Genomic DNA, 1,153,433 nt, shown 5'->3' with positions numbered 1-1,153,433 from the left:
AACTGGAAAAGTGTTTGATATGAGTAACAGGGAGCTGGGAGAGTGTTTGATACAATTAACAGGGAACTGGGAAATGTTTGGTAACTGTAACAGGGAACGGAGAGTGTTCAATATCAGAGAACAGGGAGAGTGTTTGATATCAGTAACAGGGAATGGAGACTGTTCGATATCAGTAACAGGGAACTGGGGGAGTGTTCGATAACAGTAACAGGGAACTGGGACTGTGTTCGATATAAGTGACAGAAAAATGGAAGAATGTTCGATATCAGTAACAGGAAACTGGATGATTGTACAATATCACTAACAGGGAATGGAGACTGTTCGATATCAGAATCAGGGAACTGATGGAGTGTTTGATAGGAATAGCCGAGAACTGTGAGACTGCACGAATTCAGTAACAGGGAACTGGGAGAGTGTTCGATATCACTACCAGCGAACGGAGCCTGTTCGAGATCAGTAACAGGGAACTGAGAGAGTGTTTGAAATGAGCAGCAGCAAACTGGATGATTGTACAATATCACTAGCAGGGAACTGGGAGAGTGTTCGATATCACTAACAGGAAACAGAGTATGTTCGATATCAGGGAACTGGAAGAGTGTTCGATATCAGTAACAGGGAATAGGGAGAGAGTTCGATATCAGTGATAGGAAACTGGGAGAGTGTTTGATATCAGTAACAGGAAACTGGGAGAGTGTTCGATATCAGTAACAGGGAACGGGGAGAGTGTTCGATATCAGTGATAGGGAACTGGGAGAGTGTTCGATATCAATGATAGGGAAATGGGAGAGTCTTTTATATCACTAACAGAGAACTGGGAGAGTGTTCGATATCAGTGATAGGGAACTGGGAGAGTGTTATATATAAGTAACAGAGAACTGGGAGAGTGCTCGATATCAGTAACAGGGAACTGGGAGAGTGTTTGAAATGAGTAATAGCAAACAGGGAGAATGTTCGATATCAGTAACAGGGAGCAGGGAGAGTATTTGATATGAGTAACAGGGAACCAAGAGCGTTCGATATCTGGGAACTGGGAGAGTGTTCGATATCAGTAACAGGGAACTGGGAGAGTGTTCGATATCAGTGATAGGGAACTGGGAGAGTGTTTCATATCAGTGACAGAGAACTGGAAGCGTGTTTGATATCAGTAACAGGGAACTGGGAGAGTGTTCGATAACAGTAACAGGGAATTGGGAGAGTGTTCGATATCACTAACAGAGAACGGAGTCTATTCGATATCAGTTGCAGGGAGCTGGAAAAGTGTTTGATATGAGTAACAGGGAACTGGGAGAGTGTTTGATATCAGTATCAGGGAACTATGAGAGTGTTCGATATCAGTAACAGGGAACCGAGTCTTTTCGATATCAGTAACAGGGAACTGAGGAAGTGTTTGATAGGAATAACAGAGAATTGTGAGACTGCTCGAATTCAGTAACAGGAAACTGGGAGAGTGTTCGATATCACTACTAGGGAACGGAGCCTGTTCCAGATCAGTAACAGGGAACTGAGAGAGATTTTGAAATCAGCAACAGCAAACTGGGAGATTTTTCGATATCAGTAACAGGGAACTATGAGAGTGTTCGATATCAGTAACAGGGAAGCGAGTCTTTTCGATACCATTAACAGGGAACGGGGAGAGTGTTTGATATCAGTGATAGGGAACTGGGAGAGTGTTTATATCAGTAACAGCGAATTGGGAGAGTGTTTGATATCAGTAACAGGGAACTGGGAGACTGTTTGATATCATTAACAGAGAACTAGAACATTGTTCGATAACATTTACAGGGAATTGGGAAAGTGTTCGATATCAGTAACACAGAACGGAGTCTATTCGATATCAGTTACAGGGAGTTGGAAGAGTGTTTGATATGAGTAACAGGGAACTGTGAGAGTGTTCGATATCAGTGATACGCAACTGGGAGTGTGTTTGATATCAGTAACAGGGAACTGGGACAGTGTTTGATCTCAGTAACAGGGAACCGGGAGAGTGTTCAATATCAGTAACAGGGAACGGGGAGAGTGTTCGATATCAGTGATAGGGAACTGGGAGAGTGTTTGATATCAGTAACAGGGAACTGGGATAGTGTTTGATATCAGTAACAGGGAACTGGGAGAGTGTTCGATATCATTACAAGGGAACAGAGCCTGTTCGAGATGAGTAACTGGGAACTGACAGAGTGATTGAAATGAGCAACAGCAAACTGGGAGAGTGTTCGATATCACTAACAGGGAATGGAGACTGGTCGATATCAGTAACAGGGAACTGAGGAAGTGTTTGATTGGAATAACAGAGAACTGTGAGACTGCTCGAATTCAGTCACAGGAAACAGGGAGAGTGTTCGATATCAGTAACAGGGAACTGGGAGAGTGTTCGATATCATTACAAGGTAACGGAGAATGTTTGATATCAATAACAGGGAACTGAGAGAGTGTTTGAAATGAGTAACAGTAAACAGGGAGAATGTTTTATATCAGTAACAGGGAACAGGGAGAGTGCTTGAACAAAGAGTGTTCGATATCCGGGAAATGGGAGAGTGTTCGATATCAGTAACAGGGAACTGGAAGATTGTTCGATAACAGTAACAGGGAATTCGGCGAGTGTTCGATATCACTAACAGAGAACGGAGTCTATTCGATATCAGTTGCAGGGAGCTGGAAAAGAGTTTGATATGAGTAACAGGGAACTGGGAGAGTGTTCGATATCAGTAATAGGGAACTGGAAGTTTGTTCGATATCAGTAACAGGGAATTGGGCGAGAGTTCAATAACAGTGATAGGATACTGGGAGAGTGTTCGATATCAGTGACAGGGAACTGGGAGAATGTTCGATATCAGTGATAGCGAACTGGGAGAGTGTTTGATATCAGTAACAGGGAACTGGGAGAGTGTTTGATATCAGTAACAGGGAACTGGGAGAGTGTTCGATATCAGTAACAAGGAACTGGGAGAGTGTTCGATATCAGTGAAAGGGAACTGGGAGAGTGTTTGATATCGGTAACAGGGAACTGGGTGAGTGTTCGATATCAGTAACAGTGAACTGGGAGAGTACTTGATATCAGTAACAGGGAACTGGGAGAGTGCTCGATATCAGCAACAGGGAACTGGGAGAGTGTTTGATATCATTACAAGGGAACGGAGCCTGTTCGATATCAGTAACAGGGAAGTGAGAGAGTGTTTGAAATGAGTAACAGCAAACAGGGCGAATGTTCGATATCAGTAACAGGAAACAGGGAGAGTATTTGATAGGAGTAACAGGGAACCAAGTGTGTTCGATATCCAGGAACTGGGAGAGTGTTCGATATCAGTAACAGGGAACTGGGACAGTGTTCGATATCAGTGATAGGGAACTGGGAGAGTGTTTTATATCAGTGACAGAGAACTGGGAGAGTGTTTGATATCAGTAACAGGGAACTGGGAGAGTGTTCGATATCAGTAACGGAACTGGAAGATCAGTCGATAACAGTAACAGGGAATTGGGAGAGTGTTCTATATCACTCACAGAGAACGGAGTCTATTCGATATCAGACGCAGGGAACTGGAAAAGTGTTTGATATGAATAACAGGGAACTGGGAGAGTGTTTGATACAATTATCAGGGAGCTGGGAAATGTTTGGTAACTGTAACAGGGAACGGAGAGTGTTCAATATCAGGGAACAGGGAGAGTGTTTGATATCAGTAACAGGGAATGGATACTGTTCGATATCAGTAACAGGGAACAGGGGGAGTGTTCGATATCAGTAACAGGGAACTGGGACTGTGTTCGATATAAGTGACAGAAAAATGGAAGAATGTTCGATATCAGTAACAGGAAACTGGGAGAGTGCTCGATATCAGTAACAGGAAACTGGATGATTGTACAATATCACTAACAGGGAACTGGGAGAGTGTTCGATATCCTAACAGGGAATTGAGACTGTTCGATATCAGTAACTGGGAACTGATGGAGTGTTTGATAGGAATAGCAGAGAACTGTGAGACTGCACGAATTCAGTAACAGGGAACTGGAAGAGTGTTCGATATCAGTGATAGGGAACTGGGAGAGTGTTTCATATCAGTGACAGAGAACTGGGAGCGTGTTTCATATCAGTAACAGGGAACTGGGAGAGTGTTCGATAACAGCAACAGGGAATTGGGAGAGTGTTCGATATCGCTAACAGAGAACGGAGTCTATTCGATATCAGTTGCAGGGAGCTGGAAAAGTGTTTGATATGAGTAACAGGGAACTGGGAAATGTTTGGTAACTGTAACAGGGAACGGACAGTGTTCAATATCAGAGAACAGGGAGAGTTTTTGATATCAGTAACAGGGAATGGAGACTGTTCGATATCAGTAACAGGGAACTGGGGGAGTGTTCGATATCAGTAACAGGGAACTGGGACTGTGTTCGATATAAGTGACAAAAAAATGGAAGAATGTTCGATAACAGTAACAGGAAACTGGGAGAGTGCTCGATATCAGTAACAGGAAACTGGATGATTGTACAATATCACTAACAGGGAATGGAGACTGTTCGATATCAGTAACAGGGAACTGATGGAGTTTTTGATGGGAATAGCAGAGAACTGTGAGACTGCACGAATTCAGTAACAGGGAACTGGGAGAGTGTTCGATATCACTACCAGCGAACGGAGCCTGTTCGAGATCATTAACAGGGAAATGAGAGAGTGTTTCAAATGAGCAACAGCAAACTGCATAATTGTACGATATCACTAACAGGGAACTGGGAGAGTGTTAGATATCATTAACAGGAAACAGAGTATGTTCGATATCAGGGAACTGGAAGAGTGTTCGATGTCAGTAACAGGGAATAGGGAGAGAGTTCGATATCAGCGATAAGAAACTGGGAGATTGTTCGATATCAGAGACAGCCAACTGGGAGAGTGTTCGATACCTCTATCAGCGAATGGAGACTGTCCGATATCAGTATCAGGGAACTGAGGAAGTGTTTGATAGGAATAACAGAGAACTGTGAGACTGCTCGAATTCAGTAACAGGAAACTGGGAGAGTGTTCGATATCAGTAACAAGGAACTGGGAGAGTGTTCGATATCAGTGAAAGGGAACTGGGAGAGTGTTTGATATCAGTAACAGGGAACTGGGTGAGTGTTCGATATCAGTGATAGGGAAATGGGAGAGTGTTTTATATCACTAACAGAGAACTGGGAGAGTGTTCGATATCAGTGATAGGGAACTGGGAGAGTGTTTTATATCAGTAACAGTGAACTGGGAGAGTACTTGATATCAGTAACAGGGAACTGGGAGAGTGTTCGATATCAGTGATAGGGAACTGGGAGAGTGTTTCATATCAGTGACAGAGAACTGGAAGCGTGTTTGATATCAGTAACAGGGAACTGGGAGAGTGTTCGATAACAGTAACAGGGAATTGGGAGAGTGTTCGATATCACTAACAGAGAACGGAGTCTATTCGATATCAGTTGCAGGGAGCTGGAAAAGTGTTTGATATGAGTAACAGGGAACTGGGAGAGTGTTTGATATCAGTATCAGGGAACTATGAGAGTGTTCGATATCAGTAACAGGGAACCGAGTCTTTTCGATATCAGTAACAGGGAACTGAGGAAGTGTTTGATAGGAATAACAGAGAATTGTGAGACTGCTCGAATTCAGTAACAGGAAACTGGGAGAGTGTTCGATATCACTACCAGGGAACGGAGCCTGTTCCAGATCAGTAACAGGGAACTGAGAGAGATTTTGAAATGAGCAACAGCAAACTGGGAGATTTTTCGATATCAGTAACAGGGAAGCGAGTCTTTTCGATACCATTAACAGGGAACGGGGAGAGTGTTTGATATCAGTGATAGGGAACTGGGAGAGTGTTTATATCAGTAACAGCGAATTGGGAGAGTGTTTGATATCAGTAACAGGGAACTGGGAGACTGTTTGATATCATTAACAGAGAACTAGAACATTGTTCGATAACATTTACAGGGAATTGGGAAAGTGTTCGATATCAGTAACACAGAACGGAGTCTATTCGATATCAGTTACAGGGAGTTGGAAGAGTGTTTGATATGAGTAACAGGGAACTGTGAGAGTGTTCGATATCAGTGATACGCAACTGGGAGTGTGTTTGATATCAGTAACAGGGAACTGGGACAGTGTTTGATCTCAGTAACAGGGAACCGGGAGAGTGTTCAATATCAGTAACAGGGAACGGGGAGAGTGTTCGATATCAGTGATAGGGAACTGGGAGAGTGTTTGATATCAGTAACAGGGAACTGGGATAGTGTTTGATATCAGTAACAGGGAACTGGGAGAGTGTTCGATATCATTACAAGGGAACGGAGCCTGTTCGAGATCAGGAACAGGGAACTGAGAGAGTGATTGAAATGAGCAACAGCAAACTGGGAGAGTGTTCGATATCACTAACAGGGAATGGAGACTGTTCGATATCAGTAACAGGGAACTGAGGAAGTGTTTGATTGGAATAACAGAGAACTGTGAGACTGCTCGAATTCAGTCACAGGAAACTGGGAGAGTGTTCGATATCAGTAACGGAACTGGGAGAGTGTTCGAAATGAGTAACAGTAAACATTGAGAATGTTTTATATCAGTAACAGGGAACAGGGAGAGTGCTTGAACCAAGAGTGTTCGATATCCGGGAAATGGGAGAGTGTTCGATATCAGTAACAGGGAACTGGGAGAGTGTTCCATATCAGTGATAGGGAACTGGGAGAGTGTTTTATATCAGTGACAGAGAACTGGGAGAGTGTTTGATATCAGTAACAGGGAACTGGGAGAGTGTTCGATATCTGTAACAGGGAACTGGAAGATTGCTCGATAACAGTAACAGGGAATTGGGAGAGTGTTTGATATCACTAACAGAGAACGGAGTCTATTCGATATCAGTTGCAGGGAGCTGGAAAAGTGTTTGATATGAGTAACAGGGAACTGGGAGAGTGTTCGATATCAGTAATAGGGAACTGGAAGTTTGTTCGATATCAGTAACAGGGAACTGGGCGAGAGTTCAATAACAGTGTTAGGATACTGGGAGAGTCTTCGATATCAGTGACAGGGAACTGGGAGAGTGTTCGATATCAGTGCTAGCGAACTGGGAGAGTGTTTGATATCAGTAACAGGGAACTGGGAGAGTGTTTGATATCAGTAACAGGAACTGGGCGAGTGTTCGATATCAGTAACAAGGAACTGGGAGAGTGTTCGATATCAGTGAAAGGGAACTGGGAGAGTGTTTGATATCAGTAACAGGGAACTGGGTGAGTGTTTGATATCAGTGATAGGGAAATGGGAGAGTGTTTTATATCACTAACAGAGAACTGGGAGAGTGTTCGATATCAGTGATAGGGAACTGGGAGAGTGTTTTATATCAGTAACAGTGAACTGGGAGAGTACTTGATATCAGTAACAGGGAACTGGGAGAGTGTTCGATATCAGTGATAGGGAACTGGGAGAGTGTTTCATATCAGTGACAGAGAACTGGAAGCGTGTTTGATATCAGTAACAGGGAACTGGGAGAGTGCTCGATATCAGTAACAGGGAACTGGGAGAGTGTTTGATATCATTACAAGGGAACGGAGCCTGTTCGATATCAGTAACAGGGAAGTGAGAGAGTGTCTGAAATGAGTAACAGCAAACAGGGCGAATGTTCGATATCAGTAACAGGAAACAGGGAGAGTATTTGATAGGAGTAACAGGGAACCAAGTGTGTTCGATATCCAGGAACTGGGAGAGTGTTCGATATCAGTAACAGGGAACTGGGACAGTGTTCGATATCAGTGATAGGGAACTGGGAGAGTGTTTTATATCAGTGACAGAGAACTGGGAGAGTGTTTGATATCAGTAACAGGGAACTGGGAGAGTGTTCGATATCAGTAACGGAACTGGAAGATCAGTCGATAACAGTAACAGGGAATTGGGAGAGTGTTCTATATCACTCACAGAGAACGGAGTCTATTCGATATCAGACGCAGGGAACTGGAAAAGTGTTTGATATGAATAACAGGGAACTGGGAGAGTGTTTGATACAATTATCAGGGAGCTGGGAAATGTTTGGTAACTGTAACAGGGAACGGAGAGTGTTCAATATCAGGGAACAGGGAGAGTGTTTGATATCAGTAACAGGGAATGGAGACTGTTCGATATCAGTAACAGGGAATGGATACTGTTCGATATCAGTAACAGGGAACAGGGGGAGTGTTCGATATCAGTAACAGGGAACTGGGACTGTGTTCGATATCAGTGATAGGCAACTGGGAGTGTGTTTGATATCAGTAACAGGGAACTGGGACAGTGTTTGATCTCAGTAACAGGGAACCGGGAGAGTGTTCAATATCAGTAACAGGGAACGGGGAGAGTGTTCGATATCAGTGATAGGCAACTGGGAGTGTGTTTGATATCAGTAACAGGGAACTGGGACAGTGTTTGATCTCAGTAACAGGGAACCGGGAGAGTGTTCAATATCAGTAACAGGGAACGGGGAGAGTGTTCGATATCAGTGACAGGGAACTGGGAGAGTGTTTGATATCAGTAACAGGAAACTGGGAGGGTGTTTGATATCAGTAACAGGGAACTGGGAGAGTGTTCGATATCAGTAACAAGGAACTGGGAGAGTGTTCGATATCAGTGAAAGGGAACTGGGAGAGTGTTTGATATCAGTAACAGGGAACTGGGAGAGTGTTCGATATCAGTGATAGGGAACTGGGAGAGTGTTTTATATCAGTAACAGTGAACTGGGAGAGTACTTGATATCAGTAACAGGGAACTGGGAGAGTGCTCGATATCAGTAACAGGGAACTGGGAGAGTGTTCGATATCATTACAAGGGAACGGAGCCTGTTCGATATCAGTAACAGGGAAGTGAGAGAGTGTTTGAAATGAGTAACAGCAAACAGGGCGAATGTTCGATATCAGTAACAGGGAACAGGGAGAGTATTTGATATGAGTAACAGGGAACGAAGAGTGTTCGATATCCTGGAACTGGGAGAGTGTTCGATATCAGTAACAGGGAACTGGGACAGTGTTCGATATCAGTGATAGGCAACTGGGAGTGTGTTTGATATCAGTAACAGGGAACTGGGACAGTGTTTGATCTCAGTAACAGGGAACCGGGAGAGTGTTCAATATCAGTAACAGGGAACGGGGAGAGTGTTCGATATCAGTGATAGGGAACTGGGAGAGTGTTTGATATCAGTAACAGGGAACTGGGATAGTGTTTGATATCAGTAACAGGGAACTGGGAGAGTGTTCGATATCATTACAAGGGAACAGAGCCTGTTCGAGATGAGTAACAGGGAACTGAGAGAGTGATTGAAATGAGCAACAGCAAACTGTGAGAGTGTTCGATATCACTAACAGGGAATGGAGACTGGTCGATATCAGTAACAGGGAACTGAGGAAGTGTTTGATTGGAATAACAGAGAACTGTGAGACTGCTCGAATTCAGTCACAGGAAACAGGGAGAGTGTTCGATATCAGTAACAGGGAACTGGGAGAGTGTTCGATATCATTACAAGGGAACGGAGAATGTTTGATATCAGTAACAGGGAACTGAGAGAGTGTTTGAAATGAGTAACAGTAAACAGGGAGAATGTTTTATATCAGTAACAGGGAACAGGGAGAGTGCTTGAACAAAGAGTGTTCGATATCCGGGAAATGGGAGAGTGTTCGATATCAGTAACAGGGAACTGGAAGATTGTTCGATAACAGTAACAGGGAATTCGGAGAGTGTTCGATATCACTAACAGAGAACGGAGTCTATTCGATATCAGTTGCAGGGAGCTGGAAAAGAGTTTGATATGAGTAACAGGGAACTGGGAGAGTGTTCGATATCAGTAATAGGGAACTGGAAGTTTGTTCGATATCAGTAACAGGGAATTGGGCGAGAGTTCAATAACAGTGATAGGATACTGGGAGAGTGTTCGATATCAGTGACAGGGAACTGGGAGAATGTTCGATATCAGTGATAGCGAACTGGGAGAGTGTTTGATATCAGTAACAGGGAACTGGGAGAGTGTTCGATATCAGTAACAAGGAACTGGGAGAGTGTTCGATATCAGTGAAAGGGAACTGGGAGAGTGTTTGATATCGGTAACAGGGAACTGGGTGAGTGTTCGATATCAGTAACAGTGAACTGGGAGAGTACTTGATATCAGTAACAGGGAACTGGGAGAGTGCTCGATATCAGTAACAGGGAACTGGGAGAGTGTTTGATATCATTACAAGGGAACGGAGCCTGTTCGATATCAGTAACAGGGAAGTGAGAGAGTGTTTGAAATGAGTAACAGCAAACAGGGCGAATGTTCGATATCAGTAACAGGAAACAGGGAGAGTATTTGATAGGAGTAACAGGGAACCAAGTGTGTTCGATATCCAGGAACTGGGTGAGTGTTCGATATCAGTAACAGGGAACTGGGACAGTGTTCGATATCAGTGATAGGGAACTGGGAGAGTGTTTTATATCAGTGACAGAGAACTGGGAGAGTGTTTGATATCAGTAACAGGGAACTGGGAGAGTGTTCGATAACAGTAACAGGGAATTGGGAGAGTGTTCGATATCACTAACAGAGAACGGAGTCTATTCGATATCAGTTGCAGGGAGCTGGAAAAGTGTTTGATATGAGTAACAGGGAACTGGGAGAGTGTTTGATATCAGTATCAGGGAACTATGAGAGTGTTCGATATCAGTAACAGGGAACCGAGTCTTTTCGATATCAGTAACAGGGAACTGAGGAAGTGTTTGATAGGAATAACAGAGAATTGTGAGACTGCTCGAATTCAGTAACAGGAAACTGGGAGAGTGTTCGATATCACTACCAGGGAACGGAGCCTGTTCCAGATCAGTAACAGGGAACTGAGAGAGATTTTGAAATGAGCAACAGCAAACTGGGAGATTTTTCGATATCAGTAACAGGGAACTATGAGAGTGTTCGATATCAGTAACAGGGAAGCGAGTCTTTTCGATACCATTAACAGGGAACGGGGAGAGTGTTTGATATCAGTGATAGGGAACTGGGAGAGTGTTTATATCAGTAACAGCGAATTGGGAGAGTGTTTGATATCAGTAACAGGGAACTGGGAGACTGTTTGATATCATTAACAGAGAACTAGAACATTGTTCGATAACATTTACAGGGAATTGGGAAAGTGTTCGATATCAGTAACACAGAACGGAGTCTATTCGATATCAGTTACAGGGAGTTGGAAGAGTGTTTGATATGAGTAACAGGGAACTGTGAGAGTGTTCGATATCAGTGATACGCAACTGGGAGTGTGTTTGATATCAGTAACAGGGAACTGGGACAGTGTTTGATCTCAGTAACAGGGAACCGGGAGAGTGTTCAATATCAGTAACAGGGAACGGGGAGAGTGTTCGATATCAGTGATAGGGAACTGGGAGAGTGTTTGATATCAGTAACAGGGAACTGGGATAGTGTTTGATATCAGTAACAGGGAACTGGGAGAGTGTTCGATATCATTACAAGGGAACAGAGCCTGTTCGAGATGAGTAACTGGGAACTGAGAGAGTGATTGAAATGAGCAACAGCAAACTGGGAGAGTGTTCGATATCACTAACAGGGAATGGAGACTGGTCGATATCAGTAAAAGGGAACTGAGGAAGTGTTTGATTGGAATAACAGAGAACTGTGAGACTGCTCGAATTCAGTCACAGGAAACAGGGAGAGTGTTCGATATCAGTAACAGGGAACTGGGAGAGTGTTCGATATCATTACAAGGGAACGGAGAATGTTTGATATCAGTAACAGGAAACTGAGAGAGTGTTTGAAATGAGTAACAGTAAACAGGGAGAATGTTTTATATCGGTAACAGGGAACAGGGAGAGTGCTTGAACAAAGAGTGTTCGATATCCGGGAAATGGGAGAGTGTTCGATATCAGTAACAGGGAACTGGAAGATTGTTCGATAACAGTAACAGGGAATTCGGAGAGTGTTCGATATCACTAACAGAGAACGGAGTCTATTCGATATCAGTTGCAGGGAGCTGGAAAAGAGTTTGATATGAGTAACAGGGAACTGGGAGAGTGTTCGATATCAGTAATAGGGAACTGGAAGTTTGTTCGATATCAGTAACAGGGAATTGGGCGAGAGTTCAATAACAGTGATAGGATACTGGGAGAGTGTTCGATATCAGTGACAGGGAACTGGGAGAATGTTCGATATCAGTGATAGCGAACTGGGAGAGTGTTTGATATCAGTAACAGGGAACTGGGAGAGTGTTTGATATCAGTAACAGGGAACTGGGAGAGTGTTCGATATCAGTAACAAGGAACTGGGAGAGTGTTCGATATCAGTGAAAGGGAACTGGGAGAGTGTTTGATATCGGTAACAGGGAACTGGGTGAGTGTTCGATATCAGTAACAGTGAACTGGGAGAGTACTTGATATCAGTAACAGGGAACTGGGAGAGTGCTCGATATCAGTAACTGGGAACTGGGAGAGTGTTTGATATCATTACAAGGGAACGGAGCCTGTTCGATATCAGTAACAGGGAAGTGAGAGAGTGTTTGAAATGAGTAACAGCAAACAGGGCCAATGTTCGATATCAGTAACAGGAAACAGGGAGAGTATTTGATAGGAGTAACAGGGAACCAAGTGTGTTCGATATCCAGGAACTGGGAGAGTGTTCGATATCAGTAACAGGGAACTGGGACAGTGTTCGATATCAGTGATAGGGAACTGGGAGAGTGTTTTATATCAGTGACAGAGAACTGGGAGAGTGTTTGATATCAGTAACAGGGAACTGGGAGAGTGTTCGATATCAGTAACGGAACTGGAAGATCAGTCGATAACAGTAACAGGGAATTGGGAGAGTGTTCTATATCACTCACAGAGAACGGAGTCTATTCGATATCAGACGCAGGGAACTGGAAAAGTGTTTGATATGAATAACAGGGAACTGGGAGAGTGTTTGATACAATTATCAGGGAGCTGGGAAATGTTTGGTATCTGTAACAGGGAACGGAGAGTGTTCAATATCAGGGAACAGGGAGAGTGTTTGATATCAGTAACAGGGAATGGAGACTGTTCGATATCAGTAACAGGGAATGGATACTGTTCGATATCAGTAACAGGGAACAGGGGGAGTGTTCGATATCAGTAACAGGGAACTGGGTCTGTGTTCGATATAAGTGACAGAAAAATGGAAGAATGTTCGATATCAGTAACAGGAAACTGGGAGAGTGCTCGATATCAGTAACAGGAAACTGGATGATTGTACAATATCACTAACAGGGAACTGGGAGAGTGTTCGAAATCAGTGACAGGGAACTGGGAGAGTGTTCGATATCCTAACAGGGAATTGAGACTGTTCGATATCAGTAACTGGGAACTGATGGAGTGTTTGATAGGAATAGCAGAGAACTGTGAGACTGCACGAATTCAGTAACAGGGAACTGGAAGAGTGTTCGATATCAGTGATAGGGAACTGGGAGAGTGTTTCATATCAGTAACAGGGAACTGGGAGAGTGTTCGATAACAGTAACAGGGAATTGGGAGAGTGTTCGATATCGCTAACAGAGAACGGAGTCTATTCGATATCAGTTGCAGGGAGCTGGAAAAGTGTTTGATATGAGTAACAGGGAACTGGGAGAGTGTTTGATACAATTAACAGGGAACTGGGAAATGTTTGGTAACTGTAACAGGGAACGGACAGTGTTCAATATCAGAGAACAGGGAGAGTTTTTGATATCAGTAACAGGGAATGGAGACTGTTCGATATCAGTAACAGGGAACTGGGGGAGTGTTCGATATCAGTAACAGGGAACTGGGACTGTGTTCGATATAAGTGACAAAAAAATGGAAGAATGTTCGATAACAGTAACAGGAAACTGGGAGAGTGCTCGATATCAGTAACAGGAAACTGGATGATTGTACAATATCACTAACAGGGAACTGGGAGAGTGTTAGATATCATTAACAGGAAACAGAGTATGTTCGATATCAGGGAACTGGAAGAGTGTTCGATGTCAGTAACAGGGAATAGGGAGAGAGTTCGATATCAGTGATAAGAAACTGGGAGAGTGTTCGATATCAGAGACAGGCAACTGGGAGAGTGTTCGATACCTCTATCAGCGAATGGAGACTGTCCGATATCAGTATCAGGGAACTGAGGAAGTGTTTGATAGGAATAACAGAGAACTGTGAGACTGCTCGAATTCAGTAACAGGAAACTGGGAGAGTGTTCGATATCACTACCAGGGAACGGAGCCTGTTCGAGATCAGTAACAGGGAACTGAGAGAGAGTTTGAAATGAGCAACAGCAAACTGGGAGATTTTTCGATATCAGTAACAGGGAACGGGGAGAGTGTTCGATATCAGTGATAGGGAACTGGGAGAGTGTTTATATTAGTAACAGTGAATTGGGAGAGTGTTTGATATCAGTAACAGGGAACTGGGAGACGGTTTGATATCATTAACAGAGAACTAGAACATTGTTCGATAACACTTACAGGGAATTGGGAAAGTGTTCGATATCAGTAACAGAGAACGGAGTCTATTCGATATCAGTTACAGGGAGTTGGAAGAGTGTTTGATATGAGTAACAGGGAACTGTGAGAGTGTTCGATATCAGTGATAGGCAACTGGGAGAGTGTTTGATATCAGTAACAAGGAACTGGGATAGTGTTTGATATCAGTAACAGGGAACTGGGATAGTGTTTGATATCAGTAACAGGGAACTGGGAGAGTGTTCGATATCATTACAAGGGAACGGAGCCTGTTCGAGATGAGGAACAGGGAACTGAGAGAGTGATTGAAATGAGCAACAGCAAACTGGGAGAGTGTTCGATATCACTAACAGGGAATGGAGACTGTTCGATATCAGTTACAGGGAACTGAGGAAGTGTTTGATTGGAATAACAGAGAACTGTGACACTGCTCGAATTCAGTCACAGGAAACTGGGAGAGTGTTCAATATCAGTAACAGGGAACTGGGAGAGTTTTCGATATCATTACAAGGGAACGGAGAATGTTCGATATCAGTAACAGGGAACTGAGAGAGTGTTTGAAATGAGTAACAGGGAACTGAGAGAGTGATTGAAATGAGTAACAGTAAATAGGGAGAATGTTTTATATCAGTAACAGGGAACAGGGAGAGTGCTTGAACCAAGAGTGTTCGATATCCGGGAAATGGGAGAGTGTTCGATATCAGTAACAGGGAACTGGGAGAGTGTTTGATATCAGTAACAGGGAACTGAGAGAGTGTTTGATATCAGTAACAGGGAACTGGGAGAGTGTTTGATGTCAGTAACAGGGAACTGGGTGAGTGTTCGATATCAGTGATAGGGAAATGGGAGAGTGTTTTATATCACTAACAGAGAACTGGGAGAGTGTTCGATATCAGTGATAGGGAACTGGGAGAGTGTTTTATATCAGTAACAGTGAACTGGGAGAGTACTTGATATCAGTAACAGGGAACTGGGCGAGTGCTCGATATCAGTAACAGGGAACTGGGAGAGTGTTCGATATCATTACAAGGGAACGGAGCCTGTTCGATATCAGTAACAGGGAAGTGAGAGAGTGTTTGAAATGAGTAACAGCAAACAGGGCGAATGTTTGATATCAGTAACAGGAAACTGAGAGAGTGTTTGAAATGAGTAACAGTAAACAGGGAGAATGTTTTATATCGGTAACAGGGAACAGGGAGAGTGCTTGAACAAAGAGTGTTCGATATCCGGGAAATGGGAGAGTGTTCGATATCAGTAACAGGGAACTGGAAGATTGTTCGATAACAGTAACAGGGAATTCGGAGAGTGTTCGATATCACTAACAGAGAACGGAGTCTATTCGATATCAGTTGCAGGGAGCTGGAAAAGAGTTTGATATGAGTAACAGGGAACTGGGAGAGTGTTCGATATCAGTAATAGGGAACTGGAAGTTTGTTCGATATCAGTAACAGGGAATTGGGCGAGAGTTCAATAACAGTGATAGGATATTGGGAGAGTGTTCGATATCAGTGACAGGGAACTGGGAGAATGTTCGATATCAGTGATAGCGAACTGGGAGAGTGTTTGATATCAGTAACAGGGAACTGGGAGAGTGTTTGATATCAGTAACAGGGAACTGGGAGAGTGTTCGATATCAGTAACAAGGAACTGGGAGAGTGTTCGATATCAGTGAAAGGGAACTGGGAGAGTGTTTGATATCGGTAACAGGGAACTGGGTGAGTGTTCGATATCAGTAACAGTGAACTGGGAGAGTACTTGATATCAGTAACAGGGAACTGGGAGAGTGCTCGATATCAGTAACTGGGAACTGGGAGAGTGTTTGATATCATTACAAGGGAACGGAGCCTGTTCGATATCAGTAACAGGGAAGTGAGAGAGTGTTTGAAATGAGTAACAGCAAACAGGGCGAATGTTCGATATCAGTAACAGGAAACAGGGAGAGTATTTGATAGGAGTAACAGGGAACCAAGTGTGTTCGATATCCAGGAACTGGGAGAGTGTTCGATATCAGTAACAGGGAACTGGGACAGTGTTCGATATCAGTGATAGGGAACTGGGAGAGTGTTTTATATCAGTGACAGAGAACTGGGAGAGTGTTTGATATCAGTAACAGGGAACTGGGAGAGTGTTCGATATCAGTAACGGAACTGGAAGATCAGTCGATAACAGTAACAGGGAATTGGGAGAGTGTTCTATATCACTCACAGAGAACGGAGTCTATTCGATATCAGACGCAGGGAACTGGAAAAGTGTTTGATATGAATAACAGGGAACTGGGAGAGTGTTTGATACAATTATCAGGGAGCTGGGAAATGTTTGGTATCTGTAACAGGGAACGGAGAGTGTTCAATATCAGGGAACAGGGAGAGTGTTTGATATCAGTAACAGGGAATGGAGACTGTTCGATATCAGTAACAGGGAATGGATACTGTTCGATATCAGTAACAGGGAACAGGGGGAGTGTTCGATATCAGTAACAGGGAACTGGGTCTGTGTTCGATATAAGTGACAGAAAAATGGAAGAATGTTCGATATCAGTAACAGGAAACTGGGAGAGTGCTCGATATCAGTAACAGGAAACTGGATGATTGTACAATATCACTAACAGGGAACTGGGAGAGTGTTCGAAATCAGTGACAGGGAACTGGGAGAGTGTTCGATATCCTAACAGGGAATTGAGACTGTTCGATATCAGTAACTGGGAACTGATGGAGTGTTTGATAGGAATAGCAGAGAACTGTGAGACTGCACGAATTCAGTAACAGGGAACTGGAAGAGTGTTCGATATCAGTGATAGGGAACTGGGAGAGTGTTTCATATCAGTAACAGGGAACTGGGAGAGTGTTCGATAACAGTAACAGGGAATTGGGAGAGTGTTCGATATCGCTAACAGAGAACGGAGTCTATTCGATATCAGTTGCAGGGAGCTGGAAAAGTGTTTGATATGAGTAACAGGGAACTGGGAGAGTGTTTGATACAATTAACAGGGAACTGGGAAATGTTTGGTAACTGTAACAGGGAACGGACAGTGTTCAATATCAGAGAACAGGGAGAGTTTTTGATATCAGTAACAGGGAATGGAGACTGTTCGATATCAGTAACAGGGAACTGGGGGAGTGTTCGATATCAGTAACAGGGAACTGGGACTGTGTTCGATATAAGTGACAAAAAAATGGAAGAATGTTCGATAACAGTAACAGGAAACTGGGAGAGTGCTCGATATCAGTAACAGGAAACTGGATGATTGTACAATATCACTAACAGGGAACTGGGAGAGTGTTAGATATCATTAACAGGAAACAGAGTATGTTCGATATCAGGGAACTGGAAGAGTGTTCGATGTCAGTAACAGGGAATAGGGAGAGAGTTCGATATCAGTGATAAGAAACTGGGAGAGTGTTCGATATCAGAGACAGGCAACTGGGAGAGTGTTCGATACCTCTATCAGCGAATGGAGACTGTCCGATATCAGTATCAGGGAACTGAGGAAGTGTTTGATAGGAATAACAGAGAACTGTGAGACTGCTCGAATTCAGTAACAGGAAACTGGGAGAGTGTTCGATATCACTACCAGGGAACGGAGCCTGTTCGAGATCAGTAACAGGGAACTGAGAGAGAGTTTGAAATGAGCAACAGCAAACTGGGAGATTTTTCGATATCAGTAACAGGGAACGGGGAGAGTGTTCGATATCAGTGATAGGGAACTGGGAGAGTGTTTATATTAGTAACAGTGAATTGGGAGAGTGTTTGATATCAGTAACAGGGAACTGGGAGACGGTTTGATATCATTAACAGAGAACTAGAACATTGTTCGATAACACTTACAGGGAATTGGGAAAGTGTTCGATATCAGTAACAGAGAACGGAGTCTATTCGATATCAGTTACAGGGAGTTGGAAGAGTGTTTGATATGAGTAACAGGGAACTGTGAGAGTGTTCGATATCAGTGATAGGCAACTGGGAGAGTGTTTGATATCAGTAACAAGGAACTGGGATAGTGTTTGATATCAGTAACAGGGAACTGGGATAGTGTTTGATATCAGTAACAGGGAACTGGGAGAGTGTTCGATATCATTACAAGGGAACGGAGCCTGTTCGAGATGAGGAACAGGGAACTGAGAGAGTGATTGAAATGAGCAACAGCAAACTGGGAGAGTGTTCGATATCACTAACAGGGAATGGAGACTGTTCGATATCAGTTACAGGGAACTGAAGAAGTGTTTGATTGGAATAACAGAGAACTGTGACACTGCTCGAATTCAGTCACAGGAAACTGGGAGAGTGTTCAATATCAGTAACAGGGAACTGGGAGAGTTTTCGATATCATTACAAGGGAACGGAGAATGTTCGATATCAGTAACAGGGAACTGAGAGAGTGTTTGAAATGAGTAACAGGGAACTGAGAGAGTGATTGAAATGAGTAACAGTAAATAGGGAGAATGTTTTATATCAGTAACAGGGAACAGGGAGAGTGCTTGAACCAAGAGTGTTCGATATCCGGGAAATGGGAGAGTGTTCGATATCAGTAACAGGGAACTGGGAGAGTGTTTGATATCAGTAACAGGGAACTGAGAGAGTGTTTGATATCAGTAACAGGGAACTGGGAGAGTGTTTGATGTCAGTAACAGGGAACTGGGTGAGTGTTCGATATCAGTGATAGGGAAATGGGAGAGTGTTTTATATCACTAACAGAGAACTGGGAGAGTGTTCGATATCAGTGATAGGGAACTGGGAGAGTGTTTTATATCAGTAACAGTGAACTGGGAGAGTACTTGATATCAGTAACAGGGAACTGGGCGAGTGCTCGATATCAGTAACAGGGAACTGGGAGAGTGTTCGATATCATTACAAGGGAACGGAGCCTGTTCGATATCAGTAACAGGGAAGTGAGAGAGTGTTTGAAATGAGTAACAGCAAACAGGGCGAATGTTCGATATCAGTAACAGGAAACAGGCAGAGTATTTGATAGGAGTAACAGGGAACCAAGTGTGTTCGATATCCAGGAACTGGGAGAGTGTTCGATATCAGTAACAGGGAACTGGGACAGTGTTCGATATCAGTGATAGGGAACTGGGAGAGTGTTTTATATCAGTGACAGAGAACTGGGAGAGTGTTTGATATCAGTAACAGGGAACTGGGAGAGTGTTCGATATCTGTAACGGAACTGGAAGATCAGTCGATAACAGTAACAGGGAATTGGGAGAGTGTTCGATATCACTAACAGAGAACGGAGTCTATTCGATATCAGTTGCAGGGAACTGGAAAAGTGTTTGATATGAGTAACAGGGAACTGGGAGAGTGTTTGATACAATTAACAGGGAACTGGGAAATGTTTGGTAACTGTAACAGGGAACGGAGAGTGTTCAATATCAGAGAACAGGGAGAGTGTTTGATATCAGTAACTGGGAATGGAGACTGTTCGATATCAGTAACAGGGAACTGGGGGAGTGTTCGATATCGGTAACAGGGAACTGGGACTGTGTTCGATATAAGTGACAGAAAAATGGAAGAATGTTCAATATCAGTAACAGGAAACTGGGAGAGTGCTCGATATCAGTAACAGGAAACTGGATGATTGTACAATATCACTAACAGGGAATGGAGACTGTTCGATATCAGAATCAGGGAACTGATGGAGTGTTTGATAGGAATAGCAGAGAACTGTGAGACTGCACGAATTCAGTAACAGGGAACTGGGACAGTGTTCGATATCACTACCAGCGAACGGAGCCTGTTCGAGATCAGTAACAGGGAACTGAGAGAGTGTTTGAAATGAGCAGCAGCAAACTGGATGATTGTACAATATCACTAGCAGGGAACTGGGAGAGTGTTCGATATCACTAACAGGAAACAGAGTATGTTCGATATCAGGGAACTGGAAGAGTGTTCGATATCAGTAACAGGGAATAGGGAGAGAGTTCGATATCAGTGATAGGAAACTGGGAGAGTGTTTGATATCAGTAACAGGAAACTGGGAGAGTGTTCGATATCAGTAACAGGGAACGGGGAGAGTGTTCGATATCAGTGATAGGGAACTGGGAGAGTGTTCGATATCAGTAACAGGAAACTGGGAGAGTGTTCGATATCAGTGAAAGGGAACTGGGAGAGTGTTTAATATCAGTAACAGGGAACTGGGTGAGTGTTCGATATCAATGATAGGGAAATGGGAGAGTCTTTTATATCACTAACAGAGAACTGGGAGAGTGTTCGATATCAGTGATAGGGAACTGGGAGAGTGTTATTTATAAGTAACAGAGAACTGGGAGAGTGCTCGATATCAGTAACAGGGAACTGGGAGAGTGTTTGAAATGAGTAATAGCAAACTGGGAGCGTGTTTGATATCAATAACAGGGAACTGGGAGAGTGTTCGATAACAGTAACAGGGAATTGGGAGAGTGTTCGATATCACTAACAGAGAACGGAGTCTATTCGATATCAGTTGCAGGGAGCTGGAAAAGTGTTTGATATGAATAACAGGGAACTGGGAGAGTGTTTGATATCAGTATCAGGGAACTATGAGAGTGTTCGATATCAGTAACAGGGAACCGAGTCTTTTCGATATCAGTAACAGGGAACTGAGGAAGTGTTTGATAGGAATAACAGAGAATTGTGAGACTGCTCGAATTCAGTAACAGGAAACTGGGAGAGTGTTCGATATCACTACCAGGGAACGGAGCCTGTTCCAGATCAGTAACAGGGAACTGAGAGAGATTTTGAAATGAGCAACAGCAAACTGGGAGATTTTTCGATATCAGTAACAGGGAACTATGAGAGTGTTCGATATCAGTAACAGGGAAGCGAGTCTTCTCGATACCAGTAACAGGGAACGGGGAGAGTGTTTGATATCAGTGATAGGGAACTGGGAGAGTGTTTATATCAGTAACAGCGAATTGGGAGAGCGTTTGATATCAGTAACAGGGAACTGGGAGACTGTTTGATATCATTAACAGAGAACTAGAACATTGTTCGATAACATTTACAGGGAATTGGGAAAGTGTTCGATATCAGTAACACAGAACGGAGTCTATTCGATATCAGTTACAGGGAGTTGGAAGAGTGTTTGATATGAGTAAAAGGGAACTGTGAGAGTGTTCGATATCAGTGATAGGCAACTGGGAGTGTGTTTGATATCAGTAACAGGGAACTGGGACAGTGTTTGATCTCAGTAACAGGGAACCGGGAGAGTGTTCAATATCAGTAACAGGGAACGGGGAGAGTGTTCGATATCAGTGACAGGGAACTGGGAGAGTGTTTGATATCAGTAACAGGAAACTGGGTGAGTGTTTGATATCAGTAACAGGGAACTGGGAGAGTGTTCGATATCAGTAACAAGGAACTGGGAGAGTGTTCGATATCAGTGAAAGGGAACTGGGAGAGTGTTTGATATCAGTAACAGGGAACTGGGAGAGTGTTCGATATCAGTGATAGGGAACTGGGAGAGTGTTTTATATCAGTAACAGTGAACTGGGAGAGTACTTGATATCAGTAACAGGGAACTGGGAGAGTGCTCGATATCAGTAACAGGGAACTGGGAGAGTGTTCGATATCATTACAAGGGAACGGAGCCTGTTCGATATCAGTAACAGGGAAGTGAGAGAGTGTTTGAAATGAGTAACAGCAAACAGGGCGAATGTTCGATATCAGTAACAGGGAACAGGGAGAGTATTTGATATGAGTAACAGGAACGAAGAGTGTTCGATATCCTGGAACTGGGAGAGTGTTCGATATCAGTAACAGGGAACTGTGACAGTGTTCGATATCAGTGATAGGCAACTGGGAGTGTGTTTGATATCAGTAACAGGGAACTGGGACAGTGTTTGATCTCAGTAACAGGGAACCGGGAGAGTGTTCAATATCAGTAACAGGGAACGGGGAGAGTGTTCGATATCAGTGATAGGGAACTGGGAGAGTGTTTGATATCAGTAACAGGGAACTGGGATAGTGTTTGATATCAGCAACAGGGAACTGGGAGAGTGTTCGATATCATTACAAGGGAACAGAGCCTGTTCGAGATGAGTAACTGGGAACTGAGAGAGTGATTGAAATGAGCAACAGCAAACTGGGAGAGTGTTCGATATCACTAACAGGGAATGGAGACTGGTCGATATCAGTAACAGGGAACTGAGGAAGTGTTTGATTGGAATAACAGAGAACTGTGAGACTGCTCGAATTCAGTCACAGGAAACAGGGAGAGTGTTCGATATCAGTAACAGGGAACTGGGAGAGTGTTCGATATCATTACAAGGGAACGGAGAATGTTTGATATCAGTAACAGGGAACTGAGAGAGTGTTTGAAATGAGTAACAGTAAACAGGGAGAATGTTTTATATCAGTAACAGGGAACAGGGAGTGTGCTTGAACAAAGAGTGTTCGATATCCGGGAAATGGGAGAGTGTTCGATATCAGTAACAGGGAACTGGAAGATTGTTCGATAACAGTAACAGGGAATTCGGAGAGTGTTCGATATCACTAACAGAGAACGGAGTCTATTCGATATCAGTTGCAGGGAGCTGGAAAAGAGTTTGATATGAGTAACAGGGAACTGGGAGAGTCTTCAATATCAGTAATAGGGAACTGGAAGTTTGTTCGATATCAGTAACAGGGAATTGGGCGAGAGTTCAATAACAGTGATAGGATACTGGGAGAGTGTTCGATATCAGTGACAGGGAACTGGGAGAATGTTCGATATCAGTGATAGCGAACTGGGAGAGTGTTTGATATCAGTAACAGGGAACTGGGAGAGTGTTTGATATCAGTAACAGGGAACTGGGAGAGTGTTCGATATCAGTAACAAGGAACTGGGAGAGTGTTCGATATCAGTGAAAGGGAACTGGGAGAGTGTTTGATATCATTACAAGGGAACGGAGCCTGTTCGATATCAGTAACAGGTAAGTGAGAGAGTGTTTGAAATGAGTAACAGCAAACAGGGCGAATGTTCGATATCAGTAACAGGAAACAGGGAGAGTATTTGATAGGAGTAACAGGGAACCAAGTGTGTTCGATATCCAGGAACTGGGAGAGTGTTCGATATCAGTAACAGGGAACTGGGACAGTGTTCGATATCAGTGATAGGGAACTGGGAGAGTGTTTTATATCAGTGACAGAGAACTGGGAGAGTGTTTGATATCAGTAACAGGGAACTGGGAGAGTGTTCGATATCAGTAACGGAACTGGAAGATCAGTCGATAACAGTAACAGGGAATTGCGAGAGTGTTCTATATCACTCACAGAGAACGGAGTCTATTCGATATCAGACGCAGGGAACTGGAAAAGTGTTTGATATGAATAACAGGGAACTGGGAGAGTGTTTGATACAATTATCAGGGAGCTGGGAAATGTTTGGTAACTGTAACAGGGAACGGAGAGTGTTCAATATCAGGGAACAGGGAGAGTGTTTGATATCAGTAATAGGGAATGGAGACTGTTCGATATCAGTAACAGGGAATGGATACTGTTCGATATCAGTAACAGGGAACGGGGGAGTGTTCGATATCAGTAACAGGGAACTGGGACTGTGTTCGATATAAGTGACAGAAAAATGGAAGAATGTTCGATATCAGTAACAGGAAACTGGGAGAGTGCTCGATATCAGTAACAGGAAACTGGATGATTGTACAATATCACTAACAGGGAACTGGGAGAGTGTTCGAAATCAGTGACAGGGAACTGGGAGAGTGTTCGATATCCTAACAGGGAATTGAGACTGTTCGATATCAGTAACTGGGAACTGATGGAGTGTTTGATAGGAATAGCAGAGAACTGTGAGACTGCACGAATTCAGTAACAGGGAACTGGAAGATTGTTCGATATCAGTGATAGGGAACTGGGAGAGTGTTTCATATCAGTGACAGAGAACTGGGAGCGTGTTTCATATCAGTAACAGGGAACTGGGAGAGTGTTCGATAACAGTAACAGGGAATTGGGAGAGTGTTCGATATCGCTAACAGAGAACGGAGTCTATTCGATATCAGTTGCAGGGAGCTGGAAAAGTGTTTGATATGAGTAACAGGGAACTGGGAGAGTGTTTGATACAATTAACAGGGAACTGGGAAATGTTTGGTAACTGTAACAGGGAACGGACAGTGTTCAATATCAGAGAACAGGGAGAGTTTTTGATATCAGTAACAGGGAATGGAGACTGTTCGATATCAGTAACAGGGAACTGGGGGAGTGTTCGATATCAGTAACAGGGAACTGGGACTGTGTTCGATATAAGTGACAAAAAAATGGAAGAATGTTCGATAACAGTAACAGGAAACTGGGAGAGTGCTCGATATCAGTAACAGGAAACTGGATGATTGTACAATATCACTAACAGGGAATGGAGACTGTTCGATATCAGTAACAGGGAACTGATGGAGTTTTTGATGGGAATAGCAGAGAACTGTGAGACTGCACGAATTCAGTAACAGGGAACTGGGAGAGTGTTCGATATCACTACCAGCGAACGGAGCCTGTTCGAGATCATTAACAGGGAAATGAGAGAGTGTTTGAAATGAGCAACAGCAAACTGCATAATTGTACGATATCACTAACAGGGAACTGGGAGAGTGTTAGATATCATTAACAGGAAACAGAGTATGTTCGATATCAGGGAACTGGAAGAGTGTTCGATGTCAGTAACAGGGAATAGGGAGAGAGTTCGATATCAGTGATAAGAAACTGGGAGAGTGTTCGAGATCAGAGACAGGCAACTGGGAGAGTGTTCGATACCTCTATCAGCGAATGGAGACTGTCCGATATCAGTATCAGGGAACTGAGGAAGTGTTTGATAGGAATAACAGAGAACTGTGAGACTGCTCGAATTCAGTAACAGGAAACTGGGAGAGTGTTCGATATCACTACCAGGGAACGGAGCCTGTTCGAGATCAGTAACAGGGAACTGAGAGAGAGTTTGAAACGAGCAACAGTAAACTGGGAGATTTTTCGATATCAGTAACAGGGAACTATGAGAGTGCTCGATATCAGTAACAGGGAAGCGAGTCTTTTCGATATCAGTAACAGGGAACGGGGAGAGTGTTCGATATCAGTGATAGGGAACTGGGAGAGTGTTTATATCAGTAACAGAGAATTGGGAGAGTGTTTGCTATCAGTAACAGGGAACTGGGAGACTGTTTGATATCATTAACAGAGAACTAGAACATTGTTCTATACCACTTACATGGAATTGGGAAAGTGTTCGATATCAGTAACAGAGAACGGAGTCTATTCGATATCAGTTACACGGAGTTGGAAGAGTGTTTGATATGAGTAACAGGGAACTGTGAGAGTGTTCGATATCAGTGATAGGCAACTGGGAGAGTGTTTGATATCAGTAACAGGGAACTGGGATAGTGTTTGATATCAGTAACAGGGAACCGGGAGAGTGTTCGATATCAGTAACAGAGAACGGGGAGAGTGTTCGATATCAGTGATAGGGAACTGGGAGAGTGTTTGATATCAGTAACAGGGAACTGGGATAGTGTTTGATATCAGTAACAGGGAACTGGGAGAGTGTTCGATATCATTACAAGGGAACGGAGCCTGCTCGAGATCAGGAACAGGGAACTGAGAGAGTGATTGAAATGAGCAACAGCAAACTGGGAGAGTGTTCGATATCACTAACAGGGAATGGAGACTGTTCGATATCAGTAACAGGGAACTGAGGAAGTGTTTGATTGGAATAACAGAGAACTGTGAGACTGCTCTAATTCAGTCACAGGAAACTGGGAGAGTGTTCGATATCAGTAACGGAACTGGGAGAGTGTTCGAAATGAGTAACAGTAAACAGTGAGAATGTTTTATATCAGTAACAGGGAACAGGGAGAGTGCTTGAACCAAGAGTGTTCGATATCCGGGAAATGGGAGAGTGTTCGATATCAGTAACAGGGAACTGGGAGAGTGTTCCATATCAGTGATAGGGAACTGGGAGAGTGTTCGATATCAGTAACAGGGAACTGGGAGAGTGTTCCATATCAGTGATAGGGAACTGGGAGAGTGTTTTATATCAGTGACAGAGAACTGGGAGAGTGTTTGATATCAGTTACAGGGAACTGGGAGAGTGTTCGATATCTGTAACAGGGAACTGGAAGATTGTACGATAACAGTAACAGGGAATTGGGAGAGTGTTCGATATCACTAACAGAGAACGGAGTCTATTCGATATCAGTTGCAGGGAGCTGGAAAAGTGTTTGATATGAGTAACAGGGAACTGGGAGAGTGTTCGATATCAGTAATAGGGAACTGGAAGTTTGTTCGATATCAGTAACAGGGAATTGGGCGAGAGTTCAATAACAGTGTTAGGATACTGGGAGAGTCTTCGATATCAGTGACAGGGAACTGGGAGAGTGTTCGATATCAGTGATAGCGAACTGGCAGAGTGTTTGATATCAGTAACAGGGAACTGGGAGAGTGTTTGATATCAGTAACAGAACTGGGCGAGTGTTCGATATCAGTAACAAGGAACTGGGAGAGTGTTCGATATCAGTGAAAGGGAACTGGGAGAGTGTTTGATATCAGTAACAGGGAACTGGGTGAGTGTTCGATATCAGTGATAGAGAAATGGGAGAGTGTTTTATATCACTAACAGAGAACTGGGAGAGTGTTCGATATCAGTGATAGGGAACTGGGAGAGTGTTTTATATCAGTAACAGTGAACTGGGAGAGTACTTGATATCAGTAACAGGGAACTGGGAGAGTGCTCGATATCAGTAACAGGGAACTGGGAGAGTGTTCGATATCATTACAAGGGAACGGAGCCTGTTCGATATCAGTAACAGTGAAGTGAGAGAGTGTTTGAAATGAGTAACAGCAAACAGGGCGAATGTTCGATATCAGTAACAGGAAACAGGGAGAGTATTTGATAGGAGTAACAGGGAACCAAGTGTGTTCGATTCAGGAACTGGGAGAGTGTTCGATATCAGCTACAGGGAACTGGGATAGTGTTCGATATCAGTAATGGAACTGGAAGATCAGTCGATATCAGTAACAGGGAATGGAGACTATTCGATATCAGTAACATGGAACTGGGGGAGTGTTCGATATCAGTAACAGGGAACTGGGACTGTGTTCGATATAAGTGACAGAAAAATGGAAGAATGTTCGATATCAGTAACAGGAAACTGGGAGAGTGCTCGATATCAGTAACAGGAAACTGGATGATTGTACAATATCACTAACAGGGAACTGGGAGAGTGTTCGAAATCAGTGACAGGGAACTGGGAGAGTGTTCGATATCCTAACAGGGAATTGAGACTGTTCGATATCAGTAACTGGGAACTGATGAAGTGTTTGATAGGAATAGCAGAGAACTGTGAGACTGCACGAATTCAGTAACAGGGAACTGGGAGAGTGTTCGATATCACTACCAGCGAACGGAGCCTGTTCGAGATCACTAACAGGGAAATGAGAGAGTGTTTGAAATGAGCAACAGCAAACTGGATAATTGTACGATATCACTAACAGGGAACTGGGAGAGTGTTAGATATCATTAACAGGAAACAGAGTATATTCGATATCAGGGAACTGGAAGAGTGTTCGATGTCAGTAACAGGGAACAGGGAGAGAGTTCGATATCAGTGATAAGAAACTGGGAGAGTGTTCGATATCAGAGACAGGCAACTGGGAGAGTGTTCGATACCTCTATCAGCGAATGGAGACTGTCCGATATCAGTATCAGGGAACTGAGGAAGTGTTTGATAGGAATAACAGAGAACTGTGAGACTGCTCGAATTCAGTAACAGGAAACTGGGAGAGTGTTCGATATCACTACCAGGGAACGGAGCCTGTTCGAGATCAGTAACAGGGAACTGAGAGAGAGTTTGAAATGAGCAACAGCAAACTGGGAGAGTGTTCGATATCAGTAACAGGGAACCGAGTCTTTTCGATATCAGTAACAGGGAACAGGGAGAATGTTCGATATCAGTGATAGGGAACTGGGAGAGTGTTTAAATCAGTAACAGAGAATTGAGAGAGTGTTTGATATCAGTAACAGTGAACTGGGAGACTGTTTGATATCATTAACAGAGAACTGGAACATTGTTCGATAACACTTACAGGGAATTGGGAGAGTGTTCGATATCAGTAACAGAGAAAGGAGTCTATTCGATATCAGTTGCAGGGAGTTGGAAGAGTGTTTGATATGAGTAACAGGGAACTGTGAGAGTGTTCGATATCAGTGATAGGGAACTGGGAGAGTGTTTGATATCAGTAACAGGGAACTGGGAGAGTGTTTGATATCAGTAACAGGGAACCGGGAGAGAGTTCGATATCAGTAACAGGAAACGGGAAGAGTGTTCGATATCAGTGATAGGGAAATGGGAGAGTGTTTTATATCACTAACAGAGAACTGGGAGAGTGCTCGATATCAGTAACAGGGAACTGGGAGAGTGTTCGATATCATTACAAGGGAACGGAGCCTGTTCGATATCAGTAACAGGGAACTGAGAGAATGTTTGAAATGAGTAATAGCAAACAGGGAGAATGTTCGATATCAGTAACAGGGAACAGGGAGAGTATTTGATATGAGTAACAGGGAACCAAGAGCGTTCGATATCCGGGAACTGGGAGAGTGTTCGATATCACTAACAGAGAACGGAGTCTATTCGATATCAGTTGCAGGGAGCTGGAAAAGTGTTTGATATGAGTAACAGGGAACTGGGGGAGTGTTGGATACTATTAACAGGGATCTTGGAAATGTTTGGTAACTGTAACAGGGAACGGGGAGTGTTCAATATCAGAGAACAGGGAGAGTGTTTGATATCAGTAAGGGGAACTGAGGGAGTGTTCGATATCAGTAACAGGGAACTGGGACTGTGTTCGATATAAGTGACAGAAAAATGGAAGAATGTTCGATTTCAGTAACAGGAAACTGGGAGATTGCTCGATATCAGTAACAGGAAACTGGATGATTGTAGAATATCACTGACAGGGAATGGAGACTGTTCGATATCAGTAACAGGGAACTGGGAGAGTGTTTGATATCAGTAACAGGGAACCGGGAGAGTGTTCAATATCAGTGACAGGGAACGGGGAGAGTGTTCGATATCAGTTACAGAAAAATGGGAGAATGTTCGATATCAGTAACAGGAAATTGGGTGAGTTTTCGATATCAGTAACAGGAAACTGGATGACTGTACGATATCACTAACAGGGAACTGGGAGAGTGTTCGATATCACAAACAGGAAACAGCGTATGCTCGATATCAGGGATCTGGAAGAGTGTTCGATATCAGTAATAGGGAATTGGGAGAGAGTTCCATATCAGTGATAGGAAATTGGGAGAGTGTTCGATATTAGTGACAGGGAACTGGGAGAGTGTTCGATATCACTAACAGGGAATGGAGACTGTTCGATATCAGTAACGGAACTGAGGGTGGGTTTGATAGGAATAACAGAGAACTGTGAGACTGCTCGAATTCAGTAACAGGGAACTAGGAGAGTGTTCGATATCATTACAAGGGAACGGAGCCTGATCCATATCAGTAACAGGGAACTGAGAGAGTGTTTGAAATGACTAACAGCAAACAGGGAGAATGTTCGATATCAGTAACAGGGAACAGGGAGAGTGTTTAGTATCAGTAACAGGAAACTGGATGATTGTACGATATCACTAACAGGGAATTGGGAGACTGTTCGATATCACTAACAGGAAACAGAGTGTGTTCGATATCAGGGAACTGGAAGTGTGTTCGATATCAGTAACAGGGAACTGGGACTGTGTTCGATGTAAGTGACAGAAAAATGGAAGAATGTTCGATATCAGTAACAGGGAACTGGGAGAGTGCTCGATATCAGTAACAGGGAACTGGGAGAGTGTTTGATAACTGTAACAGGGAACTGGGAGAGTGCTCAATATCAGTAACAGGGAACTGGGAGAGTGTTCGATATCAGTAACAGCGAACTGGGAGAGTGTTTGATATCAGCAACATGGAACTGGGAGAGTGTTCGATATCACTAACAGAGAACGGAGTTTGTTCGATATCAGTAACGGAACGGGGAGAGTGTTCAATATCAGTGATAGAGAACGGGGAGAGTGTTTATATCAGTAACAGAGAATTGGGAGAGAGTTTGATATCAGTAACAGGGAACTGGGAGACTGTTTAATATCATTAACAGTGAACTAGAACATTGTTCGATAACACTTACAGGGAATTGGGAAAGTGTTCGATATCAGTAACATAGAACGGAGTCTATTCGATATTAGTTACAGGGAGTTGGAAGAGTGTTTGATATGAGTAACAGGGAACTGTGAGAGTGTTCGATATCAGTAACAGGGAACCGGGAGAGTTTTCGATATCAGTAACAGGGAACGGGGAGAGTGTTCGATATCAGTGATAAGGAACTGGGAGAGTGTTTGATATCAGTAACAGGGAACTGGGATAGTGTTTGATATCAATAACAGGGAACTGGGAGAGTGTTCGATATCATTACAAGGGAACGGAGCCTGTTCGAGATCAGGAACAGGGAACTGAGAGAGTGATTGAAATGAGCAACAGCAAACTGGGAGAGTGTTCGATATCACTAAAAGGGAATGGAGACTGTTCGATATCAGTTACAGGGAACTGAGGAAGTGTTTGATTGGAATAACAGAGAACTGTGAGACTGCTCGAATTCAGTCACAGGAAACTGGGAGAGTGTTCGATATCAGTAACAGGGAACTGGGAGAGTGTTCGATATCATTACAAGGGAACGGAGAATGTTTTATATCAGTAACAGGGAACAGGGAGAGTGCTTGATAGGAGTAACAGGGAACCAAGAGTGTTCGATATCCGGGAAATGGGAGAGTGTTCGATATCAGTAACAGGGAACTGGGAGAGTGTTCCATATCAGTGATAGGGAAATGGGAGAGTGTTTTATATCAGTGACAGAGAACTGGGAGAGTGTTTGATATCAGTAACAGGGAACTGGGAGAGTGCTCGACATTAGTAACAGGGAACTGGAAGATTGTTCGATAACAGTAACAGGGAATTGGTAGAGTGTTCGATATCACTAACAGAGAACGGAGTCTATTCGATATCAGTTGCAGGGAGCTGGAAAAGTGTTTGATATGAGTAACAGGGAACTGGGAGAGTGTTCGATATCAGTAATAGGGAACTGGAAGTTTGTTCGATATCAGTAACAGGGAATTGGGCGAGAGTTCAATAACAGTGATAGGATACTGGGAGAGTGTTCGATATCAGTGACAGGGAACTGGGACAGTGTTCGATATCAGTGATAGCGAACTGGGAGAGTGTTTGATATCAGTAACAGGGAACTGGGAGAGTGTTCGATATCAGTAACAAGGAACTGGGAGAGTGTTCGATATCAGTGAAAGGGAAATGGGAGAGTGTTCGATATCAGTAACAAGGAACTGGGAGAGTGTTCGATATCAGTGAAAGGGAACTGGGAGAGTGTTTGATATCAGTAACAGGGAACTGGGTGAGTGCTCGATATCAGTGATAGGGAAATGGGAGAGTGTTTTATATCACTAACAGAGAACTGGGAGAGTGTTCGATATCAGTGATAGGGAACTGGGAGAGTGTTTTATATCAGTAACAGTGAACTAGGAGAGTACTTGATATCAGTAACAGGGAACTGGGAGAGTGTTCGATATCATTACAAGGGAACGGAGCCTGTTCGATATCAGTAACAGGGAAGTGAGAGAGTGTTTGAAATGAGTAACAGCAAACAGGGCGAATGTTCGATATCAGTAACAGGGAACAGGGAGAGTATTTGATATGAGAAACAGGGAACCAAGAGTATTCGATATCCTGGAACTGGGAGAGTGTTCGATATCAGTAACAGGGAACTGGGACAGTGTTCGATGTCAGTGATAGGGAACTGGGAGAGTGTTTTATATCAGTGACAGAGAACTGGGAGAGTGTTTGATATCAGTAACAGGGAACTGGGAGAGTGTTCGATATCAGTAACGGAACTGCAAGATCAGTCGATAACAGTAACAGGGAATTGGGAGAGTGTTCGATATCACTAACAGAGAACGGAGTGTATTCGATATCAGTTGCAGGGAGCTGGAAAAGTGTTTGATATGAGTAACAGGGAACTGGGAGAGTGTTTGCTACAATTATCAGGGAACTGGGAAATGTTTGGGAACTGTAACAGGGAACGGAGAGTGTTCAATGTCAGGGAACAGGGAGAGTGTTTGATGTCAGTAACAGGGAATGGAGACTGTTCGAGATCAGTAACAGGGAATTGAGAGAGAGTTTGAAATGAGCAACAGCAAACTGGGAGATTTTTCGATATCAGTAACAGGGAACTATGAGATTGTTCGATATCAGTAACAGGGAACGGGGAGAGTGTTCGATATCAGTGATAGGGAACTGGGAGAGTGTTTATATCAGTAACAGAGAATTGGGAGAGTGTTTGATATCAGTAACAGTGAACTGGGAGACTGTTTGATATCATTAACAGAGAACTGGAACATTGTTCGATAACACTTACAGGGAATTGGGAGAGTGTTCGATATCAGTAACAGGGAATTGGAAGATTGTTCGATAACAGTAACAGGGAATTAGGAGAGTGTTCGATGCCAGTAACAGAGAATGGAGTCTATTCGATATCAGTTACAGGGAGTTGGAAGAGTGTTTGATATGAGTAACAGGGAACTGTGAGAGTGTTCGATATCAGTGATAGGGAAATGGGAGAGTGTTTTATATCACTAACAGAGAACTGGGAGAGTGCTCGATATCAGTAACAGGGAACTGGGAGAGTGTTCGATATCATTACAAGGGAACGGAGCCTGTTCGATATCAGTAACAGGGAACTGAGAGAGTGTTTGAAATAAGTAATAGCAAACAGGGGGAATGTTCGATATCAGTAACAGAGAACAGAGAGAGTATTTGATATGAGTAACAGGGAACCAAGAGCGTTCGATATCTGGGAACTGGGAGAGTGTTCGATATCAGTTGCAGGGAGCTGGAAAAGTGTTTGATGTGAGTAACAGGGAACTGGGAGAGTGGTGGATACTATTAACAAGGATCTTGGAAATGTTTGGTAACTGTAACAGAGAACGGAGAGTGTTCAATATCAGGGAACGGAGAGTGTTCGATATCAGTAACAGGGAACTGGGACTGTGTTCGATATAAGTGACAGAAAAATGGAAGAATGTTCGATATCAGTAATAGGAAACTGGGAGATTGCTCGATATCAGTAACAGGAAACTGGATGATTGTACAATATCAGTAACAGGGAATGGAGTCTGTTCGATATCAGTAACAGGGAACTGGGAGAGTGTTTGATATCAGTAACAGGGAACCGGGAGAGTGTTCAATATCAGTAACAGGGAACGGGGAGAGTGTTCGATATCAGTGACAGGGAACTGGGATTGTGATCGATATAAGTGACAGAAAAATGGGAGAATGTTCGATATCAGTAACAGGAAAATGGGTGAGTTTTCGATATCAGTAACAGGAAACTGGATGATTGTACGATATCACTAACAGGGAACTGGGAGAGTGTTCGATATCACAAACAGGAAACAGCGTATGTTCGATATCAGGGATCTGGAAGAGTGTTCGATATCAGTAATAGGGAATTGGGAGAGAGTTCCATATCAGTGATAGGAAATTGGGAGAGTGTTCGATATAAGTGACAGGGAACTGGGAGAGTGTTCGATATCACTAACAGGGAATGGAGACTGTGCGATATCAGTAACAGGGAACTGAGGGAGGGTTTGATAGGAATAACAGAGAACTGTGAGACTGCTCGAATTCAGTAACAGGGAACTAGGAGAGTGTTCGATATCATTACAACGGAACGGAGCCTGTTCCATATCAGTAACAGGGAACTGAGAGAGTGTTTGAAATGACTAACAGCAAACAGGGAGAATGTTCGATATCAGTAACAGGGAACAGGGAGAGTGTTTAGTATCAGTAACAGGGAACTGGGAGAGTGTTCGATATCAGTAACAGGGAACTGGGAGAGTGCTCGATATCAGTGATAGGGAACAGGGAGTGTGTTTGATATCACTAACACAGAACTGGGGAGTGCTCGATATCAGTGATAGGGAACTGGGAGAGTGTTTTATATCAGTAACAGAGAACTGGGAGAGTGTTTGATATCAGTAACAGGGAACTGGGAGAGTGTTCGATATCAGTAACAGGGAACTGGAAGATTGTTTTTTAACAGTAACAGGGAATTGGGAGAGTGTTCGATATCAGTAACAGAGAACTGAGTCTGTTCGATATCAGTTACAGGGAGCTGGAAGAGTGTTTGATATGAATAACAGGGAACTGGGAGAGTGTTTGATACAATTTACAGTGAACTGGGAAATGTTTGGTAACTGTAACAGGGAACGGACAGTGTTCAATATCAGAGAACAGGGAGAGTGTTTGATATCAGTAACAGGGAATGGAGATTGTTCGATATCAGTAACAGTGAACTGGGGGACTGTTCGATATCAGTAACAGGGAACTGGGACTGTGTTCGATATAAGTGACAGAAAAATGGAAGAATGTTCGATATCAGTATCAGGAAACTGGGAGCGTGCTCGATATCAGTAACAGGAAACTGGATGATTGTACAATATCACTAACAGGGAATGGAGACTGTTCAATATGAGTAACAGGGAACTGATGGAGTTTTTGATAGGAATAGCAGAGAACTGTGAGACTGCACGAATTCAGTAACAGGGAACTGGGAGAGTGTTCGATATCACTACCAGCGAACGGAGCCTGTTCGATATCAGTAACAGGGAACGGGAGGAGTGTTCAACATCAGTAACAGGGAACTGGGATTGTGTTCGATATCAGTGACAGAAAAATGGGAGAATGTTCGATATCAGTAACAGGAAATTGGGTGAGATTTCCATATCAGTAACAGGAAACTGGATGATTGTACGATATCACTAACAGGGAATTGGGAGACTATTCGATATCACTAACAGGAAACAGAGTGTGTTCGATATCAGGGAACTGGAAGTGTGTTCGATATCAGTAACAGGGGACTGGGACTGTGTTCGATGTAAGTGACAGAAAAATGGAAGAATGTTCGATATCAGTAACAGGGAACTGGGAGAGTGTTTGATATCAGTAACAGGGAACCGGGAGAGTGTTCAATATCAGTAACAGGGAACGGGGAGAGAGTTCGATATCAGTGACAGGGAACTGGGATTGTGATCGATATAAGTGACAGAAAAATGGGAGAATGTTCGATATCAGTAACAGGAAATTGGGTGAGTTTTCGATATCAGTAACAGGAAACTGGATGATTGTATGATATCACTAACAGGGAACTGGGAGAGTGTTCGATATCACAAACAGGAAACAGCGTATGTTCGATATCAGGGATCTGGAAGAGTGTTCGATATCAGTAATAGGGAATTGGGAGAGAGTTCCATATCAGTGATAGGAAATTGGGAGAGTGTTCGATATAAGTGACAGGGAACTGGGAGAGTGTTCGATATCACTAACAGGGAATGGAGACTGTGCGATATCAGTAACAGGGAACTGAGGGAGGGTTTGATAGGAATAACAGAGAACTGTGAGACTGCTCGAATTCAGTAACAGGGAACTAGGAGAGTGTTCGATATCATTACAACGGAACGGAGCCTGTTCCATATCAGTAACAGGGAACTGAGAGAGTGTTTGAAATGACTAACAGCAAACAGGGAGAATGTTCGATATCAGTAACAGGGAACAGGGAGAGTGTTTAGTATCAGTAACAGGGAACTGGGAGAGTGTTCGATATCAGTAACAGGGAACTGGGAGAGTGCTCGATATCAGTGATAGGGAACAGGGAGTGTGTTTGATATCACTAACACAGAACTGGGGAGTGCTCGATATCAGTGATAGGGAACTGGGAGAGTGTTTTATATCAGTAACAGAGAACTGGGAGAGTGTTTGATATCAGTAACAGGGAACTGGGAGAGTGTTCGATATCAGTAACAGGGAACTGGAAGATTGTGTTTTAACAGTAACAGGGAATTGGGAGAGTGTTCGATATCAGTAACAGAGAACTGAGTCTATTCGATATCAGTTACAGGGAGCTGGAAGAGTGTTTGATATGAATAACAGGGAACTGGGAGAGTGTTTGATACAATTTACAGGGAACTGGGAAATGTTTGGTAACTGTAACAGGGAACGGAGAGTGTTCAATATCAGAGAACAGGGAGAGTGTTTGATATCAGTAACAGGGAATGGAGACTGTTCGATATCAGTAACAGGGAACTGGGGGACTGTTCGATATCAGTAACAGGGAACTGGGACTGTGTTCGATATAAGTGACAGAAAAATGGAAGAATGTTCGATATCAGTAACAGGAAACTGGGAGAGTGCTCGATATCAGTAACAGGAAACTGGATGATTATACAATATCACTAACAGGGAATGGAGACTGTTCGATATCAGTAACAGGGAACTGATGGAGTTTTTGATAGGAATAGCAGAGAACTGTGAGACTGCACGAATTCAGTAACAGGGAACTGGGAGAGTGTTCGATATCACTACCAGCGAACGGAGCCTGTTCGAGATCACTAACAGGGAAATGAGAGAGTGTTTGAAATGAGCAACAGCAAACTGGATAATTGCACGATATCACTAACAGGGAACTGGGAGAGTGTCAGATATCATTAACAGGAAACAGAGTATGTTCGATATCAGGGAACTGGAAGAGTGTTCGATGTCAGTAACAGGGAATAGGGAGAGAGTTCGATATCAGTGATAAGAAACTGGGAGAGTGTTCGATATCAGTGACAGGCAACTGGGAGAGTGTTCGATATCACTACCAGGGAACGGAGCCTGTTCGAGATCAGTAACAGGGAACTGAGAGAGAGTTTGAAATGAGCAACAGCAAACTGGGAGATTTTTCGATATCAGTAACAAGGAACTATGAGAATGTTCGATATCAGTAACAGGGAAGCGAGTCTTTTCGATATCAGTAACAGGGAACGTGGAGAGTGTTCGATATCAGTGATAGGGAACTGGGAGAGTGTTTATATCAGTAACAGAGAATTGGGAGAGTGTTTGATATCAGTAACAGGGAACTGGGACTCTGTTTGATATCATTAACAGAGAACTAGAACATTGTTCGATACCACTTACAGGGAATTGGGAAAGTGTTCGATATCAGTAACACAGAACGGAGTCTATTCGATATCAGTTACAGGGAGTTGGAAGAGTGTTTGATATGAGTAACAGGGAACTGTGAGAGTGTTCGATATCAGTGATAGGCAACTGGGAGAGTGTTTGATATCAGTAACAGGGAACTGGGATAGTGTTTGTTATCAGTAACAGGGAACCGGGAGAGTGTTCGATATCAGTAACAGGGAACCGGGAGAGTGTTCGATATCAGTGATAGGGAACTGGGAGAGTGTTTGATATCAGTAACAGGGAACTGGGATAGTGTTTGATATCAGTAACAGGGAACTGGGAGAGCGTTCGATATCATTACAAGGGAACGGAGCCTGCTCGAGATCAGGAACAGGGAACTGAGAGAGTGATTGAAATGAGCAACAGCAAACTGGGAGAGTGTTCGATATCACTAACAGGGAATGGAGACTGTTCGATATCAGTAACAGGGAACTGAGGAAGTGTTTGTTTGGAATAACAGAGAACTGTGAGACTGCTCGAATTCAGTCACAGGAAACTGGGAGAGTGTTCGATATCATTACATGGGAACGGAGAATGTTCGATATCAGTAATAGGGAACTGGAAGTTTGTTCGATATCAGTAACAGGGAATTGGGCGAGAGTTCAATAACAGTGATAGGATACTGGGAGAGTGTTCGATATCAGTGACAGGGAAATTGGAGAGTGTTCGATATCAGTGATAGTGAACTGGGAGAGTGTTTGATATCAGTAACAGGGAACTGGGAGAGTGTTTGATATCAGTAACAGGGAACTGGGAGAGTGTTCGATATCAGTAACAAGGAACTGGGAGAGTGTTCGATATCAGTGAAAGGGAACTGGGAGAGTGTTTGATATCAGTAACAGGGAACTGGGTGAGTGTTCGATATCAGTGATTGGGAAATGGGAGAGTGTTTTATATCACTAACAGAGAACTGGGAGAGTGTTCGATATCAGTGATAGGGAACTGGGAGAGTGTTTTATATCAGTAACAGTGAACTGGGAGAGTACTTGATATCAGTAACAGGGAACTGGGAGAGTGCTCGATATCAGTAACAGGGAACTGGGAGAGTGTTCGATATCATTACAAGGGAACGGAGCCTGTTCGATATCAGTAACAGGGAAGTGAGAGAGTGTTTGAAATGAGTAACAGCAAACAGGGCGAATGTTCGATATCAGTAACAGGAAACAGGGAGAGTATATGATAGGAGTAACAGGGAACCAAGAGTGTTCGATATCCAGGAACTGGGACAGTGTTCGATATCAGTGATAGGGAACTGGGAGAGTGTTTTATATCAGTGACAGAGAACTGGGAGAGTGTTTTATATCAGTGACAGAGAACTGGGAGAGTGTTCGATATCAGTAACAGGGAACTAGGAGAGTGTTCGATATCATTACAATGGAACGGCGCCTGTTCCATATCAGTAAAACGGAACTGAGAGAGTGTTTGAAATGACTAACAGCAAACAGGGAGAATGTTCGATATCAGTAACAGGGAACAGGGAGAGTGTTTAGTATCAGTAACAGGGAACTAGGAGAGTGTTTGATATCAGTAACAGGGAACTGGGAGAGTGTTCGATATCAGTAACAGGGAACTGGGAGAGTGCTCGATATCAGTGATAGGGAACAGGGAGAGTGTTTGATATCACTAACAGAGAACTGGGGAGTGTTCGATATCAGTGATAGGGAACTGGGAGAGTGTTTCATATCAGTGACAGAGAACTGGGAGCGTGTTCGATATCAGTAACAGGGACTGGAAGATTGTTTTTTAACAGTAACAGGGAATTGGGAGAGTGTTCGATATCAGTAACAGAGAACTGAGTCTATTCGATATGAGTTTCAGGGAGCTGGAAGAGTGTTTGATATGAATAACAGGGAACTGGGAGAGTGTTTGATACAATTTACAGGGAACTGGGAAATGTTTGTTAACTTTAACAGGGAACGGAGTGTGTTCGATGTCAGGGAACAGGGAGAGTGTTTGATATCAGTAATGGGGAATGGAGACTGTTCGATATCAGTAACAGGGAACGGGAGGAGTGTTCAACATCAGTAACAGGGAACTGGGATTGTGTTCGATATCAGTGACAGAAAAATGGGAGAATGTTCGATATCAGTAACAGGAAATTGGGTGAGATTTCCATATCAGTAACAGGAAACTGGATGATTGTACGATATCACTAACAGGGAATTGGGAGACTATTCGATATCACTAACAGGAAACAGAGTGTGTTCGATATCAGGGAACTGGAAGTGTGTTCGATATCAGTAACAGGGAACTGGGACTGTGTTCGATGTAAGTGACAGAAAAATGGAAGAATGTTCGATATCAGTAACAGGGAACTGGGAGAGTGTTTGATATCAGTAACAGGGAACCGGGAGAGTGTTCAATATCAGTAACAGGGAACGGGGAGAGAGTTCGATATCAGTGACAGGGAACTGGGATTGTGATCGATATAAGTGACAGAAAAATGGGAGAATGTTCGATATCAGTAACAGGAAATTGGGTGAGTTTTCGATATCAGTAACAGGAAACTGGATGATTGTACGATATCACTAACAGGGAACTGGGAGAGTGTTCGATATCACAAACAGGAAACAGCGTATGTTCGATATCAGGGATCTGGAAGAGTGTTCGATATCAGTAATAGGGAATTGGGAGAGAGTTCCATATCAGTGATAGGAAATTGGGAGAGTGTTCGATATAAGTGACAGGGAACTGGGAGAGTGTTCGATATCACTAACAGGGAATGGAGACTGTGCGATATCAGTAACAGGGAACTGAGGGAGGGTTTGATAGGAATAACAGAGAACTGTGAGACTGCTCGAATTCAGTAACAGGGAACTAGGAGAGTGTTCGATATCATTACAACGGAACGGAGCCTGTTCCATATCAGTAACAGGGAACTGAGAGAGTGTTTGAAATGACTAACAGCAAACAGGGAGAATGTTCGATATCAGTAACAGGGAACAGGGAGAGTGTTTAGTATCAGTAACAGGGAACTGGGAGAGTGTTCGATATCAGTAACAGGGAACTGGGAGAGTGCTCGATATCAGTGATAGGGAACAGGGAGTGTGTTTGATATCACTAACACAGAACTGGGAAGTGCTCGATATCAGTGATAGGGAACTGGGAGAGTGTTTTATATCAGTAACAGAGAACTGGGAGAGTGTTTGATATCAGTAACAGGGAACTGGGAGAGTGTTCGATATCAGTAACAGGGAACTGGAAGATTGTGTTTTAACAGTAACAGGGAATTGGGAGAGTGTTCGATATCAGTAACAGAGAACTGAGTCTATTCGATATCAGTTACAGGGAGCTGGAAGAGTGTTTGATATGAATAACAGGGAACTGGGAGAGTGTTTGATACAATTTACAGGGAACTGGGAAATGTTTGGTAACTGTAACAGGGAACGGAGAGTGTTCAATATCAGAGAACAGGGAGAGTGTTTGATATCAGTAACAGGGAATGGAGACTGTTCGATATCAGTAACAGGGAACTGGGGGACTGTTCGATATCAGTAACAGGGAACTGGGACTGTGTTCGATATAAGTGACAGAAAAATGGAAGAATGTTCGATATCAGTAACAGGAAACTGGGAGAGTGCTCGATATCAGTAACAGGAAACTGGATGATTATACAATATCACTAACAGGGAATGGAGACTGTTCGATATCAGTAACAGGGAACTGATGGAGTTTTTGATAGGAATAGCAGAGAACTGTGAGACTGCACGAATTCAGTAACAGGGAACTGGGAGAGTGTTCGATATCACTACCAGCGAACGGAGCCTGTTCGAGATCACTAACAGGGAAATGAGAGAGTGTTTGAAATGAGCAACAGCAAACTGGATAATTGCACGATATCACTAACAGGGAACTGGGAGAGTGTCAGATATCATTAACAGGAAACAGAGTATGTTCGATATCAGGGAACTGGAAGAGTGTTCGATGTCAGTAACAGGGAATAGGGAGAGAGTTCGATATCAGTGATAAGAAACTGGGAGAGTGTTCGATATCAGTGACAGGCAACTGGGAGAGTGTTCGATATCACTACCAGGGAACGGAGCCTGTTCGAGATCAGTAACAGGGAACTGAGAGAGAGTTTGAAATGAGCAACAGCAAACTGGGAGATTTTTCGATATCAGTAACAAGGAACTATGAGAATGTTCGATATCAGTAACAGGGAAGCGAGTCTTTTCGATATCAGTAACAGGGAACGTGGAGAGTGTTCGATATCAGTGATAGGGAACTGGGAGAGTGTTTATATCAGTAACAGAGAATTGGGAGAGTGTTTGATATCAGTAACAGGGAACTGGGACTCTGTTTGATATCATTAACAGAGAACTAGAACATTGTTCGATACCACTTACAGGGAATTGGGAAAGTGTTCGATATCAGTAACACAGAACGGAGTCTATTCGATATCAGTTACAGGGAGTTGGAAGAGTGTTTGATATGAGTAACAGGGAACTGTGAGAGTGTTCGATATCAGTGATAGGCAACTGGGAGAGTGTTTGATATCAGTAACAGGGAACTGGGATAGTGTTTGTTATCAGTAACAGGGAACCGGGAGAGTGTTCGATATCAGTAACAGGGAACCGGGAGAGTGTTCGATATCAGTGATAGGGAACTGGGAGAGTGTTTGATATCAGTAACAGGGAACTGGGATAGTGTTTGATATCAGTAACAGGGAACTGGGAGAGCGTTCGATATCATTACAAGGGAACGGAGCCTGCTCGAGATCAGGAACAGGGAACTGAGAGAGTGATTGAAATGAGCAACAGCAAACTGGGAGAGTGTTCGATATCACTAACAGGGAATGGAGACTGTTCGATATCAGTAACAGGGAACTGAGGAAGTGTTTGTTTGGAATAACAGAGAACTGTGAGACTGCTCGAATTCAGTCACAGGAAACTGGGAGAGTGTTCGATATCATTACATGGGAACGGAGAATGTTCGATATCAGTAGTAGGGAACTGGAAGTTTGTTCGATATCAGTAACAGGGAATTGGGCGAGAGTTCAATAACAGTGATAGGATACTGGGAGAGTGTTCGATATCAGTGACAGGGAAATTGGAGAGTGTTCGATATCAGTGATAGTGAACTGGGAGAGTGTTTGATATCAGTAACAGGGAACTGGGAGAGTGTTTGATATCAGTAACAGGGAACTGGGAGAGTGTTCGATATCAGTAACAAGGAACTGGGAGAGTGTTCGATATCAGCGAAAGGGAACTGGGAGAGTGTTTGATATCAGTAACAGGGAACTGGGTGAGTGTTCGATATCAGTGATTGGGAAATGGGAGAGTGTTTTATATCACTAACAGAGAACTGGGAGAGTGTTCGATATCAGTGATAGGGAACTGGCAGAGTGTTTTATATCAGTAACAGTGAACTGGGAGAGTACTTGATATCAGTAACAGGGAACTGGGAGAGTGCTCGATATCAGTAACAGGGAACTGGGAGAGTGTTCGATATCATTACAAGGGAACGGAGCCTGTTCGATATCAGTAACAGGGAAGTGAGAGAGTGTTTGAAATGAGTAACAGCAAACAGGGCGAATGTTCGATATCAGTAACAGGAAACAGGGAGAGTATATGATAGGAGTAACAGGGAACCAAGAGTGTTCGATATCCAGGAACTGGGACAGTGTTCGATATCAGTGATAGGGAACTGGGAGAGTGTTTTATATCAGTGACAGAGAACTGGGAGAGTGTTTTATATCAGTGACAGAGAACTGGGAGAGTGTTCGATATCAGTAACAGGGAACTAGGAGAGTGTTCGATATCATTACAATGGAACGGCGCCTGTTCCATATCAGTAACAGGGAACTGAGAGAGTGTTTGAAATGACTAACAGCAAACAGGGAGAATGTTCGATATCAGTAACAGGGAACAGGGAGAGTGTTTAGTATCAGTAACAGGGAACTAGGAGAGTGTTTGATATCAGTAACAGGGCACTGGGAGAGTGTTCGATATCAGTAACAGGTAACTGGGAGAGTGCTCGATATCAGTGATAGGGAACAGGGAGAGTGTTTGATATCACTAACAGAGAACTGGGGAGTGTTCGATATCAGTGATAGGGAACTGGGAGAGTGTTTCATATCAGTGACAGAGAACTGGGAGCGTGTTCGATATCAGTAACAGGGACTGGAAGATTGTTTTTTAACAGTAACAGGGAATTGGGAGAGTGTTCGATATCAGTAACAGAGAACTGAGTCTATTCGATATGAGTTTCAGGGAGCTGGAAGAGTGTTTGATATGAATAACAGGGAACTGGGAGAGTGGTTGATACAATTTACAGGGAACTGGGAAATGTTTGTTAACTTTAACAGGGAACGGAGTGTGTTCGATGTCAGGGAACAGGGAGAGTGTTTGATATCAGTAATGGGGAATGGAGACTGTTCGATATCAGTAACAGGGAACGGGAGGAGTGTTCAACATCAGTAACAGGGAACTGGGATTGTGTTCGATATCAGTGACAGAAAAATGGGAGAATGTTCGATATCAGTAACAGGAAATTGGGTGAGATTTCCATATCAGTAACAGGAAACTGGATGATTGTACGATATCACTAACAGGGAATTGGGAGACTATTCGATATCACTAACAGGAAACAGAGTGTGTTCGATATCAGGGAACTGGAAGAATGTTCGATATCAGTAACAGGGAACTGGGAGAGTGTTTGATATCAGTGACAGGGAACTGGGAGAGTGCTCGATATCAGTAACAGGGAACTGGGAGAGTGTTTGATAACTGTAACAGGGAACTGGGAGAGTGCTCAATATCAGTAACAGGGAACTGGGAGAGTGTTCGATATCAGTAACAGCGAACTGGGAGAGTGTTTGACATCAGCAACATGGAACTGGGAGAGTGTTCGATATCACTAACAGAGAACGGAGTTTGTTCGATATCAGTAACGGAACGGGGAGAGTGTTCGATATCAGTGATAGGGAACTGGGAGAGTGTTTATATCAGTAACAGAGAATTGGGAGAGTGTTTGATATCAGTAACAGGGAACTGGGAGACTGTTTGATATCATTAACAGTGAACTAGAACATTGTTCGATAACACTTACAGGCAATTGGGAAAGTGTTCGATATCAGTATCATAGAACGGAGTCTATTCGATATTAGTTACAGGGAGTTGGAAGAGTGTTTGATATGAGTAACAGGGAACTGTGAGAGTGTTCGATATCAGTGATAGGGAACTGGGAAAGTGTTTGATATAAGTAACAGGGAACTGGGATAGTGTTTGATATCAGTAACAGGGAACCGGGAGAGTGTTCGATATCAGTAACAGGGAACGGGGAGAGTGTTCGATATCAGTGATAGGGAACTGGGAGAGTGTTCGATATCATTACAAGGGAACGGAGCCTGTTCGAGATCAGGAACAGGGAACTGAGAGAGTGATTGAAATGAGCAACAGCAAACTGGGAGAGTGTTCGATATCACTAACAGGGAATGGAGACTGTTCGATAGCAGTAACAGGGAACTAAGGAAGTGTTTGATTGGAATAACAGAGAACTGTGTGACTGCTCGAATTCAGTCACAGGAAACAGGGAGAGTATTCGATATCAGTCACAGGAAACTGGGAGAGTGTTCGATATCAGTAACAGGGAACTGAGAGAGTGTTTGAAATGAGTAACAGTAAACAGGGAGAATGTTTTATATCAGTAACAGGGAACAGGGAGAGTGCTTGATAGGAGTAACAGGGACCCAAGAGTGTTCGATATCCGGGAAATGGGAGAGTGTTCGATATCAGTAACAGGGAACTGGAGGTTTGTTCGATATCAGTAACAGGGAATTGGACGAGAGTTCAATAACAGTGTTAGGATACTGGGAGAGTGTTCCATATCAGTGATAGGGAACTGGGAGAGTGTTTTATATCAGTGACAGAGAACTGGGAGAGTGTTTGATATCAGTGACAGAGAACTGGGAGAGTGTTTGATATCAGTAACAGGGAACTGGGAGAGTGTTCGATATCAGTAACAGGGAACTGGAAGATTGTTCGATAACAGTAACAGGGAATTGGGAGAGTGTTCGATATCACTAACAGAGAACGGAGTCTATTCGATATCAGTTGCAGGGAGCTGGAAAAGTGTTTGATATGATTAACAGGGAACTGGGAGAGTGTTCGATATCAGTAATAGGGAACTGGAGGTTTGTTCGATATCAGTAACAGGGAATTGGACGAGAGTTCAATAACAGTGTTAGGATACTGGGAGAGTGTTCGATATCAGTGACAGGGAACTGGGAGAGTGTTCGATATCAGTGATAGCGAACTGGGAGAGGGTTTGATATCAGTAACAGGGAACTGGGAGAGTGTTCGATATCAGTAACAAGGAACTGGGAGAGTGTTCGATATCAGTGAAAGGGAACTGGAAGAGTGTTTGATATCAGTAACAGAGAACTGGGAGAGTGTTCGATATCAGTGATAGGGAACTGGGAGAGTGTTTTATATCAGTAACAGTGAACTGGGAGAGTACTTGATATCAGTAACAGGGAACTGGGAGAGTGCTCGATATCAGTAACAGGGAACTGGGAGAGTGTTCGATATCATTACAAGGGAACGGAGCCTGTTCGATATCAGTAACAGGGAAGTGAGAGAGTGTTTGAAATGAGTAACAGCAAACACGGCGAATGTTCGATATCAGTAACAGGGAACAGGGAGAGTATTTGATATGAGTAACAGGGAACCAAGAGTGTTCGATATCCTGGAACTGGGAGAGTGTTCGATATCAGTAACAGGGAACTGGGACAGTGTTCGATATCAGTGATAGGGAACTGGGAGAGTGTTTTATATCAGTGACAGAGAACTGGGAGAGTGTTTGATATCAGTAACAGGGAACTGGGAGAGTGTCCGATATCAGTAACGGAACTGGAAGATCAGTCGATAACAGTAACAGGGAATTGGGAGAGTGTTTGATATCACTAACAGAGAACGGAGTCTATTCGATATCAGTTGCAGGGAACTGGAAAAGTGTTTGATATGAGTAACAGGGAACTGGGAGAGTGTTTGCTACAATTATCAGGGAACTGGGGAATGTTTGGTAACTGTAACAGGGAACGGAGAGTGTTCAATATCAGGGAACAGGGAGAGTGTTTGATATGAGTAACAGGGAATGCAGACTGTTCGATATCAGTAACAGGGAACTGGGGGAGTGTTCGATATGAGTAACAGGGAACTGGGACTGTGTTCGATATAAGTGACAGAAAAATGGAAGAATGTTCGATATCAGTAACAGGAAACTGGGAGAGTGCTCGATATCAGTAACAGGAAACTGGATGATTGTACAATATCACTAACAGGGAACTGGGAGAGTGTTCGAAATCAGTGACAGGGAACTGGGAGAGTGTTCGATATCCTAACAGGGAATTGAGACTGTTCGATATCAGTAACTGGGAACTGATGGATTGTTTGATAGGAATAGCAGAGAACTGTGAGACTGCACGAATTCAGTAACAGGGAACTGGAAGAGTGTTCGATATCACAACCAGCGAACGGAGCCTGTTCGAGATCAGTAACAGGGAACTGAGAGAGTGTTTGAAATGAGCAACAGCAAACTGGATGATTGTACAATATCACTAACAGGGAACTGGGAGAGTGTTCGATATCACTAACAGGAAACAGAGTATGTTTGATATCAGGGAACTGGAAGAGTGTTCGATATCAGTAACAGCGAATAGCGAGAGAGTTTGATATCAGTGATGAGAAACTGGGAGACTGTTCGATATCAGTGACAGGGAACTGGGAGAGTGTTCGATACCTCTATCAGGGAATGGAGACTGTTCGATATCTGTATCAGGGAACTGAGGAAGTGTTTGATAGGAATAACAGAGAACTGTGAGACTGCTCAAATTCAGTAACAGTAAACTGGGAGAGTGTTCGATATCACTAACAAGGAACGGAGCCTGTTCGAGATCAGTAACAGGGAATTGAGAGAGAGTTTGAAATGAGCAACAGCAAACTGGGAGATTTTTCGATATCAGTAACAGGGAACTATGACAGTGTTCGATATCAGTAACAGGGAACGGGGAGAGTGTTCGATATCAGTGATAGGGAACTGGGAGAGTGTTTATATCAGTAACAGAGAATTGGGAGAGTGTTTGATATCAGTAACAGTGAACTGGGAGACTGTTTGATATCATTAACAGAGAACTGGAACATTGTTCGATAACACTTACAGGGAATGGGAGAGTGTTCGATATCAGTAACAGGGAACTGGAAGATTGTTCGATAACAGTAACAGGGAATTAGGAGACTGTTCGATGCCAGTAACAGAGAACCGAGTCTATTCGATATCAGTTACAGGGAGTTGGAAGAGTGTTTGATATGAGTAACAGGGAACTGTGAGAGTGTTCGATATCAGTGATAGGGAAATGGGAGAGTGTTTTATATCACTAACAGAGAACTGGGAGAGTGTTCGATATCAGTGATAGGGAACTGGGAGAGTGTTCTATATCAGTAACAGAGAACTGGGAGCCTGTTCGATATCAGTAACAGGGAACTGAGAGAGTGTTTGAAATGAGTAACAGTAAACAGGGAGAATGTTTTATATCAGTAACAGGGAACAGGGAGAGTGCTTGATAGGAGTAACAGGGAACCAAGAGTGTTCGATATCCGGGAAATGGGAGAGTGTTCGATATCACTAACAGGGAACTGGGAGAGTGTTCCATATCAGTGATAGGGAACTGGGAGAGTGTTTTATATCAGTGACAGAGAACTGGGAGAGTGTTTGATATCAGTAACAGGGAACTGGGAGAGTGTTCGATATCAGTAACAGGGAACTGGAAGATTGTTCGATAACAGTAACAGGGAATTGGGAGAGTGTTCAATATCACTAACAGAGAACGGAGTCTATTCGGTATCAGTTGCAGGGAGCTGGAAAAGTGTTTGATATGAGTAACAGGGAACTGGGAGCGTGTTCGTTATCAGTAATAGGGAACTGGAAGTTTGTTCGATTTCAGTAACGGGGTATTGGGCGAGAGTTCAATAACAGTGATAGGATACTGGGAGAGTGTTCGATATCAGTGACAGGGAACTGGGAGAGTGTTCGATATCAGTGATAGCGAACTGGGAGAGTGTTTGATATCAGTAACAGGAAACTGGGAGAGTGTTTGATATCAGTAACAGGGAACTGGGAGAGTGTTCGATATCAGTAACAAGGAACTGGGAGAGTGTTCGATATCAGTGAAAGGGAACTGGGAGAGTGTTTGGTATCAGTAACAGGGAACTGGGTGAGTGTTCGATATCAGTGATAGGGAAATGGGAGAGTGTTTTATATCACTAACAGAGAACTGGGAGAGTGTTCGATATCAGTGATAGGGAACTGGGAGAGTGTTTTATATCAGTAACAGTGAACTGGGAGAGTACTTGATATCAGTAACAGGGAACTCGGAGAGTGCTCGATATCAGTAACAGGGAACTGGGAGAGTGTTCGATATCATTACAAGGGAACGGAGCCTGTTCGATATCAGTAACAGGGAAGTGAGAGAGTGTTTGAAATGAGTAACAGCAAACAGGGTGAATGTTCGATATCAGTAACAGGGAACAGGGAAAGTATTTGATATGAGTAACAGGGAACCAAGAGCGTTCGATATCCGGGAACTGGGAGAGTGTTTGATATCAGTTGCAGGGAGCTGGAAAAGTGTTTGATATGAGTAACAGGGAACTGGGAGAGTGTTGGATACTACTAACAGGGATCTTGGAAATGTTTGGTAACTGTAACAGAGAACGGAGAGCGTTCAATATCAGGGAACAGGGAGAGTGTTTGATGTCAGTAACAGGGAATGGAGACTGTTCGATATCAGTGATAGGGAACAGGGAGAGTGTTCGATATCAGTAACAGGGAACTGGGACTGTGTTCGATATAAGTGACAGAAAAATGGAAGAATGTTCGATATCAGTAACATGAAGCTGGGAGATTGCTCGATATCAATAACAGGAAACTGGATGATTGTACAATATCACTAACAGGGAACTGGGAGAGTGTTCGAAATCAGTGACAGGGAACTGGGAGAGTGTTTGATATCAGTAACAGGGAACCGGGAGAGTGTTCAATATCAGTAACAGGGAACGGGGAGAGTGTTCGATATCAGTGACAGGGAACTGGGATTGTGATCGATATAAGTGACAGAAAAATGGGAGAATGTTCGATATCAGTAACAGGAAATTGGGTGAGTTTTCGATATCAGTAACAGGAAACTGGATGATTGTACGATATCACTAACAGGGAACTGGGAGAGTGTTCGATATCACAAACAGGAAACAGCGTATGTTCGATATCAGGGATCTGGAAGAGTGTTCGATATCAGTAATAGGGAATTGGGAGAGAGTTCCATATCAGTGATAGGAAATTGGGAGAGTGTTCGATATAAGTGACAGGGAACTGGGAGAGTGTTCGATATCACTAACAGGGAATGGAGACTGTTCGATATCAGTAACAGGGAACTGAGGGAGGGTTTGATAGGAATAACAGAGAACTGTGAGACTGCTCGAATTCAGTAACAGGGAACTAGGAGAGTGTTCGATATCATTACAACGGAACGGAGCCTGTTCCATATCAGTAACAGGGAACTGAGAGAGTGTTTGAAATGACTAACAGCAAACAGGGAGAATGTTCGATATCAGTAACAGGGAACAGGGAGAGTGTTTAGTATCAGAAACAGGGAACTGGGAGAGTGTTCGATATCAGTAACAGGGAACTGGGAGAGTGCTCGATATCAGTGATAGGAAACTGGGAGAGTGTTTGATGTCACTAACAGAGAACTGGGGAGTGTTCGATATCAGTGATAGGGAACTGGGAGAGTGTTTTATATCAGTAACAGAGAACTGGGAGAGTGTTTGATATCAGTAACAGGGAACTGGGAGAGTGTTCGATATCAGTAACAGGGAACTGGAAGATTGTTTTTTAAAAGTAACAGGGAATTGGGAGAGTGTTCGATATCAGTAACAGAGAACGGAGTCTATTCGATATCAGTTGCAGGGAACTGGAAAAGTGTTTGATATGAGTAACAGGGAACTGGGAGAGTGTTTGATACAATTAACAGGGAACTGGGGAATGTTTGGTAACTGTAACAGGGAACGGAGAGTGTTCAATATCAGGGAACAGGGAGAGTGTTTGATATCAGTAACAGGGAATGGAGACTGTTCGATATCAGTAACAGGGAACTGGGACTGTGTTCGATATAAGTGACAGAAAAATGGAAGAATGTTCGATATCAGTAACAGGAAACTGGGAGAGTGCTCGATATCAGTAACAGGAAACTGGATGATTGTACAATATCACTAACAGGGAACTGGGAGAGTGTTCGAAATCAGTGACTGGGAACTGGGAGAGTGTTCGATATCCTAACAGGGAATTGAGACTGTTCGATATCAGTAACTGGGAACTGATGGATTGTTTGATAGGGATAGCAGAGAACTGTGAGACTGCACGAATTCAGTAACAGGGAACTGGAAGAGTGTTCGATATCACAACCAGCGAACGGAGCCTGTTCGAGATCAGTAACAGGGAACTGAGAGAGTGTTTGAAATGAGCAACAGCAAACTGGATGATTGTACAATATCACTAACAGGGAACTGGGAGAGTGTTCGATATCACTAACAGGAAACAGAGTATGTTTGATATCAGGGAACTGGAAGAGTGTTCGATATCAGTAACAGCGAATAGCGAGAGAGTTTGATATCAGTGATGAGAAACTGGGAGACTGTTCGATATCAGTGACAGGGAACTGGGAGAGTGTTCGATACCTCTATCAGGGAATGGAGACTGTTCGATATCTGTATCAGGGAACTGAGGAAGTGTTTGATAGGAATAACAGAGAACTGTGAGACTGCTCGAATTCAGTAACAGTAAACTGGGAGAGTGTCCGATATCACTAACAAGGAACGGAGCCTGTTCGAGATCAGTAACAGGGAATTGAGAGAGAGTTTGAAATGAGCAACAGCAAACTGGGAGATTTTTCGATATCAGTAACAGGGAACTATGACAGTGTTCGATATCAGTAACAGGGAACGGGGAGAGTGTTCGATATCAGGGATAGGGAACTGGGAGAGTGTTTATATCAGTAACAGAGAATTGGGAGAGTGTTTGATATCAGTAACAGTGAACTGGGAGACTGTTTGATATCATTAACAGAGAACTGGAACATTGTTCGATAACACTTACAGGGAATTGGGAGAGTGTTCGATATCAGTAACAGGGAACTGGAAGATTGTTCGATAACAGTAACAGGGAATTAGGAGACTGTTCGATGCCAGTAACAGAGAACCGAGTCTATTCGATATCAGTTACAGGGAGTTGGAAGAGTGTTTGATATGAGTAACAGGGAACTGTGAGAGTGTTCGATATCAGTGATAGGGAAATGGGAGAGTGTTTTATATCACTAACAGAGAACTGGGAGAGTGTTCGATATCAGTGATAGGGAACTGGGAGAGTGTTCTATATCAGTAACAGGGAACTGAGAGAGTGTTTGAAATGAGTAACAGTAAACAGGGAGAATGTTTTATATCAGTAACAGGGAACAGGGAGAGTGCTTGATAGGAGTAACAGGGAACCAAGAGTGTTCGATATCCGGGAAATGGGAGAGTGTTCGATATCACTAACAGGGAACTGGGAGAGTGTTCCATATCAGTGATAGGGAACTGGGAGAGTGTTTTATATCAGTGACAGAGAACTGGGAGAGTGTTTGATATCAGTAACAGGGAACTGGGAGAGTGTTCGATATCAGTAACAGGGAACTGGAAGATTGTTCGATAACAGTAACAGGGAATTGGGAGAGTGTTCAATATCACTAACAGAGAACGGAGTCTATTCGGTATCAGTTGCAGGGAGCTGGAAAAGTGTTTGATATGAGTAACAGGGAACTGGGAGCGTGTTCGTTATCAGTAATAGGGAACTGGAAGTTTGTTCGATTTCAGTAACGGTGTATTGGGCGAGAGTTCAATAACAGTGATAGGATACTGGGAGAGTGTTCGATATCAGTGACAGGGAACTGGGAGAGTGTTCGATATCAGTGATAGCGAACTGGGAGAGTGTTTGATATCAGTAACAGGAAACTGGGAGAGTGTTTGATATCAGTAACAGGGAACTGGGAGAGTGTTCGATATCAGTAACAAGGAACTGGGAGAGTGTTCGATATCAGTGAAAGGGAACTGGGAGAGTGTTTGGTATCAGTAACATGGAACTGGGTGAGTGTTCGATATCAGTGATAGGGAAATGGGAGAGTGTTTTATATCACTAACAGAGAACTGGGAGAGTGTTCGATATCAGTGATAGGGAACTGGGAGAGTGTTTTATATCAGTAACAGTGAACTGGGAGAGTACTTGATATCAGTAACAGGGAACTCGGAGAGTGCTCGATATCAGTAACAGGGAACTGGGAGAGTGTTCGATATCATTACAAGGGAACGGAGCCTGTTCGATATCAGTAACAGGGAAGTGAGAGAGTGTTTGAAATGAGTAACAGCAAACAGGGTGAATGTTCGATATCAGTAACAGGGAACAGGGAAAGTATTTGATATGAGTAACAGGGAACCAAGAGCGTTCGATATCCGGGAACTGGGAGAGTGTTTGATATCAGTTGCAGGGAGCTGGAAAAGTGTTTGATATGAGTAACAGGGAACTGGGAGAGTGTTGGATACTACTAACAGGGATCTTGGAAATGTTTGGTAACTGTAACAGAGAACGGAGAGCGTTCAATATCAGGGAACAGGGAGAGTGTTTGATATCAGTAACAGGGAATGGAGACTGTTCGATATCAGTGATAGGGAACAGGGAGAGTGTTCGATATCAGTAACAGGGAACTGGGACTGTGTTCGATATAAGTGACAGAAAAATGGAAGAATGTTCGATATCAGTAACATGAAACTGGGAGATTGCTCGATATCAATAACAGGAAACTGGATGATTGTACAATATCACTAACAGGGAACTGGGAGAGTGTTCGAAATCAGTGACAGGGAACTGGGAGAGTGTTTGATATCAGTAACAGGGAACCGGGAGAGTGTTCAATATCAGTAACAGGGAACGGGGAGAGTGTTCGATATCAGTGACAGGGAACTGGGATTGTGATCGATATAAGTGACAGAAAAATGGGAGAATGTTCGATATCAGTAACAGGAAATTGGGTGAGTTTTCGATATCAGTAACAGGAAACTGGATGATTGTACGATATCACTAACAGGGAACTGGGAGAGTGTTCGATATCACAAACAGGAAACAGCGTATGTTCGATATCAGGGATCTGGAAGAGTGTTCGATATCAGTAATAGGGAATTGGGAGAGAGTTCCATATCAGTGATAGGAAATTGGGAGAGTGTTCGATATAAGTGACAGGGAACTGGGAGAGTGTTCGATATCACTAACAGGGAATGGAGACTGTTCGATATCAGTAACAGGGAACTGAGGGAGGGTTTGATAGGAATAACAGAGAACTGTTAGACTGCTCGAATTCAGTAACAGGGAACTAGGAGAGTGTTCGATATCATTACAACGGAACGGAGCCTGTTCCATATCAGTAACAGGGAACTGAGAGAGTGTTTGAAATGACTAACAGCAAACAGGGAGAATGTTCGATATCAGTAACAGGGAACAGGGAGAGTGTTTAGTATCAGAAACAGAGAAATGGGAGAGTGTTCGATATCAGTAACAGGGAACTGGGAGAGTGCTCGATATCAGTGATAGGAAACTGGGAGAGTGTTTGATGTCACTAACGGAGAACTGGGGAGTGTTCGATATCAGTGATAGGGAACTGGGAGAGTGTTTTATATCAGTAACAGAGAACTGGGAGAGTGTTTGATATCAGTAACAGGGAACTGGGAGAGTGTTCGATATCAGTAACAGGGAACTGGAAGATTGTTTTTTAACAGTAACAGGGAATTGGGAGAGTGTTCGATATCAGTAACAGAGAACGGAGTCTATTCGATATCAGTTGCAGGGAACTGGAAAAGTGTTTGATATGAGTAACAGGGAACTGGGAGAGTGTTTGATACAATTAACAGGGAACTGGGGAATGTTTGGTAACTGTAACAGGGAACGGAGAGTGTTCAATATCAGGGAACAGGGAGAGTGTTTGATATCAGTAACAGGGAATGGAGACTGTTCGATATCAGTAACAGGGAACTGGGACTGTGTTCGATATAAGTGACAGAAAAATGGAAGAATGTTCGATATCAGTAACAGGAAACTGGGAGAGTGCTCGATATCAGTAACAGGAAACTGGATGATTGTACAATATCACTAACAGGGAACTGGGAGAGTGTTCGAAATCAGTGACTGGGAACTGGGAGAGTGTTCGATATCCTAACAGGGAATTGAGACTGTTCGATATCAGTAACTGGGAACTGATGGATTGTTTGATAGGGATAGCAGAGAACTGTGAGACTGCACGAATTCAGTAACAGGGAACTGGAAGAGTGTTCGATATCACAACCAGCGAACGGAGCCTGTTCGAGATCAGTAACAGGGAACTGAGAGAGTGTTTGAAATGAGCAACAGCAAACTGGATGATTGTACAATATCACTAACAGGGAACTGGGAGAGTGTTCGATATCACTAACAGGAAACAGAGTATGTTCGATATCAGGGAACTGGAAGAGTGTTCGATATCAGTAACAGGGAATAGCGAGAGAGTTTGATATCAGTGATGAGAAACTGGGAGACTGTTCGATATCAGTGACAGGGAACTGGGAGAGTGTTCGATACCTGTATCAGGGAATGGAGACTGTTCGATATCAGTATCAGGGAACTGAGGAAGTGTTTGATAGGAATAACAGAGAACTGTGAGCCTGCTCGAATTCAGTAACAGTAAACTGGGAGAGTGTTCGATATCACTAACAAGGAATGGAGCCTGTTCGAGATCAGTAACAGGGAATTGAGAGAGAGTTTGAAATGAGCAACAGCAAACTGGGAGATTTTTCGATATCAGTAACGGGGAACTATGAGAGTGTTCGATATCAGTAACAGGGAACCGAGTCTTTTCGATATCAGTAACAGGGAACGGGGAGAGTGTTCGATATCATTTATAGGGAACTGGGAGAGTGTTTATATCAGTAACAGAGAATTGGGAGAGTGTTTGATATCAGTAACAGTGAACTGGGAGACTGTTTGATATCATTAACAGAGAACTGGAACATTGTTCGATAACACTTACAGGGAATTGGGAGAGTGTTCGATATCAGTAACAGGGAACTGGAAGATTGTTCGATAACAGTAACAGGGAATTAGGAGAGTGTTCGATGCCTGTAACAGAGAACCGAGTCTATTCGATATCAGTTACAGGGAGTTGGAAGAGTGTTTGATATGAGTAACAGGGAACTGTGAGAGTGTTCGATATCAGTGATAGGGAAATGGGAGAGTGTTTTATATCACTAACAGAGAACTGGGAGAGCGTTCGATATCAGTGATAGGGAACTGGGAGAGTGTTCTATATCAGTAACAGAGAACTGGGAGCCTGTTCGATATCAGTAACAGGGAACTGAGAGAGTGTTTGAAATGAGTAACAGTAAACAGGGAGAATGTTTTATATCAGTAACAGGGAACTGAGAGAGTGTTTGAAATAAGTAATAGCAAACAGGGAGAATGTTCGATATCAGTAACAGGGAACAGGGAAAGTATTTGATATGAGTAACAGGGAACCAAGAGCGTTCGATATCCGGGAACTGGGAGAGTGTTTGATATCAGTTGCAGGGAGCTGGAAAAGTGTTTGATATGAGTAACAGGGAACTGGGAGAGTGTTGGATACTATTAACAGGGATCTTGGAAATGTTTGGTAACTGTAACAGAGAACGGAGAGCGTTCAATATCAGGGAACATGGAGAGTGTTTCATATCAGTAACAGGGAATGGAGACTGTTCGATATCAGTGATAGGGAACAGGGAGAGTGTTCGATATCAGTAACAGGGAACTGGGACTGTGTTCGATATAAGTGACAGAAAAATGGAAGAATGTTCGATATCAGTAACATGAAACTGGGAGATTGCTCGATATCAGTAACAGGAAACTGGATGATTGTACAATATCACTAACAGGGAACTGGGAGAGTGTTCGAAATCAGTGACAGGGAACTGGGAGAGTGTATGATATCAGTAACAGGGAACCGGGAGAGTGTTCAATATCAGTAACAGGGATCGGGGAGAGTGTTCGATATCAGTGACAGGGAACTGGGATTGTGATCGATATAAGTGACAGAAAAATGGGAGAATGTTCGATATCAGTAACAGGAAATTGGGTGAGTTTTCGATATCAGTAACAGGAAACTGGATGATTGTACGATATCACTAACAGGGAACTGGGAGAGTGTTCGATATCACAAACAGGAAACAGCGTATGTTCGATATCAGGGATCTGGAAGAGTGTTCGATATCAGTAATAGGGAATTGGGAGAGAGTTCCATATCAGTGATAGGAAATTGGGAGAGTGTTCGATATAAGTGACAGGGAACTGGGAGAGTGTTCGATATCACTAACAGGGAATGGAGACTGTTCGATATCAGTAACAGGGAACTGAGGGAGGGTTTGATAGGAATAACAGAGAACTGTGAGACTGCTCGAATTCAGTAACAGTGAACTAGGAGAGTGTTCGATATCATTACAACGGAACGGAGCCTGTTCCATATCAGTAACAGGGAACTGAGAGAGTGTTTGAAATGACTAACAGCAAACAGGGAGAATGTTCGATATCAGTAACAGGGAACAGGGAGAGTGTTTAGTATCAGAAATAGGGAACTGGGAGAGTGTTCGATATCAGTAACAGGGAACTGGGAGAGTGCTCGATATCAGTGATAGGGAACTGGGAGAGTGTTTGATATCACTAACAGAGAACTGGGGAGTGTTCGATATCAGTGATAGGGAACTGGGAGAGTGTTTTATATCAGTAACAGAGAACTGGGAGAGTGTTTGATATCAGTAACAGGGAACTGGGAGAGTGTTCGATATCAGTAACAGGGAACTGGAAGATTGTTTTTTAACAGTAACAGGGAAATGGGAGAGTGTTCGATATCACTAACAGGGAATGGAGACTGTTCGATAGCAGTAACAGGGAACTGAGGAAGTGTTTGATTGGAATAACAGAGAACTGTGAGACTGCTCGAATTCAGTCACAGGAAACTGGGAGAGTATTCGATATCAGTCACAGGAAACTGGGAGAGTGTTCGATATCAGTAACAGGGAACTGAGAGAGTGTTTGAAATGAGTAACAGTAAACAGGGAGAATGTTTTATATCAGTAACAGGGAACAGGGAGAGTGCTTGATAGGAGTAACAGGGACCCAAGAGTGTTCGATATCCGGGAAATGGGAGAGTGTTCGATATCAGTAACAGGGAACTGGGAGAGTGTTCCATATCAGTGATAGGGAACTGGGAGAGTGTTTTATATCAGTGACAGAGAACTGGGAGAGTGTTTGATATCAGTAACAGGGAACTGGGAGAGTGTTCGATATCAGTAACAGGGAAATGGAAGATTGTTCGATAACAGTAACAGGGAATTGGGAGAGTGTTCGATATCACTAACAGAGAACGGAGTCTGTTCGATATCAGTTGCAGGGAGCTGGAAAAGTGTTTGATATGATTAACAGGGAACTGGGAGAGTGTTCGATATCAGTAATAGGGAACTGGAGGTTTGTTCGATATCAGTAACAGGGAATTGGGCGAGAGTTCAATAACAGTGATAGGATACTGGGAGAGTGTTCGATATCAGTGACAGGGAACTGGGAGAGTGTTCGATATCAGTGATAGCGAACTGGGAGAGTGTTTGATATCAGTAACAGGGAACTGGGAGAGTGTTCGATATCAGTAACAAGGAACTGGGAGAGTGTTCGATATCAGTGAAAGGGAACTGGAAGAGTGTTTGATATCAGTAACAGGGAACTGGTTGAGTGTTCGATATCAGTGATAGGGAAATGGGAGAGTGTTTTATATCACTAACAGAGAACTGGGAGAGTGTTCGATATCAGTGATAGGGAACTGGGAGAGTGTTTTATATCAGTAACAGTGAACTGGGAGACTACTTGATATCAGTAACAGGGAACTGGGAGAGTGCTCGATATCAGTAACAGGGAACTGGGAGAGTGTTCGATATCATTACAAGGGAACGGAGCCTGTTCGATATCAGTAACAGGGAAGTGAGAGAGTGTTTGAAATGAGTAACAGCAAACACGGCGAATGTTCGATATCAGTAACAGGGAACAGGGAGAGTATTTGATATGAGTAACAGGGAACCAAGAGTGTTCGATATCCTGGAACTGGGAGAGTGTTCGTTATCAGTAACAGGGAACTGGGACAGTGTTCGATATCAGTGATAGGGAACTGGGAGAGTGTTTTATATCAGTGACAGAGAACTGGGAGAGTGTTTGATATCAGTAACAGGGAAATGGGAGAGTGTTCGATATCAGTAACGGAACTGGAAGATCAGTCGATAACAGTAACAGGGAATTGGGAGAGTGTTTGATATCACTAACAGAGAACGGAGTCTATTCGATATCAGTTGCAGGGAACTGGAAAAGTGTTTGATATGAGTAACAGGGAACTGGGAGAGTGTTTGCTACAATTATCAGGGAACTGGGGAATGTTTGGTAACTGTAACAGGGAACGGAGAGTGTTCAATATCAGGGAGCAGGGAGAGTGTTTGATATGAGTAACAGGGAATGGAGACTGTTCGATATCAGTAACAGGGAACTGGGGGAGTGTTCGATATGAGTAACAGGGAACTGGGACTGTGTTCGATATAAGTGACAGAAAAATGGAAGAATGTTCGATATCAGTAACAGGAAACTGGGAGAGTACTCGATATCAGTAACAGGAAACTGAATGATTGTACAATATCACTAACAGGGAACTGGGAGAGTGTTCGAAATCAGTGACAGGGAACTGGGAGAGTGTTCGATATCCTAACAGGGAATTGAGACTGTTCGATATCAGTAACTGGGAACTGATGGATTGTTTGATAGGAATAGCAGAGAACTGTGAGACTGCACGAATTCAGTAACAGGGAACTGGAAGAGTGTTCGATATCACAACCAGCGAACGGAGCCTGTTCGAGATCTGTAACAGGGAACTGAGAGAGTGTTTGAAATGAGCAACAGCAAACTGGATGATTGTACAATATCACTAACAGGGAACTGGGAGAGTGTTCAATATCACTAACAGGAAACAGAGTATGTTTGATATCAGGGAACTGGAAGAGTGTTCGATATCAGTAACAGCGAATAGCGAGAGAGTTTGATATCAGTGATGAGAAACTGGGAGAGTGTTCGATATCAGTGACAGGGAACTGGGAGAGTGTTCGATACCTCTATCAGGGAATGGAGACTGTTCGATATCTGTATCAGGGAACTGAGGAAGTGTTTGATAGGAATAACAGAGAACTGTGAGACTGCTCGAATTCAGTAACAGTAAACTGGGAGAGTGCTCGATATCACTAACAAGGAACGGAGCCTGTTCGAGATCAGTAACAGGGAATTGAGAGAGAGTTTGAAATGAGCAACAGCAAACTGGGAGATTTTTCGATATCAGTAACAGGGAACTATGACAGTGTTCGATATCAGTAACAGGGAACCGAGTCTTTTCGATATCAGTAACAGGGAACGGGGAGAGTGTTCGATATCAGTGATAGGGAACTGGGAGAGTGTTTATATCAGTAACAGAGAATTGGGAGAGTGTTTGATATCAGTAACAGTGAACTGGGAGACTGTTTGATATCATTAACAGAGAACTGGAACATTGTTCGATAACACTTACAGGGAATTGGGAGAGTGTTCGATATCAGTAACAGGGAACTGGAAGAATGTTCGATAACAGTAACAGGGAATTAGGAGAGTGTTCGATGCCAGTAACAGAGAACCGAGTCTATTCGATATCAGTTACAGGGAGTTGGAAGAGTGTTTGATATGACTAACAGGGAACTGTGAGAGTGTTCGATATCAGTGATAGGGAAATGGGAGAGTGTTTTATATCACTAACAGAGAACTGGGAGAGTGTTCGATATCAGTGATAGGGAACTGGGAGAGTGTTCTATATCAGTAACAGAGAACTGGGAGCCTGTTCGATATCAGTAACAGGGAACTGAGAGAGTGTTTGAAATGAGTAACAGTAAACAGGGAGAATGTTTTATATCAGTAACAGGGAACAGGGAGAGTGCTTGATAGGAGTAACAGGGAACCAAGAGTGTTCGATATCCGGGAAATGGGAGAGTGTTCGATATCACTAACAGGGAACTGGGAGAGTGTTCCATATCAGTGATAGGGAACTGGGAGAGTGTTTTATATCAGTGACAGAGAACTGGGAGAGTGTTTGATATCAGTAACAGGGAACTGGGAGAGTGTTCGATATCAGTAACAGGGAACTGGAAGATTGTTCGATAACAGTAACAGGGAATTGGGAGAGTGTTCAATATCACTAACAGAGAACGGAGTCTATTCGATATCAGTTGCAGGGAGCTGGAAAAGTGTTTGATATGAGTAACAGGGAACTGGGAGAGTGTTCGATATCAGTAATAGGGAACTGGAAGTTTGTTCGATTTCAGTAACAGGGAATTGGGCGAGAGTTCAATAACAGTGATAGGATACTGGTAGAGTGTTCGATATCAGTGACAGGGAACTGGGAGAGTGTTCGATATCAGTGATAGCGAACTGGGAGAGTGTTTGATATCAGTAACAGGAAACTGGGAGAGTGTTTGATATCAGTAACAGGGAACTGGGAGAGTGTTCGATATCAGTAACAAGGAACTGGGAGAGTGTTCGATATCAGTGAAAGGGAACTGGGAGAGTGTTTGATATCAGTAACAGGGAACTGGGTGAGTGTTCGATATCAGTGATAGGGAAATGGGAGAGTGTTTTATATCACTAACAGAGAACTGGGAGAGTGTTCGATATCAGTGATAGGGAAATGGGAGAGTGTTTTATATCACTAACAGAGAACTGGGAGAGTGTTCGATATCAGTGATAGGGAACTGGGAGAGTGTTTTATATCAGTAACAGTGAACTGGGAGAGTACTTGATATCAGTAACAGGGAACTCGGAGAGTGCTCGATATCAGTAACAGGGAACTGGGAGAGTGTTCGATATCATTACAAGGGAACGGAGCCTGTTCGATATCAGTAACAGGGAAGTGAGAGAGTGTTTGAAATGAGTAACAGCAAACAGGGTGAATGTTCGATATCAGTAACAGGGAACAGGGAGAGTATTTGATATGAGTAACAGGGAACCAAGCGTGTTCGATGTCCTGGAACTGGGAGAGTGTTCGATATCAGTAACAGGGAACTGGGACAGTGTTCGATATCAGTGATAGGGAACTGGGAGAGTGTTTTATATCAGTGACAGAGAACTGGGAGAGTGTTTGATATCAGTAACAGGGAACTGGGAGAGTGTTCGATATCAGTAACGGAACTGGAAGATCAGTCGATAACAGTAACAGGGAATTGGGAGAGTGTTCGATATCACTAACAGAGAACGGAGTCTATTCGATATCAGTTGCAGGGAACTGGAAAAGTGTTTGATATGAGTAACAGGGAACTGGGAGAGTGTTTGATACAATTAACAGGGAACTGGGGAATGTTTGGTAACTGTAACAGGGAACGGAGAGTGTTCAATATCAGGGAACAGGGAGAGTGTTTGATATCAGTAACAGGGAATGGAGACTGTTCGATATCAATAACAGGGAACTGGGACTGTGTTCGATATAAGTGACAGAAAAATGGAAGAATGTTCGATATCAGTAACAGGAAACTGGGAGAGTGCTCGATATCAGTAACAGGAAACTGGATGATTGTACAATATCACTAACAGGGAACTGGGAGAGTGTTCGAAATCAGTGACTGGGAACTGGGAGAGTGTTCGATATCCTAACAGGGAATTGAGACTGTCCGATATCAGTAACTGGGAACTGATGGATTGTTTGATAGGAATAGCAGAGAACTGTGAGACTGCACGAATTCAGTAACAGGGAACTGGAAGAGTGTTCGATATCACAACCAGCGAACGGAGCCTGTTCGAGATCGGTAACAGGGAACTGAGAGAGTGTTTGAAATGAGCAACAGCAAACTGGATGATTGTACAATATCACTAACAGGGAACTGGGAGAGTGTTCGATATCACTAACAGGAAACAGAGTATGTTCGATATCAGGGAACTGGAAGAGTGTTCGATATCAGTAACAGGGAATAGCGAGAGAGTTTGATATCAGTGATGAGAAACTGGGAGACTGTTCGATATCAGTGACAGGGAACTGGGAGAGTGTTCGATACCTCTATCAGGGAATGGAGACTGTTCGATATCAGTATCAGGGAACTGAGGAAGTGTTTGATAGGAATAACAGAGAACTGTGAGACTGCTCGAATTCAGTAACAGTAAACTGGGAGAGTGTTCGATATCACTAACAAGGAACGGAGCCTGTTCGAGATCAGTAACAGGGAATTGAGAGAGAGTTTGAAATGAGCAACAGCCAACTGGGAGATTTTTCGATATCAGTAACAGGGAACTATGAGAGTGTTCGATATCAGTAACAGGGAACCGAGTCTTTTCGATATCAGTAACAGGGAACGGGGAGAGTGTTCGATATCATTTATAGGGAACTGGGAGAGTGTTTATATCAGTAACAGAGAATTGGGAGAGTGTTTGATATCAGTAACAGTGAACTGGGAGACTGTTTGATATCATTAACAGAGAACTGGAACATTGTTCAATAACACTTACAGGGAATTGGGAGAGTGTTCGATATCAGTAACAGGGAACTGGAAGATTGTTCGTTAACAGTAACAGGGAATTAGGAGAGTGTTCGATGCCAGTAACAGAGATTGGAGTCTATTCGATATCAGTTACAGGGAGTTGGAAGAGTGTTTGATATGAGTAACAGGGAACTGTGAGAGTGTTCGATATCAGTGATAGGGAAATGGGAGAGTGTTTTATATCACTAACAGAGAACTGGGAGAGTGTTCGATATCAGTGATAGGGAACTGGGAGAGTGTTCTATATCAGTAACAGAGAACTGGGAGAGTGCTCGATATCAGTAACAGGGAACTGGGAGAGTGTTCGATATCATTACAAGGGAACGGAACCTGTTCGATATCAGTAACAGGGAACTGAGAGAGTGTTTGAAATAAGTAATAGCAAACAGGGAGAATGTTCGATATCAGTAACAGGGAACAGGGAAAGTATTTGATATGAGTAACAGGGAACCAAGAGCGTTCGATATCCGGGAACTGGGAGAGTGTTTGATATCAGTTGCAGGGAGCTGGAAAAGTGTTTGATATGAGTAACAGGGAACTGGGAGAGTGTTGGATACTATTAACAGGGATCTTGGAAATGTTTGGTAACTGTAACAGAGAACGGAGAGCGTTCAATATCAGGGAACAGGGAGAGTGTTTGATATCAGTAACAGGGAATGGAGACTGTTCGATATCAGTGATAGGGAACAGGGAGAGTGTTCGATATCAGTAACAGGGAACTGGGACTGTGTTCGATATAAGTGACAGAAAAATGGAAGAATGTTCGATATCAGTAACAGGAAACTGGGAGAGTGCTCGATATCAGTAACAGGAAACTGGATGATTGTACAATATCACTAACAGGGAACTGGGAGAGTGTTCGAAATCAGTGACAGGGAACTGGGAGAGTGTTTGCTATCAGTAACAGGGAACCGGGAGAGTGTTCAATATCAGTAACAGGGAACGGGGAGAGTGTTCGATATCAGTGACAGGGAACTGGGATTGTGATCGATATAAGTGACAGAAAAATGGGAGAATGTTCGATATCAGTAACAGGAAATTGGGTGAGTTTTCGATATCAGTAACAGGAAACTGGATTATTGTACGATATCACTAACAGGGAACTGGGAGAGTGTTCGATATCACAAACAGGAAACAGCGTATGATCGATATCAGGGATCTGGAAGAGTGTTCGATATCAGTAATAGGGAATTGGGAGAGAGTTCCATATCAGTGATAGGAAATTGGGAGAGTGTTCGATATAAGTGACAGGGAACTGGGAGAGTGTTCGATATCACTAACAGGGAATGGAGACTGTTCGATATCAGAAACAGGGAACTGAGGGAGGGTTTGATAGGAATAACAGAGAACTGTGAGACTGCTCGAATTCAGTAACAGGGAACTAGGAGAGTGTTCGATATCATTACAACGGAACGGAGCCTGTTCCATATCAGTAACAGGGAACTGAGAGAGTGTTTGAAATGACTAACAGCAAACAGGGAGAATGTTCGATATCAGTAACAGGGAACAGGGAGAGTGTTTAGTATCAGAAACAGGGAACTGGGAGAGTGTTCGATATCAGTAACAGGGAACTGGGAGAGTGCTCGATATCAGTGATAGGGAACTGGGAGAGTGTTTGATATCACTAACAGAGAACTGGGGAGTGTTCGATATCAGTGATAGGGAACTGGGAGAGTGTTTTATATCAGTAACAGAGAACTGGGAGAGTGTTTGATATCAGTAACAGGGAACTGGGAGAGTGTTCGATATCAGTAACAGGGAACTGGAAGATTGTTTTTTAACAGTAACAGGGAAATGGGAGAGTGTTCGATATCAGTAACAGAGAACTGAGTCTATTCGATATCAGTTACAGGGAGCTGGAAGAGTGTTTGATATGAATAACAGGGAACTGGGAGAGTGTTTGATACAACTTACAGGGAACTGGGAAATGTTTGGTAACTTTAACAGGGAACGGAGTGTGTTCGATGTCAGGGAACAGGGAGAGTGTTTGATATCAGTAATGGGGAATGCAGACTGTTCGATATCACTAACAGAGAACGGAGTCTATTCGATATCAGTTGCAGGGAGCTGGAAAAGTGTTTGATATGAGTAACAGGGAACTGGGAGAGGGTTCGATATCAGTAATAGAGAACTGGAAGTTTGTTCGATATCAGTAACAGGGAATTGGGCGAGAGTTCAATAACAGTGATCGGATTCTGGGAGAGTGTTCGATATCAGTGACAGGGAACTGGGAGAGTGTTCGATATCAGTGATAGCGAACTGGGAGAGTGTTTGATATCAGTAACAGGAAACTGGGAGAGTGTTTGCTATCAGTAACAGGGAACTGGGAGAGTGTTCGATATCAGTAACAAGGAACTGGGAGAGTGTTCGATATCAATGAAAGGGAACTGGGAGAGTGTTTGATATCAGTAACAGGGAACTGGGTGAGTGTTCGATATCAGTGTTAGGGAAATGGGAGAGTGTTTTATATCACTAACAGAGAACTGGGAGAGTGTTCGATATCAGTGATAGGGAACTGGGAGAGTGTTTTATATCAGTAACAGTGAACTGGGAGAGTACTTGATATCAGTAACAGGGAACTGGGAGAGTGCTCGATATCAGTAACAGGGAACTGGGAGAGTGTTCGATATCATTACAAGGGAACGGAGCCTGTTCTATATCAGTAACAGGGAAGTGAGAGAGTGTTTGAAATGAGTAACAGCAAACAGGGCGAATGTTCGATATCAGTAACAGGGAACAGGGAGAGTATTTGATATGAGTTACAGGGAACCAAGAGTGTTCGATATCCTGGAACTGGGAGAGTGTTCGATATCAGTAACAGGGAACTGGGACAGTGTTCGATATCAGTGATAGGGAACTGGGAGAGTGTTTTATATCAGTGACAGAGAACTGGGAGAGTGTTTGATATCAGTAACAGGGAACTGGGAGAGTGTTCGATATCAGTAACGGAACTGGAAGATCAGTCGATAACAGTAACAGGGAATTGGGAGAGTGTTCGACATCACTAACAGAGAACGGAGTCTATTCGATATCAGTTGCAGGGAACTGGAAAAGTGTTTGATATAAGTAACAGGGAACTGGGAGAGTGTTTGATACAATTAACAGGGAACTGGGGAATGTTTGGTAACTGTAACAGGGAACGGAGAGTGTTCAATATCAGGGAACATGGAGAGAGTTTGATATCTGTAACAGGGAATGGAGACTGTTCGATATCAGTAACAGGGAACTGGGGGAGTGTTCGATATCAGTAACAGGAAACTGGATGATTGTACAATATCACTAACAGGGAACTGGGAGAGTGTTCGAAATCAGTGACAGGGAACTGGGAGAGTGTTCGATATCCTAACAGGGAATTGAGACTGTTCGATATCAGTAACTGGGAACTGATGGAGTGTTTGATAGGAATAGCAGAGAACTGTGAGACTGCACGAATTCAGTAACAGGGAACTGGGAGAGTGTTCGATGTCACAACCAGCGAACGGAGCCTGTTCGAGATCAGTAACAGGGAACTGAGATAGTGTTTGAAATGAGCAACAGCAAACTGGATGATTGTACAATATCACTAACAGGGAACTGGGAGAGTGTTCGATATCACTAACAGGAAACAGAGTATGTTCGATATCAGGGAACTGGAAGAGTGTTCGATATCAGTAACAGGGAATAGCGAGAGAGTTTGATATCAGTGATGAGAAACTGGGAGAGTGTTCGATGTCAGTGACAGGGAACTGGGAGAGTGTTCGATACATCTATCAGGGAATGGAGACTGTTCGATATCTGTATCAGGGAACTGAGGAAGTGTTTGATAGGAATAACAGAGAACTGTGAGACTGCTCGAATTCAGTAACAGTAAACTGGGAGAGTGTTCGATATCACTAACAAGGAACGGAGCCTGTTCGAGATCAGTAACAGGGAATTGAGAGAGAGTTTGAAATGAGCAACAGCAAACTGGGAGATTTTTCGATATCAGTAACAGGGAAGTATGAGAGTGTTCGATATCAGTAACAGGGAACCGAGTCTTTTCGATATCAGTAACAGGGAACGGGGAGAGTGTTCGATATCAGTGATAGGGAACTGGGAGAGTGTTTATATCTGTAACAGAGAATTGGGAGAGTGTTTGATATCAGTAACAGTGAACTGGGAGACTGTTTGATATCATTAACAGAGAACTGGAACATTGTTCGATAACACTTACAGGGAATTGGGAGAGTGTTCGATATCAGTAACAGGGAACTGGAAGATTGTTCGATAACAGTAACAGGGAATTAGGAGAGTGTTCGATGCCAGTAACAGAGAATGGAGTCTATTCGATATCAGTTACAGGGAGTTGGAAGAGTGTTTGATATGAGTAACAGGGAACTGTGAGAGTGTTCGATATCAGTGATAGGGAAATGGGAGAGTGTTTTATATCACTAACAGAGAACTGGGAGAGTGTTCGATATCAGTGATAGGGAACTGGGAGAGTGTTCTATATCAGTAACAGAGAACTGGGAGAGTGCTCGATATCAGTAACAGGGAACTGGCAGAGTGTTCGATATCATTACAAGGGAACGGAGCCTGTTCGATATCAGTAACAGGGAACTAGGAGAGTCCTCGATATCAGTGATAGGGAACAGGGAGAGTGTTTGATATCACTAACAGAGAACTGGGGAGTGTTCGATATCAGTGATAGGGAACTGGGAGAGTGTTTTATATCAGTAACAGAGAACTGGGAGAGTGTTTGATATCAGTAACAGGGAACTGGGAGAGTGTTCGATATCAGTAACAGGGAACTGGAAGATTGTTTTTTAACAGTAACAGGGAATTGGGAGAGTGTTCGATATCAGTAACAGAGAACTGAGTCTATTCGATATCAGTTACAGCGAGCTGGAAGAGTGTTTGATATGAATAACAGGGAACTGGGAGAGTGTTTGATACAACTTACAGGGAACTGGGAAATGTTTGGTAACTTTAACAGGGAACGGAGTGTGTTCGATGTCAGGGAACAGGGAGAGTGTTTGATATCAGTAATGGGGAATGGAGACTGTTCGATATCACTAACAGAGAACGGAGTCTATTCGATATCAGTTGCAGGGAGCTGGAAAAGTGTTTGATATGAGTAACAGGGAACTGGGAGAGGGTTCGATATCAGTAATAGAGAACTGGAAGTTTGTTCGATATCAGTAACAGGGAATTGGGCGAGAGTTCAATAACAGTGATAGGATACTGGGAGAGTGTTCGATATCAGTGACAGGGAACTGGGAGAGTGTTCGATATCAGTGATAGCGAACTGGGAGAGTGTTTGATATCAGTAACAGGAAACTGGGAGAGTGTTTGCTATCAGTAACAGGGAACTGGGAGAGTGTTCGATATCAGTAACAAGGAACTGGGAGAGTGTTCGATATCAATGAAAGGGAACTGGGAGAGTGTTTGATATCAGTAACAGGGAACTGGGTGAGTGTTCGATATCAGCGTTAGGGAAATGGGAGAGTGTTTTATATCACTAACAGAGAACTGGGAGAGTGTTCGATATCAGTGATAGGGAACTGGGAGAGTGTTTTATATCAGTAACAGTGAACTGGGAGAGTACTTGATATCAGTAACAGGGAACTCGGAGAGTGCTCGATATCAGTAACAGGGAACTGGGAGAGTGTTCGTTATCATTACAAGGGAACGGAGCCTGTTCGATATCAGTAACAGGGAAGTGAGAGAGTGTTTGAAATGAGTAACAGCAAACAGGGCGAATGTTCGATATCAGTAACAGGGAACAGGGAGAGTATTTGATATGAGTAACAGGGAACCAAGAGTGTTCGATATCCTGGAACTGGGAGAGTGTTCGATATCAGTAACAGGGAACTGGGACAGTGTTCGATATCAGTGATAGGGAACTGGGAGAGTGTTTTATATCAGTGACAGAGAACTGGGAGAGTGTTTGATATCAGTAACAGGGAACTTGGAGAGTGCTCGATATCAGTGATAGGGAACTGGGAGAGTGTTTGATATCAGTAACAGAGAACTGGGAGAGTGTTTGATATCAGTAACAGGGAACTGGGAGAGTGTTCGATATCAGTAACAGGGAACTGGAAGATTGTTTTTTTACAGTAACAGGGAAATGGGAGAGTGTTCGATATCAGTAACAGAGAACTGAGTCTATTCGATATCAGTTACAGGGAGCTGGAAGAGTGTTTGATATGAATAACAGGGAACTGGGAGAGTGTTTGATACAACTTACAGGGAACTGGGAAATGTTTGGTAACTTTAACAGGGAACGGAGTGTGTTCGATGTCAGGGAACAGGGAGAGTGTTTGATATCAGTAATGGGGAATGCAGACTGTTCGATATCACTAACAGAGAACGGAGTCTATTCGATATCAGTTGCAGGGAGCTGGAAAAGTGTTTGATATGAGTAACAGGGAACTGGGAGAGGGTTCGATATCAGTAATAGAGAACTGGAAGTTTGTTCGATATCAGTAACAGGGAATTGGGCGAGAGTTCAATAACAGTGATCGGATACTGGGAGAGTGTTCGATATCAGTGATAGGGAACTGGGAGTGTGTTTATATCAGTAACAGAGAATTGGGAGAGTGTTTGATATCAGTAACAGTGAACTGGGAGACTGTTTGATATCATTAACAGAGAACTGGAACATTGTTCGATAACACTTACAGGGAATTGGGAGAGTGTTCGATATCAGTAACAGGGAACTGGAAGATTGTTCGATAACAGTAACAGGGAATTAGGAGAGTGTTCGATGCCAGTAACAGAGAATGGAGTCTATTCGATATCAGTTACAGGGAGTTGGAAGAGTGTTTGATATGAGTAACAGGGAACTGAGAGAGTGTTCGATATCAGTGATAGGGAAATGGGAGAGTGTTTTATATCACTAACAGAGAACTGGGAGAGTGTTCGATATCAGTGATAGGGAACTGGGAGAGTGTTCTATATCAGTAACAGAGAACTGGGAGAGTGCTCGATATCAGTAACAGGGAACTGGGAGAGTGTTCGATATCATTACAAGGGAACGGAGCCTGTTCGATATCAGTAACAGGGAACTGAGAGAGTGTTTGAAATAAGTAATAGCAAACAGGGAGAATGTTCGATATCAGTAACAGGGAACAGGGAGAGTATTTGATATGAGTAACAGGGAACCAAGAGCGTTCGATATCCGGGAACTGGGAGAGTGTTTCATATCAGTTGCAGGGAGCTTGAAAAGTGTTTGATATGAGTAACAGGGAACTGGGAGAGTGTTGGATACTATTAACAGGGATCTTGGAAATGTTTGGTAACTGTAACAGGGAACGGAGAGTGTTCAATATCAGGGAACAGGGAGAGTGTTTGATATCAGTAACAGGGAACTGGGACTGTGTTCGATATAAGTGACAGAAAAATGGAAGAATGTTCGATATCAGTAACATGAAACTGGGAGATTGCTCGATATCAGTAACAGGAAACTGGATGATTGTACAATATCACTGACAGGGAATGGAGACTGTTCGATATCAGTAACAGGGAAAAGGGAGAGTGTTTGATATCAGTAATGGGGAATGGAGACTGTTGGATATCAGTAACAGGGAACGGGGGGAGTGTTCAACATCAGTAACAGGGAACTGGGATTGTGTTCGATATCAGTGACAGAAAAATGGGAGAATGTTCGATATCAGTAACAGGAAATTGGGTGAGATTTCCATATCAGTAACAGGAAACTGGATGATTGTACGATATCACTAACAGGGAATTGGGAGACTGTTCGATTTCACTAACAGGAAACAGAGTGTGTTCGATATCAGGGAACTGGAAGAGTGTTCGATATCAGTAACAGGGAACTGGGACTGTGTTCAATGTACGTGACAGAAAAATGGAAGAATGTTCGATATCAGTAGCAGGGAACTGGGAGAGTGTTTGATATCAGTGACAGGGAACTGGGAGATTGCTCGATATCAGTAACAGGGAACTGGGAGAGTGTTCGATAACTGTAACAGGGAACAGGGAGAGTGCTCAATATCAGTAACAGGGAACTGGGAGAGTGTTCGATATCAGTAACAGCGAACTGGGAGAGTGTTTGATATCAGCAACATGGAACTGGGAGAGTGTTCGATATCACTAACAGGGAACGGAGTTTGTTCGATATCAGTAACAGGGAACTGGGAGATTGTTAGATGTCAGTAACAAGAAAATGTGAGTGTGCTTGATATTAGTAATAAGGAACTGGGAGAGCACTTGATATCATAACAGGGGTCTGAGAGTGTGGGATATCATTAACAAGGAACTGGGACAGTGTTCGATATCAGTTACAGGGAACTGGGAGAGTGTTTTATATCAGTAACAGGAAACTGGGAGAGAGTTTGATATCAGTAACAGGGAACAAGAGTGTTCGATATCAGTAACAGCGAATTGGGAGAGTGTTTGATATCAGTAACGGGGAAGTGGCTGAGTGTTCGATATCAGTAACAGGGAACGCAGAGTGTTTGATATCAGTAACAGGGAACCGGGAGAGTGTTCGATATCAGTAACAGGGAACGGGGAGAGTGTTCGATATCAGTGATAGGGAACTGGGAGAGTGTTTGATATCAGTAACAGGGAACTGGGAGAGTGTTCGATATCATTACAAGGGAACGGAGCCTGTTCCAGATGAGGAACAGGGAACTGAGAGAGTGATTGAAATGAGCAACAACAAACTGGGAGAGTGTACGATATCACTAACAGGGAATGGATACTGTTCGATATCAGTAACAGGGAACTGAGGAAGTGTTTGATTGGAATAACAGAGAACTGTGAGACTGCTCGAATTCAGTCACAGGAAACTGGGAGAGTGTTCGATATCAGTAACAGGGAACTGAGAGAGTGTTTGAAATGAGTAACAGTAAACAGGGAGAATGTTTTATCTCAGTAACACTCACAGTGTTTGCTGTCAGAAACAAGAAACTCAGAAGGATGTTTGGTATCAGTAACAGGGAACGGAGAGTGTTTGATATCATTTGCAGGGAACCGGGAAAGAGTTCAGTATCAATAACAGGGAATTGGGAGAGTGTTCCATTTCAGTAACAGAGAACTAGGAGAGTGTTCCATATCAGTAACAGGGAACTGGGAGAGTGACCGATAACAGTAACAGGGAACTGGGAGTGTGTTCGATATCAATAACAGGGAACTGGGAGAGTGTTCGATATCAGTAACAGCGAACTGAGAGACTGTTTGATGCCAGTAGCGGCGAAATGGTTGAGTGTTCGATATCACTAACGGGGAACGGAGACTGTTCGATACCAGTAACAGGGAACTACGAGATTGTTTGATATCAGTAACAAGAAACTGTGAGTGTGCTTCATATTAGTAACAGGGAACTGGGAGAGCACTTGATATCGTAACAGGGGTCTGTGAGTGTGGGTTATCATTAACAGTGAACTCGGAGAGTTTCGATATTAGTAGCCGGGAACTGGGAGAGTGTTCGATATCAGTAACAGGGAACGCAGAGTGTTTGATATCAGTAACAAGAAACTCTGAAGAGTATTTGGTATCAGTAACAGGGAACGGAGAGTGTTGGATATCATTTGCAGGGAACTGGGAGAGAGTTCGGTATCATTAACAGAGAACTCGGAGAGTGTTGCATATCAGTAACAGGGAACTGGGAGACTGACCGATAAGAGTAACAGGGAACTGGGAGAGTGTTCGATATCAGTGACAGGGAACTGGGAGAGTGTTTGATATCAGTGACAGGGATCTGGGAGCGTTTTTGATATCAGTAACAGGGGTCTGTGAGTGTAAGTTATCATTAACAGGGAACTGGGAGAGTGTTTGATATTCGTAACAGAGAACTAGGAGAGTGTTTAATATCAGTTACAGGGAATTGGGAGAGTGTTCGATATCAGTAACACGCAACTGGGAGAGTGTTTGATATCCCTAACAGGGAACGGAGACTGTTCGGTATCAATAACAGGGAACTGGTATAGTGTTTGATATCAGCAACAGAGAACTAGTAGAGTCTTCCATATCAGTGACAGAGAACTCGGAGAATGTTCGATATCAGTAACATGGAACGAGAGTGTTCGATATCTGTAACAGGGAAATGGTAGAGTGCTAGATATCAGTAACAGGGAACTGGGAGATTGTTCGATATCAGTAACATGGAACAAGAGTGTTCGATATCTGTAACAGGGAAATGGTAGAGTGCTAGATATCAGTAACAGGGAACTGGGAGTGTGTTCGATATCAGTAACAGTGAACTGGGAGAGTGTTCGATATCAGTAACAGGGAACTGGGAGATTGTTTGATATCAGTAACAAGAAACTGTGAGTGTGCTTGATATTAGTAACAAGGAACTGGAAGAGCACGATATCGTAAAAGGGGTCTGTGAGTGTGGGATATCATTAACAGGGAACTGGGACAGTGCTCGATATCAGTTACAGGGAACTGGGAGAGTGTTCGATATCAATAACAGGGAACTGGGAGAGTGCTTGCTATCAGCGACAGGGAACTAGGAGAGTGTTTGATATAAGTAACGGGGAACTGGGTGAGTGTTCGATATCACTAACAGGGAACGGAGACTGTTCGATATCAGTAACAGGGAACTGGGAGATTGTTTGATATCAGTAACAAGAAACTTTGAGTGTGCTTGATATTAGTAAAAAGGAACTGGGAGAGCACTTGATATCGTAACAGGGTCTGTGAGTGTGGGATATCATTAACAGGGAGCTGGGACAGTGTTCGATATCAGTAGCAGTGAACAGGGAGAGTGTTGGATATCAGTAACAGTGAACTGGGAGAGTGTTTGATATCAGTAATGGGGAAATGGGTGAGTGTTCAATATCACTAGCAGGGAACGGAGACTGTTCGATATCAGTAACAGGGAACTGGGAGATTGTTTGATATCAGTAACAAGAAACTTTGAGTGTGCTTGATATTAGTAAAAAGGAACTGGGAGAGCACTTGATATCGTAACAGGGTTCTGTGAGTGTGGAATATCATTAACAGGGAGCTGGGACAGTGTTCGATATCAGTAGCAGGGAACAGGGAGAGTGTTTGATATCAGTAACAGGGAACGAAGAGTGTTTCATATCAGTAACAAGAAACTCTGAAGAGTGTTTGGTATCAGTAACAGGGAACGGAAAGTGTTCGATATCATTTGCAGGGAACTGGGAGAGAGTTCGGTATCAATAACAGGGAACTGGGAGAGTGTTTGATATCCGTAATAGGGGTCTGTGAGTGTGAGATATCGTTAACAGGGAACTGGGACAGTTTTGGATATCAGTAACAGGGAACTGGGAGAGTGTTCGATATCAGTAACAGGGAACTGGGAGTGCGTTTGATATCAGTGACAGGCAACTGGGAGAATGTTCGATATTAGTAACATGGAAGGAGAGTGTTCGATATCAGTACCAGGGAACTGGGAGAGTGTTCGATAGCAGTAACAGGGAAGTGGGAGAGTGCTTGATATCAGAGACAGAGAACCTGGAGAATGTTCGATATCATAACATGGAACGAGAGTGTTCGATATCTGTAACAGGGAACTGGGAGAGTGCTCGATATCAGTTACAGGGAACTGGGAGAGTGTTCGATATCAGTAACAGCGAACTGGGAGAGTGTTTTATAACAGTAACGGGGAACTGGGTGAGTGTTCGATATCACTAACAGGGAACGGAGACTGTTCGATACCAGTAACAGGGAACTGGGAGATTGTTTGATATCAGTAACAAGAAACTGTGAGTGCGCTTGATATTAGTAAAAAGGAACTGGGAGAGCACTTGATATCGTAACAGGGGTCTGTGAGTGTGGGATATCATTAACAGGGAGCTGGGACAGTGTTCGATATCAGTAGCAGGGAACAGGGAGAGTGTTTGATATCAGTAACAGGGAACGAAGAGTGTTTCATATCAGTAACAAGAAACTCTGAAGAGTGTTTGGTATCAGTAACAGGGAACGGAAACTGTTCGATATCATTTGCAGGGAACTGGGAGAGAGTTCGGTATCAATAACAGGGAACTGGGAGAGTGTTCGATATCAGTAACAGGAAACTGGGAGAGTGCTTGATATCAGTGACAGGGAACTGGGAGAATGTTCGATATCATAACATGGAACGAGAGTGTTTGATATCTGTAACAGGGAACTGGGAGAGTGCTCGATATCAATTACAGGGAACTGGGAGAGTGTTCGATATCAGTAACAGCGAACTGGGGAGGTGTTTGATATCACTAACAGGGAACGGATTCTGTTCGATATCAGTAACAGGGAACTGGGAGAGTGTTCAATATCAGTAACAGGGAACTGGGAGTGCACTTGATATCGTAACAGGGGTCTGTGAGTGTGGGTTATCATTAACAGTGAACTCGGAGAGTTTCGATATTAGTAGCCGGGAACTGGGAGAGTGTTCAATATCAGTAACAGGGAACGCAGAGTGTTTGATATCAGTAACAAGAAACTCAGAAGAGTGTTTGGTATCAGTAACAGGGAACGGAGAGTGTTGGATATCATTTGCAGGGAACTGGGAGAGAGTTCGGTATCATTAACAGAGAACTCGGAGAGTGTTCCATATCAGTAACAGGGAACTGGGAGAGTGACCGATAAGAGTAACGGGGAACTGGGAGAGTGTTCGATATCAGTGACAGGGAACTGGGAGAGTGTTTGATAAAAGTGACAGGGATCTGGGAGCGTTTTTGATATCAGTAACAGGGGTCTGTGAGTGTAAGTTATCATTAACAGGGAACTGGGAGAGTGTTTGATATTCGTGACAGAGAACTAGGAGAGTGTTTAATATCAGTTACAGGGAATTGGGAGAGTGTTCGATATCAGTAACACGAAACTGGGAGAGTGTTTGATATCACTAACAGGGAACGGAGACTGTTCGGTATCAGTAACAGGGAACTGGTATAGTGTTTGATATCAGCAACAGAGAACTAGTAGAGTGTTCCATATCAGTAACAGGGAACTGGGAGAGTGTTTGATATCAGTAGACAGAAACTGTGAGTGTGCTTGATATTAGTAACATGGAACTGGGAGAGCACTTGATTATGTAACAGGGGTCTGTGAGTGTGGGATATCATTGACAGGGAAATGGGAAAGTGTTCGATATCAGTAGCAGGGAACTGGGAGAGTGTTTGATATCAGTAACAGGGAACTGGGAGATTGTTTGATATCAGTAGCCAGAAACTGTGAGTGTGCTTGATATTAGCAACAAGGAACTGGGAGAGCACTTGATATCGTAACAGGTGTCTGTGAGTGTGGGATATCATTAACACGGAACTGGGACAGTGTTCGATATCAGTAGCAGGGAACTGGGAGAGTGTTTGATATCAGTAACAGGGAACGCAAAGTGTTTGCTATGACTAACAAGAAACTCTGAAGAGTGTTTGGTATCAGTAACAGGGAACGGAGTGTGTTCGATATCATTTGCAGGGAACTGGGAGTGAGATCAGTATCAGAAACAGGGAACTGGGAGAGTGACAGATAAGAGTAACAGGGAATTGGGAGAGTGTTCGATATCAGTGACACGGAACTGGGAGAGTGTTTGATGTCTGTGACAGGGAACTGGGAGAGTTTTTGATATCACTAACAGGGGTCTGTGAATGTGAGATATCATTAACAGGGAACTGGGAGAGTTTCGATATCAGTAGCAGGGAACTGGGAGAGTGTTCGATAACAGTAACGGGGAACAGAGAGTGTTCGATATCAGGGAACAGTGAGAGTGTTCGACATCAGTAACAGTGAACTCGGTCTGTGTTCGATATCAGTGACAGGGAAATGGGAGAGTGTTCGATAACAGTAACAGACAACTGGGAGATTGATCGATATCAGTAACAGGGAACTGGGGGGTGTGTTCGATATCACTAACAGGGAACGGACTCTGTTCGATATCAGTAACAGGGAACTGGGAGAGTGTTCGATATCAGTAGCAGGGAACCGGGGGAGAGTTTGATATCGGTAACAGGTACTGGGAGAGTGTTTTATATCATTAGCGCGGAATGGTGGAGTGTTCGCTATCACTAACAGGGAACATGGAGAGAGTTTTATTTGAGTAACAGGGAATTGGCAGAGTGTTTGATTTCAGTAACACGGAATTGGGGAGTATTCGTTAACAGTAACAGGGAACTTGGAGAGTGTTTTATTTAAGTATCAGGGAATAGGCAGAGTGTTTGATTTCAGTAACAGCGAACTAGGAGAGTTTTTGATACCAGTAAAAGGGAACTGGGAGAGTGTTCGATATCAGTAAGAAGAAACTGTGAGTGTGCTTGATATTAGTAAAAAGGAACTGGGAGAGCACTTGATATCGTAACAGGTGTCTGTGAGTGTTGGATATCATTAACAGGGAACTGGGACAGTGTTCGATATCAGTCACAGGGAACAGGGAGAGTGTTTGATATCAGTAACATGGAGCGAGAGTGTTCGATATCTGTAACAGGGAACTGGGAGAGTGTTCGACATCAGTAACAGTGAACTCGGTCTGTGTTCGATATCAGTGACAGGGAAATGGGAGAGTGTTCGATAACAGTAACAGACAACTGGGAGATTGATCGATATCAGTAACAGGGAACTGGGGGGTGTGTTCGATACCACTAACAGGGAACGGACTCTGTTCGATATCAGTAACAGGGAACTTGGAGAGTGTCTTATTTGAGTATCAGGGAATAGGCAGAGTGTTCGATTTCAGTAACGGCGAACTAGGAGAGTTTTTGATATCAGTAACAGGGAACTGGGAGATGGTTCGATATCAGTAAGAAGAAACTGTGAGTGTGCTTGATATTAGTAAAAAGGAACTCGGAGAGCACTTGATATTGTAACAGGGGTCTGTGAGTGTGGGATATCATTAACAGGGAACTGGGACAGTGTTCGATATCAGTCGCAGGGAACAGGGAGAGTGTTTCATATCAGTAAGATGGAACGAGAGTGTTCGATATCTGTAACAGGGAAGTGGGAGAGTGACCGATAACCGTAACAGGGAACTGGGAGAGTGTTCGATATCACTAACAGGTAACTGGGAGAGTGTTTGATATCAGTGACAGGGAACTGGGAGAATGTTTGATATCAGTAACAGAGAACTAGGAGAGTGTTTAATATCAGTAACAGGGAACTGGGAGAGTGCTCGATATCAGTAACGGGGAACTGGGAGAGTGTTCGATATCACTAACAGGGAACGGAGACTGTTCGATATCAGTAACAGGGAACTGTGAGATTGTTTGATATCAGTAACAAGAAACTGTGAGTGTGCTTGTTATTAGTAACATGGAACTGGGTGAGCACTTGATTATGTAACAGGGGTCTGTGAGTGTGGGATATCATTGACAGGGAACTGGGAAAGTGTTCGATATCAGTAGCAGGGAACTGGGAGAGTGTTTGATATCAGTAACAGGGAACTGGGAGATTGTTTGATATCAGTAGCCAGAAACTGTGAGTGTGCTTGATATTAGTAACAAGGAACTGGGAGAGCACTTGATATCGTAACAGGTGTCTGTGAGTGTGGGATATCATTAACACGGAACTGGGACAGTGTTCAATATCAGTAGCAGGGAACTGGGAGAGTGTTTGATATCAGTAACAGGGAACGCAAAGTGTTTGCTATGACTAACAAGAAACTCTGAAGAGTGTTTGGTATCAGTAACAGGGAACGGAGTGTGTTCGATATCATTTGCAGGGAACTGGGAGTGAGATCAGTATCAGAAACAGGGAACTGGCAGAGTGACGGATAAGAGTAACAGGGAGCTGGGGGAGTGTTCGATATCAGTGACAGGGAACTGGGAGAGTTTTTGATATCACTAACAGGGGTCTGTGAGTGTGGGATATCATTGACAGGGAACTGGGAAAGTGTTCGATATCAGTAGCAGGGAACTGGGAGAGTGTTCGATATCAGTAACAGCGAACTGGGAGAGTGTTTGATATCAGTAACAAGGAACTGGGAAATTGTTCGATATCAGTAGCAGGGAACCGGGGGAGAGTTTGATATCGGTAACAGGTACTGGGAGAGTGTTTTATATCAGTAGCGCGGAACTGGTGGAGTGTTCGCTATCACTAACAGGGAACATGGAGAGAGTTTTATTTGAGTAACAGGGAATTGGCAGAGTGTTTGATTTCAGTAACACGGAATTGGGGAGTATTCGTTATCAGTAACAGGGAACTTGGAGAGTGTTTTATTTGAGTATCAGGGAATAGGCAGAGTGTTTGATTTCAGTAACAGCGAACTAGGAGAGTTTTTGATATCAGTAAAAGGGAACTGGGAGAGTGTTCGATATCAGTAAGAAGAAACTGTGAGTGTGTCTGATATTAGTAAAAAGGAACTGGGAGAGCACTTGATATCGTAACAGGTGTCTGTGAGTGTTGGATATCATTAACAGGGAACTGGGACAGTGTTCGATATCAGTCGCAGGGAACAGGGAGAGTGTTTGATATCAGTAACATGGAGCGAGAGTGTTCGATATCTGTAACAGGGAACTGGGAGAGTGACCGACAACCGTAACAGGGAACTGGGAGAGTGTTCGATATCACTAACAGGTAACTGGGAGAGTGTTTGATATCACTGACAGGGAACTGGGAGAATGTTTGATATCAGTAAGATGGAACGAGAGTGTTCGATATCTGTACAGGGATCTGGGAGATTGTCTGATATCAGTAACAGAGAACTAGGAGAGTGTTTAATATCAGTAACGGGGAACTGGGAGAGTGTTCGATATCACTAGCAGGGAACGGAGACTGTTCGATATCAGTAACAGGGAACTGTGAGATTGTTTGATATCAGTAACAAGAAACTGTGAGTGTGCTTGATATTAGTAACATGGAACTGGGAGAGCACTTGATATGTAACAGGGGTCTGTGAGTGTGGGACATCATTAACAGGGAACTGGGAAAGTGTTCGATATCAGTAGCAGGGAACTGGGAGAGTGTTTGATATCAGTAACAGGGAACTGGGAGATTGTTTGATATCAGTAGTCAGCAACTGTGAGTGTGCTTGATATTAGCAACAAGGAACTGGGAGAGCATTTGATATCGTAACAGGTGTCTGTGAGTGTGGGATATCATTAACACGGAACTGGGACAGTGTTCGATATCAGTAGCAGGGAACGCAAAGTGTTTGCTATGACTAACAAGAAACTCTGAAGAGTGTTTGGTATCAGTAACAGGGAACGGAGAGTGTTCGATATCATTTGCAGGGAACTGGGAGACACTTCGGTATCAGAAACAGGGAACTGGCAGAGTGACAGATAAGAGTAACAGGGAACTGGGAGAGTGTTCGATATCAGTGACAGGGAACTGGAAGAGTTTTTGATATCACTAACAGGGGTCTGTGATTGTGAGATATCATTAACAGGGAACAGGGAGAGTGTTCGATAACAGTAACGGGGAACAGAGAGTGTTCGAATTCAGGGAACAGTGAGAGTGTTCGCCATCAGTAACAGTGAACTCGGTCTGTGTTCGATATCAGTAACAGGGAAATGGGAGAATGTTCGATAACAGTAAAAGGGAACTGCGAGTGTTCAGTATCAGTAACAGAAAACTGGAAGAGGGTTCCATATCACTAACAGGGATTGGAGACTGTTCGATTTCAGTAACAGGAAACTGGGAGAGTGTTTGATATGAGTAACAGGGAATTAGGAGAGTGTGTGATATCCGTAACAGGGAACTGGGAGACTGTTCGAAATCAATAACAGGGAACTGAGAAAGTGAGCGATATCAGGAATAGCGAATGGAGAGTGTTCGATATCAGGGAACTGGGAGAGTGTTTGATATCTGTAACAGGGAACTGGGAGAGTGCTCGATATCAGTAACAGGGAACTGGGAGAGTGTTCGATATCAGTAACAGCGAACTGAGAGAGTGTTTGATATCGGTAACAGGTACTGGGAGAGTGTTTTATATCAGTAGCGTGGAACTGTTGGAGTGTTCGCTATCACTAACAGGGAACATGGAGAGAGTTTTATTTGAGTAACAGGGAATTGGCAGAGTGTTTGATTTCAGTAACACGGAATTGGGGAGTATTCGTTATCAGTAACAGGGAACTTGGAGAGTGTTTTATTTGAGTATCAGGGATTAGGCAGAGTGTTTGATTTCAGTAACAGCGAACTAGGAGAGTTTTTGATATCAGTAAAAGGGAACTGGGAGAGTGTTCGATATCAGTAAGAAGAAACTGTGAGTGTGCTTGATATTAGTAAAAAGGAACTGGGAGAGCACTTGATATCGTAACAGGTGTCTGTGAGTGTTGGATATCATTAACAGGGAACTGGGACAGTGTTCGATATCAGTCGCAGGGAACAGGGAGAGTGTTTGATATCAGTAACATGGAGCGAGAGTGTTCGATATCTGTAACAGGGAACTGGGAGAGTGACCGATAACCGTAACAGGGAACTGGGAGAGTGTTCGATATCACTAACAGGTAACTGGGAGAGTGTTTGATATCAGTGACAGGGAACTGGGAGAATGTTTGATATCAGTAAGATGGAACGAGAGTGTTCGATATCTGTACAGTGATCTGGGAGATTGTTTGATATCAGTAACAGAGAACTAGGAGAGTGTTTAATATCAGTAACAGGGAACTGGGAGAGTGTTCGATATCAGTAACGGGGAACTGGTAGAGTGTTCGATATCACTAACAGGGAACGGAGACTGTTCGATATCAGTAACAGGGAACTGTGAGATTGTTTGATATCAGTAACAAGAAACTGTGAGTGTGCTTGATATTAGTAACATGGAACTGGGAGAGCACTTGATTATGTAACAGGGGTCTGTGAGTGTGGGACATCATTAACACGGAACTGGGACAGTGTTCGATATCAGTAGCAGGGAACTGGGAGAGTGTTTGATGTCAGTGACAGGGAACTGGGAGAGTTTTTGATATCACTAATAGGGGTCTGTGAGTGTGAGATATCATTAACAGGGAACTGGGAGAGTTTCGATATCAGTAGCAGGGAACTGAGAGAGTGTTCGATAACAGTAACGGGGAACAGAGAGTGTTCGATATCAGGGAACAGTGAGAGTGTTCAACATAAGTAACAGTGAACTCGCTCTGTGTTCGATATCAGTGACAGGGAAATGGGAGAGTGTTCGATAACAGTAACAGACAACTGGGAGATTGATCGATATCAGTAACAGGGAACTGGGGGGTGTGTTCGATATCACTAACAGGGAACGGACTCTGTTCAATATCAGTAACAGGGAACTTGGAGAGTGTCTTATTTGAGTATCAGGGAATAGGCAGAGTGTTCGATTTCAGTAACGGCGAACTAGGAGAGTTTTTGATATCAGTAACAGGGAACTGGGAGATGGTTCGATATCAGTAAGAAGAAACTGTGAGTGTGCTTGATATTAGTAAAAAGGAACTCGGAGAGCACTTGATATTGTAACAGGGGTCTGTGAGTGTGGGATATCATTAACAGGGAACTGGGACAGTTTTCGATATCAGTCGCAGGGAACAGGGAGAGTGTTTGATATCAGTAAGATGGAACGAGAGTGTTCGATATTTGTAACAGGGAAGTGGGAGAGTGACCGATAACCGTAACAGGGAACTGGGAGAGTGTTCGATATCACTAACAGGTAACTGGGAGAGTGTTTGATATCAGTGACAGGGAACTGGGAGAGTGTTCGATATCAGTAACAAGGAACTGGGAGAGTGTTCGATATCAGTAACGGGGAACTGGGAGAGTGTTCGATATCACTAACAGGGAACGGAGACTGTTCGATATCAGTAACAGGGAACTGTGAGATTGTTTGATATCAGTAACAAGAAACTGTGAGTGTGCTTGATGTTAGTAACATGGAACTGGGAGAGCACTTGATTATGTAACAGGGGTCTGTGAGTGTGGGATATCATTGACAGGGAACTGGGAAAGTGTTCGATATCAGTAGCAGGGAACTGGGAGAGTGTTTGATATCAGTAATAGGGAACTGGGAGATTGTTTGATATCAGTAGCCAGAAACTGTGAGTGTGCTTGATATTAGTAACAAGGAACTGGTAGAGCACTTGATATCGTAACAGGTGTCTGTGAGTGTGGGATATCATTAACACGGAACTGGGACAGTGTTCGATATCAGTAGCAGGGAACTGGGAGAGTGTTTGATATCAGTAACAGGGAACGCAATGTGTTTGCTATGACTAACAAGAAACTCTGAAGAGTGTTTGGTATCAGTAACAGGGAACGGACAGTGTTCGATATCATTTGCAGGGAACTGGGAGACAGTTCGGTATCAGAAACAGGGAACTGGCAGAGTGACCGATAAGAGTAACAGGGAACTGGGAGAGTGTTCGATATCAGTGACAGGGAACTGGGAGAGTTTTTGATATCACTAACAGGGGTCTGTGAGTGTGAGATATCATTAACAGGGAACAGGGAGAGTTTCGATATCAGTAGCAGGGAACTGGGAGAGTGTTCGATAACAGTAACGGGGAACAGAGAGTGTTCGATATCAGGGAACAGTGAGAGTGTTCGACATCAGTAACAGTGAACTCGGTCTGTGTTCGATATCAGTAACAGGGAAATGGGAGAGTGTTCGATAACAGTAAAAGGGAACTGCGAGTGTTCAGTATCAGTAACAGAAAACTGGGAGAGGGTTCCATATCACTAACAGGAATTGGAGTTTGTTCGATTTCAGTAACAGGAAACTGGGAGAGTGTTTGATATCATTAACAGGGAAGTAGGAGAGTGTGTGATATCCGTAACAGGGAACTGGGAGACTGTTCGAAATCAGTAACAGGGAACTGGGAAAGTGAGCGATATCAGGAATAGCGAATGGAGAGTGTTCGATATCAGGGAACTGGGAGAGTGTTTGATATCTGTAACAGGGAACTGGGACAGTGTTCGATATCAGTAACAGGGAACTGGGAGAGTGTTCAATATCAGTAACAGCGAACTGGGAGAGTGTTTGATATCAATAACAAGGAACTGGGAAAGTGTTCGATATCACTAACAGGGAACGGAGACTTCGATATCAGTATCAGGGAATTGGGAGATTGTTAGATATCAGGAACAAGAAACTGTGAGTGAGCTTGATATTAGTAACAAGGAACTGGGAGAGCAGTTGATATCGTAACAGGGGTCTGTGAGTGTGGGATATCATTAACACGGAACTGGGACAGTGTTCGATATCAGTAGCAGGGAACTGGGAGAGTTTTGGTATTAGTAGCAGGGAACTGGGAGAGTGTTCGATATCAGTAACAGGGAACGCAGAGTGCTTGCTATGACTAACAAGAAACTCTGAAGAGTGTTTGGTATCGGTAACAGGGAACGGAGTGTGTTCGATATCATTTGCAGGGAACTGGGAGTGAGATCAGTATCAGAAACAGGGAACTGGGAGAGTGACAGATAAGAGTAACAGGGAACTGGGAGAGTGTTCGATATCAGTGACAGGGAACTGGGAGAGTGTTTGATGTCAGTGACAGGGAACTGGGAGAGTTTTTGATATCACTAATAGGGGTCTGTGAGTGTGAGATATCATTAACAGGGAACTGGGAGAGTTTCGATATCAGTAGCAGGGAACTGAGAGAGTGTTCGATAACAGTAACGGGGAACAGAGAGTGTTCGATATCAGGGAACAGTGAGAGTGTTCGACATCAGTAACAGTGAACTCGGTCTGTGTTCGATATCAGTGACAGGGAAATGGGAGAGTGTTCGATAACAGTAAGAGACAACTGGGAGATTGATCGATATCAGTAACAGGGAACTGGGGGGTGTGTTCGATATCACTAACAGGGAACGGACTCTGTTCGATATCAGTAACAGGGAACTTGGAGAGTGTCTTATTTGAGTATCAGGGAATAGGCAGAGTGTTCGATTTCAGTAACGGCGAACTAGGAGAGTTTTTGATATCAGTAACAGGGAACTGGGAGATGGTTCGATATCAGTAAGAAGAAACAGTGAGTGTGCTTGATATTAGTAAAAAGGAACTCGGAGAGCACTTAATATCGTAACAGGGGTCTGTGAGTGTGGGATATCATTAACAGGGAACTGGGACAGTGTTCGATATCAGTCGCAGGGAACAGGGAGAGTGTTTGATATCAGTAAGATGGAACGAGAGTGTTCGATATCTGTAACAGGGAAGTGGGAGAGTGACCTATAACCGTAACAGGGAACTGGGAGAGTGTTCGATATCAGTAACAGCGAACTGGGTCTGTGTTGGATATAAGTGACAGGGAAATGGGAGAGTGTTCGATAACAGTAACAGAGACCTGGGAGATTGATCGATATTAGTAACAGGGAACTGGGGGGGTGTTCGATATCACGAACAGGGAACGGACTCAGTTCGATATCAGTAACAGGGAACTGGGAGAGTGTTCGATATCAGTAGCAGGGAACCGGGGGAGAGTTTGATATCGGTAACAGGTACTGGGAGAGTGTTTTATATCAGTAGCGCTTAACTGGTGGAGTGTTCGCTATTAGTAACAGGGAACATGGAGAGAGTTTTATTTGAGAACAGGGAATTGGCAGAGTGTTTGATTTCAGTAACATGGAACTGGGAGAGTGTTTGATAACAGTAAAAGGGAACTGGGAGAGTGCTCGATATCAGTAACAGGGAACTGGGAGAGTGTTCGATATCAGTAACAGGGAACTGGGAGAGTGCTCGATATCAGTAACAGGGAACTGGGAGAGTGTTCGATATCAGTAACAGGGAACGGAGACTGTTCGATATCAGTAACAGGGAATTGGCAGATTGTTAGATATCAGTAACAAGAAACTGTGAGTGTGCTTGATATTAGTAACAAGGAACTGGGAGAGCACTTGATATCGTAACAGGGGTCTGTGAGTGTGGGATATGATTAACAGGGACCTGGGACAGTGTTCGATATCAGTAACGGAACTAGGAGTGTGTTCGAAATCACTAACAGGGAACGGAGACTGTTCGACATCAGTAACAGGAAACTGGGGATTGTTTGATATCAATAACAGGGAACTGTAAGAGTGCTTGATATCAGTGTCAGGGAATTGGGAGAATGTTCGATATCATAACATGGAACGAGAGTGTTCGATATCTGTAACAGAGAACTGGAAGAGTGCTCGATATCAGTAACAGGGAACTGGGAGAGTGTTCGATATCAGTAACAGCGAACTGGGAGAGTGTTTGATATCAGTAACAAGGAACGGAGACTGTTCTATATCAGTAACAGGGAACTGTGAGATTGTTTGATATCAGTAACAAGAAACTGTGAATGTGCTTGATATTAGTAACAAGGAACAGGGAGAGCACTTGATATTGTAACAGGGGTCTGTGAGTGTGGGATATCATTAACACGGAACTGGGAGAGTGTTCAATATCAGTAAAAGGGAACTGGGAGATTGTTAGATATCAGTAACAAGAAACGGTGAATGTGCTTGATATTAGTAACAAAGAACTGGGAGAGCACTTGATATCGTAAAAGGGGTCTGTGAGTGTGGGATATCATTAACAGGGAACTGGGAGAGATTTGATATTAGTAGCAGGGAACTGGGAGAGTGTTCGATATCATTTGCAGGGAACTGGGACAGAGTTAGGTATCATTAACAGAGAACAAGGAGAGTGTTCCATATCAGCAACAGGGAACTGGGAGAGTGACCGATAAGAGTATCAGGGAACTGGGATATTGCTCGATATCCGTGACATGGAACTGGGAGAGTGTTTGATATCAGTGACAGGAAACTGGGAGAGATTTTGATATCAGAAACAAGGGCCTGTGAGTGTGAGATATCATTAACACGGAACTGGGAGTGTTTCGATATCAGTAACAGCGAACTGGGAGAGTGTGTGATATCAGTAACAGGGAACTGGGAGAATGTTCGATATCAGTAGCAGGGAACTGAGGGAGTGTTTGATATCAGTAACAGTGAACTGGGAGATTGTTTGATATCAGTAGCCAGGAACTGTGAGTGTGCTTGATATTAGTAACAAGGAACTGGGAGAGCACTTGATATCATAACAGGGGTCTGTGAGTGTGGGATATCATTAACACGGAACTGGGAGAGTGGTCGATATCAGTAGCAGGGAACTGGGAGAGTGTTCGATATCAGTAACAGTGAACTGGGAGAGTGTTTGATATCAGTAACAGGGAACTGGGAGAGTGTTCGATATCACTAAAGGAATGGAGACTGTTCCATATCAGTAACAGGGACTTGGGAGATTGTTAGATATCAGTAACAAGAAACTGTGAGTTTGCTTGATATTAGTAACAAGGAACTGGGAGAGCACTTGATATCGTAACAGGGGTCTGTGAGTGTGGGATATCATTAACAGGGAACTGGGAGAGATTCGATATTAGTAGCAAGGAACTGGGAGAGTGTTCAATATCAGTAACAGGGAACGCAGAGTGTTTGCTATCAGTAACAAGAAACTCTGAAGAGTGTTTGGTATCAGTAAAAGGGAACAGAGAGTGTTCGATATCATTTGCAGGGAACTGGGAGAGTGTTCGATATCCGTGACATGGAACTGGGAGAGTGTTTGATATCAGTGACAGGGAACTGGGAGAGATTTTGATATCAGAAACAAGGATCTGTGAGTGTGAGATATCATTAACACGGAACTGGGAGTGTTTCGATATCAGTAACAGCGAACGGGGAGAGTGTGTGATATCAGTAACAGGGAACTGGGAGATTGTTTGATATCAGTAACAAGAAACTGTGAGTGTGCTTGATATTAGTAACAAGGAACAGGGAGAGCACATGATATCGTAACAGGGGTCTGTGAGTGTGGGATATCATTAACAGGGAACTGGGAGAGTGGTCGATATCAGTAACAGCGAACTGGGAGAGTGTTTGATATCAGTAACAGGGAACTGGGAGAGTGTTCGATATCACTAACGGAATGGAAACTGTTCGATATCAGTAAAAGGGACCTGGGAGATTGTTAGATATCGTAACAGGGGACTCTGAGTGTGGGATATCATTAACCGGGAACTGGGAAAGTGTTCGATATCAGTAGCAGGGAACTGGGAGAGTGTTCGATATCAGTAATAGTGAACTGGGAGAGTGTTCCATATCAGTAACAGGGAACTGGGAGAGTGACCGATAACAGTAACAGGGAACTGGGAGAGTGCTCGATATCAATAACAGGGAACTGGGAGAGTGTTTGATATCAGTGACAGGGAACTGGGAGAATGCTCGATATCAGTAACATGGAACGAGAGTGTTCGATATCTGTAACAGGGAATTTGGAGAGTGCTCGATATCAGTAACAGGGAACTGGGAGAGTGTTCGATATCTGTAACAGCGAACTGGGAGAGTGTTTGATATCAGTAACGGGGAACTGGGTGAGTGTTCGATATCACTAACAGGGAACGGAGACTGTTCGATATCAGTAACAGGGAACTGGGAGATTGTTTGATATCAGTAATAAGAAACCGTGAGTGGGCTTGATATTAGTATTAAGGAACTGGGAGAGCACTTGATTATGAAACAGGGGTCTGTGAGTGTGGGATATCATTAACAGGGAATTGTGAGATTGTTTGATATCAGTAACAAGAAACGGTGAGTGTGCTTGATGTTAGTAACAAAGAACTGGGAGAGCACTTGATATCGTTACAGGGTCTGTAAGTGTGAGATATCATTAACAGGGAACTGGGAGAGTTTCAATATCAGTAGCAGGGAACTGGGAGAGTGTTCGATAACAGTAACGGGGAACAAGAGTGTTTGATATCGAGGAACAGTGAGAGTGTACCATATCAATAACAATGAACTGGGTCTGTGTTCGATATCAGTGACAGGAAAATGGGAGAGTGTTCGACAACTGTAACCGAGAACTGGGAGATTGATCGATATCAGTAACAGGGAACTGGGAGAGTGTTCGATATCAGTAGCAGGGAACCGGGCGAGAGTTTGATATCCATAACAGGTACTGGGAGAGTGTTTTATATGAGCAGCACGGAACTGGTGGAGTGTTCGTTATCATAACAGGGAACTTGGAGAGTGTTTTATTTGAGTAACAGGGAATTGGCAGAGTGTTTGATATCAGTAACAGGGAATTGGGGAGTGTTCGTTATCAGTAACAAGGAACTGGGAGAGTGTTTGATAACAGTAACAGAGAACTGGGATTGTATTTGATAACAGTAACATGGAACTGGGAGAGTGATCGATATCAGTAGCAGGGAACCGGGCGAGAGTTTGATATCCGTAACAGATACTGGGAGAGTGTTTTATATGAGTAGCGCGGAACTGGTGGAGTGTTCGTTATCAGTAACAGGGAACTGGGAGAGTGTTCGATATCAGTAACAGGGAACTGGGAGAGTGTTTGATAAAAGTGACAGGGAACTGGGAGAATGTTGGATGTCAGTAACAAGAAACTGTGAGTGTGCTTGATAATAGTAACAAGGAACTGGGAGAGCATTTGATATCGCAACAGGTGTCTGTGAGTGTGGGATATCATTAACAGGGAACTGGGAGAGTGACCGGTAACAGTAACAGCGAACTGGGAGAGTGTTGGATATCAGTAACAGGGAACTGGGAGAGTGTTTGATACAGTGACAGGGAACTGGGAGAACTGTTCGATATCATAACATGCAACGAGAGTGTTCGATATTTATAACAGGAAACTGGGAAGTGCTCGATATCAGTAACAGGGAACTGGGAGTGTGTTCGATATCAGTAACAAGAAATTGTGAGTGTGCTTGATATTAGTAACAAGGAACTGGGAGAGCGCTTGATATCGTAACAGCAGTCTGTGAGTATGGGATATCATTAACCGGAAACTGGGATAGTGCTCGATATCAGTAGCAGGGAACTGGGAGAGTGTTTGATACCAGTAACAGGGAACTGGGAGATTGTTTGATATCAGTAACAAGAAACTGTGAGTGTACTTGATATTAATAACAAGGAACTGGGAGAGCACTTGATATTGTAAGAGGGGTCTGTGACTGTGGGATATCATTAACAGGGAACTGGGAGTGTTTCGATATTAATAGCAGGGAACTGGGAGAGTGTTCGATATCAGTAACAGCGAACGGAGAGTGTTCGATATCATTTGCAGGGAACTGGGAGAGAGTTCGGTATCATGAACAGAGAACTAGAAGAGTGTTCCATATCAGTAACAGTGAACTGGGAGAGTGACCGATAAGAGTAACAGGGAACGGGAAGAGTGTTCGATATCAGTGACGGGGAACTGGGAGAGTGTTTGATATCAGTGACATGGAACTGGGAGAGTGTTTGATATCAGTGACAGGGAACTGGGAGAGATTTTGATATCAGAAACAAGGATCTGTGAGTGTGAGATATCATTAACACGGAACTGGGAGTGTTTCGATATCAGTAACAGCGAACTGGGAGAGTGTGTGATATCAGTAACAGGGAACTGGGAGATTGTTTGATATCAGTAACAAGAAACTGTGAGTGTGCTTGATATTAGTAACAAGGAACAGGGAGAGCACATGATATCGTAACAGGGGTCTGTGAGTGTGGGATATCATTAACAGGGAACTGGGAGAGTGGTCGATATCAGTAGCAGGGAACTGGGAGAGTGTTCGATATCAGTAACAGCGAACTGGGAGAGTGTTTGATATCAGTAACAGGGAACTGGGAGAGTGTTCGATATCACTAACGGAATGGAAACTGTTCGATATCAGTAAAAGGGACCTGGGAGATTGTTAGATATCGTAACAGGGGTCTGTGAGTGTGGGATATCATTAACCGGGAACTGGGAAAGTGTTCGATATCAGTAGCAGGAAACTGGGAGAGTGTTCGATATCAGTAATAGTGAACTGGGAGAGTGTTCCATATCAGTAACAGGGAACTGGGAGAGTGACCGATAACAGTAACAGGGAACTGGGAGAGTGCTCGATATCAATAACAGGGAACTGGGAGAGTGTTTGATATCAGTGACAGGGAACTGGGAGAATGCTCGATATCAGTAACATGGAACGAGAGTGTTCGATATCTGTAACAGGGAATTGGGAGAGTGCTCGATATCAGTAACAGGGAACTGGGAGAGTGTTCGATATCTGTAACAGCGAACTGGGAGAGTGTTTGATATCAGTAACGGGGAACTGGGTGAGTGTTCGATATCACTAACAGGGAACGGAAACTGTTCGATTCCAGTAACAGGGAACTGGGAGATTGTTTGATATCAGTAACAAGAAACTGTGAGTGGGCTTGATATTAGTAATAAGGAACTGGGAGAGCACTTGATTGTGTAACAGGGGTCTGTGAGTGTGGGATATCATTAACAGGGAACTGTGAGATTGTTTGATATCAGTAACAAGAAATGGTGAGTGTGTTTGATGTTAGTAACAAAGAACTGGGAGAGCACTTGATATCGTAACAGGGTCTGTAAATGTGAGATATCATTAACAGGGAACTGGGAGAGTTTCAATATCAGTAGCAGGGAACTGGGAGAGTGTTCGATAACAGTAACGGGGAACAGAGAGTGTTCGATATCGGGGAACAGTGAGAGTGTACGATATCAGTAACAACGAACTGGGTCTGTGTTCGATATCAGTGACAGGAAAATGGGAGAGTGTTCGATAACTGTATCCGAGAACTGGGAGATTGATCGATATCAGTAACAGGGAACTGGGAGAGTGTTCGATATCAGTAGCAGGGAACCGGGCGAGAGTTTGATATCCATAACAGGTACTGGGAGAGTGTTTTATATGAGCAGCACGGAACTGTTGGAGTGTTCGTTATCATAACAGGGAACTTGGAGAGTGTTTTATTTGAGTAACAGGGAATTGGCAGAGTGTTTGATTTCAGTAACAGGGAATTGGGGAGTGTTCGTTATCAGTAACAAGGAACTGGGAGAGTGTTTGATAACAGTAACAGAGAACTGGGATTGTATTTGATAACAGTAACATGGAACTGGGAGAGTGTTCGATATCAGTAAAAGGGAACTGGGAGAGTGTTCGATAAAAGTGACAGGGAACTGGGAGAATGTTGGATATCAGTAACAAGAAACTGTGAGTGTGCTTGATATTAGTAACAAGGAACTGGGAGAGCATTTGATATCGCAACAGGTGTCTGTGAGTGTGGGATATCATTAACAGGGAACTGGGAGAGTGACCGGTAACAATAACAGGGAACTGTGAGAGTGTTGGATATCAGTAACAGGGAACTGGGACAGTGTTTGATACAGTGACAGGGAACTGGGAGAATGTTCGATATCATAACATGGAACGAGAGTGTTCGATATCTATAACAGGAAACTGGGAAGTGCTCGATATCAGTAACAGGGAACTGGGAGTGTGTTCGATATCAGTAACAAGAAATTGTGAGTGTGCTTGATATTAGTAACAAGGAACTGGGAGAGCGCTTGATATCGTAACAGCAGTCTGTGAGTATGGGATATCATTAACCGGAAACTGGGATAGTGCTCGATATCAGTAGCAGGGAACTGGGAGAGTGTTTGATACCAGTAACAGGGAACTGGGAGATTGTTTCATATCAGTAACACGAAACTGTGAGTGTGCTTGATATTAATAACAAGGAACTGGGAGAGCACTTGATATTGTAAGAGGGGTCTGTGACTGTGGGATATCATTAACAGGGAAATGGGAGTGTTTCGATATTAATAGCAGGGAACTGGGAGAGTGTTCGATATCAGTAACAGGGAACAGAAAGTTTTCGATATCATTTGCAGGGAACTGGGAGAGAGTTCGGTATCATTAACAGAGAACTAGGAGAGTGTTCCATATCAGTAACAGTGAACTGGGAGAGTGACCGATAAGAGTAACAGGGAACGGGGAGAGTGTTCGATATCAGTGACGGGGAACTGGGAGAGTGTTTGATATCAGTCACAGGGAACTGGGAGAGATTTTGATATCAGTAACAAGGGTCTGTGAGTGTGAGATATCATTAACAGGGAACTGGGAGAGTTTAGATATCAGTAACAGCGAACTGGGAGAGTGTTTGATATCAGTAACAGGGAACTGGGAAATTGTTTGATATCAGTAACAAGTAACGGTGAGTGTGCTTGATGTTAGTAACAAGGAACTGGGAGAGCACATGATATCGTAACAGGGGTCTGTCAGTGTGAGATATCATTAACAGGGAACTGGGAGAGTTTGAATATCAGTAGCAGGGAACTGGGAGAGTGTATCATAACAGTAACGGGGAACACAGTGTGTTCGATATCAGGGAACAGTGAGAGTGTACGATATCAGTAACAACGAACTGGGTCTGTGTTCGATATCAGTGACAGGGAAATGGTAGAGTGTTCGATAACTGTATCAGAGAACTGGGAGATTGATCGATATCAGTAACAGGGAACTGGGAGAGTGCTCGATATCAGTAGCAGGGAACCAGGCGAGAGTTTGATATCCGTAACAGGTACTGGGAGAGTGTTTTGTATGAGTAGCACGGAACTGGTGGAGTGTTCGTTATCAGTAACAGGGAACTTGGAGAGTGTTTTATTTGAGCAACAGGGAATTGGCAGAGTGTTTGAATTCAGTAACAGGGAATTGGGGAGTGTTCGTTATCAGTAACAGGGAACTGGGAGAGAGCTTGATAACAGTAACAGAGAACTGGGATTGTATTTGATAACAGTAACATGGAACTGGGAGAGTGTTTGATATCAGTAACAGGGAACTGGGAGAGTGTTCGATATCAGTAACAAGAAATTGTGAGTGTGCTTGATATTAGTAACAAGGAACAGGGAGAGCACATGATATCGTAACAGGGGTCTGTGAGTGTGGGATATCATTAACAGGGAACTGGGAGAGTGGTCGATATCAGTAGCAGGGAACTGGGAGAGTGTTCGATATCAGTAACAGCGAACTGGGAGAGTGTTTGATATCAGTAACAGGGAACTGGGAGAGTGTTCGATATCACTAACGGAATGGAAACTGTTCGATATCAGTAAAAGGGACCTGGGAGATTGTTAGATATCGTAACAGGGGTCTGTGAGTGTGGGATATCATTAACCGGGAACTGGGAAAGTGTTCGATATCAGTAGCAGGAAACTGGGAGAGTGTTCGATATCAGTAATAGTGAACTGGGAGAGTGTTCCATATCAGTAACAGGGAACTGGGAGAGTGACCGATAACAGTAACAGGGAACTGGGAGAGTGCTCGATATCAATAACAGGGAACTGGGAGAGTGTTTGATATCAGTGACAGGGAACTGGGAGAATGCTCGATATCAGTAACATGGAACGAGAGTGTTCGATATCTGTAACAGGGAATTGGGAGAGTGCTCGATATCAGTAACAGGGAACTGGGAGAGTGTTCGATATCTGTAACAGCGAACTGGGAGAGTGTTTGATATCAGTAACGGGGAACTGGGTGAGTGTTCGATATCACTAACAGGGAACGGAAACTGTTCGATTCCAGTAACAGGGAACTGGGAGATTGTTTGATATCAGTAACAAGAAACTGTGAGTGGGCTTGATATTAGTAATAAGGAACTGGGAGAGCACTTGATTGTGTAACAGGGGTCTGTGAGTGTGGGATATCATTAACAGGGAACTGTGAGATTGTTTGATATCAGTAACAAGAAATGGTGAGTGTGTTTGATGTTAGTAACAAAGAACTGGGAGAGCACTTGATATCGTAACAGGGTCTGTAAATGTGAGATATCATTAACAGGGAACTGGGAGAGTTTCAATATCAGTAGCAGGGAACTGGGAGAGTGTTCGATAACAGTAACGGGGAACAGAGAGTGTTCGATATCGGGGAACAGTGAGAGTGTACGATATCAGTAACAACGAACTGGGTCTGTGTTCGATATCAGTGACAGGAAAATGGGAGAGTGTTCGATAACTGTATCCGAGAACTGGGAGATTGATCGATATCAGTAACAGGGAACTGGGAGAGTGTTCGATATCAGTAGCAGGGAACCGGGCGAGAGTTTGATATCCATAACAGGTACTGGGAGAGTGTTTTATATGAGCAGCACGGAACTGTTGGAGTGTTCGTTATCATAACAGGGAACTTGGAGAGTGTTTTATTTGAGTAACAGGGAATTGGCAGAGTGTTTGATTTCAGTAACAGGGAATTGGGGAGTGTTCGTTATCAGTAACAAGGAACTGGGAGAGTGTTTGATAACAGTAACAGAGAACTGGGATTGTATTTGATAACAGTAACATGGAACTGGGAGAGTGTTCGATATCAGTAAAAGGGAACTGGGAGAGTGTTCGATAAAAGTGACAGGGAACTGGGAGAATGTTGGATATCAGTAACAAGAAACTGTGAGTGTGCTTGATATTAGTAACAAGGAACTGGGAGAGCATTTGATATCGCAACAGGTGTCTGTGAGTGTGGGATATCATTAACAGGGAACTGGGAGAGTGACCGGTAACAATAACAGGGAACTGTGAGAGTGTTGGATATCAGTAACAGGGAACTGGGACAGTGTTTGATACAGTGACAGGGAACTGGGAGAATGTTCGATATCATAACATGGAACGAGAGTGTTCGATATCTATAACAGGAAACTGGGAAGTGCTCGATATCAGTAACAGGGAACTGGGAGTGTGTTCGATATCAGTAACAAGAAATTGTGAGTGTGCTTGATATTAGTAACAAGGAACTGGGAGAGCGCTTGATATCGTAACAGCAGTCTGTGAGTATGGGATATCATTAACCGGAAACTGGGATAGTGCTCGATATCAGTAGCAGGGAACTGGGAGAGTGTTTGATACCAGTAACAGGGAACTGGGAGATTGTTTCATATCAGTAACACGAAACTGTGAGTGTGCTTGATATTAATAACAAGGAACTGGGAGAGCACTTGATATTGTAAGAGGGGTCTGTGACTGTGGGATATCATTAACAGGGAAATGGGAGTGTTTCGATATTAATAGCAGGGAACTGGGAGAGTGTTCGATATCAGTAACAGGGAACAGAAAGTTTTCGATATCATTTGCAGGGAACTGGGAGAGAGTTCGGTATCATTAACAGAGAACTAGGAGAGTGTTCCATATCAGTAACAGTGAACTGGGAGAGTGACCGATAAGAGTAACAGGGAACGGGGAGAGTGTTCGATATCAGTGACGGGGAACTGGGAGAGTGTTTGATATCAGTCACAGGGAACTGGGAGAGATTTTGATATCAGTAACAAGGGTCTGTGAGTGTGAGATATCATTAACAGGGAACTGGGAGAGTTTAGATATCAGTAACAGCGAACTGGGAGAGTGTTTGATATCAGTAACAGGGAACTGGGAAATTGTTTGATATCAGTAACAAGTAACGGTGAGTGTGCTTGATGTTAGTAACAAGGAACTGGGAGAGCACATGATATCGTAACAGGGGTCTGTCAGTGTGAGATATCATTAACAGGGAACTGGGAGAGTTTGAATATCAGTAGCAGGGAACTGGGAGAGTGTATCATAACAGTAACGGGGAACACAGTGTGTTCGATATCAGGGAACAGTGAGAGTGTACGATATCAGTAACAACGAACTGGGTCTGTGTTCGATATCAGTGACAGGGAAATGGTAGAGTGTTCGATAACTGTATCAGAGAACTGGGAGATTGATCGATATCAGTAACAGGGAACTGGGAGAGTGCTCGATATCAGTAGCAGGGAACCAGGCGAGAGTTTGATATCCGTAACAGGTACTGGGAGAGTGTTTTGTATGAGTAGCACGGAACTGGTGGAGTGTTCGTTATCAGTAACAGGGAACTTGGAGAGTGTTTTATTTGAGCAACAGGGAATTGGCAGAGTGTTTGAATTCAGTAACAGGGAATTGAGGAGTGTTCGTTATCAGTAACAGGGAACTGGGAGAGAGCTTGATAACAGTAACAGAGAACTGGGATTGTATTTGATAACAGTAACATGGAACTGGGAGAGTGTTTGATATCAGTAACAGGGAACTGGGAGAGTGTTCGATATCAGTAACAAGAAATTGTGAGTGTGCTTGATATTAGTAACAAGGAACTGGGAGAGCACTTGATATCGTAACAGGGGTCTGTGAGTGTGGGATATCATTAACAGGGAACTGGGACAGTGTTCGATATTAGTAGCAGGGAACTGGGAGAATGTGCGAAATCAGTAACAGCGAACTGGGAGAGTGTTTGGTATCAGTAACAGGAAACTGTGAGTGTGCTTGATATTAGTAACAAGGAACTGGGAGAGCACTTGATATCGTAACAGGGGTCTGTGAGTGTGGGATATCATTAACCGGGAGCTGGGAAAGTGTTCGATATCAGTAACAGCGAACTGGGAGAGTGTTTGATATCAGTAACAGGGAACTGGGAGATTGTTTGATATCAGTAACAAGTAACGGTGAGTGTGCTTCTTATTAGTAACAAGGAACTGGGAGTGCACATGATTATGTAACAGGGGTCTGTGAGTGTGGGATATCATTAACAGGGAACTGTGAGATTGTTTGATATCAGTAACAAGAAATGGTGAGTGTGCTTGATGTTAGTAACAAAGAACTGGGAGAGCACTTGATATCGTAACAGGGGTCTGTAAGTGTGAGATATCATTAACAGGGAACTGAGAGAGTTTCAATATCAGTAGCAGGGAACTGGGAGAGTGTTCGATATCAGTGACAGGAAAATGGGAGAGTGTTCGATAACTGTATCCGAGAACTGGGAGATTGATCGATATCAGTAACAGGGAACTGGGAGAGTGTTCGCTTTCAGTAGCAGGGAACCGGGCGAGAGTTTGATATCCATAACAGGTACTGGGAGAGTGTTTTATATGTGCAGCACGGAACTGGTGGAGTGTTCGTTATCATAACAGGGAACTTGGAGACTGTGTTATTTGAGTAACAGGGAATTGGCAGAGTGTTTGATTTCAGTAACAGGGAATTGGGGAGTGTTCGTTATAAGTAACAGACAACTGGGATTGTATTTGATAACAGTAACATGGAACTGGGAGAGTGATATCAGTGGAAGGGAACTGCGAGTGTTCAATATCAGTAACAGGGAACTGGGATAGTGTTCGATAACTGTATCCGAGAACTGGGAGATTGATCGATATCAGTAACAGGGAACTGGGAGAGGGTTCGATATCAGTAGAAGGGAACTGGGAGAATGTTGTTTATCAGTAACAAGAAACTGTGAGTGTGCTTGATATTAGTAACAAGGAACTGGGAGAGCACTTGATTATGTAACAGGGGCTTTGAGTGTGGGATATCATTAACAGGGAACTGGGACAGTGTTCGATATCAGTAATGGGGAACAGAGAGTGTTCAATATCAGGGAACAGTGAGAGTGTTCGATATCAGTAGCAGGGAACCGGGCGAGAGTTTGATATCCGTAACAGGTACTAGGAGAGTGTTTGATATCAGTAACAGGGAACTGGGAGAGTGTTTGATATCAGTGACAGGGAACTGGGAGAATGTTGGATATCATAACATGGAACGAGAGTGTTCGATATCTATAACAGGGAACTGGGAGAGTGCTCGATATCAGTAACAGGGAACTAGGAGAGTGTTCGATATCAGTAAGAGCGAACTGGGAGAGTGTTTGATATCAGTAACAGGGAACTGGGAGAGTGTTCGTTATCAGTAACAAGAAATTGTGAGTTTGCTTGATATTAGTAACATGGAACTGGGAGAGCACTTGATATCGTAACAGGGGTCTGTGAGTGTGGGACATCATTAACAGGGAACTGGGACAGTGTTCGATATTAGTAGCAGGGAACTGGGAGAGTGTGCGAAATCAGTAACAGCGAACTGGGAGAGTGTTTGATATCAGTAACAGGGAAATGGGAGAGTGACCGATAACAGTAACAGGGAACTGGGCGAGTGTTCGATATCAATAACAGGGAACTGTGAGAGTGTTTGATATCAGTGACAGGGAACTCGGAGAATGCTCGATATCAGTAACATGGAACGAGAGTGTTCGATATCTGTAACAGGGAACTGGGAGAGTGCTTGATATCAGTAACAGGGAACTGGGAGAGTGTTCAATATCTGTAACAGCGAACTGGGAGAGTGTTTGATATCAATAACGGGGAACTGGGTGAGTGTTCGATATCACTAACAGGGAACGGAGACAGTTCGATTCCAGTAACAGGGAACTGGGAGATTGTTTGATATCAGTAACAAGAAACTGTGAGTGGGCTTGATATTAGTAATTATGAACTGGGAGAGCACTTGATTATGTAACAGGGGTCTGTGAGTGTGGGATATCATTAACAGGGAACTGTGAGATTGTTTGATATCAGTAACAAGAAACGGTGAGTGTGCTTGATATTAGTAACAAGGAACTGGGAGAGCACTTGATATCGTAACAGGGGTCTGTAAGTGTGAGATATCATTAACAGGGAACTGGGAGAGTTTCAATATCAGTAGCAGGGAACTGGGAGAGTGTTCGATAACAGTAACGGGGAACAAGAGTGTTCGATATCAGGGAACAGTGAGAGTGTACGATATCAGTAACATCGAACTGGGCCTGTGTTCGATATCAGTCACAGGAAAATGGGAGAGTGTTCGATAACTGTAACAGAGAACTGGGAGATTGATCGATATCAGTAACAGGGAACTGCGAGCGTTCAATATCAGTAACAGCGAACTGGGAGAGTACTTGATAGCAGTAACGGGTAAATGGGTGAGTGTTCGATATCACTAACAGGGAACGGAGACTGTTCAATATCAGTAACAGGGAACTGGGAGATTGTTTGATATCAGTAACAAGAAACTGAGTGTGCTTGATATTAGTCGCAAGGAACTGGGAGAGCACTTGATATCGTAACGGGGTCTGTGAGTGTGGGATATCATTAACAGAGAATTGGGAGATTGATCGATATCAGTAACAGGGAACTGGGAGAGTGATCGATATCACTAACAGGGAACGGAGACTGCTCGATATCAGTAACAGGGAACTGGGAGATTGTTTTATATCAGTAACAAGAAATTGTGAGTGTGCTTCATATAAGTAACAAGGAACTGGGAGAGCACATGATATCGTAACAGGGGTCTGTGAGTGTGGGATATCATTAACAGGGAACTGGGACAGTGTTCGATATCTGTAGCAGGGAACTGGGAGAGTGTGCGAAATCAGTAACAGCGAACTGGGAGAGTGTTTGATATCAGTAACAGGGACCTGTGAGATTGTTTGATATCAGTAACAAGAAACTGTGAGTGTGCTTGATATTAGTAACAAGGAACTCGGTGAGCACTTGATATTGTAACAGGGGCCTGTGAGTGTGGGATATCATTAACCGGGAGCTGGGAAAGTGTTCGATAACAGTAACAGCGAACTGGGAGATTGATCGATATCAGTAACAGGGAACTGGGGGGGTGTTCGATATCACTAACAGGGAATGGACTCTGTTCAATATCAGTAACAGGGAACTGGGAGAGTGTTCGATATCAGTAGCAGGGAACCGGGGGAGAGTTTGATATCCGTAACAGGTACTGGGAGAGTGTTTTATATCAGTCGCGCGGAACTGTTGGAGTGTTCGTTATCAGTAACAGGGAATTTGGAAAGTGTTTTATAAGAGTAACAGGGAATTGGCAGAGTGTTTGATTTCAGTAACAGGGAATTGGGAGAGTGTTTGATAACAGTAACAGAGAACTGGGATTGTATTTGATAACTGTAACATGGAACTGGGAGAGTGTTCAATATCAGTAACAGGGAACTGGGAGTTTGTTGGATATCAGTAACAGGGAACTGGGAAAGGGTTCAATATAACTAACAGTGAATGGAGACTGTTTGATATCAGTAACGGAACTGGGAGTGTGTTTGATATCACTAACAGGGAATGGAGACTGTTCGATATCAGTAACAGGGAACTGGGAGATTGTTTGATATCAGTAACAGGGAACTAGTAGAGTGTTCCATATCAGTTAAAGGGAACTGGGAGAGTGACCGATAACTGTAACAGGGAACTCGGAGAGTGTCTGATATCAGTGACATGGAATTGGGAGAATGTTCGATATCAGTAACATGGAACAAGAGTGTTCGATATCTGTAATAGGGAACTGGGAGAGTGCTCGATTTCAGTAACAGGGAACTGGGAGAGTGTTTGATATCAGTAACGAGTAAAGGGGTGAGTGTTCGATATCACTAACAGGGAACGGAGACTGTTCGATATCAGTAACAGGGAACTGGGAGATCGTTTGATATCAGTAACAAGAAACTGTGAGTGTGCTTGATATTAGTAACAAGGAACTGGGAGAGCACTTGATATCGTAACGGGTGTGTGCGTGTGGAATATCATTAACAGGGAACTGGGAGAGTTTCGATTATCAGTAGCAGGGAACTGGGAGAGTGTTCGTTATCAGTAACAGGGAACGCAGACTGCTATCAGTAACAAGAAACTCTGAAGAATGTTTGGTATCAGTAACAGGGAACTGTGAGTGTTCGATATCATTTGCAGGGAACAGGGAGAGAGTTCGGTATCATGAACAGAGAACTAGGAGAGTGTTCCATATCAGTAACAGAGAACTGGGAGAGTGACCGATAAGAGTAACAGGGAACTGGGAGAGTGTTCAATATCAGTGACAGGGATCTGGGAGAGTGTTTGATATCAGTGACAGGGAACTGGGAGAGTTTTTGATATCAGTAACAAGGGTATGTGAGTGTGAGATATCATTAACAGGGAACTGGGAGAGTGTTTGATATCAGTGACAGGGAACTGGGAGAATGCTCGATATCAGTAATATGGAACGAGAGTGTTCGATATCTGTAACAGGGAATTGGGAGAGTGCTCGATATCTGTAACAGGGAACTGGGAGAGTGTTCGATATCTGTAACAGCGAACTGGGAGAGTGTTTGATATCAGTAATGGGGAACTGGATGAGTGTTCGATATCACTAACAGGGAACGGAGACTGTTCGATTCCAGTAACAGGGAACTGAGAGATTGCTTGATATCAGTAACAAGAAACTGTGAGTGGGCTTGATATTAGTAATAAGGAACTGGGAGAGCACTTGATTGTGTAACAGGGGTCTGTGAGTGTGGGATATCATTAACAGGGAACTGTGAGATTGTTTGATATCAGTAACAAGAAATGGTGAGTGTGCTTGATGTTAGTAACAAAGAACTGGGAGAGCACTTGATATCGTAACAGGGGTCTGTAAGTGTGAGATATCATTAATAGGGAACTGGGAGAGTTTCAATATCAGTAGCAGGGAACTGGGAGAGTGTTCGATATCAGTAACAGGGAACTGGCAGATTGTTTGATATCAGTAACAGGGAACCGGGAGAGTGCTCGATATCAGTAGCAGGGAACCGGGTGAGAGTTTGATATCCATAACAGGTACTGGGAGAGTGTTTTATATGAGCAGCACGGAACTGGTGGAGTGTTCGTTATCATAACAGGAAACTTGGAGACTGTGTTATTTGAGTAACAGGGAATTGGCAGAGTGTTTGATTTCAGTAACAGGGAATTGGGGAGTGTTCGTTATAAGTAACAGACAACTGGGATTGTATTTGATAACAGTAACATGGAACTGGGAGAGTGATATCAGTGGAAGGGAACTGCGAGTGTTCAATATCAGTAACAGGGAACTGGGAGAGTGTTCGATAACTGTATCCGAGAACTGGGAGATTGATCGATATCAGTAACAAGGAACTGGAAGAGGGTTCGATATCAGTAGAAGGGAACTGGGAGAATGTTGTTTATCAGTAACAAGAAACTGTGAGTGTGCTTGATATTAGTAACAAGGAACTGGGAGAGCACTTGATTATGTAACAGGGGCTTTGAGTGTGGGATATCATTAACAGGGAACTGGGACAGTGTTCGATATCAGTAATGGGGAACAGAGAGTGTTCAATATCAGGGAACAGTGAGAGTGTTCGATATCAGTAGCAGGGAACCGGGCGAGAGTTTGATATCCGTAACAGGTACTGGGAGAGTGTTTTATATGAGTAGCGCGGAACTGGTGGAGTGTTCGTTATCAGTAACAGGGAACTGGGAGAGTGTTCTATATCAGTAGAAGGGAACTGCGAGTATTCGATATCAGTAACAGGGAACTGGGAGAGTGTTTGATAAAAGTGACAGGGAACTGGGAGAATGTTTGATATCAGTAACAAGAAACTGTGAGTGTGCTTGATATTAGTAACAAGGAACTGGGAGAGCATTTGATATCGTAACAGGTGTCTGTGAGTGTGGGATATCATTAACAGGGAAATGGGAGAGTGACCGGTAACAGTAACAGGGAACTGGGAGAGTGCTCGATATCAGTAACAGGGAACTGGGAGAGTGTTCGATATCAGTAACGGGGAACTGGGAGAGTTTTCGATATCACTTACCGGGAACGGAGACTGTTCCATACCAGTAACAGGGAACTGGGAGATTGTTTGATTTCAGTAACAAGAAACTGTGAGTGTGCTTGATATTAGTAACAAGGATCTGGGAGAGCACTTGATATCGTAACAGGGGTCTGTGAGGGTGGGATATCATTAACAGGGAACTGGGAGAGTGACCGGTAACAGTAACAGGGAACTGGGAGAGTGCTCGATATCAGTAACAGGGAACTGGGAGAGTGTTCGATATCACTAACAGGGAACGGAGAGAGTTCGATATCAGTAACAGGGAACTGGGAGATTGTTTGATATCAGTAACAAGAAACTTTGAGTGTACTTGATATTAGTAACAAGGACCTGGGAGAGCACTTGATATCGTAACAGGGGTCTGTGAGTGTGGGATATCATTAACACGGAACTCGGACAGTGTTCGATATCAGTAGCAGGGAGCTGGGAGAGTGTTCGATATCAGTAACAGGGAACGCAGAGTGTTTGATATCAGTAACTAGAAACTCTGAAGAGTGCTTGGTATCAGTAACAGGGAACGGAGACTGTTTGATATCAGTAACAGAGAATTAGTTGAGTGTTCCATATCAGTAACAGGGAACTGGTAGAGTGACCGATAACAGTAACAGGGTACTGGGAGAGTGTTCGATATCAGTAATGGGGAACTGCGAGAGTGTTTGATATCGGTGACAGGGAACTGGGAGAATGTTCGATATCAGTAACGTAGAACGAGAGTGTTTGATATCTGCAACAGGGAGCTGGGAGAGTGTTTTATATCAGTAACGGGGAACTGAGTGAGTATTCGATATCAGTAACAGGTTACTGGGAGAGTGTTCGATACCAGTAAAATGGAACTGGGAGACTGTTTGATATCAGTAACAAGAAACTGTGAGTGTGCTTGATATTAGTAACAAGGAACTGGGAGTGCATTTGATATCGTAACAGGTGTCTGTGAGTGTGGGATATCATTAACAGGGAAATGGGAGAGTGACCGGTCACAGTAACGAGGAACTGGGAGAGTGCTCGATATCAGTAACAGGGAACTGGGAGAGTGTTCGATATCAGTAACTGGGAACTGGGAGAGTTTTCAATATCACTTACCGGGAACGGAGACTGTTCCATACCAGTAACAGGGAACTGGGAGATTGTTTGATTTCAGTAACAAGAAACTGTGAGTGTGCTTGATATTAGTAACAAGGAACTGGGAGTGCATTTGATATCGTAACAGGTGTCTGTGAGTGTGGGATATCATTAACAGGGAAATGGGAGAGTGACCGGTCACAGTAACGAGGAACTGGGAGAGTGCTCGATATCAGTAACAGGGAACTGGGAGAGTGTTCGATATCAGTAATGGGGAACTGGGAGAGTTTTCAATATCACTTACCGGGAACGGAGACTGTTCCATACCAGTAACAGGGAACTGGGAGATTGTTTGATTTCAGTAACAAGAAACTGTGAGTGTGCTTGTTATTAGTAACAAGGATCTGGGAGAGCACTTGATATCGTAACAGGGTTCTGTGAGTGTGGGATATCATTAACAGGGAACTGGGACAGAGTTCGATATCAGTAGCACGGAACAGGGAGAGTGTTTGATATCAGTAACAGGGAACGTAAGAGTGTTTGATATCAGTAACAAGAAACTCTGAAGAGTGTTTGGTATCAGTAACAGGGAACGGAGAGTGTTCGATATCATTTGCAGGGTACTAGGAGAGAGTTCGGTATCAATAACAGGGAACTGGGGAAGTGTTTGATATCAGTAAAAGAGAACTAGGAGAGTGTTTCATATCAGTAACAGGGAACGGAGAGTGTTCGATATCATTTGCAGGGTACTGGGAGAGAGTTCGGTATCAATAACAGGGAACTGGGGAAGTGTTTGATATCAGTGACAGAGAACTAGGAGAGTGTTCCATATCAGTAAAAAGGAACTGGGAGAGTGGCCGATAACAGTAACAGGGAACTGGGGGAGTGTTTGATATCAGTAACAGGGAACTCGGAGAGTGTTTGATATCAGTAACAGGGAACTGGGAGATTGTTCGATACCAGTAATGTGGAACAGAGAGTGTTCAATATCAGGGAACAGTGAGAGTGTTTGATATCAGTAACAGGGAACAGTGAGAGTGTTCGATATCAGTAGCGGGGAAGCAGGCGAGAGTTTGATATCCGTAACAGGTACTGGGAGAGTGTTTTATATGAGTAGCGCGGAACTGGTGGAGTGTTCGTTATCATAACAGGGAACTTGGAGAGTGTTTTATTTGTGTAACAGGGAATTGGCAGAGTATTTGATTTCAGTAACAGGGAATTGGGGAGTGTCCGTTATCAGTAACAGGGAACTGGGAAAGTGTTCGAAATCAGTAGAAGGGAACTGCGAGTGCTCTATATCAGTAGAAGGGAACTGGGAGAGTGTTTGATAAAAGTGACAGGGAACTGGGAGAATGTTGGTTATCAGTAACAAGAAACTGTGAGTGTGCTTGATATTAGTAACAAAGAACTGGGAGAGCATTTGATATCGTAACAGGTGTCTGTGAGTGTGGGATATCTTTAACAGGGAACTGGGAGAGTGACTGGTAACAGTAACAGGGAACTGGGAGAGTGTTCGATATCACTAACAGGGAATGGAGAGTGTTCGATATCAGTAACAGGGAACTGGGAGATTGTTTGATATCAGTAACAAGAAACTTGGAGTGTGCTTGATATTAGTAACAACGAACTGGGAGAGCACTTGATATCGTAACAGGGGTCTGTGAGTGTGGGATATCATTAACGCGGAACTGGGACAGTGTACGATAACAGGGAATGCAGAGTGTTTGATATCAGTAACTAGAAACTCTGAAGACTGCTTGGTATCAATAACAGGGAACGGAGAGTGTTTGATATCAGTAACAGAGAACTAGGAGAGTGTTCCATATCAGTAACAGGGAACTGGGAGAGTGTTTGATAAAAGTGACAGGGAACTGGGAGAATGTTGGATATCAGTAACAAGAAACTGTGAGTGTGCTTGATATTAGTAACAAGGAACTGGGAGAGCATTTGATATCGTAACAGGTGTCTGTGAGTGTGGGATATCATTAACAGGGAAATGGGAGAGTGACCGGTAACAGTAACAGGGAACTGGGAGAGTGCTCGATATCAGTAACAGGGAACTGGGAGAGTGTTCGATATCAGTAACGGGGAACTGGGAGAGTTTTCGATATCACTTACCGGGAACGGAGACTGTTCCATACCATTAACAGGGAACTGGGAGATTGTTTGATTTCAGTAACAAGAAACTGTGAGTGTGCTTGATATTAGTAACAAGGATCTGGGAGAGCACTTGATATCGTAACAGGGTTCTGTGAGTGTGGGATATCATTAACAGGGAACTGGGAGAGTGCTCATATCAGTAACAGGGAACTGGGAGAGTGTTCGATATCAGTAAAAGCGAGCTGGGAGTGTGTTTGATATCAGTAACAGGGAACTGGGAGAGTGTTCGATATCAGTAACAAGAAATTGTGAGTGTTCTTGATATTAGTAACAGGGAACTGGGAGAGCACTTGATGTCGTAACAGGGGTCTGTGAGTGTGGGATATCATTAACAGGGAACTGGGACAGTGTTCGATATCAGTAACGGAACTGGGAGAGTGTTTGCTCTCACTAACAGGGAACAGAGACTGCTCGATATTTGTAACAGGGAACTGTGAGATTGTTTGATATCAGTAACAAGAAACTGTGAGTGTGCTTGATATTAGTAACAAGGAACTGGGAGAGCACTTGATATCGTAACAGAGGTCTGTGAGCATGGGATATCATTAACAGGGAAATGGGAGGGTGACCGGTAACAGTAACAGGGAACTGGGAGAGTGTTCGATATCAGTAACAGCGAACTGGGAGAGTGTTTGATATCAGTAACAGGGAACGGAGAGTGTTCGATATCATTTGCAGGGAACTGGGAGAGAGTTCGTTATCAATAACAGGGAACTGGGAGACTGTTTGATATCAGTGACAAGGAACTGGGAGAATGTTCGATATCAGTAACATGGAACGAGAGTGTTCGATATCTGTAACAGGGAACTGGGAGAGTGCTCGATATCAGTAACAGGGATCTGGGAGAGGGTTCGATATCAGTAACAGCGAACTGGGAGAGTGTTTGATATCAGTAACGGGTCAAAGGTTGAGTGTTTGATATCACTAACAGGGAACGGAGACTGTTCGATATCAGTAACAGGGAACTGTGAGATTGTTTGATATCAGTAACAAGAAACTGTGAGTGTGCTTGATATTAGTAACAAGGAACTGTGAGAGCACTTGATATCGTAACATGGGTCTGTGAGTGTGGGATATCATTAACAGGGAACTGGGAGAGTTTCGGTATCAGTAGCAGGGAACTGGCAGAGTGTTCGATATCAGTAACAGGCAACGCAGACTGTTTGCTATCAGTAACAAGAAACTCTGAAGAGTGTTTGGTATCAGTAACAGGGAACGGAGAGTGTTCGATATCATTTGCAGGGAACTGGGAGAGAGTTCGGTATCATGAACAGAGAACTAGGAGAGTGTTCCATATCAGTAACAGGGAACTGGGAGAGTGACCGATAAGGGTAACAGGGAACTGGGAGCTTGTTTGATATCAGTAACAAGAAACTGTGAGTGTGCTTGATATTAGTAACAAGGAATTGGGAGAGCACTTGTTATCGTAACAGGGGTTCTGTGAGTGTGAGATATCATTAACAGGGAACTGGGAGAGTTTCGATATCAGTAGCAGGGAACTGGGAAAGTGTTCGATAACAGTAACGGGGAACAGAGAGTGTTCGATATCAGGGAACAGTGAGAGTGTTCGATATCAGTAACAACGAACTGGGTCTGTGTTCGATATCAGTGACAAAAATGGGAGAGTGTTCGATAACAGTAACAGAGAACTGGGAGATTGATCGATATCAGTAGCAGGGAACCGGGGGGAGAGTTTGATATCCGTAACAGGTACTGGGAGTATGTTTTATATCAGTAGCGCGGAACTGGTGGAGTGTTCGTTATCAGTAACAGGGAATTTGGAGAGTGTTTTATTTGAGTAACAGGGAATTGGCAGAGTTTTTGATTTCAGTAACAGGGAATTGGGGAGTGTTCGTTATCAGTAACAGGGATTGGGAGAGTGTTTGATAACAGTAACAGAGAACCGGGATTGTACTTGGTAACAGTAACTTGGAACTGGGAGAGTGTTCGATATCAGTCGAAGGGAACTGTGAGTGTCCAATATCAGTAACAGGGAACTGGGAGATTGTTGGATATCAGTAACAGCGAACTGGGAGAGGGTTCAATATAACTAACACGGAATGGAGACTATTGGATATCAGTAACAGGGAACTGGGAGATTGTTTGATATAGTAACAGGGAACTGGGAGACTGTGTGATATCCGTAACAGGGAACTAGGAGACTGTTCGAAATCAGTAACAGGGTACTGGGAAAGTGTATGATATCAGGAACAGGGAATGGAGAGTGTTCGATATCAGGGAACTGGGAGAGTGTTTGATATCAGTAACAGGGAACTGGGAGAGTGTTTGATATCAGTGACAGGGAACTGGGAGAATGTTCGATATCAGTAACAAGAAATTGTGAGTGTGCTTGATATTAGTAACAAGGAACTGGGGGAGCACTTGATCTCGTAACAGGTGTCTGTGAGTGTGGGATATCATTAACAGGGAACTGGGAGAGTGACCGATAACAGTAACGGGGAACTGGGAGAGTGTTTGATATCAGTGACAGGGAACTGGGAGAATGTTTGATATCATAACATGGAACGAGAGTGTTCGATATCTGTAACTGGGAACTGGGAGAGTGCTCGATATCAGTAACCGCGAACTGGGAGAGTGTTTGATATCAGTAACAAGGAATTGGGAGAGCGCTTGATATTGTAACAGGGGTCTGTGAGTGTGGGATATCATTAACAGGGAACTGGGACAGTGTTCGATATCATTAACGGAACAGGGAGAGTGTTCGATATCACTAACTGGGAGCGGAGACTGTTCTATATCAGTAACAGGGTACTGGGAGATTGTTTTATATCAGTAACAAGAAACTGTGAGTGTGCTTGATATTAGTAACAAGGAACTGGGAGAGCACTTGATATCGTAACAGGGGTCTGTGAGTGTGGGATATCATTAACAGGGAACTGGGACAGTGCTCGATATCAGTAGCAGGGAACTGGGAGAGTGATCGATATCAGTAACAGGGAACGCAGAGTGTTTGATATCAGTAACAAGAAACTCTGAAGAGTGTTTGGTATCAGTAACAGGGAACGGAGAGTGTTCGATATCATTTGCAGGGAACTGGGAGAGAGTTCGGTATCAATAATAGGGAACAGGGAGAGTGTTTGATATCACTAACAGAGAACTAAGAGAGTGTTCCATATCAGTAACGGGGAACTGGGAGAGTGACCGATAACAGTAACAGGGAACTGGGAGAGTGTTCGATATCAGTAACAGGGAACTGGGAGAGTGTTTGATATCGGTGACAGGGAACTGGAAGAATGTTCGATATCAGTAACATGGAACGAGAGTTTTTGATATCTGTAACAGGGAACTGGGAGAGTGCTCGATATCAGTAACAGGGAACTGGGAGAGTGTTCGATATCAGTAACAGCGAACTGGGAGAGTGTTTGATATCAGTAACGGGGAACTGGGTGAGTGTTCGATATCACTAACAGGGAACGGAGTCTGTTCAATTCCAGTAGCAGGGAACTGGGAGATTGTTTGATATCAGTAACAGAGAACTAGGAGAGTGTTTAATATCAGTAACAGGAAACTGGGAGATTGTTCGATATCAGTAACAGCGAACTGGGTGAGTGCTTGATGTCAGTAACGGGGAACTGGGAGAGTGTTCGATTTCAGTTACAGGGAACGGAGACTGCTCGATATCAGTAACAGGGAACTGAGAGATTGTTTGATATCAGTAACAAGAAACTGTGAGTGTGCTTGCTATTAGTAACAAGGAACTGTGAGAGCACTTGATATCGTAACAGGGGTCTGTGAGTGTGGGATATCATTAACAGGGAACTGGGAGAGTTTCGATATCAGTAGCAGGGAACTGGGAGAGTGTTCGATATCAGTAACAGGGAACTGGCAGATTGTTTGATATCAGTAACAAGAAACTGTGAGTGTGCGTGATATTAGTAACATGAACTGGGAGAGCACTTGGTTTCGTAACAGGGATCTGTGAGTGTGGGATATCATTAACATGGAACTGGGACAGTGCTCAATATCAGTAGCAGGGAACTGGGAGAATGTTCGATATCAGTAACAGGGAACGCAGAGTGTTTGATATCAGTAACAAGAAACTCTGAAGAGTGGTTGGTATCAGTAAAAGGGAACGGAGAGTGTTCGATATCATTTGCAGGGAACTGTGAGAGAGTTCGGTATCAATAACAGGGAACTGGGCGAGTGTTTAATATCAGTAACAGAGAACTAGGAGAGTGTTCCATATCAGTAAAAGGGAACTGGGAGAGTGTTTGATATCAGTGACAGGGAACTGGGAGAATGTTCGATATCAGTAACATGGAACGAGGATGTACGATATCTGTAACAGGGAACTGGGGGAGTGTTCGATATTAGTAACAGCGATCTGGGGGAGTGATATCAGTAACGGGGAACTGGGTGAGTGTTCGATATCACTAACAGGGAACGGAGACTGTTCGATTCCAGTAACAGGGAACTGGGAGATTGTTTGATATCAGTAACAAGAAACTGTGAGTGTGCTTGATATTAGTAACAAGGAACTGGGAGAGAACTTGATATCGTAACAGGGTTCTGTGAGTGTGGGATATCATTAACAGGGAACTGGGACAGTGTTTGATGTCAGTAGCAGTGAACAGGGAGAGTGTTTGATATCAGTAGCAGGGAACGCAGAGTGTTTGATATCAGTAACAAGAGACTCTGAAGAGTGGTATCTGTAACAGGGAACGGAGAGTGTTCGATATCATTTGCAAGGAACTGGGAGAGAGTTCTGTATCAAGAACAGGGAACTGGGACAGTATTTGATATCAGTAACAGAGAACTAGGAGAGTGTTCCATATCAGTAAAAGGGAACTGGGAGAGTTTCGATATCAGTAGCAGGGTACTGGGAGAGTGTTCGATATCAGTAACAGGGAACGCAGAGTGTTTGCTATGACTAACAAGAAACTCTGAAGAGTGTTTGGTATCAGTAGCATGGAACGGAGAGTGTTCGCTATCATTTGCAGGGAACTGTGTGAGAGTTCGGTATCAGTAACAGGGAACTGGGAGAGTGTTTGATATCAGTAACAGAGAACTAGGAGAGTGTTTAATATCAGTAACAGGGAACTGGGAGAGTGTTCGATATCAGTAACAGCGAACTGGGTGAGTGTTTGATATCATTAACGGGGAACTGGGAGAGTGTTCGATATCACTTACAGGGAACGGAGACTGTTCGATATCAGTAACGGAACTGGGAGATTGTTTGATTTCAGTAACAAGAAACTGTGAGTGTGCTTGATATTAGTAACAAGGAACTGGGAGAGCACTTGATATCGTAACAGGGGTCTGTGAATGTGGGATATCATTAACAGGGAACTGGGAGAGTTTCGATATCAGTAGCAGGGAACTGGGAGAGCGTTCGATTTCAGTAACAGGGAACGTAAAGTGTTTGCTATCAGTAACAAGAAACTCTGAAGTGTGTTTGGTATCAGTAACAGGGAACGGAGAGTGTTCGATATCATTTGCAGGGAACTGGGAGAGTGTTTGATATCAGTAACAAGAAACTGTGAGTGTGCTTGATATTAGTAACATGAACTGGGAGAGCACTTGATATCGTAACAGGGGTCTGTGAGTGTGGGATATCATTAACAGGGAACTAGGAGAGTGTTCCATATCAGTAACAGGGAACTGGGAGAGTGACCGATAAGAGTAACAGCGAACTGGGAGAGTGTTCTATATCAGTGACAGGGAACTGGGAGAGTTTTTGATATCAGTGACAAGGTACTGGGAGAGTTTTTGATATCAGTAACAGGGGTCTGTGAGTGTGAGATACCATGAACCGGGAACTGGAAGAATATTTTATATCAGAAATGGGAAACTGTGTGAGTGTTTGCTAACAGTAACATGGATCTGTGAGTGTCATTCTCATCAGGTACAGCGAACTGGTAGAGTGCTTGATATCTTTAACTGCAAATGGAAGAGTACTTGAAATAATTAACAGGAAATTAGGGGAGAGTTTGATCACAGTAATAGGGAATTGGGAGAATGTTCGATATCAGTAAGAGAACTAGCAGAGTGCTTTATATCCATAACAGGGAACTGGGTGAGTGACTGTCAGTAAATGGAATCTAGGAGAGCTTTTGATCTCCGTAATGGGAGCTTGGAGATTGTTTGAAATAAGTGAGAGGAAATTGGGAGATCGTTCGATATCAGTAACCGGGAGAGTTTTTTATATCAGTAATGGCAAACTGGGAGAGGGTTTGTAGTTTGCAGCAGAGACATGGGAGTGAGTTCAGTCTTAGTAACACAGAAGATGGAGAGTATTTGCAGGGAACTGATTGAGTGTGCAATCTCAGTAACAGAGAACTGGTAGAGTCTTTGATCTCAGTTATGGAATTTGGAGAGTGTATGATATCAGTAACAAGGAACTGGGAGAGGGCTTGATATTGTAACAGGGGTCTGTGAGTGAGGGATATCATTAACAGGTATCTGGGACAGTGTTCGATATCAGTAACGGAACTGGGAGAGTGTTCGATATCACTAACAGGGAACGTAGACTGTTCGATATCAGTAACAGGAAACTGGGAGATTCTTAGATACCAGTAACAAGAAACTGTGAGTGTGCTTGATATTAGTAACAAGGAACTGGGAGAGCACTTGATATCGTAACAGGGGTCTGTGAGTGTGGGATATCATGAACAGGGAACTGGGACAGTGTTCGATATCAGTAACGGAACTGGGAGAGTGTTCGATATCACTAACAGGGAACGGAGACTGTTCGATATCAGTAACAGGGAACTGTGAGATTGTTTGATATCAGTAACAAGAAACTGTGAGTGTGCTTGATATTAGTAACAAGGAACTGGGAGAGCACTTGATATCGTAACAGGGGTCTGTGAGTGTGGGATATCATTAACAGGGAACTGGGAGAGTTTGAATATCAGTAGCAGGAAACTGGGAGAGTGTTTGATATCAGTAACAGGGAACGCAGAGTGTTTGCTATGAGTAACAAGAAACTCTGAAGAGTGTTTGGTATCAGTAACAGGGAACGGAGAGTGTTCGATATCATTTGCAGGGAACTGTGTGAGAGTTCGGTATCAGTAACAGGGAACTGGTAGAGTGTTTGATATCAGTAGCAGAGATCTAGGAGAGTGTTTAATATCAGTAACAGGGAACTGGGAGAGTGTTCGATATCAGTAACAGCGAACTGGGTGAGTGTTTGAATTCAGTAACGGGGAACTGCGAGAGTGTTTGATATCACTTACAGGGAACGGAGACTGTTCGATATCAGTAACAAGGAACTGGGAGATTGTTTGATATCAGTAACAAGAAACTGTGAGTGTGCTTGATATTAGTAACAAGGAACTGGGAGAGCACTTGATATTGTAACAGGGGTCTGTGAGTGTGGGATATCATTAACAGGGAACTGGGACAGTTTTGATATCAGTAGCAGGGAACTGGGACAGTGTTCGATATCAGTAACAGGGAAAGCAAAGTGTTTGCTATCAGTAACAAGAACCTCTGAAGATTGTTTGGTATCAGTAACAGGGAACGGAGAGTGTTCGATATCATTTGCAGGGAACTGGGAGAGTGTTTGATATCAGTAACGGGGAACTGGGAGATTGTTCGATATCACTAGCAGAGAACAGAGACTGTTCGATATCAGTAACAGGGAACTGGCAGATTGTTTGATATCAGTAACAAGAAACTGTGAGTGTGCTTGATATTAGTAACAAGGAACTGGGAGAGCACTTGGTATCGTAACAGGGGTCTGTGAGTGTGGGGTATCATTAACAGGGGACTGGGACAATGTTCGATATCAGTAACGGAACTGGGAGAGTGTTCGATATCACTAACAGGGAACGGAGATTGTTCGATATCAGTAACAGGGAACTGTGAGATTGTTTGATATCAGTAACAAGAAATTGTGAGTGTGCTTGATATTAGTAACAAGGAACTGGGAGAGCACTTGATATCGTAACAGGGGTCTGTGAGTGTGGGATATCATTAACAGGGAACTGGGAGAGTTTCGATATCAGTAGCAGGGAACTGGGACAGTGTTCGATATCAGTAACAGGGAAAGCAAAGTGTTTGCTATCAGTAACAAGAAACTCTGAAGATTGTTTAGTATCAGTAACAGGGAACGGAGAGTGTTCGATATCATTTGCAGGGAACTGGGAGAGTGTTTGATATCAGTAACGGGGAACTGGGAGATTGTTCGATATCACTAGCAGGGAACAGAGACTGTTCGATATCAGTAACAGGGAACCGGCAGATTGTTTGATATCAGTAACAAGAAACTGTGAGTGTGCTTGATATTAGTAACAAGGAACTGGGAGAGCACTTGATATCGTAACAGGGGTCTGTGAGTGTGGGATATCATTAACAGGGAACTAGGAGAGTGTTCCATATCAGTAACAGGGAACTGGGAGAATGACCGATAAGAGTAACAGCGAACTGGGAGAGTGTTCTATATCAGTGACAGGGAACTGGGAGAGTGTTTAATATCAGTGACAGGGAACTGGGAGAGTTTTTGATATCAGTAACAGGGGTCTGTGAGTGTGAGATACCATTAACAGGGAACTGGGAGAATATTTTATATCAGTAATGGGAAATTGTGCGAGTGTTTGCTAACAGTAACATGGATCTGTGAGTGTCTTTCTCATCAGCCACAGCGAACTGGTAGAGTGCTTGATATCTTCAACTGCAAAATGGGAGAGTACTTGAAATAATTAACAGGAAATTAGGGGAGAGTTTGATCTCAGTAACAGGGAATTGGGAGAATGTTCGATATCAGTAAGAGAATTAGGAGAGTGTTTTATATCCATAACAGGGAACTGGGTGAGTGACTGTCAGTAAATGGAATCTAGGAGAGCTTTTGATCTCCGTAATGGGAGCTTGGAGAGTGTTTGATATCAGTGAGAGGAAATTGGGAGATCGTTTGATATCAGTAACCAGGAGAGTTTTTTATATCAGTAATGGCAAACTGGGAGAGTGTTTGTAGTTTGCAGCAGAGACATGGGAGTGAGTTCAGTCTTAGTAACACAGAAGATGGAGAGTATTTGCTGGGAACTGATTGAGTGTGCAATCTCAGTAACAGAGAACTGGTAGAGTTTTTGATCTCAGTTATGGAATTTACAGAGTGTTTGATATCTGTAACAGGGAAGTTTCATTGTTTTGCAGCAGCAGTACAGCGGAATACATAAAATACTGTAAGTCACAATAGGAGTTATTTGAAAATAAATAGTGGTATAATAGAGCAAAGTATTGATGTAGTCTTCAAGGGTTCATGTACCATTCATCAACAGTAGCTCGTTACTTTGCTCTTTTATATCTGTTAAGTAACTGTTATATATTATATGTCTGGTAAATATTTGTGACTGAAAATTTTATAAGGTTTTGATATCGGTAATTTTGCGCTATGAGTTTTTTAGGTGTCTGAGCTGTACATGTGTCGTATTTCAGTGGAGCTATGGGTTGTTCGATATCAGTAAGATGAGCTCTGTTTATTTACTCTGTGCTTTGAGTGAGTTTGTTGTCAGTGACAGTGCGAGTTTTAGCTTCCACGTATTCTGCATCAGTAAGAAGTAGCTGGAGGTATCTTGAAATTCAAAGAAAGCAATACCAAGTGTCAGATTTCAAGGAGGTTGTAGTATATTAGAGATTAGTAACACTGCTGTGGGTTTGTTAGCTTTCAGGAGCAGGGATCTTTAATGTGCTTTTGTATCAATAAACTGAAGCTGGAGGTGTGTCTGGTGTGAGCAAGAGAAAGCGGCTGGTTTGTTTGATGTCAGGATGATGAAGCTCAGAATGAGATGTGTATCAGTAACAGAGAGAAGTAAATGTTTTAGTTTTCAGTTTCAGGGAGCTGGGTGGGCGTTAGCTCTAGCAACCAGCGAGCTATGCATTTATTAGCTTTTAGGAACTGCATACGGCAGGCTTTAGGTATCAGCAACAAGCAGCAGGTCTTGTGTTAGATGTCAGTAACAGCAAACCAGTAATCTGTGAATTCAATAACGGGGGCTTGCATTATGTTAGATATTGGTAATAGGCAGCTGGGAATGAACCGTAATCAAAATCAGCAACACAGAGCTGGAGGTGTGCTGGATATTATTGACCAGGTACTGTATGCTTGTTAGATATCAGGCGTAGAATTATCTGTTAGACCAGTAACAAGAGCATTAATATCAGTGACAGAAAACTGGGTGTGTCAGTTATCAGATACAAGAAACAGGGTGACTGCTGTGTATTACAGAAAGTTGGGGCTATGTAATATGAGGAAGAAAAAGCTGGTGTGCGTTAGAAATCAGTACCAGCTGTGAATGTGTTAATTATCACAAGTGAAGCTCATACGGTTAGGTCCTGTAACAGTGTTACAGTGTGTTAGATATCACTATTGGTGTGCTATCAGTATTTCAGACATTAGTATCAGAATCATGTGGGTGTATTTTTTGTATGAGTAATCAAGTCAAGTTTATTGTCATTTTGACCATAAGCTGCTGGTACAGTACACAGTAAAAACGAAACTACGTTCCTCCAGGACCATGCTGCTACATGAAACAACACAAAACTACACTAGACTATATGAGACAACACAAGGCTACACTGGACTACGTAAAACAACATAAAAATAACTGCACTTGACCACAGACCTGCAGAGGACTAAATAAAGTGCACAAAACAGTGCAGGGCAGTACAATAATTAATAAACAAGACAATAGGCACAGTAGAGGACAAATTACAATATAATGATAAATGATATAGATGTCAGTCTAGACTCTGAGTATTGAGGAGTCTGATGGCTTGGGGGAAGAAACTGTTGCACAGTCTGGTCGTGAGAGCCCAAATGTTTCGGTACCTTTTGCCAGATGGCAGGAAGGAGAAAAGTTTGTGTGAGGGGTGCGCGGGGTCCTTCACAATACTGCTAGCTTTGCGGGTGCAGCGTGTGGTGTAAGTGTCTGTAATAGCAGGAAGAGAGACCCCGATGATCTTCCAGCTGACCTCACTATCCGCTGCAAGGTCTTGCGATCTGAGATGGTGCAATTCCCAAACCAGGCAGTGATGCAGCTGCTCAGGATGGTCTCGATACATCCTCTGTGGAATGTGATGAGGATGGGGGTGGGAGATGGACTTTTCTCAGCCTTCGCAGAAAGTAGAGATGCTGCTGGGTGGAGCTGAGCTTTGTAAGAGATAAGGAAGAAGAAAGTGTGAGAATGTTATATATTACCAAGAAGAAGCCAAGTTCCCTTTTACAACATTTAAAGGGAATTTAGAGTATTGCAGATGCCTGAGAGTGTGTGGAAATGTGTAACATGCAGATGAGGATTTTTAATATCAGTTAAGGAATTTGAAAGACTGAAATGCAGGTAGAAAGGGCCTCTGAGTGAATTAGCTATGAGAAAACAAACAGAGTCTTTGATATCAGTGACAGGGAACTTTGAGTGTCAATATCACTGGAACTGGGAGTTTGATAAAAAATTAGTTGCAGGAGGCTGTAAGTGTTTTATACAAGTATCATGGAGTTTTGAGTGCATGTGATATCAACAAAAGGGAGTTGTTTGTGTTTAATATCAGCAACTAGGAGCTGTGAGTGTTTAATAACAGTAACAGGAATCTGTGACAGTCCAGTATCAGTAATGGGGAGCTGTGAGTGTTTGATATCAGTAACAGGGAGGATGGTGAGATTTAACTATTAGTAATTCGGATCTGGGAGTGTGTTATATATCAGTAAAAGGTACATGGATGAGTTTTGAATATCCACACCAAGTAACTGGGAGTTATTTCTAAAGTCAGTAACAGAGAGCTGTGAGTTTCCAATAACAGTACCAGAGAACTGCGAGTGTTTGATGTTAGTAGCAGAGATCTGAAAGTGTTTCATATCAATCACAGGGAGCTGTAAGTATTCCACATAAGCAAAAGAGATCTGAGAGCATTTGATATCAGTAACTGGGAGTGTGTTAGAAATTAGTTACAGGAGACCAGATGAGTGTTTTATATAAGAGTGTTTTATCTAGGTATATTCAGCCTACTCAGGAAAAGGGTATTTTAGATTGAGTGGTGGAAATAAGCCAGATCTTACTAGGGAGTTTAATGTAAAGGAACCCTTGGGAGGTAGTAATCATATTATGATTGAATTCATCCTGCAGTTTGAGAGGTAGAAGTATTACTCACATGCATCAGTATCAAAATGAAATAAAGGGAATTACAGAGAGGAGCTTTCCCGGTTGGATCGGAGGAGGCTATGATCACACAAAGGTTGGGGGTGTTATGGATAGTCTGGAGGTTGTCAAAGGTTACAGCAGGACATTGATAGGATGCAAAACTGGGCTGAGAAGCGGCAGATGGAGTTGAACCCAGATAGATGTGAGGTGGTTCATTTTGGTAGGTCAAATATGATGACTGAATATAGTATTAATGGTAAGACTCTTGGCAGTGTGGAGGATCAGAGGGATCTTGGAGTCCAAGTCCATAAGACACTCAAAGCTGCTGTGCAGGTTGACTTTGTGGTTAAGAAGGCATATGGTGTATTGGCCTTCATCAATCGTGGGATTGAGTTTAGGAGCCAAGAGGTAATGTTGCAGCTATATAGGACCCTGGTCAGACCCCACTTGGAGTACTGTGCTCAGTTCTGGTCCCCTCACTACAGGAAGGATGTGGAAACCATAGAAAGGGTGCAGAGGAGATTTACAAGGATGTTGCCTGGATTGGGAAGCATGCCTTATGGGAATAGATTGAATGTACTTGGCCTTTTTTCCTTGGAGTGATGAAGGATGAGAGGTGACCTGATAGAGGTGTATAAGATGATTAGAGGCATTGATCATGTGGATAGTCAGAGGCTTTTTCCCAGGGCTGAAATGGCTAGCATGAGAGGGGACAGTTTTAAGGTGTTTGGAAGTAGGTACAGAGGAGACGTCAGGGTAAGTTTTTTTACATAGAGAGTGGTGAGTGTGTGGAATGGGCTGCCGGCGACAGTGGTGGAGGCGGATTTGAAAAACTCCTGGACAGGCACGTGGAACTCAGAAAATTAGAGGGCTATGGTAACTTCTAAGGTAAGGACATGTTTGGCACAGCTTTGTGGGCCGAAGGGCCTGAATTGTGCTGTAGGTTTTCTATGTTTCTCTGTTTCTATGATATTGGTGGGGTTGACAGCAGAACAGAGACGGCTGAAATTTATGGGAATAGTTCACAAGGCGCAGGATAGATATATCCTACAGAAATAGTAGTTCTCAAGTAGGCAACCATGGCTGACAAAGGAGGTTAAGGACTACATAAAAGCCAAGGAAAGGGCATATAAGGTAGCAAAATCGAGTGGGAAGTTGGATGATTGGGAAGCTTTTAAAACCCAACAAAAGGCAACTAAAAAAGCTATAAGAAGAAAAAAGATAAAATATGAGGGCAAACTGCCCCATAATATAAAGAAGAATACTAAAAGTTTTTTCAGTTATATATAAAGTAAAAGGGGGGTTAGAGTTGATATTGGACCACTGGAAAATGATGCTGGTGAGATAGTAATGGGGGATAAAGATATGGCAGATGAAATTAATGGGTACTTTGCATCAGTCTTCACTCTGGAAGATGCTGCCAGTGTGCCAGAGGTCCGTAGGTCATAATTGTCAGGGAGCAGGAGTGAGTGCCATTGCTATTACAAAGGAAAAAGTGCTAGGCAAACTCAAAGGTCTTAAAGTGGATAAGTCGCCTGGACCAGATAGACTACATTCCAGAGTCCTAAGAGAGGTCGCTGAAGAGATAACAGATACATTGGTCATGATCTTTCAAGAATCATTTGATTCTGGCATGGTTCTAGAGGACTGGAAGATTGCAAATGTCACTCCACTCTTTAAGAAGGGCGGAAAACGAAAGAAAGGAAATTATAAGCCATTTGGCCTAACCTCAGTGGCTGGGAAAGTGTTGGAGTCTATTATTAAGGATAAGGTTAAGGATAGTCATTGGAGACTAATGATAAAATAAGTCAGAGTTAGCATGGTTTCTGCAAAGGGAAACCTTCCCTGGCAAATCTGTTAGAGTATTTTGAGGAATTAACAAGCAGGGTGGACAAAGGAGAGGCAATAGATGTTATTTACTTGGATTTTCAGAAGGCATTTGATAAGGTGCCACACATGAGGCTGCTTAACAAGATAAAATCCTGTGGTGTTACAGTAAAGGTATGGATAGTGGAATGACTGACAGGCAGGAGGCAGTGAGTGTGAATAAAGGGAGCCTTTTCTAGTTGGCTGCCGATGACTAGTGGTACTCCACAGAGGTCAGTATTGGGACCACTACGTTTCACATTGTTTATCAGTGACTTGGATAATGGAATTGATGACTTTGTGGCAAAGTTTGCGGATGATACAAAGATAGCTGGAGGGGTAGGTAGTGCTGAGGAAGCAACGTGATTGCAGCAGGACTTTGACAAATTGGACAAATGGGCAAAAAAAGTGGCAGATGGAATACAGTGTTGGGAAGTGCATGATAATGCATTTTGGTAAAAGGAACAATAGTGCAGATTATTAACTAAATGGGGAGAAAATTCAAATATCAGAGGTGCAAAGGGACAGGAGTCTTCATGCAAGACTCCCAGAAGGTTGATTCTGTGATAAAGAAAGCAATTGCAATGTTGGCATTTACTTCTGCAGCTGGATCCTGGACTTTCTATCGGATTGCCAACAGGTGGTAAGGATGGGCTCCCTCACCTCTGCCTCTCTGACTCTCAGCACAGGTGCCCCCCAGAGTTGTGTCCTGAGTCCCCTCCACTACTCCCTTTACATCCACGACTGTGCTGCCATGTACAGCTCCAATCTGCTGACCAAATTCACAGATGGCACGACATTGATCGGCCTTATTTCTAGTGGCAAAGAGACAGCCTACAGAGGAGAGGTTGACACCCTGACACAATGGTGCCAAGGTAACAACCTCTCCCTCAATGTCCAAAAAAACAAGAGAGCTGATTGTGGATTACAGGAGGAATGGAGACAGGCTTGCCCTGATCAACATCAATGCGACTGCAGTTGAGAGGGTGAGTAGTTTCAAGTTCCTCGGTATACACATCACCACTGATCTCACCTGGACAGTACACACTGGCTGTGTGGCAAAAAAAAAGCACAACAGTGTCTCTTCCACCTCGGGCAACTGAGGAAGTTTGACATGAGTCCCCAGATCCTCAAGACCTTCTACAGGGGCACCATTGAGAGCATCCTGACTGAGTGAATCACTGCCCCTGGTACGGGAACTACACCAACCTTGATCGCTGGGCATCACAGGGAGTGGTACGGTCAGCCCAGCGCATCTGTGGATGTGATCTTCCCTCCAGTGAGGACACTTACAGCAGTAGGTGCAGAAAGAAGACCTGGAAGGTCACTGGGGATACCAGTCACCCCAACCATGATCTGTTTCAGCTGCTTCCATCTGGCAAATGATTCCACAGCATTAAAGCCAGGACCAACAGGCTATGGGACAGCTTCTTCCTACAAGCCATTACACTTATCAATTCACATGTCTGTACATTGCGATGGAGTCATAACACAAATGATTTTACTCCCTCACATTGTGAGTTGGATGGAAGATTTAAATAAATTCAAATTCAAATAAATTTAAATAAATTCAAATATTTCAAGGAAGATAGAATATAAAAGCAAGGAGATAATGCTGATCCTTCACAAAACACTAGTCAGGCCACACGAAGTATTGTCAACAGTTTTGGGCCCCATATCTCAGAAAGGATGTGTTGTCATTGGAGAGAATCCAGAGGAGATTCACGAGGATGATTCGGGAATGAAAGAGTTAACATATGAGGAGTGTTTGGCAGCTGTGGTCCTGTACTCACTGGAATTTAGAAGAATGCGGAGGAGATCTCATTGAAACCTACCGAATGTTGAAAGGACTAGATAAGGTGGATGGTGGGGATATCCAGAACTAGAGGACACAGCCTCAAAATTGATGGGGCAACCTTTTAGAACAGAGGTAAGGAGGAATTTTTTTAGTCAGAGAGTAGTGAATCTGTGGAACGCTCTGCCAGAGAGTGCGGTGGAGGCCAAGTCTGTGGGTATATTTATGTGGAAATTGAATATTTCCTGCTTGGTCAGGGTGTCAAGGATATGGCGAGAAAGTGGGTGTATGGGGTGGAGTGGGAAGCGGGATCAGCTGTGATGAAGTGGCGGAGCAGACCCTGGACTGACGGGTCTAATTCTGCTCCTGTGTTTTATGGTCTAAGCATCATGGAGCTTAATATCAGTGAAAGGGAGCTGTGAGTGATTAATCACATTAGCAGGGAGATGTGGGTGTTCGATATCAGTAACAGGGATCTGTGAGAGTTCCCTGTACAGGTGCTTTGTGATTGCTTGATATTAAAAATAATGATCAGTTACTGTTCAATATCAGTAACAAAGAGTAGCGAGTGTCCGTTATCAATAACAGGGAGTTTGGAATGAGTTTGATATCAGTAACAAGGAGCTGAGAGTGTGTTAGAAATTAGATACAGGGAGCTGGGAGAGTATTTTATATAGGCATCATGGAGTTTGCAGTACGATTGTTATCAGTAAGCGGGAGCTGTGAGTGATTAATATCAGTAACCGGGAGCTGTGACTTTCCAATGTCAGCAAAAGGGAGCTGTGAGTGTTCGATGTAAATAACAGTGATCTGAGTGTTCTGAGTGTTTGATGTCATTAGGCAGAGAGTTGTGAATGTTCTACATAAGTAACAAAGATCTGAGAGTGTTTGATATCCATAACAGGGAGTTTGGAATAGGGTTGATATCAGTAGGGAGCAGGGAGTGTGTTTGAAATTAGTTACAGAGAGCTGGGAGAGTGTTCTATATAAGCATCAATGATTTGGACTGTGTTTGATATCAGCAAAAGGGAGCTGTGAGTATTCGGAATCAGTAACAGTGAGACGTGATATTTCATTATCAGTAGCAGGAGTTGTGAGTGTCCAATATCAATAACAGGGATCTGTGGCAGTTCTATACCAGTAAGAGGGATCTGTGAGTGTTGAAATCAGTAACAGTGAGTTGTGCATTTTCTATATCAGTAAAAGGGAGCTGTGAGTGTTTGATATAAGTAACAGAGATCTATGAGAGTTCAATATCAGTAACAGGAAGCTGTGAGTGTTCAAATCAGTAACGGGAGACCAAGTGTTTCATATCAGTTACAGGGAGTTTGGAATAGGTTTGATATCTGTAACAAGGTGTTCAATATCAGTAGCTGGGAGTTATTAGTGTTCAATATCAGTTACAGGGAGGTTGGTGAGTTTTAGCTATCAGTAACAGGGATCTGGTAGCACGTTATAAATCTATAAATGGGATCTAAGAGTTTTGGATACCCATAAGGAGTAGCTGGGTGCTGTTTCTCAAGGCAATAACAGGGAGCTGTAAGTATATGATATCAGTAACAGGGATCTGAGAGTGTTTGATATCAGTAGCAGGAATCTCTGTGTGTTCGATATCAGTAACAGGGAGGTTCGTGGTATCAGTAAGTGATCTGGGAGTGTGTAATATATCAGTAGAAGGGATCTCAGAGAGTTTTGGATATCCTCAACAAGTAACTGTGAGGTGATTCTTGTCAGTAATTGGAAGCTGTGAGTTTCCAATATCAGTAACAGTGACCTGTGAGTATTCATTGTAAGTAACAGATATCTGAAAGTGGTTCACATCAGTAACGGGGAGTTTGGAATAAATTTGGTATCAGTAACAAGGAGCTGGGAGTGTGTTAGAAATTAGTTACAGGGAGCTGGGACAGTATTTTATATCAGTATCATGGTGTTTGGAGTGTGTTTGATGTCAGTAAAAGGGAGCTGTGAGTGTTTAATGTCATTAGCAGTGAGATGTGAGTGTTTGATATCATTATACAGAGATGTGTGAGAGTTTGATATCAGTTACAGGAATTTGTGTGAGTTTGATTTCAGTAATAGGGATCTGTGACATTTCTAGATAAGTCACAGGCATCTGAGAGTGTTCGATATCAGTAACCAGGGGTTGTGAGATTTCGGTATCAGTAACAGGGGGTTGTGACATTTCTAGATAAGTCAGAGGCATCTGAAGGTGTTCGATATCAGTAACCAGGGGTTGTGAGATTTTGTTATCAGTAACAGGGTCACTTTAATCAGGGAGCTTGGAATAGTTTTGATATCAGTAACAAGGAGCTGGGAATTTGGTAGAAATTAGTTACAGGGAGTCGGGAGAGTGTTTTATATCAGTAGCATGGTGTTTGCAGTGCAATTGATATCAGAAAAAGGGAGCTGCGAGTGTTCAATATCAGTAACATTGAGTTGTGAATGTTTGATATCAGTAACTGGGAATTGTGAGTTGTCTATCAGTAACAGGGATCTGTGAGAGTTCAATTATCAGTAACAAAGAGCTGGGAGTGTGTAAGAAATTACTCACAGAGAGCCGGGAGAGTGTTTTATATAAGTAACATGGCGTGGTGTGAGTTTGATTTTAGTAACAGGTTTCTGTGAGTGTTCAATTTCAGTAATAGTGAGATGTGAAATTTCATTTTCAGTAGTAGGAGTTGTAAGTTTCCAATATCAATAACAGGAAGTACTGAGTGTTCAATATCAGTAACAGGGTTCCGTGAGAGTTTGTTTTCAGCTTCAAGGATTTATGAATATTCAATATCAGTAATAGGGATATGTGACAGTTCTATATCAATAAGAGGGATCTGTGAGTGTTGAAATCAGTAACAGTGAGTTGTGCATTCTTGATATCAGTAAAAGGGATGTGTGAGTGTTGGATATCAGTAACAGGGATTGGTGTGTGTTTGATATCATAAACGGAGCGATGATAGTTTGCAATCAGTAACAGGGAGCTGTGAATTTTTGATATCAGTTACAGGGAGTTTGAAATGGATTTGACTTTAGTAATAAGGAGCTGGGAATTCGATTGAAATTAGTTATAGGGAGCTAGGAGAGTGTTTCATATCAATATCATGGTGTTTAGAGTGTGCTTGATATCAGCATGTGTTGGGCACATGGCCAAGTGGTTAAGGCGTTCGTCTAGTGATTTGAAGGTCTCTGGTTGGAGCCTCAGCGGTGGCAGTGTGTTTGTGTCCTTGAGCAAGGCACTTAACCACATGTTGCTCTAGTGTCCGTGTGAAGAGTAGCGCCCCACACAGACATCCAATCTGAGCCTTGTAAGGCATGAAAATGTCCGACGCAGGCCTCTCATGCTCTGAGTCGACGTTCCCTCTCCTTCCTCCCCCGATATCAGCAAGAGTGAACTCCGAGTTTTCAATATCAGTAACATTGAGCTGTAAGTGTTTGATATCAGTAACAGGGAATTGTGAGTTGTCTATCAGTACCAGGGACCTGTGAGAGCTGGGAGTGTGTAAGAAATTACTTATAGGGAGCTGGAGAGTGTTTAACAACTCTCTGTTCCTGTTATCAAACACCCACACCTTCCTACTAATGACATTAATCACTCACAGCTCCCTTTCGTTGACATCAAACAAACTCCAAACTCTGATACTTATACAAAACACTCACAGCTTCCTGCAACTAATTTCTATCAGACTCCCAGTTCCTTGTTGCTGATATCAATCCCATTCCAAACTCCTTGTTACAGAAATCAGAAGCTCACAGCTCCCTGTTACTGATATGAAACACTTACAGATCCTAGTTATAAAGTAAAAAATGGACAGCTACCACAAAGTATCCAAAGGTCATTTAAAATGAGAGAAATTCAACATGATTTGAGAAGAACATGTATATTTCAAAATCAAAGGATAAAAACAAATGTAAAAAATCATTGTATTTCAGTCAGAGGGGTGAATCTATGAAATAGTTGTAGTGAGAATTTAAAAACGTGCACCTCAACAAGTTTAAAAAATTATTTAAAAATAATTTAATGAACAAATATAAAATACTTGATTTAAAATGAATGGGAGTCATGTAAATAAATGATACTTGGAATTGGATTTTGTTAAAAGATTATGAAATTTTTTGTTTTCATGTGACAATTGACACCAAGTATGTTGTTGTATAAGTAAGAGGGGTAGGCATAATAAGCTGTAGCTTCAGCCTACACCTTTTTGATCTGTTTTAAAGAATATCTATTCTTTTTTGTTGTAATTTTGGCTAATGAATTCATCATTGAAAATGATGCTCTTTGATATGTTTGTACTGACTGAAATAAATTTCATTCATTCATTCATTCATAGTTCTGATATCAAACTCCAAAACTCTTTGTTATTGATACCAAACACTCAAGACTCCTTGTTACTGATATCGAACTCCTCAGCTCCCTGTTAGGGATATTGAACATTCACAGCTCCCAGTTATTGATATCAAACACTTACAGACCTCTTTTACTGATATCAAAATCTCTCAGCTCCCTATCACTGATACTGAACATTCACCGCTCCGTTACTGATGTCAAACACTCACAGTTCTCTGATACAGATAACTACCACTCACATAGTTACCAATCATAGTTACTGATATCAAACAATCATATCTTCCTGTTACTGATATCAAACACTTCCAGCTTCTTGTTACTGATATCAAGACATATCCCAAACTCACTATCAATAATATCAAGCACCCACAACTCCCTGATTTTGATATCAAGCACCCACAGCTCCCTGATTTTGATATCAAGCACCCACAGCTCCAAGCTGCTGATGAAAAACTCACAAGTTGCTATAGTTGATATCAAACGCACTCCAAACACCCTGATATTTATATAATACTCTCTCACAGCTCTCTACCAGTAATTTCTAACTCACATCAAGCTCTTCACTATTGAAATTAAACATATTCCAAACACCCTGTTACTGATACCAGACACTCAGTACTCCCTTTCCTATCCAGCCCCGAAGAATGGTCTTGGGCCAAAACAGTGACTGTTTACTCTTTTCTATAGATGCTGACTGGCCTGCTGACTTCCTCCAGCATTTTGTGTGTGTTGCCATGTCACTGACAAAGAACACGCACAGATCCCTGTCACTGATATCAAAAACTCACAGATCCCTGTGACTGACATCGAAAGCTCACAGATCCCTGTCACTGATATGAAACACTCTCAGATACCAGTCACTGATATAGAACACTCACAGATCCTTGTCGCTGATATTCAACATTCACAGATCCGTTACTCAGTTCGACCATTCACACATACCTGTAGCTGATATCAAACAATCAGAGATCCCTGTAACCAATATCGAACTCTCACAGATCCCTGTCGCTGATAGAACACTCACAGATCCCTGTCAATGATATCAAACACTCACAGATCCCTGTCCATGAAATCAAGCACTGACAGATCCCTGTCCATGAAATCAAGCACTCACAGATCCCTGTCACTGATTATTAGATTATGAAGGCACACAGTCGTCTTTTATTGTCATTTAGTAACGCATGCATTAAGAAATGATACAATATTTCCTCCAGTGTGATATCACAAAACACAGGACAAACCAAGACTGACAAAACTAACAAAACCACATAATTATAACATATATTTACAACAGTGCAACAATACCATAACTTGATGAAGAACAGTCCATGGCACAGTAAAAATTTCAAAGTCTCTCAAATGTCCCACATCTCACAAACTTCGAGCCTCCGATCAGCCCTCCAACACCGAGTACAGAGCACCATCGCTATGCAAACGATTCGACCTCAATCTCGGTCGCCAGCAGCAGGCAAAGCCGGGGATTTTGGGGCCTTCCCGCTGGAAGATTTCTCGATCGCGCAGTAACAACGGCAGCGAACTGACGTTTCAGAAATTTCTCCACATGTTCCTCTGTGCTTTCACGTCTGTCTCCATTAAATCAGAATTGTTCACGGCCCCTATTTAATGGATACGATATCATTTTCACCAGAGGGCTGCGAGTGCGGCGCACTGCTATCTCCTCCTCCCGCCAGGTTTCAAACATTAACAGATCATTGTCCCTGATATCGAAAACTCAACTATCCCTGTGACTGATATCGAAAACTCACAGATCATGGTCACTGATATCAAACAATCACAGATCCCTGTGACCGATATCGAACACTCACAGAACCCTGTAACTGATATCGAACACTCACAGATCCCGGTCACTGATATCGAACACTCACAGACTCCTATCACTAATAGAAAACTCACAGATCCATGTCACTGATATCGAACATTCACAGATTTGTTCCTGATATCGAACACTCACAGATCCCTGTCAGTGATATCGAACACTCACAGATCCCTGCCCCTAATATCGAACACTCAGAGATTGATGTCGCTGATATCGAAAACTCACAAAGCCTTGTCGCTGCTATGAAACACTCAGATCACTGATAGCTAACACTCACTGATCCCTGTCATTGATATCGAACACTCACTGATCCCTGTCGCTCATATTGAACACTCACAAATCCCTGTCGCTGATAATGACTATTCACAGTTCCGTTATTGATTTCGAACACTTACACATTCCTGTCGCTGATCTCAGACAATCACAGATCCCTCTCACTGATATCGAACTTTGTGTGTCAATGCAAGGAGCATTTGTAACAAGGTGGATGAATTAAAAGTGCAGATTGTTATTAATGAATATGATATAGTTGGGATCACAGAGGCATGGCTCCAGGGTGACCAAGGATGGGAGCTCAACATTCAGGGATATTCAATATTCAGGAGGGATAGACATGAAAGAAAAGGAGGCGGGATAGCATTGCTGGTCAGAGAGGAGATTAACGCAATAGAAAGAAAGGACATTAGCCAGGAGGATGTGGAATCGATATGGGTAGAGTTGCATAACACTAAGGGGCAGAAGACGCTGGTGGGAGTTGTGTACAGGCCACCTAACAGTAGTAGTGAGGTTGGGGATGGCATTAAACAGGAAATTAGAAATGCGTGCAATAAAGGAACAGCAGTTATAATGGGTGACTTCAATCTACATATAGATTGGGTGAACCAAATTGGTAAAGGTGCTGAGGAAGAGGCTTTCTTGGAATGTATGTGGGATTGCTTTTTGAACCAACATGTCGAGGAACCAACTAGAGAGCAGGCTATTCTGGACTGGGTTTTGAGCAATGAGGAAGGGTTAATTAGCAATCTTGTCGTGAGAGGCCCCTTGGGTAAGAGTGACCATAATATGGTAGAGTTCTTCATTAAGATGGAGAGTGACATAGTTAATTCAGAAACAAAGGTTCTGAACTGAAAGAAGGGTAACTTTGAAGGTATGAGACGTGAATTAGCTAAGATAGACTGGCAAATGATACTTAAAGGGTTGACGGTGGATATGCAATGGCAAGCATTTAAAGATTGCATGGATGAACTACAACAAATGTTCATCCCTTTTTGGCAAACGAATAAATCAGGGAAGGTAGTGCGCCCGCGGCTGACAAGGGAAATTAGGGATAGTATCAATTCCAAAGTAGAAGCATACAAATTAGCCAGAAAAAGTGGCTTACCTGAGGACTGGGAGAAATTCAGAGTCCAGCAGAGGAGGACAAAGGGCTTAATTAGGAAAGGGAAAAAAGATTATGAGAGAAAACTGGCAGGGAACATAAAAACTGACTGCAAAAGGTTTTATAGATATGTGAAAAGAAAAAGATTGGTTAAGGCAAATGTAGGTCCCCTACAGACAGAAACAGGTGAATTGATCATGGGGAACAAGGACATGGCAGACCAATTGAATAACTACTTTGGTTCTGTCTTCACTAAGGAGGACATAAATAATCATCCGGAAATAGTAGGAGACAGAGGGTCTAGTGAGATGGAGGAACTGAGGGAAATACGTGTTAGTGGGGAAGTGGTGTTAGGTAAATTGAAGGGATTAAAGGCAGATAAATCCCCAGGGCCAGATGGTCTGCATTCCAGAGTGCTTAAGGAAGAAGCCCAAGAAATAATGGATGCAGTAGTGTTAATTTTTCAAAACTCTTTAGATTCTGGACTAGTTCCTGAGGATTGGAGGGTGGCTAATGTAACCCCGCTTTTTAAAAAAGGAGGGAGAGAGAAACCGGGGAATTATAGACCGGTTAGCCTAACGTCGGTGGTGAGGAAAATGCTCGAGTCAGTTATCAAAGATGTGATAACAGCACATTTGGAAACCGGTGAAATCAATGGACAAAGTCAGCATGGATTTGTGAAAGGAAAATCATGTCTGATGAATCTCACAGAATTTTTTGAAGATGTAACTAGTAGTGTGGATAGGGGAGAACCAGTGGATGTGGTATATTTGGATTTTCAAAAGGCTTTTGACATGGTCCCACACAGGAGATTAGTGTGCAAACTTAAAGCACACGGTATTGGGGGTAAGGTATTGATGTGGATAGAGAATTGGTTGGCAGACAGGAAGCAAAGAGTGGGAATAAACGGGACCTTTTCAGAATGGCAGGCAGTGACTAGTGGAGTACCACAAGGCTCAGTGCTGGGACCCCAGTTGTTTACAATATATATTAATGACTTAGATGAAGGAATTAAATGCAGCATCTCCAAGTTTGTGGTTGACACAAAGCTGGGCTGCAGTGTTAGCTGTGAGGAGGATGCTAAGAGGATGCAGGGTGACTTGGATAGGTTAGGTGAGTGGGCAAATTCATGGCAGATGCAATTTAATGTGGATAAATGTGAGGTTATCCACTTTGGTGGCAAAAACAGGAAAACAGATTATTATCTGAATGGTGGCCGATTAGGAAAAAGGGAGGTGCAACGAGACCTGGGTGTCATTATACACCAGTCATTGAAAGTGGGCATGCAGGTACAGCAGGCGGTGAAAAAGGCGAATGGTATGCTGGCATTCATAGCAAGAGAATTCGAGTACAGGAGCAGGGAGGTACTACTGCAGTTGTACAAGGCCTTGGTGCGACCACACCTGGAGTATTGTGTGCAGTTTCAGTCCCCTAATCTGAGGAAAGACATCCTTGCCATAGAGGGAGTACAAAGAAGGTTCACCAGATTGATTCCTGGGATGGCAAGACTTTCATATGGTGAGGGACTGGATCGACTAGACTTATACTCGTTGGAATTTGGAAGATTGAGGGGGGATCTTATTGAAACATATAAAATCCTAAAGCGATTGGACAGGCTAGATGCAGGAAGATTGTTCTGGATGTTGGGGAAGTCCAGAACGAGGCTCACAGTCTGAGGATAAAGGGGAAGCCTTTTAGGACCGAGATTAGGAAAAACTTCTTCACACAGAGAGTGGTGAATCTGTGGAATTCTCTGCCACAGGAAACAGTTGAGGCCAGTACATTGGCTATATTTAAGAGGGATTTAGATATGACCCTTGAGGCTAAAGGGATCGGGGGTATGGAGGGAAGGCTGGTACAGGGTTCTGAGTTGGATGATCAGCCATTGTCATACTGAATGGCGGTGCAGGCTCGAAGGGCCGAATGGCCTACTCCTGTACCTATTTTCTATGTTTCTATGTTTCTATGAATGCCCACAGGTGCCGGTCACTGATATCGAACACTCACAGTATGTTGCCCTTAAGGCATTTATTTGACTTTGTCGGGTCTATGCTTTAAATGATTTGTTGTAACTATTTTCTAGTTCAAGTTGAAGGTTGATAATTATGTTACAGTATAACGAAGGTAAATTCGTTGTCTATAGCATATCGCGGCATGTGATGACGTCGCCTCCGGTTTCGCTGCATCATATGTGTAACCTCCAGTTCAGGAAGGTGTAAAGGCGGGTGCCCTGGGTGCAGCATGATCGCGAAGAGCTCTGTGTCTACCCACAAAGAAACATTATAGAAGCAACGCCGTAAATTCCTTTGAAAGTATTTGAAGTAAAAATATTAATACGGTTTCTGTTAAGGAAGAAGTGGTTCGGGTGGCGCGTATGCCAGCTTTTCAATTTCAAACGCAGGGTGGGCTCGGGCCCGAAGGCGGTTGGACGGGACCCGCCCTTCGTTCCCTACTCGGGGCAGCTGGAGACACTCGCTAAAAGAAGAGAGCAGGCGTGGTCTCCAGAACGAAACAGACGCTGTATATGTTTGTACTTTTTCATCAACAGTTTTCACCATACGATGTTAATGGTGGGAGAGTGAGCAGTAAATGGTTAACCTTACTACAACTCTGTCTTCATTGGCTCCGGTTTAACTTGGTGTTTAGTCAGAGTTTCAACACACTGCACGAGAACACTACAGTGAAAAGGAGAAATCATTAGACGTTTCGACAAATGGTACGATGGGTTCGCGATCAAGCATCGTCGCTTGCACTCAGCGCCAAGAGCAGTAGAAAATTCACAGATCCCTGTCATAGATATTGAACACTCAGAGTTTCCTGTCAGTATTATCGAACACTTACAGATCCCTGTTACTGATATCGAACACTCACAGACCCCTACCACTGATAGAACACTCACAAATCACTGTCACTCATAGAACCCTCACAGATCCCATTCACTGATATCAAACACTCACAGATCCATCACTGATTTTGAAAACTCTCAGATTCCTGTCACTGATAGTGACACAAAGATCACTGTCGCAGATATCGAACACACACAGACTCCTGTCACTGATGTCAAACAGTCGCTGATTTTGAAAACTCACAAATTTCTGTCACTAACATCAGAGATCCCTGTCAGAGACATCAAACACTCAAAGATCCTTGTCACTGATATTGACCACTCACAGATCCCAGTACTGTAATTAATATTGAACACTCACAGATCCCTGTCACTGATATCGAACACTCACAGATCCATCACTGATTTTGAAAACTCTCAGATTCCTGTCACTGATAGTGACACAAAGATCACTGTCGCAGATATCGAACACACACAGACTCCTGTCACTGATGTCAAACAGTCGCTGATTTTGAAAACTCACAAATTTCTGTCACTAACATCAGAGATCCCTGTCAGAGACATCAAACACTCAAAGATCCTTGTCACTGATATTGACCACTCACAGATCCCAGTACTGTAATTAATATTGAACACTCACAGATCCCTGTCACTGATATCGAACACTCACAGATCCCTGTCACTGATATCGAACACTCATAGATCCCTGTCACTGATATCGAACGCTCACAGATCCCTGTCACTGATATCGAACACTCACAGATCCCTGTCACTGATATCAAACACTCACAGACCCCTCTCATGGATATCGAACACTCACAGATCCCTCTCATGGATATCGAACACTCACAGATCCCTGTCACTGATATCGAACACTCATAGATCTGCAACTGATTTCAAAAACTCACAGATCCCTGTTGCTGATATCAAATATTCACAGATCCCTGTCACTGATATTGAACACTCATAGTTACCAGTCAGAGATATCAAACACTCACAGATCACTGTCACTGATATCGAAGACTCACAGACCTCTGTCACAGAAATATCGAAAACTCACAGATTCCTTTCACTGATATCGAACACTCAGAGATCCCTGTCAGAGATATCTAACACTCAGAGATCCCTGTCACTGATATCGAAGGGTCACTGATCCCTGTCGCTGATATTGAACACTCATAGTTCCCTGTCACGGATATCGATCACACAAAGATCACTGTCGCAGATATCGAACACTCACAGACTCCTGTCACTGATGTCAAACAGTCACTGATTTTGAAAACTCACAGATTTCTGTCACTAACATCGAACACTCAGAGATCCCTGTAAGGGAGTTCAAGCACTCAAAGATCCTCGTCACTGATATTGACCACTCACAGATCCCTGTCGCTGATATTGAACACTCACAGACCCCTCTCATGGTTATCGAACACTTACAGACCATTTACACTATCATAACACTCACAGATCACTGTCACTGATATTGAAAACTCACAGATCCTTGTCACTGATATCAAACACTCATAGACCTGCAACTGATTTCAAAAAGTCACAGATCCCTGTAGCTGATATCGAATATTTACAAATCCCTGTCGCTGATATCGAACACTCATAGTTACCTGTCAGAGATATCAAACACTCACAAATCACTGTCACTGATATCGAAGACTCACTGATCACTGTCGCAGATATCGAACACCCACAGTTCCCTGTCGCAGATTTTGACCATACACAGATCTGTTAGTGATTTCGATCATTCACCCATTCTTGTAGCTGATATCAAACAATCACAGATCCCTGTCACCGATATCGAACACAAAACAGATACGTGTCACTGATATCGAACACGCACAAATCCCAGCCATTGATATCAAACACTCACAGATTCCAGTCACGGATAGAACTCTCATAGTTCACTGTCACTGATGTCGATCACTCACAGATCCCTGCCTCTGATATCGAACTCTCACAGATCCCTGTTGCATATATATCGAAAACTCACAGATTCCTTTCACTGATATCGAACACTCAGAGATCCCTGTCACTGATATCGAAGGGTCACTGATCCCTGTCGCTGATATTGAACACTCATAGTTCCCTGTCACGGATATCGATCACACAAAGATCACTGTCGCAGATATCGAACACTCACAGACTCTTGTCACTGATGTCAAACAGTCAATGATTTTGAAAACTCACAGATTTCTGTCACTAACATCGAACACTCAGAGATCCCTGTCAGAGAGTTCAAACACTCAAAGATCCTTGTAACTGATATAGAAAACTCACAGAACCCTGTCACTGATATTGAAAAATCACAGATCCCGGTACTATAATTGATATCGAACACCCACAGATTCTTGTCACGGATATCAAACACACAGAGATTCCTGTCAGAGATATCAAATACTCACAGATCCGTGTCACTGATACAGAACACTCACAGATCCTTGTCACTGATATCGAACACTCACAAGTCCTGGTAATTGATATCAAACACTCACAGACCCATTTCACTGACAACGAACACTCACAGTTTCCTGTCACGGATATCAAACACACAGAGATCCCTGTCAGAGGTATCAAACATGCACAGATCTCTCTCACTGATATCGAACACTCACAGATCCCTGTCACTAATATCAAACACTCACAGACCCATTTCACTGACATCAAACACTCACAAATCACTGTCACTGAAATCAATCACTCACAGACCTCCGTCACTGATATCGAACATTCAAAAATCTTGATAATTGATATGCAACACTCATAGACTCGTGTCACTGATACCGAATACACACTGATCCCAGTAGTTGATTTTGAACACTCACAGTTTCCTGTCTCTGATGGAACACTCATAGATCACTGTCACTGTTATCAAACACTCACTGATACCTGTCGCTGATATTGAACACTCACAGGTCCCTGTCAACGATAGGGATCACTCACAGATCCCTTTCACTGTTATCAAGCACAAACTGATCTGACACAGATATCGAACACTCACAGATCGCTGTCACTGATATCAAACACTCACAAATCCCCGTAGTTGATTTTGAACACTCACAGTTTCCTGTCTCTGATAGAACACTCATAGATCACTGTCACTGACATCAAACATTCACAGATACCTGTCACCGATATCGAACATTCACAGATCCCTGTCGCTGATATCCTACACTCACAGACACCTGTCGCTGATATCTAGCACTCACAGTTCCCTGTCACTGATATCGAACACTCACATACCCCTGTTAATTATAGGGATCAGTCACAGATCCCTTTCACTGTTATGAAGCACACACTGATCTGTCAATGATATAGAACACTCACAGATCCCGTACACCGATATCAAACACTCACAGATCCCTGTCGCTGATATCGTGCACTCACAGACCCCTGTGGCTGATATCTAGCACTCACAGTTCCCTGTCACTGATATAGAACACTCACAGATCCCTGTCACTGATATCGAACACTCACATACCCCTGTCACTGATACCTAAAACTCACAGACTCGGTCACTGATATTGGAAACTCACAGTTTCCTGTCTCTGATAGAACACTCACAGATCCCTGTCGCATAAATATCGAAAACTCAGATTCCTTTCACTGATATCGAACACTCAGAGATCCCTGTCAGAGATATCTAACACTCACAGATCCCTGTCACTGATATCTAACATTCACAGATCCCTGTCACTGATATTGAACACTCACAATTCTTGGTAATTGATAACAAACACTCATAGACCCCTCTCACTGATATCAAAAACTCTCAGTCCCCATTCACTGATAGAACACTCATAGATCCCTGTCACTGATATCGAACGTTCACATATCCCTGTCAATGATATCGAACACTCAGAGATCCATGTCACTGGTAACGAACTCTCACAGATCCCTGTCAATGGTATGGAACACTTACAGATCCCTGTCACTGTAATCGAAAACTGACAGATTCCTGTTGCTGATAGGAAGCACGTGCAGATTCCTGTCACTGGTATGTAACACTCACAGATCCCTGTCACTGATATCGAACACTCACAGATCGCTGTCACTGATATCAAACACTCACAAAGCCTAGTAGTTGATTTTGAACACTCACAGTTTCCTGTCTCTGATAGAACCCTCATAGGTCACTGTTACTGATATCAAACACTCACGGAAACCTGTCACAAATATCGAACATTCACAGATACCTGTTGCTGATATCGAACACTCACAGATCCCTGTCTCTGATACTGAATATTCACAAATACGTTACTCATTTTGAACACTTACACATTGCTGTAGCTAATATCAAGGAACCACAGATACCTGTCACCGATATCGAACACTCACAGATCGCTGTCACTGATATCAAACACTCACAGATCAGTCACTGATTTCAAAGACTCACAGGTTCCTGTACTGATATCGAACACTCACTGATCCGTGTCAGAGATATCAAACACTGAAAGTTTCCTGTCACTGATATCGAACACTCACTGATCCCTATCACTGATAATGAACACTCACAAATCCCGGTAATTGACTTCGAACTCTCACAGATCCCTGTCACTGATATCAATAACTCACAGACCTCCGTCGCTGATATCAAACACTCACAGATCCCTGTCACTGATATTGAACACTCACAATTCCTGATAATTGATATCGAACACTCACAGACCACTCTCACTGATATCAAAACCTCTCAGTCCCCATTCACTGATAGAGCACTCAGAGATCACTGTCACTGATATCGAACGCTCACATATCCTTGTCAATGATATTGAACATTTACAGATCCCCGTCACTGTAATCGAAAACTGACAGATCTATGTCGCTGACATTGAAATCTCACAGATCCCTTTCACGGATATGAAACACTCACATATCCCTGTCACTTTTATTGCCCATTCACAGATCCATTACTGATTTCGAAAACACACAGATCCCTGTCACTGATACCGAACACTCACAGATCCACCACTGATTTTGAAGATTCACAGATTCCTTTACTGATATCAAACACTCACAGATCCTTGTCAGAGATATCAAACACTGTAAGCTTCCTGTCACTGATATTAAACGTTCAAAAATCCTGGTAATTGATATCGAACACTCACAGATCCATGTCACTGATATTGAACACCAACAGACAATAGTCACTGATATCAAAAACTCACAGATCCTTCTCACTGAGATCGAACACTCACAGATCCCTGTCACTGATATTGAACGCGCACATATCCCTGTCAATGATATCGAACACTCAGAGATCCATGTCACTGGTAACGAACTCTCACAGATCTCTGTCAATGATATGGAACACTTACACATTCCTGTCACTGTAATTGAAAACTCACAGATCCCTGTCGCTGATTTGAAACACCTACAGATTCCAGTCACTAATATCGAAAACACAGATCCCTGTCACTGATATGAAACACTTACATATTCCTGTCACTGATATCAAAAACTCACAGATCCCTATAGCTGATATGAAGCACTTGCAGATTCCTGTCATTGATATGTAACACTCACAGATCCCTGTCGCTGATATCGAACACTCACAAATCCTAGTAGACGTCAACTGTACCTCTTCCTAGAGATGCTGCCTGGCCTGCTGCGTTCACCAGCAACTTTGACAAATCCTAGTTGTTGATTTTGAACACTCACGGTTTCCTGTCTCTGATAGAACACTCATAGATCACTGTTACTGAGATCAAACACTCACTGAAACCTGTCACAAATATTGAACATTCACAGATACCTGTCAATGATATGGAACACTCACAGATCCCTGTCACTGTAATCGAACAAAAACTGATCCCGGTTACTGATATCAACGACTCACAGATACATGCCACTGATGTCAAACACTCAGAGATCTATGTCGCTGATATTGAAATCTCACAGATCCCTGACAGTGATATGAAACACTCACAGATCCCGTTCGCTGATATTGACTATTCACAGATCCGTTACTGATTTCGAAAACACACAGATCCCTGTCACTGATATCAAACACTCACAGATCCGTCACTGATTTTGAAGACTCACAGATTCCTATACTGATATCGAACACTCACAGATCCTTGTCAGAGATATCAAACACTGAAAGTTTCCTGTCACTGTTATCAAACATTCGAAAATCCTGGTAATTGATATCGAACACTTACAGACTCCTGTCACTGATATCGAACACTCACAGACCCATTGCTAATATCGAACACCAACAAAAAATAGTCACTGATATTGAAAACTCACGGATCCTTCTCACTGAAATTGATCACTCACAGATCCTTCTCACTGACATCGAACACACACAGATCCCTGTCAATGACATCGAACACTCAGAGATCCATGTCACTGGCAACGAACTTTCACAGATCCCTGTCAATGATATGGAACACTCACAGATCCCTGTCACTGTAATCGAAAACTCACAGATCCATGTCGCTGATATGAAACACTTACAGATTCCTGTCGCTGATATCAAAAACTCAGATCCCTGTCGCTGATATGAAACACTTGCAGATTCCTGTCACTGATATCTAACACCCACAGATCTCCATCGCTAATATAGACTATTCACAGATATGTTACTGATTTCAAACACTCACATATTCCTGCTGCTAATATGAAAGAACCACAGATTCCTGCCACAAATATCGTACACTAACAGATCCCTGTCACAGATATTGAAGACTCACAGATTCCTGTCACTGATATCAAACACACACAAATCCTAGTAGCTGATTTTGAACACTCAGTTTCCTGTCCCTGACAGAACACTCATAAATCACTGTCACTGATATCAAACACTCACTGATACCTGTCACTGATATCAAACACTCACTGATACCTGTCGCTGATATCAAACATTCACAGATCCCTGTCGCTGATAACAAACACTCACAGATTCCTGTTACTGACTTCAAAGACTCACAAATCCCAGTAGTTGATTTTGAACACTCACAGTTTCCTGTCGCTGATAGAACACTCATAGATCACTGTCACTGATATCAAACACTCACTGATAGCCGTCACTGATATCAAACACCCACAGATCCCTGTCGCTGATGTCGAACGCTCACAGATCTCTGTCGCTGATATTGACTGTTCACAGATACTTTACTGATTTCGACCACTCACACATTCCTGTAGTTAATATTAAAGAACCTCAGATTCTTCTCACTGATATCATACACTAACAGATCATTGTCACTGATATTGAACACTCATAGATCACTGTCACTGATATCAAGCACTCACTGATACCTTTCACTGATATCGAACATTCACAGATCCCTGTTGCTGATCTAGCACACCCACAGACACCTGGCACTGATATCAAACACTCACAGACTCCTGTCGCTGATATCGAGCACTCATAGATCTATGTCACTGATACCGAAGACTCACAAATCCCAGTAATTGATTTTGAACACTCACAGTTTCCTGTCTCTGATAGAAGACTCATAGATCACTGCCATAGATATCGAACTCTCACAGATCCCTGTCACTGATATCAAACACTCACAGATCCATCACTGATTTCAAAGACTCATAGATTCCTGTACTGATATCGAACACTCACTGATCCCTGCTACAGATAATGAACACTCACAAATCCCAGTAATTGACTTTGAACACTCACAGATCCCTGTCACTGATATCAATCACTCACAGACCTCCGTCACTGATATCGAACATTCAAAAATCCTGATATTTGATATCGAACACTCACAGACTCCTGTCACTGATATCGAACACCAACAGACAATAGTCACTGATATCAAAAACTCACAGATCCCTCTCACCTATATCGAACTCTTACAGATCCCTGTCACTGATATCAAACACCCACAGGTCCGTCACTGATTTCGGAGACTCACAGATTCCTGTACTGATATCGAACACTCACAGATCCTTGTCAGAGATATAAAACACTGAAAGTTTCCTGTTACTGACATCGAACACTCACTGCTCCCTGTCACTGATAATGAACACTCACAAATCCCAGTAATTGACTTCGAACACTCACAGATCCCTGTCACTGATATCAATAACTCACAGACATCCGTCACTGATATTGAACATTCAAAAAACCTGATAATTCATATACAACACTCAATGACTCCTGTCACTGATATCGAATATTCACAGATCCCTGTCACTGATATCGATAACTCACAATTCCTGGTAATTGATATCAAACACTCACAGACCCCTCTCACTGATATCGAAAGCTCACAGTCCCCATTCACTGATAGAGCACTCAGAGATCACTGTCACTGATATTGAACACTCATAGATCACTGTCACTGATATCAAGCACTCACTGATACCTTTCACTGATATCGAACATTCACAGATCCCTGTTGCTGATCTAGCACACCCACAGACACCTGGCACTGATATCAAACACTCACAGACTCCTGTCGCTGATATCGAGCACTCATAGATCTATGTCACTGATACCGAAGACTCACAAATCCCAGTAATTGATTTTGAACACTCACAGTTTCCTGTCTCTGATAGAAGACTCATAGATCACTGCCATAGACATCGAACTCTCACAGATCCCTGTCACTGATATCAAACACTCACAGATCCATCACTGATTTCAAAGACTCATAGATTCCTGTACTGATATCGAACACTCACTGATCCCTGCTACAGATAATGAACACTCACAAATCCCAGTAATTGACTTTGAACACTCACAGATCCCTGTCACTGATATCAATCACTCACAGACCTCCGTCACTGATATCGAACATTCAAAAATCCTGATATTTGATATCGAACACTCACAGACTCCTGTCACTGATATCGAACACCAACAGACAATAGTCACTGATATCAAAAACTCACAGATCCCTCTCACCTATATCGAACTCTTACAGATCCCTGTCACTGATATCAAACACCCACAGGTCCGTCACTGATTTCGGAGACTCACAGATTCCTGTACTGATATCGAACACTCACAGATCCTTGTCAGAGATATAAAACACTGAAAGTTTCCTGTTACTGACATCGAACACTCACTGCTCCCTGTCACTGATAATGAACACTCACAAATCCCAGTAATTGACTTCGAACACTCACAGATCCCTGTCACTGATATCAATAACTCACAGACATCTGTCACTGATATTGAACATTCAAAAAACCTGATAATTCATATACAACACTCAATGACTCCTGTCACTGATATCGAATATTCACAGATCCCTGTCACTGATATCGATAACTCACAATTCCTGGTAATTGATATCAAACACTCACAGACCCCTCTCACTGATATCGAAAGCTCACAGTCCCCATTCACTGATAGAGCACTCAGAGATCACTGTCACTGATATTGAACGCTCACATATCCCTGTCAATGTTATCGAACACTCAGAGATCCATGTCACTGGTAACGAACTCTCACAGATCCCTGTCAATGATATGGAACACTTGCACATTCCTGTCACTGATATCAAAAACTGACAGATCCCTGTCACTGATATGAAGCACTTGCAGATTCCTGTCACTGATATGTAACACACACAGATCCCTGTCGCTGATATCGAACACTCACAGATCCCTGTCTCCGATACTGACTATTCACAGATACGTTACTCATTTCGAACACTCACACATTGCTGTAGCTAATATCAAAGAACCACAGATACCTGTCACCGATATCGAACACTCACAGATCCATCACTGTTTTCCAAGACCCACAGATTCCTGTACTGATATCGAACACTCACAGTTCCTTGTCAGAGATATCAAACGCTCAAAGATTCCTGACACTGATATGGAACACTAACAGATACCTGTCGCTGATATTGAACAGTCACAGATCCCTGTTGGTTATATCAAACACTCATAGTTCTCATCACTGATATTGAACACTCACAGACCCCTCTCACTGATATCGAAAACTCACAAATCCTGGTAATTGATATCGAACACTTACAGACCCCTCTTACTGTTATTGAAAACTCACATTCCCCTTCACTGATAGAACACTCACAGATCACTGTCAGTGATATCGAGTACTCACAGACGCCTGTCACTAATATCGAACACCAACAGCCAATAGTCACTGATGTCGAAAAATCACATTTCCCTCTCACTGAAATGGAACACTCACAGATTCCTGTCACTGATATCAAACGCTCACAGATCCCTGTCAAATTATATCAAACACTCAGAGATCCATGTCACTGGTATCGAACACTCAACAATCCCTGTTGTAGACATCGAACTCTCACAGATCCCTGTCAAAGATATGCAACACTCACAGATACCTGTCACTAATATCAAAAATTCACAGACTCTGTCACTCATATTGGAAACTCAGTTTCCCATCTCTGATAGAACACTCATAGATTACTGACACTGATATTAAACACTCACAGACCCCCGTCGCTGATATCGAACATTCACAGATCCCTGTTACCGATGTCGAGCACTCAAAAATCCTGGTATTTGATATCGAACACTCACAGAACCCTCTCACTGATATCGAACTCTCACAGTCCCCATTCACTGATGGAACACTCACAGATCCCTGTCAATGCTATGGAACACACACAGACCCTTGTCGCTGATATCAAATGCTCACAGATCCCTGTCAATGATATCAAACACTCATATATCCCTGTTATAGATATCGAACACACACAGATCTGTCACTGATATGGAACACTCACAGATCCCTGTCACGAATATCAAACACTCACAGATCCGTCACTGATTTCGAAGACTCACAGATTCCTGTACTGAAATCGAACACTCACAGATCCTAGTTAAGAGATATGAAACACTCAAAGATTCCTGACACTGATATCGAAAACTCACTGATCCTTGCAACTAATAATGAACACTCACAAATCCCGGTAATTGACTTTGAACACTCACAGATTACTGTCACTGATAGAACAGGCACAGATCACTGTCAGTGATATCCAAAACTCACAGATCCCTGTCACTGATATCGATCACTCACAGATCCCTGTCGCTGATATCAAACACTCACAAACCCTGTCACAGATATCGAACACTCACAGATTCCTGTCACTGATATCAAACACTCACAGATCTCTGTCACTCATATTGAAAACTCACATGTCCTTGTCAATGATATCAAACACTCAGAGATCCTTGTCACTGGTATCGAACGTGCATAGCTCCCTGTCGCAGATATCAAACTCTCACAGATCCCTATCAATAATATGGAACACTCACAGATCCCTGTCACTGTAATCGACCACAAACTGATTCCGGTTACTGATATTGAAGACTCACAGAAGCACGCCGCTGATGTCGAACACTCAGAGACCTATGTTGCTGATATCGAAATCTCACAAGTTCCTGTAGCTGATATGAAACACTCACAGAATCCAGTCACTGATATCTAACACTCAGAGAACTCTGTCTCTGATATCGAACACTCACAGATCCCTGTCACTGATATTGACCATTCACAGATCCGTTACTGATTTTAAAAACACAAATATCCCTGTCACTGATATCAAACACTCACAGATCCTTGTCAGAGATATCAAACACTGAAAGTTTTCTGTCACTGATATCGAACATTCAAAAATCCTGTAATTGATATCGAACACTCACAGACTCTTGTCACTGATATCGAACACTCACAGATCCCTGTCACTGATATTGAACACTTACAATCCCTGGTAATTGATATCGAACAGTCACAGACCACTCTCACTGATATCGAAAGCTCACAGTCCCCATTCAATGAGCGAACACTCAGAGATCACTGTCACTGATATCGAATCCTCTAGACCCCTGTCACTAATATTGAACACCAACAGAAAATAGTCACTGATATCGAAAACTCACTGATCCCTTTAACTGAAATCGAACACTCATAGATCCCTGTCAATGATATCGAACGCTCAGAGATCCATGTCACTGGTAACAAACTCTCACAGATCTCTGTCAATGATATCGAACACTCATCGATCTCTGCCCCTGATATCGAAAACTCACAGATCCCTGTCGCTGCTGTGAAACACTTACAGATTCCTGTCACTGATATCTAACGTTCACAGATCCCTGTCGCTGATATTAACTATTCACAGATACGTTACAGCTTTCGAACATTCACACATTCGTGTTGCTAATATCAAAGAACCACAGTTTCCTGTTACTGATATCGAACACTAACAGATCCCTGTCACTGATATCAAACACTCACAAATCCTAGTAGTTGATTTTGAATGCTCACAGTTTCCTCTCTCTGATAGAACACTCATAGATCACTGTCACTGATGTCAAACACTCATGATACCTGGCGCTGATATCGAACATTCACAGATCCCTGTCACTGATATGAAGCAATTACAGATTCCTTTCTCTGTTATCTAACACTCACAGATCCCTGCCTCTGATATCGAACACTCACAGATCCCTATCGCTGACATGGACTATTCACAGATACGTTACTGATTTTGAACTCTCACACATTCCTGTAGCTAATAACAAAGAACCACAGAATCCTGTCACCGATATCGAACGCTAACAGATCTTTGTCACAGATATCGAACACTCACAGATCTTTGTCACTGATATCAAACACTCACAAATCCCAGTAGTTGATTTTGAACACTCACATTTTTTGTCTCTGATAGAACACTCATAGATCACTGTCACTGTAATCGAACACTCACAGATCTCTATCACTGATACCAAACACTCACAGACCCCTGTCTCTGATATCTAGCCCTCACATTTCCCTGTCACTGATATCGAACACTCACAGAACACTGTAACTGATATCGAACACTCACAGGTCCCTGTTACTGATATCAAACTCTCACAGATCTCTGTCAATAACATAGATCACTCAAAGAACGATGTTGCAGATTCGAACTCTCACTGATCCTTCTCAATGATATGGAAAAATCACAGATCCCTGTCACTGATATCAAACACACACATATCCCGTCCCTGATATTGAGCACTCACAGATCCCTGTCGATGATATTGAACATTCACAAATCCTTTACTGATTTTGAACATTCACACGTTCCTGTAACTAATATCAAAGAACCACAGATTCCTGTCCCCGATGTTGAACACTAATGGATCGCTGTCACTGATATAAAACACTCAAAAATCCCAGTAGTTGATTTTGAACACTCACAGTTTCCTGTCTCTGATAGAAAACACTATCACTGATATCAAACACTCACTGATACCTGTCACTGATATCGAACATTCATAGATCCTTGTCACTGATATCAAACAAACACAGATCCCTGTCGCTGATATCGAACACTCACAGATCCCTGTCAATGATATCAATCACTCACAGACCCCTGTCACCGATATCAAACACACACAGATCCATGTCGCTGATACCAAACACTCACAGATCCTTGTTACAGATATCGAACTCTCACAGATCCCTGTCACTGATATCAAACACTCACAGATCTCTGTCACTGATATTGAAAACTCACATGTCCTTGTCAATGATATCGAACACTCAGAGATACCTGTCATTGGTATCGAACACTCACAGATCCCTGTCATTGATATGGGACACTCACAGATCCCTGTCACTGTAATTGAACACAAACAGAACCGGGTTACTGATATCGAACACTCACAGATCCCTGCCCCTGATGTCGAACACTCAGAGATCTATGTCGCTGATATTGAAATCTCACAGATCCCTGTCGCTAATATGTAACACTCACAGATTCCAGTCACTGATATCTAACACTCACAGATCCCTGTCTCTGATATCGAACATTCACAGAACCCTGTCGCTGATATTGACCATTCACAGATCCATTACCGATTTTGAAAACACACTGATTCCTGTCACTGATATCGAACATTCACAGATCCCTCTCACTGATATCAAAATCTCACAAATCCCTGTCACTGATATCAAACACTCACAGATACGTCACTAATTTCGAAGACTCGCAGATTCCTGTACTGATATTGAAAACTCACAGATCCTTGTCGGAGATATGAAACACTGAAAGATTCCTGTCACTAATATCAAACACTCACTGATCCCTGTCGCTGATAATGAACACACACAAATCCCGGTAACTGACTTCAAACACTCATAGATTCCTGTCACTGATAGAAAACTCATAAATCACTGTCAGTGATAGCAAACACACACAGATCCCTGTCCCTGATATCAAACAATGATAGTTCCCCATCACTGATATCGAAAACTCACAGACCTCTGTCAGTGATATCGAACACGCAAAACTCCTGGTAACTGATATCGAACACTCACCGATCCCTCTCACTGATATCGAAAGCTCACAGTCCCCATTCAATGAGCGAACACTCAGAGATCACTGTCACTGATATCGAATACTCATAGACCCCTATCATTAAAATCGAACACCTACAGACAATCGTCACTGATATTGAAAACTCACTGAAATCAAACACTCACAGATCGCTATCAGTTATATCGAAAGCTCACAGATCCCTTTCAATGACATCGAACACTCGGAGATCAATGTCACTGGTATCGAATACTCACAGATCCCTGTCGCTGAAATAAAACACTTGCAGATTCCTGTCGCTGATATCGAAAAGTCACAGATTCCTGTCACTGATATGAAACAATTACAGATTCTTTTCTCTGATATCTAACACTCACAGATCCTTGCCTCTGATATCGAACACTCACAGATCCCTATCTCTGTCATAGACTATTCACAGATACGTTACTGATTTTGAACTCTCACACATTCCTGTAGCTAATAACAAAGAACCACAGAATCCTGTCACCGATATCGAACACTAACAGATCCTTGTCACTGATATCAAACACTCACAAATCCCAGTAGTTGATTTTGAACACTCACATAAAATTGTCTCTGATAGAACACTCGTAGATCACTGTCACTGATATCAAACACCCACTGATACCTATCGCTGATATCGGACATTCACAGATCCCTGTTGCAGATATCGTACACTCACAGATCCCTGTTGCAGATATCGTACACTCACAGATCCCTGTTGCTGATACCTAGCACTCACATTTCCCTGTCACTGATATCGAAAGCTCACAGTCCCCATTCAATGAGCGAACACTCAGAGATCACTGTCACTGATATCGAATACTCACAGACCCCGTCATTAAAATCGAACACCAACAGACAGTCATCACTGATATCAAAGACTCACAGATCCCTCTCATTGAAATTGAACGCTTACAGATCCCTGTCACTGATATGGAATGCTCACATATCTCTGTCAATGTTATCAAACACCCAGAGATCCATGTCACTGGTAATGAACTCTCACAGATCCCTGTCACTGTAATCAAAAACTCACAGATCCCTGTTGCTGAAATGAGACACTTACAGCTTCCTGTCATTGATATCGAAAACTCACAGATCCCTCTCACTGAAATCGAACACTCACAGATCACTGTCAGTTAGATCGAAAGCTCACAGATCCCTTTCAATGATATCGAACACTCAGAGATCAATGTCACTGGTATCGAACACTCACAGATTCCTATCGCTGACATAGACTATTCACAGATATGTTACTGATTTTGAGCTCTCACACATTCCTGTAGCGAATAACAAAGAACCACAGAATCCTGTCACCAATATCGAACACTAACAGATCTCTGTCACAGATATTGAACACTCACAGATTCTTGTCACTGATATCAAACACTCACAAATCCCAGTAGTTGATTTTGAACACTCACATTTTCTTGTCTCTGATAGAACACTCATAGATCACTGTCACTGATATCAAACACTCATTGATACCTATCGCTGATATCGAATATTGACAGATCGCTGTCGCAGATATCGTACACTCACAGACCCCTGTCTCTGATATCTAGCACTCACATTTCCCTGTCACTGATATCGAACACTCACAGAACACTGCAATGATATCGAACACTCACAGATCCCAGTTACTGACATCAAACTCTTACAGACCTCTGCCAATGATATGAATCACTCAAAGAACTCTGTTGCAGATTCAAACTCTCACTGACCATTGTCAACGATATGGAACACTCACAAATCCCTGTTACTGATATCAAACACTCACAAACTGCTGTCGCTGATCTCTAGGATACACAGTTCCCTGTCACTGATATCGAACACTCACAGATCCCTGTTACTGATACCAAACTCTCACAGATCCCTGTCAATGATATGGATCACTCACATATCTCTTTCACTGATATCAAACAGTCACAGGTCCCTGTTACTGATATCGAACACACATGGATCTGTCACTGATATAGAATACTCACAGATCCCAGTCACCGATATCGAACACTCACAGATCCCTCTCACTGATATCGAACTCTCACAGATCCGTCACTGATTTCGAAGACTCACAGAATCCTGTACTGATATCGAACACTCACAGATCCTTGTCAGAGATATCAAACACTCGAAGATTCTGGACACTGATATCAAACACTCACTGATCCCTGCAACTGATAATGAACACTCACAAATCCCAGTAATTGACTTCGAACACTCACAGATCCCTGTCACTGATATCAAACACTCACAAATCCCAGTAGTTGATTTTGAACACTCACAGTTTCATGTCTCTGATCACTTTCACTCATATCACTCACTGATACATTTCACTGATATCAAACTCTCACAGTTCCCTGTCACCGATATCGAACACTCACAGATCTGTCACTGATATTGAACACTCACAGATCCCTGTCGCTGATATCGAACACTCACAGATTCCTGTCACAAATATCGAACATTCAGAGATCCCTGTCAGATTATCAAACACTCAAAGAATTCTTTTCACTGATATCGAACTCTCACATCTCCCTGCAACAGATCCCTGTCGCTGATATCAAAAACTCACAGAACCCTGTCGCTGACATTGACCATTCACAGATCAGTTACCGATTTTGAAAACACACTAATTCCTGTCATTGATATCGAACACTCACAGATCCCTCTCACTGATATCGAACATTCACAGATCTCTGTCACTGATATCGAAAAATGATAGTTCCCCATCACTGATACCGAAAACTCACAGACCTCTGTCACTGATATCGAATATGCAAAAATCCTGGTAACTGATATCGAACACTCACCGATCTCTGTCAGTGATATTGAACACTCACAATTCCCGGTAATTGATATCGAACACTCACAGACCCCTCTCACTGATATTGAAAGCTCACAGTCCCCATTCAATGAGCGAACACTCAGAGATCACCGTCACTGATATCGAATACTCACAGACCCGTCATTAAAATCGAACACCAACAGACAATCTTCACTGATTTCAAAAACTCACAGATCCCTCTCACTGAAATCGAACACTCATAGGTCCCTGTCACTGATATCGAACGCTCACATATCTCTGTCAATGATATCGAACGCTCAGAGATCCATGTCACTGGTAACAAACTCTCACAGATCCCTGTCACTGTAATCGAAAACTCACAGATCCCTGTCGCTGATATGAGACTCTTACAAACTCCTGTCACTGATAGCAAACACTCACAGATCCCTGTCACTGTAATCGAAAACTCATAGATCCCTGTCGCTGATATGAAACACTTGCAGATTCCTGTCACTGATATCCAACACTCACAGATCCCTGTCACTGGTATTGACTATTCACCAATATGTTACTGATTTCAAACACTCACACATTCCTGTAGCTAATATGAAAGAACCACAGATTCCTGTCACCGATATCGTACACTCACAGATCCCTGTCACTGATATCAAAAACTCACAAAGCCTAGTAGTTGATTTTGAACACTCACAGTTTCCTGTTTCTGACAGAACACTCATAGATCACTGTTACAGATATCAAACAATCACTGATACCGATCACAGATATCGAACACTCACAGATCCCTGTCGCAGATATTGACTATTCACAGATATGTTACTCATTTCGAACTCTCACATATTGCTGTCACTAATATCAAAGAACCACAAATCCCTGTCACCAATATCGAACACTAACAGATCACTGTCACTGATATAGAACATTCACAGATCCATCACTGATTTCCAAGACTCACAGATTTCTATCACTGATATCAAAAACTCACAGATCCCTGTCGCTGATATGAAACACTTGCTGATTCTTGATACTGATATCTAACATCCACAGATCCCTGTCATTGATATCAAACACTCACAAATCCTAGTAGTTGATTTTGAACACTCACAGTTTTATGTCTCTGATAGAACACTCATAGATCACTGTCACTGATATCAAACACTCACTGATACATGTCACTGACATCGAACACTCACAGATCCCTGTCGCTGATATTGACTAATCACAGATACGTTACTCATTTCGAGCACTCACACATCGCTGTAGCTAATATCAAAGAACCACAGATCCCTGTCACCGATATCAAACACTAACAGATCTCTGTCACTGATATAGAAAATTCACAGATCCCTTTCAATGATATTGAACACTCACAGATCCGGGCCCCTGATGTCGAACACTCACAGATCCCTGTCACTGATATCGAACACTCACAAATCCCAGTAGTTGATTTTGAACACTCACATATTCCTGTCTCTGATAGAACACTCATAGATCACTGTCACTGATATCAAACACTCACAGATACCTGTCGCAGATATCGAACACTCACAGATCCCTGTTGCTGATATCGTACACTCACAGACACTTGTCACTGATATCGAACACTCACAAATCCTGGTAATTGATATCGAACACTCACAGATCCCTGTCACTTATATCGAACACCAACAGATAATAGTTACTGATATCGAGAACTCACAGATCTCACTCACTGAAATCGAACACTCACAGATCACTGTCAGTTATATTGAAAGCTCACAGATACCTTTCAATGATATCGAACACTCAGAGATCAATGTCACTGGTATCGAACACTCACAGATCCCTGTTGCAGATATTGAACTCTCATATATCCCTGTCAATGATATTGAACAATCACAGATCCCTGGCACTGATATCAAACAATCACAGATCCCTGGCACTGATATCAAACAATCACAGATCCCTGTCACTGATATAAAACACTTACAGATTCCTGTCGCTGATATCGAAAACTCACAGATTCTTGTTGCTGATATGAAACAATTACAGATTCCTTTCTCTGATATCGAACACTCACAGATCCCTATCACTGATACCAAACACTCACAGACCCCTGTCTCTGATATCTAGCCCTCACATTTCCCTGTCACTGATATCAAACACTCACAGGTCACTGTTACTGATATCAAGCTCTTACAGATCCTTGTCAGAGATATCAAACAATCAAAGGTTCCTGACATTGATATCGAACACTCACTGATCCCTGCAACCAATAATGATCACTCACAAATCCCGGTAATTGACTTCGAACACTCACAGATCTCTATCGCTGATATCGAACACTCACCGATTCCTGTCACTAATATCGAACATTCAGAGATCCCTGTCAGAGACATGAGACACTCAAAGAATTCTTTTCACTGATATCGAACTCTCACATCTCCATGCAACAGATCCCTGTCGCTGATATCAAAAACTCACAGAACCCTGTCGCTGATGTTGACCATTCACAGATCCGTTACCGATTTTGAAAACACACTAGTTCACGTCATTGATATCGAACACTCACAGATCCCTCTCACTGATATCGAACTCTCACAGATCCCTGTCACTGATATCAAACACACACAGATCCGTGACTAATTTCGAAGACTCACAGATTCCTGTCCTGATATCAAACACTCACAGATCCTTGTCACAGATATGAAACACTGAAAGATTCCTGTCACTGATATAGAACACTCTCTCATCCCTGTCGCTAACAATGAACACACACAAATCCCGGTAACTGACTTTGAACACTCACAGATTCCTGTCACTGAAAGAAAACTCATAAATCACTGTCAGTGATAGTGAACACTCACAGATCCCTGTCGCTGATATCAAACAATGATAGTTCCCCATCACTGATATCGAAAACTCACAGACCTCTGTCACTGATATCGAACACGCAAAAATCCTGGTAACTTATATCGAACACTCACCGATCCCTGTCAGTGATTTTGAACACTCACAATTCCTGGTAATTGATATCGAACACTCACAGACCCCTCTCACTGATATTGAAAGCTCACAGTCCCCATTCAATGAGCGAACACTCAGAGATCACTGTCACTGATGTCGAATACTCACAGACCCCTGTCATTAAAATCGAACACCAACGACAATCGTCACTGATGTCAAAAACTCACAGATCCCTCTCACTGAAATTGAACACTTACAGATCCCTGTCACTGATATTGAACGCTCACATATCTCTGTCAATGTTATCGAACACTCAGAGATCCATGTCACTGGTAACGAACTCTCACAGATCCCTGTCAATGGTATCGTACACTCAGAGTTCCCTGTTATCGATATTGAACACTCACAGACCCCTCTCACCAATATCGAACACTAACAGATACCTGTTGTTTATATCGTACACTCACAGCCACCTGTCGCTGATATCTAGCATTCACAGATCCCTGTCTCTGGTATCGAACACTCACATACCCTTGTCATAGATATTGAACACTCACAGATCCATGTCACTGATATCGAACACTCACAACTCCTGGTGGTTGATATCGAACACTCACAGACCCCTCTCACTGATATCGAACTCTCACAGTCCCCATTCACTGATGCAACACTCACAGATCCCTGTCACTGATATCCAACACTCACAGATCCCTGTCACTGATATCCAATACTCACAGATCCTTGTTTACAGATTTCATACTCTCACAGATTCCAGTCAATGATATGGAAAATTCACTGATCCCTGTCACTGATATTGAAAACTCACAGATCCCTGCTAATAATATCGAACTCTTACAGATCCCTGTCAATGATATGGAACACTCACTGATCCCTGTCACTGATATCGAGCAATCACAGACACCTGTCACTGATACCAAACACTTGTTACATACACCTGTTAGGGTGCATTCTCCAGGTACCTTATAAGGTAACTGTAGCCTTCAGCCAGGAGCAGATAGGTGGTTACTAACCTTCACCAAGTGTTTCGACTCTTAACCATGAATCTCTCCAGTCGGTGGGCCGACAGTGGTGGTCAAATCACTGCCCGTCGCTCCTGGCTTCCAGCTCCCCTCCTCTCGCCTACTCCAAATCCAACAAGAGGCTCGTTCTGCCTCTTCCCCCATCCTAAGAGCTGCTTGTTTTTTGCTCCTTTTGTCCAGGCCCAGATATGACAACAACCACCATGCTGATTTGGCTGGGAAACCTCTGCATCCGATCTCCACAGGGAACAACCATGCCTGTCATCCCTTGTCTTTACACTCCTGCAGTAAGGGCTGGTACTTCAAGGTCTTTCTCTCGTGGGCTACTTCCCATCCCTCCTCCCACGGCACGGTCAACTCAACCAGAATTATTTTCTTGTCTTCCGTTGACAACAGTACAATATCCGGGCGTAGGGTTGTGTGCCCCACATCCGGGAACTGCAACCTCATTCCCACATCGACCCTCATCTAATTGACAGGGATCTGTGAGAGTTTGATATCTGTGACAGGTATCTGTGAGTGTTTGATATCAGTGACAGTGGTATGTGAGTGTTCGGTATCAGTGACAGTGGACTGTGAGTGCTAGGTATCAGCGACAGGTGTCTGTGAGTGTACAATATCAGCGACAGGGATCTCCGAATGTTTGATATCAGCGACAGGTATCAGTGAATGTTTGATATCAGTGATGGTGATCTATGACTGTTCCATCAGAGCCAGAAAATTATCAGTGTTCAAAATCAGCTACTGGGATTTGTGAGTATTTGATATCTGAGACAGGGATCTGTGAGTGTTCGATATCAGTGACAGGAATCTGTGGTACTTTGATATTAGCTACAGGAATGTGTGAGAGTTCAAAATCCGTAACGTATCTGTGAATATTCAATATCACTGACAGGGATCTGTGAGAGTTTGATATCAATGGCAGGGAAATATGAGTGCTAGATATCAGCGACAGGTATCACTGAGTGTAGGATATCAATGACAGTGATCTATGAGTGTTCTATCAGAGACAGGAAATTGTGAGTGTTCGCAATCAACTACAGGGATTTGTGAGTGTTCGATATCAGTGACAGAGTTCTGTTAGTATTCGATATCAGTGACAGGAATCTGTGTTTCTTTGATATTAGCTACGGGAGTGTGTGAGTGTTCAAAATCCGTAACGTATCTGTGAATAGTCAATATCAGTGACAGGGATCTGTGAGAGTTCGATATCAATGGCAGGTAACTGTGAGCGCTAGATATCAGCGACAGGTATCACTGAGTGTAGGATTTCAATCACAGTGATCTATGAGTGTTCTATCAGAGACAGGAAATTGTGAGTGTTCAAAATCAACTACAGGGATTTGTGAGTGTTCGATATCAGTGACAGGGTTCTGTTAGTATTCGATATCAGTGACAGGAATCTGTGGTTCTTTGATACTAGCTACAGGAGTGTGTGAGTGTTCGAAGTCAGTAACAGATCTGTGAATGTTCAATATCAGTGACAGGGATCTGTGAGTTTTTGATATCAGCGACAGGGATCTGTTGCAGGGAGCTGTGAGAGTTCGATATCAGTGAAAAGAATTCTTTGAGTGTTTGATATCTCTGACAGGGATCTCTGAATGTTCGATATTAGTGGCAGGAATCTGTGAGTGTTCAATATCAGTGACAGATCTGTGAGTGCTTGATATCAGAGACAGGGATCTATGAGAGTTTGATATCAGTGAATGGGATCTGTGAGTGTTCAATATCAATGACAGGGTTCTATGAGTTTTCAATATCAGTGAAAGAGATCTGTGAGTGTTTGATCTCAGTGACAGGGGTTTGTAAGTGTTCCATATATTTGACAGGGATCTGTGAGTGTTCGATATCAGTGACAGGGATCTATGAGGGTTCTATCATAGACAGGAAACTGTGAGTGTTCAAAATCAACTACGGGAATTTGGGAGTGTTTGATATCAGTGACAGCGATCTGTGAGTGTTTGCTATCAGTTACAGGGAGCTGTTAGCGTTCAGCATCGGTGACAGGAATCTGTGGTTCATTGAAAATAGCTACAGGAATGTGTGAGTGTTCGAAATCAGTAACGTATCTGTGAATAGTCCATGCCAGCGATAGGGATCTGTGAGTGTTAGATATCAGTGACAGGATTCTGTAAGTGTTTCATATCAGCGACAGGAATGTGTGAGTGTTCGATATCAGTGACAGGGATCTGTGAGTGTTCGATATCAGTTACAGGGGTCTGTGAGTATTCTATATCAATTACCAGGATTTGTCAGTGTTCGATATCAGTGACAAGGATCTGTGAGTGTTTGATATCAATGACAGTAGTCTGTGAGTGTTTGATATCAATTACATTAAAGAGCTCTGTCAGTGTTCAATATCAGTGACAGAGATCTGTTAGGGTTCGATATCGGTGACGGGCATCTGTGGTTCTTTGATATCAGCTACAGGAATGTGTGAGTGATCGAAAGCAGTAACGTCTCTGTGAATAGTCAATATCAACGACAGGTACCTGTGAGTGTTAGATATCCGTGATAGGAATCTGTAAGTGTTTCATATCAGCAACAGGGATCTATCAGTTTTTGATATCAGTGACAGGAATCTGAAAGGGTTTCATATCAGCGACAGGGATCTGTGAGTGTTCGATATCAGTGACAGGGATCTATGAGGGTTCTATCATAGACAGGAAACTGTGAGTGTTCAAAATCAACTACGGGAATTTGGGAGTGTTTGATATCAGTGACAGCGATCTGTGAGTGTTTGCTATCAGTTACAGGGAGCTGTTAGCGTTCAGCATCGGTGACAGGAATCTGTGGTTCATTGAAAATAGCTACAGGAATGTGTGAGTGTTCGAAATCAGTAACGTATCTGTGAATAGTCCATGCCAGCGATAGGGATCTGTGAGTGTTAGATATCAGTGACAGGATTCTGTAAGTGTTTCATATTAGCGACAGGAATGTGTGAGTGTTCGATATCAGTGACAGGGATCTGTGAGTGTTCGATATCAGTTACAGGGGTCTGTGAGTATTCTATATCAATTACCAGGATTTGTCAGTGTTCGATATCAGTGACAAGGATCTGTGAGTGTTTGATATCAATGACAGTAGTCTGTGAGTGTTTGATATCAATTACATTAAAGAGCTCTGTCAGTGTTCAATATCAGTGACAGAGATCTGTTAGGGTTCGATATCGGTGACGGGCATCTGTGGTTCTTTGATATCAGCTACAGGAATGTGTGAGTGATCGAAAGCAGTAACGTCTCTGTGAATAGTCAATATCAACGACAGGTACCTGTGAGTGTTAGATATCCGTGATAGGAATCTGTAAGTGTTTCATATCAGCAACAGGGATCTATCAGTTTTTGATATCAGTGACAGGAATCTGAAAGGGTTTCATATCAGCGACAGGGATCTGTGAGTTTTCGATATCGGGGCAAGGATCGGTGAGTGTCCAATATCATTAACAAGGACCTTTGAGTTTTCGATATCTGCAACAGGGATCTGTGAGTCTTCGATATCAGTGACATTGATCTGTCAGTGTTCCATCAGTGAATAGGGACTGTGAGTGTTCGATATCAGTGACAGAGGTCTGTGAGTGTTCGATATCAGTGACAAGGATCTGTGAGTGTTCGATATCATTGACAGCGTTCTGTTAGTATTCAATATCAGTGACAGGAATCTGTGTTTCTTTGATATTAGCTACAGCAGTGTGTGAGTGTTCAAAATCCATAACGTATCTGTGAATATTCAATATCAGTGACAGGAATCTGTGAGAGTTCGATATCAATGGCAGGGAACTGTGAGTGCTAGATATTAGCGACAGGTATCACTGAGTGTAGGATATCAATGACAGTTATCTATGAGTGTTCTATCAGAGACAGGAAATTGTGAGTGCTCAAAATCAACTACAGGGATTTGTGAGTGTTTGATGTCAGTGACAGGGTTCTGTTACTATTCAATATCAGTGACAGGAATCTGTGGTTCTTTGATCTTAGCTACAAGAGTGTGTGAGAGTTCAAAATCAGTAACAGATCTGTGAATGTTCAACATCAGCAACAGGGATCTGTGAGTTTTTGATTTCAGCGACAGGGATCTGTTGCAGGGAGATGTGAGAGTTTGATATCAGTGAAAAAAATTCTTTGAGTGTTTGATATCTCTGACAGGGATCTCTGAATGTTTGATATTAGTGACAGAAATCTGTGAGTGTTCGATATCAGCGACAGGGATCTGTGAGTGTTTGATATCAGTGAATGGGATCTGTGAGTGTTCTATCAGTGAATGGGCACTGTGAGTGCTCGATATCAGTGACATGAATCTATGGTTCTTTGATATTAGCTACAGGAATGTGTGAGTGTTCGATATCAGTAACGTATCTGTGAATAGTCGATATCAGTGACAGGGATCTGTGAGTGTTCGATATCAGCGACAGATCTGTGTGTGTTTGATAACAGTGACAGGGATTTGTGAGAGTTTGAAATCAGTGACAGGGATCTATGAGTTTTCAATATCAGGGACAGAGATCTGTGAGTGTCCAATTACTGTGACAGGGATCTGTGAGAGTTTAATATCAGTAAGAGGGATCTGTGAGTGTTTGATATCAGTGACAGAGATCTGTGAGTGTTCGATATCAGTGAGAGTAGTCTGTGAGTGTACTATATCAATTACATAATAGGGCTCTGTCAGTTTTCAATATCAGTGTCAGAGATCTGTGAGTGTTCGATATCTGTAACAAGGATCTGTGAGTGTTCGATATTAGTGACAGGTATCTGTGAGTGTTTAATATCAGTGACAGTGATCTATGAGTGTTCTATCAGAGACAGGAAACTGTGAGTTTTCAATATCAGTGACAGAGATCTGTGAGTGTTTGTTATCAGTGATAGGGATCTGTGAGTGTTCGATTACAGTGACAGGGAACTGTGAGTGTTCCATATCATTGACAGGGATCTGTGAGAGATCGATATCTGCAATAGGGATCTGTGAGTGTTCGATATCGGTGACCAGGAACTATGAGTGCTATATATCAGTGACAGGGATCTCTGAGTGTTTAATACCAATGACAGGGATCTGTGAGCGTTCGATATCAGTGACAGGGAACTGTGAGTATTCGATTTCAGTGATAAGGATCTGTGGGTTTTCGATATCCATGACAATTGTCTGTTGGTGTTCGATATTACCAACAGGGATCTGTGAGTATTCGATATCACTGACAGTGTTCGATATCAGTGGCATGAATCTGTAGTTCTTTGATATTAGCTACAGGGGTCTGTGAGTGTTCAATACAAGCAACAGGGACCTGTGAGTGTTCGATATCAGCAACAGAGATCTGTGAGTGTTCGATATCAGTGACAGATCTGTGAGTGTTCGATATCAGTGACAGGGATCTGTGAGTGGTCAATGTCACTGACGGTGATCTATGAGTTTTCTGTCAGTGATAGGAATCTGTGAGTGTTCGAAGTCAATTACTGGGATTTGGGAGTGTTCGTTATCAGTGACAGGGATCAGTGAGTATTTGATATTAGTGACAGGAATCTTTGAGTGTTTGATATCTCTGACAAGGATCTGTGAGTGTTTGATATCAGTACAGGAATCTGTGAGTCTTCGAAATCAGTGACGGATCTTTGAGTGTTCAATATCAGTGACACGGATCTTTGTGTATTCAAAATCAATAGTGGATCTGTGAGTGTTCAGTATCAGTGACAGGTATCTGTGAGTGTTCGACAGCTGTGACAGGCATTTGTGAGTGTTCTATCAGTGTCAGGAGACTGTGAGTATTCTATAGAAGTGACAGATCTGTGAGTGTTCGATATCAGTAACCGTGATCTGTGCATGATCGATTACAGCGACAGGGATCTGCGAGTGTTCCATATCATTGACGGGGATCTGTGGGATTTCGATATCACCGACAAGGATCTGTGAGTGTTCTGTACCAGTGACACGGATCTCTGAGTGTTCGATATCTTTGACAGGGATCAGTGAGCGTTTGATATCAGCAACAGGGATCTGTGAGCATTCGATATCTGTGACAGGGATCTGTGAGTGCTCGATATCGGTGACAGCGATCTGTTTTACGTAACTGGCAACAATGAATATCAATCGAGTCAGGTTATATAAAAACAACCACGCATTTATTAGACACGGATAAACAATAAAAAAAACGAAAACCTTAACCAGAAATTAACCGCTATGCAGCCGTTCAACAAATCATCACTCAGCACTGGTTCTTAAAGTGTTAAATGTGAAAACAGTTCTTAAAGTGGAAAGTCGGATATAGCTCTTAAAATGGTAAATTCGAAAGTCCAACAGATTTGTACGTTCAATTGGGAGAGACTTCTCTGGAGAAGGATTTCTTCATAGACACGACTTTCCTGTTGGTTCTGTCCAAAGGATTTATGATGCAGGAAATAAACAGTTTAAAACTACTGACCTTAATTTCTTTTAGAGAGAGCAAACCTTTGCATGAACTTCCCTGTTCTTTTGGCAAGAGTTATCTTTGATGCAGGTCGCTACTTCTTCAACGAAGACCCAATAAGGTCAATCCTTTGTTAAACTGCTGAACGATACCAACTTCCCTTAATCCTTCGGGTCCCGTACTTCGACAAAGCATTCACTCTCCCATACTACTGGAAAAAGATACATCAACACATCTAGCAAATATTGCCAATTCAGCACTATTGTGCCTTGCAACAGAACATAACACTCGGTTTTAAAAATGAAAATGAGTCATGAAAACAAATACACAATAGAAACGGAGACAGACTAATATTCCAGCTGGAAAACTAAAAACTAAAAGCTAACTGCGTCATATGAGGTCTTCCCTTATATACGTGTGGCGAACATGTCATCACGTGATCTCACATCGGCAGGAAAATTACATCAGGTGACCTCCAAAAGACCATTACATCATTCTCACAAAAAAAGTCACAGATCTCCTTGAGGTATGTAACATCTGTGAGTGTTCGATATATGTGACCGGGGTCTGTGACCTGCTAAGTCATTCCCCAACAAAAGAGAAACATCATTCACAGGTAAACTGGATTGTAGTCCTACTTTAACAACCCCTGTAACTAATCCTGTCTTTAAATTTACTCTATGTAAAAGTACTGGCATAAGGGCACTCTCAACTCCTCTTATATAATTTTCCTCACAATGTCAGACTCATCACTAAACATTAGCACACTGTCTAATATTAGTGATTGAGAAGCTCCAGTATCTCTAAGTATTCTTATTGGTACTGAATTGGATCCTTCTTTCAAGGATACAAATCCTTCTGTTATAAAGTTTTCATATCCCCTCTTAACTTGGTCAGACTCTGACACATCTTCATTAGTATTTCCTAAAACCTGTGAATTTACAGGTGTTTCAATATGCTGCACACAAGCATCTGGGACGGCTTCTTTCTCTTTCTTTTTCAATTGAAAACAATTAGCTACTACATGTCCAGGTTTCTTACAATAATTACAAATAGTACCAAAATGTCTTTCCTTCACATGTCTCCCTTCATCCTTACTTTTCTCACTAACTTCAAGTTTAGTTTCTGGTTTACCTTGACTCTCTGTGCTATTTTTCCTTTTAAAGATTCTACCTGGAGGAAATTTATTCTTATGAATTAAAGCATATTCATCAGCTAATTTAGCAGTCTCCTGCAACATAGCAGTGTCCCTTTCATTTAAGTATGTTCTCACTTCAACAGGAATGCTCCTTTTAAATTCCTCCTGCAAAATCAACTCTTTTAATTTATTATACTCCCCATTCACATTTTTAGAGGAAACCCATCTCTCAAAACACACAGATTTCTCATAGGCAAATTCCACATAAGTTTTTTTCCACCGATTGTTCAAAATTCTGAATCTTTCTCTATATGCCTCCAGAACCAACTCATATGCCTTTAATATATGCTGTTTAACAATATCATAATCCAGTGCTTGCTCAGCATTTAAAGCTGTATAAACTTGTTGTGCTTCGCCTTTAATTACACTTTCTAACATCACTGGCCATTGCTCTTTCGGCCACTTTAAGCTCAGAGCAACAATTTCGAAATGCTGGAAATATTTGTCCACTTCAGCTTCATTAAATGGAGGAGCCAAAATGACCTCACGACTAGCAATATACTGTTTCGTAGAACCAGAAGACTGATTCCCGGACTTTAATTTCTCCATCTCTAGCCCAAATTTCCTCTGGTTTTCAGCTTCTTTTTCTTTAAATTCCCTTATTTTATGGGCCTCTCTAGCCTTGAATTCCTTCTGTTTATTTACTGCTTCTAACCAACTTCTTTCCAAATCAGCTTCTAATTGCTTTAACTTTATTTGTTCAAGATGTAACTGCATTTCCAGATTACTCATTGGAAATCTATCTAACACCTTATCATCAAACATTTTCAAAGTAATATAATGTTCAGCGATTTTTCATAGTATTAAAGCCTTTGTGGTATTCTTCGTAACTCCTTTAATATCCAACCTCCTAGCAATCTCCAATACCTCAGGTTTTCTCGCATTCACTAAAGATCCCGAGTCAGGTGTGTCCATAAACTCGTCAATATTCATTGTTGCCGAATGCCACTCACACACCAATCAAACTAAAAAAAATCGGGTATTTTCCTTTTCCAAATCAGAACGGCAATTACCAGCACGTAAACTCAAAATCGGAACATATCCCATGAGCCCCCACAAATTATGTTACGTAACCGGCAACAATGAATATCAATCGAGTCAGGTTATATAAAAACAACCAAACATTTATTCAACATGGATAAACAATAAAAAAAAAACGAAAACCTTAACCGGAAGTTGACCGCTATGCAGCCGTTCAACAAATCATCACTTGGCACTGGTTCTTAAAGCGTTAAATGCGAAAACAGTTCTTAAAGTGGTAAAGTCAGATATAGCTCTTAAAATGGTAAATTCGAAAGTCCAATGGATTTATACGTTCAATTGGGAGAGACTTCTCTAGAGAAGGATTTCTTCACAGACACGACTTTCCTGTTGGTTCTGTCCAAAGGATTCACGATGCAGGAAATAAACAGTTTAAAACAACTGACCTTAATTTCTTTTAGAGAGAGCAAACCTTTGCATGAACTTCCCTGTTCTTTTGGCAAGAGTTATCTTTGATGCAGGTCGCTACTTCTTCAACGAAGACTCAATAAGGTTGATCCTTTGTTAAACTGCCGAACGATACCAACTTTCCTTAATCCTTCGGGTCCCGTACTTCGATAAAGCCTTCACTCTCCCATACTACTGGGAAAAGGTACATCAACACATATAGCAAATATTGCCAGTCCAGCACTATTCTACCTTGCAACAGAACGTAACACTCCATTTTAAAAATGAAACTGCGACATAAAAACAAATACGTAACAGAAACGGAGACAGACTAACGTTCCAGCTGGAAAACTAAAAACTAAAAACTAACTGCATCATCTGAGGTCTCCCTTCTATACCCGTGGTGCACATGTCATCACATGACCTCACATCAGCGGAACAATTACATCAGGTGACCTCCAAAAGCCCATTACATCATTCTCAAAAAAAAACAAGATCTCGAGGTATGTAACAGTTTGATATCAGTGACAGGGATCTGTGAGTGTTTGATATCAGTAACAGGGATCTCTGAGTGTTCGATATCAGTGACTTGGATCTGTTAGTGTTTGATGCCGGTGAGAGGAATCTGTGGTTCTTTGATATTATCTACAGGAATGTGTGAGTGTTCGAAAGCGGTAATTTATCTGTGAATGGTCAATATCAGCGACAGGGATCTGTGAGTTTTCGATATCAGAGGCAGGGAGCGGTGAGTGTTTGATATCATTTACAGGGATCTGTAAGAGTTCGCTATCTGCAGCAAGGATCTGTGAGTGTTCGATAGGAGTGACATGGATCTCTGAGTGTTCAATATCATTGACAGGGACGTATGAGCATTTGACATCAGTGACAGAGGTCTGTGAGTGTTCATTATCTGTGACAGGGATCTGTGAGCATTTGATATCAGTGACCTGCATCTGTGAGCGTTCGATTTCAGTGAGTGGGATCTGTGAGTTTTCGGTATCAGTGAATATTGTCTGTTGCTTTTCGATATTCATGACAGGGGTCTGTGAGTATTCGATGTCACTGACAGTGATCTCTGTGTGTTCTACCAGTGAATGGGGACTATGAGTTTTCTACATCAGTGAGAGAGGTCTGTGAGTGTTTGAAATCAATTACTAGGATTTGTGAGTGCTCAATATCAGTGACAGAGATCTGTGAGTGTTCGATATCAGTGAGAGGGGTCTGTGAGTGTTCGATATCAGTGATGGGAACTACAAGTGTTTGATAACAGCAACAGTGACCTGTGAGTGTTCTATCAGTGACAGGAAACTGTTACTTTCGAAGGCAATTACCGAGATTTGCGAGTGATCATTATCAGTTGCAGGGATCAATGAGTGTTCGATATCAGTGTCAGGAATCTTTGAGCGTGTGACATTTCTGACTAGGATCTGTGAGTGTTCGATATCAGTACAGGAATCTGTGAGTCTTCGAAATCAGTGACGGATCTCTGAGTGTTTAATATTCGTGACAGGGATCTGTGAGTGTTCGATATCAGCACAAGAATCGGTGAGACTTCGAAATCAGTGATGGATCTGTGAGTGTTCAATATCAGTGATAGGAATCTGTGAGTGTTCAATATCAGAGGCAGGGATCTATGAGTATTCTGTATCAGTGACAGATCTGTGTGTGTTCAATATCTGTAACAGGGATGTATGAGTGTTTGATATCTGTGACAGGGATCTGTGAGTGATCCATATCAGTGACAGAGATCTGTGAGTGTTCGATATCAGTAACAGGGGCCTGTGAGCATTCGCTATCAGTGACAGGCATCTGTGAGTGTTCGATATCAGTACAGGAATCTGTGAGTCTTTGAAATCAGTGATGGATTTGTGAGTGTTTGAGATTAGTGACAGGGATCTGTGATTGTTCAATATCAATGACAGGGATCTGTGAGTGCTTGATATCTGTAACAGGGATCTATGAGTGTTTGATATCAGTGACAGGGATCTGTGAGTGTTCGATATCATTGACAGGTGTCTCTGATTGTTCGATACCAGTGTCAGGGATCTGTGAGTGATCCATATCATTGACAGGGATCTGTGAGAGTTTGTTATCATTTACAGGGATCTGTGAGTTTTCAATATCATTGATAGAGATCTGTGAGTGTTTGATATCTGTGACAGGGATCTGTGAGTGTTTGATATCAGTGTCAGGGATCTGTGAGTGTTCCATATCATTGACAGTGATCTCTGAGTGTTTCATATCATTGACAGGGATCTGTGAGAGTTCGATATCAGTGACAGAGTTCTGTGAGTGTTCGATATCAGCAACAAGCACCTGTGAGTGTTCGCTATCAGTGACAGGGATCTGCGAGTGTTCAAAGTTAATCATCGGGATTTGTGAGTGTTCATTATTAGTTGCAGGAATCAGTGAGTGTTCGATATCAGTGACAGGAAACTTTCAGTGTTTGATATCCCTGACAAGGATCTGTGAGTGCTCGATATCAGTACAGGAACCTGTGAGTCTTCGAAATCAGTGACGGTTGTTTGAGAGTTTGATATCAGTGACAGGTGTCTGTGATTGTTCGATATCAGTGACAGGAATCAGTGAGTGTTCCATATCATTGACAGGGATCTGTGAGAGTTCACCATCATTAACAGGGATCTGAGAGTTTTCAATATCATTGACAGAGATCTGTGAGTGTTTGATATCAGTGACAGGGATATGTGAGTGTTCGATTACCGTGACAGGGATCAGTGAGTGTTCCATATCATTGACAGGGATCTGTGAGTATTTGATATCAGTAATAGGGATCTGTGAGTGTTGAATCAGTGAATGGGGACTGTGAGTGTTCGATATCAACTACCAGGACTTGTGAGTGTTTGATATCAGTGACAGTGATCTGTGAGTGTTCAATATCTGTGACAGGGGTATCTGAGTGTTCGATACCAGAGACACGGAACTGTTAGTGCTAGATATCAGCGAAAGGTGTCTGTGAGTGTACGATATCAGAGACAGGGATCTGTGAATGTTCAATATCAGTGACAGAGATCTCTAAGTGTTCGATATCAGCGACAGGGATCTGAGAGTGTTCGATATCAGGACAGGAATCTGTGAGTCTTCGAAATCAGTGATGGATCCGTGAGTGTTCGATATCAGTGAGACGGAACTGTGAGTTTTCGATATCAGTGACTATTGTCTGTTGGTGTTCGATATTAGTGACCGGTGTCTGTGAGTATTCTGTATCAGTGACAGATCTGTGTGTGTTCGATATCTGTAACAGGGATCTATGAGTGTTTGATATCAGTGACAGGGATCTGTGAGTGATCCATATCATTGACAGGGATGTGTGAGAGTTTGATATCAGTAACAGTGATCTGTGAGTGTTCAATATTGGTGAGAACAGTCTGTGAGTGTTCGATATCAGTAACAGGTGTCTGTGAGTGTACGATATCAATGACAGGGATCTGTGAGTGTTCGATATTAGTGACAGGGATCTGAGAGTGTTCTACATCAGTGAGAGGAATCTGTGATTGTTCGATATCTGAGACAGGGGTCTGTGAGTGTTTGATATCAGTGACAGAGGTCTGTGAGTGTTCGATATCAGTGACAGGGATCTGTGAGTCTTCGAAGCCAATTACTGAGATTTGTGAGAGATCATTATCAGTTGCAGAGATCAGTGAGTGATCGACATCAGTGTCAGGAATCTTGAGTGTTTGGTATTTCTGACAAGGATCTCTGTGCGTTCGATATCAGTACAGGAATCTGTGAGTCTTTGAAATCAGTGACGGATCTGTGAGTGTTCGATATCAGTGAAAGGAATCTGCGAGTGTTCAATATCAGTGAGAGGGATCTGTCAGTCTTCTATATCAGAGAGTGGGATCTGTGAGTGTTCGATATCAGGGGCAGGGATCTGTGAGTATTCTGTATCAGTGACAGATCTGTGTGTGTTTGATATTTGTAACAGGGATCTATGAGCGTTTGATATCAGTGACAGTGATCTGTGAGTGATCCATATCATTGACAGTGATCTCTGAGTGTTTCATATCATTGACAGGGATCTGTGAGAGTTCGATATCACTAACAGGGATATCTGAGTTTTCAATATCAGTAACAGGGATCAGTGAGTGTTCCATATCAGCAGCGAGCATCTGTGAGTGTTCGCTATCAGTGACAGGGATCTGTGAGTTTTCGACATCACTTACAGTGATCAGTGAATGTTCTATCAATGACAGGAATCTGTGAGCGTTCAAAGTTAATTACCGCTATTTGTGAGTTCCCATTATTAGTTGCAGGGATCAATGAGTGTTCGATATCAGTGACAGGAATCTTTCAGTGTTTACTATCTCTGATAAGGATCTTTGAGTGTTCAATATCAGTACAGGAATCTGTGAGTCTTCGAAATCAGTGACAGATCTGTGAGAGTTCGATTTCAGTGACAGGGATCTGTGAGTGTTTGATATCAGTGAGAGGGATCTGTGAGTTTTGCATATCTCTAACAGGGATCTATGAGTGTTTGATATCAGTGACAGGGATCTGTGAGTGATCCGTATCATTGACAAGGATCTGTGAGAGCTCAATATCTGCGACAGGGATCTGTGAGTATTCGAATTCACTGACGGGGATCTGTGAGTGTTGCATCAGTGAATAGGGACGTGAGATTTCGATATCAGTGAGAGGGGTCTGTGAGTGTTCGATATCAACTACCAGAATTTGTGAGTTTTCAATATCACTTACAGTGATCTGTAAAAGCTCTATCAGTGACAGGAATCTGTGAGTGTTCAAAGTTAATTACCGGGATTTGTGAGTGTTCATTATTAGTTGCAGGGATCAGCGAGTGTTCGATATCAGTGACAGGAATCTTTCAGCGTTTAATATTTCTGACAAGGATCTGTGAGTGTTCGATATCAGTACAGGAATCTATGAGTCTTCGAAATCAGTGACGAATCTGCGAGAGTTCGATATCAGTGACAGGGTTCTGTGAGTGTTTGATATCAGTGAGAGGGATCTGTCAATGTTCGATATCTGTAACAGGGATCTATGAGTGTTTCATATCAGTGACAGGGATCTGTGAGTGATCCATATCATTGACAGTGATCTCTGAGTGTTTCACATCAGTGACAGGGATCTGTGAGTTTTTCGATATCACTTACAGTGATCTGTGAATGTTCTATCAGTGACGGATCTGTGAGAGTTCGATATCAGTGACAGGGATCTATGAGTGTTTCATATCAGTGACAGGGATCTGTGAGTGATCCATAACATTGACAGGGATCTGTGAGAGTTCGATATCTTTAACAGGGATCTGTGAGTGTTCAATATAAGCAACAAGCATCTGTGAGTGTTCGCTATCAGTGACAGGGATCTATGAGTTTTTCGATATCACTTACAGTGATCTGTGAATGTTCTATCGGTGACAGGAATCTGCGAGCGTTCAAAGTTAATTACTGCTATTTGTGAGTGTTCATTATTAGTTGCAGGGATCAGTGAGTGTTCGATATCAGTGACAGGAATCTTTCACTGTTTAATATCTCTGACAAGGATCTTTGAGTGTTCGATATCAGTACAGGAATCTGTGAGTCTTCGAAATCAGTGAGAGGTATCTGTGAGTTTTGCATATCTTTAACAGGGATCTATGAGTGTTTGATATCAGTGACAGGGATCTGTGAGTGATCCATGTCATTGACAGTGATCTCTGAGTGTTTCATATCATTGACAGGGATCTGTGAGAGTTCGATATCACTAACCGGGATCCCTGAGTTTTCAATATCAGTGACAGAGATCTGTGAGAGTTCAATATCAGTGACAGGGATCTGTGAGTGTTTGATATCAGTGACAAGGATCTGTGAGCTTTTGATATCAGTGACAAGGAACGTTTAGCGTTCTGTCAGTGACCAGAACCTGTGGGTGTTCCATATCATTGACAGGGATCTGTGAGTGTTCGATATCAGTGACAGAGATCTGTGAGTGTTCGATATCTGCAACAGGGATCTGTGAGTGTTTGATATCAGTGACAGGGGCTTGTGAGTGTTCTATATCAGTGATGGGAACTACGAGTGTTTAATATCAGCGACAGGGATCTGTGAGTGTTCGCTATCAGTGACAGGGATCTCTGAGTTTTCGATATCACCTACAGTGATCTGTGAGTGTCCTATCAGTGACAGGAATCTTTTAGTGTTTGAAGTCAATTACTGGGATTTGTGAGTGTTCATTATTTGTTGCAGGGATCAGTGAGTGTTCGATATCAGTGACAGGAATCTTTCAGTGTTTGAAAGCTCTGACAAGGATCTTTGAGTGTTCGATATCAATACAGGAACCTGTGAGTCTTTGAAATCAGTGACTGATCTGTGAGTGTTTGATATCAGTGACAGCGATCTGTGAGTGTTCGATATCGGTGACAGGTATCTGTCGTTCCTTGATATTAGCTACAGCAATGTGTAAGTGTTCAAAATGAGTAACGTATTCGTGAATATTCAGTATCAGAGACAGGGATCTGTGAGTGTTCGATATCTGCAACAAGGATCTGTGAGTGTTCGATATCAATGATGGGAACTACGAGTGTTTAATATCGGCAACAGGGATCTGTGAGTGTTCGCTATCAGTGACAGGGATCTCTGAGTTTTCGATATCACCTACAGTGATCAGTGAGTGTTCGATATCAGTGACTGGAATCTTTCAGTGTTTGAAAGCTCTGACAAGGAGGTACTGTCCGGGTGTCCAGGTGTGAAACAGCTCTAACTCAAGAATGGTATAGGTGGCGCCATGATAAGGTGCTTCTGGCTCTTGCTGACACACTAGAGTGGGAGAGATCCAAGAAGAGGATGGCTGGCACAGATTTGAGGAAGGCCATCACCTTCATCAGAGAGGGAGCCGGGCCTTTCGTGACCAAACAACAAAAGCCCAATCTGCTGCTAACGGCCAGGATATGGATCACTCACAGATCCCCGTGCAGATATTGAACTCTCACAGATCCCTGTCAATGATATGGAGCTCTCACAGATTCCTGTTACTGATATCAAATACTAATAGATCTCTGACACTGATATTGAAAAATCATAGATCCCTGTCAATGATAACGTGCACTAACAGATCCCTGCCCCGATATTGAATTCTCACAGATCTGTGTCGCCGATATGAAACACTTACGGATTCCTGTTCCTTAAATCTAACACTCGCAGACCCCTGTTACTGATAACGAACACTCACAGACCCCTGTCACTGATAACGAACACTCACAGACCCCTGTCACTGATAACGAACACTCACAGACCCCTGTTACTGATATTGAACACTGACAGATCCCTTTCACTGATATCAAAAACTCACAGATCCCTGTCACTGATATCACTCACAGACATCTGTCACTGATATCAAACACTCACAAATCCCAGTAGTTGATTTTGAACACTCACAGTTTCCTGTCTCTGATAGAACACTTATATATCACTGTCACTGATATCAAACACTCACTAATACCTGTCGCTGATATCAAAAATTCACAGATCCCTGTCGCTGATATCAGACATCACAGACACTAGTCACTGATATCTGGCGCTCACAGTTCCCTTTCACTGATATCGAACACTCACAGATCCCTGTCAATGATATGGAACACTCACAGATTCCTGTCACTGTAATCAATCACTCTCAGATCCTTGTCACTGATATTGAAAACTCACAGATCCCTGTCACTGATATCGAACACTCACAGATCCCTATTACTGATATCAATCTCTTCCAGATCCCTGTCAATGATATGGATCCCTTTCACTGTTATCAAGCATACACAGATCTGTCACTAATATAGAACACTCACAGATCCCTGCCCCGATATCGAAAACTCGAAGATCCCTGTCGGTGACATGAAACACTTACAGGTTCCTGTCACTGATACCTAACACTCACAGATCCCTGTCACTGATATCGAAAACTCACAGATCCCTGTCACTGACATTTACTATTCGCAGATACGTTACTGATTTTGAATACTCACACATTCCTGTAGCTAATGTCAAAGAATCATAGATCCCTGTCACCGATATCGAACACTAACAGATCCCTGTCACTGATCAAACACTCGCAGATCCCTGTCACTGATATCAAACACTCACAGATCCGTGTCACTGATATCGAACACTCACAGATCCCTGTCACTGATATCAAACACTCACAAATCCCAGTAGGTGATGTTCAACACTCACATTTTCCTGTCTCTGATAGAACACTCAAAGATCACAGTCACTGATATCAAACACTCACTGATACCTGTCGATGATATCGAAAATTTACACAAACACCTTCGCTTATATCGAACACTCACCTACCACTGTCACTGATACCGAACACTCACAGATACCTGTCACTGATATCGAATACTCACAGATCCCATTTACTGATATTAAACTCTCACAGATCCCGGTCAATGATATGGAACGCTCGCCGATCTCTTTCCCTTGTGTCAAACACACGTAGATCTGTCACTGATATTGAACACTCACATATCCCTGTCACTGCTATAAGGCACTGACAGACCACTGTCGCTGATATCAAGCACTCACAGTTCGCTGTCACTGATATCGAACTCTCACAGGTTCCTGGCACCGATTTCGAACACTCCTAGATTCATGTCACAGATATCAAACATTCACAGATCCCTGTTACAGATATCAAACACACACAGATCCCTGTTGCTGATATTGAACATACACAGATCCGTTGCTGATTGCGAACACTCACACATTACTGTAGCGGATATCAAACAGTCACAGATCCCTGACACTGATATCGAACACTAACAGATCACTGTTACTGTTATCGAACATTCACAGATCCTGGTCACTGATTTTGAACACTCACGGATTCCTGTCACTAATATCAAAAGCTCAGAGATCCCTGTCAGAGAAATCCAACACACAAAGAATTCTTTTCACTGATATCAAGCACTCTCAGATCCCTGCAACTGATATCTAACACTCACAGATCCCTGTCGCTGATATTGACTGTTCACAGTTACGTTACTGATTTTGAACATTCACACATTCCTGCAGATAATATCAAAGAACCACGGATGCCTGTCACCAATATCGAACACTCACAGATCCCTGTCACTGTTATCAAACGCACACAGATCTGTCATTGATATAGAACACTCAGATCCCTGTCACCAATATCGAACACTCACAGCTCCCTGTCGCAGATATCGAATAATTACAGATCCCAGTTGCTGATATTGAACATTCACAGATCTGTCACTCATTTCGAACACTCGCACATTCCTATAGCTAATATCAAAGAACGACAGATTCCTGTCCCCGATACCAAACACTAAAGATCCCTGTCACTGATATCTAACACTCACAGATCCCTGTCACTGATATCGAACACTTACAGATCGCAGTCACTGATATCATACACTCACAAATCCCAATAGTTGATTTTGAACAATCACAGCTTCCTGTCTATGATAGAACACTCATAGATCACTGTCACTGATATCAAACACTCACTGATACCTGTCACTGATATCTAACACTCACAGAGCCCTGTCACTGATATCAAACACTCACAGATGCCTGTCACTGATATTGAACGCTCACAGTTTCCGGTCTCTGATGGAGCACCCATAGATCCTTGCCCCTGATATCAAAACCACACACAACCCTGTCGTTAATATGAAACACTTACAGATTCCTGTCACAGATATTGAAAACTCACCAATCACGGTCACTGATATCAAACACTCACAGATCCCAGTCACTGATATCATACACTCACAAATCCCAATCATTGATTTTGAACACTCACAGCTTCCTGTCTCTGAGAGAACCTCATAAATCACTGTCACTGATATCAAACACTCACTGATACCTGTCACTGATAATAACACTCACAGATCCCTGTTACTGATATCAAACTCTCACAGATCCCTGTCCATGATACGGATCACTAACAGATCCCTGTCACTGTTATCAAACACACACAGATCTGTCACTGATATCAAACACTCACAGATCACCGTCGCTGATATTGACTATTTACAGATACGTTACCGATTTTGAACACTCACTCATTCCTGTAGCTAATATCAATGAACCACAGATTCCTGGCACCGATGTAGAACACTAACAGATCCCTGTCACTGATATCAAACACTCACAAATCCCAGTAGTTGATTTTGAACACTCACAATTTCCTGTCTCTGATAGAACACTCATAGATCACTGTCACTGATATTAAACACTCACTGATCCCTGCCGCTAATATCGTACACTCACAGATCCCTGTCGCTGATAATGAACACTCACAGATCCGTTACAGATTTCGAACACTCACACATTCCATATCCCTAATATCAAAAACTTAGAGATCCCTGTCAGAGATATCAAGCAGTCAAAGAATTCTTTTCACTGATATCGAACACTCACTGATCCCTGTCGCAGATAGCGAACGCTCACAGATCCCTTTCACTGATATCGAAAGCTCACAGCTCCCTGTCACTGATATCGAACACTCACAGATCCCTGTCGCAGATATCGAACGCTCACAGCTCCCTGTCACTGATATTGAACTCTCACAGATCCCTGTCAATGATACGGATCACTAACAGATCCCTGTCATTGTTATCAAACACACACAGATCTATCACTGATATAGAACACTCACAGATCCCTGTCGCTGATATCGAACACTCACAGATCACTGTCGCTGATATTGACTATTTACAGATATGTTACCGATTTCGAACACTCACACATTCCTGTAGCTAATATCAATGAACCACAGATTCCTGGCACCGATATCGTACACTAACAGATCCCTGTCACTGATATCAAAAGCTCACAAATCCCATAGTTGATTTTGAGCACTCATGATTTCCTGTCTCTGTTAGAACACTCATAGATCACTGTCACTGATATCAAACACTCACAGATCCCTGTCGCTGATGTGGTCACTCACAGTCACCTGTCGCTGATATCTAACACTCACATACCCCTGTCACTGATATTGAACATTTACAGATTCCTGTCGCTGATATCGAAAACTCACAGATCCCTGTCGCTCATATGAAACACTTACAGATTCCAGTCACTGATATCTAACACCCACAGATCCCTGTCGCTGATATCGAAGACACACAAATCTCTGTCGCTGATATTAACTATTCACAGATACGTTACTCAATTCGAGCACTCACACATTGCTGTAGCTAATACCAAAGAACTGCAGATTCCCGCCAACGATATCGTACACTAACAGATCCCTGCTGCAGATATCAAACTCTCACAGATCTTCATCAATGATATGGAACACTGGCAGATCCCTGACACTGTAATCAAACACTCACAGACCCCTGTCACTGATATCAAACACTCACAGATCTCTTTCAATGATATTGAAAACTAACATATCCCTGTCAGTGATATTCAGATCCCATTTTACAGATATCAAACTCTCACAGATCCCTGTCAGAGATATCAAACACTCACAGATGCCTGTCACTGATATCGAACGCTCACAGTTTCCGGTCTCTGATGGAGCACCCATAGATCCTTGCCCCTGATATCGAAACCGCACACAACCCTGTCGCTAATATGAAACACTTACAGATTCCTGTCACAGATATTGAAAACTCACCAATCACGGTCACTGATATCAAACACTCACAGATCCCAGTCACTGATATCATACACTCACAAATCCCAATCATTGATTTTGAACACTCACAGCTTCCTGTCTCTGAGAGAACCTCATAAATCACTGTCACTGATATCAAACACTCACTGATACCTGTCACTGATAATAACACTCACAGATCCCTGTCGCTGATATCGAACACTCACCAATCCCTGTCACTGATATCGAACACTCACAGATCCCTGTTACTGATATCAAACTCTCACAGATCCCTGTCAATGATATGGATCACTAACAGATCCCTGTCACTATTATCAAACACACACAGATCTGTCACTGATATCAAACACTCACAGATCACTGTCGCTGATATTGACTATTTACAGATACGTTACCGATTTAGAACACTCACACATTCCTGTAGCTAATATCAATGAACCACAGATTCCTGGCACCGATGTAGAACACTAACAGATCCCCATCACTGATATCAAAAACTCAGAAATCCCAGTAGTTGATCTTGAGCACTCATGGTTTCCTGTCTCTGTTAGAACACTCATAGATCACTGTCACTGATATCAAGCACTCACAGATCCCTGTTGCTGATATAGTCACTCACAGTTATCTGTCGCTGATATCTAACACTCACATACCCCTGTCACTGATATCGAACACTCACAGATCCCTGTCAGTGATGTCAAACACTCACAGATCTCTGTCACACATATTGAAAAATTGCAGATCCCTGTCAATGATATGGAATACGAACAGATACTTGACTCTGATATCGAAAACTCACAGATCACTGTCGCTGATCTGAAACATTTACAGATTCCTGTCGCTGATATCAAAAACTCACAAATCTCCGTCGCTGATATTATCTATTCACAGATACGTTACACATTTTGAGCACTCACACATTGCTGTAGCTAATATCAAATAACTGCAGATTACTGTCAACGATGTCAAACACTAACAGATCCCTGCTGCAGATATCAAACTCTCACAGATCTCTATCAATGATATGGAACACTGGCAGATCCCTGACACTGTAATCAAACACTCACAGACCCCTGTCACTGATATCAGACACTCACAGATCTCTTTCAATGATATTGAAAACTCACATATCCCTGTCAGTGATATTGAACTCTCACAGATCCCATTTACAGATATCAAACTCTCACAGATCCCTGTCAATGATATGGATCACGCACAGAACACTTTCCCTGATATCAAACACACACAGATCTGTCACTGATAAAGAACACTCACAGATCCCTGTCACTGATATCAAACACTCACAAATCCCCGTAGTTGATTTTGAACACTCACAGTTTCCTGTCTCTGATAGAACACTCATAGATCACTGTCACTGATATTAAACACTCACTGATCCCTGCCGCTAATATCGCACACTCACAGATCCCTGTCGCTGATAATGAACACTCACAGATCCGTTACAGATTTCTCACACTCACACATTCCATATCACTAATATCAAAAACTTAGAGATCCCTATCAGAGATATCAAAGAGTCAAAGAATTCTTTTCACTGATATCGAACACTCACTGATCCCTGTCACTGATATCGAAAGCTCACAGATCCCTGTCACTGATATCGAACACTCACAGATCCCTGTCGCAGATATTGAACGCTCACAGATCCCTTTCGCTGATATCGAAAGCTCACAGATCCCTGTCACTGATGTAGAACACTAACAGATCCCTGTCACTGATATCAAAAACTCAGAAAACCCAGTAGTTGATTTTGAGCACTCACTGTTTCCTGTCTCTGTTAGAACACTCATAGATCACTGTCACTGATATCAAACACTCACTGATACCTGTCACTGATATCTAACACTCACAGAGCCCTGTCACTGATATCTAACACTCACAGAGCCCTGTCACTGATATCTAACACTCACATACCCCTGTCACTGATATCAAACACTCACAGATCCCTGTCAGCGATGTCAAACACTCACAGATCTCTGTCACAGATATTGAAAAATCGCAGATCCCTGTCAATGATATGGAACACGAACAGAGACCTGACTCTGATATCGAAAACTCACAGATCACTGTCGCTGATCTGAAACATTTACAGATTCCTGTCACTGATATCTAACACCCACAGATCCCTAACGCTGATATTGAAGATACACAAATCTCTGTCACTGATATTATCTATTCACAGATACGTTACACATTTTGAGCACTCACACATTGCTGTAGCTAACATCAAAGAACTGCAGATTACTGTCAACGATGTCGAACACTAACAGATCCCTACTGCAGATATCAAACTCTCACAGATCTCTATCAATGATATGGAACACTGGCAGATCCCTGACACTGTAATCGAACACTCACAGATGCCTGTCACTGTTATCAAAAACTCTCAAGTCCCAGTCACTGTCGCTGCTATCGAACACTTACAGATCCCTGTCGCAGATATCGAACACTCACAGATCACTGTCACCGATATCGAACACTCACAGATCCTTTTCACTGATATTGAAAACTCACAGATCCCTGTTGCTGATATTGAACATTGAAGGATCCGTTACTGATTTCGAGCACTGACACATTCCTGTAGCAGATACCAAACAATCACAGATCCCTGTCACCGATATCGAACACTAACAAATCCCTGTCATTGCTATTGAACAATCACAGATCTCAGTCACTGATATCGAACACTCACAGATTCCTGTCACTAATATCGAACATTCAGAGATCCCTGTCAGAGATATCAAACACTCAAAGAATTCTTTTCACTGATATCAAACTCACACAGATCCCTGTTACTGACATCACAGTCTCACAGATCCCTGTCAATTATATGGATCATGCACAGATCCCTGTCACTGTTATCAAACACACAAAGATCTGTCACTGATATAGAACACTCACAGATCCCTGTCACTGATTTTGAACATTCGCAGATCCGTTGCTGATTTTGAATACTTACACATTCCTGTAGCTAGTTTCAAAGAACCACAGATTCCTGTCACCAATATTAAATGCTAAGAGATCCCCGTCACTGATATCGAACACACACAGATCCCTGTCGCTGATATTGAACTCTCACAGATCCCTGTCAATGATACGGATCACTAACAGATCCCTGTCATTGTTATCAAACACACACAGATCTATCACTGATATAGAACACTCACAGATCCCTGTCGCTGATATCGAACACTCACAGATCACTGTCGCTGATATTGACTATTTACAGATATGTTACCGATTTCGAACACTCACACATTCCTGTAGCTAATATCAATGAACCACAGATTCCTGGCACCGATATCGTACACTAACAGATCCCTGTCACTGATATCAAAAGCTCACAAATCCCATAGTTGATTTTGAGCACTCATGATTTCCTGTCTCTGTTAGAACACTCATAGATCACTGTCACTGATATCAAACACTCACAGATCCCTGTCGCTGATGTGGTCACTCACAGTCACCTGTCGCTGATATCTAACACTCACATACCCCTGTCACTGATATTGAACATTTACAGATTCCTGTCGCTGATATCGAAAACTCACAGATCCCTGTCGCTCATATGAAACACTTACAGATTCCAGTCACTGATATCTAACACCCACAGATCCCTGTCGCTGATATCGAAGACACACAAATCTCTGTCGCTGATATTAACTATTCACAGATACGTTACTCAATTCGAGCACTCACACATTGCTGTAGCTAATACCAAAGAACTGCAGATTCCCGCCAACGATATCGTACACTAACAGATCCCTGCTGCAGATATCAAACTCTCACAGATCTTCATCAATGATATGGAACACTGGCAGATCCCTGACACTGTAATCAAACACTCACAGACCCCTGTCACTGATATCAAACACTCACAGATCTCTTTCAATGATATTGAAAACTAACATATCCCTGTCAGTGATATTCAACACTCACAGATCCCATTTACAGATATCAAACTCTCACAGATCCCTGTCAATGATATGGATCACGCACAGAACCCTTTCCCTGATATCAAACACTCACAGATCCCTGTCACTGATATCGAACACTCACAGATGCCTGTCACTGTTATCAAAAACTCTCAAGTCCCAGTAGATGATTTTAGAAACATAGAAAATAGGTGCAGGAGTAGGCCATTCGGCCCTTCGAGCCTGACCCGCCATTTATTATGATCATGGCTGATCATCCAACTCAGAACACCGCCCCAGCCTTCCCTCCATACCCCCGATCCCCGTAGCCACAAGGCCATATCTAACTCCCTCTTAAATATAGCCAATGAACTGGCCTCAACTGTTTCCTGTGGCAGAGAATTCCACAGATTCACCACTCTCTGAGTGAAGAAGTTTTTCCTAATCTCGGTCCTAAAAAGCTTCCCCTTTATCCTCAAACTGTGACCCCTTGTTCTGGACTTCCCCAACATCGGGAACAATCTTCCTGCATCTAGCCTGTCCAATCCCTTTAGGATTTTATATGTTTCAATCAGATCCCCCCTCAATCTTCTAAATTCCAACGAGTACAAGCCCAGTTCATCCAGTCTTTCTTCATATGAAAGTCCTGCCAACCCAGGAATCAATCTGGTGAACCTTCTTTGTACTCCCTCTATGGCAAGGATGTCTTTCCTCAGATTAGGGGACCAAAACTGCACACAATACTCCAGGTGTGGTCTCACCAAGGCCTTGTACAACTGCAGTAGTACATCCCTGCTCTTGTACTCGAATCCTCTCGCTATAAATGCTAGCATACCATTCGCCTTTTTCACTGCCTGCTGTACCTGCATGCCCACTTTCAATGACTGGTGTATAATAACACCCAGGTCTCGTTGCACCTCCCCTTTTCCTAATCGGCCACCATTCAGATAATAATCTGTTTTCCTATTTTTGCCACCAAAGTGGATAACTTCACATTTATCCACATTAAATTGCATCTGCCATGAATTTGCCCACTCACCCAACCTATCCAAGTCACTCTGCATCCTCTTAGCATCCTCCTCACAGCTAATGCTGCCACCCAGCTTCGTGTCATCCGCAAACTTGGAGATGCTGCATTTAATTCCCTCATCCAAGTCATTAAAATGTATTGTAAACAACTGGGGTCCCAGCACTGAGCCTTGCGGTACCCCACTAGTCACTGCCTGCCATTCTGAAAAGGTCCCATTTATTCCCACTCTTTGCTTCCTGTCTGCTAACAAATTCTCCATCCACATCAATACCCTACCCCCAATACCGTGTGCTTTAAGTTTGCACACTAATCTCCTGTGTGGGACCTTGTCAAAAGCCTTTTGAAAATCCAAATATACCACATCCACTGGTTCTTCCCTATCCACTCTACTAGTTACATTCTCAAAAGATTCTATGAGATTCGTCAGACATGATTTTCCTTTCACAAATACATGCCGACTTTGTCCGATGATTTCACCGCTTTCCAAATGTGCTGTTATCACATCTTTGATAACTGACTCCAGCAGTTTCCCCACCACCGACGTTAGGCTAACCGGTCTATAATTCCCCGGTTTCTTTCTCCCTCCTTTTTTAAAAAGTGGGGTTACATTAGCCACCCTCCAATCCTCAGGAACTAGTCCAGAATCTAACGAGTTTTGAAAAATTATCACTAATGCATCCACTATTTCTTGGGCTACTTCCTTAAGCACTCTAGGATGCAGACCATCTGGTCCTGGGGATTTATCTGCCTTCAATCCCTTCAATTTACCTAACACCACTTCCCTACTAACATGTATTTCGCTCAGTTCCTCCATCTCACTGGACCCTCTGTCCCCTACTATTTCTGGAAGATTATTTATGTCCTCCTTAGTGAAGACAGGACCAAGGTAGTTTTACAGTCAGTTTTTATGTTCCCTGCCAGTTTTCTCTCATAATCTTTTTTCCCCTTCCTAATTAAGCCCTTTGTCCTCCTCTGCTGATCTCTGAATTTCTCCCAGTCCTCAGGTGAGCCACTTTCTCTGGCTAATTTGTATGCTTCTTCTTTGGAATTGATACTATCCCTAATTTCTCTTGTCAGCCACGGGTGCACTACCTTCCTTGATTTATTCTTTTGCCAAACTGGGATGAACAATTGTTGTAGTTCATCCAAGCAACCTTTAAATGCTTGCCATTGCATATCCACCGTCAATCCTTTAAGTGTCATTTGCCAGTCTATCTTAGCTAATTCACGTCTCATACCTTCAAAGTTACCCTTCTTTAAGTTCAGAACCTTTGTTTCTGAATTAACTATGTCACTCTCCATCTTAATGAAGAATTCCACCATATTATGGTCACTCTTACTCAAGGGGCCTCTCATGACAAGATTGCTAATTAACCCTTCCTCATTGCTCAAAACCCAGTCCAGAATAGCCTGCTCTCTGGTTGGTTCCTCGACATGTTGGTTCAAAAAACCATCCCGCATACATTCCAAGAAATCCTCTTCCTCAGCACCCTTACCAATTTGGTTCACCCAATCTACATGTAGATTGAAGTCACCCATTATAACTGCTGTTCTTTTATTGCACACATTTCTAATTTCCTGTTTAATACCATCTCCGACCTCACTACTACTGTTAGGTGGCCTGTACCCAACTCCCACCAGCGTCTTCTGCCCCTTAGTGTTACGCAGCTCTACCCATATCGATTCCACATCTTCCCGGCTTATGTCCTTCCTTTCTATTGCGTTAATCTCTTCTTTAACCAGCAACGCCACCCCACCTCCCCTTCCTTCATGCCTATCCCTCCTGAATATTGAATATCCCTGAACGTTGAGCTCCCATCCCTGGTCACCCTGGAGCCAATTCTCTGTGATCCCAACTATACCATAATCATTAATAACAATCTGCACTTTCAATTCATCCACCTTATTACGTTTACTCCTTGCATTGACACACAAAGCCTTCAGGCGCTCTTTTACAACCTCTCTTAGCCCTTATACAATTATGTTGAAAAGTGGCCCTTTTTAATGCTTGCCTTGGATTTGTCGGCCTGCCACTTTTACTTTTCTCCATAGTACTTTTTGTTTCTACCCTCACTTTACACCCCTCTGTCTCTCTGCACTGGTTCCCATCCCCCTGTTGTGAACTAACCTCCTCACGCCTAGCCTCTTTAATTTGATTCCCACCCCCCAACCATTCTAGTTTAAAGTCACCTCAGTAGCTCTCGCTAATCTCCCTGCCAGGATATTGGTCCCCCTAGGATTCAAGTGTAACCCGTCCTTTTTGTACAGGTCACGCCTGCGCCAAAAGAGGTCCCAATGATCCAAAAACTTGAATCCCTGCCCCCTGCTCCAATCCCTCAGCCACGCATTTATCCTCCACCTCATCGCATTCCTACTCTCACTGTCGCGTGTCACAGGCAGTAATCCCGAGATTACTACCTTTGCGGTCCTTTTTCTCAACTCCCTTCCTAGCTCCCTATATTCTCCTTTCAGGGCCTCATCCCTTTTCCTATGCCATTGGTACCTATATGTACCACGACCTCTGGCTCCTCACCCTCCCACTTCAGGATATCTCGGACACGATCAGAAATATCCCGGACCCTGGCACCAGGGAGGCAAACTACCATCCGGGTCTCTGGACTGCGTCCACAGAATCGCCTATCTGACCCCCTTACTATCGAGTCCCCTATCACAACTGCCCTCCTCTTCCTTCCCCTACCCTTCTGAGCTACAGGGCCGGACTCTGTGCCGGAGACACGGCCACTGTCGCTTCCCCTGGGTAAGCTGTCCCCCCCAACAGTACTCAAACAGGAGTACCTATTGTTATGGGGCACAGCCACCGGGGTACTCTCTATTACCTGACTCTTCCGCTTCCCCCTCCTAACCGTGACCCACTTATCTGCGTCCCGTGGCCCCGGTGTGACCACCTGCCTGTAACTCCTCTCTATCAACTCCTCACTCTCCCTGACCAGACAAAGGTTATCGAGCTGCAGCTCCAGTTCCATAACGTGGTCCCTTAGGAGCTGCATCTCGATGCACTTGGCGCAGAGGTAGACGTCCGGGAGGCTTGGAGACTCCAGGGCCTCCCACATCCGACACCGAGAACAGCAAACTGCCCTCACACTCATACTGCCCCTCCCCTCAAATTACAACAGAAAATGAATGCCAAACCTTCCTCGCCTCGCCCGTTTCTGCCTAAGCCCGTTGAGCCGAAGCCCTTAAGTCTTCACTCTGCTCCCGGCTCACTCTGCTGCCCGCAAACTACACTGCCTGCTCTATGAGGCTGTGTTCCTTTTAAATCTGCCGCGCTGCACAGCCCGACGTCACACGCCTGCGCAGTCCCGCCTCTCAGAACACCGTTGGAGAAAAAAAAATAACGAAAATTTCAAAAATGTCTTTCTCGGCACCCCCACTCAGACACTCAGACTCCTTCTTCGAATCAAACCCGAAGCAGGATGTCTGCCCTTTTAAATCTGCCGTGCTGCACTGCCCGACGTCACACGCCTGCGCAGTCCTGCCTCTCAGAACACCGTTGGAGAAAAAAAAATAACGAAAATTTCAAAAATGTCTTTCTCGGCACTCCCACTCAGACTCTCAGACTCCTTCTTCGAATCAAACCCGAATACTCACAGTTTCCTGTCTCTAATGGAACACTCACAGATCCCTGTCACTGATATAGTACACTCACAGATCCCTGTCACTGATATAGTACACTCACAGATCCCTGTCACTGATATAGTACACTCACAGATCCCTGTCACTGATATAGTACACTCACAGATCCCTGTCACTGATATAGTACACTCATAGATCACTGTCACTGATATCAAACACTCACTGATACCTGTCACTGATATTGAACACTCACAGATCCCTGTCGCTGATAATGAACACTCACTGATACCTGTCACTGATATAGTACACTCACAGATCCCTGTCACTGATATCGAAAACTCACAGATCCCTGTTGCTGATATTGAACATTCAAAGACCTGTTACTGATTTCGACAATCACACATTCCTGTAACCGATATCAAACAATCGCAGATCCCTGTCACCGATATCGAACACTCACAGATTCCTGTTGCAGATATAGAACTCTCACAGCTCCCTGCAACTGATATCTAACCCTCACAGATCCCTGTCACCGATATCAAACACTCACTCTCACAGATCCCTGTTAATTATATGGAACCCTCACAGATCCCTGTCACTGATATCGAACACTCACAGATGCCTGTCTCTGTTATCAAAAACTCTCAAGTCCCAGTAGATGATTTTGAATACTCACAGTTTCCTGTCTCTGATGGGACACTCATAGATCACTATCATTGATATTAAACACTCACAGATCCCTGCCGCTGATATCGTGCACTCACAGATCCCTGTTGCTGATATTAAACATTCACAGATCCCTGTTACAGTTATCGAACACCGACAGATCTGTCACTGACATCGAACACTCACAGATCCCTGTTGCTGGTGTTGAACATTCACAGATCCATTACTGATTTCGAACTCTCACAGAATCCTGTAGCTGAATCAAACAGTCACAGATCCCTGTCACCGATATCGAACACTAACAGATCCCGGTCACTGATATCGAACACACACAGATTTTTGTCACTGATATTGAACACTCAGAGATCCCTGTTAGAGATATCAAACATCAAAGAATTCCTTTCACTGATATCTAACACTCACAGATCCCTGTCGCTGATATTGACTGTTCACAGTCATGTTACTGATTTCAAACACTCACACATTCCTGTAGCTAATATCAAAGAACCACAGATGGCTGTCACCGATATCGAACACTCACAGATCCCTGTCACTAATATCAAACTCTCACAGGTCTCTGTCACTGATATTGAAATCTCACAGATCCTTGTCAATGATATGGAACACTCACAGAACCCTGACACTGATATCGAACACTCATTCATTCCTGTTTATGATATCAAACACTCGCAGATCCGTTCCTGATATTAGACACTCACAGATCTCTATCACTGATATTGAACCCTCACAGAACTCATGGAGCTGATATCAAACACTCACAGATCCCTGTCACTGATATGGATACTCACAGACTTCTGTCACTGATATCGAACACTCACAGCACCTGTCACTAATATCGAACACTCACAGATCCCTGTCACTGATGTCGAACACTCACAGATCCCTATCATTTATATCGAACACTCACAGAACCCTGTCGCTGATGTCCAACATTCACAAATCCGTTGCGGATATCGAACACTCACAGATACCTGTCACTGATATCGAACACTCACAGATCGCTGTCACTAATATCGAACAATCACAGGACCATGCCTCTGATATCCAACATTCAGAATTCCGTTCCTGATATCGAGCACCTGTCACTGATATCAAACACTCACAGATCCCGGTGGCTGATATCAAACACACACAGATCCCTATCACTAATATCGAACACTCACCGATCACTGTCACTGATAGCGAACAATGACAGATCCCCATCACTGAAATTGAAATATCACATATCCCACTCAGGGATATCTTTCTCAGATATCGAGCACTCTCAAACCTCTGTCGCTGACATCGAACACTCACAAACAACTGTCACTGATAACGAACGCTCACAGACACATGTCACTGATATATAAAACTCACAGATCCCTGACACTGATATCGAACAATAACAGATCCCTATTACAGATATCAAACTCCCACAAACCCTTCACACTGATATCGAACACTCACAGATCCATGTCACTGATATTGAACACTCACAGAATCCTTTCACTGACATTGAACACTCACAGATCTCTGTCACTGATATTGAACACTCACAGATCCCCTGTTAGTGATATAGACATTCACATACCCCTGTCACTGATGTCATACACTCACCGATCCTTGTCACTGATATCGAACACTCACAGATCCCTGTTACTGATATCAAACACTCACAGATCCCTGTTACTGATATCGAACACTCACAGATACCTGTCACTGATATCAAACACTCACAGAACCCTGTCACTGATGTCAAACACTCACAAATCTCTGTCACTGATATTGAACACTCACAGGACCATGTCTCTGATATCCAACATTCACAATTTCGTTCCTGATATCGAACACTCACTGATCACTGTCACTGATATCAAACACTCACAGATACCTGTCACTGAAATTGAAACGTCACATATCCCACTGACGGATATCGAAAACTAACAGAATCCTTTCGCAGATATCGAGCACTCTCATGCCTCTGTCGCTGACATCGAACACTCACAAACAGCTGTCACTGATATCGAACGCTCACAGACACGTTACTGATATCTAAATCTCACAGATCCCTGACACTGATATCGTACACTCAAAGATCCCTCTCACTAATATCGAGCACTCACAGACCCCCTGTGAATGATATCAAACACTCACAGATCACTGTCACTGATATCAAGCACACACATAAGACTGTCACTGATATCGAACACTCACGGGACCATGTCTCTGATATCCAACATTGACAATTCTGTTCCTTATATCCAACACTCACAGATACCTGTCACTGATATCAAACACTCACAGATCTTCATCACTGATATCAAATACTCACAGATCCTTCTCGCTAATATTGAACACTTATAGATCTATGTCACAGATATTGAATACTCACAAATGCGTAGCTGATGTCAAACACTCACAGATCCCTGTAACAGAAATCAAAAACCCACAAATCCCTGTCGCTGATATCAAACACTCACAAATCCCTGTAGCTGTAATCGAACACACACAGATCCCTGTCACTATTATCGAACACTCACTGATCACTGTCACTGATATTGAACACTCACAGATCCCTGTCACTAATATCGAACACTCACTGATCACTGTCACTAATATCGAACACTCACTGATCACTGTCACTGATATCGAACAATCACAGATCCCTGTCACTGAAATTGAAATATCACATATCCCACTCACGGATATTGAACACTAACAGATTCCTTTCGCAGATATCGAGCACTCTCAAACCTCTGTCGCTGACATTGAACACTCACAAACAACTGTCACTGATATCGAACGCTCACAGACACATGTCACTGATATCTAAATCTCACAGATCCCTGACACTGATATCGAACAATAACAGATCCCTATTACAGATATTGAACTCCCACAGACCCTTCGCACTGATGTCAAACACTCACAGATCCATGTCACTGATATCGAACACTCACAGAATCCTTTCACTGATATTCAACATTCACAGATCCCTGTCACTGATATCGAACACTCACAGATCCCGGTCACTGATATCAAACACTCACAGAATCATGTCACTGACATTGAACACTCACAGATCCCTGTCACTGCTATCAAAAACTCACAAATCCCTGTTGTTTCAATCGAAAACTCACAGATCCATGTCACTGATATTGAACACTGACAGAACCCTGGCACTGATATCGAACACTCACTGATTCCTGTTGATCATATTGAACAATCGCAGATCCGTTCCTGATATCGAACACTCATAAATCTCTGTCACTGATATTGAACGCTCACAGAACCATGTCACCGATATCGAACACTCACAAACCACTGTCGGTGATATAGACATTCACATACCCCTGCAAATGATATTGTACACTAACAGTTCCCTGTCAATGATATCGAACACTCACAGATCTCTGTCACTGATATTGAACATACACAAATCACTGCGTTGATACCAAAAACTCACATATCACTGTCGCTGATATCAAAAACTAAAAGATCCCTGTTGCTGATATCAAACGCTCTCAGATTCCTGTCGTGCATATCAAACACTTACATAGCCGTCTTGGTGATATCGAACACTCAGATACACCTGTCACTGATATCAAACACTCACAGACCCCTGTCACTGATATCGAACACTCACAGGACCATGTCTCTGATTTCCAACATTCACAATTCCATTCCTGATGTTGAACACTCACAGATACCTGTCACTGATATCAAATACTCACAGATCTTTGTCACTGATATCAAATACTCACAGATCCCTTTCACTGATATTGAACACTTATAGATCCCTGACACTGGTATCGAACAATCACAGATCCCTATCACAAATATCAAACTCCCACAGACCCTTCACACTGATATCGAACACTCACAGATCCCTGTCACTGATATCGAACACTCACAGATCACTGTCATTGATATTCAACGTTCACAGATCCTTGTCACTGATGTCGAACACACACAGATCCCTGCCACTAATATCGAACACTCACAGGACCATGTCTCTGATTTCCAACATTCACAATTCCGTTCCTGATATACAACACTCACAGATACCTGTCACTGATATCAAACACTCACAAATCTTTGTCACTGATATCAAATACTCACAGATCCCTTTCGCTGATATTGCACACCTATAGATCTATGTCACAGATATTGAACACTCACAAATCCGTAACTGATATCAAAGACTCACAGATCCCTGTAACAGAAATTGAAAACTCACAAATCCCTGTCGCTGATATCGAACACTCACAGGTCCCTGTCACTAATATTGATCACTCATTGATCACTGTCACTGATATCAAACAATCACAGATCCCTGTCACTGCAATTGAAACGTCAGATATCCCACTCACCGACATCGAACACTAATAGATTCCTTTTGCAGATATCAAGTACTCTCAAACCTCTGTCACTGACATCGAACACTCATAAACAACTGTCACGGATATGGAACGCTCACAGACACATGTGACTGATATCTAAATCTCACAGATCCCTGACACTGGTATCGAACACTCACAGATCTCTATCACAGATATCAAACTCCCACAGACCCTTCACACTGATATCGAACTCTCACAGATCACTGTCACTGGTATCGAAGACCCACAGATCCCTGTTGCTGATATTGAACACTGACAGAACCCTGGCACTGATATCGAACACTCACTGATTCCTGTCGATCATATCGAACACTCACAGATCCCATTCGCTGATATCGAACACTTACATAGCCATCTCGGTGATATTGAACACTCACAGACCCCCCTGTGAATGATATCGAACACTCACAGATCCCTGTCGGTGATATGGACACTCACAGATCCCTGTCGCTGATATTGACACTCACAGATGCCTGTCACTGATATCGAACACTCACAGATCCTTGTCACTGATATCGAACACTCACAAACCCCCTGTGAATGATATCGAACACTCACAGCTCCCTGTCATTAATATCAAACACTTGTAGATACCTGTCACTGAACAAATACTCATTGATACCCGTTGCTGATATCAAGCACTCACAGATTCCTGTCACTGATATTGAACACTCTCAGACCCCTGTCACTCACATCGAACACTCACATCCCTCTGTACTGATATCGAACACTCAGAGACCCCTATCACTGACATTGAAGACTCACAGATCCCTGTCACTGATATAGACACTCACTGCCCCCTGAAACAGATGTCGGACGCTCACAGATCCCTGTCACTGATATCGAACACTCACAGATCCCTGTCACAGATAGCGAACACTCACAGATACCTGTCACTGATATGGAGCACTCACGGATCCTTGACTTTGATATAGAACACTTCAAGATCCCTGTCATTGTCAGAACACTCACAGAACCCTGTCATGGCTATCGAAAACTCACAGATCCCTGTCACTGATATCTAACACTCACAGATCCCTGTCACTGATATTGAAAACTCACAGATCCATGTCACTAATATTGAAGACCCACAGATCCCTGTCACTGATATTGAAAACTCACAGATCCATGTCACTAATATTGAAGACCCACAGATCCCTGTCACTGATATCGGACACTGACAGAACCCTGGCACTGATATCGGACACTGACAGAACCCTGGCACTGATATCGAACACTCACTGATTCCTGTCGATGATATCGAGTACTCGCAGATCTGTTCCTGATATCGAGAACTCTCAGATCCCTATCACTGATATTGATAGATCCCTGTCACTGATAACGAACAATCACAGATCCCTGTCACTGAAATTGAACACTCACAGATCCATTCCTGATATCAAACACTCACAGTTCTCTGTCATTGATATAGACACTCACAGATACCTGTCACTGATATCGATCACTCACAGAACCCTGTCACTGATATCAAACACTCACAGGTGCTTGTTACTGATATTGAACATTCACAGGTCCCTTTCACTGAAATGGAACACTCACTGATCCCTGTCACAGATGTCGAACACTCACAGATTCCTGTCGCTCATATTGAACACTCACATAGCCCTCTCGGTGATATCGAGCACTCACAGATCCCTGTAACTGATATCAAACACTCAGAGATCCCTGTCACCAATACCAAACATTCATAGATCCCTGTCACTTGTATCGAACACTCACTGACCAGTGTCATGGATTCCGAATAGTCACAGACCCCTGTCACTGATATCGAAATTCACAGATCCCCTGTCGATGATATCGAACGCTCACAGATCCCTGTCGGTGATATCGACACTCTCTGATCCCTGTCGCTGATATCAAACACACACGGATTCCTGTCGCTGATATCGAACACTCTCAGACCCCTGTCGCTGACTTCGAATACTCACAGTCCCCTGTACTGGTATCGAACACTCAGAGACCCCTTTCACTGATATTGAGAACTCACAGATCCCTGTCACTGGTATCAATCACTCACAGATCCGTCACTAATATCAAACACTCACAGATGCCTGTTACTGATATCGATCACTCACATATCCTTGTCGCTGATATCAAACACTCACAGATCCTTGTCACTGATATCGAACATTCACAGATCCCTGTCACTGATATCAAATACTCACAGATCCCTTTCACTGATATCGAACACACAACTCACTGTTAGGTGCTTTGAAGACTCACAGCTCCTTGTTTCTGATATTAAACTCTCACCACTCCTTTTTGCTGCTATGAAACGCACTCCAAACTGCATACTCATATTAATAACTCTCACAGATCCCTGTAACTAACTAATAACACATTTCCAGCTGCTTGTCACTGATATCAAACCCACTCCGAACTCCTCATTACCGATTTGAACACTCTGAATTCTGTTACTTATATCCAACACACTCCAAACTGTACTACTGATATCAAAAACTCACAGCATGCCAGACATTTCAAGCTTCCAGTCACCGTCTTAAGGAAGACCTCTCTGTTAGTTGATGGGGATATCCAAAACTTTCCTAGATCCCTTTTACTGATATATCACACTCACAACTCCCTATTACTGATATTAGACACTCACAACTCCCTTTTACTGATTTCAAACGCCCATAGATCCCTGTTGCTGATATTAAACACTCACAGTTCCTTTTTACTGACACCAAACACACTCCAAACTCAATGATACTTAAGTAAAACTCTCTCCCAGCTCCCCGCTAATAATTACTCACACATTCCCAGCTGCCTGTTACTGGTATCAGAGCCATTCCAATTTCCATTTCTGATTTTGGACTCTGACATCTTCCCCCACCCCCTTCCATGAGATGTCAGTAACAGGGAGCTGTGCGTGTTTGATATCAGTAATAAGGATTTGTGAGCATCCAGTATCAGTAATGGTATCAATTGACAGGAAGCTGTGTGTCTTTGAATTAGTAACAGGGTGGTTGGTGAGTTTTAGATATGAGTAATAGAGATTTGAGAGTGTGCTATATATCAGTAAAAGTGATCTAGGAGAGTTTTGGACATTAGTTAGATATCAGCAACAGGGAGATCCAAGAGTGACAGATATTACCAGGTCTCTGGTTGTGTTAGACATGAATAACAGGGTAATTCGATGATACTTAGGTTGGTATAGATGTGCAGTTGGTGAAGCAGCTGCATGAGATTGAGCAAGATCCTCCAGGTTCTATAATTTCATCCCAAATCCAAATAGTGTGTACAATTGGCCACTGTAATTTGCCCCAAGTATGCTGGTGAGGGCAAGAATCAGAGATAAGTTTCTTGGGAGATACTTGGAGGCCTGTCAGCGGCTGGTACAGACTCACTGGACCAAAGGCCTTGTTTCTGAGCTGTTTGAATCTGTGAGTTTTAGATCGTGGAGAAATGGGAGTTGGTTTGAGATGAGTATAAAGGAGCTGGCGACATGTTTGTGTATCTCTGAGTGTGTTGGGTGTCAATTACATTTGTTAGATGCATTGGGTAGCAGAAATTAACTCAGACTATGTTGGATTCAAAGTTTATTTATTATCATAATATGTATAAATCATACAACCTTGATATTAGTCTACCTACAAGCAGTCACAAAGCAGAACAACAGAAAGAACCTAATTAAAAATAGACCAACACCTAATGTGCAGAGAAAGATGAAAAATAACACAAATCATGCAAACAATAAAAGCAAGCAACAGCAGTCCAGACCAAATAGAATCCACAGACTCGAATCCCGGAGCAGGCCCACAGCCCCAGTCTCAGTTCACCAGATAGCGGACCAAATCATCGCAAAGCTCACAGGTGTAAAGTGCATAGCAGTCTAGCAGCCTCTGTGCCACAGAGAGGAGTGAACAACGCAGAAGAGCAAGCAGAATCGTTCCAAGTCGAGCCTCCGGTCCCAACACCCTGCCTTTCCAGTTCGTCTGGTCCGGTGCTTAAATTGTCCTAGCACTGATTGTGCCAGGCACTAAGACCTGGGCCCCATCACAGTGATACGCTCTGAGCCAAGCCCAAAGCTGTTCTGAACCTCTCAAAATCGGCTCGGTGCTTAATCGATCTAATCTTGCTCCCGATTCAGGTGAACGGGCACCGAAGCTCCTCCACCTCAACCTCTCTCCAGTTCTGATACCGTCCCGAACACGTTATGCTCCCACCTTGCAACATACCAGCACGGCTCATTTCTTGAGTCAACTTCACCCTCACTCAACTCTTCATTGTTTGCGGTGATAGCTTACCACAACTTACCTCAGACAAACTGTTGTTAATGGTGTTTTTAGTCGCATTTCTTGCCTTTTGAACAACCAGTAAGCTGTCACCTGACTTCAGTAGCACCATCTGACATGCCTGATATGAGGAACCTAGAGTTTTGAGCACTTAAGATATCAATAACTTACTTAGGAAAATGTTAGATATCAGTAGTGAGGCTGTGTGTTTTCATATCAGAACAAGAAATTAGTGTGTGTTAGATTTTAGCAACAGGGTGTAGTGAGTGTGCAAGATACTATAAAGTTGTGCAATGTGTCGGGTATCAGTAGAAGGGAGTTCCAGGTGTATTAGATATCAATAAGTGGGAGCTAAGGATATATTTCACAAACACAGAATTAGAAATTTGTTGCAGATTAGTAACAGTATGCTGTGAGCGTATGAGATATGAGTAAAAGTGAACGGGGAGTGCGTTAGATATCAGTGACAGCTGTGACTGGTAAATAATGGCAACATGGCATTAGAAGTGCGATAGATATCAATAGAGAAGCAAAAAGGAGCTGCGAGTGCATTGTGTCTGTAATGAAGCTCAGAGTGCTGTGAATATCAGTAACTGGCAGCTACCAGTGTGTTAGACATCAGTTATTGCAAGTTTCATTATATTATCAGTAGCAGGGAACTGTGAGCGTAGTAGATGCAATAACAGGGAGCTGTCAGTGTGTTTGGTCTCAAGAACAGCACTATAATTGGGAGATATCATTGCTGTAGGCCTGTCGGTTAGATATCAGTTGCAGAGATGTGAGTGTGTCGGATACCAGCATCACAGACTGCAAGTTGCTAGACATCAATAATAAGAAGCTGTGAGTATGTTAGGTATCAATAACGGTGAACTGTGAACGTGTTAGATTTCAGTAATAGAGACCTTTAATCATATTATATATCAGCAGCAAGAAACTGTGAGTGTATTAGATATCAGTAACAGGAAACTATGCCTGTATTTGATATCAATCACAGCGAGCAATGAACTGACAACATATTACATATCAAAGCGGAACTATGAGAGTGATAGATATTAGTAAAAGAGTTGTGAAAATGTTAGCAGAGAATTTACAGAGAATGTATTGGCAATTAGTAACAATCAGCTGTGAGTGTGTTCAGTAACAGAGATCTCTTAATTTGTTAGAAATTAGTCACAAGGATCTGAGAGTACATTGGGTATCAGGAATTAAACCATAGAATCATAGAACTGTTTCTGTGCTGTCCAGGTGCTTTCATTTCACCTTGTCTGTAATAACTGTCCATACACTAATTAAATGCAATGGATTCCAGTTAGTTAGGCCATCGGTTAATTCAGGTAGCCACAGATTTGAGACAACTCTTGAAGAACAAAAACAAATCCAAAAAATAGCCGAGGTTCTCTTCTTTTATTTGGAACAATATGCTGCTTCATTGGGCAGGAGACAGGTGCCGAACATTTTCTAACTGGCATCAGTTACATGCACGTTGACACAACACCATGCTTAAAGCTAACAGTTTTTAAATAGCGTCACTTGCCTGTTTGTGTTCTAAAAGCAGTGATTTTTCACACTGATAGTTGGTGAATAATAAGTTATAAGACAACCCACAGCTCTTTTACTCGCTGCAGTTTCAAGCGTTCAGGTTTGGAGATGCCAGATGTAACTCCAGAACATAAAAACTAATTGCAAGAAGAAGACAGGAGCCCAGGAGAATGGGTCTTAGTTTGATCTTTAAGCAAGATGCAGTAGCATGGTAGTGTCATGACTTATATAATTTACATATTTTTACATATAACCTGGAATGAATTATTTAAATAAACATGAATGCTTAATCAAACAATATATTTACAATATTACTCAAATACTACTGAAATATTAAATACACAACATGCTTCCCTGCTTAGCTATAGACTCCAACTCAAAAGAGAATGAATCTCAACTACATACTCACGATACTATATAATGCAATTACTATATAGACATCCATAGCATAGTATATTTTTAAACTGTTCCATTCAGGTCTAAAGATTTAATCTTTCTGGAGACTTCCATTCTCTTGTGGGATAACATCTTTCCTGACAAGGGGAATCACTAAGATTCCAGGGCTTCCTCCATGGTTGCTGTAAGATTTGACTCTGAAACTGCAGGAAGTGGATCGAACAACTCTGAACTCCTCCTTTTCTCTGCTTTTCTCTTTTGACTTACTTCATTCTTGCTCCTCTCTCAGTCCCACTTATTTCTCTCTCTTTATCCCACACTCAATGCCTTTCTTTTTTTCTCACATTCCTTCTCTCTTTCACACCTTTCTCTTTCTCACTCCATTCTTTCTCTCTATCTCTTCTCTCATTTTCAACTCTCTTTATCTTTTTTCTCATCTTCCTTTTTCTTCTTTCTAGGATGGGCATCTAGGTGCATTTAGTTCACTGGATTATTCTCTTACTAATCCTATTGCCCCCTTTACAATCGGATTTCTCCTCTTGGTTTCCTCACCCACAGCATTTTCTGATAGAAACATAGAAATATAGAAAATAGGTGCAAGAGTAGGCCATTCGGCCCTTCGAGCCTGCACCAACATTCAGTATGATCATGGCTGATCATCCAACTCAGAACCCTGTACCAGCCTTCCCTCCATACCCCCTGATCCCTTTAGCCACAAGGGCCATATCTAACTCCCTCTTAAATATAGCCAATGAACTGGCCTCAACTGTTTCCTGTGGCAGAGAATTCCACAGATTCACCACTCTCAGTGTGAAGAAGTTTTTCCTAATCTCGATCCTAAAAGGCTTCCTCTTTATCCTCAAACTGTGACCCCTCGTTCTGGACTTCCCCAACATCGGGAACAATCTTCCTGCATCTAGCCTGTCCAATCCCTTTAGGATTTTATGCGTTTCAATCAGATCCCCCCTCAATCTTCTAAATTCCAACGAGTATAAGCCTAGTTCATCCAGTCTTTCATCATATGAAAGTCCTGCCATCCCAGGAATCAATCTGGTGAACCTTCTTTGTACTCCCTCTATGACAAGGATGTCTTTCCTCAGATTAGGGGACCAAAACTGCACACAATACTCCAGGTGTGGTCGCACCAAGGCCTTGTACAACTGCAGTAGTACCTCCCTGCTCCTGTACTCGAATCCTCTCGCTATAAATGCCAGCATACCATTCACGTTTTTCACCGCCTGCAGTACCTGCATGCCCACTTTCAGTGACTGGTGTATAATGACACCCAGGTCTCGTTGCACCTCCCCTTTTCCTAATCAGCCACCATTCAGATAATAATCTGTTTTCCTGTTTTTGCCACCAAAGTGGATAACTTCACATTTATCCACATTAAATTGCATCTGCCATGAATTTGCCCACTCACCTAACCTATCCAAGTCACCCTGCATCCTCTTAGCATCCTCCTCACAGCTAACACTGCCGCCCAGCTTCGTGTCATCCGCAAACTTGGAGATGCTGCATTTAATTCCCTCATCCAAGTCATTAATATATATTGTAAACAACTGGGGTCCCAGCACTGAGCCTTGTGGTACCCCACTAGTCACTGCCTGCCATTCTGAAAAGGTCCCGTTTATTCCCACTCTTTGTCTCCTGTCTGCCAACCAATCCTCTACCCACATCAATACCTTACCCCCAATACCGTGTGCTTTAAGTTTGCACACTAATCTCCTGTGTGGGACCTTGTCAAAAGCCTTTTGAAAATCCAAATATATCACATCCACTGGTTCTCCCCTATCCACTCTACTAGTTACATCCTCAAAAAATTTTATGAGATTTGTCAGACATGATTTTCCTTTCACAAATCCATGCTGACTTTGTCCGATCATTTCACCGCTTTCCAAATGTGCTGTTATCACATCTTTGATAACTGACTCCAGCAGTTTCCCCACCACCGATGTTAGGTTAACCGGTCTATAATTCCCCGGTTTCTCTCTCCCTCCTTTTTTAAAAAGTGGGGTTACATTAGCCACCCTCCAATCCTCAGGAACTAGTCCAGAATCTAAAGAGTTTTGAAAAATTATCACTAATGCATCCACTATTTCTTGGGCTACTTCCTTAAGCACTCTGGGATGCAGACCATCTGGCCCTGGGGATTTTTCTGCCTTTAATCTCTTCAATTTTCTTAACACCACTTCCCTACTAACATGTATTTCCCTCAGTTCCTCCATCTCACTGGACCCTCTGTCCCCTACTATTTCCGGAAGATTATTTATGTCCTCCTTAGTGAAGACAGAACCAAAGTAATTATTCAATTGGTCTGCCATGTCCTTGCTCCCCATAACCAATTCACCTGTTTCTGTCTGTAGGAGACCTACATTTGTCTTAACCAATCTTTTTCTTTTCACATATCTATAAAAGCTTTTACAGTCAGTTTTTATGTTCCCTGCCAGTTTTCTCTCATAATCTTTTTTCCCTTTCCTAATTAAGCCCTTTGTCCTCCTCTGCTGAACTCTGAATTTCTCCCGGTCCTCAGGTGAGCCACTTTTTCTGGCTAATTTGTATGCTTCTTCTTTGGAATTGATACTATCCCTAATTTCTCTTGTCAGCCACGGGTGCACTACCTTCCTTGATTCATTCTTTTGCCAATTGTTGTAGTTCATCCATGTGATCTTTAAATGCTTGCCATTACATATCCACTGTCAACCCTTTAAGTGTCATTTGCCAGTCTGTCTTATCTAATTCACATCTCATACCTTCAAAGTTACCCTTCTTTAAGTTCAGAATCCTCTGTTTAGATATTTCCAATGACTACTTTCTTTTTAGACTTCTATTCATCCAGCTAGGCTTTGGTCTAATTCTACAAGCAGCTTCTTGTCTCCCACTTGAAATTCATGCAATAACCTTAATGTACACAGAGTGGGTACTGGTTCTTTATATTCACCAAAGGCAAATGTTTTTTGGAGTTACAAACATAACAGTGGCGATGAGGTACTTTTAAACCAAACCTGAGGTGACTACCGACCTGTGGAAGCACAGCAAGATGTTAGAGTTAAAAAAGCAGTACATCAAGTGTTCTTTGGAAGGGAAGACACAACAGAGTTTTTGAGAAAAGACAGAAAATGGAAGAATATATAGGTTCGTAAACAGAGAGTGCCAGATGATGATGATCATAAATGTAAGGGGTTTCTTCTTTTATGTTACGGCAAAGGCTAACAAAATGGCTTCTTTGTTATGTTATAATTAAAATGGCTTTTCTGTAATAATAACTGTGATATAAGGAGTTACCGCTCTCTCTCTCTCTCTCTCTCTCTCTCTCTCTCTCTCCCTCTCTCTCTCTCTGCTTGTTTCGGTTATATTATTGATAAGAGAGAGAACGAACCAATTGGGATAGATGTTATTCTTTCTTGTGTGTCTGTAAGCTATTGTTTTTCGCGGGCTTTGGGGTAGAAGGCGCGATGGGGACAGGGAGAGGAGACGCGATGCTGTAAGCTGGGCGGTGGAATGGACCCCGATTGGGAGTCCAAGGCCCAGGGTCTTCGGCGAGGAGACGAGATGAAGACAGACTCGTGTGGAGTGTCTGGCCGAACACCATGGTTGGTCCCAGGCGGTGGGTCGAGGTGGTCGGAGGGGATCGACTGGTGGAAAGAAGACTCCGTTAATTGAGCTCCAACTGTTGTGCACAAAGTGGTTGAACTTTGATAAGTTTGGCGCCTTTTACTTTCCTTTTATAATTTATCTCTATTAATTACATAGTTCCAGTAAGATCTATAAAGTGTAATCATTTAATCGCGTATGGCGTATTGTCTGTTATTTGGTGGGGTGGGGTACATCACACAGCATCCACACAAACTTGATTACCCAGTATGGCAGGGCCGAAGGCTGTCTCCCCTAGACGAAAGCGTGCTGACCGAGCCTGAGGCTTACCAGGGGGCTACATAAAAAAGAGAGCAGCAATAGCTGGCTACATTGGATGCATTTGAATACACAACAGATAACTGGATGTTGTATGCTGAGCAAATTGTGCGGTATTTTGAAGCAGATGAAATAGCCAATGAAAAGCGTGCCAATTGTGCAGAGTGGATTTAAAGACATACAGTTTGCTTTGAAGCCTAACTGCTCCAACCAAACCAGCCAAAATGAGCTTTGTTGATATCATCAAAGTAATGCAGGGACACTCTGAACCAAAAACATTGTTGATTGCAGATTGTTTTAGGTTTCATACACAGAACAAGAAGAAGAGGAGTCCATTTCAGTGTACATGGCTGAACTGGAGAAGTTGTCTAAGCATAGTCAGTTTGGTAATAGGCTTAAAGATTCACTGAGAGATCGGTTAGTTTGTGAAATCTTACTAAAAGCATTCAAGATAGCTCCCAACTGAAGCACAACTTGTATTTAAAAGAACAGTTGAAATAGCTGTATCAATGGAAACCACAGGCAGAGATGCAGTTAAGTAGCAGTCAGGAATGAAAATGAGCATGAAGAAAATTGCAATGTTTGAACAGAATCCAGCCTGGCCAAACAGATTATGTTACCATTGTGGCAGTTACTCACATACATCAGATCAATGAAGATTTAAAAGTGAAGCTTGCAGAAAATGCAACAAAGTAGGCCATATACAAAGAGCATGTCAGGCAAACAAAAATAAATAGACTCCACAAGGAAGAGAAAAAGATAAAAATCAAGTTGTAGTGTCAAAGAGAGATAATGATAAGACGGCAGAGGACTGGGTGGACTTGCAATATATTATGTGAAAACTAACAATAGACAAGCAATATGGCTTACACTAGAAGTGTACAGTAAATTAATTAAAATGTAATTGGACAATGGCTGGGCCGTTTCACTCATTCTGCAAAATGATTTGTAAATGCATTTTAAAGATACAGAACTGAAGCCTGAAGATATACATCTAAGAATGTATACTGGAAAAAAGATAACTTGTGTGGGAATGACATTTGTAACAGTGAAATACAATAACCAACAAGTCGCATTGGGCTCATAAGTGGTAAAAGCATGAGGGCCAGAATTGTGGGGTTGTGAGTGGCTGAGGGCAACCACAACTTGATTAGAAATCCCATCCTTGTCACCACTGTTATGTTTTGAAACTCTAAAAGATAAAAGCCAATTTCAAGAAAAAACGGGAGCCAGGAGAACGGGTCTTTATTTTAAGTCAGATGCACACTTATCTTGTGGTAGAGTCTTGACATATGTAATTCACATATTATACACATAACCCTAATGAATTATTTAAATGAACAAGAATGCTTAATCAAACAATACAGTTTCAATATTACTTAAATACTACTGCAATACTACAATCATCTTGAATGTCACAATTAAAATGAAGATTTGGAGGATGCAGTTGACAAAAGTACTGTTTGACAGCAACCCACGATCTGTACAAGGAGTCTATGCTGATTTTGTTCATTTACAGTTAATCAAAAGAACGCATCAGCATACACTGGATGAATTCTTCTGTCAATAACTATTAAGAACTAATTACACAGTTTTATAGTACTGTAATAGTTTTGGTAGTGTTCTAATTTAATCAGTATTTCATTTTAATACATGATTTTTTACTCAGTTAAATGGTAGTTTATCTTTTTCTATCTTTTTAACTATTTCCACGAAACTTCAGGAAATTGGGGCAGCCGCTTTATTAAGCCAAAATGTACTGGTCCCAATATGTCCAAATTAACTGGAATCCACTGCAGTAAAATTATTTCTACTATCTCTCCTGGCAGTTTGTTCCAGAAGTTCATCACCTTTTGTGTGAAAATCATACCTGACAAATCTCGTTAAAATTTCACCCCTCCGAAAACCAATCACCAAACACCAGGCCTCGAAATGCAGAAGCACCAATGGTGGGAGCCTGAACACTCAGCCTTGTACCCTGGTCACACTGATTCATGAACCCAGGGGTTATTGGAACTCATTCCTCCTTTCCACATGGAACTCTGAGCTCGGAACCCACCAACAACCCTCTGTCCTTGGGGAGGAGGGTCCTCGTTCATACTCTGCCAGTCTGACATCTGACCATGAATTTCCTACGTCTTTGAACGCAGAGTGGAGATCTCTGCGTTCCCCCACATCCCTGTTCCTAAAGCCCTAACCTGACCCTTAACCACCCTGTCTGTAGTCAAAACTATCGTTATGTACCTAAAAATTAATCAATTAAACAATTAAAAGACAACTAAATTTGAGCTGCCATTCAGACAGATTATTCCTGGCATAAGTTTATTGAGGAAGTAAAAAAGGGAAACAGATGGGAAAATGCAACGTTACAGAGAAAGTGTAGCATGGATAGATATTAAATAGCAAGAGCCACATTGAGGCAGATTGTATGAGAGCGCCTGAGCAGTCAGACATTCTGAGTGTAAGGTGTAACCCTGTGTGGGTATGTCTATCTGTCTCTCTGTCTGGCTGTAAGCATACAGTATCTGTGCGTATTGAACATAGAACAGTACCGCACAGGAACAGGTCCTTCATCTGACAATGTTGTACCGAACGAGCTAAGGAGTAAATCAAAAACACCAAACACTAATCCCTCCTAACTATACAATGTCCATATCCCTCCATTTTCCTTACATCCACGTGATTATCTAAATGCCTCTTAAAAGCCACCACTCTCTGAGTAAAAAAACTTACCCTCACATCCCCTTTGAACCTACCTCCTCTCACCTTCATTGTGAGCCCTCTGGTGTTAGACATTTCAACCCTGGGAAACAGATACCCCCCGTCTACTTTAGCTGTGCCTCTCATAATCTTATAAACTTTTATCAGATCTCCCCTCAGCCTCTGGCACTCCAGAGAAAACAACCCAAGTTTGTCCAGCCTCTCGTGATAGCACATACCTCTAAACCAGGAAGCATCCTGGTAAACCTCTTCTGCACTCTCTCCAATGCCTCAACATCCTTCCTATAGTGAGGCGACCAGAACTGTATGCAATACTACAGATGTGGCCTAACCAGAGTTTTATGAAGTTGCAAAGTAACCTCCTGACTTTTGAATTCATTGCCTCAACTAATAAAAACAAGCCTTCTTAACCACCCTGTTGACCTGCGTAGCCACTGTCGAGGATCTATGAACATGTGTATATCCATATAGACAAGTATATATCAACTGTGCAGCTGACTTTCCTCTCCAATGGTCTTGGATGCCTTTGCTTTTGGGACCACAACTCATTCTGTCAAATCCAAGTGGTAAATGAAAATCAACAAAAAACTAGATGCTGGAAATCTAAAATGAAAATTGAAAACACTGCAAGTTCTCAGCAGGTCGGGCTCCCTCTAAGGAAGAGAAACCGGATAAAAGAGCTGAAGGCATGTTAAGAATGAAGAAACTAAGTAGTGAGTGCAATAGGTTACAGGAACAACAAACTTGTGCTGTTTGCATATCACTAGCAGGGATCTGGGAACTTGTTAGATATCAATAATAAAGATTATAGTGACTTTATTTGTCACATGTACAGTACATCGAAACACAGTGAAATGCATTGCAATAGGGAGCTGCTGAGAGTGTGTTAGATATAAATAAAAGGTAGCTGGAGGTGTGTTAGATATATGGACAAAGATATCAATGTGTGATTGAATCACGGAGTTCCACAGCACAGAAAGAGCTCCTTCCGTCCAACTGGTCCAATGCTGATAAAAATAGCAGGAGCTAGAACTGTTTCAACAGTCAGTTGCAGAGAGCTTGGTGTGTTTTAGCATATAATTTCAAAGAGTTCGATATCAACATCAGGGCACTTCTAATCTGTTACGTATCAGGTATGCTGTAGGAACTGTGATAACATTAAAGATCAGGAGAGCGGAACCTTGAGTGTTTCGTACATAGGTAACATGGTGTGTTATACACATCTGCAGCACTCAACTGTGATTGTCTTAAATATCACTGGCAGGGGACTTACATTGTACTGAATATCAGTAACAGACAGCTTGTAATGTGCTACATGTTAAAGGCAGACAGCAGAAATGTTAGGTATTTCTCAGGGTTAATGTAGAGGTGATGGGCAGAGGCACTGAAATCTGGGCTAGATTACAATGAAAGAGCATAGAAAGGAACTGTGTGTTAGATATCAGGAACAGGCTGCATGTAAGTTTATCACTAACATGGGACTATGAAGTCAGTAACTGGGAGATGACTACATGATCCATAGATTTCAGTATTAGGTTAGATTAAATTAGATTATGAGGACACTCAGTCCTTGTTTATTGTCATTTAGAAATGCATGCATTAAAAAATAATACAATGCTCCTCCAGAATGATATCACAAGAAACACAGGACAAACCAAGACTAAAACTGACAAAACCACATAATTATAACATATAGTTACAACAATGCAAAGCAATACCGTAATTTGATAATGAGCAGACAATGAGCAGAGTAAAAAAAGAAGTCTCGAAGTTCCGATAGACTCATCATCTCACGCAGTTGGTAGAAGGGAGAAACTCTCCCTGCCATGAACCTCCAAGCGCTGACAACTTGCCGATGCAGCACCATTGGAAGCACCCGACCGCAGCCAACTCTGAGTCCATCCGAAAACTTCGAGCCTCTGACCAGCCCCTCCAATACAGCCTCTCCGAGTACCATCCTCTGCTAAGTGCTTCGACCCTGCCCCGGCCGCCGAGCAACAAGCAAAGCCGAGGACTCGGGGCCATCTCCTCCAGAGATTCTGGACCACACAGTAGCAGCAGCAGTGAAGCAGGCATTTCAGAAGTTTCACCAGATGTTCCTCCAGTTGCGTGCTCCATCAAATTAGGATTATTCATGGCACTCTACTTGATAAATAACAGACATCACCACCGGAGTGGCCACTGCGAGCTACGTCGCGCTGCCATCTTCTCCTCCCGACTATTAGGAGACTTGCAGTGTATTAAACATACATAATGGGGAGCCACACGTTTAAGATCAGTAATAGAGAAGAGTATGTGCTTTAGATCTCGGGTGCAGGCAGTGTAAATGTGTTAGATATTGCTATCAGGGACTAGGGAGCTTCAAGTGTATTAGGTATCATTAACAGGCAGCTTGTGGTACATTAGGTTTCATTAACAGGCAGCTTGTAGTACATTAGGTATCATAAACATGGGCCTGCAAGTTTTTTATAGATATCAGTAGGAATGAGCTTCTCTGGTATTAGATATCAGTAATGGGGAGCTTGTCATATATGAGATATTAGTAACATGTAGCTGGGAGAATGTTAGATGTCAGTAACAGGGAGCTTGTCACATGTTAGATATTTGTAACAGGCAGCTGAGATTTTGTTAGATCTTAGCAACAGGGAGCTCTCAGAGTGTTGATAATGATTGAGTGGGAGCTGTGAGTGCATTTGCTATCATTAAGGCATATTGTGTGTGCTGGGTATCAGTAACAGGAAACTGGCAGTGTGTTAGAGATATCAGTTACAGAGAGCTGTGTGTGTGTTGGACATTAGTGAAGGAGCTGTTAACATGTTATATACAATGGGAAGCTTGCAGTATGTTACAAATCAGTAACAGAAAGCTGAAAGTGTGTTGTAACAGGGAATTTGCGTGCTCAGGATTAGTAACAGGCAGCTATGATTCTGTTAGATATTAGCAACAGGGAGCTGTCTGCATGTTGGATATCATTAAGAGGAAGCTATGAGTGTATTAGATCTAACAAAGAGTAGTGTGTATGTTAGGTATCAGTAGCAGAAAGCTAGTATTCTGTCCTCTGGCACATAGCATCCTATGTGCGAAGACATTGTCTTTCTGGTTCCTATTAAATCCTACCACTCTCAGTTTAAACCTGTGCCTCTGATTCCTCAGCCCCCAAGAAAAAAGCAGAGTGCACTTACCCACCCATGACCCTCATAATGTTAAACATTTCTACAAGTTCATTGCTCGTCCTAATATGTTCCAAAAGACAGTGTCCGACCAAGTCTGCTCAACCTCACCCTATAAGCAAATCAATATCCTCGTAAATCATTTCCACACTATTTCTAGTTTAGTGGTATTTTCCCTACAACAGGGTGACATAATCTGAACGCAATATTCCAAGTGTAGTCTCACCAACATCTAGTACGTCTGCAAAGTAACATTCCCACTTATGTAATTCAAAGTGGAGAAAACAACAGATGGTGCTGAGAAACTCCAGACCACTCATGCACTGCTATTAAGTAGTGGAAAGAATGCACGTCACAAACTACCAACCAGCCCAACAGCCACCTCCTGCCCCATCAGAGGAAGAGCCAATGGGTCCCAAATTGCTCTTTAACAGCCACCTCAGAAACCACAAAACCTGAGTAGGAGTCATGGATCGTCAATCCAGAAGGAAAGTCTGAAAAGGAGAGATAGTAGTAATTGGAGCTGGGATATTATGCATGGGGAGACTGGGATGTGGTAGGTATCACAGACAGAAAGCTGGGATTATGCTAGAGAAAAGTTAGAGATGAAGGTTAGACAACGAGGGGTGATTTGTATCAGTAATGGAGGTAGCATTAGAAGGAGCTATAATGCACTAGGTAAAAGTGACGAGAAACTAGGGACATGTTAGAAGACTACCAAGGACCTGGAGAATAACTGATATCAGTAACTTGGATTCAGGAGTGTGTTCGACATGAGAAACAAAAAGCTAAAAGTTCATTAGAGATCAGTAACGTGGAGTTGGGTGTGTGTTAGTTATCAGTAACAGGGAGCTGGGAAATTGTTGGATGTCAGCAAGAGGAGGCTGGAAATATGTTACAAATCAGGAACAGGCAGCTGGAAGTGCAGATATCAGGAACAGGCAGCCAGGACTGTTTGATATCAGGAACAGGCAGCTGGGAGTGTTCAATATCAGGAACAGGCAGTTGGGAGCGTTAGATATCAGGAATAGTCGGCTGGGAGTGTAGATATCAGGCATAGGCAGCCGGGAGTGTCAGATATCAGTTACAGGCAGCTGGGAGTGTAGATATCAGGAACAGGCAGCCGGGAGTGTTAGATATCAGTTACAGGCAGCTGGGAGTGTTCAATAGCAGCAATAGGCAGCTGGTAGAGTTCAATATCAGTAACAGGCAGCTGGGAGTGTTAGATATCAGTTACAGGCAGCTGGGAGTGTTCGATATCAGTAACAGGCAACTGGGAGTGTTTGATATCAGTAACAGGCAGCTGGACATGTTAGATATCAGTTACAGGCAGCTGGTAGTGTTCAATATCAATAACAGGGAGTTGGGAGTGTTAGATATCAGTTACAAGCAGCTGGGAACGTTCGATATCAGGAACAGGCAGCTGGAAGTGTTAGATATTAATTATGGGCAGCTGGAGGTGTTAAAAAAAGCTGTTACAGGCAGCTGGGAGTGTTCGGTATCAGCAATAGGGAGCTTTGAGTGTGTTTGATATCAGTTATAGGCAGCTGGGAGTGTTCAATATCAGGAACGGGCAGCTGCGAGTGTTTGATATTAACTTCAGGCAGCTGGGAGTATTAGATATTAATTACAGACAGCTGGGAGTGTTAGATATCAGTTACAGGCAGCTGGGAGTGTTCAATATTAATAATAGGGAGCTTTGAGTGTGTTGAATATCCAGTTACAGGCAGCTGGGAGTGTTTGATATCAGGAACAGGCAGTTGGGCATGTTCGATATCAGTTACAGGCAGCTGGGAGTGTTAGATATCAGTTACAGGCAGTTGGGAGTGTTAGGTATCAGTTACAGGCAGCTGGGAGTGTTAGGTATCAGTTACAGGCAGCTGGGAGTGTTCAATACCAATAATAGGGAGCTTTGAGTGTGTTGAATATCAGTTACAGGCAGCTGGGAGTGTTTGATATCAGGAACAGGCAGTTGGGCATGTTCAATATCAGTTACAGGCAGCTGGGAGTGTTAGATATCAGTTACAGGCAGTTGGGAGTGTTAGGTATCAGTTACAGGCAGCTGGGAGTGTTAGGTATCAGTTACAGGCAGCTGGGAGTGTTCAATACCAATAATAGGGAGCTTTGAGTGTGTTGAATATCAGTTACAGACAGCTGGGAGTGTTTGATACCAGTTACAGGCAGCTGGGAGTGTTAGATATCAGTTACAGGCAGTTGGGAGTGTTAGATATCAGTTACAGACAACTGGGAGTGTTAGATATAAATTACAGGCAGCTCTGAGTGTTAGATATCAGTTACAGGCAGCTGGGAGTTTTCAATATCAGTTACAGGCAGCTGGGAGTGTTAGATATCAGTTACAGGCAGCTGGGAGTGTTCAATATCAGTAACACGGAGTTGGGAGTTTTCAATATCAGTTACAGGCAGCTGTGAGTGTTAGGTATCAGTTACAGGCAGTTGGGAGTGTTAGATATCAGTTACAGACAACTGGGAGCATTAGATATAAATTACAGGCAGCTCTGAGTGTTAGATATCAGTTACAGGCAGCTGGGAGTTTTCAATATCAGTTACAGGCAGCTGGGAGTGTTAGATATCAGTTACAGGCAGCTGGGAGTGTTCAATATCAGTAACACGGAGTTGGGAGTTTTCAATATCAGTTACAGGCAGCTGTGAGTGTTAGGTATCAGTTACAGGCAGCTGGGAGTGTTCAATATCAGTAACACGGAGTTGGGAGTGTTTGATATCAGTTACAGGCAGCTGGGAGTGTTGGATATCAGTTACAGGCAGCTGGGAGTGTTCGATATCAGGAACAGGCAGCTGGGAGTGTTCAATATTAATTATAGGCAGCTGGGAGTGTTCGATATTAATTATAGACAGCTGGGAGTGTTAGATATCAGTTACAGGCAGCTGGGTGTGTTAGATATTAGTAACAGGCAGCTGGGAGTGTTAGATATCTGTTACAGGAAGCTGGGAGTGTTAGATGTCAGTTACAGGCAGCTGGGAGTGTTAGATATCAGTTGCAGGCAGCTGGGAGTGTTAGGTATCAAGAATAGGCAGCTCTGAGTTTTAGATATCAGTTACAGGCAGCTGGGAGTGTTAGATATTAATTACAGGCAGCTGGGAGTGTTAGAGATCCGTTACAGGCAGCTGGGAGTGTTCAATATCAGTTACATGGAGTTGTGTGTCTGTTAGATATCAGTAACAGGGAGCTGTGACTGTTAGGTTCATTATAAGTAAGACTGGTTTCCTCCATCATTTCTGCTTCATAAAGTGTGCTAAAATCACCTGGGGGTGGCGCTGGTTAACATCTGCAAGTCAGCTGCTGTGGACAGAATGCCTGGTGTGGACATACAAAATTAGTTTGTGCTATGGCTTTTCTTTACACCTTCATCAAACTCAATGTGTCTGATCTTCTATCACTGAACGTCCATTTTGCCCCCATAAGTTGTGCTATCCTTCCCCTGGTCTGCCTCATTAAATTTAAACAGAAGCTGGACTCCTCTGACCTGGTGTCAGTGAGATTAACAGGATAGTGCTGGGGTTAGCAGCCTGACAGCAAGCTGTTCTTGGTATCAGAGATATTAATGAGATTCTTAAAGCTTGAAATGATATTTTAATAGGTGTTACTTAATTCCAGTGCACACTACACACATCAGGCCATGTATTTAAATTCGGTTAGTTATAGAAGTAATTAAAATTTAAAAACTTAAAGAGTAAACATGCAATTAACCTAGACAGATTTGATTAATTTAGATTTGAGGTACATTTACATATTTAAATATTTACATATTCGTTTTTGTGAAAAGCATATCCAGATTGTGAAAAGCATATCCAGATTTGTGTTTTCAATAAAATTTGTGAGTGTTGATGTTCTTCAATGACTTTGATCATTAAGGGATCCCCAAGAATCTTGTTGCCTGTTTACTTGTGAAAGCATTATACTCAATTTTAAAATTTGGTATTTTAATAGGAGTTATTTAATTCCAGTGCTTAATTTAAGTAACACCTATAAAAATGCAGGTGCTGGGGATGTGAAATGGGTATAGGAAAATGCTGGAAGTACTCAGGCAGCCCCTGTGGAAAGAGAAAGTTTTACATTGCGTAGAAGGTGAGGATAGGATGGATGAAAGGGTGTTGTCAGGGTTGCTTTGGGGATGAAATGTGATCAACAGATTGATAGCAAGTCTTTTTTTTGTAATTTATTTTTTATTGAAGTTCATCATCAAACGAACATTTCCATAAGATGTATTTCAGATACTGTACATATATATCATATAGTCATATTTACCACAAATCTCCACAAAGATTTATTGAGATATACACTTATGGAAAGGAGAGGAAAAAAAGAAAAATCAAAAGAAGAAAACTGTGTACAAAGTAGGGAGTGATCTTTTTTGTACAACATATTCATTGACTTGTGAGAATAAAACCAGGCCTATGAGGTGTTATGTAGTTAAAACATTTTTCCTACAAAAGAAATAATGTACAAGATTGTGAAGAGGACACCAGTGAGCAACGCTACCACAAGTGACATCCTACAGATGGACCATGAAACTGCTCCTTTCACCTCTTTTACATCATCTTATTCTTTTAAATGTGCTTCTGATACTGTTGGAGCCTGTGATCTACAGTTTGATGGTGTATTTTCAGGCCAATTGAGCGATAGGGTGCTTTGCTGTCTCTGAGAAGTTCCAAGATGCGAGCAGCCTCAAGCCCAAGAAGCTTAGAGATCATGATCGACTTAATTTCTTGCCAATTTAAAGCATTGCAGAAGATTGAAAACATCATGGTGTGTAAGTGTTAAGCACCATCTACCAGCCTCTTGCTCGATGCTCTCAGAGAAAGGTGTCTACGTGTGATGTTCTCTCTCTCTCTTTTTCCCTCTCACTCACTGCACCTGAGGGAATGTCCTTGTGTTTGAATAGTCTCTCTCTCCCTTGACACTGTCAAAGGATGGTACCAAAGTTCTGGATCTGTGGATTGTGGTTTGGACTGTAGATCCTGGTTGCTCCTTTTCCTGTTCCTATTTTGGGCAACTTTCAATCGGGGCGGCCTTCAGATAATGGACTCTGATCTGAACTTAATATGGACTCTTTCGATTTTGTGCTATATATTCTGTGTTTTCACCGGTTCTTTCTTGTTGCCATTTACGCAATTTTTTTGGGCAGTGGGAGGGTTGATGTCCTTGCTACCATTTGCGCAATTTGATTTGTTACGTGTGTGGGGCGGGGGGAAGTTGATGCTTTTCTTTGAACTGGTTCCATGTTTTTCTTTGTTTTGAGGCCATTAGTGGAGAAGACAAATCTCAGGGTACTGCGTACAATGCTTATAAAGAGTATTCACACCCCTCCTTGGAAGTTTTCATGTTTTATGTTTAATTGGGATCTCTTCTGGGGGAAGTATGACCTGTTCAAAATGGACAGGTTACACCTGAACCCGAAGGGGACCAATATGCTGGCGGGAAAGTTTAATAGAGCTGTTAGGGAGGGTTTAAACTAATTTGGCAGGGGGATGGGAACCGGAATGATAGAGCGGAGGAAGGGGAAAACAGAAATAAATCCAAGATAGTGAGCAGTAAAGATGCCAGAAAAGACAGGCAGGTGATGGGGCAAATTTGTAGCCATTGGGATGAGTTGCAGTGCAATAAAGTTGCAGTGAAATCAAAGCGAGAAGTATCAAATGCTGGTCTTAAGGTGTCGCAGCATAAGGAATAAGCTGGATGATCTTGTCGTACAGCTACAGATTGGCAGGTATGATATTGTGGCCATCACTGAGACATGGCTAAAGGATGCATGTCTCTAGGAGCTGAACGTCCAAGGATACACGGTGTATCGGAAGGATAGGAAGGTAGGCAGAGGGGGAGGCGTGGCTTTATTGGTAAGAAATTATATTAAATCATTAGAAAGAGGTGATATAGGATCGGAAGGTGCAAAATCTTTATGGGTTAAGCTAAGAAATCACAGGGGTAAAAGGACCCTGACGGCAGTTATTATAGGCCTCCAAACAGCTGCAGTGACGTGGACTACAAATTACAACAGGAAATAGAAAAGGCTTGTCAGAAGGGCAGTGAAATAATTGTGGGGGATTTTAACATGCGAGTGGATTGGGAAAATCAGGTCGGCACTGGATCTGAAGAAAGAGAATTTGTAGAATGTCTGCGAGATGGCTTTTTAGAACAGCTTGTTGTTGAGCCCACTAGGGGATCGGCTGTATCAGATTGGGTATTGTGTAATGAACCGGAGGTGATTAGAGAGATTGAGGTGAAGGAACCCTTAGGAGACAGTGATCATAACATGATTGAGTTCACTGTGAAATTTGAAAGAGAGAAGCCGAAATCTGATGTGTCGGTATTTCAGTGGAGTAAAGGAAATTACAGTGGCATGAGAGAGGAACTGGCCAAAGTTGACTGGAAAGGGACACTGGCTGGAGAGACAGCAGAGCAGCGGTGGCTGGAGTTTATGCGAGAAGTGAGGAAGGTGCAAGACAGGTATATTCCAAAAAAGAAGAAATTTTCGAATGGAAAAAGGATGCAACCGTGGTTGACAAGAGAAGTCAAAGCCAAATTTAAAGCAAAGGAGAGGGCATACAAGGAAGCAAAAATTATTGGGAAGACAGAGGATTGGGAAGTTTTTAAAAGTTTACAAGAGGAAACTAAGAAGGTCATTAAGAGGGAAAAGATTAACTATGAAAGGAAGCTAACAAATAATATCAAAGAGGATACTAAAAGCTTTTTCAAGTATCTAAAGAGTCAAAGACGGGTGAGAGTAGATATAGGACTGATAGAAAATGATGCTGGAGAAATTGTAATGGGAGATATGGAGATGGCGGAGGAACTGAATGAGTATTTTGCATCAGTCTTCACTAAGGAAGACATCAACAGTATACCGGATACTCAAGGGTGGCAGGGAAGAGAAGTATGCGCAGTCACAATTACGACAGAGAAAGTACTCAGGAAGCTGAATAGTCTAAAGGTAGATAAATCTCCTGGACCAGATGGAATGCACCCTCGTGTTCTGAAGGAAGTAGCTGTGGAGATTGCAGAGGCATTAGCGATGATCTTTCAAAAGTCGATAGATTCTGGCATGGTTCCAGAGGACTGGAAGATTGCAAATGTCACTCCGCTATTTAAGAAGGTGGCAAGGAAGCAAAAAGGAAATTATAGACCTGTTAGCTTGACATCAGTGGTTGGGAAGTTGTGGAGTCGATTGTCAAGGATGAGGTTACAGAGTACCTGGAGGCATATGAAAAGATAGGCAGAACTCAGCATGGATTCCTTAAAGGAAAATCCTGCCTGACAAACCCATTACAATTTTTTGAGGAAATTACAAGTAGGCTAGACAAGGGAGATGCAGTGGATGTTGTATATCTGGATTTTCAGAAGGCCTTTGACAAGGTGCCACACATGAGGCTACTTAACAAGATAAGAGCCCATGGAATTATGGGACAGTTACATACGTGGATAGAGCATTGGCTGATTGGCAGGAAACAGAGAGTGGGGATAAAGGGATCCTATTCTGGTTGGCTGCCGGTTACCAGTGGTGTTCCACAGGGGTCAGTGTTGGGGCCGCTTCTTTTTACGTTGTACATCAACGATTTGGACTATGGAATAGATGGCTTTGTGGCTAAGTTTGCTGATGATACGAAGGTAGGTGGAGGGGCTGGTAGTGCAGAGGAAACAGAGAGTCTGCAGAGAGACTTGGATAGATTAGAAGAATGGGCAAAGAAGTGGCAAATGAAATACAATGTTGGAAAGTGTATGGTTATGCACTTTGGCAGAAGAAATAAACTGGCAGACTATTATTTAAATAGGGAAAGAATTCAAAGTTCTGAGATGCAACGGGACTTGGGAGTCCTCATACAGGATACCCTTAAGGTTAATCTCCAGGTTGAGTCGCTGGTGAATAAGGCAAATGTAATGTTGGCATTCATTTCTAGAGGAATAGAGTATAGGAGAAGGGATGTGATGTTGAGGCTCTATAAGGTGCTGGTGAGACATCACTTGGAGTACAGTGGGCAGTTTTGGCCTCCTTATTTAAGAAAGGATGTGCTGACGTTGGAGAGGGTACAGAGAAGATTCACTAGAATGATTCCGGGAATGAGAGGGTTAACATATGAGGAACGTTTGTCCGCTCTTGGACTATATTCCTTGGAGTTTAGAAGAATGAGGGGAGACCTCATAGAAACATTTTGAATGTTGAAAGGCATGTACAGAGTGGATGTGGCAAAGTTGTTTCCCATGATGGGGGAGTCTAGTACGAGAGGGCATGACTTAAGGATTGAAGGGCGCCATTCAGAACAGAGATGTGAAGAAATTTTTTTAGCCAGAGGGTGGTGAATCTATGGAATTTGTTGCCACGGGAGGCAGTGGAGGCCAAGTCATTGGGTGTATTTAAGACAGAGATTGATCGGTATCTGAGTAGCCAGGGCATCAAAGGTTATGGTGAGAAGGCAGGGGAGTGGGAATAAATGGGAGAATGGATCAGCTCATGATAAAATGGTGGAGCAGATTCGATGGGCCGAATGTCTGACTTCTGCTCCTTTGTCTTATGGTCTTATGGTCTTATTGTTTTATAACATTGAATCACAGTGGATTTAATTTGGCTTTTTTGACACTGGTCAACAGAAAAGACTCTTTTGTGTCAAAGTCAAAAGAGATCTCTACAAAGTGATATAAATTAATTATAAATATAAAACATAAAATAATTGATTGCATAATTATTTATCCCCTTCAAGTCAGATTTTGTAGAAGCACCTTTAGCAGCAATTACAGCTTTGAGTCTGTGTGGATAGGTCCCTATCTGCTTTGCACATCTGGACACTGCAATTTTTCCCCATTCTTTTTTACAAAACTGCTCAATATTTGTCAGATTGCATGGGGATTGTGAGTGAGCAGCCCTTTTCAAGTCCAGCCACCAATTTTCAATTGGATTGAGGTCTGGACTGTGACTTGGTCACTCCAGGATATTAATTTTATTTTTTAAGCCATTTCTGTGTAGCTTTAGCTTTATGCTTGGGGTCATTGTCTTGCTGGAAAGCACATCTCTCCCAAGTCACAGTTCTCTTGCAAACTGCATCAGGTTTTCCTTGGATTTTGCTACATTCATGTTACTTTCTACTTCACAAGCCTTTCAGGACCTGCTGCAGCAAAGCATCCCCACTGTATGTTGTAGTCACCAACATGCTTCACAGTAGGGATGGTGTGTCTTTGATAATGTGCGGTTTTCGGCTTACGCCAAACATAGTGTTTAGTCTGATGGTCAAGAAGCTCAATTTTGGTTTCATCAGACCACAAAATCCTCCAGCTGACATCAGAGTCTCCCACATGCTTTCTGACAAACTATAGTGGAGATTTCATGTAAGCTTTTTTCAACTGTGGCTTTCTCTTTACTACTCTCCCACAAAGCTGCATCTGGGCGAAGCTTAGGAGAACGATGTCACCTAATAGCGACTCCTTTGCTCGTATCTTCGGAAACAGCTCTATTTCTATCTTTGATACCTATTTTTTTCCTTTTCAAGGTTCTTTTGAAGACCCTGACTTTGAGTTCCTCGCTGACTTCGGTTCTTTGTGGAAATGAGACCCTTACTCGGGGCCTAACGACCGTCTGCTTTTCGATATGCCAAGGATGCGGCCTGGAAGACTGGCGCACCTTCAGGGTGCTGGATTTTCATAGCTCTGGAGGCGGGCAGATTCAAGGCCAGTGCTGCCGCCTGATGCATTGTGGGAGATGGAAGATTGAAAGCAGTGAACTGGCTGCTGGCTGTGTGCCCAGAGACCCGAGTTCTTTGGGCACAGAGCTCGGAAGAAGCGATGCAACAGACTTTTAACACCATAAATCCGTGAGTTTCTTTGTTATGTCTCCCTTCTCATTGTGAAACAGGAACACCTCTTTTTCTCTTATTAGGAAGAGAGAGAGAGAGCCTGTGGTATGCCGAATACCAGATGAACAAGTAGTCTTTGGGGTACTGCAAGTCTGTGTCTTTATTGATGCTTTTCTGCACGTTTCAGTGCTCGGTGGGGGGTGCCGATGCTTTTTTGCTGGCAGGGGGATCATTGCTTTGCTGCTGCTTATGCGTGGTGGGGGGTGAGGGGGGCTTTCAGGTTCTAATATTTAACTGTCATTCACCCTTTGTGGAACTGCTCTGTTTTTGTGGATGCTTGTGAAGAATTAGAATTTCAGGATGAATATTGTATACATTTCTCTGACATTAAACGTACAAATTGAAACCTATTGGTGAAGTACCCGGGCAGCAGTAATTGTAAGCGCAGTCTCCCTTCTCAGCCACTGAAGCTTGTAAATCCCCTAGAGTTGCCATAGTCTCTTGGTGGCCTCTCTCACTAGCCCCTTTCTTGCATGGTCACTCAGTTTTTGAGGACGGCCTGCTCTAGGCAGACTTACAGCTGTGACATATTGTTTCTGTTTCTTGATGATTAACTTAACTGTTCTCCAAGGGATACTCAGTGACTTGGAAATTTTCTTGTATCCATCTCCTGACTTGGGCTTTTCAATAACCTTTTCGCAGAGTTGCTTGGAGTGTTCTTTTGTCTCCATGGTATAAATTTTGCCAGGATACTGACTCACGAGCAGCTGGACCTTCCAGATACCAGTGTACTTTTACTACAATCAATTGATGCACCTTGACTGCACACAGGTGATCTCCATTTAACTAATTATGTGACTTGTTAAACCAATTGGCTGAACCAGTGATGATTTGGTGTGTCATATTAAAGGGGGTGAATACTTATGCCATCAATTATTTTATTAATTATATTTCTAATTAATTTATATCACTTTGTAGAGACCTGTTTTGACTTTGACATGAAAGAGTCTCTTCTGCTGATCAGTGTCAAAAAAGCCAAATTAAATCCACTGTGATTCAATGTTGTAAAACAATAAAACATGAAAACTTCCAAGGGGGTGAATATTTTTCGTAGGTACTTTGAATCCTTTGAAATGCAAAGCTGTAGGACTGGTCTAGCAGTTCAAGCAATGAAGAGAGAAGAAGCTAAGTAGGTATCCCAGATGCATGACTTACATCACAAAATGTACAGTTCCAATAGAGACGTGGAAGGCAAGGTACCTCAAGTTGTAGAATTCAATACTGAGTCCAGAAGGCTGCCATGTACACAGCTTGAAGGTAGAAGTACTGTTCCTCAAGGTTGTGTTGGACCTCATTGTAACATAAGGCCTCAATGGATGATCCTTCCAGGGTAGGCTCACTAATATAAACAAAAGCAATTCTACAAATGCTGGAAATCAAGAGCAACACACACAAAATACTGGAAGAACTCAGCAGATCAGGCAGCATCTATGGAAATGAATATGCAGTTAACGTTTTGGGCCAAAATCCTTCTTTGTGACTGGACAAGAAGGGGGAAGATACCAGAATAAAAAGGTGGAAGGAGGACTACCCAGAAGGTAATAGATGGAGCTAGGTGAGTAGGAAAGCTAAGGGCAGGAGAAGAAGGAATCTGAAAAGAGAGGAGAGTGGACCATGAAAGGGAAGAAGGAGGGACACCAAGGGGAGGTGACAGGCAGGTGAGGAGAAGATGTAAGAGGCCAGGGTGGGGAATAGAAGAGGGAAGTGAGAGGGAACAAAAAGATTTACAGAAGGAGAAATCAGTAGTCATGTCATCAGGTTGGAGGTTACCTAAACAGAATATGAGGTATTATTCCTCCACCCTAAGAGTGGCCTCATCATGGCATAAGAGGAGGCCATGAACTGACATGTCAAATGGGGATGAAGATAAGAATTAAAATGGTTGGCCACCAGGAAATCCTCACTAAGTACAGACATTAAGCTCTTCTCTCGTCAGTAGTGCAACTCTTCGTCTTCTTTTGTATTCACCTCTGTCATGTCAGAGACTCCTAAACCTAGTCACTGACAGTTAGGCCAGAGTGGAAGTGGGATTAGAATTAAAGTGGCCACCTAATCTGCATTTTGTTTTTCCAGTAGAGAAGACACCACGTTAAACGTAGTACACTTCATTGGAAGAAGTTCGGGTCAATCACTGCATCACCTGGAAGGATTGAACAAGTCCTTGGAAAATGGGAAGAGGTGAAATGACAGTGATAACATCCTTTGTGTTTGTAAGGAGAGAATTTGTTAGTTGCTATGAAAGAGCAGGCCCAGGATTCAGTAAGGGACAGTCACTTTGAAATGTTGAAAGGGGAGAGGAATCATGGTGGTGTGACAACAGTAAAGAAAGATTATCCCTTGAATGTTGAAGAGGTGGAAGGTGAAGAATTCTACACTTTCTCTAGCTGGGATAAGGGTTGTTCGCAGGAGTGTGAGAAATAGAAGTCATGCAGCCAATATCTCTGTTCACAATGGTGGAGGGGAAGTCATGGTAGAGGATGAGGGAAGACATCTCACAGGTACATGTATGGAAAGTTTCATCAAACAGGGCAAATATAGTGGAGAATGGAATCAAACCCTTACAGAGGCATGAAGGAAGAAAGTATAGTCAAGTCACATAATATATACCAGACATACCCAAACCAAAAGCTGTGGATGAATCAGGAGATCCGTAGGCTGTTAAGGACTACATCTATGGCTTTCAAGACTGGATACAGCACTATACAAAGTCCAGGTATGACCTATGGAAGGCTATTTTAAGAGTGGAAACCCAATTCTGACCCAGGTTAGAGATGGAATCAGATACACATCAGATCCGACAGGGTTTGCAGGCCATTCCTTCCTGCAAGGCAAAACCTAACATCATGAATGGCTGTGATGCTTCACTCCCAGGTGAGCTCAACACCTTTTATTCATGCTTTGAAAGGGAGAATAAGACTACACCTGTGAGAATTCCCACAGCATCTGGTCACCATGTAATCTTTGTTTCAGAGGCCAACATCAGAACATCTTTCAAGGGGATTAACCCTTGCAAAGCATCAGGCCTTGATGGTGAACCTGGTAGGGTACTCGAAACCTGTGTAAGCCAACTGGCGGGAGTGTTCAAAAACATCTTCAATCTCTTCTTGCAGCAGTCAGAGGTTCCCAGCTGCTTCAAAATGTCAGCAATCATACCAGTGCCCAAGAAGAGCAGGGTGAGCTGTCTCAAGCTGGCCTTGGACCACCTGAACAATATTAATACCTACATCAGGCTGCTGTTTATCGATTACAGCTCAGTTTTCAACACCAACATACCCTCAATACTAATCAACAAGCTTCAAAACCTGGGCCTCTGTGCCTCTCTCTGCAACTGGATTTTTGACTTCCTCATCAGGATCAACAGTCAGTACAGATTGGAAATAGTATCTCCTCTTCGCTGACAATGAACACTGCCACACCTCAAGTATGTGTGCTTAGCCCACTGGTCCACTCTCTCCATACCCACGACTGTGCGGCTAGGCACAGCTCAAAGTATAAATTTCCTGATGACACAACTACTGATGCCATCATTTCAGGTGGTGAGGAGAGGGCGTAAAGAAGTGAGACAGATCAGCTGGTTGAGTGGTGATGAAACAACGTCCTTGCACTCAATATCAGTAAGACCAAGGAATTGATTGTGGGGTTCAGGAAGTGGAAATCAAGGAAACACACACCAGTCCTCACCAAGGGATCAGCAGTAGAAAGGGTGAGCAGTTTCAATTTCCTGGATGTCAACATCTATGAAGATCTATCCTGGGCCCAACATGTTGATGTAATTACAAAGAAAGCACAACAGCAGCGATATTTCATAGGAGTTTGAGGATACTCAGTATGTCAAAGCCTCTTGCAAACTTCTACAGACGTACCATGAAGGGCATTCTAACTGGTCACATCACCGTCTGGTATGGACGGGCCATGGCGCAGGATCAGAAAAAGCTGCAGAGAGTTGCAAACTCAGACAGCTCCATCATGAGCTAGCCTCTCCAGCATCGAGGACACCTTCAAAAGGCAATGCCTCAAAATTCAAAACAACACCACCTCTTCTTACTGCTACCATCAAGAAGTAGGTACAGGATCCTGAAGACATACACTCAATGTTTAGGATTGGAGTCTGTGGTTTTACTACAGATCGTTATAGCAAGTCTTTCCTCTGAAGTGAAAACAGAGATCCAGAGCGGGAAGGAAATAGCTGGAGACTGTGTGAATGTGTGGAAACTGCAGCAAAACTAATGACATTTTCAAGTTCTATATGAGTGTAGGAAGCAGCACCATTCTATCTGCTGAGATACTGGATAAAGAGTTGAGGTAATGGGCCCAAAAATTAACTAATCATTCTTTCTGCCTCATTAGTTCAAGCATTTTCTGATTTACCTTCTCTGGTATGTCAGCTGGTTGGTCTTGCATCCACATCCCTTTGTTATGAGATTGTGATTTCTTCCAATATCTCTCCAGACACTGAGTATGCTGTCTTTTGAATTGGTGAACTTAAAAAGATCCCATGGGATATCGTTGAAGATAAGATCTACTCTTCAAAGAAGATTATGGTTGATCTGATGATTAGTCTCAATTTCTCTCTCCTGTCTGTTCATTATAATCATTGATCCCTCAGTATTCCAAAGACTATCTCCCCTTTGACCAAATGACTCTTCATCTACCTCTTCCCAGGGTAAAGAATTCTGAAGAGGCATGACTGGGAGAAGAAATTCCTCCTTGTGGATGACAAGTAGGCCCTGCCTGATTACGAGAATCTCCAAGGAAGGGAAATATCCTCTTAGTACCTACCCAATCAAACTCTTCAGAATTTTACACTTAAGTGAGATTTCCTCTCGTTCTTCTAAACTCCAAAGTGTTAAGGCATCTGCTACTCAACTGTTGATAAAAAAAATAATTAAGTGAATCTTTATTATCTGTTCTGTCCATCACACTTCTCCCCCTCATCCAGGAGAAGGCACACTGGATCACAAATGCCTTTTGAGACTCTGCCATAGATTCAAATTTAAACTGAATTCATCTTTGCGATGAATTGATCCTGCATCTTTGAAATTACTCCCAGAACCTCCTGTTATCGCTGCACAACCATCATCCTTGCTAGTGTCCCTTTCCAATCAACCTTAGCCAGCTCCTCTCTCATGCCTCTGAAGTTACCTTTCTCCACTGCTATACCCAACACATCCCATTTTAGTTTCTCCATCTCAAACTGCAGGCTTAGGTCAAAGTTTAAAGTTCAAAGCACATTTATTATCAAAATATGTATACATTATATAACCCTAAGATTTGTGTCTTTATAGGCAGCCACAAAACAAAGAAACTCATTAAAAACAAGATCCACAAACATCCTACGTGCATAGAGAAAAAAAAGATATAAAAAGCAAATAAATAGCATTCAGAACTGAAGTCCAGGAAAGAAAGTCCTTCCACAGACATGAAGCCGCAGACCTTCAGTTCAGTTCAGAGCCAAGTAAAAGTTGTGGAGCAGCGAACTGAACCTGATGATTTCTGTCGTATCATGATCACTGTCTCCTAAGGGTTCCTTTACCTTAAGTTCTCTAATCAAATGTCGTTCATCACATAACACCCATTTCAGAATTGCCTTCTCCCTAGCTCAGTCAACTGCAAGTTGCTCTAAAAATCCATCTCATATGCATTCTACAAATTCCTTTTCTTGGAACGCAGCACCAACCTGATTTTTGCAATTTACCTGCATATGGAAATCTCCCATGACCATCATAACATTGTCCTCTTTACATGCCTTTTCTATCACTTGTTGTAATTTGTACCCCACATCCTGGCTACTGTTTGGAGACTTGTATATAATTCTGATTGGAGTCTTTTTACCCTTGCAGTTTCTCAACACTATCTCAAGGATTCTACATCTCCTGATCCTATGTCACTTCTTTCTCAGGACTCGATTTTACTTTTTCACCAACAGGCCCAATCCACGCCCTCTGCCCACCTGCCTGTCCTTTTGATACATGTGCACGTCACTGAAACGGGAGCAGACAGATGCCCATACATTGGAGGGTAATCAATGATTGATTGGAATGGCAGGAAAATTGCAGTTACAAACCTGAATGAGCTGAAAAAGTCATGGATTACATGCGGAACCAGTGCCATGGGCATACCAAACTGTTACTTCTGTTCTTTATAATATAAAAATATTCTTCATCACTGCTGACTAAGTATCTATTTGTCCGGTCAACTAGTGGAAGACTTCCCATGCATTTGGTTTTCTGTCACTGTGCGATGGGTTTTATCCAGTTTAAAGATGACACTCGGAGAATTCTCTCATTGACTGGGGTGCAGCTGTACTTGCTTGATGAAAAGACTCTATTAGGCTGGAAAAGAAAACAGTTCCATCTAAAGTGGAGTGAGTTAGTGCTGGGAACTTGCTACATTTACACTAAGCACCAGGAAACAAGGAATTCAAATAGAACTAAAAGTCCTTCACATCACCCTGCCTGTTTAATGTAGTATGTCTGTACTCAGCCTGAATAAAGTGGATATGGGGTAAGGTTGGACAAGCTCCCGGTGAATGTTTAGTTACTCTGGAAATTTGTCCCAGCAACTGTGAAGATTTTATTTCCAGGAATGACTGGGTTCATAGAACAAACAGCTGTTTTGATTAATTTACTTTTACAAATAAGCATCAAAAAATAAGTTTCAAGTGGAAATAAGAACAAGGATAAATAAAAATAGTGACTTTCAGGTCAAAGATAAGAACTGCTAGAAGACCAATGTGATTTAAGTCACAGGGGGAGGGATGGAGAGATCAAATGGAATTTCTGTGAAAGGGTGGAGACCACGAGAAATTAAATGACCAAGTATTATTAGTGTAAACTGATAGATTATCTTCTGTTTATTCAGACAGTTTAACAATGATTGACCAGACTTTACCAACCTCTCAGCTAGTACCACCACCACTTCTGTCATTCCATCTCTTTGGGTCTCCACCTTATCATAGACATTCCTTGTTTTCTCCATCCCTTCCCTATCTCTGCAACTTAAAACTTGTTTCATTTCTAACTCTCCCACGAATTAGTGAGCTGATCCAATAACTGTGCATCTCTCTTCATGGATGCTACCTGAACAGCTGAGTTTTCCTGTTATTTTCTGGAACTAGCGTTGACTTATCAGGCTGATGATCTTTAAGCAGAAGTGAAAAAGATGAGATAACACACAAAGTGCAAGAAGAACGCAGCAGGCCAGGCAACATCAATGGAAAAGAATAAACAGATTAGAGACAAAGCTGCTGCAAATTCCCTCCCTCAGCTCCATGTTTCATGTGCCATTACTCCACGAGCACACAGCACAACTTTAGCTGCCCTCTCTGTGCTCTCAGTGTACACACACTGAGAGTCACATGCTTATGCTTGCTTCACTGGCTTGTTATCACAGATGAAATCCTGCTGTGCACTGGAGGCTTGTTAACTGCAGAAACTCCAACAGTTGAACAATTTTGAATGGAGTGCTGCTGCCACCTGATACTTATCAAGGCACAGACTGAGGCCATTTGCTCTGCTAGTTCCCACTCTCCTATTTCTCTGTACCACTGCAGCTCATTCGCCATCAGCTCCCTTTTGATTCTTTTGCCGGTTACCTATACTGTACTACGAGAAAACTTACAGTAGCCAATTAACCAGTAACCCACAGCCTTCTTTGAGATGTGAGAAACACCCAGAGTGCCAGAGGAAATCCCACACAGTCACAGGGATGGGCCTTGAGCTCTCAGATCGTGATACTGACCTAACATTGGTCCTGCACATCAGTTGTACCGAACACAAGAAACCAGAGACACAATTCTAAAGGAGGCATATAAAAAGCAGAGATATTTGTGCAGAGGGCAGGCTGAGGAAATAGTTTAAATACACTCAGAGTCAGTGCAAGAGCAAGGAGTCATGATGAGCCATTATGAGACTTCGACTCTGCCACGACTGAAGCACTGTGTCTATTTCTGGACAACACACCGAGAAAAGTGCGAAGGCTTCGACAAGGGTGCAGAAGTAATTTGCCAAAGTCATTACAGATTTGAGGCATTTTAGCACTGTGTATATGTTGGAGAGGCTAGAGTTGTTTTCCATGGAAAAAGAGAATGTTTCAAGGGGATCTTCTTTGGGGGGGGGCGGGGTTAAAGCCTTGATGGATACAGGGTGAGCAGGGAGAAATTATTTCTATTGGCAGGAAGTCATAAAGCAGGGAACATAGAATGAATATGACTAGAGAAAAGGATGGAGAGTGGCATGAGAGAAACCCTTTTCAACACAGTGTGTGGTTGGAGTCTAGAATATCCTTCTGGGGTGAAGGGTGGAGACAGATTCAGTCATGGCATTCCAAAGTGATCTCGGTAATTATCTGTAAGAAAAGAGTGCACAGGGCTAGCAAAAGTGGTAGAGGCAGTATGGGGGATTGGTCAGATTGGTGTTGAATAGAGCCAGTACAGAATTAATGAGCCAAATGTGAACCTTCTAATCGATAACCATTCTGTGATCTGCCACCAGGCACTGAGACGTATTCTTTTGAATAAAATAGGGTAGTCTGCACAAGGCAGCATGGTAGCATAGTGGTCAGCACATCACTTTACAGTATGGGCGACCTGGGTTCAATTCCCATCGCTGCCTGTAAGGAGTTTGTACGTTCTCTCCGTGACTGCATGGGTTTCCTCCGGGTGCTCCAGTTTCCTCCCACAGTTTAAAGACGCACTAGTTGGCAGGTTAATTGGTCATTGTGAATTGTCCCGTGATCAGGCTAGTATGAAATCAGGGGATAGGGCTGGGTGGCACATCTCAAAGGGCCGGAGGAGCTATTCCACACGTATCTTAATAAACATTTTTAAAACTTTCTACACATGTGCTATTAAATGTATCCTGACTGGTTGCATCATGGTCTGATACAACAATCTGAATGCAGAGGAACAAAAGCTATAGCAGAGAGCAGAACACCACAGGCACATTCCTTCCCGACCCTGCTAGTATCTACATGAGGTGATGCCTCAAGTAGGCAACATCTCTGATCAAAGACTCCCACCATCCAGGCCATGGCATCTTCTTGCAACTACCATCCAGTCAGAGTTACTGAAGCCTGAAGCCCCACACCACCAGGTTCTAGAGTAGATACCTCCATTTAACAACTCGGTTCTTGAACCAAATGGCACAGACTTAATCACTACAATTTTGGAAAACAATGACCATTCAGATGGACTTTACTTCATATTTTCTTGTAGAAATGATGTATATGCTCTTCTTGTGAAAGCTGCCAAAACGATGTTGTGAACCAGTGCTGCTGCTGCAGGTAAGCTTTTCATTTCACCTGTGCATACGTGCACTTGGGCATATGGTAATAAATTCGACCGAGTCTTTGACTTCAACTATCCATTGTCCATTGCAGCTCATCTGGTCGGAACGGAAAGACCACACTGTCCAATAAAGAGACCTTTGCACACATCAGGAAGAGACTCCATGCATATGGATAGTGTTGGAGAATCTTACACCAGACTTTCTGCATGGGACAGGAACCCCACTGATCAAAGAACAGACAGTCTCACACTTGCCTTTTACTAGTGCTCCTGTAAGCCACCGTCATGGTTTAACTAGTTTCTGATCTACATTTCCCACACTATTTACCCAAGCATACCAAAGACATACGGGGTGGACCATTATAACTGAATAGAATTCATTAACGTAACAGAAGCACAATTATATTCTTAACGCAAGACAATTCATGCAGCAGTACATTATCATTGCCAGATGTGTAGCCACATACACAAGTAGGTCTCTCTACACAACACTTTCTCACTGAATTTCTGTCATCTGCAAAATAATTTTACTGCAACAGTGTATCCTGGTACTCCTTTGGATCCAAATAACACAATTACAGGCTTTTGTTTTGTGATACTGACAAGGATAACTAATGCCCACAGTGAGAACTGAAGCAAAACTCCAAGATCAAATTTGCAGAGGTAAGAGACTGTCGGTTTGGTTTCTTCTTGTCTATAGGTCCACGGTATATGAAGAGCATTTGATATCTCTGAGCCTGTACTCAATGGGGTCATGAGGATGAGGGGAGAATTATGATCCTTACTGAAATGCCTGGACAGACAGAGTGGACATAGAAAGCATTTTCCCATTTGTAGGAGTGTCTAGGATCTAAGGTTTGTCCCAGAATAAAGGGACTTACCTTTAAAACTGAGATGAATTTCTTCTCCAGAGGGTAGTGAATCTATAGAATTGACTACCACACAGGGTGCCCATGGCCAAGTCATTGTATGTATTTAAGGCAGAGGTGGTTAAGTTCATTATTGCTAAGATGGGGGGGTAAAAATTACAGGGGGAACAGGGTTGAAAAAAATCAGCCATGATTGAATGGTGGAGCAAACTTGATGGACTGAATAGCCTAATTCTGATGATCGTATGGTCTAGTGATAAGATAGAGAGTCAAGGAATTGGAAAACACCAAGGGTCAGGGGATAACTGAAGGCACAGGCACTAGGAAAATTAGTGCCACAGATAAGGAGAGATTTAGAGCTCATGGTTTTGGAATTCATGAAAGAGAACATGGTTATAGGTTATGATAGAGGAGGAGAAGGAAAATATGAAGAGGGACTTAATGTGGGTGGTGAAAAGTGGGGGATTGAGGTGATGGGTGAGAGGTGGTGGGACTGTCTACCAGGTTCAAATTTCAAAAACTTGTGCATTCAACCAATGTGTAAAAGACAACAAACTGCAAATACAAAAGAGAAAAATAAAATAAATAAGAAAGCAATAAATTTTGATAACATGAGATGAAGAGTCCTTGAAAGTGAGTCTGTAGGTTGTGGGAACATTTCAACAATGGGGCAAGAGGAGTTGAATGAAGTTATCCCATTTGGTTCAAGAGCCTGATGATTAAAGGGTCATAACTGTTCCTGAACTGGTGGTGTGAATCCCAAGGCTCCTGTACCACCTCCCCGATGGCAGCAGTGAGAAAAGAACATGACCTCAGTGGTAGGGGTCCTTGATGATGGATGCTGCTTTCTTTTTGTGACAATATTTTGTGTAGATGTGCTCGCTGGTGGGGAGAACTTTACTCGTGATGGACTGGGTTGTCTCCAGTACCTTTTGTAGGAATTTCCATTCAAGAGCATTGGTGTTTCCATAACAGGCTGTGATGCAGCCAGTCAATATACTCTTCACTGCACATCTACTGTATAGAAGTTTGTCAAAGTTTTAGATGTCATGCTGAATCTCCACAAACTCCTAAGAAAGTAAGGGCATGCTGTGCTTTCTTCGTAATTGCACACATGCTGGGCCCAAGGCAGGTCCTCCTAACTTATAACATCGAGGAATTAAAAGTTGCTGACCCTCTGCACCTCTGATCCTCCAATGAAGACTGGCTCATGGACCTCTGGTTTCCTCCTCCTGAAGTCGATACTCAGCTCTTCGGTCTTGCTGGCATGAGTAAGAGGTTATTGTTACGGCACCACTCAGCCAGATTTTCAGTCTACCTCCTAAACACTGATTCATCAACGCCTATGACTTGGCCTATGGCAGTTGTGTCATCAGCAAACTTGAATATAGCATTGCAGCCGTACTTAACCACATAGTCATCAGTGTAAAGGGAGTAGGGCAGGGGATTAAACACACAGCCTTGTGGCTCACCTGTGCTGATAGTGATTGTGCAGGAGATGTTTTTGCCAATCCGAACTGACTGTGAGGAAATCAAAGAGCCAATTGTATAAGGAGGTATTGAGGCAAAAGTCTTTTGATTAGTTTTGAGGGAATGATAGTATTCATTGCAGAGCTGTAGTCGATAAAGAGCATCCTGATGTATGCATCTTTGCTGTCCAGATGTTCCATAGTTGAGCGAAGAGCCAATGAGGTGGCATCTAGAATGTAGAACATAGAACATAGAATAGTACAGCACAGTACAGGCCCTTCGGCCCACAATGTTGTGCCAACCCTCAAATCCTGCCTCCCATATAAGCCCCCACCTTAAATTCCTCCATATACCTGTCCAGTAGTCTCTTAAACTTCACTAGTGTATCTGCCTCCACCACTGACTCAGGCAGCACATTCCACGCACCAACCACTCTCTGAGTAAAAAATCTTCTTCTAATAACCCCCTTGAACTTCCACTCCTTACCTTAAAGCCATGTCTTCTTGTATTGAGCAGTGGTACCCTGGGGAAGAGGCGCTGGCTATCCACTCTATCTATTCCTCTTATTATCTTGTATACCTCTATCATGTCTCCTCTCACCCTCCTTCTCTCCAAAGAGTAAAGCCCTAGCTCCCTTAATCTCTGATCATAATGCATACTCTCTAAACCAGGCAGCATCCTGGTAAATCTCCTCTGTACCCTTTCCAATGCTTCCACATCCTTCCTATAGTGAGGTGACCAGAACTGGACACGGTACTCCAATTGAGGCCTAACCAGAGTTTTATAGAGCTGCATCATTACATCTGCGATGGACCTGTTGTGCCTGTAGACAAGTTGAAGCTGATCTAAGTCACTTCCCAGGCAGGAGTTGATATGTTGCTTCATTAACCTCACAAAACCCTTCATCACTGTGGATGTAAGTGCTACTGGATGATAGTCATTGAGGCAGGTTGCCACCTTCTTCTTAGGCACCAATATAAGTGAAGCCTGTTTGAAGCAGGTGGGTACCTCAGATGCGAGAGTTTAAAGATCTCAGTGAATATTCCAGCTAGTTGATCAGCACTGGTCTTTAGTACTTGACCGGGTATTCTCTCTGGCAGGTAGAAACGTTGTCATGATATCTTGCCCAGGAGTTTAAGAGGAATTAAAGTTGTCAACCACATAGAATGTTGTACCTCTATACAAGGCCAAGCTTCCAGTTTTATAAAACACCCATAGGCCTCAAAGGTAAAATGTATGTTGTCATGTCAACCAGTGTTTCGGATAGATCAAGCAGGCTGTACACAAGCCTGCCACATAAAGGATCACCACGGACATGCTTCCTCTCTCTCAGCAGCTCTGCTAATCTTTCCAGTTAGCCAACTCCCCTTGGGAAGTTATGACTGATTCTGTTTCCACACCAAACTACTTTTGATATCATTACAGCTCACTTTTAAAATGAAAACATTCTGAGTTCTCTAGTCTTTCTTTTTGGCAGTTACCTAAAATCCATTTCCCAGGGTTGGCCATCCAGCCCGCGAAGGGACTTTTTCCTGGTTTCAAAGACTCCATTTAGATCCTGGCCTTTAACTTTCCTCGGGTGTATATGAGACTAAGGGGTGGTCCTCAAGAGGAGTATAAAATCTCAAAGGATGTAGATAGGGTGAATGTGCATAAATTTTTTCTCAGGCTGCCCAAGGAAGTGGTTGAGGCACATACACGAACAATATTAAAAGGCATTTGGACAGTCCATGAATTGGAAATATTCAGAGAGACGGGCTCAATACAGGCAAATCAGACTATCCTAGATGGGCACATTAGTCATCATGGACAAGTTGAGCCCAAAGGTCTGTTCCTGAGGTCTATCACTCCATGACTCTCCCAGGTCCAAGGACAGTCTGGCCATTTTGATCACTCCTCTTTGTGCCCTCTTCTGCGTCCAGACTGCAACAATGATACACAGTTTTACAGAATTATCCTAGAGAGTGTTATTTTCATTTCTATTTCCAAGGGGGAAGGATAAGTGACCGGAGACTTTAGTGTATCAGTTGGGGGCTTCAGGCAGATACGTCAGTTGGGGTAAGGTCTATAGTACCATTCCAGTCCTATCCCACTGCAAACTTCAGTAGCACTTGGCTTCAGGCAGAGTGAGTCCTTTCTTTGCGTGGCCAGTGCCCAATTTGGAATCAGGAGCCAAGCCATGCTTCAATATCAGGTGGGTGATAAATCGAGATTCAGCATGGCTGACCAGGGTGCAGCTGAGGCCTTTGACTCAGGTCATCACTTGTGGGCCCCAAACTGGGGAGATGAGCTAATAGTCAAAAGTAATAGGACAAGGAGCAAAGATTAAGGTAAGTTATTGATTTACCAGGATGACTGTCCATATATGCAATGTCCTGGGAAAATATAATTGCTTTGGGAGCATCCAATTACAGAACCTTCCAGAATAAACTTGCTTGCAATGCTCCAACAGGAAGTCATGTTGAGGCATGAGATGGCTCATATTTGGACATGAGTCAGCGAACTTCAGGGGTGATGCAAAGATACAAGTAGTTATTGCTGTATAATGCTGGAAGAAGTGTGGGCATGTTAAAGCATTGGACTAGCGACCTGAAGGTAGTGAGGGAACATGTTGTGTCCTTGAGCAAAGCACTTAATCACACATTGCTCTGCGACAACACTGGTGCTAAGCTGTATGGGTCCTAATGCCCTTCCCCTGGACAACATTCGTGTTATGGAGAGGGGAGACTTGCAGCATGGGCAACTGCTGGTCTTCCATACAACCTTGTCCAGGCCTGTGCCCTGGAGAGTGAAGACTTTCCAGGCGCAAATCCATGGTCTCACAAGACAAACAGATGCTGGAAGAAGCAGCAATTATATTTTGAGGAAAAAGAATTTGGAAATGCAGAAATTTTCTCAAATGTTCGCTACATTCTATGTACAATGGTACGAGGGAAAATTATGCTACATGCATAGTTGTCTTCCCTTGAATTTGTAACCTTAAGGAATGAAATGGCTGAAGATTAAAGTATGTTAAGGAAATTTGGTGGATGAATGGAGAGACGTTAATGAGACCAGGGTGAGAAACCTGGGGCCAGACTCTCCAGGAATGAAGTTTGGAAGTACATCTACCCCCCTTCCCACCCAGTGAGATGTGGAAATATAGTATTCTTCCCCCAAAAATGGCAATAGTTTCTAAATTAATTTTTAACTCTGATTCTGATATTGGAAGGGTGCACTTCAGCCAAGCTAGAAAGGAATGGTAAATACTGAGTGATAAAGCAGCCTGGTGAAGATGAGGTAAAAGGGACGCAAGAAGGTAAACGACTAGTGGAACACAACACACACAAAATGCTGGAGGAACTCAGCAGGTCAGGCAGCATCTATGGAAATGAATAAACAGCCAGCGCTTCAGGCTGAGACCCTTCTTCAGGACTGAGAAGGAAGGGGTAAGGTGCCAGAATAGAAAGGTGAGGGGAGGAGAGGGAGGGTGGGAGGGAAAGGTCAAGGGCTGGAGAAGAAGGAATCTGGTAGGAGAGGAGAGTGGGTCATAGGAGAAAGGGAAGGCAGAGGGGACCCAGGTGGAACTAATAGACATGTGAGGGGGCAAAAGGTCAGAGTGAGGAATAAAGGAAGGAGGGTGGAAAATTTTTACCAGTAGGGAAAATTGATATTCATGCCTTCTGGCTGGAAGCTATCCAGACAGAGTATAAGGTGTTCCTCTAAGCTGAGGGTGGCCTCATCTTTTCACAAGAGGAGATCCATGGACCAACATGTCAGAACAGGAATAGGAATGGGAATTAACATATTTGACCACTATGAAGTTCCACTTGTGACCAAGTTCTGCTCTGTGTTAACAAGGCAGCAGGTAGCAGGAAAGTTAAAGGAATGAGACTTCACAGGGTGACACATGATTAGTAAGTCCCAGCATTATCTCTCAAAAGGGAAATAAAATGCCAATCTATCCATGTTTACACTGCAAAGAAATTTCTCTTTATTTTATCTCCACAAACACTAATCAGAAATCTTACAACTGAGCCACTTGCTGTACATAAACATCCCAAAGTGACAACCTGATCTCATCACCACAACTGACAGAAGTTCATTAACCGCTGTAGTTTTATTATTCAGTTTTTTTCTAGTCTCTTTCTCACGCGATCTGCTCGCAAGCATCAGACTCCTCATCCTGATTATCAGGAGACACCAATTTCAAACAGACATCTTAATTGTGATGTCAACGAATTAATTAGAAGTGCTAATTAGCTAAAAGCAATCCAAATTAAATTATTGCCATAATAAGCACAGACAGTGAAATTGCTTTAATTTCTATAAGTGATCTGAATTGTGTCGGCTCAGTGCCATCTCAATGTACCGTCAGTACCTGCCCTCACACCCCCCCCAAACACACACACACACACACACACACACACACACACACACACACACACACACCACACACATGTACACACACACACACACACACACACACTCACTCACGCTCTCACACACACACACACACACACACACACACACACACACACACTCACACACACACACACTCCCATACCCCAACATTCACATGGATATTCACACATGTAATCACACACACACTCGGGCATGTACATTCACACAAACAAACCAACATAAACACAAACAAGAGAAAATCTGCAGATGCTGGAAGTCTAAGCAACACATACAAAATGCTGGAGGAACTCAGCAGGCCAGGCGCATCTATGGAAAGAGTACAGACGACACTTCAGGCCGAGACCCTTCATCAGGACCTAATGAAGGGTCTCGGCCCGAAGTGTTGACTCTACTCTTTTCCACAGATGCTGCCTGGCCTGCTGAGTTCCTCCAGCATTTTGTGTGTGTTGCAGTATATACACATATGAATATAACCATGTGATGCGGATATAGATACACTTAGACACCCTTGCTCTCACTCCTGAAATGCACACACACACAAGGTTATTTTATACATGTTCAAGTACATACATCCTCATAAATATGCAAGCTTCACATTGTCATAGGCACCCGCACACTGATTCAGACTTAAAGACCTTCACACCCCACCAACACAATTACATTGCCATACATAGAGGTACATTCACATAATTGCACATACACTTACATTGGCAGACACAGTGGCCACTTTATTAGATATACCTGTACGCCTGCTAGTTAATGCAAATATATAATCAGCCAATCATGTGGTAGCACCCAATATATAAAAACATACAGGCATGGTCAAGAGTTCAGTTGTTGATCAGACCAAACATCCGAATGGGGAAGAAATGTGATCTTCATGACTTTGACCATGGAATGATTGTTGGTGCCAGGCAGGGTGGTTTGAGTATCTCAGAAACTGCTGATCCCCTGGGATTTTCACACACTACAGTAACACACAGGAGTTTATGAGAATGGTGTGAAAAACATCCAGTGAGCAGCAGTTTTGTGGGTGAAAATGCTTTGTTAATGAAAGAGATCAGAGGAGAATGGCCAGACTGGATCAAGGGGACAGGAGAGCGGCAGTATCTCAACCACGAATCGCAACAGTGGTGTGCAGAAGAGCATCTGTGAATGCACAACACATCAAACCTTGAAGTGGATTTGCTACGGCAACAGAAGGCCAAGAAACTACACTCAGTGGCCACTTTAATAGGTAGCAAGCAAGATTTCATTGTATTTATGCACTTGTGCACATGACAATGAACTTGACTTCATGAGCTACCTAATAAAGTGCCCACTATGTTCTTCACTTCCTCGTGTACACTTCACATCCACATGAACATTTGTACATAATCAATGTAAGATTTTAATCAATAATGTGATTGCATTAATGTTTGTGTGTGTGTGTGTGTGTGTGTGTGTGTGTGTGTGTGTGTTTGTGAGTGTGTTTTCATGTGCCTGTGCAGACACCTGCATAGAAACTCATATATCCATAGACACACACGCACACAGATGCACACTTTCTGAAGTGCATGTATATACATATACATACTTTCACATTCTCATCCACACACAGACACACACACACACCAATACAAACTCAAGTCAAGTCGAGTTTATTGTTGTGCACAAGTGCACTGAGTTATAAGTGTAATGAAAGCTCTCTTGTGGCATCATCACAGGCAGGTAGCTAGGTACACACACTCAAATGCATATACAATTGCAAACTCATCCAGACATCTAGAGATATAAACTCACAAAACACACTCATCATCATTCACAAACTCTCTCTCACACATGCGCCTCTGTAAACACACCAGCACACACTCATGTAGTATCACAAACATAGCCAGACAGATACACACACTCAGCATCAAATGCAAACAGACTTACGTACACACACACATACACTCAAGCTCATACAGTCACACACACAAGTTACAGAGGATTAAAGAAGGCTTTGAGCACCCGCTTAATCTACTCTGTTTGCCTGGTTCAGTCTTGCCATGCCCAGTCGGAGCTACAAATGGTGTGGTGGGGAGGGATGTCTGGTGGCCAGCATCGTCTGAGCCAGGGAATGAAATGACCGAAAGTGACTGCGGGCCTTGGGGCGGGACCTGTTCCTGGGTTACATTCTGCCAATGGATATGGAGGATTTTGCAGACAGAGTGCTGGTGTTATCTCTCAAGGGTCTTCTTCGCATAGTCCAGAGCTCGCCATGTATCGGGGTAATTTCTACTGGTTTGACAACCACTTTCAAACACCCCTTTCCTCAGACACACATGCACTCACACACACAGACTTTCAACCACCCCTTTGTCATACATACGTTGATATACCTACATCCACAAAATCACACACACACATTCTCACTCCTCACCCATACATACATATACACACTGCAATCCACACACACACTGACACATATGCTCACATGCATAATCATATCCACCTTACATACCATCATATACACACACAAGCTCCATGTTCACAAATATGCCTTCACCTGAATACACAATCAACACAGACCCACACTCACAATCACTGGCACTCACACGTGCTCCTGCACACACACAGACAATTGCATATATTCATTTACACCTATCCACATGGAAAATTGTACCCACACACATCCAACACGTTTGCATATACATAAGCCTTCCATCAACTCAATACCCACTTGTCCAATGTGATGATTCTTGTGAATAAATTAATCTACAGGCAGAATTGAACACACTGTAGATGCATAATACACCACAGCCATGGCCATTTTGAATCAGGCCTTTCAGCCCATTGTTCCTATATCAACTCAAGGGAGATGTCACAGTGTCACTGCTCTGGAACATGCAGTGGTGGTGGATGTCTGTTCCATCCTAATCCCTTCTCTACTCCTCACACCATACACCCCATCTGTATTTCTGCCTACAGAAACTAACTGGCTTGAGAAACACTTGCACAGGCACTGGACTGTTCAGTTTCTAGTATCTGGGTGCTGGGATCGTTTCTATCCGGCTAATCATGAGAACTTCATGACCAGAGAGTGAGATGCAGCAGTGGTGTTGAGTCAGGTATACACTTTGGATCTGAGGGCATTTCCCCTCACACTACCTTGGCAGTCACTACCAGAGATCCAGGGCCCACAGACTGTTATGAAGACTCTGAATCACATCCAGAAAGTTCCCAGATCTCAGACCACCCTCACTCCTCGTCCTCCTTTGGCTAGCTCTGTACTACCATGACTTCACCCTCTGTCAGACAGGGCAACTTCACCAATGGCTCAGAGACTTAGCAGCTGCATGTTATATACAACAGCGGGCAAGCAGAATCTCCGTAAGAATTGTGGAAGGATAAAATGTAGACCTTTGGTTGAAAAAAGTTCACAAAAGTTCTGAGAATATAAATAATCAGTATTATCAACCTAGAAATTGTATCCATCGGAACCTAGTTCTCATATGCAAATTGTATACAGAAGTATTTTAACCCAGGGTAGTTTGGACTAATCACCATTTCTCTTTGAAATTGCATCCATCGGGATATTGAACCTTCTGTACGCAATTCCTCCTAATACATCTAATATTTCTCAGCATCACTCATACTTCTGATAATGTCACAAGTCACACAATGCACTGACCTAACTTAGGTATTTGATGCAAACCACTACCTCAGTATCCAAAAAAATTAGGAGACACAAGAAACTGCAGATGCTGGAATCTGGAGCAACAATCTGTCCAGATGCAGGGATTTGATCCACTGCATTCCTCCAGCAGATTTTTTGTTGCTTTGAAACAAAATCCAGGAATTATTACGCGAGGATTGCCAATGAGACATCAATCAAAGGATCTGCAGTGATCTGCACAAAGCATATACATGTTTAGAGTATTTGAAACACAGAGGAGAACACGTTAAGAGCAAGTGTAGACCACTCGACCACTTTGACCCACCTCACTATTCGATATCAGCATGACTTATCTTCTTCAGACTTTAACCCTTCTCCTGTGCCAGTTACAAATTGCCTCAATTATCTAATCTTTTACACATCAACTCCATTTTAACTCCCTCCAGTGGTCCAGCATCTACAACATTCGTGCTGGAATGTTCCACAGATCATCATCCTTTACGAGAATAAATTCCTAGGCATCATGTTTTAAAGGACAGCACCTCTTATATTGTAACCATGGCCCCTTGCTGCAAACTTTTCAGCTGGATGAAATATTTATTTATTTATTTATCGAGAACCAGTGCAGAATAGGTCCTTCCGTCCTTCAAGCCCTGCTGTCCAGCAGTCTCCTGATTTGTATTCCTAGCCTAATCACTGGACCAATTAACCTACCAACTGGACCTACACATAGGCCTTTGGGCCAACTGGACCTACACATAGGTCTTTGGGCCAACTGGACCTACACACAGGTCTTTGGACCAACTGGACCTACACACAGGTCTTTGGACCAACTGGACCTACAAATAGGTCTTTGGGCCAACTGGGCCTACACATAGGTCTTTGGGCCAACTGGACCTACACATAGGTCTTTGGACCAACTGGACCTGCACATAGGTCTTTGGACCAACTGGGCCTCCACATAGGTCTTTGAACCAACTGGACCTGCACATAGGTCTTTGGGCTGTGGGAGGAAAACAGAGTACCCAGATGAAACTAACACGGTCATGGGGAGAACATACACATTCCTTACAGGCAGCAGTGGGAATTGAACTCGAGTTACTGGTACTGTAAAATATTGTGCTAACCACTACACTACCATGCCACCCCAGATATTAATACTTTGTCCCTTGTGATGGCTCCTGAAGATCCTGTAATTTTCAATAAGATAACCCTTCAGTTTTCTAGATTCCAAAGAATACAGGTCTAATATTTATTATCTAAAAATGATAGGACAACCTTCTCATTCCGAGGATTAACCAAATTAATCTTTTCTGGTCTGTCTCCGATATGAGCATATCTTTCCACTGTACACAATATTCAGGTGAAGCTTCAGCACTTCCCTGTACAATACCTACCTGTTCACAAACTCCACCCTCCCGTCAATGAAGAAAAGATTGTCTTTTTTACTTACTTGCTTCATTTGCAAGCTAACTTCTCTAATTTGCAGTTTCTCATCACTTTTGTCTTTTTGAGTCCCCTTTCAACGTACATGATCTCACAGAGTACACTAAACTGCATTCTTTATACTTTTGCCCTCTCATTCAGCATATTCAATTGTAGAGTCCTGACATTGCAGTGTGTTCTTTGGACATCTGTAGACTTGGTTACGATACACTACCCCCTTCTCCTGTAAGTCATTAATACAAATAACTGAGGGGAAATCCTTGGGACACTCTTCTAGTTACATGTTCTCAACATGATTGTTAACTACTTTCCTTGACTTCCTGTGTAAGCCATGGATAGTTCAATTTTCTCATGCAATCCCTCTTTCTGAATGTATAAACTTTGTTGTGTTATGAAATAGCTTGTTAAATATCCACCACTGTTCATTTCTGACCTGTCCTTTGGCCTATTTTCCCAGTCCACTTTTTAATTGCCCTTACACATGTTGGCAACATTGTTTCTTGACCCCAGGTGTTCTCTCTCAAACCATATCTGGATATCTACCAAGCAATCATTACTACTTACTGGAAATTCTTTAATTACCAGATCTCTTATTAATCTTGCCACGCTACACACAACTAAATATGAAATTTTTGGTTGCTGGATAAGTACTGCTCTAAGAAACATTCCCAGACACATTTCACAAAATCCTCTTCCATGGTACCTTTACCCATTTGATTAATCTAATCACTTGATATTTGCAATTCTATCCTTACCTGTATTTGATATTTACCTGTTTATGCTTGGTCCTATTGGAGGGCAACACCTTTTGGTCAGAAGAATACTCTCACTCATGTCTTCACCCATTGGTATTCCTTATTTTTGTGTTAGAGCAAGGCCAAGTGGTTAAGGCGTTCGTCTAGTGATTTGAAGGGTGCTAGTTCAAGCCTTGGCTGAGGCAACGTGTTGTGTCCTTGAGCAAGGCACTTAACCACACAATGCTCTGCGACGACACAGGTGCCAAGCTGTCTGGGTCCTAATGCCCTTCCCTTGGACAACATTGGTGGTGTGGAGAGGGGAGACTTGCAGCATGGGCAACTGCTGGTCTTCCATACAGCCTTGCCCAGGCCTGCGCCCTGGAAACCTTCCAAGTCGCAAATCCATGGTCTCATGAGACTAACGGATGCCTATTCCTTATTTTCACCCAAACTTATTCCACATCAAAACTTGGAGTGTCCATTTTCCTCTGGAGCATCAAAGACCGAGAAGAGACCTGACAGAAATGTATAATATAACGAGAGGCATAGATAGATATACAGTCAGAGTTGTTTCCTTGGGTAGTAGCGTGGAATACTAGACAGCACAGTTTTTGGGGAGAAGAGCAAAGTTTAAAGGAGATGCAAGTTTTTGGCACAGACAGTGGGAGGTGCCCGGAATGGGTTTTGGAGATGGTAGTGGTGTTCAAGAGGCTTTTAGATAGGCACATGAATATGTAGGGAGGGAGGATTCGGATCATGGGCAGGTAGAAGGGTTTAATTTAACCTGGCATCATGGCCCTCACAGACACTGGGGACCTAAGGGCCCGTTCCCATGAAGTACTGATCTATGTTCTAGGCTCTATTTCACCGCACACCTACCATCCTTGATGAACCAATAGACCACCTCCTTCCTTGGCTTGCCTTCTCTTTTGAAACATCAACTACCCTGGAATATCTACATATCTTTGCAATTGCTGTTAATTTATTTCTGTTTATGCAGCCAACTCATATGTCTTGTAACATTTACTGCATGGATACAGATTAACCTTTGACATTTTACCTTTATTGCTTACTCTGGTTCCAATCTCTGCTGCACTCCGTTGCTGTACTTTTTTCCTCATCCTGTCATGCTTTGATTTTCATTTACCGCTTTGCACTCTCACGTCTTATTACATTTCCCCTTCATTATTTGAAAGCTTAGTCTCTAATCTAAATTGTGAGTTTCACTCTGGTCCCAGCATGTTTCAGATGAAGCCCATCCCAATGTTGTTGTTTCTTCATCCCCAATAAAATTACCAATGCCCCAAGAATCAGAACCCATTTGTCCCACAGCAATCTTCAAGCCAGCTGTTTACTTCTCTAATATTATTTATCCTCTACCAGTTTGAACACTTCCTCTTGTGGTTCTGATCTTCCATTTTGCTCAGATCTGTTCATATTCCTCAGTAGAACCTCCTATCTGGTCCTGCCTACTGTATATCATTACTGCTTGCAAATAGATCCTTCTCCTCCTGCTTCAACATCCAATATCCTCTCTAGCCCACAAGAGACATCTCTAACTCTGTACAGTGTGGTCAGCACGACTCTTGGGATCCTTTACCTACGCTGCAGGGAATGGTGTCTATTCCCCGAATAATACTATCTCCAATGACTGCTACATTTCTCTTTCAACTCCCAACTTGCATGTCTCCCTGTGCCATGGTGCTATGGAGAGTTGGCATATTGTCCAAACAGCAGACACATACTGTAACTTGTGCCTGTTCATAGAGCCGTAGAGTCATACACATTGGAAGCAGGTCGTCCATCCCAACTCATTCATGACAACAATGGACAAACATAAGAAACTGCAAAGAAGTATCCAGACATCCAAACATCTGAGAGGGCTGTGTCTTCTACTCTCCCAGACTGGTGTCTCTGAACTCTTCCACCACTCCCTGGGAGTAGGTTTGCTTACTTTCACAGATACCTGCTCTCTCTTCATCGTCTGAGTTTTTTTCTGCTTTCCCAGACTTGTGCTTTCCCTTTCCCAAGCATGTCTTTCCACCATCTCTCTCAGACACTCACTATATTGGAGTAGCTGGTCCGTAGTTGTTTTTCTTAGAGTCACAGATGCTGAGATGGGACCAGATAGAAGAGTACTAAAGTATGAGCAGACTAGATAAGGTTGATACCAGGAAACTCTTCCGCCAAAGCAGAGGAATATAAAGCTATAGTTTTAAGATTAGGCTTCTGAGGTTGACAAGGGATCTAAGGAAAAATTTGAGGAGTATGGTTGTAATCTGGAATGTACTGCCTGAATAGGTGGAGGCAGGTACTCTATCAACATTCGAGAACTAAAATCATCAAGGCTAGAAGGCTACAGACCAGGGGCAGGTAAACGGGATTAGTACAGCAACACACACAAAATGATGGAGGAACTCAGCAGGTCAGACAGCATCTATGGAAATGAACAAACAGTCAATGTTTTGGACCGAGACTCTTCATCAGGGCTAAGAAGGAAGGGGGAAGATGCCAGAATAAAAAGGCGGGGAGAAAGAAGGAGGCTAGTTGAAAGGTGATAGGTGAAGCCAGATGGGTGGGACAGGCCAAGGGCTGGAGAAGGAATCTGATAGGAAAGGAGAGTGGACCATAGGAGAAAGGGATGGAGGAGGGACACCAGGGGGAAATAATAGGCAGGTGAGCAGAGGTAAAAGGTCAGAGTGGACAATAGAGAAAGAGGGATTAACATAGAAAGGTGCAGAATGGTCAGCATGAATGTAATGGGCCTATTTCTGGGCTGAATGACTCTGTGAATCCAAGAATGAATTCCCTTGTATTTCTCAGAAATAGCATCATAGGATCCTTTAAGTCTGCCTTGAAAGAGAATAGGTGGTGTCTTAGTTTAAGGTGGGACCTGAGAGAGGGTAACCAACCATGTATCAAGCTCCCACCTTATATGTGAAACAGAGAAAGCAAAAATAAAGTCCAGTCTTAAAAATTTGACTAACTCCAAACTCTACGATTGCTGCGGTAGTTCAAAAATTATATGGATCCAATTAGCAGAAGTTTTGCTCCATGAACAAGGAACTTGGTGCTTCTGAATGTGGAGTCCAGCCATAATTGCAATTACCGCAGCAGCTTCCACACAACTAGGTACTCCAACCCAAAGATAATGTTGGCTATAATAGGGATGGCGTGATTGAGGGCAGCCGGAGCATGCAGACTGCCGCTCCGTGCCTTCATTTAGCGACTGAATCGCTACTCCTAATGAGTGATTGGCAGGTGTTTCCCCTTTAATGGTGAAGTTTCAGCCTTGCTGTTCCTTGTTCCACTATACACCGCTCCTGCTCGTAACACACAAAGGATGTAATGAGCCTTAGCAGCTGGGTCGCTCTCCACTCTACACCCTCTCATTATAAGGAGCTCAGCGCCAACACTTTAAGGGAATGTGGGCTTGTCTCCCATCCTTTCCTAGGTTACATTCTTTGCAAGCGATGTGGGGCAGGCACTGCATCAGGCATCTCATTAGCAGATGCAGATATGCATTGCCTCTCGAGGGCAAGCGTTCTAACGAGTGCGCAGTGTCTACTAGTTTTTGCCATCTGTGTTATTGAGGTCAATGCCTACCTTATTGCTAATGCAAAAACAGCTCATTGTAATGCTTTGCTATATCTGGGATGTGTTTTGTTATTCTCCCTTTACACTGGAAGGTACTGATATTTTCTTCAATTATCATGCCCACAAAAGCATCCCCTGCGCAAGCCCATTCTTGTGTGGGGACAAGATATTTTTAACCCCACGTGCACTGCAGGGACTCTGTATGGGTATTCGGGAAGTATCACCCAGATCCATCAGCTCCTTAGAGTCATAGAGCATTATATCATAGATACAAGCCTTTCGGCCCAACTAGTCTATGCTGAGCATGTGGTCCATTCAGGTAGTCCCAATTTCCTGTGTTTTGACCATATCCCTCCAAGTTCCACCTCTACATATACCTGTCCAAGTACTTCTTAAATACTACTATTGTCTCTGCTGCCCGTCATGCCACTGGTGTTTAGGGCAGCAATGAAGGTCCTCCATCTCTGGTGGCGTTCAGGGCTTCCTTCATCATGTCAGTTGATCAGTTTCTACTACTGTCAGTCATGCAAGTTCTGGGTGGAGACTCAGGAATACCATCACATTCAGATGTAGAAGAATTCTTCACTGCTGCTTCCATAACAATGTTGTTTCACCAGTCAGGATTGTTAGCCCTGAGCAGAATTTCCGAACCTGGAGGACCAGTGGAACACTCTTAGCCTGGTCTCTACCCCTTGATCTGTTTGGAATGGGTGACACTGCAAAGAGCCAAAGCATAAAGCCCTGACACCAGCCAACATAGTTCTCTGTGTCATCGAGGCCTGCAAGCCTCCAAACCATTGATAAGATTGTAGTCTTCTTGGAGGATCACAATTGCTCTTACCTCAAAAACATCCTCTGGTAGCTCATCACATTTACTTACCACCCTTTATTGAAAAAGTTACAGCTCAAGCCCCTTTTCGGGGGGATCTCACTGAAACCTATCAAATATTGAAAGGCCTAGACAGAGTGGATGTGAAGAGGATGCGTTCTATAGCGGGTGAGTCTAGGACCAGAGGGCACGGCCTCAGAATACAAGATAGTCCTTTTAAATCAGTGATGAGGAGGAATTTCTTTAGCCCAGAAGGTCGTGAATGTGTGGAATTCATTGCCACAAACAGCCAAGGAGGCCAAGTTATTGGGTATACTTAAAGCAGAGGTTGATAGGTTCTTGATTATTAAGGGCATCAAAAATTACAGGAGAAGGCAGAAGAATGGGGCTGAGAGGGATAATAAATGGAATGATGGAACATACTCAATGGGTTGAATGGCCTAATTCTGGTCTTATGGTCTCTAACACGTTCCCTCTCGCCCCAGAACTATGGTCCTTAGCTTTGGTCTCTCTTACCCAGTCTGGTGGATTACTGTAATCATCCACCTTATCTCTGCCCCTCATAATTTTAAACTCTTCTGTTAAGTCATCACCCATTTCCTCTATGTTTCACGGAATAAAGACCTGACCAGACCAAGCTCACTCTGTAACTCTGGCCCTCCAGGATATCGACATAAATCCTTTCCAGTTTAGCCACATCTTTTTTCTAACAGGGTGATGAAGACTATGTACAGTACTCCAAGCACGGCTTCACTAATGACTTCTACAAATGCTACATAATCCCCAACTCCTACACTCAATTCCCTGACTGATGCTGTGCATCACAAGTAATGTCATCCAGGACATGAATGATATTCATCTCAACCCAAGTAATATATCCAAATGCAAAGTGGTTCAATTATCTCCTCAAAGATAAGGTCTAAAGGTAGATAAGTCACCTGGACCTGATGGAGTACATCCCAGGGTTCTGAAGAAGGTAGCCAATGAGATTGTGGAGACATTAGTAATAATTTTTCAGCAATCACAAGATTCTGGCATGATCCCCAAGGACTGGAAAATTGAAAATATCACTCAATCTTCAAGAAAGGAGGAAGACATAAGAAAGGAAATTATAGGCCAGTTAGCCTGACCTCAGTGATTGGGAAGATGTTGCATTGATTGTTAAGGATGAAATCTCAGGGTACTTGGATGTATATGGCACACAGGCCAAGGTCAGCATGGTTTCCCCAAGGAAAAATCTTGCCTAACAATTCTGTTGGAATTCTTTGAAGAAAAAACAAGCTGGATAGACAAAGGAGAATCAGTGGATGTTGTGTACTTGGATTTTCAAGCCTTTGACAAGCAATCACACATGAGGTTACTTAACAAGGTAAAAGCTCATCATATTACAGGAAAGATTCTAGCATGGATAGAGGATTGGCTGATTGACAGGAGGCAAAGAGTGAGAATAAAGGGAGACTATTCCAATTGGTTGCTAGTGACTTAGTGGTGTTCTGCAGGGGTCAGTGTTGGGACCACTGCTCTTTTTACATTATATGTCAATGATCTGGATAATGGAATTGATTACTTTGTTGCAAAGCTTGCAGATGATGCGAAGATGGCCAAGTAATGTTGAGGAAACGGGGATACTGCAGAAGGACGCAGGTAGATTTGGAGAATGAGCAAAGAAGTGACAGATGCAATAAAGTACTGGGAAGTATATGGTAATGCACTTTGGTAGAAGGAACAAAAGCATAGACTATTTTCTGAATGGGCAGAAAGCTCAAAAATCTGAAGTGCAAACGGTCTTGGGGGTCCTCGTGCAGGATTTCTAAAAGGTTAATTTGCAGGTTGAGTTGGTGGTGACGAAGGCAAATATAATGTTGCCATCCACTTCAAGAGGACTAGAGTATAAAAGCAAGGATGTAATGCTGAGGCTTTATAAGGCATTGGTGAGGCCTCAGTTGGGCCTTTTATCCAAGAAAAGATGTGCTGACATTGGAGAGGGTTCAGAGGAGGTTCACAAGAATGATTCCTGGAATGAAAGGGTGATTGTACGAGGAGTATTTGGTGTCTCTGGGCTTGTACGCACTGGCATTTGGAAGAATGGTGGGGGGGGATCTCATTGAAACCTATTGAATGCTGAAAGGCCTACAGTGGATGTGGAGAGTATGTTTTCTATAAGGGGGGTCTAGGTCCAGAGGGCTCAGGCTCAGAATAGTGGGACATCCATTTAGAATGGAGATGAAGAGGTATTTCTTTAGCCAGAGGGTGGAGAATCTGTGGAATTCATTGCCACAGGTGGCTGTGGAGGCCAAGACTTTGGAGCATTTAAGGTGGAGGTTGAGAAGGTTCTTGATTAGTGAGGGTGTGAAAGGCTGTGGGGAGAAGGCAGGAAAATGGGGTTGAGAGGAAACATAGATCAGTCATGATGAAATGACCAGATTCAATCGGCCAATAGCTTAATTCTGCTTTTACTTCTTCTGTTCTTACAGGTTCTCTGGGAACTTGGACCCTGGTGGCTATGTTGAGTAATGCTTGAACTGAATTATTTTCAGCTTTGAAGAGGTGAAGTGCACTAAAAAGTTTGTCCTTTCAGATTGACAGGCAGTCTTTGCTTACCAGCAGGTGAATGTCAGCCTGGCTGATGCAGTGGTGATCAGTGTGGCTGAACTGCAACACAGTCTTCTTGCTTGCTACCCCAGGTTTGACTCAGCTCAGACCAAAAACCATCACGAGCAACATCTGGCAACATATAGCTCCACCTGCAGTACTTTAGCTCCTTCCCCTCAGCGGGAGACTGGGCTTCAAAGCTAAAAATAAACAAAAGAAGATCCTTTGAGTCGGGCCCTGGTCCTCTTTGTAATGGATACTTCATGTCAGCTGATTATAAGATGTTAAACTAATAAGTCTCCAGCCTACAGCATATAACTGTGAGGATTGGCTCAACAATGTTGTCACGGAGGCACTCCTCAAATAAAAACACCACAGAGTGAAATGAGTGAAGGAGTAGTTCTAAGCCCACCCCATTCCAAAAATATGGAAAGATGTAATTGCCCCAAAACCTACTGTATAAATGAGATTAAAACTAGTACACTCTACACTTTAGACTGCAACAAAATAGGAGCAGGAGAGGCAACACACTCAAAATGCTGGAGGAACTCAGCAGGCCAGGCAATATTCTATGGAAAAGATGCTCTCATCCGGCCAGGTCTATTCCATAGATGCTGCCTGCCCTGCTGAGTTCCTCCAACATTCTGTGTGTGTTGCCCAGATTTCCAGCATCTGCAGATTTCTTGTTTGCGATTGGACTACACTGCAAAGTCTCTGCCAGGGATGCCTACCATGAAGAAGTTTAAACCCCTCTCACTGCTCCCCCCCACCCCCCCGTGATCTCTGCTGCCCTCTGCCTCTTCAACCACGTGCTCATGCAGACCCGCTACCACAGCTAATTATCCTTCTTGGGAACATGGCTTCACCACCAGCTTGTACCACATGATTCGGACACTGAGGACCGCAGGTTCTCAAGTTCAATTGATTGCTTATCCCACCGCACTCTATGTGCAACACACATCAAAGTTGCTGGTGAATGCCACAGGCCAGGCTGCATCTCTAGGAAGAGGTACAGGCGACGTTTCAGGCCAAGACCCTTCATCAGGACTAACTGAAGGAAGAGTTAGTAAGAGATTTGAAAGTGGGAGAGGGAGGGGGAGATCCAAAATGATAGGAGAAGACAGGAGGGGGAGGGATGGAGCCAAGAGCTGGACAGGTGATTGGCAAAGGGGATATGAGAGGATCATGGGACAGGAGATCCGGGGAGAAAGATGGGGGGGGGAGAACCCAGAGGATGGGCAAGGGGTATAGTCAGAGGGAGAAAAAGAAGAGTTTGAGAAAGAATGCATGTATAAAAATAAATAACGGATGGGGTACGAGGAGGAGGTGGAGCATTAGCGGAAGTTAGAGAAGTCGATGTTCATGCCATCAGGTTGGAGGCTACCTAGACGGAATATAAGGTGTTGTTCCTCCAACCTGAGTGTGGCTTCATCTTTACAGTAGAGGAGGCCGTGGATAGACATGCCAGAATGGGAATGGGATGTGGAATTAAAATGTGTGGCCACTGGGAGATCCTGCTTTCTCTGGCGGACAGAGCATAGGTGTTCAGCAAAGCGGTCTCCCAGTCCGCGTCAGGTCTCACCAATATATAAAAGACCACATCAGGAGCACCGGACGCAGTATATTACCCCAGCCGACTCACAGGTGAAATGTCGCCTAACCTGGAAGGACTGTCTGGGGCCCTGACTGGTGGTAAGAGAGGAAGTTTAAGGGCATATGTAGCACTTGTTCCACTTACAAGGATAAGTGCAAGGAGGGAGATCAGTAGGGAGGGATGGGGGGGACAAATGGACAAGGGAGTTGCGTAGGGAGCGATCCCTGCGGAAAGCAAAGAGAGGGGAGGAGGGAAAGATGTGCTTAGTGGTGGGATCCCGTTGGAGGTGGTGGAAGTTACGGAGAATAATATATTGGACCCGAAGGCTGGTGGGGTGGTAGGTGAGGACCAGGAGAACCCTATTCCTAGTGGGGTGGCGGGAGGATGGAGTGAGAGCAGATGTGCGTGAAATGGGGGAGATGCGTTTGAGAGCAGAGTTGATAGTGGAGGAAGGGAAGCCCCTTTCTTTAAAAAGATGCTTTCTGCCATAAGGAGGTACTTCGTCCCTTTCCCTGTCACTTCCACCACTCACTCCGGGATTCTCTCTCCGCCGCCTGCAATAGGCCTGTCCGCTGGTTCTTCGACTTTCTCACGTCCTGCGAGGATCGGAAGATTGCCTGTCAACAGACAACAAAACCCGCTGTCTCCAACGCCAGCAGGCACAGACATTTACAGACCCTGACCTCAACGGTTCTAATGACCTTGAGCAGATTCAGAACCCCGACTCCACCGCCATCGGACACCTTCAAAGTGCCAACTGTGCAACCTCCAACTCCAGCCTTGACCTCCAGGCCGGGTCTTTACACGGTGCCGCTGGAACCCCCGAAACCCCTACCCCCACCACCACTTTGCAATCCCAAGTCTCTCAGGTCCCACCACCAGCTCTTGTGGCCTTGGAGACTCCATCTCCTTTCACCCCACCTTCCCTGAACGCTGCAACCCTCCCCTTTCCTCTGAACCTACCAGCCCCATCCCCCCATCTGATCCCAGCTCTCATTCTTGCCGGGTCTTCGTCATCCCCTCTAACTCTCCCTCTCTAACAGAGTATTCTGTCCTCGGTAAGGTCCTGGCCTTTGCTCCCCAATTTCGGTGAGTTCCGCACCCGCCATGATGTTGAGCTCTTCTTCCACTGCCTCTGTCTCCGTGCCTGCTTCAGCAAGAACTTTCCAGCCTGCACCGATGACCCTTTCTCCCATCTTTAACCCTCCTCCTCTTCCTGGGCACCCCACTCTGATCTGCCTGCTCTGGATCTTTTCATTGCCAATTGCCGACGGGACATCAGCCATCTCGACTTCACCTTTCCTCTCTCCAATTCCAACCCCAGTCCTTCCAATGCTCTAACTGAGGAAGGGTCTCGCCCGAAATGTCGACTATATGCGCTTCCATAGATGCTGCTTGGCCTGCTGAGTTCCTCCAGCATCTTGTGTACGCTTCTTGGATTTCCAGCATCTGCAGATGTTCTCTTGTTTGTGAGCAGCTGGAGAAGGCCATTTCCCCTTCAAGCTGACCCATCATTCAAACTGATCATAGATCCAATGGGCTCTCATTTCATCAATAAAAGATAAAACATCAAAGTAAATTTTATTATCAAGGTACATATATGTCACCATATACAACCCAGTTTATTTTCTTGAGGGCATACTCAGCAAATCTATAGAATAATAACTATACCAGAATCAATGAAAGACCACCCAACTAGGATGTTCAACCAGAGTGCAGAAGAGAACAAACTGTGCAAATGCAAAGAGAATAAACAATAATATAAAGAAATAAGGAATAAACATTGAGAACATGAGATGAAGAGCCCTTGAAAGTGAGTCCATTGGTTGTGAGAACATTTCTATGATGGGACAAGTGAAGTTGTTCCCTTTTGTTCAAAAGCCTGAACCTGGCGGTGCAAGTCCAGGTGCTCTTGCACCTTCTTTTTCATGGCAGCAGCGAGAAGAGAGTATGTCCTGGGTGGTGGGGATCCCTGATGATAGATGCTGCTTTCCTGTGACAGTGTTTCATGTAGATGTCCTGATGAAGGGTCTTGGCCCGAAATGTTGACTGTTTACTCTTTTCCATAGATGCTGCCTGTCCTGCTGAGTTCCTCCAGTATTTTGTGTGTGTTGCTTTCACATAGATGTGCTCAGTGGTGGGCAGGACTTGACACATAATGAATCACTGAGGGAGAGAAAATAAAAGCCTGATTTCTGTGGCTGAGCTTAAGGGTTGGGCCTTAAGGGTTGAGATAAAGCAGAATAAAGCCATGTGTTAGAATTAGATCATTAACTCAAGCAAGAACAGGAAGTTAAGAGAGAAAGTAAAAGAGAAAACATGGGAAAAGACTGCTCAGCAAGAGTCTGGGATGAACCAGTCAGAGACCAGAGAATAAAAATTACCCATGGAAACAGGGCTACTGAGTGAGAGCTGTACATTAGACTTCAGCAAGGAAGAAGATGGTGCAGATTCACGATGGAGATTCTGGAGGGAATAAACACTGTTAAATTGGATATATTAGAAGGGTTAGCTGAATTTATGATTGATGACTTTACTGATGCAGATCAGATGTTAAACTAAGTAAGGGAGACATTTGCCAATACCCTGACCAAAGCCTTACAAATACCTGTAGATTCAGGGTTGGTACCATACGACTGAAATTTACAAATATGTCAGCCTCGTTCAAAAAAATAGATCCAGAGATAAACCCAGCAATTAGTCAGGTTAAGTCAGTGGTGGGAAATATGTTAGATTCAATTATCAGGGGCAGGATTAGCAGTTCAAGTTTGGATTGTTCAAGAAAACCATGAGTAATTGACTTCATAAGAGTTTTTATTTTTAAGTCATCAAGGAGGCTGTAGAGGGAAATGAAATTATTGAGGTGTATGAGGACTTCCAAAGGACACTTGATAAAATGCCACGTAATAGATCAACCAGATTAAAAGCCAAGGAATAAAGAATATTGCTGTGGCATGGGTATAAAACTGTCTAAGAGGTAAGTAAGTATGATATGCAAAGCTGATTATCATACTGGGATGAAGAGTAGAGGTGAGCTCCCCTTTCATGTAAATAGTTAAAAGTACTGCTTTGAGTGTATTAATGACTTGGGTGCACACCATGCAGTTTCTAAGTTTTTACATGACCACAACACCAGGAGGCACTGTGAATTGTAAATAAGACAGTAATTGATTCCATGTGGTATAACCTGCCTGTAAAATGGGCAGAGAGAAGGCAAATGAAATTTAATGTAGATAAACAAGAACTGTTAATTTTTTAGGAAGAATATGAGAGACAATAGAAATAAAAAGGTGCTTCTCTAGAAGAGCAAGATATAGGATAAAATATTTATACTGTATGTCATTGAAAATTACATTTCAGTTGAGAAAGTGATTACAAAATATACATTATCCCATATTTGATAAATATAGACAGGCAATACAAGAACAAGGAAGTCATGTTGAACCTTTTTAAAGCTTTGGTTGGGCTGCATTGGTGCCCCGTTACAGGAAGGCACGGAGGTTTTGGAAAGAGTGCAGAAGAGGTGAAACAGGATGCTAGCTGGATTAGAAGGTAGGAAATCTAAGAAGAGGTTGGACAGACTTGCGTTGCTTTCTCTGGAGTGTAGAAATCTGAGTAGAAGTTTGATTATGAGAGACAGAGGTAGACAGTCAGAATCATTTTCCAAGGGTAGAAATGTCAAGTTTTAGAGGACATGTATTGAAGGTAAAAGGGGGAAGGTTTAATGCGCAGGGCAAGTTATTTTTACACAGATTGGTAGGTGAAAGAGCTGCCAAGAAGAATGGTTGACCCAGATACAATAATGTTGTAGCTAGCCACACAAATATGCAGGGAATAGAGAAATATGGATCATGGACAGGCAGAAGAGATTTCATCTGAACACCATCATGTTTAGCATAGACATTGTGGGCTGAAGGGCCTGATCCTGTTCTAAATTCTGTGTGCTCAGTCATTGTTTCAACCACAGCTGGAGTTTTGTGTCCATTTTCTGGGTACTTACACTTCAGGAACAATGTGAGAACTTTGGAGCTGGTGTGGGAGGGATTTTGCAAACTGATTCCAGGGTGAACTACTTTGGTTCTGCAGATAGAGAGGTTGGAATTGTTTTCCTTGGGACAGAGGAGTTTGTGAAAAGATCAAATAGAGGCATTAAAGGTTATGAAGGTTATGAATTGACAGACATTATTCCCTTCGGAGAGGTCAACAACTAAGGGGCAGTTTTAAGGTGATTAACAAAAGAAGCAAAAAATGACATAGCAAAAATTGCTTTGAGTGGTTGGGTTCTAGAGTGCCTTGCCAGGAGAAGCAGTGGATGCAGATTAATTGTGGTGTTCAACAGAGAGTTTGACTGGTATCTGAAAGGTAAGTGTCTTCAGGGTGTTGGAGAGTGGGGCTGACTGAATTGTTCCTTTATCAAGCTAGTACAGACCAAATACAACCCCACTTCACTAAAATACTTTCCTCATTTACCCAAATCTGACAGTAGCTGCACCCCTCATATCCCAGAGCAGGCCATGGACACATAACTGCCATGTAAACAACATACAGTACCTGCAAGCAAGCCCCTTCAATCAACAAAAGCAAAGAGTCCAGTTTGGAGATATTGTTTGTTAGGCAGAAATCTTTTCCTCCTCGCACAGACTGCTCAACATCCAAGGTCAGGAAAGTTCAAAATAAGGAACAAGCAGATAGACCAGTTCATCTATGTTTTGTTGATTGGGGAATTTCCAAACAGATTATTCTTTAATTTAAGGCAAGAATTCAATGCAATTTGGGTAGGTCAGGACGATCAGCAGGGACTCAGGTTTGGCTGCCTGCTGCAACACTGTATCCCACAACCCTGTGGCTGAGAGATTGAGGGGTGACCCGGATAGCTGTGTATAAAATAAATGGTGACGGTTATCGATAGGGGGAATGCAGGGTCTTTCTCACAGGAAAAAGGAATCTAAAACTAGAGGGGGAAAGATTTAAAGAGAATCTGAGGACAACATCTTCATACATAGGGCTGGTGCAACTATGGAATGGATTCCCTGATGAAGTGGTTGAGACAGCATTTAAAAGGCAGTTGAACAGGTATGTGGCTAGGAGGGGTTGAGAGGACAGGGGCCAAAAGCAGGAACATGGGATCATCTCAGTCAGTGTGAATGTGTGAATGAGCTAGGTGAAAGGGTCTGTTTCTGTGTTGTATTATTATGACTCCATCACCCAGTGACCGTCAGGATGAAAGGAATCTATTCAATGTTGTCTTTTATTCAACCCTCTCGATGAGAATCTGCCCCTGTCGTGCCTTAGCTGTGTAAAAGTCAACCATCATGGACTTGCACAGCATGGAAAGGTGCTTTTCAACCCATCAAGTCTGTGCTGACCATCAGGACCCATTAATTACACCAATCCTATCTTTATTTAATTTATTCTCCCCATGTTCCCATTCACCTATACACTGGAGGCAATTTACAGTGGTTAGCCAACCAATCAACCCATGGTCTTTAGGAGGTGGGAGGAAACCAAAGCAGTGGGACAAAGCCACACAGTCTCAGGGAGAACATGTAGACACCACAGTGCTCAGAACTGAACCCACAGTGCTATAGAGCACTGTTGGGTGAGGTCGCAAAGGAGTCTCTAACCTCTTCACTGTCGATTCTCTCTCTCTCTTGAGAGGAGATTTGGTAGAGGTATGCAAAATTATGAGGGGTACAGATAGGGTAAATGTAAGCAGGCTTTTTCCACTGAGGTAGGGTGGGACTACAACCAGAGGTCATGGGTTAGGGGTGAAAAGGGAGCATGAGGAGGAACCCCGTCACTCAGAGGGTTTTGAGAGTGCGGAACGAGCTACCAGTGCAAGTGGCATATGAAAACTTAGTTTCAACGTTTAGGAGGTTTGGATAGCTACTTGGATGATAAGGGCGTGGAGGGCCATGGTCCAGGTGCATGTCATTGGGAGTAAGCACGGGCTTGATGGGCTGAAGGGCATGTTTCTGTGCTGTACCTCTCTCTCTCTCTCTCTCTCTCTCTCTCTCTCTCTGTCTCTCTTTTCTCTCTCTGTCTCTCTCTCTCTGTCTCTCCAATCCCAACTTCACTTCATAATCCATGTGTTGCATTCATTCCATGTTAATTTCTCATTCAGATTTCAGTCCATGTCTGTGCCAAGGATTCCTCTTGATGTCAATACCAACTGTTAAGCCTCATCATGTCACTGATGTGGAATCACAGCAGCTGTTGGGACACCCTCTGATCTTGATGTATGATGGTTTTGATGCCAGAGGATTAACTGTTATAATAATTGTTATTGCAGATATGTTCAGGAATAATCTGCAGTTAATTATGATGCAAAGTTCCTTGTCCAATAAATTTAAACAGATGTAAAGCCTGCAATATAGCCATCAGTGTTGTCTGACTCTGCGTACTCTTGTAGGTATCGAAAGGCTGTCGAAGATCTGCTCTCCCTTTAATTATTGATTGTATTTTTGTTACAAGATAGTGCCCAGGATTTGTGTACCTTCCTTATCACCTCCGAAGTCCAAAGCAAATGTACAGTGTTTATTTTTAATGGTTCGAGGAAATACTTAAAAAACGAAGGGAGTGGAGTTAACGATAACTAAAGTGGCCAGAGATGGGACAGTCATATAACTTCAACAGTGCTGATTCAAGTCCACTGATGTGGGTTCAATTCCACCTCAGCTCATGTCAGTGCAGAGTTTACATATTCTCACTTAGAGATTTTACCCCTAAATGGTTGACAGTGTTGCCCCTAATGTGCTGGTGGAATTTGATGGGATGTTGTGGGGAATGTGGGGAGAATATGTAGGACTGGCATACATGTGTTTTTGAGGCACATCGGACAATGAGCTGAATGGTCTGTTTCTGTGCTGGATGCCTCTATTAAATCTTTGAGATGGCAGGGCAAAGCAAGAAATAAAGTTCATAGGTCACCAGATATCGGTGTGAGGAGCCTGCAGGTTTCATAAATAAGTCACTAGATATGGGTTTGAGGGGCCTGCAAGTTTCACAAGTCACCAGATAGGGGTGTGAGGGGCTTGCCGGTTTCATAAGTCACCAGATATGGGTGTGAGGGGCCTGTCAGTTTCATAAGTCACCAGATAGGGGTGTGAGGGATCTGCAGGTTTCATAAGTCACCAGATATGGGTGTGAGGGGCCTGCCGGTTTCATAAGTCACCAGGTAGGGGTGTGAGGGGTCTGCAGATTTCATAAGTCATCAGATATGGGTGTGAGGGGTCTGCAGGTTTCATAAGTCACCAGATAGGGGTGTGAGGGGCCTGCATGTTTCAGGAGGAGAAAAGTCTAAGGAAGGGAATGGCAGTTTTCTGGGGTTAATTAGAAAAAAGACTTGAAAGTATAAGTTGTGATTTAACAATCTGAGGCTGAAGGGTAGCTTGGACAAGAGAGGGTATAATGGAAAGTGAGAGCATTTGAGTCCAGAGGTGAGAACAGAATGGGGTTACAAAGCAAAGGATGAGATGAGAGATGGGCAGTTTGGGTGAAAGGAGAGCAGGATGGAGTTAGAGGAGAGCAGGATGGGTGAGAGGTGACTCTGAGAGGAGAGTGCAGAATGGGGTAAAAGGTGAGAGGTTACTGGGTAATCAATCTATACAAAGTTGAGTTTGTCATATGCAAATATATGTCTGCATGGGTACAATGAAAAACTTGCCAGAACACCAGAGACACAAAACATTGGATACATGACATTCATAGGAGAAACTGAAATTAAATATAAATTATATAAGAAAGTGCACAATTAGAGCCTGGGTTCAGGTTTGTGGGTTAGGCAGAGAAACAGGCTGGCACAGACCCTGTGGGATAAGCACCTGTTTCTGTGCTGTAGGACTCTAAAACTTTATAACTAGGACTTTTTAAAAAAATCCATTTTAGTACAAAGTGGTCATAGTAATGCTACACTGAAGTAATGATCAAGGCTGTGCAGGTTGGTTCAAGAACCAAATGGCTGTGGAGAAATAAGTGTTCCTGAAGCTGTAGGAAGGGTGACATGGCCCAGACCGTGGGGATCTTTGACAGATGCTGCTTTCCTCAGGCACTGCCTCATGTCAATACCTTTGAAGGTGGGGAGGGATGTGCCCATGATGATTTGGGGTTAAGTCCACTACATTCTGCAGCTTATGTTCCTGCACATTCGAATTGGGATACCAGACCAAGATATGTTACATAATAGTCTGACCAATGTAATTCAGTTCATGACATTGAACTAAATAAGAAGCTAATATCAGAAAGTTTGACCACTGAACTGTTATTCTCCTCCTAAATATGCAACTAGCTTCCTCTTGGAAAAGGAGAATTTTGTGGGTCTGAAGAGGAAGAGAAGGATTTAATGCTAAATTTAAAACACTTTATGGTCTGTTTTCCTGCTTCTGGCTTCTGATGGTGTTTCCTACATGTCCTGGGGAAGGAAACTCAAATAAAATTGTCCAATCTGGGTGACATGTGACTCTAGCCCCCCGGTAATGCCAGCCTTTAGGTTTGCTCAGGAGTCTCCAGGGTTTTTAAGCTATGCTCCAAGACACTGTGGTAATTAACCAGCATAAATTATTACAGCATTAGAAGTTTTCTTTTAGTTTGCTTTGAGCAGTTTTTTGCTTAATTTTGATGATGTTGGAGGTTAGAAAATGCCAAATTTGCTGAGATGATTCTAGCTGTTCTTCAGAATGGTTAGCTTGGTGTTGGAGTGACACCCTCTCCAGAGATACACCCGACTACAGTTAGTCCTGCTCCAGTATGCCGGGTACGTACTAGAGTGATGCATTGGTAGAGATGCTCTCTCACGGTTGCAGAGACCCTAACTCAATCCCAATGGCAGGTGCTACCTGGGTGGACTGTGTATATTCTCCAGTTTCCCTACAAGTTACAAAGATGTGGTAGTTGATGGTTGAATTGGCTGCTGCATTGTGTAGGTGGGTGGTTCTGGGATTGCTCATGCTGGCCTTGGTGGGCACAGTGTTCAAATACATAGTGAAGAGAACACACCCACCACCATAAATCTTGGAAGTGTTTCGGTTCTGCCACTTGATCTACTTATCGCTGAGCCTGGACATTTAGGGATTTCTGAGCATTTCATGAGGAAACCATCTCTTGCATTCTATCCTAGTTGGACTTGGCATAGATTCAGAATCCCCATTTGGAAGAGAAAGTTATTGCTTGCTATTGATTTAATTAATTACCAATTAACAATTGCTGTTAGCAAGTATGTGGTGTACGGGGAGGGGGTAGCACCTCTGGTGAAGGGGCTTGTCATGTCCATTCTGGGGCAGCTCACTCACCTTTGGTCCCCACTGGATTCTCAGCTCTCGCTGTGGCTCCAAGCAGCTGTTTATGTGTGACAGTGGCCACATCCTAGTACACCACTTCGACAGGTGGGATAAACCAGGCCAGGGCAGCCACCAGGCCTCATGCCCGGTGAGATGGGACATGCCTGCCCCAACATGCAAAGTCAGCTCAGGCAGATTGGGCAGATCTAACGGCCAGCGCAGCAGTTCTGCAACGCTTCGTGGAGAGTGGAGGGCATGACAAGGCACAGAAGATGCCAGGATCATCCACTGCAACCAAGGAAGATCCCAGTTGTTCAACCATTCATACCAATGGAAATGCACTTCTAATTTCGAGACAGTGGAACTGCCCCCAGTGTGACAGCTTCTCCACTTTAAAATATCTCTCGTAGTGGTTTCAAAACTGTCATTGGATACGATGGACAATCACGCTTCAACTATTCATTATTAAACTATTTAATTAAAATTTTTAAATAATTTTGATTTATTGTTTAAATTAACGACCTTCTGGTTTAAAATGATGCCACCGAATGAGTTTGACACTCATTAGTAGTTCAAAAAGCAAGAAGTTGACTAGAAACATTACTAATAACACCTTTCCCTGAAGTAAGTTGTGGTAAATTATCATTGCAAACAATGAAGAGTTTGAGCGAAGGTGAAGCGAATTTGAGGAATAACCCATGCTGGTAAGTTGCAGAATCGACGCAGACGGAGTGACCATTTCAGAGAGGAGGAGTCGAGTTTCAATGCCCGTATAACTGTCCCGGGAGCATGGTTAGATCACTCTGGGTGCCGAGCCAGTTTAGAGAAATTCAGAGTGGCTTTAGGCTGGGCAGCGAAATCTGGGCCAGGAGCAAGTCGCTGGTCGGCGTGGTCTAGGCCCAGAGCCTTTCGCTGTAGCGGTGCCCGGGCCCTAGTGTGAGGTACGATATGCTGTTTGGACAACTTAGTGCCTGCCCAGATAGACTGGAAAGGCAAGGTGTTGGGATCGAAGGTGAGAGCCGACTTTGCTCACTCTTCTGCAACGTTCACTCCTCTCTCCGTGGCACTGAGGCTATGAAGACTGCCCTGGCTGCTGTGCTCCATGTCCGCTAATATGATGAACTGATACCGAAGCCCGGGCCTAGTCCGGACTGCTGTGGGGTTTGGATCTAAGGACTCGGTTTGGTTCAGAATGCTGTTGCTTGCTTTTATTGTTTGTATGATTTGTGTTATTTTTCCCTTTCTCTGCACATCGGATGTTGGTCTTACTTTATTCTATGGGGTTCTTTCAGGATTCTTTATGGCAGCCTGTAAGCAAACAAATCTCAAGGTTGTATGGTTTATATATTTGATAATAAATGTACTTTGAACTTTGACATTGTTAAATTTATTTTTAACAATTTCACATTGAATTGTGAAATTATTTTCAGTCATTGTAATAGTTTTTAACTGACACATAAAAATTTTGCAAAATCTTGGGGACGTTGACAGATTGTGAAGGTTGGGCCTCAGTCGTGCTTTCTGTTCATAGGCACCACGACTGTCCCTTCACCCTCAGCCCCAGGATGCACAGGAGGACAGGCCAAAGCCAGCCCCAGCTGATCACTTCCGTGCTTCCTTCCCACAGAACTTCGAATGTACCTGGCTGCTCATGCTTCTGCTTTAGGGTGGCGCTGGTGAAGTTCAGCAACTACTTACCGGCAGTGAACAAGAGAAAAGAAATAACTAAATACTTTACTAATCACAAACGTGAGAAAATCTGCAGATGCCAGAAATCCGAGCAACACACACAAAATGGTGGAGGAACTGATCAGCCCAGGCAGCACCTATGGAAAAGAGTACAGTTGATGTTTTGGGCCGAAACCTTTCAGCAGGACTGGACACATTTTGGGTAAACAATGACCACAAACAATAACCCTTTGGACGTGGAGGTGATTCGATGCGGCAGACCCGAGGTGAGGCAGAGTCAACGCAAGCACAGCCCATCCCTGAGAGTGAGGGAAGACATGAGATTCGATTGATTTAAGTGTCAGGCCGAATTGGAAATGTCGGGTACAGGTTGATTCGAGGCGTAGGGGTCAATATCAAAGTGACTGAACCTGATGTTTGGATGATTTAAGCACCGGGCCAGATCGAAAAGGACAGGATGTTAGGGCCAGAGGCGAGGGACGGGCCGGATTGGCTCCTGCTCCGTGATGTTCACTCGGCTCTGTGCTAAACTGAAGCTGTGGCTACATGTCGGTGGACATACTCTCTTCCGTGGAACTCAGCTGTCTACGTTATTTGCTTCCTTTTATCGTTTGCAAGATTTAATTATTTTTCTGCACATTGGACGTTTGACGATTTTTATAAACGTCTTTTTTGGGGTGTCTTTGTGGCTGTCCGTAAGGAGATGGATCTCAAGGTTGTATAATGTATATATATTTTGATAATAAATGTGCTTTGAACTTTGAGCATTTTGTTCATGTGCTTCTGTCCTTTATCAATGTGCATCTATGTGATCAAGTTACATATACCTTGAAAGAGTTTGAGACGTCCTTGTCCCTGGACCCAGTGGTTGTCTAGTTCTTAAGCAGCCTCTCACAATTGAGGATGACTTACATCCACTGTGGAAGCTGAGAAGATCAATGTGAAAACTGCAGGTTCTTCTGGTGATGGGACGGGAGGGGTCTGACGGTGCAGGAGGACTGGTAATATGGGAGGTGGTGTCCTTCCACTGTCTACACAAGGATTTTTGTGTCATCCTAGTGCAGGTACTGAAAGATCTCAATAGAATTCTTGAGCTCAACAAACCAGGGTGAAGCCGCTTCATAAGCACTGACTAGATAATTCCCATTCCGTAGTTGAATAGAGGCTGATTAGTGTATGCATTGTCATGCATAAAAAAGATTTTAGAAATAAGAAGAGGACAGATTCTTGACTAATTGTATCATAAATACAAGAGTATTTGCTGTAAACCCTCTCAGACATTATAGACGTTGTGACATGAGATGTCATTAAAGGCAATTTGAAACACCCCTTAAACAAAACAATTAACTTTCCCCTTGACTATCCAAAAAAAAATGCAGAAAAGGCACTGATTTGATTAATTGAGAGGAGGGAGGTCCTCCCTGTCTAATTTCTCCCCTCAGCTTCTCAATTTCTTGAAGGCATTCACATTTGCTTTAAGCTTGACATAAATTATGATGCTGCAATGATGTGCCGCAGCTATTCTTTTTGCAAGCTGTGCATCTGATAATTCATGATTATCATTTACACAGGGTAAAAACATTTCAGCTGTCATTAAAGCATCTGGAGCTCTTCGCTCTCCTAAAGGACGCACTCATCAGTTTCCAGTGATGACTGCTTTGTAAGTTGGGATTCACCACCAGATTGATTGTAACATAAGCTCAGTCTAATAAAGCTCTAACATTAATATTGCACTGAAACATGGAAATTAAAAGAGTGTAGCTCAGGCAAAGGCAAGGCAGATGGAAGAATGAGCTGCATTATTAATATGCACTGTTAAGTCAGCAGGTGATGGAAAGTGGAACCAAGTCCCAAAGGCTCCATACTACCACAGTCCTGTCACTACTTGTTCTGAGTCCGGGTCCTCCCATCTATGGTAAGCTGGACTCTCAAAGCATCACTACAAAAATCTATACAGCCATTGAGAACAAGGTGGTGATAAGAAACTGTGTACTGCCATACTGCAGCAGATTGTTTGGGGTGATCTGCAGTTTGAGGCAAAATAAAGGAATTTTTCCACACCAGGACCCTCCATCCCTTCACCTGTAAAAAGTCAGGTGAGAAACGGAGAGAGGATTTCAAATGGGAGGCTGCCTCACCTGCTTCCCACTGAGTAATATCCTTCCCTGCTCTCCCCGAAAACCCAGGATACTGGTCCACACCAAAGTCATACGAACCCTCTCCTCCCAAGGTGCATATCCCTCAGCCTGCTGACAAGTGACCCTTTGAGAGAGGGAAGTAAAGAAAACCATAATTCTGGAGCAGGTGACTTATTCAACAAAAAACTGTCCTGGCCACCAATTATTCATCTACAATCAACGCCTGGAAAAGAATTTTCTGACGGTTTGTAAGGGAAAAGGAGACAACTCAGAAACTGTATTGCTTAGCTGAGTTACATACTAGAATCACAGTTTTGCACTGACCAAAGAATGTTAATATGGAGGGTATAATTCATGACTGTGTCAGGTTTGCACAGGCAGGCACTTTCCAGTCTCCACTCCGTCAACAGGGGTCATTTGTCACTTGTTTCCAGCTCGTCACCTGCAGCCTATTTAAACCCAGCTCTCAGTCACAATCCTTGTTCACTCATCATAGAAGCCAACCTCAACCAATTGTTTCTAGGCTTGATTTACCTTGTTGCTCATGGTGTTTAGTACCTGTTCTCTTTTGTTTTGTGGCCCCTTGTGGCTTATTACTTTGCAGTTTATTATAAAAGTTATCACTCCACTGCTCTGTCTTTGGGTTAAGCCTCCTCTACATCTCCTGACAGGATGAGTAAACCAGCAATTGACCCATTAGAGTTTGCTTGCCTAAAGAAACTTATCCATTAACATAAGCACATGATCCAGAAGCAGTAGGAAATCACTGACCATCTGCTTGCCACTCTCGGCCAACACTCTGTCTCGATTCAGCAACTCCTCAGCATACAACCTTCTCCCTCAGAGTTCCAGATTCCAGTGCCCAAATAGGATGCTGGATCCTCAACTCAATGCCACAACTTCCTGTCCCTAACATTAATATTGCATTGAAACATGGAAATTAAAAAAGTGTAGCTCAGGCAAAGGCAAGGCAGATTGCACAGGCAGGCACTTTCCAGTCTCCACCCAGGTAAGAGGAGTCAATTACCACCCGTTTCCAGCTCATCACCTGCAGCTTATCTAAAGCCATCTTTCATCCACAATCCTTGTTCACTTATCAAAGAAGCCAGTCTCAACTAATTGCTCTTAGCTTTCACTTCGAGATCCAGTCAGCTCTGTATTTTACGTACCAAACCAAAATTGCCTCCATCATCTCTCTACGGACAGGGTGAGCTCTGACCTAGACTGCCACTAACTGGGACAATATTGCCCCCATTGCAATGGATATGTGAATTTCACTGCCGAGGTGCATTGGGTTTTCAAAGGGAGGCAGCAGATCAGATATTTTGCCTACTTCAAGGCTCATGCTTGGTGCTAGATTACACCACAGAATTCAGGACCCTTGTGGCGGAGTATGGCCAGAAAGAGGAAGCTCTGTGGGCCATTGCCATCATGGCCTTAAAAGATGAGCTGTCTACCCAAGAGATGCCCACTGACCTCATCACCTTTACTCCTCTTATGGAACAATCCTCCAGATCATCAGCCAGAACCCCAGTTCCATTCCCAGAACTATTTCAGGCTACAGACCCTCACCATCAATGCTTCTGGAACCTAGTCAGTTTGGGAGAGCTCCCTTAACACCCTAGGAGTGTGGATGTTGGTGGAGAAACAACTTGTGAGCTTACTGTGAAGCACCCGATCTCCCATGCCTCAAAGGCCCACTGAATCCAGGAAAATGGCAGCACCAGGTAGAGACAAGGTGATTCCTATCTGGTAAGCTCCCCCCAGCCCGACTCACTCTCTCTGTGTTCCTCCACACCCTGACAACTCTACACAGACAGTGGACCCTGGATGGCAGGCAACTTTCTGCAGCAGATGCTATGTGTGCAACTTGGGCTCCCCACTGAGCCTGTCTCTCACCCCTTCTGCATCACAGCCATTGACAGATGTTCATTGGGGCCTGGACTGGTCAGACAGTGCACCTAGTGTATGCTCATGAGCATTATCCCTGATCGACTCACCCAACAACTCTCATTTTAGGTCACCCCAGACTCTCCACTCACATCCCTCACTTCACCTGGTTATTCATTTCACTGCTGAGTTGGGGACCCACCTGCCGGCAAGCTCAGCAAACTTCACCCCGTAAATCTGTGGAAACGGAGGAAACCCTTGACCTCACCGAACTCCCACAGGAATCCCATGACTTAACCATCACCTTCAGTAAAGGTGAAGCCAGCATCTAGCCTCCTGGCAGACCACCAGAGTGCATGATTGACCTCCTCCCAGGAACCACCCTCTCTGAGACCATCTGTTCTCCCTGTCCCCTCCTGAGGCCTAAACCATGTATGACTACATCACCGAAGTGCTACAACATGCTTCATTTGACCATGCCAATTCCTAGACGGTGCAGGATTCTTCTTTCTCAGAAAGAAAGATGGGGTTGTCGTCCCCGCATTGACTACCGTAGACGTAACAAAATCATCATTAAGAACCGGTACCCTCTCCTTTTAATGCATTGGAAATACTCCACAGGGCCCAAATCTTCACCAAACTGAATCTACAGGATGCATACAACCTAGTCTGCATCCACCGGGGGATGAGTGGAAAATGCCGTTCATAACACCAACTGACCACTACGAATACTTGGTAATGCTTTGGACATTCCAACAGTCCAGCCATTTGCCAAACTTCCATTAATGAGATCTTCTGAGACATGCTACACAAGTATGTGTTTGTCTACCTTAACAACATCCTCATTTTCTGCAAAGACTGCACAAGACCACGTCTCTCATGTCTGTTAAGTTTTTCAATGTCTCTTTGAAAACCAACTACACTGCATTTTGAAAAATGCCAGTTCCACACATTTCCTTCCTGAGTTCCGTCCTTTCACCCCAAGGCATAACCATGGGCCCAGAGAAAATGCGTGTCACCTTTGAATGGCTCCGACCCTACTCTCGCAAACAACTACAGTGCTTATTCGGCTTCTTCAGCTTCTACTGCCCATTTGTCATAAAATAGAACCAAACCACCACTCCTCTCACCTCCCTCATTAAGCCACCTGTCTCACGGACAACCTGGTCTGCTGCCAAGGCCTATGCTTTCAAAGATCTTAAGAGATGTTTCACCACCACTGCCAATCTCCACCATCTGAACCCTTCCGGACCTTTTGTGGTAGAGGTGGATGCATCTAACGTGAGTGCCAGGGCCATCCTCTCTCATCAAGGACAGGATGGGAAGGCACACCCTTATGCCTCCTTCTCGTGCAAATTCAACTTCACATAAAACCATGATGGAGTAGGAGACAGGGCAATGTTCCCTCCAATTTGCAATGACTAGTGTGCACAAAAATTTTGTGCTGTGCAATTATTTGCCTAGTGACAACAACATGTACACACTGAAGTAAGTGGAAGTAAACCCGAAGCTATTCTAAAGATAATAAACTATCAAGTCCAGTTTGTTGTTCTTTGTTTAAAAGAAATTAAATAATACACACCAATTAGTCTTATTTCTCATATTCTATATGACAGCATGTAATAATATCAATCTTTTCCTGCTATTAAAGTTGCTTGAAATGGGCAAAAAAAAAACTGTATCGGGTAATGAAGAATTTTCTCACCAGAGCTTTTGCACAACGTCCATATGTGACTTGCTTGCTAAATGATGCTTTATCAATCCACTTCTTCCCACTTGCAAATTCTCCAGCAACTTTTGCACTGCAGCAATACGCACAGAGATAACACCAGTTTCTGTATTGTACATTAATATTTCTCATAGCTGCATGTTCCTGACCTCATGAGTTTTCAGTGTACCAGTTTCTACTGTTTCATTAAGCCATTCTGCTTTAAATGAACCAGCAGTTATTTTGTGCTTCATGTTCTTTGCTTCTTTGGAAGTCAACATAGTGAACCAATAATATCTTCTATAAAAACAGTATAAATAAGCCAATTCTAAAACCTGCAGACAAATCATCACAAATTCTTTGTTGCCAACATCATCCGCCTCAGAAACCGGAAAAGAAAATGTGATTGTGTACGATCATGAAATATGCTTAATATGCCAACAAGGTAGAGGGTGACAATGTTTTGTGCGCAGGTGAAATTCCTTTGTGCACTAGTATCAGAAGATGACTGTGCGTGCACATGTGTACGCCTTAGAGGGAACATTTAGACAGGGAGAGTGGGCCTTGGTGGAGCGGAGACATTGGCGGATGGGAAACACCAAGCCCTTCCTCATCTGGACTGTCATCAGAACCTCATATTCATACAGTAGATCCACCAACTCAACCCATGTCCCTCTTCTTCGAGCAATTCAACTTCACCATCTCCTACCGACCCAACTCCAAGGACACAAAGGTGGATGCCCTATCACAATAGTTCAACCCTCAGCCTATCGTACCATCCTCTCAGATCCTTGCCCCGATCATGTAGGACTTTGAGAACTAAATCTGCCAGGCCCTATAACGCGACCCTACTCTGGCTGACACTCGTGAGAGTCACATGTAGGTACCTGCAGCCGTGTCTCTGAGGCACTTCTGAAGGCCCACTCCTCACTCCTTTCTAGCCATCCAGGCTCACGACACGCTCTGGGTTTTCTACAGTGCCAGTTCTGGAGGCCCACTATGATCACAGATTCAATATGCAGAGTCTAGTTCCTCCACCCAATGACCCCCTGGGCTCCTGCAGCCCTTACCAGTCCCTTGACGCCTGTGGTCCCACATTTCCATGGATTTCATCACGGGTTTGCCACCTTTTGATAGGGCCATGGTGATCGTGACAGCGGTGGTCCGGTTCTCCAAGGCAGCTCAATTCATTCCCCTCCCCAAACTTCGATCAGCCACTGAGACAACAGACCTAGCTCTCTAGCATGTAGTTCACTTCTATGGCTTCCCTCAGGACACTGTGCCAGACCCCGGGCCCACAATTCATCTTCTGCTTCTGATGGCTTTCTGCTCTGCCCTCCACACCACAGTGAGTTTGTCCTCTGGCTATCATCTACAGACCAATGGCCTGTCAGAAAGAGCCATTCAGCAAGTGGAGAGGTTTCTGCGATGCTTCACTACCTCTAACCCTTCCGCATGAAACTACTTTCTGTTCTGGTCTGAGCTAATCCATAATCTACAAATTGCTCTGCCAAAGGTATATCACCCTTTGAAGTGCCTCATGGCTACCATCCTCCATTGTTCCTCATGAGGAGCCAATGGTGGAGGTCCCGTCTGCCAGAACCCTGATTCACCACTGCCAGAATGCTTGGAAGAGAATATGGAGGACCATTCTAGCTGGCAATAGCACCTCCTGCTGTGTGGACAGCCATTATCAGCACCCAGCGAGACCACTCTGGCCGTGTCTGGATCTTCAACCGAGATCTGCTCCTATGTACTGCCTCTCACTGGCAAGCATCCCTCCAGTTCATTGGTCCCTTCAAGATTACCCATCACATCAATCCAGTCACCTACCATCTCCAGCTGCCATAGTCCCTGAGGATCACACCTACCTTCCCCATATCCTACCTCAAGCCCATTGTGTGGGGACCATTCAACCCACCTGAGTCTACACCTCCGGATCTAAGATTTCATGATGAAGACCCTGTGCCAGAACTGGAAAAGAGAGGCAATACTAGAGAAGATGGGAAAGGGATCATTTCTGATAGGGCAAAGCCGGGGTTGCCATGGAGATGAGAATAACGAGATCTGTTTTAGCGGGGTAGTGAAATGGGAGTAGTTGGAGAGTGACAGCAGTAAGTAATGTAAGAGATATGAAATTCAGAGCTGTGGGACAGGCAGTGTGAACTAATAGAGAGTGAATAACTTAGTCCATATCACAGTGAGTTATCCTGATCTATTCCAAGCCAAATAGTAAACAACAAGCTACCTGAAGTTGGAGTAAGGTATCTGAGTCCCGAAGTTTGTTATGCCCAGGCAGGAAATGAGCTGTTTTAGGTGCCCATTATAGCAATGCAGAAGGCAAAAGACAGATAAGCCTGTTCCTATCTGTTTATGAGAATGATCCCGTGAAGGAAAGCGTTAACATATGAGGCATCAAAAGTTACAGGGAGAAGGCAAGAGAATGACGTTGAGAGGGATAATTAATCAGCCATGATGGAATGGCCGGACAGACTCAGCGGGTCAAATGGCCGAATTCTGCTCCTATGTCTTATGGTCTTATGACCAAGTAAGAGTGAGACAGGTTGAAGAGTTAAAATGACAGGCAAGAGGAAGATCTGGGCTGCCCTTGCAGGTGCTCTGCAAAGCATTTGCCCAATCTGCATTTGGTTTCACCAAAGCAAACAATTAAACAGTGCGCAGGTGTAGGTCAATCGCTGCTTCACCCTGAAGGAGTGTTTGGGTGGAAAGGGAAGAGGTGTTGTATCTCCTGCTACTGCATGGGAAGGTGGCATAAGACATGGAGTCACAAACAAGAGGAAATCTGCACTTGCCGGAAATCCAAGCATCACACACACAATGCTGGAGGAACTCAGCAGGCCAGGCCCAGACAGCGGGCTGAAACACTGACTGTACTGTTTTCCGTAAGACATGGAGTATTCGGTAGAGGTGTAAAAATGGAATTCAACATTGCTTATTCGTCAGTGTTAACTTACTGTGATATGATTGTAACACCTATTCTAACAAACCAATGCCACTGCTGGCACTCTAGTACAGGTTGTTATCCCTGTATGACATGCCTTCTGGTCAATCCAATAGTAATGTTCTACAAGGTTGAAGGACTGTATTCCATCCTTTATTAGCAATTAGCCAAACATACCATCTTGAAGTGATGCAATTAAGTAGTTAACAAAAGATATGACACCCAGTGGTCCCCAGATCCAAAATGCCCTGAAAAAAATGAGAATGTGTAACTTATCCCCTTCGCTTTTACCGCCCCTCTACGTGACTAACTACCAAAATAAACATGAAAAACAAAATACAATACAAATTGTAAAACTTAATAAAATCAGGTGTTCTTAGCCTTGTATTGATTTTCTTGTGAGTTATTTAGTGAGGGGAAATGTTCAGCTTTGAAGTGCTAGTGCAGGCAGGATCATGTCACAAAATGCTGCGAGAGGTAGACGTAACTGTGAGCATCTGAAGGACTCAGAACGGGAATCAAGCCTCTCATGTTCCTATGTGTATTGCTTGTGCTCTGGGTTAGTAAGGCTGCCCCAACTCGTTCCCTTCTGTGCTCCTGATCCACAGGCAACCATTTACCTTTAGACCCAGGTTAGTTTCTCCTGAGATGTGACTGTTTATCTAATCTTAACAGTTACTGTATCAAGCAAACCTATCAGTCATAATTTGGGGATAAAATGTTACCTGGGACACAATCTGCTCCCTCTCCACACAGTTAACTTGGCGATACCTGTCCATGAGTTACACCAGCAGCCTTGTCCTGATCTGATGCTGCTACCTGCGGAGTGTCACCAGAATTTAGTTGGGAAAGAATGCCTGTCACCTTTTGATCAATATTCAACTAGCTGTAAATTGAATTGCACAATGTTAGTTCTTTAGCATTGGGTGATCCAGAATTAATTTAACCTGGAGTAAATGATATTAGGGATCATTTCCTGGTGAAAATCATGGCAAAACTGGGCCTAGCATGTAGTGCATATTTACTTCAATCATTGGGTAACTCATATTGAAATTTTCTGAGCATAAATTACAGTGCCATATCCATTAGAAAACAATCAAACAAAAAACTCAGTCATTGAGTTTGAATTTATAAAATATTTAAAAGGCCACAAGAGAGTTCTCCGGAGATGCTCCCATATTTGTGAGTACCCAGCTCCTGCTCTGATTCACAGAATACAGAGTGAAGAGCTCATCCTCAGATGAACACATTTATCAATTACCTCAATGGTACCTTTGTCCATGAGACAGTCCCTCGCCGCCAGCCTCGTGAGGAATGAGCCCACAGACCCCTTCCTTCCCATTCCTGAAGGTTTCGCTTCAAAAGCAGAGATGGAGGAAATAACCTTTAATTGCACATTTATTGAGGATCAATAAGTGAGTGATAAATCTCTGTACAGAAGGCGATGGTAGGGAGAGATGGAGGCGAATGAGTGAGTGAGTTAGTGAGCCTGAAGGAACAGTAGTCCGAGGTCATCTTGACACACCTAGTGACATAGTGATATTTTTCATGTCTTTCTCTATTGCATGCTATCTGTCACCTACTTCACAGACCCTTGGTTCCCCTCTATGCCTTCCCCAGTTACACACCTTCCTGCTGATTGATTATCATGCAAACTGTGCCTCAAGAGCTGAAATATATTCCTGTTGGTGCAGAGTAAAGTGGCAATAACTGTGATGGGCCAGGAGTGTTCCCGTAGGACCAGACCAGATCATCACTGAAAATATCTTTTCAAGTGGAAACTCCAGTGAGAAGCAACATTTTTACCAAACTCTGTTCACTGTTTCTGAATTATACACATGCTTTCTGAGGGCAGCAGAGATCAGTACCAGTGGATATCTGTTTAAGGTGAGTAGAGCGAAGTTAAGGAAGGATTAGACTGATCGTGGAGCAGGTTTATCGAGGTCAGCTCAACATTGTTAGCCCAAGGGCCCCAACTGTGCCGTATATTCTATGTTCTGGGTTCTGTGCTGCCTTTTACTCCGTAACATTCCCTCTTGATGGCAAGCATATTACATGGTTCTCTATCAAGCACCTTTTGGATATCCTTGTGCACCACATCAATTGCATTTCGCTCATCAACCCTCTGCTACCACGTCCAAACTAGTCTTCATTGGTTAAACACAATTTGCTTTTAAAAAAATCTAAGCTGGTTTTCTCTTGTCAATCCACACTTTTCCAAGTATCTGTTAATTCCGTATCTGAACATTCTTTCTAACAGACAGAAATTAGACTTGGCTTGTTATCGTCATGTCTACCGAGATACAGCGAAAAACTTTTGTCTGAGGGTCACCCAGGCAGATCAGCCTGTGCATTGAAGTAGTAAAACGTAAACAGAATGCTGAATGTAGAGTAGTAGATGCAAGTAAGCAAAAATTGTAAAGGCTACTTCAAGATAGATTGGGAGATCAAGAATTCAACCTTAGTATATGATAGTTCTGCACAGGAGTCTGATAACAATGAAATAGAAGCTGTCCTGATAATTATCATACACTCTTTTTTCTCTCCTCTTTCTGTCTCCTTCGCTCTTTCTCTCACTCTCTATCTATCTATAATATCAATCTAATATAGACAGATAGATCTTCCATATATATATATCTCCATTTCACTCAGTTTTTTTTTGTTCTCTTTCCTATTTTATCCCACTAACACTATCTTTCTATTTCTGATGAAGGAGTCCTGACGAAGGGTCTCGGCCCGAAACGTCGACTGTACCTCTTCCTATAGATGCTGCCTGGCCTGCTGCATTCACCAGCAATTTTTATGTGTGTTGCTTGAAATTCCAGCATCTGCAGATTTCATGTTTGCAGCCTGAAATGTTGACTGTTAACTCTTTTCCGTCGATGCTGTCTGACCTGCTGAGCTCCTCCAGCATTTTATGTGTGTTTCTATTTCTCTCTCTCTGTCTGTCTGTGTTCACAGAGTATTCCTTTTCTGTGAAAGACCCTGGGGGGCACCAGAGTATTTTTTTTCTGAGTTGTGGGCCACAAAGTGCCTCCTATGCAGCCACCTAGTCCTGTTAATGCAGGTCCATTTAACGACAGCCTTTGCTGGAACAGCAGGGTGCGCTTTGATGGACTGGAAATCTATTGTTACATTAGGTAAGAGTGTGTGGGGGTCTGTGCAGAGCAAATTCTGACGTTCTGTGGGCCATGCAATCAAAGTACATCAGTAACTATTAACACCAAGCAGTTACTGAGGACCTGTACTTCTAGGCCTATCAGGAGAGTTAGATTTGTACTTCAGATGAAGTGAGTATGGTGAAGGCAATTTCACAGAAAAGTCATTCAAGCAGGAGAATTTAGAATTCAGAGTTTATTTAACATCTTACGTCATCCCACAATGTGAGGAAGTAAAAATCTTTGCGTTATGACTGAATTGCATTGTACAGACATGTGAATTTAAAAGTCGAGTGGCTTGTAGGAAGAAGCTGTCCCATAGCCTGTTGGTCCTGACTTTAATGCTGCCATACCATTTGCCAGATGGAAGCAGCTGAAACAGTTTATGACTGGTGTCTTCGATGATCTTCCAGGCCTTCTTTCTGTGCCTGCTACTGTAAGCGTCCTAATGGAGGGAAGTTCACATCCATAGATGTGCTGGGCTGTCCGTACCACTCTCTGCAGTGCCCAGCAATCAAGGTTGGTGCAGTTCCCGTACAAGCCAGTGATACAGCCAGTCAGGATGCTCTCAATGGTGCCCCTGTAGAAAGTCTTGAGGATTTGGGGGTCCATGCCGAACTTTTTTAGTCGCCTGAGGTGGGAGAGACAATTTTGTGCTCTTTTTGGCCACACAGCCAGTGTTTACAGTCCAGGTGAGATCTTTGGTGATGTGTATACCGAGGAACTTGAAACTACTCACCCTCTCAACTGCAGACCCATTGACGTTGATTGGGCTGAGCCGGTCTCCGTTCTTCCTGTAATCCACAATCAGCTCTCTTGTTTTTTGGACATTGGGGAGAGGTTGTTATCTTAGTACCACTGTGCCAGGGTGTCAACCTCTTCTCTGTAGGCTGTCTCATTACTGTTAGAAATAAGGCCGATCAAAGTTGTGCCACCTGTGAATTTGATTAGCAGATTAGAGCTGTACGTGGCAGTACAGTCGTGGGTGTAAAGGGAGTAGAGGAGGGGACTCAGGACACAACCCTGGGGGGAACCTGGGTTGAGGGTCAGGGGAGCAGAGGTGAGGGAGCCCATCCTGACCACCTGTTGGAGATCCGATAGGAAGTCTAGGATCCAGCTGCACAAGGTGGGGTGCAGACCGAGGTCTCTGAGCTTCCTGTCAAGTCTGGAGGGAATTATGAATGCTGAACTGTAGTCCAGGAACAACATTCTAACATATGCATCCCTCTTCTCTAGACGTGTAGTGCTGTGGCTGTGGTGTCATCAGTAGACTGGTTCTGTCGGTCGGCGAATTATAGGGGAGAAGAAAGGCTGCAGGCGGCACTCACGTTAAACAGCATAGACATTAACATCCCAACGTACTGTTGACTGCTGGGATGTTATGGCACCATCAGCAGATGATTATACCATGGTAATTTGGAAGGCATATCACAAGAGTGTTCAAACAACAATCTTCTGAAGTGAAAGGAAGCAACACTACAACCAGTCTCCCCCTCAACTCTAAGCACTGGCTTAATATATATATGTGGCTTCACGTAGCACACTAGCAAGGAATAGTATGAAATCTTGTTTTATAAAAATAAATCTCCAGTGTTCAATGACTACCAGTGTTTAACTATGCTTCAGAGGGACTGCTTGTAAGCAGTTTGGAGTATTCACGTGCTGGAATGGATTCCATTCAAGTTGTGGTTGTCTCAACAATTCATGCACTCACAATGCAGGTCTTCCTGTTTTTACCACATACAAGCTCGATATGGCTTGTTGGTTGTTGTATTTCACAGATACGAGTGTCATTCCCACAGGAGTTCTCTTTGATCCAGTGTAAGTTCTTAGAAGGATATCTGCAGACTTCAGTTTAGTATCTCTGAAGTGCCGTTGAAACCCATTTTGTGGAATGACTGAAACAGCCGAACCAGTGTCCAATTCCGTTTTAATTAATTTATCATTCCCTTCTGGTGTAAGCCCTATTGCTTGTCTATTGTCAGTTTTCACAATGTAAATCTCAAGGCTACTCAGTCATGTGTCATTCTTATCAGTATCAGATTTTTCATCAACAGCATGCAGATTAGTGTTCTTTTTGAAACTGCAACTTGACTTTTTAGCTTTTTCTCTTCTCTGTGCAGTCCATTTATTGTTATTTGCCTGACATAATCTTTACATGTGCTCTACTGTGTTGCATTTTCTACAATAGTTCAATATTTCCAATTAATATCAGAGAAATGTGTACAATATACAACCTAAAATTCTTGTTCTTTGCAGACATCCAGGAAAACAGGAGAGTGCCCCAAAGAATGAGGGACAGTAAAAACTTTAGAACCATCAAGCACCCCTACCCCACCCTCCCACACTCAAGCAGCAACAAAGCAATGACCCTCCTCCTCCCCCTCCCCATTTACTTCAACAAAAAGTCCATCAGCACCCTCCACGCACCAAACAAGCAATAGCAAAACCTCCGAGAAAGACCATGATCTGCAGTACAACAAAAACTAATCATTCACCCAACAATTCGACATACCACAGACCCTCTCTCTTTCCCCAATAAGGGACAGAGAGGTGTCACCCTTTCACAGCAAGATAGGAGACATAAACAAAACTGATTTACAATGATAAGGTCTGCGGTAACGCTTTTTATTCCGAGCTCTCCAACTCGAGAATCACCAACAAACTCTCCCCACCAATGAGAGAGAGAGAGAGAGAGGCAATTTACAGAGTACAGAGCCCCCGGCAGCTGATGCACTGTTCCTGATGATCCATTTTCTCCTGCGATGCTTCAATCGGTGACATTGGCATGGAGCCAGCTTGTCCACAGGGTTGCAAAGCCTCAAACCCCTGAAGGCACTCTTCTCTTCCGGGCTGTGTCCTTGGGATATCAAAAGACATCCAGTTGTAAGCTCCCAGGAGCAGGTCACACCACCGCAAAAACCGAAGTCTGAGTGTAAAGCTAGGTCAGAGTCTCCGACAGAATCCTATCCACCTGAAAAGGAAAAAGAGAGACATCAAAAGTCAAAATTAAGTTGTTTCCGCAGATGAGTTTGAAGGAGTCACTGTTAAACGCCATTGCCTTTAAATCTGCATCGGTCTGGTGTATGCGAACCTTTCCACAACAGTAACACAATTAGTTTGGGGAGGGTAATTTCTGTCTACATAGTACAATTTCGTTCACGCTCATTTTCATTCCTGACTCTAACTCAATTGTGTCTCTGTCTGTGGTTTCCATTGATGCAGCGATTTCAACTGCTCTTTTACAGGTAACCCTCGCTTTTCGAACATTCGCTTTACGATACCTCGCTGTTACGAAAGACCTACATTAGTTACCTATTTTCGCTAACAGAAGGTGTCTTCACTTTTACAAAAAAAGGCAGCACGCGAAAAAAGCAGTGTGCAACAAAAGGCAGCGCGCGCCCCGAGCAGCCAAGCTCCTCCCCCGGAACTGCATTCTCGCCGGCATTGCTTAAACATGTGCTTGTGAGCAGCCGTTAGCAAGATGAGTTATAAGGTATCGGAAAAGCCTAAAAGAGCTCGTAAGGGTGTTACACTTAGCGTAAAACTAGACATAATTAAGCGTTTCGATCGTGGTGAACGAAGTAAGGACAAAGTGAGTTTGGCTTGTGGAAGTTGACGAAGATGATGTTGAAGAGGTTTTGGCATCCCATGACCAAGAGCTGATAGATGAAGAGCTGATGCAATTGGAAGATGAAAGGATAACAATTGAAACCAAATGCAGTAGCAAACGGACCAAAAGTGAAGTCGTCCAGGAACTAAACATGAAGCAACTGCATGAGATGATAGAAAAATGCGCGAGGATAAGCAGTCAAGCATACTGTCGTTTTTCAAGCCTTCCACATCAGCCACAGCAGACGACGAACCTTGACCTTCTACATCAAGGCAGGCAGACATAGAAGAAGATGACCTGCCTGCCCTGATGGAAACAGACGACGATAGGATGACACCCCAGTGTCCCACCACCCCAACTCCCAGGCTGTGGACCGATACATTGCCTCGGAGAATGTAGCGGTAGCCGGGATGCACCCAACACGTCTTTAAGAAAAAAGCTGAAATAAACAAGCTAATCATTTAGGTGCTGCCTGGCACGTAATTGTTGGCCCAGATCAGAGGCAACGCAATCGGCAATCGCCTCTGATCTGGGCCGACATTTCGTGCTGGTGGCACCTAATTAATTGGCTTGTTAATTTCTGCTTTTTTCTTAAAGATGTGTTGGGTGCGCTCCGGCCACCACTGGACTGCTGCATTCTTCACGGATCAGTATCGGTCGGCGGCCTGGAGGTTAGGAACCACTGCACCACCCCAACCTCCAACGACTCAACCTAACACGCCATCATCAGTGTGCTTGGCACTGTCTTCCTAATTCCAGTAACTGATACTACACTGTACTTAAATTATTTCTACTTTATATAGTCTGTGTATTTTTATGTGTTATTTGGTATGATTTGGCAGCTTCATAGCTTAAAGGTTACTGGAGAGAGTGTTTCTGCCAAGAGCGCTTCCGCGAGATTTTCGCTACCGAGAGCAGTGCAGCAGTGATTGTAGAAAAGTATTTCTACTTTATATAGGCTGTGTATTTATCATATCATTCCTGCTTTTACCTTATGTTACTGTAATTTTAGGTTTTATGTGTTATTTGGTATGATTTGGTAGGTTTTTTTTTGGGTCTGGGAACGCTCACAAATTTTTCCCATATAAATAAATGGTAATTGCTTCTTCACTTTACGACATTCCAGCTTATGAACCATTTCATAGGAATGCTCTACCTTCAGATGGCAGGTGAAACCTGTAAATGTAAGTTATGCTTCAGTTAGGAGCCCTTTTTGAATGCCTTCTTGTAAGATTCTACAAACTAAACAATCTCTCAGTGCATCATTAAGACCATTACTGAACTGACAATGTTCAGACAGTTTCTTCAATTCAGCCACATATGCTGAAATAGACTCCCTTTCTTTTTGATACTGCTTATGAAATCTAAAGCATTGTGCAATCAACAGTGATGTCAGTTCAAAAAGTTGCTGCATCACTTTCACAATATGTTTAAAGCTCATTTTGGATGGTTTGTTTGGAGCAGTTAAATTTTGAAACAAGTTGTATTATTTTAAACCCAATACACTCAGCAATATTAGTACTTGTTTCTCATTAGCTATTTTATTTGTTTCAAAATATTGTTCAATTAGCTCAGCATTTAAAAGCCAGTTATCTGTTGTGCAATGAAATGCATCAATCTTTCCAATGTAGTCAGCCATTTCTGATTTTTTTAATGATTCTTATCACCCTGTACTCACTGTTTATGAATGCAGAAATCTTCTGCTTACTGTCTTTATCTTAACCTGACTGTCTCTGCATGTGCTGGACCGCGTTTTTTACTCGTTATTCCTCATTACACTTAGTTTTTGTAAATAAAGAACTAACATTTTTAATAGACATGATCGAAAAATGGAGGGCTATGTAGGAGGGAAGAGTTGGATTGATCATGGAGTGTCTGAATGGTTGGCACAGCATTGTGGGCCAAAGGGGCTGTACTAAACTGTAATGTTTTATGTCCTATGTTCTATTCCTTTTTTCTTTCTTTCATGCTCTTTTTTTGCTTCTCCTTTGTCCTTTTTTTTTATTCCCATTCTCTCTTCCCTTTTATGCTTTATTTGTGGTTCTCTTTCTCTATTGCTTATGCTTCCTCTTGTTTGCTCTCATAAAAGGAACTTCTTAGGTTGCGAAAAAAGTCACATTAATGATCCATCCCCAGTTTGCCCTCAAAACAATAGTGAAAACCTTTCTGGATTTTTGTATGAAGATATTTCCATGTCACCTTTTGCATTGATTTCTCCTTCTTGGCATAGTGCAAGGTACAGTAAGCCCACTACCCCAGGGATTATTACAACACATCTAACACTCCACCTTGTGACTACCTGTAATCTAGAATTTATTCAACTCCAGATCTTTGACATCCTTACATTTCATCCCAATATTTCCCATTTGATTCCTTATTTTATTAGACTTTCTCTTATCACCATCCCTCTGACTCTTACTCTTTGGAAATCCCTTCAAGGCCACTCGCAAACCACTTGTTTTGGATAAGTCTCTCCCTCTCTGCAGAGATCCCTTCATTGTTTATCTCTTCAATGGTGCCTTTAGTACTTTACAACAGTAGCTAGACTTCAGACGTGTTGCGTTCTCCCAAACCTTCCTGTCTGCTACACTTTTCTCAATAAGTAAAATCAAGCTGCTGAAGGATTTCAGCAGATCAGACAACATCAGCGGAGGCAAAGGAATAGTCAGTGAGTTGGGTTGAGAGTCTGCATCTGAGACTGAAGAGAGGCGATAGCAAGTTTAAGGAAGTGAGGGGGAGGGCTGAGGCAGAAGTTGACAAGTAATAGGTGGATCCAGCTGAGGAGGGGCCACTGAGCAAATGGAGAGGGAGAGGTGGAGACAATGACAGAGTCTGTGAGGTAATGGGTGGAGACAACAGAGGGCTGCAGATTATTTAATCTGATAAGAAAGGACAATGGTTCGGGGAACCAGATAAGGAAGAGACGATATACAGATGGAAGCTGTGCAAAGAGGGGAGGGGATAGGGGACACAGTGAGTTGAGTGTGTGACTGATAGGTAGATGGAGCCAGGTAAGGGAGAGGAAAGAATCTGCATAGCAAGGTACTGGTGGGACATAGGGGAGTGGAGTTAGAAAGAAGGATTTGTGCAAGAGGACCTGGGAGGACCAGGAGGAAAGGGAAAGGAATGGCAGGAGAGAGACTGCAGGTTACTTGAAATTGGAGAGTTCAGGGTTGACACCACAGGGATGTGAACTGTCAAGGAGGAATATGAGGTGCTGTTCCTCTAGTTTGCGTTTGGCCTCACCAACCCTGTGAAGGAGGTTGAACACAGACAGGTCACTGTGGGAATGGGGAAGGCAGTTGAAATAGGTTGCGACCAGGAACTCAAGATGCCCTTACATATAAAGTGAAGGTGCTTGGCAAAGAATTCATGGGCCTGGTCTTGCCAATATAGCGGCCACATTGACAGCATTCAATGAAATAGATGAGGTTGAGGAGGTGCACATAAATCTCTGCCTCAACTGAAAGAGCTATTTGGATCCCTGGATGGTAGCCATGCAGACATTTGGCAGCTTAATGTTGGAACAATTGTTGCCTGTAGTCAGACATTAGACAATAGACAATAGACAATAGATACAGAAGTAGGCCATTTGGCCCTTCGTGCCAGCACCGCCATTCACTGTGATCATGGCTGATCATCCACACTCAGTACCCTGTTCCTGCCTTCTCCCCATATCCCTTGACTCCATTATCTTTAAGAGCTCTATCTAAATCTTTCTTGAAATAATCCAGAGAATTGGCCTCCACTGCCTTCTGAGGCAGAGCATTCCACAGATCCACAACCCTCTGTGTGAAAAAGAATTTCCTCAACTCCGTTCTAAATGGTCTACCCCTTATTCTTAAACTGTGGCCTCTGGTTCTGGACTCCCCCAACATTGGGAACATGTTTCCTGCCTCTAGCATGTCCAATCCCTTAATAATCTTATATGTTTCAATCAGATCCCCTCTCATCCTTCTAAATTCCAGTGTATACAAGCCCAGTCACTCCAATCTTTCAACATATGACATTCCCGCCATCCCTGGAATTAACCTAGTGAACCTACGCTGCACTCCCTCCATAGCAAGAATGTCCTTCTTCAAATTTGGAGACCGAGATTGCACACGATACTCCAGGTGGGGTCTCACCAGGGCCTTGTACAACTGCAGAAGGACATCTTTGCTCCTATACTCAATTCCCCTTGTTACGAAGGCCAACATGCTATTAGCTTTCTTCACTGACTGCTGTACCTGCATGTTTACTTTCAGTGACTGATGAACAAGGACACCCAGATCTCGTTGTACTTCCCCTTTTCCTAACCTGCCTTCCTGATCTTGCAACCAAAATGGATAACCTCACATCTATCCACATTAAACTGCATCTGCCATGCATCTGCCCACTCAGTCAACCTGTCCAAGTCACTCTGCATTCTTATAACATCCTCCTCACATTTCACACTGTCACCCAGCTTTGTGTCATCTGCAAATTTGCTAATGTTACTTTTAATCTCTTCATCTAAATTATTAATGTATATTGTAAATAGCTGCGGTCCCAGAACCGAGCCTTGCGGTACCCCATTAGTCACTGCCTGCCATTCTGAAAAGGACCCGTTAATCCCTACTCTTTGTTTCCTGTCTGCCAACTAATTTTCTATCCATGTCAGTACCTTACCCCCAATACCATGTGCTCTAATTTTGCCCACTAACCTCCTATGTGGGACCTTATCAAAGGCTTTCTGAAAGTCCAGGTACATGACATCTACTGGCTTTCCCATGTTCGTTTTCATAGTTTCATCCTCAAAAAATTCCGGAAGATTAGTCAAGCACGATTTCCCCTTTGTAAATCCACGCTGACTCAGACCTATCCTGCTACTGCTATCCAAATATGCCGCTATTTCATCTTTTATATTTGACTCCGGCATCTTCCCCACCACTGATGTCAGACTAACTGGTCAATAATTGCCTGTTTTCTCTCTCCCTCCTTTCTTAAAAAGTGGGATAACATTAGCTACCCTCCAATCCGCAGGAACTGATCCTGAATCTATAGAACATTGGAAAATGTTTACCAATGCGTCCACGATTTCTAGAACCACCTCCTTAAGTACCCTGGGATGCAGACCATCAGGCCCTGGAGAATTATCACCCTTCAGTCCCATCAGTTTACCCAACACCATTTTGTGCCTGATGCGAATTTCCTTCAGTTCCTCCATTACCCTAGGTCCTCTGGCCACTATTACATCTGGGAGATTGTGTCTTCCCTAGTGAAGACAGATCCAAAGTACCTGTTCAGCTCGTCAGCCGTTTCCTTGTTCCCCATGATAATTTCACCCTTTTCTGTCTTCAAGGGCCCAACTTTGGTCTTAACTAACTTTTTCCTCTTCACATACCTAAAGAAGCTTTCACTATCCTCCATTATATTCTTTATATTAGGTTGGGAATTGTGCATTGCTGGATACTTGGTAATTGTAATCTGAGCATGGGATGACGTCCTAAACCATTCAAACAGAATGATATAGAATATAGGGGAAAACTTCTAAGATCAGGGCACCTTTGAAGATCCTCAGGTGTTGTACAGCCAAAGAAATACTTTTGACCTCTGGCACTGACATGAAGTAGGTCAGGCATCACCCGTTAATGGTCCAGATGCCATTTTGTTTGATTAAGAGTCACCAACCTAAAACATGAAGTCTGCTTTGCTTCAGATGCTGCCTGACCTGTTGAGTAATTCCAGCAGTTTCACATTTTATTTCAGATATCTGTCATCTACAGTGTTTGGCTCCTCAGTCGCAGCAGTCAAATTTTACAGAGCAAGATCCCACAGGACTATCCAATTAATGATCAAAGTGGTTGGATTAAAGCTGTTAGTGAGGTCTAGGTTCTAAGCAAGTCTCCTCTTTGAAATGGTGCCATGGGACCCTTTTCTTTCCAGCTGTCAGGATGCATTGGCACAAAATACCATTCAAAGGTGACACTGCTGGTCCTCAAAGTCTATCTCATGACACCAGACCACTCTTCCTCTTACCTACCATATATGTTTCCTTGTATATTACAACGTTATGGTGTGTACCCCTCACTTGTCAACTCACCCAAACCTTACACACACTGTTGGTTTGGTTGAGCTGTCCTCCAACCTTGGCAATCCAATACACCATTATATATCTGACTGGATTATAAGAGTTTCTGGAGATGTTTCCCTCTTTTTAAATATGTGTTTTCATCTACAATCAGGGATATTTCATTTCCATGTCTCAATTTTAAAGTTAATCTCTTTGGAGTTGACCATTGTTGTACAGATTCAAGATAGGCACCATCCAGGTAGGAATATGTCTCTGGTCCCTTCATATTCCAGTATCCAAATCCTGGAATTTCTGTTATGGTAGCCTTGATGGTCAACTGTGGTTTGAAAGGACAGCTCAGCACAAACATATGGTGAGGAAAATAGATGTTGGTCTCGATGGCAGTGCTCACATCCGCAGAATGAAATAGAAAACTGCAAGTTGGAATATGAGAGGCTTGTAACTCCTCTGGTTGTGTCTACAGGTCTATCAGTGTACGAACAGCCTAGGGTGAGGTTTGCATAAGGTTTTCCCTCTTTGCTGTTGCACAGGCCATGCTAAATGAATAGTTTCTGAACCATTTACTGAATGGATGTGATTAATTGAGTTTTGAGGCAACTGGGACCATGATAATAATTGCAGGTTCTTTCTGATAATTTCTTTTAAAGATTTTTAATTAATTTATCTATTACTGAATAAATTCTAACAATCCAAAATGATGAGTATCAGCAATTTGTTCGCTGTTAATGGTGGGAAATTAAATTGCCCAGCTTTGCAATGTCCCACTTTGCTTGTGCCAATTCATTCCTCAAGAACAAAATTAGTTTGCATTTATATAGCCGCTTTCACATCTGATCATGGCCCAAATTGTTTCACAGCCAGGTATACCTTTTTCCAAAATGCAGATTCTAGTATGGGAATGATAGAGGCAGGAACCTTGTTTCCACTGGTAGGTGAGACTAGAGCTAGGGGACATAGCACCAAGATTCAAGGAGGTACTGCTGGGAAGAGAGGCAGATGGTGTTAAGGAAGCAGGGAGTCTCCAAGAGGACCTAGACAGATCAGGAGAATGGACAAAGAAGTAGCAGATAGAATATAGTGTAAGGAAGTCTATGTTCATGCATATCGGTGGAAGGAATATTTTTTAACGGGAAGAAACCAGAAATCAGAGGTGCAAAGGGACTTGAGCAGAATCCTTGTGATTAGCATACAGGTTGAGTCGGTGGAAAGGAAAGCAAATGCAATGTTATCATTCATTTTGAGATGACTAGAATATGAAAGCAAGGATGTAGTGCTGAGTCTTCATAGGGCATTGTTTAGGCAACACTTAGAGTATTGTGAGCAGTTATCTAAGAAAGGTTATGCTAGCTCATGCGAATGAACCCTGGAATGAAATGGTTAACATACAAGGAACTTTTGATGGCTCTGAGCCTATACTTGCTGGAATTTAGAGATTGAGGGAGGTTCTCACTGAAACCTTTTGAATTTTGAAAAATCCAGATAGAGTGGATGTGGAGATGATATTTCCTATAATGGGGAAAGTCTTAGGACCAGAGGGCACAGCCTCAAAATAGGAAGGTGTCCCTTTATAAAAGAGATGAGGGGGAATTTCTTTGGCCAGATGGTGGTGAATCTGTGGAATTCATTGCCAAGATGGCCGTAGAGGCCAAGTTATTTGGTGTATTTAAAGTGGAGGTTGATGGTTTCAAAGGTTATTGGGAGAAGGCAGGAGAATGCAGCAGACAGTGTTCATAGATCAACCATAATCAAATATCAGACCAGACTCAGTGGGTTGAGTGGCCTAGTTCTGCTTCTAGGTCTTATGGTGTTATGGTCTTACGGCAGAGCAGGCTTGACCTGCCAGATTGCCACTTCTGCTCCTATTTCTTATGTTGTTATGCTTCTGTGGGAAGCAGGACAGCCAATATACATACTTTCTTGGTAGTGAAATAGGTACCAGGATACTGCAGAGAAAAAGAACGAAGTAATATGGAATTAACATGCGACACGGGGCTTTAATTAAGAAGCCTAAGGAAACTGGTGTGCTCCTGATAATTTTATACATGCACCATGGAAAACATCCTATCCAGATGCTTCACGGCTTGCTCTAGCAACTGCTTTGCTCCCCGAGCTCAAGAAACTGCTGAGTGTTGTGAACGCAGCCCGGTCCATCATGCAAACCCAGCCTCCTCTCCATTGACTCCTTCTTTGCTTCCCATTGACTTGGGAAAGCAGCCAGCATACTCAAGGACATCAAGGACCCATCCCATCCTGGTCATTTATTCTTCTTCCATCTCCCGCTGGGCAGCAGGTACCTGAAGCATGTATCACGATAAGGGAAAAAGAGAGAGTGATATAAATGGAAAGAGAGAGACAAAGAGAGGCAAAGGGTGAATGAGAGAAAAAGAGAGAAGGATAGGAAAAGAGAATGAAATGTGAGACAGAGTGAGAAATAAAGAGAGAGGAAAAGGGGTCATTTTTGTAGCTTTACCATCTCTTGTCTGTCCCCTGTTTTTCAACCGTTTATTGAGGTAGAATATTACAGTACTGTAATAAAATAGATTCCTTTTCTTTCTGAGTTCTGAGTTCAGCGCATTTACAAATACTAATAGTCAAAAATTACTGAGTTATTTAAAAGCCCTTAGAAAGATGATGACTGACATGTTTATATTCTTGTGGCATTTCATTCTAATCTGGGGTTGACTTCAGTTTGAACAGAGATCAGGTACTGGGAAGTACATCTGCTCCCTCACCTCCATTTAGGGCCCCAAACAGTCCTTCCAGGTGAGGCAACACTTCACCTGTGAATCTACTAGGGTCATCTATTGTGTCCAGTGCCCCCAATGTGCCTCCTTTACAATGGTGAGACCCGTTGAAATTTGGGCGACCGCTTCGTCAAGCACCTCGGAACCATCCGCCACAAGCGGGACTGCCTGGTGGCCAAACATCTTAATTTCCATTCCACTCTGGTTCCCATGTATCGGTCCATGACTGCTACACCTTATATTCAGTAGGAGAGAGAGCAGCGCGCCTGCACATGCGCAAACCTCTGGTGAAAAATGATATTGTATCTGTTAAATAGGGGCCGTGGACAATTCTGATTTGATGGAGAGTGGACGTGAAAGCACAGAGGAACATTTGGAGAAATTTCTGAAACGCTCGTTTGCTGCCGTCATTACCATGTGGTCGGGAATCTTTCAGAGGGTAGGCCTCAAAATCCCTGGCTTTGCCTGCTGTTGGCGACTGAGGTTGAGGTTGAATCGTCGGACTCAGTACTCAGTGTCAGAGAGCTGATCGGAGCTCGAAGTTTTCAGATGACTCAGAGTCGGACTGTGGTCGACATGGCAGGGAGAGTTTTTCTTCCTTCTCCCATCTGCGTGAGATGTGGGACGTTTCAGAGACTTTGAACTTTTACTGTGCTCATGGACTTCTTCATCAAGTTATGGTATTGTTGCACTGTTGTAACTGTAAGACTATAAGACAAAGGAGCAGAAGTCGGCCATTCGGCCCATCGAGTCTGCTCCACCATTTTATCATGAGCTGATCCATTCTCCCATTTAGTCCCACTCCCCCGCCTTCTCACCATAACCTTTGATGCCCTGGCTACTCAGATACCTATCAATCTCTGCCTTAAATACACCCAATGACTTGGCCTCCACTGCTGCCCGTGGCAACAAATTCCATAGATTTACCACCCTCTGACTAAAAAAATTTCTTCGCATTTCTGTTCTGAATGGGCACCCATCAATCCTTAAGTCATGCCCTCTCGTACTAGACTCCCCGATCATGGGAAACAACTTTGTCACATCCACTCTGTCCACGCCTTTCAACATTCAAAATGTTTCTATGAGGTCAATCTTCTGAACTCCAAGGAATACAGTTCAAGAGCGGACAAACGTTCCTCATATGTTAACCCTCTCATTCCCGGAATCATTCTAGTGAATCTTCTCTGCACCCTCTCCAACATCAACACATCCTTTCTTAAATAAGGAGACCAAACCTGCCCACAGTACTCCAAGTGAGATCTCACCAGTGCCTTATAGAGTCTCAACATCACATCCCTGCTCCTATACTCTATTCCTCTAGAAATGAATGCCAACATTGCATTCGCCTTCTTCACCATCGACTCAACCTGGAGGTTAACCTGAAGGGCATCCTGTACAAGGACTCCCAAGTCCCGTTGCATCTCCGAACTTTGAATTCTTTCCCCATTTAAATAATAGTCTGCCCGTTTATTTCTTCTGCCAAAGTGCATAACCATACACTTTCCAACATTGTATTTCATTTACCACTTCTTTGCCCATTCTTCCAATCTATCCAAGTCTCTCTGCAGACTCTCCGTTTCCTCAGCACTACCGGCCCCTCCGCCTACCTTCGTATCATCAACAGACTTAGCCACAAAGCCATCTATTCCATAATCCAAATCGTTGATGTACAATGTAAAAAGAAGCAGCCCCAACACTGACCCCTGTGGAATACCACTGGTAACCGGCAGCCAACCAGAATAGGATCCCTTTATTCCCACTCTCTGTTTCCTGCCAATCAGCCAACGCTTTATCCACATATGTAACTTCCCGCAATTCCATGGGCTCTTATCTTGTTAAGTAGCCTCATGTGTGGCACCTTGCCAAAGGCCTTCTGAAAATCCAAATATACAACATCCACTGCATCTCCCTTGTCTAGCCTACTGGTAATTTCCTCAAAAAATTGTAATAGGTTTGTCAGGCAGGATTTTCTTTTAAGGAATCCATGCTGAGTTCTGCCTATCTTGTCATATGCCTCCAGGTACTCTGTCACCTCATCCTTGATAATCGACTCCAACAACTTCCCAACCACCGATGTCAAGCTAACAGGTCTATAATTTCCTTTTTGATTCCTTGCCCCCTTCTTAAATAGCGGAGTGACATTTGCAATCTTCCAGTCCTCTGGAACCATACCAGAATCTATCAACTTTTGAAAGATCATCGCTAATGCCTCTGCAATCTCCACAGCTACTTCCTTCAGAACATGAGGATGCATTCCATCTGGTCCGGGAGATTTATCTACCTTTAGACTATTCAGCTTCCTGTCGTAATTGTGACTGCGCACACTTCTCTTCCCTGCCACCCTTGAGTGTCCGGTATACTGCTGATGTCTTCCTCAGTGAAGACTGATGCAAAATACTCGTTCAGTTCCTCCGCCATCTCCCTATCTCCCACTACAATTTCTCCAGCATCATTTTCCATCGGTCCTATATCTACTCTCACCTGTCTTTTATTCCTTATATATTCGAAAAAGCTTTTAGTATCCTCTTTGATATTATTTGCTAGCTTCCTTTCATAGTTAATCTTTTCCCTCTTATTGACCTTCTTAGTTTCCTTTTGTAAGCTTTTAAAAACTTCCCAATCCTCTGTCTTCCCACTAAATTTTGCTTCCTTGTATGCCCTCTCCTTTGCTTTAACTTTGGCTTTGACTTCTCTTGTCAATCATGGTTGCATCCTTTTTCCATTCAAAAATTTCTTCTTTTTTGGAATATACCTGTCTTGCACCTTCCTCACTTCTCGCATAAACTCCAGCCACCGCTGCTCTGCTGTCTCTCCCGCCAGCGTCCCTTTCCAGTCAACTTTGGCCAGTTCCTCTCTCATGCCATTGTATCCTTTATTCCACTGACATACCGACACATCAGATGTCAGCTTCTCTTTTTCAAATTTCACAGTGAACTCAGTCATGTTATGATCACTGCCTCCTAAGGGTTCCTTCACCTCAATCTCTCTAATCACCTCCGGTTCATTACAAAATACCCAATCCAGTACAGCCGATCCTCTAGTGGGCTCAACAACAAGCTGTTCTAAAAAGCCATCTCGCAGACATTCTACAAATTCTCTCTCTTCAGATCCAGTGCCGACCTGATTTTCCCTATCCACTCGCATGTTAAAATCCCCCACAATTATCATAACACTGCCCTTCTGACAAACTTTTTCTATTTCCTGTTGTAATTTGTAGTCCACATCACTGCAGCTGTTTGGAGGCCTATAAATAACTGCCATCAGGGTCCTTTTACCCCTGTGATTTCTTAGCTCAACCTATAAAGTTTCTGTACCTTCCGATCCTATATCACCTCTTTCTAATGATTTAATGTCATTTCTTACCAATAAAGCCACGCCTCCTCCTCTGCCTACCTTCCTATCCTTCCGATACACCGTGTATCCTTGGACGTTCAGCTCCCAGAGACATGCATCCTTTAGCCACGTCTCAGTGATGGTCACAATATCATACCCGCCAATCTGTAGCTGTACGACAAGATCATCCACCTTATTCCTTATGCTGCGAGCATTTAAGTATAACACCTTTGGTACTTTGGTACCAAAAGTATTTGGTACTTTTCGCTTTGATTTCACTGCAACTTTATTGCACTGCAACTCATCCCAATGACTACAAATTTGCCCCATCACCTGCCTGTCTTTCCTGACATCTTTACTGCTCACTATCTTAGATTTATTTCTATTTTCCCCTTCCTCCGCTCTTTCATTCTGGTTCCCATCCCCCTGCTAAATTAATTTAAACCCTCCCTAACAGCTCTATTAAACTTTCCCGCCAGGATATTGGTCCCCTTCGGGTTCAGGTGTAACCTGTCCTTTTTGAACAGGTCATACTTCCCCCAGAAGAGATCCCAATTATCCAGGAATCTGAAGCCCTGCCCCCTGCACCAGTCTCTCAGCCACGCATTCATCCGCCTGATCCGACTATTCTTGCCCTCGCTAGCACGTGGCACAGGTAGCAATCCCGAGACTACTACCCTGGAGGTCCTGCTTCTCAGCTTCCTTCCTAACTCCCAGAAATCTCTCTTCAGGACCTCCTCCTATATGTTATAATTTCGTGGTTTTGTCAGTTTTTTTAGTCTTAGTCTGTCCTGTGTTTTGTGATATCATACGGAGGAAATATTGTATCGTTTCTTAATGCATGCATTACTAAATGACAATCAAAGAGGACTATGTGTCTTCATAATCTAAAAAAATATTCTGTCTGGGTAGCTTCCAACCTGATGGCAGATATACCGATTTCTCCTTCTGGCAGACAAATTCCATCGCCCTCATTCTGACCTTTTGCTTCTTGTTACCTGCTTATTACTTTCCGTTGGGTTCCCTCCACTTCCCCTCTCTCCTACAGTCCATTCTACTCTCCTACGAGGTTCTTTCTTCGCCAGCCCTTGACCTTTCCCACACACCTGGCTTCACCTATCACCTTCCAGCTGTCCTCATTCCCCTACCCACTACTTTTTAATTCTGGCATCTTCCCCCTTCCTTTCTGTTCCTGAAGAAGTGCCTCAGCCCAAAATATCGACTGTTTCTTCATTTCCATAGATGCTGCCTGACCTGCTGAGTACCTCCAGCATTTTGTGTGTGTTGCTTTGGATTTCCAGCATCTGCAGACTTTCTCATGTTTATACTGGGAAGATATTTTTAAAAAATTAAAATCGCACCTAAAAGGGGTGAAGAGCAAAGGTCATTATAAATGTGTCTTTCCATTATAAGCTGTTTCCCACCTGAAATGCTTTTAAAGTGCAGATATTGGAAGTTATGTTTGATCATGAAATCTAATCCAGGGCTTATGAATTTCTAACATTAAAAATTACTGTATATTAATCAGATGACACAAAAGAGAGGAAAAGAATTGTTTGTTTGATAAAGACAGCAAGGGAGGGAGAGTGGGAAAATTAATCATTGATCCAGTGAAAGTTGCAATTACAGTTGCGTATGGGTAAAAGGAGTTACTTAAAGGCAAGGCTCTCAGCCATGAGAATGCTGTGGTGGAGATGTGCGGTCTGGTCAGTCACCAGCAGGTGCATATTGAGACAGGTACTGCCATGAGAAAAGGTTGCCAGTCATTGGGAGATATGCCTCAAATGATCGCAACCGGTTGACTCCCCAGGGTGGTGGTAAATGTACATTGGGCTTAGTTACATTGTAAAAAGGTGAAGAAAAAGGGAAAGATATTTTGATGTCTTGTGAAGAACACACACCAGTTCTCACTGAGGACTTAGAGGTGGGAAAAAAGGGAGCAGCTTTAACCTCCTGGGTGTTGACATCTGAGGATCTGTTCTGGGCTCAAGATTCAGATAAGAATAACACAGAAGGTACATCAGTGGTCCTGCATCCTAGGAGTTTGAGGAGATTTGTAATGACGCCAAAGGCTTTTACAAATTTTTATATATGTACAGTGCAAAGCATTCTGACAGGTTGTATCACTGTCTGGTATCAAGATTCTAATGCACCGGATCACAAGAGGCTTCAGAAGGTAGTAGACTCAGACAGCTCCATCACAGGCACAACCCTCCTCATCATCGAGGACACCTTCAAGACCAGTACCTCAAGAAAGTAATATATCATTAAGGATCCCCACCATCTGGGATATGCCTTCCCCTCATCAATACCATCAAGGAGGAGGGACAGGAGCCCGAAGACCACTACTCAATGATTCAGAAACAGCGTTTTTCCCTCCGTCATCAGATTTCTGAACCATTCATGAACCCATGAATAACATCGCATTATACCTCCTTTCCTTTGCACTATTGATTTAATTTGTGCTTTATGGCAATTTTCTGTCTTTGCACTGGTGGTGCAAAACAAATTTCATGTCATATATAACAGCAAAAATAAACCTGATTCTCATTCTAATTCTCTCAATTACAAATTAAGATCATTCATTCTGGAATGAGGAATTCTGCTTTTTTGTCATTTACTAAAATTTTCAAGTCAAGAGTTCAGAACAGCAATGATTTACTGACCAACACATTAGAAATATAAATAGGGAGGGGAACACTTTGCCTTCCAAGGCTTCTTCAAGCGAGGCCTGGCAATCGAACATATTTGAAATGGTATCAGCTGTGTCATCAATGGTACAAGGATATGAAGACTACCCCTGTAATTCTGAGTAGATCCTTATCCCATTACCAGCAGGCCACTGGAGTACAAATCTAGTCTTGGACACAGACGCTGGGATCTGATAAAAATCAATCCCAATTACTAAATAAGAAAGAAAAAAAATTGCATTGATGTCACATCTTTCCTAACATCAGGGCATTCCAAAGCTTCTTATATCTAATGAAGTACCATTGAAAGGCAGTCTCCATTGTAAAGAAGGAAACACTGCAAACAATTATGGCAAGGTCCCACAATGGAAGTGTGATAATCATTCTTGACCATCGGGTCAAGAATGAAATGCAAACATTGACAAAGAATTTCACTGCTGTACTTTACAAATAAAGTCATCCTTTACCCTTAGTTTATCACATTGATTCTGGGATAGTGAGTTTGTCCTATGAGGAACAATTAAGGAGACTGGGCTTAATATCCAAAGTTTAGATGAACTAGAGGTCATCACAATTTCTTATGGGGTTTGGCTGGGTAGATGCAGGCACAGTACTTGTCTGGCTAGGATTTCCAGAATCAATGATTGTTGTCTTGGATGAAGGGGGTCAGCTGTTAAAGATAATTGAGAAAAAAAGATTTCACCCAGAGGGCAGTGGATATTTTGAATTTTCTGTCCAAAAGGATTGTGGAGTTTTAATAACTCAGTTCAAGACAGAGATTGATAACCTTTTGAATATTAAAGAAATGAAGGAGATTGGAGTTATTGAAGGTAAAAGATCAGCTGTGATTTCATTGAATGATGGGACAGTCACAATGGGCTGAATGGCCTGCTGTTTTTATTCCCATCGTAGAGCAGGGATAAGGAGATCTGATTTTGGCAAATACTTGGCAGTCTTTTGCCTTGTAAATTCTATTTCCTTGACACCAAATTTCTCAGAAGTGATGGGGATTAGGTATGGCTGCTACGCCCCTTGTAGTTTCAGTTGCCTAAACTGAGGTCACAGCAGAACTCACATTGAACTTGGCCTATTATCTCAAAGGTTCAAAGGTTCATTTATTATCAAAGCATGTATCCATATACAACTCTGAAATTTGTCTTTTCCAGATAGCCACAAAATAAAGAAGAACATGAAAATCATTCAGGGAGAAACAGCAACCCCCCCACCCCCCACGCACAAAAAAGAATGGTATCCCAATCATTAACCCCCCTAAAACCTCCCTCCCCCAACCCAAAACAGAACAGGAACACTAACCCCCCCAAAAAAAAACAATCTGTCCTCCACACAAAAAAATTGCTTGCTTCGTGGAATCTTCTCAGAGACAGCAAAGTGCTGGACCACTCAAATGATCTCCAAACTGTATATCACAGGCTCTAATAGCCCCAGAAACATATTTAAGGTGAAAAACAGACACCAAAGAAGCAAAAAAAGACATTTTTGTGAACTATCTAGAAGATGTTGACCAAGGCACTACCTTGACTGAATGTTTTCTTCACAACTTGGCACCTTCTGGATGTGTTGGCATCCCAAACAGAGCATGGCAAGATCCTCGATCTGCTGATCTATCCCAGGCCACCAGACAAAACTTCAAGCCAATGTTTTCATTTTGACCGCACTTGGATGACCAGCACATAGCTCCTTCAAAACTTTAGTTCTTAGCCTGGATGGTACAACAGCTCTCAATCCCTACATAAGGCGAGGGCAAGTTCATTCTGGTTCCTGTAAAAATGGAGGAAATGGAGCTTCTGCTGCACTTTCCAGCCATATTGGGTTGCCATGGGACCTGAGACAGTCTTCTGATTTCCCTTTGGATCATCTCTACCATAATAGGGATACTTTCGATTTGTGTTAGGAAGAATATGTCAAGAGGAGTCTCCACGTTTGTAAATTTTTCAGGTATTTCCTTTTCCAAGGGTAAATGGAACAATCTATCAGCATTTCCATGACTAGTTGTCCTCTTGAAGTTAATCTTGTAATTGTGTCCTCCAAGAAACAGAGCTCACCTCTGCATTCATGCTGTTGCTGTTAGTGGAATACTTTTCTGTAGATTGAAAATATACACCAATTGTTGATGATCAGTAATGAGGGTAAAGTCGCTCCTGTACAGGTACTGCTTGAAATGCTTTACACACCAAACCAGATTCACAGTCTCTCTGTTAATCTGTGCATAAGCTTTCTCTGCAACAGTAAGGGAACGTAAGGGAAGGCTATTGGGGAGACAATTCCATCAGTCATAACCTGTGACTTGACTGCATCTATATCATAAGGTGAGGCATCACAGTCAAGCTTCATTGGACGATGTGGATCATAATGTGTAGTACAGTGTCTGGCATCACCATTCCCTTTGTCTTTTAGAAAACCATTTCACCCTGCTTTGTCCCTTGCCATTTCTTCGCATCTATAGTAATGAGTACAACGGGTGGAGCACAGTAGCCAGAGCTGGCAGGAACCTGTGATAGTAATTGACAAATCCTTAAAAGTACCACAACTATGACATATCCTTTGGCTTTAGGGCATTCACCACTGCTTGAATATTTTTGGAACACTTGTGCAATCCTTGTGTGTTTATAAGTGATGCTTAGCTTAGAGAATTCACACTTGTCGCAATGTGCTCTGGGACTATAACCTTCAAATCTTTTTAACACTGTCTTGAGATTTTGGAGATGTTCCTTGTCTTCCTCACCAGTAACAATGATGTCATCCCGGTAACACTGAGTGCCTGGGCAGCCTCACAGCACCTGTTTAATAGCTTTCTGCTAGATTGCAAGTGCCGATGCTACACCAAAGATAAACCTATTATAGCAATAAAGCTCTTTGTAAGTGTTTATGATGAGAAATACTTTGGACTCTTTGACCATTTCTATCCATAGGGGGACCTCAGTAAAGTCCACTTTGCTTGAAGTGCTTCCCTCCAGAAAGGTTTGCAAAAATAGCCTCTACCCTAGGCAGAGGGTGTTGATCTACTTTCAGTACTGGGTTGATGCTGACCATAAGATCTCCACAGATCCTGGCAGACCCATTATTCTTGGCTACTGAGACTGCTGGCATTGCCCGTGGGCTCCAGTCAACCTTGGAAAGAATTCAACCTTCACGCAATCTAGCTCATTGGCTACTTTATCATGGGTGGTACGAGGAACAGGACAGGCTTTGTAAAGCATGGGTGAGGCATTTTCATTTAACACTATTTTACCATTGATAGGCTTGAGTTTTCCAATACCATCCCTGAACCCAGCTGTGGCATCATCCAGTGCCTGCCTTAATTCGCTTTCAGTTCACTCTAACGTAGGGGATGTGGTATACAGATAATGGCTGGATCTGCAATCATTATCATAGAGGATGTGGTATACAGATCGTGGCTGGATCTGCAATCATTATCATAGGGAACGTGGTATACAGATCGTGGATGGATCTGCAGTCACTAACATAGGGGATGTGGTATACAGATAGTGGATGGATCTGCAATCAAGTTGTGGTTGTCTCAGCCAATAAACCCCACAATGCTGGCTCTCCTGCTTTTAATACATACAAGCTCAATGTGGCTTGTTAGTTGTTGTATTTCACTGTTACAGAGGTCATTCCCATAGGGTTCACTTTTCTCAAGTATAACGTTCTTAGTTCGATATCTGCAGGCTTCAGTTCTGTATCTTTGAAATGCCATTTAAACTCATTTTGTGGAATGACTAAAACAGCCAAGCCAGTGCCCAATTCCATTTTAATTAATCTACCGTTTACTTCTGGTATAACCCATATTGCTTATCTATTGTTAGTTTCCAGGTTTCCACATTTTAACTCTCAAGGCTACTCAGTCTGTGTCACTCTCATCATCATCAGATTTTTCATCAACAGCATGCAGAATAGTGCTCTTTTCAAAACTGAAACTTGACTTTTAGCTTTTTCTCTTCTCTGTGCAGTCTATTTACCTTTGTCTTACTGACGTACTTTTTGTATGTGTCCTACTTTGTTGCATTTCCTATAAGTTTTGCCTTTAAACCTGCATTAGTCTGATGTATGTGAGCCCCTGCCACAATGGTAACACAATTTGTTCCACCAGGCAGGGTTCTGTTTAAACATTGCACACTCATTTTCATTCCTGATTGCAACTCAATTGTGACTCTGCCTGCTGCTTCCATTGATACAGCAATTTTAACTGCTGTCTTAAATGTGAGTTGTACTTCAGTTAGGAGTCACTTTTGACTGCTTTTTTGTAAGACTCCATGCATCATTAAGCCCATCATTGAAATGACAAAGCTCAGACATTTTCTTCAATTCAACCATGTAAGCTGATATGTACACCCTTTCCTTTTGATTCTGCTTAGGAAACCTAAAGTGTTCTGCAATCAACAGTTTTGGTTCTAAATTTCCTGCATTACTTTCGCAGTATCAGCAAAGCTCATTTTGGCTGGTTAAGTTGGAAAGGTTAAACTTCTAAACAAACGGCATGCTTTTCCCTCTATTGCATTCAGCAACACTGGCACTTGTTTTACTTTTTTTTGTAATTTATTTTTTATTGAATTTCATCATCAAACAAACATTTCCATAAGATGTATTTCAGATACAGTACATATATATCATATTTGTCACAAATCTCCACATAATATTTATCTGAGGTATTCACCTATAGAAAAGGAGAGGAAAGAAAGAACAATTGAAAGGAGAAAACTATGTACAGAGTAGGGAGTGATCTTTTTTTTACAACATGTTCATTGATTTGCGAGAATAAAATCAGGCCTATGAGGTGTTATGTAGTTAAACCGTTTTTTCCAACTTATGATTAACTAGCACTTGTTTGTCATCCGTTATTTCATCTGCTTCAGGTAATACTACTCAATTCCTTCAATATACATCATCCAGTTATCTGTTATGCAATTGAACACATCCATCTTTCCGATGCAGGGAGGTATTTCTGCTTTTTAAAAAATTTATTATTGTTATCATGTAGTACTCTCTTTTTATTAACCTGGGGCCATATTCATCATTTGTTAATTTCATCCATTTTCTGCCATTTTTGAACTCAAACGTCTCTCTTCCCTTCCAAAGAAAAACATGCTGTTCTTTTTTGAACTCTAACATATCTCACTCTCTCCCCATCTGAAGAAAAGCATGCTGCACTTCAATTTTTCAACTGGTAGGTAGTCATCTTGGGTTCATTTTAAAACTTCCTCATTGCCACTGTGATGTTTTGTATCTCCAGAAATTAATTAAGAGAAAAACACAGGAGCCAGGATGAAGTTGACTGCTTAGTTTTCCTTCAGGGCCGCGCTCACAAGTGACATAATGATGTATGCCATTCTTGTATTTCTTACATATAACCCAAAGTGAATTATGTAAACAAATAAAGAATGCTTAATCAAAGAGAATATTTACAATATTAAATGCATTACGTAATCATGCTCTTGTCTCTGAGACCATATACCTCCCCTCTGCACCAAACCAGCTCCATGCATCATATAACCACATATGACCGAAATATATCTGGTATCTCTTCCTGGTCATGTTCTAGCACCCAATTATCCCTGCCATCCCATTTATCTCCCTTATTGTATGCTCTTTCTCCCATCTCTCTTAGTTGCACCCTATCCCCTTGTCTATCCCATATCCTACTGCCTCAGCCACACCCTAGTTCTAACCATATCTCATTTCTATCCTATATCCCAGTGTTCAAACTGTATCTCCCTCCCATCACTAACCCTACCAAGGACCACACCTGCCTGGCAATGCAGGTCTCCAGCCCATATCTGCCTCTGACCCCAAATCTCACTGTCTAGACCATATCTCCACCCAGAGTATTGCTCCTCCCCTCAGCCAACCATTTACCTATCGAAATCACTTCCCTTCTCATTCTGCACTATCCAGTCATAACTCATCGCCCGTCCCATATCTCATCTCTTATCTGACCCTGGATGCAAAAACGAGTGAGGTGCCAAATGTGAACGGTCCTCAAAAAATTATTTTAAGATATTTCTGAGAAGCATCGATACAGCTGCATGTAGTACCCAGTTTATTCCCAATCTGAAGAGTAAGACATTCTGTACACACAGTATATACCAACTTTGAGAATCTGAGCATATTCTCCAGAGTTTCTCTCTCCTTCCCTCCCCCTCCATGTGTCTCCCTGACATGTGACCTATCACCTGATGAACGATATGACTCAGCCTGCAGCTGCCAGTCCCAAAAATAATGACAAAAACAATTAGCAATCCAAGCAGTAACCTCTTCTTAATTATCTCCTTAGAGTTTAATTAACTAGCTAAATTATCAGCAGTAATGCAGGCATTAATTATGTCAAATTACAGTGTAAAAATCATGAAGTGTGGAAAATGTCAATTCAGCTGTGTTCACCTGCAGAGTGCAGGCGGTGATGTAACAAATAAAAAGGACTGAAACAAAAAATCCTTCTTCCTCCGCCAGCAAGTGAACAGAATGCAGAGGGAAAGAAGCAGGGAAGTGGGGTGTGCGGAGAGGAAAGGAAATGTTGTGTTACTTCAGCTGCTAAGCTGTATCGGGTGAACTTCACAAAGCAAGGAGAAGTTAAAAATAGTGTCACAGCACAAGTCCACCCCAGTCTCTTCTGGAACCGAGGCACAAATGGAAGCTAGTCTGCAATCTGGAACATTGGCGAAAAGGAAAGGCGGATTGTGGGTGAGTGGGAGAGAAAGGTAGAACCACTCCCTCAACAGATGGACTCAGATACTGAATTATAAAATTATGAATATTAATACAAATCAGACAACTACGAGGTAATAATTTTGCTGCCCTACAGAAATAATTAGCATAATTTTGATAAATTACATGATGGAGCCTTTCAAAATTGAGGTAGATTTATCTTAATTAATATCTTGGACCTGTTCAAAAGGTAAATTGTTCCACTGGGGCAGACGCTAGCTCTATGTGCTTCTGTTTGACAACTTCAGACCTTTTTCATGTTTTTGTCAGATAAGAGCACTCCGTGCAAAGAGCAGGAGCTCTCCAGGTACACAATTAACTTGCCCGTACACAGGCAACAGCATCCCACCAGACACTCCTCAACTCCAACAACTGGGGCCCCCACCCAGCCTTCTGCTAAATCGCTCCAGTTTTACTCAGCCAGCATCCCTCCTTCAAACATCATCTCCTTTCGCAAAATTCATGGGATCCTTCTATGCCTCGATTGAGCCGCAAGGTGTGTTTAACAGTGAGGACCTGTTGCAAGTGGTGCATGGAACCCGAGGCAGTGGGTGAAGCTGATAGTACTAACCTGTCTTCTCTCCTCCAACCTGCTCTCAGTGTATGAACAATATTTGAACATCACAATCCACTACCACAGCCAGACACACAACAGACTTTGACGTTTCAAAGCACATTTGCTTGGTAGCAGAAAAATGAAAGCAATGGAAGGAAAGGGACTGCAGTAAAATTGCCAGCATTTAATCTCGTCCTTCTCTCAATACGACGCTACGTTCAACACCCTCAGTCGAGCGGTTTGGACCATCAAACCTAAAGGTGTCTTCATCTTCCAAGATTGTGCAGTCTGCAATCTTTTCCAAACAATTTTTTATAAAATTTTGCAGTTTAACATCTACCCAAATCACATTCATATGCTCCAGTCTTTACTCATTACTGTAAGAAGTTTGAAATGTTGTGAATATTGTCAAACGTGCTGCAGGTATTCATATTGTAGAGGCAAACAGTACAGATTTAGCCCCTTTGGCCAGCCATGACCATAGCAACCCTTAAGTACCTATCCAGACTAAACCCATTCACAGCACTTGGAAAGGAGCTTCCTTTGTTTTAGAGATTCATGTTCGTCTTGGTTGCTATGAGAGTCTCTGTCTCCACCTCCTTCTCCAGCAGTAAGTTCCAGATTCCAACCAGCCTTTAAATATCTTAACTGAGGAGAGATGGGATAGGTAGTTCCTTAATATAAAAGCTACTCCATCAGCCTGATGACTTCCACAAAACATTGCTTCCAGGAATCCCCCGAGAGTGATAGGAGTTACCACTTTTGAGTTATTGTAAGAGGTGACTGCGGAGATTTGAGCTGTTCTGTTGGTGGCAGGCACAAGACCCGTCTGGCTTATTATGGTTCAGTCAGTCTCTGCTTAAAGTGATGGAGAGTGGTTCAACAACAACTCATGCATCAATGTCCTGCTCACTCTCAGAGCCTTGGTCCAAACATGGGCTGAAATTCCAAAGTGAGGTGTGATGACTGGCCTTAACATCGAGGAATCATTTGACCAAATATGGCATCAAGACACCCTGGTAAAACAGAATCTAATAGTCATAAAGGGGAATCCATCCCACTGATTGGAATCCTACTTCACAAAGAAAGATGATTATGTTTGTTGGAGGTCAACCATAACTGTGCCAGGAGTTAATTTTTCATTCATTCAATGGATGAGGGCTTTGCAGGCTGAGCCAGCATTTCATTGCCCATTCCTTGTTGCCTCTGAGAAGACAGCGGCGATCTGCCTTTATGGACAGCTGCTGTTCTTGAGATGTAGATGTACCTACAATGCTGTTTTTCAGATCCAGTGATGGTGAAGTAGCAATGATATATTTCCGAAGCACAAGAAATTCTGCAGATGCTGGAAATCCAGAGCAACATACGCTAAGTGGTAGAGGTCAGGCAGCATCCAAGGGAAGGAATAAACAGTCCACATTTTAGGCCAAGACCCCTCATCAGGGCTGGAAAGAAAACGGGAAGAAGCCAGAATAAGAAGGTGCGGGGAGGGGAAGGAGTACAAGATAGAAGATGATAGATGAAGCCAGGTGAGTAGAGGGTGGAGGCATTGAGAAGCTGTGAGATGGTAGGTGGAAAAGGTAAAAGGCTGCAGAAGAAGGAGAGGAGAGAGGACCATGGGAGAAAGGGAAGGAGGAGGGTCCCCAGGGGGAGGTAATAGGCAGATGAGAAGAGAAGAGGTAAGAGGGGAGCCAGAGTAGGGAATGCAGAAGAGGGAAGGGGAAAGAGTAGAAGTTACCAGAAGTTAGCTAAATCGATATTCATTCCATCAGTTTAGAGGCTACCTTGATGGATTATAAAGTGTTGTTCCTCCACCTTGAGAGTGGAACTTACTGGCACTGATCTTGCTGTCCTCATCCATCTTGCTGGGTAAACTTTTACAATCAAATAGATGTTTGCAAATAATTCAGATGATCCTTTATATAAAGTACTTTACAACATGGTTTTATTCAGTTAAGGGCAGCTAAAGGAACATATTCACTTTACACTGGGAACATCCAATTAGTCTGTTTGAAGCAGGTAGACGTCTTTGTGATATGATGTTCTCTGACAAATCAATGGGTCCCCACTGGCACCCATCCCCATTTATTTCTCCTCCCTGACCCTGTCCATCCAAATCCCCCTTCCATTGGTTCTTCTCCTCACCTCCTTCATTTTATTCCATGCTCCATCATTGTCTCCTCTCAGTTTCCATCAACTTTAGTCCTTTGTCACTTCCACCCAGCCCCTTTTAGCTTCTGGCATCATCCCTACTCTCCTCCCTCCCTCGGCTGTCCATTATTCTCCTCCCCTTACCTGGATCCACCTATCACCCACCAGCCCTTGTTCGACTCACTTTTCTCTATATATTTATACTCACTGTTTCTCTTCATTCTTTCCAGGGTCTCTAGCTGAAACATTGTCCATTTCTCTCCACAGATTCCGTCTTACCCACTGAGTTCCTTCAGAATATTGCGTGTTGTGCTAGTTATTTCATTGCTTTCTTTGGTTAATGACAATTGAAGGAAACATATCCACTCTACATTGGAAACAACCATTTAGCCTGTTTGAAACTAATTTGCAAGGGGGATGGGACCCGGAGTGATAGAGCAGTGAAAGAAGTGCATGGAGTAAAGCCAGATCTAACATATAGAGAGGCTTTGAGGAAAGAGAAGCAGAATAAACAGTGTAAAGGTAGTAAGGCAGAAGGGCTGAAGTGTGTGTACCTCAATGCAAAAAGCATCAGGAACAAAGGTGATGAACTGAGAGCTTGGATACATACATAGAATTATGATGTAGTGGCCATTACAGAGACTTGGCTGGCAGCAGGGCAGGAATGGATTCTCAATATTCCTGGATTTCAGTGCTTTAAAAGGGATAGAGAGGGCAGAAAAAGGGGAGGAGGGGTGGCATTACTGGTCAGGGATACTATTACAGCTACAGAAAGGGTGGGTAATGTAGCAGAATCCTCTTTTGAGTCAGTATGGGTGGAAGTCAGGAACAGAAAGGGAGCAGTTACTCTATTGGGGGTATTCTATAGGCCCCCTGATAGCAGCAGAGATACAGAGGAGTAGATTAGGAGGCAGATTTTGGAAAGGTGCAAAAATAACAGGGTTGTTATCATGGGTGACTTTAACTTCCCTAATATTGATTGGCACCTGATTAGTTCCAAGGGTTTAGATGGGGCAGAGTGTGTTAAGTGTGTCCAGGACGGATTCCTGTCACGGTATGTGGACAGGCCGACTAGGAGGAATGCCATACTAGATCTAGTACTAGGTAATGAACCGGGTCAGGGCACAGATCTCTCAGTGGGTGAACATCTGGGAGACAGTGACCACCGCTCCCTGGCCTTTAGCATTATCATGGAAAAGGATAGAATTAGAGAGGACAGGAAAATTTTTAATTGGGGAAGGGCAAATTATGAGGCTATAAGGCTAGAACTTGTGGGTGTGAATTGGGATGATGTTTTTGCAGGGAAATGTACTATGGACATGTGGTCGATGTTTAGAGATCTCTTGCAGGATGTTAGGGGTAAATTTGTCCCAGTGAGGAGGATAAAGAATGGTAGGGTGAAGGAACCATGGGTGACAAGTGAGGTGGAAAATCTAGTCAGGTGGCAGAAGGCAGCGTAAATGAGGTTTAGGAAGCAAGGATCAGATAGGTCTATTGAGGAATATAGGGAAACAAGAAAGGAGCTTAAGAAGGGGCTGAGAAGAGCAAGAAGGGGGAATGAGAAGGCCTTGGCAAGTAGGGTAAAGGAAAACTCCAAGGCATTCTTCAATCATATGAAGAACAAAAGGATGACAGGAGTGAAGGTAGGACTGATTAGAGATAAAGGTGGGAAGATGTGCCTGGAGGCTGTGGAAGTGAGCGAGGTCCTCAATGAATACTTCTCTTCAGTATTCACCAATGAGAGGGAACTTGATGATGGTGATAACAATATGAGTGAGGTTGATGTTCTGGAGCATGTTGATATTAAGGGAGAGGAGGTGTTGGAGTTGTTAAAATACATTAGGACGGATAAGTCCCCGGAGTCTGATGGAATATTCCCCAGGCTGCTCCATGAGGCGAGGGAAGAGCCTCTGGCTAGGATCTTTATGTCCTCGTTGTCCACGGGAATGGTACCAGAGGATTAGAGGGAGGCAAATGTTGTCCTCTTGTTCAAAAAAGGTAGTAGGGATAGTCCGGGTAATTATAGACCAGTGGGCCTTATGTCTGTGGTGGGAAAGCTGTTGGAAAACATTCTTAGAGGTAGGATCTCTGGGCATTTAGAGAATCATGGTCTGATCAGGGACAGTCAGCATGGCTTTGTGAAGGACAGATCGTGTCTAACAAGCCTGATAGAGTTTGTTGAGGAGGTGACCAAGGCATATAGATGAGGGTAGTGCAGTGGATGTGATCTATATGGATTTTAGTAAGGCATTTGACAAGGTTCCACACGGTAGGCTTATTCAGAAAGTCAGAAATCATGGGACCCAGGGAAGTTTGGCCAGGTGAATTCAGAATTGGCTTGCTTGCAGAAGGCAGAGGGTCGTGGTGGAGGGAGTACACTTAGATTGGAGGATTGTGAGTAGTGGTGCCCCACAAGGATCTGTTCTGGGACCTCTACTTTTCGTGTTTTTTATTAACAACCTGGATGTGGGGGTAGAGGGGTGGGTTGGCAAGTTTGCAGACGACACAAAGGTTGGTGGTGTTGTAGATAGTGTAGAGGATTGTCGAAGATTGCATAGAGACATTGATAGGATGCAGAAGTGGGCTGAGAAGTGGCAGATGGAGTTCAACCCGAAGAAGTGTGAGGTGGTACACTTTGGAAGGACGAACTCCAAGGCAGAGTACAAAGTAAATGGCAGGATACTTGGTAGCGTGGAGGAGCAGAGGGATCTGGGGGTACATGTCCATAGGGTAGTTAAGAAAGCTTATAGGGTATTAGCTTTCATAAGTCGAGGGATAGAGTTTAAGAGTCGCGATGTAATGATGCAGCTCTATAAAACTCTGGTTAGGCCACAATTAGAGTACTGTGTCCAGTTCTGGTCACCTCACTATAGGAAGGATGTGGAAGCATTGGAAAGGGTACAAAGGAGATTTATCAGGATTCTGCCTGCTTTAGAGAGTATGCATTATGATCAGAGATTAAGGGAGCTAGGGCTTTACTCTTTGGAGAGAAGGAGGATGAGAGGAGACATGATAGAGGTGTACAAGATAATAAGAGGAATAGATAGAGTGGATAGCCAGCGCCTCTTCCCCAGGGCACCACTGCTCAATAGAAGAGGACATGGCTTTAAGGTAAGGGGTGGGAAGTTCAAGGGGGATATTAGAGGAAGGTTTTTTACTCAGAGAGTGGTTGATGCGTGGAATGCACTGCCTGAGTCAGTGGTGGAGGCAGATACACTAATGAAGTTTAAGAGACTACTAGACAGGTATATGGAGGAATTTAAGGTGGGGGGTTATATGGGAGGCAGAGTTTGAGGGTCAGCACAACATTGTGGGCCGAAGGGCCTGTAATGTGCTGTACTATTCTATGTTCTATGAAACAGTGGAGATCAAGGGTCTGGAAGGTGATAACTGAAGTGTCTTGGTGCATTGTTGCAGAACATCCTTCAAATGGTGTGAGCCACCATGACTGTGTTGATGATGGACTGAGTGAATCATTGTGATTGGATGCCTATCCCTTTGGCTCTCTTGGTTGATATCTCAGGTCCAACCACCTTCAGCTTCCTCATCAATGCTGAGTAGTGTGATCAGAAATGGGGACATGCACCAACGATTCCATAATTCTATTTGTAACTACTAAGTAAATGAAGCCCCCCATTTCTACAAGTAGCAAGATTCAGAAAATATTCAGGCATGCGCTGGTAAGTTGCAAGTAACCTTCACACCACAACAAGAGAGAATTTCCGTCCCTATCCTTGACATTCAGTGTGATTACAACACAGATTTCCCCCTGTCAACGTCCTGGGGTTACCATAGACAAGTAGGTTCACTGGAATGGTCACATAAATACCATTAACTACAAGAAAGGTTGAGTGGTTGTGCATCCGGTGATGACGGATTCACCTGCTGCTGACACCCAGAGACTTTTAGCCCATCTAGGAAGCAAAGTCAGAACTATGTCAGGAGTATGAGCACTCAAGAGAGTCAGCTCTATCCAGGACAAAATGCCTCTCCTGATTGATCTTCTGGATCAAGCAAGCATTTATTCTGCCTACCACCAGCACACAGAGGTTTCGATGTCACCATCTACAAGGTTCACTGCAGCCGCTCACCAAGTCTGCTCCAGCTTCTGAATCCACACACTTCCCGCACCAGGAAATGCAAGGACAACGGTTGGATGGGAACAACACTTACAGTCGCATACAAATCAAAAAACTGCAGATGTTGGAAATCTAAATTAAAAACAGAAAACCCTAGGAAATTCCCCTCTTCCCACCTTACTCCTCCCCTCTCCATCTCTCCACCCCTCCCTCCACCTCCCCGCCACATCTGACTCCTCCCTTTCCTTCCCTTCCCTGATTTAACCCAGCCAAGAGCTGTGCAGCAAAAGGCCATCAGCCCTCGTCCCTCCTCCTCCTCATTCCCCTCCAAGGTGCTTTACTCTCTCACAGAAGTGCCAGATCAAATATTCCTTGCCAACCTCAACCCCCGGCGCCTGGCCTCTCTCCACAAACTCCCAGAGAGTGCCGACTTTCCAGCCACAAATTCCTTCACTCTGAAATTCTGGATGAGCTGTGCAAGATCACTTGGCCAGACCTTTTTAATATGGCTCATCAGAAAAAGATAACCTCCATCTTCTTCCAGCTGAGTTTCGCTAAAGCCAGCTGCCTGAGCAAGGGGTTGGCTTGGGAAGAGTACAATAGTTTTTTACCTGGTCCAGACCCCTCATCTGTGTTCCTGTCCCTTCCTCATTTGTGCCTATGACAATTTAAGTGTTAATTAAAAATAATTCCTCCCTTATGCAAAGGCAGCAGGACAACAGACAAGTGGGACAGTGTTCTAAATTGGTAACATCGATAGAATGTTTCAAGTTTCATTGGTACAGCGCTCTGGGGAAATATACTTGGCATAGAAGAAAAAAACTGTTCACAGTTCCTTAATACCAGCCATTCAGTCAAGTAGAATTTTTAATAATATTGCAGTTCTGGAGCACCTGGCCCATAAATGACATCTCCCTTTTCAGGCACATGATGATAATGATGGCACAGCTAAGTGGTAAAAATAGACAGTTATAATTATTAGCCAATCCCAGCCCAGCTCCCCTCCCCCTCCCTAACCAGCAAGGTGGACTATTACACTGCACTCATCCTTCAGAACTACCGCTGGAACTAAACAAAGGCATCTCAAGTAGATGGAGTGCTGAACACCGCCGCATCCGATTCACTGGATCAGCAAAACATTCCAAATTGATCCTGTTATAGTTACCATTCCATAGATTTGCAGAGCACGCCCGCAAGAAAATGAATCTCTGGGTTGTATATGGTGGCATATATGTACTCTGATAAGAGATTTACTTTCAACTTTGAACAGAGGAGGGTGCCTGGAATGTACTGAAGGTGGCGGTGGTGGCAGATGCAACAGAGGCATTTAGAGGCTCTTAGATAAGCAAATGAATGTGCAGAGAATGCAGGAACTGGACATTGTGGAGGCAGGAGGGATTATTTTACTTTGACATATAGATAGTTTGGCACCACATCTCATTTCCGTGGCATGGTGTTCTATGTTCTAGGCTCCCTTCGGCCCATGATGTTTGTACTGGCCACTACCAATTTAATCTCATCCCATCTGTTTACATCTCTCCATTCCTTGCCTGCCTAAATGCTTCTTAAACAAGGTACAATATGGTTGGTTCACCTGGTGGTCATTTGACACATGCGAGGTCAATTCCCGGGATGGAGGGACTGTCATATGTTGAAAGATTAGAGCGACTGGGCTTGTATACACTGGAATTTAGAAGGATGAGCGGGGATCTGATTGAAACATATAAGATTATTAAGGGATTGGACAAGCTAGAGGCAGGAAATATGTTCCCGATGTTGGGGGAGTCCAGAACCAGAGGCCACAATTTGAGAATAAGGAGTAGGCCATTTAGAACGGAGTTGAGGAAAAACTTTTTCACCCAGAGAGTTGTGGATCTGTGGAATGCTCTGCCTCAGAAGGCAGTGGAGGCCAATTCTCTGGATGCTTTCAAGAAAGAGTTAGATAGAGCTCTTAAAAATAGTGGAGTCAAAGGATATGGAGAGAAGGCAGGAACAGGGTACTGATTGTGGATGATCAGACATGATCACAGTGAATGGTGGTGCTGGCTCCAAGGGCTGAATGGCCTACTCCTGCACCTATTGTCTATTGTCTATTGTCTATTGTCCATTGCCTATTGTCACTTGCTCATGTGCTGTCGAATTGCCTCTGAAACATTGTCATCATATCTGATTCCACCTCCTCCCCGGAAGCATGTTCATAACACCTGCCACTTTCCTTGTAAAGCTCCTTTAAACTTCCCCCTTTTCACATTAAAGCTATGCCCTTTTCTATTTGACAAACACCTCTCATGGCATTTAAATACTAATAGTGTATTCACTACTCCAATAGGAGAAGAGCAGCCAATTTAGAAACACAAGATCTCATAGGCAGCAAACCGATAGCGACCGGATAATCAGATTTCTTAGTTCAAATTTCTGTTGCTGCTGAGCGAGGAAAGTTTTCTGGCACAGAACAGGAAATTCTTCCTTCCTTTGCCAACTCTATTGCTGTTAATTTTGTGACTTCTTGCAAGAACCTCAGTTTACGGTGTCAACCAATGCTGCATCTCTAACAGTGCAGTGTGCCCTGAGCACTCTTCTCTATATTGCCTTATCTTGTTCCTGGTCCTGATGGTGTCTTCACGTGTTCTACCAAAGCAGTGAAAATGCATTGAGTGTGCTTTCCTCCCTGGAAGTAATGTGGACAAATCTACCCCCAACCAGAACATCAACAGTACAAACCAAATCTGTCTTGTTGAGAACTAAGCCTACAGGGGGTCCAAAACTAATTGACACATTCTGCCTGCCTGCTTATTTGGAGATCTGCTTGTCACTCCTCCTCATCTGGGTCTACCTACCTTACTCCGCCCTCATCCTCACCCTTTTATACTGGCCCCCACAATGACCTGTCAGTCCTTGGACACCTCCACTGCCAGGTAAAAGCCAAATGTAACTCTAGGAACAACTTCATATTCCACCTGGGTAGCATGAACATTGAATTCTCCGGTTTGAGGTCATCTACACCCTCTTTTTTCCTTTCTCTCTCCCCTGATCCACTCAGGTCTTCTCGCACTTCCCAATTTACCTTCCCCCCCCACCAGCCCAGATACTTCCCCCTACTCCACCTGCTCTGTCTGCCTATCAGCCACACACTCAACTCACTGAGCCTCTATCACCTTCCCTCTCCCCATTTCCACATCATTCTTCCCTTATCCGCTTCCTCTCATCACCTTCCATTCATATCGGGGGACATAATCTTGAACAAACCATTATGAGGAATCCCTGGATTTGAAGATCAGTCACCGTTAATGGCAAAGTATTTAAACAGGAGAGTTATGGATGCTCCCTCAATCCACATTATTCCCTTGGAGGTGACTCTGAAACATTATGCTGTTCTCTGAACATCCCGTTCTGTGCCAGGATTTGATGCTGTCAAGACCACCAGTTATTGCCCAACTCAAGGCATTATAGAGTAGATAGTCTGTGTCCTTCCCAGATTCAAAATGCTTCATTGTAGAGGGCATGCATTTAACATGAGAGGGGAAAGGTTTAAAGGAGATTTTCAGGGCATTTTTGTTTTACACAGAATAGTCAGTTGCTGCCAGGAATGATAGTGGAGGCAGAGAGAAGTGAGGCAGTTAAGAATCGCTACCTGGATGCATGAATATGCAGAGGATAGATGGATAAGGAACATGTGCGGCCAGAGTCTCTTACTTAGGCACATGAATATGCAGAGAATGGATGGATAAGAACCATGTAGGGGTAGAGGCTCTTAGAAATGCAGATGAATTTGCAGAGAATGGACGGATAAGAACCGCATGCCGGCGGAAGGCATTAGGTGTCATTAGGTTAACTAGTTTGACATAGCATTATGAGCCGAAGGGCGTACTCCTGCTGTACAGGAATAGAAGATACAACTTATTCTATGTTACATATTCTATGTTACATATTCCATGTTACATATTCTCTGTTACATATTCTATCCGTAATTGTTCTTGACCAAGGCTATTTTGGAGGACAATTGTTTAACCGCATTGCTACAGGTTTATGAGCATACGTCGCCACGTTAAGGACAGCAGCCTTTCCCACAGGTACAACATGATGACTTGATAGCTTCACATTCACCATTACCAACTCCAGTTTTGTTCCAGAGTTGTTAAATTTAACAACTTTATATATAAATTCACCAAATTCTGTTGCTGGATTTGAACTAATGCCTCTGGATAACTAGCCCAGTAACAACAACCAGTCCCTTAATATCACCAGACAAAGAATTCAGTCTGTGTTGTAGCTGGGGCTTGATTCCAGGTACTTGTTAAAGTCCAGTTGATCAGGGCCTTTTGCAGTCGGAACTTCTGGTGTAGCCCCATTAGATTTCAGTGTCCTGTGGTATTGTGTGGCATTTCTGTTCCATATTTTGTCCCAGTATTAAACAACACCACACCTAAGATTTGACATACAGTTACTGCAGGGCCAGAAACAGCAGGCTGTAGTCCAACATCTCCAATAAAGTTAGACATACCCTTGGAGCCCATATCTGACCATTACAGTCACATTATCTAATCACTGATCCATCACCTTCCAACAGCCAATGAAAAATAACACAACCCCTCAATGGATGATTAATTACTGTTATTTAGGCAGCTTATCATGAATAGATTTTATGAAGGAATTAAGAAAGGGATCAAAACAAAGAACAAACAATGAACAGCACAGGAACAAGCCCTTTGGCCAACCATGGTGCCAATTTAACTAATCTCATCTGCCTCTATTCCCTGCCTGCTCATATCTCTCCCAGAATGACTCATAAGCATAGCCATCATACCTGTTTCTATCACTTCCCTTTGTTGCACATTCCAGTGTCCCAGACACCCAACTTTTGTCACGTATATCTTATTTAAACTTACTCCCTCTCACCTTAAACCTGTGGCCTATAGACTTTGATATTTCCACCATGGGATAGGACTGACCATTGATGCTAACTAAGCCTCCACATGTGAACTAAGTTGGAAGCTCTTAAGGATGTTGCAAGCAATGATGTCATGGAGATCGTTCTGCTATTTGTGAGCAACGAAGCAAGTTAACAGGCCAAAGGATCTTTCACTTTTCAGCATTGGAGAGCTTGACTATAATTAGAGACCAGATAGTCATGGAGCATAGGAGGCTGAGAGGTAACTTCATAAGGGTATCTAAAACCAGGAGGAGCTCAGATAGAAGTGGATAATCACGGTCTTTTTCTCAGGGTAGAAGAGTCTAGAACTGGAAGACATAACTTTAAGGTGAAAAAGCAGCAAGAATTAAAAGTTCCTGAGGGAAACCTTTTCACTCACAGGGTGGAGGATACTAGGAATAGGCTCCAAAGGAAGCTGTAGAGGCAGGTACAATTAGGTTTAAAAAAATATTTGGACAGGTATGTGGATAAAAAGCGTTTGGAGTGATATGGGCCACATGCAAGCAAATGGGACGAGCTTGGATAGACATGTTGTTCACCATGGACAAGCTGCGCCAAAGGGCCAGATTTTGGGCTGCGTGGCTCTGCCTGTGTAGTCTCCCCCTGTTATAACCTTCTTGAGGACACTCTGTTTCCTGCTTTCACTGAAATGTGACTGTAATGCTTGTCTGGTTTGTGCAGTGTGTAAAAAGGATCAACATTATCCCCGTCCTTGGCTCAAGTTTCTCCTGGAACGTCTGTTGCCTTTGTTAGTGGTGACTGAGACAAATTTCAGGCACCTCTGCACTATGCGCCCCCCTTCATTGTCCTTGTTCATCTTGGTAGCAAGCCAAGACTCAAAGAACCCATGAATGTGTCTTTTCCCTGATGGTGAAGAGGCCTGAATAGTGAGGACATGGAGAGAATGCTTCCACTCGCAGCATAGTCTAGGATCCAAGGATGCAGCCTCGGAATAAAGCAACATCCCTTTAGCACTGAGATGACGCATAATTTACTGACTTTAATCTTGCAAAGCAGACATTGTTTTCAGTTACAGAATGGAGCATCAATATTTTGGGTGAGGGTGGTACAATATGTGGAGTCATATGTAAATTAGTTAGAGGGTGGTGAATCTGCGAGATCTTTGTCACAAATAGCTATGGAGGCCAAGTTATTGGGTGTACTTAATGCAGAATGCTGATGGGTTTTTGATTTCTAAAGGGGTCAAGTGTTACAAAAAGTAGGAGAATGGGGTAGAGAAAAAAGAAATGAGCTATGATTGAATGATAGAGCAGACTCAGTGGGGTGAATAAGCTAATTCTGCTCCTATATCTGATGATCTTATAATGGTTGAGGATGAAATATTGATTCCCCCCACCTCCACTAACATGAGGTTCACTAGCCCGAGCAGAGGTTTGCTGGATAACTCATCAATGTTAACATCGTAACAAAATGGGAAGCAGCTGTCTGTACTCACACTGCTCAGAAAACTCCTGCCCTGGAATTGGTTTGTGGATTTGAAACATAAACAGGAATTTCATCCATTTAATGTCAATCAAAATGAAGCAGGAAGGTCTTTGTGAGACAAAGCATCTTAGTAAATAAGTTTGATCATGTTAACTCTATTACTAATCATTAGAGCATCATCTGTTTCATTTCCCTGAGGTAGTTTATAAAGCTAACAAATTGTTAACGAGATTGACAAATTTTGGCCTAATTACCCGGAACAGTGAAAGCAAACAGTCAGATTGAAAACTGTTAAATTATACAGGAGAACATCTCAAAGTTCAGCTCAATAAAGGAACTCAGTCTGCAAAACACCTCCCTCAAAGTGAAATTTAAGCACTAAATAGTCCCATGTTCAACGACTATAAAGAGCTAATTTCTATAACAATTTACGCACGACTGCACACTTCGTACCACCCTCACCCAAAATATTGATGTTCATTCCATAACTGAAAACAAGGTCCGCGTTGCAAGATTAAAGTCAGTAAATTATGCCTGAATTATTCATGTGGTGTCTGTCTACATCTAATTGTCTCCATTGACCTCCTTGCAACAATGGGACTGCAGTCCCCAGACTCCCTACGTTCTACATAAATCATCATTCTCCTCATAGCGTGCCAGATCAGGTGGCTTACTGTAACTAAGTAACTCCCACAGGCCCCCTGAGAAGCAGAGGTACCTTATGGTGGAATGAGAAGGGATGGTTGCTCATATAGGCTCTATAACCATATCACAGATTCACCGTAATTTACAGCAGGAGAGTGGATCATTCAGCCACTGAATGCACACACACCAACTTATTGATCCAAATCCCACCAGAGCTCTCAGTCTGTGACCTTCTATCATTTTCTCATTCATTCATTTAGCCTGGTTTTATTCTGTTGAAACCTCCTGTATAAAGACATGCAGATTTGCATCTTTTGTGGACTTGGATATATTACCCTTGATCCTTTACCCATATCAGCTGGGGCTCCATCGCTGTGATGTCATATTACTAACAGCCCGCCAACTGTAAAATGTTTATTCCAACTTTGCTCCAGCAGCCTGGAGCCAGTATACTTCTCAATAATGCATGCTCAAATTCTGTTAGATAACTTCTTCCATCTCACATAATCAGGGGCCTTCTGTGCATTCATATAGACCATACATACTGGACAGCACTTATAAGGAGTCTCTGCGCACCTCCAGATCATTTCATCACATTGGGGTGATTTGCTAGCTTGTTATAGAGTCAGTCACTTGAGATGGAGACTGTGAGATCCTGAAAAGGAAGGGGAGAGTTGGAGATGGGGCAGGCAACAGTGAAAGGAGGGTGGTAACTGGCAATGAAATGAATGAAGTTTTTGAGTTCTGAATAAATTCAGGAAGTAGCACCATTGAGGTAGGGGAAGATGTAGAGGAAACAGCACTTGAGAAGGGCTAAAATAAAGACTGTCCCACCTATCCCAGAAACATGTGAGTTCCCACAGCTACACAGTTGACCTGGAGAAAGTGAAAACATTTTGAGAACAGTGGATAGAAGCAGGTGAATGAGTGTGTTGGTGGAATGGAACTGGTTAAGTGGAAGCAGCAAGGACCCTCAGATCCTCATGGTGTGGGATAGAGGTTTTGGAGATATTATGCATCCATGGTAAAAAATAGAATTAGTTGGGACCAAGAAATTGGAAATAATCACGGTGGTGAATGATATCAGAAATATCTATGGGAAGGGGCTGAACCGGGCAAGAAAGAATGGAGTCATGGTGAAAAGGTTCATCATCAGCGGGACAAAGGGAAGCTGAAACATTTGGTCTGTATGGACGGTCCTACATATGGATCAGGGATAGGAGTGAAGGTAGAGTGGAGGATGGAGGCTGTGTTGGGAACTCCAATGAAAATATCTGTTCTGGTGGGGAGGTAGGTAGACCTATCTGTGAGCTGACGTTCAGCCTCTGTAAGCTAGAGGTCAGTTCACCAAACCGGAACAGCGCTATCCAGGTTTCATGATGATGTCAGGATAGGTCCCGAGTGAAGTACAGAAGAGGGTAGCCTAGGGTGAGTAGAGAGAGTGGAAAGATTAAGATGATCCATGTTGTGTTGGCAGTTTATGATGAATAGTGAACATAAGAGACCAGAGGGAGGGTTTCAGCTCATTCCTATTTGAAGGCAATGGTAACAACGTGTTCTATCTTCTTCCCATCATTGCTGGCCATGCACTAGAGAGAAGTTGATCACAAATGGAGCACTGTCCGTGTATTCCAAAAGAACATATTCTTACCTGGTATTGATGTCCAGCTTCACCAAATGGCAGTCAATGCTTCTGTGGTCTTGTAATTCTCCAGAATGTAAGCATATGAATACGATGTGAACACGATTCACTGCTCTCGCATTGAGGACAATGAAGATGTACCACTGGATCTACCAGAGCTACCAGCAGGGGCTAGTGAGCTATTACCATCATAATATTCAATCCACATAGGTTTTGTGTGGAGCCTCTTTGCTCTGTAGATGACAATTCAAATTTTGTCCAGTTTGGAAATCTTGCTCCAGAAAGATCAGTTGTTCATCCATATTCTCCCTACAGAGGAATAAAACAACGTGATGGCTGGATCATAATGAACAGTTATTTGAGTTTTCAGGATGAACCATGAAATTTCTTCAAAAAGGACCTAGTGCTTGAGTTTGTCATTGAAACATTGGTTAAAGTTGATATCTGTACCCGGGTGGAAGCCCGAGATGAGTTTATTTGTTATATACACTAGGAAAGCACTGATCCTTTTTCATGAAATTACTTTTTTTCTGATCCATTTCCAGGTAAAAAGGTAAATTGTTTTGTCTCATTACAGTGATACAGTGAAAATCTTTAATTTGTATGCGATCCATACAGCTCATGTCATTAGTACATCAGGGTAGTAGAAGGAAAAAAAGCAATAACAGAATGCAGAATAAAGTGTGACAGTTACAGAAAAAGTGCAGTGCAGGCAGATAATAAGGTGCAAGGTCATGAGATAGATTGTGAGGTCAAGAGTCCACCTTATCACACAAGAGGTTCATTCAATAGTCTTCTAACAGCAGGATAGAACTGATCTTTGTGCCTGGTAGTATATACTTTCAGGAAATAGGTATCCTCTACCCGATACCGGAATGGGTAGAGTGTAGAGGAGACAACGTAAAGAGTAGGAGGGGTCTTTGATTATGCTGCCTATTTTTTACCGAGGCAGTGAGAAGTATAGACAGAGTCCTTGAGGGAAGGCTGATTTTTATGATGTGTTGAGCTGTGCCCATAAATCTGCTGTTCCTTGAAGTTTTTTGCAAAGCAGTTGCCATACCAAGCCCAGGCAGTTTCCTGGTAAACCTTTTTCTGCACCCTCTCCAAAACCTCAACATCCTCCCTATAGTGGGCAACCAAAACTGTATGCAATACTCCTGATATGGTCTAACCAGAGTTTTATAAAGTTGCAACATAACCTCTTGACTTTTGAACTCAATGCATCAACTAATGAAATCAAGCATTTCTTAATCCTTCTTAACCACCTTATTGACCAACGTAGCCGCTCTCAAGAACCTATGAACGTGGATCACTAGATCCAAGCGTTCATGGACTCATGGGCCATTCAGAAATCTGATGGCGAAGGGGGAGAAGACTGTCCGTAAAATGTTGAGTGTGTGTCTCCAGGCTTCTGTGCCTCCTCCTTGATGGTAGTAATGAGAAGAGGGCATGTCCTGGAGTGTGAGGTCCTTAATGAAAACACCCCACTTTTTAAAGATGTCCTCGATAATGGTCCTCGGTGATGGTAAAACATAGAACATAGAAAAGGTCCTTTGGTCTGTTGTGACGATGTTGTGTCAGACTATTAAAGCTAATGACATCTACCATATTCCCTTCTGCTGCACATGATTATATACATTTCCTACATACCTCTACCATTTCTGCTCCCACCACCACCTCCCTCTCCTCTTCAAATCACTTCTTTTGTTCATTGAAGGGATGTGGGCTTGAACCATCATTTCATTGCCCATTCCTAGTTGTGGTGAGCTGCTTCTTGAACCTCTGCAATTAGTTCAGGAGTTCTAGGATATTGACCCAGTGATGGTAAAGGAATGGTGATGTACTTCCGAGTCAGGATGATGTGTGGCTGCCCTTATCTTGCAGATACTGTGGAACTTGTTTGCAACTTTCCACCTCTTGAAGCCTGTGCTTGCTTCATTACTGCATCCATTCTTTAGGAAAAATTAAATATCTGCTCAAAATTCAATTTTGCTTCATGGTACAGCCTCCTTTGAGTATGCCCATTCAAAAATGATGGGAATCTCCAATCTTGTCCAGACCCATAGTGTTCAGAAATCCATGTCAAATGCTTGCCATTCCCAAGTCCCCTATCATCAGCTTCCTGGGAACACTGATGATCAGAACCTCACCAAGACCAGCCACATAAATACTGTAGCTCTGAGGTCAGATCAGAGGCTGCTTATCCTGCAAGAAGTGACTCACCTCCTGACATCCCAAGAGCCTTTCTACCATCTACATGTCCGTAGCACAATGAGTAAGCTCTGCTGCTTTGATGAGTACACCAACAATAATCCTCAAGAAACTCAAAAGCATCCAGGACAAAGCAGCCTGCTTGATTGACACCCTATCACTGGCACAAAATAAATGCAGTGTGTACCATCTACAGAGTAGACTTCACTTACTCACCTCGGCTACTCTGAAAGCACCTCCCAAATCCACAGGCTCTAACACCAAGGGCAAGACAGCTTGGAACTCCATCTCACTAGTATGATTGCTCCATTAACCAATCCTGCCATCACATTTTTAATCTCCCCCTCTATCTCACCTGCAAACTCTCGAGGGAGGCTGCCCGTCCTGCCTCTCCTGAATCATCTCAGTAGCTAAAACATCATTTCCTCACCCTTGTCCACATTCCATGCTGGATTTACACTTGCAACCACAGAAATACTTGTGCACTCCCCTGACTACTGAATCTCCAACAATGGTCGCTCTCTTTCTCTCATTTCTCCCAAACAGCTTGGCTTTGGCCCTGACTTTGTCTTTGACTTATGGGAACACTCCCCAACATCAGTCCAGGACCAAACATTGCTGGAAAACAATGTACCCTCAGGGTTTCCTGAACCATGTCCATATTCTTTTCCTCACCTCGCGAAGCCTTCAGTCCCTCCCTGCCTGCACTCTCTCTTGCCATGAAGTGGATGGTTCCTGACATGCACTCAGCATTCTCAGCTTCACAGATGAACCATAGTGATGTCATCTGCTGATCAAGCTTCAAACTTTGGGTTTCTAGAATGTTTATGAGATTTCTAATAAAGCCCAACTGTAAGCTTGAAGAACAGCCCCTCAACTTCCATTGAGGACATCATTTTAAATTCAGTTATTTCAGATAACCGATGTTCCTTGCCTCCATCGGGAACAGACAATTCTTTTTAAATCTTTTTATTGAATAAGTACACAGAAGGTAAACCATATAGGCACTAATACACTGTTAGAATATAATATATTACAGGAAATATTAATACAGAAAAAAAATTAATACAACAGTGCAATTTAAACATAAAATAACAAGGTAATATAATAGTATACTAATTTTTATATATATCAATAGAGAAAGAAAAAAAAAACCCAAAAAATCCCCCAAAAAAACCCACTGTGCAACTAAACTAAAAGCAAAGCAAAGCAATGGGCTAACTAGGAAACAAGTAGAGTTAGAGAACTTAAAATCACATCCTCAAACCCGACCTCCATTAAAAACAGTTAAAAAAAAACAGGAAGGGAATATAAGTATGGACAAAGAGAAAAAAAATTACATTAAATGAAAATGTTGAATAAAAGATCTCCAGGTCTGTTCGAATTTAACTGAAGAATCATAAAGATTACTTCTAATTTTCTCCAAATTTAAGCGTAATATCGTCTGGGAAAACCAAAAAAAGGTAGTTGGAGCATTAGTCTCTTTCCAATGTTGTAAGATACATCTTTTTGCCATTAAAGTAAGAAATGCAATCATCCTACGGGCTGAAGGAGAAAGATTACTGGAAATTTTAGGTAATCCAAAGATAGCAGTAATAGGATGAGGAGAGATATCTATATTCATTACCTTTGAGATAATATTAAAAATGTCTCTCCAAAAAGTTTCCAGAGTAGGACAGGACCAAAACATATGAGTTAAAGAGGCTATCTGCCCCTGACAACTATCACAAAAAGAATTAATATGAGAATAAAAATGAGCTCATTTATCTTTGGACATATGTGCTCTTTGGACAACGTTAAATTGAATTAGGGAATGTTTAGCACAGATAGAGGAAGTATTGACTAGTTGTAAAATCTGCACCCAGTCATCCGTGGAAATAATAAATCCCAATTCCTGTTCCCAATCTGACCTAATCTTATCAAATGGAGTTTTCCTAAGTTTCATTATAATATTATAAATAATAGCCGTTGCACCTTTCTGACGTGGATTAAGGTTAATTATAGTATCTAAAATATATGTAGGAGGGAGCATTGGAAAGGAAGAAAGTATAGTACTTAGGAAATTTCTAACTTGGAGATATCTAAAAAAATGTATTCTTGGTAAGCTATATTTATTAGATAATTGTTCCAAAGACATAAGGGAACCATCTAAAAATAAATCCAAAAACCGTTAAATACCCTTAGTCTTCCAAATTTGAAAAGCACGATCCATGAAAGAGGGAGGGAACAGACAATTCTGATGTGAGGTCACCCACATGTAAGATTAAAACAAATTTTCTCCCTTCACAAACTCTGTCTGGGAAGTGAGAAGCAATCAGAAGTACTGGAGGCAACTCATGCAAACTCAGACTCAGATTTATTGATCTCATGTAAATGGAAAAACAACACGATGAAATGCATTATTTGTGTAAACAACCATCACACCTAAGGGTGCGCTGGGGGCAGCCCACAGGTGTCACACACACAACACGGCACCAGCATCACATTCCCACAATGCTCAGTAGAACAGAGCAAAACAGGACCAGCAAAAAAACGACAGCTCAACAAGCTCCTTTCCTCCCAACGCCGAGCCTATGGAGTCACTTTCAAGGACTCCTCCACTCAGGTTCTTGATTTTTATTGTTTATTTATTTGTTATGATTTTAATTTTCTTTTTGTATTTGTATAGTTTGCTGTCTTTTGCACATTAGTTAGTTTTTCCATCTTTGTTTTGTGTGGTTTTTCATTGTGTTTTGTTGTATTCACTGTGAACGTCCACAAGAAAATAAATCTCATTGTACACTATGGTAACATATATGGACCGTGTAATAAATATAGTTTAAACTTTGAACTTTCAACTTTGAATCTCACCTTGTAGCAAATACACTACAACCCAAGCAGCATTCCGGCAAACCCCTGCTGAACCCTCTCATTCATTCTTCCAAAAGCCTCCACTTCCTTGCTATGTGGGTGAGCAAAACTGCACACTGTACTCCAAGTGCAGCTTAGCCAACGCTTCATACAACTGCAACACTGCTTCCTGACCCTTAGCGTTGAAGCCAAGCATTTCATATGCCTCCTTTACCCCCCTGTCTACTGAAGGACCATCAATCAGCTCACAGGAGTCTCACAGATACGCAGAGGGTGGAACGTATGGAATAAGATACCAGGAAAAGTGGTTGAGGCAGGTACAATAGTATAATTTAAGAAGCACTTCAGTAAGTGCATGGAGAGCAGATACTTAGAGGGATGTGGACTGAATGCAGGGAATTTCAATTGTCTGAGTGGGCACCATAGTCAGTATGGACTGGCTAGGCTGAAGGCCTTTATCCACACTCTATTGTTCTATCAGTCTATGACTCTATCTAGTGAATCATCGGTCATTTGGATCCATGCATTACCAAAGAAAAGGAAGCATTTCAAATTCTAGACAGATATTCTTTACGGAGATTGTGGTCGATTATTGTGCTCGACTGGCATCAGCACTAATAGGGTGCTGAGGTTTCCGGATCCCATTTTGGCACAACCACAGTTTAGGCCTGATGTACCCTGGGTTCCTTGGAGCAGAATGAAATTAGTTAGTTGTGCCCTGGTGTCTCACCTCTAGAAAAGGGAAAAGGAGCAGTTTCCACTTGTTATTAGCAGCTAAAGCTAGCAGGTCAGTGTCTCATACAATCCTTGCTCAACCCTGGCATGCTTAATGGAATAATTAACATTTATAAATAGTTTTGCTGAATCCATAATGAAATATTATTAGCTCAACTCTCATTCAGTGGGAAGAGATCGGCTTCACTCCTCTGATTCCGTAAGATTAGCAATGGCTTAGCTGATCAACAGTTACCTTTTACCACATCAGATGCTCACAGCTCAGGACCTGAGATAGAAGAGGAGCAAGAGCAGGAAGGTGGTAAGTAAGAAGGTAGGAGAAAAGAAAGAGAAGGAGAACAATGAAAGGAAATTGGAAAGAGAGGTCAGAGCAAGAAAAGGAGAAAAGTGAAAGGGGGAGATGAGAGAATCATTGAGTCATAGAGCACTATAGTACAAAAAATAGGCCCTTCAGCACATTTAGTCCATACCAAAGTGTTATTCTACCTGGATGTTTCGACACACACCTGGACCATAGCCCTCCCATCCATATACTTATCCAGACTTCTCTTAGATGTTGAAATCAAACCAGCATCCATCACTTCTGGCTCATAACCACACCACCCTCTGAGAGAAGAAGTTTCTCCTCCGATTTCATTTAAATATTTCACCTTTCACTCTTAACCTATGACCTCTAGTTCTAACCTCACTTACCTTCAGTGAAAAGAGCCTACTTACATTTACCCGACCTATACCTCCAATAATTTTGCATACCTCTATCAATCTACCCTCATTCTCCTATTCCCCAGCAAATAAAGACCAAAGGACCATAAGACATAGGAGCAGAATTGGGCCATTCACGTCTGCTCTGCCATTTCATCATGGCTGAATTATTATCCCTCTCAACACCATGCTCCTGCCTTCTTCCCGTAATCTTTGATGCCCTGTCTAACCAGGAACTTACCAACCTCCACTTTAATTATACTCAAAGACATGACCTCCACAGCACTCTGTGGAAATGAGTCCCACAAATTCGTCACCCTCTGGCTAACAAAATTCTTCATCATCCCTGTTCTAAATGGAACACTTACAGTACGCTGGATGAACTCAGCAGGTTGGGCAGCATCAGTGGAAACGATGAGTCGACGTTTCGGGCCGGAACCTTTCGCCAGGACTGAAGAATGAAGGAGGTGGAAGGATTTGAAGAATGTTGTAGGTTCAGTTGAAAGACCAGTAATTTGAAAGATAAAGGGGTGGGGAAGGGGAAGCATCGACATCATAGGTAGGAAAACAATGGGTAGTAGAAGCAGGCGAACCATGAGGGAGGTGATAGGCAGCTGGGAGAGGGGGTAGAGTGAAATAGTGATGGAGGAAGGGAGGGGGAGGGAATTACCAGAAGTTGGAGAATTCTATGTTCATACCAAGGGGCTGGAGACTACCTAGACGGTATATGAGGTGTTGCTCCTCCAACCTGAGTTTAGCCTCATTATGGCAGTAGAGAAGGCCATGTATGGACATGTGCAATAAAGGAACAGCAGTTATAATGGGTGACTTCAATCTACATGTAGATTGGGTGAACCAAATTGGTAAAGGTGCTGAGGAAGAGGATTTCTTGGAATGTATGCGGGATGGTTTTTTGAACCAACATGTCGAGGAACCAACCAGAGAGCAGGCTATTCTGGACTGGGTTTTGAGCAATGAGGAAGGGTTAATTAGCAATCTTGTCGTGAGAGGCCCCTTGGGTAAGAGTGACCATAATATGGTGGAATTCTTCATTAAGATGGAGAGTGACATAGTTAATTCAGAAACAAAGGTTCTGAACTTAAAGTGGGGTAACTTTGAAGGTATGAGACGTGAATTAGCTGAGATAGACTGGCAAATGACTCTTAAAGGATTGACGGTGGATATGCAATGGCAAGCATTTAAAGGTTGCATGGATGAACTACAACAATTGTTCATCCCAGTTTGGCAAAAGAATAAATCAAGGAAGGTAGTGCACTCATGGCTGACAAGAGAAATTAGGGATAGTATCAATTCTAAAGAAGAAGCATACAAATTAGCCAGAGAAAGTGGCTCACCTGAGGACTGGGAGAAATTCAGAGTTCAGCAGAGGAGGACAAAGGGCTTAATTAGGAAGGGGAAAAAAGATTATGAGAGAAAACTGGCAGGCAACATAAAAACGGACTGTAAAAGCTTTTATAGATATGTAAAAAGGAAAAGACTGGTAAAGACAAATGTAGGTCCCCTGCAGACAGAAACAGGTGAATTGATTATGGGGAACAAGGACATGGCAGACCAATTGAATAATTACTTTGGTTCTGTCTTCACTAAGGAGGACATAAATAATCTTCCAGAAATAGTAGGGGACAGAGGGTCCAGTGAGATGGAGGAACTGAACGAAATACATGTTAGTAGGGAAGTGGCGTTAGGTAAATTGAAGGGATTGAAGGCAGATAAATCCCCAGGGCCAGATGGTCTGCATCCCAGGGTGCTTAAGGAAGTAGCCCAAGAAATAGTGGATGCATTAGTGATAATTTTTCAAAACTCATTAGATTCTGGACTAGTTCCTGAGGATTGGAGGGTGGCTAATGTAACTCCACTTTTTAAAAAGGGAGGGAGAGAGAAACCGGGGAATTATAGACCGGTTAGCCTAACGTCGGTGGTGGGGATACTGCTGGAGTCAGTTATCAAGGATGTGATAACAGCACATTTGGAAAGCGGTGAAATGATCGGACAAAGTCAGCATGGATTTGTGAAAGGAAAATCATGTCTGACGAATCTCATAGAATTTTTTGAGGATGTAACTAGTAGAGTGGATAGGGGAGAACCAGTGGATGTGGTATATTTGGATTTTCAAAAGGCTTTTGACAAGGTCCCACACAGGAGATTAGTGTGCAAACTTAAAGCACACGGTATTGGGGGTAAGGTATTGGTGTGGGTGGAGAGTTGGTTAGCAGACAGGAAGCAAAGAGTGGGAATAAACGGGACCTTTTCAGAATGGCAGGCGGTGACTAGTGGGGTACCGCAAGGCTCAGTGCTGGGACCCCAGTTGTTTACAATATATATTAATGACTTGGATGAGGAAATTAAATGCAGCATCTCCAAGTTTGCGGATGACACGAAGCTGGGTGGCAGTGTTAGCTGTGAGGAGGATGCTAAGAGGATGCAGGGTGACTTGGATAGGTTGGGTGAATGGGCAAATTCATGGCAGATGCAATTTAATGTGGATAAATGTGAAGTTATCCACTTTGGTGGCAAAAATAGGAAAACAGATTATTATCTGCATGGTGGCCGATTAGGAAAAGGGGAGGTGCAACGAGACCTGGGTGTCATTATACACCAGTCATTGAAAGTGGGCATGCAGGTACAGCAGGCGGTGAAAAAGGCGAATGGTATGCTGGCATTTATAGCGAGAGGATTCGAGTACAGGAGCAGGGAGGTACTACTGCAGTTGTACAAGGCCTTGGTGAGACCACACCTGGAGTATTGTGTGCAGTTTTGGTCCCCTAATCTGAGGAAAGACATCCTTGCCATAGAGGGAGTACAAAGAAGGTTCACCAGATTGATTCCTGGGATGGCAGGACTTTCATATGAAGAAAGACTGGATGAACTGGGCTTGTACTCGTTGGAATTTAGAAGATTGAGGGGGGATCTGATTGAAACGTATAAGATCCTAAAGGGATTGGACAGGCTAGATGCAGGAAGATTGTTCCCGATGTTGGGGAAGTCCAGAACGAGGGGTCACAGTTTGAGGATAGAGGGGAAGCCTTTTAGGACCGAGATTAGGAAAAACTTCTTCACACAGAGGGTGGTGAATCTGTGGAATTCTCTGCCACAGGAAACTGTTGAGGCCAGTTCATTGGCTATATTTAAAAGGGAGTTAGATATGGCCCTTGTGGCTATGGGGGTTAGGGGGTATGGAGGGAAGGCTGGGGCGGTGTTCTGAGTTGGACGATCAGCCATGATCATAATAAATGGCGGTGCAGGCTCGAAGGGCCGAATGGCCTACTCCTGCACCTATTTTCTATGTTTCTATGTTTCTATGTCTGAATGGGAATGGGAAGCAGAGTTGAAGTGGGTGGCTACCAGGAGATCCTGTCTGTTGTTGCAGACAGAGTGGAGGTGCTCGACAAAGCGGTCCCCCAATCTGCGTCGGGTTTCACCGATGTAGAGGAGGCCGCACCGGGAGCACCGGATGCAATAGATGACCCCAACAGACTCACAAGTGAAGTGTTGCCTCACCTGGAAGGACTGTTTGGGGCCCTGAATGGTGGAAAGAGAGAAGGTGTAGGGACAGGTGTAGCACTTACGTTTACAGGGACAAGTGCTGGGTGGGAGATCTGTGCGGATAGACGTGCGGTTAAGGGAGTTGCAGAGGGACCGATCCCTGCGGAAAGTGGAGAGGGGTGGAGAGGGAAAGATGTGCTTAGTTGTGGGGTCCTGTTGAAGGTGGCGGAAATTGTGGAGGATAATGTGCTGGATCCGGAGGCTGGTGGGGTGGTAGGTAAGGGCAAGGGGAACTCTGTCCCTGTCCATGAATGGCCTAATTCTGCTCCTATGTCTTATGGTCCCTCCTTCTTCTACTACCTAATGTTTTCCTGCCTATGACATCGATGCTTCCCCTCCCCAAACCCTTAGTTTTTCAAATTACAGGTCTTTCAACTGAACCTACAAGCATTCTTCACATCCTTCCACCTCCTTCATTCTTCAGTCCTGATGAAGAGTCCCGGCCCAAAACGTCGACTCATCGTTTCCACTGATGCTGCCTGACCTGCTGAATTCATCCAGCGTACTGTAAGTGTTGCTTTGATCACAGCATCTGCAGGTTATTTTGTGTTTACTGTTCTAAATGGACGCCCCTCTATTCTGAGGTTGTGCCCTTAGTTCCTGGATTCCACCACTCTTGGAAACAACCTCTCCACATCCACTCTGTCCAGGCCTTTCAATATTCAATAGGCTTCAATGAGACTCCCCGCTTCATTCTTCTAAATTCCACTGAGTACAGGTCAAGAGCCATCAAAGTCTCCTCATACATTAACCCTTTAATTCCTATCATCATACTGGTGAACCTGCTCTGGACTGTCTCTAATGCCAGCACACCTTTTCTTATAAGGAGCCCAAAACTGCTCACAATACTCCTTGTGTTCTGGCCAATGCCTTATGAAGCCACAATATTACACCTTTGTTTTCATACTCTAGTCCACTTGAAATGAACGCTAACATTGCATTTGCCTTCCTTACTACCAACTCAACCTGCTATTAAGCTTTAGGGAATTCAAGTCCCTTTGCACCTCTGATTTGGATTTTCCCCTATTTAGATAATGGTCTATGCCTTTATTTTGACACTTTCTTATCCATTCTCCTAATCTGTTTGTCCAAGTCCTTTTGCAGATTCCCTGCTTCCTCAACACTGTCTGCCCCTTCTCCTATCTTTGTATCATCTGCAAATTTGACCACAAAGCCATCAATTCCATCATCCACATCACTGACATATAATGTGAAAAGAATGGGTTCCAACACAGACCACTGTGGAACACCACTAGTCACCAGCAACCAATCAAAAAATGATTCCTTCATTCCCACTTTTTGCCCCCTGCCAATCAGATAATCTTCTATTTATACCAGTCTCTCCTGTAATACGATAGGCTCTTATCTAGTCAAACAGCGTCATGTGCGATATCTTGTCAAAGGCCTTCTGAAAATCCAAGTAAACAACATCCATTGACTCTCTTTTGTCCACCTTGCCAATGTAAGGGGGTATCTTTTTTATATGTCACTGCATAGTCTAATTAAAATGGTTTCTTTATGTTATAATTGAAAGGGCTTCTTTGTTACGTTAACTGCTGAGAAAGTCCTCCCACTAGCAGTTTGTTTGGATCGCGTTACTGATAAGAAGATTTTACGAACCAATTGGGATAGTTGTTATGCTTTTGGTATGTCTGTAAGATATTGTATGCGCGGGGTTTGGGGGGAGAAGTCAGGAGAGAGAGACAGAGACAGAGGATGGACCAGGTGCTGTGAGTCCACTAACGGGGTCGGACCCCGAGCGGGGCATTTAGCGAGGAGAGGAGACGGAGACGGACTCGTGTGGTGCGTCTGGTCGACCACCGTTGTTGGTCCCAGGCGGCCAGTTGAGATGGTCCGAGGGGTCGCATGGTGAAGAAGATGGGTCCTGAGCTCCAACTGTTTGTGCACGAAGAGATTGAACTTTGATAAGTGTGGCACCTTTTATTTTCCTTTTATATTTTACTCTCTATTAATTATATAGTTCCAGTAATAGCTATAAACTGTAAATCATTTAATCATATCTGGTGTATTGTCTGTTATTTGGGCGGGCTGGGGCACATCACACAGCATCCACACAAATTGATTACCTAGTTTGGCGGGGCCGAGGGCCGTTTCTGTAGACGACAGCGAGCCGAGCAACCCCGAGGCTGGCCAGGGGGGCTACACCTATTATTTCCTCAAAGAATTCCAACAGCTTTGTCAGGCAAGGATTTCTCTTAAGGAAACCATGCTGACTTTGGCACATTTTATCATGTGCCTCTAAGTACTCCAAAACCTCAACCTTTCTAGTGGATTCCAACATCTTCCCAACCATTGAAGTCAGGCTAATTGGCCTATAATTTCCTTTCTCTGCCTCTCTCACTTCTTAAAGAGTGAAGTGACATTTGCAATTTTCCAGATCTCTGGAACCATTTTAACCTATTCGAACTTTCCCTGTAACTCAGGTTCTCAAGTCCCAGCAACATCCTTCTCTATACTTGTATTGATAATTTTCCTGTAAGTTGGTGCCCAGAACTGTATTCCAATACTCCAAATTTGGCCTCAGCAATGTCTTATACAATTCCAACATGACATTCCAACTTCTGTATTGAATGTTCTGATTGATGAAGGCAATGTGCCAAAAGCTCTCTTTACAAATCCTTCCACCTGTGACACAATTTTCAAGAAATTATAGATCTGTATTCATAGATCCTGTTGAGAAATTTATTAACTTTTCGGCAGCAGTATAATGAAATACATGATAAATAAATATAGAGAAAAAACTGAATTACAATAAACAAATATGTATGACTATTAAATAGTTAAGTTAAAATAAACAGTGCAAATAAAACAGAAATAAAAAAGTAGTGAGGTAGTGTTCATGGGTTCAATGTCCATTTAGAAATCAGATGGCAGAGGAGAAGAAGCTGTTCCTGAATCACTGAGTGTGTGCCTTCAGGCTTCTGTACCTCCTTCCCAGTAACAGTGTGATATGGGCTTGTCCTGGGTGGTGGGGGTCCTTAATGATGGACACCACCTTCCTAAGACATTGCTCCTTGAAGACGTTCAAATGTTAATAGATCCAAATCTTTATATATCCTTCCCATGGAATAACTTCCAATAATTTATCCACTACTGACATCAAGCTAACCAGCCTGTAGTTCCTTTGCTTATACTTAGAATTGTTTTTGAATAATGTTCCTCAAGGTAGCAAGCACCACTCTTCTGTAATTTGATATGGTTCTATAGACTCTGACTGCCTCCTAAGTAAACACAAATGCAAAAAACCCCGTTTAAGATCTACCACTTCTCTTTTGTCTCTTGTTATCCTTTTGCTCTTAATATATCTGTAGAAGCCCTTGGAATTCTCCTTCACCTTGTCTGCTGGAGCAACCTCATACCTTCTTTTAGCCCTCCTGATTTCCCTCTTAAGTGTTCTCTTCCATTTCTTATGTCCCTCCAATGTCTCATTTGTTCTTTGCTGTTTACACCCACACTGCACATTCTTCTTCCTAATCAGGGTCTCAATATTCCCCAAAAACCAAAGTTCCATAAACCTGTTAGTCTTGCCTTTCATTCAAACAGAAACTTACAAACTCTTGACTCTCGACATTTTACTTTAGAATGCTTCCTACTTACCAAACATCCATTTTCCAGGAAACAACCTACCCCAATCCACATCTGACAGATTCTTTCTGATGCCATCCAAAGAATTTCTAACTTAGAGTTTCAACCCAGGACCATTCCTATCCTTCTGAATAATTATCTTGAAACTAATGGAGTTGTGATCACTAGATGGAAAGTGTTCCTCTACGCACAATTCTACCACCTGCGCTGTCTCATTAAGATCCAGTATCATACACCTTTTCTATTCCTCTGTTCCACCTACACCCTCAGACGATGAACCCTCCAATCTATCCTGTCTGAACACTATCTTGACATTTTTCCTGACAAGCAATGCCATCCCATCCCCTTTAATAATTCCCCTCTGTCCCTCTGTCATGTCTAGATAATGCCCTGGTTAAGAGTTTTACTGCTGTGCTCTAGGTATTTCATTTTAACAGTTCTGTGAGAGCAACCTGCTCTGCTTTCAGCCTCTTTGGGTTTGAGCTGAGATAAGGGGTTTTGTCATTCAACTTAGGAATGTGGTGTCAGCCAATCAGGATGGTGGAATTGGGAGAAGATTCTAGAGAATGTTAGGCGGAGAGGTTTTTGTGATGGACACTGATGCGGGTCGAGGTCTTTTAGGCGGGAGCTGGGAGAGAACAGGAGGAGCTGAGGATGGCACCTCTGCTGCACAAGGTGCTTTGTGCAGATGAATGGCTTCAAGGAGGAAGGACCAATGCTCACGTGGGGGATCCTGTTTGTTTGAGATGGATTTTGAGTGACATTCGGAAGGTGGTATGTGCTTTCACACACACCGAGGGTCCAGCGTGTGAGTTAAAGACAACTTCAAGATGAACTCCAACTTATGTGCACATTTGACTGTTTAATTCTGATTGGCTGTTTCATCATGATGGACCTTTGGTTTTTTTTCTTTCTTTAATGTCTGTTTGGTTAAGTTAACGTTTTTAAATATACTTTCTTTATAATTGAATGCAGTGTTATTTCTTGCTGATGGGCAATTATATGGGAGCAGTAAGTTACACAGCATTCACATAAATCGGGGTTCGGGTGGGCGAGACATCCCAATCTCACGGGTTTGGTGGAACCCAGGTCATATCTACCCTAGGCATATGGAGTCTGAGAATGGTGGTTTTGTCACAACTGAGTCTGGTGTCTGTTAGCAAGGGCCTAAAGAGCCACATCTCTAGAGACAGCCAGTGAAAAGGGGTTTCACCTAAAGCAACAGAACCCCAGAACATGGAACTGCTCATCCTACCCCTCCTGCAACCAAGTCTCACTAATGGCTACAATGTTATAATTCCACTTGCTGCTCCATGCTCTAAGCTCATTAGCCTTACCTACAAAACTCTTGGCATTGAAGTAGATGCAACTAGACATTAGTCCCATCACACACAACTTTTTGGTTCCTATCTTTGTATGTAGTTTTAACATATACTTTCCCCACAACCAGACCACTAGCTGCCCTAGCACTCTTTATCCATTCCCTCCTAACTCAATTTTAAATCACCCAACAAACCTTCTGCAAAGATTTTGTTCCCCCTCCAGTTCGGATGCAAACAATCCCATTTCTACAGGTCCAACCTTCCCTGGAAGAGAACCCTGATTCTGGTACCTGGGAGGCAGCATACCATCCAGGATGTGTGCTCTGGTCCATGGAATCTCCTGTCTGATCCCCTAACCAATGAATCTTCTCTCATTACTGCTCTCCTCTTCTCCCTCCTTCCTTTCTGAGCCACAGACCAGACTCAGTGCCAGAGACCTGGTCACTGTGGCATTCTCCTAGTCAGTTATTCTCCCAAGAGTATCTAAAATGGTATACTTATTGAGGGGAACAGTACTACCGGCCTATGCCCTTTCCTGACATTTCCCAGCTACCTGCCTCCTGCAACTTAGCTGTGATTATCTCCTTGTAGCTCTTATCCGTCACCTCCCCTCCTCATTCTCCCAAATGGGTCATTCAGTTCCAGCTCCAAGGGTATGCACAGGGGAATAATGGAGAATATAGGAAACTAAAAAGGAAAAGAGGAGGTAGAAAGGTAAAAGAAAAGTGGAGGTGGAGGAGAAGGGGGAGGTAGGAAAAAGAAGGAGGTGATAAGAAGGGAGAGAGAGGAAGGCGAGAGGTAGTGCCATTCGGTGGAGGAGGTAGAGAAGAGGATAGAAGCAAATGGGAAGGTAAAGGTAAAATGAGAAGGTGAGGGGTTGAAGGAAGGAGAAAGAAGAAGAATGGTGGAGAAAGTAGGGGAAATGGCAAAGGGACAAGGTAAGCGGTAGAAGCAAGGGGAAGACTGAGAGGTGGAGAAAATGGAAGAGGAAAGGGGAGAAGTCATTAGGAGAAGGAGGATGGAGACTGGGGAAAGAATACTGAGTTTGAACAGATGGTCCCACACAGTCACACTGGCGGCTGAACTTCATCCTCCACTGGTGAGTTGGAGAGTGCCGTCTACAACACCACTGGGCAATGAGATCCCCTGCAAAGATTCACAAGGCCATAAACTGATTGTGTGTCTGATGAATGCAACACTATAACGAAACCTTGTGTGATTCCCTGCAGGAGGGAGACAAGATGCTCCCAGCCTCCCTGTTCTTTGCCTGGATAAAGGTCGACTGCCAAATCTGCCTCTAACTATGGAGCATGGAGTGAAGACCCACAGCCTGCTTATGACGGCATATTAACTTTAGTTTATTCAGGATTCAGAAGAGGTTAATTATGTCAATATTTATGTGTAAATCAGATTTTACTGAACTGGAATTAATAGTATAGTTTGGGATAATCATCACCCTGAGCCATGGGAATAAGGTTAACCCACAAGGTTCATTTACAGATTAGAGTGTTATAGCCCAGAGCGCTGTGTGTTCAATGTGTGTATAATGTGCAGTAGATTAAATCCTATGAGCTCAGTGCCTGCATACACTGGTATATGTCAAAGACAGGTACCCTGTCCGTCTGAATTCATTACTATACTGTGGTTCCAGTGCTGTATTCTGAACATAGACCATGAGAATTCTAGATTTCAGTTCATTTATTTTCAGAGATCTGGCCATTTTTCACAAGTTCACGATTTATTGCTCATCCCTAACTCCCATTGAGAGGTGTTGATGAGCTATGTTCTACAACCACCGCCGTCCTTCTGCTAAAAGAACTCTCACAGTGCTGTGGGAATGGAGTTCCAGGATTTATTAATGAAGTAGCAGAGATGTATCTCCAAGTCAGGTGGGCATGCGACTTGTGTGGAAATCTCCAGGTGGTGATCTTCTAATGTACCTTCTTCACTTGTCCTTCTTGGTGGTAAAAGTTGTGGGTTTGCAAGGTGCTGTCAGGGTAGCCTGGGCAAATAACTGCAGTGTATTTCGTACAGAGATGATACATACTGAAGGTGGTAGTAATGGTGGAGGTGGGAATATCAGTCGTTAGCTTCTTTGGCATCAGGTTTCTTAAGAGATGTTGGCATCCTGGTAAGTGGAGTTACCTTCTGATATAAAAATCAACAATAATTTTTTTTGTTGCCTTTGATTTCCAGATAAATTAAAATTAGTTCTAAAAAATCAAAATTCATTTCTTGCTCATTTGGAAGGGGATATTTCTGTTACATTGAAGATAACATGGTCGCCCCACTCCCCTCCACACGCAAACAAATGCAGATGGAAGAACAGCTTTGGAATGTCAGGAGTGGGTCAGTCGCCACAGTGCACACAACTTTAGACTTGCTACCATCACAGCAGTATTTGTGGTTGGGATTCTGGTCAATGATAACTCCCAGGATATTGACAATGGGGGCCTTGATGTTGGTAATGCCACTGAACGTCATCCTTAAGTGGTTGAGTTCCTCTTCTTATAAAAGATCATTGGTGGGCACTTTTGTGTAACAAATAGTAACTTATCATCTATCAGCCCACGTCTAAATGGTACCTGGGTCATGACTGGATTCATTTGTCAAGGAGTTGTGAATGGAATTGAATCATCCGTGAACATGCTCACTTCTGAAGTTATAGTCATAGGAAGGGTATTCATGCAGTAGCTGAAGATGCTTATGCCTGAGAAAACCTTGCACTAATGTACAGCAAATGAGATGATTGAGTTCCAACAATGATTACCATCTTCCTTTGTTCAAGCTATGACTCTAGCCACTGCAGTGATATCCCCTTGACAACCATTGGCTTCAGTTTAACCAGGGCTCTTTGATGCAACATTCGGTCAAATGTGGCTGTGACATCAAAGATCAGTCACTTTCATTTCACCTCTAAAATTCAGCTCTTTATTCCAAAATTAAACCAAGGCTGTGATGAAGACTAAAGGGATTTATGATACTGGAGTGCAGAGCATGCCACAATGTACTATACTTTATACTTTATTGTCGCCAAACAATTGATACTAGAACGCACAATCATCACAGCGATATTTGATTCTGCGCTTCACACTCCCTGGATTACAAATATTAACTGCTAAAAATATTAAAAATAGTAAAAAATTAGTAAATATTAAAAATTTAAATTATAAATCATAAACAGAAAATAGAAAAATGGAAACTAAGGTAGTGCAAAAAAACCAAGAGGCAGGTCCGGATATTTGAATGGTACGGCCCAGATCCGGGTCAGGATCCATTCAGCAGTCTTATCACCGTTGGAAAGAAGCTGTTCCCAAATCTGGCCGTATAAGTCTTCAAGCTCCTGAGCCTTCTCCCGGAGGGGAGAGGGAGGAAAAGTGTGTTGGCTGGGTGGGTCGTGTCCTTGATTATCCTGGCAGCACTGCTCCGACAGCGTGTGGTGTAAAGTGAGTCCAAGGACGGAAGATTGGTTTGTGTGATGTGCTGTGCCGTGTTCACGATCTTCTGCGGCTTCTTTTGGTCTTGGACAGGACAACTTCCATACCAGGTTGTGATGCATCCTAGAAGAATGCTTTCTATGGTGCATCTATAAAAGTTAGTGAGGGTTTTAGGGGACAGGCCAAATTTCTTTAGTTTTCTCAGGAAGTAAAGGCGCTGGTGGGCCTTCTTGACAGTGAACTCTGCTTGGATGGACCAAGTTAGGTCATTTGCAATATTGACCCTGAGGAACTTAAAGCTTTTGACCTGTTCCACTTGAGCACCACTGATGTAAGTTGGGTCGTGTGGTCCGCTACTCCTTCTGAAGTCAACAACCAATTCCTTCGTCTTGCTGACATTGAGGGACGGGTTATTGTCTTCACACCATGCCACCAGGTTCTTAATTTCCTCTCTGTACTCAAACTCATCATTACCTGAGATACGACCTACAATTGTTGTGTCATCCTCAAACTTATATATTGAGTCTGATGGAAATTTGGCTACACAATCATGGGTGTACAGTGAGTACAGCAGGGGGCTGAGTACACAGCCTTGTGGGGCACCGGTGCTCAGAGTGATTGTAGAGGAGAGCTTGTCCCCTATTTTCACAGCCTGGGTCCTGTCTGTGAGGAAGTTGAAGATCCAGCTGCAGATCTGAGTGCTAAGCCCAGGTTCCAGAGCTTAGGAATCAGTTTATTTGGAATGATGGTGGAGGAGCTTAGCAGGTTAAGCAGCATCTGTGGAGAAAGATGGACTCAAAATATCTACTGTCCATTTCTCTCTGTGGATGCTGCCTGACCTGTTGAATTCATCTTATGAATTAGTGAAGATTGTGATTGAAGGCTTGAGTTCAGAAACTCTAGTGAATTGGGCATCAGCAGGTATATTATTAGTAACACTTTCCATTACTCTGCTAATGATTGAGAGCAAATTATTTGATGACAATTGGCCACATTAGATTTGTCCTGCTTTTATTAACAGGACATCCCCAGGCAACTTTTGTCATTGTCAGATAGATTCCAGTAAGGTCAACAACTTGGCTAGAATGAGTTCTGAAGCACAAGTCCTCAGTACTACATCTAAAATGTTGTCTAGTCTCATAACCTTCCATGTATCCACGGACCTCAGCCACTTACTAATATCACACAGAGTGAACGAGATTGGCCGAGCCCAATTTCTGTGATGGTGGAGATCTCGAAGGAATCTGGAGTTTGCACTTCTGTCTGAACATGTAAAAATGTCAGCCATGTCTTTAACTCTCTCATGCTGTGCAGCAGCATCACTGAGCAGGGGCTGTTCGTGCAGCTCCCCCCTCCTCTCAGCTGATGAAACATCCATCACCAGATGTGGTGGGACTGCAGATCTTCAGACTGATTTGCTGGTTGTGATTTTGATCAGCTCTGACCACTGCATGCAGTTTTACCTGCTTAGCATGCAGTCAGCTTCAGCATCACTTCAGCTGGCACTTCATCAGTTTTAGGTGCACCTGCTACATCTCCAAGAATACCCTCTGGACTCCTGACTGGACTGGCGTTGAACACTTTGTTTGACAGTAATAGTAGAGCTAGGGGTTACAGGTCATGTGGTGACGTATATGTTCCACAGCACCTCATAGATGTCCAGTTTCAGCTGCTTGATATGTTCTCAGTCTGGATAGGATTATTGAATGTGGCAAATGCTCATCTATACATTTGGAAAGGCAACACTGATGGACTTTTTCCAGTGCCCTGTGAAGACAGTCGTAAGTTATCCAGTTGTCACAAGTGCGGGGATCATGCTGCCCTGGGAACCTTCAGATGTATTCCAGGTGTGTTACCTAGACCATCCTTATCCTTGGTCAACCAAAACCCTGCAGATCCACTGTAAGGACAAGCAAGCCAATGTTAGTTTCCTCTTCCAGGCTGATGTCCTCAGCACTGAGGTTGAGGTTGCACTTAGCCACACTGGATAGGTAGATTACCCTAATGCATAATAATCATCCTCCTGAGACAGGTTGCCTATTCGAAGCTCTGTCCTGGAAAAAGATGACCAGGTATATATTGGGATGATATTGAGAACCTTGCCTCCATGAGTTAGGAGCAGATGGGCCTTGTGTAAGCACCAGGAGGAATAGACCATCTTACAAACTACCCTCCCACCAGCCCCATCATCTGTCTTGTATTCGTGTCGGACAGTCAGGAACTTTCCTCACTGGCCTCATTAGCCACCCAGGAATCCATAAAATCAGAGCTACCCTTAATTCCAAGGAAGCACCTAGGAATGAAAAAATGTGTTCATAATATATAAAACAGTACAACAGAATACAGGAACAAGCTCTTTGGCCAACTATACCTGTGATGAACATGAGGCCAAATTAAATTAATTCCCTTTTGCTTGTTCACGATCCGTATCTCTCCAATCCTAGCCATTCGTGTGTTTGTCTAACAGCAGCTATTGTATCTGCTTCCTTCAATTCTCTTGGCAACAAGTTCCGTGAACCTATTACTCCCTCCTACACATCTACTTTAAACTTGCCCCTTCTCATCTAAATGTATGCTGCCTACTGCTTGGCATTTTTACCCTAGGAAAAAGATTCTGACTATTTACCATACCTATGCTTTCACAATTTTATAAACATCCATCAGTCTCCATTGCTCCAGAGAAAACAAGCCAGATTTGTCCATCCTCTCCTTACAGCTTAAGTCCTCTAATGCAGGCAACATTTTTCCAAAGAATCCACATCCTTGCTCCAATGGGGTTCAAGTATTCAAAGATTCAAAGTACATTTATTATCAAAGTATGTATGCAGTGTAAGACCCTGAAATTCGTCTTCCCCACAACACAGCCACGAAACAAAGAAATCCATGTTCAAAGAAGAACATTAAACCCCAACCCACAAGCAAAAGATCAAATTGTGTAAATGGCAACGAGAGAAATGAGCAAGAAATGTGAAATATAAAACACAAAATAAAAAAAGAGTCCTGGCATATTCACAAACAACAGGAATTCTGCAGATGTTGGAAATTCAAGCAACACACATCAAAGTTGCTGGTGAACGCAGCAGGCCAGGTAGCATCTGTAGGAAGAGGTACAGTCGACGTTTCAGGCCGAGACCCTTCGTCAGGACTAACTGAAGGAAGAGTGAGTAAGGGATTTGAAAGTTGGAGGCTACCTGATGGCATGAACATCGACTTCTCTAACTTCCGCTAAGGCCCCACCTCCCCCTCGTATCCCATCTGTTACTTATTTTTATGCACATATTCTTTCTCTCACTCTCCTTTTTCTCCCTCTGTCCCTCTAAATATACCTCTTGCCTATCCTCTGGGTTCTCCCCCCCCCCGTCTTTCTTCCCGGACCTCCTGTCCCATGACCCTCTCGTATCCCTTTTGCCAATCACCTGTCCAGCTCTTGGCTCCATCCCTCCCCCTCCTGTCTTCTCCTATCATTTTGGATCTCCGCCTCCCCCTCCAACTTTCAAATCCCTTTCTCACTCTTCCTTCAGTTAGTCCTGACGAAGGGTCTCGGCCTGAAACGTCGACTGCACCTCTTCCTACAGATGCTGCCTGGCCTGCTGCGTTCACCAGCAACTTTGATGTGTGTTGCCTGGCATATTCAGTTCAACTCAGTGTTCGTTATCTGCAGCCCGCCCCGATTCGGCATCGCCCAAAATAGCAACAAAAGAGGAGAGACCTGAAGCCAGAAACACATCATAACATGAACTACAGAGTCCAAACCACAAACTTCAGCACCATCCTTCGACAACATCAAGCGAGCAACAGGCTGGTAGACGGCGCTGAACACCTGCTCACCTTCCCCTCACTCCTCGAAGATTTCAATCTTCCTCGGCCCTTTGATCGGCAAGATCAACGAGAAATGGAGTCGATCATGGGTTCATGCCCCGTCTCCAGGCTTCTGGGCGTTGAAGCCGCATATTTCGCTCAAAGGCTCATGGAACCCTCTCGGAGATGGCAAATTACCAGATCACTCCATTGGCCCAAAAACACATCACCAAAATGTAGATCACAGGCTCCAACAGTAGCAGAACCACATTTGAAGGAAAAAGAAGACGTAAAAGAAGTGAACTGCCTGGAGGATGGCACCCATAGTCGCGTTGTTCACTGGCGCCATCTTCTTGTGGTGACCAGAAGTGCACATAATATTGTCCAATGTGTGGAGTTAATGTTCAAAATCATGTATATTTGATGTATGCCATCATTGTTTTAGCTCAATGTCCATATAACAGTGGAATAGTGAATATCCATGTGTATTTGAGACCCATGCGCTGCAAAAGAGCTCAATGTCACATCTGTTCAGTACCTGTCATCAATGATTTAACTCCAGTTCTTGTTTTACTCTCTGCATACCATGTTACAGCTCACAGCATGGGTGTTTCATGATGTGTGTTCACAGATGTCAGCATTTAATGGCTGTATATAAAATGCTTTGCCTAGAGCTTTGTATATTCAATGCATCTCACACATTTAAATTCAGATCTATGTGTGTTTGCTATCTGTATATTGTGCTTTCGCATGGCCACGTGTGTAAGGTCTGTGTACATTGTTAGAGAGATGGATATTCAGTTCTTGTGTAAGGTGCAGTAGCCTGGGCCTGATGGTGTTCTTTCCCTTGCATGCAACATCACTATTCAGAAACCAATGCTCAGTGCCTATACACAAAGTTATAGATCAATGTTGAGTATTTGAGCCCAGGGATAATTATGTTCAATGCCCAGGCAAACTGATATCCCTCATCCATATGACTACTTACAGCACTGAAATTCTGATTCAAGTCCTGAACACTGTACTGAAGCTTTAACGCAGAGTCGTAAGTATTCATTCTCTGTCAATAGTGTTATCTCTTAGAAACACGTGTCTTCGTACAGGGTTGTACGTATGTACCAACCAGTCTGGATTCAATGCTTAAATTTAATGTATAAAAACAGAACATACTGGACACAGCAGCTCAGGTAGCCTTTCACGGAGTTGTAGAGAGGTTTCTGACATTATGAGGCATTTGCTCTGCTAACCGCGCCAGTGTATTTCCTCATCTGTGGATGGAGATAAACAGAATTATCTTGTCAAATCAATGATTTTTCAGAACAACTGGGAGATCAAAGGTTAAATTTTATGTATTCTCTCTTGTGCTTCAAGGGTTAGTCTTTTGTTTTTATTTTTATTCTTTTTTTCTTTAATTAGGTTTCATTTGGGTTTCTTGCTTCGTGGCTATCTGTGAGCAAGCAAATCTCAAGGTTGTTTAATTTCTACATTCTTTGATAATAAGTGAATCTTGAATCACAATCACTTTAAGCTGCAGAGAAAGGGAGAAGCAAAGGGAAGATCTGTTACAGACTGGAGACCAAGAGAAACTATGAAATAACACTAATGTTAGCTCTAGGAAGGGAGGGTGAAAGTGTGCTTGGAGGAAGTGCAAATAACAGGATGAATCACCAAAAGAGGAGACAGAGAGGAAATAGAGGCAGGAAATGTGAGACACAAGACAGGGGCTGTCAGCTATTTGAAGTTGCTGAATTCATTGTTGAGTCCTCAACTTGGCCAATCATAAGATGAAGTGTTGTTCCTCAAATTTATGTCGAAAGCTAAAGATGGGGAGGCTGGATTAGATTCAGTATTTGTATAAATATATAATGGAGATGTTTTGTGTTCAGTGTCTAAAATAACACTCAAGCGTAGTCAGTCTCTGTATATCAATATCATACTACAGCAATGGACAGGTAATGCAATTTGGGAAGTCATCATGTGGTAGGACTTGTATAGTAAATGGCAGGGCACAAAGCAATGTTGTTCAGGTCCTTGGTCCCAGAAATTGACAACACTGATTGGCTGGGTGCCAAACAAGACATGACATGCTCTCCTTCATAGGTTGGACCATAGAATATCAGAGTTGGGATGTTACATTGCAATTTTATAAAACATTAGTTCAGCCTCACTTGGGGTACTGTGTGCAGTTTTGCTCATCACACTAAGTGCAGGAGAGGTTCAATCGGTAGTTGCCTGCATTGAAAGATTTTAGTTACAGGAAAGATTGGAACAAAGAAGGTTGAGGGGGTGACCTGATAGAATTATATAAGTCTATGAGAGGTCTAGAGAGGGTAGATGGTCAAAATTGTTTTTCCCTAATAGGGATCTCAAAAACAAAAGGGAATGCAAGAAGTTTTACAAGGGAACTGAGGGTTATGTTTGTTACACAGAGAATGGTTGATATCTGGAACACACTGCCAGAAGATCAGAACCAGAATAAGAATCAAGTTAATTACTACTGTCTTAAATAATATGAAATGTGTTGTTTTGTGGCAGCAGTACATTAGAAAGACTTAAAAATTATGATATTTTACCGAATAAATGAATAGTGTAAGGTAGTGCTCATGGATTTGTGTACTATTCACAAAATCTAACAGCCGAGCAGCTCCTCAGTCATTGGGTGTGATTGTTCAGACCTCCACCCTGATGAGAAGAGGGAATGTACTGATGGTGAGGTCCTCAGTGATAGATACCATCTTCTGGAGTCCTGTCTGTTGATGATGTCCTCAGTAGTGGGGAGAGTTGTAGCTGTGATGAAGCTGGCTGCATCTTGAAATGCTTTGCACTGGAGGCTCCATAGCAGGCTGGTATACAACCAGTCAGAAAGTTCCCCACTGTAATTGTAACCCACAGACATTTTCAAGAGTCTTTAGTGACTTACCAAATCTTCTCAAACCCCAAATAAAGCAGAGCTGCTGAATGCAACTTTTTCATGATTACATCAATGTGTTGGGCCCAGAATATATCTCTGGCGTTGCTGACAGCCAAAAGCTTAAAGCTGTTCACATAGAAACATAGAAACATAGAAAATAGGTGCAGGAGTAGGCCATTCGGCCCTTCGAGCCTGCACCACCATTTATTATGATCATGGCTGATCATCCAACTCAGAACCCTGCACCAGCCTTCCCTCCATACCCCCTGATCCCCGTAGCCACAAGGGCCATATCTAACTCCCTCTTAAATATAGTCAATGAACTGGCCTCAACTGTTCCCTGTGGCAGAGAATTCCACAGATTCACCACCCTCTGTGTGAAGAAGTTTTTCCTAATCTCGGTCCTAAAAGGCTTCTCCTTTATCCTCAAACTGTGACCCCTCGTTCTGGACTTCCCCAACATCCAGAACAATCTTCCTGCATCTAGCCTGTTCAATCCCTTTAGGATTTTATACATTTCAATCAGATCCCCCCTCAATCTTCTAAATTCCAACGAGTACAAGCCCAGTTCATCCAGTCTTTCTTCATATGAAAGTCCTGCCATCCCAGGAATCAATCTGGTGAACCTTCTTTGTACTCCCTCTATGGCAAGGATGTCTTTCCTCAGATTAGGGGACCAAAACTGCACACAATACTCCAGGTGTGGTCTCACCAAGGCCTTGTACAACTGCAGTAGTACCTCCCTGCTCCTGTACTCAAATCCTCTCGCTATAAATGCCAGCATACCATTCGCCTTTTTCACTGCCTGCTGTACCTGCATGCCCACTTTCAATGACCGGTGTATAATGACACCCAGGTCTCGTTGCATCTCCCCTTTTCCTAATCGGCCACCATTCAGATAATAATCTGTTTTCCTATTTTTGCCACCAAAGTGGATAACTTCACATTTATCCACATTAAATTGCATCTGCCATGAATTTGCCCACTCACCCAACCTATCCAAGTCACCCTGCATCCTCTTAGCATCCTCCTCACAGCTAACACTGCTGCCCAGCTTCGTGTCATCCGCAAACTTGGAGATGCTGCATTTAATTCCTCATCCAAGTCATTAATATATATTGTAAACAACTGGGGTCCCAGCACTGAGCCTTGCGGTACCCCACTAGTCACTGCCTGCCATTCTGAAAAGGTCCCATTTATTCCCACTCTTTGCTTCCTGTCTGCTAACCAATTCTCTATCCACATCAATACCTTACCCCCAATACCGTGTGCTTTAAGTTTGCATACTAATCTCCTGTGTGGGACCTTGTCAAAAGCCATTTGAAAATCCAAATATACCACATCCACTGGTTCTCCCCTATCCACTCTACTAGTTAGATCCTCAAAAAATTCTATGAGATTCGTCAGACATGATTTTCCTTTCACAAATCCATGCTGACTTTGTCCGATGATTTCACCACTTTCCAAATGTGCTGTTATCACATCTTTGATAACTGACTCCAGCAGTTTCCCCACCATCGACATTAGGCTAACCGGTCTATAATTCCCCGGTTTCTCTCTTCCTCCTTTTTTAAAACCATTTCCATCACTGCACCCTCAATGAGAGCTGGTATGTGTTTTTCCAACCTCCCCCTTCACGAAGCCCATAATCAAAACCTTAGTCTTGAGTTCATGGTCAATCTAGCTCACTCCCATACACCTCCTCCTTACTATCTGAGACTTTGTCAACAACAGTAGTTTCATGTCTGAGTTTATAGACATTGTCTGAGCTGTGCTTAGCCACACAGCCTTCAGTGCATACAGTTTAGAGTAATGGGATAAGCAGTGCATTGCGGAGGTGAACGTTGTTGTTTGTTCGTGAGGAGGAGATGCTATTACTGATCCACACTGACTGTAGTCTCCTGGTGAAGGAGTTGAGGATTTAGCTACAGAACGAGGTACAGAAGCCTTGGTTTAAAAGCTGGGTGATTAATACTGAAGGGTTTATGGTATTGAATGCCAACCTGTATCAATAAGCAGCAGCCTGACACATGGTTTGCTGTTGTCTCCAAAGCAGAGTGGTGAGATCCTGTACACTGTTGACCTGTTGCTGTGTTGGCAAATTGTAGGGCATCGGAGGGTGGCAGAATAAGATACAATCACTACTTTTGAGAGGTATCCAGGAAGCTACTTAAATAGGCTAGGCAGAGAAGTATGTGGACCTAATGTGGGAAAATGAGATTGATTTAGATGGGCAAAAAGTTCAGACCATAAGACCATAAGATATAGGAGCAGAATTAGGCCATTCAGCCCATCAAGTCTGTTCTGCCATTACATCATGGCTGATCCCAGATCCCACTGAACCCTATACACCTGCCTTCTCACCATCTACTTTGATGCCCTGACTGATCAGGAAACAGTCAACTTCCACCTTAAATAATTGCACGAACTTGGCCTCCACCGCAGCCTGTGGCAGAGTATTCCATAGATTAGCTACTCTCTGGCTAAAAAATTCCTCCTTACTTCTGTTCTGAAAGGTCACCCCTCAATTGTGCCCTCTAGTTTTGGATACTCCCACCATAGGAAACACCCTCTCCATATCCACCCTATCTAGTCCTTTCAACATTCAGTAGGTTTCAATGAGATCCCATGCATGCCTCTAAACTCCAGTGAGTTCAGGCCCAAAGCTGCCAAACACTCCTCAAATGCTAACTACTTCATTCCCAGAATCATCCTCATGAAGCTCCTCTGGACTTTCTCTAATGACAACACATGCTTTCTGAGATATGGGACCCAAAACTGTTGACAATACTCCTAGTGCAGCTTGACTAGTGTCTTATAAAGCCTCAGCATTATCTCCTTGCTTTTATATTCTATTCCCCTTGAAATAAATGCCAACACTGCATTTGCCTTTTTTACCACAGGCTCAACCTGTAAATTAACCTTCTGGGAGTCTTGCATGAGGACATGGGCATGTTCATTGAAGGGCAATTTCTGTGTACATATTTACAACTCTATGTCTCTGTCAGAGACATGTTCATTAAATTGCTCATGAAATATTCTCTTTCATAGGTGTACATAGGTATTCAAAGGAAGTTCAGTAGAAACTGCGATAACTCAGATCTATATGTATCCATTACCTTAATGAAACAACACATCACAGAGCTGAATGTATACCATGCCTATATAAAATACTGTGTCATAGACTTGTGGATGTTCAGCCTCTGTATAAAATCTAACAGCTCAAACTCACAGAACGTATGTAATCCTCAGGTTTAGAGGGTGGCATTAGTCTGGGGAAGATGGTCCCTGGCCCCGCCAAACCTGGGAAATCTGAGGTGCAAAACCTCTTGTTTGTGTGGATGCTGCGTGGTGTGTTACCTTGTTACAAATCAGTACCTTGAAATAATAGGCAGTACACCATATGCCATTAGATGATTTAGCTTTATAATTATTAATTTGACTTGAGGGTTAGTAAAGAAAAACAAATAGGAAAGGGCCCATTTTAATGAAACTGTCTAATGCACACATTGGAGCTCACAGTTTCCCTCCAGGTGATCCTCCATCGATTTCCCTCGGGCTTTGTCGACTCCCTGCCCCACACCAAGTCCACACCTTTCAGGCATCTTCTCTCTTCATTTTCCACCAAACAAAAGCCCTGGAACAACTCGCTCTTAGGCACACAATAAGAAAAGAACACTCCCTTCATTGGACGGCACACATTCCAAAGCCCATGTCACCTCTAGTCATAACCCAAGCACTGCTACTACAGAACAACAATTACACCAGGGCGTTACACGTAGAACAGTGGAACTCAGGCACAGACTCTCAGACCACAATGTTGTATTGAACTAATTAAACTAATCCCTTCTATCATCACCTATCACGGTCCGGTCCGTGGACACAGGACTCCAGGTCTTCCAGCTGTCCCTTGTTTGACTAAATCAAAGGCACCTGATTCCCATCTTTGGGCTTGCAATATAAGTAGCCTTGGGATTGTGTGTGTGGGCTGCTGGTTTATCTTGTCAGTATCTCTTGGAGCAGCCTGCTGATGGAAGGCTAGTTTCATGGAGCCTTGTTGCCACTTGTTGGAGTGGTCTTTGTGGTCTGGATTTGGCTGTTTCCTGGGCCAGCTGAGTGGCTGCCAGCCACTCTGAGCTAGGTAGGGATCCAGCTGCTTCTGTAGCCAGCTGAGGTTGCTGGCTGAACTGAGACTTGGAGTAACCCTGGATCAGAGATGGAACTGTCTGTTGTTCTTTGGTGTTTGTCTCTTCTTGTACTTGCCTCTGTGGGCTAAGTCAGGCTGTCTTGCTGTTGCACTGTGGGGGGTTGTGTCTTGTCTTGTCTTGTCCTTGCCTCCATGGGGTAAGTCAGGCAGTCTTGCCATTGCCCTGCAGGGGAGGTCATGTCTTCTCTTTGCCTCTGTTGGGTAAGTCTGGCTGTCCTACCATTACCCAACAGGTGGAGCTGTCCCACCTTGGTGTGGAGAAGTTGAGTCCTGGCTCTATGTCTATGTTCTGTCCTGTCTCAAGTTAGTGCTGTGTTAGAGATGAGTCCTGGCTTGTCGAAGGATAAGTCCTGACTCTATGTTGATGTTTGGTTCCCAGTTTGTGTCTGAGCTCCAAGAACTGAAGCCTTGAGGATCCCAAGCCAGGCTCCAAGAACCCAAGCCTCAAGGATCCCAAGCCCAAGACCCTAAGCCTCAAGGATCCCAAGCCAAGCTCAAGTCCCAAGACCACAAGCTCAAGACTCAAGACCCCAAGCCTTGAGGATCCCAAGCCTTGAGGATCCCAAGCCAAGCTCAAGACCCAAGACCCCAGCCTCAAGCCATGACATGTCCTTGCCTGGTTCTGGGGTCCGAGCCTGAGGCAAGACCCAGGTTCTGGGTCCTTGTCCAGTGCCGGGCTCAGAGTCCAAGCCTTGTCTTGTCTCCAACCTTGGGCCTCTAGACCCCAGCCAAGTCCTGTCCTGAAGCTTTGTCATGTCCTTGCCTGGTTCTGGGGTCTGAACCTGGGGCAAGACCCAGGTTCTGGGTCCTTGTCCAGTCCTGGGCTCGGAGTCCAAGCCTTGTCTCCTAGTCCATGGTTCCTAGTCCTGGTCCCGCTTTCCCTAGCCCAACTCTGCGTTCTTCTCCCAGCTCCTTGCCTGAATCCTGTCACATCCTTACTCTAGTCAAGTCCTGTTCCTTGTACTTCAGTGTCTGTGTCTTGCATTTGGGTCCATTCCCAGCACCCCCTGTGACAGAGCAAACAAGCCAACTATGGACCCAGCAACACAGACAGTGGAGATGAACTCTCGCCATCCAGGATTCCCTAGTACCGAAACCTCCCTCCCACCTGCCCGTGTTGTCCTTAGTCCTGGAGAGCCTATTTGGTCGCCTGGAGGTTCCCGTAGAAGGGGAGATACTGTCATGGTCCGGTCTGTAAAGTCTGCATTCCGGTTCACGATCCAGTCCGTGGATGTAGGACTCTGGGTCTTCCAGCTGTCCCTTGTTTGACTAAATCAAAGGCACCTGATTCCCATCTTTGGGCTTGCAATATAAGTAGCCTTGGGATTGAGTGTGGGCTGCTGGTTTGTCTCATCAGTCCCCCTTGGAGCAACCTGCTGATGGAAGACTAGTTTCATGGAGCCTTGTTGCCACTTGTTGGAGTGGTCTTTGTGGTCTGGATTTGGCTGTTTCCTGGGCCAGCTGAGTGGCTGCCAGCCACTCCGAGCTAGGTAGGGATCCAGCTGTTTCTCTAGCCAGCTGAGGTTGCTGGCTGAACTGAGACTTGGAGCTACCCCGGATCAGAGATGGAACTGTCTGTTGTTCTTTGGTGTTTGTCTCTTCTTGTCCTCGCCTCCATGGGGTAAGTCGGGCCATCTTGCTATTGTCCTGTGGGCGGGACATGTCTTGTCTTTGCCTCTGTTGGGTAAGTCTAGCCGTCCTGCATTACCCAACAGGTGGACCTGTCCCACCTTGGTGTGGAGAAGTTGAGTCCCGACTTGTCTTGGGATAAGTCCCGGCTCTGTCTATGTTCTGTCCTGTCTCGTGTTAGTGTCATGTTAAAGATGTGCCCCAGCTTGTCGAAGGATAAGTCCTGGCTCCAAGCCTCGAGGATCCCTCAGCCAAGCTCAAAACACAAGACCCCAAGCCTCGAGCCACGTCATGTCCTTGCCTGGTTCTGGGGTCTGAGCCTGAAGCAAGACCAAGGTTCTGGGTCTTTGTCCAGTCTCAGGCTCGGAGTCCGTGTCTTGTCTCCAAGCTTGGGCCTCTAGACCCCAGCCACGTCCTGTTCTGAAGCTTTGTCATGTCCTTGCCTGGTTCTGGGGTCCGAGCCAGAGCCAAGACTCAGGTTCTGGGTCCTTGTCCAGACTTGGGCTCAGAGTCCAAGCCTTGTCTCCTAGTCCATGGTTCCTAGTCCTGGTCCCGCTTTCCCTAGCCCAACTCTGCGTTCTTGTCCCTGCTCCTTGCCTGAATCCTGTCACGTCCCTACTCTAGTCAAGTCTTGTACCTTGTACTTCAGTGTCTGTGTCTCGCATTTGGGTCTGTTCCCAGCACCCTCTGTGACATCACCATGTCCATATGCTTCCATTCTCTGTATGTGCATGTCTCTCTTGAGCACCTTCATCTCATCCACCTCCTCTGGCAGTGCATTCCAGGCACTTGCCATTCTGTTTGTGGGGGGGGGGGGGGGGGAATCCCCACACATCTCCTTTGTACTTCTCCTCCCCACAGCTCCTCCCCCACTCAGATTTAATGCATTTTAATCCTGATAAAATATCATGGCTGTCTATCTCTATGCCTCTCATAATTGTCCCCATGCACATTGAATGTCAAAATAAAATGTTATGGCTCAGACCCATGTATTTTCCTTGCAGGTAAATTGTGCCATAACTATGTGAAATCAAATCCCATGTAATCAATTTCAGTATAAAATACTGTAACTCAGAACCGTGTGCATAAAGTGTTTATATACCAGTTGTTATTTACTGTTGTATACAATATAAATTAATGGTTTAGAGGAAAGAAGCAAATACGCTGAAGCCAGATCTGTGAATGGTTCAGAAGTGGGTGGGAAAAGCAATCTGTGAGGAGGGTAGACCATTTACAGAGAGATATTGATGGATTGTGTGAGTGTCCAAAAGAGGGTGAATGAAACATCATGTGGGAAAATGGGATGCCGTTCTGTTTGGAAGGATGATTTGAATGGAGAATGACATCATTACTTTTGTTGATGACATTACAATAGCAACAACAATGATGAAGCAGCATTCAGGGAGGAGGTAGAGTGCTGGTGAACTGCCATAATCTCAGTAACCAGAGTCTCAAGGTGGAAAAGACTAAAGAGATGATTGTGGCCTTCAGGGATGTGCAGACTGGCCACTCCCCAATGCATATCAACAGCCTGTCCCACAGACGGTGTTAGTAGCATCAAGTTTCTTTATGTGCACATTACTGAGGACCTTACCTGGTCTCTCAGCATCACCTCTTTAGCCAAGAGAGCACAGCAGCATCTCCATCTCCTGAGATGACTGAATCAAGCAAGGCTCCCCCTTCCCCATCCTCACCACATCCTACTGGAGTATCACTCTCTGGTACAGGAATGACAAGGGATCAGATTGCAAGACCCTGCAATAGATAGTGAGGATTACTGGAAATATCATTGGGGTCTCTCTCCCCTTCAATCAGGCCACATATCAGAAGCACTGTCAAGGACCTTTCCCATCCTTCCCACAATCTCTTTGACTTCCTGCCATCAGGCAGAAGGTGCTGCAGAATAAGAACCAGAACTGTCAGGCTGGGTAAAGGCTCCTTAGCACTCTGCTGCCACCCTGCACATATGTACACCCCATCTGAAAACTCTGCTGCTACACACCCCCACCCAACTTCCCAATGGCACTGGTCACTTTTCAACTTTTATTGCTGCTGTTTCACGTATTTATATGACTGTTTGTTTTATTATAAGAGTGCCAGTAACATTATACTGTCTTACCTAAACATGCATCTCACACCTTACGTCAACCTGTCAATCTTCAGACATGACAATCAAAGACTTGTGAGTGGACAGTGACTCATAACTAGATTTGCTGTGGGTGACTCTACGCACTGTGCACTATGTACAGTATTTTTCGCTTTGGCCCCAGAGAACTGATGCATGGTAGAACAACAATAAACTTGAACTTGACTGCAGAAGCATGAAACACATGAGGATTTAGAGATTTGAACTTAAAGCACTGGAAGCTAGCACGCAGGGGCTACAGGTAATAGAGAAGGCTCGTGGAATGATATCTCTAACTTTAAAGGAATTGGAGTAAAAGGAAGGGAAGTTTTACTACAAGCATATGCAGAACTGATGAGACTACAGCTAGAATACTGGTCCCAGACAGCACACCTTTACCATCTATGTCTTTCTGGAGCATAGACCCAATCAGTTTCCCTTCAACACTCTCCACTGGCAGAATTTGTTCGCATTCTTAACTAATAACAGCAGACAACAAAGTTTTTCGAAAGTGTTACTTCCTCAGAAACTTCTTTTGGCTATGATGGACCGTTTGAAGCTGAACCAAATATGATTTCAGACTACATGTATCACGTAGGAATTTGGAGAAACAAGAAATTAACTTTTATTGAATATAATGCATTTAATTGCATAACACTGCTGACGCTTTATAATCATTAAACTGGGCTAAAAATTATTTGTTGATAACTTTCATTTGTACTCAGTGTCTGAGGCTTCTCACTTAAGTGTCCAATAATAATCAGCCAGCATTGCTGGATTCCAGTTCCCCTGATGCCGTTTCTCCATGACCCAAAAGTCCTGGTGAAACCTTTCACCATGCTCGTCACTGACTGAGCCAAGATTTGCAGGGAAGAAGTCTAAATGGGAATGCAGAAAGTGACTCTTTAGTGACATGTTGTACTTCATGGTTTTGTATGCTTGAAGCAAATTGCCAACCAGCTGCATGTAGTTTGGTGCTCTGTAGTGACAAGAACATTTTCAGCAACATTTTGTATGCCTTCCATGCGATTTTGTCATTGATGACCTGTTTTATTTGTGGACCAACAATAATGCTTTCCATAATCTTGGCATCAGTCATCTGACTTGAACTATGAATTGAAATAACAAATATAGGTTTGTTTAAATGGAGCAGGATAGGGAAATTTCATGGTGATTTTCATGATCAGCAGTGCAAAATCCATAAGATACACTCAGAAGTAATCAGGAAGCAAAATCTTTGTTGTCCAGTGTTACCGTCAATTTATCCTACTTTCTACAGGTTTAAGGTGTAGTCAAGCAAATTCACACAGACCTCTCTTCGCCTGTCTCTTCGCTACTTAGAATGGTCCTTGTTTCAAAATTACTCTGGCACTCCTTCGCAAATAGTGAAACGATGTACTTGCATGTGCTGTTGACTATCACCCATGTAAATATCTGGGTTCCTATGTTGTCCTCATCAGCTACATCCGGATCAGTATGGAATCTCCAATAACTGCACTGGTGCTGCATTTGGTGCACATTATCACCTTTGCCAACAGCTTTCACCCCTCCCTCAAATTCACCTGGACTACTTCTGGCACTTCTCTGTCACTTCTGGATTCCTCCATCTCAGGAGAGAAGTAATCCACCTATATCTAGAATAAACCTGCAGACCCCACAGCTACCTTGACAACACCTCCTCCCACTCAGTCTCCCATAAGGACGCTGTCCCCCTCTCTCACTTTCTCCATCCCTGCCACATATGATCCCATGCTGGAGTTTTCAAACCGAGGATTTCTGAAATGTACTCGTTCTTCAGGACACAAGACTTTGTATGTGATGGAGCCATCACGTGCACGTCCTCCATATTCCACACATCTGCTCCTATGCCCCACCCTCAGAGGGCAGAAATAGAATTCCTTTGGTCCTCACCTTTCACTCTGCTAACTTTTGAATACAGTATAGCGTCCTTTGCTACTTCCACCAACTCTAACAGGATCATACCACCAGTCATGTCTTCCCGTCTTATCCTCCTTTCTGCTTCCACAAGGACCACTCCTTCCAAAAATACATGATCCACCCATCCCCATCCCCTTTCTGCTTTCCACAGGGACCACTCCTTCTACGAATCTATGGTCTGCCCATCCCTATCCTCTGCCACCGTCCATAGGAGGTGCAACACCTATGCCTACATCTCTGCCCTGCCACCATCTGGGGACATAAACAATCCTTCATGATGAGGCAGAGATTCAAGTATACCCACTCCAACCTTGCCTGATGTATTTAATGCTAGCAATGTGGCCTTCTATATTAGCGAGGCCAGGTGTAAATAAATGACCATTTTACAGAGCATATGTGCTCTGTTCAAAAGGGCTAGCTTGACCTCCCGGTTACATGTCATTTCAGAATCAGAATAAGATTTAAAATCGCCAACATATGTCATAAAATGTGTTGTTTTATGGCAGCAATACAGCACTTAGTAACAAAAAACTGTAAATTACAATAAGTATATATAAAAATAATTAAATAAGTGCTGCAATAGGAGAAGGAGGAATAGTGAGGGAGTGTTCATTGTCCATTCAGAAATCTGATAGTAGAGGGGAAGACGATGTTCCTAAAAAGTTGAGTGTGTGTCTTCATGCTCCAGTACCTTCTCCTCCATAGTAGCAATGAGAGGATGCATGCCCTGGGTGATGGGGGTCCTAAGTGATGGATGTCACCTTTTTAAGGCATTGTTTTTTGAAGGCACCCTGGATGCTGGTGAGGCTAGTGTCCATGGTGGAGTGGCTAAGTCTACAACTTCCTGCAGCCTTTTCTGATCCTGGGCAGTGGCCCCTCCATACCAAACGGTGATGCAATCAGTTAGTACTGCTCTCTATGGTACATCTGTAGAGACTTACAATTTTCTTTGGTGACATACCAATTCTCCACACACTCCTACTGGAATGTAGCCATTTTCATGCATTCTTCATGATTGCATTGATATGTTGGATCCTGGGTAAACCTTCAGAGACGCTGACACAAAGGAACTTGAAACTGCTCACTCTTTCCTCTTCTGATCTGTTGATGAGGACTGGAGGGTATTCCCTTGTCCTGCCCTTTCTGAAGTCCACAATCAGTTCCTTGGTCTTACTGACACTGAGGGTTGTTTGCTGCGACACCCACTGATCTACCTCTCTCCTATACGCCTCTTCACCACCATCTGAAATTCTGCCAACAATGGTCATGCGATAAGCAAATTTACAGATGGTGTTTGATGTATGCCTAGCCGCACAGTCGTGGGTTTAGAGAGAGTAGAGTAGAATACCTGGGCATAGCACACATCCTTAAGAAGCACCAGGAGCAAGACGAGGAGTATAGGAGCGAGAATGAACCGTTATTCCTGATCCACATGGGCTGTGGCCTCCTAGTGAGGAAGTTAGGAATCCTATTGCAGAGGGTGGTACAGAGGCCCAGGTAGTGTAGCTTTTTGATTAGAACTGAGGATATGATTGTGTCGAATGTAGAAATATAGTCAATAAACAGCAGCCAGACCTAAGTATTAATATCATTTAGGTGATTCAAGGTCGAGTGGAGAGCCAGTGAGATTGTATCTGTTGTAGATTTATTGTGGTGATGAGTAAATTGCAGTGGGTCCACGTCCTTGCTTAACCAGGAGCTGATTGTGGCCATGACCAACCTTTTAAAGTACTTCATCGCAGTAGATGTGAGTGCCACTGGGTGACAATCACTGAGGCAGCTCCCGCTGTTCTTCTTGGGCACTGATATGATTGTTGCCCTTCTGAAGCAGATGGGAAACTCTAACTATAGCAGTGAGGGATTGAAGATGTTCTTGAACACTCCCACTAGTTGGTTGGCACAGGTTTTCAAAGACCTACCAGGTACACCATCAGGCCTGACACCTTGCAATGGTTCACCCTCTTGAAAGATGTTCTGATGCCGGCTTCCGAGACAGCGATCACAGGGTCACCGGATGCTGAAGGGATGTGCATAGATGTAGTTTCATTCTCCCATTAAAGCATAAATAAGAGGTGTTGAACTTTCTTAGGAGTGAAGCATCACAGCCATTCATGATGTTAGGTTTCACATTTGAACTCCACTCTCCATTCCCACACTGACCTGTCTGCCTTTGAACTTCTCCACTGCCACACAGAGGTCAAATGCAAACCTGAAGAACAGCACCTCACATTCTGACCTGGGAAACTTACAACTTGAAGGTGTGAACATTTCAAGTAACCACAAGTAATCTTTTCCAATACCCACCAGTCCACCAGCATTCACTTTTTCCATCCCTCCCCTCCTCATTACCTAGACTCACCTCACACACACATCCATCTCCCTGGGTCTCTTCTCCCTTGGTTCAACCTTACTTATCCCCTTCCCATCTGGTTCCATTTGCCCATCACCCCTCTTTTATTTGGTTCCACCTATCACCTACCAGCCTCTGTCTCACTCCTTTCTCTCACTTGTAGAAGCTGGCCCTGTGATTCCCCTACACTCTCAGTCCTGATGAAAGATTTCGACCTGAAACGTCAATATCCTTTGCCTCCACAGATGCTGTTTGACTCACTGAATTGTTCCAGCAGTTTATATTTTGCTACGATTTTGGTCTTCTTGCCTCAGCAAAGATATAATATTGCTGGAGGCAGTTTGGAAAAAAAATCAGTGGGATGATCTTATGAAAAGAGGATGAACAGATCGGTGCACTCATTGGAGTTTAAAACCATGAGAGAGAATCTAATAGAAACACAAGATTATGGGGCCTAGGTTAGATAAAAGTTGGAGGGTTATGTCTCCTCAAAGGAGAGCCTAGAACCAGAAGGCATTGTCTCAGAATAGGGGGTGTCCATTTAACATTGTGATCAGGAAGAAGTTCTTCTCTCAAATAGTGTGAGCCTTTGGTATTCCTTACACCAGACGGCTTTGGAGGCCAGGTCCCTGAACAGACTCAAATCTAAGATCCATGGTTATTTAATCTAGAAAGGGGCAGGAGAGCAGGCAGTGAGAGTGAGATCAGCCTCAATTTTAATGACTGGTGTTACATACCCCGTAATTGGGTTGCTAAACCAGCAGAAATGGAACGCTTGTTGGAGTCTGTGATTACTAGGAACTAATAAAGTTTTATTAAAGAAATAAGTAATACAGTACTCTAATTGTAAGGATATAAATGTAACAGGTTGGCAATGATAATACACGCATATACACAGAAATAGGGTAATAAGAATCAACCAAGCTCTATTGCAGTCTAGTGGTAAAATGATCAGTTTTAAGTGAAGCAGAGTTCAGTTCAGTTAGTGCAGCTCGAAGTAATCACTGCTGTTGTACTGTTGGAGAGAGAGAGAGAGAGAGAGAATGGGAGATGCAATTGGTTTCAGGCAGACCTTTTTGATGCCTTCGCAGTTGGTTTCGGGCAGACCTTTTGATGTCTTCTAATCCCGCTGTGGTCACCGACTGTGACCCCTCCGTTCCGGATACGATCGTTCTTCCACGGTGAACCCGGCACCCAGGCAAAGGCGGACACACATCCCAGGTTCCCAATGATCGTACCTTTACACCTTGTGAGCCTCTGATCAGTTCCCGCGAACCAGTCCTCCAAACTCTCATCACTTGTGGGGGCACACTGCTCTTTCCAGGGTCTCGTGGCGTGTCTCGTGCCTTAGCAAACCTGCTCCTTTTATCCCCCTGTTGGGGTATCACCTGTCCATCAAACTTCAAACAGTTCAAGTTCAAAGCAACCTATCTGTCAATATCTGAATTGTGTTTCTTTCCCGTTAATCTCTCCCTTCTCTCTCATTAGCATTTTGAATGTTTCTCCATTGTCTTCTGTTATCTCTCTCATTAGCATCATCCGTCTGGTAGCTCTGCTTGGCATCACACATGATAACCCCACCCTTAAAAAGACTTTTACTGGGGTAAAAATTATGCGTTTGAATGCACATTATAAGATACACACTAATATACAGGTAGTGATCAGCTATTCGGCTAATACAGAGAACTTTAAGTTTTAACACCTTGACAGACAATCAACAACCACATTGTCCGTTCCTTTTATATGTTTAATCTTAATATCAAATTCCTGTAAAACCAGCCTCCAACTTAGTAAGTGTTTGTTTTTATCCTTCATTGTGGCCAAAAACACTAATGGGTTGTGATCAGTGTAAATTATCAGTGGTTTCCGTGCCGGACAAATATAAACCTCAAAATGTTGTAATACTAGTATGATTGCCAGTAATTCCTTCTCCACAGTGGAATAATTTCTCTGATGGACATTAAACTTCTTAGAAAAATAAGCCACTGGGTGTTCAATCTCCTCTTTGTCTGTCTGCAACAGCACCGCCCCTGCCGCTTCGTTGCTAGCATCTGTTGCTAGGGAGAAGGGGTTTGAAAAGTCAGGCACATTCAAGACAGGGTGGTGACACAGAATCGCCTTCAGACTCTCGAAGGCTTGTTGACAAAGATCGTTCCACACAAATTTCGCATTCTTCGGCAAGAGCTTAGTAAGAGGGAGGGTAATATCCGCAAAGGTTTTGCAAAACTTCCGATAGTACCCCACCATCCCCAAGAACCTTCTCAGGGCTCTCTTGTCTGTCGGGATGGGAACTTCAGAGATAGCCTGCACCTTAGCCTGCATCAGTGCCAGCTGCCCTGTCCTACTACATACCCCAGATAAGTGACCTTAACGTGGCCGAACTCACTTCTTGCGAGGTTCACTGTCAAGTTGGCTTCAGACAGCCATTTAAACAATTCGTCTACTGCCACAACGTGCTCCTCCCACGTGTCACTCCAGACCACTAAATCGTCAATATACGCTTCTGCGTTCTTTACCCTTTTTATCACAGAATTAATCATCCTTTGGAAAATCCCTGGGGCATTTTTCATGCCAAAAGGTAACTCATATAACCCGGATGGAGTGACAAATGCTGAGATTTCTCTAGCCCGGTTGGTTAAAGGAACGCACCAGTACCCTTTTAGCAAATCGATCCTTGTGATGTTCTTAGCTCTCCCCACTTTGTCGACGCAATCATCTACCCTTGGGATGGGGTGAGCATCAGTTTTTGTGATGGCGTTCACCTTTCTGTAATCTGTACAGAATCATATGCTCCCATCGGCTTTCGGGACAACCACACAGGGAGACGCCCATTCCGATTTGGATGGTCTAATAATACCTGTGGCTAGCATGTGTTCAATTTCTTTCTCCACTAGTTTGCCCTTCTCCAAATTCATCCTATAGGGGTGTTGCTTAATAGGCTGGTCTGATGTGACAACAACATCATGTACCGTCCCCTTGCATCGCCTCGGGACATCCGGACATACATCTGCATGCCGGTTAATTAGCTTTATCAGCGGCTCGCTCTGTTCGGGGGTTAAGTGAGAGATCTTATCAGCAAAGTTGGCCAAAACAATAGACTTCTCCAATCTAGTCGGCACCATATTTATCTTTTCAAGATGGGTTATCCCCTTATCATTTGGCACCCCAGACTCATTAATTTTCGTGATAACACCAACTAGATCTGCTTTCTGATTGTGGTAAGCTTTTAACATATTAACGTGTACTAATTGGGTTGGCTTACATCTGTCCGGCGTTTCGATAACATAATTCAAAGAGCCTATCTTTTTAATCACTTTGTACGGACCATGGAATCTCACCTGCAGGGTGTTGGTTACCACTGGAAACAGAACTAAGACCCTATCGCCCACTTGAAACACTTGTTCGCGGGCACGTCTATCATACCACTGTTTCATTTTAGTTTGGGAGTGTGGTAGATTTTCTTTGGCAAGGTCACAGATCCTTTCAAGCCTCTCACGAAATTTTAAAACATAGTCAATCACATTGACTTGTACTGCCGGACTGGACCATTGCTCTTTCAGTAAGGTCAGGGGTCCTCTGGGCCGATGACCAAAGACAAGCTCAAATGGGCTGAACCCCAATGACTCCTGAACCGTGTCCCTTACGGCAAATACCAGAAGAGGCAAGGCATCATCCCAGCCCCCAGCGTTCTCTTGACAATATATTTTAATCATGGTCTTTAATGTTGCGTGGAATCTTTCCAACGCCACTTGGGACTCTGGGTGGTACGCGGAGGCCAAAATCTGCTTTGCTCCCATCTCATCCAACATCTGGTGGAATGTGTGAGATGTGAAGACACTCCCCTGATCTGACTGGATTTCCCTGGGCAGCCCCAACGTAGTGAAAAATTTCACAAGCGCCTTTACCACTGTGGGAGCCTTGACGCTTGCCAGGGGCACAGCCTCCGGAAACCTGGTGGCGGTGCACATCATGATCATCACATACTCTCGCCCACTCACAGTTCTGGGCAGGAGACCGACAAAGTCCACAATTATTCGGGAAAAAGCTTCCCCGAAAGCGGGTATCGGTCGAAGGGGTGCTTTAGGCAGGACCTGGTTCGGCTTTCCTACCACCTGACAGGAATGACACCGTCTACAATATTTAATAATATCCTTCCGCATGTTCGGCCAGTAAAATTCTTTCATAAATCTATCGACTGTTTTCCTCACCTCAAAATGTCCACCAAGGGGTATCTTGTGGCCCAGGTTAAAAATCTCGTCCCTATAAATTTTTGGCATACCACCTGGTGTACCACCCCCCATTCCTCATCTGCTGGCATGGTACTTGGTCTCCACTTCCTCATCAGTACTCCCTCCTTCACATAATAGCCCACTGGTTCCCTTTTTATTTCTGCTCCGGAGAGAGCTGTCTCCGTCAAAACCATCAGCTCCTCGCCTCTTTCCTGTGCCTGTATAAATTCCTTCCTCGCTAATGATAAATCTACCTCAACTCTCTCACTTCCTTCGGCTCCACTATGCTCCTTCTTCTCACTTTCTAACCCCTCCTGGTACAAGGCTGGTAAAAACGACCCAGCTAAATCTACATTCGCCTCGGCAGCCTTTCTGGACATGCGCCAAGTTACTGCGCAAACGGGATAAACCTGTGAGTCCATGGGTGGGTCCTCAGTCCTGGCAGGCTTGCTTGTCAGCTTTACTGCTGGGTACACATCTCCACCTGCAAGGTCGTTACCGAGTAAGACCTCCACGTCTTCCATCGGTAACTCGGGCCTCACCCCTATCGTGACCGGTCCGGAGACAAGTCACTTCTTAGGTGTATCTGGTGCAAAGGTGCTGCTTCAGTCCCTTTCCCAATGCCTTTTATCACACTGACCTCCCCAGTCTCGGTCTCTGAACTAAAGTCTAACACCCTCCTTAAGATCAATGACTGACAAGCCCCAGTGTCTCTCCAGGTCCGTACTGGAACTGGGTTTGACCCCTCCTTCACTGACACCAATCTGGCCGAAATAAACTTCTCGCGCCCTTCCTGAACTCTATCAGACCTCTGTTCCCCTAGCGGTTTGTTTGCCGGCTCAATACAGCCAGTTGGAGTCGTCGTTTTTCCTTTCTCCGTCTCCTTCTTTGGGGCAAAACATCTGGACGCAATGTGGCCGGTTTTCCCACAATTATAGCATACGACCCTAGGAGACTTCCTACCAAACTACTTCCTGTCTTCCTTATCCTTCTCACTAGTCCCCGGCTTACTTTCTGGCTTTTCCAGCGGACTTTCTCCGCCCTCTCAACCACCCTTCTGGTAGCTCTTACTCGGGGTAAACTTTGCTTTGTGTGTACTCATCCGCTAACTTAGCAGTTGTGGCTAAGGTTTCTGCCTCTTTCTCATCTAGATAGGGCCTCATACCTTCAGGGACACAACCTTTAAATTGCTCAATCAGTATTAGCTGTAGCAGTCTGTCATCATTTCCAGTGACCCCTTTCGAGGTGCACCAACGCTCACAATACGTCTGCATCTCACGGGCAAACTCTAAATACGTGCAGCCCCACTGCTTCCTCACATTCCGGAACCTTTGCCGGTATGCCTCTGGGACCAACTCATAAATCCTGAGTATAGCCTCTTTCACTACGTCATACCTTTGGGCATCTTCTGCTGACAATGCCGAGTAAGCTTGTTGAGCCTTCCCTTTCAGCACGCTCTGAAGCAAAACAGTCCACTTATCCCTCGGCCAGTCCTGACTTGCAGCGACTTTTTCAAAATGTAGAAAGTACCAATCAACATCGGCCTCCTGAAATGGGGGAACCAACCTTACCTCCTGGGTCGCCCTGAACCCTCCACCTTGGTTCGGCATTTGGCCCCTCTCTAGTGCCATCCTTAACTTCTCAAGCTCAAACTCCCTTTCCTTCTCTCTCTCTTCCTGTTCTAACTGCTTCTCTTCTCGCTCTAGCTGCTTTACTCGGAACTCGTGCTCGAGTCTTAATTTTTCCGTCTGCAGCCGCACTGCTTCTCCACCAGGTTTGCTCGTAGACACCACCTCCAGCTTCCCGTGGGGAAACACACCCTTAGATACATAATGCTCAATGATAGCTCTGTGCATCTCTGCTCTCCTCATTGTCGGCTTCCCCTTAAAAAGATTCAACCGTTTTGCAACAGTCACCAATTCTGATTTCCTGGCATCCTCTAATGCCTCCAAGGTTGGTGCCTTTGGAAATTCCTCAATCTCCATTTCTGCTGTTTGCCCTCTTTTTTTCTTTTGGGAATTTTAACCCAATCAATTTACCCAGTCCCAAATTTTTGGTGTTCAAAATCCCGGACGAGATCCCCACTTATGTTACGTACCCCATAACTGGATTGCCAAAACAGCAGAAATGGAACGCACGTTGGAGTCTGCGATTACTAGGAAATAATAAAGTTTTATTAAAGAAATAAGTAATACAGTACTCTAATCGTAAGGATATAAATGTAACAGGTTAGCAATGATAATACACACATATACACAGAACTAGGGTAATAGGAATCAACCAAGTTCTATCGCAGTCTAGGGGTAAAATGATCAGTCTTAAGTGAAGCAGAGTTCAGTTCAGTTTAGTGCAGTTCGAAGTAATCGTTGCTGTTTTACCGTTGGGGAGAGAGAGAGAGAGAATGGGCGATGCAATAGGTTTCAGGCAGACCTTTTTAATGTCTTCGCAGTTGGTTTCGGGCAGACCTTTTGATGTCTTCGCAGTTGGTTTCGGGCAGACCTTTTGATGTCTTCTAATCCCGCTGTGGTCACCGACTGTGACCCCTTCGTTTCGGATATGATCGTTCTTCCACGGTGAACCCGGCACCCAGGCAAGTGCGGACACACACCCCAGGATTCCCACTGATCGTACCTTTACACCCTGTGAACCTCTGATCGGTTCCCGTGAACCGGTCCTCCAAACACCCACCACTTGTGGGGACACACTGCTCTTTCCAGGGTCTCGTGGCGTGTCTCGTGCCTTAGCAAACCTGCTCCTTTTATCCCCCTGCTGGGGTATCACCTGTCCATCAAACTTCAAACAGTTTAGGTTCAAAGCAACCAGTCTGTCAATATCTGAATTGTGTTTCTTTCCCGTTAATCTCTCTCTTCTCTCTCATTAGCATTTTGAATGTTTCTCCATTGTCTTCTCTTGTCTCTCTCATTAGCATCATCCGTCTGGTAGCTCTGCTTGGCGTCACACATGACACTGGCAAGAGCAGAATCAAAAGGCCAAATTATCTACCCTGGCCCTGATTTCTTATGATCTTACAGAGCATATAGAACCCAGTGTAGATGGAAGAACCTTGTTAAAGATTAGCGTAGTTTGTCAACTGTACATCAAAACATTGCAGCATACAGTGAAATCATTGTTTGCATCATTGACCAACACAGTCCAAGATGTGCTGGGGGCAGCCAGCAAGTGTTGTCAGACTCCCAGTGCCAACACAGCCTACCTACGCTTCGTAGCCTTAACTCGTACATCTTCGGAGCACCCAGAGGACACCCCCGTGGTCACAGGGAAAATGTACAAACTTCTTACAGACAGCGGCAGGAAGCGAACTCTGGACTTGCAGTTGGCACTGTAAATTGTTATGCCAATGCCTATACTACCACGCCATTCCTCACAAGCAACACATTAGCCTTTTCTGTTGACCACCATCTGCTCCACCTGTGGAAAAGACTTATCCTTATTGCACACTGGTGGATACAGGTCTCTGATGTGAAAAACAATCATCCTAACACCAAACGAATTTTGTATCCCATTGGTTGGCTCATGTTGGATCCCATATACTGTGATCCAAATGTCTGGATCATACAGAACATGCAAAATCCATGAAGGCAACATCTACCTCATCAAACTGCTCAAAAAAACTCAATCAAATTCATGAAACATGATCTCCCATCAACAAAGATATAGAAAATTATGAGGTGCATAGATCAGGTATACGCAAGCAGGCTTGGTCCACAGAGCTCGATCTCAACATTCAAGAGAAGTCTGGATACGTAATGGATGGTAGGGGTGTGGAGGGCTATGGTCCCAGTGCAGCTTGATGGAAGTAGGCAGTTTAAATGGCTTTGGCATGGACTAGATGGGCTGAAGGACCTGTTTTTGAGCTGTACTTCTCTATGACTTTATAACTCTAAAGTCATGCTATCTAATTAGTCCTTGTCTTTCTAAATGCAAAAATTCTGCTCTTTAGAATTCTGTCCAGAAGTTTTCCCACCACTGAAGTTAGACTCCCTGCCATTCCACGGGTTGTTCTTGTTGCTCATCTTTAATAAATGCACATCTGTCACCTTCCAGTCTTCAGATACCTCACCTGTGGAAAGCAGAGACACAACAATCTCTTCCAAGGCCAAGGCAGTTTCTTTCCTTGCTTCCCACAATATCCTAAAATATTCCTAGTCAGGCCCTGGAGATGTGGTCACCTTTATGAATTTCAAAATTGCTAACACTTCTTCCCCACTCTTGCAAATCTTGCATTCGTCTCAATTTTATTCTCCTGTAGTCCTATCAACTCCCCGAGTGACAGAAGACAGACTAGTGTTTAGCTCACTCCACCGTGAATTTTACTCGCCTCAGTGCTGAACTGGTTCCGCGGCTGCGGCCTGTAGCCATCGGGCTCCGCGGCTGCGGCCTGTAACTATCAGGCTCCACGGCTGCGGCCTGTGACTATCGGGCTCCCAGACTGGCTGCAGTGCTGAACTGGTTCCGTGCTTGTGGACTCTGCAGTTCATGTTCTGTGTACTATTTGTTTACTTTTTTATCGTTTGTACAATTTGTCCTTTTTGTTTGCACATTGGATGTTTCAATATCTTTGTGGTGTGGGGTTTATCATGGATTCTATTGAGTTTCTTTCTTTGTTTTGTGGCTGTCTGCAAGAAGATAAATCTCAAGATTGTATATGGTATCCATTGATAATGAATGTACTTTGAACTTTGAACTCGGAGATTCTGCCGCTCAACCATGCGTAAGGTGCAATTTATAGCGGTTAGTTGACTTATCAACCTGCACAGTTTTGTGATGTGGGAGAAAATCGGAACATCATGGCAGGAATTTTAGATATGTAGCTATGCCTCAAAGTGCCAGTGTTTTTAGCTCAGAGACGTATACACACACACACACACAAACACAGTGCTTTGGTTCAAAGATGCATGTCTATGTTTCATTGTACATATATGTAGTACTATAGCTGGGAGACACGTGTTTAGTGTGCATATATAGTGTTATAACTGGGAGATGTGTACTTCAGTGAAGATACAGTGTTAGTGTTGGGAGGTGTGTGCTCGTTATTCTCTGTGTCTCTTCACTCTGCACTTATCCTCAGCAGTATGTAACAGATTGCTCAGTGGTGTGTACACCCTAGTGCACCACATTAAATCCTTACCATCACATCTATTCACTGGAGCTCCAGACTCCCATTTACTGGTCTCTTAATCAGGCATTTGAAAATTGATATATTTAATTTTCATTATTTACTTTTTTACCCTTTATTGTTTGCTTTCACTGGCAGACTCCTGTTGACACCAATTTCATTACCCTTCCTGTCACCCCCACCCCCGCTCCCTGCTCCCCACTAACCCCTCTTGAACACCAGGAAGCTGTGGATTTGTTCGAGGACTGTCTTATGCCTGGCTAGTCAATAATTAAAAACAGGCAGCTTGTTTACCAGACAGGTGTTAATGAGCATACAGAATTTCTACTGGGATCATAATTACAGTAAGTGACTGTCACAGTTGTTCCATATTCTGACTGCAAACTGAGGTCACTCCTGCTTATTTTAACTCCTCATTTAAATAAAAATAACCATTATGAAAAGCAAAATCAAAAAGAGATTTAAAAAAGGCCAGTTACCTTACAGACTTTCTTCCAGCATTTAATAGCCTTTCATCCTTCTGAAAGAAATACTACCTTGTTATCCTCTACTCTCAAGTCCTGGATGGGGAAATCCATAGCCCCACTCTCTGCACCCTCCCTTTCCTTCAACTTTGATTTAGTGCCTTTCCTTTCAAAAGAGATCAACTATCAGACCATTTTCATCAATCTGCTCAGATTAAAATAAACTCTTGCCAAATTTCTCTCAACGCCTGAACACAGCATTGAAGAGCTCATTTCTCTTGGACCTAATCTGCCCTGGAGTTTAAAGACATGGGCTCCCTCTAGTGCTAGTCAATTAATTGTTCAGCTTGAAGGAATTATTCATGCAGAGCCAAGTCTGGGCTGAGTATTAGAAGCTTTGGAAAACAGAAAATGCCCAGTAATAAATAGTTGTAACAGTGATAGGCCCATGCATAGGCTTTATCTAGAGGAAGTTGTGTAGCAACCAGACCTCAGGCAGCCTAGCAGCTTAGCGGTTAGCGCTACACCGACGTGGGTTTTTCCAGATGCTTCAGTTTCCTCGCACATTCCACAGATACACGAGTTAGAGTTAGTAAATTGTGGGAATGCTACGTCGGCACTGGAAGAATGGCCACACCTGCGGGATGCTCCCAACACATCCTCAGACTGCTTCGGTTGTTGACGCAAACAACACATTTCACTGTATGATCTGATGTTCTGATGTACATGTGACAAGCTAATCTTAAAAATAATCTAATCTCACAGCTCTCTGAGATCACTTTGTTCCTCAAGTTCTGGCCTTGTTTCAGCTAACAATCTCAAGAAATCCCCCCTTGAATCTCATTACGCCACTCTCCCTTTCTATACTCCTTGATGCTTACTTCCTTACAAAGCCTGAAGCTCTTGAGTAACTTGGAGTTTATACTGTGCCCCTGTAAACCTGGTCGAGAATGCTTTGCTGCATTAAATGCATTGTATATCCTAGAATGTTCTTTCCACTGGCTCCAGAGTTGTCAACTAGAGGACACAGTTTTAAAGTAATTGGTGAAATTATTAATAGTGCAAGAACTTGTTATAGAGTAAAAAAGTTATAAAGCATGAAGCAGGTCCTTTGGTCCAATTCATCCGGGTGACGTGCAAGGTGTCTATCTAAGCTACCTTTGTCCCTGGTCCTTCTTAAACTCTCCTATCCATGAACTTATCCAAATGTTTTTTAAGCATTGTTATTGTATCTGGCTCAACCATTACCTCTGGCAGCTCGATCCATATAGGCACATCATCCTTTCCGTGAAGGAATTGCCCCTTTTAGATCCTTCCCTTCTCACTTTAAACCTATGCCATCTAGCTTTTGGTTACTTTTCCCTAGAAAAAGGACGTCTATCTATGCCCCTCATGATTTCATACACATCTACAGTATATGCTCGTCATCCAGTCTCCTATTCTACGAGGAGTAAAGTCTTAGCCCGTCCAGTTCCCTCCTGTAACCCAGGTCCTCGAGTCCTGACAGCATTCTCGTAAATCTTCCTGCACTCTGTTACACAGTTTCAGAAGGGCAGGATTATGCTTGACACCATACAAAGATGCAGGGCCTGTAATGCTGACTGGAAGCAGTGTCGTGGGGGAGATGGCAAAGGGGGTGGACCAAATTTGAGGACTCTTTCAATGAGTTGAATGTTTTTTCTCTTTCTGCTCTGAATCCATCTACATGAAATTTGGCTAGAGCAAAGGAAGTTCATCTCTCTTTGACTAAGCAGGTGAACAGATGTGGCTTTTGAGGTACATTTGATCTTTCCTTAATATCTGAAGACAAATCAAAGCATGATGTTAATCTGTGCCCACAGTTCGCATATCACTGCATTGTCTCTTTGTTATTAATTTGCACAGAGAGAGACAGGGCTGGGTAATGCTGGCCGGCAGATGGGGGAGGGCAATTAGTGACCACGGGAGGGTTAATGTTGCAAATTTAATTTCAGTGTTAATTAGCTGCCGCAGATAGTTAGCTTAAAGGGACAGGGGGAGTCTGCCTTTGCTGCCTTGGGCTGGATTGGTGCATTCATTCTCATGAGCAGCGCACCGCCCCTTTAACTGGATGATTACCTGCCAGAGTTAACCAGTTTGGAGCTCCATCACAAAGGGTAAATGAGAACTAAGGAGAAAGGCAAGGAGGAGAGATAAGGTGAAAGGCAGAGGGGGTTTCACGCTGATATTCAGTTTGACTATCTCCTAATGATTAACAGGAACAACAATAATGTTCCTTCAATGGACACTGTGTGTTGCCAGCCTGGATAGAAAAGGTTTGTATTCCTCGAGGTCTTCCTGATTTCAGGCTGGTCTGTGAAGTGTTGTCGTGGCTGTAGTTCAGACAGTGCTGCAGACAACCACATTTTTATTCAATAATTGAAATAAAAACTAGAGGTGCTTGAAATCTGATGGTGGGTCTTCAACCTAAACCATTAACTCTATCTTATTCCAAAGATGCAACCTGGCTTGCTGATAGTTTCCAGTGTTTTCTGCTTTTTTCAAAAAAAAAATGCGTTCAATTTTCAGGATCTGACAACGGCAGCATTTCTTGCCCAGCACAAACTGTCCTTGAGAAGTTAGCAGTAAGCTGTCATTTGAATGACTGCAGCACTTTCAGTGAAGGCATTCTGCATTGCGAGAGGGTTTAGGCCTAGCAACAATGGAGTATTGGCAACATGTAGGTCAGCTGTTCATTTCCCTCCACAGAAGCTGCCTGATCAACTGATTCCTCCAGCGTTTTGTTTGTGTTCCATACTCACAGCATCTGCAGCCTCCTTGTGCAGCGATATATTTCCAAGTCAGGGTGGTGCACAACTTGGAGAGGAAACTGCAGATGGCGGTGTTCCAGTGCACCCCTGCCTTATCAGTCTTGGTGGTAGAAATGGCGGGTTTGGAAGGTGCTCTCACAGTAACCTGGGCAAGTAACTGGAACAGTGCACTGAGTTTTGCACATGAATGTTCAACAAACATCAGTGTCATAACAATCAGATAACTATTTAAATGATATTTTTGTGGGGAGATATTGCGTGGACAACAGTGAGAGTTCCATGCTTCTAGGGAAAGGGACACGAGATGTCATTTTACATCTTACAGTTTAGGTTGTACAGTTCTGGTCACCAAATTATAGGAAAGTTGTCAATAAAATTGAGAGAGTACAGAGGAGGTTTACTAAAATGTTTCATCTCCTAAGTTACAGAGAAAGGTTGAACAAGTTAGGTCTTTATTCTTTGGAGCGTAGAAGGTTGAGGGGGGACTTAATAAAAGTGTTTAAAATTATGAGGGGGATTGACAGAGTTGACATGGATAGGCTTTTTCCATTGAGAATGGGGGAGATTCAAACAAGAGGACATGAGTTGAGAGTTAAAGGGCAAAAGTTTAGGGGTAACATGAGGGGAAACTTCTTTACTCAGAGAGTGGTAGCTGTGTGGAATGAGCTTCCAGCAAAAGTGGTTGAGGCATGTTCGATGTTGTCATTTAAAGTTAAATTGGATAGATATATGGACAGGAAAGGAATGGAGGGTTACGGGCTGAGTGCAGGTCGGTGGGTCTAGGTGAGAGTAAGAATTCGGCACGGACTAGAAGGGCCGAGATGGCCTGTTTCCGTGCTGTAATTGTTATATGATTATATCGGTCTGAGAGATAACTGAAGTCTTGTCTGGATATTTCATTTCAAAGAAAGTATCTCTGACCAAACAGCATTCACTCAAAACATTCACTGAAATAATAAACTTAGTCTCATAAAACTTTGGTTCCACACTGTTCCTCTTCCCAGCAAGACAGTTCTTTGGGTCTCAGTGCTGGACCTTGCTCTCAAAACCCGGACTTTGGTCACACAGGCCAGGCCCTTGTCCTCAGTGACCAGTTCTTAACTACAATGATTGGTTCTTACCTCCCAGTGATTGGTCCTTTCCTGCAGTGATTGGTTCATACCCTCAGTAATTGGTTCTTACCTCCCAGTTATTGGTCCTTTTCCTCAGTGATTGGTTCTTTCCCTCAATGATTGGTTCTTTCCCACCATGTAACACCAAGTACTCTAAAACCACATCCTTAACAATCGTCTCCAACATCTTCCCAACCACTGAGGTCAGACTAACTGGCCTATAATTTCCTTTCTTCTGCTTCTCTCCCTCCCTGAATAGTGGAGTGACTTTTGTAATTTTCCATTCCTCCAGAGCTATGTCAGAATCAAATGACTCTTGAAAGATCCTTACTAATGCCTCCACAATCTCTTCAGCCAGCTCTTTCAGAACCCTGGGGTGTACACCATCTGGTCCAGGTGACTTGCCTTCCTTCAGACCTTTCAGTTTCCCCAAGAACCATCTCCCTAGTAATGACAACTTCACATGCTTCTGCCACCTACACACTCGAACATCCACTATACTGCTAGTGTCTTCCACAGTGAAGACTGATGCAAAATACTTATTCAGTTTGTCTGCCATTTCCTCATTACTACTTCTCCAGCATCGTCTTCCAGTAGTCCAATATCCATTCTAGCCCCTCTTTTATATATCTGAAGAAGCTTTTGGTTTCTTCTTTAATATTATTGGCTGGCTTACCTACATATTCCACCTTTTCCTTCTTTATGACATTTTTTAGTTGCCTGCTGTTAGGTTTTAAAAGCTTCCCGATCCTCTGACTTCCCACTATCTTTGTTCTACTATATGCCTTCTCATTGTTTTCTCTTCTGGCTTCTCTGTATGGCCTGGCGTTCGGTATCAGATCACTGGCCAAATGATCAGGAATTATTCTTGGTACCTGTCCTTGGACAGTGGCTAGAGTTGGCTTCAAGTTCATGGCGTTGGCCCTAAACCTCATTATAGGCCTTGGGATGGTGACAGGTTTTAGCCCTCAGTGCTTGTCCTTGGCGCTGCCTAGTTATAGGTCTCAGTGGCTAGCCTTTGTCCTCAGTGCCTGACCTTTGATCTCAGTGTCAGTTTTTGACCTCAATGCCCAGTGTTTGCCCTGTGTCTAGTCCTTGGGCTCAGCACTCAGTTACTGGCAGCAGCTGGGGGTTTTGACAGCACTGGGTTATTCGTGTCAGTGACATAACTTACACCTCAATGTCTAACATCTGAGGTTCATGCCTGACCTTTTGCCCAAATGCTGACCTTTAATATCAGTCCCTGTACGATGGCTTTGTGATGAGCCATTGGCTTTAGTGCCAGATCATGGCTCATTGTCATTATTAGCATCAGGACTGATACACTGTGTAAAGACCAGTGCATTGAAGTCAGTGTCTGTAATTGGTGTCAGTACTGATCACTGGCCTCAGCGTCTGGGCACTTGTCGAGCCTTTACATTTTCTCCATGCCCAATGTTTGACCTTTATACCAGATCATTGAATTCAATGTCAAGTCTTTTGGCCTCAGCCAGCTCTCCTACGGGCTCTGTTTTTGGCTTCCTTGCCTGGACTCAGTGCCAAATCATTACTCATTGGGTCAGATGGTTACTCTAAGCGCTTGACCTTTGACATCAGTACCTGGTTTTTGGTCTTAGTGTCTGATTTTGGTCTCAGTACCAATTCATTGGCTTCAGTATTTTGCGATCAGCCTCAGTTGTAGGTCTTTAAATTAAGTGCCTGACGTTGCCCCATGTGACTGCCATTTGGCAACGGTCAAGTCCTCAGCATCAGTGTATCGCATGCATGCCTCCGAGTTAGAAGATTCTGGGGCATATCTTTGTTCCCAAAACCTGAGCATAAAAATGTAGGCTGCCTCATTGGGGTAGTGCTGATAGGATACCGAAATCGGACAGATGAAGGTTCTTGGCCTGGAATGTTGACTGTTTATTCCTCTCCATAGATGCTGCCTGACCTGCTGAGTCCCTCTAGCAGTTTTTGTGTGTTACCCTGGATGTCCAACCTGCAAAATCTCATGGTTATCAGATTTTCATTGTATCTCAGTACATAGAACAATAATAAACCCATTACCAAACCCTGCATCAGGACTTGTAGAAGGTTTCAGTCTGAAATGTCAACAGTTCCTTTCCTTCCATAGACGTAACTCGATCCATTAAGTTCCTCCACCAGACTGTTCAATGCTCATCACTGAAAACTGATTGCTATCTTGTTGTGAGTGCGGGAGCTTCCTATGCATTGACAGCTGTGTTACAATCATTGTAGCAGAATCCATCCTCCAGAAATACTTTGTTAGCTTGGGGACATAAAAGACACCATACAAAGGCACCCTTCTTACTAAACAAGGAGTGGCTTGAAGGTAAGTCGGAACCCACCAAGTTCTTTTGCTTTTCATGGGACACCAGCCTGCCCGAAGGGACAGGAGCAGGATTAGCTCGCCAAACCTGCAAGCCTGTTCCTCCAATCAGATCACAGCTCAGCCTCTGCCTTGACCTCATCCCTATATTTCTTGGGTATTCAAAAACTCATTGACCTCAATGTTGAATATGCTCAACCATAAGTATCAACAGCCCTTGGAGAAAGCAATTCCAAAGACTCACATCCCCGAGTAACAAGAATTCCCCTCATCCCATCCTAAACAACAGCTCTCTAGTTCAGGTCGCCTGATCAAAGAACACAGCCTTCCAGCACCTGTCCTGCCGTAGGACATAGAGCACAGCACTGTATCAGGCCCTTCGGCACACAGTGCTGTGCTGAACTAACTAAACTTGTAATCAAATACCCGACCAAACTAAAGCTATCTGGCTTCACAGAGTCCATATCCAGAGGAGTGGCCATGAGTTTGCTTCAAGCCAGTCAACTGGGCCGTGTTCAAGGACTCATCAAAGGATCTCATTGAATACGCCACAGTTGTCACGGACTTTATAAAAACGATCATAGATGAGTGTGTCCCCACAAAATCAAAGTCTTCCCCCAGCCAGAAGCCCTGGATGAACCATGAGATCCACAATCAGCTGAGGGCCAGATCAGTGGCATTCAGGTCTGACAACCAAGTAAGGTAGAAGAGGTCCACGTATGATCTCCAGAAAGCCATCTCACACGTGAGGTGGGAATTCTGGACCAAACTTGAATCACTGGAGGATGCTTGAAAGCCTGGCAGGGCTTGAATGCTGTTACCACTTACAAAATGAAACCAAGAGACATAGGAGACAACAAGGCTTCACTTCCAGATGAGCTCAATGCCTTTCGTGCTCACCTTGACTAACAAGAATTGGAGGCATCTTTATGAAGTCCCAGAGCCCACAATGACCTTGTAATGTCAGTCTCTGAGGCCAATGTGGATGCACCCACAGAGAGCATCTGGCCCAGATGGATTACCTGGCTGAGTACTAAAGACCCATGCTGATCAACCAACTAGTGTTCACAGAAATCTTTAACCTCTTGCTCAGCAGTCAGAGATACCCAGCCTCTTCAAGCAGGCTTCACTTACACTGGTGCCAAAGAAGAACATGGGAACCTGTATCGATGACTATCATCCAGTAGCACTTACATCCACAGCGATGAAGTGTTTTGTGAGATTGGTGATGAAACACATCAACTCTGCTTGAGAAGCGACTTGGATCTGCTCCAATGTGCCTACCATCACAACGGGTCCACAGCAGATGTCATTTCATTAGCTCTTCACCCAACCCTGGAACATCTAGACAGCAAAGATGCATACATCAGGAAGCTCTTCATCAACTACAGCTTGACGTTCAATACCATCATCCCCTCAAAACTAATCAATAAACTTCAAGACCTTGGCCTTAATACCTGCTTGTGTAACTGGATCCATGATTTCCACACCTGCAGACCCCAATCAGTTTGGATTGGCAAAAACATCTCCTTTACAATCTCCAGCAGCACAGGAGCACCCCCAAGGTTGTGTGCTTGGCCCCTGTTCTACTCATTCTATATTGATGGCAGTAAGACTAAGCACAGCCCCAATGCCATATTTAAGTTTGCCAACAACACCACTGCTGTTGGCCGAGTCAAAGGTGGTGACAAATCAGATTGAAAATCTGGCTGAGTGGTGACTCTCTCACTTAATCTCACCAAGACCAAGGAGCTGGTTGTTGACTTCAGGAGGAGGAAATCAGAGGTCTATGAGTCAGTTCACATCGAGGGATCAAAGGTGAAGAGGATCAACAATTTTAACCTCCTCAATGTTGTGATTTCAGAGGATCTGTCCTGGGCCCATAAAGCACGACAGCATTTCTACTTCCTTAGAAGATTGTGAAGATTCAGTATGATATCTAACACTTTGACAAACTTCTATAGATGTGTGGTGGAGAGTTTACTGACTGGTTGCATCACCTTCTGGTATGGAAACACCAATGGAAATTCCTACAAAACGTAGTGGTTATGGTTCAGTGCATTACGGGTAACATCCTCCCCTTGAATGAGCACATCTACACGGAGCTCTGACACAGGAAAGCAGCATCCATCATCAAGGACCACCATAACCCAGGCCCTTTTCTCTTCTCACTGCTGCACTCAGGAAGGTAGTACAGCAGCTCAGGACCCACACCACCAGGTTCAGGAACAGTTATTACCCCTCAGCCAGGGGGGTTAACTTCACTCAACTTCACTTGCTCCATCATTGAACTGTTCCGACAATCTAGTCTCACTTTCAAGGACTCTTCCTCTCATGTTCTTAATATTTATTATTTATTCTTTTTCTTTTTCATATTTGCACAGTTTGTTGTCATTTGTACATTGGTTGTTTGTCCATCCTGTTGGCTGTGGTCTCTCATTGATTCCATTATGTTTCTTGGATTTACTGTGTATGCCCGCAAGAAAATGAATCTCAGGGTTGTATGTATATAGTGGCACACATGTACTTTGGTAATAAATCCACTTTGGACTTTGAAGGTGCCTATCTAGGAGTGGCTTGAGTGCCTCTGTCACATTTGCCTCCAACACCACCCCAGGCAGCGCATTCCAAGCACCCACCACTCTGATTCAAAAACCTGCCCAATGCACTTCCTTTGAACTTAACCCCTCTCAGCTTAAACACATGGCCTCTGGTATTGGACATTTCTATCCTGGGAAAAAGATACTACCTGTCTACTCTATCTATGCCTCTCATAATCCTATAAACTCCTCAGCCTCCACTGTTTTAGGGAAAACAACCCAGGTTGTCCAAACTTTCCTTTTAATGCTTGTCCTCTAATCCAGGCAGCATGCTGGTAAACCTCTTCTGCAAATCCATGCATCTTAATCTTCTGCATGAGCTTCCTATGAGAGAACTTGTTAAACACCTTACTAAAATTCATGTAAACAACATCCACAGCTGTCTTTATCAATCACCTCCATCACCTCCTCAACAAATTTAGTCAAGTTAGTAAGACACGATTTGCCATGCACAGAGCCATGCTGACTGTCATTAATTAGGAAATGCTCATTAATCCCATTCCTAAGAATCCTCTCCAATAACTTCTGCATGACTGATGTGAGACTCACTGGTCTATAGTTTCCAGGATTATCCTTATTTCCCTTCCTGACTAATGGAATACCATTAGCACTCACTAGTCCTCCTGAGCCTGTGGCTAGAGAGGACAAGAAGATATTGGTCAAGGCTCCAGCAATCACATTGCTTGCTTCTCTTAATAACCTGGAGTATACTTCATCGAGGCCTGGGAACTTATTCACTTTAATGTTCTTTAAGAGACTCACTGCTACCCCCTTCTTTACACTGAAATGTCCTAGCGTATTAGCACACTCCACACTGATCTCCCTATCCTCAAAATCCTTCTCCTTGGCAAATACTGATGCAAAGTTCTGATTTAGGACTTCAAACACATCCTCTGCTTCCAAGCACATATTCCCTCATTTATCCTTGAGTGTTCCTACCCTTTCCCTTGTTATCCTTTGCTTTTGATGCATACATGGAATTCTTTGGGATTCTCTTCAATCCTACTTGCCAAGGCTTTTTCACGGCTCCTCCTGGCTCTTCCAGTTCTTTTCTTGAGTTCTTTCCTGTCTTCTCTAAAATACTCACAGGCTCTGACTGACTTTAGCTTCATAAAGACCATAAAGTATAGGAGCAGAATTAGGCCATTTGGCCCATCGAGTCTGTTCTGCACCTTACATACATTTCCTTTTTTTTTCAGTAAATTCACCACATCTTTTCCTGGGTTCCATTACCTTGCCATCCATGTCCTTCCTTCTGACTAGAATATTCCTGTCCTGTACTTGTGCATTTAATCTTTAAACATCCTCCACAAGTCAGATGTGGACTTGTTCAAAACCAACTGCTCCCAATTAACTCTCCCTCATTCCTGCCCAATATTCGTGTAATTTGCCTTGCTCCAATTTAATACTCCCCTGCAAGGTCCGTATTTGTCCTTATCACAGCTATCTTAAGGAGTCGTGTTCACTGTTCTCTGACTGTTCTCCCACTGAAAGACTCAGCCATCTATCCAGGTCGGCTGTGGCCCCTCTTCTTGCTGAACTGTCCACATATTGGCTTAAGAAACCCTCCTGGATGCAGCTGGCAAATTTTGCCCCCATCTAAAATTCTTGCACTTAAGAAGATCCCAGTCTATATTAAGAAACTTGAAGTCACCCACAACAACCCTATTATTTATACAACTCTCCCTAATCTGCTTGCATATCTGTTCCTCAATATGTTAATAACTATTGGGAGGGTGAAATTGGATTGTAGTATAATCCCATCAGAGTCATTATCCCTTCCTTATTTCTGAGTTCCACCCTTATAGACTTGGTGGATGAGCTGAGCCCTCCATTATGTCCCCTTTGAGTGCACATGTGATATTGCCCAAGGTTCTTCCACTTTGCTCACCCTGGTTAGATCATTGCCGTGACTATGCAACCAGCAAGTGCTGTGCCCTTCTCCCCTGCTGCAATGTCTCAAAGGGTTTGATCACCTCTCTGTCTGGATGCTTTGTGGTTGGCAGACATAGATCACTGTCTCCATCTGGTGGTGAGACTTGGATTCAGCAGAGTCTAAAACTGGCCAGAAATTGAAGCAGATATTATGCCCCCTGGAAGTGTTGTTTTAATTTCCTTCACCCCCTCCCCCCGCAATTGATCTTCATTGACAACAGTCACTCCCAGCCGACACATCCACTCATTGATAAAGGAACAATCCAGCCCATAAACCTTCTCATCCCCTTTCCAATTATACAAATCCAGCTGTTACTAATTTAACAAATTGTTTATGTTAGTTTTCCCCAAAGCAGCACCCTCCTACTTCACACCATTGCCAAAATATTCATGTCACAACAACTATCATAAGCACATTAGGAGAAAGGTGTACTGTTTTTACCAAAAATATAAGTTCTTTCAGCTTAAAGAGTTCAAGAAGGGAATTCATTAGTCCTCTGTGTTAAAATCCTGTGTCTGGAAAGTCTGTGACCACAGCTTGGGTTTACATCACCACAGGAAAGAGGCAGAATGGTGGAAACATCTGCAGGCGAGTAGGACCAGTCTATAACCATCAATAAATTCATGATTGATCCAGGAGTCTCCAGGAATTAGGATTAATCCCCTGGAGAATTAAAATAAGTGTGTTTGTCAGTTTCTTTGAACACCTTAATTTATCACTTATAGTGAAAATTGGAATTGTGAGAGGGCATTGAATGAAAACCAGCAGGAATATATCTGAATCAAGCTGGCAACACCAAGCGTCCACTCCCAGACAATGTAGCTACAAGCATTGCATAGTGTGGGCATTCTCCCTCTATTATCTAGGTAATAATTTTTTGCTTACTTCAGGACTTCATTCAGTGGACCCTCCAAATTAAAAACACTCCATCTTGTTTCTTACAAATTTGGGTTAGTTTCCTCCAAGGTAATTCTACACAAGTTTTACCAGTATGTCACCAATTGTACACAACTTTCATGCAAGGCGTCCTTCTAATTTTGCTTCAATGTAGAATATATTTGACAGAAGACTGATTCATGAAATTCCCGTCATGTTCACTTTGTTCAGCTCTGAGTCTTACTAAGAGGAAAGAAAATCAAAGTTCTTGATAGCTTTAGTTCAGAGAAGCCAGGAAAGGAAGGATTATCTTGTGAACATGTACCTAGGCTCTTCAGATCCATTGTGTAATTTTAAGCTTAAAGGCCCAGCCTGGAATTTAGGTTAGTTCTCAAACTGCAGGCTGGACTTGATTGATACAAATATGAAAGAGATTTACTTCAGAGTAATGTGGGAGCCCCTGCTGATTACTGGTCACAGAGCAATTCCATGAGCAATGCTGTTTACAGTGCCTATAGAAAGTATTCTCCCCCCCCCCCCCCGGAAGTTTCCATGTTTTTTTGCTTTACAACATTGAATCACAGTGAATTTAATTTGACCTTTTTTTGACACTGATCAACAGAAAAGACTCTTCCGTGTCAAAGTGAAAATAAATTTCTACAAATTATTCTAAATTTATTACAATTATTAAACAAAAAATAATTGATAATTACTCACCCCCTTCAAGTCAGTATTTAGTAGATGCACCTTTGGCAGCAATTACAGCCAAGTTTGTGTGAGTAGGTCTTTATTACCTTTACACACCTGGATACTATAATTCTCCCCCATTCTTCTTTACAAAATTGCTCAAGCTCTGTCAGATTGCATGGGGATTGTGAATGAACAGCCCTTCTCAAATCCAGCCATAAATTCTCAATTAGATCAAGGTCTGGGCTCACTTGGCCACTCCAGGACATTAACTTTGTTGTTTTTAAGCCATTCCTGTGTAGCTTTGGCTTTATGCTTGGGGTCATTGAATTCCTGGAAAACAAATCTTCTCCCTAGTCGTAGTTCTCTTGCAGACCGCAACAGGTTTTCCTCCAGGATTTCCCTGTATTTTGCCGCGTTCATTTTACCCTCTACCTTCACAAGCCTTTCAGGGCCTATTGCAGTGAAGCATCCCCACAGCATGGTGCAGCCACCACAATGCTTCACGGGATGGATGGTGTGTTTTTGATGGTGCATTTAGTCTGATGGGCAAAAAGCTCAAATTTCAGCCAGAGAACCTTCTTCCAGCTGACTTCAGAGTCTCCCACATGCCTTCTGGCTGAGATTTCATGTGATTTTTTTCAACAGTGGCTTTCTCTTTGCCACTCTTCTATAAAACTGACTGGTGAAGTACCCAGGCAACAGTTGTATGTGCAGTCTCTCCCATCTCAGCCACTGAAGCTAGTAACTCCTCTAGAGTTGTCATAGGTCTGTTGGTGGCTTCCCTCACATGCCCCCTTTTGACACGATCACTCAGTTTTTGAGGACGACCTGCTCTAGACATATTTACAGCTGTGTCATATTCTTTCCATTTCTTGATGATTGACTTAACTATACTCCAAGGGATATTCAGTGACTTAAAAAATTCTCTTGTATCCATCTCCTGACTTGTTCTTTCCAATAACCTTTTCACAAAGTTGCTTGGAGTGTTCTTTTGTTTTCATGGTGTAGTTTTTGCCAGGATACTGACTCACCAACAGTTGGACCTTCCAGCTACAGGTGTAATTCTACTACAATCAATTGAAGCACCTTGACTGTACACTAGCAATCTCCATTTAATTAATTATGTGACTGCTAAAATCAGTTGGCTGCACTTGCGATGATTTGGTGTATCATATTAAAGGGGGGGTGTTAATACTTATGCAATCAATTATTTTGTGTTTTATTGTTGTAATTAATTCAGATCACTTTGTAGAGTTCTGTTTCACTTTGACACAAAAAAAGTCTTTCTGTTGATCACTGTCAAAAAAAGCCAAATTAAATCCACCATGATTCAATGTTGTAAAACATTGAAACATGAAAACTTCCAAGGGGGGCGGCGGTGAATACTTTTTAGAGACACTGTATATGTACATTGGATCAACAAGTAAGTGTAAAGCACTGCAGTTAATTGTTAAAAGCAAATCATTTAAAAAATGTCAAAAATATTTATTTGTCAAAGTACCTTTTCAAAAACTTTTAAAAATTATCTCACATTTTGAAATTAGATTTATCTGCAGTAATGTACATTCATAAAAGAGTACCTTTTTCCTCAGTAATTAATCCATTGTATTTAGAGTAACAATACTGACACCTCCACACTGTAGCCTTATTACTCCCTCAGAGGTGAGAACCAAGTGACCTCAACGACAAACCCCAGCCTCCAAAGCTATTTAATTCTATTAGGCTCTTCCCTACACCATAACACTCACACTGTCACACCACTTTCATCGTCATAGACGTCCAGAGAGCTTGCTGCATCCAATTAACGTTTGTCTCCAATATCCTGATTTCCTCTCATCAACATGTGCCATTTAATGCAGGGCATCTCAAAAATATAGCATACTTAAATCCCTCAAATGCAAGACCTCTGAAATCCTCTGCACCCTTGCAACCTCCTGTGATAATACTGATCCTCCCTCAATCTGTGTGCTCACCCCTTGATTTCCTTCACCCAACCAATGGCAGTTGTGGCTTCAACTATCTGGCCCCAAAACTTTTGTATCACTTCTTGAAACCCTTCCCTCTCTCCCTTTCATCTTTTTTTCTCTCCAGTCCTGCTGAAGGGTCTCGGCCTGAAATGTCTACTGTACACTTTTCTATAGATGCTGCCTGACCTGTTGAGTTCCTCCACATTTCGTGTGTGTCACTTCTCTCCTTTCTTTAGTTTTCCAGCTAAATCCTCTCCCTTTGGTGAAGATGTTGCCATTTTTATTGATACCGCAGAATACTTGCAAAACCACATGGTTTTTGTTGCTATACACTTTACTGCAGCCAGTTTCCAACTTGCAGATGAGAAATTGGAACAAAGTTAGTCACATCTGTCCTCTCAGGGTAATATGTAAACTCCCACAGCAACATCTCAGAGAAGAACAGGACAATTCTCCCTGGTGTCCTGACCAATATTTATCAATCAACTAACATCACTAAAAGAGATGGATCTGCTTACTCCTACAAAACATTGTGGAATCTTGCTGTGCACAACTTGCTGTTGCACTTCCCAAACTACTACTTTGACTAAAATCAGTAAGTTTCGCTAAGTACAACACATTTTTAGAATATCTTGGAATCAAGTCTTCCTTAATTATAGCCAACATTGCCAAGTGGTACAAAATCACATACATGGATAGAGCGTTGGCTGATTGGCAGGAAACAGAGAGTGGGAATAAAGGGATCCTATTCTGGTTGGCTGCTGGTTACCAGTGGTGTTCCACAGGGGTCAGTGTTGGGGCCGCTTCTTTTTACATTGTACATCAACGATTTGGTTTATGGAATAGATGGCTTTGTGGCTAAGTTTGCTGATGATACGAAGATAGGTAGTGCTGAGGAAACGGAGAGTCTGCAGAGAGACTTGGATAGATTGGAAGAATGGGCAGAGAAGTGGCAAATGAAGTACAATGTTGGAAAGTGTATGGTTATGCACTTTGGCAGAAAAAATAAACGGGCAGACTATTATTTAAATGGGGAAAGAATTCAAAGTTCTGAGATGCAACGGGACTTGGGAGTCCTCGTACAGGATACCCTTAAAGTTAACCTCCAGGTTGAGACAGTAGTGAAGAAAGCGAATGCAATGTTGGCATTCATTTCTAGAGGAATAGAGTATAGGAGCGGGGATTGATGTTGAGGCTCTATAAGGCGCTGGTGAGACCTCACTTGGAGTACTGTGGGCAGTTTTGGTCTCCTTATTTAAGAAAGGATGTGCTGACGTTGGAAAGGGTACAGAGAAGATTCACTAGAATGATTCCGGGAATGAGAGGGTTAACATATGAGGAACGTTTGTCCGCTCTTGGACTGTATTCCTTGGAGTTTAGAAGAATGAGGGGAGACCTCATAGAAACATTTTGAATGTTGAAAGGCATGGACAGAGTGGATGTGGCAAAGTTGTTTCCCATGATGGGGGAGTCTAGTACGAGAGGGCACGACTTAAGGATTGAAGGGTGCCCATTCAGAACAGAAATGCAAAGAAATTTTTTTAGTCAGAGGGTGGTGAATCTATGGAATTTGTTGCCACGGGCAGCAGTGGAGGCCAAGTCATTTGGTGTATTTAAGGCAGAGATTGATAGGTATCTGAGTAGCCAGGGCATCAAAGGTTATGGTGAGAAGGCGGGGGAGTGGGACTAAATAGGAGAATGGATCAGCTCATGATAAAATGGCGGAGCAGACTCGATGGGCCAAATGGCCTACTTCTACTCCTTTGTCTTATGGCATATCAAGAGGAGATATAGGAAACCATAGAAGATTTCAAAAACAAAGTTAACTGAAAAGAATCACTAACATTCTCTTTATACAAAGCAGCCAATTTACCCAATGACTCATTCCAACCAAATCAACTTCAAATGGATCAAAAGTCCTCTCCTGCTTCCTATATTGGTGCCTAGGTATATGATAATCCTCGAAGTAGCTCATAGGAAATCTGGCAAAGCTCAGCATCAAACATCAACACTACCTGTATTAAAGTCTGAAGAGTTGAAGACCTATTATCACAAAGCAACACTTGAGCTTTCACACGCTCTTTGCCTCAGTGCACAACAGTTCACACAGACACCAGGTCCTCCTCTTTAATAGAATCACAGAATCAAAGGGACTAATCAACATTTGAAAGTAAGACCTACAGCCTCAGCACTCCCAAGCTCAGTTCCACGGCAGTGAATGGCTCTTGCAACACTACACTCAATGCCAAGGTCAGGATAAATTCTTTAAATGCCCCAATGGTCAATGTCATCCCAGGGAGACCATAAGAGCAGTTGGCCCATCAAGTCTGCTGCGCCACTTCATCGTGGATGATTTATTACCCCTCTCAACTCCCCTCCCTGTGGAGCACCACTAGTCACTGGCAGCCAGTTAGAGACACGAGTGCTGGCTATTTCCTGTGGGTTGGGGAGAACGGTCAACCACACCAGAGTTTCCTTTAGCCAAGCATTCTGAGTCTCAGTGGTAGATCTGTTGAGAATACAGCTGAGGCTCAAGGTGAAACAAATGGTGGGAAGATAATGGAATTACCCTCCAATGACAGAAAGACTATTAACTTCCTGAGCAGCAGAGTTATTCCATCTTACAATCTCAATGTCCTTCAGCATCCATAACAATCCAATAGATTGGAACAGCATGGGTAATAAAATGATGTTGAGATATGGTCTCAAAGAGAGACAATCAGATAGATGGTGTAGAGGTCCAGTTACTCCACATTAGCCACTTGTGTGATAGGCTCCTTTGTGATTTCACCCAACACTGTTCCAGTGGTTTGGTTTTAATCCTGACTACTGTACTGCCTGTGTGGAGTTTGCAAGTTCTCCCTCTGACCACATGGGTTTCCTCCAGGTTCTCCAGTTTCCTTCCACATAGTGTGGGTTGGTAGGTTAACTGGCCACTAGTGTGTAGGTGAATGGTAGAATCCAGGGTCAAGTTGATGGGAATGTGGGGAGAACAAAATAGGATGTGCAAATGGGTGACTGATGGTTAATGGGTACTTGGTAGGTCAGAGGACCTGTTTCTGTACTGCGTTTGACTCTTGGATTTGGTCAGCAAGAGGTTCGCACTGAGAGTGGAACATGAGTACAAAACAGGTTTCTCAAGATATTGTTCTAGGTCAACACACTACTCCTTCCCCTTTGACTTGCCACCGAGTCGCTTCATGAGCTTCATGAGACTGAACTTGCTTTTCTTCTTCAGATCAGGTTCTATGTCCTTGTTGATGTCTGCCAGAGTGAAGGGAAGTGGTAACAGAAGAGAAGTGGAAGGAGGGGGAGAGGCAGAGAGAGGAAATACAGGGGAATGGGGACGAGAAAAGGAGTCAGGAAGGTGATGAGGTTGGGGAAAAGGAAGGGGACAGAACAAAGAAGGAGATAAAAGGGGAAGAAAGAGAAAAGTTAAAAAAGTGCATGAGGAAGAGAGGGAAAGGAAAAAGATCAGAATGGAAAAATGGGATAGGGAAAAGAAGGAGGGAGGTTAAATAGTGAGGGGAAAGTGGAGAGGAGAGGGAACAAGGATACAGCAGGTTAAACAGGAATGGGGAGAAGTGGAGAGGTGGGAAAGAAAGGAGGAAAGAGATGAGAAAGGAGGGGCCAATGCAGTGGAATGGAACAGAACACAATGTGAAAGGAAAGAGAAAATACAAAGAAGATGAGAGGTTATTTATATTCAAAAACCAAAAGCCGAATTTCAATGAAATGTTCTTGCTCCTCACCAATTTTGTTGATCATAGCTTCCATCATGAGGTCCTCCTCCATTTCTCTGCAATAAGAGCAAGTGAAACAGGGTGACTTATTGCTTCCTGATCAGCCAGCCCTGCTCAAGCCTTCTGGTACTGCCCTAGGTACAGGCCTCTGGAATCACCAGCAACAATGGCAGTAGACGCTCCCTTGGACTGTCCCACCCAGAATGAGAATAAACAAGTCCATAGATAACTAGAACTTAAATCATTCATTCACAGTTGTTGACAAAGTCTGACATGCTTAACATCACAAGCATTTGCCTCTACTACGCAAGTCATAACATTTTGATAAGAGCCATTGAGTAAACATGCAAACAGTAATACAACCCAAGTTATCCATGCCCATCAAAGCTAGTCCCATTTGCCTGTATTTACCCATATCCCTCTAAAACTTCCCGATCCATGTACCTAGGATTTAGGATTTAGATTCCTTTATCAGAAAATGTATATAAGTATATAACCTGAAATTTGTACTCTTCACAGACATCCATAAAACAAGACCCCTTAGAGTGGATGATAGCACATATAGGTAGATAGATAGATGTAGAGAGATATAGAATGATAGATAGATAGATACCTGTTCAAACATTTTTTTGTTCACCTGACATATTTCTTTCAAAGGTTCACTGTCTGATAATGTTTCAACAAAGAATTTTAAACCCCCTGAACTGTGTAACATCGTCTTATAAACAGCTCTTCGGTAATGCCAATAAAGAACTAGTGAGGAATGAGTGAACCAGAGACCAGACAACTGGGCAGCGCAAGCAATTCAGTGTAGTTACTGCACGGTGCAGACAGGGTACTTGCTGAGAATGTACTTCACAAGACTCTACCTCCCACTTACACACTAGGGCCTTTAAAATAAGCTGTGCACTTCCAGGCAACAGTGAGTGTTCGGTGCCATGGGTGGCTGTCAGCCAATGTGAAAGGCAGACTGGCAGATGGTATGTCCTGAGCCTCTCTTCAGCTCTCTGTGATTGGTCAGCAGAGTTGGATGTAAAATACTGTACTTTTAACAGTTTAGTTAACACTTATACAGTTCCACCATCCCTAATATACTGTTAATTCCAGGTGATTCCGTGTGAATTACAGTATATCATCCCATCTTCGGCTTAGAGTTGAAAGAAAGAAAGCAATTTTCACACTCCTCTGAGGATGCCAAATAAGCTGGTACAGTATCTTTCCTGGTGCCATTAAGTTCCATAGGGCTTGGGGGTCAGCCCCTAGTCCCCGAGTCTCATCGGAAGGAGACACAGGGATGGAGAGGGGCTTTCACCCGGTAATGTAGTTCACTCTCATCCTGATCATGGAGAGATACACATGCAGTCGGGGATCATTGATTGAAGGAAGTGCGGGCTCTCCTGGAAGGGGTGGGGTGGGGTGGGGGTGAAAGTGGGACCATGGATGTTGCGGGTGCATTCATTCAGCCCACATATTCTTCAGCTGATCATCCTAACCACTTCCTTACCCCATGTCATCACTGGTGTCCATACATTCACTTAGTAAGGCCCTAAGCCCTGAAAATCCCTCCCTAAGTCTTCCCCTCCCCCTAATGTTTAGGGATGTGCATTAAAGTACGTCACCACCCCATCTTTGACTGAACTTTTGTGCACCTGCACTGGGAAGTGTTTATAAAGATGGGTTAAGTTTTGTTTGAAAATGCACTCTCATCTTTGGACATCTTGCCAAGATGAAGCTGCAAGTCCTCGATAGTCTCTTTGTTTCCGGGGAGCAGTGGGAGGAGAGCTTTGCAGGTGGTAAGCACCACTCGTGTCGTGTGCAGTTGGTAGGTGCCAACCGAATTGTTGGTGATGTCGTAGTACAGGCGCACCAAAATAGCTCAGCCAGAGCGGCGGCACAGGTTTCCAGCACTGCAGCCTGGAAGTTCTCTGGGCCCTTTGCTTTTGCTGTATCCGTATTCATGATAACACATGATTGTATTGAACTGGCTAGGGACTGGCTTCTTTGATGCATGGAGCTCAGGAGGAAGCCGGGCAGCATTATCTGCTTGGCTCTTCTGCTATGATTGCTTCATCCTGGTCTTTCTCAGTCACACGATAAAATGTACAGCTGTCAGAAACAGGAATGTCCCCTTTCAGCTATCCGCTGGTTAAACACCCAACGCTTTTCATCAAAATGCCACGGAGTGATGAGGAAAGGTGTATAAATATAATTAAAGCATCACCTGGGTCAGTGGTAGAAGGAGAAGAAAGGGAAGGGAGAGAGGGGGTGTTGTAAGCAAGTGATTTAGTGGAGTTGAGGTCAGTCCAAAGGAGCAGATTAACTGGACCTGATAGTCTTGTTTTTGATTCCAAAATTACTCCATTGGCAATCATAAATGAAAAATTCAGGGATTTCCTTACACACCTCCCTTTGTAACCACCTTGGGCTACCTCTTACCTCACTCGATCCTCATCCAGTCTGTCGATGATGTTATTCCTGTCCTCCACTGTTTTCAGCAGCTCTTCCATCAGTTCCCGTTCATGGGCCCGGTCTTTGTCAGTTTTTTGTTCCTCTGCAACAGTTACACGTTGGAAATCAGGAAGCCTCTAGCTACCAAACATTATTATAAGCATTTTCGACAATAGGATGGCTGATCATTGCTCGATTTTGATTTCTCCCCACATTTGCTACAATTGTGCATCATCTGCACCGTGACCACTGTTGGAATCGAACAGCCAGCAATATTCCTCCTAGTCTTTGCCTGATATTCCTCAATTCCTTGCATTTCTCAGCTCTTTTCAGCTCATGAGAACTGCAGGAATTTAGAAATTGTAAAGGCAATAAGCAAGTAAATAGGTGGGAAAGTAGAATGGGGTCTGGAGAGAAGTGAAGGGTTTGTGGCAGGATGGAGGGCAGGAGTAATTAAAGATGCAAAGACAAGAAAGGAATAATGAGGAAAGAAAGGAAGCAGAGGATAGGTCAGGAAGAGAAGTGGATATTATCAGCAGAGACATTATTGGAAATAAAAAGCAAATTTGTAGTGAGTTTCATTGGAACAATATCAAAGACTAATTCAACAGCATTCAAAATCTAATATCCAGTGCTGATTGCTCTTTTCAACTAAGCTTTGGTCACTCACCTGCTTTACCCATTAACGTTCGCAGTTCCTGGTCAATCACACGCTGGTGATCCTCTAGAATCTGTTGCTTTGATCTGTCCACAAAAAACAAAGGTGGGGGATTTACATCATTAAGATTTAGATTCAGGAGTGGGAGTTACATGGAAAAATCAAAGGCTTCAGACATTCTGTTTGGTGATGTGCCTTGGGGAGCAGGAGCAGGGTAAGGAAATTGAAAATGACTTTGAACACACCCGCCAGTTGGTTGGCACAGGTACTCCATCAGCGTCTGTCACCTTGCAAGTGTTTACCCTTTTGGAAGACATTCTTATGTCAGCCTCTGAGACAGAGATCACAGGGTCATGGAGTGCCACAAGAATTCTCATAGCTGTAGTTCTATTCTCCCTTTCAAAACGAGCAGAAAAGGTGTTGAGTTCACCTGGGAGTGAAGCATCACAGCCATTTATGATGGTAGATTTCACTTTGTAGGACGTAATAGCCTGTAAAATCTGCATGAATTCAGAACACTTTTCTCAACCAGTCCCTGATTTGTTTAAAGGGGGACAACATTCCAAAGGTATTGATGACTCTTTTACTACCCCCATCTGTTCACCTTCTACTTAAGCCGGACTCTGCTGTCCATACCCTCATAAGCATGAGACCTATTTTCTCTATTCTGAATACAGTGATTTACCCTCTCCTTATGTGGCTTTACTCTATGGTCCTCATACACTGCAAGCAGACTAATCTCTGTAATCCATCCCACTTGCAAGTATCTCAGTCCTGTAATCCTCTAGGTGCTAACAACAGTTTCTGTTTTGCAGCAGTGTGAAGACTGAGTGTGGGAGGACAGAGCAGAGGGTGTAAGTGGTCAGGGAGGAAGGGAGTGATGGATGGCAGGGGCAGGATAGGCTTCGTGTTGCGGAGAGGAGATATTGGAGATCGCAGTACTCTCTCTTGCTCCATCCTGCTCCAATTCTACTTACATGTAAACAAGTTCAGACTCCCTTCTCATCAGCAACTGCTTCTCATGGATCAGTTTGAACCACTCCACCATTAGGTCATCTTCTTGGTCATCTATTTTTAATGTAAATACAAGAAGTGTTGAGTGTTTTTTTAAGTTGAAGGGTTGAAAGCCAGACAATGCAAAGGTCCTGCTCCAACACACTGGCACTGGTACTGAGTCTTCGCATTCCACAATGGTCATCTTCTGATAAATCAAGCCGAGGGGCAGGAATATACCAAAGGTTCAGGATCCATCAAGTCTGCCCCACAGTCACCAAGCTCCAGCATGAAATGCAAGGAATCAGTCAGCCACTCAGCCCTTCAACCCTGTTCTACTATTTAGAAAGCTCATAATTTACCTTCTTTTTCCAGCCTCTGTATTATTCATTCCCAATATTTTCACATTCATTCAGTATCCAAATCTCTTTCTTCTCCTTTGGTTTATCCGCCATTAATTTTAATTATGTGAAGCTCAGATTGTGACGTATTTGTCCCTGGGAATGTGCAAAAGATCTCTGAGAAGGGATAAGGGAAAATCATCTTGGGATCAGGATGATTAATACAGACCAGTCCAAGATCGAAGGGAAGATAGTGGTCTAGAAGTTCTAAAGTGGTTAGATCAATGCTCTCCTATGCTCTTCATGGCCCACTTGAACTGCTCACTCTTACAATCAGGACAACTGTCTCAACAAAAACAGAGAAAGCTGGAAGCAAATCTGAAAGCACCATAGATGCCACCTCATCTGGAGTGTTTCCAGCATTCCCTGTTTTTGTTTCGGACTTCCAGTCCCTGCAGGATTTTTTGCAGCTCTGCTGCATCCTTTTACAAACACAGTTCAACAGTATCAATGTACTAGGTATTGAGAATTAGGTATTGAGAAGCTGACGTGAGCAAAAGACAGTTTAACAACATTAAATTAAAAAAACAGAAATTAAGGAAAATTGCTTTTCAGGGGTTAAATATAAATCCCTGGTGATGGACGGATCTGGGCAAGAAGGTGTACATGGACAGGGTAGACAAGGTTCTCTGATTTAGATAATCAGGGGCAATATCTTAGTTCCACCTACCTGCCTTGTTTGCCTTTCCAGCAATCATTCAAACCAACACAGATCTCCACTGTCCCAAGACAGTCCCTGCCCTCCAATCCCTTCACTGCCAGGCAAGAAGCTACAGGGCTCACTCACCTCCTTCGCAGGTCCGGAGCTGAGGTTCCAGCTCCACCCCCTTCTGTTCTAAAGCGTCCAGCTCCTTCCCAATACTTTTCAGTTCCCTCTGAATTTCCTGCTCCGACATCCGGCAACTGGGTAGAGTCTGGAATGAGGAACGTGGAGATTAAATAGAACACAAACAAGTAGGCAGACACATGGAGCTGATTTTGGATATTCTTCCCCTCTGAAATGAGAAACCTGATGCTGGAGTTGGTGCCCAGCAGTCTATGAGTCAGAGCCTGTGGGTTCTAACTATCCCAGAGAAGTCAGCCCTATATTTCAGACTGACTCTTTAAGTGCAATATTATAAGACCATAGAACCATAAGACATAGGAGCAGAATTAGGCCACTCGGCCCATCAAATCTGCTCCACCATTCTATCATGGCACATTTATTATCCCTCTCAATTCCATAACTCCATTCTCATGCCTTCTACCCAAAACCTTTGATACTCTAACTAACCAAGCACCTATAAACCCCTGCTTTAAATGCACTCAATGACTTGGCCTCCAGAGCTGTCCATGGCAATAAATTCCACAGATTTGCCACTCTCTAGCTAAAGAAATTCCTTTTATCTCTGTTCTAAATCCACATCCCTCTATTCTGGGGCTGTGTCCTGTGGCCCGAGACTCACCAACTACAGGAAACATGCTCTCCACATACACTATATGCTTTTCAATATTCGATAAGTTTCAGTGAGATCCTCCATCATTTTTCTAAACTCCAGCTAGTATAGGCCAACAGCCATTAAATGCTAATCATGTGTTAACCCTTTCATTCCCGGAATCATTCTCATGAACCTCTTCTGGATTCGCTCCAATGCCATCACAGCTTTTCTTAGATAAGGGCCTAAAACTGCTCACAATACTTCAAGTGTGGTCTCACCAATGCCTTATAAAGCCTCAGCATCACATTCTTGCTCTTGTATTCTAGTTCACTCAAAATGAGTACTAACTTTGCATTTGACTTTCTTATCACCAACTCAACATGCAAATTAACCCTCTGGAAATCATACACAATGATTACAAAGTCCCTTTGTACCTCTATTTTTTGAATATTCTCCCTTTTTAAAATATAGTCTACGTCCTTATTTCTTCTACCAAAGTGCATGGTCATACATTTCCCTACACTATATTCCATCTGCCACTTCTTTGCCCAATCTCTCCTCTGCAGACTCCCTGCTTCCTCAGTGCTGCCTGGCCCTCCACCCATCTTTGAATCCTCTGCAAAAGTGGCCATAAAACCATCAGTTCCGTCATTCAAATTGTTGACGTTTAAAGTGAAAACAAGCTGTCCCTGCGGAACACCACTAGTCACCGGCAGTCAACCAGAGTAGACCAGCTACAATACCACCTCTTGCCACTTGCCAGTCAACCAATCTTCTATCCATGTTAGCATCTTTCCTGTAATACCCTGAGCTCTTATCTTGCTAAGCAACCTTAAGTGTGGCATCTGAAAATCCAAGTAAACAACTTCCACTGACTCTCCTTTGTCTATCCTGCCTGTCATTTCCTCAAAGAATTCCAACAGATTTGCCATGCCGTTAAGGAAACCATGCTGACTTCTGGCCTACTTTATCATGTGTCTCCAAGTACCCAAAAACCCATCCTTAATAATTGACTCCAACATTTTTCCAACCACTGAAGACCAGCTAACTGGCAGGGGTGCAGTGCTAGCAGGGGTGCAGTGCTAGCTGGAGTGCACCGAAGCACGTCCGGCACATCTTTAAGAAAAAAGCCGAAATAAACAAGCTAATTAATTAGGTGCTGCCCAGGGTGATTTGAGTATCTCATAAACTGCTGATCTCCTGGGATTTTTACGCACAACAGACTCTGAAGTTTACAAAGAATGGTGGCAAAAACAAAAAAAAATCCAGCGAGTGGCTGTTCTGTGAACAAGAGCGTCTTGTTAAATCCACTTGCTGGATTTTTTTTGTTTTTGGCACCATTCTTTGTAAACTCCAGAGTCCATGCAGCAGCAGGTGCAGAAAGAAGGCCTGGAAGATCATCGGGGTCACCAGTCTCCCCGACCATAAACTGTTTCAGCTTGCTTCTGCCTAGCAAACGGTACCACAGCATTAAAGCCAGGCTACGGGACAGCTTCTTCCTACAAGCCATTAGACCTATAAACACACATGTCTATACATTGCGATGGAGTCATAAAGCAAAGATTTTTATTCCGTCGTGTTGTGGGATGGATGTAAGATTTAAATAAATTCTAAATTCTAGATCTCCGTCATGCCACAGTGCAAACGGAGAAATAATAGTGTCCTCAAACCCAAGATACCTAACTCACTCTGAAACTAACCTATCATCCCTTGTCCCCCACCTCCCAGCTCCTGACACTTTCATCAACACACAACACATGCCCACTACCACACACACACAACCCCGACTCATATCCCTTACCATACATATAATCACACCCTACACATACATAGACGTACATACAAAGACACACATAAAAATGCACATGTACACATGCAAAATTTCACACAAATCCATGCACAGACCTACACAAACACAGAAAGACACCCACAGTCCTGCACATACCTATCCACACTTATCTACTTTCATAGCACACACACCCACAGAAAAGGTACACACAAACTCATATACACAAATACACACACATACGAATTCTGCACATGCATACACAAACACACACTTATATAACCAAAAGCATCCACACACAACCACCTGCTCACAGAAATACCAACATACATAAATACAAGAGGTTCTTCAGATGCTACAAATCTTGAGCAACACACACAAAATGCTGGTGGAACTTCGCAACTATCCATGGAGGGGAAAAAACAGTCAATGTTTTGGGCCAAGACTCTTCATCAGGTCTGAAAAGAAAAGGGGAGAGAAGCCAGAATAAGAAAGTAGATAGAGGAGAAGGACTACACACTGAAATGAGATAGGTGGAACCAGATGAGGGGGAAGGTGGGTGGGTGGGGGAAGGGGAATGAGGGGAAGGTGGGTGGGTGGGGGAAGAGGGATGAGTGGGAAGGTGGGTGAGGGAAGAGGGATGAGGGGGAAGGTGGGTGAGGGAAGAGGGATGAGGGGGAGGGTGGGTGAGAGGGGGAAGAGGGATGAAGGGGAGGGTGGGTGGGTGAGAGGGGGAAGAGAAATGAGGGGGAGGGTGGGTGGGTCGGGGGTAGAGGGATGGGGGAAAGCTGGGAGGTAGCAGGTGGATGTGGTCACGGGCTGAAGAGGGAGGATTCTGAAAGACTGTGGACTGTGGAAGAAAGGGAAGGAGGAGGGTCTCCAGTTGGAGGTGATGGGCCAGTGAGGTTAGAAGAGAAGGGGTGAGAGTGGAATCAGAAAGCAGAATAGCAAAAGAGAGAAGGTAGACAGGGGTAAAATGACCAGAAGTTAGAGAAATAAGTGCTCATTCTACCTACAACTAGGCACACATACATACACTGACACATAAATCCACCCACCTACACACTATATCCATTCAACGAACCAGACGTGTTCTCGTCTGCACACTCACACACTTCTATGACTGACATGCCAATTCACACGTAACCAAGTATACACACAGATGCACAGTTATTTACAGATCAATGTACCCAGGCAATAAACACAGCACAAATCACAAACACACAATACACATACACCCATCCATTTATACTCAAACAGATTTACTACCAAGCCCCACACACACACACACACACACACACACACACATTCTGACACACACGTGTATCCACTATTTACAGGCAAACAGCTTGTTCTGTACAGCGGAACATTCAGTACAAAAATACACTTGTTTGCTACTTTATTAGGTATACCTGTACACCGCTTGTCAATACAAATATCTAATTGGCCAATCATGTGGCAGCAACTCAATGTACAAAAGCATGCAGACATGGTCAAGAGGTTCAGTTGTTCAGACCAAACAGCAAAAAGGGAAAGAAATCCAAGTGACTTTGACTGTGGAATGATTGTTGGTGCCAGATGGGGTGGTTAGAGTATCTCAGACACTGCTGGTCTCTTGGGATTTTAACACACAACCATCTCTAGTCTACAGAGAATGGTGCAAAAAGCAAAAAAAAAAAATTCAATGAGCAGCACTTCTATAGGCAAAAAGCCTTGTTAATGAGAGAGGTCAGAGGAGAATGGCCAGACTGGTTCAAGCTGACAGGAAGGTGACAGTAACTCAAATAACCACACGTTACAACAGTGGTGTGCAGAAGAGCATCTCTGACTGCACAGCATATTGAACCTTGAAGGGACAGGAAGGAGACCATGAACATTCACTGAGTGGCCACTTTCTTAGTACAGAAGTGGCCATTGAGTGTAAGTGTACAGATGTGGCAGAGGAGATTAATCAAATTCTCTGTTGGCATCATGTGCACCCTCAGTTTACCGTTATTCTCTATACCTTTGTCATTAATGTGTAGTGGCTTTTTCTTCCTTTTTCTCCTGTGCTCACCTCTTGTGATGATTCAGCAGGTTTTGCCAGATTATTGTTCTCCTTGTCATTGCCACCTATGAAAACATCTTTAAAAAATTCTTCTCTTGCTGTAAAGAAAGGAGCATATAGATTACAAAACATACAGAATTCATAGGGGACTTCACAAGTGCATGGGGGTTGTTTCCCTCGTCTGGGGTGTCCACAAGCAGCGGTCAGCCTGAAAGAAAGAGTCAGCCATTCAGCACTATATGAGAAAAGATTTCTTCATGCTGAACGCGGAAAATATTTGTTCATGAAGAACTCAGTCTCCTCTACCCATGAGATTGAATCACAGCAGAGTCTCCTCCGTGCAAGATCAATATATTTCTGGATACTAAGGAATTCAAGGACTATGCAGTTCATGCAGGAAGGTGGCATCAGATGAATGCTTATTAAATGGTTGGAAAGGCAAAGAGGGTGATGAGGACTTCTCCTGCTTCTATTTCATAGAACCTGAGTCCCCTTATCACACACAAACCATCAACCACCCATTGACAGTAAACTTACACCAACACCATTTATCCTCTCCATGATCCTACCCAATGGAAACTTGCAGCGTCCAGTTAAGCTGCCAAACCAGCATGTGTCTGGGATATGGGAGGGAACCGGGACACACAGAGGAAACCCACAGGGAGAACATGGAAACGCCACGGAGACAGCACCAAGGTCAAAACTGAGCACACTGCGAGGCAACAGCTCTACTAACTGTCCTGACGAAGGGTCCTGGCCCAAAACGTCGACTGTACCTCTTCCTAGTGATAAATATAAACACTTTCAGTACGCTGGATGAACTCAGCAGGTTGGGCAGCATCAGTTAGAAACAATGAGTCGACGTTTCAGGCCAGAACCCTCCATCAGGATTGAAGAATGAAAGATGGGGAAGGATTTGAAGAATGCTTGTAGTTTCAGTTGAAAGATCAGTAATTTGAAAGACAAAGGGGTAGGGGAGGGGAAGCATTGATGTCATAGCCCTGAAAACAATGGGTAGTAGAAGAAGGAGGCGGAACCATGAGGGAGCCGGGGGAGGGGGTAGAGTGAAATAGGGATAGAGGAAGGGAGGGGGAGGGAATTACCGGAAGTTGGAGAATTCTATGTTCATACCAAGGGGCTGGAGACTACCTAGACGGTATATGAGGTGTTGCTCCTCCAACCGGAGTTTAGCCTCATCATGGCAGTAGAGGAGTCCATGTATGGACATAGCTGAATGGGAATGGGAAGCAGAGTTGAAGTGGGTGGCTACTGGGAGATCCTGTCTGTTGTGGCGGACGCAGTGGAGGTGCTCGACGAAGCGGTCCCCCAATCTGCGTTGGGTTTCACCAATGTACAGCAGGCCACAACGGGAGCACCGGATGCAATAGATGACCCCAACAGACTCACAAGTGAAGTGTTGTCTCACCTGGAAGGACTGTTTGGGGCCCTGAGTGGTTGCAAGAGATGAGGTGTAGGGATAGGTGTAGCACTTACGCTTACAGGGATAAGTGCCGGGTGAGAGATCATTGGGGATGGATGTGCGGATAAGGGAGTCGTGGAGGGACCGATCCCTGCGGAAAGCGGAGAGGGGTGGAGAGGGAAAGATGTGCTTAGTGGTGGGGTTCTGTTGAAGGTGGCGGAAGTTGCAGAGGGTAATGTGCTGGATCCGGAGGCTGGTGGGGTGGTAGGTAAGGACAAGGGAAACTCTGTCCCTGTTGTGGTTGCGGGAGGATGGGGTGAGGGCTGAAGTGCAGGAAATGGAGGAGCTGCAGGTGAGGGCATCTTTGATGATGGTAGAAGGGAAACCACGATCCTTAAAGAAAGAAGACATTTGAGATGTCCTGGAACGGAAAGCCTCATCCTCGGAGCAGATGCGGCGGAGACGGAGGAACTGGGAATAGGGAATGGCATTTTTGCATGTGGTGGGGTGGGAAGAGGTACAGCCGAGGTAGTTATGAGAGCCGATGAGCTTGTAGAAGATGTCAGTGTACAGTCTGTCTCCAGAGATGGAGACCGAGACATCGAGAAAGGGGAGGGAAGTGTCCGAGATAGAGCATGTGAATTTGAGGGCTGGGTGGAAGTTTGAAGTAAAGTCGGTGAAATTGACGAGCTCAGTATGGGTGCAGGAAGCAGCACCAATGTAGTTGTCAATGTACCGAAGGAAAAGTTGGGGAGAATAGGTTTGGAGCACAGACTGTTCCACATAACCGACCAAGAGGCAAGCGTAGCTGGGTCCCATGTGCATTCCCATAGCTACACCCTTAGTCTGAAGAAAGTGGGAAGAGCCAAAAGAGAAGTTATTGAGTGTGAGAACCAGTTCCGCCAACCGGAGGAGGGTGGTGGTGGTGGGGAACTGGTGAGGTCTATTACCCAGGAAGTAGCGGAGGGCTTTGAGGCCTTCTTGATGGGGAATGGAGGTGTATAAGGATTGGACATCCATAGTAAAAATGTAGCAGTTGGGACTGGGGAATTGGAAGTTATTGAAGAGGTGGAGGGCATGGAATGTATCCCGGATGTAGGTGGGGAGGGACTGAACTATGGGTGACAAAATGGAGTCTAGGTAGGCAGATACAAGTTCGGTGGGACAGGAGCAGACTATAGGTCTACCGGGACAGTCAGGCTTGTGTATCCTTGGGAGGAGGTGAAACCGAGCGGTACGAGGTGTGGGAATAATGAGTTTAGCGGCTGAGGATGGAAGGTCTCCGGAGTTGATAAGGGCGGTGATGGTGTGGGAGACAATGGTTTGATGTTTTTTGGTGGAGTCCTGTTCCGGTGCTAAGGAAGAGGAGGTGTCAGAGAGCTGACATTTTGCCTCAGTGAGGTAGAGGTCCGTCCGCCAGACTACTACGGCACCACCTTTGTCAGCAGGTTTGATGGTGAGGTTGGGATTAGTGCAGAGAGAGTGGAGGGCAGTGCATTCAGAGGGAGTGAGGTTGGAACAGGAGTGGTGAAGTTGAGACGGTTGATGTCTTGGTGACCGTTGCAGATGAAAAGATCGAGTGCAGGTAGAAGGCCCGGGCGGGGTGTCCAGGAGGAGGAGGAGCGTTGAAGACAGGAGAAGGGGTCATCTGTAGCAGGAGGGGAATCCTTGTCAAAGAAGTAGGCTCGGAGACTCTTCCTAGAGATGCTGCCTGGCCTGCTGCGTTCACCAGCAACTTTTATGTGTGTGGCTCTACTAACTATGCCACTGTGTTACCATTATTTCTTATAGAAACATAGAAACATAGAAAATAGGTGCAGGAGTAGGCCATTCGGCCCTTCGAGCCTGCACCACCATTTATTATGATCATGGCTGATCATCCAACTCAGAACACCGCCCCAGCCTTCCCTCCATACCTCCTGACCCCCGTAGCCACAAGGGCCATATCTAACTCCCTCTTAAATATAGCCAATGAACTGGCCTCAACTGTTTCCTGTGGCAGAGAATTCCACAGATTCACCACCCTCTGTGTGAAGAAGTTTTTCCTAATCTTGGTCCTAAAAGGCTTCCCCTCTATCCTCAAACTGTGACCCCTCGTTCTGGACTTCCCCAACATCGGGAACAATCTTCCTGCATCTGGCCTGTCCAATCCCTTTAGGATCTTATACGTTTCAATCAGATCCCCCCTCAATCTTCTAAATTCCAACGAGTACAAGCCCAGTTCATCCAGTCTTTCTTCATATGAAAGTCCTGCCATCCCAGGAATCAATCTGGTGAACCTTCTCTGTACTCCCTCTATGGCAAAGATGTCTTTCCTCAGATTAGGGGACCAAAACTGCACACAATACTCCAGGTGTGGTCTCACCAAGGCCTTGTACAACTGCAGTAGTACCTCCCTGCTCCTGTACTCAAATCCTCTCGCTATAAGTGCCAGCATACCATTCGCCTTTTTCACCGCCTGCTGTACCTGCATGCCCACTTTCAATGACTGGTGTATAATGACACCCAGGTCTCGTTGCACCTCCCCTTTTCCTAATCGGCCACCATTCAGATAATAATCTGTTTTCCTATTTTTGCCACCAAAGTGGATAACTTCACATTTATCCACATTAAATTGCATCTGCCATGAATTTGCCCACTCACCCAACCTATCCAAGTCACCTTGCATCCTCTTAGCATCCTCCTCACAGCTAACACTGCCACCCAGCTTCGTGTCGTCCGCAAACTTGGAGATGCTGCATTTAATTCCCTCATCCAAGTCATTAATATATATTGTAAACAACTGGGGTCCCAGCACTGAGCCTTGCGGTACCCCACTAGTCACCGCCTGCCATTCTGAAAAGGTCCCGTTTATTCCCACTCTTTGCTTCCTGTCTGCTAACCAACTCTCCACCCACACCAATACCTTACCCCCAATACCGTGTGCTTTAAGTTTGCACACTAATCTCCTGTGTGGGACCTTGTCAAAAGCCTTTTGAAAATCCAAATATACCACATCCACTGGTTCTCCCCTATCCACTCTACTAGTTACATCCTCAAAAAATTCTATGAGATTCGTCAGACATGATTTTCCTTTCACAAATCCATGCTGACTTTGTCCGATGATTTCACTGCTTTCCAAATGTGCTGTTATCACATCTTTGATAACTGACTCCAGCAGTTTCCCCACCACCGACGTTAGGCTAACCGGTCTATAATTCCCCGGTTTCTCTCTCCCTCCTTTTTTAAAAAGTGGAGTTACATTAGCCACCTCCAATCCTCAGGAACGAGTCCAGAATCTAACGAGTTTTGAAAAATTATCACTAATGCATCCACTATTTCTTGGGCTACTTCCTTAAGCACCCTGGGATGCAGACCATCTGGCCCTGGGGATTTATCTGCCTTCAATCCCTTCAATTTACCTAACACCACTTCCCTACTAACATGTATTTCGCTCAGTTCCTCCATCTCACTGGACCCTCTGTCCCCTACTATTTCTGGAAGATTATTTATGTCCTCCTTAGTGAAGACAGAACCAAAGTAATTATTCGATTGGTCTGCCATGTCCTTGCTCCCCATAATCAATTCACCTGTTTCTGTCTGCAGGGGACCTACATTTGTCTTTACCAGTCTTTTCCTTTTTACATATCTATAAAAGCTTTTACAGTCTGTTTTTATGTTGCCTGCCAGTTTTCTCTCATAATCTTTTTTCCCCTTCCTAATTAAGCCCTTTGTCCTCCTCTGCTGAACTCTGAATTTCTCCCAGTCCTCAGGTGAGCCACTTTCTCTGGCTAATTTGTATGCTTCTTCTTTGGAATTGATACTATCCCTAATTTCTCTTGTCAGCCACGGGTGCACTACCTTCCTTGATTTATTCTTTTGCCAAACTGGGATGAACATTTGTTGCAGTTCATCCATGCAACCTTTAAATGCTTGCCATTGCATATCCACCGTCAATCCTTTAAGTGTCATTTGCCAGTCTATTTTAGCTAATTCACGTCTCATACCTTCAAAGTTACCCTTCTTTAAGTTCAGAACCTTTGTTTCTGAATTAACTATGTCACTCTCCATCTTAATGAAGAATTCCACCATATTATGGTCACTCTTACCCAAGGGGCCTCTCACGACAAGATTGCTAATTAACCCTTCCTCATTGCTCAAAACCCAGTCCAGAATAGCCTGCTCTCTAGTCGGTTCCTCGACATGTTGGTTCAAAAAACCATCCCGCATACATTCCAAGAAATCCTCTTCCTCAGCACCTTTACCAATTTGGTTCACCCAATCTACATGTAGATTGAAGTCACCCATTATAACTGCTGTTCCTTTATTGCACACATTTCTAATTTCCTGTTTAATACCATCTCCGACCTCACTACTACTGTTAGGTGGCCTGTACACAACTCCCACCAGCGTCTTCTGCCCTTAGTGTTACGCAGCTCTACCCATATCGATTCCACATCTTCCCGGCTTATGTCCTTCCTTTCTATTGCGTTAATCTCTTCTTTAACCAGCAACGCCACCCCACCTCGCCTTCCTTCATGTCTATCCCTCCTGAATATTGAATATCCCTGAATGTTGAGCTCCTATCCCTGGTCACCCTGGAGCCATGTCTCTGTGATTCCAACTATATCATAATCATTAATAACAATCTGCACTTTCAATTCATCCGCCTTATTACGAATGCTCCTTGCATTGACACACAAAGCCTTCAGGCGCTCTTTTACAACTCTCTTAGCCCTTATACAATTATGCTGAAAAGTGGCCCTTTTTAATGCTTGCCCTGGATTTGTCGGCCTGCCACTTTTACTTTTCTCCATAGTACTTTTTGTTTCTACCCTCACTTTACACCCCTCTGCCTCTCTGCACTGGTTCCCATCCCCCTGTAGTGAACTAACCTTCTCACACCTAGCCTCTTTAATTTGATTCCCACCCCCCAACCATTCTAGTTTAAAGTCACCTCAGTAGCCCCCGCTAATCTCCCTGCCAGGATATTGGTCCCCCTAGGATTCAAGTGCAACCCGTCCTTTTTGTACAGGTCACGCCTGCGCCAAAAGAGGTCCCAATGATCCAAAAACTTGAATCCCTGCCCCCTGCTCCAATCCCTCAGCCACGCATTTATCCTCCACCTCATCGCATTCCTACTCTCACTGTCGCGTGGCACAGGCAGTAATCCCGAGATTACTACCTTTGCGGTCCTTTTTCTCAACTCCCTTCCTAGCTCCCTATATTCTCCTTTCAGGACCTCATCCCTTTTCCTACCTATGTCATTGGTACCTATATGTACCACGGCCTCCGGCTCCTCACCCTCCCACTTCAGGATATCTTGGACACGATCAGAAATATCCCGGACCCTGGCACCAGGGAGGCAAACTACCATCCGGGTCTCTGGACTGCGTTCACAGAATCGCCTATCTGACCCCCTTACTATCGAGTCCCCTATCACAACTGCCCTCCTCTTCCTTGCCCTACCCTTCTGAGCTACGGGGCCGGACTCTGTGCCGGAGGCACGGCCACTGTCGCTTCTCCCGGGTAAGCTATCCCCCCCAACAGTATTCAAACAGGAGTACCTGTTGTTAAGGGGCACAGCCACCGGGGTACTCCCTATTACCTGACCTTTCCCCTTCCCCCTCCTAACCGTGACCCACTTGTCTGCCTCCCGTGGCCCCGGCGTGACCACCTGCCTGCAACTCCTCTCTATCACCTCCTCACTCTCCCTGACCAGACGAAGGTCATCGAGCTGCAGCTCCAGTTTCGTAATGTGGTCCCTTAGGAGCTGCATCTCGATGCACTTGGCGCAGATGTAGACGTCCAGGAGGCTTGTAGACTCCAGGGCCTCCCACATCCGACACCGAGAACAGCAAACTGCCCTCACACTCATACTGCCCCTCTCCTCAAATAACAACAGAAAATGAATGCCAAACCTCCCTCGCCTCGCCTGTTTCCGCCTAAGCCCATTGAGCCGAAGCCCTTAAGCCTTCACTCTGCTCCCGGCTCACTCCGCAGCCCGCAAACTACGCTGCCGCTCTATGAGGCTCTGTTCCTTTTAAATCTGCCGCGCTGCACAGCCCGACGTCACACGCCTGCGCAGTCCCGCCTCTCAGAACGCCGTTGGAGAAAAAAAAATAACGAAAATTTCAAAAATGTCTTTCTCGGCACTCCCACTCAGACTCTCAGACTCCTTCCTCGAATCAAACCCGAAGCAGGATGTCTGCCCATGCATATGTTCTTATGCGTCCAACTATTTCAGGGCAGTTGGTCAACAATACAAGCAAAAAAACTACCTATTTGTTCTCTTAAATGAAGATTCCTAGTTCTAGATTCTCCCACAAGGGTAAACATCATCTCCATGTCCAGCCTGTGAAACCCCTCAGAATTTTATCTATCACTTTCTCCTCACTCTTCTCATAATTCCATACAACACATTCAGCCTCTTGAGCCAAAGCAACCCCATCTCACAGCAAACTCCTCAGTCCCATATCCCTACTTACCCCTGACCTCTCTCACTTGCTCATTGATTCTCCCGATTCTTCCAACAGCAACCTCTGCTGCAAGTTATCTAGCGCCTCTGTATAACTGTACAACTGGTGTGGGAAGAAACTATAGCACCCTTGGAAGCCCACGTAGTCTCAAAGAGAAAGTACAAGCTCCACACAGACAGAACTGAAGGCCAGGATTGAACCAGGGTACTTCCAACTTGGAGATAGCACCTCTAACCACTATATAACTGAGCTGCCCTATGCTGGGGAAACCAAGCACTGATTGTGTGACTACTTTGTATTTCAGTTGTATTCATCCCACAGGAGCTACCCTGAGTTTCTTGTACCTGCCCCCTTTAATCTCCTTCCCATTCCCATACTGATCTACCTGTCTGTGGCTTCCAACACTGTTATAATGAGGACCTGAGGAACAATGCCTCATCTTCATGTAAATACTTGGCAGCCTTTGATACTCAATATAGAATTCAAAGTTTTCAGGCAGCTCAGTTCCTCTATATCAAAACTGGCCAATTCTGCTGCAGGTCATCTGAATGTAATACTGTATAAACATTCTCTCTTCATTGTCACAGTCTAATCTACTGAACTTTTCCTACAGCTCAGACCCACATTTCACAGCATCAGTGTCAGCCATGATCTCATTGAGTACAGCAACACTGGGAGCACATTACTCTGCGAGCCTTACCAGTAGCTCAGGGACAGAACTGTGTAGGTTGACAAACACTGATTTCCTTTCCTGAGCTGTGGAGTTCTCTAGGCTCTCTCCCTTCCCCCTGCAGACTGCAAATATTCGAAGCCCAACCCTGCACTGAACTATTGATGAGAGGGTGATGTTCACCAAAGTTTGAAGGAGGTTAAGGAAAAAGATAAAGTAAATCAAGAACTAAAAATTAGTGATCAACATCACTAGTTACTAGTAATTAATCTCGCTGACTACCTTCTTTAGGCCTTCACAACACTAAACCGTCCTACAGTATCAGCGCAGTGCACTGGGAGTGTTGCACTGTCAGAGGCACGATCTTACACACAGGATATAAGAACGAGGTCCCAACTGCCCTCTCAGGTGACTGGAAAGGTGATTGCTTTGAAAAGCAGGGGACTCCTCCCTTGTGTTCTTCCCAACATCTATCCCCTACATAAACTGGATTGTGATTCAGTCAGTTGGGTGGGTGGGAGGTCAAGAGTTGATGGTGAGCACCTAGGCAAGGCCCATCGGGTTCAGTTAGCTGAAAACCAGCTTAGCAGCAGTCTATATCAAGGACTCCCATTATAGATGCTCCCACCGAGTGGATAACCTTTTGCCCGACGCTGGCCCCCAAGGCCTGAGTCGACGTAGTAGTAGCAGAGTGGATAACTGTGCTGCTGCCTCACGTGGCAGAGGTTTGGGTTGCATGAGCCATGCTGATTTAGCCCCCACCCCTACATTCCTCAATATCTGGCTCATTATTCAGTCATTCACCACAGCACTGTCCAGGGACTGGAGCAGGGAGAAAATGGGGATTCCTGTTATTATAAAGAAAGTACGTCATTGGCCAGAGGGGTTTGTGGAATGTCTTCTCACATTTCTCATGTGTCAGGGCTCTTGCTGCTTATCACAAACATTAATGAGTTCGAGGTGAATGTAGAAGACATGATTAGTAAGTGTGCTTGTGACATGAAAAGTGGTGGTGGTGCTGCTGGTAGAAAGGAGGCCCCCAAAATGATAAGCTGGTAAATTACATTGTGAATTGTGGAGGACTAATAAGGGTAGGATCTGTACCATGAATGTAGGGCCCAATGGAACATCAAGGAAAGGGAGCTGGGTGTATTAGTCTAAGATTCCTGAAGATGGCAGCACAGATAGACAAGGTGGTGAAGAGAAGCGAACAGGATGCTTGTCTTTGTTAGATGTGATAAGAGTATAAGATCAAGGAGGTCTTGATATAAATTTGTAATACATTGGTCAGGCCACAGCTGGAATACTGGCCAGTTCTGGTCAGTTCTGGTCTGAGATTAAATGAAGGATGTGACTGGACTGGAGAGAATGCAGAGGGGATTCCCTAGGATGTTGCCTGGAATAGAATACTTCAGTTATGTGGAGAGACTGGATGGACTGGATTTGTTTTCTTTGGGGAAAACAAGGTGCGCAAAAATTACTTGAGGTGTGTATAAAAAGAAACTTATTCTCACGGTACAGGTGTCTTAAGAACTCTATGATTTTCCTCCTCTATCACCTCTGGCAGTGCACCCCAGACACCCACCACTCTGTGTAAAAACGTGACTAGCACATATCCTTTCAACTTACCCTTTCTCACTTCCAACATTGGTCCTGGCTTTAAAAAAGTTGAGGCTGCATTGATTTTCAAGATTATCATAGTCATTTTTAAACTCTTAATTAGCGTTGATCATTCATATTTCTGTCATCTCCTTCAACCTTCCAACACTTTGAGATCTTCCCCCCATAGCAAACCTCCAGCATCTCCCAGAACTCCATCACAACAACATTGGGGCTCGATGGTCAGTGGGTTCTATGTCTAATGGACCTCTGCATCAGCTGAGCTGTGCTTCTAAAAAGGGTCGATCTCCATCCACCTTAGCCCTAAGCTGTGGGATTCTGTCCCATGCATCTCTGACTCTTTGATAACAACGTGCCTGGTGCGGAAGATAAGAGTTTGTGCTGTAAGGGAAAGTGTGTCAATATTGATGAAAACTAGCTCTTACACAGAAGTCAGTGTGAGTGGGTCTATTGCAGACAGGAAGGGTGTAGCCAGTGGAGTGCACCAAAGATCAGTTCCTAGCCCCCAGTTATTTACCAATAATATTGATGATTTGGAGGAGGGTCAGGATGTAAGGTGCCAAAGTTTGCTGATGACATGGAAGTAGGAGGGAGAAATTGTTGTGATGACAATATTTGGACTCTGAAGCTGATAGGTTGATTAAGTAGGTAAAAATATTGCAAATGCATTATAATACAGTATGTGAGATCATGCACTTTCTATGTGGATCTATATGGAGAGAGAGACTGCAAGTGAGTGAGATTTAGAGGAATCTATCAGTTCTCAGATACTTATCACAAGAGGTTGCAGGAATGTTAAGAAAGCAGATCCTGCTGAAGGGTCTTGGCTTGAAATGTCAACTGTTTAATGCTGCCTGGCCTGCTGAGTTCCTCCAGCATTTTGTGTGTGTCGTTTGTGGGGTATCAGCCTTTACTGGGTGAAGTTCAGACATGGGAAAGTATTGTTACAATTGTACAGGTGAGGTTAGACCTGAATTATTTTTCACAGTTTTGGTCTTGTTATTTAATACAGCCTATATTGACATTGAAGATAGTCAAAAAGAGATTCACTCCCTTTGGCTAATTTCTTGGAAGAGAGGATTGTTTTGTCACTGGTGGCTAAAGTAATTAGATCTATATTCTTTGGAAAATAAGTGGTGAACTTCATGATACATAAAAGATTTTAAAGAGGGCACAATAGAATTGATATTGAGATGCTTTCATATGTGGGAGTGCCTTGAATAAGGAGATGTTGTCACAAGATAAGGGGTCAGTCGTTTAAAACTGAGGTACATAGGAATCTTTTCACACAGAAGGTGGTAATCCATAGAAATTTGTGAAGACTGGAAGACTGAGGGCATTTAATGTTGACTCTATGGAGAGGATAAAGAATCGACGTTTCAGGGAAGGGTCATCTCTGTATTTCTCATGGTAGATGTTCCCTGACCTGCTAAGGTCCTCCAGCATTTTGTGTGTATTACTCTGGGTTTCCAGCATTGGCAGAATCACTTATGTTTATTTAAAGAGAAAGGAATTATATTTTTGAAAGATCAGAAAATTGTAGGCTATGGAGAACCAGCACAGAAGAGATGAGGTCTGGGGTAGAACAACCACAATCACATTGCATAGTGAGGCTACTCCTAATTTCTTACATTTTTTCTGACTTTATTTAATACTTGCCTGTTCACAGGATATAGACATCTCCAAAAATGCTTGTCTTTGAGTGGCCTAGATCTTAATAAGCAGTTCGGAGTCAATACCACTGACAGGTCTGGAGTTACATTTAGGCCCAGACCAAATGAAGATGGCAGATTTCATTCTTACAATATTAATGAGCTAAATTTTTTATATAATAACCCAGGATCTTTGTGATTCAATTTTAGAGTTTGATGTCAATCCAGATTAATTTAATTAATTGAATTTAAATTCTCCAGCTGCCACAATGGAGTTACATTCACATCTGGAGATTGACTCTCAGCTCATCCAATAACTTAAACAATGTACTACCCCCACCTCTTTGACCCTGGTCTTACTCAGCTGTCCTATTAGACTCTATTGATGGATTATTAGCAAATTCACTTGAGAAAATCTCCGATCTTGGGAAGCTTCACCATGCTGAGGGCATTATATAAATGCATGTTACTGTGACTGCCTACGTATTTCGCTGATGCTGAGGTTTCCTTGGAAACCAAACGTTCAACTTGATTTGCATTTAACAATAGTCATAACACAAAAGCAATCAGGCCCTGCTAATTCTCCTATAATCCAGTAGCAGAACATTGCTTTAAATTAAATATGTAGCCCAATTATGATCTCTTAATTACAATATAAACACTAGACATTATGAAATTTGAACTGCATTCACTGAAAGGAAGGTTCAATTATGAAAATTAGATTTGTTAATGATTCTCTTACTGAACATCAAATGTATGAAAAATCTAGATTTAACAGAAATTTCCAGAAGTACATAAGTTTTCATGAACATGCTATTTTGTTATCAAACCAAGTTTCTATCATCAGTTATGGCAAAATAGAAGGTGCTTATAATTGGGAGAATGAAGAGATGTGTTGTTGGCAGTGGAATGATTTGCAGGGACATACTGACCTGTCTCCATACTTGATTTGCCTTGAACCCAGCTCTGCTTGCCTGAAGGTTCCTCTGTTACCTTCTCCAAAGTTGGTCGACAGATGACTCCTGGAGTTTGAGAGCCACTTCCTTCCTTCTTAGAGGGAGCAACCGTGACGACGTGCTTGTCAGCAGTGGTTGGAGACTGGAAGGCATCCCTAACTCCGGACAACAGCTGTGGGTCTGGTTTGAGTACTTTCTTCTGATATGTTGACTGAGAGGGCCTAGTCTCTGGACTTGACTGCTTGTTGGGAGAGGCAGGTGATGTGGAAATTGTGACATTACCTGGAACGTGGAGAGAGAAGGTCACCTCTACAGTATGTCCAACAGGCGTGCTAGTGTTCCCCCGAGCTGCACTTGCACTTGGACTTGGACTTGGTGTTGTTTTCTGTGCGCTGGCGGTGCTCGATACATTGCCAGATTCTGCTGGCTTCTTTATATCCCGGTTTACAAGTGAACTGTGAATTTGCTTGAGATCTGAGGGTCCGAGACTAAAAACAGAAAACATTCCATTTTCAATCGTGATTATATTCATTCCACATCCAGTGCCCTTAGTTACAGGGATTAAAAGAAGGAATTGTGCATGCAGTCCTCCACACCTGCTAACTCATTCAATTAAATTATAGCCAATATGGATCTGAACACCCACTTGTGACCCCACCTCCCCACTTATATTCCTCATTCCACTGTGGATCCTGTCTGAAAACATGCAAGAAATGCCATGGAGTTAGCAAGAGTCCATCTCCAATCCTCATACAGGACTTCCCAGGGACCTGGGAGCTAATTCTTTCCAACTGGGAAGTGTGGAAGATCCCTCTTACATGAGGATCCAGTGGCAGGCATTGTAAAGGTGCTGGCTATGACAAAGGCAGCAGTTAGAAGCACAGGAAGTACACATAGCCCTTGCCTGAAGTCTCTACCTTCTACATAAAGTGGTCAGTATGATATACGGTGGATATTGAAGGAGACACTGGACATTGAGCATGAGAAGTGTTGCCTCATGTTGCAGCTGCAGAGAGCGATAAGCCTTGTGATTCACATTAACATCTGAGTTCTCAGGGGCAGGCTTTTATTACATTCCCTGAATCTACAGGGATTCTGTGATCTCTATTTCTGTTTCAGCCGGTGATCTGTGCTGGGGAGGTACCATGCCCTTGCCTTAAGTCAAGAACCTCAGTCACCTTTTTAACAGTGCATCAGTAGTGGCTGCGAAGTTCTATATGAACTAAACTACAGGCATAGCAGCCCAGGTGAAGTGTGAAGTTGGGCTGAATTTCCTGATTTGCACAGAGCAAATATGACATAGCTTTTCAGTATTTTGCATTCAAACTTACAGACCAAAGTAATTGACCAAAGTGCAGCTTAATTCTAACACTTTGTGTGGAAGATTTTACAGTTTGTAAAGGGAGCTAAGCTTTTCTTTGCAATGGTTTCAGTAGTTAGGACCAATGAGTCAAACAGTAGATCAATTCTCAATGCTTGCACATCAGTAAGGCTCTCTCAGGAAATGTTACAACTTCATGGAAGAAGATCAGTTCAAAGTAAAACTCCATGTTAATAGATGCTATTGAATTACCCTTTCAGAATTAGCAAACATTCAGCTGCAGTGATTGCCTGGGCCCTGCCAAAATTATGCTGAGGTTAAACATTAGCCATAACTTACAGGGTAATGCTTACTAGGAGTCAAGAAGCCTTTGGGCTCCATCTCTCTCTCCAGGTCTGCACATCCAGTACAGTGCAGAAGCAGTAGAAACTGGACGAGTATTGACTGCTGCTTTTTGTTTGTACATGGCTTTTTGCTCTTGTTCTGTAACTTGCTGTTGATCTCTGAGTTATGCTCGGCCAAGTTGCTCTTCAAGGTCTCAGTCTGAAATGGAAGAGGTGCTGGGAGGCGAGCATTGATGGAAGCTCACATAGGCCTACTTCAGTACCGTGTGCGGCCTAAGTCCTTACATGCTACTGCACGCAGTGAAGGGCACTTTTCCCGTCTATTCTCCAGATGGCAGGATGTGGCAAGGTACCAGCTGGGGTGTAGGTGGAGATCAGGGCCAGGGAACTGGTACAGGATCAACCAGAGAGAGCAAGAGATTGTACTTGAGTGGTGGCTGCAGCTTAGTGGGGACGGTGGGACTAAGGTCAACACTGGAGGTCAAAAGGAAGTGAGGAATTGCAGTGGGCAGTGGATTCATGCCCAAGGCTGAAGGTTGGGAGTATATTGATGAGAGTAGATCAATAGTTGGGTGGGGACAGTCATGAAGGTCAGTAGTTCAGTGGTGGGGATGGGATCTAACACAATGGGTATGTTTTGTAACTTCAAGGGATCTGAATCAGGCCTGGTGAGTGGCCACTACCACCCAAGAGCTACAGGTACTTGTCCATAGATGTGGGAGTGGTACGCAGGACTGAGGCAGCAACACTAAATGTTGCTCCCCACACCCATCTATGGGATATTATCCATCACATCACATTTATCCCTGGATTAATACATCAGAAAGATGTGGGCCCAATGGAAAAGGGTTGTTTATTTAGGACTTCCAGAAATCCATGGTTTTGTGGGACTTCCAGAAGTCCCCAATGTTAACAGGAGTCCCAAACATCTACGTTTTTCCTTTGCAAACGGTTCCTCAATGGGCAGCAGGATAGTGAAACAGTCAATATAATGCTTATCGGTGCCAGTGGTCAATTCCTGCCAATGTTCATGCCATCAGGTTGGAGGCTACCTAGATAGAATATAAGGTGGTATATTCCGTCTGGGTAGCCTCCAACCTGACGGCATGAACACTGACTTCTCTAACCTCCGCTAATGCCCCACCTCCCCCTCGTACCCCATCCGTTACTTATTTATATACACACATTCTTTCTCTCACTCTCCTTTTTCTTCCTCTGTCCCTCTGTCTATACCCCTTGCACATCCTCTGGGTTCCCCCCCTCCCCCCTTTCCTTCTCCCTGGGCATCCTGTCCCATGATTCTCTCATATCCCTTTTGCCAATCTCCTGTCCAGCTCTTGGATCCATCCCTCCCCCTCCTGTCTTCTCCTATCATTTTGGATCTCCCCCTCCCCCTCCCACTTTCAAATCTCTTACTAGCTCTTCCTTCAGTTAGTCCTGACGAAAGGTCTCGACCCAAAACGTCGACTGTACCTCTTCCTAGAGATGCTGCCTGGCCTGCTGCATTCACCAGCAACTTTGATGTGTGTCACTGTATGCCTTGATGTTTTGGCGTACATCTGACAAATAAAGCTACTCTTTAATTGTTACCTTCTTTATTGATGTCAAATCAGACAGTGTGCAAAATATGGTGCCATTTGATCCAGTTACTGTCTGGCGCTTCTCCTGTCAGAGGCTTGCCCTGTATCTCTGGGCTACTCTTACCCCAGTGCACTGCAGCTGGCAAAGATGCAATCCAATCAGGTTAATCTTGCTTGATTCTGTGGGTCACATCGGGCTACTGCCTGAGTTGGTGAGTTACAGCAGCAGGGAAATTCCACTGATTAAGTCAGTTATGCAAGTGACATAGGCGAGTGGCCAACTAAGACAAGGTTAATGATCCAGCAGGTCATTTCTGGTCCTCACTGCCCTACATAAATCATTCATATTTCTACAGTGAAGTGAGCTGAACTGGGATGCACTGCCTGAAAGTGGGTATAAAACCGCAGGAAAATGATGCAGGACAAATAGCAAAGAGGGACAAAGAAATGTCAGATGAACTTAATACGCATTTTGTGTCAGTCTTCATTGTGGAGGACACTAGCGATGTGTGAGAGTGTTAAGGGGCATAAGTGACTGCAGTTACTATTGCCAACTGGAAAGTGCCTGGGAAGCTGAAAGGTCTGAAATTAGATAAATCACCTGGACCAGAACGACTACACTCCAGCATTCTGAAAGTGGTAGCTGAAGAGATTGTGGAGGCATTAGTAGTGATGATGTTTGAGTCCATTATTTAGGATGAGATTTCAGGGTCCTTGGAGGCACATGATAAAATAGGCCAAAGTCAGCATGGTTTCCTTAAGGGGAAATCTTGCCTGACAAATCTGTTGGAATTCTTTGAGGCAATAACAAACAGAATGGACAAAGGAGAGTCAGTGCATATCACTTGCTTGGATTCTGACAAGGTCTTTGACAAGGTGCCACACATGAGGCTTCTTAACCAAATAAGAGCCCATGGTATTACAGAAAAAAAATACTAGCATGGATGGAAGATTCACTGATTGGCAGGAGGCAAAGAGTGGAAATAAAGGGAGTCTTTTCTAGTTGGCTGCCAGAGACTAGTGGTGTTCCATAGGAGCCTGTGTTGGGACAGCTTCTTTTTATGCTATTTGTCAATGATGGAATTGATGACTTTGTGGCCAAGCTGGCGGACAATATGAAGATTGGTGGAGATGCAGGTAGTGTTGAGAAAGCAGAGAGGCTACAGAAGGACTTAGATGGATTAGGAAAATGGGTAAAGAAGTGGCAAATAGAATACAATGCCGAGAAGTGTATGGTCGCGCACTTCAGTAGAAGAAATAAAAATGTAGTCTATTTTCTAAATGGAGAGAAAATTCAAAAAGCTGTGGTGCAAAGGGATGTGGATGTCTTCATGCAAGATTCCCTAAGGGTTAATTTGCAGGTTGAGTCAGTGGTAAGGAAAGAAAACGCAATGTTAGAATTCATTTCAAGAGGTCTAGAATATAAAAGCTAGGATGTAATGCTGAAGTTTTGTAAGGCATTGATCACACTGCACTTGGAGTACTGTGTGCAGTTTTGAGCCCCTTATCTAAGAAAAGATGTGCTGGCATTGGAGAAGGTCCAGAGAGGGATCATGAGAATGATTGCAGGAATGAAAGGGTTAATGTATGAGGAACGTTTGATGGCTCTGGACCTGTATTCACCAGAGTTTAGAAGAATGAGGAGAGATCTCAGTGAAACCTATCCAATATTGAAAGGCCTAGATAGAATGGATGTGGAGAGAATGTTTCCTGTAGTGGGACAGCCTAAGACCAAAGGATACAACATTAGAATAGACGGACATTCACTTAAAACACAGATGAGAAGGAATTTCTTTAGCCAGATGGCAGTGAATCTGTGGAATTCATTTTCACAGATGGCTGTGGAAGACAAGTCATTTAGAGTGGAGGTTGATGGGTTCTTGATTAGTCAGGGTGTCAAAGATTACAGGGAGGAGGCAAGAGAGGGATAATAAGTCAGCCATGATGGAATGGCGGAGCAGACTCGATGGGTTGAATGGACTAATTCTGCTCTTATGTCTTATGGTCTTATGAATGGCTGGTAATTAGCAGATCCAGCAACCCCAGATCAGCTGTCAGGGGTATTTGAAGACATTTGTAACTTCTTCCTACATCAACTTGAAGTTCTTACCTTCTTTAAGAAGACCACTATCATCCCAGTATCAAAGCAAAGAGTAGGTAACATGCTTTCATGACTGCTGCCGGTGGCTCTGTCATCCACCATTATGAGGTGCTTTGAGAAGCTGGCCGTAGCGCACTATCTCCAGCGTCTGAGGAACTTCAGTTCACTGAAATTTGCCAGCTGTCTGGAGAATTCAGTGGACTGTATTCTGAATTTAAAATGCAGCTCAGAATAATAGTCTTCATGGAGCTGCAGACTTGGTTTGGTTGCAAACCCGGAAACATCCGATTCGCCTGAGATGTCTGCATATGCATGAACGCAGATCAGACACAGTGGTGATTAACACTCATTTTGGGTGTGTTGGTATGAAGATCTAGATGTTTGAAAATTATGTGCAACTCAAAGGAAGCATTATGAATGCCTTGTATTTATAGAAATTGTCCTGTTGTTATCCTTCTACTCTAACATATAAAAATGTGATGTAATACTGGGTCAGAGAGCCTCTATCCAGAGTGACCATAAAGGCTGTCAGCTTGTGTGTGCCGAAAATAGACTTTTGCATTACCAGTATCGTGTCTCTCTAGTGGCGTTATTTGCCAGTCACAACACTGCCAAGCAGGTCCACGGCAGGCATCATCTCCCTGGCCAAAAGGTCATCTCTGGAGCATCTGGATAATAAACCTGGGACCCAACAGCTCCTTTTCCAACTGTATCCTTGACTTCCTAACCAACAGACTGCAATAAGTAAGGACAGGAAGCGACATCACCTCCACAATTTTTCTCAACGCTGGTGCCCTACCGGGCTATGTCCTCATCCCCCTACTTTGCTGCCTATGCTACTCAGAACTGTGTGGCCAGATTCTATTCTAACTCCATCTACAGGTCTGCAGATGAGGTGGGATTCATCTCAAATAACAATGAGTCAGAGGATAGGAAGGAGATAAAACCCTAGTGTTATGGTGTCATGGCAACAATCTGTCCTTCAATGTCAGCAAAACAAAAGAACTGGCCATTGGCTTCAGGAAGGGAGGCAGTTCACAAGTTCCTGCTTACATTAACGATGCTCAGATTGAGATGGTTGAGAAGTTCATATTCCTAGGAGTGAACATTATCAATAGCCTTTACTGGTCAAACCACCCAGACTCAGTGGTGAATAAAGGTCACCAGTACCTCTACTTCCTCAGTGGCTAAAGACATTTGGTATGTCCCCTTTGACCCTCACCAATTATTACAGATGCACCACAGAAAGCATCCTATCTGGATGCACAATGGCTTGGTATCGTAACTGCTCTGCAAGAAACTACAGAGAGTTGTGAACACAGCACAACACATCAAGAAAACCAATCTCTCCTCCATGGACTCTATCCACACTTCTCGCTGCTTTGATAAAACAACCAAAATAATCAAAGACCACACTCACCCTAGACATTTTCTCTTCTCCCTCCTCCCATCGGGCAAAAGATACAAAACCAGAATCTTCCATTCCAGACCGTGATGCACCTAGTTGCTCAACAGCACCTCTTTAGCCAAGAAAGCACAACAACGTCTCTGCTTCCTGAGGGGACTGAGGCAAGCGAGGCTCCCCCCGCCCCCCCACCCGACCACCCATTCAAACCAATTTTTACAGGAGAGACATTGAAAGTGTTCTAACCAGCTGCATCACTGTCTGATAGAGGAATTGCAAAACATCTGACCACAAGACCCCACAAAGTATTGCGAGAACTGCTGAGAGGGTCATTGGGGTCTCGCTTCCACCCATCTGAGATATCTGACAGGAGCACTGTGTATACAGGGCCTTTGGCATTGACAAGGGTACCTCCTACCCATCGTACAATCTCTTTGACCCCTATCACCAGGCGGTAGAGTTCATAGCATTAGGACAAGGACTGTTAGGATGGGAAACAGCTTCTTCTCCCAGGCCATGAGACTACTGAACTCCCTGTCACCACCCAGGTCTCATCACGCATGAAGTGTAATACTGTTTACTTTTTAACTTGTGTTGTAAATGCACCTTATGCTAAGTGTCAGCCTTCTGAAATACAATTTATTATTTGTTAATTTATTTGTGGTGATATTACTTTATGTGTTGTGTGAGAGATATATGTAATGGGTTGTGCACCTTGGTCTGGAGGAATATTGTTTTGTTTGGCTGTACACTCAGACCCTGCATAACGCTACCTGCATAGTGCTACCCCGCATAACACTACCCCACATAGCGCTGATTCGTTACAAAGCAGTTCATCAATTCTTCATTGAAATTATTAAAAATGATAAAAATTCATTCTAAGCAACACTTAGAGCCTCTTGAGCGGCCACCATTACTGTAAACATTCAATCAGCCAATGAGAGCGCGTTACATACGCTCTGAGCCACTCACAGCTAATTATGTATTAGTTCATACTCTGCCTCATCCGCCAATGTAAACGTCTTGGTCCTTCACCAACTTATTCCATTTCTTCGCCCATAATGTCTGGAAAATGGCCTGCAACTTTCAGTGAGGGTTGTACATGTAAGATGTCTAGGAAAAATATTGGCATGGATGTGAAACTGCAAGTGATATAGTGTGAGGATGTTAATGATGGCGATGTTGAAGAGTTACTGCATTCTCACGGTGAGAGCATTCATCACTATGAGCTTTGAGAATTGGCAGAGCAACACATCCTGAGTGAATCTGAGGACACGGATGGAGAAGAGGAAACACTAGCAAGAAACCTCACCACAAAATTCTTCAGCACCAGCATCACCACGATCACACAAATTGTGGACCAGTTCACCGATAATGACCCTGACTGGGAGTGAAGCAGTAGAGCAAAGAGAGGAGTTCTCGGCATGATTTCCTGCTACCGAGAACTGCTTCATGAGGGGAAACTTAAGAAAAGGCAGTCAATTCTTGACACCTACTTGACGAAGAAAGCAAAGTTAGAGGAGGACCCACAGCCCGGTCCCTCCCCTAAAATGTAACCAGCACCCGGTTGCCTTCGCTGCTGCTGCCATGTGTTGCTGTTTCGTTGATGCACGTTCGGCCTATCTGTGTGTTTGTTACTCCACAAATTACTGGGTATACATAAAATAATGTATCATATATCGCAGGTTTGATTTGTTTTATCAAGAACACATGTCCATTTTTGTAGTGCTATATTGATCCCGCAGAGCGCTGATTTACGTAGTGCTCCACCTCCGAGGAATACATCCTCAGTGTCAAGTGGGGTCTGAGTGTGTACATTGTATACAGTTGAATGACAATAAACTTAAACTTGAACTTTAACTTGACTTCAACAGAAAGCATGAAAAACGAGGCTCAAGGACAATGCCACTCTTGTGCATTAAAGTGAGCTGTTGACCTCACACTCTGCCTTGCCTGTCTGCTTTGTACAGAAACACTATCTTCCCCATTCTGTTATTAGCTTTGCCCTGTGTTACTTCATTGTACTAACTTGATGAAATGATCTATGTAAGTGTCTTGCAAAGTTTGTCACTGTTCATTGGTAATGGGACAATTACAAACTTATTTATCAATATTGTTTGAGGGAAATAAGAAAGTCAGTAATAGACATACAGTAGCTCTAGGCCAATCAGCCCCTCTGCCCACATTACTATTCAACGTTAGTATGAACAACCTTTCAGTTCAATTCTACAATACTGCACTAACTTCAATTCGCTTGTTTCTCTGAATATTCAAAATCAGTCACTCTTTCTTAAATATACTAAGTGACTGAGTCTCCAGTGACCTCTTGCATAGAGAATTCCAAAGATTGGCACCTCCATCCTCTCAAATCTCATCAGGATTTTGTATCTTCCAATGAGATCGCCTAAATTCTTGCCCGATCTGCTTAATCTCTCCTCATTTGCCAAACGTGCATTGAATAAGCCAACTTGGTGAATTTTCATTGCACGTCCTCTATCACAGATCAAAAGTCCAGACCAGTATATTGTCTTCCACAGGCAGTCACACCTAGGTCCTGTATTACTGAGATGTCATCCTTGATCTTGTACTCAAATTCTCTTAGAATAAAGACCAACATAAACTTCCTAATTGCTTGCAGTATTTCTATATTCATTTCCAGTGATTATTGTACAAGAACAGTTAGGTCCCTCTATACATCAACACCAGTCATCTCTCACCATTTAAAAATACTTTGCCCTTTTATTTCTGTACCACTTCCACGTTAAATTCTCTCTCTCATTCACTTTATCTATCTATATCGCCTTAAAGCTTTTGCATCCTTATCACAAACTACACAGCTGCCCAATTCCGTATCAGCAGCTGACAGCAGCCTAGCATTCCCAATGGTCATATAACCACCAATCACTCCAAAGACAACAACCCTGTTACCAAGTCAGTGGGCAGGAAACCCTCACTCCATCTTTCAATCACTCTGGCTGAAGCTATGCCTGTGTCTGCCCACCTCCAGGTCAGCTGACAGCCACTAAACATTCTCATTGGTCAAAAAAAACATCAATCACTCTCAACCCAGAACGTGACTGTCCATTTCCCACCATAGAGGCTGCCTAACCTGCTGTTCCTCCAGCTCCTTTGTGCGCCAGTCACTCTGACTGTACTGACACCTGTGTCAGCCAATCTTCAAGTCAGCTGACAGCCAAAAGGACTTTCCCTTTTGAACACTGGCATGGGAAGATCTTACCAGGCAGAGGAAAAGATTCAAGAAGATGCTTGAAACCCCCTTGATAAAATGCAACCATGCCCACCAATTCCTGGAAATCTCAGACCTACGACTGCTTGAGTAGAGAAGGATTATCCAGGATAACATTGAGAACTATGAGTCCATTTATCAATGAGCCCAATGTAAATGGCAGCAGGAGCATGCAGACTATCCACACGACCATCCTATCAGCCACCTGCTGCCCAGTCTGTAGTTCTGACAATCAAGTCATCAGTCACAACAGGATCTTCTAAGCCAGAATGGAGGCAAACTCATGGGATTGCCTAAGGTGAAGCAGGTGCATGGCCCCCTCATTCAAATTACTAATACAGAATGCATACTGTCTGATTCCCTGCAGCAAACCCCCTGATCAGAGCCTTTGCTTTCCATCAAATAACTAACACTCCATTCCCACCAAAACCTCCCGTGTTGTCTGATTTTGTTTAAAACCTCTCATATAGCATCTAATCGAAAATTTCTGAAATCCAAATACATCATATCTACCAGTTCACCCTTATCTACCCTTCAAATATGGGACTACCTGAGCAGATCTTTAAAAAACAATCAAATCACTTCCTTCTGTCCTGCACAGTTCTAGGATTCAATCACATAGCGCTATACAATGTATCTGTCAAAGCCTCCATCCAACAGGTGGCATTATCTTTTTATAAGGATCAGATTCAGTATTCAATAAATGGAAAACAGAAGGGCTAAGTATTACAAAACCTTGGGATAAAGACAGGAATTGATGTACTTTGCAAGTGTTAGAAAAGAAAATTAATCCATCTACAGATCATTCCCTTAAATCTGGATGGAAAATGTGCCCTCAGGCCATAATCTTTCTGATGTACAACGGATAGGGTTCCTTTTGTCCTCACCTACCAACCCACTAGCTTCCGCTTCCAACACATACTTCTCCATAACTTTCACCATTTTCAACAGGATCCCACCACCAAACACATCTTTCCCTCGCACCCCCTCACATTCTGCTTTCCACAGGGAACACTCTCTATGTGACTCCTTCGTCCACTCATCCCTCCCGACGGATCTCCCTCGTGGTGCTTATCCTTGTAAGCGGGACAAGTGGCATACCTACCTCTACACCTCCTCCCTTACCTCAGGGCCACAAACAGTCCACCTGGAGAGGCAACACTACACTTACGAATCTGTTGGGTTCATCTACCGCATCCAGCACTCCCAGTGTGGCCTCCTGTAGATCAGTCAGACCCAGAATAGATTGGGAGACCATTTCGATGAGCACCTACACTCCAACCACCACAAAAAGTTGGGATTTCCTGGTGGCCACACATTTCAATTCTAATTTCCATTCCCATTCCAGCCTCCTCTATTGCCATGATGAAGCCACACTTAAGCTTGAGGAGTAACACCTCCAACCTAATGGCATGAACATCAATTTCTCTAACTTCTGGTAAATTTCCCCTCCCCTCTCCTCCTCTCCTCACCATTCCTGTTTCCCTCTCTCACCTTATCTCCTTATCTTACCTGTCCATCGCTTCCCTCTGGTGCTCCTCCCCCTTCTCTTTCTTCCATGGTCTTCTGTCCTCTCTTATCAGATTCCCCTTCTCCAGCCCTGTATCTCTTTCACCAAGCAACTTCCCAGCTCTTTACTTCACTCCTCTCCCTCTCAGTTTCACCTATCACCTCCCACCTTGTGCTTCTTCCTCCTCTCCCCCCACCTTCTTACTCTGACACCTCACCTTCCTTTCCAGCCTTGATGAAAGATCTCTGCCTGAAATGTCAACTGTTTACTGTTTTCCATAGATGCTGTTTAGCCTGCTGAGTTCCTCCAGCATTTTGTGTGTGTTGTGATAATGAGTTGTGTTCTGTTTCTCAGGGTATTTGCTGGAAATGGACCACACTTACATGTCAGTTAAAGACTACCCACAGGCACATTGTTCATCACACCCCAATTTCCCTCTTAAAGACGTATCAATGCAAGAAACACAAATGAATTGTAAGCTACCCTGGCATTATTTTTAAAGACTAAATGTTATTTTGCATTTTGTGGGGTCTACTGTATATCGGGAAAACTTGTGCACACTTCCAGACAGCTCCTGCCCCCTTGTCATGATTTCTCAGCTGCGTACACTGGGGAACCATAATATTTCTTTTGTGGGGAAACCTAGAACCAGGAGTCATGGTTTAAAAGTAAATGCTGCCATTTCCGTTAGAATGAAGTGTTTTTGTTCCTGTCAGCTGGCTGTTTGTCCTTAGGATGCTCTCCTTCAAGGGACAGAGTCTTTGAATATTTTTAAGGCAAAGATAGAGGATTCTGAATATAAAATGGGGTGAAAGGTTACAAGAGGTTGAGTTCCAGATCTGGAATATTGATATTTTGCAGTGAAAAACCTCTGCAAGGCATCTATATAGATAGTTTCATCGCAACAGTTTCAAGTAGTTCAAGAGAAAACAGTAACAGAAAGCAAAATGAAGTGTTACAGTTAGAGATACAATTAGATCGGCTGTGATCTTACTGACTGGGCAGTAGGTTGAAGGGGCTGAATGGCCTAACTTTGTGTCATACTTTTGATATAGTGTCTCCCATCCAAACCTAAAACTGTCTGGTCTCTGACATCAAGCTTATCAACTAGTATTGATTCAACACAGAACATGTTTACAATCTTGTGATCGTTCTTCTGTTCCAAACAAACGCTTCTTTATTAACTTAAGCTCACAACAATTAAAGTCACAATTAAAGGCCATAGCAATATCATTATCCTCTTCAGCCATTCCATTATCATTCAATAACTTCAAAAATTAATCTTGGTGCCGTGATTTATTACCCAAGCAAACTTCAAAAACAAGTCTATTTTTTTCCTAATAATGAATTCACAAAGGCTTACTGTGTTCTCAGAGTAGTATGGAAATTTTCTCTTGAATGTCTGACTAAAAAGAATTCCAGCTTTTTGATTCAATAGTGTTCTTTGTTCACAGCCCCTTTCTTATTGAGTGTCCTTAAAATAGTCATAGCCACAGGAGGTAGTGGGGATAAGCTCCACAAGACCGTAAGATAGAGGAACATTTGGCCCATCGACTCTGCTTCACCATTTTGGCATGTCTAATCCATTTCCCTCTCAGCCCAATCTCCTGCCTTCTCCACATATCCCCTCATGCCCTGCCTAATCAAGAATCTATCAATCTCTGCCTTAAATATACCCCATGTCTTGCCTCCACAGCCGAGTTCCACAGACCCACCACTCTCTGGCTAAATAAATTCCTTCTCTTCTCTGTTCTAAATAGACACCCCTCTATCCTGAGGCTGTGCTCTTGGATCCTAGACTCACCCACTATAGGAAACATCCTCTTCATGTTCACTCTAACTAGGCCTTTCAACATTCAATAGGTTTCAATAAAACCCCCCCCACACACACACCTTCTGCTCAATTTCAGCAAGTACAGGCCCAGAGCCAACAAAACTCGTAATATGACAAGTTCTTCATTCCCAGAATCATTTTCAACAACCTCCTTTGAACTCTCTCCAATGTCAGCACATAACTTTCTTAGGTAGGGGACCCAAAACTTCTCACAATACTCCAGTGAGGTTTCGTCAGTGTTTAATAAAGCCTCAACATTATATCCTTGCTTTTATATTTCAGTTCTCTAAAAATGAAAGTGGACATCACATTTGCTTCCTCACCACCAACTCAACCTACAAATTAACCTTTGGGAATCCTACAGGAGGACTGCCAAGTCCCTTTGCACTTTAGATTTTTGAATTTCATTTCCATTAAGAAAATAGTCTACCCTTTTGTTCCTTCTACCAAAGTGCAGAGCCATATACTTCCCAACACTATATTCCATCTGCCACTCCTTTAGCCATTCTCCTAATCTGTCTAAGTCCTTCTGTAGCCTCTCTACTTCCTCAAAACCACCTGCCCCTCGACCTACCTTTGTATTATCAGCAAACTTTGCAACAAAACCATCAATTCTGTCATCCAAATCATTGACATATAATGTAAAAAGAATGGGTCCCAACACAGACCCCAGTGGAACACCACTAGTCACCAGCAGCCAACCAGAAAAGGCTCCCTTTATTCCCACTCTTTGTCTCCTGCTATTCAGCTAATGTTCTATCCACGGTAGTATCTTAGAATCAGAATCAGGTTTAATATCACGAACATATGTAATGAAATTCAGAAGTTTTTCGGCTCGAAACGTCGACTGTACCTCTTCCTAGAGATGCTGCCTGGCCTGCTGCATTCACCAGCAACTTTGATGTGTGTTGCTTGATTTTCCAGCATCTGCAGAATTCCTTGTGTTTGCATAATGAAATTTGTTAACTTTACAGCAGCAGTACAATGCAATACATGATAAATATAAAAAAAAACTGAATTACAATAAGTACATATATATATTTGCATGGGTGTTGTGCAATAATCTGGAGGTGATAAGGTTAAGGAGCCCTTAGGGAACAGTGATCACATTATGATTGAGTTCACTTTGACATCTGAGAAGGAAAAAGTAAATTCCAATGTGTCGGTATTCCAGTGGAATAAAGGGAATCACAATGGCATGAGAGGGGAACTGGCCAAAGTTGACTGGAAAGGGACACTAGCAGGAAGGACAACAGAGCAGCAACGGCTGGAGTTTCTGTGAAAAATGAGGGACGTGCAAGACAGATATATTACAAATAAGAAGAAATTTTTGAATGGAAGAAGGACACTACCATGGCTGACAAGTAAAGTCAGAGGCAAAGTAAAAGCAAAAAAAAGGGCATACAATAAAGCCAAAGCTAGTGGCAAGATAGAGGATTGGGAAGATTTTAAAAACTTACAAAAGGAAACTAAGAAGGTCATTAGGGAGGAAAAGATGAATTATGAAAGAAGCTGGTGACTAACATCAAAGAAGATACTAAAATCTTTTTTTTAAGTATACAAAGTGTAAAAGAGAGTTGAGGGTAGATATAGGACCAATAGAAAATGACACTGAAGATATTGTAATGAGAGATACAGAGGAACTGAATGCATATTTTGCATCAGTCTTCACAGTGGAAGACATCTGCAGTATACCAGACATTCAAGAGTGGCAGGGAAGTGAAGTATATGCAGTGAAAATTACGACTAAGAAGGTGCTCAAGAAGCTTAATGGTCTGAGGGTGGATAAATCTCCTGGCCCTGATGGAATGCACCCTTGGGTTCTGAAGGAAGTAGCTGGAGAGATTGCGGAGGCATTAACAATGATCTTTCAAGAATTGATAGATTCTGGCATTGTACCGGATGACTGGAAAATTGCAAATGTTACTCCGCTATTTAAGAAGGGTGGGAGGCAGCAGAAAGGAAACTATAGACCTGTTAGCCTGATATCAATAGTTGGGAAGTTGTTGGAATCGATCGTTAGGGATGAGATTACGGAATACCTGGAGGCACGACAAGATAGGCCAAAGCCAGCATGGTTTCCTGAAAGGAAAATGCTGCCTGACTGACCTACAGCAATTTTTTGAGGAAATGACAAGCAGGGTAGACAAAGGAGATGCAGTAGATGTTGTAAACTTGGATTTTCAGAAGGCCTTTGGCAAGGTGCTGCACATGAGGCTGTTTAGCAAGATAAGAGCCCATGGAATTACAGGGGAGTTACTGGCATGGGTGGAGCATTGGCTGATTGGCAGAAAACAGAGAGTGGGAATAAAGGGATCTTATTCTGGCTGGCTGCTGGTTACCACTGGAGTTCCACAGGGCTCGGTGTTGGGACCACTACTTTTTACGATGTATGTCAACGTATTAACTGTGGGATTAATGGATTTGTGACTAAATTTGCCGATGATACAAAGATAGATGGAGGAGCAGGTAGTGTTGAGGAAACAGAGGCTGCAGAGAGACTTAGATAGCTTAGGGGAATGGGCAAAGAAGTGGCAAATGAAATACAATGTTGGAAAGTGTATGGTCATGCACTTTGGTGGAAGAAATAAAAACAGGCAGACTATTATTTAGATGGGGAGAGAATTCAAAATGCAGAGATGCAAAGGGACTTGGGAGTCCTCATGCAGAATGCCCTAAAGATTAACCTCCAGGTTGAGTCAGTGGTGAAGAAGGCGAATGCAATGTTGGCATTCATTTCTGGAGGTATAGAATATAAGAGCAGGGATGTGATGTCAAGGCTCTATAAGGCACTCGTGAGACCACACTTGAAGTACTGTGTGCAGTTTTGGGCTCCTCATTTTAGAAAGGATATTCTGGCATTGGAGAGGGTTCAGAGAAGATTCACGAGAATGATTCCAGGAATTAAAGGGTTACTGTATGAGGAACGCCTGGCAGCTATTGGGCTGTATTCCCTGGAGTTCAAGAGAATGAGGGAAAATCTCATAGAAAAATTTCAAATGTTAAAAGGCCTGATCAGATTAGATATGGCAAAGTTATTTCCCATGGTAGGGGGCCTAGGACAAAAGGGCACAACTTCAGAATCAAAGGACATCCAATTAGAACAGAGATGCGTAGAAATTACTTTAGTCAGAGGGTGGTAAGTCTGTGGAATTTGTTGCCACGAGCGGCTACGGAGGCCAGGTCATTGGGTGCATTTAAGGCAAAGATGGATAGGTTCTTGACTAGCCGGAGCATCAAAGGGTATGGGGAGAAGGCAGGGGAGTGGGGATGACTGGAAGAATTGGATCAGCCCATGATTGAATGGTGGAGCAGACTCGATGGGCTGAATGGCCTACTTCTGCTCCTATATCTTATGGTCTTATGCATATTAAATTGTTAAATTAAAATAAGTAGTGCACAAACAGAAATGAAAAAGAGGTGATGTCATACACATGGGTTCAAAGTCCATTCAGAAATCAGATGGCAGACGGGAAGAAGCTGTTCCTGAATCACTGAGTGGGTGCCTTCAAGCTACTGTACCTCCTTCCTGATGGTAACAATGAGAAGGGGGTATGTCCTGGGTGATAGGCATCCATAATGATAGACACCCTGCCTTTCAGAGAGACCACTCCTTAAAGATGTCTTGGACACTACAGAGGCAGGTACCTATGATGGAGCTGACTAAGTTTAGAACTTTCTGCAGCCTACTTTGATCATGTGCAGTAGGCACCCCCCCCCCCCCCCAATTCCAGATGGTGGACCAGGTTAGATCCTCAGAGTTATTGACACCCAGGAACTTGAAACTGCTCGCTCTCTCCACTTCTGATCCCTCTGTGAGGATTGGTTCATGTTCCCCCAACTTACCCTTCCTGAAGTTCACAATCAGCTCTTTGGTCTTATTGACATTGAGTATTGAGTACAGGGTTGTTTCTGTGACACCACTCAACTAGCAGGTATATCTTGCTCCTGTACACTCACTCGTCACCATCTGAGATTCTACCAACGATCAGCAAATTTACACATGGCATTTGAGCTATACCTGGCCACGCAGCCATAGATAAAGAGAGTATAGCAGCAGACTAAGCACACATCCTTGAGGAGCGCCAATGTTGATCGTCAGCAAGGTGGAAATACTGTTACCAACTTGTACAGATTGTGGTCTTCTGGTTAGGAAGTCGAGGATCCATTTGCAGAGGGAGGTACAGTAGACCAGGTTCTGTAGCTTTTCGATCAGGAATATAAGAATGATGGTGTTAAATGCTGAGCTATAGTCAATGTACAGCATCCTGATATAAGTATATTATCTTTATTATAGGTATAGTATCTTTCCTGTAAAGCCATGGGCTCTTAACTTGTTAAGCAGCCTCATGTGTGGCATTTTGTCAAAGGCCTTCTGAAAATCCAAGCACACAACATCCACTGATTCTCCTTTGTCTATCCTGCTTGTTCCACCAGATATGTTAGGGAAAAATTTCCCTTAAGGAAACCATTTCTGACTTTGGCCTATTTTATCATGTACCCTGAAACCATCTAACCAACCACTGAGGCCAGACGAACAGACCTATAATTTCCTGTCTTCTGCCTCTCTCTGTTCTTGAAGAGTGGAGTAACATTTGCAATTTTCCATTCTTCAGAACTATGCCAGAATCAATTGATACTTGAAGGATCAATAATACTGCTTCCACGTTCTCTTCAGTGACTTCTTTCAGAATCCTGTGGTGTACACCATCTGATTCAGGTGACTTTTCTACCTTCAGGTCTTTCAGCTTCCCATGAACCTTCTCCCTGGTAATGGTAACATCACACGCTTCTACCCCCTGCCACTCTCGAACTTCTAGCCTACTGCTAGTGTCCTGCACAGTGAAAAATGATGCAAAATATTTATTCAGTTCATCCACAAGCTCCTTGTCCACCATTACGACCTCTCCAGCATCATATTCCAGTGGTCCGATATCTACTCTCCTTCTCTATCACATGTTATTCATCAAAAGAAAGTTTTGGTATCCTCTTTAATATTATTGGCTAGCTTACTTTCATATACCATCTCTTCCTTCTTTATGACTTTTTAACTGCCTTTTGTTGGTTTTGAAAAGCCTCCCATTTTCTCACTAATTTTTGCTCTATTATATGCCCTCTCTTTGACTATTATGTTGGCTTTGACTTCTCTTGTCAGCCACGATAATGTCATCCTGCAGTTAGAATACTTCTTCCTTTTTGGGATGTATATATTTTATGCCTTCTGAATTGATCCCAGTAACTCCAGCGATTGCAATTCTGCAGTCATCCTTGCCAGTGTACCTTTCCAATCAATTCTGGCCAGCTTCGCTCTCATGCCCCTGTAATTCCATTTACTCCACTGTAATACTGACTTTAGCCTCTCCTCACCTTTCAGGGTGAATTGTTTTATATTATGGTGACTTGTCCCTAAGGGCTCCTTTACCTTAAGTTCTCCAATCAATTCCCATTCATTGCACAATACCCAATCCAGAATGGCTGATCCCCGAGTGGGCTCAGCCACAAGTTGCTCTAAAAAGCCATCTCGAAGGCATTCTACAAATTCCTCCTCTTGGGATCCAGCACTGACATGATTTTCCCAATCTATCTGCATATTGAAATCCCCATGACTGTCGTAGCATTGTCCTTTTGTTATGAATTTTCTCTCTCTCATTGTAATTTGTAGATCACATCTCTACTTCTGTTTGGGGGTCTGTATATAATTCCCATCGGGGTCTTTTTACCATGTAGTTCCTTAGTTCTACTCACGACGATTCAACACCTTTTGACCCTACGTCACCTTTTTCTAATTAATTGTTTTCTTTTTTTAACCAACAGAGTCATGCCACCCCCTCTGTCTACCTTCCTGTCCTTTTGATACAATATATATCTTTGGACATCAAGCTCCCAGCTATAATCTTCTTTCAGCCACGATTCAGTGATGCCTACAACATCATACATGTCAATCTGTAACTGTGCTACAAGTTCATCTACCTTAATCAGTGTACTGAGCACTTTCAAATATATATTACACCCTTTTCAATTTTGTCCACCTTTTACAATGTAGCTCATCCAGTTGACTGCAATTTTGCCCTACCATCAGCCTCTCCTTACTAGCAGTCTCACTCCACACTGCCTCTGTTTGTAAACCAGCTACCTCATCCTTAGCTCAATCACTCTGGTTCCCATCCTCCTGCCAAATGAGTTTAAACCCTCACAAACAGCTCTAGCAAACCTGCCCGCAGGGATCCCCCTGTGCGATTACACGACTGCTCTGTAGAGAGAGTTAAGTGCACCAAGTTCCTGGGAGTTCACGTCATGGATGACTTCATCTTGTCCGTTAATATCATCTTTGTGAACAAGAAGGTATTGTAGCACCTCTTCTTCCTGAGGAGGTTGAGGCAAGTGACACACCCTCGCCCCCCCCTTTTTAATTTAATATTATTGGAGCATCATTGAGAGCAGTTGAGAACCGGACCGGAATCCCTACTAAGGACTATGAGAATAGCTGGAGAAACATTGTCTCGTTTCACAGTATGCATGTATATCGTTCAATTACAATAAACTGGACTTGACCTGACTTGATATTGGTCCCCTTCAGGTTCAAGTATAACCCATCCCTTTTGTACAGGTTGAACCTTCTCCAGAAGAGATCCCAATGATCAATAAATCTAAACCCCTGTCCCCTGTATCAGTTCCTCAGCCATACATTCATCTCCCTCTACCTATTAAATGCTCCAATGGTGTGTGTCTCAAATAGCCTCGGACAACCAGTTCAAGCTCCTGACCTTCAAATGTGGCTTAACTACCTACTAAGACTGGCAAAACCACCTCTACTGATAGGAGAAGGGGCAAAGGCAAGGTACTGATGCCTTAAAACCAGTTGCTTTGGGCAGATGGGGCTCATCAATCCTGGTTAGCAACTCATCTTGGAGAAGGAAATCTCTGATCTCAAACTTCCACTGCCTTGTGGCTGTACCCACTCATGTGGAAGGCTTCAGGAGTAGACTCCAAGGAAAAACCTGAAGCTGGAATCCCTAAAGGCAGTCTTACGTTGAGTTCAATGCTGACTGGCATCTCCTGTGACACCTCTGGTGCCAAACTGTATCGATCTCTATCGTTCCTTTGGATTCATCAGCTGCATGGAAAGAGGGATCCTGCTCTCCATATTGTACTGTTCTGGCTTGCATATCACCTAGACTGCTAAGGCACAATTTCCATGGTCAACAGGCCTCATGAATCCACTTTACATCAAAGTAAGTGTAGGAGGGACAATGCATGGAATCAATGAAATAAATAGCTAGGAGTCCCTCCAAGTAGCAAGGCTCCAAATGGAACCAATCAAACATCGGCCACTCACGGTGAGCCCTCACATCATTCCCCAGCTGAGCTGACTACTTAAGAACACAAGCCAATGCTTCCCACCTTAGGAAAGATATTCAGCAAGGAGACAAAAGATTTGCATTTACACAGCAGCTTTCACAACTTCTGGACATTACAGCTCACAAAGTACTTCAAAACACGGTCACCTTCACAATGTGGGAAACAGTTCAGTCAATTTGTATTTGACAAGCTCCCACAAACCACCAAATGAAAATGACCAGAGGAACAATTTTTACAGGAGACTGCTAGAGATAAACGTGACTGTACGGACTGAGCTGATTTAAGGCAGAATAATGGTAGAAGGGCTTGTACTTCTACAGTGTCATTTGTGATTCTGGACTGCACAAAGTATTTTATATTTGTATAGTACAAGTGATATACTAACACAATTATCCTGTAGAAAACATTATTAAGGACACATGGGGTGCAGCTTTATAAGGCTTCAAGCTTACATCAAGTTCCCTCAGAATTAGATGAGGAGTAAAGTTCCTAGGTATAAATACAATGACAAATATGTTTGAAGCAACAATCAGTGTCGATCTTCCACAAGGTTCTTGAACTAACTGATTCCATCAGTCAGAACAGCCGCACAATCAAGCAAAAGATACCAAACTTGAAAACAACATATCAAGAAGCTAAAGGACAGCTTCAATCCTGCTGTTATTGGGCTCTCGAACTGACCACTTGTAGAGTAAGATGAGCAATCTACCTCGTCAAGGCCCATGCCTCTTCATGTCTAACTGCACTGCACTATCTCTGTAACTGAACTGGCAGCAGTATGTTCTACATTCTGGTATTGTTTTTCTTTTGCACTCCCCTGATGAACTTGTATTTCAAAATAATCAGTATGGATCTTTTTCATGTTATGTCAATGTACGTGACAATAATAAACCAATTCGAATGAGTCCTGAGATTATCTTCTATCACTACTACACTCCTCTTCTTCCCATCTGCCTTCTGAACCACAGAGGCAGACGCAATGCCAGAGACACAGTCGCTGCATCTCTGGTGGGTCACCCCACCCCCAACAGTATCCAAAGTTGTATACTTATCATTGAGGGGAACAGCCACAGGAGTATTCTGCACTGGCTACCCATTCCCTTTTCCTCTCCTGACAGTCACCAGGTATCTGCCTCCTGCAACTCAGAAATGACTACCTCCCTCTGGTCCCTGAATTTCACCTCCTCATTCTCCCATATAAGCCAAAGGGTATTGGCCTGCAGCTCCAGTCCTTTAATATGGTCTCAAAGGAGCTGCAGCTCGATGCAATTCATGTAGATGTAGCTATCAGGAAGACCGAAAGGCTCTCAGAGTTCCCACCTCTTACACAAAGAGCATACCACTAACCCTGGGCTCATTCTCACACACTATTAGACAAAGAAAGAGAGAAAAATAATTATGGAAGCTTACTTAGAGCGTCCATCTGCTCTCGCAGAAGCCTGTTGAGCCAAAGCCTGACCACTTTAACATTATCCACTCACACAATGGCCATTCCTACAATCCCAAACAATGTGCGCAGGCATCCAGAATGGGTTTTGAAAACACAATTATCTAAGAGAGGTAATTAACAGCCTCTGTGTGTCAGCTGATTTTAACAGCTGGCATCCAACAGATGCAAAATTATCAAGTACGGATGACAGAAGAACAATGGAGTTCAAGCCTGAATCTGTTTCTTCTTTCAGCTCTTTAGATCCCCAATGGCTCAAGCTATTGGATCCCAAAATCAGAACAGAACTTACAACAAGCACCTCTTAGGAGCAAATTTCAAAACCCACTTCAGATGAGTATTTAGAAAATTAGTCCTGTTACTGTTTGAGGCTATGAAGCCACTTAGCAAAATTGTCAAAAGTATTACCGTTTTTGCAGGTAATGCTGTCTCTCTCTACACTGTAGAACAATCCTTCTTTGAGCTTAGATGAATGAGAGATGAGCTTGTATTCACAGTTTTCTTAAAGGGCTTGACAGGGATGGTGTTTCCCATGGCTGGGCTGTCTGATCACAGTCTCAAAATAAGAGTACACAAGGTGATAAATCTTTGTAATTCTCCACCCAAGTGGGCTGCAGAGTTGCTTAGTAATTTCAAGAATGAGATCAATAAATGTTTCAGAAGAGCTGAAGAATAGAGGAATAGCACAGAAATCCCCATGTTACAGCAGTTCAGGCAATAGAAATTGTCCCTGACAAAATTGATTCACAAATCACTACCAGAAAACTTTCAGATACAGAATAAAAGTTTGCTGTTATGGAATTTATGAGAAAACAATATCTAAATAAACAGAAAATATGAAAGAAATAACAAATGTCGTCAACTTCTGTCAGGGGTTAGTGTTACAGAGAAGGCAACACATGTGGTTTTCTAGGACCACAATGCAAGGGTGTACTGTAGATAAAGTCGTGGCAGATCAGCCAGGACCTTATGAAATGGTAAGACAGGTACTGGGGCTTAAATTACTTTTTCTGTTTCTTCTTCTCATACCTCATGTTCAAAAGGAAGCAGTAACAGTAATGATACACAAACGTAACAACTAATGTTAGAGCTTAATACTAACCCCCATTCTTAATTTATGGAGAGCGCTTCTGAGCTGTTCCCTCTGACAGCAAGTTCCATATTTCAAAATTTTATATGAAGAAGTCTTTATTGAACAATGAATTTATGAGTTCCGTATTTGATGGCCCAAGTTCCACACTCATATCTATCAGAGGGAATATCATCAAAAGCTATAGGATACCAAAAGGCAAACAACAGGAATTCTGCAGATGCTGGAAATTCAAGCAACACACATCAAAGTTGCTGGTGAACGCAGCAGGCCAGGCAGCATCTCTAGGAAGAGGTACAGTCGACGTTTCAGGCCGAGACCCTTCATCAGGACTAACTGAAGGAAGAGTTAGTAAGAGATTTGAAAGTGGGAGGGGGAGGAGGAGATCCAAAATGATAGGAGAAGACAGGAGGGGGAGGGATGGAGCCAAGAGCTGGACAGGTGATTGGCAAAGGGGATATGAGAGGATTATAGGACAGGAGGTCCAGGGAGAAAGACAGGGGGGGTGGGAACCCAGGGGATGGGCAAGGGGTATAGTGAGAGGGACAGAGGGAGAAAAAGGAGAGTGAGAGAAAGAGTGTGTGTATAAAAATAAGTAACGGATGGAGTACGAGGGGGAGGTGGGGCATTAGCGGAAGTTAGAGAAGTGGATGTTCATGCCATCAGGTTGGAGGCTACCCAGACGGAATATAAGGTGTTGTTCCTCCAACCTGAGTGTGGCTTCATCTTTACAGTAGAGGAGGCCGCGGATAGACATGTCAGAATGGGAATGGGATGTGGAATTAAAATGTGTGGCCACTGGGAGATCCTGCTTTCTCTGGCGGACAGAGCGTAGGTGTTCAGCAAAGCGGTCTCCCGGTCTGCGTCGGGTCTCGTCAATATATAGAAGGCCACATCAGGATACCAAAAGTCCTGGTTAAAGTGGACATGGAGAGGATGCTCCTATTAGTTAGAGAGTCTAGGATCCAAGGCATAGCCTTAGAATAAAGGGATGTCCCTTTAAAACTGAGATGAGGGGTAATTTCTTCAGCCAGAGGGTGGTGGATCTGTGGAACTTACTTTATCGTAAATCCAGCAGATTTTCCTCTTGGTTCTAAAATAACATTAAGTTAAGACATATTTTACCAGCTGATTAGCTACCAGGCAAATTGACCACTTCCTGAAAAGCCATTGCCAGAACTCAGTTATATGCAAACATTCTGGATGTCCAGATATACAATTGGCCTTTACCAATTGTATAGAGTACCTTCAGCCAGCAAGACAAACATGGTCAGGCTCTGACCCCAACACCAAGTGTTGGGAAAGTGGGCATAGAACGAATCAATTTCTCATCATGAGTCAACCTTTGGGAGATTTGGTAATATTTTCAAATATGTAAACTTTATCTTCACCACTGTTTAACCAATTTCCCCCGGGATCAATAAAGTATGACCCTGACTATGTTGTTTGAAAGGATTAGCAAACATGCTAAGCTAAATCAAGACTACCTTTCTGCTAAGCCTGATGCTTAAGATGCGATGAACACTCACCTGTGATGCTTCTGGACAGGCTTCAGTTTCAGCCTCCAGTCTGATGGAGATTCCTCATCCTGAGCCTTGGTAATGATCTGTGGACTGTAGGAGTAGTTCCCTGCAGGAGAAACGAGAAACAGTGCAACATGAACTGACAGTGCTTGAGGGTGCCGTGTTCTCCACCCACTGCATTACTGATCCAAGGAGAGTGGCAAAGAGAACATTTCGTCCAGCTGTATCTATCACTGCTACCATCACAAAGTATTTTCCATATCTCTCATCCATTTACTGCACACATTACAGGGGGCTGCATTCTTAGAAAACCATCCCTATTACAATTTTCTATAATGCAAAGCCTTGACAAAAATTGACAATACTTGTTTCTTTCATATTTTTCTTTACTTAGTTACATTTGATCTCATAAATACCATGAGTATTTTATTATTCAAAATTTACACTGTACTTACATTCTTAACCTGAATGTGCAGGAATGTAAGAAGCCCCTGAGAGAACTGCATCATGAGACTATCTCTCCCCACCATCAAAAGAATCTACACGAGGCACTGCCTCAAGGGGACAATATGTATCAACAAAGACCCCACTATCCAGCCCATGCATCTTTTGCAGATACAATTGGTCACGAGGTACAGAAACCTACAGACCCACACCACCACATTTAAGAACAATAATGCCCCTTCAACCATTCAGTTTCTGAATCAATCTTCACAACCTCAGTAGAGCAACTTTGCACTACAATGGACTTTTTTGTCTTTCTTGTATAATTTTTGTGCAAATACATTTCCATTGCATCAGTACATACTTGCATTATTGTGAACATGACAATAAACGTGACTTCAATCTTGTCCTTGACTTTCGTTTCCTAGATCGTTTTCCACAGCCACCATACGTTCTCTTCACAAATCAAGAGTCAATGGCGGTAATTAATATGCTCTTCATATTGATCGCTCTATTAAACCTCCATAAGACATAGGAGCAGAATTAGTGCATTAAGCCCATCGAGCCTGCTCCACCATTCAATCACGACTGATTTATTATCCCTCTTAACCCTTTTCTCCTGCCTTCTCCCCATAACATTTGACACCTTACTAATCAAGAACCTATCAACCTCAGCTTTAAATATACACAATAACTAGCCCTCCAAAGCAGTCTGTGACAATGAATTCTGCAGATTCACCACTCTCTACTGAAATAAATTTCTCCTCATCTTTGGTCTAAAGATGCAGAGTATCTTCCATTCTGCGGTGATGCCCTCTGATTCTGGACTTCTGCACTATTGGAAATATCCTCTGCACATCCACATCTGATACTTACCTACCATCACTAACCAAAGACCATTCCCTCCTGATCACAGCCTTTGAAGATTGGCCTTGGAATTACTTTCTGCTACCTGTATCCTTCCTTTTTATTGAGTCCTTGGAATGTGGATATTGCTGCCAAAATTGGAATTTAATGTCCAATCACGTTATAACCCAATTTCAACTCGTTACAAGGATTAACATTTTTTCAACAATAATAATCAATTGGGCACAGAGAGGATGTGTATTTACCTTTATTGGCTCTGTTCACAAGCACGTGAATTTACACATCTGAATACCCATGTGCACACTCACTAGGTTTCCCTGGCCCTTCATGGACAGTTAAATAGGAGAAAAGATAATATCCAGGAAAGGGAGCCTATGCTGGGCAGGCATTCCTCATGGTCCCGATCTGGTTGCCATCTGCCCAATGTGGGGCCATCCGCAATGGTTGGTCTCAAGAGAGTTGTTACTGCTTGCATTCCTGAAATCCTCCATTCTTATTCTTTTCCTTATCAAACAATGATGTTTCCATTTTGTTGGCTCGAGGTCATCTGACTGAGTGCATCAAGTTCTCGTTGGATGTGGCCCAAATGCTACAAGCAGCATTGCTTTATGGCCTTTCCTCTCGCCTTGTGCCTTAGGTGATCTGATTTGCTTTTCCCCAAATCAGACTGGTTCAAACCAGTCCAACCAACTCACCCAAACACTGGCCCCAGCAAACCAGACCACAGGCTTTAAATATACACAATTATCTGCAAGCCTGCCATTTTACTCGATGAACAGCTTCTTATTTGAGAATGATCTCAGGTTTAGCAGATCATTTACAGAAACTTCTTATGTCCTCATTCAACTGTTCTGATTAAGTTATCCCAGAGCAAGAATCAATTCACCAAACAGTTCACAAAATGGCGGCTGCAAGGACAGTCTCACAAAATGGCTGCCTTCATTCCTGCCATCACATGGAAGAACAAAAATGTTTGCTTTGACTATTTTCACTGGCCCTGCCTCATTCCTGTTCACTGATTTGTAGATTGTAGTTCTTTCTGACCAACAAACTGCTGCACTTTAGGGAGAAGACACTCACTGCTCTGGTGTGTAGTTAGTGAAGAATAATCAGGAGATCCAGTGCTGTGACCCGATGATAATGATGGAATGTCTGATATTTCAGTCAGTATAGCGCTTCTATGGAGATTATCTCCATACTTCTGCCCACTTGTTCCGATGTAACTTGAAAATGAAATGTTACTTCTATTTATTTAAAAATATTAAATAACTCTCTAAATTTCTCCATGTTTCTTTTATTTCATTAGAGTTCCATCCTTCATGTCTCCAGCTTTGTACATATGTTGCTAGGACTGGAGGGCTTGAGTTATGAGAAGAGGCAAGATAGGTCAGAATTGTTTTTCTCGGAGCAATGAAGGCCGAGGGGGTGACCTTATGGAGGTTTATAAAAGCCTGCACGCTCAAGGACAGCTTCTGCACTTATTCTGCAGCTTTTGCACTTTGCAGATACCAATAAATCCACCATGGGAAACAACATATCCAGATGCATAAACACAAGAGACGCTGCAGATGCTAGAAGCCTTGAGCAACACACACAAAATGCTGGAGGAACTCAGCAAGTAAGCCGGCATCTCGGAGGGGAGTAAATAGTCAACGATTTGAGCTGAGACCCTCAATCGGGACCGGACAGGAAGGGGAGAAACATCAGAATAAGGAGGTGAGGAGACAGGTAGGAGTAGAAGCTGGCAGGTGATTGGTGAGACCAGGTGAGGGGAAGACGGGTAGGTGCAGGACAAGCATGAAGTAAGAAGCTGAGAGGCGATAGGTGGAAGAGGTAAAGGGCTGAAAAAGAAGAATCTTTCAGAAGAAGACAGTGGACAATCGATGAAAGGAAAGGAGAAGGGCAACAGAAGGATGCAATGGGCAGGTGAGGAGAAGGCAAGGGTGAGAGGGTAACCAGAATGGGAATGGAATGAGATGGGTGGAGGGGATGATTAATTACCAGATGATAAGCTTCAATCAAGTGTCCTCTCATTCTTCTATACAGACCCAAGCCTGCTCTGATAATCTACTCTCACAAGTCAATCCAACCATTCTAGTATTATTCCAGCAAATCTTCTCTGAGCTGCTTCCAATGCATGAACGTGAATACAAAATGGTCAACAAAATATTTAACTGCCTTAAGAATATTGAGAATAGATGTCCAAAATTTGAGATAAGCTTAAATATATCAAAGTAAAAAAATATCTGTTTTGTTAAAAAAAGTAATATCATATTATCATGATTGTCAAATTGTTATACAATAAAAAAGGAATTATATTTGTATACTTGGACTGTATCACTCGTGCTACAGGCACTGTAAATACTGTACCACTCATTGTGTCACTCACTAAGTCACACTATTTCACTCACTTTATCACCAGACACTACGTTCTCAATATATCCCTCAGAAAGGGCATTGCTTTAAGTTGAACATCACTGAACGTTAGCAAACGTACAAATTTTACTTTAACTTTGAAAGATTTAAGATATTATTTGAGGATGGATATCATAATAAACTGTTCTCAGTCAAGCGTAAAGGTAAAAGCAGAATTGTCCCTCCCCTTTTGAACTCAACAACTATAAGACATAGAAGCAAAATTAGGCCATTTGGCCCATTGAGTGTACTCTGCCATTTAATCATGCCTGATTTATTTTCCCTCTCAATCCCACTCTACTGCTTTCTGCTTGTAACTTTTAACACCTTTACTAATTAGGACCTACAAAACTCCATTTTAAATCCTTCCAGTGACTGGGTCTGCACAGCCATCTGTGGCAATGAATCCTTCACGGTTACCACCCTCTGGCTAAAGAAATTCCTCCTCATCTCTGTTCTAAAGGGACATCCTTCTATTCTGAGTCTGTGCCCTCAGATCCTAAACTCTCCCACTATTGGAAAGATTTTTTCCACATCCACTCTATCCAGGGCTTGCAATATTCATGTTTCAGTGAGTCCCCTCTCATTCTACTCAACTGCAGCAAGTACAGGCCTAGGGCCATCAAACATTCCTCATATGTTAACCCTCCTCTGAGCCCTCTCCAATGCCAGCACATCCTTTCTCAGATATGGGACTCAAAACTGCTCACAATGCTCCAAATGTGGTCTGACTAGTGCCTTATAAAGTTTCAGCATTACACCCTTGCTTCTGTACTTTAATCCTGTTGCATTAGAAGGCTCCATCTGCCTTCTTTATTACCAACACAGCCTGCAAAAAAACGCTAAGTTATCTCTAGCAAGAGAAAATCTGCAGATGCTGGAAATCCGAGCAACACACACAAAATGCTGGGGGAACTCAGCAGGCCAGACAGCATCTATCAGTCAACATTTCAGGCCAAGACTTGAATGAGGACTTGAATGATTCAAAAGAAGGGTCTTGGCTCAAAACGTCGACCATACTTTAGAAAAAAGTTCCTAGTTCCTCCAGCATATTGAGTGTGTTCCTAACTTGTGTCCCAACTCTTCTTGTTCCTCCCATTTCTGAATTTGTTCCCTGTTTAGAAAATTTTCAACGCCTTTATTCCTTCTACCGAAGTACAGGATCACACACTTCCCTACACTACATTCCATCTGCCACTTATTTGTGCTTTCTTTATTCTGTCCTAGTCCTTCTGCAGATTCCTGCTTCCTTTTGAATCAATCTTGAACTTGCATCCCAAAAAAAATAATGATCTAGTATCATCGCTTTACAGTTCATGGAATGAACTGAAGTGTAGACCGCTGTGTTCCCTGCAGTAGTCTCCATCTTATGCTTGGTTTATTTACCCTATCGGTTTACGTATGAGGTTATTCATTCTTAATGAAGATGAATATCAGACATAGCGACATCAATATTTCTTACTGCAACATGGCATTCGATATTCAGGGAACTTCCTTCAGGTGCAGAGCTAGCTTTCAGGATATAGATCCTCCACCAAGCTGCCCTCTCACATCTCACTGTCCCCCTTTAGTAACAGGTTCACAGTGCGGCCATGGAGGCTGTGGATCACTGCCCATGGAGGGAGACATGCCCTGGTAAAGACGATGAAATTCACCACCATTTCCCATGTACCAGGCAACGGTGAACCCTACCCTCATATATTCTTCCGAGACCTGGACTACATACAGCGGGAAAGGGAAAATATTGCCAATTCTGTCTCAGTTAAATCCTCCAATTCACTGGAACTACAAGCAAAGCACACCCAGGACAATAACCCCAGTATTCAGGCCCTTCTTAGCATATTGAGCAGGGTACATCACTCCTATACCCAGCACCAGACTCACAACTGACTCTATGTTCCAAGTTCTGCATATGAAGAAATTACCAGGTAGACAGAGGAAAACAATCAAGGATGCGCTCAAATCCTCCCTGGCAAAATTCAACATGCACACTGCCTCCTGGGAATCTCTGGGCAATGAGAACATAAGAGTGCAGATGGAACATTCAGGAGGGTACTGAGAACCTTATGTCAGTGTACAAGAAGCACACAGGAGCCCTGTGTAAAAGGTGGAAAAAATGCATCATTCCCCAAACCACTCACCCATCTATCTGATCAATTCCCACACTTGCCTCATCAGACACCTCAGAACCCACAGATCTGGAACAGAGAAAAGTCACCCTCAACCCTGGGCAACTGCCGTAAAAAGTTTTGGGCTATGCTGAAGTAAGGTAAGGTTATTAGAAGTTATTTTGTACTTCTGCTGGTCTATGTTTAGAGCTCAAAGGTGTATGGAGGTAATTTGATGGTCAGTGTCCTGTGAACAGGAGGAATTGACTGCACAGTTATACCCAGACAAGCACAGAGCAAACTGTGTGAAATTAGGATTAGAAAGTGACTGTGTTACAAAGAACTTCTTAATATGCTGGGACAATCACAGAGTCAGTTACAGAGCAGCTGAAATCCATTAAATATGGGATAAATAGGAATTATAAACTAAAACAGGACAGTTCTCAGAATATCTAACACACTCATCTAATAAAACATCGAAACCAGCACTCTACTGTTCCACAGGAAGACCTTGAACTAAAGTCACTGCAGTCTCACTGAACACACCAGAGCCAAACTGCACACAGCAAGCTCCCAAGAACAGTCATATGATAATAAGTAGATTGGGATAAGCCTTCACAGTCCCCTGCCCCTAGAACTCTCACATTCAAAATGACTTGGGATGTTTAAAAACAAAAATTGTCAAACACATTTAAATTATGCCAGTTTTAGTTGAGGTAAGTCATTAACCTTGACCAGAAGACCAAGACAAAAGACCTTGCTGTTCTTCACAGCAGGGCCATCAGATTTGTTTTATCAGCCAGAGATGGTGGACAACTTGTTAAACACTTCCACCTCCTTTTACAGTGCAGCACTCCCTCCTAACCAGCCTCTGAAGCTTTTTAGATCACAAAGCCTTAGATTCAGAAGAGACAATACTGGTCAATATGCTCAAAGTGCTGAAGAGCATAGAGAGGAGATTCTCCTGGTTGATGTCTGGGATGGAGCAATTATTGTTGAGGAGAGACTGGAAAAGGTAGGTCTGTTTTTCCTTGAGCAGAGGAGGTTAAGAAGGGACATAATTGACAAATATAAAATAACGAGAGCTTCAGAAAGGGGAGACTGTTGGAAATGATTCCCCCATCTCAAGGGTGGGAACATCTCAAGGCTAGAAGTTTAAACAAAGAGATAAGAAATTTAGAAAGAGAAATGAGGAGGATTTCCTTCACTCCGAGAGTGGTAGCTACCTGAAAAGCCCTGTCAGAAACTGGATTACTGGCAGTTTTAAGAAGTATCTAAATGAGGACCTGAATTGCCTGGAACATTGGGCTATGAACCAGTTACTGGGAGATGAGTTTCATACAGAATTCAGCATGGTCAAGTTGGGCTGAAAGGCATTCTTCCATGCTGCACAGTTCTGTGAATGTAGGATTCTGTGAGTACCTCGCATCGAATGAGCTTAACCTCACAATCCTAAAACAACTTAACAATTGGAAACTTCTCAGAAAATACAAGAACAATTTGTTCAATATAATGTTTGATATGCTTTGCATTTCAGGATCCACGCTGCAAGAAACGAACACTTCAGTCATTGTTTGATGTCCAGAGGTAACAAGAGCTTCACTGCATAATCAAGTGGCATTGTTTTCAAAGAAATGTCCAGTGATCAGCTTTCAGAGTAACAACGTGAGCTCCTAGATGCCAGGCCCACGCTGGCAAGGATCCAGAAAACAACAGGAAGACTTTTGGTCGAGTTAAAACTGAAGTATGCAAATTAATTAACTAAGGCACTGGTTATCTGCTTGCGCTTGACAGAGGTATAGCCTGTGTTTGTCCTTGCTCCTACCTCCAACTACCCTATCCCACATGGCCAGTGATGACGCCACATATTTATCATCACAATATCCCACCTTCCCATGGTAACTGCAAACTGAATAAACTTCCCAGTCTGCAATTAGATTGCTGCGACTGTTAATCAAAGAATATTTGTTCCCATTTGAGTGTTTTTACAACCAATAACCCAAGTATCCAAAGATTACCTAAGGAAGCACTTATGTCCTGTGAAGTTTTTGTGGGTTTTGAGGAAGATCAACTTCCAATTCCTGAGAAAATTGGCAGTTGCAACCTACACACCCTCCTCATGATTGAAAATTTGAATTTCTAGTTGTGGGAGGCAAAAGAGGAGCTGAGTTTGTTTACTTGGCTGTTTTTCGTTATGTTAGGCAATAAGACAACCAGGTCTGGTAGCATAGTGCTTAGCACAACACCTTACAGTGCCAGCAACCCAGGTTCAAGTCTCACCACTGTCTGTAAGGAGTTTATACGTCCTCCCCGTGACTGCACGTGTTTCCTCCTACAGTCAGTAGGTGAATTGGTCATTGTAAGTTGTCCCATGATTAAGCTAGGATTAAATAGGGGGATTGCTGGGCAGCACAGCTTGAAGGGCTGCTGTGTCTCAGTAAATAAATATCATAAGGTATAGGAGCAAAGTTAGTCCAGTTCATAGAATTAGCTCCACCATTGAATCATGAATGATTTTTCAACACTGTTCTCTCTCCTTCTCCCCGTAGTCCTTCATTCTCTTCCCAATGTGAATGATGATTGAAATCGTTTGGACAGCAGTGAATTCAGTGTCTGCATTTAATACTTCCATTGATCACCTGACTACCTGGTATGGGATGCAGGGGTGTGGACACACGCAAGCACTAACATGCAGCCAGAGTGTGTTAAGAGATCTGAGTCATTCTTTCAGGGAAATTATGGGTTGGGCACAAGGCCAACAGCAGCTGGAAAGAGTCAAACTGGCAAGCAACTATTTTGCAACCATTCCCATGCAGGACACAACAAGAATGAAGGAAGTTTACTCCTTCCACTAAATGCCACACAAGTTCAGCCACTTCATGGTTTGCGGAAGTTGTACAAACCTCCTCTTGCTGTTCAGTCAGGCATCAGTCATAGCCCCTAGCACTGCCCAACCATGCTTTTGAGAAGAAGATAAACACGAAAGAGAAACAGAGTTAGCTTTCCTTCAAGACTATGAAAGAGAGAACACGAGTTGGTTTTCAGTTGCAAACAGGGTGGGCAGAGATGGGTACAGCAGAGGCTGTGATAGGCTGAGACCTGAGCAAGGACCTGGAGCACGAACCTAGACCCAATGCAATTTGCTTGCTGCCACAACAAGTCTACAGTGGAAGCAACTTCACTGGCTCTCCACACGGCCTTGGACCATCTGGAAAGCAGCAATACCTACATCAGGCTGCTGTTTATTGATTACAACTTGGTGTTCAACAACATCATCCCCTCAGTACAAATCAACAAGATTCACAACCTGAACATCTGTATCTCAATCCTTGACTTCCTCACCCAGAGACCACAGTTAGTGTGGATGGGTAATAACGTCTCATCCTCGCTGACAATCAACACAGGCTTACCTCAGGGTGCTTAACCCACTGTACTACTGTCTCTATACCCTTACTCATGACTGTGTGGCTAGACACAACTCAAACACCAACTTTAAATGTGCCAATTACACCACCTGTTTGCAGAATCCCAGATGGTGACGAGAGCTGGCTGAGTGGTGTCACAACAACAACCATATACTTAATGTCACCAAGACCAAAGAATTGATTGTGGACTTCAGGAAAGAGAAGTACGGAGAACACACACCATTCGACATTGAGGGGTCAGCAGTGGAAAGAGTGAACAGTTCCAAGCTTCTGGGTGCAAACATCTCAGAGGATCTATCCAAGGCCCAACATATTGATGCAATCAGGAAAAAGGCATGCCAGAGCTATACTTCATTTAAAGTTTGAGGTGATTTGGTACATCACCGAAGACTCGAGGAAATTTCCACAGAAGTACTGTGGAGAGCATTCTGGCTGGCTGTGTCACTGGCTGCTATGGAAGTTTCAGTGTAAAAAGGTGCAGATTGTTTCAGCTCAGTCTGCTCCATCGTGGGCAAAAAGGTGTCTTCAAAAGGCGGCATCTATCATTAAGGACCCTCACCATCCAGGAAATGCCCTCTTCTCATTATTACCATCATGGAGGAGGCACAGAAGTCTGAAAGTACACACTCAATGTTTTAGAAACAGCAGCTTTCCCTCCTCCATCAGATTTCTAAATGGTCAATGAACTCAAGAACTCCACCTCACTGTTCCTCTTTAGCACAATTTATATCTGTTTTTGTTGTAACTTATGAATTTTTTTTATCCCTTGCATTCTACTGCTCCCACAAAGACAACAAATTTCACAATATACGTCAGTGATAATATATCTGGTTTTGATTCAGACCAAGTAAGTGTGGACAGTAGAATTAGATGGTGCTTCTTTGTCTCTGTTATTTAGGACAAACCCCACAGGCCAGACTGTAGTAACAGGAAGGAAAACACCAAGCCAAATGATGACAGGCAGAACTGGCCAGTTCTGAAACAGAAAGAGAAAGTAAGCGATCTAAATTTGGAGAATTCGACATTGAGCCTTGTGGTTGCTCTGTGCTCAGACAGAAAGGTGTTGTCCCTCAAGTTTGCACCTTGCCTCGTTATAACAGTGCAAGAGGCCACAGACAGAAAGGTCAGAGTGGGAGGAGAATGGTGAATAAAGTGGCAGGCAATGGGATGTTCAGGATCATTCCTTTGAACAGAACACAGGTGCTCTACAAAGCATTCATCCAATCTGTGATTGATTTCTCCAATACAGAGGAGGCCGCATTGTGAACATTCAGTGCAGTATCAGTGGCTAGAAGAAATGCAGGTGATAACTACTTCAGTGGGTGGAGGATATCCAGTTAATACATAATGTGAACATCAGACAGTACAGCACAGGGACTGGACCTTTGGCCCATGATATTGTGCTGAACGAATTCAACTGGTAATTGGATGCCCAGATAAATAATTCTCATTGCCTTTACAATGTACATCTCCCTCCACTCTCAGCAAATTTATGTGCCTATTTTAAGATCCTCTATTGTATTTGCCTCCACTACCACGGCAGGCAGTGCATTCCAGACACCTATAACTCCCTGTGTAATAACTTGCTCAGTAAATCTTTAAACTTTGAAAGATGGCACCGGTCCAGAATTCCTTCCAAGCTCCTCCAATCCATCCAGCTGGAAAACAGGATGTATCAGTCTGTTTTCTTTTTCTATCTCAGTGTAATTATATACAGAACAACCTGTCTGGATGGCACACAAAAGTTTCTCACTGTACCTTGGGACAAATGACACCAATAAACTTAAACCAGTGCTGGGGATCAGCTCCGCAAGTGTCAGGCTGGCCCCATGGGGTTAGGGAGAGGTGTTCGAGTAGCTTCAACAATGAGATGGATCGCCAGTTTGGCTAGCTGGAGGGTCAACTAACCTTTATTGTTTGCCTTCTGGGCTGGGACTGGCGTACGACTGGTTGCTTCACTCATGCTGGAGGCTCTGCTCAATGAAGACCGTAGTGTTTGTCTTGTTGCTGCTGGGTGGACGACCGCAGAATTGGCACCTCCTCTGCTGACTGCAGGCTCATAACTCGAGATAGGCCTCCATTTGGAGTCCTTGGCCTGCTGACCTTGCCCTGAGTCCTGATCCTTCAGTCGGTCCAATAACCTGGCTCCTTCCTTGCTGCCTTGGCTCAGCGTGATGGACTGGGTGGTGTGATAACTGGTGAGCTGCTTGTCTGGAGACCTCTCTGCACTGACCAATGCGGTTGAGGTGGAGCCTCGACTACTATTGTCCAAAGGCAAAATCCTCTGGAAAACAGCGCGGGCTTTCTCTTTGTCCGCTTCAGTGCTCGTTTTGACGGCTGCAGTGGGACTCTTCACGGCTGCACTGGCATTCTCCAGCTTTGCAGGTGACCATGGTTTCTGTGCCGTGGTTTCTGTTGAATTCCGCCACCCCCGTCCGGCATCCTGAGACTGCTGAGGGCTGACTGTGGATCCCTTCTCAGGCGTCGCTGGGCTCAGGAAGCGCTGCCTTGCAGCTTGGGTCCCTTCTGCCAGACCGGGCCCTGCCTTGGGGCACTCAGGCTGCTTGCTGCTGGGTATCACTGCCGCAGATGCGCTCACATGGCTGAACACAGGCTTGTGGATGGCTGGGGCCGGCTCACTGGGTCTGTTGTCCAGCTGCTTAGAGGGGCTGGTGGACTGCTGACTGCTCTTCTCACGGTTGGCTGAGTGGGTGATGCAGATGAAAGTCCCTGGCGTAGGCCCCACCTTGTAGGCTCCAGCCATGAGCATGGTGGAACACTGCGTGCATCTGCAGAGGGTGACGGGGTGGGGAGAGAGGGAACACAGTGTTTGTGAGGGAACACAACTTTGGGGCTTGTTTGCAACACACAGGAGGAATAGAATTAGAATTAGAATTTTATTTCTTACATCCATCTCACAACATGAGGGAGTAAAAATCTTCATGTTGCGTCTCCATCGCTATGTACAAGTAATGGGGGCGGGGAGGGGGGGAAGGGTGTGGGAGGATATTTGCCCAGACTCTAAGAGTGTATACATCGTTGTTTTGTACACATGTGTGTACAGTCAGATACACAATCAGATCAGTGTACAACACACATCAAAGTTGCTAGTGAATGCAGCAGGCAAGGCGGCATCTCTAGGAAGTGGTCTAGTCGACATTTCGGGCTGAGACCCTTCGTTAGGACTAACTGAAAGAAGAGCTAGTAAGAGATTTGAAAGTGGGAGGGGGAGGGGGAGATCCAAATTGATAGGAGAAGACAGGAGGGGGAGGGATGGAGCCAAGAGCTGGACAGGTGATTGGCAAAAGGGATATGAGAGCATCGTGGGACAGGAGGCTCAGGGAGAAAGAAAAATGGGAGGGGGGGAAAACCCAGAGGATGGGCAAGGGGTATAGTGAGAGGGACAGAGGGAGAAAAAGGAGAGAGAGAAAAAGAATGTGTGTATATAAATAAATAACAGATGGGGTACGAGGGGGAAGTGGGGCATTAGCGGAAGTTTGAGAAGTCAATGTTCATGCCATCAGGTTGGAGGCTACCCAGACGGAATATAAGGTGTTGTTCCTCCAACCTGAGTGTGGCTTCATCTTTACAGTAGAGGAGGCCATGGATAGACATATCAGAATGGGAATGGGATATGGAATTGAAATGTGTGGTGACTGGGAGATCCTGCTTTCTCTGGCGGATAGAGCATAGGTGTTCCGTTATTTATTTATATACCACCTCCCCCTCGTACCCCATCCGTTATTTATTTATATACCACCTCTCCCTCGTACCCTATCCGTTATTTATTTATATACACACATTCTTTTTCTCTCTCTCCTTTTTCTCCCTCTGTCCCTCTCACTATACCCCTTGCCCATCCTCTGGGTTTTTCCCCCCTTCCCCCTTTTCTTTCTCCTTGGGCCTCCTGTCCCATGATCCTCTCATATCTCTTTTGCCAATCAACTGTCCAGCTCTTGGCTCCATCCCTCCCCCTCCTGTCTTCTCTTATCATTTTGGATATCGCCCTCCCCCTCCCACTTTCAAATCTCTTAATAGCTCTTCTTTCAGTTAGTCCTGACAAAGAGTCTCAGCCCAAAACGTCGACTGTACCTCTTCCTAGAGATGCTGTCTGGCCTGCTGTGTTCACCAGCAACTTTGATGTGTGTTGCTTGAATTTCTAGCATCTGCAGAATTCCTTGTGTTTGCAGATCAGTGTACAGTTAGATACACAATCAGATCAGTATGTATTGATGGCCCGGTGAAAGAAGCTGTCCCGGAGCCTGCTGGTCCTGGCCTTAATGCTGTGGTACCATTTATCAGGTGGAAGCAGCTGAAACAGTTCCAGTGAACTCGGGTCAGGCAGCTTCTATTGAGGCAAACGGCTAGTTGGTGTTTTGGGTTGAGAAGCTTCAAGAAGGCACCATCTTTCATCAAAGATCCCCACCATCCAGGCCTTGCTACCTTCTTGCAGTTACTACAGGGCAGGAAGTACAAAACCCTGAACTCACACACCACCAGGCTCAAGAACTCTGACTTCTCTTTAACCATTCAGTTCTTGAACCAACCTACACAACCCTAATCACTGCCCCAGTACAGAAACATCATGACCACTTCACACTACAATTATTCTTTATATTCTAATTGTGTTCTTTCTAACTGCGTATAATTTATGTTTCTTGAGGATGTTGTGCATCTGATGCTATGTGTCTGTGATGCTGATGCACCCGTGCATACAAGTACCTGTGCACGTGACAATAACTCCTACATAGACTGAAACGTATAGGGGAGATAGTCAATATACAGATGGAGCCGGCTGGAGCAAGAGCTGGCAGGTAATAGGTGGATCCAGGTGACTGGTAGATGCAGGAGGGGCAAGTGGAAATAGCAACAGAACCTGGGAGGTGAAAGGCAGTAATGACAAATGCCTGGGGATGGTGGAATCTGATGGCAGAGGAAGGTGTCCCATGGACTAGAGGAAGGGTGGTGGTGGGGGAAGACTGGAACAGTGGGGGAGGGTAGATAGGGTGGGTGGAGGAGGGGAATGAAACAGTGTGTGTGGTCTGGGCGGTGAATGTAGGAAGAACTGGGTAAATTAGGACAGAAAGGGAGCAGTCTGATGGAATTTGGATATTTTAGTGTTCAACTCATCAGGCTGTAGACAATTCAGGTGGAATATGAGGTCCTGCTTCTAATGTTGGATTCTTTGCAAGCTCGGCCTCCCTATCAATGGAGTGCCAATGTTCAGGGGTTCACAAAGTAAGGGCCATCCGTCCTTCACTTGCCTCAGTCCACCCATCGCTTCCTGTCTCACCATTCCACCCTCCTCTTTATACCGGTCATCTTCCCTCTCAACTCAGCCCTGATGCAGAGTCTAAGACACAAGATGTCAATAATTCCTTTCCCACACAGAGGCAGTTTGATCGCCAGCGTTGAAACTGCACCCTGGACCACTGGAGCTCAGATCACCGGGTGCCTGTTACCACTCAGACAACAGAACAGATCAGGAAAGGGATGGTCTCGCCATCACTTCAGTTGCAAGTTGTGTTCATGGACTATTTCTCATGATTCTCCTCTTACCACCCCAGGAGCCTCTGCATCAGCACATAGTTCTGCACAGCTTCCACCGTCTTCAACAGGATCCTACCACCAAACACATCTTCGTCTCCCCACTTTCCGCTCTCTGTGACTCCCTTGTCCATTCTTCCCTCCGCACTGATTTCCCTCCTGGGACATACCCATGCAAGCAGAACATATGCTACACCTCCATTCAGGAACCCAAACAGTCCTTCCTGATGAGGCAACACTTCACCTGCAAGTCTGTCGGGGTTATGCTCTATATCTGGTACTCCTGCTGCAGCCTGCTATACATTGGTGAGACCCGACATGGACCGGGGGACCACCTTCACTCTGTCCACAACAGGGAGGATTTCCCGAGGCCCATCATTTCAATTCCACTCTACATTTCCATTCCGACATGTCAGACCATGGTCTCCTCTACTGCCACGATCAGGCCCCTCTCAGACACCTCATGTTCCATTTGGGTAGCTTCCAACCTAATAACATAAAAATTGATTTCTCCAACTTCTGATTATTTCTCCCCCTCCCCCTTCTCTCCTTTTCCATTCCCCATTATGGCCCCCCTCTTCTCATCTGTCTATCGCTCCCTCTCTGGTGCCCACCCTCCCTTTCTCCCATGGTCCATTCTCCTCTCCTGTCAGATTGCTTCTTCTTCAGCCCTTCGCCTTTTGCACCATACTGCTCACTTCATTCTGCCTCGCCTCCCCCACCCTCCAGCCTTGCCCCTCACTGGCTTCACCAACCACCTGCCAGCTTGTACACCTCCCCTCCCACCACCCACTTCCTTTCCAGTCCTGATGAAGAGTCTCCACCCGAAACATTGTCCTTTGATTTCCCACCATAGATGCTGCCTGACCTGCTGAATCCCTCCAGCATTTTGTGCATGTTACTCTGGACTTCGAGTACCTGCAGAACCTCTTGAGGTTATGCTTTTCCTCTTCTTATTTCCTACGCCTGGAGTACTGATGTTAAGGGTTGATTTACAGAAGGGGTTTAAGATGAGTGAAATGGTGGGGAGGGAGTAACTGCTCCGTCATTTGGTAGTTGGAAAGTATAAAATAATTATACGTTCACCTTATGATCAGGGCTGAGCCATTTAAAGACACAGGAAGGAATGCCCTCACCTGTTGTGCCAGGAAACACAATTGAAAATTTTATCGCTTGTAATTTTTTATTGTGAGGCAACGGCATTAGGAACTGAAAAACAGGAGCAGCGAGAAAACCTCCATCCTGCCCTACTATTCAGTAGGGTCAGTACAGCTTTTACCAAATTCCTTTCATCAATGATGTGTTCAACTTGAAATTAACATCTGACACTGTATTGATTCCTGTTTGCAGGCCGACTCCAAATTTCCTCTAACCTCTCTGTGAAAATGTTTCTCAATTTTCTGTCTGCACATGTCTTCATTCACCCATCAGTTCCTCTTAATGTCTTGAAGGCATTGATCAAATCACCCTTTAACCTTCTACATCTCAGGGGTACAACCCTGATTAATGCAATTTCTCTTTGAAGTTTAACCCTTGGACCAGGTAACAATCTGGTAATCAATACACATTGCAGGCTTTATTGCTTTTCAAATCTCCACACTGCATATTACAGCAGAGAAATACTCTCTACATCGACAACTTCCTTCTTACCACTACTCACAGTATCCATATAGGGCAGTGGCTCTCAACCCGAGGTCCAGAGACCCTTTGCTTAATGGTATTGGTCCATGGCATAAAAAAGGGAGGGAACTCCAGTATAGGGCTTTATATAGCTGCAACACAACTTCTTGCCTCTTGTAACGAAGATTTAAGGACCAACATTCCATTAAGCTTTGCAATTAGTTGGATTGGGCTTAATTGCCTTAATGGCTGGAGGGCAGTTCAGCAATGCATGCAACAGCATTCAAGACTTCCCACGGCAGGATGGTGCAATGTGGCAGTACAGAAGATACTGGTGCAAGGGTTTCTTCTTTTACATTACTGCTAAGGTGAGTAAAATGGCTTCTCTGTACTGTTAACTGCTGAGACAGTGGTTCTCTATAGCAGCATGTTTGGGTTTTAATTAGTGATAACGGGACTTGTATTCATTTGCTAACCAATTGGGATAGATGTTATTCTTTCTGTATGTGTGAAGCTGTTAGTTTGCGCGGGCTTGGGGGAGAAGGCGCGAGGAGGATGAAGGGAGAGGACGTGGATTGAGGAGACAGTTGCTGGGCCCGCTGGGCCGTGGCTCAGGGCAAGAGCCCAGGGGTCCACGACGAGCAAAGGAGGATCAGCGAAAAGGAATCCGTGAGCTCTAACGTTTGTGCACTGGACATGTTTATGAGATTATTGGCGCCTTTTATTTGTTTTCCTTTTCTTTTGTTTCTCTACTAACCCCATACTTAAATATAAAATCTTAATCGTGTAACCACACATTGTAGACTGAATGTTATTTCAAGGTACGGATGTTACACAGGGGACACAACACACAGCATCCATCCAAACCAGAGTGCTAAAGTTTGGCTGGGTAGGGGGTGCCACCCCTGAGATCATGCCACTAGATGCAACGAGTCTTACAATGGAGATCAGATGCAAACAACCTAAACACGTACTCTGTCCCTGAGCCAGTCATTGATTCGCAGGGCACTTCACAGATGGATGTGATAGAAAAGGTAAATGAAGACAAGCAACTCACTTCTATTAAACTCTATCTTAATTAATATAAATTATTTTAATCAATACAACCAATTTACATCAGTGAATTGTAAGTGATGTTTACAAATAATTTTAATTTTTATTAACTTTTTTGGCCATATTTGAAACTCCGTGGAGTCATTGTTGATTACATCCCATTCACCTGCACACCACTGCGTCACCGCATCGAATAAATCCTGTTATTGGGACAGGTCACACCCAGAGAGTTTTAAATGTGGACTCAGTGGATACTGGAACAAGGCAAGTAGATGGATTTATGACACACATCAACCAGAATCTAAGTCAACAAAGGGCTAGATTCAGCAGAGATCAAGGTGTTATTAATGTGTTTAACAGGGGTGGAGATGCATCTCTACCAAAGTAAGTGTAAGGCACTCCTTCCCTCCGTTAGCCTGCAGGTCACCCTTGGGCAAGGTCTATCACCTTTACCAGCCTGCAGGTCACCCTTGGACAAGGTGTATCACCTTTACCAACCTGCAGGTCACCCTTGGACAAGGTGTATCACCTTTACCAGCCTGTAGGTCACCCTTGGACAAGGTGTATCACCTGCTTAGCCTGCAGATCACCCTTGGACAAGGTGTATCACCTTTACTAGCCTGCAGGTCACCCTTGGACAAGGTGTATCACCTTTACTAGCCTGCAGGTCACCCTTGGACAAGGTGTATCACCTTTACCAGCCTGCAGGTCACCCTTGGACAGGGTGTATCACCTTTACTAGCCTGCAGGTCACCCTTGGACAAGGTGTATCACCTGCTTAGCCTGCAGGTCACTCTTGGACAAGGTGTATCACCTTTACCAGCCTGCAGGTCACCCTTGGACAAGGTGTATCATCTGCTTAGCCTGCAGGTCACCCTTGGATAAGGTGTATCATCTGCTTAGCCTGCAGGTCACCCTAGTGGATTAGTGCATTAGTGGAGAGAGAAGCTGAGACAATGTTTCAGGTGAAAAGCCGGCTAGTGGTGTAGTGCTATCTGCACCGGACTTCGAGGCGATTGGTTCCAGGTTCAGATCTGGCCAGCTCTTTGTTACTAGGCTAGCAACTGGGCCTCATAAAAACAGACAAATGCTAAACAAACGGCAAGGTTGCCAGCCAATGCGCCACAAGGCAGAGTAGAACAACAAGAAGAAAAGTGTGTTTTATGTTGCAAAGTGGGAAAGGGTGAGATAAGAAGAGGGAGTTTCTGTAGTAGGGTGGGAACCAAAAATAACAATTATTTTAAAAGCCAGAAGTTAGAGACAGAGAGAGGAAGTAGAAAAATGAAGTGGAACTGAAATATCTTGCAAAAACAAAATGTGGCAATGACCGGCAACCCTGAGAGTTTGCAGTGTGTCTGGATGGAAGATGGATCTGTTCCTTGGACTTACATTGGTCGTTATCAGAACAACATAGGAGTTTGAAGGTAGAAATCAGGAAGGGAATGGGAGAGAATTAATGTTTCAAGCAACTGGAAGCTCAGACATGCTTGTAGAGTGAATACAGGTGTTCTGGAAAGCAAGCTCCCAGTCTGTATTGGATTGCTCCAGTGTGGGGGAGATCACATGGCCACACCCCCACAAACCCGGTGGCTCTGGTGGATAGGGTGGTGTCATGGCTGTGGGTTTGTGACGGTGTGGCCAGGGTTAATACAGACTGAATACAGATGACTGGGTCAGGAGAAAGGTGAGTGAATTGCTGCTTCAGCTGGAAGGACTGCTTGGGAAGGGATGAGGCGAAAGGGCAGGTGTTGCAATTCCTGCATTCAAATGGAACTATAATGTGAGAAAGAGACTGGTTGGTGAAGATGGAAAATTGGATTGAGGAGTCATGAGGGAAAGAGTTACCATAGAGTTCTGAAAGGGGAGTTGCTCCCATGGTCGAATCCCATTGAAGGTGGCAGAAATGACAAAGGATAATCTGCTGAATGTGAAGGCTGGTTGAATGGAAGAGCAGAACAAAGGGCTAAACTGATTTCGAATGGTGCCTCCAAAGACAAAGGACAATGTTTGGCCCACTGTTCTGATCCTACGTACAGTGCATGCAAAGATCAGAGTTCTCTCACTCTGGTCTAATCAACCATTGCCCGCGACACTTTGTTCAACTCTGGGCTACAATTTGACATATCTCTGCATTTACCTAGCTAATGTAAACACAAATGATCAAAGTGTTTACGGGTGGATTTCAAAGGAGAAAGAGTGAGGGAGTGAAAATTGTGAATCCCAGAGCTGGGAGCCTATTCAGTTAATGAGACAAGCAACAACTCTGGGCACACATCTTACCTGAAGCAGTTTCTGTGATAAAGCTTTCCATCGACCAAGTACCGTTGAACCAAGAGAACATTTTTTTTGCAGATGCCACAGCTACTGGTTAGTGTCCCTGACTTGCTTGATCTGTCTCCCGTATCACGAACTGGAACCTTGTTCTAAAGAGAGGGGAAATGTCCACATTTCACATTAATTTCTCCAAGTGTCAGTCACAAGACCGTCCACAGGTTTCCCACAATTTGACTGCTTTGAGGAGGAGAGATAGCTGACCTGAAATGGTGCTGCTCAGTGCATGGTTTATGCTGCTCACAGGAGCACAGCCAAAGAGCCAACAACTCAGAGACAGCTCACACTGCCAAAGGAGGCTATAGGAAGCTCATGCAGAGGGATGGAATTGAAACAGAAACTGACTATGAAACCTTCAGCCGATTTGGGAGAAATTTACCTCTCAATAGGTCTTCTAGCAGAACTGAACAATGCATTGTGGTAATTGTGGGAGAGAAGTAAAACTGAAATCCACAGAATAATTTAAGAAAAATTTGAAAGCAACAGATAAAATGGAACTTCTTCAACTCCATTTAGCTTGTAACATCACAAAACTATTTGGGTAGCTAGGCAAAGTTTTAACCTGTTTCTGACCCTCTTCACCAACTACAGACAGCCTCTCTCACCAAGCCACCCAGATCAGTGGCAAACAATAAATGGGTAGCTGATAGTTAGTTGCTAATTGGTTTGTTAATGTCACATACCCTGAGATATAAAGAAAAACATCTGCATGTCATCCACACGGAATAACTGGCTATACTTATTATTCCATGCATGAGCACAGTGAGGTAGTACAAAAGAAAGAGGATGCAGAATATAATGTTAGATTGACAGAGAAAGTGCAGTGCAGGTCAACAATAAGAGGTAGATTAAGGCATTAAAAGTTCAGCTTTATCATACAAAAGGACGGCCACGAGGATAGTAGCCGCTCTTGAGGCAGTAGCATATGTTCACAAGTTTTAGTCACTTCGGCCCGATGGGAGGGGCAGAAGAGACAATGACTGGGGTGCGAGGTATCCTTGATTACATTAACTGCTTTCCAAAAGCAGTGGGAAGTGCGGACAGGACAATCCTACCAAATACCTGAATGCCTGCAAAAGAGTTTGCTGTGATTATTTAGTGACTATTTTTTGCCCAAATTACTTTCATCAGGTTACTCACCCAGGGAAAGTATCATGGTTACAGACCAGAGTAAGTTACTTAACGTCTAGGACCTGATCCACCTTTGAGTGAGTTCTCAGGTGTTCTGAACCACACATAATCCTATCATCAACTCACAGTCAACAAGGGCAAAGCTCGTGGGTAACATTGTTCTCTGAGCGAGTACCTTTGTACATACGCCAGACTGATAACTGCATGGGCTTGGGCTTTCATGTGCCCAGATGGTCCAGTCTAACACTTCTGCCTTTATAACGAAATGGCATATTGTCTGAGCAGCCACCTTTAAAAGAACTATCCAATTAACCCCAATCTCCTGCTCTTCCGCCGCTGTACTACAAATACATTCCTTCCTTCCTTTATTTAGAGATAAAGTGCAGAACAGGCGCTTCTGGCCCAACGAGCCACACCACCAGCAACCCATCAACTTAATCAGAGGACAATTTACAATGACTAGTTGACCTACTAACCAGTTATGTCCTTGGACAGCGTGAGGAAACGGGAGCAGCCAGGGAAGCCCACACGCTCACAGGGAGATGCACAAACTTCCTACAGGCAATGTCAGAATTGAACTCTGAACTCCGACGCCCCGAGCTGTAATAGCGTCGCACTACTCACCACGCTACCCACAAAAGTTTTTTTTGAAAGGTAATATGTTGCAGTATTCATTAACATGTATTCAGCCATTGATTTTGGTTCCTATGTCATCTCCATTGCCAGTCACCTTGATTCTCAGTGCTGAGGTTACCAGCTCATCAGATGGTAGGAAGAGTTTCTCTTGACACACCATCTGCAGCATTCAGTGACCTTCAGCAGCTTTTACAGATACACCATAGAAAGTTATCTGTCCAGCTTGGTGTGGCAACTGCTCTGCTGAAGACAACAGGAAATTGCAGAGAGTTGTGAACGCAGCCCAGCCAACCAAGAAAACCACCCTCCTTTCCTTTGATTTCGTCTACACTTCCCACTGCCTCAGGAAAGCACCCAACAAGACCCCTCCCACCTCGCTCATTTTCTCTTTACTCCCCTCCCATCAAGAGGAAGGTAGAAAAGCTTAGGAGTGTGTACCACAGGCTCAAGGACAGCTTCTACCCTACAGTTATCAGAAATCTGAATGGGCCCCTTATTGAATTAAGATGAACTCCCCATCACCCAGGACATGACCTCTTCTCATTGTTACCCTCAGGAAGGAAGTACAGGAGCCTAAACATGCACTCAGTGACTCAGGTACAGCTTCTTCCCCTCTGCCATCAGAATTCTGAATGGACATTGAACCCGTGAACACTACCTCACTACTTTTTCACTACTTATTTAATTTAACTACATATATATTAAATTAAATATATATACTTACAGTAATTCACAGTTTTTATTACGTATTGCTCTGTACTACTGCCATATAATAAATTTCTGCCAGTGATATTAATCGTGATTCAGGTTCTGATTGTGACTCTGAACTATTGATCTCTCATCTGCTTCACCATGGCCCTTGCACCTTCTTGTCTTCCTGCACTACACTCTCCCTGTAACTGTAACACTATATTCTGCAGTGTTTTTCCCCTCTTTACTACCTTGATGTACTTATGTATCAAATTAACTGTTTGGATGGCACGTACACAAAAGTTTTTCCACTGCATCTCGATGCATGTGACATTAATAAAGAACATAAGAACATAAGAAACAGGAGCAGGAGTCGGCCATCTGGACTGTCGAGCCTTCTCCACCATTCAATAAGATCTTGGCTGATCTGGCCATGGACTCATCTCCACTTCCCTGCCTTTTCCCTTTAACCCTTAATTCTCCTACTATGCAAAAATCAATCCAACCTTGTCTTAAATGTATTTACTGAGGTAGCCTCTACTGCTTCATTGGGCAGAGAATTCCACAGATTCACCACCCTCTGGAAAATCAGTTCCTCCTCATCTCCGTCCCAAACCTACTCCCCAGAATATATGTTCACTAGTTCAAATCTCACCTATCAGTGGAAACAACTTTCCTGCCTCTATCTTATCTATCCCTTTCATAATTTTATATGTTTCTATATCTCCTCTCATTCCTCTGAATTCCAACAAGTACAGTCCCAGGCAACTCAATGTTTCCTCATAGTCTAACTCCCTCATCTCAACTTCACCTTCACCTTGAAAGACAAGCTCTGGTTCTCTCACCACAGACACTGGCCAACTTGGTTGCACAGTTTCTGATCTTACATCAGGTTTGCAGCAACCATCATTGTTTTGATAAACCAATTCAAGACTCTGTTATCGCTCCCCCAAGACTTCTCCAAGAACAATCTCAACATCTACTCATGAAGATCTCTTCCCTGGTCTTCCAATCAGTAGATCCTGATAGCACAATGAGCAGATAAGTTTCAAGTGCCTGGCCTCCAAGGCAACGCAGCCCAATCTGGCAAGTTAAGTGAAGGTAGCGTCTAGCTCCCAGATTAACAGCCACAGTGACTGCAACACCACTCACTGGCGATGCGACCCGACAGGTTGCCGCAGCGTGAAGCACTGGCTCATGGTTGTCAGTCCGTGTATTCTTGGGGTGCTTTGGCTTAGTCTCAGGCGTCAGCCTCTTCTGTGCTGGCTCCTCACTCGAATCAGTTGCAGGTCTTTTAATGTGAGCCATACCGCCAACTGCAAGATAGAAGGGCAACGTTAAAGGCAGGAAGTAAAATAAAAATTTACATCGTTTGGGCTTTAGTTTTGTGTGCTATCCAGGTGTAGCACGGTAGCATAGCAGCTAGTGCAACTCTCTACAGTGCCAACAATCACCAGTCAGGGTCCAATTCCCACCACCCTGTATGTTCTCCCCATTATGGTCTGGGTTTCCATTTACACCCACTCTCCAAGACATACAGGTTAGGGTCAGGGTTAGTAAGCTGTGGATGTGCTATGTTGATCCTGAAGCATGGCGACACTTGAAGGCTGGCCCCTAACACAGTTGCACTGTGATGGTCATTGGCACAAACAACTCATTTCACTGTGTGTTTCAATATACATGTGACAAATAAAACCAATATAACATGCTATAATTATAATTAGACCTCAATTAACACAGAGAGAATATAAGATAAAGGAGCAGAATTAGGCCATTTAGTCAGAGTCTGCTCTAGCATTCAATTATGGCTGATTTTTTTTAACCCCATTTTCCTGCCTTCTCCTATTAACCATTAACCCCTTTGGCAATCAATCAACCCCAGGGATACAGAAAGAGATCCTGAGGAAATGGATGTTAAATTAATAAAAAAATGAATTTCCACTTAGATCACTGATGAGCTACAAAATTGGAAACCGGTTATCTTAAAATATCTTTTATCTCTGGAATGTGGGTGTGGCTGGGAAAGACCGCATTTATTGCCCATCCCTAAAGGTCCTGGAGATGGTGGTGGTGAGTTGCCTTCTTGAACCACAGAAGTCCTTCTCTGAAGGTGCTCCAGTAGTGCTGTTGGGGAAAGGAGTTCCAGAATTTATCCAGTGACATTGAAGAACGAGTGATGTACTTCCAAATCTGCAACTTGGAGGGAAACCTGCTGCCCTCCTGACCTTCTTGCCGGGAGAGGTCGCACGTTGGGGACGTGCCGTCGGCAGGGCCTGGGCCAATTACTGCGATGCATTTTGTAAATGGTTCACACTGAAGCCTGGTCTTCAATGTTGCTTAAGCTTTGAAATAGCCCAGCAAGTTATTCAATACACAGGTAAATAAATGCCAGCCTTCTTGCTGATTAAATAAATAGGTGCAAGATTAAATAAAACAGCGTAACAATCTAGTTGGATCACATGACAATTGCATGCTCAAACACGACCAGTTTGAATGTTGAGAACGGGAAAGAAACTGCAAGTAACATGCAGAACAGTCTCATTCAACCAGGTAGCTACTTTCTCTGTTGTTGATTTGATAGATATTCTCTCACAGAGTCTGTGTCCCAGAAGGAGCTGTAACAAAAAGTCAGTTGCTTCAACCTGACTGGGGCTGATTCTCAGTGATCATTGCCCATTTTTACTCTCAGTAATCCAGAGAAAATCATTTTAACTGGTGCCTGTATTCTTGCAGCTCACCATGAGGGCTGTGGCCATATACAGGCATGGATATTACCTAATGCTTTGCTGTAATGTTGACTTCAAAACATCAGGGGATGGCAGAAGGACGTTGAGATCCTCGAATGATCAGCGTTCTGTAAGATTGTGGCTACTCTGAACCTGACTTCAGCTTCATGTTCCTGTATGATCCCCAAAACCTGCAGTCCCCAAACAGATCAAAGATCGGCTCGTTTTACCCTTGAATATATTCAGTAACTCAGTCTCCATTGGGTTACAGAATTCAAGACTCTGACACAGAAACTCCTTATCATTTCTATTTCAAATGGCAATTCCTTATTCTAAAGCCAGATCCACAACTTTCAATTTCCCTACCAGAAGGGTTTCTTTGTTTTGTGGCTGTATCACTGTCTGGTATGGGGTGGGGGGGAGGCTACTGCACAGGACCAAAAGAAGCTGCAAAGGGTTGTAAATTTAGTCAGCTCCATCTTGGGTACTAGCCTACAAAGTACCCCAGACATCTTCAAGGGGCAGTGTCTCAGAAAGGTAGTGTCCATTATTAAGGATCTCCAGCAGCCAGGGCATGCCCTTTTCTCACTGTTACCATCAGGTAGGAGATACAGAATCCTGAAGGCACACACTCAACGATTCAGAAACAGCTTCTTCCCCTCTGCCATCAGATTCATAAATGGATCTCCGTGAACACTACCTCACTTTTTAATTATACACATTGTTTTTTGCACAATTTTAATCTATTCAATATACATATACTGTAATTGATTTTTTTCTTCTTCTTCTTTTTCTTCTATATTATGTACTGCATTGAACTGCTGCTGCTAAGTTAATAAATTTCACGACGCATGCCAGTGATAATAAACCTGATTCTGTAAGGAGACAAATCTCAAGGTTGAATATAGTACTGGTACTTTGATAATAAATGTATTGTGAACTTTAAATCCTTGACTTGTTGACCAATTGTGTCCCATTGGTCAACAAGTCAAGGATTTAAAGTTCACAATACATTTAAATGCAACACCTCCAGCACAATTATCCTCAGCACTGATGTCTTCACAAGGCTAAGCCTCAACCCCTACTCTACTCCCTATATCAGATTCTACTCTAACCCCATCCCCAGAGTTTGCAGTTGATACTACCATAGCAGGCTCCATCTCAAAAAATGATGAGTCAGAGTACAGGAAGGAGATATAGAGACTGGTGACATACTGCCCAGACACCAATCTTTCCCTCAATACCTGCAAAACAATGAGCTGGTCATTGACTTCATGAAGTGGGCACATGCTTCTCTTTACATCAATGGTACTGAGCTCAATGGATGAACACTGATCCAGCTATACTAATAACATGGCTAAAGAAGAGGCTAAGAAGGTTTAGCATGTCTCCTTTGACCCTCACCAACTTTTACTGATGCAACATAGAAAGCATCCTATTTGGATGCATCACAACTTGGTATGGCTACTGTTCTGCCTGTGACCACAGAGAGTTGTGGACACAACTCAGCACCACAGAAACCAATCTCCACCTACGTGGATTCTTTCTACATTTCTTGCTGCCTCGGTAAATCAGCCAGCATAATCAAAGACCCCGCCCACCACATCCTCTCTTCCCTCATTTCCCATCAGGCAGAAGATACAAAAGCACATAACCTATTCTAAAACCATTCAAAGCTTCCCTAGTATGGTAAGATGGACTCTTGACCTCGCAATCTATCTCGCTATGACCTTGCACCTTATTGTCTATCTGCACTGCATTTTATTCTACAATGTTTTACTGTTTTCCCTCTTACTACCTCAGTGAGATGTTGTAATGAACTGATCTGGATGAATTTTATGCGAGACAAGTTTTTGCTGTACCTTGGTAAATGTGATAATGACAAACCAATCTCATGAATCAACCTGATGAACCTCTCTGAACTGCCCTCACTACAAGTATGACCCTTCTTTAACGAAACTACACAGTTAAAAATATAAACAAGAGAAAATCTGCAGATGCTGGAAATCCAAGCAGCAGACACAAAGTGCTGGAAGAACTCAGCAGCATCTGTGGCTCCAGGGAAAGATATTCAACTTTCAAAAGCAGAAGACAGTTGGGAGGGATTTGAGGGATAATGGAGCGAAGATAAGATGGATCTACCAGGTTCAAATTAAACAGCAGAATTGACACAGGGGGAGGACAGATACATGGAGCAAGAGGGCATCCTCCTGCTTGATTTTAAGGATGCCTCGCCTCCTCACCACCCAGTAAGTGCAACCAATGTCACATCCAAGTCATATCATCCAGATTTGGAAACACATCATTGCTCCTTCGCTGTTGCTCCTTCTAAATCCAACCCCTCCCTTCCTCACATAGCTGCAGAAGTACCATGGGCTGCAGACCCACTCATCCCAGGGTGCTGCTGTGGACCGGCTCACCCCAGGGTGCAGCTGTGGACCCACTCACCCCAGGGTGCTGCTCCGGACCCGCACACCCCAGGGTGCAGCTGTGGACCCACCCACCCCAGGGTACAGCTGCGGACCTGCCCACTCCAGGGTGCAGCTGCGGACCCGCCCACCCCAGGGCACTGCTCCGGACCGGCTCGCCCCAAGGTGCTGCTGCGGACCCGCTCGCCCCAGGATGCTGCTGCGGACCCACCCACCCCAGGGTGCTGCTGTGGACCCGCCCACTCCAGGGTGCAGCTGTGGACCCACTCACCCCAGGGTGCAGCTGCGGACCCACTCACCCCAGTGTGCTGCTCCGGACCGGCTCACTCCAGGGTGCTGCTGCGGACCCACTCACCCCAGGGTTCTGCTCTGGACAGGCTCACTCCAGGGTGCTGCTGTGGACCCGCCCACTCCAGGGTGCGGCTGCGGACCTGCTCATCCCAGGGTGCAGCTGCAGACCCGCCCACTCCAGAGTGCAGCTGTGGACCCACTCACCCCAGGGTGCAGCTGCGGACCCACTCACCCCAGGGTGAAACTGCAGATCCACACACCCCAGGGTGCAGCTGCAGACCCACTCACCCCAGGGTGCTGCTCCGGACCAGCTCACCCTAGGGTGCAGCTGCGGACCCGCTCACCCCCGGGTGCTGCTGTGGACCCACTGACCACAAGATGCAGCTGCCGACCCACCCTCCCCTGGGTGCTGATCCGGACGGGCTCACCCCAGGGTGCAGCTGTGGACCCACCCTCCCCAGGGTGCTGCTGCGGACCCGCCCACTCCAGAGTGCAGCTCTGGACCGGCTCACCCCAGGGTGCAGCTGCGGACCCGCCCACTCCAGAGTGCAGTTGCGGACCCGCTCACCCCAGGGTGCAGCTGCGGACCCACTCACCCCAGGGTGCGGTGAGTAGCACCACTGTTGTCACGGGGGCGGATACTCACTGGGTGACCGGCCTGTGAAGAAATTATAGTATTGCGAGACGTAGGTCAGGATGCTCAGCCTGTCGGGGACTCTCAGCGCCACCATATCCTCTGCATCCAACAGTGCCGGGATGCCCAGCTCCTCCTCCGCCACGCGGAAAGCCTGGAAAAGCGAGCAAGACTTTAGCAAGCACCTTTGTAGGGTAGTTGGTTTATTATTGTCCAGTGAGAAGCTCTTGCTTTTGTGTCAGCCAAACAGATTGTTGCAGTTGTTCTTCTGTGTGTGATCAAAGCCACACTAACTGGGCACTTTCCCTGTTAACATGGCTAGAAATGTTAAATCTGAACTGTCCAGAACATTAGGCAAATCACATACATAGTTTACCCAACTGTAAGTGCATTGTCCATGATTGCCAAAGAAGCTACATTAACAGTTAAAATCAAGTTTGATTGCTTTAAGAGGGAATAACTGGATTTCTACACACAATCACAGGTACAGTCTTGTATTTCTGCAGAGCATCACAAGTATGAAGCACTAGTCACTGTGTATTCATCAGCTATCTGAGTCTTGAGGAACTCTGTTGCTCAGAAGGGAAAGGGGAAGACAGGAAGCGGTGGTGACAGGGATTCAATAGTTCGGGGAGCAGACAGAAGATTATGTTGACATGAAGGAGACTCCCGGATGGTGCCAGGGTCAGGGATGTCTCATATCGGGTCCACAGCATTCTAAAGGGGGAGGGTAAGTAGCCAGCAGTCATGGCACATATTAATACCGATAATATAAGTAGGAAAAGGAGAGAGTTCCTGAACAGTGAGTATACGGAGCTTGATGGAAAACTGAAAAGCAGGACTTCAAAGGTATTCATCTCCGAATCTCTTCATGAGCCATACACCAGTGATTCATTTTGGAAGGTCAATTAAAGGGTGAATGACAGGTTTCTTAGCAGTGTGGAGGAACTGGGGTTTTTGAGGCCCATGTCCATAGATCCCTCGAAGTTGCCTAAAGGTTGATAGGGTTGTTATGAAAGTGTATGGTGTCTTGGCCTTCACTAGTCAGGGAATGAATGGGTTCAAGAACTTGAGCTAACTTTGCAGCCCGATAAACCCTGGTTAGACCACACTTGGAATATTGTGTTCTGTTCCGGTCACTTCACTATAGGAAGGATGTAGAAGCTTTAGAGAGAGTGGAGAAGAGATGTATCAGGATACTGATGAAGAGTGTTAGCCTAAAATGCTGGCTCTTTATTCCTCTCCATAGTTTCTGACATCCTATGTGGGTTCACCAGGATGCGGCCTGGATTAGAGAGTATGTCTAATGAGGATGGGTTCAGGGAGCTAAGCATTTCTCTTAGGAGTGAAGGTGGAGATAAGTGGTGACTTGATAAACAGGTGCAAGATGATAGGTCAAGTGAACAACCAGAGACTTTTTCCTTGAGTGGAAATGGCTAATACAAGGGGGAATAATTTTACAATGATTGTGGGAAAGTATTGGGGGATGTCAGAGGTAAGTTTTTTCAGAGGCATGGAACACTCTGCCAGAGGTGGTGGTAGAGGCGGATACATTGAGGACACTTAAGAAACTCTTACAGGCACGTGGATGATAGAAAACTGGATGGCTATGTAGGTGGGAAGGGTACATTGACCTTAGAGTAGGTCAGGGGTTCAGCAGAATGTCATGGGCCGAAGTGCCTGTACTGTGCCGCATTGTTCCATGTTAAGAGCAGACTCCCCACACATGACGACCAGCTCATTATTTAAGCCAAGGTTGAGCCTTGCTCCTCGGTTCGCATTTCCCCAGCATGTTCACCAGCTGAGACATTGAAGCATTATTCCCAAAGATTTATTGCTCAAAATAATTGATATTTACATAGACCAATTCGCATGTCCTATTATATTTTAACTAATGACTCCAGAGCAAAGAAGCCACTAACAATTAGAGTTTGGCAATTTCATTCCAAAATTGGTGCATTATTTAAAAATGGAGAAAAAAGAACACAGTTAATTGATTTATGAAGCCCGCTGGAAAACGCTGCCAGATGTAGAGGTGTTCCTTCCCCTGTTGTATATCGAACATCTTTAGACTGGGTACTGATGAAATCATAGTAATTGTGACCACTTGTCCGATATAAAATTAATAACAAAACTATCTGCTTTAATGCAGAATTTAATTAATATTAGGACTATCCAATATTATTAATATTGGAATTATCCAAAGCACATTTATAATGATGTCAGAATTCATCATTTGACAATCATTCACTTTCTGCTTATGAAAAATAATTATGAAAGAGATCTATATGATTTGCTGATCAAATTTAATTCTTTCCTAGTGTGTGCTCCAACTTAACATATGATAACACCATCTTTTATTATTTTTCCCAAAACTTAATCTGAAAATTCTGTAATATTAAAAAGTAAACATTACAATGTATAAATGCCCTGCTTTCTGTTTAGTAAGGTATGCAGTGCAAGTGTACAATTTCTGGCACAGCATCTTAAAGTATAGCAGTTGGAAAGGTGTTGAACCCAGCCAAACCCAATGTCCATCGGTGATCTCTCCGTGCCCTCTGGAAAGCTATGGGGAAATGTGGATGGAATGTTTCACTTGGTGTGGTCAAGGATGTTCCCACATCACCTGAAGATTTTCATACAGCCCAGTGGTTCTCTGGGCTGCTTCTTGATATCCTTCTTTGAAAGTCATCTAATACACACAAAATGCTGGAGGAACTCAGCAGGCCAGACAGTATCTATAGAAAAGAGAAAACAATTGACGTTTCAGGCTGAGACCCTTCTTCAGGACGAAAGGGAGAAGTCAGAGTAAGAAGGTGGTGGGAGGGCAGGAAGACGTACAAGGTGGCAAGTGACAGGTGAGATCGGAGGGGGCAGGGGTGAAGTAAAGAGCTGGTAACTGGATAGGTGAAACAGATAAAGGGCTGGAGGAGGGGGAATCTGACAAGAGAGAGTAAAAGACCATGGAAGAAAGGGAAGGGGAAGGAGAACGAGAGGGAGCTGATGGGGAGGTAAGGAGATGGGGTGAGAGAGGGAAACAGGAATGAGGAATGGCAAAGGAGAGGGGGCAGTTACTGGAAATTCGAGAAATCGATGTTCATGCAATCAAGCAACACACATCAAAGTTGCTGGTGAACGCAGCAGGCCAGGCAGCATCTCTAGGAAGAGGTACAGTCAACATTTCGGCTGAGACCCTTCATCAGGACTAACTGAAGGAAGAGTTAGTAAGAGATTTGAAAGGGGGAGGGGGAGGGGGAGATCCAAAATGATAGGAGAAGACAGGAGGGGGAGGGATGGAGCCAAGAGCTGGACAGGTGATTGGCAAAAGGGATATGAGAGAATCATGGGACAGGAGGCCCAGGGAGAAGGAAAAGGGGGAGGGGGGGGAAAACCCAGAGGATGGGCAAGGGGTATAGTGAGAGAGACAGAGGGAGAAAAAGGAGAGAGAGAGAAAGAATGTGTGTATATAAATAAATAATGAATGGGGTACGATGGGGAGGTGGGGCATTAGCGGAAGTTAGAGAAGTCAATGTTCATGCCATCAGGTTGGAGGCTACCCATACGGAATATAAGGTGTTGTTCCTCCAACCTGAGTGTGGCTTCATCTTTACAGTAGAGGAGGCCGTGGCCATGGATTGACATATCGGAATGGGAAGTGGAATTGAAATGGGTGGCTACAGGGAGATTCCACTTTCCTGGCAGGCGGAGTGTAGGTGCTCGGCGAAGCGGTCTCCCAATCTACGTTGGAGTTTGTCCAATATGCAGGAGGCCACACCAGGAGCACTGGATACAGTAGGTGACCCCAGCATATTTAAAGGTGAAATGTCGCTTAAAACAACACTTAAAAAATCATGTGAACTTGAACCCTGGGGAACTGGCAAATGGTCTGTGTGTGGGTGTTTTAGTGATTGAAGTGCATTGCATCCAGAGAGTTCACAGGGTTCAGAAGCAGACCCCTCCATTTGGACCAGAGAACTGACCTGGTGATTATGGAGGGATTGTGATTAAAAAGTTTACCAGTGTTGGCAATGTGATAGATAGGGAGGAATAAACTTTCCGGTTGAGGGATATATCGGAATGTTGAGAACCTTCGCTCTGTCCTCCACAGACCGCAGGATCTCCTGGTGGTTACCCATTTCAGTCTGACTTCCCATTCCCATTCTGACATATCTGTCCATGCTTCTTCTACTGCCACGATGAGCCCAAACTCAGGTTGGAGGAACATGTCATATTCCATCTGGATAGCCTCCAACCTGATGACATGAATATAAATTTCTGCTGTTAATTTCTTTCACCACTCTAGTTCTAATTCTCAATTTTTTTTTCCATTCACCATTCTGGTTACCCTCTCAGCCTTTCTCTTCTTCACACCTGCCCTCCTTTTCCCTCCTCCTTCCCTTTCATCCATGGTCCACTGTCCTCTCCTATCAGATTCACCCTTCTTCAGCCCTTTACCTCCTCCACCTATCCCTTCCCGGCTTCTTACTTTAATTCCTCCCTCCCTCACCCACCCCCTTCCTCTTCAGCTGATTTTATTTTTAAAATCTTTTTTATTAATTATTATTAAAGATCAACAAAAAAATACATTAAGGTAATCAAGTCAATATGTCAATATGTACAATGAAGAATTAAATTAGCAAATAACTGATTAACAAAGATAAGCAATATATCAGTTATAATAAGAAAAAATAAAGTGTTAAGAATATGTTTTGAAAGAAAAAAAAGGAAAAAAAAAAGAACCCCTACTAACTAAAAAAAAATGAAAAAAAAAACCATTGGGAGCACAACCCCGGAGCTATACGTCATACAAGCTTCCATAAAAGAAAAACATCAATCTGCCAACTCAAATCCATTTAAACAAAAATCGGAAGGAAACCATATTAATTAACTCAAATCAGATGATAGTAGCGGGCAAATGAACCCCACCTTTTCTCGAAATCAAATCAAGGATCAAAAGTTCGACTTCTGATTTTCTCCAAACTTAAGACATAGCATCACCTGAGAGAACCATTGTATCAAAGTGGGAGTAGAAGCATCTTTCCATTTCAATAAAATAGCCCTTCTGGCCAATAAAGTAACAAATGCAATTACATGTTGGTCTGATAGAGAAATACCATGAATATATTGAGGGATTATACCAAACAAAACTGTCAATTTATTAGGTTCTAAATTAATTTTTAAAACTTTAGAAATTGTAGAAAAAATAGATTTCCAAAAATGTTTCAATACATTCATCTGGTTTTACCTATCAACTGCCATTTTGTACTCCTTCCCCTCCCTGCAACTTCTTATGGCCTCTGCCCCCTTCCTTTCCAGTCCTGATGAATGGTCTTGGTCCCAACTAGATGTTGCCTGAGTTACTGAGTTGCCTCAGCATTTTATGTGTGAGAAACTAGTGGATTACTTTAGTGGACGTAAAAATGGGATTCAAATGGGAGAAGAATGAGAGGGGAACACATCGAGAGAGGCAAAACGAGGAGAAAGAATACAGGAGAACATGTAAGGGAACCACGGGATTTGGGAGTTCATGTCGACAACCTCTGAAGGAGAAGAAAAGGTAAAGAAACTGGTTAAACACACAGTAAACCTGCCTTTTATTGGCCCAGATATGCTATGGAGTATCCAGGATGCAGAAAATGTCACAGATCGTATTTTCAGTAAGTCAGTCGCACTACAGGTTCAAAAAGGAAGGAGGGCAGGCAGACAGCATGAGAGTCCCTGTGGTTGTGTCCCACTTAAACAGCTATATAGTTTTCAATACCATTAGGAAATGTGGCCTCAGATGAAAGTAGCAGCCAAGTTTGTGGCCCCACTGTTGGTTCTAATGCACGGCAGCCAATCCAAGCAGTATTGCCAGGGGATGCATTAATGGAGGAACAGATAGGCAACTCTGTGGATGAAAGCAAGGCAAGAATCGTCTGTTGCCTCCCCAGTGCCAAGATCAAATATATCTCCGACCAGGTACAGAAATTCTGATTGGGGAGGAGGAACAGCTAGAGAGCATATTACCAACAACTGAGGTAGAAAGAGGGATGAGGTCCTGCAAAATGAATTTAGGGGGTTAGGCAGAAACTTAAGCAAGAGCTCTCAGGTCACCATACAAAGATTACTCCTTGTACAATGGGAGAGTAGGACAGATGTTTGCTTGGCTAATGAGCTGGTGCAGGTCGGAGGGCTTTGAGGATTTGGATCACTGGGGTCACTTCTATCAGGAGGGGCCTGTACAAGGAGTTCCAGTTGCACCAAAACTTGAGGGGACCAATACCCCTGCAGGGCTGTTTGCTCATGCTACTCAGGAGGATTTAACTTAATGAGTCAGGCAAGGTGCAGCAGGTGTAGATTAAATCAAGCAAGTCCAGTGGGCAAAACAGACAGAGGCATGGGAGAGCTGGCAGGCTTAGCTGCAGTTTAATAGAAGAAATCTCACAGGTAAGTCCAATAACCCAAGAACATGGATCAGTACTTGGAATGATAGCGTCACAGAAATGCGATTGAGGAAAGGGCAGGAATGGCATCTTAGTGTTCTAGCGCATTGAAGTTACAGAAGTGATGGGGGGGGAGGGGGGATGTATTACTGAGAGAGGATATCCTGAAGTGATTGCCCATTAAACCATGTGGTTAGAACTCAGGAATAAGAGAGGGGCAATCACTTTACTGGGGTTCTACTGTTCGTCTCCCAATAGTCTAGTCTGCAGGAATTAGAGGAATAGATATGTAAACAAATTGTAGAAAGGAGTTAAGGCAATAGGATTACAGTAATGGGGGAGTTTAACTTTCTCATTACTGGGATACCTTAATGCAAGGGTCTCAGACAGAGAGACCTGAGGTATACTAAATTATGAGAGGTACAGGTGGGTAGGTACTTAGTACGGGGATTGAAAACAAGAATGTGAGAGTTTATATCTTCAACTTACTACCGGAGAAGGAGGTGAAGTCAAATGCAATCGCTGTGTTTTAAAATCATTTAGATTGACAATTAAATAAGCAAAGGAAGGAAAGATACAGACCTTTTGCAGCACATAGGCTGAGTGTGGATGGGCAAAAAGACATAGATGGTGTGGACCAAAGAGCTAACTCTGGGTTGAGTAACTCTATGACACAGAATGCAAGAGTAGGGCAGTAGGGTGGTCATACTGGATGTGGATATGAAGCACTGGTTAGGCCACCGCTGATGCACCACACCAAAGGTGTGATAGCCCCAGACAGGGTGAAGAGGAAATGTGCAACGTGCTGCCAGGACTGCAGAATATTAACATGAAAGAGGGGCTGGCCAGGCTGAGGTTGATTATTCAGAAGAAAGGAGACTGTAGAAAGATTTAACCAAGCTATATAAGATTGGGACTTGACCTCGAGGACCTACTTTCCTCAGTTGTAATGCTGATGATGCGGGGTGAAGAATTAATGCTGTGGTAAAAAGTATTGGAGAGGAGTTGAGGAAGCGTTTACATTCCACCAGAAGATTATCAGTGTATGGTATTCGTTGCCTGAATGAGTGGCAAAGGCAGGACCCCTATTTAAAATGTATGTTGGAGAACATGTAAAAACCCATGACCTACAAGGCCACAGGCTGAGAGCAGGCAAGTGAGATGATCCCAAATTGTTGTTTTTGAACTGTATGTATGAGATGAATCCTGTGGTGGGAGAGTCTAAGACCAGTGGAGACAGCTCAGAACAGAGATGAGGAGGAATTTCTTTAGCCAGGAAGTGGTGAATCTGTGAAATTCTTTACCACAGGCAGCTGTGGAGGCCTAGCCTTTATGTACATTTAAGACAGAGATTGATGGATACTTGATTGGTCAAGACATGAAGGGATACGAGGTGAAGGCAGGAGCTGAGAGGAAAATTGGATCAGCCATGATGAAATGGCAGAGCAGACTCGATGGGCCAAATGGCCTAATTCTGCTCCTGTACCTTATGGTCTTATGGATCAATGGCCTACTCTCTGTGGCGTGATTCTGAGGATATAGCAATCTGAGGACAAAGCACAATCCACCTTGTCATGACCCTTGTACCTTCGTGCACTGCACCGTGCTGTCACAATACTCTTATCCTGTAGTTGCTTTACCCTTTGTTCTACCTCAATATTCTTCTATTTTTAAATGTCTGTGTGAATGTTTTGAAAAACTAAGTTTTTCACAGTATCTCAGCACATGTGACAATAACAAATCAACTGCGAACATTAGATAGTATTGGATCAAAGGAAACATCTCAGGTTGTAGGCAAGCTGGGGGATCAACCACAGCTCTGAATTCAGCAAAAAAGCAAGGAAAGTGATAGTAGAAAACAGTTATCAAGCCAGATGTATAAACATGGACCATAAAAGCTTCACCTAATAGGCATAGGGAAAAGATTAGATAAAAGTTAAAGTTAGGTGAATAAGCAAGTCCATGGTAGATGAAAGAAGTAGAAACACTGAGGTTATCAACATGGGAAGGTACAAGAGGACATTTTTATAAAATTAAAAAGTGCTGGTGTTTGACAAATCTGTGTGCCCTTGCACACAAATCAATAAAAACATGCAGCAAGTAAATATTTGCCTTTGCTGCAGACGGTTTGTGTACAACAGCAGAGATGGGTTGCTTCGATTGTATAGGACCCTGGTAAGATCACGTTATAACATCACAAGACAATAAGATATAGGATCAGAGTTAGGCCATTTGGCCCATCAAGTCTGCTCCACCATTCAATCATGACTCATCTTTTTCTCCCCTCCTCAGCCACACTCCCCAGCCTTCTCCCCATAACCTTTGATGCCATGTCCAATCAAGAACCTACCAAGCTCTGCCTCAAATTCCCCCAACGACCTGACCTCCACGGCTGCCTGTGGTAACAAATTTCACAAATTCACCACCATCTGGCTAAAGAAATTTCCCTGCATCTCTGTTTTAAATAGATGCCCCTCTATCCTGAGGCTGTATCTTCTTGTGCTAGACGTCCCACAATGAGAAACTGATTCCTGGGATAGATGGATATCTGTCAGATGTGGGGAGATGAAACAGTCTGAGCTGTCTTTTTCTGAGTTTAGAAGGACTTAATCTCTTGTTGATAGGTACAAAGTTCATAGCTGGGAGTTGACCATTGCCCTGGCTGGGGTGCCTGGAACCAAGAGATCACAACTTCCAAATACAGAGGCAGCTTTCCCAGACAATTATCTTCAGACAGAGGGAGCAGATCTTTGGAATTCTCTACTCAAGAGGGATGTGGAGGTTCTGTTATTGAGTATCATAACAGGTTCAGAGGAATTGTAGATATTGAGTGATAAGGGATTAATGCAGGAAGGTGGCATGAAGGTAAAAGATCTTCGATACTGTTATTGAAAGACAGAGTGGCAATGTCTATTCCTTATTTCCATTCCTTACTCCTTTTGTGCTGACCGGAGCAGAGAGAAGAGAGAGTAACTCAGTGTCAGGGATTGCTGTCTTCAAGTAAGCCAGTGCATGAGGCACTTTTAGCATGTAAAGGATCATCTTTTTCAGCTTTTATCTTACAGTATTATACCGCAGACTAGTCCATGCAAATCATACAACAAAGCCTCCAGATTTACACAGAAGTTAGCACATCAGGATTTTAAAGGCAGCTTGGTCCTTCATCCGCCCACGCATCCAGATGCTTGACTTGAACAACATGTGCCTTTTGGACCAATCAGCACTTAATGTAAGCAATCACTTAATCATAATCCCCTGAGGACTTAATGCAATGATGAAAAGTTGGAACAGTTTGCAAATCCAGACCTACAAAAACACAACTTTGCAAGTCAAAAGCAAAGAAACTCTATGACAGATGACCAGAAGACTGGGCAAAGAGGTACATTTTAAGAAGAATTTTAAAAGAGAAGAGGTGAGGAGGTGAAGGAAGGGTTTAAGATTTGGGTAGCCGAAAGAACAGCTACCAATGATAAGGCAGGGATGGTCAACACCATGACCTGAGAGGATGACTCTCTCTGCAAGCCATGGCTCATCTATCACAAGTACTCCAAAGACATAGACTCTCACAATGTATTATGTTGCAGACCATTTGCAACTGAACTCATTCACATGACAAACATCAAACCTCCCCCACTGAACCCAAAACCTTTCTCTCTCCATCAATGCTACCTGACCAACTGAGTAGCCCCAACATTTTCTCTGTTTACCTCAGATTTTCAGCATCTACAAGTTGTTTTTTTTTGGCTTTTTACTTAACCTTGTACTTCCCTAACCATGTAAATACGTGGATAACTTCATGGGAAAGTTGGGTGAGTATGTGAGGGAGAAAGCAGTGGAAGGGTATTCTGACAGAGTAGGGAAGGGCTTCTCTTATTGTGAATAACCTGGGCAAATGCCAGTACTCTGAAAGGTTTAATGTAGGGCAAGACATAAATAGCATTTACTGTTACTCTAAAAATGGTTGCTATTGTTCCTGGCCCTTGCTAAACTCATAGCAAAGGTCAATCATCCCATCCAGCTTCACCTTGGCCCCTTTGCTGTTTTGGGCTGGGATGGAATTAGAAAAGGATAAAGGTGGATTTATCCTCGAGGTCTGAATATTGCGTGGATTAAATAGGAAGTTATTTCCTTATTCTCTTAAGAAGACATTATTTGCACACTGATCAGAGTTTAATATATTAACTTTCAGTTCCAAGAATTTGGACTTTGATCTTTTTTGGAAATATATAAAGTTGATTAAGTCAAAGTTACATCACATGTTGCAGAAATTTGAGGCATTTGGAGTTATTGCTTTGATTATTGCAAATAACCCTCAGCTTTGGAAACTCCCTGCTCATTTACACGACATATATTTCTGCTGAATGCCAAATACATTTTACTTTGGGCTTTCAGTCACAAGACACTGCCAACTCAGCACAGGTTAGGAGGAGTCATGTGTGAAGAAGTGGATTAATATGATTAGGCATAGTGTTATAAAAGATCTGCTCAAATCAAGTCCTTTGGGATTCATTGTTGTCATTGGAGAGGGTCCAGAGCAGGTTTGCGATAATCATCCCAGGAATGAAAAGGTTAATGTATGAGGAGTGTTTGATGGTTCTGGGCCTGTAATTGCTGGAGTTCAGAAGAATGAGGGGGAATCTTATTGAAGCCTACCAAATATTGAAAGACCTAGATAGAGAGGGTATGCAGAGGATGTTTCCAATAATGGGAGAGCCTAGGATGAGAGGGCAGAACCTCAGAAAAGTAGGACATCCCATTGTAATAGAGATCAAGAGGAATTTCTTTTGCCAAAGGGTGGCAAATCTGTGCAATTCATTGCCACCTGTGTTTATGGCCAAGCCATTAGTATATTTAAAGCGGAAGTTGATAGCTACGTAATTAGTGAGGGCGTCGAAGGTTATGGGGAGAAGGCAGCAGAAAGTGTTGAGAGGGAAAATAAACTGGCCATGACCAAATGGAGGAAAAAACTCAATGGGCCAAATGGCCTAAATTGACAGCTATGGTCGGGAGAATGCCTGTCTACAGACCTGTCCGGTACTTTATTCTCCACCGGATTCACGCTTTCAGTCACTGGTTTTCAGCTTTTTCACGTCCTCTAAGGATCAGAAGATCACCTATCTACAGACTACAGAACCTGCCATCTCCAACGCCAGCAGGCACGCACTTCTAAAGACCACCATTGCTGTTGCCAACCTCCACGGTTCTAACAACCCCGAGCAGGTTCAGAGCCCGGACTCCACCGCCATCAATGCGGGTTCCAACGACCTCGGACATCTTCAAGGTGCCAACTGCGCAACCTCCAACTCCATCTTCGGCCTTGACTGACAGCACCTCCAGGCTGGGCCTTTACGCACTGCTGCTGGAACCTCTGCACCCCGCCCTTCCCCCACCACCACTCTGCAGTCCCGTGTCTCTCAGGTCCCACCGCCAGCTCTTGTGGCCTTGGAGACTCCATCTTCCTCTCACCCCACCTTCCCTGAACACTGCAACCCTCCCTTTTCCTCTGACATGTCCAACCCCATTCCCCCCCCCAATCTCAGCTCTCATCTGTGCCAGGTCTTCACCGTCCCGTCTCTGAGGCAGAACGTTCTGTCCTCAATAAAGGCCTCACCTTTCTCCCCCTGCACCCACACCTCAGTGAGTTCTGCGCCCACCATGACGCTGAGCTTTTCTTCCTCCACCTCCGTCTCAGAGCCTACTTCTTTCTCCACCCTGCACCAATGACTCCTTCTCCCATCTTCAACCCTCCTCCTCTTCCTGGACTCTCTGCTCTGGTCTTCTGCCTGCTGTGGGTCTTTTCATGGAGTTCAAAAGCCTAATGGCCTGAGGGAAGAAGCTGTTTCCCATCCTGACCATTCTTGTCTTTATGCATCAGAGTCTCCTGCCATATGGTAGAATGTCAAAGGGGATGCTGGATGGATGGGTGGGATCCTTGATAACACTAAGGGCCATACGTATGCAATGCTCCTGATAAATGTTCCTGATGGATGGTAGGGAGTTCCCTATGTTCCTCTTGGCCATTCTCACAGCCCTTTGTAGGGACTTCCAATCCGATACTCAGCTGCTCCCATACCAGATGGAGATATAGCTTGTCAGGACACTCTCAATGGTGCTCCTGTAAAATTCAGCTAAGGTAGGGGGAGGGAAACCTCGCATGCCTCAATCTCCTTAGGAAGTCGAGGCGCTGCCGTGCCTTCTTATTCAGGGAGGTGATATTAAGGGACAAGGTGAGGTCATCTTTGATGTGAACGCCCAGGAACTTGATGCACTTGACTCTCTCTGTGGAGGAGCCATGCATGTGCAGACAGACTATGTCCAGGATCCAGTTACAGACAGAGGCATTGACACCCAGTGACCACAGTTTCCCTACCAGTTTCCACGGTATGATGGTGTTAAATGCTGAAGTGAAGTCTCTAACAGCAGCCTGTCATATGAGGCCCCATTTTCCAGGTGTGACAGCACATGGTGGCACCACTCAAATAGCTGACCCATCTTCGCCATCTGTGATTTGTCCATCAACAGTAATGTGGTGGTTGAATTTGAAGATGGCATTGGAGCTGTGCTTAACCACACAGTGGTGAGTCCATAGAGAGTAGAGCAGGGGGCTAAGCACTTAGCCTTCAGGTGCACATGTTTTGATGGTCAGTGAGGCAATGTTGTTTCCAATCCTCACTGACAGAGGTCTGCTGATAAATAATCAAACATCTAGCTGTGGAGTGATGTACGGAGGCCCAGGTCTCAGGATCTTCTGGAAAGCCCAACTGAAAGTCCTGTAGACTACATCAAATGCACAACCCCCTGTTAACATCTTGTTAGCAAGACTCGTCCTGTTAGCTTTTCAAAAGTTGGTCAGACGGTGGCTCAGCCTCAATTGTGGTGTTGCCTTCTAACTGATTAGTTACACACTCCTTTGTTTCTTTTGTTGATTATTTCCCTCCTCTGATGTCTCTCTGACTGCCCATAATGATTTGATCTATTCATTTTCCCCCTTTTGGGCGACAGAGTCACAGTCTTCCACTCCCTCGCACCTCCATGAGTGTTCTTCAAACAAAGGTTCCCGTCATCAGTGTAGCTGTACAGTATTTGTGGAGAATTTATCGCTTGCATGAAAAGGCTGTTTCCTAGCCCCTGAGCTTTTTGCATGATCCACAAAAGGACATTTGGCCCAAATGAGTATGAATCTATATGGATTCATAGAGGCATACAGATGAAAACAAACTCTTTGGCCTAGTTTGCCCATTCCAGTTGTGTTACCCACTGAGCTACTCCCATCGGGCTGTGTTTGGCCCGCAGCCCTCTGGGCCTCTCCTATCCATGATGACTTTTATATGGTGTTAACACGCCTGTCTCAACTACAATTTTTAGCAGTTCCTTCCATATATCCTTTGTGTGCAGAAGCAGCGCCTGATGTCCCTTTTCAGTGCCTTATCTCCAATCTTAAACCTATGTCCTTTCATTTTTAACAACCCTTCCCTGGGAAAAAGATTGTGCTTCACCCTGCCCATCATGATCTTAAGTACTTCTGCCAGGTCACATCAATTCGCCCTTCATTTTCCTTGGTCACACTTCTTCCCATATGCCCATAACACCCCTGGATTCTACCACTCACACACACACTGGGACAATTTCATCAGCGTCACCATTCTGTGCAGTGGAGTAATTTACAGTGGCTAATTGACTCAGGAACCTCGGCAAGTTGGAGGTAACTGGACTGACTGGGGAAAAGCTACACAGTCACAGAGAAAATGTGTAAACTCCTTGCAGAGAGGAACTGAGGTCACAATCAAATTTGTGTCACTCAGGCTATGTACACTCATTTTCCAACAAGTCAGATTCCTGGGCCCAGAATCTGTAGCTGTACAGGAGTTGAAAAGACTTCCTGCCCTTATGGACTAGAAGAGTGCACAGTAACAAACAGACTGTGGTTATTTATTTGCTAAGCAACACGCAATAAAATCAAAGAGGATCGGAGGCAAAGTTCAACCAGAGTTGGCAGAGCTGTGTGATGGAGCAAGTAGTGCTGCCTTAACACTGCGAATGTAGGGTCTGTATTCCACCACACCTCCACTAGAAGGTTGTACCTCACCCTTCCCCAGCCCCACTAATTTAAATGCAAGACAGAATATTAATCAAAGATGCACGGGTAATTTTGAAACTGGGTTTTACAGTCACAATGTAGAATTAATTGCTGGCAGTATATGGAGTTAAGTAAAGACATAGGAGCCAAGCAAGACACAAAAATGCTGGAGGAATTCAGAAGGCCAGGCAGCATCTATGGAAAAGAGGAAACAGTCGATATTTCGGACCGAGACCCTTCGACAGGTCTGGAGAAAAAAGATGAGGTCAGAGTAAGAAGGTAGGGGAGAGAAGGAAAAAATACCACATGGGGACAGAAGGCCATGGAAGAAAGGGAAGGGGGAGGAGCACCAGAGGGAGGTGATGAGCAGTTAAGGATATGAGGTGAGAGAGAGAAATGGGAATGGCAATGGAGAATGGTGAAGGAGAGGAGGGGCCATTACCAAAAGTTTGAGAAATCGACGTCCATGCCATCAGGCTGGAGGCTACCTAGACGAAACATAAGGTGTTGCTCCAACATGACAGTAGTGGAGACCATGGACTGACATGTCAGAATGAAATGGGAAGTGGAATTAAAATGGGTGGCCACTGGGACATCCCGCTTTTCCTGGCAGACAGAGCGTAGGTGCACGGCAAAGCGGTCTCCCAACTTACGTCAGGCCCCATCAATACACAGGAAGCCACACTGGGAACATCTGATACAGTAGACGACCCCAACAGGCTCACAGATGAAGTGTCAACTCACCTAGAAGGACTATTTGGTGCCCTGAATGGTAGTGAGAGAGGTGGTGCAGGGGCAGCTGCAGCTCTTGTTACGATCGCAAGAATAAGTGCCAGGACGGAGATCAGTGGGGAGGGATGAAGGATAAAGGAGTCGCACAGGGAGCGAACCCTGCGGAAAGCAGGAAGTGGAGGGGGGGAGAGGGAAAGATGTGCTTAGTGGTGGGATCCCGTTGGAGATGGTGGGTTATGTGCTGAACCTAGAGGCTGGTAGGGTGGTAGTTGAGGACAAGAGGAAACCTACCCCCAGTGGGGTGGCAGGAAGATGGAGTGAGGGCAGACATGCATGAAATGGAAGAGATACAATTAATGGCAGCGTTGATGATAGAGGAAGGGAAGCCCCTTACTTTGAAGGAGGACAACTCCTTCGTTCTGGAATGTAAAGCCTCACTGTAAAAGCAGAGACGGAGGAACTGAGAGAAGAGGATGGCATATTTACAAGTAACAGGATGGGCAGGGGTATAGTCCAGGAGGCTGTGAGAGTCCGTGGGTTTATAATAGACATCAGTAGATAAGCTATCTCCTGAGATAAAGATAGGGAGATCGAGAAAGGGGAGAGGGGTGTCAGAAATGGACCAGATAAATTTGAGGGCAGGTTGGAAGATGGAGGCAGAGCTGATGAAGTCAATGAGCTCCACATGTGTGCAGGAGCACCACCAATGCAGCAGTCGATGTAATGTGGGAAAAGGTGGGGAGTGTAGGCTTGGAACATAAGGCTTGTGCATAACATCAATCTTCCAATTTTTTCCCTTCCATTTTCTGAATTTTAAATTTGTTTCATCAGGAATGATTCTAATTCTGATGAAGAATGATGGAGTAGAATCTCAGTCTCTCTCTCCCTTGTTGCCTCGTAGGTATTTCATACTTCACCTTGCCTTATTTCAGATTTCAACCATCAGAGATAGTTTTGCTTTCAAACTGAAGAAATTTAACAAGAAAATCTCAGTCTTTCAGACAGCATGTGCTACTTACCAACTTATTGTTCTCATAAACCTCTTCTTTCTTAAGCGAATCAAAATCTCTGCAATTGAAAGAGAATAGGATTCAATGTCACTGCCACACCTTAAACTGAGTGTGCCTTTATACAGAATATTAACAATGCTTAGAAATTGCTTCAGGACATTTTACAGGGCTCTCATTTGCACAGTCAAGAAAAGGGCCTTTTCTGAGCATCTTTTAGAACAGGCAAGTGTAGTTCAGGTCTTGTTTGGTTGTAAGAACAGCCACCAGTGATGAAGCTGTGAGAATTAGTAGTGACCACAGGGCTGGAATGGGAGATCTAGGAACATTGGGGCAGATTACATGACCAGGGAGGATCAGAATTTGAAACTGAGATGGTACTGAATCTGTCTAGGTTAACAAACACAAGTTTGATTGGGAAACAGGACAGGAACAATTCACAACAGAATTAACTGAATTCTGAGAACAGTGGTTAATACCTGGATTGATCAAGCAATACACCCAATTCTTTATACAGTACAGGTGGAAGACTGCAATCGCCCCAAAGCAAGCCATAGTTAAGCAATGGTCTTCAGACGTCATTCCACTTTGCACCCCCCACCCCACCTGCCTACTATCCTTTGCGCATGGATCTCTCCACCTGTCATCTGCCTGTTCTTGCTTCACCCTTTCCTCCCTTCTTTTTATATTGACCTTCTCCATTCTATATTTGTCCAGATACAGGTTCTCAGCTATGTATTTCCTTCCTGCTGCTGCCTCAATTTCTCCAGCTTTTGGCATTGCTCCAGATTCCAGCATCTACATTCTCAACCCAATTGCCAATCACTGAGCGGCTCCTTGGTCCTACACCAATACCATCACAACCAATCACGACCTATGGACATCCTGTCAATTGACCCCAGTATGTGGAGACACTGGCCCATCATCAACTGTTCAACGCAAACTCCAACATCACTCTGCAGGGGAAAGAAACAGACACCAAGATGGAAGCCTCTTGCTCACAAACCAATAGAAAATCCAAGTGGGATATTGGTATCACTGGTGAATTGAAGCTTCTGAGCCTCAGTCAGGAGGTCTAGCAATAAATTGACTTCTGGTCAAATGTTCAATTCGGATGACCTTTTCAAATTGTGGCTAAAGTCACATCTGTCAAAGAAGCAGATGTGGAACATCCCAGAGCGTTCTCAATGAGAGAGGAGAGCCATGTTCCTGGGACACTGGGCAATATTTCTCTCTTAATCAGGTCATTCTGAGTTTGCTGCTATGCTCAACTGAGCTGGCATGTTCTTATTCCTAAAACAGTGATGTCCCAGGAACTCAAAAGGTAAAACTTAAATGTAAGTTCTTTGTCTTGGAGTAAACCCACCACAACCGATATACAGGGGTGCAAGACCCTTAATTCATCACCCAAATATACCAGCACAATTGCACTGTGGTTACTGCCACTGTATCCAGTCTACCTCCATCCCAGAATTGTGGATCTAGATGATCTTCACACAGGAGTGAGACCTTTCACACAACTACACTGGACTTCCCTTAAAACACTGAGATGACCAGAGCCAGGGCCAGAATTGAGAGCCCGTATAGCCAATCACACCAGTCTTGTGTATCACCTTACAGAAGCAAAATTACTTTGGTTAGCATTTGTCCTCCTTCCTTAAGATGCAGATTAAATCAGGGGATTGGAGATACATCAGACAATCTGCTAACTATAGCGACTTTAACGCAATGGAGTGACTGAGAACCATTAACCAGCAATCTAAAAAAAATCACATCACAGACTATGTCAAGATGCAGGAATTGTACAACTGACATGATTCAATAGCAGGAAATGTCACCCAATTCATGATGCTCTGCAGGCAGCCATTTATAGTAAATTCATTGTTTTAAACTGTAAGCCTCTGCACATCGACAACTCCAGATGTACATACCACAGTTTCTCCTACGATAAGCTGATCACAGGAGCCCTGCCTTAGAGGTGGTAATTAAGGAAAATTCATCATTATTTTCCAGCACAATTGCACTGTGGTTACTGCCACTCTACCCTGTCTACCTGCATCCTAGAACTGTGGATCTAAATGATCTTTACACAGGAGTGGGATCTTTCACACACCTACACTGGTATAAGTGAGTTAGATTTAATTTACCAACCGGCCCTCTGAAACAAAGCAAGGCTTTGGATATGAGATGACCTAAGCTGATACTCCAAATTCATGGACAGAAATGGACAGTCAATGTTGAAGGTCAGGTTTCTTCCTCTGGACTGGAAGATAGAGGGGAGATAGCCAGTATCAAAGGGGAGGGAAAGGCTGGAGCAAGAGCTGGGAGGTGACAGGTGGGTCCAGGTGAGGAAGGGTGATAGGCGGTTGGAGAGGTGAAAGTTTGTGAATGGTATCACAGGTGGGAGGCGATAGATAGAAGTGCCAAAGGGCTTAAGATGATGAAATCTGATGTAAGAGCAAAGCGGAGCAGGGAATGGGAGAAGGGAGGCGGGGAGGGGAGAAGATGAAGGGTCTTGACCCGAATGTCAACTGCCCATTTCACTCCATAGATTCTGCATGACCCGTTGAATTCTTCCAGCATTTTGTTTGTTGCTCCAGATTCTAGCGTCTGCAGTCTCTTATGCTCCATGATACTCTAAATCTCCCCCCACCACTTCTGATTAGTGATCAGAGTCAGAGTTTGGACCAGGTGGACCCTGGTTGATTTGCCCTCACACTGCCTGGGTTAACAGTCTCAGTCAGTGGCTAATGAGGAGGAACATACAGGCTGTCAGCTAACATGGATTCCTCGTGGCACCTCGAGCGAGGAAGTTGTTCACTCAGGCCTCACTCCAACATCTGAGGGCAGATCTACACTGGATGCTTAAACCAGGAGTGGGTCACAGCTCCAGTGAACAAAAACATCAGCCCAAGGTCAGCAGTCTTCCATGAAGACCCCAGCTTTTCCAGGGAGTACAAACTAATCTCCCAAACTAAAGGTGACAAACTGCTCCTATTTGGTTGGGACAATCGTAGCTGCAATTACAAGACAAAATTCCCTATAACCTCCTCCTCCCCCTCCACAACCCACCAAGCCTCCTCCCACTGCTGCCCCAGGCTACTCTGTATCCAATCAGCCCAAACTCCAGTGACCAAGACATTTGATGCATCTCCTGGACTGTCATCTCCACCAGTTGCAGATGTTCTCTCACCACTCCATATCAGAGGCACTGTTGCCCAGTGAGGCTGGCAGTGTGGGAACTGTTAGCTACAATGGAGCACTGGTAAGCCAGTACAGACAAAGACAGCCACCATTTCACCAGGGTAGTGGCAGCAAGGAGAAAGGCAGCCTGGAGGGTGCATGGTTCCACTTGGCGAGCTCAGAACTGGGGTGGCGAGGGTCAAGCTGGGCACTGCAATGGGGAGTGCATGTCTTTGAGAAGTGCAAAGAAACCAGAGCAGGCCAGGGCCACCCATGGAAATCATGCAAACTCTATGCAGATTGGACTTGGATCACCAGATCTGTGAGGGAAAAGCTCTACCTGCTGAGCCATCATGATCACACCTCACCATGCACCTCCTCTCAGTACTACCCAGGCAGAGAGTCCGGGAAATCAGTAAGAAAGATGTGCGAGAGAGCCTAAACAGGCAAGACTTGGAAAACAGATCACATTCGCCATCAGTTCACACATGGCAAAACAGGAATCTGCAGGCACCTGAATCTGGAGTTACAATCAAATGCTGGAAAAACTCAGCGGGTCAGGCAGCGTCTCAGGAGGGAAATGGATAGTTGACAGTTCTGGTCTTGATTATGGATCTATTGACTGTCTATTTCCCATCACAGATGGTGCCTGACCCACTGAGTTCCTCCAGCATTTAGTCTGTTTCAACAGTTCACACATTTTGAGCTAAAGATAACATTTTCCGATCCTGTAGGAGTTCCGGTCCATGGGATAGTTGGGACAAGCCCGAGTTTGGTCGAACTGGACCTGATAGAGGAGATGGAAGAAAGACACTGAAACAAAGCAAACATCACAACACACTCCATACAGAGAAAGGTTTGGGTCATGTTGTCTGTTTTGTCTGAGACGAGTAAGTGGGATGCTAAAAATACGTTATAAAACAAGGTTCCAAGAATTATTGTATTGAGGAAAAGTGGGAGTTTGAATGGTCTCTAGAAGCTGAAGAGGGGGAAATAAAGAAGAATGCTAAATAGAATCAAGAGGAGACAGAAAAGACTGCAGATTCTGGAATCTGTATCAACAATCTGCTGGAAGCACTCAGTGGGTTGAGCAATATCTGTGGGAGGAAAAGAATTATTGACATTTTGGATTGAAGGTCAGGACTGAGAGAAGGCCAGTGTAAAGAGGAGCTGGGAAATAAGGCTGGTGAAGGATGACAGGCAGATCAAACCAGGGAGGGGAGGGTGGGGAGGGGAGGAAGTGGAAGGCAGGGGTCGATGGATGATAGGAGGAAACAGACAAAGAAATAAGGAGTCAGGTTGGGGTGGAGGGTAAAGGTGGAGACCTGGGAAGGAGATCAGCGTGAACACAAAGGCTACAAGTACTGGAATCTGATAGTTAAATGAGGTACTAGTGGGAACCATTAGTGGAGAGGTGAAGGGCAAATAGAACTAGATAGAGGAGGGGCTGAGAGCTGTATATGAAACAGGGAGGGCAAGGGGGTGAAGCTGGTGAGGGATGGAGGCTGAAGGGAATCAAGAAGTGACTCCTCTGGGGAGTCCACAGTTGGATGCCACATCAGCATCATGTGCTGAGTGTCCAAGATCAACACAGGCTCTACCTAGCAAGTTATGAAGGGTGGAAGGAATTCAAAATCCAGTTAATTGGTTAGAAACAGTGAAAATTGTTTCATTCTTCCTCTTATTTGGAAAAGAGCAAGCAACATAGTCTATATCCTTGAGTACACATGTGGAACATAAAAGAAAATGGAATAACTGCAGGCCTTTAGAGCTCTTTGTGCTCCTTATCCTCCTCCTTTAACTGCACCTAGGGTTCAGACCACACAGTCCTTACCCAACTGAATCTAAAATCTGATGATTAAGTCTCTGCACCCTGCCAGCCACTGACTTTGAAGACTTCAATCGTAGGAAAACAATTTTCAAGAAAAGTCCTGAGCACCTTTTTGAGAGTTTCATGTGAGAGAGAATTGCCCATGCTGCAAACAGTGAACAGACTGGGACTAGGACCAGGACATACAGGTCATAGTGCATGTAAAGCTTGAAAGAGGAACGTCAGTGAGTTGGTGGGACAGGACAGGAGAGGCCAGGAGGATAGTGGGAGAAGTGAGCTAACTCTGAAAAAGGGAGTGGAAGGGCCATTCTGAGATATTGGTACAGGAGGAGGTGGCAGATGGGAGTGGAGAGAAATTGGGGAGATGGGGGTTGGAGGGAATGGTAGGAAACAGTGAGAGATGGTCAGATGGGACTTGGGGGGGCAGGGGAGTTAGGAGATGAAAGTCAAGAAGGAGGTGCAAGATGCAGGAGAGGGGATGATGGGTGACAGGAGTGGAAGGGAAGCTGGGATGATCTAAAATAAACAGGAGAAATTTTGCAGACATTCCTACCTCCCCACTAATCTCCCTCCTGGCACTTCTTCCTTGCAAGTGGCCTAAATGCTAAACTTGCCCATTCACCTCCTCGCTCACCTCCATTCAGGGCCCCAAACAGTCCTTCAGTGTGAGGCCACACTTCACCTGCAAATCTACTGGGGCCGGCTGGTGCTCCCAATGCGGCCTCCTCTAAATTGGTGAGATCGTCACAAACTGGGGGACCGCTTCATCGAGCACCTCCACTCGATCCGCTACAAGCAAAACTTCCCGGTGGCCAAATATTTTCATTTTGATTCCCATTCCAATGTATGCTAAGATGAGGCCACCCTCAAGGTGGAGGAGCAACACTTTATATTCCATCTGGGTGGCCTCCAATCTGATGGCAAGAATACTGATTTATCCTTCCAGTAAAAAAAATCTCTTCACCTCCCCTCTTCTTCTACTCCCCACTCTCCCCTCTTCTCAGCTGCCTATCACCTCCCTCTGGGTCCCCACCTCCACCTCTTTCTCCTATGGTCCACTCTCCTCCCCTATCAGATTCCTTCCTCTCCAGCCCTTGACCTTTCCCTCCCACCTGGCTTCACCTATCACCCTCCAGCTATCCTTCTTTCCCTCCCCCTACCTTTCTATTCTGGCATCTTCCCCCTTCCTTTCCAGTCCTGAAGAAGGGTCTCGGCCCAAAACTTCGACTGTTTATTCTTTTCCATGGATGTTGCCTGACCTGCCGAGTTCCTCCTGCATTTTGTGGGATGATCTAACATCACGTGGCAGATGAACTCATTGTTGTCGTCACCTTTAGCTCTGTAAAATGTGCCATGATTCACTGATGTACATCTGGAGAATATACATGAGGTTTTACGGCACTCAGTTTGGACTCATATTGTGGTAGATTCCCCAGCTGATTGGCAGGATCGCATGGTGCCCACATAAAACACTGCTTGAAACAAAGAACACTAAACATTGAACGTAGTGAAGGCTGGACAGAACTTCTTCGTGACTAACACTGCTCTTCAGTGCTCATTGGGGGCGGCAGCAGGCATGGGAATCAGAGCTAGGGTCAGTTCGGGTCACATCACACCCCCGAGCTGCTGAAGGAGCAAGTCAAGTGTGGCAGCACTGGGAGTGAGGTCCAGAGCTGGAGCAACGGGCCTAGGGGCAATAGAGTCGATGGGATCCAGCACACGTCCTTCAAAGACTTCAGTGCCATGTCTGTGCCTCCTGCTCAGATTACAGGCCACCATGCCAAGCGGGCTTCCTGTCCACTTATTATGCATCTCAACTTTATTCTCCCTGTAACATTTGATGCCTTACTAATCAATAACTTATCAACTTCCATTTTAAATATACCCAATGTTTTTGCCTCCACAGCTGTCTCTGACAAAGAATCCGAAAACGTTTACTACCTCTGGGTAAAGCAGTTCACCCAAGGGACATCCTTCGGTTCTGAGGCTTTGCCCTCTGACCCGAGGCTTTGCTGCTATAAGAAATCTCTCCTCTCCACTCTACCTAGACCTTTCAATATTCAATAGGTTTCAATAAGATCCTCTCCGCTTCATTATTCTAAACTCCAGTGAGTACTGGCCCAGGACCATCAAATGCTCCTCATATGTTAACCCTTTCACACCCGGGATCATTCTCATGACCTCCACTCGACCCTCTCCTATGCCAACACATCCTTCCTTAGCCCAAATCTGCTCACAATACTTTAATATGGTCTGACCAACACCTTATAAAGCCTCAGTATTACATCCTTGCTTGTATATTCCAGTCCTCTCAAAATGAATACCAATATTGCAGTTACCTTCCTCACCACTGACTCAACCTAGAAGTAAACCTTTGGGAAATCTTGCAGGAGGTCTCACAAGTCCCTTTGCAGCTCTAATTTCTGAATTTTCTGTCCATTTAGCCTATGTCTTTATTCCTACTACCAAAGTGTACGACTATATATTTCCCTATACTACACTATGTTCCATCTTTGCCCATTCTCCTAATCCAAGTCCTTCTGCAGCCTCCCTACTTCAACAGCACTGGCCCCTCCACCAACTTTGTATTGTCTGCAAACTTGGCCACAAAGCCATCAATTCCGTCATCCAAATAATTGATATATAATGTGAAAAGAAGCATTCCATCTCCAGTCCCTGCACTACACCACGAGTCACCGGCAGCCAACCAGGAAAAAAACCTTCATTCCCCTTCTTTGCCTTCTACCAGTCGGTCAGTCTTCCATCTTTGCTACTGTCTTTCCTGTAATACTATAGGCTATTATGTTGCTAACCAGCCCTATGTTTGGCACCTTGTCAAAGGCCTTCTGAAAGGCCAAGCAAACAACATCCACTGACTCTCTTTTGTCTATCCTGCCTGTTATTTCCTCAAAGAATTCTAACAGATTTGTCAGGCAAGATTTCCCCTTTATAAACCATGCTGAGTTCAACCCATTTTGTCATGTGCCTCTAAGAACTCCGAAACCTTATCCTTAATTTATCTGAAAGTTGCTCAAGACCGAGTTTGACTTGCTTCATGTTCCTGGTGGACTGGTGGAGATATTCTTCCCCTGATTTTCTGTGTGATTGATGGGGCCAATGTGGGAACCACAGACTCTACCATAGGTTTGGCAGAGGTTTGCTGACAGGGAACAGGCTTCATTAGTTAGAGTACTCCGTCTGCCTCTTAAACCTGTCCTCTGTATACAGTCTTCGTACCTCTGACATGTTCCTTCTCCACTGAGTGGTCATGGCACCCGGATTCTCAGGACTCAATAAGGGTGTTATATTTCCCCAAGAAAACCTGAGACATACTTAGAGCCCCCAAAAGTGGCAACATTGACTGGGAGAGAAAGCTGACATTAGCTTATCTATTCTGCCCAAGATTTGAAAGATTTTGTGAATGAAGAGTTGAGGTTTCTCTCTAGTGCTTTGACAAGCCTACTATAGGTACTCTTGGTCACAAAAGACAGAAAATGGGTTTGAGTTCTTGATCTCCAAAAACCCCACTTATTTGAATGCAGTGGTAATTTTTGTTATGGATTTTCACATGACCGAGGGAAAGCAGCCAAGTTGTGGGACGTTGTCCGCATTTTTAAGGATCCCATTGTGAACCTTTATTGTTGAACTGTGGGGAGAAATTGGTAGAGGACATTTGTTTTGGGAATGCTTTATGCAACCTCTCATTTGAATCAATGAATAACTGGAATTTGGCCTCCAGTTGTGCAAAAGGGCAAGCATCACCTATGTAGTGCAGCTTGATGGTTGATGTTAGGGTGGCCTTAGGTCCAGAGCAGAGGCAATCAATGGTGAATCTTTTACCCATTTGTCCTGTAGATTAGCTCTACTGCAGGGTGAATTTAGTTGGAAGTGTGCAGCAAGAGAGCTCGGAGTAATAACATAAAATTGTTTGGCCCCTGTTTGCACAGAGATTTAGCGCACTGGGTAGGATCAAGGCTTCCAACTGGACCTAAAGTTGCTTTGCATCAAGTTTTATAACTTCAACAAAGATACCCATTTCCACCCTGCCAGTTTTAGACATCCTTCCAAGATGGATCTCTTTTCTCAATGATAAACTACTATTTGCAGAAGTATATGTACAAGCTGGCCTGATCCCTCTGGATGAGGCTCTGGCTGTACATGGGTGGGGCTGAAACTGTTTCATTTGACTGGACCACACACTTTCTAAAATACCACACCCTATACTTTTCCACTTTGTAACTGAACATGGGCACCAGCGTGAACATTTAATGGGTTTATTTTCATTTTGTATTCACCCTCCTTAATTCTTTCGACTGAAGATACATCGCAGTGCAGCAACCGGCCCTTCAGCCCACAATGTCTGTGCCAGCCATGATGCCAGATTAAACTAAACCTGTACCTGGTCCATATTTCTAATTCCCTTCCTGCTCAGTTTCATGTCTAAATGCTTCTTAAGCTCAATTACTACTACTCAACCACTACTACTCTTGGCAGTGTGCTCCAGGCATATACACTCCGTTTAAAAACTTTGTCTTGCATATCCCTTCAGACATTGCTCCTCAAACCATGAACCTATGCCATCTAGTATCTGACATTTCCACTCTCTGGAAAAAAAACCTTTGATTATTTACCCTATCTATACCTTTCATAATATTATAAACCTCTATCTGGTCTCCTCTCAGCCTCCAACACTTAAAAGAAAACTACACAAATTATACCAGTATTTCCTTATAGCTAACACTCTTCTGAACCCTCTCCAGACCTTCCACTTCCTTCCTGAAATGAGCAACCTGAACTGTACACAATACTCCAGATGCAGACTAACCAAAGTATTATGCTGTTGCAACTTGACTAGATGATGTCAAAGTGTTCCTCAGTGACCCAAGCAAATAATAGAGGCTATTCACCTCCCTGTATGGGGCAGGGGTGGGGGGGTGGGGAAGGACTGTAGTGACAAGCAAATCGTGTGACCAATAGACACTGTGCAGAGCTAGTGGTTGTGGGGTGTTGGGTATGACCAGAAGGATAAGGGGAAGTGGAAATCAAGTTTCCAGTGATGGACAAGATGGGCCGAAAGGCTTAATTCTGTGCTGCATTCCAGAGTTAATCATTCTTGTCACTCTTCAGATGGAAATGATGGTCCCTCTGCCTAAATGAGCTGGCACCTCCATAAAACACTCCTACCATCATGTGACCAACTACAAATAGACCTTCGTGTCATTTTCAGTGAGATCTTGCTGTGCATAGCAGTTAAGCTTGTCTAACAGAATCGCAGCAAATCAGATTCCACATCTGAGATGTTTATCTCTATGCTCCCATCACTTTAGTGTGCTCTCTGTATACTTAATGCTTAAAATTAAATGTATTTACACAACTGGGAATAAGTGCACAACGACGAAAAACAAAGGCTTATCAAACTTTGTATTGTTGTGCTCAGTTGCAGAGCTACAATCAGAAAACCCCGACATGGTATATTATGTAACCATGGCAACTCAAGATTGAAATAAACCATACAGAGAGTGGTCTTGTATTCTTCAGCATCGCCTTCCAAAGAAGAGCAATGGAGGTCTTTGGCCTGAACTATTAACTGTTTCTCTCACTCTCTCTGTCCGTAGACACTACCTCACCTCCTGAGTATTTCCAGCATTTGTTGGTTTTATTTCTGATTTCTAACCTCTGCTTCTGGAGTTCTCCTGCAGCCTACATTGATGCTTAGCCCACAATGTATAATGTCTATATACTTTGATAATGAATGTAATTTTTGAACTTTGAGAAACGGGGAAGACATATGGAACACATTGCAATTTCTGGGAGCTTGTTCTACACAGATTAGCTGCTGTGCTCCCTACAGTAATGGCAACACTTCAAAGGTGTGGCTTGTTGATTACAAAGTGTTTTGCTGAAACTGGAGCTGCACAAGGTATTGAAGAACCCATTCTTTCTAAGTCATAGCATGGAAGAGATTGGCCAAATAGCCTTCTTGCCTCTCATAAATGTCCTGTGATTTTGTGATTACCCATTTTTACAGCTGACCTCTCATGCAACAATTCCAAAAATGCAATCAAGTAAACAGTCTCGGGAAGTTCCTCAACTTCCCCACAGGAAGAGCCATGCAAATTCAGGGAATGCAGGGAATGATGAATTTTAATTGCAAACCATAGATTGCACATCGGATGAAAGCTGGCTCAGAGCAACCCGTTGCCATCTGGGAGTTTAAAAACTGGATGAGAATTAAATGCATGCAGCATTGCTTCTGTTGCCTTGAGAGCCTCCCGCTTCTCACTTTCAGGAAATGACTTTCCACTGTAACACCAGTCAATATGGACTATGACTTTCATACAGCAGGCCATTCAGTTTTCAATACTATCATGCCTAACAGTGCTGAGGCTCCACTTGTCCTTCTTTCCTTTATGTGCCTACATTTTAGTCCTGACAGTTTGATCACAGCACAGAACAACAAAGGTAGAACATAGAACACAGCACAGGAACAAACCCTTCGTCCCATGATGATGTGCCAAACTAATGAATATAGCAATTAAACACCTAACTACACTAAACCCTTCTGCTGCACAAGTTAATATCCCAAGATTGCTTGCTCATTTGTCTGCCTATCAAAGAACCTCTTGAATACATCTCTCATATTTACCTCCACTACCACCCCTGGAAGTGCATTCTAGATATCTACCACCCTTTAAGTAAAAACATGCCCCACAAATTCACTCCCTCCCACTTTAAATGCATGCCCTATAGTATCAGACATTTCAATCATGGGAAAGGGATACCAAATGTCTACTCTATCCACAGCTCTCATAATCGTAAGCCTCTGTCTCCTAAGGGCATGCCAATTCTTAATCAACATGGTCAAGTCACCACTGATTCCATGCATCTTCATCTTCTGGATAAGCCCCCCATGATGGACCTTGTCAAATAGCTTACTAAAATCCATGTACACAACATCCACAATTCTACCTTTGTCAATCACTTTTGCTACTCAATCAAGTTAGTCGAACATAACCTGCCCCACTTTCTGCAGACCTTTCCATTCCTGAGCACCAAGCTGTGATACATCAGTTAGGATCCATTGTCCACATTAATGTAATCAGTGCCTCGGAGGAGAAAGGGGAGCATTGAGGTGGCATGATAGCACAAGTTAGTTTAACACCATTACAGCACTAACGACCTGTGTTCAGTTCCGCCAGTAAAACAGCTGCTCCACCACTGTTCTCCCCTTCTTTCCACAGAAAAACTGGTGCAGTAAATAAACCTGCTGCCTCATAGTGCCAGGGATGCAGCTTCAACCCTGAGCTTGGGTGGTACCTCTGTGGAGTTTGTGTGTTCTCCCTGTGACTGTGTGAGTTTCCTCCAGGTGCTCTGGTATCCTCATGCAGCACAAAGATGTGTGCATTGGTAGGTTAGAAGGCCACTGTATATTTCCACCAGTGTGTTAGTAAGTGGCAGAATCTGGGGAGTATTGATGGGAATTTAGGGAGACTAAATTATTGGGATTAGTGTAAATCAGGAGTTCCCAACCTTTTTTGTGCCATGGACCCTTACCATTAACCAAAATGCCCATGGATCTCAGGATGAGAACACCTGACGTAAATGAATGTTAATGGTCAGTGCAGACTCTGGGTGAAAGGGCCTGTTTCTTTGCTGTACTTTTCAATATCTCTGTGAAAAGTGACTTCTGATTTAACTTTAGGTCACCTGTGTTGAGGGGCGGTGCAGGCTTAAGGGATAGTGGTGAAGAGACCAGCGACCCTGACTGCCCCAGAGGCCAAAACCAGCAAACTATCTAACTTCACTGATGGTACTCAGGAGACACCCGAGGGGGTGTGGGGGGGGGGGGGGGTGAAGAATCAAGATTGGTTCCTCCAGCAGATACTTTTAGTGGGTCAAATGATCAAGAAGCAATGCTGGTCTGTAAGGACAGGGAGTACTGGTGAATGCCTTTGGATACAGGCAGCAAAGCATTGGATGAAAGCTGAAATATGTAATACACCCAGCATAAATATGCTTAGAGCATGGAATCCTGTCCAGAGCACAGAAAAGATATCAATGTATCTTTGACACTGTCTTCTGTGCACTGTAATCTACTTATTTTTCCCCTCCAGTGGAGTGAGCATGGTTGTTCCCCCGCCCCCCCCCCCCAAGGCTTCCATTCATATCTCAATCCATATGACCCAATAGGACCGGCTGAGGTCTGGAACTGACATAATTTCAGTTTCTGTCAGATACTGTCCAGCAGGATTGGATGTCCTGCTCTTCTTATGGTCTTCATCCTTGCCCAACATCTTACATAAACCACAGTTAATGGAGGTTGGAGAACAGGGTGGATGTTTGAGAGGACAGTCTCACTAACTCTTGTTCCTTTGCTCTGCTGACAATTACAGCCTGAGAGGAAGGAGGCTTGGATTCTAATCCCATTCCAGGTACCCAGGATGGTGCACCAGCCCAGCACAGAACAGAGTGCTTCATTCTCAGAGAAGTCAGCTGTCGAGTGTTTCATTCTGGGGCTGCACAGTAGCATACCGGCTAGCACAACGCTTTACAGTACCAGCGACCTGGGTTCAATTGCCATCTCCTTCTGTAAGGAGCTTCTACTTTCTCCTCGAGACTGCATGGGCTTCGTCTGGATGCTCTCATTTCATCCAAAATCTACCGGTTAGTAGGTTAATTGGTCATTATAAATCGTCCTGTGATTAGGCCAGGGTTAAATCGGGGGTCATGAGTCAAAGGGCCAGAAGAGGCTATTCCGCACTGCATCTCACTAAATAAATAAGGTGTCACAATTCGGATGAGGCATTGAACTGAAGGATAATGAGATTATTCTTGGTGTCCTGGTGAACATTTATCCTGAAACTAAAAGGATTTGAATGATTGCCTTTTACAAAGCCATAGGAGTTTAAAAAAATACTAACTGCTGGAGGACCTCAGTGGGTCAGGTAGCATCTGTCGCGAGAAGTGGACAGTCGATGTTTCAGACTGAGTTGCTTCATCTGGAATCCAATGCAGATGAAAGTTCTCAAAGCAAAAATGTAAATGTCCGTTTCTCTCCACAGATGCTGCCTGACCCTGAGCTCCTCCAGCATTTTTCTTTTGTGTCAGATTCTAGCATTACCAGTTTGTTGTATCCCCTGGTTCCAGGAGTTGCTGGGTTGGGGAGAATGAGCCAGGGTTTGAACTTCTGAACTCTGCTAAATCAACATCAATAAATCAGATAATAACTTTGCCACTTCACTACTTGTAGGATTTCGCCTTTTGTAAGTTGAGTGCAGCACTTCCTACACTAGAACACTGAGGACACTTCAAGAACTTCTGATAAAGGATCACAGCCTGAAACAAAAACTGTTTTTCTCACCACAGATGCTGCCTGACCTGCTGAGCATTCCCAGCTTTCTGTTTTTAAGTTTTAAAAGTAAAGGTTGGGAAGTACGCTGGGGCAAGCAGAACAAAAACCAATGCTTTTCTTCCTCTTCCTTTCAATCCAAGCAGCTACAAAGCTCAGCAGGAAATCAAATGAGCCAATTTTCCTCAACTCAGTATAGCCTATCTTTATAAAGTATGTCCTTTGAAATCCCTTCTCCACTTTAGCAAAACAACAAACATGTGGTCATAAACCCAAGACTGATACAACAGGGCTCTCCCTCTGCAACACACACGAGACGTTGGAGGAACTCAGCAGGTCAGACAGCAGCTTTGGAAATGTTTCAGGCCAAGACCCTTCTTCAGGACTCCACTACTTTACCTGTGACCCATTCTCCCTCAAAGCATTTTTGTAATGACTACTTCAAGGAGGAAAAGCTAACCACATTTTAAAAAATACTTGTTAAAGACATGACACCCCTGATGTCCTTCCTTTTCAAGGACAGCCCATGTTATCTGAGTCACTTAGTACTTCCCAACTGTGAAGAAGGAGTCACCCTTTCTCACCTGCATCCACACATCACTTGCCTGTTTTTATCCTCCCACTACTCTCTTTAGACTGGTTATTTCCCTCTGTTCTTACATTCCAGATAAAAGGACTGGATCTGAAACATTGACTGGTCATTTCCCTCCATGGATGCTGCCTGACCTGTTGAGTTGCAACAGAGGCTTTTTTGTTGCTCCAGATTCCAGCATCTGTGGTTCCTTCTATCTCTTTTTAAGACTATGACAGCTAATTTATGCCAAGTGAGTTCCATGGAAAACCAGTCTGATAACAACCAGATGTCTGTTGTAATAACACTGGGCAAGAAGTAACATTGGCTAGGACATCAGAAATAACTCATTATTCTACTTTTAGATAGTCACACACACACACACAGTTCATGGTTCATCTGAAGGAGGGCACTTCCAACAGTGCAATACCCCCTCTGCAGGCCACCGGAGTGTGACTCCAGACCTGGTTTTCAACTCTGTACGAAGCTGGGAATATTCCTCCCTCGCAGTGACCGATCCCAAACGCCATTGCCCCCGATTCCCCTCATGCTGAAATACTAGTACTTCAGCCTTGGATAGTTTCCAAACAATCCAAATCTTAGCCCCAGACCCCATCACAGATGCCAAGACCAAGCCACATACTTTGTGCACATATCCCGACGTTGACAATCACCCAACCCCGACAGCGTGTCCATGACTGCGTGTGGGATTCTGCACTTTCCATAACTGTCCGGGGAACGCTCACTTCACCTGGCTACCGATCTCACGGGGCAAAACTTTACATTTGAGAGGGGCTGTGGGGGTGGGACGATTGGATTAATTTAGACGACGGAATGTACCGTTTTTAAATGCTGATTTACAGCTATTAGGCAATTTCAGAAACTCCGGCAGCCGAACCTCTCGGGAAAATCTGTGCAGCTGTTCGTCATTAGCCACACAACTGGCGCTAAATATCATCCTTTTAAAACAAAAACTATATCAGAAACATCTGTGGATCGGGCAGCGCCAGTCACAAATCAAACTCGGCTACAGTAGCCAACACGCACACTTCTCTCCACTTGTAGAGAATGGCCGTTCCGACTGACCCCATTACCAACATGTTGCGGCGTTGAGCAATTAAACGCCGGTTCCCCCCCCCCCCACTCTCTCTCTCTCTCACACACACACACACACACACACACACACACAGAGAACCGGTTATACAGGGAATTGACTCGGTGTAGAATCAACCCGGTGCCAGATTCACTGCCGAACAACCCGCCACTCGCTCTCTCGTCCCTTCAACACAGAAACACATTCCAACAGTTGTTCCCTCCAGATCCAGGATAAAGACCGGTATTAGTGACTAACTCACATGAGCTCGGGTCTGAAGTGGTGTAGGATGGCGCAAAAAGCCAGCCCATTCCGCCAAGAGGTGGTCATGTTAGTGATCTCCACGTCGCGATATCCCTCACACTGTTTCTTACACCACTGCTGCAGGGCTTTGATCGCAGCCATGGGGGAACCAGGGGCACCGAGATGAAACGAACAGCAAATCCGGGAGCTGCCGGACCGGAATGAGGAGGCAAGCGAGTGAGTAAGAGAAAGTGGGAGGAGACAGGCGAGAATGAGGGAGGCACGGAAGAAGTTGGAGACGAGGGAAAGACAACGCCGACCGGCTGTACCGGAACAAACGCTCGGAGAAGGAGTCAGCACAGGGTACAACCGCAGGGAAGGGGTGAAAGGGACTGAGCGCGTCTGCCCGCATCCCCACGGGCTGCCCGATACGCAGGACCACACACAGTAACTCCGGTCAAACCCAAAGGAGTTCCCCGCACTCGAGATAAGATCAACACTCCCGCCTATTAAAAAAATAACCCCAGTCACCCTGATATAAGGACAGCCCCTCCCACTCTTGCTGATAGTCTCGCCCACGCCATTTGACTCCGCCTATCCCGGGAGAGATCCTCCCACTCCAAGGAAATGGACCCTCTCACAATTAAATAATCTTAGCCCTCCCATACTGGGGGAAAATCTGCCCCTTCCCTGTGATAACTAAAGCCTTTCCTACATTTGATCACAGAGTAACACAGCAAGGAAACGGGCCATTCGGCCCATTGCGTCCATGTTGCAAAGCACCTTTTACACTTCCAGCATCATGTTAGTCCTTCCCACGTTTGAGCTAGACAGCTAGTGATGGCAACCAGTTATCAATCCTTTTATCCTTTGTTCATACATAATCCTTCCTCTCCCTACCAGCCTGTATCTCCAATCCCTTCTCTCCCATCTCCCTCTACACCTACACTTTCCACTATCTCCTCTCATCACCAACCCTTTGTGCAACACCCTCCCCTCATTTCCCTTCCTGACTCTCTATACACTATTCTGTTTGTCTCCCACTACTAGTCTCACCTACCATAGCATCCTTCCTCCTTGCCCTTCACATTCCCCACCCACCTATCACTGTCTCCTCCAGCATTTTTCTCTCCAACCTCACCCGTGCCTCATCATCCCCTCACTACCTTCAGATTCAAGATCTAGCAAAATCCCAGTAGGAGAAGGGATCAGCTTGTGGTTGAGGCGAACCAAGGTACAGATGTTGGCCATTTTGTTGGACTGGGTCATTAGCTTGCTGCGTAATGCTGAACCAGTTACTTTCACCGACCAACGTCCCTGCCCTTGGACAGTGAAAGACTTGCACCTTTCTTTTCCATTAATGGTTTCCACCTCAAATGAGTATTTCCCGTTTTGAGAATTTTGTGGCTTAGTTGTTCTGTCAGTGGAATTTATTAAATAATGACTTGCATTTATGTTATACCTTCCATGGTCTCAGGATGTTGCAAAGTGTCTTTCAGCCAGTGAAGTCCTTTTGAAACATAGTCACGTTTATAACAGAGGATCTGCAAGTCTGGATTACACAGAGGGAGGTCCAGTGAGACAGTGACCTGCTAATTTCCTTCTCAGGAGTGCCCAGAGATTGTTTAAAGAATTCTCTGATGAATATAGGCTTACACACCAACTGAAGGATGGTACCTGATGGTGTAGCACTCTCTCGACACCTTATTGAAGGACTTCGTGCACAAATATGTGCTCTAGGATACTCACCCTGATAGCATTTACCATGGTATAGTACACTGTGGTCCAGATTTACATAATTAATGAGGGAAATTACTTCCAGATGTTCCATTACTGTATTAATTTGTTTCACTTTGTAGAATCAATAGTGTCAAGCAACCTAAATTGAATTATGCAACTTTCTGTTCCAAACTTGTGGTGATATCACCAATTAAAGATTGAATTACAATCTATTTAATTACAAGAGTAGTTTGCAAGTTTAAAGTCACAATGTTTAACTTGTCACTGAGAAAACTGGAAGTATGAACATTCAAAGTAGGGAACAGAGAGAAGAGCAGTTCAGATCAACAACCCTTTCATTGGGCGAGTTCTCATCACAGATGTAAGGTCATTGAGTGGAGTGTTAAATGATTTTCTTAACTGTAAATGCCATAAAATTAAAACAAAAAACAGAGAATTTGGTGGGGGGGAGGGGGAACTCAGCAAGTCAGGCAGCATTTGTGAAATAGAAACAGTCAACATTGTGCTTTTGTGACCTTTAGTTCTGTTCTGTCTCCTCAGATACATCCTGACTTGTAGAGTGTTTCCAGAACACTACGTATTGTTAAGTTAAATATCAGTTTGGGGAGGAATACCAAAGATTCCACAACTATTAAAATTAAACCTACACCCTTCAAGAGTAAACTGCGAACGTACTTTGTAATACAAGAACCCACCAGCTCTCTGCTTCAAAAGCCTTTGGATTCCAGTGTAGGTCCTTTGGGAACTTCAAGACCAAGATTAACAAATTTGTATTTGATAAGTGACATTAAGGCAAGGAAACGGATGAGATTCGGAGTGCTATGATTGTTAGAACAGCCCTGTGGTTCTGAATGGCCACATTCTGTTTCTTTGCAATTGAAGGTATTTTAAAATAATTAACGGAATTGTTAACCAGGTGACCCTGGAGCCAGTGCATGGGATCCATTAGATGGTGCTGTTCCCTCAGAATGAATTAATCTGCTGCGAGTTTGAGATTGTCTGGCACATGCATTAAATGGGCTCCTCTATTTAGCACATCACCACAGTCTCTTTTAGTTTAATGCAACACAGTTTTACATTTATGTATAACATGCTTGATACCCTCCACACAATTAGTATTTGTCATAACACATGCACAGTTCTGTGTCCATTGCATAGAGTCACTTCTTAAAGAGCATATCTGCTAAAGCCGCTTCTGCTATCCGCAGGAGTTGTCGTGACGTTGTTCAATTAAACCTCAAGCAATGTCCTGCAATGAATTAGACATGTCATCCTCACTCAGCCCTGGTGAAATCCAGTCCCTCACCTTAGTTGTGTAGGTGTGGCTTACCATTGTTCATGCTCTCGCTAGTTTTATACAATCTCTTAGTGAGCTAATATCCAGTTTGGATGTTACACAACCCCTTACTATAATATAGTCTCCTTGTGTTACAGGGCCTCCACGCACATTCTCTGGTTGTGTTGGACATTCTGTGCAGTCTCTCTGTGTATTCAACACTGTGTGTCCATTCATTGCACAGTCTCTCTGTTGTAAGACCCCTCTGAGAATTGTGCACAGTGCGACCAGTCTCTGACACCAGCGCTGGGCGTCTTGCCAGCTGCTCACTCAGTTACAAATCACTATTGTTGACCTCGTCAATTGTCTCTTGAGTCCCTGCAGAGACAGGAAGCAGTTGGGCAGCCCCACTGTGTATCTCGGCCTCGTGTTTCCTCGCCTTTGCTCGGAGTGTGGAAATGCTGCAGCTGCGAATCTCTTTTGGACTGGGGCTTGCCCTGGAATTGTCTCTGATGCCCTGGACCACTGTCTGGAACAGGGGAGCAACTAGGTGCTCTCTTCGGTGTACCTGGGATTCAGGCCAGGGGAGAGTGGCTTTCTCCATCTTGTCAGTGACCACATCGATACTCAGATGGCGGCATTTCTCCTCCTCCGCCCTGTTGCTTGCCTCTTGGGCTTTGCTCTTCTCCGAGGATCTGCCCTGCAGCTTTAACTGCCTCCTCATCTTAGCCCTGCGGTTCTGGAACCAAACCTGCAGAATAAATCCCTCAATTAATTGTGGAATAATCTCATTACATTGTACTTAACTGCCCTATGTCTCCCATAGAATACTGCACTGTCAGAAGCAATGAGCTGCAGGTGGGGTGTTAAACTAAGTCTAACTGCCTGGTCAAGTGGACATAAAATGGCAACTCTCTTTTTTAAGGAGGAGCGGGGGAGTTCTCTCCTGTGTCCAGCCCAGTATTTATTCCTGAACCGATATTATTAAAGTAAGAACTATAACCACCCTTTCTCCCTCTCTCCACAGATATGACTTTTTCTTCCTCTTTCTTTGCTATTGCAAGATTTCAGATTTTTTTTAGTTCTTCCTGAGAAGGCAGAGGCTATTTGTCCCATTGAGTTATTTCAGCTCTCACAACAATCCTGTCCATCCTTATCTTCTTGTAATTTATTTTCTCCCCATAGTCCCATCAATTTCCCACATCCAATCACCCACCTACACATTAGGGCAATTTACATTGGTCAACCAGTGAATTAGCCTGATGATATGGTGCAGAGTCAGTAAAGGACCACTGGACTATTTAGATCACCTTCTGCTTTCCATGTGGTCGCTGTGATGCGTCGCCCCTATCAGAGAAAGGAGGGAAGCTGGGAAGATTTAAAAGGAAGGAAGCCACATCTGACCACATGATGAATGAAATCAATTGCCACCTAGAAAGAAGGATTGATCTGGAACCATTACTGAAGCATTATTTCTAATCTGATCAAATGTTCCAAACACTTGACTTTTAATCAGTCACATTCCCTTCTAGTCCAGCAAATTACTTTTGCCCAAGTGTCTATCCAATTCTTCTTTCAAAGCCCTGAATGGCTTACTACCCATCTCTGCCCCCTCTCAGCAGCTAAGTAGTTCCAGATGCTTGCTACTTTCTACAGTCATTTATCCGTATTGCCTAACCCATCCTGTGACTTCAACCCATTACTTCGAGTTTGCACTTCCAGTCCTTGAACCATTCACTAATGAGATTAGCTCTACAATTTTTATCATGTCTAAATCGCTCACATCTTGTCTACATCTCTCCACAGATTTCTTTGCTCCAAGAATAACCGCAGCATCATATCTAACCATCTAACTAAAATCCCTCATCCCCTGAAACCATCCTCATAGATCCTTTCTGTTCCTTCTCCAGGATTTTCACATCCTTTCTGAAGTGTGGTGACCAGAAATAGGTGCAATACTCCAGTTGTGACCCAAGAAGTGTTTTATAAACAATGTGACAGGCAGCAAGGAGAACAGATCTTTTCTTGAAATTAAGGTTCAAATCAGAATGATTAAAGTCAAAGATGACTTTTTGTACAAGTACACAGGTGCAGTGAGAACTTAGTAGGAGCAGCAGGTCTACAGATTAACAAAAAATTACGACTGGGTGTGGCTTACGGCCACTATAATAGTGAAGGGGTATTGGGCACAAAATAAATCAATAAATTGGGAAATATTGAATATGTATTGTGTAATAATCATGAGGAACTTCAATTTAGAACAATATGCTGAGGAACAAAATTGGACAACAAGTTTTGTATAACAATTAAAGGTGAATTAGGAATGTTGTAGCAAAGGATAATTTGCAGAAAAATCATTACAAAATGGGAACATTTCACATTTGCAAATTTGGAAGTGATGTGGCAAACTTTGAAGCTGGATTCAAATTGAAACTTTCAATTCTGAGAAAGACTGGGAAATTAATAGGTTAACATTGAAGAAATGATTCATTATTCTCAACATTCCCTTGAGAGATAATGATTTCACAGAGGAGATGTTACATCCATACTTAATTAGAAATATTTAATACTAGATTCAAAGAGCCAATGTTTCCAAAACCAGGACATTGGGAGGGTTTTTAAATTAGCAAAGCATAACAAATAAATTGTGAATAGGAGAGAAAGAGAATATGAGGAATGAAATATGAGATTAGACTGTCGGATCTGCTGCAATTAGAAAAAGGAGAGACAGGCAAAGAAAACTGAGAACCTGGGAAGTACTTAGCAGCTCAGGCATCATCCATGGAGATTTATTTAGAATCAGGTTCCAAAGAAATTAAAACAGGAAACATAGCCAGTAACAAGAAATCTAAACTACCACATAGTGAATATTCAATCACAAACAAGAGAAAGCATGCCGATGCTGGAAATCCAAGCAACACACACATTTTGGCCCGAAACATTGACTGTACTCTTTTCCTAGATGCTGCCTGGCCTGCTGAGTTCCACCAGAATTTTGTGTGTGTTACATGGTGAATATTGTTAGAATCTCAGACAAGGTATCTAGAGATCACTCTCTGTTGCCTGGATATTATACACAGAGACAATCATAGTATAGGCAGTTATCACCTGAGGTTACATCATTGCCCCAATGTTTATCTCAATGTTTCTTACTGCAGTGCTACACCTCATCCCCAACAAGCCTCCACAGGACATTGGGAAACTGTTCAACATCTACGGCCTTCACTACAGGGCCAAAATCAGCCTAAGCTCAACAATCCAGCTGCAGTTCACAGGTGACATTTATGACCACACACTGATTCCAAGTTTTTTCTGACGCATGTGTTGAAGAATACAAGAGGATCCTCAAATCTAAAATGCAAGTTTTGTCTACCTGTAGTGGTAGTTAATAGTGTTACTCCTGTGTCACTTGGTTAGCCACTCCCATATGGGAGGAGTTCACATACTGTACAAGCAAAGATATCAGTAAAGTTCAGTCGAGTATCCTGCACGCTGCCGTCCTGGTGTGCTCTGCACCATCCCTCAATAACAAACACAACATGGTGTCAGAAGTGGTTGATCGTCAATGAATTGATGCTACAAACCAAGTGAGATCCCCAACAAGACAGAATTTTCAGTAAGAATGTCCTTGTTGGCATATATCTATGACAAATACCCAAAGACTCAACCTAAACTGCCTATGCCAGTTTGCTAACCTTGAGACATGAGCTGAGAAAGGGCCAGGATAACCAGGCAACACCTTCAAGGTACACCCAAAAGTGGATACGTTGTTATAATTTTTGGGCCACAAGCCTGGAGAAGTGCACCGAGACACAGACACAGCAGAGAAGTCAGTCAAACTCTCAGGGAGAGAAAAGAAGACATTTGTAGTCCAAATAAATAAAATAATAAATAAACAAACAGGAAAACGAAGCAAATACCTGCAGAACCTACATCTACTCATCTAATAATATCCCCCCCCCGCCAAAACATTTGATTTCTCTAAACCAGGGGACTTTGAGAGATGGCAGACACTTTGAGAGATTTAAGGATGCAAGCAATTTAACTCAGGCTTCAGAAGAGCATCAAGTAAGCACACTGATATAGTGCATGGGTGACAAAGCAGATGACATCATGGGTGGATTAGGACTGACAGATGCTCAGAAAAAGGGGTACAAAACAGTGTGGACAAATTCAAAGAAGATTTCAAAGGAAAGCGAAAGTCAGACAACAGTGCATATGGAAATCTGAGTGATGAGCTCATCAGAAACAGGATTGTGGCCAGGCTACTAGACACCAAATTGTCAGCGAAACTTCAAGTGTAGGCAAATCTCACACTAGAAGAAGCGATTGCTACGGTCAGACAGAGTGCGAATGTTCGTCAGCAACAGGCAGAACTCAGGCGTGAAACGATGCTGAAGTAAAGCTAGAATCTGTACAAAAAGAAGAGTACAAACAAGGTGCAGTCGGAAAAACTACAGAAAGAGGTGACAGTTAGAGCTGAGCTCAAACAAAACAGATAAGCAAAACTAAGAGCAGATAAAATGACCAACTGCAGGAGAGGCAGCAAGTCTCCATTCCACGTCAAAGAGCTCTGTCCAATAAAAGAAGTGAAATGCCACCATGGAATAGAGTTGGCCGTTATAAAAGCCAGTGTCGCTCAAAAGTGACGAGGTAGAGTGGAGTAATGATGGTGATAAACGGTGATTCTGTTGCTCGCATCTCCGGAAACCCGCTCTCGGGGTTTCATAACCGACCGTTGTTGTTCGGCATGGAGACACCTTTTGCTGCCACATACGCGCAGGAGAGAGGGGAGCTGGGGGGACTTTCGGGTTCTAACATTTAACTGTAATTCATTCTTTGGGACACTCCTCTGTTTTCGTGGATGTTTGTGAAGAAAAAGCATTTCAGGATGTATATTGTATACATTACTCTGATATTAAATTGAACCTTTGAAACAGTTCTTCAGGAGGTCAAAGAAGACCACGATTCAGACAAAGAGAGAGTTTCCTTGGGGCTCTAGTTGCAAGTAGACAAGACTGGAGCACTACAGTTCAGTTGCAAAATGAGGCAGTGACATTCAAAATGGACACTGGGGCAGATATCACAGCCATCTGCGAATGTCTGTTACAAAACTGGCAAAGAAATCAGGCATTACACTAAATCCAACAAAGAGAATGCTCATGGGGTCAGTGAAACATAAGCCCAGTATGAAAGGAATGTTTACTAATTCCATCTGTAAAAATAAGAAACAGTTAAAAGAGGATCTCTATGTTATTCAGAATCTCTTCTCATCACTACTGGGATGGCAGACAATTGCGAAGCTGAACCTCATCACAAAGTTGGATTCACTAAAGAATGTTCAGTGACAGGAGAAGTGCACAGAGTTGTTCACAGGCCAGGGGATACTGAAAGCAGAGTACCTTACCCAACTGAGGCCAGGAGTGATGCCCTACTCTCCACCCACAGTGAGGTGTATACCAGTCCCATTGATAAACAAAGGGGTCAAAGATGAACTTGAGACAGCAAAGGCACTCGACATCAGTAAATGGACCTACTGACTGGTGTGTAGGAATTGTTCTTGTTCCTAAGCCCGATGGTACGGTGAGGATCTGTGTTGATCTAACAAAATTGAATAGTGCAGTGGGGCGGGTTAAGTTTATTCTGCCCTCTATTGATCACACATTGAGTATGCTGGCTGGAGCAAAGTTCTTCACCAAAATAGATGCAAACTCAGGGTTCCAGCAGATCTCTTTAGTTCCTGAGTCACAGAAGCTCACAACCTTAATCACACCATACGAATATATATACTCCATTTTGGTACCTCTGAATGGTTTCAGAAGAGGATGAACCAAATTCTGGAGGGACTGGAAGGAGTAGACTGCCATATGAACAATATATTCATCTTTGGAGGCTCAAGTGAGGAACTTTTCAAGGTGCCTTGGAGAAACTGAAACAGGGAGGAATCACCCCAAACCTGGAGCCGGTGGCGGAGTTAAGCTGGCGTTACACAGTGCCTCCTTTGCTTGCATCTTCGGAAACAGCTCTATTTCCATCCTTAATATCCTTATTTTCCCCTTTCAGGGTTCTTATGAAGACCCTGACCTGGAGTTACATGCTGACTTCGGTTCTTTGCGGGAATGGGACCCGTTCTCAGGGTTTCATAACCGGCCGCTGTTCAGCAGGCTAAGTGTTTAGCCTGAGAGTCTCGCTTGTATTTGGAAGCCTATGAGCTCGGGGCTCTGGAGACGGGCAGATCAAGGGTCAGTATCACAACAGGAGACCTGTGTGTCGTCGGGGTTGTTGAGATATCTGTGGCTGTGTTCCTGGAGACCCGAGATCTTTGCGATCTTCAGGCACAGAGCTCGAAAAAAGCGACGTAACGGACTTTTAACATCGTAAACCAGCGAGTTGTTTGTTATGTCTCCCTGCTCGCTGGGAAAATGGAGTCACCTCTTTCCCCCTTATTAGGGACAGAGCGAATCTGTGGTATGTTGAATGTGTGTGAAACGCCAAGTCTTTGGGGTAACTGAAAGTCTGTGCCTTTGCTATTGCTTTGCTCAAGCTTGAGTGTGATGCTTGTTTTTTTTTTGCCAGTAGAGGGAGGGGGGATTGTTGCTTGCTGCCGCTTACACGCGGGAGGGGGGAGCTGGGGGAGACTTTAGGGTTCTCATGTTTGGGGCATGGATGTTTCATGGATGTTTGTGAAGAAAAAGCATTTCCAGATGTACATTGTATACATTTCTCTGACATTAAATTGAAACTTTGAACCATTGCACAAAAAAAACACAGATCTGCAGATTTGGAGAATCACGGATCTGCAGACTTGGAGAAACACAGATCTGCAGATTTGGAGAAACACGGATCTGCAGATTTGGAGGGAGTGCAACCAGACTCAGACAAACTGGCATGAGCTCAGAACATGGAAGAACCTATGAATGTATCAGCGATCCGCAGTTTGCTAGGCACAGTAATTCCAGCTGGGAAAGTTCATTCCAGATTTGACAGAGAAATCAAAGCCACCTAGTGACCTCCTCTCTGAGGGAAATGTTTGAACCTCGGACACACCACAGGAGAAGTCGTTCTCTTCACTTAAAGCAGAGCTTATCTGTCTGCCAATATTGGCATTCTTTGATCCAAACAAAGCAACCAAGGTATCAGCAGATGCCTCATCCTTTGGCCTAGGGGGAGTGCTCATGCCAAACTGCAGTGGTGTATGGAAACCGGTGGCAGATGCATCAAGAGCACTGACTCCTACTGAACAGCATCATGCCCAAATCGAGAAGGAGATGCTGGCTCTTGTGTGGACTTGTGAATGCTTCAGCTGCTACTTGATAAACACCAAATTCCTACTTGAAACAGGCCACAAGCCACTTGTCAGCCTCCTCAGCTCAAAACACTTGGATGACTTACCTCCACGTCTGCAAAGATTCAGAATGAGTTTCATGCAATACTGTTATGACATTGAACATGTCCCTGGCAAATCTTTCACAACACCAGACACTCTGTCAAGGATGCCATGTTAATGTGAGTGGACAGAAGCTGACTGCACCTCATGGAAGACATCAACATCTTCTTAGCTCAGGTACAGTATCTCAAAGTTTCCTGCACCACAGAGTAAATTCGAGCTGAATCCAAAAGGGACCAAATCTGCAGCAAGGTAATGCAATACTGTGAGCTTGGATGGCCAGCTGTTCAAAAAGGAGCTCATGAACTCAGACCTTACTGGCTTGAAAGAGACACACTCACCACTCTTGATGGTTTGCTGCTAAAAGGCAATGGACTCATCATTTCTGCTTCTATGCTCACCAAAGTCATCAGTCAAATCTACAAGGAAATCAAAGCATCGAAAAACGTGGCCGAAGAACAAGGCAGTCCATGTGGTGGCCTGGTCTGAGCACACAGCTCGGAGATTATGTAAATCAATCCAGAAAAATGCTCAAAATCACACTGAGCCTCTCTGTCCCACAGAATTCCCAGACTTCCCATGGCAAATTGCAAACACGGGTATTTTTGAGCCAAAAAGAGACAAATATCTTCTAAACGTGAATTACTACTCATGGGATGTTGAGGTGTCCGAGCTGTCATCTACAACTTTAGCAGCATTTATTCAGCACCTGAAAGTTGTATTCACTTGCCATGGAATACCAGTGACACTTTGTGTCTGACAATGGTCCATAATTCAGCCGCTCAGAATTGAAAGCCTTTGATTGGGACCATGAGTTCAAACACCAGACAAGCAGTCCACCTTACCTACAGAAAAATGAAGTAGAAAGAGCTGTGCAAACTGTTAAAAGGCAAAGGCCCCCACAAAGCACTGCTAGCTCTCGCTCTTCACCTCTTGCAATGACTACAGTCCATCAGAGCTGTCAATGGGGCAGAGACTGAGAACAAGCCTGTCTGTTCTTCCTTCCCTTCTCCACCTTAGTTACAGACTTAGACAAAGTGAGAAACTTTGAGACAACACAGTGTGAGAAAATGAAGAACATGCATGATCTCTGACATGGAGCAAAAACTGTCGCTGCTCAGGAGTGGTGAAGCTGTTTGGGTTTCAGACCAATTTACCAAAGGAACAATAATTCGGCAGCACATCACCAGGTGAAATCTAGCAGAACAGACGTGTGTTTATGTGCCTTCAAAGTCCATGAAAGGTAGAGAAAGAAATAGAGTGGCCTAAGCCTTATGATGATGATCACTTACCAGAAGCGGATGCACCTGTCCAAGAATCTCCATTCACTCCAACACAGCCAGGAACCTATACTAGATCAGTTGTTTATCTGTCCCACCACAGAAATATACTCTTATATCTAATATCTAAGGGCAAGTGACTAAAGGGGCAGAATAATCCTTTCATTCTGCTGGAGTGTTCAGGTACCTACCCTGACATGCATTAGAATTAGTGTTTTTAAAAAAGAGTTCTAATGTTGAAAACATTTCTCAAAATGAGAGCTGTTCTTAAAAAAAGTTAATTGTGGAGAAAAGAGGAGGAAAACAAAAAGAGAAAAAGACAGTTATGATGTTGGCAATTATTTATATGTTTATATAAGGAGCATAAGTTACATGTTATGGGTAAAATGAACTGAATCGCTCAATTTCAGTTATGATATTTTCAATGGAGTTCTCTAAACAAGAGGGGCATACCTAGTTTTTCTTTTTTTTTCAAGAAGGGGAGATGTAGTGCTAGTTAATAGTGTTACTCGTGTGTCACTCAGTTAGCCACTCCCACCTGGGAGGAGTTCACATACTGTACAAGCAATTAAGCTCAGTCAAATATCCTGCACGCTGGCATCCTGGTGTGCTTTGCACCATCCCTCAGTAACAAACACAACACTACCAGCCTGCCTGGGCTGTATAACACTGGCTTCTAACAATAAAGCTTCTTGCAGACTACTTCCAAATTCTCAGGGGACCCTCTCAAGGAAAGCTGACAGTAACAATGGATTGATATTCATAATCATCTTTGATATGCCAGCACAGCTTTTGTTTGATTGAGGATCAAGATGTTGAAGATCAAGACTTTAAACCCAGCACAAACCCATGGTCTGCAGGACAGCAGTTCCTCAAACTTTATTGTGCACAAGGAGAACAGCGTGGTCCCCAACACAAAACTGTTCCAAAGTTTCAACAAAGAAATGCCATTTTTGTACTGACATTAACCAGCAGATACAGATATTGAGCAATTGGTTACCTTGTGTGTGTTCAAATTCCTTATTTTCAGAATCAATCACTAATCGCACGGTGGCAAATCAGGTATTAACGACTAATAGAATCTATGTGTTAAAGGATAATAATATTTCAGATTTAGTAAAGTAACAGAGCAATATTAAGTGTTACCCCAGAATCCTACATTTGCATCTTTATCTCGTCTCAGTATGCCCTGCTGGTCCCCTGCTGGGTAAAGGGAAACTATGCTCTTCAAAGAACTTTCTATCCTGGGCTGACTGTACATGATCTGTAGACTACCCTTGCCCTGAACACTATCTGTAAACTACACTTGCCCCGCACACTATCTGTAGACTACTCTTGCCCCGCACACTATCTGTAGACTACTCTTGCCCTGCACACTATCTGTAGACTACCCTTGCCCTGCGCACTATCTGAAGACGACTCTTGCCCTGCACACTATCTGTAGACTACCCTTGCCCCGCACACTATCTGTAGACTACCCTTGTCCTGCACACTATCTGTAAACTACACTTGCTCTGCACACTATCTGCAGATTACTCTTGCCCTCACACTATCTGTAAACTACCTTTGTTCTGCACACTATCTATAGACTACCCATGCCCTGCACACTATCTGTAAACTACACTTGCCCTGCACACTATCTGTAGACTGCCCTTGCCCTGCACACTATCTGTAGACTACCCTTGCCCTGCACATTATCTGTAGTCTACCTTTGCCCTGCACACTATCTGTAGACTACCCATGCCCTGCACACTATCTGTAAACTACACTTGCCCTGCACACTATCTGTAGACTACCCTTGCCCTGCACACTATCTGTAGATTACTCTTGCCCTGCACACTATCTGTAGACTACCCTTGCCCTGCACATTATCTGTAGTCTACCTTTGCCCTGCACACTATCTGTAGACTGCCCTTGCCCTGCACACTATCTGTAGTCTACCTTTGCCCTGCACACTACCTGTAAACTACCTTTGCTCTGCACACCATTTGTAGACTACTCTTGCCCTGCACATTATCTGTAGACCACTCTTGCCCTGCACACTATCTGTAGACTACTCTTGCCCTGCACACTATCTGTAGACTACTCTTGCCCTGCACACTATCTGAAGACTACCTTTGCCCTGCACACTATCTGTAGACTACCCTTGTCCTGCACACTATCTGTAGACTACTCTAGCCCTGCACATTATCTGTAAACTACACTTGTCCTGCACACTATCTGCAGATTACTCTTGCCCTACACACTATCTGTAAACTACCTTTGTTCTGCACACTATCTATAGACTACCCTTGTCCTGCACATTATCTGTAGACTACCCTTGCCCTGCACATTATCTGTAGACTACTTTTGCCCTGCACACTATCTGTAGAACTCCAGCTGTGGCCTCATAAACTCACTGTAAGTGCTAATGAAAACTTTCCTACTGTAGAGGATGTCCCAAATCTCCATCCTAATTATTTGCTGTACCCCATGCAGAGTTTTTGTGCAGATCCCTTTGCACCACAACATTGTGTAGTCTCAACCCATTTAGAAATTTGCCTTTTCATTTTTCCTTGCAAAATGTATGACAATCCCACATTCTATATTATATTACCATTCTGCCAATTCCTTTATCACTCACTGAACCTATTTCTATCCCTCAGCTGGCTCTATGTGCCTTCCTCACAACTTGCTCACCGACTTATCTTTGTAAAAACAGCAACCATTATTCCAGTACACACAGTTCTTCATCCAAATCATCAGTGAAGGTTGTAAACAATCAAACCCTGTGGCATCCCTGTACTTATTGAATGTCAATCTAAAAATGATCCATTTATCCCAAACTTTTTATTAATCAGTCTCATATCATGCTCCCTCATTTATAGATCTCATGTATGGAACTCTGACTTCATGCAAATTTTCCCATAAATTTTAAAGCATTTTTCAAGACAGGAAAGTTAGTTATAGAAATGCAAACATCTTTAGGAGTTCTAGAACAGGGATGGTGGCTTCTTATTTCAATAGACAATCAATCTTCAATAAAAAGGTCTTTATATGTAATCTCATATGCTAATCTCACAGATACAGGACTTCAAGTGTTCATGTTAATTTACCCTTGTTGAAATTGTTCATTTATAACTTTTATATTGAAAAAAAATTGTTTATAGACAGATCTTGGGAATGGAAATCTTACCTGCCTATTTATTTATCCCTAACCTCGTCTTGTGCGGTAACCTTATACCTACCACCTTATTTCAAGTTCCTTGGTGTCAAGATCTCTGAGGATCTAACCTGGTCTCAACATTTTGATACAGCTATTAAGAAAGAAAGGCAGTGGCTATATTTCATTAGGAGTTTGAAGAGGTTTGGTTTGTCACCTAAAACACTTGAAAACTTCTATACATGTACCATGGGGAGCATTCTGACAGGCTGCATCACTGACTGGTATGGGGTGGGGGGGGTGGGTGGGTGGGTGGGGGTGGGGATTGCTAATGCACAGGACCAAAAGAAGCCACGGGAAGTTGTAAAATAAGTTAGCTCCATCTTGGGTACTTGCCTCTGTGGTTTCGAAGACATCTTCAAGGAGCGTTGCCTCAGAAAGGCGACATCCATTATTAAGGATGCTCATCACCCAGGACATGCCCTCTTCTCATTATTACCATCAGGAAGGAGGTACAGGAGCCTGAAGACACACACTCAGCGATTCAGGATCAGCTTCTTCCCCGAAACGGACTTTGAACCCATGAACACTACCTCACTTTTTCTATATATTGTTTCAGTTTTGCACTATTTTTAATTTAAATATACATACATATATGCTTACTTTATTGAATTACTTTATTATTTTTTCCTTCTACATTACCATGTATTGCATTGAAATGCTGCTACTGAGTTAACAAATTTCACGACACATGCCAGTGATAATAAACCTGATTCTCATTCTGATTACTGAGTGGTTTCTGGAACCAATTATATAAAACCACAAGACATAGAAGTATAATTTATCCATTCGGCCTATCGAGTCTGATCCACCATTTCATCATGGCTGATCCAATTTTCCTCTTAACCCCTTTCTCCGACCTTCTCCCCATAACCTTGCATGCCCTGACTAATCAAAAAGCTATCATCTTTTGCCTTAAATATACCAAATGACCTGACCTGCACAGTTGCCCGTGGCAAAGAATTCCACAGATTCACCACTCTCTAGCTGAAGATATTCCTCTCATCTCTGTTCTAAATGGATGTCCCTCTATTCTGAGACTGTGCCCTCTAATCTTAGACTCCCCACAAAAGGAAATATCCTCTCCACATCCTCTCTATCTAGGCCTTTCACCATTCAATAAGTTCCAATGGGATCCCCCTATCCTCGTTCTTCTAAATTTCAATAAGTACAGGCCCAGAGCCAACAAACACTCCTCATATGACAACCCTTTCATTCACGGAATCATTCTCATGAACCTCCTCTGAACCCTCTCCAATGTTGGCACATCCTTTCTAAGATAAGGACCCCAAATCTGTTGACAATAGTCGAAGTGAGGCCTCACCAGTACCTTATAAAGCCTCATCATTACATTCTTGATTTTATATTCTTATCCTCTCAAAATGAATGTTAATTTTGCATTTGTCTTCCTCACTAATGACTCAGCTTGCAAGGTAACCTTTAGAGAATCCTACACAAGGACTCTCAAGTCCCTTTGCACCTCAGATCATTGAATTTTCTGCCATTAAGTAGATACACTTCCCAACACTATATTCCATCTGCCACTTCTTTGCCCATTCTCTTAATCCGTCTAAGTCCTTCTACAGACTCCCTGCTTCCTTGGCACTATCTTAACAATCAACTCTAACATCTTCCCAACCACTGACATCAGGCCAACTGGCCTATAATTTCTTTTCTTTTGCCTCTCTCCCTTCTAGAAGAGTGCAGTGATTTTTTCAATTTTCCATTTCTCCAGAACCGTGCCAGATTCCAGTGATTCTTGAAAGATCATTACTCATGCCTCCACAATCGCTTCACCTATCTCTTTTAGAACCTCGGGGTGTTGTTCATCATGGTGCAGGTGACCTATCTACATTCAAACCTTTCAGTTTCCCAAGCACCTTCTCCCAAGTAATTACACTCACTTCTGCCCCCTGACACTCTCAAACTGCCGGCATACTGCTAGTGCCTTCCACTGTGAAGCCAGATGCACATATACTTATTCAGTTCATCCACTATTGCCTTGTCCCCTATTACAACCTCTCCAGCATAATTTTCCAGTGGTTGGATATCTCCTCTTGCCTCTTTTGCTCTTTATATATTGAAAAAGATTTTAGTATCCTCTTTTATATTATTGGCTACTTTACCTTCATATTTCATCTTTTCCCTCCTTATGGTATCTTTAGTTGCCTTCTTGTTGGTTTTTAAAAGTTTCCAATCCTCTAATATCCCATTAATTTTTGATCTATTATATGCCCTCTCTTTTGCTTTTCTTGTCAGCCATAGTTGCCTCATCCTCCCTTTAGAATAATTCATCTTTGAGATGTATCTATTCTGCGCCTTCTGGATTCCTCCCAGAAACTCCAGCCATTGTTTTTCTGCCATCTGTTAGTGACCCCTTCCAATCAACTTTGGCTATCTCCTCTCTCATGTCTCTATAATTTCCTTTACTCCACTGTAATAATGATACATTTGACTTTAGCATCTCCCTCGGAGCTCTGCCTCCTAAGAGTTCCTTTCCCTTTAGCTCCCTAATCAAATCTGGTTCATTACACACCCAGTGCAGGTTAGCCTTTTCCCTAATAGGTTCAATCACAAGCTGCTCTAAAAAGAGCATAGGCATTCTACAAATTCTTCCTCTAGGGATCCTGCATCAACCTGATTTTCCCAATCTACCGGCATATTGAAATACTACATGTCTATCATAACATTGCCCTTTTGACATGCTTTTTCTATCTCCCATTGTAATTTGTAGCCCACATCCTGGCTACTGTTTGGAGGCCTGGATATAACTCTCATCAAGGTCTTTTCACCCTTGCAGTTTCTTAACTCTACCCACAAAGATTCTACATCTTCCTATCACATGTCACCTCTTTCTAAGGATTTGATTTCTTTTTTTCCAACAGAGCCACACGACCCCCTCTGTCTACCTGCCTATCTTTTCAATACAAAGTGTATCGTTGGATGCATCACATCTACTTGTTACCCTTTATCCACCCTGTTTGATACATTTCTAGAGAACGCTGACAAATTGGTCAAACACAATTTTCTTTCCATTGAATCATTTGCTTAAAAGTGTTATTTTTTTAATGCCCTGCTGTTGCTTCCTAAATATTCAACTCCAGCATCTCCCCAATGACAGAGGTTGGACTAATTGGCCTAATTAACACTAACACTCATTCAAACACACGTACACACATAGCACGCACGAAGAAAACAGAATATACTTAATCCAATATATAAAGCCAAAGTAGACATAGCACAGATAAGACACAGATGAACAGCACACACAACATGTATACACAGAATCACAAAGAGACCCCACCTGCATATGTACAGTAAACAAACAATTCTCATAATTGCATATCCTCAGTTCATACAGCAACACACACACATACACCTCAACATTCGTCATTCAAGCTTACATACACAGAGTTTGTACAAAAAATGGATGGAGACACATAAACACGTACAGTGCCTCGGAACACCTGCAATAACCGTACCTGTACCCTGGCCTCGATCAGGTCCAATCTTAGCGCCAGGGCCTCTCTCATAAAGATGTCTGGATACTGTGTCGCCTTGAATGCTTTCTCCAGTTCTTCCAGCTGCCAGCTGCTGTAGTTAGCCCGTGCTCGCCTCTGCTTTACCGGTTTTGACTCATCTGCACAGGGAGAGCGACAAAAGGCTTCTGTCCACACACTCAGATTGTAAAGATGCATCTTTACAACTCACTAACAGAGCATGCTCAATATGACAAGTGTTCAATGCAGAGAAATTGTTAAGACCCAAGTGCTGCTGGTTTAATTGTAACACCAATGTTTTAGTCATGGAGATGGTCTAACGACAAGGGTAGCTTGTCTGACCATACAGCTAATCGCAGGTACTTCACTGAAGTGGCAACCATATTTGATATAAATACACCCTTAACTGAGAAAAGAGTTAGACTAAATACACCCTTAACTGAGAAAAGAGTTAGACCTTGGCTAGGGAAGAGTTTGGCTACAAGCACTGTACGCTGTACAATGGCAGCCAGTCCGCCTGCACTAAAACCCATAGGATTAAATGCCAGTTGGGGGGGGGGGGGCGACAGTAACAAGTGCGTTGAGACCCTGATCCAAGGATGAAACTGTATCCCAAGGACACATCCAGAGGGATGACGGACTAGTCAGGGCATGAAAACACATAAACCTGACTTTAAAGAGGAGCCAAAAACAATCAAAGCCTGCAATGGGAATTCAGAGAGTTTTATACATTCAGAGTGAAGGAGGAGACTATTTGGCCCATCATCTCATTCCAACCAAAAAAAATGACTAATCCTATTTCCCTACACTCTGTTCCTAGTCCTGAAGGTTGTGGCTCCTTGGATGCTCATTCTATGCCTCCTCTGGTTCTTCCTCCACCACCACTCTGGGCAAAGAGTTCCAGAGTACCAGCATCCTCAGAGGAAATGACACTCGGAACTCCCTCCAGTCCTACAACTAACTGGTGTCCCTCAGTCACTGACCTCCCTGCTGAGGGAAATGTATCCTGTCTAGTTATCTAAATCTCAAGTAATTGTATACATTCTGATTAAATCACACTTGTCAGGGCCTTGCATTGCCCAGAGAAAATAATCCCCGACCAGAACACCTCTCTTCATCAGTAAAATTTTCCAACATTGCCATCATCTTCATAAATCAGAGAAGGAACAGCACCTCTGACTCTGCCTGGGTGGCCTACAAGTGGATAGCATAAACACTGAATTCCCCAACTTCCACCAAGTGTTCCCTCCTCTCTCCTTTTTCTCTCTGCTCCTGATTCCTTTCCCAATCCGTTCCATCTGCCCGTCACCCACATACTCCTCCCACAGGTTTCCATCTATGCTCACCTTCCTCTCCTGTAAGATTTCATCATCTTCAGCCCTCCATCTCTTCCATCGATCACCTGCCAGCTCTTGCTTCCTTCCTCCCTTATCAAACTACCTACCTCCCCTCTCATTTCAGTCCAGATGAAGGGTCTCAACCTGAAAGGGTGACTGCCATTTCTCTCCACAGATGCTGCCTGACTTGTTGAGTTCCTCCAGTAATTTGTGTTGCTCCACATTCCAGAATTGGGAGACTCTTGCATCTTCATACATGTCCTCATCTCCATCCAGGGATCTGTAGTATATTTCATGTGGAGTTGTGACCAGTAGTCCCACAACTGTGCCGGGCTAATGTTTTTTACAATGATAGAGTTATCGAACCATGCCTCTCAGAAACAGGACTTTCAGCCCATCAAATCCATGCTGACCATCAACCACCCATTTACTTAATCCAGTGATATTCCCCCACATTCCCATCAGTTCTCCTCAAATTCTATGCTCTTGGGGAAACTTACAGAGGCCAATTAGCCTAGCAACCCACGTGCCTTAGGGAGAGGGAGGAGGAGGAGGGAGAAGGAGAGGGAAGAGGAGGGAGAGGGAGGAGGAGGGAGAAGGAGCAGGAGGAAGGAGAAGGAGGAGGAGAAAGAGGGAAAGGGAAGGAGTAGGAAAAGGGAAAGGGAGGGAGGAGGAGGAGGGACAAGGAGAGGAAGGAGATGGCGAGGGAGAGGGAGAGGGAGGATCTCCTGGAGGTAACCCACACGGTCATGAGGAGAATGCACAAACTCCAGGATTGAACCCAGGTCACTGGACCTGTGAGGTAGCAGCCCTTATCACTGAAGTACAGAGCCGCCCTGGTTCAAGAGTTAATAAAAGTGCATCCAAACATCTTTGTCATCTGCATGTTCTCACTGATACGAGGTCTCATCTAGACATCTCAGTCATGCGTTGTTTATCCTGTATTCCCTTACCTACTTGGCCCTCACATGCCCAAGTCCATCAAATCACACTTCCCTGGATAGGATTGCCTTGAATTCTACTGCGTTCACCAGCTATGTACCATGCTGACCTCATTTAGATGCCAGTTAATCGCAACTACCAGACCAGTTAAAATCATTCACACAGTGGCTGCTTTATTAGACATCTCCTATACCTAACAAAGCAGCCACTGAGAGTATGTTTATGGTCTTCTGCTGCTGTAGCCCATCCACTTTGTGGGTCATGGGTTGTGCATTCAGAGATGTTCTTCTGCACACCCATGTTGTAACATGTGCTTATTTGTGTTACTTACACCTTCCTGTCAGCTTGAACCAGTCCAGCCCTTCTCCTCTGATTACTCTCATTAACAAGGTGTTTCCACCTACAGAATTGCCCCTCGCTGGATGTTTTTTGCACCACTCTCTGTAAACTCTAGAGACTGTTGTGTGTGAAAATTAATCACCCCATCTGGCATCAACAATCATTCCACACTTAGGTCGCATTTCTTCTCCATTCTAATGTTTAGTCTGAATGATAACCAGACCTCTTGACCGTGTCTGCATGCTTTTATGTATTGAGTTGGTGCTACATGATTGGCTGATTAGATATTTGCATTAACGAGCAGGTGTATCTAATACAGTGGCCACTGAGTGCAGATCTATCCCATGTTAAGCAATCGACTTAGCACTGAATCCAACTGCTCACTTCTATGTTCCAAGTCACTAATTCATCCATCATTTGGGATTGCGCTTTCTGCTACAAGTTACAAATTTTGGATCCAATTTATCAGTTTTTTTCTTGAATTCTATGATTTTTTTTATCATCTGTTGGTTGGGACTTTGTCAAGAACATTCCCAAAGTAAATACAGAAGAGACCAACTGGAGGTGTGGTGCTGACCTCTGGAGCTTGCATATTCTCTCCTGGCTGCTCGGGGTTTCCTTCTACATTCCATAAACATGCTCTCCGAAAGATTAAGTTACTCTTAGTGTCGGTGAGTGCCAGGAGAATTAGGATAGGATATGGGACATGAGAGAGAATGCATTACCGGAATATGAGGAAAGAAAGAGAGGGAATACGGAGCTAATGGGATTGTTCTTTGCAGGCTGGGAAGTATCCGATGAGCAGATCAGCCTCTGCCATTATTGTTGTAAGATATAGAGAAGACAAATGTGCTGGCCTCAACAACATTGCTTATTACATTGTTAAATAGAAACCCTGCTGGAATTAAATAGGTTTAAAGGGCATAGGTAATAATTAAAATAATAAACCCATGAAAGATCCAGTGAAAGTGAAGAATAAGTACCCAAAGATAAATTAATTATGAACCACATAAAATAAACCATATTAGAAGTTAAAAAAACTTTAACTCTCCAACAAGTTAAAAGCTAACCCAACATTACCAAAAATAAATTGCAAAACAAAAAATAAATACACAGAGAGAAATATAATTAAAATTTAGACACATTAAAGAAAATGATCAGGAAACAAAATAATGTGGAAACATTGAAGAAGCAAACTATTAATTACATAAAAGAATAACATTAAAAATATAAAACAGTTAAAACACAGACATCAATAAAGTATAAAACTGATCCAACAGTTAGACCAGGAAATTAAATATGAAGCAGGCATGATTATGAAGTATCAAGTTGATAATGCACATGGGAAAATACATTTTATACATTGAACAATAAATTAAACATGAATTTCAAAATATCCTCAGATAAAACATAAAATAAATTAATGGAAAAATTAAACTAAAATAGTCTGACAAATTACAGAGTATGCAGAACATGCAATCAATATAAACAGAGAAGGAAAAACTAAATTAAAATATAAAGCATACAGCCATGTAACCACATAAACAGAAAATAATTAACAGGTGAAGTGCAGTAATAGTACAGAGTGAATGTATGAAAATTCAAACAGACAATGAGTAGGGTTTCCTTCACAATTTCCACCAGCTGAAAGATTTCATTACCAGGCACATATTTCACTCACATCACTTTCACCATTTCAAAGGGAGTGCTCCCTATATGAGTCCCTGGTCCACAATTCAGTCCCTGTCAAACACTTCCAATCGTATGGCCCCTTCACATGCTTTAGATGATCTGAGCAATGGGATCAACATGCACGAAACAGCACACCCTAACATCTTCACCATTGTTTTGGGAGATTTTAACCAGGCCAGTCCGAAAAAATCACCTGTGGTTTCTGTGATCTCTGTCTCAGAGGCCGGTGTTAGACTGTCTTTAAAGAGAGTGAACCCTCACAAGGCAGAAGGCCCCGATGGAGTACCTGATAAGGCTCTGAAAACCTGTGCCAACCAACTAGCAGGAGTATTCAAGGACATTTTCAACCTCTCACTGCTATGGGCAGAAGTTCCCACTTGCTTCAAAAAGGCAACGATTATACCAGTGCCTAAGAAGAATAATGTGAGCTGCCTTAATGACTATTACTCGGTAGCACTCACATCGACAGTGATGAAATGCTTTGAGAGGTTGGTTATGGCTAGACTGACCTCCTGCCTCAACAGTTCAATGACAGACGCAATCTCAATGGCTCTCCATTCAGCTTTAGACCACCTGGACAACACAAACACCTCTGTCAGGAAGCTGTTCATTGACTATAGCTCAGCATTTAATACCATCATTCCCACAATCCTGATTGAGAAGTTGCAGAACCTGGGCCTCTGTACCCACCTCTGCAATTGGATCCTCGACTTCCTAACTGGAAGACCACAGTCTGTGCGGATTGGTGATAACATATCCTCCTCGCTGACAATCAAAACTGGCACACCTCAGGGGTGTGTACTTAGCCCACTGCTCTACTCTCTATATACCCATGACTGTGTGACTAGACATAGCTCAAATACCATCTATAAATTTGCTGACAATACAACCATTGTTGGTAGAATCTCAGGTGGTGATGAGAGGGCGTACAGGAGTGAGACATGCCAACTAGTGGAGTGGTGCCGCAGCAACAACCTGGCACTCAACGTCAGTAAGACGAAAAGAGCTGATTGTGGACTTCAGGAAGGGTAAAATGAAGGAACACATACCAATCCTCATAGAGGGATCAGAAGTGGAGAGAGTGAGCAGTTTCAAGTTCCTGGGTGTCAAGATCTGTGAGGATCTAACCTGGTCCCAACATATTGATGTAGTTATAAAGAAGGCAAGACAGTGGCTATACTTTATTATGAGTTTGAAGAGATTTGGCATGTCAGCAAATACACTCAAAAACTTCCATAGATGTATCATGGAGAGCATTCTGACAGGCTGCATCACTGTCTGGTATGGAGGGGCTACTGCACCAGACTGAAAGAAGCTGCAGAGGGTTGTAAATTTAGTCAGCTCCATCTTGGGCACTAGCCTACAAAGTACCCAGGACATCTTCAAGGAGTGGTTTCTCATAAAGACAGCGTCCATTATTAAGGACCTCCAGCACCCAGGACATGCCCTTTTCTCACTGTTACCATCAGGTAGGAGGTATAGAATTCTGAAAGCACACACTCAGTGATTCAGGAACAGCTTCTTCCCCTCTGCCATCCGGTTCCTAAATGGCCATTGAACCTGTGAACACTACCTCACTTTTTTTAGTATGCGGTATGTCATAACCACAGATTCAGAAGCGCAGTAGATATGGCAATTGTGCTCATTAATATACACGTGTCGGCTAATTATTATTTCATTGTGATAGTAGTTAACTCCATTCATTCCGTCATAGTGTTTGTCGAGATTTGGACATAGACACAGCAATGTTTCACTGCCTGTTTGCATTCTGCCTTGCCTAAGAAATTGGACTGTTCAGCCAACAGACTCTGAAGAGTATTTGTTTTATTCTTAGTTGTTCTCTTTAGCAGCAGTGTAGGCTTTGTCTTCCATTTGAGAGTTTCAGTTAATGACCTTTGGCTTCTTGTTTTCTTTTCCCTTTAACACTGTTCACATTGAAGTCTGTGAACTATCGACCCGCTTCAAAATCTCTCGCTCCGCACTTGGGCCATATCCAAACCTGGTGACACAGTATTTCTGTTTTTGCACGTTTTTTAAATCTATTCAATATATACACACTGTAATTGATTGATTGATTGATTGATTGATTTTTCTCTTCTATTTTATGTATTGCAAGGAACTGCTGCTGCTAAGTTAACAAATTTCATGTCACATGCCGGTGATAATAAACCTGATTCTGATTCTGATTCAGCGCAACAGGAGAGGCAACACCAGATCTTTCACCTCTTCCCTTCCCTCCATTCAGAGACACAGCAGTCATTCCGGGCGAATCATGATTGGGCCGTACTTCTTCCAATCAGGTGTACTAAATTCAGCACCAACAATGTGGTCTCCTCTGCAGTGGAGAAATCAAAAGTGGATTGAATCATTGCTCTGGGCAGAACAACTGCTTTCTGTCACAAGGGTGACAATGAGACTATTTCATGTCACATTAATTCTCCATCCAACTCCCACTCTGACCTAGCTACCTATTGCAATCTGCTGAGGTACAGCTAGACCTAGCCCAAGCTCGTGGAACATTACCACTTATTATATCTGGGCACTTTGCTGCCTTTCAGGCTCAATATCAAATTCTCAAACTTTGCTCTTTCTTTATTTCCATCTGTCTATCAATTCCACCTAACATCCATCTGTGATCTTGGATCCATTTTCTCTATCAACGAGTACAGCCTGACTTGCTTGGTATGTCCCACATGCTTGCTAAATTCAACAGGTACTGCTGACAAAGAAGTATAATCTGCCTCTATCTGCCACACAAACCCATTTAGTCCTATTTTATCACGGATATTCCCTTTGTCCTATCCATCCCTCACCACCTGCTCTGCAATGAAAAACTACTTTCTGTCCTACTTCAGACAAAGGATCTTAGACCTGAAATGTTAACCATTCATTTTCCACGGGTGCTACCTGACTTGTTGAGTGTTTCCAGCACTTTCTGATTTTTACCTCAGGTTTTCAGCATCTGCAGCATTCTGATTTTTCACTGTTAAGTAGCTTCAGCATAAGAAATAAATGTCAAAACAGCAAACACATGGAGCAAAAATAAAATGTCAACATATCAAATATATGTTTTACTTAAAATATAAAGCAACAAAAACAGAGTAAATAAATATGGAGAAAATAAAGTACAAAATACAGATTTTAAGTTGCATCCTCTCGGGTCCCAGGGTCAGAGACATCTCAGATCGGGTGGAAAGCATTCCAAAGGGGGAGGATGAGCAGCTGGAGGTCATGGTACATATTGATACCAACAACATAGGTAGGAAAAGGGAAGAGTTCCTGAAGAGATAATATGGAGAGTGAGGTAGGACACTGAAAAGCAGGACCTCAAGGATGGTAATCTCCAGATTACTTCCTGTGTCATGAGCCAGTGAGGGTAAGAATAATATGATATGTGAGTGAACGTATGGCTGAAGAATTGGTGCAGGGAGCAGGGTTTCAAATTTGTGGATGATTGGGATCTCTGCTGGGGAAGGTATGATCTGTACAAAAGGGGCAGCTTACACCTGAACTTGCAGGAGCTCAATATCTTTATAGTCCAGTTTGATAGAGCTTTTGGGGAGGGTTTATTTGACAGGGGGATGGGAATCTGAGCAATGGGTTACAGAATGGAGCAGTTGGTGTAAAGGTAGTTGCAGCACATAGAGAGACTGTGAGGAAGGCTCGACGGCGGATTGGACATCCTTACAGTCAGTTGGATGGGTTGCAACCTGTCAGTTTTAATGTGAGAAGTAACAGGTAAAAGGATGATAATCTTAGAGCATGGATCAGTGCGTAGAACTATGACGTGGTGGCCTTTACAAAGACTTGGCTGTCAGAAGGGCAGGAATAGCTGCTGGATGTTCCAAATGTAAGGTGTTTCTAAAGGGACAGAGTAGGAGGAAAACAAGACAAGGAGTGGCATTGCTAATCAGAGATAGTATCACAGGTGCAGCAAGTAATGGGAGGGATTGATGACTGAGTCAGTATGGATGGAAGTCAGGAACAGGAGGGGAGCAATCACACTATTGGGAGTATTCTATAGACACCTCCAATAGCAACTGACACTGGAGAGCAGATCAGGAGGCAGGTTGTGGAAAGGTACAAAAATAACAGGGTTGTTGTCATGGGTGACTTCAATTTTCCAGATATTGATTGATGCCTCCTTAGTGTGAGGACAGAATTTGTTAGGTGTGTCCAGAAAGGATTTCTGACATGACATTTCTGACGGGCTGACTAGAGAAGCCATACTGGATCAGGTACAGGGTAATGAACCTGGTCATATGACAGATCTCCTGGTGGGTGAGCATTTCCAAGACAGCAACCACAGTTCCTTTAATATAGCCTCGGACAGGGATAGAAGCAGACAGTATTTAACTGGGGGAGGACAAATGATGCTATTAGGCAAGAATTAGGGAGCATAAATTGGGAACAAATTTACTCAGGGGAATGCAAAACCGAAATGTGGAGATTGTTTAGGGAGCACAGGAGGCTGAATAGGTTTGTCCCATTGAGACAGGGGAAGGATGAAAACCATAGTTGAGAAAAGATGTAGAACAACTATCTAGAGGAAGAAAGAAAGGCTCTAGGGAGTTACAGGGTAGTCAGGAAGGAGTTTAAGAATGAGCTTAGGAAAGCTAGGAGAGGACATGAGAAGTAAGATTAAGGAAAACTCCAAGGTGTTCTATATGAATGTAAAGAACAGGATGTTTACTAGATGAGGGTAGAACGTGAATACCAAGGGTCTACTGGGAGGGTTTTACAATATCATCAGCCCTCTACAAATCAAACATCCGGATGGTCTGTTCAGAAATGCAGGAGACTTCAATCACATTAACCTGCAAGATATTTTATCCGAATTCCACCAGCATGTCACCATGGTTACTAGGGGAACAAACAAACTACCACGTTTATACAAACAGACACGATACTTACAAAGCCATCCCACGCCCTCATCTTGGCCTCTCTGACCACATCTCCATACTGTTAATCCCAGCATACTGAAAATGGAGAAACCAGTCAGGAGGGCATCACTGTATGGCCTAATGAGGCCACCCCTGCGTTTCAGGACTGTTTTGAATGGACTAACTGGTAGATGTTCAAAGAGGCCGCCACAAATGGAAAAGACACAGACCTTGAGGAATATGCCCTGTCTGTCATCAGCTACATCAATAAGTGTGTGGACAATGTCGATACCTCAAGAACAGTCCAACCGAAGCCCTGGCTGCACACAGAGGTGCAATTCTTACTAAAAACCTGGGACACTGCCTTCAAGTCTGGAGACAGAACAACTCTCAGAGCAGCCAGGCAAAGCCTTATCTTAGGCCTTTCGAGGGCAAACATTCCCTATGCACAAAAAGTTCAGGAACACCAGACCTCAGGTGTATGTGGCTGGGGATCAAGGGCATGACTGACTATGCAAGGAAAACCAGTGTCAACTGCATCAGCGACGCCTCCCTCCCTGTCACTCTAAACAACCTTTATGCACACTTTGAAGCATGCAACACAACGCCATTCATGGTCCGGTCCGTGAAGTCTGTATTCCGGTTCACGGTCTGGTCCATAGTTCCTTATTCCGAGGTTTCTGGTTTCCCCAGATTCTGTTGTAGGCACATGATTCTCATTTTGGGGCTGAGACATAAATACCTCTGCAAACCAGGGATTCCCTGCTGGACTCTCTGTTCCCCTCTTTGTCTTTTCCCCCTCGCCTGACTCTCTACCTGTTCACCTAGCCTGGATACCCTGCCTGTATACCCCGCCTGTATCGCTGAAGTTTTACTGCCAGAGCAAGACCGGAGCCTTGTTAGGTCAAGATAAGGAACTATCTTTCGTTGTGTGGAATTGTCTCTCTGTGTCCACGCCTTTGCTAGGTAGGTCCGGCCGTTTGCCGCTACCTAGTGTTGAAAACTGTCTCTGTGTCCTCACCTTCGCTGGGTGGGTCTGGCCGTTTGCTGCCACCTTGTGTTCGGATCTGGCTGTTTCCATAGCCAGCCGAAGTTGCTGGCCATAACTACGACTCGGAGTAAACCCAATGCAGCGATCAAACTGTCTGTCATTCTTCGGTGTTTGTCTCTTCTTGTCCTTGCCTCTGTGGGGTAAGTCAGGTCGTTCTGCCATTGCCCTGTGGGGGGATCTGTCTTGTCTTGCCTGGCCTCCGTGGGGTAAATCAGGTCATTCTGCCGTTGCCCTGTGGGAGGTCCTGTCTTGTCTTGTCTTGTCTTTGCCTCTGTTGGGTAAGTCCGGCCATTCTGCTGTTACCCGACAGATGGACCTGTCCTACCTTGGTGTGGAGATAAAGTTGAGTCCCGGCTTGTCTAAGGATAAGTCCTGGCTCTATGTCTATGTACTGTCCAGTCTCATGTTAGTGTCATGTTAAAGATGAGTCCCGACTTTTCAAAGGATAAGTCCCGGCTCTATGTTGATATACAGTTCCCAGCCTGTCTCCAAGCTCAAGCCTCAAGGCCCCAAGCCTGTCGTCTCCAAGCTCAAGCCTCAAGGCCCCAAGCCTGTCGTCTCCAAGCCCAAGCCTCAAGGCCCCAAGCCCATCTCCAAGCTCAATCTTCAAGACCCCAAGCCTGTCGCCTCCAAGCCCAAGCCTCAAGGCTCCAAGCCCATCTCCAAGTTCAAGCCTCAAGACCCCAGCCTCCAGTCCTGCAGTCATCTCATGTCCTTGCCTGGTTCTGGGGCCCGAGCCCAAGGCAAGACCCAGGTTCTGGGTCCTTGTCCAGTTTCTGGCTCAGGGTCCAAGCCCAGGCTCCTAGTTCATGGTTCCTTGTCCGGTTTCCCTGTTTCTTGTCCATGTCTTAGCCCAGGTCCTGCATCTTAGTCCTGTTCCTAGTACTTCAGTGTCTGTGTCTTGCATTTGGGTCCACTACCAGCGCCCCCTTTGTGACAACACCGGCCACGAAAGCTACCCCCTCTTCAACGTGAACAGATTCTGTCTGTAACAGCAACTGACGTAAGAATGACTCTAAGGCTGCCAGGCCAGACAACTTCCCAGGCCGAGTACTCAGGGAGTGTGCAAACCAGCTGACTGACATCTTCACAGACATTTTCAACACTCCACTCATCCAGACTGCTGTACCCACATGTTTTAAATCAGCCGCCACTATCCCTGTACCAAGGAACCCAACACCTTCAGAACTAACCGACTGCTGCCCGGTGGCACTGATGCCAGTCATCATGAAGTGCTTTGAACGGCTTGTAATGACACACGTCAAAAACTCCTTTCCTGCCACAATGGACGCTCATCAACATGCTTACCAACAGAACCACTCTCCGACAGATGCCATAGCATTTGTCATACACCTGGCCCTGACACACCAAGAAAATAAGTACTTTCCTGTCGGAATGCTGATTCTGGCATTCAACACTACTGTACAAACAAACCTTGGTGAACAAACTCCTCTCCACTATGCAGATGGGTGTCGGAATTCCTAACCAACAGCTCCTCCCTCCCCATCATCCTCAACATGGGTGCCCCCCTCCTCCCCAGGGCTGTGTGCTGAGCCCATTGCTATACACTCTGCTCACACCTGACTGCACAGCCAAACGGCCGAGCAGCTGAGTAATGGTATTGCCAAGTTCGCTGATGAAACAACAGTGGTGGGGTCATCACCAACAATGATGAGAAGGCCAAAGGAGGTGAGGTGGAAGAGCTCAAGGCCTGGTGCTAGCTCTTCCTCAAAGTCAATAAGACAAAGGAGATGGTTATCAACGTCAGGAGAACTCGCTCCACTCCCACCCCTCTTTACATCAGCGGCACAGCAGTGGAAACTGGGAGCAGTTTCAAACTCCTGTAAGTGCACATCTCACACAACCTCTCATGGTCCCAGAAGATGGAAAATTCTAGGCAGCTTCGTGAGTAGGTTACATAGTCAGCATACCATTGTGGGCCAAAGGGCCTGTAATGTGCTGTAAATTTCTATGTTCTATGTTCTATATCCTACACAATCAAAAAATGCCACCAATACCTCTACTTTCTGAGGAAGCAGAAGAGAGCTGGACTATGCAAACTAATACTCATATCTTTCTACTGATACGCAGAGAGCACCTGAACATCCTGCATCGCTGTGTAGAAACATAACTGCATGCAGCAGATAAGAAGACTCTACAACAGGTTGTCAAAGCTGCCCGGTGCATCACCAACACCAATCTAGGCACCATTAAGGACATACGTACAGAAAGGTGCTGGAAAAAGGCTAGCAATATCACGAAAGATCCCACCCACCCTGCTCATGGACTGTTTGTCCCAGTCCCACAGAAAGCAGGATGTGCTGGAACTTTAGAACAGCAACAGGATATCCCCGGGGCCGAATGGGATGTACTCCAGGTTGCTATGTGAGATGACTGCACCTTTGGTATTAATCTTTGCATCCTCACTGGCCACAGGAGTAATTCCAAATATTATTCCTTTGTTCAGGAAGGTAATACTGATAAGCTTGGAATTTATAGACAGTGAGTCTTACTTCATTGGTGGGAAAGCTATTGGAAAGAATTTACAAGCATTTAGATGAGCATAGTGTGATGAGGGATAGGCAGCATGGCTTTGCGAGGGGCAGGTCTTGACTTGGGAGCCTGATTGAATACTTTGAAGAAGCAACAAAACAAATTGATGAAGCTAGAGCAGTGGATGTGGTGTGTATGGAATTTGGTAAGCAATGGATGTGGTGTGTATGGACTCTGGTAGGCAGTGGATATGGTGTGCATGGACTTTGGTAAGCAGTCAATGTGGTGTGTATGGACTCTGCTAAGCAGTGGATGCGGTGTGTAAGGAACGGGTAAACAGTGGATGTGCTGGGTGTGTATGAACTCAGGTAAGCAGTGGATGTGGTGTGTATGGACTTTGCCAAGCAGTGGATGTGGTCGGTGTGTATGGACTCTAGGTAAGCAATATATATGCTGTGTATGGACTTTGGAAAGCAGTGGATGCGGTGGATGTGTATGGACTCTGGCAAGCACTGGATGTGGTGTGTATGGACTTTGGTAAGCAGTGGATGTCGTCTGTATGTATGGACTTTGGTAAGCAGTGGATGTGGTGGGTGTGTATGGACATTTGGTAAGCAGTGGATGTGGTGTGTATGGACTCTGGTAATTAGTGAGTGTGACTATGGACTTTGGTAAGCAGTGGATGTAGTGAGTATGGACTCTAGTAAGCAGTGGATGTGCTGTGTTTGGACTTTGGTAGGCAGTGGATGTGGTGTGCATGGACTCTGGAAAGCAGAGGATGTGGTGCATATGCAGTCTGGTAGGCAGTAGATATGTTGTGTGTGAATGGACGCTGGTAAGCAGTGGATGTGGTGTGTATAGACTCTGGAAAGCAGTGGATGTGGTGTGTATGGATTCTGTTAAGCAGTGGATGTGGTGGGTGTGTATGAATTTGGTAAGCAGCAGGTGTGGTGTGTATAGACTCTGTTAAGCAGTGGATATGGTGTGTATGTATGGACTCTGGTAAGCAGTGGATGCGGTGTACATGGACTCTGGTAAGCAGTGGATGTGGAGTGTATGGACTTTGGTAAGCAGTGGATGTGGTGTGTATGCACTTCAGTAAGCAATGGATGTGGTGGGTGAGTATGGACTCTGGCAAGCAGCGGGTGTGATGTGTATAGACTTTGGGAAGCAGTGGGTGTGGTGTGAATGTATGGACATTGGTCAGCAGTGGATGTGGAGTGTATGAACATCGGTAAAAAGTGGATGTGGTGTGAATGGACTCTGGTAAGCAGCGGATGTGGTGTGTATGGACTTTGGTAAGCAGTGGATGTAGTGAATATGGATTCTGTTAAGCAGTGGATGTGGTGGGTGTATATGGACTCCGGTAAGCAGTGGATGTAGTGGGTGTGTATGAATTTGGTAAGCAGTGGATGTGTTTTGTATGTATGGACCTTGGTAATCAGTGAATGTGTGTATGGACTTTGGTAAGCAGTGGAAGTGGTGTGTATGGACTTTGGTAAGCAGTGGATATGTTGTGTTTGGACTCTGGTAAGCACTGGATGTGTGTATGGACTTTGGTAAGCAGTAGATACGATGTGTGTGGACTTTGGTAAGCAGAGGATGTGGTGTGTATGGTCGTTGGAAAGCAGTGGATGTGGTGTGTATAGACTCTGGTAAGCGGCGGATGTGCTGTGTGTGGTCCTTGGTAAGCAGTGGATGTAGTGTGTATGTATGGATCCTGGTAAGCAGTGGATGTGGTGTGTATGGACGTTGGTAAATAGTGGATGTGGTGTGTGTGTATGGACTTTTGTAAGCAATTTATGTGGTATGTATGGACTCTGCTAACCAGTGGATGAGGTGTGTATGGACTTTGGTCAGCGGTAGATGTGATGTGTATGGACTTTGGGAAGCAACGGATATGGTGTGTAAGGACTTTTGTAAGCAGTGGATGTGGTGTGTATGTGTGGACTCTGGTAAGCAGTGGATGTGTTTTCTATGGACTCTGGTAAGCAGTGAATGTGGTGTGTATGGACATTGGTAAGAAGTGGATGTGGTGTTTATGGAGTCTGCTAACAAGTCGATGTGGTGCGTATAGACTCTGTTAATCTGTGGATGTGGTTTCTATGGACTCTGGTACACAGTGGATGTGGTGTCTATGCACTCCAGTAAGCAGTGGATGTGTTTACTATGGACTCTCGTAAGCAGTGTTTGTGGTGTGTATCGACATTGGTAAGCAGTGGATGTGGTGTGTATGGACTTTGGTAAGCAATGGATGTGGTGTGTAGGGACTTTGATAAGCAGTGGGTGTGGTGTGTACGTATGGACTTTGGTAAGCAATGGATGTGGTGTTTATGGACTGTGGTGAGCAGTGGGTGTGTTTTGTATGGACTCTGGAAAGCAGTGAATGTGGTGAGTGTGGAGTCTGGTAAGCAGTGGATGTGATGTGTATGTAAGGACTCTGGTAAGCAGTGGATGTGTTTTGTATGTATGGAATTTGGTAATCAGTGAATGTGTGTATGGACTTGGTAAGCAGTGGATGTGGTATGTATGGACTTTTGTAAGAAACTTAAGTGGTGTGTATGGACTCTGCTAACCAGTGGATGAGGTGTGTATGGACTTTGGTAAGCAGTGGATGTGGTGTGTATGGGCTTTGGTAAGCTGTGGATGAGCTGTGTATGCACTCTGATAAACAGTGATTGTGAGTGGACTTTGGTCAGCAATAGATGTGCTGTGTATGGACCCTGGTAAGCGACGGATGTGGTGTGTAAGGACTTTTGTAAGCAGTGGATGTGGTGTGTATGTGTGGACTCTGGTAAGCAGTGGATGTGGTGTGAATGGAATCTGGTAAGCAGTGGATGTGGTATGTATGGACTCCACTAAGCAGTGGATGTGTTTTCTATGGACTCTAGTAAGCAGTGAATGTGGTGTGTATGGATATTGGTAAGAAGTGGATGTGGTATGTATAGAGTGTGCTAACAAGTCGATGTGGTGCGTATGGACTCTGTTAAGCTGTGGATGTGGTTTCTATGGACTCTTGTACACAGTCGATGTGGTGTCTATGCACTCCAGTAAGCAGTGGATGTGTTTTCTATGAACTCTCGTAAGCAGTGTTTGTGGTGTGTATGGACATTGGTAAGCAGTGAATGTGGTGTGTATGGATTTTGGTAAGCAATGGATGTGGTGTGTAGGGACTTTGGTAAGCAGTGGGTGTGGTGTGTATGTATGGACTTTTGTAAGCAGTGGATGTGGTGTGTATGGACTCTGGTAAGCTGTGGATGTAGTTTATCCGGACTCTGGTAAGCAGTAGATGTGGTGTGTATGGACTTTTGTAAGCAATTTAAGAGGTGTGTATGGACTCTGCTAACCAGTGGATGAGGTGTATATGGACTTTGGTAAGCAGTGGATGTGGTGTGTATGGGCTTTGGTAAGCAGAGGATATGCTGTGTATGGACCCTGGTAAGCGACGGATGTGGTGTGTAAGGACTTTTGTAAGCAATGGATGTGGTGTGTATGTGTGGACTCTGGTAAGCAGTGGATGTGGTGTGAATGGAATCTGGCAAGCAGTGGATGTGGTGTATATGGACTCCACTAAGCAGTGGATGTGTTTTCTATGGACTCTGGTAAGCAGAGAATTTGGTGTGTATGGACATTGGTAAGAAGTGTATGTGGTGTGTATGGAGTCTGCTAACAAGTGGATGTGGTGCGTATGGACTCTGTTAAGCAGTGGATGTGGTTTCTATGGACTCTGGTACACAGTGGATGTGGTGTCTATGCACTCCAGTAAGCAGTGGATGTGTTTTCTATGGACTCTCTTAAGCAGTGTTTGTGGTGTGTATAGACATTGGTAAGCAGCGCATGTGGTGTGCATGGACTTTTGTAAGCAATTTATGCGGTGTGTATGGACTCTGCTAACCAGTGGATGAGGTGTGTATGGACTTTGGTAAGCAGTGGATGTGGTGTGTATTGACTTTGGTAAGCTGTGGATGAGGTGTGTATGCAGTCTGATAAGCAGTGATTGTGAGTGGACTTTGGTCAGCAGTAGATGTGATGAGTATGGACATTGGTAAGCAGAGGATGTGCTGTGTATGGACTCTGCTAAGCGACGGATGTGGTTTGTAAGGACTTTTGTAAGCAGTGGATCTGGTGTGTATGAACTTTGGTAAGCAGTGGATGTGGTGTGTGTGTATGGACTTTTGTAAGCAATTTATGTGGTGTGTATGGACTCTGCTAACCAGTGGATGAGGTGTGTATGGACTTTGGTAAGCTGTGGATGAGGTGTGTATGCACTCTGATAAGCAGTGATTGTGAGTGGACTTTGGCAGCAGTAGATGTGGTGTGTATGTACTTTGGTAAGCAGAGGATGAGCTGTGTATGGACCCTGGTAAGCGACGGATGTGGTGTGTAAGGACTTTTGTAAACAGTGGATGTGGTGTGTATGTGTGGATTCTGGTAAGCAGTGGATGTGGTGGATATGGACTCCACTAATCAGTGGATGTGTTATCTATGGACTCTGGTAAGCAGTGGATGTGGTGTGTATGGACTCTGGTAAGCAGCGGATGTGGTGTGTATGGACTTTGGTAAGCAGCGGGTGTGGTGTGTACGTATGGACATAGGTAAGCAGTGGATGTGGTGTGTATGGACTCTGGTAAGCAGTGGATGTGGTGTATATGGACTGCGGTGAGTAGTGGGTGTGTTTTGTTTGGATGCTGGAAAGCAGTGAATGTGGTGAGTGTGGAGTCTGGTAAGCAGTGGATGTGCTGTGTATGTATGGACTCTGGTAAGCAGTGGATGTGGTGTGCATCGACTTTGGTAAGCAGTGGATGTGTTTTGTATATATGTACTTTGGTAATCAGTGAATGTGTGTATGGACATTGGTAAGCAGTGGATGTGGTGTGTAACGGACTCTGGTAAGCAGTGGATGTGGTTTGTCCGGACTCTGGTAAGCAGTGGATGTGGTGTGTATGGAATTTGGTAAACAGTGGATATGGTGTGTATGGACTCTGGTAGGCACTGGATGTGTGTATGGACTTTGGTAAGCAGTAGATGCGATGTGTATGGACTTTCGTAAGCAGAGGATGTGCTGTGAGTGGACCCTGGTAAGCAGTGGATGTAGTGTGTATGTATGGACTCTGGTAAGCAGTGAATGTGGTGTGCATGGATATTGGTAAGAAGTGAATGTGGTGTGTATGGAGTCTGCTAACAAGTCGCTGTGGTGTGTATGGACTCTGTTAAGCAGTGGATGTGGTTTCTATGGACTCTGGTACACACTGGATGTGGTGTCTATGCACTCCAGTTAGCAATGGATGTGTTTTCTATGGACTCTCATAAGCAGTGTTTGTGGTGTGCATGGACTTTGGTAAGCAATGGATCTGTTTTGTATGTATGGATTTTGGTAATCAGTGAATGTGTGTATGTACTTTGGTAAACAGTGGATGTGGTGTGTATGGACTTTAGTAAGCAATGGATGTGGTGTGTAGGGACTTTGGTAAGCAATGGATGCGGTGTGTATGGACTTTGGTAAGCTGTGGATGAGGTGTGTATGTAGTCTGATAAGCAGTGATTGTGAGTGGACTTCGGTCAGCAGTAGATGTGATGAGTATGGACATTGGTAAGCAGAGGATGTGCCGTGTATGGCCCCTGGTAAGCGACGGATGTGGTGTGTAAGGACTTTTGTAAGCAGTGGATCTGGTGTGTATGGACTTTGGTAAGCAGTGGATGTGGTGTGTACGGACTTTGTAAGCAATGGATGTGGTGTGTAGGGACTTTGGTATGCAGTGGGTGTGATGTGTACATATCGACTTTGGTAAGCAGTGGATTTGGTGTGTATGGACTCTGGTAAGCAGTGGATGTGGTTTGCCCGGACTCTGGTAAGCAGTGGATGTGGTGTGTATGGACAGCAGTGAGCAGTGGGTGTGTTTTGTATGGACTCTGGAAAGCAGTGAATGTGGTGAGTGTGGAGTCTCTTAAGCAGTGGATGTGGTGGGTGTATATGGACTCCAGTAAGCAGTGGATGTAGTGGGTGTGTATGAATTTGGTAAGCAACGGGTGTGGTGTGTATGGACTCTTGTAAGCAGCGGATGTGGTGTGTATGGACTTTGGTAAGCAGTGGGTGTGGTGTGTACGTATGGACTTTGGTAAGCAGTGGGTGCGGTATGTATGGACTCTGGTAAGCAATGGATGTGGTGTGTATGGACTCTGGTAAGCACTGGATGTGTGTATGGACTTTGGTAAGCAGTAGATGCGATGTGTATGGACCTTGGTAAGCAGAGGATGTGGTGTGTATGGACGTTGGTAAGCAGTGGATGTGGTGTGTATGGACTCTGGTAAGCGGCAGATGTGCTGTGTGTGGATTTTGGTAAGCAGTGGATGTAGTGTGTATGTATGGATTCTGGTAAGCAGTGGATGTGGTGTGTATGGACTTTGGTAAGCAGTGGATGTGGTGTGTGTGTATGGACTTTTGTAAGCAATTTATGTGGTGTGTATGGACTCTGCTAACCAGTGGATCATGTGTGTATGGACTATGGTAAGCAGTAGATGCGGTGTATATGGACTCTGGTAAGCACTGGATGTGGTGTCTGTGTATGGACTTTGGTAAGCAGTGGATGTAGTGAGTATGGACTCTGGAATGCAGTGGACGTGGTGTGTATGGACACCAGTAAACAGTGGATGTAGTGTGTAGGGACTCTGGTAGACAGTGGATGTGGTGTGTATGGACTCTGCTAACCAGTGGATGTGGTGTTTATGCACTCTAATAAGCAGTGGATGTGGTGTGTATGGAATCTGCTAACCAGTGGATGTGGTGTTTATGCACTCTAATAAGCAGTGGATGTGGTGTGTATGGAATCTGTTAACCAGTGGATGTGTTTTCTACGGACTCTGGTAAGCAGTGAATGTGATGTGTATGGACATTGGTAAGAAGTGGATGTGGTGTGTATGGAGTCTGCTGACAAGTCGATGTGGTGCGTATGGACTCTGTTAAGCAGTGGATGTGGTTTTTATGGACTCTGGTACACAGTTGATGTGGTGTCTATGCACTGCAGTAAGCAGTAGATGTGTTTTCTATGGACTCTCGTAAGCAGTGTTTGTGGTGTGTATGGACATTGGTAAGCAGCGCATGTGGTGTGCATGGACTTTGGTAAGCAGTGGATGTGTTTTGTATGTATGGACTTTGGTAATCAGTGAATGTGTGTATGGACTTTGGTAAGCAGTGCATGTGGTGTATATGGACTTTGGTAAGCAATGGATGTGGTGTGTAGGGACTTTGGTAAGCAGTGGGTGTATGTGTACGTATGGACTTTGGTAAGCAGTGGATGTGGTGTGTATGGACTGCGGTGAGCAGTGGGTGTGTTTTGTATGGACTCTGGAAAGCAGTGAATGTGGTGAGTGTGGAGTCTCTTAAGCAGTAGATGTGGTGGGTGTATATGGACTCCGGTAAGCAGTGGATGTAGTGGGTGTGTTTGAATTTGGTAAGCAACGGGTGTGGTGTGTATGGACTCTGGTAAGCAGCGGATGTGGTGTGTATGGACTTTGGTAAGCAGTAGATGCAGTGTATATGGACTCTGGTAAGCACTGGATGTGGTGTCTGTGTATGGACTTTGGTAAGCAGTGGATGTAGTGAGTATGGACTCTGGTAGGCAGTGGATGTGGTGTGTATGGACTCTGCTAACCAGTGGATGTGGTGTTTATGCACTCTAATAAGCAGTGGATGTGGTGTGTATGGAATCTGCTAACCAGTGGATGTGGTGTTTATGCACTCTAATAAGCAGTGGATGTGGTGTGTATGAAATCTGCTAACCAGTGGATGTGTTTTCTACGGACTCTGGTAAGCAGTGAATGTGATGTGTATGGACATTGGTAAGCAGTGGGTGTGGTCTGTACGTATGGACGTTGGTAATCAGTGGATGTCATGTGTATGGACTCTGGTAAGCACTGGATGTGTGTAGGGACTTTGGTAAGCAGTAGATGTGATGTGTATGGACTTTGGTAAGCAGAGGATGTGGTGTGTATGGACTCTGGTAAGCACTGGATGTGTGTAGGGACTTTGGTAAGCAGTAGATGTGATGTGTATGGACTTTGGTAAGCAGAGGATGTGGTGTGTAGGGACTTTGGTAAGCAGTAGATGTGATGTGTATGGACTTTGGTAAGCAGAGGATGTGGTGTGTAGGGACTTTGGTAAGCAGTAGATGTGATGTGTATGGACTTTGGTAAGCAGAGGATGTGGTGTGTAGGGACTTTGGTAAGCAGTAGATGTGATGTGTATGGACTTTGGTAAGCAGAGGATGTGGTGTGTATGCACATTGGTAAGCAGTGGATGTGCTCTGTATGGACTCTGGTAAGCGTCAGATGTGCTGTGTGTGGACCTTGGTAAGCAGTGGATGTAGTGTGTATGTATGGATTCTGGTAAGCAATGGATGTGGTGTGTATGGACTTTGGTAAGCTGTGGATGTGGTGTGTGTGTATGGACTTCTGTAAGCAATTTATGTGGTGTGTATGGACTCTGCTAACCAGCGGATGAGGTGTGTATGGAATTTGGTCAGCAGTAGATGTGATGTGTATGGACTTTAGTAAGCAGAGGATGTGCTGTGTATGGACCCTGGTAAGCAACGGATGTGGTGTGTAAGAACTTTTGTAAGCAGTGGATGTGGTGTGTATGTGTGGACTCCGTTAAGCAGTGGATGTGGTTTCTATGGACTCTGGTACACAGTGGATGTGGTGTCTATGCACTCCAGTAAGCAGTGGATGTGTTTTCTATGGACTCTCTTAAGCAGTGTTTGTGGTGTGTATGGACATTGGTAAGCAGTGAATGTGGTGTGTACGGACTTTGGTAAGAAATGTATGTGCTGTGTAGGGACTTTGGTAAGCAGTGGATGTGGTGTGTATGTATGGACTCTGATAATCAGTGGATGTGGTGTGTATGGACTCTGGTAAACAGTGAATGTGGTGAGTGTGGACTATGGTAAACACTGGATGTGGTGTCTATGGACTCTGGTAAGCAGTGGATGTGGTGTGCATGGACTTCGCTAAGCAGTGGATGTGGTGTGTGTGTATGGACGTTTGTAAGCAATTTATGTGGTGCGTATGGATTCTGCTAACCAGTGAACGATGTGTGTATGGACTTTGTTAAGCAGTAGATGTGATGTGTATGGACTTTGGTAACCAGAGGATGTGGTTTATATGGGCTTGGGTAAGCAGTGGATTTGGTGTGTATGGACTCCGGAATGCAGTGGATGTGTTTTGTATGGACAATGGTAAAGAGTGAATGTGGTGAGTGTGGACTCTGGTAAGCAGCGGATGTGGTGGGTGTGTATGAATTTGGTAAGCAGCGGGTGTGCTGTGTATGGACTCTGTTAAGCAGTGGATGTGGTGTGTATGGACTTTGGTAAGCAATTGATATGGTGTGGATGGACTCTGGTAAGCAGCGTATGTGGTTTTTCTGGACTCTGGTAAGCAGTGGATGTGGTGTGTATGTATGGACTCTGGTATCTGTGGATGCGGTGTGTATGGACTCTGGTAAGCAGTGGATGTGTGTCTGTGTATGGACATTGGTAAGCAGTGGATATGGTGAACATGGACTCTGGTATGCAGTGGATGTGGTGTGTATGGACTCCATTAAGCAGTGGATGTGTTTTCAATGAACTCTGGTAAGCAGTGAATGTGGTGAGTGAGGATTCGTTTAACAATGGATGTGGTGTGTATGGACTCTGGTAGGCAGTGGATGTGGTGTGTACGGTCATTGGTAAGAAGTGGATGTGGTGTGTGTGGACTCTGCTAACCAGTGGATGTGTTGTGTATGGAATTTAGTAAGCAGTGGATGTGGTGTTTATGGACTCTGCCAACCAGTGGATGTGGAGTGTATGGACTTTGGTAAGCAGTGGAAGTGGTGTGTGTGGACTCCAGTAAGCGGTGGATGTGTTTTGTATGGACGCTGGTATGCAGTGAATGTGGTGAGTGTGGACTATGGCAAGCTCTGAGTGTGGTGAGTGTGGACTCTTGTAAGCAGCAGATGTAGTCGGTGTGTATGAATTTGGTAAGCAGAAGGTGCGGTGTGTATGGACTCTGTTAAGCAGTGGATGTGGTGTGTATGGACTATGGTAAGCAGTAGATGCAGTGTATATGGACTCTGGTAAGCACTGGATGTGGTGTCTGTGTATGGACTTTGGTAAGCAGTGGATGTAGTGAGTATGGACTCTGCTATGCAGTGGATGTGGTGTGTATGGACACCAGTAAACAGTGGATGTGGTGTGTAGGGACTCTGGTAGGCAGTGGATGTGGTGTGTATGGACTCTGTTAAACAGTGGATGTGGTGTGTATGGACATTGGCAAGCAGTGGATGTGGTGAGTGTGGACTGTGGTAAGCAGCGGATGTGGTGGCTGTGTATGAATTTGGTAAGCATTGGGTGTGGTGTGTGTGGACTATTGTAAGCAGTGGATGCAGTGTATATGGACTCTGATAAGCAGTGGATGTGGTGTCCATGTATGGACTTTGGTAAGCAGTGGATGTGGTGAGTATGGACTCTGGTATGCAGTGGATGTGGTGTGTATGGACTCCAGTAATCAGTGGATGTGGTGTGTAGGGACTCTGGTAGGCAGTGGATGTGGTGCGTATGGACTCTGCTAAACAGTGGATGTGGTATATATGCACTCTAATAAGCAGTGAATGTGGTGTGCATGGACATTGGTAAGCAGTGAATGTGGTGTGTATGGACTCTGGTAAGTGGTGGATGCGGTGTGTATGGACTCCAGTAAGCAGTGGATGTGGTGTGTATGGACTCTGGTATGCAGTGGATGTGGTGTGTATGGACTCCAGTAAGCAGTGGATGTGGTGTGTAGGGACTCTTGTAGGCAGTGGATGCAGTGTGTATGGACTATGGTAAGCAGTGTATGCGGTGTATATGGACTCTGGTAAGCAGTGGATTGGTGTCTGTGTATGGACTTTGGTAAGCAGTGGATGTGTTTTGTATGGACTCTGGTAAGCAGTGAATATGTCGAGTGTGGACTCTGGTAAGCAGCGGATGTGTTGGTGGTGTATGAATTTGGTAAGCAGCGGGTGTGGTGTGTGTGGACTATGGTAAGCAGTGGATGCGGTGTATATGGACTCTGATAAGCAGTGGATGTAGTGTCTGTGTATGGACTTCAGTAAGCAGTGGATGTGGTGAGTATGGACTCTGGTATGCAGTGGATGTGGTGTATATGGAGTCCAGCAAGCAGTGTATGTGGTGTGTATGGACTTTGGTAAGCAATGGATGTGGTGTGTAGGGACTTTGGTAAGCACTGGGTGTGGTGTGTGTGGGCTTTGGTAAGCAGTGGATGTGGTGTGTATGTATGGACTCTGGTAAGCTGTGGATGTGGTGTCTATGGACTCTGGTAAGCAGTGAAAGTGGTGAGTGTGGACTCTGGTAAACACTGGATGTGGTGTCTATGGACTCTGGTAAGCAGTGGATGTGGTGTGCATGGACTTCGCTAAGCAGTGGATGTGGTGTGTGTGTATGGACTTTTGTAAGCAATTTATGTGGTGTGTATGGATTCTGCTAACCAGTGAATGATGTGTGTATGGACTTTGTTAAGCAGTAGATGTGATGTGTATGGACTTTGGTAACCAGAGGATGTGGTTTGTATGGGCTTGGGTAAGCAGTGGATGTGGTCCGTATGGACTCCGGAAAGCAGTGAATGATTTTTCTATGGACACTGGTAAAGAGTGAATGTGGTGAGTGTGGACTCTGGTAAGCAGCGGATGTGGTGGCTGTGTATGAATTTTGTACGCAGCGGGTGTGGTGAGTATGGACTATGGTAAGCAGTGGATGCGGTGTATATGGACTCTGGTAAGCATTGGATGTGGTGTCTGTGTATGGACTTTGGTAAGCAGTGAATGTGGTGAGTATGGACTCTGGTATACAGTGGATGTGGTGTGTATGGACTCCAGTAAGCAGTGGATGTGGTGTGTAGGGACTCTTGTAGGCAGTGGATGCGGTGTGTATGGACCATGATAAGCAGTGGATGCGGTGTATATGGACTCTGGTAAGCAGTGGATTGGTGTCTGTGTATGGGCTTTGGTAAGCAGTGGATGTCTTTTGTATGGACTCTGGTAAGCAGTGGATATGTTGAGTGTGGACTCTGGTAAGCAGCGGATGTGTTGGCAGTGTATGAATTTTGTAAGCAGCGGGTGTGGTGTGTATGGACTATGGTAAGCAGTGGATGCAGTGTATATGGACTCTGGTAAGCAGTGGATGTAGTGTCTGTGTATGGACTTCAGTAAGCAGTGGATGTGGTGAGTATGGACTCTGGTATGCAGTGGATGTGGTGTATATGGAGTCCAGCAAGCAGTGAATGTGGTGTGTATGGACTTTGGTAAGCAATGGATGTGGTGTGTAGGGACTTTGGTAAGCAGTGGGTGTGGTGTGTGTGGGCTTTGTTAAGCAGTGGATGTGGTGTGTATGTATGGACTCTGGTAAGCTGTGGATGTGGTGTCTATGGACTCTGGTAAGCAGTGAAAGTGGTGAGTGTGGACTCTGGTAAACACTGGATGTGGTGTCTATGGACTCTGGGAAGCAGTGGATGTGGTGTGTATGGACGTCGCTAAGCAGTGGATGTGGTGTGTGTGTATGGACTTTTGTAAGCAATTTATGTGGTGTGTATGGATTCTGCTAACCAGTGAATGATGTGTGTATGGACTTTGTTAAGCAGTAGATGTGATGTGTATGGACTTTGGTAACCAGAGGATGTGGTTTGTATGGGCTTGGGTAAGCAGTGGATGTGGTCTGTATGGACTCCGGAAAGCAGAGGTTGTTTTTTCTATGCACACTGGTAAAGAGTGAATGTGGTGAGTGTGGACTCTAGTAAGCAGCGGATGTGGTGGCAGTGTATGAATTTTGTAAGCAGCGGGTGTGGTGAGCATGGACTATGGTAAGCAGTGGATGCGGTGCATATGGACTCTGGTAAGCATTGGATGTGGTGTCTGTGTATGGACTTTGGTAAGCAGTGGATGTGGTGAGTATGGACTCTGGTATACAGTGGATGTGGTGTGTATGGACTCCAGCAAGCAGTGGATGTGGTGTGTAGGGACTCTAGTAGGCAGTGGATGTGGTGTGTATGGTCATTGGTAAGAAGTGCATGTGGTGTGTATGGACTCTGCTAACCAGTGGATGTGGTGTTTATGCACTCTAATAAGCAGTGGTTGTGGTGTGTATGGACTCTGCTAACCAGTGGATGTGGTGTCTATGGACTATGCTAAGCAGTGGATGTGGTGTGTATGGACATTGGTAGGCAGTGAATGTGGTGTGTATGGGCTTTGGTAAGCAGTGGATGTGGTGTGTATGTATGGACTCTGGTAAGCAGTGGTTGCGGTGTGTATGGACTCTGGTAAGCAGTGGATGTGGTTTTTCTGGACTCTGGTAAGCAGTGGATGATGTGTGTATGGACTTTGTTAAGCAGTAGATGTGATGTGTATGGACTTTGCTAACCAGAGGATGTGGTTTCTGTGTGCTTGGATAAGCAGTGGATGTGGTGTGTATGGACTCCAGAAAGCAGTGGATGTGTTTTGTATGGACTCTGGGAAGCAGTGAATGTGGTGAGTGTGGACTCTGGTAATCAGCGGATGTGGTGGCTGTGTACAAATTTAGTAAGCAGCGGGTGTGGTGTGTATGGACTATGGTAAGCAGTGGATGCGGTGTATATGGACTCTGGTAAGCAGTGGATGTGGTGTCTGTGTATGGACTTTGGTAAGCAGTGGATGTGGTGAGTATGGACTCTGGTATGCAGTGGATGTGGTGTGTATGGACTCCAGTAAGCAGTGGATGTGTTTTGAATGAACTCTTGTAAGCATTGAATGTGGTGAGTGTGGATTCTGGTAAGCAGTGGATGTGGTTTGTATGGACATTGATAAGAAGTGGATGTGGTGTGTATGGACTCTACTAACCAGTGGATGTTGTGTCTATGGACTATGGTAAGCAGTGGATGTGGTGTGAATGGACATTGGTAAGCAGTGGATGTGGTGTGTATGGGCTTTGGTAAGCAGTGGATGTGGTGTGTATGTATTAACTCTGGTAAGCTGTGGATGTGGTGTGTATGGACTCTGGCAAGCAGTGAATGTGGTGAGTGTGGACTCTGGTAAACACTGGATGTGGTGTCTATGGACCCTGGTAAGCAGTGGATGTGGTGTGTGTGGACTATAGTAAGCAGCAGATGTGTTTTGTATGGACTCTGGTAAGCACTAAGTGTGGTGAGTGTGGACTCTTGTAAGCAGCAGATGTGGTGGATGTGTATGAATTTGGTAAGCAGCGGGTGTGGTTTGTATGGACTCTGTTAAGCAGTGGATTTGGTGTGTATGGACATTATTAAGAAGTGGATGTGGTGTGTATGGACTCTAGTAAGCAGTGGATGTGGTGTTTATGGACTCTGCCAACCAGTGGATGTGGAGTGTATGGACTTTGGTAAGCAGTGGAAGTGGTGTGTATGGACTCCGGTAAGTGGTGGATGTGTTTTGTATCGACTCTGGTATGCAGTGAATATGGTGAGTGTGAACTATGGTAAGCAGTGAACGTGGTGAGTGTGGACGCTGGTAAGCAGCGGATGTGGTGGGTGTGTATGAATTTAGTAAGCATCGGGTGTGATGAGTATGGACTCTGTTAAGCAGTGGATGTGGTGAGTATGGACTCTGGTATACAGTGGATGTGGTGTGTATGGACTCCAGTAAGCAGTGGATGTGGTGTGTCGGGACTCTGGTAGGCAGTGGATGTGGTGTGTATGGACATCGGTAAGAAGTGCATGTGGTGTGTATGGACTCTGTTAAGAAGTGGATGTGGTGTGTATGGACATTGGTAAGCAGTGGATGTGGTGAGTGTGGACTCTAGTAAGCAGCGGATGTGGTGGCAGTGTATGAATTTTGTAAGCAGCAGGTGTGGTGAGTATGGACTATGGTAAGCAGTGGATGCGGTGTATATGGACTCTGGTAAGCATTGGATGTGGTGTCTGTGTATGGACTTTGGTAAGCAGTGGATGTGGTGAGTATGGACTCTGGTATACAGTCGATGTGGTGTGTATGGACTCCAGTAAGCAATGGATGTGGTGTGTAGGGACTCTGGTAGGCAGTGGATGTGGTGTGTATGGACATTGGTAAGAAGTGCATGTGGTGTGTATGGACTCTGTTAAGAAGTGGATGTGGTGTGTATGGACACTGGTAAGCAGTGGATGTGGTGAGTGTGGACTCTGCTAACCAGTGGATGTGGTGTCTATGGACTATGCTAAGCAGTGGATGTGGTGTGTCGGGACTCTGGTAGGCAGTGGATGTGGTGTGTATGGACATTAGTAAGAAGTGCATGTGGTGTGTATGGACTCTGCTAACCAGTGGATGTGGTGTTTATGCACTCTAATAAGCAGTGGATGTGGTGTGTATGGACTCTGCTAACCAGTGGATGTGGTGTCTATGGACTATGCTAAGCAGTGGATGTGGTGTGTATGGACATTGGTAAGCAGAGAATGTGGTGTGTATGGACTTTGGTAACCAGAGGATGTGGTTTTTGTGTGCTTGGATAAGCAGTGGATATGGTGTGTATGGACTCCGGAAAGCAGTGGATGTGTTTTGTATAGACTCTGTTAAGGAGTGAATGTGGTGAGTGTGGACTCTGGTAATCAGCGGATGTGGTGGCTGTGTACAAATTTAGTAAGCAGCGGGTGTGGTGTGTATGGACTATGGTAAGCAGTGGATGCGGTGTATATGGACTCTGGTAAGCAGTGGATGTGGTGTCTGTGTATGGACTTTGGTAAGCAGTGGATGTGGTGAGTATGGACTCTGGTATGCAGTGGATGTGGTGTGTATGGACTTCAGTAAGCAGTGGATGTGTTTTGAATGAACTCTGGTAAGCATTGAATGTGGTGAGTGTGGATTCTGGTATGCAGTGGATTTGGTTTGTATGGACATTGGTAAGAAGTGGATGTGGTGTGTATGGACTCTGCTAAAAAGTGGATGTGGTGTGTATGCACTCTAGTAAGCAGTGGATGTGGTGTGAATGGACATTGGTAAGCAGTGGATGTGGTGTGTATGGGCTTTGGTAAGCAGTGGATGTGGTGTGTATGTATTGACTCTGGTAAGCTGTGGATGTGGTGTGTATGGACTCTGGTAAGCAGTGAATGTGGTGAGTGTGGACTCTGGTAAACACTGGATGTGGTGTCTATGGACCCTGGTAAGCAGTGGATGTGGTGTGTATGGACTTCGCTAAGTAGTGGATGTGGTGTGTGTGTGTATGGACTTTTGTAAGCAATTTATGTGGTGTGTATGGATTCTGCTAACCAGTGAATGATGTGTGTATGGTCTTTGTTAAGCAGTAGATGTGATGTGTATGGACTTTGGTTACCAGAGGATGTGCTTTGTATGGGCTTGGGTAAGCAGTGGATGTGGTGTGTATGGACTCCGGAAAGCAGTGGATGTGTTTTGTATGGGCACTGGTAAAGAGTGAATGTGGTGAGTGTGGACTCTGGTAAGCAGCGGATGTGGTGGGTGTGTATGAATTTGGTAAGCAGCGGGTGTGCTGTGTATGGACTCTGTTAAGCAGTGGATGTGGTGTGTATTGACTTTGTTAAGCAATTGATATGGTGTGTATGGACTCTGGTAAGCAGTGGATGTAGTGTGTATGTATGGACTCTGGTATCAGTGGATGCGGTGTGTATGGATTCTGGTAAGCAGTGGTTGTGGTGTCTGTGTATGGACATTGGTAAGCAGTGGTTATGGTGAATATGGACTCTGGTATGCAGTGGATGTGGTGTGTATGGACTCCATTAAGCAGTGGATGTGTTTTGAATGAACTCTGGTAAGCAGTGAATGTGGTGAGTGAGGATTCTGTTAAACAGTGGATGTGGTGTGTATGGACTCTGGTAGGCAGTGGATGTGGTGTGTATGGACATTGGTAAGAAGTGGATGTGATGTGTGTGGACTCTGCTAACCAGTGGATGTGGAGTGTACAGACTTTGTTAAGCAGTGGAAGTAGTGTGTATGGACTCCGGTAAGCGGTGGATGTGTTTTGTATCGACTCTGGTATGCAGCGAATATGGTGAGTGTGGACTATGTTAAGCAGTGAATGTGGTGAGTATGAACGCTGATAAGCAGCGGATGTGCCGGGTGTGTATGAATTTGTTACGCAGCGGGTGTGATGAGTATGGACGTTGTTAAGCAGTGGATGTGGTGCGTATGGACTTTTGTAAGCAATAGATGTGGTGTGTATGGACTATGGTAAGCAGCAGATGTGGTTTGTGTGGACTTTGGTAAGCAGTGAGTGCGGTGAGTGTGGACTTTTGTAAGCAGCAGAGGTGGTCGGTGTGCATGAATTTGGTAAGCAGCGGGTGTGGTGTGTATGTACTCTGTTAAGGAGCGGATGTGGTGTGTATGGACATTGGTAAGCAGTGAAATTGGTGTGTATGGACTCTGGTAAGCAGTGGATGTGGTGTGTATGGACTCTGGTAAGCAGTGGATGAGGTGTGTGTGTGTACTGACTCTGGTAAGCAGTCGATGTGGTGTGTATGGACTCGGGTAAGCAGTGGATGTGGTTTGTCTGGACTCTGGTAAGCAGTGGATGATGTGTGTATGGACTTTGTTAAGCAGTAGATGTGATGTGTATGGACTTTGGTAACCAGAGGATATGGTTTCTGTGGGCTTGGGTAAGCAGTGGATGTGGTGTGCATGGACTCCGGAATGCAGTGGATGTGTTTTGTATGGACACTGGTAAAGAGTGAATGTGGTAAGTGTGGACTCTGGTAAGCAGCGGATGTGGTGGGTGTGTATGAATTTGGTAACCAGCGGGTGTGCTGTGTATGGACTCTGTTAAGCAGTGGATGTGGTGTGTATGGACTTTGGTAAGCAATTGATATGGTGTGTATGGACTCTGGTAAGCAGCGTATGTGGTTTTCTGGACTCTGGTAAGCAGTGGATGTGGTGTGTATGTATGGACTCTGGTATCAGTAGATGTGGTGTGTATGGACTCTGGTAAGCAGTGGATATGGTGTGTATGGACTCTGCTAACCAGTGGATGTGGAGTGTATGGACTTTGTTAAGCAGTGGAAGTAGTGTGTATGGACTCCGGTAAGCGGTGGATGTGTTTTTTATCGACTCTGGTATGCAGTGAATATGGTGAGTGTGGACTATGGTAAGCTCTGAGTGTGGTGAGTGTGGACTCATGTAAGCATCAGATGTGGTGGGTGTGTATGAATTTAGTAAGCAGCGGGTGTGGTGTGTATGGACTCTGTTAAGCAGTAGATATGGTGTGTATGTATGGACTTTGGTAAGCAGTGCATGCGGTGTATATGGACTCTGGTAAGCAGTGGATGTGGTGTCTGTGTATGGACTTTGGTAATCAGTGGATGTGGTGACTATGGACTCTGGTATTAAGTGGATATGGTGTGTATGGACTCCAGTAAGCAGTGGATGTGGTGTGTAGGGACTCTGGTAGTCAGTGGATGTGGTGTGTATGGACATTGGTAAGAAGTGCATGTGGTGTGTATGGACTCTGCTAACCAGTGGATGTGGTGTCTATGGAATATGGTAAGCAGCGGATGTGGTGTGTATGGACATTGGTAAGCAGTGAAATTGGTGTTTATGGGCTTAGGTAAGCAGTGGATGTGGTGTGTATGTATGGACTCTGGTAAGCAGTGGATGCGGTGTGTATGGACTCTGGTAAGCAGTGGATGTGGTGTGTATGGACTCTGGTAAGCAGTGGATGTGGTATGTATGTATGGACTCTGGTAAGCAGTGGATGCGGTGTGTATGGACTCTGGTAAGCAGTTGATGTGGTGTGTATGGACTCCGGTAAGCAGTGGATGTGGGTTGTCTGGACTCTGGTAAGCAGTGGATGATGTGTGTATGGACTTTATTAAGCAGTAGATGTGATGTGTATGGACTTTGGTAACCAGAGGGTGTGGTTTCTGTGGGCTTGCGTAAGCAGTGGATGTGGTGTGCATGGACTCCGGAAAGCAGTGGATGTGTTTTGTATAGAATCTGGTAAGCAGTGAATGTGGTGAGTGTGGACTCTGGTAAGCAGCGGATGTGGTGGATGTGTATAAATTTGGTAAGCAGCAGGTGTGGTGTGTATGGACTATGGTAAGCAGTGGATGCGGTGTATATGGACTCTGGTAAGCAGTGGATGCCGTGTCTGTGTATGGATTTTGGTAAGCAGTGGATGTGTTTTGAATGAACTCTGGCAAGCATTGAATGTGGTGAGTGTGGACTCTGGTAAGCAGTGGATGTGGTTTGTATGGACATTGGTAAGAAGTGGATGTGGTGTGTATGGACTCTGCTAACCAGCGGATGTGTTGTGTATGCACTCTAGTAAGCAGTGGATGTGGTGTGTATGGACTCTGCTAACCAGTGGATGTGGTGTCTATGGACTATGCTAAGCAGTGGATGTGGTGTGTATGGACATTGGTGAGCAGTGGATGTGATGTGTATGGGCTTTGGTAATCAGTGGATGTGGTGTGTATGTATGGACTCTGGTAAGTGGTGGATGTGGTGCGTATGGCCTCTGGTAAGCAGTGAATGTTGTGAGTGTGGACTCTGGTAAACACTGGATGGGGTGTCTATGGACTCTGTTAAGCAGTGGATGTGGTGTGTATGTACTTCGCTAAGCTGTGGATGTGGTGTGTATGGACCCCGGAATGCAGTCGATGTGTTTTGTATGGACACTGGTAAAGAGTGAATGTGGTGAGTGTGGACTCTGGTAAGCAGCGGATGTGGTGGGTGTGTATGAATTTGGTAAGCAGCGGGTGTGCTGTGTATGGACTCTGTTAAGCAGTGGATGAGATGTGTATGGACTCTGGTAAGCACTGGATGTGGTGTCTGTGTATGGACATTGGTAAGCAGTGGATATGGTGAACATGGACTCTGGTATGCAGTGGATGTGGTGTGTATGGACTCCATTAAGCAGTGGATGTGTTTTCAATGAACTCTGGTAAGCAGTGAATGTGGTGAGTGAGGATTCTGTTAAACAGTGGATGTGGTGTGTATGGACTCTGGTAGGCAGTGGATGTGGTGTGTTCGGACATTGGCAAGAAGTGGATGTGGTGTGTAAGGACTCTAGTAAGCAGTGGATGTGGTGTATATGGACTCTGCTAACCAGTGGATGTGGAGTGTATGGACTTTGGTAAGCAGTGGAAGTGGTGTGTATTTACTCCGGTAACTGGTGAATGTGTTTTGTATCGACTCTGGTGTGCTGTGAATATGGTGAGTGTGGACTATGGTAAGCAGTGAATGTGGTGAGTGTGGACGCTGGTAAGCAGCGGATGTGGTGGGTGTGTATGAATTTGGTAAGCATTGGGTGTGATGAGAATGGACTCTGTTAAGCAATAGATGTGGTGTGTATGGACTATAGTATGCAGCGGATGTGTTTTGTATGGGCTCTGGTAAGTACTGAGTGTGGTGAGTGTGGACTCTTGTAAGCAGCAGATGTGATGGGTGTGTATGAATTTGGTAAGCAGCGGGTGTGGTGTGTATGTACTCTGTTAAGCAGTGGATGTGGTGTGTATGGACATTGGTAAGAAGTGGATGTGGAGTGTGTGGACTCTGCTAACCAGTGGATGTGCTGTGTATGGACTCTAGTAAGCAGTGGAAGTTGTGTGTATGGACTCTGCTAACAAGTGGATGTGGAGTGTATGGACTTTGGTAAGCAGTGGAAGTGGTGTGTATGGACTCTGGTAAGCAATGGATGTGTTTTGTATGGACACTGGTATGCAGTGAATGTGGTGTGTGTGGACTATGGTAAGCTCTGAGTGTGGTGATGTGGACTCTTGTAAGCAGCAGATGTGGTGGTTGTGTAGGAACTTGGTAAGCAGCGGGTGTGGTGTGTATGGACTCTGTTAAGCAGTGGATGTGGTGTGTATGGACATTGGTAAGCAGTGGATGTGGTGAGTGTGGACTCTGGTAAGCAGCGGATGTGGTGACTGTGTATGAATTTGGTAAGCAGAGGGTGTGGTGTGTATGGACTATGGCAAGCAGTGGATGCGGTGTATATGGACTCTAGTAAGCAGTGGATGTGGTGTCTGTGTATGGACTTTGGTAAGCAGTGGATATGGTGAGTATGGACTGGTATGCAGTGGATGTGGTGTGTATGGACTCTAGTAAGCAGTGGATGTGGTGTGTAGGGACTCTGGTAGGCAGTGGATGTGGTGTGTATGGACTCTGCTAACCAGTGGACGTGGTGTTTATGCACTCTAATAAGCAGTGGATGTGGTGTGTATGGACTCTGCTAACCTGAGGATGTGGTGTCTATGGACTATGGTAAGCAGTGGGTGTGGTGTGTATGGACATTGGTAAGCAGTGAATGTGGTGTGTATGGGCTTTGGTAAGCAGTGGATGTGGTGTGTATGGACATTGGTAAGCAGTGAATGTGGTGTGTATGGGCTTTGGTAAGCAGTGGATGTCGTGTGTATGTATGGACATAGGTAAGCAGTGGATGAGGTGTTTATGAACTCTGGTACGCAGTGGATGTGTGTATGGACTTTGGTAAGCAGTAGATGTTACGTGTATGGACTTTGGTAAGCAGCGTGTGTGGTGTGTATGGACTTTGGTAAGCAGCGAATGTGGTGAGTGTGGACTCTGTTAGCCAGTGGATGTGGTGATAATGGACTCTGGTAAGCAGTGGATGTGCTGTGTATGGACTCCAGTAAGCAGTGGGTGTGTTTTCCATGGACGCTGGTAAGCAGTGAATGTGGTGAGTGTGGACTCTGGTAAGCAGGGGACGTAATGTGTATGGCCATTGGTAAGCAGTGGATGTGGTGTGTATGAACTCTGGTACGCAGTGGATGTGTGTATGGACTTTCGTAAGTAGTAGATGTTATGTGTTTGGACTTTGGTAACCAGAGGATATGGTGTGTATGGACTCTGGTAAGTGGTGGATGTGGTGCGTATGGCCTCTGGTAAGCAGTGAATGTTGTGAGTGTGGACTCTGGTAAACACTGGATGGGGTGTCTATGGACTCTGTTAAGCAGTGGATGTGGTGTGTATGTACTTCGCTAAGCTGTGGATGTGGTTTGTGTGTATAGACTTTTGTAAGCAATTTATGTGGTGTGTATGGATTCTGCTAACCAGTGAATGATGTGTGTATGGACTTTGGTAAGCAATTGATATGGTGTGTATGGACTCTGGTAAGCAGCGTATGTGGTTTTCTGGACTCTGGTAAGCAGTGGATGTGGTGTGTATGTATGGACTCTGGTATAAGTGGATGTGGTGTGTATGGATTCTGGTAAGCACTGGATGTGGTGTCTGTGTATGGACATTGGTAAGCAGTGGATGTGGTGTGTATGAACTCTGGTACGCAGTGGATGTGTGTATGGACTTTGGTAAGCAATAGATGTTATGTGTATAGACTTTGGTAACCAGAGGATGTGGTGTGTATGGACTTTGGTAAGCAATAGATGTTATGTGTATAGACTTTGGTAACCAGAGGATGTGGTGTGTATGGACTCTGGTAAGCAGCGAATGTGGTGAGTGTGGATTCCGGTAAGCAGTGGATGTGTTTTGCATGGACTTTGGTAAACAGTGGATGTGGTGTGCATTGGCTTTGGTAAGCAGTGGATATGGTGTGTATGTCTGAACTCTGGTAAGCAGTGGATGTGGTGTGTATGGACTCTGGTAAGACATGAATAAGGTGAGTATGGACATTGGTAATCAGTGGATGTGGTGTGTTTGGACTTTGGTAAGCAATAGATGTTATGTGTATAGACTTTGGTAACCAGAGGATGTGGTGGGTATGGACTCGGGTAAGCAGTGGATGTGTTTTGTATGGACTTTGGTAAGCAGTCAATCTGGTGAGTGTGCACTCTGGTAAGCAGCAGATGATGTGAGTGTGCATGAATTTGGTAAGCGGTGGGTGTGGTGAGTATGAACTCTGTTAAGCAATGGATGTGGTGCGTATGGACTTTGGTAAGAAATGGATGTGGTGTGTATGGACTCTGGTAAGCACTGAGTGTGGTGAGTGTGGACTCTGGTACGCAGTGGATGTGGTGTGTATGGACTACAGTAAGCAGATGTGTTTTCTATGGAATCTCATAAGCAGTGGACATGGTGTGTATGGGCATTAGTAAGCAGTGGATACGGTGTGAATGGACTTTGGTAAGCAGTGGATGTGCTGTGTATGGACTCTGCTAACCAGTGGATGTGGTGTGTATGGACTCTGGTAAGCAGTGGATGTGGTGTGTATGGACTCTGGTAAGCAGTGGCTGTGGTGTGTATGGACTCTGATAAGCAGTGGATGTTGTGTGTATAGACTCCAGTAAGCAGTGGATGTGTTTCCCATGGACTCTTGTAAGCAGTGAATTTGGTGAGTGTGGACTCTGGTAAGCAGTGGACGTAGTGTGTATGGACATTGGTAAGCAGTGGATGTGGTGTGTATGAACTCTGGTACGCAGTGGATGTGTGTATGGACTTTGGTAAGCAATAGATGTTATGCGTAAAGACTTTGGTAACCAGAGGATGTGGTGTGTATGGACTCTGGTAAGCAGCGAATATGGTGAGTGTGGACTCCGGTAAGCAGTGGATGTGTTTTGCATGGACTTTGGTAAGCAGTGAATGTGGTGTGTATGGACATTGGAAAGCAGCAAATGTGGTGTGTATGGACTCTGGTAGGATGTGAATGAGGTGAGTATGGACATCGGTAATCAGTGGATGTGGTGTATATGGACTTTGTTAAGCAGTGGATGTGGTGTGTATGCACGCTGGTAAGTAGTGGATGATGTGTGTATGGACTTTGTTAAGCAGTAGATGTGATGTGTATGGACTTTGGTAACCAGAGGATGTGGTTTCTGTGTGCTTGGATAAGCAGTGGATGTGGTGTGTATGGACTCCGGAAAGCAGTGGATGTGTTTTGTATGGACTCTGGTAAGCAGTGAATGTGGTGAGTGTGGACTCTGGTAATCAGCGGATGTGGTGGCTGTGTATAAATTTGGTAAGCAGCGTGTGTGGTGTGTATGGACTTTGGTAAGCAGTGGATGTGGTGAGTATGGACTCTGGTATGCAGTGGATGTGGTGTGTATGGACTCCAGTAAGCAGTGGATGTGTTTTGAATGAACTCTGGTAAGCATTGAATATCGTGAGTGTGGATTCTGGTAAGCAGTGGATGTGGTTTGTATGGACACTGGTAAGAAGTGGATGTGGTGTGTATGGACTCTGCTAACCAGTGGATGTGGTGTGTATGCACTCTAGTAAGCAGTGGATGTAGTGTGTAAGGACTCTGCTAACCGGTGGGTGTGGTGTCTATGGACTCTGGTAAGCAGTGAATGTGGTGAGTGCGGACTCTGGTAAACACTGGATGTGGTGTCTATGGACCCTTGTAAGCAGTGGATGTGGTGTGTATGGACTTCGCTAAGCGGTGGATGTGGTGTGTGTGTATGGACTTTTGTAAGCAATTTATGTGGTGTGTATGGATTCTGCTAACCAGTGAATGATGTGTGTATGGTCTTTGTTAAGCAGTAGATGTGATGTGTATGGACTTTGGTAACCAGAGGACGTGCTTTGTATGGGCTTGGGTAAGCACTGGATGTGGTGTGTATGGACTCCGGAAAGCAGTGGATGTGTTTTGTATGGGCACTGGTAAAGAGTGAATGTGGTGAGTGTGGACTCTGGTAAGCAACTGATGTGGTGGGTGTGTATGAATTTGGTAAGCAGCGGGTGTGCTGTGTATGGACTCTGTTAAGCAGTGGATGTGGTGTGTATTGACTTTGGTAAGCAATTGATATGGTGTGTATGGACTCTGGTAAGCAGTGGATATGGTGTCTGTGTATGGACATTGGTAAGCAGTGGATATGGTGAATATGGACTCTGGTAGGCAGTGGATGTAGTGTGTATGGACATTGGTAAGAAGTGGATGTGATGTGTGTGGACCCTGCTAAGCAGTGGATATGGTGTGTATGGACTCTGCTAACCAGTGTATGTGGAATGTATGGACTTTGTTAAGCAGTGGAAGTAGTGTGTATGGACTCCGGTAAGCGGTGGATGTGTTTTGTATCGACTCTGGTATGCAGTGAATATGGTGAGTGTGGACTATGGTAATCTCTGAGTGTGGTGAGTGTGGACTCTTGTAAGCATCAGATGTGGTTGGTGTGTATGAATTTGGTAAGCAGCGGGTGTGGTGTGTATGGACTCTGTTAAGCAGTGGATGTAGTGTGTATGGATAATGGTAAGCAGTGGATGTGGTGAGTGTGGACTCTGGTAAGCAGCGGATGTGGTGGCTGTGTATGGACTTTGGTAAGCAGTGGATGTGGTGACTATGGACTCTGGTATGCAGTGGATATGGTGTGTATGGACTCCAGTAAGCAGTGGATGTGGTGTGTATGGACATTGGTAACAAGTGCATGTGGTGTGTATGGACTCAGCTAACCAGTGGATGTGTTGTCTATGGAATATGGTAAGCAGCGGCTGTGGTGTGTATGGACATTGGTAAGCAGTGAAATTGGTGTGTATGGGCTTTGGTAAGCAGTGGATGTGGTGTGTATGTATGGACTCTGGTAAGCAGTGGGTGCGGTGTGTATGGACTCTGGTAAACAGTGGATGTGGTGTGTATGGACTCTGGTAAGCAGTGGATGTGGTGTGTGTGTGTATGGACTCTGGTAAGCAGTGGATGTGGTGTGTATGTACTCTGGTAAGCAGCGGATGTGGTGGATGTGTATAAATTTGGTAAGAAGATTGTGTGGTGGGTATGGACTATGGTAAGCAGTGGATGTGGTGAGTATGGACTTTGGTAAGCAGTGGATGTGTTGTGTATGGACTCTTCTAAGCGGCGGATGTGGTGTGTAAGGACTTTGGTAAACAGTGGATGTGGTGTGTATGTATGGACACTGGTAAGCAGTGGATGTGCTGTGTATGGACTCTGGTAAGCAATGGATGTGTTTTGTATGGACTCTGGTAAGCACTGAGTGTGGTGAGTGTGGACTCTGGTAAGCAGCTGATGTGGTGGGTGTGCATGAATTTGGTAAGCAGCGGGTGTGGTGTGTATGGCCATTGGTAAGCAGTGGATATGGTGTGTATATATGAACACTGGTAAGCAGTGGATGTGTTTTGTATGGACTCTTGTCAGCGGTGAATGTGGTGAGTGTGCACTCTAGTAAGCAGTGGATGTGATGTGTATGGACTCATGTAAGGAGTGGATGTGGTGTGTATGAACTCTGGTACGCAGTGGATGTGTCTATGGACTTTCGTAAGTAGTAGTTGTTATGTGTTTGGACTTTGGTAACTAGAGGGTGTGGTGTGTATGGACTCTGGTAAGCAGCAAATGTGGAGAGTGTGGACTCTGTTAAGCAGTGGATGTGGTGTGTATGAACTCTGGTATGCAGTGGATGTGTGTATGGACTTTGGTAAGCAATAGATGTTATGTGTATAGACTTTGGTAACCAGAGGATGTGGTGTGTATGGACTCTGGTAAGCAGCGAATGTGGTGAGTGTGGACTCCGGTAAGCAGTGGATGTGCTTTGCATGGACTTTGGTAAACAGTGGATGTGGTGTGCATTGGCTTTGGTAAGCAGTGGATATGGTGTGTATGTCTGAACTCTGGTAAGCAGTGGATGTGGTGTGTATGGACATTGGTAAGCAGTGGATGTGGTGTGAATGGACTCTGGTAAGACGTGAATAAGGTGAGTATGGACATTGGTAAACAGTGGATGTGGTGTGTTTGGACTTTGGTAAGCAATGGATGTGGTGGGTATGGACTCGGGTAAGCAGTGGATGTGTTTTGTATGGACTTTGGTAAGCAGTCAATCTGGTGAGTGTGCACTCTGGTAAGCAGCAGATGGTGTGAGTGTGTATGAATTTGGTAAGCGGCGGGTGTGGTGAGTATGGACTCTGTTAAGCAGTGGATGTGGTGCGTATGGACTTTGGTAAGAAATGGATGTGGTGTGTATGGACTCTGGTAAGCAGCAGATGAGTTTTGTATGGACTCTGGTAAGCATTGAGTGTGGTGAGTGTGGACTCTGGTACGCAGTGGATGTGGTGTGTATGGACTACAGTAAGCAGATGTGTTTTCTATGGAATCTCATAAGCAGTGGACATGGTGTGTATGGGCATTGGTAAGCAGTGGATACAGTGTGAATGGACTTTGGTAAGCAGTGGATGTGCTGTGTATGGACTCTGCTAACCAGTGGATGTGGTGTGTATGGACTCTGGTAAGCAGTGGATGTGGTGTGTATGGACTCTGGTAAGCAGTGGCTGTGGTGTGTATGGACTCTGCTAACCAGTGGATGTGGTGTGTATGGACTCTGATAACCAGTGGATGTGGTGTGTATAGACTCCAGTAAGCAGTGGATGTGTTTCCCATGGACTCTTGTAAGCAGTGAATTTGGAGAGTGTGGACTCTGGTAAGCAGTGGACGTAGTGTGTATGGACATTGGTAAGCAGTGGATGTGGTGCGTATGAACTCTGGTACGCAGTGGATGTGTGTATGGCCCTTGGTAAGCAATAGATGTTATGCGTAAAGACTTTGGTAACCAGAGGATGTGGTGTGTATGGACTCTGGTAAGCAGCGAATGTGGTGAGTGTGGACTCCGGTAAGCAGTGGATGTGTTTTGCATGGACTTTGGTAAGCAGTGAATGTGGTGTGTATGGACATTGGAAAGCAGCAAATGTGGTGTGTATGGACTCTGGTAGGATGTGAATGAGGTGAGTATGGACATCGGTAATCAGTGGATGTGGTGTATATGGACTTTGTTAAGCAGTGGATGTGGTGTGTATGCACGCTGGTAAGTAGTGGATGATGTGTGTATGGACTTTGTTAAGCAGTAGATGTGATGTGTATGGACTTTGGTAACCAGAGGATGTGGTTTCTGTGTGCTTGGATAAGCAGTGGATGTGGTGTGTATGGACTCCGGAAAGCAGTGGATGTGTTTTGTATGGACTCTGGTAAGCAGTGAATGTGGTGAGTGTGGACTCTGGTAATCAGCGGATGTGGTGGCTGTGTATAAATTTGGTAAGCAGCGTGTGTGGTGTGTATGGACTTTGGTAAGCAGTGGATGTGGTGAGTATGGACTCTGGTATGCAGTGGATGTGGTGTGTATGGACTCCAGTAAGCAGTGGATGTGTTTTGAATGAACTCTGGTAAGCATTGAATATCGTGAGTGTGGATTCTGGTAAGCAGTGGATGTGGTTTGTATGGACACTGGTAAGAAGTGGATGTGGTGTGTATGGACTCTGCTAACCAGTGGATGTGGTGTGTATGCACTCTAGTAAGCAGTGGATGTAGTGTGTAAGGACTCTGCTAACCGGTGGGTGTGGTGTCTATGGACTCTGGTAAGCAGTGAATGTGGTGAGTGCGGACTCTGGTAAACACTGGATGTGGTGTCTATGGACCCTTGTAAGCAGTGGATGTGGTGTGTATGGACTTCGCTAAGCGGTGGATGTGGTGTGTGTGTATGGACTTTTGTAAGCAATTTATGTGGTGTGTATGGATTCTGCTAACCAGTGAATGATGTGTGTATGGTCTTTGTTAAGCAGTAGATGTGATGTGTATGGACTTTGGTAACCAGAGGACGTGCTTTGTATGGGCTTGGGTAAGCACTGGATGTGGTGTGTATGGACTCCGGAAAGCAGTGGATGTGTTTTGTATGGGCACTGGTAAAGAGTGAATGTGGTGAGTGTGGACTCTGGTAAGCAACTGATGTGGTGGGTGTGTATGAATTTGGTAAGCAGCGGGTGTGCTGTGTATGGACTCTGTTAAGCAGTGGATGTGGTGTGTATTGACTTTGGTAAGCAATTGATATGGTGTGTATGGACTCTGGTAAGCAGTGGATATGGTGTCTGTGTATGGACATTGGTAAGCAGTGGATATGGTGAATATGGACTCTGGTAGGCAGTGGATGTAGTGTGTATGGACATTGGTAAGAAGTGGATGTGATGTGTGTGGACCCTGCTAAGCAGTGGATATGGTGTGTATGGACTCTGCTAACCAGTGTATGTGGAATGTATGGACTTTGTTAAGCAGTGGAAGTAGTGTGTATGGACTCCGGTAAGCGGTGGATGTGTTTTGTATCGACTCTGGTATGCAGTGAATATGGTGAGTGTGGACTATGGTAATCTCTGAGTGTGGTGAGTGTGGACTCTTGTAAGCATCAGATGTGGTTGGTGTGTATGAATTTGGTAAGCAGCGGGTGTGGTGTGTATGGACTCTGTTAAGCAGTGGATGTAGTGTGTATGGATAATGGTAAGCAGTGGATGTGGTGAGTGTGGACTCTGGTAAGCAGCGGATGTGGTGGCTGTGTATGGACTTTGGTAAGCAGTGGATGTGGTGACTATGGACTCTGGTATGCAGTGGATATGGTGTGTATGGACTCCAGTAAGCAGTGGATGTGGTGTGTATGGACATTGGTAACAAGTGCATGTGGTGTGTATGGACTCAGCTAACCAGTGGATGTGTTGTCTATGGAATATGGTAAGCAGCGGCTGTGGTGTGTATGGACATTGGTAAGCAGTGAAATTGGTGTGTATGGGCTTTGGTAAGCAGTGGATGTGGTGTGTATGTATGGACTCTGGTAAGCAGTGGGTGCGGTGTGTATGGACTCTGGTAAACAGTGGATGTGGTGTGTATGGACTCTGGTAAGCAGTGGATGTGGTGTGTGTGTGTATGGACTCTGGTAAGCAGTGGATGTGGTGTGTATGTACTCTGGTAAGCAGCGGATGTGGTGGATGTGTATAAATTTGGTAAGAAGATTGTGTGGTGGGTATGGACTATGGTAAGCAGTGGATGTGGTGAGTATGGACTTTGGTAAGCAGTGGATGTGTTGTGTATGGACTCTTCTAAGCGGCGGATGTGGTGTGTAAGGACTTTGGTAAACAGTGGATGTGGTGTGTATGTATGGACACTGGTAAGCAGTGGATGTGCTGTGTATGGACTCTGGTAAGCAATGGATGTGTTTTGTATGGACTCTGGTAAGCACTGAGTGTGGTGAGTGTGGACTCTGGTAAGCAGCTGATGTGGTGGGTGTGCATGAATTTGGTAAGCAGCGGGTGTGGTGTGTATGGCCATTGGTAAGCAGTGGATATGGTGTGTATATATGAACACTGGTAAGCAGTGGATGTGTTTTGTATGGACTCTTGTCAGCGGTGAATGTGGTGAGTGTGCACTCTAGTAAGCAGTGGATGTGATGTGTATGGACTCATGTAAGGAGTGGATGTGGTGTGTATGAACTCTGGTACGCAGTGGATGTGTCTATGGACTTTCGTAAGTAGTAGTTGTTATGTGTTTGGACTTTGGTAACTAGAGGGTGTGGTGTGTATGGACTCTGGTAAGCAGCAAATGTGGAGAGTGTGGACTCTGTTAAGCAGTGGATGTGGTGTGTATGAACTCTGGTATGCAGTGGATGTGTGTATGGACTTTGGTAAGCAATAGATGTTATGTGTATAGACTTTGGTAACCAGAGGATGTGGTGTGTATGGACTCTGGTAAGCAGCGAATGTGGTGAGTGTGGACTCCGGTAAGCAGTGGATGTGCTTTGCATGGACTTTGGTAAACAGTGGATGTGGTGTGCATTGGCTTTGGTAAGCAGTGGATATGGTGTGTATGTCTGAACTCTGGTAAGCAGTGGATGTGGTGTGTATGGACATTGGTAAGCAGTGGATGTGGTGTGAATGGACTCTGGTAAGACGTGAATAAGGTGAGTATGGACATTGGTAAACAGTGGATGTGGTGTGTTTGGACTTTGGTAAGCAATGGATGTGGTGGGTATGGACTCGGGTAAGCAGTGGATGTGTTTTGTATGGACTTTGGTAAGCAGTCAATCTGGTGAGTGTGCACTCTGGTAAGCAGCAGATGGTGTGAGTGTGTATGAATTTGGTAAGCGGCGGGTGTGGTGAGTATGGACTCTGTTAAGCAGTGGATGTGGTGCGTATGGACTTTGGTAAGAAATGGATGTGGTGTGTATGGACTCTGGTAAGCAGCAGATGAGTTTTGTATGGACTCTGGTAAGCACTGAGTGTGGTGAGTGTGGACTCTGGTACGCAGTGGATGTGGTGTGTATGGACTACAGTAAGCAGATGTGTTTTCTATGGAATCTCATAAGCAGTGGACATGGTGTGTATGGGCATTGGTAAGCAGTGGATACAGTGTGAATGGACTTTGGTAAGCAGTGGATGTGCTGTGTATGGACTCTGCTAACCAGTGGATGTGGTGTGTATGGACTCTGGTAAGCAGTGGATGTGGTGTGTATGGACTCTGGTAAGCAGTGGCTGTGGTGTGTATGGACTCTGCTAACCAGTGGATGTGGTGTGTATGGACTCTGATAACCAGTGGATGTGGTGTGTATAGACTCCAGTAAGCAGTGGATGTGTTTCCCATGGACTCTTGTAAGCAGTGAATTTGGAGAGTGTGGACTCTGGTAAGCAGTGGACGTAGTGTGTATGGACATTGGTAAGCAGTGGATGTGGTGCGTATGAACTCTGGTACGCAGTGGATGTGTGTATGGCCCTTGGTAAGCAATAGATGTTATGCGTAAAGACTTTGGTAACCAGAGGATGTGGTGTGTATGGACTCTGGTAAGCAGCGAATATGGTGAGTGTGGACTCCGGTAAGCAGTGGATGTGTTTTGCATGGACTTTGGTAAGCAGTGAATGTGGTGTGTATGGACATTGGAAAGCAGCAAATGTGGTGTGTATGGACTCTGGTAGGATGTGAATGAGGTGAGTATGGACATCGGTAATCAGTGGATGTGGTGTATATGGACTTTGTTAAGCAGTGGATGTGGTGTGTATGCACGCTGGTAAGTAGTGGATGATGTGTGTATGGACTTTGTTAAGCAGTAGATGTGATGTGTATGGACTTTGGTAACCAGAGGATGTGGTTTCTGTGTGCTTGGATAAGCAGTGGATGTGGTGTGTATGGACTCCGGAAAGCAGTGGATGTGTTTTGTATGGACTCTGGTAAGCAGTGAATGTGGTGAGTGTGGACTCTGGTAATCAGCGGATGTGGTGGCTGTGTATAAATTTGGTAAGCAGCGTGTGTGGTGTGTATGGACTTTGGTAAGCAGTGGATGTGGTGAGTATGGACTCTGGTATGCAGTGGATGTGGTGTGTATGGACTCCAGTAAGCAGTGGATGTGTTTTGAATGAACTCTGGTAAGCATTGAATATCGTGAGTGTGGATTCTGGTAAGCAGTGGATGTGGTTTGTATGGACACTGGTAAGAAGTGGATGTGGTGTGTATGGACTCTGCTAACCAGTGGATGTGGTGTGTATGCACTCTAGTAAGCAGTGGATGTAGTGTGTAAGGACTCTGCTAACCGGTGGGTGTGGTGTCTATGGACTCTGGTAAGCAGTGAATGTGGTGAGTGCGGACTCTGGTAAACACTGGATGTGGTGTCTATGGACCCTTGTAAGCAGTGGATGTGGTGTGTATGGACTTCGCTAAGCGGTGGATGTGGTGTGTGTGTATGGACTTTTGTAAGCAATTTATGTGGTGTGTATGGATTCTGCTAACCAGTGAATGATGTGTGTATGGTCTTTGTTAAGCAGTAGATGTGATGTGTATGGACTTTGGTAACCAGAGGACGTGCTTTGTATGGGCTTGGGTAAGCACTGGATGTGGTGTGTATGGACTCCGGAAAGCAGTGGATGTGTTTTGTATGGGCACTGGTAAAGAGTGAATGTGGTGAGTGTGGACTCTGGTAAGCAACTGATGTGGTGGGTGTGTATGAATTTGGTAAGCAGCGGGTGTGCTGTGTATGGACTCTGTTAAGCAGTGGATGTGGTGTGTATTGACTTTGGTAAGCAATTGATATGGTGTGTATGGACTCTGGTAAGCAGTGGATATGGTGTCTGTGTATGGACATTGGTAAGCAGTGGATATGGTGAATATGGACTCTGGTAGGCAGTGGATGTAGTGTGTATGGACATTGGTAAGAAGTGGATGTGATGTGTGTGGACCCTGCTAAGCAGTGGATATGGTGTGTATGGACTCTGCTAACCAGTGTATGTGGAATGTATGGACTTTGTTAAGCAGTGGAAGTAGTGTGTATGGACTCCGGTAAGCGGTGGATGTGTTTTGTATCGACTCTGGTATGCAGTGAATATGGTGAGTGTGGACTATGGTAATCTCTGAGTGTGGTGAGTGTGGACTCTTGTAAGCATCAGATGTGGTTGGTGTGTATGAATTTGGTAAGCAGCGGGTGTGGTGTGTATGGACTCTGTTAAGCAGTGGATGTAGTGTGTATGGATAATGGTAAGCAGTGGATGTGGTGAGTGTGGACTCTGGTAAGCAGCGGATGTGGTGGCTGTGTATGGACTTTGGTAAGCAGTGGATGTGGTGACTATGGACTCTGGTATGCAGTGGATATGGTGTGTATGGACTCCAGTAAGCAGTGGATGTGGTGTGTATGGACATTGGTAACAAGTGCATGTGGTGTGTATGGACTCAGCTAACCAGTGGATGTGTTGTCTATGGAATATGGTAAGCAGCGGCTGTGGTGTGTATGGACATTGGTAAGCAGTGAAATTGGTGTGTATGGGCTTTGGTAAGCAGTGGATGTGGTGTGTATGTATGGACTCTGGTAAGCAGTGGGTGCGGTGTGTATGGACTCTGGTAAACAGTGGATGTGGTGTGTATGGACTCTGGTAAGCAGTGGATGTGGTGTGTGTGTGTATGGACTCTGGTAAGCAGTGGATGTGGTGTGTATGTACTCTGGTAAGCAGCGGATGTGGTGGATGTGTATAAATTTGGTAAGAAGATTGTGTGGTGGGTATGGACTATGGTAAGCAGTGGATGTGGTGAGTATGGACTTTGGTAAGCAGTGGATGTGTTGTGTATGGACTCTTCTAAGCGGCGGATGTGGTGTGTAAGGACTTTGGTAAACAGTGGATGTGGTGTGTATGTATGGACACTGGTAAGCAGTGGATGTGCTGTGTATGGACTCTGGTAAGCAATGGATGTGTTTTGTATGGACTCTGGTAAGCACTGAGTGTGGTGAGTGTGGACTCTGGTAAGCAGCTGATGTGGTGGGTGTGCATGAATTTGGTAAGCAGCGGGTGTGGTGTGTATGGCCATTGGTAAGCAGTGGATATGGTGTGTATATATGAACACTGGTAAGCAGTGGATGTGTTTTGTATGGACTCTTGTCAGCGGTGAATGTGGTGAGTGTGCACTCTAGTAAGCAGTGGATGTGATGTGTATGGACTCATGTAAGGAGTGGATGTGGTGTGTATGAACTCCGGTACGCAGTGGATGTGTCTATGGACTTTCGTAAGTAGTAGTTGTTATGTGTTTGGACTTTGATAACTAGAGGGTGTGGTGTGTATGGACTCTGGTAAGCAGCAAATGTGGAGAGTGTGGACTCTGTTAAGCAGTGGATGTGGTGTGTATGAACTCTGGTATGCAGTGGATGTGTGTATGGACTTTGGTAAGCAATAGATGTTATGTGTATAGACTTTGGTAACCAGAGGATGTGGTGTGTATGGACTCTGGTAAGCAGCGAATGTGGTGAGTGTGGACTCCGGTAAGCAGTGGATGTGCTTTGCATGGACTTTGGTAAACAGTGGATGTGGTGTGCATTGGCTTTGGTAAGCAGTGGATATGGTGTGTATGTCTGAACTCTGGTAAGCAGTGGATGTGGTGTGTATGGACATTGGTAAGCAGTGGATGTGGTGTGAATGGACTCTGGTAAGACGTGAATAAGGTGAGTATGGACATTGGTAAACAGTGGATGTGGTGTGTTTGGACTTTGGTAAGCAATGGATGTGGTGGGTATGGACTCGGGTAAGCAGTGGATGTGTTTTGTATGGACTTTGGTAAGCAGTCAATCTGGTGAGTGTGCACTCTGGTAAGCAGCAGATGGTGTGAGTGTGTATGAATTTGGTAAGCGGCGGGTGTGGTGAGTATGGACTCTGTTAAGCAGTGGATGTGGTGCGTATGGACTTTGGTAAGAAATGGATGTGGTGTGTATGGACTCTGGTAAGCAGCAGATGAGTTTTGTATGGACTCTGGTAAGCACTGAGTGTGGTGAGTGTGGACTCTGGTACGCAGTGGATGTGGTGTGTATGGACTACAGTAAGCAGATGTGTTTTCTATGGAATCTCATAAGCAGTGGACATGGTGTGTATGGGCATTGGTAAGCAGTGGATACAGTGTGAATGGACTTTGGTAAGCAGTGGATGTGCTGTGTATGGACTCTGCTAACCAGTGGATGTGGTGTGTATGGACTCTGGTAAGCAGTGGATGTGGTGTGTATGGACTCTGGTAAGCAGTGGCTGTGGTGTGTATGGACTCTGCTAACCAGTGGATGTGGTGTGTATGGACTCTGATAACCAGTGGATGTGGTGTGTATTGACTCCAGTAAGCAGTGGATGTGTTTCCCATGGACTCTTGTAAGCAGTGAATTTGGAGAGTGTGGACTCTGGTAAGCAGTGGACGTAGTGTGTATGGACATTGGTAAGCAGTGGATGTGGTGCGTATGAACTCTGGTACGCAGTGGATGTGTGTATGGCCCTTGGTAAGCAATCGATGTTATGTGTATAGACTTTGGTAACCAGAGGATGTGGTGTGTATGGACTCTGGTAAGCAGTGAATGTGGTGAGTGTGGACTCCGGTAAGCAGTGGATGTGTTTTGCATGGACTTTGGTAAGCAGTGAATGTGGTGTGTATGGACATTGGTAATCAGTGGATGTGGTGTATATGGACTTTGTTAAGCAGTGGATGTGGTGGGTATGGACTCCGGTAAGCAGTGGATGTGTTTTGTATGGACTTTGGTAAGCAGTGAATGTGGTGAGTGTGGACTCTGGTAAGCAGCAGATGTGGTGGGTGTGCATGAATTTGGTAAGCAGCGGGTGTGGTCTGCATGGACTCTGTTAAGCAGTGGATGTGGTGTGTATGAACTTTGGCAAGCAAAGGATGTGTTGTGTATGGACTCTGGTAAGCAGTGGATGGGGTGTGTATGGACTCGGTAAGCAGTGGATGGGGTGTGTATGGACTCGGTAAGCAGTGGATGTGGTGTGTATGGACTTTGGTAAGCAATGGATGTTGTGGGTCTGTATGGACTCTGGTAAGCAGCGGATGTGGTGTGTACGGACTTTGGTAAGCAGTGGATGTGGTGTGTATGTATGGACTTTTGTAAGCAGTGGATGTGGAGTGTGTGTGTATGGACTCTGGTTAGCAATTTATGTGCTGTGTATGGACTCTGCTAAACAGTGGATGTGGTGTGCATGGACTTTGGTAAGCAGTGGATGTGTTGTGTATGGACTCTTGTAAGCGGCGGATGTGGTGTGTAAGGACTTTGGTAAACAGTGGATGTGGTGTGTATGTATGGACACTGGTAAGCAGTGGATGTGCTGTGTATGGACTCTGGTAAGCAGTGGATGTGTTTTGTATGGACTCTGGTAAGCACTGAGTGTGGTGAGTGTGGACTCTGGTAAGCAGCTGATGTGGTGGGTGTGCATGAATTTGGTAAGCAGCGGGTGTGGTGTGTATGGCCATTGGTAAGCAGTGGATATGGTGTGTATATATGAACACTGGTAAGCAGTGGATGTGTTTTGTATGGACTCTTGTCAGCGGTGAATGTGGTGAGTGTGCACTCTATTAAGCAGTGGATGTGATGTGTATGGACTCCGGTAAGGAGTGGATGTGGTGTGTATGGACTCTGGTAAGCAGTGGATGTGGTGTGTATGTGTTTGGTAAACAATGGATGTGGTGTGTATGTATGGACTCTGGTAAGCAGTGGATGCGGTGAGTATGGACTCTGGTAAACAGTGGATGTGTTATGTATGGAATCCGGTATGCAGTGGATGTGTAATGTATGGACTCCGGTAAGCAGTGGATGTATTTTGTATGGACTCCGGTAAGCAGTGGATGTATTTTGTATGGACTCTGGTAAGTACTGAGTGTGGTGAGTGTGGACTCTGGTAAGCAGCAGATGTGCTGGATGTGTATGAATTTGGTAAGCAGCGGGTGTGGTGTGTATGGACTCTGTTAAGCAGTCGATGTGGTGTGTATGGACTCTGGTAAGCAGCGGATCTGGTGTGTATGGACTCTGGTACGCAGTGGATGTGTTTTGTATGGACTTTGGTAAGCAGTGGATATGGTGTGTATGTTTGAATTCTGGTAAGCAGTGGATGTGGTGTGTATGGACATTGGTAAGCAGTGGATGTGGTGTGTATGGACACCGGTACGCAGTAGATGTGGTGTGTATGGACATTGCTAAGCAGAAGATGTGCTGAGTATGGACTCTGGTAAGCAGTGATTGTGAGTGGACTTTGGTCAACAGAGGATGTGTTGTGTATGGACTCTTGTAAGCGGCGGTTGCGGTGTGTAATGACTTTGGTAAACAGTGGATGTGGTGTGTATGGATGGATGCTGGTAAGCAGTGGATGTGGTGTGTATGGACTCCAGTAGGCAGTGGATGTGTTTTCAATGGACTCTGGTAAGCAGTGAATGTGGTGAGTGTGCACTCTGGTAAGCAGAGGATGTGCTGTGTCTGTGTATGGACTCTGGTAAGCAGTTGATGTGGTGAGTGTGGACTCTGCTAAGCAGCAGATGTGGTGGGCGTGTATGAATTTGGTAAGCAGCGGGTGTGGTGTGTATGGACTCTGTTAAGCAGTGCATGTGGTCTGTATGGACTTTGGTAAGCAAAGGATGAGGTGTGTATGGACTCTGGTAAGCAGTGGATGGGGTATGTATGGACTTTGGTAAGCAGTGGATGTGGTGTGTATGTATGGAGTTTTGTAAGCAGTGGATGTGGAGTGTGAGTGTATGGACTCTGGTAAGCAGTGCATGTGGTGCGTATGGGCTTCGGAAGCAGTGGATGTGGTGTGTGTGTATGGACTTTTGTAAGCAATTTATGCGCTGTGTATGGATTCTGCTAACCAGTGGATGTGGTGTGTATGGACTTTGGAAAGCAGTGGATGCGCTGTGTATGGACTCTGGTGAGCAGTGATTGTGAGTGGACTTTGGTCAGCAGTAGATGTGATGTATATGGACATTGGTAAGCAGTGGATGTGTTGTGTATGGACTCTGGTAAGCAGTGGATGTGTTTTGTATGGACTTTGGTAAGCAGTGAATGTGGTGAGTGTGCACTCTGGTAAGCAGCAGATGTGGTGGATGTGTATGAATTAGGTAAGCAGCGGGTGTGGTGAGTATGGACTCTGTTAAGCAATGGATGTGGTGCGTATGGACTTTGGTAAGCAATGGATGTGGTGTGTATGGACTCTGGTAAGCAGTGGATGTGGTATGTATGGACTCTGCTAACCAGTGGATGTGGTGTTTACGGACTCTGGTAAACAGTGGATCTGGTGTGTATGGACTCTGGGACGCAGTGGATGTGGTGTGTATGGACTCCAGTAAGCAGTGGAAGTGTTTTCTATGGACTCTCGTAAGCAGTGGACATGGTGTGTATGGACATTGGTAAGCAGTGGATGTGGTGTTCATAGGCTTTGGTAAGCAATGGATGTTGTGGGTGTGCATGGACTCTGGTAAGCTCACGGATGTGGTGTGTATGGACTTTAGTAAGGAGTGGATGTGCTGAGTATGGACTCTGGTAAGCAGTGATTGTGAGTGGACTTTGGTCAGCAGTAGATGTGATGTATATGGACTTTGCAAGCAGAGGATGTGGTTTGTATGGACTCTTGTAAGCGGCGGATGTGTTGTGTAAGGACTTTGGTAAGCAGTGGATGTGGTATGTATGTATGGACACTGGTAAGCAGTGGATATGGTGTGTATGGACACCAGTAAGCAGTGGGTGTGTTTTCTGTGGACTCTGGTAAGCAGTGAATGTGGTGAGTGTGGACGCTGTTAAGCAGTGGATGTGGTGTGTATGGACTCTGCTAACCAGTGGATATGGTCTGTATGTACTCTGGTAATAAGTGGGTGTGGTGTGTATGGACTCTGCTAACCAGCGGATGTGGCGTGTATGGACTCTGGTAACAGTGCATCTGGTACGTATGGACTCTGCTATTCAGTGGATGTGGTGTGTATGGACTCCAGTAAGCAGTGGATGTGTTTTCCATGGACTCTGGTAAGCAGTGAATGTGGTGAGTGTGGACTCTGGTAAGCTGCGGACGTAGTGTGTATGGACATTGGTAAGCAGTGGATGTGGTGTGTATGAACTCTGGTACGCAGTGGATGTGTGTATGGACTTTCGTAAGTAGTAGATGTTATGTGTTTGGACTTTGGTAACCAGAGGATGTGGTGTGTATGGACTCTGGTAAGCAGCAAATGTGGTGAGTGTGGACTCTGGTAAGCAGTGGATGTGTTTTGTATGGACTTTGGTAAGCAGTGGATGTGGTGTTCATAGTCTTTGGTAAACAGTGGATATGGTGTGTATGTATCGAATCTGGTAAGCAGTGCATGTGGTGTGTATATACACCGGTAAGCAGTGGATATGTTTTGTATGGACTCCGGGAAGCAGTGTATGTGGTGAGTGTGGACTCTAGTAATCAGTGGATGTGGTGTGTATGGACATTGGTAAGCAGTAAATGTGGTGAGTGTGCATTCTGGTAAGCAGTGGATGTGTTTTGTATGGACTTTGGTAAGCAGTGAATGTGGTGAGTGTGCACTCTGGTAAGCAGCGGATGTGGTGGGTGTGTATGAATTTGGTAAGCAGCAGGTGTGGTGAGTATGGACTCAGTTAAGCAGTGGATGTGGTGCGTATGGAATTTGGGAAGCAATGGATGTGGTGAGTGTGGACTCTGGTAAGCAGTGGATGTGTTTTTTATGGACTTTGGTAAGCAGTGGATGTGGTGTTCATAGGCTTTGGTAAGCAATGGATGTTGTGGGTGTGCATGGACTCTGGTAAGCTCACGGATGTGGTGTGTATGGACTTTAGTAAGGAGTGGATGTGCTGAGTATGGACTCTGGTAAGCAGTGATTGTGAGTGGACTTTGGTCAGCAGTAGATGTGATGTATATGGACTTTGGTAAGCAGAGGATGTGGTTTGTATGGACTCTTGTAAGCAGCGGATGTGGTGTGTAAGGACTTTGGTAAGCAGTGGATGTGGTATCTATGTATGGACACTGGTAAGCAGTGGATATGGTGTGTATGGACACCAGTAAGCAGTGGGTGTGTTTTCTGTGGACTCTGGTAAGCAGTGAATGTGGTGAGTGTGGACTCTGTTAAGCAGTGGATGTGGTGTGTATGGACTTTGGTAAGCAGTGGATGTGTTGTGTATGGACTTTGGTAAGCAGTGGATGTGTTGTGTATGGACTCTTGTAAGTGGCGGATGTGGTGTGTAAGGACTTTGGTAAACAGTGGATGTGGTGTGTATGTATGGACACTGGTAAGCAGTGGATGTGCTGTGTATGGACTCTGGTAAGCAGTGGATGTGTTTTGTATGGACTCTGGTAAGCACTGAGTGCGGTGAGTGTGGACTCTGGTAAGCAGCTGATGTGGTGGGTGTGCATGAATTTGGTAAGCAGCGGGTGTGGTGTGTATGGCCATTGGTAAGCAGTGGATATGGTGTGTATATATGAACTCTGGTAAGCAGTGGATGTGTTTTGTATGGACTCTTGTCAGCGGTGAATGTGGTGAGTGTGCACTCTAGTAAGCAGTGGATGTGATGTGTATGGACTCCGGTAAGGAGTGTATGTGGTGTGTATGGAGTTTGGTAAGCAGTGGATGTGGTCTGTATGTGTTTGGTAAACAGTGGATGTGGTGTGTACGTATGGACTCTGGTAAGCAGTGGATTCGGTGAGTGTGGACTCTGGTAAACAGTGGATGTGTTATGTAAGGAATCCGGTAAGCAGTGGATGTGTTATGTATGGACTCCGGTAAGCAGTGGATGTATTTTGTATGGACTCTGGTAAGTACTGAGTGTGGTGAGTGTGGACTCTGGTAAGCAGCAGATGTGCTGGATGTGTATGAATTTGGTAAGCAGTGGGTGTGGTGTGTATGGACTCTGTTAAGCAGTCGATGTGGTGTGTATGGACTTTGGTAAGCAAAGGATGTGGTGTGTATGGACTCTGGTAAGCAGCGGATCTGGTGTGTATGGACTCTGGTACACAGTGGATGTATTTTGTATGGACTTTGGTAAGCAGTGGATGTGGTGCGCATAGGCTTTGGTAAGCAGTGGATATGGTGTGTATGTTTGAATTCTGGTAAGCAGTGGATGTGGTGTGTATGGACATTGGTAAGCAGTGGATGTGGTGTGTACGGACACCGGTACGCAGTGGATGTGGTGTGTATGGACATTGGTAAGCAGTGGATGTGGTGTGTATGGACTCAGGTAAGACGTGATTGAGGTGAGTATGGACAGTGGTAATCAGTGGATGTGTTGTGTATGGACATTGCTAAGCAGAAGATGTGCTGAGTATGGACTCTGGTAAGCAATGATTGTGAGTGGACTTTGGTCAACAGAGGATGTGTTGTGTATGGACTCTTGTAAGCGGCCGTTGCGGTGTGTAATGACTTTGGTAAACAGTGGATGTGGTGTGTATGTATGGATGCTGGTAAGCAGTGGATGTGGTGTGTATGGACTCCAGTAGGCAGTGGATGTGTTTTCAATACACTCTGGTAGGCAGTGAATGTGGTGAGTGTGCACTCTGGTAAGCAGAGGATGTGCTGTGTCTGTGTATGGACTCTGGTAAGCAGTTGATGTGGTGAGTGTGGACTCTGGTAAGCAGCAGATGTGGTGGGTTGTATGAATTTGGTAAGCAGCGGGTGTGGTGTGTATGGACACTGTTAAGCAGTGCATGTGGTCTGTATGGACTTTGGTAAGCAAAGGATGAGGTGAGTATGGACTCTGACAAGCATTGCATGTGGTGTGTATGGACTCTAGTTAGCTGTGTATGTGGTATGTATGGACTCCAGTAAGCAGTGGATGTGTTTTCCATGGACTCTAGTAAGCAGTGAATGTGGTGAGTGTTGACTCTGGTAAGCAGTGGACGTGGTGTGTATAGACTTTGGTAAGTAGTGGATATGGTGTGTAGGGACTTTGGTAAGCAGTGGATGTGGTGTATATGGACTCTGGTAAGCAGTGGATGTGGTGTGTATGGACTCCAGTGAGCACTGAATGTGGTGAATGTGGACTCTGGTAAGCAGTGGATGTGGTGTGTGTGTATGGACTCTGGTAAGCAGTGGATGTGGTGTGTCTGGGCTTCGGAAAGCAGTGGATGTGGTGTGTGTGTGTGTGAATTTAGAAAGCAGCAGGTGTGGTGTTTATGGACTTTGGTAAGCAGTGGATGTGGTGTGCATGGACGTTAGTACGCAGTGGATGTGTGTATGGACTTAGGTAAGCAGTGGATGTGGTGTGCATGGACGTTAGTACGCAGTGGATGTGTGTATGAACTTAGGTAAGCAGTGGATGTGGTGTGTATGGACTCCAATAAGCAGTGGATGTGTTTGTATGGACTCTGGTAAGCAGTGGATGTGGTGGGTGTGGATGGACATTGGTAAGCAGTGGATGTGCTGTGTATGTATGGACTTTGGTAAGCAGTGGATGTGGTGTGTATGGACTCTGGTAAGCAGTGGATGTGGTGTGTATGGACCTTGTTAAGCAGTGCATATGGTGTGCATGTATGGACTTTGGTAAGCAGTGGCTGTGGTGCGTATGGATTCTGTTAGCAGTGGATGTGGTGTGTATATATGGACTCTGGTAAACAGTGGATGTGGTAGGTGTGTATGGTCTTTGGTAAGCAGTGAATGTGGCCTGTATGGACTTTGGTAAACAGTCGATGAGATTGGTATGTATGAAGTTTGGTAAGCAGTGGATGTGGTGGGTGTGTATGGACTCTGGTAAGCAGAGAATGTGGTGTGTATTGACTTTGTAAGCAGTGGATGTGGTGTGTATGTATGGACTTTGGTAAGCAGTGGATGTGGTGTGTATGGACTCTGGTAAGCAGTGGATGTGGTGCGTATGGACTCTGGTAAGCAGTGGATGTGGTGAGAATTTACTTTTGTAAGCAGTGGATGTGGAGTGCATGAATTCTGTTAAGCAGTGGATGTGTTGGTGTGTATCAATTTGGTAAGCAGCGGTTGTGGTGTGTATGGACTCTGTTAAGCTGTGGATGTGGTCCGTATGAACTTTTGAAAGCATTGGATGTGGTAGGTGTGTATGTACTCTGGTAAGCAGCGGATGTGGTTTGTATGGACTTTGGTTATCAGTGGGTGTGGTGTGTATGTATGGACTTTGGTAAGCAGTGGATGTGGTGTGTATGGACACTGGTAAGCAGTGCATGTGGTGTGTATGGACTCCGTTAAGCAGCGGATGTGGTGTGTATGGACATTTGTAAGCAATGAGTGTGTTTTGTATGGTCTCTGGTAAGCAGTGAATGTGGTGAGTGTGGACTCTGGTTAGCAGTGGATGTGTTTCGAATGGACTCTGGTAAGCAGTGGCTGTGCTGCGTTTGTACTTTGGTAAGCAGTGGATTTTGTGTGCATGGACTCTGGTAAGCAGTGGATGTGGTGTATATGTATGGACTCTGTTAAACAGTGGATATGGTGTGTATTGTCTCCGGTAAGCAGTGGTTGTGTTTTGAATGGACTCTGGTAAGCAGTGGCTGTGCTGTGTTTGTACTTTGGTAAGCAGTGGATTTGGTGTGCATGGACTCAGGTAAGCAGAGGATGTGGTGGGTGTGTATAGTCCCTGGTAAGCAGTGGATGTGCTGTCTTTGGACTATGATATGCAGTGGATATGGTGTGTATGGATTCTGTTAGCAGTGGATGTGATGGGAGTATATGGACTCTGGTAAACAGTGGATGTGGTAGGTGTGTATTGTCTTTGGTAAGCAGTGAATGTGGCATGTATGGTCTTTGGTAAACAGTGGACGTGGTTGGTGTGTATGAAGTTTGGTAAGCAGTGGATGTGGTGTGTATGTATGGACTTTGGTAAGCAGTGGATGTGGTGTCTATGGACTCTGGTAAGCAGTGGTTGTGGTGTGTATGGATTCTGTTAGCAGTGGATGTGGTGTGTATATATGGACTCTGGTAAACAGTGGATGTGGTAGGTGTGTATGGTCTTTGGTAAGCAGTGAATGTGGCCTGTATGGACGTTGGTAAACAGTGGATGTGATTGGTATGTATGGAGTTTGGTAAGCAGTGGATGTGGTGGGTGTGTATGGACTCTGGTAAGCAGAGAATGTGGTGTGTATTGACTTTGTAAGCAGTGGATGTGGTGTGTATGTATGGACTTTGGTAAGCAGTGGATGTGGTGCGTATGGACTCTGGTAAGCAGTGGATGTGGTGTGTATGGATGTTGGTAAGCACTGGATGTGGTGTGTATGGATTCTGTTAGCAGTGGATGTGGTGGGTGTATATGGACTCTGGTAAACAGTGGATGTGGTATGTGTGTATGGTCTTTGGTAATCAATGAATGTGGCATGTATGGACTTTGGTAAACAGTGGACGTGATTGGTGTGTAGGAAGTTTGGTAAGCAGCGGATGTGGCGTGTATTAACTTTGGTAAGCAGTGGATGTGGTGTCTATGGACTCTGGTAAGCAGTGGATGTGGTGCATATGGACTCTGGTAAGCAGTGGATGTGGTGTGGATTTACTTTGGTAAGCAGTGGATGTGGTGTGCATGGATTCCGTTAAGCAGTGGATGTGGTGTGTGTGTGTGTGAATTTAGTAAGTAGCAGGTGTGGTGTTTATGGACTTTGGTAAGCAGTGGATGTGGTGTGCATGGACGTTGGTACGCAGTGGATGTGTGTATGGACTTTGGTAAGCAGTGGTTGTGGTGTGTATGGATTCTGTTAGCAGTGGATGTGGTGTGTATATACGGACTCTGGTAAACAGTGAATGTGGTAGGTGTGTATGGTCTTTGGTAAGCAGTGAATGTGGCCTGTATGGACTTTGGTAAACAGTGGATGTGATTGGTATGTATGGAGTTTGGTAAGCAGTGGATGTGGTGGGTGTGTATGGACTCTGGTAAGCAGAGAATGTGGTGTGTATTGACTTTGTAAGCAGTGGATGTGGTGTGTATGTATGGACTTTGGTAAGCAGTGGATGTGGTGTGCATGGACTCTGGTAAGCAGTGGATGTGGTGCGTATGGACTCTGGTAAGCAGTGGATGTGGTGTGGAATTACTTTTGTAAGCAGTGGATGTGGGGTGCATGAATTCTGTTAAGCAGTGGATGTGTTGGTGTGTATCAATTTGGTAAGCAGCAGTTGTGGTGTGTATGGACTCTGTTAAGCTGTGGATGTGGTCTGTATGGACTTTTGAAAGCATTGGATGTGGTAGGTGTGTATGTACTCTGGTAAGCAGCGGATGTGGTTTGTATGGACTTTGGTTATCAGTGGGTGTGGTGTGTATGTATGGACTTTGGTAAGCAGTGGATGTGGTGTGTATGGACTCTGGTAAGCAGTGCATGTGGTGTGTATGGACTCCGTTAAGCAGCGGATGTGGTGTGTATGGAAATTTGTAAGCAACGAGTGTGTTTTGTATGGTCTCTGGTAAGCAGTGAATGTGGTGAGTGTGGACTCTGGTTAGCAGTGGATGTGTTTCGAATGGACTCTGGTAAGCAGTGGCTGTGCTGCGTTTGTACTTTGGTAAGCAGTGGATTTTGTGTGCATGGACTCTGGTAAGCAGTGGATGTGGTGTATATGTATGGACTCTGTTAAACAGTGGATATGGTGTGTATTGTCTCCGGTAAGCAGTGGATGTGTTTTGAATGGACTCTGGTAAGCAGTGGCTGTGCCGTGTTTGTACTTTGGTAAGCAGTGGATTTGGTGTGCATGGACTCAGGTAAGCAGAGGATGTGGTGGGTGTGTATAGTCCCTGGTAAGCAGTGGATGTGCTGTGTTTGGACTTTGGTAAGCAGTGGATATGGTGTGTATGGATTCTGTTAGCAGTGGATGTGATGGGAGTATATGGACTCTGGTAAACAGTGGATGTGGTAGGTGTGTATGGTCTTTGGTAAGCAGTGAATGTGGCATGTATGGTCTTTGGTAAACAATGGACGTGGTTGGTGTGTATGAAGTTTGGTAAGCAGCGGATGTGGCGTGTATTAACTTTGGTATGCAGTGGATGTGGTGTGTATGTATGGACTTTGGTAAGCAGTGGATGTGGTGTCTATGGACTCTGGTAAGCAGTGGTTGTGGTGTGTATGGATTCTGTTAGCAGTGGATGTGGTGTGTATATATGGACTCTGGTAAACAGTGGATGTGGTAGGTGTGTATGGTCTTTGGTTAGCGGTGAATGTGGCCTGTTTGGACTTTGGTAAACAGTGGATGTGATTGGTATGTATGGAGTTTGGTAAGCAGTGGATGTGGTGGGTGTGTATGGACTCTGGTAAGCAGAGAATGTGGTGTGTATTGACTTTGTAAGCAGTGGATGTGGTGTGTATGTATGGACTTTGGTAAGCAGTGGATGTGGTGTGTATGGACTCTGGTAAGCAGTGGATGTGGTGCGTATGGACTCTGGTAAGCAGTGGATGTGGTGTGTATGGATGTTGGTAAGCACTGGATGTGGTGTGTATGGATTCTGTTAGCAGTGGATGTGGTGGGTGTATATGGACTCTGGTAAACAGTGGATGTGGTATGTGTGTATGGTCTTTGGTAATCAATGAATGTGGCATGTATGGACTTTGGTAAACAGTGGACGTGATTGGTGTGTAAGAAGTTTGGTAAGCAGCGGATGTGGCGTGTATTGACTTTGGTAAGCAGTGGATGTGGTGTGTATGTATGGACTTTGGTAAGCAGTGGATGTGGTGTCTATGGACTCTGGTAAGCAGTGGATGTGGTGCATATGGACTCTGGTAAGCAGTGGATGTGGTGTGGATTTACTTTGGTAAGCAGTGGATGTGGTGTGCATGGATTCCGTTAAGCAGTGGATGTGGTGTGTGTGTGTGAATTTAGTAAGTAGCAGGTGTGGTGTTTATGGACTTTGGTAAGCAGTGGATGTGGTGTGCATGGACATTGGTACGCAGTGGATGTGTGTATGGACTTAGGTAAGCAGTGGATGTGGTGTGTATGGACTCCAATAAGCAGTGGATGTGTGTGTATGGACTCTGGTAAGCAGTGGATGTGGTATGTATGGACTCGGGTAAGCAGTGGATGTGGTGTGGATTTACTTTGGTAAGCAATGGATGTCGTGTGCATGAATTCTGTTAAGCAGTGGATGTGGTGGCTGTGTATCAATTTAGTAAGCAGCGGTTGTGGTGTGTATGGACTTTGGTTATCAGTGGGTGTGGTGTGTCTGTATGGACATTGGTAAGCAGTGGACCTGGTGTGTATGGAGTCTGGTAAGCGGTGGATGTGGTGTGTGTGTATGGACTTTGGTAAGCAGTGGATGTGGAGTGTATGGACTCTGGTAAGCAGTGCATGTGGTGTGTATGGACTCCGTTAAGCAGCGGATGCGGTGTGTATGGACATTTGTAAGCAACGAGTGTGTTTTGTATGGTCTCTGGTAAGCAGTGAATGTGCTGAGTGTGGACTCTGGTAAGCAGTGGATTTTGTGTGCATGGACTCTGGTAAGCAGTGGATGTGTTTTGAATGGACTCTGGTAAGCAGTGGCTGTGCTGTGTTTGTACTTTGGTAAGCAGTGGATTTGGTGTGCATGGACTCAGGTAAGCAGAGGATGTGGTGGGTGTGTATAGTCCCTGGTAAACTGTGGATGTGCTGTGTTTGGACTTTGGTAAGCAGTGGATATGGTGTGTATGGATTCTGTTAGCAGTGGATGTGATGGGAGTATATGGACTCTGGAAAACAATGGATGTGGTAGGTGTGTATGAAGTTTGGTAAGCAGCGGATGTGGCGTGTATTGACTTTGGTAAGCAGTGGATGTGGTGTGTATGTATGGACTTTGGTAAGCAGTGGATGTGGTGTCTATGGACTCTGGTAAGCAGTGGATGTGGTGTGTATGGATGTTGGTAAGCACTGGATGTGGTGTGTATGGATTCTGTTAGCAGTGGATGTGGTGGGTGTATATGGACTCTGGTAAACAGTGGATGTGGTATGTATGTATGGTCTTTGGTAATCAATGAATGTGGCATGTATGGACTTTGGTAAACAGTGGACGTGATTTGTGTGTAAGAAGTTTGGTAAGCAGCGGTTGTGGCGTGTATTGACTTTGGTAAGCAGTGGATGTGGTGTGTATGTATGGACTTTGGTAAGCAGTGGATGTGGTGTCTATGGACTCTGGTAAGCAGTGGATGTGGTGCATATGGACTCTGGTAAGCAGTGGATGTGGTGTGGATTTACTTTGGTAAGCAGTGGATGTGGTGTGCATGGATTCCGTTAAGCAGTGGATGTGGTGTGTGTGTGTGAATTTAGTAAGTAGCAGGTGTGGTGTTTATGGACTTTGGTAAGCAGTGGATGTGGTGTGCATGGACGTTGGTACACAGTGGATGTGTGTATGGACTGAGGTAAGCAGTGGATGTGGTGTGTATGGACTCCAATAAGCAGTGGATGTGTTTGTATGGACTCTGGTAAGCAGTGGATGTGGTGGGTGTGGATGGACATTGGTAAGCAGTGGATGTGCTGTGTATGTATGGACTTTGGTAAGCAGTGGATGTGGTGTGTATGGACTCTGGTAAGTAGTGGCTGTGGTGTGTATGGACTTTGGTAAGCAGTGTATATGGTGTGTATGTATGGACTTTGGTAAGCAGTGGTTGTGGTGTGTATGGATTCTGTTAGCAGTGGATGTGGTGGGTATATATGGACTCTGGTAAACAGTGGATGTGTTAGGTGTGTGTGGTCTTTGGTAAGCAGTGAATGTGGCCTGTATGGACTTTGGTAAACAGTGGATGAGATTGGTATGTATGGAGTTTGGTAAGCAGTGGATTTTGTGTGCATGGACTCTGGTAAGCAGTGGATGTGGTGTATATGTATGGACTCTGTTAAGCAGTGGATATGGTGTGTATTATCTCCGGTAAGCAGTAGATGTGCTTTGAATGGACTCTGGTAAGCAGTGACTGTGCTGTGCTTGTACTTTGGTAAGCAGTGGATTTGGTGTGCATGGACAAAGGTAAGCAGAGGATGTGGTGGGTGTGTATAGTCCCTGGTAAGCAGTGGATGTGCTGTGTATGGACTTTGGTAAGCAGTGTATATGGTGTGTATGGATTCTGTTAAGCAGTGGATGTGGTGAGTGTATCTAGACTCTGGTAAGTGGATGAGGTGTGTATGGATGTTGGTAAGCACTGGATGTGGTGTGTATGGATTCTGTTAGCAGTGGATGTGGTGGGTGCATATGGACTCTGGTAAACAGTGGATGTGGTAGGTGTGTATGGTCTTTGGTAATCAGTGAATGTGGCATGTATAGAATTTGGTAAATAGTGGATGTGGTTGGTATGTATGGAGGTTGGTTAAGCAGTGGATGTGTTGGGTATGTATGGACTCCGGTAAGCAGTGGATGTGGTGTGTATTGACTTTTGTAAGCAGTGGATGTGGTGTGTATGTATGGACTTTGGTAAGCAGTGGATGTGGTGTGTGTATGGACTCTGATAAGCAGTGTATGTGGTGTGGATTTACTTTGGTAAGCAATGGATGTGGTGTGCATGAATTCTGTTAAGCAGTAGGTGTGGTGGGTTTGTATCAATTTGGTAAGCAGCGGTTGTGGTGTGTATGGACTTTGGTTATCAGTGGGTGTGGTGTGTATGTATGGACTTTGGTAAGCAGTGGATGTGGTGTGTATGGTCTCTGGTAAGCAGTGGATGTGGTGTGTATGGACTCGGGTAAGCAGTGGATGTGGCATGGATTTACTTTGGTAAGCAATGGATGTCGTGTGCATGAATTCTGTTAAGCAGTGGATGTGGTGGATGCGTATCAATTTAGTAAGCAGCGGTTGTGGTGTGTATGGACTTTGGTTGTCAGTGGGTGTGGTGTGTCTGTATGGACTTTGGTAAGCAGTGGACCTGGTGTGTATGGACTCTGGTAAGCAGTGGATGTGGTGTGTGTGTATGGACTCTGGTAAGCAGTGGATGTGGTATGTATGGACTCGGTAAGCAGTGGATTTGGTGTGTATGGACTTTGGTAAACAGAGGATGTGGTGTGTATGGACATTGGTAAGCGATGGATGTGGTGTGTACGCACTCTGGTAAGCGGCAGATGTGGTGTGTATGGACTCTGGTAAGCAGTGGATGTGGTGGGTGTATATGGTCCCTGCTAAGCAGTGGATGTGCTGTGTATGGATTCTGTTAAACAGTGGATGTGGTCAATGTGTCTGGACTCTGGTAAGCTGTGGATGAGGTGTGTATGTATGTTGGTAAGCAGTGGATGTGGTGTGTATGGACTCTGGTAAGCAGTGGATGTGGTGTGTATGGACTCTTATAAGCTGTGGATGTGGTGTGTATGGACATTTCTAAGCAGTCAATGTGGTGTGTATGGACTCTGGTAAGTAGTGGATGTGGTGTGTATGGACTTTGGTAAGCAGAGGATGTGGTGTGTATGGACGTTTGTAAGCAGTGAATGTGGTGAGTGTGGACTCTGGTAGGCAGTGGATGTGGTGTGTATGGACATTTCTAAGCAGTCAATGTGGTGTGTATGGACTCTGGTAAGTAGTGGATGTGGTGTGTATGGACTTTGGTAAGCAGAGGATGTGGTGTGTATGGACGTTTGTAAGCAGTGAATGTGGTGAGTGTGGACTCTGGTAGGCAGTGGATGTGGTGTGTATGGACATTGTTAAGCAGAGGATGTGGTGTGTATGGAGGTTGATAAGCAGTGGATGTGGTGTGTATGGACTCTGGAGAGCAGTGGGTGTGGTGTGTATGGACTCTAGTAAGCAGTGCATGTGGTGTGTATGGACTCTGGTAAGCAGTGGATGTGGTGTGTATGGACTCTGTAAAGCAGTGGACCTGGTGTGCATGGACTCCGGTAAGCAGTAGACGTGTTTTGTATGGACTTTGGTAAACAGAGGATGTGGTGTGTATGGACATTGGTAAGCGATGGATGTGGTGTGTATGCACTCTGGTAAGCGGCAGATGTGGTGTGTATGGACTCTGGTAAGCTGTGGATGTGGTGGGTGTATATGGTCCCTGGTAAGCAGTGGATGTGCTGTGTACAGATTCTGTTAAACAGTGGATGTGGTCAGTGTGTCTGGACTCTGGTAAGCTGTGGATGAGGTGTGTATGTATGTTGGTAAGCAGTAGATGTGGTGTGTATGGACTCTGGTAAGCAGTGGATGTGGTGTGTATGGACATTTCTAAGCAGTCAATGTGGTGTGTATGGACTCTGGTAAGTAGTGGATGTGGTGTGTATGGACTTTGGTAAGCAGAGGATGTGGTGTGTATGGACGTTTGTAAGCAGTGAATGTGGTGAGTGTGGACTCTGGTAGGCAGTGGATGTGGTGTGTATGGACATTGTTAAGCAGAGGATGTGGTGTGTATGGAGGTTGATAAGCAGTGGATGTGGTGTGTATGGACTCTGGAGAGCAGTGGGTGTGGTGTGTATGGACTCTAGTAAGCAGTGCATGTGGTGTGTATGGACTCTGGTAAGCAGTGGATGTGGTGTGTATGGACTCTGTAAAGCAGTGGACCTGGTGTGCATTGACTCCGGTAAGCAGTAGACGTGTTTTGTATGGACTCTGGTAAGCAGTTAATGTGGTGAGTGTCGAGTCTGTTAAGCCGTGGACGTGCTGTGTATGGACTCTGGAAAGCAGTGGATGCGGTGTATATGGGCTTTGGTACAGTGGATGTGGTGGGTGTGTTTGGACTTTGGTAAGCAGTGGATGTCGTGTGTAGGGACTCTAGTAAGCAGTGGGTGTGATGTGTATGGACTTTGGTAACCAGTGGGTGTGGTGTGTATGGACTCTGGTAAGTAGTGGATGTGGTGTGTATGGACTCTGGTAAGCAGTGGATGTGATGCGTGTGCACTTTGGTAAGCAGAGGATGTGGTGTGTATGGACATTGGTAAGCAGTGGATGTGGTGTATATGTATGGACTCTGTTAAGCAGTGGATATGGTGTGTATTGTCTCCGGTAAGTTTTGGATGTGTTTTGAATGGACTCTGGTAAGCAGTAGCTGTGCTATGTTTGTACTTTGGTAAGCAGTGGATTTGGTGTGTATGGACATTGGTAAGCTGGGATGTGGTGTGTATGGACTCTGGTAAGCAGTGAATGTGGTGAGTGTGGACTCTGGTAGGCAGTGGATGTGGTGTGTATGGACATTGTTAAGCAGAGGATGTGGTGTGTATGGATGTTGATAAGCAGTGGATGTGGTGTGTATGGACACTGGAGAGCAGTGGGCGTGGTGTGTATGGACTCTAGTAAGCAGTGCATGTGGTGTATATGAACTCTGGTAAGCAGCGGATGTGGTGTGTATGGACTTTGGAAAGCAGGGATGTGGTGTGTATGGACTCTGGTAAGCAGTGGATGTGGTGCGTATGGACTCTGTAAAGCAGTGGATGTGGTGTGCATGGACTCCGGTAAGCAGTAGATGTGTTTTGTATGGACTCTGGTAAGCAGTTAATGTGGTGAGTGTCGAGTCTGTTAAGCCGTGGATGTGGTGTGTATGGACATTGGTAAGCAGTGGACGTGCTGTGTATGGACTCTGGAAAGTAGTGGATGCGGTGTATATGGGCTTTGGTAGCAGTGGATGTGGTGGATGTGTGTGGACTTTGGTAAGCAGTGGATGTCGTGTGTAGGGACTCTAGTAAGCAGTGAGTGTGATACGTATGGACTTTGGTAATCAGTGGATGTGCCGTGTATGGACTTTGGTAAGTAGTGGATATGGTTGTATGGATTCTGTTAAGCAGTGGATGTGGTGAGTGTATCTGGATTCGTAAGCAGTGGATGAGGTGTGTATGGACGTTGGTAAGTAGCGGATGTTGTGTGTATGGATTCTGTTAGCTGTGGATGTGGTGGGTGTATATGGACTCTGGTAAACAGTGGATGTGGTATGTGTGTATGGTCTTTGGTAATCAATGAATGTGGCATGTATGGACTTTGGTAAACAGTGGACGTGATTGGTGTGTAAGAAGTTTGGTAAGCAGCGGATGTGGCGTGTATTGACTTTGGTAAGCAGTGGATGTGGTGTGTATGTATGGACTTTGGTAAGCAGTGGATGTGGTGTGCATGGACGTTGGTACGCAGTGGATGTATGTATGGACTTTGGTAAGCAGTGGATGTGGTGTGTATGGTCTCTGGTAAGCAGTGGATGTGGTGTGTATGGACTCGGGTAAGCAGTGGATGTGGTGTGGATTTACTTTGGTAAGCAATGGATGTTGTGTGCATGAATTCTGTTAAGCAGTGGATGTGGTGGCTGTGTATCAATTTAGTAAGCAGCGGTTGTGGTGTGTATGGACTTTGGTTATCAGTGGGTGTGGTGTGTCTGTATGGACATTGGTAAGCAGTGGACCTGGTGTGTATGGACTCTGGTAAGCGGTGGATGTGGTGTGTGTGTATGGACTCTGGTAAGCAGTGGATGTGGTATGCATGGACTCGGGTAAGCAGTGGATGTGGTGTGGATTTACTTTGGTAAGCAATGGATGTCCTGTGCATAAATTCTGTTAAGCAGTGGATGTGGTGTGTATGGATTCTGCTAGCAGTGGATGTGATGGGAGTATATGAACTCTGGTAAACAGTGGATGTGGTAGGTGTGTATTGTCTTTGGTAAGCAGTGAATGTGGCATGTATGGTCTTTGGTAAACAGTGGACGAAGTTGGTGTGTATGAAGTTTGGTAAGCAGCGGATGTGGTAGGTGTGTATGGACTCTGGTAAGCAGAGAATATGGTGTGTATTGACTTTGTAAGCAGTGGATGTGGTGTGTATGTATGGACTTTGGTAAGCAGTGGATGTGGTGCGTATGGACTCTGGTAAGCAGTGGATGTGGTATGTATGGACTCGGTAAGCAGTGGATTTGGTGTGTATGGACTTTGGTAAACAGAGGATGTGGTGTGTATGGACATTGGTAAGCGATGGATGTGGTGTGTACGCACTCTGGTAAGCGGCAGATGTGGTGTGTATCGACTCTGGTAAGCAGTGGATGTGGTGGGTGTATGTGGTCCCTGGTAAGCAGTGGATGTGCTGTGTACGGATTCTGTTAAACAGTGGATGTGGTCAGTGTGTCTGGACTCTGGTAAGCTGTGGATGAGGTGTGTATGTATGTTGGTAAGCAGTGGATGTGGTGTGTATGGACTCTGGTAAGCAGTGGATGTGGTGTGTATGGACTCTGGTAAGCTGTGGATGTGGTGTGTATGGACATTTCTAAGCAGTCAATGTGGTGTGTATGGACTCTGGTAAGTAGTGGATGTGGTGTGTATGGACTTTGGTAAGCAGAGGATGTGGTGTGTATGGACGTTTGTAAGCAGTGAATGTGGTGAGCGTGGACTCTGGTAGGCAGTGGATGTGGTGTGTATGGACATTGTTAAGCAGAGGATGTGGTGTGTATGGAGGTTGATAAGCAGTGGATGTGGTGTGTATGGACTCTGGAGAGCAGTGGGTGTGGTGTGTATGGACTCTAGTAAGCAGTGCATGTGGTGTGTATGGACTCTGGTAAGCAGTGGATGTGGTGTGTATGGACTCTGTAAAGCAGTGGACCTGGTGTGCATGGACTCCGGTAAGCAGTAGACGTGTTTTGTATGGACTCTGGTAAGCAGTTAATGTGGTGAGTGTCGAGTCTGTTAAGCCGTGGATGTGCTGTGTATGGACTCTGGAAAGCAGTGGATGCGGTGTATATGGGCTTTGGTACAGTGGATGTGGTGGGTGTGTATGGACTTTGGTAAGCAGTGGATGTCGTGTGTAGGGACTCTAGTAAGCAGTGGGTGTGATGTGTATGGACTTTGGTAACCAGTGGGTGTGGTGTGTATGGACTCTGGTAGGCAGTGGATGTGGTGTGTATGGACATTGTTAAGCAGAGGATGTGGTGTGTATGGATGTTGATAAGCAGTGGATGTGGTGTGTATGGACACTGGAGAGCAGTGGGTGCGGTTTGTATGGACTCTAGTAAGCAGTGCATGTGGTGTATATGAACTCTGGTAAGCAGTGGATGTGGTGTGTATGGACTTTGGGAAGCAGGGATGTGGTGTGTATGGACTCTGGTAAGCAGTGGATGTGGTGCGTATGGACTCTGTAAAGCAGTGGATGTGGTGTGCATGGACTCCGGTAAGCAGTAGATGTGTTTTGTATGGATTCTGGTAAGCAGTTAATGTGGTGAGTGTCGAGTCTGTTAAGCCGTGGATGTGGTGTGTATGGACATTGGTAAGCAGTGGACGTGCTGTGTATGGACTCTGGAAAGTAGTGGATGCGGTGTATATGGGCTTTGGTAGCAGTGGATGTGGTGGATGTGTGTGGACTTTGGTAAGCAGTGGATGTCGTGTGTAGGGACTCTAGTAAGCAGTGGGTGTGATACGTATGGACTTTGGTAATCAGTGGATGTGCCGTGTATGGACTTTGGTAAGTAGTGGATATGGTTGTATGGATTTTGTTAAGCAGTGGATGTGGTGAGTGTATCTGGACTCGTAAGCAGTGGATGAGGTGTGTATGGACGTTGGTAAGTAGCGGATGTTGTGTGTATGGATTCTGTTAGCTGTGGATGTGGTGGGTGTATATGGACTCTGGTAAACAGTGGATGTGGTATGTGTGTATGGTCTTTGGTAATCAATGAATGTGACATGTATAGACTTTGGTAAACAATGGACGTGATTGGTGTGTAAGAAGTTTGGTAAGCAGCGGATGTGGCGTGTATTGACTTTGGTAAGCAGTGGATGTGGTGTGTATGTATGGACTTTGGTAAGCAGTGGATGTGGTGTGCATGGACGTTGGTACGCAGTGGATGCATGTATGGACTTTGGTAAGCAGTGGATGTGGTATGTATGGACTCGGGTAAGCAGTGGATGTGGTGTGGATTTACTTTGGTAAGCAATGGATGTTGTGTGCATGAATTCTGTTAAGCAGTGGATGTGGTGGCTGTGTATCAATTTAGTAAGCAGCGGTTGTGGTGTGTATGGACTTTGGTTATCAGTGGGTGTGGTGTGTCTGTATGGACATTGGTAAGCAGTGGACCTGGTGTGTATGGAGTCTGGTAAGCGGTGGATGTGGTGTGTGTGTATGGACTTTGGTAAGCAGTGGATGTGGTGTGTATGGACTCTGGTAAGCAGTGCATGTGGTGTGTATGGACTCCGTTAAGCAGCGGATGTGGTGTGTATGGACATTTGTAAGCAACGAGTGTGTTTTGTATGGTCTCTGGTAAGCAGTGAATGTGGTGAGTGTGGACTCTGGTAAGCAGTGGATTTTGTGTGCATGGACTCTGGTAAGCAGTGGATGTGGTGTATATGTATGGACTCTGTTAAACAGTGGATATGGTGTGTATTGTCTCCGGTAAGCAGTGGATGTGTTTTGAATGGACTCTGGTAAGCAGTGGCTGTGCCGTGTTTGTACTTTGGTAAGCAGTGGATTTGGTGTGCATGGACTCAGGTAAGCAGAGGATGTGGTGGGTGTGTATAGTCCCTGGTAAACAGTGGATGTGCTGTGTTTGGACTTTGGTAAGCAGTGGATATGGTGTGTATGGATTCTGTTAGCAGTGGATGTGATGGGAGTATATGGACTCTGGTAAACAGTGGATGTGGTAGGTGTGTATTGTCTTTGGTAAGCAGTGAATGTGGCATGTATGGTCTTTGGTAAACAGTGGACGTGGTTGGTGTGTATGAAGTTTGGTAAGCAGCGGATGTGGCGTGTATTGACTTTGGTAAGCAGTGGATGTGGTGTGTATGTATGGACTTTGGTAAGCAGTGGATGTGGTGTCTATGGACTCTGGTAAGCAGTGGTTGTGGTGTGTATGGATTCTGTTAGCAGTGGATGTGGTGTGTATATATGGACTCTGGTAAACAGTGGATGTGGTAGGTGTGTATGGTCTTTGGTAAGCAGTGAATGTGGCCTCTATGGACTTTGGTAAACAGTGGATGTGATTGGTATGTATGGAGTTTGGTAAGCAGTGGATGTGGTGGGTGTGTATGGACTCTGGTAAGCAGAGAATGTGGCGTGTATTGACTTTGGTAAGCAGTGGATGTGGTGTGTATGTATGGACTTTGGTAAGCAGTGGATGTGGTGTCTATGGACTCTGGTAAGCAGTGGTTGTGGTGTGTATGGATTCTGTTAGCAGTGGATGTGGTGTGTATATATGGACTCTGGTAAACAGTGGATGTGGTAGGTGTGTATGGTCTTTGGTAAGCAGTGAATGTGGCCTGTATGGACTTTGGTAAACAGTGGATGTGATTGGTATGTATGGAGTTTGGTAAGCAGTGGATGTGGTGGGTGTGTATGGACTCTGGTAAGCAGAGAATGTGGTGTGTATTGACTTTGTAAGCAGTGGATGTGGTGTGTATGTATGGACTTTGGTAAGCAGTGGATGTGGTGTGTATGGACTCTGGTAAGCAGTGGATGTGGTGCGTATGGACTCTGGTAAGCAGTGGATGTGGTGTGTATGGATGTTGGTAAGCACTGGATGTGGTGTGTATGGATTCTGTTAGCAGTGGATGTGGTGGGTGTATATGGACTCTGGTAAACAGTGGATGTGGTATGTATGTATGGTCTTTGGTAATCAATGAATGTGGCATGTATGGACTTTGGTAAACAGTGGACGTGATTGGTGTGTAAGAAGTTTGGTAAGCAGCGGATGTGGCGTGTATTGACTTTGGTAAGCAGTGGATGTGGTGTGTATGTATGGACTTTGGTAAGCAGTGGATTTGGTGTCTATGGACTCTGGTAAGCAGTGGATGTGGTGCATATGGACTCTGGTAAGCAGTGGATGTGGTGTGGATTTACTTTGGTAAGCAGTGGATGTGGTGTGCATGGATTCCGTTAAGCAGTGGATGTGGTGTGTGTGTGTGAATTTAGTAAGTAGCAGGTGTGGTGTTTATGGACTTTGGTAAGCAGTGGATGTGGTGTGCATGGACGTAGGTACGCAGTGGATGTGTGTATGGACTGAGGTAAGCAGTGGATGTGGTGTGTATGGACTCCAATAAGCAGTGGATGTGTTTGTATGGACTCTGGTAAGCAGTGGATGTGGTGTGTATGGACTCTGGTAAGTAGTGGCTGTGGTGTGTATGGACTTTGGTAAGCAGTGTATATGGTGTGTATGTATGGACTTTGGTAAGCAGTGGTTGTGGTGTGTATGGATTCTGTTAGCAGTGGATGTGGTGGGTATATATGGACTCTGGTAAACAGTGGATGTGTTAGGCGTGTGTGGTCTTTGGTAAGCAGTGAATGTGGCCTGTATGGACTTTGGTAAACAGTGGATGAGATTGGTATGTATGGAGTTTGGTAAGCAGTGGATTTTGTGTGCATGGACTCTGGTAAGCAGTGGATGTGGTGTATATGTATGGACTCTGTTAAGCAGTGGATATGGTGTGTATTATCTCCGGTAAGCAGTAGAAGTGCTTTGAATGGACTCTGGTAAGCAGTGACTGTGCTGTGCTTGTACTTTGGTAAGCAGTGGATTTGGTGTGCATGGACAAAGGTAAGCAGAGGATGTGGTGGGTGTGTATAGTCCCTGGTAAGCAGTGGATGTGCTGTGTATGGACTTTGGTAAGCAGTGGATATGGTGTGTATGGATTCTGTTAGCAGTGGATGTGGTGTGTATATATGGACTCTGGTAAACAGTGGATGTGGTAGGTGTGTATTGTCTTTGGTAAGCAGTGGATTTGGTGTGCATGGACAAAGGTAAGCAGAGGATGTGGTGGGTGTGTATAGTCCCTGGTAAGCAGTGGATGTGCTGTGTATGGACTTTGGTAAGCAGTGTATATGGTGTGTATGGGTTCTGTTAAGCAGTGGATGTGGTGAGTGTATCTAGACTCTGGTAAGAAGTGGATGAGGTGTGTATGGACGTTGGTAAGCACTGGATGTGGTGTGTATGGATTCTGTTAGCAGTGGATGTGGTGGGTGCATATGGACTCTGGTAAACAGTGGATGTGGTAGGTGTGTACGGTCTTTGGTAATCAGTGAATGTGGCATGTATAGAATTTGGTAAATAGTGGATGTGGTTGGTATGTATGGAGGTTGGTTAAGCAGTGGATGTGTTGGGTATGTATGGACTTCGGTAAGCAGTGGATGTGGTGTGTATTGACATTTGTAAGCAGTGGATGTGGTGTGTATGTATGGACTTTGGTAAGCAGTGGATGTGGTGTGTATGGACTCTGATAAGCAGTGTATGTGGTGTGGATTTACTTTGGTAAGCAATGGATGTGGTGTGCATGAATTCTGTTAAGCAGTAGGTGTGGTGGGTTTGTATCAATTTGGTAAGCAGCGGTTGTGGTGTGTATGGACTTTGGTTATCAGTGGGTGTGGTGTGTCTGTATGGACTTTGGTAAGCAGTGGACCTGGTGTGTATGGACTCTGGTAAGCAGTGGATGTGGTGTGTGTGTATGGACTCTGGTAAGCAGTGGATGTGGTATGTATGGACTCGGTAAGCAGTGGATTTGGTGTGTATGGACTTTGGTAAACAGAGGATGTGGTGTTTATGGACATTGGTAAGCGATGGATGTGGTGTGTATGCACTCTGGTAAGCGGCAGATGTGGTGTGTATCGACTCTGTTAAGCAGTGGATGTGGTGGGTGTATGTGGTCCCTGGTAAGCAGTGGATGTGCTGTGTACGGATTCTGTTAAGCAGTGGATGTGGCCAGTGTGTCTGAACTCTGGTAAGCTGTGGATGAGGTGTGTATGTATGTTGGTAAGCAGTGGATGTGGTGTGTATGGACTCTGGTAAGCAGTGGATGTGGTGTGTATGGACTCTGGTAAGCTGTGGATGTGGTGTGTATGGACGTTTGTAAGCAATGAATGTGGTGAGCGTGGACTCTGGTAGGCAATGGATGTGGTGTGTATGGACATTGTTAAGCAGAGGATGTGGTGTGTATGGAGGTTGATAAGCAGTGGATGTGGTGTGTATGGACTCTGGAGAGCAGTGGGTGTGGTGTGTATGGACTCTAGTAAGCAGTGCATGTGGTGTGTATGGACTCTGGTAAGCAGTGGATGTGGTGTGTATGGACTCTGTAAAGCAGTGGACCTGGTGTGCATGGACTCCGGTAAGCAGTAGACGTCTTTTGTATGGACTCTGGTAAGCAGTTAATGTGGTGAGTGTCGAGTCTGTTAAGCCGTGGACGTGCTGTGTATGGACTCTGGAAAGCAGTGGATGCGGTGTATATGGGCTTTGGTACAGTGGATGTGGTGGGTGTGTATGGACTTTGGTAAGCAGTGGATGTCGTGTGTAGGGACTCTAGTAAGCAGTGGGTGTGATGTGTATGGACTTTGGTAACCAGTGGGTGTGGTGTGTATGGACTCTGGTAAGCAGTGGATGTGGTGTGTATGGACTTTGGTAAGCAGTGGATGTGGTGTGTATGCACTTTGGTAAGCAGAGGATGTGGTGTGTATGGACATTGGTAAGCAGTGGATGTGGTGTATATGTATGGACTCTGTTAAGCAGTGGATATCGTGTGTATTGTCTCCGGTAAGTTTTGGATGTGTTTTGAATGGACTCTGGTAAGCAGTAGCTGTGCTATGTTTGTACTTTGGTAAGCAGTGGATTTGGTGTGTATGGACATTGGTAAGCTGGGATGTGGTGTGTATGGACTCTGGTAAGTAGTGAATGTGGTGAGTGTGGACTCTGGTAGGCAGTGGATGTGGTGTGTATGGACATTGTTAAGCAGAGGATGTGGTGTGTATGGATGTTGATAAGCAGTGGATGTGGTGTGTATGGACACTGGAGAGCAGTGGGTGCGGTTTGTATGGACTCTAGTAAGCAGTGCATGTGGTGTATATGAACTCTGGTAAGCAGTGGATGTGGTGTGTATGGACTTTGGAAAGCAGGGATGTGGTGTGTATGGACTCTGGTAAGCAGTGGATGTGGTGCATATGGACTCTGTAAAGCAGTGGATGTGGTGTGCATGGACTCCGGTAAGCAGTAGATGTGTTTTGTATGGATTCTGGTAAGCAGTTAATGTGGTGAGTGTCGAGTCTGTTAAGCCGTGGATGTGGTTTGTATGGACATTGGTAAGCAGTGGACGTGCTGTGTATGGACTCTGGAAAGTAGTGGATGCGGTGTATATGGGCTTTGGTAGCAGTGGATGTGGTGGATGTGTGTGGACTTTGGTAAGCAGTGGATGTCGTGTGTAGGGACTCTAGTAAGCAGTGGGTGTGATACGTATGGACTTTGGTAATCAGTGGATGTGCCGTGTATGGACTTTGGTAAGTAGTGGATATGGTTGTATGGATTCTGTTAAGCAGTGGATGTGGTGAGTGTATCTGGACTCGTAAGCAGTGGATGAGGTGTGTATGGACGTTGGTAAGTAGCGGATGTTGTGTGTATGGATTCTGTTAGCTGTGGATGTGGTGGGTGTATATGGACTCTGGTAAACAGTGGATGTGGTATGTGTGTATGGTCTTTGGTAATCAATGAATGTGACATGTATGGACTTTGGTAAACAGTGGACGTGATTGGTGTGTAAGAAGTTTGGTAAGCAGCAGATGTGACGTGTATTGACTTTGGTAAGCAGTGGATGTGGTGTGTATGTATGGACTTTGGTAAGCAGTGGATGTGGTGTGCATGGACGTTGGTACGCAGTGGATGTATGTATGGACTTTGGTAAGCAGTGGATGTGGTGTGTATGGTCTCTGGTAAGCAGTGGATGTGGTGTGTATGGACTCGGGTAAGCAGTGGATGTGGTGTGGATTTACTTTGGTAAGCAATGGATGTTGTGTGCATGAATTCTGTTAAGCAGTGGATGTGGTGGCTGTGTATCAATTTAGTAAGCAGCGGTTGTGGTGTGTATGGACTTTGGTTATCAGTGGGTGTGGTGTGTCTGTATGGACATTGGTAAGCAGTGGACCTGGTGTTTATGGAGTCTGGTAAGCGGTGGATGTGGTGTGTGTGTATGGACTTTGGTAAGCAGTGGATGTGGTGTGTATGGACTCTGGTAAGCAGTGCATGTGGTGTGTATGGACTCCGTTAAGCAGCGGATGTGGTGTGTATGGACATTTGTAAGCAACGAGTGTGTTTTGTATGGTCTCTGGTAAGCAGTGAATGTGGTGAGTGTGGACTCTGGTAATCAGTGGATTTTGTGTGCATGGACATTGGTACGCAGTGGATGTATGTATGGACTTTGGTAAGCTGTGGATGTGGTGTGTATGGTCTCTGGTAAGCAGTGGATGTGGTGTGTATGGACTCGGGTAAGCAGTGGATGTGGTGTGGATTTACTTTGGTAAGCAATGGATGTTGTGTGCATGAATTCTGTTAAGCAGTGGATGTGGTGGCTGTGTATCAATTTAGTAAGCAGCGGTTGTGGTGTGTATGGACTTTGGTTATCAGTGGGTGTGGTGTGTCTGTATGGACATTGGTAAGCAGTGGACCTGGTGTGTATGGACTCTGGTAAGCGGTGGATGTGGTGTGTGTGTATGGACTCTGGTAAGCAGTGGATGTGGTATGTATGGACTCGGGTAAGCAGTGGATGTGGTGTGGATTTACTTTGGTAAGCAATGGATGTCGTGTGCATGAATTCTGTTAAGCAGTGGATGTGGTGGCTGTGTATCAATTTAGTAAGCAGCGGTTGTGGTGTGTATGGACTTTGGTTATCAGTGGGTGTGGTGTGTCTGTATGGACATTGGTAAGCAGTGGACCTGGTGTGTATGGAGTCTGGTAAGCGGTGGATGTGGTGTGTGTGTATGGACTTTGGTAAGCAGTGGATGTGGTGTGTATGGACTCTGGTAAGCAGTGCATGTGGTGTGTATGGACTCCGTTAAGCAGCGGATGTGGTGTGTATGGACATTTGTAAGCAACGAGTGTGTTTTGTATGGTCTCTGGTAAGCAGTGAATGTGGTGAGTGTGGACTCTGGTAAGCAGTGGATTTTGTGTGCATGGACTCTGGTAAGCAGTGGATGTGGTGTATATGTATGGACTCTGTTAAACAGTGGATATGGTGTGTATTGTCTCCGGTAAGCAGTGGATGTGTTTTGAATGGACTCTGGTAAGCAGTGGCTGTGCCGTGTTTGTACTTTGGTAAGCAGTGGATTTGGTGTGCATGGACTCAGGTAAGCAGAGGATGTGGTGGGTGTGTATAGTCCCTGGTAAACAGTGGATGTGCTGTGTTTGGACTTTGGTAAGCAGTGGATATGGTGTGTATGGATTCTGTTAGCAGTGGATATGATGGGAGTATATGGACTCTGGTAAACAGTGGATGTGGTAGGTGTGTATTGTCTTTGGTAAGCAGTGAATGTGGCATGTATGGTCTTTGGTAAACAGTGGACGTGGTTGGTGTGTATGAAGTTTGGTAAGCAGCGGATGTGGCGTGTATTGACTTTGGTAAGCAGTGGTTGTGGTGTGTATGTATGGACTTTGGTAAGCAGTGGATGTGGTGTCTATGGACTCTGGTAAGCAGTGGTTGTGGTGTGTATGGATTCTGTTAGCAGTGGATGTGGTGTGTATATATGGACTCTGGTAAACAGTGGATGTGGTAGGTGTGTATGGTCTTTGGTTAGCAGTGAATGTGGCCTGTATGGACTTTGGTAAACAGTGGATGTGATTGGTATGTATGGAGTTTGGTAAGCAGTGGATGTGGTGGGTGTGTATGGACTCTGGTAAGCAGAGAATGTGGTGTGTATTGACTTTGTAAGCAGTGGATGTGGTGTGTATGTATGTATGGACTTTGGTAAGCAGTGGATGTGGTGTGTATGGACTCTGGTAAGCAGTGGATGTGGTGCGTATGGACTCTGGTAAGCAGTGGATGTGGTGTGTATGGATGTTGGTAAGCACTGGATGTGGTGTGTATGGATTCTGTTAGCAGTGGATGTGGTGGGTGTATATGGACTCTGGTAAACAGTGGATGTGGTATGTGTGTATGGTCTTTGGTAATCAATGAATGTGGCATGCATGGACTTTGGTAAACAGTGGACGTGATTGGTGTGTAAGAAGTTTGGTAAGCAGCGGATGTGGCGTGTATTGACTTTGGTAAGCAGTGGATGTGGTGTGTATGTATGGACTTTGGTAAGCAGTGGATGTGGTGTCTATGGACTCTGGTAAGCAGTGGATGTGGTGTCTATGGACTCTGGTAAGCAGTGGATGTGGTGTGTATGGATGTTGGTAAGTACTGGATGTGGTGTGTATGGATTCTGTTAGCAGTGGATGTGGTGGGTGTATATGGACTCTGGTAAACAGTGGATGTGGTATGTATGTATGGTCTTTGGTAATCAATGAATGTGGCATGTATGGACTTTGGTAAACAGTGGACGTGATTGGTGTGTAAGAAGTTTGGTAAGCAGCGGTTGTGGCGTGTATTGACTTTGGTAAGCAGTGGATGTGGTGTGTATGTATGGACTTTGGTAAGCAGTGGATGTGGTGTCTATGGACTCTGGTAAGCAGTGGATGTGGTGCATATGGACTCTGGTAAGCAGTGGATGTGGTGTGGATTTACTTTGGTAAGCAGTGGATGTGGTGTGCATGGATTCCGTTAAGCAGTGGATGTGGTGTGTGTGTGTGAATTTAGTAAGTAGCAGGTGTGGTGTTTATGGACCTTGGTAAGCAGTGGATGTGGTGTGCATGGACGTTGGTACGCAGTGGATGTGTGTATGGACTGAGGTAAGCAGTGGATGTGGTGTGTATGGACTCCAATAAGCAGTGGATGTGTTTGTATGGACTCTGGTAAGCAGTGGATGTGGTGGGTGTGGATGGACATTGGTAAGCAGTGGATGTGCTGTGTATGTATGGACTTTGGTAAGCAGTGGATGTGGTGTGTATGGACTCTGGTAAGCAGTGGATGTGGTGTGTATGTATCGACATTGGTAAGCAGTGGATGTGCTGTGTATGGGCTTTTGTAGCAGTGGATGTGGTGGGTGTGTATGGACTTTTGTAAGCAGTGGATGTGGTGTCTATGGACTCTGGTAAGCAGTGGATGTGGTGTCTATGGACTCTGGTAAGCAGTGGATGTGGTGTGTATGGATGTTGGTAAGTACTGGATGTGGTGTGTATGGATTCTGTTAGCAGTGGATGTGGTGGGTGTATATGGACTCTGGTAAACAGTGGATGTGGTATGTATGTATGGTCTTTGGTAATCAATGAATGTGGCATGTATGGACTTTGGTAAACAGTGGACGTGATTGGTGTGTAAGAAGTTTGGTAAGCAGCGGTTGTGGCGTGTATTGACTTTGGTAAGCAGTGGATGTGGTGTGTATGTATGGACTTTGGTAAGCAGTGGATGTGGTGTCTATGGACTCTGGTAAGCAGTGGATGTGGTGCATATGGACTCTGGTAAGCAGTGGATGTGGTGTGGATTTACTTTGGTAAGCAGTGGATGTGGTGTGCATGGATTCCGTTAAGCAGTGGATGTGGTGTGTGTGTGTGTGTGAATTTAGTAAGTAGCAGGTGTGGTGTTTATGGACCTTGGTAAGCAGTGGATGTGGTGTGCATGGACGTTGGTACGCAGTGGATGTGTGTATGGACTGAGGTAAGCAGTGGATGTGGTGTGTATGGACTCCAATAAGCAGTGGATGTGTTTGTATGGACTCTGGTAAGCAGTGGATGTGGTGGGTGTGGATGGACATTGGTAAGCAGTGGATGTGCTGTGTATGTATGGACTTTGGTAAGCAGTGGATGTGGTGTGTATGGACTCTGGTAAGCAGTGGATGTGGTGTGTATGTATCGACATTGGTAAGCAGTGGATGTGCTGTGTATGGGCTTTTGTAGCAGTGGATGTGGTGGGTGTGTATGGACTTTTGTAAGCAGTGGATGTTGTGTGTAAGGACTCTAGTAAGCAATGGATTTGATACGTGTGGACTTTGGTAAGTAGTAGATGTGCTGTGTATGGACTTTGGTAAGTAGTGGATATGGTGTGTATGGATTCTGTTAAACAGTGGATGTCGTGGGTGTATTTGGACTCTGGTGATCAGTGGATGAGGTGTTTCTGGACTTTGGTAAGCAGTGGGTGTGGTGTGTATGGACGTTGGTAAGCAGTGGATGTGGTGTGTGTGTGCATGGACTATGGTAAGCAGCGGATGTGGTGTGTATGGACTCTGGAGAGCAGTGGGTGTGGTGTGTATGGACTCTGGTAAGCAGTGCATGTGGTGTGTATGGACTCTGGTAAGCAGTGGCTGTGGTGTGTATGGACTCTGGTAAGCAGTGGATGTGGTGTGTATGCACTTTGGTAAGCAGAGGATGTGGTGTGTATGGACATTGGTAAGCATTGGATGTGGTGTCTATGGACTCTGGTAAGCAGTGGATGTGTTTTGTATGCACTCTGGTAAGCAGTGGATGTGCTGTGTGTGTGTGGAATTTGGAAAGCAGTGGATGTTGTGTGTATGGACACTGGTAAGCAGTGGATGTGGTGGGTGTGGATGGACTTTGGTAAGCAGTTGATGTGCTCTGTATGTATGGACTTTGGTAAGCAGTGGATGTGTTGTGTATGGACTCTGGTAAGCAGTGGATGTCGTGCGTAAGAACTTTAGTAAGCAGTGGATGTGATACGTATGGACTTTGGTAAGCAGTGGATGTGCTGTTTATGGACTTTGGTAAGTAGTGGATATGGCGTGTATGGATTCTGTTAAGCAGTGGATGTCGTGGGTGTATTTGGACTCTGGTAATCAGTGGATGAGGTGTCTGGACTTTGGTAAGCAGTGGATGAGGTGTGTATGGGTTCTGTAATCAGTGGATTAGGTGGGTGTATATGGACTCTGGTAAACAGTGGATGTGTTATGTGTGTATGGTCTTTGGTAATCTGTGAATGTGGCATGTATGGACTTTGGTAAACTGTGGATGTGGTGGGTGTGTACAGACTTTAGTAAGCAGTGGATGTGGTAGGTGTGTATTTACTTTGGTAATCAGTGGTTGCAGTGTGTATGGAATCTGGTAAGCAGTGGATATGGTGTGTATGGACTCTGTTGAGCAGTTGATGTGTTTTGAATGGTCTCTGGTAAGCAGTGAATGTGGTGAGTGTGGTCTCTTGTAAGCAGTGAATGTGGTGTGTATGCACTTTGGTAAGCCGAGGTTGTGGTGTGTATGGACGTTGGTAAGCAGTGGATGTGGTGTCTAAGGACTCTGGTAAGCAGTGGATGTGTTTTGTATGGACTCTGGTAAGCAGTGGATGTGGTGTGTATGTATGGACTTTGGCAATCAGTGGATGTGGTGTTTATGGACTCTGGTTAGCAGTGAATGTGGTGAGTGCGGACTCTGGTTAGCAGTGGATGTGTTTTGAATGGACCCTTGTAAGCAGTGGCTGTGCTGTGTTTGTACTTTGGTAAGCATTGGATTTTGTGTGCATGGACTCTGGTAAGCAGTGGATGTGGTGTAAATATACGGACTCTGTAAAGCAGTGGATATGGTGTGTATGGACTTTGGTAAGTGGTGGATGTGGTGCGTGTGTATGGACTCTGGTAAGCAGTGGATGTTGTGTGTATGGACTCTGGTAAGCAGTGGATGTGGTGTGTATGCACTTTGGTAAGCCGAGGTTGTGGTGTGTATGGACGTTGGTAAGCAGTGGATGTGGTGTCTAAGGACTCTGGTAAGCAGTGGATGTGTTTTGTATGGACTCTGGTAAGCAGTGGATGTGCTGTGTGTGTAGTCTCCGGTTAAGTTTTGGATGTGTTTTGAATGGACTCTGGTAAGCAGTAGCTGTGCTGTGTTTGTACTTTGGTAAGCAGTGGATTTGGTGTGCTTGGACTCAGGTAAGCAGAGGATGTGGTGGGTGTGTATGGTCCCTGGTAAGCAGTGGATGTGCTGTGTATGGATTCTGTTAAACAGTGGATGTGGTCAGTGTATCCGGACTCTGGTAAGCTGTGGATGAGGTGTGTATGGATGTTGGTAAGCAGTGGATGTGGTGTGTATGGATTCTGTTAGCAGTGGATGTGGTGGGTGTATATCGACTCTGGTAAACAGTGGATGTGTTATGTGTGTATGGTCTTTGCTAATCAGTGAATGTGGCATGTATGGACTTTGGTAAACAGTGGACGTGGTTGGTGTGTATGGAGTTTGCAAGCAGCAGATGTGGCGTGTATTGACTTTGGTAAGCAGTGGATGTGGTGTGTATGTATGGACTTTGGTAAGCAGTGGATATGATGTGTATGGACTCTAGTAAGCAGTGGATGTGGTGTGTATGTATGGACTTTGGTAAGCAGTGGATATGATGTGTATGGACTCTAGTAAGCAGTGGATGTGGTGCATATGGACTCTGGTAAGCAGAGGATGTGGTGTGGATTTACTTTGGTAAGCAGTGGATGAGGTGTGCATGGATTCTGTTAAGCAGTGGATGTGGTGGGTGTGTATCAATTTGGTAAGCCGTGGTGGTGTGTATGGACTCTGTTAAGCCATGGAAGTGGTGCGTATGGACTTTTGTAAGCAATGGATGTGGTGTGTATGGACTTTGGTTATCAGTGGGTGTGGCGTGTATGCATGGACTTTGGTATGTAGTGGATCTGGTGTGTATGGACTCTGTTAAGCGGTGGATGTGGTGTGTGTGTATGGACTCTGGTAAGCAGTGGATGTGGTATGTATGGACTCTGGTAAGCTGTGGATGTGGTGTGTATGGACATTTCTTAGCAGTCAATGTGGTGTGTATGGACTCTGGTAAGTAGTGGATGTGGTGTGTATGAACTTTGGTAAGCAGAGGATGTGGTGTGTATGGACGTTTGTAAGCAGTGGATGTGGTGTGTATGGACATTGGAAAGCAGTGGATATGGTGTGTATGGACTCCGGTAAGCAGTGGATGTGTTTTGTATGGACTCTGTTAAGCAGTGAATGTGGTGAGTGTGGACTCTGGTAGGCAGTGGATGTGGTGTGTATGGACATTGTTAAGCAGTGGATGTGGTGTGTAGGGACGCTAGTAAGCAGTGGATGTGGTGTGTGTGTATGGACTTTGGTAAGCAGTGGATGTGCTGTGTATTGACTTTGGTAAGTAGTGGATATGGTGTTTATGGATTCTGTTAAGCAGTGGATGTCGTGGGTATATTTCGGCTCTGGTAATCAGTGGATGAGGTGTGTCTGGACTTTGGTAAGCAGTGGATGTGGTGTGTATGGGCTTTGGTAAGCAGTGGATGTGGTGGGTATGTATGGACTTTGGTAAGCAGTGGATGTGGTGTGTATGGACGTTGATAAGCAGTGGACGTGGTGTGCGTGCAAGGACTTTGGAAAGCAGTGGATATGGTGCGTATGGACTCCGGTAGTCAGTGGATGTGTTTTGTATTCACTCTGGTAAACAGTGAATGTGGTGAGTATGGACTATGGTAAGCAGTGAATGTGGTGAGTGTGGACTCTGATAGGCAGTGGATGTGGTGTGTATGGACATTGTTAAGCAGTGGATGTGGTCTGTACGGACTCTGCTAAGCAGTGGATGTGATGTGTGTGTGTATGGTCTCCGGTAAGCAGTGGATGTGCGTATGGACTTTGGAATGCAATAGATGTCATGTGTATGGACTTTTGGTAAGCAGAGGATGTGGTGTGTATGGACGTTGATAAGCAGTGGATGTGGTGTGTATGGACTCTGGAGAGCAGTGGGTGTGGTATGTCTGGACTTTGGAAAGCAGGGATGTGGTGTGTATGGACTCTGGTAAACAGTGGATGTGGTGTGTATGTATGGTCTCTGCCAAGCAGTGGATGTGTGTATGGACTTTGCAATACAATAGATGTCATGTGTATGGACTTTGGTAAGCAGAGGATGTGGTGTGTGTGGACATTGATAAGCAGTGGATGTGGTGAGTGTATCTGGACTCGTAAGCAGTGGATGAGGTGTGCATGGATGTTGGTAAGTAGTGGATGTGGCGTGTATGGATTCTGTTACCAGTGGATGTGGTGGGTGTATATGGACTCTGGTAAACAGTGGACGTGGTATGTGTGTATGGTCTTTGGTAATCAGTGAATGTGGCATGTATGGATTTTGGTAAACAATGGACGTGGTTGGTGTGTAAGAAGTTTGGTAAGCAGCGGATGTGGCGTGTATTGACTTTGGTAAGCAGTGGCTGTGGTGTGTATGTATGGACTTTGTTAAGCAGTGGATGTGGTGTGTATGGACTCTGGTAAGCAATGGATGTGGTACATATGGACTCTGGTAAGAAGAGGATGTGGTGTGGATTTACTTTGTTAAGCAGTGGATGTGGTGTGCATGGATTCTGTTAAGCAGGGGATGTGGCGGATATGTATCAATTTGGTAAGCAGTGGTTGTGGTGTGTATGGACTCTGTTAAGCCGTGGATGTAGTGTGTATGGACTTTTGTAAGCAATGGATGTGGTGTGTATGGACTTTGGTTATCAGTGGGTGTGGTGTGTATGCATGGACTTTGGTATGCAGTGGATCTGGTGTGTATGGACTCTGGTAAGCGGTGGATGTGGTTTGTATGGACTCTGGTAAGCTATGGATGTGGTGTGTATGGACATTTCTAAGCAGTCAATGTGGTGTGTATGGACTCTGGTAAGCAGTGGATGTGGTGTTTATGGACTTTGGTAAGCAGAGGATGTGGTGTGTATGGACGTCTGTAAGCAGTGGATGTGGTGTGTATGGACATTGGTAAGCAGTGGATGTGGTGTGTATGGACTCTGTTAAGCGGTGGATGTGTTTTGTATGGACTCTGTTAAGCAGTGAATGTGTTGAGTGTGGACTCTGGTAGGCAGTGGATGTGGTGTGTATGGACATTGTTAAGCAGTGGATGTGGTGTGTACGGACTCTGGTAAGCAGTGGATGTGGTGTGTGTGTGTGTATGGACTCTGGTAAGCAGTGGATGTGGTGGGTGTTTATGGTCTCTGGCAAGCAGTGGATGTGTGTATGGACTTTGCAATGCAATAGATGTCATGTGTATGGACTTTGGTAAGCAGAGGATGTGGTGTGTATGGACATTGATAAGCAGTGGATGTGGTGAGTGTATCTGGACTCGTAAGCAGTGGATGAGGTGTGTATGGATGTTGGTAAGTAGTGGATGTGGTGTGTATGGATTCTGTTAGCAGTGGATGTGGTGGGTGTATATGGACTCTGGTAAACAGTGGATGTGGTATGTGTGTATGGTCTTTGGTAATCAGTGAATGTGGCATGTATGGACTTTGGTAAACAGTGGACGTGGTTGGTGTGTAAGAAGTTTGTTAAGCAGCGGATGTGGCGTGTATTGACTTTGGTAAGCAGTGGCTGTGGTGTGTATGTATGGACTTTGTTAAGCAGTGGGTGTGGTGTGTATGGACTCTGGTAAGCAATGGATGTGGTACATATGGACTCTGGTAAGAAGAGGATGTGGTGTGGATTTACTTTGTTAAGCAGTGGATGTGGTGTGCATGGATTCTGTTAAGCAGGTGATGTGGCGGGTATGTATCAATTTGGTAAGCAGTGGTTGTGGTGTGTATGGACTCTGTTAAGCCGTGGAAGTAGTGTGTATGGAATTTTGTAAGCAATGGATGTGGTGTGTATGGACTTTGGTTATCAGTGGGTGTGGTGTGTATGCATGGACTTTGGTATGCAGTGGATCTGGTGTGTATGGACTCTGGTAAGCGGTGGATGTGGTTTGTATGGACTCTGGTAAGCAGTGGATGTGGTGTGTATGGACTTTGGTAAGCAGTGGATGTGGTGTGTATGGACTCTGGTAAGCGGTGGATGTGTTTTGTATGGACTCTGTAAAGCAGTGAATGTGTTGAGTGTGGACTCTGGTAGGCAGTGGATGTGGTGTGTATGGACATTGTTAAGCAGTGGATGTGGTGTGTATGGACTCTGGAGAGCAGTGGGTGTGGTGTGTATGGACGTTGTTAAGCAGTGGATGTGGTGTGTATGGACTCTGGAGGGCAGTGGGTGTGGTGTGTATGGACTCTGGTAAGCAGTGCATGTGGTGTGTATGGACTCTGGTAAGCAGTGGATGTGGTGTGTATGGGCTTTGGAAAGCAGGGATGTGGTGTGTATGGACTCTGGTAAGCAGGGATGTGGTGTGTATGGACTCTGGTAAGCAGTTAATATGTTGAGTGTCGAGTCTGTTAAGCCGTGGATGTGGTGTGTATGGACATTGGTAAGCAGTGGATGTGCTGTGTATGGACTCTTGAAAGCAGTGGATGCGGTGTATATGGGCTTTGGTAGCAGTGGATGTGGTGGGTGTGTATGGACTCTGGTAAGCAGTGGATGTGTGATGGACTTTGGAATGCAATAGATGTCATGTGTATGGACTTTGGTAAGCAGAGGATGTGGTGTGTATGGACGTTGTTAAGCAGTGGATGTGGTGTGTATGGACTCTGGAGAGCAGTGGGTGTGGTGTGTATGGACTCTGGTAAGCAGTGCATGTGGTGTGTATGGACTCTGGTAAGCAGTGGATGTGGTGTGTATGGACTTTGGAAAGCAGGGATGTGGTGTGTATGGACTCTGGTAAGCAGGGATGTGGTGTGTATGGACTCTGGTAAGCAGTTAATGTGTTGAGTGTCGAGTCTGTTAAGCCATGGATGTGGTGTGTATGGACATTGGTAAGCAGTGGATGTGCTGTGTATGGACTCTAGAAAGCAGTGGATGCGGTGTATATGGGCTTTGGTAGCAGTGGATGTGGTGGGTGTGTATGGACTTTGGTAAGCAGTGGATGTCGTGTGTAAGGACGCTAGTAAGCAGTGGATGTGATACTTATGGACTTTGGTAAGCAGTGGATGTGCGGTGTATGGACTTTGGTAAGTAGTGGATATGGTGTTTATGGATTCTGTTAAGCAGTGGATGTCGTGGGTGTATTTCGGCTCTGGTAATCAGTGGATGAGGTGTGTCTGGACTTTGGTAAGCAGTGGATGTGGTGTGTATGGACGTTGATAAGCAGTGGACGTGGTGTGCGTGCAAGGACTTTGGAAAGCAGTGGATATGGTGTGTACGGACTCTGGTAAGCAGTGGATGTGATGTGTGTGTGTATGATCTCTGGTAAGCAGTGGATGTGTGTATGGACTTTGGAATGCAATAGATGTCATGTGTATGGACTTTTGGTAAGCAGAGGATGTGGTGTGTATGGACGTTGTTAAGCAGTGGATGTGGTGTGTACGGACTCTGGTAAGCAGTGGATGTGGTGTGTGTGTGTGTATGGACTCTGGTAAGCAGTGGATGTGGTGGGTGTTTATGGTCTCTGGCAAGCAGTGGATGTGTGTATGGACTTTGCAATGCAATAGATGTCATGTGTATGGACTTTGGTAAGCAGAGGATGTGGTGTGTATGGACATTGATAAGCAGTGGATGTGGTGAGTGTATCTGGACTCGTAAGCAGTGGATGAGGTGTGTATGGATGTTGGTAAGTAGTGGATGTGGTGTGTATGGATTCTGTTAGCAGTGGATGTGGTGGGTGTATATGGACTCTGGTAAACAGTGGATGTGGTATGTGTGTATGGTCTTTGGTAATCAGTGAATGTGGCATGTATGGACTTTGGTAAACAGTGGACGTGGTTGGTGTGTAAGAAGTTTGTTAAGCAGTGGATGTGGCGTGTATTGACTTTGGTAAGCAGTGGCTATGGTGTGTATGTATGGACTTTCTTAAGCAGTGGGTGTGGTGTGTATGGACTCTGGTAAGCAATGGATGTGGTACATATGGACTCTGGTAAGAAGAGGATGTGGTGTGGATTTACTTTGTTAAGCAGTGGATGTGGTGTGCATGGATTCTGTTAAGCAGGGGATGTGGCGGATATATATCAATTTGGTAAGCAGTGGTTGTGGTGTGTATGGACTCTGTTAAGCCGTGGATGTAGTGTGTATGGACTTTTGTAAGCAATGGATGTGGTGTGTATGGACTTTGGTTATCAGTGGGTGTGGTGTGTATGCATGGACTTTGGTATGCAGTGGATCTGGTGTGTATGGACTCTGGTAAGCGGTGGATGTGGTTTGTATGGACTCTGGTAAGCTGTGGATGTGGTGTGTATGGACATTTCTAAGCAGTCAATGTGGTGTGTATGGACTCTGGTAAGCAGTGGATGTGGTGTGTATGGACTTTGGTAAGCAGAGGATGTGGTGTGTATGGACGTCTGTAAGCAGTGGATGTGGTGTGTATGGACATTGGTAAGCAGTGAATGTGGTGTGTATGGACTCTGTTAAGCGGTGGATGTGTTTTGTATGGACTCTGTTAAGCAGTGAATGTGTTGAGTGTGGACTCTGGTAGGCAGTGGATGTGGTGTGTATGGACATTGTTAAGCAGTGGATGTGGTGTGTACAGACTCTGGTAAGCAGTGGATGTGGTGTGTGTGTGTGTATGGACTCTGGTAAGCAGTGGATGTGGTGGGTGTTTATGGTCTCTGGCAAGCAGTGGATGTGTGTATGGACTTTGCAATGCAATAGATGTCATGTGTATGGACATTGGTAAGCAGTGAATGTGGTGTGTATGGACTCTGTTAAGCGGTGGATGTGTTTTGTATGGACTCTGTTAAGCAGTGAATGTGTTGAGTGTGGACTCTGGTAGGCAGTGGATGTGGTGTGTATGGACATTGTTAAGCAGTGGATGTGGTGTGTACAGACTCTGGTAAGCAGTGGATGTGGTGTGTGTGTGTGTATGGACTCTGGTAAGCAGTGGATGTGGTGCGTGTTTATGGTCTCTGGCAAGCAGTGGATGTGTGTATGGACTTTGCAATGCAATAGATGTCATGTGTATGGACTTTGGTAAGCAGCGGATGTGGCGTGTATTAACTTTGGTAAGCAGTGGCTGTGGTGTGTATGTATGGACTTTGTTAAGCAGTGGGTGTGGTGTGTATGGACTCTGGTAAGCAATGGATGTGGTACATATGGACTCTGGTAAGAAGAGGATGTGGTGTGGATTTACTTTGTTAAGCAGTGGATGTGGTTTGCATGGATTCTGTTAAGCAGGTGATGTGGCGGGTATGTATCAATTTGGTAAGCAGTTGTTGTGGTGTGTATGGACTCTGTTAAGCCGTGGAAGTAGTGTGTATGGAATTTTGTAAGCAATGGATGTGGTGTGTATGGACTTTGGTTATCAGTGGGTGTGGTGTGTATGCATGGACTTTGGTATGCAGTGGATCTGGTGTGTATGGACTCTGTTAAGCGGTGGATGTGTTTTGTATGGACTCTGTTAAGCAGTGAATGTGTTGAGTGTGGACTCTGGTAGGCAGTGGATGTGGTGTGTATGGACATTGTTAAGCAGTGGATGTGGTGTGTACAGACTCTGGTAAGCAGTGGATGTGGTGTGTGTGTGTGTATGGACTCTGGTAAGCAGTGGATGTGGTGCGTGTTTATGGTCTCTGGCAAGCAGTGGATGTGTGTATGGACTTTGCAATGCAATAGATGTCATGTGTATGGACTTTGGTAAGCAGCGGATGTGGCGTGTATTAACTTTGGTAAGCAGTGGCTGTGGTGTGTATGTATGGACTTTGTTAAGCAGTGGGTGTGGTGTGTATGGACTCTGGTAAGCAATGGATGTGGTACATATGGACTCTGGTAAGAAGAGGATGTGGTGTGGATTTACTTTGTTAAGCAGTGGATGTGGTTTGCATGGATTCTGTTAAGCAGGTGATGTGGCGGGTATGTATCAATTTGGTAAGCAGTTGTTGTGGTGTGTATGGACTCTGTTAAGCCGTGGAAGTAGTGTGTATGGAATTTTGTAAGCAATGGATGTGGTGTGTATGGACTTTGGTTATCAGTGGGTGTGGTGTGTATGCATGGACTTTGGTATGCAGTGGATCTGGTGTGTATGGACTCTGGTAAGCGGTGGATGTGGTTTGTATGGACTCTGGTAAGCTGTGGATGTGGTGTGTATGGATATTTCTAAGCAGTCAATGTGGTGTGTATGGACTCTGGTAAGCAGTGGATGTGGTGTGTATGGACTTTGGTAAGCAGTGGATGTGGTGTGTATGGACTCTGGTAAGCGGTGGATGTGTTTTGTATGGACTCTGTTAAGCAGTGAATGTGTTGAGTGTGGACTCTGGTAGGCAGTGGATGTGGTGTGTATGGACATTGTTAAGCAGTGGATGTGGTGTGTACGGACTCCGGTAAGCAGTGGATGTGGTGTGTGTGTGTGTATGGACTCTGGTAAGCAGTGGATGTGTGATGGACCTTGGAATGCAATAGATGTCATGTGTATGGACTTTGGTAAGCAGAGGATGTGGTGTGTATGGACGTTGTTAAGCAGTGGACGTGGTGTGTATGGACTCTGGAGAGCAGTGGGTGTGGTGTGTATGGACTCTGGTAAGCAGTGCATGTGGTGTGTATGGACTCTGGTAAGCAGTGCATGTGGTGTGTATGGACTCTGGTAAGCAGTGGATATGGTGTGTATGGACTCTGGTAAGCAGTTAATGTGTTGAGTGTCGAGTCTGTTAAGCCATGGATGTGGTGTGTATGGACATTGGTAAGCAGTGGATGTGCTGTGTATGGACTCTTAAAAGCAGTGGATGCGGTGTATATGGGCTTTGGTAGCAGTGGATGTGGTGGGTGTGTATGGACTTTGGTAAGCAGTGGATGTCGTGTGTAAGGACGCTAGTAAGCAGTGGATGTGATACTTATGGACTTTGGTAAGCAGTGGATGTGCGGTGTATGGACTTTGGTAAGTAGTGGATATGGTGTTTATGGATTCTGTTAAGCAGGTGATGTGGCGGGTATGTATCAATTTGGTAAGCAGTTGTTGTGGTGTGTATGGACTCTGTTAAGCCGTGGAAGCAGTGTGTATGGAATTTTGTAAGCAATGGATGTGGTGTGTATGGACTTTGGTTATCAGTGGGTGTGGTGTGTATGCATGGACTTTGGTATGCAGTGGATGTCGTGTGTAAGGACGCTAGTAAGCAGTGGATGTGATACTTATGGACTTTGGTAAGCAGTGGATGTGCGGTGTATGGACTTTGGTAAGTAGTGGATATGGTGTTTATGGATTCTGTTAAGCAGTGGATGTCGTGGGTGTATTTCGGCTCTGGTAATCAGTGGATGAGGTGTGTCTGGACTTTGGTAAGCAGTGGATGTGGTGTGTATGGACGTTGATAAGCAGTGGACGTGGTGTGCGTGCAAGGACTTTGGAAAGCAGTGGATATGGTGTGTACGGACTCTGGTAAGCAGTGGATGTGATGTGTGTGTGTATGATCTCTGGTAAGCAGTGGATGTGTGTATGGACTTTGGAATGCAATAGATGTCATGTGTATGGACTTTTGGTAAGCAGAGGATGTGGTGTGTATGGACGTTGTTAAGCAGTGGATGTGGTGTGTACGGACTCTGGTAAGCAGTGGATGTGGTGTGTGTGTGTGTATGGACTCTGGTAAGCAGTGGATGTGGTGGGTGTTTATGGTCTCTGGCAAGCAGTGGATGTGTGTATGGACTTTGCAATGCAATAGATGTCATGTGTATGGACTTTGGTAAGCAGAGGATGTGGTGTGTATGGACATTGATAAGCAGTGGATGTGGTGAGTGTATCTGGACTCGTAAGCAGTGGATGAGGTGTGTATGGATGTTGGTAAGTAGTGGATGTGGTGTGTATGGATTCTGTTAGCAGTGGATGTGGTGGGTGTATATGGACTCTGGTAAACAGTGGATGTGGTATGTGTGTATGGTCTTTGGTAATCAGTGAATGTGGCATGTATGGACTTTGGTAAACAGTGGACGTGGTTGGTGTGTAAGAAGTTTGTTAAGCAGTGGATGTGGCGTGTATTGACTTTGGTAAGCAGTGGCTATGGTGTGTATGTATGGACTTTCTTAAGCAGTGGGTGTGGTGTGTATGGACTCTGGTAAGCAATGGATGTGGTACATATGGACTCTGGTAAGAAGAGGATGTGGTGTGGATTTACTTTGTTAAGCAGTGGATGTGGTGTGCATGGATTCTGTTAAGCAGGGGATGTGGCGGATATATATCAATTTGGTAAGCAGTGGTTGTGGTGTGTATGGACTCTGTTAAGCCGTGGATGTAGTGTGTATGGACTTTTGTAAGCAATGGATGTGGTGTGTATGGACTTTGGTTATCAGTGGGTGTGGTGTGTATGCATGGACTTTGGTATGCAGTGGATCTGGTGTGTATGGACTCTGGTAAGCGGTGGATGTGGTTTGTATGGACTCTGGTAAGCTGTGGATGTGGTGTGTATGGACATTTCTAAGCAGTCAATGTGGTGTGTATGGACTCTGGTAAGCAGTGGATGTGGTGTGTATGGACTTTGGTAAGCAGAGGATGTGGTGTGTATGGACGTCTGTAAGCAGTGGATGTGGTGTGTATGGACATTGGTAAGCAGTGAATGTGGTGTGTATGGACTCTGTTAAGCGGTGGATGTGTTTTGTATGGACTCTGTTAAGCAGTGAATGTGTTGAGTGTGGACTCTGGTAGGCAGTGGATGTGGTGTGTATGGACATTGTTAAGCAGTGGATGTGGTGTGTACAGACTCTGGTAAGCAGTGGATGTGGTGTGTGTGTGTGTATGGACTCTGGTAAGCAGTGGATGTGGTGGGTGTTTATGGTCTCTGGCAAGCAGTGGATGTGTGTATGGACTTTGCAATGCAATAGATGTCATGTGTATGGACATTGGTAAGCAGTGAATGTGGTGTGTATGGACTCTGTTAAGCGGTGGATGTGTTTTGTATGGACTCTGTTAAGCAGTGAATGTGTTGAGTGTGGACTCTGGTAGGCAGTGGATGTGGTGTGTATGGACATTGTTAAGCAGTGGATGTGGTGTGTACAGACTCTGGTAAGCAGTGGATGTGGTGTGTGTGTGTGTATGGACTCTGGTAAGCAGTGGATGTGGTGCGTGTTTATGGTCTCTGGCAAGCAGTGGATGTGTGTATGGACTTTGCAATGCAATAGATGTCATGTGTATGGACTTTGGTAAGCAGCGGATGTGGCGTGTATTAACTTTGGTAAGCAGTGGCTGTGGTGTGTATGTATGGACTTTGTTAAGCAGTGGGTGTGGTGTGTATGGACTCTGGTAAGCAATGGATGTGGTACATATGGACTCTGGTAAGAAGAGGATGTGGTGTGGATTTACTTTGTTAAGCAGTGGATGTGGTTTGCATGGATTCTGTTAAGCAGGTGATGTGGCGGGTATGTATCAATTTGGTAAGCAGTTGTTGTGGTGTGTATGGACTCTGTTAAGCCGTGGAAGTAGTGTGTATGGAATTTTGTAAGCAATGGATGTGGTGTGTATGGACTTTGGTTATCAGTGGGTGTGGTGTGTATGCATGGACTTTGGTATGCAGTGGATCTGGTGTGTATGGACTCTGTTAAGCGGTGGATGTGTTTTGTATGGACTCTGTTAAGCAGTGAATGTGTTGAGTGTGGACTCTGGTAGGCAGTGGATGTGGTGTGTATGGACATTGTTAAGCAGTGGATGTGGTGTGTACAGACTCTGGTAAGCAGTGGATGTGGTGTGTGTGTGTGTATGGACTCTGGTAAGCAGTGGATGTGGTGCGTGTTTATGGTCTCTGGCAAGCAGTGGATGTGTGTATGGACTTTGCAATGCAATAGATGTCATGTGTATGGACTTTGGTAAGCAGCGGATGTGGCGTGTATTAACTTTGGTAAGCAGTGGCTGTGGTGTGTATGTATGGACTTTGTTAAGCAGTGGGTGTGGTGTGTATGGACTCTGGTAAGCAATGGATGTGGTACATATGGACTCTGGTAAGAAGAGGATGTGGTGTGGATTTACTTTGTTAAGCAGTGGATGTGGTTTGCATGGATTCTGTTAAGCAGGTGATGTGGCGGGTATGTATCAATTTGGTAAGCAGTTGTTGTGGTGTGTATGGACTCTGTTAAGCCGTGGAAGTAGTGTGTATGGAATTTTGTAAGCAATGGATGTGGTGTGTATGGACTTTGGTTATCAGTGGGTGTGGTGTGTATGCATGGACTTTGGTATGCAGTGGATCTGGTGTGTATGGACTCTGGTAAGCGGTGGATGTGGTTTGTATGGACTCTGGTAAGCTGTGGATGTGGTGTGTATGGATATTTCTAAGCAGTCAATGTGGTGTGTATGGACTCTGGTAAGCAGTGGATGTGGTGTGTATGGACTTTGGTAAGCAGTGGATGTGGTGTGTATGGACTCTGGTAAGCGGTGGATGTGTTTTGTATGGACTCTGTTAAGCAGTGAATGTGTTGAGTGTGGACTCTGGTAGGCAGTGGATGTGGTGTGTATGGACATTGTTAAGCAGTGGATGTGGTGTGTACGGACTCCGGTAAGCAGTGGATGTGGTGTGTGTGTGTGTATGGACTCTGGTAAGCAGTGGATGTGTGATGGACCTTGGAATGCAATAGATGTCATGTGTATGGACTTTGGTAAGCAGAGGATGTGGTGTGTATGGACGTTGTTAAGCAGTGGACGTGGTGTGTATGGACTCTGGAGAGCAGTGGGTGTGGTGTGTATGGACTCTGGTAAGCAGTGCATGTGGTGTGTATGGACTCTGGTAAGCAGTGCATGTGGTGTGTATGGACTCTGGTAAGCAGTGGATATGGTGTGTATGGACTCTGGTAAGCAGTTAATGTGTTGAGTGTCGAGTCTGTTAAGCCATGGATGTGGTGTGTATGGACATTGGTAAGCAGTGGATGTGCTGTGTATGGACTCTTAAAAGCAGTGGATGCGGTGTATATGGGCTTTGGTAGCAGTGGATGTGGTGGGTGTGTATGGACTTTGGTAAGCAGTGGATGTCGTGTGTAAGGACGCTAGTAAGCAGTGGATGTGATACTTATGGACTTTGGTAAGCAGTGGATGTGCGGTGTATGGACTTTGGTAAGTAGTGGATATGGTGTTTATGGATTCTGTTAAGCAGGTGATGTGGCGGGTATGTATCAATTTGGTAAGCAGTTGTTGTGGTGTGTATGGACTCTGTTAAGCCGTGGAAGCAGTGTGTATGGAATTTTGTAAGCAATGGATGTGGTGTGTATGGACTTTGGTTATCAGTGGGTGTGGTGTGTATGCATGGACTTTGGTATGCAGTGGATCTGGTGTGTATGGACTCTGGTAAGCGGTGGATGTGGTTTGTATGGACTCTGGTAAGCTGTGGATGTGGTGTGTATGGACATTTCTAAGCAGTCAATGTGGTGTGTATGGACTCTGGTAGGCAGTGGATGTGGTGTGTATGGACATTGTTAAGCAGTGGATGTGGTGTGTACGGACTCTGGTAAGCAGTGGATGTGATGTGTGTGTGTATGGTCTCTGGTAAGCAGTGGATGGACTTTGGAATGCAATTGATGTCATGTGTATGGACGTTGATAAGCAGTGGATGTGGTGTGTATGGACTCTGGAGAGCAGTGGGTGTGGTGTGTATGGAGTTTGGAAAGTAGGGATGTGGTGTGTATGGACTCTGCTAAGCAGTGGATGTGGTGCGTATGGACTCTGTAAAGCAGTGCATGTGGTGTGTATGGACTCCATTAAGCAGTAGATGTGTTTTGTATAGATTCTGGTAAGCAGTTAATGTGGTGAGTGTTGAGTCTGTTAAGCCATGGATGTGGTGTGTATGGACTCTGGAAAGCAGTGGATACGGTGTATATGGGCTTTGGTAGCTGTGGATGTGGTGGGTGTGTATGGACTTTGGTAAGCAGTGGATGTGCTGTGTATTGACTTTGGTAAGTAGTGGATATGGTTTTTATGGAATCTGTTAAGCAGTGGATGTCGTGGGTGTATTTCGACTCTGGTAATCAGTGGATGAGGTGTGTCTGGACTTTGGTAAGCAGTGGATGTGGTGTGTATGGACATTTCTAAGCAGTCAATGTGGTGTGTATGGACTCTGGTAGGCAGTGGATGTGGTGTGTATGGACATTGTTAAGCAGTGGATGTGGTGTGTACGGACTCTGGTAAGCAGTGGATGTGATGTGTGTGTGTATGGTCTCTGGTAAGCAGTGGATGTGTGTATGGACTTTGGAGTGCAATAGATGTCATGTGTATGGACTTTTGGTAAGCAGAGGATGTGGTGTGTATGGACGTTGATAAGCAGTGGATGTGGTGTGTATGGACTCTGGAGAGCAGTGGGTGTGGTGTGTATGGAGTTTGGAAAGTAGGGATGTGGTGTGTATGGACTCTGCTAAGCAGTGGATGTGGTGCGTATGGACTCTGTAAAGCAGTGCGTGTGGTGTGTATGGACTCCATTAAGCAGTAGATGTGTTTTGTATGGATTCTGGTAAGCAGTTAATGTGGTGAGTGTTGAGTCTGTTAAGCCGTGGATGTGGTGTGTATGGACTCTGGAAAGCAGTGGATACGGTGTATATGGGCTTTGGTAGCTGTGGATGTGGTGGGTGTGTATGGACTTTGGTAAGCAGTGGATGTTGTGTGTAAGGACGCTAGTAAGCAGTGTATGTGATACGTATGGACTTTGGTAAGCAGTGGATGTGCTGTGTATTGACTTTGGTAAGTAGTGGATATGGTTTTTATGGATTCTGTTAAGCAGTGGATGTCGTGGGTGTATTTCGACTCTGGTAATCAGTGGATGAGGTGTGTCTGGACTTTGGTAAGCAGTGGATGTGGTGTGTATGGACATTTCTAAGCAGTCAATGTGGTGTGTATGGACTCTGGAAAACAGTGGATATTGTGGGTGTGTACAGACTTTGGTAAGCAGTGGATGTGGTATGTGTGTATGGACTTTGGTAACCAGTGGGTGTGGTGTGCATGGACTCTGGTATGCAGTGGATGTGGTGTGTATGGACTCTGGTAAGCAGTGGATGTGGTGTGTATGCACTTTGGTAAGCAGAGGATGTGGTGTGTATGGACATTGGACAACAATGGATGTGGTGTGTATGGACTCCGGTAAGCAGTGGATGTGTTTTGTATGGACTCTGGTAAGCAGTGGATGTGTTGGGTGTGGATGGACATTGTTAAAGAGTAGATGTGCTGTGTATGTATGGACTTTGGTAAGAAGTGGATGTGGTGTGTATGGACTCTGGTAAGCAGTGGATGTGTTGTGTATGTGTAGACTTTGGTAAGCAGAGGATGTGGTGTGTATGGGCTTTTGTAGCAGTGGATGTGGTGGGTGTCTATGGACTTTGGTAAGCAATGGATGTCGTGTGTAAGGACTCTAGTAAGCAGTGGATGTGATACGTATGGACATTGGTAAGCAGTGGATGTGATACGTATGGACTTTGGTAAGCAGTAGATGTGCTGTGTATGGACTTTGGTAAGTAGTGGATATGGTGTGTATGGACTTTGGTAAGTAGTGGATATGGTGTGTATGCATTCTGTTAAGCAGTGGATGTCGTGGGTGTATTTGGACTCTGGTATTCAATGGATGAGGTGTGTCTGGACTTTGGTAAGCAGTGGATGTGGTGTGTATGGACGTTGATAAGCAGTGGACGTGGTGTGTATGGACTCTGGAAAGCAGTGGATGCAGTGTATATGGGCTTTGGTAGCAGTGGATGTGGTGGGTGTGTATGGACTTTGGTAAGCAGTGGATGTCGTGTGTAATAACTCTAGTAAGCAGTGGATATGATACGTATGGACTTTGGTAAGCAGTGGATGTGCTGTGTATGGACTTTGGTAAATAGTGGATATTTTGTGTATGGATTCTGTTAAGCAGTAGATGTGGTGAGTGTATCTGGACTCTGGTAATCAGTGGATGAGGTTTGTATGGACGTTGGTAAGCAGTGGATGTGGTGTGTATGGGTTCTGTTAGCAGTGGATGTGGTGGGTGTATATGGACTCTGGTAAACTGTGGATGTGGTATGTGTGTATGGTCTTTGGTAATCAGTGAATGTGGCATGTATGGACTTTGGTAAACAGTGGACGTGGTTGGTGTGTATGGAGTTTGGTAAGCAGCGGATGTGGCGTGTATTGACTTTGGTAAGCAGTGGATGTGGTGTGTATGTATGGACTTTGTTAAGCAGTGGAAGTGGAATGTATGGATTCACATAAGCAGTGGATGTGGTGCATATGGACTCTGGTAAGCAGAGGATGTGGTGTGGATTTACTTTGGTAAGCAGTGGATGTGGCGGGTATGTATCAATTTTATAAGCAGTGGTTGTGGTGTGTATGAACTCTGTTAAGCCGTGGATGTGGTGTGTATGGACTTTTGTAAATAATGGATGTGGTGTGTATGGACTTTGGTTATCGGTGGGTGTGGTGTGTATGCATGGACTTTGGTATGCAGTCGATCTGGTGTATATGGACTCCGGTAAGCGGTGGATGTGGTGTGTATGGATCCGGTAAGCAGTGGATGCGGTGTGTATGGGCTTCGGTAAGCAGAGGATGTGCTGTGTATGGACGTTTGTAAGCAGTGGATGTGGTGTGTATGGACATTGGTAAGCAGTGGACGTGGTGTGCATGGACTCTGGTAAGCGGTGGATGTGTTTTGTATGGACTCTGGTAAGCAGTGAATGTGGTGTGTATGGGCGTTGATAAGCAGTGGACGTGGTGTGTGTGCAAGGACTTTGGAAAGCAGTGGATATGGTGTGTATGGACTCCGGTAATCAGTGGATGTGTTTTGTATTCACTCTGGTAAACAGTGAATGTGGTGAGTGTGGACTATGGTAAGCAGTGAATGTGGTGAGTGTGGACTCTGGTAGGCAGTGGATGTGGTGTGTATGGACATTGTTAAGCAGTGGATGTGGTGTGTACGGACTCTGGTAAGCAGTGGATGTGATGTATGTGTGTATGGTCTCTGGTAAGCAGTGGATGTGTGTATGGACTTTGGAATGCAATAGATGTCATGTGTATGGACTTTTGGTAAGCAGAGGATGTGGTGTGTATGGACGTTGACAAGCAGTGGATGTGGTGTGTATGGACTCTGGAGAGCAGTGGGTGTGGTGTGTATGGACTTTGGAAAGTAGGGATGTGGTGTGTATGGACTCTGCTAAGCAGTGGATGTGGTGCGTATGGACTCTGTAAAGCAGTGCATGTGGTGTGTATGGACTCCATTAAGCAGTAGATGTATTTTGTATGGATTCTGGTAAGCAGTTAATGTGGTGAGTGTTGAGTCTGTTAAGCCGTGGATGTGGTGTGTATGCACATTGGTAAGCAGTGGATGTGGTGTGTATGGACTCTGGAAAGCAGTGGATGCGGTGTATATGGGCTTTGGTAGCTGTGGATGTGGTGGGTGTGTATGGACTTTGGTAAGCTGTGGATGTCGTGTGTAAGGACGCTAGTAAGAAGTGTATGTGATACGTATGGACTTTGGTAAGCAGTGGATGTGCTGTGTATTGACTTTGGTAAGTAGTGGATATGGTGTTTATGGATTCTGTTAAGCACTGGATGTCGTGGGTGTATTTCGACTCTGGTAATCAGTGGATGAGGTGTGTCTGGACTTTGGTAAGCAGTGGATGTGGTGTGTATGGATTTTGCTAGCAGTGCAAGTGGTGGGTGTATATGGACTCTGGTAAACAGTGGATGTGGTGGGTGTATATGGACTCTGGTAAACAGTGGATGTGGTATGTGTGTATGGTCTTTGGTAATCAGTGAATGTGGCATGTATGGACTTTGGTAAACAGTGGACGTGGTTGGTGTGTAAGAAGTTTGTTAAGCAGCGGATGTGGCGTGTATTGACTTTGGTAAGCAGTGGCTGTGGTGTGTATGTATGGACTTTGTTAAGCAGTGGGTGTGGTGTGTATGGACTCTGGTAAGCAATGGACGTGGTGTGCATGGACTCTGGTAAGCGGTGGATGTGGTGTGTATGGATTTTGCTAGCAGTGCAAGTGGTGGGTGTATATGGACTCTGGTAAACAGTGGATGTGGTGGGTGTATATGGACTCTGGTAAACAGTGGATGTGGTATGTGTGTATGGTCTTTGGTAATCAGTGAAGGTGGCATGTATGGACTTTGTTAAGCAGTGGGTGTAGTGTGTATGGACTCTGGTAAGCAATGGACATGGTGTGCATGGACTCTGGTAAGCGGTGGATGTGTTTTGTATGGACTCTGGTAAGCAGTGAATGTGGTGAGTGTGGACTCTGGTAGGCAGTGGATGTGGTGTGCATGGACATTGTTAAGCAGTGGATGTGGTGTGTAGGGACTCTGGTAAGCAGTGGATGTGATGTGTGTGTGTATGGTCTCTGGTAAGCAGTGGATGTGGTGTGTGTGTGTATGGTCTCTGGTAAGCAGTGGATGTGGTGTGTGTGTGTGTATGGTCTCTGGTAAGCATTGGATGTGTGTATGGACTTTGGAATGCAATAGATGCCATGTGTATGGACTTTGGTAAGCAGAGGATGTGGTGTGTTTGGACGTTGCTAAGCAGAGGATGTCATGTGTATGGACGTTGCTAAGCAGTGGATGTGGTGTGTAAGGATTCTGGTAAGCAGTGGATGTGGTGTGTATAGACTTTGGAAAGCAGGAATGTCGTGTGCATGGACTCTGGTAAGCAGTGGATGTGGTGCGTATGGACTCCGGTAAGCAGTAGATGTGTTTTGCATGGACTCTGTTAAGCAGTTAATGTGGTGAATGTCGAGTCTGTTAAGCCATGGATGTGGTGTGTATGGACATTGGTAAGCAGTGGACGTGCTGTGTATGGACTCTGGAAAGCAGTGGATGCGATGTATATGGGCTTTGGTAGCAGTAGATTTTAAGGGTGTGTATGGACTTTGGTAAGCAGTGGATGTCGTGTGTAAGGACTCTAGTAAGCAGTGGAAGTGATGCGTGTGGACTTTGTTAAGCAGTGGATGTGCTGTGTATGGACTTTGGTAAGTAGTGGATATGGTGTGTATGGATTCTGTTAAGCAGTGGATGTCGTGGGTGTATTTCGACTCTGGTAATCAGTGGATGAGGTGTGTCTGGACTTTGGTAAGCAGTGGATGTGGCGTGTATGGATTATGTTAGCAGTGGATGTGGTGGGTCTATATGGACTCAAGTAAACTGTGGATGTGGAAGGTGTGTATGGATATTGGTAAGCAGTTAATGTGGCATGTATGGACTTTGGTAAACTGTGAATGTGGTGGGTGTGTACAGACTTTGGTAAGCAGTGGATGTGGTGTGTATGGACTCTGGTAAGCAGTGGATATGGTGTGTATGGACTCTGGTGAGCAGTGGATGTGTTTTGAATGGACTCAGGTAAGCAGTGAATGTGATGAGTGTGGACTCTTGTAAGCAGTGGATGTGGTGTGTATGCATATTGGGAAGCAGTGCATGTGGTGTGTATGGACTCTGGTAAGCAGTGGATGTTGTGTGTATGGACTCTGGTAAGCAGTGGATGTGGTGTGTATGCACTTTGTTAAGCAGAGGATGTGGTGTGTATGGACGTTGGTAAGCAGTGGATGTGGTCTCTATGGACTCTGGAAAGAAGTGGATGTGTTTTGTATGGACTCTGGTAAGCAGTGGATGTGCTGTGTGTGTATGGAATTTAGAAAGCAGTGGATGTGGTGTGTATGAACTCCGGTAAGCAGTGGATGTGGTGGGTGTGGATGGACATTGGTAAGCAGTAGATGTGCTGTGTATGTATGGACTTTGGTATGCAGAGGATGTGGTGTGTATGGACATTTCTAAGCAGTCAATGTGGTGTGTATGGACTCCGGTAAGCAGTGGATGCGGTGTGTATGGACTTCGGTAAGCAGAGCATGTGCTGTGTATGGACGTTTGTAAGCAGTGGATGTGGTGTGTATGGATATTGGTAGGCAGTGGATGTGGTGTGCATGGACTCTGGTAAGCGGTGGATGTGATACGTATGGACTTTGGTAAGCAGTGGATGTTCTGTGTATGGACTTTGGTAAGTAGTGGATATGGCGTGTATGGATTCTGTTAAGCAGTGGAAGTCATGGGTGTATTTCGACTCTGGTAATCAGTGGATGAGGTGTGTCTGGATTTCGGTAAGCAGTGGATGTGGTGTGTATGGATTTTGTTAGCAGTGCAAGTGGTGGGTGTATATGGACTCTGGTAAACAGTGGATGTGGAAGGTGTGTATGGACATTGGTAAGCAGTTAATGTGGCATGTATGGACTTTGATAAACTGTGGTTATGGTGGGTGTGTACAGACTTTAGTAAGCAGTGGATGTGGTAGGTGTGTATGGACTTTGGTAACCAATGGGTGTGGTGTGTATGGACTCTGGTAAACAGTGGATGTGGTGTGTATGCACTTTGGTAAGCAGAGGATGTGGTGTGTATGGACATTGGAAAACAGTGGATGTGGTGTGTATGGACTCCGGTAAGCAGTGGATGTGTTTTGTATGGACTCTGGTAAGCAGTGGATGTGGTGTGTATGTATGGACTTTGGCAAGAAGTGTATATGGTGTGTATGGATTCTGTTAAGCAGTGGATGTGGTGAGTGTATCTGGACTCTGGTAAGCAGTGGATGAGGTGTGTATGGACGTTGGTATGCAGTGGTTGTGGTGTATATGGGTCCTGTTAGCACTGGATGTGGTGGGTGTATATAGGACTCTGATAAACAGTGGATGTGGTATGTTTGTATGGTCTTTGGTAATCAGTGAATGTGGCATGTATGGACTTTGGTAAACAGTGGACGTGGTTGGTGTGTATGGAGTTTGGTAAGCAGCGGATGTGGCGTGTATTGACTTTGGTAAGCAGTGGATGTGGTGTGTATGTATGGACTTTGGTAAGCAGTGGAAGTGGTATGTATGGACTCTGGTAAGCGGAGGATGTGGTGAGTGTGGACTCTGATAGGCAGTGGATGTGGTGTGCATGGATTCTGTTAAGTAGTGGATGTGGCGGGTATGTATCAATTTGATAAGCAGTGGTTGTGGTGTGCATGGACTCTGGTAAGCAGTGGCTGTGGTAAGTATGGACTTTGGTAAGTGGTGGATGTGGTGTGTGTGTATGGACTTTGGAAAGCAATAGATTTTGTGTGTATGGACTTTGGTAAGCAGTGGATGTGGTGTGTATGCACTTGGGAAAGCAGAGGATGTGGTGTGTATGGACATTGGTAAGCAGTGGATGTGGTGTGTATGGACTTTGGTAAGCAGTGGATATGGTGTGCATGTATGGACTTTGGTAAGCAGTGGATGTGGTGTGTATGGACTTTGGTAAGCAGTGGATGTAGTGTGTATGTCTGGACTCTGGTAAGCAGTGGATGTCGTGTGTATGTATGGACTTTGTTAAGCAGTGGATGTGGTGTGTATGGACTCTGGTAAGCAGTGGATGTGGTGTGTATGGACTTTGGGAAGCAGTGGATATGGTGTGTATGTATGGACTTTGGTAAGCAGTGGATGTGGTGTGTATGGACTCTGGTAAGCAGTGGATGTGGTGTGTATGTATGGACTTTGGTAAGCAGTGGATGTGGTGTGTATGCACTCTAGTGAGCAGTAGACGTCATGTGTATGGTCTTTGGTAAGCAGAGGATGTGGTGTGTATGGGCTTTGGTATGCAGTGGATGTGGTGGGCGTGTATGTACTTTGGCAAGCAGTCGATGTGGTGTGTATGGATTCTGCTAAGCAGTGGATGTGGTCAGCGTATCTGGACTCTGGTAAGCAGTGGATGAGGTGTATGGTCTTTGGTAAGTGTGGATGTGGTGTGTATGGATTATGTTAACAGTGGATGTGGTGTGTCTGGAAGTTGGTAAGCAGTGGATGTGGTGTGTATGGCATCTGGTAAGCAGTGGATGTGGTGGGTGTGTATGGACTCTGGTAAGCAGTGGATGTGTGTATGGACTTTGGTGAGCAGTAGATGTGATATGTATGGACTTTGGTAACCAGAGGATGTGGTGTGTATGGACATTGGTAAACAGTGGACGTGGTGTGTATGGAGTCTGGTAAGCAGCGGATGAGGTATTTATGGATTTTGGTAAGCAGTGGATGTGGTGTGTATGGGTTCTGTTAAGCAGTGGATGTGGTGGGTGTGTATCAATTTGGTAAGCAGCCGTTGTGGTGTTTATGGACTCTGTTAAGCCATGGATGTGGTGTGTATGGACTTTTCTAAGCAATCGATGTGGTGAGTGTGTATGGACTCTGGTAAGCAACGGATGTGGTGTGTATGGACTTTTGTAATCAGTGGGTATGGTCTGTGTGTATGAACTCTGGTAAGCGGTGGATGTGGTGTGTATGGACTCTCGTAGGCAGTGAATGTGGTGTGTGTGCATGGACTTTGGAAAGCAGTGGATGTGGTGTGTATGGACTCCAGTAAGCAGTGGATGTGTTTTGTACGGACTCTGGTAAGCAGTGGATGTGGTATGTATGGACGATGGTAAACAGTGGATGTGGTGTTTAGGACTCTGGTAAGCAGCGGATGAGGTGTTTATGGATTTTGGTAAGCAGTGGATGTCGTGTGTAAGGACTCTGGTAAGCAGTGGATGTGATATCTATTGACTTTGGAAAGCAGTGGATGTTCTGTTTATGGACTCTGCTAAGCAATGGATGTGATATGTACGGACTTTGGTAAGCAGTGGATGTGGTGTGTATGTATGGACTCTGGCAAGCAATGGATGTGGTGTGTATGGACGTTGGTAAGCAGTGGATGTGGTGTGTATGGACTTTGGTAAGCAGTGGATGTCGTGTGTAAGGACTCTAGTAAGCAGTGGATGTGATATGTATGGACTTTGGTAAGTAGTGGATGTGGTGTGTATGGACTCTGGTAAGCAGTGGACGTCATCGGTGTATTTGGACTCTGGTAATCAGTGGATGAGATGTGTCTGGACGTTGGTAAGCAGTGGATGTCGTGTGTATGGATTCTGTTAGCAGTGGATGTGGTGGGTGTATATGGACGCTGGTAAACAGTGGGTGTGGAAGATGTGTATGGACATTGCTAAGCAGTGAATATGGCATTTATGGACTTTGGTAAACTGTGGATATGGTGGGTGTGTACAGAATTTGGTAAATAGTGGATGTGACAGGTGTTTATGGACTATGGTAACCAGTGGATGTGGTGTGTATGGACTCTGGTAGGCAGTGGATATGGTGTGTATGGACTCTGGTGAGCAGTAGATGTGTTTTGAATGGACTCTGGTAAGCAGTGAATGTGGTGAGTGTGGACTCTTGTAAACAGTGGATGTGGTGTGTGCATATTGGAAAGCAGTGGATGTGGTGTGTATCGACTCTGGTTAGCAGTAGATGTTGTGTGTATGGACTCTGGTAAGCAGTGGATGTGGTGTGTATGCACTTTGTTAAGCAGAGGATGTGGTGTGTATGGACGATGGTAAGCAGTGGATGTGGTCTCTATGGACTCTGGTAAGCAGTGCATGTGTTTTGTATGGACTCTGGTAAGCAGTGGATGTGCTGTGTGTGTATGGAATTTAGAAAGCAGTGGATGTGCTGTGTATGGACTCCGGTAAGCAGTGGATGTGTTTTGTATGGACTCTGGTAAGCTGTGGATGTGGTGGGTGTGGATGGACATTGGTAAGCAGTGGATGTGCTGTGTATGTATGGACTTTGTTAAGCAGTGGATGTGGTGTGTATGGACTCTGGTAAGCAGTGGATGTGGTGTGTATGGACCTTGGTAAGCAGTGGACACGGTGTGTATGTATGGACTTTAGTAAGCAGCGGATGTGGTGTGTATGTATGGACTCTGGTAAGCAGTGGATGTGGTGTGTATGGGTTCTGTTAAGCAGTGGATGTGGTGGGTGTGTATCAATTTGGTAAGCTGCGGTTGTGGTGTTTATGGACTCTGTTAAGCCATGGATGTGGTGTGTATGGACTTTTCTAAGCAATGGATGTGGTGGGTGTGTATGGACTCTGGAAAGCAACGGATGTGGTGTGTATGGACTTTTGTAATCAGTGGGTATGGTCTGTGTGTATGAAATCTGGTAAGCGGTGGATGTGGTGTGTATGGACGTTCGTAAGCAGTGGATGTGGTGTCTATGGACTCTGGTAGGCAGTGGATGTGGTGTGTATGCACTCCAGTAAGCAGTGGATGTGTTTTGTACAGACTCTGGTAAGCAGTGGATGTGGTGTGTATGGACGATGGTAAACAGTGGATGTGGTGTGTATGGACTCTGGTAAGCGACGGATGAGGTGTTTATGGATTTTGGTAACAGTGGATGCGTGTGTAAGTCTCTGGTAAGCAGTGGATGTGATATCTATGGACTTTGGTAAGCAGTGGAGGTTGTGTGTATGGACTCTGGTAAGCAATGGATGTGATATGCATGGACTTTGGTAAGCAGTGGATGTTGTGTGAATGGACTCTGGTAAGCAGTGGATGTGGTGTGTATGTATGGACTCTGGTAAGCAGTGGATGTGGTGTGTATGTATGGTCTCTGGCAAGCAATGGATTTGGTGTGTATGTACTCCAGGAAGCAGTGGATGTGTTTTGTATGGACTCCGGTAAGCAGTGAATGTGGTGAGTGTGGACTCTGGTAAGCAGTGGATGTGGTGTGTATGGACCTTGGTAAGCAGTGGATGTGGTGCGTAGGTATGGAATCTGGTAAGCAGTGGATTTGGTGTGTATGGACTCCATTAAGCAGTGGATGTGTTTTGTATGGACTCCGGTAAGCAGTGAATGTGCTGAGTGTGGACTCTGTTAAGCAGTGGATGTGTTTTGTATGGACTCTCGTAAGCAGTGGATGTGCTGTGTGTGTATGGAATTTGGAAAGCAGTGGATGTGGTGTGTATGGACTCCAGTAAGCAGTGGATGAGTTTTGTATGGATACTGGTAAGCAGTGGATGTGGTGGGTGTTGATGGACATTGCTAAGCAGTGGATGTGCTGTGTATGTATGGACATTGGTAAGCAGTGGATGTGGTGTGTATGGACTCTGGTATGCAGTGGATGTGGTGTGTATGGACTTTGGTAAGCAGTGGATATGGTGTGCACTTATGGACTTTGGTGAGCAGTGAATGTGGTGTGTATGGACTCTGGAAAGCAGTGGATGTGGTGTGTATGGTCTTTGGTAGCAGTGGATGTGATTGGTGTGTATGGACTTTGTTAAGCAGTGGATGTCGTGTGTAAGGACTCTAGTAAGCAGTGGATGTGATATGTATGGACTTTGGTAAGTAGTGGATGTGGTGTGTATGGACTCTGGTAAGCAGTGGACGTCATCGGTGTATTTGGACTCTGGTAATCAGTGGATTAGATGTGTCTGGACGTTGGTAAGCAGTGGATGTGGTGTGTATGCACTCTGCTAAGCAGTGGATGTGGTGTGTATGGGCTTTGGTATGCAGTGGATGTGGTGCGTATGTATGGAATCTGGTAAGCAGTGGATTTGGTGTGTATGGACTCCAGTAAGCAGTGGATGTGTTTTGTATGGAATCCGCTAAGCAGTGAATGTGGTGAGTGTGGACTCTGGTAAGCAGTGGATGTGGTGTGTATGTATGGACTCTGGTAAGCAGTAGATGTGGTGTGTATGTTACTCTGGAAATCAGTTGATGTGGTGTCTATGGGCTTTAATAGCAGTCGATGAGGTGGGTGCGTATGCACATTGGTAAGCAGTGGATTTCGTGTGTAAGGACTCTGGTAAGCAGTGGATGTGCTGTTTTTGTACTTTGGTAAGCAGTGGATGTGTTTTGTATGGACTCTCGTGAGCAGTGGATGTGCTGTGTGTGTATGGAATTTGGAAAGCAGTGGATGTGGTGTGTATGGACTCCGGTAAGCAGTGGATGTGTTTTGTATGGGCACTGGTAAGCAGTGGATGTGGTGGGTGTGGATGGACATTGGTAAGGAGTGGATGTGCTGTGTATGTATGGACTTTGGTAAGCAGAGGATGTGGTGTGTATGTACATTGGTAAACAGTGGATGTGGTGTGTATGGACTCTAGTGAGCAGTGGATGTCATGTGTATGGTCTTTGTTAAGCAGAGGATGTGGTGGGTATGGACGTTGATAAGAAGTGGATGTGGTGTGTATGCACTCTGCTAAGCAGTGGATGTGGTGTGTATGGGCTTTGGTATGCAGTGGATGTGGTGTGCATGTATGGACTCTGGTAAGCAGTGGATGTGGTGTGTATGTATGGACTTTGGTAAGCATTGGATGTGGTGTGTATGGACTCTGGTATGCAGTGGATGTGGTGTGTATGGACTCCGGTAAGCAGTGGATGTGTTTTGTATGGACACTGGTAAGCAGTGGATGTGGTGTTATGGACTCTGGTATGCAGTGGATGTGGTGTGTATGAACTTTGGTAAGCAGTGGATATGGTGTGTATGTATGGACTTTGGTAAGCAATGAATGTGGTGTGTATGGACTCTGGAAAGCAGTGGATCTGGTGTGTATGGTTTTTGGTAGCAGTGGATGTGGTGGGTGTGTATGGACTTTGGTAAGCAGTGAATGTCGTGTGTAAGGACTCTAGTAAGCAGTGGATGTGATATGTATGGACTTTGGTAAGTAGTGGATGTGGTGTGCATGCATTCTGGTAAGCAGTGGATGTTGTGGGTGTATTTGGACTCTGGTAATCAGTGGATGAGATGTGTCTGGACATTGGTAAGCAGTGGATGTGGCGTGTATGGATTCTGTTAGCAGTGGATGTGGTGGATGTATATGGACGCTGGTAAATAGTGGGAGTGGAAGATGTGTATGGACATTGCTAAGCAGTGAATGTGGCATTTATGGACTTTGGTAAACTGTGGATATGGTGGGTGTGTACAGACTTTGGTAAGCAATGGATGTGGTAGGTGTGTATGGACTATGGTAACCAGTGGATGTGGTGTGTATTGACTCTAGTAAGCAGTGGAAATGGTGTGTATGGACTCTGGTGAGCAGTGGATATGTTTTGAATGGACTCTGGTAAGCAGTGAATGTGGTGAGTGTGGACTCTTGTAAGCAGTGGATGTGGTGTTTATGCATATTGGGAAGCAGTGGATGTGGTGTGCATGGACACTGGTAAGCAGTGGATGTTGTGTGTATGCACTCTGGTAGGCAGTGCATGTGGTGTGTATGCACTTTGGTAAGCACAGGATGTGGTGTGTATGGACGTTGGTAAGTAGTGGATGTGGTGTCTATGGACTCTGGAAAGCAATTCATGTGTTTTGTATGAACTCTGGTAAGCAGTGGATGTGCTGTGTGCGTATGGAATTTAGAAAACAGTGGATGTGGTGTGTATGGACTCCAGTAAGCAGTCGATGTGTTTTGCATGGACTCTGGTAAGCTGTGGATGTGGTGGGTGTGGATGGACATTGGTAAGCAGTGGATGTGCTGTGTATGTATGGACTTTGGTAAGCAGTGGATGTGGTGTGTATGGACTCTGGTAAGCAGTAGATGTGGTGTGTATGGACTTTGGTAAGCAGTGGATATGCTGTGTATGTATGGAATTTGGTAAGCTGTGGATGTGGTGTGTATGGACTCTGGTAAGCAGTGGATGTGGTGTGTATGTATGGACTCTGGTAAGCAGTGGATGTGGTGTGAATGTATCGACTTTGGTAAGCAGTGAATGTGGTGTGTATGGACTTTGGTAAGCAGTGAATGTGGTGTGTATGGACTTTGGTAAGCAGTGCATGTGGTGTGTACGGACTCTGGTAAACAGTGGATGTGTGTATAGAGTTTGGTAAGCAGAGGATGTGGTGTGTATGGATGTTGGTAAGCAGTGGATGTGGTGTGTATGGACTGGTAAGCGGCGGATGTTGTGTGTATGGACTGTAGTGAGCAGTAGATGTCATGTATATGGTCTTTGGTAAGCAGAGGATGTGGTGTGTATGCACTCTGGTAAGCAGTGGATGTGGTGTGTTTGCACTCTGGTAAGCAGTGGATGTGGTGAGTATGGGCTTTGGTATGCAGTGGATGTAGTGGGTTTGTAGCAATTTGGTAAGCAGCTGTTGTGTTGTTTATGGACTCTGTTAAGCCATGGATGTGGTGTGTATGGACTTTTCTAAGCAATGGATGTGGTGGGTGTGTATGCACTCTTTTAAGCAGCGGATGTCGTGTGTATGGACTTTTGTAATCAGTGAGTATGGTCTGTGTGTATGGACTTTGGTAAGCGGTGGACGTGGTGTGTATGGACTCTGGTAAGCAGTGGATGTGCTGTGTATGGTCTTTGGTAAGCAGTGGATGTGGTGTGTCTGGAAGTTGGTAAGCAATGGATGTGGTGTGTATGGACTCTGGTAAGCAGTGGATGAGGTGTGTAAGGACGTTGGTAAGCAGTGGATGTGGTGTGTATGTATGGACTCTGGTAAGCGGTGGATGTGGTGTGTATGGACTTTGGTAAGCAGTGGATGTGGTGCGTATGTATGGAATCTGGTAAGCAGTGGATTTGGTGTGTATGAACTCCAGTAAGCAGTGGATGTGTTTTGTATGGATCCGGTAAGCAGTGAATGTGGTGAGTGTGGACTCTGGTAAGCAGTGGATGTGGTGTGTATGTATGGAATCTGGTAAGCAGTGGATGTGTTGCGTTTGGACTCTTGTAAGCAGTAGATGTGGTGTGTATGGTCTCTGGAAATCAGTTGATGTGGTGTGTATGGGCTTTAATAACAGTGCATGAGGTGGGTGCGTATGCACATTAGTAAGCAGTGGATTTCGTGTGTAAGGCCTCTGGTAAGCAGTGGATGTGCTGGTTTTGTACTTTGGTAAGCAGTGGATTTGGTGTGCATGCACTCTGGTAAGCAGTGGATGTGATATGTATGGACTTTGGTATGCAGTGGATGTGATGCCTATGGACTCTGGTAAGAGGCTGATGTGATATTTATGGACTTTGGTAAGCCGTGAATGTCACATGTAAGGAATCTGTCGTGTGTGTGTAAGGACTTTGGAAAGCAGTGGATATGGTGTGTACGGACTCCGGTAAGCAGTGGATGTGTTTTGTATTGACTCTGGTAAGCAGTGAATGTGATGAGTGTGGACTCTGGTAAGCAATGAATGTGGTGAGTGTGGCCTCTGGTAAGCAGTGGATGTGTTTTGCATGGACTCTCGTAAGCAGTGGATGTGCTGTGTGTGTATGGAATTTGGAAAGCAGTGGATGTGTTTTGTATGGACACTGGTAAGCAGTGGATGCGGTGGGTGTGGATGGACATTGGTAAGCAGTGGATGTGCTGTGTATGTATGGACTTTGGTAAGCAGTGGATGTGGTGTGTATGGACTCTGGTATGCAGTGGATGTGGTGTGTATGGACTTTGGCAAGCACTGGATATGGTGTGTATGTATGGACTTTGGTAAGTACTGAATGTGGTGTGTATGGACTCTGGAAAGCAGTGGATGTGGTGTGTATGGGCTTTGGTAGCAGTGGATGTGGTGGGTGTGTATGGACTTTGGTAAGCAGTGGATGTCGTGTGTAAGGAGTCTAGTGAGCAGTGGATGTGATATGTATGGACTTTGGTAGTAGTGGATGTGGTGTGTATGGACTCTGGTAAGCAGTGGACATCGTAGGTGTATTTGGACTCTGGTAATCAGTGGATGAGATATGTCTGGACGTTGGTAAGCAGTGGATGTGTTGGGTATGGATTCTGTTAGCATTGGATGTGGTGGGTGTATACAGACACTGGTAAACAGTGGGTGTTGAAGATATGTATGGACATTGCTAAGCAGTGAATGTGGCATTTATGGACGTTGGTGAACTGTGGATATGGTGGGTGTGTACAGACTTTGGTAAGCAGTGGTTGTGGTAGGTGTGTATGGACTGTGGTAACCAGTGGATGTGGTGTGTATGAACTCTGGTAGGCAGTGGATATGGTGTGTATGGACTCTGGTGAGCAGTGGATGTGTTTTGAATGGACTCTGTTAAGCAGTGAATGTGGTGAGTGTGCACTCTTATAAGCAGTGGATATGGTGTGTATGCATATTGGGAAGCAGTGGATGTGTTGTGTATGGACTCTGGCAAGCAGTGGATGCTGTGTATATGGACTCTGGTAAGCAGTGGATGCGGTGTGTATGCACTTAGGTAAGCAGAGGATGTGGTGTGTATGGACGTTGGTAAGCAGTGGATGTGGTGTCTATGGACACTGGTAAGCAGTGGATGTGTTGCATTTGGACTCTGGTAAGCAGTGGATGTGGTATGTATGAACTCTGGAAATCAGTGGATGTGGTGTGTATGGGCTTTAGTAGCAGTCGATGTGGTGGGTGCATATGCACTTTAGTAAGCAGTGGATTTCATGTATAAGGACTCTGGTAGGCTGTGGATGTACTGTTTTTGTACTTTGGTAAGCAGTGGATTTGGTGTGCATGGACTCTGGTAAGCAGTGGATGTGATATGTATGGAATTTGGTATGCAGTGGATGTGGTGTGTATGGACTCTGGTAAGAGGCTGATGTGATATTTATGGACTTTGGCAAGCAGTGAATGTCACATGTAAGGAATCTGTCGTGTGTGTGTAAGGACTTTGGAAAGCAGTGGATATAGTGTGTACTGACTCCAGTAAGCAGTGGATGTGTTTTGTATGGTCTCTGGTAAGCAGTGAATGTGGTGAGTGTGGACTCTGGTAAGCAGTGAATCAGGTGAGTGTGGACTCTGTTAAGCAGTGGATGTGCTGCGTTTGGACTCTGGTAGGCAGTGGATGTGGTGTGCATGAACTCTGGAAATCAGTGGATGCGGTGTGTATGGGCTTTGGTAGCAGTGGATGTGGTGGGTGCATATGCACTTTGGTAAGCAGTGGATGTGCTGTTTTTGTACTTTGGTAAGCAGTGGATTTGTTGTGCATGGACTCTGGTAAGCAGTGGATGTGATATGTATGGAATTTGGTATGCAGTGGATGTGGTGTGTATGGACTCTGGTAAGAGGCTGATGTGATATTTATGGACTTTGGCAAGCAGTGAATGTCACATGTAAGGAATCTGTCGTGTGTGAGTAAGAACTTTGGAAAGCAGTGGATATAGTGTGTACGGACTCCAGTAAGCAGTGGATATGTTTTGTATGGACTCTGGTAAGCAGTGAATGTGGTGAGTGTGGACTCTGCTAAGCAGTGAATATGGTGAGTGTGGACTCTGGTAAGCAGTGGATGTGTTTTGTATGGACTCTCGTAAGCAGTGGATGTGCTGTGTGTGTATGGAATTTGGAAAGCAGCGGATGTAGTGTGTATGGACTCCAGTAAGCAGTGGATGTGTTTTGTATGGACACTGGTAAGCAGTGCATCTGGTGGGTGTGGATGGAATTTGGTAAGCAGTGGATGTGGTGTGTATGGACTCTGGTATGCAGTGGATGTGGTGTGTATGGACTTTGGTAAGCAGTGGATATGGTGTGTATGTATGGACTTTGGTAAGCAGTGAATGTGGTGTGTATGGACTCTGGAATGCAGTGGATGTGGTGTGTATGGACTTTGGTAAGCAGCAGATGTGGTGTGTATTGACTTTGGTAAGCAGTGGATGTGGTGTGTATGGACTCTGGTACACAGTGGATGTGGTGTGTATAGACTTTGGTAAGCAGAGGATGTGGTGTGTATGGACGTTGGTGAACAGTGGATGTAGTGTGTATGGACTCTGGTAAGCGGCGGATGTGGTGTGTATGGACTCTAGTGAGCAGTAGATGTCATGTGTATGGTCTTTGGTAAGCAGAGGATGTGGTGTGTATGGATGTTGATAAGCAGTGGATGTGGTGTGTATGCACTCTGCTAAGCAGTGGATGTGGTGTGTATGGGCTTTGGTATGCAGTGGATGTGGTGCGTATGTATGGAATCTGGTAAGCAGTGGATTTGGTGTGTATGGACTCCAGTAAGCAGTGGATGTGTTTTGTATGGAATCCGCTAAGCAGTGAATGTGGTGAGTGTGGACTCTGGTAAGCAGTGGATGTGGTGTGTATGTATGGACTCTGGTAAGCAGTAGATGTGGTGTGTATGTTACTCTGGAAATCAGTTGATGTGGTGTCTATGGGCTTTAATAGCAGTCGATGAGGTGGGTGCGTATGCACATTGGTAAGCAGTGGATTTCGTGTGTAAGGACTCTGGTAAGCAGTGGATGTGCTGTTTTTGTACTTTGGTAAGCAGTGGATGTGTTTTGTATGGACTCTCGTGAGCAGTGGATGTGCTGTGTGTGTATGGAATTTGGAAAGCAGTGGATGTGGTGTGTATGGACTCCGGTAAGCAGTGGATGTGTTTTGTATGGGCACTGGTAAGCAGTGGATGTGGTGGGTGTGGATGGACATTGGTAAGGAGTGGATGTGCTGTGTATGTATGGACTTTGGGAAGCAGTGGATGTGGTGTGTATGGACTCTGGTATGCAGTGGATGTGATATGTATGGACTTTGGTAAGTAGTGGATGTAGTGTGTATAGACTCTGGTAAGCAGTGGATGTTGTGTGTATGGACTCTGGTAAGCAGTGGATGTGGTGTGTATGCACTTTGATAAGCAGAGGATGTGGTGTGTATGGACGTTGGTAAGCAGTGGATGTGGTGTCTATGGACTTTGGTAAGCAGTGGATGTCGTGTGCAAGGACTCTAATAAGCAGAGGATGTGATATGTATGGACTTTGGTAAGTAATGGATGTAGTGTGTATAGACTCTGGTAAGCAGTGGATGTTGTGTGTATGGACTCTGGTAAGCAGTGGATGTGGTGTGTATGCACTTTGATAAGCAGAGGATGTGGTGTGTATGGACGTTGGTAAGCAGTGGATGTGGTGTCTATGGACACTGGTAAGCAGTGGATGTGTTGTGTTTGGTCTCCGGTAAGCAGTGGATGTGGTGTGTATGAACTCTGGAAAGCAGCGGATGTAGTGTGTATGGACTCCAGTAAGCAGTGGATGTGTTTTGTATGGACACTGGTAAGCAGTGCATCTGGTGGGTGTGGATGGACATTGGTAAGCAGTGGATGTGCTGTGTATGTATGGAATTTGGTAAGCAGTGGATGTGGTGTGTATGGACTCTGGTATGCAGTGGAAGTGGTGTGTATGGACTTTGGTAAGCAGTGGATATGGTGTGTATGTATGGACTTTGGTGAGCAGTGAATGTGGTGTGTATGGACTCTGGAATGCAGTGGATGTGGTGTGTATGGGCTTTGGTAGCAGTGGATGTGGTGGGTGTGTATGGACTTTGGTAAGCAGTGGATGTCGTGTGTAAGGACTCTAGTAAGCAGTGGATGTGATATGTATGGACTTTGGTAAGTAGTGGATGTGGTGTGTATAGACTCTGGTAAGCAGTGGATGTTGTGTGTATGGACTCTGGTAAGCAGTGGATGTGGTGTGTATGGACTTTGGTAAGCAGAGGATGTGGTGTGTATGGACATTGGTAAGCAGTGGATGTGGTGTCTATGGACACTGGTAAGCAGTGGATGTGTTGTGTTTGGACTCTGGTAAGCAGTGGACGTCGTGGGTGTATTTGGACTCTGGTAATCAGTGGATGAGATGTGTCTGGATGTTGGTAAGCAGTGGATGTGGTGGGCGTATATGGACGCTGGTAAACAATGGGTGTGGAAGATGTGTATGGACATTGCTAAGCAGTGAATGTGGCATTTATGGACTTTGGTAAACTGTGGATATGGTGGGTGTGTACAGACTTTGGTAAGCAGTGCATGTGGTGGGTGTGGATGGACACTGGTAAGCAGTGGATGTGCTGTGTATGTATGGACTTTGGGAAGCAGTGGATGTGGTGTGTATGGACTCTGGTATGCAGTGGATGTGGTGTGTATGGAGTTTGGTAAGCAGTGGATATGGTGTGTATGTATGGACTTTGGTAAGCAGTGAATGTGGTGTGTATGGACTTTGGTAAGCAGTGGATGTCGTGTGCAAGGACTCTAATAAGCAGAGGATGTGATATGTATGGACTTTGGTAAGTAGTGGATGTAGTGTGTATAGACTCTGGTAAGCAGTGGATGTTGTGTGTATGGACTCTGGTAAGCAGTGGATGTGGTGTGTATGCACTTTGATAAGCAGAGGATGTGGTGTGTATGGACGTTGGTAAGCAGTGGATGTGGTGTCTATGGACACTGGTAAGCAGTGGATGTGTTGTGTTTGGTCTCCGGTAAGCAGTGGATGTGGTGTGTATGAACTCTGGAAATCAGTGGATGTGGTGTGTATGGGCTTTGGTAGCAGTGGATGTCGTGCGTAAGGACTCTAGTAAGCAGTGGATGTGATATGTATGGACTTTGGTAAGTAGTGGATGTGGTGTGTATAGACTCTGGTAAGCAGTGGATGTTGTGTGTATGGACTCTGGTAAGCAGTGGATGTGGTGTGTATGGACTTTGTTAAGCAGAGGATGTGGTGTGTATGGACGTTGGTAAGCAGTGGATGTGGTGTCTATGGACACTGGTAAGCAGTGGATGTGTTGTGTTTGGACTCTGGTAAGCAGTGGACGTCGTGGGTGTATTTGGACTCTGGTAATCAGTGGATGAGATGTGTCTGGATGTTGGTAAGCAGTGGATGTGGTGGGTGTATATGGACGCTGGTAAACAATGGGTGTGGAAGATGTGTATGGACATTGCTAAGCAGTGAATGTGGCATTTATGGACTTTGGTAAACTGTGGATATGGTGGGTGTGTACAGACTTTGTTAAGCAGTGCATGTGGTGGGTGTGGATGGACACTGGTAAGCAGCGGATGTGCTGTGTATGTATGGACTTTGGGAAGCAGTGGATGTGGTGTGTATGGACTCTGGTATGCAGTGGATGTGGTGTGTATGGAGTTTGGTAAGCAGTGGATATGGTGTGCATGTATGGACTTTGGTAAGCAGTGAATGTGGTGTGTATGGACTTTGGTAAGCAGTGGATGTCATGTGTAAGGACTCTAATAAGCAGAGGATGTGATATGTATGGACTTTGGTAAGTAGTGGATGTAGTGTGTATAGACTCTGGTAAGCAGTGGATGTTGTGTGTATGGACTCTGGTAAGCAGTGGATGTGGTGTGTATGCACTTTGATAAGCAGAGGATGTGGTGTGTATGGACGTTGGTAAGCAGTGGATGTGGTGTCTATGGACACTGGTAAGCAGTGGATGTGTTGTGTTTGGTCTCCGGTAAGCAGTGGATGTGGTGTGTATGAACTCTGGAAATCAGTGGATGTGGTGTGTATGGGCTTTGGTAGCAGTGGATGTGGTGGGTGCATATGCATTTTGGTAAGCAGTGGATTTCGTGTATAAGGACTCTGGTAGGCAGTGGATGTACTGTTTTTGTAGTTTGCTAAGCAATGGATTTGGTGTGCATGGACTCTGGTAAGCAGTGGATGTGATATATATGGAATTTGGTATGCAGTCGATGTGGTGTGTATGGACTCTGGTAAGCGGCTGATGTGATATTTATGGACTTTGGTAAGCAGTGAATGTCATATGTAAGGAATCTGTCGTGTGTGTGTAAAGACTTTGGAAAGCAGTGGATATGGTGTGTATGGACTCCGGTAAGCAGTGGATGTGTTTTGTATTGACTCTGGTAAGCAGTGAATGTGGTGAGTGCGGACTCTGGTAAGCAGTGAATGTGGTGAGTGTGGACTCTGGTAAGCAGTGGATGTGTTTTGTATGGACTCTCGTAAGCAGTGGATGCGCTGTGTGTGTATGGAATTTGGAAAGCAGTGGATGTGGTGTGTATGGACTCCGGTAAGCAGTGAATGTGCTTTGTATGGACACTGGAAAGCAGTGGTTGTGGTGGGTGTGGATGGACATTGGTAAGCAGTGGATGTGCTGTGTATGTATGGACTTTGGTAAGCAGTGAATGAGGTGTGTATGGACTCTGGAAAGCAGTAATTGTGGTGTGTATGGGTTTGGCAGCAGTGGATGTGGTGGGTGTGTATGGACTTTCGTAAGCAGTGGATGTCATGTGTAAGGACTCTAGTGAGCAGTGGATGTGATATGTATGGACTTTGGTAAGTAGTGGATGTGGTGTGTATAGACTCTGGTAAGCAGTGGATGTTGTGTGTATGGACTCTGGTAAGCAGTGGATGTGGTGTGTATGCACTTTGGTAAGCAGAGGATGTGGTGTGTATGGACGTTGGTAAGCAGTGGATGTGGTGTGTATGGACACTGGTAAGCAGTGGATGTGTTGTGTTTGGTCTCCGGTAAGCAGTGGATGTGGTGTGTATGAACTCTGGAAATCAGTGGATGTGGTGTGTATGGGCTTTGGTAGCAGTGGATGTGGTGGGTGCATATGCACTTTGGTAAGCAGTGGATTTCATGTATAAGGACTCTGGTAGGCAGTGGATGTACTGTTTTTGTACTTTGCTAAGCAGTGGAATGGTGTGCATTGACTCTGGTAAGCAGTGGATGTGATATGTATGGAATTTGGTATGCAGTCGATGTGGTGTGTATGGACTCTGGTAAGCAGCTGATGTGATATTTATGGACTTTGGTAAGCAGTGAATGTCACATGTAAGGAATCTGTCGTGTGTGTGTAAGGACTTTGGAAAGCAGTGGATATGGTGTGTATGGACTCCGGTAAGCAGTGGATGTGTTTTGTATTGACTCTGGTAAGAGTGGATATGGTGTGGATGGACTCTGGTGAGCAGTGGATGGGCTGTGTATGTATGGACTTTGGTAAGCATTGAATGTGGTGTGTATGGACTCTGGAAAGCAGTGGATGTGGTGTGTATGGGCTTTGGTAGCAGTGGATGTGGTGGGTGTGTATGGACTTTGGTAAGCAGTGGATGTGTTTTGTATGGACACTGGTAAGCAGTGGATGCGGTGGGTGTGGATGGACATTGGTAAGCAGTGGATGTGCTGTGTATGTATGGACTTTGGTAAGCAGTGGATGTGGTGTGTATGGACTCTGGTATGCAGTGGATGTGGTGTGTATGGACTTTGGCAAGCACTGGATATGGTGTGTATGTATGGACTTTGGTAAGTACTGAATGTGGTGTGTATGGACTCTGGAAAGCAGTGGATGTGGTGTGTATGGGCTTTGGTAGCAGTGGATGTGGTGGGTGTGTATGGATTTTGGTAAGCAGTGGATGTCGTGTGTAAGGAGTCTAGTGAGCAGTGGATGTGATATGTATGGACTTTGGTAGTAGTGGATGTGGTGTGTATGGACTCTGGTAAGCAGTGGACATCGTAGGTGTATTTGGACTCTGGTAATCATTGGATGAGATATGTCTGGACGTTGGTAAGCAGTGGATGTGTTGGGTATGGATTCTGTTAGCATTGGATGTGTGGGTGTATACAGACACTGGTAAACAGTGGGTGTTGAAGATATGTATGGACATTGCTAAGCAGTGAATGTGGCATTTATGGACGTTGGTGAACTGTGGATATGGTGGGTGTGTACAGACTTTGGTAAGCAGTGGTTGTGGTAGGTGTGTATGGACTGTGGTAACCAGTGGATGTGGTGTGTATGAACTCTGGTAGGCAGTGGATATGGTGTGTATGGACTCTGGTGAGCAGTGGATGTGTTTTGAATGGACTCTGTTAAGCAGTGAATGTGGTGAGTGTGCACTCTTATAAGCAGTGGATATGGTGTGTATGCATATTGGGAAGCAGTGGATGTGTTGTGTATGGACTCTGGCAAGCAGTGGATGCTGTGTATATGGACTCTGGTAAGCAGTGGATGCGGTGTGTATGCACTTAGGTAAGCAGAGGATGTGGTGTGTATGGACGTTGTTAAGCAGTGGATGTGGTGTCTATGGACACTGGTAAGCAGTGGATGTGTTGCATTTGGACTCTGGTAAGCAGTGGATGTGGTATGTATGAACTCTGGAAATCAGTGGATGTGGTGTGTATGGGCTTTAGTAGCAGTCGATGTGGTGGGTGCATATGCACTTTAGTAAGCAGTGGATTTCATGTATAAGGACTCTGGTAGGCTGTGGATGTACTGTTTTTGTACTTTGGTAAGCAGTGGATTTGGTGTGCATGGACTCTGGTAAGCAGTGGATGTGATATGTATGGAATTTGGTATGCAGTGGATGTGGTGTGTATGGACTCTGGTAAGAGGCTGATGTGATATTTATGGACTTTGGCAAGCAGTGAATGTCACATGTAAGGAATCTGTCGTGTGTGAGTAAGAACTTTGGAAAGCAGTGGATATAGTGTGTACGGACACCAGTAAGCAGTGGATATGTTTTGTATGGACTCTGGTAAGCAGTGAATGTGGTGAGTGTGGACTCTGCTAAGCAGTGAATATGGTGAGTGTGGACTCTGGTAAGCAGTGGATGTGTTTTGTATGGACTCTCGTAAGCAGTGGATGTGCTGTGTGTGTATGGAATTTGGAAAGCAGCGGATGTAGTGTGTATGGACTCCAGTAAGCAGTGGATGTGTTTTGTATGGACACTGGTAAGCAGTGCATCTGGTGGGTATGGATGGACATTGGTAAGCAGTGGATGTGCTGTGTATGTATGTATGGAATTTGGTAAGCAGTGGATGTGGTGTGTATGGACTCTGGTATGCAGTGGATGTGGTGTGTATGGACTTTGGTAAGCAGTGGATATGGTGTGTATGTATGGACTTTGGTAAGCAGTGAATGTGGTGTTTATGGACTCTGGAATGCAGTGGATGTGGTGTGTATGGGCTTTGGTAGCAGTGGATGTGGTGGGTGTGTATGGACTTTGGTAAGAAGTGGATGTCGTGTGTAAGGACGCTAGTAAGCAGTGGATGTGATATGTATGGACTTTGGTAAGTAGTGGATGTGGTGTGTATAGACTCTGGTAAGCAGTGGATGTTGTGTGTATGGACTCTGGTAAGCAGTGGATGTGGTGTGTATGGACTTTGGTAAGCAGAGGATGTGGTGTGTATGGACTCTGGTAAGCAGTGGATGTGGTGTCTATGGACACTGGTAAGCAGTGGATGTGTTGTATTTGGACTCTGGTAAGCAGTGGACGTCGTGGGTGTATTTGGACTCTGGTAATCAGTGGATGAGATGTGTCTGGATGTTGGTAAGCAGTGGATGTGGTGGGTGTATATGGACGCTGGTAAACAATGGGTGTGGAAGATGTGTATGGACATTGCTAAGCAGTGAATGTGGCATTTATGGACTTTGGTAAACTGTGGATATGGTGGGTGTGTACAGACTTTGGTAAGCAGTGCATGTGGTGGGTGTGGATGGACACTGGTAAGCAGTGGATGTGCTGTGTATGTATGGACTTTGGGAAGCAGTGGATGTGGTGTGTATGGACTCTGGTATGCAGTGGATGTGGTGTGTATGGAGTTTGGTAAGCAGTGGATATGGTGTGTATGTATGGACTTTGGTAAGCAGTGAATGTGGTGTGTATGGACTTTGGTAAGCAGTGGATGTCGTGTGCAAGGACTCTAATAAGCAGAGGATGTGATATGTATGGACTTTGGTAAGTAGTGGATGTAGTGTGTATAGCCTCTGGTAAGCAGTGGATGTTGTGTGTATGGACTCTGGTAAGCAGTGGATGTGGTGTGTATGCACTTTGATAAGCAGAGGATGTGGTGTGTATGGACGTTGGTAAGTAGTGGATGTGGTGTCTATGGACACTGGTAAGCAGTGGATGTGTTGTGTTTGGTCTCCGGTAAGCAGTGGATGTGGTGTGTATGAACTCTGGAAAGCAGCGGATGTAGTGTGTATGGACTCCAGTAAGCAGTGGATGTGTTTTGTATGGACACTGGTAAGCAGTGCACCTGGTGGGTGTGGATGGACATTGGTAAGCAGTGGATGTGCTGTGTATGTATGGAATTTGGTAAGCAGTGGATGTGGTGTGTATGGACTCTGGTATGCAGTGGAAGTGGTGTGTATGGACTTTGGTAAGGAGTGGATATGCTGTGTATGTATGGACTTTGGTGAGCAGTGAATGTGGTGTGTATGGACTCTGGAATGCAGTGGATGTGGTGTGTATGGGCTTTGGTAGCAGTGGATGTGGTGGGTGTGTATGGACTTTGGTAAGCAGTGGATGTCGTGTGTAAGGACTCTAGTAAGCAGTGGATGTGATATGTATGGACTTTGGTAAGTAGTGGATGTGGTGTGTATAGACTCTGGTAAGCAGTGGATGTTGTGTGTATGGACTCTGGTAAGCAGTGGATGTGGTGTGTATGGACTTTGGTAAGCAGAGGATGTGGTGTGTATGGACATTGGTAAGCAGTGGATGTGGTGTCTATGGACACTGGTAAGCAGTGGATGTGTTGTGTTTGGACTCTGGTAAGCAGTGGACGTCGTGGGTGTATTTGGACTCTGGTAATCAGTGGATGAGATGTGTCTGGATGTTGGTAAGCAGTGGATGTGGTGGGCGTATATGGACGCTGGTAAACAATGGGTGTGGAAGATGTGTATGGACATTGCTAAGCAGTGAATGTGGCATTTATGGACTTTGGTAAACTGTGGATATGGTGGGTGTGTACAGACTTTGGTAAGCAGTGCATGTGGTGGGTGTGGATGGACACTGGTAAGCAGCGGATGTGCTGTGTATGTATGGACTTTGGGAAGCAGTGGATGTGGTGTGTATGGACTCTGGTATGCAGTGGATGTGGTGTGTATGGAGTTTGGTAAGCAGTGGATATGGTGTGCATGTATGGACTTTGGTAAGCAGTGAATGTGGTGTGTATGGACTTTGGTAAGCAGTGGATGTCATGTGTAAGGACTCTAATAAGCAGAGGATGTGATATGTATGGACTTTGGTAAGTAGTGGATGTAGTGTGTATAGACTCTGGTAAGCAGTGGATGTTGTGTGTATGGACTCTGGTAAGCAGTGGATGTGGTGTGTATGCACTTTGATAAGCAGAGGATGTGGTGTGTATGGACGTTGGTAAGCAGTGGATGTGGTGTCTATGGACACTGGTAAGCAGTGGATGTGTTGTGTTTGGTCTCCGGTAAGCAGTGGATGTGGTGTGTATGAACTCTGGAAATCAGTGGATGTGGTGTGTATGGGCTTTGGTAGCAGTGGATGTGGTGGGTGCATATGCATTTTGGTAAGCAGTGGATTTCGTGTATAAGGACTCTGGTAGGCAGTGGATGTACTGTTTTTGTAGTTTGCTAAGCAATGGATTTGGTGTGCATGGACTCTGGTAAGCAGTGGATGTGATATATATGGAATTTGGTATGCAGTCGATGTGGTGTGTATGGACTCTGGTAAGCGGCTGATGTGATATTTATGGACTTTGGTAAGCAGTGAATGTCATATGTAAGGAATCTGTCGTGTGTGTGTAAAGACTTTGGAAAGCAGTGGATATGGTGTGTATGGACTCCGGTAAGCAGTGGATGTGTTTTGTATTGACTCTGGTAAGCAGTGAATGTGGTGAGTGCGGACTCTGGTAAGCAGTGAATGTGGTGAGTGTGGACTCTGGTAAGCAGTGGATGTGGTTTGTATGGACTCTCGTAAGCAGTGGATGCGCTGTGTGTGTATGGAATTTGGAAAGCAGTGGATGTGGTGTGTATGGACTCCGGTAAGCAGTGAATGTGTTTTGTATGGACACTGGTAAGCAGTGGTTGTGGTGGGTGTGGATGGACATTGGTAAGCAGTGGATGTGCTGTGTATGTATGGACTTTGGTAAGCAGTGAATGAGGTGTGTATGGACTCTGGAAAGCAGTAATTGTGGTGTGTATGGGTTTGGCAGCAGTGGATGTGGTGGGTGTGTATGGACTTTCGTAAGCAGTGGATGTCATGTGTATGGACTCTAGTAAGCAGTGGATGTGATATGTATGGACTTTGGTAAGTAGTGGATGTCGGGTGCATGGACTCTGGTAAGCAGTGGACGTCGTGGGTGTATTTGGACTCCGGTAATCAGTGGATGAGATGTGTCTGGATGTTGGTAGCAGTGGATGTGGTGGGTGTATATGGACGCTGGTAAACAATGGGTGTGGAAGATGTGTATGGACATTGCTAAACAGTGAATGTGGCATTTATGGACTTTGGTAAACTGTGGATATGGTGGGTGTGTACAGACTTTGGTAAGCAGTGGATGTGGTAGGTGTGTATGGACTATGGTAACCAGTGGATGTGGTGCGTATGGACTCTGGTAAGCAGTGGATATGGTGTGTATGGACTCTGGTGAGCAGTGGATGTGCTGTGTATGTATGGACTTTGGTAAGCAGTGGATGTGGTGTGTATGGACTCTGGTATGCAGTGGATGTGGGGTGTATGGACTTTGGTAAGCAGTGGATGTGCTGTGTATGTATGGACTTTGGTAAGCAGTGAATGTGGTGTGTATGGACTCTGGAAAGCAGTGGATGTGGTGTGTATGGGCTTTGGTAGCAGTGGATGTGGTGGGTGTGTATGGACTTTGATAAGCAGTGGATGTCGTGTGTAAGGACTCTAGTAAGCAGTGGATGTGATATGTATGGACTTTGGTAAGTAGTGGATGTGGTGTGTATAGACTCTGGTAAGCAGTGGATGTTGTGTGTATGGACTCTGGTAAGCAGTGGATGTGGTGTGTATGCACTTTGGTAAGCAGAGGATGTGGTGTGTATGGACGTTGGTAAGCAGTGGATGTGGTGTGTATGGACACTGGTAAGCAGTGGATGTGTTGTGTTTGGTCTCCGGTAAGCAGTGGATGTGGTGTGTATGAACTCTGGAAATCAGTGGATGTGGTGTGTATGGGCTTTGGTAGCAGTGGATGTGGTGGGTGCATATGCACTTTGGTAAGCAGTGGATTTCATGTATAAGGACTCTGGTAGGCAGTGGATGTACTGTTTTTGTACTTTGCTAAGCAGTGGAATGGTGTGCATTGACTCTGGTAAGCAGTGGATGTGATATGTATGGAATTTGGTATGCAGTCGATGTGGTGTGTATGGACTCTGGTAAGCAGCTGATGTGATATTTATGGACTTTGGTAAGCAGTGAATGTCACATGTAAGGAATCTGTCGTGTGTGTGTAAGGACTTTGGAAAGCAGTGGATATGGTGTGTATGGACTCCGGTAAGCAGTGGATATGTTTTGTATTGACTCTGGTAAGAGTGGATATGGTGTGGATGGACTCTGGTGAGCAGTGGATGGGCTGTGTATGTATGGATGTGGTAAGCAGTGGATGTTGTGTGTATGGACTCTGGTATGCAGTGGATGTGGTGTGTATGGACTTTGGTAAGCAGTGGATATGGTGTGTGTGTATGTATGGACTTTGGTAAGCATTGAATGTGGTGTGTATGGACTCTGGAAAGCAGTGGATGTGGTGTGTATGGGCTTTGGTAGCAGTGGATGTGGTGGGTGTGTATGGACTTTGGTAAGCAGTGGATGTCGTGTGTAAGGACTCTAGTAAGCAGTGGATGTGATATGTATGGACTTTGGTAAGCAGTGGATGTTCTGTGTATGGACTCTGGTAAGCAGTGAATGTGGTGAGTGCGGACTCTGGTAAGCAGTGAATGTGGTGAGTGTGGACTCTGGTAAGCAGTGGATGTGGTTTGTATGGACTCTCGTAAGCAGTGGATGCGCTGTGTGTGTATGGAATTTGGAAAGCAGTGGATGTGGTGTGTATGGACTCCAGTAAGCAGTGAATGTGTTTTGTATGGACACTGGTAAGCAGTGGTTGTGGTGGGTGTGGATGGACATTGGTAAGCAGTGGATGTGCTGTGTATGTATGGACTTTGGTAAGCAGTGAATGTGTTGTGTATGGACTCTGGAAAGCAGTGGATGTGGTGTGTATGGGCTTTGGTAGCAGTGGATGTGGTGGGTGTGTATGGACTTTGGTAAGCAGTGGATGTCGTGTGTAAGGACTCTAGTAAGCAGTGGATGTGATATGTATGGACTTTGGTAAGCAGAGGATGTGGTGTGTATGGACGTTGGTAAGCAGTGGATGTGGTGTGTATGGGCTTTGGTAGCAGTGGATGTGGTGGGTGCATATGCACTTTGGTAAGCAGTGGATTTCGTGTATAAGGACTCTGGTGGGCAGTGGATGTACTGATTTGTACTTTGGTAAGCAGTGGATTTGGTGTGCATGGATTCTGGTAAGCAGTGGCTGTGATATGTATGGAATTTGGTATGCAGTCGATGTGGTGTGTATGGACTCTGGTAAGCGGCTGACGTGATATTTATGGACTTTGTTAAGCAGTGAATGTCACATGTAAGGAACCTGTCGTGTGTGTGTAAGGACTTTGGGAAGCAGTGGATATGGTGTGTATGGACTCCGATAAGCAGTGGATGTGTTTTGTATTGACTCTGGTAAGCAGTGAATGTGGTGAGTGCGGACTCTGGTAAGCAGTGAATGTGGTGAGTGTGGACTCTGGTAAGCAGTGGATGTGGTTTGTATGGACTCTCGTAAGCAGTGGATGCGCTGTGTGTGTATGGAATTTGGAAAGCAGTGGATGTGGTGTGTATGGACTCCAGTAAGCAGTGAATGTGTTTTGTATGGACACTGGTAAGCAGTGGTTGTGGTGGGTGTGGATGGACATTGGTAAGCAGTGGATGTGCTGTGTATGTATGGACTTTGGTAAGCAGTGAATGTGGTGTGTATGGACTCTGAAAAGCAGTAGATGTGGTGTGTATGGGTTTGGCAGCAGTGGATGTGGTGGGTGTGTATGGACTTTCGTAAGCAGTGGATGTGATATGTATGGACTTTGGTAGGTAGTGGATGTGGTGTGTATGGACTCTGGTAAGCAGTGGACGTCGTGGGTGTATTTGGATCTGGTAATCAGTGGATGAGATGTGTCTGGACGTTGGTAAGCAGTGGATGTGGTGGGTGTATATGGACGCTGGTAAACAGTGGGTGTGGAAGATGTGTATGGACATTGCTAAGCAGTGAATGTGGCATTTATGGACTTTGGTAAACTGTGGATATGGTGGGTGTGTATAGACTTTGTTAAGCAGTGCATGTGGTGGGTGTGGATGGACACTGGTAAGCAGCGGATGTGCTGTGTATGTATGGACTTTGGGAAGCAGTGGATGTGATGTGTATGGACTCTGGTATGCAGTGGATGTGGTGTGTATGGAGTTTGGTAAGCAGTGGATGTCGTGTGTAAGGACTCTAGTAAGCAGTGGATGTGATATGTATGGACTTTGGTAAGTAGTGGATGTGGTGTGTATAGACTCTGGTAAGCAGTGGATGTTGTGTGTATGGACTCTGGTAAGCAGTGGATGTGGTGTGTATGCACTTTGGTAAGCAGAGGATGTGGTGTGTATGGACGTTGGTAAGCAGTGGATGTGGTGTGTATGGACACTGGTAAGCAGTGGATGTGTTGTGTTTGGTCTCCGGTATGCAGTGGATGTGGTGTGTATGAACTCTGGAAATCAGTGGATGTGGTGTGTATGGGCTTAGGTAGCAGTGGATGTGGTGGGTGCATATGCACTTTGGTAAGCAGTGGATTTCATGTATAAGGACTCTGGTAGGCAGTGGATGTACTGTTTTTGTACTTTGCTAAGCAGTGGAATGGTGTGCATTGACTCTGGTAAGCAGTGGATGTGATATGTATGGAATTTGGTATGCAGTCGATGTGGTGTGTATGGACTCTGGTAAGCAGCTGATGTGATATTTATGGACTTTGGTAAGCAGTGAATGTCACATGTAAGGAATCTGTCGTGTGTGTGTAAGGACTTTGGAAAGCAGTGGATATGGTGTGTATGGACTCCGGTAAGCAGTGGATGTGTTTTGTATTGACTCTGGTAAGAGTGGATATGGTGTGGATGGACTCTGGTGAGCAGTGGATGGGCTGTGTATGTATGGATGTGGTAAGCAGTGGATGTTGTGTGTATGGACTCTGGTATGCAGTGGATGTGGTGTGTATGGACTTTGGTAAGCAGTGGATATGGTGTGTGTGTATGTATGGACATTGGTAAGCATTGAATGTGGTGTGTATGGACTCTGGAAAGCAGTGGATGTGGTGTGTATGGGCTTTGGTAGCAGTGGATGTGGTGGGTGTGTATGGACTTTGGTAAGCAGTGGATGTCGTGTGTAAGGACTCTAGTAAGCAGTGGATGTGATATGTATGGACTTTGGTAAGCAGAGGATGTGGTGTGTATGGACGTTGGTAAGCAGTGGATGTGGTGTGTATGGGCTTTGGTAGCAGTGGATGTGGTGGGTGCATATGCACTTTGGTAAGCAGTGGATTTCGTGTATAAGGACTCTGGTAACCAGTGGATGTGGTGTGTATGGACTCTGGTAAGCAGTGGACGTCGTGGGTGTATTTGGATCTGGTAATCAGTGGATGAGATGTGTCTGGACGTTGGTAAGCAGTGGATGTGGTGGGTGTATATGGACGCTGGTAAACAGTGGGTGTGGAAGATGTGTATGGACATTGCTAAGCAGTGAATGTGGCATTTATGGACTTTGGTAAACTGTGGATATGGTGGGTGTGTACAGACTTTGTTAAGCAGTGCATGTGGTGGGTGTGGATGGACACTGGTAAGCAGCGGATGTGCTGTGTATGTATGGACTTTGGGAAGCAGTGGATGTGATGTGTATGGACTCTGGTATGCAGTGGATGTGATATGTATGGAATTTGGTATGCAGTCGATGTGGTGTGTATGGACTCTGGTAAGCAGCTGATGTGATATTTATGGACTTTGGTAAGCAGTGAATGTCACATGTAAGGAATCTGTCGTGTGTGTGTAAGGACTTTGGAAAGCAGTGGATATGGTGTGTATGGACTCCGGTAAGCAGTGGATGTGTTTTGTATTGACTCTGGTAAGAGTGGATATGGTGTGGATGGACTCTGGTGAGCAGTGGATGGGCTGTGTATGTATGGATGTGGTAAGCAGTGGATGTTGTGTGTATGGACTCTGGTATGCAGTGGATGTGGTGTGTATGGACTTTGGTAAGCAGTGGATATGGTGTGTGTGTATGTATGGACTTTGGTAAGCATTGAATGTGGTGTGTATGGACTCTGGAAAGCAGTGGATGTGGTGTGTATGGGCTTTGGTAGCAGTGGATGTGGTGGGTGTGTATGGACTTTGGTAAGCAGTGGATGTCGTGTGTAAGGACTCTAGTAAGCAGTGGATGTGATATGTATGGACTTTGGTAAGCAGAGGATGTGGTGTGTATGGACGTTGGTAAGCAGTGGATGTGGTGTGTATGGGCTTTGGTAGCAGTGGATGTGGTGGGTGCATATGCACTTTGGTAAGCAGTGGATTTCGTGTATAAGGACTCTGGTAACCAGTGGATGTGGTGTGTATGGACTCTGGTAAGCAGTGGACGTCGTGGGTGTATTTGGATCTGGTAATCAGTGGATGAGATGTGTCTGGACGTTGGTAAGCAGTGGATGTGGTGGGTGTATATGGACGCTGGTAAACAGTGGGTGTGGAAGATGTGTATGGACATTGCTAAGCAGTGAATGTGGCATTTATGGACTTTGGTAAACTGTGGATATGGTGGGTGTGTACAGACTTTGTTAAGCAGTGCATGTGGTGGGTGTGGATGGACACTGGTAAGCAGCGGATGTGCTGTGTATGTATGGACTTTGGGAAGCAGTGGATGTGATGTGTATGGACTCTGGTATGCAGTGGATGTGGTGTGTATGGAGTTTGGTAAGCAGTGGATGTCGTGTGTAAGGACTCTAGTAAGCAGTGGATGTGATATGTATGGACTTTGGTAAGTAGTGGATGTGGTGTGTATAGACTCTGGTAAGCAGTGGATGTTGTGTGTATGGACTCTGGTAAGCAGTGGATGTGGTGTGTATGCACTTTGGTAAGCAGAGGATGTGGTGTGTATGGACACTGGTAAGCAGTGGATGTGTTGTGTTTGGTCTCCGGTAAGCAGTGGATGTGGTGTGTATGAACTCTGGAAATCAGTGGATGTGGTGTGTATGGGCTTTGGTAGCAGTGGATATGGTGGGTGCATATGCTCTTTGGTAAGCAGTGGATTTCATGTATAAGGACTCTGGTAGGCAGTGGATGTACTGTTTTTGTACTTTGCTAAGCAGTGGAATGGTGTGCATTGACTCTGGTAAGCAGTGGATGTGATATGTATGGAATTTGGTATGCAGTCGATGTGGTGTGTATGGACTCTGGTAAGCAGCTGATGTGATATTTATGGACTTTGGTAAGCAGTGAATGTCACATGTAAGGAATCTGTCGTGTGTGTGTAAGGACTTTGGAAAGCAGTGGATATGGTGTGTATGGACTCCGGTAAGCAGTGGATGTGTTTTGTATTGACTCTGGTAAGAGTGGATATGGTGTGGATGGACTCTGGTGAGCAGTGGATGGGCTGTGTATGTATGGATGTGGTAAGCAGTGGATGTTGTGTGTATGGACTCTGGTATGCAGTGGATGTGGTGTGTATGGACTTTGGTAAGCAGTGGATATGGTGTGTGTGTATGTATGGACTTTGGTAAGCATTGAATGTGGTGTGTATGGACTCTGGAAAGCAGTGGATGTGGTGTGTATGGGCTTTGGTAGCAGTGGATGTGGTGGGTGCGTATGGACTTTGGTAAGCAGTGGATGTCGTGTGTAAGGACTCTAGTAAGCAGTGGATGTGATATGTATGGACTTTGGTAAGCAGAGGATGTGGTGTGTATGGACGTTGGTAAGCAGTGGATGTGGTGTGTATGGGCTTTGGTAGCAGTGGATGTGGTGGGTGCATATGCACTTTGGTAAGCAGTGGATGTCGTGTGTAAGGACTCTAGTAAGCAGTGGATGTGATATGTATGGACTTTGGTAAGCAGAGGATGTGGTGTGTATGGACGTTGGTAAGCAGTGGATGTGGTGTGTATGGGCTTTGGTAGCAGTGGATGTGGTGGGTGCATATGCACTTTGGTAAGCAGTGGATTTCGTGTATAAGGACTCTGGTAGGCAGTGGATGTACTGATTTGTACTTTGGTAAGCAGTGGATTTGGTGTGCATGGATTCTGGTAAGCAGTGGCTGTGATATGTATGGAATTTGGTATGCAGTCGATGTGGTGTGTATGGACTCTGGTAAGCGGCTGACGTGATATTTATGGACTTTGGTAAGCAGTGAATGTCACATGTAAGGAACCTGTCGTGTGTGTGTAAGGACTTTGGGAAGCAGTGGATATGGTGTGTATGGACTCCGATAAGCAGTGGATGTGTTTTGTATTGACTCTGGTAAGCAGTGAATGTGGTGAGTGCGGACTCTGGTAAGCAGTGAATGTGGTGAGTGTGGACTCTGGTAAGCAGTGGATGTGGTTTGTATGGACTCTCGTAAGCAGTGGATGCGCTGTGTGTGTATGGAATTTGGAAAGCAGTGGATGTGGTGTGTATGGACTCCAGTAAGCAGTGAATGTGTTTTGTATGGACACTGGTAAGCAGTGGTTGTGGTGGGTGTGGATGGACATTGGTAAGCAGTGGATGTGCTGTGTATGTATGGACTTTGGTAAGCAGTGAATGTGGTGTGTATGGACTCTGAAAAGCAGTAGATGTGGTGTGTATGGGTTTGGCAGCAGTGGATGTGGTGGGTGTGTATGGACTTTCGTAAGCAGTGGATGTGATATGTATGGACTTTGGTAGGTAGTGGATGTGGTGTGTATGGACTCTGGTAAGCAGTGGACATCGTGGGTGTATTTGGATCTGGTAATCAGTGGATGAGATGTGTCTGGACGTTGGTAAGCAGTGGATGTGGTGGGTGTATATGGACGCTGGTAAACAGTGGGTGTGGAAGATGTGTATGGACATTGCTAAGCAGTGAATGTGGCATTTATGGACTTTGGTAAACTGTGGATATGGTGGGTGTGTACAGACTTTGGTAAGCAGTGGATGTGGTAGGTGTGTATGGACTAAGGTAACCAGTGGTTGTGGTGTGTATGGACTCTGGTAAGCAGTGGATATGGTGTGTATGGACTCTGGTGAGCAGTGGATGTGCTGTGTATGTATGGACTTTGGTAAGCAGTGGATGTGGTGTGTATGGACTCTGGTATGCAGTGGATGTGGTGTTTATGGACTTTGGTAAGCAGTGGATATGGTGTGTATGTATGGACTTTGGTAAGCAGTGAATGTGGTGTGTATGCACTCTGGAAAGCAGTGGATGTGGTGTGTATGGGCTTTGGTAGCAGTGGATGTGGTGGGTGTGTATGGACTTTGGTAAGCAGTGGATGTCGTGTGTATGGAGTCTGGTAAGCAATGGATGTGGTGTGCATGCACTTTGGTAAGCAGAGGATGTGGTGTGTATGGACGTTGCTAAGCAGTGGATGTGGTGTCTATGGACACTGGTAAGCAGTGGATGTGTTGTGTTTGGTCTCTGGGAAGCAGTGGATGTTGTGTGTATGGACTCTGGTAAGCAGTGGATGTGGTGTGTATGCACTTTGGTAAGCAGAGGATGTGGTGTCTATGGACACTGGTAAGCAGTGGATGTGGTGTGTATGGGATTTGGTAGCAGTGGATGTGGTGGGTGCATATGCACTTTGGTAAGCAGTGGATTTCGTGTATAAGGACTCTGGTAGGCAGTGGATGTACTGTTTTTGTACTTTGGTAAGCAGTGGATTTGGTGTGCATGGATTCTGGTAAGCAGTGGATGTGATATGTATGGAATTTGGTATGCAGTCGATGTGGTGTGTATGGACTCTGGTAAGCGGCTGACGTGATATTTATGGACTTTGGTAAGCAGTGAATGTCACATGTAAGGAATCTGTCGTGTGTGTGTAAGGACTTTGGGAAGCAGTGGATATGGTGTGTATGGACTCCGGTAAGCAGTGGATGTGTTTTGTATTGACTCTGGTAAGCAGTGAATGTGGTGAGTGCGGACTCTGGTAAGCAGTGAATGTGGTGAGTGTGGACTCTGGTAAGCAGTGGATGTGTTTTGTATGAACTCTCGTAAGCAGTGGATGCGTTGTGTGTGTATGGAATTTGGAAAGCAGTGGATGTGGTGTGTATGGACTCCGGTAAGCAGTGAATGTGTTTTGTATGGACACTGGTAAGCAGTGGTTGTGGTGGGTGTGGATGGCCATTGGTAAGCAGTGAATGTGGTGTGTATGGACTCTGGAAAGCAGTAGATGTGGTGTGTATGGGTTTGGCAGCAGTGGATGTGGTGGGTGTGTATGGACTTTCGTAAGCAGTGGATGTCGTGTGTATGGACTCTAGTAAGCAGTGGATGTGATATGTATGGACTTTGGTAAGTAGTGGATGTGGTGTGTATGGACTCTGGTAAGCAGTGGACGTCGTGGGTGTATTTGGACTCTGGTAATCAGTGGATGAGATGTGTCTGGACGTTGGTAAGCAGTGGATGTGGTGGGTGTATATGGATGCTGGTAAACAGTGGGTGTGGAAGATGTGTATGGACATTGCTAAGCAGTGAATGTGGCATTTATGGACTTTGGTAAACTGTGGATATGGTGGGTGTGTACAGACTTTGGTAGCAGTGAATGTGGTGGGTGTGTATGGACTTTGGTAAGCAGTGGATGTCTTGTGTATGGACTCTAGTAAGCAGTGGATGTGATATGTATGGACTTTGGTAAGTAGTGGATGTGGTGTGTATAGACTCTGGTAAACAGTGGATGTTGTGTGTATGGACTCTGGTAAGCAGTGGATGTGGTGTGCATGCACTTTGGTAAGCAGAGGATGTGGTGTGTATGGACGTTGCTAAGCAGTGGATGTGGTGTCTATGGACACTGGTAAGCAGTGGATGTGTTGTGTTTGGTCTCTGGTAAGCAGTGGACGTTGTGTGTATGGACTCTGGTAAGCAGTGGATGTGGTGTGTATGCACTTTGGTAAGCAGGGGATGTGGTGTGTATGGACGTTGGTAAGCAATGGATGTGGTGTCTATGGACACTGGTAAGCAGTGGATGTGGTGGGTATGGGCTTTGGTAGCAGTGGATGTGGTGGGTGCATATGCACTTTGGTAAGCAGTGGATTTCGTGTATAAGGTCTCTGGTCGGCAGTGGATGTACTGTTTTTGTACTTTGGTAAGCAGTGGATTTGGTGTGCATGGACTCTGGTAAGCAGTGGATGTGATATGTATGGAATTTGGTATGCAGTCGATGTGGTGTGTATGGACTCTGGTAAGCGGCTGATGTGATATTTATGGATTTTGGTAAGCAGTGAATGTCACATGTAAGGAATCTGTCGTGTGTGTGTAAGGACTTTGGAAAGCAGTGGATATGGTATGTATGGACTCCGGTAAGCAGTGGATGTGTTTTGTATTGACTCTGGTAAGCAGTGAATGTGGTGAGTGCACACTCTGGTAAGCAGCGAATGTGGTGAGTGTGGACTCTGGTAAGCAGTGGATGTGTTTTGTATGGACTCTCGTAAGCAGTGGATGCACTGTGTGTGTATGGAATTTGGAAAGCAGTGGATGTGGTGTGTATGGACTCCGGTAAGCAGTGAATGTGTTTTGTATGGACACTGGTAAGCAGTGGTTGTGGTGGGTGTGGATGGACATTGGTAAGCAGTGGATGTGCTGTGTATGTATGGACTTTGGTAAGAAGTGAATGTGGTGTGTATGGACTCTGGAAAGCAGTAGATGTGTTGTGTATGGGTTTGGCAGCAGTGGATGTGGTGAGTGTGTATGGACTTTCGTAAGCAGTGGATGTCGTGTGTACGGACTCTAGTAAGCAGTGGATGTGATATGTATGGACTTTGGTAAGTAGTGGACGTGGTGTGTATGGACTCTGGTAAGCAGTGGGCGTCGTGGGTGTATTTGGACTCTGGCAATCAGTGGATGAGATGTGTCTGGACGTTGGTAAGCAGTGGATGTGGTGGGTGTATATGGACGCTGGAAACAGTGGGTGTGGAAGATGTGTATGCACATTGCTAAGCAGTGAATGTGGAATTATGGACTTTGGTAAACTGTGGATATGGTGGGTGTGTATAGACTTTGGTAAGGAGTGGATGTGGTAGGTGTGTATGGACTAAGGTAACCAGTGGATGTGGTGTGTATGGACTCTGGTAAGCAGTGGATATGGTGTGTATGGACTCTGGTGAGCAGTGGATGTGCTGTGTATGTATGGACTCTGATATGCAGTGGATGTGGTGTGTATGGACTTTGGTAAGCAGTGGATATGGTGTGCATGTATGGACTTTGGTAAGCAGTGAATGTGGTGTGTATGCACTCTGGAAAGCAGTGGATGTGGTGTGTATGGGCTTTGGTAGCAGTGGATGTGGTGGGTGTGTATGGACTTTGGTAAGCAGAGGATGTCGTATGTATGGACTCTAGTAAGCAGTGGATGTGATATGTATGGACTTTGGTAAGTAGAGGATGTGGTGTGTATAGACTCTGGTAGGCAGTGGATGTTGTGTGTATGGACTCTGGTAAGCAGTGGATGTGGTGTGCATGCACTTTGGTAAGCAGAGGATGTGGTGTGTATGGACGTTGCTAAGCAGTGGATGTGGTGTCTATGGACACTGGTAAGCAGTGGATGTGTTGTGTTTGGTCTCTGGTAAGCAGTGGATGTGGTGTGTATGAACTCTGGAAATCAGTGGATGTGGTGTGTATGGGCTTTGGTAGCAGTGGTTGTGGTGGGTGAATATGCACTTTGGTAAGCAGTGGATTTCGTGTATAAGGACTCTGGTAGGCAGTGGATGTTCTGTTTTTGTACTTTGGTAAGCAGTGGATTTGGTGTGCATGGACTCTGGTAAGCAGTGGATGTGATATGTATGGAATTTGGTATGCAGTCGATGTGGTGTGTATGGACTTTGGTAAGTAGAGGATGTGGTGTGTATAGACTCTGGTAGGCAGTGGATGTTGTGTGTATGGACTCTGGTAAGCAGTGGATGTGGTGTGCATGCACTTTGGTAAGCAGAGGATGTGGTGTGTATGGACGTTGCTAAGCAGTGGATGTGGTGTCTATGGACACTGGTAAGCAGTGGATGTGTTGTGTTTGGTCTCTGGTAAGCAGTGGATGTGGTGTGTATGAACTCTGGAAATCAGTGGATGTGGTGTGTATGGACTTTGGTAGCAGTGGTTGTGGTGGGTGCATATGCACTTTGTTAAGCAGTGGATTTCGTGTATAAGGACTCTGGTAGGCAGTGGATGTTCTGTTTTTGTACTTTGGTAAGCAGTGGATTTGGTGTGCATGGACTCTGGTAAGCAGTGGATGTGATATGTATGGAATTTGGTATGCAGTCGATGTGGTGTGTATGGACTCTGGTAAGCGGCTGATGTGATATTTATGGACTTTGGTAAGCAGTGAATGTCACATGTAAAGTATCTGTCGTGTGTGTGTAAGGACTTTGGAAAGCAGTGGATATGGTGTGTATGGACTCCGGTAAGCAGTGGATGTGTTTTGTATTGACTCTGGTAAGCAGTGAATGTGGTGAGTGCGGACTCTGGTAAGCAGTGAATGTGGTGAGTGTGGACTCTGGTAAGCAGTGGATGTGTTTTGTATGAACTCTCGTAAGCAGTGGATGCGCTGTGTGTGTATGGAATTTGGAAAGCAGTGGATGTGGTGTGTATGGACTCCGGTAAGCAGTGAATGTGTTTTGTATTGACTCTGGTAAGCAGTGAATGTGGTGAGTGCGGACTCTGGTAAGCAGTGAATGTGGTGAGTGTGGACTCTGGTAAGCAGTGGATGTGTTTTGTATGAACTCTCGTAAGCAGTGGATGCGCTGTGTGTGTATGGAATTTGGAAAGCAGTGGATGTGGTGTGTATGGACTCCTGTAAGCAGTGAATGTGTTTTGTATGGACACTGGTAAGCAGTGGTTGTGGTGGGTGTGGATGGACATTGGTAAGCAGTGGATGTGCTGTGTATGTATGGACTTTGGTAAGCAGTGAATGTGGTGTGTATGGACTCTGGAAAGCAGTAGATGTGGTGTGTATGGGTTTGGCAGCAGTAGATGTGGTGGGTGTGTATGGACTTTCGTAAGCAGTGGATGTGGTTTGTATGGACTCTCGTAAGCAGTGGATGCGCTGTGTGTGTATGGAATTTGGAAAACAGTGGATGTGGTGTGTATGGACTCCGGTAAGCAGTGAATGTGTTTTGTATGGACACTGGTAAGCAGTGGTTGTGGTGGGTGTGGATGGACATTGGTAAGCAGTGGATGTGCTGTGTATGTATGGACTTTGGTAAGCAGTGAATGTGGTGTTTATGGACTCTGGAAAGCAGTAGATGTGGTGTGTATGGGTTTGGCAGCAGTGGATGTGGTGAGTGTGTATGGACTTTCGTAAGCAGTGGATGTCGTGTGTAAGGACTCTAGTAAGCTGTGGATGTGATATGTATGGACTTTGGTAAGTAGTGGATGTGGTGTGTATGGACTCTGGTAAGCAGTGGACGTCGTGGGTGTATTTGGACTATGGTAATCAGTGGATGAGATGTGTCTGGATGTTGGTAAGCAGTGGATGTGGTGGGTGTATATGGACGCTGGTAAACAATGGGTGTGGAAGATGTGTATGGACATTGCTAAGCAGTGAATGTGGCATTTATGGACTTTGGTAAAATATGGATATGGTGGGTGTGTACAGACTTTGGTAAGCAGTGGATGTGGTAGGTGTGTATGGACTATGGTAACCAGTGAATGTGGTGTGTATGGACTCTGGTAAGCAGTGGATATGGTGTGTATGGGCTCTGGTGAGCAGTGGATGTGTTTTGAATGGACTCTGGTAAGCAGTGAATGTGGTGAGTGTGGACTCATTTAAGCAGTGGATGTGGTGTGTATGCATATTTGGAAGCAGTGGATATGGTGTGTATGGACTCTGGTAAGCAGAGGATGTGGTGTGTGTGTGTATAGAATTTAGAAAGCAGTGGATGTGGTGTGTATGGACTCCGGTAAGCAGTGGATGTGTTTTGTATGGACTCTGGTAAGCAGTGGATGTGGTGTGTATGGACTTTGGTAAGCAGTGGATATGGTGTGTACCTATGGACTTTGGTAAGCAGAGGATGTGGTGTGTATTGACTCTGGTATGCAGTGGATGTGCTGTGTATGTATGGACTCTGGTAAGCAGTGGATGTGGTGTGTATGTATGGACTTTGGTAAGCAGTGGATGTGGTGTGTATGGACTCTAGTGACCAGTAGATGTCATGTGTATGGTCTTTGGTAAGCAGAAGATGTGGTGTGTATGGGCTTTGGTATGCAGTGGATGTGGTGGGTGTGTATGGACTTTGACAAGCAGTTGATGTGGTTTGTATGGATTCTGTTAAGTACTGGATGTGGTCAGTGTATGTGGACTCTGGTAAGCAGTGGATGAGGTTTACATGGACTCTAGTGAGCAGTAGATGCCATGTGTATGGTCTTTGGTAAGCAGAGTATGTGGTGTGTATGGATGTTGATAAGCGGTGGATGTGGTGTGTATGCACTCTGGTAAGCAGTGGATGTGGTGTTTATGGAGTTTGGTAAGTGTGGATGTGGTGTGTATGGATTATGTTAACAGTGGATGTGGTGGGTGTATAGGGAATCTGGTAAAAACAGGATGTGTTAAGTGCGTATGGACTTTGGTAAGCAGTGAATGTGGCATGTATAAACTTTGGCAAACTGTGGATGTGTTGGGTGTGTATGGACTTTGGTAAACAGTGGATGTGGTGGGTGTGTATGGACTCTTGTAAGCAGCGGATGTGGTGTGTATTGACTTTGGTAAGCAGTGGATGTGGTGTGTATGGACTCTGGTAAACAGTGGATGTGTGTATAGACTTTGGTAAGCAGAGGATGTGGTGTGTATGGACACTGGTAAGCAGTGGATGTGGTGTGTATGGACTCTGGTAAGCGGCGAATGTGATGTGTATGGACTCTAGTGAGCAGTAGATGTCATGTGTATGGTCTTTGGTAAGCAGAGGATGTGGTGTGTATGGACGTTGATAAGCAATGGATGTGGTGTGTATGCACTCTGCTAAGCAGTGGATGTGATGTGTATGGGCTTTGGTATGCAGTGGAAGTGGTGGGTGTGTATCGACTTTGGCAAGCAGTCGATGTGGTGTGTATGGATTCTGGTAAGCGGCGGATGTGGTGCGTATGGACCCTAGTGAGCAGTAGATGTCATGTGTATGGTCTTTGGTAAGCAGAGGATGTGGTGTGTATGGACGTTGATAAGCAGTAGATGTGGTGTGTATGCACTCTGCTAAGCAGTGGATGTGGTGTGTATGGGCTTTGGCAAGCAGTCAATGTGGTGTGTATGGATTCTGTTAAGCAGTGGATGTGGTCAGTGTATCTGGACTCTGGAAAGCAGTGGATGAGGTGTGTATGGACTCTAGTGAGCAGTAGATGTCATGTGTATGGTCTTTGGTAAGCAGAGTATGTGGTGTGTATGGACGTTGATAAGCAGTGGATGTGGTGTGTATGCACTCTGGTAAACAGTGGATGTGATGTGTTTGGACTCTGGTAAGCAGTGGATGTGGTGTGTGTGGACGTTGTTAAGCAGTGGATGTGGTGTGTATGGACTTTGGTAAGCAGTGGATGTGGTGTGTATGGACTCTGGTAAGCAGTGGATGTGTGTATAGACTTTTGTAAGCAGAGGGTGTGGTGTGTACAGACGTTGGTAAACAGTGGATGTGGTGTGTATGGATTCTGGCAAGCGGCGGATGAGGTGCTTATGGACTTTGGTAAGCAGTGAATGTCATGTGTAAGGACTCTGGTAAGCAGTGGATGTGATCTGTATGGACTTTGGTAAGCAGTGGATGTGGTGTGTGTGAACATTGGTAAGCAGTGGATGAGTGTATAGACTTTGGGAAGGAATGGATGTGGTGTGTGTGTATAGAACCTGGTAAGCGGCGGATTGGTGTTTATGGACTTTGGTAAGCAGTGGATGTCGTGTGTAAGGACTCTGGTAAGCAGTGCATGTGGTGTCACTGTATGGACCCTGGTAAGCAGTGGATGTGATGTGTATCGACCCTGGTAAAAAGTGAATGAGGTGAGTGCGGACTGGGTTAAGCAGTGGATGTGGTGTGTATGGACATTGGTAAACAGTGGATGTGGTGTGTGTGTATAGACTCTGGTAAGCAGCGGATTGTTGTTTATGGACTTTGGTAAGCAGTGGATGTCGTGTGTGAGGACTCTGGTAAGCAGTGGATGTGGTGTGTATGGACTCTGGTTCGCGGCGGATGTGGTGTGTAAGGACTCTGGTAAGCAGTGCATGTGGTGTGACTGTATGGACTCTGGTAAGCAGTGGATGTGGTGTGTATGACCTCTAGTTAGCGGCGGATGTGGTATGTATGGACTTTGGTAAACAGTGGATGTGATGTGTATGGACTTTGGTAAGCTGAGTATGTAGTCTGTAAGGACTCTGGTACGCAGTGGATGTGGTGTGTATGTATGGACTCTGGTAAGTGGCGGATGTGGTGTGTATGGACTTTGGTAAACAGTGGATGTGATATGTTTGGACTCTGGTAAGCAGTGGATGTGGTGTGTGTAGACATTGTTAAGCAGTAGATGTGGTGTGTATGGACGCTGGTAACCAGTGGATGTGGTGTGTATGGACTTTGGTGAGCAGTGGATGTGGTGTGTATGTATGGACTCTGGTAAGCAGTGGATGTGGTGTGTATGGACTCCGGTTACCGGTGGATGTGGTGTGTATGGACTTTGGTAAACAGTGGATGTGGTGTGTATGGACTTTGGTAAGCAGAGTATGTGGTGTGTAAGTCCTCTGGTACGCAGTGGATGTGGTGTGTATCTATGGACTCTGGTAAGCAGTGGATGTGGTATGTATGGACTCTGGTAAGCGGAGGATGTGGTGTGTATGGACTTTGGAAAACAGTGGATGTGGTGTGTGTGGACATTGGTAAGCATTGGATGTGGTGTGTATGGACTTTGGTAAGCAGTGGATGTGGTGTGTATGGACTCTGGTAAGAAGTGGATGTGTGTATATACATTGGTAAGCAGAGGATCTGGTGTGCATGGACGTCGGTAAACAGTAGATGTGGTGTGTATGGACTCTGGTAAGCAGTGGATGTGGTGTGTATGGACTCTGGTAAGCAGTGGATGTGGTGTGTATGGACTCTGGTAAGCAGTGGAAGTGGTGTGTGTGTATGGACTCTGGTAAGCAAAGAATGTGGTGTATATGGACGTTGGTAAGCCATGGTTATGCTGTGTACGTATGGACTTTGGTAAGCAGTGGATGTGGTGTGTATGGACTCTGGGAAGCAGTGGATGTGGTGTGTATGTATGGACTCTGGTAATCAGAGGATGTGTTGTGTCTGGAAGTTGGTAAGCAGTGGATTTGGTGTGTATGGCGTCTGGTAAGTAGCGGATGTGGTGGGTGTGTATGGACTCTGGTAATCAGTGGATGTGTGTATGGACTTTGGTGAACAGTAGATGTGATATGTAGGGACATTGGTAACCAGAGGATGTGGTGTGTATGGACGTTGGTAAACAGTGGATGTGGTGTGTATGGAGTCTGGTAAGCAGCGAATGAGGTGTTTATGGATTTTGGTAAGCAGTGGATGTGGTGTGTATGGGTTCTGTTAAGCAGTGGATGTGGTGGGTGTGTATCAATTTGGTAAGCAGCCGTTGTGGTGTTTATGGACTCTGTTAAGCCATGGATGTGGTGTGTATGGACTTTTCTAAGCAATCGATGTGGTGAGTGTGTATGGACTCTGGTAAGCAGCGGATGTGGTGTGTATGGACTTTGTGAAGCAGTGGATGTGGCGTGTATGGACTCTGGTAAGCAGTGGATGTGTGTATAGACTTTGGTAAGCAGCGGATGTGGTGTTTGTGTATAGACTCTGGTAAGCGGCGGATTAGTGTTTATGGACTTTGGTAAGCAGTGGAGTCATGTGTAAGGACTCTGGTAAGCAGTGGATGTGGTGTGTATGTATGGACTCTGGTAAGCAGTGGATGTGGTGTGTATGGACTCTGGTAAGCAGTGGATGTGGTGTGTATGGACTCTGGTAAGTGGCGGATGTGGTGTTTATGGACTTTGGTAAGCAGAGTATGTGGTGTGTATGGACGTTGGTCAGCAGAGTATGTGGTGTGTATGGACGTTGGGAAGCAGTGGATGTGGTTTCTATGGACTCTGGTAAGCAGTGGATGTGGTGTGTATGTAAGGACTTTGGAAAGCAGAGGATGTGCTGTTTATGGACTCTGGTAAACAGTGGATTTGGTGTGTATGGACTCCGGTAATCAGTGGATGTGTTTTGTATGTACTCCAGTAAGCAGTGGATGTTGAGTGTATGGACTCTGGAAATCAGTGGATGTGGTGTGTATGGGCTTTGGTAGCAGTGGATGTGGTAGGTGCGTATGCACTTTGGTAAGCAGTGGATTTCATGTGAAAGGACTCTGGTAAGCAGTGGATTTGCTGTTTTTGTACTTTGGTAAGCAGTGGATTTGGTGTGCGTGGACTCTGGTATTCAGTGCATGTGGTATGTATGGACTCTGGTAAGCAGTGGATGTGATGTGTATGGACATTTGTAAGCAGTGGATGTAGTGTGTATGGACTCTGGTAACCAGCGGATGTGGTGTGTATGGACTCTGGTAAGCAGAGGATGTGTGTATAGACTTTGGTAAGCAGTGGATGTGGTGTGTGTGTATAGACTCTGGTAAGCGGCGGATTGGTTTTTATGGACTTTGGTAAGCAGTGGATGTCGTGTGTAAGGACTCTGGTAAGCAGTGGAAGTGGTGCATATGTATGGACTCTGGTAAGCAGTGGATGTGGTGTTTATGGACTCTGGTAAGCGGTGAATGTGGTGTATGTGTATGGACTGTGGTAAGCAATGAATGTGGTGTGTATTGACGTTGGTAAGCAGTGGATGTGGTGTGTGTGTATGGACTCTGGTAAGCAGTAGATTTGGTGTTTATGGACTGCAGTAAGCAGTGGATGTGTTTTGTGTGGACTCCGGTAAGCAGTGGATGTGTTGCGTTTGGATTCTGGTAGGCAGTGGATGTGGTGTGTATGAACTCTGGAAATCAGTGGATGTGGTGCGTATGGGGTTGGTAGCAATGGATGTGGTGGGTGCATATGCACTTTGGTAAGCAGTGGATTTCGTTTGTAAGCACTCTGATAAGCAGTGGATGTGCTGTTTTTGTACTTTGGTAAGCAGTGGATTTGGTGTGCATGGACTCTGGTAAGCAGTGGATGTGGTGTGTGTGTAAGGACTTTGGAAGGCAGAAGATGTGGTATGTATGGACTCTGGTAAGCAGAGGATGTGGTGTGCATGGACTTTGTTAAGCAGTGGATGTGGTGTGTATGGACTCTGGTAAGCAGTGGATGTGTGTATAGACTTTGGTAAGCAGCGGATGTGGTGTGTGTGTATAGACTCTGGTAAGCGGCAGATTGGTGTTTATGGACTTTGGTAAGCAGTGGATGTCATGTGTAAGGACTCTGGTAAGCAGTGGATGTGGTGTGTATGTATGGACTCTGGTAAGCAGTGGATGTGGTGGGTATGGACTCCGGTAAGCGGCGGATGTGGTGTGTGTGGGCTTTGGTAAACAGTGGATGTGGTGTGTATGGACTTTGGTAAGCAGTGGATGTGGTGTGTGTGTAAGGACTTTGAAAAGCAGTGGATATGCTGCGTATGGACTCCGGTAAGCAGTGGATGTTTTTTGTATTGACTCTAATAAGCAGTGAATGTGGTGAGTGTGGACTCTGCAAAGCAGTGAATGTGGTGAGTGTGGACCCTGGTAAGCAATGGATGTGGTGTGTATGGACATTGGTAGGCAGTGGATGTGGTATGTATGGATGTGGTAAACAGTGGATGTGGTGAGTATGGACTTTGGTAAGCAGAGTATGTGGTGTGTATGGACGTCGGTCAGCAGAGTATGTGGTGTGTATGGACGTTGGGAAGCAGTGGATGCGGTTTCTATGGACTCTGTTAAGCAGTGGATGTGGTGTGTATGTAAGGAATTTGGAAGCAGAGGATGTGCTGTGTTTGGACTCCGGTAAACAGTGGATTGGGTGTGTATGGACTCCAGTAATCAGTGGGTGTGTTTTGTATGTACTCCGGTAAGCAGTGAATGAGGTGAGTGTGGACTGTGGTAAGCAGTGGATGCGGTTTGTATGTATGGACTCTGTTAAGCAGTGGATGTGTTGCTTTTGGATTCTGGTAAGCAGTGGATGTTGTGTGTATGGACTCTGGAAATCAGTGGAAGTGGTGTGTATGGGCTTTGGTAGCAGTGGATGTGGTGGGTGCGTATGCACTTTGGCAAGCAGTGGATTTCGTGTGTAAGGACTCTGGTAAGCAGTGGATTTGCCGTTTTTGTACTTTGGTAAGCAGTATATTTGGTGTGCATGGACTCTGGTGTTCAGTGCATGTGGTATGTATGGACTCTGGTAAGCAGTGGATGTGGTGTGTATGGACATTGGTAAGCAGTGGATGTCATGTGTATGGACTCTGGTAACCAGTGGATGTGGTGTGTATGGACTCTGGTAAGCAGAGGATGTGTGTATAGACGTTGGTAAGCAGTGGATGTGGTGTGTGTGTATAGACTCTGGTAAGCGGCAGATTGGTGTTTATGGACTTTGGTAAGCAGTGGATGTCATGTGTAAGGACTCTGGTAAGCAGTGGATGTGGTGTGTATGTATGGACTCTGGTAAGCAGTGGATGTGGTGGGTATGGACTCCGGTAAGCGGCGGATGTGGTGTGTGTGGGCTTTGGTAAACAGTGGATGTGGTGTGTATGGACTTTGGTAAGCAGTGGATGTGGTGTGTGTGTAAGGACTTTGAAAAGCAGTGGATATGCTGCGTATGGACTCCGGTAAGCAGTGGATGTGTTTTGTATTGACTCTAATAAGCAGTGAATGTGGTGAGTGTGGACTCTGCAAAGCAGTGAATGTGGTGAGTGTGGACCCTGGTAAGCAATGGATGTGGTGTGTATGGACATTGGTAGGCAGTGGATGTGGTATGTATGGATGTGGTAAACAGTGGATGTGGTGAGTATGGACTTTGGTAAGCAGAGTATGTGGTGTGTATGGACGTCGGTCAGCAGAGTATGTGGTGTGTATGGACGTTGGGAAGCAGTGGATGCGGTTTCTATGGACTCTGGTAAGCAGTGGATGTGGTGTGTATGTAAGGAATTTGGAAGCAGAGGATGTGCTGTGTATGGACTCCGGTAAACAGTGGATTTGGTGTGTATGGACTCCAGTAATCAGTGGGTGTGTTTTGTATGTACTCCGGTAAGCAGTGAATGAGGTGAGTGTGGACTGTGGTAAGCAGTGGATGCGGTTTGTATGTATGGACTCTGTTAAGCAGTGGATGTGTTGCTTTTGGATTCTGGTAAGCAGTGGATGTCGTGTGTATGGACTCTGGAAATCAGTGGAAGTGGTGTGTATGGGCTTTGGTAGCAGTGGATGTGGTGGGTGCGTATGCACTTTGGCAAGCAGTGGATTTCGTGTGTAAGGACTCTGGTAAGCAGTGGATTTGCCGTTTTTTGTACTTTGGTAAGCTGTATATTTGGTGTGCATGGACTCTGGTGTTCAGTGCATGTGGTATGTATGGACTCTGGTAAGTAGTGGATGTGGTGTGTATGGACATTGGTAAGCAGTGGATGTAGTGTGTGTGTATAGACTCTGGTAAGTGGCGGATTGGTTTTTATGGACTTTGGTAAGCAGTGGATGTTGTGTGTAAGGACTCTGGTAAACAGTGGAAGTGGTGTGTATGTATGGACTCTGCTAAGCAATGGATGTGGTGTGTGTGTATGGACTCTGGTAAGCAATGAATGTGCTGTGTATGGACGTTGGTAAGCAGTGGATGTGATGTGTATGTATGGACTCTGGTAAGCAGTGGACGTGGTGTGTATGGACTTTGGTAAGCAGTGGATGTGGTGCGTATGTATGGACTCTGGTAAGCAGTGGATTTGGTGTGTATGGACTGCAGTAAGCAGTGGATGTGTTTTGTATGGACTCCGGTAAGCAGTGGATGTGTTGCGTTTGGATTCTGATAGGCAGTGGATGTGGTGTGTATGAACTCTGGAAATCAATGGATGTGGGGCGTATGGGGTTGGTAGCAATGGATGTGGTGGGTGCGTATGCACTTTGGTAAGCAGTGGATTTAGTGTGTAAGGACTCTGGTAACCAGTGGATGTGGTGTGTATGGACTCTGGTAAGCAGAGGATGTGTGTATAGACGTTGGTAAGCAGTGGATGTGGTGTGTGTGTATAGACTCTGGTAAGTGGCGGATTGGTTTTTATGGACTTTGGTAAGCAGTGGATGTTGTGTGTAAGGACTCTGGTAAACAGTGGAAGTGGTGTGTATGTATGGACTCTGCTAAGCAATGGATGTGGTGTGTGTGTATGGACTCTGGTAAGCAATGAATGTGCTGTGTATGGACGTTGGTAAGCAGTGGATGTGATGTGTATGTATGGACTCTGGTAAGCAGTGGACGTGGTGTGTATGGACTTTGGTAAGCAGTGGATGTGGTGCGTATGTATGGACTCTGGTAAGCAGTGGATTTGGTGTGTATGGACTGCAGTAAGCAGTGGATGTGTTTTGTATGGACTCCGGTAAGCAGTGGATGTGTTGCGTTTGGATTCTGGTAGGCAGTGGATGTGGTGTGTATGAACTCTGGAAATCAATGGATGTGGGGCGTATGGGGTTGGTAGCAATGGATGTGGTGGGTGCGTATGCACTTTGGTAAGCAGTGGATTTAGTGTGTAAGGACTCTGGTAACCAGTGGATGTGGTGTGTATGGACTCTGGTAAGCAGAGGATGTGTGTATAGACGTTGGTAAGCAGTGGATGTGGTGTGTGTGTATAGACTCTGGTAAGCGGCGGATTGGTTTTTATGGACTTTGGTAAGCAGTGGATGTTGTGTGTAAGGACTCTGGTAAACAGTGGAAGTGGTGTGTATGTATGGACTCTGGTAAGCAATGGATGTGGTGTGTGTATGGACTCTGGTAAGCAATGAATGTGCTGTGTATAGACGTTGGTAAGCAGTGGATGTGATGTGTATGTATGGACTCTGGTAAGCAGTGGACGTGGTGTGTATGGACTTTGGTAAGCAGTGGATGTGGTGTGTGTGTATGGACTCTGGTAAGCAATGAATGTGCTGTGTATGGACGTTGGTAAGCAGTGGATGTGATGTGTATGTATGGACTCTGGTAAGCAGTGGACGTGGTGTGTATGGACTTTGGTAAGCATTGGATGTGGTGCGTATGTATGGACTCTGGTAAGCAGTGGATTTGGTGTGTATGGACTGCAGTAAGCATTGGATGTGTTTTGTATGGACTCCGGTAAGCAGTGGATGTGTTGCATTTGGATTCTGGTAGGCAGTGGATGTGGTGTGTATGAACTCTGGAAATCAATGGATGTGGGGCGTATGGGGTTAGTAGCAATGGATGTGGTGGGTGCGTATGCATTTTGGTAAGCAGTGGATTTAGTGTGTAAGGACTCTGGTAACCAGTGGATGTGGTGTGTATGGACTCTGGTAAGCAGAGGATGTGTGTATAGACGTTGGTAAGCAGTGGATGTGGTGTGTGTGTATAGACTCTGGTAAGCGGCGGATTGGTTTTTATGGACTTTGGTAAGCAGTGGATGTTGTGTGTAAGGACTCTGGTAAACAGTGGAAGTGGTGTGTATGTATGGACTCTGGTAAGCAATGGATGTGGTGTGTGTATGGACTCTGGTAAGCAATGAATGTGCTGTGTATAGACGTTGGTAAGCAGTGGATGTGATGTGTATGTATGGACTCTGGTAAGCAGTGGACGTGGTGTGTATGGACTTTGGTAAGCAGTGGATGTGGTGTGTGTGTATGGACTCTGGTAAGCAATGAATGTGCTGTGTATGGACGTCGGTAAGCAGTGGATGTGATGTGTATGTATGGACTCTGGTAAGCAGTGGACGTGGTGTGTATGGACTTTGGTAAGCAGTGGATGTGGTGCGTATGTATGGACTCTGGTAAGCAGTGGATTTGGTGTGTATGGACTGAAGTAAGCAGTGGATGTGTTTTGTATGGACTCCGGTAAGCAGTGGATGTGTTGCATTTGGATTCTGGTAGGCAGTGGATGTGGTGTGTATGAACTCTGGAAATCAATGGATGTGGGGCGTATGGGGTTGGTAGCAATGGATGTGGTGGGTGCATATGCACTTTGGTAAGCAGTGGATTTAGTGTGTAAGGACTCTGGTAACCAGTGGATGTGGTGTGTATGGACTCTGGTAAGCAGAGGATGTGTGTATAGATGTTGGTAAGCAGTGGATGTGGTGTGTGTGTATAGACTCTGATAAGCGGCGGATTGGTTTTTATGGACTTTGGTAAGCAGTGGATGTTGTGTGTAAGGACTCTGGTAAACAGTGGAAGTGGTGTGTATGTATGGACTCTGGTAAGCAATGGATGTGGTGTGTGTGTATGGACTCTGATAAGCAATGAATGTGCTGTGTATGGACGTTGGTAAGCAGTGGATGTGATGTGTATGTATGGACTCTGGTAAGCAGTGGACGTGGTGTGTATGGACTTTGGTAAGCAGTGGATGTGGTGTGTGTGTATGGACTCTGGTAAGCAATGAATGTGCTGTGTATGGACATTGGTAAGCAGTGGATGTGATGTGTATGTATGGACTCTGGTAAGCAGTGGACGTGGTGTGTATGGACTTTGGTAAGCAGTGGATGTGGTGCGTATGTATGGACTCTGGTAAGCAGTGGATTTGGTGTGTATGGACTGCAGTAAGCAGTGGATGTGTTTTGTATGGACTCCGGTAAGCAGTGGATGTGTTGCGTTTGGATTCTGGTAGGCAGTGGATGTGGTGTGTATGAACTCTGGAAATCAATGGATGTGGGGCGTATGGGGTTGGTAGCAATGGATGTGGTGGGTGCGTATGCACTTTGGTAAGCAGTGGATTTAGTGTGTAAGGACTCTGGTAAGCAGTGATGTGCTGTTTTTGTACTTTGGTAAGCAGTGGATTTGGTGTGCATGGACTCTAGTAGCAGTGGATGTGGTGTGTGTGTAAGTACTTTGGAAAGCAGAGGATGTGGTGTGTGTGTAAGGACTTTGGAAAGCAGAGGTTGTGGTATGTATGGACTCTGGTAACCAGTGGATGTGGTGTGTAAGGACTTTGAAAAGCAGTGGATATGCTGCGTATGGACTCCGGTAAGCAATGGATGTGTTTTGTATTGACTCTGGTAAGCAGTGAATGTGGTGAGTGTGGACTTTGGTAAGCAGAGTATGTGGTGTGTACGGACGTCGGTCAGCAGAGTATGTGGTGTGTATGGACGTTGGGAAGCTGTGGATGTGGTTTCTATGGACTCTGGTAAGCAGTGGATGTTGTGTGTGTGTAAGGACTTTGGAAAGCAGAGGATGTCCTGTGTATGGACTCTGGTAAGCAGAGGATGTGGTGTGTATGGACTCCGGTAAGCAGTGTATGTGTTTTGTATTGACTCTGGTAAGTAGTGGATGTGCTGTGTATGGAGTCTGGTAAGCAGTGTATGTGGTGTGTATGGACTGTGGTAAGCAGTGGATGTGGTGTGTATGGACTTTGGTAAGCAGTGGATGTGGTGTGTATGTATGGACTCTGGTAAGCAGTGGATGTGGTGTGTATGGACTCTTGTAAGCAGTGGATGTGATATGTATGGACTCTGGTAAGCAGTGGATGTGGTGTGTATGGACTCTGGTAAGCAGTGGATGTGGTGTGTATGGACTCTGGTAAGCGGCGGAAGTGATCTGTATGGACATTGGTAAACAGTGGATGTGGTTTGTATGGACTCTGGTAAGCTGTGGATGTTGTGAGTGTGGACTCTGGTAAGCAGAGGATGTGGTGTGTATGGACTTTGATAAGCAGTGGATGTGTGTGTAGACTTTGGTTAGCTGTGGATGTGGTGTGTGTATCGACTCTGGTAAGTGGCGCATTGGTGTTTATGGACTTTGGTAAACAGTGGATGTCATGTGTAAGGACTCTGGTAAGCAGTGGATGTTCTGTGTGTGGACTCCTGTAAGCAGTGGATGTGTTTTGTATGGACTCTGGTAAGCAGTGTATGTGGTGTGTGTGTATTGACTCTGGTAAGTGGCAGATTGGTGTTTATGGATTTTGGTAAGCGGTGGAGGTCATGTGTAAGGGCTCTGGTAAGCAGTGAATGCGGTGTGTGTGTACTCCGGTAAGCAGTAGATGTGTTTTGTACAGACTCTGGTAAGCAATGTATGTGGTGAGTGTGGACTCTGTTAAGCAGTGGATGTGTGTATGGACTTTGTTAAGCATGGATGTGGTGGGTGTGTATGGACTCTGGTGAGCAGTGGATGTGGTGTGTATGGACTTTGGTAAGCAGTGGATGTCGGGTGTAAGGACTCTGGTAAGCAGTGCATCTGATATGTAAGGACTTTGGTAAGCAGTGGATGTGGTATGTATGGACTCTGGTAAGCAGAGGATGTGCTGTTTTTGTACTTTGGTAAGCAGTGGATTTGGTGTGCATGGACTCTGGTAAGCAGTGGATGTGGTGGGTGTGTATGGACATTGGTAAACAGTGGATGTGGTGTGTATGGACTCTGGTAAGCAGTGGATGTGGTATGTACGGACTCTGGTTAGCAGCGGATGTGGTGTGTATGGACTTTGGTAAACATTGGATGTGGTGTGTATTGACTTTGGTAAGCAGAGTATCTGGTGTGTAAGGACTCTGGTAAGCTGTGGATGTTGTGAGTGTGGACTCTGGTAAGCAGAGGATGTGGTGTGTATGGACTTTGGTAAGCAGTGGATGTGTGTGTAGACTTTGGTTAGCTGTGGATGTGGTGTGTGTGTATCGACTCTGGTAAGTGGCGCATTGGTGTTTATGGACTTTGGTAAGCAGTGGATGTCATGTGTAAGGACTCTGGTAAGCAGTGGATGTTCTGCGTGTGGACTCCTGTAAGCAGTGGATGTGTTTTGTATGGACTCTGGTAAGCAGTGAATGTGGTGAGTGTGGACTCTGGTAAGCAGAGTATGTGGTGTGTACGGACGTCGGTCAGCAGAGTATGTGGTGTGTATGGACGTTGGGAAGCTGTGGATGTGGTTTCTATGGACTCTGGTAAGCAGTGGATGTTGTGTGTATGGACTCCGGTAAGCAGTGTATGTGTTTTGTATTGACTCTGGTAAGCAGTGGATGTGCTGTGTATGGAGTCTGGTAAGCAGTGGATGTGGTGTGTATGGACTTTGGTAAGCAGTGGATGTGGTGTGTATGTATGGACTTTGGTAAGCAGTGGATGTGGTGTGTATGTATGGACTCTGGTAAGCAGTGGATGTGGTGTGTATGGATTCTGTTAAACAGTTGATGTGGTGTGTGTATATCGACTTTGGTAAGCCGTGGATGTGGCATGTATGGACTCTGGTAAGCAGTGGATGTGGTGTGTGTGTATTGACTTCGGAAAGCAGTGGCTGTAGTGTGTATGGACTTTGGTAAACAGTGGATGTGGTGTATATGGGCTCTGGTAAGCAGTAGATGTGGTGTGTATGGACTCTGGTAAGCAGTGGATGTGGTCTGTATGGATTCTGTTAAGCAGTGGATGTGGTGGGTGTATATGGACTCCGGTAAGCAGAGGAAGTTGAGTGTATGGATGTTGGAAAGCAGTGGATCTAGTGTGTATAGACTCTGGTAAGGGGAGGATGTGGTTTGTATGGACTTGGTAAGCAGTGGATGTGATGTGTATGTATGGACTCTGGTAAGCAGCGGATGTGCTGTGTATGGACATTGGTAAGCAGTGCATGTGATGTGTATGGATTCTGTTAAACAGTTGATGTGGTGTGTGTATATGGACCTTGGTAAGCCGTGGATGTGGCGTGTATGGACTCTGGTAAGTAGTCCATGCGGTGTGTATCAATTCTGGTAAGCAGTAGGTGTGCCGTGTATGGACTTTGGTAAGCAGTGCATGTGCTATGTATGGAGTCTGGTAAGCAGTGGATGTGGTGTGTGTGTATGGACTTGGGAAAGCAGTGGCTGTAGTGTGTATGGACTTGGGAAAGCAGTGGCTGTAGTGTGTATGGACTTTGGTAAGCAGTGGATGTGGTCTGTAGGGACTCTGGTAAGCAGAGGATGTGGTGTGTATGGACGTTGGAAAGCAGTGGATTTGTTGTATATATACTCTTGTAAGGGGAGGATGTGGTTTGTATGGACTTTGGTAAGCAGTGGATGTGGTGTGTATGAGCTCCGGTAAGCAGTGGACGTGTTTTATATGGTCTCTGGTAAGCCATGAATGTGGTGAGTGTGGACTCTGTTAAGCAGTGGATGTGGCGTGTATGTATAGACACTGTTAAGCAGTGGATGTGCTGTGTATGGACATGGGTAAGCAGTGCATGTGCTGTATATGGACTCTGGTAAGAGGCGGATGAGGTAAGTATGGACTTTTTTAAGCAGTGGATGTGGTGATTGTGGACTCTGGTAAGCAGTGGATATGGTGTGTATTTATGGACTCTGGTAAGCAGTGGATGTGTGTATGGACTTTGGTAAGCAGTGGATGTGGTGTGTACGGATTCTGTTAAACAATTGATGTGGTGTGTGTATATGGACTTTGGTAAGCCGTGGATGTGGCATGTATGGACTCTGGTAAGCAGTCCATGCGGTGTGCATCGACTCTGGTAAGCAGTAGCTGTGCTGTGTATGGACATTGGTAAGCAGTGCATGTGCTATATATGGACTCCGGTAAGCAGTGGATGTGGTGTGTGCATATGGACTTCGGAAAACAGTGGCTGTAGTGTGTAGGGCTATGGTAAGCAGTGGATGTGATGTGTATGGACAATGGTAAACAGTGGATGTAGTGTGTATGTATGGACTCTTTAAGCAGTGGCTGTGGTGTGCATGGACTTTGGTAAGCTGTGCATGTGGTCTTTATGAATTCTGTTAAGCAGTGGATGTGGTGGCTGTATATGGACTCTGGTAAACAGAGGATGTGGTAGGTGTGTATGCACTTTGGTAAGCAGTGGACGTGGTGGGTGTGTATGGACTCTAGTAAGAGGTGGATGTGGTGTGTATGGGCTCCAATAAACAGCGGATGTGTTTTGTGTGGTCTCTGGTAAGCCGCGTATGTGGTGAGTGTGGACGCTGTTAAGCAGTGGATGTGGTGTGTATGTATGGACTCTGTTAAGCAGTGGGTGCTGTGTATGGACATTGGTAAACAGTGCATGTGATGTGCATGGACTCTGGTATGCAGTGGATGTGGTGTGTATGGACTTTGTTAAGCAGTGGATGTGGTGAGTGTGGAGTCCGGTAAGCAATGGATATGATGTGTATTTATAGACTCTGGTAAGCAGTGGATGTGGTGTGTATGCACTCTGGTTAGCAGTAGATGTGTGTATGGACTCCGATAAGCAGCGGATGTGTTTTGTATGGACTCTGGTAAGCAGTGAATGTGGTGAGTGTGGACTATGGTAAGCAGTGAATGTGGTGAGTGTGGACACTGGTAAGCAGTGCATGCAGTGTTTATGGACTCTGGTAAGCAGTGGATGTGGTGTGCATGGACTTTGGTAAGCAGGGATGTGGTGTGTATGGACTCTGGTAAGCAGTGGATGTGGTGAATGTGTATGGACTCTGGTAAGCAGTGGATGTGGTGGATGTGTATGGACTCTGGTAAGTAGTGGCTGTGGTGTGTATGGACTTTGGTAAGCAGCGGATGTGGTGTGTATGGACTCTGGTAAACAGTGGATGTGATGTGTGTGTATGGACTCTGTTAAGCAGTGGATGTGGTGTGTATGGACTTTGGTAAGCAGTGGATGTGGTCTTTATGGATTCTGTTAAGCAGTGGATGTGGTGGGTGTATATGGACTCTGGTAAGCAGAGGATTTGATAGGTGTATGCACTTTGGTAAGCCGTGGATGTGGCGTGTATCGACTTTGGTAAGCAGTGGATGTGGTGGGTGTATATGGACTCTGGTAAGCAGTGGATGTGCTGTGAATGGACTCCGATAAGCAGCGGATGTGTTTTGTATGGACTCTGGTAAGCAGTGAATGTGGTGAATGTGGACTATGGTAAGCAGTGAATGTGGTGAGTGTGGACGCTGGTAAGCAGTGCATGCGGTGTTTATGGACTCTGCTAAGCAGTGGATGTGGTGTGCATGGACTTTGGTAAGCAGGGATGTGGTGTGTATAGACTCTGGTAAGCAGTGGATGTGGTGGATGTGTATGGACTTTGGTAAGCAGTGCATGTGGTCTTTATGGATTCTGTTAAGCAGTGGATGTGGTGGGTGTATATCAACTCTAGTAAGCAGAGGATTTGATAGGTGTATGCACTTTGGTAAGCCATGGATGTGGCGTGTATCGACTTTGGTAAGCAGTGGACGTGGTGGGTGTGTATGGACTCTGGTAAGCAGTGGATGTGCTGTGTATGGACTCCGGTAAACAGCAGATGTGTTTTGTATGGTCTCTGGTAAGCCGTGAATGTGGTGAGTGTGGACCCTGTTAAGAAGTGGATGTGGTGTGTATGTATAGACTCTGTTAAGCAGTGGATGTGCTGTGTATGGACATTGGTAAGCAGTGGATGTGGTGTGTATGGACTCTGGTAAGCAGTGGATGTGGTGTGTATGGGCTTTGGTAAGCAGTGGACGTGGTGGGTGTGTATGGACTCTGGTAAGCAGTGGATGTGGTGTGTATGGGCTCCGGTAAACAGCGGATGTGTTTTGTATGGTCTCTGGTAAGCCGCGTATGTGGTGAGTGTGGACGCTGTTAAGCAGTGGATGTGGTGTGTATGTATGGACTCTGTTAAGCAGTGGGTGCTGTGTATGGACATTGGTAAACAGTGCATGTGATGTGTATGGACTCTGGTATGCAGTGGATGTGGTGAGTATGGACTTTGTTAAGCAGTGGATGTGGTGAGTGTGGAGTCCGGTAAGCAATGGATATGGTGTGTATTTATAGACTCTGGTAAGCAGTGGATGTGGTGTGTATGCACTCTGGTTAGCAGTAGATGTGTGTATGGACTCCGATAAGCAGTGGATGTGTTTTGTATGGACTCTGGTAAGCAGTGAATGTGGTGAGTGTGGACACTGGTAAGCAGTGCATGCGGTCTTTATGGACTCTGGTAAGCAGTGGATGTGGTGTGCATGGACTTTGGTAAGCAGGGATGTGGTGTGTATGGACTCTGGTAAGCAGTGGATGTGGTGAATGTGTATGGACTCTGGTAAGTAGCGGCTGTGGTGTGTATGGACTTTGGTAAGCAGCGGATGTGGTGTGTATGGACTCTGGTAAACAGTGGATGTGGTGTGTGTGTATGGACTCTGTTAAGCAGTGGATGTGGTGTGTATGGACTTTGGTAAGCAGTGGATGTGGTCTTTATGGATTCTGTTAAGCAGTGGATGTGGTGGGTGTATATGGACTCTGGTAAGCAGAGGATTTGATAGGTGTATGCACTTTGGTAAGCCGTGGATGTGGCGTGTATCGACTTTGGTAAGCAGTGGATGTGGTGGGTGTGTATGGACTCTGGTAAGCAGTGGATGTGCTGTGAATGGACTCCGATAAGCAGCGGATGTGTTTTGTATGGACTCTGGTAAGCAGTGAATGTGGTGAATGTGGACTATGGTAAGCAGTGAATGTGGTGAGTGTGGACGCTGGTAAGCAGTGCATGCGGTGTTTATGGACTCTGCTAAGCAGTGGATGTGGTGTGCATGGACTTCGGTAAGCAGGGATGTGGTGTGTATAGACTCTGGTAAGCAGTGGATGTGGTGGATGTGTATGGACTTTGGTAAGCAGTGGATGTGGTCTTTATGGATTCTGTTAAGCAGTGGATGTGGTGGGTGTATATCAACTCTAGTAAGCAGAGGATTTGATAGGTGTATGCACTTTGGTAAGCCGTGGATGTGGCGTGTATCGACTTTGGTAAGCAGTGGACGTGGTGGGTGTGTATGGACTCTGGTAAGCAGTGGATGTGCTGTGTATGGACTCCGGTAAACAGCAGATGTGTTTTGTATGGTCTCTGGTAAGCCGTGAATGTGGTGAGTGTGGACCCTGTTAAGAAGTGGATGTGGTGTGTATGTATAGACTCTGTTAAGCAGTGGATGTGCTGTGTATGGACATTGGTAAGCAGTGGATGTGGTGTGTATGGACTCTGGTAAGCAGTGGATGTGGTGTGTATGGGCTTTGGTAAGCAGTGGACGTGGTGGGTGTGTATGGACTCTGGTAAGCAGTGGATGTGGTGTGAATGGGCTCCGGTAAACAGCGGATGTGTTTTGTATGGTCTCTGGTAAGCCGCGTATGTGGTGAGTGTGGACTCTGTTAAGCAGTGGATGTGGTGTGTATGTATGGACTCTGTTAAGCAGTGGGTGCTGTGTATGGACATTGGTAAACAGTGCATGTGATGTGTATGGACTCTGGTATGCAGTGGATGTGGTGTGTATGGACTCTGGGAAGCGGCGGATGAGGTGTGTATGGAATTTGTTAAGCAGTGGATGTGGTGAGTGTGGACTCCGGTAAGCAGTGGGTATGGTGTGTATTTATAGACTCTGGTAAGCAGTGGATGTGGTGTGTATGCACTCTGGTAAGCAGTAGATGTGCGTATGGACTCCGATAAGCAGCGGATGTGTTTTGTATGGACTCTGGTAAGCAGTGAATGTGGTGAATGTGGACTATGGTAAGCAGTGAATGAGGTGAGTGTGGACGCTGGTAAGCAGTGCATGCGGTGTTTATGGACTCTGCTAAGCAGTGGATGTGGTGTGCATGGACTTTGGTAAGCAGGGATGTGGTGTGTATAGACTCTGGTAAGCAGTGGATGTGGTGGATGTGTATGGACTCTGGTAAGCAGTGGCTGTGGTGTGTATGGACTCTGTTAAGCAGTGGATGTGGTGTGTATGGACTTTGGTAAGCAGTGGATGTGGTCTTTATGGATTCTGTTAAGCAGTGGATGTGGTGGGTGTATATCGACTCTGGTAAGCAGAGGATTTGATAGGTGTATGCACTTTGGTAAGCCGTGGATGTGGCGTGTATCAACTTTGGTAAGCAGTGGATGTGATGGGTGTGTATGGACTCTGCTAAGCAGTGGATGTGCTGTGTATGGACTCTGGTATAGAAACATAGAAACATAGAAAATAGGTGCAGGAGTAGGCCATTTGTCCCTTCGAGCCTGCACCGCCATTTATTATGATCATGGCTGATCATCCAACTCAGAAACCCGCCCCAGCCTTCCCTCCATACCCCCTGACCCCCGTAGCCACAAGGGCCATATCTAACTCCCTCTTAAATATAGCCAATGAACTGGCCTCAACTGTTTCCTGTGGCAGAGAATTCCACAGATTCACTACTCTCTGTGTGAAGAAGTTTTTCCTAATCTCGGTCCTAAAAGGCTTCCCCTCTATCCTCAAACTATGGCCCCTCGTTCTGGACTTCCCCAACATCGGGAACAATCTTCCTGCATCTAGCCTGTCCAATCCCTTTAGGATCTTACACATTTCAATCAGATCCCCCCTCAATCTTCTAAATTCCAACGAGTACAAGCCCAGTTCATCCAGTCTTTCTTCATATCAAAGTCCTGCCATCCTAGGAATCAATCTGGTGAACCTTCTTTGTACTCCCTCTATGGCAAAGATGTCTTTCCTCAGATTAGGGGACCAAAACTGCACACAATACTCCAGGTGTAGTCTCACCAAGGCCTTGTACAACTGCAGTAGTACCTCTCTGCTCCTGTACTCGAATCCTCTCGCTATAAATGCCAGCATACCATTTGCCTTTTTCACCGCCTGCTGTACCTGCATGCCCACTTTCAATGACTGGTGTATAATGACACCCAGGTCTCGTTGTACCTCCCCTTTTCCTAATTGGCCACCATTCAGATAATAATCTGTTTTCCTATTTTTGCCACCAAAGTGGATAACTTCACATTTATCCACATTAAATTGCATCTGCCATGAATTTGCCCACTCACCCAACCTATCCAAGACACCCTGCATCCTCTTAGCATCCTCCTCACAGCTAACACTGCCACCCAGCTTCGTGTCATCCGCAAACTTGGAGATGCTGCATTTAATTCCTTCATCCAAGTCATTAATATATACTGTAAACAACTGGGGTCCCAGTTACATTAGTCACCCTCCAATCCTCAGGAACTAGTCCAGAATCTAACGAGTTTTGAAAAATTATCACTAATGCATCCACTATTTCTTGGGCTACTTCCTTAAGCACTCTGGGATGCAGACCATCTGGCCCTGCGGATTTATCTGCCTTCAATCCCTTCAATCCCTTCAATTTACCTAACACCACTTCCCTACTAACATGTATTTCGCTCAGTTCCTCCATCTCACTGGACCCTCTGTCCCCTACTATTTCTGGAAGATTATTTATGTCCTCCTTAGTGAAGACAGAACCAAAGTAATTATTCAATTGGTCTGCCATGTCCTTGCGGTACCCCACTAGTCACCGCCTGCCATTCTGAAAAGGTCCCGTTTATTCTCACTCTTTGCTTCCTGTCTGCTAACCAACTCTCCACCCACACCAATACCTTACCCCCAATACCGTGTGCTTTAAGTTTGCACACTAATCTCCTGTGTGGGACCTTGTCAAAAGCCTTCTGAAAATCCAAATATACCACATCCACTGGTTCTCCCCTATCCACTCTACTAGTTATATCCTCAAAAAATTCTATGAGATTCGTCAGACATGATTTTCCTTTCACAAATCCATGCTGACTTTGTCCGATCATTTCACCGCTTTCCAAATGTGCTGTTATCACATCCTTGATAACTGACTCCAGCAGTTTCCTCACCACCGACATTAGGCTAACCGGTCTATAATTTCCTGGTTTCTCTCTCCCTCCTTTTTTAAAAAGTTGAGTTACATTAGTCACCCTCCAATCCTCAGGAACTAATCCAGAATATAACGCGTTGTGAAAAATTATCACTAATGCATCCACTATTTCTTGGGCTACTTCCTTAAGCACTCTGGGATGCAGACCATCTGGCCCTGCGGATTTATCTGCCTTCAATCCCTTCAATTTACCTAACACCACTTCCCTACTAACATGTATTTCGCTCAGTTCCTCCATCTCACTGGACCCTCTGTCCCCTACTATTTCTGGAAGATTATTTATGTCCTCCTTAGTGAAGACAGAACCAAAGTAATTATTCAATTGGTCTGCCATGTCCTTGCTCCCCATAATCAATTCACCTGTTTCTGTCTGCAGGGGACCTACATTTGTCTTTACCAGTCTTTTCCTTTTTACATATCTATAAAAGCTTTTACAGTCCGTGTTTATGTTTCCTGCCAGTTTTCTCTCATAATCTTTTTTCCCCTTCCTAATTAAGCCCTTTGTCCTCCTCTGCTGAACTCTGAATTTCTCCCAGTCCTCAGATGAGCCACTTTCTCTGGCTAATTTGTATGCTTCTACTTTGGAATTGATACTATCCCTAATTTCTCTTGTCAGCCACGGGTGCACTACCTTCCTTGATTTATTCTTTTGCCAAACTGGGATGAACAATTATTGTAGTTCATCCATGCAACCTTTAAATGCTTGCCATTGCATATCCACCGTCAATCCTTTAAGTGTCATTTGCCAGTCTATCTTAGCTAATTCACGTCTCATACCTTCAAAGTTACCCCTCTTTAAGTTCAGAACCTTTGTTTCTGAATTAACTATATCACTCTCCATCTTAATGAAGAATTCCACCATATTATGGTCACTCTTACCCAAGGGGCCTCGCACGACAAGATTGCTAATTAACCCTTCCTCATTGCTCAAAACCCAGTCCAGAATAGCCTGCTCTCTAGTTGGTTCCTCGACATGTTGGTTCAAAAAACCATCCCGCATACATTCCAAGAAATCCTCTTCCTCAGCACCTTTACCAATTTGGTTCACCCAATCTACATGTAGATTGAAGTCACCCATTATAACTGCTGTTCCTTTATTGCACACATTTCTAATTTCCTGTTTAATACCATCTCCGACCTCACTACTACTGTTAGGTGGCCTGTACACAACTCCCACCAGCGTCTTCTGCCCCTTAGTGTTACACAGCTCTACCCATATCGATTCCACATCTTCCCGGCTTATGTCCTTCCTTTCTATTGCATTAATCTCTTCCTTAACCAGCAACGCCACCCCACCTCCCCTTCCTTCATGCCTATCCCTCTTGAATATTGAATATCCCTGAACGTTGAGCTCCCATCCCTGGTCACCCTGGAGCCAATTCTCTGTGATCCCAACTATATCATAATCATTAATAACAATCTGCACTTTCAACTCATCCACCTTATTATGAATGCTCCTTGCATTGACACACAAAGCCTTCAGGCGCTCTTTTACAACTCCCTTAGCCCTTATACAATTATGCTGAAAAGTGGCCCTTTTTAATGCTTGCCCTGGATTTGTCGGCCTGCCACTTTTACTTTTCTCCATAGTACTTTTTGTTTCTACCCTCACTTTACACCCCTCTGTCTCTCTGCACTGGTTCCCATCCCCCTGTAGTGAACTAACTTCCTCACGCCTAGCCTCTTTAATTTGATTCCCACCCCCCAACCATTCTAGTTTAAAGTCACCTCAGTAGCCCCCGCTAATCTCCCTGCCAGGATATTGGTCCCCCTAGGATTCAAGTGCAACCCGTCCTTTTTGCACAGGTCACGCCTGCGCCAAAAGAGGTCCCAATGATCCAAAAACTTGAATCCCTGCCCCCTGCTCCAATCCCTCAGCCACGCATTTATCCTCCACCTCATCGCATTCCTACTCTCACTGTAGCGTGGCACAGGCAGTAATCCCGAGATTATTACCTTTGCGGTCCTTTTTCTCAACTCCCTTCCTAGCTCCCTATATTCTCCTTTCAGGACCTCATCCCTTTTCCTACCTATGTCATTGGTACCTATATGTACCACGTCCTCTGGCTCCTCACACTCCCACTTCAGGATATCTTGGACACGATCAGAAATATCCCGGACCCTGGCACCAGGGAGGCAAACTACCATCCGGGTCTCTGGACTGCGTCCACAGAATCACCTATGCAGTTGATGTGTTGAGTGTGGACTCTGTTAAGCAGTGGATGTGGTGTATATGCATGGACTCTGTTATGCAGTGGATGTGCTGTGTATGGACATTGGTAAGCAGTGCATGTGGTGTGTATGGACTCTGGTAAGCAGTGGATGTGGTGTGTATGGACTCTGGGAAGCGGCGGATGAGGTGTGTATGGACTTTGTTAAGCAGTGGATGTGGTGAGTGTGGACTCCGGTAAGCAGTGGATATGGTGTGTGTGTATGGACTCTGGTAAGGGGAGGATGTGGTGTGTATGCACTCTGGTAAGCAGTGGATGTGATGTGTATGTATGGACTCTGGTAAGCAGTGGATGTGGAGTGTATGGACTCTGGTAAGCAGTGGATGTGATGTGTATGGGCTCCGGTAAGCAGCGGATGTGTTTTGTATGGTCTCTGGTAAGCCGTGAATGTGTTGAGTATGGACTCTGGTAAGCAGTGCATGTGGTGTGTATGGCCTCTGGTAAGCAGGGCATGCGGTGTGTATCGATTCTGGTAAGCAGTAGCTGTGGTGTGTATGGACATTGGTAAGCAGTGCATGTGCTATGTATTTGACTTTGGCGAACAGTGGATGTGATGCGTATGGACTTTTGTAAGCAGTGGATGTGGTGTGCATGGACTCTGGTAAGCAGTGGATGTGGTGGGTGTGTATGGCATCTGGTAAGCAGTGGATGTGCTGTATATGGACTCTGGTATGCATTGGATGAGGTGTGTATGGACTTTGGTAAGCAGTGGATGTGGTGTGTATGGATTCTGTTAAACAGTTGATGTGGTGTGTGTATATGGACTTTGGTAAGCCGTGGATGTGGCATGTATGGACTCTGGTAAGCAGTCCATGCGGTGTGTATCGACTCTGGTAAGGAGTAGCTGTGCTGTGTATGGACATTGGTAAGCAGCGCATGTGCTATGTATGGACTCTGGTAAGCAGTGGATGTGGTGTGTGTTTATGGACTTCGGAAAGCAGTGGCTGTAGTGTGTATGGACCTTGGTAAACAATGGATGTGGTGTATATGGGCTCTGGTAAGCAGTAGATGTGGTGTGTATGGACTCTGGTAAGCAGTGGATGTGGTCTGTATGGACGTTGGAAAGCAGTGGATTTGGTGTGTATGGACTCTGGTAAGGGGAGGATGTGGTGTGTGTGGACTTTGGTAAGCAGTGGATGTGATGTGTATGTATGGACTCTGGTAAACAGTGGATGTGGTGTGTATGGACTCTGGTAAGCAGTGGATGTGGTCTGTATGGATTCTGTTAAGCAGTGGATGTGCTGTGTATGGACATTGGTAAGCAGTGCATATGGTGTGCATGGACTCTGGTAAGCAGTGGATGTGGTGTGTATGGACTCTGATAAGCAGCGGATAAGGTATGTATGGACTTTTTTAAGCAGTGGATGTGGTGAGTGTGGACTCTGGTAAGCAGTGGATATGGTGTGTATTTATGAACTCTGGTAAGCAGTGGATGTGGTGTGTATGGACCTTGGTAAGCAGTGGATGTGGTGTGTATGGATTCTGTTAAACAGTTGATGTGGTGTGTGTATATGGACTTTGGTAAGCCGTGGATGTGGCGTGTATAGACTCTGGTAAGCAGTCCATGCGGTGTGTATCGACTCTGGTAATCAGTAGCTGTGCTGTGTATGGACATTGGTAAGCAGTGCATGTGCTATGTATGGACTCTGGTAAGCAGTGGATGTGGTGTGTGTGTATCGACTTCTGAAAGCAGTGGCTGTAGTGTGTATGGACTTTGGTAAACAGTGGATGTGGTGTATATGGGCTCTGGTAAGCAGTAGATGGGTGTGTATGGACTCTGGTAAGGGGAGGATGTGGTGTGTATGGACTTTGGTAAGCAGTGGATGTGATGTGTATGTATGGACTCTGGTAAGCAGCGGATGTGTTTTGTATGGTCTCTGGTAAGCCGTGAATGTGTTGAGTGTGGACTCTGGTAAGCAGTGGATGTGGTGTGTATGGACTCTGGTAAGCAGTGGATGTGGTGTGTATTTATGGACTCTGGTAAGCAGTGGATGTGGTGGGTATGCACTCTGGTAAGCAGTGGATGTGTGTATGGACTTTGGTAAGCAAAAGATGTGATGTGCATGGACTATGGTAAACAAAGGATGTGTTGTGTATGGACCTTGGTAAGCAGTGAATGTGATGTGTATAGATTCTGTTAAACAGTTGATGTGGTGTGTGTATATGGACTTCGGTAAGCCGTGGATGTGGCGTGTATGGACTCTGGTAAGCAGTCCATGCGGTGTGTATCGACTCTGGTAAGCAGTAGCTGTGCTGTGTATGGACATTGGTAAGCAGTGCATGTGCTATGTATGGACTCTGGTAAGCAGTGGATGTGGTGTGTGTGTATGGACTTCGGAAAGCAGTGGCTGTAGTGTGTATGGACTTTGTCAAACAGTGGATGTGGAGTGCATGGGCTCTGGTAATCAGTAGATGTGGTGTGTATGGACTCTGGTAAGCAGTGGATGTGGTCTGTATGGATTCTGTTAAACAGTGGATGTGGTGGGTGTATATGGACTCCGGTAAGCAGAGGATGTTGTGTGTATGGACGTTGGAAAGCAGTGGATTTGGTGTGAATGGACTCTGGTAAGGGGAGGATGTGGTGTGTATGGACTTTGTTAAGCAGTGGATGTGATGTGTATGTATGGACTCTGGTAAGCAGCGGATGTGTTTTGTATGGTCTCTGGTAAGCCGTGAATGTGTTGAGTGTGGACTCTGTTAAGCAGTGGATGTGGTGTATATGCATGGACTCTGTTAAGCAGTGGATGTGCTGTGTAATGACATTGGTAAGCAGTGGATGTCGTGTGTATGGACTCTGGTAAGTGGCGGATGAGCTATGTATGGACTTTTTTAAGCAGTGGATTTGGTGAGTGTGGACTTTGGTAATCAGTGGATATGGTGTGTATTTATGGACTCTGGTAAGCAGTGGATGTGGTGGGTATGCACTCTGGTAAGCAGTGGATGTGTGTATGGACTTCGGTAAGCAGAAGATGTGATGTGTATGGACTTTGGTAAACAAAGGATGTGTTGTGTATGGACCTTGGTAAGCAGTGGATGTGATGTGTGTGGATTCTGTTAAACAGTTGATGTGGTGTGTGTATATGGACTTTGGTAAGCCATGGATGTGGCGTGTATGGACTCTGGTAAGCAGTCCATGCGGTGTGTATCGACTCTGGTAAACAGTAGCTGTGCTGTGTATGGACATTGGTAAGCAGTGCATGTGCTATGTATGGAGTCTGGTAAGCAGTGGATGTGTTGTGTGTGTACGGATTTCGGAGAGCAGTGACTGTAGTGTGTATGGACTTTGTTAAACAGTGGATGTGGTGTATATGGGCTCTGGTAAGCAGTAGATGTGGTGTGTATGGATTCTGTTAAACAGTGGATGTGGTGGGTGTATATGGACTTTGGTAAGCCATGGATGTGGCGTGTATGGACTCTGGTAAGCAGTCCATGCGGTGTGTATCGACTCTGGTAAACAGTAGCTGTGCTGTGTATGGACATTGGTAAGCAGTGCATGTGGTATGTATGGACTCTGGTAAACAGTGGATGTGGTGTGTGGGTATGGATTTCGGAAAGCAGTGGCTGTAGTGTGTATGGACTTTGGTAAGCAGTGGATGTGGAGTGTATGGGCTCTGATAAGCAGTGGATGTGGTGTGTATGCACTCTGATAAGCAGTGGATGTGGTCTGTATGGATTCTGTTAAGCAGTGGATGTGGTGCATGTATATGGACTCTGGTAAGCAGAGGAGGTGGTGTGTATGGACGTTGGAAAGCAGTGGATTTGGATGTGTATGGACTCTGGTAAGGGGAGGATGTGGTGTGTATGGACTTTGGTAAGCAGTGGATGTGATGTGTATGTATGGACTCTGGTAAGCAGTGGATGTGGTGTGTATGGACACTGTTAAGCACTGAATGTGGTCTGTATGGATTCTGTTAAGCAGTGGATGTGGTGCGTGTCTATGGATTCTGCTAAGCAGAGGATGTGGTGTGTACGTACATTGGAAAGCAGTGGATTTGGTGCGTATGGACTCTGGTAAGGGGAGGATGTGGTGTGTATGGACTTTGGTAAGCAGTGGATGTGATGTGTATGTATGGACTCTGGTAAGCAGTGGATGTGGTGTGTATGGACACTGTTAAGCACTGGATGTGGTCTGTATGGATTCTTTTAAGCAGTGGATGTGGTGCGTGTCTATGGATTCTGCTAAGCAGAGGATGTGGTGTGTACGTACATTGGAAAGCAGTGGATTTGGTGCGTATGGACTCTGGTAAGGGGAGGATGTGGTGTGCATGGACTCTGTTAATCAGTGGATGTGTTGTGTATGGACATTGGTAAGCAGTGCATGTGGTGTGTATGGACTCTGGTAAGCAGTGCATGTGGTGTGTATGGACTCTGGTAAGCAGTGCATGTGGTGTGTATGGACTCTGGTAAACAGTGAATAAGGTATGTATGGACTTTTTAAAGCAGTGGATGTGGTGAGTGTGGACTCTGGTAAGCAGTGGATATGGTGTGTATTTATGGACTCTGGTAAGCAGTGGATGTGGTGTGTATGCACTCTGGTAAGCAGTGGATGTGTGTACGGGCTTTGGTAAGCAGTAGATGTGATGTGTATGGACTTTGGTAAACAGAGAATGTGTCGTGTATGGACGTTGGTAAGCAGTGGATCTGGTGTGTATGGACTCGTGGAAGCAGTGGATATGGTTTGTGTGGACTCTGGTAAGCAGTGAATTTGGTTAGTGTGGACTATGTTAAACAGTGATTGTGGTGAGTGTGGATGCTGCTAAGCAGTACATGCGGTGTGTATGGACTCAGGTAAGCAGTGGATGTAGTGGGTATGGACTTTGGTAAGCAGGGATGTGGTGTGTATGGACTCTGGAAAGCAGTGGCTGTGCTGTGTATGGACTCTGGTATGCAGTGGATGTGATGTATCTGGACTCTGGTAAGCAGTGGATGACGTCTGTATGGATTCTGTTAAACAGTGGATGTGGTGGATGTGTATGGACTATGGTAAGCAGTGGATGTGGTGTGTATGGACTTTGGTAAGCAGTGGATGTGGTGTGTATGGACTCTGGTAAGCAGTGGATGTGATGTGTGTGTATGGACTCTTTAAGCAGTGGCTGTGCTGTGTATGGACTCTGGTATACAGAGATGTGATTTATATGGACTCTGGTAAGCAGTGGATGACGTCTGTATGGATTCTGTTAAGCAATGGATGTGGTGGGTGTATATGGACTCTGATAAGCAGAGGATGTGGTGTGTATGGACTCTGGTATGCAGTGATGTGATTTATATGGACTCTGGTAAGCAGTGGATGACGTCTGTATGGATTCTGTTAAGCAATGGATGTGGTGGGTGTATATGGACTCTGATAAGCAGAGGATGTGGTGTGTATGGACTTTGGTAAGCAGTGGATGTGGTGTGTATGGACTCTGGTAAGCAGTCCATGCGGTGTGTATCGACTCTGGTAAGCAGTAGCTGTGCTGTGTATGGACATTGGTAAGCAGTGCATGTGCTATGTATGGACTCTGGTAAGCAGTGGATGTAGTGTGTGTGTATGGACTTCGGAAAGCAGTGGCTGTAGTGTGTATGGACTTTGGTAAACAGTGGATGTGGTGTATATGGGCTCTGGTAAGCAGTAGATGTTGTGTGTATGGACTCTGGTAAGCAGTGAATGTGGTCTGTATGGATTCTGTTAAGCAGTGGATGTGGTGGGTGTATATGGACTCCGGTAAGCAGAGGATGTTGTGTGTATGCACGTTTGAAAGCAGTGGATTTGGTGTGTATGGACTCTGGTAAGGGGAGGATGTGGTGTGTATGGACCTTGGTAAGCAGTGGATGTGATGTGTATGTATGGACTCTGGTAAGCAGCGGATGTGTTTTGTATGGTCCCTGCTAAGCCGTGAATGTGTTGAGTGTGGACTCTGTTAAGCAGTGGATGTGGTGTGTATGAATGGACTCTGTTAAGCGGTGCATGTGCCGTGTATGGACATTGGTAAGCAGTGCATGTGGTGTGTATGGACTCTGATAAGCAGTGGATGTGGTGTGTATGGACTCTAGTAAGCGGCGGATGAGGTATGTATGGACTTTTTTAAGCAGTGGTTGCGGTGAGTGTGGACTCTGGTAAGCAGAGGATATGGTGTGTATTTATGGACTCTGGTAAGCAGTGGATGTGCTGGACATGCACTCTGGTAGGCAGGGGATGCGTGCATGGACTTTGGTAAGCAGAAGATGTGATGTGTATGGACTTTGGTAAACAAAGAATGTGTTGTGTATGGACCTTGGTAAGCAGTGGATGTGATGTGTATGGATTCTGTTAAACAGTTGATGTGGTGTTTGTATATGGACTTCGGTAAGCCGTGGATGTGGCGTGTATGGACTCTGGTAAGCAGTCCATGCGGTGTGTATCGACTCTGGTAAGCAGTAGCTGTGCTGTGTATGGACATTGGTAAGCAGTGCATGTGCTATGTATGGACTCTGGTAAGCAGTGGATGTGGTGTGTGTGTATGGACTTCGGAAAGCAGTGGCTGTAGTGTGTATGGACTTTGTTAAACAGTGGATGTGGTGTATATGGGCTCTGGTAAGCAGTAGATGTGGTGTGTATGGATTCTGTTAAACAGTGGATGTGGTGGGTGTATATGGACTTTGGTAAGCCATGGATGTGGCGTGTATGGACTCTGGTAAGCAGTCCATGCGGTGTGTATCGACTCTGGTAAACAGTAGCTGTGCTGTGTATGGACATTGGTAAGCAGTGCATGTGGTATGTATGGACTCTGGTAAACAGTGGATGTGGTGTGTGGGTATGGATTTCGGAAAGCAGTGGCTGTAGTGTGTATGGACTTTGGTAAGCAGTGGATGTGATGTGTATGGACATTGGTAAGCAGTGCATGTGGTGTGTATGGACTCTGATAAGCAGTGGATGTGGTGTGTTTGGGCTCCAGTAAGCAGCAGATGTGTTTTGTATGGTCTCTGGTAGCAGTGAACGTGTTGAGTGTGGACTCTGTTAAGCAGTGGATGTGGTGTGTATGAATGGACTCTGGTAAGCAGCAGCTGTGCTGTGTATGGACATTGGTAAGCAGTGCATGGGCTATGTATGGACTCTGATAAGCAGTGGATGTGGTCTGTATGGATTCTGTTAAGCAGTGGATGTGGTGGGTGTATATGGACTCCGGTAAGCAGAGGATGTTGTGTGTATGCACGTTGGAAAGCAGTGGATTTGGTGTGTATGGACTCTGGTAAGGGGAGGATGTGGTGTGTATGGACTTTGGTAAGCAGTGGATGTGATGTGTATGTATGGACTCTGGTAAGCAGTGGATGTGTTTTGCATGGTCCCTGGTAAGCCGTGAATGTGTTGAGTGTGGACTCTGTTAAGCAGTGGATGTGCTGTGTATTGACATTGGTAAGCAGTGGATGTCGTGTGTATGGACTCTGGTAAGTGTCGGATGAGCTATGTATGGACTTTTTTAAGCAGTGGATTTGGTGAGTGTGGACTTTGGTAATCAGTGGATATGGTGTGTATTTATGGACTCTGGTAAGCAGTGGATGTGGTGGGTATGCACTCTGGTAAGCAGTGGATGTGCGTATGGACTTCGGTAAGCAGAAGATGTGATGTGTATGGACTTTGGTAAACAAAGGATGTGTTGTGTATGGACCTTGGTAAGCAGTGGATGTGATGTGTGTGGATTCTGTTAAACAGTTGATGTGGTGTGTGTATATGGACTTTGGTAAGCCATGGATGTGGCATGTATGGACTCTGGTAAGCAGTCCATGCGGTGTGTATCGACTCTGGTAAACAGTAGCTGTGCTGTGTATGGACATTGGTAAGCAGTGCATGTGCTATGTATGGACTCTGGTAAACAGTGGATGTGGTGTGTGGGTATGGATTTCGGAAAGCAGTGGCTGTAGTGTGTATGGACTTTGGTAAGCAGTGGATGTGGAGTGTATGGGCTCTGATAAGCAGTGGATGTGGTGTGTATGCACTCTGATAAGCAGTGGATGTGGTCTGTATGGATTCTGTTAAGCAGTGGATGTGGTGCATGTATATGGACTCTGGTAAGCAGAGGAGGTGGTGTGTATGGACGTTGGAAAGCAGTGGATTTGGATGTGTATGGACTCTGGTAAGGGGAGGATGTGGTGTGTATGGACTTTGGTAAGCAGTGGATGTGATGTGTATGTATGGACTCTGGTAAGCAGTGGATGTGGTGTGTATGGACACTGTTAAGCACTGGATGTGGTCTGTATGGATTCTGTTAAGCAGTGGATGTTGTGCGTGTCTATGGATTCTGCTAAGCAGAGGATGTGGTGTGTACGTACATTGGAAAGCAGTGGATTTGGTGCGTATGGACTCTGGTAAGGGGAGGATGTGGTGTGTATGGACTTTGGTAAGCAGTGGATGTGATGTGTATGTATGGACTCTGGTAAGCAGTGGATGTGGTGTGTATGGACACTGTTAAACACTGGATGTGGTCTGTATGGATTCTGTTAAGCAGTGGATGTGGTGCGTGTCTATGGATTCTGCTAAGCAGAGGATGTGGTGTGTACGTACATTGGAAAGCAGTGGATTTGGTGCGTATGGACTCTGGTAAGGGGAGGATGTGGTGTGTATGGACTCTGTTAATCAGTGGATGTGTTGTGTATGGACATTGGTAAGCAGTGCATGTGGTGTGTATGGACTCTGGTAAGCAGTGCATGTGGTGTGTATGGACTCTGGTAAGCAGTGCATGTGGTGTGTATGGACTCTGGTAAACAGTGAATAAGGTATGTATGGACTTTTTTAAGCAGTGGATGTGGTGAGTGTGGACTCTGGTAAGCAGTGGATATGGTGTGTATTTATGGACTCTGGTAAGCAGTGGATGTGGTGTGTATGCACTCTGGTAAGCAGTGGATGTGTGTACGGGCTTTGGTAAGCAGTAGATGTGATGTGTATGGACTTTGGTAAACAGAGAATGTGTCGTGTATGGACGTTGGTAAGCAGTGGATCTGGTGTGTATGGACTCGTGGAAGCAGTGGATATGGTTTGTATGGACTCTGGTAAGCAGTGATTGTGGTGAGTGTGGATGCTGCTAAGCAGTACATGCGGTGTGTATGGACTCAGGTAAGCAGTGGATGTAGTGGGTATGGACTTTGGTAAGCAGGGATGTGGTGTGTATGGACTCTGGAAAGCAGTGGCTGTGCTGTGTATGGACTCTGGTATGCAGTGGATGTGATGTATCTGGACTCTGGTAAGCAGTGGATGACATCTGTATAGATTCTGTTAAGCAGTGGATGTGGTGGATGTGTATGGACTATGGTAAGCAGTGGATGTGGTGTGTATGGACTTTGGTAAGCAGTGGATGTGGTGTGTATGGACTCTGGTAAGCAGTGGATGTGATGTGTGTGTATGGACTCTTTAAGCAGTGGCTGTGCTGTGTATGGACTCTGGTATACAGTGATGTGATTTATATGGACTCTGGTAAGCAGTGGATGACGTCTGTATGGATTCTGTTAAGCAATGGATGTGGTGGGTGTATATGGACTCTGATAAGCAGAGGATGTGGTGTGTATGGACTCTGGTATGCAGTGATGTGATTTATATGGACTCTGGTAAGCAGTGGATGACGTCTGTATGGATTCTGTTAAGCAATGGATGTGGTGGGTGTATATGGACTCTGATAAGCAGTGGATGTGGTGTGTATGGACTTTGGTAAGCAGTGGATGTGGTGTGTATGGACTCTGGTAAGCAGTCCATGCGGTGTGTATCGACTCTGGTAAGCAGTAGCTGTGCTGTGTATGGACATTGGTAAGCAGTGCATGTGCTATGTATGGACTCTGGTAAGCAGTGGATGTAGTGTGTGTGTATGGACTTCGGAAAGCAGTGGCTGTAGTGTGTATGGACTTTGGTAAACAGTGGATGTGGTGTATATGGGCTCTGGTAAGCAGTAGATGTTGTGTGTATGGACTCTGGTAAGCAGTGGATGTGGTCTGTATGGATTCTGTTAAGCAGTGGATGTGGTGGGTGTATATGGACTCCGGTAAGCAGAGGATGTTGTGTGTATGCACGTTTGAAAGCAGTGGATTTGGTGTGTATGGACTCTGGTAAGGGGAGGATGTGGTGTGTATGGACCTTGGTAAGCAGTGGATGTGATGTGTATGTATGGACTCTGGTAAGCAGCGGATGTGTTTTGTATGGTCCCTGCTAAGCCGTGAATGTGTTGAGTGTGGACTCTGTTAAGCAGTGGATGTGCTGTGTATTGACATTGGTAAGCAGTGGATGTCGTGTGTATGGACTCTGGTAAGTGTCGGATGAGCTATGTATGGACTTTTTTAAGCAGTGGATTTGATGAGTGTGGACTCTGGTAATCAGTGGATATGGTGTGTATTTATGGACTCTGGTAAGCAGTGGATGTGGTGGGTATGCACTCTGGTAAGCAGTGGATGTGTGTATGGACTTCGGTAAGCAGAAGATGTGATGTGTATGGACTTTGGTAAACAAAGGATGTGTTGTGTATGGACCTTGGTAAGCAGTGGATGTGATGTGTGTGGATTCTGTTAAACAGTTGATGTGGTGTGTGTATATGGACTTTGGTAAGCCATGGATGTGGCGTGTATGGACTCTGGTAAGCAGTCCATGCGGTGTGTATCGACTCTGGTAAACAGTAGCTGTGCTGTGTATGGACATTGGTAAGCAGTGCATGTGCTATGTATGGAGTCTGGTAAGCAGTGGATGTGTTGTGTGTGTACGGATTTCGGAGAGCAGTGACTGTAGTGTGTATGGACTCTGGTAAGCAGTGGATGTGGTGTGTATGGACTCTGATAAGCAGTGGATGTGGTCTGTATGGATTCTGTTAAGCAGAGGATGTGGTGTGTATGGACGTTGGAAAGCAGTGGATTTGGATGTGTGTGGACTCTGGTAAGGAGAGGATGTGGTGTGTATGGGCTTTGGTAAGCAGTGGATGTGATGTGTATGTATGGACTCTGGTAAGCAGTGGATGTGGTGTGTGTTTATGGACTTCGGAAAGCAGTGGCTGTAGTGTGTATGGACCTTGGTAAACAATGGATGTGGTGTATATGGGCTCTGGTAAGCAGTAGATGTGGTGTGTATGGACTCTGGTAAGCAGTGGATGTGGTCTGTATGGACGTTGGAAAGCAGTGGATTTGGTGTGTATGGACTCTGGTAAGGGGAGGATGTGGTGTGTATGGACTTTGGTAAGCAGTGGATGTGATGTGTATGTATGGACTCTGGTAAGCAGCGGATGTGTTTTGTATGGTCCCTGGTAAGCCGTGAATGTGTTGAGTGTGGACTCTGTTAAGCAGTGGATGTGCTGTGTATTGACATTGGTAAGCAGTGGATGTCGTGTGTATGGACTCTGGTAAGTGTCGGATGAGCTATGTATGGACTTTTTTAAGCAGTGGATTTGATGAGTGTGGACTCTGGTAATCAGTGGATATGGTGTGTATTTATGCACTCTGGTAAGCAGTGGATGTGTGTATGGACTTCGGTAAGCAGAAGATGTGATGTGTATGGACTTTGGTAAACAAAGGATGTGTTGTGTATGGACCTTGGTAAGCAGTGGATGTGATGTGTGTGGATTCTGTTAAACAGTTGATGTGGTGTGTGTATATGGACTTTGGTAAGCCATGGATGTGGCGTGTATGGACTCTGGTAAGCAGTCCATGCGGTGTGTATCGACTCTGGTAAACAGTAGCTGTGCTGTGTATGGACATTGGTAAGCAGTGCATGTGCTATGTATGGAGTCTGGTAAGCAGTGGATGTGTTGTGTGTGTACGGATTTCGGAGAGCAGTGACTGTAGTGTGTATGGACTCTGGTAAGCAGTGGATGTGGTGTGTATGGACTCTGATAAGCAGTGGATGTGGTCTGTATGGATTCTGTTAAGCAGAGGATGTGGTGTGTATGGACGTTGGAAAGCAGTGGATTTGGATGTGTATGGACTCTGGTAAGGAGAGGATGTGGTGTGTATGGGCTTTGGTAAGCAGTGGATGTGATGTGTATGTATGGACTCTGGTAAGCAGTGGATGTGGTGTGTGTGGATTCTGTTAAGCAGTGGATGTGGTGCGTGTCTATGGCTCTGGTAAGCAGAGGATGTGGTGTGTATGTACATTGGAAAGCAGTGGATTTGGTGCGTATGGACTCTGGTAAGGGGAGGATGTGGTGTGTATGGACTCTGTTAATCAGTGGATGTGTTGTGTATGAACATTGGTAAGCAGTGCATGTGGTGTGTATGGACTCTGGGAGGATGTGGTGTGTATGGACTTTGGTAAGCAGTGGATGTGATGTGTATGTATGGACTCTGGTAAGCAGCAGAAGTGTTTTGTATGGACTCTGGTAAGCAGCGGATAAGGTATGTATGGACTTTTTTAAGCAGTGGATGTGGTGAGTGTGGACTCTGCTAAGCAGTGGATATGGTGTGTATTTATGGACTCTGGAAAGCAGTGGATGTAGTGGGTATGGACTTTGGTAAGCAGCAGATGTGTTTTGTATGGACTCTGGTAAGCAGCGGATAAGGTATGTATGGACTTTTTTAAGCAGTGGATGTGGTGTGTATGCACTCTGGTAAGCAGTGGATGTGTGTATGGGCTTTGGTAAGCAGTAGATGTGATGTGTATGGACTTGGGTAAACAGAGGATGTGTCGTGTATGGACGTTGGTAAGCAGTGGATCTGGTGTGTATGGACTCGGGGAAGCAGTGGATATGGTGTGTATGGACTCTGGTAAGCAGTGAATGTGGTTAGTGTGGACTATGTTAAACAGTGATTGTGGTGAGTGTGGACGCTGCTTAGCAGTGCATGCGGTGTGTATGGACTCTGGTAAGCAGTGGATGTAGTGGGTATGGACTTTGGTAAGCAGGGATGTGGTGTGTATGGACTCTGGAAAGCAGTGGCTGTGCTGTGTATGGACTCTGGTATGCAGTGGATGTGATGTATCTGGACTCTGGTAAGCAGTGGATGACGTCTGTATGGATTCTGTTAAGCAGTGGATGTGGTGGATGTGTATGGACTATGGTAAGCAGTGCATGTGGTGTGTATGGACTCTCGGAGGATGTGGTGTGTATGGACTTTGGTAAGCAGTGGATGTGATGTGTATGTATGGACTCTGGTAAGCAGCGGATAAGGTATGTATGGAATTTTAAGCAGTGGATGTGGTGAGTGTGGACTCTGGTAAGCAGTGGATATGGTGTGTATTTATGGACTCTGGAAAGCAGTGGATGTGGTGTGTATGCACTCTGGTAAGCAGTGGATGTGTGTATGGGCTTTGGTAAGCAGTAGATGTGATGTGTATGGACTTGGGTAACAGAGGATGTGTCGTGTATGGACGTTGGTAAGCAGTGGATCTGGTGTGTATGGACTCGGGGAAGCAGTGGATATGGTGTGTATGGACTCTGGTAAGCAGTGAATGTGGTTAGTGTGGACTATGTTAAACAGTGATTGTGGTGAGTGTGGACGCTGCTTAGCAGTGCATGCGGTGTGTATGGACTCTGGTAAGCAGTGGATGTAGTGGGTATGGACTTTGGTAAGCAGGGATGTGGTGTGTATGGACTCTGGAAAGCAGTGGCTGTGCTGTGTATAGACTCTGGTATGCAGTGGATGTGATGTATATGGACTCTGGTAAGCAGTGGATGACGTCTGTATGGATTCTGTTAAGCAGTGGATGTGGTGGATGTGTATGGACTATGGTAAGCAGTGGATGTGGTGTGTATGGACTTTGGTAAGCAGTGGATGTGGTGTGTATGGACTCTGGTAAACAGTGGATGTGGTGTGTGTGTATGGACTCTTTAAGCAGTCGCTATGCTGTGTATGGACTCTGGTATACAGTGATGTGATGTATTTGGACTCTGGTAAGCAGTGGATGACGTCTGTATGGATTCTGTTAAGCAATGGATGTGGTGGGTGTATATGGACTCTGATAAGCAAAGGATGTGGTGGGTATGGACTTTGGTAAGCAGTGGATGTGGTGTGTATGGACTCTGGTAAGCAGTCCATGCGGTGTGTATCGACTCTGGTAAGCAGTAGCTGTGTTGTGTATGGACATTGGTAAGCAGTGCATGTGGTGTGTATAGACTATGGTAAGCAGTGGATGTGGTGTGTATGGACTCTGGTAAGCGGCGGATGAGGTATGTATGGACTTTTTTAAGCAGTGGTTGTGGTGAGTGTGGACTCTGGTAAGCAGTGGATATGGTGTGTATTTATGGACTCTGGTAAGCATTGGATGTGCTGGGTATGCACTCTGGTAAGCAGTGGATGTGTGTATGGACTTTGGTAAGCAGAAGATGTGATGTGTATGGACTTTGGTAAACAAAGGATGTGTTGTGTATGGACCTTGGTAAGCAGTGAATGTGATGTGTATGGATTCTGTTAAACAGTTGATGTGGTGTGTGTATATGGACTTTGGTAAGCCATGGATGTGGTGTGTATGGACTCTGGTAAGCAGTCCATGCGGTGTGTATCGACTCTGGTAAACAGTAGCTGTGCTGTGTATGGATATTGGTAGACAGTGCATGTGCTACGTATGGAGTCTGGTTACCAGTGGATGTGGTGTGTGTGTATGGATTTCGGAAAGCAGTGGCTGTAGTGTGTATGGACTTTGGTAAGCAGTGGATGTGGAGTGTATGGGCTCTGGTAAGCAGTGGATGTGGTGAGTGTGGACTATGTTAAACAGTGATTGTGGTGAGTGTGGACGCTGCTAAGCAGTGCATGCGGTGTGTATGGACTCTGGTAAGCAGTGGATGTGGTGGGTATGGACTTTGGTAAGCAGGGATGTGGTGTGTATGGGCTCTGATAAGCAGTGGATGTGGTGTGTGTGCACTCTGATAAGCAGTGGATGTGGTCTGTATGGATTCTGTTAAGCAGTGGATGTGGTGCATGTATATGGACTCTGGTAAGCAGAGGAGGTGATGTGTATGGACGTTGGAAAGCAGTAGATTTGGATGTGTATGGACTCTGGTAAGGGGAGGATGTGGTGCATATGGACTTTGGTAAGCAGTGGATGTGATGTGTATGTATGGACTCTGGTAAGCAGTGGATGTGGTGTGTATGGACACTGTTAAGCACTGGATGTGGTCTGTATGGATTCTGTTAAGCAGTGGATGTGGTGATGTCTATGGATTCTGCTAAGCAGAGGATGTGGTGTGTACGTACATTGGAAAGCAGTGGATTTGGTGCGTATGGACTCTGGTAAGGGGAGGATGTGGTGTGTATGGACTCTGTTAATCAGTGGATGTGTTGTGTATGGACATTGGTAAGCAGTGCATGTGGTGTGTATGGACTCTGGTAAGCAGTGCATGTGGTGTGTATGGACTCTGGTAAGCAGTGCATAAGGTATGTATGGACTTTTTGAAGCAGTGGATGTGGTGAGTGTGGACTCTGGTAAGCAGTGGATATGGTGTGTATTTATGGACTCTGGTAAGCAGTGGATGTGGTGTGTATGCACTCTGGTAAGCAGTGGATGTGTGTGCGGGCTTTGGTAAGCAGTAGATGTGATGTGTATGGACTTTGGTAAACAGAGAATGTGTCGTGTATGGATGTTGGTAAGCAGTGGATCTGGTGTGTATGGACTCGTGGAAGCAGTGGATATGGTGTGTATGGACTCTGGTAAACAGTGAATGTGGTTAGTGTGGACTATGTTAAACAGTGATTGTGGTGAGTGTGGACGCTGCTAAGCAGTGCATGCGGTGTGTATGGACTCAGGTAAGCAGTGCATGTCGTGGGTATGGACTTTGGTAAGCAGGGATGTGGTGTGTATGGACTCTGGAAAGCAGTGGCTGTGCTGTGTATGGACTCTGGTATGCAGTGGATGTGATGTATCTGGACTCTGGTAAGCAGTGGAAGACGTCTGTATGGATTCTGTTAAGCAGTGGATGTGGTGGATGTGTATGGACTATGGTAAGCAGTGGATGTGGTGTGTATGGACTCTGGTAAGCAGTGGATGTGGTGTGTGTGTATGGACTCTTTAAGCAGTGGCTGTGCTGCGTATGGACTCTGCTACGCAGTGATGTGATTTATATGGACTCTGGTAAGCAGTGGATGACGTCTGTATGGGTTCTGTTAAGCAATGGATGTGGTGTGTATGTATGGACTCTGGTAAGCAGTGGATGTGATGTGTATGGACTCTGGTAAGCAGTGGATGAGGTGTGTATGGGCTCCAGTAAGTAGCGGACGTGTTTTGTATGGTTTCTGGTAAGCCGTGAATGTGGTGAGTGTGGACTCTGTTAAGCAGTGGATGTGGTGTGTATGTATAGACTCTGTTAAGCAGTGGATGTGCTGTGTATGGACATTGGTAAGCAGTGGATGTCGTGTGTATGGACTCTGGTAAGTGGCGGATGAGCTATGTATGGACTTTTTTAAGCAGTGGATTTGGTGAGTGTGGACTCTGGTAATCAGTGGATATGGTGTGTATTTATGGACTCTGGTAAGCAGTGGATGTGCTGGGTATGCACTCTGGTAGGCAGGGGATGTGTGTATGGACTTTGGTAAACAAAGAATGTGTTGTGTATGGACCTTGGTAAACAGTGGATGTGATGTGTATGGATTCTGTTAAACAGTTGATGTGGTGTTTGTATATGGACTTCGGTAAGCCGTGGTTGTGGCGTGTATGGACTCTCGTAAGCAGTCCATGCGGTGTGTATCGACTCTGGTAAACAGTAGCTGTGCTGTGTATGGACATTGGTAAGCAGTGCATGTGCTATGTATGGACTCTGGTAAGCAGTGGATGTGGTGTGTGTGAATAGACTTCGGAAAGCAGTGGCTGTAGTGTGTATGGACTTTGTTAAACAGTGGATGTGGTGCATATGGGCTCTGGTAAGCAGTATATGTGGTGTGTATGGACTCTGGTAAGCAGTGGATGTGGTGGGTATGCACTCTGGTAAGCAGTGGATGTGTGTATGGACTTCGGTAAGCAGAAGATGTGATGTGTATGGACTTTGGTAAACAAAGGATGTGTTGTGTATGGACCTTGGTAAGCAGTGGATGTGATGTGTGTGGATTCTGTTAAACAGTTGATGTGGTGTGTGTATATGGACTTTGGTAAGCCATGGATGTGGCGTGTGTGCACTCTGGTAAGCAGTCCATGCGATGTGTATCGACTCTGGTAAACAGTAGCTGTGCTGTGTATGGACATTGCTAAGCAGTGCATGTGCTATGTATGGAGTCTGGTAAGCAGTGGATGTGTTGTGTGTGTACGGATTTCGGAGAGCAGTGACTGTAGTGTGTATGGACTCTGGTAAGCAGTGGATGTGGTGTGTATGGACTCTGATAAGCAGTGGATGTGGTCTGTATGGATTCTGTTAAGCAGAGGATGTGGTGTGTATGGACGTTGGAAAGCAGTGGATTTGGATGTGTATGGACTCTGGTAAGGAGAGGATGTGGTGTGTATGGGCTTTGGTAAGCAGTGGATGTGATGTGTATGTATGGACTCTGGTAAGCAGTGGATGTGGTGTGTATGGATTCTGTTAAGCAGTGGATGTGGTGCGTGTCTATGGCTCTGGTAAGCAGAGGATGTGGTGTGTATGTACATTGGAAAGCAGTGGATTTGGTGCGTATGGACTCTGGTAAGGGGAGGATGTGGTGTGTATGGACTCTGTTAATCAGTGGATGTGTTGTGTATGGACATTGGTAAGCAGTGCATGTGGTGTGTATGGACTCTGGGAGGATGTGGTGTGTATGGACTTTGGTAAGCAGTGGATGTGATGTGTATGTATGGACTCTGGTAAGCAGCGGATGTGTTTTGTATGGACTCTGGTAAGCAGCGGATAAGGTATGTATGGACTTTTTTAAGCAGTGGATGTGGTGAGTGTGGACTCTGGTAAGCAGTGGATATGGTGTGTATTTATGGACTCTGGAAAGCAGTGGATGTGGTGTGTATGCACTCTGGTAAGCAGTGGATGTGTGTATGGGCTTTGGTAAGCAGTAGATGTGATGTGTATGGACTTTGGTAAACAGAGGATGTGTCGTGTATGGACGTTGGTAAGCAGTGGATCTGGTGTGTATGGACTCGGGGAAGCAGTGGATATGGTGTGTATGGACTCTGGTAAGCAGTGAATGTGGTTAGTGTGGACTATGTTAAACAGTGATTGTGGTGAGTGTGGACGCTGCTTAGCAGTGCATGCGGTGTGTATGGACTCTGGTAAGCAGTGGATGTAGTGGGTATGGACTTTGGTAAGCAGGGATGTGGTGTGTATGGACTCTGGGAAGCAGTGGCTGTGCTGTGTATAGACTCTGGTATGCAGTGGATGTGATGTATATGGACTCTGGTAAGCAGTGGATGACGTCTGTATGGATTCTGTTAAGCAGTGGATGTGGTGGATGTGTATGGACTATGGTAAGCAGTGGATGTGGTGTGTATGGACTTTGGTAAGCAGTGGATGTGGTGTGTATGGACTCTGGTAAACAGTGGATGTGGTGTGTGTGTATGGACTCTTTAAGCAGTGGCTATGCTGTGTATGGACTCTGGTATACAGTGATGTGATTTATTTGGACTCTGGTAAGCAGTGGATGACGTCTGTATGGATTCTGTTAAGCAATGGATGTGGTGGGTGTATATGGACTCTGATAAGCAAAGGATGTGGTGGGTATGGAATTTGGTAAGCAGTGGATGTGGTGTGTATGGACTCTGGTAAGCAGTCCATGCAGTGTGTATCGACTCTGGTAAGCAGTAGCTGTGTTGTGTATGGACATTGGTAAGCAGTGCATGTGGTGTGTATAGACTCTGGTAAGCAGTGGATGTGGTGTGTATGGACTCTGGTAAGCGGCGGATGAGGTATGTATGGACTTTTTTAAGCAGTGGTTGTGGTGAGTGTGGACTCTGGTAAGCAGTGGATATGGTGTGTATTTATGGACTCTGGTAAGCATTGGATGTGCTGGGTATGCACTCTGGTTAGCAGTGGATGTGTGTATGGACTTTGGTAAGCAGTGAATGTGATGCGTATGGTTTCTGTTAAACAGTTGATGTGGTGTGTGTATATGGACTTCGGTAAGCCGTGGATGTGGCGTGTATGGACTCTGGTAAGCAGTCCATGCGGTGTGTATCGACTCTGATAAACAGTAGCTGTGCTGTGTATGGACATTGGTAAGCAGTGCATGTGCTATGTATGGACTCTGGTAAGCAGTGGATGTGGTGTGTGAGTATGGACTTCGGAAAGCAGTGGCTGTAGTGTGTATGGACTTTGTTAAACAGTGGATGTGGTGTATATGGGCTCTGGTAAGCAGTAGATGTGGTGTGTATGGACTCTGTTAAGCAGTGGATGTGGAGTGTATGGGCTCTGGTAAGCAGTGGATGTGGTGAGTGTGGACTATGTTAAACAGTGATTGTGGTGAGTGTGGACGCTGCTAAGCAGTGCATGCGGTGTGTATGGACTCTGGTAAGCAGTGGATGTGGTGGGTATGGACTTTGGTAAGCAGGGATGTGGTGTGTATGGGCTCTGATAAGCAGTGGATGTGGTGTGTATGCACTCTGATAAGCAGTGGATGTGGTCTGTATGGATTCTGTTAAGCAGTGGATGTGGTGCATGTATATGGACTCTGGTAAGCAGAGGAGGTGATGTGTATGGACATTGGAAAGCAGTGGATTTGGATGTGTATGGACTCTGGTAAGGGGAGGATGTGGTGCATATGGACTTTGGTAAGCAGTGGATGTGATGTGTATGTATGGACTCTGGTAAGCAGTGGATGTGGTGTGTATGGACACTGTTAGGCACTGGATGTGGTCTGTATGGTTTCTGTTAAGCAGTGGATGTGGTGCGTGTCTATGGATTCTGCTAAGCAGAGGATGTGGTGTGTACGTACATTGGAAAGCAGTGGATTTGGTGCGTATGGACTCTGGTAAGGGGAGGATATGGTGTGTATGGACTCTGTTAATCAGTGGATGTGTTGTGTATGGACATTGGTAAGCAGCGCATGTGGTGTGTATGGACTCTGGTAAGCAGTGCATGTGGTGTGTATGGACTCTGGTAAGCAGTGGATAAGGTATGTATGGACTTTTTGAAGCAGTGGATGTGGTGAGTGTGAACTCTGGTTAGCAGTGGATATGGTGTGTATTTATGCACTCTGGTAAGCAGTGGATGTGTGCACGGGCTTTGGTAAGCAGTAGATGTGATGCGTATGGACTTTGGTAAACAGAGAATGTGTCGTGTATGGATGTTGGTAAGCAGTGGATCTGGTGTGTATGGACTCGTGGAAGCAGTGGATATGGTGTGTATGGACTCTGGTAAACAGTGAATGTGGTTAGTGTGGACTATGTTAAACAGTGATTGTGGTGAGTGTGGACGCTGCTAAGCAGTGCATGCGGTGTGTATGGACTCAGGTAAGCAGTGCATGTAGTGGGTATGGACTTTGGTAAGCTGGGATGTGGTGTGTATGGACTCTGGAAAGCAGTGGCTGTGCTGTGTATGGACTCTGGTATGCAGTGGATGTGATGTATCTGGACTCTGGTAAGCAGTGGATGACGTCTGTATGGATTCTGTTAAGCAGTGGATGTGGTGGATGTGTATGGACTATGGTAAGCAGTGGATGTGGTGTGTATGGACTTTGGTAAGCAGTGGACGTGGTGTGTATGGACTCTGGTAAGCAGTGGATGTGGTGTGTGTGTGTATGGACTCTTTAAGCAGTGGCTGTGCTGCGTATGGACTCTGCTACGCAGTGATGTGATTTATATGGACTCTGGTAAGCAGTGGATGACGTCTGTATGGGTTCTGTTAAGCAATGGATGTGGTGTGTATGTATGGACTCTGGTAAGCAGTGGATGTGATGTGTATGGACTCTGGTAAGCAGCGGATGAGGTGTGTATGGGCTCCAGTAAGTAGCGGACGTGTTTTGTATGGTTTCTGGTAAGCCGTGAATGTGGTGGGTGTGGACTCTGTTAAGCAGTGGATGTGGTGTGTATGTATAGACTCTGTTAAGCAGTGGATGTGCTGTGTATGGACATTGGTAAGCAGTGGATGAGGTGTGTATGGGCTCCAGTAAGTAGCGGACGTGTTTTGTATGGTCTCTGGTAAGCCGTGAATGTGGTGAGTGTGGACTCTGTTAAGCAGTGGGTGCTGTGTATGGACATTGGTAAGCAGTAGATGTGTTGTGCATGGACTTTGGTAAGCAGTGGATGTGGTGTGTATGGACTCTGGAAAGCAGTGGATGTGGTGTGCATGGACTCTGCTAAGCAGTGGATGTGTGTATGGACTTTGGTAAGCAGTGGATGTGGTCTTTATGGAGTCTGTTAGGCAGTAGATATGGTGGGTGTATATGGACTCTGGTAAGCAGTGGATGTGGTATGTGTGTATGCACCTTGGTAAGCCGTGGATGTGGCGTGTATCGACTTTCATAATCAGTGCATGTGTTTTGTATGGACTTTGGTAATCAGTGGTGTGGTGGGTGTGTATGGACTTTGGTAAGCAGTGGCTGTGGTGCGTATGGACACTGGTAAGCAGTGGATGTGGTGTGTATGGACTCTGGTAAGCAGTGGATGTGGTGTGTATGCACTCCAGTGAGCAGCGGATGTGTTTTGTATGGACACTGGTAAGCAGTGAATGAGGTGAGTGTGGAAGCTGGTAAGCAGTGGATGCGGTGTGTATGGACTCTGGTAAGCAGTGGATGTGGTGTGTATGGACTCTAGTAAGCAGGGATGTGGTGTTTATGGACTCTGGTAAGCAGTGGATGTGGTGGATGTGTATGGACTATGGTAAGCAGTGGCTGCGGTGTGTACGGACTTTGGTCAGCAATGGATGTGGTGTGTATGGACTCTGGTAAACAGTGGATGTGGTGTGTGTGTATGGACTCTGGTAAGCAGTGGATGCGGTGTGCATGGACTTTGGTAAGCAGTGGATGTGGTCTTTATGGATTCTGTTAAGCAGTGGATGTGGTGAGTGTATATGGACTCTGGTAAGCATTGGATGTGGTGTGTATGGACTCTGGTAAGCAGTGGATGTGGTGTGTATGGGCTCCGGTAAGCAGCAGATGTGTTTTGTATGGTTTCTGGTAAGCCGTGAATGTGTTGAGTGTGGACTCTGTTAAGCAGTGGATGTGGTGTGTATGAATGGGCTCTGTTAAGCAGCGGCTGTGGTGTGTATGGACTTTGGTAAGTCGGGATGTGGTGTGTATGTACATTGGTAAGCACTGGATGTGGTGGGTGTGTATGGACATTGGTAAGCAGTGGATGTTTGTATGGACTTTGGTAAACAGTAGATATGATGTGTATGGACTTTGGAAAACAGTGGATCTGGTGTGTATGCACTCTGGTAAGCAGTGGATGTGGTGTGTATGGACTCTGTGAAGCGGCGGATGAGGTGTTTATGGACTTTGTTATGCAGTGGATGTGTTGAGTGTGGACTCTGGTAAGCAGTGGATAGGGTGTGTATTTATGGACTCTGGTAAGCAGAGGATATGATGTGTATGCACTCTGGTAAGCAGTGGATGTGTGTATGGACTTTGGTAAGCAGTAGCTGTGATGTGTATGGATTTTGGTAAGCAGTGGATGTGGTGTGTATGAATGGACTCTGTTAAGCAGTGCATGTGCCGTGTATGGACATTGGTAAGCAGTGCATGTGGTGTGTATGGACTCTGGCAAGCAGTGGATGTGGTGTGTTTGGGCTCCAGTAAGCAGCAGATGTGTTTTGTATGGTCTCTGGTAGCAGTGAATGTGTTGAGTGTGGACTCTGTTAAGCAGTGGATGTGGTGTGTATGAATGGACTCTGGTAAGCAGCAGCTGTGCTGTGTATGGACATTGGTAAGCAGTGCATGTGCTATGTATGGACTCTGGTAAGCAGTGGATGTGGTCTGTATGGATTCTGTTAAGCAGTGGATGTGGTGGGTGTATATGGACTCCGGTAAGCAGAGGATGTTGTGTGTATGCACGTTGGAAAGCAGTGGATTCGGTGTGTATGTACTCTGGTAAGGGGAGGATGTGGTGTGTATGGACTTTGGTAAGCAGTGGATGTGATGTGTATGTATGGACTCTGGTAAGCAGCGGATGTGTTTTGTATGGTCCCTGGTAAGCCGTGAATGTGTTGAGTGTGGACTCCGTTAAGCAGTGGATGTGCTGTGTATGAATGGACTCTGTTAAGCGGCTGGATGTGCCGTGTATGGACATTGATAAGCAGTGCATGTGGTGTGTATGGACTCTGGTAAGCAGTGGATGTGGTGTGTATGGACTCTAGTAAGCGGCGGATGAGGTATGTATGGACTTTTTTAAGCAGTGGTTGCGGTGAGTGTGGACTCTGGTAAGCAGTGGATATGGTGTGTATTTATGGACTCTGGTAAGCAGTGGATGTGCTGGGTATGCACTCTGGTAGGCAGGGGATGTGTGTATGGACTTTGGTAAACAAAGAATGTGTTGTGTATGGACCTTGGTAAGCAGTGGATGTAATGTGTATGTATGGACTCTGGTAAGCAGCGGATGTGTTTTGTATGGACTCTGGTAAGCAGCGGATAAGGTATGTATGGACTTTTTTAAGCAGTGGATGTGGTGAGTGTGGACTCTGGTAAGCAGTGGATATGGTGTGTATTTATGGACTCTGGAAAGCAGTGGATGTGGTGTGTATGCACTCTGGTAAGCAGTGGATGTGTGTATGGGCTTTGGTAAGCAGTAGATGTGATGTGTATGGACTTTGGTAAACAGAGGATGTGTCGTGTATGGACGTTGGTAAGCAGTGGATCTGGTGTGTATGGACTCGGGGAAGCAGTGGACATGGTGTGTATGGACTCTGGTAAGCAGTGAATGTGGTTAGTGTGGACTATGTTAAACAGTGATTGTGGTGAGTGTGGACGCCGCTAAGCAGTGCATGCGGTGTGTATGGACTCTGGTAAGCAGTGGATGTAGTGGGTATGGACTTTGGTAAGCAGGGATGTGGTGTGTATGGACTCTGGAAAACAGTGGCTGTGTTGTGTATGGACTCTGGTATGCAGTGGATGTGATGTATATGGACTCTGGTAAGCAGTGGATGACGTCTGTATGGATTCTGTTAAGCAGTGGATGTGGTGGATGTGTATGGACTATGGTAAGCAGTGGATGTGGTGTGTATGGACTTTGGTAAGCAGTGGATGTGGTATGTATGGACTCTGGTAAACAGTGGATGTGGTGTGTGTGTATGGACTCTTTAAGCAGTGGCTATGCTGTGTATGGACTCTGGTATACAGTGATGTGATTTATTTGGACTCTGGTAAGCAGTGGATGACGTCTGTATGGATTCTGTTAAGCAATGGATGTGGTGGGTGTATATGGACTCTGATTAGCAAAGGATGTGGTGTGTATGGACTTTGGAAAGCAGTGGATGTGGTGTGTATGGACTCTGGTAAACAGTGGATGTGGTGTGTGTGTATGGACTCTTTAAACAGTGGCTATGCTGTGTATGGACTCTGGTATACAGTGATGTAATGTATTTGGACTCTGGTAAGCAGTGGATGACGTCTGTATGGATTCTGTTAAGCAATGGATGTGGTGGGTGTATATGGACTCTGATAAGCAAAGGATGTGGTGGGTATGGAATTTGGTAAGCAGTGGATGTGGTGTGTATGGACTCTGGTAAGCAGTCCATGCAGTGTGTATCGACTCTGGTAAGCAGTAGCTGTGTTGTGTATGGACATTGGTAAGCAGTGCATGTGGTGTGTATAGACTCTGGTAAGCAGTGGATGTGGTGTGTATGGACTCTGGTAAGCGGCGGATGAGGTATGTATGGACTTTTTTAAGCAGTGGTTGTGGTGAGTGTGGACTCTGGTAAGCAGTGGATATGGTGTGTATTTATGGACTCTGGTAAGCATTGGATGTGCTGGGTATGCACTCTGGTTAGCAGTGGATGTGTGTATGGACTTTGGTAAGCAGAAGATGTGTTGTGTATGGACCTTGGTAAGCAGTGGATGTGATGCGTGTGGATTCTGTTAAACAGTTGATGTGGTGTGTGTATATGGACTTCGGTAAGCCGTGGATGTGGCGTGTATGGACTCTGGTAAGCAGTGCATGTGCTATGTATGGACTCTGGTAAGCAGTGGATGTGGTGTGTGAGTATGGACTTCGGAAAGCAGTGGCTGTAGTGTGTATGGACTTTGTTAAACAGTGGATGTGGTGTATATGGGCTCTGGTAAGCAGTAGATGTGGTGTGTATGGATTCTGGTAAGCAGTGGATGTGGTCTGTATGGATTCTGTTAAGCAGTGGATGTGGTGGGTGTATATGGACTCCGGTAAGCAGAGGATGTTGTGTGTATGGACATTGGAAAGCAGTGGATTTGGTGTGTATGGACTCTGGTAAGGGGAGGATGTGGTGTGTATGGACTTTGTTAAGCAGTGGATGAGATGTGTATGTATGGACTCTGGTAAGCAGCGGATGTGTTTTGTAGGGTCTCTGGTAAGCCGTGAATGTGTTGAGTGTGGACTCTGTTAAGCAGTGGATGTGGTGTATATGAATGGACTCTGTTAAGCAGTGGATGTGCTGTGTATGGACATTGGTAAGCAGTGCATGTGGTGTGTATGGACTCTGGTAAGCAGTGGATGTGGTGTGTATGGACTCTGGTAAGCGGCGGATGAGGTATGTATGGACTTTTTTAAGCAGTGGTTGTGGTGAGTGTGGACTCTGGTAAGCAGTGGATATGGTGTGTATTTATGGACTCTGGTAAGCAGTGGATGTGCTGGGTATGCACTCTGGTAAGCAGGGGATGTGTGTATGGACTTTGGTAAGCAGAAGATGTGATGTTTATGGAATCTGTTAAACAGTTGATGTGGTGTTTGTATATGGACTTCGGTAAGCCATGGATGTGGCGTGTATGGACTCTGGTAAGCAGTCCATGCGGTGTGTATCGACTCTGGAAAGCAGTAGCTGTGCTGTGTAATGACATTGGTAAGCAGTGCATGTGCTATGTATGGACTCTGGTAAGCAGTGGATGTGGTGCGTATATATGGACTCCGGTAAGCAGAGGATGTTGTGTGTATGGACGTTGGAAAGCAGTGGATGTGGTGTGTATGGACTCTGGTAAACAGTGGATGTGGTGTGTGTGTATGGACTCTTTAAGCAGTGGCTATGCTGTGTATGGACTCTGGTATACAGTGATGTAATGTATTTGGACTCTGGTAAGCAGTGGATGACGTCTGTATGGATTCTGTTAAGCAATGGATGTGGTGGGTGTATATGGACTCTGATAAGCAAAGGATGTGGTGGGTATGGAATTTGGTAAGCAGTGGATGTGGTGTGTATGGACTCTGGTAAGCAGTCCATGCAGTGTGTATCGACTCTGGTAAGCAGTAGCTGTGTTGTGTATGGACATTGGTAAGCAGTGCATGTGGTGTGTATAGACTCTGGTAAGCAGTGGATGTGGTGTGTATGGACTCTGGTAAGCGGCGGATGAGGTATGTATGGACTTTTTTAAGCAGTGGTTGTGGTGAGTGTGGACTCTGGTAAGCAGTGGATATGGTGTGTATTTATGGACTCTGGTAAGCATTGGATGTGCTGGGTATGCACTCTGGTTAGCAGTGGATGTGTGTATGGACTTTGGTAAGCAGAAGCTGTGTTGTGTATGGACCTTGGTAAGCAGTGGATGTGATGCGTGTGGATTCTGTTAAACAGTTGATGTGGTGTGTGTATATGGACTTCGGTAAGCCGTGGATGTGGCGTGTATGGACTCTGGTAAGCAGTGCATGTGCTATGTATGGACTCTGGTAAGCAGTGGATGTGGTGTGTGAGTATGGACTTCGGAAAGCAGTGGCTGTAGTGTGTATGGACTTTGTTAAACAGTGGATGTGGTGTATATGGGCTCTGGTAAGCAGTAGATGTGGTGTGTATGGATTCTGGTAAGCAGTGGATGTGGTCTGTATGGATTCTGTTAAGCAGTGGATGTGGTGGGTGTATATGGACTCCGGTAAGCAGAGGATGTTGTGTGTATGGACATTGGAAAGCAGTGGATTTGGTGTGTATGGACTCTGGTAAGGGGAGGATGTGGTGTGTATGGACTTTGTTAAGCAGTGGATGTGATGTGTATGTATGGACTCTGGTAAGCAGCGGATGTGTTTTGTAGGGTCTCTGGTAAGCCGTGAATGTGTTGAGTGTGGACTCTGTTAAGCAGTGGATGTGGTGTATATGAATGGACTCTGTTAAGCAGTGGATGTGCTGTGTATGGACATTGGTAAGCAGTGCATGTGGTGTGTATGGACTCTGGTAAGCAGTGGATGTGGTGTGTATGGACTCTGGTAAGCGGCGGATGAGGTATGTATGGACTTTTTTAAGCAGTGGTTGTGGTGAGTGTGGACTCTGGTAAGCAGTGGATATGGTGTGTATTTATGGACTCTGGTAAGCAGTGGATGTGCTGTGTATGGACATTGGTAAGCAGTGCATGTGGTGTGTATGGACTCTGGTAAGCAGTGGATGTGGTGTGTATGGACTCTGGTAAGCGGCGGATGAGGTATGTATGGACTTTTTTAAGCAGTGGTTGTGGTGAGTGTGGACTCTGGTAAGCAGTGGATATGGTGTGTATTTATGGACTCTGGTAAGCAGTGGATGTGCTGGGTATGCACTCTGGTAAGCAGGGGATGTGTGTATGGACTTTGGTAAGCAGAAGATGTGATGTTTATGGACTTTGGTAAACAAAGGATGTGTCGTGTATGGACCTTGGTAAGCAGTGGATGTGATGTGTATGGAATCTGTTAAACAGTTGATGTGGTGTTTGTATATGGACTTCGGTAAGCCATGAATGTGGCGTGTATGGACTCTGGTAAGCAGTCCATGCGGTGTGTATCGACTCTGGAAAGCAGTAGCTGTGCTGTGTAATGACATTGGTAAGCAGTGCATGTGCTATGTATGGACTCTGGTAAGCAGTGGATGTGGTGCGTATATATGGACTCCGGTAAGCAGAGGATGTTGTGTGTATGGACGTTGGAAAGCAGTGGATTTGGTGTGCATGGACTCTGGTAAGGGGAGGATGTGGTGTGCATGGACTTTGGTAAGCAGTGGATGTGATGTGTATGTATGGACTCTGGTAAGCAGCGGATGTGTTTTGTATGGTCTCTGGTAAGCCGTGAATGTGTTGAGTGTGGACTCTGTTAAGCAGTGGATGTGGTGTATATGAATGGACTCTGTTAAGCAGTGGATGTGCTGTGTATGAACATTGGTAAGCAGTGCATGTGGTGTGTATGAACTCCGGTAAGCAGTGGATGTCGTGTGTATGGACCCTGGTAAGCGGCGGATGAGCTATGTATGGACTTTTTTAAGCAGTGGATTTGGTGAGTGTGGACTCTGGAAATCAGTGGATATGGTGTGTATTTATGGACTCTGGTAAGCAGTGGATGTGCTGGGTATGCACTCTGGTAAGCAGTGGATGTGTGTATGGACTTTGGTAAGCAGAAGATGTGATGTGTATGGACTTTGGTAAACAAAGGATGTGTTGTGTATGGACCTTGGTAAGCAGTGGATGTGATGTTTATGGATTCTGTTAAACAGTTGATGTGGTGTGTGTATATGGACTTTGGTAAGCCATGGATGTGGTGTGTATGGACTCTGGTAAGCAGTCCATGCGGTGTGTATCGACTCTGGTAAACAGTAGCTGTGCTGTGTATGGATATTGGTAAGCAGTGCATGTGCTACGTATGGAGTCTGGTAAGCAGTGGATGTGTTGTGTGTGTATGGATTTCGGAAAGCAGTGGCTGTAGTGTGTATGGACTTTGGTAAGCAGTGGATGTGGAGTGTATGGGCTCTGGTAAGCAGTGGATGTGGTGAGTGTGGACTATGTTAAACAGTGATTGTGGTGAGTGTGGACGCTGCTAAGCAGTGCATGCGGTGTGTATGGACTCTGGTAAGCAGTGGATGTGGTGGGTATGGACTTTGGTAAGCAAGGATGTGGTGTGTATGGACTCTGGAAAGCAGTGGATGTGGTCTGTATGGATTCTGTTAAGCAGTGGATGTGGTGCATGTATATGGACTCTGGCAAGCAGAGGAGGTGATGTGTATGGACGTTGGAAAGCAGTGGATTTGGATGTGTATGGACTCTGGTAAGGGGAGGATGTGGTGCATATGGACTTTGGTAAGCAGTGGATGTGATGTGTATGTATGGACTCTGGTAAACAGTGGATGTGGTGTGTATGGACACTGTTAAGCACTGGATGTGGTCTGTATGGATTCTGTTAAGCAGTGGATGTGGTGCGTGTCTATGGATTCTGCTAAGCAGAGGATGTGGTGTGTACGTACATTGGAAAGCAGTGGATTTGGTGCGTATGGACTCTGGTAAGGGGAGGATGTGGTGTGTATGGACTCTGTTAATCAGTGGATGTGTTGTGTATGGACATTGGTAAGCAGTGGATGTGGTGTGTATTGACTCTGGTAAGCAGTGCATGTGGTGTGTATGGACTCTGGTAAGCAGTGCATGTGGTGTGTATGGACTCTGGTAAGCAGTGGATAAGGTATGTATGGACTTTTTGAAGCAGTGGATGTGGTGAGTGTGGACTCTGGTAAGCAGTGGATATGGTGTGTATTTATGGACTCTGGTAAGCAGTGGATGTGGTGTGTATGCACTCTGGTAAGCAGTGGATGTGTGTACGGGCTTTGGTAAGCAGTGGATGTGATGTGTATGGACTTTGGTAAACAGAGAATGTGTCGTGTATGGATGTTGGTAAGCAGTGGATCTGGTGTGTATGGACTCGTGGAAGCAGTGGATATGGTGTGTATGGACTCTGGTAAGCAGTGAATGTGGTTAGTGTGGACTATGTTAAACAGTGATTGTGGTGAGTGTGGACGCTGCTAAGCAGTGCATGCGGTGTGTATGGACTCAGGTAAGCAGTGCATGTAGTGGGTATGGACTTTGGTAAGCAGGGATGTGGTGTGTATGGACTCTGGAAAGCAGTGGCTGTGCTGTGTATGGACTCTGGTATGCAGTGGATGTGATGTATCTGGACTCTGGTAAGCAGTGGAAGACATCTGTATGGATTCTGTTAAGCAGTGGATGTGGTGGATGTGTATGGACTATGGTAAGCAGTGGATGTGGTGTGTATGGACTCTGGTAAGCAGTGGATGTGGTGTGTGTGTATGGACTCTTTAAGCAGTGGCTGTGCTGCGTATGGACTCTGCTACGCAGTGATGTGATTTATATGGACTCTGGTAAGCAGTGGAAGACATCTGTATGGATTCTGTTAAGCAGTGGATGTGGTGGATGTGTATGGACTATGGTAAGCAGTGGATGTGGTGTGTATGGGTTCTGGTAAGCAGTGGATGTGATGTGTATGGACTCTGGTAAGCAGTGGATGAGGTGTGTATGGGCTCCAGTAAGTAGCGGACGTGTTTTGTATGGTTTCTGGTAAGCCGTGAATGTGGTGAGTGTGGACTCTGTTAAGCAGTGGATGTGGTGTGTATGTATAGACTCTGTTAAGCAGTGGATGTGCTGTGTATGGACATTGGTAAGAAGTGAATGTGGTGTGTATGGACTCTGGTAAGCAGTGGATGTGGTGTGTATGGGCTTTGGTAAGCAGTGGATGTGGTGGGTGTGTATGAACTCTGGTAAGCAGTGGATGTGGTGTATATGGGCTCCGGTAAACGGCGGATGTGTTTTGTATGGTCTCTAGTAAGCCGTGAATCTGGTGAGTGTGGACTCTGTTAAGCAGTGGGTGCTGTGTATGGACATTGGTAAGCAGTAGATGTGTTGTGCATGGACTTTGGTAAGCAGTGGATGTGGTGTGTATGGACTCTGGAAAGCAGTGGATGTGGTGTGCATGGACTCTGCTAAGCAGTGGATGTGTGTATGGACTTTGGTAAGCAGTGGATGTGGTCTTTGTGGATTCTGTTAGGCAGTAGATATGGTGGGTGTATATGGACTCTGGTAAGCAGTGGATGTGGTATGTGTGTATGCATCTTGGTAAGCCATGGATGTGGCATGTATCGACTTTCATAATCAGTGCATGTGTTTTGTATGGACTTTGGTAATCAGTGGTGTGGTGGGTGTGTATGGACTTTGGTAAGCAGTGGCTGTGGTGCGTATGGACACTGGTAAGCAGTGGATGTGGTGTGTATGGACTCTGGTAAGCAGTGGATGTGGTGTGTATGCACTCCAGTGAGCAGCGGATGTGTTTTGTATGGACACTGGTAAGCAGTGAATGAGGTGAGTGTGGAAGCTAGTAAGCAGTGGATGCGGTGTGTATGGACTCTGGTAAGCAGTGGATGTGGTGTGTATGGACTCTAGTAAGCAGGGATGTGGTGTTTATGGACTCTGGTAAGCAGTGGATGTGGTGGATGTGTATGGACTATGGTAAGCAGTGGCTGCGGTGTGTACGGACTTTGGTCAGCAATGGATGTGGTGTGTATGGACTCTGGTAAACAGTGGATGTGGTGTGTGTGTATGGACTCTGGTAAGCAGTGGATGCGGTGTGCATGGACTTTGGTAAGCAGTGGATGTGGTCTTTATGGATTCTGTTAAGCAGTGGGTGTGGTGAGTGTATATGGACTCTGGTAAGCAGTGGATGTGGTGTATATGGACTCTGGTAAGCAGTGGATGTGGTGTGTATGGGCTCCGGTAAGCAGCAGATGTGTTTTGTATGGTTTCTGGTAAGCCGTGAATGTGTTGAGTGTGGACTCTGTTAAGCAGTGGATGTGGTGTGTATGAATGGGCTCTGTTAAGCAGCGGCTGTGGTGTGTATGGACTTTGGTAAGTCGGGATGTGGTGTGTATGTACATTGGTAAGCACTGGATGTGGTGGGTGTGTATGGACTTTGGTAAGCAGTGGATGTTTGTATGGACTTTGGTAAACAGTAGATATGATGTGTATGGACTTTGGAAAACAGTGGATCTGGTGTGTATGCACTCTGGTAAGCAGTGGATGTGGTGTGTATGGACTCTGTGAAGCAGCGGATGAGGTGTTTATGGACTTTGTTATGCAGTGGACGTGTTGAGTGTGGACTCTGGTAAGCAGTGGATAGGGTGTGTATTTATGGACTCTGGTAAGCAGAGGATGTGATGTGTATGCACTCTGGTAAGCAGTGGATGTGTGTATGGACTTTGGTAAGCAGTAGCTGTGATGTGTATGGACTTTGGTAAGTAGTGGATGAAGTGTGTATGGACTCTGGTAAGCAGGGATGTGGTGTTTATGGACTCTGGTAAGCAGTGGATGTGGTGTGTATTGACTCTGGTAAGCAGTGCATGTGGTGTGTATGGACTCTGGTAAGCAGTGCATGTGGTGTGTATGGACTCTGGTAAGCAGTGGATAAGGTATGTATGGACTTTTTGAAGCAGTGGATGTGGTGAGTGTGGACTCTGGTAAGCAGTGGATATGGTGTGTATTTATGGACTCTGGTAAGCAGTGGATGTGGTGTGTGTGCACTCTGGTAAGCAGTGGATGTGTGTACGGGCTTTGGTAAGCAGTGGATGTGATGTGTATGGACTTTGGTAAACAGAGAATGTGTCGTGTATGGATGTTGGTAAGCAGTGGATCTGGTGTGTATGGACTCGTGGAAGCAGTGGATATGGTGTGTATGGACTCTGGTAAGCAGTGAATGTGGTTAGTGTGGACTATGTTAAACAGTGATTGTGGTGAGTGTGGACGCTGCTAAGCAGTGCATGCGGTGTGTATGGACTCAGGTAAGCAGCGCATGTAGTGGGTATGGACTTTGGTAAGCAGGGATGTGGTGTGTATGGACTCTGGAAAGCAGTGGCTGTGCTGTGTATGGACTCTGGTATGCAGTGGATGTGATGTATCTGGACTCTGGTAAGCAGTGGAAGACGTCTGTATGGATTCTGTTAAGCAGTGGATGTGGTGGATGTGTATGGACTATGGTAAGCAGTGGATGTGGTGTGTATGGACTCTGGTAAGCAGTGGATGTGGTGTGTGTGTATGGACTCTTTAAGCAGTGGCTGTGCTGCGTATGGACTCTGCTACACAGTGATGTGATTTATATGGACTCTGGTAAGCAGTGGATGACGTCTGTATGGGTTCTGTTAAGCAATGGATGTGGTGTGTATGTATGGACTCTGGTAAGCAGTGGATGTGATGTGTATGGACTCTGGTAAGCAGTGGATGAGGTGTGTATGGGCTCCAGTAAGTAGCGGACGTGTTTTGTATGGTTTCTGGTAAGCCGTGAATGTGGTGAGTGTGGACTCTGTTAAGCAGTGGATGTGGTGTGTATGTATAGACTCTGTTAAGCAGTGGATGTGCTGTGTATGGACATTGGTAAGAAGTGAATGTGGTGTGTATGGACTCTGGTAAGCAGTGGATGTGGTGTGTATGGGCTTTGGTAAGCAGTGGATGTGGTGGGTGTGTATGAACTCTGGTAAGCAGTGGATGTGGTGTATATGGGCTCCGGTAAACGGCGGATGTGTTTTGTATGGTCTCTAGTAAGCCGTGAATCTGGTGAGTGTGGACTCTGTTAAGCAGTGGGTGCTGTGTATGGACATTGGTAAGCAGTAGATGTGTTGTGCATGGACTTTGGTAAGCAGTGGATGTGGTGTGTATGGACTCTGGAAAGCAGTGGATGTGGTGTGCATGGACTCTGCTAAGCAGTGGATGTGTGTATGGACTTTGGTAAGCAGTGGATGTGGTCTTTGTGGATTCTGTTAGGCAGTAGATATGGTGGGTGTATATGGACTCTGGTAAGCAGTGGATGTGGTATGTGTGTATGCATCTTGGTAAGCCATGGATGTGGCATGTATCGACTTTCATAATCAGTGCATGTGTTTTGTATGGACTTTGGTAATCAGTGGTGTGGTGGGTGTGTATGGACTTTGGTAAGCAGTGGCTGTGGTGCGTATGGACACTGGTAAGCAGTGGATGTGGTGTGCATGGACTCTGGTAAGCAGTGGATGTGGTGTGTATGCACTCCAGTGAGCAGCGGATGTGTTTTGTATGGACACTGGTAAGCAGTGAATGAGGTGAGTGTGGAAGCTAGTAAGCAGTGGATGCGGTGTGTATGGACTCTGGTAAGCAGTGGATGTGGTGTGTATGGACTCTAGTAAGCAGGGATGTGGTGTTTATGGACTCTGGTAAGCAGTGGATATGGTGGGTGTATATGGACTCTGGTAAGCAGTGGATGTGGTATGTGTGTATGCATCTTGGTAAGCCATGGATGTGGCATGTATCGACTTTCATAATCAGTGCATGTGTTTTGTATGGACTTTGGTAATCAGTGGTGTGGTGGGTGTGTATGGACTTTGGTAAGCAGTGGCTGTGGTGCGTATGGACACTGGTAAGCAGTGGATGTGGTGTGTATGCACTCTGGTAAGCAGTGGATGTGGTGTGTATGCACTCCAGTGAGCAGCGGATGTGTTTTGTATGGACACTGGTAAGCAGTGAATGAGGTGAGTGTGGAAGCTAGTAAGCAGTGGATGCGGTGTGTATGGACTCTGGTAAGCAGTGGATGTGGTGTGTATGGACTCTAGTAAGCAGGGATGTGGTGTTTATGGACTCTGGTAAGCAGTGGATGTGGTGGATGTGTATGGACTATGGTAAGCAGTGGCTGCGGTGTGTACGGACTTTGGTCAGCAATGGATGTGGTGTGTATGGACTCTGGTAAACAGTGGATGTGGTGTGTGCGTATGGACTCTGGTAAGCAGTGGATGCGGTGTGCATGGACTTTGGTAAGCAGTGGATGTGGTCTTTATGGATTCTGTTAAGCAGTGGGTGTGGTGAGTGTATATGGACTCTGGTAAGCAGTGGATGTGGTGTATATGGACTCTGGTAAGCAGTGGATGTGGTGTGTATGGGCTCCGGTAAGCAGCAGATGTGTTTTGTATGGTTTCTGGTAAGCCGTGAATGTGTTGAGTGTGGACTCTGTTAAGCAGTGGATGTGGTGTGTATGAATGGGCTCTGTTAAGCAGCGGCTGTGGTGTGTATGGGCTTTGGTAAGTCGGGATGTGGTGTGTATGTACATTGGTAAGCACTGGATGTGGTGGGTGTGTATGGACTTTGGTAAGCAGTGGATGTTTGTATGGACTTTGGTAAACAGTAGATATGATGTGTATGGACTTTGGAAAACAGTGGATCTGGTGTGTATGCACTCTGGTAAGCAGTGGATGTGGTGTGTATGGACTCTGTGAAGCAGCGGATGAGGTGTTTATGGACTTTGTTATGCAGTGGATGTGTTGAGTGTGGACTCTGGTAAGCAGTGGATAGGGTGTGTATTTATGGACTCTGGTAAGCAGAGGATGTGATGTGTATGCACTCTGGTAAGCAGTGGATGTGTGTATGGACTTTGGTAAGCAGTAGCTTTGATGTGTATGGACTTTGGTAAGCAGTGGATGTGGTGTGTGTGGACTCTGGTAAGTAGTGGATGAAGTGTGTATGGACTCTGGTAAGCAGGGATGTGGTGTTTATGGACTCTGGTAAGCAATCGATGTGGTGTGCGTATGGACTCTGGTAAGCAGTGGATGTGGTGTGTGTGTATACTCTCTTATTGGCAGTGGATATGGTGTGTATGGACTCTGGCAAGCAGTGGATGTGGTGTGTGTGTATACTCTCTTATTGGCAGTGGATGTGGTGTGTATGGACTCTGGTAAGCAGTGGATGTTGTGTGTATGGACTCCGGTATGCAGTGGAAGCGGTGGGTGTGTATGGACTATGGTAAGCATGGGATGTGGTGTGTATGGACTTTGGTAAGCAGGGATGTGGTGTGTATGGACGTTGGCAAGCAGTGGATGTGGTGTCTATGGACTCTGGAAAGCAGTAGATGTGATGGATGTGTATGGACTATGGTAAGCAGTGGCTGTGGTGTGTATGGACTTTGGTAAGCAGTGGATGTGGTGTGTATGGACTCTGGTAAGCAGAGATTGTGGTCTGTATGGATTCTTTTAAGCAGTGGATGTGGTAGCTGTGTATGAACTTTGGTAAGCCGTGGATGTGGCGTGTATCGCCTTTCGTAATCAGTGCATGTGTTTTGAATGGACTTTGGTAATCAGTGGTGTGGTGGGTGTGTATGGACTTTGGTAAGCAGTGGATGTGGTGTGTATGGACACTGGTAAGCAGTGGATGCGTTGTGTACGTATGGACTCTGGTAAGCCGTGGCTGTGGTGCGTATGGACACTGGTAAGCAGTGGATGTGGTGTGTATGCACTCCGGTGAGCAGCGGATGTGTTTTGTATGGACACTGGTAAGCAGTGAATGAAGTGAGTGTGGAAGCTGGTAAGCAGTGGATGCGGTGTGTATGGACTCTGGTAAGCAGTGGATGTGGTGTGTATGGACTCTAGTAAGCAGGGATGTGGTCTTTATGGATTCTGATAAGCAGTGGATGTGGTGAGTGTATATGGACTCTGGTAAGCAGTGGATGTGGTGTGTATGGACTCTGGCAAGCAGTGGATGTGGTGTGTTTGGGCTCCAGTAAGCAGCAGATGTGTTTTGTATGGTCTCTGGTAAGCCGTGAATGTGTTGAGTGTGGACTTTGTTAAGCAGTGGATGTGGTGTGTATGAATGGACTCTGTTAAGCAGTGGATGTGCTGTGTATGGACTCCGGTAAGCGGTGGAGGTGGTGTGTATGGACTTTGGTAATCAGTGGTGTGGTGGGTGTGTATGCACTTTGGTAAGCAGTGGATGTAGTGTGTATGGACTTTTGTAAGCAGGTGATGCGTTGTGTACGTATGGACTCTGGTAAGCCGTGGCTGTGGTGCGTATGGACACTGGTAAGCAGTGGATGTGGTGTGTATGCACTCCGGTGAGCAGCGGATGTGTTTTTTATGGACACTGGTAAGCAGTGAATGAAGTGAGTGTGGAAGCTGGTAAGCAGTGGATGCGGTGTGTATGGACTCCGGTAAGCAGTGGATGTGGTGTGTATGGACTTTGCTAAGCAGGGGTGTGGTGTTTATGGACTCCGGTAAGCAGTGGAGGTGGTGTGTATGGACTATGGTAAGCAGTGGATGTCGTGGATGTGTATGGACTATGGTAAGAAGAGGCTGCGGTGTGCATGGACTTTGGTCAGCAGTGGGTGTGGTGTGTATGGACTCTGGTAAACAGTGGATGTGGTGTGTGTGTATGGACTCTGGTAAGCAGTGGATGCGGTGTGCATGGACTTTGGTAAGCAGTGGATGTGGTCTTTATGGATTCTGTTAAGCAGTGGATGTGGTGAGTGTATATGGACTCTGGTAAGCAGTGGATGTGGTGTGTATGGACTCTGGCAAGCAGTGGATGTGGTGTGTTTGGGCTCCAGTAAGCAGCAGATGTGTTTTGTATGGTCTCTGGTAAGCCGTGAATGTGTTGAGTGTGGACTCTGTTAAGCAGTGGATGTGGTGTGTAAGGACTTTGGTAAGCTGGGATGTGGTGTGTATGTACATTGCTAAGCACTGGATGTGGTGGGTGTGTATGGACTTTGGTAAGCAGTGGATGTTTGTATGGACTTTGGTAAACAGTAGATATGATGTGTATTGACTTTGGAAAACAGTGGATCTTGTGTGTATGCACTCTGATAAGCAGTGGATGTGGTGTGTAAGGACTCTGGGAAGCGGCGGATGAGGTGTTTATGGACTTTGTTAAGCAGTGGATGTGTTGAGTGTGGACTCTGGTAAGCAGTGGATAGGGTGTGTATTTATGGACTCTGGTAAACAGAGGATGTGGTGGGTATGCACTCTGGTAAGCAGTGGATGTGTGTATGGACTTTGGTAAGCAGTAGCTGTGATGTGTATGGACTTTGGTAAGCAGTGGATGTGGCGTGTGTGGACTCTGGTAAGCAGTGGATGTGGTGTGTGTGTATACTCTCTTGTTGGCAGTGGATATGGTGTGTATGGACTCTGGTAAGCAGTGTATGTCGTGTGTGTATGGACTCTGGGAAGCAGTGTATATGGTGGGTATTTATGGACTATGGTAAGCAGTGGGGGTGGTGTGTATGGACTCTGCTAAGCGGTGTATGTTGTGTGTGTATGGACTCCGGTAAGCAGTGGATGCGGTGGGTGTGTATGGACTATGCTAAGCAGTGGATGTGGTGTGTATGGACGTTGGTAAGCATTGAATGTGGTCTGTATGGATTCTTTTAAGCAGTGAATGTGGTGGGTGTATATGGACTCTGGTAAGCAGTGGATGTGGTAGCTGTGTATGAACTTTGGTAAGCCGTGGCTGTTGCCTGTATCGACTTTGGTAAACAGTCAATGTGGTGCGTGTATATGGACTTTGTTAACCAGTGGATATGGTGCATATGGATTTTGGTAGGCAGTGGATGTGAAGTGTATGGAATCTGGTAAGCAGTGGCTGTGGTGTGTATGGACTCTGGTAAGCAGTGGATGTGGTGTGTATGAATGGGCTCTGTTAAGCAGCGGCTGTGGTGTGTATGGGCTTTGGTAAGTCGGGATGTGGTGTGTATGTACATTGGTAAGCACTGGATGTGGTGGGTGTGTATGGACTTTGGTAAGCAGTGGATGTTTGTATGGACTTTGGTAAACAGTAGATATGATGTGTATGGACTTTGGAAAACAGTGGATCTGGTGTGTATGCACTCTGGTAAGCAGTGGATGTGATGTGTATGGACTCTGTGAAGCAGCGGATGAGGTGTTTATGGACTTTGTTATGCAGTGGATGTGTTGAGTGTGGACTCTGGTAAGCAGTGGATAGGGTGTGTATTTATGGACTCTGGTAAGCAGAGGATGTGATGTGTATGCACTCTGGTAAGCAGTGGATGTGTGTATGGACTTTGGTAAGCAGTAGCTGTGATGTGTATGGACTTTGGTAAGCAGTGGATGTGGTGTGTGTGGACTCTGGTAAGCAGTGGATGAAGTGTGTATGGACTCTGGTAAGCAGGGATGTGGTGTTTATGGACTCTGGTAAGCAATCGATGTGGTGTGCGTATGGACTCTGGTAAGCAGTGGATGTGGTGTGTGTGTATACTCTCTTATTGGCAGTGGATATGGTGTGTATGGACTCTGGCAAGCAGTGGATGTGGTGTGTGTGTATACTCTCTTATTGGCAGTGGATGTGGTGTGTATGGACTCTGGTAAGCAGTGGATGTTGTGTGTATGGACTCCGGTATGCAGTGGAAGCGGTGGGTGTGTATGGACTATGGTAAGCATGGGATGTGGTGTGTATGGACTTTGGTAAGCAGGGATGTGGTGTGTATGGACGTTGGCAAGCAGTGGATGTGGTGTCTATGGACTCTGGAAAGCAGTAGATGTGATGGATGTGTATGGACTATGGTAAGCAGTGGCTGTGGTGTGTATGGACTTTGGTAAGCAGTGGATGTGGTGTGTATGGACTCTGGTAAGCAGAGATTGTGGTCTGTATGGATTCTTTTAAGCAGTGGATGTGGTAGCTGTGTATGAACTTTGGTAAGCCGTGGATGTGGCGTGTATCGCCTTTCGTAATCAGTGCATGTGTTTTGAATGGACTTTGGTAATCAGTGGTGTGGTGGGTGTGTATGGACTTTGGTAAGCAGTGGATGTGGTGTGTATGGACACTGGTAAGCAGTGGATGCGTTGTGTACGTATGGACTCTGGTAAGCCGTGGCTGTGGTGCGTATGGACACTGGTAAGCAGTGGATGTGGTGTGTATGCACTCCGGTGAGCAGCGGATGTGTTTTGTATGGACACTGGTAAGCAGTGAATGAAGTGAGTATGGAAGCTGGTAAGCAGTGGATGCGGTGTGTATGGACTCTGGTAAGCAGTGGATGTGGTGTGTATGGACTCTAGTAAGCAGGGATGTGGTTTTTATGGACTCTGGTAAACAGTGGATGTGGTGTGTGTGTATACTCTCTTGTTGGCAGTGGATATGGTGTGTATGGACTCTGGTAAGCAGTGTATGTCGTGTGTGTATGGACTCTGGGAAGCAGTGTATATGGTGGGTATTTATGGACTATGGTAAGCAGTGGGGGTGGTGTGTATGGACTCTGCTAAGCGGTGTATGTTGTGTGTGTATGGACTCCGGTAAGCAGTGGATGCGGTGGGTGTGTATGGACTATGCTAAGCAGTGGATGTGGTGTGTATGGACGTTGGTAAGCATTGAATGTGGTCTGTATGGATTCTTTTAAGCAGTGAATGTGGTGGGTGTATATGGACTCTGGTAAGCAGTGGATGTGGTAGCTGTGTATGAACTTTGGTAAGCCGTGGCTGTTGCCTGTATCGACTTTGGTAAACAGTCAATGTGGTGCGTGTATATGGACTTTGTTAACCAGTGGATATGGTGCATATGGATTTTGGTAGGCAGTGGATGTGAAGTGTATGGAATCTGGTAAGCAGTGGCTGTGGTGTGTATGGACTCTGGTAAGCAGTGGATGTGGTGTGTATGAATGGGCTCTGTTAAGCAGCGGCTGTGGTGTGTATGGGCTTTGGTAAGTCGGGATGTGGTGTGTATGTACATTGGTAAGCACTGGATGTGGTGGGTGTGTATGGACTTTGGTAAGCAGTGGATGTTTGTATGGACTTTGGTAAACAGTAGATATGATGTGTATGGACTTTGGAAAACAGTGGATCTGGTGTGTATGCACTCTGGTAAGCAGTGGATGTGATGTGTATGGACTCTGTGAAGCAGCGGATGAGGTGTTTATGGACTTTGTTATGCAGTGGATGTGTTGAGTGTGGACTCTGGTAAGCAGTGGATAGGGTGTGTATTTATGGACTCTGGTAAGCAGAGGATGTGATGTGTATGCACTCTGGTAAGCAGTGGATGTGTGTATGGACTTTGGTAAGCAGTAGCTGTGATGTGTATGGACTTTGGTAAGCAGTGGATGTGGTGTGTGTGGACTCTGGTAAGCAGTGGATGAAGTGTGTATGGACTCTGGTAAGCAGGGATGTGGTGTTTATGGACTCTGGTAAGCAATCGATGTGGTGTGCGTATGGACTCTGGTAAGCAGTGGATGTGGTGTGTGTGTATACTCTCTTATTGGCAGTGGATATGGTGTGTATGGACTCTGGCAAGCAGTGGATGTGGTGTGTGTGTATACTCTCTTATTGGCAGTGGATGTGGTGTGTATGGACTCTGGTAAGCAGTGGATGTTGTGTGTATGGACTCCGGTATGCAGTGGAAGCGGTGGGTGTGTATGGACTATGGTAAGCATGGGATGTGGTGTGTATGGACTTTGGTAAGCAGGGATGTGGTGTGTATGGACGTTGGCAAGCAGTGGATGTGGTGTCTATGGACTCTGGAAAGCAGTAGATGTGATGGATGTGTATGGACTATGGTAAGCAGTGGCTGTGGTGTGTATGGACTTTGGTAAGCAGTGGATGTGGTGTGTATGGACTCTGGTAAGCAGAGATTGTGGTCTGTATGGATTCTTTTAAGCAGTGGATGTGGTAGCTGTGTATGAACTTTGGTAAGCCGTGGATGTGGCGTGTATCGCCTTTCGTAATCAGTGCATGTGTTTTGAATGGACTTTGGTAATCAGTGGTGTGGTGGGTGTGTATGGACTTTGGTAAGCAGTGGATGTGGTGTGTATGGACACTGGTAAGCAGTGGATGCGTTGTGTACGTATGGACTCTGGTAAGCCGTGGCTGTGGTGCGTATGGACACTGGTAAGCAGTGGATGTGGTGTGTATGCACTCCGGTGAGCAGCGGATGTGTTTTGTATGGACACTGGTAAGCAGTGAATGAAGTGAGTATGGAAGCTGGTAAGCAGTGGATGCGGTGTGTATGGACTCTGGTAAGCAGTGGATGTGGTGTGTATGGACTCTAGTAAGCAGGGATGTGGTTTTTATGGACTCTGGTAAACAGTGGATGTGGTGTGTGTGTATGGACTCTGGTAAGCAGAGGATGCGGTGTGCATGGACTTTGGTAAGCAGTGGATGTGGTCTTTATGGATTCTGATAAGCAGTGGATGTGGTGAGTGTATATGGACTCTGGTAAGCAGTGGATGTGGTGTGTATGGACTCTGGCAAGCAGTGGATGTGGTGTGTTTGGGCTCCAGTAAGCAGCAGATGTGTTTTGTATGGTCTCTGGTAAGCCGTGAATGTGTTGAGTGTGGACTTTGTTAAGCAGTGGATGTGGTGTGTATGAATGGACTCTGTTAAGCAGTGGATGTGCTGTGTATGGACTCCGGTAAGCGGTGGAGGTGGTGTGTATGGACTTTGGTAATCAGTGGTGTGGTGGGTGTGTATGCACTTTGGTAAGCAGTGGATGTAGTGTGTATGGACTTTTGTAAGCAGGTGATGCGTTGTGTACGTATGGACTCTGGTAAGCCGTGGCTGTGGTGCGTATGGACACTGGTAAGCAGTGGATGTGGTGTGTATGCACTCCGGTGAGCAGCGGATGTGTTTTTTATGGACACTGGTAAGCAGTGAATGAAGTGAGTGTGGAAGCTGGTAAGCAGTGGATGCGGTGTGTATGGACTCCGGTAAGCAGTGGATGTGGTGTGTATGGACTTTGCTAAGCAGGGGTGTGGTGTTTATGGACTCCGGTAAGCAGTGGAGGTGGTGTGTATGGACTATGGTAAGCAGTGGATGTCGTGGATGTGTATGGACTATGGTAAGAAGAGACTGCGGTGTGCATGGACTTTGGTCAGCAGTGGGTGTGGTGTGTATGGACTCTGGTAAACAGTGGATGTGGTGTGTGTGTATGGACTCTGGTAAGCAGTGGATGCGGTGTGCATGGACTTTGGTAAGCAGTGGATGTGGTCTTTATGGATTCTGTTAAGCAGTGGATGTGGTGAGTGTATATGGACTCTGGTAAGCAGTGGATGTGGTGTGTATGGACTCTGGCAAGCAGTGGATGTGGTGTGTTTGGGCTCCAGTAAGCAGCAGATGTGTTTTGTATGGTCTCTGGTAAGCCGTGAATGTGTTGAGTGTGGACTCTGTTAAGCAGTGGATGTGGTGTGTAAGGACTTTGGTAAGCTGGGATGTGGTGTGTATGTACATTGCTAAGCACTGGATGTGGTGGGTGTGTATGGACTTTGGTAAGCAGTGGATGTTTGTATGGACTTTGGTAAACAGTAGATATGATGTGTATTGACTTTGGAAAACAGTGGATCTTGTGTGTATGCACTCTGATAAGCAGTGGATGTGGTGTGTAAGGACTCTGGGAAGCGGCGGATGAGGTGTTTATGGACTTTGTTAAGCAGTGGATGTGTTGAGTGTGGACTCTGGTAAGCAGTGGATAGGGTGTGTATTTATGGACTCTGGTAAACAGAGGATGTGGTGGGTATGCACTCTGGTAAGCAGTGGATGTGTGTATGGACTTTGGTAAGCAGTAGCTGTGATGTGTATGGACTTTGGTAAGCAGTGGATGTGGTGTGTATGGACTCTGGTAAGCAGGGATGTGGTGTGTATGGACTCTGGTAAGCAGTGGATGTGGTGTGCGTATGGACTCTGGTAAGCAGTGGATGTGGTGTGTGTGTATACTCTCTTGTTGGCAGTGGATATGGTGTGTATGGACTCTGGTAAGCAGTGTATGTCGTGTGTGTATGGACTCTGGGAAGCAGTGTATATGGTGGGTATTTATGGACTATGGTAAGCAGTGGGGGTGGTGTGTATGGACTCTGCTAAGCGGTGTATGTTGTGTGTGTATGGACTCCGGTAAGCAGTGGATGCGGTGGGTGTGTATGGACTATGCTAAGCAGTGGATGTGGTGTGTATGGACGTTGGTAAGCATTGAATGTGGTCTGTATGGATTCTTTTAAGCAGTGAATGTGGTGGGTGTATATGGACTCTGGTAAGCAGTGGATGTGGTAGCTGTGTATGAACTTTGGTAAGCCGTGGCTGTTGCCTGTATCGACTTTGGTAAACAGTCAATGTGGTGCGTGTATATGGACTTTGTTAACCAGTGGATATGGTGCATATGGATTTTGGTAGGCAGTGGATGTGAAGTGTATGGAATCTGGTAAGCAGTGGCTGTGGTGTGTATGGACTCTGGTAAGCAGTGGATGTGGTGTGTATGGACTCCGGTAAGCAGTGGATGTGGTGTGTACGGACTCTGGTAAGCAGTGGATGTGGTGTGTGTGTATAGTGTTTTGTAAGCAGTGGATATGGTGTGTATGGATTCTAGTAAGCAGTGTATGTTGTGTGTGTATGGACTCTTGTAAACAGTGGATGTTGTGGGTGTGTATAGACTATGGTAAGCAGTGGAGATGGTGTATATGGACTCTGGTAAGCAGTGGCTGTGGTGTGTATGTACTCTGGTAAGCAGTGGATGTGGTGGGTATGGACTTTGATAACCAGTGGATGTGGTGAGTGTGTACGGACTCTGGTAAGCAGTGGATTTGGTGTGTATGGGCTTTGGTAAGCAGTGGATTTGGTGTGTATGGGCTTTGGTAAGCAGTGGATGTGGTGGCTGTGTATGGACTTTGTTAAGCAATGGATGTGGTGTGTGTGGACTTTGGTAAGCAGGGATGTGGTGTGTATGGACATTGGTAAGCAGTGGATGTGTTGTGTATGGACTCTGGTAAGCAGTGGATGTGGTGGGTGTGTATGGACAATTGTAAGCAGTGTCTGTGTTGTGTATGGACTCCGTTAAGCAGTGGCTGTGGTGTGTATGGACTCTGGTAAGCAGTGGATGTGGTGTGTATGGACGCTGGTAAGCAGTGGATGTGGTGTGTATGGACTTTGCTAAGCAGTGGATGTGGTGTGTATGGACTTTGGTAAGCAGTGCATGTGGTGTGTATGGACTCTGGTAAGCAGTGGATGTGGTGTGTGAATGGACGCTGGTAGGCAGTGGAAGTGGTGTGTGTGTGTATAGTCTTTTGTAAGCAGTGGATATGGTGTATATGGACTCTGGTAAGCAGTGGCTGTGGTGTGTATGGACTCTGGTAAGCAGTGGATGTGGTGTGTATGGACTTTGATAACCAGTGGATGTGGTGAGTGTGAACGGACTCTGGTAAGCAGTGGAGTGGTGTGTATGGACTCTGGTGAGCAGTGGATGTGGTGTGTATGGACTTTGTTAAGCCGTGGATGTGGTGTGCATGGACTCTGGTAAGCCATGGATGTGGCGTGTATTGATGTTGGTAAACAGTCGATGTGGTGGGTGTGTATGGACTCTGGTATGCAGCGGATATGGTGTGTATGGACTTTGGTTACCAGTGGATGTGGTGTGCATGTATGGCCTCTGGTAAACAGTGGATGTGGTGCGTATGGACTCTGGAAAGCAGTGGATGTGTGTATGGAATTTTGTGAACAGTCGATCTGGTGTGCGCATATGGACTTTGGTAACCAGTGGATGTGGTGTGTATGGACTTTGGTAAGCAGTGGATGTGATGTGTATGAACTCTGGTAAGCAGTAGATGTGTTGTGTGTGTAAGGTCTTTTGTAAGCAGTGGATGTGGTGTGTATGGACTCCTGTAAGCAGTGGATGTGGTGGATCTGTACGGACTTTGGTAAGCAATGGATGTGATGTGTATGGACTTTGGTAAGCAGGGATGTGGTGTGCATGGACATTGGTAAGCAGTGGATGTGGTCTGTATCGATTCTTTTCAGCAGTGAATGTGGTGGCTGTGCATGGACTTTGGAAAGCAATGGATGTGGTGTGTATGGACATTGGTAAGCAGTGGGTGTGGTCTGTATGGATTCTTTTCAGCAGTGGATGTGGTGGGTATATATGGATTCTGGTAAGCAGTGGATGAGGTAGCTGTGTATGAACTTTGGTTAGCCGCGGATGTGGCGTGTATTGACTTTGGTAAACAGTCGATGTGGTAAGTGTATATGGACTTTGGTAACCAGTGGGTGTGGTGTGTATGGACTTTGGTAAGCAGTGGAGGTGATGTATATAGACTCTGGTAAGCAGTGGATGTGTTGTGTGTGTATGCTCTTTTGTAAGCAGTGGATATGGTGTGTATGGACTCTGGTGAGCAGTGTATGTGGTGTGTGTATGGACTCTGGTAAGCATTGGATGTGGTGTGCGTGGACTATGGTAACCGGTGGATGTGGTGTGTGTGTGTATGGACTTTGGAAAGCAGTGTATGTGATTTGTATGTTCTCTGGTAAGTAGTGGATGTGGTGTGTATGGACTCTGGTAAGCAGTGGATGTGTTGTGTGTGTAAGGTCTTTTGTAAGCAGTGGATGTGGTGTGTATGGACTTTGGTAGGCAGTGGATGTGGTGTGTATGTATGGACTCTGGTAAGCAGTGGATGTGGTGTGTATGGACTTTGGTAAGCAGTGAATGTGGTGGCTGTGTATGGACTTTGGTAAGCAATGGATGTGGTGTGTATGGACTTTGGTAAGCAGGGATGTGGTGTGTATGCACATTGGTAAGCAGTGGATGTGGTCTGTATGGATTCTTTTCAGCAGTGGATGTGGTGGGTGTATATAGACTATGGTAAGCAGTGGAAGTGGTAGCTGTGTATGAACTTTGGTAAGCCATGGATGTGGCGTGTATTGACTTTGGTAAACCGTCGATGTGGTACGTGTATATGGACTTTGGTAACCAGTGGATGTGGTGTGTGTGTGTATGGACTTTGGAAAGCAGTGGATGTGATTTGTATGGTCTCTGGTAAGCAGTGGATGTGATGGGTGTGTATGGACATTGGTAAGCAGTGGATGTGGTGGGTATGGACTTTGATAACCAGTGGATGTGGTGAGTGTGTACGGACTCTGGTAAGCAGTGGATTTGGTGTGTATGGGCTTTGGTAAGCAGTGGATGTGGTGGCTGTGTATGGACTTTGTTAAGCAATGGATGTGGTGTGTATGGACTTTGGTAAGCAGGGATGTGGTGTGTATGGACATTGGTAAGCAGTGGATGTGTTGTGTATGGACTCTGGTAAGCAGTGGATGTGGTGTGTATGGACTCTGGTAAGCGGCGGATGAGGTATGTATGGACTTTTTTAAGCAGTGGTTGTGGTGAGTGTGGACTCTGGTAAGCAGTGGATATGGTGTGTATTTATGGACTCTGGTAAGCAGTGGATGTGCTGGGTATGCACTCTGGTAAGCAGGGGATGTGTGTATGGACTTTGGTAAGCAGAAGATGTGATGTTTATGGACTTTGGTAAACAAAGGATGTGTCGTGTATGGACCTTGGTAAGCAGTGGATGTGATGTGTATGGAATCTGTTAAACAGTTGATGTGGTGTTTGTATATGGACTTCGGTAAGCCATGGATGTGGCGTGTATGGACTCTGGTAAGCAGTCCAGGCGGTGTGTATCGACTCTGGAAAGCAGTAGCTGTGCTGTGTAATGACATTGGTAAGCAGTGCATGTGCTATGTATGGACTCTGGTAAGCAGTGGATGTGGTGCGTATATATGGACTCCGGTAAGCAGAGGATGTTGTGTGTATGGACGTTGGAAAGCAGTGGATTTGGTGTGCATGGACTCTGGTAAGGGGAGGATGTGGTGTGCATGGACTTTGGTAAGCAGTGGATGTGATGTGTATGTATGGACTCTGGTAAGCAGCGGATGTGTTTTGTATGGTCTCTGGTAAGCCGTGAATGTGTTGAGTGTGGACTCTGTTAAGCAGTGGATGTGGTGTATATGAATGGACTCTGTTAAGCAGTGGATGTGCTGTGTATGAACATTGGTAAGCAGTGCATGTGGTGTGTATGGACTTTGGTAAGCAGTGGTTGTGGTGTATATGGACTCTGGTAAGCAGTGGATGTGGTCTGTATGGATTCTTTTCAGCAGTGGATGTGGTGGGTGTATATGGACTCTGGTAAGCAGTTGATGAGTTAGCTGTGTATGAACTTTGGTAAGCCGTGGATGTGGCGTGTATTGACTTTTGTAAACAGTCGATGTGGTGCGTGTATATGGACTTTGATAACCAGTGGAAGTGGTGTGTATGCACTTTGGTAAGCAGTGGATGTGATGTCTATGGACTCTGGTAGGCAGTGGATGTTTTGCGTGTGTAAGGTCTTTTGTAAGCAGTGGATATGGTGTGTATGAACTCTGGTGAGCATTGTATGTGGTGTGTGTATGGACTCTGGTAAGCAGTGGATCTGGTGTGTATGGACTTTGTTAAGCAGTGGATGTGGTGTGTATGTATGTACTCTGTAAGCAGTGGATGTGGTCTGTATGGACTCTTGTAAGCAGTGGATGTGGTGGATGTGTATGGACTTTGGTAAGCAATGGATGTGGTGTGTATGGACTTTGGTAAGCAGTGGTTGTGGTGTATATGGACTCTGGTAAGCAGTGGATGTGGTCTGTATGGATTCTTTTCAGCAGTGGATGTGGTGGGTGTATATGGACTCTGGTAAGCAGTTGATGAGTTAGCTGTGTATGAACTTTGGTAAGCCGTGGATGTGGCGTATATTGACTTTTGTAAACAGTCAATGTGGTGCGTGTATATGGACTTTGATAACCAGTGGAAGTGGTGTGTATGCACTTTGGTAAGCAGTGGATGTGATGTCTATGGACTCTGGTAGGCAGTGGATGTCTTGCGTGTGTAAGGTCTTTTGTAAGCAGTGGATATGGTGTGTATGAACTCTGGTGAGCATTGTATGTGGTGTGTGTATGGACTCTGGTAAGCAGTGGATCTGGTGTGTATGGACTTTGTTAAGCAGTGGATGTGGTGTGTATGTATGTACTCTGTAAGCAGTGGATGTGGTGTGTATGTACTCTTGTAAGCAGTGGATGTGGTGGATGTGTATGGACTATGGTAAGCCGTGGCTGTGGTTTGTATGGACTTTAGTAAGCAGTGGATGTGGTGTATATGGACTCTGGTAAGCAGTGGATGTGGTAGCTGTGTATGAACTTTGGTAAGCCGTGGATGTGGCGTGTATTGACTTTGGTAAACAGTCGATGTGGTACGTGTATATGGACTTTGGTAACCAGTGGATGTGGTGTGTATGGACTTTGGTAAACAGTAGATGTGGTGTGTATGCACTCTAGTAAGCAGTGAATATGGTGGCTGTGTATGGACTTTGGTAAGCAATGGATGTGGTGTGTATGGACATTGGTAAGCAGTGGATGTGGTCTGTATGGATTCTTTTCAGCAGTGGATCTGGTGGGTGTATATGGACTCTGATAAGCAGTGGATGTGGTAGCTGTGTATGAACTTTGGTAAGCCGTGGATGTGGCGTGTATTGACTTTGGTAAACAGTCGATGTGGTGAATGTGTATATGGACTTTGGTAACCAGTGGATGTGGTGTGTATGGAGTTTGGTAAGCAGTGGATGTGATGTATATGGACTTTGGTAAGCAGTGGATGTGTGTATAGACTATGGTAAGCAGTGGAGTTGGTGTGTATGGACTCTGGTAAGCAATGGCTGTGGTGTGTATGGACTCTGGTAAGCAGTGGATGTGGTGTGTATGGACTCTGGTAAGCAGTAGATGTGGTGTGTATGGACTTTTCCAACCAGTGAATGTGGTGGGTGTGTATGGACTCTGGTAAGCAGTGGATGTGGTGTATATGGGCTTTAGTATGCAGTGGATGTGATGTGTGTGTGTATGGACTTTGTAAAGCAGTGGATGTGGTTTGTATGGACTCTGCTAAGCAGTGGATGTGGTGGGTGTGTATGGACTATGTTAAGCAGTAGCTGTGGTGTGTATGGACTTTGGTAAGCAGTGTATCTGGTATATATGGACTCTCGTAAGCGGGGTATGTGGTGTGTATGCACTCTACTAAGCAGTGGATGTGTGTATGGACTTTGGTAAGCAGTGGATGTGGTGGGTGTGTATGGACTCTGGTAAGCAGTGGATATGGTGTGTATGGACTTTGCTAGGCAGTGGCCATGGTGTGTATGGACTTTGGTAAGCTGGGATGTGTTGTGTATGGACATTGGTAAGCAGTGCATGAGGTGGGTGTTTATGGACTTTGGTAAGCAGTAGATGTGATGTGTATGGACTTTGGTAAGCAGTAGATGTGATGTGTATGGACTTTGGTAGACAGTGGATGTGGTGTGTATGGACTCTGGTATGTAGTGGATATGGTGTGTATTTAGGGACTCTGGTAAGCAGTAGTTGTTGTGTGTAAGCACTCTGGTAAGCAGTGGATGTGTGTATGGACTTTGGTAAGCAGTACATCTGATGTGTAAAGACTTTGGTAAGCAGTGGATGTGGTGTGTATGGACTCTGGTAAGCAGTGGATGTGGTGTGTATGGACTCTGGTAAGCAGTGGATGTGGTGTGTATGGACTCTGCTAAGCAGTGGATGTGGTGTGACTATGGACGCTGGTAAGCAGTGGATGTGGTGGGTGTGTATGGACTTTGCTAACCAGTGGATGTGGTGGGTGTGTATGGACTTTGGTAAGCAGTGGATGTGGTGTGTATGGGCTCTGGTAAGCAGTGGCAGTTGTGTGTATAGACTCTGGTAAGCAGAGGATGTGTTGTGTATGGACTTTAGTAAGCAGTGGATGTGGTGTGTATGGACTCTGGTAAGCAGTGGATGTGGTGTGTATGGACTCTGCTAAGCAGTGGATGTGTGTATGGTCTCTGATAAGCAGTGAATGTGGTGTGTATGGACTTTGCTAAGCAGTGGATGTGGTGTGTATGGGCTTTGGCAAGCAGTGGATGTGCTGGATGTGAATGGACTTTGGTAAGCAGTGGATGTGGTATGTATGGACTCTGCTAAGCAGTGGATGTGTGTATGTACTTTGGTAAGCAGTGGATGTGGTGTGTATGGACTCTAGTAAGCAGTAAATGTGGTGGATGTGTATGGACTATGTTAAGCCGTGGCTGTGGTGTGTATGGGCTTTGGTAAGCAGTGGATGTGGTGTATATGGACACTGGTAAGCAGTGGATGTGGTAGCTGTGTATGAACTTTGGTAAGCCGTGAATGTGGCGTGTATTGACTTTGGTAAACAGTCGATGTGGTGAATGTGTATATGGACTTTAGTAACCAGTGGATGTGGTTTGTATGGAGTTTGGTAAGCAGTGTATGTGATGTATATGGACTCTGGTAAGCAGTGGATGTGTTGCGTGTGTGAGGTCTTTTGTAAGCAGTGGATATGGTGTGTATGGACTCTGGTGAGCAGTGTATGTGGTGTGTATATGGACTCTGGTAAGCAGTGGATGTGGTGTGTATGGACTTTGGTAAGCAGTGGATGTGGTGTGTATGTATGGACTCTGGTAAGCAGTGGATGTGGTGTGTATGGACTCTGGTAAGCAGTGGATGTGTTTATGGACTTTGGTAAGCAGTAGTTGTGATGTGTATAGACTTTGGTAAACAGAGGATGTGTTGCGAATGGACGTTGGTAAGCAGTGGATGTGGTGTGTATGGACTTTAGTAAGCAGTGGATGTGGTGTGTATGGACTCTGGTAAGCAGTGGATGCAGTGTGTATGGACTCTGGTAAGCAGTGGGTATGGTGGGTGTGTATGGACTATGGTAAACAGTGGAGGTGGTGTGTATGGACTCTGGTAGGCAGTGGATGTGTTGCGTGTGTAATGTCTTTTGTAAGCAGTGGATGTGGTGTGTTTGGACTCTTGTAAGCAGTGGATGTGGTGGATGTATATGGACTATGGTAAGCCGTGGCTGTGGTGTGTATGGACTTTGGTAAGCAGTGGATGTGGTGTATATGGACTCTGGTAAGCAGTGGATGTGGTCTGTATGGATTCTTTTCAGCACTGGATGTGGTGGGTGTATATGGACTCTGGTTAGCAGTTGATATGGAAGCTGTGTATGAACTTTGGTAAGCCGTGGACGTGGCGTGTATTGACTTTGGTAAACAGTCGATGTGGTACGTGTATATGGACTTTTGTAGCCAGTGGATGTGATGTGTATGGACTTTGTTAAGCAGTAGATGTGGTGTGTATGGACTCTAGTAAGCAGTGAATGTGGTGGCTTTGTATGGACTTTGGTAAGCAATGGATGTGGTGTGTATGGACTTTGGTAAGCAGGGATGTGGTGTGTATGGACTCTGTTAAGCAGTGGATGTGTGTATGGACTTTGGTAAGCAGTGGATGTGTGTATGGACTTTGGTAAGCAGCAGATGTGATGTGTATGGACTTTGGTAAACAGTGTATCTGCTGTGCATGGACTCTCGTAAGCGGTGGATGTGGTGTGTATGGACTCTGTTAAGCAGTGGATGTGTGTATGGACTTTGGTAAGCAGTGGAAGTGTGTATGGACTTTTGTAAACAGTCGATGTGGTGCGTGCATATGGACTTTGGTAACCAGTGGATGTGGTGTGTATGGACTTTGGTAAGCCGTGGATGTGATGTGTATGGACTCTGGTAAGCAGTGGATGTGGTTGCTGTGTATGAACTTTGGTAAGCCGTGGATGTGGCGTGTATTGACTTTGGTAAACAGTCGATATGGTACATGTATATGGACTTTGGTAACCAGTGGATGTGGTGTGTATGGACTCTGGTAAGCAGTGAATGTGGTGTGTATGGACTTTTCTAACCAGTGCATGTCGTGGGTGTGTATGGACACTGTTAAGCAGTGGATGTGGTGTATATGGGCTTTGGTAAGCAGTGGATGTGCTGTGTGTGTGTATGGAATTTGTAAAGCAGTGGATGTGGTTTGTATGGACTCTGGTAAGCAGTGGATGTGGTGGGTGTGTATGGACTATGTTAAGCAGTAGCTGTGGTGTGTATGGACTCTGGTAAGCAGTGTATCTGGTATATATGGACTCTCATAAGCGGTGTATGTGGTGTGTATGGACTCTACTAAGCAGTGGATGTGTGTATGGACTCTGGTAAGCAGTGGATATGGTGTGTATGGACTTTGCTAGGCAGTGGCCATGGTGTGTATGGACTTTGGTAAGCTGGGATGTGTTGTGTCTGGACATTGGTAAGCAGTGGATGTGGTGGGTGTTTATGGACTTTGGTAAGCAGTGGATGTGTGTATGGACTTTGGTAAGCAGTAGATGTGATGAGTGTGTATGGACTCTGGTAAGCAGTGGATGTGGTGGATGTGAATGGACTATGGTAAGCAGTGGTTGTGGTGTGTATGGACTCTGCTAAGCATTGGATGTCTGTTTGGACTTTGGTAAGCAGTGGATGTAGTTTGTATCGACTCTAGTAAGCAGTAAATGTGGTGGCTGTGTATGGACTTTGGTAAGCAATGGATGTGGTGTGTATGGACTTTGGAAAGCAGGGATGTGGTGTGTATGGACTCTGGTAAGCAGTGAATGTGGTGGATGTGTATGGACTATGGTAAGCCGTGGCTGTGGTGTGTATGGACTTTGGTAAGCAGTGGTTGTGGTGTATATGGACTCTGGTAAGCAGTGGATGTGGTCTGTATGGATTCTTTTCAGCAGTGGATGTGGTGGGTGTATATGGACTCTGGTAAGCAGTTGATGAGTTAGCTGTGTATGAACTTTGGTAAGCCGTGGATGTGGCGTGTATTGACTTTTGTAAACAGTCGATGTGGTGCGTGTATATGGACTTTGATAACCAGTGGAAGTGGTGTGTATGCACTTTGGTAAGCAGTGGATGTGATGTCTATGGACTCTGGTAGGCAGTGGATGTTTTGCGTGTGTAAGGTCTTTTGTAAGCAGTGGATATGGTGTGTATGAACTCTGGTGAGCATTGTATGTGGTGTGTGTATGGACTCTGGTAAGCAGTGGATCTGGTGTGTATGGACTTTGTTAAGCAGTGGATGTGGTGTGTATGTATGTACTCTGTAAGCAGTGGATGTGGTCTGTATGGACTCTTGTAAGCAGTGGATGTGGTGGATGTGTATGGACTTTGGTAAGCAATGGATGTGGTGTGTATGGACTTTGGTAAGCAGGGATGTGGTGTATATGGACTCTGGTAAGCAGTGGATGTGGTCTGTATGGATTCTTTTCAGCAGTGGATGTGGTGGGTGTATATGGACTCTGGTAAGCAGTTGATGAGTTAGCTGTGTATGAACTTTGGTAAGCCGTGGATGTGGCGTATATTGACTTTTGTAAACAGTCAATGTGGTGCGTGTATATGGACTTTGATAACCAGTGGAAGTGGTGTGTATGCACTTTGGTAAGCAGTGGATGTGATGTCTATGGACTCTGGTAGGCAGTGGATGTCTTGCGTGTGTAAGGTCTTTTGTAAGCAGTGGATATGGTGTGTATGAACTCTGGTGAGCATTGTATGTGGTGTGTGTATGGACTCTGGTAAGCGGTGGATCTGGTGTGTATGGACTTTGTTAAGCAGTGGATGTGGTGTGTATGTATGTACTCTGTAAGCAGTGGATGTGGTGTGTATGTACTCTTGTAAGCAGTGGATGTGGTGGATGTGTATGGACTATGGTAAGCCGTGGCTGTGGTTTGTATGGACTTTAGTAAGCAGTGGATGTGGTGTATATGGACTCTGGTAAGCAGTGGATGTGGTAGCTGTGTATGAACTTTGGTAAGCCGTGGATGTGGCGTGTATTGACTTTGGTAAACAGTCGATGTGGTACGTGTATATGGACTTTGGTAACCAGTGGATGTGGTGTGTATGGACTTTGGCAAGCAGTAGATGTGGTGTGTATGGACTCTAGTAAGCAGTGAATATGGTGGCTGTGTATGGACTTTGGTAAGCAATGGATGTGGTGTGTATGGACATTGGTAAGCAGTGGATGTGGTCTGTATGGATTCTTTTCAGCAGTGGATCTGGTGGGTGTATATGGACTCTGATAAGCAGTGGATGTGGTAGCTGTGTATGAACTTTGGTAAGCCGTGGATGTGACGTGTATTGACTTTGGTAAACAGTCGATGTGGTGAATGTGTATATGGACTTTGGTAACCAGTGGATGTGGTGTGTATGGAGTTTGGTAAGCAGTGGATGTGATGTATATGGACTTTGGTAAGCAGTGGATGTGTGTATAGACTATGGTAAGCAGTGGAGTTGGTGTGTATGGACTCTGGTAAGCAATGGCTGTGGTGTGTATGGACTCTGGTAAGCAGTGGATGTGGTGTGTATGGACTCTGGTAAGCAGTAGATGTGGTGTGTATGGACTTTTCTAACCAGTGAATGTGGTGGGTGTGTATGGACTCTGGTAAGCAGTGGATGTGGTGTATATGGGCTTTAGTAAGCAGTGGATGTGATGTGTGTGTGTATGGACTTTGTAAAGCAGTAGATGTGGTTTGTATGGACTCTGCTAAGCAGTGGATGTGGTGGGTGTGTATGGACTATGTTAAGCAGTAGCTGTGGTGTGTATGGACTTTGGTAAGCAGTGTATCTGGTATATATGGACTCTCGTAAGCGGGGTATGTGGTGTGTATGCACTCTACTAAGCAGTGGATGTGTGTATGGACTTTGGTAAGCAGTGGATGTTGTGGGTGTGTATGGACTCTGGTAAGCAGTGGATATGGTGTGTATGGACTTTGCTAGGCAGTGGCCATGGTGTGTATGGACTTTGGTAAGCTGGGATGTGTTGTGTATGGACATTGGTAAGCAATGCATGAGGTGGGTGTTTATGGACTTTGGTAAGCAGTAGATGTGATGTGTATGGACTTTGGTAAGCAGTAGGTGTGATGTGTATGGACTTTTGTAGACAGTGGATGTGGTGTGAATGGACTCTGGTATGTAGTGGATATGGTGTGTATTTATGGACTCTGGTAAGCAGTAGTTGTTGTGTGTAAGCACTCTGGTAAGCAGTGAATGTGTGTATGGACTTTGGTAAGCAGTACATCTGATGTGTATAGACTTTGGTAAGCAGTGGATGTGGTGTGTATGGACTCTGGTAAGCAGTGGATGTGGTGTGTATGGACTCTGGTAAGCAGTGGATGTGGTGTGTATGGACTCTGGTAAGCAGAGGATGTGGTGTGTATGGATTTTAGTAAGCAGTGGATGTGGTCTGTATGGACTCTGGTAAGCAGTGGATGTGGTGTGTATGGACTCTGCTAAGCAGTGGATGTGTGTATGGTCTCTGGTAAGCAGTGGATGTGGTGTGTATGGACTTTGCTAAGCAGTGGATGTGGTGTGACTATGGACGCTGGTAAGCAGTGGATGTGGTGGGTGTGTATGGACTTTGGTAAGCAGTGGATGTGGTGGGTGAGTATGGACTATGGTAAGCAGTGGAGGTGGTGTGTATGGGCTCTGGTAAGCAGTGGCAGTTGTGTGTATAGACTCTGGTAAGCAGAGGATGTGGTGTGTACGGACTTTGGTAACCAGTGGATGTGGTTTGTGTGTATGGACTCTGGTAAGCAGAGGATGTGGTGTGTATGCGCTTTGGCAAGCAGTGGATGTGCTGGATGTGAATGGACTTTGGTAAGCAGTGGATGTGGTATGTATGGACTCTGCTAAGCAGTGGATGTGTGTATGTACTTTGGTAAGCAGTGGATGTGGTGTGTATGGACTCTAGTAAGCAGTAAATGTGGTGGATGTGTATGGACTATGTTAAGCCGTGGCTGTGGTGTGTATGGACTTTGGTAAGCAATGGATGTGGTGTGTATGGACATTGGTAAGCAGTGGATGTGGTCTGTATGGATTCTTTTCAGCAGTGGATCTGGTGGGTGTATATGGACTCTGATAAGCAGTGGATGTGGTAGCTGTGTATGAACTTTGGTAAGCCGTGGATGTGGCGTGTATTGACTTTGGTAAACAGTCGATGTGGTGAATGTGTATATGGACTTTGGTAACCAGTGGATGTGGTGTGTATGGAGTTTGGTAAGCAGTGGATGTGATGTATATCGACTTTGGTAACCAGTGGATGTGTGTATAGACTATGGTAAGCAGTGGAGTTGGTGTGTATGGACTCTGGTAAGCAATGGCTGTGGTGTGTATGGACTCTGGTAAGCAGTGGATGTGGTGTGTATGGACTCTGGTAAGCAGTAGATGTGGTGTGTATGGACTTTTCCAACCAGTGAATGTGGTGGGTGTGTATGGACTCTGGTAAGCAGTGGATGTGGTGTATATGGGCTTTAGTAAGCAGTGGATGTGATGTGTGTGTGTATGGACTTTGTAAAGCAGTGGATGTGGTTTGTATGGACTCTGCTAAGCAGTGGATGTGGTGGGTGTGTATGGACTATGTTAAGCAGTAGCTGTGGTGTGTATGGACTTTGGTAAGCAGTGTATCTGGTATATATGGACTCTCGTAAGCGGGGTATGTGGTGTGTATGCACTCTACTAAGCAGTGGATGTGTGTATGGACTTTGGTAAGCAGTGGATGTGGTGGGTGTGTATGGACTCTGGTAAGCAGTGGATATGGTGTGTATGGACTTTGCTAGGCAGTGGCCATGGTGTGTATGGACTTTGGTAAGCTGGGATGTGTTGTGTATGGACATTGGTAAGCAGTGCATGAGGTGGGTGTTTATGGACTTTGGTAAGCAGTAGATGTGATGTGTATGGACTTTGGTAAGCAGTAGATGTGATGTGTATGGACTTTGGTAGACAGTGGATGTGGTGTGTATGGACTCTGGTATGTAGTGGATATGGTGTGTATTTAGGGACTCTGGTAAGCAGTAGTTGTTGTGTGTAAGCACTCTGGTAAGCAGTGGATGTGTGTATGGACTTTGGTAAGCAGTACATCTGATGTGTATAGACTTTGGTAAGCAGTGGATGTGGTGTGTATGGACTCTGGTAAGCAGTGGATGTGGTGTGTATGGACTCTGGTAAGCAGTGGATGTGGTGTGTATGGACTTTGCTAAGCAGTGGATGTGGTGTGACTATGGACGCTGGTAAGCAGTGGATGTGGTGGGTGTGTATGGACTTTGCTAACCAGTGGATGTGGTGGGTGTGTATGGACTTTGGTAACCAGTGGATGTGGTTTGTGTGTATGGACTCTGGTAAGCAGAGGATGTGGTGTGTATGGGCTTTGGCAAGCAGTGGATGTGCTGGATGTGAATGGACTTTGGTAAGCAGTGGATGTGGTATGTATGGACTCTGCTAAGCAGTGGATGTGTGTATGTACTTTGGTAAGCAGTGGATGTGGTGTGTATGGACTCTAGTAAGCAGTAAATGTGGTGGATGTGTATGGACTATGTTAAGCCGTGGCTGTGGTGTGTATGGGCTTTGGTAAGCAGTGGATGTGGTGTATATGGACACTGGTAAGCAGTGGATGTGGTAGCTGTGTATGAACTTTGGTAAGCCGTGAATGTGGCGTGTATTGACTTTGGTAAACAGTCGATGTGGTGAATGTGTATATGGACTTTAGTAACCAGTGGATGTGGTTTGTATGGAGTTTGGTAAGCAGTGTATGTGATGTATATGGGCTCTGGTAAGCAGTGGATGTGTTGCGTGTGTGAGGTCTTTTGTAAGCAGTGGATATGGTGTGTATGGACTCTGGTGAGCAGTGTATGTGGTGTGTATATGGACTCTGGTAAGCAGTGGATGTGGTGTGTATGGACTTTGGTAAGCAGTGGATGTGGTGTGTATGTATGGACTCTGGTAAGCAGTGGATGTGGTGTGTATGGACTCTGGTAAGCAGTGGATGTGTTTATGGACTTTGGTAAGCAGTAGTTGTGATGTGTATAGACTTTGGTAAACAGAGGATGTGTTGCGAATGGACGTTGGTAAGCAGTGGATGTGGTGTGTATGGACTTTAGTAAGCAGTGGATGTGGTGTGTATGGACTCTGGTAAGCAGTGGATGCAGTGTGTATGGACTCTGGTAAGCAGTGGGTATGGTGGGTGTGTATGGACTATGGTAAACAGTGGAGGTGGTGTGTATGGACTCTGGTAGGCAGTGGATGTGTTGCGTGTGTAATGTCTTTTGTAAGCAGTGGATGTGGTGTGTTTGGACTCTTGTAAGCAGTGGATGTGGTGGATGTATATGGACTATGGTAAGCCGTGGCTGTGGTGTGTATGGACTTTGGTAAGCAGTGGATGTGGTGTATATGGACTCTGGTAAGCAGTGGATGTGGTCTGTATGGATTCTTTTCAGCACTGGATGTGGTGGGTGTATATGGACTCTGGTTAGCAGTTGATATGGAAGCTGTGTATGAACTTTGGTAAGCCGTGGACGTGGCGTGTATTGACTTTGGTAAACAGTCGATGTGGTACGTGTATATGGACTTTTGTAGCCAGTGGATGTGATGTGTATGGACTTTGTTAAGCAGTAGATGTGGTGTGTATGGACTCTAGTAAGCAGTGAATGTGGTGGCTTTGTATGGACTTTGGTAAGCAATGGATGTGGTGTGTATGGACTTTGGTAAGCAGGGATGTGGTGTGTATGGACTCTGTTAAGCAGTGGATGTGTGTATGGACTTTGGTAAGCAGTGGATGTGTGTATGGACTTTGGTAAGCAGCAGATGTGATGTGTATGGACTTTGGTAAACAGTGTATCTGCTGTGCATGGACTCTCGTAAGCGGTGGATGTGGTGTGTATGGACTCTGTTAAGCAGTGGATGTGTGTATGGACTTTGGTAAGCAGTGGAAGTGTGTATGGACTTTTGTAAACAGTCGATGTGGTGCGTGCATATGGACTTTGGTAACCAGTGGATGTGGTGTGTATGGACTTTGGTAAGCCGTGGATGTGATGTGTATGGACTCTGGTAAGCAGTGGATGTGGTTGCTGTGTATGAACTTTGGTAAGCCGTGGATGTGGCGTGTATTGACTTTGGTAAACAGTCGATATGGTACATGTATATGGACTTTGGTAACCAGTGGATGTGCTGTGTGTGTGTATGGAATTTGTAAAGCAGTGGATGTGGTTTGTATGGACTCTGGTAAGCAGTGGATGTGGTGGGTGTGTATGGACTATGTTAAGCAGTAGCTGTGGTGTGTATGGACTCTGGTAAGCAGTGTATCTGGTATATATGGACTCTCATAAGCGGTGTATGTGGTGTGTATGGACTCTACTAAGCAGTGGATGTGTGTATGGACTCTGGTAAGCAGTGGATATGGTGTGTATGGACTTTGCTAGGCAGTGGCCATGGTGTGTATGGACTTTGGTAAGCTGGGATGTGTTGTGTCTGGACATTGGTAAGCAGTGGATGTGGTGGGTGTTTATGGACTTTGGTAAGCAGTGGATGTGTGTATGGACTTTGGTAAGCAGTAGATGTGATGAGTGTGTATGGACTCTGGTAAGCAGTGGATGTGGTGTGTATGGGCTTTGGTAAGCAGTGGATGTGGTGGATGTGAATGGCCTTTGGTAAGCAGTGGTTGTGGTGTGTATGGACTCTGCTAAGCATTGGATGTCTGTTTGGACTTTGGTAAGCAGTGGATGTAGTTTGTATCGACTCTAGTAAGCAGTAAATGTGGTGGCTGTGTATGGACTTTGGTAAGCAATGGATGTGGTGTGTATGGACTTTGGAAAGCAGGGATGTGGTGTGTATGGACTCTGGTAAGCAGTGAATGTGGTGGATGTGTATGGACTATGGTAAGCCGTGGCTGTGGTGTGTATGGACTTTGGTAAGCAGTGGTTGTGGTGTATATGGACTCTGGTAAGCAGTGGATGTGGTGGATGTGTATGGACTATGGTAAGCCGTGGCTGTGGTTTGTATGGACTTTAGTAAGCAGTGGATGTGGTGTATATGGACTCTGGTAAGCAGTGGATGTGGTAGCTGTGTATGAACTTTGGTAAGCCGTGGATGTGGCGTGTATTGACTTTGGTAAACAGTCGATGTGGTACGTGTATATGGACTTTGGTAACCAGTGGATGTGGTGTGTATGGACTTTGGCAAGCAGTAGATGTGGTGTGTATGGACTCTAGTAAGCAGTGAATATGGTGGCTGTGTATGGACTTTGGTAAGCAATGGATGTGGTGTGTATGGACATTGGTAAGCAGTGGATGTGGTCTGTATGGATTCTTTTCAGCAGTGGATCTGGTGGGTGTATATGGACTCTGATAAGCAGTGGATGTGGTAGCTGTGTATGAACTTTGGTAAGCCGTGGATGTGACGTGTATTGACTTTGGTAAACAGTCGATGTGGTGAATGTGTATATGGACTTTGGTAACCAGTGGATGTGGTGTGTATGGAGTTTGGTAAGCAGTGGATGTGATGTATATGGACTTTGGTAAGCAGTGGATGTGTGTATAGACTATGGTAAGCAGTGGAGTTGGTGTGTATGGACTCTGGTAAGCAATGGCTGTGGTGTGTATGGACTCTGGTAAGCAGTGGATGTGGTGTGTATGGACTCTGGTAAGCAGTAGATGTGGTGTGTATGGACTTTTCTAACCAGTGAATGTGGTGGGTGTGTATGGACTCTGGTAAGCAGTGGATGTGGTGTATATGGGCTTTAGTAAGCAGTGGATGTGATGTGTGTGTGTATGGACTTTGTAAAGCAGTAGATGTGGTTTGTATGGACTCTGCTAAGCAGTGGATGTGGTGGGTGTGTATGGACTATGTTAAGCAGTAGCTGTGGTGTGTATGGACTTTGGTAAGCAGTGTATCTGGTATATATGGACTCTCGTAAGCGGGGTATGTGGTGTGTATGCACTCTACTAAGCAGTGGATGTGTGTATGGACTTTGGTAAGCAGTGGATGTTGTGGGTGTGTATGGACTCTGGTAAGCAGTGGATATGGTGTGTATGGACTTTGCTAGGCAGTGGCCATGGTGTGTATGGACTTTGGTAAGCTGGGATGTGTTGTGTATGGACATTGGTAAGCAGTGCATGAGGTGGGTGTTTATGGACTTTGGTAAGCAGTAGATGTGATGTGTATGGACTTTGGTAAGCAGTAGGTGTGATGTGTATGGACTTTTGTAGACAGTGGATGTGGTGTGAATGGACTCTGGTATGTAGTGGATATGGTGTGTATTTATGGACTCTGGTAAGCAGTAGTTGTTGTGTGTAAGCACTCTGGTAAGCAGTGAATGTGTGTATGGACTTTGGTAAGCAGTACATCTGATGTGTATAGACTTTGGTAAGCAGTGGATGTGGTGTGTATGGACTCTGGTAAGCAGTGGATGTGGTGTGTATGGACTCTGGTAAGCAGTGGATGTGGTGTGTATGGACTCTGGTAAGCAGAGGATGTGGTGTGTATGGATTTTAGTAAGCAGTGGATGTGGTCTGTATGGACTCTGGTAAGCAGTGGATGTGGTGTGTATGGACTCTGCTAAGCAGTGGATGTGTGTATGGTCTCTGGTAAGCAGTGGATGTGGTGTGTATGGACTTTGCTAAGCAGTGGATGTGGTGTGACTATGGACGCTGGTAAGCAGTGGATGTGGTGGGTGTGTATGGACTTTGGTAAGCAGTGGATGTGGTGGGTGAGTATGGACTATGGTAAGCAGTGGAGGTGGTGTGTATGGGCTCTGGTAAGCAGTGGCAGTTGTGTGTATAGACTCTGGTAAGCAGAGGATGTGGTGTGTACGGACTTTGGTAACCAGTGGATGTGGTTTGTGTGTATGGACTCTGGTAAGCAGAGGATGTGGTGTGTATGGGCTTTGGCAAGCAGTGGATGTGCTGGATGTGAATGGACTTTGGTAAGCAGTGGATGTGGTATGTATGGACTCTGCTAAGCAGTGGATGTGTGTATGTACTTTGGTAAGCAGTGGATGTGGTGTGTATGGACTCTAGTAAGCAGTAAATGTGGTGGATGTGTATGGACTATGTTAAGCCGTGGCTGTGGTGTGTATGGACTTTGGTAAGCAGTGGATGTGGTGTATATGGACACTGGTAAGCAGTGGATGTGGTAGCTGTGTATGAACTTTGGTAAGCCGTGAATGTGGCGTGTATTGACTTTGGTAAACAGTCGATGTGGTGAATGTGTATATGGACTTTAGTAACCAGTGGATGTGGTTTGTATGGAGTTTGGTAAGCAGTGTATGTGATGTATATGGACTCTGGTAAGCAGTGGATGTGTTGCGTGTGTAAGGTCTTTTGTAAGCAGTGGATATGGTGTGTATGGACTCTGGTGAGCAGTGTATGTGGTGTGTATATGGACTCTGGTAAGCAGTGGATGTGGTGTGTATGGACTTTGGTAAGCAGTGGATGTGGTGTGTATGTATGGACTCTGGTAAGCAGTGGATGTGTTTATGGACTTTGGTAAGCAGTAGTTGTGATGTGTATAGACTTTGGTAAACAGAGGATGTGTTGCGAATGGACATTGGTAAGCAGTGGATGTGGTGTGTATGGACTTTAGTAAGCAGTGGATGTGGTGTGTATGGACTCTGGTAAGCAGTGGATGCAGTGTGTATGGACTCTGGTAAGCAGTGGGTATGGTGGGTGTGTATGGACTATGGTAAACAGTGGAGGTGGTGTGTATGGACTCTGGTAGGCAGTGGATGTGTTGCGTGTGTAAGGTCTTTTGTAAGCAGTGGATGTGGTGTGTTTGGACTCTTGTAAGCAGTGGATGTGGTGGATGTATATGGACTATGGTAAGCCGTGGCTGTGGTGTGTATGGACTTTGGTAAGCAGTGGATGTGGTGTATATGGACTCTGGTAAGCAGTGGATGTGGTCTGTATGGATTCTTTTCAGCACTGGATGTGGTGGGTGTATATGGACTCTGGTTAGCAGTTGATATGGAAGCTGTGTATGAACTTTGGTAAGCCGTGGACGTGGCGTGTATTGACTTTGGTAAACAGTCGATGTGGTACGTGTATATGGACTTTTGTAGCCAGTGGATGTGATGTGTATGGACTTTGTTAAGCAGTAGATGTGGTGTGTATGGACTCTAGTAAGCAGTGGATGTGTGTATGGACTTTGGTAAGCAGTGGATGTGTGTATGGACTTTGGTAAGCAGTAGATGTGATGTGTATGGACTTTGGTAAACAGTGCATCTGCTGTGCATGGACTCTCGTAAGCGGTGGATGTGGTGTGTATGGACTCTGTTAAGCAGTGGATGTGTGTATGGACTTTGGTAAGCAGTGGATGTGTGTATGGACTTTTGTAAACAGTCGATGTGGTGCGTGCATATGGACTTTGGTAACCAGTGGATGTGGTGGGTGAGTATGGACTATGGTAAGCAGTGGAGGTGGTGTGTATGGGCTCTGGTAAGCAGTGGCAGTTGTGTGTATAGACTCTGGTAAGCAGAGGATGTGGTGTGTACGGACTTTGGTAACCAGTGGATGTGGTTTGTGTGTATGGACTCTGGTAAGCAGAGGATGTGGTGTGTATGGGCTTTGGCAAGCAGTGGATGTGCTGGATGTGAATGGACTTTGGTAAGCAGTGGATGTGGTATGTATGGACTCTGCTAAGCAGTGGATGTGTGTATGTACTTTGGTAAGCAGTGGATGTGGTGTGTATGGACTCTAGTAAGCAGTAAATGTGGTGGATGTGTATGGACTATGTTAAGCCGTGGCTGTGGTGTGTATGGACTTTGGTAAGCAGTGGATGTGGTGTATATGGACACTGGTAAGCAGTGGATGTGGTAGCTGTGTATGAACTTTGGTAAGCCGTGAATGTGGCGTGTATTGACTTTGGTAAACAGTCGATGTGGTGAATGTGTATATGGACTTTAGTAACCAGTGGATGTGGTTTGTATGGAGTTTGGTAAGCAGTGTATGTGATGTATATGGACTCTGGTAAGCAGTGGATGTGTTGCGTGTGTAAGGTCTTTTGTAAGCAGTGGATATGGTGTGTATGGACTCTGGTGAGCAGTGTATGTGGTGTGTATATGGACTCTGGTAAGCAGTGGATGTGGTGTATATGGGCTTTAGTAAGCAGTGGATGTGATGTGTGTGTGTATGGACTTTGTAAAGCAGTGGATGTGGTTTGTATGGACTCTGCTAAGCAGTGGATGTGGTGGGTGTGTATGGACTATGTTAAGCAGTAGCTGTGGTGTGTATGGACTTTGGTAAGCAGTGTATCTGGTATATATGGACTCTCGTAAGCGGGGTATGTGGTGTGTATGCACTCTACTAAGCAGTGGATGTGTGTATGGACTTTGGTAAGCAGTGGATGTGGTGGGTGTGTATGGACTCTGGTAAGCAGTGGATATGGTGTGTATGGACTTTGCTAGGCAGTGGCCATGGTGTGTATGGACTTTGGTAAGCTGGGATGTGTTGTGTATGGACATTGGTAAGCAGTGCATGAGGTGGGTGTTTATGGACTTTGGTAAGCAGTAGATGTGATGTGTATGGACTTTGGTAGACAGTGGATGTGGTGTGTATGGACTCTGGTATGTAGTGGATATGGTGTGTATTTAGGGACTCTGGTAAGCAGTAGTTGTTGTGTGTGATCACTCTGGTAAGCAGTGGATGTGTGTATGGACTTTGGTAAGCAGTACATCTGATGTGTATAGACTTTGGTAAGCAGTGGATGTGGTGTGTATGGACTCTGGTAAGCAGTGGATGTGGTGTGTATGGACTCTGGTAAGCAGTGGATGTGGTGTGTATGGACTTTGCTAAGCAGTGGATGTGGTGTGACTATGGACGCTGGTAAGCAGTGGATGTGGTGGGTGTGTATGGACTTTGCTAACCAGTGGATGTGGTGGGTGTGTATGGACTTTGGTAACCAGTGGATGTGGTTTGTGTGTATGGACTCTGGTAAGCAGAGGATGTGGTGTGTATGGGCTTTGGCAAGCAGTGGATGTGCTGGATGTGAATGGACTTTGGTAAGCAGTGGATGTGGTATGTATGGACTCTGCTAAGCAGTGGATGTGTGTATGTACTTTGGTAAGCAGTGGATGTGGTGTGTATGGACTCTGGTAAGCAGTGGATGTGGTGTGTATGGACTCTGGTAAGCAGTGGATGTGGTGTGTATGGACTTTGCTAAGCAGTGGATGTGGTGTGACTATGGACGCTGGTAAGCAGTGGATGTGGTGGGTGTGTATGGACTTTGCTAACCAGTGGATGTGGTGGGTGTGTATGGACTTTGGTAACCAGTGGATGTGGTTTGTGTGTATGGACTCTGGTAAGCAGAGGATGTGGTGTGTATGGGCTTTGGCAAGCAGTGGATGTGCTGGATGTGAATGGACTTTGGTAAGCAGTGGATGTGGTATGTATGGACTCTGCTAAGCAGTGGATGTGTGTATGTACTTTGGTAAGCAGTGGATGTGGTGTGTATGGACTCTAGTAAGCAGTAAATGTGGTGGATGTGTATGGACTATGTTAAGCCGTGGCTGTGGTGTGTATGGACTTTGGTAAGCAGTGGATGTGGTGTATATGGACACTGGTAAGCAGTGGATGTGGTAGCTGTGTATGAACTTTGGTAAGCCGTGAATGTGGCGTGTATTGACTTTGGTAAACAGTCGATGTGGTGAATGTGTATATGGACTTTAGTAACCAGTGGATGTGGTTTGTATGGAGTTTGGTAAGCAGTGTATGTGATGTATATGGACTCTGGTAAGCAGTGGATGTGTTGCGTGTGTAAGGTCTTTTGTAAGCAGTGGATATGGTGTGTATGGACTCTGGTGAGCAGTGTATGTGGTGTGTATATGGACTCTGGTAAGCAGTGGATGTGGTGTGTATGGACTTTGGTAAGCAGTGGATGTGGTGTGTATGTATGGACTCTGGTAAGCAGTGGATGTGTTTATGGACTTTGGTAAGCAGTAGTTGTGATGTGTATAGACTTTGGTAAACAGAGGATGTGTTGCGAATGGACATTGGTAAGCAGTGGATGTGGTGTGTATGGACTTTAGTAAGCAGTGGATGTGGTGTGTATGGACTCTGGTAAGCAGTGGATGCAGTGTGTATGGACTCTGGTAAGCAGTGGGTATGGTGGGTGTGTATGGACTATGGTAAACAGTGGAGGTGGTGTGTATGGACTCTGGTAGGCAGTGGATGTGTTGCGTGTGTAAGGTCTTTTGTAAGCAGTGGATGTGGTGTGTTTGGACTCTTGTAAGCAGTGGATGTGGTGGATGTATATGGACTATGGTAAGCCGTGGCTGTGGTGTGTATGGACTTTGGTAAGCAGTGGATGTGGTGTATATGGACTCTGGTAAGCAGTGGATGTGGTCTGTATGGATTCTTTTCAGCACTGGATGTGGTGGGTGTATATGGACTCTGGTTAGCAGTTGATATGGAAGCTGTGTATGAACTTTGGTAAGCCGTGGACGTGGCGTGTATTGACTTTGGTAAACAGTCGATGTGGTACGTGTATATGGACTTTTGTAGCCAGTGGATGTGATGTGTATGGACTTTGTTAAGCAGTAGATGTGGTGTGTATGGACTCTAGTAAGCAGTGGATGTGTGTATGGACTTTGGTAAGCAGTAGATGTGATGTGTATGGACTTTGGTAAACAGTGCATCTGCTGTGCATGGACTCTCGTAAGCGGTGGATGTGGTGTGTATGGACTCTGTTAAGCAGTGGATGTGTGTATGGACTTTGGTAAGCAGTGGATGTGTGTATGGACTTTTGTAAACAGTCGATGTGGTGCGTGCATATGGACTTTGGTAACCAGTGGATGTGGTGTGTATGGACTTTGGTAAGCCGTGGATGTGATGTGTATGGACTCTGGTAAGCAGTGGATGTGGTTGCTGTGTATGAACTTTGGTAAGCCGTGGATGTGGCGTGTATTGACTTTGGTAAACAGTCGATATGGTACATGTATATGGACTTTGGTAACCAGTGGATGTGGTGTGTATGGACTCTGGTAAGCAGTGAATGTGGTGTGTATGGACTTTTCTAACCAGTGCATGTCGTGGGTGTGTATGGACACTGTTAAGCAGTGGATGTGGTGTATATGGGCTTTGGTAAGCAGTGGATGTGCTGTGTGTGTGTATGGAATTTGTAAAGCAGTGGATGTGGTTTGTATGGACTCTGGTAAGCAGTGGATGTGGTGGGTGTGTATGGACTATGTTAAGCAGTAGCTGTGGTGTGTATGGACTCTGGTAAGCAGTGTATCTGGTATATATGGACTCTCGTAAGCGGTGTATGTGGTGTGTATGGACTCTACTAAGCAGTGGATGTGTGTATGGACTTTGGTAAGCAGTGGATGTGGTGGGTCTGTATGGACTCTGGTAAGCAGTGGATATGGTGTGTATGGACTTTGCTAGGCAGTGGCCATGGTGTGTATGGACTTTGGTAAGCTGGGATGTGTTGTGTCTGGACATTGGTAAGCAGTGGATGTGGTGGATGTTTATGGACTTTGGTAAGCAGTGGATGTGTGTATGGACTTTGGTAAGCAGTAGATGTGATGTGTATGGACTTTGGTAGACAGTGGATGTGGTGTGTATGGACTCTGGTATGTAGTGGATATGGTGTGTATTTATGGACTCTGGTAAGCAGTAGTTGTTGTGTGTATGCACTCTGGTAAGCAGTGGATGTGTGTATGGACTTTGGTAAGCAGTAGATGTGATGTGTATAGACTTTGGTAAGCAGTGGATGTGCTGTGTATGGACTCTGGTAAGCAGGGGATGTGGTGTGTATGGACTCTGGTAAGCAGTGGATGTGGTGTGTATGGACTCTGCTAAGCAGTGGATGTGTGTATGGACACTGGTAAGCAGTGGATGTAGTGTGTATGGACTTTGCTAAGCAGTGGATGTGGTGTGTATGGACTCTAGTAAGCAGTGAATGTGGTGGCTGTGTATGGACTTTGGTAAGCAATGGATGTGGTGTGTATGGACATTGGTAAGCAGTGGATGTGGTCTGTATGGATTCTTTTAGCAGTGGATCTGGTGGGTGTATATGGACTCTGATAAGCAGTGGATGTGGTAGCTGTCTATGAACTTTGGTAACCCGTGGATGTGGCGTGTATTGACTTTGGTAAACAGTGGATGTGGTGAATGTGTATATGGACTTTGGTAACCAGTGGATGTGGTGTGTATGGAGTTTGGTAAGCAGTGGATGTGATGTATATGGACTTTGGTAACCAGTGGATGTGTGTATAGACTATGGTAAGCAGTGGAGGTGGTGTGTATGGACTCTGGTAAGCAAAGGCTGTGGTGTGTATGTACTCTGGTAAGCAGTGGATGTGGTGTGTATGGACTCTGGTAAGCAGTGGATGTGGTGTGTATGGACTTTTCTAACCAGTGCATGTGGTGGGTGTGTATGGACTCTGGTAAGCAGTGGATGTGGTGTATATGGGCTTTGGTAAGCAGTGGATGTGCTGTGTGTGTGTATGGACTTTGTAAAGCAGTGGATGTGGTTTGTATGGACTCTGGTAAGCAGTGGATGTGGTGGGTGTGTATGGACTATGTTAAGCAGTAGCTGTGGTGTGTATGGACTTTGGTAAGCAGTGTATCTGGTATATATGGACTCTCGTAAGCAGTGTATGTGGTGTGTATGGACTCTACTAAGCAGTGGATGTGTGTATGGACTTTGGTAAGCAGTGGATATGGTGTGTATGGCCTTTGCTAGGCAGTGGCCATGGTGTGTATGGACTTTGGTATGCTGGGATGTGTTGTGTATGGACATTGGTAAGCAGTGGATGTGGTGGGTGTTTATGGACTTTGGTAAGCAGTGGATGTGTGTATGGACTTTGGTATGCAGTAGATGTGATGTGTATGGACTTTGGTAGACAGTGGATGTGGTGCGTATGGACTCTGGTATGTAGTGGATATGGTGTGTATTTAGGGACTCCGGTAAGCAGTAGTTGTTGTGTGTATGCACTCTGGTAACCAGTGGATGTGTGTATGGACTTTGGTAAGCAGTAGATCTGATGTGTATAGACTTTGGTAAGCAGTGGATTTGGTGTGTATGGACTCTGGTAAGCAGTGGATGTGGTGTGTATGGACTCTGGTAAGCAGTGGATGTGGTGTGTATGGACTCTGCTAAGCAGTGGATGTGTGTATGGACGCTGGTAAGCAGTGGATGTGGTGGGTGTGTATGGACTTTGGTAAGCAGTGGAGGTGGTGTGTATGGGCTCTGGTAAGCAGTGGCAGTTGTGTGTATAGACTCAGGTAAGCAGAGGATGTGGTGTGTACGGACTTTGGTAACCAGTGGATGTGGTGAGTGTATATGGACTCTGGTAAGCAGAGGATGTGGTGTGTATGGGCTTTGGCAAGCAGTGGACGTGGTGGATGTGAATGGACTTTGGTAAGCAGTGGATGTGGTATGTATGGACTCTGCTAAGCAGTGGATGTGTGTATGTACTTTGGTAAGCAGTGGATGTGGTGTGTATGGACTCTAGTAAGCAGTAAATGTGGTGGCTGTGTATGGACTTTGGTAAGCAATGGCAGTGGTGTGTATGGACGTTGGTAAACAGGGATGTGGTGTGTATGGACTCTGGTAAGCAGTGGATGTGATGGATGTGTATGGACTATGTTAAGCCGTGGCTGTGGTGTGTATGGACTTTGGTAAGCAGTGGATGTGGTGTATATGGACTCTGGTAAGCAGTGGATGTGGTGGATGTTTATGGACTTTGGTAAGCAGTGGATGTGTGTATGGACTTTGGTAAGCAGTAGATGTGATGTGTATGGACTTTGGTAGACAGTGGATGTGGTGTGTATGGACTCTGGTATGTAGTGGATATGGTGTGTATTTATGGACTCTGGTAAGCAGTAGTTGTTGTGTGTATGCACTCTGGTAAGCAGTGGATGTGTGTATGGACTTTGGTAAGCAGTAGATGTGATGTGTATAGACTTTGGTAAGCAGTGGATGTGCTGTGTATGGACTCTGGTAAGCAGGGGATGTGGTGTGTATGGACTCTGGTAAGCAGTGGATGTGGTGTGTATGGACTCTGCTAAGCAGTGGATGTGTGTATGGACACTGGTAAGCAGTGGATGTAGTGTGTATGGACTTTGCTAAGCAGTGGATGTGGTGTGTATGGACTCTAGTAAGCAGTGAATGTGGTGGCTGTGTATGGACTTTGGTAAGCAATGGATGTGGTGTGTATGGACATTGGTAAGCAGTGGATGTGGTCTGTATGGATTCTTTTAGCAGTGGATCTGGTGGGTGTATATGGACTCTGATAAGCAGTTGATGTGGTAGCTGTCTATGAACTTTGGTAACCCGTGGATGTGGCGTGTATTGACTTTGGTAAACAGTGGATGTGGTGAATGTGTATATGGACTTTGGTAACCAGTGGATGTGGTGTGTATGGAGTTTGGTAAGCAGTGGATGTGATGTATATGGACTTTGGTAACCAGTGGATGTGTGTATAGACTATGGTAAGCAGTGGAGGTGGTGTGTATGGACTCTGGTAAGCAAAGGCTGTGGTGTGTATGTACTCTGGTAAGCAGTGGATGTGGTGTGTATGGACTCTGGTAAGCAGTGGATGTGGTGTGTATGGACTTTTCTAACCAGTGCATGTGGTGGGTGTGTATGGACTCTGGTAAGCAGTGGATGTGGTGTATATGGGCTTTGGTAAGCAGTGGATGTGCTGTGTGTGTGTATGGACTTTGTAAAGCAGTGGATGTGGTTTGTATGGACTCTGGTAAGCAGTGGATGTGGTGGGTGTGTATGGACTATGTTAAGCAGTAGCTGTGGTGTGTATGGACTTTGGTAAGCAGTGTATCTGGTATATATGGACTCTCGTAAGCAGTGTATGTGGTGTGTATGGACTCTACTAAGCAGTGGATGTGTGTATGGACTTTGGTAAGCAGTGGATATGGTGTGTATGGCCTTTGCTAGGCAGTGGCCATGGTGTGTATGGACTTTGGTATGCTGGGATGTGTTGTGTATGGACATTGGTAAGCAGTGGATGTGGTGGGTGTTTATGGACTTTGGTAAGCAGTGGATGTGTGTATGGACTTTGGTATGCAGTAGATGTGATGTGTATGGACTTTGGTAGACAGTGGATGTGGTGCGTATGGACTCTGGTATGTAGTGGATATGGTGTGTATTTAGGGACTCCGGTAAGCAGTAGTTGTTGTGTGTATGCACTCTGGTAACCAGTGGATGTGTGTATGGACTTTGGTAAGCAGTAGATCTGATGTGTATAGACTTTGGTAAGCAGTGGATTTGGTGTGTATGGACTCTGGTAAGCAGTGGATGTGGTGTGTATGGACTCTGGTAAGCAGTGGATGTGGTGTGTATGGACTCTGCTAAGCAGTGGATGTGTGTATGGACGCTGGTAAGCAGTGGATGTGGTGGGTGTGTATGGACTTTGGTAAGCAGTGGAGGTGGTGTGTATGGGCTCTGGTAAGCAGTGGCAGTTGTGTGTATAGACTCAGGTAAGCAGAGGATGTGGTGTGTACGGACTTTGGTAACCAGTGGATGTGGTGAGTGTATATGCACTCTGGTAAGCAGAGGATGTGGTGTGTATGGGCTTTGGCAAGCAGTGGACGTGGTGGATGTGAATGGACTTTGGTAAGCAGTGGATGTGGTATGTATGGACTCTGCTAAGCAGTGGATGTGTGTATGTACTTTGGTAAGCAGTGGATGTGGTGTGTATGGACTCTAGTAAGCAGTAAATGTGGTGGCTGTGTATGGACTTTGGTAAGCAATGGCAGTGGTGTGTATGGACGTTGGTAAACAGGGATGTGGTGTGTATGGACTCTGGTAAGCAGTGGATGTGATGGATGTGTATGGACTATGTTAAGCCGTGGCTGTGGTGTGTATGGACTTTGGTAAGCAGTGGATGTGGTGTATATGGACTCTGGTAAGCAGTGGATGTGGTAGCTGTGTATGAACTTTGGTAAGGGGTGAATGTGGCGTGTATTGAATTTGGTAAACAGTCGATGTGGTGAATGTGTATATGGACTTTAGTAACCAGTGGATGTGGTTTGTATGGAGTTTGGTAAGCAGTGTATGTGATGTATATGGACTCTGGTAAGCAGTGGATTTGTGGCGTGTGTAAGGTCTTTTGTAAACAGTGGAGGTGGTGTGTATGGACTCTGGTAGGCAGTGGATGTGTTGCGTGTGTAAGGTCTTTTGTAAGCAGTGGATATGGTGTGTATGAACTCTGGTGAGCAGTGTATGTGGTGTGTGTATGGACTTTGGTAAGCAGTGGATGTGGTGTGTATGGGCTTTGTTAAGCAGTGGATGTGGTGTGTATGTATGGACTCTGGTAAGCAGTGGATGTGGTGTGTATGGACTCTTGTAAGCAGTGGATGTGGTGGATGTGTATTGACTATGGTAAGCCGTGGCTGTGCTGTGCATGGACTTTGGTAAGCAGTGGATGTGGTGTATATGGACTCTGGTAAGCAGTGGATGTGGTCTGTATGGATTCTTTTCAGCAGTGGATGTGGTGGGTGTATATGGACTCTGGTTAGCAGTGGATATGGAAGCTGTGTATGAACTTTGGTAAGCCGTGGATGTGGCGTGTATTGACTTTAGTAAACAGTCGATGTGGTACGTGTATATGGACTTTCGTATCCAGTGGATGTGATGTGTATGGACTTTGTTAAGCAGTAGATGTGGTGTGTATGGACTCTAGTAAGCAGTGAATGTGGTGGCTGTGTATGGACTTTAGTAAGCAGGGATGTGGTGTGTATGCACATTGGTAAGCAGGGATGTGGTGTGTATGCACATTGGTAAGCAGTGGATGTGGTCTGTATGGATTCTTTTCAGCAGTGGATGTGGTGGGTGTGTATGGACTCTGGTAAGCAGTGGATGAGGTAGCTGTGTATGAACTTTGGTAAGCCGTGGATGTGGCGTGCATTGACTTTGGTAAACAGTCGATGTGGTACGTGTATATGGACTTTGGTAACCAGTGGATGTGGTGTGTATGGACTTCAGTAAGCAGTGGATGGGATGTATATAGACTCTGATAAACAGTGGATGTGTTGTGTGTGTATGATCTTTTGAAAGCAGTGGATATGGTGTGCATGGACTCTGGTAAGCAGTGGATGTGGTGTGTATGGACTCTGGTAAGCAGTGGATGTGGTGTGTATGGACTTTGGTAACCAGTGGATGTGGTGTATATGGACTCTGGTAAGCAGAGATGTGGTGTGTATGAACTCTGGTAAGCAGTTGATGTGGTGTGCGTATGGACTCTGGTAAGCAGTAGATGTGGTGCGTGTGTATAGTCTTTTGTCGGCAGTGGATATAGTGTGTATGGACTTTGGTAAGCAGTGGATGTGTGTATGGACTTTGGTAAGCAGTAGATGTGATGTGTATGGACTTTGGTAAACAGTGTATCTGCTGTGCATGGACTCTCATAAGCGGTGGATGTGGTGTGTATGGACTCTGTTAAGCAGTGGATGTGTGTATGGACTTTGGTAAGCAGTGGATGTGTGTATGGACTTTTGTAAACAGTCGATGTGGTGCGTGCATATGGACTTTGGTAACCAGTGGATGTGGTGTGTATGGACTTTGGTAAGCCGTGGATGTGATGTGTATGGACTCTGGTAAGCAGTGGATGTGTTGTGTGTGTAAGGTCTTTTGTAAGCAGTGGATGTGGTGTTTATGGACTTTGGTAAGCAGTGGATGTGGTGTGTATGTATGGACTCTGGTAAGCAGTGGATGTGGTGTGTATGGACTCTTGTAAGCAGTGGATGTGGTGGATGTGTATGGACTTTGGTAAGCAATGGATGTGGTGTTTATGGACTTTGGTAAGCAGGGATGTGGTGTGTATGGACATTGGTAAGCAGTGGATGTGGTCTGTATCGATTCTTTTCAACAACGGATGTGGTGGGTGTATATGGATTCTGGTAAGCAGTGGATATGGTGTGTATGAACTCTGGTGAGCAGTGTATGTGGTGTGTGTATGGACTCTGCTAAGCAGTGGATCTGGTGTGTATGGACTTTGTTAAGCAGTGGATGTGGTGTGTATGTATGGACTCTGGTAAGCAGTGGATGTGGTGTGTATGGACTCTTGTAAGCAGTGGATGTGGTGGATGTGTATGGACTATGGTAAGTCGTGGCTGTGGTGTGTATGGACTATGGTAAGTCGTGGCTGTGGTGTGTATGGACTCTGGTAAGCAGTGGATGCAGTGTGTATGGACTCTGGTAAGCAGTGGGTATGGTGGGTGTATATGGACTATGGTAAACAGTGGAGGTGGTGTGTATGGACTCTAGTAAGCGGTGTATGTTGTGTGTGTATGGACTCTGGTAAGCAGTGGAGGTGGTGTGTAGGGAATCTGGTAAGCAGTGGATGTGGTAGGTGTGTATAGACTATGGTAAGCAGTGGATGTGGTGGGTGTGTATGGACTCTGGTAAGCAGTGGAGGTGGTGTGTATGGAATCTGGTAAGCAGAGGATGTGGTAGGTGTGTATAGACTATGGTAAGCAGTGGATGTGTTGGGTGTGTATGGACTCTGGTAAGCAGTGGAGGTGGTGTGTATGGACTCTGGTAAGCAGTGGCTGTGGCGTGTATGGACTCTGGTAAGCAGTGAATGTGGCGTGTATCGACGTTGGTAAACAGTCGATGTGGTGGGTGTGTAGGGACTCTGGTATGCAACGGATATGGTGTGTATAGACTTTGGTTACCAGTGGATGTGGTGTGCGTGTATGGACTTTGGTAAGCAGTGGATGTGGTGTGTATGGACTCTGGTAAGCAGTGGCTGTGGCGTGTATGGACTCTGGTAAGCAGTGGCTGTGGCGTGTATGGACTCTGGTAAGCAGTGGATGTGGTGTGTGTGTGTATGGACTTTGGAAAGCAGTGGCTGTGGTGTGTATGGACTTTGGTATGCCGGGATGTGGTGTGTATGGACATTGGTAAGCACTGGATGTGGTGGGTGTGTATGGACTTTGGTAGGCAGTGGATGTGTGTATGGACTTTGGAAAACAGAAGATGTGATGTGTATGGACTTTGGTAAGCAGTGTTTGTGGTGTATATGGACTCTGGTAAGTAGTGGATGTGGTCTGTATGGATTCTTTTCAGCAGTGGATGTGGTGGGTGTATATGGACTCTGGTAAGCAGTGGATGAGGTAGCTGTGTATGAACTTTGGTAAGCCGTGGATGTGGCGTGCATTGACTTTGGTAAACAGTCGATGTGGTACGTGTATATGGACTTTGGTAACCAGTGGATGTGGTGTGTATGGACTTCAGTAAGCAGTGGATGGGATGTATATAGACTCTGATAAGCAGTGGATGTGTTGTGTGTGTATGATCTTTTGAAAGCAGTGGATATGGTGTGCATGGACTCTGGTAAGCAGTGGATGTGGTGTGTATGGACTCTGGTAAGCAGTGGATGTGGTGTGTATGGACTTTGGTAACCAGTGGATGTGGTGTATATGGACTCTGGTAAGCAGAGATGTGGTGTGTATGAACTCTGGTGAGCAGTTGATGTGGTGTGCGTATGGACTCTGGTAAGCAGTAGATGTGGTGCGTGTGTATAGTCTTTTGTCGGCAGTGGATATAGTGTGTATGGACTTTGGTAAGCAGTGGATGTGTGTATGGACTTTGGTAAGCAGTAGATGTGATGTGTATGGACTTTGGTAAACAGTGTATCTGCTGTGCATGGACTCTCATAAGCGGTGGATGTGGTGTGTATGGACTCTGTTAAGCAGTGGATGTGTGTATGGACTTTGGTAAGCAGTGGATGTGTGTATGGACTTTTGTAAACAGTCGATGTGGTGCGTGCATATGGACTTTGGTAACCAGTGGATGTGGTGTGTATGGACTTTGGTAAGCCGTGGATGTGATGTGTATGGACTCTGGTAAGCAGTGGATGTGTTGTGTGTGTAAGGTCTTTTGTAAGCAGTGGATGTGGTGTTTATGGACTTTGGTAAGCAGTGGATGTGGTGTGTATGTATGGACTCTGGTAAGCAGTGGATGTGGTGTGTATGGACTCTTGTAAGCAGTGGATGTGGTGGATGTGTATGGACTTTGGTAAGCAATGGATGTGGTGTTTATGGACTTTGGTAAGCAGGGATGTGGTGTGTATGGACATTGGTAAGCAGTGGATGTGGTCTGTATCGATTCTTTTCAACAACGGATGTGGTGGGTGTATATGGATTCTGGTAAGCAGTGGATATGGTGTGTATGAACTCTGGTGAGCAGTGTATGTGGTGTGTGTATGGACTCTGCTAAGCAGTGGATCTGGTGTGTATGGACTTTGTTAAGCAGTGGATGTGGTGTGTATGTATGGACTCTGGTAAGCAGTGGATGTGGTGTGTATGGACTCTTGTAAGCAGTGGATGTGGTGGATGTGTATGGACTATGGTAAGTCGTGGCTGTGGTGTGTATGGACTATGGTAAGTCGTGGCTGTGGTGTGTATGGACTCTGGTAAGCAGTGGATGCAGTGTGTATGGACTCTGGTAAGCAGTGGGTATGGTGGGTGTATATGGACTATGGTAAACAGTGGAGGTGGTGTGCATGGACTCTAGTAAGCGGTGTATGTTGTGTGTGTATGGACTCTGGTAAGCAGTGGAGGTGGTGTGTAGGGAATCTGGTAAGCAGTGGATGTGGTAGGTGTGTATAGACTATGGTAAGCAGTGGATGTGGTGGGTGTGTATGGACTCTGGTAAGCAGTGGAGGTGGTGTGTATGGAATCTGGTAAGCAGAGGATGTGGTAGGTGTGTATAGACTATGGTAAGCAGTGGATGTGTTGGGTGTGTATGGACTCTGGTAAGCAGTGGAGGTGGTGTGTATGGACTCTGGTAAGCAGTGGCTGTGGCGTGTATGGACTCTGGTAAGCAGTGAATGTGGCGTGTATCGACGTTGGTAAACAGTCGATGTGGTGGGTGTGTAGGGACTCTGGTATGCAACGGATATGGTGTGTATAGACTTTGGTTACCAGTGGATGTGGTGTGCATGTATGGACTTTGGTAAGCAGTGGATGTGGTGTGTATGGACTCTGGTAAGCAGTGGCTGTGGCGTGTATGGACTCTGGTAAGCAGTGGCTGTGGCGTGTATGGACTCTGGTAAGCAGTGGATGTGGTGGGTGGATATGGACTATGGTTAGCAGTTTCTGTGGTGTGTATGGACTCTGGTAAGCAGTGGATGTGGTGTGTGTGTGTATGGACTTTGGAAAGCAGTGGCTGTGGTGTGTATGGACTTTGGTATGCCGGGATGTGGTGTGTATGGACATTGGTAAGCACTGGATGTGGTGGGTGTGTATGGACTTTGGTAGGCAGTGGATGTGTGTATGGACTTTGGAAAACAGAAGATGTGATGTGTATGGACTTTGGTAAGCAGTGGATGTGGTGTGTATGGACTCTGGTAAGCAGTGGCTGTGGCGTGTATGGACTCTGGTAAGCAGTGGCTGTGGCGTGTATGGACTCTGGTAAGCAGTGGATGTGGTGGGTGGATATGGACTATGGTTAGCAGTTTCTGTGGTGTGTATGGACTCTGGTAAGCAGTGGATGTGGTGTGTGTGTGTATGGACTTTGGAAAGCAGTGGCTGTGGTGTGTATGGACTTTGGTATGCCGGGATGTGGTGTGTATGGACATTGGTAAGCACTGGATGTGGTGGGTGTGTATGGACTTTGGTAGGCAGTGGATGTGTGTATGGACTTTGGAAAACAGAAGATGTGATGTGTATGGACTTTGGTAAACAGTTGATGTGGTGTGTATGGACTCTGGTAAGCAGTTAATGTGATGTGTATGGGCTCCGGTAAGCAGCGGATATGTTTTATATAGTCTCTGGTAAGCCGTGAATGTGGTGAGTGTGGACTCCGTTAGGCAGTGGATGTGGTGTGTATATATGGACTCTGCTAAGCAGTGGGTGCTGTGTATGGACATTGGTAAGCAGTGCATGTGGTGTGTATGGACTCTTATAAGCAGTGGATGTGGTGTTTATGGACTCTAGGAAGCCGTGGATGTGGTGTGTATGGACTCTGCTAAGCAGTGGATGTGTGTATGGACTTTGGTAAGCAGTGGATGTGGTGGGTGTGTATGGACTCTGGTAAGCAGTGGATATGGTGTGTATGGACTTTGCTAGGCAGTGGCCATGGTGTGTATAGACTTTGGTAAGCTGGGATGTGTTGTGTATGGACATTGGTAAGCAGTGGATGTGGTGGGTGTTTATGGACTTTGGTAAGCAGTGGATGTGTTTCTGGACTTTGGTAAGCAGTAGATATGATGTGTATGGACTTTGGTAGACAGTGGATGTGGTGTGTATGGACTCTGGTATGTAGTAGATATGGTGTGTATTTATGGACTCTGGTAAGCAGTAGATGTTGTGTGTATGCACTCTGGTAAGCAGTGGATGTGTGTATGGACTTTGGTAAGCAGTGGATGTGGTGTGTATGGACTCTGGTAAGCAGTGGATGTGGTGTGTATGGACTCTGGTAAGCAGGGATGTGGTGTGTATGGACTCTGGTAAGCAGTGTATCTGCTGTATATGGACTCTCGTAAGCGGTGGATGTGGTGTGTATGGACTCTGCTAAGCAGTGGAAGTGTGTATGGACTTTGGTAAGCAGTGGATGTGGTGGGTGTGTCTGGACTCTGGTAAGCAGGGATGTGGTGTGTATGGACTCTGGTAAGCAGTGTATCTGCTGTGTATGGACTCTCGTAAGTGGTGGATGTGGTGTGTATGGACTCTGCTAAGCAGTGGATGTGTGTATGGACTCTGGTAAGCAGTGGATGTGGTGTGACTATGGACGCTGGTAAGCAGTGGATGTGGTGGGTGTGTGTGGACTTTGGTAACCAGTGGATGTGGTGGGTGTGTATGGACTTTGGTAAGCAGTGGATGTGGTGGGTGTGTAGGGACTATGGTAAGCAGTGGAGGTGGTGTGTATGGGCTCTGGTAAGCAGTGGCAGTTGTGTGTATAGACTCTGGTAAGCAGAGGATGTGGTGTGTACGGACTTTGGTAACCAGTGGATGTGGTGGGTGTGTCTGGACTCTGGTAAGCAGGGATGTGGTGTGTATGGACTCAGGTAAGCAGTGTATCTGCTGTGTATGGACTCTCGTAAGTGGTGGATGTGGTGGATGTGTATGGAATCTGTTAAGCCGTGGCTGTGGTGTGTATGGACTTTGGTAAGCAGTGGATGTGGTGTATATGGACTCTGGTAGCAGTGGATGTGGTAGCTGTGTATGAACTTTAGTAAGCCGTGGATGTGGCGTGTATTGACTTTGGTAAACAGTCGATGTGGTGAATGTGTACATTGTCTTTGGTAACCAGTGGATGTGGTGTGTATGGAGTTTGGTAAGCAGTGGATGTGATGTATATGGACTCTGGTAAGCAGTGGATGTGTTGCGTGTGTAAGGTCTTTTCTTAGCAGTGGATATGGTGTGTATGGACTCTGGTGAGCAGTGTATGTGGTGTGTGTATGGACTCTGGTAAGCAGTGGATGTGGTGTGTATGGACTTTGGTAAGCAGTGGATGTGGTGTGTATGTATGGACTCTGGTAAGCAGTGGATGTGGTGTGTATGGACTCTGGTAAGCAGTAGATGTGTGTATGGACTTTGTTAAGCAGTAGTTGTGATGTGTATAGACTTTGGTAAACAGAGGATGTGTTGTGTATGGACGTTGGTAAACAGTGGATGTGGTGTGTATGGACTTTAGTAAGCAGTGGATGTGGTGTGTATGGACTCTGGTAAGCAGTGGATGCAGTGTGTATGGACTCTGGTAAGCAGTGGGTATGGTGGGTGTGTATGGACTATGGTAAACAGTGGAGGTGGTGTGTATGGACTCCAGTAAGCGGTGTATGTTGTGTGTGTATGGACTCTGGTAAGCAGTGGAGGTGGTGTGTATGGAATCTGGTAAGCAGTGGATGTGGTAGTTGTGTATAGCCTATGGTAAGCAGTAGATGTGGTGGGTGTGTATGGACTCTGGTAAGCAGTGGAGGTGGTGTGTATGGACTCTGGTAAGCAGTGGCTGTGGCGTGTATGGACTCTGGTAAGCAGTGAATGTGGCGTGTATCGACGTTGGTAAACAGTCGATGTGGTGGGTCTGTAGGTGCTCTGGTATGCAACGGATATGGTGTGTATGGACTTTGGTTACCAGTGGATGTGGTGTGCATGTATGGACTTTGGTAAGCAGTGGATGTGGTGTGTATGGACTCTGGTAAGCAGTGGATGTGGTGGGTGGATATGGACTATGGTTAGCAGTTTCTGTGGTGTGTATGGACTCTGGTATGCAGTGGATGTTGTGTTTATGGACTCTGGTAAGCAGTGGATGTGGTGTGTGTGACTATGGACTTTGGAAAGCAGTGGCTGTGGTGTGTATGGACTTTGGTATGCCGGGATGTGGTGTGTATGGACATTGGTAAGCACTGGATGTGGTGGGTGTGTATGGACTTTGGTAGGCAGTGGATGTGTGTATGGACATTGGAAAACAGTAGATGTGATGTGTATGGACTTTGGTAAACAGTTGATGTGGTGTGTATGGACTCTGGTAAGCAGTTAATGTGATGTGTATGGGCTCCGGTAAGCAGCGGATATGTTTTCTATCGTCTCTGGTAAGCCGTGAATGTGGTGAGTGTGGACTCTGTTAGGCAGTGGATCTGGTGTGTATATATGGACTCTGTTAAGCAGTGGGTGCTGTGTATGGACATTGGTAAGCAGTGCATGTGGTGTGTATGGACTCTTGTAAGCAGTGGATGTGGTGTTTATGGACTCTAGGAAGCCGTGGATGTGGTGTGTATGTACTCTGGTAAGCAGTGGATATGGTGTGTATTTATGGACTCTGGTAAGCAGTGGATGTGGTGTGTATGGACTCTGGTAAGCAGTGGATGCGGTGTGTATTTATGGACTTTGGTAAGCAGTGGATGTGGTGTGTATGGACTCTGGTGAGCAGTGGATGCAGTGTGTATGGACCCTGGTAAGCAAGGATGTGGTGTGTATGGACTCTGGTAAGCAGTCGATGTGGTGTGCATCGGGACTCTGGTAAGCGGTGGATGTGGTGTATGTGTATAGACTTTTGTCGGAAGTGGATATGGTGTGTATGGACTTTGGCAGGCAGTGGATGTGTGTATGGACTTCGGTAAGCAGTAGATGTGATGTGTATGGACTTTGGTAAACAGTGGATGTGCTGTGTATGGACTCTGGTAAGCAGTGGATGTGGTGTATGTGTATAGACTTTTGTCAGAAGTGGTTATGGTGTGTATGGACTTTGGCAGGCAGTGGATCTGTGTAGGACTTCGGTAAGCAGTAGATGTGATGGGTATGGACTTTGGTAAACAGTGGATGTGCTGTGTATGGACTCTGGTAAGCAGTGGATGTGGTGTGTATGGTCTTTGCTACGCAGTGGATGTGGTGTGTATGGACTTTGGTAAGCAGTGGATGTGGTGTGTATGGACTCTGGTAAGCAGTGGATGTGGTGTGTGAATGGACGCTGGTAGGCAGTGGAAGTGGTGTGTGTGTATAGTCTTTTGTAAGCAGTAGATATGGTGTGTATGGATTCTAGTAATCGGTGAATGTTGTGTGTGTATGGACTCTGGTAAGCAGTGGATGTGGTGGGTGTGTATGGACTATGGTAAGCAGTGGAGATCGTGTATATGGACTCTGGTAAGCAGTGGCTGTGGTGTGTATGGACTCTGTTAAGCAGTGGATGTGGTGTGTGTATGGACGCTGGTAGGCAGTGGCTGTGGTGTGTGTCTATAGTCTTTTGTAAGCAGTGGATATGGTGTGTATGGACTCTGCTAAGCAGTGGATATGTGTATGGACTCTGGTAAGCAGTGGATGAGGTCTGTATGGATTCTTTTCAGCAGTTGATGTGGTGTGCGTATGGACTCTGGTAAGCAGTAGATGTGGTGCGTGTGTATAGTCTTTTGTCGGCAGTGGATATAGTGTGTATGGACTTTGGTAAGCAGTGGATGTGTGTATGGACTTTGGTAAGCAGTAGATGTGATGTGTATGGACTTTGGTAAACAGTGTATCTGCTGTGCATGGACTCTCATAAGCGGTGGATGTGGTGTGTATGGACTCTGTTAAGCAGTGGATGTGTGTATGGACTTTGGTAAGCAGTGGATGTGTGTATGGACTTTTGTAAACAGTCGATGTGGTGCGTGCATATGGACTTTGGTAACCAGTGGATGTGGTGTGTATGGACTTTGGTAAGCCGTGGATGTGATGTGTATGGACTCTGGTAAGCAGTGGATGTGTTGTGTGTGTAAGGTCTTTTGTAAGCAGTGGATGTGGTGTTTATGGACTTTGGTAAGCAGTGGATGTGGTGTGTATGTATGGACTCTGGTAAGCAGTGGATGTGGTGTGTATGGACTCTTGTAAGCAGTGGATGTGGTGGATGTGTATGGACTTTGGTAAGCAATGGATGTGGTGTTTATGGACTTTGGTAAGCAGGGATGTGGTGTGTATGGACATTGGTAAGCAGTGGATGTGGTCTGTATCGATTCTTTTCAACAACGGATGTGGTGGGTGTATATGGATTCTGGTAAGCAGTGGATATGGTGTGTATGAACTCTGGTGAGCAGTGTATGTGGTGTGTGTATGGACTCTGCTAAGCAGTGGATCTGGTGTGTATGGACTTTGTTAAGCAGTGGATGTGGTGTGTATGTATGGACTCTGGTAAGCAGTGGATGTGGTGTGTATGGACTCTTGTAAGCAGTGGATGTGGTGGATGTGTATGGACTATGGTAAGTCGTGGCTGTGGTGTGTATGGACTATGGTAAGTCGTGGCTGTGGTGTGTATGGACTCTGGTAAGCAGTGGATGCAGTGTGTATGGACTCTGGTAAGCAGTGGATGTGGTGTGTATGGACTCTTGTAAGCAGTGGATGTGGTGGATGTGTATGGACTATGGTAAGTCGTGGCTGTGGTGTGTATGGACTATGGTAAGTCGTGGCTGTGGTGTGTATGGACTCCGGTAAGCAGTGGATGCAGTGTGTATGGACTCTGGTAAGCAGTGGGTATGGTGGGTGTATATGGACTATGGTAAACAGTGGAGGTGGTGTGTATGGACTCTAGTAAGCGGTGTATGTTGTGTGTGTATGGACTCTGGTAAGCAGTGGAGGTGGTGTGTAGGGAATCTGGTAAGCAGTGGATGTGGTAGGTGTGTATAGACTATGGTAAGCAGTGGATGTGGTGGGTGTGTATGGACTCTGGTAAGCAGTGGAGGTGGTGTGTATGGAATCTGGTAAGCAGAGGATGTGGTAGGTGTGTATAGACTATGGTAAGCAGTGGATGTGTTGGGTGTGTATGGACTCTGGTAAGCAGTGGAGGTGGTGTGTATGGACTCTGGTAAGCAGTGGCTGTGGCGTGTATGGACTCTGGTAAGCAGTGAATGTGGCGTGTATCGACGTTGGTAAACAGTCGATGTGGTGGGTGTGTAGGGACTCTGGTATGCAACGGATGTGGTGTGTATAGACTTTGGTTACCAGTGGATGTGGTGTGCATGTATGGACTTTGGTAAGCAGTGGATGTGGTGTGTATGGACTCTGGTAAGCAGTGGCTGTGGCGTGTATGGACTCTGGTAAGCAGTGGCTGTGGCGTGTATGGACTCTGGTAAGCAGTGGATGTGGTGTGTGTGTGTATGGACTTTGGAAAGCAGTGGCTGTGGTGTGTATGGACTTTGGTATGCCGGGATGTGGTGTGTATGGACATTGGTAAGCACTGGATGTGGTGGGTGTGTATGGACTTTGGTAGGCAGTGGATGTGTGTATGGACTTTGGAAAACAGAAGATGTGATGTGTATGGACTTTGGTAAGCAGTGTTTGTGGTGTATATGGACTCTGGTAAGTAGTGGATGTGGTCTGTATGGATTCTTTTCAGCAGTGGATGTGGTGGGTGTATATGGACTCTGGTAAGCAGTGGATGAGGTAGCTGTGTATGAACTTTGGTAAGCCGTGGATGTGGCGTGCATTGACTTTGGTAAACAGTCGATGTGGTACGTGTATATGGACTTTGGTAACCAGTGGATGTGGTGTGTATGGACTTCAGTAAGCAGTGGATGGGATGTATATAGACTCTGATAAGCAGTGGATGTGTTGTGTGTGTATGATCTTTTGAAAGCAGTGGATATGGTGTGCATGGACTCTGGTAAGCAGTGGATGTGGTGTGTATGGACTCTGGTAAGCAGTGGATGTGGTGTGTATGGACTTTGGTAACCAGTGGATGTGGTGTATATGGACTCTGGTAAGCAGAGATGTGGTGTGTATGAACTCTGGTGAGCAGTTGATGTGGTGTGCGTATGGACTCTGGTAAGCAGTAGATGTGGTGCGTGTGTATAGTCTTTTGTCGGCAGTGGATATAGTGTGTATGGACTTTGGTAAGCAGTGGATGTGTGTATGGACTTTGGTAAGCAGTAGATGTGATGTGTATGGACTTTGGTAAACAGTGTATCTGCTGTGCATGGACTCTCATAAGCGGTGGATGTGGTGTGTATGGACTCTGTTAAGCAGTGGATGTGTGTATGGACTTTGGTAAGCAGTGGATGTGTGTATGGACTTTTGTAAACAGTCGATGTGGTGCGTGCATATGGACTTTGGTAACCAGTGGATGTGGTGTGTATGGACTTTGGTAAGCCGTGGATGTGATGTGTATGGACTCTGGTAAGCAGTGGATGTGTTGTGTGTGTAAGGTCTTTTGTAAGCAGTGGATGTGGTGTTTATGGACTTTGGTAAGCAGTGGATGTGGTGTGTATGTATGGACTCTGGTAAGCAGTGGATGTGGTGTGTATGGACTCTTGTAAGCAGTGGATGTGGTGGATGTGTATGGACTTTGGTAAGCAATGGATGTGGTGTTTATGGACTTTGGTAAGCAGGGATGTGGTGTGTATGGACATTGGTAAGCAGTGGATGTGGTCTGTATCGATTCTTTTCAACAACGGATGTGGTGGGTGTATATGGATTCTGGTAAGCAGTGGATATGGTGTGTATGAACTCTGGTGAGCAGTGTATGTGGTGTGTGTATGGACTCTGCTAAGCAGTGGATCTGGTGTGTATGGACTTTGTTAAGCAGTGGATGTGGTGTGTATGTATGGACTCTGGTAAGCAGTGGATGTGGTGTGTATGGACTCTTGTAAGCAGTGGATGTGGTGGATGTGTATGGACTATGGTAAGTCGTGGCTGTGGTGTGTATGGACTATGGTAAGTCGTGGCTGTGGTGTGTATGGACTCTGGTAAGCAGTGGATGCAGTGTGTATGGACTCTGGTAAGCAGTGGATGTGGTGTGTATGGACTCTTGTAAGCAGTGGATGTGGTGGATGTGTATGGACTATGGTAAGTCGTGGCTGTGGTGTGTATGGACTATGGTAAGTCGTGGCTGTGGTGTGTATGGACTCCGGTAAGCAGTGGATGCAGTGTGTATGGACTCTGGTAAGCAGTGGGTATGGTGGGTGTATATGGACTATGGTAAACAGTGGAGGTGGTGTGTATGGACTCTAGTAAGCGGTGTATGTTGTGTGTGTATGGACTCTGGTAAGCAGTGGAGGTGGTGTGTAGGGAATCTGGTAAGCAGTGGATGTGGTAGGTGTGTATAGACTATGGTAAGCAGTGGATGTGGTGGGTGTGTATGGACTCTGGTAAGCAGTGGAGGTGGTGTGTATGGAATCTGGTAAGCAGAGGATGTGGTAGGTGTGTATAGACTATGGTAAGCAGTGGATGTGTTGGGTGTGTATGGACTCTGGTAAGCAGTGGAGGTGGTGTGTATGGACTCTGGTAAGCAGTGGCTGTGGCGTGTATGGACTCTGGTAAGCAGTGAATGTGGCGTGTATCGACGTTGGTAAACAGTCGATGTGGTGGGTGTGTAGGGACTCTGGTATGCAACGGATATGGTGTGTATAGACTTTGGTTACCAGTGGATGTGGTGTGCATGTATGGACTTTGGTAAGCAGTGGATGTGGTGTGTATGGACTCTGGTAAGCAGTGGCTGTGGCGTGTATGGACTCTGGTAAGCAGTGGCTGTGGCGTGTATGGACTCTGGTAAGCAGTGGATGTGGTGGGTGGATATGGACTATGGTTAGCAGTTTCTGTGGTGTGTATGGACTCTGGTAAGCAGTGGATGTGGTGTGTGTGTGTATGGACTTTGGAAAGCAGTGGCTGTGGTGTGTGTGGACTTTGGTATGCCGGGATGTGGTGTGTATGGACATTGGTAAGCACTGGATGTGGTGGGTGTGTATGGACTTTGGTAGGCAGTGGATGTGTGTATGGACTTTGGAAAACAGAAGATGTGATGTGTATGGACTTTGGTAAGCAGTGGATGTGGTGTGTATGGACTCTGGTAAGCAGTGGCTGTGGCGTGTATGGACTCTGGTAAGCAGTGGCTGTGGCGTGTATGGACTCTGGTAAGCAGTGGATGTGGTGGGTGGATATGGACTATGGTTAGCAGTTTCTGTGGTGTGTATGGACTCTGGTAAGCAGTGGATGTGGTGTGTGTGTGTATGGACTTTGGAAAGCAGTGGCTGTGGTGTGTATGGACTTTGGTATGCCGGGATGTGGTGTGTATGGACATTGGTAAGCACTGGATGTGGTGGGTGTGTATGGACTTTGGTAGGCAGTGGATGTGTGTATGGACTTTGGAAAACAGAAGATGTGATGTGTATGGACTTTGGTAAACAGTTGATGTGGTGTGTATGGACTCTGGTAAGCAGTTAATGTGATGTGTATGGGCTCCGGTAAGCAGCGGATATGTTTTATATAGTCTCTGGTAAGCCGTGAATGTGGTGAGTGTGGACTCCGTTAGGCAATGGATGTGGTGTGTATATATGGACTCTGCTAAGCAGTGGGTGCTGTGTATGGACATTGGTAAGCAGTGCATGTGGTGTGTATGGACTCTTATAAGCAGTGGATGTGGTGTTTATGGACTCTAGGAAGCCGTGGATGTGGTGTGTATGGACTCTGCTAAGCAGTGGATGTGTGTATGGACTTTGGTAAGCAGTGGATGTGGTGGGTGTGTATGGACTCTGGTAAGCAGTGGATATGGTGTGTATGGACTTTGCTAGGCAGTGGCCATGGTGTGTATAGACTTTGGTAAGCTGGGATGTGTTGTGTATGGACATTGGTAAGCAGTGGATGTGGTGGGTGTTTATGGACTTTGGTAAGCAGTGGATGTGTTTCTGGACTTTGGTAAGCAGTAGATATGATGTGTATGGACTTTGGTAGACAGTGGATGTGGTGTGTATGGACTCTGGTATGTAGTAGATATGGTGTGTATTTATGGACTCTGGTAAGCAGTAGATGTTGTGTGTATGCACTCTGGTAAGCAGTGGATGTGTGTATGGACTTTGGTAAGCAGTGGATGTGGTGTGTATGGACTCTGGTAAGCAGTGGATGTGGTGTGTATGGACTCTGGTAAGCAGGGATGTGGTGTGTATGGACTCTGGTAAGCAGTGTATCTGCTGTATATGGACTCTCGTAAGCGGTGGATGTGGTGTGTATGGACTCTGCTAAGCAGTGGAAGTGTGTATGGACTTTGGTAAGCAGTGGATGTGGTGGGTGTGTCTGGACTCTGGTAAGCAGTGGATGTGGTGTGTATGGACTCTGGTAAGCAGTGGATGTGGTGTGTATGGACTTTGGTAACCAGTGGATGTGGTGTATATGGACTCTGGTAAGCAGAGATGTGGTGTGTATGAACTCTGGTGAGCAGTTGATGTGGTGTGCGTATGGACTCTGGTAAGCAGTAGATGTGGTGCGTGTGTATAGTCTTTTGTCGGCAGTGGATATAGTGTGTATGGACTTTGGTAAGCAGTGGATGTGTGTATGGACTTTGGTAAGCAGTAGATGTGATGTGTATGGACTTTGGTAAACAGTGTATCTGCTGTGCATGGACTCTCATAAGCGGTGGATGTGGTGTGTATGGACTCTGTTAAGCAGTGGATGTGTGTATGGACTTTGGTAAGCAGTGGATGTGTGTATGGACTTTTGTAAACAGTCGATGTGGTGCGTGCATATGGACTTTGGTAACCAGTGGATGTGGTGTGTATGGACTTTGGTAAGCCGTGGATGTGATGTGTATGGACTCTGGTAAGCAGTGGATGTGTTGTGTGTGTAAGGTCTTTTGTAAGCAGTGGATGTGGTGTTTATGGACTTTGGTAAGCAGTGGATGTGGTGTGTATGTATGGACTCTGGTAAGCAGTGGATGTGGTGTGTATGGACTCTTGTAAGCAGTGGATGTGGTGGATGTGTATGGACTTTGGTAAGCAATGGATGTGGTGTTTATGGACTTTGGTAAGCAGGGATGTGGTGTGTATGGACATTGGTAAGCAGTGGATGTGGTCTGTATCGATTCTTTTCAACAACGGATGTGGTGGGTGTATATGGATTCTGGTAAGCAGTGGATATGGTGTGTATGAACTCTGGTGAGCAGTGTATGTGGTGTGTGTATGGACTCTGCTAAGCAGTGGATCTGGTGTGTATGGACTTTGTTAAGCAGTGGATGTGGTGTGTATGTATGGACTCTGGTAAGCAGTGGATGTGGTGTGTATGGACTCTTGTAAGCAGTGGATGTGGTGGATGTGTATGGACTATGGTAAGTCGTGGCTGTGGTGTGTATGGACTATGGTAAGTCGTGGCTGTGGTGTGTATGGACTCTGGTAAGCAGTGGATGCAGTGTGTATGGACTCTGGTAAGCAGTGGATGTGGTGTGTATGGACTCTTGTAAGCAGTGGATGTGGTGGATGTGTATGGACTATGGTAAGTCGTGGCTGTGGTGTGTATGGACTATGGTAAGTCGTGGCTGTGGTGTGTATGGACTCCGGTAAGCAGTGGATGCAGTGTGTATGGACTCTGGTAAGCATTGGGTATGGTGGGTGTATATGGACTATGGTAAACAGTGGAGGTGGTGTGTATGGACTCTAGTAAGCGGTGTATGTTGTGTGTGTATGGACTCTGGTAAGCAGTGGAGGTGGTGTGTAGGGAATCTGGTAAGCAGTGGATGTGGTAGGTGTGTATAGACTATGGTAAGCAGTGGATGTGGTGGGTGTGTATGGACTCTGGTAAGCAGTGGAGGTGGTGTGTATGGAATCTGGTAAGCAGAGGATGTGGTAGGTGTGTATAGACTATGGTAAGCAGTGGATGTGTTGGGTGTGTATGGACTCTGGTAAGCAGTGGAGGTGGTGTGTATGGACTCTGGTAAGCAGTGGCTGTGGCGTGTATGGACTCTGGTAAGCAGTGAATGTGGCGTGTATCGACGTTGGTAAACAGTCGATGTGGTGGGTGTGTAGGGACTCTGGTATGCAACGGATATGGTGTGTATAGACTTTGGTTACCAGTGGATGTGGTGTGCATGTATGGACTTTGGTAAGCAGTGGATGTGGTGTGTATGGACTCTGGTAAGCAGTGGCTGTGGCGTGTATGGACTCTGGTAAGCAGTGGCTGTGGCGTGTATGGACTCTGGTAAGCAGTGGATGTGGTGTGTGTGTGTATGGACTTTGGAAAGCAGTGGCTGTGGCGTGTATGGACTCTGGTAAGCAGTGGCTGTGGCGTGTATGGACTCTGGTAAGCAGTGGATGTGGTGGGTGGATATGGACTATGGTTAGCAGTTTCTGTGGTGTGTATGGACTCTGGTAAGCAGTGGATGTGGTGTGTGTGTGTATGGACTTTGGAAAGCAGTGGCTGTGGTGTGTATGGACTTTGGTATGCCGGGATGTGGTGTGTATGGACATTGGTAAGCACTGGATGTGGTGGGTGTGTATGGACTTTGGTAGGCAGTGGATGTGTGTATGGACTTTGGAAAACAGAAGATGTGATGTGTATGGACTTTGGTAAACAGTTGATGTGGTGTGTATGGACTCTGGTAAGCAGTTAATGTGATGTGTATGGGCTCCGGTAAGCAGCGGATATGTTTTATATAGTCTCTGGTAAGCCGTGAATGTGGTGAGTGTGGACTCCGTTAGGCAGTGGATGTGGTGTGTATATATGGACTCTGCTAAGCAGTGGGTGCTGTGTATGGACATTGGTAAGCAGTGCATGTGGTGTGTATGGACTCTTATAAGCAGTGGATGTGGTGTTTATGGACTCTAGGAAGCCGTGGATGTGGTGTGTATGGACTCTGCTAAGCAGTGGATGTGTGTATGGACTTTGGTAAGCAGTGGATGTGGTGGGTGTGTATGGACTCTGGTAAGCAGTGGATATGGTGTGTATGGACTTTGCTAGGCAGTGGCCATGGTGTGTATAGACTTTGGTAAGCTGGGATGTGTTGTGTATGGACATTGGTAAGCAGTGGATGTGGTGGGTGTTTATGGACTTTGGTAAGCAGTGGATGTGTTTATGGACTTTGGTAAGCAGTAGATATGATCTGTATGGACTTTGGTAGACAGTGGATGTGGTGTGTATGGACTCTGGTATGTAGTAGATATGGTGTGTATTTATGGACTCTGGTAAGCAGTAGATGTTGTGTGTATGCACTCTGGTAAGCAGTGGATGTGTGTATGGACTTTGGTAAGCAGTGGATGTGGTGTGTATGGACTCTGGTAAGCAGTGGATGTGGTGTGTATGGACTCTGGTAAGCAGGGATGTGGTGTGTATGGACTCTGGTAAGCAGTGTATCTGCTGTATATGGACTCTCGTAAGCGGTGGATGTGGTGTGTATGGACTCTGCTAAGCAGTGGAAGTGTGTATGGACTTTGGTAAGCAGTGGATGTGGTGGGTGTGTCTGGACTCTGGTAAGCAGGGATGTGGTGTGTATGGACTCTGGTAAGCAGTGTATCTGCTGTGTATGGACTCTCGTAAGTGGTGGATGTGGTGTGTATGGACTCTGCTAAGCAGTGGATGTGTGTATGGACTCTGGTAAGCAGTGGATGTGGTGTGACTATGGACGCTGGTAAGCAGTGGATGTGGTGGGTGTGTGTGGACTTTGGTAACCAGTGGATGTGGTGGGTGTGTATGGACTTTGGTAAGCAGTGGATGTGGTGGGTGTGTAGGGACTATGGTAAGCAGTGGAGGTGGTGTGTATGGGCTCTGGTAAGCAGTGGCAGTTGTGTGTATAGACTCTGGTAAGCAGAGGATGTGGTGTGTACGGACTTTGGTAACCAGTGGATGTGGTGGGTGTGTCTAGACTCTGGTAAGCAGGGATGTGGTGTGTATGGACTCAGGTAAGCAGTGTATCTGCTGTGTATGGACTCTCGTAAGTGGTGGATGTGGTGGATGTGTATGGAATCTGTTAAGCCGTGGCTGTGGTGTGTATGGACTTTGGTAAGCAGTGGATGTGGTGTATATGGACTCTGGTAGCAGTGGATGTGGTAGCTGTGTATGAACTTTAGTAAGCCGTGGATGTGGCGTGTATTGACTTTGGTAAACAGTCGATGTGGTGAATGTGTACATTGTCTTTGGTAACCAGTGGATGTGGTGTGTATGGAGTTTGGTAAGCAGTGGATGTGATGTATATGGACTCTGGTAAGCAGTGGATGTGTTGCGTGTGTAAGGTCTTTTCATAGCAGTGGATATGGTGTGTATGGACTCTGGTGAGCAGTGTATGTGGTGTGTGTATGGACTCTGGTAAGCAGTGGATGTGGTGTGTATGGACTTTGGTAAGCAGTGGATGTGGTGTGTATGTATGGACTCTGGTAAGCAGTGGATGTGGTGTGTATGGACTCTGGTAAGCAGTAGATGTGTGTATGGACTTTGTTAAGCAGTAGTTGTGATGTGTATAGACTTTGGTAAACAGAGGATGTGTTGTGTATGGACGTTGGTAAACAGTGGATGTGGTGTGTATGGACTTTAGTAAGCAGTGGATGTGGTGTGTATGGACTCTGGTAAGCAGTGGATGCAGTGTGTATGGACTCTGGTAAGCAGTGGGTATGATGGGTGTGTATGGACTATGGTAAACAGTGGAGGTGGTGTGTATGGACTCCAGTAAGCGGTGTATGTTGTGTGTGTATGGACTCTGGTAAGCAGTGGAGGTGGTGTGTATGGAATCTGGTAAGCAGTGGATGTGGTAGTTGTGTATAGCCTATGGTAAGCAGTAGATGTGGTGGGTGTGTATGGACTCTGGTAAGCAGTGGAGGTGGTGTGTATGGACTCTGGTAAGCAGTGGCTGTGGCGTGTATGTACTCTGGTAAGCAGTGAATGTGGCGTGTATCGACGTTGGTAAACAGTCGATGTGGTGGGTCTGTAGGTGCTCTGGTATGCAACGGATATGGTGTGTATGGACTTTGGTTACCAGTGGATGTGGTGTGCATGTATGGACTTTGGTAAGCAGTGGATGTGGTGTGTATGGACTCTGGTAAGCAGTGGATGTGGTGGGTGGATATGGACTATGGTTAGCAGTTTCTGTGGTGTGTATGGACTCTGGTATGCAGTGGATGTTGTGTTTATGGACTCTGGTAAGCAGTGGATGTGGTGTGTGTGACTATGGACTTTGGAAAGCAGTGGCTGTGGTGTGTATGGACTTTGGTATGCCGGGATGTGGTGTGTATGGACATTGGTAAGCACTGGATGTGGTGGGTGTGTATGGACTTTGGTAGGCAGTGGATGTGTGTATGGACATTGGAAAACAGTAGATGTGATGTGTATGGACTTTGGTAAACAGTTGATGTGGTGTGTATGGACTCTGGTAAGCAGTTAATGTGATGTGTATGGGCTCCGGTAAGCAGCGGATATGTTTTCTATCGTCTCTGGTAAGCCGTGAATGTGGTGAGTGTGGACTCTGTTAGGCAGTGGATCTGGTGTGTATATATGGACTCTGTTAAGCAGTGGGTGCTGTGTATGGACATTGGTAAGCAGTGCATGTGGTGTGTATGGACTCTTGTAAGCAGTGGATGTGGTGTTTATGGACTCTAGGAAGCCGTGGATGTGGTGTGTATGTACTCTGGTAAGCAGTGGATATGGTGTGTATTTATGGACTCTGGTAAGCAGTGGATGTGGTGTGTATGGACTCTGGTAAGCAGTGGATGCGGTGTGTATTTATGGACTTTGGTAAGCAGTGGATGTGGTGTGTATGGACTCTGGTAAGCAGTGGATGCGGTGTGTATGGACCCTGGTAAGCAAGGATGTGGTGTGTATGGACTCTGGTAAGCAGTCGATGTGGTGTGCATCGGGACTCTGGTAAGCGGTGGATGTGGTGTATGTGTATAGACTTTTGTCGGAAGTGGATATGGAGTGTATGGACTTTGGCAGGCAGTGGATGTGTGTATGGACTTCGGTAAGCAGTAGATGTGATGTGTATGGACTTTGGTAAACAGTGGATGTGCTGTGTATGGACTCTGGTAAGCAGTGGATGTGGTGTATGTGTATAGACTTTTGTCAGAAGTGGTTATGGTGTGTATGGACTTTGGCAGGCAGTGGATCTGTGTAGGACTTCGGTAAGCAGTAGATGTGATGGGTATGGACTTTGGTAAACAGTGGATGTGCTGTGTATGGACTCTGGTAAGCAGTGGATGTGGTGTGTATGGTCTTTGCTACGCAGTGGATGTGGTGTGTATGGACTTTGGTAAGCAGTGGATGTGGTGTGTATGGACTCTGGTAAGCAGTGGATGTGGTGTGTGAATGGACGCTGGTAGGCAGTGGAAGTGGTGTGTGTGTATAGTCTTTTGTAAGCAGTAGATATGGTGTGTATGGATTCTAGTAATCGGTGAATGTTGTGTGTGTATGGACTCTGGTAAGCAGTGGATGTGGTGGGTGTGTATGGACTATGGTAAGCAGTGGAGATCGTGTATATGGACTCTGGTAAGCAGTGGCTGTGGTGTGTATGGACTCTGTTAAGCAGTGGATGTGGTGTGTGTATGGACGCTGGTAGGCAGTGGCTGTGGTGTGTGTCTATAGTCTTTTGTAAGCAGTGGATATGGTGTGTATGGACTCTGCTAAGCAGTGGATATGTGTATGGACTCTGGTAAGCAGTGGATGAGGTCTGTATGGATTCTTTTCAGCAGTGGATGTGGTGGGTGTATATGGACTCTGGTAAGCAGTGGCTGTGGTAGCTGTGTATGAACTTTGGTAAGCCGTGGATGTGGCGTATATTGACTTTGGTAAACAGTCGATGTGGTACGTGTATATGGACTTTGGTAACCAGTGGATGTGGTATGTATAGACTCTGGTAAGCAGTGGATGTGTTGTGTGTGTATGCTCTTTTGTAAGCAGTGGATATGGTGTGTATGGACTCTGGTAAGCAATGGCTGTGCTGTGTATGGACTCTGGTAAGCAGTGGATGTGGTGTGTATGGACTCTGGTAAGCAGTGGATGTGGTGTGTATGGACGATTCTAACCAGTGTATGTGGTGTGTGTATGGACTTTGGAAAGCTGTGGATGTGATTTGTATGGACTCTGGTAAGCAGTGGATGTGGTGGGTGTGTATGGAGATTGGTGAGCAGTGGATGTGGTGTGTATGGACTCTGGTATGCAACGGATGTGGTGGGTGTGTATGGACTATGGTAAGCAGTGGAGGTGGTGTGTATGGACTCTGGTAAGCAGTGGTTGTGGTGTGTATGGACTCTGGTAAGCAGTGGATGTGGTGTGTATGGACTTTGGTAACCATTGGATGTGGTGGGTGTTTATGGACTCTGGTAAGCAGTGGATGTGGTGTATATGGGCTTTGGTAAGCAGTGGATGTGGTATGTGTGTGTATGGACTTTGGAAAGCAGTGGATGTGGTTTGTATGGACTCTGGTAAGCAGTGGATGTGGTGGGTGTGTATGGACTATGTTAAGCAGTGACTGTGGTGTGTATGGACTTTGGTAAGCAGTGTATCTGGTGTGTATGGACTCTCATAAGCGGTGGATGTGGTGTGTATGGACTCTGCTAAGCAGTGGATGTGTGTATGGACTTTGGTAAGCAGTGGATGTGGTGGGTGTGTATGGACTCTGGTAAGCAGTGGATGTGGTGTATATGGACTTTGCTAAGCAGTGGCTGTGGTGTGTATGGAATTTGGTAAGCTGGGATGTGGTGTGTATGGACATTGGTAAGCAGTGGATGTGGTGGGTGTTTATGGACTTTGGTAAGCAGTGGATGTGTGTATGGACTTTGGTAAGCAGTAGATGTGGTGGGTGGGTATGGACTCTGATAAGTAGTGGATATGGTGTATATGGACTTTGCTAAGCAGCGGCCATGGTGTGTATGGACTTTGGTAAGCTGGGATGTGGTGTGTATGGACATGGGTAAGCAATGGATCTGGTGGGTTTTAATGCACTTTGGTTAGCAGTGGATGTGTGTATCGACTTTGGGAAGCAGTAGATGTGATGTGTATGGACTTTGGTAGACAGTGGATGTGGTGTGTATGGACTCTGGTAAGCAGTGGATGTGTGTATGGACTTTGGTAAGCAGTAGTTGTGATGTGTATGGACTTTGGTAAGCAGTGGATGTGGTGTGTATGGACTCTGGTAAGCAGGGATGTGGTGTGTATGAATTCTGGTAAGCAGTTGATGTGGTGTGCGCATGGACTCTGGTAAGCAGTGGATGTGGTGTGAGTGTATAGTCTTTTGTCGGCAGTGGATATAGTGTGTATGGACTTTGGTAAACAGTGGATGTGTGTATGGACTTTGGTAAGCAGTAGATGTGTTGTCTATGGACTTTGGTAAACAGTGTATCTGCTGTGTATGGACTCTCGTAAGAGGTGGATGTGGTGTGTATGGACTCTGTTAAGAAGTGGATGTGTGTATGGACTTTGGTAAGCAGTGGATGTGTGTATGGACTTTTGTAAACAATCGATGTGGTGCGTGCATATGGACTTTTCTAACCAGTGTATGTGATGTGTGTATGGACTCTGGTATGCCGGGATGTGGTGTGTATGGACATTGGTAAGCACTGGATGTGGTGGGTGTGTATGGACTTTGGTAGGCAGTGGATGTGTGTATGGACATTGGAAAACAGTAGATGTGATGTGTATGGACTTTGGTAAACAGTTGATGTGGTGTGTATGGACTCTGGTAAGCAGTTAATGTGATGTGTATGGGCTCCGGTAAGCAGCGGATATGTTTTCTATCGTCTCTGGTAAGCCGTGAATGTGGTGAGTGTGGACTCTGTTAGGCAGTGGATCTGGTGTGTATATATGGACTCTGTTAAGCAGTGGGTGCTGTGTATGGACATTGGTAAGCAGTGCATGTGGTGTGTATGGACTCTTGTAAGCAGTGGATGTGGTGTTTATGGACTCTAGGAAGCCGTGGATGTGGTGTGTATGTACTCTGGTAAGCAGTGGATATGGTGTGTATTTATGGACTCTGGTAAGCAGTGGATGTGGTGTGTATGGACTCTGGTAAGCAGTGGATGCGGTGTGTATGGACCCTGGTAAGCAAGGATGTGGTGTGTATGGACTCTGGTAAGCAGTGGATATGGTGTGTATTTATGGACTTTGGTAAGCAGTGGATGTGGTGTGTATGGACTCTGGTAAGCAGTGGATGCGGTGTGTATGGACCCTGGTAAGCAAGGATGTGGTGTGTATGGACTCTGGTAAGCAGTCGATGTGGTGTGCATCGGGACTCTGGTAAGCGGTGGATGTGGTGTATGTGTATAGACTTTTGTCGGAAGTGGATATGGTGTGTATGGACTTTGGCAGGCAGTGGATGTGTGTATGGACTTCGGTAAGCAGTAGATGTGATGTGTATGGACTTTGGTAAACAGTGGATGTGCTGTGTATGGACTCTGGTAAGCAGTGGATGTGGTGTATGTGTATAGACTTTTGTCAGAAGTGGATATGGTGTGTATAGACTTTGGCAGGCAGTGGATCTGTGTATGGACTTCGGTAAGCAGTAGATGTGATGGGTATGGACTCTGGTAAGCAGTGGATGTGGTGTGTATGGTCTTTGCTACGCAGTGGATGTGGTGTGTATGGACTTTGGTAAGCAGTGGATGTGGTGTGTATGGACTCTGGTAAGCAGTGGATGTGGTGTGTGAATGGACGCTGGTAGGCAGTGGAAGTGGTGTGTGTGTATAGTCTTTTGTAAGCAGTAGATATGGTGTGTATGGATTCTAGTAATCGGTGAATGTTGTGTGTGTATGGACTCTGGTAAGCAGTGGATGTGGTGGGTGTGTATGGACTATGGTAAGCAGTGGAGATCGTGTATATGGACTCTGGTAAGCAGTGGCTGTGGTGTGTATGGACTCTGTTAAGCAGTGGATGTGGTGTGTGTATGGACGCTGGTAGGCAGTGGCTGTGGTGTGTGTCTATAGTCTTTTGTAAGCAGTGGATATGGTGTGTATGGACTCTGCTAAGCAGTGGATATGTGTATGGACTCTGGTAAGCAGTGGATGAGGTCTGTATGGATTCTTTTCAGCAGTGGATGTGGTGGGTGTATATGGACTCTGGTAAGCAGTGGCTGTGGTAGCTGTGTATGAACTTTGGTAAGCCGTGGATGTGGCGTATATTGACTTTGGTAAACAGTCGATGTGGTACGTGTATATGGACTTTGGTAACCAGTGGATGTGGTATGTATAGACTCTGGTAAGCAGTGGATGTGTTGTGTGTGTATGCTCTTTTGTAAGCAGTGGATATGGTGTGTATGGACTCTGGTAAGCAATGGCTGTGCTGTGTATGGACTCTGGTAAGCAGTGGATGTGGTGTGTATGGACTCTGGTAAGCAGTGGATGTGGTGTGTATGGACGATTCTAACCAGTGTATGTGGTGTGTGTATGGACTTTGGAAAGCTGTGGATGTGATTTGTATGGACTCTGGTAAGCAGTGGATGTGGTGGGTGTGTATGGAGATTGGTGAGCAGTGGATGTGGTGTGTATGGACTCTGGTATGCAACGGATGTGGTGGGTGTGTATGGACTATGGTAAGCAGTGGAGGTGGTGTGTATGGACTCTGGTAAGCAGTGGTTGTGGTGTGTATGGACTCTGGTAAGCAGTGGATGTGGTGTGTATGGACTTTGGTAACCAGTGGATGTGGTGGGTGTTTATGGACTCTGGTAAGCAGTGGATGTGGTGTATATGGGCTTTGGTAAGCAGTGGATGTGGTATGTGTGTGTATGGACTTTGGAAAGCAGTGGATGTGGTTTGTATGGACTCTGGTAAGCAGTGGATGTGGTGGGTGTGTATGGACTATGTTAAGCAGTGACTGTGGTGTGTATGGACTTTGGTAAGCAGTGTATCTGGTGTGTATGGACTCTCATAAGCGGTGGATGTGGTGTGTATGGACTCTGCTAAGCAGTGGATGTGTGTATGGACTTTGGTAAGCAGTGGATGTGGTGGGTGTGTATGGACTCTGGTAAGCAGTGGATGTGGTGTATATGGACTTTGCTAAGCAGTGGCTGTGGTGTGTATGGAATTTGGTAAGCTGGGATGTGGTGTGTATGGACATTGGTAAGCAGTGGATGTGGTGGGTGTTTATGGACTTTGGTAAGCAGTGGATGTGTGTATGGACTTTGGTAAGCAGTAGATGTGGTGGGTGGGTATGGACTCTGATAAGTAGTGGATATGGTGTATATGGACTTTGCTAAGCAGCGGCCATGGTGTGTATGGACTTTGGTAAGCTGGGATGTGGTGTGTATGGACATGGGTAAGCAATGGATCTGGTGGGTGTTTATGCACTTTGGTTAGCAGTGGATGTGTGTATCGACTTTGGGAAGCAGTAGATGTGATGTGTATGGACTTTGGTAGACAGTGGATGTGGTGTGTATGGACTCTGGTAAGCAGTGGATGTGTGTATGGACTTTGGTAAGCAGTAGTTGTGATGTGTATGGACTTTGGTAAGCAGTGGATGTGGTGTGTATGGACTCTGGTAAGCAGGGATGTGGTGTGTATGAATTCTGGTAAGCAGTTGATGTGGTGTGCGCATGGACTCTGGTAAGCAGTGGATGTGGTGTGAGTGTATAGTCTTTTGTCGGCAGTGGATATAGTGTGTATGGACTTTGGTAAACAGTGGATGTGTGTATGGACTTTGGTAAGCAGTAGATGTGTTGTCTATGGACTTTGGTAAACAGTGTATCTGCTGTGTATGGACTCTCGTAAGAGGTGGATGTGGTGTGTATGGACTCTGTTAAGAAGTGGATGTGTGTATGGACTTTGGTAAGCAGTGGATGTGTGTATGGACTTTTGTAAACAATCGATGTGGTGCGTGCATATGGACTTTTCTAACCAGTGTATGTGATGTGTGTATGGACTCTGGTATGCCGGGATGTGGTGTGTATGGACATTGGTAAGCACTGGATGTGGTGGGTGTGTATGGACTTTGGTAGGCAGTGGATGTGTGTATGGACATTGGAAAACAGTAGATGTGATGTGTATGGACTTTGGTAAACAGTTGATGTGGTGTGTATGGACTCTGGTAGGCAGTTAATGTGATGTGTATGGGCTCCGGTAAGCAGCGGATATGTTTTCTATCGTCTCTGGTAAGCCGTGAATGTGGTGAGTGTGGACTCTGTTAGGCAGTGGATCTGGTGTGTATATATGGACTCTGTTAAGCAGTGGGTGCTGTGTATGGACATTGGTAAGCAGTGCATGTGGTGTGTATGGACTCTTGTAAGCAGTGGATGTGGTGTTTATGGACTCTAGGAAGCCGTGGATGTGGTGTGTATGTACTCTGGTAAGCAGTGGATATGGTGTGTATTTATGGACTCTGGTAAGCAGTGGATGTGGTGTGTATGGACTCTGGTAAGCAGTGGATGTGGTGTGTATGGACCCTGGTAAGCAAGGATGTGGTGTGTATGGACTCTGGTAAGCAGTGGATATGGTGTGTATTTATGGACTTTGGTAAGCAGTGGATGTGGTGTGTATGGACTCTGGTAAGCAGTGGATGCGGTGTGTATGGACCCTGGTAAGCAAGGATGTGGTGTGTATGGACTCTGGTAAGCAGTCGATGTGGTGTGCATCGGGACTCTGGTAAGCGGTGGATGTGGTGTATGTGTATAGAATTTTGTCGGAAGTGGATATGGTGTGTATGGACTTTGGCAGGCAGTGGATGTGTGTATGGACTTCGGTAAGCAGTAGATGTGATGTGTATGGACTTTGGTAAACAGTGGATGTGCTGTGTATGGACTCTGGTAAGCAGTGGATGTGGTGTATGTGTATAGACTTTTGTCAGAAGTGGATATGGTGTGTATAGACTTTGGCAGGCAGTGGATCTGTGTATGGACTTCGGTAAGCAGTAGATGTGATGGGTATGGACTCTGGTAAGCAGTGGATGTGGTGTGTATGGTCTTTGCTACGCAGTGGATGTGGTGTGTATGGACTTTGGTAAGCAGTGGATGTGGTGTGTGTGGACTCTGGTAAGCAGTGGATGTGGTGTGTGAATGGACGCTGGTAGGCAGTGGAAGTGGTGTGTGTGTATAGTCTTTTGTAAGCAGTAGATATGGTGTGTATGGATTCTAGTAATCGGTGAATGTTGTGTGTGTATGGACTCTGGTAAGCAGTGGATGTGGTGGGTGTGTATGGACTATGGTAAGCAGTGGAGATCGTGTATATGGACTCTGGTAAGCAGTGGCTGTGGTGTGTATGGACTCTGTTAAGCAGTGGATGTGGTGTGTGTATGGACGCTGGTAGGCAGTGGCTGTGGTGTGTGTCTATAGTCTTTTGTAAGCAGTGGATATGGTGTGTATGGACTCTGCTAAGCAGTGGATATGTGTATGGACTCTGGTAAGCAGTGGATGAGGTCTGTATGGATTCTTTTCAGCAGTGGATGTGGTGGGTGTATATGGACTCTGGTAAGCAGTGGCTGTGGTAGCTGTGTATGAACTTTGGTAAGCCGTGGATGTGGCGTATATTGACTTTGGTAAACAGTCGATGTGGTACGTGTATATGGACTTTGGTAACCAGTGGATGTGGTATGTATAGACTCTGGTAAGCAGTGGATGTGTTGTGTGTGTATGCTCTTTTGTAAGCAGTGGATATGGTGTGTATGGACTCTGGTAAGCAATGGCTGTGCTGTGTATGGACTCTGGTAAGCAGTGGATGTGGTGTGTATGGACTCTGGTAAGCAGTGGATGTGGTGTGTATGGACGATTCTAACCAGTGTATGTGGTGTGTGTATGGACTTTGGAAAGCTGTGGATGTGATTTGTATGGACTCTGGTAAGCAGTGGATGTGGTGGGTGTGTATGGAGATTGGTGAGCAGTGGATGTGGTGTGTATGGACTCTGGTATGCAACGGATGTGGTGGGTGTGTATGGACTATGGTAAGCAGTGGAGGTGGTGTGTATGGACTCTGGTAAGCAGTGGTTGTGGTGTGTATGGACTCTGGTAAGCAGTGGATGTGGTGTGTATGGACTTTGGTAACCAGTGGATGTGGTGGGTGTTTATGGACTCTGGTAAGCAGTGGATGTGGTGTATATGGGCTTTGGTAAGCAGTGGATGTGGTATGTGTGTGTATGGACTTTGGAAAGCAGTGGATGTGGTTTGTATGGACTCTGGTAAGCAGTGGATGTGGTGGGTGTGTTTGGACTATGTTAAGCAGTGACTGTGGTGTGTATGGACTTTGGTAAGCAGTGTATCTGGTGTGTATGGACTCTCATAAGCGGTGGATGTGGTGTGTATGGACTCTGCTAAGCAGTGGATGTGTGTATGGACTTTGGTAAGCAGTGGATGTGGTGGGTGTGTATGGACTCTGGTAAGCAGTGGATGTGGTGTATATGGACTTTGCTAAGCAGTGGCTGTGGTGTGTATGGAATTTGGTAATCTGGGATGTGGTGTGTATGGACATTGGTAAGCAGTGGATGTGGTGGGTGTTTATGGACTTTGGTAAGCAGTGGATGTGTGTATGGACTTTGGTAAGCAGTAGATGTGGTGGGTGGGTATGGACTCTGATAAGTAGTGGATATGGTGTATATGGACTTTGCTAAGCAGCGGCCATGGTGTGTATGGACTTTGGTAAGCTGGGATGTGGTGTGTATGGACATGGGTAAGCAATGGATCTGGTGGGTGTTTATGCACTTTGGTTAGCAGTGGATGTGTGTATCGACTTTGGGAAGCAGTAGATGTGATGTGTATGGACTTTGGTAGACAGTGGATGTGGTGTGTATGGACTCTGGTAAGCAGTGGATGTGTGTATGGACTTTGGTAAGCAGTAGTTGTGATGTGTATGGACTTTGGTAAGCAGTGGATGTGGTGTGTATGGACTCTGGTAAGCAGGGATGTGGTGTGTATGAATTCTGGTAAGCAGTTGATGTGGTGTGCGCATGGACTCTGGTAAGCAGTGGATGTGGTGTGAGTGTATAGTCTTTTGTCGGCAGTGGATATAGTGTGTATGGACTTTGGTAAACAGTGGATGTGTGTATGGACTTTGGTAAGCAGTAGATGTGTTGTCTATGGACTTTGGTAAACAGTGTATCTGCTGTGTATGGACTCTCGTAAGAGGTGGATGTGGTGTGTATGGACTCTGTTAAGAAGTGGATGTGTGTATGGACTTTGGTAAGCAGTGGATGTGTGTATGGACTTTTGTAAACAATCGATGTGGTGCGTGCATATGGACTTTTCTAACCAGTGTATGTGATGTGTGTATGGACTCTGGTATGCCGGGATGTGGTGTGTATGGACATTGGTAAGCACTGGATGTGGTGGGTGTGTATGGACTTTGGTAGGCAGTGGATGTGTGTATGGACATTGGAAAACAGTAGATGTGATGTGTATGGACTTTGGTAAACAGTTGATGTGGTGTGTATGGACTCTGGTAAGCAGTTAATGTGATGTGTATGGGCTCCGGTAAGCAGCGGATATGTTTTCTATCGTCTCTGGTAAGCCGTGAATGTGGTGAGTGTGGACTCTGTTAGGCAGTGGATCTGGTGTGTATATATGGACTCTGTTAAGCAGTGGGTGCTGTGTATGGACATTGGTAAGCAGTGCATGTGGTGTGTATGGACTCTTGTAAGCAGTGGATGTGGTGTTTATGGACTCTAGGAAACCGTGGATGTGGTGTGTATGTACTCTGGTAAGCAGTGGATATGGTGTGTATTTATGGACTCTGGTAAGCAGTGGATGTGGTGTGTATGGACTCTGGTAAGCAGTGGATGCGGTGTGTATGGACCCTGGTAAGCAAGGATGTGGTGTGTATGGACTCTGGTAAGCAGTGGATATGGTGTGTATTTATGGACTTTGGTAAGCAGTGGATGTGGTGTGTATGGACTCTGGTAAGCAGTGGATGTAGTGTGTATGGACCCTGGTAAGCAAGGATGTGGTGTGTATGGACTCTGGTAAGCAGTGGATATGGTGTGTATTTATGGACTTTGGTAAGCAGTGGATGTGGTGTGTATGGACTCTGGTAAGCAGTGGATGCGGTGTGTATGGACCCTGGTAAGCAAGGATGTGGTGTGTATGGACTCTGGTAAGCAGTCGATGTGGTGTGCATCTGGACTCTGGTAAGCGGTGGATGTGGTGTATGTGTATAGACTTTTGTCGGAAGTGGATATGGTGTGTATGGACTTTGGCAGGCAGTGGATGTGTGTATGGACTTCGGTAAGCAGTAGATGTGATGTGTATGGACTTTGGTAAACAGTGGATGTGCTGTGTATGGACTCTGGTAAGAAGTGGATGTGGTGTATGTGTATAGACTTTTGTCAGAAGTGGATATGGTGTGTATAGACTTTGGCAGGCAGTGGATCTGTGTATGGACTTCGGTAAGCAGTAGATGTGATGGGTATGGACTCTGGTAAGCAGTGGATGTGGTGTGTATGGTCTTTGCTACGCAGTGGATGTGGTGTGTATGGACTTTGGTAAGCAGTGGATGTGGTGTGTATGGACTCTGGTAAGCAGTGGATGTGGTGTGTGAATGGACGCTGGTAGGCAGTGGAAGTGGTGTGTGTGTATAGTCTTTTGTAAGCAGTAGATATGGTGTGTATGGATTCTAGTAATCGGTGAATGTTGTGTGTGTATGGACTCTGGTAAGCAGTGGATGTGGTGGGTGTGTATGGACTATGGTAAGCAGTGGAGATCGTGTATATGGACTCTGGTAAGCAGTGGCTGTGGTGTGTATGGACTCTGTTAAGCAGTGGATGTGGTGTGTGTATGGACGCTGGTAGGCAGTGGCTGTGGTGTGTGTCTATAGTCTTTTGTAATCAGTGGATATGGTGTGTATGAACTCTGCTAAGCAGTGGATATGTGTATGGACTCTGGTAAGCAGTGGATGAGGTCTGTATAGATTCTTTTCAGCAGTGGATGTGGTGGGTGTATATGGGCTCTGGTAAGCAGTGGATGTGGTAGCTGTGTATGAACTTTGGTAAGCCGTGGATGTGGCGTATATTGACTTTGGTAAACAGTCGATGTGGTACGTGTATATGGACTTTGGTAACCAGTGGATGTGGTATGTATAGACTCTGGTAAGCAGTGGATGTGTTGTGTGTGTATGCTCTTTTGTAAGCAGTGGATATGGTGTGTATGGACTCTGGTAAGCAATGGCTGTGCTGTGTATGGACTCTGGTAAGCAGTGGATGTGGTGTGTATGGACTCTGGTAAGCAGTGGATGTGGTGTGTATGGACGATTCTAACCAGTGTATGTGGTGTGTGTATGGACTTTGGAAAGCTGTGGATGTGATTTGTATGGACTCTGGTAAGCAGTGGATGTGGTGGGTGTGTATGGAGATTGGTGAGCAGTGGATGTGGTGTGTATGGACTCTGGTATGCAACGGATGTGGTGGGTGTGTATGGACTATGGTAAGCAGTGGAGGTGGTGTGTATGGACTCTGGTAAGCAGTGGTTGTGGTGTGTATGGACTCTGGTAAGCAGTGGATGTGGTGTGTATGGACTTTGGTAACCAGTGGATGTGGTGGGTGTTTATGGACTCTGGTAAGCAGTGGATGTGGTGTATATGGGCTTTGGTAAGCAGTGGATGTGGTATGTGTGTGTATGGACTTTGGAAAGCAGTGGATGTGGTTTGTATGGACTCTGGTAAGCAGTGGATGTGGTGGGTGTGTATGGACTATGTTAAGCAGTGACTGTGGTGTGTATGGACTTTGGTAAGCAGTGTATCTGGTGTGTATGGACTCTCATAAGCGGTGGATGTGGTGTGTATGGACTCTGCTAAGCAGTGGATGTGTGTATGGACTTTGGTAAGCAGTGGATGTGGTGGGTGTGTATGGACTCTGGTAAGCAGTGGATGTGGTGTATATGGACTTTGCTAAGCAGTGGCTGTGGTGTGTATGGAATTTGGTAAGCTGGGATGTGGTGTGTATGGACATTGGTAAGCAGTGGATGTGGTGGGTGTTTATGGACTTTGGTAAGCAGTGGATGTGTGTATGGACTTTGGTAAGCAGTAGATGTGGTGGGTGGGTATGGACTCTGATAAGTAGTGGATATGGTGTATATGGACTTTGCTAAGCAGCGGCCATGGTGTGTATGGACTTTGGTAAGCTGGGATGTGGTGTGTATGGACATGGGTAAGCAATGGATCTGGTGGGTGTTTATGCACTTTGGTTAGCAGTGGATGTGTGTATCGACTTTGGGAAGCAGTAGATGTGATGTGTATGGACTTTGGTAGACAGTGGATGTGGTGTGTATGGACTCTGGTAAGCAGTGGATGTGTGTATGGACTTTGGTAAGCAGTAGTTGTGATGTGTATGGACTTTGGTAAGCAGTGGATGTGGTGTGTATGGACTCTGGTAAGCAGGGATGTGGTGTGTATGAATTCTGGTAAGCAGTTGATGTGGTGTGCGCATGGACTCTGGTAAGCAGTGGATGTGGTGTGAGTGTATAGTCTTTTGTCGGCAGTGGATATAGTGTGTATGGACTTTGGTAAACAGTGGATGTGTGTATGGACTTTGGTAAGCAGTAGATGTGTTGTCTATGGACTTTGGTAAACAGTGTATCTGCTGTGTATGGACTCTCGTAAGAGGTGGATGTGGTGTGTATGGACTCTGTTAAGAAGTGGATGTGTGTATGGACTTTGGTAAGCAGTGGATGTGTGTATGGACTTTTGTAAACAATCGATGTGGTGCGTGCATATGGACTTTTCTAACCAGTGTATGTGATGTGTGTATGGACTCTGGTATGCCGGGATGTGGTGTGTATGGACATTGGTAAGCACTGGATGTGGTGGGTGTGTATGGACTTTGGTAGGCAGTGGATGTGTGTATGGACATTGGAAAACAGTAGATGTGATGTGTATGGACTTTGGTAAACAGTTGATGTGGTGTGTATGGACTCTGGTAAGCAGTTAATGTGATGTGTATGGGCTCCGGTAAGCAGCGGATATGTTTTCTATCGTCTCTGGTAAGCCGTGAATGTGGTGAGTGTGGACTCTGTTAGGCAGTGGATCTGGTGTGTATATATGGACTCTGTTAAGCAGTGGGTGCTGTGTATGGACATTGGTAAGCAGTGCATGTGGTGTGTATGGACTCTTGTAAGCAGTGGATGTGGTGTTTATGGACTCTAGGAAGCCGTGGATGTGGTGTGTATGTACTCTGGTAAGCAGTGGATATGGTGTGTATTTATGGACTCTGGTAAGCAGTGGATGTGGTGTGTATGGACTCTGGTAAGCAGTGGATGTGGTGTGTATGGACCCTGGTAAGCAAGGATGTGGTGTGTATGGACTCTGGTAAGCAGTGGATATGGTGTGTATTTATGGACTTTGGTAAGCAGTGGATGTGGTGTGTATGGACTCTGGTAAGCAGTGGATGTGGTGTGTATGGACCCTGGTAAGCAAGGATGTGGTGTGTATGGACTCTGGTAAGCAGTGGATATGGTGTGTATTTATGGACTTTGGTAAGCAGTGGATGTGGTGTGTATGGACTCTGGTAAGCAGTGGATGCGGTGTGTATGGACCCTGGTAAGCAAGGATGTGGTGTGTATGGACTCTGGTAAGCAGTCGATGTGGTGTGCATCGGGACTCTGGTAAGCGGTGGATGTGGTGTATGTGTATAGACTTTTGTCGGAAGTGGATATGGTGTGTATGGACTTTGGCAGGCAGTGGATGTGTGTATGGACTTCGGTAAGCAGTAGATGTGATGTGTATGGACTTTGGTAAACAGTGGATGTGCTGTGTATGGACTCTGGTAAGCAGTGGATGTGGTGTATGTGTATAGACTTTTGTCAGAAGTGGATATGGTGTGTATAGACTTTGGCAGGCAGTGGATCTGTGTATGGACTTCGGTAAGCAGTAGATGTGATGGGTATGGACTCTGGTAAGCAGTGGATGTGGTGTGTATGGACTTTGGTAAGCAGTGGATGTGGTGTGTATGGACTCTGGTAAGCAGTGGATGTGGTGTGTATCGACTCTGGTAAGCAGTGGATGTGGTGTGTATGGACTCTGGTACGCAGGAATGTGGTGTGTATGAATTCTGGTAAGCAGTTGATGTGGTGTGCGCATGGACTCTGGTAAGCAGTGGATGTGGTGTGAGTGTATAGTCTTTTGTCGGCAGTGGATATAGTGTGTATGGACTTTGGTAAACAGTGGATGTGTGTATGGACTTTGGTAAGCAGTAGATGTGTTGTCTATGGACTTTGGTAAACAGTGTATCTGCTGTGTATGGACTCTCGTAAGAGGTGGATGTGGTGTGTATGGACTCTGTTAAGAAGTGGATGTGTGTATGGACTTTGGTAAGCAGTGGATGTGTGTATGGACTTTTGTAAACAATCGATGTGGTGCGTGCATATGGACTTTTCTAACCAGTGTATGTGATGTGTGTATGGACTCTGGTATGCCGGGATGTGGTGTGTATGGACATTGGTAAGCACTGGATGTGGTGGGTGTGTATGGACTTTGGTAGGCAGTGGATGTGTGTATGGACATTGGAAAACAGTAGATGTGATGTGTATGGACTTTGGTAAACAGTTGATGTGGTGTGTATGGACTCTGGTAAGCAGTTAATGTGATGTGTATGGGCTCCGGTAAGCAGCGGATATGTTTTCTATCGTCTCTGGTAAGCCGTGAATGTGGTGAGTGTGGACTCTGTTAGGCAGTGGATCTGGTGTGTATATATGGACTCTGTTAAGCAGTGGGTGCTGTGTATGGACATTGGTAAGCAGTGCATGTGGTGTGTATGGACTCTTGTAAGCAGTGGATGTGGTGTTTATGGACTCTAGGAAGCCGTGGATGTGGTGTGTATGTACTCTGGTAAGCAGTGGATATGGTGTGTATTTATGGACTCTGGTAAGCAGTGGATGTGGTGTGTATGGACTCTGGTAAGCAGTGGATGTGGTGTGTATGGACCCTGGTAAGCAAGGATGTGGTGTGTATGGACTCTGGTAAGCAGTGGATATGGTGTGTATTTATGGACTTTGGTAAGCAGTGGATGTGGTGTGTATGGACTCTGGTAAGCAGTGGATGCAGTGTGTATGGACCCTGGTAAGCAAGGATGTGGTGTGTATGGACTCTGGTAAGCAGTCGATGTGGTGTGCATCGGGACTCTGGTAAGCGGTGGATGTGGTGTATGTGTATAGACTTTTGTCGGAAGTGGATATGGTGTGTATGGACTTTGGCAGGCAGTGGATGTGTGTATGGACTTCGGTAAGCAGTAGATGTGATGTGTATGGACTTTGGTAAACAGTGGATGTGCTGTGTATGGACTCTGGTAAGCAGTGGATGTGGTGTATGTGTATAGACTTTTGTCAGAAGTGGATATGGTGTGTATAGACTTTGGCAGGCAGTGGATCTGTGTATGGACTTCGGTAAGCAGTAGATGTGATGGGTATGGACTCTGGTAAGCAGTGGATGTGGTGTGTATGGTCTTTGCTACGCAGTGGATGTGGTGTGTATGGACTTTGGTAAGCAGTGGATGTGGTGTGTATGGACTCTGGTAAGCAGTGGATGTGGTGTGTGAATGGACGCTGGTAGGCAGTGGAAGTGGTGTGTGTGTATAGTCTTTTGTAAGCAGTAGATATGGTGTGTATGGATTCTAGTAATCGGTGAATGTTGTGTGTGTATGGACTCTGGTAAGCAGTGGATGTGGTGGGTGTGTATGGACTATGGTAAGCAGTGGAGATCGTGTATATGGACTCTGGTAAGCAGTGGCTGTGGTGTGTATGGACTCTGTTAAGCAGTGGATGTGGTGTGTGTATGGACGCTGGTAGGCAGTGGCTGTGGTGTGTGTCTATAGTCTTTTGTAAGCAGTGGATATGGTGTGTATGGACTCTGCTAAGCAGTGGATATGTGTATGGACTCTGGTAAGCAGTGGATGAGGTCTGTATGGATTCTTTTCAGCAGTGGATGTGGTGGGTGTATATGGACTCTGGTAAGCAGTGGCTGTGGTAGCTGTGTATGAACTTTGGTAAGCCGTGGATGTGGCGTATATTGACTTTGGTAAACAGTCGATGTGGTACGTGTATATGGACTTTGGTAACCAGTGGATGTGGTATGTATAGACTCTGGTAAGCAGTGGATGTGTTGTGTGTGTATGCTCTTTTGTAAGCAGTGGATATGGTGTGTATGGACTCTGGTAAGCAATGGCTGTGCTGTGTATGGACTCTGGTAAGCAATGGATGTGGTGTGTATGGACTCTGGTAAGCAGTGGATGTGGTGTGTATGGACGATTCTAACCAGTGTATGTGGTGTGTGTATGGACTTTGGAAAGCTGTGGATGTGATTTGTATGGACTCTGGTAAGCAGTGGATGTGGTGAGTGTGTATGGAGATTGGTAAGCAGTGGATGTGGTGTGTATGGACTCTGGTATGCAACGGATGTGGTGGGTGTGTATGGACTATGGTAAGCAGTGGAGGTGGTGTGTATGGACTCTGGTAAGCAGTGGTTGTGGTGTGTATGGACTCTGGTAAGCAGTGGATGTGGTGTGTGTGGACTTTGGTAACCAGTGGATGTGGTGGGTGTTTATGGACTCTGGTAAGCAGTGGATGTGGTGTATATGGGCTTTGGTAAGCAGTGGATGTGGGATGTGTGTGTATGGACTTTGGAAAGCAGTGAATGTGGTTTGTATGGACTCTGGTAAGCAGTGGATGTGGTGGGTGTGTATGGACTATGTTAAGCAGTGACTGTGGTGTGTATGGACTTTGGTAAGCAGTGTATCTGGTGTGTATGGACTCTCATAAGCGGTGGATGTGGTGTGTATGGACTCTGCTAAGCAGTGGATGTGTGTATGGACTTTGGTAAGCAGTGGATGTGGTGGGTGTGTATGGACTCTGGTAAGCAGTGGATGTGGTGTGTATGGAATTTGGTAAGCTGGGATGTGGTGTGTATGGACATTGGTAAGCAGTGGATGTGGTGGGTGTTTATGGACTTTGGTGAGCAGTGGATGTGTGTATGGACTTTGGTAAGCAGTAGATGTGGTGGGTGGGTATGGACTCTGATAAGTAGTGGATATGGTGTATACGGACTTTGCTAAGCAGCGGCCATGGTGTGTATGGACTTTGGTAAGCTGGGATGTGGTGTGTATGGACATGGGTAAGCAATGGATCTGGTGGGTGTTTATGCACTTTGGTTAGCAGTGGATGTGTGTATCGACTTTGGGAAGCAGTAGATGTGATGTGTATGGACTTTGGTAGACAGTGGATGTGGTGTGTATGGACTCTGGTAAGCAGTGGATGTGTGTATGGACTTTGGTAAGCAGTAGTTGTGATGTGTATGGACTTTGGTAAGCAGTGGATGTGGTGTGTATCGACTCTGGTAAGCAGTGGATGTGGTGTGTATGGACTCTGGTAAGCAGGGATGTGGTGTGTATGAATTCTTGTAAGCAGTTGATGTGGTGTGCGCATGGACTCTGGTAAGCAGTGGATGTGGTGTGAGTGTATAGTCTTTTGTCGGCAGTGGATATAGTGTGTATGGACTTTGGTAAACAGTGGATGTGTGTATGGACTTTGGTAAGCAGTAGATGTGTTGTCTATGGACTTTGGTAAACAGTGTATCTGCTGTGTATGGACTCTCGTAAGAGGTGGATGTGGTGTGTATGGACTCTGTTGAGAAGTGGATGTGTGTATGGACTTTGGTAAGCAGTGGATGTGTGTATGGACTTTTGTAAACAATCGATGTGGTGCGTGCATATGGACTTTTCTAACCAGTGTATGTGATGTGTGTATGGACTCTGGTATGCCGGGATGTGGTGTGTATGGACATTGGTAAGCACTGGATGTGGTGGGTGTGTATGGACTTTGGTAGGCAGTGGATGTGTGTATGGACTTCGGTAAGCAGTAGATGTGATGTGTATGGACTTTGGTAAACAGTGGATGTGCTGTGTATGGACTCTGGTAAGCAGTGGATGTGGTGTATGTGTATAGACTTTTGTCAGAAGTGGATATGGTGTGTATAGACTTTGGCAGGCAGTGGATCTGTGTATGGACTTCGGTAAGCAGTAGATGTGATGGGTATGGACTCTGGTAAGCAGTGGATGTGGTGTGTATGGACTTTGGTAAGCAGTGGATGTGGTGTGTATGGACTCTGGTAAGCAGTGGATGTGGTGTGTGAATGGACGCTGGTAGGCTGTGGAAGTGGTGTGTGTGTATAGTCTTTTGTAAGCAGTAGATATGGTGTGTATGGATTCTAGTAATCGGTGAATGTTGTGTGTGTATGGACTCTGGTAAACAGTGGATGTGGTGCGTGTGTATGGACTATGGTAAGCAGTGGAGATCGTGTATATGGACTCTGGTAAGCAGTGGCTGTGGTGTGTATGGACTCTGTTAAGCAGTGGATGTGGTGTGTGTATGGACGCTGGTAGGCAGTGGCTGTGGTGTGTGTCTATAGTCTTTTGTAAGCAGTGGATATGGTGTGTATGGACTCTGCTAAGCAGTGGATATGTGTATGGACTCTGGTAAGCAGTGGATGAGGTCTGTATGGATTCTTTTCAGCAGTGGATGTGGTGGGTGTATATGGACTCTGGTAAGCAGTGGCTGTGGTAGCTGTGTATGAACTTTGGTAAGCCGTGGATGTGGCGTATATTGACTTTGGTAAACAGTCGATGTGGTACGTGTATATGGACTTTGGTAACCAGTGGATGTGGTATGTATAGACTCTGGTAAGCAGTGGATGTGTTGTGTGTGTATGCTCTTTTGTAAGCAGTGGATATGGTGTGTATGGACTCTGGTAAGCAATGGCTGTGCTGTGTATGGACTCTGTTAAGCAGTGGGTGCTGTGTATGGACATTGGTAAGCAGTGCATGTGGTGTGTATGGACTCTTGTAAGCAGTGGATGTGGTGTTTATGGACTCTAGGAAGCCGTGGATGTGGTGTGTATGTACTCTGGTAAGCAGTGGATATGGTGTGTATTTATGGACTCTGGTAAGCAGTGGATGTGGTGTGTATGGACTCTGGTAAGCAGTGGATGCGGTGTGTATGGACCCTGGTAAGCAAGGATGTGGTGTGTATGGACTCTGGTAAGCAGTGGATATGGTGTGTATTTATGGACTTTGGTAAGCAGTGGATGTGGTGTGTATGGACTCTGGTAAGCAGTGGATGTGGTGTGTATGGACCCTGGTAAGCAAGGATGTGGTGTGTATGGACTCTGGTAAGCAGTGGATATGGTGTGTATTTATGGACTTTGGTAAGCAGTGGATGTGGTGTGTATGGACTCTGGTAAGCAGTGGATGCGGTGTGTATGGACCCTGGTAAGCAAGGATGTGGTGTGTATGGACTCTGGTAAGCAGTCGATGTGGTGTGCATCGGGACTCTGGTAAGCGGTGGATGTGGTGTATGTGTATAGACCTTTGTCGGAAGTGGATATGGTGTGTATGGACTTTGGCAGGCAGTGGATGTGTGTATGGACTTCGGTAAGCAGTAGATGTGATGTGTATGGACTTTGGTAAACAGTGGATGTGCTGTGTATGGACTCTGGTAAGCAGTGGATGTGGTGTATGTGTATAGACTTTTGTCAGAAGTGGATATGGTGTGTATAGACTTTGGCAGGCAGTGGATCTGTGTATGGACTTCGGTAAGCAGTAGATGTGATGGGTATGGACTCTGGTAAGCAGTGGATGTGGTGTGTATGGTCTTTGCTACGCAGTGGATGTGGTGTGTATGGACTCTGATAAGCAGTGGATGTGATGTGTATCGACTCTGGTAAGCAGTGGATGTGGTGTGTATGGACTCTGGTACGCAGGAATGTGGTGTGTATGAATTCTGGTAAGCAGTTGATGTGGTGTCCGCATGGACTCTGGTAAGCAGTGGATGTGGTGTGAGTGTATAGTCTTTTGTCGGCAGTGGATATAGTGTGTATGGACTTTGGTAAACAGTGGATGTGTGTATGGACTTTGGTAAGCAGTAGATGTGTTGTCTATGGACTTTGGTAAACAGTGTATCTGCTGTGTATGGACTCTCGTAAGAGGTGGATGTGGTGTGTATGGACTCTGTTAAGAAGTGGATGTGTGTATGGACTTTGGTAAGCAGTGGATGTGTGTATGGACTTTTGTAAACAATCGATGTGGTGCGTGCATATGGACTTTTCTAACCAGTGTATGTGATGTGTGTATGGACTCTGGTATGCCGGGATGTGGTGTGTATGGACATTGGTAAGCACTGGATGTGGTGGGTGTGTATGGACTTTGGTAGGCAGTGGATGTGTGTATGGACATTGGAAAACAGTAGATGTGATGTGTATGGACTTTGGTAAACAGTTGATGTGGTGTGTATGGACTCTGGTAAGCAGTTAATGTGATGTGTATGGGCTCCGGTAAGCAGCGGATATGTTTTCTATCGTCTCTGGTAAGCCGTGAATGTGGTGAGTGTGGACTCTGTTAGGCAGTGGATCTGGTGTGTATATATGGACTCTGTTAAGCAGTGGGTGCTGTGTATGGACATTGGTAAGCAGTGCATGTGGTGTGTATGGACTCTTGTAAGCAGTGGATGTGGTGTTTATGGACTCTAGGAAGCCGTGGATGTGGTGTGTATGTACTCTGGTAAGCAGTGGATATGGTGTGTATTTATGGACTTTGGTAAGCAGTGGATGTGGTGTGTATGGACTCTGGTAAGCAGTGGATGTGGTGTGTATGGACCCTGGTAAGCAAGGATGTGGTGTGTATGGACTCTGGTAAGCAGTGGATATGGTGTGTATTTATGGACTTTGGTAAGCAGTGGATGTGGTGTGTATGGACTCTGGTAAGCAGTGGATGCAGTGTGTATGGACCCTGGTAAGCAAGGATGTGGTGTGTATGGACTCTGGTAAGCAGTCGATGTGGTGTGCATCTGGACTCTGGTAAGCGGTGGATGTGGTGTATGTGTATAGACTTTTGTCGGAAGTGGATATGGTGTGTATGGACTTTGGCAGGCAGTGGATGTGTGTATGGACTTCGGTAAGCAGTAGATGTGATGTGTATGGACTTTGGTAAACAGTGGATGTGCTGTGTATGGACTCTGGTAAGCAGTGGATGTGGTGTATGTGTATAGACTTTTGTCAGAAGTGGATATGGTGTGTATAGACTTTGGCAGGCAGTGGATCTGTGTATGGACTTCGGTAAGCAGTAGATGTGATGGGTATAGACTCTGGTAAGCAGTGGATGTGGTGTGTATGGTCTTTGCTACGCAGTGGATGTGGTGTGTATGGACTTTGGTAAGCAGTGGATGTGGTGTGTATGGACTCTGGTAAGCAGTGGATGTGGTGTGTGAATGGACGCTGGTAGGCAGTGGAAGTGGTGTGTGTGTATAGTCTTTTGTAAGCAGTAGATATGGTGTGTATGGATTCTAGTAATCGGTGAATGTTGTGTGCGTATGGACTCTGGTAAGCAGTGGATGTGGTGGGTGTGTATGGACTATGGTAAGCAGTGGAGATCGTGTATATGGACTCTGGTAAGCAGTGGCTGTGGTGTGTATGGACTCTGTTAAGCAGTGGATGTGGTGTGTGTATGGACGCTGGTAGGCAGTGGCTGTGGTGTGTGTCTATAGTCTTTTGTAAGCAGTGGATATGGTGTGTATGGACTCTGCTAAGCAGTGGATATGTGTATGGACTCTGGTAAGCAGTGGATGAGGTCTGTATGGATTCTTTTCAGCAGTGGATGTGGTGGGTGTATATGGACTCTGGTAAGCAGTGGCTGTGGTAGCTGTGTATGAACTTTGGTAAGCCGTGGATGTGGCGTATATTGACTTTGGTAAACAGTCGATGTGGTACGTGTATATGGACTTTGGTAACCAGTGGATGTGGTATGTATAGACTCTGGTAAGCAGTGGATGTGTTGTGTGTGTATGCTCTTTTGTAAGCAGTGGATATGGTGTGTATGGACTCTGGTAAGCAATGGCTGTGCTGTGTATGGACTCTGGTAAGCAGTGGATGTGGTGTGTATGGACTCTGGTAAGCAGTGGATGTGGTGTGTATGGACGATTCTAACCAGTGTATGTGGTGTGTGTATGGACTTTGGAAAGCTGTGGATGTGATTTGTATGGACCCTGGTAAGCAGTGGATGTGGTGGGTGTGTATGGAGATTGGTAAGCAGTGGATGTGGTGTGTATGGACTCTGGTATGCAACGGATGTGGTGGGTGTGTATGGACTATGGTAAGCAGTGGAGGTGGTGTGTATGGACTCTGGTAAGCAGTGGTTGTGGTGTGTATGGACTCTGGTAAGCAGTGGATGTGGTGTGTGTGGACTTTGGTAACCAGTGGATGTGGTGGGTGTTTATGGACTCTGGTAAGCAGTGGATGTGGTGTATATGGGCTTTGGTAAGCAGTGGATGTGGTATGTGTGTGTATGGACTTTGGAAAGCAGTGAATGTGGTTTGTATGGACTCTGGTAAGCAGTGGATGTGGTGGGTGTGTATGGACTATGTTAAGCAGTGACTGTGGTGTGTATGGACTTTGGTAAGCAGTGTATCTGGTGTGTATGGACTCTCATAAGCGGTGGATGTGGTGTGTATGGACTCTGCTAAGCAGTGGATGTGTGTATGGACTTTGGTAAGCAGTGGATGTGGTGGGTGTGTATGGACTCTGGTAAGCAGTGGATGTGGTGTATATGGACTTTGCTAAGCAGTGGCTGTGGTGTGTATGGAATTTGGTAAGCTGGGATGTGGTGTGTATGGACATTGGTAAGCAGTGGATGTGGTGGGTGTTTATGGACTTTGGTGAGCAGTGGATGTGTGTATGGACTTTGGTAAGCAGTAGATGTGGTGGGTGGGTATGGACTCTGATAAGTAGTGGATATGGTGTATACGGACTTTGCTAAGCAGCGGCCATGGTGTGTATGGACTTTGGTAAGCTGGGATGTGGTGTGTATGGACATGGGTAAGCAATGGATCTGGTGGGTGTTTATGCACTTTGGTTAGCAGTGGATGTGTGTATCGACTTTGGGAAGCAGTAGATGTGATGTGTATGGACTTTGGTAGACAGTGGATGTGGTGTGTATGGACTCTGGTAAGCAGTGGATGTGTGTATGGACTTTGGTAAGCAGTAGTTGTGATGTGTATGGACTTTGGTAAGCAGTGGATGTGGTGTGTATCGACTCTGGTAAGCAGTGGATGTGGTGTGTATGGACTCTGGTAAGCAGGGATGTGGTGTGTATGAATTCTTGTAAGCAGTTGATGTGGTGTGCGCATGGACTCTGGTAAGCAGTGGATGTGGTGTGAGTGTATAGTCTTTTGTCGGCAGTGGATATAGTGTGTATGGACTTTGGTAAACAGTGGATGTGTGTATGGACTTTGGTAAGCAGTAGATGTGTTGTCTATGGACTTTGGTAAACAGTGTATCTGCTGTGTATGGACTCTCGTAAGAGGTGGATGTGGTGTGTATGGACTCTGTTAAGAAGTGGATGTGTGTATGGACTTTGGTAAGCAGTGGATGTGTGTATGGACTTTTGTAAACAATCGATGTGGTGCGTGCATATGGACTTTTCTAACCAGTGTATGTGATGTGTGTATGGACTCTGGTATGCCGGGATGTGGTGTGTATGGACATTGGTAAGCACTGGATGTGGTGGGTGTGTATGGACTTTGGTAGGCAGTGGATGTGTGTATGGACTTCGGTAAGCAGTAGATGTGATGTGTATGGACTTTGGTAAACAGTGGATGTGCTGTGTATGGACTCTGGTAAGCAGTGGATGTGGTGTATGTGTATAGACTTTTGTCAGAAGTGGATATGGTGTGTATAGACTTTGGCAGGCAGTGGATCTGTGTATGGACTTCGGTAAGCAGTAGATGTGATGGGTATGGACTCTGGTAAGCAGTGGATGTGGTGTGTATGGTCTTTGCTACGCAGTGGATGTGGTGTGTATGGACTTTGGTAAGCAGTGGATGTGGTGTGTATGGACTCTGGTAAGCAGTGGATGTGGTGTGTGAATGGACGCTGGTAGGCTGTGGAAGTGGTGTGTGTGTATAGCCTTTTGTAAGCAGTAGATATGGTGTGTATGGATTCTAGTAATCGGTGAATGTTGTGTGTGTATGGACTCTGGTAAGCAGTGGATGTGGTGGGTGTGTATGGACTATGGTAAGCAGTGGAGATCGTGTATATGGACTCTGGTGAGCAGTGGCTGTGGTGTGTATGGACTCTGTTAAGCAGTGGATGTGGTGTGTGTATGGACGCTGGTAGGCAGTGGCTGTGGTGTGTGTCTATAGTCTTTTTTAAGCAGTGGATATGGTGTGTATGGACTCTGCTAAGCAGTGGATATGTGTATGGACTCTGGTAAGCAGTGGATGAGGTCTGTATGGATTCTTTTCAGCAGTGGCTGTGGTAGCTGTGTATGAACTTTGGTAAGCCGTGGATGTGGCGTATATTGACTTTGGTAAACAGTCGATGTGGTACGTGTATATGGACTTTGGTAACCAGTGGATGTGGTATGTATAGACTCTGGTAAGCAGTGGATGTGTTGTGTGTGTATGCTCTTTTGTAAGCAGTGGATATGCTGTGTATGGACTCTGGTAAGCAATGGCTGTGCTGTGTATGGACTCTGGTAAGCAGTGGATGTGGTGTGTATGGACTTTGGTAAGCAGTGGATGTGGTGTGTATGGACGATTCTAACCAGTGTATGTGGTGTGTGTATGGACTTTGGAAAGCTGTGGATGTGATTTGTATGGACTCTGGTAAGCAGTGGATGTGGTGGGTGTGTATGGAGATTGGTAAGCAGTGGATGTGGTGTGTATGGACTCTGGTATGCAACGGATGTGGTGGGTGTGTATGGACTATGGTAAGCAGTGGAGGTGGTGTGTATGGACTCTGGTAAGCAGTGGTTGTGGTGTGTATGGACTCTGGTAAGCAGTGGATGTGGTGTGTATGGACTTTGGTAACCAGTGGATGTGGTGGGTGTTTATGGACTCTGGTAAGCAGTGGATGTGGTGTATATGGGCTTTGGTAAGCAGTGGATGTGGTATGTGTGTGTATGGACTTTGGAAAGCAGTGGATGTGGTTTGTATGGACTCTGGTAAGCAGTGGATGTGGTGGGTGTGTATGGACTATGTTAAGCAGTGACTGTGGTGTGTATGGACTTTGGTAAGCAGTGTATCTGGTGTGTATGGACTCTCATAAGCGGTGGATGTGGTGTGTATGGACTCTGCTAAGCAGTGGATGTGTGTATGGACTTTGGTAAGCAGTGGATGTGGTGGGTGTGTATGGACTCTGGTAAGCAGTGGATGTGGTGTGTATGGACTCTGGTAAGCAGTGGTTGTGGTGTGTATGGACTCTGGTAAGCAGTGGATGTGGTGTGTATGGACTTTGGTAACCAGTGGATGTGGTGGGTGTTTATGGACTCTGGTAAGCAGTGGATGTGGTGTATATGGGCTTTGGTAAGCAGTGGATGTGGTATGTGTGTGTATGGACTTTGGAAAGCAGTGGATGTGGTTTGTATGGACTCTGGTAAGCAGTGGATGTGGTGGGTGTGTATGGACTATGTTAAGCAGTGACTGTGGTGTGTATGGACTTTGGTAAGCAGTGTATCTGGTGTGTATGGACTCTCATAAGCGGTGGATGTGGTGTGTATGGACTCTGCTAAGCAGTGGATGTGTGTATGGACTTTGGTAAGCAGTGGATGTGGTGGGTGTGTATGGACTCTGGTAAGCAGTGGATGTGGTGTATATGGACTTTGCTAAGCAGTGGCTGTGGTGTGTATGGAATTTGGTAAGCTGGGATGTGGTGTGTATGGACATTGGTAAGCAGTGGATGTGGTGGGTGTTTATGGACTTTGGTAAGCAGTGGATGTGTGTATGGACTTTGGTAAGCAGTAGATGTGGTGGGTGGTTATGGACTCTGATAAGTAGTGGATATGGTGTATATGGACTTTGCTAAGCAGCGGCCATGGTGTGTATGGACTTTGGTAAGCTGGGATGTGGTGTGTATGGACATGGGTAAGCAATGGATCTGGTGGGTGTTTATGCACTTTGGTTAGCAGTGGATGTGTGTATCGACTTTGGGAAGCAGTAGATGTGATGTGTATGGACTTTGGTAGACAGTGGATGTGGTGTGTATGGACTCTGGTAAGCAGTGGATGTGTGTATGGACTTTGGTAAGCAGTAGTTGTGATGTGTATGGACTTTGGTAAGCAGTGGATGTGGTGTGTATCGACTCTGGTAAGCAGTGGATGTGGTGTGTATGGACTCTGGTAAGCAGGGATGTGGTGTGTATGAATTCTGGTAAGCAGTTGATGTGGTGTGCGCATGGACTCTGGTAAGCAGTGGATGTGGTGTGAGTGTATAGTCTTTTGTCGGCAGTGGATATAGTGTGTATGGACTTTGGTAAACAGTGGATGTGTGTATGGACTTTGGTAAGCAGTAGATGTGTTGTCTATGGACTTTGGTAAACAGTGTATCTGCTGTGTATGGACTCTCGTAAGAGGTGGATGTGGTGTGTATGGACTCTGTTAAGAAGTGGATGTGTGTATGGACTTTGGTAAGCAGTGGATGTGTGTATGGACTTTTGTAAACAATCGATGTGGTGCGTGCATATGGACTTTTCTAACCAGTGTATGTGATGTGTGTATGGACTCTGGTAAGCAGTGGATGTGGTGTGCGTGGGCTTTGGTAACCAGTGGATGTGGTGTGTGTGTGTATGGACTTTGGAAAGCAGTGGATGTGATTTGTATGGACTCTGGTAAGCAGTGGATGTGGTGGGTGTGTATGGAGATTGGTAAGCAGTGGATGTGGTGTGTATGGACTCTGGTAAGCAGTGGATGTGGTGTGTATGGACTCTGGTATGCAACGGATGTGGTGGGTGTGTATGGACTATGTGAAGCAGTGACTGTGGTGTGTATGGACTTTGGTAAGCAGTGTATCTGGTGTGTATGGACTCTCATAAGCGGTGGATGTGGTGTGTATGGACTCTGCTAAGCAGTGGATGTGTGTATGGACTTTGGTAAGCAGTGGATGTGGTGGGTGTGTATGGACTCTGGTAAGCAGTGGATGTGGTGTATATGGACTTTGCTGAGCAGTGGCTGTGGTGTGTACGGAATTTGGTAAGCTGGGATGTGGTGTGTATGGACATTGGTAAGCAGTGGATGTGGTGGGTGTTTATGGACTTTGGTAAGCAGTGAATGTGTGTATGGACTTTGGTAAGCAGTAGATGTGGTGGGTGGTTATGGACTCTGATAAGTAGTGGATATGGTGTATATGGACTTTGCTAAGCAGCGGCCATGGTGTGTATGGATTTGGTAAGCTGGGATGTGGTGTGTATGGACATGGGTAAGCATTGGATCTGGTGGGTGTTTATGCACTTTGGTTAGCAGTGGATGTGTGTATCGAATTTGGGAAGCAGTAGATGTGATGTGTATGGACTTTGGTAGACAGTGGATGTGGTGTGTATGGACTCTGGTAAGCAGTGGATGTGTGTATGGACTTTGGTAAGCAGTAGTTGTGATGTGTATGGACTTTGGTAAGCAGTGGATGTGGTGTGTATCGACTCTGGTAAGCAGTGGATGTGGTGTGTATGGACTCTGGTAAGCAGGGATGTGGTGTGTATGAATTCTGGTAAGCAGTTGATGTGGTGTGCGCATGGACTCTGGTAAGCAGTGGATGTGGTGTGAGTGTATAGTCTTTTGTCGGCAGTGGATATAGTGCGTATGGACTTTGGTAAACAGTGGATGTATGTATGGACTTTGGTAAGCAGTAGATGTGATGTCTATGGACTTTGGTAAACAGTGTATCTGCTGTGTATGGACTCTCGTAAGAGGTGGATGTGGTGTGTATGGACTCTGTTAAGAAGTGGATGTGTGTATGGACTTTGGTATGCAGTGGATGTGTGTATGGACTTTTGTAAACAATCGATGTGGTGCGTGCATATGGACTTTTCTAACCAGTGTATGTGATGTGTGTATGGACTCTGGTAAGCAGTGGATGTGGTGTGCGTGGGCTTTGGTAACCAGTGGATGTGGCGTGTGTGTGTATGGACTTTGGAAAGCAGTGGATGTGATTTGTATGGACTCTGGTAAGCAGTGGATGTGGTGGGTGTGTATGGAGATTGGTAAGCAGTGGATGTGGTGTGTATGGACTCTGGTAAGCAGTGGATGTGGTGTGTATGGACTCTGGTATGCAACGGATGTGGTGGGTGTGTATGGACTATGGTAAGCAGTGGAGGTGGTGTGTATGGACTCTGGTAAGCAGTGGTTGTGGTGTGTATGGACTCTGGTAAGCAGTGGATGTGGTGTGTATGGACTTTGGTAACCAGTGGATGTGGTGGGTGTTTATGGACTCTGGTAAGCAGTGGATGTGGGGTATATGGGCTTTGGTAAGCAGTGGATGTGGTATGTGTGTGTATGGACTTTGGAAAGCAGTGGATGTGGTTTGTATGGACTCTGGTAAGCAGTGGATGTGGTGGGTGTGTATGGACTATGTTAAGCAGTGACTGTGGTGTGTATGGACTTTGGTAAGCAGTGTATCTGGTGTGTATGGACTCTGCTAAGCAGTGGATGTGTGTATGGACTTTGGTAAGCAGTGGATGTGGTGGGTGTGTATGGACTCTGGTAAGCAGTGGATGTGGTGTATATGGACTTTGCTAAGCAGTGGCTGTGGTGTGTATGGACTTTGGTAAGCTGGGATGTGGTGTGTATGGACATTGGTAAGCAGTGGATGTGGTGGGTGTTTATGGACTTTGGTAAGCAGTGGATGTGTGTATGGACTTTGGTAAGCAGTAGATGTGGTGGGTGGGTATGGACTCTGATAAGCAGTGGATATGGTGTATATGGACTTTGCTAAGCAGTGGCCATGGTGTGTATGGACTTTGGTAAGCTGGGATGTGGTGTGTATGGACATGGGTAAGCAATGGATCTGGTGGGTGTTTATGCACTTTGGTTAGCAGTGGATGTGTGTATCGACTTTGGGAAGCAGTAGATGTGATGTGTATGGACTTTGGTAGACAGTGGATGTGGTGTGTATGGACTCTGGTAAGCAGGGATGTGGTGTGTATGAATTCTGGTAAGCAGTTGATGTGGTGTGCGCATGGACTCTGGTAAGCAGTGGATGTGGTGTGAGTGTATAGTCTTTTGTCGGCAGTGGATATAGTGTGTATGGACTTTGGTAAACAGTGGATGTGTGTATGGACTTTGGTAAGCAGTAGATGTGTTGTGTATGGACTTTGATAAACAGTGTATCTGCTGTGTATGGACTCTCGTAAGAGGTGGATGTGGTGTGTATGGACTCTGTTAAGAAGTGGATGTGTGTATGGACTTTGGTAAGCAGTGGATGTGTGTATGGACTTTTGTAAACAGTCGATGTGGTGCGTGCATATGGACTTCGGTAACCAGTGGATGTGGTGTGTATGAACTTTGGTAAGCAGTGGATGTGGTGTGTATGGACTCTGGTAAGCAGTGGATGTGTTGTGTGTGTAAGGTCTTTTGTAAGCAGTCGATGTGGTGTGTATGGACTTTGGTAAGCAGTGGATGTGGTGTGTATGTATGGACTCTGGTAAGCAGTGGATGTGGTGTGTATGGGCTCTTGTAAGCAGTGGATGTGGTGGATGTGTATGGACTTTGGTAAGCAATGGATGTGGTGTGTATGACCTTGGTAAGCACGGATGTGGTGTGTATGGACATTGGTAAGCAGTGAATGTGGTCTGTATCGATCCTTTTTATAAGTGGATGTGGTGGGTGTATATGGACTCTGGTAAGCAGTGGATGTGGTAGCTGTGTATGAACTTTGGTAAGCCGTGGATGTGGCGTGTATTGACTTTGGTAAACAGTTGATGTGGTACGTGTATATGGACTTTGGTAACCAGTGGATGTGGTGTGTATGGACTTTGGTAAGCAGTAGATGTGGTGTTTATGGACTATAGTAAGCAGTGAATGTGGTGGCTGTGTATGGATGTTGGTAAGCAATGGATGTGGTGTGTATGGACTTTGGTAAGCAGGGATGTGGTGTGTATGGACATTGGTAAGCAGTGGTTGTGGTGTATATGGACTCTGGTAAGCAGTGGATATGGTCTGTATGGATTCTGTTCAGCAGTGGATCTGGTGGGTGTGTATGGACTCTGGTAAACAGTGGATGTGGTAGCTGTGTGTGAACTTTGGTAAGCCATGGATGTGGCGTGTATGGACTTTGGTAAACAGTCGATGTGGTACGTGTATATGGACTTTGGTAACCAGTGGATGTGGTGTGTATAGGCTTTGGTAAGCAGTGGATGTGATGTATACAGACTCTGGTAAGCAGTGGATGTGTTGTGTGTGTATGCTCTTTTGTAAGCAGTGGATATGGTGTGTATGGACTCTGGTGAGCAGTGTATGTGGTGTGTGTATGGACTCTGGTAAGCAGTGGATATGGTGTGCGTGGAATTTGGTAACCAGTGGATGTGGTGTGTATGTGTATGGAATTTGGAAAGCACTGGATGTGATTTGTATGGTCTCTGGTAAGCAGTGGATGGGATGTGGTGGGTGTGTATTGACATTGATAAGCAGTGGATGTGGTGTGTATGAATTCTTTTCAGCAGTGGATGTGGTGGGTGTATATAGACTTTGGTAAGCAGTGGATGTGGTAGCTGTGTATGAACTTTGATAAGCCCTGGATGTGGCGTGTATTGACTTTGCTAAACAGTCGATGTATTACGTGTATATGGACTTTGGTAACCAGTGGATGTGGTGTGTATGGACTTTAGTAAGCAGTATGTGTGGTGTGTATGGACTCTAGTAAGCAGTGAATGTGGTGGCTGTGTATGGACTTTGGTAAGCAATGGATGTGGTGTGTATGGACTTTGGTAAGCAGTGGATGTGGTCTGTATGGATTCTTTTTAGCAATGAATGAGGTGGGTCTATATGGACTCTGGTAAGCAGTGGATGTGGTAGCTGTGTATGAACTTTGGTAAGCCATGGATGTGGTGTGTATTGACTTTGGTAAACAGTCGATGTGGTACGTGTATATGGACTTTGGTAACCAGTGGATGTGGTGTGTATGGACTTTGGTAAGCTGTAGATGTGGTCTGTATGGACTCTAGTAAGCAGTGAATGTGGTGGCTGTGTATGAACTTTGGTAAGCTGTGGATGTGGCGTGTATTAACTTTGGTAAACGGTCGATGTGGTACGTGTATATGGACTTTGGTAAGCAGTGGATGTGATGTATATAGACTCTGATAAGCAGTGGATGTGTTGTGTGTGTATGCTCTTTTGTAAGCAGTGGATATGGTGTGTATGGACTCTGGTGAGCAGTGTATGTGGTGTGTGTATGGACTCTGGTAAGCAGTGGATGTGGTGTGCGTGGACTTTGGTAACCAGTGGAGGTGGTGTATGTGTGTATGGACTTTGGAAAGCAGTGGATGTGGTGGGTGTGTATGGACATTGGTAAGCGGTGGATGTGGTGTGTATGGACTCTGGTAAGCAGTGGATGTGGTGTGAGTGTATAGTCTTTTGTCGGCAGTGGATATAGTGTGTATGGACTTTGGTAAGCAGTGGATGTGTGTATGGACTTTGGTAAGCAGTAAGATGTGTTGTGTATGGACTTTGGTAAACAGTGTATCTGCTGTGTATGGACTCTCGTAAGAGGTGAATGTGGTGTGTATGGACTCTGTTAAGAAGTGGATGTGTGTATGGACTTTGGTAAGCAGTGGATGTGTGTATGGACTTTTGTAAACAGTCGATGTGGTGCGTGCATATGGACTTCGGTAACCAGTGGATGTGGTGTGTATGAACTTTGGTAAGCAGTGGATGTGATGTGTATGGATTCTGGTAAGCAGTGGATGTGTTGTGTGTGTAAGGTCTTTTGTAAGCAGTCGATGTGGTGTGTATGGACTTTGGTAAGCAGTGGATATGGTGTGTATGTATGGACTCTGTTAAGCAGTGGATGTGGTGTGTATGGACTCTTGTAAGCAGTGGATGTGGTGGATGTGTATGGACTTTGGTAAGCAATGGATGTGGTGTGTATGACCTTGGTAAGCACGGATGTGGTGTATATGGACTCTGGTAAGCAGTGGATGTGGTCTGTATGGATTCTTTTCAGCAGTGGATGTGGTGGGTGTATATGGACTCTGGTAAGCAGTGGATGTGGTAACTGTGTATGAACTTTGGTAAGCCGCGGATGTGGCATGTATTGTCTTTGGTAAACAGTCGATGTGGTATGTGCATATAGACTTTGGTAACCAGTGGATGTGGTATGTATGGACTTTGGTAAGCAGTGGATGTGGTGTGTATGGACTTTGGTAAGCAGTAGATGTGGTGTTTATGGACTATAGTAAGCAGTGAATGTGGTGGCTGTGTATGGATGTTGGTAAGCAATGGATGTGGTGTGTATGGACTTTGGTAAGCAGGGATGTGGTGTGTATGGACATTGGTAAGCAGTGGATATGGTCTGTATGGATTCTTTTCAGCAGTGGATCTGGTGGGTGTATATGGACTCTGGTAAACAGTGGATGTGGTAGCTGTGTATGAACTTTGGTGAGCCGTGGATGTGGCGTGTATGGACATTGGTAAACAGTCGATGTGGTACGTGTATATGGACTTTGGTAACCAGTGGATGTGGTGTGTATAGACTTTGGTAAGCAGTGGATGTGATGTATATAGACTCTGGTAAGCAGTGGATGTGTTGTGTGTGTATGCTCTTTTGTAAGCAGTGGATATGGTGTGTATGGACTCTGGTGAGCAGTGTATGTGGTGTGTGTATGGACTCTGGTAAGCAGTGGATGTGGTGTGCGTGGAATTTGGTAACCAGTGGATGTGGTGTGTATGTGTATGGACTTTGGAAAGCACTGGATGTGATTTGTATGGTCTCTGGTAAGCAGTGGATGTGGTGGGTGTGTATTGACATTGGTAAGCAGTGGATGTGGTGTGTATGAATTCTTTTCAGCAGTGGATGTGGTGGGTGTATATGGACTATGGTAAGCAGTGGATGTGGAAGCTGTGTATGAACTTTGATAAGCCCTGGATGTGGCGTGTATTGACTTTGGTAAACAGTCGATGTAGTACGTGTATATGGACTTTGGTAACCAGTGGATGTGGTGTGTATGGACTTTGGTAAGCAGGGATGTGGTGTGTATGGACATTGGTAAGCAGTGGATATGGTCTGTATGGATTCTTTTCAGCAGTGGATCTGGTGGGTGTATATGGACTCTGGTAAACAGTGGATGTGTGTATGGACTTTGGTAAGCAGTGGATGTGGTAACTGTGTATGAACTTTGGTAAGCCGCGGATGTGGCATGTATTGTCTTTGGTAAACAGTCGATGTGGTATGTGCATATAGACTTTGGTAACCAGTGGATGTGGTATGTATGGACTTTGGTAAGCAGTGGATGTGGTGTGTATGGACTTTGGTAAGCAGTAGATGTGGTGTTTATGGACTATAGTAAGCAGTGAATGTGGTGGCTGTGTATGGATGTTGGTAAGCAATGGATGTGGTGTGTATGGACTTTGGTAAGCAGGGATGTGGTGTGTATGGACATTGGTAAGCAGTGGATATGGTCTGTATGGATTCTTTTCAGCAGTGGATCTGGTGGGTGTATATGGACTCTGGTAAACAGTGGATGTGGTAGCTGTGTATGAACTTTGGTAAGCCGTGGATGTGGCGTGTATGGACATTGGTAAACAGTCGATGTGGTACGTGTATATGGACTTTGGTAACCAGTGGATATGGTGTGTATAGACTTTGGTAAGCAGTGGATGTGATGTATATAGACTCTGGTAAGCAGTGGATGTGTTGTGTGTGTATGCTCTTTTGTAAGCAGTGGATATGGTGTGTATGGACTCTGGTGAGCAGTGTATGTGGTGTGTGTATGGACTCTGGTAAGCAGTGGATGTGGTGTGCGTGGAATTTGGTAACCAGTGGATGTGGTGTGTATGTGTATGGACTTTGGAAAGCACTGGATGTGATTTGTATGGTCTCTGGTAAGCAGTGGATGTGGTGGGTGTGTATTGACATTGGTAAGCAGTGGATGTGGTGTGTATGAATTCTTTTCAGCAGTGGATGTGGTGGGTGTATATGGACTATGGTAAGCAGTGGATGTGGAAGCTGTGTATGAACTTTGATAAGCCCTGGATGTGGCGTGTATTGACTTTGGTAAACAGTGGATGTGGTGTGTATGGACTTTAGTAAGCAGTAGATGTGGTGTGTATGGACTCTAGTATGCAGTGAATGTGGTGGCTGTGTATGGACTTTGGTAAGCAATGGATGTGGTGTGTATGGAATTTGGTAAGCAGGGATGTGGTGTGTATTCACATTGAAAAGCAGTGGATGTGGTCTGTATGGATTCTTTTTAGCAATGAATGAGGTGGGTGTATATGGACTCTGGTAAGCAGTGGATGTGGTGTATATGGACTTTGCTAAGCAATGGCTGTGGTGTGTATGGACTTTGGTAAGCTGGGATGTGGTGTGTATGGACATTGGTAAGCAGTGGATGTGGTGTGTATGTATGGACTCTGGTAAGCAGTGGATGTGGTGTGTATGGACTCTTGTAAGCAGTGGATGTGGTGGATGTGTATGGACTATGGTAAGCCGTGGCTATGGTGTGTATGGACTTTGGTAAGCAGTGGATGTGGTGTATATGGACTCTGGTAAGCAGTGGATGTGGTCTGTATGGATTCTTTTCAGCAGTGGATGTGGTGGGTGTATATGGACTCTGGTAAGCAGTGGATGTGGTAACTGTGTATGAACTTTGGTAAGCCGCGGATGTGGCATGTATTGTCTTTGGTAAACAGTCGATGTGGTATGTGCATATAGACTTTGGTAACCAGTGGATGTGGTATGTATGGACTTTGGTAAGCAGTGGATGTGATGTATATAGACTCTGGTAAGCAGTGGATGTGTTGTGTGTGTATGCTGTTTTGTAAACAGTGGATATGGTGTGTTTGGACTCTGGTGAGCAGTGTATGTGGTGTGTGTGTGGACTCTGGTAAGCAGAGGATGTGGTGGGTGTGTATGGACATTGGTAAGCAGTGGATGTGGTGTGTATGGACATTGGTAAGCAGTGGATGTGGTGGGTGTTTATGGACTTTGGTAAGCAGTGGATGTGTGTATGGACTTTGGTAAGCAGTAGATGTGATGTGTATGGACTTTGGAAAACAGTGGATGTGGTGTGTATGGATTCTGGTAAGTAGTGGATATGGTGTGTATTTATGGACTCTGGTAAGCAGTGAATGTGTGTATGGACTTTGGTAAGCAGTAGATGTGATGTTTATGGACTTTGGTAAGCAGTGGATGTGGTGTGTATGGACTGTGGTAAGCAGTGGATGTGGTGTGTATGGACTCTGGTAAGCAGGGATGTGGTGTGTATGGACTCTGGTAAGCAGTTGATGTGATGTGCGTATGGACTCTGGTAAGCAGTGGATGTGGTGTGTGTGTATAGTCTTTTGTCGGCAGTGGATATAGTGTGTATGGACTTTGGTAAGCAGTGGATGTGTGTATGGACTTTGTTAAGCAGTAGATGTGATGTGTATGGACTTTGATAAACAGTGGATGTGGTGTGTATGGACTATGGTAAGCAGTGGATGTGGTGTGTATGGAATCTGGTAAGCAGTGTATCTGCTGTGTATGGACTCTCGTAAGCGGTGGATGTAGTGTGTATGGACTCTGCTTAGCAGTGGATGTGTGTATGGACTTTGTTAAGCACTGGATGTGGTGGGTGTGTATGGACTCTGGTAAGCAGTGGATGTGGTGTGTATGGACTTTGCTAAGCAGTGGACGTGCTGTGTATGGACTTTGGTAAGCAGTGGATGTGGTGGGTATGTATGGATTTTGGTAACCAGTGGATGTGGTGGGTGTGTATGGACTTTGGTAAGCAGTGGATGTGTGTATGGACTTTGGTAAGCAGTAGATGTGATGTGTATGGACTTTGGAAAACAGTGGATGTGGTGTGTATGGATTCTGGTAAGTAGTGGATATGGTGTGTATTTATGGACTCTGGTAAGCAGTGAATGTGTGTATGGACTTTGGTAAGCAGTAGATGTGATGTTTATGGACTTTGGTAAGCAGTGGATGTGGTGTGTATGGACTGTGGTAAGCAGTGGATGTGGTGTGTATGGACTCTGGTAAGCAGGGATGTGGTGTGTATGGACTCTGGTAAGCAGTTAATGTGATGTGCGTATGGACTCTGGTAAGCAGTGGATGTGGTGTGTGTGTATAGTCTTTTGTCGGCAGTGGATATAGTGTGTATGGACTTTGGTTAGGAGTGGATGTGTGTATGGACTTTGTTAAACAGTAGATGTGATGTGTATGGACTTTGATAAACAGTGGATGTGGTGTGTATGGACTATGGTAAGCAGTGGATGTGGTGTGTATGGACTTTGGTAAGCAGTGGATGTGGTGGGTATGTATGGATTTTGGTAACCAGTGGATGTGGTGGGTGTGTATGGACTTTGGTAAGCAGTGGATGTGGTGTGTATGGACGCTTGTAAGCAGTGGATGTGGTGTGTGTGTATAGTCTTTTGTAAGCAGTGGATATGGTGATTATGGCCTCTAGTAAGCGGTGTATGTAGTGTGTATATTGACTCTGGTAAGCAGTGGATGTGGTGGGTGTGTATGGACTATGGTAAGCAGTGGAGGTGGTGTGTATGGGCTCTGGTAAGCAATGGCTGTGGTGTGTATAGACTCTGGTAAGCAGAGGATGTGGTGTGTACGGACTTTGGTAACCAGTGGATCTGGTGAGTGTGTATGGACTCTGGTAAGCAGTGGATGTGGTGTGTATGGACTCTGCTAAGCAGTGGATGTGTGTATGTACTTTGGTAAGCAGTGGATGTGGTGGATGTGTATGGACTATGGTAAGCCGTGGCTGTGGTGTGTATGGACTTTGGTAAGCAGTAGATGTGGTGTATATGGACTCTGGTAAGCAGCGGATGTGGTCTGTATGAATTCTTTTCAGCAGTGAATGTGGTGGGTGTATATGGACTCTGGTAAGCAGTGGATGTGGTAGCTGTGTATGAACTTTGGTAAGTCGTGGATGTGGCGTGTATTGATTTTGGTAAACAGTTGATGTGGTACGTGTATATGGACTTTGGTAACCAGTGGATGTGGTGTGTATGGACTTTGGTAAGCAGTAGATGTGGTGTTTATGGACTATAGTAAGCAGTGAATGTGGTGGCTGTGTATGGACTTTGGTAAGCAATGGATGTGGTGTGTATGGACTTTGGTAAGCAGGGATGTGGTGTGTATGGACATTGGTAAGCAGTGGATGTGGTCTGTATGGATTCTTTTCAGCAGTGGATCTGGTGGGTGTATATGGACTCTGGTAAGCAGTGGATGTGGTAGCTGTGTATGAACTTTGGTAAGCCGTGGATGTGGCGTGTATGGACTTTGGTAAACAGTTGATGTGGTACGTGTATATGGACTTTGGTAACCAGTGGATGTGGTGTGTATAGACTTTGGTAAGCAGTGGATGTGATGTATATAGACTCTGGTAAGCAGTGGATGTGTTGTGTGTGTATGCTCTTTTGTAAGCAGTGGATATGGTGTGTATGAACTCTGGTGAGCAGTGTATGTGGTGTGTGTATGGACTCTGGTAAGCAGTGGATGTGCTGTGCGTGGAATTTGGTAACCAGTGGATGTGGTGTGTATGTGTATGGACTTTGGAAAGCACTGGATGTGATTTGTATGGTCTCTGGTAAGCAGTGGATGTGGTGGGTGTGTATTGACATTGGTAAGCAGTGGATGTGGTGTGTATGAATTCTTTTCAGCAGTGGATGTGGTGCGTGTATATGGACTATGGTAAGCAGTGGATGTGGTAGCTGTGTATGAACTTTGATAAGCCCTGGATGTGGCGTGTATTGACTTTGGTAAACAATCGATGTGGTACGTGTATATGGACTTTGGTAACCAGTGGATGTGGTGTGTATGGACTTTAGTAAGCAGTAGATGTGGTGTGTATGGACTCTAGTAAGCAGTGAATGTGGAGGCTGTGTATGGACTTTGGTAAGCAGTGGATGTGGTGTATATGGACTTTGCTAAGCAATGGCTGTGGTGTGTATGGACTTTGGTAAGCTGGGATGTGGTGTGTATGGACATTGGTAAGCAGTGGATGTGGTGGGTGTTTATGGACTTTGGTAAGCAGTGGATGTGTGTATGGACTTTGGTAAGCAGTAGATGTGATGTGTATGGACTTTGGTAGACAGTGGATGTGGTGTGTATGGACTCTGGTAAGTAGTGGATATGGTGTGTATTTATGGACTCTGGTAAGCAGTGAATGTGTGTATGGACTTTGGTAAACAGTGGATGTGATGTTTATGGACTTTGGTAAGCATTTGATGTGGTGTGTATGGACTGTGGTAAGCAGTGGATGTGGTGTGTATGGACTCTGGTAAGCAGGGATGTGGTGTGTATGGACTCTGGTAAGCAGTTGATGTGGTGTGCGTATGGACTCTGGTAAGCAGTGGATGTGGTGTGTGTGTATAGTCTTTTGTCGGCAGTGGATATAGTGTGTATGGACTTTGGTAAGCAGTGGATGTGTGTATGGACTTTGTTAAGCAGTAGATGTGATGTGTATGGACTTTGATAAACAGTGGATGTGTTGTGTATGGACTATGGTAAGCAGTGGATGTGGTGTGTATGGACTGTGGTAAGCAGTGGATGTGGTGTGTATGGACTCTCGTAAGCGGTGGATGTAGTGTGTATGGACTCTGCTAAGCAGTGGATGTGTGTATGGACTTTGGTAAGCACTGGATGTGGTGGGTGTGTATGGACTCTGGTAAGCAATGGATGTAGTGTGTATGGACTTTGCTAAGCAGTGCACATGGTGTGTATGGACTTTGGTAAGCAGTGGATGTGGTGGGTATGTATGGATTTTGGTAACCAGTGGATGTGGTGGGTGTGTATGGACTTTGGTAAGCAGTGGATGTGGTGTGTATGGACTCTGGTAAGCAGTGGATGTGGTGTGTGTGTATAGTCTTTTGTAAGCAGTGGATATGGTGTTTATGGCCTCTAGTAAGCGGTGTATGTAGTGTGTGTATTGACTCTGGTAAGCAGTGGATGTGCTGGGTGTGTATGGACTATGGTAAGCAGTGGAGGTGGTGTGTATGGGCTCTGGTAAGCAATGGCTGTGGTGTGTATAGACTCTGGTAAGCAGAGGATGTGGTGTGTACGGACTTTGGTAACCAGTGAATCTGGTGAGTGTGTATGGACTCTGGTAAGCAGTGGATGTGGTGTGTATGGACTCTGCTAAGCAGTGGATGTGTGTATGTACTTTGGTAAGCAGTGGATGTGGTGTGTATGGACTCTAGTAAGCAGTGAATGTGGTGGCTGTGTATGGACTTTGGTAAGCAATGGATGTGGTGTGTATGGACTTTGGTAAGCAGGGATGTGGTGTGTATGGACTCTGGTAAGTAGTGGATGTGGTGGATGTGTATGGACTATGGTAAGCCGTGGCTGTGGTGTGTATGGACTTTGGTAAGCAGTGGATGTGGTGTATATGGACTCTGGTAAGCAGTGGATGTGGTCTGTATGAATTCTTTTCAGCAGTGAATGTGGTGGGTGTATATGGACTCTGGTAAGCAGTGGATGTGGTAGCTGTGTATGAACTTTGGTAAGCCGTGGATGTGGCGTGTATTGATTTTGGTAAACAGTTGATGTGGTACGTGTATATGGATTTGGTAACCAGTGGATGTGGTGTGTATGGACTTTGGTAAGCAGTAGATGTGGTGTTTATCGACTATAGTAAGCAGTGAATGTGGTAGCTGTGTATGGACATTGGTAAGCAGGGATGTGATGTGTATGAACATTGGTAAGCAGTGGATGTGGTCTGTATGGATTCTTTTCAGCAGTGGATCTGGTGGGTGTATATGGACTCTGGTAAGCAGTGGATGTGGTAGCTGTGTATGAACTTTGGTAACCCGTGGATGTGGCGTGTATGGACTTTGGTAAACAGTTGATGTGGTACGTGTATATGGACTTTGGTAACCAGTGGATGTGGTGTGTATAGACTTTGGTAAGCAGTGGATGTGATGTATATAGACTCTGGTAAGCAGTGGATGTGTTGTGTGTTTGCTCTTTTGTAAGCAGTGGATATGGTGTGTATGGACTCTGGTGAGCAGTGTATGTGGTGTGTGTATGGACTCTGGTAAGCAGTGGATGTGGTGTGCATGGTATTTGGTAACCAGTGGATGTGGTGTGTATGTGTATAGACTTTGGAAAGCACTGGATGTGATTTGTATGGTCTCTGGTAAGCAGTGGATGTGGTGGGTGTGTATTGACATTGGTAAGCAGTGGATGTGGTGTGTATGAATTCTTTTCAGCAGTGGATGTGGTGGGTGTATATGGACTATGGTAAGCAGTGGATGTGGTAGCTGTGTATGAACTTTGATAAGCCCTGGATATGGCGTGTATTTACTTTGGTAAACAGTCGATGTGGTACGTGTATATGGACTTTGGTAACCAGTGGATGTGGTGTGTATGGACTTTGGTAAGCAGTAGATGTGATGTGTATGGACTTTGGTAGACAGTGGATGTGGTGTGTATGGACTCTGGTAAGTAGTGGATATGGTGTGTATTTATGGACTCTGGTAAGCAGTGAATGTGTGTATGGACTTTGGTAAACAGTGGATGTGATGTTTATTGACTTTGGTAAGCAGTGGATGTGGTGTGTATGGACTCTGGTAAGCAGTGGATGTGGTGTGTATGGACTCTGGTAAGCAGGGATGTGGTGTGTATGGACTCTGGTAAACAGTTGATGTGGTGTGCGTATGGACTCTGGTAAGCAGTGGATGTGGTGTGTGTGTATAGTCTTTTGTCGGCAGTGGATATAGTGTGTATGGACTTTGGTAAGCAGTGGATGTGTGTATGGACTTTGTTAAGCAGTAGATGTGATGTGTATGGACTTTGATAAACAGTGGATGTGGTGTGTATGGACTATGGTAAGCAGTGGATGTGGTGTGTATGGAATCTGGTAAGCAGTGTATCTGCTGTGTATGGACTCTCGTAAGCGGTGGATGTAGTGTGTATGGACTCTGCTAAGCAGTGGATGTGTGTATGGACTTTGGTAAGCACTGGATGTGGTGGGTGTGTATGGACTCTGGTAAGCAGTGGACGTGGTGTGTATGGACTTTGGTAAGCAGTGGATGTGGTGGGTATGTATGGATTTTGGTAACCAGTGGATGTGGTGGGAGTGTGTATGAACTTTGTTAAGCAGTGGATGTGGTGTGTATGGACTCTGGTAAGCAGTGGATGTGGTGGGTGTTTATGGACTTTGGTAAGCAGTGGATGTGTGTATGGACTTTGGTAAGCAGTAGATGTGATGTGTATGGACTTTGGTAGACAGTGCATGTGGTGTGTATGGACTCTGGTAAGTAGTGGATATGGTGTGTATTTATGGACTCTGGTAAGCAGTGAATGTGTGTATGGACTTTGGTAAGCAGTAGATGTGATGTGTATGGACTTTGGTAAGCAGTGGATGTGGTGTGTATGGACTCTGGTAAGCAGGGATGTGGTGTGCATATGGACTCTGGTAAGCAGTGGATGTGGTGTGTATGTATAGTCTTTTGTCGGCAGTGGATATAGTGTGTATGGACTATGGTAAGCAGTGGATGTAGTGTGTATGGACTGTGGTAAGCAGTGGATGTGGTGTGTATGGACTCTCGTAAGCGGTGGATGTAGTGTGTATGGACTCTGCTAAGCAGTGGATGTGTGTATGGACTTTGGTAAGCACTGGATGTGGTGGGTGTGTATGGACTCTGGTAAGCAGTGGATGTAGTGTGTATGGACTTTGCTAAGCAGTGCACGTGGTGTGTATGGACTTTGGTAAGCAGTGGATGTGGTGGGTATGTATGGATTTTGGTAACCAGTGGATGTGGTGTGTATGGACTTTGGTAAGCAGTGGATGTGGTGTGTATGGACTCTGGTAAGCAGTGGATGTGGTGTGTGAATGGACGCTGGTAAGCAGTGTATGTGGTGTGTGTGTATAGTCTTTTGTAAGCAGTGGATATGGTGTTTATGGCCTCTAGTAAGCGGTGTATGTAGTGTGTGTATTGACTCTGGTAAGCAGTGGATGTGCTGGGTGTGTATGGACTATGGTAAGCAGTGGAGGTGGTGTGTATGGGCTCTGGTAAGCAATGGCTGTGGTGTGTATAGACTCTGGTAAGCAGAGGATGTGGTGTGTACGGACTTTGGTAACCAGTGGATCTGGTGAGTGTGTATGGACTCTGGTAAGCAGTGGATGTGGTGTGTATGGACTCTGCTAAGCAGTGGATGTGTGTATGTACTTTGGTAAGCAGTGGATGTGGTGTGTATGGACTCTAGTAAGCAGTGAATGTGGTGGCTGTGTACGGACTTTGGTAAGCAATGGATGTGGTGTGTATGGACTTTGGTAAGCAGGGATGTGGTGTGTATGGACTCTGGTAAGTAGTGGATGTGGTGTATATGGACTCTGGTAAGCAGTGGATGTGGTCTGTATGAATTCTTTTCAGCAGTGAATGTGGTGGGTGTATATGGACTCTGGTAAGCAGTGGATGTGGTAGCTGTGTATGAACTTTGGTAAGTCGTGGATGTGGCGTGTATTGATTTTGGTAAACAGTTGATGTGGTACGTGTATATGGACTTTGGTAACCAGTGGATGTGGTGTGTATGGACTTTGGTAAGCAGTAGATGTGGTGTTTATGGACTCTAGTAAGCAGTGAATGTGGTGGCTGTGTATGAACTTTGGTAAGCTGTGGATGTGGCGTGTATTAACTTTGGTAAACGGTCGATGTGGTACGTTTATATGGACTTTGGTAAGCAGTGGATGTGATGTATATAGACTCTGATAAGCAATGGATGTGTTCTGTGTGTATGCTCTTTTGTAAGCAGTGGATATGGTGTGTTTGGACTCTGGTGAGCAGTGTACGTGGTGTGTGTATGGACTCTGGTAAGCAGTGGACGTGGTGTGCGTGGACTTTGGTAACCAGTGGAGGTGGTGTATGTGTGTATGGACTTTGGAAAGCAGTGGATGTGATTTGTATGGACTCTGGTAAGCAGTGGATGTGGTGGGTGTGTATGGACATTGGTAAGCAGTGGATGTGGTGTGTATGGACTCTGGTAAGCAGTGGATGTGTTCTGTGTGTATAGTCTTTTGTAAACAGTGGATATGGTGTTTATGGACTCTAGTAAGCGGTGTATGTTGTGTGTGTATGGACTCTGGTAAGCAGTGGATGTGGTGGGTGCGTATGGACTATGGTATGCAGTGGAGGAGGTGTATATGGACTCTGGTAAGCAGTGGATTGGGTCTGTATGGATTGTTTTCAGCAGTGGATGTGGTGGGTGTATATGGACTCTGGTTAGCAGTGGATGTGGTAACTGTGTATGAACTTTGGTAATCCGCGGATGTCGCATGTATTGTCTTTGGTAAACAGTTGATGTGGTATGTGTATATGGACTTTGGTAACCAGTGGATGTGGTGTGTATGGACTTTGGTAAGCAGTGGATGTGATGTATATAGACTCTGGTAAGCAGTGGATGTGTTGTGTGTGTATGCTCTTTTGTAAGCAGTGATATGGTGTGTATGGACTCTGGTGAGCAGTGTATGTGGTGTGTGTGTGGACTCTGGTAAGCAGAGGATGTGGTGAGTGTGTATGGATATTGGTAAGCAGTGGATGTGGTGTGTATGGACTCTGGTAAGCAGCGTAGCTGGTGTGTGTGTATGGACTATGTTAAGCAGTGGAGATGGTGTGTATGGACTCTGGTAAGCAGTGGCTGTGGTGTGTATGGACTCTGGTAAGCAGTGGATATGGTGTGTGTGGACTCTTGTAAGCACGGGATGTGGTATGTATGGACTTTGGTAACCAGTGGATGTGGTGGGTGTGTATGGACTCTGGGAAGCAGTGGATGTGGTGTATATGGGCTTTGGTAAGCAGTGGATGTGGTGTGTGTGTGTATGAACTTTGGAAAGCAGTGGATGTGGTGTGTATGGACTTTGGTAAGCAGTGTATCTGGTGTGTATTGACTCTCGTAAACGGTGGTTGTGGTGTGTATGCACTCTGCTAAGCAGTGGATGTGTGTATGGACTTTGGTAAGCAGTAGATGTGGTGGGTGTGTATGGACTCTGGTAAGCAGTGGATGTGGTGTATATGGACTTTGCTAAGCAATGGCTGTGGTGTGTATGGACTTTGGTAAGCTGGGATGTGGTGTGTATGGACATTGGTAAGCAGTGGCTGTGGTGGTTGTTTATGGACTTTGGTCAGCAGTGGATGTGTGTATGGACTTTGGTAAGCAGTAGATGTGATGTGTATGGACTTTGGTAGACAGTGGATGTGGTGTGTATGGACTCTGGTAAGTAGTGGATATGGTGTGTATTTATGGACTCTGGTAAGCAGTGAATGTGTGTATGGACTTTGGTAAACAGTGGATGTGATGTTTATGGACTTTGGTAAGCAGTGGATGTGGTGTGTATGGACTCTGGTAAGCAGTGGATGTGGTGTGTATGGACTCTGGTAAGCAGGGATGTGGTGTGTATGGACTCTGGTAAACAGTTGATGTGGTGTGCGTATGGACTCTGGTAAGCAGTGGATGTGGTGTGTGTGTATAGTCTTTTGTCGGCAGTGGATATAGTGTGTATGGACTTTGGTAAGCAGTGGATGTGTGTATGGACTTTGTTAAGCAGTAGATGTGATGTGTATGGACTTTGATAAACAGTGGATGTGGTGTGTATGGACTATGGTAAGCAGTGGATGTGGTGTGTATGGAATCTGGTAAGCAGTGTATCTGCTGTGTATGGACTCTCGTAAGCGGTGGATGTAGTGTGTATGGACTCTGCTAAGCAGTGGATGTGTGTATGGACTTTGGTAAGCACTGGATGTGGTGGGTGTGTATGGACTCTGGTAAGCAGTGGACGTGGTGTGTATGGACTTTGGTAAGCAGTGGATGTGGTGGGTATGTATGGATTTTGGTAACCAGTGGATGTGGTGGGAGTGTGTATGAACTTTGTTAAGCAGTGGATGTGGTGTGTATGGACTCTGGTAAGCAGTGGATGTGGTGGGTGTTTATGGACTTTGGTAAGCAGTGGATGTGTGTATGGACTTTGGTAAGCAGTAGATGTGATGTGTATGGACTTTGGTAGACAGTGCATGTGGTGTGTATGGACTCTGGTAAGTAGTGGATATGGTGTGTATTTATGGACTCTGGTAAGCAGTGAATGTGTGTATGGACTTTGGTAAGCAGTAGATGTGATGTGTATGGACTTTGGTAAGCAGTGGATGTGGTGTGTATGGACTCTGGTAAGCAGGGATGTGGTGTGCATATGGACTCTGGTAAGCAGTGGATGTGGTGTGTATGTATAGTCTTTTGTCGGCAGTGGATATAGTGTGTATGGACTATGGTAAGCAGTGGATGTAGTGTGTATGGACTGTGGTAAGCAGTGGATGTGGTGTGTATGGACTCTCGTAAGCGGTGGATGTAGTGTGTATGGACTCTGCTAAGCAGTGGATGTGTGTATGGACTTTGGTAAGCACTGGATGTGGTGGGTGTGTATGGACTCTGGTAAGCAGTGGATGTAGTGTGTATGGACTTTGCTAAGCAGTGCACGTGGTGTGTATGGACTTTGGTAAGCAGTGGATGTGGTGGGTATGTATGGATTTTGGTAACCAGTGGATGTGGTGTGTATGGACTTTGGTAAGCAGTGGATGTGGTGTGTATGGACTCTGGTAAGCAGTGGATGTGGTGTGTGAATGGACGCTGGTAAGCAGTGTATGTGGTGTGTGTGTATAGTCTTTTGTAAGCAGTGGATATGGTGTTTATGGCCTCTAGTAAGCGGTGTATGTAGTGTGTGTATTGACTCTGGTAAGCAGTGGATGTGCTGGGTGTGTATGGACTATGGTAAGCAGTGGAGGTGGTGTGTATGGGCTCTGGTAAGCAATGGCTGTGGTGTGTATAGACTCTGGTAAGCAGAGGATGTGGTGTGTACGGACTTTGGTAACCAGTGGATCTGGTGAGTGTGTATGGACTCTGGTAAGCAGTGGATGTGGTGTGTATGGACTCTGCTAAGCAGTGGATGTGTGTATGTACTTTGGTAAGCAGTGGATGTGGTGTGTATGGACTCTAGTAAGCAGTGAATGTGGTGGCTGTGTACGGACTTTGGTAAGCAATGGATGTGGTGTGTATGGACTTTGGTAAGCAGGGATGTGGTGTGTATGGACTCTGGTAAGTAGTGGATGTGGTGTATATGGACTCTGGTAAGCAGTGGATGTGGTCTGTATGAATTCTTTTCAGCAGTGAATGTGGTGGGTGTATATGGACTCTGGTAAGCAGTGGATGTGGTAGCTGTGTATGAACTTTGGTAAGTCGTGGATGTGGCGTGTATTGATTTTGGTAAACAGTTGATGTGGTACGTGTATATGGACTTTGGTAACCAGTGGATGTGGTGTGTATGGACTTTGGTAAGCAGTAGATGTGGTGTTTATGGACTCTAGTAAGCAGTGAATGTGGTGGCTGTGTATGAACTTTGGTAAGCTGTGGATGTGGCGTGTATTAACTTTGGTAAACGGTCGATGTGGTACGTTTATATGGACTTTGGTAAGCAGTGGATGTGATGTATATAGACTCTGATAAGCAATGGATGTGTTCTGTGTGTATGCTCTTTTGTAAGCAGTGGATATGGTGTGTTTGGACTCTGGTGAGCAGTGTACGTGGTGTGTGTATGGACTCTGGTAAGCAGTGGACGTGGTGTGCGTGGACTTTGGTAACCAGTGGAGGTGGTGTATGTGTGTATGGACTTTGGAAAGCAGTGGATGTGATTTGTATGGACTCTGGTAAGCAGTGGATGTGGTGGGTGTGTATGGACATTGGTAAGCAGTGGATGTGGTGTGTATGGACTCTGGTAAGCAGTGGATGTGTTCTGTGTGTATAGTCTTTTGTAAACAGTGGATATGGTGTTTATGGACTCTAGTAAGCGGTGTATGTTGTGTGTGTATGGACTCTGGTAAGCAGTGGATGTGGTGGGTGTGTATGGACTATGGTATGCAGTGGAGGAGGTGTATATGGACTCTGGTAAGCAGTGGATTGGGTCTGTATGGATTGTTTTCAGCAGTGGATGTGGTGGGTGTATATGGACTCTGGTTAGCAGTGGATGTGGTAACTGTGTATGAACTTTGGTAATCCGCGGATGTCGCATGTATTGTCTTTGGTAAACAGTTGATGTGGTATGTGTATATGGACTTTGGTAACCAGTGGATGTGGTGTGTATGGACTTTGGTAAGCAGTGGATGTGATGTATATAGACTCTGGTAAGCAGTGGATGTGTTGTGTGTGTATGCTCTTTTGTAAGCAGTGATATGGTGTGTATGGACTCTGGTGAGCAGTGTATGTGGTGTGTGTGTGGACTCTGGTAAGCAGAGGATGTGGTGAGTGTGTATGGATATTGGTAAGCAGTGGATGTGGTGTGTATGGACTCTGGTAAGCAGCGTAGCTGGTGTGTGTGTATGGACTATGTTAAGCAGTGGAGATGGTGTGTATGGACTCTGGTAAGCAGTGGCTGTGGTGTGTATGGACTCTGGTAAGCAGTGGATGTGGTGTGTGTGGACTCTTGTAAGCACGGGATGTGGTATGTATGGACTTTGGTAACCAGTGGATGTGGTGGGTGTGTATGGACTCTGGGAAGCAGTGGATGTGGTGTATATGGGCTTTGGTAAGCAGTGGATGTGGTGTGTGTGTGTATGAACTTTGGAAAGCAGTGGATGTGGTGTGTATGGACTTTGGTAAGCAGTGTATCTGGTGTGTATTGACTCTCGTAAACGGTGGTTGTGGTGTGTATGCACTCTGCTAAGCAGTGGATGTGTGTATGGACTTTGGTAAGCAGTAGATGTGGTGGGTGTGTATGGACTCTGGTAAGCAGTGGATGTGGTGTATATGGACTTTGCTAAGCAATGGCTGTGGTGTGTATGGACTTTGGTAAGCTGGGATGTGGTGTGTATGGACATTGGTAAGCAGTGGCTGTGGTGGTTGTTTATGGACTTTGGTCAGCAGTGGATGTGTGTATGGACTTTGGTAAGCAGTAGATGTGATGTGTATGGACTTTGGTAGACAGTGGATGTGGTGTGTATGGACTCTGGTAAGTAGTGGATATGGTGTGTATTTATGGACTCTGGTAAGCAGTGAATGTGTGTATGGACTTTGGTAAACAGTGGATGTGATGTTTATGGACTTTGGTAAGCAGTGGATGTGGTGTGTATGGACTCTGGTAAGCAGTGGATGTGGTGTGTATGGACTCTGGTAAGCAGGGATGTGGTGTGTATGGACTCTGGTAAACAGTTGATGTGGTGTGCGTATGGACTCTGGTAAGCAGTGGATGTGGTGTGTGTGTATAGTCTTTTGTCGGCAGTGGATATAGTGTGTATGGACTTTGGTAAGCAGTGGATGTGTGTATGGACTTTGTTAAGCAGTAGATGTGATGTGTATGGACTTTGATAAACAGTGGATGTGGTGTGTATGGACTATGGTAAGCAGTGGATGTGGTGTGTATGGAATCTGGTAAGCAGTGTATCTGCTGTGTATGGACTCTCGTAAGCGGTGGATGTAGTGTGTATGGACTCTGCTAAGCAGTGGATGTGTGTATGGACTTTGGTAAGCACTGGATGTGGTGGGTGTGTATGGACTCTGGTAAGCAGTGGACGTGGTGTGTATGGACTTTGGTAAGCAGTGGATGTGGTGGGTATGTATGGATTTTGGTAACCAGTGGATGTGGTGGGAGTGTGTATGAACTTTGTTAAGCAGTGGATGTGGTGTGTATGGACTCTGGTAAGCAGTGGATGTGGTGGGTGTTTATGGACTTTGGTAAGCAGTGGATGTGTGTATGGACTTTGGTAAGCAGTAGATGTGATGTGTATGGACTTTGGTAGACAGTGCATGTGGTGTGTATGGACTCTGGTAAGTAGTGGATATGGTGTGTATTTATGGACTCTGGTAAGCAGTGAATGTGTGTATGGACTTTGGTAAGCAGTAGATGTGATGTGTATGGACTTTGGTAAGCAGTGGATGTGGTGTGTATGGACTCTGGTAAGCAGGGATGTGGTGTGCATATGGACTCTGGTAAGCAGTGGATGTGGTGTGTATGTATAGTCTTTTGTCGGCAGTGGATATAGTGTGTATGGACTATGGTAAGCAGTGGATGTAGTGTGTATGGACTGTGGTAAGCAGTGGATGTGGTGTGTATGGACTCTCGTAAGCGGTGGATGTAGTGTGTATGGACTCTGCTAAGCAGTGGATGTGTGTATGGACTTTGGTAAGCACTGGATGTGGTGGGTGTGTATGGACTCTGGTAAGCAGTGGATGTAGTGTGTATGGACTTTGCTAAGCAGTGCACGTGGTGTGTATGGACTTTGGTAAGCAGTGGATGTGGTGGGTATGTATGGATTTTGGTAACCAGTGGATGTGGTGTGTATGGACTTTGGTAAGCAGTGGATGTGGTGTGTATGGACTCTGGTAAGCAGTGGATGTGGTGTGTGAATGGACGCTGGTAAGCAGTGTATGTGGTGTGTGTGTATAGTCTTTTGTAAGCAGTGGATATGGTGTTTATGGCCTCTAGTAAGCGGTGTATGTAGTGTGTGTATTGACTCTGGTAAGCAGTGGATGTGCTGGGTGTGTATGGACTATGGTAAGCAGTGGAGGTGGTGTGTATGGGCTCTGGTAAGCAATGGCTGTGGTGTGTATAGACTCTGGTAAGCAGAGGATGTGGTGTGTACGGACTTTGGTAACCAGTGGATCTGGTGAGTGTGTATGGACTCTGGTAAGCAGTGGATGTGGTGTGTATGGACTCTGCTAAGCAGTGGATGTGTGTATGTACTTTGGTAAGCAGTGGATGTGGTGTGTATGGACTCTAGTAAGCAGTGAATGTGGTGGCTGTGTACGGACTTTGGTAAGCAATGGATGTGGTGTGTATGGACTTTGGTAAGCAGGGATGTGGTGTGTATGGACTCTGGTAAGTAGTGGATGTGGTGTATATGGACTCTGGTAAGCAGTGGATGTGGTCTGTATGAATTCTTTTCAGCAGTGAATGTGGTGGGTGTATATGGACTCTGGTAAGCAGTGGATGTGGTAGCTGTGTATGAACTTTGGTAAGTCGTGGATGTGGCGTGTATTGATTTTGGTAAACAGTTGATGTGGTACGTGTATATGGACTTTGGTAACCAGTGGATGTGGTGTGTATGGACTTTGGTAAGCAGTAGATGTGGTGTTTATGGACTCTAGTAAGCAGTGAATGTGGTGGCTGTGTATGAACTTTGGTAAGCTGTGGATGTGGCGTGTATTAACTTTGGTAAACGGTCGATGTGGTACGTTTATATGGACTTTGGTAAGCAGTGGATGTGATGTATATAGACTCTGATAAGCAATGGATGTGTTCTGTGTGTATGCTCTTTTGTAAGCAGTGGATATGGTGTGTTTGGACTCTGGTGAGCAGTGTACGTGGTGTGTGTATGGACTCTGGTAAGCAGTGGACGTGGTGTGCGTGGACTTTGGTAACCAGTGGAGGTGGTGTATGTGTGTATGGACTTTGGAAAGCAGTGGATGTGATTTGTATGGACTCTGGTAAGCAGTGGATGTGGTGGGTGTGTATGGACATTGGTAAGCAGTGGATGTGGTGTGTATGGACTCTGGTAAGCAGTGGATGTGTTCTGTGTGTATAGTCTTTTGTAAACAGTGGATATGGTGTTTATGGACTCTAGTAAGCGGTGTATGTTGTGTGTGTATGGACTCTGGTAAGCAGTGGATGTGGTGGGTGCGTATGGACTATGGTATGCAGTGGAGGAGGTGTATATGGACTCTGGTAAGCAGTGGATTGGGTCTGTATGGATTGTTTTCAGCAGTGGATGTGGTGGGTGTATATGGACTCTGGTTAGCAGTGGATGTGGTAACTGTGTATGAACTTTGGTAATCCGCGGATGTCGCATGTATTGTCTTTGGTAAACAGTTGATGTGGTATGTGTATATGGACTTTGGTAACCAGTGGATGTGGTGTGTATGGACTTTGGTAAGCAGTGGATGTGATGTATATAGACTCTGGTAAGCAGTGGATGTGTTGTGTGTGTATGCTCTTTTGTAAGCAGTGATATGGTGTGTATGGACTCTGGTGAGCAGTGTATGTGGTGTGTGTGTGGACTCTGGTAAGCAGAGGATGTGGTGAGTGTGTATGGATATTGGTAAGCAGTGGATGTGGTGTGTATGGACTCTGGTAAGCAGCGTAGCTGGTGTGTGTGTATGGACTATGTTAAGCAGTGGAGATGGTGTGTATGGACTCTGGTAAGCAGTGGCTGTGGTGTGTATGGACTCTGGTAAGCAGTGGATGTGGTGTGTGTGGACTCTTGTAAGCACGGGATGTGGTATGTATGGACTTTGGTAACCAGTGGATGTGGTGGGTGTGTATGGACTCTGGGAAGCAGTGGATGTGGTGTATATGGGCTTTGGTAAGCAGTGGATGTGGTGTGTGTGTGTATGAACTTTGGAAAGCAGTGGATGTGGTGTGTATGGACTTTGGTAAGCAGTGTATCTGGTGTGTATTGACTCTCGTAAACGGTGGTTGTGGTGTGTATGCACTCTGCTAAGCAGTGGATGTGTGTATGGACTTTGGTAAGCAGTAGATGTGGTGGGTGTGTATGGACTCTGGTAAGCAGTGGATGTGGTGTATATGGACTTTGCTAAGCAATGGCTGTGGTGTGTATGGACTTTGGTAAGCTGGGATGTGGTGTGTATGGACATTGGTAAGCAGTGGCTGTGGTGGTTGTTTATGGACTTTGGTCAGCAGTGGATGTGTGTATGGACTTTGGTAAGCAGTAGATGTGATGTGTATGGACTTTGGTAGACAGTGGATGTGGTGTGTATGGACTCTGGTAAGTAGTGGATATGGTGTGTATTTATGGACTCTGGTAAGCAGTGAATGTGTGTATGGACTTTGGTAAACAGTGGATGTGATGTTTATGGACTTTGGTAAGCAGTGGATGTGGTGTGTATGGACTCTGGTAAGCAGTGGATGTGGTGTGTATGGACTTTGGTAAGCAGGGATGTGGTGTGTATGGACTCTGGTAAACAGTTGATGTGGTGTGCGTATGGACTCTGGTAAGCAGTGGATGTGGTGTGTGTGTATAGTCTTTTGTCGGCAGTGGATATAGTGTGTATGGACTTTGGTAAGCAGTGGATGTGTGTATGGACTTTGTTAAGCAGTAGATGTGATGTGTATGGACTTTGATAAACAGTGGATGTGGTGTGTATGGACTATGGTAAGCAGTGGATGTGGTGTGTATGGAATCTGGTAAGCAGTGTATCTGCTGTGTATGGACTCTCGTAAGCGGTGGATGTAGTGTGTATGGACTCTGCTAAGCAGTGGATGTGTGTATGGACTTTGGTAAGCACTGGATGTGGTGGGTGTGTATGGACTCTGGTAAGCAGTGGACGTGGTGTGTATGGACTTTGGTAAGCAGTGGATGTGGTGGGTATGTATGGATTTTGGTAACCAGTGGATGTGGTGGGAGTGTGTATGAACTTTGTTAAGCAGTGGATGTGGTGTGTATGGACTCTGGTAAGCAGTGGATGTGGTGGGTGTTTATAGACTTTGGTAAGCAGTGGATGTGTGTATGGACTTTGGTAAGCAGTAGATGTGATGTGTATGGACTTTGGTAGACAGTGCATGTGGTGTGTATGGACTCTGGTAAGCAGTGGATGTGGTGGGTGCGTATGGACTATGGTATGCAGTGGAGGAGGTGTATATGGACTCTGGTAAGCAGTGGATTGGGTCTGTATGGATTGTTTTCAGCAGTGGATGTGGTGGGTGTATATGGACTCTGGTTAGCAGTGGATGTGGTAACTGTGTATGAACTTTGGTAATCCGCGGATGTCGCATGTATTGTCTTTGGTAAACAGTTGATGTGGTATGTGTATATGGACTTTGGTAACCAGTGGATGTGGTGTGTATGGACTTTGGTAAGCAGTGGATGTGATGTATATAGACTCTGGTAAGCAGTGGATGTGTTGTGTGTGTATGCTCTTTTGTAAGCAGTGATATGGTGTGTATGGACTCTGGTGAGCAGTGTATGTGGTGTGTGTGTGGACTCTGGTAAGCAGAGGATGTGGTGAGTGTGTATGGATATTGGTAAGCAGTGGATGTGGTGTGTATGGACTCTGGTAAGCAGCGTAGCTGGTGTGTGTGTATGGACTATGTTAAGCAGTGGAGATGGTGTGTATGGACTCTGGTAAGCAGTGGCTGTGGTGTGTATGGACTCTGGTAAGCAGTGGATGTGGTGTGTGTGGACTCTTGTAAGCACGGGATGTGGTATGTATGGACTTTGGTAACCAGTGGATGTGGTGGGTGTGTATGGACTCTGGGAAGCAGTGGATGTGGTGTATATGGGCTTTGGAAAGCAGTGGATGTGGTGTGTATGGACTTTGGTAAGCAGTGTATCTGGTGTGTATTGACTCTCGTAAACGGTGGTTGTGGTGTGTATGCACTCTGCTAAGCAGTGGATGTGTGTATGGACTTTGGTAAGCAGTAGATGTGGTGGGTGTGTATGGACTCTGGTAAGCAGTGGATGTGGTGTATATGGACTTTGCTAAGCAATGGCTGTGGTGTGTATGGACTTTGGTAAGCTGGGATGTGGTGTGTATGGACATTGGTAAGCAGTGGCTGTGGTGGTTGTTTATGGACTTTGGTCAGCAGTGGATGTGTGTATGGACTTTGGTAAGCAGTCGATGTGATGTGTATGGACTTTGGTAGACAGTGGATGTGGTGTGTATGGACTCTGGTAAGTAGTGGATATGGTGTGTATTTATGGACTCTGGTAAGCAGTGAATGTGTGTATGGACTTTGGTAAGCAGTGGATGTGGTGTGTATGGACTCTGGTAAGCAGTGGATGTGGTGTGTATGGACTCTGGTAAGCAGGGATGTGGTGTGTATGGACTCTGGTAAACAGTTGATGTGGTGTGCGTATGGACTCTGGTAAGCAGTGGATGTGGTGTGTGTGTATAGTCTTTTGTCGGCAGTGGATATAGTGTGTATGGACTTTGGTAAGCAGTGGATGTGTGTATGGACTTTGTTAAGCAGTAGATGTGATGTGTATGGACTTTGATAAACAGTGGATGTGGTGTGTATGGACTATGGTAAGCAGTGGATGTGGTGTGTATGGAATCTGGTAAGCAGTGTATCTGCTGTGTATGGACTCTCGTAAGCGGTGGATGTAGTGTGTATGGACTCTGCTAAGCAGTGGATGTGTGTATGGACTTTGGTAAGCACTGGATGTGGTGGGTGTGTATGGACTCTGGTAAGCAGTGGACGTGGTGTGTATGGACTTTGGTAAGCAGTGGATGTGGTGGGTATGTATGGATTTTGGTAACCAGTGGATGTGGTGGGAGTGTGTATGAACTTTGTTAAGCAGTGGATGTGGTGTGTATGGACTCTGGTGAGCAGTGGATGTGGTGGGTGTTTATGGACTTTGGTAAGCAGTGGATGTGTGTATGGACTTTGGTAAGCAGTAGATGTGATGTGTATGGACTTTGGTAGACAGTGCATGTGGTGTGTATGGACTCTGGTAAGTAGTGGATATGGTGTGTATTTATGGACTCTGGTAAGCAGTGAATGTGTGTATGGACTTTGGTAAGCAGTAGATGTGATGTGTATGGACTTTGGTAAGCAGTGGATGTGGTGTGTATGGACTCTGGTAAGCAGGGATGTGGTGTGCATATGGACTCTGGTAAGCAGTGGATGTGGTGTGTATGTATAGTCTTTTGTCGGCAGTGGATATAGTGTGTATGGACTATGGTAAGCAGTGGATGTAGTGTGTATGGACTGTGGTAAGCAGTGGATGTGGTGTGTATGGACTCTCGTAAGCGGTGGATGTAGTGTGTATGGACTCTGCTAAGCAGTGGATGTGTGTATGGACTTTGGTAAGCACTGGATGTGGTGGGTGTGTATGGACTCTGGTAAGCAGTGGATGTAGTGTGTATGGACTTTGCTAAGCAGTGCACGTGGTGTGTATGGACTTTGGTAAGCAGTGGATGTGGTGGGTATGTATGGATTTTGGTAACCAGTGGATGTGGTGTGTATGGACTTTGGTAAGCAGTGGATGTGGTGTGTATGGACTCTGGTAAGCAGTGGATGTGGTGTGTGAATGGACGCTGGTAAGCAGTGTATGTGGTGTGTGTGTATAGTCTTTTGTAAGCAGTGGATATGGTGTTTATGGCCTCTAGTAAGCGGTGTATGTAGTGTGTGTATTGACTCTGGTAAGCAGTGGATGTGCTGGGTGTGTATGGACTATGGTAAGCAGTGGAGGTGGTGTGTATGGGCTCTGGTAAGCAATGGCTGTGGTGTGTATAGACTCTGGTAAGCAGAGGATGTGGTGTGTACGGACTTTGGTAACCAGTGGATCTGGTGAGTGTGTATGGACTCTGGTAAGCAGTGGATGTGGTGTGTATGGACTCTGCTAAGCAGTGGATGTGTGTATGTACTTTGGTAAGCAGTGGATGTGGTGTGTATGGACTCTAGTAAGCAGTGAATGTGGTGGCTGTGTACGGACTTTGGTAAGCAATGGATGTGGTGTGTATGGACTTTGGTAAGCAGGGATGTGGTGTGTATGGACTCTGGTAAGTAGTGGATGTGGTGTATATGGACTCTGGTAAGCAGTGGATGTGGTCTGTATGAATTCTTTTCAGCAGTGAATGTGGTGGGTGTATATGGACTCTGGTAAGCAGTGGATGTGGTAGCTGTGTATGAACTTTGGTAAGTCGTGGATGTGGCGTGTATTGATTTTGGTAAACAGTTGATGTGGTACGTGTATATGGACTTTGGTAACCAGTGGATGTGGTGTGTATGGACTTTGGTAAGCAGTAGATGTGGTGTTTATGGACTCTAGTAAGCAGTGAATGTGGTGGCTGTGTATGAACTTTGGTAAGCTGTGGATGTGGCGTGTATTAACTTTGGTAAACGGTCGATGTGGTACGTTTATATGGACTTTGGTAAGCAGTGGATGTGATGTATATAGACTCTGATAAGCAATGGATGTGTTCTGTGTGTATGCTCTTTTGTAAGCAGTGGATATGGTGTGTTTGGACTCTGGTGAGCAGTGTACGTGGTGTGTGTATGGACTCTGGTAAGCAGTGGACGTGGTGTGCGTGGACTTTGGTAACCAGTGGAGGTGGTGTATGTGTGTATGGACTTTGGAAAGCAGTGGATGTGATTTGTATGGACTCTGGTAAGCAGTGGATGTGGTGGGTGTGTATGGACATTGGTAAGCAGTGGATGTGGTGTGTATGGACTCTGGTAAGCAGTGGATGTGTTCTGTGTGTATAGTCTTTTGTAAACAGTGGATATGGTGTTTATGGACTCTAGTAAGCGGTGTATGTTGTGTGTGTATGGACTCTGGTAAGCAGTGGATGTGGTGGGTGCGTATGGACTATGGTATGCAGTGGAGGAGGTGTATATGGACTCTGGTAAGCAGTGGATTGGGTCTGTATGGATTGTTTTCAGCAGTGGATGTGGTGGGTGTATATGGACTCTGGTTAGCAGTGGATGTGGTAACTGTGTATGAACTTTGGTAATCCGCGGATGTCGCATGTATTGTCTTTGGTAAACAGTTGATGTGGTATGTGTATATGGACTTTGGTAACCAGTGGATGTGGTGTGTATGGACTTTGGTAAGCAGTGGATGTGATGTATATAGACTCTGGTAAGCAGTGGATGTGTTGTGTGTGTATGCTCTTTTGTAAGCAGTGATATGGTGTGTATGGACTCTGGTGAGCAGTGTATGTGGTGTGTGTGTGGACTCTGGTAAGCAGAGGATGTGGTGAGTGTGTATGGATATTGGTAAGCAGTGGATGTGGTGTGTATGGACTCTGGTAAGCAGCGTAGCTGGTGTGTGTGTATGGACTATGTTAAGCAGTGGAGATGGTGTGTATGGACTCTGGTAAGCAGTGGCTGTGGTGTGTATGGACTCTGGTAAGCAGTGGATGTGGTGTGTGTGGACTCTTGTAAGCACGGGATGTGGTATGTATGGACTTTGGTAACCAGTGGATGTGGTGGGTGTGTATGGACTCTGGGAAGCAGTGGATGTGGTGTATATGGGCTTTGGTAAGCAGTGGATGTGGTGTGTGTGTGTATGAACTTTGGAAAGCAGTGGATGTGGTGTGTATGGACTTTGGTAAGCAGTGTATCTGGTGTGTATTGACTCTCGTAAACGGTGGTTGTGGTGTGTATGCACTCTGCTAAGCAGTGGATGTGTGTATGGACTTTGGTAAGCAGTAGATGTGGTGGGTGTGTATGGACTCTGGTAAGCAGTGGATGTGGTGTATATGGACTTTGCTAAGCAATGGCTGTGGTGTGTATGGACTTTGGTAAGCTGGGATGTGGTGTGTATGGACATTGGTAAGCAGTGGCTGTGGTGGTTGTTTATGGACTTTGGTCAGCAGTGGATGTGTGTATGGACTTTGGTAAGCAGTAGATGTGATGTGTATGGACTTTGGTAGACAGTGGATGTGGTGTGTATGGACTCTGGTAAGTAGTGGATATGGTGTGTATTTATGGACTCTGGTAAGCAGTGAATGTGTGTATGGACTTTGGTAAACAGTGGATGTGATGTTTATGGACTTTGGTAAGCAGTGGATGTGGTGTGTATGGACTCTGGTAAGCAGTGGATGTGGTGTGTATGGACTCTGGTAAGCAGGGATGTGGTGTGTATGGACTCTGGTAAACAGTTGATGTGGTGTGCGTATGGACTCTGGTAAGCAGTGGATGTGGTGTGTGTGTATAGTCTTTTGTCGGCAGTGGATATAGTGTGTATGGACTTTGGTAAGCAGTGGATGTGTGTATGGACTTTGTTAAGCAGTAGATGTGATGTGTATGGACTTTGATAAACAGTGGATGTGGTGTGTATGGACTATGGTAAGCAGTGGATGTGGTGTGTATGGAATCTGGTAAGCAGTGTATCTGCTGTGTATGGACTCTCGTAAGCGGTGGATGTAGTGTGTATGGACTCTGCTAAGCAGTGGATGTGTGTATGGACTTTGGTAAGCACTGGATGTGGTGGGTGTGTATGGACTCTGGTAAGCAGTGGACGTGGTGTGTATGGACTTTGGTAAGCAGTGGATGTGGTGGGTATGTATGGATTTTGGTAACCAGTGGATGTGGTGGGAGTGTGTATGAACTTTGTTAAGCAGTGGATGTGGTGTGTATGGACTCTGGTAAGCAGTGGATGTGGTGGGTGTTTATGGACTTTGGTAAGCAGTGGATGTGTGTATGGACTTTGGTAAGCAGTAGATGTGATGTGTATGGACTTTGGTAGACAGTGCATGTGGTGTGTATGGACTCTGGTAAGCAGTGGATGTGGTGGGTGCGTATGGACTATGGTATGCAGTGGAGGAGGTGTATATGGACTCTGGTAAGCAGTGGATTGGGTCTGTATGGATTGTTTTCAGCAGTGGATGTGGTGGGTGTATATGGACTCTGGTTAGCAGTGGATGTGGTAACTGTGTATGAACTTTGGTAATCCGCGGATGTCGCATGTATTGTCTTTGGTAAACAGTTGATGTGGTATGTGTATATGGACTTTGGTAACCAGTGGATGTGGTGTGTATGGACTTTGGTAAGCAGTGGATGTGATGTATATAGACTCTGGTAAGCAGTGGATGTGTTGTGTGTGTATGCTCTTTTGTAAGCAGTGATATGGTGTGTATGGACTCTGGTGAGCAGTGTATGTGGTGTGTGTGTGGACTCTGGTAAGCAGAGGATGTGGTGAGTGTGTATGGATATTGGTAAGCAGTGGATGTGGTGTGTATGGACTCTGGTAAGCAGCGTAGCTGGTGTGTGTGTATGGACTATGTTAAGCAGTGGAGATGGTGTGTATGGACTCTGGTAAGCAGTGGCTGTGGTGTGTATGGACTCTGGTAAGCAGTGGATGTGGTGTGTGTGGACTCTTGTAAGCACGGGATGTGGTATGTATGGACTTTGGTAACCAGTGGATGTGGTGGGTGTGTATGGACTCTGGGAAGCAGTGGATGTGGTGTATATGGGCTTTGGTAAGCAGTGGATGTGGTGTGTGTGTGTATGAACTTTGGAAAGCAGTGGATGTGGTGTGTATGGACTTTGGTAAGCAGTGTATCTGGTGTGTATTGACTCTCGTAAACGGTGGTTGTGGTGTGTATGCACTCTGCTAAGCAGTGGATGTGTGTATGGACTTTGGTAAGCAGTAGATGTGGTGGGTGTGTATGGACTCTGGTAAGCAGTGGATGTGGTGTATATGGACTTTGCTAAGCAATGGCTGTGGTGTGTATGGACTTTGGTAAGCTGGGATGTGGTGTGTATGGACATTGGTAAGCAGTGGCTGTGGTGGTTGTTTATGGACTTTGGTCAGCAGTGGATGTGTGTATGGACTTTGGTAAGCAGTAGATGTGATGTGTATGGACTTTGGTAGACAGTGGATGTGGTGTGTATGGACTCTGGTAAGTAGTGGATATGGTGTGTATTTATGGACTCTGGTAAGCAGTGAATGTGTGTATGGACTTTGGTAAACAGTGGATGTGATGTTTATGGACTTTGGTAAGCAGTGGATGTGGTGTGTATGGACTCTGGTAAGCAGTGGATGTGGTGTGTATGGACTCTGGTAAGCAGGGATGTGGTGTGTATGGACTCTGGTAAACAGTTGATGTGGTGTGCGTATGGACTCTGGTAAGCAGTGGATGTGGTGTGTGTGTATAGTCTTTTGTCGGCAGTGGATATAGTGTGTATGGACTTTGGTAAGCAGTGGATGTGTGTATGGACTTTGTTAAGCAGTAGATGTGATGTGTATGGACTTTGATAAACAGTGGATGTGGTGTGTATGGACTATGGTAAGCAGTGGATGTGGTGTGTATGGAATCTGGTAAGCAGTGTATCTGCTGTGTATGGACTCTCGTAAGCGGTGGATGTAGTGTGTATGGACTCTGCTAAGCAGTGGATGTGTGTATGGACTTTGGTAAGCACTGGATGTGGTGGGTGTGTATGGACTCTGGTAAGCAGTGGACGTGGTGTGTATGGACTTTGGTAAGCAGTGGATGTGGTGGGTATGTATGGATTTTGGTAACCAGTGGATGTGGTGGGAGTGTGTATGAACTTTGTTAAGCAGTGGATGTGGTGTGTATGGACTCTGGTAAGCAGTGGATGTGGTGGGTGTTTATGGACTTTGGTAAGCAGTGGATGTGTGTATGGACTTTGGTAAGCAGTAGATGTGATGTGTATGGACTTTGGTAGACAGTGCATGTGGTGTGTATGGACTCTGGTAAGTAGTGGATATGGTGTGTATTTATGGACTCTGGTAAGCAGTGAATGTGTGTATGGACTTTGGTAAGCAGTAGATGTGATGTGTATGGACTTTGGTAAGCAGTGGATGTGGTGTGTATGGACTCTGGTAAGCAGGGATGTGGTGTGCATATGGACTCTGGTAAGCAGTGGATGTGGTGTGTATGTATAGTCTTTTGTCGGCAGTGGATATAGTGTGTATGGACTATGGTAAGCAGTGGATGTAGTGTGTATGGACTGTGGTAAGCAGTGGATGTGGTGTGTATGGACTCTCGTAAGCGGTGGATGTAGTGTGTATGGACTCTGCTAAGCAGTGGATGTGTGTATGGACTTTGGTAAGCACTGGATGTGGTGGGTGTGTATGGACTCTGGTAGGCAGTGGATGTAGTGTGTATGGACTTTGCTAAGCAGTGCACGTGGTGTGTATGGACTTTGGTAAGCAGTGGATGTGGTGGGTATGTATGGATTTTGGTAACCAGTGGATGTGGTGTGTATGGACTTTGGTAAGCAGTGGATGTGGTGTGTATGGACTCTGGTAAGCAGTGGATGTGGTGTGTGAATGGACGCTGGTAAGCAGTGTATGTGGCGTGTGTGTATAGTCTTTTGTAAGCAGTGGATATGGTGTTTATGGCCTCTAGTAAGCGGTGTATGTAGTGTGTGTATTGACTCTGGTAAGCAGTGGATGTGCTGGGTGTGTATGGACTATGGTAAGCAGTGGAGGTGGTGTGTATGGGCTCTGGTAAGCAATGGCTGTGGTGTGTATAGACTCTGGTAAGCAGAGGATGTGGTGTGTACGGACTTTGGTAACCAGTGGATCTGGTGAGTGTGTATGGACTCTGGTAAGCAGTGGATGTGGTGTGTATGGACTCTGCTAAGCAGTGGATGTGTGTATGTACTTTGGTAAGCAGTGGATGTGGTGTGTATGGACTCTAGTAAGCAGTGAATGTGGTGGCTGTGTACGGACTTTGGTAAGCAATGGATGTGGTGTGTATGGACTTTGGTAAGCAGGGATGTGGTGTGTATGGACTCTGGTAAGTAGTGGATGTGGTGTATATGGACTCTGGTAAGCAGTGGATGTGGTCTGTATGAATTCTTTTCAGCAGTGAATGTGGTGGGTGTATATGGACTCTGGTAAGCAGTGGATGTGGTAGCTGTGTATGAACTTTGGTAAGTCGTGGATGTGGCGTGTATTGATTTTGGTAAACAGTTGATGTGGTACGTGTATATGGACTTTGGTAACCAGTGGATGTGGTGTGTATGGACTTTGGTAAGCAGTAGATGTGGTGTTTATGGACTCTAGTAAGCAGTGAATGTGGTGGCTGTGTATGAACTTTGGTAAGCTGTGGATGTGGCGTGTATTAACTTTGGTAAACGGTCGATGTGGTACGTTTATATGGACTTTGGTAAGCAGTGGATGTGATGTATATAGACTCTGATAAGCAATGGATGTGTTCTGTGTGTATGCTCTTTTGTAAGCAGTGGATATGGTGTGTTTGGACTCTGGTGAGCAGTGTACGTGGTGTGTGTATGGACTCTGGTAAGCAGTGGACGTGGTGTGCGTGGACTTTGGTAACCAGTGGAGGTGGTGTATGTGTGTATGGACTTTGGAAAGCAGTGGATGTGATTTGTATGGACTCTGGTAAGCAGTGGATGTGGTGGGTGTGTATGGACATTGGTAAGCAGTGGATGTGGTGTGTATGGACTCTGGTAAGCAGTGGATGTGTTCTGTGTGTATAGTCTTTTGTAAACAGTGGATATGGTGTTTATGGACTCTAGTAAGCGGTGTATGTTGTGTGTGTATGGACTCTGGTAAGCAGTGGATGTGGTGGGTGCGTATGGACTATGGTATGCAGTGGAGGAGGTGTATATGGACTCTGGTAAGCAGTGGATTGGGTCTGTATGGATTGTTTTCAGCAGTGGATGTGGTGGGTGTATATGGACTCTGGTTAGCAGTGGATGTGGTAACTGTGTATGAACTTTGGTAATCCGCGGATGTCGCATGTATTGTCTTTGGTAAACAGTTGATGTGGTATGTGTATATGGACTTTGGTAACCAGTGGATGTGGTGTGTATGGACTTTGGTAAGCAGTGGATGTGATGTATATAGACTCTGGTAAGCAGTGGATGTGTTGTGTGTGTATGCTCTTTTGTAAGCAGTGATATGGTGTGTATGGACTCTGGTGAGCAGTGTATGTGGTGTGTGTGTGGACTCTGGTAAGCAGAGGATGTGGTGAGTGTGTATGGATATTGGTAAGCAGTGGATGTGGTGTGTATGGACTCTGGTAAGCAGCGTAGCTGGTGTGTGTGTATGGACTATGTTAAGCAGTGGAGATGGTGTGTATGGACTCTGGTAAGCAGTGGCTGTGGTGTGTATGGACTCTGGTAAGCAGTGGATGTGGTGTGTGTGGACTCTTGTAAGCACGGGATGTGGTATGTATGGACTTTGGTAACCAGTGGATGTGGTGGGTGTGTATGGACTCTGGGAAGCAGTGGATGTGGTGTATATGGGCTTTGGTAAGCAGTGGATGTGGTGTGTGTGTGTATGAACTTTGGAAAGCAGTGGATGTGGTGTGTATGGACTTTGGTAAGCAGTGTATCTGGTGTGTATTGACTCTCGTAAACGGTGGTTGTGGTGTGTATGCACTCTGCTAAGCAGTGGATGTGTGTATGGACTTTGGTAAGCAGTAGATGTGGTGGGTGTGTATGGACTCTGGTAAGCAGTGGATGTGGTGTATATGGACTTTGCTAAGCAATGGCTGTGGTGTGTATGGACTTTGGTAAGCTGGGATGTGGTGTGTATGGACATTGGTAAGCAGTGGCTGTGGTGGTTGTTTATGGACTTTGGTCAGCAGTGGATGTGTGTATGGACTTTGGTAAGCAGTAGATGTGATGTGTATGGACTTTGGTAGACAGTGGATGTGGTGTGTATGGACTCTGGTAAGTAGTGGATATGGTGTGTATTTATGGACTCTGGTAAGCAGTGAATGTGTGTATGGACTTTGGTAAACAGTGGATGTGATGTTTATGGACTTTGGTAAGCAGTGGATGTGGTGTGTATGGACTCTGGTAAGCAGTGGATGTGGTGTGTATGGACTCTGGTAAGCAGGGATGTGGTGTGTATGGACTCTGGTAAACAGTTGATGTGGTGTGCGTATGGACTCTGGTAAGCAGTGGATGTGGTGTGTGTGTATAGTCTTTTGTCGGCAGTGGATATAGTGTGTATGGACTTTGGTAAGCAGTGGATGTGTGTATGGACTTTGTTAAGCAGTAGATGTGATGTGTATGGACTTTGATAAACAGTGGATGTGGTGTGTATGGACTATGGTAAGCAGTGGATGTGGTGTGTATGGAATCTGGTAAGCAGTGTATCTGCTGTGTATGGACTCTCGTAAGCGGTGGATGTAGTGTGTATGGACTCTGCTAAGCAGTGGATGTGTGTATGGACTTTGGTAAGCACTGGATGTGGTGGGTGTGTATGGACTCTGGTAAGCAGTGGACGTGGTGTGTATGGACTTTGGTAAGCAGTGGATGTGGTGGGTATGTATGGATTTTGGTAACCAGTGGATGTGGTGGGAGTGTGTATGAACTTTGTTAAGCAGTGGATGTGGTGTGTATGGACTCTGGTAAGCAGTGGATGTGGTGGGTGTTTATGGACTTTGGTAAGCAGTGGATGTGTGTATGGACTTTGGTAAGCAGTAGATGTGATGTGTATGGACTTTGGTAGACAGTGCATGTGGTGTGTATGGACTCTGGTAAGTAGTGGATATGGTGTGTATTTATGGACTCTGGTAAGCAGTGAATGTGTGTATGGACTTTGGTAAGCAGTAGATGTGATGTGTATGGACTTTGGTAAGCAGTGGATGTGGTGTGTATGGACTCTGGTAAGCAGGGATGTGGTGTGCATATGGACTCTGGTAAGCAGTGGATGTGGTGTGTATGTATAGTCTTTTGTCGGCAGTGGATATAGTGTGTATGGACTATGGTAAGCAGTGGATGTAGTGTGTATGGACTGTGGTAAGCAGTGGATGTGGTGTGTATGGACTCTCGTAAGCGGTGGATGTAGTGTGTATGGACTCTGCTAAGCAGTGGATGTGTGTATGGACTTTGGTAAGCACTGGATGTGGTGGGTGTGTATGGACTCTGGTAAGCAGTGGATGTAGTGTGTATGGACTTTGCTAAGCAGTGCACGTGGTGTGTATGGACTTTGGTAAGCAGTGGATGTGGTGGGTATGTATGGATTTTGGTAACCAGTGGATGTGGTGTGTATGGACTTTGGTAAGCAGTGGATGTGGTGTGTATGGACTCTGGTAAGCAGTGGATGTGGTGTGTGAATGGACGCTGGTAAGCAGTGTATGTGGTGTGTGTGTATAGTCTTTTGTAAGCAGTGGATATGGTGTTTATGGCCTCTAGTAAGCGGTGTATGTAGTGTGTGTATTGACTCTGGTAAGCAGTGGATGTGCTGGGTGTGTATGGACTATGGTAAGCAGTGGAGGTGGTGTGTATGGGCTCTGGTAAGCAATGGCTGTGGTGTGTATAGACTCTGGTAAGCAGAGGATGTGGTGTGTACGGACTTTGGTAACCAGTGGATCTGGTGAGTGTGTATGGACTCTGGTAAGCAGTGGATGTGGTGTGTATGGACTCTGCTAAGCAGTGGATGTGTGTATGTACTTTGGTAAGCAGTGGATGTGGTGTGTATGGACTCTAGTAAGCAGTGAATGTGGTGGCTGTGTACGGACTTTGGTAAGCAATGGATGTGGTGTGTATGGACTTTGGTAAGCAGGGATGTGGTGTGTATGGACTCTGGTAAGTAGTGGATGTGGTCTGTATGAATTCTTTTCAGCAGTGAATGTGGTGGGTGTATATGGACTCTGGTAAGCAGTGGATGTGGTAGCTGTGTATGAACTTTGGTAAGTCGTGGATGTGGCGTGTATTGATTTTGGTAAACAGTTGATGTGGTACGTGTATATGGACTTTGGTAACCAGTGGATGTGGTGTGTATGGACTTTGGTAAGCAGTAGATGTGGTGTTTATGGACTCTAGTAAGCATTGAATGTGGTGGCTGTGTATGAACTTTGGTAAGCTGTGGATGTGGCGTGTATTAACTTTGGTAAACGGTCGATGTGGTACGTTTATATGGACTTTGGTAAGCAGTGGATGTGATGTATATAGACTCTGATAAGCAATGGATGTGTTCTGTGTGTATGCTCTTTTGTAAGCAGTGGATATGGTGTGTTTGGACTCTGGTGAGCAGTGTACGTGGTGTGTGTATGGACTCTGGTAAGCAGTGGACGTGGTGTGCGTGGACTTTGGTAACCAGTGGAGGTGGTGTATGTGTGTATGGACTTTGGAAAGCAGTGGATGTGATTTGTATGGACTCTGGTAAGCAGTGGATGTGGTGGGTGTGTATGGACATTGGTAAGCAGTGGATGTGGTGTGTATGGACTCTGGTAAGCAGTGGATGTGTTCTGTGTGTATAGTCTTTTGTAAACAGTGGATATGGTGTTTATGGACTCTAGTAAGCGGTGTATGTTGTGTGTGTATGGACTCTGGTAAGCAGTGGATGTGGTGGGTGCGTATGGACTATGGTATGCAGTGGAGGAGGTGTATATGGACTCTGGTAAGCAGTGGATTGGGTCTGTATGGATTGTTTTCAGCAGTGGATGTGGTGGGTGTATATGGACTCTGGTTAGCAGTGGATGTGGTAACTGTGTATGAACTTTGGTAATCCGCGGATGTCGCATGTATTGTCTTTGGTAAACAGTTGATGTGGTATGTGTATATGGACTTTGGTAACCAGTGGATGTGGTGTGTATGGACTTTGGTAAGCAGTGGATGTGATGTATATAGACTCTGGTAAGCAGTGGATGTGTTGTGTGTGTATGCTCTTTTGTAAGCAGTGATATGGTGTGTATGGACTCTGGTGAGCAGTGTATGTGGTGTGTGTGTGGACTCTGGTAAGCAGAGGATGTGGTGAGTGTGTATGGATATTGGTAAGCAGTGGATGTGGTGTGTATGGACTCTGGTAAGCAGCGTAGCTGGTGTGTGTGTATGGACTATGTTAAGCAGTGGAGATGGTGTGTATGGACTCTGGTAAGCAGTGGCTGTGGTGTGTATGGACTCTGGTAAGCAGTGGATGTGGTGTGTGTGGACTCTTGTAAGCACGGGATGTGGTATGTATGGACTTTGGTAACCAGTGGATGTGGTGGGTGTGTATGGACTCTGGGAAGCAGTGGATGTGGTGTATATGGGCTTTGGTAAACAGTGGATGTGGTGTGTGTGTGTATGAACTTTGGAAAGCAGTGGATGTGGTGTGTATGGACTTTGGTAAGCAGTGTATCTGGTGTGTATTGACTCTCGTAAACGGTGGTTGTGGTGTGTATGCACTCTGCTAAGCAGTGGATGTGTGTATGGACTTTGGTAAGCAGTAGATGTGGTGGGTGTGTATGGACTCTGGTAAGCAGTGGATGTGGTGTATATGGACTTTGCTAAGCAATGGCTGTGGTGTGTATGGACTTTGGTAAGCTGGGATGTGGTGTGTATGGACATTGGTAAGCAGTGGCTGTGGTGGTTGTTTATGGACTTTGGTCAGCAGTGGATGTGTGTATGGACTTTGGTAAGCAGTAGATGTGATGTGTATGGACTTTGGTAGACAGTGGATGTGGTGTGTATGGACTCTGGTAAGTAGTGGATATGGTGTGTATTTATGGACTCTGGTAAGCAGTGAATGTGTGTATGGACTTTGGTAAACAGTGGATGTGATGTTTATGGACTTTGGTAAGCAGTGGATGTGGTGTGTATGGACTCTGGTAAGCAGTGGATGTGGTGTGTATGGACTCTGGTAAGCAGGGATGTGGTGTGTATGGACTCTGGTAAACAGTTGATGTGGTGTGCGTATGGACTCTGGTAAGCAGTGGATGTGGTGTGTGTGTATAGTCTTTTGTCGGCAGTGGATATAGTGTGTATGGACTTTGGTAAGCAGTGGATGTGTGTATGGACTTTGTTAAGCAGTAGATGTGATGTGTATGGACTTTGATAAACAGTGGATGTGGTGTGTATGGACTATGGTAAGCAGTGGATGTGGTGTGTATGGAATCTGGTAAGCAGTGTATCTGCTGTGTATGGACTCTCGTAAGCGGTGGATGTAGTGTGTATGGACTCTGCTAAGCAGTGGATGTGTGTATGGACTTTGGTAAGCACTGGATGTGGTGGGTGTGTATGGACTCTGGTAAGCAGTGGACGTGGTGTGTATGGACTTTGGTAAGCAGTGGATGTGGTGGGTATGTATGGATTTTGGTAACCAGTGGATGTGGTGGGAGTGTGTATGAACTTTGTTAAGCAGTGGATGTGTGTATGGACTTTGGTAAGCAGTAGATGTGATGTGTATGGACTTTGGTAGACAGTGCATGTGGTGTGTATGGACTCTGGTAAGTAGTGGATATGGTGTGTATTTATGGACTCTGGTAAGCAGTGAATGTGTGTATGGACTTTGGTAAGCAGTAGATGTGATGTGTATGGACTTTGGTAAGCAGTGGATGTGGTGTGTATGGACTCTGGTAAGCAGGGATGTGGTGTGCATATGGACTCTGGTAAGCAGTGGATGTGGTGTGTATGTATAGTCTTTTGTCGGCAGTGGATATAGTGTGTATGGACTATGGTAAGCAGTGGATGTAGTGTGTATGGACTGTGGTAAGCAGTGGATGTGGTGTGTATGGACTCTCGTAAGCGGTGGATGTAGTGTGTATGGACTCTGCTAAGCTGTGGATGTGTGTATGGACTTTGGTAAGCACTGGATGTGGTGGGTGTGTATGGACTCTGGTAAGCAGTGGATGTAGTGTGTATGGACTTTGCTAAGCAGTGCACGTGGTGTGTATGGACTTTGGTAAGCAGTGGATGTGGTGGGTATGTATGGATTTTGGTAACCAGTGGATGTGGTGTGTATGGACTTTGGTAAGCAGTGGATGTGGTGTGTATGGACTCTGGTAAGCAGTGGATGTGGTGTGTGAATGGACGCTGGTAAGCAGTGTATGTGGTGTGTGTGTATAGTCTTTTGTAAGCAGTGGATATGGTGTTTATGGCCTCTAGTAAGCGGTGTATGTAGTGTGTGTATTGACTCTGGTAAGCAGTGGATGTGCTGGGTGTGTATGGACTATGGTAAGCAGTGGAGGTGGTGTGTATGGGCTCTGGTAAGCAATGGCTGTGGTGTGTATAGACTCTGGTAAGCAGAGGATGTGGTGTGTACGGACTTTGGTAACCAGTGGATCTGGTGAGTGTGTATGGACTCTGGTAAGCAGTGGATGTGGTGTGTATGGACTCTGCTAAGCAGTGGATGTGTGTATGTACTTTGGTAAGCAGTGGATGTGGTGTGTATGGACTCTAGTAAGCAGTGAATGTGGTGGCTGTGTACGGACTTTGGTAAGCAATGGATGTGGTGTGTATGGACTTTGGTAAGCAGGGATGTGGTGTGTATGGACTCTGGTAAGTAGTGGATGTGGTGTATATGGACTCTGGTAAGCAGTGGATGTGGTCTGTATGAATTCTTTTCAGCAGTGAATGTGGTGGGTGTATATGGACTCTGGTAAGCAGTGGATGTGGTAGCTGTGTATGAACTTTGGTAAGTCGTGGATGTGGCGTGTATTGATTTTGGTAAACAGTTGATGTGGTACGTGTATATGGACTTTGGTAACCAGTGGATGTGGTGTGTATGGACTTTGGTAAGCAGTAGATGTGGTGTTTATGGACTATAGTAAGCAGTGAATGTGGTAGCTGTGTATGGACTTTGGTAAGCAATGGATGTGGTGTGTATGGACTTTGGTAAGCAGGGATGTGATGTGTATGAACATTGGTAAGCAGTGGATGTGGTCTGTATGGATTCTTTTCAGCAGTGGATCTGGTGGGTGTATATGGACTCTGGTAAGCAGTGGATGTGGTGTGTATGGACTTTGGTAAACAGTTGATGTGGTACGTGTATATGGACTTTGGTAACCAGTGGATGTGGTGTGTATAGACTTTGGTAAGCAGTGGATGTGATGTATATAGACTCTGGTAAGCAGTGGATGTGTTGTGTGTTTGCTCTTTTGTAAGCAGTGGATATGGTGTGTATGGACTCTGGTGAGCAGTGTATGTGGTGTGTGTATGGACTCTGGTAAGCAGTGGATGTGGTGTGCATGGTATTTGGTAACCAGTGGATGTGGTGTGTATGTGTATGGACTTTGGAAAGCACTGGATGTGATTTGTATGGTCTCTGGTAAGCAGTGGATGTGGTGTGTATGAATACTTTTCAGCAGTGGATGTGGTGGGTGTATATGGACTATGGTAAGCAGTGGATGTGGTAGCTGTGTATGAACTTTGATAAGCCCTGGATGTGGCGTGTATTACTTTGGTAAACAGTCGATGTGGTACGTGTATATGGACTTTGGTAACCAGTGGATGTGGTGTGTATGGACTTTAGTAAGCAGTAGATGTGGTGTGTATGGACTCTAGTAAGCAGTGAATGTGGTGGCTGTGTATGGACTTTGGTAAGCAGTGGATGTGGTCTGTATGGATTCTTTTTAGCAATGAATGAGGTGGGTGTATATGGACTCTGGTAAGCAGTGGATGTGGTAGCTGTGTATGAACTTTGGTAAGCCGTGGATGTGGCGTGTATTGACTTTGGTAAACAGTCGATGTGGTACGTGTATATGGACTTTGGTAACCAGTGGATGTGGTGTGTATGGACTTTGGTAAGCCATAGATGTGGTGTGTATGGACTCTAGTAAGCAGTGAATGTGGTGGCTGTGTATGAACTTTGGTAAGCTGTGGATGTGGCGTGTATTAACTTTGGTAAACGGTCGATGTGGTACGTTTATATGGACTTTGGTAAGCAGTGGATGTGATGTATATAGACTCTGATAAGCAATGGATGTGTTGTGTGTGTATGCTCTTTTGTAAGCAGTGGATATGGTGTGTTTGGACTCTGGTGAGCAGTGTATGTGGTGTGTGTATGGACTCTGGTAAGCAGTGGATGTGGTGTGCGTGGACTTTGGTAACCAGTGGAGGTGGTGTATGTGTGTATGGACTTTGGAAAGCAGTGGATGTGATTTGTATGGACTCTGGTAAGCAGTGGATGTGGTGGGTGTGTATGGACATTGGTAAGCAGTGGATGTGGTGTGTATGGACTCTGGTAAGCAGTGGACGTGTTCTGTGTGTATAGTCTTTTGTAAACAGTGGATATGGTGTTTATGGACTCTAGTAAGCGGTGTATGTTGTGTGTGTATGGACTCTGGTAAGCAGTGGATGTGGTGGGTGCGTATGGACTATGGTATGCAGTGGAGGAGGTGTATATGGACTCTGCTAAGCAGTGGATGTGGTCTGTATGGATTGTTTTCAGCAGTGGATGTGGTGGGTGTATATGGACTCTGGTTAGCAGTGGATGTGGTAACTGTGTATGAACTTTGGTAATCCGCGGATGTCGCATGTATTGTCTTTGGTAAACAGTTGATGTGGTATGTGTATATGGACTTTGGTAACCAGTGGATGTGGTGTGTATGGACTTTGGTAAGCAGTGGATGTGATGTATATAGACTCTGGTAAGCAGTGGATGTGTTGTGTGTGTATGCTCTTTTTTAAGCAGTGATATGGTGTGTATGGACTCTGGTGAGCAGTGTATGTGGTGTGTGTGTGGACTCTGGTAAGCAGAGGATGTGGTGAGTGTGTATGGATATTGGTAAGCAGTGGATGTGGTGTGTATGGACTCTGGTAAGCAGCGTAGCTGGTGTGTGTGTATGGACTATGTTAAGCAGTGGAGATGGTGTGTATGGACTCTGGTAAGCAGTGGCTGTGGTGTGTATGGACTCTGGTAAGCAGTGGATGTGGTGTGTGTGGACTCTTGTAAGCACGGGATGTGGTGTGTATGGACTTTGGTAACCAGTGGATGTGGTGGGTGTGTATGGACTCTGGGAAGCAGTGGATGTGGTGTATATGGGCTTTGGTAAGCAGTGGATGTGGTGTGTGTGTGTATGAACTTTGGAAAGCAGTGGATGTGGTGTGTATGGACTTTGCTAAGCAGTGTATCTGGTGTGTATTGACTCTCGTAAGCGGTGGTTGTGGTGTGTATGCACTCTGCTAAGCAGTGGATGTGTGTATGGACTTTGGTAAGCAGTAGATGTGGTGGGTGTGTATGGACTCTGGTAAGCAGTGGATGTGGTGTATATGGACTTTGCTAAGCAATGGCTGTGGTGTGTATGGACTTTGGTAAGCTGGGATGTGGTGTGTATGGACATTGGTAAGCAGTGGCTGTGGTGGTTGTTTATGGACTTTGGTCAGCAGTGGATGTGTGTATGGACTTTGGTAAGCAGTAGATGTGATGTGTATGGACTTTGGTAGACAGTGGATGTGGTGTGTATGGACTCTGGTAAGTAGTGGATATGGTGTGTATTTATGGACTCTGGTAAGCAGTGAATGTGCGTATGGACTTTGGTAAGCAGTAGATGTGATGTTTATGGACTTTGGTAAGCAGTGGATGTGGTGTGTATGGACTCTTGTAAGCAGTGGATGTGGTGTGTATGGACTCTGGTAAGCAGGGATGTGGTGTGTATGGACTCTGGTAAACAGTTGATGTGGTGTGCGTATGGACTCTGGTAAGCAGTGGATGTGGTGTGTGTGTATAGTCTTTTGTCGGCAGTGGATATAGTGTGTATGGACTTTGGTAAGCAGTGGATGTGTGTATGGACTTTGTTAAGCAGTAGATGTGATGTGTATGGACTTTGATAAACAGTGGATGTGGTGTGTATGGACTATGGTAAGCAGTGGATGTGGTGTGTATGGAATCTGGTAAGCAGTGTATCTGCTGTGTATGGACTCTCGTAAGCGGTGGATGTAGTGTGTATGGACTCTGCTAAGCAGTGGATGTGTGTATGGACTTTGGTAAGCACTGGATGTGGTGGGTGTGTATGGACTCTGGTAAGCAGTGGATGTGGTGTGTATGTACTTTGCTAAGCAGTGGACGTGGTGTGTATGGACTTTGGTAAGCAGTGGATGTGGTGGGTATGTATGGATTTTGGTAACCAGTGGATGTGGTGGGTGTGTATGAACTTTGTTAAGCAGTGGATGTGGTGTGCATGGACTCTGGTAAGCAGTGGATGTGGTGGGTGTTTATGGACTTTGGTAAGCAGTGGATGTGTGTATGGACTTTGGTAAGCAGTAGATGTGATGTGTATGGACTTTGGTAGACAGTGCATGTGGTGTGTATGGACTCTGGTAAGTAGTAGATATGGTGTGTATTTATGGACTCTGGTAAGCAGTGAATGTGTGTATGGACTTTGGTAAGCAGTAGATGTGATGTGTATGGACTTTGGTAGACAGTGCATGTGGTGTGTATGGACTCTGGTAAGTAGTGGATATGGTGTGTATTTATGGACTCTGGTAAGCAGTGAATGTGTGTATGGACTTTGGTAAGCAGTAGATGTGATGTGTATGGACTTTGGTAAGCAGTGGATGTGGTGTGTATGGACTCTGGTAAGCAGGGATGTGGTGTGCATATGGACTCTGGTAAGCAGTGGATGTGGTGTGTATGTATAGTCTTTTGTCGGCAGTGGATATAGTGTGTATGGACTATGGTAAGCAGTGGATGTAGTGTGTATGGACTGTGGTAAGCAGTGGATGTGGTGTGTATGGACTCTCGTAAGCGGTGGATGTAGTGTGTATGGACTCTGCTAAGCTGTGGATGTGTGTATGGACTTTGGTAAGCACTGGATGTGGTGGGTGTGTATGGACTCTGGTAAGCAGTGGATGTAGTGTGTATGGACTTTGCTAAGCAGTGCACGTGGTGTGTATGGACTTTGGTAAGCAGTGGATGTGGTGGGTATGTATGGATTTTGGTAACCAGTGGATGTGGTGTGTATGGACTTTGGTAAGCAGTGGATGTGGTGTGTATGGACTCTGGTAAGCAGTGGATGTGGTGTGTGAATGGACGCTGGTAAGCAGTGTATGTGGTGTGTGTGTATAGTCTTTTGTAAGCAGTGGATATGGTGTTTATGGCCTCTAGTAAGCGGTGTATGTAGTGTGTGTATTGACTCTGGTAAGCAGTGGATGTGCTGGGTGTGTATGGACTATGGTAAGCAGTGGAGGTGGTGTGTATGGGCTCTGGTAAGCAATGGCTGTGGTGTGTATAGACTCTGGTAAGCAGAGGATGTGGTGTGTACGGACTTTGGTAACCAGTGGATCTGGTGAGTGTGTATGGACTCTGGTAAGCAGTGGATGTGGTGTGTATGGACTCTGCTAAGCAGTGGATGTGTGTATGTACTTTGGTAAGCAGTGGATGTGGTGTGTATGGACTCTAGTAAGCAGTGAATGTGGTGGCTGTGTACGGACTTTGGTAAGCAATGGATGTGGTGTGTATGGACTTTGGTAAGCAGGGATGTGGTGTGTATGGACTCTGGTAAGTAGTGGATGTGGTGTATATGGACTCTGGTAAGCAGTGGATGTGGTCTGTATGAATTCTTTTCAGCAGTGAATGTGGTGGGTGTATATGGACTCTGGTAAGCAGTGGATGTGGTAGCTGTGTATGAACTTTGGTAAGTCGTGGATGTGGCGTGTATTGATTTTGGTAAACAGTTGATGTGGTACGTGTATATGGACTTTGGTAACCAGTGGATGTGGTGTGTATGGACTTTGGTAAGCAGTAGATGTGGTGTTTATGGACTATAGTAAGCAGTGAATGTGGTAGCTGTGTATGGACTTTGGTAAGCAATGGATGTGGTGTGTATGGACTTTGGTAAGCAGGGATGTGATGTGTATGAACATTGGTAAGCAGTGGATGTGGTCTGTATGGATTCTTTTCAGCAGTGGATCTGGTGGGTGTATATGGACTCTGGTAAGCAGTGGATGTGGTGTGTATGGACTTTGGTAAACAGTTGATGTGGTACGTGTATATGGACTTTGGTAACCAGTGGATGTGGTGTGTATAGACTTTGGTAAGCAGTGGATGTGATGTATATAGACTCTGGTAAGCAGTGGATGTGTTGTGTGTTTGCTCTTTTGTAAGCAGTGGATATGGTGTGTATGGACTCTGGTGAGCAGTGTATGTGGTGTGTGTATGGACTCTGGTAAGCAGTGGATGTGGTGTGCATGGTATTTGGTAACCAGTGGATGTGGTGTGTATGTGTATGGACTTTGGAAAGCACTGGATGTGATTTGTATGGTCTCTGGTAAGCAGTGGATGTGGTGTGTATGAATACTTTTCAGCAGTGGATGTGGTGGGTGTATATGGACTATGGTAAGCAGTGGATGTGGTAGCTGTGTATGAACTTTGATAAGCCCTGGATGTGGCGTGTATTACTTTGGTAAACAGTCGATGTGGTACGTGTATATGGACTTTGGTAACCAGTGGATGTGGTGTGTATGGACTTTAGTAAGCAGTAGATGTGGTGTGTATGGACTCTAGTAAGCAGTGAATGTGGTGGCTGTGTATGGACTTTGGTAAGCAGTGGATGTGGTCTGTATGGATTCTTTTTAGCAATGAATGAGGTGGGTGTATATGGACTCTGGTAAGCAGTGGATGTGGTAGCTGTGTATGAACTTTGGTAAGCCGTGGATGTGGCGTGTATTGACTTTGGTAAACAGTCGATGTGGTACGTGTATATGGACTTTGGTAACCAGTGGATGTGGTGTGTATGGACTTTGGTAAGCCATAGATGTGGTGTGTATGGACTCTAGTAAGCAGTGAATGTGGTGGCTGTGTATGAACTTTGGTAAGCTGTGGATGTGGCGTGTATTAACTTTGGTAAACGGTCGATGTGGTACGTTTATATGGACTTTGGTAAGCAGTGGATGTGATGTATATAGACTCTGATAAGCAATGGATGTGTTGTGTGTGTATGCTCTTTTGTAAGCAGTGGATATGGTGTGTTTGGACTCTGGTGAGCAGTGTATGTGGTGTGTGTATGGACTCTGGTAAGCAGTGGATGTGGTGTGCGTGGACTTTGGTAACCAGTGGAGGTGGTGTATGTGTGTATGGACTTTGGAAAGCAGTGGATGTGATTTGTATGGACTCTGGTAAGCAGTGGATGTGGTGGGTGTGTATGGACATTGGTAAGCAGTGGATGTGGTGTGTATGGACTCTGGTAAGCAGTGGACGTGTTCTGTGTGTATAGTCTTTTGTAAACAGTGGATATGGTGTTTATGGACTCTAGTAAGCGGTGTATGTTGTGTGTGTATGGACTCTGGTAAGCAGTGGATGTGGTGGGTGCGTATGGACTATGGTATGCAGTGGAGGAGGTGTATATGGACTCTGCTAAGCAGTGGATGTGGTCTGTATGGATTGTTTTCAGCAGTGGATGTGGTGGGTGTATATGGACTCTGGTTAGCAGTGGATGTGGTAACTGTGTATGAACTTTGGTAATCCGCGGATGTCGCATGTATTGTCTTTGGTAAACAGTTGATGTGGTATGTGTATATGGACTTTGGTAACCAGTGGATGTGGTGTGTATGGACTTTGGTAAGCAGTGGATGTGATGTATATAGACTCTGGTAAGCAGTGGATGTGTTGTGTGTGTATGCTCTTTTTTAAGCAGTGATATGGTGTGTATGGACTCTGGTGAGCAGTGTATGTGGTGTGTGTGTGGACTCTGGTAAGCAGAGGATGTGGTGAGTGTGTATGGATATTGGTAAGCAGTGGATGTGGTGTGTATGGACTCTGGTAAGCAGCGTAGCTGGTGTGTGTGTATGGACTATGTTAAGCAGTGGAGATGGTGTGTATGGACTCTGGTAAGCAGTGGCTGTGGTGTGTATGGACTCTGGTAAGCAGTGGATGTGGTGTGTGTGGACTCTTGTAAGCACGGGATGTGGTGTGTATGGACTTTGGTAACCAGTGGATGTGGTGGGTGTGTATGGACTCTGGGAAGCAGTGGATGTGGTGTATATGGGCTTTGGTAAGCAGTGGATGTGGTGTGTGTGTGTATGAACTTTGGAAAGCAGTGGATGTGGTGTGTATGGACTTTGCTAAGCAGTGTATCTGGTGTGTATTGACTCTCGTAAGCGGTGGTTGTGGTGTGTATGCACTCTGCTAAGCAGTGGATGTGTGTATGGACTTTGGTAAGCAGTAGATGTGGTGGGTGTGTATGGACTCTGGTAAGCAGTGGATGTGGTGTATATGGACTTTGCTAAGCAATGGCTGTGGTGTGTATGGACTTTGGTAAGCTGGGATGTGGTGTGTATGGACATTGGTAAGCAGTGGCTGTGGTGGTTGTTTATGGACTTTGGTCAGCAGTGGATGTGTGTATGGACTTTGGTAAGCAGTAGATGTGATGTGTATGGACTTTGGTAGACAGTGGATGTGGTGTGTATGGACTCTGGTAAGTAGTGGATATGGTGTGTATTTATGGACTCTGGTAAGCAGTGAATGTGCGTATGGACTTTGGTAAGCAGTAGATGTGATGTTTATGGACTTTGGTAAGCAGTGGATGTGGTGTGTATGGACTCTTGTAAGCAGTGGATGTGGTGTGTATGGACTCTGGTAAGCAGGGATGTGGTGTGTATGGACTCTGGTAAACAGTTGATGTGGTGTGCGTATGGACTCTGGTAAGCAGTGGATGTGGTGTGTGTGTATAGTCTTTTGTCGGCAGTGGATATAGTGTGTATGGACTTTGGTAAGCAGTGGATGTGTGTATGGACTTTGTTAAGCAGTAGATGTGATGTGTATGGACTTTGATAAACAGTGGATGTGGTGTGTATGGACTATGGTAAGCAGTGGATGTGGTGTGTATGGAATCTGGTAAGCGGTGTATCTGCTGTGTATGGACTCTCGTAAGCGGTGGATGTAGTGTGTATGGACTCTGCTAAGCAGTGGATGTGTGTATGGACTTTGGTAAGCACTGGATGTGGTGGGTGTGTATGGACTCTGGTAAGCAGTGGATGTGGTGTGTATGTACTTTGCTAAGCAGTGGACGTGGTGTGTATGGACTTTGGTAAGCAGTGGATGTGGTGGGTATGTATGGATTTTGGTAACCAGTGGATGTGGTGGGTGTGTATGAACTTTGTTAAGCAGTGGATGTGGTGTGCATGGACTCTGGTAAGCAGTGGATGTGGTGGGTGTTTATGGACTTTGGTAAGCAGTGGATGTGTGTATGGACTTTGGTAAGCAGTAGATGTGATGTGTATGGACTTTGGTAGACAGTGCATGTGGTGTGTATGGACTCTGGTAAGTAGTAGATATGGTGTGTATTTATGGACTCTGGTAAGCAGTGAATGTGTGTATGGACTTTGGTAAGCAGTAGATGTGATGTGTATGGACTTTGGTAAGCAGTGGATGTGGTGTGTATGGACTCTGGTAAGCAGGGATGTGGTGTGCATATGGACTCTGGTAAGCAGTGGATGTGGTGTGTATGTATAGTCTTTTGTCGGCAGTGGATATAGTGTGTATGGACTTTGGTAAGCAGTGGATGTGTGTATGGACTTTGGTAAGCAGAGATGTGGTGTTTATGGACTCTGGTACGCAGTGGATGTAGTGGATGTGTATGGACTATGTTAAGCCGTGGGTGTGGTGTGTATGGACTTTGGTAAGCAGTGGATGTGATGGGTGTATATGGACTCTGGTAAGCAGTGGATGTGGTAGCTGTGTATGAATTTTGGTAAGCCGTGGATGTGGCGTGTATTGACTTTGATAAACAGTCGATGTGGTGAATGTGTATATGGACTTTGGTAACCAGTGGATGTGGTGTATATGGACTCTGGTAAGCAGTGGATGTGGTAAATGTGTATGAACTTTGGTAAGCCGCGGATGTGGCGTGTATTGACTTTGGTAAACTGTCGATGTGGTACGTGTATATGGACTTTGGTAACCAGTGGATGTGGTGTGTATGGACTCTGGTAAGCAGTGGATGTGGTGTGTATGGACTCTTATAACAGTGGATGTGGTGGATGTGTATGGACTATGGTAAGCCATGGCTGTGGAGTGTATGGGCTTTGGTAAGCAGTGTATCTGGTGTGTATGGACTCTCGTAAGCGGTGGATGTGGTGTGTATGGACTCTGCTAAGCAGTGGATGTGTGTATGGACTTTGGTAAGCAGTTGATGTGGTGGGTGTGTATGGACTCTGGTAAGCAGTGGATGTGGTGTGTATGGACTTTGCTAAGCAGTGGCTGTGGTGTGTATGGACATTGGTAAGTAGTGGATATGGTGTGTATTTATGGACTCTGGTAAGCAGTGAATGTGTGTATGGACTTTGGTAAGCAGTTGATGTGATGTGTATGGACTTTGATAAGCAGTGGATGTGGTGTATATGGACTCTGGTAAGCAGGGATGTGGTGTGCATATGGACTCTGGTAAGCAGTGGATGTGGTGTGTGTGTATAGTCTTTTGTCGGCAGTGGATATAGTGTGTATGGACTTTGGTAAGCAGTGGATGTGTGTATGGACTTTGTTAAGCAGTAGATGTGGTGTGTATGGACTCTGCTAAGCAGTGGATGTGTGTATGGACTTTGGTAAGCAGAGATGTGGTTTTTATCGACTCTGGTAAGCAGTGGATGTAGTGGATGTGTGTGGACTATGTTAAGCCGTGGCTGTGGTGTGTATGGACTTTGGTAAGCAGTGGATGTGGTGGGTGTATATGGACTCCAGTAAGCAGTGGATGTGGTAGCTATGTATGAACTTTGGTAAGCCGTGGATGTGGCGTGTATTGACTTTGATAAACAGTCGATGTGGTGAATGTGTATATGGACTTTAGTAACCAGTGGATGTGGTGTGTATGTACTTTGGTAAGCAGTGTATGTGATGTATATGGACTCTGGTAAGCAGTGCATGTGTTACGTGTGTAAGGTCTTTTGTAAGCAGTGGATATGATGTGTATGGACTCTGGTGAGCAGTGTATGTGGTGTGTGTATGGACGCTGGTAAGCAGTGGATGTGGTGTGTATGTATGGACTCTGGTAAGCAGTGGATGTGGTGTGTATGGACTCTTGTAAGCAGTGGATGTGGTGGATGTGTATGGACTATGGTAAGCCGTGGCTATGGTGTGTATGGACTTTGGTAGGCAGTGGATGTGGTGTATATGGAGTCTGGTAAGCAGTGGATGTGGTCTGTATGGATTCTTTTCAGCAGTGGATGTGGTGGGTGTATATGCACTCTGGTAAGCAGTGGATGTGGTAACTGTGTATGAACTTTGGTAAGCCGCGGATGTGGCGTGTATTGACTTTGGTAAACTGTCGATGTGGTACGTGTATATGGACTTTGGTAACCAGTGGATGTGGTGTGTATGGACTTTGGTAAGCAGTGGATGTGATGTATATAGACTCTGGTAAGCAGTAGATGTGTTGTGTGTGTATGCTCTTTTGTAAGCAGTGGATATGGTGTGTATGGACTCTGGTGAGCAGTGTATGTGGTGTGTGTATGGACTCTGGTAAGCAGTGGATGTGGTGGGTGTGTATGGACATTGGTAAGCAGTGGATGTGGTGTTTATGGACTCTGGTAAGCTGCGGATCTGGTGCGCGTGTATGGACTATGGTATGCAGTGGATGTGGTGTGTATGCACTCTGGAAAGCAGTGAATGTGTGTATGGACTTTGGTAAGCAGTAGATGTGATGTTTATGGACTTTGGTAAGCAGAGATGTGGTGTTTATGGACTCTGGTACGCAGTGAATGTAGTGGATGTGTATGGACTATGTTAAGCCGTGGGTGTGGTGTGTATGGACTTTGGTAAGCAGTGGATGTGGTGGGTGTATATGGACTCTGGTAAGCAGTGGATGGGGTAGCTGTGTATGAACTTTGGTAAGCCGTGGATGTGGCGTGTTTTGACTTTGATAAACAGTCGATGTGGTGAATGTGTATATGGACTTTGGTAAACAGTGGATGTGGTGTATATGGACTCTGGTAAGCAGTGTAAGTGGTCTGTATGGATTCTTTTCAGCAGTGGATGTAGTGGGTGTATATGCACTCTGGTAAGCAGTGGATGTGGTAACTGTGTATGAACTTTGGTAAGCCACGGATGTGGCGTGTATTGACTTTGGTAAACTGTCGATGTGGTACGTTTATATGGAATTTGGTAACCAGTGGATGTGGTGTGTATGAACTTTGGTAAGCAGTGGATGTGATGTATCTAGACTCTGGTAAGCAGTAGATGTGTTGTGTGTGTATGCTCTTTTGTAAGCAGTGGATATGGTGTGTATGGACTCTGGTGAGCAGTGAATCTGGTGTGTGTATGGACTCTGGTAAGCAGTGGATGTGGTGGGTGTGTATGGACATTGGTAAGCAGTGGATGTGGTGTTTATAGACTCTGGTAAGCAGCGGATCTGGTGCGTGTGTATGGGCTATGGTATGCAGTGGATGTGGTGTGTATGCACTCTGGAAAGCAGTGGATCTGTGTATGTACTTTGGTAAGCAGTGGATGTGGTGTGTATGGACTCTAGTAAGCAGTGAATGTGGTGGCTGTGTATGGACTTTGGTAAGCAATGGATGTGGTGTTTATGGACTTTGGTAAGCAGGGATGTGGTGTGTATGGACTCTGGTAAGTAGTGGATGTGGTGGATGTGTATGGACTATGGTAAGCCATGGCTGTGGTGTGTATGGACTTTGGTAAGCAGTGGATGTGGTGTATATGGACTCTGGTAAGCAGTGGATGTGGTGTGTGTGTGTATGGACTCTTATAACAGTGGATGTGGTGGATGTGTATGGACTATGGTAAGCCATGGCTGTGAAGTGTATGGACTTTGGTAAGCAGTGTATCTGGTGTGTATGGACTCTCGTAAGCGGTGTATGTGGTGTGTATGGACTCTGCTAAGCAGTGGATGTGTGTATGGACTTTGGTAAGCAGTGGATGTGGTGGGTGTGTATGGACTCTGGTAAGCAGTGGATGTGGTGTGTATGGACTTTGCTAAGCAGTGGTTGTGGTGTGTATGGACATTGGTAAGCAGTGGATGTGGTGGGTGTTTATGGACTTTGGTAAGCAGTGGATGTGTGTATGGACTTTGGTAAGCAGTAGATGTGATGTGTATGGACTTTGGTAGACAGTGCATGTGGTGTGTATGGACTCTGGTAAGTAGTGGATATGGTGTGTATTTATGGACTCTGGTAAGCAGTGAATGTGTGTATGGACTTTGGTAAGCAGTAGATGTGATGTGTATGGACTTTGGTAAGCAGTGGATGTGGTGTGTATGGACTCTGGTAAGCAGGGATGTGGTGTGCATATGGACTCTGGTAAGCAGTGGATGTGGTGTGTGTGTATAGACTTTTGTCGGCAGTGGATATAGTGTGTATGGACTTTGGTAAGCAGTGGATGTGTGTATGGACTTTGTTAAGCAGTAGATGTGGTGTGTATGGACTCTGCTAAGCAGTGGATGTGTGTATGGACTTTGGTAAGCAGAGATGTGGTTTTTATGGACTCTGGTAAGCAGTGGATGTAGTGGATGTGTATGGACTATGTTCAGCCGTGGCTGTGGTGTGTATGGACTTTGGTAAGCAGTGGATGTGGTGGGTGTATATGGACTCCGGTAAGTAGTGGATGTGGTAGCTGTGTATGAACTTTGGTAAGCCGTGGATGTGGCGTGTATTGACTTTGATAAACAGTCGATGTGGTGAATGTGTATATGGACTTTGGTAACCAGAGGATGTGGTGTGTATGTACTTTGGTAAGCAGTGTATGTGATGTATATGGACTCTGGTAAGCAGTGCATGTGTTACGTGTGTAAGGTCTTTTGTAAGCAGTGGATATGATGTGTATGGACACTGGTGAGCAGTGTATGTGGTGTGTGTATGGACTCTGGTAAGCAGTGGATATGGTGTGTATGGACTTTGGTAAGCAGTGGATGTGGTGTGTATGTATGGAGTCTGGTAAGCAGTGGATGTGGTGTGTATGGACTCTTGTAAGCAGTGGATGTGGTGGATGTGTATGGAATATGGTAAGCCATGGCTATGGTGTGTATGGACTTTGGTAAGCAGTGGATGTGGTGTATATGGACTCTGGTAAGCAGTGGATGTGTTGCGTGTGTAAGGTCTTTTGTAAGCAGTGGATATGGTGTGTATGGACTCTGGTGAGCAGTGTATGTGGCGTGTGTATGGACGCTAGTAAGAAGTGGATGTGGTGTGTATGGACTTTGGTAAGCAGTGGATGTGGTGTGTATGTATGGACTCTGGTAAGCAGTGGATGTGGTGTGTATGGACTCTTATAACAGTGGATGTGGTGGATGTGTATGGACTATGGTAAGCCATGGCTGTGGAGTGTATGGACTTTGGTAAGCAGTGTATCTGGTGTGTATGGACTCTCGTAAGCGGTGGATGTGGTGTGTATGGACTCTGCTAAGCAGTGGATGTGTGTATGGACTTTGGTAAGCAGTGGATGTGGTGGGTGTGTATGGACTCTGGTAAGCAGTGGATGTGGTATGTATGGACTTTGCTAAGCAGTGGCTGTGGTGTGCATGGACTTTGGTGAGCTGGGATGTGGTGTGCATGGACATTGGTAAGCAGTGGATGTGGTGGGTGTGTATGGACTTTGGTATGCTGTGGATGTGGTGTGTATGGACTCTGGTAAGCAGTGGATGTGGTGTGACTATGGACGCTGGTAAGCAGTGGATGTGGTGGGTGTGTATGGACTATGGTAAGCAGTGGAGGTGGTCTGTGTGTACAGTCTTTTGTAAGCAGTGGATATGGTGTTTATGGACTCTAGTAAGCGGTGTATGTTGTCTGTGTATGGGCTCTGGTAAGCAGTGGCTGTGGTATGTATAGACTCTGGTAAGCAGAGGATGTGGTGTGTACGGACTTTGGTAACCAGTGGATGTGTTGAGTGTGTATGGACTCTGGTAAGCAGTGGATGTGGTGTGTATGGGCTTTGGTAAGCAGCGGATGTGGTGGATGTGAATGGACTTTGGTAAGCAGTGGATGTGGTGTGTATGGACGCTGCTAAGCAGTGGATGTGTGTATGTACTTTGGTAAGCAGTGGATGTGGTTTGTATGGACTCTAGTAAGCAGTGAATGTGGTGGCTGTGTATGGACTTTGGTAAGCAATGGATGTGGTGTGTATGGACTTTGGTAAGCGGGGATGTGGTGTGTATGGACTCTGGTAAGCAGTGCATGTGGTGTGTATCGACTCTGGTAAGTAGTGGATATGGTGTGTATTTATGGACTCTGGTAAGCAGTGAATGTGTGTATGGACTTTGGTAAGCAGTAGATGTGAGGTGTATGGACATTGGTAAGCAGTGGATGTGGTGTGTACGGACTCTGGTAAGCAGGAATGTGGTGTGTATGGACTCTGGTAAGCAGTTGATGTGGTGTGCATATGGACTCTGGTAAGCAGTGGATGTGGTGTGTGTGTATAGTCTTTTGTCGGCAGTGGATATAGTGTGTATGGACTTTGGTAAGCAGTGGATGTGTGTATGGACTTTAGTAAGCAGTGGATGTGGTGGGTGTGTTTGGACTCTAGTAAGCAATGGATGTGGTGTGTATGGACTTTGGTAAGCAGAGATGTGGTGTATATGGACTCTGGTAAGCAGTGGATGTGGTAGCTGTGTATGAACTTTGGTAAGCCGTGGATGTGGCGTGTATTGACTCTGGTAAGCAGTGGATATGGTGTGTATGGACTTTGGTAAGCAGTCGATGTGGTGAATGTGTATGTATGGACTTTGGAAAGCAGTGGATGTGGTGTGTATGGACTCTGGTAAGCAGTGGATATGGTGTGTATGGACTTTGGTAAGCAGTGGATGTGGTGTGTATGTATGGACTCTGGTAAGCAGTGGATGTGGTGTGTATGGACTCTTTTAAGCAGTGGATGTGGTGGATGTGTATGGACTATGGTAAGCCGTGGCTATGGTGTGTATGGACTTTGGTAAGCAGTGGATGTGGTGTATATGGACTCTGGTAAGCAGTGGATGTGGTCTGTATGGATTCTTTTCAGCAGTGGATGTGGTGGGTGTATATGCACTCTGGTAAACAGTGGATGTGGTAACTGTGTATGAACTTTGGTAAGCCGCAGATGTGGCGTGTATTGACTTTGGTAAACAGTCGATGTGGTACTTGTATATGGACTTTGGTAAACAGTGGATGTGGCGTGTATGGACTTTGGTAAGCAGTGGATGTGATGTATATAGACTCTGGTAATCAGTGGATGTGTTGTGTGTGTATGCTCTTTTGTAAGCAGTGGATATGGTGTGTATGGACTCTGGTGAGCAGTGTATGTGGTGTGTGTATGGACTCTGGTAAGCAGTGGATGTGGTGGGTGTGTATGGACATTGGTAAGCAGTGGATGTGGTGTTTATGGACTCTGGTAAGCAGCGGATCTGGTGCGTGTGTATGGACTATGGTAAGCAGTGGAGGTGGTGTGTATGGGCTCTGGTAAGCAGTGGCTGTGGTGTGTATGGACTCTGGTAAGCGGTGGATGTGGTGTGTGTGGACTCTTGTAAGCAGTGGATGTGGTGTGTATGGACTTTGGTAACCAGTGGATGTGGTGGGTGTGTATGGACTCTGGTAAGCAGTGGATGTGGTGTTTATGGGCTTTGGCAAGCAGTGGATGTGGTGTGTGTGTGTATGAACTTTGGAAAGCAGTGGATGTGGTGTGTATGGACTCTGGTAAGCAGTGTATCTGGTGTGTATGGACTCTCGTAAGTGGTGGTTGTGGTGTGTATGGACTCTGCTAAGCAGTGGATGTGGGTATGGACTTTGGTAAGCAGTGGATGTGGTGGGTGTGTATGGACTTTGGTAAGCAGTGGATGTGGTGTATATGGACTTTGCTAAGCAGTGCCTCTGGTGTGTATAGACTTTGGTAAGCTGGGATGTGGTGTGTATGGACATTGGTAAGCAGTAGATGTGGTGGGTGTTTATGAACTTTGGTAAGCAGTGGAAGTGGTGTGTATGGACTCTGGTAAGCAGGGATGTGGTGTGTATGGACTCTGGTAAGCAGTTGATGTGGTGTGCGTATGGACTCTGGTAAGCAGTGGATGTGGTGTGTGTGTATAGTCTTTTGTCGGCAGTGGATATACTGTGTATGGACTTTGGTAAGCAGTGGATGTGTGTATGGACTTTGGTAAGCAGTAGATGTGATGTGTATGAACTTTGGTAGACAGTGGATGTGGTGTGTATGGATTCTGGTAAGTAGTGGATATGGTGTGTATTTATGGACTCTGGTAAGCAGTGGATGTGTTGCATGTGTAAGGTCTTTTGTAAGCAGTGGATATGGTGTGTATGGACTCTGCTGAGCAGTGTATGAGGCGTGTGTATGGACGCTAGTAAGAAGTGGATGTGGTGTGTATGTATGGACTCTGGTAAGCAGTGGATGTGGTGTGTATGGACTCTTATAACAGTGGATGTGGTGGATGTGTATGGACTATGGTAACCAGTGGATATGGTGTGTATGAACTCTGCTAAGCAGTGGATGTGTGTATGGACTCTGGTAAGCAGTGGATGTGGTGTGTATGGACTTTGCTAAGCAGTGGCTGTGGTGTGCGTGGACTTTGGTAAGCTGGGATGTGGTGTGTATGGACATTGGTAAGCAGTGGATGTGGTGGGTGTTTATAGACTTTGGTAAGCAGTGGATGTGTGTATGGACTTTGGTAAGCAGTAGATGTGATGTGTATGGACTTTGGTAGACAGTGGATGTGGTGTGTATGGACTCTGGTAAGTAGTGGATATGGTGTGTATTTATGGACTCTGGTAAGCAGTGAATGTGTGTATGGACTTTAGTAAGCAGTAGATGTGATGTGTATGGACTTTGGTAACCAGTGGATGTGGTGTGTATGGACTCTGGAGAGCAGGGATGTGGTGTGTATGGACTCTGGTAAGCAGTTGATGTGGTGTGCGTATGGACTCTGGTAAGCAGTGGATGTGGTGTGTGTGTATAGTCTTTTGTCGGCAGTGGATATACTGTGTATGGACTTTGGTAAGCAGTGGATGTGTGTATGGACTTTGCTAAGCAGTAGATGTGATGTGTATGGACTTTGGTAAACAGTGGATGTGGTGTGTATGGACTCCGCTAAGCAGTGGATGTGGTGTGTATGGACTCTGGTAAGCAGTGTATCTGCTGTGTATGGACTCTCGTAATCGGTGGATGTAGTGTGTATGGACTGCTAAGCAGTGGATGTGTGTATGGACTTTGGTAAGCAGTGGATGTGGTGGGTGTGTATGGACTCTGGAAAGCAGTGGATGTGGTGTGTATGGACTTTGCTAAGCAGTGGGTGTGGTGTGTATGGACTTTGGTAAGCAGTGGATGTGGTGGGTGTGTATGGACTTTGGTAACCAGTGGATGTGGTGGGTGTGTATGGACGCTGGTAAGCAGTGGATGTGGTGTGTCTGTATAGTCTTTTCTAAGCAGTGGATATGGTGTTTATGGACTCTAGTAAGCGGTGTATGTTGTGTGTGTATGGACTCTGGTAAGCAGTGGATGTGGTGGGTGTGTATGGACTATGGTAAGCAGTGGAGGTGGTCTGTGTGTACAGTCTTTTGTAAGCAGTGGATATGGTGTTTATGGACTCTAGTAAGCGGTGTATGTTGTCTGTGTATGGGCTCTGGTAAGCAGTGGCTGTGGTATGTATAGACTCTGGTAAGCAGGGGATGTGGTGTATACGGACTTTGGTAACCAGTGTATGTGGTGAGTGTGTATGGACTCTGGTAAGCAGTGGATGTGGTGTGTATGGGCTTTGGTAAGCAGCGGATGTGGTGGATGTGAATGGACTTTGGTAAGCAGTGGATGTGGTGTGTATGGACGCTGCTAAGCAGTGGATGTGTGTATGTACTTTGGTAAGCAGTGGATGTGGATGGTATGGACTCTAGTAAGCAGTGAATGTGGTTGCTGTGTATGGACTTTGGTAAGCAATGGATGTGGTGTGTATGGACTTTGGTAAGCAGGGATGTGGTGTGTATGGACTCTGGTAAGCAGTGGATGTGGTGTGTATGAATTCTTTTCAGCAGTGGATGTGGTGGGTGTATATGGACTATGGTAAGCAGTGGATGTGGTAGCTGTGTATGAACTTTGGTAAGCCGTGGATGTGGCGTGTATTGACTTTGGTAAACAGTTGATGTGGTGCGTGTATATGGAATTTGGTAACCAGTGGTGGTGTGTGTATGGACTTTGGTAAGCAGTGGATGTGATGTGTATGGACTCTGGTGAGCAGTGTATGAGGCGTCTGTATGGACGCTAGTAAGAAGTGGATGTGGTGTGTATGTATGGACTCTGGTAAGCAGTGGATGTGGTGTTTATGGACTCTTATTACAGTGGATGTGGTGGATGTGTATGGACTATGGTAAGCAGTGGATATGGTGTGTATGGACTCTGCTAAGCAATGGATGTGTGTATGGACTCTGGTAAGCAGTGGATGTGGTGTGTATGGACTTTGCTAAGCAGTGGCTGTGGTGTGCGTGGACTTTGGTAAGCTGGGATGTGGTGTGTATGTACATTGGTAAGCAGTGGATGTGGTGGGTGTTTATGGACTTTGGTAAGCAGTGGATGTGTGTATGGACTTTGGTAAGCAGTAGATGTGATGTGTATGGACTTTGGTAGACAGTGGATGTGGTGTGTATGGACTCTGGTAAGTAGTGGATATGGTGTGTATTTATGGACTCTGGTAAGCAGTGAATGTGTGTATGGACTTTAGTAAGCAGTAGATGTGATGTGTATGGACTTTGGTAACCAGTGGATGTGGTGTGTATGGACTCTGGAGAGCAGGGATGTGGTGTGTATGGACTCTGGTAAGCAGTTGATGTGGTGTGCGTATGGACTCTGGTAAGCAGTGGATGTGGTGTGTGTGTATAGTCTTTTGTCGGCAGTGGATATACTGTGTATGGACTTTGGTAAGCAGTGGATGTGTGTATGGACTTTGCTAAGCAGTAGATGTGATGTGTATGGACTTTGGTAAACAGTGGATGTGGTGTGTATGGACTCCGGTAAGCAGTGGATGTGGTGTGTATGGACTCTGGTAAGCAGTGTATCTGCTGTGTATGGACTCTCGTAATCGGTGGATGTAGTGTGTATGGACTGCTAAGCAGTGGATGTGTGTATGGACTTTGGTAAGCAGTGGATGTGGTGGGTGTGTATGGACTCTGGAAAGCAGTGGATGTGGTGTGTATGGACTTTGCTAAGCAGTGGGTGTGGTGTGTATGGACTTTGGTAAGCAGTGGATGTGGTGGGTGTGTATGGACTTTGGTAACCAGTGGATGTGGTGGGTGTGTATGGACGCTGGTAAGCAGTGGATGTGGTGTGTCTGTATAGTCTTTTCTAAGCAGTGGATATGGTGTTTATGGACTCTAGTAAGCGGTGTATGTTGTGTGTGTATGGACTCTGGTAAGCAGTGGATGTGGTGGGTGTGTATGGACTATGGTAAGCAGTGGAGGTGGTCTGTGTGTACAGTCTTTTGTAAGCAGTGGATATGGTGTTTATGGACTCTAGTAAGCGGTGTATGTTGTCTGTGTATGGGCTCTGGTAAGCAGTGGCTGTGGTATGTATAGACTCTGGTAAGCAGGGGATGTGGTGTATACGGACTTTGGTAACCAGTGTATGTGGTGAGTGTGTATGGACTCTGGTAAGCAGTGGATGTGGTGTGTATGGGCTTTGGTAAGCAGCGGATGTGGTGGATGTGAATGGACTTTGGTAAGCAGTGGATGTGGTGTGTATGGACGCTGCTAAGCAGTGGATGTGTGTATGTACTTTGGTAAGCAGTGGATGTGGATGGTATGGACTCTAGTAAGCAGTGAATGTGGTTGCTGTGTATGGACTTTGGTAAGCAATGGATGTGGTGTGTATGGACTTTGGTAAGCAGGGATGTGGTGTGTATGGACTCTGGTAAGCAGTGGATGTGGTGTGTATGAATTCTTTTCAGCAGTGGATGTGGTGGGTGTATATGGACTATGGTAAGCAGTGGATGTGGTAGCTTTGTATGAACTTTGGTAAGCCGTGGATGTGGCGTGTATTGACTTTGGTAAACAGTTGATGTGGTGCGTGTATATGGAATTTGGTAACCAGTGGTGGTGTGTGTATGGACTTTGGTAAGCAGTGGATGTGATGTGTATGGACTCTGGTGAGCAGTGTATGAGGCGTCTGTATGGACGCTAGTAAGAAGTGGATGTGGTGTGTATGTATGGACTCTGGTAAGCAGTGGATGTGGTGTGTATGAACTTTTATAACAGTGGATGTGGTGGATGTGTATGGACTATGGTAAGCCGTGGCTGTGGATTGTATGGACTTTGGTAAGCAGTGTATCTGGTGTGTATGGACTCTCGTAAGCAGTGGATGTGGTGTGTGTGGACTCTGCTAAGCAGTGGATGTGGTGTTTATGGACTCTAGTAAGCGATGTATGTTGTGTGTGTATGGACTCTGGTTAGCAGTGGATGTGGTGGGTGTGTATCGACTATGGTAAGCAGTGGAGGTGGTGTGTATGGGCTCTGTTAAGCAGTGGCTGTGGTGTGTATAGACTCTGGTAAGCAGAGGATGTGGTGTGCACTGACTTTGGTAACCAGTGGATGTGGTGAGTGTGTATGGACTCTGGTAAGCAGTGGATGTGGTGTGTATGGGCTTTGGTAAGCAGCGGATGTGGTGGATGTGAATGGACTTTGGTAAGCAGTGGATGTTGTGTGTATGGACTCTGCTAAGCAGTGGATGTGTGTATGTACTTTGGTAAGCAGTGGATGTGGTGTGTATGGACTCTAGTAAGCAGTGAATGTGGTGGCTGTGTATGAACTTTGGTAAGCAACTGATGTGGTGTGTATGGACTTTGGTAAGCAGGGATGTGTTGTGTATGGACTCTGGTAAGCAGTGGATGTGGTCTGTATGAATTCTTTTCAGCAGTGAATGTGGTGGGTGTATATGGACTCTGGTAAGCAGTGGATGTGGTAGCTGTGTATGAACTTTGGTAAGCCGTGGATGTGGCGTGTATTGACTTTGGTAAACAGTCGATGTGGTGCGTGTATATGGACTTTGGTAACCAGTGGTGGTGGTGTGTATGGACTTTGGTAAGCAGTGGATGTGATGTGTATGGAGTCTGGTAAGCAGTGGATGTGTTGCGTGTGTAAGGTCTTTTGTCAGCAGTGGATATGGTGTGTATGGACTCTGGTGAGCAGTGTATGTGGCGTGTGTATGGACGCTGGTAAGCAGTGGATGTGGTGTGTATGGATTTTGGTAAGCAGTGGATGTGGTGTGTATGTATGGACTCTGGTCAGCAGTGGATGTGGTGTGTATGGACTCTTATAAGCAGTGGATGTGGTGGATGAGTATGGACTATGGTAAGCCGTGGCTGTGGAGTGTATGGACTTTGGTATGCAGTGTATCTGGTGTGTATGGACTCTCGTAAGCAGTGGATGTGGTGTGTATGGACTCTGGTAAACAGTGTATCTGCTGTGTATGGACTATCGTAAGCGGTGGATGTGGTGTGTATGGACTCTGCTAAGCAGTACATGTGATGTGTATGGACTTTGGTAAACAGTGGATGTGGTGTGTATGGACTCTGGTAAGCAGTGGATGTGGTATGTATGGACTCTTGTAAGCGGTGGATGTAGTGTGTATGGACTCTGCTAAGCAGTTTATGTGTGTATGGACTTTGGTAAGCAGTGGATGTGGTGGGTGTGTCTGGACTCTGGTAAGCAGTGGATGTGGTGTGTATGGACTTTGGTAAGCAGTGGATGTGGTGGGTGTTAATGGACTTTGGTAAGCAGTGGATGTGGTGGGTGTGTATGGACTTTGGTAAGCAGTGGATGTGGTGTATATGGACTCTGGTAAGCAGTGGATGTGGTCTGTATGGATTCTTTTCAGCAGTGGATGTGGTGGGTGTATATGAACGTTGGTAAGCCGTGGATGTGGCGTGTATTGACTTTGTTAAACAGTCGATGTGGTGCGTGTATATGGACTTTGGTAACCAGTGGATGTGGTGTTTATGGACTTTGGTAAGCAGTGGATGTGATGTGTATGGACTCTGGTAAGCAGTGGATGTGTTGCGTGTGTAAGGTCTTTTGTAATCAGTGGATAGGGTGTGTATGGACTCAGGAGCAGTGTATGTGGTGTGTGTATGGACTCTGGTAAGCAGTGGATGTGGTGTGTATGGACTCTTGTAAGCAGTGGATATGATGTGTATGGACTCTCGTAAGCAGTGGATGCGGTAGATGTGTATGGACTATGGTAAGCAGTGGCTGTGGTGTGTATGGACTCTCGTAAGCAGTGGATGTGGTGGATGTGCATGGACTATGGTAAGCGTGGCTGTGATGTGTATGGACTATGGTAAACAGTCGATGTGGTGCGTGTATATGGACTTTGGTAAACAGTGGATGTGCTGTGTATGGACTTTGGTAAGCAGTGGATGTGATGTATATAGACTCTGGTAAGCAGTGGATGTGTTGTGTGTGTATGCTCTTTTCTAAGCATTGGATATGGTGTGTATGGACTCTGGAGCAGTGTATGTGGTGTGTGTATGGACTCTGGTAAGCAGTGGATGTGGTGCGCGTGGACTTTGGTAACCAGTGGATGTGGTGTGTGTGAGTATGGACTTTGGAAAGCAGTGGATGTGATTTGTATGGACTCTGGTAAGTAGTGCATGTGGTGGGTGTGTATGGACTATGTTAAGCAGTCGATGTTTGTATGGATTTGGTAAGCAGTCGATGTGATGTGTATGGACTTTGGTAACCATTGGATGTGGTGTGTATGGACTCTTGTAAGCAGTGGATGTGATGTGTATGGACTCCGGGGTAAGCAGTGGATGTGGTGGATGTGTATGGACTATGGTAAGCAGTGGCTGTGGTGTGTATGGACTCTGGTAAGCAGTGGATGTGGTGTGTATGGACTCTGGTAAGCAGTGGATGTATTGCGTGTGTAAGGTCTTTTGTAAGCAGTGGATATGGTGTGTATGGACTCTGGTGAGCAGTGTATGTGGCATGTGTATGGACGCTGGTAAGCAGTGGATGTGGTGAGTATGGATTTTGGTAAGTAGTGGATGTGGTGTGTATGTATGGACTCTGGTAAGCAGTGGATGTGGTGCGTATGGAATCTTATAAGCAGTGGATGTGGTGGATGTGTATGGACTATGGTAAGCCGTGGCTGTGGAGTGTATGGACTTCGGTATGCAGTGTATCTGGTGTGTATGGACTCTCGTAAGCGGTGGATGTGGTGTGTATGGACTCTGGTAAGCAGTGGATGTGGTGTGTATGGACTCTGGTAAGCAGTGTATCTGCTGTGTATGGACTATCGTAAGCAGTGGATGTGGTGTGTATGGACTCAGCTAAGGAGTACATGTGATGTGTATGGACTCTGGTAAGCAGTGGATGTGGTATGTATGGACTCTTGTAAGCGGTGGATGTAGTGTGTATGGACTCTGCTAAGCAGTTTATGTGTGTATGGACTTTGGTAAGCAGTGGATGTGGTGGGTGTGTATGGACTCTGCTAAGCAGTGGATGTGTGTATGTACTTTGGTAAGCAGTGGATGTGGTGTGTATGGACTCTAGTAATCAGTGAATGTGGTGGCTGTGTATGGACTTTGGCAAGCAACTGATTTGGTGTGTATGGACTTTGGTAAGCAGGGATGTGCTGTGTATGGACTCTGGTAAGCAGTGGATGTGGTCTGTATGGATTCTTTTCAGCAGTGAATGTGGTGGGTGTATATGGACTCTGGTAAGCAGTGGATGTGTTAGCTGTGTATGAACTTTGGTAAGCCGTGGATGAGGCGTGTATTGACTTTGGTAAACAGTCGATGTGGTGCGTGTATATGGACTTTGGTAACCAATGGTGGTGGTGTGTATGGACTTTGGTAAGCAGTGGATGTGATGTGTATGGACTCTGGTAAGCAGTGGATGTAATGCGTGTGTAAGGTCTTTTGTAAGCAGTGGATATGGTGTGTATGGACTCTGGTGAGCAGTGTATGTGGCGTGTGTATGGACGCTGGTAAGCAGTGGATGTGGTGTGTATGGATTTTGGTAAGCAGTGGATGTGGTTTGTATGTATGGACTCTGGTCAGCAGTGGATGTGGTGTGTATGGAATCTTATAAGCAGTGGATGTGGTGGATGTGTATGGACTATGGTAAGCCGTGGCTGTGGAGTGTATGGACTTTGGTATGCAGTGTATCTGGTGTGTATGGACTCTCGTAAGCGGTGGATGTGGTGTGTGTGGACTCTGGTAAGCAGTGGATGTGGTGTGTATGGACTCTGGTAAGCAGTGTATCTGCTGTGTATGGACTATCGTAAGCGGTGGATGTGGTGTGTATGGACTCTGCTAAGGAGTACATGTGATGTGTATGGACTTTGGTAAACAGTGGATGTGGTGTGTATGGACTCTGGTAAGCAGTGGATGTGGTATGTATGGACTCTTGTAAGCGGTGGATGTAGTGTGTATGGACTCTGCTAAGCAGTTTATGTGTGTATGGACTTTGGTAAGCAGTGGATGTGGTGGGTGTGTATGGACTCTGATAAGCAGTGGATGTGGTGTGTATGGACTTTGGTAAGCAGTGGATTTGGTGAGTGTTAATGGACTTTCGTAACCAGTGGATGTGGTGGGTGTGTATGCACTTTGGTAAGCAGTGGATGTGGTGTGTATGGACTCTGGTAAGCAGTGGATGTGGTGTGACAATGGACGCTGGTAAGCAGTGGATGTGGTGTATGTGTATGGACTATGGTAAGCCGTGGCTGTGGTGTGTATGGACTTTGGTACGCAGTGGATGTGGTGTATATGGACTCTGGTAAGCAGTGGATGTGGTCTGTATGGATTCTTTTCAGCAGTGGATGTGGTGGGTGTATATGAACGTTGGTAAGCCGTGGATGTGGCGTGTATTGACTTTGTTAAACAGTCAATGTGGTGCGTGTATATGGACTTTGGTAACCAGTGGATGTGGTGTTTATGGACTTTGGTAATCAGTGGATGTGATGTGTATGGACTCTGGTAAGCAGTGTATGTGTTGCGTGTGTAAGGTCTTTTGTAAGCAGTGGATATGGTGTGTATGGACTCTGGTGAGCAGTGGATTTGGTGTGTATGGACCTTGGTAAGCAGTGTATCTGGTGTGTTTGGACTATCGTAAGCGGTGGATGTGGTGTGTATGGACTCTCGTAAGCAGTGTCTGTGGTGTGTATGGACACTGGTAAACAGTGAATGTGGTGTGTATGTATGGACTCTTGTAATCAGTGGATGTGGTGTGTATGGACACTTGTAAGCAGTGGATATGATGTGTATGGACTCTCGTAAGCAGTGGATGCGGTGGATGTGTATGGACTATGGTAAGCAGTGGCTGTGGTGTGTATGGACTCTCATAAGCAGTGGATGTGGTGGATGTGCATGGACTATGGTAAGCGTGGCTGTGGTGTGTATGGACTTTGGTAAGCAGTGGATGTGATGTATATGAACTCTGGTAAGCAGTGGATGTGGTAGCTGTGTATGAACTTTGGTAAGCCGTGAATGTGGCGTGTATTGACTTTGGTAAACAGTCGATTTCGTACGTGTATATGGACTTTGGTAACTAGTGGATGTGGTGTGTTTGTATGCTCTGTTGTAAGCATTGGATATGGTGTGTATGGAATCTGGAGCAGTGTATGTGGTGTGTGTATGGACTCTGGTAAGCAGTGGATGTGGTGCGCGTGGACTTTGGTAACCAGTGGATGTGGTGTGTGTGAGTATGGACTTTGGAAAGCAGTGGATGTGATTTGTATGGACTCTGGTAAGTAGTGCATGTGGTGGGTGTGTATGGACTATGTTAAGCAGTCGATGCTTGTATGGATTTGGTAAGCAGTAGATGTGATGTGTATGGACTTTGGTAACCAGTGGATGTGGTGTGTATGGACTCTGGTAAGCAGTGGATGTGGTGTGACAATCGACGCTGGTAAGCAGTGGATGTGGTGTATGTGTATGGACTATGGTAAGCCGTGGCTGAGGTGTGTATGGACTTTGGTACGCAGTGGATGTGGTGTATATGGACTCTGGTAAGCAGTGGATGTGGTCTGTATGGATTCTTTTCAGCAGTGGATGTGGTGGGTGTATATGAACGTTGGTAAGCCGTGGATGTGGCATGTATTGACTTTGTTAAACAGTCAATGTGGTGCGTGTATATGGACTTTGGTAACCAGTGGATGTGGTGTTTATGGACTTTGGTAAGCAGTGGATGTGATGTGTATGGACTCTGGTAAGCGGTGGATGTGTTGCGTGTGTTAGGTCTTTTGTAAGCAGTGGATATGGTGTGCATGGACTCTGGTGAGCAGTGGATGTGGTGTGTATGGACCTTGGTAAGCAGTGGATGGGTGTATGGATTTGGGTAAGCAGTAGATGTGATGTGTATGGACTTTGGTAGACAGTGGATGTGGTGTGTATGGACTCTGCTAAGCAGTGGATGCGTGTATGTACTTTGGTAAGCAGTGGATGTGGTGTGTATGGACTCTAGTAAGCAGTGAATGTGGTGGCTGTGTATGGACTTTGGTAAGCATTGGATGTGGTGTGTATGGACTTTGGTAAGCAGGGATGTGGTGTGTATGGACTCTGGTAACAGTGGATGTGGCGGATGTGTATGGACTATGGTAAGCCGTGGCTGTGGAGTGTATGGACTTTGGTATGCAGTGTATCTGGTGTGTATGGACTCTCGTAAGCGGTGGATGTGGTGTGTATGGACTCTGGTAAGCAGTGGATGTGGTGTGTATGGACTCTGGTAGCAGTGTATCTGCTGTGTATGGACTATCTTAAGCGGTGGATGTGGTGTGTATGGACTTTCGTAAACAGTGGATGTGGTGTGTATGGACTCTGGTAAGCAGTGGATGTGGTGTGTATGGACTCTGCTAAGCAGTGTATCTGCTGTGTATGGACTCTCGTAAGAGGTGGATGTAGTGTGTATGGACTCTGCTAAGCAGTGTATGTGCGTATGGACTTTGGTAAGCAGTGGATGTGGTGGGTGTGTATGAACTTTGGTAAGCAGTGGATGTGGTGTATATGGACTCTGGTAAGCAGTGGATGTGGTCTGTATGGATTCTTATCAGCAGTGGATGTGGTGGGTGTATATGGACTCTGGTAAGCAGTGGATGTGGTAGCTGTGTATGAACTTTGGTAAGCCGTGGATGTGGCGTGCATTGACTTTGTTAAACAGTCGATGTGGTGCCTGTATATGGACTTTGGTAACCAGTGGATGTGGTGTTTATGGACTTTGGTAAGCAGTGGATGTGATGTGTATGGACTCTGGTAAGCAGTGTATGTGTTGCATGTGTAAGGTCTTTTGTAAGCAGTGGATATGGTGTGTATGGACTCTGGTGAGCAGTGGATGTGGTGTGTATGGACCTTGGTAAGCAGTTTATCTGGTGTGTATGGACTATCGTAAGCGGTGGATGTGGTGTGTATGGACACTGGTAAACAGTGAATGTGATGTGTATGTATGGGCTCTTGTAATCAGTGGATGTGGTGTGTATGGACTATGGTAAGCAGTGAATGTGATGTATATGAACTCTGGTAAGCAGTGGATGTGGTAGCTGTGTATGAACTTTGGTAAGCCATGAATGTGGCGTGTATTGACTTTGGTAAACAGTCGATGTGGTATGTGTATATGGACTTTGGTAACCAGTGGATGTGGTGTATATGGACTTTGGTCACCAATGGTGGTGGTGTGTATGGACTTTGGTAAGCAGTGGATGTGATGTGTATGGACTCTGGTAAGCAGTGGATGTATTGCGTGTGTAAGGTCTTTTGTAAGCAGTGGATATGGTGTGTATGGACGCTGGTGAGCAGTGTATGTGGCGTGTGTATGGAGGCTGGTAAGCAGTGGATGTGGTGTGTATGGATTTTGCTAAGCAGTGGATGTGGTGTGTATGTATGGACTCTGGTAAGCAGTGGATGTGGTGTGTATGGAATCTTATAAGCAGTGGATGTGGTGGATGTGTATGGACTATGGTAAGCCGTGGCTGTGGGGTGTATGGACTTTGGTATGCAGTGTATCTGGTGTGTATGGACTCTCGTAAGCGGTGGATGTGGTGTGTGTGGACTCTGGTAAGCAGTGGATGTGGTGTGTATGGACTCTGGTAAGCAGTGTATCTGCTGTGTAGGGACTATCGTAAGCGGTGGATGTGGTGTGTATGGACTCTGCTAAGGACTACATGTGATGTGTATGGACTTTGCTAAACAGTGGATGTGGTGTGTATGGACTCTGGTAAGCAGTGGATGTAGTATGTATGGACTCTTGTAAGTGGTGGATGTAGTGTGTATGGACTCTGCTAAGCAGTTTATGTGTGTATGGACTTTGGTAAGCAGTGGATGTGGTGGGTGTGTATGGACTCTGGTAAGCAGTGGATGTGGTGTGTATGGACTTTGGTAAGCAGTGGATTTGGTGGGTGTTAATGGACTTTCGTAACCAGTGGATGTGGTGGGTGTGTATGGACTTTGGTAAGCAGTGGATGTGGTGTGTATGGACTCTGGTAAGCAGTGGGTGTGGTGTGACAATGGACGCTAGTAAGCAGTGGATGTGGTGTATGTGTATGGACTATGGTAAGCCATGGCTGTGGTGTGTATGGACTTTGGTACGCAGTGGATGTGGTGTATATGGACTCTGGTAAGCAGTGGATGTGGTCTGTATGGATTCTTTTCAGCAGTGGATGTGGTGGGTGTATATGAACGTTGGTAAGCAGTGGATGTGGTGTGTGTGGACTCTAGTAAGCAGTGAATGTGGTGGCTGTGTATGGACTTTGGTAAGCAATGGATGTGGTGTGTATGGACTTTGCTAAGCAGGACTGTGGTGTGTATGGAATCTGGTAAGCAGTGGATGTGGTGGATGTGTATGAACTATGGTAAGCCGTGGCTGTGGTGTGTATGGACTTTGGTAAGCAGTGGATGTGGTGTATATGGACTCTGGTAAGCAGTGGATGTGGTCTGTATGGATTCTTTTCAGCAGTGGATGTGGTGGGTGTATATGAACGTTGGTAAGCCGTGGATGTGGCGTGTATTGACTTTGTTAAACAGTCAATGTGGTGCGTGTATATGGACTTTGGTAACCAGTGGATGTGGTGTTTATGGACTTTGGTAATCAGTGGATGTGATGTGTATGGACTCTGGTAAGCAGTGTATGTGTTGCGTGTGTAAGGTCTTTTGTAAGCAGTGGATATGGTGTGTATGGACTCTGGTGAGCAGTGGATTTGGTGTGTATGGACCTTGGTAAGCAGTGTATCTGGTGTGTTTGGACTATCGTAAGCGGTGGATGTGGTGTGTATGGACTCTCGTAAGCAGTGTCTGTGGTGTGTATGGACACTGGTAAACAGTGAATGTGGTGTGTATGTATGGACTCTTGTAATCAGTGGATGTGGTGTGTATGGACACTTGTAAGCAGTGGATATGATGTGTATGGACTCTCGTAAGCAGTGGATGCGGTGGATGTGTATGGACTATGGTAAGCAGTGGCTGTGGTGTGTATGGACTCTCATAAGCAGTGGATGTGGTGGATGTGCATGGACTATGGTAAGCGTGGCTGTGGTGTGTATGGACTTTGGTAAGCAGTGGATGTGATGTATATGAACTCTGGTAAGCAGTGGATGTGGTAGCTGTGTATGAACTTTGGTAAGCCGTGAATGTGGCGTGTATTGACTTTGGTAAACAGTCGATTTCGTACGTGTATATGGACTTTGGTAACCAGTGGATGTGGTGTGTTTGTATGCTCTGTTGTAAGCATTGGATATGGTGTGTATGGAATCTGGAGCAGTGTATGTGGTGTGTGTATGGACTCTGGTAAGCAGTGGATGTGGTGCACGTGGACTTTGGTAACCAGTGGATGTGGTGTGTGTGAGTATGGACTTTGGAAAGCAGTGGATGTGATTTGTATGGACTCTGGTAAGTAGTGCATGCGGTGGGTGTGTATGGACTATGTTAAGCAGTCGATGCTTGTATGGATTTGGTAAGCAGTAGATGTGATGTGTATGGACTTTGGTAACCAGTGGATGTGGTGTGTATGGACTCTGGTAAGCAGTGGATGTGGTGTGACAATCGACGCTGGTAAGCAGTGGATGTGGTGTATGTGTATGGACTATGGTAAGCCGTGGCTGAGGTGTGTATGGACTTTGGTACGCAGTGGATGTGGTGTATATGGACTCTGGTAAGCAGTGGATGTGGTCTGTATGGATTCTTTTCAGCAGTGGATGTGGTGGGTGTATATGAACGTTGGTAAGCCGTGGATGTGGCATGTATTGACTTTGTTAAACAGTCAATGTGGTGCGTGTATATGGACTTTGGTAACCAGTGGATGTGGTGTTTATGGACTTTGGTAAGCAGTGGATGTGATGTGTATGGACTCTGGTAAGCAGTGGATGTGTTGCGTGTGTTAGGTCTTTTGTAAGCAGTGGATATGGTGTGCATGGACTCTGGTGAGCAGTGGATGTGGTGTGTATGGACCTTGGTAAGCAGTGGATGGGTGTATGGATTTGGGTAAGCAGTAGATGTGATGTGTATGGACTTTGGTAGACAGTGGATGTTGTGTGTATGGACTCTGCTAAGCAGTGGATGCGTGTATGTACTTTGGTAAGCAGTGGATGTGGTGTGTATGGACTCTAGTAAGCAGTGAATGTGGTGGCTGTGTATGGACTTTGGTAAGCATTGGATGTGGTGTGTATGGACTTTGGTAAGCAGGGATGTGGTGTGTATGGACTCTGGTAACAGTGGATGTGGCGGATGTGTATGGACTATGGTAAGCCGTGGCTGTGGAGTGTATGGACTTTGGTATGCAGTGTATCTGGTGTGTATGGACTCTGGTAAGCAGTGGATGTGGTGTGTATGGACTCTGGTAGCAGTGTATCTGCTGTGTATGGACTATCTTAAGCGGTGGATGTGGTGTGTATGGACTTTCGTAAACAGTGGATGTGGTGTGTATGGACTCTGGTAAGCAGTGGATGTGGTGTGTATGGACTCTGCTAAGCAGTGTATCTGCTGTGTATGGACTCTCGTAAGAGGTGGATGTAGTGTGTATGGACTCTGCTAAGCAGTGTATGTGCGTATGGACTTTGGTAAGCAGTGGATGTGGTGGGTGTGTATGAACTTTGGTAAGCAGTGGATGTGGTGTATATGGACTCTGGTAAGCAGTGGATGTGGTCTGTATGGATTCTTATCAGCAGTGGATGTGGTGGGTGTATATGGACTCTGGTAAGCAGTGGATGTGGTAGCTGTGTATGAACTTTGGTAAGCCGTGGATGTGGCGTGCATTGACTTTGTTAAACAGTCGATGTGGTGCCTGTATATGGACTTTGGTAACCAGTGGATGTGGTGTTTATGGACTTTGGTAAGCAGTGGATGTGATGTGTATGGACTCTGGTAAGCAGTGTATGTGTTGCATGTGTAAGGTCTTTTGTAAGCAGTGGATATGGTGTGTATGGACTCTGGTGAGCAGTGGATGTGGTGTGTATGGACCTTGGTAAGCAGTTTATCTGGTGTGTATGGACTATCGTAAGCGGTGGATGTGGTGTGTATGGACACTGGTAAACAGTGAATGTGATGTGTATGTATGGGCTCTTGTAATCAGTGGATGTGGTGTGTATGGACTATGGTAAGCAGTGAATGTGATGTATATGAACTCTGGTAAGCAGTGGATGTGGTAGCTGTGTATGAACTTTGGTAAGCCATGAATGTGGCGTGTATTGACTTTGGTAAACAGTCGATGTGGTATGTGTATATGGACTTTGGTAACCAGTGGATGTGGTGTATATGGACTTTGGTCACCAATGGTGGTGGTGTGTATGGACTTTGGTAAGCAGTGGATGTGATGTGTATGGACTCTGGTAAGCAGTGGATGTATTGCGTGTGTAAGGTCTTTTGTAAGCAGTGGATATGGTGTGTATGGACGCTGGTGAGCAGTGTATGTGGCGTGTGTATGGAGGCTGGTAAGCAGTGGATGTGGTGTGTATGGATTTTGCTAAGCAGTGGATGTGGTGTGTATGTATGGACTCTGGTAAGCAGTGGATGTGGTGTGTATGGAATCTTATAAGCAGTGGATGTGGTGGATGTGTATGGACTATGGTAAGCCGTGGCTGTGGGGTGTATGGACTTTGGTATGCAGTGTATCTGGTGTGTATGGACTCTCGTAAGCGGTGGATGTGGTGTGTGTGGACTCTGGTAAGCAGTGGATGTGGTGTGTATGGACTCTGGTAAGCAGTGTATCTGCTGTGTAGGGACTATCGTAAGCGGTGGATGTGGTGTGTATGGACTCTGCTAAGGACTACATGTGATGTGTATGGACTTTGCTAAACAGTGGATGTGGTGTGTATGGACTCTGGTAAGCAGTGGATGTAGTATGTATGGACTCTTGTAAGTGGTGGATGTAGTGTGTATGGACTCTGCTAAGCAGTTTATGTGTGTATGGACTTTGGTAAGCAGTGGATGTGGTGGGTGTGTATAGACTCTGGTAAGCAGTGGATGTGGTGTGTATGGACTTTGGTAAGCAGTGGATTTGGTGGGTGTTAATGGACTTTCGTAACCAGTGGATGTGGTGGGTGTGTATGGACTTTGGTAAGCAGTGGATGTGGTGTGTATGGACTCTGGTAAGCAGTGGGTGTGGTGTGACAATGGACGCTAGTAAGCAGTGGATGTGGTGTATGTGTATGGACTATGGTAAGCCATGGCTGTGGTGTGTATGGACTTTGGTACGCAGTGGATGTGGTGTATATGGACTCTGGTAAGCAGTGGATGTGGTCTGTATGGATTCTTTTCAGCAGTGGATGTGGTGGGTGTATATGAACGTTGGTAAGCCGTGGATGTGGCGTGTATTGACTTTGTTAAACAGTCAATGTGGTGCGTGTATATGGACTTTGGTAACCAGTGGATGTGGTGTTTATGGACTTTGGTAAGCAGTGGATGTGATGTGTATGGACTCTGGTAAGCAGTGTATATGTTGCGTGTGTAAGGTCTTTTGTAAGCAGTGGATATGGTGTGTATGGACTCTGGTGAGCAGTGGATTTGGTGTGTATGGACCTTGGTAAGCAGTGTATCTGGTGTGTTTGGACTATCATAAGCGGTGGATGTGGTGTGTATGGACTCTCGTAAGCAGTGTATGTGGTGTGTATGGACACTGGTAAACAGTGAATGTGGTGTGTATGTATGGACTCTTGTAATCAGTGGATGTGGTGTGTATGGACTCTTGTAAGCAGTGGATATGATGTGTATGGACTCTCGTAAGCAGTGGATGTGGTGGATGTGCATGGACTATGGTAAGCGTGGCTGTGGTGTGAATGGACTTTGGTAAGCAGTGGATGTGATGTATATGAACTCTGGTAAGCAGTGGATGTGGTAGCTGTGTATGAACTTTGGTAAGCCGTGAATGTGGCGTGTATTGACTTTGGTAAACAGTCGATTTGGTACGTGTATATGGACTTTGGTAACCAGTGGATGTGGTGTGTATGGACTTTGGTAAGCAGTGGATGTGATGTATATAGACTCTGGTAAGCAGTGGATGTGTTGTGTGTGTATGCTCTTTCGTAAGCATTGGATATGGTGTGTATGGACTCTGGAGCAGTGTATGTGGTGTGTGTATGGACTCTGGTAAGCAGTGGATGTGGTGTGTGTGATTATGGACTTTGGAAAGCAGTGGATGTGATTTGTATGGACTCTGGTAAGTAGTGCATGTGGTGGGTGTGTATGGACTATGTTAAGCAGTCGATGTTTGTATGGATTTGGTAAGCAGTAGATGTGATGTGTATGGACTTTGGTAACCAGTGGATGTGGTGTGTATGGACTCTTGTAAGCAGTGGATGTGATGTGTATGGACTCTGGGGTAAGCAGTGGATGTGGTGGATGTGTATGGACTATGGTAAGCAGTGGCTGTGGTGTGTATGGACTCTGCTAAGCAGTGGAAGTGTGTATGGACTTTGGTAAGCAGTGGATGTGGTGGGTGTGTATGGACTCTGGTAAGCAGTGGATGTGGTGTCTGTGTATAGTCTTTTGTAATCAGGGGATATGGTGTTTATGGACTCTAGTAAGCGGTGTATGTTGTGTGTGTATGGGCTCCGGTAAGCAGTGGCTGTGGTGTGTATGCACTCTGGTAAGCAGAGGATGTGGTGTGTAGGGACTTTGGTAACCAGTGGATTTGGTGAGTGTTTATGGACTCTGGTAAGCAGTGGATGTGGTGTGTATGGGCTTTGGTAAGCAGTGGATGTGGTGGAAGTGAATGGACTTTGGTAAGCAGTGGTTGTGGTGTGTATGGATTCTGCTAAGCAGTGGATGTGTGTATGGACTTTGGTAAGCAGTGGATGTGGTGTGTGTGGACTCTAGTAAGCAGTGAATGTGGTGGCTGTGTATGGACTTTGGTAAGCAATGGATGTGGTGTGTATGGACTTTGCTAAGCAGGAATGTGGTGTGTATGGAATCTGGTAAGCAGTGGATGTGGTGGATGTGTATGAACTATGGTAAGCCGTGGCTGTGGTGTGTATGGACTTTGGTAAGCAGTGGATGTGGTGTATATGGACTCTGGTATGCAGTGGATGTGGTCTGTATGGATTCTTTTCAGCAGTGGATGTGGTGGGTGTATATGGACTCTGGTAAGCAGTGGATGTGGTGGATGTGTATGAACTATGGTAAGCCGTGGATGTGGTGTGTATGGACTTTGGTAAGCAGTGGATGTGGTGTATATGGACTCTGGTAAGCAGTGGATGTGGTCTGTATGGATTCTTTTCAGCAGTGGATGTGGTGGGTGTATATGGACTCTGGTAAGCAGTGGATGTGGTAGCTGTGTATGAACTTTGGTAAGCCGTGGATTTGGCGTGCATTGACTTTGTTAAACAGTCGATGTGGTGCGTGTATATGGACTTTGGTAACCAGTGGATGTGGTGTTTATGGACTTTGGTAAGCAGTGGATGTGATGTGTATGGACTCTGGTAAGCAGTGTATGTGTTGCGTGTGTAAGGTCTTTTGTAAGCAGTGGATATGGTGTGTATGGACTCTGGTGAGCAGTGGATGTGGTGTGTATGGACCTTGGTAAGCAGTGTATCTAGTGTGTATGGACTATCGTAAGCGGTGGATGTGGTGTGTATGGACTCTCGTAAGCAGTGTATGTGGTGTGTATGGACACTGGCAAACAGTGAATGTGGTGTGTATGTATGGACTCTTGTAATCAGTGGATGTGGTGTGTATGGACTCTTGTAAGCAGTGGATATGATGTGTATGGACTCTCGTAAGCAGTGGATGCGGTGGATGTGTATGGACTATGGTAAGCAGTGGCTGTGGTGTGTATGGACTCTCGTAAGCAGTGGATGTGGTGGATGTGCATGGACTATGGTAAGCGTGGCTGTGGTGTGTATGGACTTTGGTAAGCAGTGGATGTGATGTATATGAACTCTGGTAAGCAGTGGATGTGTTGTGTGTGTATGCTCTTTTGTAAGCATTGGATATGGTGTGTATGGACTCTGGTGAGCAGTGTATGTGGTGTGTGTATGGACTCTGGTAAGCAGTGGATGTGGTGGGTGTGTATGGACTTTGGTAAGCAGTCGATGTTTGTATGGATTTGGTAAACAGTAGATGTGATGTGTATGGACTTTGGTAAGCAGTGGATGTGGTGTGTATGGACTCTGGGTAAGCAGTGGATGTGGTGGATGTGTATGGACTATGGTAAGCAGTGGCTGTGGTGTGTATGAACTCTGCTAAGCTGTGGATGTGTGTATGGACTTTGGTAAGCAGTGGATGTGGTGTGTGTGGACTCTAGTAAGCAGTGAATGTGGTGGCTGTGTATGGACTTTGGTAAGCAATGGATGTGGTGTGTATGGACTTTGGTAAGCAGGAATGTGGTGTATATGGACTATGGTAAGCCGTGGATGTGGTGTGTATGGACTTTGGTAAGCAGTGGATGTGGTGTATATGGACTCTGGTAAGCAGTGGATGTGGTCTGTATGGATTCTTTTCAGCAGTGGATGTGGTGGGTGTATATGGACTCTGGTAAGCAGTGGATGTGGTAGCTGTGTATGAACTTTGGTAAGCCGTGGATGTGGCGTGCATTGACTTTGTTAAACAGTCGATGTGGTGCGTGTATATGGACTTTGGTAACCAGTGGATGTGGTGTTTATGGACTTTGGTAAGCAGTGGATGTGATGTGTATGGACTCTGGTAAGCAGTGTATGTGTTGCGTGTGTAAGGTCTTTTGTAAGCAGTGGATATGGTGTGTATGGACTCTGGTGAGCAGTGGATGTGGTGTGTATGGACCTTGGTAAGCAGTGTATCTAGTGTGTATGGACTATCGTAAGCGGTGGATGTGGTGTGTATGGACTCTCGTAAGCAGTGTATGTGGTGTGTATGGACACTGGCAAACAGTGAATGTGGTGTGTATGTATGGACTCTTGTAATCAGTGGATGTGGTGTGTATGGACTCTTGTAAGCAGTGGATATGATGTGTATGGACTCTCGTAAGCAGTGGATGCGGTGGATGTGTATGGACTATGGTAAGCAGTGGCTGTGGTGTGTATGGACTCTTGTAAGCAGTGGATGTGGTGGATGTGCATGGACTATGGTAAGCGTGGCTGTGGTGTGTATGGACTTTGGTAAGCAGTGGATGTGATGTATATGAACTCTGGTAAGCAGTGGATGTGTTGTGTGTGTATGCTCTTTTGTAAGCATTGGATATGGTGTGTATGGACTCTGGTGAGCAGTGTATGTGGTGTGTGTATGGACTCTGGTAAGCAGTGGATGTGGTGGGTGTGTATGGACTTTGGTAAGCAGTCGATGTTTGTATGGATTTGGTAAACAGTAGATGTGATGTGTATGGACTTTGGTAAGCAGTGGATGTGGTGTGTATGGACTCTGGGTAAGCAGTGGATGTGGTGGATGTGTATGGACTATGGTAAGCAGTGGCTGTGGTGTGTATGAACTCTGCTAAGCTGTGGATGTGTGTATGGACTTTGGTAAGCAGTGGATGTGGTGTGTGTGGACTCTAGTAAGCAGTGAATGTGGTGGCTGTGTATGGACTTTGGTAAGCAATGGATGTGGTGTGTATGGACTTTGGTAAGCAGGAATGTGGTGTATATGGACTCTGGTAAGCAGTGGATGTGGTAGCTGTGTATGAACTTTGGTAAGCCGTGGATGTGGCGTGTATTGACTTTGGTAAACAGTCTATGTGGTACGTGTATATGGACTTTGGTAACCAGTGGATGTGGTGTGAATGGACTTTGGTAAGCAGTGGATGTGGTGTGTGTATGGACTCTGGTAAGCAGTGGATGTGGTGTGTGTATGGACTCTGGTAAGCAGTGGATGTGGTGTGCGTGGACTTTCGTAACCAGTGGATGTGGTGTGTGTGAGTATGGACTTTGGAAAGCAGTGGATGTGATTTGTATGGACTCTGGTAAGTAGTGCATGTGGTGGGTGTGTATGGACTATGGTAAGCCGTGGCTGTGGTGTGTATGGACTTTGGAAAGCAGTGGATGTGATGTATATAGACTCTGGTAAGCAGTGGATGTGTTGTGTGTGTATGCTCTTTTGTAAGCAGTGGATATGGTGTGTATGGACTCTGGTGAGCAGTATATGTGGTGTGTGTATGGACTCTGGTAAGCAGTGGAAGTTGTGTGTAAAGACTCTGGTAAGCAGTGGATGTGGTGTGTATGGGCTTTGGTAAGCAGTGGATGTGGTGGGTGTGTATGAACTCTGTTAAGCAGTGGATGTGGTGTGTATGGGCTCCGGTTAGCAGCGGGTATGTTTTGTAAGGTCTCTGGTAAGCCGTGAATGTGGTGGGTGTGGACTATGTTAAGCAGTGGATGTGGTGTGTATGCATGGACTCTGTTAAGCAGTGGGTGCTGTGTATGGACATTGGTAAGCAGTGCATGTGGTGTGTATGGACTCTGGTAAGCAGTGGACGTAGTGTGTATGGTCTCTGGGTGGCGGCGGATGAGGTCTGTATAGACTTTGTTAAGCAGTGGATGTGGTGAGTGTGGACTCTGGTAAGCAGAGGATATGGTGTATATTTATCGACTCTAAAAGCAGTGGATGTGGTGTGTATGCACTCTGGTAAGCAGTGGATGTGTGTATGGACTTTTGTAAGCAGTAGATGTGATGTGTATGGACTTCGGTAAACAGAGGATGTGTTGTGTATGGACGTTGGTAAGCAGTGGATGCGGTGTGTATGGACTCTGGTAAGCAGTCGATGTGGTGTGCGTATGGACTCTGTTAAGCAGTGGATATGTTGTATGTGTATAGTCTTTTGACCGCTGTGGATATGGTGTGTATGGACTCTGGTAAGCAGTGGATGTAGTGTGTATGGACTCTGGGAAGCGGCGGATGAGGTGTGTATGGACTTTGTTAAGCAGTGGATGTGGTGACTGTGGACTCTAGTAAGCAGTGGATATGGTGTGTATTTATGGACTCTGGTAAGCAGTGGATGTGGCGTGTATTGACTTTGGTAAGCAGTAGATGTGATGTGTATGGACTTTGGTAACCAGTGGATGTGGTGTGTATGGACTCTTGTAAGCAGTGGATGTGATGTGTATGGACTCTGGGGTAAGCAGTGGATGTGGTGGATGTGTATGGACTATGGTAAGCAGTGGCTGTGGTGTGTATGGACTCTTGTAAGCAGTGGATGTGATGTGTATGGACTCTGGGGTAAGCAGTGGATGTGGTGGATGTGTATGGACTATGGTAAGCAGTGGCTGTGGTGTGTATGGACTCTGCTAAGCAGTGGATGTGTGTATGGACTTTGGTAAGCAGTGGATGTGGTGTGTGTGGACTCTGGTAAGCAGTGAATATGGTGGCTGTGTATGGACTTTGGTAAGCAATGGATGTGGTGTGTATGGGCTTTGGTAAGCAGGAATGTGGTGTGTATGGACTCTCGTAAGCAGTGGATGTGGTCTGTATGGATTCTTTTCAGCAGTGGATGTGGTGGGTGTATATGGACTCTGGTAAGCAGTGGATGTGGTAGCTGTGTATGAACTTTGGTAAGCCGTGGATGTGGCGTGTATTGACTTTGATAAACAGTCGATGTGGTGAATGTGTATGTATGGACTTTGGAAAGCAGTGGATGTGGTGTGTATGGACTCTGGTAAGCAGTGGATATGGTGTGTATGGACTTTGGTAAGCAGTGGATGTGGAGTGTATGTATGGACTCTGGTAAGCAGTGGATGTGGTGTGTATGGACTCTTGTAAGCAGTGGATGTGGTGGATGTGTATGGACTATGGTAAGCCGTGGCTATGGTGTGTATGGACTTTGGTAAGCAGTGGATGTGGTGTATATGGACTCTGGTAAGCAGTGGATGTGGTCTGTATGGATTCTTTTCAGCAGTGGATGTGGTGGGTGTATATGCACTCTGGTAAACAGTGGATGTGGTAACTGTGTATGAACTTTGGTAAGCCGCAGATGTGGCGTGTATTGACTTTGGTAAACAGTCGATGTGGTACTTGTATATGGACTTTGGTAACCAGTGGATGTGGCGTGTATGGACTTTGGTAAGCAGTGGATGTGATGTATATGGACTCTGGTAATCAGTGGATGTGTTGTGTGTGTATGCTCTTTTGTAAGCAGTGGATATGGTGTGTATGGACTCTGGTGAGCAGTGTATCTGGTGTGTGTATGGACTCTGGTAAGCAGTGGATGTGGTGGGTGTGTATGGACATTGGTAAGCAGTGGATGTGGTGTTTATGGACTCTGGTAAGCAGCGGATCTGGTGCGTGTGTATGGACTATGGTAAGCAGTGGAGGTGGTGTGTATGAGCTCTGGTAAGCAGTGGCTGTGGTGTGTATGGATTCTGGTAAGCAGTGGATGTGGTGTGTGTGGACTCTTGTAAGCAGTGGATGTGGTGTGTATGGACTTTGGTAACCAGTGGATGTGGTGGGTGTGTATGGACTCTGGTAAGCAGTGGATGTGGTGTTTATGGGCTTTGGCAAGCAGTGGATGTGGTGTGTGTGTGTATGAACTTTGGAAAGCAGTGGATGTGGTGTGTATGGACTCTGGTAAGCAGTGTATCTGGTGTGTATGGACTCTCGTAAGTGGTGGTTGTGGTGTGTATGGACTCTGCTAAGCAGTGGATGTGGGTATGGACTTTGGTAAGCAGTGGATGTGGTGGGTGTGTATGGACTTTGGTAAGCAGTGGATGTGGTGTATATGGACTTTGCTAAGCAGTGCCTCTGGTGTGTATAGACTTTGGTAAGCTGGGATGTGGTGGGTATGGACATTGGTAAGCAGTAGATGTGGTGGGTGTTTATGAACTTTGGTAAGCAGTGGATGTGGTGTGTATGGACTCTGGTAAGCAGGGATGTGGTGTGTATGGACTCTGGTAAGCAGTTGATGTGGTGTGCGTATGGACTCTGGTAAGCAGTGGATGTGGTGTGTGTGTATAGTCTTTTGTCGGCAGTGGATATACTGTGTATGGACTTTGGTAAGCAGTGGATGTGTGTATGGACTTTGGTAAGCAGTAGATGTGATGTGTATGAACTTTGGTAGACAGTGGATGTGGTGTGTATGGATTCTGGTAAGTAGTGGATATGGTGTGTATTTATGGACTCTGGTATGCAGTGGATGTGGTGTGTATGCACTCTGGTAAGCAGTGGATGTGTTGCATGTGTAAGGTCTTTTGTAAGCAGTGGATATGGTGTGTATGGACTCTGGTGAGCAGTGTATGAGGCGTGTGTATGGACGCTAGTAAGAAGTGGATGTGGTGTGTATGTATGGACTCTGGTAAGCAGTGGATGTGGTGTGTATGGACTCTTATAACAGTGGATGTGGTGGATGTGTATGGACTATGGTAACCAGTGGATATGGTGTGTATGAACTCTGCTAAGCAGTGGATGTGTGTATGGACTCTGGTAAGCAGTGGATGTGGTGTGTATGGACTTTGCTAAGCAGTGGCTGTGGTGTGCGTGGACTTTGGTAAGCTGGGATGTGGTGTGTATGGACATTGGTAAGCAGTGGATGTGGTGGGTGTTTATGGACTTTGGTAAGCAGTGGATGTGTGTATGGACTTTGGTAAGCAGTGGATGTGTGTATGGACTTTGGTAAGCAGTAGATGTGATGTGTATGGACTTTGGTAGACAGTGGATGTGGTGTGTATGGACTCTGGTAAGTAGTGGATATGGTGTGTATTTATGGACTCTGGTAAGCAGTGAATGTGTGTATGGACTTTAGTAAGCAGTAGATGTGATGTGTATGGACTTTGGTAACCAGTGGATGTGGTGTGTATGGACTCTGGAGAGCAGGGATGTGGTGTGTATGGACTCTGGTAAGCAGTTGATGTGGTGTGCGTATGGACTCTGGTAAGCAGTGGATGTGGTGTGCATGGACTCTGGTAAGCAGTGTATCTAGTGTGTATGGACTCTCGTAAGTGGTGGTTGTGGTGTGTATGGACTCTGCTAAGCAGTGGATGTGGGTATGGACTTTGGTAAGCAGTGGATGTGGTGGGTGTGTATGGACTTTGGTAAGCAGTGGATGTGGTGGGTGTGTATGGACTTTGGTAAGCAGTGGATGTGGTGTATATGGACTTTGCTAAGCAGTGCCTGTGGTGTGTATAGACTTTGGTAAGCTGGGATGTGGTGTGTATGGACATTGGTAAGCAGTGGATGTGTGTATGGACTTTGGTAAGCAGTAGATGTGATGTGTATGGACTTTGGTAGACAGTGGATGTGGTGTGTGTGTATAGTCTTTTGTCGGCAGTGGATATAGTGTGTATGGACTTTGGTAAGCAGTGGATGTGTGTATGGGCTTTGTTAAGCAGTAGATGTGATGTGTATGGACTCTGGTAAGCAGTGGATGTGTTGCATGTGTAAGGTCTTTTGTAAGCAGTGGATATGGTGTGTATGGACTCTGGTGAGCAGTGTATGTGGCGTGTGTATGGACGCTAGTAAGAAGTGGATGTGATGTGTATGTATGGACTCTGGTAAGCAGTGGATGTGGTGTTTATGGACTCTTATAACAGTGGATGTGGTGGATGTGTGGACTATGGTAAGCAGTGGATATGGTGTGTATGGACTCTGCTAAGCAATGGATGTGTGTATGGACTCTGGTAAGCAGTGGATGTGGTGTGTATGGACTTTGCTAAGCAGTGGCTGTGGTGTGCGTGGACTTTGGTAAGCTGGGATGTGGTGTGCATGGACATTGGTAAGCAGTGGATGTGGTGGGTGTTTATGGACTTTGGTAAGCAGTGGATGTGTGTATGGACTTTGGTAAGCAGTAGATGTGATGTGTATGGACTTTGGTAGACAGTGGATGTGGTGTGTATGGACTCTGGTAAGTAGTGGATATGGTGTGTATTTATGGACTCTGGTAAGCAGTGAATGTGTGTATGGACTTTAGTAAGCAGTAGATGTGATGTGTATGGACTTTGGTAACCAGTGGATGTGGTGTGTATGGACTCTGGAGAGCAGGGATGTGGTGTGTATGGACTCTGGTAAGCAGTTGATGTGGTGTGCGTATGGACTCTGGTAAGCAGTGGATGTGGTGTGTGTGTATAGTCTTTTGTCGGCAGTGGATATACTGTGTATGGACTTTGGTAAGCAGTGGATGTGTGTATGGACTTTGCTAAGCAGTAGATGTGATGTGTATGGACTTTGGTAAACAGTGGATGTGGTGTGTATGGACTCTGGTAAGCAGTGGATGTGGTGTGTATGGGCTCTGGTAAGCAGTGTATCTGCTGTGTATGGACTCTCGTAATCGGTGGATGTAGTGTGTATGGACTCTGCTAAGCAGTGGATGTGTGTATGGACTTTGGTAAGCAGTGGATGTGGTGGGTGTGTATGGACTCTGGAAAGCAGTGGATGTGGTGTGTATGGACTTTGCTAAGCAGTGGGTGTGGTGTGTATGGACTTTGGTAAGCAGTGGATGTGGTGGGTGTGTATGGACTTTGGTAACCAGTGGATGTGGTGGGTGTGTATGGACTCTGGTAAGCAGTGGATGTGGTGTGTCTGTATAGTCTTTTCTAAGCAGTGGATATGGTGTTTATGGACTCTAGTAAGCGGTGTATGTTGTGTGTGTATGGACTCTGGTAAGCAGTGGATGTGGTGGGTGTGTATGGACTATGGTAAGCAGTGGAGGTGGTCTGTGTGTACAGTCTTTTGTAAGCAGTGGATATGGTGTTTATGGACTCTAGTAAGCGGTGTATGTTGTCTGTGTATGGGCTCTGGTAAGCAGTGGCTGTGGTATGTATAGACTCTGGTAAGCAGAGGATGTGGTGTATACGGACTTTGGTAACCAGTGTATGTGGTGAGTGTGTATGGACTCTGGTAAGCAGTGGATGTGGTGTGTATGGGCTTTGGTAAGCAGCGGATGTGGTGGATGTGAATGGACTTTGGTAAGCAGTGGATGTTGTGTGTATGGACTCTGCTAAGCAGTGGATGTGTGTATGTACTTTGGTAAGCAGTGGATGTGGTGTGTATGGACTCCAGTAAGCAGTGAATGTGGTGGCTGTGTATGAACTTTGGTAAGCAACTGATGTGGTGTGTATGGACTTTGGTGAGCAGGGATGTGTTGTGTATGGACTCTGGTAAGCAGTGGATGTGGTCTGTATGAATTCTTTTCAGCAGTGAATGTGGTGGGTGTATATGGACTCTGGCAAGCAGTGGATGTGGTAGCTGTGTATGAACTTTGGTAAGCCGTGGATGTGGCGTGTATTGACTTTGGTAAACAGTCGATGTGGTGCGTGTATATGGACTTTGGTAACCAGTGGTGGTGGTGTGTATGGACTTTGGTAAGCAGTGGATGTGATGTGTATGGAGTCTGGTAAGCAGTGGATGTGTTGCGTGTGTAAGGTCTTTTTTAAGCAGTGGATATGGTGTGTTTGGACTCTGGTGAGCAGTGTATGTGGCGTGTTTATGGACGCTGGTAAGCAGTGGATGTGGTGTGTATGGATTTTGGTAAGCAGTGGATGTGGTGTGTATGTATGGACTCTGGTCAGCAGTGGATGTGGTGTGTATGGACTCTTATAAGCAGTGGATGTGGTGGATGAGTATGGACTATGGTAAGCCGTGGCTGTGGAGTGTATGGACTTTGGTATGCAGTGTATCTGGTGTGTATGGACTCTCGTAAGCAGTGGATGTGGTGTGTAAGGACTCTGGTAAGCAGTGGATGTGGTGTGTATGGACTCTGGTAAACAGTGTATCTGCTGTGTATGGACTATCGTAAGCGGTGGATGTGGTGTGTATGGACTCTGCTAAGCAGTACATGTGATGTGTATGGACTTTGGTAAACAGTGGATGTGGTGTGTATGGACTCTGGTAAGCAGTGGATGTGGTATGTATGGACTCTTGTAAGCGGTGGATGTAGTGTGTATGGACTCTGCTAAGCAGTTTATGTGTGTATGGACTTTGGTAAGCAGTGGATGTGGTGGGTGTGTCTGGACTCTGGTAAGCAGTGGATGTGGTGTGTATGGACTTTGGTAAGCAGTGGATGTGGTGGGTGTTAATGGACTTTGGTAAGCAGTGGATGTGGTGGGTGTGTATGGACTTTGGTAAGCAGTGGATGTGGTGTATATGGACTCTGGTAAGCAGTGGATGTGGTCTGTATGGATTCTTTTCAGCAGTGGATGTGGTGGGTGTATATGAACGTTGGTAAGCCGTGGATGTGGCGTGTATTGACTTTGTTAAACAGTCGATGTGGTGCGTGTATATGGACTTTGGTAACCAGTGGATGTGGTGTTTATGGACTTTGGTAAGCAGTGGATGTGATGTGTATGGACTCTGGTAAGCAGTGGATGTGTTGCGTGTGTAAGGTCTTTTGTAATCAGTGGATAGGGTGTGTATGGACTCAGGAGCAGTGTATGTGGTGTGTGTATGGACTCTGGTAAGCAGTGGATGTGGTGTGTATGGACTCTTGTAAGCAGTGGATATGATGTGTATGGACTCTCGTAAACAATGGATGCGGTGGATGTGTATGGACTATGGTAAGCAGTGGCTGTGGTGTGTATGGACTCTCGTAAGCAGTGGATGTGGTGGATGTGCATGGACTATGGTAAGCGTGGCTGTGATGTGTATGGACTATGGTAAACAGTCGATGTGGTACGTGTATATGGACTTTGGTAACCAGTGGATGTGGTGCGTATGGACTTTGGTAAGCAGTGGATGTGATCTATATAGACTCTGGTAAGCAGTGGATGTGTTGTGTGTGTATGCTCTTTTCTAAGCATTGGATATGGTGTGTATGGACTCTGGTAAGCAGGAATGTGGTGTGTATGGACTCTGGCAAGCAGTGGATGTGGTCTGTATGGATTCTTTTCAGCAGTGGATGTGGTCGGTGTATATGGACTCTGGTAAGCAGTGGATGTGGTAGCTGTGTATGAACTTTGGTAAGCCGTGGATGTGGCGTGTATTGACTTTGGTAAACAGTATATGTGGTACGTGTATATGGACTTTGGTAACCAGTGGATGTGGTGTGAATGCACTTTGGTAAGCAGTGGATGTGGTGTGTGTATGGACTCTGGTAAGCAGTGGATGTGGTGTGTGTATGGACTCTGGTAAGCAGTGGATGTGGTGTGCGTGGACTTTCGTAACCAGTGGATGTGGTGTATGTGAGTATGGACTTTGGAAAGCAGTGGATGTGCTTTGTATGAACTCTGGTAATTAGTGCATGTGGTAGGTGTGTATGGACTATGGTGAGCCGTGGCTGTGGTGTGTATGGACTTTGGAAAGCAGTGGATGTGATGTATATAGACTCTGGTAAGCAGTGGATGTGTTGTGTGTGTATGCTCTTTTGTAAGCAGTGGATATGGTGTTTATGGACTCTAGTAAGCGGTGTATGTTGTGTGTGTATGGACTCTGGCTAGCAGTGGATGTGGTGGGTGTGTATCGACTATGGTAAGCAGTGGAGGTGGTGTGTATGGGCTCTGGTAAGCAGTGGCTGTGGTGTGTATAGACTCTGGTAAGCAGAGGATGTGGTGTGTACGGACTTTGGTAACCAGTGGATGTGGTGAGTGTGTATGGACTCTGGTAAGCAGTGGATGTGGTGTGTATGGACTCTGCTAAGCAGTGGATGTGTGTATGTACTTTGGTAAGCAGTGGATGTGGTGTGTATGGACTCTAGTAATCAGTGAATGTGGTGGCTGTGTATGGACTTTGGCAAGCAACTGATTTGGTGTGTATGGACTTTGGTAAGCAGGGATGTGCTGTGTATGGACTCTGGTAAGCAGTGGATGTGGTCTGTATGGATTCTTTTCAGCAGTGAATGTGGTGGGTGTATATGGACTCTGGTAAGCAGTGGATGTGTTAGCTGTGTATGAACTTTGGTAAGCCGTGGATGTGGCGTGTATTGACTTTGGTAAACAGTCGATGTGGTGCGTGTATATGGACTTTGGTAACCAATGGTGGTGGTGTGTATGGACTTTGGTAAGCAGTGGATGTGATGTGTATGGACTCTGGTAAGCAGTGGATGTATTGCGTGTGTAAGGTCTTTTGTAAGCAGTGGATATGGTGTGTATGGACTCTGGTGAGCAGTGTATGTGGCGTGTGTATGGACGCTGGTAAGCAGTGGATGTGGTGTGTATGGATTTTGGTAAGTAGTGGATGTGGTGTGTATGTATGGACTCTGGTAAGCAGTGGATGTGGTGCGTATGGAATCTTATAAGCAGTGGATGTGGTGGATGTGTATGGACTATGGTAAGCCGTGGCTGTGGAGTGTATGGACTTTGGTATGCAGTGTATCTGGTGTGTATGGACTCTCGTAAGCGGTGGATGTGGTGTGTATGGACTCTGGTAAGCAGTGGATGTGGTGTGTATGGACTCTGGTAAGCAGTGTATCTGCTGTGTATGGACTATCGTAAGCAGTGGATGTGGTGTGTATGGACTCTGCTAAGGAGTACATGTGATGTGTATGGACTCTGGTAAGCAGTGGATGTGGTATGTATGGACCCTTGTAAGCGGTGGATGTAGTGTGTATGGACTCTGCTAAGCAGTTTATGTGTGTATGGACTTTGGTAAGCAGTGGATGTGGTGGGTGTGTATGGACTCTGCTAAGCAGTGGATGTGTGTATGTACTTTGGTAAGCAGTGGATGTGGTGTGTATGGACTCTAGTAATCAGTGAATGTGGTGGCTGTGTATGGACTTTGGCAAGCAACTGATTTGGTGTGTATGGGCTTTGGTAAGCAGGGATGTAATGTGTATGGACTCTGGTAAGCAGTGGATGTGGTCTGTATGGATTCTTTTCAGCAGTGAATGTGGTGTGTGTATATGGACTCTGGTAAGCAGTGGATGTGTTAGCTGTGTATGAACTTTGGTAAGCCGTGGATGTGGCGTGTATTGACTTTGGTAAACAGTCAATGTGGTGCGTGTATATGGACTTTGGTAACCAATGGTGGTGGTGTGTATGGACTTTGGTAAGCAGTGGATGTGATGTGTATGGACACTGGTAAGCAGTGGATGTATTGCGTGTGTAAGGTCTTTTGTAAGCAGTGGATGTGGTGTGTATGGACTCTGGTAAGCAGTGTATCTGCTGTGTATGGACTATCGTAAGCGGTGGATGTGGTGTGTATGGACTCTGCTAAGGAGTACATGTGATGTGTATGGACTTTGGTAAACAGTGGATGTGGTGTGTATGGACTCTGGTAAGCAGTGGATGTGGTATGTATGGACTCTTGTAAGCGGTGGATGTAGTGTGTATGGACTCTGCTAAGCAGTTTATGTGTGTATGGACTTTGGTAAGCAGTGGATGTGGTGGGTGTGTATGGACTCTGATAAGCAGTGGATGTGGTGTGTATGGACTTTGGTAAGCAGTGGATTTGGTGGGTGTTAATGGACTTTCGTAACCAGTGGATGTGGTGGGTGTGTATGGACTTTGGTAAGCAGTGGATGTGGTGTGTATGGACTCTGGTAAGCAGTGGATGTGGTGTGACAATGGACGCTGGTAAGCAGTGGATGTGGTGTATGTGTATGGACTATGGTAAGCCGTGGCTGTGGTCTGTATGGACTTTGGTACGCAGTGGATGTGGTGTATATGGACTCTGGTAAGCAGTGGATGTGGTCTGTATGGATTCTTTTCAGCAGTGGATGTGGTGGGTGTATATGAACGTTGGTAAGCCGTGGATGTGGCGTGTATTGACATTGTTAAACAGTCAATGTGGTGCGTGTATATGGACTTTGGTAACCAGTGGATGTGGTGTTTATGGACTTTGGTAATCAGTGGATGTGATGTGTATGGACTCTGGTAAGCAGTGTATGTGTTGCGTGTGTAAGGTCTTTTGTAAGCAGTGGATATGGTGTGTATGGACTCTGGTGAGCAGTGGATTTGGTCTGTATGGACCTTGGTAAGCAGTGTATCTGGTGTGTTTGGACTATCGTAAGCGGTGGATGTGGTGTGTATGGACTCTCGTAAGCAGTGTCTGTGGTGTGTATGGACACTGGTAAACAGTGAATGTGGTGTGTATGTATGGACTCTTGTAATCAGTGGATGTGGTGTGTATGGACACTTGTAAGCAGTGGATATGATGTGTATGGACTCTCGTAAGCAGTGGATGCGGTGGATGTGTATGGGCTATGGTAAGCAGTGGCTGTGGTGTGTATGGACTCTCATAAGCAGTGGATGTGGTGGATGTGCATGGACTATGGTAAGCGTGGCTGTGGTGTGTATGGACTTTGGTAAGCAGTGGATGTGATGTATATGAACTCTGGTAAGCAGTGGATGTGGTAGCTGTGTATGAACTTTGGTAAGCCGTGAATGTGGCGTGTATTGACTTTGGTAAACAGTCGATTTCGTACGTGTATATGGACTTTGGTAACCAGTGGATGTGGTGTGTTTGTATGCTCTGTTGTAAGCATTGGATATGGTGTGTATGGAATCTGGAGCAGTGTATGTGGTGTGTGTATGGACTCTGGTAAGCAGTGGATGTGGTGCGCGTGGACTTTGGTAACCAGTGGATGTGGTGTGTGTGAGTATGGACTTTGGAAAGCAGTGGATGTGATTTGTATGGACTCTGGTAAGTAGTGCATGTGGTGGGTGTGTATGGACTATGTTAAGCAGTCGATGCTTGTATGGATTTGGTAAGCAGTAGATGTGATGTGTATGGACTTTGGTAACCAGTGGATGTGGTGTGTATGGACTCTGGTAAGCAGTGGATGTGGTGTGACAATCGACGCTGGTAAGCAGTGGATGTGGTGTATGTGTATGGACTATGGTAAGCCGTGGCTGAGGTGTGTATGGACTTTGGTACGCAGTGGATGTGGTGTATATGGACTCTGGTAAGCAGTGGATGTGGTCTGTATGGATTCTTTTCAGCAGTGGATGTGGTGGGTGTATATGAACGTTGGTAAGCCGTGGATGTGGCATGTATTGACTTTGTTAAACAGTCAATGTGGTGCGTGTATATGGACTTTGGTAACCAGTGGATGTGGTGTTTATGGACTTTGGTAAGCAGTGGATGTGATGTGTATGGACTCTGGTAAGCAGTGGATGTGTTGCGTGTGTTAGGTCTTTTGTAAGCAGTGGATATGGTGTGCATGGACTCTGGTGAGCAGTGGATGTGGTGTGTATGGACCTTGGTAAGCAGTGGATGGGTGTATGGATTTGGGTAAGCAGTAGATGTGATGTGTATGGACTTTGGTAGACAGTGGATGTGGTGTGTATGGACTCTGCTAAGCAGTGGATGCGTGTATGTACTTTGGTAAGCAGTGGATGTGGTGTGTATGGACTCTAGTAAGCAGTGAATGTGGTGGCTGTGTATGGACTTTGGTAAGCATTGGATGTGGTGTGTATGGACTTTGATAAGCAGGGATGTGGTGTGTATGGACTCTGGTAACAGTGGATGTGGCGGATGTGTATGGACTATGGTAAGCCGTGGCTGTGGAGTGTATGGACTTTGGTATGCAGTGTATCTGGTGTGTATGGACTCTCGTAAGCGGTGGATGTGGTGTGTATGGACTCTGGTAAGCAGTGGATGTGGTGTGTATGGACTCTGGTAGCAGTGTATCTGCTGTGTATGGACTATCTTAAGCGGTGGATGTGGTGTGTATGGACTTTCGTAAACAGTGGATGTGGTGTGTATGGACTCTGGTAAGCAGTGGATGTGGTGTGTATGGACTCTGCTAAGCAGTGTATCTGCTGTGTATGGACTCTCGTAAGAGGTGGATGTAGTGTGTATGGACTCTGCTAAGCAGTGTATGTGCGTATGGACTCTGGTAAGCAGTGGATGTGGTCTGTATGGATTCTTTTCAGCAGTGGATGTGGTGGGTGTATATGGACTCCGGTAAGCAGTGGATGTGGTAGCTGTGTATGAACTTTGGTAAGCCGTGGATGTGGCGTGCATTGACTTTGTTAAACAGTCGATGTGGTGCCTGTATATGGACTTTGGTAACCAGTGGATGTGGTGTTTATGGACTTTGGTAAGCAGTGGATGTGATGTGTATGGACTCTGGTAAGCAGTGTATGTGTTGCATGTGTAAGGTCTTTTGTAAGCAGTGGATATGGTGTGTATGGACTCTGGTGAGCAGTGGATGTGGTGTGTATGGACCTTGGTAAGCAGTTTATCTGGTGTGTATGGACTATCGTAAGCGGTGGATGTGGTGTGTATGGACACTGGTAAACAGTGAATGTGGTGTGTATGTATGGGCTCTTGTAATCAGTGGATGTGGTGTGTATGGACTCTTGTAAGCAGTGGATATGATGTGTATGGACTCTCGTAAGCAGTGGATGCGGTGGATGTGTATGGACTATGGTAAGCAGTGGCTGTGGTGTGTATGGACTCTCGTAAGCAGTGGATGTGGTGGATGTGCATGGACTATGGTAAGCATGGCTGTGGTGTGTATGGACTATGGTAAGCAGTGGATGTGATGTATATGAACTCTGGTAAGCAGTGGATGTGGTAGCTGTGTATGAACTTTGGTAAGCCATGAATGTGGCGTGTATTGACTTTGGTAAACAGTCGATGTGGTACGTGTATATGGACTTTGGTAACCAGTGGATGTGGTGTGTATGGACTTTGGTAAGCAGTGGATGTGATGTATATAGACTCTGGTAAGCAGTGGATGTGTTGTGTGTGTATGCTCTTTCGTAAGCATTGGATATGGTGTGTATGGACTCTGGAGCAGTGTATGTGGTGTGTGTATGGACTCTGGTAAGCAGTGGATGTGGTGTGTGTGAGTATGGACTTTGGAAAGCAGTGGATGTGATTTGTATGGACTCTGGTAAGTAGTGCATGTGGTGGGTGTGTATGGACTATGTTAAGCAGTCGATGTTTGTATGGATTTGGTAAGCAGTAGATGTGATGTGTATGGACTTTGGTAACCAGTGGATGTGGTGTGTATGGACTCTTGTAAGCAGTGGATGTGATGTGTATGGACTCTGGGGTAAGCAGTGGATGTGGTGGATGTGTATGGACTATGGTAAGCAGTGGCTGTGGTGTGTATGGACTCTGCTAAACAGTGGATGTGTGTATGGACTTTGGTAAGCAGTGGATGTGGTGTGTGTGGACTCTGGTAAGCAGTGAATATGGTGGCTGTGTATGGACTTTGGTAAGCAATGGATGTGGTGTGTATGGGCTTTGGTAAGCAGGAATGTGGTGTGTATGGACTCTGGTAAGCAGTGGATGTGGTCTGTATGGATTCTTTTCAGCAGTGGATGTGGTGGGTGTATATGGACTCTGGTAAGCAGTGGATGTGGTAGCTGTGTATGACCTTTGGTAAGCCGTGGATGTGGCGTGTATTGACTTTGGTAAACAGTCTATGTGGTACGTGTATATGGACTTTGGTAACCAGTGGATGTGGTGTGAATGGACTTTGGTAAGCAGTGGATGTGGTGTGTGTATGGACTCTGGTAAGCAGTGGATGTGGTGTGTGTATGGACTCTGGTAAGCAGTGGATGTGGTGTGCGTGGACTTTCGTAAACAGTGGATGTGGTGTATGTGAGTATGGACTTTGGAAAACAGTGGATGTGCTTTGTATGGACTCTGGTAAGTAGTGCATGTGGTAGGTGTGTATGGACTATGGTGAGCCGTGGCTGTGGTGTGTATGGACTTTGGAAAGCAGTGGATGTGATGTATATAGACTCTGGTAAGCAGTGGATGTGTTGTGTGTGTATGCTCTTTTGTAAGCAGTGGATATGGTGTTTATGGACTCTAGTAAGCGGTTTATGTTGTGTGTGTATGGACTCTGGCTAGCAGTGGATGTGGTGGGTGTGTATCGACTATGGTAAGCAGTGGAGGTGGTGTGTATGGGCTCTGGTAAGCAGTGGCTGTGGTGTGTATAGACTCTGGTAAGCAGAGGATGTGGTGTGTACGGACTTTGGTAACCAGTGGATGTGGTGAGTGTGTATGGACTCTGGTAAGCAGTGGATGTGGTTTGTATGGACCCTGCTAAGCAGTGGATGTGTGTATGTACTTTGTAAGCAGTGGATGTGGTGTGTATGGACTCTAGTAAGCAGTGAATGTGGTGGCTGTGTATGGACTTTGGCAAGCAACTGATTTGGTGTGTATGGACTTTGGTAAGCAGGGATGTGCTGTGTATGGACTCTGGTAAGCAGTGGATGTGGTCTGTATGGATTCTTTTCAGCAGTGAATGTGGTGGGTGTATATGGACTCTGGTAAGCAGTGGATGTGTTAGCTGTGTATGAACTTTGGTAAGCCGTGGATGTGGCGTGTATTGACTTTGGTAAACAGTCGATGTGGTGCGTGTATATGGACTTTGGTCACCAGTGGTGGTGGTGTGTATGGACTTTGGTAAGCAGTGGATGTGATGTGTATGGACTCTGGTAAGCAGTGGATGTATTGCGTGTGTAAGGTCTTTTGTAAGCAGTGGATATGGTGTGTATGGACGCTGGTGAGCAGTGTATGTGGCGTGTGTATGGAGGCTGGTAAGCAGTGGATGTGGTGTGTATGGATTTTGCTAAGCAGTGGATGTGGTGTGTATGTATGGACTCTGGTAAGCAGTGGATGTGGTGTGTATGGAATCTTATAAGCAGTGGATGTGGTGGATGTGCATGGACTATGGTAAGCCGTGGCTGTGGGGTGTATGGACTTTGGTATGCAGTGTATCTGGTGTGTATGGACTCTCGTAAGCGGTGGATGTGGTGTGTGTGGACTCTGGTAAGCAGTGGATGTGGTGTGTATGGACTCTGGTAAGCAGTGTATCTGCTGTGTATGGACTATCGTAAGCGGTGGATGTGGTGTGTATGGACTCTGCTAAGGACTACATGTGATGTGTATGGACTTTGGTAAAGAGTGGATGTGGTGTGTATGGACTCTGGTAAGCAGTGGATGTTGCATCTATGGACTCTTGTAAGTGGTGGATGTAGTGTGTATGGACTCTGCTAAGCAGTTTATGTGTGTATGGACTTTGGTAAGCAGTGGATGTGGTGGGTGTGTATGGACTCTGGTAAGCAGTGGATGTGGTGTGTATGGACTTTGGTAAGCAGTGGATTTGGTGGGTGTTAATGGACTTTCGTAACCAGTGGATGTGGTGGGTGTGTATGGACTTTGGTAAGCAGTGGATGTGGTGTGTATGGACTCTGGTAAGCAGTGGATGTGGTGTGACAATGGACGCTAGTAAGCAGTGGATGTGGTGTATGTGTATGGACTATGGTAAGCCATGGCTGTGGTGTGTATGGACTTCGGTACGCAGTGGATGTGGTGTATATGGACTCTGGTAAGCAGTGGATGTGGTCTGTATGGATTCTTTTCAGCAGTGGATGTGGTGGATGTATATGGACTTTGGTAACCAGTGGATGTGGTGTTTATGGACTTTGGTAAGCAGTGGATGTGATGTGTATGGACTCTGGTAAGCAGTGTATATGTTGCGTGTGTAAGGTCTTTTGTAAGCAGTGGATATGGTGTGTATGGACTCTAGTGAGCAGTGGATTTGGTGTGTATGGACCTTGGTAAGCAGTGTATCTGGTGTGTTTGGACTATCGTAAGCGGTGGATGTGGTGTGTATGGACTCTCGTAAGCAGTGTATGTGGTGTGTATGGACACTGGTAAACAGTGTATGTGGTGTGTATGTATAGACTCTTGTAATCAGTGGATGTGGTGTGTATGGACTCTTGTAAGCAGTGGATATGATGTGTATGGACTCTCGTAAGCAGTGGATGTGGTGGATGTGCATGGACTATGGTAAGCGTGGCTGTGGTGTGAATGGACTTTGGTAAGCAGTGGATGTGATGTATATGAACTCTGGTAAGCAGTGGATGTGGTAGCTGTGTATGAACTTTGGTAAGCCGTGAATGTGGCGTGTATTGACTTTGGTAAACAGTCGATTTGGTACGTGTATATGGACTTTGGTAACCAGTGGATGTGGTGTGTATGGACTTTGGTAAGCAGTGGATGTGATGTGTATGGACTCTGGTAAGCAGTGGATGTGTTGCGTGTGTTAGGTCTTTTGTAAGCAGTGGATATGGTGTGCATGGACTCTGGTGAGCAGTGGATGTGGTGTGTATGGACCTTGGTAAGCAGTGGATGGGTGTATGGATTTGGGTAAGCAGTAGATGTGATGTGTATGGACTTTGGTAGACAGTGGATGTGGTGTGTATGGACTCTGCTAAGCAGTGGATGTGGTGTGCGTGGACTTTGGTAACCAGTGGATGTGGTGTGTATGGACTTTGGTAAGCAGTGGATGTGATGTATATAGACTCTGGTAAGCAGTGGATGTGTTGTGTGTGTATGCTCTTTCGTAAGCATTGGATATGGTGTGTATGGACTCTGGAGCAGTGTATGTGGTGTGTGTATGGACTCTGGTAAGCAGTGGATGTGGTGTGTGTGAGTATGGACTTTGGAAAGCAGTGGATGTGATTTGTATGGACTCTGGTAAGTAGTGCATGTGGTGGGTGTGTATGGACTATGTTAAGCAGTCGATGTTTGTATGGATTTGGTAAGCAGTAGATGTGATGTGTATGGACTTTGGTAACCAGTGGATGTGGTGTGTATGGACTCTTGTAAGCAGTGGATGTGATGTGTATGGACTCTGGGGTAAGCAGTGGCTGTGGTGTGTATGGACTCTGCTAAGCAGTGGATGTGTGTATGGACTTTGGTAAGCAGTGGATGTGGTGTGTGTGGACTCTGGTAAGCAGTGAATATGGTGGCTGTGTATGGACTTTGGTAAGCAATGGATGTGGTGTGTATGGGCTTTGGTAAGCAGGAATGTGGTGTGTATGGACTCTGGTAAGCAGTGGATGTGGTCTGTATGGATTCTTTTCAGCAGTGGATGTGGTGGGTGTATATGAACGTTGGTAAGCCGTGGATGTGGCATGTATTGACTTTGTTAAACAGTCAATGTGGTGCGTGTATATAGACTTTGGTAACCAGTGGATGTGGTGTTTATGGACTTTGGTAAGCAGTGGATGTGATGTGTATGGACTCTGGTAAGCAGTGGATGTGTTGCGTGTGTAAGGTCTTTTGTAAGCAGTGGATATGGTGTGCATGGACTCTGGTGAGCAGTGGATGTGGTGTGTATGGACCTTGGTAAGCAGTGTATCTGGTGTGTATGGACTCTCGTAAGCGATGGATGTGATGTGTATGGACTCTCGTAAGCAGTGTATGTGGTGTGTATAGACTCTAGTAAACAGTGAATGTGCTGTGCATGTATGGACTCTTGTAAGCAGTGGATGTGGTGTGTATGGACTCTTGTAAGCAGTGGATATGATGTGTATGGACCCTGGTAAGCAGTGGATGGGTGTATGGATTTGGGTAAGCAGTAGATGTGATGTGTATGGACTTTGGTAGACAGTCGATGTGGTGTGTATGGACTCTGCTAAGCAGTGGATGCGTGTATGTACTTTGGTAAGCAGTGGATGTGGTGTGTATGGACTCTAGTAAGCAGTGAATGTGGTGGCTGTGTATGGACTTTGGTAAGCATTGGATGTGGTGTGTATGGACTTTGGTAAGCAGGGATGTGGTGTGTATGGACTCTGGTAAGCAGTGGATGTGGCGGATGTGTATGGACTATGGTAAGCCGTGGCTGTGGAGTGTATGGACCTTGGTATGCAGTGTATCTGGTGTGTATGGACTCTCGTAAGCGGTGGATGTGGTGTGTATGGACTCTGGTAAGCAGTGGATGTGGTGTGTATGGACTCTGGTAGCAGTGTATCTGCTGTGTATGGACTATCTTAAGCGGTGGATGTGGTGTGTATGGACTCTGCTAAGCAGTAGATGTGATGTGTATGGACTTTCGTAAACAGTGGATGTGGTGTGTATGGACTCTGGTAAGCAGTGGATGTGGTGTGTATGGACTCTGCTAAGCAGTGTATCTGCTGTGTATGGACTCTCGTAAGACGTGGATGTAGTGTGTATGGACTCTGCTAAGCAGTGTATGTGCGTATGGACTTTGGTAAGCAGTGGATGTGGTGGGTGTGTATGGACTCTGGTAAGCAGTGGATGTGGTGTCTGTGTATAGTCTTTTGTAATCAGGGGATATGGTGTTTATGGACTCTAGTAAGCGGTGTATGTTGTGTGTGTATGGACTCTGGTAAGCAGTGGATGTGGTGGGTGTGTATGGACTATGTTAAGCAGTGGAGGAGGTGTGTATGGGTTCCGGTAAGCAGTGGCTGTGGTGTGTATGCACTCTGGTAAGCAGAGGATGTGGTGTGTAGGGACTTTGGTAACCAGTGGATTTGGTGAGTGTTTATGGACTCTGGTAAGCAGTGGATGTGGTGTGTATGGGCTTTGGTAAGCAGTGGATGTGGTGGAAGTGAATGGACTTTGGTAAGCAGTGGTTGTGGTGTGTATGGATTCTGCTAAGCAGTGGATGTGTGTATGGACTTTGGTAAGCAGTGGATGTGGTGTGTGTGGACTCTAGTAAGCAGTGAATGTGGTGGCTGTGTATGGACTTTGGTAAGCAATGGATGTGGTGTGTATGGACTTTGCTAAGCAGGACTGTGGTGTGTATGGAATCTGGTAAGCAGTGGATGTGGTGGATGTGTATGAACTATGGTAAGCCGTGGCTGTGGTGTGTATGGACTTTGGTAAGCAGTGGATGTGGTGTATATGGACTCTGGTAAGCAGTGGATGTGGTCTGTATGGATTCTTTTCAGCAGTGGATGTGGTGGGTGTATATGGACTCTGGTAAGCAGTGGATGTGGTGGATGTGTATGAACTATGGTAAGCCATGGATGTGGTGTGTATGGACTTTGGTAAGCAGTGGATGTGGTGTATATGGACTCTGGTAAGCAGTGGATGTGGTCTGTATGGATTCTTTTCAGCAGTGGATGTGGTGGGTGTATATGGACTCTGGTAAGCAGTGGATGTGGTAGCTGTGTACGAACTTTGGTAAGCCGTGGATGTGGCGTGCATTGACTTTGTTAAACAGTCGATGTGGTGCGTGTATATGGACTTTGGTAACCAGTGGTTGTGGTGTTTATGGACTTTGGTAAGCAGTGGATGAGATGTGTATGGACTCTGGTAAGCAGTGTATGTGTTGCGTGTGTAAGGTCTTTTGTAAGCAGTGGATATGGTGTGTATGGACTCTGGTGAGCAGTGGATGTGGTGTGTATGGACCTTGGTAAGCAGTGTATCTAGTGTGTATGGACTATCGTAAGCGGTGGATGTGGTGTGTATGGACTCTCGTAAGCAGTGTATGTGGTGTGTATGGACACTGGCAAACAGTGAATGTGGTGTGTATGTATGGACTCTTGTAATCAGTGGATGTGGTGTGTATGGACTCTTGTAAGCAGTGGATATGATGTGTATGGACTCTCGTAAGCAGTGGATGCGGTGGATGTGTATGGACTATGGTAAGCAGTGGCTGTGGTGTGTATGGACTCTCGTAAGCAGTGGATGTGGTGGATGTGCATGGACTATGGTAAGCGTGGCTGTGGTGTGTATGGACTTTGGTAAGCAGTGGATGTGATGTATATGAACTCTGGTAAGCAGTGGATGTGTTGTGTGTGTATGCTCTTTTGTAAGCATTGGATATGGTGTGTATGGACTCTGGTGAGCAGTGTATGTGGTGTGTGTATGGACTCTGGTAAGCAGTGGATGTGGTGGGTGTGTATGGACTTTGGTAAGCAGTCGATGTTTGTATGGATTTGGTAAACAGTAGATGTGATGTGTATGGACTTTGGTAAGCAGTGGATGTGGTGTGTATGGACTCTCGTAAGCAGTGGATGTGGTGGATGTGCATGGACTATGGTAAGCGTGGCTGTGGTGTGTATGGACTTTGGTAAGCAGTGGATGTGATGTATATGAACTCTGGTAAGCAGTGGATGTGTTGTGTGTGTATGCTCTTTTGTAAGCATTGGATATGGTGTGTATGGACTCTGGTGAGCAGTGTATGTGGTGTGTGTATGGACTCTGGTAAGCAGTGGATGTGGTGGGTGTGTATGGACTTTGGTAAGCAGTCGATGTTTGTATGGATTTGGTAAACAGTAGATGTGATGTGTATGGACTTTGGTAAGCAGTGGATGTGGTGTGTATGGACTCTGGGTAAGCAGTGGATGTGGTGGATGTGTATGGACTATGGTAAGCAGTGGCTGTGGTGTGTATGAACTCTGCTAAGCTGTGGATGTGTGTATGGACTTTGGTAAGCAGTGGATGTGGTGTGTGTGGACTCTAGTAAGCAGTGAATGTGGTGGCTGTGTATGGACTTTGGTAAGCAATGGATGTGGTGTGTATGGACTTTGGTAAGCAGGAATGTGGTGTATATGGACTCTGGTAAGCAGTGGATGTGGTCTGTATGGATTCTTTTCAGCAGTGGATGTGGTGGGTGTGTATGGACTCTGGTAAGCAGTGGATGTGGTAGCTGTGTATGAACTTTGGTAAGCCGTGGATGTGGCGTGCATTGACTTTGTTAAACAGTCGATGTGGTGCGTGTATATGGACTTTGGTAACCAGTGGATGTGGTGTTTATGGACTTTGGTAAGCAGTGGATGTGATGTGTATGGACTCTGGTAAGCAGTGTATGTGTTGCGTGTGTAAGGTCTTTTGTAAGCAGTGGATATGGTGTGTATGGACTCTGGTGAGCAGTGGATGTGGTGTGTATGGACCTTGGTAAGCAGTGTATCTAGTGTGTATGGACTATCGTAAGCGGTGGATGTGGTGTGTATGGACTCTCGTAAGCAGGGTATGTGGTGTGTATGGACACTGGCAAACAGTGAATGTGGTGTGTATGTATGGACTCTTGTAATCAGTGGATGTGGTGTGTATGGACTCTTGTAAGCAGTGGCTGTGGTGTGTATGGACTCTCGTAAGCAGTGGATGTGGTGGATGTGCATGGACTATGGTAAGCGTGGCTGTGGTGTGTATGGACTTTGGTAAGCAGTGGATGTGATGTATATGAACTCTGGTAAGCAGTGGATGTGTTGTGTGTGTATGCTCTTTTGTAAGCATTGGATATGGTGTGTATGGACTCTGGTGAGCAGTGTATGTGGTGTGTGTATGGACTCTGGTAAGCAGTGGATGTGGTGGGTGTGTATGGACTTTGGTAAGCAGTCGATGTTTGTATGGATTTGGTAAACAGTAGATGTGATGTGTATGGACTTTGGTAAGCAGTGGATGTGGTGTGTATGGACTCTGGGTAAGCAGTGGATGTGGTGGATGTGTATGGACTATGGTAAGCAGTGGCTGTGGTGTGTATGAACTCTGCTAAGCTGTGGATGTGTGTATGGACTTTGGTAAGCAGTGGATGTGGTGTGTGTGGACTCTAGTAAGCAGTGAATGTGGTGGCTGTGTATGGACTTTGGTAAGCAATGGATGTGGTGTGTATGGACTTTGGTAAGCAGGAATGTGGTGTATATGGACTCTGGTAAGCAGTGGATGTGGTAGCTGTGTATGAACTTTGGTAAGCCGTGGATGTGGCGTGTATTGACTTTGGTAAACAGTCTATGTGGTACGTGTATATGGACTTTGGTAACCAGTGGATGTGGTGTGAATGGACTTTGGTAAGCAGTGGATGTGGTGTGTGTATGGACTCTGGTAAGCAGTGGATGTGGTGTGTGTATGGACTCTGGTAAGCAGTGGATGTGGTGTGCGTGGACTTTCGTAACCAGTGGATGTGGTGTGTGTGAGTATCGACTTTGGAAAGCAGTGGATGTGATTTGTATGGACTCTGGTAAGTAGTGCATGTGGTGGGTGTGTATGGACTATGGTAAGCCGTGGCTGTGGTGTGTATGGACTTTGGAAAGCAGTGGATGTGATGTATATAGACTCTGGTAAGCAGTGGATGTGTTGTGTGTGTATGCTCTTTTGTAAGCAGTGGATATGGTGTGTATGGACTCTGGTGAGCAGTATATGTGGTGTGTGTATGGACTTTGTTAAGCAGTGGATGTGGTGTGTATGGACTCTGGTAAGCAGTGGAAGTTGTGTGTAAAGACTCTGGTAAGCAGTGGATGTGGTGTGTATGGGCTTTGGTAAGCAGTGGATGTGGTGGGTGTGTATGAACTCTGTTAAGCAGTGGATGTGGTGTGTATGGGCTCCGGTTAGCAGCGGGTATGTTTTGTAAGGTCTCTGGTAAGCCGTGAATGTGGTGGGTGTGGACTATGTTAAGCAGTGGATGTGGTGTGTATGCATGGACTCTGTTAAGCAGTGGGTGCTGTGTATGGACATTGGTAAGCAGTGCATGTGGTGTGTATGGACTCTGGTAAGCAGTGGACGTAGTGTGTGTGGTCTCTGGGTGGCGGCGGATGAGGTCTGTATAGACTTTGTTAAGCAGTGGATGTGGTGAGTGTGGACTCTGGTAAGCAGAGGATATGGTGTATATTTATCGACTCTAAAAGCAGTGGATGTGGTGTGTATGCACTCTGGTAAGCAGTGGATGTGTGTATGGACTTTTGTAAGCAGTAGATGTGATGTGTATGGACTTCGGTAAACAGAGGATGTGTTGTGTATGGACGTTGGTAAGCAGTGGATGCGGTGTGTATGGACTCTGGTAAGCAGTCGATGTGGTGTGCGTATGGACTCTGTTAAGCAGTGGATATGTTGTATGTGTATAGTCTTTTGACCGCTGTGGATATGGTGTGTATGGACTCTGGTAAGCAGTGGATGTAGTGTGTATGGACTCTGGGAAGCGGCGGATGAGGTGTGTATGGACTTTGTTAAGCAGTGGATGTGGTGACTGTGGACTCTGGTAAGCAGTGGATATGGTGTGTATTTATGGACTCTGGTAAGCAGTGGATGTGGCGTGTATTGACTTTGGTAAGCAGTAGATGTGATGTGTATGGACTTTGGTAAACAGAGGATGTGTTGTGTATGGACGTTTGTAAGCAGTGGATGAGGTGTGTATGGACTTTGGTAAGCAGTGGATGTGGTGTGTATGGACTCTGGTAAGCAGGGATATGGTGTGTATGGACTCTGGTAAGCAGTTGATGTGGTGTGCGTATGGACTCTGGTAGAGCAGTGGATGTGGTCTGTGTGTATAGTCTTTTGTCGGCAGTGGATATGCTGTCTATGGACTCTGGTAAGCAGTGTATGTCGTGTGTGTATGGACTCTAGTAAGCAGTGGATATGGTGGGTGTGTATGGACTCTGGTAAGCAGTGGATGTGGTGTATATGGGCTTTGGTAAGCAGTGGATGTGGTGTGTGTGTGTATGGACTTTGGAAAGCAGTGGATGTGGTGGGTGTGTATGGACTATGTTAAGCAGTGGCTGTGGTGTGTATGGACTTTGGTAAGCAGTGTATCTGGTGTGTATGGACTCTCGTAAGCGGTGGATGTGGTATGTATGGACTCTGCTAAGCACTGGATGTGTGTATGGACTTTGGTAAGCAGTGGATGTGGTGGGTGTGTATGGACTCTGGTAAGCAGTGGATCTGGTGTGTATGGACTTTGCTAAGCAGTGGCTGTGGTGTGTATGGACTTTGGTAAACTGGGATGTGGTGTGTATGGACATTGGTAAGCAGTGGATGTGGTGGGTGTTTATGGACTTTGGTAAGCAGTGGATGTGTGTATGGACTTTGCTAAGCAGTGGCTGTGGTGTGTATGGACTTTGGTAGACTGTGGATGTGGTGTATATGGACTCTGGTAAGTAGTCGATATGGTGTGTATTTATGGACTCTGGTAAGCAGTGGATGTGGTGTGTATGCACTCTGGTAAGCAGTGGATGTGTGTATGGACTTTGGTAAGCAGTAGATGTGATGTCTATGGACTTTGGTAAGCAGTGGATGTGGTATGTATGGACTCTGGTAAGCAGTGGATGTGGTGTGTACGGACTCTGGTAAGCAGGGATGTGGTGTGTATGGACTCTGGTAAGCAGTTGATGTGGTGTGCGTATGGACTCATGGTAAGCAGTGGATGTGGTGTGTGTGTATAGTCTTTTGTCGGCAGTGGATATAGTGTGTATGGACTTTGGTAAGCAGTGGATGTGTGTATGGACTTTGGTAAGCAGTAGATGTGATGTGGATGGACTTTGTTAAACAGTGGATGTGGTGTGTATGGACTCTGGTAAGCAGTGGATGTGGTGTGTATGGACTCTGGTAAGCAGTGTATCTGCTGTGCATGGACTATCGTAAGCGGTGGATGTGGTGTGTATGGACTCTGGTAAGCAGTGGATTTTGTGGATGTGTATGGACTATGGTAAGCCGTGGCTGTGGTGTGTATGGACTTTGGTAAGCAATGGATGTGGTGTATATGGACTCTGGTAAGCAGTGGATGTGGTGTGTATGGGCTTTGGTAAGCAGTGGATGTGGTGGGTGTGTATGAACTCTGTTAAGCAGTGGATGTGGTGTGTATGGGCTCCGGTTAGCAGCGGGTATGTTTTGTATGGTCTCTGGTAAGCCGTGAATGTGGTGGGTGTGGACTCTGTTAAGCAGTGGATGTGGTGTGTATGCATGGACTCTGTTAAGCAGTGGGTGCTGTGTATGGACATTGGTAAGCAGTGCATGTGGTGTGTATGGACTCTGGTAAGCAGTGGACGTAGTGTGTATGGACTCTGGGTGGCGGCGGATGAGGTCTGTATAGACTTTGTTAAGCAGTGGATGTGGTGAGTGTGGACTCTGGTAAGCAGAGGATATGGTATGTATTCATCGACTCTAAAAGCAGTGGATGTGGTGTGTATGCACTCTGGTAAGCAGTGGATGTGTGTATGGACTTTTGTAAGCAGTAGATGTGATGTGTATGGACTTCGGTAAACAGAGGATGTGTTGTGTATGGACGTTGGTAAGCAGTGGATGCGGTGTGTATGGACTCTGGTAAGCAGGGATGTGGTGTGTATGGACTCTGGTAAGCAGTCGATGTGGTGTGCGTATGGACTCTGTTAAGCAGTGGATATGTTGTATGTGTATAGTCTTTTGACCGCTGTGGATATGGTGTGTATGGACTCTGGTAAGCAGTGGATGTAGTGTGTATGGACTCTGGGAAGCGGCGGATGAGGTGTGTATGGACTTTGTTAAGCAGTGGATGTGGTGACTGTGGACTCTGGTAAGCAGTGGATATGGTGTGTATTTATGGACTCTGGTAAGCAGTGGATGTGGCGTGTATTGACTTTGGTAAGCAGTAGATGTGATGTGTATGGACTTTGGTAAACAGAGGATGTGTTGTGTATGGACGTTTGTAAGCAGTGGATGAGGTGTGTATGGACTTTGGTAAGCAGTGGATGTGGTGTGTATGGACTCTGGTAAGCAGGGATATGGTGTGTATGGACTCTGGTAAGCAGTTGATGTGGTGTGCGTATGGACTCTGGTAGAGCAGTGGATGTGGTCTGTGTGTATAGTCTTTTGTTGGCAGTGGATATGCTGTCTATGGACTCTGGTAAGCAGTGTATGTCATGTGTGTATGGACTCTAGTAAGCAGTGGATATGGTGGGTGTGTATGGACTCTGGTAAGCAGTGGATGTGGTGTATATGGGCTTTGGTAAGCAGTGGATGTGGTGTGTGTGTGTATGGACTTTGGAAAGCAGTGGATGTGGTCGGTGTGTATGGACTATGTTAAGCAGTGGCTGTGGTGTGTATGGACTTTGGTAAGCAGTCTATCTGGTGTGTATGGACTCTCGTAAGCGGTGGATGTGGTATGTATGGACTCTGCTAAGCACTGGATGTGTGTATGGACTTTGGTAAGCAGTGGATGTGGTGGGTGTGTATGGACTCTGGTAAGCAGTGGATCTGGTGTGTATGGCCTTTGCTAAGCAGTGGCTGTGGTGTGTATGGACTTTGGTAAACTGGGATGTGGTGTGTATGGACTCTGGTAAGCAGGGATATGGTGTGTATGGACTCTGGTAAGCAGTTGATGTGGTGTGCGTATGGACTCTGGTAGAGCAGTGGATGTGGTCTGTATGGATTCTTTTCAGCAGTGAATGTGGTGGGTGTATATGGACTCTGGTAAGCAGTGGATGTGTTAGCTGTGTATGAACTTTGGTAAGCCGTGGATGTGGCGTGTATTGACTTTGGTAAACAGTCGATGTGGTGCGTGTATATGGACTTTGGTCACCAGTGGTGGTGGTGTGTATGGACTTTGGTAAGCAGTGGATGTGATGTGTATGGACTCTGGTAAGCAGTGGATGTATTGCGTGTGTAAGGTCTTTTGTAAGCAGTGGATATGGTGTGTATGGACTCTGGTGAGCAGTGTATGTGGCGTGTGTATGGAGGCTGGTAAGCAGTGGATGTGGTGTGTATGGATTTTGCTAAGCAGTGGATGTGGTGTGTATGTATGGACTCTGGTAAGCAGTGGATGTGGTGTGTATGGAATCTTATAAGCAGTGGATGTGGTGGATGTGTATGGACTATGGTAAGCCGTGGCTGTGGGGTGTATGGACTTTGGTATGCAGTGTATCTGGTGTGTATGGACTCTCGTAAGCGGTGGATGTGGTGTGTGTGGACTCTGGTAAGCAGTGGATGTGGTGTGTATGGACTCTGGTAGGCAGTGTATCTGCTGTGTATGGACTATCGTAAGCGGTGGATGTGGTGTGTATGGACTCTGCTAAGGACTACATGTGATGTGTATGGACTTTGGTAAACAGTGGATGTGGTGTGTATGGACTCTGGTAAGCAGTGGATGTGGTATGTATGGACTCTTGTAAGTGGTGGATGTAGTGTGTATGGACTCTGCTAAGCAGTTTATGTGTGTATGGACTTTGGTAAGCAGTGGATGTGGTGGGTGTGTATGGACTCTGGTAAGCAGTGGATGTGGTGTGTATGGACTTTGGTAAGCAGTGGATTTGGTGGGTGTTAATGGACTTTCGTAACCAGTGGATGTGGTGGGTGTGTATGGACTTTGGTAAGCAGTGGATGTGGTGTGTATGGACTCTGGTAAGCAGTGGATGTGGTGTGACAATGGACGCTAGTAAGCAGTGGATGTGGTGTATGTGTATGGACTCTGGTAAGCAGTGGATGTGGTCTGTATGGATTCTTTTCAGCAGTGGATGTGGTGGGTGTATATGAACGTTGGTAAGCCGTGGATGTGGCGTGTATTGACTTTGTTAAACAGTCAATGTGGTGCGTGTATATGGACTTTGGTAACCAGTGGATGTGGTGTTTATGGACTTTGGTAAGCAGTGGATGTGATGTGTATGGACTCTGGTAAGCAGTGTATATGTTGCGTGTGTAAGGTCTTTTGTAAGCAGTGGATATGCTGTGTATGGACTCTGGTGAGCAGTGGATTTGGTGTGTATGGACCTTGGTAAGCAGTGTATCTGCTGTGTATGGACTATCGTAAGCGGTGGATGTGGTGTGTATGGACTCTGCTAAGGACTACATGTGATGTGTATGGACTTTGGTAAACAGTGGATGTGGTGTGTATGGACTTTGGTAAGCAGTGGATGTGGTGGGTGTGTATGGACTCTGGTACGCAGTGGATGTGGTGTGTATGGACTTTGGTAAGCAGTGGATTTGGTGGGTGTTAATGGACTTTCGTAACCAGTGGATGTGGTGGGTGTGTATGGACTTTGGTAAGCAGTGGATGTGGTGTGCATGGACTCTGGTAAGCAGTGGATGTGGTGTGACAATGGACGCTAGTAAGCAGTGGATGTGGTGTATGTGTATGGACTATGGTAAGCCATGGCTGTGGTGTGTATGGACTTTGGTACGCAGTGGATGTGGTGTATATGGACTCTGGTAAGCAGTGGATGTGGTCTGTATGGATTCTTTTCAGCAGTGGATGTGGTGGGTGTATATGAACGTTGGTAAGCCGTGGATGTGGCGTGTATTGACTTTGTTAAACAGTCAATGTGGTGCGTGTATATGGAATTTGGTAACCAGTGGATGTGGTGTTTATGGACTTTGGTAAGCAGTGGATGTGATGTGTATGGACTCTGGTAAGCAGTGTATATGTTGCGTGTGTAAGGTCTTTTGTAAGGAGTGGATATGGTGTGTATGGACTCTGGTGAGCAGTGGATTTGGTGTGTATGGACCTTGGTAAGCAGTGTATCTGGTGTGTTTGGACTATCGTAAGCGGTGGGTGTGGTGTGTATGGACTCTCGTAAGCAGTGTATGTGGTGTGTATGGACACTGGTAAACAGTGAATGTGGTGTGTATGTATGGACTCTTGTAATCAGTGGATGTGGTGTGTATGGACTGTTGTAAGCAGTGGATATGATGTGTATGGACTCTCGTAAGCAGTGGATGCAGTGGATGTGTATGGACTATGGTAAGCAGTGGCTGTGGTGTGTATGGACTCTCATAAGCAGTGGATGTGGTGGATGTGCATGGACTATGGTAAGCGTGGCTGTGGTGTGAATGGACTTTGGTAAGCAGTGGATGTGATGTATATGAACTCTGGTAAGCAGTGGATGTGGTAGCTGTGTATGAACTTTGGTAAGCCGTGAATGTGGCGTGTATTGACTTTGGTAAACAGTCGATTTGGTACGTGTATATGGACTTTGGTAACCAGTGGATGTGGTGTGTATGGACTTTGGTAAGCAGTGGATGTGATGTATATAGACTCTGGTAAGCAGTGGATGTGTTGTGTGTGTATGCTCTTTTGTAAGCATTGGATATGGTGTGTATGGAATCTGGAGCAGTGTATGTGGTGTGTGTATGGACTCTGGTAAGCAGTGGATGTGGTGTGTGTGAGTATGGACTTTGGAAAGCAGTGGATGTGATTTGTATGGACTCTGGTAAGTAGTGCATGTGGTGGGTGTGTATGGACTATGTTAAGCAGTCGATGTTTGTATGGATTTGGTAAGCAGTAGATGTGATGTGTATGGACTTTGGTAACCAGTGGATGTGGTGTGTATGGACTCTTGTAAGCAGTGGATGTGATGTGTATGGACTCTGGGGTAAGCAGTGGATGTGGTGGATGTGTATGGACTATGGTAAGCAGTGGCTGTGGTGTGTGTGGACTCTGCTAAGCAGTGGATGTGTGTATGGACTTTGGTAAGCAGTGGATGTGGTGTGTGTGGACTCTGGTAAGCAGTGAATATGGTGGCTGTGTATGGACTTTGGTAAGCAATGGATGTGGTGTGTATGGGCTTTGGTAAGCAGGAATGTGGTGTGTATGGACTCTGGTAAGCAGTGGATGTGGTCTGTATGGATTCTTTTCAGCAGTGGATGTGGTGGGTGTATATGGACTCTGGTAAGCAGTGGATGTGGTAGCTGTGTATGACCTTTGGTAAGCCGTGGATGTGGCGTGTATTGACTTTGGTAAACAGTCTATGTGGTACGTGTATATGGACTTTGGTAACCAGTGGATGTGGTGTGAATGGACTTTGGTAAGCAGTGGATGTGGTGTGTGTATGGACTCTGGTAAGCAGTGGATGTGGTGTGTGTATGGACTCTGGTAAGCAGTGGATGTGGTGTGCGTGGACTTTCGTAAACAGTGGATGTGGTGTATGTGAGTATGGACTTTGGAAAGCAGTGGATGTGCTTTGTATGGACTCTGGTAAGTAGTGCATGTGGTAGGTGTGTATGGACTATGGTGAGCCGTGGCTGTGGTGTGTATGGACTTTGGAAAGCAGTGGATGTGATGTATATAGACTCTGGTAAGCAGTGGATGTGTTGTGTGTGTATGCTCTTTTGTAAGCAGTGGATATGGTGTTTATGGACTCTAGTAAGCGGTGTATGTTGTGTGTGTATGGACTCTGGTTAGCAGTGGATGTGGTGGGTGTGTACAGACTCTGGTAAGCAGAGGATGTGGTGTGTACGGACTTTGGTAATCAGTGGATGTGGTGAGTGTGTATGGACTCTGGTAAGCAGTGGATGTGGTTTGTATGGACTCTGCTAAGCAGTGGATGTGTGTATGTACTTTGGTAAGCAGTGGATGTGGTGTGTATGGACTCTAGTAAGCAGTGAATGTGGTGGCTGTGTATGAACTTTGGTAAGCAACTGATGTGGTGTGTATGGACTTTGGTAAGCAGGGATGTGTTGTGTATGGACTCTGGTAAGCAGTGGATGTGGTCTGTATGAATTCTTTTCAGCAGTGAATGTGGTGGGTGTATATGGACTCTGGTAAGCAGTGGATGTGTTAGCTGTGTATGAACTTTGGTAAGCCGTGGATGTGGCGTGTATTGACTTTGGTAAACAGTCGATGTGGTGCGTGTATATGGACTTTGGTCACCAGTGGTGGTGGTGTGTATGGACTTTGGTAAGCAGTGGATGTGATGTGTATGGACTCTGGTAAGCAGTGGATGTATTGCGTGTGTAAGGTCTTTTGTAAGCAGTGGATACGGTGTGTATGGACTCTGGTGAGCAGTGTATGTGGCGTGTGTATGGAGGCTGGTAAGCAGTGGATGTGGTGTGTATGGATTTTGCTAAGCAGTGGATGTGGTGTGTATGTATGGACTCTGGTAAGCAGTGGATGTGGTGTGTATGGAATCTTATAAGCAGTGGATGTGGTGGATGTGTATGGACTATGGTAAGCCGTGGCTGTGGGGTGTATGGACTTTGGTATGCAGTGTATCTGGTGTGTATGGACTCTCGTAAGCGGTGGATGTGGTGTGTGTGGACTCTGGTAAGCAGTGGATGTGGTGTGTATGGACTCTGGTAAGCAGTGTATCTGCTGTGTATGGACTATCGTAAGCGGTGGATGTGGTGTGTATGGACTCTGCTAAGGACTACATGTGATGTGTATGGACTTTGGTAAACAGTGGATGTGGTGTGTATGGACTTTGGTAAGCAGTGGATGTGGTGGGTGTGTATGGACTCTGGTACGCAGTGGATGTGGTGTGTATGGACATTGGTAAGCAGTGGATTTGGTGGGTGTTAATGGACTTTCGTAACCAGTGGATGTGGTGGGTGTGTATGGACTTTGGTAAGCAGTGGATGTGGTGTGTATGGACTCTGGTAAGCAGTGGATGTGGTGTGACAATGGACGCTAGTAAGCAGTGGATGTGGTGTATGTGTATGGACTATGGTAAGCCATGGCTGTGGTGTGTATGGACTTTGGTACGCAGTGGATGTGGTGTATATGGACTCTGGTAAGCAGTGGATGTGGTCTGTATGGATTCTTTTCAGCAGTGGATGTGGTGGGTGTATATGAACGTTGGTAAGCCGTGGATGTGGCGTGTATTGACTTTGTTAAACAGTCAATGTGGTGCGTGTATATGGAATTTGGTAACCAGTGGATGTGGTGTTTATGGACTTTGGTAAGCAGTGGATGTGATGTGTATGGACTCTGGTAAGCAGTGTATATGTTGCGTGTGTAAGGTCTTTTGTAAGCAGTGGATATGGTGTGTATGGACTCTGGTGAGCAGTGGATTTGGTGTGTATGGACCTTGGTAAGCAGTGTATCTGGTGTGTTTGGACTATCGTAAGCGGTGGGTGTGGTGTGTATGGACTCTCGTAAGCAGTGTATGTGGTGTGTATGGACACTGGTAAACAGTGAATGTGGTGTGTATTTATGGACTCTTGTAATCAGTGGATGTGGTGTGTATGGACTGTTGTAAGCAGTGGATATGATGTATATGGACTCTCGTAAGCAGTGGATGCGGTGGATGTGTATGGACTATGGTAAGCAGTGGCTGTGGTGTGTATGGACTCTCATAAGCAGTGGATGTGGTGGATGTGCATGGACTATGGTAAGCGTGGCTGTGGTGTGAATGGACTTTGGTAAGCAGTGGATGTGATGTATATGAACTCTGGTAAGCAGTGGATGTGGTAGCTGTGTATGAACTTTGGTAAGCCGTGAATGTGGCGTGTATTGACCTTGGTAAACAGTCGATTTGGTACGTGTATATGGACTTTGGTAACCAGTGGATGTGGTGTGTATGGACTTTGGTAAGCAGTGGATGTGATGTATATAGACTCTGGTAAGCAGTGGATGTGTTGTGTGTGTATGCTCTTTTGTAAGCATTGGATATGGTGTGTATGGAATCTGGAGCAGTGTATGTGGTGTGTGTATGGACTCTGGTAAGCAGTGGATGTGGTGTGCGTGGACTTTGGTAACCAGTGGATGTGGTGTGTATGGACTTTGGTAAGCAGTGGATGTGATGTATATAGACTCTGGTAAGCAGTGGATGTGTTGTGTGTGTATGCTCTTTCGTAAGCATTGGATATGGTGTGTATGGACTCTGGAGCAGTGTATGTGGTGTGTGTATGGACTCTGGTAAGCAGTGGATGTGGTGTGTGTGAGTATGGACTTTGGAAAGCAGTGGATGTGATTTGTATGGACTCTGGTAAGTAGTGCATGTGGTGGGTGTGTATGGACTATGTTAAGCAGTCGATAATTGTATGGATTTGGTAAGCAGTAGATGTGGTGTGTATGGACTTTGGTAACCAGTGGATGTGGTGGGTGTGTATGGACTCTGGTACGCAGTGGATGTGGTGTGTATGGACTTTGGTAAGCAGTGGATTTGGTGGGTGTTAATGGACTTTCGTAACCAGTGGATGTGGTGGGTGTGTATGGACTTTGGTAAGCAGTGGATGTGGTGTGTATGGACTCTGGTAAGCAGTGGATGTGGTGTGACAATGGACGCTAGTAAGCAGTGGATGTGGTGTATGTGTATGGACTATGGTAAGCCATGGCTGTGGTGTGTATGGACTTTGGTACGCAGTGGATGTGGTGTATATGGACTCTGGTAAGCAGTGGATGTGGTCTGTATGGATTCTTTTCAGCAGTGGATGTGGTGGGTGTATATGAACGTTGGTAAGCCGTGGATGTGGCGTGTATTGACTTTGTTAAACAGTCAATGTGGTGCGTGTATATGGAATTTGGTAACCAGTGGATGTGGTGTTTATGGACTTTGGTAAGCAGTGGATGTGATGTGTATGGACTCTGGTAAGCAGTGTATATGTTGCGTGTGTAAGGTCTTTTGTAAGCAGTGGATATGGTGTGTATGGACTCTGGTGAGCAGTGGATTTGGTGTGTATGGACCTTGGTAAGCAGTGTATCTGCTGTGTTTGGACTATCGTAAGCGGTGGGTGTGGTGTGTATGGACTCTCGTAAGCAGTGTATGTGGTGTGTATGGACACTGGTAAACAGTGAATGTGGTGTGTATGTATGGACTCTTGTAATCAGTGGATGTGGTGTGTATGGACTGTTGTAAGCAGTGGATATGATGTGTATGGACTCTCGTAAGCAGTGGATGCGGTGGATGTGTATGGACTATGGTAAGCAGTGGCTGTGGTGTGTATGGACTCTCATAAGCAGTGGATGTGGTGGATGTGCATGGACTATGGTAAGCGTGGCTGTGGTGTGAATGGACTTTGGTAAGCAGTGGATGTGATGTATATGAACTCTGGTAAGCAGTGGATGTGGTAGCTGTGTATGAACTTTGGTAAGCCGTGAATGTGGTGTGTATTGACTTTGGTAAACAGTCGATTTGGTACGTGTATATGGACTTTGGTAACCAGTGGATGTGGTGTGTATGGACTTTGGTAAGCAGTGGATGTGATGTATATAGACTCTGGTAAGCAGTGGATGTGTTGTGTGTGTATGCTCTTTTGTAAGCATTGGATATGGTGTGTATGGAATCTGGAGCAGTGTATGTGGTGTGTGTATGGACTCTGGTAAGCAGTGGATGTGGTGTGCGTGGACTTTGGTAACCAGTGGATGTGGTGTGTATGGACTTTGGTAAGCAGTGGATGTGATGTATATAGACTCTGGTAAGCAGTGGATGTGTTGTGTGTGTATGCTCTTTCGTAAGCATTGGATATGGTGTGTATGGACTCTGGAGCAGTGTATGTGGTGTGTGTATGGACTCTGGTAAGCAGTGGATGTGGTGTGTGTGAGTATGGACTTTGGAAAGCAGTGGATGTGATTTGTATGGACTCTGGTAAGTAGTGCATGTGGTGGGTGTGTATGGACTATGTTAAGCAGTCGATGATTGTATGGATTTGGTAAGCAGTAGATGTGATGTCTATGGACTTTGGTAACCAGTGGATGTGGTGTGTATGGACTCTTGTAAGCAGTGGATGTGATGTGTATGGACTCTGGGGTAAGCAGTGGATGTGGTGGATGTGTATGGACTATGGTAAGCAGTGGCTGTGGTGTGTATGGACTCTGCTAAACAGTGGATGTGTGTATGGACTTTGGTAAGCAGTGGATGTGGTGTGTGTGGACTCTGGTAAGCAGTGAATATGGTGGCTGTGTATGGACTTTGGTAAGCAATGGATGTGGTGTGTATGGGCTTTGGTAAGCAGGAATGTGGTGTGTATGGACTCTGGTAAGCAGTGGATGTGGTCTGTATGGATTCTTTTCAGCAGTGGATGTGGTGGGTGTATATGGACTCTGGTAAGCAGTGGATGTGGTAGCTGTGTATGAACTTTGGTAAGCCGTGGATGTGGCGTGTATTGACTTTGGTAAACAGTCTATGTGGTACGTGTATATGGACTTTGGTAACCAGTGGATGTGGTGTGAATGGACTTTGGTAAGCAGTGGATGTGGTGTGTGTATGGACTCTGGTAAGCAGTGGATGTGGTGTGTGTATGGACTCTGGTAAGCAGTGGATGTGGTGTGCGTGGACTTTCGTAAACAGTGGATGTGGTGTATGTGAGTATGGACTTTGGAAAGCAGTGGATGTGCTTTGTATGGACTCTGGTAAGTAGTGCATGTGGTAGGTGTGTATGGACTATGGTGAGCCGTGGCTGTGGTGTGTATGGACTTTGGAAAGCAGTGGATGTGATGTATATAGACTCTGGTAAGCAGTGGATGTGTTGTGTGTGTATGCTCTTTTGTAAGCAGTGGATATGGTGTTTATGGACTCTAGTAAGCGGTGTATGTTGTGTGTGTATGGACTCTGGTTAGCAGTGGATGTGGTGGGTGTGTATAGACTCTGGTAAGCAGAGGATGTGGTGTGTACGGACTTTGGTAACCAGTGGATGTGGTGAGTGTGTATGGACTCTGGTAAGCAGTGGATGTGGTTTGTATGGACTCTGCTAAGCAGTGGATGTGTGTATGTACTTTGGTAAGCAGTGGATGTGGTGTGTATGGACTCTAGTAAGCAGTGAATGTGGTGGCTGTGTATGAACTTTGGTAAGCAACTGATGTGGTGTGTATGGACTTTGGTAAGCAGGGATGTGTTGTGTATGGACTCTGGTAAGCAGTGGATGTGGTCTGTATGAATTCTTTTCAGCAGTGAATGTGGTGGGTGTATATGGACTCTGGTAAGCAGTGGATGTGTTAGCTGTGTATGAACTTTGGTAAGCCGTGGATGTGGCGTGTATTGACTTTGGTAAACAGTTGACGTGGTGCGTGTATATGGACTTTGGTCACCAATGGTGGTGGTGTGTATGGACTTTGGTAAGCAGTGGATGTGATGTGTATGGACTCTGGTAAGCAGTGGATGTATTGCGTGTGTAAGGTCTTTTGTAAGCAGTGGATATGGTGTGTATGGACTCTGGTGAGCAGTGTATGTGGCGTGTGTATGGAGGCTGGTAAGCAGTGGATGTAGTGTGTATGGATTTTGCTAAGCTGTGGATGTGGTGTGTATGTATGGACTCTGGTAAGCAGTGGATGTGGTGTGTATGGAATCTTATAAGCAGTGGATGTGGTGGATGTGTATGGACTATGGTAAGCCGTGGCTGTGGGGTGTATGGACTTTGGTATGCAGTGTATCTGGTGTGTATGGACTCTCGTAAGCGGTGGATGTGGTGTGTGTGGACTCTGGTAAGCAGTGGATGTGGTGTGTATGGACTCTGGTAAGCAGTGTATCTGCTGTGTATGGACTATCGTAAGCGGTGGATGTGGTGTGTATGGACTCTGCTAAGGACTACATGTGATGTGTATGGACTTTGGTAAACAGTGGATGTGGTGTGTATGGACTTTGGTAAGCAGTGGATGTGGTGGGTGTGTATGGACTCTGGTAAGCAGTGGATGTGGTGTGTATGGACTTTGGTAAGCAGTGGATTTGGTGGGTGTTAATGGACTTTCGTAACCAGTGGATGTGGTGGGTGTGTATGGACTTTGGTAAGCAGTGGATGTGGTGTGTATGGACTCTGGTAAGCAGTGGATGTGGTGTGACAATGGACGCTAGTAAGCAGTGGATGTGGTGTATGTGTATGGACTATGGTAAGCCATGGCTGTGGTGTGTATGGACTTTGGTACGCAGTGGATGTGGTGTATATGGACTCTGGTAAGCAGTGGATGTGGTCTGTATGGATTCTTTTCAGCAGTGGATGTGGTGGGTGTATATGAACGTTGTTAAGCCGTGGATGTGGCGTGTATTGACTTTGTTAAACAGTCAATGTGGTGCGTGTATATGGAATTTGGTAACCAGTGGATGTGGTGTTTATGGACTTTGGTAAGCAGTGGATGTGATGTGTATGGACTCTGGTAAGCAGTGTATATGTTGCGTGTGTAAGGTCTTTTGTAAGCAGTGGATATGGTGTGTACGGACTCTGGTGAGCAGTGGATATGATGTGTATGGACTCTCGTAAGCAGTGGATGTGGTGGATGTGTATGGACTATGGTAAGCAGTGGCTGTGGTGTGTATGGACTCTCGTAAGCAGTGGATGTGGTGGATGTGCATGGACTATGGTAAGCGTGGCTGTGGTGTGAATGGACTTTGGTAAGCAGTGGATGTGATGTATATGAACTCTGGTAAGCAGTGGATGTGGTAGCTGTGTATGAACTTTGGTAAGCCGTGAATGTGGCGTGTATTGACTTTGGTAAACAGTCGATTTGGTACGTGTATATGGACTTTGGTAACCAGTGGATGTGGTGTGTATGGACTTTGGTAAGCAGTGGATGTGATGTATATAGACTCTGGTAAGCAGTGGATGTGTTGTGTGTGTATGCTCTTTTGTAAGCATTGGATATGGTGTGTATGGAATCTGGAGCAGTGTATGTGGTGTGTGTATGGACTCTGGTAAGCAGTGGATGTGGTGTGCGTGGACTTTGGTAACCAGTGGATGTGGTGTGTATGGACTTTGGTAAGCAGTGGATGTGATGTATATAGACTCTGGTAAGCAGTGGATGTGTTGTGTGTGTATGCTCTTTCGTAAGCATTGGATATGGTGTGTATGGACTCTGGAGCAGTGTATGTGGTGTGTGTATGGACTCTGGTAAGCAGTGGATGTGGTGTGTGTGAGTATGGACTTTGGAAAGCAGTGGATGTGATTTGTATGGACTCTGGTAAGTAGTGCATGTGGTGGGTGTGTATGGACTATGTTAAGCAGTCGATGATTGTATGGATTTGGTAAGCAGTAGATGTGATGTGTATGGACTTTGGTAACCAGTGGATGTGGTGTGTATGGACTCTTGTAAGCAGTGGATGTGATGTGTATGGACTCTGGGGTAAGCAGTGGATGTGGTGGATGTGTATGGACTATGGTAAGCAGTGGCTGTGGTGTGTATGGACTCTGCTAAGCAGTGGATGTGTGTATGGACTTTGGTAAGCAGTGTATATGTTGCGTGTGTAAGGTCTTTTGTAAGCAGTGGATATGGTGTGTACGGACTCTGGTGAGCAGTGGATATGATGTGTATGGACTCTCGTAAGCAGTGGATGTGGTGGATGTGTATGGACTATGGTAAGCAGTGGCTGTGGTGTGTATGGACTCTCGTAAGCAGTGGATGTGGTGGATGTGCATGGACTATGGTAAGCGTGGCTGTGGTGTGAATGGACTTTGGTAAGCAGTGGATGTGATGTATATGAACTCTGGTAAGCAGTGGATGTGGTAGCTGTGTATGAACTTTGGTAAGCCGTGAATGTGGCGTGTATTGACTTTGGTAAACAGTCGATTTGGTACGTGTATATGGACTTTGGTAACCAGTGGATGTGGTGTGTATGGACTTTGGTAAGCAGTGGATGTGATGTATATAGACTCTGGTAAGCAGTGGATGTGTTGTGTGTGTATGCTCTTTTGTAAGCATTGGATATGGTGTGTATGGAATCTGGAGCAGTGTATGTGGTGTGTGTATGGACTCTGGTAAGCAGTGGATGTGGTGTGCGTGGACTTTGGTAACCAGTGGATGTGGTGTGTATGGACTTTGGTAAGCAGTGGATGTGATGTATATAGACTCTGGTAAGCAGTGGATGTGTTGTGTGTGTATGCTCTTTCGTAAGCATTGGATATGGTGTGTATGGACTCTGGAGCAGTGTATGTGGTGTGTGTATGGACTCTGGTAAGCAGTGGATGTGGTGTGTGTGAGTATGGACTTTGGAAAGCAGTGGATGTGATTTGTATGGACTCTGGTAAGTAGTGCATGTGGTGGGTGTGTATGGACTATGTTAAGCAGTCGATGATTGTATGGATTTGGTAAGCAGTAGATGTGATGTGTATGGACTTTGGTAACCAGTGGATGTGGTGTGTATGGACTCTTGTAAGCAGTGGATGTGATGTGTATGGACTCTGGGGTAAGCAGTGGATGTGGTGGATGTGTATGGACTATGGTAAGCAGTGGCTGTGGTGTGTATGGACTCTGCTAAGCAGTGGATGTGTGTATGGACTTTGGTAAGCAGTGGATGTGGTGTGTGTGGACTCTGGTAAGCAGTGAATATGGTGGCTGTGTATGGACTTTGGTAAGCAATGGATGTGGTGTGTATGGGCTTTGGTAAGCAGGAATGTGGTGTGTATGGACTCTGGTAAGCAGTGGATGTGGTCTGTATGGATTCTTTTCAGCAGTGGATGTGGTGGGTGTATATGGACTCTGGTAAGCAGTGGATGTGGTAGCTGTGTATGAACTTTGGTAAGCCGTGGATGTGGCGTGTATTGACTTTGGTAAACAGTCTATGTGGTACGTGTATATGGACTTTGGTAACCAGTGGATGTGGTGTGAATGGACTTTGGTAAGCAGTGGATGTGGTGTGTGTATGGACTCTGGTAAGCAGTGGATGTGGTGTGTATGGACTCTTGTAAGCAGTGGATGTGATGTGTATGGACTCTGGGGTAAGATGTGGATGTGGTGGATGTGTATGGACTATGGTAAGCAGTGGCTGTGGTGTGTATGGACTCTGCTAAGCAGTGGATGTGTGTATGGACTTTGGTAAGCAGTGGATGTGGTGTGTGTGGACTCTGGTAAGCAGTGAATATGGTGGCTGTGTATGGACTTTGGTAAGCAATGGATGTGGTGTGTATGGGCTTTGGTAAGCAGGAATGTGGTGTGTATGGACTCTGGTAAGCAGTGGATGTGGTCTGTATGGATTCTTTTCAGCAGTGGATGTGGTGGGTGTATATGAACGTTGGTAAGCCGTGGATGTGGCATGTATTGACTTTGTTAAACAGTCAATGTGGTGCGTGTATATGGACTTTGGTAACCAGTGGATGTGGTGTTTATGGACTTTTGTAAGCAGTGGATGTGATGTGTATGGACTCTGGTAAGCAGTGGATGTGTTGCGTGTGTAAGGTCTTTTTGTAAGCAGTGGATTTGGTGTGCATGGACTCTGGTGAGCAGTGGATGTGGTGTGTATGGACCTTGGTAAGCAGTGTATCTGGTGTGTATGGACTCTCGTAAGCGATGGATGTGATGTGTATGGACTCTCGTAAGCAGTGTATGTGGTGTGTATAGACTCTAGTAAACAGTGAATGTGCTGTGCATGTATGGACTCTTGTAAGCAGTGGATGTGGTGTGTATGGACTCTTGTAAGCAGTGGATATGATGTGTATGGACCCTGGTAAGCAGTGGATGGGTGTATGGATTTGGGTAAGCAGTAGATGTGATGTGTATGGACTTTGGTAGACAGTGGATGTGGTGTGTATGGACTCTGCTAAGCAGTGGATGCGTGTATGTACTTTGGTAAGCAGTGGATGTGGTGTGTATGGACTCTAGTAAGCAGTGAATGTGGTGGCTGTGTATGGACTTTGGTAAGCATTGGATGTGGTGTGTACGGACTTTGGTAAGCAGGGATGTGGTGTGTATGGACTCTGGTAAGCAGTGGATGTGGCGGATGTGTATGGACTATGGTAAGCCGTGGCTGTGGAGTGTATGGACCTTGGTATGCAGTGTATCTGGTGTGTATGGACTCTCGTAAGCAGTGGATGTGGTGTGTATGGACTCTGGTAAGCAGTGGATGTGGTAGCTGTGTATGAACTTTGGTAAGCCGTGGATGTGGCGTGTATTGACTTTGGTAAACAGTCTATGTGGTACGTGTATATGGACTTTGGTAACCAGTGGATGTGGTGTGAATGGACTTTGGTAAGCAGTGGATGTGGTGTGCGTGGACTTTCGTAACCAGTGGATGTGGTGTGTGTGAGTATGGACTTTGGAAAGCAGTGGATGTGATTTGTATGGACTCTGGTAAGTAGTGCATGTGGTGGGTGTGTATGGACTATGGTAAGCCGTGGCTGTGGTGTGTATGGACTTTGGAAAGCAGTGGATGTGATGTATATAGACTCTGGTAAGCAGTGGATGTGTTGTGTGTGTATGCTCTTTTGTAAGCAGTGGATATGGTGTGTATGGACTCTGGTGAGCAGTATATGTGGTGTGTAAAGACTCTGGTAAGCAGTGGATGTGGTGTGTATGGGCTTTGGTAAGCAGTGGATGTGGTGGGTGTGTATGAACTCTGTTAAGCAGTGGATGTGGTGTGTATGGGCTCCGGTTAGCAGCGGGTATGTTTTGTAAGGTCTCTGGTAAGCCGTGAATGTGGTGGGTGTGGACTATGTTAAGCAGTGGATGTGGTGTGTATGCATGGACTCTGTTAAGCAGTGGGTGCTGTGTATGGACATTGGTAAGCAGTGCATGTGGTGTGTATGGACTCTGGTAAGCAGTGGACGTAGTGTGTATGGTCTCTGGGTGGCGGCGGATGAGGTCTGTATAGACTTTTTAAGCAGTGGATGTGGTGAGTGTGGACTCTGGTAAGCAGAGGATATGGTGTATATTTATCGACTCTAAAAGCAGTGGATGTGGTGTGTATGCACTCTGGTAAGCAGTGGATGTGTGTATGGACTTTTGTAAGCAGTAGATGTGATGTGTATGGACTTCGGTAAACAGAGGATGTGTTGTGTATGGACGTTGGTAAGCAGTGGATGCGGTGTGTATGGACTCTGGTAAGCAGTCGATGTGGTGTGCGTATGGACTCTGTTAAGCAGTGGATATGTTGTATGTGTATAGTCTTTTGACCGCTGTGGATATGGTGTGTATGGACTCTGGTAAGCAGTGGATGTAGTGTGTATGGACTCTGGGAAGCGGCGGATGAGGTGTGTATGGACTTTGTTAAGCAGTGGATGTGGTGACTGTGGACTCTGGTAAGCAGTGGATATGGTGTGTATTTATGGACTCTGGTAAGCAGTGGATGTGGCATGTATTGACTTTGGTAAGCAGTAGATGTGATGTGTATGGACTTTGGTAAACAGAGGATGTGTTGTGTATGGACGTTTGTAAGCAGTGGATGAGGTGTGTATGGGCTTTGGTAAGCAGTGGATGTGGTGTGCGTATGGACTCTGTTAAGCAGTGGATATGTTGTATGTGTATAGTCTTTTGACCGCTGTGGATATGGTGTGTATGGACTCTGGTAAGCAGTGGATGTAGTGTGTATGGACTCTGGGAAGCGGCGGATGAGGTGTGTATGGACTTTGTTAAGCAGTGGATGTGGTGACTGTGGACTCTGGTAAGCAGTGGATATGGTGTGTATTTATGGACTCTGGTAAGCAGTGGATGTGGCGTGTATTGACTTTGGTAAGCAGTAGATGTGATGTGTATGGACTTTGGTAAACAGAGGATGTGTTGTGTATGGACGTTTGTAAGCAGTGGATGAGGTGTGTATGGGCTTTGGCAAGCAGTGGATGTGGTGTGTATGGACTCTGGTAAGCAGGGATATGGTGTGTATGGACTCTGGTAAGCAGTTGATGTGGTGTGCGTATGGACTCTGGTAGAGCAGTGGATGTGGTCTGTGTGTATAGTCTTTTGTCGGCAGTGGATATGCTGTCTATGGACTCTGGTAAGCAGTGTATGTCGTGTGTGTATGGACTCTAGTAAGCAGTGGATATGGTGGGTGTGTATGGACTCTGGTAAGCAGTGGATGTGGTGTATATGGGCTTTGGTAAGCAGTGGATGTGGTGTGTGTGTGTATGGACTTTGGAAAGCAGTGGATGTGGTGGGTGTGTATGGACTATGTTAAGCAGTGGCTGTGGTGTGTATGGACTTTGGTAAGCAGTGTATCTGGTGTGTATGGACTCTCGTAAGCGGTGGATGTGGTATGTATGGACTCTGCTAAGCACTGGATGTGTGTATGGACTTTGGTAAGCAGTGGATGTGGTGGGTGTGTATGGACTCTGGTAAGCAGTGGATCTGGTGTGTATGGACTTTGCTAAGCAGTGGCTGTGGTGTGTATGGACTTTGGTAAACTGGGATGTGGTGTGTATGGACATTGGTAAGCAGTGGATGTGGTGGGTGTTTATGGACTTTGGTAAGCAGTGGATGTGTGTATGGACTTTGCTAAGCAGTGGCTGTGGTGTGTATGGACTTTGGTAGACTGTGGATGTGGTGTATATGGACTCTGGTAAGTAGTCGATATGGTGTGTATTTATGGACTCTGGTAAGCAGTGGATGTGGTGGGTGTGTATGAACTCTGTTAAGCAGTGGATGTGGTGTGTATGGGCTCCGGTTAGCAGCGGGTATGTTTTGTATGGTCTCTGGTAAGCCGTGAATGTGGTGGGTGTGGACTCTGTTAAGCAGTGGATGTGGTGTGTATGCATGGACTCTGTTAAGCAGTGGGTGCTGTGTATGGACATTGGTAAGCAGTGCATGTGGTGTGTATGGACTCTGGTAAGCAGTGGACGTAGTGTGTATGGACTCTGGGTGGCGGCGGATGAGGTCTGTATAGACTTTGTTAAGCAGTGGATGTGGTGAGTGTGGACTCTGGTAAGCAGAGGATATGGTATGTATTTATCGACTCTAAAAGCAGTGGATGTGGTGTGTATGCACTCTGGTAAGCAGTGGATGTGTGTATGGACTTTTGTAAGCAGTAGATGTGATGTGTATGGACTTCGGTAAACAGAGGATGTGTTGTGTATGGACGTTGGTATGCAGTGGATGCGGTGTGTATGGACTCTGGTAAGCAGGGATGTGGTGTGTATGGACTCTGGTAAGCAGTCGATGTGGTGTGCGTATGGACTCTGTTAAGCAGTGGATATGTTGTATGTGTATAGTCTTTTGACCGCTGTGGATATGGTGTGTATGGACTCTGGTAAGCAGTGGATGTAGTGTGTATGGACTCTGGGAAGCGGCGGATGAGGTGTGTATGGACTTTGTTAAGCAGTGGATGTGGTGACTGTGGACTCTGGTAAGCAGTGGATATGGTGTGTATTTATGGACTCTGGTAAGCAGTGGATGTGGCGTGTATTGACTTTGGTAAGCAGTAGATGTGATGTGTATGGACTTTGGTAAACAGAGGATGTGTTGTGTATGGACGTTTGTAAGCAGTGGATGAGGTGTGTATGGACTTTGGTAAGCAGTGGATGTGGTGTGTATGGACTCTGGTAAGCAGGGATATGGTGTGTATGGACTCTGGTAAGCAGTTGATGTGGTGTGCGTATGGACTCTGGTAGAGCAGTGGATGTGGTCTGTGTGTATAGTCTTTTGTCGGCAGTGGATATGCTGTCCATGGACTCTGGTAAGCAGTGTATGTCATGTGTGTATGGACTCTAGTAAGCAGTGGATATGGTGGGTGTGTATGGACTCTGGTAAGCAGTGGATGTGGTGTATATGGGCTTTGGTAAGCAGTGGATGTGGTGTGTGTGTGTATGGACTTTGGAAAGCAGTGTATGTGGTGGGTGTGTATGGACTATGTTAAGCAGTGGCTGTGGTGTGTATGGACTTTGGTAAGCAGTGTATCTGGTGTGTATGGACTCTCGTAAGCGGTGGATGTGGTATGTATGGACTCTGCTAAGCGCTGGATGTGTGTATGGACTTTGGTAAGCAGTGGATGTGGTGGGTGTGTATGGACTCTGGTAAGCAGTGGATCTGGTGTGTATGGAATTTGCTAAGCAGTGGCTGTGGTGTGTATGGACTTTGGTAAACTGGGATGTGGTGTGTATGGACTCTGGTAAGCAGGGATATGGTGTGTATGGACTCTGGTAAGCAGTTGATGTGGTGTGCGTATGGACTCTGGTAGAGCAGTGGATGTGGTCTGTGTGTATAGTCTTTTGTCGGCAGTGGATATGCTGTCTATGGACTCTGGTAAGCAGTGTATGTCATGTGTGTATGGACTCTAGTAAGCAGTGGATATGGTGGGTGTGTATGGACTCTGGTAAGCAGTGGATGTGGTGTATATGGGCTTTGGTAAGCAGTGGATATGGTGTGTGTGTGTATGGACTTTGGAAAGCAGTGGATGTGGTGGGTGTGTATGGACTATGTTAAGCAGTGGCTGTGGTGTGTATGGACTTTGGTAAGCAGTGTATTTGGTGTGTATGGACTCTCGTAAGCGGTGGATGTGGTATGTATGGACTCTGCTAAGCACTAGATGTGTGTATGGACTTTGGTAAGCAGTGGATGTGGTGGGTGTGTATGGACTCTGGTAAGCAGTGGATCTGGTGTGTATGGACTTTGCTAAGCAGTGGCTGTGGTGTGTATGGACTTTGGTAAACTGGGATGTGGTGTGTATGGACATTGGTAAGCAGTGGATGTGGTGGGTGTTTATGGACTTTGGTAAGCAGTGGATGTGTGTATGGACTTTGCTAAGCAGTGGCTGTGGTGTGTATGGACTTTGGTAGACTGTGGATGTGGTGTATATGGACTCTGGTAAGTAGTCGATATGGTGTGTATTTATGGACTCTGGTAAGCAGTGGATGTGGTGTGTATGCACTCTGGTGAGCAGTGGATGTGTGTATGGACTTTGGTAAGCAGTAGATGTGATGTCTATGGACTTTGGTAAGCAGTGGATGTGGTATGTATGGACTCTGGTAAGCAGTGGATGTGGTATGTACGGACTCTGGTAAGCAGGGATGTGGTGTGTATGGACTCTGGTAAGCAGTGGATGTGGTGTGCGTATGGACTCATGGTAAGCAGTGGATGTGGTGTGTGTGTATAGTCTTTTGTCGGCAGTGGATATAGTGTGTATGGACTTTGGTAAGCAGTGGATGTGTGTATGGACTTTGGTAAGCAGTAGATGTGATGTGTATGGACTTTGTTAAACAGTGGATGTGGTGTGTATGGACTCTGGTAAGCAGTGGATGTGGTGTGTATGGACTTTGGTAAGCAATGGATGTGGTGTATATGGACTCTGGTAAGCAGTGGATGTGGTGTGTAAAGACTCTGGTAAGCAGTGGACGTGGTGTGTATGGGCTTTGGTAAGCAGTGGATGTGGTGTGTATGGACTCTGGTAAGCAGTGGAAGTTGTGTGTAAAGACTCTGGTAAGCAGTGGATGTGGTGTGTATGGGCTTTGGTAAGCAGTGGATGTTGTGGGTGTGTATGAACTCTGTTAAGCAGTGGATGTGGTGTGTATGGGCTCCGGTTAGCAGCGGGTATGTTTTGTATGGTCTCTGGTAAGCCGTGAATGTGGTGGGTGTGGACTCTGTTAAGCAGTGGATGTGGTGTGTATGCATGGACTCTGTTAAGCACTGGGTGCTGTGTATGGACATTGGTAAGCAGTGCATGTGGTGTGTATGGACTCTGGTAAGCAGTGGACGTAGTGTGTATGGACTCTGGGTGGCGGCGGATGAGGTCTGTATAGACTTTGTTAAGCAGTGGATGTGGTGAGTGTGGACTCTGGTAAGCAGAGGATATGGTGTGTATTTATCGACTCCAAAAGCAGTGGATGTGGTGTGTATGCACTCTGGTAAGCAGTGGATGTGTGTATGGACTTTTGTAAGCAGTAGATGTGATGTGTATGGACTTCGGTAAACAGAGGATGTGTTGTGTATGGACGTTGGTAAGCAGTGGATGCGGTGTGTATGGACTCTGGTAAGCAGGGATGTGGTGTGTATGGACTCTGGTAAGCAGGGATGTGGTGTGTATGGACTCTGGTAAGCAGTCGATGTGGTGTGCGTATGGACTCTGTTAAGCTGTGGATATGTTGTATGTGTATAGTCTTTTGACCGCTGTGGATATGGTGTGTATGGACTCTGGTAAGCAGTGGATGTAGTGTGTATGGACTCTGGGAAGCGGCGGATGAGGTGTGTATGGACTTTGTTAAGCAGTGGATGTGGTGACTGTGGACTCTGGTAAGCAGTGGATATGGTGTGTATTTATGGACTCTGGTAAGCAGTGGATGTGGCGTGTATTGACTTTGGTAAGCAGTAGATGTGATGTGTATGGACTTTGGTAAACAGAGGATGTGTTGTGTATGGACGTTTGTAAGCAGTGGATGAGGTGTGTATGGACTTTGGTAAGCAGTGGATGTGGTGTGTATGGACTCTGGTAAGCAGGGATATGGTGTGTATGGACTCTGGTAAGCAGTTGATGTGGTGTGCGTATGGACTCTGGTAGAGCAGTGGATGTGGTCTGTGTGTATAGTCTTTTGTCGGCAGTGGATATGCTGTCTATGGACTCTGGTAAGCAGTGTATGTCGTGTGTGTATGGACTCTAGTAAGCAGTGGATATGGTGGGTGTGTATGGACTCTGGTAAGCAGTGGATGTGGTGTATATGGGCTTTGGTAAGCAGTGGATGTGGTGTGTGTGTGTATGGATTTTGGAAAGCAGTGGATGTGGTGGGTGTGTATGGACTTTGGTAAGCAGTGTATCTGGTGTGTATGGACTCTCGTAAGCGGTGGATGTGGTATGTATGGACTCTGCTAAGCGCTGGATGTGTGTATGGACTTTGGTAAGCAGTGGATGTGGTGGGTGTATATGGACTCTGGTAAGCAGTGGATCTGGTGTGTATGGACTTTGCTAAGCAGTGGCTGTGGTGTGTATGGACTTTGGTAAACTGGGATGTGGTGTGTATGGACTCTGGTAAGCAGGGATATGGTGTGTATGGACTCTGGTAAGCAGTTGATGTGGTGTGCGTATGGACTCTGGTAGAGCAGTGGATGTGGTCTGTGTGTATAGTCTTTTGTCGGCAGTGGATATGCTGTCTATGGACTCTGGTAAGCAGTGTATGTCATGTGTGTATGGACTCTAGTAAGCAGTGGATATGGTGGGTGTGTATGGACTCTGGTAAGCAGTGGATGTGGTGTATATGGGCTTTGGTAAGCAGTGGATATGGTGTGTGTGTGTATGGACTTTGGAAAGCAGTGGATGTGGTGGGTGTGTATGGACTATGTTAAGCAGTGGCTGTGGTGTGTATGGACTTTGGTAAACTGGGATGTGGTGTGTATGGACATTGGTAAGCAGTGGATGTGGTGGGTGTTTATGGACTTTGGTAAGCAGTGGATGTGTGTATGGACTTTGCTAAGCAGTGGCTGTGGTGTGTATGGACTTTGGTAGACTGTGGATGTGGTGTATATGGACTCTGGTAAGTAGTCGATATGGTGTGTATTTATGGACTCTGGTAAGCAGTGGATGTGGTGTGTATGCACTCTGGTGAGCAGTGGATGTGTGTATGGACTTTGGTAAGCAGTAGATGTGATGTCTATGGACTTTGGTAAGCAGTGGATGTGGTATGTATGGACTCTGGTAAGCAGTGGATGTGGTGTGTACGGACTCTGGTAAGCAGGGATGTGGTGTGTATGGACTCTGGTAAGCAGTTGATGTGGTGTGCGTATGGACTCATGGTAAGCAGTGGATGTGGTGTGTGTGTATAGTCTTTTGTCGGCAGTGGATATAGTGTGTATGGACTTTGGTAAGCAGTGGATGTGTGTATGGACTTTGGTAAGCAGTAGATGTGATGTGTATGGACTTTGTTAAACAGTGGATGTGGTGTGTATGGACTCTGGTAAGCAGTGGATGTGGTGTGTATGGACTCTGGTAAGCAGTGTATCTGCTGTGCATGGACTATCGTAAGCGGTGGATGTGGTGTGTATGGACTCTGGTAAGTAGTGCATGTGGTGGGTGTGTATGGACTATGGTAAGCCGTGGCTGTGGTGTGTATGGACTTTGGTAAGCAGTGGATGTGATGTATATGAACTCTGGTAAGCAGTGGATGTGTTGTGTGTGTATGCTCTTTTGTAAGCATTGGATATGGTGTGTATGGACTTTGGTAAGCAGTGGATGTGGTGTGTGTGGACTCTAGTAAGCAGTGAATGTGGTGGCTGTGTATGGACTTTGGTAAGCAATGGATGTGGTGTGTATGGACTTTGGTAAGCAATGGATGTGGTGTATATGGACTCTGGTAAGCAGTGGATGTGGTGTGTAAAGACTCTGGTAAGCAGTGGACGTGGTGTGTATGGGCTTTGGTAAGCAGTGGATGTGGTGTGTATGGGCTCCGGTTAGCAGCGGATATGATTTGTATGGTCTCTAGTAAGCCGTGAATGTGGTGGGTGTGGACTCTGTTAAGCAGTGGATGTGGTGTGTATGCATGGACTCTGTTAAGCAGTGGGTGCTGTGTATGGAAATTGGTAAGCAGTGCATGTGGTTTGTATGGACTCTGGTAAGCAGTGGATGTAGTGTGTATGGACTCAGGGTAGCGGCGGATGAGGTGTGTATGGACTTTGTTAAGCAGTGGTTGTGGTGAGTGTGGACTCTGGTAAGCAGTGGATATGGTGTGTATTTATGGACTGTAAAAGCAGTAGATGTGGTGTGTATGCACTCTGGTAAGCAGTGGATGTGTGTATGGACTTTGGTAAGCAGTAGTTGCGATGTGTATGGACTCTGGTAAGCAGTGGATGCGGTGTGTATGGACTCTGGTAAGCAGTGGATGTGGTGTATGTGTATAGACTTTTGACCGCAGTGGATATGGTGTGTATGGACTCTGGTAAGCAGTGTATGTCCTGTGTGTGTGGATTCTGGTAAGCAGTGGATATGGTGCATGTGTATGGACTATGGTAAGCAGTGGAGGTGCTGTGTATGGACTCTGGTAAGCAGTGGCTGTGGTGTGTATGGACTCTGGTAAGCAGTGGATGTGGTCAGTGTATGGAATCTGGTAAGCAGTGGATGTGGTGGGTGTGTATGGACTATGGTAAGCATGGAGGTATTGTGTATGGACTCTGATAAGCAGTGGCTGTGGTGTGTATGGAATCTGGTAAGCAGTGGATGTGGTGTGTATGGACTCTGGTAAGCAGTGGATGTGGTGTGTGTGGACTTTGGTAACCAATGGATGTGTTGGGTGTATATGGACTCTGGTAAGCAGTTAATGTGGTGTATATGGGCTTTGGTAAGCAGTGGATGTGGTATGTGTGTGTATGGACTTTGGAAAGCAGTGGATGTGGTTTGTATGTACTCTGGTGAGCAGTGAATGTGGTGGGTGTGTGTGGACTCTGGTAAGCAGTGGATGTGGTGTGTATGATGGACTCTGGTAAGCAGTGGATGTGGTGTGTATGGACTCTGGTAAGCAGTGGCCGTGGTGTGTATGGACTCTGGTAAGCAGTGGATGTGGTCAGTGTATGGACTCTGGTAAGCAGTGGATGTGGTATCTGTGTGTATGGACTTTGGAAAGCAGTGGATGTGGTTTGTATGTACTCTGGTGAGCAGTGAATGTGGTGAGTCTGGACTCTGGTAAGCAGTGAATGTGGTGGGTGTGTGTGGACTCTGGTAAGCAGTGAATGTGGTGGGTGTGTGTGGACTCTGGTAAGCAGTGGATGTGGTGTGTATGTATGGACTCTGGTAAGCAGTGGATGTGGTGTGTATGGACTCTTGTAAGCAGTGGATGTGATGTGTATGGACTCTGGTAAGCAGTGGATGTGGTGGATGTGTATGGACTATGGTAAGCAGTGGCTGTGGTGTGTATGGACTCTGGTAAGCAGTGGATGTGGTGGATGTGTATGGACTATGGTAAGCCGTGGCTGTGGTGTGTATTGACTTTGGTAAGCAGTGGATGTGGTGTATATGGACTCTGGTAAGCAGTGGATGTGGTCTGTAAGGATTCTTTTCAGCAGTGGATGTGGTGGGTGTATATGGACTCTGGTTAGCAGTGGATATGGTAGCTGTGTATGAACTTTGGTAAGCCGTGGATGTGGCGTGTATTGACTTTGGTAAACAGTCGATGTGGTACGTGTATATAGACTTTGGTAACCAGTGGATGTGGTGTGTATGGACTTTGGTAAGCAGTGGATGTGATGTATATAGACTCTGGTAAGCAGTGGATGTGTTGTGTGTGTATGCTCTTTTGTAAGCAGTGGATATGGTGTGTATGGACTCTGGTGAGCAGTGTATGTGGTGTGTGTACGGACTCTGGTAAGCAGTGGATTTGGTGTGCGTGGACTTTGGTAACCAGTGGATGTGGTGTGTGTGTTTATGGACTTTGGAAAGCAGTGGATGTGATTTGTATGGACTCTGTTAAGCAGTGGATGTGGTGGGGGTGCATGGACTATGTTAAGCAGTGGCTGTGGTGTGTATGGACTTTGGCAAGCAGTGGATGTGGTGTGTATGTATGGACTCTGGTAAGCAGTGGATGTGGTGTGTATGGTCTCTTGTAAGCAGTGGATGTGATGTATTTGGACTGTGGGGTAAGCAGTGGATGTGGTGGATGTGTATGGACTATGGTAAGCAGTGGATGTGGTGTGTATGGACTCTGGTAAGCAATGGATGTGGTAGATGTGTATGGACTATGGTAAGCCGTGGCTGTGGTGTGTATGGACTATGGTAAGCAGTGGATGTGGTGTATATGGACTCTGGTAAGCAGTGGATGTGGTAGCTGTGTATGAAGTTTGGTAAGCCGTGGATGTGGCGTTTATTGACTTTGGTAAACAGTCGATGTGGTGCGTGTATATGGACATTGGTAACCAGTGGATGTGGTGTGTATGGACTTTGGTAAGCAGTGGATGTGATGTATATAGACTCTGGTAAGCAGTGGATGTGTTGTGTGTGTATGCTCTTTTGTAAGCAGTGGATATGGTGTGTATGGACTCTGGTGAGCAGTGCATGTGGTGTGTGTATGGACTCTGGTAATCAGTGGATGTGGTGTGCGTGGCCTTTGGTAACCAGTGGATGTGGTGTGTGTGTGTGTATGGACTTTGGAAAGCAGTGGATGTGGTGTGTATGGACTCTGGTAAGCAGTGGATGTGGTGTGTATGGACTCTGATAAGCAGTGGATGTGGTGTGCGTGGCCTTTGGTAACCAGTGGATGTGGTGTGTGTGTGTATGGAATTTGGAAAGCAGTGGATGTGGTGTGTATGGACTCTGGTAAGCAGTGGATGTGGTGTGTATGGACTCTGGTAAGCAGTGGATGTTGTGTGTAAAGACTCTGGTAAGCAGTGGATGTGGTGTGTATGGGCTTTGGTAAGCAGTGGATGTGGTGGGTGTGTATGAACTCTGGTAAGCAGTGGATGTGGTGTGTGTGGCCTTTGGTAACCAGTGGATGTGGTGTGTGTGTGTGTGTATGGACTTTGGAAAACAGTGGATGTGGTGTGTATGGACTCTGGTAAGCAGTGGATGTGGTGTGTATGGACTCTGGTAAGCAGTGGATATGGTGGGTGTGTATGGACTATGGTAAGCAGTGGATGTGGTGTGTATGGACTTTGGTTAGCAGTGAATGTGGTGTGTGTGTGTATGGACTTTGAAAAGCAGTGGATGTGGTGTGTATGGTCTATGTTAAGCAGTGGCTGTGGTGTATATGGACTCTGGTAAGCAGCGGATGTGTGTGTATGGACTCTGGTAAGCAGTGCATGTGGTGTGTATGTATGGACTTTGGTAAGCAGTGGATGTGATGTGTCTGGACTTTGGTAGGCAGTGGATATGGTGGGTGTGTATGGTGTGTGTGTAAGGCTTTTGATAAGGTTCGCCATGGGAGCTCATATGAAAACAAACAGAATGTGATACAGGGAAACTTAGCTACATGGATTCAGCATTGGCTTGCCCATATAAGGTCGAATGTGTAGTAGACGGAGATTATTCTGCCTGGAGATCAGTGACCAAGGGAACCTCTGGTCTAGAAGGTTGTCGTAGGATACAATGAAACATTGAGAGGATACAGAACTGGGTTTAAAATTTGCAGATAGAGTTCATGATGGAGACATGTGACATGACATATGTTAATACATTAAGGTTAATGGTAGGATTCTAACAGTGTGGAGTAACAGAGAGATCTTGGGATCCATGTCCATAGATTCCTCAAGGTTGTCCCACAAGGTGATAGGGTGCTTAAAAGGCATATAGTGTGTTGGCCTTCATTAGTTGGGGGATTTATTTCAAGCACCAGAAAGTAAAGTTGCAGCTCTATTAAACTGTGGTTCAGTTTGGTTGCCTCCTTATAGCTAGGATGTGGATGCAGAGGAGATTTACCAGGAGGCTGTATGGATTAAAGAGCATGTCTTATGAGGGTAGGTTGAATGACCTAGGGCTTTTCCCTTGGAGAAAAGTTGAATGAAAGGTAGCTTGATGGAGGTGCACAAGATGATAAGAGGCAAAGATAAACTGGGCATCCAGGGATGTTTTCCCAGGGTAGAAATGGCTAATACAAGGGGGCATAATTTAAGGTGATTGGAAGAAAGTATAACGGGGATGTCAGAAGTTGATTTTTACATAGAGAGTGGTGGGTGCATAGAAATCGCTGTCGGGCATGGTAGTAGAGGCAGATATACTAGGGACTTAAAGATATTCTTAGACTGGCACTTAGATGAAGGAAGGGTTTGATTAATCTTAGAGTAGGTTGAAGGTTTGGTACAATATCATGGGCTGAAGGGACTGTAATGTTTTGTAATGTTCTATATTCTATATTCTTAAATACAAAAGATAAAACATTCAAACACAATGATCAAAATTCAAAATATAATTCATATAACAGTCATCAAGTCATATATTTTATGACTAACAATAGCATAAAATGTTAAAAAAAGGAAATATAAACTGTGATAAAATATCAGACTCAGGTATTGTATGAATTAGTTACAATATAGTGATCAAAATAATATGGAGCGGATGAAGTGGAGAAATAAGTGAATAAAAAAGGAAATAAAATAAAATATAGGCTGCAAGAAATAAACAGAGAGAACAGTAAATGAAATTAAAGTGAAAAGATAGAAGAGATATATACAGAAAAAAATATATTACAGGCCCGTGAAGAATGAAATATCCAATAAAATGTGCATTAGACCAAATGGACAAGAGATGTAAACATGAGACAGGCAACGCATGAAAATTCAAACAGATATAAACTCACTTTCAGAAATAAATGTAAAGTAAAAATGTGCGGATAACAGAAATCTAACAGAAAAAGCAGAAATGCTTGAAACACTCAGCAGGTCAGGCAGCATCTATAGAGAAAGAAAGGGTTAACTTTTTGGGTCAGATCCAAATGTTAACTCTGCTTCTTTCTCCACAGATGCTGCTTAACATACTGTACTGAAACTTGCAGAAAATTCTGACTTTATCACAAGAAATAAAAAGACTTACACTCTCCCACAGAAATTAAACTGATCGAAGGTGAAAAGCACTGGAAACAAAATATAAACCATACTTTAAAGAAAACTGTTATTAAAATGTAAAGTACAGAGATAGGCTACACAACAGATAAGGTGCAAAAAGTGAAAAATAAGCATTAAAGAAAATAAAACAGGCAGAGAAGAGTCTACACTGCTTAAACCATACACTGCAGGTTTTTCTTTGTCTGGTAATGCACAACACACAACAGCAAATGGAAAGCCCATTTATTACCAGCCCAATTTTATTTTCCATTGAAGCCAAAGGAAAAGAAAGCATCAGGCAGGGGTATAAAGTTCTAATAAAATGCTGTTGACCTGAAACATTATGGAAATGGATTTGAAATAGTACAAAATGCTATCAGTAGTCATTAGGGGAAAGAGCTCACAGTAAACAATTCGCTGTTTCTCATTGCACACCGATCATAATACTGGATAACAGAAGTCCTTAAAGCTCTAGGACAGGGGTCCACAGACTCCTTGGATAATGGTAATGGTCCATGGCATAAAAAAGGTTGGGAACCCCTGCTTGAGAAGAACTGGTGGCTGCAGACAATAAACTAATTTCTCCATTCTCCACTCTTTTCTCTCTTACTCCCTTCACTGTTTATTCCCCTAAGTGTTCACACACAGCTTCATTCGCACACTTCGGATTCACTCCGTTCTCTATTCGATACACAATCTGTATCCTCTTTCTGCCTAGTTCCCTCTCTACTCACACCCTGTTCTGCCCACTCCTGGTTTTCCTCATTCTAATCTCCAAACCATTCTGACCACTAAATCCACTCTCCACTCACTAACCTCTTCATCCTGCTTTTGTCACTCCATTTCCATGCCCTCTCCATTCATCCCCTTCATCGTTCAGTACCCTCTTTCTTTTTTCTTCTCTCTGTTTTCCCGTGTCTGTTCACTGTGCTCTCTCCTTATGGCCGCTTCCTTACCTTCTGCCTGTTCTACTCTATTTTCACCTAATTTTGCATTCACCTGACCCCTACCACTCCAACCTTCGTCAATTTCACCCCACTTATTGACTCTCTTTCTCCACACTGTATTCTCTGTTGATTCATTCCCTGTGGTCCCACTCCATTCCCTTTCTGTGTGATCTGCTATTTGTTCATTTGATTCACCTGTTTTCTGTTCCCTCTTTCCTGTCCCCTGCCGTTCTCTACACTGGTAGAATGTAGGACCGTACAACCCTTCAGCTCAATGTCTGTGCCAAACAATATCAAATTCAGCTAAATCTCTTCTGCCGATACACGATCCCTAAACCTCCACTCCCTAGTTCTACACTGAACATAGAACAGACCATTCAGCCCATGATATTGTGCCTATCTTGATGACAATTTATACTAAATATTCTCCACCCGTGTATTATCCATATCCCTCCAATCCCTTCATCTTCATGTGTCCTTCTCAAAGCCTCTTAAACTCCACCTAAAATGACTTCTTCCACTACTACCCCTGGAAACCCATTTCAGACACCTACCCCTCTTTGCCATAAGACCTAGAGGCAGATTAGGCCATTCAGCCCATTGAGTCTGCAATGACATTTCATCATGGCTGAGCAACACACATCAAAGTTGCTGGTGAACGCAGCAGGTCAGGCAGCATCTCTAGGAAGAGGTACAGTCGACGTTTCAGGCCGAGACCTTGGTCCTGACGAAGGGTCTCGGCCTGAAATGTCCACTGTACCTCTTCCTAGAGATGCTGCCTGACCTGCTGCGTTCACTAGCAACTTTGATGTGTGTTGCTTGAATTTCCAGCACCTGCAGAATTCCTCGTGTTTTTGTCATCATGGCTGATCTCACTCAACCCCACACACCTGTTTCTCGTCATATCTTTTGATACCTCAACCGATCAGGAAATGATCAACTTCCGCCTTCAATATACACATGGACTTGGCCTCCACCACAGTCTGTGCCAGAGCATTCCACAGATTTACTATCCTCTAGCTAAAAAACATTCCTCCCTACCTCTGATCCAGAGGGTCACCCCTCAATTTTGAAGCTGTGCCCTCTAGTTCTGGATACCCCCACCATAGGAAACATCTTCTCCACATCCACCCAAAGCTGCCAAACACTCCTCATTGTTAACCCCTTCATTCTTGCAATCATCCTCATGAACCTCCTCTGGACTCTCTCCAATGACAACACATCCTTTCTGAGATATGGGGCCCGAAACTGCTGACACTTTTTTGCCCATTCTTCCAATTTGTCTAAGTCCTGCTGCAATTGCATTGCTTTCTCAGCACTAGCTACCCTTCCATCTGTCTTCATATCATCTGCAAACTTTGCCACAAAGTCATCAATTCCATTATCTAAATCATTGACAAATTGAACACCACTAGTCACTAGCAGCCAACCAGAAAAGGTCCCTTTTATTCCCACTTGCTGCCTCCTGCTCATCAGCCAGTCTGCTATCCATGCCAGTGTCTTTCCTGTAACACGATAGGATTTTATCTTTTTAAGCAGCCTCATGTGTGGTACCTTATCAAATGCCTTCTGAAAATCTAAGTAAATGACATCCACTGCTTCTCCTTTTTCCACCCTGCTTGTAGCTTCCTCAAAGAATTCTAACAGATTTTTCAGGCAAGATTTCCCTTTACAGAAACCATGCTGACTTTGACTTATTTTATCATTAGTCTCCAAGTACACCAAAACCTCATCCTTAATAATAGACTCCAACACTTTCCCAACCTCTGTGGTTAGGACAGTTGGCCTATAATTTCCTTTCTTTTGCCTTCTTAAACAGTAGAGTGACATTTGCAATCTTCCAGTCCTCCAGGACCTTGCCAGAATCAAGTAATTCTTGAAAGATCATGACCAACGCATCAGTTATCTCTTCAGTAACCATTCTCAGGATCCTGGTATGTAGTCAATCTGGTCCAGGTGACTTATCCACCTTAAGACCTTAGAATTTGCCTAGCACATTTTCCTTTGTAATAGCAATGGCACTCACTCCTGCTCCCTGACACTCATGGACCACTGGCACACTACTAGTGTCTTCCACAGTGAAGACAGACGCGAAGTACTCATTAAGTTCATCTGCCATGTCTTTGTTCTCCATGACTATCTCACCAGCATCATTTTCCAGTGGTCCAATATCAACTCTCACCTCCTTTTTACTTTATATATAACTGAAAAAAAACTTCTGGTACCCCGCTTTATATTATTGGCTAGTCTGAATGAATACGCCACAGTTGTCACTGACCTCACCAATATCGAGACCTGTGTGGATGAGTGTGTGCCTTCGAGAACATACTGGACATACCCAAACCAAAAGCCGTGGATGAGTGAGGAGACTTGCAGTCTGCTGAGGGCTTGATCTGTGGCATTCGGGACTGGTGATCCAGAACTATACAGGAAGACCAGGTATGACCTAAGGAAGTCTATTTTAAGGGCAAGAAAACAATTCCAATTGAGGTTAGAGGCAGAATCAATGTATGTCGGCTCTGGTAGGATTTGCAGGCCATTACTTCCTACAAAGCAAAACCAAACATTGTGAATGGGAACAATGCTTCACTCCCAAATGAGCTCAAAGTCTTTCATTCACACTTTGAAAGGGAGAAAAAAACTACACCTATGAGGGTCCCAGCAGCATCTAATGACCCTGTGATCTCTGTCGTGGAGGCCAACATCAGAACATCTTAAAAGAAGGTGAAGCCTCACAAGGCATCAGGCCCCAGTGGTGTATGTACCTAGTAGGGCACTGAAAAGCTGTGACAACCAACTAGCAGGAGTGTTCAAGGACATCTTCAGTCTCTCACTACTGCCGTTGGAAGTTCCCACCTGCTTTAAAAAAGTGACAATCACACCAGTGGCCAGGAAGAGCAGGGTGAGCTGCCTCAATGACCATTACCCAGTGGCTCTCACATCCTCTGTTTCAAAGTGCTTGGAGATATTGGTCATGGCTAGAATCAACTCCTGCCGAAGTAAGGGCATGGATCAGCTACCATTTACCTGTCACCACAGTAGGTCCTAACCAGGTGAAATCTCACTGGCTCTCCATTCAGCTTTGGATCACCTGGACAAAGGTAATACTTACATCAGGCTGCTCTTTATTGATTACAGCTCAGTGTTCAACACAATCACACCCTTAGTTCTAACCAACAAGTTCCAAAAGCTGGCAATCTGTACCTCTCTCTGCAAACAGTTCCTTGACTTCCTCAATGGGAGACCACAGTCTGTGCAGATCAGAAATGATATCTGCTCTTCAATGACAATCAACACTGGCCCACCTCATGACTGTGTGGCTAGGCACAGCTCAAACACCATCTATAATTATGCCAATGACACAACTATTGCTGGCAGAATTTTCAATGGTGATGAGAAGGTGTACTGGAGTGGGATAGATCACAGAAACAACCTTGCACTCAACGTCAGTAAGACCAAGGAATTGATAGTGGACTTCAGGAAGGAGAAATCAAGGAAACAGACATTGCTGGATCAATAGAGGAAAGAGTCAGTAGTTTCAAGTTCTTGTGTGTCAACATTTCTGAGGATCTATCCTGTGCCCAACATATCAATGCAATTACAAAGGAGGTGTAACAGCGGCTATATTTCATTAGGAGCTTGTGGAGAATTGGTATATCACCAAAGACACTTGCAAATTTCAACAGGTGTACTGTGGAGAGTTATTCTAACTGGCTGCATCACCCTCTGGTAAGGAAGGCACACTACACAGGATCAGAAAAGGCTGCAGAAAGTTGCAAACTCTGCCAGCTCCACTATGGGCACTAGCCTCCCCAGCATCGAGGACTCCTTCAAAAGGCAATGCCTCAAAAAGGCTGCATCCATCATTAAGGACCCCCATCAATCGGGACATGCTCTCTTCTCATTGATACCATCAATGAGAAGGAACAGAGGCCTAAAGACACACACTTAACGATTCAGGAACAGGTTCTACCCCTCTGCCTCCAGCTACCTGAATACCTCAGTATTTTTCCCTCTCTTTTTGCAATACGTATTTAATTGGATTTTTATACATACATATTGTAATTTTACAGATTTTATTGGGTATTGCAATGTACTTCTGCCACAAAACAACAAATTTTATGACATATGCCAGTAACATGAAACCTGATTCTGATTTTTAACCTTCCACCTCCCCTCAACCAAGAAATATTTCTAGCCTGTGGAAAAGATTCTGATTCTCTATCCTCCCATAGCTTTTCATGGATCTCTAACAGGTCTGCCCTCAGACTCCAGCAGTCTAGGGAGAACAACTCAAGTTTGTCCAATGTTTCCTTAGATCACATACCCTCTAATCCAGGCAGCATCTAGTGGCCTCTTGAAAGCCACTAATCAATCTGCTACCACCACTACCCTTGGCAGCCAGGTCCTGGCACCTACCACTCTCTGGGTAAAAACGTGTCTGGTTACCCACAGTACGTTCACTCTACTCTCTACTCAGTTCACTCACTCAGACCTCACTCTACTCTCTGCTCAGTTCACTCACTCGGACTTCACTCTACTTTCTGCTCAATAGCTCATCATTCATCCACGTCAGTTGAACCTTGTTCCTTCTCTCTCTATGCTTCGTTTTTTACCATCTCATTTATTGCAGCCCTTTGTCCTTCAGATCCACACTGCACAGCCTGGGCCACTATTTTCTCAAACCTCCTGAGCTTTGTTGCTACATCCCACAATTTCCTCTTTGTCTCTGGCCGTGTCTCGTGTTCTCTGATTCCTTAACATCCGTGCCCTACATTTTCCTCTCGTTCACACACATTTCCACTCCAGTGCTTCATCTCCTCACGAGTCCACACTTATATCCCATCCTCCTCACTCACCCACAACCTCTTTACCCACCCTGATCACTTAAAGTTCATTTGCACACACCTACACATCCTCTCTCACACGTACACACTTACACATATGCACGCTTTCTCATATTCATTCACACAGACTCACAAACATTCAAACACACAGACACACACGCACACACATGCATGTATAAACGTACATCCATATAGTTACACAAATACACCCAACCCAACACACACACACACACACACACACACACACACACACACACACACAATACAAACACACACATAATAAAACGCACACACTCACTAACACACACAAGCACACACACAAACACACACCACATATACACACATACAAACACAAACGTACACACACAAACACAAATACAAACATAAACACACACACACACATACAAATACACATACACAGTCACACACACACACACATACACATTCCCACCCTTCCATCACGCACCTCAGTTACGCACATATTTCATCCAAATCTCTCCACCTTTGCACATTTGCACAGATGGGTCTCTCATTCGCAGGATAAGAGCAGCACGTTCCCCTCCCTCCCTCCATTCTCTCGCTCTCATTCACACACATTCCTATCCTCTCACACATTCTCTCTCAAACCCACATTCGCAAACACGGATTCCTGGTATCTACAGTACATCCCCTCTCAACAGCACACAATCAAAATATTTCCTGATGCTCTTTCAGTCTCCCTATAACATTCATATAGCCTCCCTCTCTAACATACATACTCCCTCTTTCACCACTCTAATACTCACTCTCTATCATTTTATAAAGCTCAGTTTCGAACACACACTCCTAAATTCTCTAAAACCCATAGTCTCCCTCTTCCCCCGCTCCCAACATACACACCCTTTAATGTTCACCCTCTATCTAACACTCAGGAGCTCCAAGTCTATAACACTCAAAAACACTGTATTAAACTCTCCCCAAAACTCTCCCCACAATCTCTAAGGCGCTCAGTCACCCTCTAACGCTCCTTCTTCCTCGAACACTCACTCTCTATAAAGCGAACATGCTAATAAATGCATATTCCAATAGTCACTAACAGTCTCTGATCCTATTTCTCTCTCCCTTTCGTACCTCCCTCCCCCTCCCTTTCACTCCCCTCCCTCCTTTTCCCTCTCTCTCCGTCTCTCTACCTTTCTCTCTCTCCGTCTCTCCCCCCGCTCTCTCTACCCCCCCCCCTCTCTCTATCTATCTATCTATCTATCTCTATCTCTATCTCTCTCCCCCACCCTCTCTCTCTCCATCTCTCACTCGCACTCTTACCGGGGTAGTCGGTCATTCCGGTCAATCCCGCCGCCTGCGTGGCGAGCAGAAGCGCCTGTTTGCAGGGCTCGGACGGTACACAGCCTTGGAGCAGCCCATAGCTGAAGATGGGAGCGGGGGGCAAGAGAACGTTCGACAAAGAAGAGGCAACTCGGGTCGGGAAAACGGGACAGATGTGCCCCGCGTGCTGGGAGAAGATCCCGACTGGAATCTGGGGCAGCGAGTGTCCGGGACAGAACATGCTGAAGCTGCGACTGCGCTCCACCTGCCCAAGGTGCGTATGTGTTGGAGACAGGGGGTGGCGGGGCTGAAATTCACCTGAAACTAACTTCAGGGAGTGAACTCCCTCTGGTACACGTCATGCCCAGAGTCCGCGGCTCCCACACACTTCAAAGCAGTCTTCAATCAGCTGAGAGTCTTGGGTTTCTTTGTCAATAGCGCCAGCTCCATCTCCAGTCTTTGCAAAGACCCCGGCGAGCGCTCCTGTCGCCCGAATCCACTCACAGCCATCGCCACGGTGTCACTCCAAACCTCCCGGTACCCCACCTTGTCCAACCCCTACCGAGGTCAAATCTCCCGCCCTGCTGGATTTCATAACAAGTCCCACAGCCCCACGCCTGTTTCCCATCACCTCACCCACTTGCTCTTTATTAACTTGGTCACTACCAAGATGTTTCATGGTAGATTTTTTTTATCAACCCCGGTTGCGCTCTGCCCAGCTTTGTCTATGGGTCAGTGATCTGACATTGCTGGACATCGCGTTCAGATATGGACCAGCTCCCACGAGGCTCCACCGGCCCAGCCCCGTGTCGGGACCGCTCTCCACCATCCTTTTGAGCGAGAATCTGCAGCCGTGATGAAGGGTCTCGGTCCGAAACGTCGGCCATTTACTCTTTTCCATAGATGCTGCCTGGCCTGCTGAATTCTTCCAGCATATTGTGTGTGTGTGTGTGTGTGTGTGTGTGTGTGTGTGTGTGTGTGTGTGTGTGTGTGTGTATGTGTGTGTGTGTATATGTGTGTGTGTGTTGCTTGAATCCTCAACTCAGTCTGGGTTTAATCCTGACCTCAGCACCTAGGACGGCCACGGCAAACTCCCCACCCCCCAAACACACACACACACACACACACACACACACACACACACGTACACACACACGCACACACATACACACACACACACACACATACGCACACCCGCCATCCTCGCTACTGGAACAATCCCCGTTGAAGAAATGATCCAACTCGCCTAATGCATTCCAGGTTCATCTCGCTGAGGTTTCTGCGCCAGTGCGGGTCTATCAGTTACAGCCACCGGCGCTGGTTTTCAGAAAGAAACGGAGAACTTTGAGGACTCCTCGGCTTTTTTTCTCCACTCCTGCGGAAGGGTTTCGGCCCGAAACGCCGACTGTACTCTTTACCATAGATGCTGCCTGGCCTGCTGAGTTCCTCCAGCATTTTGTACATGTTGATTGGATTTCCGGCATCTTCCGATTTTCTCTTGTTTGTTACTGAAACCTGCCCTATTTCTAACTTCTTTCAAATCATCGGCTCGAAATGTTCTTTTTCCTCTTGTGGAGTTGTGCACCCGGAAACAAGCCCTTCATCCCACCCCGCCCGTGCCGACCAACATACTTATCTAGCGTCCTCCCATTTTCTTGCATTTAACCCATATCAATGCATCTGCGTTAATGTCCTTTACACGTTGTAATTGTACCTCTCGCAATCACATCCTCTGGGAGCTCGTTCCACTTACCCACCATCCTCTGTGTGAAAGCGTTGCCCTTTTAACTTTTATCCTTCTCATCTTAAACCTATGTCCTCTAGTTTTAAACTGTCCTACCCTTGAGAAAAGACTGTGACCTTTCGCGCTCCTAGTTGTTTCGTAAAAGACTCTAAGGTCACCTTTCAACCTCCTGTGGCCCACGGAAAAGTCCCAATCTGCAAGTGTACAACTTCACGAATGTACCTCGGAGACCATTCTGGTATAGTGGAGTGAGGGCGGGGGAGGGGGCGACTGCACTGGATCGAAATAAGTTGCGCAAACTTGTAAAATTAGTCAGCTCCATCATGGGCAAGAGCCGCGTAAATTCAAGACATCTTCAAGAAGCGATGCCTTTTAGCTGTATTCCACTTGAAAAAGTTACTTATAATTTAAGAAATAAATATGATACATTTTTGAATATTTGGCACCCTTATTTACAAAAGATAGGATTGTATATATAGGTGCTCCGATGATAAAGATGTTGGTCCTTTGGGGAAAGAAACAAATACATATATTAAATTTATTTCGAATCCCACGGAGCATGTGGAGACCTTCCAAGATCCAGGCACTCTTTCTTTCTTTCTTTTTCTTTTTCTTTCTTTTCTTTTAAGTAGGGGTATGTATCAGGGGGGAGGGTTAAGGGGAGAGGGGAGGGTAGATATTATTATTCCATGTAATCAAGTTTGAAACTTGAATTAAAATTATTTTTAAAATGTTAAAAAAAAAAGAAGCGATGCCTTAGTAAGGCGGCAACCACCCTCACCCAGGACCTGCCCTCTTTCATTATTACTATCAGGAAGGAGATACACACTGAGTGATTCAGGAACAGCTTCTTCCCCTCCGCCAACCAAATGGACATTGAACCCATGAACACTACCTCACTACTTTTTAAATTTATTTCTGTTTTTACACTACTTATTTTAACTTAACTATTTAATAGACATACCGCAATTCAGTTTTTATCTGTGTTTAGTTATCATATATTTCATTGTCCTGCTGCCGCAAAGTTAACATATTTCACGACATACGCCAGTGATATTAAAGCGATTCTGATTCCATGCAGCCTCTCTTCCTTTCAAGCCCCCTCCTCCCCCCTCCCCGCCCCATTCCCGGTAACACTCTGGCAAATCTTTTCCCGTGCCGTTTCTGGCTTATGATCAACGACCAGAGCCGCACGCACCGACGACTCGTACAGTTGCAACCTGACATCCTATCCTAACTCCTGCACAAATAACCTGGAGTATGAATGCGAGAGTAAACGGCTTCTTCCTCCCTTCCGTCTCTACTTCCAGGAAACGACGTACCTGCACCCCTAGGTCACTCTGTCCCCAGAGCCCCAGCACTCAACATACCAATCTTGCCCTGTCTTAACTTCCCAAATTACCATCTCCCATAAACGCTGCCTGACTTGCTGTGTTCTGTGTTCTCATTTCACATTTCCACGATTTACAGTCATTTCCCCTTTCTACCTGAATTATTTATCATGGTCAAATGTATACTCTGAAGTGGCAATCACTGTTCAGCTGCAGGACTCCCAACGCCGGATCTCAGTCCTAAAGGTGTCCGGTCCCACAGCCAAGGTTTCAGTGGGAGGGGAGCTGGTGGTGCCAGCAACGATTCAGCCCGTCGTTTCTCTCAGGAGTTTGAAGGACAAGATCGCCGGAAGTTATTTCGCAAGGAAACAGATCACGGTGTCTTCTCGATATTCTGTACCGCTACCTATCCCGCAATCGCCATTAAAAAAGAACAGTTATCGTAACACGCTGTTTGTGATCTTGCGTTACAGACTGATTGACGACATATCTAAAATATCCCGTGGTCATTAAAAGCGCTCATTGTAACTAATTTACTCCTGGGCGTTAGGCTCAGACCCTGTCGGTTAGCCTCTAGATAGTTGTTACAGTTTTACCGCTGGGTGATCGTAAAATAATCGAAGGTGCTCCGGATTACAAATTCATTGTTCGAGCATCTCAAGGTGATTTACATTGACCCGGAGTTATACTGAGTTTGGTCATAGAAAAATTCAGCACAGAAACAGGCCCTTCGGCCTATCAGAAACAGGATGCTGGAAATCCAAGCAACACAGACGAAATACTGGAGGAACTCAGCGGGCCAGGCAGCATCTATGGAAAAGAGAATGGTCCGTGCCGAACCATTCAAAATGCCTGCGCCCGGACCATAGTCCTCCATACGGCTGGCATCCATGAACTTATCCAGACTTCTCTTAAACGTTGGAATCGAGCTCGCATGCACCATTTGAGTTGGCAGCTCATTCCACACTCTCACGACCCTCTGAGTGAAGAAGTTTCCCCTCATGTTCCCCTTAAACTTTTCACCTTTCACCCTTAACCCAGCCACAGTGGAAAAAGCGTGCATGCATTTACTCTATCTATACCCCTCATTATTTTGTACATCTCTGTCAAATCTCCACTCATTCTACGTGCTAGGAAATAAAACTTCCAAACTATTCAATCTTTCCCAGTAATGTCCGTGTAGAACAAGGAAACAATGTTACAGCTGCCCTATAATTTAGTTTATCATATCTTACTGACCGGACCTCTGAACTGCCGTGTTTTGTTTTATGAACTGGGTAATAATATAATGGATTACATAGTATCATGCAATAGCAGATTTACATGCATGAATCGGATTTGCAATATAGCAGATTGCAAGGTATTAATTGCAAGTTAGGTTTTGACATAGGTCTGGTGTCGGTCTTCAAAGATTTCGGCTGAAATATATCAGATTACATTCGTAAAGTTGCATTCAGCTTTTAATTTTGTATCCAATCTCGTTTTATTTTAAGATGAATTGTTGCTCCACTTCTTTATAATTCAAATTTTTATTATTATATATTCTTATTTTAGAAAGCAGCACAGTATATCATAGAGCACATACAGTACAGCATATTTACACAGCCGTCCCATGACAGGAAAACAAATAAAACTTAGAGACAGAAAGAAGTTCTAATTTAAGTTTAAATTAACATACAACCAAATGTGATCCCACTTGTCTTGCACTTTTCCCTCACTGTTAATTCTTCCCAACATGTGTTCATATAATGAAATCTTAATCATTTCCTCAGTCCATTCCTTCACGGTGGGACATCTGGGTTTTTTAACTTATGCCATTTCGAATTTGAGTTTCAATCTTAAACTCAGACCTTAAGAGCGTTGCTATTGTTTGATTACTTCACGAACAAGACGGTTCGACTGGTGTAACAGAGCTTTATATATCATTATCAATAATACTAACTCCGCTTCTTTGAGCGATTTCAGTCAGTAGTTTTAGATTCGATTGCATGAACTGCATGCTTCAAGCAATAATTTTAAAAGGTATAATTCTGCGTTTAAATGTATATCGGGGCGCAGATCGCGGTTAAGTTTTGGTTCAGTGGAGTTCGGTGCAGTTAGCTATCCCCAAACCCCGGCAATATTTTTGCGCGTCTTTTTACGCACTTTAGCCCCACCCTCACCACTTGGTCTGGCGAGGGAGGGATGTTATCGGGTTGAGAGTAAAATTAAGTAAAGCTGATCCATTTCCACTGTCAAAAGCCGAGACTTTGACAATTTTAACTATTTGGAGCTTAGTATCGTTAAACAGGAAAGATGCATTTTAACCAGATTATTTTTGGGGATTCGCTCTGTTCTGTAACTTTGGAGAAGTAATTGAATCAGTGTTACTAACAAACAACGCTGGAAGTTCAGTGAGAAGCGTGCTCTCCTAACTTTCGAAACGAAAATGTCCGCAAACCCAACACAAATATTAGACATTGTGAATCAGAATCAGATTCTGATTGGGTGAAGTAGCGTCGAGGGAAGATCATGTGCAGTAAATTATTTCATCTGCCATACCCTATACAGTATTTAGTTTTTAATGAACTTGATTTAAAGGACGGTTTGTAGGTAGCGCAATACGGTAAAGGTCAGGGCGCCCTCCCGGGGCCTTCAGCTCAAAATGCAAGACGAGCTTTCTCTGCCGCAGCCCGCCGGATCTTCTGCCCGCTGGATGTGTGGTTCCAACGGCTATCTAAGCATTGCGCTGACCAATGAAACGCTCCTTCCCTGTGTCCTGCTTCACAGAGCTTCATTCCGGTCATAATCAGGAATGTCTAAGGGAGATGAGTCCATAGAAATAGGCTCTCCGGCCCAACTTGAGCATGTCTCCATTTCCTCTGAACATCCTCTAAAAGCATATGTACCTTGTCATTGTACCTGACTCTACGACGCCTGGCATCTCACTCCATATACCCAGCCTGTCATGGTCCGGTCCGTGAAATTCGCATTCCGGTTCACCGGCCGGTCCATAACTCCTTATTCCAGGGTTTCTGGTTTTCCCCAGTTTCTGTTGTAGGCACATGATTCTCGTTTTGGGGCTGAGACATAAATACCTCTGCAAACCAGAGATTCCCTGCTGGACTGTCTGTTCCCCTCTTTGACTCTCCCCCCCCCCCCCCTCACCTTACCTGGATACCTCGCCTGCACACCTAGCCTGGATTCCCAGCCTATATACCCCGCCTGTATCGCTGAAATTTTACCGCTGGAGCAAGACAGGAGCCTTGTTGGATCAAGATAAGGAACTGTCTTTCATTGTGGGGAATTGTCTCTCTGTGTCCACGCCTTCGCTAGGTGGGCCCAGCCATTTGCCGCCACCTTGTGTTGGAATCCATCTCTTCATGTTCAGCGTTCTGTGTATGAGTCCCAGCCCTACGTCCTGTTCCCAAGGAGGGGTCCCAGCTCTGTGTTATGTGTATGAGTCCTGGCCCTACGTCCCGTTCCCAAGGGGGGGACCCGGTTCTGTGTTCCATGCTCCCGTCTCTTCTAGTCCAAGGCTCTGTGCTCCTGAAGGCCCTCGTCCAGTCTCTGTATAGTCCAGTCCTATCCGAGTCCTGTCCATGTGCCTTTACCTGTCCTTGTGTCTCGCCCTACCCAGGAGTTCCTCACCCAAGCCATTTCCAGTCCTGTAGACTTACCTTGTCTTCACCTAGTTCTGGAGTCCGAGCCCGAGTCAAGTCCCAGGTTTTGGGTCCTTGCCCAGTTACTGGCTCGGAGTCCATACCCAAGCCTCGAAGTACCCTAGACCCAAGACCCAAGACCTCAAGCCTGTCTCCAAACCTCAAGCCTCAGCAACCCAAGCCTGTCTCCAAGCCTCAAGCCTCAGGAACCCAAGCCTGTTTCCAAGCCTCAAGCCTCAGGAACCCAAGCCTGTCTCCAAGCCTCAAGCCTCAGGACCCCAAGGCTGTCTCCAAGCCTCAAGCCTCTAGACCCCAGCCTCCTGTCCTGGAATCATGTCATGTCCTTGTCTGGTTCTGGGTCCCAGGCCCGAGGCAAGACCCAGGTTCTGGGTCCTTGTCCAGTCTCTGGCTTGGGGTTCAAGCCCAGGCTCCTAGTTCTCCTTGTCTGGTTTCTCTGTTTCTTGTCCATGTCCTAGCCCAGGTCCTGCATCCTTGTCCTGTCCTGTACTTCAGTGTCTGTGTCTTGCATTTGGGTCTGTTCCCAACGCCCCCATTGTGACACACGGAGCCTTGGATTTGAGCACGGGAACACAGAGCCTTGGATTTGAGCACGGGAACACAGAGCTTTGGATTTGAGCATGGGAACACAGGGCCTTGGACTTGAGCACAAGAACACAGGAACACAGAGCCAGGACCCCTCCTTGGGAACAGGACATAGGGCCGGGGCTCTACACAGAGCCAGGACCCCTCCTTAGGAACAGGACATAGGGCCGGGACTCTTCTTTGACACGGACACTAAACACAGGGACACAAAGAGACAGTTCCAAACTCAGTGATAGATAGTTCCTTATCTTGGCGTGGCAAGGCTCCAGTCTCACTCTGGCAGTTGAACTTGATAGCGATACAAGCGAGGACACAGACGAGGCTGCAAGCAAGCTAGCAGACAAAGATTACAGACAAAGGTTAGTGCCAAAATAACTGTTGAGATTAACTGCCAGGGATTCCGAAGGGAGGAGAGAGAGGGTGAGAGAGAGAGAGAACAGTCCAGTCATACATGGACCCAGCAACACAGACACTGTTGTTTAACTCTCGCCATCCTGAGTTCCCTCCTGTTGAATACCTCCCACCGGCCCTGGTCATCCTTAGTCCTGGAGAGCCCGTTTGGTCGCTGGGAGGCTCCCATAGGGGAAGGATACTGTCATGGTCCGATCTGTGAAATCTGCTTTCCGGTTCACGGTCCGGTTCATTGATCCTTATTCCGGGTTTTCCTGTTTTCCCTCATTCCATTGGGTGCCTTAATTGAGGCACCTGATTCTGATTTTGGGTTGGTACATAAATACCTCTGCAAACCAAGGATTCCCTGCTGGACTGTTCCCTTCCTCTCCCCATCTGATAGCTTCCTCAACGGTTATCTTGGCAAGTATCCTCGGCAGTCATCCCAACCTGCGTCCTAGAAAGGGTACCGGCCCCTCTGTACCCAAGAGCCTAATCAAGCCAAGTCCAAGAACCAAACCAAACCTAGTCCAAGAGCCATGTCCTGTGCTGGAGATTCCTCGTCCAAGCCACGTCCCAGAACCTCGTCTAGTCCAAGCCACATCCCAGAACCTCGTCTAGTCCAAGCCTAGTCCAAGAACCTCATTCTGTCCAAGTCAAGGCTTTGTGTTCTCGTCCTGTCCATGTGCCTCGTCCTGTAGCCTAGCCACGTCCAGTCCTGTAGCCATATCTTGTCTTGCCCTAGATCTGGGGTCCGAGCCCGAGTCAAGACTCAGGTTCCGAGTCCCTGGCTTGGAGTCCTAGCCCAGGCTCCTAGTTCCAAGTTCCTTGTCCTGGTCCCGCTTTCCTCTTGGGCACCGGTAGAATTGAAGCCTTCTTGAAGCAGGTAGGTAACTTAGACTGCCGAAGTGAGAGGATAAAGATATCGGTGAGCACCCCAGCCAGTTGACCAGCACAGATCTTTAGTACTTGGCCAGGTACCCAACCTGGTTTCAAAGGTACATTTAATGTCAGGGAAATGTATACAATATACATTCTGAAATGCTTTTTCTTCACAACCATCCACGAAAAACAGAGGAGTGCCCCCAAAGAATGAATGACAGTTAAATGTTAGAACCCCAAAGTCCCCCCCAGCTCCCCCCCTGCACGTAAGTGACAGCAAGCAACGACCCTCCTCCCCCAACTAGCAAAAAAAAAACCAGCACCCACCACTGAGCACTCAAGTGTGCTGCAAAACAACAGCAAAGACACAGACTTGCAGTTACCCCAAAGACTACTTGTTCACCCGGTATTTTGACATACCAAAGGCTCTCTCTCTAATAAGGGAGAAAGAGATGTCTCCATTTCACAGTGAGAGGGGAGGATGTTAAAAGTCCATTGCGGTGCTTTTTTCAAGCTCTGTGCCAAAAGGTCTCAGGTCTCCGGGCACACAGCCTTAGATCTTCCATCTCCCACGACACACCGATCTCCTGCCCGGACACCGACTTTCGATCCACCCGTCTCCAGAGCCACGAGATCTTGGACCACCGAAGGTGAGTGAAGCTCTTAGGCCACACCCTTGGTATGCCAAATAATGGCCAGTCGTGAAACCCCAAGAACAGGTCCCATTCTCGCAACGAACCGAAGTCAGCATGTAACTCCAGGTCAGGGTGTTCAAAGGAACCCTGAAAGGGAAAAATAGAGCTGTTTCTGGAGATGCAAGCAAATGAGTCGCTGTAGGCACTATTAATTCTTCTAAGGTCCTCCTCCAGGTGATAGTTCCTCCATGTTTTGACAGTTAAAGCAAGCATAGGAGGCATTGAGTTTGTCTGGGAGCAAAGCCTTGTTGGCACCTATGTCACTTGGTTTCATTTTGTGAGAGGTAATAGCATTCAGGCCCTGCCAAGCTGTCGAGCATTCTCCAATGACACAAGTTTGGTCTGGAATTGCCACCTCTTATGTGAGATGGCTTCCTAGAGATCATACCTGGACCTCTTGTGTCTTACTGTCTCGTGAGTCCTGAATGTCACTGATCTGGCCACAGCAGATTGTGGATCCCATGGTTCATCCATGGCTTCCGGTTGGGGGAGACTCTAAATGATTTTGTGGAGACACACTCATGCACAACTGTTTCAATTAAGTCCATGACCACCATGGTGAATTCATTCAGATCCTCCAATGAGTCCTTGAACACAGTCCAGTCCACTGACTTGAAGCAATCCTGTATTCCCTCCTCTGCCTCCGATGACCACCTCTCTGTTGTCCTTTTCTCTGGGTCCCTACTCTTTAACCTCTGCCTGTATACATGTAGGAGGATTAGTATACATTAATGACTTAGATGAAGGGATTAAAAGTAACATTCGCAAATTTGCAGATGACACAAAGCTGGGTGGCAGTGTGAAATGTGAGAAGGATGGTATGAGAATACAAGGTGACTTGGACAGGTTGGGTGAGTGGGCAGATGCATGGCAGATGCAGTTTAATGTGGATAAATGTGAGGTTATCCACTTTGGTGGCAAGAAAAAGAAGGCAGATTACTATCTGAATGGTGTTAGGAAAAGGGGAAGTACAATGAGATCTAGGTGTCCTTGTTCATTAGTCACTGAAAGCAAGCATGCAGGTACAGCAGACAGTGAAGAAAGCTAATGGCATGTTGGCCTTCATAGCAAGGAGAGTTGAGTACAGGAGCAAAGAGGTCCTTCTGCAGTTGTATAGGGCCCTGGTGAGACCACACCTGGAGTATTGTGTACAGTTTTGGTCTCCAAATTTGAGGAAGGACATTCTTGCTATTGAGGGAGTGCAGCGTAGGTTCACAAGATTAATTCCTGGGACGGCGGGACTGTCATATGTTGAAAGATTGGAATGACTGGGCTTGTATACACTGGAATCTAGAAGGATGAGAGGGGATCTGATTGAAACATATAAGATTATTAATGGATTGGACAAGCTAGAGGCAGGAAGCATGTTCCCGATGTTGGGGGAGTCCAGAACCAGAGGCCACAATTTGAGAATAAGAGTTAGGCCATTTAGAATGGAGTTGAGGAAAAACTTTTTCATTCAGAAAGTTGTGGATCTGTGGAATGCTCTGCCTCAGAAGGCAGTGGAGGCCAATTCTCTGGATGCTTTCAAGAAAGAGTTAGATAGAGCTCTTAATGATAGCAGAGTGAAGGGATATGGGGAGAAGGCAGGAACGGGGTACTGATTGTGGATGATCAGCCATGATCACAGTGAATGGCGGTGCTGGCTCAAAGAGCCAAATGGCCTACTCCTGCACCTAATGCCTATTGAGGACAGCCAAGTGATCAGATTTTCTGATATGCAGTCTGGGCATGGAATGGTAGGCATTCCTAATCATAGCACAGTAGTGGTCAAGTGTGTTGAAACCCCTGGTGCTACAGGTTATATGCTAATGATAATTGGGCAGAGATTCCTTCAAACAAGCCTGGTGGTCCCCAACTATGATTTGCATTGTGTCGGGGTGAGCAGTTTCTTGTTGGGTGAAGGCTGCATTCAGTATCTCGAGTGCCTGGTTAACATTGGTTTTTGGTGGTATATAAACTGCGGTCAGGACCACGAAGAAGTCTCTTGTTAAGTAGAATGGTTGATATTAAATTGTTAGATGTTAAAAGTCGGGACAACAAGAGTACGATAAGACCAAAGCTGCTGTCTGAGCACCACAGAGAGTTTATCATAAAACACAAACCCTCACCTTTCACCTTCTCCGAATCAGCAGTTCAGTTCTAGCTGTGTATCGAGAAGCCATTTGGTCTGATCACCAAATTTGGCATGTTCAGAGTGAGCCATGTCTCTATGAAACACAGAACTCAACTATTCCTCATTTCCCTCTGATACAGCATTCTTGCCCTTTTTAATTTTTTAACCCTTTACAGTCACCCCTCAGCCTCTTCTGCTCCAGAAAAAACAATCCCACCCTATCCAATCTCTCATAACTCAAGTCCTCCAGTCCTAGCAATATCCTTGTGAATCTGTTCTGTACACATATCTTTTGTGATAGACCAGAAATGCACACGATATTCCAGATGCGGCTCTCTCCAATGTTTTGTACAGTATTAACTGTGTGCTGAGTCACACTCACTCATGTTAAATGCCATCTCTTCCTGCTCTCCCTGCCAAATTAACCCACCTTGTCTACAAACCTTTCCTTGGTCAGCCCTCTCTGGAATGCAAGAACTTTGACCTCTAATTTCTCACACACATCTCCTTACTTTAGGCTCCCTTTGTGTCCCCAGTCCCAGCTTAAGTATTTCAACCACCCACCTTCCTCTCCTTCAAGAGAATCCTCTTGCCTGCAAACTGTCTTGATTGCCAGAAGAACTGCTTTAGCCGTGTTAATTAAATGATCATTAATTTATTAAGGCCGGGGATTTTTCCCTTCAGCTACCACTCTGGTATCTTTGACATCTGTCTGACAATTCAGACCACTCCTCAGTTTTAAAGTGTCATCTGAAAACCAGCCCTACTGAGTATTAACCTGGGGTTTTACCCCCGTGTCTCTGGAAAAGGAAGAATTTGAAGTATGAGAAATAAAAGAATGAAGTTCGCAAGTAATAGTAAAGACTATCTAGCAACCCAAATAATTTGTGTGCTTGACCAACAGCATCTCAGTAACCAAGGTAAAAAGAAAATCTCTGGCCTGGATACTGAGAGAGCGGCAAGAGGTTATCAGCTGAACTGTATGTGCGAGAGAGAGTTTTTGTGCAGTTTTGTTTATGCAAGTGTATATGTTTATGCATGTATTTGAGAGTGTGTGTGTGTGAGAGAGAGTGTGTTCACGTTTATGAGCATATGAGTGTGTGTTCATGTGTGGAGTTTATCAGTGAGTGTGAGAGAAGGTGTGTTCATGTTTATGTGTGTGTGTTTATCAGTGAGTGTGAGAGAAGGCATGTTTATGTGTGTGTGTGAGAGAGAGAGTTCATGTTTACGAGTTTATGAGTATGTGTTCATACGTGTGTGTGTGTGTGTGTGCGTGTGTGTGTGTGTGTGTGTGTGTGTGTGTGCCCATACAGCCCGGCTGGACTGTCCCGATGATTGTGCTCCACAATTGGACTCACACTATGTTATTGAAACCAGTGCAGACCAGATATCCTTTGCTCTTCTATTCTCTCCTCCCCATTAACTTATCAAATTGAATGATTCAACAATCAATGTGATAGTGAGTTTCACATCCCAGTTAAGAAGCTACTGAATTCTGGGTTTCTTTTGTGTAATATTAGCTGACAAAGAGAGAAAATGCCTAAAAATGGTACAATGAAGTTGAAAGTCCCCTCTGCCCATGTTCCAGCTGTACTGGGAGATGGAGGCCGCTGGAAGTTGGCCAGCAGGACATCACTCTCTACCACTGAAGACCGCTGTGTGCTGCCTGCAGGGTTTCAGTGGCATTCCCGGGGAATCCAAGCACTGCTCGGAAGGAATACAAGCGTGGGCCGGATCCATTCAGCTGGCTCAAGGGGTGATGTAATCAAAGCTCAGAATCTGAGGGAGGAGATGGGATTAGATCTGTCACATCAACCTACTTGCACTGCCTTACATTTTAGGTAAATAAAGCAATGATCTACTTAATGGAAGTTTATGGCTGCATTCCCTTTGATGTTGTTGTTTACACTCAGCCAGAGAACATTTGCTTAGTAGACATTATTTGCCCAGATCTGTCTTAGTCGCCAGGCACAAGAGAGACTGTGCATGTTGGAACCTGGAGCAATATAACAAATGCTGGAGGAGATCAGAATCAGGTTTAATATCACCAGATATTTCATAACATTTGTTGTCTTGGTGGCAGCAGCATAATGATAGAAAAAACAGTGAATTACAGTAAGTACATATATTAAATTGTTAATTTTAGTAAGTAGTAAATAAATAGAAATTTAAAAAGTAATGGGTTCAATGTCCATTCAGAAATCTGATAGCAGAGGGGACAGAGATGTTCCTGAATCATTGGGTGTCTTCATCCCCTCAGAGCTTCTTCCTGCGGTAGCAATACGAACGGACGGTGACCTGGGTCACGAGGTCCTGAATGATGATCATGCCTTTTTGAAGGGAGAAAGGGATTATCAATATTTCAGATTGTGACCCTGCATCAGAAATGAGAGTGTAGAGCTGAGATGGCCATGTTAGGAGGTGAGAGGGAGGAGTGAGTTGTTTGCGAGGAGGGGATAGGAAAACCAGGTGAGAGGGGTGACAGGGACTGGGGGCTGAGGTGGAGATAAGGGGAAAAAAACGAGTAAGTCAAACATAGTCACGGGAGGAGGGGGATGGTATAGTCACAGGAGGATGGGGATGGTATAGTCACGGGGAGGGGTAAGGTATAGTCACGGGGGGAGGGGGACGGTATAGTCACGGGGGGAGGGGTAAGGTATAGTCACGGGGGAGGGGGATGGTGTAGTCACGGGGAGGAGGGTGGACAATATAGTCACAGGGAGGGGAAGGTATAGGCATGGGGGAGGGGGGAGATAGAGTCACGGGGGAGGGGGAAGGTATAGTCACGGGGGGAGGGGGGAGATAGAGTCACGGGGGAGGGGGAAGGTATAGTCACGGGGAGGGGGAAGGTACAGTCACGGGGAGGGGGAAGGTATAGTCACGGGGGGAGGGGTAAGGTATAGTCACGGGGGAGGGGGGAGATATAGTCATGGGGGAGGGGGAAGGTATAGTCACGGGGAGGAGGGGGGAGATATAGTCATGGGGGAGGGGGAAGGTATAGTCACGGGGAGGAGGGTGGACAATATAGTCACGGGGAGGGGAAGGTATAGGCACGGGGGAGGGGGGAAGATATAGCCACGGGGGAGGGGGATGGTATAGTCACGGGGAGGAGGGTGGACAATATAGTGACGGGGAGGGGTAAAGTATAGTCACGGGGGAGAGGGAAGGTAGAGTCACGGGGGAGAGGGAAGGTAGAGTCACAGGGGAGGGGTAAGATATAGTCACGGGGGAGGGGTAAGGTATAGTCACGGGGGGAGGGTATTGGTATAGTCACGGGGGGAGGGGGATGGTATAGTCAAGGGGGAGGGAGATGGTATAGTCACGGGGGAGGGGGAGATATAGTCACGGGGGGAGGCTATTGGTATAGTCACGGGGAGAGGGGTAAGGTATAGTCACGGGGGAGGGGTAAGGTATAGTCACGGGGGAGGGGGAGATATAGTCACGGGGAGGGGGAAGGTATAGTCACGGGGGGAGGGGTAAGATATAGTCACGGGGGAGGGATAAGGTATAGTCACGGGAGAGGGGGAAGGTATAGTCACGGAGGGAGGGGGAGGATGTAGTCATGGGCAGGAAGGTGATAAATGGGACCAGACAAGGGAGGGATGGTGTACGAATGGAGCTCGGAGGAGCTAAGGATAAGAAGGGTCGACCAAGGAAGAAGAAACGGGGGTGCTAAACACCATACCAGTTGATTCCACCAGGAGTACTAATGATCAACATTGGCCTAGTAATATTGATTCATCTTCTTTCCCTTCCTAACTATGGATGGTGTGTTCGCAGATTGACTGAGAAATGAGTACAGTTATGGATCCATTGGCAGTTGTTGGTAGGTGGTCAGCCAAGCTGGGACCATAACTGGCTCAAAATGTGACATCAGAGTGATTTATCATGCGGAATTCATTCAGCTCCTCACACCATTAGATATACAGACTTGTCCTGTTTTTATGTTCTTGGAGTGTAGTCCCATGGTGTTGTGCTCTATGGCTTTCTCCCTCTATCACTCTCCAGGAGTAAAGAGTTCTCCTCCACTCCCTTCTAATCAAATTATTTTAAATCCTTGCTCCTTCCTCGGTTCCGACTGTAGTCCTTTTTAACCAATTTATTCAACAATTAAATCTTTCCCTCCCTCTGCTACACAGAAGATATCCACAGTATGACCAACCTGGAAGGCATTCAAACCCAAGATTCATTTTCTTGCAGGCATACTCAATAAATCAGTAATAGAATAATACCCATAACAGAATCAGTGAAAGACGGCACCAATTTGGACGATCAACTTGTGTGCAAAAGACAACAAACTGCACAAATACAAAAAAGTAATAATTAATAATAAACAAACAAATAAATAAATAACAAATATCGAGACCATGAGATGAAGAGTCCTTGAAAGTGAGTCTGTAGGTTGGGGAACAGTTCAGTGACGGAGCTAGTGAAACATAGAAACTTAGAAAACCTACAGCGCAATACAGGTCCTTTGGCCGACAAAGTTGTGCCAAACATGTCCCTCCGTTAGAAATTACTAGGGTTACCCTAGTTGAATGAAGTTATCCTGTTTGGTTCAAGAGCCTGATGGCTAATTGTTCCTGAATCTGGTGGTGTGAGTCCTGAGACTCTTGTTCCTTCTTCCCGACGGCAGCAACAAGAAGAGGACATGACCTGGGTGGTGGGCGTCCCTGATGATGGATGCTGCTTTCCTGTGACAACACTCCAAATAGATGTGCTCAATGGTGGGGAGGGCTTTATCCATGATAGACTGGAGAGTAGAGCAGGGCGCTGAGCACACAGCCTGTGGGGCACCTGTGCTGATGGAGATTGTGGAGGAATATGTAGTCGACAATCAAACTGACTGGGGTCTGCAAACTGGGAAATCAAGGATCCAATTGCACAGGAGATATTGAGGCCCAGGTCTTGAAGCTTATTGATTAGTTCTGAGGGGATGATGGTATCGAATTCTGAGCTGTAGTCAGTAAAGAGCATTCTGATGTAGGCATCTTTGCTCTCCAGATATTCCAGGGTTGAGTGAAGAGCCAATGAGGTGGCATCTGTTGTGGGACCTGTTGTTCCGGTAGACAGATTGGAGTGAATCCAAGTGCTTCTCAGGCAGGAGTTGATATATTTCGCAACAAGCTTCTCAAAACACTTCATCACTGTGGATGTAAGCGCTACTGGATGTCAATGAGGCAGGTTACCACTTTCTTCTTAGGCACCAGTAAAAGTAAAGTCTGCTTGAAGCAGATACATTTTTGTCCTACTGAAGACTGCTCACACATAGGCCTCAGAAATCACAGGATCATCAGGGCTGTGGGAGTTCATGATGAATTCTTTATATTCCTTCAAGAGGACTAGAATATAAAAGCAAGGATATAATGCTGTGGCTTTATAAAGCATTGATAAGACCACGCCCAAGAGTATTGTTAGCTGTTTTGGGCCCCTTATCTAAGAAAAGATGCACTGGCATTGGAGAGGGTCCAGAGGACTTTCACAATAACTTTCCAGGAAAGTAAAGGGTTAACATATGAGGAGCTGTTGATGATTCTGGCCCTGTAATCACTGGAGTTTAGAAGAATGAGGGGAATCTCATTGGAACCTATTGTATATTGAAAGGCCTAGATAGAGTTGATGTGGAAAGGATTTTCCTATAGTGGGGGAGTCTAGGACCAGAGGGCATTGCCTCAGAATAGACTGAAGTCCATTTGGAGCAGAGATGCGGAATTTCTTTAGCTATAGGGTGGTAAATCTGTGGAATTCATTGGCAGAGTCATTGGGTATATTTAAAGCAGATATTGATATGTTTTTGATATGTCAGGGTGTCAAATGTTACAGGAAGAAGGCAGGAGAGTGGGTTTGAGAGAGGTAATAATTTAGTCATGATGAAATGGTAGAGGAGACTCGATGGGCTGAATGGCCTAATTCTGCTCATATGGTTATATTCTTATGGTCTCATGAGAGGAAGTGTGTCCTAGGATCTCACTACACTGCAGAAGAATAGCATTGCTTCTGATTATTATTTTCCAGCTGTCTTAGTATAACTGATAGAGTAAAGTTGCTTAAAAATAAAGGAGATAGATCAAGACCCTATAGGCCACCCCCTGTGACACTGGTGGTTGGGCACAACTTATTGTGAAAAAAATTCTTAGATGTCATAGATCAACATTAGGAAGGCATGGGCTAATCTAACCAGTCAGCATAATCTGTTAAGGGAAGGCTGTATCTGACTGTATTAATTACTTGTTTTGAAGGAGATAGCAAAGAGGGGTAATGAGGATAAAGTAAAGTAGTCCATGTAGTAGATATGGCTTTTCACAACCAGGCTGATAAAATTGCAGATTGAACAAGAAAGTTATAGCTCATGGAATTTTAGTGGGGTTCTGCATAACCTGTTTCCTTGTTTTTTTTGTGCTATACATACAGTAACTGGTTTGGACTTAAATGTAGGGACTACAGTTAGAAGTTTGCTGTTGATATCAAAGTTGCAAGTGAACGAGGAGTTTCCACACTGAAGGAGATGTCAATAGTTGGTCTGGTTGGCACAAAAGTGGCAGATGAGATTCAATGCAGAGAAGGGCGAGAAGAATTTGGGTAGAGCAGGCAAAACAAGGGTACGCACAGTACTGAGGATAGTAGCCAGTGTAGAAGAGACAAGACATGTCCACAGATCCAGGAAAGCTACATTGGGTTCAAAGGCAATTGAGATACTTCCTGGCTTTACTGGCTGAGACACGGGGAATGACAAGGTCATGTTGGAACAGTATTATAGACCAATTAGACTGTAGCTTGAGCATTGTATACAGTTCTGCTCATCGTCATACAGAGGGATGTGATAACACACGGAAGGATGCAGAGGAATTTTCTGAGGTTGTCATAAGGACTGGGGAATGTGGTTATAGGTAGAAACTCTCTAGGCTGAGTTTGATTCCTTTGTGAGAGAAGAGGCTGGGAGGGGATGAATGAGCATTAGAAGGGACCCAAAGTAAAGGGAAAGTACGATTTCCCTTGGCACAGCATCAGTAACTTTATGTGTGTGTGTGGTTGGGGTGGGGAGTGGTTGTGCTCAGGGAAGGTTAGAGGAGAGCTCAGCAAAAGCTGTCACTCAATAAGTTGTTCAGGGTCTCGACCTCGTACCTGGAATGGTGGGGTTGGGTGGGGTCTGAACCTCATGCCTGGAATGGTGGGGTTGTGCAGGGTCTGAACCTCATGCCTGGAATGGTGGGGTTGTGCAGGGTCTGAACCTCATGCCTGGAATGGTGGGGTTGTGCAGGGTCTCGACCTCATGCCTGGAATGGTGGGGTTGGATGGGGTCTCGACCTCGTGCCTGGAATGGTGAGGTTGTGCAGGGTCTCGACCTCATGCCTGGAATGGTGGAGTTGTGCAGGGTCTCAACCTCATGCCTGGAATGGTGGGGTTGGGTGGGGTCTCGACCTCGTGCCTGGAATGGTGGGGTTGTGCAGGGTCTCAACCTCATGCCTGGAATGGTGGGGTTGGGTGGAGTCTCAACCTCGTGCCTGGAATGGTGAGGTTGTGCAGGGTCTCAACCTCATGCCTGGAATGGTGAGGTTGTGCAGGGTCTCAACCTCATGCCTGGAATGGTGGGGTTGGGTGGGGTCTCGACCCCATGCCTGGAATGGTGGGGTTGGGTGGGGTCTCGACCTCGTGCCTGGAATGGTGGGGTTGTTCAGGGTCTCGACCTCATGCCTGGAATAGTGGGGTTGTTCAGGGTCTCGACCTCGTGCCTGGAATGGTGGGGTTGGGTGGGGTTGGGTGGGGTCTCGACCTCGTGCCTGGAATTGTGGGGATGTTCAGGGTCTCAACCTCGTGCTTGGAATGGTGGGGTTGTTCAGGGTCTCGACCCCGTGCCTGGAATGGTGGGGTTGTTCAGGGTCTGAACCTCATGTCTGGAATGGTGGGGTTGTTCAGGGTCTGAACCTCATGCCTGGAATAGTGGTGTTGGGTGGGGGAGGGACATTCCCAGCAAATTTAAAGGTACCCAGATGTGCACTTGAAGAATCTTTACCCCCAGGGCACAGGACAGAGCTGGGAAACAGGAGGAACTGAATGTCCCTTTTTGCTAGCACAAACAGGATAGGTGGAATGGCCTCCTTTGGTATCATAAATGTTCACAGTTCTCTGATTCAAAGAGTTGTAAACACAGCCCAGTTCATCACAAAAATCAGCGTCCTCCCCTTCCCCATTAAATCCATCTACAGTCACAGAACTGCCTCAGAAAAGCAGCCGGCATGATCAGGGACTCCTCTCATCCCTCATTCTCTCCCATCAGGCACAAGGTACAGAAGCTTGAGAATACATACTCCCAGTGTCAAGGGAAGCTTCTACTCCACCGTTATCAGACTCTCAAATGGACCTCTCAAATGCTAAAGTTAAACTCTTGATCTCCCAGTCTCCCTCATGCCCCCTGCACTTTATTTGTCTACCTGTGCTCCACATTCTCTGTAAACGTAACACTAGGTGCAAAGTCTCGGGCACATATATATATATATATATATATATATATATATATATATAGCTAGACTTTTGGACAACGTGTATCCCTGTATTTGTCAACGTGGAGTGGAGAGCAAGTCTGTAAGTCTGGTGGGAGCAAAGGACATTGGGACTAGCAAAGGTAGAGAGCCCCAGGAGAGGTGTGGGACAGGTAGCAGGGATAGCGGGAGGGGGTCTAGCGAAGGTGGAGAGTCCCGGGAGAGGTGTTGGACAGGTAGCAGGGATGGTGGGAGGGGGACTAGCAAAGGGAGAGGTGTGGGACAGGTAGCAGGGATGGTGGGAGGGGGACTAGCAAAGGGAGAGGTGTGGGACAGGTAGCAGGGATGGTGGGAGGGGGACTAGCAAAGGGAGAGGTGTGGGACAGGTAGCAGGGATGTTGGGGAGGGTGGTGGCACAGGTGCAGAGACACCAGGCAAAGTTATTTCATTCCAAACAACTGCTTTATCGATCATTACAGAATGCCTTTCTGGTGCCTTCCGTTCCCTCCCTTCTCTCTGCCCCCTTCCCACTCTCAGTCCACAATAAAGACCCATATTAGAATCAGGTTTATCATCACTGACACATCATGAAATTTGTTGTTTCTTTGAGGCAGCAGCACAGTGCAAAACATATAATTATTACAGTCCTGTGCAAAAGTCTTAGGCACCCAAGCTCTATATATATGGACTGTACATGCCTAAGACTTTTGCAGAGTACTGTAAATGGTGCATTCTGTTTCCCTGCTCTGTCTTCATGTACGTGTGTACAGCACAATCTGACTGGACGGCACAGAAACAAAAAGTTTTCACTGCATCTCAGTACCCGTGACAATAATAAACGAAGATCAATAGAGATTTCGAATTGTGCTGACCCTACAGTACTGGTGGATTGATTGTTAGTAAAGAAAGGCGCTGAACACATTTTACATGACACTGTTTTCATTCAATACTTCAACACTATTTGGATCCACCTCTGATTAATGGAGAAATCTCGTCTTACACAACCAAAGTTGAAGAATTTTATGACACATTTACCTCATATTACCACAACCAAGCACCTCATAACATTACTGCATTGTGACTTGTATTCTTATTGATTTTGCTACCTGTAGCACCTTCATGGAAATTTAAACTGGGAGGTGTTTCTGGCACCTAGCTGAAACCACAGTCCCTGATTCAGACTAATAGCAAAGATTTAACGTTCGCCAGTTAAGTGTAGTGGCTGTTATTTTGCACTGTCTCCAAAAGGCCCCTAAAGCAATAGTTTTGACTTGAAATAGATTTTACGTTCGTTTAGAACAGAGATAAGGAGGATGATGAATCTGTGGAATTCATCACCATAGGCAGCTGTGAAGGTCAAGTCATTCGGTGTATTTAAATTGGAGCTGACTGAGTTCCTGATTAGTCATGGTATCAGAGGTTGTAGTGGAGAACAGGATTAGGAGGGATAATAAATCACCCTTGATGGAATGGCAAAGCAGACTTGATGGGCTGAATGGCCTAATTCTGCTGTTGTCTTGTGGGGTTATAGTCTTATGAAGAGCTGTGATGTTACCTGTTAGCCATTACCTGCTGTCATTTGTTTCCAGCTCACCCTGACAAAAATTTGCAGTCTGAAATCACACCCACAGCTCAGCCATCATCTTTTGAACATTAAGGCTCCTTGGCTCTCTGCCAGGAGCTGGTTCGTGTTTCATAACAATTCTGCACATCAGTGTGGAAATGCACGTCCCACTAAGCACGGAGATAGCAGCTAACAATCTGCTATGAATCCATTGTTCATCTCACTGGGAGCCAGTGGCCACAAACAAGCCTTTATTCTGACTCTGAGTATGAAAGCAGCTGGACAAAATTGTGGTGACAGGCACTAAACTAAAAATCACCAAATAAACAAGTCAATTCCAACCCACCCCGCCCATCCCATCCAGCAAGGGAATATCCCAGGACTTATTGCATAGCATGCAATGGCCTTCAGAAATCCGAACATCACAGTAGGAAGGTTGAGTTGATCGTGCCTTTGCTGAATCTAATCTAGCTTACACCAAACCCCCAACCTTCATTATCAACCAGTTTGGTCACACAAAGTTCAAAGTAAATTATCAAAGTACATATATGTAAGCATACACAATCCTGAGGTTCATTTTCTTACGGGCATACTTAATAAATCTATAATGGAATAATAATCATAATAGAAGCATAATAATCATAATAAAACGGTACCCTCGAGTGTTCAGTGTGCAAAAGACAACAAACTGTGCAAATACAAAAAGAACTAAATTATAATAATAAATAAATAAGCAATAAATATTGAGAAAATGTGATGAAGAATCACTGAAAGTGAGTCTGTTGGTTGTGGGACCAGTTCAGTAATGGGGTATGTGAAGTTGAATGAAGATTTCTCCTTTGGTTCTGATGGTTGAGGGGTAATAACTGTTCCTTTCCTGAACCTGGTGGTGTGTGTCCTGAGACTCCTGTACCTTCTTCCTGATGGCAGCAGCAAGAAGAGAGCATGACCTGGGTAGTGGGGGTCCCTGATGATGGATGTTGCTTTCCTGTGACTACACTTCATGTAGGTGTGTTCAATGGTTGGGAGGGTTTTACCCAGAATGGACTGGGTTGTATCAACTATGTTTTGTAGGATTTTCTGTTCAAGGACATTGGTGTTTCCATACCAGGCTGTGATGCAGCCAGTCTATATACTCTCCACTGCACATCTAAGGAAGTTTGCCAAAGTGTTAGATGTCATGCTAAATCTTCACAAACTCCTAAGGAAGTAGAGATGCTGCTGTGTTTTCTTCATAATGGTATTTGCATGCCGGGCCCATGACAGCTCCAAAGAAGTGATAGCACCGAGGAATTTATAAGTTGCTCATCCTCTTCAATGCTGATCCCCGATGAGAACTGGCCTCACGGACATCTGGTTTCCTCCCCCTGATGTCAATTATCAGCTCCTTGCTCTTGCTGACATTGGGTGAGAGGTTGTTGATGTGGTACCACTCAGCCACATTTTCAATCTCTTTCCTATATGCTGATTTGTCATCACCTTTGACTTGGTCTACGACAGTGGTACTGTCAACAAACTTGAATATAGCATTGAAACTGTGCTTAGCCATGAGTGTAAAGCGAATAGAGCAGGGGGCTGAGCACACAGCCTTATGGTGCACCTGTGTTGATGGAAATTGTGGAGGAGATGTTGTCAATCTGAACTGACTGGGGTCGGCAAGTGAGGAAATCCAGGATCCAATTGCACAAGGGGGTATTGTGACCAAGGTCTTAAAGCTTATTGATTAGTTTTGAGGTGATGAATGTTTTCAATGCTGAGCAGTAGTCAATAAAGAGCATCCTGATGTATGCATCTTTGCTGCCCAGATGTCCCACGGTTGAGTGAAGACCTAAAGAGATGGCATCTACTGTGGATCTGCTGTACCGGTAGGCATATTGGAGCAGATCCAAGTCACTTCTCGGGCAGGAATTGATATATTTGATCATTAACCTCTCAAAACACTTCATCACTGTGGATGTAAGTGCTACTGGACAGTAGTCATTAAAGCAGGTTACCACATTCTTCTTAGGCACTGGTATAATTGAAGCCATCTTGAAGCAGGTGAGTACCACCACTGCCGAAGTGAGAGGTTAAAGATCTCAGTGAACTCTGTAGCCAGATGATCAGCACAGGTCTTTAGTACTTGGCCTTGTACCTCATCTGGGCTGGATGCTTTTTGTGGGTTCACCCTCCCGAAGGCTGCTCATAGGTTGTCCTCAGAGACTGAAATCATAGGTTCATATTGGTCTGTGAGAGTTCATAATTTGACAGTCAAATTGAGCAGGGAAGGCATTGAGCTCTTGTGGAAGCAAAGTCCTGTTGTTGCCTATGTTGCTTGATTTAACTTTAGAAGAGGTGGTAGCATTCAAGTCCTGCCACAACTGTCGAGCAACTTTTATTGATTGAGGTTTAGCCCAGAATCGCCACTTTGCTGGCGAATCTTGGAATCTTGAAACTTTCTTAGTCACGAGACTTGAATTCCTCTGATCAGGCCATCAGCAGATTGCATCATCATCCAGGGTTTCTGTTTGGGGAAGACGGAATGATTTTGTGGGGACACACTGGTCTACCACTGTTTTTACAAACAAAAAGCCCAGATGATAACGAGTGCTGTTTTTTATTGGACACGATACTGCAAGGAAAGGGAGCCTGCTGCTTTGGCTCAGAGACAGACCTAATGCACTCCATGCTATACATTCTGTATGGTTGTTTGAGAGACTCAGTGAACCTGCAATACTATTAGAAAGGTATGATTGTGCAGGAAACTCATTAATGGACTGAATGGCCTAATTCTGCTCTGATATCTTATGGTTATCAGACTCCTGAATGGACTTCACATACGCTAAAGCTGAATTCTTGATCTCCCTATCTACCTCGTCACGGCTCTCGCACTTAATGTGTCTGCCTGCACGTGATCCATACCCCTCCATCCCTGCACGTTCATGAACCTGTCTCAAAGCCTTCTAACTGCTGCTCTTGCATCTGCTTCCACCATCACCCCTGGCAGCCTGCCCCAGGAACCTACTGCTCTGTGTGAAACAAATACCCTACACATCCCCTTTAAACTGCCCACCCCCACCTTAAATCAGTCATCCACTGGTTTTGCTGAACCCTGCAGTGCATCTGGGGTGCTCCTTTTGGCTCCACTGAAGCAAGGCTCTGATATAGGTACCTTCCCTGTCTTTATTAGATGAATACTTATTCATCTACAGTGACCTTTGAACAACCACTTCATTATCAATAGCATCATAGCAACTCCAGGATCCCAATTTAGAAAGGCAAGGTGACGAGTTCTTGTCTGAGATACCTGAGCTCCTACAGAGCCCGGTCACCAACCAGCATTCTTTGCTATTTAGGAGTTCCCTGGCTGTGTGCATCATGCCCTGGTACAACGACTCAGGTGTGCAGGAACCGAGAGTAATGGCCTCAGCCCAATACACACATTAATGGGCACACCCCTCCCATCATCAGGCACTGCCTCAAGAAGGCAACCACTATTTTCAGAAATACCACCACCCGGGCCGGGCCACACCATGTTCTCACAGCTACAATCAGGCAGGAGGTACAGGAGCCTCAAGTTCCACACCACTAGCTTCAGGATCGGCTATTTCCCTTCAACCATCCAGTTCTTGAACCAACCTGCACCACTCTAGCCACCACTTCAAAACAGCACTATAACCACTTTGCACACAATGTTCTAATTGTGTTCTTGCTTCTGTAATTTTGTATTTTATGTTTAATTTACATTTTTCTTGTAATTGTTGTTGTTTCCTGTGCTACGTGCCGGTGACGCTGCTTCAAGTAAGTTCTGCACTGCGCCTCTCCATGTGACGTAAGAAATCTTGACTTCGACTCTGACTTTGCAAAGGACTCCAAGCACGCAGGAACGTCATTACTTGCAAATCACACACCACCCTGACTTGGAAACATACCACAGTTCCTGCATCAGCTCTTTCAAAACCCAGGGACATCCTTCAGAGGGTTTCCACACCACACAGACGATCGACACGTCTGAATGAATAAAAAGGTTTGATACAGGAGATTGTAACTGAAAACAGACCTCCTCAAATTTAATACTTCTACCCTTGTTGTTGTTCAGTTGTTAAGTCGAGTCTGACTCTTCGTGGCCTCATGGACCATAGGATCCATAGGGTTTTCATGGCCCATAGGGTCCATAGGGTTTTCATGGACCATAGGATCCATAGGGTTTTCATGGCCAGGTTGGGACCCGGCTGGGTTTGAATTCAGAAGCATCTGCCTTGAAGTCCAGAGCTGATGCCGCTACATCACCGGCCAGCCCACTTTCATTCTTAAACCAGCCAAAGTAATGTGTGGTGCCTCCCAAGCCCAGCCCATGGCTCTGAACTACTTAAAAGATATTGCTGAGTGCACTGTGAAAAGCACTTTGGCTCTTGGACAGCAGTAAACATGCAGGGCCCACATACAGAGCCAGGTGCTGACAACAAACCACTTGCTTTTAAAACAGACAACCCCAACCACTGACATCTGTCTGAAACACCAATTTCATTGACTCAGTAAGAAGATCAACTTGTTAAAAACAAAGCAAGACACAGCAATCAGTCAAATACTTTAGGCAAAATCTTCAACCTACTGCATCCAATACCTTCATGCGTTCTGGGAAATCCCACTAGTACTCTCTAATAGGCAGTCACAGTTTGATGGATCCTCATCCCTACCCAATCACGCCATCTCCCTGCTGAATCCAGGATTTTTTCACAAATTGATTATTTGGTGTAGAGTTTAGATTAAATTTAACACAAAGATATGACTCCCTCATACACACACCAGCTTGTTTCTGTGAGATTCACACCCTTCACCATGGTCACTTTGAGGACTAATCATTGGATAGAAATGAAAAGCTCACATAAACTATCCCAGTGGGAATTTCCTAACTAGTAACACACAGTGCCAGAAAAGACAAGTAGAGTGAGTGTCTGAGACAACCATCACTTCAAATCACCACCACTTCCTTAGACATAGATCCCTCCGAGGTCACTGGTACAAGTCCCAGAATTCCTTTCTTCACACTGCAGTCAGAATACCGTCACCACCGTCACCACACAACCTTGTACTTTGCATATTGAGTAAAGCATGGCCTCCACTACAACAAATCAAAAACACTTCATTGTCTGTAGAGCATTTGTGTTATCTGCTCATTCAAGAGCAATGGTGAGTGGGTAGTCAATGGGTATCCTGTGTATTTAAAATGTGCATCAGTAAAACAGAATTTTACTGAGCTGATGCACTATGTCCTGCAGCACGGATGCTGACATCATATAGGCATTCTGCTTTAATAAATTTTGCTGGTAATATTTTTCAATCACTTAAAACTTTCCTGTGTGTAATCTGCCTCATGATTCTATGCATTTATCTTCTTTTGAAAGAAATATTGAGTGGACTGATTGTGAATAGCAATCACCAATGCCATTAATTCCAAGGTAGTCTCTTAGGGGAGAGGGCGACTTGCTTCCACTCAGTTATCTGGGGTGGCTGATAAAGCCAACGTAGGAACATTGTGGACAGCATTGTGGTACCAGGGGATTAGTACGCGATGCGATTGGTGTAAGTGTGTGGTTGATGGTGAGCATGCATTCAGTGGTCCAAATGGCCTGCTTCCATGCCTTATCTTCCACAAGTCTAGAGACCCACAGACCGTGCTCCCGTTGGGGCAGGAGGTGCCTGATGGGATGATGTATAATACCAGTTAAACTCAATGATCCAGATTGCACTGCCTGCAGTCTCCGCATAGTTTGGGATGTTGTGCCCCTCTCTCAGTCTTTGAGTTTAGGCTCTGCACAGTCTTGTATCAATGACTCTGAGCGTCACTGCCTTCCCAGGTTCGTCTTGAGCAGTCTAGGAAAGGGGTTCCTGTCATGTTCCCTTAGGGCGGCAGATGTATGTGAAGTCTTCTGTCCCTTGGCAGACCTTCTGCTCTGTGTGTGGTCACTAGGCATTGGGCTTAAGGGGACTAGTCAGAATCACCGTTGCTTTATTCAGCTGTTTGTTTCTTCAGCAGTAAACTAATTCCACAGATTGTAGGATTCAGTATAAAAGGTTCAACACAGCACTCTGTCAATTGCAACTACAAATTACATTCAAGTCACTAACCAGGGGATCAAAGGAACTATGAGGGCTCGTCTCTTTGTCGAAAACCTCCTAACCCTGCACAGTCCCCTCTGCCTGTATCGTGTTGCAGGTCACTGAGCCCAGCAAATCCTTATAGGTGATAGAAGAAAATGACCTCCATTTGAGATGTCTGAAACACACTGGTGTGAAATATCAGCTGCCCTGTAGTACATATTCCTTACATCAATGCGTTCCTCGCCTCAAGCCTCTCCTCCCCCAGCCCTCTGCATTACTCTTCCCCTTTCACCATGGCACATTCCCATTGCCTCTACACTATCTGTCTTCACCTGGTCCATCACATGTGTGCTTGGTTCTGTTGACAGGCAAACAAAACCAAACTAATATGGTCACACACACACACACACACACACACACACACACACACACACACACACACACACACTCTCTTTCTGGCTGGGTCCAGAGGACTGTGATCAGCTTTCTAATTTCTCCTTCCTTAGACACATTATCTTCCTATAACTTCCCTTCTAAATTGTGCAAGTCAACATTTGGGAGGAAACTGTTTTTATCTTGTCACATCTGGAAGGTTGGGGATTGAAGCCATGGGGTCAAATTCTGTAGGATATATAGAGTAAATGAGAGAGATCTTTGGGGCACTAATGTGCTGGTAGACACAGAATATAAGACTCTACAACACATGGCCAGGCCTTTCAGCCCATGATTCTGTACTAACCACAATATCAAATTAAACTAATCCCATCTGCCCATACATGGTGTGTATCCCTCCATCCCTGTCTTTTCATCTTCCTGTACATGGTCCGTATCCCTCCATCCCTGTCTGTTCATCTTCCTGCATATGGTGTGTATTCCCCCCCCCCATCCCTGTCTGTACATGGTCCATATCCCCATCCCTGTCTGTACATGGTCCATATCCCTCCATCCCTGTCTGTTCATCTTCCTGTACATGGTCGGTATTCCTCCATCCCTGTCTGTACATCTGCCTGTACATGGTGCGTATCCCCCCCATCCCTGTCTGTGCATGGTGTTTATTCTCCATCCCTGCCTGTCCATCTGTCTGTCTACATGCATCTTAAATGTTGCTATTTATCTGCTTCCTCCACTTCCCCGGGAACCTACCACTTGCTGTGTAAAAACTTGCTGTTGGGTTTTGCAGGTTAACCACAGGTCCACTCCAGGCCACTGCAGATAGGCTCAACAATGCTTGTAACTAAGTTGTCAATGCAAGCAAAGGAAGTTAGGGCTGGGGGAAGACCACTATTCAAGTTACGTAGAGTCATCATTAATGGAAGCTAAAATTCTGTTTCAGGTCAGCTTCATTCATGTCTGAGCTCAGAACAACAGCAGGTTCCTTCCCTACGCTCACCATGCGAGGGTCGACCGGAAAAGAACAAAGTTTTTCACAGGATTTTGATGCAGTTAGAAAAGCCACCAATTATTGGCTACTCCTGGTAGTCTAGGAGACAGAGGTAGGCAGTGACTTATATGGAATATACAACAGGATAAGCAGCCCATATGGCAAATGATGCCAAACTGGCACTTACTTGGGAGCTACACCACCCTCTGTCACAAAGTAATCCTCCCTTCCAGATTCCATGTTGTACCCATCTCCCTGAAAAGCAGTGATAACACCTGCTTCAATGTCCACCTACAGTCTCTCTAAAAAAGTAAACTTTCAACTTGACACTAGCACTGTATTTGGTGTTCACAATGTGGTCATCTCTACATTAGAGAAATAAAACACAGATTGAGTGAATGCTTTGCTGAACACCCACATTCAGTGTGCTAGAACAACCCTGAGCCTCCCATTCCCTGGCATTTTAATTCTCCATCACCTTCCCTGGAAGTTGAAAGGCCTTGAGAGAGTGGATGTGGAAAGAATGTTTCCTATGGTGGGAGAGTCTAAGATCAGAGGACACAGCCTCAGAAAAGAGGGGTGTTCTTTTAGGATAGAGATGAGGAGGGATTTTTTTTAAGCGAGAGATTGGTGATTCTGTGGAATTTGTTGCCACAGGAGGGCAAGTCTTTATGTATATTAAGGCAGAGGTTAATAGGTTCTTGATTGGTCAGGGCATGAAGGGATACGGGAAGAAGGCAGGAGATTGGGTCTGAGAGGGAAAATGCATCAGCCTTGATGAAATGGCAGGGCAGACTCGATGGGCCAAATGGCCTAATTTTGCTCCTACATCTTTTGGTCTTATGGTCTCCAGCACTGTTACAGTGAGACCCAGTTTGAGGACAGAATGTTATCTTCCATCTGGCTCATTGCAGCCTTCTAGACCCTAGGAATTCAGGTGGCTTGATTTTGTGATCTGTGTCAGTTTCCATCTGTGATATTGCCTCAGATTGTTTGTATTTTTTTCACTTTGTTGATTTTTTTGACGATGGGTTGATGGGTCATATGCACCCTGAGCTGCCAAGAGCTTCCTGCTCGGCATTGTGCAACTTCTGCATTCTTTTGTCTACAGAGCTGAAAGAGCTTGCAGACTGATCCATGCTTGGCTTCTGCAATGCAAAGCAAACCACATTGTGAGCACTTCATGTAGTATAACTGTCATTGAAAATTTACATTCTAGAGATACAGGACTGATCCAAGACCACAGGCACCTGCACAACTTCCAACCTGGTCTATTGCATTTGCCTCTCACTATGTTGCCTCCTCTCCCATAGCAACTGTTTGGCAGAGCACCTGCGCTCTGTCAACAACAGTCATCTCAAGCTTCTGGTTTCACGTCATTTTAACTTTCCTTCACACTTCCATAATGACCTGTCTGTCCTCGGCCTTCTCCATTGCCATGGAGACCAAACACAAATTGGAAGAACAACTGCAGGAAATATGTGGAAGCTTTGGAGAGGACGCAGAGGAGGTTTACCAAGATGGTGTCTGGATTAAAGAACATGTCTTATGAGGAAAGGTTGAGTGAGCTGGGGCTATTCTCTTCGGAGTGAAAGAGGATGAGAGGTGACTTGATAGAGGTGCATAAGATGATGAGGCAAAGACTGAGTGGATAGAGCTAATACAAGAGTGTATAAATTTAAAGTGATTGGAATAAAGTATTCTGGGGATTTCAGATGCAAGTTTTTTTTTACACAGAGTGGGGTGAGTGATGATAGAACGGATACATTAGGGATATCTAAGAGATGCTTTGAGAGGCACATAGATGAAGGAAAAATGGAGGGCTATGTGTGTGGGAGGGGTTGATTGATCTTAGAGTAGGTTAAAAGGTCAACATATAACTATGAGCTGAAGAGCCTGGACTATGCTGTACTATTCTGTTATATATTCTAACATCTCATATCTCGTTCAGATAAATTTTAAATCAATGGTTGGAAAATGGAATTTTCAAACCTCCAGGTAACTCATACTCATTGTTCACCTCCCACACACATTGACCTGAGCTCTGCAATTTTATCAGTTTTATCTCCAACTTCTATCCTGTCCTCAAATTCAATTGGTCCATCCCTGACACCTTTCTACTGTTTCTCAATCCCTCTGTCTCAATCTCCAGAGACAGATTATCTTTTGACATGTTTTACAAACCCACCGACTCACACAATTCCCTTAACTAAATCTTTCCCAGCCTTTCACTTGCAAGAATGCCATTTTCTTCTTTTGTTTCCTCCACTTCTGCTGTATTTGGTCTCAGAATGAAGCTTTCCATGCCAGAACATCTGAGATGTTCCATTTTTTTCAGAATACAGGGCTTCCCTTCCACCACTATCAATGTGCCCTCACCCTCATTTCCTGCATAATAGCCTCACCCTCCCAACATAACAATGATAGGATTCCCCTTGTCCTCATCCACCAGCCCTCAAGTCTCTACATCCAACATATCATTCTCTGTCACTTCTGCCATCTCCAGTGGGATCCCAGGACCAGACACATCTTGCCCTTCCTGAGCTTTCTGCAGGGATCGCCCTCTCTGCGACCAATCCTCCCCACCAATCTCCCTCCATAGATGGTAAGCTCCACCAGTATTTTGTTTGTGTTGCACTCAGTGTTTTTCCCTCTTTATTCATCCCTCTTCCATCAGTAACATCATGATGGATCTCACCCACCCTGTTCAGGGACTGTTTGCCCCACTCCCATTGCAGAGGAGGCTATGTAGCTTCCACGCCAGGACCACCAGACCCAAGAACAGTTACTTTCCCCAAGCAGTAAGGCTATAACACCTCTACCAACTAAACCACCCCTCCACAACCCCCAACCACCACTACTTTATAATTTCCTGTCAGTCACCTTATGTGCAGTTATCACTTTATGGACATACTATCAATCAATATATATTAGTGAGTGGAGGTGTTATCAGCCTTACTACTTGGGAAAAATAACTTATATATTTATATTTATTGTGTTCCTTGTCTTAATCGTGTTTTTTTGAGCTGCATCGGATCCAGAGTAACAATTAACTTGTTCTCCTTTACACTTGTGTACTGGAAATGACATTAAACAATCTTGAATCAGCCCATTACTGCCTTTCCATCTGACTCCACCTGTCAGGAAGAGGAAATCAAAGTAACACACACCAGTCCTCATCAAGGGATCAACAGTGGAAAGTGTGAGCAGTTTCAAGTTCCTGGGTGTCAACATTTCTGAAGATCTATCCTGGGTCCAACATACTGATGCAGTTACAAGGAGGGCACGCCAGTGGCTACATTCCATTGGGAATCTGAGGAGATTTGGTATGTCACCAAAGACTCTGTCAAACCTCTATAGCGTTCTAGCTGGTTACATTACTGCTTTGTATGGAGGGACTACTGCTCAGGATTGGAAAAAGCTCTGAGGGAGAGGGTGAAAATCTCAGTCAGTTCCATCACAGGCACTGGCCTTCCTAAAATCAACAACATCTTCAAAAGACAAGTTCAAGTTTGCTGGCATCTGACTGTACGTACAGTATCTTGTAAAAATATTCGGCCCCTACTCTTTGTTCACGTAAATCAGTATTACAGCCAGGGATTTGGACCTGTTTAACTGAGAATATTTATTTGTGAATCCTTTTTTTTACCACAATGCAGCCCAAAATACAGGGAAAATTAAAAAGCATGAAAAACTAAATATTCAAAAACTGAAATGTCATGGGTTCTAAAGTATTCATCTTCCTTTGCTCAGTACTTAATTGTACCACCTCTCGCAGTTATCACAGCCAGTAGTCTTCTTGCATAAGTCTTTAATAAACTTGCACAATGTGATGGAGCAAGATTTGCCCATTCATCCTTGCAAAATTGCTCAGACTGTGCCAGGTCAGTTGGAGAGTGGCAGTGGACAGCAAGCTTGAGGTCTTGCCAAAGATGTTCAATCGAGTTAAGGTCAGGACTCTGACTGGGCCACTCAAGGGCATCAATTTTTTTCATTTGAAGCCACTCTATGGTTGCTCTGTCAGTGTGCTTTGGGTCATTGTCTTGTTGAAAGACGAGCTTCCTCCCCTGTTTAAGCTTTCTGGCAGAGTCTGGCAGGTTTTTATCCAGGATCTCTCTGTATTTAGCAGCATTCATCTTCCCATCAATCCTGACCAGATTTCCAGTCCCTGCTGCTGAAAGGCATCAACCCTTTGAATGATGCTACCTCCACCATACTTTACAATAGGGCAGTATCACCTGGCCAATGTGCAGAATTAGATTTACATCACGCATACCGCTTAGTGTTAAGGCCAAAAAGCCCATTTGACCTGTTGAGTTCGTCACTATTCTGCTTATTATTAGTTTGTTGATGTCCTCACTCTCTAACTGCATCCACGAATACACTGACCAGATGCAGCTGATCCGATGCTCACCGTGGTGCTACCCTATCTGAGATACCCCCACAGCCCACAACCCCCTCACCCTCCTGGAAGCTTAATTAGCCTCTTTTCTATCTTTCTGACAAGGAATCAATGACAATAACTCTTTTTCTCTTCCAACAGATGCAGCATGACCTGTTGAGTGCTTCCAGTATTGTTCTGTTTTTATTTTAGATTGCCAACATCTGCAGCTTTCTATGAATTTCACCATGATCTGCCTTTTCAATGAATTTGCCATTACTTTATGATTTGTTATATCAAGATTCCTGTATTCCTTTATCCCATTTAAATCTTTACTTTCCAATGTATAATTCTGCTGTACTAACTAAAACAATTTACAAATGTTATTGCGATTCTGAAAGTCCATTGATACCTTCTGGTGAGTAACTGTGATCTTCCTCAGTACTGATCAATCTCCAACCTTTGATGCATAATGTTAGAGATTTTCTCTTCTCTTCCCACAGACTGGAAGACAGAAATATAACTGCACTGTTAAGGAAAAGGAGGAGAAAGGAAATAGAGAACCATAGACCAACCTGTATAGGAAAGGTCACGCCATTTGTGCTTGCATCAAGAAATGAGACTGGAAAAAGAAACAGTGTTGTCTTGTTTTCTTTTGCCCCACATAAATTCCATTAGACTAAGCGTTTGTCTGTAACTCAAAATGTTGTGAATTCTGCAAGAGTGAATTTCTGAAACTAAAACAAGCATAAAGCAGCTTCACCTGCAGTTAGGAAAATGATGGAATCTATTACTGAGTTAGTGGTAATCTATTGGAGATTTCCGACAAGCACAAAAGATGAAGGTAAGAAAGTAAGAAGGTAAGATGAAGCACAAAAAGTAAGATGAAATTACACCAGTGGAAATGGTGTATAAGGACTTTCAGAAGGCTTTAAATAAGGTGCAATGCAAAAATTATAAATAAAAAATAAAATAAACATCCATTAGTCTCATGAGACCATGGATTTGCACCTTGGAAGGTTTCCAGGGCGCAGGCCTGGGCAAGGTTGTATGGAAGACCGACAGTTGCCCATGTTGCAAGTCTCCCCTCTCCATGCCACCGATGTTGTCCAAGGAAAGAGCACTAGGACCCATACAGCTTGGCACTGGTGTCGTCGCAGAGCAATGTGTGGTTAAGTGCTTTGCTCAATGACACAACACGCTGCCTCAGCCAAGGCTCGAACTAGTGACCTTCGGATCACTAGGCGAATGCCTTAACCACTTGGCCATGCACCAACACATAAAATTATTAGACCATAAGATATCGGAGCAGAATTAGGCCATTTGGCCCATCAAGTCTACTCTGCCATTTCACCATGACTAATCCAATTTTCCTCTCAGCCCCAATCTCCTGCCTTTTCCCCATATCCTATCATGCCCTGACCACTCAAGAGTCTATCAGCCACTGCCTTTTTTTAAAAAATACTTTATTTTCAAAATATAAAAAAAATGAAATCAATGAAAACATACCAGCTGAGACATGTATAAAAAAGAAATAAGCAAAAAAAAATAGATAACATTAGAGAGATGCCTATTGTACAAAGTGCTCAAAAATACTAAACATTAAATCTCAAATGAGGGCTGTGAGAAATCAGCTGGGGGGAAATTGCTCATCCGCCCCCGGACTCGTCCAGGGAGGCAAGAAATGGATCCCACATAGCCAAAAAATTTTTAATTGAATTGGTTCTCAAGAACCTAAGTTTCTCCATCTGTATGACTGAGATCATGTCAGCCATCCATCTCCCAAAGGAAGGGGGAGAAGGTGATTTCTATTCCCTCAAGATAAGTCTTCTGGCAGCAATCATCCCCAGCATCAGAGACTGTTGTATGGCTGCAGGGAAACAAATAGTAGATTGCGAGCAGCCAAATATAGCGAGACCAGCTTCCAAGGGGAAGGATCTTTCATAGGCCTTTGAGTACCAAGCCTCTGCCTTAAATATACATAAAGACTTGGCTTCCACAGCTGCTTGTGGCAAAGAATTCCACAGATTCACCACACTCTGGCTAAAAAAATTCCCCCTCAGCTCCATTCTAAAAGGACGCCCCTCTATTCTGAGACTGTGTCCTCTGGTCTTAGACTCTCTCACCATAGGAAACATCCCCTCCATATCCACTCTAGCAATGCCTTTCACCATTCAATAGGCAATGAGGTCACCCTTCATTCTTCTGAATTCTAGTGAATACAGGCCCAGAGACATCAAAAGCCCTTCATATGACAGATTATTCAATCCTGGAATTATTTTTGCGAACCTCCTTTGAACCCTCTCCAGTTTCAGCACAACAATTCTAGGATTAGGGGCCCAAAACTGCTCGCAATACTCCAAGTAAGGCCTCATCAGTTCTTTATAAATCCTCAACATTATATCCTTGATTTTATATTCTATTCCTCTTGAAATTAATGCTAACATCGCATTTACCTTCCTAACGACAGACTCAACTTGCAAAATAACCTTTAGGGAATTTTGCACAAGGACTCTTAAATCCCTTTGTGTCTCAGTTTTTAGTATTATATCTCCATTTAGAAAATAGTCAGCCCTTTTACTTCTTCTACCAAAGTGCATGACCATACAATTCCCGACACTATATACCATCTGCCACTTCTTTGCCGTTCTCCTAATCTGTCTAACTCTTTTTGTAGCCTGTCTACTTTCTCGAAACTACCTGCCCGTCCACCTATCTTCATATCATCTACAAACTTTGTAACACAGCTATCAATTCCATGATACAAATCACTGACATGTAATGTAAAAAATATCAGTCCCAAAGACCCTGTGGAACACCATTAGTCACCAGCAGCTAACCAGAAATGGCTCCTTTTATTCCCACTCTTTGCCTCCTGCCGATCAGCCACAGCTTTATCCATACTAGAATTTTTCCTGGAATACCATGGGCTCATAGCTTGTTAAGCAGCCTCATGTGTGGCACCTTATCAAAAGCCTTCTGAAAATCCAAGTACACCACATCAACTGATTCTCCTTTGTCTATCCAACTTGTTGTTTCTTCAAAGAATTCCAACAGATTTGTCAGGCAAGATATTCCCTTGAGGAAACCATGCTGACAACAGCCTGTTTTATCATTGAATTGACTTTATTACTTACATCCTTCATATACGTGAGAAGTAAAAAATCTTTACATTACATCTCCATCTAAATGTGCAATGTGTAATTTATGATAAATATTATGTACAACAAGACAGTCAATGTAACATAGAAATACAATAGCATCAGCATGAATAAATCGGTCTGATGACCTGGTTGTCCCGAAGCCTGTTGGTCCTAGCTACTATGCTGCGGTACCATTTCCCAGATGGTAGCAGCTGGAACATGTGTCTCCAAGTACCCTGAGACCTCATCCTTGATAATTGATACCAACATCTTCCCAGCCACTGAGGTCAGACTAACTAGCCTATAGTTTCCTTTCCTCTGCCTCTGTCCCTTCTTGAGGAGTGGAGTGACATTTCCAGTTTTCTAGTCTTCTGGAACAATTCCAGAATCTAGTGATTCTTGATTCTGTTACTAATGCCTCCATAATCTCTGTGCAGACCAGAGTATTATGTTGCACAGTACTTGGTGTAATAACATGGCATGGATTGAGGATTGCTTAATGAATAGACTATGAATAGTCAACTCATTTTTGGGTCCAGTGACTGCGATCAATAAGATGTCGCAGGGTTCAGTGCCAGGACCCACGTGCTCACAATCTATTTCAATGATCGGGGTGAAAGGTGCAAGTGTACTACATCCAAGTTTGCTAATGATAGTGAGATAGGTGGCAGTCTGGGTTATGATGAGGATACAGAGAGGTTTTGAGTGTTACAGAGAGGCTAAGTGAATGAACACGAACACAGAATATTCATGTAAAGTGAAGTAGAAAAGGTAGAAAGGCAGAATATTTTTTAAGTGGTGAGAGAATGAAAGGTGCTGATATCTAGAGGGACCTGGATATTTCAGTCTTTAAATCACTGAAACCTGCAAGGTGTGAAAGCAATAAGATGCGCAGAATGTTGGTCTTGAACAAAAATTTAAGCATCCTTCTCCAATTATATAGGGCCATGTTAGAATGCTTGTGGCTTATTATCAATAAAGTATGACTATGTCTATGACTATTATGTGTAGGCCTGGTTTCATATATTCGTGATAGAGGAAGGTTCACCAGACTGGTTTCTCAGATGTCGGGTTTGTCATTCAGCAGACTAGGCTTGTGATCTTGAGTTTAGCAGACTGTGAGCTGCTTCCATCAAAATGTACAGAATATTTTGCTGGATTGACAGAGTGAACATGGAGTTTATGATTCTCATGGCTTGGGATAGCTAGAAACAGAAGCGAGAGTCTCAAAATATAATCCAATCATTTCGGATTGAGGTGAGGATACATTTCTTCAGTTAGGGGCTAGTGAACATTAGGGTTTTTCTCTCTCAGAGGCTGTGGAGACCCATTTTCTGAGTATCCAAGACAGAGACTGGAGAATTGTTGTTATTCCATTGTTGAAGGAATGCTCTAGGAGTAAGTTAGGAAATTATACGCCAGTGAGCCTGATTTCAGTAGTAGGTAAATTATTGGAAGGCACTCAATAAGTATCTGGATAGACAGGGCCTGATTAGGGATAGATTGTGCATAGCATTTGTGTCTTACTAGTCTGAAAGAGTTTTGAGAATTACTAGGAAAGTTGAAGGAGGAAGGGCAGTGGATGATGTATGCATGGACTTTATTGACAAATTGCTGCATTGGGATGCTGTTCAGGCAGGTTCAGTCACTTGGCTTTCATGATGATGTGGTAAATTGGATTCAATATTGGCTGCATGGGAGAAGCCAGATTGGATGCAAATGTTTGCCTCTCTGACTGGAGGCCTGTGACTAGTGGTGCACTGGGTGCATAGTTGTTTGTCATTTATATCAACAATCTGGATGACAATGCAGTATGCTGGATCAGCCAATTTATGAATGTCACCAAGATCTGAGGCGTAGTGTACAGTGAGAAAGGTTATCAAAGCTTGCAGCTGGATCTGGACCAGCTGGAAAAATAGGCTGAAAAATGGCAGCTGGAATTTAATGCAGACAACTGTGAGATGTTGCACTTTGAGAGGACAAAACATGGAAGGACTTACACGGTGAACGGTTAGGTACTGAGGAAGGCAGTAGAACAAAAGTATCTGGAAATATAGATCCATAATTAAGAAACTGAGAAGGTCATTAGGAAGGAAAAGATGAATTATGAAAGGAAGCTGGCAACTAATATCAAAGAAGATACTAAAAGCTTTTAAAGTATATGAAAGGTAAAAGAGAGTTGAGGGTACATATAGGACGAATAGAAAATGATGCTGGTGATATTGTAATGAGAGACACATAGAGATGGCAGAGTGAGTACTTTGCATTGGCTGATTGGCAGAAAACAGAGGGTGGGAATAAAGGGATCCTATTCTGGCTGGCTGCCAATTACCAGTGGAGTTCCACAGGGGTTTGTGTTCTTGGGACCAGTGCTTTTTATGATGTATGTCAATGATGTGGACTATGGGATCAATGGATTTGTGACTAGATTTACCGATGATACAAAAGTAGGTGGAGAAGTGGGTAGTGCTGAAGAAACAGAGAGCCTACAGAGAGACTTAGATAGTTTAGGGGAATGGGCAAAGAAGTGGCAAATGAAATACAATGTTGGAAAGTGTATGGTCATGCACTTTGGTGGAAGAGATAAACAGGCAGACTATTAGTTAGATGGGGAGAGAATTCAAAATGTAGAGATGCAAAGGGACTTGGGAGTCCTTGTGCAGGATACCCTAAATGTTAACCTCCAGGTTGAGTCAGTTGTGAAGAAGGCAAATGCACTGTTGTCATTCATTTCCAGAGGAATAGAATATAAGAGCAGGGATGTGATGTTGAGGCTCTATAAGGCACTCGTGAGACCACACTTGAAGTATTGTGTGCAGTTTTGGGCTCCTTATTTTAGAAAGGATATACTGACATTGGAGAGGGTTCAGAAGAGGTTCATGAGAATGATTCCAGGAATGAAAGGATTACCATATGAGGAATGTCATGGCAGCTCTTAGACTGCATTCACTGAAGCATAGCAGAATGAGGGGGGATTTCATAGAGGTATATAAAATTACAAGGGTAATAGATAGGGTAAATGCAAGTAGTCTTTTTCCACTGAGTGTGGGTGAGATTAGAATGAGAGGTCAAAGCTTAAAGGTGAAAGGTGAAATATTCAAAGAGAACCTGAGGGGCAGCTTATTTACTCAGATGGTGGTGCGAGTGTGGAACAGGCTGCCAGTGGAAGTTACAACACTTTAGAGCAGGCTCAATTACAACATTTAAGAGAAGTTTTGATAAGTACTTGGATGGGGGGATATATATCATGGATGGCAGGGATATGGAAGACTGTGGTCCAAGTGCAGGTCAACAGGACTCAGCAGAACAACAGTTCATCACAGACTAGATGGGCCAAAAGTCCTGTTTATGTGCGGTAGTTCTCCAAGACTCTAGGAGAGATGTTTATATCTTAAGAAAATTGAAAAATATGACAGTGTAAGAAAGAGCACTGAGGTAAAAGATAGTGGTCTTACTGACTATTCTCTTCCTCCTGAGTGTTCTCTTCTAAACCTTCTGTCTAACATTGAATGGAGAATAGATGCATCATCTTTTCTGATCTCCACTACTCCCTTTCTGACTGAAGTCAGCCTGCCAACTGTTGTTACAGGTCCACACTTCTGACTACTGATCTACTAATATAGATCCCACCAGACAGAAGTGAAGTGACTTGTTTGCTTCGAACCAAAGCATGACTAGAGCTGGATAGGTGATCCTGATTGGCACTATGCTGCAGTACAAACATCATGAACACACTTAAAGGGACAATATTAAAAATGAAGCAAAGGATTGATTAGAAAATATTGAAGCTATTGGAGTACTACGTAGAAAATTTCTTGCATGGCAGGAAATTTGGCAGTCAGGACAGCACCTTGACTTCAAAACCAGCAGGTGATAAATATCAGTGTTTTCAGGGGAGTGGGGTGGAGACTGCTACTTTTGTTATTAATTGTACATGGGTATGCAGATTAAAATTGTGATGATGTACCTGAGAGAAAACTTGAAATGGGGAGGATGGTGCTTATTTATTCATTAAGCTGTGATCTGGGTACTAATTTTGTTGCCATCATTAATCACCTTTGAGAAGGTGGTGGTGAGATGCCTTCTTAAACCATTGTGGCCATTCTGGGGAAACAGTGCCCACAATGCTGATGGGGAGCGAGTTCTAGGATTTAGATGCAGTGACAAGAACTGATGATATACTTCAAAGTCAGGGTGGAGTGTAACCCGGCGGAGAGCCTGCGACTGGTGACGTGCCCAAAGACCTTACACTTCTTGAAAGTAGAGGGCATAGGTTTGGGAAGTGGGTGGTGCAGTTTCCCACCACATCTCAAATACCTGTTAGTAGGTTAAGTAGCCTCAGTAACTTACCCATTAGAGTAGGTTAAATAATTAAAAGGTAAGACGTTGATGGGTAAGAGAGTTGCAAAGCCTCAGGGAAGTGAGAGAGGGAATGGGACTGAACAGACGATCCTGCTTGGAGATATGGACCAGGTACTGGTCTCTTGTTTTTAGTAGGCAAGCCACAGTATGGTGTGACTTGTTTAGTTTGTAGTCATTGGTAGTTCCCAGGATGATGGTGAGACCTCTGCAATGCTAATGCCACTGAATGCCAAGAGTAGGTGATAAGAGATCTTTTGTTGGAGATTGTCAAATGCACTACATTTTTTCATATTTCAATGTTGTCTAGGTTTTGCTGCACGCAGGACGAGACTGCCACATTTGCTGAGGAGAGGTCAATGGAATTTAACACTCATCAGCAGGCATATTCACTTAAAACAGAAGGCAAAGTTATTAAGGAAACAGCTGAAGGTGGTGCAGTGATATCCTGAGACTGGATGATGGGCCACTGACAACTACAACTATCTTTCTCTGTATCAGAGAAGACTACAGTTAGTAAAATGTTTTCCCTTTGATGCCTGGCAGCATCCATGGAAAAGATTACAGTTAATGTTTCAGGCGAGACCCTTCAGCAAGACTGGAGAAAAAAAGATGAAGAGTATATTTAAAAGGTGGGGGAGGGGAGGGAGAAATAAAACGTGATAGGTGAAACTGGGAGGGAGACAGACAAAATAAAGAATTGGGGAGTTGGTGAAAGAGATATGGGGCTGGAGAAGGGGGAATCTGATAGGAGAGGGCAAAAGACCAGGGAAGAAATGAAGGGAGAGGAGTACCAGAGGGAGGCAATGGACAGGCAAGGAGATAAGGTGAGAGCAGGAAAAGGGATGGGTGAAGGGGGGTGGGGGGGCGATATTACCAGAAGTATCAGGTTGGAGGCTACCCAGATGGAATGTAAGGTGTTGTTCCTCCAACCTAAGTGTGGCCTCATCCCGACAGTGGAGGAGGTCATGAATAGACATATCGGAATGGGAATGGGAAGTGGAATTACAATGGGTGGCTACTGGGAGATCCCACTTTTTCAGATGGATGGAGCGTAGGTGCTCAGCAAAGCGGTCTTCCAATATAAGCCAGGTCTCACCAACATAGCGGAGGCCACACCGGGAGCACCAAACACAGTAAATGACCCTAAGAGACTCGCAGGTGAGTGTCGCCCTGAATGGTAGTGAGGGAGGAGGTATAGGGGCAGATGCAAGGATAAGTGCCAGGAGGGAGATCACCCAGTTTCCTGTGTCCTACACCATGGGTGTAACTACCTCTTTTCTTTCCTTTGCTTTCCTTGGGTGAAGCCTCGAAGAGCTAAAGCCCCAGGATCACCACTCTGACTCTATCCACTCAGACGTTGGCTGCTGTGCTTACCCGACCTTCCTTTAAGTTGCTCTTACTAATTAATCCCAGATGCCAACTGGTTGCTGGTCAAAGTTCTACTACACTGCCACAACCTGCTGCTGCCTTTTATCCTTGGGCAATGGACCTGATTGAAATCCCCTCCTCACTGACAAACACTGGTGGGTTTGTGGTCTTTTTTGGCAGGAGATGGAGAGAAGAGAAAATCGGGAGAAAAGCCAAAGGATTCGATTCAAAGCAAAGGTGTGAAGTGCTTTGTGAGTCGAAGGAGTCTGAGATTGGAAGTTCTACCGGTGATCGGTGATGAGAAATCATCACCGTAATGGACACACCCAGCTTTTAGAAAATATGCGTACATTGAGACTGGTTTAATTGTAATGGGCCTTTTTATTTTTATCTTTTTCTTTTCTTTCTCTTAATAATGGTTTGATAAAGCTGAAATTAGTAAATACACTTACATTATAATTGTATGCAGTGTACAATCTGTTATTCCTTGCCAACGGACAATTGTGTATGGACAATATTTACACAGCATTCGCTCAAATTGGGGTTCCATTAATCGAAACATCCCAGCTTTCCTGTTTGGTGGGACCCAAATCATACCAACCCTAGGTATACATTGTCTGAGAAAGGTGGCTTTCTCACCACTGTTTCCAGTGGCTGTTTAGCAGAGCCAGCTAACGAACCAAGTTTCTCTACAAGCCCGGTGAGGAGGCTTCATCCATGACTGTGTCTAAGTACAGCTCCAACACCATATACAAGTTTGCTGATGACACCACTGTTATGGGCTGTATCAAAGGGGGTAATGAATCAGCATACAGGAGGAAGATTGAAAATCTGGCTGAGTGGTGTAATAACAACAACCTCTCACTCAATGTCAATAAGACCAAGGAACTGATTACAGACTTCAGGAGAGGGAAACCAGACGTCCACAAGCCAGTAATCATCAGCGGATCAGAGGTGGAGAGGGTCAGTAACTTTAAATTCCTGGGTGTCGTTATCTCAGAGGACCTGTCCTGGACCTATCATATAAATATTATCGCGAAAAAAGCACAACAGCACTTCTACTTCCTCAGGAACAGCAGAGGTTCAGCATGTCATCAAAAACCTTTGCTAACTTCTATGATTGTGTGGTGGAAAGTGTACTGACTGGCTGCATTATGGCCTGACTGGGAACACCAATGCTACTACTACTACTACGTTGACTCAGGCCTAGGGGGCCGGCGTCGGGCACGATGACGGACTCTCCACTTCTCCCTCATCAGTGTGTTCAGTCCAACACATTAGCCATGCAGCTGTCTTCTAGGAGCGTGTTGACCATAGTCTTGGGAGGGTGCCCAGGGTTCATCCTCCTGTGCTTGGGCTCCCATATGATGACTAGGCTGGCAGGTAGCTCGGGGTGGCGTAGACAGTGCCCAGCTAGTTGCAGTCTTCTCGCCTCGATTTTAGTGGTGAGCATCAGTAGGTCGTAATAGAGCTCAACGTTGGTCATGTGCTGTTGCCAACTCACGTCAAGAGCCATCCGGAGCATTCGTGTATAGCAACCATCTAGGCACTTTTGCATCGTCTTGATGAGTGCCCACGTCTCATATCCGTATGTGAGAATGGACTCTATGACTGCTATGAAAATCCTCTTTTTAAGCCCTCTGGTCAGGTTCAACTTCCAGATTTCCTTCCTATCATTCATAGCCCTCCGCGCCAGCGCCTTCCGTATCGTTATGTCCTTCTCCGAACTCATCATTCTTGACCTGAGGTACTTGTAGTCAAAGACTTTCTAAATGGTATCATTCTCTATGGTCTTGAGAGTACCCTTGTCACAGTTAAACGCCATGTGCTCTGTCTTTTTAGCGTTTAGGTGAAGTTCAATTTTATAGCATTCAATTTCCACTTTTGTCAGCAGCTGCTGTGCTTCCTCCACCTGGTCAGAGAGCAGGACTATACCATATGCAAAATCGAGATCTGAGAGCGTAACTGGTCTGACCTTTTTGGTTCGCCTTGGTTTTATGGTAAAACAAAGCTTGTCATGATCTTTGGTAGCTTGACGCAGAGCGTAATCAAGGACGATTATAAAGATGTAGGGTGCCAGAGTGTCTCCTTGCAGCACACCAGCTAGGAGCTCGAACACTGCTGTTTCTCTGTCTGGTGATACAACTTTTGCCATGGTTTTGGTATAGCTGGACTCTATTGCTCTCAGTAGATGGTCTGGCACTCTGTAAGCTTTCAGGATCTTCAGCATTTTACCTTGGTGAATGGAGTCAAAAGCTTTGTGAAAATCGATGTAAGTAAGCACGGCTGGTAGGTTGTTCTTCTTGACTTCCTCAATGATCCTACGGAGAACAAGTATTTGCATTACTGTTGTGCGCTTCTGCCGAAAACCATTCTGATTGAATCTTAGCTTAGGGTCAATGGCGGTGCGAATCCTGTTCAAGATCATCCAATTGTATAACTATGCTAAGATGCAGGTCAAGCTGATACCGCGGTAGTTATCTGTCTTTGAACACCAATGTGAAAAATCCTGCAAAAGGTAGTGGATTTGCCCCGGCACATCACAGGTAAAATCCTCAAAACCTTTGAGAACATCTACATGAAACATTGCCATAGAAAAGCAGCATCCATCATCAAAGATCCTCGCCACCCAGGCCATGCCCTTTTCTCACTGCTAACATCAAGTAGAAGGTACAAGAGCCTCAGGACTCACACCACAGGTTCAAGAACAGTTACTACCTTTCAACCATCAGGCTCTTGAATAAAAGGGATAGCTTTTACACCCATTTAAGGACTCTTATGTTGTTATTTCATGCTCATTATTTATTGCTGCATTCGCACAGTTTGTTTACAGTTTACTGTTCCTGATGTTTACAGTTTATAGTCATTTTTCTATTGATTTTCTGAGTATGCACACAGAAAAAGAATCTCAGGGTTGTATGTGGTGACATGTACGTACTCTATTAATAAATCTCACTTTGAACTTTTACCTCTAATCCTAAACCTAGGCCTTCATGCCTTTAGCTCCATCTCTCTGGGGGAAATACCGATGTACATTCAAATTGCTCACATAAATTATAAACGGAGGCACACCATGAGATACAGGCCTCCAGTCTGATATCATATTCTGCTTCCTACCACTTAGCCAATTATGAATCCAATCCACTATCTCCCCCGATTTCATGTCACGGAGTCAAAGAGAAGTACAGCACAAAAACAGGCCCTTCGGCCCATCTAGTCCATGCCAAAACCATTTAAACTGCCTATTCCCATCGGCCTGCACTGGGACCATTACCTCCATATTCCTACTCTTCACATACCGAGCCAAACTTCTCTTAAACTTTGAAATCGAGCTCACATGCACCATTTGTGCTGGCAGCTCATTCCACACTCTCACAACCCTCTGAGTGAAATAGTTTCCCTTCACGTTCCCCTTAAACTTCTCATCTTTCACCCTTAGTCCATGACCTCTGGTTGTAGTCACACCCAACCTCAGTGGAAAAAGCCTGCTTGTATTGACCCTATCTATACCCTCATAATTTTGTATAACTCAATCAAATATTGTCTCAATCTTCTATGTTCTAAAAAATACAACCCTAACCTATTCAATCTTTCCTTATAGGTCAGGTCCTCCAGACCCAGCAACGTTCTTGTAAATTTTCTCCGTACTCCTTCAACCTTACTTACATCTTTCCAGTAGGTAGGTGACAAAAACTGCACACTATACTCCAAATTAGGCCTCACCAATGTCTTGTACAACTTCAACATAACATCTCATCTTCTGTACTCAATACAGTGATTTCTGAAGGTCAGTGTGCCAAAAGCTTTCTTTAAGATCCTGCCTACCTGTCAATGAATTATGAATCTGTATTCTCAGATCCTTTTGTTCTACACACTCCTCAGTGCCCTACCATTCACTGTGCAAGACCTACTCTGGTTGGTTTTGCCAAAATACAAAACCTCACATATCTACAATAAATTCCATCTGCCATTTCTCAGCCCATTTTTTCAGCTGATGCAGATTCCTCTGCAAGTTGCGATAGACTTCCTCACTGTCCACTACACCCACAATCTCGGTGTCATCCGCATTATCACGCAGATCATTGATTTAGATGACAAACTACGCCCAAGGGCCCTGCACTGATCCCAGCGACACACTACTAATCACAGGTCTCCAGTGAGAAACACAACCTCTACTCCAGTCATAGAGGCAATCCTCTATAACCACTCTCTGGCATCTCCCACAAATCCAATGTCCAATCCAATTTACTACCTCATCCTGAATGCTGAGTGACTGAAACTTCTTGACCAGCCTCCCATGCAGGACCCTGTCAAATAACTTACTAAAGTCCTAATAGACAATGTGTGATCTAATCTTCCAGCCTGCATGAAGAACCTTGTCAAAACTTGCTAAAGTCTATATAGACAACATCTACCTCCATACCTTCATCTGCCCCCTTGGTTACCATAAAAATATAAGATATAGGAGCAGAAGTAGGCCATTTGGCCCATCGAGTCAGCTCTGCCATTCAATGGTGGGCTGATCTAATTCTTCGAGTCATCCCCCTCCCCTGCTTTCACCCCATACTCTTTGATGCCCTGGCTAATCAAGAACCTAGCTATCTCTGCCTTAAATATACCGAATGACTTGGCCTCCACAGCTGCTCGTGGCACCAAATTCCACAGATTTACCACCCTCTGACTAAAGTAATTTCTCTGCAGCTCAGTTCTAATAGGACGTCGTTCAATTCTGAAGTCGTGCCCTCTTGTCTTAGAATCCCCTACCACGGGAAATAACTTTGCCATACTTACCTTCTGGAAGAACTCTGGATGTTTTGTCAGACAGAACTTCCCTCATACAAAGCATGCTGACCGTTCCAAATCAAAACATTTTGGAAGATTCTGTCCCTCAGAATCACCTCCAGCAATTTACCGAATGGTGATGCCTGACTCACCAGCCTGTAGTTTCCTGACTTGTTTCTCTACCTTTTTAAACAATGGTACCAACAGTAGCCACCCTCCAGAACCTCACCTATGGCCAGAAAGAAGTAAAAATCTCTACAAGGGTTTTCTACTGAGGGCAGAGAAGGTCGAGAGGGGCAGCAAATGTCCAGGACTGACAAGAATAAATACTCAAATTGTCTGATAGCTGTGACTTCGGGTGCACTGTATAAATGTGTGCTGGATGCAGATTCATTCACGGTTTTCCTGCTGTACCTTCTTAATATGCTGAATCACTTCCTGTGCTGCTTGATTCTATGAACCTAGATATGCAAATTCTGTAAGACAGTGTGGCTTTTCAGAGTTTACAGAAAGGGTGGGTACAACTTCAAGCTGCCAGCCCTAGTCTCCATGCTTGTCCAGTTCTGCCTCGTTGGGCAAGTCTGCATTTAATCCTTTTGCCCAAGCCCCCAAACACTTGAATTCCCTGGCTGCCTCCTTTCTCTTTAAATTGTTCCTTATAATCTCCCGTTAAGTAAACTTTTGTCACCTGCCAAATACCTCCATATATGGTTCCACCTGAATCTTCTTCTCTTGTGAAGAAATGAGGCATTTACAATACTGAAGGTGTTAAATAAATGCAAGTTGTTGTGCAATTAACAGACTATAGCACTTAGAGTTAGTATGGGCTCTAGGGAGACACCTTGATCCTGTTACAAAAACCAAGAAGATAGATCACTAGCTGTTTTTCCTCCCCCACCATTCCCTAGTAAAGACCCATTGTCTAAACCTCATGGCTGTTTCAAAAAAAAACTTGGGCTAAGAGTTTGTTTCTCAGTCTCTCTGTGTAATCAGATCCTTTATTCAAAGGTTTGATTGGTTTAGTCAAGGATCACTGACAGTGAGAAGATGTGAAAATGGAAGTGTAGCTCATGTAGAAATGATAAAGCGAGCAGTTAAAGTCCATTGCAATCACACTTCAGACTTCAAAGTGGGAAAATTGGGTTGAGAAAGCTGTGTGCATATTTCTGTGCAAACAAGGCGGGAGTTCATGCGTGAAAGAGCATTAGGTGATTTGCTGTGAAATGGCATTGAGGAAAAGGTGAGTTGGACAGGTGTGCCATTTCAGGTGCTCATTCCCTTCTGTCAGAATGTTGGCCTTAGTTTGAAATGGTTACCATTAACAATTAGGGCTGGACAATGAAATCATTAACCCTCAGAATGCTGGTGGCTTTCCATCAGCATGCACTACAAGGAGCAAATGGCTAACACTCATGAACCTAAAGGAATCAAAGTATATTTGGCATCACAGATTCACTATTTATCTCAACATATTTCCCTATGATATAGGGGGCCATTCGGTCCATCAAGTTAATGCGAGTCACATACCATTATACTCCTTCACCAACTCTATTTCTCTGAAGAGCAAATACAATTCAGAAAACACTTCACTGATGACATTTTTAGTCCATGATCTGAGGTAAAAATGTAACATCTGTCAGCCTTCTTCCAACTCTATCAACACACATCAAAGTTGCTGGTGAACGCAGCCAAGCAGCATCTGTAGGAAGAGGTGCAGTCGACGTTTCAGGCCGAGACCCTTCGCAACTCTATCTCCTGGTTTCACTTATTAAGTGGTTACAAGACAATAAAAAAACAACTAATCAAGTTAATACATATTACCAAAGATTGGAAACAAATAATGGAGAAAATTGACAACTAATAAAGGAAAACACTTTCACTGCTTCTTCCATCATCTCAGAGCAATCGAAGTTCTCTACAGCCAACAGTCCATTCACAAGTAGAGTGCTTTCAGGATGATATAATGTAGAAATTAATTTGTGCAAGGCTAGATCCCAACAAGGAGCCATTAATTAAATGGAGAATCCCTATGTTTGGTGTTGCTTGGCTGCTTGCCGATCCTCATGTCCCTCTCTAGGTTGGACCTCAAGTGCTTGAGGTGGTAAATCACTCCTCTCTGAGAGTAAGGGCTGTGTAGATCACAGGTGTATCAATTTTACATCTTTTAGGTCCTGATATCTGATCAATAACATATGCAGGTGAGATTCCTAAAAGTAGCCGCCATACTATTGGTCTGAAGTAGGAAGGTTTATGGATAGAAATAATCTTGATAAGGTTTGTATTTTTATCAGATTAGTTTTGCTGTAACATGTGATGATGCCCCTACAGTCAATTAGCTGCTGACATCATCCAATGAATGGGACTACAGATGATACCATTGGAAATGGTGTGCAGACAGATTGTGTGCCCAATGCTGAATGAAGGCGACAGGCTGTCCCTTTAACAGTGATCTGACTGAAAAGACTCACTTTTGCAGATCAAGTGTATCCATTAATATCCACAAAGAACAAGAAACAAAAATCAGTATCTTGATCCATCATTAACCCGTCAAAATCATCACTAACCCCTCTTAAACTCTGTCACTTTCTTCCTTGGAAAATGGTTGTTTTGTTGTTTCTCTATTACCCCTCTTCCTAACTGTCATTCCACTTGTTCCACTTCACTTGCAAAGTACAGTGAGTTCCATCACAGCTTTGAGCCAAAACCTCTTTAACTATCTCATCGCACCTCCTGAGAGTCAACAGCTTCTAGTCGCCTTTTTTTTTTACATACGCACCTTTCATCAGAAATAATCTAATCTTTCTAAAAACATCTTTCAACGCTCTCCAAACCGACTTATCCAATCAACCACACGATCTTACAAACTTTATTCTTGTTCGAAAAAGGCATCAGAAACAAAAACCTCATCTCCTGTTGCTGCAAACTGATCTTTGCTCTGCCTTGTCTGGAATGAAAAGTATGAGATTTAACAAAACAAAAAAATCCCTCACACTCTGTACACCAGTATTTATTCACTCTCTTTTAATGACTATCACAGATCTGTGTCATCTATTGTAACAACTGGGTTTGCAGAATCCAGGCATAATGTAACTGAAAAGATAATGCTAAATATGGTTCAGACACCTGAGAGGTTTCCTGTTTCTATTCCAGTGGAAAACTCAAGACAAAACAACAACTAAAAGCCAGCAATGCTGGTTCCTGGGCAGGGTTTGGTGCCACATCCCAGATGCAAAGACCGAGAAACAACATTCTAAGGTGTACAACACCAAAACATTGTGAAAGGCTGCAGAGTAAGATTATACTCTTCAAACTCAGCAACGCTGTAACGGTGTTGTCATTACTCAGACTAATCCCAATTGCTTCTCTTTAAACCATTCAAATAATCCACACTTTTCTTGGTCATTGACCTCCACGGCTCACTGTCTGCATGTACTGGCTGGCTTTGGAAGGACAAGCCAAGAACCCATAATATCGATGAGAAATGGCTTATCTATTATACCAGTGTGATATGTTGGGACAATGATGGCATGCTGAAGGCCCGTGTGTGAGTGAATACTCGAGTGCACTGTGAATCCGCAGCTGGGGATGTCAGAAGTTCAAGAAAACAGAAGTGTTTCTGGAGTTTTGGGTCAGGCGAGGTTGGGTTGGCAAGGCAAGTAGCCAAGGGAGAGGCAGTTCAGGAACTGGAGGAGTGCCATTAGTCAGTAGTCAGACCTGGGGCATGAGAAGGCATTGGCGTTCGGTGGTGGTGGTGTTGGGGGAGGATCAGGGCTGCAATATGTGGATGGTGAGGCACTGGACTTGGTGTCTGCTGTGAAGGGGTAGTGTTCCGTCCTCCTGGGCTGAGACAGCTAGACTGCATGAGTGGTCCCGGACAAACCTGGGGTCATTTGTGCTTCGGTACCTTGCCCACAAAGAATAATGCTGACTTCACAATCAAGGTAGTTGTGATATTTAATTTTTAAAAATGAAAACTTGTATCACATGGTGCTTAACAATGTAGTGTCACAGAAATCAGTTACCAGGCATCTACTTCTTTTGGTTCTGAACCTTTTTGTGCAAACTACAGCACTCATAACACTGTTCCCCTATGTTATCACAACTTGTTCGATTTGCAATCTACAACAATTGGTTCTGAGAGCACTTCACAGTTGTAGCAGGTTGTGCCACTCCCTCACAGCTCCTGTAACGTGGGTTCAATCCTGACCTCAGATGCCAACCCTGCGGAGTTTGCACGTTCTTCCTGTTACTGTGTGGGTTTTCTCTGGGTGCTCTGGTTTCCTCCCATATTCTAAAGGTGCACTGGCATGTTAATTGGTGACTGGTGTAGGTAAATGGCAAAAGAAAATCAATGAGCAGTTGCTGGGTAGGTAAGAGAGAATGTCACTAAGAACAAAAAAAAGGGGAATTCTGTGCTGAAAACAAGGAGGGACCCTGCGGACTAAATGGACTCTACCTGCGTCACATTAAGTAAATCACTCCACTTCTTCATTGCTGGTGATGGCTTGTATTTGGGCGTTCCTGACGTTTGCCAGTTGCAAAGGAAAGCAGTAGAATCTTACAGCAGCACCACATTTCATTAGGAGTTAAGCTTCAGATGTTGATCTATGTTGACAATTATTCTTTCTTGCTAGTTCTCAGTACCTCAATCTTTCAAATACTCATCTATCTGCACCATAAAGGCTCTAATGATTTGGCCTCCACTATTCTTGGACCAGAGGACTGCAGAGATTCACTACTTTCCAAGAGAAGTCTACTCCTCAGTTTTAAATGACTCAGTTTGTTTTACAGCAATGTCCCCTTGTTTAAGATTCTCTCACCAGGGAAAAGTTCCCTTTGGGCAGGAATTCCCAAACTGGGGTCCACGGATCTTTGCTTAATGGTATTGGTCCATGGCATAAGAAAGATTTCCACCCCAGGCCTTATATATCTGAAAAAGGTCATCCCTCATTCTTTGAAACTGCAGGGAATACAAATGTAAACTGTCTACTCCCTTCTTATGGGCCAACCCTTGTCCCAGGAAATTAAGTGGTGAATCTCCTTTATACCATCTCCAGTGCTGCTATACCCATTTTAAGTTAACATAGAACAGCTCAGTACAGGTTTTTCAGCTCACAATGTCTGCAACCAATACAATGCCGAATTAAACTAATTTGTTTCTGCCTGTACCTGATCCATATCCTTCCATTCCCTGCACATTCAGGCATCTGACAGCCCCTTAGCACTACTATCATATCTTTTTCCACCACTCTTCCCTGCAGCCTGTTCTAGTCACCCATCATTGTAAACTTGTTTCCTCTTGCCTTAAATGCATGCCCTCAAGTACTTGACATTTCTGCCTTGGGAGAAAAATGATTCTGTCTACCCTGTCTATGTCTCTTAAAATCTTATTAGGCCTTCGCTCAACCTCCCCTCAACACTCCACAGTAAAAACCCAAGTTCGTTCAACATCTCTTTATAGCTCTTAATCAGGTAGCATCGTGGTCGACACCTTCTGCATCCACTCCAAAGCCTTCTCACCTTTCCTGTAATGGGGCAACCAGAATTGCACACAATACTCCAAGCGCAGCCTAACCAAACTTTTCTATAGCTGCAACATAACTTTCTTATTCTTGTACTCAATGACCCAACCAATGAAGACAACCATGGCTATTTTCAGTGAGCTACAGATTTAAGGCCCAAGTCCTTCTGTATATCGATCCTGTTAAGGGTCCTGCCAGTAAGAGCATATTTCATCCTTACATTGGATGTGCCAAAATACAACACCTCACATTGCACAGAATAAAACCAATGTGCCATTTCTCTGCCCGTATCTGTAACTGATCCATATTCTGCTGTATCCTTTGACAACCCTCTACACCAGCCTTTCTCAAATGTTATGTCCTGGGGGAACCCTCGAAATAATTCTCAGGTCTCAGGGAATTCCTGTCAAAGAAATATTATATGTACAGCTCAGGGTACATTAATGTGATCAGTAGGTTGTAGATATAATAATCCAAAAATAGTTGTCAATGCTGTTTTGAGTAGAGAATTATTTTTAGCTCATTTTTCTTGAAATTAATCTCCTTTCATTCCCTTTCATACATTTTAAAAGCTCATAAGACAAACATAATACATCTCTCAATTCTGGGTTGAACTTGAGAGAAGCACCCACAGATTTCACTTTCAACTGAAATGAGAACATTTTTATCCTTGTTCCTGATGCTTGTTAAACAAGAAAAAGCTTTCCCCCACAGAATTCCAGAACTTGTCCAGAGAGAGATCAGTAAACCTCATCCTGAGTACATGATCAGAGTGCAGCTCACAAGGCTCTTCCTCTTCTCCCAAAGTCAAGTTGTCAGGCTGAGCAGAAGATTAAGAGAAATAGTCCCTCACCCAGTCATACACGTGTTGAAAAGGAGGAAAAATACTGTTCAATTTTGTTCTGCAGTTCTTCACCACACTAGACCATCTTTAGAATGAAAATTTCCCTCCAATTTTCTACTACATTGATAGCTTGCTCACTCCCATAAGTCAGTTGAAGGTGTGTAAAGGGAAGTTGGGTGAGGTAATTTGGGAGGGACAGGCTGATGTTACAGCCCAAGTTGGGCAAGTCCATTTAATGCTTGGAAAACACATACCGTCCTCCCCTCTGTGCAGTACAGTGCTCACCAATTATCAGCCTACCATCCTCACCTCCGTGCAATACGGTGCTCACCGATTATCAGCCTACTGTCCTTGCCTCTGTGCATTAGCATTCACCAATTATCAAAGGCTTGACCATTTTGTGTTAAAGACTGACAAATGGACTCAACCAAATAAACGTGGTCCAACTGTGCACTGCCATACTGGGCTGAGAGACCTCTTCACGAGATTGCTAATGGGACTACTCAGTCAATGAGAGCGCTAGCATCATGCATTAATGCAAAGTTCAAAAAATGATGTTTATTTTTTAAAATCACGACCTCCCGCGGAAGCTCTAGCGACCTCACAGAACCTTCGGGTTCTGCTGAACCCGTGAGGAACCCTGCTGTACACTGTCCACAAGTTTGAGGACCAATACTGTGCATAGTGGCCTCACCTGTCCAAAATCCTGTACTGTAACAAAAACTCCCCATTCATAAACTCCAATCCTTTTGTAATAAAGGCCAATGCACCATTTACCTTCGGTAGGAACTGACTGCTTACATTTAATTATTCATGCTCAGTACTTCTAAATATCATTGAACAGCACTCACTTACAGCTTCTCTCCATTTAGAGCAGGGGTTCCCAACCTAGTGCCCACGGACCCCTTGCTTAATGGTATTGGTCCAAGTCATAAAAAAACGCTGGGAAGCCCCGAGGTAGACAATAATCTGCCTTCTGATTCCTCTCAATGAAGTGCATGATTTCATGCTTCCCCACATTAAATTTTTTTGCCAGGCTTTTGCCTATCACTCTATTTATATCCCATTGCAGAATTACAATGTCCTCATCACAACACACCCTTTCACCACTTTCATTTCATTGGCAAAACTTGGAAATCTCATATTTCGTTTTCTCCTCCAAGTCGCGATGTAAAAAGTAAATGAGGGAGTAAGAACCAATCCTTGGGAACTTAACTAATTACATTCCTCCAGTTTTAAAAGAATCAATTTATTCCAACTCTAGTTTTGCCTGTGGCAGCCAGTTTACAATCCATGGTAGCACACTTCCTCCATTTCCTTGGGCTCTTCATTACATACCAGCCTCTATATGGCACCTTGTTAAATGCCTTTTGTGAACTTAAATACACTACCATCTACACGTTCCCCTCTGTCAACTGTCCTTCAAAGAACTTGAACAAATTTGTCAAACATGAATTACCTTTCATAAAATGATGTCATTCAGATTTGATTACATTCAGCTGTCATAAATGGTAAATTATCAAATACTATTGACTCTAGCAAGTTGTCAACAACAGATGTTAAACACTAACTGGTGTATGCTTATCACTTTGTCTGCCTTTGTTGTTGAATGAGGGAGTCATATTGTCTTTTTTCGAAACCTCTCGTACCTTCCTGGAATTTAGTGAGTTAAAAAAAATCATCCAATGGGTCCATTATCTCTGCAACCACCTCCTTTCAAACTCTTGGGTGCAGATCATTGCGATCCAGTGAATTGTCCGTCTTTAGTCCCACAAGTTTCAGAACAGGTTTATGTAAGTGATCTGGAACATCCTTGGTTGAGAAAATTGATAAGAAAAATTGTAGGGAAACAACAAAGGGTTAAAAGTAATTGAAGGATAATCTACAGGAAAAAGAGGGAAGTGTTTACTTGGGGACAGGTTATTTGATTATTTGGGTACTGACTTAAAGAAAATGTGATAATTAGTAAAGGAAATGCATGACTGCAACATTAATGCCTGAGTGACTACATTCACAGACCTTCACAATAGAATCAAACACATTAAAACACAAGAGACATTGGGCCAAGTGACTAATATTGATGAGGTCCCTCTGATAACATGATCATGGGGGCTATTGGGCTCTCCACGTTTTATGAATCTGTAACATAGACCGTAAGATATAGGAGCAGAATTTTTCTTTTGCTCCTATAGTAGATATTTCAATCCCATTCTCCTACATAACCCTTAACCCCCTTACCAATCAAGAACTATCAATCTCTGCCTTAAATAAACCCAATTAACTTTGCCTCCACAGCCTTCTGTGGCAACGAATTCAGCAAATTCACCATCTGGCTGAAGAAATCGCTCCGCATCTCAAGTTTAAAGAGACATCCCTTTATTTTGAGTCTGTACTCTCAGACCCTAGACTCTCCTACTAATGGAAACACCCTCTCCATGTCCATTCTATTCAGCCTTTCAGTACTCGGTAGGCTTCAATGAGATCTCCCCCTCATCCTTCTGAAGTCTGACAAACACCAGCTCAGAGAAATTAAATAGGTTAAGTCTTTCATTCCTGGGATCAGTTTTGTGAGCCTCCTCTCAACTCTCTCCAGGGCTGCACATCTTTTCTTTGATACAAAGCCGAAAATTGTTCCCAGGATTCCAAATACTCAGCAGTATTTGACATGCTGAAAACAGAATGTCTGCTTCAGTCATGACAAGTATTAGAAGGTTCCGAGTCTCTTCTTCATTTACAAGGTTAATTCCCAAGAATTAGAAATAGCTTGGAGAACCACCTACAAAAACTCTTCCCAACAGTTTCACCTGCTGCTGGTCATTTGGACAGTTTATCCTGCTCAGTTTGTATCACAACAGCAAACATATCTAATATTTTTGTCAAATATTTATTTTATATAAAAAAAAACTCAACAAAAGCACAATGCTTTCACAGAACATCAGGGAAGCATTATATGTGGGTCCTGACTGTGGAATCTCACAGTCCCATGCATTCACAAGATCTTATTCAATACACAGAATTATCCCAAGGAGCCTAATAGAACCAATAAGACAAGTAAACTCTGATGGCTTTCACCCAATTGTTTCCCAATTTTAAGACAACACTACTGAGTCCTGGTTACAATAGTAATGGGTTCAGTGACTAAATGTCTGGCTATGCATTTGCATCTGCAAGCCTCATCTTCAAGTATGATGGGAGGTTGGAATTCAGCTTTGTGCTATGTTTCTTGTTGGACTAGCAAACCTCTTGGCTGCTCAGAATTGTACATAATGGCTTCCATTTCACCTGACATTTATTTGGAGCATTTCAACTGAAGTTGGGCAAAGTGTGCATGAGTGAGAGTAAGGAAAAATCAGAATTGAGAAACTGAAAGATTTGTTGTATTTCACTTCTGTGCACCTCCTCATCATAAAGATCTTCATATGATGAACTGAAGTGCAGTGACTATCGTTATGCAAGAAAAGCAATGTTCAAATCGTCTAATTCTCAGTTGTTTACGTTCTTGGGAAATAATCCTGTGCAGCATCATCTTGAATAGTTTGACTTCTTCATGTGAAAAATATTAGAAGATCAACGGCATTGTATGAAAAGTACGTCCACCGTCAAGTCTTCTTCCAATACTTCTTGCTGTATCAATAAGGCATCACTTTAACAATGCTTGGTCCTTAAGTTGTGGCTTCCATGTGTAGAACTTTCATGGCTTCTGCAATCTGTGGACTTGTGTCAAGCTGGCTATACATCCCAACCAAAAAAGCCTTGTGCAAGAGAACACCAGCATGCTCTAGAAACAAAGCAAAGGACAATAATGAGTTAATGTCAGAAGTAAAAGAACAGCAGCACTACCATTCAGGTAAAGGCAAATAAACTCCTCAATCACTGCATCATAATCAATCACATATTTAAGTCATTATGATTATCTGATAAATCACACTGGTCAATTCAGACCTGGAAGATCCTCTGTCTGCAAAATTATTCAATCTCTATACTGTATTAGAGTGGTTCATTACAAGTCTTACAATAAAGCAATACCCAAGAGCTAAGGTGGGTTATTAAGAAAGCAAGAGATCCCCAGACCTCTTTTATCACCTACAGTACAGCGTGCATGTGTGTATTGTTTGTGAGTATTGTGATGCTCTCTGTGGTTCACAATGACCATTTGAACCAGGCATCAGACTAGTTAAATAGAGTCATATTTTCACAAAAGGCGGCAACTTTCAGTCACAGGGATTTATAGAGAGAAGTGGATCAAGTTTTAAAACTTACCAGATAATAAACTAATCTCAAGGTTTATACAAGACAAATCATATTTACCTTGGCAGAGTAGTGTGTAATCAGGAAGATTCTTCAGGGCTGTCTGCACCACATCATAATTTCCACAGCCAAGACAGTACAAGAATGTTGGGAGAAAGTCAGCAGCAACACTGGAAAAGGAAACCAAAGTTAATCGTAAACAGGAGAAAATCTGCGGATGCTGGAAATCTGAGCAACACACACAAAATGCTGGAGGAATTCAGCAGGCTAGGCAGCATCCAGGAAAACAGTACTTGTACAAGAAAAGAGCAACATCTTACAGTTGAGAGATGAAGAGGAGAAATGGTATGATGATTGCCCTAATAAAGAATTATATTGACCCAGATGAGTATTAGGTAGAATCATTTTGGGTAAAGAGAAGAGATTATAGGGGTCAAAAAAATCATTGTAAAGACAGAATAATCTGCAGATGCTGTAGTCAAAGGAACACTCACAGTGCACTGGAGGAACTCAGCAGGTCAGTCAGCATCAGTTGAAAAGAATAGTCCACGTTTCGGGCCAAAACCCTTCGTCAGGACTGAAGGAAGAACTTTGGGGAGGGTTTGAAGAATGCTGGTAGTTGAAAAAAACAGTAATTTGGAAGACAAAGGGGTGGGGGAGGGAAAGCAGGAGAACAAAGCATAGTAGTAGAAGGAGGCGGAACTATGAGGGAGGTGGTGTGAAATAGGAATAGAGGAAGGGAGGGGGAGGGAATTACTGGAAGTTGGAGAATTCTATGTTCAAACCAAGGGGCTGGAGACTACCTAGACGGTATATGAGGTGTTGCTCCTCCAAAAAAAATCATTGATTAGATTGGTTTAGAGTTCCAGTAATAGCAGCAACACAAATGGAGAAAGAACTATCCACAACATCCACCCTTGTTATACAATAAGAAAGGACCAGGGCAATCAAATTGGGAAAAATATTGGAAGTCAACAGAATCCATTTGGTTGCTATTCTTCGAAACAGTCAACAATATGGATTTGACAGATATAGGAAGTAAACGTTAGAACTTGAGCAAAACACAGAGAAGATAAATTGTCTTTCATTGCCACAGTTGGAGAACAAAAGTAAGAACTGCTTTCTGGTACGGTCCAAGGAATATGGATGTGCAGTTTAGATCTCTTTATTTACAAGACCCAGAATCAGAGATGTATAGATTCACTATTTTGATTCTGGGGATGAGTGGGTATCAAAAATCAGATGTACAGGACAGATAGAGAGAAAGACAATGTACTGTGCTAGCCAAAAATTTAAGTCCAGCTGCTCCAGTGCATAGCCTTACAGGTTATGGATTTTCAATTATTTTAATGCCTTGGACTTAGTTTGTAAATACAGATGCACCAAAAGTGACAGTGCTGTTGACATTTTGCACCATTGTTCTAAGCTGTAGGAAGATATCAATATACTGAGAAGGTGCAATATAAAATGCCACAATCATGGACCAAAGAAACACTTAAGTTCCTGCCTAATTTTTGAATCCCTCTATTGCCCTTTCTATGGTATTCTACAGTTAAATCACCCACCGTGCCTGGACTTTGCTCAGAATCAGAAGCTGGTTAAATATCATTAGTATATGTGATGAAATTCATCGTTTTGCGGCAGCAGTACATTGCAATACCTAATAATAATAAAAAAAACTATAAATAAGTACGGTGGATTCCAGTTAAATGGGACACACTGGGACTGGTACATTTTAGCCAAATTAAGCGGTTGCCCCAGTTAGCCGTAGTTTCATGGCAATAGTTAAAAAGAAATAAAAGTGCCAAATTAATGTTAACTGAGTAATAAATTATGTAATTAAATGAAATACAAAACAAATTGGAACACAATCAACAATACTGCAGTACTATAAAGCTGTGTATTAGTTCCTAATAGCTATTGATAGAGGAATTCATTCAATGTATGCTGCTGTGTTCTTTTAGCTGTAAATGAACAAAATTAGTGCAGACAGTGGACTGCAGTCAAACAGTGCTCGTGATGATTGCATTCTCCAAATCGTGGATACTTTCAAATTCTTCATAGTTCCTAACTTGAAGTAGTGAAATTGTTTCATTTTCACTCTGGCTGTATCTGGTATCTCCAAACCTGAATGTTTGAAACCATAGTGAGCAAAACAGTTCTGAATAGTCTTACTGTTTATTACTGACCAACTATCAGTGACAAAAATCACTGCTTTTTGAACACAAATACATGCAAGTGACGCTATTTAAAAACTGTTACCTTTATGCACAGTGTACTAACTGCCACATCATGTACACTCCACCCATGTTAATCAGAAAATGTTCAGCAATGATCTCTTGCTCCAAATAAGTGGCATAGTGCCCCAAATAGATGAAGAGAATCAGAGCTAATTTCTTGTTTTGTTTTTGTTCTTTAAGAGTTGTCCCAAATAAGCAGCTACCCTGATTGACAGCCCAATTAGCCAAAATCCACTGATACTCAAAATAAAAAAAATTAAATTAAATAAGTAGAGCAAAAAAAGAGCAAGCAGAAGTGAGTTAGTGCTCATGGGTTTATTATCCATTCTGAAATCTGATGGTAGAGGGGAAGTTGTTGTTCCTTCAGGCTCCTGTACTTCCTCTCTGATGGTAGCAATGAGAAGAGGGCATGTCCTGGGTGCTGGGAGGGTCCTTCATAATGGATGCCACCTTTTCTGAGACATCACCTTTTGAAGATGTCCTCGATACTGAGGAGGCTACTGCATGTGATGGTGCTGGCTGTATTTAAAACTTTCAACAGCTTTTTCCAATCCTGTGCAGCGGCCCTTACATACCAGATGATGATGCAACAGTTACAATGCTCTCCACGGCACATTTGCAGAAATTTGCGTGAGTCTTTGGTGACATACTGTCTCCTCAAACTCCCAATGAAACATAGCCACCATTGTGCTTTCTTTGTAATTGTATCAATATGTTGGACACAGGATAGATCTTCAGAGAGGTTGATGCCTTGGAGCTTGAAACTGCTCACCCTTTCCACTGCTGATCCCTTAACTTTCCCTTCCTGAAGTCCACAATCAAATTCTTGGCCTTACTGACATCGAGTTCAAGGTAGTTTTTGTGACACCACTCTGGCTCTGAATAATGGAGTAAGTGATAGGGTGTCCAGACAGAGGTGAATACATGCAGCGGACTATTGCATTATCTTTCTGGACTTCCAGCCATTCCCTCTCCTCCTGCAGTGGGGTGACTAAACCCAAAGCAGACAATTCAAAAAGAACGTAGCTTCAAAGATACATCAGAGCAACACCAACTGCTTCTCAAAGTCCAAAATCTGGATCATAAGTTTTAAAATTGATGATGTTTCCTGAATGTTTCTTTCTAGGTATCCACACATTCAGGAAACCTGATTCCACATCTACAGAGTAGAGAGCTGGAGCTGCAGAATATCCTCCTCTTAATGTCAAAATGTCTAATCCTGGTATGCATTTAAGATGAGAGGGGATAAGTTGAATGGAGATGTATGGGTCACGTTTTACTTTATTTTTTAACACTGAGATTGGTGAGTGCCTGGAATGCACTGCCATGGTTGGCCATGAGACAAGTACAACAGAGGCATTAGACAGGCACAGGAGTTCACAGAGAATGGACGGTCATAGCTATTGCGTAGGCAGAAGGGATTAATTTAGTCAGGCATTTAATTACTAGTTTCATTATTGTGGCACAACATTGTGATTTGAAGGGCCTTTCCTGTAACATACTGTACAAACTGTTAAGTATAATATTCCCACAAGCCAAAGACTGTGCATTCAGTGGAACTGGGAGATCTTTCCTGACTCTGTCTACTATAATATTAATTAACTTCCAACAACACTTGGATCCAGATGCTTTACTGCTTACTTAACTTGGCCTTACAACTCTCCACCCTGTCTTTTCTGAACTCCCACGCTTAGTCTCTGCCCCATCTTCATACCCACCAAAGCCCTACTCTGCATGATCCCCAAGAGATCTTGTTAGATTGGTCCATACAGTTTAGAGAAATGAGGAGCAATCACATCAGGAAAAATATGATCTGGAGAGGGCTTCACCACATAAAAGCCTCTTCTTTTCCTGTCTTTGATTTTAAATTGGGGTAGAGTTGTAGGACAGGCAATAGTAACTGGGACAGAAATGAAGAAAATTTTTGTTACCCTATGGGTCATACAGTTTGGAACTTTCTATCTTACTGAGTAGTAGATGCTCAGTTATTTATGGCTGAGATCCACACATTTTTGAAAATCATAGGAGTTAGGTGATATGGGGACTAAGCAGAAAAGCGTTCTTGAGGTAGAAGATAAACTATAACTGTGATGGAGAGCATACAGTAAACGCACTCCTTACACACGCATTTATACACACACACAAACACTGCCTTGTCATCCTGCTGTCGTTTTGCTGAGTGTGCACACTTCAATGTCTACCCCAGTATATTTTCATAGTGGGTCCTAAACCGAGCTAATGTGCTTGGGTTGGCCTTCTGGTGCCTCTCCCGTCATACAAGGTGGAACATTCCATTTCTTCAGGAATGGGGGTATTGTTGTAAACAACAGGAATTCTGCAGATGCTGGAAATTCTCACTCCATCCTCCCGCCACCCCACTAGGAACAGGGTTCCCCTGGTCCTCACCTACCACCCCACCAGCCTCTGGGTCCAACATATTACTCTCCGTAACTTCCGCCACCTCCAACGAGATCCCATCACTAAGCACATCTTTCCCTCCCCCCCCTCTGCATTCCGCAGGGATCACTCCCTACGCGACTCCCTTGTCCATTCGTCCCCCCCATCCCTCCCCACTGATCTCCCTCCTGGCACTTATCCGTGTAAGCGGAACAAGTGCTACACATGCCCTTACACTTCCTCCCTTACCACCATTCAGGGCCCCAAACAGTCCTTCCAGGTGAGGCAACACTTCACCTGTGAGTCGGCTGGGGTGATATACTGCGTCCGGTGCTCCCGATGTGGCCTTTTATATATTGGCAAGACCCGACACAGACTGGGAGACCGCTTTGCTGAACACCTACGCTCTGTCTGCCAGAGAAAGCAGGATCTCCCAGTGGCCACACATTTTAATTCCACATCCCATTCCCATTCTGACATGTCTATCCACGGCCTCCTCTACTGTAAAGATGAAGCCACACTCAGGTTGGAGGAACAACACCTTATATTCCGTCTGGGCAGCCTCCAACCTGATGGCATGAACATCGACTTCTCTAACTTCCGCTAATGCCCCACCTCCCCCTCGTACCCCATCTGTTACTTACTTTTATACACACATTCTTTCTCTCACTCTCCTTTTTCTCCCTCTGTCCCTCTGAATATACCCCTTGCCCATCCTCTGGGTCCCCCCACCCCCCGCTCTCCTTGTCTTTCTTCCTGGACCTCCTGCCCCATGATCCTCTCGTATCCCTTTTGCCTATCACCTGTCCAGCTCTTGGCTCCATCCCTCCCCCTCCTGTCTTCTCCTATCATTTTGGATCTCCCCCTCCCCCTCCAACTTTCAAATCCCTTACTCACTCTTCCCTCACTTAGTCCTGACGAAGGGTCTCGGCCTGAAACGTCGACTGCACCTCTTCCTACAGATGCTGCCTGGCCTGCTGCATTCACCAGCAACTTTTATATATGTTGTATACCTTATTTAAGGTAAATCGGATTATTTCGTAACCTGATTGTTACTGCATTGTGGGTGCACCATAATTAACACTGTCATGTCCTAATGCTGAATAAAAAGGAGCTCAGTGAGGGAGCGATAGGGGCTGCCAGGAGTTCACACTGTACAGAGTGAGCTATTACTGTGTTTTCTGGTAGATATCTTTTTGTAAATAATGGAAGTTCTCTTTTCACTAATTTTTGTAAGTTTGATTTTTGACACACCTAAGATACACTCTTGCACTAAAGTGCTAAGTGACTGGAGCCATTTTTGCTTTGGTCATAACCCACATATCTAACAATAACCTAATAAATGGTAGGTCAAAGCCAAGACATAGAGCTGTGTGCTGCTGATGCTCATCAGGCATCTACAACTTGAGCTGAGATATAAGGAGCCTCTGGTAATACTGGAGCAATTAGTGTCAGTGCAGCATTGCAAGAGTATCCAACTCCTTAAGAGTACCTCAGCCTGTACAAGATGGCCCAAGAAACGAGACAACTATTACTAACTCACCACTTTTTTGAGAGGCTTTAAACTAGGGCCTGGTCTGATCTTAGGTGGATGACATAAACCTCATGGGAAAAAACCAAGTACTGTAGAGAACAAGGTAGCAGCAATAAGCCATTTGGTCTGTTGAGCTTGCCCTGCCATTTAAGCATATTATCATGACCTGGCATTTTTCCACATTCTTTAATACTGCAAGTCAACAAAAACTTGAGTTAAAATTAATCGACCAGGTATTTAGGCCTATTATTAAACTCTTTATAGATTTAAGTTCTAAATATCTACTTTCTCTTGCACCTAGAAGTTATTCTTTAAAGTCTAAGCCTAAATTTGTGGACAGCATCCCCTAATCCTAGATTCCCTAACTAGTTCCTCTTTATCTGCCCCATCAGCATCTTTAATATCATGAAACCTTAAACCAAATCTCTTTTTAATCTTCTAAATTCCAGTGAATTTAGCTCCAGATTACGTAGCTTTTCTTTACACCTTATTGCTGTTGAGTCCAGTAGAATTCCTCCCATTCTCCTGGCAAGTAATTTGACCGATAGCACTGAAGGAAGACCGACTGTTATCTCATGCTAATTCATCGGAAATTTCTTTGAACAAATTGACAGCCCGAATTCCGGCATTCCAATGTTATAATGCACTTTGGGTCACAGATTATGATAGTTATAGAGTACACGTCCATCTTTGACAAGCTCACATGCTCTAGTTACCGTGGATCATGCTGGATACTCCTCAAGGCCAAGTCAAATGCGATGTTCCGTGAAAGTTCCTCAGGTGAACTCATCAGACGCTGGAGATCATTCTGTAAGAAATAAGAAAACTTTTAGTACAGTAACAGCAAGTGACACTGTGAATGCATCCAAAGTTAACTTGAATATTTATTGCCCTGTGCAATAAGGGCTGTACTTTCAGGCTCAACAAAGAGTGAAACTCCCTCCCATATCAATACAACTAGCTGGTAAGGCCTGAGGTGGGGATAGTCACCAATCTGCTTCCTGTGACTCCAGTTAGGCAGATCTTTCTGGTGATCACAGATTATGAAATAGACAAAAATATCTCAAAACACAACAAGCTCAACAGGTAAGGAAGTGCAGTGTACACACATGAACTTCAACAAGTTTTATAGATAGCTGCTTTCATATGAAATGTCTATCAAACAGGCAAGCTCTATGGTCACCTCTCTTGCCGTAAAGGTCTCTTATCTCAAATCGCTTAAAAATGTGTACCTCACTGTAAATTTGGAAAGTGCTCTGGGAGGGCTCGTGTTCGAAGTAATTCAAACCTGGTTGAACTCTACACATCCATTAGGCTCTTCACAGGCAGTCATCAAGCCAAGGCTACCATGTTCTGGTAATGTGTGGTTAGATCTGAAATGGGATTAAAACGTGACCATATACAGCACAGGCCAGTGTTATACTGCAGGCTAAGAATGATGACAGTATGCTCTATACGATTTGCTCCACTATCCAAACTTTTATCGCCACTCTGACAATATATGAGGAAGCACTCAAAGGTTGTATTAAACCTATTCTTGCTAGGAAAACACTGAATGACTCTGGCCAAAGTCTCCATTGTCAGTTAGTTAAATGGTTCACTGATGAGCCATTTCAAGCACAAAGATGGATGGGGATTTCTCCATCGAGTAAAGAAGGTTAACAGGGTGGATGAACTGAATGATGACAATTTAAATAGAGCTTATAAAACAACAGAGTTCCCAATATCGATGGGGGTCAGTAATCAGAGGACTTGCATTAAATTGCTTTTGAAAGGTGTCTGTGTGTGTGGAATTCCCTCTGCCTCTGCCTGCTGCAAGTACAAGCGCCTCTGTGGCTGTGCCAGCTCATGCATGCCCATGTGTGCATGTGTGTGCACCCGTCTGTCTGTGTACGTGCACCCGGGCGTCATGCATAACTGTATCTGTCTCTGCACACGCACCTGTGTATGTTTGCATGCACCTGTGTCTGAGTACATACCTGTCTGCGTGCATGTGCACAAGTCTGCATGCATACCTCCATCTATCTGATTCATAAGAGAAACAGATCAATACTTAAAAAAGGGATAAAGAATTCAAGCCTATCGGTAAAGAGCAGGGTGGCAGGACGGTCCTATTACAGTATGCCTGGGAGCAGGAGGAATGACTCTTAATGCACTGGAACAGTTTTCTTATTAACTGTAATGGCTCAGTTTCCTCCAAAGGCAACCGTGCTACCTCACCTCTGCTGCCAAGGCAAATCCATCATCTTTTTTAATACTTACAATAGCTTTTCCTTGAAGGCTGTGTACAGACAGTTCATAGTTAAGAGACATTATTAGCTGCATTCAAAACCAGTCAGCTTCACTTGTTAGCAGAGTTTTGGTGCTAATTAAATGCTGTAAACAAACTGAAGCCCAGTTTTGTTTGCTTTGAGACATAATTAGTTTATTTTTTACTTACTGCAAAGAAAGAGAGGACCTCAACTCGACGCTTTGACATCTCATCAATATCGTTCAGGACTTCCAGAGTGTCTGAGTGGATAAATGAAGACACATGAGGCATCAACTTTTCATAGAGCTCACTGACCTACATGGGCTTCCAGTAAAACAGAGTCAAAACTACAATTCTCTTCTTTGTTAAACAAATGCTTTCATGGCTATAGTTTCCTCTCTAACCTAATCTCTCACTAGAAGCTTCCAAGTTATCCACATTTTTGCAAAGTGCCCACATCCCTACTTCAATCACTCCACCACTTAAAATTAGGGCGGCATGGTAGCGTAGTGGCTAGTGTAATGCTTTACAGCGCCAGCGAATTCCCAGTGCTCTCTGTAAGGACTTCGTATGTTTTCCCGGTGATCGCATGGATTTCCTCTGGGTGCTCCAGTTTCCAAAAGGGTACAGGTTAATAAGTTGGCACTGGAAGCATGGCAACGTTTAGACTATGCTGGCCATTCATGCAAACAACATATTTTACTTGTGTTTCAGTGTACGTGACTAATAAAGCTAATCTTTTCTTTGAGGCACCCTGCCTAAACTTTTCTCTCGTCTGTCTCTCTCCATTAACACTCCTTAAAACTTCACATTTTAGCAAAGCTTTGATCACTTGTCTAAACGTTTATTTTTTAAATGAGACAGCATTAAAAATAAAATCTAGTCGCTACACTAATGGAAAGATGTGATAGCATTGGAGAGGGTGCAGAGAAGATTCAATGTATTGAAACATTTTAGTTCAGGTGTGAATGGACAGTTTGGGATTATTTTCCCGAGAGCTTTTTCATAGTAAGATATAGGAGCAGAATTAGGTCATTTGGCCTATCGAGTCTGCTCCGCCATTTTATCATGGCTGATCCATTTTCCTTTCAGCCCCTCTCCTACCCCACCCGCCCATATCTCTTCATGCCCTGACCAATCAAGAATCGATCAACCTCTGCCTTAAATATACATAAAAATCTGGCATTCACAGCCACCTGTGGCAATGAATTCCACAGATTCACCACTCTCTGCCTAAAGGAATTCCTTCTCGTCTCTGTTCTAAAAGGATGCTCCCCTATTCTGAAGCTGTGTCCGCTAGACTTAAAACTCCCTCACCATAGGAAACATCCTCTCCACATCCACTCTATCAAGGCCTTTCACCACTTGATAGGTTTCAATGAGGTCACCCTTCATTCTTCTGAATTCCAGTGAACATAGGCCCAGAGCCATCAAATGTTCTTCATATGACAAGCCATTCAATCCTGGAATCATTTTCATAAACCTCCTTTGAACCCTCTGCAATTTCAGCACATTCTTTCTAAAAAAAAAAAAGGAACCCAAAACTGCTCATAATACTTCAAGCAAGGCCTCACCAGTGCTTTATAAAGTCTCAGCATTACATCCTGGCCTTGTTCTCTTGAAATTAATGCTAACTTTGGATTTGCCTTCCAAACCACAGACTCAACCTGTAAGTTAACCTCCGTTTAGAAAACAGTCAATGCACTTTGATTTCTTCTATCAAAGTGCATGACCATATACTTCCCACACTGTATTCTATCTGCCATATATTTGCTCTTTTTCTTAATCTGTCTAAGTCTTTCTGTAGCCACTCTACTTCTTAAAAACTATCTGCCCCTTCACCAATCTTCACATCGTCTGCAAACTTTGCAACAAAGCCACCAATTCCATTATCCAAATCACTGACATAACATCAAAAGAATCAGTCCCAACACAGATCCCTGTGCAACACCACTAGTCACTGGCAGCCCACCAGAAATAGTTCCCTTTATTCCCACTCTTTGCCTCCTGCCAATCAGCCATTGCTTTATGCGTGCTAGAATCTTTCCTGTAATACCATGGGCTTGTAATTTGTTAAGCAGCCTCACAATGGCTCTTTGTCAAAGGCCTTCTGAAAATCCAAGTACACAACATCAACCTATTCTCCTTTGTCTGTCTTGCTTGTTATTTCTTCAGAATTCCAACAGATTTGTCAGGCAAGATTTACCCTTGGGGAAACCATGCTGACTACAGCCTATTTTATCATGTGCCTCTAAGTACCCCGAAAGCACATCCCTCAACAATCGACTAAAGCATCTTCCCAACCACTGTGGTCAGACTAACTGGCTTATAATTTCCTTTCTCCTGCCAGCCTCTCTTCTTGAAGAGAGGAGTGACATTTGCAATTTTCCAGTCCTCCGGAACCATTTCAGAATCTAGTGATTCCTGAAAGATTATTACTAATGCCTCCACAATCTCTTCAGCCACCCCTTTCAGAACCCTGAGGTTTACACCATGTGGTCCAAGTGACTTATCTACCTTTAGACCTTTCAGTTTCTCAAGAACCTTCTCCCTAGTAATGGCAACTTCACACACTTCATTACCCCTGACACCTGGAGCTTTCACCACACAGTGTCTTCCACAGTGAAGACTGATGAAGTTTGTCCGCTATTTCCTTGCCCCCCCCACTATTACCTCACCAGCATTGTTTTCCAGTCGTCCAATATCCACTCTCGTCTCTCTTTTACCCTTTAGGTATCCTCTTTAATATTATTGGCTAGCTTACTTTTGTATTCCACCTTTACCTTCTTAATGACCTTTTAGCTGCATTCTGTTGGTTTTTAAAAGCTTCCTCTAACTTCCCACTAATTTTTGCTCTATTATATGCCCTCTCTTTGGCTTTTATGTTGGCTTTGACTCCTCTATTATGTGTATATATATTGTATATCTACCAGGTCACCTTTGAGGAGGCTGAGAGGTGACCTGGTAGATATATATACAATTATGAATGTCATAGATAGGGTAAAAACATGCCTGTCCAGTAAAAATCTTTTTCCTTATGGCAACAGAGTCTAAGGCAAGGAAGCATAGTTTAGAGCGAGGAAAAGGTGGCTTGGTGAGAGGGTCTGAGGGAGCTTTTTCCACACAGAACACAGTAATTGGACTACTAAAGCAGTCTACAGACCTGATGTGGGTTAATGGGATAAGTACAATGATGCAGCATAGATGTGGTAGGCTGAAGGGCCTGTTTCTATATTGTCTGACTCCTGACTACCTGGCTGGTGAGTAGAAAGGGTTTTAAACTGAATAGACCAATCAAAAGACAATAATGACTCAGATCCTATGCAACGATGCAGCCGGAAGAGTTTAAGTCATTCAGAAACCTATAAACATGCTGCCTTCTGTATCCTTAGTACTGTTGAAGGGTCTTGACCTGAAATGTCAACTGTTAATTCTCTTACATACATGCTGAATTCTTCCAGAAATTTGTGTTGTTGTATAAAAAAGCTAAGTTTTCTTTTTCATAAAAAATGGTCCTGATGTTCACTTCTCCTTCTTGGTGGGCAAGCATTTCTCACTGGTCTAAATCATGACAGTGGGCATTCTTCCAGTCTGACCCTAACATCAGTTTTACATGGAATCCCTCATGTTCATGCACATGTACCTGTCTCTAACAAGAAATTCTGGAGAGGGAGGCTGGGGCAGCGATAGTAATCTAAAGAATCCTATAAGCCCATTGCATCAGCTCTGTAAAAGGCCTCTCTGGAATGGCAAATAGAGCCAACAACAGACCTGCCTTCACCATTACTACAATCTGGACTTGGGACAGACAGGTTCCATGACTCTCTGTTCTCTAGCACAGCATATGGTAGAGCCCAGCAGTTGGGATCACTGGAACATGACTATTCTCTGGTCTCAAGAAGAGGCACAAATTTCCCTGTGCCTCTCCCAGTCCTCAATATGCTACTCCCATTCAACATTTCAGGCTGCTCCTTCCAAGAAGTGGGAGCACCCTGTGGATTCCTATGGACCGAAAGCAATGTTACAACTGGGCCAGAAAGGCATACACAGACTCTGTAGGAGCTACGTGGAGAGTTGCACAAACATTCTCATAGGGTAGTGTATGACCCCAGATCCACAGGCTGCTAACCCTGGATCTAAGACTATAAGAACATAATTGGAGCAGCCACAAAACACAGTCCTATGGTAAAGATTATAGCTAATCACTGTTTGTCCTCACACATGATTCCTATTCAGGTACAATATCTATTGGCTGATCTATTTCATGTGTTTTTTGAAATATGGTGTCACTAGCAAGGACAGCATTTGCTGCCCTTTGCTAATTGCCCATGAGAAGATGGCAAACTGGTGTAGTCTTTTTTGTGAATTTCTCACAGAGATGATGCAGAGGGGTTCCATGATTTAGAGTCAGCAAGGAAGGAAGACAGCCGATATACAGTGTTTCTTAGCCAAGATGGTATGTGGCTTGGAGAGAACCTGCAGATGTTAACGGGTTTGGGAGATGCTGTCAGAATAGATTGGGTAAGTAACCACGATGCATTTTGTAGATGGTATGTACTGCAGCAATGCTGCACCAGTGATGAAGGAAAGAGTATTTGAAGTAGTGGACAGTCAACCAGTGCCGGATGATCTTGTGTGTTGTTAACTGCTTTTATCTAAGTGAGCAGAGACTATCTCTTCACAAGAAGATAATAGGAATAGCAATAACCATTGCCCCTGCCAGCAATGCCACAGGTTATAATATTCATGGAATCAAGAAGCAAGACATTGCAGCAGCAGAATACCCAGCCTGTGGCTCTGGGTCCGTCAATAGTTCAAAATTATTTTAAGTTTTTATTCTTCAAACTATGTGAAGACCAGTCTTGCTCTCTAATTATGAAATCCCTCATTTCCCAATAATCAATTTGATGTATGATTAACATGCATCCTCTATGATTAGTTAGTCCATCCTCAGCTACAGAGATTACAATAACAGCTCCCCAGCAAGGGCAGCAGACAGCCTTCATTTCATCTTTTCTTGTACATTGTTAGCTTTCTCTCAGTTCCTTCAGGTTTGTGATAGACACTATTCCTCTGTTCTCTTACCTTCTAGAGCACGAGCTCTTGCAATCTTTTGAAGGAACGGTGCCACTTCAGCTGAAGTCAATGGAGTCATGGCAGAGAAACTGACCAGTGGGAGTGAGCTGGATGTTTCTTCCTCTTTGAGAGGGATGGAGAGTGGGGAGCAGGGAGGGGCAGAGGAACATAATTTAAACATACAGTTAGCAATTGAGGACTGAAATGGAATTTCCTTACTAGTTTCAAGAAGTCAGCTAGTTGAATAATTATGGATTTGTTAAATGCAGTTTACACCTGCAATCTAATGAGTTGAGTTTCCCATTTATAGTTCCTGTTTGACATTAAACTTCAATGCACGCTGTTATGAATACTGTGGGCAGACACAAAAGAATAACTGCCAGAAATATTCAAAAGATCAGATTTCAGATTGATGGCCTTTCTGAGCTCATAAACCATCATTAAACTGAATAATTAATTCTATTCATCTCCTGACAGATGCTGCCCAGCTTGCTGAATATTTCCAGTATTTTGGATTTTCAGGCTAAGTTCTCACTTTTCAATTGTTGGAAGACCATAGTTTGATCGTCTACAGGAGGAATAACATTTAATTCTTGCAAGATTTGTTTGCGCCTGATCTCCAGCTGCCTGGCAGAGCGAACATAGTTCATCACCTTTCCAGAGTCACTGCAAGAAGGAAGGATGATTCTGGCCATTATCTTCATATAGTTACATTGCTATGTGTAGAAGCCATGGTACAGATATTAATTGCTATGATTTCTTACAACAGAACAGTGACAAGGCTTCAATAAATGCTCAGTTTGTTGTGAAGCTCTTTTTATCTATTTGAATACATGATAGGTCCCAAATAAATACAAGTATTTTGAAATCCTGTAGTACAAGTATATTCGTATCCTGCAGAATTTTCAAAGAAATGTGGACTTACAACATCATAGTAGAACTGGATTTTGTGACAGAAATAATCTGACCACATAGACTTCCATTCCTTCTCCCACATAATCACTGACTTAAGTTTACAGATATAGTTGGGATACGGGCTGGCAGAATGGTACTCACCCCCATCCTCATCCTCAACATTCTCCTCAACAAGCCCAGTCCGTGTTGGGAGCGTTAAACCAGCCAGCAAAGACTTAAGCAGCGCCATCTCTGGGTACTCCCGTGACAGATAACTGTGGGGCACATTAAAACAGTAAGAATATTATTGTATTAAAAAAATTGCATTTCAAACGTGCTTTTGGGCAACATATTTCAGACTGACAGCATACATGGAACAGCAATAGCTATGGAGGGTTACAGACCATGAACTTTGAACTTATTTAGCACGCACAAGCAACTTGCTCTTACTTCAAGACCTATTCTGAGAGAAACGCAGTGAATCCTGATAGCTTTTTGTTGCTCTGTGACAGCTGAAAGGTTTGATTTATTGGATGTGGGCATAGACAATAAGGCCTTCATTTATTTCCAGCCTACTTGTAGATCACTGTAGTCTTTGTTGTTGTACAACAGATCCAGCATTTAGACCTAGTGATCCAAGTTAGGGTTGTGCATGGCGTGCAAGGGAAATTTGTATGTGATGCTCTCATCTCCTTAACCCCTTCTTTTTGGTGGCAGAGATTACATTTTGGAGGAAATTGTAGAAGATGGTGCATTTTGTAGCCATGATGCACCAGCTGTGATGGACAGATTGTATGTGTAGGATTGCAGATGTGGTGTCAATCAAGCAAACCACTTTGTCCTGGATGGTTTAGAACTTCTAAACTGTTATTGAAGTTGCCTGGTATATTACATCATTTTTCTGATGCACCTTGTAGATGGTTGAAAGGTTTTGGTTGTCAGGAGGCAAGTCCCTTGTTGCAGATCTAACGTCTGATGCGCTCTTACAACAAGAGCAGCTGTAGATTATCCTGTTACGATTCTGGTGAATGATCACCTCCAGTGTTAATCAGGGGAACTCATGATATAACATCAAGATAGCCATTGTCTAGCACTTACAATGTCTTGTATCAGTGGAAGTATGAATATTGTTCAGGTCTTGCTGCATGCAGGTATGGTCTGCTTCCCCGAATGGCCAGCTACTACTGGAATTGAATATTTTGTAATTATCAGCAGACTTCACATATTCAGATCTTATGATGGAAGGCCATTGACAAATCAGCTGAAATGAGCTGCTGTAGGATGTGGATTTACTCCTGAAGCTGTGTTTGATTGACTTCCAACAACCATAATCATCTTTCTCTACAGGAGGTTTATCTTCAGCCAATAGTGCTTTTGCCTTGACTTTCATTTTGGTTTCTTGATGCTACCCCTCAGTTAAATGGTGCCCCCATGGTGGTAAATCTCACCTCTTGGAGTTCAATCCTGCTTCATAGAAGAGATTGAGAGCAAATTGTCCAGGCAAAAATCAAATCAAGTGAACAGGTTGATGGAGAGTCAACAGTGTTTGATAGCATGGATGACAATTCCCACTATCACTTAGACAGTAGACTAAATGGGCAGTAAGCACTCCATTAAATTTGTCCTTTTTTTTTGTAGACAAGACACACTTGGGCAATTTTACACATTTTTAGATGGATGATCCTGTTGTAACTGAGACAGCTTGAGATACAGGTTTTAAAAAAATATATATTTATATAAATAAATAAATATATTTTAAAAAATATATATATTTATATAAATATATATATATATATATATATATATATATATATATGTGTGTGTGTGTGTGTGTGTGTGTGTGTGTGTGCATATATATATATCTATGTATCTATATATATATATCTCTCTCTATATATATATATTTCTATATATCTCTATATCTATATATTTATTTATTTATTCAATTTTTTTTGGGGGGTTGTCATTGCTGGCAAAGCCAGAATTAATTGTCTATCCTTCACTCAGTACAGCGGATTTCTGGACCACTTTAAGAATCAACCAAATTATTATATGTCATATATTATCTAAATAAGATAACAACAGATTTCCTTCCCTGAAGGAGCGGATGGGTTTTCACAATAATCTAATAGACTTGCATTCATTGTTATCAAGGCATGCTGTTTTTAAAATTATTAACCAAATTTATTAAGCTAATATTGAAATTCAGGAATAGCCCTGCAGATTCTGGAAACTGAAATAAAAACATAAGTCACGTAACTGTTCTGATGATGTGGTTATTGCCTGAGTTTCCAACATTTTCCATTTTATTAATAATTTGCTGTGGTGGGGCCTCAAGTCAATATGTTCTGATTACTAATGATTGTGCCACCTGAGCCTCGGTTACCTTGAAGCACACACTTCTAGCATCACAGCCAAGATACTGTCTTGTCCTAATTCTTTACATTATCAACCGTTCCTGACTGCTTTCTGACAGCGTTGTGGAGTGAACTAAATTAACTAACAACTGGGTTCTGAGATTATGAGAACTTCAGGAGGAAGCTGAGAACAGATTATTCACACAGCACTTCTGGCTACAGATGACTTACGGTTGCCCAGTTCTGAGCTGTCAAATTTGTCCCAACTTTATTCCACTTAACTTGATGGTCATGCCAGCCAACCCAATGGAGTGTACACTTGGTGAGAAGGCAGGTTTTGTCTGCACCAGAACTGTCAGAGATCACTCACAAATACTGTTAGAGGCAGATATATGTTCAACAGGTAAACTGCAGAAATATTCTGGTGATGGGAAGAAGGCAATGGATCAGGACTAATTAAAGCCGGTACAGAATCAATGGCCCAATTGACTCCTTTGCTGTAATCCAGTAGTCCCCAATCACTGGGCCGCGGACCGGTACCGGGCCGCAAAGCATGTGCTACCGGGCCGCGAGTAAACGATACGAGCAACCGCACCTTTCCTCATTCCCAGTCACGCCCACTATTGAACTTGAACACACTCGAGGTCATTACCCACGCGAGGACATCAGTCGGTCATTAACCTACAACTACTCGATGAGTAAAAAACAAACGTTGCTTGAGAGTTTCTTTGGAAGAGATGGTAGGGGACAGAAAAGGCCTAACGATGATGATAATGCAGACAGCGGAGGCTGAGACTGCAAAAAAAAAGAAAGCTTCCTTCAACAGAAAATACGACGAGTCGCACATAAAATATGGCTTTATTGCAACCGGTGACTCTCATGCTCCAAACCTCCTGTGTGTGACTTTGGAGACAAGCTGTCTAATGAGGCAATGAAGCCCTCAAAACTGCTTCGGCACCTTGAGTCCAAGCACCCTGCACTTAAAGACAAACCCATTGAGTTTTTTTTGAGTGGAAAAAATGTGAGCAAGCGGAACAGAAGCAAGTGCTGAGAGCCACCACCTCCACAAATGCTGCTGCTGCTCTGAGAGCGTTGTACTTAGTGTCTAGCCATATTGCTAAAGCAAAGAAGCCTTTCACTGTTGGTGAAGAATCGATTCTGCCTGCTGCCAAGGACATGTGCCGTGAACTGTTGGGAGAAGCTGCAGCTAACAAGATGGCACAGGTTTCTCTTTCAGCTACCACAGTTTCAAGGAGATTCGATGACATAACGGAGGACATCGAAGCACAGTTGTTGGAACAGCTTAATGAGTCTGGTTTCACTACCCAAGTCAAAGAGATTGCTCCTGAATGCCAGTCTACACACTGTCACACACAGGGAAATGCTGGCCAGCTGAAAAATGTCACCTGATCTTAACAATGTATTGAGTGACGTTGTTGAAGTTATCAATCACATCAAAGCAAAAGCCCTGAACTCACGTCTGTTTGAGCAGCTTTGTGAAGAAATGGATGCAGAGCACAAATACCTTCTCTTACACACTGAAGTCAGGTGGCTATCAAGGGGGAGAGCCCTGGCCAGGGTTTTCGAGATAAGAAAGCAGCTACAGAGATTTCTTTCAGGAAAAAAGTCACCACTGGCAGCACACTTCAGTGACGAGTGGATAGCAAAACTCGCTTATCTGTGTGACATCTTCAACCCACTCAATGAACTCAATTTGTCACTTCAGGGGAGAATGACAACTGTCTTCAAGTTGGCAGATAAGGTGTCTGCTTTCAAAGCCAAACTGGAACTGTGGGAACGGCGAGTGGACAGGGGCATATTTGACATGTTCCCAACATTAACTGGGATTTTGGGAGAAACTGAGGCTGCACTGTCCTTTTCACAGCTGGTGCGCGGTCACCTATCTTCGCTGTTGACAGAATTCGAGCGTTACTTCCCAACCCCAAATGACCCAAGACGTGCAAAGGAATGGGTCCGTGACCCACTTGTGAATGTCCCCAGTGAATCATCCGTGTCAGCGCGGGAAGATCAACTCCTCGGGCTTGCAAATGACGGTGGGCTGAAAAGTACGTTTGACATAACATCTCTGCCCGCATTCTGGATCAAAGTCAAGGCTGAATACCCTGAGATAGCCATGAAAGCACTGAAAACGTTGCTTCCATTTCCAACATCATATCTCTGCGAAGCGGAGTTTTCTGCAATGAGCGCAACGAAAACTAAATTGCGGAATAGACTGGACATAAGGAACCTCCTTATGACTTATGATTGACTTATCGTTATATTCATACGAGGAAAATATGCGCTGTGTGTTTAATATTAAATTCATTAGATAAACCCTTTTAGAAACAAAGTGATTTATAGTTGACTTACAATATTAAACCGGTCCACGGTGCGAAAAAAAGGTTGGGGACCCCTGCTGTAATCATTCTGTGATTGGTCAACATGATTGTTCACTATGTCCTGAGATTTTCTCGACGTTGACTGGGGTTTGCTGTGTCTGATTACAGACCAATAAGGAGCAGTCAAGCTTGTTTTATTCTTGTGTTTGAATGCAGCAGCATTTGATAAAAGTGAAGATTTACTAAGCCATATTGCTGAATAGCAAGAGCCATTTACAGGCATTCACTTAAAAACAGCAGATTTCTATACTTGATCAACATGATCCAGCTAATTGAAAATCTTAGCTTTTTAAAGGACGGCTTAGTCTATGCTCAGTAAGAGCCATGTTGGTTTCTGAAGTGTTACAAATCATGATTTGTACAGTTTTGGGCTAAGTGTATTTGACCACCCCTCCAAACTGATTTTCAAATGCTTTGAGGGGCTGGTCGTGGAGCACATTAAAGCCTTACTCCCAGCTGCACAGGACCCCTCCCTGTTTGCTTATCGTTCGAATCGATCCACTGACGATGCAGTAGCGTCTGCCCTCCACTCTGTTCTGTCCTATCTGGAAAATGGGGTCTCATATACCAGAGTGCTGTTTAAAGACCAGTCGGGCATTTAACACCATCGTACCCCAGAAAATGGTGGGGAAACTGTCCTCTTTGGGTCTCAACACCTCCCTCTGCAAATGGATTCTGGACTTCAGTCAGTTCGTGTGGGTGGCAACGTCTCTAATCGCATGATGTTGAACACTGTCACTGTGCTGTTCACACAGATGACATATGACTGTGTCACAGGATTCAGCTCAATCCCTGTCATCAAGTTTGTGGATGGCCTCAAACAACGACAAGATGGACTACAGAGATGAAGTGGAGTGGCTGGTGAATTGGTGTGAGAAGAATAACCTGATCCTGAATGTGGAGAAGACTAAGGAAATTATTGTGGACTTCAGGAAGGTGCAGATGAACCATCCCATTCTGTGAATACATGGCTCCTTCATAAAGAGTTCTGTGCACCAAGTTCCTGGGATGACCTCATCTGGTCCCTTCATATCACCTTCCAGAACAAGACGGCACAGCAGCACCTCCACTTCCTAAGGAGATCAAGGCAAGCGAGGTTCCCCCAACCTCCACCCCATCTTAATTGCATTTTATAGGAGTGCCATTGACAGCGTCCTGACAATTTACATCTCCATCTGGTATGGAAGCAGCTGGGTTTCGGACCAGAAGTCCCTACAAGGGACAGTGAGAACAGCTGAATGGTCTCTCTACCATCCATCGGGGACATTTATCAGGAGTGCGGCTTACCCAGGGCTCCTAGTATCATTAAGGATCTCACCCATCCATCCAGCATCTTCTTTGTCTTCCTACCATTAAGCAGGAGACTACGATGCATAAAAAACAAGATCAGTCAGGATGTGAAACAGTTTCTTCCCTCAGGCCATTAGGCTTCTGAACTCCCTGCCACTTCGCATTCAAAGTGTCACAGGTTAACCTGCTCCGTACCATACAATATTTAACTTATGCACTTTAGTTTGCCATTTATGACTTGACTTGTTGCCATACACGGCTGTAAGTGTCCGTGCCAGTAACACCCTGTATTATCCTGAATTGAGTAAACATAATGGTCCTGGTGAGCTCCAGACACAAGTGCTACTGATACACAGAGGGGTTACTCACTCCATATCACATCACAGTTAGTAATTCATGTGCAGGAGTATGAGCAAGATCCCTGCATGATGAACTATCCACCATGTCCAGAATCAGGGGTAAGCTTCATCTTGCAGTATATTGCCCATCATGATTGGGTAGGTACACTTCCAAGGCATAACAGGAGAAGAGAAACACCCTGACCACCAGCTGTTGCTGTTATATGAAGTTAATTATTCAGTGTTCGGAGAAATTTAGAAAATCAAATTCAATGCAACTTAAACTTCTGACCATAGTCGGGACCCTGAACAGAGCAAAGATGTCATAACCCTTACCGTTGACCAATCAGTTGAAGATTGGCCAATACTGTTACCTTTGGCTCTATGCAACAAAGCTTCGGATATTACACCAGGTACAGCTGACTGCAAGAATCTGCAAAGGGATGCGGACACAGCTCAAGCACATCACATAGACAAAACTCTTCTCTACAGACTCCCTTGGAACATAGAAACATAGAAAATAGGTGCAGGAGTAGGCCATTCAGCCCTTCGAGCCTGCACCGCCATTTATTATGATCATGGCTGATCATCCAACTCAGAACCCCGCCCCAGCCTTCCCTCCATACTCCCTGACCCCCGTAGCCACAAGGGTCATATCTAACTCCCTCTTAAATATAGCCAATGAACTGGCCTCAACTGTTTCCTGTGGCAGAGAATTCCACAGATTCAACGGCAACCAACATAATCAAAGACCCTTCTATCCCAGACATTTTCTCTTCTCCCCCATCCCATTGGGCAGAAGATTGCAAAGCCAGAAAGCCATAACCCAGGCTCCAGTTCAGTTTCAATACTGCTGTTGTCGGGACTACTGAACTGACCTCTGCTATGATGTGACAGACTCTTGACGTCCCAATCTACCTCATTATGGCCTTGCACCTTATTATCTACCCACATAGATGGCCTAAAACACTCAAAAGCTTCTACAGACGTTCTGTGGAGAGCATACTGACAGGCTATTTCACTGTCTAGTATCGGCGGGGTGGAGGGGACTGCACAGGATGGAAGTAAGTTGCAGAAAGTTGTAAAATTAGTCAGCTCCATCATGAGTAAACAACAGGAATTCTGCAGATGCTGGAAATTCAAGCAACACACATCAAAGTTGCTGGTGAACGCAGCAGGCCAAGCAGCATCTGTAGGAAGAGGTGCAGTCGACGTTTCAGGCTGAGACCCTTCGTCAGGACTAACTGAAGGAAGAGTGAGTAAGGGATTTGAAAATTGGAGGGGGAGATCCAAAATGATAGGAGAAGACAGGAGGGGGAGGGATGGAGCCAAGAGCTGGACAGGTGATAGGCAAAAGGGGATACGAGAGGATCATGGGACAGGAGGTCCGGGAAGAAAGACGGGGGGGGGGGGGGGGGGAACGGACTCAGAGGATGGGCAAGAGGTATATTCAGAGGGACAGAGGGAGAAAAAGGAGAGTGAGAGAAAGAATGTGTGCATAAAAATAAGTAACAGATGGGGTACGAGGGGGAGGTGGGGCATTAGCGGAAGTTAGAGAAGTCGATGTTCATGCCATCAGGTTGGAGGCTACCCAGACGGAATATAAGGTGTTGTTCCTCCAACCTGAGTGTGGCTTCATCTTTACAGTAGAGGAGGCCGTGGATAGACATGTCAGAATGGGAATGGGATGTGGAATTAAAATGTGTGGCCACTGGGAGATCCTGCTTTCTCTGGCGGACAGAGCGTAGATGTTCAGCAAAGCGGTCTCCCAGTCTGCGTCGGGTCTCGCCAATATATAAAAGGCCACATCGGGAGCACCGGACACAGTATATCACCCCAGCCGACTCACAGGTGAAGTGTTGCCTCACCTGGAAGGACTGTTTGGGGCCCTGAATGGTGGTAAGGGAGGAAGTGTAAGGGCATGTGTAGCACTTGTTCCGCTTACAGGCCTTTGCAGTATCCAAGTCATTTTCAAGGAATGGTGCCTCTGGAAGGCAGCGTCCATCATTAAGGATTCCCACCACCCAGGACATGCTCTCTTCTCATTGCACCAATCAGGAAGGAAGTACAGGAGCCTGAAGGCCCACCCACTCAGCGATTCAGGAACAGCTTCCTCCCCTCTGCCATCTGATTTCTAATTGGACATTGAACCCTCACTTTTTTTTTTAGAATTGCTGTTCCGCACTACGTATTTTAACTTAACTACTTAAAATACACACATATATAATTACTGTAATTTAATTCTTTTTCTATGTTTATCATGAATTGCATTGTACTGCTGCCGCAAATTTAATAAATTTCATGGCTTATGCCAATGATATAAAACCTGATTCAGATTCTAATCTAAAACAAATTTTCATGGTACCTTGGCACATAAATCCACATGAGCACAATTAGGCCATTCAGTCCATCGAGTCCACTCCACCATTTGATCATGGATGATTTATTATCCCTCTCAACTCCATTCTCCTGCCTACTCTCTGTGGCATTTGATCAAGGACCTATCAACCTCCGCTTTAAATATATCCAATGATTTGGCCTCCTCCACAGCCATCTGTGGCAACAAATTCCATATTCACTACCCTCTGGCTAAAGAAATTCCTCCTCGTCTCTGTTCTAAGTGGATGTCCTTCTGTTGAGGCTGTTGACTCCTCCACTTTTGGAAACATGCTCTGCATGTCCACTCTCTCCAGGCCTTTCAATATTCGGTATGTTTCAATGAGATCCCCCATCACTTCATTCTTCTAAACTCCAGCGAGCACAGACCCAAAGCAATTAAGCTCTCCTCATACGTTAATCTTTTCATTCTGAGGATCATATTCATGAACCCTCTCTGGACCTCCTTCAATGCCAGCACATCATTTCTTAGATATGGGACCCAAAACTGCTAACAATACTCCAAATGCCTTATAAAGCTTCAGCATTACATGTGACAATAATAAACGAATTAGCATCTGCAAAATCCCAATCTGACTCCTCACACAGGGAACCTGCACTCCCTTTAATTGTTGCCTGTAAAAATGAGAAGTAACGAAAGGCAACTGTTCTTCCAGCAATTAGTGACTAACTGAAACCAACCCATCCTATGATGCAAAGCCTGAATGTTATTATGCATGTTGTCTTAACTCCCATTTTCAGACAGTCACTTTCGCTTCAATAAAGCAAACTGGCTACTTACTGGAGAACATCTGAATGCTTCTGAAGGAATGGGACAGCTGCTGTTGCATTGAAGGTAATAAACTTGTGAATAAAGTGCACAAACTTGTTGATGAAGGAAGCAAGCAGTCTGGAGTATTTTCCATAGTTCTATTTAAAATAAAAGAACGTAGAATTCTTTTACAACCTGCATTGTAGCTGAAGCCCATTGCATTACATCACCATTAACCTCCTCCAGTTCAGGTCGAACAATGTTTAACAGGAACTACCACTTTACTATAAAATGATTGATTTCTGAACAGTGACAACCTGTGCCCTTTGACTATTTAACTGGTGAAAGTTATTTGTTTGTACAGAAGATTAAGGGCTTTTAAAACAATTAACGCAAATGATTCCTTCTCTCTACCCACACCATTTCCACTGCTGGAAAGTCAGTAACAAAGTAGTATAACCTTACAAGACCTGGATGCGCTGGAATAATATTAGGAGGTGTTTTACACCAAAGGCAGTGAAATATGGAACACTGAGAAGATTGCCAATTTCAAATTTTCAATCCCAAATTAACATTTATTTTGACAGAGTACTAAGGAAAAAGATGCAATAGCACCAGAGAAGGTGCCGAGGGAGCTTGTGGGGATGTTGGAGAATTATTGTTACAAGGAGAGGCAGATTAGGGTCGGTTTGATTGCCACAGAACCCAGAAGACAGAGGAGAGATATGATTGCGATATTGGGAGACTTGGATTAGATGAACAGGAAAAACTGCTTCCTCATGTCAAAGAATCATACAGTTCCTCAAGTCCACTGATTCTGTACTGACCACCAAGCATTCACTTATACTAATCCCATACTAACCCTATTTTCCCCACACTTCTAACACCTCCCCAAGATTCTACCATTACCTATACATTATGGGCAATTTATATTGGCTAATTAACCCTCCAACCTTCATACCTGTGGGATGTGGAAATAAAACCACATGGTAACAGAGGGGACTTGCAAACTTCACCCAGACAGCACCAGAGGTCAGGACTGAACCAGAGTCTCTGGAACTGTGAAGCAGCAGCCCTAGTTGATAAATAACTTAAAACTAAATTTGTTAATGAAAGGATTTAAGAAAAATTAATGAATTTTGTATTCACACTAAAAAATAATAAGGATTTGAAGCTCACCACCTGACAGGGAGAGGAGCAGAAATCCTCACTCTCAAAGCAAATAAATGGGATTTAGGAACTGGTTCAGCTCGGGTGTAAATGGATAGAGAAACAGGTTTCTAATCCCCCAGTGGACTCGTTCTCAGACAATATTAATAAATGTGTTTTCTACTTTGATGTGTTCAGGAGCAAACTCGTTAATTGCTCACACATCAAACGCAGAGATCTGGGGCTAAGACCCAACTACAGGCTCCAGCTGAGACCAGACCAGACCAGACACCATCGAGCCCTCCGGGTTCTCTCTGTTCCTGGCAGACAGGTTGAAAAACCTCACTGGGAAAAGTAAAGGAGGAGAGGTATGCTTCATGGTCAACAATGCTTGGTGTGACCCCCAGAATTTGCATGCCCTCAAATCCTTTTGTTCCCCAGACCTGGAATTCCTGGTGTTGCTGTACAGACCCTACGAGGGAGTTCATGGCTGTTATCCTCAGGGCTGCGTACTGAGTCCCCTCCTTTACTCCCTGTATACCCATGACTGTATCGCCACCCACAGCTCCAATCTGCTAATTAAATTTGCCGACACACTACATTGATTGGCCTAATCTCAAACAATAACGTGGTGGCCTACATGGAAGAAGTTATCTCTCTGACACAGTGGTGTCAAGAAAACAACCTCTCCCAAAAACAAAGGAGCTGGTTGCGGATTACAGGAGGAATGGAGAAAGGCTAACCCCTACTGACATCAATGGATCTAGGGTTGAGGGGGTAAACTGCTTTAAGTTCCTCGGCATCCACATCACCAAGGACCTCACATGATCTGTACACTCCAGCTGTGTGGTGAAAAAGACTGATTAACTCACGCTGATTTGAGTGTATTTCTATGTTACTTTGACTGTTCTATTTATTATAAATTACTATGATTGCACATTACATATTTAGACCGAGATGTAATGTAAAGATTTTTACTCATGTATGTGAAGGATGTGAGAAATAAAGTAAATTCCATTCAATTCAACAGGGTAAAGGGATGCACCAAGCATCTGCCAGCTCACTGTGGCAATATTTCTCACCAGTGCAAAGTACTTTCAAGCCAAAATCATGCCTAAAGCTTCCTACTCTCCTTGCAGAGCCACAATTCCAAATAAATTAGGAATGGATTCCAGGCTGACTCCAACTGACCTCCAAGAGTAATATGAAGGAGAGCAGAGAGTCCTGCATCGCCCCCTGGTGTTCACTCTGAAACAAGTATGGCTGTAGTAGCTCCAAGATCCCCAGAACGTGCAGGAAGAAGGTCAAATGATTCTGCTGACGGAACTCCTGGAAATTCAAATGAACTCGTCCATGCAACAAAGCAGCAATCATTGGTAAGTGTCTGAAAAATAAACAAATGAAACAAAGCTCTTCAATGCAAAAAGCTAGGGATAAAGGCCCAGAGCAGATAGATAGGACACACACTGCATCATTTATTCAGTTTGGACTGATAGTCTTCAAATCCATGTCTCTCATCTGCAGTTTATCTTGCTTTGTTCTATCACCACAAAATATCTGTTGTTCCCAATTGATCCAACACACTGAAAGAGCATGGCTGATTTTAATATCTGTATGCCAAGATACATTTTTGTGGTTCAATAATTTATCAATAAGCTCAGTTTAGGTAAGATTCTAACAGTGTTCGTGACATAACAGGTTCCTTGCTGGACACAATCTGGGGTAGTATATTTTCTGCCAGACAGAGGGAAGGTGTTTGGTCTATGGCAAGAAACCAAAAGCCCAATGTTAATCATCAGGAGAAAGACCTGGTTGTTGGCACTGGAAAATTTCAGTCACCCACCCTCGCAAACAGGTAAACCAATATACACCTAGCATCTCCATTGGGAAAAAATTAACTAGCAGAAACCAACACCCAACTTGGAGAACCAATATTGATTTTCCCACAATCCCCTTCCCCCGCAATGACATTATCTTGAGCAGTAACAATAAAGTTCGATTCTATTCTCCCACCTCGTTCCATTTGACTGTCATTTTTTGCCTATCTTTGTCTGCCTCTATTTATCATTCACTTGCCACTGTCACCCAAGTCCACCCATCCTTGGAGCAATCTGCCCATCATCTTATACCCCATCCTCACTCCATGAATCACCCTAAGCTCCTGTCACAAACTCCCCACTGCCCCTCTCTTCATACTCACCACCTTGCCTCTCCAATCTTAGTCTTTTTTTTAACCTCAAATGTAAACTACTCTTCTCCCCAAACACATGATGCTTGACCTGCTGAGTTCCTCCAGTAGGTTATTTCTGGTTCTGCCTTTCCACTATACAACTATGCCTTTTCACTATACAACTATGCCTTTTCATTCACCCTTAGCTTGGTCCATCAGCACCCACCGACCTAATGCACAATGAAACTGATTCTCTACCCATCCAAGTAAAAAGAGAGCAGAGAAACAATTGTTACAGCAGTACAGATAAAAAGGCACAAAAGGCTGAGCGAATGACAATAAGCAGACAGGAAAGCTGTTGATCCTGTGCAATGTGCATCACGGAAATACTGAAACAAGTAATACAATCGTCATAAAAATTCTTCAGAAGTGAACTCGTTAATACCGAAGCAATAGAACCGGATGTGCCACCGCCAGCTTTCGGCACGCCATGTTGGCATCAGCAGTGCGATTCTCTGATGTCCTTGTGTCACTGGTGTCCGCAAGTAACGTGAGCAACCGATGAACTAGTGCATCCAGCTGGAAAAGAGAGAGCAGTGAAGAGTTTCAATCACTGATCCACACAATCACCAGGAATGCTTGTTCCCAAATGCATAAAATTACCCGACTCAGTTCACTCCTCTGTTCATCTCTCGCCAAAACCTGGGCCAGGACTTAGCTCCATTGAGATTCAAGTACTTTAATCCAAATCCTATACTCCTTAAAATTCTTCAAGACTCTGTTGCCCATCTCCCAATTTTCTCTTTCTCTTCAACCACCATCACGAATTTGCAGGACTATGTCAGAGCCCAGTTAAGAAAACTCAGTATTAAAATTCTTAGTTAGATGAAGGGTCGCAACTCAAAATGTTGATTGTACACTTCCCTCTATAAACGCTGGTGGGTCTTGCATCTTCTACATTGCATAAAACTCTTACCCTTATTTTCAGATCCTTACATAGTGCTGCCTTATGTTATTTCTGTAACTTGCTCTAGCTCTACAATCTCCGAAACATCTGCAATCCTCCAGTTCTAGCCTCTCAACGGTCAGGACCTCAGCTGATGAGAACTAGCATAAAAACATGAATGTACAGTTGCAAGAAGTTTGTAAACCCTTTGGAATTACTTGGTTTTCTACATTAATTACTCACAAAATGTGGTCTGATCTTCATCTAGGTCACAATAGTAGATAAACACAGTCTGCCTAAACTAATAATACAAACAATTGTACTTCTTCTCATCAATACTGAGTACACCATTTATACATTCACAGTCTAGGTTCAAAAAATTATGTGAACCCCTGGGGCAATGCCTTCTACAAAAGCTATATGGAGTCAGGTGTTCCAATCAATGAGATGAGATTGGAGGTGCAGGTTGTAGAGGTGCCCTGCCCTAAAGAAAGACAAAGCCAGGTTACTGACAGGGCTTGCTCTTCTCAAGAAAGATTTGTTTATGTGCACCATGCCTCAATCAAAACAACTTTCAGAGGACCTTAGAAGAAAAATTGTAGAGATGCATGAAGCTGAAAGAGGCTACAAAAGCACTCCTAAAGACTTAAGTGTTCATCAGTCCACAGAAAAAAAAATGTCTACAAATGGAGGAAATTCAGTACTGTTGCTACTCTCCTTAAGAGTGGGTGTCCTGTAAAAATCACACCAACAGCACAATGTGCAATGCTGAAGGAGGTGAAAAAAAAAACCCAAGGGTAACAGCAAAAGACCTGAGAAATCTCTGGAACTTACTAAATTCTCTGTTCACGTATCTACTATAAGAAAAACAGTGAACAAGAATGGTGTTCATGAAAGGAAACCACTACTCTCCAAAAAAAAAATACTGCATGTATCAAGTTTACAAAACACTACCTGGAAGTTCCACAACATTTTCGGGACAATATTGTGTGGACAGATGGGACAAAAGTCGAACTTTCTGGCAGAAATGCACACCACTAAGTTTGGAGGGAAAAGGACACACTAACACCAAAACTTCATCCCAACTGTGAAGCATGGTGGAAGGAGAATCATGGTTTGGGGGCTGCTTTGTTGCCTCAGGGCCTGGACAGCTTGCAATTATTGAGGGAACAATGAATTCAAAATTGTAAAAGACATTTTTATGGGAGAATGTCAGGATAGTGGTCAGTCAGCTGAAGCTTAATAGAAATTAGATGATGCAACAAGACAGTTAATGATCCAAAACACTAAATAAATCAACAACAGAATGATTTAAAAGGAAGAAGGTTCATGTTTTGGAATAGCCAAGTCAGAGTCCAGACCTTAGCCCAATTAAGATGCTGTGGCATGACCTGAAGAGGGCTGTTCCTGCAAGGTATCCCAGAAATATTGATGAATTGAAACAGTTTTATATGGAGGAGTGGTCTAAAGCTCCTCACTATTGTGCAAGTCTGATCAGCAGCTACAGCAAACATTTGGTGGTGGGTTATTGCTTTTGTAAGGGGTTTCTTCTTTTATGTTACTGCTAAGGCTGATGAAAATGGTTTCTTTGTTATGTTAGAATAAAATGGCTTCTTTGTTATGTTAACTGCTGAGAAAGTGCTTCTCCCTCGCAGCTTGCTTGGGTTATATTATTGATAAGAGAGCCAACAACCCAATTGGGATAGATGTTATTCTTTCTTGTGTGTCTGTAAGCTATGTTTTTCGCAAGCTTTGGGGGAGAAGGCAGATGGGGAGAGAGGAGACACGATGCTGTAAGCTGGGCGACGGGACGGACCCCGAGCGGGAGTCCAAGGCCCAGGGTTTCAGGGAGGAGAATCGAAGAGGACTGGACGTGCTGGACGCACTCTGGTTGAGCATCGTGGTTGATCCCAGGCGGCGAGTCGACGGGGTCGGAAGGGATCGAATGGTGGAAAGAGGACTCTGTTATTTGAGCTCCAACTGTGTGCACGAAGTGGTTGAACTTTGATAAGTTTGGTGCCTTTTATTTTTCTTTTATATTTTATCTCTATTAATTACATAGTTCCAGTAAGAGATATAAAGTGTAATCATTTAATCACATATGGTGTACAGTCTGTTATTTGGCGGGGTGGGTACATCACACAGCATCCACACAAACTTGATTACCCAGTTTGGCGGGGCCGAAGGCTGCTCCCCCTAGATGAAAGCAAGCTGAGCGAGCCTGAGGCTTACCAGGGGGCTACATTTTTAAAGATGGTTTTACCAGTTATTAAATACAAAGGTTCATATACTTTTTCCAACCTGGACTGAGAATGATTAAACAATGTGTTCAATAAAGACATGAAAGGTACAATTGTTTGTGCTTTTTTGGTTTAGGCAGATTGTGTTTGTCTATTACTATGACTTAGATGAAGATCAGACCACATTTTCTGAGTAATTAATGCAGAAAACCAGGTAACTGCCCAGGATTTACAAACTTTTTCTTGCACCTGTATATTAGATATTTACCTCAGGTCCATCAGCATTGCTCCTCTCCTCCATTCACAGGGAGTAACATTCATCAAATTTAGGCCCATTAAGCTAATACACAAGGTCCAAACCTGAGAGATGCAGTCAGTATCTCAAGATATCTACTTTTCTCTGAAGGCAACTTTTTCAAATGGATGTTGTAATACTAAGGGCATAGTAAATATTACATATTGAGAAAGGTACTATGTTATACAGTGCACTGCATTCAATACTTTGAATGCAGCATGTTAGTACAACTATTACAGAGTATGGCATTTTTATATGAAACCATTATTCAACAAAATCGGCCAGTGATAGTTTATTCATAGGAAAGGATCACATAGCATGTTCTATACTTCTTAAAATGCATTTCTTTATAAACAGTAAGATTTAATAAAAAATAAGTCCTGCATTCTTGAACTGTCAAATACAACCACACAGAGCTATTGCTCATTTTGTTACACAGCAGGTTGTGGAGTCAGGATCAATAGTAACCCTAAAGAGAGTGGGGGAAGGTAGGGGAAGAGCAGAAATATTGAGATTAATTTTCTTGTTCTATGTACTTACTCAGACACGATGGCCTGACTGGCCTTCTACTAGGTTGCAAAAAATGATTTTAAATTGAACATCTCTTCCCTTTTGGATCAAACTTAAAAAGCCATTTAATCTCAAAACCACAGCACTATTCTGCTGAGCAGGAGTGCTCTCTCTTCGGTATATTAGCTAACATTTATCTTCCAATCTGCATTACTAAAGCAGATGGTAGCACTGCTCTTTAAGGAAGCTTCTGTGCACAAATTGACTGCTGCATTTCCCACATTATAAGGTTGACTGTATTTCTGCACTTCATTGTCTATTAACCCCATATTACTTCCTGTAGAGGTACGAATACCAGCTACTTATTTTTCTTTCTTTCAAAGAGTGAGGAGAATCACAATCGTAGAATTCTATGAAACTTTCATGGCACTGCCCCATCTGTTCTTGCAGACTTAGCTTTGAGTAGGAAACTATTCATGAATACTTCAAACCTTGCAGGTACTTCCATCACTGGTGCCTTCACTGCTCAGCACACACTCTGGAAGATTCACATGGCGGATAACCTCTGGGACCTGGAAGTAAATCTGAAGCAACAGGCTCTGACAACACTTGCCCATCACACTGCTGAAAAGAAAAAGAGAAATAACCGTAAGTAAATAACAGCGGCAATCTCAGCAAGGAAACAATGCACATATACAAAATACTCAAAAGAAGCAACACTGTAAAATTCCATTAATGCAACACACTGGGACTTTGGTGATGCCAGACTTACAGATTTTGCATCCTCTTCTAGGTCATTTCTGTTAATACTTCAACACAATTTTAATTCACTTCTTTAGAAAATACATTACACTGTAATATAGTAAATTCACCAGTGAACCCAGTGAATATTCAAGAGAGCAGAGATAACATTGGTCTTCTATGGTTAAAAGGAGCATGGGAAACTGGGTTCTACTGTGCTTAAAGGGAATAACGGAAATGGAATCCCAGCATGCATTCAGCAGGGGCATGAGGTGAAAATGGGGCCTCAGTATGCTTCAAGGGAACGCAGGAAATAGGGGCCCAAAAAATGTAAAGGGAGCACAGGAAACATCATTGGTGAGCCAGACACTGAATCAATGGATTTTCTGAATAACCACAGAACTAATTGTTGGATTTTTTTTTAATAGGAAGGATGTGGAAGTTTTAGAGAGGGTACAGAGGAGGGAGGGGGGAAGGAGTGGAGGAGGGAGGGGGGTGGAGGGTGGAGAAGGGTGGAGGGGGTGGGAAAGGGGGCAGGAAGAGGGAGAGGGGAGGGGAGAGATGTGGCGACGGGGGCGTGGGCAAGAGAGACATTGAAGAATGCTTCAGAATAGTGAAGTAGAGAGGTATCAAAAGCATGGACATCCATTTCAGATGATGACAATCTGAGATTGGCAGAAAGAGAGGTGATTCTCCAGATGTGCAAATAGGCTTCTTGATAACAGCACAGGCACAAGCTTTGAAATTCAATCTAGGTTCAAGCATGTATCTACACTGTGAAAGGCCTGGCACATTTGTCAAGGACAGCAATGGTGTACTTGATTATAGAGGTACGTTTGTGATGCACATTTACAAGGGATTACAATTATAAATTAATACAGGGTTCAACAACCAATTCTTTCATTAAATTAAAAAATTTAAAAAAAAATCAGTGGAAGGCAGAAGAGCAAAGGTTATAAATAATCAACAGTTAGATAGGACCCATGAAAAGAGAGGGAACTGCAACTGGGGGATCTTTCAGCAGAACTTGTGAAAGTCAGAGGTGAAGACTGCAAAAATTAGCAAAGTCCGAAACTAACAAGGGAATAACTTGATTGTTTTGTGCTCTTCTGGGGATGAGCAAAATTCACCTGCATGCCACAATTCCACACAACATTATCCTTGCAATGATAGAGCAGCAATTCCAAATTTTGAAATAATACAAAATAGTACAGCGGATTCCAATTGATAGGGACGCAACTGGACCAGTACATTTTGGCCCAATTAAGTGGTTACTCCAATTAGCCAAAGATTCATGGAAATAATTAAAAAAGGTATAAAAAAGACAAACTGCCATTTAATTGAGTAACACATGATGTATTTAAATGAAATACAGAACAAATTAGATCACTATCAATAGTACTACAGTACTTTTAAACTGTGTATTAATTCTGAATAGTTCATCCAGTGCACATTGCCTTTTTCTTTTGATAGTAAATTAACAAAATCAGCACAGACACTATCGACCACTACATCCTCCAAATCTTCATTTTTATTGTAATATTCTGGTTGATTATTAATACCTTCAAAGTCTTTGTAGTTCCTAACTTGCAGAAACACTGAAATAATTTCATTTTCTCTCCCAGCCATTTCTGGCATCTCCAATCTTGAATGCTTGAAACCGCAGTGAGAAAAACAGTTTTTATTTCTCGCCAGCTATCAGTGACAAGAATCATTGCATTTTGAACACAATTACACACATCTGGCACTAGTTAGAAACTGTTCGGTAACAGTCTCCTGCCTCAGTGAAGCGGCATAATGTCTCAAATAAACAAAGAGAATCCCGGCTATTTTCTCCATTAGTTTTTGTTCTTAAAGAATTGTCCCAAATAAGTGGCTGTGCCAATTAATTGGAATCCACTGTATTCATCCATCACAGCTATCATTTAAATCCTTTGTCTCATATAGACATGATAATCCTTTGAAAAAGTAATGTTTCCTTTAAGCTTGTAAATTGACAATTCTTCAGAATAAAGTCCAATTACAATTACAATTAACAACAATTATTGATTCCAACCCATATGATTGCCCCAATGGATGCTGGTAATTTATTCTCCAAGTCCTGACAGCCTACGAAATTCTTCAGAGTCAGGGCAGAGATTCACCCAATTTGACAGCCACAATAGAAAATATGTTGCACATTATATTAGTTCAAAGGCCTTGCCTCCATTGGCTACACTTTTGCAGAAAAGCAATTACGGGTTTGAGTTGAATGCATGTGGGGGGGGGGTAGGATACGGATTCTGGAGGATTAGGTTACGGCACTGTCAAGAGCGCTCTGCAGGAAGAGTCTGTGGATAGTTGGGAACGGGTGACTGTGGTCATATTGACTTGTGTGGGGAAAAGAGCTGACTGTTTCAAATGCAATGCTGGCAATTCCATCATAGTCGGTCATACCCAAGGATAAACCAAATCCTACTTGCTGGTTTATCAAAGTCTGCCGCAGCACACTTTACTGCCAGCCCGCGAGAAACTCAATAGGGAGAGTGGCCATCAGACCTCGGTTAAGCAGAAAACAGTAGAAAGAAAAACTTGGTGCTATCAAAGCACAAGCCTCTTAGTAAACAATATATAGAATAGGTTCGGCCTAACTTTCACGCCTGTCACACAGAGCAGTCTAACTACTCTTGGTATATGTCTAGCATTTGGTAAATGAGAATATATTATCCTTACTATATAGAAAATGTTCTGTACATTCAGAGCTATTTTTTGTGCCTTTTCACCTTGTTCATCAAAAATCAAAAATAAACCAAGTTATCATACGTTGCTCCTGATAAATTGTCTAATTTCAGAAACATTTTACCAGATGAAGCATAAATTCTTATGCACGAGAACATAAAAAAGAAACTTTTGTTTTTACCTTTCACCCCTTTGTTTGATGCAACTGATTAGATAATCTGTCACTTTCTTGATGTTATCCAAATCACCATGGCAACAATTGAGCAACAGGGGAATTCGACATCGGATGAGGGTTCCCGTAATATCATCAGCAGGTTTCTTATTGTGAGTCGCAGTGCAGATCTTGGCTTCAGACTCCAAAAGGACAATATCCACCAGGCTGATAAGCTCACTCTTCTTCAGACACAGGACGTATTCCTTGGTATGTTTCTACAACGACAAAGGAAACATCCAGTAGCTACATTCCCAACCTAGATAGCAATACATTGCCAGGTGGCCATTGGAGGAGTGTGTTTGTTTCTGACTGAGTTTGCCAAATGCAAACTGACTCTCACATTTCTTACACTGTAGCAGTGATTATACTTCAGATGTATTTCATTAGCTGTATAGCTTAATGTGGAAATGAAGACAGAATTAGCTCAAAACGTTCAACAATTCAGGCCGAACCAAAATAAAATCTTCAACCTGAAGTGTTAACTGCATTTCTCTTTTCACAGTGCTGTCTGAGCTGATGAGTGTTTCCAATATTTTCTATTTCAGATTTCCACCACCTGCACTTTTGACTTTCAAATTCAAGTTTCTCTTTTCAGTTTGACACCTCCAGCGTTCTGTTAACTTTCACTTTTCCTTATAACACTGGTTGGTTCAGACACTCCAGTATGTACAGCAACACTGAATCAGTAAGATTAATGCCCTTCTTTGGGTTACAGTTCAGTCAGAGAGCAGAAACCACTAACATGCTACAACTGACTATATTCTATCATTTAGTTGTGCAGTTGGTATCTTAATTGAGATGAAGTTTAATGGACAGTTGATGGTGTCTGACTAGATTTTTACTGGATTGATATTTAGGGAGGTCTACTTAGTGCAGATTATATTTTGATAAGAACAGCCATATTTTCACTAAATGACAGAGCAGTATAGAGGCATACTTTTACACTCAACATCATTGTCACATTCATTCTCTGCACCTACTGGTTGTTATTGGAGTTTCAAACACCTCTGTAAATTGGCGAGGTGGAATCTGAACAAGGCAGTTGCAGAGTCAAGATCAAGTTGAACAACAGTAAGGAACACAAGAGGAGCAAGAGTAGGCCACTGGGTGCCTGGAGCCTGCACTGTCATTCAATATGATCTAGCTGATTTAGCCCAAGCCTCGATTCCTCTCCTCCACCTGATCCCGATAGCCCTGATCTTTCAAAACTACCTACCTTCACTTTAAGCACTCCTAATAATTTAGTTTCTATAACCCTTTAGAGAAGAGAATTGTAGAGATTCACTCCCTTCGACAAAACTTGGAATTAAATTATTTGCCCCTTATATTGAAATTGTGCCCCCTTCTTTTAAGATGTCCCACTAGAAGAAACATCTTGACATTTATGCTGTCATATCCCTTAGGATCTCGCATACTTCACTAAGATAACTCTCAATATTCAAAACCACAAAGAATACAGATCTAACCTGTTCTGCATCTTTTGATAGCACTATGCTGGTGATTCTCCTTTGGACTACTCCCAATGTTACCATATCCTTCCATAGATAAGGGGATCAAAATTATACCTAATTATACCTATGATCTCACCAAGGCCCGACCATTGTATCAAAACTTGCCTAGTTCTAATTGCCAACTCCTTTAAAATAAAGCCTATACAGTACCGTGCAAAAGAGAATCTGCAGAGACTGGAAATCCAAGGAACCACACAAAATGCTGGAGGAGCTCAGTAGACCAGGCAGGACGTGTCCTGATGAAGGGCTGGAGCACGGGATATCGACTATGCTGTCAGGCACCCTACACGTTTTATACAGTTTCAGTCAGGCACCCTAGGTGTTTTACACAGTTTCAGATGGTACGGCCTCAATAGAGTTCTGAGCTCAACGTCAAGGTTATCTGGGATTACCTGGCGAGATAGATACAAGTGTGACAGCCAACGTCGACAGAAGAACTGTGGCAAGTCCTCCAATATGCATGGAACGACCTAGCTGCCAATTTTCTTTTAAAACTGCACAACAGTGTACCTAAGAGAACTGATAGTTTTAAAGGCAAAAGGTGGGTAGTCACACTGGATATTGATTTGATTTAGTTCTGTTTTTAAAAAAACTGTTTACTACTCTTTATAGTAATTTTTTTGATATTTAGAAACTTTGTTTCATTATTTTGAAAGCATTTTTGCTTTAAATATTTTTTTTATTTGCCTAAGACTTTTGCACCTAACTGTATGCTTGTACTACCACTTGTCATTTAGGAAGTCACTCTAGCCAGTTGAACACTAGTTAGATCTTGCTCTACAATCATCTAGATTTCATTTCTCTTAAAAGTCTAGCCTAAAAAAAGTGACGAAATGAGAACATGGAGATGGAATATAATAGCGAAAAATACAAGGTTATCCAATGCGCTGCAACAGGCAGACAAACATCTTAAAAATGTAATCAGATAACAGAAGAGCTCTGTTTCCTTGTACACAAGATGTTGAAAGTTGACATGTAGATGCAGTAGGAAATACAGAAAGCGAACGGTAAGTTGGCCTTTATCACAAAAGGATTTAAGTTGAAAAGATGTCTGAAGCCCTTCGTTAGTCGGGGTCAACCATGCATATGGCGTCCTAATTGACGACGTGATATGCAAGCCAGCAGGCAATCCAGGGCAGTACGACATGTACAGCAGATGTCCCCCATACAGCAGGCTCCCCCTCTCTATGCAGCTGATGTATGGAAAGGAGTGGCAGAGACTGATACCAGTGCTGTCAGTCAGCATTGAACTCAACGCAGCACTGCCTTAAGGTCTACTGCTCCGGATCTTTCCTCATGGTTTACTCTGGAAGCTCTCCCCATGAGATAACAGTTTTCCTTCTCTCAGATGAGCTGCCAACCACAGCTGACGAGCCCCATCTGCCTGAAGCAACTGGTTTAAAGACACCAGCAACCTGCTTTTGCTCCTTTTCTGGTCCGTAGAAACAGTACTACCAGGCTTAGGCGCTAAGCCACACAGAAAGGCCAAGAGCTTGGTTGTCAAAGACTATTTGAGATGCACACCAATGGGAGCATTTAATAGGTAGTGAGAACTTATCCCCACTACTTCTCCCACAAAAGGTGTCTAATAATATAGGGCCTTGAACTTACACCTGGAGCATGGCTTTCGCCTCCTTATCCGAAAAATGATATTCTGCCTATTGAGACTGTTTCAACTAAATTTCAGCAGGCAAGTTTGATGAGGAATGATTCAGTAAACTAGGTCTATATTATCTTGAATTTGAAGAATGAGAGAAAATAACATTGAATCTTTAAAGTCCTAAAATCATTCAACAAAGTAGATGCAAGGAGAATGCTTCCTCTGGTTGAGGAATCTGGAATCAGGGCCACTGACGACCAAGATGAGGTGAAAGTTCTTTATAGGTGAAAGTGGTGTATTTTTGAAATTCTCTACCCCAGTGGATGGAGGTTCAGTCGCTGAACTCATTCAATAGACATCAACAGGCAATATTGTTTAGGAAAAGGACACTAAGGTAGATCAGCCATGAAGCTGGTAAATGGTGGAGCAGGCACAAAGTGCCAAGTAAATTATGCCACAAATTGGTGAGAAGTTACACCCATGTTGGGGAAAGGTCACTGCGTAGCACTTTTGTGTCCATAATGTTGCTTTCCACTCATCGGATATTGTTAATTTTGTTACATATCAGCATTGCCTACTTAATTAACTCAAAATACAAGCACTTCCTTCAGATAATGGGTCCAGTTATCGAGATACTCAAGGAAATTTTTGCTACAGAAATCCAATGCCCCTTACAAATTGAATTATCTCAATAACTGAGCAATTGGTAGTTCAACTGCTCCATTTGATTTGCAATGCTACCTGTGGGGTTCTTTGGTCACGTCCTTGCCAGATCCTTGGAATGTGCACACAGGCCCAGAGAAAATCTAGGGTTGCTGTAGGGTCAAGCCTGCAATTAAAATAAGGAGATTAGACAGTGATTACCAGATGATGGAGGTGGAGGTAAAGAGAGAAAGAGAAAGAGAAAGAAAGGGAGGGAAAAAGAGAAAGGGAAAGGGACTGAGGGGTGAGGGTGGTGATGGGGGAAGGGGGGGAGGGGGAGGGGGAGGGGGAGGGGGAGGGGGAGGGGGAGGGGGAGGGGGAGGGGGAGGGGGAGGGGGAGGGGGAGGGGGAGGGGGAGGGGGAGGGGGAGGGGGAGGGGGAGGGAAAGAGAAAGAAAGGGAGGGAGAAAGAAAGGAAGAGGGGGAGGGAGGGGAGGGTGGAAGGGGCACGGGAGAGATAGATAAATGTGTGTTTGAAAGACATAAGGTCACACCCTTGTCGATGACAAACACTTTTGAGTCATAAATGTTGCTTGCCATTTAACAGATATTCTCTTGGTCTAGTTGCATCTAGATTTGGCCAACTATAATAATTTTAATTAATTAATAATTACAAACATTTGATACTGTTGTTCAATTGTGTAATCAGTTGACAACCTCTTCTACACTCCTAATCTTATAGTGAAAGATGGGTCACAAATGAAGCATATGAATATAATTGGGCCTTGGACACTGTCCTGAGAAAGTCCTGCAGTGATGTCCTGGCATTGGGATAACAAACTTCTAATAACAGCAAACGTTTTGCAATACATTATTTACTCTACAGGTATGCTTTTTTCTTGATGTTCATTACCCAGTTTTACCAGGGCTCCTTGATGTTTAACATAGACAAATGCCACCTTAAAGTCGAAAACAGTCAATCTGATCTCACCTCTGCAATTCACCTCCACACCAGTGTTTGGACTAAGGGTGTAAGGAGGTGTGGAGCTGAGTAGTTATGCTGTAATGCAAACTGGCTACTGGTGAGCAGGTTCACAGGTTAGAATTTTACAAATTCATTCCCACTTTTAACTGCTTGAAATGTTAGGGAGTCAAACTGCCTTCTGCCTTATTGCTGAGTGTTGCGTGCATTTGCTGTTGGTTTGCAACTCACCTGAGTCCCTCTTGGTTACTCAGTAGAGTGCTGATGCACCGATGTACTGTTGTCCAGTTTGACTGGTGAATGAGAACAGCTAGAAGATAGGGTCGGAATGAAAGCAGTTGCGATCCTTGCTGACCTGTGGTCTGGACACAAGAACTCATTCTAATTAACACAAAAAAAAGAAATCATCTCCATCCTCTACACCGAATCAAGACTGAGCAAGATCAGAATTTTAAAGTGGTATTGATTTAAACAATGATCTTTATTCCATCACCCACATTTATTTCTGATTAGCTAAGTGTACACAAACTACAATCACTTTTTTGAAATACAAACAATGAACAGAAAAGACTATTTAACCTCTCACACTTGCTTCACATTTAATTGCATCTTGACAACTGTGTATCTCAACCCCACTCACTGACAGGTATCTCTTCGTACTCTTATCTTTTAAATGGTTTGGTCCTGAACATTTCAGTTGTCACCACCATTCACAGGATCTAAGGAGGGAGGATAATACATTACTACTCCCCAACTGTGAACAAGTATTTTTGATTACCTTATTAAATGGCCATGTACTTATTTTAAGCTTTTCCCCCTATTTTTTCCTCATCAAAGAAAGCAGTTTCTATATAAAGAAAACCACACTTACTTCAGAAATAAACTGCTCATGTCACACTCTGTCTCTCTGCTCTTACAGAACCAAATCAAGGGTTTGGTAACACTAAGATCACTCTCCTGAACCAGCAATTTAGAAATTGGGATAAGGATCCATAGAGACATTCAAATCCTACTACGGCACGTAGGAAACTTAAATTTATAAAGTAATTTGGAATGAATTAGTAAAGTGGGTATAAAACTAGCAGTGTTGTGAAGAGTTATCTGGTTTAGCTAGGTCTTCAGATAGGGAAAGATGCAGTCCTTATCCAGATTGGCCTAAGTGACTCCCAAAGATGCAGCAAGGCTATTGACTCTTAAGTGCACTATCAGAGAACCTGGTATCCCAATTAGTTGTATCAATGAATGTTGTGCATTGGGGAGCAACATGGCACAGGCCATCAAAGCCTTCTCAAGGAAAATAAATGCGGCCCACATCCCTCTAGCTTAAGAAATCAACACGCAGCAGTTATTAAATTGCTGGTTTTTCAAAGCAGATGATACCTATATAATAAACACGAGATTCTGCACATGCTGGAAATCCTGAGAAACACATTCAAATTGATGGAGAAACTCAGCAGGTCAAGCAGCATCTATGGAAAGGAATAAACAGTCGACGTCTCGGGCCAAGACACTTCATCAGGTCTGGAGAGGAAGGGCGAAGAAACCAGAATATTGTGGTGAGGGGAGGAGAAGGAGTACAAGCTAGAAGTTTTGGGTGAAGCCAGGTTGGTGGGAGAAGGGGGATGAAGTGAGAAGCTAGGAGGTGATAGGTGGAAAAGGTAAGGGCTGAAGAAGAAAGAGAAATACCCTACTCAGGCCCAACAAGGCATTGTCTCCGCACCATCACCACCTCATCAACCACGGAGATCTCCCATCCACTGCCACAAACCTCATGGTTCCTTATCCCACACTGCTCATTTCTACCTCATACCCAAGATCCACAAACTAGACTGTTTGGGTAGTCCTACTGGTTCTGCCTGCTCCTGCCCAACGGAACTTGTGTTTGCGCACCTCGGCTCCATTTTATTCTACTTGGTTCAGTCCCTTCCCGTGTATACGCATGACACTTCACATGCTCAATTTCTTCAACAATTTTGAAATCCCTTGCCCTGATTGTCTCATTTTCTCCACGGATGTCCAGACCCTATGTACTTCTATCCTCAGTCAAGACGACTTAAAGCTCTCCACTTCATTATCAACAGCAGATCCAACCAGTTCCTCTCCACCACCACCTTCTCCCATCCGGTGGAAATGATCCTTGCACTCCACAATTTCTCTTTTGGCTCCAATGAGTAGCCATGGGCATCTGTAAGGGCCACAGCTACGCCAGCCTTTTCGTTGGCCATGTGGAACAATCCATCTTCTAAGTCTTCACTGGTAATGCTGCCCAACTCTTTCTGTGCTACATTGATGACTGAATTGGTGCTGCTTCATACATCCATGCTGAGCTTGTCAATTTCATCAACTTTGTCTTCAACTTCCACCCTGCCCTTAAATTCACTTGTTCCATTTCTGACACCTCTCTCCCCTTTCTCAATCTGTCTCCATATCAGGGGGCAAATTGTTTACCAACATCTTTTATAAACCTATTGATTCCCAAGGCCATCTTGATTATACCCTTCCCATTGTCTTCTGAAATAAATGCTATTCTTTTTTTCAGTTCCTTTGCCTCTGCTACACCTGTTCCCAGAATGAGGCTTTCATTTGTAGAACATCAGAGATGTCCTCCTACTTCAAATAACGGGGTTTCCCTTCCTCCACCACTGATGTTGCCCTTACCCGCATCACCTCCATTTCCCAGACATCTGCCCTCACTCCATCTTCTCGCTGCCTTAATAAGGATATAGCTGTGTTTTTTCTAAACTATGAGCCTCCGCATCCAGCATATCACTCTTTGAAACTTCAGCCATCTTCAGAGGAATCCTACCACCAATACATCTTTACCTTCACGCCACTCTCCACTTGTTGCAGGGATGGCTCCCTCTGTGATTCCCTTGTCCATTCATCCCTCCCTACTAATCTTCCTCCTGGCACCTTTTCCTGCAAGTGAAAGAAGTGCTACACCTGATCATTCACCTTCTCCCTCACCTCCATTCAGGACCCCAAATAATCTTTTCAAGTGAGGTAACACTTCACCTGCAAATCTGTTCGGGTCGTCTACTGTATCTGATGCTCCTAATGCGGCCTCCTCTACATTGGTGAGACCCAACATGGATTGGAGGACTGCTTAATTGAGAATCTTCACTCCATCCACAACAAACAGGATTTTCCAGTGGCAACCATTTTAATTCCAATCCCTATTCCCATTCTGACATGTCGGTCTATGACCTCCTCTACTGTCACAATGAGGCCACTCTGAGGTTGGAGGAGCAACACCTCATATTCTATCTAGATGGCCTCCAACCTGATGGCATGACAGCAATTTCTCTAATTTCTGATAGATTGTACCCCCTCCCCCTTCTTTCACTCTGACTTTGGCTCCCCTCTTAACTCCTCTCTTGTCCTTACCTGTCTATCACCTCCCCATGGTGCCCCTGCTCTCTCCCTTCCTCACATGGCCCATTCTCCTCTCCTGTCAGATTCTTTCCTCACCAGTCCTTTATCTTTTCCACCTATCACCTCCCAGCTTCTCATTTCTTCTCCCCCCCCCCAACCAATCACCTGGCTTCACCTATCACCATCTATCTTGTACTCCTTCCCCTCCTCCCACCTTCTTATTCTGGCTTCTTCCCTATCATTTCCAGTCCTGATGAAGGGTCTCGGCCCCAAACATCAACTGTTTATTACTTTCCATAGATGTTGCCTGACATGCTGAGTGTTCCTACAGCATTTTGTTTGTGTTACTCCTATCTATATAATTTTGTTGTGTAATCTGACTCAATTTTACTATTTGACATACTCAGGAGTTTGGAGCACATGCTCTTAACTTGCCAGCAAGATGCAGAAAACGGAGCTCACACTCAGTCCATCAGTAGCTAAGAAAGATAAAAGCTGCTTGTCCATTCCAGGGTTCAGGTACATGCAATATTCACCTCAACTCTCATGATACCTCACTAATCTTTACCTTATGGTCAGCAAACAGGAGCTTCTGCTGTTGTTCAGGACAACAGGATATGACTTCAGGGTCCAGCAACTCAAACCAGTCAATCAGTAACCCAGATGCTGAAACGGGCTTCGTCTGCTCCACACTGCAGAGACCAAGAGAAAAGCAAAGACGGTGATAATATGCAGAAGAACTAAGAATGATGAGCATAGAATTATTGCAGCATGGAAAAAGTCTAGATAACAAAGAAAGACAAAAGCAATCTAGTCAGTCCCATTCCCATTCCCCAGCCTTCTGTCAATGCAATTTTTACCCCTCTCAAATACCAATGTATTTTTCTTTTGAGAGAAACAAAATCTGCTTTCATCACTCTTCAGGCAGTGAATTCTAAATCATAACTGAATGCATGAAAATGTTTACCCCTCTGTCACCCTAGCTCCTTTATTCATCACCTTCAATTCAGATTCTCTTCTTCTTCCCAATCCTTCCAGCAAAAGAAAGACTCCTTATTCACTTTGTTAAATTTGAACACATCTCGCTATTATTCTCTGCTCCAAGGAGAATAACCTCAACTTCTCCAATCTACCCACATAGCTTAAATTTTTCTTACATGGCAGCACACTACAAAATTTTTTCTGTACTTTCTCTTTGCTATCAATTCTTTTTATAATAGTTACTAGAAATGTATGGAATAACCTAATTACACCAAATTTGAGTTTCATAAAGATTCAACAACACCTCCTCACTTTTATAATATATGCATCCATTTAAAAGTTCAGTAACCAATATACTTTAATCCCTCCAATTATTTTCTGAAGTTTGTGTACAAAAACATCCAGATCTCTCTGGTCACTCACTTTTAGAAATGTATATTTTATATTGGTAGATTAGGCTTCTATCCTCTGCAGTTTGAAGAATGAGAGGTGATCTCATTCTTACAGAACTCAACTAAGTAGACATTTCCATTGGCTGAGATGTCAAGAAGCAGACACTAGTCTCAGAATAAGGGGTAATTCCCTTAATTATCAGATGGAATGGAAGCTCTGTTGACCTGTGTTTAGAATGATCTCAATAACTGTCACTCCATGGTTCTCTGAAGTACAAAATTCAAAGTTCATCACCCTAAGTGAAGAAATTTCACTTCTTTCTAGTCCAAGGTGAAGTGACCCTCATGGTATCCACAGTCAGCCAACCAGAGAAACATCCAATTTTCACTTTTTCTTTGCTTCCCAATTTCCTTTTTCGCTTCTATTTTGATCTTTTTATATTTGATTTCTTTCACACATCACTGTTTTTACTGTTTCCTCCAACTCTTTTGACATCACATCACCAGTCCCTGGCTTTGACCGTCCAAGTGGGAATGCATCTGGATCGTATCCTAATTATCTTGTCCTTAATGACTCATCAACATCTGCCAATTTTTGATTTCAATTTTCTGCAGCCTTTAGCATTTTCAAATAAGTATATCATTCTCTTAAGCATTTTTACTTTACATTGTTTCTTAGCTTTTTATAGTGCTGTTCTAAACCTTACAGTATTATAACCTCAGTTACCCCTTGATACTTACTTCATTTGATTCACCATCACCAGATTCAATGACATTTTAGAACTCTGATTAAATTAATTTTAATTTTATTTCACATTTAAATTAAGTATTTTGTGTTGGTTTAGAAACATTCTTATAAAACACTCCTGAACACATTTCAGAAATTCTTTCCCTCTATCCTTTATGTTCAATCTGTCAGCAAATCCAAAGTACCCCATTCTTACATTTCTTCAATTTCTTGCACTCCTTGCAGATTTGTTACCCTACAAGTCTTCACTCTAAATGGTAGCCAGGAAAAAAGGCATAACTCAAGCAGTAACGGATGGTATATGGAGGAAATTATCAGTTGATTGCGTGCTTGACTCAAAGGTTTATAAGCCTGAGAAAGCATTGTCAAATTTACAAACAGGGCTAGGTTTGACGGACTAGACCAGGATGTCATGGAATAGTTACTGAAATCACATTACCAGCACCTATTGTTCAAACAGCAATGATAACTCTGCCTCAAGATGCAGGTCTACCATGAATTAACAGTGGACCATTCAGCCCCTCCAGCCTAGACCATCATTCATATATCCTTCTCTCACATTAGTAACCAACAGAAAGCATAGGATAATGTAACTCATGCAACCACGTGTAACACCCTGGGAAAGGTTTCACTGTGAAAATAATGGTCTTTCTGTAGAAGCAGTGTTTGAGTTACAGTTAGAGATAATGGATGCTTGGGAATTTGAGCTGGGTCCTTTGTTCAGGGGAGATGAAGAGAGAAGACACTGAAGAGAACCGGTCATAGGATTTGTCTCGGTGGGGGAATCATGATTTGATGGAGCCAAGACTGGTGAATATGAATTTTAGGAAGAGTTGAGCTCCAACTTGTGCACATGTGACTATTCAATTATAATGGGTCCTTTTTATTTTTTTCATTTTTTCATTCATTCTACTTCCAGATCCCTCAGGTTGGCTGACTTGGGGCTCCTGGCTGTCCCACGATCTAAATTTAAGTTCAGGGTTGACCGCGCCTTTGCTGTTGTAGCCCCTAGAAAGTGGAACAGCATTCCCCTCCCTATCAGAGCTGCCCCCTCCATTGACTCTTTTACATCCAGGCTCAAAATTTACCTTTATTCACTAGCATTTGAATCTTCCTGATGTGGCTGATTTTTGGCTTGTGCTTAGGCTCATGTGTTGTTAACTTTGTGCCTATAAGCTGTGTGCATTATTGTTTATATCTGTGTTTCTTCTATTTGTGACTTTCGCTACCTGTTATGGATTGTACAGCACTTTGGTCAACATGGGTTGTTTTTAACGCAAACATAAGGAAATTTGCAGATGCATGAAACATTGACTTCTCAAACTTCTGCTAATGCCCCACCTTCCCCTCGTACCCCATCCATTATTTATTTATATACACACATTCTTTTTCTCTCTCTCCTTTTTTCCCTCTGTCCCCCTCACTATACCCCTTGCCCATCCTCTGGTTTTCCCCCTCCCCCTTTTCTTTCTCTCTGGGCCTCCTGTCCCATGATCCTCTCATATCCCCTTTGCCAATCAACTGTCCAGCTCTTAGCTCCACTCCTCCCCCTCCTGCCTTTTCCTATCATTTCGAATCTCCCCCTCTCCCTCCCATTTTCAAATCTCTTACTAGTTCTTCTTTCAGTTAGTCCTGACGAAGGGTCTCGGCCCGAAACATCGACTGTACCTCTTCCTAGAGATGTTGCTTGGCCTGCTGCGTTCACCAACAAATTTTGTGTGTGTTGCTTGGGTTGTTTTTAAATGTGCTTTATAAATAAATTTGACTTGACTTTTCTTCACTTACCCTTTAGTTAAGTTAAGATTCATAAATATAATTCCTTTAATTGTATGCAGTGTGCTGTCTGTTATTTCTTGGCACTGATTTGTAACAGGGTAACAAATTACACAGCACCCACACAAACTGCGGTCTAGGGTGGGAGAGCCGTCTCAATTTCATGAGTTTGGCAGGACTGGAGTGTATTCCCGACACTTATGCTGCCAAGGAAACCAAGGAGGTGTCACATGTATGGAAGAAATTTTCAGTAGATTGTGTGTTACTGTTCTGAATGCTCCCTCAACTCCACGCCTATCCATAGTAACCTTTCACCCTCTGGCTTATCATGAATCTGTCTCAAAGATGATCCTAGTGTCATCAGCTGTTGAGGAAGAGAATTCAACAATTCACAGCTCTATGAGCAAATAATTTCAGCTCACGTCTGTCTTAAATAGATGAGTTCTTGATAGTGACCCCAAGTTCTACGTTCCCCTACAAGAGGATATGTGCACCTGTCAAGATCTTTCTGGATCTTGAATGTTTCACTTGGTTTGAATTCTGACAGAGTACATTGTGTATGCTTTTATTATCTTAATTTGAGATTTAATTATTAATAAAATTACAATGAATTTAAATAACTACATTGCTATGGTTAAAGTGCTTAGGTCTTTTTCCACCAAGATTCTTGAGCCTTAGAATACAAGCATAATCTCTACATTGGAACTAATGAGAAATACCTTATTGATTTACAAATTTTACGCAATGTATTATTCTCTTGAACGGCTTTGTAAATCAAGGAATACCTGTATTCCTATACTATCAGTGCCAATGTAAATAATCCAGGTATTGAATAAACTTTGATATTGATCTCTTTCTTAGCTCCTTAAATTCTGCCTCTCAAACCTAATTCATCTTTCTACTGGAGTCAATCATATCAACATGAAACAAATTTTTGGTTGTTTAGTGTCACTTTAAATTTCCTACAGCTGGTCAGTTACGAATCTGACGTTACCACGATGGCAACATACAATCTCGGTAAAGGATTTTAAAACAAGTGGATGAAATTGTGAGCAGCTAAGCTCAGAAGGATTGCAAAACTCAGCAGTAATGACTAACACTTTCCCCTTTAACTCACATTATCCATTTTTCAGATGGAGAATTATCTTATTGTGTGCACACTAAACCTGAACTTGTGATTTGAATGCTGGACATCCAAAATAAAAACAAAATCCAAGTATAGAAAACAAGGGGAGGTTAATAATTGGCAATGTGATCTCATTAGTTCTATCAAAAGTTGTCTGTGCCCATCTCTTTTCACCACTAATGTGCGCCAAAGCACTTCCAGCATTAAATACTTCCGTTCCTCAACGTGGAGATCATGGGCCTTGTGCTGAAAGCTAGATATCCAATAAGCTTCTCACCTGATCTCCCTCAGATTAAAGGGGTCCCTGAAGTTGGAAAAGACAGCAGAAGAGCACCTTCATTTGAAGAGACCTCAAATTTTTTAAATCATAGTGCTAAAGCCCAAGGAGCGGTCTTGCTAACTTAAAGAGCATATACTATCATCAGCTTATGAAACACTTACTGGAGTAATTAAACTTGAGTTGGGACATCAGAACCAGAAATGCAAATCACTATCCTACTGGGACCCTGGATAGTCATCAGCTTATTGCCAGGCTGCTTAACATTTTTGACTGCAACACATCATAATAAGCTTCATCTTTCTATTCCTCTCAAAGCCTGCTAGAAACACTCAGTCCCAAAACATTGCTCATTGTACACCGTTGGATTAACTTGTTGCACAGTTTATTTAGTCACTGCCACTTTCCCCACCAAAAATGCCTCAATGGAGAGATACCTGTTGCCATCGACCTCCATCTTTACCACTGACTCTTCTCCTTCTTGATGAAGAAGTGTGGTTATCAGAGCCACTGGATCCATGGCTGTGTGCTGTGTGGCCACTTCTGGGCTGGTGGTGAGGACTAATGTCAATAGTTCTTCCAGGTAGGGAGACCGCATCTCAATTAAACCCTTTAATACTGTGGGAGTGGCAGAATTTTAATGATGATAATCTCTAACAGAACAGACATCTAAAAAATTACAAAGAAAATGCCCAATAGGATGAGGCATAATTACTCCAGACACTTAACATTCATTGCAAAATACTTCTGACATTATTTAGAAATTTTACATTTCTTCATCTTGGCCTTTACAGTTTTGGCACATATTTTAGACATGTGCAAACCAGCCTCCCTACACTGTTAAGTATTGGACATTTTATCTTTTTATTCACTTGCACACATAATACTCTTCACTGCATTCTCTTTAAACAGCATGCTCATCACTGAACAGATCATCTGAGCAATTCACCACAACTTCAGAAAACTTGCTTTCTGCTTTTAAACACAATTCTCAAATCTTTTGCTAGCTTCAGTTGTTGCATTTCATTATTGCTGAGACAAAGACAATGTAAAATGCACTCTTCTACGTCCCTGTGTTAATTAGGCTCAGAGGCACATGTAAACTGCAGAGAATTATTGTGTATTCCATTAGTTACTAATAAACTCAACAGGGAAATAAGTATAAATTTCCTTATTGAGAGAGTGATCAGAGCATGAAACTCCATTTCAAACCAAACTCGGGATTTCAAACCAAAGGCGCACATGGGAGAAAAAGAGAATAAAAATATTTGCTGAAAGACAGAGTTAATCTTGGGTAAAAGGAACACTTCTGATGGGTTTAAACAGCAGCATTGACAAAGTGGTCCATTGGCTAAATTCAGTGCTGTCTACCCTCTGGAGTTTACAAGAGAGAATAAAAGATGCTGAGGAGGATTGATACAGTGGATGCTGAGAGAATGTTTCTGCCAATGGGAGAGTATATAAAACTAGACAGGACAATCTCAAGAAAAGGCTTTGATCACCAAGACTGGCACAAGGAAAAACTACTCTCTTGTGGTTGAGGACCATTGGAATTCTCTGCCCCTCCCCCCCCAAAAGTTGTAGATACTGGGTTATTAAACGTATTCAAAGGGCTGTGATGTATTTCTGGACTACAAGGCATTCAAAAGACATGGTGATCAAGCAGTAAAGTGGAACTGTAGGCAAAATGCAGATAAGCATTGCTTTAAATGAATGACAGAGCAGGCATGAGAGGCCAAGTAGTCTACTCTTTTTCATTTTTTAATGTTCTTAAATGTTATGTGTTTAGATTTAAATGGTCTGGTTTGAATGGAAACATCTCAAATTAACCTTATGCTAGTGTACAGACAGTCATAACACCTTTAGGAATTAATGATCAGAAAAATTATTCAATTTAGGATTGTTTCTGGACTGGTAGCACTGAGACAGGACAAATAATGCAGACAATGTAAGTTCACATCTCTACACTGCAGCTCATGAGATCTAACTGGTTGAATAATGTCCCTTAGGGGAGCATACCTTGCTGTCTTCATCTGGATCTTTCCTGCAAAACTATGATCGGTTACAAAGCAGCTTCTAATACTCAACTCTCAATCAACATAGCTACATTATCTAGTCATTGCTGTTTGTTTGGAACTTAGATAACCATAAAAATATATTGTACTAAGGCCATATGCCCATACCAAGCAAAAAAAAGCCACCTTGTCTAATCCCAGTTGCCAGCTCCCTCCCCTTCCACATTGCTCCTATTGCCTGGTATTTCTCTCTCCCCCACCCTCCCCCTCCTTTCAAATCTACTCCTCAGCTTTCTTTCTCCAGTCCTGCCGAAGGGTTTTGTCCCGAAATATTGACTGTGATTTTCTTCCATAGATGCTGCCTGGTCTGCTGAGTTCTTTCACATTTTGTGTATGTTGGCAGCTCTTAACTGCATTCCATAAATCACAGCAGATTAGGTGGTCATCCATAAGATTATCAGATATACTGAGGGTTTCTTCCTCAAGCAATGAATTCAAGACAAACCATGCTTTACCATTCTATGGGTGAAAATAAAATCTTCAGCTACTTCTCCCCATTATTCTTTCTATCTCAATTTGACTTTCTAATTACCCTAAGCAAAATAACTACTCCCTGCTCACCATGATAAGGCTGAACAAGATTATACACATTGATTAACCTTCTTTTGATCTTGACAACAGCCCCTGCCTAACACTCTCTCCATGACAATAATTCCCCAACACTGGCAACATCCATATAAATCTCCTCTCCAATCTCTCTATGCTATTGTCCATTGTACAAATGGTACAGAACCTGGTTGCCACATGTCCAGTGATGCAATGCTGAGTACAGGGGAAAAGCACTACACAGGTTTCACAGCACTTTAGGACAACATGAGGCCACTAAAGTCACAAAATCACAGCCTCAAATATATGACATTTCTCAAGACAAGTGAACTCAGCAAACACAGTACCATTAAGAGTTCAACAGTGAGAAGTATGTTTCCACCAGCTTTTTCTAAGTAATTTTTTTTCTGTCAGACAAAACTAGTTTCTTTGCCATACACTGCAGTAGATTCATACCTCTTCCCATCAACTCTGGCTCCACGTTGCATGCCTCCCCGGTTTTCAGAGCCGACATTATTGCTTGTACTGCTGAATCGATCAGCTCCTGGTCTTGCCGATAGCTCAGCTGCTCAGCCAGGTGCCTGAAGTTGGCTCGTACTGTCGAAACACAATCCCACAATGTATCGCAAGCTGTGCAAAAAGCCTGGCAAGTTAACACCATAAGTTACAGGTTGAAGTCTAACCTACAGTATGTAGCAGAGGATGCTACACACTTGTTAATCCAATGAGCTAATACCCTCACTTAGGCTGGGCTTTAAACAGATATAACCTAGCCATTACCCCAGAAAGGGCAAAATAAAGTAATTTAGAAAGATGCTTGTATAACCACCAGTTAGAATGAATTGAGAATCTGAGACTTTATATGTGACCCCAATTATTGGTTGGAAATAAATCTTTACAGACTTGATATGATGGTGCTGTCATTTAGAATTATTCAATATGTATGTCACCTTAGATCAGTGACCCTCCAGCTGTTCTGAGGGACTCAAAAAGACACAAGCAAAATCCAATAAACCTTCAGAATACAAACATCCCAGATATTCATTTTGAAATAATGACCTGAAGGATCACTTGTTCTTTCAAACCAGTCTAACTTGGCTCCTCTAGCAAGGTATTATCTGAATTTTGCAGAACAGCTCTAGAATCCATTACTTTAACATTTAAAATAACTGCTAATGAAATCCAATTGGTTAATTGGGTTTAAGAAGCCACCTGATAGAGTTCCCACCACGAGTGCCTAGATATTTTCAGATACACTGCCCAAGCTGTTTTGAATTAATCAATTCCAACTGGGACAGTAATAGGATGTTTCAATGAGTAAAGCTCTCAGGTTAAATACAGAGGGAAAAGAGGTGTTTGGGTGGGTAAGCATGCAGGTGAGGAAAGTATGTGTAAATGATGGAGGGGGTGAGCATGCATGTGAACATAATAGGAGCAGGTGTAGGATACTCAGCCCTCATGTCTGCCCAGCCATTCAATATGATCATGGTTGATTTTCTCCTAGATTGTTTACTTAATGCACAAGAAAGAACTGTTTTACCTTTTGAGTTCAGAACCTTCAATGCTGTTAATCTGCATTTTTACCTGAGTGAGATTTAATTTGAGCACAAAATCTAGGTTGAGACTCCCAGTTCAGTACTGGAGTGTCACACAACTGGAGATAAGAATTTAAACCAAGCTTTGTCAATATTTTTAAAACAAATTTAAAAGATCCCATGACAAACAACAGAAAATCTGCAGATGTTGGAGATCCAAGCAACACACTCAAAAATGCTGGAGGAACTCAACAGACCAGGTGGCATCTAAGAAAAGAAAGAGCACATTTGGGCGTTTCAGAGCAAAACCCTTTGGCAGGACTGGCAGGATCCCATGGTGCTATCTCAAAGAAGAGTGGGAATCTTTTCACAGAGTTCTGAGCAATATTTTTCCCTGTGTTTGTGGGAGTTTAGTATGTGTGAATTAGTGTTATATTTCCTAATTACAGTACTGACTACACTTCATCAGTCCATCATTGGCTATGGAGTGCTTTGGGTCAACCTGGAGTGATAAACAGCCCTGTAAGAGTGCTAGTCATTCAATGTCACACAAACATGAATCAAGTCTTTGAGAGGAAAGATCAGGGTAACTTGAACAATATTTAAAGAAATACTTGTATAAAAGAGCCTTGCGTCTGGAAGAGTGAATGAGCAGACCAGGCTGTTAGCACAGATTCACTGTGATGAGGAACGGAAACATTTTGGCAGATAGTAAACAAAATGTAAAAGAGGGGTCCATGTACTTGCAACAGCAGTTTGATAAAAATGCAACACCTGACTCACCACGATCAGCGACTCCAACTTCAAATTTCCTTTTCAGTCTGTTATACTAAAGCTGAATCATTTTGCATATGAAGCTGATAGAAAACCAAGAGTAAGCAAGCAGACTCCAACAGACTGCTTAAGGAGATATTGAACAGTAAGCTTATTTCATATTAATTCTCCAGGGATTTGTTAGTGGTGTTGGGGGGAGGGGAAGGGAAGGAAGAATAATGGAAACCTCTCTTATTAAATTATACTTATCTCCTTCAATAATCTGGGTTTTTGTACTTCAAGGGCAGCAGGAACAGCAGTTTTCTTTTAGGTTTACCAGGACATAAGTGAAGAATTCTGTTTTTTTAATGATCCCACTACACAGAAAAGGATCTCCTGATCTTTCTTTCCAGACAGCACAAGGCACTTGACAGCACAGAAGATAGCACCTACTTCTCATCCCTCAGATGGATATATAAAAAAAAGTGGTCACTATTTTGCAGAAATGGAAGAAAACTGTTTGCAGCATCTTGACTAGTATTCATTAGCCAACCAACATTACTTAGAGATACAATATATTTCATAGAACTATACTACATTAAATCACAGTATATTCAGCATAACCCATCTCTACCAATCAGGGGGTAGCCTTCCACATTAATCCCAAAGTACTGCATCTGGTTTATATTTGAGATAAAGAAGTTTTACGTCTCTAAGAATGACTAATTGTGGTGTGTTCTTTTAAATCTCCTTACATATCTAGTGATCTTCCACTCTTGCACTTTATTCTGCATTCTGTTACTGTTATTCCATTGTACTATCTCAGGGCACTGTGCAGTGATTTGATCTCTATGAACAGTATGCAAAACAAGGTTTTCACTGTACAGTATCTCAGTAATGTCAATAATAAACCAATTCCAATATGGCTTTGCAGAATACTTCCATTTAATCCACAAGTACGACCCAGAGCATTCAGTTGCCTGTCACTAATTCCCCAACCTATTTATGACATTTGTCATCTGACCTACACTGTTCTCACAAACTACAACATAAGTTCAAAAAACATCTTGCCTTCTAGCTAGGTACATTACTGTCTTCTGGATGCAGAGTATAATGATTTTTAAAAGTCTCTATACCTCTAATTTCCAAGACCTATTGTAGCCTTGTAATTTCTAATATTTATTCACTTTTTATTTATAGTGCTATTATACCCACTTTCGGTCTTTCACCTATACCCCATACTACATCATGCCTTCTGTGATTTAGTCTCCCCTGCCCACCACCCTATCACAGTCCTGCAAGTCCTCCTTTCCTTCCCCTTTTTAGATTTGATGAAAGTCTATCAACTCAAAACATTAAAATCTGATTATTCTTCACAAATGCTGCCTGACCTGCGAGGTCTTTTCCAAAAATTTCTGTCCTTCTTCCAGATTTGCCTTTGGTTATTTGTGTATAAATTGGCAATTGTATTCTACTTTATAATAGAGACTGTACATCAATAGTACTTTTTCTATAAGACCTTTGGAATGTACTGTGGACAAGGGTGAAAGCTGACTCAAGGCAGGTTTAGTGTTCTTTGACCAAAATACAAATTAATAGAAGAACTCAGTGGGTCAGGAAGCATCTGTGGAGTGGATTGAACAGTCGCCGCTTCCAGCCAAGACCCCGATTGTGGCTCAAGGATACAGGAGGGATGGTCAATATAGAGGTGAGGGGAGGGGATGGAGAAGGAAACCAATAGTGGATCCAGATGAAGAAGGATGATAGGAAGATGGAAGAGGGAAGAGTAGAGAAAGCTACAGAGGCTGGGAGGTGATAGCTGTGGTCTGTGGAATCTGAAAGGAAAGGAAGGTGCAGCATGGAGCCATATAACAGAGATGGGTTGGACAGAGGGAATAGTGGTGGAAGAGGTCCCAATGGGAGGAGTGAGTGAGTGATGGGCAGTTGGAATGTGTGGAGGAGGGGAAGGAAAAATAGAGGCTAGAAGGAGGGCAGGTGCATGGAGGAAGAACTGCAGAGGTCAGGATGACAGAGAAAGGGACAAGCGGGGAACAGGTTACCTGAAATTAAAGAATTCATGCTGTTGGGTTATATACTACCCAGACAGAATATGAAGTGATGTTCCTCTAGTTTGCATTTAACCTCACTCTGGCAGCAGAAGAGGCCAAAGACAAACAGATCAGTGTGGGAATTAAAACGGCTAACAACTGGGATCTCCAGATGGAGCGTAGGTGCTGGGCAAATCGGTCGCCTAGTCTGTACTTGATCTCACCAATGCAGAGACCACATTGGGAGCACAGAATGCAACAGGCAAGGTTGAAGGACATGCATATGAATCTTTGTGTCAGCTGGAAAGACAGTATAGAACTTCGGATCAGCTTGAGGTTTAAAAAGCATTATTGGCCCATCACACATAACTGATACAGTACCATCGCCCGTTCTGTGCTTCAGCGAGCATTGAGCAGCCAGTGATTTCAGTAGTGCTCGAAGAGGACTGTCTTCTGTCGCTGAATTCTCTAGCCATGTCCGGAGCTGCATCACCACGTTGTAGAACAGGGACACAGCAACAGAGTCCTGGGGCTTGATTTTCTGTAGATGCAACACAATATAAACAGTCAACCTTTGCATTTGTACAATGACCTCCATGCTTGGTAGTAAAAGGAGGCCAAGCAATGAGACTGCCCATGCAATGGTCAGAAAGCATTCACAGGTAAAATCCCAATAATGCAGCATTGTGCTCATTCAGGAAGCTCCAGATCTCAAAAGACAGTTCACACTTGATGGCCAGAGTGAAGCTGCACAGGCAGACATAGGAGGACAATGGCATTCACAGTACTGAGTCCCAGGATAAACTGAAGGCATACGAAGTGTAGAGGGTCAGGGTGGTGTTCAGACTAGTATAATAAAAGTACACAATTCAAAAATAACTTGGAGATACAAGAGTCTGCAGATGCTGAAATCTGAAGTAACAAACAAATGCTGGAGGAAGTCAGCAGGCCGAGCAGTATCTGTGGAAAAAAGGAATTATCAACATTTCAGGTCGAAACCCACTGAGTTTTTCCAGCAGATTATAGATCAAAAATGACTTGCCTTCCCTTTTCTCTTCCAAAGCAGTTTCAAACTGAAACATTAGCTGTGTTTCTCCACAGAAGCTGCCTGAACTGTGGAGCTTCCAGTATTTTTGGCTTTTATTATTTTTCCTATTGCCTCCCAAATTCCATTGGCATCAGAAATTCCATGCCAGGTTTGATTTGCACATAAAGTAATCAGTGATTTCCCAAGAAAATGCTGGGAAACATCAGCAAGACTAAGTTCAGTCTCAGAGTCCAGTGACCAAGACTGACAGATGCAACTTCTGATATCAGTCAGGATGTCTCAGACTTCCACACTGATAATAAACGAAAGGAATTTTGAAACTAAGGTTTAAATGGCTGAGCGAGTTATGTCCCAGTATCCCTCTCGTATACTGGCATAAATGCTAATGCGGAAACATGCTAACAGCATGCACATTCACATTTTCACAAACACACTATTACAATCAGTCACCAGCAAAATCACAACCATACCTGATACTGGTAAAGTTGTCTCATTAAAGGACAGGAGATGACATAATTCCTCTGCATGGATAAGACAAAGGCCCTGCCATGTGGGGAGTTCAGCAGTGCAGAGACAGCTTGGAGCAGACGAATAGCAATTCCAGTCTCCTCGGCCTTCCCCTGGTGGGCACGACTCAACTCCTGAGCCAGTGTGTGCTGTAACATCAGCGAGATTGAGCGACTGCTTGTGTTCTTCCATCTTGGGTCAGGATTCATGGGGAAAAGCTGCAAGGGAAAAGTTCGTGATTATATGAAACTTAACACGCAGGAAAATAGCCAGCAATCAACTCAACACGACAGAGTACTGCAACAAGACCTTGCCTCTCCTGAAGTTGCTATAAGACTGAGCTGGCAAATTGTACATGTATATTTAATACTAAGCCATAATCTAGGGCCCTCCACTATTGGACTGAGTCCAGCAGAAAAGCTGCTCAAGCAGGAGAAAGGTGTATTGCCCCAGGGAATTAGATGGGCAGCATTGGTGCTATGTACAAAAAAAGGTGTGCTAATAACAACAAGTATAGAACCAGCAACACTGAATACTTCGACCAAACAACACGAAGAACAAAAAGAGCTTTGCATTGTTTTTTCCTTTACATACATTTTTTTATAATGAATAACATTTATTTTTGTAATATAAAAAAGTTAATATTCTTGCATGAGCCCCTTAAACAAATTTCATCGGTACATCACCTTCCATACCTCTTCTAAAGCATCCTAAAGCATGAATATGCTATAGGATCTATTTCAATGCATCTTGCTGTTGAGATTAGCAGCGAAAGCCAGCTTGTGCAGTAAGTATGTTGTGTGACAGTGGGAACAACAATATTAAATTGCACCCAAACCCCCACCAACATAAAACATTCCCAAGAGGCAAGAAGACGACAGGACAGCCAGGGGCAATAAGGGAGAAAAAGGCTCAGGTCTCACTGATCTCCTCAGACAATTCAAAGCAGTACATTAGATCACATAGTCATTAGAAGTACATCAGGTTTGACATTACTGTTGCACTGTATGTGAAAGGCAAACACCTTTGTACCTGAAGAAAGAGCCCAGCTAAATCTTCATCTGGCCCAATTACAGGAATCTGCGTTGGCCCCCTGATTCGGATGGGACACTGTGGTGCTGTATTGTTTGAGTTCTGTCTGTTGTGGTCTTCATTTTCTAGGATTACAGAAATTCATGTTTCATCAGCTATAAAAATCCTGCCATTTCATATTACTCACAACAAAACAGCTGTTTAATGCCAAAACAAGCAGAGAGATTTTCACTAAATGGATTAGTAAGTGCATAGCCTGATAAATACACAGGTGTAATCCTCTTTCTAGGTGGAGTTCACTGAACATAACTGGAGTTTCCAAAAGGCAGAATAATGGACTCATGATCCTGTTCATTAAGACTCTAGCTACTACCATAGGGTGCACCCTGTCATAGTCTGCTCAGCCCCAATATCCAACCCTACACACCAAGCTCTCACTACTTCCCTTCAGTCACTGTGTAGTGAGCGCCAAACCCACACCAACTAGTCCTCCAGTGAGACACGTTCCCCAACTCCAACCTACGTTCCACTGGTCACTCACTTATGATTTTTCCAGAATCATAACTCATTAAGAAACTTTTCTGTCCCCTGTGTAGCTCCCCAATATTACCCCGCACTTCTCCACATCTGGCTACACCCCACTTTCTTCCACCCTCATCCCTAGTGACTGTGCCATAACAGCTCCACTTGATTACTCTTCCCTCAATATCTAACCTAACCAAGGCTGGGACTAATGCAACACCAGAAAGTACAGCATGATGCATTATACAAAGGGAATCCTCTAATTGAAATTGCTAACAATACTTTTTATGGTGAGTAAAACAGAAGAACTCAAACTGCTGGCGGTACCTCTGCTTGGAGGCACTGAGGTGGTAAGCAGAGTGTGGAAAGTGTGGCCACCAGTTGCTCCCCTCTCATGTTGCACTTCCACCAGGTGGGCCATGTAGTCTGCAGAGAGGCAGCAAGAGTTAGAACAGCCTTGCAAAATCCATTCAAATCCACTTTAAGTAGTTACTTCAGCCCACAATGTCCATGTCAACTACTGTCCATCCATACTGAGCAATGCAAAAAACACCGGAGGAATTTTGCAGGTTAGGCAGGATCTGCGGAGGGAAATGGCCAGTCATTGTTTCGGGTCAAGACCCTTCATCTGAACTGGACCAAAATGTCCACTGTCCATTTCCTTCCATAGATTAGCCTAATCAACTGAGTTCCTCCAACTTTTTGTGTACTTCGAAGTAAATTTATTATAAAAGTACGTCAGGGTAGCACAACACTTTACAGTACAGACAACCCTCATTCAATTCCCACCACTGCCTGTACGGAATCTGTACGTTCTTTCTGTGGCCGTGTAGGTTTTCTCTGGCTGCTCCGGTTTCCTCCCATCATCCCAAGACATACCTTTTGGGAGGTTAATTGGTCATAGTAAATTGTCCTGTGACAAGGCTAGGCTTACACTGGGGGTTGCTGGGTGGTGCAGCTTGAAGGGGCAGAAGGGCCTAATCTGTGTGTGGTACTGTGGTCAAGAGGGTTGAGAACTTACGCTCCCAAGGAGTGAACATCACCTGTCCTGGTCCAGCCATGCAGACATCACAAACAAGTGTAGCCCCCTCTGGCCACACTCAGGGTCGCTCGGCTCGCTGTCGTCTAGGGAAACAGCCTCGGCCCCGGCAAACTGGATAATTCGTTTGTGTGGATGCTGTGTGAGGTACTCCACCCCGCCCAAATAACAGACAATACACCAGATGCAATTAAATGATTTACAGTTTATAGATATTACTGGAACTATATAATTAAAAGAGAATAAAATATAAAAGGAAAATAAAAGGCGCCACACTTATCAAAGTTCAGTCTCTTCGCGCACAAAAACCGTTGGAGCTCAAGGACCTTCTTCTTCACCCTGCGACCCCCTCGGACCACCTCGACCGGCCGCCTGGGACCAACAACAGTGATTGACCAGACGCTCCACACGAGTCCGTCTCCGTCTCCTCGCCGAACGTCCCGCTCGGGGTCCGACCCCCATTAGCGGACTCACAGCACCTGGTCCATCTTCTGTCTCGCTTTCCCGCCTTCTGCCCCAAAACCCCGCGCATACAGTATCTTCAAATAAACCAAAACCATAACAACTATCCTAATTGGTTAATAGCACTCTCTTATCAGACTCTAAAGCAAAAACAAGCTGCTAGCGCAAACTTTCTCAGTGTCTAACACAACAAAGCCGCATTCCCCAGATTAACATAACAAAGACGCCATTTTAATTAGCCTCCGCAGTAACATAAAAATCGAAACCCCCTTACACAAGAATGCTCACCAACACCTCTACTTCCTCAGGAGGCTAAAGAAATTTGTTATGTCCCTGTCAAACCTTATCAATTTTTATCAATGCATCAAGGAAAGCATCATAGCTTAGTATGGCAATGGCTTGCGACTGCAAAAAACTGCAGAGAGTTGAGCACATCATGAAAACTAGCCTCCCCTACTTGGGCTCGGATTATGTTGGTTGCTTTACAGAGGCAGTTAGAAACTCAGACAAAGACCTCACACAGCCCAGACATCCTCTCTTCTCCTTCTTTCATTGGGCAAAATATACAAAAGCCTGAAAGCACAAACCACCAGGCTCAAGAACAGCTACTAGCCCACTGTTATATGGCTATTGAAAGTTCCCGAGTACATTCACATGACTTCCTGACTTCACTATCTACCTTGTTATGATCTTGCACTTTATTGGCCATATTGATTGCACTTTCTTTGCAGCTGTTACACTTTATTCTGATATTGTTTTACCTTGTACTACGTCAATACATTGTGTAATGAACTGATAAAGAGCATGCAAGCTTTACACTGCACTTCCAACCCTGTGACATAGAATAATCCAGTCCCAGTAATCTTCTCTACACACTCAAGTGTAATCATATCCTTCCTCTAGTGTGGTGACCAGAACTGAAAAAAAATATTCCAGCTTTATTTTATATATTTATAACGTGACTTCTCTGCTGTTAATATATTTTTAAGACGGAAAAGGCCATTCCAGCCCTTCAAGTTGCACCACCTAGTAACCCCCAATTTAACCCTAGTCTAATCAAGGGACAATTCACTATGACCAATTAACCTACCAACCAGTATATCTTTGGACTGTGGGAGTAAACCAGAGCACCTGGAGGAAATGCACGCAGTCACAGGGAGAACGTACAAACTCCTTTAAGGCAGCGGCAGGAATTGAGCCTGGGTCGCTGGTACTGTAAAGCATTGTGCTAACAACCATGTTACCACTGGTTACTGAAGACAAATATCTCATATTTCATATTAGGATGGCACGATAGAGTAGCCATTAGTGCAATGCTTTACAACGTCAGTGATCATAGATAGGGCTCAGTTCTTACCACTGTCTGTAAGGAGTCTGTACATTCTTCCTATGACTGCTGGGTGATGTGGTTCCCTCCCGTATTCCAAAGATATGTGGTTCGGATTAGGGTTTAGTGAGTTGTGGGCATGCTACGCTGGTGCTGGAAACTTGGTGACACTTGCGATGTGCCCCCAGCACAATCCTCAGACTGCGTTAGTCACTGACACAGATGACGCATTTCACTGTGTGTTTCCATGTATAGTACTTGTGGCAAATATAGCTAATCTCTATGCTTTCTTAACCACCTCATTCTGGGATCTTTCTGTGACCCTTCAACTCTTTCCCTTAGTATTCTGTAAGACTACCATTTATTGTATCTGTCCTACTCTCCTATTTCTCTCAACATGCATCACTTCACCCTTATCAGGATTGAATCCTGTCGTGGAATAATCCAACCGTCTTATCACTGGAAGCCTATGATCAACAACAACACTAATCTTCGAGCTGTCATTGAACTTACTATTTATACTTCTGACATTTACAATATAGTCCAGTATACAACATTTACAACAACCCCACTTGTACAGACTCCTTACAGACCCCACTTTAATTCCTACGGTACGCCATTGCTCACAGGTTTCCAATCACAAAATTCTCCTTTATTATCCTCTGCAGCCAGTTTGCCCTGGACATGGCTCTAGGCTACGAGTATAAAATAGTTCGGCACTTGATGTTTATCTATTTAGAGCTACAGCTTGGTAAAAGGCACTCCCGGAGCAATAAATTCATGTCATCCAATTACGCTCATGTGGAAGGAAACTGGAGCATCGGGGGGAAAGCCACTGAGTCACGGGGAGAACATACGAACTCCTTACAGACAGTGCTAGAGTTGAACCCAGGTCACTGGTACTGTATTCGTGTTATGCTAACCCCTACGTTACTGTGCTACCCACTCAGCTTATATTTACCCCTTTGCAGACAATTTCCTTCCAATGCACAAACTACTTGATGTATGTACAGAAGATAGAACTTTGGATGAAATGTACTATAGTTAATGTACAATACTTCTGAGATGTGGTCCCTGCAGTGATGTGGAAAACAGAGCGGCATAGCAAGAATCTAAAAGCTGTATTTAAATAACAAGCAGGCAACATGTTTGAGATGATGATCCAGGCACCAAGGCACACAGAAAATTCCTATGGTATTTTGCATAAAGCCATAGAGTTTTTATAGACTTCTGAACAGAAGGACAGGACAACTGAAAAACAGGAAATGAAACTATGCACTAGCCCAAATGTAAAAGACTGCATTCAAGTCTCTGAGGAAGACTTGACACCCACTGAGCCACTGTTAACAACAACTCACTAGTAGACAATGAGCAGCATCAAGGGCTTGAAATGCTGATTGATCTACAGCTCGCTTGCCCAAGATGATGAGGGAAAGATAGCATCCAGAACACCAAGAGATAAACTGGACTTGGGACATTCTGCTCTGAAGGACACAGTAGCTCACCGAATAATCTGCCTCCTGCTTCAAAAGTCTGGACCTTCATCCTGGGAGGAGACTGCTGGGCAGAAAGACTAATGCTAATCCCAAAGCTACCCTTAACTTGAGGAAGCACATGTTTAAACCAGAGACTGCATAGAAAAATTTCACACAACATTGCCTGAATTTGAAGCCTTGAGTTATCAGGAGAGAGTGGATAGACTGGGTCTTGATTTCCCTGAGCAAGTGGAAAGATATGATAGAGGTGGATGGTATTAAAGATAAGCATAAATATTAGCTTTCTTTGTCATGCATATTGAATTATACAGTGAAATGCGTCATTTGTATCAACAACCATCAGTCCGAGGATATGTTGGGGGCTACCCACAAGTCTGACTATGCTTCTGGTGCTGACACAGCATGCCCATAACTTACCTGTGGTTATGTGGGAGGAAGCTGGAGCAATCAGAGGAAACGGTCAGTCATAGGGAGAATGCACAATCTCCTTACAGACAACAGCAGGAATTCAGTAACAAGATTTAAGAAGCATCTGGATAAGTATTTGAATGAGGACAGTGAGATATGGAATTAATGTAGGTAACTGGGATTAGTATAGATAGGCATGCTGGTCAACACAAACACTGTAGGTAATGGCCTGTTTCTATGCTGGACAAAGAAAACGATTCAAGGATGTGCTCAGAGCTTAAAGAAGTGTTCATTCTGACTCCTAGAAAAGTGTCGCCCATAATCCCAGAAAGTGGGGAGGGAAGATTCCGGTTGGTATTGAGAGTCTTGAGGGCTCAGCACGAGCAGTGAAAGGTGCCACCATCTCACAAACTAACCAACCACCTAACCTGCCAACTACCTGCTTTGGCTTTGGAAGAGCTCACTGGCCTCATCAGTTACCTCAGAACCCAGAGAACCAGAGTGGAATCAAATCATCCTTAATCGTGAGAGACTGCTCAAGAACAAACCAGATTTAAAGCAATCATTTAAATGTCCATAAGGGAGGCAAAACTACACTTTGCAGTCAACTGTTACAATATGTGAACACACTGTCTGAAAAGGTGGTGAAAGCTGATTTAATAATAACTTTCAAATAGCTGAGATGTAACAATCTGGTATGTTTGGGGGTAACAAATGGCCAAGTGGGATGAACAAAATTATTGGTGCAAAGAGCTAGTACAGGCAAGATGAGTCAAATGGCCTCCCCATACCATGTGATTTCACAGTGAGGAGATGGGGAGAGGATGAGGCACAGAGCTCTTATGCTCCATTACTCTCACTCTTTAAGCCTAAATTCCCAAAGAGAAAGATTCAAAGCCGAGATACATGATTTCACTGGTTTCATTGAATTTTATAACACTAATTCAAATAAAAAGTCTTATTTATTTTTGTAACATTATTATATCTGAAATCACCAGACTAACATAAATTTATTGTTGATAACAAAAAAAATTAGCCAATTCACTCCCTTGTAAACCAGACGACCTATATGAAATACTGTCTTGAAATTAGAACAAACAAATAAATAAAACAAATACAAGTCACTTAACACCGGATAAACAGTGAACATTGCCTCTGGGTATCGATGCAAACAATCAGCACTGCAAAACCAGAAATAATAGCATGTTAAATAATCAGGAATTAAAAAAATATAATTCATGTTTCAATATCATAAAGAACACCGCAATAAATTTGTAATTTTCCACTTCTGAATCATTCATTCTTCATTTTTAATTACCATCCATTACTTTGAATTAGAACATTGCAATCATCCACTCCCCTGTGTAGTCTGCTTATTACAACTATCCATTCAGTAACTCCATCTAATTTAATCACAATGACTGTGCTAGATACAGCAGATGGTCCAAGATGGATTACTGAGGGGCCCATGCAATCCCCTGCTAATTCTGGCCTGATACATGGAAAGTGGGGCGAACAACAGCCAATTCACAACAAGCATCATTTGAAATGCAGTCTCCTAACCTCAGCAAGATGAGGGTCTATAAACAGCACAGCCTCTTAAAGCAAAGCAGGAGGGTGAATTAATAATCAACACAGCTAGAATCACTGCTTTCAGCCTCTGTTGGCGTGAACCCTGGTGGATAAATATCTCTGCTGTCATCAAGAGAGATAAGATCAGTGTTTTCACCTGAACCAGAAGGTTATGTGTTCAAGTTCCATTCTCTATGAGCACAAATTCCAGGCCAATACTCTGGTGTAGTACTGAGGGAGTGCTTCACTCCTGAGAAGTTGAGGCCTTACACCAAAGCCTCCTCTTCCCTCTCAGGAAGGCAATAATCACATGGCCAATATTTGAAAAGGAATGTTGACCCAGCCAATGTTTATGCTTCAATCAACATCACATAAACAAACAACCAACAACTCATGATTGTTTGTCATAGCTCGCTATGTGTAAAACAGCTGCTGTGTTTCAAGGAGATCCACTGGGTGTAAAATTCTGAGTTCATGGTATCGGTACATCATGTCCTCCAGAAACAAAAATGCTGGGAACACACAGTAGGTTAAGTAGTGTATTTGGTTCACTGCAACTGAAAACATGTCTGTGTAATTTTTTCCCCCTAATCTTGATGAAAAGTCATCAAGCTGCAACATTTACTGTTTCCCTCAGCTGCTTGACCTGCTCAGTACTTCCTGAAGTTAGTTTTGGTCTGGATTTCTTTGAATGATCAAATAATGCCTGCAATCAATTCTCCAAGCTCATATGAGGTTTGATGTAGTGTTGATGACATGTGGAACTCAATCCTGTCAGTCAACATCACCCCGCCTCTGCCAAGTATGCCTCCAGCACAGAAGACACAATTAAAAGCTTCTCAGCCATTATTGTTATTAAAACACTCACTTTTGTCCATTATGTTCTGTTCAAGTGTCTGAGGATCGTGAGACACAGCCTGGTCCAGGTACTGCAGGAGCTTGCTCATGCTGGAGACGGGTATTCCAAAGGACTGGACAAACAGGATCAGCTGCTGGGGCTCCAAATCTTGGAGAGCTGTGAGAAAGACAAGGAAATGATGTTGGAGAATTAAGACACAAGAAAGACAGCAAATGCTGGAAATTTGGATCAACACACATAATGCTAGAGGAATTCTGCATATCAGGCAGTATCTCTGGAGGGGGAGAAAGTCAACATTTGCATTCAAGATCCTTCAATCAAGATTGACGAAGGGCTTTGGCCCAAAACATTAACTGTTCATTTCCTTCCATCAATGCTGCCTGACCTACTAAGTTCCTCCAGCATTTTGTGTGGGAGGATGAAGAATTAGTTGCCTTGCATACATCTCAAAGCTGTTCCAGCTAACTTAAACTTGCTTAATCTCAGAAAAGCAGATTGTAGCTCCCTTGTCTTTCCACCCCACTCTTATACAAGCTGACATTTTTAAAACACCCGCGCACCATATCTACTGACTACTGCTTGATTTATCCTCAATTTTCACTCCTCCTTTCACCATTGGTGGAATCAAGTAATAAAGACTTAAACCCACCTCTTAAGTTCCACAATTAAAAAATAAACACCTGGAATCGAGTACAAGATTGCAATTCAATTCACAAAGTGCAGATGATACCAGAAACCCAGGCAGTGAACCTCAAGTGGTTTATTGGAACTGTCAAGTTGACACCAAGTCTTGAAATCACTCGAGGACACCTAATTATACAAGTAATCAACTTTAGAGAGTGGTCTTATTCAGCTTTTATTGAACATCAGTTTCTGTCAGCAAAGCTCCACCTTGCTGAGTTGCACAGATGCTCAGGCTCAGATTAATGAGCAAGAATGGACAGCAACAGAAGTACACTTCTTCCTTAGCCTTTATCTACAAATAAACATCACAATCTTTAAAGGACAATATTCTTCAATTATATTGACAGTAAACCTGTCACAGTTCACTGGTACATGCAGTGGTAGTTGTCAAATGACTGGTAAGACGAAGATGACCCCAAATACAAATCTTCGCTATGAGATACAGATACTAATAAGGGTAACCCATCAGATCTACCATGATGGGGGGAGGACTGTGCCCAGATGTTTTAGCTTAGAGGGCTATTTCAGTTTATAAAAGATGACTTTGTAAAATGATAACAAAGAACAATTACTGAAGGTGGAGACATTTTCTGGCTTTTGCAGGAATGAAAGTATAAACGTCAGATTTTTGATTATCAAAATTCAAAGTAAATTTATAATCAAAGTACATATATGTCACCATATACAACACTGAGATTCATTTTTGTGGGCATTCACAGTAAATACAAAAGATACAATAGAATCAATGAAAGAATGCCCAAATAGGACAGACAATCAATGTGCAAATACAAAAATTTAAAAAAACAATTTAAAAATAATAAATAAATATGAAGATTATGAGATAAAGTGTCCTTAAAACAGTTCACAGGCTGTGGGAACAATTCAGTGATAGGGGGAGTGAAGTTATCTCCTCTGGTTCAAGAGCCTGATGGTTGATGGGTAATAACGGTTTCCCGAACCTGGTGGTATAGCTCCTGTTCCTCCTTCCTGATGGCAGCAGCTAGAAAAGTACATGGCCTGGATGATGAGGGTGCTTGAAAATGGATGCTGCTTTCCTGCAACAGTGTTCTGTGTAGATGTGCTCAGTGGTAGGGAGGGCTTCAACCTAGACGGACTGGGCTGTATTCACTACTTTTTGCCAGCTTTTCTGTTCAAGGGCATTGGTGTTTCCATACCAGATCATGATGCAGCCAGGTTGCATTGTGGCCTGGTATAAGAACACCAATACCTTTGAGCCAAAAACCCAACAAAAGATAATGGATTTGGCCCAGTACATCACAGGTAAAATGCTCCCAACTATTAAGCACATTTCTTAAACATTAAGAAATAGTCCTAACTCATTAACTAGGAAGGATCATTTTGTTTTGTAAAATAAAGAATGGTGTCAACTTGGGAAAGGGCAATAGGCTCAATTTAAAAAAAGTTTATTTACCGGCATCTACCAATCGAGACACTTCTGAGCGGATCATCCGGAGTTTCAGCCAGTCAGGGAGAAGCAGTGCTTCTTCTGAAGTATCGACTAGGAATGCCGTGGGGAGTGGTTTCTTGTCAGGAAACCACACGTCAAGAAGGTGGTAGAAATCACTGTCACCTGTAAACCACAATTCAAGAATGATTACATGCTAAACAACACTGCAGAATTTTTTTTAAGCGGGAGATTTTAGGAAGAGCTATCAAGGAAACACTCACACTCAAGCCTAAAAGGCCGATAAGCAACTTGGTGCAAGGAGATGAAGTACATTTTTGTTGGCATTAAAGTTCAACTTGGCATAAAGTCCATCTACCATGTGAGAGCCAGCAGCACAGTATCAGAAAGCAAACCCTCCCATACTCAGACAAAGCACCCTTTCAACATCTGCTTGGCCAGATGAATTTATTCTTAGGACATGGCAAGACCAGTACTTAAGGTCACTTGTTAATTATCTTTGAGATGATGGACCACCTTCATAAATTGCTCAAGTCCATGTGGTGAAACAACTCAGTATTGTTCAGAAGTTACAAGATTTGGACTAAGGAATAATGATGGGTTAATGATATAATGTTAAGATCGGATGATGTAGGACCTGGAAGTAAAGTCCTTACATGCACTCCACCTGTGTCCTTCTCAGATGTAAAGTTCCAGATTTCAAGCAGGGGTTCTGAACCTGGGGTCCACACACCCCTCAGTTAAAAGGTTGGGAATCCCTGGTTTAAAGAAGCAGTTACAAGTTGCTGCAGTTCATCTTGTAAAATGCACAAACTGCAGTCACAGCACACCGATTATGCGGGGAGTAAACATTTTAATCTGATGCTGGTTGTTTCAATTAAGCAATCACTTTATCCTGGAAAGCACAGCATATGACATTGGCAACACAATGGGAATGTTCAAACACTAATCACATTCTCATTGTGCAAAGCTGCAAGTGATTATCTCAAGCAGCCATGTTACACAAATATTTCAATGTCGCACAGAACTGCTTAATGCAAGTTCAAACATGGTCAACCCACATACCCTTCTATTTATCAAGGTGAGAACTGCTTGAGAACAGAATACATTCAATTTCAAACTTGGCCGAAGTCAACTACAGAATAGGTCAAATGCTACCCCAATGTTAGAGTGGATCCCATCCCATCCAGGACATGCTATTCAAGAGAAGCTGACAATCTAGACAGGTATATGGAGGAATCTAAGGTGGGGGCTTATATGGGAGGCAGGGTTTGAGGGTCGGCACAACATTGTGGGCCGAAGGGCCTGTACTGTGCTGTACTATTCTATGTTCTATGTACAACAAACTGTGGGTAATTTTCTACAACAAATGCTCACAACTTCAGAATATATTGGTGCTGACTTCCTGAAATGTCTGGGCTGGGGAAGCGAGAAACTATTCCAAGTTAAATTTTAAGCCAGTTGCTGTAAGTGAACAATATGAGGATCAAGTTCAATAAGTGGTTTCTGCAATGAAATAAATATTTTGTAAGTTAGCTAAATAAACTGGAAAGGAATAACATCTGAATTATTGCTCCTCAAGCAATTGACACAATAGAAAACTCCTTTGTTATGAATATACAAGGTATTGCAGAAAAAAAAATTGAAGAACTGCTTTTTATTCAAAGTTCAAAGTTTTTTTTTAAATCAAAGTACATATATGCCACTCTATACAACCCTGAGATTTATTTTATTGTGGGAATTCACAGTAAATACAAGAAACAATTGGATCAGTGAAAACCCACTCCCAACAGGATGGATGAACAACCAATGTGCAAGACAACAAACCGCAAATACAAAAGAAAATAATAATAAAAATAATAAATAAATAAGCAAAACCTATCGAGAACATGAGGAGTCCTTGAACGCGTCCATAGATTGTGGGAACAGTTCAGTGAAAGGACGAGTGAAGTTAAGTGAAATTATCTCCTCTGGTTCAAGTGCTTGATGGTTGAGGGGTAATAACTGTTCTTGAACCTGGTGGTGTGGATCCTGAGGTTCCTGTATGATCTTCCTGATGGCAGCAGCGAGAAAGAAACATGGTCTGGATGGTGGGGTCATTCATGATGGATGTTGCTTTCCCGCGACAGCGCTCTGTGTACATGGGGGTTATATCCATTACTCTCTGTAGGATTTTCTGTTCAAGGGCATTGGTGTTTCCATTACAGGCCATGATGCAACCGGTCAATTCAGATTTCACACAAGCAATCAAGACACCAATTTTAGAATTTTGAAATATAGTACAGGTAGACCTTCACTAATCTGACTACCTGTAATCTGGTTCCTTCAATAAACCAGCACTGATTATGCTTAATGTGATCCTTCTGTAATTCGGCATTTTCATTAATCCGGCACTCCTCAGGTCCCAATGGTGCCGGATTAATGAAGGTCGACCTGTATTAACAATGTACTAAGCAGACATGATGCAGAACAAGGTTCCACAAGGTGCAGTAAGGTACTGACATGACAATCTCCATCATACAGTGTGACAAAGGAAACATATTACATGGTATAGACTCAGAATAGATTAGGTAACTCCAAGCTGGACATAAATGGACACCATGAATCATCAGCAGCAGTGACGTCCCCCACAACATTTTATCTCATGGTCCATGCAATCCACCGTCAGACGCAACTAGGTGGTCTCACTCAACAGATTGGAATGAAATTCTGCAGTCCTATACATCCCGTCTTGAATAGTAGTGAACAATTACAGAAAATGGGTGGAGAGGCTCCATGAACATCTTGTCCTCAAAGATGGCAGGTCTTAAAATGTGCATCCTGAAGGAAAAGATTAATTATTTGCCAGCACATGGACATGTGCAACAGATGGATGACCCATCTGACTTCCTGCTGAGATCCCAGCCATCAGAGAAGTCAAGTCTCCAGTCAATTCAATCCACTCCAAGAAATCAAGGTATCAAGAAATGGACAGTACAGAAAATGCCCTACAAAAGTACTGAAAGCCTGCCATACAGAAATGGCCACCACTTTAGTGAAACTATTCCAATACAGTTACAGCCTGCCATCTACCCAATAATGTGGAAAATTGTTCACCTATATTCTGTTAATTAAAAAAACAGAAAAACCCACTCTGGTAATCATCATCGATCACTCCTCAGCAGAGCAACAGAAAATGTGATAGACAGTGTTACCAAAGAGCACTTACTCACTAATAGGCTACTTACCGAAGCCCAGTTTGGGTTTAACCAGCATGCCTCAGCTTCAAGCCATTTCACAAACTTGTTGTGAATGTGGATCAAAGAGTTAAATTCCAGAGGCAAGTATGACTACCTATGACATCAAGGCACCATTGGAAACAAGTGTGGCATCAACTTTGTTGAGTGGTGTGGGCTGAATCACCTGCAGTTCAACATATCTAACAGAAAGGAGTCGGTGGTGGACTTCAGGAAGATAAAAACACCTTGCATTCCCATCTCCATCAAATAATCATCCAGGACTATAAATACTTGGGAACTCACCTGGACTGGACTGAAAATACAGAGGCTCTGAACAAGAAGGGACAGAGCCAACTGTACTTTCTGAGGAGGCTCTGGTCATTAAACATCCGCAGTACTATGCTGCAGATGTCTTATGACTCAGTGGTGGCCAGCTTTCTATTCTATGCTGTAGTCTGCTGGGGCAGCAGGGTGAGAGCAGTTGACAGCAAGAAGATCTATAAGCTCATCAGGGAAGCTGGTTCTAGTTTGGGGTGGAACTGGATTCTCTAGTGGGTGTGCCTGAGAGGAGGATGCGGCAGAAGCTACGGAGCATTATGGACAATCCCTCTTATCTCCCCCACCCCCTCCAAGACATACTAGACTAACAGAGGATTGTCTTTAGTAACAGACCGATTCTACCGAAGTCCACCACTGAACACCACATCTGTGACAGTCAGCAAAATTTTAAAGTAAAGACTAGGAATTTAGAGAGGACCTTGGGAAGATTTTTTTAGTGCACAGAATTGCTAAAATCTGGAATGTATTGTTGGAGCTGGTGCTGGAAGCAAGTTCTCTCACAATGTTTGAGTTAAAATTTATTTTAGCACTGGAAACATCATGCATTGAATTATATGGGCCAAGAGATGGGGAATGTTATTACAATTTTGAGATTGCATGGACAGTGGGTAATAGCCAGTTAGCATGGACTCAGTGGGCTGAAGAACTTGTTCCCTTGATCTATGACCCAGTGATTGACATGCGGGGGAAATTCACAGAAGACTGCACAATATTTGATTCTATTTGCAACTTCTCAACAATTCAGGCATGGATGATAAATGGCAAGTAACACTCATGCCATAAAAAATGCCCACCAATGATCAAATCCTTCAGTGGAGAGTCTAACCACCTACTGCTGAAATTCAATGCTGTTATAATCACCAGAACCTTCACCTTGATCAAAACTAAAATGGAAAAATCACTAGAGACACAAAGGCTGGTCAGCAGCTAGGTATCCTGTGGTGAATTACTCGCCCTCTGACACCCCAATGCTTTTCCAACTATTTTCCACAATAAGTGCAGTTCCAACAATTCTCAATAAGTTCATCGCATTCAGCACAAAGCAGCCTTGCACCCTGCCACACATTTCTGTAGTGTATACTAGTACAAAATGCACAACAGTTACTTGTCTGGACTACTCCTTAAGTACCTCATGAATCCATAACTTCTACAAGTCGCACAGCATTCAGGGCAACGCTGTCCAGTGCCAGTTGTAAGATCAGGGATCAATTCTGCTGTCTGTAAGGAGTTTGCACGTTCTCCCTGTGGCTTCTTCTGGGAGCTCCGGTTTTCCCCCACATTCCAAAGAAATAGGGTTTAGTAAGTAGTGGGCACGCTATGTTGACGCCTGAAGCGTGGCGACACCCATGGGCTGCTCCTACCATAACTGTGTTGGTACTGATAGAAACAAAGCATTTCACTGTATGCTTCAATGTATGTGTGACAAATAAACTTTACCTTTAATTTCCAGCAAGGTGGTGACAGTGATCAACAGCGACATCTTGCAGACAGCTTACAAAACTGCTGGATATTTTTCTTCTTCTAAATATATTGCTTGTTCTGGACTGGGATCAATTGTAGCTCGTAATTTCCCTCTTAAGGATGTATTTTTGGACTGACTGCACAATCTGGTGCTTATGAGATCTCTTGGGGGTCTCGGTATGGAGTGAAGCTATGTCCCTCGCTAGTGGTGTATGCTGCATTGATTCCTAAAGGTGGAATACAAACCTGTGGTCAACTCCATTACCCCGCGCTGATTAAAGCATCAAGCAAGATTAAAATTGTCGAGGACGAGAGCGGAAAATGAACCAGTGTTGAGTGCCACCTATCTAGGTTTAACTGGTCTTCCTCTCACCGCATCCGGCAGAAAGTGAAACTTGGGCCCCATGCTGCAAAGTTCTATCAGCTTGGCAGCTCATGGCTGTGGACTCACTTTCTGCTATGGTTTGATGTTTAACGTCTCAGTGCTTAACACACTTTACTATTTGCGTGGTTTCATATTAGCACTTCAGCATGGAACTGAATCTGCGGCAGTGGTCTGAAGCCATCGACACAACGCTGAACTGACTGACTCGGTGGCTCTGACCACGGTCATCAGCTCCTGGACAGCCCTTACTCGCCTCAGGGATGGGGACTCTACAGTTTGATGTTTAATGTTTTGCGTGTTACTTGTTTGCTTTTTGCGCGATTTGTTCACCCCGCTCTCCCCTGAACACCTGTTGATCTCGTGTGGGGGGTTTCTTTAAAAGGTTCAATTTTTTTTTGTGACTGTCTGTAAGGAGACGAATCTCAAGGTTGTATACTGTATAAATACTTTGATAATAAATGTACTTTGAACTTTAAACTAAGGACAAAGGTTTCAGGTGCATGGGAACACCATCTTCCCCTTCAAGTTGAACACCATTTTGACTTGGAAATATTTGCTATCTCTACCCAAAGTTGGGATAGTATGAGTGGATAGGTTAATGTTAATTATTACAGGTGTCTGTGGCAGCTCTGCAGTTGCATGCTCTGTGCTATTTTTGCTTAAGCACTCAATACTCAATCTACCAGAATATAATGATTTCATTTATCTAACTTTCTGAATGGGCAGAGCTATCAAAGCCAGCATTTATTATCCACCCAAAGATTTTTTTTTTTAGTTTAATAACGTATCAGAAACCCTGCTTTCATGTCAATACCTTGAGGAGGACCCAATGTCAGGAGGATGACCATAGCATGAACCACCAGAATATGCATGGTAGCTGTCTCCCCAGTAGTCCAGCGCAGGAAAACCTGGTCCTGGGACTCAGACTGTGGATGAGGAACATGAAAAAAATCATTAGTTCTCCCTGTGGCAGTCACATTCCTGGAATTAAGTTCTATTTAATAGAGTTGGAAGTATTTAACGAAGCAGACTTTCTAAATGAGGGGTTCCCAACCCTTTCTATGCAACGGCCCCCTAGCGTTAACTGAGGTGTCCGTGGACTCCAGATTGGGAACCCCTGTTCTCAGCTGAATGACAGAAAGAGTTAAAGAACGATAAAATTTGCAGAGCTGCTGGGAAAGAGGAGGAAGAATGGACAGAGCCATTGCAAAAGTATGTTAACTATCAGCAACATATCCTTCCTCTGTGCATAGGGACAGAATGGAAAATGTTCTTGTATTGGTATAACTTCACCAATCCCTGACCCATTTAGTATTTCTCATAGCAGTCTCAACTTAGAGAATGGCACATTAAAGTATGATGCCATCTGTGCCTCCTTGAAAGAAACTAATTACTTTAGAAACTAAAAGAAAAGCATTAGAAGCAGACTACTCTACTTCCTGCGCCTACTCCATCATTCAACAGGATAACCTATCTCAAAACCATTTTCCCGCTCTATTGCCAAAATTATGGATACCTTTATTAAATTTTCAAAATAGTACAACTAAAAGAGCTGCTGTGTGACAGCTTCAGCAACTCAAGTTCAATCTTGACCTTTGGTGCTACCTGTGTAATTTTACAATTTCCTGCTGAGACTGTGGAGCACTCTGGTTTCCTCCTACATCCCAAAGACACGCAAACTGGTTAAATGACCACTGCAAATTACCACTACTACATAGTTAGGTGGTGAAAATTGGAGGTCACTGGAAAAGTGGGGAGAATAAAATGGGACTGGTGTAGGATTAGTGTTTCATGTTGTATGACTTGATGTCTCTACTTAAAAGAACATAAGAACATATGAAATAGGAGCAGGAGTAGGCCATCTGGCCCATCGAGCCTGCCCCGCCATTCAATAAGATCATGGCTGATCTGTCCATAAACTCAGCTCCATCTGCCTGTCTTTTCCCCATAACCCTTAATTCCCCTACTATGTAAAGGTTTATCTAACTGTATCTTAAATATATTTACTGAAGAAGCCTCAACTGCTTCCCTGTGCAGAGAATTCCACAGATTCACCACTCTCTGGGAAAAACAGTTTTTCCTCATCTGTCCTAAATCTTCTCCCCTGAATCCTGAGGCAATGTCCCCTCAAAAGGGACAACTGCAGCTTCTCTTTTTTTTTTCTCTGCCCATTCCTCCTCCCAGATTTCCTTCATTCAGATGAACCTCCTAATTTCTCTCTTAAGTTCTGATTTAATTTCTTCATGTGGATAATGGACTACAAAGAATAAAACGGCTGTGGAATAACTGCTAACAGACACCAGGACCAAGTGTGTCTCCAATGCACAGTACAGAATATTGAGTCATTCATGAACCCAGTGACCGCTGGGGGTGATGTGTAACAGCTAAAGACAAAGCACTCACCCAGCTGTACACCTCTTCATCCTCCTTTGTCTTTCGCATGCGCTTCACGTACCGAGAGAAGATGGCAATTAGTGCCACCAGCACAGACTCACACTCTGTTCTGTAGGAGTGCTTGGCAAAGAGGTGGGTCATGATGGTGGACCTCTCCACAATTAAACGAGCAACATCCTAAGGAAACAAAAGGAAGAATTACAACAAAACAACTAAAACTCATCAATAATGGAAAGTACATTGCAAACAAGAATGAAAATTCTATACAAAATCTACCTGATCACTCTTAAAAGATCTCCATCTAAAAGATGTCAGCCTGGCTTATAATCTTCTCTGTGATAACTGATTGATGTTCTGCATTTGGTAAATACTTACCTATTCACTTCTACCAATCACCCACTGTGCTAAATAATTTCACAGAAAATCCTGGTCCAACCATGCTTCCAATTTAAAGTTCATATTGTTGATCTTTGTGATCTTGGCCTCACCTCTCCATATAAATTGGTATATAAAGAGGTATTGGTATATTGGTATACACTGGTAGCCTCCACCGAGATCTCAGTTCTCCTCCATTTCTGGATCCTTTGTTTTAATTGCTCTTAACTGCTGTGCCATCAAATAGCTCTACCTTCAGCTCCTGAAGTCCTATGCTAAATCCCCCCTTGCTCATCTCTTTTCAGCTGCTCCATTAAACCTATCCCTCTGACAATTCCTTTTGATCACCTGTCTCAACATCACCCCATGGAGCTCTGTACTAAAGTTTGACTGATTATGCTCCTTAGAAACACCAAGGTTTATTAACTATATCAAAGGCACTGCTATTCTTCAGGACAGCAGCATATAAAATAATTTAATGGTTTATTATCCGGCAATGCCACCAGAATTTCCTTTGTTGAAGATGGAAGTGTCCAACTTTCATATATTAGAAGTACTAGGTCAGTTTGCATATTGATGAGATAAAGTTCTAACATGGAAACAAACCGAATAGAATACAAAGTACAGAACTCCCTAAATCTGGAAACAAGGGTGCCAGACTGGCAGATTATCACTCCCATTAATACCCCAACATGTTGTGAACTCAACCTTTGAAATATGTTACACAGTGAACACAAGTTGATCCTCATTTTCCTTCCTGATCCGCAACAATCCAAAAGCCTACCTTAATCCTGAACATACTTAACGGCATCTACAGATTTTTAGAATACAGAAACACAACCCGAGCGCAGTCCTAAGCAGTCAACCTCTTGTCCCAAGACTACAACCACCAGTTTTGGATTACCCACTTATGCCTTCTGTGTGTGTTCCAGCTGTGCCCATTCCACTACCAGTCATAATATTACACCCTCAACCTTATGAGTTCTCCTTATTAAATGGGATCTTATGAAACATATTTCCAAAAAAGCATTCAAATGAAACATTTTCACAAGCTGGGTAATAAGACAGCATTTCTCTGCCGTAGATCTATTGTTTTTTCATGCTGCCACATTATTCAAGCCTGCAGATTTATTCTTACCAGAGCAAGGTCATTATGCTGAGCCTGTTCCTCTACTGGAGCATGTTGTGACAAATAAATAACATAAGCACTGATGGTTTGGGGATCAGTCTCCACATGAATTGCCTGCAAATCAAAATTAGCAATAAGAATTTTTTAAAAAATTAACAAATTCTTAACTCAAATCAACACCAAATACGTCTCTCAGCGATTTATCCCTTGTATGCCCCTTTTGGCTACACACCACATCATTTCCCTATCTGCTCAAATCTTAATCAGTTAAAATATACCAGTCCCATTAAACAAACAGCAGTGTTCATTCCTGAGAGGGTGAACAAAAACAATTGGCATCCGATGCCCTCATGTGGTGAAAAGTCCTGCTCTCAGCAAACAGTCACACAGCACAGAAAATACAGTTAGTACAACACAGAAACAGCCCTTTGACCCAACTCATCCATGCTGACTAAGTTGCCTGCCCAAGCTAGCCTATTTGCCTACATTTGGCACATATACCTCTAAATCTTTCCTATTCTCTTACCTATCCAAATATCTTTAAAAATTGTAAATTATACTTAAATGCACATCTAATGATCACAAGATCCTGCTATACGTTGAGAACTCAAAGAACTGGAGGTCTACACCATGAGCGAGTTGCTTGCTGGCAGAGATAATGAAGGAGCTGAGCAACATGCTGCTGCCTGAGTAGATGGAGACTTACAGGCATATAGCAAGTGGCCACCACTGTCACTTTTCTTGTGATCTTGTCTTTGGACATTGTTAACCTGGTATGCTGCAAGTTTGATTTGCTGATTTATTGGATGTGAGCAGGTGTGGATGGAGGGGGCCAAGTCCTCGGTCGTAACGAGGACTAGGCCTGAAGCCATAGTGTCACCTGCTCGGAGTCAGGGTCTAAGCCACTGTGCTTCACCGGGGGCTGTGTGACACGGTGTCCAGACGGAGTCAGAGCTTCCCTCCCATGGTTTTGCTCAGCAGAAGACAAGCTCTGTTGTGGCTGCTGGCAGATTTTTTAGCAGCATTCAATGGACTCGGGCCTCAAGATGCAGCATATTCTGTGTCATTGTATGTTTAGTGATATTCTATATGGGGTTGTTTACTTTTGGGGGGGAGGGGGCAAATAGGGAAAGCAGGTGCGCCCCAGGACTCTTATTACATGATTGTGATCTTGTATGTGCTTACAGTGTATGACCTTTGGTAATGTGTCTTTGCACCTTGACCCCAGAGTAACGCTGTTCTATTTGGATGTGGTTAAAATGACAATTAAACTGGAAATGAATTGAATTGTAACTGCCTCTACTACTTCTTCTGGCAGCTTGTTCCATATATGCACAAGCTCTATGCAAACAGTTATCCTTCAGGTCTCTTTTAAACACGGAAGGAACTGTTGTCACAATCCACAGAGTCATAGGGGTGTGCAGAATACTGTGTACTTACCTTGTTCATTCATTTAGGTGATGGATTCAAAACCCCACCACAAACTTGAGGAAATTACCCAAGCTGACATTTCAATGCAGTACAAAGAGAATACTAAATCATTGAACTTTCTACCTTCAAAATCAGTATTAAATTAAAGCCCCATCTTACTCTCAAATATCAGCCTGGGCACAATTTTGATAAAGCACTGGGGAATGTTTATCCCTCCGCTGCATCACTCAAGACACAAGTTACCTAGTTTTAATCACAGTGCTGCATGTCAAAACTTGTTGTTCATACAGAAATGCTTCAAACAGCAGTTGAATAACTGGATGCTATTCTTGGATGACCCAAGATCATGAAGCCATTATATACAGTAAAAGTATTCAGCCCTCAAACTTTTTTCATATAAATTGATCAAAATTCCTGGCTGTTATCTTTAAGAACTATCTTTAAGAGCTCTATCCATCTCTTTCTTGAAAGCATCCAGAGACTTGGCCTCCACAGCCTTCTGGGGCAGAGCATTCCATATATCCACCACTCTCTGGGTGAAAAAGTTTTTCCTCAACTCCGTTCTAAATGGCCTACCCCTTATTCTTAAACTGTGGCCTCTGGTTCTGGACTCACCCATCAGCAGGAACATGCTTCCTGCCTCCAGCATGCCCAATCCCTTAATAATCTTATATGTTTCAATAAGATCCCCTCTCAGCCTTCTAAATTCCAGAGTATACAAGCCCAGTCACTCCAATCTTTCGACATATGACAGTCCCGCCATCCTGGGAATTAACCTTGTGAACCTACGCTGCACTCCCTCGATAGCAAGAATGTCCTTCCTCAAATTTGGAGACCAGAACTGCACACATTACTCCAGGTGTGGTCTCACCAGGGCCCTGTACAGCTGCAGAAGAACCTCTTTGCTCTTATACTCAATTCCCCTTGATGAAAGAACTGTGCAGCAGATGGCACCATATGGGAGAAAGCTTGAAGGCGTGCTTGGCACGGCTACTCCGTGTTCCCTCCTACAGCCCAGGAACAGCTTGCCTTCCACGCCTTTGCAAAGGCGCTAACACTGGAATGCCTTCGGCAGCACGTTCGCCTGACATGACCATCATCGCTAGACGAGGCGGAGAGAGCAGAAGCAATTTTAGCACCCCCCCCCCCCCCCCCCCAAAGGCTACCAGCATCAAAGCCCGGGCTTGTGTCACCGAGGCGGAGGAGGAAACTGACGAAGAGTAAGACAGGTCCGACCAGCACCGTGCCAACCCCACCACGGGCCACGAAAGGATCTCTGCTACTGGTGCGGTGAGGTGGGTGCGACGGGACTGTGGGTGATCTGGGAGGTGGATGTGTCGAGAATTTGGGTGATCTGTGAGGTGGGTGTGGCAGTGTGGGTGATCTGTGAGGTGGGACTGTCGGGAGTGTGGGTGATCTGTGAGGTGGGTGTGTCAATATGGGTGATCAGCGAGATCGGTGTGTGGGGAGTGTGGGTGATCTGTGACGTGCGTGTGTCAGTGTGGGTGATTCTCACACTATCATCTGTCCCGGTGTTCTCCCCAACACGGACCAGCCAACCCCGCCTGGGTGGACAACGATGGTGGTCCAGCTGGCGACGGTCACTGGTGACTGTGTGGCGACGGAAGGGAAGAGGAGGCTGCGCGTTACGGTGTGGAAAATCACAATGGAGCACGAGGTGTGGCTCACCGACATCCGAGAGTCCTGCAACATTGACCTGGACCTGCTGTCCCACTGGGGGCCCCGTGCAGAGTGTTGGGGTCAACACTCTACCATGGGACAAAGGCTGTGGCTCTCCAGCAGGACAGCTCCAGGAAGCAGTCCCAGAGGGAGCAGCAACCACCACCGGTTTCACAGTGGCCTGCTGCAGTGCAGCACACCCAGTAATGGCCCAGTGTAACACAGCTGAACCAGGGGCAAGTGGCAGTGACAGCCAGCAATGACCTCCCCACCATGGACCACGAGCAGCTGCACAGCGAGCAGGTGAGTGATTCTGTGCTGGCCCGGGTGTGGGGATGGTTGAGTGTGGGACAACGGCCGGAATGGGCAGAGCTCTCCGCCCTGGATCCAGAGACCAATGCAGTGGGGAAAGCTGGAGGTGTGTGAGGTTGCTTTTCCAGTGGTGGGAGTTGTCTGATGGTGGTCTCCCGGGGGCTCCGTGCCATGGTGCTGAGGTCAGTGCACGGGCTGGTGGGGGCCAGCCATTTCGTAGTTGCAAAGACGCTGGGCAGGCTGTGTGCACGCTTCTACTGGCCTGGCTACAGGCGGGATGTGGAGCTGTTCGTGCACGGCCGCGATGCTTGCAAGTTCCAGAAAGGGCTGGGCCAACAGCCTGGGGTGCCAATGCAGCAGTAAATGGTGGGGGCCCCAGTATAGGTCTACTCCCCCTCCCTGAAGAAGGGCTGACCGCATCTCCTCAGAAGCCACTGGAGGGGCCGGGAGAGGTGCTCGACCGCATCACCGATGTGGTATACTGGGTGCGGTTACCTGAGCAGCAGAAGGCAGTCGTGCTGCACCAGGACCAGCTGGCACCGTGTCAGGCCCTGGCCACCACTAACCCACTGAGGCTGAAGGAAGGAAGTGACAGTCCGGGTGCCCTGTCTCTTGCCTCACACAAACAGGCGGCAGTGTCCACGCCCACTGGGACTTTTGAACTTTGTTATAGACTCTAAGGTTGCCAAGGCCAGCTGACCCCTCGGGTGCGGGCAGTGTGATGCTATTTGGTGGGGGAGGGGGCCTGGTCGATAGCCCACCCCTGCATTTCTAATGACCAGTACTGTTTATTGTTCTTGCATTAAAATGCTTTTGTGGGATTATGGTGGGAAGTTCCAGTTCATTTATTGTTACATTTTAGCTTGGGTTATACAGTTATTCACTTGTGTATTTGTGGGTCACCCTGTCTGTAACCAGGGTGTGTGATGGTCACCTCCCCTGTCTATATGAGACTGGTTGGGTTCACTCTCTGAGTCATGGTTCCCCTTCTGTTTTGTGTTTATCACAGTAAAACATTTGTTGAATTCAACGAGCTCACTCATCTATCATTAAGGACCAAATGCTCACCACAGTATAAATATGTCAATTCTAAAATCTGCAGACAAATTATCACAAACTCCTTGTTATCAACACTGTCTGCATCAGAAAGTGGAAAAGGAAATGTTATTGTGTACAATCATAAAATATACTTAACATGCCAATGAGTTAGAGGGTGACATTCTTTTGTGCGCAGTTTAAATTCCTTTGAGCTAGTAGCAAACAATGTGTGTGCGCACACCTTAGAGGTCCCAACCATGTCTCTCCCTCGCTCTGACCACTTCTCAAACATGCCTCCACCTCTCTCCAAATCAGTCTTGAATCCACACACCTCGACCATCAAGTTAGCGTCACCTTCCCTCACCTCTTGTTTGTGGTGATCGTTTACAATATTTCCACTACAGAAAATTGTGATTAATTAAGTATTTATTTGTATTTCTTGCATAATGAACTGCCAGTAAGTTATCACCCATCTTCAGTAGTGTCATCTTAAACCAGAAGTATCTATCTAAGCACATCCTATTTGCCTGAATTTGGCCCGTGTCTCTCAGTCTACGTATTCATTTCTTCCACAAGTTTCTAAATCGGTGCTCTTTTACTTTAAGTTTCTCTTCAAAATGAGATAGGCTAAGGGACTTTTGTCCACATTGTAACATTCAATTAAAAAAACGTTAGCACCCCTGTGGTTCACAAAGCTTACCTGCTGCAGTGCTAAGGAAGTCATCTTACAGACACTGCTGAACAGGGGCAGTTTGGGAAGATCCCGCAGCAGCCACTGATATCCAGGGAGCGGCTCACTATCACTCGAGTCCTCTTCTATCATTTGGTCTCGCTCATCCGCATCCCGCAGACTGCTCTCAGAGTCAGTCAGTACCAGAGACAATCCCTGCAGTGAAGAAGGTTGAATGTTTGTGTCACATGAGAAGCCCTTTGAAAGTGACGTCAAAAAGGTAAAGAAGTTCGTAATATCAATGGAGAAGGATATTGGACCTATTTCTCACCACCCCCTCTGCATCCCTTCCCATGTGACATCATGAAACTCATGAGTCACTTATTATTATCAGCTGGTAGGTGAAACAAATGGTGTACAGTTTGTGTGAGAAACACAAACATCAGCACCCTCTCATCACTGCCAAATAATCCACTGACACTGCCTACCTGGGCTCATTCTCTGCTATTCCTCATGCTTGCTTCCAGTAAATGTTCACAATGTGTAGGAAGCAGTTCCAGGTATTTGGATCATTGCTGTTGTAAAACTCAAACCAGCTCTCGCACTAATAAATTGGCATTTCCCCAAAATGTGACACTGCCATCTCCCAGATCATTGCCTTCAACATCTGAGGTGTCATCATTAGCAGAAATTTGGTAAAATACCAGCCATAAAAATAATTTAGCCACATAAGCTGCACAAAGCCAGAGCATCATTCGTGATTGATTTAACTCCTGACACCCAAATCCCTTCCATGAGGCACAACCCATGATGAGCATGTTGAATATTCTTCACTTGCAGCGGTTGGTACAGCTTCTGAAATTCTCAATTAATTTAGCATCAGTGGTTATTTCTTCAGCAGTTTGATAATGAGAGGCATTGATTGTGTGGATAGTCAGAGGCTTTTTCCCAGGGCTGAAATGGCTAGCACAAGAGGGCATAGTTTTAATGTGCTTGGAAGTAGGTACAGAGGAGATGTCAGGGGTAAGTTTTCTTACACAGAGAGTGGTGAGTGTGTGGAATGGGCTGCTGGCAGCAGTGATGGAGGCAGAAATGATAGGGTCTTTTAAGAGACTCCTGGATAGGTATATGGAGCTTAGAAAAATAGAAGGCTATGGGTAAGCCTAGGAAGTTCTAAGGTAAAGACGTGTTCAGCACAGCTATGTGGGCTGAAAGGCCTGTATTGTGCTGTAGGTTTTCTATGTTTCTATCATTCAGGTTAAAAGAAAGGCTACTTCACCCCCAGCAACTCACCAACCATTATTTCCACCACCTCAGAGGCCAAGGACAGAAGAGAGGTTGGAACAGCACTACTTGCAAGTTCTCTTCAAGATCACACTGTAACTTGCCTAGAAACATGTCCCTCCCTGTTCCTTCAGCATTACTTCGTCAACATCTTTGATCTTTCTATTCAACAGAGGAAAATAGGGATGTCCCACCCTCTCCTATCAGCATCACCTATCTGATATCCATCATCTGCTGCCCTTTGTTACTTACATTTATCACCTTCCAGCTTTAGGCACCATTCCCACTCTCCCCCTTCATCCATTAGAGAACCTGTTAGCCCTTCTCAACTGGAACCACTTACTGCCTGCCAGCTCTTGCTCCACCTATTCTCTCCACCTTCATCTCAGTCCTGATAAAGGGTCTTGATCTAAAACATCGACTGTCCATTTTGGAATATAGCTGCTGCCTGAACTGATGAGTTCCTCCAACTTTTTGTGTGTTGCACAAGATCAGAGCAGGAGTAGTTTAGCAGGCCCCTCAGGCCTACCCCACTATTCAACATGAACATGGATGATCTCTGTGAACCTCAACTTCACTTCCATGCCTGTTACCCATAACCCTCATTTCCTCACTATTTCAAATATTATATTAACCTTCACCTTAAGTATTTCTAATGATCAGGTCTCCATCACCCTGTGAAGTAGAGAATTCCAGAGATTCATTGCTCTCTGAGAAATTTCTAAGCACCTTAATCTGAAATGACAACCCTCTTAGATTGTAAATACATCCTCTTGCTTGTGACACTTCCTCTACAGCCACTGACAGAATTCCCTCAATACAAGAATTGTAGAGGTTCATGAAAGCACCTCACCACAGACTTCTTAAAACGTAACAAGGCTGGCTTAACAGTGATGCATCCTTCAAGAGGACCACAACCTTGTCAGAGGGTTAGGAGGTTTGCATTCTCAATGATCTGCAGAGCTAAGTTGGCTGGAGTCAGGGCCTTGTAATTTTACTCTTGGTAGGGTCAGCTATGCCAAACAAGTCAAAAGGTAGAGGCCAGATTAAGAGTGGTCCACCAGTCCTCCAGGTTCAGGAGTTCAGCTCAGGGCTACAACAACTCTGACTGTTGCAGAAACAGCATAAAAAGCTGCCCTAAACACTAGCAGCGTAGCAGGTATTTGATGATGATGCTAGCAGTGATGCATGTAAAATTGTTGAAACAAAACCTGGCTCACTTTCACAAAGATAGATAGTAAATTTAAAAGATACACAGACCCCTCCAACATACCTTCATGGCTAGAACACGAGAGGCTACTTGTGGAGAGCTAAGGCGTCTCAGGAAGTAATCCAGTACTTCACAGGTCGTTTGTTCATCAGCTTTGGTACCCAACAGGAGGTCCTGCAGACGGCCCAGAAGCTGCCGTTGTTTCTGTTGTCTCTATAACAAAGAGAAAAGCAGAGGTCAAATAAGGAAGCAAACTGACCTACTCCAGGTACTTCAGAGGTTTAGTCAACACTCCCAGTGCTGCCAGTGAGATGATGCTGCTTAGTCACAATTGGTGTCTTGCAGATGACACCAACCAAGTTGACAGGGATGAGCAAGGGAAAAACAAACACAAACACGAGAAAATCTGCAGATGCTGGAAATCCAAAGCAACACACAAAAGGTTGGACCTCAGCAGGCCAGGCAGCCTCTATGGAAAAGAGTAAACAGTTGGCGTCTCAGGCTGAGACCCTTCTTCACGACTGGAGTGCATGAGTTATAAGGAGAGCCTGTATAGAGATGGACTGGTTTCCCTGGAACAAAGGAAACTGACAGGTGACCTTAGAGGTTTATAAAATCATGAGGGGCACTGATATTGTAGGTTAGATAGTTGCAGTCTTTTTTCCCCAGGGTAGAGGACACTAAACTTAGGAGGCACAGTTGTAAGGTGAGGGAGGAACATTCTATACGAGACTGAAGGGTATACTTTTCCCACACAAAGGATGGAATGAACTGCTGGAAAAGGTGATAGAGGCAGGTATAATGACATCAAAATCTAAAGACATTGGGATAGAAACAGATATGAGGACAGAAATAGACATTAGGTACATAGATAGAAAATAGAGGGATATGGGGCAAACACAGACAAATAATAGATAAGCATTTTGGTTCGCATGGATGAGTTGGGCTAAATGTCCCTAACTCCATGACTCTATAATCACAGTTTAAAAAAAATGGTCCCCATGAAAACTTCCCCCTTCTCCTGAAAGAGATAGCTGTACCACTGAGGGATACCACACAGAAACAGGACTTTCAAAATAGCAAGCTGGTGAGGACCATCAACCACCTTCCTATACTAATCCCATTTTTTTAAAAAACATTCTCATCAATTCCAGCATGATCACACCACTCACTCACACATGAGGTGCAATTTACAGTGGTCAATCTACACATCTTTGGAATGTGGGAGGAAACAGGAGCACCTAGTCAGTCACAGTGAGAACATTCATTCTCCACCCAGACAGCACCAGAGGTCAGGAGTGAGCCCAGGCCTCTGGCACTGTAAGCCGCCACCAAGCCCCCCATTTGGGCTCAACTACTCCTCCACGTGCCACGGAAAATCCAAGCTCACTGTACCAGTACTGGAGGTACCAATCTTTGGATCAAATACTAAGCCAAGGCTAAAGTAAATACAAAAGATCTCACAGCTGTTCTAAAACCAAGGGATTCCTGTCTATGGGTAGCAAGTCATGGCCTAGTAGCATCACAAAGCAGGATATTAATTTCTGTCACATTCCCAGTTTGGAATCTAGCAGTGTGGAAGCTAGGTGTTGAAATTGATACAATGCACAATTGTTTTTCAACAATCTCTCTCACAGCTGTTATGGGATAGCCCAACTGAAACACCCACAAAATTCACTGCATTTACCTACACAGCTACTCCAGCAGCATCTCCCAAATCAGACTTTGCCTGCATGAAGGGTGAGGACTTCAGACTGAAGTTCCCCAACACCCTTAAAAAACATCACCATTGCTTCAGTGTCATTGGGTCTCTTCCCCCCACTTGCTGCTGGACAGCACAGAAGTACTGCAGCTGCTCAACAAGGTGGCTGGCATATCACCACCCACTCAATGGCTATTATGGTTAGACAATATAGACCTTGGCAGCAAAGCCTAGATCCCAAATTAAAATAAGCAATAAATAAAAACAGCATTTGCTGGGTAAGGATAAGACATTTTTCAGCCATTTACAAATGCCCACATATACATGTGCTCCTGCCCCAGTTGGGTAGATGCAGTCTTACCTGTCGTTTCTTGGCCCGCTGCTCTTTGCTTTCTCCCTCATCTTCCTCCTCTGTGGAGGCCACCTCGTCAGCTGCATCATGAAGCAGAAATTCACACAGGCATTGGACAGGCAGCACATCCAAGGATCCTTCACTAGACTGTACCAGATCTGCTAACCAGGGCATGGATTGAGACGAAGCCTGGAGGAAAAGGAAGGTTCGAAGGAAAAAACATATTTAACAGCCACATTTGATTTAATTTTTTGATTAATATAAAATATAATAAATGGAAGAAGGATCTATAACCAAGTAATACAAGTTTAAGGTAACTGACAAAGAGAAGCATAGAAACTAAGTTATCTAACTGAGCTTGTCCATTTGTCTGCATTTGGTTCATATCCTCCTGAACCTTTCCTATCCATGTATCTGACTAAATATTTTTTTTAAAATATCTCAGTAACCCTTCTTTCACTTAGCACCTTATAATTAGAAATGTCCTACTCAAAGATAAGCTGGGCATTTTTAGCATATTTAAAAGAAAAATACCCAGGGTTATGACAGAAAATCAGGGGAAAGTGAAACAAACTAGGTAGTGCTTTCAAAAAGTAGATACAGGCACAGTGATCCAATGATTCTATTCCACGGATCAAACCCAAAAAGAAACAACAGGCACAGATAAGTGCTGTATACCTGTAACATGGTGGGGGGTGGGGGGGGGGTGGTCTTCAACCTCTCAGGACCTCCTGCTTTAATGTTTCAAACAACGAACCCTCTTCTGGCCACCTCAGAAAGAACATCCTCAGAAGGGACACAGAAACTTTCTCAAAGAACAAGCACAATTTCAAGCAAGCTTTTCTCCTACTTTCTTTACATAATCAGTGTCTGAGACCTCTTGAGTTAATATCTCAAGACCTCAGTCCAGAGAATCTGAAGCCAACATAAAATGGAACACTTCAGTGATGTATTATTTTCAGTGCAGTACATTTTGGTACACTGTAACAGAGTACAACAGTGAAATAAACTTGCCACCTAGAGGTCCACACTACCCACATTTAGTACCAAGTGAGATGTTAAAAGCTCTGCTTTATTCAAATCAGCATTCCGAAAAGGTTACCAGGGCAGTGTTCACAATAAGAGAAGAGTAAATGCTTTGGCTCAGAGGATTAGATTCTCACTTCTGACTAAGAAGGACATGATCTTATTGTCTTATGGTCTTATGATTTCAATCAGTAAACCAAAAAACTGAGCACATAATCAAGGCTTACATTTCAGTACCACAAAGAAGGAAATGTACTGTTTGAGGATTCATCTTTTGGATGAAGCAATAAACTGAGCATGAATATAAAAAGATCCCTGTCAGTGCTTTGCAAAGAAGTAGGGTAGTTTCCAACGTTCTGACCAGCTTTAACCCAGTAAGTAATATATACAGTTTCACTGCTGTTTGTGAAATCTTGCTTTGAGTCCCTTCAATGCAATGCTAACTATGCTTCAGAAGTACTGCAATGTCTGTGAAGTATCTCTGGAATTACCATCTTCCTAGGTGAACAGTATTAAGTCATCGCCAAGTTCTTTGTCCAAATGTGCCCTTTTATATTTGATCTTGCACTAGCTTCATGTCATAATTACCCAATCACTTTGCTTGACTTCTCTTTCCAAAGGTTGCCATAGTCTCAGCATATACATAAAACAGCAGAAGGACAGTATGCAAGACAAGCTTTTCACTGTATCTCAGTATGTGCCAAGAGTAAACCAATTCCAATTCGTCAACCAGTGGCAACACTTGAAAAGTAATCAACAGGAATTCTGCAGATGCTGGAAATTCAAGCAACACACATAAAAGTTGCTGGTGAACGCAGCAGGCCAGGCAGCATCTCTAGGAAGAGGTGCAGTTGACGTTTCAGGCCGAGACCCTTCGTCAGGACTAACTGAAGGAAGAGTGAGTAAGGGATTTGAAAGTTGGAGGGGGAGGGGGAGATCCAAAATGATAGGAGAAGACAGGAGGGGGAGGGATGGAGCCAAGAGCTGGACAGGTGATTGGCAAAAGGGATACGAGAGGATCATGGGACAGGAGGTCCGGGAAGAAAGACGGGGGGGGGGGGGGGGGGGAACCCAGAGGATGGGCAAGGGGTATATTCAGAGGGACAGAGGGAGAAAAAGGAGAGTGAGAGAAAGAATGTGTGTATAAAAATAAGTAACAGATGGGGTACGAGGGGGAGGGATGGGGGGGACGAATAGACAAGGGAGTTGCGTAGCCACCTCCAACGGGATCCCACCACTAAGCACATCTTTCCCTCCCCCCCTCTCTCTGCATTCCGCAGGGATCGCTCCCTACACAACTCCCTTGTCCATTCGTCCCCCCCATCCCTCCCCACTGATCTCCCTCCTGGCACTTATCCGTGTAAGCGGAACAAGTGCTACACATGCCCTTACACCTCCTCCCTTACCACCATTAAGGGCCCCAAACAGTCCTTCCAGGTGAGGCAACACTTCACCTGTGAGTCGACTGGGGTGATATACTGCGTCCGGTGCTCCCGATGTGGTCTTTTATATATTGGCGAGACCCGACGCAGACTGGGAGACCGCTTTGCTGAACATCTACGCTCTGTCCGCCAGAGAAAGCAGGATCTCCCAGTGGCCACACATTTTAATTCCACATCCCATTCCCATTCTGACATGTCTATCCACGGCCTCCTCTACTGTAAAGATGAAGCCACACTCAGGTTGGGGGAACAACACCTTATATTCCGTCTGGGTAGCCTCCAACCTGATGGCATGAACATCGACTTCTCTAACTTCCGCTAATGCCCCACCTCCCCCTCGTACCCCATCCGTTACTTATTTTTATACACACATTCTTTCCTCTCACTCTCCTTTTTCTCCCTCTGTCCCTCTGAATATACCCCTTGCCCATCCTCTGGGTCCCCCCGCCCCCCCTTGTCTTTCTTCCCAGACCTCCTGTCCCATGATCCTCTCGTATCCCTTTTGCCTATCACCTGTCCAGCTCTTGGCTCCATCCCTCCCCCTCCTGTCTTCTCCTATCATTTTGGATCTCCCCCTCCAACTTTCAAATCCCTTACTCACTCTTCCTTCAGTTAGTCCTGACTAAGGGTCTCGGCCTGAAACGTCGACTGCACCTCTTCCTAGAGATGCTGCCCGGCCTGCTGCGTTCACCAGCAACTTTTATGTGTGTTACTCGAAAAGTAATTCTTTGGCTGCGTTGCACTTTCTAAGTGCTGGGGATGTGAAAAACTATCTATTTGTAAATGGCCCTATTACCTTTCTAAGCAGTGCTCACTCACCTGCCTCTGAATGATGTTTAACAGGAAGTCAGGATGGCGACTACGACACAGCAGGTGGCCAAGGCGAAGGGACTGATTTAAGCTCTTCAGCTGCTCGAGAACATGTGGAGGTGGACGGCGAGGGGGGCCCCTGAAAGAGGAATCACAAGGTCAGGAAGTCAGAAAATGACAGAAGCATATTCACAAAGACATTAAAAGGAGGAAAATATTTACTCCTCATCACAAACACGAGACACCTGAGCAAACATCTGCATGTTGGACCATGGCCTCCTCTCCTGCCAAGACGAAGCCTCTCTCAGGTTGAAGGAGCAACAACTCATATTCTTTCTAAGTAGCCTCCAAACTGACGGCATGAACGTCAACATCTCTAACGTCCAGTAATTTCTCCACCCCCACACTTCGTTTTCCATTCTGGCTCCTCTCTTACCCCTTTCTCTTCTCCTCACACTGCACCCAATCCTACCCTTTCTTCCATGGTCCATTTTTCTCCCATCAGATTTCTTCTTCTGCTCTTCACCTCCCAGATTCTCAGTTCACCCCCGCTCCCCCAACCATCCACCTCTTCTTCTCCTAGCTTCACCTATAACCTACCAGCTTCAACTCCCTCCCCTTTCCCCACCTTCTTATTCTGACTTCTCCCTCTTTCTTTCTAGTCCTGATGAAGGTGCTCTGCACCAAATGTCCAGCGTTTATTCCTCTCCATAGATAATGTCTGACTTGCTGAGTTCCTTCAGCATTATGTATGTGTTGCTACTGGTTGCACACATTTCTACACATTCAGCCTTCAATGTTAGTGAATATGCAGGGGCAAGAACAGCTAGTGGAAAATAGTCCTGCCTACATTTAGTATTGATGGCCACTTTCTTCCCTAATATGCCTTCTCTAAAACAGTAATTAAAAAATTCTTGCAAATGACAAAAATTAAAATAAAAATAGAAAATGCTGGAAACAGAGCAGGGCAGGCAGCAAGACAGACAAAGTCGATGTTTTAAGTCAGACCCTTCCATGGATGCTGCTTGACCTGAAAAGCAATTCCAGCCTTTTCTGTTTTTCTCTGAGGCTCATCAGCGTGAAGAACGTACCTAAATATCATTTCAGAGATCATTATAAAACTTTTCAATAACAGATTGGTACCAGGTTATCAACAGAAATCTCCATTCATTTCTCACACATGTTTATGCAGATCTCCTTTATACTTTTCACGGGGTCTCTCCACACATCACCCCACTCAGAACTGAGAGCATCCTCTCAGTAACATTCTTCTGGTATTCATTTAGGAAAGGCAACTGGATTTCATGGTCTGACAGCAGGAGCTAAGAAGAGGAATATGCCTAATCCACATGTCGAACTTACATGAGAGTGATACTTTAGTAGCTCATCATGCAGAACTAAGCAACTGCTTGATTGCAATCCAAGCAATTTGCAAAGATTTGTTCAACAACAGCTCCCAAACTCGACAATCCTCGGTAAAGCTTCTGGGTACATGGCAACTTTAACAATTTTTACTTCCCTCACAAGTCATACACCAGCTTGAAACATAGAAAACATACAGCACAATACAGGCCCTTCCACCCACAAAGCTGTGATGAACGTGTCCCTACCTTAGAACTATCTAGGGTTACCCATAGCCCTTTATTTTGCTAAGCTCCGTGTACCCATCCAGGAGTCTCTTAAAAGACCCTATCGTTTCCACCTCCACCACCATTGCCAGCAGCCCATTCCACGCACTCACCACTCTCTGCGTAAAAAACTTACCCCTGACGTCTCCTCTGTACCTACTTCCAAGCACCTTAAAACTGTGCCCTCTCGTGCTAGCCATTTGAGCCCTGGGGAAAAGCCTCTGACTATCCAACACAATCAATGCCTCTCATCATCTTGTACTCCTCTATCAGGTCACCTCTCATCCTCCATCGCTCCAAGGAGAAAGGGCCGAGTTCACTCAACCTATTCTCATAAGGCATGCTCCCCAATCCAGGCAACATCCTTGTAAATCTTCTCTGCACCCTTTCTATGGTTTCCACGTCCTTCCTATAGTGAGTGAGGCAACCAGAATTGAGCACATTACTCCAAGTGGGGTCTGACCAGGGCCCTATATAGCTATAACATTACCTCTTGGCTCTTAAGCTCAATCTCACAATTGATGAAGGCCAATGCACCATATGCCTTCTTAACCACAGAGTCAACCTGTGTAGCAGCTTTGAGTGTCCTATGGACTCGACCCCAAGATCCCTCTGATCCTCCACACTGCCAAGAGTCTTACCATTAATACTATATTCTGCCATCATATTTGACGTACCAAAATGAACCACTTCACACTTATCTGGGTTGAATTCCACCTGCCACTTCTCAGCCCAGTTTTGCATGATATCAATGTCCCGTTGTAACTTCTGACAGCCCTCCACACTACCCACAACACCCCCAACCTTTGTGTCATAAGCAAATTTACTAACCCAACCCGGCACTTCCTCATCCAGGTCATTTATAAAAATCACAAAGAGTAGAGGTCCCAGAACAGATCCCTGAGGCACACCACTGGTCACCAGTCTCCATGCAGAATATGACCCATCTACAACCACTCTTTGCCTTCTATGGGCAAGCCAGTTCTGGATCCACAAAGCAATGTCCCCTTGGATCCCATGCCTCCTTACGTTCTCAATAAGCCTTGCATGGGGTAACTTATCAAATGCCTTGCTAAAATCCATATACACTACATCTACGGCTCTACCTTCATCAATGTGCTTAGTCATATCCTCAAAAAATTCAATCAGGCTCACAAGGCACAACCTGCCTTTAACAAAGCCATGCTGACTATTCCTAATCAAATTATGCCTCTCCAAATGTTCATAAATCCTGCCTCTCAGGATCTTCTCCATCAACTTACCAACCATTGAAGTAAGACTCACTGGCCTATAATTTCCTGGGTTATCCCTATTCCCTTTCTTAAATAAGGGAACAACATCTGCAACTCTCCAATCCTCCAGAACCTCTCCTGTCCTCACGGATGATGCAAAGATCATTGCCAGAGGCTCAGCAAACTCCTCTCTCACTTCCCACAGTAAGCTGGGGTGCATCCTGTCCGGTCCCGGTGACTTATCCAACTTAAAAACGCAAACACGAGGAAATCTGCAGATGCTGGAATTTCAAGCAACACACATCAAAGTTGCTGGTGAATGTAGCAGGCCAGGCAGCATCTATTGGAAGAGGTACAGTCGATGTTTCGGGCCGAGACCCTTCATCAGAACTAACTGAAAGAAGAGTTAGTAAGGGAGTTGAAAGTGGGAGGGGGAGGGGGAGATCCAAAATGATAGGAGAAGACAGGAGGGGGAGGGATGGAGCCAAGAGCTGGACAGGTGATTAACAAAAGGGATATGAGAGGATCATGGGACAGGAGGCCTAGGGAGAAAGAAAAGGGGGAGGAGGGGAAAAGCCCAGAGGATGGGCAAGGGGTATAGTGAGAGGGACAGAGGGAGAAAAGAGAGAGATAAAGAATGTGTGTATATAACGGATGGGGTACGAGGGGGAGGTGGGGCATAAGTAGAAGTATGAGAAGTCAATGTTCATGCCATCAGGTTGAAGGCTATGGGCACCCGTATGGGTCCTAGCTATGCCTGCCTTTTTGTTGGCTTTGTGGAACAATCTATGTTCCAAACCTATTCTGGTATCCCTTCTCACAGTTCCTCCGTCTCCACCGCATCTGCTCTCAGGATAATACAAGTATAATAGATCTCCCAAACACTTGATATAGTTAACCATGATAAAAAGAAAAATGGAAAAAAAAATCATGAGGCTTTTCATTCCAGGACGAGGGAGATGTCCTCCTTTTTTAAAGAAAGGGGCTTCCCTTCTTCCACCATCAACTCTGCTCTCAAACGCATCTCCCCCATTTCACACACATCTGCTCTCACTCCATCCTCCCGTCACCCCACTAAAAACAGGGTTTCCCTGGTCCTCACCTACCACCCCACCAGCCTCCGGGTCCAGCATATTATTCTCCGTAACTTCCGCCACCTCCAACTGGATCCCACCACTAAGCACAACTTTCCCTCCCCACCCCCCCCACTTTTCACAGGGATCGCTCCTTATGCGACTCCCTTGTCCCTTCGTCCCCCCCCAATCCCTCCCCACTGATCTCCCTCCTGGCACTTATAAGTGGAACAAGTGCTACACATGCCCTTACACTTCCTCACTTACCACCATTCAGGGCCCCAGACAGTCCTTCCAGGTGAGGCGACACTTCACCTGTGAGTCAGCTGGGGTGATATACTGCGTCCGGTGCTCCCGATGTGCGAGACTCGACGCAGACTGGGAGATTGCTTTGTTGAACAACTACGCTCTGTCTGCCAGAGAAAGCAGGATCTCCCAGTGACCACACATTTTAATTCCATATCCCATTCCCATTCTGACATGTCTATCCACAGCCTCCTCTACTGTAAAGATGAAGCCACGCTCAGGTTGGAGGAACAACACCTTATATTCCGTCTGGGTAGCCTCCAACCTGATGGCATGAACATTGACTTCTCTAACTTCCGCTAATGCCCCACCTCCCCCTCGTACCCCATCCGTTATTTATTTATATACACACATTCTTTCTCTCATTCTCCTTTTTCTCCCTCTGAACCTCTGACTATACCCCTTGCCCATCCTCTGGGTTTTTCCCCCCCTCCCCCTTTTCCTTCTCCCTGGGCCTCCTGTCCCATGATCCTCTCATATCCCTTTTGCCAATCACCTGTCCAGCTCTTGGCTCCATCCCTCCCACTCCTGTCTTCTCCTATCATTTTGGATCTCCCCCTCCTCCTCTCAAATCTCTAACTAGCTCTTCCTTCAGTTAGTCCTGACGAAAGGTCTCGGCCCGAAACGTCGACTGTACCTCTTCCTAGAGATGCTGCCTGGCCTGCTGCGTTCACCAGCAACTTTGATGTGTGTTGCTGGTATCTGTCCCCCACTTTTCCTTCGCTACATCGACGACTGCATTGGCACTACTTCCTGCACGCACGCTGAGCTCGCTGACTTCATTAACTTTGTCTCCAACTTTTACCCTGCCCTCAAGTTTACCTGGTCCATTTCCGACACCTCCCTCCCCTTTCTCGATCTTTCTGTCTCTATCTCTGGAGACAGCTTATCTACTGATGTCTACTATAAGCCTACTGACTCTCACAGCTATCTGGACTATTCCTCTTCTCACCCTGTCTCCTGCAAAAATGCCATACCCTTCTCGCAATTCCTCTGTCTCGGCCGCTTCTGCTCTCCGGGTGAGGCTTTTCATTCCAGGATGAGGGAGATGTCCTCCATTTTTAAAGAAAGGGGCTTCCCTTCCTCCACCGTCAACTCTGCTCTCAAACGCATCTCCCCCATTTCACGCACATCTGCTCTCACTCCATCCTCCCGTCACCCCACTAGGAATAGGGTTTCCCTTGTACTCAACTACCACCCCACCAGCCTCCGGGTCCAACATATAATTCTTCGTAACTTCCGCCACCTCCAATGGGATCCCACCACTAAGCACATCTTTCCCTCCGCAACCCCCGCTTTCCACAGGGATCGCTCCCTACGCGACTCCCTTGTCCATTCGTCCCCTCCATCCCGCCCCACCGATCTCCCTCCTGGCACTTATCTGTGTAAGCGGAACAAGTGCTACACATGCCCTTACACTTCCTCCCTCACCACTATTCAGGGCCCCAGACAGTCCTTCCAGGTGAGGCGACACTTCACCTGTGAGTCGGCTGGGGTGATATACTGCGTCCGGTGCTCTCGGTGTGGCCTTCTATATATTGGCAAGACCCGACACAGACTGGGAGATCGTTTCGCTGAACACCTATGCTCTGTCTACCAGAGAAAGCAGGATCTCCCAGTGGCCATACATTTTAATTCCACGTCCCATTCCCATTCTGATATGTCTATCCACGGCCTCCTCTACTGTAAAGATGAAGCCACACTCAGGTTGGAGGAACAATACCTTATATTCCGTCTGGGTAGCCTCCAACCTGATGGCATGAACACTGACTTCTCTAACTTCCGCTAATGCCCCACCTCCCCCTCGTACCCCATCCATTATTTATTTATATACACACAGTCTTTTTCTCTCTCTCTCCCCTTTTTCTCCCTCTGTCCCTCTCACTATACCCCTTGCCCATCCTCTGGGCTTCCCCCGCCCCCCTTTTCTTTCTCCCTGGGCCTCCTGTCCCATGATCCTCTCATATCCCTTTTGCCAATCAACTGTCCAGCTCTTGGCTCCATCCCTCCCCCTCCTGCCTTCTCCTATCATTTTGGATCTCCCCCTCCCCCTCTCAAATCTCTTACTAGCTCTTCTTTCAGTTAGTCCTGATGAAGGGTCTCGGCCCGAAACGTCGACTGTACCTCTTCCGATAGATGCGGCCTGGTCTGCTGCGTTCACCAGCAACTTTTATGTGTGTAACTTATCCAACTTGATGCTTTCCAAAAGCTCCAGCACATCCTCTTTGTTAATATCGACATCCTCAAGCTTTTTAGTCCACTGCAAGTCATCGCTACAATCGCCAAGATCCTTTACCATAGTGAATACTGGAGCAAGGTATTCATTAAGTATCTCCACTATTTCCTCTGGTTCCATACACCCTTTTTCATTGACTTGCAAATATGCACTTAGTCCATCATCTCTAGCTCTAAATACAGTGAGTCTCCAACAGCACTGTCAGAATAACTTCTCCAGACTGCTGTTGTTCAGATAGCTCAAGAATACATCATTATGGATAATTCAGGCCCAGCAAAAAATCCTATCACCAACCACGTCTAACATAAAGAGTTTAAAAATATGTAATAAATGCATTGGTACACTCACACACAACAGCGTTCTATTGGGAGGTCAGAAGAAAATAAAATGATTAGGATTCTCAAACAATGATTTACACTGATCAAATCTGAATAAAGATGGCTAGAGCTGTAATGTACTCTGTTCAATTAGCTAGCAAATGTTACATTCAGCTACATGATGGGTAGGCATCATATGACCATGAACAATAACTGATACGAGGTCAGTGGCAACTATACGCTCTCACATTCACTACTGGTCAATACTGTCAATACTGGTACCCCTTATCCACAACTCACTGTGGTTCAAGGCTGGTCAGCTGTGAGAGCAGCAGGCTGTTACTTTCTGTGATGGTCTGCTTTGTTGATGCAGCAGCCAGGTGGCTCTCAAAAGCCAAAATCTCCTGCTTCTCTCTCTGTGACATCTGTAGTTCACGAGTAATCATTTCAGTTCTGGTTTCCTCATCGGTCACAGTGCATTGAGGATAAGAGAAGTTGCTGAAAGTAGAAAAGCAAGGATATTTTTTACAGACTTGAAAATGATCACATCACTTTTCTGGTTCTTAGTATCCTTGATATTCTCATGTTTGATGAGGTGCTGGCATTTTGGCATATTGGCAAAGAGATGATACTGGAAAGCAAAAATAATGCAGTTGCTGTAAGACTGAAATAAGCACAGAAAATGTTGGAGCTACTCAGCAGGTCAGACAGCATCTGCGGACAGGAAAACAGACTTAGCATTTGAAGTTCAACAAACAAGAATCTGGAGGAACTTAGCAGGTCAGGCAGCATCTATGGATGAAGGGCCACAAGCCAAAGAATCAACTATCCATTTCTCCGTATAGATGCTACTTGTCCTGTTGAGTTCCTTGAAATTTTTTGTTTCTTGTTTCAGATTCCATTATCAAGTTTCATATATCTCATTTAACGTTTTCAGGTTGATCACTTTACATCAGAACCTTTCGATGAAAGGCCATTGGTTTGATATATTAACTCTGTTTCTCTCTCCATGGATGCTCCTCCACCTGCTAAGTATCTCCACCATCAACTGTTCTCATGTCATAGCTCTGCCGTGTGCATTAGCATAATCGGTAAAATGTAGTACCACTGCTCACATGTTGATATTACATGGCTATACAGTTAAAGAACAGATTTGACACCACTGTTATTAAATGGTCCCCTAGTATGAGAAGGTGGACTCGTGACCCCACAGTCCATCACATTATTATCTCGCACCTTAGGGTTTAAACAAACTGCATTTTCTCTGTAGCTGTTAGTTTATTCTGCATTTTTTTTTAATCTTGTCATTGCACCATGCAATGATCTGATCTTTATGAACAGAATGCAAGGCAAGCTTTTCACTGTATCTCAGTACCTGTTTCAGGAATAAATTAATACCAACATCAAATTAGAGTAACTGACCGCTGAAACGAAAAAGTCCCTTTAGGTGTTTATGGTACACATGAGCTTCCACATGCACCTTTAAAATTAGTGGGAAGTTAGAGGATTGGGAAGCTTTTAAAAAAAAAGCCACAAGGAGACAAAAGATTAAATATAAAGGAAAGTTAGCCAATAATTTAAAAGAGGATACCATAAGTTTTTTTCCAGATATATAAAGAGTAAAAGAGAGATAGGAGTGGATATCGGACCACTGGAAAATGATGCAGAAGAGGTAGTATTGGGGGACAAAGAAATGGCAGACAAACTTGCTAAGTATTTTGCAACAGTCTTCACTGTGAAAAACACTGGGAGCACGTTCAAGAGTATCGGGGGCATAAGTGAGTGTAGTTGTTATTACTAAGGAAAAGGTGCCTGGGAAGCTAAAAGGCCTAAAGGTATAGTAGTTAAGTTACCTGGACCAGATGGAATACATCCCAGAGTTCTGAAAGAGGTAGCTGAAGAAACTGTAGTGGCATTAGTAATGATTATTCAAGAATCACTAGGTTCTAGAGTGGTTCTGGAGGAATGGAAAATTTCAAATGTCACTCCACTCTTTAAGGGGGAGGGAAGCAGAACTAAGAAAATTACAGACCAGTTAGCCTGACATCAGTGGTTCGAAAGATGTTGGAGTACTTTGTTGAGGATGAGGTTTCGAGGTACTTGGTGGCACATGATAAAATAGGTCAAAGTCAACATGGTTTCCTTAATTGCCTGATAGATCTGTTGGGATTCCTTGAGTAAATAACAGACAGGATAGATAAAAGAGAGTCAATGGATGTTGTTTATTTGGATTTTCAGAAGGCCTTTGACAAGGTTCTGCACATGAGGCTGCTTAACAAGAACCCATGGTATTACAGGAAAGATACCAACATGGATAGAAGATTGGCTGACTGGCACGAGGCAAAGACTGGGAATAACTACTGGTGACTATAGTGCTCTTCAACGGTTGGAGTTGGGACTGCTTCTTTTAATGTTATACGTCGATGATTTTTATGACAGAATTGATAGCTTTATGGCCCAAGGTTATGAACGATACAAAGGGGCATGTAGTGCTGAGGAAGCAGTGAGTCTGCAGAAGGACTTAGATTGCAATAATGAGCACAGAAGTGACAGATGGAATATAATGTAGAGAAGTATATGATCATGCACTTTGGTAGAAGGGCTAAAGGCGTAGACTGTTTTCTAGATGGGGAGAAAATTCAAAAATCAGAGGTGCAAAGGATCTTGGGGGTCCTCATGCAGGATTCCCTAAAGCTTAACTTGCAGGTGAGTTGGTGGTAAGGAAGGGAAGTGCAATGTTAACATTCATTTCAAGAGGACTTATAAGAGCAAGGATGTAATGCTGAAGATTTTAAGGTATTGGTCAGACGGCACTTGAAGTATTGTGAGCAGTTTTAGGCTCCTTACCTAAGAAAAGATGCACTGACATGGTACTGACAGAGGAGGTTTACCAGAATGATTCCAGGAATGAAAGGATTAATGTATGAGGAACATTTGCTGACTCAGGACCTTTACTCACTGGAGTGTAGAAGAATAAGGGGAAACTTCATTGATATCTATCGAATATTGAAAGGCCTAGCTAGAGTGGATGTGGACAGGATGTTGCCTAAAGTGATTCTAGGGCCAGAGGGCACAACCTCAAAATAGGAGACATCCACTATAACAGAGATGAGGAGGAATTTCTTCAGCCAGAGGGTACTGAATCTGTGGAATTTATTACCACAGATGGCCGTGGAGGCTAAGTTATTGGGTATATTTAAAGCAGAGGTTGATAGGTTCTTGATTATTCAGGTTGGTTTTGGGGAGAAAGCAGGAAAATGGGGTTGAGAGGGATCTGAAGTCAACCAGGATTGAACGGTGGAGCTGAATTCAGGGGCCAAATGGCCTCATTCTGCTCCTTTGTCTAAAGCAGCCAGGGACAGACAAATACACAGATGGCCAATTGGTACACATGAAGAATGTTTGTATGAAGTTAAGCTGTGCACTTTTTCTCTCAACAAAAGAGATAAATTTTATGACCTGTCTCTTCTCTTTAACTGATGTAACATACGTATATTGCCACATGTATACCTACAGAAGCATTTGCCAGCATACAGATACCTTTTGCACATACATGTGGCCTGATATGCTAACAAAGATAAAATTTTGATAGTCTTCATGAACAGAAACCCTACTCTGCTGATACAAAAGCATTTTAAAGTGTGCAATCACGAGGAAATCTGCAGATACTGGAATTTCAAGCAACACACATAAAAGTTGCTGGTGAACGCAGCAGGCCAGGCAACATCTCTAGGAAGAGGTATCGGAACGTCGACTGTACCTCTTCCTAGAGATGCTGCCTGGCCTGCTGCGTTCACCAGCAACTTTTATGTGTGTTGCTTAAAGTGTGCAATATCTGGTTCAATATACGAGGAGAAATTATGCCCAGTTTAGAAGAGCGCAAATTGATCTAATCAAAATTGTTATGGGCCTTGACAGAGTAAATGTAGCATTGGCATTTTCACTGACTGTGAAAACCACGGGCCACAGTCTCTCAATGTACAAGATATTGGTGAGATTGCACTTGGATCACTGTATACACTTCTGGTCACCTGGGCTTAGAAAGTAGCAAATGGTACAGGAAAAATTCAAGTTTAAGTTACTGGAACTGGAAGGCTTAAGCTGCAAGGGGAGATTAGACTGGCTGAGACTTTCCCCCGGACAATAGGATGCTAAGGGGTAATCTTATATAAAATCATGAGCGGTTTGGACAAGGTGAATGATCATAATCTTTTTCCCACGGTAGGGGAGTCTGAAACTAGAGGGACAGGTTTTAAGGTGAGAGGGTAACATTTAAAAGGGATCTGAGGTTCAACATTTTCCACACAGGGGGTGGGACGAGCTTCTAGAAGAAGTGTTGAAGGTAAGTGCAAGCACAACATTTTAAAACATATAGAGACGTACTTGGATATGAAAGGTTTAGAGTGATTTGGGCCAAACTTAGGGAAATGGAATTAATTCAAATAGTCAACTTGGTGGGTATGAATGAATTTGGCCAAATGACTGCTTCAATGCTGTATAACTACGACTAAGAGGTCAATCATTCAGATCTGAGAAAAGAAATGTCTTTACCTAGAAGGCAGTGAATTCCAAAGATTCAATAATTTAAGGCTACAGAGGCAGTGCCTGAGTATAGCCATGCCAGGGATGGATACCGTTTTAGATATTAAACAAATCAAGGGATCTGAGGTTGGTGCAGGAAACTGGTATGACGTACAAGGTTAGTCATGATCTTACTGAATGTCAGAGCAGACCTATTCCTTTTTTACTTCTTTTGTTCTTGTCAGTTAACCTATAGGCGATGTCTAGCTTATGGCACACAGGACCGCCTCTTCAGGAGGATCACCATCTCACAATAATGTGTGCAAGTATCATTTTTTGATACTGCTTTCTTAATGGAATGAAGCTAAATAAGCAAGGAGGTTATAGAGATACAGAAGGCGCTGGCGTAGAGGGCTACGAACGACATGAAGGAAATCCAAAAGTCGAACCTGACCAGAGGGCTTAAAAAGAGGATCTTCATAGCAGTCATAAGAGTCCGTCCTCACGTACGGATGCAAGACGTGGACACTCACTAAGACTATGCGAAAGTCTCTAGATGGTTGCTATACACGAATGCTCCAGATGGCTCTTGACGTGAGTTGGCAACAGCACATGAAGAATGTCGAGCTCTATGACGACCTACCAATGCTCACCACTAAATCCAGGCGAGAAGACTCCAACTAGCGGGGCATTGTCTACGCCACCCCGAGCTACCTGCCAGCCTAGTCATCATATGGGAGCCCAAGCATGGGAGGATGAACCCTGGGCACCCCCCCAAGACTATGGTCAACACACTCCTAGAAGACAGCGGCGCGACTAATGTAGATGAACTGAACACACTGATGAGGGAGAGGGAGAAGTGGAGAGTCCGTCATCGTGCCCGATGCCAGCCCCCTAGGCCTGAGTCAACATAGCCTCTGTAAGCATTCACAAGAATTTTCCATCTGTGACAACTTGCATCAAAGTTATAAATAGATTTGTTAAGAGTAGTTTATGGTTAACCTGCACAAGATAAATCAGGAGGACTTCTGTTATTAGAGGTGAGAACACAATTCCAGGCTCCCTTTGATTCTTCCTCCATCACCAGAAAGAAGCAGCTCACTTTGGGCGCGCGTGTGCACGCACACACACACACACACACACACCAGCATTTACTTCAGGGAGAAGAGTGCCTGCACCAAATCTTACCACACTCATTTTTAATTCCAATCTAAAGTAACTCACTTTGTCATCACCATTTCCATGAACATCTTCAGGGTGGGGTAACCTTCCCATGCAGCCAGACCTGTAAACAAAACACATTTAACTAATATTCTCTGCATCATCAAACTAAGACAATTCAGATATAAATACTGACATTTTAGGGCATTTTAGAACTCTAAATTCAATTATTCAACATAACGTTTCAAAATACTTTACAGAGTGATATATCAGACAAAATTTTCACACTAAGCCAAATACAGAAACCTGAGACATTTTTGATCAATCTTGGTCATCTAGGTTTCAATAACTATCCTTAGGTATCTGTCAAGGGGTCTTCAATCTGAAATGTTGTGTTTCTCTTTCCATAGATGCTGCCTGACCTATTGAACGCTACCAGCATTTTCAGTTTGTACATTAAAGGAAAGGTGGTTAGAGACAGAATTCCAGATACTAAGCTCCCTCCAACCCCTGCACCAATCTGCAAAGTACTCACTCCACTGCTTGTGCCAGTACTGCCAAAGGCAGGTGAGAGTGAAATGATTTCTCAGCAATCTCTAAGAATAAGCAGTGTGGCAAACTTCCATCGGAAGATGCCTTGCCTATGGCAAGAATTCAGTCTACATGATGTAGGCAAATCTGCAGTGTAGAGAGAAAGTACATCGCCTCAAAAATCCTTCTTTAAGCAACTGAGGTGATTTCACAGAACAATGCAACAATCCTTTTATCTTAAGCCTTTCTAAATGTGCACTTATTTTCAGAAAATGCAAGTCCAGTAGACAGCTAATTATTATTTCCTATTCCTCATTCCCTTTGTCAAAGGCCAGCACTCTCACTTGTATATAACTGTGCAAACTGACAAGTCATCCAGATTACTCTGTGCATCATTCAAGACAGTGAGCAGCAGCAGCAGGCTCTTTGACAACCAAATGGCATCACAGTCAAGCCAGATTCCACCCCTGCTTAATGTTTGTGCGCAATGTGCAAATAATCCAATTTTCAGACATTAATAGAGATGTTTTTGCACTTTGTTTTATTTCTAGTTGCAGTACTCTGTGCAACTTATCAACATCTGGTACACTTGTGGAAAGTAATATGTGCAGGTCAGCTGGAAACTCACCGATATTTTGTGGATTGAAGGCATTTACAACTAGCAGTAATAGCCAAGCCTTCCAATATAAGGAGGAAATAGCCAGGGCAGGGGGCTGGTACCTGAAGGATTAAAAAAATCCAACATCATGAGAGGGCAGCACACACTGACACATCTCAGTGGCAACACTAATACCATTTTTTATGTTACAAGGGGGATATCTCATGTTATTTTCACGGTGAGAATGTCCAAACACTCTGACAGGATTTCAGTAAAAGGTGAACATTTTAATTAGATTAATAATGATTGCTATGCATCATATACAAGATATATAAATACATAATCCAGACAACATATGCATTTTGTGTTGTTCTGAAGTTATTCAGAGTCACTAGAGACCAGTTCACAACATATCCCCACACTATGTCTCTGGGGTTACCCCAACTTGCTCATCAAGGGAGAGGTGCCATCTTTGCATATTTGATTTGATGCAAAGAATGCTTTTCACTGTAGATGCTTTGATGTACAGGTGACAAGTAAAACTATTTTTTTTAAAAAAAAGAGATAATGGGCAACAACCATCTGTAATGACCAAGAATAGATATGTCACTGCATTAACAACATAAGCTTAACCAGTACTGAGTTGAATGCTGTTCAACTCTAAAGTCTGCACATGCACTTTATTAGGGATAATCATTGAATAATTACCAAACACAGGCAGGTCATTTCCCACTCTAGTGCAGGGTGACTGCTTAGAAATGCCAGAATATGTGTGTGTGTTTTTTTTAAACAGAGCAAGTGGTCCTCTAGAACTTGTAGATTTCTAGATCCTGTAGAACCTTACAAAAATTAAAATAAAAGGACAATTATTTCAAATTGGGAAAGAGGGGTAAGAATTTTGGAGGGAGAAAAGTGAGGATTAATAGCACAGCTATCAAAACCTGGCACAGATATAATGAGCCAAATGGCCTCCTTCTGTGCTGTAAAACTGAGGCTAAAATATCAATGCAATTTAAGAAGTGTTCCCCTATAAGCTGCTTCTGAACTTTAAAAACCAGCTTCATTGTGGATAGGTGAAAGATAATGGGCAAACCCAGGAGGTAGCTGAATGTTTTCAGGGTGGTGATAGGTGCACAGATTTAGAACTGCGTCAATCAGCTGAACCCTCTCCACGTGAAGAACTTCTAGATCTGAAAGAAAGAACAAAATAAACAGAGAATAAAGTTATCATGTTTTACTTCAATGGTCACAGTCAACGCGGCATGAAAAACCTTGATATTAGGTATTTCTTCAAGTCTTGCGTTTTGAATACTCAAAGATTTGCTCGATACATTAACCATCTTGCATGATTATAAGTACTTGCATTTTTTTTGACAGAAGACCCAATGAAAGACAGGCAGGCAGGCAGGCAGATAGACACAGAACTATCAATTTGACAAGGGAGAGGGAGATATTATTACAAATTTTTATGCCTTTATAATTGGACACAAATTAATACTGCCACTAAGGCAGAATAATTAATTGGATAGTACATCATTGCTGGACCAGTAACTTGAAGTGACCTGAACCATTTGAATTCAGAAACAGAACCAGGTGGGAATGAGACACTAAAACAAATATTCAGACATTAATTAGTGAAGTATTTTAAAACCAGTAATGTGTTAGTGCAATGACATTACACACAAAGTTTACTTTTTATGGATCATTTAATATGTGCAGCCCTGCTTGCATGCATAAAAAGCAAAATTCAGTCAGAGCTACACAACAGCAATACAGGAATGACTTTGTTTCAGGTACTTTGTCAAGAGCTTCACTTTTACATTGGCACAAACTGAGCAACACCTTTCTCCATAGCAGGCTTTTTCCAAATACTTCAGTTAAAACTACAGCAGCACACATCATTCTTTACGGATGTCAATAACCTGTTGAGTCTTTATGACATTTTAAGGACCTTTTTCTAAATAGAGCAATCCAACAATTTTTTTAAAAATTGTAAATTTAATTGCACTAATAAACAAAAGTAGACAATGAATAGCCTATTTAAATATACCAATGGAGAATAGTTTGCCTTAATAGCCTTTAAGAGAGCATTGAAGAAGGAGCAAGATATGCTGAATTCTGTTTAGTAATTGTCCATCTCTCTTAACACTCCCCCATTCTATCTTGCTTTTTCTCTCTCTTCCCCATCTCTCATCATCCCACTGCCAACTCACCTACTGTAGCTACCTAGCTGAATCTAAACTCCTAACTGCAAACCTGGAGTTCAGTAAAGAATCTTAAGTAGGTGACAAACATTCTCAGCAACAGACAGAAGGGAGGAGGAGAATGGGACAGGCCCAGCACGTGGACAAGCTCTGGTACTTGGTGGGTCCTAAGGACAGAAGAATGGTGGGATTAGAAGGATCCAAGATAATTCATTGGACAAGCTCTGGTACTTGGTGGGTCCTAAGGACAGAGGAATGGTGGGATTAGAAGGATCCAAGATAATCCATTGGGCTTAACGTAGTTCACAGAACCCTATGAAATTTCAGCAGTCTGCTTTGATTAATGTGTTAAAAAGTTAACATTTATTCAGTATGATTTTCGGCTATGAAAAGAATTTATACCTACTTATTATCTATCTTAATTGATTAAATTTTGAGGACACTTTGTATAAACTTTGTTAGCAACTCCTTAAGTGATAGAGAAGAAATTTTAAAGAACTGAGATGTTTAAAATAATGGAGAGATTCAAAAGGATAGATGCAACAACACTGTACTTTCTGGTTGTGAAGAGACTTCTAACTAAACATGGCAGGAGATCTCAAAGCATTGTGCCAGTAACTTAAGATATACTGCTATATGATGCATTATACTGACATTTCCATACTGAATCACTGACTACAAATAAATATAATTACATTCCTTGATGATAAACTAGACAGAGGACCACGTGTTACATTCACAGCTGTGGATTTCCAAAGCTCTATGCCTGCACAGAACCATTCTTTTACAAAATGTGAAGGACCACGTGCTACACTTTATTGCACCTGACCTAAGAGTTAAATGCCCATCTCAAACACACATTAACAGACATCCTGCCTCTCCCGGAAGTTCCGGGAGTCTCCCGCATATTGATAGCAACTCCCTGATGCCTGGAATTTATATACAATATCCCAGAAATCGATTTTTTTTTAAGAGAGGGGAGGGGGGAGGGGGGAATCCTGATTGGTCTCTCTTCATGCTAAGTAGACCTATCAGTTTTCTCTGTGGGTGGGCTTTACAGTGGGCTCAAAAATAATGACAGCGTTGCTCGCTGCACTGTTTGCAACGGTGACTCTTCTATTGCCCATGGTGGGTTAAAATGTAAAAGACATGTTGAGGTGAGTTTAACAGTGTCATTCGTTCATTAGCGTAGCTAACGTTATTTAAACTAGCTGGCTTGCTGCTAAGGAGCTACTCTATTGATGTCCTACGTGTTGAGGCCAAACTCCCCGTAGACTTGCTTAAAGTTGTAATAGAATAAGCATGATAATATAGGTACATATTTTAATGTCACATTTTCTGCATATACCCAACTTGGTTTACAGATTAGACAAAATCACTAAACAAAGTATTACATACACCCTTGGAGGTCAACCATGGGATGGGGTGAATATGGGGTTGCGGGGGGGTGGGGTGCTACCTCCCTGCATCAAACTAATCACCTTACCGTCAGCCTGCACTAATGCAGCTCGTTTCACCAGGTGGTCAGCTAATTCCATGGCATCAGCCGGCCCTAGAGCCAAGTCCCGTGACAATCCAATGACCAGGATCCGCATCAGGGTGTCCTCCAAGAGTGGGACCTCAGAGCACAGCCGGAGAAAGAAACTGAAAAGAGATGAGGAGTTTACAGTTCTCAGATTCATACACAAGAAGGACATTTAACTGCTAATGTCTGTGCTGATTCTTTGAACACCTACCTAATTGATCTGTTTCTCTCACCTTTTCTTGTAGCCCTGCTAATAATTCCTCTTTCAAGTATTTATCCAAATTCCTTTTGAAAGTTACTATTGGAAACTACTTCCATCATCCTTGCAGGCAATGCCGTGTAGATCATAGCACACTGCATAAATATTCATCCACCCCAATTATATTAAATCTGTCTCCGCTAGATATCAGCTCTCCCTGAAACAGAAAAGCCATCTATCTACCCATGAAAAAAAAATTCTAGCACTCAACTATCAAACACACAATGTGTGTGGTTTTATTTCTTTCTTTTTCTCTGCACAGCAGTTTTTGGTCTTTTTTTAAAAATTAGGTTATTCAAATTTCTTGCTTTGTGGCTGTCTATAAGCAGACAAATTTCAAGATGTATAATCCCAGCTTCTTTAGCCTTCCCCACCCCCTAACACCACCAATCACTGACAAAAAATACTGGGAATGGTCAACTTGCCCTTGAAAACAAGATGCAAAAACAAGCTGCAGAAGGAACATAGCAGGCCAGGCAGCATGTGTAGACGGAAATGGACACTCAATACTTCAGGCTGAGACACTTCATCTGGACCAAAGACGGGAGATAGGCAGTATAAAGAGATGAGAGGGAGGGTGAGGCAAGAGCTGATAAGTTATAGATGGATCCAAGTGAGGAGAGGAGATTAGCAGATGGAGTCAGCGGGGAAGAGAAGGGTAGAAATAGGACAGATGCTGGGAGGTATTACAGGGGTGATGGACTAGGCAAGGAAGGGGAAAAATGAGATGTTCTGGGGGATGCGTGGTTTGGGAAGAAAAGTGTGCAAGGGGTTGGAGATAGATCAGATGCAGAAGGAGAGGTCAGATGGAGAGCAGATTTTAGGTACTGCTGGAATTGTAGCTTCAGGACATAAAGATAGTATAGGAGTGGATTGTGTGGCCACTAGCCTGCTCCGCCATTCAATAAGATTCTAGCAAAACTGATTTTGGCCTATACTCCATATTCCTGTTAGATCCCTGTAACCCTCCATCAGCCAAAGCTATATCAGCCATCACAGTTTTCTGGAGTAGAGAAGTGGAAGTGAAAAGTCTTGCACTTTGGTAGGAAGAATAAAGATATAGACGATTTTCTAAATTGCAAGAGAAATCAGAAATCGGAGGTGCAAAGGGACTTCAGGATTCGCTTAAGATTAACAGGCAGGTTGAGTTAGTAGCAAAGAAGGCAAATGCAATGCTAGCATTGACGTTGAGATGACCAGAATATAAAAGCAAAGCTGTATTGCTGAGGAATTTGAGCAACTGTCAGCAATTTTGGGCCCTGTGGCTAAGGAAAGCTGTGCTGGCTCTGAAGAAAATCCAGAGGAAGTTCACAAGAATGATCCCAGGAGTGAAGGGTTTAAGGTAAGAAGAGCATTTGATAGCTCAGGTCCTGTATTTGTTGGAGTTCAGAAGGATGAAAGGGGGAATTTCATTGTATACTGAAAGGCTTAGATAGCAGTCGTGGAGAGAATGTTTTCATTAGTAGGAGTCTAGGATCAAGAGCATAACCTCAGAATAAAGGGACATCACTTTAGAACTGAGATAAGGAGAAACCTCTTCAGCCAAAGGGTGATGAATCTGTGGAATTTGTTGCCAGAAGGGCTATGAAGCCCAAGTCATTGTGGTTTTTAAGACAGAGATCATCAATAGGTTCCTGATTGGTAAGGGAGTGAGAGTGAAGAGGTAATAGAGAAATCAGGAGGATTTCATTAAGAGAAAAAAAACAGCCATAATTGAATGGTACAGCAGACTTGATGGGCCAAATGGCCTAATTCTGCTCTGATATTGTAGGGCCTATCGAAACATTCATGAATCTTCAAAATAGAAATTTCTCCTCATCCTTACGTTAAGTAAAGATTCCTTTTTCTGAAACCAAGCCCCTAGACACCTCCACTGGTGAAACAACTCTGACCATCTTGCGTGGGAACCTCCCTCATAACTGTATCTCCAAGCATATATGCCTGAACATGACACAGCCCTCATTACTGGCCCTAATAGCAGCAACCAGCTCTCTCTACCCAAAATGCTGACTCCACACTTTGTTCCACAGAAGCTGCCTGACCCACCGAGATCCCCCCAACACCTTGCGTTGTTCCATATTCCAGTGTCTGCCGTCTCCTCTGACTCCCAACGATGCAGAGTTTGGGGGGCATTGCATGCCACCTTCCACTGCTGCTCTCATCTGCAGGTTTCACTATCTGCCCTGCCAATAATGATAGTTGAGTCAATGTGAGACCCCCTCCGTCTGCCTTTCCAGACACACCGCTGAGAGTCAGAGTCAGTGTTTGACAGGGGGATCTGTAACTGTACTTTAACCAGACACACCGCTGAGAGTCAGAGTCAGTGTTTGGCAGGGGGTTATGTAACTGTACTCTATCCAGACACAGCTCTGAGAGTCAGAGTCAGTGTTTGACAGGGGGTTCTGTAACTATCCAGACACACCTCTGTGAGTGTTGGAGACAGTGTTTGACAGGGGGTTCTGTAACTGTACTCTATCCAGACACACCTTTGTGAGAGTCAGAGTCAGTGTTTGACAGGGGGTTCTGTAACTGTATTCTATCCAGACACACCGCTGAGAGTCAGAGTCAGTGTTTGGCAGGGGGTTATGTAACTGTACTCTATCCAGACACACCGCTGAGAGTCAGAGTCAGTGTTTGGCAGGGGGTTCTGTAACTATCCAGACACACCTCTGTGAGTGTTGGAGGCAGTGTTTGACAGGGGGTTCTGTAACTGTACTCTACCCAGACACAGCTCTGAGAGTCAGAGTCAGTGTTTGACAGGGGGTTCTGTAACTATCCAGACACACCTCTGTGAGTGTTGGAGACAGTGTTTGACAGGGGGTTCTGTAACTGTACTCTATCCAGACACACCTCTGTGAGAGTCAGAGTCAGTGTTTGACAGGGGGTTCTGTAACTGTATTCTATCCAGACACACTGCTGAGAGTCAGAGTCAGTGTTTGACAGGGGGTTCTGTAACTGTACTCATCCAGACACACCTCTGAGAGTCAGAGTCAGTGATTGACAGGGGGTTCTGTAACTGTACTCTATCCAGACACACCGCTGAGAGTCAGAGTCAGTGTTTGAGAGGGGGTTCTGTAACTGTACTCTATCCAGACACACCGCTGAGAGTTGGAATCAGTGTTTGACAGGGGGATCTGTAACTGTACTCTATCCAGACACAGCTCTGTGAGAGTCAGAGTCAGTGTTTGACAGGGGGTTCTGTAACTGTATTCTATCCAGACACACCTCTGAGAGTGGAGACAATGTTTGATAGGGGGTTCTGTAACTGTACTTTATCCAGACACAGCTCTGTGAGTGTTGGAGGCAGTGTTTGACAGGGGGTTCTGTAACTGTATTCTATCCAGACACACCGCTGAGAGTCAGAGTCAGTGATTGACAGGGGGTTCTGTAACTGTACTCTATCCAGACACACTGCTGAGAGTTGGAATCAGTGTTTGACAGGGGGATCTGTAACTGTACTCTATCCAGACACAGCTCTGTGAGAGTCAGAGTCAGTGTTTGACAGGGGGTTCTGTAACTGTATTCTATCCAGACACACCTCTGAGAGTGGAGACAATGTTTGATAGGGAGTTCTGTAACTGTACTCTATCCAGACACACCTCTGAGAGTCAGAGTCAGTGTTTGACGGGGGGTTCTGTAACTGTACTTTATCCAGACACAGCTCTGTGAGTCAGAGTCAGTGTTTGGCAGGGTATTCTGTAACTGTGCTCTCTCAAGCAAGCAACCTTCCCTGACAAAATCTGAACCACTAAATTCAAATTGAGCAATTGCTAAAATCTTAAACCTTGTCACCCAACACCCAGTGTTAGGAATCTGGAATTCTGCCTGCAGAACAATGAGAAAAGTTTCTTTAGCCTTAGGGTGGTGAATCTGTGGAATTCATTGCTGTAGACAACTGCAGTGGCCAAGTCATTGAGTATGTTAAAAGCAGAGTTTGATCAGAAAGGGTGTCAAAGGTTACAGGGAGAACACAGGAGAGTGGGGTTGAGGGGGATAATCCATGACAGAATGGTGGAGCAAACTCAATGAGCTGAATAGCCTGAGTCTGCTCCTATGTATTATGGTCTTATAATGTTAATGATTCAACAAGATTGCGACTTATTCTTTTAAACTGCATCAGTACAAGCCCATTCCTTCATGCAAGAAATCAACTTAGTGAGCCTTCTCTGAGCCAACTCTCATTGCATCTTTTATTCTTATGCAAAAGATAGCACATATACAAGTGAGCATTTTAGATTCATTATCAAAATGAGAACCATTATTCATCTGTCAGCATGGATATTGAACATTACAACACTCACATACTCTATTAGTACTTAGTAAGGAAGCAGCACTGAACAGCCCAGCTCTGCTCTGGATACCACCAGTCCTCCGTACCCAGGACACTTGAGCCCCTTTTGTTCAACTGCCAAGATGCAAGATGCAATTACATTTGCAATTACAATTACAGAAGCAGAGACAGAACCAGAGATCTGGATTGTGCATTTGAACAACAACTAAAGTCATAAGATGATGCTGTAAATGCTTCAGCAGAATGGTGTCAGGGAACTGTGCTTACACACCCCTAGGGGTGTGGAAACAATTGCTTACTTGCGGTCACTCTCTGGAGGCCAGTTATCCCATTTGTAGTATGTCTCTGGCTGCTCGGTGAAAAGCACCTTATGCAAACTGCAAGGAAGATAGTTAAAGTGTGTTTAAAACTTGGGCACAGAATATCATGTAAGAGCACATCAACTTCCAAGCGGAGCCCACTTAAAATTGTGATTTAAAAAATTTGTGACACACATTATGTAAGTAGAACAGTAGGCTTGGTAGAAGTTTCGACCAGTGGCTAGGTATTCCAGCTTGGATGCAAAAACCCTCCCATCAACCTCCACCCACCACCAATTCCATCCCCCCTCCATTACAATGTGCTAACTCGTGCAAATAGAAAATGCTGCAAATTCCCAGTTAATTGTCTATATCATAGGGAAAAAGAAATTCCCTTCATCGACATACAAAATCACTTGCAACAATATCCCTTCTTATTATCACTCACTATTATATTTCGAAGACTGCTTAATGTCTCCCAGAAAAGATGATGAATGTGCAATTGATTTCAGCTAAAGTAAAAAGTCAGTCCTGCTTTAGCTAAAGAAACACCAAATTAAGGGTTGGTCATTTAATCTTTCAAGCCTTTCTCATAGATAAACAGATCACAGTTTAACTGAAACCTAATACCTAGGACTTGCCATTTTCCAATAACCTTTCATCTATTAGGGCACCATGACAGCATAGGGTTTAATTCCCACCATTGGCTATAAGCAGTTTGTATGTTCTCCCCATGACCGTGTGGTTTAATTCCCACTATTGTCTATAAGCAGTACGTATGTTCTCCCCACAACCGTGTGGGTTTCCTCCCACAGTTCAAAGACGTACTGTTAGGTCTAGTGAGTCATGGGCATGCTACATTGGTGCTGGAAGTGTAGCAACATTTACAGGCAGCCCAGCACAATTGTTACTGATTTGATGCATCACAAACAATGCATTTCACTGTATGTTTTGGTGTACATGTGACAAATAAAGCTAGCTTTACTTTATTAATCCTAGAACTGGATTAACAATCGATTTGACATCAGTTGCTACCTGCAGACCACAGTTGTAAATTTCTATCACTTTTTATATCAAAGCACTCACTAACTTCATTCCTCAGGGCTTGCTTTTTTTTTTAAAACCACTTCACCAGTCTCAGGTTCCCATACTGTGGTAACTGTTTTTTTAAATCAGTTCCCCTTTAATACCTCAGATCGTCCACTGAATCACTCTTAATCTAGTGGATTACTGAAAACACAGCTCAAAGTTTCTGTAATCTTTATTTTAATTTTTGGTATTCAGATATTATTGTGGTAAGTCTATAAGATATTACAAAGTCCAAAGTATTCTTCTAGCGACATGCTGCCCTAAACCATTGATGGCCATATATAAAAATGAGGACGTTTGCAACCCCAATATATACCCTTGCTGTTACAGAACCTGGAAATTTGAGATGGTGTCATCGTCAATATTCTCTCTTCCTGAATCTTAGTCAATAAACATGCTAGCACATTGCCTAAGCTTCTAATTTAGTTAACTATTTCTACTGAGAGACTTTATTAAATAGGGTCTGGGAGCCCATTTGGGATAATATTAAAAGCCATTCTCTGTCTACTGCTTTAACATTCTCTTCAAAAGTAACAATTAGATTTTTCACACATGATCTACTACAGATCAACAAAAACTGTTCCGTAAGTTCTTCCACTTTGTCCTTAATGGCAAACTAGCAATCTTCCAATTACCAATAGGTCAACTCATTCCCATATTGCTGGTTTTCATCTCCCAACTTGCTTCAACAGTGTTTGTTAACATAACATAATAAATCAAGAGAACTATGAAACCCTGGGATAGAAACCATTGGGTCCTGACACTCTGTCACTCTTAAATGCCACTGTATTATTCAATACTGTAGATCTAAAAGAGTCTTGAACCAAAACAGCAACTCACCATTTCCTTCTACAGATGCTGCCAGGCCCACTGAGTTCTTCAACCAGTATGATTGTTGATCTAAATTCCAACATCTACAGTATTGCTAAACTTCCCTGCCCTGGGAACACTTTGTCTGCCCATCTTATCTATGCCCCTCATAATTTTATAAACTTCTTCAGGTCACAACTTAGCCTCCTAAGATTCAGTAAGAATAAATCCAACCTTTCCTATATCTGCTTATAACTACAGCCCTCCTTTCTACTGTGACATCCTGGTGAACCTCTTCAGCACTTGCCTTTTTGCTACCACGAACTTCCTGTAGTGTGGTGACTGGAACCACAATCTAACCAATGTTTTATGCAGCGGCAACATGATGTTACAACTCTTATATTCAATACCAAATACTCTTATTACCATCCTATCCACCTAGGTTATCACTTACAGGAAGCAATATACTTGCACTCCAAGGTGTCTCCAAGGTCCCTGCCATTTACTCTACATGTCATATCAGAATTTGACTTCCCAAAGTTCAATAGCTTACATTTGTAGCTCTTATACTTTATACAGTACTTCATTGTCGCCAAACAATTGATACTAGAATGTACAATCATCACAGTGATATTTGATTCTGCGCTTCCCGCTCCCTGGATTACAAATATTAAATATTAAAAATATTAAAAATAGTAAAAAATTAGTAAATATTAAAATTTTAAATTATAAATCATAAATAGAAAATAGAAAAATGTAAAGTAAGATAGTGCAAAAAAAAACCGAGATGTTGGTCCGGATATTTGGAGGGTACGGCCCAGATCCGGGTCAGGATCCGTTCAGCAGTCTTATCACAGTTGGAAAGAAGCTGTTCCCAAATCTGGCCATACGAGTCTTCACCTCCTGAGCCTTCCCCTGAAGGGAAGAGGGACGAAAAGTGTGTTGGCTGGGTGGGTCGTGTCCTTGATTATCCTGGCAGCACTGCTCCGACAGCGTGCGGTGTAAAGTGAGTCCAAGGACAGAAGATTAGTTTGTGTGATGTGCTGCGCTATGTTCACGATCTTCTGCAGCTTCTTTTGGTCTTGGACAGGACAACTTCCATACCAGCTTGTGATACACCTTAGAAGAATGCTTTCTACGGTGCAGCAAACTTATATATTCAGTTTGATGGAAACTTGGCTGCACAATCATGGGTGTACAGTGAGTACAGCAGGGGGCTGAGTACACAGCCTTGTGGGGCACCGGTGCTCAGAGTGATTGTAGAGGAGAACTTGTCCCCTATTTTTACAGCCTGGGTCCTGTCTGTGAGGAAGTTGAAGATCCAGCTGCAGATCTGAGTGTTAAGGCCCAGGTTCCGTAGCTTAGGAATCAGAACGATGGTATTAAAGGCAGAGCTGTAGTCAATGAAAAGGAGCCTTACGTATGCATCTTTATTCTCCAGGTGTTCTAAGGAGGAACGTAGGGCCAGCGAGATGGCACCTGCCATTGACCTGTTGCTCCGGTAGGCGAGCTGCAAAGCGTCGAGGTTGACTGGTAGGCTGTGGTTGATGTGTGCCATAACCAATCTCCCGAAGCACTTCATAGCAATTGATGTCAGAGTCACAAGTCGATAGTCATTCAGGCATGCCACCTTGCTCTTCTTCGGCACTGGGATTATCGTTGCCTTCTTAAAATACAAAGGGACCTTAGACTGAAGCAAGGAGCAGTTGAAGATGTCAGCCAACACTCCAGCTAGCTCGCTTGCACAGGCCCGGAGGACCCGTCCCGGGACGCCATCTGGGCCTGTTGCCTGCCTTGGATTTATCTTCAGGAAAGCCCTTCTAACGTCTTCCTCGGTGACGATGAATCTCGATGCCACCAGGTCTGGCTCATCCAGAGGGAGCGGGACACTCCTCTTCTGTTCGAATCTTGCGTAGAATATGTTAAGTTCGTCACGAAGATAAGCGCCACAGTTATTGATATTCCCAGCCTTTTCTTTGCGCCCAGTGATCTCATTTAGACCCTGCCATAGTCTACTGGCATCCCGCTGGTTAGCCTGGGCTTCCAACTTGGCTCAATATTGCCTCTTGGCACCCTTAATGGCTTTCTGGAGTTCACGCCTGGATTCCGTGTAGCGACAGGTATCCCGGACCTAAAAGCCACAGCTCTAGCCTTTAAAAGGGACTTGACCTCATAATTCATCCAAGGTTTCCAGTTAGGGAATACCTGGATCGTCTTGCGAGACACACAGCTCTTATCCTCTTTCCCTTTTAAGTTATTCCAGAACGAGGGGTCACAGTTTGAGGATAAAGGAGAAGCCTTTTAGGACCGAGTTTAGGAAAAACTTCTTCACACAGAGAGTGGTGAATCTGTGGAATTCTCTGCCACAGGAAACAGTTGAGGCCAGTTCATTGGCTATATTTAAGAGGGAGTTAGATATGGCCCTTGTGGTTAAAGGGATCAGGGGGTATGGAGGGAAGGCTGGTACAGGGTTCTGAGTTGGATGATCAGCCATGATCATACTGAATGGCGGTGCAGGCTCGAAGGGCCGAATGGCCTACTCCTGCACCTATTTTCTGTTTCCATGTTTTTTTTTATTCAGAACTATCAAAGCTTCTTCATATTATGAATAATTACATAACAAGCATTTTAGTCCTGCTCTTAAATTTAGTTCAAAACCTGGAATTCCCTGTACACAACCTCTTGCTTACACTTTTTGTGTACTTAATCTTAATGACTAGATGCTTCCTTTTCCTCCTCATTCTCCATTAGGTCATTAAAGAGGAGCTTTACCCAAGCACCAAGTAGTTGAAGTATCGCATAGGGTAATGTGTATCCCATGATTATGAAATTCCGGTATTATTACGATATTTTTCTCCCATTCCTGTGCTCCCAGCAGGGAATTTCCCACTCCCGACTGGCACAGTTAATATTCTAGCTATGATTCTAACAGTATTTATCCTTTTCTTCATGACTAGTGCATTACATCAATGGAAGAGATTGCGAAAGCCCTCATTTTCTATCACATTCTGGTCTCTATCTCTCTATAGACATTATCACACCAAACTATTTTGATGCTAGGTCTGTCCAGAAGTTATACCCAAGGTTCAATGTAATCCAACAAGGTACTCCCTGTGTTTGCTCATATGCATTCCAATCAGTGATTTTAAGCCAAAGAAACTCAATGAAGCAGGTGACTTCCACCAGATTCATCCTCCTCCCTCCACACTAAACTTCCATTTGGTTGAGGTTGCTTTACATTCTATTTAGGGAGTGCTCCAATTAGCTCTACTCAACACAGGTACTACACCAGGTAAACCTTCCTTACTCATTCAAGGGAAGAAATTATCTTTGGTCCCTACTACTGAAGGATGTGAGGGAAATTGGCTATTGGTTCATCATCATCATCAGGTGCCATGCCCAGTTTGAGCTTTGACTTCCATGGCCCACACACTCCTGTTTCGGGTCAAGTGGTTGTCATTTCCAGTTGTCTGGCTGCTGTCTCCATCATCATTTGTCTTTGCCTTACCCCTTGCTTTCTTCCCTTCAATCTTTCCCATAATTACTGTGCATTCTACCTAATCACATGTCCAATGAAGTCACATTGCTTTTTCATGATCTCATACATTATTTCTCTTATTGTGCTTGCTCTGTTCATGACATCCTCATTAGATATTCATTTTGTCCATGATATTCTTTGCATCCTCCTCAAAAACCACATCTCTGCTGCTTCAATTCGTTTCCTCATGTTACTAGATATTGTCCAACATTCTGAGCCATATAACATAACTGGATAAACGTAACATTTCAGTGCTCTGAGGCGGGTTGTCATGCCTAGTTTAGTATTGGTCAGTATACTCTTCATTCTCGTAAAGGTGTCTTTTGCCATCCATGTCACACCTGCCATCTGATGTCACCCAGCTTCCTAAGTAGCAGAAGTTCTGTACTTGTTTTATGTCTTCCCCATTTATTCTCAGCCTGCAGATAGGATTCTCCTTCTTTTTGGATATCACCATACATTGTCTTTTTTGCAATTGATAGATAGACCCATTTTTGCACTTTCTTCAACAACTACATCAATTAAGTTTTGTGGTACTTCCTCCGTATTTGCAATTAACACAGTGTCATCCGTATATCTAAAATTATTGATGTTTTCACCGCCAACTTTGATACCCAAGATGTCTCTTATTTTTTGTAATATTGTTTCACCGTAAACATTAAACAAATCAGGGGAGAAAACACACCCTTGTCTAACGCCTCTCTTGATTTCCGTAAACTAACTCACTTCTCCATCTATTCTTACAGCGGCAGCTTGTTCCCAGTTCAGATTTCTGAGTATATTTCTGATTATTTCTGGCTATTGGTTACACTTACAATTCCAATAATACTAAATACGAAAAAGTGAACGCAGCCACCTCTGCAAGCATTAATCACCAATATTGAAAGATAATTATTCCAAACCCTCTCCTCCAAGTCACCACAACACAGCACCTACCAATGGATGTAATCCTTGGGATTCAGCTTGCAGACAGTTGGTACCACTGTGTGTAACCACCACACCGCATCTCGCTGGATGGTTGCAATCTGAGTCTGAAACGCACGCAGCCCTTCCAGGTCTTTATCCAGAAGTAACGGTGAGAGGAATAATGAAATAATAGAGAGAGAGAAAACAAATATATTTCACACTTCCACGAACTAGATTTGTCAACACAATGTCAGAACACAAAAATGTAGACAAAAATTGAACAGAACAAGGCCAGACAACCCCTTGAAACTGCTCCTCCGTGTTCAAACTTCACTTCCCCAGACGGCAGCCCAGGTCAACAGCAAAACTCATCTATATTAAAATAAAACATTCAACCACTGATTTTGAATTCCTGGTCAGTTGAAATCAAGCACACAAGAATTCTGACACTTTCTGAACCTGCATAATTCAGTTCCATTCAGCCGCGATAGGCATCTCGTCATTAATCAGGTCATGTTTAAAATCTCTGCTGAATGAATGCATTGCAATACAAAATTATCAGATTAACAAGGATACCAAAAGTATAAGCAAATGAAAAATAATGAAGCCCTATGTAACTATGCAGAGCACAATATGTAAAGGTGTCACTGTTGCTGCACACTATGAAAATGCTACTGGCAGCAGTGTGATTCTCACTTTTTATATTAATGCATGCCCCAGAAGAACGTGCAATTTTATGGATATTAATCACACAGGTGACCTAATAATTCTAATAAGGAAAACATACAGAATATTAGCATACAGAATATTAGCATAGCTGTAAACACAAGCATCCAGGTTCCACAGATCTGTAATTCTATGGAACCTTGAAAGCCTTAGTTAAGGCTTCCATCTCAATCTCAATTGATTTAAAGAATCGAAATCTATGTAATAATTATTATAATCTTAAAGCGCCCAAAACACTTTACAGCCAATTAAATAGTCTTGACTATTAATCCTTCCAATTTATGAAAATATTAAATAATCATTTACAGAATTTTCACATAACCAGAAATTTTACATAAAATCCAGATTAACCGTTTTTGTGAGATTTAAAAAGATGCCAAAAATTTTCAGCTGGTTGGGCATAATCAGGGAAAGAGAAACAGTTAATGGTTCAGATCAAAGAGCCTGGATCAGAACCTTTGCTTTCTCTTTGATCTGAAACATTAACTCTGATGCTAGCTGACTTGCTGAGTACTTACAGCTTTCGCTATTTTTATTTCAGATTTCCAGCACTTACTGAATTTTGTCTGCTAGTAACATTGGATGACAGATAAATACCGACCATGATTCTAGGGCAAACTCCTAGGCTCTTTAACAGTAATGTTAGAGTCTCTGTGAACATCAAAGAATACACTGCAGGAACAGGCTCTTCAGCCCAAGGTGTCTGCACTGACCACAATGTCAAGTTAAACTAATGCCATCTCTTGATTTAGTATCTCCATGGTATCAATCTAGATTGCCACGTTAGCATAACTGTTAGCATGTCACTATTAAAGCTTGGGGCAGAGTTTGGAGTTCAATTCCAGTGCCATCTGAAAGGAGTTTGTACGTTTTCCCTGTGTCCGTGTGGGTTTCCTCCAGTGCTCTGTTTTCCTCTCACAGCCCAAAGACATACCGGTTAATAGGTTAGTTGGTCATTGTACATTGTTCTATGGTTAAGCTAGTGTTAAATAGGTGGGTTACTGGGTGGCATGGCTTGTCAGGCTGGAGGAGCCATTTCCATGCTGAATCTCTAAATAAATGAATGAGTGAACAAATAAATAAATGTGCTCAAGTCCAGAGCATGGTTTGAGCCCATCACCTTTGACTCCAAGGTGAGAAAGTAAAGCTGTGTTTTTTTTTAAAAAAAACAGACTTGGCAATTACAATGAGATCAATTTGCCTGGATTTCATAAGTTGATAGGGTTCAACAGCCAACTAAAGGCCAGTAATCAACATTCATCTGCCTGTTGAACTTTATTTTGGTACAGTTAAGTTTTCACTATGGCCCTTTTTAATTTAACACAATAAAGTCAGTATTCAAAGATATTTTGCAAAGTAGGATCGCTTCATAACATTAAAACAAATGATATGGTTCTTTTCCCATTGCTGCATGACAGATCTTATGACAAAGGTGATGAGTGTTTTCTACATGACTACATCTCCAAAAGTCTAGAACAATTGTGGACCTGTATAGATCCAGCAGACACAGGCTCCACCCAAGAGTAGGAAGAAAGAGTAGAGTAGGGACTAGAGGGCCAGGTACACAGCAAAGATGGACCCCAGCACATTCAATGGACATGGGGGTTTGCTCAAGAGAGGAACGACAAAAAGTGGTAGCCAGAGGCCCAGGTGTAGAGTGGTGAAAGATCAGAGTAGGTTCTGCAGCTTCAGCAACAGGTGATGTCACTGAGGTTCAGCTGGAATGCTGTGTGTTTCACGCTGGAACATGCTATTAGGGTGGCTAGCATTTTTATTGGGAGGGATCAAATTTTACTTTTGCTTTATGATAAATTTCTAAAAATTCTATGATTGTATATCACAAACAATACCACTTTGTCTAACCATTCCATCTTTAAGGATTGCTACCTGCTATAGAGCAGAGAAAATTTGTTCATCTATTTTCCGGTCCATTAACCATCAGCTACTTGTACTCACTCTTTTTCTCGCCTTTGTCCCAAGCAAGCCCTGCTTCCTTCACTTGAGCTGTAATCCCGAGCATCATTGACAGGGTCAACAGGTCCGTCACCTGAATCACAAAGCGCTCCTATAGAACCAAGAAAGCAAGTTAAAGTTCCACCTAACGCCATTCATTTGGCTTTTTTGTTGTATTGCAGAGGACAACTGGGAATCCAATCAATGGGCAGATAATTGTCCTGACAGTTTCCTGGCATTAAGTACACAGGTTCAGACAGATTTCTTCTTGCTGATGATTGCCTTTCTGCTATGTCGGTCTATAAATTGAATTGAGGTAGGATATGACAATATGCAAACAGAGTCTCTTACTGATTCTGGAAATATCAGTCTAATAAGATTATGTCAATTCAAGAACTGTGACAAGAAAAGGATTGCTGATTCTACCATCCTAATGGTCACCCACCATGTCATTGCTTGGGGCTGCGTTAAATGACCCACCCACAATCATACCACCTGTCTCTTCCCCTAAGCACACCTCTAATCTAAATCAAATCATAAATTTGATACAACTTAATGACAATTGCTGCAGCAGTTTCCACAGTTTGCAAAAGTCAGTCAATAATAGTTTAAAAATATATATTTTTAAAAAGTATTCAAATGCTCAGTTGCAATTTGCAAGCCATATGTAAATATGAAAACATAGGCAGATCATTCTGCATGTTACTGCATGTTTTCTGACTTGCAAGAGGGCAGCAGAGACAGTTTGATATCTGTTTGACAAATGAAGATCAGCTCCATGACACAACAATGAGCCAGATACAAGTCTTTACAATAATGACTTGATAAAGACGGAGAAGATTGAAAACAAAACAGTTTTCAATAACTACAATACTAAACAACAGAACAAAATTCCTTTCTATAAAGAATTACATATGTGGAACTTGTTACCGCATGGAAGAGCTAAGATGAATAACAAATGAATACAAGAGAAAGCTGATAAGAAGACAAAGAATGGAATAGACATGTTTACAGAATGCAATGGAACGAGTCAATAAAAGGGTTGAGTAGAACAAAAACAATGGCATGTACAAGATGGACCAAGTGGTTGTTTCTGTGAAAATCTAACACCGTTTCAATTATGTGTTAACATTTAACCATTCAGGTATATAGGGCAAACATAAGATTGTAAACCACGGAATAGAATTAGGCCATTCGGTTCATTGAGTCTGCTCTGCCATTTGACCATGACTGATCGACTTCCCTCTCAAACCCAATCTTCTGCCTTCTTCCCAAGCCTTTTACGTCCTGACTTATCAAGAATCTATCAGCCTCCGCATTAAATACACCCAATAACCAGGCCTCCAAAGCTGCTTGTGGCAATGAATTCCACACATTCACCATCCTCCAGGTAAAGAGATTTCTTCTCATTTCTCTTCTAAGTGGACACCCCTCTGCTCTTGAAGTTGTAACATCTAGGCCTAGACTCCTCCACCATAGGAAACATCCTCTCTACATTGCTCTGTCGAGGCCTTTCAATATTCATTTATAGAAAAGTACAGCACAGAAACAGGCCCTTTGGCCCATCTAGCCTGTGCCAAATCATTCAAACTGTCCAGTCCCATTGACCTGCACCCAGACCATCACCCTCAATACCGATGTATATATGTACCTATCCAAACATTGCTTAAAATCTCTTGCACCACTTGCATTGGTAGCTTGAACCACACTCTCACCACTCTCTGAGTGAAGAAGTTTCCACCTATGTTCCTCTTAGACGGTTCAACTTTCACCCTTAACCTTTGACCTCGATCTTGCAAGCATTTACCGGAAAATAAAGAAATACAATAGAATTTATGAAAAGCTATACATACACAAATACTGATAAAATTCATAGTCAGATTTATTTATCATGTGTACATCGAAAAATACAGTGAAATGTGTCCACAACTAACACAACCTAAGGACGTGCTGGGGGCAGCCCGCAAGTATTCCAGTGCCAACAAAGCATGATCACAATGCTCAGCAGAACAACACAGAGAGAACATAATAAACAACACAGTCAATCTGCTCCATGTGCATAGCAGTTGCTATACCAAGCCACGATGCATCCAGAGAGAATGGTGCATCAGTAAAAATTGGCAAGTCAACGGCTGCATCATGGCCTGGTTTGAAAGCGCCAATGCCTTTGAATGGAAAATCTTCCAAAAGGTAGTGAATTCGCCCCAGTCCATCATGGGTAAAGCCCACCCAACCCTAGAACACATCTATGTGAAACATTGCCATCGAGAAGCAGTAGCAATCATCAGAGATCCTCACCACCCAGGCCATCAGATAGAAGGTACAGGACCCTCAGGATTCACACCACCAGGTTCAAGAACAGTTACAACCCCTCAACCATCAGGCTACTGAACAAAAGAGGAGAGCCACACTCAGTTGTCCATCTGTTCCCACAACCAGTGATCTCACTCTAAAGACTCTTCATCTCATTATCTCATTCGATAGGTTTCAGTGAAATCATCCCTCATCCAAATTCCAGTGAGTACAAGCCCAGAGCCATCAAATGCTCCTCATATGATAAGCCTTTCATTCCCAGAGTCATTTTTGTGAACCTCCTTTGAACCCTCTCCAATGTCAGCACATCCTTTCTCAGATATCAGACCCAAAACTGCTCACAATACTCCAAGTGAGGTCTCACCAGTGCTTTATAAAGCCTCAGCATTATATCCTTGTTTTTATATTATAGCCCTCTCAAAATGGATGCTAACATTGCATTTGCTTTCCTCATCACTGACTCACTCTGCAAGTTAACCTTCAGGGAATCCTGCACACTGATTTCCAAGCCCCTATGCCATTCGAATTTTTGAATCTTCTCCCCGTTTAGAAAATAGTCTACTCTTTTGTTCCTTTTACCAACGTGCATGACCATACTCTTCCAACCACTGTATTCCATCTGCCACTTCTGTCCCAATTTTCTGAATCTACGTCCTTCTGCAGCCTCCCTGCTTCCTCAACACTACCTGCCCCTCCAGCTATCGTCATATCATCTGCAAGCTTGGCCATAAAGCTTTCAATTCTGTCATCCAAATCACTGACATACAACATAAAAAGCAGTCCCAAGAACAACCCCTGTGGAACACCACTAGTCACTATCAGACAATCAGAAAAGGCTCCATTTATTCCTAGGAAGAGGTGCAGTCGACGTTTCAGGCCGAGACCCTTCATCAGGACTAAATGAAGGAAGAGTGAGTAAGGGATTTGAAAGATCTCACTCTTCCTTCAGTTAGTCCTGACGAAGGGTCTCGGCCTGAAACGTCGACTGCACCTCTTCCTACAGATGCTGCCTGGCCTGCTGCGTTCACCAGCAACTTTGATGTATGTTGCTTGAATTTCCAGCATCTGCAGATTCCTGTTGTTTCCATTTATTCCTGTTCTTTACCTCTTGCCAATCAGCCAATGTTCTATTCATGCTAATATCTTTCCTGTAATACCATAGGTTCTTACCTTTTTAAGCATGTTCACGTATGGCATCTTGTCAAAGGCATTTGAAAATCCAAGTAAACATCCGCCAGTTTTCCTTTACTATCCAGTTTGTTATTTCCTCAAAGAATTTCAACAGATTTGTCAGGCAAGCTTCTCCCTTAAGGAAGCCATGCTGACTATAGCCTATTTTGTCATGTGCCTCCAAGTATACTGAGATCATCTTTAACAATCTACTCTAACGTCTTCCCAACCACTGAGGTCAGGCAAACTGGCCTATAGTTTCCTTTCGTCTGCCTCTTGAAGGGTCGAGTGACATTTCCAATTTTTGAGTCTTCCTGAACCATGCCAGAATCTGGTGATTCCTGGAAGATAATTATTAATGCCTCCATATTCTCTTCAGATACAGTATATTCCATCAGGTCCAAGTGACTTACAGTGTCTTGAAAAAGTATTCAGCCTCCACAACTATTTTCACATTTTACTGTCTCAATTTCTAAATTTTATATTGAAGTAGGATTTTTTGTGCTAACCTACAAAACATTGTGCATGATGCCAAATTAACAGATAAATTCCAAAACTTGTCAACAGTTTATTAAAAATTAAAATCAAAATTGTGAGGCTGAAACAACCAAACTTTCCTCAGGTACACTACTATATACTACCTTACCAACTCAGCAAATTTGTTGATGTAGAAAATTGGAGGGTCACCTATTTTCAATGAATTCGTAAGAATAAATTCCCTTCTCTCTGAAAGACCCAACATTTTAGTAGATTTTCAACAAACCATACCAAAATGAAGACAAAAGAGCATTCAAGACAAGTCAGGGAAATGATAATAGAGAAACACAAAACTGGTAAAAGGTTCAAGACCATCTCAAAGATAGTGAACGTACCTCAGAGCTCAGTGCAGTCTATTGTGAAACCACAGCCACATTGGCTTGGTCAGGCAGCCCCTCTAAACTTAGTTGCTAAAGAAAAATGGCTAAGAGAGGCTACTGTGATGCCAACAGTTACACTGCGTGACTCTGTCAATGATTTGGATGGGAGCAGATAATAAAGATGCTTATCTCGATCTCCTAAAATGGAAGGACTCAGCACTCGGTCAGCTTCATTAGACTATAAACATGTACGTGTACTAAGAACAAGGACCCACCTTAAACTCCATATCTAGATATGTCTGCTCCTTCCGCTCCTGCATCAGGCCCAGACAAAAGGAAGGAAAGTTGATCTCGTGTTTGGTTTGTTTAATAATTTCCCGCAGCAAAGCTCGAGATGCTCGAAGATAATCATCTTTATTGGTTAGCAGATCCTGGAACACCATAGCTAGATACTGAGAGAATGCAGCACAGAATGAGACACATAATAATATTTACGTAACTACCAAAAAACAATTATAGACAAACCACAAGCTGCCCATCACCAACACATAAAAATTCATGGAACTATTCAAACTTCAGGTGACTAATGACTTAACTTGGGGAGATTAGGAACATGTCAACTTTTGTTTCTAAGCTGTGATCATTAAATTATCCTCAGTAAAGGTAGCTTTAGTGATCTTCAATCTACTTTGGAAAGGGAAGAAAAGGAAAATTACAAGTGATGGCAATGGACTACTTAAACAATTGTATTTTTCTTTAGCATCTATATGAATTATTGGTATCCAAAGAGAAACATTACCGGCCCCGTTAACCACTAGAGCCCAATCAGTACATCCTTCCATACCCATTACTAACAATGTTTACCATATTTATCCATGCAATTTGTCTCAATTCTAAACTTTTCACCACACTGTGGAAAGTATCTTGCATTCTTCTGATATTCCTAAGATCCTATATTGCTATAGCAAAATATCTTCAGAACCAAAATCTGATCTATTAGAATCAGATTTCTTTACCTTGGAAGAATACCAGACTAATTGTAAGACTGATTCCTGCAGCAAGGGGATTGTCCTCCATGATGACTGGTGAAGTACCATAGGCCTACACTCGCTGACTTGAATGCTGAAAATTTACAAGTCTGTGAGAAGTTGACAAAGTAGATCTGACAGTTACAAGTCCAAGGATACTATCACAAACTAAGTGGACAGCCATTTAAGTCTGCCCATAAGAGAACATCATTCGCATAGTGTACCTTTGTTATTCTCTACTTCAGTCAATGAGCAAAGTTGAGACAGGTGGAGCTTTGGATTTAAAGGTTATGTAAGGTACTGGAGAGAGGACAATGTCACTAAATGGGAGAGTTGAGTTTCCACTATTTATTTAAAAACTGAGGGACAAATTGTATGTGTTATTTCTTCCAGCAGAGGTTCATCACAGTTCAAATGTTGATTTTAAATGATTCAGTCTTCCATTCCATGTGATATTAATTCTGAGATTTGCCCTGGTTCCTGCTAAGTCCAAGCATCTAGTGCTGACATGACCTATGCTAGCAGTGGCATCTTTTGCACTGTTGTCTGTGCTCCTCATGGAGTCCCACAGTGCTGTACTAACTTAAAAGTATTTCAATTCACAGAGTGCATGGGTTAAGCAGCTCCAGGGACAGTTAGCCAGAGATTTTGAGGCAACAGGAAAATAATAACTTCACTCTTTCTATATTATTACAAACATGAATATTTTCCCCTCATTCAGCATGTATCTAGTCCCACTGTGTCCCAGTGGCACCATCTGACAACCGACTTTGTCAGGGGTAAACGTTCCAGCTGATTGTGGGCATGACTTGTTCTGCCTTGCTGGAAAAACTCAGCACAAAATTGAGACTCAACCTTTGTAGTTCCAGTCAGGAAGATTTTAAGGAAAAAAAGATGAGGCAGTCCAATTTTTTGTTTAAACAGAGTGCCCTATGCAGAATGAGAATGCTGGCAACCCAAGTTAGGAAAGCTCCTGTTGCACTACTCGCCTATGTTCTTAAATGAATTGACACAATCAGCATCTATTATGACCTTCTCAGGGACAAAAATAGCAAATCTTCTTTAACACCAAACATGCCACCAAATCTACTGGACTGCCTGTGCACAAGGTAGGTATGTAAGGACTCACCTTGGGGGCTAGTTCAGGATTGTGCTGCAGCACCGTGTAAAGGACTTGCATGTTGTTTGGGTTTCGTGCATTTGACAGCTCATTAAAAATGACAAACTTCACTAGTGTTCCCAGGTTATCTCGATGGGCATTCAGCAATTCCCTAAGACCAACAGTAAACAGAAAAGTTACATTGTGTGGCAATATTTTGTATAATTAAAGAGAAGAAAAAAAGATCCCTTTGATGAAGAACTGTTTACATAGCACCTTCAAGGACCGATGAATGTCACAAAGCACTTTATATCCTGTATAGTGTATACTTGAGGCTAAAGAACAAGTAAGCAAAGCTAGACCTACGAACACACCAGTTGCTGGATAGCAAAAGGAAAAGAAAATGCTGAGTTAATCTTAAAGGTCAGTTGTAACACAAACAAGAAAAACTCTGTCAGTAGGGGCCTCCGTCACCCAGAACATGGCCTGTTCTCATTGCTACCATCAGGGAGGAGGTACCGGAACCTGAAGGCACACACTCGGCGATTCAGGAACAGCTTCTTCACCTCTGCCATCAGATTTCTGAGTGGACATTGAACCCATGAACATTATCTCACTACTTTTTTTTGGCACTACTTACTTAATTTGAATATATACTTCATATTTTATTGTCACCAAACAATTGATACTAGAACGTACAATCATCACAGTGATATTTGATACTGCGCTTCCCACTCCCTGGATTACAAATATTAAATATTAAAAATAAGTAAATATCAAAAATTTAAATTATAAATCATAAATAGAAAATAGAAAAATGGAAAGTAAGGTAGTGCAAAAAAAACCGAGAGGCATGTCCAGGTATTTGGAGAGTACGGCCCAGATCTGGGTCAGGATACGTTCAGCAGTCTTATCACAGTTGGAAAGAAGCTGTTCCCAAATCTGGCAATATGAGTCTTCAACCACCTGAGCCTTCTCCCGGAGGGAAGAGGGACAAAAAATGTGTTGGCTGGGTGGGTTGTGTCCTTGATTAACCTGGCAGCACAGCTCCGACAGCGTGCGGTGTAGAGTGAGTCCATGGACGGAAGATTGGTTTGTGTGATGTGCTGCGCCGTGTTCACAAGTGTGTGTGTGTATGTGTATATACACACACACACACACGTACTTATATATATTTACATATTGACTGTAATTCAGTTTTTATGATGTATTGTATTGTACTGCTGCCGCATGAGAATAAATTTCACGACATATGCCAGTGATTAAACTTGATTCTGATATTTAACAGACAGACAGCTTTGCCAAGGTGGGGGATAACTGTAGAGTTTTTAAATGTCTCAGAAAAGCTTAGGAAAGATAATGCTCAGATTACTATCTGTCACAAAAGCTCTGCAGCAGTCAGGTTAAAGCCTGGTTATCCAACTCAGGCACAACAGGGTCCAACTATAGGTATTGGTACCAGAATGGGGAGTCAATAAAGAATGCAAAAACAATAGCCCTACGATTTGGGTAGAGTTGGGATTGACTTTGGATGGGGCAGATTGTCATGTACAGGTTAAGTACAGGTGGGGTTTGGTTCTGATTTTTACTTTATACCCAAGCACTTACCAAGTCTATTTTATAAGACATAAAAGGTGAAGCATCAGCTACCACATGCTAACCTGCATCTTCATGGTATAGTGTGTCACCTAAACTCCCCATTTTGAAGCTACCACACAGAAATGCAATTTAGATTGGACATGGCATGGAGAATTATGTGCATGCTGAAAGGCTGGGATTCTGTGCTGCAGGCTGAAGTACAAAATAACACACACAAAATGCTGGAGGAACTCAGCAGGTCGGGCAGCCTCTATGGAAACAAATCAACAGTCGACATTTGCAGGTGGAGACCCTTCATCAGAACTGAGAAGGAAGGGGAAAGACGCCAGTAAAAAAGGTGGGGGGAGGAGAAGGAGGCTAGTTGGAAGGTGAAAGGTCAAGGGCTGGAGAAAGAGGAATCTGATAGAAGAGAGTGGACCACAGGGGAAAGGGAAGAAATTTAATTTTTATTCGTTTCCATAGATGCTACCTGACCCGCTGAGTTCCTGCACCACTTTGTGTGTGTTGCTTTGGATTTCTGGCACCTGTAGACATTCATACATTTATGAGATACAAAATATTCTGCAGCCATGATCAGTTTAGCTGTTCTACTGACCATATTACACTTCACCAAGTTCAATGTAATCAGAGAAAATAATGCTAGGTTTAAAAAGCTCCCTCAAAACCCACCACTCCATTTACTCACTGTGATAACACATTCAACATACTCAGCACTTCTTAAATATCAAAGTTTTTCAAAGTTCTCAGCAGAATTTTACCCTTCTTAGTTTGAGACTTGGAATCTTATATCACTGTCAGGTTTCACTGACATGATTGTTTTGCTTGGCCTCAGCAGATGCTGAGTTTCCAAGTCCCTCTCAGATACCTTTACAAGACATGCTGTATTTCTGGTACTCACTTTATGCAGAGCATGTAATGATTCAGCAAAACTTTGGGCTTCAGACGGATTTTGATGAGGTTCGACATAACCTCCATGTCCTCTGTACCATGTGAGCAGCAGTTGGTGCAGACTGACATCAGCAGGTCCTGAGCTGGACGGGTCAGCTAACAGAGACAAAAAATACAGTTACACATATTCGGCAAGGTGTTCTTTCAAACTGACATATGCAAAGCACAAAATTCAGAATCTCCTCTCTCAAAGTTCAGCTCAGCAGTAATTCTAAAGATTACCAACACAAAAAAGCTGAATTAAGTTTAGAAAAAGAGGAGTAAATAAAGAAAGACTCAATAGAGGTTGTCCCCAGGGCACAAGAGGGTTCCATTTCTGTGAACTGTTCATAGCCCAGACAGTTCCCATGTCAGAAATGCGATCACCCGGCAGATGATGCCTGCAGCTCCTCAGCAGCTGGCAAATCCATCGCACTAGTCTCCCACTGCTCATTCGTATGTGTGGGCTGTGCGCAAGTCAGGTGTTTGTAACCTCAGGAGTACAAAAGACTGATTTTTCCTGTTAACTGCCAAAGGTTTCAAATTTCCTAAGATGATTCACAGGAGCATTATAAAATAATTCAAAACCAAGAGGTGCATAGACATTAAGGAGTAAAGAGAGAGGTTCAGGAAAGGAAGTCCAAAGCCTCAGTCTTTGGCAGCTGAAAGTACTGAAAGCATAAATTTCAGGCTCACGTGATCCCAGAATTGAAGCAGAACAGAATGGATGAAAATACTACCAAAACATAGAATAGAAAGGAATTGTAATTAAAGAGATGTTTGCTGATAAGGAGTAGGTCAGCAGTCACGGGGGTAATGGATGAATGCACAATGCACAATTAGACATGCACATTCAGGCCATCCAAGAGTGTGTTGACAGCCAAATCTAAAAGGTAAAAGCTTGGATGAGAGCTTAAGTAGCAGATGAGTTGAGACAGACAAGGATTCAAGCAAACATGAGAAAGTCTGCAGATGCTGGAAATCCAAACCAACACATGAAAAATGCTGGAGGAACTCAGCAGACCAGGCAGCATCTATGGAAAAAGAGTACAGTCGACATTTTGGGCTGAGACCCTTCCTCTGGACTGGCATTCCTGATGAGATTCAAGCAACCTCAGTGAGGAGAAAACGAGAAGTTGAAGCAAAATTATGGTGTGATTGAAAGTACATCTTGGAGCTGTTAAAATTGAGAAGCTTATTCAATTATGACATAGTTCAAGTTCATGTTGGTAAAGATGATAGGCTACAAACTGACTCTGACCACTGTCAAAGAGAGATGGAGTCTGTTCCCTAACCTCTGAGGTTATAACAAGGACTGAAAACATGGCTATAACACTTAAGATGCAGGAAATTTCTTCCTATCCAATGCTCCATTTCAAAGAAGAAATTAGATAATTAGAGATAGCAGTACTTAAGAATAGTGGGCATGGGTAAAAGGAAGGTGTCACCAGCCTACAAGCAGAATAGGATAAGATGCATTATCCTTTGTCACAATCGCTTCCTTTGATCTAAGACATTTTTGGACTGCAATAGGGTAAGAAATCTCATTGGCAGAGCTGAATAAGTTGCAAAAGAGATGCATTTAGGACACTACAGCCAAGAAAACTGAGGAGAAAGGATTCATAATGGATGTTAGCTTGCAAGGTCAAAGTAGGTCAGTTGCTGGTTTTGTGAGGAAAGACAGATGAGGCCAAACAGAAGTAGAATCTGGAGTTAGATCAAATATATCCAGTATATTTAGAAATATCCCCTCGAAAGAAAAACATTTCCAGTGTAAGAGAAGGCATTGCAGAAGCTGGAAAATTCCTTTCTGTTCTCAAGCGCCACGCTTAAAATAAGCTTATTTTCCAAATCAACTGCTAACTCTTAATCTTTAGTTCTACACCACCCCATAACATCCCACCTTTGGGTTCTGCAGCCACATTTCTAGCCGCTGAACAGCCATCAGGCGAACTTCCTTATAACCACAGGTAGCAGTGAGCAACCGTAGCAGATTCCGTGATACGTTATCCATGGGCTGACGCCGGTTGAGCTGATCACGAAGCATGTCAATTACATAATCTTCCACGCTTTCGGCCAAGTCCTCATACCTAGAGAATGAATCAGAGCAAAAAAGTAAAAACTGCTGCAGAATAACTGGGAGAGGTTACAGCTTTGGGAAGGATATCAGACAGAGATCCTGGAACTGTGCCTTCTTGCACACTTGTGAAAGATTTTCCTACAAAATGGAACACCACGAATAGCAGGTGAAAAAGAATTACACAACTGAATCTGCCTTAATTAGTCATCATGTAAAAGTAGCAACTGAAAATAAACAAACAGAAAGTTTTCAGTAAGAATTGTAATGGCACATAGACTAACGCAACAAAGCCTGTACCTGACTGATCTGTAATAAATCACAAGTCAGATTCTGGAGGTACAATAATTTACATGCAAAGCCAAATGATCAGTCTTTAAAAATTAGGCCCTTAATGTATTTTCCATAGACTGAAAAAATGAAAATTACAAGAAGCTGCTAAATGTCAATTAATTTTCAATTTTTTCCTGCTGTATCTGTTTTACATTTTCTTATCCAAATGGGAGCTTAAGTACCAAAGAGGGGTTTCTTCTCTCATCAAACCATTTTCCCACCCCATGCAGATCACTACCGAATTATTCCAGAGCAAAGAGCTACTATTGAAAAGGCTCAAAGTTATAATCAATCAATTCATTGGATTCCTCAAAATTCCTGTTAAAACATCAGGGTTCATTCTCTTCCCAGTCGTATTCACTATCTCCCTGCCACCACCCTATCCAAAACATCCACGATCTGTCACAGGAATATTGTGACAACTCTCACCTGGGCATCACCTGACCTGCCTCGATGTCTGGACTCAGTTTCTCTTCTGCAATAAGCAGCTCAGCTTGATTATCATCATCGTCTGGCGTAGATGGATGTGGACTCCCACCTGTACATTAGTCAATAAAGGAAAAGCAACTTTCTCTAAATAAAATAACTTTAGAGATCATAATTGCAAGGTTATAATTAATTCAGTAGAAATTCCTTTACCGAGAATGAAGAGAATGAAGACTTGGAGAAGTAAGGCTGAGGGCAATATCTCATCCACTTAAGGACTTAATAGTGAGAAAGAAATAAAGGATTTTGCTGTCAGAAGATTCATGTGGACCATTAATACGAGCATGAACCAGAGAGACCAAATTTCTGTACTTTTAAAACTTCACTCAATTATAATTCCAAGCTCATGTCTAACTACGTAGAGTGCCACTGACTATACAGAAGGGTCTGGCTATTCTCCAGTTATATACTCGAGATAACTGATACAAAGTAATGAGGTTTAAACAAAAAGCAAGTAAGGCTTGGAGTGGGGGAAAGCCTAGGATTGGTCTTGATTCTAAATGCCTCCAAGAATGGCATTACATAGCCTGAAATACCCCGTCCTTCACTGATATTTGGGAGAACTGTGATTTAGCCGAAACCTCCAAAATTACCCGTGGAATCAGTCAGCAATAAATGGTGAAAAGGAGGAGACTGTCTAACTAAAGAACGCTAGGAAGGTTATTACGGTTTGAGACATATTACAAAAATGCATTTAAGGACACAGAATTTCTCACCTGCACTGAGATCACTGCCAATCCTGCCCCCGTCCGCCTGCAGCAACATGCTTTTTGGAGACATCTTTGTGTTAAAAGCAGTCTGAATATTTTCAACAAAGGTCTTGCACTGGGGACTGTCCACCCAAATACGCTCACCAAGGGAGTCCTCAATATACACCTGAAGGAAAGTGTTTGAAATGCTGTTTTCAATAAGTTTGAGTTGCAAAAAATAGAACTCATGCAGTTTATCTGATCACCACTTTCATTAGCCAATTACAAATCCACCAGCGAGAGCTAATTGGAATTAATATAATGGAAACATGACATGTTACTCAATACCTCACTGCGTTGCATGAGGTGACGTGGTTAATGAGCAGTTCTTCAGCGCTGGGGGAATGACTTCTTATGATAGATATGTTAATTAGGGCTCTACCTGCCTTCAGAATGAAGTAAAAAGATACAATAGCACTATCTGACAAGAAGTAAGTGATTTCTCTCCTTGGTCCTTATCATTAAACCCCTCCAAAAAAGTTAAAAGTACAGATGATCTGTTCATTTATTTGGTTGCTAATTTGTGGGAGTCTCCAACATTATAACCGTGACTGCACTTGCAGAAAGGATTTTATAGGATATAGTTATTTGAGACACCCAAGCTCATACAAGGCACTGTATAAAACTATTTTTGTAAATGGGCAACAGAACAGTGAATGAATTAGGAATACAGACTATGTAATGAAAAGCACTTTGATTCACTTTGCAGTGACGAGGCACAGCATTCCCCCAAAACTGCACCAATGAGCAAGCAAAAGAGGCTTGCTATAACCTTGATTCTACATTAAGCAAACACAGTGTAGTTTCCCACCATAACCACCATAGTAGGTCTGCCAGCCACAGAAGCTACTTCACGAAAGAGCTCACAGAATTCCCAAAAGCAAAAACTAAAATTGAAAAATGACATGGAAATGTGTTGAACTGACAGAACATGCTTCTCCAATGTACAAATTGGCCATACCTTGACAAAGATTTCAGGCCAGTTCTCATCTTCCTCGTAGGCTGCCATGAGGAGATTACAAGTAAGCACAGAAACCAAACTGTTGCCTTTCGTTTTGAAATTAATAGAAGCATCTCGTCGGAGCAAACTGCAAAGGGCCTAATACAAAGATATTAAATTAACATATCAATGTCTGCATAATAGTCTGCTTCCCTCACCACCTTCATAAAGGAGGATGACAAGAGCTCAAGCAGCTCATTAAGTTGTATTTTCCTGAAAATTAACAAAAAACATAATTCACTGTAAAGCCCTTCAGGATGACTCAAGAGTACAACATGTGTTTTATAATGGCAAATCTTCTTTTAATTTGTGTGTGGACAGTTCCAAACATAAAGACATTGCATACAGAAAAGTGTATTGTTTATTCAGAAACTAAGTAATGAACCAGAACTAGCTCTTTCACCTCACAATCCAGAAGTGGCAGCTTTAACTTGAAGGTCACATTATAAATGAAATCCCCTATTCCTGGAACATCCAAGTAGATGCCCTCTGCACCCTTCCTATGGCCTTTCTTTCCTCAAATATGGTGCTCATTACCATTCACAGTATTCCAGTTGAGGCTCTGTTTTATAATTGCCTTTCCTGCCTTCCTTCCCACGTAATCTATACTAACCCTTACCTCAATAACACCTTCTGTAGCAAAGACATTGGGTTTGATTTTAGCCAAATACATCAGGCTGAGAAAGAGCGTTGCGTCTGGCTTCACCCGATTGAGTTTCATCTGCTTCACTGCTCCACAAAGCAGCCCTTCAATGCGGTCATCATTTCCTTCCAGCTCTGCTGCCTCTATCTCATCCAACAATGTCGCTGGCGGGACTATTGCAAAACAAAGTAAAAAAATACATCACCTGCTTTCTAGAACAGAAAGCCTACGAAATATTCTACCACATACAGGCTTTGCTTCATCATTGTTAAAGTCAGGGATTTTATCATCACCTTCAGTAAATGAGTCATTAAATTACAGTATGTTTTAGCTGGGATGACAGAACAGTTCCTCACAGCTGTAACTTTCCTAGTCCGTGTGTACTGTGGGTAGCACAAATGCACAGCTGGTAGAACTGCAGCCTCACAGTCCCAGGGAATGGGTTCAATAGGGACTTCTGGTGCTGACTGTGAAGAGTTTGCTTGTTCTCCTTGTGATCCAGGGGTTCTGATTTGTTTCTATGGTCTATCGACATGTAGATTGGTAGGTTAAGTTGTTATTGTAAACATCACAAATTTTTGATCCTATGTTATTAATCAGGGATACTGTGAGTATTTAACAAAATGAAATTGTCTCGTGATACACGTGACCTGCAGCACAAGCTCACTGAGTCAGAAAGCATGCCACCAAGATCTGGACTTGCACTCCAATGCAGTAATTACACACTGCTTCACCGTCAGAGGTGCTATCTTTCAGAGCAGACTCTAAACCACAGCCTCATCTGTGCTCTCAGATGAGCATAAAGGGTCCCTGGAACCATTATGAAGAAGAGTGTGAAAGGTATCCTCATCACCTCAGGCAATATCCATGCTTCAAATGAGATCACTCAAACGGCAAGTATTTAATTACCTGCGGCTGTCTACTGAACGCAATTGGCTGCTGTCCCTCCAAGGATATCTACTTCAAAAACTATATAATATGCTGAGAAGTAATCAAGACCAGGAAAAATAACAAATAAATCAATCAATTTCTTCCTTTTTTTTTTTAAAAAGTTCTACAACAACATGAATAAACAGCATGTAATTCACCACAAGTTTAGATAGTAAATCACTTATGATGAGTTTTTGAGCAGATGAATCGATCACAACTCATCTACTATTACTATTTAACTGCAAATCAGGCTCCAGAACTTTAAGAAGACCAAGGTTCATGTGTGGAATGCCATCCAAAGTTTGTAAAAAAAAATTAAGGGGCAAGCCAAACCAAACAATAATTAAGCATTTTCAAAATTTGGATGTTAAAACACAAAAGTTGTTCGTGAAGAGTAAGGAATAATGGAATTCTACAAAGCATGGCACATTTAGAATGTAAAACTTTACTAAGGGCTCACCTGCCTCACATTCAAATATAGACGCTTACAAATACATTAACTAGTTTCTCTTTCCACAATGCTGACTGCTTCCTATATTTTGTTTTGATATTCCATTCTGTCCTCTTTGCCAACTGCAAAAATACTGTACCTCATTGTACTGTTTTGAAGTAGGACAAATCTCAAATGACCTCACCAATACTTAAAAGTCAGCCAACAATATCAGAACAAATGATCAGATCACAGCTGACCTGCTTATCATATTTGTTGAATCATTGCTAATTGTGTTCAAATTGGCTAACATGCTTCCTGCATGATATAATAGTAACTTCGCTTGACAAAGACGATCATAAGGATACTGACAAATAATCATGGAAGTGCAAATTCTGCTTACATTTCAAGAATTGAATTACATGATTAAAATATTCATAAGGAATGGCAGCGAATCAGAGTATGGTGCACAATTGAATTGAATTACATGATTAAGATGTCATAAGAAATGGCAGCGAATCAGAGTATGGTGCACAATTGAATTGAATTACATGATTAAAATGTCATGAGGAACAGCAGCGAATCAGAATATGGTGCACAGTTCCAGGCACTAGGCCCAGTAGACAGATCCAAATACAAGGTCTACCTTCGATTGGTACAACAGACGGTTCCTTAATTGAAGGAGAAATGGCTCGTTTCTCAGCGACTGCTGCTTCTGCCAGGCGCCCTAGTGCACTCAGTGGTGGTGTGGAAGAGATCTTCGGACGCTTTGAAAGGCCAGAGGTTGAGGCCAAGGATGCTGATCCCTCCCGTTTACGATCAGACTGCAATCCTGCCTGTGTTGGCTTCAGAAGTGCAGCAGGTGCCTTGGTGTCAGAGGCCTGACTCTTTGAGCCCAAGGCTATAAAATCTCCAGGTGGAGGATGGCCTGCAAAAATACAAATTTAAACACTGAGTAAAATAACACTAATCAAAAGAAAAGATGGATCCTAATATAAATGAGAAAAAAACAGGAAATAGTAAGTGCCCCACTTAAAATTCAGATTTACATGGATTGCATCAGGAATGATCATGGAATTCAGAATAGTAAAATCAGGCTTCACGAAATGACAGGGTAACTGATTGAGATTAGTTCATTGTCACAGGTGCAATGAAATTCCTTATGGGAAATTCACAGAATAAACAACAACAATATAGCAATAGATCAAACATGGCAGTGCAGTAAAAGAAATGATAAAGTGACAAAAACAAAATAACTGACAGAGATAGAATAAAGAGTGTGAGAACATGCCAGCAATACTAGGAAGGGGATATGAAAGAAGTGATTGGTTTAGGAGTCTGAATAGATTAGGGAAGAAAGCACTCTTGAATATGGCTGCCTGGGCTTTTAAGCTCCTGCATCTTTTTCTGGACAGTGAAGGAGAGTACAGGAAATAGCCAGGGTGGGAAGCATCTTTGTTCAATCAATTAGCCTTCCTGATGCAACTGATCAGAAGGAAATGATGAGCCTGTGATGGAGAGGGATGTTCACCACACTCTGCAAGTTGTGATGGCTCACAGCAGAGCAGTTACCACACCAGGCTGAGGATACTTTCTGGAATTTATTGGTAGAAGTTTGAGAGAATACATGTGGACAAGCGAGTCCTCACAGACACCGAAGAAAACATAAATGCTGATGCAATTGCTTGATCTTTGCATTAGTACGGCTGGACTAGATGAGGATGCTGGTGATTTGGATGCTTTGGAACTTAAAGCTATCAACCAGATCTCATAGTTCCATTAATGAAGGCAAGATTAAGTTAAAATTAACACCAGACCACTCGTGTTCTTATTAAATGGCTGAAACAGGATAAGGAAAATAAACTTAAAATTTTTGCTTGGATGACATGTGGAATAATTGTGAAGTGAAGGACAGTGAAATCTACACATTGGGGGCACTCTCCTGATTCATATATTTCTAAATGATGATGCACTCTATACAAGTCAACATAATAATGCCAAGAACTTTTTGTTTTCTGATTCTAAACAAATCTGCACTTCGTGAACGAGAAAGACCTCACTTACCACTGGGTTTAGCACTGCTGGGCCGCCGAATTGCTACAGCTTTTGGCCGGTTCATCCTGACTAAACGGCTCCTTGCTCCTTATTGTGCTGAATCAGAAACAACTGTCCCTTGCTATCAACAAAAAAAAACAAATAAACAGACAAAATAATAAACTTAAGTACTGAAATTACTGGAAAATCTGAAATAAATCTATTAAGCCTTAGATGGGATAACATCTTTAAAAGATCGATCAATATTACACTTGCATCCCTCTAAGTGTAAAGCAGCAGTCAGATTAGAATTATTTTGAATGAAAATCAAAAATTATTATGCAAACAACAGGAATTCTGCAGATGCTGGAAATTCAAGCAACACATATCAAAGTTGCTGGTGAACGCAGCAGGCCAGGCAGCATCTCCAGGAAGAGGTACAGTGGAAGTTTCAGGCCGAGACCCTTCGTCAGGAAGGGTCTCGGTCTGAAACATCGACTGTACCTCTTCCTGGAGATGCTGCCTGGCCTGCTGCGTTCACCAGCAACTTTGATGCAGGTTGCAAAAATTATTGTACTGTATTTGTTAAGTATTGTCATATGCACAAGTAGAGGTACAGGTGCAATGAAAAACTTGCAGCTTTTTTTTAACCTATTAAGTAATTAATTTTATATGAAAAATTCTGTGCTAAGGGTGTATAGTGGATTCCAGTTGATCAGTGCATCTGCTTATTTGGGACAACTCTCGAAGAACGAAAACTAATCTAAAAACAGCTGCAGTTCCCTTTGTTTATTTGGGATACTATGCCACTTAATTGGGACAGGAGGTTGAGGCTGAACAGCTTCTAATTAGCATCAGTCATGTGCACAAGCATGGCTGTTGGATGCCACACTGTGCTTACAACAGTTTTAAATAGCATCAGTTGCATAAGTTTGTGTCCAAAAAGCAGGGATTTTTGCCACTTATATGAGCAAAAAATAAGCACTACACAAATTTAGAATTGCTTTGCTCACTGTGGTTTCAACCATTCAGGGTTGGAGCTGCCAGTAACAGCCAGGAGTGAAAATGAAACCATTTCCCTACTTCAACAAGTCAGGAAATGCAAAGTATGTTAAGGTATCAACAATCATCTTGAATGTTACAATGAAAATGAATATTTGGAAGATGCAATTAACAAAAGCACTGTATGAAGGCAGTCCATTATCTGCATTAGGTGTGTGTACTGATTTTGTTCATTTACAGTCAATCAAAAGAACATGGCAGAGTACAATGGGTGAATTCCTCGGTCGGTAACTATTAGGAACCAATACATGATTTTATAGCACAGTTGTAGTATTGGTAGTGTTCTAATTTGTTCTGTGTTTTCTTTAAATACATAATTTTGTTACTCAGTTAAATGGTAGTTGTTTATTTTATATATAACTTTTAACTATTCTCATGAAACTTCAGCTAATTGGAGCAGCCACTTAAATGGGCCAAAATGTAGTAGTCCCAAACTGGAATTCACTGTACTTACAAACAGATTAAATACATTTTTACAAACATTTTCAATCACTCTCAAAACACCAAACCACCTGTTGGAGGAACCAGAGGGTTGAGCAGCATCTGCTTCAGAAAAAGAATTGTTGATGTTTCAGGTCAAGGACAAAGAGTAGAGGCAAGATGTCAGCATAAAGAGTAGAAAGGGTGTGGTGAGTAAAGGCTGATTTATACTTCTGTGCCAAATCGACGCCGTAACCTACGCAAGTGGCCTACGTGCGTTGTGAGCATTTATACTTGTGCATTGATGTATCTGCGTCGCTCTACAATCCGGGCATGTCGCACATGCGCACACACCTGCCCATGCAAGGCTTCATGGTCATGGTAGTCTTTCTCGGGGTAAACAAGTTTAAAGTGAGCGTCTTTTTTCGTAAAAGCGAAATGTGTCCTCCATAATTTCGGAGGTCCGTAAAGCTTTATGGAAAGCATTGCAGCCAGAGTTCCTTCCCTGCCCTTCAGTCGCCCAATGGGAAGCTATTGCAGCGTAGGAGGAAATACATAGGCTCTGCGTAGGGTTTGCGGCTACGCCGTACCTACGGCGATTTGACGCAAAAGTATGAATCAGCCTTAAGGAATTTGAGGCGATTGATGTACTGAGGAGGGTCATCTCATCTTTCCACTCTTTGTATCAATGAAAGGTTTCAACCTGAAGCATTGCAATACTTTTCCTCCCAAATGCTGCTCAACCTGGTGATTTTTCTCCAGCAAATTGTTTGCTGCCCTAGATTCCAGCATGTGCAGACTCTTGTGTTTCTCAAAACAAATTGTTTCATCGTTGACATTCCCTCTTTATTTTGTTTTCTAAATTCAGTTAGACGTCCATGCATGGCTCAGAGGGTGCAAAGCACACGTCTATCCAAATCCACACACCTGGGTGTCAAGCACAAACTATGCTGATGCTCCAGAGCAGTGTTCCGCACCGCCTTCGATGTCTCATACTAGATGGGATATCCTGCACTTGTTCCCTCAATAGTCCGGCGTTAGACCTGCGCTGTTTTGCCGAGGGAGGTTGCCCAGAGCGGGGTTACTCGTTATCTCTCCCCGGCGTGGGGTAAATCATCTGTCCGCCGATGGTCCCGTCCCCTACACCGTTTAGAGGAGCTTCACCAGTTCCGGGGTGAACTCCGGGATGAGATGGACGCACAAAAACTCCGCCCTCACCTGAACCCGATTCGGAGCCCACACCAAAACTGTCGACTCCCAGGCCCACTGGGCCGCTGCCGCAACTCCTGGTTCCTGAGCCGTCCCACACCGAAATTCATCCCCCGGCCCCGCCGCATGCGGACACCTTTTGCCGCGCACCAGGAAACCGTGCGGCTCCGCCGTCAACGGGCTCCACGCTCCTGATTGGTCTTCTCTCGAGCAGATGTGGCAGCTCCGCATTCCTGATTGGTCTGCTCTCGAGCAATGGGCGAGGTTGGCGTGAGCTAGCGCACGGTGAAGGAAGGGTTGAGCGCAGCGAGTGAGTGGGTCGACTAGTCGGCCGGTGAGGGAGTTGTGTTTCAGGTGGTGTGAGGAGGCACTGGGGGTTCGTGTTGGTTGTGGGTGTGAAGAGAAGTTGAATTACGGTAATGCATGGAGTGGGACTATAGGGCTGAGCTGACATTTTGAGATAGTGTGCAAGAGCTGAATGGAATGTTGTCCTGTGATGGTGGAGAGGAGGGTCAAGCTGAAAGTGCAGGCTGTTGGCATTGTGATTGGGATGAATGAGCATTTTGATTTCGGACAAAGACAGTGATTGAAATGTAAACAGATCCTGAGATCAGACAATGTGGTTGTCTGTGTTCTATTTTGACATCGTGTGCCTCGTTTGGATAAAACACAGGTACAATTAGATATATACATATATATATATATATATAAAGGTCTCTTATAAGTGATTTAGTTCGATCTGAAACTCAAATCTGAATAAAGTTACGAAAACGTGTGAGCTGGCTATGGCAGAGTAGGAAATTAAAAGCAATGATAGTAAACCACAGACGATTAACTTAATTAATTAGTACATAGTTTATATGACATATATCCTTTCTAAGGCAAAAGAAAAGTGGTCTATCTATGGCCATCAAGGAAAAGGTTGACAAGTTTACCAGCAAAAAAAAAGCATTCAGAGTTATAAAGTCACAAAATAAAGAAATAAGGTTTTGATAAGAAAAGTAATAGTATTAATCTCGTATAGAAAAAATTAGTAAAAAAAAACGGCATGTGGACCCCATAGAATGAAACAGAGAATTATTTTGTGGAATAAGGAAAGAATAGACAAATTAAATATTTTGTGCTTGGAATTAAACATGCAAACTGGGTTGAAGGTGAAGTGAAACAGAAAGAAATTAGCATTTTTAAAAGTATAGCTTTTAACAGAACTGAAAGGTAAAGATAAAGATTAGCTTTAATTGTCATGCGTACATGATCACATATAAAATGCTGGAGGAATTCAGCAAGTCATGTAGCATCTATGGAAATGAATAAACAGTCAACGTTTTGTGCCGAAGAAGGTTGGGGAGATACCAGAATAAGAAGGGCAGGGTGATGGGAAGGAGAACAAGCTAGAAGATGAAGGGTGAAGCCAGGTGGGTGGGGGTTGCATTGAGAAGCTGGGTGGTGATAAGTGGAAAATGCAGAAAGATGGAGGAGAAGGAATCTAATAGGAGAGGAAAGTAAGGAGGAGGAGCACCAGGGAAGGTGATGGGCAGGTGAGGAGAAGAGGTAAGAGGCCAGAATGTGGAAATGAAGAAGAGGGGAAAACATTACTGGAAGTTGAAGAAGTGGATGTTAATACCATCAGGTTAGAGGGTAACTAGACCGTATATGAGGTGTTGCTTCCCCAACCTGAGAGTGGCTCATCATGGCAGAAGAAGAGCCATAAACTGACATGTCAGAATGGGAATAGGGATAGGAATTGAAATGGTTGGCCACTGGGAAATTCTGCTTTCTGCAGATGTGGCTAAGATGCTTATCAAGCAGCCTGCCAATTTACATTAGATCTCACCAGTGTAGAGGAGGCTGCATTGGGAACGCCAGACACGGTAGACAGCCCAACAGATTTGCAGATGTGTGTTGTCTCACCTGGAAGGACTGTTTGGGGCCTGTATGCAGGGATAAGTGCCAGGAGGGAGATTAGTGGGGAGGGATAAATAGACAACAGAATCACGGAGGGAATGATTCCTCTGGAAAGTGGAGAGTGGGGGGAAGTAAAGAGTTCTTTGGAGGTAGGGTCCCACTGAAGATGAAGGAAGTTATGGAGAATGACGTGTTGGATGCAGAGGCTCATGTGGTAGGTGAGGGAAAAAGGAACTCTGTCCCTTTTAAGGCAGCAGGAAGATGGGGTGAGCACGAATGTCTGGGAAATGGAGGAGATGTGAATGAGGGTAGCATCAAAGGTGGAGGAAGGGAAACCCCATTCTTTAAAGGAGAAGGAAAACTCTGATGTCCTGGAAAGAAAAGGCTCATCTTGGGAACGGATGTGGTGGAGCCAAAGGAACTGAGAAAAGGGGTTATCATTTTTACAGGAGTCAGGGTAGGAAGAGATACAGCATGGTCAAGATAACCTTGGGAATTGCAAGGCATCTGACCGTAAGTCCCAACAAAGGATTGTGAGGACTGCTGAGGAGGCTGGTACTAACCTCCGCAGTACCCAAGACATCTTCAAAGAGCGGTGCTTCAGAAAGGTGACGTCCATTAGGGATCCCCATCACCCAGAGCATGCCCTCTTCTCACTGTTACCGTCAGGAAGGAGGTGCAGAAGCCTGAAGGCACACACTCAGCAATTCAGGAACAGCTTCTTCCCCTCTGCCATCCGATTCCCAAATGAACATTGAAACTGTGAACACTACCTCACTTTTTTGGAATATATTTCATTTCTGTTTTGCACTATTTTTAATCTTTTCAATATACATGTATATACTTACTGAAATTGATTTATTTATTCATTTTTTCTTTTTTACATTATCATGTATTGTATAGCACTGCTGCTGCTAAGTAACAAATTTTCACCACCATGCTGGTGATAATAAACCTGATTCTGATTCTAAGGGGATAATCAGGGTCTCTCTTCTACCTATCAGAGATATTTATCTGGAGTGCTGCATATGCAGGGTTCTTAGCATTGTCGGTGATTCCTCCCATCCATCCAACAACCATCAGGAAGGAGGTACTGTCACATTAGGACAAGAACTATTTGCTGGGCTGTAAGACCCAGGTCTCATCACGTAGCGCCAGTGGTGTTACACACTTTACTTTTTAATTTGTGTTATAAATGCACCTTATTATTTGGTAATTTACTAGTGGTAATATTCAGACATCCCACCCTGCAAAAACTCATTTCAGGGAGGTAGTACCATCAATTTGCGGGAGACTCCAGGAACTTCCGGGAGAGGTGGGATGTCTGCAATAGAGTAGCTCCTTAGCAGCTAGCAAGCTAGCTTAAATAACTAGGAAGAGATACAGTCGACGTTACCTCTTCCTAGAGATGCTGCCTGGCCTGCTGCGTTCACCAGCAACTTTGATGTGTGTTGCTTGAATTTCCAGCATCTGCAGAATTCCTGTTGTTTAGTTTAAATAACGTTAGCTATGCTAATGAACGAATGACACCTTTTAAACTCACCTCATCATGTCTTTTATAGTCTTAACCCACCATGGGCAATAGAAAAGTCACTGTTGTAAACAGTGCAGCGAGCAACACTGTCATTATTTTTGACCCCTATTAGGCAGGGGTACACTTTAGGGTAGTCTGGGGTGACGTACATTTTATATTTTCTTTTTTTGGAGCACTCTCCCGTGTGTGTGTGTGTGTGTGTGTGTGTGTGTGTGTGTGTGTGTGTGTGTGTGTGTCTGTCTCTCTCTCTATCTCTATCTCTCTCTCTCTCTCTGAAAAAATTGATTTCCGGGATATTGTATATAATTTGCGGGCATCAGGGAGCCACTATTAATATGCGGGAGACTGCTGGAACTTGCTGGAGAGGTGGGATGTCTGAATGGTTTGTGTGTGAGTTACAGTATTTCTACTGTGCGTGCAACTTGGTTTGTTTTTTTTTTGATATTGAAGGATGAGTTTACTGCAAGAAATGGCATTACAGTAAAAGATCGGTCATGACTTTATTGAAGCCACAGTAGGATTCTGAGGCCGGAGGGTATACTGCTCCTGTTCCTTCACACTATACTCCAGCTGGATGTCACCGACTGTCCTGCACGTGTCACACCTGAAAGCTGCTGGAGCTGAGGGACACCACGGCTGAACTCCTGGGTTCTCTGAGGGTTCTGCACTTTCCAGCATCAGACACTAGGGTGGAGTGGAGCAAAGGCCGTGTTAGAGTGCGCCACTGCAAAAGAGCATCAGTTATGTTTTACTGTGACGTGTTAAATCGGGGTCATGGTTATAGAGCATGGAATCAGTCTCTTTGGCCCAACTTGACTTTGCCAGCGCTAGTCCCATTTGACTGCAGCTCGACTATAGCCCTCTAAGACTTTCTTCTCAGTGAACCTACTGAAATGTGTTTTAACATTGTATTTGTACTCACCTCTACCATTTTCTCTGATGGCTTGATCCACATATCCACTACTCTCTGTGTGAGGAAAAAAGTTAGAACTAACTTTGAGTAATATTACCACGACTTTTTGATTCTGTGTAATGCAAATAACTTTGTGCTGTCTTGACAATCCTATTTTATTTAGCGAAACTACGTAGAGGAAAAAGTTGCAGATTTGATTTCAGCTGTGCGTAGACAGGCAATTGCAGCGTGGTGTGAGAGTGATGAGGTTGCAGTAGACTTTACTTTTCATTGAGTCTGTATTGGAAGATATAATAGCAGAGAGCCTTAAACAGAGCCAAAAGGTTTTAAAAGTCACATAATCAGTTAAATGGAGATCTGTTTTTGGAGACCTGAGTGCAGTCAAGGTGTTTCAATTGATTGTAGTAAAAATACACCTGTATCTGGAAAGTCCAACTGCTGGTGAGTCAGTATCCTGGCAAAAACTACACCATGAAGACAAAAGAACACTCCAAGCAACTCGTGAAAAGGTTATTAAAAAAGCACAAGTCAGGAGATGGATACAAGAAAATTTCCAAGTCACTGAATATCCCTTGGAGTACAGTTAAGTCAATCATCTAGAAAAGGAAAGAATCTGGCACAGCTGTAAATCTGTCTAGTGCAGGCTGTCCTCAAAAACTGAGTGACCATGCAAGAAGCAGACTAGTGAGGGAGGTCACCAAGAGACCTAGGGTAATTGGAGGAGTTACAAGCTTCAGTGGCTGAGATGGGAGAGACTGCACATACAACAACTGTTGTCCGGGAGCTTCACCAGTTGCAGCTTTATGGGAAAGTGGCAAAGAGAAAGCCACTGTTGAAAAAAACTCACATGAAATCTCAACTAAAATTTGCCGGAAGGCATGTGGGAGACTCTGAAGTCAGCTGGAAGAAGGTTTTATGGTCTGATGAAACCGAAACTGTTTTTTGGTCATCAGACTAAATGCTATGTTTGGCATAAGCCAAACTGCACACACCTTCAAAAACACACCATCCCTACCATAAAGCATAGTGGTGGCTGCATTATGCTGTGGGGATGCTTCACTGCAGCAGGCCCTGGAAGGCTCGTGAAGGCAGAGGGTAAAATGAATGCAGCAAAATACTGGAGGAAAACCTGAAGCAGTCTGCTTAACCACCACAATGGGAGATGTCTCTTTTAGTCATCTGTGTGCCTTTAGATTGGAGGAAATGAGTCAATATTGGTTGCTCTGTCAATTTTTTGTTATTGCATCTAGTTTCAGTTCTTCAATTAATAATAATTAGAACCTCTCAGGAAGTCATGCAAGGATTGGACATGTTCACTGGTTAATATGAAAACTACTTTGCATGACTTTGTTAACCGGAGATCATCATAGTGGAGTTACACAGACCAGGCCACTGTTGTTGTTATTTAAGTGTCTGAGAGCAGCCAACACCTGTCACGGAGATCGATTACTGACGGTTTCCCAGTCCACAAAGATCAGGGCGGAGCAGAACACTGGCGATTAAGCTAGGCAAGTAATGATAAGAAATGTTAGTTAAGTAATGCTGCATAAATATGTAGCAGTTAGAGGGAATACATGAGTGATGGTAAAGTTTGCAGCAAGATGTGTATGTGAGATAAAGTAAACCTCAGGAAATGTTGGGAATATGTGGAGAGTAACTGCCTAAAAGCTGGAATGTAATAAGGAAGAGATTTATACTTTTGCTGTGCTTTTCGCAATCCAGATTGTTCCTAAAGCATGTCATAGCCAGTTAGATACTTTATGAAATTTACACCTTGAAGAGAATTGGATTGTGCATGGATGGATTCCTCAGGAAGCAAACTTTTGATGGTAAAGTGTTTCTATTTCAGCACCTGCCTCTTCCAGTCCAATTGGTGTCTGCCTGAACCTTACCCGATGTGTCCTGCTACACTTAGCAGTACAGGGAAATCAATGATTCACGTAAAGGCACGAAGCTCGCCATACCCAGGATCACAGGTCAAGCGATTCCCTGTTCAGGATGATAATGTCAGCTGGAGCAGAGAGTGGGCAGCATATGATCCAGTGGACTACACGGCAGAGGTTGTCAAGGCTGGGCCTGAATGGGCTGACCCAGATTTTAGGTAAATTAATTTTGGCAAATGAAGATTGAGAGTTTCTGTAGAAATGTGAAAATGACAGTATTAGATGTAGTGGGTCCTTGTACACTGAGACAGGAGAAATTGTTTGGTGAAGAAAATTGGTAAAGAAATTGAAATTTTGTGTCTATCTTCAAGGATAGACAGTGGTGGTGAATCACTGTTCTATGTAGAGCAGTGGACAGACAATAAAGTTAGTAGGAGTCAACAATTTGTATTCAAGAAAGTAATGTGACTGAGTGTAAATAAATCTCCAGGACATGGTGACCTGCATTCTAATATTTTGATGAACATATTGATGAAAATAGTGGGTGAACTGGATGCCATTTCCCAAAATTCCATAAGTTCTGGTGTGATTGGCACAAATTGGAAGCTACCAAATGTAACACAATTATTTAAGAAGGGACAGAAAGGCAACAGAGAAATGAAACCTTCTGGTTAAGCAAATGGTAACATGGCATTTAGAAAAGAATAACATGGTTAGGTATAGTCAACACAAGCTTAATGAAAGGAACGTCCGATTTAATATCTGCTACTAGTTTTTGTTTTTAGATATAAAGGTGAATCTTCAAAAGGCCTTCAGTAAGATGCTTCACAATCCTAGCACGTGTATTAATGATTGATTAATGTCAAAGAATCAAAATGAACAGTTTTTATTAGTTTGGGAGACTGATTAGTGGGCCAGCAACTGTTCAAAATCTAGATCAAGGTTTTGGATGAGGGAATCAAGTGTAATATGTCCATGTTTACTGATAGAATGCTTCCTGTTAGTATGGATGTGAGGAGGATGCAGAGGGTGTGACTAGTGAGAATACACCAAACGTAATATAATGTAGGAAAATGTAAGATTATCACATTGATTGGAAAAAAAATCATAATGTTAGAGATTTTTTAAATGGCCAGAGACTGAAAAGTGTGAGTTCAGAGGGAGATGGGTGTCCTTGTACACAAATCACTGAAAATTAACATTATAGGTGTAGCAAACAGTTAAGAACAAATTCAGAAAGTTAGTCCTTATTAGAAAGGGAATAGAATGCGAGAGAGATCCTAAGGAAGTTCATATTTGCATTCGAGGGACTGCTGGAAGGTTTATCAGATTGTGTGGTGGAATTCCAAGTTAGTTGGAGAAGAAGAGATTCAGCAGATTAGGACTATATTCTGTATTTCAAATAATGTGGGGTGATATCATTGAAATGTAAAAAAAGTTTATGGGGCTTGATTGTGTAGATGTTAAGTTGTTATTTCCCCAAGATGGTGTGGCCAGAACAGGAGGACACCATCTCAAAATAAGGAGCCTGCCATTCAGAAGTGAATGAGAAGGAACTAAATTACTCCGAGTGGTGTTCCACCCGAGAGGACTGTGGAGGCTTAGTCCTGATGTATTCAAGACAGAGATTGATAAATGTATGGATCTTCAATGAATCAAGAAATATGGGTTTGTGGAGGAAAACGGAGGCTGAAGTAGAGCCAAGAATTAATTGACGAGCAGAGAGGGCTTGAGGAGCCAAGTTGTTAAGCCCAACTTCTGCTCTTATGAGTGGCTATGTTCATGTTCCTCCCCTCACAGCAGTGTTTATGAAGTTGCTTCATGATTGGTGATAACCTTAGAACACACAGAAAAATAAAATAATACTTGGCATGAAGGCAAATTTCTCTCATTATTTGTGACACAGGAAGAGAGACCAATTGAAACATGCTCCATGTTTCAATGCACTGGATGGGAGAATTGATCGGAGGAGCTACCTAGGTGTGTATGAACTGGATAAAGACAACCTGCCTCGGTGAGTACTGATTCCACTTCAACACACACAAAATGCTGGAGGAAATCAGCAGGCCAGGCAGTATCTGTAGGAAATAGTAAACAGTCGACGTTTCAGGTTTGTTGTGATCCCACTTGTTTGATTCCACTGGAGATGAGCTTCTGAGATTTGGAGCAGTGATAGGCATGTGATATCCTAGAATGCCTGACTGCTCACTCCAGTTTTAATTGCTTCATGTATGGCCAGTTCTATCCTCTGCTGCCAGTTGGACATTCTTCCTCAAACCTCTCTACCCCTCTCTTTCCTCCTTGAAACCTACCTCTGACAAAGCTTTTTGTTACCTACTCAAATATCTCCTAGAATCAGATTTTATCTGATAATCTGCTGTCAACTGCATCTGGTCACTTTAGTAAATGAATAAAGCCGTATAAATGGAAATAATCAGGAAAAAAAAACGCTGCTACCTGTCCCTTATAGTGTTGGTAACTGTGCCTTCAAATTGTAATTCGAACAACCCCTCAGTTAAAAACACAATTACGCATTTTCTCTCTACTCTTTGCTAAGTGTCTCATTTCAAACATGCTGGTGTTAGAGAGCATTGGTAAAGTATCAGGGATACAGATGAAGTAGAGGGTGGAGGGATTCTGTAAAGGTTTCCAGTACTAATTACTATATAGATTCTTCATGGAGAAATATGAAGGTGTGGCATTTAGATAGTTAGATTCTGTTGGGGTTTGTATCTTCCACAGTTGAATTGTCTGAAGATAAAGAATAATTAATAAGGTGATGTATCAGAGGTCAACCAACCCATGACTGATATTTATATCAAACTTTTCATTACCCCAGTATTTCAATGTGTTTTATCTAATATCAGTAATGATAGTTGAGAATTTAGTGTCGACCACAACTTGTAGGTAACAAGCATGGGCCTTGTGAACAATTGTCATATCATAGTAAATACACAGTTAGATCAGACAATGAGTTACGGTTTGCAAGGAGTTTACATCAGAGTTCCAGTAAACAACAAACAGGAGGCTGACTATGTGAATATTACGGAGAAAATTACAACAGTGAACTGAGCAAGATTATCACAGGAAGACCTAGGCTTGTGTTTAGGAGTATTAATAGGCTTGCCAATGCTTGACTATAGACATATAGCAGTGCAGTTTATAAAGGTACTAACATCTCATTCCAATCAAACTGTGTAGAGTATTAATCTCCACAGATTATGCTAAAACACAGACTCAGCCTCACAGTATTGATAGCATATCAGCGCAAAAAATGGACATGCCTTCATCAGTTAAAGCATAATAAAAAAGCAGTTGCCAGTGCTTTGTCTGAATGATATGAACAGAGAAGGAAGTCTGTCACTTTAAAGGGAAGATTGAAAAGTGAACTCATTGAGATTTCATGAATATTCTATGGCAGGGGTGTCAAACTCATTTTAGGTCATGGGCCGGATTGGGCAAAGTGCGACTTCATGCGGGCCGGATCAGTTGTGCACGCAAGTGCTCCCACAGCTTTCATTGCCTTCGTTTTTTCAACCTGTTCTCATGTGTATCAGTCTCTGCTTTAACTACAAAGTGTTTCACTTTACGAATTTTGTTTCTTATGAAGAAGATTGCCTAGCAAGCATTATTTTTATGATTGTTATTAACTTACAGTCGTAGGCTACAAGAAAGTTGTGATGAGAGAGAGAGAAAAATGATGCTATTTTGGCTAAGATTGTTTTGGGAGCCACATCCTTTCCATTAATAAACTATTTGAAATCAAACATTAGCAGATACAAATGTAGGCCTAATGAAACAAATTGTAAATGTAGGCTACACAACGGCACCTAATTTTTATTAGCCTGCTTCCAGCAATCAAACTCAAGACAATGAACACAGTTAGCCTCTGATTTTTTTATTGAAGTGATCACATTTACAATAATAGAATGGTCAGAAAATAAATGAATCACAATATTATGTCACTCAATATTTTATAATGCATTTTGCTTACATGTCGCAGTGCATCGAACAGTGTCACTCATTTTTCACTTGCTGCTTCCAGACACCTGACATCTCTTGGCTTTAACCAGCCTGTCAACATCAGGGACCAGTTTCTGGGCAGTTGTGATTTTCATAATGTCATTTAGATGTCTGTGTGTCAGCTGTGAGTGCAGTTTGGATTTGTTAATGTTCATTATGGAGAACGCCTGCTCACAGAGCTATGTTGTCCCGAACATGCAAAGGATCTTTGAGACAAAGTCTGTCATCTTCGGGTACATCGGTCCCAGGTATTGGTAGAATGAGTCCAGACCCACAGTCTCAAATTTATATTTCAAAGCTAAGTTACACTGAATTTCAATTAGTTCCATTTGGAGTTCCTCCAGCACATCTGATGCTGCGTTGACAGCAAACAGCGAGCAAAATAGTGAGAATTCCTTCTCGAGCTGAGTGAAGACTTGGAAACGATTCTGAGACTCACTTTTCAGTCGTGATATTTTGTCCTCGTACCTGTCCATACTGTCATTATTCCCATGAGCGACACGCACAGACTGCAAAGAGGGGAAATGAGCTGGGTTGCGCTGGGATAGTTGCATCTCCCACAGGCCTAATTTAATTTGAAAGCCACGAATGCTGTTGTAGTATTCCGTAACAAGTTTGTTGCAGCCTTGCATGTTAACATTAAGCACATTTAAGTGCTCTGTTATATCCACTAAAAATGCAAGATCATGAAGCCAGTCTGGGTCATCCAACTTTGCCACTGGCTTCCCTTTCTCGTTCATGAATAGTCCAATTTCCGCACGTAATTGAAAAAACGTTTGAGCGCAACCCCTCTGTTCAACCAGCGGACTTCAGTGTGGTAGGGTAGGCCATGTCCGATATTACTTTCGGACAAAAGAATGTCAAATTGCCAATGGTTGAGTTCCTTGGCTCTAATAAAATTAACCGTTTTGATTACTACATCCATGACATTGTCCATTTTCAGGTTCCTGCTACATAATGCCTCTTGGTGTATAATACGAAGAAGATTCCAGAATTCCTGCTCTGGATTCCCCGTCTGAACTTTCTCACTGAGTTTCATAACAACACCTGTCTTTTTCCTGACCATGGATCTGTTGCCACGCTGACAGCGTGACTCCAATCAACCCCCAGTCTATCCAAGGCCTCGACGAGGCTGGAGAAAACGTTATTCGCCATTGTGGTGTTTGTCATGGGCACCATCTCCACAAACTCCTCGGTGATGGTCAAAGATGCATCAACACCACGAATAAATATTCCCAATTGAGCTACATCAGTCACATTGGTGCTCTCATCAATTGCAATAGGGAAGGCAACAAGTGACTTCACTTTGTCTTTTAGTTGACTGTTCAAATCTCCTGCGAGCTTCCCGATTCTGTCTGCCACAGTATTTCTTGGCAAGCTGATATTACCAAAAGCCTGTCTCTTCTCAGGGCACACCAGCTCAGCCGCCGTCAGCATGCATGCTTTGATGAATTCCCCCCCTGAGTATTGCTTCGACGCAGCAGCTATTTTGTTGGCCTTGACAGCTCCATCATGAGTCTCTTGACTTTTGGTGAACACTGGTTGCTGTTATTCCAGAGCTGCTTCAAGCTCATTTATCTTTTGCATTCTGAGTCGTCCTACATACGTGTCATATTTTTCTCCGTGTGACGTCTCATAGTGCCGTTTGATATTATACTCTTTTGCCACAGCCACTTGTTGTGAGCATATCAGACACACAGGTTTACCGTTGACCTCACAGAAGAAAAAACAACCTTTCCAATTATCGTTGAATATCCAACCTTCGATGTCAACTTTTCTTTTCTTGGAAAGCATTTTGAACCACAGCAGCAGACAATCTCAGCCTTGCTACAGATGTTACTTACCTGAGTACCCTGTGTGTTTATACTGTGTGTGATGACGTAAGTGGGGCCCTAGTGGTCTTCAGTGCAGGGTGGTAGGTGCTTATGCACAGCGAGTAGTTAACTGCTGCCTATTGTTTTCTAAGTACACACAGCAAGCTGCCAGCACAGACAGTGGTGGGAGAGAGAGCGACTGCCGTACAGATGCATAATAAATGGTTGTGACTATACTTTTTTCTCCCCCAAAATCATCCTGCGGGCCGGTAGTTTGACACACCTGTTCTATGGCATCATAATAGAATAACAGGTCCGGTAGCCTAGAGATTAAGTTATTAGACTATTAATGGGCTGTTGATCAGAATCTGACTGTGATAGTTGCAAAATTACAATCCAAGTATTAAGTTAATCAGAAGGGAAAAGGATGACTATTGTATTAGTTGATTCTCTCAAAATCCCAACTGATTTACTAATATCGTTTAGGAAAGGAAATCGTTCTCCTTACCTCACCCAGCCTATGTGTGCTTCCAGTCCCAGAGTGATCTGGTTGACTCTTAACTGCCTTTTTAAATGGCCCAGAAAGTCTATTGAGGCATTTTGGATTGATATATAAATGACGACCTATCCAGCAATGCCAACTTCCTAAGAATTAAGAAAATAAATCAAAACATCACAGAAATGTGTATAATTTAAAGTGACTGAAAATACATCTAATACTGAGTGTAGACACTCAGTATTAGATGTGAGTCCATTTGGGTTCATTTACACAGTAACACATTTTGTTTTCCATGCAATTATGCTCCTGATCCTAAAAAATGCTTAGGATCAAGGCACGAGATGTGAGGAGTGCCTCTCTCTCTATCCATGCTGGTTTCACGCTTTATCAGTGAGAGGAACCAAGGCTTCCATGATCCTTACTGTTATTCCTAGGAATCCAATGGGAAGAACGGGAATGACTTCTCGAGGCTTGCTGGGAAAATGGGGACCAAATCATGCAGCTGATCCCATTGTTACACGGTAAGTAAATAAAAACTTTCACCCCACCCCTTCAGGATGTTCCAAAGTACTTACAGCTTTTGCTTTTGAAATGCAGATATTATTGTAATATTAGAAGTGTAACATTCGGTTTACACACAACAAGTTCCCACACATACTTTCTGTTAACAACTAGATATAAGCAGTCTCTCGGTTATGTCAGGGTTCTGTTACTGAGAACAGTTTGTTTGTCAGAAATGAACAGAAAGAGGAAGAGTGCCTGGGAGGGGATCACAGAAACAACTGTGATGTGAGAGTCAGCGGGCATATCCCGCTGGTCTCCCAAATGCTCGTTGATGTATACAGTATGTGTGTTCATAAGTTGGATCTTTGTAATTCAGGGAGGACCTGTATTCTGTTTTCTGTGATGTTGGTCAGATGTAAATGTTGGCCCGGTCAGCGGAGATAACTTTACTGCCCTTCTAAATAGTGCCACCTATTTTTTTTTTTAGCTTTTCTCTTTGTGTATAACCAGCTGAGGGAACAAACGGGCTCTTGTCTGTCAGTGCAGTATCCCCTCACTGCTGTCTGTATTTATAATGACACACAGGCAGTAGGTGCAATTTGCCAACATAACTGTCAGTCAGCTGCAATGAAACTCCATTCATAATGTGGTATAGAAAAACTTGCACCTTTCACCACTTCAGTACAGCTCCAGATAGTGAATGGCTTTTGAATACTAAGTTCAGTGACTGGAGCATACCTAGCAAGCTTACATGAATGTGGATTTATAATACATTTCCTTTTAATGATGTTGGTTGAAAAATAAATATAGTGGCTTCCAATTAATTGGGACACATTGGGACTGGTACATTTTGGCCTAATTAGCCTAAGTTTCATGCAAATAGTTAAAAGGTATTAAAAAAGACAAACTATTGTTTAACTGAGTAACAAATTATGTATTTGAATGAAATACAGAACTAATTAGAACACTACCAATACTACTACAGTACTGTAAAACTCTGTAATGGTTCCTGATAGTTATCAATGGAGGAATCCGCGTGGACTCCTAATACAAATAATGTCCTACATTCATACAATGCTTTTGACAATCACATCTTCCAAATCTTCATTTTTAGTGTAGTATTGATACCTTCAAATTCTTCGTAGTTCCTAACTTGTTGAAGTAGTGAAATAATTTCAATTTCACTCCTGGCCATTTCTGGCATCTCCCAGCCTGAATACTTGAAACTGCAGTGAACAAAACAGTTTTGAATTGTAGTACTGCTTATTTCCCACCAACTGTCAGTAACAAAAATCACTGCATTTTGAACACAAACACAGCAACTGATGCTACTTAAAAACTGTTTGTTCTAAACATGGTGTAGCATAAAACGGTCACGTGACTGATGCCAGTTAGAAACTGTTCAACAACAGTCACCTGTCCCAAATAAGAGGCATAGTGTCCCAAATAAACAAAGGGAATCCTACTATTTTCTCAATTAGTTTTTTTTTCTCTAAGCGTTGTTCCTAAGAAGTGGCTGCCCCAATTAATCAGAATCCACTGTACTTCCCAATAACAACATGGAGGATTTGCATGCTGCAGTTTGAAATGGTATTGTGGAATCTCTTGCGTCCATTCAAGAATGCCTCAGTTTTACATCTCATCTGAAGGTTAGTACCTAATGTAACTGTAGGTTTCATCATGTCTGGAACTCCATTGCCTGTCTAACTTTTGCAATGGCAACTGGAATTTGAACTCAGCACTTTTTGACCAACGCCTGGTACTCTGTGGAAGTGAAGTGGTAGATCTGGGATCAGCTTGCTGCACCAACTGCTTGTATTCAGAAAGACATGGTCATCACCTCTGGTAGCTGGATTTGATTTGATCCTACAGTAGATTCCCAGCTATGAAAGGGTATTGTCTGCTCTTTGAGAACTATTTGGACTTGATGAGAAAAAAAGGAGCATTCATTCTTCCATTACATCTACAAATTAGCTTCATCATGTGCATTGTCCAGTCTGTTCATTGTCTCTCTCCCTTTCCATGGTTAGCCATCACTGGGTGGAAATTCATCTCTGGTTGGTCTCAGTTGCACATTGTGTAGCCCACCTAATATTTTGTTTTGTTCTAACTGGAGAGAAGATACCCAAGACAACGATCTATTCTGTCTATATTCATCCAACAGTTATATTTGTGACCAATCATGGGATCCTTGGCTCATGCTGATTTTCCTTGAGGAAAAGTTTACACATTTATCAACTTGGGAAGCAACAGTTCTCTACTGCTTTACCCAGTTATGATTGCCTGGTTAAGTACAGCTCCATGGCTGTACTTAAGTTTTGTTGATGACACCACTGCTATTGGTAAAATCAAAGGTGGTGATGAATCATCATATTGGAGGAAGATTGAAAACTCATTGAGTAGTGCCATAACGACAACCTTTCACGCAATGTCACCAAGACCAAAGAGCTGATTTATTAATTACAGGAGGAAGAAGCTGGAGGTCTGAGCTAGTTCTCATTAGGGATTGGAAGTGGGGAGGGTTAGTGACTTTAAATTCCTTGGTGTTAATATCTCAGAGGATCTATCCTGGGACCAGCACATAAGTGTCATCACAAAGAAGGCATGACAACACCTCTGCTTTCTCAGAAGTTGTGTGGTTCAGCATGCCACCAAAAATTTTGAGGGATTTCTATAGATACACCATGGAGATGATTCTAACTGGTTGCATCATGGCTTAGTGTGTAAGCATCAATGCCCAGGAATGGAAAATCACAGGCAAAACCCTTGCCACGAATGAGTACATTTACATGGAGCTGCCACAAGAAAGCAGCAGCATGGTCAAAGATCCCCACCATCTAGGCTATGCACTCTACTTGCTGCTACTATCGGATAGGAGGTACAGGACCCAAGTCCCCCCACCTTCACCATGTGCAGGAACAGTTAGTTATTACCCTACAACCATCAGTCTCCTGAACTGCTGTGTGTAACCTCATTCACCGCTACTCTGAACTGATTATATCATCTGTAGACTCACTCTGAAGAACTCATTGCACATCAAATTCTCAGTATGATTTTTATTTGCACAGTTTGTCAGCTATTGCACATTGGTTGATTATCAATCTTCACTGTTGATGTATTTTTTCCTGTAAATGCCTAAAAATGATTCTCAGATTAGCGTATGTATGGTAACATATATGTACTTTGATCATCATGTTCGTCCATCGTTGTCGATGAAGACCTCGACACCAATTGATGTCGAGACTAGCGTTTGATTTGGATTTAAGTGAGGGAGAGTTGCGCAGCGTCAGCCTCACTCTCTTCCCAATTCCCATCTGGATCCAGTGTCAAGACAAGAGTCAAGACGGCTGGAGATGGGACTAGGCGCAGTGAATGACCAGGACATCTTTTATGTCTTGTCATGCTCTACACGTTCCACAACACTTGCAGAGACCGCCTTCTTGACTGTTGGACCTTCCATTAGTCTCTCATTTGCTCAATCCTCCGGAGTCTGTCTTCACATGCTGGGATAGACATCTCCTTACCTCACCGAGGGTTTGAGACCCATCGGCTACCCTCACCTGGTTTAGCTGGCTTGTTGAAGCCGTTGCCCGGGGTGTGGCTGCTGTCGTATGCAAACAGCTACAGGGAGCCACAGGTGAGAGCTCGGTGCCAGGTGGGGACCAAAGGTGGATAAACCGCCCTGAAGAGGATGTGACTTGTTCCCCCACTACAGGTGCTACCCCTCCCTGACACCCCATACACTTTGATAATAAATTTACTTTGAACTACTGTTCCTCCTCATCACAGGTACAGTATGTTTCTTTGAAAGAATTCCACTTCAGTCCCCAACACCTGCCCATGCCCCAGCCCTGCAAGTACCTATTGACTTTCCTTTCGTTTTGAAATTTATAGCAGAATCTCTTTCCATTGCCCTTTCAGACACTAGGATTGTTCATCTTGTCCTTTACTGTCTCAATTCCCTAGACTTTGTCCCTCCCTCCTTCCCTCTTTCCCTCTCTCTTTCCCTCTGTCTTCCCCCATCATCCACATAACCACTCCCCTGAAAATCCACACTCTTTTTAACAGTAGAAGAGTATGTTTGTTAACTGATAGTTGAACCTTCAGCCGCTAATCTGCACACTGCCTTTGTGGATTAGGCTTCTTCCATTTATCACTCAGTGTTTCTCAACATTCTTGCTTTCTTCCTAACTGAAAGACCTATTCATGTTCTTTTTCCATTGCAGGTGGAAGAGAGAAGGAGGTGAAAAGGTGATCCACAAGCTTTCTGGCAAACCCATCCTACAGTTTATTTCAATAAAGAGGAAAGACTGTGAGCAGTGGGCGATTCCAGGGGTGAGAACAAGATGTTGCACAGTATACCATCCTTACATAGTCTGTTTTCTCACCTCATTCTTTAATTCTGAAAAGTCCTGATTCTCTTTTAATCCCCCAATATCGTGAACCCAGTGCCAAGGTGTTTAGGGCTCTTCCCAACCTTGTACGATAGGATGTGAGGATAGAAGATCACAGGTGAGAACAGACAAGCTGGTCCATCATATCTTGCCTCACAATCTTGTTTCCAGTACAAACTCCACAAGCTCCTGGTCAATTTTGTGTGTTTCTTCACTAAGTCAGAGAGGTGGGTAGGGGCTTGTTAGCTTACACCAATCTTTTTGAATAATGGATGTAATCAATTAATAATGATACATCTCACTGTGCATCTTTATAGAGCTTTCACTTGAGTTTCTGGAGCTATGGGACACAGCTCTGTGAACTATGTCACCCCATGTTATAACAATGAAAGATAAATGTGTTTGATGGAGAAGTTGCTGATTCCTGTTCCTATGTTTTTGTGTCCGCACATAAGAACCCCTTTTTGAATGATGACCATACCCTGACGGGTCCAGCAGTTGTAATATTCTGGGAGTCTTTGTCACATTGCCCGGCTCCAACTAACACTGCTGTTCCCCCATCATTGTGCCACTGGCTACCTGACCTGTCTGTTGACAGGATGGCCTGCTAATCCCCAACTAGTTACTATCTGAATAGATGGCTCATTCAAACTACCTAGTCTTTCAACTTCTAAGTCTAAGAAATAAAATATTAAGTTCGTAGTTTAAAGGCCCCGACCATTTGCCAATTCCTTAAATTTCTGAGGTCTTTTAACCGGTTATGGGAATTTGGCGAGTTTAAGTCAAAGTTTGGATGAGAGGTCATCAGCCTGAAACGTTAGCTCAGATGCTGCCTCAAAACCTGTGTATTCCAGAATTTTGTTGAGCAAGAAACAATCTGACAGAGGAACTTGGTGAGTTGAGTAGGATGGATGCAGGGTCAACAAACAACAACAATTTCGGTCCCTTGAACATTGCAACTCTACCCACTGAGTAGTTCTGGCAGACTGCCTGCTGCTCCAGGTCCCAGCATCTGCAGTTTCCTGTGTCTCCAGGAATTTTCTTCATAGTTCCACTGATCACATGGGAGTTGTTCTGATATGATAGCAACTCTCCATTTTGTTCAATCCCATTTGCATTGAGATCTACTTTCTGTCTCTGTTAAGTATCCAGGAATGTTGTGTACTGTTAAGTACTTTCTACAAGTTCAAATTCTTGTTGGTAAATCGACCTACTATTATCCCAGAGACCAAGGTGCAGTGGAAAAACTTTGCTTTGTGTGCCTTCCATACAGATCATTTAATTACAATAGTGCATTGAGATAGTAATGGGAAAAATAACAGAATGCAGAAAAAAGTGCTACAAATAGAGGAAAAGTGCAGTGCAGGTAGACAGTAAGATGCAAGGCCATTACAAGGTAGATTGTGAGGTCAAGAGTCTGCCTTATGTGCTACTTTGATTCATTCTCAAGTAATCCTAGCTCACCAGCCAAAGATCTTTTCAACTTGGAAATTAAGGAGTGCCCCTTCTCCCAGTCCCCAAACCACTGGTCTGGATAATTTAATTTGGAGTACTGTTGTCAGCTCGTGCACCTTGACCCCAACTCAGCGTGATACTTGGCGGCTCCATTTTGTAGCTTTCCTGACCATTTGTCTCTGGCCTCTTGTGAATATTTCAGGTAGTAAGGAAACGTGCTGTGTATTTAAAGATTATGAATAACATTAGAGTGAGACATTTCAAGGTGTCTGTCAGTTTAGCTCCTTCCATCCCTACCTGCACATCCCCCACCCCCTGCATCGATCATTAACTTCTGAGCTTGCTTAAATTATCACTCTTTCTCATGGCAGGGCATGGTGGATGCTGGTGAACATCCTTCTACCACCTTGAAGCGCGAGTTCGAGGAAGAGGCACTCGATTCTCTGGGTATTCCTCGTAGTATTAAGGATCCTATGCGGAAACAGTTCCAAGCCATTTTCAGCAAAAAGAACTCTGTGAAGGTGAGCAGGAGCAGGGTCAGTGCTTTCTAGGCCTTGTGCCCTCAGGGATGGGGGTTACATATCTAGGACTAGCATTGTAACACACACAAAACACTGGAGGAACTCAGCAGGTCAGACAACATCTATGGAAAAGAATAGACATTTAGGGCCGAGACCCTTCTTCAGGACTGAGTAGGAAGGGGGATGATGCTAGAATAAAAAGATGGGGGGGAAGGGAAGGAGGCTAGCCGGAAGGTGATAGGTGGAGCCAGGTGGGTTGTACAAGTCTAGGGCTGGAGAAGAAAGAATCCGATAGGAGAGGAGAGTGGACCATAGGAGAAAGGGAGGGAGGAGGGGACCCAGGGGGAAGTAATAGACAGGTGAGAAGAAGTAAAAGATCAGAGTGGGGAATTAGGGATGGGGGAGTTTGTTTACTGGAAGGAGAAATTGACATTGTCATCAGGTTGGAGGGTGCAACATGTGGCTCCTCAGCCCTGAGGGTGGACTCATCTTGGCAAACGAGGAGGCTATGGACCGACACATCAGAATGGGAATCAAAATTTAAATGTTTGGCTACAGGGAAGTCTCACTTGTGGCAGATGGTGCAGAGGTGCGCAGCCAAGCGGTCCCCAATTTACAATGGGTCTCACCAGTGTAGAGGAGAGCACTGGACATAATAGACGGCCCAGCAGATTCGCTGGGGAAGTGTTGCCTCATCTGGAAAGACTGTTTGGGGCCCTGAATGGAGGTGACGGAGGAAGTATATGGGCAGGTGTAGCAGGTAGGCCACTTGCAAGGATATATGCAGGGAGATAAGTGGGAAGGGATGAATGGACAAGGGAATCATGGAAGGTAGAGGGAAGGGGGAAGTAAAGATATGTTTGGTGGTAGGATCCCTTTGGAGATGGCAGAAGTTGTAGAGGATAGTGTGTTGGATGCGGTGGCTGATGGGGTAATAAGTAAAGAGGGACTCGATTAAGGCAGCGGGAAGATGGGGTGAGTGTGGATGTATGGGTAATGGAGGAGCTGCGGGTGGGGGCAGTATCAATAATAGGGGGAGAGAAACTCCATTCTTTAAAGAAGCAGGACATCTCTGATGTCCTGGTACGGAAAGCTGCACCCTCGGAACAGATGCGGAGGAGACAAAGAAACTGAGAAAAGGGAATAGCATTTCTTCAGGAGATACGGTGGGAAGATGTATTGTCGAGATAACCACTAGATGTTTTATAAAAGATGTTGGTTGACAGTTTGTCTCCAGAGATGGAGACAGAGAAATTGAGAAAGGGGAGGGGGGGTGTCAGAGATGACCAAGTGAGTTTAAGGGCAGGGTGGAAGTTAGAGGCAAAGTTGATAGTTGAGGAGCTCAGCATGAGAGCATGAAGCAGCACCAATGCAGTTGTCAATGTAGTGGAGGAAGAGTTGGGGAGTATAAGTGGTGAAGGCTTGAAACATGGACTGTTCTGTACACAGCCAATGAAGAGGGAGACATAGCTGGGGCCCATGAGAGTGCCCATAGCCACCCCTTGAGTTGGAGAAAGTGGGAGGAGCCAGGGAAAATTGTTGACAGTGAGGACTAGGTCTGCCAGATGGAGGAGAGTGGTGGTGGAGGGGGATTGATTGGGTCTTTTGTCAAGAAAGAAGTGGAGAGCTTGAGGCCGCCTTGATGGGGGTTAGAAGCATATAGGGACTGAACATCCAGATAAAGGTGAGGCAGTCAGGGCTAGAAAATTGAAAGTTACTGAGGAGATCAAGGGCATGAGAAGTGTCACGGATATAGGTGGGGAGGGACTGAAACAAGTGTGATAGAATGGAATCAAGATATAAGAATAAAGATACGAGTTCAGTAGTGTAGCAGCAAGCAGAGACAATAGGCCTACCCGGATAGTTCCGTTTGTGGGTAAGAGGTAGAAGCAAGCGGTATGAGGTGAGGGAACTATGAGTTTGGTGGCAGTGGCTGGGAGTTCTCCAGAGTGGATGATATCAGTGATGGTGTCAGAGACAGTTTTCTGATGCTGTGGAGTGGGGTAGGTATGAGGAGGTGTCTGAGAGTTGCTGCCTGGCCTCAGCAGGGTAGAGGTCAGTGCACCACACTACAACAGCATCCCCTTTGTCTACGGGTTTGATGGTAAGGTTGGCATTGGTGTGGAAGGCAGTGGGTTTAGAGGGGATAAGTTTAGAGGAGGAGAGTGGAGTGCTGAAGTTGAGGCGGTTGATGTCTCTTTGACAATTTGAGATGAAAAGATCCAGAATGGGGTGTCCAAAAAGAAGAGGAGGGTTAAAGACGGGAGAAGAGGTCATCAGCGCAGGATGTAGAATCCTTGCCAAAGAAGTAGGCTTGGAGGCAGAGGCGACAGAAAAAGAGCTCAACTTCGTGACAGGTGTGGAACTCACTGAGGTGCGGACAAAGGTGAGGCCTTTACTGAGGACATTGTCCTGCGTCAGAGAGGGAAGCTTGGAAGGAATTGTGAAGATATAGGAAGGATTAGAGATGGGAAGAGATCTGGTGGTGTCAGAGGATAGAGGAGGGTTGGGGTGTGAGGTGGGAGGAAGTTGGAGACTCTGAGGACCCAAGAACTGATGGTGGGGCCTGGGGGACATGGGGTTGCAGAGTGGCGGTGTGGGAAGAGGAGACTTGGGGTCCAGCGGCAGCGCAGGTAGTCAAGGTCCAGGCAGGATCTGGAACAAGGGGTTGCACAATTTGTAGTCTGAAGGCCGTAGTAGCATGGGTCCAACAGTCCTGTGCAAAACCTGTATAAATTGGGTTCCTCCAGGTTCCTGGATTGTTTACTTTGAGAGAAGGGATGTTGTAGCAGATAGGAAAAGGGAACTTGTGCAGGGATTCCCAACCTGGGTTCCATGGACCCCTCAGTTATTGGTAGGGGTCCATGGCATGAAAGAATTTGAGAACCCATAGTTTAAATGGAGTTGAGACTACATGAGGGGTACATTTTGAGTGTTGTATCACAAAGGCACAGCCAATAGAGCCACTGCCTAATCTTGTATGATGCTCAGGTTCAGCTCTGATCTGGTGTAGTCTGGGTGTTCGCCTTATGATGGTATGCGTTTCTTCCAATATCCTAAAGAGATGTGGGTTGGCCGCTATAATTTCCCCACAGTATTGTTCCATTCCCTGTAAAGTAGGAGCCTTGAAAAAGGAGCCATTTCTGTGTGCTGTGTTTCTGATTGGCTTAGTTTGTGACAACTTGTCCAATGAAAGGAAGGTGAGGTCATGTTGAGTGACCATTTTAGAACAGTCATTGTGAGGTCAAAGGATTCAAAGGACATGTATTATCAAAGTTATCTATGCAGTATATAATCCTGAGATGCGTCTTCTCCAAAGACAGTCGTAAAACAAAGAAAACCATGGAACCAGTTCAAAGGAAAAAAGTCAATCCCCCCCCACGTGCAAAAATCAAATCGCGCAAACGGCAACAAGAACATCAACCCCCCGCCCAAAAAAACAAATTGCGCAAACAGCGACAAGAAAGAATGAGTGAACACAGAAAATCGAAAGAGTCCATATTCAGTTCAGATCAGTGTTCATTATCAGCAGGCTGCCCTGATTCAAAGTCACCCAAACTAGCATCAGGAAAAGGAATGGCCAGGATCTACAGTCCAAACACAAACCGCAGACCCAGAACTACAGTACCATCCTCAGACAGCATCGAGTGAAGGAGAGAGACCATTCAAACGCAGGGGCCTTCCCTCAGGAACAGTGAGCAAGAGTGAGAAAGGGAAACCGTCACACGCAGACACCTTCCTCTGGCAGCAGTGAGGTGAGCATGAGGCTGGTCAACAGCGCTGAACACTCACTTACCTTCTCCACTCACCTCGATATTTTCAATCTTCCTTGATGCTTTAATCAGTGAGATCAGGCAGAAATTAACCCCTAAGCTTCTTGGCCTTGAGGCCACTCGCCTCCCAGAACATTCTTTGAGACGGTGAAGTGCCAGATCATGTCAATCGGCCCAAAAACACACCACTAAACTCTAGGTCACACGCTCCAGCAGTGTCAGAAACACATTTAAAAGAAAAAAAAAAAGACATAAAAGAAGTTAAAGAAGCAGTTTTGTGGACCATCCGGTGAATGTTGCCCATGGTAGTGTTGTTTGCTGGTGCCGCCTCCTTCCAGATGCAGTATGGGATTGGGATTTCTGAGGCTTTGGCGTGGAGTAACATAAGAGGAACAGGGAATGTAGGAGACATAGATCGGCCTGAGAAACTGTGAGCTGACACGTGCCTCCCTGGCTGTGAAACGACCTAGAATTAATTGTCAAAATAAGTTCCTGACCATATTATGAAGTTAAGCTGCTTTGGCTGGCTTCATGGTTTTTAAAGAGCAAAGGTCACTGATCTGGAAGGCAATGTCTGGATTCCGGATGTTTTTTGTTGAAGGTTGAAGAGTGGTAGTAGATGTTTCCATCCAGCTGGTAACCCATGATTTTTAACTTAGACAAAATGGCAGTCGAGGCTGTGGACTGCTCCTCCTGCATGATGTGGTCTCTCTCATGGCCGCATCTATAGGAAGTTCATCCAGCAGCTGCTCTTGACTGACTGACAAGGATCTGGAGGTGAAGTTGGATGTACTTAGGATCACCAGAGATGAATTTTAGTGAGGTGGACACGCCTTAGGTGCAGGCTACAGATAGTTGGGTGACCACCAGAGCAGTCAAGGGATAGACAAACCATGGTTACCCTCTGACCATTTCCCTCACTAACAGTTATATCCCTTTGGATACCACTGGGGGGGTGGGGGGGGAGGTGACCTTTCAGAGATCGATACCAGAAGCTAGATTAGTGGCACCATGCCCTATTCTGATGTAAAGAAGCAAAGGCTGAAGTCAAGCAGAGTGGGGAGTGCTAGTGCTAGGGATCTCTAGTAATGAGTGCAGATAGGCATTTCTGTGGCTGCAGATGACACTCAAAATGGTGTGTTGCCCCCCGATGACGAGGTCAAGCACATTTCACAGTGGGTACAGGACATGCTGAGAGGGGATGAGCAGCCATATTGGTACTAGTGACATAGGGATGTGGTCCTACAAAGTAATTCTAGGGAGCTAGGCATAAAGTTAAAATCCATCACTTCCAGGGTTGTAATATCAGGATTACTACCCCTTCCATGTGCTAGTGAGGGGAGAAATAGGTACATGGTGCAGTTCAACACCTGGCTAAGGAGCTGGTGCAAGAGGAGAACTTCAGATTTATGGATCATTGCGTTCTTTTCCAGGACAAGTGGGACCAATACAAACAAGACTGGAGGGAAACCAATATCATGGCTGGGAGGTTTGCTGCTGCTACTCAGGAGGACTTAAACTAGAATGGCAGGGGATGGGAACCACAGCAGCAGGATAGGGAGATGGGAACCACAGCAGCAGGATAGGGTTGAGAGCAGGAAGGATGGTGTGACATGTAACACTGAGAAGGACAATGGGAAACAGGCCAATCAACATGGTGGCACTGATAGGATGAAATGTATTTATTTCAATGCTCAGGGTATTAGGAGTAAGGTGGATGGATTAGAGCCTGGATCAGTACATGGAATTACAATGTCATTGCTGTTACAGAGACCTGATTACTTGAGGGACAGGGCTGTCACCTAGACCTTCCTTGGTGTTGTTTTAAGAATGTAAGAGGTGGAGGTGTTGTACTTCTGATGAGGGAGAACGTCACAACAATAGTCAGAGAGGACACATGAGAAAGCTCATCGACAGAGACAACTTGGGAGGAGCTCAGAAATAAGGAAGATACCATTATGCTGATTATACTATTGATTCCAATAGCCATAAGAGAGGTGGAGGAACAGATGTGTAGACGTTATGGTAGGTGCAGAAATAGTATTGATTGGAACTTCATTACACAAGAGATCAGGCAACATATACGGAGAGGAATAAAGAATCAACGTTTTGGGCCAAGACCCTTCATCAGGACTGGATGGGGCTTTGATAGGGCAGGCTTTCTCAGTGCATCCAACAGGGGCTCTTGGAGAGTCCAACTAGAGGGAAAAGCATGTACTGGACCTGGTTTTGGGAAGTGAGCCAGACTAGGTGACAGACCAGATAGTGGAAGAACATTTTGAGAATAGTGACCACAACTTGTTATGGTTTAAGATGGTTGTGAGTAAGGATAAAATTGGGTAAAATAAGGATAAAACTCACAATGTGCTGGAGGAACTCAGCAGGTCGGGCAGCATCCGTGGAAACGATCAGTCAACGTTTCAGGCCGGAACCCTTCATCAGGACTGAAGAGGGAAAAGGAAGATAAAATTGGATCTTGCAATATGGTACTAAACTGGGGGAGGGCAAATGGATGAGAGGATAATCCAAGGGGTTTTAATTGGGAACAGCTGCTGTCAGTTAAATCCACATTCGACCCTGTGAAAATTGTTTAAAGACCAACTGATCAGATTTCAGGATCCGCATGTTCCAGTAAGGAATAAGGACAAGAGTGGTGAGGTAAAGAAACCTCAAATGACTCGAGGTCCTAATTTAAACAGGATGAAAAAGGAAGCATATTTAAGATTTAGGAAGCTAATATCAGACTGGGCCCTTGTAACATACAAGGATAGCAGGAAAGTACTCAAGCAGATAACTAGGAAGGCCCAAAGGGCCCATGAGGGCCCATGGTGAGTGGGTCGAAGAGAGTCTCAAGGCATTCTATACTTCTATTTAGAAAAAGAGGACAATCACAGAGGACAGATCCCTCAAGGATAAAGGAGGGGATTTGTGCTTGGGGCTAAATGAGTACTTTGCTTTGGTATTTACCCTCAAGAAGGATTTGAAATACATTGAGGGCAGGGTGGGGCATGCTAATACACTGGGACATTTTGAGGTTAAGGAGGAGATAGTGCTGGGTCTTCAGGTGAATGGGTCCTCAGAGCCTGATGGCATATCATTGATTGATTATTGAAAGAAGCAAATCAAGAGTTTGTTGGGACTTTGACAAAGATTTTTATGTCCTCATTAGCAACAGGTGGTCTCGTACCAAATATTCTCCCTTTGTTAAAGAAAGGAAATAGGGATAGTCTAGGTTATTATAGGCCAGTGGTAGGGGAAATTATTGGAGAAGATACTAAGAGATACGATTTATGTGCATTTGGAAAGGATTGACCTGCTTGGGGGACAATCAGCATGGCTTTTTTTTGCGCGGCAGGTCATGCTGTACAAGCCTGATTGAACTTTTGAGGGGATGACAAAGGCGCTTGATGAGGGTAAGGCAGTAGACGTTGACTACAAGGACCTTAAGGCATTTGGAGATGTTCCTCATGGTAGGATGATTCAGAAGATAAAGGTGCATGGGATTCAGAATGAATTGCAAGTTTGGACTTTGAACTGGCTTGCCCATATAAGAAAGAAAATAAGGCTAGAAGGTTGTTATGCTAGCTGGAAGTCTAGTGGCATTCTGCAAGGATTAGTGCTGGGCCCTCTTGTTTTTGATATAGTGTATATCAAAGACCTGGATGAAAACGTAGATTGGTGGATTAGCAAATTTGTGCATGGCACTAAGACTGGTGGAGTTGTGGACAGTGTAAAGGATTATCGAAGAAGACAGTGGGATATAGATACAGATATGGGTGGAGAAGAGGCAGATGGAGTTTAATCTGGGAAAGTGGTGGTTTTACATTTTGGGAAGACAAATTAAAGGAGAGATTATGCAGTTAATGATAGGCCCCTCAATATCATTGAGGTACAAAGGAATGTTTAGTTCCAGGTTCATAGTTAACTGAAAGTTGCAATGGAAGTGGATAAGGTGGTAAAGAAGACACTTCCAATGATTTAGAAACAGCTTCTTCCCTTCTGCCATCTGATTTGGATATTGAACTCATTAACATTACCTCATTACTTTTTTTATTTCTGCTTTTTGCACTACCTATTTAGTTTAACATAGATATACTCAATGTCATTCAAGGTTTTTTTTTTCTATTACATATTGCATTGTACTGCAAAGATAACAAATTTCAAAACATAAGCAGAAATGGGGAAGAGGTGCTATGCAATGAGAATATAGAGTTAAGAAAGAGGCTGAAGAGAAGGACCTCTAAGGTTGTAATCCTTGCACCATGGACTAGTGCAGATAGGAATGGGTTGATAGCACTGATGAATGAGTGGCTGCAGAGATGGTACAGAGGACAGGGTTTCCAGTCCTTGGATCATTGGAACCTTTTCTGGAAAAGGGATGACCTGTACTAGAGGGATGGACTGAACTGGAGGGGAACCAATATCTTGGCTGCATGCTGCTCGGGAGAGTTTAAGCTAGTTGTTGTAGTCGTTACTGAAACTTGTTTGAGAGAGGAGCAGGGATGGGAGATTAATATACCAGATTTTCAAACTTGTGGAGAAGATAGAGGAGGAGGTAAAGGGGGGGGGGGTGGAGTTGCACTACTAATTTGGGACAATATCACAGCTGCACATAATGGAGGGGTCAGTCCATTTGGGTGGAACTCAAGAATAGGAAGGGTACAATCACACTGATGGGATTGTACTACAGACCCCATTATAGGCACCGGGACATGGAGGAATCTATGTAATCAGATTAAGGAAATGTATTTAAAAAAAGGTTTGTTGTCATGGGGGATTTCAACTTCCCTAATATAATCTGGGACTTTCTTAATGTAAGGGGTTTAGGTGGGGCAGAATTTAAGTAATTCCATGAAAGTTTCTTAAACCAGTATGTGGTTTGAGAGGAGGGGCCATACTGGACCTGGTGCTGGGTAGTGAGTGGCCTGGTGACTGATCTCTCAGTGGGTGAGCAGTTACAGGACAGTGACCACAACTCCGTAACTTTCAGGATAACTATAGATAAGGATACATATGGTCCTTCTGAAAGAATTTTAAATTAGAGTAGGGATAATTACAAGGGTATTAGGCAGGAACTAAGAAGCATTAATTGGCAAGTCCACATCAGACATGTCGAGGCTGTTTAAAGATTAATTGCACAAAGTAAAGAAAAGTACAGAAGGAAGGACGGGGATGGAAAGATAAGAGCACCTTGGATGTCCAGAGACTTGATGAATTTAGTCAAGAAGAGAAGGGAAAAGTATGTAAAGATTCAGAAGTTAGGATCTAACAAAGCACATGAGGAGTATAAGGAAGCCAGAAAAGTAGTAAAGAAGGGAATTAGGAATTAGGGAATCAGGAGGGGCCATGAAAAACCCTTGACAAATAGGGTTAAGATGAATCCCAAGGCATTCTATATAGACATCAAGAGTAAAAGGATAACTAGGGAGAGGGTGGGACCACTCAAGGATAAAGGGGAGAACATTTGCTTGGATGCAGAGAATGTGAGTGAGGCACTTAATGAGTTCTTTGCTTCAATATTTCCCAAGGAAAAGGATATGGAGGACCAGGAGATCAGTGTTGAGTGTATAAATATGTTAGGGCCTTTAGAGGTCAGGGAGGAGAAAATGTTGGGCCTCCTGGTGAATATTAAGGTGGTAAGACTCCAGGACCTGATGGGATTTACCCCAGGTTATTGAAGGAGGCAAGAGACGAGGTTGCTGGGCCCTTGACCATTATCTTTGCTTCCTCTCTAGCCTCAGGCGAGATCCTGGAGGACTGGTCAGTGGCTAATGTTGTACCTCTGTTTAAGAAGGGAATAAGGGAAAATCCTGGAAACTATAGACCAGTGAGTCGCGTGCCCACTGAATAAAATTCTTACGGATAGGATTTATGAGCATTTGAAAACCCATGGCCTAATTAGAGAGAGCCAGCGTGGCTTTGTGCAGGGCAGGTCGTACTTTACCAACCTGATTGAGTTTTTTGACAAGGTGATGAGAGAGATTGATGAGAGTTGGGCAGTGGATGTTGTCTACATGGATTTTAGTAAGGCATTTGACAAAGTCCTTCACAGGAGGCAAAAACAGAAGATTAAGATGCATGGGATCCGTAGCAAATTGGCTGTTTGGTCTCTGAACTGACTTTCGCATAGAATCAGAGGGTAGTGGTTGAAGGGACTTATTCAAACTGGCTATCTGTAATTAGTGGAGTTCCCCAGATATCTGTGCTGGAGTCTCTGTTGTTTGTAATGTACAGTGGCATGCAAAGATTTGGGCACCGCGGTCAAAATTTCTGTTACTGTGAATAGTTAAGTGAGTAGAAGATGAACTGATCTCCAAAAGTCATAAAGTTAAAGATGAAACATTCTTTTCAACATTTTAAGCAAGATTAGTGTATTAATTTTGTTTTGTACAATTTTAGAGTGGAAAAAAAGGAAAGGAGCACCATCCAAAGTTTGGGCACCCCAAGAGATTTGAGCTCTCAGATAACTTTTACCAAGGTCTCAGACCTTAATTAGCTTGTTAGGGCTATGACTTGTTCAAAGTCATCATTAGGAAAGGCCAGGTGATGCAAATTTCAAAGCTTTATAAATACTCTGACTCCTCAAACCTTGTCCCAACAATCAGCAGCCATGGGCTCCTCTAAGCAGCTGCCTAGCACTCTGAAAATTAAAATAAATGATGCCCACAAAGCAGGAGAAGGCTATAAGAAGATAGCAAAGCGTTTTCAGGTAGCCGTTTCCTCAGTTCGTAATGTAATTAAGAAATGGCAGTTAATAGGAATGGTGGAGGTCAAGTTGAAGTCTGGAAGATCAAGAAAACTTTCCGAGAGAACTGCTCGTAGAGTTGCTAGAAAGGCAAATCAAAAACCCCCATTTGACTGCAGAAGACCTTCAGGAAGATTTAGCAGACTCTGGAGTGGTGGTGCATTGTTCTACTGTGCAGCAAGACCTGCACAAAAATGACCTTCATGTCATCAGAAAGAAAACGTTTGCTACATCCTCACCGCAAAATTCAGCGTCAGAAGTTTGCAAAGGAACATCTAAGCAAGCCTGATGCATTTTGGAAACAAGTCCTGTGGACTGATGAAGTTAAAATAGAACTTTTTGACCACAATGAGCAAAGGTATGCTTGGAGAAAAAAGGGTGCAGAATTTCATGAAAAGAACACCTCTTCAACTGTTAAGCACAGGGGTGGATCGATCATGCTTTGGGCTTGTGTTACAGCCAGGGGCACGGGGAACATTTTACTGGTAGAGGGAAGAATTAATTCAATTAAATACCAGCAAATTCTGGAAGCAAACATCACACTGTCTGTAAAAAAAAAAAAAAAAAACAACTGAAGATGAAAAGAGGATGGCTTCTACAACAGGATAATGGTCCTAAACACACCTCAAAATCCACAATGGACTACCTCAAGAGGCGCAAGCTGAAGGTTTTGCCATGGCCCTCACAGTCGCCCGACCTAAACATCATCGAGAATCTGTGGATAGACCTCAAAAGAGCAGTGCATGCAAGACGGCCCAAGAACCTCACAGAACTAGAAGCCTTTTGCAAGGAAGAATGGGCAAAAATCCCCCAAACAAGAATTGAAAGACTCTTAGCTGGCTGCAGAAAGCGTTTACAAGCTGTGATACTTGCCAAAGGGAGTGTTACTAAGTACTGACCATGCAGGGTGCCCAAACATTTGCTTTGGGCCCTTTTCCTTTTTTGTTATTTTGAAACTGTAAAAGATGGAAATAAAAAAGCAATCTTGCTTAAAATATTAAAGAAATGTGTCATCTTTAACTTTATGCCTTTTGGAAATCATGTCATCTTTTACTCGCTTAGCTATTCACAGTAACAGAAATTTTGACCGGAGTGCCCAAACTTTTGCATACCACTGTATAAATCATCTGGATGAGAATGTAGATAGGTCAGTTAGTAAGTTTCTGGATGATACCAAGATTGATGGAGTTGTGGATAGTGTAGAAGACTGGCAAAGAATACCACACGATATAGATTAATTTGCAGATATGGGCTGAGAAATGGCAGATGGAGTTTAACCCAGATAAGTATGAGGTGTTGCACCTCGGTGGGGCAAATACAAGGTACACTGTTAAGGGCAAGGTCCTTAATAGCGTTGCTGAGCAGAGAGATCTTGGGATCCGAGTTCATAGCTCCTTGAAAGTGGCTACACAGGCTGATAAGGTGGTTAAGAAGGCTTATGGAATGCTTGTTTTTTTTTAGCCAAGGCATTGAGTTCAAAAGTCAAGAGCTTCTGTTGCAACTTTATAAAATTCTGGTTAGACAATATCTAGGACAGTGGTCCCCAACCTCTGGGCCGCGAAGCATGCAGCGGTAGCCAGAACGCACCCAGCACATCTTTAAGAAAAAAGCCAAAATAAACAAGCTAATTAATTTGGTGCCACCCAGCACGTAAATGTCGGCCGAGATCAGAGGCGATTGCCGATTGCGTAGGGCAAGTGAAATCGGCAATCACCTCTGATCTGGGCCAATAGGTTTTTCCACTCAGACGGTCATGGATGCCTACAGTGCACTGCCTGCTATGGTGGTAGGGGCAAATACATCAGAGACTTTTAAGAGACAGTTGGATAGGCACATGGATGTAAGGAAGATGGAGGGCTATAGACATGTTATAGGTAGGAGGGATTAGTGTTGAATGTTTTTAATTTGCTGTGTAGCTGGTTCAGCACAACGTTGTGACCCAGTTCCTGTACTGTATTATTCTACATTCTACACTCTATAAGCCAGTGATGTTAAACATGAACCTGATTCTGATTCATATGCATTCTTGCCTTTATTGATATGCATGCTGAGTATAAGAGTAAGGAAGTCGTGCTTTAGGGATACATACTTTAGTCAGACCACTTGGATCATTGCCTAAAGTTCTGCATGCTCCATTACAGGATGATGTGGAGACTGTGGAAAGGTTGCACAGGAGGTTTACCAGGATGTCTCCTAGATTAGAGGGCAAGAGCTCTATCTACCTCTCTCCATGATAACTTGTAGCTTGAATTTGGAATTGGCTTGCCCATAGAAGACAGCAGAGGGTCGAGGGGCGTGGTGTGTTCTTCTGGCTGTGGGTTTGTGATCAGTTGTGCTCTGCAGGGGTCGGTGGTGTTTATTTTGCTTGTGGTAGATGTAAGTGACTTAGATGAAAATGTCGATGGGTGGATTGGTAAGTTTCTGACAATATAAAGGTTGGTGAAGTTGTGGATGCTATGTGGAACGCGATCAAAGAAAACGGAATACCGTTCAGTTATAAGTATGGGTGTGGAAATGGCTGATGACATTTAATTCAAGCAAATGTAAGATTTAGTACTTTCGGAGATCAAACGTTAGCAGGAAGTGTACAGTTAGTGTCAGGACGTTTAAGTGATGGATCTTAGGGTCCAAGTCCATAGCTCCCATAGTGGCCACACAGGTGGATAAGCCAATCAGTAAAGCACGGCATGCTTGCCTTCATTGGTCAGGCCATTGAGTGGAGGAATAAGGAAGTCATGTTGCATCTTTATGAAACTTTGGTTGGGTTTACTTGCGGTATTTTATTCATTTCTGGGTGCTCCATTACAGAGAGGATGTGGAGCGTTTGGAAAAGATACAGAAGAGGTTGTTGCTTGTATTAAGTGTGTATGATCTAGAAGGAGAGGTTGTTGAAACTTAGGTAGTTTTGTCTGGAGTTTTGAGGCTGAGGGAGAGGTCTGATAGAAGTTTATAAAATTGTGGGAGGCATACAGGAGTTAGACAGTCAGAATCTTTTTCACATGGTAAAAATGGCAAGTACCAGAGGATATACATTTCAGGTGGGGGGGGGGGTTTAAAGGAGATGTGGAAGGCAAGAGAGTTTACACAATGTTCTCCCTCCTTCTCTCTCTTTCTTCCCCCTCCCACCCCACCCCAGATTTACACAGGATACGTGGATGATCCACGGAACACTGACAACGCCTGGATGGAAACAATGGCTGTGAATTTCCACGATGATACTGGTATGTGTGGAAAGGAGGAGTTGTAAGGAGGGGAAGTAGGAAGATGAGAAATGTGGAGACAATGTTGCAGATGAAGAACAGATTTTTACAAGCCCTAGAGCACATTGGCTTTAAAGTACTTTGTGTCTGTGTACCGCCTTTTACAACTTCCAGATGTTCCACAGTTCTTGCTTTTGTTGGCATTAGTGTCAGGGGTCCTAATCATGAGCTCTATTTCCAGGTGACAGTGTGGGAGAACTGAATCTACATGCAGGTGACGATGCTGCGGATGTCCAGTGGCTTGACATTGACCAGAACATGCAACTCTACGCCAGCCACTTTCAATTCCTGAAGAGTGTTGCTGAGTTACGGGGTAGTCATTGGTAGTTGCTGACGGTGTATGAAGTAATCTAAAGAGGAGCAATGACACAATGTCAACGGAGACCGAAATGCAGAGGAGAGAATAGCCACTCTCTCCTTTTTACCCTCTCCCTCCCTTTCCCCACTCTCCTTTCTCCTCACCATCAATACCTTGTACTCTCTCTTTCCCCTTGGCCTTCCCCATCACTTTTCCTTACCCACTCCTGCCTTCTACGTACTCCCTCTCTCAGCCTCTTCCCAGTCATTTTACCCTCCCACCTTCACCCACCTCCCTCCAGGCTTGCCTGCTCTTGCTTCCTTTTACCTCTCCATTTCTCATTCAAGATTAATGATGTTTAAGAGAAAATGCAAGAAAGTATAGAAAATGTGTACTCTTCGCTATAATAGTTGAAGTAAATGACTGCAATAAACATTTAAATTACGTGAAAGGATATAGTCTTAAAACTGGATCACCCAGTGACTAATCTGTTTTAGGCAGTAAACATGTGAAAATAACTTAACTTGGAGTAGATTGTGCCAATAATTTTTACCAAATGAAATTAAGCCCCCACAAAACTGCATCAGGCATTTCTGTGTTAGCTTGTCTGTTCCTTTCCCTGAGTCAGGTGCACACTTACTGAGATTACTTGTGTAATGCAGATAGTCTCACCACAATCCTATTGATCATGGGGCTGAGCATTTCCTACAATGCCACTGTACACCAACGAAGCAGCTAACAAATTACACTAACAATGCTTAAGAGAAGTGTTGATCGGTACATGGATGGTAGCAGTATGGACAGCTATGCCCCTCGTGCAGGTCGATGGGAGTAGGCAGCTTAAATGGTTAAGCACAGACTAGATAGGCCAAAGGATCTGTTTCTGTGCTGGACTTTTCTATGATCCTAAAGTTCTTCATTGACCATGACATGCTTTTGGATATCCTGAGGGTACCATGCAGATCAAGTTCTTTCTTATAGGGAAAGGCTGGTATTTCAAATGGCAACCAGTGCAGGAGGTGTAAACAATAGAATTCTATTCCACTGTAAATATTAGCTTTAACCTATGATCAATCAAAAATATGTAGCAGCCCACACAAAATGCTGAAGATCTCAGCAGGCCAGGCAGCATCTATGGGTAAAAAGTACAGTCGACCTTTCCAGCGAAACCCTTCCACAAGACTGGAGAAAAAAAGCTGAGGAGTAGATTTAAAAGATGGAGGGTGGGGAGAGAGAAACGTCAGGCAATAGGTGAAACTTGGAGGGGGAGGGATGAAGTAGAGCTAGGAAGTTGATCAGTGAAAGAAACAAAAGGCCATGGAAGAAAGAAAAAAGGGAGGGGGAGGAGCACCAGAGGGAGGCAATAGGTGGGTAAGGAGATAATATGAGAGAGGGACAAGGGGATGGGGAATGATGAAGAGGGGTGGGGGGGAGGCACTACTGGAAGTTTGAGAAATTGTTGTTCATGTCATCAGGTTGTAGGCTACCCAAATGGAATATAAGGTGGTGTTCCTCCAACCTAAGTGTGGCCTTAACCCGACAGTGGAGGAGGCCATGGGTGGACATATCAGAATAGTAATGGGAAGTGGCATTAAAGTGGGTGGCCACTGGGAGAGCCTGCTTGTTCTGGTGAACGGAGCGTAGTTGCTCAGCGCAGTGGTCTCCCAATCTACGTCGGGTCTCACCAATATACAAAAGGCCGCACCGGACACAGTATTTGACCCCAACAGACTCACAGGTGAAGTGTCACCTCATCTGGAAGGACTGCTTCTGGCTCTAAATGGTAATGAGGGAAGAGGCGTAGGGGCAGCTGTAGCACTTGTTCCACTTGCAAGTGTAAGTGCCAGGAGGGAGATCAGTGGGGAGGGAAGAATGGACAAGGGAGTTACGTAGAGGGCGATCCCTACAGAAAGTGGGGGAGGGGGAAGATGTGTTTGGTGGTGGAAGTTTCAGAGAATATGTGCTAGACACGGAGACTGCTAGGGTGGTAGGTGAGGACAAGAGGAACCCTATCCATGTTAGCGTGGTGAGAAGATGGGGTAAGAGCAACCGTGTGAAATGGAAGAGATGTGGTTGAGGGTAGCATTGATGGTGGAGGAAGGGAAGCCCCTTTCTTTGAAAAAGGAGGACATCCTCATTCTAGAATGAAAAGCTTCATCCTGAGAGCAGCTGTGGCAGAGACGGAGGAATTGAGAGAACGGGATGGCGTTTTTACAAGTAGCAAGGTGGGACGAGATATAGTCCAGGCAGTTGTGAGAGTCCGTTGGCTTATAATAGACATTGGTGGATAAGCTGTCTCCGGAGATAGAGACGGTGAGATCAAGAAAGGAAAGGTAAGTGTCGGAAATGGACCAGGTTAATTTGAGGGCAGGTTGGAAGATGGAGACAAAGTGGATGAAATAGATGAGTTCAACACGGGTGCAGGAAGCAGCACCAATGCAGTCATTGATGTAGCATTGGAAAAGTGGGGGGACAGCCATCAGTGTAGGCTTGGAACATAGACTGTTTCACGCAGCTGACAAACAGACAGGCATAGCTGGGCCCCATGCGAGTGCCCATGGCTACCCCTTTTGTTTGAAGGAAGTGGGAGGACCCAAAGGAGAAATTACTTAGAGTGAGGACAAGTTCTACTAGGCAGAGGAGAATGGTGGTTCAGGGCAACTGGTTGGGTTTTCTT

The 1,153,433-nt window shown here is 44.4% G+C and overlaps 4 protein-coding genes across 13 annotated transcripts; 1 reads left to right on the top strand and 3 right to left on the bottom strand.

The window, feature by feature from the left end:
* Positions 1-368,717: 368,717 nt before the first annotated feature.
* micall2a (mical-like 2a) lies at positions 368,718-481,605 on the bottom strand. 3 transcript variants are annotated; one of them, XM_072268411.1, is made up of 15 exons: positions 481,123-481,604; positions 464,846-464,894; positions 448,605-448,746; positions 443,665-443,828; positions 440,005-440,147; positions 431,413-432,293; positions 420,252-420,351; positions 395,461-395,972; positions 382,718-382,806; positions 378,245-378,371; positions 377,041-377,131; positions 376,076-376,149; positions 375,394-375,508; positions 372,967-373,013; positions 368,718-372,478 (listed from the first exon to the last, which is right to left on the bottom strand). In XM_072268411.1, the coding sequence occupies exons 1-15, from the start codon at positions 481,263-481,265 to the stop codon at positions 372,378-372,380; spliced, it is 2,778 nt and encodes a 925-aa protein (XP_072124512.1). In that variant the 5' UTR covers positions 481,266-481,604; the 3' UTR covers positions 368,718-372,377. The 3 variants fall into 3 exon arrangements, with proteins under 3 accessions (XP_072124512.1, XP_072124513.1, XP_072124514.1); XM_072268412.1 differs by lacking the exons at positions 368,718-372,478; positions 372,967-373,013 and adding an exon at positions 373,035-373,146; XM_072268413.1 differs by lacking the exons at positions 368,718-372,478; positions 372,967-373,013; positions 375,394-375,508; positions 376,076-376,149; positions 377,041-377,131 and adding an exon at positions 377,424-377,574 and having other exon boundaries at positions 481,123-481,605.
* A 2,344-nt stretch (positions 481,606-483,949) lies between these two features.
* On the bottom strand, positions 483,950-918,442 carry LOC140202423 (visual system homeobox 2). The gene is made up of 3 exons (XM_072267291.1): positions 918,202-918,442; positions 499,471-499,628; positions 483,950-484,870 (listed from the first exon to the last, which is right to left on the bottom strand). Exons 1-3 carry the CDS (start codon positions 918,440-918,442, stop codon positions 484,454-484,456), a joined length of 816 nt encoding a protein of 271 aa, XP_072123392.1. The 3' UTR covers positions 483,950-484,453.
* Positions 918,443-974,376: 55,934 nt separating this feature from the next.
* On the bottom strand, positions 974,377-1,117,379 carry ints1 (integrator complex subunit 1). Of its 5 annotated transcripts, none has more exons than XM_072268403.1 (48): positions 1,116,954-1,117,376; positions 1,114,575-1,114,686; positions 1,113,157-1,113,438; positions 1,111,127-1,111,323; positions 1,110,469-1,110,606; positions 1,109,475-1,109,634; positions 1,108,702-1,108,810; positions 1,107,766-1,107,952; positions 1,105,834-1,105,979; positions 1,103,367-1,103,508; positions 1,101,485-1,101,661; positions 1,096,873-1,096,981; positions 1,094,221-1,094,341; positions 1,087,848-1,087,925; positions 1,082,960-1,083,117; positions 1,080,363-1,080,459; positions 1,079,300-1,079,391; positions 1,078,204-1,078,264; positions 1,072,759-1,072,956; positions 1,065,676-1,065,805; positions 1,062,398-1,062,577; positions 1,060,398-1,060,547; positions 1,057,871-1,058,056; positions 1,052,719-1,052,823; positions 1,051,215-1,051,382; positions 1,049,626-1,049,737; positions 1,043,415-1,043,573; positions 1,041,308-1,041,454; positions 1,034,463-1,034,561; positions 1,033,614-1,033,738; positions 1,032,545-1,032,799; positions 1,031,408-1,031,567; positions 1,027,147-1,027,287; positions 1,024,507-1,024,687; positions 1,019,341-1,019,464; positions 1,015,629-1,015,759; positions 1,014,516-1,014,603; positions 1,010,631-1,010,878; positions 1,007,482-1,007,614; positions 1,003,445-1,003,578; positions 1,002,021-1,002,213; positions 999,711-999,838; positions 990,311-990,423; positions 989,264-989,377; positions 984,368-984,438; positions 982,644-982,735; positions 975,817-975,926; positions 974,377-975,286 (listed from the first exon to the last, which is right to left on the bottom strand). In XM_072268403.1, exons 2-48 carry the CDS (start codon positions 1,114,627-1,114,629, stop codon positions 975,171-975,173), a joined length of 6,600 nt encoding a protein of 2,199 aa, XP_072124504.1. In that variant the 5' UTR covers positions 1,114,630-1,114,686; positions 1,116,954-1,117,376; the 3' UTR covers positions 974,377-975,170. The 5 variants fall into 5 exon arrangements, 3 of the variants coding, with proteins under 3 accessions (XP_072124504.1, XP_072124505.1, XP_072124507.1); XM_072268404.1 differs by having other exon boundaries at positions 1,117,245-1,117,376; XM_072268406.1 differs by lacking the exon at positions 1,034,463-1,034,561.
* Positions 1,117,380-1,117,479: 100 nt separating this feature from the next.
* Positions 1,117,480-1,151,207, top strand: LOC140202883 (ADP-ribose pyrophosphatase, mitochondrial-like). 4 transcript variants are annotated; one of them, XM_072268410.1, is made up of 8 exons: positions 1,117,480-1,117,569; positions 1,123,437-1,123,688; positions 1,125,377-1,125,484; positions 1,130,241-1,130,327; positions 1,134,537-1,134,645; positions 1,136,531-1,136,680; positions 1,150,335-1,150,419; positions 1,150,640-1,151,207. In XM_072268410.1, the coding sequence occupies exons 2-8, from the start codon at positions 1,123,483-1,123,485 to the stop codon at positions 1,150,783-1,150,785; spliced, it is 891 nt and encodes a 296-aa protein (XP_072124511.1). In that variant the 5' UTR covers positions 1,117,480-1,117,569; positions 1,123,437-1,123,482; the 3' UTR covers positions 1,150,786-1,151,207. The 4 variants fall into 4 exon arrangements, with proteins under 4 accessions (XP_072124511.1, XP_072124508.1, XP_072124510.1 ...); XM_072268407.1 differs by having other exon boundaries at positions 1,117,495-1,117,908; XM_072268409.1 differs by having other exon boundaries at positions 1,117,496-1,117,651.
* Positions 1,151,208-1,153,433: the final 2,226 nt, after the last annotated feature.

Source organism: Mobula birostris, chromosome 9, assembly GCF_030028105.1.
Source record: "Mobula birostris isolate sMobBir1 chromosome 9, sMobBir1.hap1, whole genome shotgun sequence".
NCBI lineage: Eukaryota > Metazoa > Chordata > Chondrichthyes > Myliobatiformes > Myliobatidae > Mobula > Mobula birostris.
Note: the sequence above shows the minus strand (reverse complement) of the source record. Positions and strands in the feature narration are given on the sequence as shown.

What these genes read in the sequence shown, in the direction of transcription:
- LOC140202423 (XM_072267291.1), bottom strand. Translation starts at nt 918,442, where the DNA reads ATGTTCTGTCCCGGACACTCGCTGCCCCAGATTCCAGTCGGGATCTTC. An exon ending in CGGAATGACCGACTACCCCG is followed by an intron (nt 499,629 to 918,201) that starts GTAAGAGTGCGA and finishes CTCCCTGTGCAG; the next exon opens with ATGAGTCAAAACCGGTAAAG. An exon ending in TGATCGAGGCCAGGGTACAG is followed by an intron (nt 484,871 to 499,470) that starts GTACGGTTATTG and finishes TTTATTCTGCAG; the next exon opens with GTTTGGTTCCAGAACCGCAG.
- LOC140202883 (XM_072268407.1), top strand. Translation starts at nt 1,117,853, where the DNA reads ATGTGGTTGTCTGTGTTCTATTTTGACATCGTGTGCCTCGTTTGGATA. An exon ending in CTCGTTTGGATAAAACACAG is followed by an intron (nt 1,117,909 to 1,123,436) that starts GTACAATTAGAT and finishes TTTCTATTTCAG; the next exon opens with CACCTGCCTCTTCCAGTCCA. An exon ending in TGGGCTGACCCAGATTTTAG is followed by an intron (nt 1,123,689 to 1,125,376) that starts GTAAATTAATTT and finishes TTTGTGACACAG; the next exon opens with GAAGAGAGACCAATTGAAAC.
- micall2a (XM_072268411.1), bottom strand. Translation starts at nt 481,265, where the DNA reads ATGGCTGCGATCAAAGCCCTGCAGCAGTGGTGTAAGAAACAGTGTGAG. An exon ending in TATCACAGAAACTGCTTCAG is followed by an intron (nt 432,294 to 440,004) that starts GTAAGATGTGTG and finishes CACCCTCTGCAG; the next exon opens with ATGCACGCAGTGTTCCACCA. An exon ending in GCTCCGGACCTGCGAAGGAG is followed by an intron (nt 377,132 to 378,244) that starts GTGAGTGAGCCC and finishes CATTAAAAATAG; the next exon opens with ATGACCAAGAAGATGACCTA.
- ints1 (XM_072268403.1), bottom strand. Translation starts at nt 1,114,629, where the DNA reads ATGAACCGGCCAAAAGCTGTAGCAATTCGGCGGCCCAGCAGTGCTAAA. An exon ending in CCCAAGGATTACATCCATTG is followed by an intron (nt 1,087,926 to 1,094,220) that starts GTAGGTGCTGTG and finishes TCTTCCTTGCAG; the next exon opens with TTTGCATAAGGTGCTTTTCA. An exon ending in AAGAGCTCGTGCTCTAGAAG is followed by an intron (nt 984,439 to 989,263) that starts GTAAGAGAACAG and finishes TTATCCACTCAG; the next exon opens with ACACTCTGGAAGTCCTGAAC.